The sequence below is a fragment of the Sus scrofa genome, chromosome 1 (genome assembly GCF_000003025.6).
Source record: "Sus scrofa isolate TJ Tabasco breed Duroc chromosome 1, Sscrofa11.1, whole genome shotgun sequence".
Lineage (NCBI taxonomy): Eukaryota > Metazoa > Chordata > Mammalia > Artiodactyla > Suidae > Sus > Sus scrofa.
In genome coordinates this window covers 108772511-109919359 of record NC_010443.5, presented here as the reverse complement: position 1 = coordinate 109919359, position 1146849 = coordinate 108772511, and the positions used below count along the sequence as shown (strand labels likewise).

Below are 1146849 nucleotides of genomic sequence, written 5' to 3'. Positions count from 1 at the left end.
CTGTGGCTCTGGTGTAGGCCTGTGGCTACGGCTCTGATTAGACCCCTAGTCTGGGAACCTCCATATACCACAGGAGCGGCCCTAGAAAAGGCAAAAAGACAAAAAAAAAAAAAAAAAAAAAAAAAAAAAAAAATGGAGAGTAAGAAAAACTTGGATATATATAAGATCATTGCGGATTTTATTTTTATGTTTTTTTAAAATAAAAACAGATTGCATTGATGGCTTAAATCGTAAAATTTATTCCAGAAAATATTGCAATCAGTATTGTCACTGGATTATATACAAATGGGGGCAGAAGCATCTTTTTATTAAGGTAAATCAATGCGTATCAGAGACCTGAGTTGTCCATGAAATAATGCTGGGTATTTCCAAACAGAATCTCCACTGATGTCAAGTTATGGATGATAGACAAATGTAATAGCCTAATCAAAAATATTTTAAATGACTTAAATAGAATCATAAATTATAAAACCATGGAATTTTAGAGTTGAAAAGAATGTTAAAAATCATTTTGTGCAAATCCATTGTTATAAAAGAGGACCAGAGAGGCAAACTGTTGACTGTCCCTAATCACTCAATTAGTAAAAACGCTGGGCCCAGAACCAATTCTGTTTTCATTTTGAACTTGACTACTATTTCAATAAAGGGGAAATACTTGTGCATAAATTATTTTACATCACTAAACTAGTTTGAATTTTTTGTATTTAAGAAATCTTACTTGCAGTACTAATTTTTGTGATAACATCCGCCTTTCTGGGGGCAAATTTAAATTTGGTTTGCATCTTGCTGCCCTCTAGTGGATTCCTGATATATTTTATCAGTGGGTCTACTCTCTATTAGACATCTCAACTAAAGACCAATCTAATGTCAGAACCTAATGACCTTGAAGATGTGTACTAATATCATATTGTAGGAAGAGCTACGTCAAAAAAATAACTAAATACAACTATGGGAGCATAGAAGGTGCCAAAATAGTTGAGATTAAAAAAAGAAAACATTTCCTAGTAATAATGAAACTGGGCTGTGTGGCAAGGGTGTGTTGATTGCAGAAAACTGCTTTAAGAGTTCCCATTGGGTTTTAGGTATGCATATCTTTTCCACAAATGACATGACCCATGTGGTTTAAATATCTGAACATATTCAAAGAAAACCTCTCCACAACACAATGGGAAATATGCCCATTCATTTAGTATGAATTTAAAATCAAATCAACAGTTTTGTCACTTAGTCTTACAAAGATAATGCATTCCACACTTAAAATACTAGCTTTAATATGGCTCAAACATGCCTAGACGATTATTTTAATTAGAATCTAATTTTCTTTTACCCACATTTCAGTGATTCACAAATATTTTCCCCATATCCATTCCCAAGGCCTAGGTAAAATACTACTGTAATCAAAGATATTTGAAAGGCAGGAGTTCCCGTTGTGGCGGAGCAGAAATGAATCTGACTAGGAACCATGAAGTTGTGGGTTTGATCCCTGGCCTTGATCACTGTTTAAGGATCCAGTGTTGCCATGAGATGTGGTGTAGGTTGCAGATGCAGCTTGGATCTGGACATGCTGTGGTTGTGGTGTAGGCTGGCAGCTGCAGCTCCGATTAGCCTGGGAACCTCCATATGTCGTGAGCGCAGCCCTAAAAAGCAAAAGAAAAAAAAAAGATATTTGAAAGAGCAAAAAGTGGGTACTATGTTATCTCTATGACATTAAAGCAATAAAAATACATAAGTGGATGAAAAGTTATTCAAAAGATTCATTTAGAACATCTAGGAGTTTCCTGGTGGCTCAGCAGGTTAAAGAACCAGTGTAGTCTCTGCTGTGGCACTGGTTCAATCCCTTCCACATGCTTCAGGTGAAGCCAAGAAAAGATAGAGATCATCTACCATGGGGCAAATACTGTTCAGATTCTAGATTTACAGTTGTAAATAAGACACAAAAGGCTCTTACTCATATGGAATTAAATTTTCAAAGGTTGAGGAGGAGACAATAAAAATAATTTCAGTACTGTTACAGAAAATAAAATGTGATAATGGGTAAGAGTGTGACTAGGGTGAAGGACCACCTTAGATCGAACAGCTAAGAAAAGCCTTATGAAGACTCAACACTGGGCTTTTTTTTGGGGGGGGGTCTTTTTAGGGGCGTGCCCACGGCATATGGAAGTTCCTAGGACAGGGATCAAATCGGAGCTGCAGCTGCCCACTTATGCCACAGCCACAGCCATGTCAGATCTAAGTGGAGTCTAAGACCTACACCATGGCTCACAGCAATGTGGGATCCTTAACCCACTAAACAAGGCCAGGGATCAAACCCACATCATTATGGATACTAGTCAGTTTCTTAACCTGCTGAGCCACAACAGGAACTCCAGGGGTCATGAACATACTGCTGTCATGTTATAAACCAGTGTGCTGATCTGGGGACTCCTAGCCTCCCAGGGGAACTTAACAAATGCTTTCTGAGGAATTCTGCTAGTATGTTACCACTAGTGAGAAATACTTCCTGTGGAGTTCAGCCTTGGCAAGTAGGAGATCTTGTGCCTCCAGGCTTATGAGTTTAACAGGTGGAATAGACCTGAGGCAGCCCTTGGGGTTTGCAAGCCCAGTTTTTACTACCTAGCATAATTCATGTCGCAAAATACCATAGCTAAGAATTTTACTACAGTGCCATTATGGCAGTAATTTGAGAGGATTATAAACTCTGGTCAGATTAGGTCTTTTGGGGTGTTAGGAAGCAAATAACATGATTTTTTTTTTGGAATGTTATTATTTTCAACCAAATTTTTATACCATATATGGAAGTTCCCAGGCCAGGGGTCGAATTGGAGCTACAGCTACCAGCCACAGCCAGAGCAACACAGGATCTGAGCCACATCTGCAACCTACACCACAGCTCATGGCAATGCAGGATCCATGATCCACTGAGCAAGGCCAGGGATCGAACCCACATCCCCATGGATACTAGTCAGATTTGTTTCTGCTGAGCTATGGTGGGAACTCCCTGTTTAAATCTTCTCATCAACAGTTTGGGCTAGTTGTTCCTGGAGTAGATGCTGTAGGTTAGCTCCTTCAACACACAATCCAACCCCTTATTGCTTTACTTTCTATTCTGCAGAGGCTATTGAACAAAAATATGCCTTCCCAGATCCCTTTTCAGCTAAGGACAGCCATGCTGCTCACCTATGGCCAAGGAAAGATAGGGAGAAGTTAGCTGATGGTGCCTCTTCCCCATCCTCCCTCCCCTGCCAGGACAGACAAGTTGCATATGGAAGTTCCCAGGTCCAGGACTGAATCCAAGCCATAGCTGTGACGTATGCTGCAGCTGCAGCAACGTTGGATCCTTAACCCACTGCACAGGGCAAGAATGGAAACCACACCTCCACAGCAACTCAAGCCAGTGCAGTAAGATTCTCAACCCACTGAGCCACAGCAGGAACTCCCTCAGTTATATTTCTTTAAAAATTTATTTAGGCGCTCCTCATTCAGGGGGGCGCCCGCACCTTCACTTCTCCTTTGGGTGTGTATTACTGCTTTACTTCTGCCTTAGCTAAACAGACCAATCCTTTGTATTTCTGTGCTCTCCCACATGCTGTGTTTCTAACAATAAACTTTATACTTGTTTTTACAAAAAAAAAATATTTAGTGGTTGCCCTATTGCTTGCAATGTACACTTACAACTCTATATCCTCTAAATCCACTTTCGAATAACACTACTTTTTTGTGGGTAGGGAAGGTATGGTATAAAAGAGTATTCCCAGTTCCTCCCTCTTATCTCTGACAACATTCTTGTCATTCATTTAATTCATCCAAATGCCGTAATTATCCAATGTATTATTACTATTGCTACTTTAAACAAAGCTATCTGTGAAATCAGTTAAGAAAAAGTTAAGTAAAATATTTCATTTTGCCCTCATTTATTTCTTCTTATATCACTCAAGGAAAGTCTGATAGAGAGAGGGATTAGAGACACTCTTGCTTTTCTGCTTGGTGGGGTAATAGAGATCACCTTTGTCAAAGAATCGACAATCTCTTTTTTCCTTTCTGTATCACCGTGCCGCTGGGGGAGCAGAAATATGAGCTATCTGGTGACATCAGAGCTAGAACACGGCTTCAGAGCCAGCTTCTGACAGTCATCATCCCAAGGTGCCGCTCCACACGCAAATCTGGGCCTGGGTACTCGGCAGTAGCTCTCAAGTGTTGGTTGCTGACAGTAAATTCATTTTTCTTTTCTTTTTTTTTTTAAAGAGGAGTTTGTATTCAAAATCCAAGGGATGTGAGTTCCAGCTTTGAGCTGTTGTTTACTATCCATGTCTCTTGGTCACGTCAGTTAACCTTTCTAAATGTCACCTCTTCCTTCGTAGAGATGAAGTGATATTACCAACCACGTGGGCTTTGTGTAAGGATTAAAGGAGATAATACATTCAGTGTCCTCCACACAGGGCCTGGTGTGGAGAACCACTCAATAAATACAAGTTCTATTTTTGGCTTCTTCATAATGGATGATGTTTCTGGACTTTCCCCCCAAGCTACTAGCATATTCAGTAGGTGTTTATCCTGTAGCTGGGACTCCACCTCTAAGGGTTTGGTAGATAAGTTATACTCATAGGAACCATTTGAGGAACTATACGAAGTACCGAAGCAAGTGTTACAAACAATAGTGCTACAGATAACGATTCTTAAAACTGGGAATCGGGAAATGAGAAAGGCCCTGACGTTTATTTAATACTTATGTTCCAGACATTATACCACCAGAGACACATTCAGTATTAGAATTCTTTGGGAGTTCCCGTTGTGGTGCAGCAGAAACGAATCCGACTAGTATTCATGAGGATATTAATATCCGAATAGTTTGATCCCTGGCCTCTCTCAGTGGGTCGGGGATCCAGTGTTGCTGTGACCCGGCTCGGATCCCAAGTAACTGTGGCTGTGGTGTAGGCCAGAGGCTGCAACTCCAATATGACCCCTAGCCTGGGAAACTCCACATGCTGAAGGTGCTGCCCTTAAAAAAAAAAAAACAGAAAACAAAAAAACAAAAAAAAACCTCTTGTGTCACTGTCACTTGAGGAAAGACTTTACAAGTAGATTCTGATGCTCAGAGAGGATTCGTGGTCATATAGCTGGTAAAGGGGAATACATTGATTTGGAACCATATGCATATGAGCACCCACAGCCTATGCTCGGTTTGGGGTACCCAAGAGGTGGGCTGGATTTGGGCTTAAAGAGAAAAAAGAGAAGGGCGGCCATTTCTGCTTCTTTTTTTGGGGTCCAAGATAAGCAAACTGTGTTCTGGAAACACTGATTCCTAAGTCCCCAACAGGCCCTGGGATCATCTTTCATGATCATGATGCCTTCCTGTGAGAACGTTGATTGCTGGCACATAAAACTAAAGTATAGATTTCATGGTACCTTGCAACATTCAGAATAGAGCAGCTTATCCTATGTTAGCAGTCACCGTTTATTCACTCATAATATCACGTCACCCTTGCACACACTATTTCTCCATCTTTTTTTTTTTTTTTTTTTTTTTTTTGTCTTTTCGCTATTTCTTTGGGCCGCTTCCGCGGCATATGGAGGTTCCCAGGCTAGGGGTCCAATCGGAGCTGTAGCCACTGGCCTACGCCAGAGCCACAGCAACGCGGGATCCGAGCCGCGTCTGCGACCTACACCACAGCTCACGGAAACGCCGGATCGTTAACCCACTGAGCAAGGGCAGGGACCGAACCCGCAACTTCATGGTTCCTAGTCGGATTCGTTAACCACTGCGCCACGACGGGAACTCCTATTTCTCCATCTTTTAAAGACATTTTGCCCTGACACCTATGGTCAATTAATCTTTGACAAGGGAGGCAAGAACATAAAATGGGAAAAAGAAAGTCTATTCAGCAAGCACTGCTGGGAAACCTGGACAGCTGCATGCAAAGCAATGAAACTAGAACACACCCTCACAGCATGCACAAAAATAAACTCAAAATGGCTGAAAGACTTAAATATACGACAGGACACCATCAAACTCCTAGAAGAAAACATAGGCAAAACACTCTCTGACATCAACATCATGAATATTTTCTCAGGGCAGTCTCCCAAAGCAATAGAAATTAGAGCAAAAATAAACCCATGGGACCTCATCAAACTGAAAAGCTTTTGCACAGCAAAGGAAACCCAAAAGAAAACAAAAAGACAACTTTCAGAATGGGAGAAAATAGTTTCAAATGATGTAACCGACAAGGGCTTAATCTCTAGAATATATAAGCGACTTATACAACTCAACAGCAAAAAAAACCAATCAATCAATGGAAAAAAGGGCAAAAGACCTGAATAGACATTTCTCCAAAGAAGATATACAGATGGCCAGCAAACACATGAAAAAATGCTCAACATCGCTGATTATAAGAGAAATGCAAATCAAAACTACCATGAGATGCCACCTCACACCAGTCAGGATGGCCATCATTAATAAGTCCACAAATGACAAGTGCTGGAAGGGCTGTGGAGAAAAGGGAACCCTCCTGCACTGCTGGTGGGAATGTAAACTGGTACAGCCACTATGGAGAACAGTTTGGAGATACCTTAGAAATCTATACATAGAACTTCCATATGACCCCGCAATCCCACTCTTGGGCATCTATCCGGACAAAGCTCTACTTAAAAGAGACACACGCACCCGCATGTTCATTGCAGCCCTATTCACAATAGCCAGGACATGGAAACAATCCAAATGTCCATCGACAGATGATTGGATTTGGAAGATGTGGTATATATACACAATGGCATACTACTCAGCCATCAAAAAGGATGACATAATGCCATTTGCAGCAACATGGATGGAACTAGAGAATCTCATCCTGAGTGAAATGAGCCAGAAAGACAAAGACAAATACCATATGATATCACTTATAACTGGAATCTAATATCCAGCACAAATGAACATCTCCTCAGAAGAGAAAATCATGGACTTGGAGAAGAGACTTGTGGTTGCCTGATGGGAGGGGGAGGGAGTGGGAGGGATCGGGAGCGTGGGCTTATCAGACACAACCTAGAATAGATTTACAAGGAGATCCTGCTGAATAGCATTGAGAACTATGTCTAGATACTCATGTTGCAACAGAAGAAAGGGTGGGGGAAAAAACTGTAACTGCAATGTATACATCTAAGGATAACCTGACCCCCTTGCTGTACAGTGGGAAAAAAAAAATACATTTTGCTGCATGATTTCTTTCTCTTTTTTGGGTCTTTTCAGGGCTACACCAGTGGCAAATGGAGGTTCCCAGGCTAGGGGTCTAATTAGAGCTGTAGCTGCCAGCCTACACCACAGCCACAGCAATGCCAGATCTGAGCCGCGTCAGCAACCTACACTACAGCTCATGGCAATGCCAGATCCCCAACCCACTGAGCGAGGCCAGGGATTGAACCTACAACCTCATGGTTCCTAGTTGGATTCATTTCCGCTGTGCCACGACGGGAACTCCTTGCTGCATGATTAACCATGTAATCTGCTGTAGATTGTTAAGTATTGGGCTTTCTGAAAAATGGATAAGCCAAAACTTTATACTTAAGACAAAATAACTAGTTTTGAAGCAAGACAGATGTATTACTTTTTATTTTATGTAACCTATTTCTCTTAGCTTGAGACTGAGGCCTGAGAATTTCTTTATTGGACAAAGGCCCTTAAACTTGACGTTTACCATCCTCAGATACTTTAAAACATTTTCAAATGTTAATTTAAATGAAGAAGAAAATATGCCCATGAAGATAATAGAATTGAAAATTACAGGTCAGTTTTTAAAAAGTTTCTCATTGTCCTGGTTTTATAGATGAAGAAAGTGAGATCAAACAGTGAAAGGATTTTGAAGGGACATCGTGATAGTGCCATAGCCTGACTCCCAAACTAGGACCCCTTTTTGTCTGCATCTGCCATAATACTAACTCCAAGGGTGAACTATTAACTTTTTAAATCGCTAAAGAACATTTTGAAAAATGATCATCATGAAAGCATAGCTACTTTCTTGCTACTCTCTTCTAAATTTTTTTATTCACTACTTTTCAATCTTTGTTCTTAAGTATACCAATACTTATATAGTTTTGAAAATAGTGTATATACATACAGCATTTTTTCTATTTTTTTTTCTTTTTAGGGCTGTACCTGAAGCATAGGGGTTGAATCAGAGCTGCAGCTGCTGGCCTACACCATAGCAACAGCAACGCAGGATCTGAGGCGCGCTTGTGACCTACACCACAGCTCACAGCAACTCCAGATACTTAACCCTTGTAGTGAGGCCAGGGATCAGACCCACATCCTCATGGGCAGTAGCTGGATTCATAACCTGCTGAGCCAAAATAGGAACTCCCTTTCTTTTTTTCTATTTTTAATTTATGGCTATAATTGGACTTGTTTGTGTTGCTATTGGTCTTTGGTACTATAGCCCTTGAAGTAAATATATAATAATGAATATCACTAGGTCCCTATTGTTGAACATTTCTCACTCTTCCCAATTTTTTTCTTTTGATTTTTTTCTTGAATAAATTCAAAGTGATGAGATTTTGGGGTCAAAGTCTATGAAAAGCATTATGTCTGCAAACACACCTGCCTTTTCTGGTTCATTATATTTTCTTTTACAAAGTGAAATGGGGAAAAGAAGTATTGTGAAGGGAAGGAAAGGAAAAACCCAAAATTTAATAGGTTTTTAAAAAACTGAACATGTTTGTAGTAGGCAGAGTGTTTCCAGAAATAACGTAGCAAGTGAAAGGAAAAGATTTTGGCTTGGTTGCTGTGGTAAAACTATATATTAATGGATATTAGGGCTCTTTCTCAAAGATTTGCTATTTTGGCTGCTTCTGAACAAGGGCTCCCCTTCTTCTCCAATTTCCCCTTCCACATGTCAGGGTCTAGTCTGCAACAAGGACCTCCAAAGACCAAAAATGTTATTTCTGCTGTGCTTTTAAAGAATCCTACTGTCTTTAATTACTCTTTTGTTAAGTGCCCTTTCCAGTTCCTAGAGAAAGAACCAGGATGAACCAATTTGTTTAGATGCATCCAGTTCAGTCTTAAATTATTTGGAGAGGAATAAACTAATTCATGCAAATATGTTTTTCGACTTATGCTTTTTAAATCTAATCATCGTTATGAGTATGGTTGATGTATTTTTCCATATTTAACCATGAAGGTTTTATACATCTGCAGACTCTTTCCATTTGTATGACTGGTGTAGACTATGACAAGTGGTGAGAAGGGGTATGTACTTTAGTAGATTTGGGATAGCCTTTGTGGGCCTCATTATAGTAGCAAAAGCATTTGAAAACTATAAATTTGCACTGACAGATAATTCACAATCATGAATTAAGCTGCCATCCCAGGCAGGCCCAACAATATTAAATTATAATGTCAACAGTATTGTGGAAATGTTCTTCTTTCCAAATACCTGAGTAAACTCAGCCCTAAGAAAGATGGTCACAGGTGTTTGCTGAGCACCCAGTATGAGCTCAGTAACCGTGTCAGGCACCTTCGAGGATATTAACTGCAGCATGTTTAGTGATATTAGAAAAAAGAAGAAGAAGACAAGGAATAAGAGACACCGGTTCTAGTTCTAGTTCAGGCTCTTTGGGAATTGGAAGTCCTCTAATTCATCAGCCAACTTGTGAAAAAGTTATTGGTCAAACTTTGCCTCAGATCTTCTTACAAAATCTTTATGAGGACATCCCTTTTCTTGTAAATTTATGAAACAAGGTCACTTTGTTTAGTCCTCATCTGACGCCGGTGTTGTTGAATTGCTGGTCATAAGTCCTTTCTAGCCTCTGTTCGGCTGGGGTATCCAAGACACTGTCCACACCCATACACCAGTGATGGATGATAGCGGCCTCTTTGATTTTTTTCTTTTTTTTTCCATAAAGAATTGTTTTGGGGAGTTCCCGTCATGGCGCAGTGGTTAACGAATCCGACTAGGAACCATGAGGTTGTGGGTTCGGTCCCTGCCCTTGCTCAGTGGGTTAAGGATCTGGCGTTTCCGTGAGCTGTGGTGTAGGTTGCAGACGCGGCTCAGATCCCGCGTTGCTCTGGCTCTGGCATAGGCCAGTGGCTACAGCTCCGATTCGACCCCTAGCCTGGGAACCTCCATATGCCCGGCCCAAAGAAATAGCAAAAATACAAAAAAAAAAAAAAAAAAAAAAAGAATTGTTTTCGGGGGTTCCTGTTGGGGCACAGTGGAAATGAATCCAACTAGTATCCATGAAGATTCAGCTCAGTGGGTTAAGGATCTAGCGTTGCCACGAGTTGTGGTGTAGGCTGCAGCTGTGGCTCAGATCCCTAGTTGCTGTGGCTGTGGTGTAGGCCGGCAGCTGCAAGTCTGATCTGACCCTTATCTTGGGAACCTCCATATGCCACAGGTGCAGCCCCCTTTCCCCCAAAAAAGAGAGGTACGTTCTGTGTCAGTCTCAGCCTCCTCTTGAAAGAGGTTATGCTTCCTGTATAAAGTTGTATTCTTAAGTCTCTTTTTCTTGGTAAAAGTAAAATATTTTGACTTTGAATAAAAATGGCTATTATGGGGCACTTTTGACAAAACCCCAAGTATGTCAATATTTCCTTCTTTAAATGGCATGCCCAGGCCTCAGAACAAAAGCCTACTGGCAAGATAATCTCTCCCAAAGTCTTTGTAACATTCTGAAACCACACTTGCGTTTCTTTCTCTTTCTCTTCACATTTACCTGGCCTCCTTAATGAGCTACCCTTTCTTCAGGGTTTTTTTCGAGAAAACAAAAATCCTACCATAAAATTTCTAGGCCAGAAAACAAATTTATGGAAATCAGGTTAGGATGGGATTAAGACAGCAGAATAGAAGGATTGGAGCTCAACTTCTCTCCTAAAAACAACAAAATTTAGAACCAAATACTGAGCAATCTTCAACCAAATGGACTGGAAACTTTCAAAAGGATATCCTACTCTAGAAGACAAAGAGGAGACCACATCAAGAGGTGGGAGGGGCGATTACACGATGTAAGCAACCCCATACCCCCAACCCCCGGGTGGGAAGCCCCACAGTCTGCAAAGTAACAGTATCACAGAGACTCACCTACAGGAGTGAGAGTTCTGAGCCCCACATCAAACTCCCACCTATGGGGATCTGGCACTGGGAGAAAGAGCCCACAGAGCATCTGGCATTGAAGGCCAATGGGGGCAGTTCCCATCCTGGCTCAGCCGTTAACGAACCTGACTAGGAACCATGAGGTTGCAGGTTCGACCCCTGGCCTGCTCAGTGGGTTAAGGATCCAGCGTTGCCGTGAGCTGTGGTGTAGGTCGCAGACACAGCTGGCTGTGGCGTAGGCCGGAAGCCGCAGCTCCAATTAGACCTCTAGCCTGGGAACCTCCATATGCTGCAGGGGGTGGCCCTAGAAAAGATAAAAAAAGACAAAAAAATAAAAAAATAATAAAAATAAATAAAAAAAGAAAGCCAATGCGGCTTGTGCACAGGAGCTCCACAGGACTGGGGAAAATGGAGACCCCATTCTTAAAAGGCACACACAGACTTTCATGTGCACTGGGTCCCAGGGCAAAGCAAAGTCTCCATAGGGATCTGGGTCAAACCTGACTGCAGTTCTCAGAGGACCTCCTGGGAAAACAGGGGTGAATGTGGCTTGTTGTGGGGGAATGACACTGGAAGCTAACTCTTGGGAATATTCATCAACCTGCCTTTCTCTGAAGGTGGCCATTTTGGGAAAATCTGGCCCCATCCTTCAGCACTGAGAAGCCCCAGGGCAAACAGCAATCCAAGTGGGATCACAGCCCCACCTATCAGTAAACAGGCTGCCTAAAGTCCCCCCCTCCCCACCCCAGGTACACATCCTCCTCTAATCTCACCCAGAGACAAAGCCCCACCCACCAGAGGGATAGGAGTCAGCTCCACCTATCAGTGGGCAGGCATCAGTCCCTCCCATCAGGAAGCCTACAGCAAGCCTCTGAACCAACTTCAGCCACAAAGGTGGCAGACGCCAGAAGTAAGAGAGGCTACAACTCTATTATCTGTAAAAAGGTCGCCACACCAAAAACCTTATAGGTTTCATTTTTATAAAATGAAAAGGCAGAAAACTATAACTCAAATGAGGGAGAAAGAAAAAACCCCAGAAAACTAGCTAAGTGATCAGGAGATTCTCAGCTTCCTGGAAAAAGACTTTAGACTGTTGATACTGAAGATGATGCAAGACGTTGTAAATAAACTGGAGGCAAAGATGGATAATTTACAGGAAGCACTGAGCAAAGAAATACAAGATATAAAACTTAAGAAGAAGAAATGCAAAATACAATAACCGAAATAAAAAATTCATTAGAAGCAGCCAACAGCAGAATACAGGAGGCAGAAGAACGAATAAGGGAGGTGGAAGACAGATTAGTGGAAATCACGGATGCGGAACAGAAAAGAGAAGAAAAATTGAAAACAAATGAAGAGTCTCAGAGAACTCTGGGACAACGTTATATCCATATTATAGGGGTGCCAGAAGAAGAAGAGAGAGAAAGGGACGGAAGTCAGGTTAAAACCCTCTTCCAGAAGCAAATCAAAGACTATAATTAAGGAGTTTCCTAGATCTCAAAAAATAGGCAAAATATTGCTACAGAATCCAGACATTGTTAGATACCTATTATCCTGGATAATAGTCTGTACTGATTAGTTCAATTAATTTTTGATCTCTCAGGTTGAAAATTTATTTAAGATCAGCAGGGTGAAAAAGGAAAGCTATAAATAATCCACTATATAAAATTTTAAATAAATAGAAAATATACTAGATAAGATAGTTTGAGCAGTCTTTCATTCAAGATTAGGTTAAGATTCAAAATTATAAAGTAACAATTTCATGTTAAGCATTTTTAACCACAATTTTTACAAAAAATTCATAAACTTGGGATTTCCCATTGTGTCACAGTGGTTAACGAGTCTGGCTAGGAACCATGAGGTTGCAGGGTCGATTCCTGGACTTGCTCAGTGGGTTAAGGATCCCTCGTTTCTGTGGCTGTGGTGTAGGCCAGTGGCTATAACTCTGATTCGACCCCTAAACTGGGACCCTCCATATCCCGTGGGAGCGGCCCTAGAAAAGGCAAAAAGACAAAAAAAAAAATTCTAAATATGAAAAATAGAGTCCATATTATTTTCACACAATATTCGGGGATAAACCAATACCTGAAATAAAAGGGAATTTTGTCCTCTTTTTTTGTAAATGAGTTTCAACATGAATTAAGGGATTTAAGCAGAAAAATAATTACAATGATAATTGTCTATATAAAAAATTCAGCTTGTGGATAAACTTTTCAATAACCTTATCACGCAAACAAATTAAAAAGCCATATAAATTTATGGATCTCAAGACAAAATGACTCAAATGGCCTCTCTTCTCTAAGATCTGAGCCTATAGATAAGGATGCTTATAGACATAATAAGCAGAAGAGACTTTGAAAATCTCACACTGGCAACAATTAGAAAGACAACCCTTCAAAAATATGTCTGCTAATACCACTCCTAGAGACTTAAGGAATTTTCTGACCTTCCTCTAAATTCCCAAATGAAAATGTCTATGATTATAGATGAACAACAATACATTTTTCTTGTTTATGCCACTATTATCTCTAACTATGCTGAATACTCCAACAACATAGAAGGAAAAAAACGAGAAATTTTGACTTTAAGTAAAAATGACTGGTTGTACTGTATAAAAATGATGACAAAAACAGCAATAATAATGAGACAAAGAGGCATAAAATAACTGTAACTGGTATTTGGGGACTGCTGTTAAAAGACCTTCAGTTTCTGTGGTAAAATACGTATAAACTTAATAAATAAAATCTACTTGCAGATAAAATGTATGACAGCTCATTTGTGCTGTACATGATCCTATTAGAGCTGGTCTAGACATAAGAATATCTATAATATGTAACTTGTTACAAAAAATAATAATAATTAAGGTCCCAGAATCCCTATGGGCAAAAGTCTCTGTGGACAAGACAGATTTTTTTTTTTTGTCTTTTTGTCATTTTCTTGGGCCACTCTCATGGCATATGGAGGTTCCCAGGCTAGGGGTTGAATCGGAGCTGTAGCCGCTGGCCTACGCCAGAGCCACAGCAACACGGGATCCGAGCTGTGTGTGCGACCTACACCACAGCTCACGGCAATGCCGGATCCTTAGCCCACTGAGCAAGGCCAGGGATCGAACCTGCAACCTCATGGTTCTTAGTCGGATTCGTTAACCACTGAGCCACGACAGGAACCCCCTGGACAAGACAGATTAATCAGACCCTTTCAGGGAGTTCAGTGGTAATGAACCCTGAGTATCCATGAGGATGTGGATTTGATCCCTGGCTCTGCTCAGTGGATTAAGGATCTTATGTTGTTGTGGCTGTGGTGTAGGTCTGCAGCTACAGCCCTGATTCAACCCCTAGCCTGGGAACTTTCATGTGCCGAGAGTGTGGCCCTAAAAAAAAAAAAAAAATCAGAACCATTCAAAAGAATTCTTCCTAGATTATACAGAACTTTCCTTACTGAAAGTTTAGGCCATACACTGAGGATGGGACTTCATCAATAGGGCACACATCAAAAACCCATTGCCTATTAATGCCTACCTTTTAATTCAATAACCAATGCTTAGACTTTTTGTCTTAGAGCAATTAGAAGCCTCAAGCAAATCAGGTAAAACATCTTCAGAATTTACATAAAAGCTTTAAATCTATGCTACATATAATACATCCCTACTATTAAGAGGAAGCACTCAGTGTTTTTCTAAGTGTTTAGCTAATTATGAATTGTTGCTTTTTTCTTCTTACCATTACCATCCACTGACGTAATTTTTTTTTTGCTTATTAGGGCCACACCCGCAGCATATGGAAGTTCCCAGGTTACAGGTTGAATTGGAGCTACAACTGCCAGCCTATGCCAAAGCCACCACAACACCAGATCTGAGCAGCATGTGTGACCTACATCACAGCTCATGGCAATACCAGATTGCTGACCCACTGAGTGAGGCCAGGGATCAAACCTCATCCTCTTGGATACTAGTCGGATTCATTTCTACTGCACCACAATGGGAACTCCCGGTGTAACATTCTTAATCCAGCAACACTATTCCTCATATTCAATGAAGATTCCCATGATTGTGGTTTTGTAATTCAAGAAGTGCTTGTGTCCAGAAAAAACTTTTGTGCACTTGGATTTTTTTTTTTTTTACCAACTGGATAGAAGATCACTTCATTGCTAGACATTGTGTTGTACCTGGATTAACACATCAGAGTGAGGTGAAGTAGTTACACAAGACTATCTGCAATAGATACAGGGAGACGGAGACCTTAGGACTTGCTTTCCTACTTGGGCTTAGAAAATCCTGAGTTATGTTCTGTATTATCTTCTAATTCCATTTACAATATAATTTTTCTTTGTTTTTTTTTTTTTTTTTTTTTGGCTGCACCTGCAGCATGTAGACGTTCCCAAGCCAGGGAGTGCCCGTTATGGGGAAAAGAATTTGACTAATGTTCATGAGGATTGTGGGTTTGATCCTTGGCCTTGCTCAGTGAGTCAGGGATCCGGCATTGCCATGAGCTGTGGTGTAGGTTGCAGATGCGGCTCAGATCCCGGGTTACTGTGGCTGTGGTATAGGCTGGCAGCTGCAGCTCTGATTCAACCCCTAGACTGAAAACTTCCATATTCCATAGGCACAGCCCTAAAAAACAAAACAAAACAAACAAACAAACAAACAAACAAAAAGCAATGGTGAAGTGATCCAGAGATGAATTAACTCTAGATGAGGTACAAGCTTCTAAAGGACTGGTTACATGAAAGTATGCAACTCATGCCAAGACTTCTTCCAGGCACTGGGATACAGAAAGGAACAAGAAAGAGAGCTCTCACCTCCTATGGGACTGGAAACAGACCATAAATGAGTTTTTAAAAATAGATGAACAAGGCCTGGGAAGGAACACAAAGATGCTACAACAGAGTGATGTGATGGATTGGGTTTGGGGAAGGCCTGCCTTAGTGAAGGTGATAGAAATGAGGCTGAGGCAGCTCAGCATCCCTGCCAGGTCTGGGGGAGGGCATCCCAGGCCCCCAAGGGAAAAGCCACCACAACCACCCTGACTGCTCATACCAGAAGGAGGGGCGGCATTATAATGCTGTGGCGCCAGCAGCATAATGTTGTCCCTCTGGGTCAAATTGTTCATCCCAAAACATTAAAATCTCACTGAGAGGATTTCCCATCGTGGCGTAGCAGAAGCAATTCTGACTAGGAAATAATGAGGTTGTGGGTTTGATCCCTGGCCTCCCTCAGTGAGTTAAGGATCCGGAGTTGCTGTGAGCTGTGGTGTAGGTTGCAGACACAGCTTGGATCCCACGTTGCTATGACTGTGGTGTAGATTGGCAGCTGTAGCTCCGATTGGACCCCTAGCCTAGGAACCTCCATATGCTGTGGGTGTGGCTCTAAAAAAGATAAAAAAAAAAAAAAAAAAAAAAAAGAAAACCTCACTGAGATAAGCATTAGCTCTTCCTTTGTGGATTTTCTTTTCTTTTTTCTTTGTATTTTATTATTTATTTATTGTCTTTTTGCTATTTCTTTGGGCCGGGCATATGGAGGTTCCCAGGCTAGGGGTCGAATTGGAACTGTAGCCACTGGCCTACACCAGAGCCACAGCAACTTGGGATCCGAGCCGCGTCTGCAACCTACACCACAGCTCACGGCAACACCGGATCCTTAACACACTGAGCAAGGGCAGGGACCAAACCCGCAACCTCATTGTTCCTAGTCGGATTCGTTAACCACTGTGCCACGACGGGAACTCCTTTCTTTGTATTTTAAAGTTGTAAACAGGATAAAACCCAGGAAGTATGTCTACGACCCTGGCTGGCTGATTAGCCAACAGGTTTTCTGATAAGGTACCATAAAGAAGAAGAGAAGGGGAAAAAAATCCTGGGGAGGAAAATACAGAACAGATGGTGATGTTTATCACTTCATTAACCTTTGCATATGTGAGAAATGCTTGCGAAATTTCTAGGAATAGGCGTTGCCAGAAGAAAAAAAAATATATATAAGCTAATTGCTAGTAATAAGAGCATCAATAAGGCTGATCACACCTGACGTGGTTGAGCTGGAAACAGAAAACCCGGCTTATCATGTACTTGCAAACCTGTCACTTGTGGTAATCAGAGTTTAAAAAAGAAGAGGGGGAGATTTCCAGAGAGCAGCTCCTGTTACTCCTTCTTGGCAATGAAACTATTGATTGGAATAATTGTGAAATGCTGCTTCTTTAAAAGCAGGTGTAAAGATTTAAGTCAGAAGTAGGAAAGGCAGGACATTGTTCCCTGTGCTGTGCAGTAGGTCCCCATTGCTTATCCATTCCAAATGCAATAATCTACCTACATTAATCTACTAACCCCAAGTAGAGCATGATGGAAAATGGTATGAGAAAAGAAATGTACATATATATATATTATATATATATATGTGTGTGTGTGTCTGGGTCACTATGCTGTACAACAGAAATTGACACAACACTGTAAATCAACTATACGTGAATAAAAAAAAAGAAGTAGGATAGGCACTTAGGTGGGACTGATAAGAGTAAAAGAAACTGACAGGCTGAGATGAAAAATCAGGAGAGATGATTCCTTTTCTGGTTCTGCTCTGAACAGATGTGCAACTCCCCTGGGCCCAGAATCCCTGATCTATGTAAACCAAGCATTGCACCAGAATGGTGGTTTCTGAATGGACTTTTTAGCTGCTGAATCTTTCCTTAAAATGGAACCTCATGCAGAGACCTAACATCAATGTTAATTTTAAAGATGAAGTTTTTTTGGTTAATGAAGAGGTAATGGACCCAGAAACCCATTCATTCATTCACACGCTATTTTAACAAATATTTTTTGAAATCCTATTATGTGCCCAGTGGTGTTCTAACTGCCTGGGAAATTAGTGAACAAAACAGATAAATATCTCTGCCATTAAGAAACTGACTTTTTAACAAGGGGGAAGACAATAGAGTAAATCAACATATAGCAAATATGTATAATATGTTAGTAAATCATGGACAATCAATGGTATGTTAGAAGGTGATAACAATAACAAGAAAAAGGAAAGTAAACCAGAGGAAGGGGACTCCAGAGTGCCTAGCTGATGTGGGGAAATTGCAGTAGAGAAGTAAGTCAGGGGAGGTCTCACAGAGAAAGTGAGGTTAGCAAGCAAAGATTTGAGAAGGGAGGGAGGAAACTGCCAAGCATATCTGGGAGAAGGGCCTTCAGGCAGACAGAGCAGCCTGAGCAAAGGCCCCCGCATGGAAGCACACCTGCACAGTGGAGCAATAGCCAAGACGCCAGGCGGCCTGAGTGCAGTGAGCAAAGAGGAGAGTAGTCAGAGAAGAGACTGGAGAGGCAATGAGGGGCTAGACTGTGCAAGGCCTTGAAGAGTCTGTCCAAGAATTTGGCTTTTATGCTGAGTAAAATGGGCAGGTGCTGCAGGGTTTTGAGCTGAGGAATTGCCTAATGTGCCTTCTGTTTTAACAGGCCCACTGTAGCTGTTGCATTGAAAATAAACTAGATGGCAATGAAGGTGAAAGCAAAGAGACTAATTCAGGGCAGAAATGAGGTGGCTCAGATCAGGATAGCAGCAGTGGAGGTGACGAGACATCTGTTTGGTGTCTGGACATCAGTTCAAGGCCTCACCCCTCAGCCTCACACTCACTACCATAGCTGCTCCTGGGTCCTCCTGAAATCCATCACACTTCTAGAACACAGTTTGCAAATTCATGGGTAATTCTTTTTCTTTTTTCTTTTTCTTTTTTTTTTTTTTTTTTTTTGTAATGCATTCAATGGATATTTATTGCATGCTTCCTAGGTTCCAGGCACTGCAGACAAAAAGGTAAATGGGAAGGCCAACTGTCCTGGAGTGCTTGGATCAGAGCAGAGCAATCAAAAATCCCCATGGAGAATGTATATATGTATGTGTGACAGAGTCACTAGGCTATACAGTAGAAAATTGACAGAACACTGTAAACCAGCTATAATGGAAAAACTAAAAATCATTAAAAAAAAAAATCCCCATAGGTATTCTGATTCACCAGTTTCCCTACTAGCTTGAGCCCCCTTCACCAGTAGGGCTAGAGCAGTAGTCACTAATGTTCAAGGAGCTGTCTAGGGGATGGTATGATCTGCTGGACTTAACTTTTTTCTAGCCCAAACATTTAAATTTTGGTTAATGAGAACTGTTTTGGTTTAGAAACACCAGGGTCAACCTCGAGCCCACCTCCACACCAGCAGTTCTGGCTAGGAGAACAGCCCCCTGGGCCTCAATGCAGACAAGAGCTCCAGTGAAGACCTCAAATGTTCATCTTCTGTCCTTCCTCCTCCTTGGGATGACAGAAAGGGACCGGCATGCACTTGGCATCTCAACACCCAGATCCCTCCACAGGCTGCCTCTGTGCTTTCTGCACTGTCACATTGGCAGTAACTCCATGTATTTCTTACAGCAAGTTCTCAAAGGAAATAGGTTAATGATGCTTCAAATCTATGCCAGTACCTCCACATAAATACATTGCAAGCAGCAAAACTGCAGAATCAGAATCATAAGATGGATGGAGTTTTGTTTTTGTCCACTTTCATTGGACCTTATACACAGCTTACTTGTGATACGGATACAAGGGGCACCTAGGGCCCACCCACTGAAATTATTTACCTCATAGACTTATGTTATTTCTACAATTATCCATGTTTAAGTCAGGAGGACAAAAATAGAATTTATCTCAAGTAACAAATGTGATCAATTAGTAAAGGCAGTCTGGAGCAATGTGTTGAGAAGGGTAGAGAAGCCACATCCAGGTTCAACAACAAGAAAAAAAAAAAAAAGAACCATAATTGATTAATAAGGTCTGCACATGGTAAGAAGGTATTATCACACATTTTATCCCTATTTTATTTATTTTATTTACTTATTTTTGGCTGCACCTGTGGCATGCAGAAGTTTCCAGACCAGGGATCAAACCTGTGCCATAGCAGGGACCAGAGCCAAAGCAGCAGTGATGTTACCAGATCCTCAACCCACTGAGCCACCTTCACAGAACTCCATCTATCCTTATTTTCAAACTTTGTCTTACATTCAAAGGCCCTGTATTTAGATAGTACCAGTTAAAATACACACGGGAGTTCCTGTCATGGCTCAGCAGTCAACGAACCCGACTAGGAATCATGAGGTTGTGGTTTTGATCCCTGTCCTTGCTCAGTGGGTTAAGGATCCTGTGTTGCTGTGGCTGCGGTGTAGGCCAGTGGCTACAGCTCTGATTGAACCCCTAGCCTGGGAAGCTCCATATACCACCAGTGGGGCCCTAAAGAGCAAAGAAAAAAAACCCAAAAACAAACAAACAAAAACAAAACACAAACATGGATGGAAAAATGACCAGTAATGAAGCTAGGAGAACATCCATACAAATGTTATGTATGTTTTGAGGGGGTACACTCCATTTCTTAAGCATATATCTAAATCCTTAAATTGGATATAGCCTGGCCCAGATCTACTTGGCTAGGAAATAATTGTTTTGTTTGTTTGTTTGTTTTTGTTTTTTTGTCTCTTTGCCTTTTCTAGGGCTGCACCTGTGGCATGAGGAGGTTCCCAGGCTAGGGGTCTAATCAGAGGTGTAGATGCCGGCCTAGCCAGAGCCACAGCAAGGCGGAATCCGAGCCATGTCTGCGATCTACACCGCAGCTCACAGCAACACTGGATCGTTAACCCACTGAGCAAGGGCAGGGACCGAACCCAAAACCTCATGGTTTCTAGTTGGATTCGTTAACCACTGCACCACAACGGGAACTCGGGAAATAATTGTGGAATACAAATCTGGTAACATTCAATCCAGCTGTTTTGTCTATTGCCTTTTGGCACCATACCTTTCACGAAAGTAGCATTTTGAGCACCCTGTATTTTCATGGCACAGTTTAGGTACTTTCCATGTGTTATCTCAAATTCTCACAATCCAGCAAAGTAGGTGTGGCTTAGCTATGCTTTCTACAGAAGGCTCTGGATTTTCACACTTGAACAGATGGCAGATAAAGGTTCTGAACCCACCTCCAATGCTTTGCTCTTTCTTTTTTTCAAATTTGGAATTGGCACTATGAGCTCATGCACATAATTTGCAGAGGTAAATTACCTACTAATGGATGTCACCAGCTGATAAATGATGAAGTTGTTCATCTCAAAGATGGCTTTAGTAGCGTAAGCCTGGTGATCTTTGTGATTTCACTAAGTAAAGCCCCAAGGGCTATTAACACTGATTCAATCAATGCTGAAGCCCTTACCCAATCATTTGTTTGCTTCTCTTCAATAAAATGAAAATGTCAGCTGGACGTGACGTGTCTCATGCTGCTGGTGATATTTTGAAAGAGATGATTGTTTCCTCAGAGCTCATATTTCTTCTCTGGTCCCCTCCCTTCCCAATTTCTCCCCATGCCACCGTCTGTTGGAGTGGTTACAGGGAAGAATGTCAGCTTTTCAAATGCTGAGCCAGGAGTGGGAAATTTCCCAGAAAGTGTGCCTGATTTTCAGGTCTACATTTCTGATTTTATGGAGCAGAAACATTTAATAGCAAGTTTCCAATATCACAGGTAATATGAATTTAGGACATAAAAAGCAAAATTCCAAATGAGCATTTTTGCCTTATGCATCTTTAATAATGCCTGTGAGAGGGGACACTGAGTGGCAGGTTTTACCCACAAGCATTTAAGTTACAAGTGCCTACTGTGTGCTCCCCTACACACACACACACACACACACACACACACACACACACACACACACACACTATGTGATAAAGTCATCAGCCTCTTTAGAAAGTGCAAGAGGGACAAAACCCCTAGGATTCAAAGATCTTAAACTCTACCTAGAGAGGCAACATGGACACCAAAAACATTCAGAGAACATCAGGAGGATAACAGCTAACATTTACATAGTAATTGACAGATCCTGCTCTAAATGCCTTACATAGAGTAACATGGTAATACTTGCAACAATGTTAGGAGTTAGGTACTGTTTTTATCCCCACTTCACAAATGAGGAAACTGAGGCTGAGGTCACACTGCTAGTAGATGCCAAGCTAGAAGTTGAACCCACACTCTTTTTTTTTTTTTTCTTTTTAGGGCCATACCCACGGCATATGGAGGTTCCTGGGCTAGGGGTCCACTTGGAGTTGTAGCTGCTCCTACACTACAGCCACAGCAATGCCAGATCTGAGCTGACTCTGCAACCTACACCACAGCTCACACAACGCCAGATTCCCAACCCACTGAGCGAGACCAGGGTCGAACTGGCATCCTCATGGATCCTAATGGTTTTTTGTTTTATTTGTTTTTTTTTCTGCTGAGTCACGATGGGAACTCCTGGACACATTTCTTAACTTCTCTGAGCTTGTTTCCTCAACGATAAACTGGGTAGTATTTCTATTAGGCTAAAAAAATTCTGGAATGGTTATAAGAACAAAATATTACCCTAGGAGTAAAGGGCTTGGCATAGCTTAAACATCATACAAGCTCAGGGAGTGTTCACTGTTATTTCTATTATTATTATTGTATTGTATTGGGTCTGGGATACATATAAACATTGCTTTATGCTGGGAAGAAGATGCACAGGGTATTGTCAAGCAGGATGGGAACTTAGATCTTCAAAAAATATTTGGTCACAGCAACCATGGTCTATGGTTGCTCTCTGCCTCGCTCTCCATCTCCAGCTCTCTTACTGTGATCAGGCTTCTTTCATGGAGTGGAGAAAATGCTGGGTGGAGGCCATGGCTGCCAACATTTCTAGCTTAGATTAAATGAGACTAATAACCCCAGAGGAAAGAAGAACAGCCTGATCCCCGGAGAAGCCTCTGACTGGTTCCGCATAGTCACGTGACCCTCCCTGGGCAAATCACCAGAGTCAAGGAAGGGTACCACTGTTGGCAGAGTTCCCAAGAGGTTCATGGAGCAGTGGAGGGGCACTTCCTCCAAGGAAGGGGGTGTTATCCCAGAAGAGGGCACAGGGATGCCAGGCAAAAACAACAGATGTGCATCCTCCAACACCCACCCCTACTACATAAAAATAGGCTTACTTTGCTGCACATGGGAACATAACTTGATTAATAACCAAATACTATTATTTGTGGTGAAGGAAAAATTACTGCATTTATCAATTTGGACACTTGAAACCAACAGCAATAAAAAGTAAATAAGATATTCTGTCAATATGAAACAAACTTGAAAATGTGAATCAGAACATTGTTAATTTTAAAACTTCCTTTTAATTTAACTCACTTTTAACTCGAAGTTGTGGTCACTAGTTAAGTTTTCTTGTCCTATAGAGTTCCTCAAATAGTTTTTATTTGGGAAGAGAGAAAACATTCTGCTATAGCTATAGTGATACAAACTGTCAAAAATAAAACTTGCACAGAAGATATTAACACAACATTGTAAATCCATTACACTTCAATTTAGAAAAATCAAAAAAACCTTGCAAAAAATATGCTTCAAAAAACCTTACCCTCATTTCGAGGTATGTAATGTTATCATAGTATGTTTACAGATAATTTAAATTTCTCTTTTTGATGAACTTGGGTAAATGGTAATGAAATTGATAATGATTTGCAGGTGATTTGCAATATCTCTCCTGTACCTTTTGTCAAATTTGTATTGATTGATTCAATACATTTCTCTGGAGGTTATATTCTATTATTTTCACCAATTTAAAGGAAATCATTTGGAATCTGGAATGCAAACAAGTCAGCACCACCCTAACCTTGAACTCTTATGACTTGCTGAGCTGTCCTTTGACTTGAAACGCCGCTGGACATTTGAGAGCAGATGAAAAAAACTATTTGATGTCAGTGAAAACCGGTTACCTCTTCAGGGAAAGAGGAGCAGTCATTAGGAGGAAGAACCAGGGAAACTTCTGGGTTACTGGCCATGTTCCTTTTCTATCTTTTTTTAAAAATGTAATTTAATTTAATTTTTATTATAGTTGATTTACAGTGTTGTGTCAATTTCTGCTGTACAGCATAGTAACTCAATTATACGTATATATATATGTACACATGCTTTTTTTCCTGGACAGAGGAAATGATGGTTGGGCATTTGATCTTAAGATCTTGAACATTTAAATCACTGGAAGTGGGAGGAGCAGCAAGAGGAATCCTGCTGAATTGTGGTTACATTGTTGGTAAAAGTATTAGGAGTCAAATGCATCATCTGGGGGTGGGGAGGATACATGACAGCCACCTCTGTTCCTCCCGCTCCCTCACTCACGTCCCAGTCAGTGGACCCTGTGCCACTTGCCCTTAGGGGGAGGGGGTGGGTGAGAGAGTGGGATGTTAATGATGTGCAGGACCACAGCAGCTGGATCATGTTCCAGGAAAGCCACATCAGCCAGGTGCTGGGCAACAGCCATCAGCGTTGTCCCTGGGGTCATGCTCACTTAAGAGAGGAGAGGAAAGACAGGCTCTTTGACAGAACATTTAGGGATCAGGCAGATTAGAGCATTTCATGGCTTAAAGCAGTGGTTTGAAGCAGGGTGATCCCATATCTCATGGGGCATTTTGGGGATTTGAGGAAGGGCTTTTGGTCAGCACAATGAAAACGCTGTCCACATTTAGTGAATAAACTGGGGACCCTAAATGACCTGCAATTTACAGTCCCAGACAATGAAGAATTTTCCCAAGTCTCACATGACTTTTGAATGTTCCAGAAGGCAATGATAGAATGGAAAACCTTTTTTATTTTTAAATCATTATGTGAACTGAGAAACTATCTCTGTTTTTATATTTAAGATGAAGTAGGTTTTGCTTTGTCTTAATATAAACACTGGCTTTCCAAGAATACAACTACTATGCAAATCAGGGGATGTTTGTACTTTGTTTTGTTTGGAAATAGACCAAAAATTGTTTAGGACTGTGGAGAATCACTCCATGGGCTGGCTTTGTACTGCACACACCTGTTAGTTTGTACTTAACAGCTGTTCCATGTAAAGATGTAACAAAAGAAATTTGAGACTCCCTTTAGCAGATTTAGCAGATTCTTAAGCAGATTTAGATCCAAATATTATTAAAATATAGACATATATTATATGCAGACATATCATGGCATTTAATTAATAAAAGTTTTTTAGCATTTACAATTTTACTGTCACTTATTTATAATTTTTTAGAACAATGATGAGAAACCTATTGTGGTGCTGGGAAAACTGGACAGCTGCATGTAAATTAATGAAACTAGAACACACGCTTACACTATGTGCAAAAATAAATGCAAAATGGATTAAGGGCTTAAACATAAGACAAGACACCATAAACCTCCTAGAAGAGAACATAGGCAAAACATTCTCTGACATCAACTGTACAAATATTTTCTTAGGTCAGTCTCCCAAGGCAACAAAAATAAGCCAATGAGACCTAATCAGACTTACAAGCTTTTGTAGAGCAAAGGAAACCATACACATAAAAAAATGAAGATAATATAAGGAATGGGAGAAAACTGCTGCAAATGATGCAACTGACAAGGGCTTGATCTCCAAAATGTACAAACACATACAACTCAACAGAAAAAAAAAAAAGCCCAAATAACCTAATTGAAAATAGGCAGAAGGGGAGTTCCTGTCGTGGCGCAGTGGTTAACGAATCCGACTAGGAACCATGAGGTTGCAGGTTCCGTCCCTGACCTTGCTCAGTGGGTTAAACGATCCGGTGTTGCCGTGAGCTGCGGTGTAGGTCGTAGACGCGGCTCGGATCCCGCATTGCTGTGGCTCTGGTGTAGGCTGGGGACTACAGCTCCGATTGGACCCCCTAGCCTGGGAACCTCCATATGCCTTGGGAGCGGCCCAAGAAATAGCAAAAAAAAAAAAAAAAAAAGAAAAGAAAAATAGGCAGAAGGTATAAATAAACATTTCTCCAAAGAAGACATATGGATGGCCACCAGACACATGAAAAAATGCTCAATATCACTAATTATTAGAGAAATGCAAATCAAAACTATAATGAGGTACTGTCTCACACTGGCCAGAATGGCTGTAATTAATAACAAATAACAAATGCTGCAGAGGGTGTGGAGAAAAGGGAACCCTTCCCACACTGTTGGTGGGAATGTAAATTGGTACAACTACTATGGGAAACAGTACAGAGGTTCCTTAGAAAACTAAATATAAAACTACCATATGATCCAGCAATCCCACTGCTGGGCATATATCTGGATAAAGCTTTCATTCAAAAATATACATGCATCCCTATGTTAATTGCAACACTATTCACAATAGCCAAGACAAGGAAACAACCTAAATGTCCATCCAGAGATGATTGGATTAAGAAGATGTGGTACATAAACACAATGGAATACTACTCAGCCATAGAAAGAACAAAATAATGCCATTAGCAGCAACATGGATGGAACTAGATATTCTCAAATTAAGTGAAGTAAGTCAGAAAGAGAAAGACAAATACCATGTAATATCACTTATATGTAGAATCTAAAATATGGCACTAATTAACCTATCTACAGAACAGAAATAGACTCACAGACATAGTGAACAGACTTGTGGTTGCCAGGGTGTGGGGGTTGGGAAGGGAGTGGGATGGACTGGGAGTTTGGGGTTAGTAAATGCAAACTGTTACATTTAGAATGGATAAGCAAGGAGATCCTGCTGTATAGCACAAGGAACTATATCCAATCACTTATGATAGAAGATGATAGAAGATAATATGAGAAAAATAATGTATATTATATATATATAAATATAAATAAGGTCACTTTGCTGTACAGCAGAAATTGACAAAACATTGTAAATCAACCACAATTAAAATTTTTTAAAAAACTGGAGTTCCTGTGGTGGCGCAGCAGAAATGAATCCGACTAGGAACCATGAGGTTGCAGGTTCGATTCCTGGCCTCCATCAGTAGGTTAAGGATCCAGTGTTGCTATGAGTTGTGGTGTAGGTCACAGACATGGCTCCGATCTGGTGTGGCTGTTGCTGTGATGTAGGCTGGCAGCTGTAGCTCCAATTCGACCCCTAGCCTGGGAACTTCCATATGCCTTGGGTGTGACCCCAAAAAAAAAAAATTAAAAACTATAGAAAAGCAAAATTTTAAAAAAACATAGTATTTCAATTTAGGGTTGCCTTGTTTTTTTCCATCTTACTCTAATAATGACCTTCACCGTCTACTCCTGAATGACTGGTCTTCCAGTCTATCGTTTACTCTCCATCACCTACTGAAGTATATGGACCCCAAAGTCATTCTCATGTACTAGAGATGGAATTAAATATATATATAGGAGTTCCCGTCGTGGCGCAGTGGTTAACGAATCCGACTAGGAACCATGAGGTTGCGGGTTCGGTCCCTGCCCTTGCTCAGTGGGTTAACGATCCGGCGTTGCCGCGAGCTGTGGTGTAGGTTGCAGACGCGGCTCGGATCCAGCGTTGCTGTGGCTCTGGCGTAGGCCAGCGGCTACAGCTCCGATTCAACCCCTAGCCTGGAACCTGGAACCTCCATATGCTGCGGGAGCGGCCCAAAGAAATAGCAAAAAGACAAAAAAGTAAAAAATAAAAAAAATATATATATATATGAATATGTGGCAGGATTTCCAAATAGGAAATTTTCCAAAAAAGAAAAAAAGTGTCTCTCCTCAGTCCCTCTCATAATAAAAGCAACAGCTGATACAGTATTTATAAAAAAGTCCCAGCCTATGAAGGAGACTGTCACATTTCCTCATTTCCTCCACTATGTCAGTATGTAGTTTTTTATCTTGGCATGTTATTCCTACTTCAATTAAGGTTACTTCCCGCTTTCTCTTATCACAGATAAATGACTCTGGTCTATTTTTATGTGTCCGAACATTACTTCCTCCTCCAGCATCCTCCCCAGGTATTACTGCTCTTTTCCTCTCTTTTATATCTTGTATATTAGGTGGTATCTTATCAGCTTCCTCTACTTAAAGCCCAACTTATTTATTAGGCACAGGTGTAACCATCTGACCAATTCACTGTCTTTTAGTGAAAAATCATTTAATTGTTGAAATAAATTTTATCATCATTATTTATTTCTCTGTTATAATTGTGGTATTATATTGCTTTTATTTTATTTATTTATTTATTTTTTTGTCTTTTTGCCATTTCTTGGGCCACTCCTGTGGCATATGGAGGTTCCCAGGCTAGGGGTCCAATCAGAGCTGTAGCTGCCAGCCTACACCACAGCTCACGGCAACACCAGATCCTTAACCCACTGAGCAAGGCCAGGGATCGAACCCACAACCTCATGGTTCCTAGTTGGATTCGTTAACCACTGAGCCACGACGGGAACTCCTATATTGCTTTTTGAAGTTATAAATGTAGCTAAGTTTTATTATCCATTATATATATATGCCTGTGCCTGCAGCATACAGAAGTTCTTGGGCCAGGAATTGAACCTGCACTACATCAATGACAAACAGCTGCAGTGACAACATCAGATCCCTTAACCCATTGTACCACAAGAGAACTCCTATTATCTATGAATTTTATTTCAGGATATATATTATTTATTTTTATGTTTTCTTTTTATGGTTGCACCTGTGACATATGGAAATTCCCAGGCTAGAGGCTGAATTGGAACTGCAGCTGCCAGCCTACACCAGTGCCACAGTAACACTGGATCTGAGCCACATCTGTAAGCTATACCACAGCTTGCAGCAATGCCAGATCCTTAACCCACTAAGTAAGGCCAGGGATTGAACCCATATCCTCACAGAGACAATGTCGGCTCTTAACCCACTTTGCCACAACCGGAACTCCTCATGATATATTTTATGCACTATAACATCAAAAGAAACAAACTGCCAAGGCCAGAAGAAAAATACATTTGGCTAGAAAGCTCCAAATATCTCTGGTCCTTGTCCTTCTGACAACCAGGCAAGATCCTGAGTCATTGAATGGGAATTAAGCACAGGGTAGTGGAGGTGGTCAGGAGTGGGGGGCAGGGAGTGCTTCCTTCCTTCCTTCCCCACTGTTCGCAAGGTGCAGCTAGCCCTGTGCTCCAGGCAGTGATGTGAATCTACTGCCAAGGGTTGGATCTGGAGAGCAGTCATGATGCTGCTTTAGAAATAGGCCACCCAAGATCCAGACCCTGCATTTTCCATCGTATCTACGTGTCAGTAATTTCTCAGACACTTGATTGATCGTTTACCAGTCATTCGGCCACACTTAATTATCCTCAGGTGAACATGTGGCAAGGTGTGCCCGCTGAACCTAACTGGGACTCCGAGAATGGCTCTGGGGCAGGGCCCCACCCACCCTACAGACTCAGGGTCCAACCAGGAAAACATGAACAACCCTGAGTACTTAAGACCCTGGGACTTTAAGGCAAGGAACAAATTACAGAGGTGTTGGGAAAGTAAGGCACTGATAGACTGAGGAGGCAACTCGGAGATTACCAACAGGCCTCTAGACCACTGACAAGCAGGAGAAACTGGAACTGTGGTGGGCTTGTCCAACAGGAGCTGAAGCCACAGAGGAAATTCAGTCACTACTGGAGATGCCCACTGAGTTAGTGGGAGGTGAAGAAATAACTCCCGGCTTCTCCCTTCTCCCCACCAACCTTCCCCCTGTACCTTCCACTGGTGGCAGCCAGCTGATGTGGGAGCATGAGAAATACAACCTGCAGTGGTCCTTACCCTTTCTGGCCCTGTTATTCTGCTCCCTATGACCCCGCTCTCCAGTGATACAGAGCTAAGAAGGGCAAGAAAAGAAGGACAGGATCTTAGAGCAAGCAAGCCCTAGGGGAGGCAAGCCCACCCTGCTATCTCTTTGCATGTATTGATAAACATTGGGGGAAGGAGATGGAAGGAGGAGGAGAAGGAGGAGGAGAAGGAGGAGGAGAAAAGATGAGAGCTAGAGATGGTAGTTGATTGAACTTCAAAATTCAGGATGTCTGAGCCAGGGAGCAGGGGATATTGCTAGGATTTTCCATGACTTGGTACTACTTTCCCAGTAAATAGAGCTGTGACAGCCCCGGGTGATAACACGTGACGGGAATTCCTCCAAGCCTGCAATATGGAGGACACTTTCTCTGGTTTCAGAGTTGATGCACAATGTCTTCTATTTTTATCTTCCTAGATCATCTGAGTCTGTTTCTAGGAAACGTGGGCAGTTGTACTTACATACTTTGGCCTCTGTCTTTCCCAGCATCCTCCCAACTGATGCAGATCTTTGTGTGCGCAGGGCAAATAACCACGCCAATGGGTTCAGTCTCTTCCAAACCCAAATTAATGGATTTTTAAGAGCACTTTGTTCTTTTATACTTTTTAATAATTACTTATTTCTATGTTTACAATATAAAATTTATTTTATTTTTTCATTAAAATGAAAGAAGGTGGGGACTAAAGTGAGATATTTGCAAATGGTGTAGTGTTGGACACATCAACGAACAGCTTTAAACCTTAGATTCTTCAGTGCTAAAATAGGAATATTAAACTTTCCCTGGGAAAAAAGTTTGAAGCATCTTCCATAGTCAAAGATGTAGAAGTTATCCGCAAAGAGTAGATGTTATTACCAAAGTAAGCTTAGCCATATTTAATTTTCACTGAAAGATTTGTGGCAATAGATGAAAAAACAAACATTTGGTAAAACCATCTCCAAAACAGGAGAGTCCTAGAGTTTCCTGGCAGTCTAGCAAGTAAGGATGTGGTATTGTTACTGCTGTCGCTCCTGTTCAACCCCTGGCCCAGGAACTTCTGCATGCCATGGGTGCAGTCCAAAAAAAAAAAAAAAAAAGCCACCATAAAACCCCCCAGCAGAGTCCTCAAATCCAGTGACTTTCATTTTTTTTCTTATTATGCCTCACAATAAGTATGCATTTATTTATTTCGTAATACATTTCATGCATGAAACTAAAACAAATATTACATGGAACAACATCCCTACTCTTACTACTTGTGAAGGATGCTGGTGTTCTTGATTCTATGCCATTCCATTCCATTTACTAAAAAAAAAGAAAAAAAAAAACTTCAAAACCTAAATTCTGGTCATGACTCAATATGTTTCACACAAGCGGAAAATTCTAACCCATTAGATTTTTTTTTTTTTAAGTGTGTTCAGAAGGAAGTCTGCCTAATTCATTGACGTCAGAGGAAGTCAGACAGCCATGGACAACTCAAAAGGAAGTTATTGCTCTCCAGGAGCTTAACATGAATGTCAGCCCCAACCTTAGCTACACTTATTGGGTTTTACCCACCAGAATACGAGTTCTAAATCATGCTTCACGACTGCTTGTCATGTACCATTTGGGCAAGCTCGGAGGAGTCCCATTGACATGGACTTGTCTCTGCCTGAGTCATTACAAATGGCATATGTCTCAACATCTCTATTTGCATCCACCAGGAGAGTGTTAGTGATTTTTCTATTTTAAGCAGTGAAGGATGTGCCTTTGCATTCGAGGTGATTTCTGAGCCCTCTAATTGCCAATAAGTTGGATGCGATAAGTACGCACTTAGTGAAGTCACATTATAAAATGAGTTGCTCAAATATTTAATCAGCTGTGCATAAAGCCCAGCCACATGGTTCTTTCTGTATAGCATTCTACCCACCATGGTGAGGAGTTGCTATGGGTTACAGCTCTCCTGTCAAACAAGAAAAAAACGGATTGGGGAGATGAGTTCCAGAAATGGCCTCCTCTAAACTGAAGAAAGATTTGCACATGAGACTCTGGGGCCAAGAGTCCAGAAGTCATGGATTCTCGTCACACCTATGCTTAAAAAGTTTTTTGGGAGTCATCAATTTTTTCCCTCAGCTTCATTCATTCAGCAGGCAGAACATATATTCTATACCAAGCATGTGCTGAGAGCTTTCATAAAGATTAAAATAATTTGTTCAAGAATTTCTCATCAGCCAGTGAAAGAACTAAGATTCCAAACCTAAATCTGTCTTGCTTATTTTGAGGGACCACTATGTGGCCAGGGATTGTTGGGGAAATGCAATATAAGATTGAAGGAGCTTGAAGTCTAGAGAAGAAGGTAGATTCATAAACCCACTGACACAGACTAAGAAAATGGCTATCGTAATTGGTATGGGCAAAGCAACGTGGGAGCTCAAAGGGCTGAGAGACTGATTCCATCCCAAGTTTTCATGGTCTCTCTATATAGATGGGGATTCTTGATAACCAGGAGGTTGGAGAAGCAGCATTAATAAAAACGATGAGCCAGACTCCCATTGAGTATGCATTTTTCTTTTGAGTAATGTAATTCTAGTATTTCCAAAACTTGCCTTTTAAGAACTCAAACTTTCTGTACATTAAATGTGACTTGAAATAGATGGGTCATTTGGCTAATGTTTTAGGAATGTCCTTGGCTATAGAGAAACTGGCTTGCCCTTGGCTGGGCCCACTTTTTTTCTTTTCTTTTCTTTTTAGGGCCTCACCTGTGGTATATGGAAGTTCCTGGGCTATGGGTTGAATTGCAGCCACAACTGGGACCTATGCCACAGCCACATCAACATGTGATCCCAGCCACATCTGTGACCTACGTCACACTTGGTGATAATACAGGGTCCTTAACCCACTGAGCGAGGCCAGGAATTGAAACTGCATCCTCACCAACGCTACGTCAGGTTCTTAACCTGATGAGCCACGATGTGAACTCCCTGGGCCCACTATTTACTTTTACAGGTCAAGAAGCTGGATGTCTTCCCATTTCTAAGAGAATCAAATTCAGTTTTTCACTCATCCTCTACAGTTCCCTTTTCAGGGTCTTCTTTCCTTTGCTAATAACCTTGACATCTGTTGACCTAACAATGAAATGTAAATTCCCTTTTCCTCCAATATTACAAAGGAGCAAAGTAGGCTAAATTTAGCCTGGTTTTATCCCTTTCTCCAAACCAGCTCATACAGCGCCATCGCTTGGACACTTTAAATACTTTGTCAGAACTTACACCTTAGGAGGGACAAATATCGCCTTCCCATAAGTTTCAGTGAAAGACTAATTGAATATCATGGATTCTGACTAAGTTTGGTGCCCACCCCAGAGCTAAATGTGGTGGCCTGGGGGAATGCAATGTATTGCAGGTCTAGGATATTGGACGGGTGCTCCAACTTGGAATTTTGGGTGTGGGTCCCATAGAACTATACAGACTAATAAAGGAGGAAGAGAAGAAAGACCAAAAATACTGTCACTAGAAATATGGTAAATAGATGTTGGGCCCCCTAAAACAACTAGAGCATAGAAGACCCTAATCAAGGATTGTAGAAATCTTGGGGAGGGCATTTTGCTTTTGTTGTTGTTATTTTTGTCTTTTTTTTTTTTTTTGCCATTTATTGGTCCGCTCCCGCGGTATATGGAGGTTCCCAGGCTAGGGGTGGAATCGGAGCTGTAGCCGCTGGCCTAGGCCAGAGCCACAGCAAGGCGGGATCCAAGCCACGTCTGCGACCTACACCACAGATCACCACAATGCCAATCCCTAACCCACTGAGCAAGGCCAGGGATGAACCCACAACCTCATGGTTCCTAGTTGGATTCGTTAACCACTGAGCCACGATGGGAACTCCAACAAGCTCACTCTTCTTGGATATAAGCTTAAGTGTCCACCCCTTGAACCAACCATCCTATGGGGAAGGGCTAGGCTAACAGATTTAAGCCAATCACAGCCCATTCCTTGGGTGGGGGTGGGGTCAATCCCATCCAAACCACACAAATAGGAGTAGAGCTAATTTTCTAAAGAAACTAGGTGCCTTGGCACCAGGGAGGAGGGGACTAAATGCTGACAGAAAGCAGTAGGTGTCCTAGAGCTGAGACTTGCCTGGAGTGTAAAATTTAAGAGGTCACCAAAAACTCAAGTTAAATAATATTTTAATGAAGCATTTAAAAAAAAAAAACAAACTCAACTGGCAAACTGCAGCCTGTAGGCTGGCTACCTGTTTTTATAAGTAAACTTGTATTAGTGGCTGGACTACCTCCTTTGGGAGTTAGGCTTTGCCTTATCACTGCCTATAAAATTGTTGATGTTCTAGAAGAAAGTGGGCCCTGAGGCCTCCTGGAACACAGGAACTATGAGATGTTCTTATCCTCTGATTCAGTTCTCAATGGTCTCCTGATTCAGAAGGAGATTTTTCATGTCCCTAACAGTTAAGGTCAGCCGTCTTATTAATAGCACAAACCATTCACTTGATTGGGAAGAAGTAAGAATAGTAGGAGGCCTTGGACTCAAGCTAAGCCTCTGTCCACTATTTCTGGCCCCACACTCATCTCTTCCACTCCAAGCTCAGGCAGGCAAGTTGCTGGTGATGGCATATGAGATCTGCGGGGGACAGGCAGAGGTAGAGGCAGACTCCACCCAATTTGCTGCTGGCCTAAGGCAGGCCTTGGTGGTGTGTGTGTTGTGACTTCAGTTACTGAGCCAGATTTTATCCTCTGTGACAGCTCATTAAAAGGAAAAAAAAAAAAATCAGGAGTTCCTGTTGTGGCTCAGCAGAAACAAATCCGACTAGGAACCATGAGGTTGCAGGTTTGATCCCTGGCCTCGCTCAGTGGGCTAAGGATCAGCGTTGCAGATCCTCTGTAGGTCTCAGACATGGCTCAGATCTGGTGTTGCTGTGGCTAGGGTGTAGGCCAGCAGCTACAGCTCTGATTCGACCCCTAGCCTGGGAACCTCCATATGCCGCGGGTGTGGCCCTAAAAAGACCAAAAAAAAAAAATCAACCTAGGCTCATGTTATCAAAAGCTACTGCCTAGAAGTAGCCCCAGGTATTAGTGAAAAACACCTTTTCTTCTGATTGTAGGCATAACTAGAAAGACAACATTTCATTAACAGGCCCACAGGTAGCCTGAAGAAGTGACTAGCAACTCAAAGGTAATACAAACATGTCATTTAAAATAAGAGTCTCTATTTACTTCTAAGAAACACATTCCTGGAAATGTCAGTAAGAGCCATTTGTCAGCTCTGTGACCATGATTTGCCAGCTGGCCACTTAACCATTTGGCTGCCCAGTCTCTCCAGGTGTGAGGTGAGCGGCAGGACTTGAGTGATCACCTCTGAGGTCCTTTCTGGCTCTGACATACTTCATACCTACCAAATGGGGGTCATTTCCCTTCCCTCACTTCCCAGGCAGAGGTAGGCAGCCCCAAGACAACTGTGGCAGCGGGAGGACCCAGACAAGAAACATAGTCAAGGCATAAAACCTGTCTATACTGGAAAGTGGAAGAGATGTGCAAAATAATTTTTTCCAAAAAAATCTGTCACCTAGTATGAGAACTTATTTAAAAATTATCTCAGGAATATATTATACTCCCAAATAATTTTTTTCCACACATTTGTGAGCGTTTGGGTGCTCTGAGAAGCAGATGTCAAGAGGGGCTTAGACAAGAGCATTATTGAGGGAAACACCTCAATGGGGGGGGGGGAATGAGAAGGGGGAGCTGCCTCCCTAGTGGAGATGGAGAAAGTCTTTCGGTCCCAGAGCAGGTCTGCCCCCTGTGAAAGGAGCGGGAGGGGACGACACAGGAAGGCTGGGGGGGAAGATCCTCAGACTGCAGCCCAGCTCTAAGAAGGTTTCAGATAGACTGAAATCAGTTTCCTAGGGTTGCCACATAAAAGGACCAGGAACTGGGCTTAAACAACAGACTTTCTCATGGTTCTGGAGGCTGGAAGTCAGAAATCAAGATGATGACGGAACTGGTTTTATTTCAAGACTTTTCTTCTGGGCTTGTAGATGGCTGTCTTCTCTGTGTCTGGAGACCACCTTTCCCCTACAAAGGTTTAGATCCTAATCTCCTCTTCTTATAAGGATACCAGTCCTATTGCATTAGGGCCCAACATAATCACCTCATTTTAATTTAATTACCTCTTACAAGTCACATTCTAAGGCACAGGGGTTAGGACTTCAACATATGAATGGGGGCAGTGTACAATTCACTCTACAACAGGTAGGTATAGGGTGGCCTCAAAGCAAAATTGCCCATCAGAGTGGCTGGGCATCTCACAGCAATGGAACGCCACGTGAATCCCCAACACGCTCTGTCCTTGGCTGGAAGCAGCCCACAGGAAGTGTGGCTTTGTGCAAACACTGTGGTGGATTTAAAGAGGCCAGCAGCTGGGGCCCGTCACTTAATTATCCTCCTGTTGACAGGAGGTCTGAGGCTCATTTCCACGGTTACTACAACATTCAATCTTCATTTGCTAAACTGCTCAGGAAAAACAAATTGACCACCTATAAGGTACTAGGTGAGTACCTGATTATACGACAACAAAATTACCCCGAGATTTTGTTTCCCAGTGCATTTTTTCTGGGCCCCATATCTGCAGGGAGTCACTGGGCTTAAAAGCTGCTATGCCAGGCGCTGGGTGGGTATGATGCTGAATGGGATGGCCTCTGCCCACCAAGAGATCCAGGCCAGGGGACAGAGCCTCATGCACAGAATCGCAGCCACATTACCACGCCCTTGTTAAATCTGTAGCTAGAATCAGCTGGAGTCAAGACAGACTTGTTTTGACTATTACCCATCAGTAACAGGTGTAAAGTCTCACAGGGATGGGTTCAGAGAGTCAGGCCTCCTGCTTTCTCCCACAGTTCTTCCTTGGCAGGAGCTTAATCTATGCTTCTTCCAGCTGAAACCAGGAGGAATGACTCAGCTCAGACTGCAGTGTGATTCTCTACCAAGGGCAGTAGTAAGGCGTTCATTTCTACTGTGCCACCTGGCTGCCCTCCCACTTTACCTCATGGCTACCATTCTGGTCATGGTCACAGGCCTCCAATGTCATGGAAGCACCTTCTCCTTCTAGAGATAGCAAAGAGAAGAGCTACAGCTCTATCCTCTGCCCCGATGTGGAATGTGAAGGGAAGACCAGGCTTTTCAAGGCCATTTTGCCTTTTACCAGGCAGATCACTTGGAGCAAATTATTTACTTTCTCGATATCTCAATTTCCTCACCTGTAATTTGGAAGTAATAGTTACTTGCCATCTTGCAGAGTTGTTGTGAGGATTAAGAGAGAATGTACAAAAAAAAAAAAAAAAAAAAAGAGAGAGAGAGAATGTGACGGCGTTCCTGTCATGGCTCGGCGATAACAAACCTGACTAGTATCATGAGGATTCAAGTTCAATCCCTGGCCTTGTTCACTGTGTTGAGGATCCGGAGTTGCTGCAAGCTGTGGTGTAGGTTGCAGATGAGGCTCAGCTCTGGTGCTGCTGTGGCTGTTGTGTAGGCCAGCAGCAGTAGCTCCTATTCAACTCCTAGCCTGGGAACTTCCAAATGCGGCGGGTGCGGCCCTAAAAAGACCAAAAAAAAAAAAAAAAAAAAAAAAAGAGGGAGAGAGAGAGAATGTGAAAATGTCCCCTACCACAGAGAGTTCAGGGAGTTCAGAGTTGGTACTTGATAAATAACGAGCCCTCAGTCCACCATCAATCACCAGAAAACTATTTTTTCTGCAGTTAGAACAAAAATTCTCCTGTCAAAACCATTGAGGAAATCTGAAAACTCCAGTTTCCATTATCCCGGAAATTCCCCCTTTCTATCCATTTACGTACCTGGGGGCCTACCCAGCAGCTAGAACCTACTTTCTGGGAAACTTTTTTTTTTTTCGTCTTTTTAGGGCTACACCCTTGGCATATGGAGGTTGCCAGACTAGGGTTGAAATCAGAGCTGCAGCTACTGGCCTGCACCACAGCCACAGCAACTTGGGATCTGAGCTGCGTCTTCAACCTACACCACAGATCACGGCAACGCCAGATCCATAACCCACTGAGCGAGGCCAGGGATCAAACCAGCATCCTCAAGAATACTAGTCACATTTATTTCTGCTGACCCATGATGGAAACTCCTCTCTGGGAAAGTTCTAATGTCTGTCTTTGCCATCTCATGTGAATTTCTACTTCTCTGAACATTTCTTCCAGAAGTGTATCATGATATCTATTCATCATGGCATCGCAAGAAAAAAAGGTTTTTACCTCTTGGTATATTCAATAGAAAGGACCCTTCTGTTGGCTTCATATCACACCTGTTACAGAGGTGGCCTCAGCTGGAATGACAGTAGGAGTCAGGAGGATTGTCCCCTTAGGGGACACCAAACATTTCCAGTGGGAAACATTGCAATTCTTTCAAACTAAATCTTGCCCTAGATCCTGATATTTGTAAAACAGAAACATATCCTATCTCAAAAATATAAATTCTTTTCAGTGCAACCTGCTCACTGTAACCCAAAAAAAGCATGAACAGGAGACTGTGTTGAAATTGGGACATTAGACGACAGTTAACATTTTCTTTTTTTTAAATTTTTTATTACTCAGATGAATTTATCACATCTGTAGTTGTAGACAGCTACATTTTCTAACATATTCAATATCTTGTTTGGGTTGCTCAGTATCAAGGAAACCCTGCCGCACATGGTTAACGGTCCCAGTCTTTTAACAGCTTTTCTGTCAATCTTAGGAGACACTTTGAGAAAACCTGGCCCTAAAGCTTGAAGATACATATACATATACTCGTACATGTAAAGCAATAAGCACCCAGAAAGCAGAATAATTGCTTAAGTTATCTATAACTTAGATAACTTTCACATTGCAACATGTTTGCAGTTTGCTAGTTATTGCACAAGTGAGAAGGACTCTATAAGGACCTTGGGGAAGCCTTGAATCCAACACCGCACCCTAGGGCTATGCTCAGACACACGCACAGCCCTGACTTGCACACAAGGCCGGTGAGCAGGGGCAACCTTCCAGGTCAACACACATCTATAAGAGATTTAAATATATGCATAGGGGAGATGTCCTGACAAGATTTTTCCAAGGCCACAGGAAAAGTACACATGGAAATATAAATGTGTTCATACCTCCTCCTGTAGTTCAAATGACAGAGTCTATTTGATTATTCCTACTTTATTACTGTGTAAAGATACTTTCATTTTTTAATGACATTTAACTGGAGAGATTACAGATTCCCCCAAAGTGCTTCTGCAGGACTCCGATCCCTACCCAAGCTGAGCCCAGTACAGTTGGAAAGACGAGGCCCAAAGAAGCGTGGGTCTGGCCTGGCTCACACAGCCCATCAGTGACACAACCCCAAGGAGAGCCTTAAACTTCAGCCTCCTTTGTCAGTGCTCCTAACACCAATATTCCCGGAGGCTCCCTCTGCCCTGCAGTCGGGGAAATAGCAGACGCCAGCACGTAGCCAAGCATGAAATCCTTTCCCACCTGGGAGAGAAAAGTCCTAAAATGACCAGAGACCTTTATGACTTAGCTTGTGCTGTGGAGCATAGATAAATAATGGTTTGTTTGGTTTAGTTTTGAGAAACAGAAGAGCCCAGCTACATCACATCAAGGTGTGGAGGTCCTGGGTCTGCACGGAGCCAGTCCCTTCATAAACATAGGGAAGGGACACTGGCCACTGTGGACTGGGGCAAAAGGTGGCAGGTTGGGGGCCAGATTTGAGTCCTGGCCAACGGCCAGGCAAGCCCAGGGGACCTGTGGCAACAATCTCTCCATCTGCCAGACAATTGCAACAGCTATTCTAAGCACTGGCCCGAGGCCAGCATTGATTGATATCAGCAATAAAATTACATCTCCCAAAGCTCATCTGTTTTGGATCATAAATGACAAAGAGAGCTATTACAGAATGTCAGATTTGTCCCTCTGTTTGGGACACGTCTCTGTATTAAGACTTGTTTGGCCTCCACAAATGATTCATTTGAGGCAGCAAAATGACTGAGTCACTGTCAGAATAATTTACTCACATTTCTCTCATTGTTATTGTACATCCTCTGCTAGAGCCAAACATTATTCATGTGTCTCTCTGACCACGTTAATATTAATGCCACTGATGGGCTCTGTTTTCTCTCTGCTGAGCTGAGACGTGGTGAACGTGAGAATAGAATGTGAAGCATTTCCAGCAACGGCTATGAAGCCCCATTGTTAAGGGTCAACCCACATTTTCTAATAATGGGACAGAGGAAGAATGATGAACTTGGTACTAACAAATTCCACCTCCATCCACACCGCAACTATTTCAGATCCTGGATCCTTTTTCTTTTTCTTTCTTTCTTTCTTTTTTTTTTTTTTTGGTCTTTTTGTGATTTTTTGGGCCGCTCCCACTGCATATGGAAGTTCACCAGGCTAGGGGTCAAATCAGAGCTGCAGCCACTGGCCTACACCACAGCCACAGCAACTCGGGATCCGAGCTGCATCTGCAACCCACACCACAGCTCATGGCAATGCCAGATCCTTAACCCACTGAGCGAGGCCAGGGACCGAACCCGCAACCTCATTGTTTCTAATTGGATTCGTTAACCACTGAGCCATGACGGGAACTCCCCTGGATCCTTTTTCTTTAAAATATTTTTAAATTATAGTTGTGAGTTCTTATTGTGGCTCAGTGGTTAACGAATTTGACTAGGAACCATGAGGCTGCAGGTCGATCCCTGGCCTCGCTCAGTGGGTTAAGGATCCAGCATTGCCGTGAGCTGTAGTGTAGATCGCAGACGCGGCTCGGATCTGGTGTTGCTGTGGCTGTGGTGTAGGCCGGCAATTGTAGCTCCGATTAGACCCCTAGCCTGGGAACCTCCATATGCCATGGGTGCAGCCCTAAAAAGACAAAAGATAAAAAAAAAAAATAAAAATAAAACATAAGGTATAGTTGATTTGCAATGCTGTGACAATTTCTGCCATAAGAAAAGTGACATATATATATGTGTATGTGTGTGTGTGTGTGTGTGTGTGTGTGTATACACACAGTCTTCTTTAATATTCTCTTCCATCATGATCTGTCCCAGGAGACTGGATATAGTTTCCTGTACTATCCAGTAGGACCTTATTCTTTAATTCATTCTAAATGTAATCGTTTGTATCTACTAACCCCAAACTCCCAGTCCATCCCACTCCCTCCCCCTCCTCAACTATTTCAAATGCATTTCCAGTGCTGCCTCAGTGAAGCAGCTTCCCTTTTCCTACCCACAGGCATCTTCTTGCTGCCCAGGGCTCAGGAAACAACTGGGCACCTTCCTTTTGGCTCAGACTCCTTTTTTCAGGCAAAATGAACAGAAAGCCTCTCCAACAAGCTCAACATAAAACAAGGACTGTATTGGAAGGAAACCGGGGTTTCTTTCAGGAAACCGCGGTTTCTTTCAGGAAACTGCATTAATGAGGAGACAGGACCTACCCAGGGGAGCAAGGGTTCCTTCTCTGAAGAGGAACTTTTTCAACAATTTAAGGAGACACATTGGTAATGAGGTCATTGAGCTTGTGTTGGAAGGTTAAAGAAGTGTGATCCAGGGGTTGCTGTGTCTGACACCGGACTTGTCCAGAGTCCAGTCTGTGGCTTGTGGAGAAGGTGGTTCAACAGCAGAACCTGTTGTGCCTTTATTCACCCATCAGCGCTGCGGGGCCTGCCCTCAGCCAGGCCCCAAGCTCCTCATCAGTCACTCGGGGTCAGGCTTAGTTAGCTTTCAACACTCTCCAGGGTTAGACTGTGGCTACACTCTGGTCTCCAGAAACTCCCAAACTGCCTAGAATCCAGCTAGCTTCTCTCTTTGCTTTTCTAAATTATTTCTTACTAGCTTGAAGTATCCTGCCCATTTTCCAGGGCAGTTTTATGACTTTATGTAGAAGTAATCTTGCTCTATAATTACCCCCCAAATGGAAGCCCTAAAACTTGTACGAGATGAAAAGGAAGCTTTCCATCTTTAACGCAGCACACACCAATGCCATTTTGGTGTGTTCCCTCATGCTGGGAGAGGTAACCCCCATGTGTACATTTGGATTTAAGATTTTGTTTCTTCAAGAGGTGGGTGTATTTTTTCAGCCACAGTCACACCATGAATAAGTTTCTGGACCAGGATCGAACCTGTGCCACAGCTGTAACCAGAGCCACAGCAGTGACAACATCGAATCCTTAACCCACTGAGCCATCAGGGAACTCTGAAAGGTGGGATTATTTTCCCGACTTCCCTAGACATATAAACTGAGAATGTTTGTGAGTGGAGGAGAGCAGAGTAGTTGCTTGGCTGTCTACTGGGCAAAAGCTACAGGAGTAGTCTGAGAAGAAAGGGGTCATGTGAAGGGCAAGAAAGTTGGACTACATCTTTGCTGCCACAGGGAAGATGGTTCGTGTCTAAGTATGACTTGATAGGTGAATAGGAAAGACAGACAAATCTCATTCAAACTAACACCCCTGGAGTGCCAGCCAGCTTCTTTGAGGGGCTGGGGGGTGGGGTATTAGGTACAACCACCATGTTGCTGGAGATGGTATTCCATCTCTTGCACAAGGGGATATTCTATTGAATTAATGGCCCTGGAAGGACAACAGGTAGCCATGACCCACCAGCCATGGAGCTGTCCACCCTGGAAGCACCCTCTTAGTCAGGGTTTCCTACAAGAGTGTTTGTCCCTGACACTGCTCAGAACCTGGGCACTGCATCCGGCCTTGGCCAACCTATTGCAGTTGAGAAAATAAAGGAAAAAGAAGAAAGAACAAGAAGCAAGGGAAGGGAGAAGAGTCCAGATGAACTTCCTTTCAAGACTCACTCTGTGCCAGGCATGTGCTTCTCATCAAGCACTTGAGAATCTGCTACTCTCCTGACAACATGAGACGGGGTATCAGCATCCCCTTCAGACGAGAGAGGAGAGAGAGGCTCAAGGAGTTCCTCTGCCCAGCAACAGAGTTGATTAGTGGCAGTGTCAGGATTCAACGCTGAGTCTCCCTGACTTGAAAGCTCATGAGCACTTGTCATTGTCCCCACTTCTGGGGATTACCTCATTTCTCTTGTCTGGCTGTCAAGGAGTAATTACCCTGTAATTCCCTCATGTCTCACTCTTGCAATTACTATCACCCTCACATGTCAGCGCGGATCAGGTTCTGCAGTCACTCCCTGCCAATGGCTGCCCCGCTATTGGTCCTGTAGGCCAAAACACCACCTACCCATCCCACATATTCTGCCCATTAGATGGCCCAGGCATCCCCATGACCTCTTGATTCCACTCACTTTTGCTCTGGTCCAATCTCCACTGGACTCCCAATGGCTCAAGACAGCTCCAGGGACATGTAATACACAGTGAGCAAGACCGTCAGCCCCCTTCCCATAAATCCATGGGAATGAAGGGCCAAGCCCACAGCAAAGGGAGAGCCTGGAGCTCTGGAAGTCAGCCCTCCCAGCCTATCCCTGCTGCCTTCCTCCCCATGGCTGATGCCCACTCAGCCCGTTTGCAGTGTGGAAGGGGACCCCCTGTATACAGGACAGGCCACCAAGCACAAGCCCTGTTCAGTCCATGGAGTCACTTTCCCATGTCCTCTGAAAGGTGTTCTTCAGCCTTGTTTATCTGATAGCTTCTGTGACAGGGAGCTCATTACCTCTTTCTGTTGCCAGACAGCTCTCATCATCAGAAACACCACACCGACATTCTCACTCATCTCTAGTCCTGACCTTCTTACTCAGATTTCTGAAAACAACTCTTAATTTTCCCATAGGTCTTCAGCTTTAGAAGTTAAGCATTCCCAGGAACTTTGATAATCCCTCATAGAATGTTTTCAGGGCCCCAGGACATCCCAGTGTCTGTTCTGGGATATCCTCCAGTGTTTAGAAGTCCCGTTTAACTTACACCACCCAAAACTGAACCCTGTGCTCCAAATGTTACCTGCCCTGCAAACGAAGGATGGAATATTTTTCATCCAAATACCATACTCCTATTTTTAAAAAAAATATATCATTAATTATTTTCTGGTTATTTGATACTAATACTTCCAACAAGATTCCAAGGTTGAAATTCGATTTTCTGGTAGCCAGAACATATTTTGGCTCTCACAGAGCTACTTATCAGTCAATGTAAGACTTTACATTTCTATCTGCCTTGTTGAAATCATACTGCTGTTCCACCTTTCTGAAATTATTTTGGGTCCTAATTCTACCATCAGACTCACTGTCATTCATTTTTATATAAACCTCAAGTTTATACAGCATGCATCTGAGTCATTGATATGAATATTGAACATGACTGTTCAAGATCAAAGCTCTACAGAACACATTCAAAAACCTTCCAGTCTGTCACTCATTCTTCTGTCAATAATGTTTTAGATTCCTTCTTTCCGAAAGTCACATATTAATCTCTCTCCTATCTCAATTAGCATTTCTTCATCTTGTCCAGTTAATGCTGTCTTACAATCCAGATCCACCATAACTGTTGCATACCCCCAATCAGATGGGCCAGTAGTCCTATTGAAAGGGGAAACAGGGAGTTCCCATTGTGGCTCAGTGGGTTAAGAACCTAACACCATCTCTGAAGGATATGGGTTTGGTCCCTGGCTTCGCTCAGTGGGGTAAGCAGCCAGTGTCACCATGAGCTGTGGCGTAAGTTACAGATGTGGCTTGGATCCCCCTCTGCCGTGGCTGTAGTGTAGGCTAGCAGCCGCAGCTCCAATTCAACCCCTAGCTGGGGAACTTCCATATGGCACAGGTATAGCACTTTAAAAAAGGGGTGGAATGGGGAAACATCACTGGATATGATTTACAGTGAGTTGCTGCTGGCTCTTAGTGAATTTCTACTCACTGAACTAAGAATTCAGGAAACATTCAATCAACAACAACTCAGAGAGCTTCTAGATTCTACCTTCTTTCCTTTTTTGACAATTAGGGCAGGGTTTTCTTATCTTCAATCTTTTAGTACTTCTCTGTTTTCCATAGTTCCTCAGAGATGACTGACAGGCATTCTAGTCCATTTACCTGCAATTTGCCTGAACCAGGATATTCAAAACAGCTAGGTGCTTTTCCCCTTCCCCATCTCGGGTTTCCATTTCCCGGTTCCCATGTTTTTCATTGTGTTGATCATTAACCTTGATAGAATGGCAAAGTTAAAAAACAGTTGCATTTTCTCTTCGTCACCTGTCAGCATGACGTCATCTACCCCAAACAATAGACTCAAGCCTTTGCAGTCCTTCCTGTTCTGAACCAAACATAAACAGTCATTATTCTGGTTCTTCAAGTCCAAGTTCATCCTGCACTTGAGTCATCCTGCCTCTATCTTTATAAATGTACTCATTCACTCACCTGCTGGAGAAACTTTTATTAGGAAATCTGTACCTTATCCCCAAATAATGTAAGTGAGTTACATCCTAGTGACACATTCTCCATTTGCCAAATTTTGGTATTTGCATTATTTGCTTCTATATATTTACTCGGCCACCAGAATATCACATGTCACTTCTTGGGCTTCAAATGGGGGGGGGGAGATTGCTGGAGATAAAAAAGTCCATATGGCAGGGTGGGAGTAAAGTTATTTACAATGCATCCTGGGGAGAGATAAGAATGACAAGGAAAGTAAACCCTGGGATTACAACCTCACTCCCCCATTTGTGAAAAGGAACAGGCATGCATTTCAGTGGGTCTCTTCTGGGACAGGGTGGGAGCTGATGACAAGAATCACCAACTTAGCTTCAAGTCATAAAATCAGACAAGGGAAAAAAAAATACTTCTAGGTGTGCATATAGAAGCTTCTTGCTAAAACTGCAATGGAGGCAGATTCTGAAAATTATTATTATTTTTTTTGTCTTTTGTCCTTTTTAGGGCCACACCCACAGCATATGGAGGTTCCCAGGATAGGGGTCTAAACAGAGCTATTGCTGCCAGCCTATACCACAGCCACAGCAATGCCGGATCTGAGCTGCGTCTGCAACCTCTACCACAGCTCATGGCAACGCCGGATCTTTAACCCACTGAGCGAGGTCAGGGATTGAACCCACAACCTCATGGTTCCTACTCAGATTAGTTTCCACTGCGCCACTATGGGAACTCCCAGATTCTGAAAATTATTAAGGGATTATTACTTAATACGTGCAAAAATATTACTGATGGTGAGTTCCCGCTGTGGTGCAGTGTGTTAAGGATCCAACTGGAATGGCTCAGGTTTCTGTAGAGATGCAGGCTCAATTCCCAGTCCCATGAAGTGAGTTAAAGGATCTGGTGTTGCTGCAGCTGCAGCTTGGGTTCAGTCCCTGGCCTGGGAACTTCCATATGCCTCGGATACAGCCATGTGGGGGGAAAAAAAAAAAAATATATATATATATATACATATATACACACCTCAGGTACAGCCATAAAATAAATAAATAAATAAATATAAACTGATGGTTTAGCAATGGTATAGTTCTTATTATTTTAGTTTTATAAAAGTAAAAATTAAAGTAGGGGTGTTTAACAGATCTACAACCTCAGAGTCTCCAGTTCTACATTTTTCACTTATGGCCTTAAGTTATATAACTGCAAAATCCTCCCATCCCACCCCATCCCAGGGGCTTCAGGCACCCAGTCCTTGAGCAAAAGGAGACACTGATGTGCTGAAGCCATGTGGGCATGGCAGTTGCAGGAGCCGACGAGAACCCAGGAGTAAAGAAGCTTCTCAGGGCAGCAGCATTTGAAATAGGCCTTCCAGGATGAGTGGGAGATGTCAGGGCCACCTGGGCAGAGGCCCCGGCCTGTGCTAAGGCACGCAGGGTGACCCGCCTGGTAGGGGAAGGGAAACCAAGCCAAGACCCAACAGGGAAGGAGCAGCAGCAAGAGGGAAGGCCAGGCAGTGGAGCAGGTCTATCTCTGAAGGGCCTCAAACATCCTAGGAGGGAGCCTAGAATTTCTCCTAGAAGGAGAGGGGAATGAACATGATTTGTGAGCCTTCTAGGTAGTATGTTGTGAGCCAACTTGTGATTTCAAAAGACAGGGCGGGAGAGAGTTACTACTGTGGTTTAGAGGATTACGAACCCAACTGGTATCCATGAGGATGCAGATTCGATCCTTGGCCTTGCTCAGTGGGTTAAGGATCTGGCATTGCTGTGGCTGTGGTGTAGGCTGAGAGCTGCAGCTCAGATTCGAACCCTAGCCTGGGAACTTCCATATGCCACAGGAAGACATATGGAAGTTATTTTATCTCTTAAAAGACAAAAAATTAAAATTAAAGAAAACATCGACAGTATGTTAGGCTAGGCCATAAAACAGGAATTTCTTCAGTTCTGTCTCTGCAAAGACATGAATCACTCCTCCTGGTGGCAGTTCCTCTACCTGTTAAGTCAGGCCACAATACCTCCCTAGCTACCTCAGAGCCAAGAAGAACTACCATATTTTTTGTTTGTTTCTTTATCTTTTTAGGGCTGCACCTGTGGCATATGGAGGTTTCCAGGCTAGGGGTCTAATCGGAGCTGTAGCTGCCAGCCAACGCCACAGTCACAGCAATGCCAGATCTGAGCCCTGTCTGCGATCTACACCACAGCTCACAACAATGCTGGATCCTTAACCCACTGAGCAAGGCCAGGGATCGAACCCACATCCTCATAGGTACTAGTCGGATTCTTTAACCACTGAGCCATGATGGGAACTCCAGAGCTACCACATTTTGCACAGGCAGCATGCACACACATTATCCATTTAACCCCCATAACAAGCTTACCGGGGAAGAACTATTAATATCCCCGCTAAACAGATGAGAAAACTGAAGTTCACAGAGCGCAGGTGACTTCCCTTTGTTCTGACAGGTTTAAGTGGTAAAAGCAGGGGGTTCCTTTGCTGAATTTCCCAGTAATTCAAGGGGTGATGGTGTGAGCCTTCCCACACCTGCTGGATTTTAGGTATCACTGTGGTTGTGGGAAGCAGTAGGGAGACCCTTCTGTCCCCCAAGAAAGGTTTCACCTTCTGTACAATATGCTTCCCTTCTCTCTCCCATCAAGCTGGTGCTGCCACTTCATGTTTAGAATATGGGTTACTGCTTTTAATTGTAGTCTCTCCCAGGCGTCTCCAGAATTCACCAGTTTGGGAAACAAAATTCAGCTCTCACCTTTGGCAATCCTGTGACCCCACTGGCCTTTTTTTCCACTTACTCATCACACCCATGACTCAGAAACGTGCTGTTCTTATGGCAATTCGTGCTTGTGCTTCTGTGTACAGGTGTTGGCCATGACTTCCTGTTAGGGCGCTGATCTTATTTTTGCCTGAACTGGGATTAAATGACTTGGCTTATGGCCAAAGGGAACCTGAAGTCCCTGGGAACCCTGGGTCAGAACCGGTCAGGGGGTTCTGAATTTACGATGTTTTTCTTTGATGTAAAATAAGATAACACAATAATGTAATTAACAGGTGGCTGTGCTGTGAGGGGAAGAATATAAGAGCTGAAGAAGACCAAGGCTCCTCCCCTCTTTCAGCTGAATTTGAAGTTGTTTTTGTTAATTAAGACATAATTCACACACCATAAAATTCACCCTTTAAAAGGGTACATTTTGGAGTTCTCTTGTGGCACAGTGGGTTAAGGATCCAGCATTGTCACTACAGTGACTTGGGTCACTGCTGTGGCACCAGCTCAGTTCCTGGCCCAGGAATTTTCACATACTGTGAGTATGGCTAAACAAAATAAATAAAAGGGTACAATTAAATGGTTTTTAGTATTTCTACAAAGCTGTGCAACCATCATCCCTCTCTAATTCCAGAGCATTTTCTCATCCCACAAAGTAACTGCACCCCCACCAGGAATCACTCCCCATGTCCCTTACTGTGTGCCCACAGCACCCAAACTTGCTCGCCCTCCCCTCTCTCCACCCTACTCTGTGAATCCCTCAGTCATCAGCAGCTAGGCCACCAGAGATGAAGTCCCTCTAGCTAAACACAAGGCCAGGGTCATTGTCATTTCACCAGCCCTAGGGATGGCTCTGCCATCCAGCACAATGTCATCCCTGCTGGCAGAGAAGCCCTACCTCCTTGCTACAACCAACATCCAGGTGAATAGGTCAGAGAGCAAAGGGAAGCCCAGAGCATGAGCTGGCCCTGACTGCTAGCAAGGTTCTGTCCATCTAACCATGCTCAAGAGTTGGACTTCAGCATCCGTAAGGTCAGCCTCAGGGATTAGGAACAGGGTGGTGCCCTTCGCTGAGGGCAGAAGTGTCATTCTCAGAACTGATCCACCTTTCCTGCCTCCTGTGTTGCTCCTGTTGAAGGAAACACTTATTCCCCAGCCCAAGTTTTCATAAACAGGGGCAAACTCATGCTCTAAGTCAGAGGAGGTGCAGTGAGTAAGACACACCCCTCTCTCTGGCCCCTCCTTCTCTCCTCTCCAAAGGGAAGAAAGATGCAGCATCACCTTAAAAAAAAGTAGCTATGATATGATACGATATGATGTGATATGATATGTGATATAATGGGATGTGATATATGTGATATGATGTGATGCAATATGATGTGACGTGATATGGTATATTATATAATGTATAATATATACTTACATCTTTGTTTTCATCTGTCCCTGCCCTAGAACATAGTGTCCAAGAGAACAGAGAGTCAGTCCCTTCTCCAGTGTCTAGAATTGTGCCTGAACAAGTTAGATGCTGTATGAATATGTGTTGAATAAACAGGAGAGAGTCAGGAACTAGCAAAGTGGCATGAGGTCAAAGGTCAAAATTGAATACAGAAGAGTCTGTCACTTAAACGAGAAATTCTGAATAGCCAGACTCACATTCCTCTAAAAATTATGTTTTTATCACATTTTAAGATTTTTCTGTTTTAGGACACTTAGCACAACAGGACCATTGTTTGGCGAGCTAAGCCCTGCAACCAGAGTTGGCTGCTTTAGCCTCCAGGTTGCTCTTCTGTTCTCAGGACTCAGCTTTCAGCCCTACCCACCCGTGGTCAGCAGGATGAAAGGACCCCTCAGAGACCCCTCCCCTCTGGCAGCTGAGCCAGTGTGCATACTCGGAGCAGGCATCCTGGCTTTCCTTCCCTGGCACTACTGGTTCTCTCCAGCAGGGATTGCCGGCCAGTCATTCCCCCAGGGAACCCCCCTATGGTCCCTGCATTCCTGTGCTTCTGGTGGGGCAGCACTGAAGCCCCACCAGAAATTCAAGGATGCAGAGACTATCACAGTTACTGCAACACTGTACTGTATGTTTTATAAAATGCTGATATAGACTGTGGAACCCCAAGAGGTGTACTCTGGTACCAACGGGCAGTAAATGTCTCAGCTGCCTTCAGAGGTTTGCTTTGCTGAGATGTCTACGAGTTTGGATCCAGAGTTGAGTGGCCCAGACCAGATAGGAGAGGCTCTTGGTGGTGACAAAACTGCCTCATTGATCTTCCCCCAAGCAAACTACTCCTCCAAATGAACAGTCAATAACGTTAGAAGGGGCTCTAGACTGTCATCCTCCCCAAGGAGTATCATGGTGCCCATGCACCTCAGCTCACTCCTACCCCTTCCTTGTATTGGACCTTGCCATGTGCTATTCCTCCAAATCCATCTTAACTTCCAGCCTTGCCCAGATCCTGTGGGGGTCTCAAGTACTGAGAACTACCACTGGGTAAAAATGACATTTATTTTAGCCCCATCTCCTCGGAAAGAGTCCAATCTCCATCTGATTCTGATGCCTTTTTATATATGTGTATGTGTGTTTGTGTGTATGATGATTTTTTTCATTATAGCTGGTTTACAGTGTTCTGTTAATTTTCTACTGTACAGCATGGTGACCTAGTTACACATACATGTATATATTCTTTTTTCTCACATTATCCTGCTCCATCATATGTGACTAGACATAGTTCCCAGTGCTACACAGCAGGATCTCATTACTAATTCATTCCAGCAACAATAGTCTGCATCTATTAACTCCAGTTTCCCATTCCATCCCAGTCCCTCCTCTTCCCCCTTGGCAACCACAAGTCTATTCTCCAAGCCCATGATTTTCTTTTCTGTAGAAAGGTTTATTTGTGCCATATATTAGATTCCATATGTAAGTGATATCATATGGCATTTATCTTTCTCTTTCTGACTTACTTCACACAGTATGAGAGTCTCTAGTTCCATCCATGTTGCTGAAAGTGGCATTATTTTGTTCTTTTTTATGGCTGAGTGGTATTCCATTGTGTATATATACACCACATCTTCCTAATCCAATCATCTGTAGAGGGACATTTAGGTTGTTTCCATGTCTTGGCTATTGTGAACAGTGCTGCAATGAACATATGGATGCCTATGTCTTTTTCAAGGAAAGTTTTGTCCGGATGTATGCCCAAGAGTGGGATTGCAAGGTCATATGGTAGTTCTATATTTAGTTTTCTGAGGTACCTCCATACTGCCTTCCATAATGAATGTACCCATTTACATTCCCACCAACAGTGTAGGAGGGTTCCCTTTTCTCCACACCCCCTCCAGCATTTGTTATTTGTGGACTTATTAATGAGGGCCATTCTGACGGGTATGAGGTGGTACCTCATAGTAGTTTTGATTTGCATTTCTCTAAAGATCAGTGATGTTGAGCATTTTTCCATGTGCTTCTTGGCCATCTGTATATCTTCTTTGGAGAAATGTCTATTCAGGTCTTTTGCCCACTTTTCAGGTGGGTTGTTGGCTTTTTTGCTGTTGAGTTGATATAAGTTGTTTGTATATTTTAGAGATTAAGCCCTTGGCTGTTGCATCATTTGAAACTATTTTCTCCCATTCCATAGGTTGCCTTTTTGTTTTCCTTTTGGTTTCCTTTGCTGTGCAAAAGCTTGTCAGTTTGATTAGGTGCCATTGGTTTATTTTTGCTTTTATCTCTGTTGTCTTGGGAGCCTGACTTAAGAAAACATTTGTAAGGTTGATGTCAGAGAATGTTTTGCCTATGTTCTCTTCTAGGAGTTTGATGGTATCTTGTCTTACGTTTAAGTCTTTAAGCCATTTTGAGTTTCTTTTTGTGCATATGTGAGGGTGTGTTCTAGTTTAATTGACAATACTGATGCCTTCTAAGGGGATCCCAGGCTCAGCATCATATTTCATGTCAATGGTTCCTCCTGGAGAGATTGCACAATTCATACCAAGTCTTTCACCCAAAGTGACATTTGTCTCTTGGCATCTGTAGTCACCTAAATCCAAGTGTAAAATGAGCAAGTAAAGGCCATGTGGAAACTGGGTCAGCATTCCTCAATGCTGTTGATTCAGCACAGGATTTAGGTCAATGCTATTTTGCCATGGTCCACATTGGCGGAGAGCTCTAGGCAAGTTTGATTCTCTTGACCTCTCTAAATGAATACATTTCCCCTTAAGTGGAAAAACACTTTTAGAAGTCAGTCCACTAACTTTAGCCTTAACAGGTTGGGTGACCTACTTGGCCCTAGGTTTCTACCAGTTGCCCAAAGGCACTGGATGGTTGGTCTGCAGCCACCATGAGTTTGGGTATAGCCCAAGATTTTCAGCATAGAGACTCTTTATCTTTCTCCCTGACCTCAACAGCAGAACAATAGCCAGAGTGTGTTTAAAAACAGAAGAATGAGGGCAAGCAAATTTGATTTTAAGAGTATGACGTCAAACAGGGTACAACATCAGTTTGGTCTTACAGGTGGTTTCACACAGGTTTGAGCCTACATGGTTCATGCAGTGTCAGAATGTAAATTCCCTGACATCAGCCCTATAGATGCACAAGGAGAGTCTGTCAGATTAGGAAGGATGCATATATTAAAAGTAATCTGATCTTGAACATGTGATTGTGGCAAATGTTGCTTTGTGACATCAGTCTTTTTGCAGGCAGCAACATTCACCACCACCACCCCTTAACAAAACCATATGGACTATAAGGTGCAATTTTTTTTCATTTTACTGCTGCACCTGTGGCATATGGAAGGTCCTGGGCCAGGGGCTGAATCAGAGCCATAGTTGGAGCCTATGTCACAGCCATGGCAACACAGGACCCAAGCTGCATTTGCAACCTACGCCACAGCTTGTGGCAATGCTGGATCCTTAACCCACTCAGTGAGACCAAGGACTGAACATGCATCCTCACAGAGAATACATCAGGTTCTTTACACACTGAGTCACAAGGGGAACTCCTAAGGTGCAGTTTTTCACCAAGTAAATTCAAGTCCATAAATATTTTATTGCCTAAAAAAATGCAACTTCTGGCTGTCCAGTAATGATTACTAACATTTTCCAGAATCTTTTGGTTAGGAGGTTACTTTTTTCTGGAAGACCCAGGTCAGTCTTCCTGATTCCCACACCCCTGGGTATGGGGACCACTTTGTTCCCCACAGTGCCCTGTCCATGCCTTTCCTAGAGTGCACACTGTTGATGCCTTCAGTTTTGTCCATCTCTCTCTCTGCCAGGATATAGAGAAATCTCTTTCTCTCTTTCTTCATGGAATCTCATTTCTATCAAATATGTCTGTTGAGTTAGTAAACAAAGTTTCTTGGAATGATACAGAATATATAGTTTATGCATTCAGCTTCATTTTTTTCCATTATCCAAACCATGACCAATAGTGAAGATTGGGAAGAGCTAAAGGATAGACAACAATAACTGCCCCTTTCCCATTTTCTCCAGCTTCCAAATTTTCCTCCTTTTCCTTCAAAGAGCATTTTTTTTTTAGATCCTTAAAAAATTTTTTTATTATATAAGGCTGTAAATTATGCAGTAATGGGTATAGTCAACGATCCAACAGGGACTCTGTTTTTGTCCAGACTCTGACACTAATCCACTGGGTCACACTAGGAAAGTCAATTCCTCATCCGTTGAGTACAACTAGAGGCGGCAAATGGATTTCATTTCAAGGATCCACACCAAACAACTGGTAGTGATCACATAACATACCACACTGGAGGATTCTGAACTCCTAATTGAGTTCTGTGGGAAAGAATGCCATGGCTGATTAATCTGCCATGTGTTGCTGGTGGAAAATAGACTTGATATTTACTATCCTTGTATAAATTATCTCAAGCACCTATTTCAAGTTCTAAACTTCTGATTTATTTTTTTTAGAGTTTATAGACTACCCAGCGTCTTTTAACAATATTTGACAGCTCAGCAGAAACAAATCTGACTAGTATCCATGAGGATGCAGGTTCCATCCCTGGCCTCACTCAGTGGGCTAAGGATCTGGCGTTGCCACGAGCTGTAATGTAGGTCACAGACATGTCTGGGATTCTGCATTGCTGTGACTGTGGTGTAGGCCGACGGCTACAGCTCTGTTTCTAACCCTAGCCTGGGAACCTCCATATGCCATGGGTGTGGCCCTAAAAAGACAAAAAAACAAAAACACAAACAAAAAAACCCCAATATTGCACATGCTATATACAGCCAGGATAGAGTGTTTAGTAGATCCTGGTACTGGGCAAGGTAGTTTCTCTAGATTCTGTCAACCTTATTATGACAAGGTTAGAGGGCCCACTGGATTATTATTCACATTATGCAGGATGAGAAAAAGGAGATCCAAAGAAGTAAAGTGGTTTGCAAGATCACAGGGCTGTAAAAGTGAAACCAGGATTCACATTTGGAGAGTCTCTCTCCAGAAACTCTTCTCAATCACTATGTCAAGGTGGCCATTCCACTTTAGCTTCTTTCTCAACACAAGACTAAGACAAGAGTTCCCGTTGTGGTTCAGCGGGTTGAGAACCCCATTAGAATCCATGAAGATGGGTATTTTCTCAGTGGGTTAAAGGGTCCGGTGTTGCCATGAGCTCCAGTGTAGGCCACAGAAGTGGCTCAGATATTGAGCTATATCTCTGATTTGACCCCTAGCCTGGGAACTTCCATATGCCTCAGGTGTATCCCTAAAAAAAGAAAGAAAAAAAAAAAAGATTAAATCTGCAATAGGAAAAAAAAAAAAAGCGTGTTCAGAGATTTGGACACGGCTTATATTCTACTGACAAGCAACGATTTGGAACCTTAAGTAACACAAGGCTCTGCAAATATTGACTGTTCCTGAATCACTGATATTATAGTCAGGCTGTTTGAAACGCATGAGTACTTGTGAAAATTCAGACACACGATCATTTTGCAGACGTACTTGTGTGTTCAAGAAGTTGTGGTATTATAGGTAAAATGAAACAGGAAATCGTTCCTTATCTCCCTTTTATATATGGAGAGAAGGGTTAAGAATGTCATTTGGGGCCTTGATGTTAATAGGCAGGTATTTCCCAACTTCTTCGACACACCATCCTCAGCCCCATTTGTTTCACACTCCCTGATGCTCAGCAGATGACTCCTCTAACTGGTTCACTTTGTCCCTACTCCTTTAGGCCAAGTAAACTCACCCATGTACTATGGCCTTCCTAGTCGGTCCTTCAAGGCAAGCCTCACCTGCTAGCAGCTTCCTTGGCCAGAAGAGGCTTCACAAAGTTTAGCACGATGAGTTATCAGAGAGTCCATGGCTATTATGGACCAGTTCTCCAGATTTGACTGACCAATAGGTGAGACATGTGGCCTGATCACGTTTCCTTTCACTGAAATCTGAGAAGCACACCCCCAATGTGAAGGTTAGAAAAAGGAATTCCCACTGGAGCCCAGCCAGTGAAAGGATGTACGTATTACTTCCCAGAGAAAAAGGCTACCTTTTGTGGTATTTTATACATCACTCCTGTCTCTACTCATCCTTACCACATTCATTCCTCTCTAGGCAAGGCTAAACCTTGCGTCATTTGTGCTCCAGACCTTATCCTTTAAAAGAATTTGCTTCCCTCCTGTACTGGGTTTTAAATTAATTTCCAGTTATACATTAACTGAACTAGTGGATTCTCCACTTAAGAAGTTAAGATATTACAGGAGTTCCCTGGTGGCACAGCAGCTTAAGGATCTGGTGTTGTCACTGCAGCACCTTGGGCTGCTGCTTTGGTGCAGGTTCAATCCCTGGCCCAGGAACTTCCACATGTCACAGGCATGGCAAAAAAAAAAAAAAGAAGTTAAGATATTACAGATAAGGCTAAAGTCAGGGAGGTCGTTGAAAACATGGTTCTTGAAGGAGAGACTGGATATAACAACTTAAGTGGTCATTGAAGTTGTGGCCATTGATGAGACTCCAGAGAGAATTTTCTCTTCTATCTCAAACAATTTTATTTTGTTAATGTGTTTATTTGTTTATTTTTCAGGGCTGCACCCATGGCATATGGAAGTTCCACAGCTCACGGCAACACCAGATCCTCCACCCACTGAGCAGGCAGGGCTAGGGATCCAATCTGAATCCTCATGGGTAAGAGTTGGGTTCGTTACCACTGAGCCACAACGGGAACTTCTATTTTTTTTTTTTAATGTATTAGAGTGTAGTCGATTTATAATGTGCCAATTTCTGCTGTACAGCAAAGTGACCCAGGCATACACATATATACATTGCTTTTCTCCTATTATCTTCCATCATGTTCTATCCCAAGAGACTGGATATAATTCCCTGTGCTATGTAGTAGGACCACATTTCTTATCCATTCCAAATGTAATAGTTTGTATCTACTAACTCCAAACTCCCAGTCCATCTCTCCCCAACCCCCAACCCCTGCTCTTGGCAAAGGTGAGACAGTTCTCTATGTCTGTGAGTCTGCCAAACACTTTTGAAAACAATGTCACCCCACCAGCATATATAAACTCTAATCACTCTCAGCTTCAGAAACAAAGCCAACAAACCAAACCAAAAAAAGCTCCCCTTTTCCTAAATCTTCCTCCAGTTATCACTTCCTCCAGTTATCTTACCTTCCTCTCCTCTCATCCACTCCCTTAAGGTTTTTTTCTGTATCGTCTAACTTCCATAGTTCAACTACAATGTATTTTGCTTTTGTTTATGTTGGGTTGGACCTAATACAGATAGTATACGTTTACACCAATAGGGTTTTTGTTCTTGTTGTTGTTGTTGTTTTGTCTTTTTAGGGCTGCACCCATGGCATATGGAAGTTCCTAGGCTAGGGGTTGAATCACAGCTACAGCTGCCAGCCTACGCCACAGCCATAGCAACACCAGATCCGAGCTGCATCTGCAACCTACACCACAGCTCACGGCAATGCCGGATCCTTAACCCACTGAGTGAGACCAGGGGTTGAACCTGCGTCCTCATGGATGTTAGATTCATTTCTGCTGAGCCACGATGGGAACTTCTATACAACAGCTTTAGTAAAAACCCAAGCATATTTTATCACTGCCTTCCACTCCCCTTGACCCAGAGACCTGGGAGTAGGAGTAGGGAAGCCAGAAGGTACATGCACAGTTACATCCATCCATCCAGCTGTGGGACAGCAGCGGGACCCCTAAAGGTAAGGAGAAGCTCCTTCCTGCCAGACAACACGGAGCATTTGTGTCTGGAGTTCCTGGCACTGGAGATCCTGGCACTGGCCGTGCTCCACTGAACACTTAGCACAGCTAGAGAGCTGGTCATTGCTAAGATAAGCACATTCATTGTCAAGAGCTTATCAGGTTGTAACTGTGATTACAACCCGAAGTGCCCAGCAAACTCACTTCTCTACTCTACCCAATCAATCACTCTTACATCATCATATATCATCATATATACTGTTTATATTTTTAAGCCTAAGATCCGCCTAATTTAATCTAATGACCCTCTAAAATGAGTCTCAGTATATATATAATGTATTAAGTCAGTGAGCCCCTGGACAAATAGGGAAGACCACAAATTTCCTCTGACTGCATCATTATATATGTACATACACCAAAAAAAAAAAAAAAATCAGGAAAAAGTTCTCTTTATAAAAGGGATAGCAAGTTATTTTGATGAAATTTAATAAATATTACCCATCCTTCTCCCAGAGATTCAAAATACTACTTTCAATTAAAAACCTCATTTTCAGAGTTCCCGTCATGGCTCAGTGGTTAATGAATCCGACTAGGAACCATGAGGTTGCAGGTTCAATCCCTGGTCTTGCTCAGTGGGTTAAGGATCTGGCGTTGCCATGAGCTCTGGTGTAGGTTGCAGACGCGGCTCGGATCCCGAGTTGCTGTGGTTCTGGCATAGGCTGGCAGCTACAGCTCTGATTCGATCCCTAGCCTGGGAACCTCCATATGCCGTGGGAGCGGCCCAATAAATGGCAAAAAGACAAAAAACAAACAAACAAACAAACAAACAAAAAAACCAAAAACCAAAAACCAAAAAACCTCACATTCTGCTAGTCAGAACTACAATAAGGTACCATCTCACACCAGTCGGAATGGCCACTGATAATAATTCTACAAATAACAAATGGGCTAGCAAGGGTGTGGAGAAAAGGGAACCATCCTACACTGTTGGTGGGAATGTAAATTGATACAACCACAGTGGAGAACACATTGGTTCCTTAAAAAACTAAATGTAGAACTAACATATGACCCAGTAATTCCCCCCCTGGGCATGTATCTGGACAACACTACAATTTAAAAAGATGCATATGCCCATATGTTCATAGCAGCACTATTCACAACAGTTCCAAGACATGGAAGTAACCTACATGTCCATCAACAGACGAGTGGATAAAGATGTAGTACATATACAATGAAATATTACTCCGCTATAAAAAGAGTGAAATAATACCATTTGTAGCAACATGAAAACAACTGGAGATTCTTCACTAAGCGAAGTCAGAAAGAGAAAGACAAATACCATATGATATCACTTATATGTGGAATCTAAAATATGGCGCAGGGGAGTTCCTGTCATGGCTCAGTGGAAAAGAATCTGGCTAGTACCCATGAGGATGCAGGTTGGATTCCAGGCCTCACTCAGTGGGTTAAGGATCTGGCATTGCCATGAGTTGTGGTATAGGTTGCAGACATGGCTTGCATGCCACGTTGCTATGGCTGTAGTGTAGGCCAGCAGCTACAGCTCTGATTTGACCCCTAGCCTGGGAATCTCCATGTGGCACGGGTGAGGCCCCCAAAATAAAAAAAGACAAATAAATACATAAATAAATAAGGCACAAATGATCCTATCTACAAAACAGAAACAGACTCACAGACAGAGAACAGACCTGTGGTTGCCAAGGGGGAAAGAGGAGGGAGTTGGATGGACAAGGAGTTTTGGGTTAGTAGATGCAAACTATTACTTTTAGAATGAATAAGCAATAAAGGTCAACTATACAGCCCAGAGAACTATATCCAATCTCTTGGGATAGCATATGATGGAAAATAATATGAGAAAAAGAATGTAACACATGTACGAATGGGTCACATTACTGTACAGTAGAAATTGGCACGATACTGTGAATCATTGTAAATCAACTATACTTTAATTAAAAATGTGCAAAGAAAAAAACAACTATGCAGGAGTCTGTTTTTTTATTGAAGTATAATTGATTTATATTAACTTCTACTACACAGCAAAGTGATTCAGTTATATGTACTACACATTTGTTTTTTTTTTTTTGGTTTTTTTTTTGTCTTTTTAAGGCCACAACCACAGCATATGGAGGTTCCCAGGCTAGGGATCGAATCAGAGCTGTAGCTGCCGGCCTATGCCACAGCCACAGCAACACGGGATCAGAGCCATGTCTCCAACCTATACCACAGCTCACGGCAACGCCAGATCCTTAACCCATTGAGCAAGGACAGGGATCGAACCTGCAACCTCATGGTTCCTAGTCAGATTTGTTTCCACTGCGCCAAGACGGGAGCTCCTACATTCTTTTCTTAAAATGACTTTTATTTTTTCCATTATAGTTGGTTTACAGTGTTGTGTCAATTTTTTACCATACAGCAAAATGACTCAGTCATACAAACATGTACATTCTTTTTCTCACATTATCCTCCATCATGCTCCATCATAAGTGACTAGATAGAGTTCCTGGTGCTATACAGCAGTTTCCATTACTTATCCATTCCAAAGGCAATAGTCTGCATCTTTTAACCCCAAGCTCCCAGTCCATCCCATTCCCTTCCCCACCCCACTTGGCAACCCCAAGTCTGTTCTCCAAGTCCATGAGTTTCTTTTCTGTGAAAAGGTTTATTTGTGCCATATATTAGATTCCAAATATAAGTGATATCATATGGTATTTGTCTTTCTCTTTCTGACTTACTTCACTTAGTATGAGAGTCTCTAGTTCCATCCATGTTGCTGAAAATGGCATTATTTTGTTCTTTTTTATGGCTGAGTAGTATTCCATTGCATATATGTACCACATCTTTTCTTGTTTTTGTTTTTTTTTAGGGCCACACCCGTGGTATATGGAGGTTCCCAGGCTAGGGGTCTGATCCGAGCTACAGCAGCTGGTCTACACCACAGACAAAGCAATGCCAGATCTGAGCTGTGTCTGCAACCTACACCACAGCTCACAGCAATGCTGGGTCCTTAACCCTCTGAGCAAGGCCAGGGATCAAACCATCAACCTCATAGTTCCTAGTCAGATTTGTTTCCATTGGGCCATGACAGGAAATCCTATGCCACATCTTCCTAATCCAATCATCTGTAGAGGGACATTTAGGTTGTTTCCATGTCTTGGCTATTGTGAACAGTGCTGCAATGAACATGCGGGTGCCTATGTCTTTTTCAAGGAAAGTTTTGTCCGGATGTATGCCCAAGAGTGGGATTGCGAGGTCATATGGTAGTTCTATATTTAGTTTTCTGAGGTACCTCCATACTGCCTTCCATAATGAATGTACCCATTTACATTCCCACCAACAGTGTAGGAGGGTTCCCTTTTCTCCACACCCCCTCCAGCATTTGTTATTTGTGGACTTATTAATGAGGGCCATTCTGACGGGTATGAGGTGGTACCTCATAGTAGTTTTGATTTGCATTTCTCTAAAGATCAGTGATGTTGAGCATTTTTCCATGTGCTTCTTGGCCATCTGTATATCTTCTTTGGAGAAATGTCTATTCAGGTCTTTTGCCCACTTTTCAGGTGGGTTGTTGGCTTTTTTGCTGTTGAGTTGATATAAGTTGTTTGTATATTTTAGAGATTAAGCCCTTGGCTGTTGCATCATTTGAAACTATTTTCTCCCATTCCATAGGTTGCCTTTTTGTTTTCCTTTTGGTTTCCTTTGCTGTGCAAAAGCTTGTCAGTTTGATTAGGTGCCATTGGTTTATTTTTGCTTTTATCTCTGTTGTCTTGGGAGCCTGACTTAAGAAAACATTTGTAAGGTTGATGTCAGAGAATGTTTTGCCAGTGTTCTCTTCTAGGAGTTTGATGGTATCTTGTCTTACGTTTATGTCTTTAAGCCATTTTGAGTTTCTTTTTGTACATTCTTTTTCATATTCTTTTCCACTAGTTAATCACAGGACATTGAATATAGTTCCCAGTGCTATATAGTAGGTCCTTGTTGGTTATCCATCCTACATATAATAGTTTGCATCTGCTAATCCCAAACTCCCAATCCTTCCTCTTCCTTGTCTCCCTGCCCTAGCAACCACAAGTCTATTTGCCACATCTGTGAGTTGCAGGGATCCGTTTTGTTTTATTTTTAAGTTCTTTAATCTCTCGTTCTAGTCTAATGTCAATATCATACTATTTTATTTGCTATAATTTTTCATTTAATTTTGATATTTAATAAGTCCTCTTTGTTATTCTTTTTTGGCAAAAATGTTTTGGAGGGGGAAGCTAGCCTACACGCCTTTTCTTCCATGTTAGCGTTAGAATTGGCTTGTTACCTAAATATCTTTTTGGAATTAGCATAGGGGCATACCAAATCAGTGAGGGTGAGCTGGACTTAATATTCCAGAATTGGGGTAACTAGATAGCCACACAGAAAAATGATAAAATTATATCCATGACTTCATTCACCAGGATACTTCAGAGATTTCATGTATCACAGATTTAATTTATTGTTGATACAATGAAAAGATAAGGGGATATAGGCTGTGCCTTCAATCTCAGGTGGGGAGACAGATGCCTGTGTGGGCTGCAGCAAAGACCCATACAGCAGGTTTGCTCAAAGGCCCATAGGGACCCAGGAGGGAGTATCAGCACTGACTGAGGGCATGGAGAAGGCCTCATAGCACTTCTGGATCACAAATGAGAAAGTCAACATGCTCAAGAGAGGAGTAGGTTGGAGTTCCTATCATGGCTCAGCAGTTAACGAACCCGACTAGCATCCAGGAGGATGTGAGTTCAATCCCTGGCCTCACTCAGTGGGTTAAGGATTCAGCATTGCCATGAGCTGTGGTGTAGGTTACAGATGCGGCTTGGATCCCGCATTGCTGTGGCTGTGGCATAGGCCAGTGGCTACAGGTCCAATTTGACCCCTAGCCTGGGAATGTCTATATGCTGTGGGTGCAGCCCTAAAAAGACAAAAAAGCAAAAAAAAAGAAAAAAAAAGGAGAAGAAGAAGTGTAGGTCAATCAGGGGCAAACTTATAAGGATGCAGAAGGGCACCTGCAAGATCAGGGAATTTCAAAGTGTGAGGGATATGTGGCTGGGAGGGCTAGCCTGCACAAGCTCATGAAGAGCTTTGACCCTGGAGAGCTCATCAGCAAAAGAGGTCCAGGCCCATGTCTAGGACTCACCCTTGAGACTTTGGGGCCACAGGAAACCCTGACCTGGTCCCCTGATTGGCTACTGCAGGTATTCACTGCCAATCAGAGAGAAGAAAGGCCTCTACCCTGACACTCCCAACTGCCCCCAACTCCCGGTTTTAATTGTAGCAAAAACCCAACATGTATAACAGGGCCTCTTGCTGCACCTCCGCAGCCTCCGCAGTGGGAATGACCTGGCTCGAGGATTTGTTCCCCTCTGCAGACTTCAGCACTATAGCAATAATCAGGAGACTTTGGGGATTTTCCTCTGGGTTCAAAACACTTCAGTTTCACTTAGTGCCAGCACTGGCCAGGTCTCAAAGTCTGGAGCCTGGAGCCGTCACTAACAAATTCCGTTCAGATAACTGCCATGAGCCTCCCGTTCCCCTTAAACTAACAAAAACACCCTTATCTCCCAGCCAAAAAAGAAAAATAAATCCCCATCATTGTCCAAATGTGCCAACTTCCTATTTCCCTGACCAGCCAATCCTTCTTCTTCATCTCGGTTTCCCAGCAGCAGCCAATATCCCCTGCAACCTGAGCAACCAAGCGGACAGGTTCCCCCAGGTGTGTGCAGGACACGGTGTGTGGGAGGAGACACTGTGGCGGGCATAGCACGGCTCTTCCTAGTTCTCTGAGAACCCGAGGCATTTATAAGCCTGGCCTGGGGAGCCAGCCCACGGCCTGGTCTGAATAAACATTTCCAACCTCGGCTGGAGGTCATCACAAGTCGCATGTATTCAACACTTTGGAGTTTACAAAGCTATTGTCATGTTACCTCTATTCATCCTCACAACCACCTCGAGAGGAAAGATCTGATTTTTGTTTCAAAGATGAGGAAACCGAAACTCAGCGTATTTAAGTGGCTTTTCCCAGGTCACCTGGCAGAGACTGGACCTGAATTTATGAATTCGAACTAAATCCTGTGACTGTGGCCCTACTCTAGGCAACACAGAAAGGATGGAGGGCTTTGAGAAGCCCTAGAAGACATGTGTGAGTGCATACACACACAGACACTATCACAGTAGCTGTTTCACTTTAAGAAGTTCATATTGAAAGAGACAAAGAACTTAGCACAGTGCTTTCATCTGGGAAGGAGATGGCCTTAACGTCACCATCAATTTTTACAAAGGAACTTAACAGCATTGTAACAAGCTGAATGGCAATTATTTGTTTACAAGTCTGTTCCCTTCACCAGGCTATGAGTCACTCGGGTCCACCTGGTGCCCAGCACCACACTGATACTTCAAACACAATTTTTTTCTAAAGAAAAAAAAAATGGTAATGAGAATGAGCAGCATGAGGACAGGCAAACTGCCCGTTCATTTACCTTGCTTAGGCTATTATGCTAACATAATCCTGCTGGGTTAACTACAGTTGTGGCTCCTGCGGTCAGGCCCAGTGGGATGGAGGGGCGAGGAGCAGGTGGGCAAAGGCATTGAGGTGCACCAGGGGCATTGATGGACTGGGTGCCAAGCAGGGGAGCAAAGCTAGCACTGAGACAGGAAGTTCAACAGGAGCTGTCTTGGAGTGAGCAGGGGAGAGGCTCAAACTGAAAAATGGCAGTGCTGATGGGCAATGCCTAGAGGGCAGTGGTGTGACAGCCTCTGGCCTGGAGGAGCACAGGCTAGGCAGTCTGCCCAGATTCACTAAGGTCCAAGGGGTGACCCTCCATCAGGGGAGGGTTCTCTCTGGTCCCCAGTGACTGCACTTCACCCCAAAGGTGACCTGCTCTCTGCTACCCAGAGCTCTAAAAGCAAATGTGTGTATGCCATGCAGCGGTGAGGTCACCTAAGGGAAATGGAGACATTGGTGACAACACCTTCCACTGTCCAGCACCAGGGGAGATGGCAGTCTGAACGCAATCAGGCTGAGGAGAGACACTCAGGCACTTTCACTCCAGGATGGCCAGGAGACCAAAATATGTGAGAAAATGGACTGGCTTTAGGTTACCCAGCTTTGAATCCCAGTCTTGCACCAGACTCACAGGCCAAGATGTGACAATGGAATGACGTCATTCTCAGATCTGGCGGAGACAAAACAATTTGTCCAAGACAATAGGTGCCCACCACTCCCACATAGGCTACGAAGGATTGGAGAAAAGAAGATTCAGAGACAAAAGCATCTAGGAGAGAAAGCAAGTTTACTCTAAAGAGACTTTAAGGGAGTCAGGTTGCAGAGGATAGGTTGGCAAAGATAAAAATAAAATAAAATCCATATAGGTATTTAAAAAGAAAAAAACCCCTCAGTATTAGCAAAATTACCTAGTTTACATTAGCTATCAAGGTAGAAAAGCATGACTTTATCACATGATTGTAATATCCTCAAAGATTATAGCTTATGGTCAGATGTCAGCTTTGCAAAAGTCAGGGTAAATTTTTGTTAGTGTCAAATAAGAAATGAATGATAGCTCTACCCCTGTTGGGAGAGGGAAGGATTAGAGAGGCTGGAAACCTATCTTTACTGGAGGTAAAGGCTTTACTTAAGAGAGGAGAACGAGTGATAGTGATCTATTTATTTTTGTTTTAGCTCCCTGATTTGTTTTTTTGTTTTGCCTGCCTCAGTGTGGGGAAAAAAAAAATGTACACATTACTTAAAATGGCAGTAGCACAAAGTGTCAATTTTGCTTTCAAAATAGGTAGCTGAAACTGTTACCACTTGCAAACTCAAAAAGTTAACAATGGAGGAGGTCCCTGCTAGTCCAGGAGTTTAAAGATCCAGTGATGTCAATGCTGTGGCTCTGATCACTGCTATGGTGCGGGTTTGATCTCTGGCTTGGGGGAATTCCACATGCCCCAGTGAGGACAAAAAACAAACAGAACAAAACAAAATGAACAAACAACAAAATGAAAACAGAAAAAGTTAAGTTGGAGAGCTGGAGAGAAGTTGGAGATTGGTACATCTCTTTGGAGAACTTCCAGCATGCTGTAAGTCATGCCAAAGAGGAAGGGGTGTGTGTGTGTGTGTGTGTGTGTGTGTGTGTGTGTGTGTGTGTGTATGTGTGCGCGCGCATGTGTATGTGTATGTGATAGAGGGAGCAGGGAATGATGGCTATGTTTGTCAGAGAGACAGACAGCCAAAGAGGAGAGGTGGCAGAAGCAGCCTGGGGCAGCAGAAGGGTTGGCTCTTAGGGTGCCAGTGAATGCCTGGATATCCAGTGGGGTGTTGGTGTTTGCAGGACCAGAGGGGGGCCCTGGCAGAAAGACGTTGTCTGGAGACCTTGGGGTTCCACCCCAGGGGTTTGCCCTGCAAGAACGAGGGCTGAAGTTGCACTAAGGTGCATTAAGGCTGAGTTTTACTAAGAGACCAGCCAAGAGAGACATATCCATGGCCAACAAGGGAATGTCAGGGAAAAGACTTTCAGCCTCCAAGCGCATCTCCAAGAGATCCACCAAACAGAAAACATCCTTAAACACTTGCCAGGTTGGAGAAAATTAAGGTCAGACACATGCTGGCCAAACAAGACCCTTCTTGTCCTTTGCCTTTCCTTCCTTTCGTCACTGCAACACTGCAATCATCTGAATTTAGAGCAAGTCTGATACATGAAGAAGCGGTGATGTCAGGAGAGCCAGTGTCCACAGTAGGCTTTGTTCCCCAGGTCCAGGCTGGGGGGAGGGAGAAGATTTAGGCTCAAAATTTAGGGTTTGTGTTTTTTAAATTAATTACATACGTACTGGACCTTTTAATTATTATCTGAGACCATTGAAAATGTTAAGGTGACCAGGGGCTTTCATTATCTTCTAGATAATGAAAGTTATGGCACCGGCATCAGATTTGATCTCAGGCCAGGGAAGAACCAGCCAGACAGCAGGATTGCGGTTGGAAAGGATTAAGTCACTGTAAGATAGTTCTTATGGGTCCTACTCTTTCAATGACCAGTATAGCAGTGTACTAGTCTCCTATGACAGCTCTAAAAAATGACTGTAAACCTACTGGATTAAAACAACACAAGTATATTATCTAATCATTCTGAACATCGGAAATCCAAAATGGGTTGTACAGGCCAAAATCAAGGCCATGTTCCTTCTTGGAGGTTCTACTTGCTTATTCTTTCCAGCTTCTAGAGGCTGTCCACATTCCTTAGCTTGTGGTTTCAAATCACACCACTGGTTCTGGTTCTCTCTCTGTTTCCATCATTACATTGCCTTCTGTCTAGTTGACCCTCCTGCTTCCCTCTTTTTTTTTTTTTTTTTTTTTTTTGGCTTTTTAGGGCCACACCTGTGGCACATGAAAGATCCCAGGCTCCCAGGCTAGGGGTCAAATTGGAGCTACAGCTGCTGGCCTATGCCACAGCCACAGCCACACAAGATCCAAGCCATGTCTGTGACCTACACCACAGCTCCTGCCAATGCCGGATCCCCAACTCACTGAGTAATACCAGGGATCAAACCCATATCCTCATGGATACTGGTCAGATTCATTTCCACTGTACCACAAAGGGAACTCCCCTGCCTCTCTCTTAAAAGGACCCTTGTGATTACATTGATGTCCTCCCCCCAAATAATCCAGGATGAGCTTCCCATTTCAACACCCTTAATGTAACACATCTGCAAAATCCCTTTCACTACATGACTTAACACACTCACAGGTCCTGGGAATTAAAATGTGGGCCTCTCTGGGGGGCCATTCTCCAGCCTACCACAAGCGCATGAGTGAACTTGAAAAAAAGTCACTTTATTCTCTGCATCTTTCTTCATTCCTCCTTGAAATAGGAATAATAATACCTATCTTGCAAGACTGCAGAACTTAAAAGAGGCCTGATGTGAAACATGCATAGCATCTCAGGAAGTGTTTTGTAAGAATTCATACTTTTCATTCATTTGCTCAATACATTTGTTGATTATCTACTACGTGCCAGGCAGTTATCAGAGTGCTGGAATACGCCTTGCTCAAGAGGGGAAGGAAGGAGAAAGCAGGGGCTTGGGCTGCTCTAAGAGGTGAGAGCAGGAGTGGTTGCTGGAGTTGGGAAAATGATTCAGAAAAGTGAAGCAATCACCGAGTTAATTCTATCAAGTACTGATGATGATTTATCTAAATGGTGGGGCGGTTCTCATTAAAATACTTGGCTCATATCTGCTTTTTAAGCAATACCGGTGCAAGAATATGTACTAATAGGATACAGAAATTAAAATGTGCAATATTATTATGTCCTAGGCATTTGTGGAGATTAATTCTGAGGCTTAAAGAGACTCAGGCAGAGCAAAGACTACAACCTGGAAGCAATTTAGTACACAGAAGTACAGTACGAGGTTAAGCTCTGGGCTCAGGTCTAAAGGGTTTATATCAAACCTTCTTTGGGTCATCTAAGTGGTGTTAAACTAATTAAACAAGGAGACAATCAAGCTGAGGTGGCTCTAATGCTGTGGAAACCAATGTAAGCAAACCAAACACTACGCCTGTGAACGTCTCGAGGTTACAAAATCAAAACCTAAGGACAACCAATCACAAACAGCCACCAAGGTTTTCAGTGATAACCAATCAATAATCTCCTTATTTAGCTTCCACTCTTCCTCTATAAAATCCTTTCCCTGAGCTTCTATCAGTGGACAGCCCTTAACCACTTCCGGTCTGGCATTGACGTTTGTTCAAATAAATTATTAACAAATTTAACATGCCTTGGCTTTTTTAAAATTATAGTTGGTTTCCAATGTTGTGCCAATTTCTGCTGTACAGCAACTTGACTCAGTAATACATATATATAGTTTATTTTTTTAACAATGGGTACCTACTTGAAGCTGAATCAGAAAGTTGAGGCTGTGACTGTATAGATCTGGTTCCTGGGGTAGAAGATGGAAACCTTTCATTAAATTAAACAAGGAGGCAATCAAAAAGAAAAGAAAGACAAGTTTTCCTAGGGGAAAGAGAAAGATGTCAAAGAATTCCCAAAAAGAGCACAAAAGCTTTGCTACTGGTAGAATTATAACACTCCCTACCTAGAGGAGTCTCAAAAATCACTACTTGCAAAGAGGATGTCTTCTAAAGGGCAAGCAGCGTTCCAGACACATTTTCCTCCTGGGCTTTGATTTTCTTGCACTTAGTAATATATGCTGAATCTTTCTACTTAAGAAGCGAAGAAACACTTTTTTTCCACAATGAATAAATCTGGATGTTTGTGGCACAAGGGAAAGAAGCCAGTGAAGAAAACAAAAAAAACACAAACTATGAAAACTGTAATTATGAAGACCAGAATAATGTGGAAATGTACCACATTGTAGGAAGGGAACAAGTGTAATTTTGAAAAGTAAGCAAGCAGAGGGGGAAGGAACTGTGAAAAGATTCTAACTGTTGTGATAAGGCGATTGAATTGTGATTGATATTGCCTCTTGGTTTTCTAACTTTCTGAAATGTTAGCATAATCTTCAAATCAAAACAATTTCGGAGTTCCTGCTGTGGCTCAATAGGTTAAGAACCCGACTAGTATCTATGAGGGTGCAGGTTTGATCCCTGGTCTCACTCAGTGGTTTAAGTATCTGGCATTGCTATGAGCTGTAGTGTCGGTCACAGACAAGGCTTGGATCCTGCGTTGCTGCGGCTGTGGTGTAGGCTGGCGGCTGTAGCTCTAATTTGACCCCTAGCCTGGGAACCTCCATATGCTGCAGGTGTGGCCCTAAAAAGAAAAAAAAAAAAATCAAAATAATTTCACTAAGTTACTTTTGATAAAACAGTACAGACAAAGGCATATTATTTACCAACTGGGGAACTTGAAACTTCTGACCCCATTTTGTAAGCTTTCCACTGGGCATCATTCCCACTCTTGCTCTCTTAATTCTTCATGTTTTTACTAGGATTCTTCTTCTTCTTCTTTTTTTTTAATCAGATGTGTCACATTTTTATCCTGGTGTCACATTAGAAATTTTTCTCATTCAAGTTAACCCAGCTCTTTGAATACTATTTTTATTTAATTTTTAAAATTCTATGGTCACAGCCTTGGCATATGGAAGTTCTCAGGCCCGGGACTGAATCTGAGCACAGCTATGGCAACACCAGATCTTTTTACCCACTGTGTGGCAGGGGGGAGCGGGGGGGCGGGGGGCAGCAATGGAATCCGCACCTCCTCAGCAAACCCAGCCACTGAAGTCATATTTCTTTCCCTTTTTTTTTGGGGGGGGGTCTTTTGTCTTTTGAGGGCCGCACCCATGGCATATGGATGTTCCCAGGCTAGGGGTTAAATCAGAGCTATAGCTGCCGGCCTACACCACAGCCACAGCAACGCAGGATCAGAGCTGTGTCTGTGACCTACACCGCAGCTCATGGCAATGCCAGATCCTTAACCCACTGAGCAAGGCCAGGGATTGAACCTGCATCCTCATAGATACTAGTTGGGTTCATTAACTACTGAGCCACAACAGGAACTCCTGAAGTCAGATTTTTAACCCACTGTGCCACAGCGGAAACGCCCAAGAATATTTTTATTTGAATTAGTAGACAACCCATTCTCTCTCTTTGGCATTTTGACAATTTATGGTTAAGCCCCTGAACTCCCTCTTCTGTCACAAATCCCCACTTTAATACAAGTCCACGCTGTTAACACTGACTCACAACAGTGTCATTAGAACTTTCTGAAACCTATATCGTCTAAAATATGCCACAGAGAATATTTACAAAATACTAAAGAGAAGTGGAACTGTAAGAGGATTGTCCATATAGTTAGAAGAAAATCAATAGTAACCAATAGAAACAGGGACCTTGCTCCTCTGGGCAAGCAGAAATAGAGCTGGCTAAGAAATATGGTTCAGGTAGCCTGTTATCAAGACCTGGAAAAATATTTTTTTTTCCTTTTCTGTTAAAACACATGTCCATTGATATCCAGTGGAAATGTAAATATCTTATCAGGAGTTAGGGTTAGGCTGTGGGTTCTGCTCACAGCCTATCAGATATTTCATTGATGTCTTTCTTTACCTTTTAAAATTTGGCTTCAGAGGCCCCTACTCTTATCTGACACAAAAGAGAAAAACCTGACAACATATAGAATACATTTAAAATGTTAGTATTTTTTACATGGCCTCCATTCATAACAACCTCTCCAAATACACATCTTTCCATAGCTGGGGTAATAAATAATTAAAACTCTTTCTCTTACAAGGGTATTGGCTTTGGGCTTCTTAAAAAATAACTTTAGAAACCTCCAATTCTGACAGCCCATTGAAAGCATGATTGTTGTTCTTTTTATGGGCAAACAGACTGAGGTCCAGACAGATAAGTGGCTTTCTAGTGAAGAGGCCAGGACTCTTTCTACATGGCCACACTGGGCATAGGTAGGTATTATCATGGGAATAACATGGAGGCTACAAACAGTAAATGAACTGATGCAGGTGTAAAGCTAAACTATTGCTTCATATTCTCCAGTGGGACTCTCATAGAGTTTGTTTTTTTGTCCACCTCCATGGTATGCAAAAATTCCTGGGCCAGGAATCGAACTTGTACCACAGCAGTGCCAACACTGGATCCTTAGCCACTAGGACACCAGGGAACCCCTCATATAGTTTCTTTCCACCTCCTGAGTACAGAATTATTTCAAGAGTCAACCACTATCTTGTCAGAGCTTTGGGGTCTATTTGGAACTTTCTCCCCTGAGTGGAGCCCACCCACCTGCCAATTCCACCCTCTTTTCCAATCCTGGTCCTGATGTTGGTCTGACCTCAGCCTCTCCTTGAGACCCACACCCACCCCCTGTTTCCTTCTGCCACCAGCACTTCAGTGCTCATCTGTTCCTCTTGACCTTTGCACCCCTACTCTGGAGTTTCTGGTTATAGCACTTCATGGGGCTTCAGAGGAGAAAACAGCACCCAATTCTTTGGCCTTCCTGGGCCTGAATGGAGAATTTTTACTTCTCTTTCATTGTCTCTGAATCACACCAAGCCAAAGTCTCAACCTCCCTTGCAATGACAACCATGGGGAATGAAGGACTCCTGTGCCTTGTCCTAAGCACTCAAACTGATGGGATTCAGAAGTTGCAGGGAAGGGGGGGGAGCGGTCCTTGCGTATGAAATTTCTGGGGGACAGAGGACACGAAGTATTCAGTGAGCAAAACCTAAAATAAAAGGTACATATTCTAAGACTATGAATGTTGGAGGCCTGAGAAGTAGGGCAGAGCCTGGAGTCTAATGCTGCCTTTAGATCTATCTTCCAGAGGAACACAGCCCATGTGGGTCTGTGGGAGAAAGAGTAAAGGCCTATCCAAAATGTGCATCGTGCTCCTTGACTTGACCTTGAGCTACCCCACCTCATATACTTCCCCTCGGAAGATCTCATACACACTGCTTCAAGTTCCATGATTATTCTCTTGTCATTTTCCACCAGGAAACCAGGAAAACACCTTTTTTGAAAATAGGCAAACTACCTAGAATTTTTTTCAATCTTTTTTTGGAGGAGCCACGCCTACAGCATGTAGAAGTTCCTGGGCCAGGGATTGAACCCTTGCCACAGCAGCAACCAGAGCTATAGAAGTGACAACACTGGATCCCTAACCCACTGTGTGCCATGAGGGAACTCCTCAATCTTTTTGTAACTTGAAGGAACCAAGATTCATCAATCCATAGCATACATTCACTGAGTATCAACAAGAAGGTGGGTGGGTGGAGACAGATTTTGGTGGGGGGGAATGGACTGGGAGTGTGGATTGGCATAGGAACACTGGTATATGGAAAGACTAGTCAATAGGGACCTGCTGCATAGTACAGGGAACTCTATCCAATATTCTATAATTATCTATATGAGAAAAGAATCTGAAAAAGAATGGATGTAAGTATACATATAACTGAAACACTTTGTTGTACAGTCGATATTATCACATCAATGTAAATCAACTATGCTTCAATAAAACTTTAAAAAATGAAAAAAAATCTGTAGCACATATTCACTGAGCATCAACAAAAAGGTGGGTGGGGGGCTTGGTAGAAAGAAGTATGCATCATGGTCCCAGCCTTCCAGTCTAGCTGGGGCAATAAGGACAAGGCATGGGGACTCCTAGCACATTGCAATAAGGCAGAAGATGCTGGTACAGACTTTTGGACCCAACCTGTTCCCTGGCCAAAGCTGCAGGATCTGTACCAGCAGGGTCACCCTTGTTCCCAGCTCACAAGCCCTATTTCCATCCAATGCAAAAAGATTTATTAATCAGACTAGTCACACATTGTAGAGTTTAGCACCAAGTTTTTTAGGAAATAGTTTAGCTCCAGTTTTGATAACTGGGTTACTGTTAATATCAACCAGTCCCCTTTGGGAACACCTCGATCCTTACTCAGCTCTCTTTTCTTCTATATTTCTCACTCCACTCCAAGGCCTGGAAGTTTCCTCCATTCCCAGCCTGCTATTCACGCTATCCACTTGTCCTTGTGACCTCCTGAGTGTCTCCTAACCCAGATTCCCAGCTGATATGTTCTGAAAAACAAATCTTGTGGGGGCCCTTGTGGAAAAGCAAGAGCAACAAAAAGATAAAGATACAGCAGCCATGGAGACCCAAGGGTCTCATGTCACCCATGTGAGCATCACAACACCTGCAGCATCTGTAATATCCCATGACTGATATTCATCAAAAATATGCAAATAATAAATGCCAGAGAGGATGTGGAGAAAAGGGAATGCTCCTACACTATTGGTGGGGATATAAATTGGTACAAGAACTGTGGAGAACCCTATGGAAGTTCCTTAAAAAACTGAAAAAAGAACTACCGTATGACTCAACAATTTATATCATACACACACAATGGAGCACTACTCAGCCATAAAAAGGAATGAAATATTGCCATCTGCAGCAACATGGATGGACCTAGAGAACAACATACTAAGTGAAATAAATCAAAGACAAATAGTATATGATATAATTTATATGTAGAATCTAAAAAGTAATACAAATGAATCTATATAAAAGTAGAAACAGATTCAGACATAGAAAACAAACTTATGGTTACCAAAGGGAAAAGGGAGGAAGGAGGATAAATTAAGGTACGGAATTAAAGGATGCAAACTACTATACATAAAATTGCTAAGCAATAGGATTTATGGTATGGCACAGAGAACTATATTCAATATTTTATAATAACCTATAATGAAAAATAATCTGAAAAATAGAATCACTTTGCTGTACACCTGAAACTAACACAATATTGTAAATCAACTATACTTCAACTTAAAAAAGAAAGAAAGAAAGAAAGAGAATAAAGCCAGACACTGGCTTGTGTAACCCAACCTAGGTTTTCACCTCAGCCACCTGTTTCTCTGGAAATTGCCAACTCAGACCAAAGTTCAAACAGGTTAGAATTCCCACAGCAGCTGCATTTCCGATAAATAATTAGTTTTCAAGGTAGCTGTGACCCTGACACCCACCAGGCCAAACCAACTCAAGTTTTTTAGAGAGCACACATTTTAATATTTTGTTTGGTTATCCATGTTATTTTAGAAATCACATGATTTTAAACACTTGAATTGAAGTATCATAAAAGCTGTTTGTCTGGTGGGACTCGTGCACAGTGTGTGTCTAGGTGTTTGGGGTTTAAAGTAACTCAGTAATTTCTTTTTTTTTTTTTTTTTTTTTTGGTCTTTTTGTCTTTTTCTAGGGCCACACCCTCAGCATCTGGAGGTTCCCAGGCTAGGGGCTGAATCGGAGCTGTAGCTGCCAGCCTACACCAGAGCCACTGTAACGCGGGATCCAAGCCACGTCTGCAAACTACACCACAGCTCAGGGGAACGCCTGATCCGTAAACCACTGAGCGAGGCCAGGGATCAAACCAGCAACCTCATGGTTCCTAGTCAGATTCATTAACCACTGAGCCACAACGGGAACTCCGTAACTCAGTAATTTCATATTTAAACACGGTGAATTCAGGGTTAAACTCAGTCTGTTGAGGATTTTCCACCTTTCTCTACCTTTCATCCTTCTTTCCAGTAGGGAGGTAACTGCCCTGGACTGTTGTCAGGGGTAGCTGACTCTGCAGAGTGGTTGCTTAGTGGTCCTTGGGAGGTTCTCATTTTTAGGAAGTGGCCCCTCTACAGATGGCCGTGCCCCAATATGGCCTCTGGTCACTGAACCCACTCACTCTGCTTCTTCCTGGTTCTGATACCAGGCCTTATTGGATGGACCAGCCATCTCTGCCCTTCTTTTTTTTCTTTTTTAATAATTTTTAAAATTTTCCCACTGTACAGCAAGGGGGTCAGGTTATCCTTACATGGATACATTACAATTACATTTTTCCCCCACCCTTTCTTCTGTTGCAACATGAGTATCTAGACAAAGTTCTCAATGCTATTCAGCAGGATCTCCTTGTAAATCTATTCTAAGTTGTGTCTGATAAGCCCAAGCTCCTGATCCCTCCCACTCCCTCCCCCTCCCATCAGGCAGCCACAAGTCTCTTCTCCAAGTCCATGATTTTCTTTTCTGAGGAGATGTTCATTTGTGCTGGATATTAGATTCCAGTTATAAGTGATATCATATGGTATTTGTCTTTGTCTTTCTGGCTCATTTCACTCAGTATGAGATTCTCTAGTTCCATCCATGTTGCTGCAAATGGCATTATGTCATTGTTTTTGATGGCTGAGTAGTATTCCATTGTGTATATATACCACATCTTCCAAATCCAATCATCTGTCAATGGACATTTGGGTTGTTTCCATGTCTTGGCTATTGTGAATAGTGCTGCAATGAACATGCGGGTGCACGTGTCTCTTTTAAGGAGAGTTTTGTCCGGATAGATGCCCAAGAGTGGGATTGCGGGGTCATATGGAAGTTCTATGTATAGATTTCTAAGGTATCTCCAAACTGCTCTCCATAGTGGCTGTACCAGTTTACATTCCCACCAACAGTGCAGGAGGGTTCCCTTTTCTCCACAGCCCTTCCAGCACTTGTTATTTGTGGATTTATTAATGATGGCCATTCTGACTGGTGTGAGGTGGTATCTCATGGTAGTTTTGATTTGCATTTCTCTTATAATCAGCGATGTTGAGCATTTTTTCATGTGTTTGCTGGCCATCTGTATATCTTCTTTGGAGAAATGTCTATTCAGGTCTTTTGCCCTTTTTTCCATTGATTGATTGGTTTTTTTGCTGTTGAGTTGTATAAGTTGCTTATATATTCTAGAGATTAAGCCCTTGTCAGTTGCATCATTTGAAACTGTTTTCTCCCATTCTGTAAGTTGTCTTTTTGTTTTCTTTTGGGTTTCCTTTGCTGTGCAAAAGCTTTTCAGTTTGATGAGGTCCCATGGGTTTATTTTTGCTCTAATTTCTATTGCTTTGGGAGACTGCCCTGAGAAAATATTCATGAGGTTGATGTCAGAGAGTGTTTTGCCTATGTTTTCTTCTAGGAGTTTGATGGTGTCCTGTCGTATATTTAAGTCTTTCAGCCATTTGGAGTTTATTTTTGTGCATGCTGTGAGGGTGTGTTCTAGTTTCATTGCTTTGCATGCAGCTGTCCAGGTTTCCCAGCAGTGCTTGCTGAATAGACTTTCTTTTTCCCATTTTATGTTCTTGCCTCCCTTGTCAAAGATTAGTTGACCATAGGTGTCAGGGTTTATTTCCGGGTTCTCTATTCTGTTCCATTGGTCTGTCTGTCTGTTTTGATACCAGTACCACACTGTTTTGATGACTGTGGCTTTGTAGTATTTCTTGAAGTCTGGGAGAGTTATGCCTCCTGCTTGGTTTTTGTTTCTCAGGATTGCTTTGGCGATTCTGGGTCTTTTGCTGTTCCATATAAATGTTTGGATTGTTTGTTCTAGTTCTGTGAAAAATGTCCTGGGTAATTTGATAGGGATCACATTGAATCTGTAGATTTCTTTGGGTAGTATGGCCATTTTTTACAATATTGATTTTCCCAATCCAGGAACATGGAATATCTTTCCATTTCTTTACATCTTCTTTGATTTCTTTGATTAAAGTTTTATAGTTCTCGGCATATAGGTCCTTTACCTCCTTGGTCAGGTGTATTCCGAGGTATTTGATTTTGTGAGGTGCTCTGCCCTTCTGAGTACCTCTTTGGTTGCTTTGGGGCCTCCCTGTGTGCTTTCAGGGGAATTACTACACAGAGAGCTTTCTCCAAGTCCACAGGCTGGCCCTCCCCCCTCAGCCTCTGCTGTCCCCCATGCATGCCCCAAGATGAGCCATTCGTCTATTCACATTTAAAGTGATCACCATTTCTGTCAGAGATCAAAAAAGAAAGGATATATGGATGCAAAGATATAGACATGTCCCCTTTTTTCCCTAAACAGTTTACTCAAAATAAGCTGACATGTATTTATCAGGTAACAGTGATTGAGTTCCTACTCTGTGCTGAGAACCGGTCCTAGGGATAGGGTAATAATCAAGACGAGCCAGAAATCCTGATCTCACAGAGATTAGATTCTAATGCGTAAAGAGAGACGATAAACAGGATCTCATTTCACAGTGAAGACAGAGCTTATTTTGATTCTTACATCCAAACAACCCATGAAATATTCAACTTCCCCTAAACAGGACATGCCTAAAATCTCTGTAAGTTCTAGGCAATTCTCATGATCTGAGAGTTACACACCCCCAGGACTGTGTGGTGGATCATTTACCAAGGCATTGAAAGCACAGAAATGGCTTCTTTTAAGACAATGTAAGTAGTTACCCATTACTGAGGGCCTGCTAAGTGCCAGGCACCACTCCATGGTCTTTGCATGTGTTATCTCTAATTCTTAGTTGCAATCCTAAATGAGGCAGATGTTATTATTAGTAGCCCCACTTTAAAATGAGAACACTGAGGCTGATGTAAGTGAGATAAATTACCTGAGGTCACTCAGGTATTAAGTGGATGAGCTGTAATGGGACTCAGATGGTCAGGCATCTTTCAGCCTCCATACAAATAGCAGGGAAATGCATAAAGAGAAAAGCAAAAGTCTAAGTAGGAATTCTTGGAGTGTTCCTTTAAACAAAACTAGGCTATTACATTTAAGAGTGTGTACATATGTGCTGAAAGAATTAGGGAGACAGGTAAACAGGCTTGGAGAGGAGAGAATGAAACAGGGAAGTATGTTAAAGCTGAAGTTTCTGGAAACACTGACAATTGAGGCCCAAACAGAAAAGGTCAAACCCCTTAGGAAGCCTAAGATAGGAAGGTGTAAAAATAGAATCCATTTTACAAATATTTTGTTGCCACAGAAGCTTCTGGGAACAGATCTTGAGGAGGTGGGGGAGGAGACGGGGACGCCGACTCAGGGCGACTGCTGTGTGGGCACAGACCCTGCACTAGGCCTTACCCCCAATGCTCATCCTCACCACACTCTCTTCCCTTGTTCCTCACACCCCAAAACTGGGTGTGCCCTTTCCAGGCCCCCTGGAAGCCAGCCCTCCAACAAGATAACAACCCCTTTCCATGCATCCTCAGTCTTGGCCCTGGACCCAGACTCTCAGGCACGTACAGGTTGTGCCAGGCCATTGCCTTTGCCCAGGCCTCCCCATGCCCTGGGTTAACCTCTGGGAAAATCAAATTCTCCACCTGCTTCCCCTTCCCTCATGGTATCCTCCAGTGTGTGCGGGTCAAGTACCCTGAGGACCGTTTAAGCTCCATCAGGACCTGTCCTGGTGCAGTGTTCCCACTTGGGAAGGCCCGAGAGAGGGAGCAGAAGGTAAGAGCACAGATCAGCCCCATCCTTGAGGGGGTCCTGGAGCTAATCAGCCCTTCGGCATCTTGCCTCACCCCCTTCCACATCATCTTGGCTTGTAGAAATGACTTCTCTTCCACAAGATTGGAAGCTCCTTGAAGGCTCCATAAACTTCCCAGAAGAAGAGCTCCATAAACCTTCTCTAAGGGCCCATAAATATTCCCTCCTCTATAGAAGAGCCGGAACCCAGTGGTGGCCTGTCCTCAAAGGAAAACCCAGTCCAGACCAATGCACTTTGGGATATGCTTGGGGCTTCAGGAAACCTCCCTCCTCTCTGCCCTCAGCCTCTCCCTTTTTCTCACCTGATCCTTTCTTTTCCTTTCTACAATGACATTTGACTATGACCACATTACAGTGAATGGAAACACAAAGAACAGAACTGATTAAACTGTTTGGAGTTTCCTGTCATGTGATATACATGAAAACAAATCCACATCAGATGTTCCACTCACGCCTCTTTAAGCATGACTAACTCTTATCTGCCCCCTTTCAAAGAATGTACCTCCTTCTTATTTTAAAAATTTTGTTTTTATTTTATTTTTATTTTTTCCACTATAGTTGATTTACAGTGTTTTGTCAATTTCTACTGTACAGCAAATTGACCCAGTTATACATATATATACATTCTTTTTCTCACATTATCCCCCATCATGGTCCTTCACAAGTGGCTGGATATAGTTCCCTGTGTTATACAACAGGATCTCATTGCCTGTCCACTCCACATGCAACAGTTTGCAACCATTAACTGCAGACTCCCGGTCCATCCCACTCCCTCCCTTCTTATTTTTTTAAGTGTCCTTAAGATATCTGTCTTCAGAAAAAATTTCAGGTAGGTGGATGTATATGTGACTCCTGGTGGAGTTCTAGCACTAATATATCAGGTAAACTGCATCAGGCTCTTCTAAGCTTTGATTTCTGCGGGATTTACTTTTTCAGGCCAGTGCCTGGAAAAAAGCTGGGAGGAGAGTGAAGTTTGTTTTCAAATTCTCTCTCTTTTCCCAACCTACTGTCTGGCAACTCCTCACATTACCTGTCCCTGCCTGCAGCAGGCACACACATCTGGAGTCTTCCATAGAGAGGAACTAGGGTTATGCCCGCCTGCCTGGGTTTAAATGTAAGCCCTAGCCCTTCCTAGTCATGTGACCTTGAGTAAGTTACTAGATTCCACTCTCAGCCTGCTCACCTGCAAAGTAGGAGTAATATGTTGCCGTAAGGATGAAATAAATGAATATTTTTTCTTTTCTTTTTTAGGGCCACACCTAAAGTTCCCAGGCTAGGGGTTGAATCTGGGATGTAGCTGCCGACCTACATCACAGCCACAGCAGTGCAGGATCCCTGAGCCGAGTCTTCGACACACACCACAGCTCACAGCAAAGCCAGATCTTTAACCCAATGAGCGAGGCCAGGGATCAAACCCGCATCCTCCTGGATACTAGTTGGGTTCTTAACCTGCTGTGCCACGAGGAAAACTCTGCAACGAATAAATTTAAAGCACTTAGAACAATGCCTTATACGCATGAGTTGATAGATAATAATACTTTCAAAAGTTGCAGGCCTCTACCCAAATTAAACCTCCAAAAGCAGTACATTATCCACCTCAACAGAGTCCTCATCTTCCCACCCTGGATCACAATTTCCTTTCCTTCTTGTTCTCACCTTTCTTCCAATCACACTTTTGGCAGTTGCACAAAGACAGTGGCTCCAGGGCTCCTGTATTCCACCCTCCCCTTTTCACTGGCACCACCTGCTCCTTTGCTAATCCCCTAGCTCCCTCACACCCTTGTCTTTCTTTGTTCCCAGGCAGCTCTGGGCATGGGCTACACACACCAGCCATAGCTTGGCACCCCCTGCCAGGCTCACCAGGAAGTTTGCAGCCCCTCCTGAAAGGTACCTGCCACGGAAGGCCTTCACGCCCACGGGGTTTGCTAAGACCTCTGGACAGGCTTCCTACTTAGCAGTGGGGAGTGAAATAAGCAGGAAGCCTGATCCTCAGAAGCCAAGTTTGGCTCTGCTTTGGGAGTCTGAGACATCCCCCAGCACTCCCCTTGTTCTCCTACTCAGAGAACCTCACCTCCAGAGGCAGACAGAGTCCAAGCCTTCCTTGCTCAGATGCTGAGGAGAAACGAGATCATTCTGGGGCATAATCATCACTGATTTTTTTCTCCTTGCTTTGAGGAGAGGCACAGCCCTAGATGCCCAAAAGGGGTAAATGTTCTCTCATCTGTCATCACACCCTCCATAGATGAAAATCTGTCCCGCATCGGGCTCAGGGTCTTTCTCCAGCAACCACCTCTCTTCTCCCATCATTGCTCCTCATCCCCTCCCAGTGCCTGAGCTCCTGATGCAGATGGCGTGAGGTGCACACAGCAGTACTCTCCTCACGCTCTCTTCTCCCACGGGCAGGCACACACCCACATGACTGAGACCTGCTGTCCCCGGTGATCACTAGAGCCAGGGATATGCAGTCAGCCTCAGCATCTCCATGACAGGCTGGGATCAGGCAGAGCAGGCCCAGAGGTACCTGAGTCAGAGGATGGGGTGGGGGTGGGGGAATATCAGAACAGAGCTGGGGGCCAAAATACAAGTCCACTTTGGCCTAAGTCAACCAGAAGAGCTGAGCTTCCAGACTTTCAGCTCAGAAGGAGGTCCCACTGTGATTCTGTCTGCAGACAACCTTTTATTTCAGCCCTGGTGTAACAGCAGCAGCCTGACAGGTGCCCAGTATGATGGTAAAGGCTTGGAATGGGCTAGCATTTTACCTGTTAATGATTTAATTCTCATAAGAATTCTCCAGAGTAGATGATGTTACATCCCTATTTCAAAATGAGGAAATCAAGGTACAGAGGGGAAAAGTCAGTCTCTTAAGATCAAGTGGAAGAGATAGTTGAGCACAGCAAAGGAAACCAAAAAGAAAACAAAAAGACAACTTACAGAATGGGAGAAAATAGTTTCAAATGATGCAGCTGACAAGGGCTTAATCTCTAGAATATATAAACAACTTATACAACCCAACAGCAAAAAAGCCAGTCAATCAATGGAAAAATGGGCAAAAGACCTGAATAGACATTTCTCCAAAGAAGATATACAGATGGCCAGCAAACACATGAAAAAATGCTCAACATCGCTGATTATAAGAGAAATGCAAATCAAAACTACCATGAGATATCACCTCACACCAGTCAGAATGGCCATCATTAATAAGTCCACAAATAATAAGTGCTGGAGGGGCTGTGGAGAAAAGGGAACCCTCCTGCACTGTTGGTGGGAATGTAAACTGGTACAGCCACTCTGGAGAGCAGTTTGGAGATACCTTAGAAATCTATACATAGAACTTCCATATGACCCTGCAATCCCACTCTTGGGCATCTATCCGGACAAAACTCTCCTTAAAAGAGACACGTGCACCCGCATGTTCATTGCAGCACTATTCACAATAGCCAGGACATGGAAACAATCCAAATGTCCATCGACAGATGATTGGATTCGGAAGAGGTGGTATATATACACAATGGAATACTACTCAGCCATCAAAAACGATGACATAATGCCATTTGCAGCAACATGGATGGAACTAGAGAATCTCATCCTGAGTGAAATGAGCCAGAAAGACAAAGACAAATACCATATGATATCACTTATAACTGGAATCTAATATCCAGCACAAATGAACATCTCCTCAGAAAAGAAAATCATGGACTTGGAGAAGAGACTTGTGGTTGCCTGATGGGAGGGGGAGGGAGTGGGAGGGATCGGGAGCTTGGGCTTATCAGACACAACCTAGAATAGATTTACAAGGAGATCCTGCTGAATAGCATTGAGAACTATGTCTAGATACTCATGTTGCAACAGAAGAAAGGGTGGGGTAAAAACTGTAATTGTAATGTATACATGTAAGGATAACCTGACCCCCTTGCTGTACAGTGGGAAAAAAAAAAAAAAAAAAGAGATAGTTGAATTCCAAAGTCTATGCTCTTAAACACTGCCTTGTACAAACTGGCTTAGACGCCCAGCTCTGCAGCTGTCTCACTTGAAAATCTAGGCTTTTATTTCTGAGCCTTAGTTTTCACTTCGTACCCATACTGCAGAGAGTGTTGTGAGGATTTAAAAAATCTATGCATGAAGGGTTCTCAGCATGATCCCTTAACAGCAAACAGAGTCAATGTGAGTTATCAACAACATCGTCATCATTACTATTAAGTACCTAATGCCCACGGATCCATGCTGCCAGGTTCACTGGCCTCTCATGCTCTCACTTGCCTGTCCTCTGCACTAAGATAGGCCTCTGACAGCTCAGGGCTGCTCCCAGGCTGCCTCTACCTTAGTTTTCAGGCTGTTATGCAGAGATCTTCATTTCCTTTGATCTTTAAAGTAACACTCAAATGTAAGTAGAGCTGGGGCTTAGCAAGATTAAATACTTTGCTCAAGGATCATTCTTTCAGATTCTAAGATCTTGGTAAAACCAAGTGTTTGATTTTTTTAATTATCAACTCAGATTTGAAAAAAATATTGTGACTAAAGCACAACCACAATCCCACTATTCCAACAGCAGCGATATTTCTGTTATGCGTTACTCATCAAGTTTTGCCCATTCCTGCAAAGACTGACTTTTTTCTTGATTCACTGCCTCTGTGGAGTAGCTGATAGTACTGTTTATCACCAGTGTTGGGATGGCCCAGAAATGGTCACTGAGGGATTCTGGAGTAACTATGGAATAAATTCCAGAATGACTCCAATTTGACCCCAGGAGAATAAAAATATAGTCAAGCATGGATAGGCAGTTAACTTAAGCAAGTGTCCCCTTAGGGACAAATCAGAGTATCTTTAAGCTATTCGTTTAAAAATTTATTTTAACTGATTTTTATGGCCACACCCACGGCATATGGAATTTCAGGGACTGAATCTGAGTTGCAGCTGCAGTAACACCAGATCCCAGACACTGTAGTCAGATTCTTAACTCACTGTACCATGGCAGGAACCCCCTTGATTTATTTTTATCTTTTAGCAAATAAAGATTGTATCTACCTAAGTTATATAAAGTGATGTTTTGATGAGTATGCATTGTGCAATGATTACCACAAACTAATAAATATATCCATCAACTCCTACAGCATTGTGAGTGTGTGTGTGTGTGTGTGTGTGTGTGTTTAGGGCCACACTCGAGCCATATGAAGGTTCCCAGGCTAGGGGTAGAATGAGAGCTATAGCTGCCGGCCTACCCAATAGCCACAGGAATTCAGGATCCCTGAGCCGAGTCTGTGACCTCCATCAGAGGTCACAGCAATGCCATATCTTTAACCCACTGAGTGAGGTCAGGGATTGAACCCTCGTCATCATGGTTACTAATCAGATTGTTACTGCTGAAGCACAATGGAACTCCAAAAATACTTGAAATCTACTTTTTTGGCAAATTTCTAGTGTGTAATATATTACTAATTATAATCAACATGCTGTACATTAGGATTCCAGAATTTATTCATCTTATAACTGCAAGTTTGTAGTCTATGATCAATACCTCTGAGCCATTAGTTTTTCATCTAAACTACACTGCAGCCAAACTCTCTATATGAACTGTTAACATTATGTAGGCATATAACCCAGTGATACATCTATTAATGTGTTCCATAAACCAAAAGTTAAACTATGAAATTTATGGTCCTTTCTTTTTTCTTCTATATAATTATCCAACCATATCAAGTCTGGGGGATGTTTGGTTGTTTTTTTTTTTTTTTAGTGGATGCTTTGTTTTTGCTTTAACCCATTTTTTTCTAAGTTGAGATTTTCAGAAATAAAAACCTCCTATAATCAATTTTACACAGAGTGGTAGAAGTTTGTGACTGATACCCAGAACCTCCTAGAATATGGGTTATGGAAAGTGGGAGAAAAAATGGGGAAGGAAGATTGGCAGTGATAAACTCTAGTCTGGTTTGAGTGGCCTCCCACACCTCTCAGCTACCGGAAGCTCCGTGTGAGCTTCCTCAATTCTGTCCTTCTTTGATTTGATTACCAAATGCCCAGCACTGAAATATTTCATCTGCATTCACTGCAGACTTGCCTCATGCACATACAGCTGGATTGGGGGTAGTGGTAGGAACATACAAAGAATTTGAGAAATTCACCCTGATTCAAGGAGATTACAATTACCCCAGGACTCGGTGATAACACTCAGAAAACCTGATTCCTGGCTCCCTCACTTATTCACTGGGTTTGCAGGAGTAATTTATTACAGTTTTTTTAAAATCTGTGAAATAGGGCAAATGGCAAGAATGATAATAGTACCTACACCTGATTTAACGGGTTAATGTTCAGATCAAAAGGAATAAATTCTGTGAAAACTCTTTACAGACTAGGCAGTGATATTCAGGAACTTACTATTCATATAAAATGCTTTCACAACTTATAACAGCATTTCTCAGGTTTCTGTCACTTTGCAAGTTCATACTTTCCACGGTTACCCTTTCAGAGACCTGTTTCCTACAAGCTTTGGTTCCTGTAATTCAGGTAAGCTGCTGCCAGGGGCAGTCTTACTTGAAAAAGATTTGTCATTTTGACACAGCCATCTTGGTATGGGCATGTTTTTGTTTTGTTTTTTTGTTTGTTTTTGCCTTTTCTAGTGCCGCGCCTGTGGCATATGGAGGTTCCCAGGCTAGGGGCCTAATGGGAGCTGTAGCTGCCAGCCTATGCCAGAGCCACAGCAACGCCAGATCCAAGCTACGTCTGTGACGTACACCACAGCTCACGGCAACACCAGATCCTTAACCCACTGAGCAAGGCCAGGGATCGAACCCACAACCTCATGGTTCCTAGTCGGATTCGTTAACCACTGTGCCTCAACGGGAACTCCGGTGTCGGCATGTTTTGACTTGGCCCACAAACAAAAATATTTTAAACATCTAGATTTATGCTTCTAGATTTTTTTTTAAATAAGCAATCAATGCATGAAATATACTTACTTACCCTATCCTTGAGTCTTGATCTGTCCCTCACTTCACTCCATTGCTGACTTCCTAGTTTAGAAATCAAGGAAATGAGTGAAGTCCACAAGGGGTTGGAGATAGAAAATAAGGTGAACTCAAGTTCTGGCTTATCCAGTCAAGGGTCCTTTTTGATGCAGTGTCAGAAAGTCCAATTTAAATCCAGATTAATGTGAAAGAGATGAGGGTTAACCCAGCAACAGTCACAGCTAGCTTCACTATGCAGATGATGGCACCGGGACACTGACCGTCTCAATTCATCAGGCTACTCTTCCCCACGTTGGCTTTATCCTTGGATTCCACATATTGGGAAGAGGGCAAACTAGAGTCCTGTCAGCTTCAAATTCAGCAGAAAAAGGTGTGGCTCTTGCTCAATGCAAGCCCTGGTCTGGATCTCACTGGACCAAACGTGAATCACACTGGATCACAATTACATCCTTGAACCAATCACTGGGGCACTGGGGGCAAGAGCATAAAGCACTCTCATTGGCCGGACCCAGCCCTGAAAAGATAAGGAATCACAATCATCTGAAACATAGCGACTGAGAGAATTGGTGGGGTGATTCCACTTAAGAAAATCAAGATACTGCTCCCGCAAGGGATAATTACTTACCAGATGATCAAACCCAGTAACTATCCATTACTGATTCAAATAAGGGACAGGGCGCTCATTGGAAGAGAATGGTCAGGGACCACGTGTCAGACAAGTCACAAGTGCAAGGACTCATAAACTTACCATGTTTACTAACCTCAAAAAGGACCAATATGTACACTAAATATTTGCTCATTCTCTATGAGTTCTTCTGCCTCATTCTCTATGAATTCATCTGCTTGTAGTCAAATCTTTCAATTTTCATCAGACTAAAAAATAGACTCAGGTGTTTTCTGTTTTTTTGTTTTTTTAGGGCTGTGCCTGCAGCATATGGAGGTTCCCAGGCTGGGGCTGAATTGGAGCTGCAACTGCCGGCCTCACCACAGCTGCAGCAACTTGGGATCCAAGCCACATCTGCGACCTACACCGCAGCTCATGGCAACACCTGATCCTCAACCCACTGAGTGAGGCCAGGAATTGAACCTCATGGTTCCTAGTTGGATTGTTTCCGATGCGCCACGATGGGAACTCCAGACTCAGGTGTTTTTAATTGTTGTATTAACAAAAGGTCAAATCAGATTTTTCAAAACTGAAAAAAAAAAAACCAGTAATATGTCTTTCCCTCTCACTTCTTCCTCCCTCCCTCCCTCTCGTTTCCTTCCTTCCTTCTATTAAATCAATTAAATCCATTCCATTAGACTGTGATGACCCTAATGCTTTGGGGCCTATAAAAGCAAACCAAAATCTGAGACTGTAAGTGCCGGAAAGTTACACAACTGAAACCTAAGGATACCAAATCATAAACAGCCAACTAGGCTTTAAGCTATAGCCAATCAAATAATTTTCTTTTTGTTTCCACACCCTATGTAAATTCTTCCTTTAGCTCCTAATCACTTCTGATTTGGCACTGCTCAATGTGAATTGATTTTTGCCCAGATAAACCCCTAAAATTTTCAATGTGCCTCACTTTATCTTTCAACACTTTTTTTTCTTTTTTATCCTTTCCTGACCTTTCTCTAGGTCCATTCAGGGGGAGGCAGGAAATATGAAACCTAAGGGGCTGTGAGAGAAAGGGAAGGTGGGGGAAGGAGCACTCCCCATGCCACCTGAGGGGACTTGATGTAGATACATGGGTGACTGGAGGCTAAAAGCAGGGTACTGTGGACCATTGCCACACTTTTCCAGGAACCAACTGTGTCTTGAAGCCCTTCCAAATGCTTAAGGGATTACAGGTTTAGCAAAGGCACCACATCTTCACAAACACAATTTTTCTAGCGTGTTTTCTGTAATGTCTCTAGTATGAAACAAATTGATATTGTGGGCCTCTGATATCGTACATTGAGAGGACACATCCCTTCTGCCATATATATTCCTGCCAGAAACACATACCCTAAATCTAATAACAAGGGAGTATCAGTAATCTGTAAGACATACCACTGAAAAAAAAAAAAAAAAAAAAAAGACCTGAACTTATTAAAAAAAAAAAAAAGTCAAGAAAGTCTGAAATTAAAGAAGATTTAGAGTTTACCCTGTGGTGCAGCAGGTTAAGGATCCGGAATTGTCTCTGTGGGAGCATGGGTTTGGACTGGGGCCTATCTCAGTGGGTTAAGAAGCCTGTGTTGCCACTGCTGTGGCTTAGGTCACAGCTGCGGCTCCGATCTGATCCCTGGTCTGGGAACTCCATGTGCTGAGGGGTGGCCAAAAAAGAAAAAAAAAAAAAAAGAGTTGTTGCCAACCTCCAAAATAAATTCTGCTCTTTTGCCAGATGAAATAAAATATGGATTTTCCGTGTCAGGATAAACACGGATGTGTCTGATCACAGGGGGATGTTTATCAAGGCTTTGATGTTCACGAATGGTGAAAACCTCATGGTGATGGTGGGGTTTTAGAAGTACACATCAGCTGAGCTGTTGTTCCTCTCTCGGGAACATGGCAGATGGAGTCTGAAGGGCACAACCAGTGGAATGGAAAGATGCAATTCTTTGTGTTTGTGTCATTTAGGGCAGCCACCCAGAAGCTTCCCAGTAGCCTGCCCTTTGTACAGACTTAAGACTAGAATCACAGATGAGCATAAAACCATTCAGCAAAATGATTTTCATCAGCATGAGCTAAAAAAGGATATTCACATTTTATTTGAAAACAGAAGGGCACCTCCGTCTGTTAAGGTGAAGCATATGCTGGGACTAAATGCAATTCTCTCATTTAATCCTATCTATCTTCACACCCCATATTTTAGGAATGACAAAACTGAGGTTCAAAGAAGTTAAACATTTACCCCAAGATCTTACAATTAGTTGGCCGCAGAGCCAAGATTTGAAGCTAGGCTTTTCTGGCCTCAGACTTTCTGCTCTTTCTAATACTCCACCTCACTTCCTCTGTCTCACTTCCTAAGAGGAAGAAGCTGACCTCACACTTGGCTATGGACCCAATTTGCGCCAATAAAATATATGGAGAATTTTGCTGGGATTTTCCCTGGAAGTTCTTTCTCAGTCTTATGGGAATGTTTGCAAAAGCAAGCCCTTCTTTCCAGCCTGGACTCTGTCGAGAAATCCTGGTGTAGTCTCAGCTATTGTGGACCGACATCCTAGGACTACAAATGGGATCAGGTTGGAATGACACTTGGATGGCACAATGGAGATATGAAATATGGGTTATTTTTTTGTCTTTTTAGGGCTGCACCAGTGGCGTATGGAAGTTCCCAGGCTAGGGGAATCAAATCAAAGCTACTGCTGCTGGCCTATACCATAGCCATAGCAACACAGGATCTGAGCCATGTCTGTGACCTACACCACAGCTCATGGCAACACCAAATCTTTAACCCACTGAGCGAGCACAGAGATTGAACCTGCATCCTCATGGATACTAGTTGGGTTCATTACTGCTGAGCCACAACAGGAACTCCAGCATTTGGGTTCTTCATCCTGCTTCTAGCTACTTGTGTTCTGGACCCTCTCTTGCTTTTCCAAAGACTGTGCTCCCATAGTTATACTGACTTTCTTTCTCCTCACTATTAATCCCACTCTTCTGGATATTCTAAACATGCATCAGATTCTTTCATATTCAAACAACATAATCATCCTTTGACACTATGTTCTCTTCCAGCTACAGCCCTTGTTCTCTCTTTCTGTCTTCCAAAACCTTGTCTGTCCTCTTACCCACTCATGTTCTAACCCATTCTAGTCTGGTTCCTGACCTCACTATTCTCCTAGATCTGCTCCTGTCAGATTCACCACTGACCTTCATCTTCCCAATGCCAGTGGGCATTTCTCTGTTCTCATTTTTCTGGAGTTCCCTGTAGGATGTAAATGGGTTGAGTATCACTCTCTTCTTGGAACATGTTCCTATCTTGGCTTCCGTGACTCCACTATCCTGGCCTCTCCCCTCACTGGCTGCAGCCTTTCTGTCCTCTATGCTGACTTTTCCTCTTCTATAAAATGTTCAAATGTTAGACTCTATCAAGTCTTGGTCCTAGATCCTCTGCTCTCCTCTAGTTACTCCATCTCTTCCTATATACACTCACTGAATACTTATTTATTATCTACTCTGGAAATAGAGTGATGAAGAAACAAATCACTGCCTTTATAAAGCACACATTCTAGTGGAAGAGAATATAAACAAAAACAACCATAAAGTAAGTGTATAATATAGTGTCAGGCAGTGATAAGTGCTATGGAGAAGAATAAAGCAGTGCCGGGGACAATGATGCTTTTAAAATATAGGATGGCCAGGGGAGGATGCTCCAAGAAGGTAACATTTACACCTGAGGAAAGTGGAGTGTGAGAGAGAGAAGTGAGGGATGATTCCAGGTTTGGGGTGTGAGGGAGAGGAGGGAAGACTAGAGGAACTGGGAATTTGGGGTTAGTAGATGCAAACTATTAAATTTAGAATGGATAAGCAATAAGGTCCTGTTACATAGAACAGGGAACTATATCCAATCTCCTAAGATAGATCATGATGGAAAATAACATCTTAAAAGAATGTATAATGTGTACACATATGTGTGTATACATAGATATACATATATATTTATATATGAATGACTGGGTCACTGCTGTACAGCAAAAATTGGCACAACATTGTAAATCAACTATATTTTAATTTTAAAAAAGATTAGAGGAGGCAGAGATTTGGGAGGGAAAATCAAGAATTCTGGTTTGGATGTATTGATGGGTCATAAGGACACATTAAGTGGTTATTTGGATAGATTAAATTCCTCTTGTGAATGATTCCTTCCTCAGGTTTTAGGGAGACCTTTTCTGATCACCCTGTCTCTGAGAGCATCCTACCTGCCACTTCTCTAGCCCAGAGAAATCTCTGTCACCCTCCCTAGGCTATTGTCTTCATTTAAAATTTTTTTTATTTTTGATTTTTATTTTTGGTCACCTCTGTGGCATGTGGAAGTTCCCAGGTCAGAGATCAAACCCACGCCATAGCAGTAACCACAGCCACAGCAGTGATAACACTGAGTCCTTAAACCATTGAGCCACCAGGGAATTCCCCCTGTTGTCTTCATGATAGTCACCACAATCTGTAGTAACAAAACTTGGCTATAGTTGCTGAATAAAAGAACAAACGGTAGTTCAGTCTTCTGGAGAAGTCAGCAACTTGGTTCTTGGCTAAGCCCAGCTAGTCACTGGCTGTACAGCCTCAGACAAGTCACTTCAGTGGTATTTTCTATTTCAGAAGTTGTTTGATTAGATGATTTCTAAGGGCTAACTTTGTCCACTTTGGGAAATTATGTTTAAAATCCAGCATTCTTATTTCTTTACTCTAACCAAATTTGTACCCAGAACTTCATTCTGGTAATGACATGAAATTATTCTGTTAATTTTATTCTGGTAATTACAGAAAAACTGAAGGGCTTTTTGATGTAGCCTGAGTGCAAACGACTGCTTCTGGGGAAATTCACCACGGGGATCCTGTGAAGGCTTCTATAATCCCACTCCAGGCCTCCCTAAACCCTTAGTCTCAGGTGGCCATCCATCCTGCCAGCCTTCACTCCAGGATCACGGAGAAATGATTGGAAAGAAAGGAGGATTAAAAAAAGAAAAAAGGAGTTCCCATTGTGGCTCAGTGGTTAATAAAACCTGCCCAGTATCCATGAGGATGCCCGTTTCATCCCTGGCCTCACTCAGTAGGTCATGGATCCGGTGTTGCTACGAGCTATGGTGTAGGTCACAGACACAGCTCAGATCCCGTGTTGCTGCGGCTGTGGCATAAACTGGCAGCTACAGCTCCAATTGGACCCCTAGCCTGGGAAACTCCATAAGCCACAATTGTGGCCCTAAAAAAACAAAAAGAAAAAAAAAAAAGAAAAGAAAAGAAAGAAAGAAAGGAGGATAATGAAGGAGTTCACTTTCTGGAACTTACCAGCAGAGTTTAACCCTTTTTAGGCATGCTAAGTATACTTCACAAGTACTTAAGGATTATTTGGATATTAAGGCATATCTTCACCAAATCACAATGAGGTAGGTATTAATACCCTCCCCCCGTTTTCACTGATGAAGGAGATAACAGTTCAGGGAGATGATCTGATCTGACATAGTTCAAATGACAAACAGCAGATAAAAGATTGGAGCAGAAGTTCCCTAGTGGCCTGGCAGTTAAGGACTCCTTGTGGTCACTGCTGTGGCTATTGTTATAGCTATGTTGGGGGTTCATCCCTGGCATGGGGAACTTCCTCATGCTATGCACAGAGCCAAAAAAAAAAAAAAAATGGAGTCTATACTATTTTTAGGGATAGATTGTGCTCATTGTGCTTTCCACACACCATAGATGCCCATAATGAAGGGCATACCCTCTTGGATATAATCAGTTTTCAGTGGACTCAGATCTGTTTGTTGAATCAACAAATGAAAATAACTTGGATTAAAATCACTCTCTTAGAACTCTGTTTAAAAAGTTGACATTTTGGAGTTCCCGTCGTGGCGCAGTGGTTAACGAATCCGACTAGGAACCATGAGGTTGCGGGTTCGATCCCTGCCCTTGCTCAGTGGGTTAAGGATCTGGCGTTGCCGTGAGCTGTGGTGTAGGTTGCAGACGCGGCTCGGATCCCGCGTTGCTGTGGTTCTGGCGTAGGCCGGTGGCTACAGCTCCGATTCAACCCCTAGCCTGGGAACCTCCATATGCCGCGGGAGCGGCCCAAGAAATAACAACAACAACAAAAAAGACAAAAAAAAAAAAAAAAAAAAAAGTTGACATTTTGTTTCAACTCATTTGGGAAATCATATTGTAAAAGCCGTTAAATTACTATGTGCATATACACAGCTGGGTAGAAACAAAGCCACAAAACTATCACCTTGCTTAGAGAGATAAGAATGATTTGCCTTCTGAAATAGCAAGATTTCTCTGGGCTCCTTCTGGAGCAGGTAGAGGAGGATGCCAGGAGTATCTATTCTCTACATACCATCCATTGGAAGGTCCTTTACTTTGTTTTCTTTTTCCTCAGCAATTTTTGAAGACCTCGCTTTCAAAAGAACTCTATTCTTAATGGAAAAGGAATTATTTTCCCAGCAAGGTATCCGTGTTATAGAAGGTCTCCCACCCTGATGTGTGTGTGTATGCAAATGAGGATAAGAACCGACACCACATCAAATATGGAAAGCTGTCTACATGCATCTTAAACGTTGGGCATGATTTCAAAGGAATAGCATTTTTTAAAACCCATAACCGTTTGGCGTTGAAATATATCAGGAATGGAAAAACAACGGAATGGGGTGTAGGTCCTTTCTCTCCTAGCCACAAACCAACCTTTTTACATAAAAAGTGGTTTGTGAAAAAAAAGACTGGGTTTGAAGAGAGGGGAGTGTCATTATTTTATCCTTCTCTACCAATAAACGAAAACAAAAGTAGACATCTTAGGTTAAAATGGAAATAAAGCAAGAACATGTGTAGAAAAATAAATAAATACATATTTATTTCGTACACAGAGGCTGTCAGTGTCCAAAAGGCGCCAGGGCCCGGGCGCGCGCTCAGAGGAGCAGGAGGGGGCCCAGCAGCAGCTCGCCCTGGCCCAGCAGGCGGCCCCGCTCCAGGCCGTGGCCCGGGTTTTCGGCCTTGATGCGCACGGCCAGGCGGCGAACCTCGTCCTCCGAGAGCCCGTCCAAACACAAGTCCTGCTCCAACACGGCCCGGCGGCTCCGCCGAATCACGTTGCCACGAGGCCCACGCTTCTGGCCCGGCGGCTGCAGGAGGACGAAGCTGACGCGGCAGCCGACGGGGGTGCGGGGCTCGGCGACCGCTCCGGCCGGGCTGTCGGCGCGGAGCAGACGGACGCGGAGACGCCCGCTGACCCTACTGTACTCGGCGGCCAAGCGCAGGGTGCCGCCAGCGTGGTCCAGAGCCACAGTGCCCTCGGCCTCCAGGCGCTCTGGCTGCAGGCCGGCGGGTCGCGGCGGAGGGCCCGCGGCGGGGGGCTGAGGCTGGGACCGGGAGCTGACACGGCGCTCGTCGTCTTCATCTTCGTCCGCGTCCTCGCTGGAGACGGAGCGGGCGCGGGCCAGGCCACGGCTCCTCCGGACACGCAACGCGCGGCGCAGCAGCCCCTCCGGAGCGCGCAAGAGGCGGCGGCCGCGGGGCCGCGGGGCGGGCGCAGCGGGAGGCGCGCAGAGACCGCCAGGGGCCGCTGGAAGCGCGGCAGGGGCTTCTTCCGGGGGCGCGAGGGGGTCGCCTCCGCCGCCGCAGAAGGTGCGCGCCCGGCGGCGGGGCACGGGCAGGAGCGCAGCGGTGCCAGAGCCCCCTAGAAAGAGCGACTCCTTGCGGCGGGTGTGCGGGCTCTCGAGGAGAGCGCAGAAGCCGTAAGCGGTGCGCGCTCGGGGCAGGTGAGGCAGCGAGAGCGCGGCCTGCGAGCGCGGGTCCCAGTCCGTGCGCCCCGCGCAGTCGTCTGCTTCCCGGGGCCACAGGTCCGGCTCGGCGGCGCACCGTCGGGGCAAAGCGGCAGTCGGGGGCGAAGACTCGAGCGCACACGGCGCAGGCAGTCGCGGCGGGATGCAGAACTCAGGGATGCGATCAGGAGTAAGCACATTGGTGAAGGTAGGCTCCTGAACCGCAGTGCCCCCGGCCGAGGCGCGGAGTTTCTCAAGGAGCCTCATCCTCCGAGGCTGGGACTGGGAGAAGTGGGGAAAGGCGCTCCTGTGGGGGTAGAAAAGATGCTGAGTTTGGGCGCCTGGGGTCTCTCGAAAGTGGCCAGACCCCTCCCTGGTGCCCTATTGGGGTAACCAACAAGCCTTCGACCCCCTGGCTGTCCGGGCCGAGCTCTCGAGCACTCACACACCTGCACATCTTCCATTCATTAGCACCAAATAAACGGAGAAGTACAAATCAGACCTTTACCTCTTTTTCAGTTCCTCTGGTTCTTGAGCTGCAAGTTCTATGCCCGAAGCCTCCCGGTCTCTGCTGGCACGCCAGCTTCAGCACTGTGGCCGGGACAGAGGTGCTCCTGTCTTATAAGCAGACCCTGAGTCCCGACCAGCGGGTCGAAGCCCAACCGCTGGCGGCGCTGGATGGCCCGCCCCGCCGGACCACCCCTTCTCGCCAGCGCTGGGCTCTGCCGCGGAGGCTCGCGTGGGAGTGAAGCTGTGGTGTGAGCCGGAATTCTCTGCTCAGCCCTGTGACCGCATCCGCTCTGCGTGCGGAGGAACTGCTTCCGCGGGCCAGTGAAAGGTTGCAGGTGGGGAGGGAGGACGCTCTACCGCCCTCCCAGAAGTGGCGGCTGAAAATGTTTGTGGCTTTTTGGAAAAGGTGAAGCAGGGTGAGGAAACAGGAAGTTCCTTTTTGCTGAGCTCTAAATCCTGCTCCCCTGCATGTTACCTATACGCATTAGGAGCTTCTATTTTACTGCTCCCATGAACCTGCACTATGTAGTCCAGTGTATTTCCCATGGTACTCCTGCACTTATTTACACCCCAGTCTCCCTCTGCTGGACCGTGGCCTTCCTAATAGAATGGGGCCTGGCTCAGTCAATGCCATGTATATTGGTGAATTGAGTGAATTAATGTTTGCAAAAATGTCTGAGTGACTGCAGGCTCTGCCTATCATGTTGATTGTCACGAAAGGTGGGGTTTCTAGCTCATGTTCTAAAAATGATATTTCCAAAGCTATCCCTGTCTCTGCTCTACTATCCAGGTATCCAGTTAGAAAGCACCTTAGAGAAAATTCAGATTGTCCCTTTCCACCATCCCACAACCTTCATTTTCGAAGATGAGAAAACTGGAATTCCAGTGGGATTTGAGGATATTCTATTAACCTTCAATAGAGCTAGTTAATGGCAGAACCCAGAACTAGCAATTTTCTATTTATTAGGCTTCACATGTGATGCTTCCTGTTATCTGAAATACCCTTCTCCACTTTTTATATATATAGGAACTCCTTTTTATTGTTCAGCAGACATCATCCCCTTTAGGACCCTTTACCCAACTCCCCTACTACAGTTGTCAGCCTCTCCACATTTCCTTCATACACAAATGTGCCACCATTGCTGCATATACCAGGCTGCTTTGGAATTTTTGGTGTAGACTAATAGACTGAGTTTGTTTCTTTCTTTTTGTCCTTTTAGGGCTGTATCCATGGTATATGGAGGTTCCCAGGCTAGGGGTCGAATTGGAGCCACAGCTGCTGGCCTGTACTACAGCCACAGCAACACCAGATCCGAGCCGCATCTGCAACCTACACCATAGCTCACGGCAACGCCGGATCCTTAACCCACTGAGCAAGGCCAGGGATCGAACCTGCATCCTCATAGATACTAGTCAGATTCGTTTCTACTGAGCCACAACTGGAATTCCTGGACTATGAGTTTCTTATGGGCAAGGATTGGGGCAACTCAACTAGGACTGGGGGACTTACTATGAATAGATATAAAATAAAAACAAGTGTTATGACCCAGAACCTGGGTTGGCCTCTGTCCCAAAGAAGACCTCTCCAAGAGACAAGTCTGGCTGTCTTATTCATCTCATCCAGTTTCAGCACCTGGAGATACAATACCAAGCAAATAATAAGTGCTCAGTAAATATTTGATGAATTATATTGTGTTGAATTTAACCTGATCTGCAATCCAGGTCTTATGACTGTCATGTGCTTTTAACCACATATCTAACTGCTGTATTCAATTTCTTTCTCATAACAAACCAGTGTAGTGGACATTGCTTCTGTTTACAAGAAAAGAAACTGATGCTCAGATTAAGAGACTCGTCTAAGGTGGTTCAAATTATGCGTCACAGACCATATAGTGTAAGTCCTAATTTTCTGCTAATTTCTTCCTTCCTTCTCTCTTTTGTTCATTCGTTCCTTCCTCCTGCCATCCATCCACTCAGTTCAATATCATTCACTGAGTCTATGTCAGGCGCTGTATGCATGGTTTATATTGCACTTTATGTCTAGAGTATTAATTCTCAAAGCAACTCAGTCTGCTAAGTATTTTCCATTTTTTTTTGCTCTGGATGAGTACTTTTATTTCCAAATCTTTTAAGGACAGTGAATGTTTTGTATGAATTAAGAATTAATGCTTTCTTTTGGAATCAATCACTGTTGACTTTTTCTTTTTCTTTTTTTGTGGTCTTCAAAAGCATTTATTGGATGATTCTTTCCAGAGAGGGAGACATGTGGACAGGGCTGTGGGCAGGCAGGCCTCCAGCTCTCCACCTGGGGAAGGTCTCTGGGCAAAACACTGTGCGTCAGCTGCATGGTCACTTCTCTAGGGGCACGTAGTTGAGCAGCTTCTCAATCAGGTCCAAGTTGGTCAGCAGCCTGCAGTGGCAGCAGTAGCACTTCAGGCCCAACACATCCAGGGCATTCCCCCTTGGTGTACTAGGCCTGCAGCAGCCCCAGGTAGGCCTCCCACTTGTTGTCGACGATCTTGCCACACGTGAAAAAGTAAACAGGAATGATCATGATGATCACTATTGACTTCTAATATGCTTCTTTGATAGGTCAAATATGAATCAATATGCAGCCAATAACCGCTCCTGTTGTAGCCAAACTTGCAGGCATAGAGGAGTCCCCAGGGGTCTCTGATTGAATCATGTTCTGTTGATTCTTCAGGCCAATCTGCAAATTCGTCGGTGAATGGTCTTCTCTAAAGCAGAGCACGCCTGCATTATATCCAGCCCATGTGCCAGCTCATTTCCAATGAGACCTCAGTGAAAATGGCTTTCACTCTCCTGAGGGCGTTTGTGACATGCACACACAAACACTTCATCAGTAAGTCCACTGAAAGCAGGACATGGGATTTGAGAGGCAACACATCCATGTTCATAGAAGAACATAACCACGGCTGTAAACACACTCTCTTTAAAGAGGGATTTCCAAAACCATCAGTTTTCCATGAATCAATATTCTACAGAAGATAAAATAAGATACAAAGAAATTAAATGACTTACGCAGGATACACTCCCATCATTCATTTATCTAAACACATAGCCGCAGGCTGTATCCACATTAGAGGCCTGGTTTCCTTCCTGATTCTTAAATCACAGCAATGGGAGAAAGTAAAAAACAACCCCTCCAGTGGGAACTCTGATCATGTCAGTTGTTTCATTGTTTTGTGCTTTATAACCACGTAAGACTCACCATTATCTAGTATTCAAGCTCTGAAATTATTTCAAAGAAACTATCCCTTTAATAATATTGTTTACAGAACATTCACTAAGTACTGGGTCTTAATTTCTAAGCAACCCCCTAAAGAAGGTAGGGATGTAGAAACTCATAGAGAATAAAAAACTTGTCTAAAGTCTCACATCCAGTAAGAGCAGAGCTGGGACGCAAACCCAGATCCATTGGGCTCATTATCCTGAGTGCTTATAACCACCTCCCTATATGCTTCCCTCAAAACTATTTCTCCTGAACCCATCTCCTCTCTAGGTGGTTAGGTACAAGAAGAAGAGACCCTTGGCCCAAGGCCTTGAATTGAAATGATACACCTTATTGATTTAATAGAGTAAAGCAGGCAGTTTTCATAAGCAGGAAATCACTATGCAGAGTACTGCTGTACCATTTATAGACAGAATACTTGTCCTCCCAGGAAGTGTACAGATTCTCTTTATTTATGCCATACCTTGTTCTAAAACAGGATTTGAGGTGATTTACATAGTAAAGACCCAGGGAATTTATCATCAGCTAAAGCCTAGCATGGTGAAATTAGAAAAGACATGCATTCAGCTATGTAAAGAACACTGAATGAGGTCATAAACTGACACCTTTGACTGATGTGAAGGCAGTTAAAGCTCCAGTGGGAAGGCTGAGGATAGTGCGTATTCAGAAAAAAACAGGCATCGAAAGCATCATCAATAAAATATAGCAGGAGTTCCCATCGTGGCGCAGTGGTTAACGAATCCGACTAGGAACCATGAGGTTGCGGGTTCGGTCCCTGCCCTTGCTCAGTGGGTTAACGATCCGGCGTTGCCGTGAGCTGTGGTGTAGGTTGCAGACGCGGCTCGGATCCCGCATTGCTGTGGCTCTGGCGTAGGCCAGTGGCTACAGCTCCGATTCAACCCCTAGCCTGGGAACTTCCATATGCCCGGGGAGCGGCCCAAGAAATAGCAACAACAACAACAACAACAACAACAAAAAGACAAAAAAAAAAAAAAAGAAAAAAGAAAATATAGCAATGCAGAGAAGTTTCTGATGGAGTATTCAATGAAATGAGCAATATACAAAATTATATATCCTTTTTCATCACAATGGGATAAAGACATGGTTTCCTAAGACCCAGAACTGGAATGGAATATAACATCAAAAAAAATTGTTTTTTGTGGGTAATGAAGTTTTTATCAATTTACGCCCTGGTTCATTGAAAGTTAGTGTGAGTGAGCTTACAAAAATAGGTGCAACATGATCAGATAAAATAAAAAGAGATAAGTGAAGTAATTGGAACAGAAGGAAAATAAGGATAGGGAAGATACGATAAAACTAGAAATGAGGTTAGAATTGAAAATATGCAGTGAAGTTTTGTAACTGCTGTAACATGACAGAAGGAGCCCAGGATCTGGCACCAGGAAAGCTGGCTTAGAGCTCTAGTCAGCAATTTATTTTCTTTATTGTCCTTCAGCAAGTCACTGAACTTCCAATATGCCTTGCTTTCATCTTTAAGATGGGAAAGATAAGGATTCCTTCCTGAAGATAGAATGAAAATTTTGTGTCAAAGTTCATGACTTAGTAAATCATAAAGAGCATAGATCTTTCCACTGCACTTCCTCACTTCTGTGCCCTTCACATGCATGCTCACTGCCAATCAGCCAGCTCTCCTGACTCCTCCATGAGCTATAAAGCAAACCTGATCATGTCTTTCCCTGACATCAAGCCTTCTATGGTGCTCCACTGCCTTCAGGATGAAGCCCAAACTCCTTTGCCTTGTTTATCAGAATCTTCATGGTATTTCCCCAGAACCCCCCTGCTCCCCTCCCCCTCACTGTCTCCAGCCTCATCCCCTACTATACCCACCAGGCCTGTCACTGTGCTTGCAGGTCCCTGAAAGCCTATATTCTCTCATCTCTTGTCTTTGCTTATGTTGTTCTCTCTGCCTGGGGAACCCACCTCTCATCTGTTCTATTCAATTCAAGCATCACCTCTGGCTGAAAGCCTTCCCTGATCCCCCACCCCCAGGCTGGTGCAGGCCCTCCTATAATGGCACTTGTCACATGGTATTCAAATTGTTTATTTGCCTCTTTCTCTCCCACAGAGCTCTTTAAAGGAGACTTCAGTTTACCTCCAGCCCTCAGATCCTACACGGCACTGGCACATAATAGTCAAATATTGTTTGCTGAAATTAGACACACACTTGCACTGCTATTTAACTGGATTGAGGGGGTGTGGATGGTTATGTGCTCAGGTATTTTGTCTTTTCAAATAGACTCATTTAAAGTTAAGAATTGTTTCTTATATTTGACCTCTTCCACCTTTTAAGAAATGTGTTTTGTGACCTATATAGGAACCAGGTGAGAAATTAGTATTAACTTTTTAAAAAATTGAAGTTCAGTTGATTTATAATGCTGTTTTGGTTTCAGGTATACAGCCCTCTCTCTATATATAATTTTTGAGATTCTTTTCAGTGTAGGTTATCACAAGGTATTTCATATAGTTCCCTGTGCTATACAGGGGTCCTTGTTAAATATTAACTTTTAGTTTCCACTCTAAGGAATTTAGTATATTCTTTCTTGTGGTGCTTGTCATAATTATTGCTTAATCCAAGTTATGTACAGTGTCACTGATGTTATTTGAATCTCCATAAGGCAAATAGTCTTTTAAAATTTCAACCATTTAGGGAGCTCCCGTCATGGCTCAGTGGTTAACAAATCCAACTAGGAACGATGAGGTTGTGGATTTGATCCCTGGCCTCTGGCCTCGCTCAGTGGGTTAAGGATCCAGTGTTGCCGTGAGCTCTCGTGTAGGTCGCAGACGTGGCTTGGATCTGGCGTTGCTGTGGCTCTGGTGTAGGCCAGCGGCTACAGCTCCGATTCGACCCCTAGCCTGGGAACCTCCATGTGCCATGGGAGCAGCCCTAGAAAAGGCAAAAAGACAAAAAAAATAAAAATAAAAATTCAACCATTTAGGTACATTTATGTTATGACAGTGATTAATTATACCTTTATCATTAGATCAAGTACTTAATATGACTTATTAAATTGATGAGCACAGTAATTAATGTGTAGCAGCTTATACTTCCTTACGGAATGTCTACAAAATAATGCTCTAATCTTGATCCCTAGCACAATGTTTGATCCTAGTTGGTCACTGATTTGTCTTTTCTCCTTCCTATCACCAACTACTTTAATACTGATCAAAAGCAACATTCCTGTGGAAGATTTTTGTGAGACTCTATTCACATTTTATCTTTTATTAATTTTTTAAAAAAATATTTTATATATGCAAAAAACCCAAAGCATAATATAATGAACAATTGTTTACCCACCAATCAGATTAAGAAATAAACTATTTTCAAAACAGTTGAAGATCCCTTAGTAAGCCTTATCAACCACATTCTTGTCTCTTTCTTTCCCAGAGTTAAATACTACCTTGAATTTTGGACTTACTGTTCTTTCTTTCTCTCTCCTCTCTCTTTAAACATATATATATCCCCAAAGTTTTGGGTTCTCTTTTTTATAAAAATGATAATACTGTAAATATTCCTCTGCAATTTGTTTTTCTTCACTCTATATTCTGCTTGTTTGATTTATGTGCACATGTATAGCTCTAGTTCATTTTCACTGATGTATAGCATTTCACTGTATAATTATACTTCAGTCTCTTGCTGATGGATGCTTGGATTGTTTCCTATTTTTCCACTGCTGGTATGATCACCGGTATCATCAATTACCTGTGCAGATGTTTTCTAGAGTATATCTGTAGGAATAGAATAGCTAGTAATAGAGCATTTGCATCTTCAGTTTTAATGCAAAATTACTTCCCTCATAGCTGTGAGATTTCCTATTGCTTTGATCCTCAACTACATGTAGTAGTATGATCAGATTTTAAAATATTGATAATATGGTGAGTGTTGTGGAAGAATTGTGTTCTCCCAAAATTTATATGTGAAGTCACAACTCATAGTAGCTCCAAATATTTAGAGATAGGATCTTTTAAAGAATTAAGGTTAAATGAGGTCATTAGGGTGAGCCTTAATCTGATGAGACTGGCATCCTTATACGGAGAGAATAGATTAGAACTGACAAGCACAGGGGACAGACAATATGAAGATGGCCACCTACAAGCCAAGGAGAGGGTCCCTTAGAAGTCAACCCTGCCAACACCTGGATTTTGACCCCTAGTTCCAGAACTGTGGAGAAATAAATTATTTAAGCCCCCTGGTCTGTAGTTCCTTGTTACGGCGGCCTTAACAAAACTGATACAATGAGTTAAAAATGTTAAGTTATTTTAGTTTTTACATTTCTATTGTTGATAACTGAGTTTAAAAGAAACTGCACGTGTTCGCCTTTCAGCTTTCTCCTATAACATTCTTTTAAATTGTTTTAAAAAGTACTTTTATTTTGTTGTTTCCTCCTCTTATACATACACATATTGAACACTACTTCTTGGTCATTTTTAAGTACTGTAAATGTCTCCCTGTGACTTGCTTTTCATATTTTTATAGTGTCTCTTGAGAAAAAGAAAACAGAAATTTATTGTCTCATAACTCTAGAGCTAGAAATCTAGAAATCCAAAATGAAGGCGTCAGTGGGTCACGCTCCCTCTGAAACTTATAAGGACACTCCTTCCTTGTATCCTCCTGGCTTCTGGTTGCTTGCCAGAAATCCCTGGAGCTCCTTGGCTTGCAGCTGCAACACTTGAGCTTCTGCCTGCCTCATCGCATGGCATTCTCCCCTCCAGGTTCTGTGCCTCTGTATCTCTTCTCTTCTTATAAAGGGGACAAGTCTTATTGGATGAAGGGCCTATCCTATTCCAGTAAGACCTCATCTTAACTAATTATATCTGTAAAGATGCTATTATTTTGTGGGACTGGGGGTTGGCTCTTCAACAAATCTTTCTGGGGACACAGTTCAACCCATTATAATGACTCGATCATACCTTGCCTGATCCATCTGACAGCAACGGCTTGCCAGCCCAACTTAATATATGAGAAGAATAGGGAATAATTTTAGGAACTAAAGAGGAAAGAGTTAGGAATCCTCATAAAAATGGAACTACCCGTTATTCCCAGCACAGGAACCAGAGGTCATTTGTACACCTCTGCTTCTGGGTAGAGAAATTTATAAACTGTTGCCTCTCCAGGGGAAATATGAAAGTTAGCCAGCTCACTTAGGCCTGTGCCACTTTCCTGAGTCTGAGTCTGCTTCAGACTGGCTGACAGCCAAGAGTTGCTGTTTACAGAATAAAATTCCCTCATGATGAATAAGGAAATGGCTGAATAAAGCCTGGAATTTCAAGGAAGGAAATAGGTTGTAGAAGTATTTTTTCCTCCACTTGGGGGGGTGTGGACCCACATTAGTCCAGAGTGGAGCATGGTGGTGGTGGGAGGGGCGGTCCTAGGCCAACACAGAGTAAGGGGTGCCACAAGGGGAATAGCCTGACTGGGAGAAGACTGCTAAGACATGAGCAGGGCCTCCCCACCTCCCCGCCAACTTTTTCTCAGACCTGTGTCCTGGGATCTTGGCAGAGCCCAAATGGTAAGAAAAGAGCCATAGAGAAGGGAAAATCCTAAGTGAAAAGTGAAAAATGGCAAATACAGAATACTTCCAGTTGACTTCTCAAGCACCAGGTCCAAGCCAGATCTAATTTAACCTTGAAGGAAAATATTACATTTCTAGTAACACCAGTATTGTGGAGAAATCTGTAACTATTACAATTAGAACTAAATATTAACTTGCCTCTGTAAGGCATATCATATGCATAAACTCTTTGTCAGATCAGTAAAGTAAACTTCAGTGTCTATTATAGATTGGGTTCCCTGGGAAGCAGAGTAAACTAGAGATGTGCATGTAAGGAGGTTATTGGAAGATGCTCTCGAGAGATACACCTGGGAGAAAGTTGAAGGGGTGGGTAGGGATGAAGAAATGAAAGCAGGATCAGGCAGAGAGAAGAAGAGCTGCGATGCAATCCCAACCCAGGCCTCTGCAGATTCTACAAGGAGCTGAGAGAGCCCTAAAAGGTATTCTCTGGATGAGCAAGGGGGCAGGCAATTATAGCCACCCATCGGTCAATCACTGGCTGAGAGCTCTCCCAGGGAAGGGGAGAAGAATTTATCTGTGACTTGTCAGCAGCTAGGAGACCAACTGCCTAGGAACCGAAGGGGAATGGGGTGGACTGGGCAGCACACCACAGCCTCCACCATGACAATGCTCTCACTCTGGAGTGACATGGGATGGCACTACCAGAGGAGCTGATGCATTCAGTACATACCATGGCCACTCAGCACATCCCCTACTCCACCCTTCTTTCATTTATCACAAATGTATTGTGCTCTTAGGATATATCCAGGTGATAGTCATTCCTTTTCAAGGGCAAGTTCTCAGGTCTAGTAACCTTTGGGCAACAGCAGATGGTTAAGTAAACTGAGGCACATCCATGTTTTAGATCATTACAACTGAAGTTGTAGAAGGTAATAATCATAAGAAAACAACATGTAGCATGTGATCCCATTTCTGGAAAAAAATATGTCTATGAGAAAAAATCTATCAAAATGGCCACTTAGAGTACGTAGTTATCTCTGGACAGTGGGATCATAGATTATTCTCTTTCTCCTTTTGCTTAAGTGTATTTTCTGGATCAACCCAATAAACATGTTACTTTTGTAACAGGGAAAGATATTATCTACTCCTCTAAAGAAGAAAAGGCCTTCATAAGGAATAGACCTTGTGATTATATTTATCAAGTAGTGAAATCAGGAAGGAGACTTTAAATGGAATTTGTACATTAATAGTGGCCACTTCAGAGCCCAAGAGATTAAGGACAAGTCTGCATAAAAGAAAGTTTAGACCTCTGCTGTTCAAAACAGTGGCCATTAGCCACAGGTGACTATTGAGCACTTGAATGTGGCTGGTTTGAACTGAGATGTGCTTTAAGTATAAAATATAAGATTTAGTATTAAAAATGTAAAATATCTCATTTTTTTTTTTGTCTTTTTAGGGCCTCCCCGCAGCATATGGAGGTTGCCAAGCTAGGGGTCTAATCCGAGCTGTAGCTGATGGCCTACACCACAGCCTTAGCAATGCCAGATCCAAGCAATGAGCTGAGCGAGGCCAGGGATCAAACCCAAGTCTTCAGGGATCCTAGTTGGGTTTGTTAACCACTGAGCCATGACGGGAACTCCTCATTCGTAATTTTTATATTACATCTTTAGATCACATTTTGGATATACAGGGCAAAAGAAAATACTGAAAATAATTTCTGTTTCTTTTGTATAGTGCTGGTCTGGATATCTGGCAGGAAGCATAAGTTCTCTGAAATACTTCCCCAAAGTACAAGCAATTTGAAAAATTGTCTCAAAGGATATCAACTAACCTTACAGCTTTACTTGGTGCTTTCAGAGGACCACTACTGAAAAGGGCAGTTGATATACCAATGAAGACATCAAATGAGCTCTGGCTGCTACAAAGTCATTCAATGCACTCTATTATGTGTATATCAGTCTATGTAATTGAAGTTCATCAACTCAGGGAAACTTAAGGAAACATCATGTTGTTTAAACAGCTGTTAACATCTTCCCTGGGAAGAGCCTTCGTGCCTGTCCTAGGGTGCTGCATGGGAATGGCCTATTACACCTACACCCCAGATGTTGATTTCTTGAGCTGAACTGAGCATTTGATGGAAGGATTCTGACTTATTCCCAAGGAAGATGATCAATGAGTTGGCAAAGTTCCTTTAAGAAAGAATGGTTTACTTTTTTTTTTTTTTTTTGCCACACCCGTGGCACATGGACGTTTTCAGGCCAAAGATCAAATCCAAGCCGCACCTGTACAACATCAGATCCTTAAACCACTGTTCTTGGCCAGGGATCGAACCCATACCACCACAGAGACAATGCTGGATCTGCTGCACCACAGCAGGAACTCCCCGAAATGGTTTACTCTTAAGGACATGTATTGTTTTGCTTTGGTTAATTTATTTCTTAATTTTGGATACTGGTCAGTATCCAAAATTAAGATGGAGTCAATGGATACTCCAAGCTGAGCTGTTTATATGGAAAAACACAAACTAGTTTACAGTTCCTACAAATCAATGTAAACCTGGGTAAACTCTTTTATGATATCAAGTAATGTTTATAGAAATTTCAGAGAATACTAATTACATCTCAATTATCAATTCATATTCTCAGCTATCTGTGAGGTATTTTTTCTATCAGCATTAACAAAAGAGTGAAACTTGGGTTCCAAACTCCCCTATCTGTAACAACTTTTTATTAGAATAAGATGCAAGTAAAAAGGTGATTACCACCTGCGTACATCTTCCCAAATCACCCCCCCACACACAACCGAGTCCAGGTTTCAGAAATTCCTCCTTGCAGAGTGCCATCTGATGCCTTTCCGGGAACTGTAGTGAACATTAGTAATCAATGACTATTTAGCACTGTGGTTCTCAGACTACCCTCTGTGGAACTAAGGAATTATGTACATTTTCTGTAACTTTTATGAGAAAACTTTTCACATGTGGTAGAACACACAAAACAAAATGTACATGGATTTTTCAGGGGAAATACAAAACTCCAAGAAGTTGCAGCTAGCACCAGATCTCCAGATCTTGAAAGGTACAAGCTAGCAAGTGTTTTCTATTTCTGATGTCTCCATAGGAAGTCTGAGAAAGCCTTGCCCGAGAGTAATGATCTAGGAGTAGATGGTCACAAGCATTTGAGGGAGAAAGCATGAGGCAAAGGGTAGTCCTCAAGGAACCTGGGTGAAAACCCCCCAAAAACAGATGTCACTTATAAACAATTTAGTTCACAACCTGCCACCAGGTACTGCAAAACCAGAGATGAGTCTTAGATTCTGCTCTCAAACAGACCTATTATGTCAAGGCATGGAGGTACAGGACAAGTGTTTTGGAAAATTCAGAGGGTCAATTTTGTCTAGGGAAGACAGAAGACATTACAGGAAATAGTGGTATTTGACCTGATGCCTTATTTTTTAAATTTTTGTTTATTTTTTGTCTTTTTAGGGCCATACCCATGGCTTATGGAGGTTCCCAGGCTAGGTGTCAAATTGGAGCTGTAGCTGCTGGCCTACACCACAGCCACAGCAAAGCCAGATCCGAGCCACATCTGCGACCTACATACACCACAGCTCATGGCAATGCCGGATCCGTAACCCACTGAGTGAGACCAGGGATTGAACCTGTGTCCCCATAGATACTAGTCAGATTCATTTCCGCTGAGCCATGGCAGGAACTCCTTTGACTTGAGTCTTTAGAGATAAATGACAATAGTTAGTTCCAGCCACTTGGAAAATAAAAGTGGGACATTACTCCTATTGCTGTTACTACTGGCAGAAACATCCACTCAAGTCACTTTGAGAAGATGGGACAACTTCAGTGCTGGGACACAGACAGGAGTCATCATAGGGACCAAATCAACTCTTAATAGCATAGCAACCAGAGATGGCCTTTATACCTCTGCTTCTGGACAAGGCTATTCCTCAAATCTACCTCTTAGGGAAACATGAAAGCCCACAAATTAGGCCAAAGCCCCACCTTATTAGGAGTTCCCTGGTGGCTCAGTCAGTTAAAAATCCAGCATTGTCACTTCCATGGCACAAATTCAATTTCTGGTCCAGGAATATCTGCATGCTGTGGGTGTGGCAAAATAAATTAACTCTCTGTTCCCCAATTTTTCTAGACAACAGAGCTAGTTTGTTTTTTCAAAACAACAGCAATAATACATAATCATCTCAGAGGATGCAGAAAAGCCATTTGACATTTGACAAAAATCCAACATCCCTTCCAGATTAAAAATTCTTGGCAAACTAATAACAGAAGACAACTTCCTTAATCTGATAAAGGACATTGAAGAAAATCTACAGCTAACATCATATTTAATTAACACTATTCTGGAGTTTCTAACCAGTACCATAAGGCAAAAAAAAGAAGTCATCTACAATATAAAGGAAATAAAATGTCCTTATTCACAGATAATGGGATTTTCTATATAGAAAATCTGATGGAGTCTTCCAAAAAAAACAAACAAAAAAAAAACACTAGAACTAATAAGAACTTAGCAAAATTTGTGAGACACAAGATCAATATGCAAAACAATTACAATTGTCAAACCAGCAACAAGCAACTGAAAGCTGAAATTTTAAAAACAATGCCATTTACAAAAGCATTAAAATATTAACTACTTAGGATAAATCTGACAAAAGATGTACAAGACCTATAACAAAAGACGTACAAGACCAAAACATTGCTGAAAGAAATTAAACATGATCTAACTAACATGGAAAGTTATTTCATGGTTTGCAGTTCAGAAGACTCATTTTTTTTTTATGGCCACATCTGCAACATATGGAAATTCACAGGCCAGGAGTCAAATCAGAGCTGCAGCTGCTGCTCAGTACCACAGTCACAGCAACACTGGATCTGAGTTACATCTGCAATCTACACCACAGCTTGTGGCAACGCTGGATCCTCAATCCACTGAGCAAGGCCAGGGATCAAACCTGTATCCTTGTGGACACTATGTTGGGTTCTTAACCCACTGAGCCACATTGGGAACTCCAGAAGACTCAGTTTTAATATGGCAATTCTCCTAAAATTGAGCTACAGATTTCTTGTAATCCTAATAAAAATCCCAGCAAGCATTTTGGGAGAAATTGACAAGCTTATTCTAAAATTCATATGAAAATTGCAAAGGACCTATGATAGTCAAAACAACTCTAAAAAGAATTCAGAAGAATAATAAAGGCTATTTTATTTTAAGACTTACTATAAAAGTACTGTAATCAAAACAGCATGGTATTGGCATAAAAATCAGCAAATTAATCAATGGAACACAATAGAAAATCCAGAAATAGAAGCACTCAAATATGAGCAAATGATATTTGACAAAGTTGCAAAGCAGGAGTTCCTGTCATGGCACAGTGGAAACAAATCCAACTAGGAACCATGAGGTTGCAGGTTCCATCCCTGGCCTTGCTCAGTGGGTTAAGGATCTGGTTAAGCTGTGGTGTAGATTGCAGATGCAGCTCAGATCCCATGTTGCTGTGGTTGTAGTGTAGGCCAGCAGCTACAGCTCCGATTAGACTCCTAGCCTAGGAACCTCCATATGCTACAGGTACAGCCCTTAAAAAAAAAAAAAAAAAAAAGTTGCAAAGCAGTGGAGAAACAATAGTCTTCTCAATAAATGGTGTTGGAACAGGTGGATCTCCTTATGCCAAAAAAGTTAACTTTGAGCCATATTTTTGAAGAATCATATATAACTTTTTAAACATACACAAAAATTAACTCAGAATGAAACATAAGCCTAAATGTAAAATATAAAGCTATAAATCTTATAGATGAAAACAAAATAAAACCCTTGTAACCTTAAGTTAGGCAACAATTTTTTTAGATACTACTCCAAAAATACAATGCATAAAAAAATCTAACTGAAAAATTAGACTTTATCAAAATTATAAATTTCTGCTCTAAAAGACACTGTTAGGAGTTCCTGTTGTGGCTTGTGGTTAATAAATCTGACTAGTATCCATGAGGATGCAGGTTTGATCCCTGTCTACAATCAGTGGGTTGAGCCATGAGCTGTGGTGTAGGTTGCAGACAGGGCTCGGATCCCATGTTGCTGTGGCTGTGACATAGGCCAGTGGCTACTGCTCCAATTCAACCCCTAGCCTGGGAACCTCCATATGCTGCACCCCTAAAGAGACAGAAAAAAAATGACACTGTTAAAAAACAAGTCACATACTGGGAGAAAATATCAAACACAACATAGCTGATAAAGTGTTCATATCTAAAATATTTTTTAAACATGAATCAAAAGCAAGCTGGAGTAGCAATACACATATCAGACAAAATAGAGCTTAAAATGAAGAATAATTTAAGAGACAAGGCAGGACACTACATAATGATCAAAGGATCAATCCTAGAAGATGATATAACAATTTTAAATATCTATGCACCCAACATAGGTTCACCACAATATATAAGGCAACTGCTAACAACCTTAAAAGGACAAATCGACAATAACACAATAATAGTGGGGGTCTTTAACACCCCATTTACAGCAATGGACAGAACATCCAGACAGAAAATCAATAAGGAAACACAGGCCCTGAATGAAGTATTAGACCAGATGGACTTAGTAGATATTTACAGGACATTCTATCCAAAAGCAACAGAATACACATTCTTCTCAAGTGCACATGGAAAATTCTCTAAGATTGATCACATCCTGGCCTACAAATCAAGCCTTGGTAACTTTATGAAAATTGAAATCATATCAAGCATCTTTTCCAACCACAATGCTATAAGACTGGAAATCAACAACAAGAAAAAACTGCAAAAAACACAAACACGTGGAGACTAAACAACATGCTACTAAACAAACAATGGATCACTGAAGAAATCAAAGAGGAAATTAAAAAATACCTAGAAGCAAATGACAACAAAGATACGACACTCCAAAATCTATGGGATGCAGCCAAGGCAGTTCTAAGAGGAAAGTTTCGAGCAATACAAGCCTACCTCAGGAAATAAGAAAAAGCTCAAATAAACAAGCTAACTTTACACCTAAACCAGCTAGAGAGAGAACAGACAAGACCTAAAGTTAGTAGAAGGAAAGAAATCATAAAGATCAGAGCAGAAATCAATGAAATAGAAACAAAGAAAACCATAGAAAAGATCAATGAAACAAAAAGCTGGTTCTTTGAAAAGATCAACAAAATTGATAAGCCCTTAGCCAGACTTATCAAGCAAAAAAGACAGAGGACTCAAATCAATTAAATTAGAAATGAAAAAGAAGTAACAACAGACATCACAGAAATACAAAGGATCATAAGAGACTACTATATGCAACTATATGCCAATAAAATGGAAAACCCAGAAGAAATGGACAAATTCTTAGAAAAGTACAATCTTCCAAGACTAAACCAAGGTGAAATAGAAAAGGTGAATGGACCAATCACAAAAATTGAAGTTGAAACTGTGATTAAAAAACTTCCAACAAACAAAAGTCCAGGACCAGATGGCTTCACAGGCAAATTCTATCAAACATTTAGAGAAGAGTGAACACCTATCCTTCTGAAACTATTCCAAAAAGTTGCAGAGGAAGGAACACTCCCAAACTCATTCTATGAGGCCACCATCACCCTGATACCAAAACCAGACAAAGATACTGCAAAAAAATAAAATTTCAGGCCAATTTCACTGATGAACATAGATGCAAAAATCCTCAACAAAATACTAGCAAACCGAATCCAACAATATATAAAAAGGATTGTACATCATGATTAAGTGGGATTTATCACAGGGATCCAAGTGTTCTTCAATATCTGCAAATCAGTCAGTGTGATACATCACATTAACAAACTGAAGAATAAAAACCATATGATCCTCTCAAAAGCCACGGAAAAAAGCCTTTGACAAAATCCAACACCCATTTCTGATAAAAACCCTTCAGAAAGTGGGCATAGAAGGAAACTACCTCGACAGAATAAAGGCCATATATGACAAATCCAGAGCTAACATCATTCTCAATGGTGAAAAGCTACAAGAATTCCTGCTGAGATCAGGAACAAAATAAGGATGTCCGCTCTCACCACTACTCTTCAACATAGTTTTGGAAGTCCTAGCCACAGCAATCGGAGAAGTAAAAGAAATAAAAGGAATCCAAATTGGAAAGGAAGAAGTATAACTATTGCTATTTGCAGATGACAAGATACTATACCTAGAGAATCCTAAAGACTCTACCAGAAAATTGTTAGAGCTCATCCATGAATTTGGCAAAGTTGCAGGATACAAAATTAATATAGAAATTGACTGCATTTCTATATACTAACAACAAAAGTTCAGAAAGAGGAATTAGAAAAACAATCCCATTTACCATTGCATCAAATAAAACAAAACACTTAGGAATAAACCTACCTAAAGAGACAAAAGACCATCTGAAAACCATAAGATGCTGATAAAAGAACTCAAAGATGACACAAATAGATGGAAATCAATATTATCGAAATGACTATAGTACCCAAGGCAATCTACAGGTTCCATGCAATCCTTATCAAATTACCAAGGACATTTTTCACAGAACTCGAACAAAATCTTTTAAAGTTTGTTTGGAAGCACAAAGGACCCAGAATAGCCAAAGACATCCTGAAAAAGAAAAATGAAGCTGGAGGAATCAGGCTTCCTTACCTCAGACTATACTACAAATCTACAGTCATCAGGAGTTCCCGTCGTGGCTCAATGGTTAACGAATCCAACTAGGAACTGTGAGGTTGCAGGTTTGATCCCTGGCCTTGCTCAGTGGGTTAAGGATCCGGCATTGCTATGAGCTGTGGTGTAGGTTGCAGATGTGGCTCGGATCCCATGTTGCTCTGGCTCTGGCATAGGCCCACGGCTACAGCTCCGATTCGACCCCTAGCCTGGGAACCTCCATACGCCATGGGAGTGGCCCTAGAAATGGCAAACAGACAAAAAAAAAAAAAAAAAAACTTATGGTTTCCAAATGAGACAGGTTGTGGGGTGGTAGATGCACTGAGGGTTTGGGATGGTAATGCTATAAAATTTGATGTGATGATTTTTGTACAACTATAAGTGTAATAAAATTTAAAAAATAAAATATTTTTTAAAAACCTCTTAAAACTCAGTAAAAAAAAAAAAATGAAGAAGGAGACAACGGATTTGAACAGACACTTTGCCAAAGAAAATATGTGAATGGCAAATAAACACAAGAAAAGATGCTCAACATCACTAGTCATTAGAGAACTACAAATTTAAACCACAATGAGGTATCTCTAAATCTGTCAGAATGCTAAAATTAAAAAGATCTATCAAGTGTTGGTGAGAATATGATGCTCACTATTATAGTGAGAACGTAGAATAGTACCATCAATTCAAAGAATGGTTTGATAGTTTCTTTGGCTATTAAATATACACTCACCATATGATGAGCCAGTCATCCTACATGTACATACAGCCTCAATCCAATTAAAAAAAAATAAAATAGTGAACCCTAATGTCAACTTTAGTTAATAATAATATATTTAAAGAAGTTTAAAAATATAAAGATCTTATGCTTAAAATACCTTATGTGGGGGTGGGGTTTGTGTTCTGGCAAGTCAATCCCATGGTGAAAGGTGGAGGTGGAGCCTCTAGTCCATCAGTCTTGGATCGTAGGAAGTAGCCCAGCAGCTCTCTTCCTGCCCCAATTACCCTGCCTCTTCACCTCAGCAGGCCTTTCTCTCCTTAATCAAGGACAGGCTCCTTGGATGCTCTGCCCCTCCTCCTCACTCTGACACTCCTGCTTTTTCCCTCTTCCCCAAAGCCTGGTTCACTTCTGTCACAGTAGGGTTCCATCCAAATCCAGCTTGGGTCTCACTTTCCTAGAGAATTCAACCTAAGAACTTTAGAAATCTTCAATGTCAAATCCCTTACTTTGCAAATAAGGTAACAGATTCCCTGAAGTAAGGGACTTTTGTAGAGCCATATAGTTAATAATTTTATACCCACCCTCACACTGTAGGCAATTGGATATCTAACGGCTACCATGACTGATATTTTCAGTCCCAGTTTTAAATATTCTGTAACAGTCATCAGGCCTCATTAAGAATTTCACTATTGGGAGTGTCCATTGTGGCTCAGCGGAAACAAATCTGACTAGTATTCACGAGGGTGCAGATTCAATCCCTGGCCTCACTCAGTGGGTGGGTGATTCAGCTTTGTCCTAGGCTGTGGTGTAGGTCACAGATGCAGCTTGGATCTCCTATTGCTGTGACTGTGGCATAGGCCAAGGGCTCTGATTCAACCCCTAGCCTGGGAACTGGGAACTTCCGTATTGCATGGGTGTGGCCCTAAAAAGCCAAAAAAAAAAAAAAAAAAAAAAAAAAAAAAAAAATTCACTATCTAAAAACATTGCAACTAATTCTGCAGATGTGTTAAGAGAGGGCTTCTGAAAGGAAATAATAAACTTATTTCTGTTACTGAATCCAAGTTTCCAATTCTGAAGCACTGTTTTTTTAACTTTTTAGGGCAATGAACCCCCTTTAGGAAACTGATGAAAGCTATGGATCCTCTCCATCTAAAAATATTTACATAGAAACATAAAATTTTGCTCCAGTGTCTTAACGATGCAATATATGACAGGGAAAACCCTTAATCTGATAGCAGAAATGTCATTATATCTGTTATGTGGCCAGGGAATATTTCAAAACAGCTCTTAAATCCTAATAAAAATGTGCAAAGATGTATATAGTCTGACAGATTACTGAGCACATTTAATGTGCACAATAACCCTGTGAGGTAGGTATTGATATCCCCACTTTACCCATGAGGAAACCACAACCCAAAGAAATCTGGAGATGTGCCAAAGGTAATATGGCTAATAAGGACAGTGCTAGGATCAAAACACTTTTTGTTCCTTGTTCAAAACATCTTCACATCTAACATTTTCCATTTTGGAAACAAGGTTCTACCAGAGAAAACTCACTGAAGCCCTTTCAACAAGTAGCACTTTTTGAAACTGAACAAGTATGAGGGGAGTATAGGAGCCTGCAGATTGGAGCCCATCATGCTATTTCTGGCTGCACTCTCCAAGCCTTATTCCCAGGCAGGAAGTATGTTATTGGATCTGCAGGCTTTGGGATCCAGACACTAAACACCATTTAAAAGGAAACAAAACAAAACCAGATGCCAGAAATGGTAAGACACACAGGTTTGTTTTTGCTTTTGTTTTCACCATAGTTAGGAATTATCTGGCCTTTTCCCAAAGGACAGCTGAAAGTTAGTTGTAAGAACAGCCAAAAACATCTTAGCAGAGGCAGAACATACACCATAAGTCAAATGTGAGAACTAGAAAACAAACATGAAAATGTCGTAAAAGGACCAACGTCATGGGAATTTACTAAATGGCCATAGAGAAATACCTCCAGGAGGGGAAAGCAGGGTGAGAACACTTAATCAATAAACCAGAGATTTTAGAATCTCCACAAAGTCTCTGGTCATACTCCTGATGACCCAGAGCTCCTCCTCTGACCATCTGCTCAAAGAAATGAAATTGGGGAAATTCTGTGACTTGCCATTGTTGCTGGGCTGAATCAGTGGAAATTACATGCTGTCCAAGGACTGTGGAATTTTTTGAGAGTTTTCAGTGGCTCGTGGCAAATGACAAAAATATGGTGCTGCTGCTATTACTTTAGTAAAGGTATCTGTCTAAGGTAATCCACTGTCTATCACTATAGGACTTTGGTACACAAAACACTCTTCCAAATGTGTGATAAAATGACAGTAGTGGATCCAATGTACTTCCCCCAACTTTGTGTCCACAGGTTTGAGTGTCCATCTGGCCAGAGTCTTAGTTCCAGGGTCTTGTGGACTCTAGCCAGGCAACTTTAAGACCCTCTCCCAACTAGTTTCAATGGAAGTGAATACCTTCAAAATAGACCACGTAGGAAAGAGTTCCCAGATCCAATCTTAACCTTCCAACGTTGTCTGCCTCAAACTCTGGAAACTCACAGCTACTTTTCAGTGTCCACCTTATAAAACCAAAACTAGATATAGAGCAAACCTTACTCCATCTCTGAGGAAATGGAAGTTCTTAAATACCCTTACAAAAATAAAGACCCCAAAAGTCTCTCCCGTCAAGGGGTGAAAATCTAGGATCTTTCTGTTCTGTCTATATCTCCAGCCTCAGCAAAGACCCTTAACCCACTCTTAAATACTGGTAGTCTCTTCTATAAGAGGGGTATTTGCCCTCTGGCCCTTGGGCTTCCTGGACTTCATGAACACAGAAGTCGAACACCAAAACATTTTTCTTCAGCTTCTTTTTTGTTATTTTAGGATAAAGATGCTTCTTATTCTTCTCTGTATTTTCCAAATTTCTCACAACTCCCTTTTGCTCTCTTTTGCACATAGCATGAAAGCCAAGCAGGAGCCCAAGGTGAGTCACAGCTGAACCCTCTGCAAACAGCACAGAGGTACTTCTCGGAAAGGAGAGGTGCTAACACAACTCCCACCACCACCCCATGCCTGTGGGATGTGGCACTAGGACACAGGAAGCATCCTATCCCTGCCTCACTAAAGACTCCTGCCAGTACCTATAACACAACCCCACTTACCACCCAAAGCAGCAGCCATGAGGAGGGTCTGAACCCTTGGACCATACATGTCAGCTGGTCTTCCACCCTCAGCCCAATACCAATTACAAAGATAACTTCAGAACCCATTCTGGGGGGAGTCCTCCATTTTTCTTAGTCCCCTCCTTACCTACACATAGAAAAAGGAGTTCTAAGAAACACACTTCTCACCCCACACCCTACATTATCTCCCCACTACATATGAACTCTTCTAAAGCAGGGAAGGAGTCTTGTTCATCTTTTATCCGCAGTACCTAGATAGTGCTTGGCATGGAGTCAGCACTCAGTGTTTGTAGGAAGGAAAGAAGGGAAGAAAGAAGGAAAGAGGTGAAGGGAAGGAGGTTTAGTTTTTCCTGTTTTGTCTACGGGTTTCTTACATGTTTCTGCCATCACCACCCCCTCTTAGCCTTTGCCCTCTCGATACTCACTTACCTTTCCTTTTGTATAACCTCTACCTAAATCCATTTTTTTTCTCCCTAATGTTTCTCCTCTCTCTTTTGCTGTAGCCTAACTTCCCTAATATTTTTATTTCCTATAACTTCTTTGGTTCTCCTTTTGCTTACTCTAGTTTTGTCATCCTTCTTGGCCTCATTTATTTTTCCTTCTGGGTAAAGATCAAGAGATCTAAGGCCAGTGAAAAGGGAAGAAATGCTAAAAAGAGGAATACCACAAAACGACGAAAAGGAGAGGCCCATAAAAGCAAGGCCCATGGGTTCAGTAAATAGAAGTACTTAATTCCTTTCCCCCCTTGCCTTATTGCAAAGGACAAGAAATTTCCACTCATGTGTTTTCTAACCTATTCTCTGGCTTTTTCAAAGTTACCCCGAAAGCTCTTCTAGTTACCATCAACCTGGGAACTGATACTTTCAAGGGTACCCCTTGCTCAACATGGGGACACCTGATGCTTTGTCTTTTAGCACAGTGCTCCAAAGAGGTAGCTCCAGGCCTTGTACTGAGTGACAGCAAAGGCTCCAACTAGCACCCTAAGGCTGGAGAAGAGTCAGCACCACTGCCACGTGCCTCATGTCCTTACACCACTTTCTGATCATAGTCCAGAATCTCCCAAGGCTGATACCTCTGTGAACTCCCTCTTCCCAGCTCTAATCTGGGTTCCAAAGATTTGGGGCCTCTTTAGATGATCTCACATTTGGAGACAGAGACAAAACTTAGGATACTTAGAAATTCCATGCCAGGTTTCCACCAGAATCCTGCACTCTTTCCCACCTAGTCTAGTCTAGCAGCACAGAGGGCGGGTTTTCAGTGTGGGAATCTGAAAGCAGAGGCTAACTTTAGGCACTTTGGTGATACTAACATGAAGGGGGCAAGATACAAGATCAAAGAAGCCAATCACCAAAAAAGACTTTTCCAGTTTAGAACATGACATTATACACCCAGGAGCCTTCCTGTTAGAAAGAGGATATAAACAGACCATGGAGTTGCCATTTATAGTGACTACCTGCCCAACAATGCCATGTCTCCTTCTCAACCAAAGACCCTGCCACTCTGACACCACTTGCTAGACCTTGAATACTAAACGGTATGCAATCTCAACAATGGATCCCAAATTCTAAACAACCCTGACAATTGGCTTTGGTCTGCTGTTTAGTTATCTCTGCAATATTGCATCTGTCTTCCAGGGCCACTTACAGAGACTAATTCAGAAAAAAGGAGGAAGTAATCTTCCTCTAATTTCACGTTTCCCTTAGGCCAGGAATGGCTGTCCAGTGATGTCCCACCCTCTCTTCCTTTAGGTCCCTGAGGACTGTGATCAGTCTTTTCTAATGACTATTACCATGAATGTGAACATTATTCCTCTCTAGGTTTAACCAATTTTAAAATAAATCTTAAGAGTGCCCCCACCACAGGACCTTAAAGCCAGCCTTTCTTATTACTCTAGTTGGTATCTACTTTATTCCCCAGTTCTGGTCTCAGGAAAAACACCCCCCTAATCCCACAATGCTCAGCAACTCTAGTAAGCCCACACCCAGATCCAGTCCAGTATCATTTCAGGGTTCCAACTTAGGACCACCACAGATGTTTCCTTCATTAACAAACTTCAGAGCCTTAATGCAGCTCACACTCTCTCTTACCCTACAAGTCGGGATGCCTGCACTAATTACAGAGCAAAGCCAACAGTCCCACTGGGGAGGTTACTCACCTAGGGCAATATTGTTTTGTTTAATCCTAACACCACACTTAACTGTTAAGTGACTTCTCCGATGACATCAAAGTGACTTAAAACTCATTTGGGGAATTAGTTTTCCTTCTATCTAGTAAAAGGGGGGAAATGGTATACACTGCCATATTCTAAGAGATGAGAGGACAAGAGGACTTTGATAAGAAAGGAAGGAAAGGAAAATAGGGATGGCCTGGATGGCAGGAACTCCTAGGCTAGTCTTATGGGGATGGGACTCTGGGGGTAGAGGCTGAGTCCGTGCAACCATAACTGGTTGTAAGCTTTACTAAATTGATGACTATGATCCCAAGGTGCTCATTCATAGCAGGAAGCACGACTGCTCCCCTCTTGTGTCAGAAAAGTTAGCTTAAAATCCTCAACCTTGAGCTAAAGTCATCTGCCTAGTTATCAGCTCAAACTCAGCATTTATGAGTATAACTACAAATTTCATCCAATTTAACCTTCTCTGTATAGTCCCTGCCCAGGACAAGGTTTGAAATGTTCCAGTGGTGACCCCAAGGCCACCCGATAGGCCAGTTGCATTATTTAAGAAGGCTGGCGCAGCTCCGACCTAAATATCCTAGAGACAGAATTTTTTTCCTAAGGCCACTGTCACCACAAGATTATGCGGCTCTGCCACAGTTCAAGGCCTGGGCAACAGTTTAGGTTTTCGAGTCTCCACGTGGACAGAGCTTCCTAGTGGGCCAACAGGTGCTAACTTGCCCCCTGCAGGGAGCTTAACAGACAGAAACCTGGGGTAGGGGGGCGGGGGCGGGCAACGACTTGCAACGGCAGCCAGTGGGGGCTGGCACCGGGCTCTCCCAGCTGATTGGGCAGGGTGCTGCTGGTGTATAGGGTTCCCGGAGCCTCCCTGCAGGGGCTGGGCCAATAGCTGAGCCCATGTCTCGCTGCCCACTGGCCCCTCTCCTGGGCAGCCCTGCTTCCTTCTGCTCATGTGACCTTGGAGTTCGGTACACCGAGCCTTTTTGTGCTCCTTGCGCTGGGCTGCACCCTGAAAACGTTGAGGGTGGCACGTAGAAGCTCGCTGGGAGCAGCCCCGTGGCTCTGTTCTGCCTGTGGTGGCTTCCAGCCCCAGCTTCCTCCCCATTTCCCTGTGTGGGGCCCCTGGGTGCCAGATTAGCAGCTCCCAACTGGACCCAGGGAGGCAGACCCATACAGCCTTCTGCCCTTACCAGCCCTTCTGGCCTCGTTTTCTTCATCTGAATATACTGGACAGTCTCAGATTTTTCTGGATCATGGGAGCCGGGCAGGTGTCCATTTCACACCTCTCAGGCCTCTGCAGAAATGAGGCCATTTCTCTCCCTTTCCCTCCTCTATGCCATTCTGAGTCCTCCTATGAACTTCTTCCTGCCCCTGTGCCCAGCCGTCCCTCCCACTCTCATCTGGGGATAAGGAGGCTCTGGCTGAACAAAAGTGGCCATCCTGTCACCTCCCAGATTGCAGTCCCTTGTTCTGAAGCATCTGAGGCATCTGTGATCCTGTCACCTCCCATGTTTTTGGCCCCTCCTGGGTCTTTCTGGCATTTTCTGTGCTGTCCTTTCATCACCTGCCCCCAGGTCTTAATCACTCACCACACTCACCTTGCTACTCTTTCAAATGCAGAGGCTTTCCGCTTGTGGATAGCGTACTCACCACTATCTGTATGTCTTTTGTGCTTGGCTTATTAAACTCAGGCATTTAATGATTACCATTTTGAAAAACATTTCTACTTGAGCATGTACTCACCGATAGGTTTAATAAACATCTTCTATATACTTAAATGACAATTACAAAGTTCAGATGGTTGTCTTTCAAATGCTTCAATGGCTTAAACAGCAGACACAACTTAAAAGTCTTAGAAAAACCATAATAGCTTTAAAACCCCTCACCTCCCCAAAGGCAACAATTAAGATTTGTTTCTTAAACCCACTCTTTCCCAGGACAGAAGGAGAGAGAGATGCCAACATGGGGACAGTGGTTGTTGGTGAGATGAATGCTTTCCATTTTCCTTTTTGTTAATCTGTGTTTTCTACAAAGCAATTATATTTTAAAAGTTTTTTTTTAAAGAGACATGAAGAGACTGTAGGAACAGGGAAAAAAGCCCTCTGACAATCTGATCAAGGGACTTTCCAGGAACTTCCCCTAATACTTGTGGCGTTTCCCATACATTGTGATTATAACAGAAATGAGAAGCAAGGGCAGCTTAGGGCTGGAGGAGGGGAACCTTTGGAAAAGGTTAATTGGGATTCTGATCCGGGTTTGGAGCAGAGGATCCTGAATGATTCATTAACCTTCCCCCTAAGAGAGGGGCCAGCTGGCCCATACTGCAGATGTATGAACTGGGAGCAGACTGCCCTGTCACCAAGATACTGCCTATATTTTATCTGTTCAATCCTTGGGCTGCTTCCCCACTCACTGTAAGTGTAAGGCCAGATCCCCAGTTATGGCAACCGAAGTATTTGAAATAATTTGGGAAACTCTAGAGGTTAGGACGTGGGCTTTGAAATCACACTGGACCAGCTTTTATCCAAGCTCTTCACACCGGTGAGGTGTGTGACCTTGGGCAAGGCATCCAAACACAAAGCCTCTGATTTTTCATCTCTAAGGGAGTGCTAACAATACTTGTAGTAAGAATTCTCATATATCACAGAGCCTATCTTGGGTCACTGCTTAGACGGTGACCATTAGTAGCCCTTTTCCTGCTTCCACACCGGTGTCTGACCCAGGAGCCTGTGGCCTCCTTTAGCACGTGCCCATTCTTGTCTGTATGCCCAGCATGCTGTGTGGACCCAGTATGAGATCATGGAGGTAAGATGTATCCCTTGCCACAGAACCCTTTGCTGACCCTGAGGAAGGGTGGCCCTGACGCAGTCCCTTAAGGTGTGCCTGGATCTAGGATTCTGGGTCGTGGAGACTCCATCTTCCCCAGGGGGCATGAGACTCTAAACTAGTCTTCTAAATGTCCAGTGCCCAGCTGAGGGCCTGTCCGCTCCCTATCTGAGGCTGACTGTATGCTCAGACACTGTATGCTCCCGGAGAGGAAAGATTTCAGTTGTAAGGCCCAGGATACTATCCCCTCATCCCCAGTCAAAATCCTACATCCTTCGTAGCAGGAAGGACCCTATTGTAGAGCTTAGTCTGCTGTGCTGCCTCCCCAGGGTCTACCCTCCATTCCCACTGCATCCCCCACCATCGCCCCTTCCCCAGCCAAGATCTTCAGGGCTGTTCTTTCCCCTCGTGCTTTCCCCTTCTTCCTGTGAGGCGAGGCCCCCAGCACTCATCTTGCCCTGTGTCCCAGCAGGCTTTGGTGTGGGAGGGTAAGAGCAATACCCTCACCAGACGAGGGTTCTGCGGCCACAGGTCATCCTCTCAGCTTCCCCCTAGTACCTTCTCCAATTTCTCCCCTTCCCAGTGCCCTGGAGCAGCCCTTTTCCTCCTCCCCAGTCAGTCCCCATCTGGCCTCTTCTAAGGGGTCTGATGACAGGTACGTCCCGGCTTGAAAGAGGCACCTCTAGCTCTAAAAGTAGGGTTTGGGGTATCGGTAACTGGGAACTGTCAGCTCTGGTCTGTCTGTGGAGATGGAGCTGGATGGGGTCCTAAAGTCCCACTCTCAGCTCCAAGCCCACTTTGCTTGCCTGCCCCTCTCCCCCACCCAGCCAAGTGGAGCTGGGCTAGGTCATCTCTCTGTGACAACATGTGCAGAATTTGTGGAGGGAATGGAAGAATATTTAGATCTTTCTATTTACTAGAAAAGAAATGTGCATTTGATCACGAGTGTCAGGAACTGGGAGATAATGATAAACAAAATGCAAAAATACAGTAGAATTTCTAAATTAGCCAGGGGAAAAGAGAGAATAAATGGAAAATAAGGAAAGCAAAAAGTGGGGAGGGGAGAGGGGCTACAATTAAGTAAATGGTAAACATAAAGTAGGATGAAGGGAACCAAAAGCAGTATAGAAATATAATAATTATTGTGAAATGTGAGTAGGCTGAATTTCCTTATTAAAAGACACTATGCAATTGGGTTAAAAAAAAAAAAAGACCTGTTATGTGCTGTTGAACAAGAAATACACTTCAAAAAAAACGCTTCCAAAAGGCTTGAAAATTACAAAATGGTCAAATGCAAATATATAAACAAGAAAGCAAAAACAGTAGTATTATGAGGCTAGGTTGAATAAATTATGTCATAAACTTCTATATACCTAGGGATATAGCAGCTAAGTATATCAGGCAAAAACTATTAGCCATGCAGAGAACTGGATTTTTAAATATAGTTATTATGGAAGGCTTAAAAATATCTTGAGAAGCCTTTTATTATTCAAAAATTAGATAAGATGATCTTAAATTTGAGTGGGAGGATAAATGTCTAAAATCGCTTAGAAAATCATGTACAGGAAGACTACGGAAGAAGCTTACCTCCTGAGACATGGCATACGTTCCTCAAAAAAGCACCTGAATGCAAAGGCTTGGGGCACAGGGAGACCGGTGGGATGACTCAGCCAGGGCACCAGTGTGGAGAGGGTGGCTCTAAGCTCCCAAGCTGCTGGACAGTCAGGTTAGGAAGCTGCCTCCACCAGGCAGGGGATCTGAGCAGAGCGTACTCTGCTGGATGGTCTGGTCAGCAACAGAAAATTTAGAATTCACCAAGGTACGGTAAATTTCCCTCTCTGGAGTTGGGGAACATGCAAAGAAATAAATATGAATTGCCTGGACAATGTTAAAATATTCATTCAATAAACAGATACTACAGGCTGGATCCTGGGGTATCACTTCTGCCAGGCAGTGACGTAGTTTTTCTTTGGTTACAGCTGCTGGAGAAGACCTTTTCCTTTAAGAGAGGATGGTGTTTAGAACTGATTGTAGCTTTTCAGAACCCAGCTCATGACCCAAATTCACAATTTCTCAGATGCAATCAGAAAAACCAGACTACTCTTGCATAGGACTCATAGCCCCATACTTTCCTATGCTTCTACATATATTTTATATATAAAATGTGAAAAAAATCTGTCTATGTAGAATATCTATCTAATCCAGATAATCAGCATATATGAATATACACACATATGTATACACATGCACATACACATGTATATACATATATGTCAATAAAACATGAAATTTTTTTTCAGGGCATTGGGAGAGGGAGGAAAAGCCTAAGGAAAGCACACTGTTGTTACAGAACAGTGAGTAAGGCTTACTGATAGGTGAATGGTCGCATCTAAGTTTCCTACCTACAAGTGGAGCCACCAAGGTGGTTGTTGGAAGGATTCCACAAAACTTCTATCTAACCTGACTTTCTTTCATGATTTATTTAAACAAATAGAGGCTAACAAGAGAAGGCCCAGAAGAAATACCCCTAAGAGATCAAATGCTCTTGAGATTTGGAGGATGATGCAGAGATTATTTGGGCTTGTAAAATCCCCAAATCAGCAGAAATGTACCAACATTTCAGAGAATGATGTGGGGAAAGAATAGCTGGTAGGAAAGAATACCAGAAGGAGGTTTTTTTCTATATTCTTCTAAAAGTAAGTCTGGAGTAAATCTTTGCCTTCAAAGAGCTAAGTCTAATGGGGAGACATAGAAGAAAAAAGGCAAATGCAATACACATACCTGTTACTTTATCAGTTGAACAACAGACTGGAAGGCCATATAAAGAGCCATGGAGTCAGTGCAATGGCTCTTGGAGGAAGCAATATCTGAGGCTTGAAGAACGAAAGGTATTTAGCTGAATAGTGGGTTCAGAGTAGTAAAATCTTTCCAGCAGAAGGGATGGTACCTGCAAAGGGCAGAGCATATTTAGGGGAAAAAATTAAGTTCCTTACAGCTGCAGCACCATGTTGGAGGCAGTAGTGGCAGAGAACTTTAAACCATGTTAAAAGAGAATAGGAGTATCTTCTTTTTTTTTTTTAATTTTTTTTTTTTTGGTCTTTTTGTTGTTGTTGTTGTTGTTGTTGTTGTTGTTGCTATTTCTTGGGCCGCTCCCCGGGCATATGGAGGTTCCCAGGCTAGGGGTTGAATCGGAGCTGTAGCCACCGGCCTACGCCAGAGCCACAGCAACATGGGATCCGAGCCGCGTCTGCAACCTACACCACAGCTCACGGCAACGCCGGATCGTTAACCCACTGAGCAAGGGCAGGGACCGAACCCGCAACCTCATGGTTCCTAGTCGGATTCGTTAACCACTGCGCCACGACGGGAACTCCTTCTTTTTTTTTTTTTAAATCTTAGTGAATTCCTGCTCCACTCTTGGCCCTCCCAAAAGAAAAAAATCAGCAATAAAAAAGACATAGACGTACCTTCAGCAAAGTACATATATAAAAAGTAAGTTGAGGAAAAATATCCCAGGGATAAACATGTATCAGAAGAAAGAAAACATGGCAGAGAAAATATAAAACAACAAAAAGCTGGAAATGCACAATGAATGGGGATGGGAGGAGCCACAAGCCAGGAGCATGATAGCAGAGGAGAGGAATGCAAGACAGTGTGATGGACTGGAGGGGGGGAGCTCCCCCCAAGAACATGGAGCAGGTTCAGACATAAGAGCTCAGGCCCTGCTGACCACACAGTGGATCTCTGGCCTTCTGGGGAGGTTTTCTTGCCAAACCAGAGCTTTCCCTCAGTTCTCAGCTCCAAGGGAAGAGAAGAAAGATGTTTGCAAGTCTTCAAGTTTGGAGAGGGGGAAACAGAGTAAGACCAAGTTAGAAGGGGCTGACTGAATGGACCATGGATAGAAGAGTGGGAGAAAATTTTGTCCCTGTAGGACTGAGGGGACAAGAGTAGTCTTCAGCAGCTAAACAAATACAATTGAAGGAAGATGGAAAGGATGAAAAAACCAAAGTGAAGTAAATTTTATCAGAGACATTTCCAGTCACCATGGAAAGATGCCAGCATTAGAGCTCAGTGTCTATAGCTAGACTGCCAGAGTTCAAGCCTTGCTATTATATCAACCGTGTGATGTTGGACAAGGTACTTACCATCTCTTCTGTCTCAGTTTCCTCAACCGTAAAGCGAGAACAAAATAATCAATAATACCGACCTCACTGTGATGCTGGGCAGGTAAAATGAGTTCAATATATGTGGAATGCTTTATATAGTTAGATGTTATACATCTATCGATGTTGGCTGTTACTGTTCCTCTAGCCAGCAATAGTGCTGGTACCCTTTGTGATGTCATATACTTTCAAAGACCCCCAGCAAGGCCTTTCTTGTCTATTGGAGGGAAGAGGTGTGGAGATAAATAAGGAGCAAAAGGGGATCTCGTGGGATTAGGGGGTACCTGTACTTGATATTTAGAAGGGAGAGAGGACCCATCATGCCTTCAGAAATGTGCCATGCCAGGCAGGCTCTGGTCGCAGCTCTCTTTGACAGTGTGTGCCCTGGTGATATGCACCTCTAGTACTTGCTTGGATCTTATTTTCAGAGTTGGCCCAAGGGTCAGCTATACAACAGAGAGGTCTATTTGCAGTCTTTTCATACCCCTTCAAGCTCCCTCTTTCCTCCCAGGTGCCCAGTACCACCTTGTGCTTTCTCTACTCTCCACATGTCCAAACCTGCCCTCACTTATCTTTTCTGAGGGGATATGATCACTCAAGGTAGAAGTGTAAAAAAAGTCTGATGGAAACTGGGAGTCTTCTGGGGATTTAAAAGGGGTTGATCCCTTGAACAGAGTCATGAAGCTGGCTAGAATCTCACCTGTTTGGAAGAAGGTTCTGGCTGAGGAAGACTCTTGAAGATGGGAGGGGTGTAATCCCATTCCCGGTATGCTTCTTTAGAGAATACATTCCTCTTTGGTTGTGGCTTGCAGAATCTATTCCCAGGAGCAAATTTGAAGATGTGGTGGAGGAGTTTTCTTGTAGCACAGTGGGTTAAAGATCTGTGTTGTCACTGCAGCAGCCCAAGTCAATGTTATGACACGGGTTTGATCCCTGGCCTGGGAACCTCTGCATACCACAGCTGAAATGAAAAAAAAAAAATGTAATGGAAAATGTGACTGCTATGTCAACAAAGAGTGGGGTAGGGCAGAGGGTTGAGCTAACTGGCCTTTTCAGATTTTCACTCTTAGAAAAGTCTGACCATTGCCTCAGTGCACAGCCAAAGAAGTGCCAGAGACAGCCTGAGGATTGTAGTTGGTAGAATGATAACAGATTTATTCACTCTCCTAGTGCCCGCTCTACACAGCGTGTCAACTTTCTGAAAGTGCGTGGAACAAAACTGCTACCACAGACTCCATGAGCAGCTACACCCCATCCAAGGAGCTAAAAGATTAAACATGAGATGTTGAGCTTGGAATAAAACCAAGGCTATACAGACTAAGGACCCTGTGGAGGCTGAAGGCAGTCCCCTCCAGCAGGAGAGGTTCAGGAGCAACCTAGGAGCTCTAGGTGGCTGATGCTACATGTCATAAGTTTGACCCAGCTCAGTGCCTTGGATGTGGTCAATATGATCTAAATGCTTGCTGAATGGATGACAGGAGGTGGCCGAGAAAAGCATATGCTAATGGAACTCTGTAGAATCCTACCTAATCATAACCAGCTATTCTCTGAGTCCTTGAAGACACTGCTATGAGATGCTGCCTGCAACTTCTAAACAGCCCACACAGTAAATGCATGGTCTCTGCCAAGGAGTGCTGGAATCCTGAAGTCAGAAGCTTTGGAAATTTTGATAAGTCTTAGAGGTCTTCCAAGGAATTGCTCGACATCCTAACATAAAACCCTAAAACCTCTAAAAGGAAGTCTGGAAATCCCTGTCTGAAATCCTTGGAAACCCTATCAGGAAACCTTGCAGCCCTACTGGGAAGCCCTGGAAATACCGCCAAGAGTGACAGAGACTGCGTGATTGTACTGTCTCTGCCTTTGTAGCAAGAATTTCTGTTGGAGTAGAGTATGAAAGGAAGGTTGTTATTATATTGTTTTAATACCGATGGCTGGGTCTCAATCATTTGGACGCAGAGGGCCCATTCAAAAAGATAGAGCATGGAGTTTCAGGTCTTCAGTAAGATGGTGGGACTTTGGGAAGCCTGATCCTCATAAGCGGTCAGGTGCAGGGTTTGCTTGAATCCATTTCTTAATGTTTTTGATTGAGGGATAGAGACCTTGGCCTTGTGTATATTAGTGTGTTGGGTCAAGATGTAGATTCCCTATAGATAGTCACATCTTTGTTGAAAATGGGAGTGCTTGCAAGCAGCCAGTCTGGAGCACGAATTTTGACAGGAGTGAGTACAATCTAGATAATGATTTCTGACACAATGGAGTCCAGCAGAGAAAAATAAGTTACTCCCTTGTTTGCAAATAGATGATTCAAGTCGTTCCACTCCTGTACTCTGATAGTTTCTTTCTCTAGGCTTCCCCGGAAAAATAATTTGAAATGCATTTAGCTATTAGAGAAAGACACACAAAACATTCAAGTATTGAGATTGTGTCAGAGATGAGAGATTTGTGGACAGTTCTGGGACAAAAAAAAATGAAGATGGAGATGGTAGCTGGGGGAAAGGGAAAAAAATAATTTAAAAGATTAGAAGATTAAAGTAAAAGGCACTGATTATTGAGAAATCAAGGCTTACAGTATCAGAAACCAAGACACAAGAAGGGCACACCTGTCAGCTGGATGGTAGTCTCTAGAACAAACAAGATACCCAGGCCTCGCTGTCCCAGTTGGTGAACTTCTTTAGAAACGATTTCTTTCTGTAATTCTGAGAGAAGGACATATGAGAAAAGATCAGTGGTTTAAGGGGTTTATCTGAATGAGGCAGAAATGAAAAGAGACAAGGGGATATATTGGGATTGAAGCATAGGAAATTTTCTCCCCACCTCCAACAGAATGAAGGAAAAGAAGAAATGGGTGACATATTAGGGACCAAGACCAACCCCAGGTTTGGTGAGTTGCTAGGAGAACTCCAGGCACACAATATATAGTTGTACTCAGAGCTGGGATTTATTACAGTGAAATACAAAACAAAATCAGCAGGAGAAAGTGTGTAGAGCACAGAGTCTGGAGTCTCTTCCCAGTGGAGTCACAGGATGTGCTTGATTTCTCTAGCAATGAGTAATGACAGCACATTTGAAATACTGCCTACCAGAGAAGCTTGTCAGAGACTTAATGCCCAGGTTTTTCACTGGGAACTAGCCATATAGATGTCCTCCACCTGCCATGTCCCAAAATCTCAGACTCACAGACGAAACACAGGGGCTCAGCACAAACCAGATTGTGTCACTTCTGAAACCTGGTATCTTTCCCGCCCTCCATGACCTGATTAACACAGACTTCAACTTGGAGTGCCTCAGGGAGGACTTCCTCTGGTTGTGAGCACCTGCCCTGTAGCCTGGGGGCCTCCTCTTGGTGTCAACAGTGGATGGGTTGGAGAAACGAAGGACTTTCTTCTTTCAGTACCCTCTTCCCACTTGAGTATCCATGTCCATCCCTTTCCTCTGCATCTCCACTCTCAACCATATAAAGGGATATAAACTCACACTGAGATAGACAAGCTTGAAGGCTGTGTTAAATCATTTTTTTAAAAACTAAATTAAATCTACACTTTAATTTAGGGAGATTCCCAAGTAATAAGCGCTGGAAGTGGCTGGCCTCCTAAACGTAGGGATTTAGCCACTCCAGTTTTCTTGCATGGCAGTGGGGTCACTTTTGGTTTCCTTATCTCTCCTTGCAGGGATAAGTGTTCATTGCCTTGGTTGTCAGGGGTTGGGCAAAGTTGGGTCCATCACAGCACTTGTTATTAAAGACCCTTGGGATTAGATCTAATTGTTGGGGGAAAAAAATGGCTCCATCACCTAAAAGGAGAAAAGAAATGGCTGCAAATCAGGAGGTAAAGGCAATTTCAAGTAGGACAACTCGATTTGAAATACGATCTTTCTCATAGTTTTAACAGTTCATATATTTGGCTTAAGGCTATTTTCCCAGATGTGACAATTGTATGAGAATGTATTTTTTAGAAAACATAAGGGACAGGGATTCGTCACAGTAGTCAAAACTATGGGGGTGTAAAATAAAATGTGGAATTGGAATCAGATTGACTCTTTGGTAGGTTTATGTTGAAAGGCTTTTGAGCTGATTGTGCCATTTTAGGTGGGAGTTTAGAGTCTTGAAAATACTTTATCCTCCCCTGATGATGAAAACTGGGAAAGTTTTAGTGTACCCTATCTGGAATCAGAAAATTGTTATACATTCTAAGAAGGATTATTTTAGTGTCCCTTTTGAAACCTCTGTCTCATGACTTTCCCTGGATAAATTGAGGCATTTACCTTCTTTGAGGAAAACTCACATCCTGACTATAGAAGGCAGGTTCTGTCTTTGGATCCTTTTCTCAGAATTCACCCTGGGCCCATTTGTACAATGCAGAAGTGTATTTAAAGATTTCTCAACCTACTCTTTTGTACGCTCTTCTCCCTTTTCCTAGAACCTCTTCTTATGTACCCTTGGCCTTCCTCTTCTCAGAACTTGTATATATACCTTTATAAAGGATCTAATGATTTACCTGCCACTGTGTTTAATTTATAAGATCCTATCCTTTCATCGGAGGAACTGAAGCTCCAATGGTAGACTCTAATGAATTACTAGCAGGGCTTGGTTTAGCTCTTTTAAGGAGTGAGACTTTCCCAGTGCTGTCGTATAGGCATATTCCCAGCATATTCTCAGGGATTAAGACTCTCAGAAGTCCTTATCAAGACCCTAAGGATGGTAGCTCTTCTCATGATTCTTCTAAGGCAGAATCTTGTAAGGAGGATCAGCATTCCTTTTTTTTTTTTTTTTTTTTTTTTTTTTTTTTTTGCTTTTTAGGGCTGCAAGTCGACAAAGAATAAATTCTGGAGAGGGTGTGGAGAAAAGGGACCTTTCCTACACTATTGGTGGGAGTGTAAATTGTTAAAATCACTACAGAAAACTGCATGGAGGTACCTTATAAAACTAAATATAGAACTATCATTTGACCCAGCAATCTCACTCTTGGGCATATATCCAGACAAAGCTTTCAAATAAAAAACATACATGCACCCCTGTGTTCATTGCAGCACTATTCACAATAGCCAAGACATGGAAACAACCTAAATATCCAAGACAGATAAATGGATTATGAAGATGTGGTACATATACACAATGGAATACTACTCAGCCATAAAAGAAAACAAAACAATGCCATTTGCTGCAACATTGATGAAACTAGAGACTCTCATCCTAAGTGAAGTAAGTCAGAAGGAGAAAGACAAATACCATATGATATCACTTATATCTGGCATCTAACATATGGCACAAATGAACCTATCTACAGAAAAGAAACAAACTCATGGGCATGAAGAACAGACTTGTCATTGCCAAGAGGGAGGGGACGGAGGGGAGGGGGGGGAGGGAGGGACTGGGAGTTTGGGGTTAGCAGATGCAAGCTATTACATTTAGAGTGGATAAGCAATGAGGTCCTGCTCTATAGCACATTATCCTCTATCCCGTTCCACTTGTGATGGAACAGGATAGAGGATAATGTGAAAAAAGAATGTATATATATGTATAACTGGGTCACTTTGCTGTACAGCAGATATTGACAGAACATTGTAAATCAACTATGATAAAAAAATTTGTTTAAAGGAAAAAAAATAAATTGGACTTCATCAAAATTGAAACTTCCGGGCATCAAAGGACATTATCGAGAAACTGAAAACAGGAGTTACTGTTGTGGTGCAGCAGAAACAAATCTGACTAGTATCCATGAGGATTTAGGTTCAATCCCTGGCCTCAGTGGATCCGGCATTGCCACGAGCTGTGGTGTAGGTCCCAGAAGCGGCTCAGATCACGGATTGCTGTGGCTGTGGCATAGGCCAGCAGCTGTAGCTCTGATTAGACCCCTAGCCTGGGAACCTCCATATTCCCCATGTGTGGCCCTAAAAAGCAAAAAAGAAAAAGAAAGTGAAAATACAATATACAGAATGAGAAAAAATATTTTAAACATATTTCTGATAAGGATCTTTTATCCAAAATATATAAAGAACTCTTATAACTCAACAAAAGACCAAAAGCCCAATGAAAAAAATGGGCAAATGACTTGTATAGTCATTTCTACAAAGAAATAAACAAATGGCCAAAAAGCATATGAAAAGATGCTCAACATCATTTGCCACTAAAGGAAATGCAAAGAAAAACCACAATGGAGTACAACTTCACACCCTTTAAGATGGCTATAACCAAAAATCAGAAAATAACAAATGTTGGTGAGGATATGGAAATACTGGAAACCTCATTTACTGTTGGTGGGACTGTAAAATGGTGCAATCACTGTGGAAAACAGTTTGAAAATCTCTTAATAAGTTAAAGATAGAATTACCATAAAATTCCTCAGTCTCACTCTGAGACTTATACCAAGAAGAACAGAACAGGTGTTCAAACAAAAATTTATACATGAATGTTCATAGCAGCTCTATTTATAATAGCCAAAATGTGAAACAACCCAAATGTTCATCAATAAATCAAATGTGGTATATCCACACAATAGAATACTCTTCTGCCATAAAAAGGAATGAAGTACTGACAAATGCTACAACATGGATGGACCCTGAAAGCCTTAGTCTAGATAAAAGAAACCAGACACAAAAGGTCATACTGCATGATTAATTTTTTTTGTCTTTTGTCTTTTGAGGGCCACACCTGTAGCATATGGAGGTTCCTAGGCTAGGGGTCGAATCGGAGCTATAGCCGCTCCCTGCCTACACCAGAGCCACAGCAACATCGGATCCAAGCCTATGGAGGTTCCTAGGCTAGGGGTCGAATCGGAGCTATAGCCGCTCCCTGCCTACACCAGAGCCACAGCAACATCGGATCCAAGCCAAGTCTTCGAACTACACCATAGCTCATAGCAACGCCAGATGCTTAACCCCCTGAGTGAGGCCAGGGATCAAACCCGAAACCTCATGGTTCTTAGTCGGATTAGTTTCTGCTGCGCCACGAGGGAAATTCCTGCATGATTAAATTTTTAAGAAATATCTAAAATAAGCAAATCTGTCGAGATAGAAAGCAGATTCGTGGTTGCCAGGGTGTGTGGTAGGGGAAGCAGGGTTGGGTGGGGAGTGACTGTTTTTAAGTACAGAGTTTCCTTTTTGGGGGTGAAAATGGTCTGGAACTAAATGTGGTGACAGTTGTACAACACTGTGAATATACTAAGTGTCACCAATGGTAACTTTTACATTAATCATATTTTACTGCAACTTAAAAAAAAAAAAAGATATAGGAACACAGGGCAGGAAGAGTTTAGGCAAGTCAGGGTAAGTTTGAAGAAGCAAGAAACACTGTAGGCATTGTGACCTGAAGAAGGAAGGACTTCTGGAAGCTGCATAGGCAGGAGGGAGCTGTGGGGACTGCTATGAGTGACGGCCACTAGCACCTTCGCTTTGCCCTCTTACATGCACTGCCAGACTCAGTGAGAGGCCTGGCAGAAACTCCAGTTCATAGCCAGCCTTGTGAACAACAGAGTTAACTGTTAGAAGGACTTGGCCTGTTCTCTCTGAAAGAACCAGCACACCCAAAACTCCTGCCAAGAGGCCCCAACACTTACCTGGAAAGCTTGACAGTATCACTAGGATATTTGATGGTCCCCTCGAGGAAACTTGTCAGGAAGCCAAGTAAACCCTGGCTCTGACTCTCTATCTGACTTTAGGGACTGGTATCTGTTAGGACGGAGGAGTCCAAACAGAGAAACAGAGGCTGGAGCAGAGAGATTGCAAGCAGGTTTATTGACCAATAGAGTGGCCAGGAGCACTAAGCAGAGAGAACTCAGCCTCCCCACTATCGGGGCAGGGGCTTTTTTACAGTTAGGGTTGCTTGTGAGGGGTCACACAGTCTCAAGGAGAAAGGGGAAGGAGGATTTAGGTCAGTAAGTGTGAATTTTCCTTTTGGCTCTGTTTATTCTGAGGTTTAAGATCTCCTTAAATTATCTTGGTCCTGGGGCCCTCATGTATGCTGGAGTCTGTTTTTCCTGTTTGTTTGTCAGCTGAAATCGAGTCTGGAGCCTGGGTGGGATCTTGATGACATGGCTGATTTTGTGTCCTCCATTTTGGACTTTCTCTCCATATTACAGATACCACCGAACAGTATCTGCCAGAAATGTCCATTATTTCAGTTACATTTGGTTAAAAGGGGATGGCAAAGATAAATGACTGTGAAGAACCCCTCCTGTGAAGGGGGTTCCCTTAGAAAAGAGCAAGTTGGAAAATCAAAAACCTTGGTAGCTGAGAACTTGAACGTGTGCCTGGGCCCACACCCTCCTGTGTGGGGTGTGACCTGAAGAAAATCCTGACCCTAGAGTAAGTGTGAGCTGCCAGAGTCTGTGAAGCCTATTAATAAGGTCAGTGTGCGGTGGCCTTAAACACCCAAACTCAAACTTCATTGTGGAGAAGAGAATTATATAAAAGATACCCAAGGTGGAAGACATGTACAATTGAATTTAATAGATGTTGAATATAAACCTCAAGGAGGGCAGATGATTTGTTTCATTCAAGTGGAGGTATTTTTTTGATTCCTAATAAGTAGCTCTCTTGACTACAATTGTTGAGGAAAATCTCCTTCTTGTTCCTATGGGGGTCTGCAAGTGACAGATCTCTCCATTCCCGGTCCAGCTACGGTCATCAAAACTTAGACTCTGCTGCCACGTGGGCTATCTTCTGTCCAGGACTCACCTGTTTCCTTTCTGCGCTCTCACGTTCCAATCAGTCCTACTCACTGCTATGCTCTGTACCACGCAGCACCCACTACATGCTTTTCCCCCTATTTCTTACCAAACCTAGAGGAAACACTATAGAGAGCGAACCTTGATTTTTTTTGTTATATATTTAGAGAAATTATTTCAATCAATTATGGAGAGCTTACCTTGTGCTTGGCTCACTGTGAGGCATTAGGGATGAAACAATGGTTGGGGTTTGGCCTCTAAGAATTCTCTTTACAGAAGAGTAACTAACATTGCTTTTTACTAGAGTGAGGAATTTTAGCATGAGGGTTCACCTGGTATAAAAACAGTATAAAACTTTGAGGACTGTTTTCTAAAACAATTTAAGGATTTTTTAAAGAGCTTTCTCACTTTCTTTAAATAAATCATATCTTCATAAAACATTTAGTCAAGTATACTTAACTAAGGCATACTTTTAAATTTCTTTCTAATTTAAATGTTATTTTGTTTTTTATTTAAGTTTAACTGACCCACAACATTGTTAGTTCCAGGTGTACAACACAGTGGTCAGCGTTTCTATACATGACAAAATGATCACCATGAGGATTACCTATTCTTAGGGCTAGCATCTCATGTGGCTTTCAGATGTGTTATTTGAATATTTCACACCATGCAATCGTTTTTCTTTGGGGCAGGGGTAGGCGTCAGCAGAGGTGCTAGTCTGCTGAACTGGGGCTGGGGAAATGGCTCCTGAAATAAGAACTGGGGGCGATGACATCGATGTAAGAGGAAGGTGAAAGGTGGGTGCAAGAAACCAGCCTTTAAGTAGCTGGGTCTGGCGGCAGCTTTCTGCAGTGGAACTGGAGGGCAGAGATCAAGGCTACAGTTTCTGAAGAAAGTAGGCCTTCTATGATGGTGGGACTTGGAGGGGATATAAAGCAACCCGGTGTGAACCCCAAAGGAAATGAGGATGCAGCATTGACTGCAGCCTCAATGTGGCTCAAAGGGTCAGTTCATAAATTAGAAAGGATTTCCTTCCTCTTGCTGCTTTTTGTCCTTACAGGTGTGGATCACAGCACAATTTGAGAGACCAAGAGGAAGACTGAGAACAAGCAAGGAAAACAGAGAAGGGAGGGAGTGTAAGCAATGAAGAAAAGATGACAAGAGGGCAAGAAAAGGGATGACCCTGGCAAAGAGTCAAAGAGACAGGTAAGGTGAGGGGTATAAAGAGAAAAAGAAGAACTGAATTAAGTCCCGAAGCGAGCTGATCAGGCCTCCGTCCTGCACTGGGTTGTTCCCAGGAGACAGCCCTTGAGTGACAGCCTTAGCAGAGGACTGGAACAGAGACGAGGACCATGGAAGGTCTCACCTCTTTGCATTCCTTCTTTGGGCAAGAATTGCTCTTACTATTGTTCTTCAGTCCCTTCTTGCCCTCGTTAGCCTCAGAACCTGCTCTCATCTGCCTTTTTGACCTTTATATTCACTTTGAGCTAAAAAGAAATAGGTTAACCTTGGGAAATCAGAATAATGAAATTTCAGTTACTCAGTTACAGGCCACTGACTTTAAGAGCCTAATTTTGAGGAAGGACAGAAATTTTGTTGGTCTTCCTAATACTCCACCATTAAGGCACATTCTTAACCTATTAAGTACCAGAACTGGACAGGCCCTGAATAACCAGGACCCAAGAAAAGGTCAGGAAAAGTTTTAGACTCAGCTGACTGGAGAGAAGCTCCTGGTTAGAAAAGAAGCCTAGTGTGGCTAGACACAGCCTCTTCCCATGTTGGGGTACAGAGCCAAAGGGCAGAATGACTGCAGGACATAGGTGTTTCTTAAAAACAGAAGCAAATCAGAAGAGGACAGAAACAGAGATACCACTGACATTTCAAGAACTGGCAGGAACTAAATCAAGGGTCAGAGAGTTGAAACTGATGACTTATACAATTCCTACCTATGCCTACAAAGTACACCAAACCCCACGCTCTGCTGAAAGGGAAATTAAAATTAGTGGAATCAGTGTGTGATAATCTAAATAACAATAAATAACAGTGCAAGAATTAAATCCACAAGCATCATTTCAAGAAATCCCCTGGCAAAGCCATTCAAGTTTCTTCTTAGAGTTGAAAGAATTTGGATAGTATCAGAGACTATTAAAACTCCCATAAAAGGGGTTGGTGTCTTAAGCTGCAAGAGTCACTGATTGAGGGTAATAGTGTCAGCCAGATGGCATATTTTGTGTCTGCTTAGATCCTCTTCCCAGACACAGACTCGGGGTTCTGAAAAGGGGAAACACTGCTTTGTGCTCTCCTCCACGTCATTAGAACTCAGGTACACCAGCCTCACAGGTACTCACGGATTGCAATCTGAAAACCTGCCATCTGTGTCTCTACATAGAGCCATGCCTTTTCCACCATCTAAGACTAAAAGACCCAATCTCTGCCTTCCCCTACCTCATTCTGTAACAGGAAGCAACTCCTCTTTCTTTGAACTTTATGTGTATCATAATGCTTAAGGAAATGAACTTTATTATGCCTTTAGGGAAGTTATTCTTCAGAGGGACCTACTCTGGCGAGGCACTCCCTGGTGATGCTGGAATTCATAGCCCCTGCCCTGGGATTCTTTATAGTTAGTGGAGCTGACCTTATGGTGAAGCTGGACTTGGGAGCTGAAGCTGGGATTCACCCCCTTAATTAGGGGTGAATCAGCCTCTGTGCATGTCTTACAAAGTTGCTTAGAAATTTGAGAACCAGGGCTAGACACTGGCATGTGGAATACTCAGATGTCAGCTTCTGGGAAAGTGGACTGTAAAAAACAGGAAGATCTTTTGGCTTTTGTAGAAGTGAGTCTTCATAGTAGAGTACAGGCTGAGAAACAGAGCCTGAGGCACTACCTCAAAGAGGCAGAGCAGAAGAGGACAGAAAGCTAGGTAGGGCCTTCAAGAGTTAGCTCCCTTGTTGATGGTAAATGGTAGATCTGAAGGGCAACCAGAGAGCCCAGAGGGTGATGAGGGCGGGGCAACCCTTGAATGGTCATTTTGGATTCCTTGGGAAAAGGCAAGGGAAGGATGAGTAGGCCTTTCCCTTGTGGGGAATTCTTAGATGATGCCCTTCATCTTAGCTACTCTTTCACCCCTTTATTCTCCTGAAGCCCAGAAATTCCTATTTAAAAGAAAAAAAAAAGGTTATCAGATGATAGAATATAAGCTCAGACAAAGAAAACAGAGAAACAGATGAGATTCACAAAAAAATGGATAAAAGTAGAAATGTCTAGAAAGCAAAGAGGGGTAAGATAAGGCAAAATATAAAGAGATTAAGTGGTACTAAAAGTAAAGAGACTTGGTCACTGAAGAGAATACAGGCAGGAAGAAAGAGAGAGGAAAGGCACGGGTTAGAGTCCTTCAAGAGAAAACAGAGGGCTTAGCTGTATGCAAGCTCTCCCTTCTGTTGCTTAGACATAAGCATATTTTCTCTGCCCTTCACCTCCCTCCTCTTCCTTTTTCCCTTTATTCTTTAAGAAATAAATATTGAGAGCCAACTATACTGTGCAGTAGGCTGAAAACAAGGGAAATAAAATGAATGAGACCAGCTCCTTGCTCTTAAATTCCCTGCTAGCTAATTATGTGATACCCTGCAAAGGGCAGGAGAACGCCAATGTTGTTGCAGTTGGCCTGTGGCTGGGTGCAAAGCTGGGTGGGGTAGAGCATTCTGCATGTGTACTAGGGAGGGATTGATTTCAATCACCCCAAATTTGAGTCCACAGCTGCCTTGTTGGTTAAGGCTATACTGGGGACAGGGAGCCAGTGATGTGGGTAGTGGCTCAAGAGGCAGATCTCTAAAGTTTCTAACACCACTAAATATGTTAATTGGGTATTTTAGGTCTGCTGGGCCTGTGGCTGCTGCACCCTCACTGACCATGTAATTTCTGAGACTTCCTCTACTTTTCCTGAATCAGTATCTATCAAGGGGATTAAACAACATATACACACAACTGTGTACTATCATGGTACTTTGATAAAAGAAAAGGCATTTCAATACCAAATTATGGGTCTACATCCCATCTTCTTTGGCACTCATTTGCTTTATGGATGGCACCATGTGGCCTGCATTTGGAGCGTTTCCCGAGATGTGCCCTGGAGTCTATGAAGTTTGGGCATTGTGTCCCAACTCCTCTTCTGTCCTTTGATGTTGTCAGCATTCTCCACAGCAGGGTCCTCTGCAATACCCACTCCCTTGATCTTCTCATAATCCCTCCTGCCCACACAAGCGCTCAGCCATCCTTGGCAAGAGGCCACATAATCCACAGTAAGTGAAATAAAACCTTCCTCCACTGCTGCCTCTCGAAGTTGTCTGCTCCAGGGAGGATACGGGTACAAAGGCAGAGGTCTAAGTCTAAAAAGATGTGCCTTCCATGCCTGGGGAAGAGAGATAGCTGAGGTCACTTGTGAATCTCTGGCTTGTGGAAGGGTTCCCATTCTGCCTGATTTTAGACTCAACGCTCACTCTTGCTGTTGGTATCTTTGGGCAAAATAGAAGGGTCCTTATCTCTTGACCATCTGTGAAGTGTGGTTCTTTCCCAGTTCTCCCACGTCCCTTGCCAAAGCTGAAGCATTTTTCAAGGCTTCCTTTCAGTCAACAAGCACCTTTATGTTTTGTGTCCTCTTCCTTTATCAAAACCAGAAGCTAGGCATCCTTCAGCAAGGGGTCAAGTGTTCTACAGGAAGGTGAAAAAGACCCCACAGTCATTCAACCTACTCCCAAGGGAGGGAGTAATGGCCAACACCATGGTGCCTGGGGTTACACACCTCTCTTCTTCCAGGGAGAGAGGGAAGAGATGCTTTTTTGAAACCTCTGAAGTACAAACGGACTATGCAGTCTTATGCCTGCTCTGGGAAAAGCCACACTGAACTCTAGATTATAGTTAGAAATCTTTCCCCAGAGCTTGCCCTAAATTTCTCTAAGAAAACAAGGTTGTTTTCTTGCTCTCTTTCACCTCTCTGACCTCCCTCTTCTGTCTTCTTGGCAGCCTCCTTCCCCACACCCAGGGTCTTGCTGTCTTCAGCACCAACCTGTCAAAATCTACTTTAAGCTCTTTGGTTAAGAGGGCAGATCCTATGGTCAGAGAGATCCATGGGTTTCAATTTTTGCTTGCAACCTGTTTCCCAAGAAAGCATTCTCTGGGGATTGGGAATGAGGCCTAAGATTTATGGGGATCTATCTACATATTTTCCCTTTTTAGTGAGGAATAACCAGTGTCACTTTTGAAACCACTGACTAATGGGTGCTTTATGGGTTCCCATCCATCCTGCTTTGCCATTTGCCCTCTGTGGCAGGTGGCATCTCTAATAGCCTGTATTTGGAGCATTTCCCGGGGTCTACTACAGACTTTGGTGAAGACTGGAAGTTTGTCTTCTGGCTTTGCCACCACCGCTGCAGTAGATCTCTTTGAGATCTCTCAGTTACCCAGAGCCTTCATGTTCTGCTCTTTTATTCCTTATTCAAACCGCAGTTTTCACATCACTCTTACAATGGCTAAAAAACACAGCTTCTGCTTCTTCTTCTCTTCTTATTCTTTTTAAACCAAGATAGTAACTGGATTTTCCCCACTATCTCTGGAGAAGGGTAATGTATCATTTCCAAAATTCCTGGTTGGTAGATGAATTTGGGTTAAACTTAGACCAAATATATAGTAGCAGGTAAGGGCTTTCCCAAGATGCCCTTCTTCGCATGTATGTGTGTCTGAGGTGGAAGAAGGACCAAAGATGTGGCCCAAGTCTGCCTTTCAGGTGATGTAAGTGTCCAGGCAGGATGTCAAGTGGTGTAGGTATTACCCGCAATGTCAGTTCTCTAAAGATGCTGGCACTTCCCTCGGGGGGCTCAGGATGACTTTGAACAGTGTTTGGGATAAAAGACAGGAGGGGGGTATGGTTGATGGGTATCTTCTGCTCTTACTCTATATCCAAAACAGACCAAAAGAGGGAATGAGGCTACCTCCTTTCCCTCACCTGATTTTGAGCCCTTCTGTTGGTCCACAAAGCTCTAACTCTTCTCCTTCCCCTTCCCTTTTGGCCATTCTACTGTCTGGTCTTTCCTCAATGAAGGTAAAATTAGGGAGGAAAAATTCTGAAAACCTGGTGAATATAAAAGAAAGAAAAAAAAAGTTTTTGTCCAAAGCAATAGCAAGTACTCTAATGAAGAAAAGAAGAAAACTTGTATATATATTTGGAGCCCTGTTTGCAGGCCTGTAAACTCCTAAGGATATACATAGACCCTCGGTCAAGAACTCTTGCTCTCGTTGGTTCTTGCATAGAGTTAGGAACACTCAGTTGAGATGGAACTTGTGGTGGGATGGACTGTGGTCTTTGATCTCACCCCTTGTGAGATAAGAGGAATCCTGGGGAGGGGGTGCTGTCATGAGACTTCCTTGGAGACTTCCATGTGATTTTATGGATGGGGTGGGACTGGGCATGAAGAGGGTGTTCAGATGGGCCACTTTTCTGAGAGAGTCAAATTTTGTGTTTTATCTTGGTTTAGAGTGTAGATACTGGCCATGGTCATGGACTGGGCGGGGGGGGGGGTGACTTTAAGAAACAAGGTTGTATAATCAGGCAGTCAGACCAGTAACTCCTTCCTTAGTAATCTCTTCATGTTACCTGGTCCTGTTGATGGTATGTGAAGACACCTTGGCACCCAGTCTGGCCTGAGCCCTAGCACAGCTGAGCACGAATCACTCCCTGGATGGGCCCTACAAATCCATGGAGCAGGTATAGGGAGGGTGGGATGGGTGGGTTCCTGTGTCCATCAGGGAACTATTCCTTGTGGATAGTCAGTGCTCCTCCTCCCCTTGGTTCCTATTCTTCTTATCACCATCTCCAGATCACCCAATGTCCCTGTGAAAAGGGAAAAAAAATTAAGTAGTATCTGTCTACTTCTACATATTAATAAATAGCGCAGTGATACAGGGAAGGTTTGGGGGAATAACTTGGAAAGGAGGTACTGTTCACTGTGACAAGGGAGGGAGTGAGAATTTATCTTTGGGTCACATCCTAGAGGTCTGAAGGGCCAGCAGGTGCTTCCAGAACAATCCTGGGCCCAGAAAATCCATTTGCCAAAGGAGAGAAAAAACAAAGGGAAGAGCAGGTGCAACCTGATATTGGAGAAGCTGTCAAATGACTCCTGCCCCCAAACAGGCCTTTTTTGATACAATGTCAGCTGAGGATGCTGTGAACTAGCCCAGTCGGTCTCGGACTTAGAGTTCATGAACAAGTGAAATTCAACAACAACAGCAGCAAAACAGACAAACTAATGCAGGCATGACACCTTTTACATGGTCTCATAAGAACATTTTAACAAAAATTCATAAAACCACAGTTCCCTTTGTGGCTCAGCAGTTAACAAACCCAACCAGGATCCATGAGGATGGAGGTTTGATCCCTGGCTTTGCTCAGTGGGTTAAGGATCTGGCATTGCCATGAGCTGTGGTGTAGGTCAAAGACATCGCTGGGGTCCTGCATTGCTGTGGCTGTAGCATAGGCAGGCAGATGCAGCTCTCGATTCTACCCCTAGCCTGGGAATCTTCATATGCCATGGGTGCGGCCCTAAAAAGCAAAATAAATAAATTAATTAATTAATTAATAAAACCAAGCAGTTTTGTATTACCTGGTCATTTTATAAAAAATATTTTGACACAAAAAAAAATAAAAAGGACTAAATCTAAGAACACAGGAAAAGTCTTCAAAAGGAATACTCTGGCTTTAAAATTTCCTCCTTTCACTACATCAGTGACAATGTTTTCCTGGATCCTCCTCACTCTTTGGACTGGGATTTGGCATCCACACCACAAATCCAGCTCTAGATCCTCAGAAACCACCTCATTTTCACATATCCCTCTATGCCTCTCCAAGCCACTTGTAAGAAAGAGAGGTTCAAATTCACAATGGGCTTACACAGGTCTGTTCCTCCTGAAATTTGACATACAGAAGGAATGTTCCGTATCCTCATCCTGCCTAGCTTTGAGACATGCCACCTGCTACCACAGGAGCTATTTCAGGAGTGCTGACATCTTTTGTACCACAACTTTCTCCAGACTTTGTCATGAAATACAGCAACCTGTTTCTTTTTCTCCCAACTACTATCTGTGCACTTTTTTCTACTTTCTTAGCTGCCACTTCCTAGGTATTCATTTTCTCTCTTCCACCTGTGCCAAGCCAACTCCAAGTTGTCTTTTTCTAAGAGGCCACAGAAGATCACGGCTCCCTCCCCAACCACAGGTGAATTGTTGAGCTATTTCCCAGGGGAGAAACAAGGGCAGGATCAGGAATGTAGCCTGAGGCTCTTGGAGATCTGTGCTTTTCTCTCATTTTTGCCATTTCTGAAAAAAAAAAATATATGATTTATAAATATAAGACCTTGTCCTAGAAGCTGTAAACTCTGCCATGCACTCTATAGAGGGCCTCTAGCTTATGTATGGAGTTTTCCCGCAGCCTGCCCTAGACTTGCAGAGGACTTTTGATTATTTGTTTTCCAGCTTCCCCACTTCCCATTTTCAGGCTACATCTTTCTTTCCAGGCTTCCTTCAGGTTCCCAGAGCCGTCACGTTCTGTCTCCCACTCCCTTATCAAAAACAACTGAGACATCCTTAGAGAAGGGGCCAGATTACAAAAGTGAAAAATACACCCCAAGTCCCCCACCTCTATTCTTTCCCCCTTTCGAAGCTGTCACCAAAGGGAGAGAGCAATCACCACAAATCTGGCCTGAAGTACACTGAAATCTGTGCTTTCCCCCCCGCCGCCACCAGGGCAGAAGTAACTGCTGTCACTTCTGAACCTCCTGACTATGGGTGGACCCTCTGGTCCTCATCCTCTCTGCTTTGGGAACTGCCAGCCCCTGCAGCGAGGGGAAGCTCTAGGTTTGCGTAGAATATTCATTCAGGGACTGCCCTTGATCTCTTTATGAAATTTAAAAAAGTTGCTTTCTTGATCTTCCACCTCCTTGTAAAGTGCTGCCTTCCATGTTTTTCACTCTCCTAACAAGTGCTCTGTGCCATCTTGGGATACACACTTCTTCCTGACAAAACTAACTCTCAGCTGTCCATTGGAAGAGGCAGAGTAAAAGGTACGCAGCTCCTCATTTTGTCTATTTGCATTGCTTTACAAGTGATGGGTCCATTGGCTGTAAGTAGTGAGACCACTTGAAATCTCTGACTTCATATACATGGACTTGTACGCTGTCCCACTATACTCATTTAAAATTGTTTTCACTTATGAAATAACTAAAATTTGTTTCCTTGCTCTCTTACCTCCTCTTTGCTAAGATTTTGACAGATGTTCTATCTTCTCCCCACTTTTAAACTCATCTCTCATTTGTTCTTTGGGGAAAAGATTGGACAGAAGAGATCCATGTTTTCTCCGGAAGCAGTGAAAAGCCTTAGATCCAAGGCAATAAAGTTCTAATGATTGCATGTTAGGCAACATCACTTGGGATAATTGTTGGGAAACTGCAGCAATAAGTGCAACTGTCACTTTGTTCTGTGGAAAATGCCCTGGCGGTTATGAGAACTCATCCTGAGTCCAACGAGTCTTGAGTCCAACGAGTCTGCTCTGGGAACTTCCCAGGGGCCTAAAGAAAGTCTAGAGGGTAGCTACAGGGTTATATTCTTCTAGTATCATAAGAGGTTTCATAAGCCTCTTCTTGATACTGCTCTCCAAGTACGTATTTATAAGACCCTAAAAAGATCCACATCTAAAGGCCTGCATTTGATTGTTCTGGAAGGATCCTGAGACAAAACCTCCAGTAGTACAGCTGAAAAAGTGCTGGTGAGAAGGTCTGTTTTGGTTCTGATTCTGCCATTTCTCAGCCAAGTGGAATGGTCTCTTGAACTTTGTGACCCTTTATTTCCTCATGGACAAAATGAGTTTACTGTTACTAACCACGCAGCGCTGGGTGGTTAAAAGGATCACTGTGGTACTTAGGGCTTGAGTACTGTCAGCTCACATGTGCACACCTTTGCCTACCATGGTGCTTCCACACTCTAATCAATGCTGAAATTTCTACTTGCAAATCAGTGTTCGGAACCTATACTTGTAGACATTGGTGGGCTTTAAGTGATCAACTCTTGAAACTGCATGTAGAAGTGTATTTGTGTATATGAGTAGGATTTTCTGGGGAGAAGATTCATAGGTCTCAACAGATTCCCCAAGAGATTCCAACATCTAAAGTGTTCAGTTTTGGAATTTGAGAGTTTGATCTTCAACTTCATCAACAGAAGTCACTCTAATGTAGTGAGTCAAAGGTTCTAGCCAATTGAACAGAGCTGTCTGTGAGATAGAATATGTGAAGTTAAAACTGTGAGGGAAAAATCTGTGACAGGCTCACTGGCGTAAGATTATCTGATTGCCTGAAAGCTGAAGGGCGAGGCAGCAACTCTGCCTGTGTTACAGCACTGTCAGCTGTCTGACCCTGAGCAAGATCTTTCCCTCCCCGATCTACAGTGACCTCACCTGTAAAATGAGGGGATTAACTCAAGGTGTCCCCAAGTCCCTCAACAGCTCTAGAATAGTATAATTCTTTTAGAAAGCAGGATGAAAGCACATCTGAAATGAAGATCTATCATAAATGGAAAAGAATTGGGAGAAAAGGGATCTTTGTTCCTAAGGTTCCCAGAGTCCAGGGACTTCATCCAGATAACTATCTGGATGGAAGGAAGTAGGAGGACTGCTCCAAGAAACTCTGACAAGCCAGACATGGGACCACCCCCCAGTCCAAGGGCCAGGATGGAACTGTCATGGTTACGTCTCTGCCGGACATGGCCTTTCCTCCCCAACTCATTTCACATGTCTCCTGGCAATCAATGCCTGAGCCAGAAGGCCTTCCTGCATGTGTATTTAGACTTGGGCCCTCCCTTGATGGCTGGCTGGGGAGAGTCAACACCTCCCTGCACACCCCTCAGGGCTTGGGTGAGTCTAAGGGCACCAAAAGTCTAAGAGGGGCCTGGGTAGGAGATAACAGAGCTCTTGCCCTTCTGCTTCAGCTTCTGCCTGGATCTGCTAGCATCCAACTCCCCAGCAGGGGTAAAGGGAAGCAGGAGCTTCTGAGAAATGAGCAGTCATACTTAGCTGAGTCAGGAGTATCTTCAACAAGTGATGATATGTTACCTAGCGTGTTTCATGATTTACTTTTTCAAAAACTATTCTTGGATTATTACTAAAGAATTCCGGGGTAGCCTTTCATATATACTGCCACTCATTTTAGGGAAAGAGGCTAATGGGAGGTAGATTCTATTTGGAGAAAAGGTAGGAGTGCATCTTAATATTGTCTATTACCCTCACTGAGGTAGGACACCAGGATGGAGGACTTTTGGATGCCAAAGGAGGTTGAAAAGTAGTAGTGTGTTTACCACAACTTTTCTGAAAGAGAGTGAGGAAGGAAATCGAAAGGCCTCTTGACAAGTGGGAAAAGGAAATCCTCTGCACCACAGTACTGCCATATTGCTATGCATAGATCAGAGCTAGAGAACACCCTTATCCTCCACGTCTGAGGGCCTAGACATTTTTTTAAGATAAAAACAGTTTTTGTATGGTCTCATAAAACATCAAGGAATTGGGCGAAATTTAGAGTAAAAAGCAAAATATCCCATTTACCTCCTACCTGTCCTTCTGAAGTAACACCTGCCAACGACCTCCTGTCCATCTTTCATGGCTTTTCTACGTCTTGACATACATGCAGGCATGAACATGTACCCAATTTTTCACTCATGTTTTTGAGATGGTTTCATGACTGCATATGTAAGTCTTTCTTCTTCTTTCTTGACAGCTGCATGCTAATCTATAAATACATTGATGGACTGTTAGGTTGTTATGCTATTACAATCATTACAATGACATCTGCCTAGGTAGAGTACTTTTTTGATGTACATGTACAAGTACACTATCTCTTAAAAACAGTGAGAAAGCATGTACATTTAAAATAGTTACTCATGGAGTGCCCATCATGGTTCAGCGGAAATGAATATACTATCCATGAGGATTCAGAAATTCAATCCCTGGCCTCACTCAGTTGGCTAAGGATCTGGTGTTGCTGTGAGCTATGGCACAGGTTGGCAGCTGCAGCTCCACTTCAATTCCTAGCCCAAGAACCTCTTTATGCCACGAGTGCAGCCCTAAAAAAAAAAAGTTGCTCATTATATGCTTATTCTTTATAAAGGAAGAACTCTATTCCACTCAACATAAGCCTTTTGACTTAAGAACATAGAACAATATTTTCAAACCTTAAAATAACCGATTTTAAAAATACAACTAATTTACTTATTATACTTATGAGAAATAGAGAAGAAATCAGGTACACAATGGAAAAATAGATAAAATCTAAAGATCTGTTAGGAAAAAATCTATTAAGTCACTACTAAGTACAAAATTATATTCTCAACTTTTAAATTTAAAGAGACTTAGATTTCATATATATTGTACTCTGTTCATTGAAAAAGCAGAGACTACACCTCTTCAAAAGGCCTTGAAATATACACAAAACTGACCATTTATCATACCACAAAGAAACCCTCAATAAACTCTCCAAAGTAGAAATACCATATTGAAAATTGTAAGTCAATATTCTCTGAATATAATTAACAAAACTGAAAGTTTAGGGATTAAAATTTGATCACCTGAAATAAAAGTGAACTCCCTTTGCATTTTTTTTTCTTTTCAGGGCTATACCCTCAGAATTTGAAAGTTTCCTGGCTAGGGGCTGAATCAGAGCTGCAGATGCTGGCCTACACCACAGCCACAGCAACACTGGACCCTTAACCCACTGAGTGAGGTCAGGGATTGAACCTGTATCCTCACAGATACTATGTCAGGTTCCTAACCCGCTGAGCCACAACAAGAATTCCAGAACTCCCTTAGCTCTTGAGTTCAACAGGAAATGAATGCTAAAACTGTAGAATATCCATAAAATAATAAAAGCATCAACTATCATAACCTATGGGATTCAGCAGAAGCCTTTCCCTCAATATAATCCACAGACATAGATTCTTTTATAAAGTAAAAAACAATCATCAAATTATACATTTAGCTCCAAAATCTGGAAAACAGGAAGAAGTAATTTATTAACAAAGATTAAAATGGAAAGCATTAAAGTAGGAAAAGGACAGAACTAATAAATACAAGAACAGGTCCTTTGAAAAATTAAATTTAAAAAATAGGAGTTCCCGTCATGGCGCAGTGGTTAACGAATCCGACTAGGAACCATGAGGTTGCGGGTTCGATCCCTGCCCTTGCTCAGTGGGTTAATGATCCGGCGTTGCTGTGAGCTGTGGTGTAGGTTGCAGACGTGGCTCGGATCTCGTGTTGCTGTGGCTCTGGCGTAGGCTGGCGGCTACAGCTCCGATTGGACCCCTAGCCTGGGAACTCCATATGCCACGGGAGCGGCCCAAACAAATAGCAAAAAGCCAAAATAAATAAATAAATAAAAAGTAAACTTTTCGGGGGGTGGATTCCTGTCATGTCACAGCAGAAATGAATCCAACTAGGAACCATGAGATTTCAGGTTCCATCCGTGACTCGCTCAGTGGGTTAAGGATCTGGCATTGCCATGAGCTGTGGTGTAGGTCGCAGACATGGCCCAGATCCCGTGTTGCTGTGGCTGTGGTATAGGCTGGCAGCTGTAGCTCTGATTGGACCCCTGGCCTGGGAAACTCCATATGCTGCGGGTGCAGCTCTAAAAAGCAAATTAATTAAGTAAGTAAGTAAAAAGTAAACTTTAAAAAATATATATAACCTAATTAATCAAAAGGAGTCCAAATACTCCTAATAAGAAGCAGTAAGAAAATTAACAGGGGGAGGAGACAAGATGGCAGAAAAGTAGGGGGACACGCTCGCCCTCTCCCACTAACACAACAAAAAAAGCACATCTACAGGATAAATGACTGGCACAGAACAGCAACCAATTGCTGGCAGAACCACCTAAACTCCAATAACGGCAAGAAGTTCACAACATTACTAGGTAAAACAAGAGAAAAGAGGAGAGTGAGAGAAGGTGAATCCGAGCGGGACAGGCGCTAACGAAAGGGAACTGAGGAGGAGAAAGAGATCCTGCACCCTGGAAAGTCATCTACTTGGGGGAAAGATCAAACGAACCAGAGGAATCTCCAGATGCAGAGAAGAGTGTAGCAGTAAGTTGGAGTATTGAAAAGCAGATCGAGAACTGAAAGGACCATCTGAACTACGGGCACAGTCACCAAAAATTGAGATGCCTGGGTGGGGGCTGGGCACCGAGACCTCGGCTCCGGAGGTTAGTCCCCGGGAAAGGGCTGGGGGGGGCAGGGCGGAGTGGAGACTGCTTGGGAGGTCTAGAAACGGGTCTGTCAATTTTGACGGGGCAGAGACTGCCTGGGAGACTAGAAAACAAAGCTGTCGCAGAGGAAGGGAGCAATACTCTAGGGGCGGGGAAGTGGAAAGCCACATCAGAGGGAACCTGGGAGAAGAGCCTGGTCTGCGGCCTGTGCTGGGGAGGGGAGAGAAGAAGGGGTGGGTCCCCATAGAATACTCCCCAAGCCGCAGCAAGCTTACAGGCCCACTAGCTAGCAGAAAGCTGTGCTTCCCAGTGCATCCCCTCCCCCCACCCCCACAACCCCTTATGCTCTCGCCGAACTTGGGGCTGCCTGCCATCCAGGAGGGCTGGGCTCAACAATTGCCTGAAGCCTGCCACTGCAAGGGCTGTCCCTGCACAGGCCTTCTTGTCCTTTGGAGGGGCTACAACCCCGCAGAGCAGCACCAAACACCACCAGCCCCCGAGAAAAGGCCTGCAGCCCAGAAAAGCTAGAACAAGCCTAGCCAGGCTGTGAAAAGATCTGCCTAATTCTCGGACGGTCTTTCTGAGTTGGGCTGCCCTGGGGAGGAGCCTCTTGGATTTTCAGCGGCCCAGCTAGCCGCCCAAGCCCTCAGAGGGTGCCGAGCTAGCATGGATCAGCTGCATAGGACTGCCAGCTCCAGGCAGGACCCCCTGCAGCCCAGAAAAGCTGCAACAAGCCTGGCCGGGCCGTGAAAAGATCTCAGACGGTCTTTCTGAGTCGGGCTGCCCTGGGGAGGAGCCTCTTGGGTTGGCAGTGGCCCATCTAGCTACCCACCCAAGCCCTTAGGGGGTGCCACACTCTTGCAGAACAGCTGCAAAGGACTGCCAGCTCTCTGCAGGACCCCCTGCAGCCCAGAAAAGCTACAACAAGCTTGGCCAGACTGTGAAAAGATCTGCCTACATTCTCAGGCCGTCCTTCTGAGTTGAGCTGCCCTAGGGAAGAGCCTCTTAGGTTCTCAGTGACCCAGATAGCTGCTACAGCCCTCAGGGGGTGCTGCACTCCTGAGGAACAGCTGCCCAACACCGCCAACCCCCTGCAAGAACCCCACAGCCTAAAAACACCAGAGCAAGCTCTGCCTGACCGAGTGAAACCTGCTACCATCGTGGTGTGGACCTCCCAGTCCTGTCTGCCCTCAGGAAGTCCTCTTTTGCTTCAAAGAGACCCTGTTAGCCCCATCAACACTCCAGAAAAGCCACACTGCCTCAAAAAAGACTGACCAACAATGCCAGCCCTCAGGAAACATTCCACGACAATGACAAGGCAAACACTGCCCGGTCACAGAGAGTACAACTCCCTCAGGAAAAAGAAAACAACAAGCAAGATGAAGAAGCTGAGAAACCACCCCCAGTCAAACCAACAGGAGAACTCACCTAAAACAGTCAACAATGAAACAGATCTCTGCAGTCTGAAAGACCTGGAGTTCAAAAGAGAAATAGTGAAAATACTGAAGGAATTAAGAGAAGATATGAACAGTAATGCAGATACCCTCAGAAAGGAACTAGAAAATATAAGGAGGAGCCAAGAAAAACTAGAACATTCATTTGCAGAGACACAAACTGAACTAAGGGCAGTAAAAACCAGAATGAATAATGCAGAAGAACGAATCAGTGATATGGAAGATAGAATAATAATAATTTCCATTAGGAAATCACCTAATCAGGTCAGCAGACAGAAAACCAAATCAAAAAACAGGAAAGCAATATAAGAGACCTATGGGATATTATAAAGCAGGCCAATCTATGCATAATAGGAATTCCAGAAGGAGTAGAAAAAGATAAGGGAATGGAAAATATATTTGAAGAAATTATCGCTGGAAACTTCCCAGATCTAAAGGATACTGAGTTCAAGATACAGGAAGCACAGAGGGCCCCAAACAAATTGAACCCAAATAGACCCACACCAAGACACATCATAATAAAAATGGCAAAAGTTAGTGATAGAGGATCCTAAAGGCAGCAAGAGAAAACCAGAATGTTACCTACAAGGGAACCCCCATAAGATTATCAGCTGATTTCTCTACAGAAACACTACAGGCCAGGAGGAAATGGCAAGAGATATTTAAAGTGCTAAAAGGAAAAATATGCAACCTAGAATAGTCTATCCAGCAAGAATATCATTTAAAATAGAAGGGAAAATAAAAATTTTTTCCAACAAACAAAAACTAAAAGAATACAGCAACACAAAACCCAGGTTAAAAGAAATACTGAAAGGGCTTCCCTAAACCAAAAAGAAAGGAAGGAAAGGGAAGAAAAAAAAAAGAAGAGGAGGAAGAACTAGGACTGAGGAAACCTCAATCAGAGAGCAGTCACTCAAATAAGCCAGCATACAGATTTAATCATGAACATGCTTCAAACAAAATAAAATTAAAAAGAAAAAAATAAAAAAGAGTCACCAAAATCATAAAATGTGGGCAAGGGATGTTAGGAAATAAATAACCCTTTTTGTTCGTTTGTATGTTTCTCTTCTTAATTTTAATATAGTAATGAAGTGTTTGAACTTACAGGACCATCAGGCTAAAACACACAATTATAGGAAGGGGTTAGCATACTTAAAAAACAGGGCAACCACAAGCCAAAACCAAATATTGCATTCGCAAAAAATGAAAAAAAAAAAAAAAACGCTCAAGCAGATAATAACAGGAGACCATCCAACCAAAAAAAAAAAAAAAGAAAGAAAGGAAGAATGGAGAACCATAGAATCAACTGGAACACGAGGTTCAAAATGGCAATAAATAATCATCTATCAATTATCACCTTAAATGTCAATGGACTGAATGCCCCAATCAAAAGACACAGAGTGGCTGAGTGGATAAAAATGCTGGATAAAAATGCTTCAATATGCTGCCTACAAGAAACTCACTTTAGGACAAAGGATACATATAGATTGAAAGTGAAAGGGTAGGGAAAAATATTTCACGCCAATAGACGTGACAGAAAAGCAGGAGTCGCAACACTCATATCAGACAAAATAGACTTTAAAACAAAAGACATGAAGAAAGACAAGGAGAGGATGTTACTATCGTCAACATATATGCCCCAAATATAGGAGCACCCAGATACATACAACAAATATTAACAGACATAAAGGGAGATATTGACGAGAATACAATCATAGTAGGAGACCTAAATACCCCCCTCACATCAATGGACAGATCCTCTAGACAGAAAACCAGTAAAGCAACAGAGATCCTAAAGGAAACAATAGAAAAGTTAGACTTAATTGATATCTTCAGGACACTACATCCAAAAAAATCAGAATACACATTCTTCTCAAATGCTCATGGAACATTCTCAAGAATCGACCACATATTGGGACACAAAGCTAACCTCAATAAATTTAGGAGCATAGAAATTATCTCAAGTATCTTCTCTGACCACAATGCCATGAAATTAGAAACCAACCATGGGAAAAGGAAAGAGAAAAAACCTACTACATGGAGACTAAACAACATGCTACTAAAAAACCAATGGGTCAATGAGGAAATCAAGAAGGAAATTAAAAACTACCTTGAAACAAATGATAATGAAGACACAACCTCTCAAAATCTATGGGATGCTGCGAAAGCAGTGCTCAGAGGGAAATTTATAGCAATACAGGCCTTTCTCAAAAAAGAAGAAAGATCCCAAATAGACAACTTAACCCTCCACCTAAATGAATTAGAAAAAGAAGAACAAAAAAGTCCTAAAGTCAGCAGAAGGAAGGAAATTATAAAGATCAAAGAAGAAATCAATAAAATAGAGACTCAAAAAACAATAGAGAAAATTATTAAAACCAAGAGCTGGTTCTTTGAAAAGGTCAACAAAATTGACAAACCCCTGGCTAGACTCACTAAAAAGAGGAGAGAAAGAACCCAAATCACCAAAATTATAAATGAAAAAGGAGAAATCACAACGGATACAGCAGAAATACAAAAAACCATAAGAGAATACTATGAACAACTATACGGCAACAAGTTTGACAATCTGGAAGAAATGGACAATTTTCTAGAATCTTATGGCCTGCCAAAACTGAATCAGAAGAAACAGACCAACTGAACAGACCGATCACTAGAAATGAAATTGAAAAGGTCATAAAATCACTCCCTACAAATAAAAGTCCAGGACCAGATGGCTTCACAGGTGAATTTTATCAAACATATAAAGAGGAATTGGTGCCCATCCTCCTTAAACTCTTTCAAAAGGTTGAAGAAGAAGGAATACTCCCAAAGACATTCTATGATGCCACCATCACCCTCATTCCAAAACCAGACAGAGATACCACCAAAAAAGAAAACTATCGCCCAATATCATTGATGAATATAGATGCAAAAATTCTCAACAAAATCTTAGCCAACCGAATCCAACAACATACCAAAAAAATTATACACCATGACCAGGTTGGGTTCATCCCAGGTTCACAAGGATGGTTCAACATACGCAAATCAATCAGCATCATACACCACATTAACCAAAAAAACGTCAAAAATCATATGATCATCTCAATAGACGCAGAAAAAGCATTTGACAAAGTCCAACATCCATTCATGATCAAGACCCTCACCAAAGTGGGTATAGAGGGAACATTCCTGAATATAATCAAAGCCATTTATGATAAACCCACAGCAAATATAATACTCAATGGGGAAAAACTGAAAGTCTTCTCACTCAAATCTGGAACAAGACAGGGATGCCCACTCTCACCACTGCTCTTCAACATAGTTTTGGAAGTCCTAGCCACAGCAATTAGACAAACAAAAGAAATAAAAGGCATCCATATAGGAAGAGAAGAGATAAAACTGTCACTGTATGCAGATGACATGATACTATACATAGAAAACCCTAAGGACTCAACCCCAAAACTACTTGAACTGATTAATAAATTCAGCAGAGTAGCAGGATATAAGATTAACATTCAGAAGTCAGTTGCATTTCTGTATACCAGCAATGAAATGTTAGAAAAGGAATACAGAAATACGATACCTTTTAAAATTGCACCTCACAAAATCAAATACCTCAGAATACACCTGACCAAGGAGGTAAAGGACCTATATTCCGAGAACTATAAAACTTTAATCAAAGAAATCAAAGAAGATGTAAAGAAATGGAAAGATATTCCATGTTCCTGGATTGGGAAAATCAATATTGTAAAAAATGGCCATACTACCCAAAGAAATCTACAGATTCAATGCGATCCCTATCAAATGACCCAGGACATTTTTCACAGAACTAGAACAAACAATCCAAACATTTAATTGGAACAACAAAAGACCCAGAATCGCCAAAGCAATCCTGAGAAACAAAAACCAAGCAGGAGGCATAACTCTCCCAGACTTCAAGAAATACTACAAAGCCACAGTCATCAAAACAGTGTGGTACTGGTATCAAAACAGACAGACAGACCAATGGAACAGAATAGAGAACCCGGAAATAAACCCTGACACCTATGGTCAACTAATCTTTGACAAGGGAGGCAAGAACATAAAATGGGAAAAAGAAAGTCCATTCAGCAAGCATTGCTGGGAAACCTGGACAGCTGCATGCAAAGCAATGAAACTAGAACACACCCTCACACCATGCACAAAAATAAACTCCAAATGGCTGAAAGACTTAAATATACGACAGGACACCATCAAACTCCTAGAAGAAAACATAGGCAAAACACTCTCTGACATCAACCTCATGAATATTTTCTCAGGGCAGTCTCCCAAAGCAATAGAAATTAAAGCAAAAATAAACCCATGGGACCTCATCAAACTGAAAAGCTTTTGCACAGCAAAGGAAACCAAAAAGAAAACAAAAAGACAACTTACAGAATGGGAGAAAATAGTTTCAAATGATGCAACCGACAAGGGCTTCATCTCTAGAATATATAAGCAACTTATACAACCCAACAGCAAAAAAACCAATCAATCAATGGAAAAATGGGCAAAAGACCTGAATAGACATTTCTCCAAAGAAGATATACAGATGGCCAGCAAACACATGAAAAAATGCTCAACATCGCTGATTATAAGAGAAATGCAAATCAAAACTACCATGAGATACCACCTCACACCAGTCAGAATGGCCATCATTAATAAATCCACAAATAACAAGTGCTGGAAGGGCTGTGGAGAAAAGGGAACCCTCCTGCACTGTTGGTGGGAATGTAAACTGGTACAGCCACTCTGGAGAGCAGTTTGGAGATACCTTAGAAATCTATACATAGAACTTCCATATGACCCCGCAATCCCACTCTTGGGCATCTATCCAGACAAAACTCTCCTTAAAAGAGACACGTGCACCCGCATGTTCATTGCGGCACTATTCACAATAGCCAGGACATGGAAACCCAAATGTCCATCGACAGATGATTGGATTCGGAAGAAGTGGTATATATACACAATGGCATACTACTCAGCCATCAAAAAGAATGACATAATGCCATTTGCAGCAACATGGATGGAACTCGAGAATCTATTACTGAGTGAAATGAGCCAGAAAGACAAAGACAAATACCATATGATATCACTTATAACTGGAATCTAATATCCAGCACAAATGAACATCTCCTCAGAAAAGAAAATCATGGACTTGGAGAAGAGACTTGCGGCTGCCTGATGGGAGGGGGAGGGAGTGGGAGGGATCGGGAGCTTGGGCTTATCAGACACAACTTAGAATAGATTTACAAGGAGATCCTGCTGAATAGCATTGAGAACTATGTCTAGATACTCATGTTGCAACAGAACAAAGGGTGGGGAAAAAAATGTAATGTATACATGTAAGGATAACTTGATCCCCTTGCTATACAGCGAGGAAAAAAAAAGAAATATGAAAAAAAAAGAAAATTAACAACAAAAAAAGATAAATATAATTGCAAGTGATTCTTTTATTCAACTCTAGGCATTTGAAAACATGCATGAAGCAGATAATTTCCCAGGAAACTGTCAGAGAACCACCACTACCCTCAAAAATGCATGGGCACAGATGGTTTCACAAGTAATTCTAACAAACTGTAGGGAAAAATTTAATACACCCAGAACTTAGAAAAAAGAATAAAAGTTACCAAAAAAAAAAGTTTTGAAGGAAGAGTAACATTAGCAACAGAGAATCTAGGAGTTCCCATAGTGGTGCAGTAGTTAACAAATCCCACTAGAAACCATGAGGTTGCAGGTTCCATCCCTGGCCTTGCTCAGTGGGTTAAGGGTGGGGCATTGCCATGAGCTGTGGTGTAGGTTGCAGACGCTGCTAGGATCCAGCGTTGCTGTGGTCCTGGCGTAGGCCTGCGGCTACAGCTCAGATTCGACCCCTAGCCTGGGAACCTCCATATGCCCCGGGAGCAGCCCTAGAAAAGGCAAAAAGACAAAAACAAACAAACAACAATAACAGAGAATCTAGGAGGGGCAAAAGTATTTTTTAAATGAACAATAAAATTGGAGAACTGGAGTTCCCGACATGCCGCAGTGGAAACAAATCTGACTAGGAACCAGGAGGTTGCAGGTTTGATCCTTGGCCTCGCTCAGTGGGTTAAGGATCCAGTGTTGCTGTGAGCTGTGGTGTAGGTCACAGACACAGCTCGGATCCGGCGTTGCCATGGTGTAGGCCAGCAGCTGTAGCTCCGATTAGACCCCTAGCCTGGGAACTTCCATATGCCGCCAGTGCGGCCCTAAAAAGACAAAAAAAAAAAAAAAAAAAATGGAGAACTTATCCTGCCTGATTTCAAGATTTAATATAAAGCTACAGTGACCAAGACAGTGTGGTATCGGCATACAGATCAACAAATGGCTCAATGGAATATAAGCCTAGAAGGAGTTTCACATGTGTGCAGCTGGAGGGTTTTCAAGAGTTTCCAGAGTGATTTAAAGGAGAGAAGAGACCATTTTCAACAAGGAGTGATGTTACCGGCAAAGCCCACTGGGGTCCCTGAGGGGGAAAAATAAGATGGAATCTGGGTGACGAGATTCTTTGCACCAAGTCTTTCACTTGCCTGTAGGTCTGTGTGCAAGGCCTTGCACCTCACACGTCACACTAGCCTTCTCAGCAGAGCCGCTACACCAGAGACTTCCGACCAGAGTTCTCCCGGTGAAATGGCGGCGCTGATCCCTCAGCTCAGGGACCTTGCGCGGAGGCCTTGCGCGCAGCCCCAAAACTCAAGATGGTGGTGCCGGCACTTTGATCTGGAGCGTGAGCAGCGCGCCTGCGCTGGCTGAGGAGAACTCCGCCCCTTTCCCGCTGACCGAAATCCCTGTAGAAAAGCCCGGCCCACAGCCTACGCAGGAGAGCGGCCCTCCGGAGGAGCGCTCTCATCTCTCCGTTCTCTGATCAAAGAATAAAGTTTTCCTTTGCTTCTGACTCCAACTTGGTCTCTTTAGGACTCTGGCCAAATGAACCCTTTTTGGGGCCCCATCATCCCTAACGGTGCTGGCACAAGTGGCTGGATATCTGTGTGGGGAAAAATGAACCTTCACTCTTAGCTCACTTTGTATGAAAGATTCATTCTAAGTGTAGCACTGGGGACCATGTCTAGTCACTTATAAAAGAGCATGATAATGTGAGAAAATAGAATGTTTATATGTATGTGTAACTGGGTCACCATGCTGCACGGTAGGAAAAAAAAGGGTATTGGGGAAATAACTATTTAAAATAATAATAAAAAAGAATCATAAATCTATAAGTGAAATCTAAAACTATTGAAACTTCTAGGTTCCACAAGAAAAGAGAGGAGAAAAATCTTTGTGACCTTGGCTAGGCAAAGACTTCTTAACTATGCTGTCACTGAGAACACTAACAATAAGAAAATATTGCTCTTCAGACCTAGGACCGGGAGACATGGAAACTCTCTACCCAGAACAGAGAACATGGGCAAGGCCATGTCAGTTCTGTCTGGGGTCTCAGAGAACAGCTTGTTTGTGAGTTCTTAATCTTGAGTCCATGAACAGCTTTCCCGCCAAGCTGTTTCTCAGCTGTGAGAGAACTTCCTGAGAGCTTTAAAAGCTACGGCTGTTGAGGCTGCACCCAGTGGAGTTAAATCGGCATCACCGAGGGCGGTGTGGAATGCTGGGTCCTCTCAGATGAGGGGCCCCTCGCACAGCCTTAGCCCCTTATGAATACTGCCCACTGGGAAAGCTCCTCCCCTCCCCAACCAGAAGCACATCTACCCACAAAGCAAGAACTCTAATCTCCCATTTCTATTATTCAGGACTTCGGTGGGCTCAAAGTATATTTATATACATGGTTCAACAACTCAGTAAACAGGCAGAATGGATTTTATCTCCAACAGAAGAAGAACATAAGGTCAAAAAGATTATATGCTGCCATTGTGCACTAGTGGTATCAGTTGATTTAATTTAATACTGAAATAAGACCCTTAAGTACTCCTGCTCCAGATGTCCCAAACCCTTCCCTGGGACCTTGGGGGCCTCATCACAGTCAGCCAAGGAGGGATTAATGTCCAGCACAGCAGGAAGTTTGGGGACGGTCCTCTGATGATCCAGAGCCTGCCTCATATCAGTGGTGACATATTTAACATCATCCCTGGCTGCACAGCTGACCAAGATCCCATGACTACATAACAAATAGGGAGGAAACTTAGATTGAGGTAAAAGATACAAACACTCTCAGTTTAAGGGTGCAGAGTAAAACTTGCCTTAATCAGGGTTTAATCTTCCCTTAGTCTCCGCTTCACAACCTTCTGACATTATGTGTGTACAAAGCATCCAGTGATAATCCACATCCTTTTTAAAAATTTTATAACTAAGATATTCATACAGCTTCCTCTGTGATTAAAAGCATAGTTCAAGAGTTAGAGCTGAGTTATTCCTTTCACCCTATCTGGGTTAAAGGCTTTGCAATTCCAATATTCATCATTTCCATTGATGCAGCGCTTTGGGGAAAATATGTACACATGAAAGCCATTATTGTGGAAGTCAAGATGTCAGAAGGGCCCAGCTACGCTCATAGGCTTTTCTAATGCTCATAGGCAGGTATGTGTGATAAAACATAGGCACCCACAAAAAGAAAACATCGTCTAATGAGACCTGAAAGAACACATAGGCCTGAACTGGGGATTAAGGTCACATTCCCCACTTTCCCTCTCAATAAGGCTTCCTTGCTTATCACTGTATCTGGATTATTAGGATAATGGAAAAGGAACTTAACTAGGATGAGATTGTGAGAAATATTCAATATGGCACATGGGTTTTCGGCTACATTAAGCCTGTGACAAAGAGCCCTCATTTGAGTGAGGCTAGCATCATAGTCAGCCATGCAGCCCATCAGGTGTCCTAGGCTGCTGCAAGTAGAACAAATTCGGTACTCACTATGTGACCCCAATGACTCCAGAGGCCATGGCTACTAATGTGGACGTGGGACGGGCTCTGGAAATTCTCAGAGGTGACCAGCAGAACCATGGCCAGAACTCAGAATTAAAAGGGCATTAATCTTGGGTTGGAAATGCTGTGATGATCATTGTACAACTATAAATGTAATACATTTGTTGAGTAATAAAAAAAATGAAAAAAAAGGGGCATTAATCCAAAGGTTGAGTGGAAATGACAGCAGAGGAAAGATGTCAGTAATGTTATAGATGTTAGAAAGTAGACAGACAAGTGATAACTGGTTTAGCAGACTTGAGAAAGCTGAAAACCAAGGTGAAAAACATACAAGACAGGAATATTTTGGTCGTAGACTCCTCAGGTTGGAGGCCCTGGGTATGTTTGATCATACGGTGCAGGTCAGAGTTGAAGGGGAGAAAGGTGAACTAAAAAATCTTTTTTCCTTTTTCCTTTATTGAAACATAATTTTTTAATTTTTTTTTTTTTTGGTTTTTGGGGGGCCGCACCTGCAGTATATGGGGGTTCCCAGGCTAGGGGTCTAATCAGAGCTACAGCCACTGGCTTACACCACAGCCACAAAAACGCCAGATCCGAGCCACGTCTGCACCTACACCACAGCTCACGGCAACGCCAAACCCTTAACCCACTGAGCAGGGCCAGGGATGGAACCTGCAACCTCAAGGTTCCTAGTTGATTTGTTTCCGCTGCCCCATGATGGGAACTCTTATTTTTAAATTTTATTTATTTATGTGTTTACTTATTTATTTCTTTTTTTTAGGTTCGCACCCACAGCGTACAAAAGTTCCCAGTTAAGGGCTGAGTTGGAGCTGTAGCTGCTGGCCCACACCAGAGCCACAGAAACACTGGATCCAAGCCATGTCTGTGACCTACACCACAGCTCACAGAAACACCAGATCCTTGACCCACTGAGTGAGGCCAGGTGTCAAACCAGAATCCTCATGGATACTAGTTAGGTTCATTACCACTGAACTGCAACAGGAACTCCTAATTTTTTTTAACCACAATTCAATTTTAGAATTTTTTTTTCTTTTTTGGCTGCACCTGCAGCATATGGAAGTTCCCAGGCCTATAGCTGGGGCAACGCCGGATCCTGTAGCCCACTGCACCAAGCTGGCTGGGGATTTAACCCATGCCTCTGCAGAGGCCGAGCTGCTGCAGTTGGACTCTTACCCACTGCACCACAGCAGGAACTCCTCCTTTAGTTTTCAATAACTTCTTGTCAGTAACATCCGTCTTGGAACCCTGGGATAAACAGTGTCACAACCATTGATCCTCCTCTCCCCTAATTATTTGAGTATTGTAGACAATTTAAAATGACAAATGAGGAGTTCCCGTCGTGGCGCAATGGTTAATGAATCCGACTGGGAACCATGAGGTTGTGGGTTCAGTCCCTGGCCTTGCTCAGTGGGTTGACGATCCAGCGTTGCCGTGAGCTGTGGTGTAGGTTGCAGACGCGGCTTGGATCCCTTGTTGCTGTGGCTCTGGCGTAGGCCGGTGGCTACGGCTCCGATTGGACCCCTAGCGTGGGAACCTCCATATGCCACAGGAGCGGCCTAAGAAATAGCAAAAAGACAAAAAAAAAAAAAAAAAAAAAAAAGACAAATGGTGCTCACTTCAGCAGCACATATACTAAAACTGGAATGATACAGAGAAGATTAGCATGGCCCCTGTGCAAGGATGTCACACAAATTCGTGATCGTTCCATATTTTTTTAACAATGAGATCCTACTGTGCAGCACTGGGAACTATGTCTAGTCGCTTATGATGGAGCATGATAATGCTCGAAAATAGACTGTGTACATGTATGTGTAACTGCGTCATCATGCTGTACAGTAGGAAAAAAATAATGTATTGGGGAAATAACTATTAAAAAATAATAATTTTTTTTAAATTACAGGGCAAAAAAATAATTTTTAAAAATGGCAAATGGTGACTGAGCAAAGATAACCCAGCTAACTTATTCTTTTTAAAATCCTCTTCCAAGAGCTGCCGCTGTGTCACAACAGGATCGGCAGCGTCACTGCAGTGCTTAAACGCAGGTTGTTGAACCTTTGGTTTGTATCTTGCTATTTTTATATATTTGTCTATATCACCCCTCCCCAGCATCCACATCAAGGCAATTCATCTTCACATCCCCATAGCACTTGACATATGTGCTTTACAAAGAGTAGGTGCTAAATCTTTTGAAAGAATGAATGAGTGAATGAATGAAAACCTGAACTTGAGAGAGGGGATATAAAAAAGAACAGAGTGGGTAACCAATAAAAAGCTGATATGAAGGGATATATTTTTCTCAAGCTAATCAAGATAACATCTATGAATACGGACCTTCGCAGAATTGGTGAGCACACGGATACTGACAACCTTTGGAAATCATTAACCCTTCTTGTCCACCCACAACATAGCTTACTTCTAAGCTCTTTGAACTCGGTGAGAAATATCCCTTTCTTGGCCTTGAGGACAATAATCATTTTTCCATCCATTAAAAATGCATACACCTGCAGAAAGCAGTGCAATCAGGGTAGGAGCACTACTGAATTGCTCCTGCTGCTGCTGCTAATTAAAATGAATTCATCACATTGAGGGTTAAGCCAGAGGTTAGGATGCAAAAGAGCTCAATGCCAACAGCTCTGGCTTCCTAGTTCCACATCTCTTTGTTTTCACAGACCTAAAGGGAAACAAACTTTGCTTAACTGAAAACAGTGGCTTCGCAGGAAAATCTCTTCCCAGGTTTCAGGTGCTTCACTTGTCACTGATCTGGAAGAAAAGCATCCCGTTAATGAATTCCACAGAAATGTATCCTCAAAAGGGAAACATGGAAGGGACAACCAGAAAACCCCAGTTCTTACAACATTCTTCTGAAAAAACTTCACACGTCTGTAGAGGCGACGAGTTCTAACTTAACCCGTGTATCCACATAACACCCCAGTTTTTCCTAGTTATGACTACTCTGTGTAGCGCAGACTCAAACCCTTCTGGGTCAAGCCCTGCCTGCCAGAAGTTGGAAAGGGCCCGCAGTCTTCTTTTGTAAGACGAGCAGCGCCACCTTGTGGCCACTTTGGAGAACTGTATTTAAGGCTGCAGTCTTGCAGAAACTGAGTTAAATGAGGACTAACCCTGGAGGGAGGAGACAGGAAAAAAAAGGCAAGAAAGAGCCTCATTATCAAGGAAACTTGGAAGAAGAGATATTGTGTTTTAAAAAAAAGTAAAGTTTTGGCAACTAAGTTTAGGAAATACTGAGTTAAAAATAAAACAAATTACATCTTTGATCCTCTAATATTTCTGGATTGATCTTGAATCTCTCAGAGTAGTATATGAGGCAATGTTTAAAAATTGATTTGAGGAGTACAGAAATAAATTAGGACCTCGGGATTAACATATACACACTACTATATATAAAACAGATAAACAACAAGGACATACTGTGTAGCACAGGGACGTCTACTCAGTATCTTCTAATAACATATAATGGGAAAGAATCTGAAAAAGAACTATATATTTATCTATATAACTGTGTCTATCTATAGCTTAATCAGTTTGCTGTACCCTTGAAACTAACACAACATTGTAAATTAACTATACTTCAATTAAAAATGATTTTATCAGGGAGCCATTTTTTTATATGAAGCATATCAAGGATTGGTATTTTGTGACCTAAACTTGATAGTTTAGAGCCACATGGTGAATGACGCAGAAATCACACTTACCTGTATGTGGAAGCATTCCCCCAATCTTAGAGAAATCTAAGTATTATTATAACACTAGCCCAAATGATTATGATGTGGAATCAGTGGGACTGTTCCTTCAAGTACATTTGGAATAACTGTACGTTTGTAATAGCAGGGCATTCCCTTCAAACATGCTTGAAAGACGGTCACAGCCAGTGTTGGATGATGTCTTGGACCTCACCATCTTTGGCGTCCCGCCAGTCTGAGGTAACTTACTCCCATTCTGTTTCCCTCTGTTGGACTGAGGTTAGCCTCTACCTCCCATGAATTGGCCTTAGTTCTGCTATTTGAAGGGCCACAGAGTGTCTGATCTTTTTTCCCTGTGACAGTTCTCTCACACATTTACAGAGTTGTTGTTTCATCTCAAAATCTCTTCCAAGGGAGAGTTCCCCAGCCCCTTCCACCATCTGCTCCCTTGAAGTGGTTTTCAGACCTCTCAGGTTCTTGGTCACCAAACTCAAAATCCTTTCTTGTATCAATGTCTTGCTTAAAGAATGTGCAACCTGAAATTGGAAATAGCCCTTCAGGGGTCATCTGACCAGAGCAGTGGGCAGGGGCCGATCTGCCTATTGTGCAAATACAAAAAATATTTGTTAGTGGAATCTAAAAAGGTATCGGGGCCGGGGTGGGGTGGGGGCGGGGGGGGGGGCTGACCCTTTTGAGCAGTAATATCCTGAGTCAGTGGAATCTCCCAGGTCAAAAAGACAACAAAAAACATTGCTGTTAAGCCAAGGTCCCCACATTCTGTACTTTGTATATGTGTTGTTTTTCTTTTATAACTGTTACATTCCACTCAGTCTCAAATTTAATTCAGCTGGGGTTAGCCCATCACTTCAGCTTGTTGAGATACTCTCCCCTTCCACCCACCTGTTTGTTATCCTGCCATTCATTCAATAAAGATTTACCGAACAACTTGTGTGTGTTGATCATTTGTTAGGTTCTGGGGATTCAGAGACATTGTCCCTGTTTCATAGGAGCTCGCCGACTAATGGGAGGATGCGCATTGTTGTTTTCATAGGGCCTTCAGTTGTCACTAGAAACCTTCCTCCAAAAACTGGATTGACCCGCAGGCCAACCTTGCTTGGTCGGGATGGTCCTATCACCTGATAACTTTCTCTAAAGTTATCAGGAGATGATGGAGGATAATGTGAGAAAAAGAATGTGTACATATGTATAACTGGGTCACTTTGCTATACAGCAGAAAGTGACAGAACATTTTAAATCAACTATAACAAAAAGGATGAATCACACTAAAATTAAATACAGACACAAATCAGCTTAACTGTATATCAAATTGCCAACATAAGACCAGAGGAAGATAATTAATTCAAGTATCTTTGAAAACAATGTAATCTGAGTTGAAAACATCCTGAGGACAAAAAGAACTGCAAAAAAATCTTAAATGTCCTCAGTAGGGTTATTGTTAGTAAATCAGAAACCAGTTTTATAAATTCTGGAACTATTTTATGTATATTTGTAGGGGAGGACAAATGAGCAAATAGATATTTTTGGAATCAAGCCTCTCACTGTGGGAGAATTTGAAATGTGAGAAGGTGAGAAAAAAAAAACATAGTGGTAAAGGATTTCAATTGGAGGTATTAATATAAATTCAATATATTTTAAAATATGTATTCAGGTCTGCCCAATAAATGGATTAGAAACAATGACACTCCAGTAGGTAGGATGCCCAGAATTTGATTTTTAAATATCATTCCTCAGTAAAAGGAATTAGGGCTCCTTGGAAAAACACCTGATTCCAGGGAAGTATAAGATGAGCCTAGAAAAGCTTATTGTTCCTAAGGACATGCTCGAAGACTGCTGGAGACATGTCAAAAGACACAAGAGCTAGCTTGGAAAGGTTCCCATGGTCAAACCCAGGACCACTTGAGCCTCAACATTCGTAGTGACAGTAATGGATTATAATGGACTATATAAAAAATAATCCATTTGTGTAGAGACTAAAACTATAGCGATAGAGTTGGGAGGGGGGAGAAAACCTTTTTTACAAGAGAATATCCATTAATAAATGTAGAAAAATAGGCGTTCCCGTCGTGGCTCAGTGGTTAATGAATCCGACTAGGAACCACGGGGTTGAAGGTTCACTCCCTGGCCTCACTCAGTGGGTTAAGGATCTGGCATTGCCATGAGCTGTGGTATAGGTCATAGACGCAGCTTGGATCCTGCGTTGCTGTGGCTCTGGCGTAGGCCGGTGGCTACAGCTCCGATTAGACCCCTAGCCTGGGAACCTCCATATGCCGCGGGAACGGCCCAAGAAATGGCAAAAAGACCAAAAAAAAAAAAAAAAAAGTAGAAAAATAATAAAATTTTCTTGTCACTACTTTGCCAATGTGTCACCAATGTAATAATTAACAATCGTTGATTCAGAAAAATTTCATCAATAAATGCCAAAGCAGAATGAAAGAAAACATGTGCGAAATCTCTAGGTATTACCTACAATGCAAAGGGAACAAGGAGTGGTTACAATGGAGTATGCGAAGGACACTACCTTACCATGTGATTGAAGTTACACCACCCTACCACCAGTTTCTACCATACATCTACTAGAGCAGCTAATATCAACAAAACTGACAGAGTCCCCGCTGCACAAAAGCATCAACAGTGTCTCTGCAGAGGCAGGGAAGCAGGTTTGATCCCTGCCCCAGGGTGGTAGGTCAAGGAATCCAGCGTTGCTGCAGCTGTGCCATAGGTAGCAACCCTTGGTTGGGCTTCAATCCCTGGCCCAAGAACTCCACATGCTGTGGGGCAGCCAAAAAAGGGAGAAAAAAAAAAAAAAATAGGCAATACCTAGCACTGCTGCCCAGGACATGAAGCAAATAGAATTCTCATACATTGCTGGCCGGAGAACAAAGTGGTACAGGCACTTTGGTACACTGCTGGGCACATTCTTATAAAGCTAAGCACACACTTAACAGACAACCCAGCAATGTCATACTCTGGTATTCCTCAGGAATATACTCAACAGAAATATAAACAAGTCCACACAAATGTTCACAACAGATTTATTCATAATAGCTGAAGGATAGAAATAACCCAAATATCCATCAACCCAGTTAAAGAATTTGCTATATCCGTACAATGAAATGCTAATCAGCAATAAAACAAAACAAACTCTTGATACAGGCAACAATGTGGATACAGCCCCAAAAGCATTAGGCCAAAAGTAAGAAGCCAAACGCAAAAGCGTATATACTGTGTGATTTTTTTTTTTTTTTTTTTTTGGTCTTTTTGCCTTTTCTAGGGCTACTCCTGTGGCATCTGGAGGTTCCCAGGCTAGGGGTCCAATCAGAGCTGTTGCCACCAGCCTACGCCAGAGCCACAGCAACGCAGGATCCAAGCTGCATCTGCAACCTACACCACAGCTCACGGCATGCCGGATCCTTAACCCACTGAGCAAGGCCAGGGATTGAATCTGCAACCTCATGGTGCCCAGTCAGATTCGTTAACCACCGAGCCATGACAGGAACTCCCTGTATGATTCCGTTTATTTTATATTCATGAAAAGGCAAAACTACAGTGACAGAAATCAAATCTATGGTTGCCAGGATCTGGGGATACAAAGTGTGGGAATACAAAGGGGCATGAGGGAACTTTGGGGGATAAAGGAGATGCTCCATATCCAGACTGAAGTTGGGGCAAGACTCATGTATACATTTACACTAAAAAGGGGGAATTGCACTGTATGTATATTATACTTTGATAAACCTCACCAAAGAATTAGCATCACCAGTGACTGGGGGAAAATATATGTACTTTCTTTTTTTTTTTTTTTTTTTTTTTTTTTGTCTTTTTGCCATTTCTTGGGCCGCTCCTGCGGCATATGGAGGTTCCCGGGCTAGAGGTCGAATCGGAGCTGTAGCTGCCAGCCTACGCCAGAGCCACAGCAACGCAGGATCCGAGCCGCGTCTGTGACCTACACCACAGCTCACGGCAACGCCGGAACCTTGACCCACTGAGCAAGGGCAGGGATCGAACCCGCAGCCTCATGGTTCCTAGTCGGATTCGTTAACCACTGCGCCACGACGGGAACTCCAATATATGTACTTTCTGAAGTGAAGTATAGGAAGGATCACCTCTGCTGTTTTCTTGATAAAAATAACCTACATCTATCCATGGGGAAACAGTCTGACAAACCCAGGTAATGGGACATTCTGCAAGCCAAGGGTCTTAGACTTTGAAAATGTCACTGTCTTGGAAGACCAAGAAAAGGGTGGGAGGGAGGAGCATCTCAAAATAAAACAGGTCTAAAGAAACATGACAATCAAATGCAATAGGAGGACTTCCGTTGTCGCTCAGCAGAAACAAATCTGACTAGCATCCATGAGGACGGACGCAGGTTCGATCCCTGGCCTTGCTCAGTGGGTTAAGGATCCGGTGTTGCCGTGTGCTATGGTGTAGGTTGCAGACACGGCTCAGATTGTGTGTTGCTGTGCCTGAGGTGTAGGCCAACAGCAACAGCTCCAATTCGATCCCTAGCCTGGGAACCTCCATATGCCTTGGGTGTGGCCCTAAAGAGACAAAAAAATAAAAATAAAAATGTTTTAAAATAAATAAATAAAACAAATGCAATGGGAACTTTAATATGATTTTTTAAATAAAAACCAACTAGGAGGGAGTTCCCGTCGTAGCACAGTGGTTAACGAATCCGACTAGGAACCATGAGGTTGCGGGTTCGGTCCCTGCCCTTGCTCAGTGGGTTAATGATCCGGCGTTGCCGTGAGCTGTGGTGTAGCTCGCAGATGCGGCTCTGATCCAGCGTTGCTGTGGGTCTGGTGTAGGCTGGTGGCTACAGCTCCGATTAGACCCCTAGCCTGGGAACCTCCATATGCCACGGGAGCGGCCCAAGAAATAGCAAAAAGACAAAAAAAAAAAAAAAAACCAACTAGGAGTTCCCACTGTGGTGTAATAGGTTAAGAATCTGACTGCAGGGGCTCGGCTCCCTGCAGAGGAACCCGGCTCCGAACCTGGCTCCATCCCCGGCCCCTAGCAATGGGTTAAAGGGTCCAGTGTTGCCACAGCTGCGGCTCATATTCAATCCCTGGCCTGGGAACTTCCACATACCGTGGGTGCAGCCATAAACACATTAAAAAAAAAAAAACTACAAAGGACATTTGGGGTGTATAATTTGCAAATTTTGACCCTGACTATCTACTTTATAATTCTATTGAATCCATATCAAATTTTCCAATGTCATATGGTGTTGTGATTCTTTAGGAAAATATCTTTGTTCTTGGGAGACACATGCTAAGACACAACCGTAAAGTGCTATGGTGTCTGTAATTTACTTTCCAATGCTTCAACTAAAAAAATACCTGTAGGGTGAGGGGGAGGCAGATACGGCAAAACATTAACATTGGTGAATTTGGAAGAAGGGTGTAAATGTTTTACATGCTTTCATTATACTAGTCTTTCAAATTATAAGGTTTGAAATTTTTCAAGATAAAAGAATGAGAAAACAGTGTCTTATGTTTAAAGTTTAGACCTTTAATTGGACTGAACTTCAGTTATGTGGAAAATCCATATATTTATATAGAATCACTCATGGCAGACAAATGAAGTTTTCCTTACCTGTTCACCCATTACTTTGAAAAGAACTAGCCCAGCTGAGGTTTATCCATTCCTTTTGTTTAAAACAGCCTAGGAGAGGAGTTCCCTGGTGGCTCAGTGAGTTAAGGACACAGCAGTTCTCACTGCTGTGGTGTGGTGCTCCCTGTCCTGGGAGCTCCCACATGATGCACACACAACCAATAAATGAATCAATCAATCAATAAAACAGCCTAGGAGAATCTGAAATGCTGAAGCAATCATTTCCTTGACCTCAATAACATTTTTCCGGACCCAACCTTTGCTGACTATATAAAGCAAAAATACATACAGCAAAATGTGACGGCCCAAGAGAAACTGACAAGTTTGCCATCATGGGGGAGATATCGATATCTCAGTAACTGACATGTTAGACACATAGAAAAGCCGTCGGCAAGTATACAGAAGATCTGGAGAGGACAAGAATGTAGAACACTGTAACAAGGAAACTGAAGAAAAGGCTTTTTTAATGAAAATTGATCATGTAGTAAGCCATAAAGCTAGCCTCAATCAATTTCAAGGAATCAATGCCTAACAATCACCTCCACTAATCACAATATAACTAAGGGGTTTAATTTTTAAATGATATCTTTCAAAATATATACATTTGAAGATATATTGGCACAACATTGTAAACCAAATATTCTTTAATAAAAAAATTGTTTAGGAGTTCCCGTCGTGGCTCAGTGGTTAACGAATCCGACTAGGAACCATGAGGTTGAGGGTTCAATCCCTGGCCTCACTCAGTGGGTTAAGGATCTGGCGTTACCGTGAGCTGTGGTGTAGGTTGCAGACGCGGCTCGGATCCCGCGTTGCTGCGGCTCTGGCGTAGGCCTGTGGCTACAGCTCTGATTCGACCCCTAGCCTGGGAACCTCCATATGCCGCGGGAGCGGCCCAAGAAATGGCAAAAAGACCAAAAAAAAAAAAAATTGTTTAAAGGGAATAAATAGAAAAAAGAAAATATAAAGATATAAATAATTCATAGGTCAATGACCAAAAATTAGTGAAAACAGAGGAAGTCTTAGAACTCCCTTGCCCCCCTTATAAAATATATGAACATCAAAATGTGTTAAACTACAACCAATGGGGGATACTCAAAAAAAAAGTGTAGCTGTACAAGTTTACAAAAAGGTAAATGCAGCTTAGGCTGTGTTTCCTAGAAAGTACAGCCACATAAAACAAGGCATTGTGTTGGAGTGTGATCCCTGGGGAAAAGAGAGAAAGAAGAAGTGGCCGGAGAGATGGGAGAGCAATGTAAGGATGCATTTTTGTGCTGCTACGTGAGATGCTCTGGGTCCCCATTTGAGAAGCTGGATGAAGTGCATGTCTGACCACTGATGGCAAAGAAAGGGGGAAGCAATTGTCCACAGGCTTCATCCACCATCAGTCAGAGGCTTGCCCCCAGAAGGTGCTAAGTCCTTCCACATTTCCAAATCAAGCACCTAGAGCAGGAGGTAAGGGGTACACACCTGAGGCCGAGCACTGTCAGGTGTCACTCACATTAAACCTGTCTGGAATCCACACACTGTCTACGAAGTTAAAGATACACATACTAGATTCCCCTGGTGGCAAAGCGGTTAAGCACTCGTTTACCACTGCTGTGGCTCTGGTTACTGTTGTGGCTCAGGTCTGATCCCTGGCCCAGGAATTTCTACATGCCATGGGCACGGCCAAAAAAATAAGATGTACACACCTAGGTCCCAGTAGTTCCCCCACAAGGTTTCCCTCGGAGAAGCTCAAAAATGTGCACCAGGAAAGCATTCATAAGAGCCCAATTTGTAATTTCCCACATCAGAAACAGCTCAAACCCCATGGAGAATGGATTCAAAATGATGGTATAATCACAATGGAATAATGTAGCACAAAGAAAATGAATGAAATGCAGTTAACACATCTCAAAGGCAATGCTGAAAGAATGAAAAAGCTGGTACCAGAAAAGCACAATGTGATTCCACTTAGGCAAATGTCCACAACATGTAAAGTCTAACAATATAATATTAAAGGCTCCATACCTGTGTGCAAAGCTATAAAGACAAGCAAAGAAAAGGTGGATCAAGATTTTAAGATACCTGTTATGCCTTACAGGAGAGAAAAGGATGCTCTGGAGAAAAGGGGAGGATTCAGGGGGTATTCTAAAGTGTAAGTATAATCTATTTCTAATGCTGAGTGCAGTGTACACAGGGGTATGTGCCATTTTCTTTCTTCAGAAGATACACATGGACTATATAGTCTCTGGTGTGATATACTTCACAAAAACAGTTTTTAAAAATAGTTTTTAAGAAAATCTCATGTCGTATTAACACCCTTACCTTTTTCCAACCTCACGTTGAACAAAAAAGTGTAAGTAACCATATACATCTAGGACTTATTTAAAATTAACTTAGTCTAGGAGTTTCCGTTATGATTCAGTGGGTTAAGAACCCAACTAGTACCTATGAGGATGCAGGTTCAATTCCTGGCCTCAGTCGGTTAAAGGATCCGGCACTGCTGTGAGCAGTGGTGTAGGTTGCAGATGCAGCTCAGATCTGGCTTGATTGTGGTGTGGCACAGGCCAGCAGCTGCAGTTCCTAGCCTGGGAACTTCCATATGCGGCAGGTGTGGCCCTAAAAAAAAAAAAAAAAAAAAAGAAGGAAAGAAAAGAAAATTAGGAGTTCCCGTCATGGCGCAGTGGTTAACGAATTCAACTATGAACCATGAGGTTTCGGGTTCGATCCCTGGCCTTGCTCAGTGGGTTAAGGATCCAGCGTTGCTGTGAGCTGTGGTGTAGGTCGCAGATGTAGCTCAGATCCCATGTTGCTGTGGCTCTGGCATAGGCTGGCGGCTACAGCTCTGATTCGACCCCTAGCCTGGGAACTTCCATATGCTGTGGGAGCAGCCCTAGAAAAGACAAAAAGACCAAAAAAAAAAAAAAAAAAAAAAAAATTAACTTAGCCTAGGAGTCCCCACTGTGACTCAATGGGGCTGGCAGCATCTTTACAGTGCCAGGATGCAGGTTCAATCCCTGGCGGGGCACAGTGGGTTAAATAATCTGGTGTTGCAGCAGTTGAAACTGCCGCTGGGATCTGATCCCTACCATCCAAAGGAACTTCATAAAATTCACTTCGTCTAGATTTCCTCCCATTTTAAAAGTAAAACCTTATATTTTCAGCCCTAAGTACGTACTTACATTAGATTAATATCACTTTTTTTGGGGGGGAGGCGGGGGTCATGCCCTCGGTAAAACCCAAGTCATAGCAGCGACCCAAGCCACAACAGTGACGATGCCAGATCCTTAAAATTTTGTGCCCCAAGAGAACTCCAGATTAACATCACATTCTTTTATTTTTTATTTTTTTTAATTTTTATTTTTAAAATTTTTTTCCGCTGTACAGCATGGGAACCAAGTTATACATATACGTATTACATACTTTTTCCTACCATTGTTGTGTTGCGATGCAAGTAACATCACATTCTTTATGCTTTGGTCCCCGGCTATTTAACATAAATGTGAATTGATTCCACTTATTCAGACTTTTCGGCTTCTACCATATTTCTCACTTTAGCCTCAAGGCATAAATTTTTATATTTATATTTCCTGCCCCAATCACATCAAATAGCTTCCCTGTATACTCAGTAAATGGTGCCTGTTTACACATAACCTGAAAAAAGATATAATGGAGCCATCTTCTACAGTTAAGAAACAAACACCCGGATGCCTAAAGGAAAAGACATTTTGAAAGGATATTTTTCATTACTGCTATAGGCTGTGCTTTTAAGATAGTGTAAAACATGGCTAAAATCATTAAAATTATACAGCCTTGAACTTCTCCTTGTTTGCATTCTCATTATACAGAGAATCAGAATGATGGTAAAAAGTAGCCAGAAATGTGGGCAGCTCTTTTGCTTTGAAACCATAGCCTAGAACCCTGAGCAGCCAGCCTAGTGGTCCGCAAATAAGTGACTGAGCCCTTCCCCTGTGCCAGGGACACTGCCTGTGTTCAGTACCCTGGGGGCAGAGGCAGCCTTGGGCAAAAGTGTCCTTTTAGCCTCCTATCCACGAAACCATCAGAGCCCTTTAGCTGTTCCTGAGCTAAGGCCCCACCCCAACAAGACTTCCTGTGGACTGTGAAAGATAGCTGAAACCCACCCTTATTAAGCTCAGTTTTGTCAAAGGAAGCTCTTTAATGGGACTGCTCTTATTAAATCATCAGAGCTAGCCCATTCATTTCTTAAAGGCACTGCTCTGCTCAGGGTCACCCGGACATTAAAAACTGTTGGTTTTAAGTCGGTTTCTTCGGAAGCAGAGGCCAAGAGAAGTCAAGGGCAAATGGTTTATTAACAAAGTGCTTCCAGAAGACACTGGGAAAGAGATGGGGAATAAGGATCGGGAAAGGTGTGATGGGGTTCAGTATATGCTACCCCCCCGACCCCTGCTGCCGCCCCAGTATGGCATCTTGGCATATTGACCACCCTAAGCTAAAGGAGTTAGAGACTGGTGGAAACAGGAAGGTCACTGTGACCTCATGCTTCTTTCCGAAAGCAGAAGATAAATCTCCCATGTGACAGGTGCTCTCCCTGCACCAGGAGGGAGAAAACATCCTTATCACCAGAGACAGGGAACTTTGGACCGAGATGTCTCTCTAAGCAAACCTTGGTACCTCTTCATCACGTTACTATCCCTAGCCCAAACCCCTTGCCAATTCTTCACAAACTTACTGTTTTTGTTTGTCTAAAAGATATAAAAGCTTTCTGGTCTGTTCACTTCCTTGAGTTTCATGTCTTTATGGAGCTTCCACAGGCATATCTGTGTATTTGTAACTAAAACTGCTTTTCGCTTATTAATCTGTCTTTTATGGCGGGGGGGGGGGGGGTGGTTCCTAGCCAAGAATCTATAGGGAGAGCAGGAAAATTCCATCTCCTCCCCTTCAGCAGGTATGAGCTCAGGCAAACTCCTACAGAAGAGACCTTCAAACTGATGTCACAGGGCAGGTCTGGAGGGTAGTTGTGCCTCAGAGTCCATCATGATATGAGGCAGGGGAACCAGGTTCCTGTGTCACTGGCTGCACAGGAGGAGATTCCCAGGCCTTCCAGGCTCTCTGTGTGGGTGGTCAAGTGACTACAGTAGCCCATGGTTATCTTCCAAAGACCAGTCTCCGGAGTGAGTCACAGGTACCTGAAGTCATAACTCACAGAGGCTGGGGGAGGGGCTTGTAAAAGCATCGCAGGGAGCACTAGAGGTGTCCTACCCTGGCCTTCAGGGCCTTTCCTGAAAAGAAGTGATAGAACGGAGTTCCCGTCGTGGCGCAGTGGTTAACGAATCCGACTGGGAACCATGAGGTTGCGGGTTCGATCCCTGCCCTTGCTCAGTGGGTTAACGATCCGGCGTTGCCGTGAGCTGTGGTGTAGGTTGCAGACACGGCTCGGATCCCGCGTTGCTGTGGCTCTGGCGTAGGCCGGTGGCTACAGCTCCGATTCAACCCCTAGCCTGGGAACCTCCATGTGCCGCGGGAGCAGCCCAAGAAATAGCAACAATAACAACAACAACAACAAAAAAAAAAAAAAAAGACAAAAGAAGTGATAGAAGAATTCCTACCAGGACCCAGACCTTCCCTGGCTGTCTGCCCCCAACCCCTAAATCCCAGGTCCCTGGGCTGTTCTGCCCACCTGAGGGAACCAGTGGAGCTCACCTCCAAGCCTGGGGAGTGTGTGTGGTCTCTTTACCTCTAGTGGAGTCAGTAACACTTATCAGGTTTCAAACCCTGCTTGGGATCGCAGGATCAGAGGATTTAGGCACACTACCCAGGTGGCCATATTTTTAGAGAATTATTGTTCATTTTAACTTGTGTGTCAGGCCTCCTGATCCACTGGTGCTAAGTGAGCCCAGTACATCCCTCAAGAGGAGCCAAACCCCTCCCCAGAAAGCAGCTGAATGGGCTTCACCCCATCCTCATTCCTCTCCCCTGCCGCTAACTCCCACTCTGTCACGGTGGCTGCTCTGTCCTCCCACCCCTCTGCCCTTCCTCGAGCCGGGTGAGCAGTTGTTGGAGCTGGCACCACTGAGACACAGGTGGGGCCACCTGTCCCTGCCAGGCCCTCCTACAGCCCCCAGCAGCTGTTAGCTTGTGGGCATTTCAAAGCCTCAAGGGGGGGGGGACGACACAGGAGGGGGTAGGAGCAGGCCCTGCCAGGCCAAGCCTGAATGCTGGCCAGCAGCCGTCATCAGCCTGTCCTGGAAAATCAGACTGAGAATTTTCAGCCAATTCCAAACCATGGCTCCTGTTAGGAATCATCCAGATTCCTCCAAATTGTATTTACATCTCTGGAGCTTCAGAATGTGCTGAAGCTTGTTCCTACATGAATAGATTTTAAAAATACTCTTTCCAACAGCTAATTTAACTTTAACATTAAAAGAAAAAGAAAAAAAAAGGAAGAAAGAAGGCAGCCTTTTCCCACTGGTGCTGAGATTCTATACCTTGCACTACAGTTGTTACAGGGTTTCTGATATCAGAATGGAATCTGGCTTAGGCTGCTGGATACCCAGGAGGCCATTTGGCACACAGGATATTGTACTGCTTCAATTATTACCCTGCAGCTCAAAGCACAAAGTCATTATGCTGTGTTTCTCTTTATTTCCTTGAGGACTTCGGCTATTTTTATTTATCGCATTAAGATGAGCATTTAAATACAAACAGGGAAAGCACCAAAGAATTCTTTACTCCTACCTCTTTGTGTGGTTTAATCCCAGCACATTTTGTGAAGAAAAGTAGTTTCTGGGGTATTTGCTGCTAATCATACTGCATTGCCAGCATTGGCTGAGGGAAACCATATACTTGCTATTTATGTGATTTATACTGCACAAGGAAATGTTTATCATTAAGATACTGAGAAGTCAAATATGTTATAGAGTAAAGTGGATAAGGAGATAAGCATAATGTGATGAAATATTTGCCCTTTCACCTAATATTTCCTTTGATCTGAAGAAGCAGCACTGGCTGTTTAGGGATAGTGATGAAATTGTGTGTGTGTCTAAGCATATACAGTCAACTAATATGGGACCAGGGAGCCAAGAATATGTTATGGCAGCTGCCCAAGGCCGGAGTGTATCAGCTCTGGCGACAGCCCTGTGCCGCAGTGTACCAGCTCCAGCAGCTCTTTCACCAGGCAAGAAACCAAGAGAGCACTCGGAGAGTTGGAGAACTCAGGTTGATTACGCTGGCGGGCTCAGAGGAGATCGCTCTCCAGAGTCTGAGCCTGGAAGAAGAGTTTCACAAGGCTTTTATGGGCTAGGTCTTGCTTGGCGGACCGGAGTGAGAACTGGCAAAGTAATAGATGAAGGAGTGAGTTTTACAGAAGCAGATGTGTGTGGGAGGGGTGGTTAGAGGTAGTTGGCTGGGTTAGGGGCAGTTAGGCCAGATTTTGCTTAGTCATCATGGCCGGGTTGTCTCCTTTTGACATTTTTGTCAGGACATTTTCCCCTACAAATACTCAACAGGGTAAGGATTTTCTCTTCAAGGAAAGGTCCTGGGAAAACTGGATCATCATCTGCAAAAAAATGAAATTGGACCCCTATTTTACACCATTCACAAAAATTAAGTCGAAGTGGATTAAAGACTTAAATGTAAGATCTGAAACTGTAAAACTCCTAGAAGAAAACATAGCAGAAATGGGCCTTGGCAATGATTTTTCTAATATGACACCAAAAGCACAAGCGACAAAACCAAAAACAAACGGGGGGACTACAACAAATTAAAATTTTCCATACAGAAAAAACAAGCAATCAACAAAATATAAAGGTAACTTACAGAGCCAGAGAAAATATTTGCAAACCATCTATCTGATATTCAAGGAACTCATACATTCAACAGCAAAAACACAAATAATCTGATTTAAAAATGGGCAGAAGACTTGACTAGATATTTTTCCAAAGAAGACATCCAGATGGTTATCAGGTATGTGAATAGATGCTCAACAGCACTTATAATCAGGGAAATGCAAATCAAAATCACAATGAGATATCACATCTGTCTGAAAGGCTCTCATCAAAAAGATAAAGGAGGAGTTTCCGTCGTGGCGCAGTGGTTAACGAATCTGACTAGGAACCATGAGGTTGCGGGTTCGATCCCTGCCCTTGCTCAGTGGGTTAACGATCCGGCGTTGCCGTGAGCTGTGGTGTAGGTCGCAGATGCAGCTCGGATCCTGTGTTGCTGTGGCTCTGGCGTAGGGTGGCAGCTACAGCTCCTATTCGACCCCTAGCCTGGGAAACTCCATATGCCGTGGGAGCAGCCCAAAGAAATAGCAAAAAAGACAAAAAAAAAAGATAAAGGAAAAACTGCAATGAGGTACCACCTCATATACCTCATACACGTTAGTGTGGCCATCATTAACAAGTCAATAAACAACAAATGCAGGAGAGGGTGTGGTGGAAAAGGAACCCTCCTACTCTGGTGGTGGGAATGTAAATTGGTACAACCACTATGAAGAACAGTATGGATATTCTGCAGAAAACTAAATATAGAACTACCATATAATCCAGCAATTCCACTGCTGGGCATATATGCAGACAAAACTCTCACTGAAAAAGATAATGCACCCATATATTCACTGCAGCCCTATTCACAATAGCCAAGGCATGGAAACAATCCAAATGTCCATCAACACATGAAGAGATTAAGGAGATGTGGTACATGTATGTGATGGAATACTGTTCAGCCATAAAAAAGGAATAAATAATGCCATTTGCAGCAACATTGATAGAACTAGAGATTCTCATACTAAGCAAAGTAAGTCAGAAAGAGGAAACAAACACCATATGGTATCACTTATATGTGGAGTCTAAAATATGGCACAAATGGTCTATCTACAAAGCAGAAACAGATCATGGACATGGAGGACAGATTTGCATTTGCCAGAAGGGAGGGGAGAGATGGGGACCAACAGAGTTTGGGGTAGGTAGATACAGACTCTTACGTTTAGAACAGATGGGTGATGGAGTCCTGCTATACAGCACAGGGAATTTTGTCTGGTGGTCTCTTTGGTTAGAACACGACGGAAAAAAAAATAAGAATGTGTTATGTATGGGTGGCTAGGTCACTTTGCTGTATAGCAGAAATTGAAGGAACACTGTAAACCACCTATAATTTAATAAAAAAAAATTTTTTTAAAGAAATGCTACAAGAGTTCCCATCGTGGCTCAGCAGAAATGAACCTGACTAGTATCCAGGAGGACACGAGTTTGATCCCTGGCCTTGCTCAGTGGGTTAAGGATCTGGCGTTGCCATGAGCTGTGGTGTAGGTTGCAGACCCAGCTTGGATCCTGTGTTGCTGTGGCTGTGACATAGGCCAATGGCTACAGCTCTGATTTAACCCCTGGCATAGGAACCTCCATATGCGACCCTAAAAAGACAAAAAGAAAGAGAAAGAAAGAAAGAAAGGCCACAAAAGAGTCAGGCAGATGTGATCAGGCAATTCATAGATACAGGAGCCAGAATGGCAGAATGGCCCCCAGTGTTTTATGAAGCTCACAAATTCCTTAGTGATTATATGAATATAAGGGGAAAAAAATCTCCACACAATATCATAATGCACCCATTCAACTAGCAAAATTTAAAAATGAATAAATCCAAGCATTGATGAGGGCCAGGAAAACCAAGAACTCTCATGAATTCCTCATGTGTAGAGCTGTGTGGAAATAAATCTGGCTGTAGTGAATGAAAAAAAAAAAAAAGTGACAATAAATGTTGGGGAGGAGGCAGAGAAAAGTGAATTCTTGTATACTATTGGTGAGAATGTAATTTGATACAGCCACTGTGGAAAGCAGTATAGAAGTTCCTCACAGGAGTTCCTGTCGTGGCGCAGTGGTTAACGAATCCGACTAGGAACCATGAGGTTGCGGGTTCGGTCCCTGCCCTTGCTCAGTGGGTTAACGATCCGGCGTTGCCGTGAGCTGTGGTGTAGGTTGCAGACGCGGCTCGGATCCCGTGTTGCTGTGGCTCTGGCGTAGGCCGGTGGCTACAGCTCCGATTCAACCCCTAGCCTGGGAACCTCCATATGCCGCGGGAGTGGCCCAAGAAATAGCAACAATAACAACAACAACAACAACAACAACAAAGACAAAAAAAAAGACAAAAAAAAAAAAAAAAGAAGTTCCTCACAAAATTAAATATTAGAATTACCATGTGGCCCAGCAATCTCACTTCTGGGTATACATTCAAAGGATATGAAGTTACTATCTCAAAGAAGTATTGCTCCCATGTTCATTGCAGCTTTATTCACAGTAGCCAAGACATGGAAGTGTCCATCAATGGATGAATGAATAAAGAAAATGTGAGTTATGTACACACCATGGGACACGGTCATGAGATAGAAGGAAATCCTGTCATTTGCAACAACATAGATAGACTCCAAGGTCATTATGTAAAGTAAAGTAAGTCAGACAGAGAAAGACAAATACTCTCTGAACTCACTTATGTGTGACCCAACATAACCAGACTTGTAGCACCAGAGAGCAGGATGGTGGTTGCCAGGGACTGGTATGTGAAGAAATGGGAAGATGTTAATTCAAGGGTATAGACTTCTAGGAGTTCCCGTCGTGGCTCTGTGGTTAACGAATCCGACTAGGAACCATGAGGTTTCAGGTTCTATCCCTGGCCTTGCTCAGTGGGTTAAGGATTCGGTGTTGCCATGAACTGTGGTGCAGGTTACAGACGCGGCTCAGATCCCACGTTGCTGTAGGCCGGCAGCTACAGCTCCGATTCAACCCCTAGCCTGGGAATCTCCATATGCCGTGGGAGTGGCCCTAGAAAAGGCAAAAAGACAAAAAAAAAAAAGGGTACAGACTTCCAGTTATAAGATGAATACATTCTGGGGAATCTAATATACAGCATGATGACCATAGTTAACAATACTGTATTACATCCTTGAAAGTTGCCGAGAGGGTAAACCTTAAATATTCTCACCACAAAAAGAAGGAAGAGTTGATTATGTGAGATGATGGAGGTTGAATAAATTCACTGTGGTAATCACTTCACAGTATATGTTTATCAAATCATTATGTTATTCACCTTAAACTTGCACAATGCTATATGTCAAATAAATTTAAATTTAAAAAAAAAAGAGGGGGAGTTGTGTCTCAGAGGTGATGAACCCAACTAGTATCCATGAGAATGTGAGTTTCTATCCCTGGACCTGCTCCCTAGCTTGCACTACACCATGAGCAGTGGTGTAGGTCACAGATGTGGCTCGGATCCCACATTGCAGTAGCTGTGGCACAGGCCAGCAGCTATAGCTCCATTTTGACCTCTAGCCTGGTAACTTCCATATGCTGTGGTTGCGGCTCTTAAAAAAAAAAGAAAGGATTTGTGTGGTGTGGTGTGTGTGTGTGTGTGTGTGTGTGTGTGTGTGTGTGTAAAGGATTAAAGAAAATAACTCTTGCAAAATGCCTGGGCCACAAGCTCTAAAATATGGTAGTTAACTATGGATAATTTTTTTAATCTCAGAGTCAATTAACTTTTGGAAAATTTGATTTAAACAAAATCAAGCAGGTATATTTACTGAAGCATGTCTCAGAGCCATTTATATACTTACTGGTAGCAACTGAAAAATGTGTATTGGTATCAGCTGAAAAATCTGTATTGTCCCCAAATTCACCGTTGGAATCCTGAGGCCTTTGGGAGATGATTAGGTCAGGAGAGTGAAGCCCTGAGGAATGGGATTATTATTCTAATGACAGAAGCCCCACCCAGATCTCCAGCCCCTTCCACCAAGGGAGAAAACGTCCAGGAGCTGGCAGTTTGCAATCTAGAAAGGAGCCTTAGGCAGAACCCAACCATGCTAGCACCTTGATTTGGTGTAGAGGTTCAGAACAAGCCTCTCCCAAATATGTCACTTTTGCATGAGGATTATTTTAAGATAAAGGCAATGAAGAACTTGCACTGCAGGAGAAACCACTGTCCCTCCCTTAACTACCTAGAAGAATGTAAGTTGGGGATTTTTCCCAGAAAAGAATTATTTCTAGAGATAAATTTTATGTAGGTGGTCCCATCTACAGGGCAGGGCAAACATCTAATTACCAAACACCTGTCTTCTTATGGCCCCGAGAATGACTCTTATGTCCTTGGGAAGCCCCAGGTGGCCCCTGGCCCATTCCTTAGCTCAGGGTGGCCTGCACATTTCATTCTACCTTTCTAGCTCTGACCCTCTCATGTATGTGAGGGTCCCATGCATACGAAATTAAATTTGATTTTCCCCTGTTAGTCTGTCTCATGTCAATTCAATTCTTAAATTAGCCAGAAGAACATATAAAAGCAGAGGAAAGTTTTCTACCTCCCTGACTTTGAACTTCCAGCCTCCGGAACTGTGAGAAATAAATTTCTCTTGTTTACAAGCTGATACGTCTGCAGTATTTTGTTATAACAGCCGGAAACAGCTGACAGTAATATATGTGGCAAATCTTGGAGAGAAGTGAAAATGTCCTCGAAATGCCAGACTCGTGTGAACAGAGAATACTTTATTCCCTCTGTAAAGACCACTTTGGGAAACTCTAACTCGACCTCTTCAGAAATGAAACTTTGTTCAGAAGTCAAATACATTTTAAAACATAGTATCTCTTACTACATATTTTACGAAATGAAGATTTTTCACTCCCATTTACCTACCGCAAGTACCAATCATCATTTTGTCTGTCTCATTAGCTTATGATCAATTGCATCTTTGTACAAATTTTGACAGAGGCAGGTCTTGTCACTAGATGCTAAAATAAATTTTCAAGGTGGTTTTTATTGGATATTAAAATATATGTGATGTATATATACATATATAATACACTATATTATATATTATACATACATATACATATAATATAGATATATATTAGTATATATCTGTTTGTAGGTATGTATGTATATATATGTACTTTACTTAAGTAAAGCCATTTCTTTTTCCTCTCACCATCAACAGAGTTTCCTTGAACTTTGCAAATCTGAATTAATAATGAAAAGATTAAATTAGCATTCAACTAAGGTAATATAGGGGAAATAAGGACATTTTAAAGAGAAAGCCTTTCAACTCAGATTTGAAGGCATGATGAAATGAAATAAAATTTTCATAACTTATATTGCAGTCTTAAATTTCTTTAAAATATGAGCACTTGATTTGACTAAGCATGAAATTTTAATTGGCACTAAGTACTTCATATCATGTGTCTCTTTTTTTAAATGTTTTGTCTTTTTGCAAATTTCACCCTATGAGCAGAGTGTCGGGGGACTGTCTCTAACCCTCAGTGTGCCCTATAAGCTCTTTACACAGCAAATACTGCAACCTGTTCATCTCTAAGGTACACACACACGTTCATTAACTAAAACTACAACCCAGCTATATACAGCACTGTAAAATTATGTCTAAATCATGAACTTGAGGGATTTCCCATCGTGACTCAGCGGAAACTAATCTGACTAGTATCCATGAGGATGCAGGTTCGATTCCTGGCCTCGCTCAGTGGGTTAAGGACATGACTTTGCCATGAGCTGTGGTGTAGGTCACAGGTGCGGTTTGGATCCGGGGTTGCTGAGGCTGTGGTGCAGGCCAGTGGCTACAGCTCCGATTTGACCCCTAGCCTAGGAACCTCCATATGCTACAGGGGCAGCCCTAAAAAATAAATAAATAAAATAAAATACAAACTTGACACACTCAAAATCCTGAAGTTCTTCTGAAATTATTAAAGACTAAATCATTTACGGCTAAATTTTTGCAAAGCATTTTCCAAAATACAGTGTGAAAAACTAGTTCCTCAGGGCCCTGACAGGGTGGTTTCTTTGATCAAACAGGTCTGGAAAAATTGGTTTAAGCCAAAGCTTCTCAAATTCTCTGTCATGAAGGACCAATTTTTCTTTAATTTCCAGTTTGTCTCAGGCCATTTTTTTTTTTTTTTTTTTGGTAAATGTAATAAAACAAATTACCAAATAAATGAAATTTAAGACACACAAATAGACTCTATATCTTTTATCGTTATGGTTGTTGGGGACAAGGCTCGGATTGTCAGTGTCGAAAAATGAGACGTGAACACGGGGAGATCTCGACAAGGCTCTTTACTTCGGCAGAAGCGCGCAGGTACTCCAAAAATTGTGCGCATGGAACAGAGGACCCTCCCCTATTTATCCCTAATGCAGGTGATGTACCCGTCCCCTTCTCATTGGTCAGGTCCGGGCGCACATTCTTCCGGGTTGGCTAATTTGAAACAAATTGTTACTGGGAGAAGAGGGAAAGGTAGGTGTCACAGGAAGGCGAAACTGGAGCAAAATGGAGTAACCAAGATTTCCTTTGATAGAAAAGACGTTATGTTACTTTCCACATGTGAACAAACATCATTCTGTCAAATTTCTCTAAAGTTGCTGAAAGCGTATTCTGTTAATTTAAGTACTTATCAGAGACCAATAAGGAAACAACTTAAACATTCAGCTGACCAACTCCACAGATTATATTTTAAGTTTAAACAAAATGAAAAAATATATGTATATTTTATTACCAAAGTACTTCTTAGAGGTTTTAGTATACCAACTGGCATTGTAAATCTTTTTTTTTTTTTTTTTTTGTCTTTTGTCTTTTTAGGGCTGCAGCCATGGCACATGGAGGTTCCCAGGCTAGGGGTCCAAGCGGAGCTACAGCTGGGAGTGTAAACCTGTAAGAGGGAGATTCTACATGTAATATTTAGGACATTTCCCCAGTTAAGTAAGAGCACAGACCCTCTTCCTCTAATTGGTTTTACCAGCACATCCCATGGAATCTGCGTTCTGTGGGAGATCAAAGAAAACTTTTATTTCTTTAAATGTGAATTCCCCCCAAAATTGTAGCTCCATGCATGTCAGGCAGGTTAATCTTTGTTTCCCAGCACATCAATATTTATAGACAATTCCAAATTATCTAATTAAGGTGGACGAATGAATGGATGGATGGGTGGATGAACAGATGGAAAAGAAAGAGGAAGGAAGGGGGGGGAGGAAGGGAGGGACGGAGGGAAACCTAGTATTTATTTTGTAAGCAGCAGGCATTAATTACATAATTCCTAAAGAGAAAAACAGCCTGAGAGCTAAAAATTATTTGAAAGTTGCTTTTGTCATCAGGCAATTTTCTTTCTCAAGCACTTTCTTTTTCAAATTTTGAAAAGTAGTTGCCAGATATCCTGACATGCGGTGCTAAACATAGAGCCCACCAGAATGCTACAACTCACATTCTGGGAATGTGTTAATAAGTAACAGGTGGAAGCTCATTAGACTGATTCCTCATGCACTAAAGTTCAGGAGGCTAAAATGTGGGGGCAGGTAGTCAGCCAGCCTCCACTGTGCTTTCTACTTACCTAGGCAACAGCGTGGGTTCCTTTGCTATCTTTTCTTCCCCTAACTTTCCCACCTCTGAGACCTCAGAGAAGACAGACACTGGCATCAGCCTGAGCAGCCAAGCTTGAGATTATCTGGTACCGTGTCCCAACCTTCACAGGTGGTCTTCCTGCCACCCTTATAGTCCGCTGATTCTTTAAAAGTACATAAAGAAATGTAGGTGGCTATGTCAAAGATGCCTCATAGGAAACATTTAAGGATGCAGACAGTGGAGAGCTTGAGCATCCTGCATTGCTTACACAAACTGGTTCAGGGCATTTGGCCTATCTGCCCAGAACCCTTGGGCTAAAGTCTAGATTCTGGCACTGCCTAGATGCTGTGTCTCCTCGGACAAGTCAGTCACCCTCTCTGGACCACAATTCTTTAAAGTGATACTAAATGACCTCTGTAGTTCTTTTCAGAATCTAATTCTATAAGCCTAAATAAAGAAACAAGGCCTATGGCAAAAATAAGAATTACGTTATCTAAACTGTAACCCACCATGTAGATGGATGTACCTAGCTTGCCCATTCTTAATTAAGTGGACAATTCACAATTAGATTATGTATTTAAGGCAAATGTGAAAGTGGAGCTTCCATAAAGAGCCTTTGTGTGTGTGTGTGTGTGTGTGTGTGTGTGTGTGTGTGTGTGTGTGTGTGTTTAGGGCTGCACCGGCAGCATATAGAGGTTCCCAGGCTAGGGATCTGATTGGAGCTGTAGCTGCCAGCCTACGCCACAGCTACAGCCACAGCAATGCCAGATCTGAGTCGCGTCTGTGACCTACACCACAACTCACAGCAACGCCAGATCCTTGACCCACTGAGCGAGGCCAGGGATCGAACCCCCAACTTCATGGTTCCTAGTCAGATTCATTTCCCCTGCGCCACGATGGGAACGCCGAAAGAGCCATCTTTATGTAGAATTCAAGTTGACAACTGAGTTGATGTGTCTTCAAAAGCCAGGAAGGTCTCTTTACATAATATAAAAAGATCCTGCACAATTGTTGGCAGAGGCTCCAAGCTCCTTTCAGGGACACACAGCCTCCCATTTCGCAGAGCTCAGAATGGAACTTATGCCTATGGCAAAATCCCTGAAAGACAATCTTCCCTGAAAGAAGGTTCCATGGTGGATACAGCCCAGAAAGTCCCTTGTTAGGAAAATTAATCTTACCTAAAAGTCTCACTGCTCAATAGGGTACCCAGGGACCAGCAGCATCAGCATCTACTAGGTGCCTATTAGAAATGCAGACTCCCAGGCCCAACCCAGACCCACTGAATCAGACTCTGCATGTTTACCATCATCATGGGTGATTTGTTTGCACATTTAGTTCCAGAAGCTCGAATGTAACTGTGTACTTTGCACATACAATTGTGAATAAACATTCATTGCTCAGCCTTAAGGGATTCTGTTCAAATCAAACTGAGGCTGGCCGGGTGCAAGCCAGTAAATTTAGAGAGGGGAAAAATGCAGAAAGGGAACCTGAGGGTGGACAGAGATAATTCATTTGCTACATCTGCATAAAATTGGATTAGCTCTTTATGATTTTTCTTCAATTTGATTTTTTATTAATGATTTTTATTTTTTTCCATTATAGCTGGTTTACAGTGTTCTGTTGATTTTCTACTGCACAACAACGTGACCCAGTTACACATACATGTATACATTCTTTTTTCTCACATTATCATGCTCCATCATAAGTGACTAGATACAATTCCCAGTGCTATACAGCAGGATCTCATTGCTTATCCATTCCAAAGGCAATAGTTTGCATCTATTAACCCCAAGCTCCCAATCCATCCCACTCCTTCCTCCTCCCCCTTGGCAACCACAAGCCTGTTCTCCAAGTCCATGATTTTCTCTTCTGTGGACAATTTGATTTTTAAATGGAGCCATTATGACTCAGGTCTAAGAGGTTCAGACTCATCAACCAAAGTGGTACTGAGAATTCAGAGGACACCCCCTTACTCTCCTTTAACATTTTTCTTGTTTGGGGGTGAAGAGGGGTGTAGGGTCCTCAGCTGGTAGCCTGTGATCTGGGTGTGGTGTAGGGGAGATGTCAGGTCCTCGGCATCCAGCTCGCCCATGTTCCAATCTAACTTCTGCAGCTGTGTGGTTTTGGGCAATTTAATCTCTGAGAGTCCTCATTTCCTCTTCCATAAAATGAGAATACTGGTGCTTACAATATCCTCAGGAGCAATTCAGAGATACAAAGACTTAAAGCATCTCCTTTGGGGTAAGCAATAATGTCATTGCAGCAAATGTGAATACTTTTCTCAGACCTAAGGCTTCAGGGAGCCTCAGCTCAATTAACCACCCGCTCCCAACCCCAGCCCCAACCCAGCCCCACCCCAGCCCCACCCCAGTAGGCTTTGTGAACAGTGATTTGACAAACATAAATTGAGTGCCTTGGGTAAGCCAGATAGGTGAATACATAACAGAGCCTTCCATGGGATGGCTTCGCCAAAAATGGGTGCCTATGGAGTTCAATGATTCTGAGATGTTCCTATTTCACAGGTCATTAAAATTTCAAAAATAATTTAGGGCACTGATATAGGGTTGCCAGCTTCTTCCTCTTCTCCTTTTTTCTTTTGTTAAGAAAATCATTTTGGAGTTCCTGTCGTGGTGCAGTGGTTAACGAATCCAACTAGGAAACATGAGGTTTCGGGTTCGATCCCTGGCCTTGCTCAGTGGGTTAAGGATCCAGTGTTGCCCTGAGCTGTGGTGTAGGTCAAAGACGTGGCTCAGAACCCGAGTTGCTGTGGCTCTGGCTTTGGCCGGTGGCTACAGCTCCGATTAGACCCCTAGCCTGGGAACCTCCATATGCCGTGGGAGCGGCCCTAGAAAAGGCAAAAACACACACACACAAAAAAATCATTTTTAAACTTGCACTGTCTCCAAGAGAAAAAACCATTTTAACATCAAAAAAGACACCATAATAGACAATCCTTTTGTATTGAGTAAATGTAACTCTTTGAAAAATAGTGTATTGTCCTGTTGTTTTCACGTTATGAATAGGTGAAAACCTTTTCAAGGACCTGTGGCATTTGGTAACCACTCCCTTTCAAAATCCCAGAAGGTTAGGAAGCGAATAGGTTTTATCCAGAAGTCGTTTAAAGTTGCCAGAAAGTTCTGGGATTTGCTGACCAGATCTGAAGCCCTCCTTCTATCTCCTGCCCCATCTCTGGATTGGAATTGGGGAACATATAACAGGACGGGACAACTGAAAGGTTGGACCCTCCCAGGCATCCCCGATCTGAATGTTGGTTTATTTGCATGAAAAAAGCCTCCACTAGGCCTCTGGTTGGGCTTTGGGAGGACACTGAAGTGACTAGCAGATTGGAGTAGAAATACAATTAGCTAATGCAATTGTGTTATTTAGCGCATTTAGCAAATGTATGTGTTTTTACAAGGACTGAAAGAAACCACATCCAAATGCAGGCAGATGTTATCGCTAGTTGGCTGGGATGACAGTTTATTTTTCTGTGCTTTGGACTTTTCAGTATGCTCCAAGAAGATATATTGTTTATATAATAAGGGGGAAAAAGTTTATCTTGAAAAAATAAGTACATACATTTTTAAACTATAGAAAAAGGGTTCCCAGGAGTTGTGCAGTGAACTACCTGCATAGCCAGAGGCAGTGCGCCTGCATGAAATACATTTAGCTGCATTGTACCTCCCTTTGTATTTTTCAATTTTGTGCCTCATGTATGTATTATCTATTCAAAAAATAATTTTGAAAATGTTCAGAAGGCTAGGAATTCCTCCCATGCAGTATGGTTTACATCATTTTCTACCTGTCCCCTCCCCCACCTCCATCGTGCAACCCCACCCCACCCCTACCCCATCTTTGTGCCTTTGGGGGTTGAGGAGGCGTTTCCTGTGGCCACCCTACTGGTTAACAGGTGCCACTCAATTAGGTGTGGTAAAAGATGTGATCTTTCTCATCTGGCAGCATGATGTTGTCTGGCTTCATTGTTACAATTAGCATTGCAAACCATGACTAAAAACAAAGACCACTTCAAAAATCCAGTGCTTACCAAAACATGATGCTATAATGAGAAATTTAGGTGAAAAAGACAAAAATAAAGAAGAGCTTTGTGAAACCAGAATTTGGGTGGACAGAACTCTGTGGTCTTTTGGGGCTTGTCTCAGTCTCCGAGGTAAGATGAACATTCTTACTCATTAGTAAATATTTGAGATGAAAGCTTTTTTGCTCACCTCCTAATTATCATTTTTTCCAAAGCATCTGCTTCTGGGAGAAGATTAATTAGTTGGCTATTCCTGAAGGATGGATTTGAGGAGATCAAAGGCCCTCAAAATGTAATGGAGACCAAACTAAACTGTGGAAATCTTTTCTTTGGAGGAATGGAGATCCAGATGCATTTGGGGAGTGTCACAGTGGACGAGGTTTGCTTTGTTTTTCTTTTTCTTTTAGAAAATAAAAGCTCCTGCCAGGATACAAATATTTAACTTACTCTGCCTTTTATTATCCTTCTCTTTGAAGGGCTACCACTTAAAATTTCTCTCGTCCTCATTAGATAAACACATGAAAAGACATGTTTTATCTAAGGCTGTATGAGGAGCTCTGTGAGATACTTTGCAGTGAAACATGAAGGTAAAGACTTGAGGATGGCTTCCTTCTGTGCACCTCAGACATTTCCTCCTTTGATCTTTTCTCGTTATGATTTAAACAAGTCAACCAACAGATAGATATTGATAAATCGTGCAAGTTTATCTTATCTCTATACAAAGACACATTGGCTTGGGAAGTGAGCTGGCCAACATCCTCATTCCCCACCCAAGAGACTCCGCTTCTCCAAGGCTTTCCTTCTTTTTTTTTATTTTAGTTTTTTTTAAAATATTTTTATTTTTTTGCTTTTTAGGACTACACCCCCGGGATATGGAAGTTCCCCAGCTAGGGGTCAAATCAGAGCTACTGTTGTAGCGGCTGTCAGCAGCCCAAGGTCGGAGTGTATCAGCTCTGGCGACAGCCCTGTGGCTGTAGAGTACCAGCTCCAGTGGCTCTTTCACCAGGCGAGAAACCAAGCGAGCGTTTGGAGAGTTGGAGAACTCAGGTTTATCATGCTGGCAGGCTCAGAGATCGCTCTCCAGAGTCTGAGCCCCGAAGAAGGGTTTCACAAGGCTTTTATGGGCTAGTTCTTCAGGGTCTGTGCTTGGCGGACCGGAGTGAGAACTGGCAAAGTAAGATGTAGGAGTGAGTTTTACAGAAGCAGATGTGTGGGGGAGGGGTGGTTGGCTGGATTGGGGCAGTTCAGCCAGATTTTGCTTAGTCATCATGGCCGGGGTGTCTCCTTTTGACCTTTTTGTCGGGACATTTTCCCCTACACTACCACAGCAACTCAGGATCCCGAACCCACTGAGCGAGGATTGAACCTGCATCCTCATGGATGCTGGTAGGATTCATTTCCGCTGAGCCACAACAGCAATTCCCTCTCCTTTGCTATTTATAAAGTCATTTCTATAGATTGAAATGTTTGGGTCCCACAGCATTCATATGCTGGAATCTGGTCCCCAAAGGTTCTGGGACTATTAGCATGTGGGGCCTTTGGGAGGTGATTAGGTCCTGAAGGCAAAGCCCTCATGAATGGGATTAGAGGCCTTATAAGACAGACCCCCAAGAACTCCCATGCCCCTTCCGTCATGCTGAGGTCATGGTGAGGAGACGCTCTGTGAACCAGAAAGTGAGCTCTCACCAGACACTGAATCTGCAGCCACCTTGATCTTAGACTTAGCCTCCAAAACTGTGAGGAACAAATATTTGTTGTTTATAAGCTACCCAGTCCATGGTATTCTATTATAGCGCAGAAACAGACTAAGACAAACATCATAGCTTTTACGTTAAAATTTATACCTAATTATATTTGCTATAAATTTTAGAAAATTTGGATTAACAAAGAGGAAATTTAAAATTATTCATAATTCCCACACTCAAAGATAACTATTACATTTCATTATTTAATCTATCCCTCCAGCATTTTTCTAGTCATAAAAATAATTTTCTATATATATTGAATATTAGAGTACAAATATATTTCATCCAAAAATTGTTCTGCACCTAACTAAGCATTTTTCTATACACTAGCCTTCAAAATGACCAGTTGAGCCCACTTGGTGGGCCATCAGGATCCCTGGGCATGAACAGCACTGCAGTGTTGCCCTGTTCTACACCTAACACAGTCATGTGCCTAGAGGTGACCTGGACCCTGTATGGGGTCCCCACCTGGGCCCCAGGGGGCCAGCTAATGTATCTGCAGCAGGCCCTGGCCCTGGAATTGGCCCAGCTGTAGTTTATTTGATCAGATTGGGAAACAATGCCTCGCAACCCTTCCCCATTAATGAAGAAAGGCACCGCTGAGATGTTGGCCTCTTCAGACTCTAAAGGCTGGTGCTGCCTCCCAGCTGGCAAAAGGACACTGGCACGCTAGTCCACCAGCTGTTCTCACAGCCAAGCTCTTGGGATATTGTATAAAATCTATAATTTGATATCCCTAGCTAGTCTACTCAAAGAATGCCCAGCTTTGCCTCCCTAGCTGCCAGTGTACCCAAAACATTCAAACAAGAATCACTGTTCCCAGATTTAGGTACTTTTTCCCCTTCTCCTCTCCCCTTCCTTTGTTCCTCTTTCTTCCTTCCCCCTACCAATCAACTCCCTCACGCCCTCACATGTGAATATACAATTTGCATGTAAAATAAACGTCTCTTAGTTATTCTTTGATACTGATTTCATTGGCATATGCCTTAAACATGTGATTTAAAAGCCACGGAAAATGGAGCACTGCTAATTGCCAGACACTGGGGGGAGCGCTTTAGATTCATGATCCCATTTAATCCTCATAAGAAGCTTTTGAGGAGAGCGCTCTTACCATTCCTAATTCATTGTGAAGGAGCTGAAGCTTGGAGTGTGGGCTGCACAGCTACTTCCTCCACTGTGTTATAAACGGACTGGGGCTCTGCAAACCACTTTTGCCTTGTCAGGCTCTGCCAACAGGGGGCGCAAAGAGGAGGGAGAAGGGACTTAACGGCTGCCCTTTGCTTCCTATTCCTCTCAGCATCCTCCCAGTGATGGCTCTTCCTTCATAGACCTGGGCTCCTCTTCCAAGAGATCCCTCCTACCAGTTTCTAGATTCCAAACCCCCCCAGCTTCTTTTTTGTCTCCCCACCCTCACCCCCAGAGGGGACAAAACTGCTGCTTCCTGCAGTTTTACTCTGTGTTCACACTGGGTTGCATTTTTGCTTTTGTAATCCTCCAGCACCAATTTAAACAATTCCCTATATTAAAATCTCTGGTAAAAATAGCCAGTGGGTTTCTATTTTCCAGACAGACAAAAAAAAAAAAATGAAATAAGTTACTTTAGGACACACAGCAAGAAATGGCAGAATTGGGATTTGAACCTAGTTCCCTCTGACTCCAGAGTGCCCACCCTCCCCTACCCCACTAGGAGCTTCTCTTCAGTTGGCTTAGATTCTCCTAGAGAAAGGAGACTCATCTGACCCTAGCTTCCTTCAAGGAAGCTTGTTCTGAAAAATAAAAGACATCTTTATACCCATTAAAAACAAATTAAAGAAAAATAACTACTGGTGTGTGAAATGGAAAAACGTATAGTGTATTTCAAAAGTGCTTGAGGGTGAGTACTTGCAATGCTGATTAAAATCCTGGATCCTTGAAATAAGAGTGTTTCATGTAGGCCAGTATAGTCATTAAAGCGAAGTTAAATTTTAAGATTTTAAAGGACAATTCACAACTTCATATTAGTGTATGTATCTGTAGTATATGCCAGGTTGTAATTAGTTGCCTAGAGGGGAAAGAGTTTCATGAACTGTGTAATGGAGATCATACAGCTCATCTCGTCTACACCCTGTTCACGTACTTTAGAGGATGGGGAAACTGGAGAAGAGCTCACCCCTCGGTATCATCTGGATCCAGACAGGGAGCCTAGTTCCAGCAAGTCCAGAGCCTGTTTTCTCATCTCCACTCATTTCCTAGTATTAAGTATTAAACTATTGAGTATTTTTTTCCATTTTTTTTATTACTCAAATGAATTTATCACATCTGTAGTTGTATAATGATCATAACAACCCAATTTCACAGGATTTCCATCCCACAGCCCAGGTACATCCCCCCACCCCCCAAACTGTCTCCTCCGGAGACCATAAGTTTTTCAATGTCTATGAGTCAGCATCTGTTCTGCAAAGAAGTTCAGTCTGTCCTTTTTTCAGATTCCACATGTCAGTGAAAGCATTTGATGTTGATGTCTCATTGTATGGCTGACTTCACTTAGTATGATAGTTTCTAGGTCCATCCATGTTGCAAAATATGCTGGTATTTCGTTCTTTTTAATGGCTGAGTAATATTCCATTGTGTACATGTACCACATAAACTATTGAGTATTAAAGATGCCTATGATTGAACAGTGGAGAACACAGAGAAGGCACTTGATGTATTTTAAAGGTATTTTATATATATATATATATATATATGTATTTTTTTGGTCTTTTTGCCTTTTCTTGCTTCCATGGCATATGGAGTTTCCCAGGCTAGGGGTCGAATAGGAGCTGTAGCCACCAGCCTACGCCAGAGCCACAGCAACTCGGGATCCGAGCCGCGTCTGCAACCTACACCACAGCTCACAACAACGCCGGATCGTTAACCCACTGAGCAAGGCCAGGGATCGAACCCACAACCTCGTGGTTCCTAGTCGGATTCGTTAACCACTGTGCCACAACGGAAACTCCTAAAGGTATTCTATTTTTTTATACACACATGCCAGCATCACCAGATATTATTGGAAAGTATAAAAGTAACCCTGAAGAGCATGAACAGGATGAGGAGATAAATTATTCTAGAGATGACGTCTTCATCAAATTAATGTAGAGATTTAATCCAACCCAAATTAAGATATCAAGGGGTTTCCATGGTCCCTGATAATATCATTTTTGTGATTATAAAAATAGTATTTAAAATGTTTAAATTGGAGTTCCCATTGCAGCTTGGTGGGTTAAGGACCTGGCTTAATCTCCATGAGGATGTGGGTTGGATCCCTGGCCTTGCTCAGTGGGTTAAGAAACTGGTATGGCCGCAAGCTGAGGTTACTCAGTTGCAGTCTTCAGCTGCAGCTGATTCAACCCTGAGCCTGGAAACTCCCGTATGCTACACATGTGGCTGTAAAAAGAAAAATTAATCATTAACCAAAATGGAAATACAGAAAGTAGAAAGAAAAAGGTCCTCTCTAATCCCACCTGCCAGAGGTCTCCACTGTGAAGAGACTGGCATACACCCTTTCATACTTTACATACATACAGATACACCGTAACCTCAGTGCTCAGTGGCTGGTTACGTGGGAGGGAGAGTTTGTTTAGTCTGTAACCATAGGCTTACTGATAGGCATTAAGCACATATGCAGCATCCAGAACTATGTGTGAAGAGCAGGGAACCCAGAAATCTAGAAGATTCTGCACACACACACACCCCAAACCACAGTGACAGCTTTTTGCTCCATGGGGAAATGCCTGGACACTGGGAGTAAAGCAATTAGTCACTGATGTGGGATGAGGTTTTGGCTCTCCAGTTCTACTGATGAAAGCCAGTGCTCACTAAGTCAATATGTTCATTTGCACAGTCTCCAAGTAAGTTTGGGGATAATATTTTCCTCTAGATACATCGGGTGCCAGTGTTACACAGGGTCCCAATAACTCTTACCATTGCCTAGGTCAGGGTCCTGGCAAGGAGCCAAAGGCACTGCGCAATAGAATTAAAGGGAAGGACTATCTTCAAAGGTGTGGCCAAGGTAAAGGGATAACAACCAGGAGTAGAGGCTCCCCAGGGCTTTTCTTTATCTCTCACACTAGCTCTCACTCTCATCCTTCTCTCTTTCTCATTCCCAACCCCCTGCCCCTATCACAGCCTCTAGCCCAGAAATTGAATGTGTTAAATACACACCTGCTGTAACTCCACTGCACCTTCCAGCTACCTTATTGCTATCCTCTTAACCTCTCCCTCCACTCCTTGGGTTCTGGGGAAGCTGTGGATTTAATCTGTGAAGACCCAGTTCTCTGACCCCTTCTTTCCAGGGGAGACGGCTATTGAAGCTGCCTCTCTCGGCCCGCTGGATCCCACTGTACCAGCATCCCTGACTCAGATTAAGAATGTTATGCAATGTTGCTCTCAGCTCACTAGACCCAATAACAAGCTAACGCATGGGTACTAGGCATGGCTGGCTGAGTTGAGAGTCTGGCACTGCCTCTCAGGGTTTGAACCTAATGATGCCCTAGGACCCCAGATTCTTTTCCCACCAGTTTTCTGCAGCATCCCCAGCATCACAGAGGGTTTCCTCAGGAAGGGGCCATGGACTGTCACCTGCCAGTTCTGCCCACATTCATGTGGAAGGCTGGAGCAGCCTGAAAGTATCACCTGGATCTTCATGATCCCTGATGCTGTAGTACATGGCCAAAATTTCGCCTGTCTGATTATGAAAGGACCCTATGGTCCTTCCCCTCAATGTCCTCAGCCTGCCTTTTGTCTGTAGAAAAACTTTAGCTGAAGTATAAGATTAATCAGAGAAGTGAATAAGTGCAGAAGCAAAGGAAAAGAGTCAAATGAGACAAAATAATAATTGTTTCTTCGTTAAGCAAAGTCAAGGACCCACCACCTTTACAGCATGTGATTTCTTGGAAGCAAGTCCAACTTAATGAGAAACACCAAGAAAGGAAAGAACTTCTATGAGGGTGACACCAAACTTACATCCCAAATAAGGTCTGAATTTCTTTCTTTTTTCTTTCTTTTTTTCTTTCTTTCTTTCTTTCTTTCTTTCTTTCTTTCTTTCTTTCTTTCTTTCTTTCTTTCTTTCTTTCTTTCTTTCTCTTTTTTCTTTTTAGGGCCATAACTGCGGCATATGGAGGCTCCCAGGCTAGGGGTCTAATCGGAGCTACAGCTGCCGGCCTACACCACAGCCACAGCAACACCAGATCTGAGACCTACATCATAGCTCATGGCAACGCCAGATCCTTAACTCACTGAGCGAGGCCAGGGAATGAACCCGCAACCTCATGGTTCCTAGTCGGATTCATTAACCACTGAGCCACAACGGGAACTCCAAACAATGTCTGAATTTCTTAAAGTCTCATCAAATCCACTTTAAGATGTTATCAAAGTAGAGAATATTATCAAATCCACCTTAACTCCAAATCTTAAGTTAAAACCTGAAATCCAATTTTTCCATCACTCTACACTAAAAGGCCATGCCTAAGTCATGCATTGAAATGACAAAGTGTGTCTTGGGAATCTGGCCACCCCTTCACCTTTTAGTGGTCCCTCTCTTCTACCCACTGCCTCTGTGTCCTCTTCATTCTTCTCTCCTGCTTCTGAACCTCTTCTCGGGATAGTCCCTGATATTGCACTTGGACTGATCTGACACCTGGCTGACTTCCCAAGTCCTCCCTCACTGGCCTGTGAACAGCAGAGGAAACTTCCTTCAGGTGGCTGTCCTCCTGGTAGATATGCTTTTCACCCTGCATTTCCTAACTTTTCTGCCCTGTTTGGGTCTACATCTGGGCCTTTTGCCCTGCCCCCAGCATCTGGGGTTTAGATCATTTAATCTAGCATCTGTATTAGCAAGGTCTAGTTGGGAAATCAGTGCCTGCTCTTCATATTTCATGCAGAGAGCTGGTTGCAAAGATATTGAAGGGGCAGGGGGAACACAGGGAAAAGGGACGACCCAGATATCGGGATGCTGGAGTTCACCAGCACTCACCACTGCCGGCCTGCTGGATGCCTCTTCGCGTACTGCCACTGGAACCCATACTCTTGTCACTGCTAATGATGCCAGACACCGCGCCAAGAGTGAGAGACGGTGTAGGCTGGTTTCCTCTCCTGCTTTTGGCTCATGCTGGTGTTTCTCAGAGGCAGACTCCTACCACGAACAGCTGGCAGAACAGTCTGGGAAGTGTAGCCAGGATACTGTCCCCACTGCTGCTGCCGGCTGCCATGCAAAGCCCCACAGCGCCCCTCCAGACACAGGACCTGCCACCTGGTCTCTGGCCCTTAGCCTTGGCTGCTAGAGGAGCTCCCTCCAGTCAGCCTCTCATCTGCAGAGGGTTTAAATGTTAACAGGAACCAAAGGAAATAATGGAATGAGAGGCTATACCTGCACAGGTGGAGCAAGCTCTGGGCTCATCCAGTGCTCTGAACTTGGGAAGGGCTGGCCCCCATGTGCAACTGGTCACCTGTTAGGGTGGGGGGAGGAACATCTGCAGCCAGGAAAACTTATGCTTTGTTTTTGTTTTCTTAGCAGCCTTTCAGTTCAGCTTCCTTACATTTTTCAGTTTTGATTTGTTCTATATTTCCTAGGAGATACAGTAGAAATTTCTGACTCCGGCATTACACAAGACAGGAAATTGCGTTTCACAGGGTTTTATTATCTCTGGTTCCCATTTGGTCCTGGTGCACTTCTAAGTCGAATGTCTGCCTTTGAACAAGTGGCGACTTTAGCAGTGATCCAGAGACACTTATTGAAAGCTGCTACTGGCCTGACCCTGGATAAAGAAGTGAAAAAAGAAAAGGAAAGGAAAGAAAAGAAAGGAAATGGCCCAGTCCTCACCTTATGGTTTTGTTACAGAGAGAGGCTTATGTGCATGCACCTTCAGAAAACAAATAGATTGAGTAAGTTCCACAGTGTAGAGCCAGTGGTATCCATTCTGAGATTACGGTTGGAAGGAGCAAGCTTTCTCCCTAAAGAAAGGATTCTATTTGGAAGTACAGGAGGGAGAGAGGTGAGTTCTTAGCATGGGGAAATGACAGCCAAAGCAAGAAATGAAAAATTGTATGTGTATTGAGAGTAAGAGGGCTTAGCTGGACAAGAAAACATGGGTGATATTGTGGAGGGTCTTGAACATCTTTTGAGGAAACTGAACTTGAGTCTACGGCATGAAAACAATCACAAGTATAAACCATCTTGTCATCATTCTGGTTCTATAGAATAAAATATAGAAGTAGCCTAAAAGATGCAATATTGTAATAAACATGACCACAGAAATAAATTTAGTTCTATAAGCATAAACATTATATTTTTATAAAATACTGGCTCATTGGGTATCAGATGGAAAATATTGTATCTTACATATCTATGTATTTTTGTCTCCTAATATGGAAAGTGTAAATATCCCTCACGATTCTAATCCATTTGATTCCTGAGTTTGGAAAGTACCTTGAGATAGAGAGGGATACAGTGATCTCAATCTATTTGTCTTTTGTCTTTTTTTTTGTCTTTTGTCTTTTGTCTTTTTTGTTGTTGTTGTTGTTGCTATTTCTTGGGCCGCTCCCACGGCATATGGAGGTTCCCAGGCTAGGGGTCTAATCGGAGCTGTAGCCACCGGCCAAAGCCAGAGCCACAGCAACGCTGGATCCGAGCCGCATCTGCAACCTACACCACAGCTCACGGCAACGCCGGATCGTTATCCCACTGAGCAAGGGCAGGGACCGAACCCGCAACCTCATGGTTCCTAGTCGGGTTCGTTAACCACTGCGCCACGACGGGAACTCCTCAATCTATTTGATCTCTCGGTTCCTGAGTTAGGGAAGTAAAGGATTTGAATCCTAACTCAAAAAAAAAAAAAAAAAAATGTATCCTGGGAGTTCGCATCGTGGTGCAGCAGAAATGAATCCGACTAGTATCCAAGAGAATGCAGGTTTGATCCCTGGCCTCACTCAGGGGGTTAAGGCACTGTCTGTGGGTCACAGACACAGCCCAGATCCTTCGTTGCTGTGGCTGTTGCGTAGGCCAGCAGCTGCAACTCCGATTCAGCCCCGAGCCTGGGAATTCCATATGCCATGACTGCGGCCCTAAAAAACAAACAAACAAAATATATATATATAGCTTTATATAGATAGATTTATCTATCGATAAATATGCTATATATTATCTATATATAAATATATATAGCTTTATATAGATAGATATTGTTTATCTATATATATAAATATACGGATATATATTTATCTATCTATCCTAGTCTGGATTCAGACAAAAAAAGAGATCTGGGCCAGATTTTCCTGCATGTCCTCTCCCTTTCCTCCTGGCTCCCAGGGCCTGAACCAATCTGCCTGAGTAAATACCCAAGGCCCCAGACCAGGTCAGCATCTTCTACCACCTGCTCTTGGGTGAGGAAACTGGTAATGAAGTCTTGAAGCCCACTCCCTACCCAAACACACACACACACACACACACACACACACAGACACACACACACACACACACACACACACACAATCTTTTTCAGCTCTTAGAAGGGTCCCTCTAGTGGCCAATTTATACACTACCCTGTGGAACTGGATGCGCTAGAAGGCTGACAGTTTAAAGTACCTTCTGCACTTGTTTTTCCAAGAGGTATGGGATGAAATGAAGAGGTTGGCCTCAGCCAGATTGTAAAAGTGTTTATGGCTCGACTAAAGATGTTGATCTTTGCATTACAGGCCTTGTGAGACGTGGAACAACAAAAGTTTTAAAGTAAGGGTAGGACTGACCAGTTGTTTTATAAAGGCAAGGCTAGAGAAAAAGAATGTATATATATATGTATATGTATGACTGGGTCACTTTGCTGCACAACAGAAATGGACACAACATTGTAAAGCAACTCTAATAAAAATTAAAAAAATAAAAAAGGAGTTCCTGTCGTGGCTCAGCGGAGGCAAATTTGACTAGCATCCATGAGGCAGGTTCGATCCCTGGCCTTACTCATTGGGTTAAGCATCCAGCGTTGCCATGAGCTGTGGTGTAGGTCACAGATGTGGCTCGGATCCCGCGTTGGCATGGCTGTGGTGTAGACCAGTGGCTACAGTTCCGATTCGACCCCTAGCCTGGGAACCTCCATTAGCTGTGGGTAAGGCCCTAAAAAGACAAAAAAAAAAAAAAAAGGCAATGCTTGCCTTCAGTACTTGGGTAACTAGCAGAGGATAAATGATAAAAATAACAATAGGTAGCTTAAGAAATAGAAAATGAAAATAACTAAAACCTCTTCTACATGCCAGTCCCAGTGCTAAGCTTAGGGAAAGAACTGCCATCATTTTGCCAGGCTAAGCAAAACAAGCACAGAAATCAGCTGAGGAAACAGGCCCTTACCAAGCCTGGGATCCTCACCTCCCTCCTGCTCCGCCTCCTCAATCACCAGGGACAGCTCTCCCCTTTCGCAGCTCCCCACAATTTGACACAGGGAGAGGCTATGAAAACGGAGGTTAAGAACCACTGGAGCAGTTCCCTGGTGGCTCAGTGGGTTAAGGATCCAGCATTGTCACTGCCATGGCTCTGGTCGCAACTGAGGCTCGGATTTGATCCCTGGCCCAGGAAATTCTGCATGCTGTGGTGGGGGGCAAAAAAAAAAAAAAAGAAAAAAGAGTCACAGAAAAGCCAAGGTAGGAGGATGTTATCACTATTAGACACCTGAGGACTCTTATCAGTTAGGATTAATTTGACTCAGGATAATTCCAAAATAACACTGACTTTAGCAGACAAAAGTATTTTTCTTCCTCCTGTAAAAGTCTATAGAGGTTATCAATTCAGGCCCGGAGCAGTGACCCTGTTCCTCAAAGCCCTCAGGATCCAGTCCGTTGCCACATTCCCATTCCACCATCCCTAGGAAGTGGTTCTTATCTCCATGGACCAACATGAATGCTAGAACCCCAGCCATCTCCCAGGCAACAGGGCAAAGGAGAGAGCCAAGAGCTGGGGAAGGACACGTGCTCACTATTTTTCAGGAAGTACTCTGGGAGCTGGTACAGCTCTTTGCTTACAGGAGCTCAATCATATGACCCCACCAGACACAAGGCAGGCTAAGATCCAGAAGCCAGGTGATGAAGTTTGTCTGATGGGAGAGGAGGTGGGTGGGCCTCCTTGAATCCCAGTTAACACACTTTATCTTCTTTTCATCTTTTCAGCTCAAACTCTCTTTGTGTGCTGCCTCTCTGTGTCCAGGATCTACACTGTGGCAATACCCCCATAACAGCTCCTCCCACAATGGTCTGCTGTTACATGGTACCCTCGCTGCTCCATCTTTACTATCTGGGGCCCAAGTTCAGAGGGTTCTTCCTTCCTTACGGCCCAGGCAAGGGCTATGCAGAAACCTTTAGAATAAGCCCTTTATTCCCCAGAACACAGATTGGCAAACATTTTCTATAAAGGATCAGATTGTAAATATTTCTGGCTTTGCTGGCCACACGGTCTTTGTTTGCAACTCTTCAACTCTGCTGTCGTAAAGTAACCACAGACAATATGCAGATGAATGAGCAAGGTGTACTTCTTTTTTTTTTCTTTTTCTTTTCTTTTATTTATTTATTTATTTATTTTGTCGTTTTAGGGCCCCGCCCTCAGCATATGGAAGTTCCCAGGCTAGGGGTCGAATTGAAGATGTAGCTGCCAGCCTACACCACAACCACAGCAACATCAGGTCTGAGCCGCATCTGTGACCTATACCACAGCTCATGGATCTTTAACCCACTGATTGAGGCCAAGGATAGAACCTGTGTCTTCATGGATGCTAGTCAGGTTCATTACCGCTAAGCCACTAGGGGAACTCAAAGCAGGGTGTATTTCAATGAGACTTTACTTTTGGACACTGATATCTGAGTTATATATAATTTTCATGTGTTATGAAATATTACTCTTCTTTGAATTTTTTTCAACCACTGAAAAATGTAAAAACTATTCTCATCTTACAGGCCATACAAAAATATGTTCTGGACCAGATTTGGCCCACAGGCTGTGGTTTACCAAGCCCTGCTCTAAAATCTGAAGGTGTGGGATAGTCACTATAAATGACTATGGAGATGTCATATATAAATGACTAGAGCTGGCATCGAGCTAAACACTGTACAAATCCCTCACAATAACCCCATGATTTAGGTTGGTGTAAGAGTCTGATTTTATGGTTGAGGGAACCAAGGCCCAGAGAGACTAACTAACTTGGCCAAGATCACAGAGCTCATAAGAGTTTAGCATCAGAGTTCCCGTTGTGGTGCCATGGTTAACGAATCTGACTAGGAACCATGAGGTTGTGGGTTCAATCCCTGGCCTTGCTCAGTGGGTTAAGGATCTGTCGTTGCTGTGGGCTGTGGTGTAGGCCAGCAGCTACAGCTCCAATTCGACCCCTAGCCTGGGAACCTCCATATGCCACGGGGGTGGCCCTAGAAAATGCAGAAAGACCAAAAAATTAAAAAAATAAGAGTTCAGTCTCACTCAAATTCTACATGAAATCAGATCATTGTGTCACACAGATGAGCCTGCAAAGCCCACATAGGGAGTCGGGGAAGAAAGAATGGAGAGTACAAGTAGGGGACATCCTCCAGCATGGCTCACTGGCCAGATGCTGCAGGAGGACACACATTCCTGCCCAGAGGAACAAAGAGGTTAAGGGTAGTCTCTGGTATCAAAGACCTGGGTTCAAATCCTCACCCCACCATCTGATAGCTGTGTGGACTTAAGCCAATGACAAGGCCACCCTGAAGCTTATTTCTCTCAGTTGAAAAATAGGGATAATGACACACCTGATTTGTGGAGTTGCTGGGAGGATGTGTGTGAAGGGCTCACACACAGGGCACAGGGTCACATGACTTTTAAATACAGACCCAGGCATTTAGAGAGGGCCAGGCAGTGTCTGGACCATGAGGAAGCAGGAGAAGAGGGGCTTTGGGAATGGTGTTGCTACTTCAGGAAGTATTCATGTAACAAAAGAGAAGCACTCAGGCTTTGGCTGGCTGAGGAGAAAAGACCAGTGTCGGAGTTCCCATCATGGCTCAGCAGAAACGAATCTGACTGGTATCCATGAGGACATGGGTTCGATCCCTGGCCTTGCTCAGTGGGTTAAGGATCCGGCGTTGCCATGAGCTGTGGTGTAGGTCGCAGATGTGGCTCGGATCTGGCGCTGCTGTGGCTGTGGTGTAGGCCAGCAGCCGTAGCTCCGATTCGACCCCTAGCCTGGGAACCTCCATGTGCTGAGGGTGCAGCCCTAAAAAGACAAAAAAAAAAAAAAAAAAAAAAAAAGCCTAGTGTTATTGAACCAGCTTTTCTTGAGCTTCTACCATTGCCTCTGCTTAGGGTCTAAGAGGTTGCAGAGGAGCCGAGCCAAGCAACGCCCTGCCCAGAGGAACTGTCTGTGATAGAGTTTTGAAAAGTAAGAGAGACACGTAAAGCTTTCACCATCTCCTGCCTCTGGCTCTGCTCAACCACAATCACAAAGACCCTGCTGAGGAAATGAAACCCTCTAACCATGGCAGGCAGGACCCTGGGAGCTCCTGCTCTCCCATTTTGGGGGCTTGAGAATAATTTTACTAAGCATTTATTGTGTGAAGGAGCTGTTGTAGAAAGAATTTGCACACATCTCCTTGTTTGTTTCTTTCAAGAGGTACTCTTGGCCCCAATTTACAGATGAGAATACTAAGGCACAGAGCAGTTAAGTAACTCTCCCAAAGTCACTCAGCAGAGCAGGAGTATAGCCCATACCTCCCACTCAGAACCTACCTTCTCACCCTCTGTAAGTCATTGGTTTGAGCTTGGTTATGCAACAGAACCCCCAGAAAGCTGGTTAAAAAATATACAAGCCTGGGTCCTGCCACCCAGAGAGTGTGATTCAGCAGGTGTGGAGAGCAGCCTGGGAGTATGTGTGTTTATCAAACACCCTGGATGATCCTGGAGCATTGCAGAGTTTGAGAAGCACCCCTCTAGGATACACTGTGGTGTTGGAGACTTGAGAACCTTGGTGCAAACTGGACCCAGCTGCAGAGTCTTCAACAGTGATGGGGCTTCAGGAGAATCACAAAACAGACGCTTTGGGAGTTTCCGTTGTAGCTCAGCAGGTTAAGAACCTGGCGTAGTCTCCATGAGGATGCAGGATTGATCCCTGGCCTTGCTCAGTGGGTTAAGGCTCCGGCATTGCCGCAAGCTATGATGTAGGTTGCATACACAGCAGGGCTCACACCGGCCTTGTTGTAGGCTGCAGCTGTGGTTTGACCCTTAGCCAAGGAATTTCCGTATTCCCTGGGGAGCAGCCCTAAAAAGAAAAACAAAACAAAACAAAAATAATGCACGCTTTGTTCTTTACTTTCATTGATAACTGAACTCTGAATACAACTGAGAGTAAAGGCATCTATAACCAAAAGGAAAATTGATCTTAACAGCCTCTTGAGCCAGAAAGGTAAACTGATCTTAATAGCCTCTTGAGCCAGAGGCGGGAGCAAGAAGGTCAACAGCTCAGCCATTTGGGAAGGAAGGCCTGCGCTTCATTCTCAGCTGGGGGTGGCCCAAAGCTCTGAGAGCCTCAAATCTTCTCACCATCAGGGGAGATGTGAGGCAAACCAGGGTGGGAGGGGCCAGGACCACGCACCCAGAGGGCCCTGGGAGGCCCTGCATATCGGCTGTGTCCTGAGCACAGGCTCCTCAGGAGGACCTGATGGGGCTTCTGAGACCAGCTCCCTTGGCTACAGACACGTCCGCTACTGCAGGACTGGAATTGTTTGGATACGGAAGACTTTTAGTTGCAGACCACTGTTCACGGGGTTCCATCTGATTCCTCGCCTTGATTGAGCAGCTAGAGGGAGAGGGAAAAGGAAGAACCAACATCTATTCCTGGGTTTCTATTTTGAGCAACTGGTGGATGATCATGCCATCAACTAACAGGGGATAAAGGAATTGCAGACTCTGTGGAGAAATCTGTTCTGTTTTGTGCTGTTAATGTTTGTAACTGCAGAAAATGACTACTGGCCAATATGTATGAAAGTGTTAACTAAAGAATAGAAGTTAAATCGAGATGATTTATTTATTAAGTTGACAAAGACATGAGATTGAAAATATCCAATATTGGCAGGGACATTGGTCATGAGAGCTCTCATGTGTCATTGATGTAGGTATAATTTGTAGTCATTTTTGTGGGTAATTTGGAAAGATTTATTAAAATGTTTAATGTGCTTTCTGTTTGACTCTGTCAATCCTCTGCAAATAATTTATTTAACAGCTTGCCAAAATAAAAGCTATGCACTGGAGCATTGTATTAGCAAGAACCCCCAGTTGTTCCACTTTCTAACAGTGTGATTTGGGGCAATTAGTCAACCTGCCTATGCATCAGTTTCCTCCCTTATAACATTGATAATAATAGTACCTTCATCACTAGCTTGTTAGGAGGATTTAATGAAATAATCAAAGGCAAGGATTGTAGCTCAGCAGGTTAAGGATCTAACATTTCTGTGAGGATGAGGGTTCTATCCCTGGCCTCACTCAGTGGGTTAAGGATCTGGCACTGCCACAAGGTGCAGCATAGGTCATAGAGGCAGCTCCAATCTGGTGTTGCTGTAGTTGTGGTGTAAGCCTAAGCAGCAACTCTGATTTGACTCCTGGCCCAAGAACTTCCTTATGCCATGTATACAGCCATAAAAAAAAAAAAGAAGAAGAATGTATACATGTATATGTGACTGGGTCACCTTGGTGTACAATAAAAAAAAAAATGGCAGAACACTGTAACCCAGCTATAATGGAAAAAATAAAAACCATTATGAAATAAAAAAATAATAAACAGCTCATCAAAGACCTATTTGTCATAAGCTTTTGAATCTATTGTTGGGACCACATAATAGGACTTTCTTTTTTTTTCTTTTCGCCTTTTCTAGGGCTGCACCCATGGCATATGGAGGTTCCCAGACTAATTGGAGCTGTAGCTGCCGGCCTACGCCAGAGCCACAGCAGTGCAGCATCCAAGCTGCATCTTTGACCTACACCACAGCTCACGGCAACACCAGATCCTTAACCCACTGAGCAAGGCCAGGGATCGAACCTGCAACCTCATGGTTCCTAGTCGGATTCGTTAACCACTGAGCCACAATGGAAACTCCTGTTTTGTTTTTGAAGTTGTGGAAAATCTCTGTATGCACTTTGCTTTTTTATTAAACATATTCTAAGGTTAAAAAAAAAATATCCTGAGCATTGAGCGAGTACTGCTGGGTGAAGCTGAAAGTCCAGAGAGATGGCGGGTAGGAAGATGAAACTGTTTCAGAGGTGTACATTCTATCACAGGAGGGAAGGAAGCGGGAGGCTCAGAGACGGCCTGGACAGACACATAACAGTGATAGCTGGGGAGAAGGAGTCTGGGAACTCTCAGTTTTGTGACAGGGACTGTGTAAGCCAATGAGCCCCAGAGTCTCCTAGCAGATTCTCTAGTGCTCCTATGCTGCAGAAGTGTGGCTTGGCTTCCGGAACAAGCAGGGGTAAGGGATGAGGGTGGCCAAGGACAGGAGCTCCCCTCACTTTGGTTGACACAGTGTTGGAAGCGTGGTTGATTAGTTCTTGGACTCTGCATTGTGTGGACCCTCCTGCTCACCAGTGGAGCAGGTCTGCAGGGTCCTTCCCAGACTTGTTCTTTTTTTTGTCTTTTTGCTATTTCTTTGGGTCGCTCCCACGGCATATGGAGATTCCCAGGCTAGGGGTCCAATCGGAGCTGTAGCCCCCGGCCTACGCCAGAGACACCGCAACACGGGATCCGAGCCGCCTGTACAACCTACATCACAGCTCACGGCATCGCCGGGATCGTTAACCCACTGAGCAAGGGCAGGGACGGAACCCGCAACCTCATGGTTCCTAGTCAGATTCATTAACCACTGCGCCACTACGAGAACTCTCCCAGACTTGTTCTTGACAGCTATGCCTCACAGGTTATTTCATTGCCCATACTTGAATCAGCCTCAGCTCTTTACATCCTCTCTGCCTACTTTTGGTACTGTCACTGCTCATGGGCTCAAAACATCAATGATATCCTGAGTCTGAGAACCTCCTCTTCGGGGACCCACCCAGACATCCATGCTATGGCAAATCTAGAATGGAGTTTAGGAAGCAAGCAGATACCTTATAAGGTAGCTCTTGAACTTTTACTCTCCCAGAGGCCTGTTAGGAGATTCCAAAGTGTATGTTGATGCGCACATTAAGCATTATTTACTTATTCACATCTATTCACATGATATATGCAAATGTATTTAGTTCCATTACTTTTCCCTTTGACCTGTGATCTGATTAGAAAGACAGTGAGAGATCTGATGAGGTGATGGAGAAAAGGGTAATCTTAGAACTTGTGCCTTTCACCGCAGAAGGCAGGTCTCAGCTTGACCATGAGTTTGGGGTTTCCTGGCTGGCACTGGGTCAGCAAAAGAGCAGAGATTCTCCAGGATAAACCTGGCCAGCTCCACAGGGTGGTCTAAGGCTGAAAGAATTTGGAGATCACAGGGCCTGGCGTTGGGAGATCAGCATTCCTGTCTCACCTTTGCAACTTAATAGCTCCTTGAACCCTGAATTCCCATTCCTAACCCTCCCATCTCTCAGCCATCAAGAGGGGTCAGTCATGCCTGCCTCAACCTGTTTAAGTGTGGCTGTGCTTTGAAAAATAATCCCTCTGCCATAAATAATATGTACAAGCACATTTTATTATCATCACTATTGGGAATGTCCCTTGGGGACTGACCTCAGGCAGGTCCAGACAGGATCTTGTCCTGGATGACCAAGGGCAGGAGCCGGCCCTGCAGCCTTGGCTGCATGTCTCTCCCAGCCACACACAGAAGCACTTAAAATGACCCATTTGTCTTTGCAGAGATCACAACCTTCAAGAGAACAAGTTCAGCTGATAATGAGCTTTCCTCAGGGAGATTCAAATGAACAATTCAGGGCCTGCTGATGCTGGGATAATACAGACAAAGAGCTCTGGGCTCCTGCTTCTGGCCGAGGGAACAGAGCTGCCGGTGTAGGTGGAATGGGCCCAAAGAAAACAGGCAAGTGGGACTGTTTCTTAACTGCTTACTCTCAGGCCTGTCCAGGGATCCCAGATCCACCCAGGAGCAGCCAAACAGATGTGGGACGTGGCCTGTGCCAGGGTGAAGTAGATGCCCACTGGATGTGGACAGGATGTGTGGGTACCATAAAGGAAACACAAAGGGCTGACCCTGCCCAGGAGGAAGGGGGTGACTTGGACACACAGCAGGGACAGTTGCATTTCCTAAGTGGAAATGGGTGGTATGGGCTGAAGGAACCTTCACCAGAAGTCAGACCTTGTTCAAGTGCCTCTTCTGCCACACTCAACCTCTCTCAGCCTCAGTTTCCTTATTCATAAATACGGGTGAGATTACCAGTGCTCTCTGACCCACCATTGTCAAGAGTTCCTGGTATTAATAATGATGTGTTATTAGTACTAATGATATATTGTTAATAATTCAGATGCTGGAGGGGTAGGATTTATTTAGCAATTTGATCATCATGAAGGCTACTGATAAGGATTTCTGAAGAATTTTTTTTTTTTTTTAGGGCCACACCCACGGTGTATGGAGCTTCCCAGGCTAGGGGTTAGATTGGAGCTATAGCTGCCCAGCTACACCACAGCCACAGCAATGCCAGATCCGAGCTATGTCTGCGACCTACACCACAGCTCACAGCAATCCCTGAGTGGGGCCAGGGATTGAACCTGAGTCCTCATGGATACTAGTCGGGTTCATTAACCACTGAGCCACAATGGGAACTCCTATTTCTGAAGAATTTTTTGTTGCAAACAATTGCTTGATTTTACGCTAACCTCACAAGAGTCACAGAACTTGGGACTGGGAAAAGATGACATAATCATCTAATTCAAACATCTTATTTTACAGACAAGCCAATGGAGGCAGAAATGCCATCTAATTTCTCTTGGCACAGACTAGGTGATCAGTAAATACCTGTGATACAGAACTGAATCCATTCCCCTACCTAGAGTGTAAGCTGTGCAGGCTGGGAACCCACTGTACTGCATCATGAGAGAAGGGGAGAAAGAAAGGGTCTGAGATTCACGTGGGCTTTTTCAGCAGTCCTCAAGTCTCTGGAATATTTACGGTGCCTTTTAGATCACAAATTCAATTGCATTACTCTATAAGTAAAATAGTACATATATGCATTTGCATATTTGCGTGTATATGCATACATTTTTTTCAAGGGGGTGGTGAGGAAAGAGTGACGAAAACGTAAGGAGAGGGTGAAGAGATAACCATAATTCTTGCTGCTTCCATATCCTGACTGTGAGTTTTCAGATATTTTGCTTCCTTCCTTCCTTCTCTTCCTTCTCTTCCTTCCTCTTCCTCTTCCCTCCCTCCTTTCCTTCCTTCCTTCCCCTTCCTTCCTTTCTTTTATTCATTTATTTTTTGTATTTTGTCCTTTTTTTGATGGCACCCACAGCATACAGAAATTCCTGGACCGGGGATCAAACCTGTACCACAGCAGTGACCTGAGCCACAGCAGTGTCAATGCCAGCTCCTTAATCCACAGATCCACCAGAGAATTTCAGATATTTTGATTTAGAGGTATTTTCTTTTCTAACTGTTAGAAAAAAAAATCCTTTAATTGAAAATTAAATAATCTCTCATGGAAATATGGCATACGTATATATATATATAGATATATGTGTATATATCACAGAGTTTGCATTTATTATGGTTAAAAGTCTATCCTTACTAGCTGCAAAATTAACATGGAGTTTTATCACAGTGCTTCCATGTTCTCTTGCCTAGCTACTTCCTCAAATGACCTAGACACATTTTGATCCCTGGATAGGGGTAGCATGCTGCTCTGGGGAAGTTTCTGCAGTAGAAATTTTTCAGAAGGTCTGGGCTGCTTGTCAAGAGTCTGCTGTTCTTTACTGACAAAGAGTTTTCTTGGGGGGGTTGAAGAGGTACCAGACATGGGAACCAGAGTTAATTTATGAACATGTATGTAACTCTTGTTATTTGACAGAAACTTTTCTAAGTGCTCATAAATATTAATGTATTTCATTCTCATAACCCTAAGAATTATTATTATTATTGTCTCTCTTTTATAGATGAGGCTAAGTAATTTGTCTAAATTCTGCAAGAATTTAGGAACTCTTAAAAAAGTCCTCAGCTGGAGTTCCTGTCGTGGTGCAGTGGTTAACGAATCCGACTGGGAACCATGAGGTTGCGGGTTCGATCCCTGCCCTTGCTCAGTGGGTTAAGGATCCGGCATTGCCATGAGCTGTGGTGTAGGTTGCAGACACGGTTCAGATCCTGCGTTGCTATGGCTGTGGTGTAGGCCGGCGGCTATAGCTCCAATTAGACCCCTAGCCTGGGAACCTCCATATGCCACAGGTGCAGTCCTAGAAAAGATAAAAAGACAAAAAAAAAAAAAAGTCCTCTGCCAAGATTAACATCATTCTTAAACAAAAATAAGACCTACCTGAGGGTCTCTCTCTCTTGATGGGTGCTCTTAACTTTTAGGGTCCTACATCCCTTTGAGAATCTGATAAAAGCTTATAAACTCCTTCCTTGGAAAATACAATATGTTAATAAATTAATCTACATTCCAAAGCCGTCCATGGAGCCCAACCAGATTAAAACCCTTGAATATAATGGAGGAACGCATCAGTCTTCTCCGGCAACTTCTCTCCCACAGGAGCCCCAAACCATAGAGAGAGATATTCTGGAATCTACTATCTGCTTTGTGTACCATGCCCCTTCTTTTTCAGTTACTCTAAGTCAGAAATCATCTAGGCAAACTACTAGTCATGGCGGTTATTTATGGAAGGTGGAATTCTTGGGTACTTGAACATTCTGCATGACGTATTTCTGCAATGTTTAGATATTTCCTATGAGCATGATCACTTTTGTGATTGGAAGTAAAATGAAAGATTTTTTTAAGGAATAAAATAAAAATTTGCATTACAGATATATCAAAAAATGTGCAAAATTATGTGTATCCAAGGATATTTATTGCTACATTGCTTGCCAGCCTCTCAAATGGATTCAGTAAAGAAGAAGCTAAATAAACTATGGTGCTTGCTTGGATGGATTGCTGTGTGGCCCTGAAGAAACTGCAAAGGAGCTCTAAATGAGGCTCTCTCAAACCTGAAGATCTACCATTAGGAAAATAAAGCATGATGCTGAATCACCAGTGTATAGGGCACTACAACTTTGTGGAGGTAGGAAAAGGGAATATTGGTTGCTGCATCTAACACCTCCAGAAGGGTCAGAAAACCTGTGACAGTTACTGTCTCTGGCAAGCATGAGCAGAAAGAGAGACTTACTTTCATTCCTTGCCCTTTCCCTTTTGAATTTTGTTTCACTTGCGTATTACCCATTCAATAAATAAATAGGATTTTTTTTTTTTTTAAAGAAAAGGACCTTAAAGGTCATTGAGAAACACCATCACCTGAGAGGTTTCTTTCCACCATAGGACTTTGTACTGTCTGTCCTTCCTCCTGGAATAACCTTCTCCATCCCCATTCAGCCCTTGGCTCTCAGCTCAGTTGAGAATACCTCATCAAAGTCTTCCCTGACCTTCCCACCAGGGTCAAGCACTTTTTTTTTTCCCATTAAAGTATAGTTGATTTACAATGTTGTGCCTATTTGTGCTGTATAACAAAGTGACTCAGTCATACATATATACACATTCTTTTTTATATATTATTTTCCATCATGGCCTATCCCAGAAGATTGGATATAGTTCCCTGTGCTATACAGTAGAACCTTATTCTCCATCCATTCTAAATGTAATACTTTGCACCTATTAACTCCAAACTCCCAGTCCATCCCACTCTCTCCTCTATCCCCTTGGCAACCAAGTCTGTTCTCCTTGTCCATGAGTCTGTTTCTGTTTTGTACACAGGTTTGTTTGTGCCATATTTTAGATTCCACATGTAAGTAATATCATATAGTTATTTGCCTTTCTTTTCTTTTCTTTCTTTCTTTCTCTTTTTCTTTTTTTGGTCTTTTTACAGCAGCTCCCAAGGCATATGGAGGTTCCCAGACTAGGGGTCGAATCAGAGCTGTAGCTGCCAGCCTAACTGGTTCATAGCAGGGTTAATAGTGAATGAGTCCCTTCACTTCCCCTACATTCCTGCCAACAGGTCATCAGGCTTGTTCATAAATGCCTGGGAATCTGGAGCTCAAGATTTCTTCAAGCTGTCCATTATACTTTTAGATACCTCTCATTGTTAAAAATATCAACCTAATACTGTTATGTTGAGCTAAAATGAGTTTCCCTCCATTGGATTTTTTTTTCCCTGAGAGTCATTTTATTTCTACAAACATTGTTGCAATAACTAAGTCCAAGATGGAGCAGCTCCTGGTTATGGGTGCCATGTTGGCAAAATGAATCTTAAATAACTCTCCACTTGTAAGTGCTCCACTTGACCGTAGAAACAGTATACCAAACCCCTCCACTGGATTTAATTCTACCCTAAGTAAGGCAGAGAACAGGACTAGTCCCTCTCCTAGATGATGACCTTTCAAGAATTTGAGCACCTAGGATCTTTGTTTTACCTAGCTACCAGTTTTTTTTTAGCCATCAGTACCTATGATCTTCTTGAGGGCAGAGAGGGTGTCATTCATCTCTATATGGCAAGCTCCCAGTTCAGGGCTTCTCTTAGCATATGTTAATTAAATAGAATAAATATTTTATATGGCATCACTTATATTACTTCTGAACCTACTCTACTTTGCCTGGGTACCTCATACAGTACAAGCCAAAACTCTGGACAAACATCATAAGTGGGGTCTTTCCATTTCACCTCCTCCCTTCCCTTATTTCCACCTCTAAGTAATGACACGAACTCTGAGGGCAGACGCTGAGGATACATAATGAGTCTTGTCTGTGTTGATTCCTTTCTTTCCCTTTGCAGAGCTCCCGTCTCTCCCCTAGAGTGTTACTGGATGTATGACCTTATTTGTTAAAATACTCCCCTCAACTGCTAATGTTAGTATAACTTTGTCTCTCGGACCTTGCAAAACCAGGTCGGCAGCTTCCCGAAATACCAGGAGTTCCACACCAAGAAGGTTAACACCGTCTAAAAATAGACCACTTGGAACCCTCCTACCTTGTTGATGGGAATGTAAATTGGTGCAACTACTATGGAGAATGGTATGGAGGTTCCTTAAAAGACTAAAAATAGATCCGGCAATTCCACTCCTCAGCATATACCTGGAAAAGACAAAAAGCTCTAATTTGAAAAGACAGCATGCTCGGCAATGTTTCTAGAGGCATTATTTGTGATAGGCAAGACATGGAAGCAACCTAAGTTTTCATCAATAGATGAATAAATAAAGAAGATATAATTATATACACACATACATACATACATATATAATGGAATATTATTCATACAAAAAAGAACAAAATGATACTTTTTTTTTTTTGGTCTTTTTGCTATTTCTTGGGCCACTCCCGCGGCATATGGAGGTTCCCAGGCTAGGGGTCGAATCGGAGCTGTAGCCACCGGCCTACACCACAGCCATAGCAACGCAGGATCCAAGCCTCGTCTGCAACCTACACCACAGCTCACGGCAATGCCAGATTGTTAACCCACTGAGCAAGAACAGGGATCGAACCTGCAACCTCATGGTTCCTAGTCGGATTCGTTAACCACTGCGCCACGACGGGGACTCCAATAATACCATTTATAGAGACATGGATGGACTTAGAGATTATCATACTGAGTGAAGTAAGTCAAAGACAAAAATTATATATTGCTTACATAAAGAATCTAGGAAATAGTACAAAAGAACTTATTTACGAAACAGAAACAGACTCACATAGAAAACAAACTTGTGGTTACCAAAGGGGAAAGGAGTGTGGTTAAAAATATGGAGCATGGAGGAGTTCCTGTCTTGGCTCAGGGGAAAAGAATCTGACTAGCATCCAGGAGAACAAGGGTTTTGACCCCTGGCCTTGCTCAATGGGTTAAGGATCCAGTGTTGCCATGAGCTATGGTGTAATCACAGATGTGGCTCGGATCTGGCGTTGCTGTGGCTGTGGCATAGGCTGGCAGCTACAGCTCCGATTAGACCCCTAGCCTGGGAACCTCCACATGCCTCAGGTGTGGCCCTAAAAAGAATAAATAAATAAATAAAAATAAATAGAGAACATGGGATTAACATGCATATTACTGTATATAAAAGAGATAAACAACAAGGATTTACTGTATAGTACAGGCAACTATATTCCCTCTCTTATGATAATGCATAATGGAAAAGAATAAAAAAAGAATATAGATACAAACATACACATGTGTAACCAAATCACTTTGCTGTACACCTGACACAATACTGTAAATCAACTATATTTCAATTAAAAAAGTATGTCCACTTGGTGTGGTAAATACTCCCTGAGGCAGGCCTATGTTTTCCCCCTTTACACCACCTCCCCTCAATGAGCACCTTCAGAGAGGAAAGAGGAGATGTTTGAGCTTCAAGTGAGAGTTTTTTAAAAGGCCAGCCTCTTTAATCATCAACTCCGATGCTCAGAACTGTCACCAGATCCACTCTCGAGGGCTCTCAAAACGCTGAATCTAAGCTCTTAGCACTAGATAACGCCTGGGTAAATGCGGGCATGGGCACATCATTGTTAATGTGCATAGTACTTGGCAGAGTGCCATAAGGCCAGTATGTCCAGGGTAACTTCTCGGTCTTTTAGCCAAGATCAAGAGGAGGACCTGTCAATCTCTAACATTGTAGTAATTCCTCTATGGGGGATGTGTCCTGAACTGGTAAAGGGATGGACGCAATGATTTAGTTTCTTTTTTCCACATTCAGCTTTCCTGAGCTATATGACAAATGGGTAAAGGATCAGAGCATGTTGAGAACTAATGAACCAGAGGGAGAAATTTATTTAATGACTTAAGTGTGCTTTATCTAATGTGAAATGTAGGTCAATTCACTATAAATTTATTCAGGGGGATTATTTGTCCTTAGCCTGATTACATGGCTTATACTGTAAGACTTCAGCCCTGTGTAAAGCTGAACAGACGCTGCTCGGCCCTCCCCATCATTTCCCATCCACACCCCCCACCCCCACCACACACACTGGCAGGAATCTAGCAACATCCATCACTGCTTGTCTCAATAGAAAAACTGCATTTCAGACTGTTCAAAAATTGATTTGGAGCTCTTTATTGCATTTCTGAAGATACTTGGAATAATCTAAAAGCTGAACACCTACACAGCAATTCAGATCTATTGCTGAGTTAGCAGCCAAAACAAAGATGAGGCAAGAAGAAGGGTATTTCATCACTCTATGGTCCAAGCCAGGTCCAAGCCCCTCACTAGAGAGACAAATTTTTCAAATACAGCATCACAGGAAACAAATTTTAATAATGTTTGGCTAGCAACTCCTTCTCAATTCTAATTTAAGAGAGCCCAGACAGCAATCATATGGGGCTTATTGTCATCATTGTTATTATTGTTTTGTAAAATGGAAATTTATAACTGACAGGCCAGCTTGGATGAGTTTGCCATTAACTTCATTACCTCTTAGAATCAAAAAGCAGGTTCAGTCCTTGGCCTTAATAGACAGACCAGTAAAGCAATTTGAAGATTTGAACAAAGTCTTGAGACCAAAAAATATTTACTTGTTCAAAATAGGTATGCACAAGATAAATATTTTCAGAGGAAGAAATTCATGGGACCTGGTTCACATTAGTATAATTAGCAATTTAGTGCAGCAATGTAAAAATCCCATGGTTGTCAAAAGTCACCTTTCTGACTTGAAACAGAGGAAAATGGAACTTAAATTTTTTTTCTTTTTCTAATTCAAGCTTAGGGTTCATTTAAGAAGGAAGATTTAAGGAACTCCTAAAAGACATTAACTTGACATTGAGCACTTGGCAAGGTAAAGCCAAAAATCTCATGCTTTCCACCAAACAAATTTCATCTCTAAGACAAAGTGCTGTGTAGCCTTTTAATGACTCTGTACATTCCAACAAATTTTATAGAAAAGAATGTCACTTTTTTTTTGGTCTCTCTAGTGAAAGAACAGAACAGTTAACTTAGATTATATGCCCGCTCCTTGTCTCCCTTTTGGCACAGTTGTTTAAAACAATGAAGGTCCCTAAAACAATCTCCTAGGTAATTTCTTAAGTCCCATAAGAACCTGCATCCTTCCTGGAAGACCTGGCCTTGGAATATAAGTAATAATAATGTCCTATATTTGTTTGAAAACTTAACAGTTTTTAATGTGCTTTCACTCAACGCTATTTTATCTGATTCTCATATTGTCCTGTGATTCTCAGCAGAGTTTTATCTTGCAGGGCAGGGGATGGGGGTAGGGGTGGTGGTGGAAGGGTTCTGTAGTCATCAGGAAGGACAAACCACAACTATTTAGCATCTCTTGACCACAAAGTACCGAACACATGGTTTGGCGTCTATGTAGTAAGTTAGCTTGGCTTTAGAGACTAGATGTACCCAAACCCTCCACAACTTTAAGCCCAGTGAGGGGCACTAAGCCGGAAGCTTGACTAAAGGGTTTGCTTCTTTCGCTCACCCTTCCTCGAGGCACTGATTCATTGAGATAAATGGCTAGTAGAGTTACCCAAACTGCTTAGATTCTTATTCTCTCCCTCTCTCTTTTGCCAAGTGTTTAGAGTGGCAATAGAGTGTCACCAGGAAAAGAGAAACCACTAGAGGTATTCAAATCTATTTAATATAGATTTAATATAAGGAACTGGTTGCACAGGTGATAGAAGTATTCAGAAGAGAGTTGAGAAGCCAAACAAAAACAGTGAAGCTTCAAAGAAGGTCTCAATTTCTGGAAGCCTCTTCTACCCCTTGGATGGAGGAAAACAGAAAGAGGAAGTGTAACCAAGACCCAGGGGCTGAGATTACTGGAGTTAAACTGGAATAAGGTGGGCCAGCTCTGCAGGAAGTGGAGTCATAGAGGAGTTGCCACCCAAGAAGAGAAGGAGAGGGAGAGAAGGAGAGGGAAGGAGAAGAGGGGGAGAGAGTCTCTCCTTCTTCCTGCCCTCCAGGCACCTACCAGCTTCTCCCCCTGGTGGAACACAGCTGCAAGCCAGCAGACATGAGATCAGCCAGATGCAGCCTGTGGGGGTCAGTCCCCTCACCTGAGACACAGAGCAGATAAAAGATGAGGACTGGAGTTGAAGACAAATAATAGCATAATAACTAAACTTCTCTTGTGGCCAAATTGTAGTCTCTGAAATGTGTATATGAAACGCCATATATATTACCACCTGCAATGTAGAGATGAGGAAGCTAAATTTCAGGTTAAAAAATTTGCCAAAGGAGATCCCGTTGTGGTGCAGCAGAAACGAATCCAACTAGGAACCATGAGTTTGCGAGTTCGATCCCTGGCTTTGCTCAGTGGGTTAAGGATCTGGCATTGCAGTTGCTGTGGTGTAGGCTGGCAGCTGTAGCTCCGATTAGACCCCTAGCCTGGGAACCTCCATATGCCATGGGTGAGGCCCTAAAAAGATAAAAGACAAAATTTTTTTTAAAAAATTAAAAAAAAAAACCCACCTTTATAGACTTTTAGAATGAATCTAGCCCAGGGCATTTCAAGCTGTGTTCCCCAGAGCTCTAAGGTTCACGGGACAGCTCCAGAGTCAACAGGATCTCAAACTCCACCCCCCACAGCAAACTCTGTGGTAATTTAGTCTTTTAGGCATTGAGATTCTAAGATTTTATTTTAAGAAAAAGATTCTGCTAAAAGAGTAAAATAAAATTGTTCTGGTACATCACTCTCACACAGGAAGTCACTGAGGCTCAGAGAGGGTCCAGTAAACAGCAGACTGAAATGCAGGCTTACAGCCAGGTGTTGTAACTTGTCACTAAAGGCTCTTGCCAATGATCCATGCTGCACGTGTCATGATCCGCTAAGAGAGGGCGACAATGAGGCAAGGGAAAGAGGGAGAAGTGACAGGGAAAGGCGGGCAAAAGATAAAGAGCATGCAGGGAAAGATGACCTATGTAAAAAACTCAAGTGAAATGCACATTCTCTTGAAGTAGTGGCCTAAAGGCTTTAAAGCCACTGTGACTCTGCACTTGGGGTGAAAACAAGGATAATTCTGTGGAAATCTCATCCATTCATGGAGGGCCTAAGTGAAGTCGAGGATAATAGCCAAAAAGTGAAAACAATTCAAATGTCCATCAGCTGGTGAATGGATAACACGGGGAACTTCCAATAATGTAAAACTCTTCAGCAGTAAAAGGTGCAGATCCCTCCTACAACACGCATGCATGGCAGAAATGTTATGCCAAATGAAAGAAGCCAGACGCAATTGACCACATACGGTTTGATTCCATTTATATGAAATGTCCCTAATAGGCAAATCTATCAAGATTAGTGGTTGCCTGGGGCTGGACAAGTGAAGCGGGAAGGACCGCAAAAGGGCATGAGGTTTCTTTCGGGCGTGATGGAAAATGTTCTCAAACTAGATTACGGTGATGGTTGCGCATCTCTGTAAATTTACTAAAAATCACTGAGTGGATTTTACAGCTTCTTAATTTCTCTTCGATATACTGATTTTTTTAAACAAAAAAGATAAACTGAGGGCTGACTCTAGCCTGCGGTCTCGAGGGCACAAACAAGAACCCCAAAAATGCCTGTGAGGGAAAAAAATATCTGGCGCAGTGGAAACGAATCCGACTAGGAACCATGAGGTTACAGGTTGGATCACTGGCCTCGCTCAGTGGGTTAAGGATCTGGCGTTGCTGTGAGCTGTGGTGTAGGTCGCAGATGCGGCTGGGATCCTGCATTGTGGTAGGCTGGCAGCTATAGCTCTGATTCGCCCCCTAGCCTGGGAACCTCCATATGCCATGAGTGTGGCCCTAAAAAGCAAAAACAAAAAAACAAAAAACTTGCAGCATCTGCTCAAGTGGGTGAGGTACAGTCCTCCTACCATTCCTGGGCAGGTCACAGGGGACACCAACCATTACTGTGAGCCCGGTAACAGGTCTGGCATGTGGTGCAATCCTGCTCTGAGATTGCCCAGGACTTCCATTTCTTGCATTTACAGATTATGAAAGCGACCCTGCTGCAGACTTGAGAGGAATATGATATGAGCATAAAAAAAATTCTCACATGATTTCTCAGAACTTGGTACCCCTCCTTATAATGATCTGCTTCTAATCTACATTTCTCTAGGCTGTAAACTCCATGAGAGCAAGAATGGGAACCATCTTTTTCACTGTTTTCTTCCACCAGGCAGCATAGTTCTGGCTCATGGTACATTCTAAATGACTACTTGTTGAAAGAATTAAAAAATTATTAGGATCCTTCTAAAAAAAATAATGATAGTGATTCAGCGGCCATGCATTAATCCAACAACCATATACCAGGAACAAGCTAGGTACATTCTTATATGTCATAATATTTAATCTTCGTAACATCCGTGTTAGGGAGGTAGATGTTATAACCATGTTTTTTGGTTGGGAGCTGAAGCTGAAAACGGTTAAGTGATTGGTTCAAGGTGGCAGAAAAGGTTTTCATTTGTATTTTTTTTAATTTATTTTATTTTATTTTATTTTATTTTTTTTGTCTTTTTGTCTTTTTGTTGTTGCTATTTCTTGGGCCGCTCCCGCGGCATTTGGAGGTTCCCAGGCTAGGGGTTGAATCGGAGCTGTAGCCACCGGCCTACGCCAGAGCCACAGCAACGCGGGATCCGAGCCGCGTCTGCAACCTACACCACAGCTCAGGGCAACACCGGATCGTTAACCCACTGAGCAAGGGCAGGGACCGAACCCGCAACCTCATGGTTCCTAGTCGGATTCGTTAACCACTGCGCCACGACGGGAACTCCTCATTTGTATTTTTAGATTCCACAAATAAGTGACATCGTACGATGTTTTTCTTTGGCTTACTTCACTTAGTATGATAATCTCTAGGTCCATCCATGTTGTTGAAAACGTATTATATCACTCTTTCTTATGGCCAAGTAGTATTACATATATATGTGTGTGTGTGTATATATATGTATATATGTATATATATGTGTGTGTGTATATATATATCCATATATATATATCCCATATCTTTTTATCCATTCATCTTTCGGTGGACATTTATATTGCCTCCATATATTAGCTATTGTGAATAGTGCTGCAGTGAACATTGGGGTGCGTGTATCTTTTTGGATTATAGTTTTCTCTGGATATATACCCAGGAATAGGATTGCTGGATCATATAGTTACTCTATTTTTGGTTTTTAAAGAAGTCTCTATACTGTTCTCTATAGTGGTTTCACCAATTTACATTCCCATCAACAATGTAGGAAGGTTCCTTTTCAAAGAGGATTTTCAAACCAAGGATTCCTGATGCTAAGTCTAGGCACTTTCATCACACCTGAGTTCCACAAGGGCAGAGTTGGGCTCCTGTTTTCCCATCATACATTGCTTTAGGTCTCTCTCATGATGTGTAGCCGCCATACACAAAAGGACTACGTATTAAAGCTCAGTAATTTTTTTTGGGCTGTGCCATGTGGAAGTTCCTGAGGCCAGGAAATCAAACCCACGCCACAACAACAACTCAAGCCACTGCAGTGACAACACTGGATCCTTAACTGGCTGAGCCACATCCAAAAGTTCAGTACTTTTAATCAAAATGGGCTCCTAACTGCTCAATGATTTCAAAAATGCCTAAATAACCAGAATCAGAAGGTGAAGTGTACCACAAAGGTCTCAGATAGGTAACTATCAAATGAAAGATAGATTTTAAAGGTCAGAAATCTGTTCTCAGAATAGATTGAACTAAGAATGAGTGCATGTGAAAGCTTGGACTTTGCGTTAACACCTCTAAACTTTTATTAAATTCTCCTATGAAAAGAAACTAGGAGTTCCTGTCATGGCTCAGAGGGAAGGAATCTGACTCGCATCCATGAGGATGCATGTTCAATCCTAGGCCTAGCTCAGTGGGTTAAGGATTGCTGCCAGCTGTGGTGTAGGTCGCAGATACAGCTTGGATCTGGCATTGCTGTGGCTGTGGTGTAGGCTGCTACAGCTTTGATTCGACCCCTAGCCTGGGAACCTCCATACACCGTGGGTGTGGCCCTAAAAAAAAAAAGAAAAAGAAAAAAGAAAAGAAACTAAACTATGATGCATATTTTTACTGACCAACTGACCAGCTTTTATTTATTTATTTTTTTTTTTTTTGTCTTTTTGCCTTTCCTAGGGCTGCAGTGTCTTGTATATTATAATAGAAGTAGTCTGTGTATGCATGAGTATTTATTTATTTATTTTGTCTTTTTTTTTTTTTTCTATTTCTTGGGCCGCTCCTGTGGCATATGGAGGTTCCCAGGCTAGGGGTCTAATCGGAGCCCTAGCTACCAGCCTATGCCAGAGCCAGGGCAACGCAGGATCCAAGCCGAGTCTGCAACCTACACCACAGCTCACAGCAACGCCAGATCGTTAACCCAGTGAGCAAGGGCAGGGATCGAACCTGCAACCTTATGGTTCCTAGTCAGATTCATTAACCAGTGCGCCACGACGGGAACTCCCCAACTGACCAGCTTTTAATACAAGTGTATGATAAACTTTACACCAACCATAGATATGAAGAAATGCAGGCTTCTGGAGGGAGCTGTGGTTGCTTTGTACCTTATTCCTTTTGGCTGTCCCCCCTTGATGTGTGGTCATCACCATGGTGATAAGAGGAAGACAGCATTTGGCTCTTTGCATAGTCTCACCTTCCAGAGTTAGCTGCTTGCTCATGGCCAGTGGCTGGAACATTTTTATAATCCTCTCTTACTTTCCTTCCCACCACTTCTTTCTCTTTGTCCACTGATTCCATCCAGAGCCTTAAATAGGCCCATTCTTTAATCCTTGGGTGAGCTAGTCAAGAATAACGGGTCCCTTCAATATTATTACTCTTACTCAATTCAGAAGAAGAAGAGCATTGTCAGCCATGTATTCCTATGGAAGGAGTGAGCCCAGGGTGTCGTACAGAGGGTCACATCAGATTAGAACTCTGGTCTGTAGGATTCTGATCCAGGGTTTCGCTTCCTCCCATGCTATTTCTTAGCTAAGGAAATAGTTTATTGAAAGCCTAGATGCTCAGAGTTGAGGAAAACTTACAAATGTAGTTCTGATCCATTTCAAAATGTATTTCCAATATGATAATCCCTGCCTCCTAGGCTTCCAATTCCAAAAAAAAGACTCTAGGAAAATTGTTCTCACAACCAGTCAAACGACAAAGTATTCAGGCAAGCCTAGGAGCTTATTTATCCAAATCCAGGTATACTGGATATAGGATTGCATTTTTTTTTTTTTTTTAGGGGCCATACTCTTGGCTTGTGGAAGCTCCCAGGCTAGGGGTTGAATCGGAGCTGCAGCTGCCAGCCTACACCACAGCCATAGCAAGTCGGGATCCCAGCCACATCTGTGACCTCCACCACAGCTCATGGCAACGCTGGATCCCCAACCCACTGAGCGAGGTCAGGGATCAAATCCGCATCCTCATGGAAACTTGTCGGATTTGTTTCTGCCGAACCACAATGGGAACTCCACAATTGGATTTTTACATGTGAAATGTATTTCTCTGGAGAACTAAAACATTTTTAATTTTGCAAGCAGCCTTTTCAGGTGGTAACTTTTCCAGACTTGACTTTCTTCTTTTTTAAAATATCCTCAATAGCATTAGTTGTGACTGTTGGTAAAAAGTTAGGGGAAAAAACACACTAAACCACCTCAGACCAAAAAAAATCGAGAACCAGAATCGGAAACCTTCCGAAGCGCCTCTCTCACCCTGAAGCTCCCTCTATATCTCTCTGAAGGCCCTTCCTACTTGTTGCCTTGCTTAGTATCAACCCCATGCAACCCAGGAGACTTTCACTTCTGATTCTTTTATTTATGGTCTTCACACTTCTCTCACATGGATCAGTGCAGAAATGATGAAGTGAGACAGCAGAAGTTAGGTTATAAAAAGAATTGTGGCTTCTGTCTTGCTGTCTGGAGTCACTCCCTCTGGGGCAAGCCAACTGCCAAAGGACACTCATGCAGAGGTCCATGATGGACGGAACTGAGGCCTCCTGCCAACAACGAGCCCTAACTTGCCAGGCACGTGAATGAGCCGCTTTGGGAGCAGATCCTTCAGCCACAGTCAAGCCCTGAGTCAGCCTTGTGGGTCTGGGAGACATCATAGCTGCCACCTCATGAGAGGCCTCAGGCCATATCACACCATTTAGCTGCTCTGGGATTCTTGACCTACAGAAACTGTGAGATAAGAAATAGTTATAGTTTAGACACATGTACTCCGATGTTCTTTGCAGCACTATTTACAATAGCCAAGACATGGAAACAACCTAAACATCCATCGACAGAGGAGTGGATCAAGAAGATGTGGTACGTATACACAATGGAAGATTACTCAGCCATTAAAAAGAACGAAATACCAGCATTTTTAGCAACATGGATGGACCTAGAAGCTATCATATTAAGTGAAGTCAGCCATACAATGAGACACCAACATCCAATGCTTTCACTGACATGTGGAATCTGAAAAAAGGACAGACTGAACTTCTTTGTAGAACAGATGCTGACTCACAGACATTGAAAAACTTATGGGAGTTCCCGTTGTGGCGCAGTGGTTAACGAATCCGACTAGGAACCATGAGGTTGCGGGTTCGGTCCCTGTCCTTGCTCAGTGGGTTAACGATCCGGCGTTGCCGTGAGCTGTGGTGTAGGTTGCAGACGCGGCTCGGATCCCGCGTTGCTGTGGCTTTGGCGTAGGCCGGTGGCTATGGCTCCGATTCAACCCCTAGCCTGGGAACCTCCATATGCCGCGGGAGCGGCCCAAGAAATAGCAACAACAACAACAAAAAAAAAAAAAAAAGAAAAAAAAAAGAAAAACTTATGGTCTCCAGAGGAAACAGTTTGGGGGGTGGGGGGATGTGCTTGGGTTATGGGATGGAAATCCTGTGAAATTGGGTTGTGATGATCATTATACAACTACAGATGTGATAAATTCATTTGAGTAATAAAAAAATCATTTGATAGCCAAAAAAAAAAAAAGTTATAGTTTAATCCACCAAACTTGGGATGACTTGTGATATAACAACAGGTAATTGATAGATAAAGTCACCTGAATATGTGACTAATAATGACATAGATTTGGTCAGAAAATTAACCACTACCTTCTAGCTACTGAACTCATTCAGAGTAGGGAGTTAAGAGATTGGGGTGAGAAAGGAAAGATCAGTATATTTTATGTTAATTATCTGGTTATTTGTTTTCTTTTTTCCAACCTCAACATTCCCATGAGGACTGAGAGATTTTTTTTTAAGTTTTATTGAAGTATAGTTGATTTACAATGTTGTGATAATTTCTGCTGTGCAACCAAGTGATTCAGTTATACACATACTCATATCCTTTCTTTTTCAGATTTTTTTCCCATATAGGTTATCACAGAATATTGGATAGAGTTCCCTGTGCTATGTAACAAGTCCCTGTTGACCATCTATTCCATATACAATGGTGTGTACATGCCAATTCCAAACCTCCAATCCATCCCTCCCCCACTACCTGTTCCCTTTGGTATTTGGTATTTTATTTTATTTTATTTCGTTTTGCTTTTTAGGGCCACACCTGCAGCATATGCAGGTTCCCAGGTTAGGGGTCAAATTGGAGCTGCAGCTGCCAGCCTACACCACAGCCACAGCAACGCAGGATGCGAGCCATGTCTGTGACCTACACACAGCTCACAGCAATGCAGGATCCTTAACCCACTGAGAGAGGCCAGGGATTGAACCCACATCCTCATGGATACTAGTCGGATTCGTTTCCACTGACCCATGACAGGAATTCCTGGTATTTTAAAATAATTGTATTATAAAGATAAATGTTTCTGTGTTTTTTATGGAATTCTACCCTCTTACTGTGAAACAGAATTTGACTTGCAAATCATAAAATAAAAAAGAGAAAATTTAAAATCTAGTTTTAGAAGAAAATTAACTTTGTAAGTAAACTTTTTAATAGGAAAAGGATGTGGGATATACCCATAAACATTTCATTTATATGTAGAATCTTTAAAAAAGGTACAATTTGGAGTTCCCATCGTGGCTCAGTAAACGAATCCGACTAGAAACCATGAGGTTGCGTGTTCAATCCCTGGCCTAGCTCAGTGGGTTAAGGATCCAGCATTGCCATGAGCTGTGGTGTAGGTTGCAGACCGGCGGCTCGGATCCCGCGTTGCTGTGTCTCTGGTGTAGGCTGGCGGCCACAGTTCTGATTTGACCCCTAGCCTGGGAACCTCCATAAGCCAAGGGTGCGGGCCTTGAAAAGACAAAAAAAAAAAAAAAAAGGTACAATTTAACTTATATAGAAAACACAGACATAGAAAACAAACTTATGATTACCAAAGGGAAAGGGAAGGGGGGAGGGATAAATTAGGAGTTTGGGATTAACATACACATACTACTGGAGTTCCCATTGTGGTGCTATGGAAACGAATCTGACTAGGAACCATGAGGACACAGGTTCAATCCCTGGCCTCCATCAGTGGGTTAAGGCTCCGGCATTGCTGAGAGCTATAGTATAGGTCGTAGACATGAATCAAATTCCATGTTGCTGTGTCTGTGGCGTAGGCCGGCAGCTATAGCTCCGATTCAACCCCAGGCCTGGGAACCTCCATATGCCTCAAATGCGGCCCTAAAAAAAAAGACCAAAAAAAACCTGTACACCCACTATGATATATGCGATAAATACCCAACAAGGTACTACTGTATTGCACAGGGAATAAAACTCAATATTTTGTAATAACCTATAAGGGAAAAGAATTTGAAAAAAAATATATATATATATGAGAATATATGTATGAATCATTTTGCTATACACCTGAAACTAACACAACATTGTAAATCAGCTGCATATCAATAAAAAACCAAGCATTTTTTTTCTTTAAATCTCCACTGTTTGGCATGTGATTGGCAGAATCAGTTTTACTGTTTATTAGTAACACACAATTTGGAGAAGAAACCCTAAGGACATACGAATACAGCCCAGCTCTGCTGCTCTCAGCATGAGCAGTCAAGTATTTCCAGGCATTTCCACAGGTGAGACACCGACAATTGAATTTATGGAGCAGTGACCCAATTCAGTCATTCAGAGAGTTAAAAAAAAAATACAAACATGTCACGACATGGGGAAAAAAATAGGAAAATTATAGTGTGCGGAATACAGTCATGAGAAAGGGAAGAATTCTAGGACTGGAGGAGGCTGGAGGGGACCCCAAGTCCAGGACCTTCATTTACAGGTGGAAAATGGCACCACAAACAGATGGAAGATTGTCTCTGCCCCTGTGATGTCCCAGTGGGACGCAGACCTCTCAGCTCCCAGCTCAGCAGACCAAGGATTACTTGGTTCCTAAAGATGGAGTTTGCACTAACCTACCCCAAGGACAACAGCCTCGGGGGGTCATCACTGCCTTGGAGGGTGGGGCCGGCTGCTCTGCTGACAGGGTGCTGCCTTGAGTAATTACTTTTTAAAAAATTACATCTTTTATTTTGTGCTTCTTGGAATACCTTTTTCTTTTTTGAATAATGTTCTATGATTACAAATCTAAAAATTAAACATCGCACATTGTAATAATAACGTTGTTTTCTTTCTTTCTTTCTTTCTTTTTTTTTTTTCTCCCTTTTTAGGGCCACACCTGTGGCATATGGAAGTTCCCATGCTAGGGGTCCAACTGGAGGTGCAGCTACCGGCCTACAACACAGCCACAGCAATGCGGGACCCAAGCTGTGTCTGGGACCTACACTACAGCTCATGGCAATGGAGGATCTTTAACCCACTGAGGGAGGCCAGGAATCGAACCCGCATTGATGGAGATTGATGCTCATGGATACTAGCTGAGTTCGTTACCACTGAGCCATGACAGGAACTCCGCGTTTTTTTCTTGTCATCTTGTTTTATCAATTATTCTCTCGTGAGTGTTCCCAGTGCATCAGGTCTAGAGGCTCACTGGTTTCCAGGAGTGGTCCCTGTCTGTTTTGATCATCCTTATATCCCCAGCCTTTAGCACCCTGCCTGGCACACAGCAGGAACTCAATAAATATGTGTTGAATGAACTCATTAGTAGAAAATATTAATTAGTAGAATAAATTATCCTTTATTGTGGCACATTGAAATTGATTCCAGTTTTTCCACCATAAATAATGCTACATTGAACATTCTTTGATGAATCTTTGCACCTACTCCTTATTATTGCCTTATGATAAATTCCTAGAGGTACAATTATTAGATCAAAGACTTTGAATGTATATTATGGAATTGCCCTTCAGAAAAATGGTCCATTCCCTACATCCTCCTGCTAGCTTTCTTTTTTCTTTCTTTCTTTTTTTTTTTTTTTTTAAACGATGAAGTATTTTTCTCTTGAGAGCTGAAGTTAGTTCTGGGAAAACATTTTAAAAGCATTCTGCCTGTTTCGATGGAATAAAAACAGCTTTTGAACATTTACCTTCTGTATTGTATTAAATTGTACCAGTAATTTATCTAGAGGTGAAAGGTTACCAAAGCCACTGCTAAATCGCTTATATCACTTGAACTTGTTCTGCCTTAAAGTTTTAAAAGGGGTGGGGTGGAGGAATGTGGTTTTTGTTTGAGAGAGAGCAAGTGAACCAAGATTGGCTGTCATAGAACCACAGTGGGGCAAAGTGACAAGAAGACAGGATGATATAGCAGGAAAAGCTGTGACCTTGGAGGACTCTGCAGCAGAGTAAGTTCTCACCCATAACACACACACACACACACACACACACATAACATGCACGTAGCAATGCAGGAGAATCTCAAAGCACCATGTCCTGGTTAGGAGAGGGAATACCCATTTTTTTAGATTCATAAAAATGAAAACAATGCACATGATATATATCAGACTGGCTGCCTGTATACGAAGGAGGAAGCTATGCTTGGGGATCAGATGTGAGGGGGACCACGCCTGGACCAAGGATCTTGCAAATGTGCCACAAATAAGGAGTGTGAGCAAGCTGAGTTCATGCAAAGAGAAGCAAGAAACAAGGAAAGAAGGAAGGAAGGAGGGTGAGGAAGGGAGGCTGGGAGCTCCAGAGTTGGGGTGGGCTCTGCCCCGCCTCTGAGTCCTGACTCTGTCCCTAATTCCCAGTGAACTGCCCTCAAGTTCCTCGCCTCTTTGAGGCCTTGATTGTCTTGTGCTAGAGAAGGACAGGATGATTCTCAAGGTGCCAGCGAGTCACTCTGTGATGCAAACATAAGCAGGACATGAATGCGGTGGCCTAGACTCTTTTTTTTTTTTTTTTTTTTTTGGTCTTTTCTTGGGCCACTCCCGCGGCATATGGAGGTTCCCAGGCTAGGGGTCGAATTGGAGCTGTAGCTGCCAGCCTACGCCAGAGCCACAGCAACGCAGGATCTGAGCCACATCTGCAACCTACACCACAGCTCACAGCAACGCCGGATCCTTAACCCACTGAGCAAAGCCAGGGACCGAACCCGCAACCTCGTGGTTCCTAGTCGGATTCGTTAACCAATGCGCCACGACGGGAACTCCCTGGCCTAGACTCTTAGCTACAGGTGTTGCCTTTCTCCTGTTACACCCTGACAGATCCCACGAACAGAAAGCATCGATCGATTTATAAAACAAACCATGTGCCTTATGGAAAAAGTGCTGCTAGCATAGACTTCCATAATATTATAAGCAGATGTGAGCCGTTTATTAAATTTACAAACAGCAAAGTCCCATAATGACGGACCTCCCCAGGACGGCCAGCTATTCCTTGGCAGAATTCCAGCAGGAAATTTTCTGGTGTCGACTGTTCATTCCTCTTGGAACCACACAGTATCAGACAAGGCTTGAATGATTTAAATATGCCCCAAATCTGCAGTTCATTGTCTTATCATTTCAAAGGATTGTGCTTCTATAAATCATATCAAATGTCTGAGTTTCAAACCAAAAAAACTTAGGGGGAAAAAAAGTCAGGCACAGATACTCCTGGCTATCCAAGGAAAGGGTACAACAGAAAGGAAACGATGTTGTGTATTAAAAGCAAGTATTCGTTGGAAAGGTTTATGTGAACACAAGATGAAAAAGTAACAATTGGTTGGTTCCACAGGTTAAGATGTGTGTGTTTGTGTCTGTGTGTGTAGATTGTGAATTAACCCAATTAAAAATGACACAACGTGTTCATAAGAGCGACAACAAAGTAAATGTATTAGAACATGTGGGGAGGCAAGGGGTTGCCTAAAGCAATTTTCCCCTTTATTATGGAAGGGAACAGCGAGCTCTGCTGAACACCTTGACACCATCTATCCTGATGGATGCCAGACCATCCCTGTGTGCTGTTTCCTCCTGGTTTTCATTTGGAAGAGGAAGCAGTTTGAAAACCAAGGATTTTTTTTCCCCCTCTGTTTTCGGAAACAAAAGGAGATTGGCCAACTTTTAAATATTCCGTGGGTCTTAGTCAAGTAATATAGGACCCAGTTATTCCATGTTAGCTGTTGCCAGGAATCAGACATGCAGAAGAAAAGAGATGAGCGGGAACAAATCACTCTGGTGCCTGACCCATGGAGAGTGTTTCCTCTGTTCTTGGCTTTGCTAGTGGAGACTTGGACCCTGGGAGAAACTCTGTCAGTATTTGTGGAGACAAAGAACAGGACTCCTCCCAGCATGGGCTTCTCTCCCACCCTGCTGTGGCCCCGTTGGACTCCAGTTCTTTTTAGCCCACCTGGCACAGGGGGTGTGGTGAGTACATGGGAGGAGACAGGAAGGTAGCCAGGAACATAGTTACAACCCTCAGGAAGCGAACTCTGAGACTCAGATTGGCTGCAGGAGGTGGACGGGGAAATGCTCTCAGGAACCATCCCTGTGAGGAAGTGAAGAAAGCCAGATAAGTGGAAGGCGAGATTGCAGTGCAATGTGGTCACAAAAAGACCTCAGGGATGCTCTGCTGCTGGAGTAGCTCTTCAGAGTTGCCCCCCACCCCTTGGCCATCAATACTGGTACCCCCACATCGAACATCTAGTCACTGGATACTGGCTGTCTCCTCTCCTCACCACACACACACACACACACACACACACACACACACACACACACACCTCATGGAAGGAAGAGGGGAGAGGGACTTAGCTGAGAAATATCAGCCCCCAGCACTTCCGGCAGCAGGGGAAGGAGTGCCTCTGTGGATTCGCCACCACAAAATAGAAGATACATCTCAGCCATGCAAGAGCTTCCACTCTCATTGTGGGAGCAAGACACAGGCATTAACACAGTATAAGGTAATAGATTATAAATGTCAAGTGAATGGCACTGACTCTATGTTTTATAGATGTGTGGAGAAATGACAGAAAGCTAGAAGTGGAATTATGGATTCTTTGGTTTAACCAGCTCAATTTACAAATGAGAATACTGACGTCCAAATTGGAGGGACGAACATGGAGACACCTAGGTTTCTTGATTCCATTTCAAGCCTCACTCTCCTCCTCAGTAAACATTCCCCTTTAGAAGTGGTTACTTCTGGAGTTCCCTGGTGGTGCAGAGAGTTAAGGATCAATGGGTTGTCACTGCCGTGGCTCTGGTTACATTTGTGGTGCATGTTCCCTGGTCCTGGAACTTCTGCATGCCACAGGTACAGCAGGGAAAAAAAAGAAGTGATTACTTTTTTTTTTTTTCTTTTTAGAGCCATACCCATGGCATATAGAGGTTCCCAGGCTAGGGGTCTAATCGGAGCTGTTGCTTCATACCTACTCCAGAGCCACAGCAACACCAGATCTGAGCCATGTCTGCGACCTACACCACAGCTCACAGAAATGCTAGATCCTTAACCAACTGAGTGAGGCCAAGGGATCGAACCCACAAACTCATGGTTCCTAGTTGGATTCATTTCTGCTGTGCCATGACGGGAACTCCAGAAGTGATTACTTTTGATAGGACTGATCTTTTGCAATTGTGATGAGATCCAGGTAAGGAAGAAAACAGAATCCCTGAAATAGGTCCTCACCTGCAGAAGAATTGGACTCAAACACAAACATCTTTGGTCCTAATGTAAACACCTGTCAGTCAAGAAATGGAACTGGAGTGATTACCCTCAGCTTACAAGTAATTTCACATTTCATCACTTGCCAGTCTGTTTGTGGCAATGTGGGAGGCCACCATCTCTTCTGAAGAAATGGCCAGCCCCAGCTATGCTCATTTTGTGGAAACAAAAAATGGTTTCTGAGTCTGTTCCCAAAAAACACCAAAGAACATATTGGTAGGAAACCAGAGTCAACCCCAGACCACACTGGTGACGTCCAGCCTCTGTCAGCGTTACTTGGTAAACCACATAACTGTGATCTCTAGTAGTGCTCACTGTCTTCCAAATCATAGCATGGCCTGGTAAGGATCTCCTTTTCTTCTAGAACCTTCCAGCTCATTTTTCCTGGTACATGTAAGTTACAATCATGTAAGGTGAATTGTAGGGAGTGATGAAAGTGTAGCTTAGATGACACTAAACTGAGTCCATAGTGAAGATCTGAATCCTTTGATATATTATTAGCTGTTCATCCCTTCCATCATTTCTTCAACAGATACTTGCTCAGCACTTACTTTTTGCTGATACGCTTGTAAGAACTAAGGGCTTGAAAATGGGCAAGATGTGATCCTTCAGGAACCAAGCCATCAGGAAGTTTTATTTGGTGGACAAGACAGAGAGGTGAATATGATTCAAGCATAGTGCTGTGCTGAAAATCACAGTGGGGATGTTGGTGGTGGGGTGGCGCTAGAGATGCTTGTGCTACAGCTATCTATTTATTTTGTTTGACATAACACATCATTTGGCTTGAGTCCAGCCCATCATTTGTTTATTCATTCAAAAAGTTACTGGGAGATTTTCATGTGCCTCTCACAAATCCTTCAGCACAAAAAGAATGGCAAAAAGGGGGACATCATGCAGTACAGAGCAGTCATTGCAGGGCACATTCAACTCAGTGACAAGCAGAATTCTGTTTGGCATGGACCAGCTGCTGTACAGTGCACTGAGGCACATTGCTAAGAGAGTGCTCTTTGACTTGCAGAAGAATATCAAGAAATGTATGTATCCTCACAGCATAGTGTAATGCACTGTAATTCTTCTTCTTTTTTTTTTTTTTTTTTTTTTCCTTTTTAGGGCCACACCTGCAGACTATGGAAGTTCCCAGGCTATGGGTCACATTGGAGCTACACCTGCCGGCCTACACCACAGCCACAGCAACATGGGATCCGAGGCCCATCTGCAACCTGCACCACAGCACACGGCAACACCGGATCCTTAACACACTGAGTGAGGCCAGGGAAGGAACCCACAACCTCATGGTTACAAGTCAGTTTCCTTACTGCTAAGCCACGATGGGAACTCCTGGTGTATAATTCTTAGGGACACACTTCAGAGACAAATATTGTTACAAAAAATCAGGTCTCCTAGGCAATGATCAGTGGGCTTAGGTGTGAGACTCAGAACCCTTAGCACTTAACTGTAAGTTTTTCTCCCAAATGTGGTCTCTGGACCAACTGCATCATTATTACCTGGATACCTTTAAAGAAAGAATCTTAGTAAATCTGAATCTCCTGGAGCAGAACCTAGGCATTTGAATGAGATGCCCAGCGAGTTTAGGTTTAGATGAAAAATATCCCTCCTTTTAGAAAAATGCCCAATACTTGGAAAGCTCCCTCTCTCTGGGCCTCACAGCCACATACGAGGTCTCTACTTGTTCTTATCAGCGATTCTGGAAATATTCATCTCCCTGGAGATTTCCTCCCAAGAGAGGATTGTTTCCATCCTCCTAACATTCTATAAAGGGAATGATTCTATAATTAATTGCAGATTGAGTGAAAATATTCTTTCTGGAGATATGATGGGCTCTCTCATGCATATGGGAGATGTTCCCGGTAGATTATATTTGTAATGTTACATAACTCTGACAACCCCCTGCTCAAGTGACAAGATCAGCTTCTCCTAAATGGACCTAGACTTTTTAAACCTTAAAAAACAAACAAGGATTTTGAAGCTACAGGTTTTCCATTTTCGTTTAAATGGAATTTAGAGGGATTTGGAAACTTCTTCATGCTAATTCTTCTGATCATATATTTCCATGAACTTTGTTCTAAATTTTGCAATTCACAATGAATTCTAAGATCTTGTGAAGCTTTTCAGGGAAAGAAGGTGCTTGACATCACACAATACTGCTAGAATTAGAATTCCCCCTTTTTGCAGCCCTTCGTGAAACATCAATTCAGGCAGCCCTCATTAATGGTGAAATCCCTTGATAAAAGGCTTGTGGGAATTTATAACTTTGGGGTCAGGATGGCACCTCTGGAACCTGCTGGTCAAACTCAGTGTCACTGAAATGTGGGCAACTTGTGCCTCTCTGTGCAATGTAGTATGAGACATGTAGTACCAACTATGAAGCAAGCTTGCTCCCATATTTAAGCCGGAACCTAACTAAGCTGATAGAAACAACTTCCAGTTTATAAGAAATAGGGTGATAGAGGACCAAATTTAACAACACCACAAAGAAGTAACAGGTAGATCCAGAGTGGAACATTCTACAGGATAATAAGCAGTTGTCTTTAAGTCAGCGTTGTCAGAAAAATAAGGATAGGCTACTCTAGGAGTCAAGATGAAAAGGGGCTTAAGAGATACAGAAAACACATATACTCTTTGTCATTTTAATTAATTAAATGAATAATTAATAATTAATAAATTAAATTAATTAATTAAATGCCGCACCTGAGACATATGGAGGTTCCCAGGCTAAGGGTCCAATTGGAGCTGTAGCCGATGGCCTACACTAGAGTCACAGCAATGCCAGATCTAAACCGCGTCTTCGACCTACACCATAGCTCATGGCAACACTGGATCCTTGACCCACTGAGTGAGGCCAGGGATCAAACCCGCAATCCTCATGGTTCCTAGTCGGATTTGTTTTGGCTGTGCCACGACAGGAATTCCTACTCTTTGTCATTTTAAAGACAGTTATGGAAATCTGAGCATAGATTGGGCACTAGATGATACTAGATGGTACCAAGATGAACTAAGACGAGGTGATGGCATGGTACTTATATGAGAAAATGTCCATGTGATTTAGAGAGTAGAATGTGTTTAGGGAGTCAGGAAGAAATGACATGGTATCTGAGATTTGCTTTATAATATATATATATACAAATAAAGGATAGAAAAATCACGTGGTAATATCTTGAGATGGTTAAAATTAGGTGCTGAAGTGCATGGGGTTCATCGTGGAATGCTCTTTAATTTCCTTACATGTTTTAAGATTTTTAAAGTGTATTTTTAAAAACCCTCTATCTACAAATAATAACAAAGAAAGCAAGTAGCAGAATAGCATGCTACCATTTGGAGAAAAAAGTGAACATATGTTTATGCTTGTATACCCTGGAAGAATTCCCAAGAAACTGGTAAAAATGATTGCCTCTGAAGAAAGGAACTAGGTGACTGGGAGCTAGGGATGCAAAGAAGAGTATTCAAATGATTTTTTTAACGACAGGATGCAACAACAGAAGTGAAGTGAGAAATTCTTTTTTACAGACTAGGCCCTCATGAGTTTGTTTTTATTCCTCCCAATGCTCTGATCATCTATTTGTTGTAAACGGCATTTGTGGGTCACATTCAGCTGAAAGAGTTAATTTATCTAAATAACAGTAGAAAATTTTATTTAATACACATATATTCAGTGCCTGATGCTATAGGCTCTGGGTCTTAGGAGGAAAAAAAAGATGAGTCAGACACCTGTCATCATCTACAGCAGAAAAAAAAAGGGAAAAAAATGATAGGGTTTAACGTCAATTCATTAATGTCTTATTTTTTATTTTAGGCATAAAAGACGGAACCTTGGAATAACCGGTATTTAATTTTGACTGTCTTTTTGATTACGAAATCTATTTTTCTGTACCATGAACTGTGTATGGATAATGAACAAAGAGAAGCATGAGTACAATTGAAGCCTGATGAATGCATAAAGTTTATGTATTGGGTACTCTGTACTTAAGTACTACAGCAATAGGCATCACCAATAAAAGTTAGAATGGCATGGGGTGGAATTAGAGAGGAAAGTGATATTAAAATACCATTTCTTCCCACTGATTACTGTAAAGAGCCCTATATTTCTAGAGTAGCTTTGTGGTTCTGAGCTACACAGTAATACATTTTTTAAAAAGATTAAATGTCTTTAATGTCATAGGAGACCAAAATGATGTTTTTGCACATAATTTTTTTGATGTTAGGGAAGACGAAATGTTATCTCTTTATTTCTATTTTACCTTTGGGTAGAAAAGGTTAGGCTGATTGAGTTGGTGCTGGAGGTTTTGTTTTGTTTTAATATTATTCAGATTTCATTGGGGGAAATATTTAAAGAATAATGTCAAGACCTGATGCATTACAAATCATCTGAATTTTTTTCCCTTTTTTTCCTTCTTTCCATCTCCCTTCCAACTTACTTACCCTTTACATAGCTCTGTATCATGCCAACTTCTCAGTCTTTGCAAAGGGAGTTCTAATGCTGAAAATTCTGAGTTTATCAAGATAAAGATAGACTAAGGTAATGCCAAAAGTCTGATAAATCTCAGTGGAATCGCATTTTGAGGTCAGGTGAGAACAATTAAAGCTTCTTAACCTGACGAAGCTCTAGGAGATAGATCTGGTAGGAAGTAAAAGTATATTCAAAGTGGTGAGACAAATAATGTATGGACCAGTTCATCAGAACTCCTGCATTGCAGCTGACCTCAGAGGTGTGAATGAGCACGAAATGATGCCCGGTTGATATCCTAAGACATCTGCTTTGAGGTGCTCTAGGGAACAGAACATAAGACAATAAGGACCACGGTCCTGTGTCTAAGACTGGTCTTGTTGCGGCAGGGGAGTCTTTAAAAATTTTTTTTAGCGCATTCTAAACCTTAAGAGTTTGTAAGTCTGAGGGAAGTGACCGATTAAAGGAGAACTTTAAAGGATTCTGATCAGCAGAATCAATTTGAATATCTGGTGTCCCCTCTAATCTTTCCAACTCTTCTGAAAGGCAAGGGGGCTGTATTTTATTCAGTTGGATTGTGCACAGCTGGAAGGGAGAGTGTTTTTCTCATAATGGGTACTGGTGCTAACCCAGTAAATATTTGTTAAATGGACTTAAAGAAATAGGCAAGTAACAATTGTGCTGGATATATTTATTTTGTCTTTGATGTAGACCCAAAGCCATCACTGACATCTCTGAAGTTACATTAAAAATATCTAAGTAATTTCTACCTACATTTACTATATTTCAGTTCATTACTTTCAATTATGTAATAAAAAAATAAATGACTTAGATATGATCCTAGACATGATATTTGTTTAGAAAAAATCTATTCCATTTAAGGTGATTTAGAATATTTCCTATTTGACAATAAATACATTATTTTAAAATTAATGTTGGGAGTTCTCTTGTGGTGCAATGGGCCAAGGACTGCAGTGGTTTGGGTCTCTGCTATGGCATGGGTTCAATCCCTGGCCCAGGAACTTCCACATGCCATGGCTGTGGCTAAAAAAAAAAAAAGTTGGTTTGATATTGGAACAAAATGTTTTAAAGAATTTGTGGCACCTATAAATAAATACATCTCTAGAGCTGAAGAAGCCATTCTTATTCAACATATTTTAGTTATAGAAGGGAAAATAAGATCATGATTTATTTTACTTATTTATTATTATGTTGTCTTTTGTCTTTTTAGGGCCACACCTGTGGCATATGGAGGTTCCCAGCCTAGGGGTTTAATCAGAGCTGTAGCCACCAGCCTACACCACAGCCACAGCCACAGCCACAGCAACACAGGACCTGAGCTGTGTCTGCAACCTATACCACAGCTCGCGGCAACACCGGATCCTTAACTCACTGAGCAAGGCCATGGATCAACCTGCAAACTCATGGTTCCTAGTCAGATTCGTTTCTGCTGCACCACTACAGAACTCCAAGTTCACGGATTTAAGTAGTTTTTGTTTGTTTTGTTGTTGTTGTCTTTAGTTTTAGGTCTTTCTACAACATTTTGATATAGAGAACATTTCATGAAAATATGTTTAGGTATATAAAACTTAAAAAAAAAACCCCAGGGAGTTCCCACTGTGGCTCCACGGGTTAAGAACCCAATATAGTGTCAGTGATGATGCAGGTTTGATCCATACCCTTGCTCAGTGGGTAAGTTACTGAGGTTGCAGATATGGCTCAGATCCTGTGTTGCTATGGCTGTGGCATAGGTCTGCAGCTGCAGTTCCAATTTGACCCCTGGTCCAGGAACTTTCATGTGCCAAAGGTGTGGCTGTAAAAAAAAAAAAAAAAAAAAAAAATCCCAGAGAGACCTACAAGTTAGATATTTAATTGTAAGTTTTGATGATCCACAATAAATAAATTTTAAAATATTTTTAACTACGGTGTAATAATCCCAAACAAATCTTCTAATCTCAATGATCAAGAAACCAAAAGAGAAATATCCTGTCTCAGTCTTTGATATAAACCATGTGATTTGGATTAAAGATAAATTCGATTAGCACAATAATTATTGGAATTCTCCTAGATAGCATGTTCTTCGGAGACTTTTAAAGAACCTTCAGTGGTGTGTTTATGTGCCATAGGAAAAGGAAATTAATCTCAAGCATGTCCTGTGTTGGGTACAACAATAACAATTGTTTCCCGAACCTATGTGAGCAATTTCCTCTTTAAAAAAAAGACATTTAATTCCACCTCTACCACTCCATCCTGAATAGTCAGGACTAAGGTGAGACCCCATGCTTAGAGATAGCCACAAAACTAAAATATATTAATTCTTGCAAAAAGTCAAATATCTGCCTTTCAAATAAAATGAAAGTAACTTATCAATTATATGCTGTACTGAAACTCAGATCATATTCTCTCTATAAGTACTCAGTAATGTTCTCTCCTAGAACTTATAATTAGAAAAGAGATGAAGAGATTTCTATAAACTTAAAATGTCAAACCAGAATAGAAGCTGGAGTATCTCGTTTTCATCTCTGGTTCTGAATAAGGGGCAATTTTCAGAAATTGTGGTTCCCATGTTTACCTTGCTCCTGAATGCATTTAACAATTTTGAAAGGGGGAAAAATATCATGAGTGGTTGGTGTATTGTACCAAGGAGGCCCCAGAAGATAGCAAAAGATGATCTTATAAACAGAAGCGGAACCAAATATTTGCTCGAATTTCTTTTTGCTCTTCAATATGGACATAATTGGGTTTGCTCTGGTGTATACATATGTCAACAGGAAGTCAGCAGGTTAAGGCTGACAGACAAAGGGGTAGAGTAGAACTACTTCTTAGCATCTGGTTCCTTAGCACCAAGCAAGCCTGGTTTGGTCCTCATAGATGTAGCTCATGGAAAAAAATAGGTTTTAGTTCCAGATATATTTATAAGTGACTTGCAAGCTATGTCTTTGATTTACTTCCTCCAATGCTGCACTTTTCTTTCACACAGAAGGTGTATTTTTTCAATTCCTAATGATCTGCTTGTCAGGAATTGGGACGATATAAAGCCTTGGTAAATTGCATAATAGAATGAGTTTTATAGCAGGCCATAGATGCTCTAAGATCAACTGCCACCATGTTTTACTCTGCTGGGTGGAGACAAAGCCCAAGAAGGTGAACTTGCTAGGTCAGATTTTTTTTGCTGATCTATAATGAATTATGATCACTGTGACTAGTAAAGAGAGAGACTACTAATAGCTGACTCGTAATTTAGAAATAACTGCGTCTTAGGTCTAGAGGAGGAGTCTCAACTTCAGAGCAGTTACTATAACTGGTAAAATCTATTTTACTTCTACCGAGCAAGCTGTTGAAAAATATTCTGCTAGGCAACAGAATGGTTACAGATTTTTTTCTTTCTAAAGAAATAGTAGGAGTTCCTGTAGCGGCACAGTGGAAATGCATCTGACTAGGAACCATGAGGTTGTGGGTTAAATTCCTGGCCTCCCTCAGTGGGTTAAGCTCATTGCCGTGAGCTGTGGTATAGGTCACAGACGCTGCTCAGATCTGGTGTTGCTGTGGCTATGGTATAGGCTGGCGGCTCCAGCTCCAATTAGACCCCTAGCCTGGGAACCTCCATATGCCGTGGGTGCGGCCCTAAAAAAGCAAAAAATAAACAAATAAATAAATTAAATAAAATAAAAATAAATTAATAAAATTTAAAAATAGAAATAGTAAATGGCTTTGAGGCCTTAAGAGTGGTTGGAGAAACTGAGACACTATAAAAATAGATGAACTGTCCTAAGTCAGTTAGTTAGAAGCAAAGAATTCTAGGACTGATGTTCTCATTGGGGAAAAGCATTCGATTCAGCTTAGAGCACCACAAAATAGTGCTAATTGGATACATAATGGGCAGATATTCAGACATCTGCACCTCATTGCTCTGAATGTCTCACATTTAGCTGTTATTTTGAAAAGAGTAAAATTATTACACTAAACCATGCCTATAACTCTACAAGATGTTAGTAACCCAGGACCCAGCTAGATACTTGAGAGTCTAACAAGAGATGAGTTTTCAAATATCTTGGGAACTAGCCAAGTAGACAGTGAACAAATATGCTAAGTATTTATTGTACATCTACTATGTGCCAGTCCTATTTTAGGCACAGAGGTGCAGATACGATCCTTGCTTTCATGGAGCTTGCTTTCTAACATTAAATGTCCTCTCATTGGCAGGCAGCAGAACAGTATGGTATACTTTGAGAAGGGTGAATTAGTGATTGAAAATCTTACAATCCTTGGGGTAAAAAACTGATTTTGAGATGCTTGATGGAAAATCATTGGGCCCTGTGAACTGAGGACAAAGTGGAAGGGAAAGTTACTCTAGTTGCAATCAGTTCAGTTCTTCTCTTCATCTTGAAGACCTTCTTACATAAAGCTGTCATTTAAGCTATAAAAATATGGTTGCTCCTTTTCAGTAAACCAAGGAACAATATGGGTGGCATTAATGAGCTTATTACCAATTTTTTTTTTTTGGTCTTTTTTTAGGGCTGCACCTGTGGCACGTGGAAGTTCCCAGGCTAGGGGTCTAATTGGTGCTGTAGCTGCCGACCTACACCACAGCCACAGCAACATGGGATCCGAGTCGCGTCTGCAACCTACACTATAGCTCACGGCAATGCCAGATCCTTAACCCACTGAGCGAGGGCCAGGGATCAAACCTACATCCTCATGGATGCTAGTCGGGTTCATTAACCACTGAACCACGATGGGAACTCCACCAATTTCTTATAGAAAGCAGTAAACGGAGTTCCCTTTGTGGCATAGTGGAAACGAATCTGACTAGGAACCATGAGGTTGTGGGTTTGATCCCTGGTGTTGCTCAGTGGGTTAAGGATCTGGTGTTCCTGTGAGCTGTGGTGTAGGTCGAAGATGCGGCTCAGTCCTGCGTTGCTGTGGCTGTGGCTGTAGCATAGGCCAGCCGCTGCGGCTCCGATTAGACCCCTAGCCTGTGAATCTCCACATGCCATGGGTACAGCCCTAAAAAGCAAAAAAAAAAAAAAAAAAAAAAAAAAAAAAAAAGCAGTAAACAGTTATTTTTTAATCATGCCCTGAGGTGGCTTCCTGCCACCACCAGTTACTGTTAGACTGGTGAATGTTTAAAAGATGTGATGAACAGAACCCCTTTTCCTGTGCAATTAGAAGCAGCCTGTGGGAGTTCCCGCTGTGGCTCAGTGGTAGTGAATCTGACTAGTAACCATGAGGATGTGGGTTCAATCCCTGGCCTTGCTCAGTGGGTTAAGGATCTGGCATTGCTGTGAGCTGTGGTGTAGGTCACAAAGAGGCTCGGATCTGGTGTTGCTATGGCTGTGGTGTAGGTCTGCAGCTACAGCTCTGATTTGACTCCCAGCCCAGAAACTTCAATATGCTGAGGGTGCAGCCCTAAAAAGACAAAAGGAAAAAAAAAAAAAAAGAAAAAAGAAAAAGCAGCCTGTGCCCTCCAACTTTAAAACTTTCTCAGATTGCCAGTTAATTGGTTCTGTGACTGTGCTTTTTGATTTATAAAGTTTATTCCCTGCAATAAGTTACACTTACTGTCCACTAATGGTGTAAAGATCTCTATGGTTGTGATAAAATCAAGTCCATTTACCTGGAGGAGAACATGCTATTGTTTGTATAGAGTGTCCAGCCTTATCCAATGTCCCAGTGGACTACTTCAAGATAGTTTCAATTTACATTATCTCCAATTCATAGAAACAACAATTTCATGCTCTGAGAAACACTAAAAAGTTGTAGCAGTTTAATTTGTGAGTAACCGAAGAGATGTGCTACCTATTTTGGGGGGAAAGGGGTTCATCCTGGTCATCTTATACTAGGATTGAAAAAAAAATACGACCTCTCATTGTATTACAATTTTTTCTTGAATTACAAAAGCAACGTGTCCCTTACAGAAAAATCAGAAACTAGAACTAAGCAGAAAAAGAAAAATCACCTACAACCTTACAAAAATCTAGATGTTAATGGTCTTAGTGTTTATGGGTCCAGTCTTTTCTGCTTCTCTTCACACATCATAGTTTTAAAAATGGGATCATATGGTACACAGTGTTTTGTGATTTGTCTCCCGGTCTCCTTAATAACTTCAAATTGTTTCAGGCCATCCTACAACACTTCCTAATGGCTGTGTAAATCAAAGAGGTATGTAATTGACTTTATTTAAGGGCACAGTAGGCAGGAGGAAAATTTCTTCTTATGAATTTCATAGATTATGCCCCTCATTCCTAAAGCCGGTCTCTAAATCACTAAATGACCTCTGCCCAGGTGTCGACGTGTGTAACACGTGAGAAGAAGGACGATTCCGCTTAGGGTTCCCGCTGAAAGCTTCGCAATAGGACGCCACAGCCCATGAGGATCCTCCCGTCGGAACCGCACCTCGCTTCCTCCAGAGGTAGGCTAGCGGCCCTGGGAAGCGCTCTGCGGACCCAGGGGCCCCATTCCCCGAGACGGTGCATCCCTCTCCCCCTTACAAAGCAGAGCCCGAGTTTTGCGACAGTTAGGCCGGCGCGTCCCTTAGGCTCGCGGACCCTCTTAAGACCGGATGGCGGGCTAGAGACCCAGGAGGGGACCCAGGGCGCCCGAGCCGGCCCAACTCCGGTGCCGCGCTGCGCCGCGACCGGACCGGAGCCGCGCGGGGCCGCGCCGTCCCCGAGTGATGACGCGCTTCCTGCCCTCCCGGCGCTCCCGGGCCGTGCGCTCGCGCTCGCCCTCGGCTCTTGTTCCGCGCCTGGAGCCAGCGGCGGCGGCAGCGGCTGAGGCGGCTGCGGGAGCAGAGCGGTCGCCGGGCGCGCGGGGGGACGCCGGCTGCACTCCCGGGCAGGCGCTCTGCAATGAGACAGTAAATGCATTCCCCGGTAAGGCGCACGGCTCACTCGGGTTTTCCTCTTCCTCCACCTGCATGCATGTTGCATGAATTTCTCGTGTCTTTTCCCTCCCATCTACAGAAGGAAAATGTGGGTGGTTTACCCCTTCCTTTTGCATCTCGTGAGTGATAGCAATGCAGAAAAAACCCCTTAAAGCTCTCAGGTTTGATGTTTTAGGAGGGCTTTTTGCAGGAAAATAAAAATAAAATAAAATTAATGCACCTGTCTATTGCACATTATGTTTCACTGCACTGGACCTGGGCGCCGCGGTTTGCAAACAGCCTCGTAGCCGGCGAGCAGATACCTAGCTGTGAGCAGCCGGTCCCCTCCGGGGCTCCCGCTAGGTTTCCGGTAACTGGGCTTTGAAAAGCGGCCCCGCCTGCACGCAGTGTCCCCTCGGCCCCGGCCGGGCCCCCGCGCCGGGAGAGTTGGCGCGGGCGGAGCGGCTTCATTCCAGCACTGGTCGCCCCGACTCTAGCGCCACTTTGCAAACAAGTCTCCAGCCAGGCTCCAAGCAAGACTGCCGGCTGGTGCGGAGCTCTTTTCCCAGTCCCGGACTCTCAGACCTGCTGATTCCACGACTCCCCTTTACTTGGCATTCTCGCCGCAAGCAAACTGCTGGCTGCTGAGGGACCAGGAGCGAGGGGAGGATTGGGATTGAGTGCCGCTGGCCTCGCGTTGGACGAGGGGCACCCTCCCCTACTTCGGCCTCAGGAGCTGAAATTTCGCGCCTGCCGGGAGCCAGGGGTCCTGGAGCCTGGCATTTCGAGATCCCCCGAGGGGACCGAGGAGCGACATTCGAGGGCGCCATATTTTCAGTGGGTCTTGGCTACGGAGGGGAGGGGGCGAACAGTTGGTGGGCCCCGGGGAGAGCGCGGCGTCCCCGCCGGAGAGGCTGGAGCGGTTTTCGCCCAGAAAGTTTGCGCGCCCAGGCCGGCACGGAGGCAGCCCCGTGGGGCGCGCACGGCGCCTGTCCCCGCAAGGGCGCGCGGGCTGCAGCGCGTCGTCAGGCCAGCTGGCCGGCATTGAGGGCCGAGAGCCGCCGTCGGGGACTGCGCGCTAGGCTCGCCTCCTTCCCGGGTCCCGCCGGCGCAAGGAACACGCCCCTCTCCTGCCGCCGCGGCCACCCGGGCGCTCCACCCGAGCCGTGCGCTTGGACGCGTCCCCCGGCAGGGTGCGGGTGTGGAGCGTTTTGCCGGCGTCGGGATCTGCCTGGGCGCCCCCCAGGGCGCGGGTGCTCACTCCCTGCGGAGACGAGGCGCCCGGGTTATCGTGTTAGGGCGGACGGCCTAGGGTGCGGTGGCTCCGGGGCCGAAGACCAGCCCGAGACTCCTCGCCTCCCTGGCTGCGGCGGCGACAGTGGCAGCGGCGGCGCCGGCGGCTGCGTGCCCGCCTCTTGCCGCGGTGCCAGCTCTCGGAGGCGAGGTAAGGGGGGCGTTTCCAGAAGTTGGGGCTTCAGGTGACGCATGGGGAAACTTGGATTTTTGCTGCCTGGGAAGAGCCCAGGAGACTTGGGGAAAGGAAGTTGATTCAGATTCCCCGTGTCTCGCTCGTGGTGAAAAACCTCTGGCTATTCCCAGAAGATAGGAAAGGAATGAGCTGAGGAGTTGGCGTGGTCCACGACAGAGTGAGAGATAGGAGATAGGGATGATGTTCTGGAGCATTGGATCCCCAAATATACATCAATTGCGAGCACCCTGATGCTCTAAGTATCACTTTAGTTTGTGGTAGTACCTGAGGGTGCTGAGCAGTGACTTTCTTCAGGTTGCGCGCTCCCCTCTCTTCTACAGAGTTCTCTTAGGAGTGGGGCGGTGGGGAATCTTTACTTTTGAAAGAGACTGATCTCTGCTTTGTGAAAGGGCAGGGCAAGGGCGTGTTTGCTGACCTACAGTTCGCTGGCAGGAACGTGTCAGCCTCTCTCCTTGGCGTTTTACTGAAATGATGCCATAGTATTGAGGTCATGTCAGCACTTTAGGGCTTCATCATTGGAGAGGCTTCAAGGGATCACTGAAGGGGATGTGGGGGAGGAGGGGTAGGTTTTCATCTCAGAGATGTGCCCTGTGATGTCAGGGATTAGGCTGCCCTTGAGTCTGTTTTTCTAAGTGCCTCCAGTGAGAATGTCAACCGTTGAATTGCTAAGATTTTTATCTTCCTTGTTGGCTGATTTCAGATATCTATGCAAAAACCCAAGAGGGGCAGCGGATGTGACAAGACAAATGGCCTTGAGAGGGGAGGGATACCTGCAGGGATGCTAATTTTGTTTTCAGTGAGCCCTAGAATTGTGGAGAACACTCTGGGCTTAAGACACATTCGTTTAAAATTAGCATAATTAATTTAGAAGAGAATCAAATCAGTTGCTGAAAGCCTTCATCCTTTTTGTAAGTTTCCAGGCTTAGAAGTGGTACCTTGAATCACAGAAACCCAGGCTCTTCAGATTGGGGAAGTTACTGGTTTTTCTCTGCCTTTGTACCCACTCAGGTCATGAAGGAGATAGGAACGAGTTCTGTTTTTGGCATTGAGGTTATACTTCTTCCTCTAAAGGGCAAGTGATCCTTTAAACTTGCTCCTGTTGATTGAGTTATTGGGGGATATTCTTTACAGGCATAGGCATATTTATATGGATCTTGATTCACCTACTGTTAAATCTACTTGTTCAGGGTTTTTCAACTGTTCCCTAGAGCATATTAAAGCGAAGTCAGGTTTTATAAAGAGGTGTGTGTGTGTGTGTGTGTGTGTGTGTGTGTGTGTGTGTGAGATTTGGTAGTCCAGTTTCTTTTACATCTCAAAATTATACTGATTTCCCCAGTCCTCCACTCCTGGCTCCCAACAGATCATTTAGTGCCAAAAGCAGTTAAGGATGATTACAGGTGTTGAACAACTTAAATTTCTTACCATCTATGCTCAGGAAAAAAAAACAAAAAACAAAACCTGAAATTGTATTTACTCATTTTAGGATTGTGCTGCTGCTTCTTCTTTTTTTTTTTTTTTTTTTTTTTTTTTTTTTTTTTTGTCTTTTTGCCTTTTCTAGGGCCGCTCCCGTGGCATATGGAGGTTCCCAGGCTAGGGGTCTAATTGGAGCTGTAGCTGCCAGCCTACACCAGAGCCACAGCAATGCTAGATCCAGGCCGTGTCTGTGACCTACACCACAGCTCACGGCAACGCCAGATCCTTAACCCACTGAGTGAGGCCAGGGATCGAACCCGAAACCTCATGGTTCCGAGTCGGATTTGTTAACCACCAAGCCACGGTGGGAACTCCAAGGATTGTGCTTTATAACTCCATATATATCACATATTTTTGTGCATGTGCTATACATGGAGCAATACAAATTTAAAAGAAATTTTCTAAGTAAAGCTCAAATAAAAAATTTAAAAAGGAGTTTTATTACACAACCTTCAATTGTCATTCCCAAGTTTACTACCTTAATATTTATTTATTTTTCTGCCTTTCTTAACAAAGTTTTATAAATTGTGCTTTGTTTCCCCTTGCCTGATTCTTATTATAACTTCATGGCATAATCAAAGTGCCTGCAATTTTTCCTATTAAGAAGATTTTGTAACTTCAAGAGTTTAGGAAATGCCTGTTCATTTTGGAGAGTTGCCTGTCCAGTTACCAGGCAGTGATATGTGTGTGTGTGTGTGTGTGTGTGTGTGTGTGTGTGTAGCATACCCAGACTCTTGGGACACTATCTAAAATTTGTGATCTGTGATATTACTGCCCCAGAACTTTCGAGTCATAATGTTTTCTTGGAGACTTGGGGTGGTATTTAGCCAATACAGGAAGTATTAACAAAGAGTTAAATAATTCAGTTATTTTTATTGGGTACCAAAAAAAAAAAAAAAATTAAAGACAAGAAGGAAAACTTAATAAGCGGGACCAGAATTACAGCTTAACATACCCAACTGGTGCCTTTTTAATTATAGTACTTTCCCCCAGAACTTTTTAATCCTATTACTTTTATATTTAATAAGGAGACTAGTTAAAACATAAGACAAACAGAACTATTACAAATAATGGGGATAAATGCTGGGTATAACCAGATGTTTTGCCTAAAGTTAAAAGAGTTAATTGAAGGAATCTGAACCCTGTCAAACTCCTCCTGCAGGCAGGCCCTCCCCTCTCTCCATCCCCAAATAAGAAGGAGATTTTGAAAGGGAGAAAAATTTTGGTTGGGGGTAGAGACAAATAAAAACAAAAAAAGAACAAAATGTTTAAGGCAGGCTTCTCTTGTTAACTGACCTAACTAACAACCTGGTGGCTTAGTGGCAGGTGTCATTTGAATGACAACTAGTAGACTAGTCTGAGGACAAAAAATGCTTTGGTTTTGAGAGCCTTTGTTTATGTACTGCCCAGAACTATGAATTAAGGCTGGGCTCTTTTGTCATCCATTTGACAGTGGACTGTTAGTGCCAAGTTTTGTTTCTCCCTTAATCAACAAGTTAATTTCAGCCAAAGTTATGCTCTTCTGAATATGTAGAACAAGTAATGAATATTTGTATTTCCTTTTACTCTGCCAGCTGAACTCTTAACAAACAAATCTCTAAGCCTGCTATTCACTTATTCAGCAGTTGTTTTTGAGGGTTTACTATGTAGTTTATGCTACGAAGACATCCCCTGGCTTCACCCCACACACTGAGTTCCTAATGGGTGACTTCTTTTGTATTTTACTTATCTAGTAGATTGGGGGTGGGGGGAGAAGGGTATTAGTATGAGATTAAACAGTACTTGAAGGACTACATGATCAAAGATACGCAAAAGATGTGAACAGACAATTCCCAAGATAAGAGATGCAAATGGTCGTAAACATGTGAAATGATTCTCAAGGTAAATAATGATCAGGGAAATAAAAATAAAAAAAACAAAACAGAGATATTAGTGTTCTAGTCATCCAGTTAATCTACGTTTTAAAGGTTGGTAACATCCTTATTAGATGGGTTGGGGCAACCCTCAGACACTTTCTTTTTTCGTCATTTCTTGGGCCACTCCCGCGGCATATGGAGGTTCCCAGGCTAGGAGTCTAATCGGAGCTGTAGCTGCTAGCCTACACCAGAGCCACAGCAACTCGGGATCCGAGCCACATCTGTGACCTACACCACAGCTCACGGCAACGCTGGATCCTTAACCCACTGAGCAAGGACAGGGATCGAACCTACAACCTCGTGGTTCCTAGTCGGATTCGTTAACCACTGTGCCACGACGGGAACTCCCTCAGACTCTTTCTTGATGGGAGTATGAATTGGTTCAACCTTTAGTGAAAAGCAGTGTTTATGAGGTGTGAAAGGTATATGCCCTATGCACCAGCAGCCACATATTTAGAATCCTTTCTTTACAGAAGTAAAAACATTAGCATGTAGGGATTTGTGTCTTTTTATTGCAGGGTTATTATAATAAATAAACTAGAAGTGGCATGAATGCCCATCAGTAGATGAATACAGTACAGCTATCATGGATTGTTTTGTGAAGTGTGCCTGTGATATATGACATGATAAATAAAATTGAGTTGCCAAGTGTCATATGTAGTATGGTCTTTCTGATTAAAAAAGGAAGACGCCTTATATGTGTACTTTGGAGAAAGATATGGAAGGACACTTAAAACTTCATATTGTTTACAATTGGCAGTGGAGAGAAGGGGTGGTTCATTTGCTTCCTATGCACCTTGAATGGTTTACTTGCTCAAAACATGGCAGATTTTCTATATGAAAACACTTAAGATGTTCTCCTTTTCTTTGACTTTCTCTGATCCCATTCTGAGGGAAGGCCAGTGGTGGTCTTTGGAAGGGATGTCTTCTGGCCAGCTGAAGAGTTCCTGGAGAGGAGCAGCATCTCCTCACACTTGGTCTTCCTGAGTCCCAGAGAGAGACTATTAAATGGCTGTGCTGACATTTGAACCCTGGTCTCCTTCCACACTATTGTTCACTTACCTGATTGCCCTGCCCCTGTGCCATTTTCACTCCTGCCTCTTGATGTGATTTTTTTTTTTTTTTTTTTTTTTTTTTTTGGTGTTTTTAGGGCTGCACCCGAGGCATATAGAGGTTCCCAGGCTAGGGGTTAAGTCGGAGCTGTAGCTGTTGGCTACACCACAGCCACAGCAACACTGGATCCTTAACCTATTGAATAAGGCCAGGGATCGAACCTGCATTCTCCTGGATGCTAGTCAGGTTTGTTAACCACTGAGCCATGAAAGGAACTCCCATAATTTCTGTGTTTAATAAGCTCCCAGCAGATACTGATCTTTCTGGTCCACACTTAAAGTGGTGTTGAGAAACAGCTGTTTTGCATCTCTGTGTTCTTGTCCGGCTAGTGCCCTGTCCTTTCATGGATGAAAGTTAGAATGCCAATCAAGGCAGGTTAACTCAACTCAATTTTATCAGTTTCACCAAGCTGAGAAATAAATATTAGAGTTCTATTAGTTAGCTATTGTCTGTATCATTTGTAGGTGTTTGGGGATTTAGTGATGTCTCAGAGATGGATGCATGTGTTTAATCAACAGTGAAAGTCCAAGTTCAGGGATATTGTAAATACTCTATAATGAATTTTCATGGGAAAGCAGAGAAGACTATTAATCTCTGGTTCCTGTTTGTTTGTTTGTTTTGTTTTTTCATCATATATATACATGTTCAAGATTTGATGTCATTGATTCCTTTAAATAAAAAGTTGGCTACATGTGAAGGGTATTGGGAACAAAATGGTGACCAGATGATAAATATTGTTTAAATTTTCATTATCTGATCATTGGTACATTTGGAGGGGGGGTTTGAAATTAAGTACAATGGTCATTCATTTCAACATGTATTTATTACAGTGTTGCCAGAGGGGGCACATTTCTAACATAGCTTATTAGTGACACATATGTACTTGGTTTGGCCCAGGGACCCTCCCTTGTCTGGATGTCCTTGAGCGGTGTGGCTGACCTGAAGTTCTGGGTCACTTTGCCTCATTCTTTGAAGATCTTGTTCATCTGGCTCACAGTCCTCCTCCCATCAACATTTTTGGTAGCTTGGACATCTATATAGATTGTCCACCCAAATCAGTCCTTTGACCAACTCTCTTTTAGTTTTTTCCTCTCCCCACTTTAGCCATTCCTTCTGTGGTTATTTCTAGGCTGCTGGTTTTCAGCAGTTTTGCCACCCAAAGGCTATTTGGCAGTGTCTAGAGACATTTTTGTCTGTTACAACTGAGGGGAGGGGTGCACCTGGCGTCTAATAAGTGGAGGCCAGGGATGCTGCTAAACACCCTACAATGCACAGGATGCCTCCATAACAGAGAATTACATGGTCTCGAATGTCAGTAGTGTCATGATGGAGAAACCTTGCCTTGGGAGTTTTTTCAGCCCTGATCCATAGGAGAAATATCTTATGTGAGGACCCAGTGCAAATACACACACAACTGAAACAAGTCTCACAAACCAGTGTTTACCCTTATTAGGTATGATGTACTTGCATAAATTTTATTGTCTTATTAAAAAATTGCTTGTCATGACTCACTAAATTGGTTTTACTAATCACTAAATTTGCAACCTATCATTTGAAAAATAGGGTTGGAATTCCCGTTGTGGCTCAGCAGTAATGAACCTGACTAGTATCCATGAGGATGCGGGTTTGATCCCTGGCTTCACTCAGTACTCATTGGATTAAGGATCCTGTGTTGCCATGAGCTATGGGGTAGGCCTGGGAACTTCCATATGCCACGGGTGCGGCCCTAAAAAGCAAGAAAAAAAAGAACAATAGGGTTAAACCTTATCATGTAGACCTTATCATTACCGATAACTGTACCAAAATCTTAACAAGCATTCTAGTCTGACCCTAATGTTTTGTCTTTCATACTATTCCTGTTATCACCCACTTCCACCTAGCCTTCACCCTACAAGGGGCTCTGACCTGGTGACACTTCCACTTGCTGTCCATCATCCTCTCTTGTCCCCTGCTACTGCCTCAAGCTCAGGTGCTTGCATACACTCTCAACTTCCTTGGCCATTTCCCCTTCACCTTACTTTCCTGGGAACCCTACTCTCTGCCCACCATGCTCTTGCTGCATGCAGGCTGATGAACCTACCTGGAGGAAACTAGCCATCTGCGTCATCTGGCTTTTGATTTGTAAACATAAGCTTCAAGGTGGGCTCTTGGCATTGCCATGCCCACCATGTTTCTAGCCCTAGCCCATTCTCAGCTGATGACCTGGCTTATTTCACTGAGGAAAAGGAAGCAATTGGGAACTAGTTTCATTATCTCGTGCTGTTATCTGCTGGCCTCCCTGCACCGAAACCACACAGCACTGGAAGCACATGTGCACTGGAGACCTTTCCCTGTTGGCATGCATGGCTCTCACTCATGTCTGTATCTCCTTTCCCTTCTGCATCAGCAGTTTTCTCCTTCTGATGGATCATCTCCTTGAGAAACATGCTGTAGTATCTCTCATTTTAAGGCAAAAAGCAGCAACAACAGAACACTCACCCTGTATCACAGTCAGCTGTTCTTCCAGTTCATCCATTCCCCTTTGTAATAAGTATTTCCAAAAGAGTTGTTGTACATTCTGCTCCATTCCCTGCTCTCATTCTGTCCTGAACCCTCCTCACTTTGGCTTTTGCTTGACCCCTTCACCGAAATCACACTTCTTTAAGTAACAGTGATACCCAGTGACCAACTCCTAGTTGTCATTGCCTGCAGCCTCTCGGCAGTGGGTAGCCAGCGATCTCTTTGGGATGCTGTCTTCACTTGGCTTCTACACTGCAATCCTCACCTGGTTCTCCTGCACGCTGGCTGCTCCAGTTCCTGATCTCCTGCAGGGTCTCCTCTTCCTGGCTTCTGAAGGTGGGGGCTGTTCTCTCTCACTTTACTTGACTGAAGAGTCTGCTCCAGTATCACCTCCTTAGAGGTCTCCCTGGCTTCCCCTAGCCCCTGCTCTCAGCTTCTTTCTTCTGTGTTTTCATATCATTTGTCATTCCTTGACACAGGCGAATCTTGGAGATACTGTAGGTTCTGTTCCATACTACCACAAGTGAAGATCGAAATAAACTGTCATATGAATTTTTGATTTCCCAGTGCATATAAAAGTTATATTTACATTATACTGTAGTCTGTTAAGTGTGCAATAGCATTACATCTAAAAAAACAATGTACATACCTTAATTAAAAATATTTTATTAAGCCCTTGTTGGTTGCATCATTTGCTATTTTCTCTCATTCTGTAGGTTGTCTTTTTTTTTTTTTTTAATGGTTTCCTTTGCTATGTAAAAGTTGGTAAGTTTGATTAGGTCCCATTTGTTTATTTTTGTTTTTATTTCTATTTCTGTTGCCTTGGGAGTCTGCCATAAGAAAACATTTATATGGTTTATGTCAGAGAATATTTTGCCTCTGTTCTCTTCTAGGATTTTTATGATGTCATGTCTTATGTTTAAGTCTCTAAGCTCTTTTGAGTTTATTTTTGTGTATGGTGTTAGGGCGTGTTCTAGTTTCATTGATTTACATGCAGCTGTCCAGTTTTCCCAGTACCACTTGCTAAAGAGACCGTTTTTTTTTCCATTTATATTCTTTGTCAAGACATTGAAACAACCTTAATGTCCATTGACAGATGAATGGATTAAGAAGATGTGGTACATATGTACAATACAGTACTACTCAGCCATAAAAAGAATGATATAATGGCATTTACAACAGCATGGATACAACTAGAGATTCTCACATTAAATAAAGTAAGCAGAAAGAGAGAAACAAATACCATATATCATTTATATGTGGAATCTAAAATAGGGTGCAAATGAACCTATCTACAAAAGAGAAACAGACTTACAGATATGGAGAGCAGACTTGTTGTTGACAAGGGGGAGGAGGAGGGAGTGGAATGGATTGGGAGTTTGGAGTTAGTAAATGCAAACTATTACATTTAGAATGGATGAGCAGTGAGGCCCTAATGTATAGCACAGGGAACTATATGCAGTCTCTTGGGATAGGACATGATGGAAGATAATATAAGAAAGGGGATGTATATATATGTATGGCTGAATCACTTTGAAGTACAGCAGAAATTGGCACAACACTGTAAATCAACCATACGTTATTTTTTGAAATTTTTATTTGCTTTTCAGGGCTGTACCTACAGCATATGGAAGTTCCCAGGCTATAGTCGAACCGGAGCTGCAGCTGCTGGCCTACACCACGGCCACAGCAACAGCAATGTGGGATCTGCGACCTATACCACTGCTCATGGCAATGCCAGATCCCTAACCCATCAGCGAGACCAGCGATGGTACCTGCATCTTCATGAATACTAGTCAGATTTGTTTCCACTGAGACACAATGGGAACCTCCATCAAGTACACTTTAATTAAAAAAAAAAAAGAAAAAATATTTTATGCAGAAAAGTGCCAGCCATCCTCTGAGTCTTCAGAGAGTCATAATCTTTTTGCAGGTGGAGTCATAATCTTTCTTGCTGTTGTGTTGATGGCTGCTAACCAGTTGGGGTGGGAGTTGAGGAAGGTTGGGTGGTTGTGGCCACATCTTAAAATAAGACAACAGTGAAGTTAGGCAAACTGATTGACTCTTTCATGAACAATTTTTCTGTAGCATGCAATGCTATTTGATAGCATTTTACCCACAGTAGAACTTCTTCCAAATTGGAGTCATTCTCTCAAACCATGCCACTTCTTTAGCAACTAAGTCGATATAATATTCTAAACCCTTTGTTGTCATTTCAGTAGTCTTCACAGCATCTTCACCAAGGGTAGATTCCATCTCAAGAAACCACTTTCTTCTCTTATGCGTAAGAAACAATTCCTCATTCATTCAAGCTTTATCATGAAATGGTAGGAAATCAATCCCATCTTTTGGCTCCACCTCTAGTTCTCTTGCTGTTTCTACCACATTTGCAGTTATTTCCTTCACTGAGATCTTGAACTCCTCAAAGTCATTTATGAGGGTTGGAATCAACTTCTTCCAAGTTCCTGCTTATCTTATTATTTTGATCTCCTACCATGAATCATGAATGTTCTTAAATGGTATCTAGATTGGTAAATCCTTTCCACATGGTTTCAGTTTACTTTGCCCAGATCCATCAGAGGAATCACTGTCTGTGGCAGCCATAGCCTTACAAAATGTATTTCTTAAAGAATAAGACTTGAAAGTCAAAATGACTTCTTGATCCGTGGGCTGCAGAATGGATGTTGTGTTAGCAGGTATGAAAACAACATGCATCCCATTCTGCATCTCCAGCAGAGCTCTTCCATGACTAGGTGCATTGTCATTGAGCAGTAATATTTGGAAAGGAATCTTTTCTGAGTAGTAGATCTCAACAGTGGACTTAAAATATTCAGGAAAATATGTTGTAAACAGATATGTTGTCATCCAGGCTTTCTTGTTCCATTTATAGAGCATAGGCAGAGTAGATGGAGCATAATTCTTAAGAGCTGTAGGATTTTTGGAATGGTAAATGGGCATTGGCTTCAATTTTAAAGTCACCAGCTGCATTGCTCCTAACAAGAGAGTCAGCCTGTCCTTTGAAGCCAGCATTGACTTCTCCTCTCTGGCTATGAAGCCCTAGGTGGCATCTTCTAATATAAGGCTGTTTCATCTACATGAAAAATCTGTTGTTTGGTGTAGCCACCTTCATTAATGATCTTAGCTAGATCTTCGGATAACTTGCTGCAGCCTCCACATCAGCACCTGCTACTTCACTTTACACTCTGTTATGGAGTCAGCTTCTTTCCTTCAACATCATGAACCAACCTCTGCTAGCTTCAGACTTTTCTTCTGCAACGTCCTCACTTCTCTCAGCCTTCCTAGAATTGATGAGCATTAGGGCTGTGCTCTGGATGAGGCTTTTTTTTTTTTTTTTCTTTTTAGGGCTGTGGAAGTTCCCAGGCTAGGGGTTGAATAGGATTTGCAGCTGCTGGCCTACGCCACAGCCACAGCAATGTCAGATCTGAGCTGTGTCTGTTACCTGCACCACAGCTTGAGGCAATGCTGGATCCTTAACCCACTGAGCAGGGCCAGGATCAAACCCGCATCCTGATGGATACTAGTCTGGTTTGTTACTGCTGAGCCACAATGGGAACTCCCTGGATTAGGCTTTGGCTGAAGGAGTGTTGTGACTACTTTGATCTTCTATCCAGACCAATAAAGCTTTCTCCGTATCAGCAGGAATGCTGTTTCCCTTTTGTATGTTTGTGTGTTCACTGAAGTAGTACTTTCCATGTCCTTTAAGTACTTTTCCTTTGCATTCATTCTCAGCTTGGCTGTTTGGCTCAAGGGACCTAGATTTTGGCCTGTCTAGGCTTTTGACTTGCCTTCCTCAGTAAGCTTAATTATTTCTAGCTTCTGATTTCAAGTTAGAGACGTGGGACTCCTCCTTTCATTTGAATACTTAGAGGCCTCCATAAGGTTATTAATTGGCCTTATTCCAGTATTGTGTCTCAGGGAATAAAGAGGCTGGAGGAGAGGGAGAGAGCTGGGGAGCTGCCAGTCGGTGGAGCAGTCAGAACACACACATTTATTAAGTTCATCTTCTCATCTGGGTGCAGTTTGTCCCCCCTCCATTTTAATTATAACCTCAAAGATCGCTGAGCACAGGTCACTGCAACAAATATAATAATCTTTTTTTAATCTTAAAAAATGTGAAATATTGTGAGAATTATCAAAATATGACACAGAGATAGGAAGCGAGCAAATGCTGTTGGAAGAGTGGTCCTGATAGACTTGCTTGGTGCAAGGGTGCCACAAACATCCGATTTGTAAAAATGGCAATATCTGCAAAGTACAATAAAATGAAGTGTGGTAACAGGAGGTTTGCCTGTATTACATATGTGATTCTTTTTTGTCTGCCTCATGGCACTAGAATGAAAGCTCCATGAAAGAAACTGTCCCTGGCACTGTGTCCACACACGTCTACAATGCCTGGCACGTGGTAGATAATCAACAAGCCATTTTTTTTTTTTTTGCTTTGTATCACATTTTTAAAAAATTAACTTTATTGAGGTACAACTTTCAAACAATGAAATGCACCCATTTGAAACATATGTTTCAATAAATTTTGACAAATCTGTACACTCATGTCACCATCAACCTCAATTAAAATATAGAAAGTTTTGGAGTTTCCTTTGTGGCTCAGCGAATTAAGAACCTAACTAGTATCCATGAGGATTTGAGTTCGACCCCTGGCCTTGCTCAGTGGGTTAAGGATTTGGCGCTGCTACAGGCTGTGGTGTAGGTCTCATGAGGTTCAGATCCTGAGTTGCTGGGGCTCTGGTATAGGCTGACAGCTGCAGCTCTGATTCAGCCCCGCCCAGGAACTTCCATATGCCACAGGTGGGGCCCTAAAAAAAAAAAAAAAGAAAGAAAGGAAAGAAAGAAGGAGAAAAATATATAGAAAGTTTCCATCGGGGTGAAAAGTTCCCTAGTGCCCCATCCCAGTCAGTCCCACCAGCCCTAGGTAAACACTGATCTGCTTTCTGTGCCCATAGATTAGATTTGTCTTTTCTAGAGCTTCAATTAAATAAAATCATACAATATTTGCTCTTGGTGTCTTGGCTTCTTTTACTCGGTATGATGTTTCTTTCTTTCTTTCTTTTTTGTTACTCAAATGAATTTATCACATCTGTAGTTGTATAATGATCATAACAATCTGATTTCACAGGATTTCCATCCCATAGCCCAAGCGCATCCCTCCATCTCCCAAACTGTCTCCTCCAGAGACCTTAAGTTTTCCAATGTCTGTGAGTCAGCATCTGTTCTGCAAAGAAGTTCAGTCTGTCCTTTTTTCAGATTCCACATGTCCATGAAAGTATTTGATGTTGGTGTCTCATTGTCTGGCTGACTTCACTTAGCATGATGATTTCTAGGTCTATCCATGTTGCTAAAAATGCTGGTATTTCATTCTTTTCAATGGCTGAGTAATATTCCATTGTGTATATGTACCACATCTTCTTGATCCACTCTGTTGATGGACATTTAGATTGTTTCCATTGGTATGACATTTCTGAACATGATCCATATCTATACATGTATCAGTAATTTATTCCTTTTTATTGCTGAGTAAAATTCCACTGTGTGTCGATGTACCAAAAATTGTATTCACCTGTTAGGTGTACATTTGGATTATTACCATTATGTAACTATTATGAATAAAGCTGACGCACTTCCATGTACACATTTTTGGATGAACATCCCTTTATTTTACATGAGTAAATAAATTAGGTGTGGAATTGATGGGTCTTAATGTGTTTTTTTTCACCCTAGAACATTTTTATTGTACTCCCACTTGGGCAGATAAAAATGAATTTGACATCAGGGCTCAAACAACAGCAGTGTTGGACTTACTTTTCCTGTTTTTACCAACCTCATGAGATCTATAAATTTATAGTACTCTTAGGTCCTTGAACAGGTCCTGCAGAGGAATTGGAAAGAGGGGAATAGCCATCCTAGCAGGTCAAGGATACAAGGACAGGTGTCACCAGATGATGTAAAAAAGAGGTGACAGCTCCTGCTAAGCTAGGGCTCAGAAGCTCAGGTTGGGTCAACATAAAATTTTTAAGGTGAGAAATTGATGAAGACAACTTGCTGGTTATAGAGTTAGCCCTGAATAAGGAAAAGTCAGTTTTCCAGACTGGAGCTAAGGACAAGAGTAATGTTGAGGTGGAAAAGCAGTGCCTCTTGAGGGCAATATTTTTCCGGGAATGTGCTGAGAGTTAGGGGTTCAAATACTGAAGGAGTGAAGCCCATCCTTGTTAAATACTTATAGAGTGGTGGAAGGCATCTGCAGAGGACAGCTTGACAGAGACAGATGGCCGTTTCTCCTTTTTATCTCTGAAGTGGGACACTTAAGCAGTCTGCTTGGTAACTTTTGCCGCTGGGTTCAAGATGGTAAGTTCACTCGTCTTAAGTGTTTATCATTGACCTCGATGTCCTGGTAAGTTGTTTTGGTGCCTCACTCATCCGACCACACGGAGAGATGTCTCTGTTTCCTCCTATAATGTTTGAGGCCCCGGCTGAGTGATAGCCTGCGGAGGGATGGGGTGTTCTGTGCTTCCCTCTGCACTGCTCTCGTAGGCACCCAGGCTCCAAACTTTGATTTATCAAGGCCCTGCCCTTGTCTTTCTGTTTGCATCCTTTAGGACAGCCCATCTCATTACTTGGCATCCATGTTCAGAACCTAGTTTAATGTAAGGGAAGCTCTTTCCTGAGCGTGGCCTGAGGTCACACATGGCAGATCTTCCAAGGGGAGTGTGGATTATTCCTGGGTTTGAGAGATTACATCGAGGGCACTTTAAGAGGCTTAATTTTCTCCTTGAAGGGCTCTCCATTGGGTTCAGCCTCTGTCACTCCTGGGCCCTCCCCACAGGATGAGAGGAGCTCTCCCTGTGGGTGAGATGTCAGCCGTGAAGCTTTTGGTCCAGTACACCCGGGGAGAAAGAGCAGCTGTCTTTGTGGGCCATCTTAGTGTGATTCGAGGGAAGTTTATTTTTATTATCAGTGTTTTATTTTTTTAAAGAGGGAGCCTGAGTGGTTTTAGGTCAGCCTTTCCCTTTGGTAGCGGAAGAACTCAGTCTGAGAAGGATGGGACCAACTGGGTCACTTGGCAAAGCTGGCACCGGAGTCCCTTACTCGTGACCATTAGTGGCACTTTCTCCTTTTCTCGGGATGCCTGGGTGGACCCTGACTTTAAATCATGACTATGTTTCTAGGCTCTGGGTGTGTGTCAGAACTGTCAGTGAAGCCCCTTAAACATGCTGGCTGTACTCCTCCACCCCACCCCTCCCCTGCCCTGGAGTCACTGATTTGGAATTTCTGAGAGTAAGACCTGGACATTGTTTATTTTTGTTTTTAATGTTAATAAATATTAACATTGAAAGTTGTTTGCTCTTCTAACCCTTGAGCATCCATCTAGCTGCATGTCAACTCATAAGGTGTGGGACTGCTGCTGGACACTTTTTTTTCTTTTTTTTTTAGGCATATGGAGGTTCCCAGGCTGGGGGTCTAATCGGAGCTACAGCTGCTGGCCTACGCCAGTGCCATGGCAATGCTGGATCCAAGCCGAGTCTGCAAGCTACACCACAGCTCCCAGCATCGCTGGGTACTTAACCCACTGAGCGAGGCCAGGGATCGAACCCTCAACCTCATGGTTCCTAGTCGGATTCATTTCTGCTGTGCCAAGAAGGGAACTCCTGGACACTGTTTTTTAAAGATCCATAGGGAGGCTCCAAGGAGAGGTGGCCCAGGAAGGGTGCTTAGGGGGTAAAAGTAGCCAGGGCACTGGGGACAGTAGCCTAGCATGGGAGATGCTTGCTACCCTTGCTCTCTGGACAGACACAGCTATTTCCCAATGCTGGGCAGCCATCTCAGAGGGGCCAGTCCACTCCTCGCCCTCCCAAACTCTTGCTCACTGAGCAAGACCCTTTCAGGTTTCATTTTGAATGCATGCTGGAAGGGCTTGATTATTTTCTTTGGGGACATTTTCCCAGTGTGTTTTGAATTACTTAGGCGAGAATGAAAGTTGCGTTAAGTTTGAGAGAGTTGTCTCCTGAGAGCTTTTATGGCTCCTTTTCATTATGGCCTCTTGGTGCCTGTGTGCTGGGGGTGGCTTAAGCTCTCTGAGAAGCTGGCCATGGGTGCCACTCTGACGGAAGGAAAAAGGGAGTGTGACTGGCTGTGTAGAGTGGGTTTGCATAGTTGTATAAGAATGAAGAATCACTTGCTGGTTCTTGCTGGTGAGCTTGCACATAGGTTGGAGCTCTGATTTTATGACAGTTGCTACAGGTTCAAGACTGCACAGCAGAGCTGGTTAGGGATGCTCTGTTTGCCAAGAGCTAGCTCTCTGATGGACCTGAGAAGTAGTGTCAATGCAGTATTATACCTGATGAAGATATGAAAACACATCCTGTGGAATCTGAGAAGCATCAGATGGCAAAGCGTCCTTCCCAAAAGGAGCTGGAGAAGGGCACTTTCCTCTTGTACTGGAACCTAATAGATTGAATTTGTTTGGGCTGCCACATCACTGTACCACCGAGTTGTGGCTTCACCAGCAGAAATATATGTTGTCTCGGTTCTGGAAGCTGGAAGTTCAAGGTCAAGGTGTTGGCAAGAGTTGGTTCCTACTGAGGGAAGAAGCATCCGTTCCAGGCTTCTCTCCTTGGCTTGTCATAGGCCATCTTCTTCGATGCAGGTTTGTTTCTGTGTCCAAATGTCCTGTTTTTATAAGGACACCAGTCACAATAGATAAGGTAGGGCCCACCATTATGTTTTCATTTTAACCTGATCATCTCTGTAAAGACTCCAGGTTACTTTCTGAGGTACTGGGAATTTAGGACTCCAACACATTTGTTGTGAGGGGACACAATTCAAGGTATAGCACGGACTGGCAAAATGACTTGTTTCTCAGAATATGCCTGTGACATGGCATGCTTGTTATTGAAGTTACCTCTTTAGGCTAAAGGACCCTCTTCTGTAATGGTTGTGGAATTCCGCACCTGCCAGGTTCATTGACCTATACCTGGGACTGGACATTTTACCAATGTCTTGTTTAAGTTTTTTTGCCGTCATAACAACCATGGCAGATGGTATTATTTCCACTTTGAGGTAATTGATGTGTACCAAGGTTTACACACTAAATACTGGCTAAGTTTGATGCAAACTCAGATTTTCTCATCCATATCCTACGTTTCTTCCATAACACTGGTGATTTTTCAAGTCTTGATGTGCATACAAATCTTCTGGGAGGCTCCTGAAAAATAAAGATTTAGGAGACTTTCTAGAATACTGCTGAGCCAGAAGCTGAGGTAACAACTATTTTTATTGTTTCTTCTGAAGATTTTGATGCTCTCCAGCATGTGAGAATGAATGCACTCTATCATGGATATACTATATTTAAAGGGGGAAACCCACCAGTACTACCAAGTTCCCATTTTCTTTTCCATTGGTGGCTTGCATGGGAGGCATCATGGGAAAGTGGTTGCTGGAATCAAGGGGTGCTTTGAGCCCGAGGGGGTTGCTTTCTTAGACAGCACCCTTGCTGTTGTACTGATGGGGAGAGTCTTTGGATGCCAGGCTGTGCTCACTGTCCTTTAGCTGATGATAAATAAATCTGGCTTGAATTTTCCCTGTGTACAGATGCACCTTGTACCACAGTGGAGAAGAGTGGGAGATAAGTCGAGATGGAGTGGGAACAAATAAATACTTCATGCTTTAGCAAAGCAAAAGGAGAATCGGTGAGAGGACAAGGCAAGAAAAAAATTGTGATTATTAAGGATTTATTGTTATAAAATGTATTCACACAAACTAAAATGTGGTGGTACATGCTCCACTGCAGAAGAATCACTTAGAGAAAATTTTGAGATGTGGATTCCTAGATTCTACCCCTAGAGATCTTTTATTCTAAAGTGGGGCTCAAAAACAAAAAAAAACCAAAAAAACGGTGTTCCTGTCATGGCACAGCAGAAACGGATCCAACTGGGAACCATGAGGTTGTGGGTTGATCCCTGGCCTCACTCAGTGAGTTAAGGATCCAGCGTTGCCATGAGCTGTGGTGTAGGTCACAGACATGGCTCAGATCCTGTGTTGCCTGTGGCTGTGGTGTAGGCCAGCAGCTGTAGCTCCAATTAGACCCCAAGCCTGGGAACCTCCATGTGCCGTGGGTGTGGCCCTAAAAAGATAAAAAAAAAGCTGAGCTGGAGTTGCTGCTGTGGTGCAATATAGGTTGTAGGTCACAGCTGCAGTCAGATATGATCTGTGGCCCGGGCATTCCATATGCCTTGGGGCAGCCAAAAAAAAAAAAAAAAAAAAAAAAAAAAAAGGGAAACAGCAACAACTGCTCTGGGATCACACTTAGACCTGGCATCTGAATATTAATAAAAGATGGTCATTGTAGTTTATCTGTGATACTACAATGGTAATCTCCTTGAATAATGAAAAAATTCCTAAGCCTGGCCCATTAGCCTATGGATTATAACCCATACTCTGGATCAGTGTCCAAGTTATTTCACCAACTTTATTTTAATGATTTTATAACAAAACACATGCTTTCTTACTCTCACTTGCGTCTCTTAGAGTGTGGTCCTTAGGTCAGTACCATTAGAATTACCCAGGAACATGGTTAGGTACTATAAATATTCTAATTTTGTAGGTCCGTGTAGGGTCCAAAAATGTGGCGTTTACATACTAAAATTGTTAGGTAGGAGTTCCCTTGTGGCACAGTGGGTTAAGGATCCTGCATTGTCACAGCAGTGGCTCGGGTTACTGCTTTGGCATGGGTTCGATCACTGGTCCAGGAACTTATGCATGCCACAGGTGTGGCCAAAAAATAAAAAAATATAAAAAAATATTATCAAATATACTGAGACTGGAGTGCCACTAAGCTAGGGCTTGGAAATTAGTCGTGATTTTTACCAGAAGCCAGCCATATAGTAAGGTTAAAAACATTGATTGATAGTTTACAGTGGCATTTGTTGCCATTTTCTGGCTTGTAATGCTGTTTTTAGTCTGAAGTTACCAGGACCTTCTGCAGCAGGGATGTATTTTTAATAGTTGTTAGAGTTCTGTTTGAATAATCATCCCTCTTCCTTTTGTACATAAACTCACGCACTTCATTTTAAGATACGTCTTAAAGTAAAAGTTATATTCCCTGTCCAGGTCAGTTCCTTTGGAGCATTGATAGTAATGTGAAATTTATTAGAGATTTCTGGAATTAATTCAGGAAGGCTTTGTGGTTTTACATTGCACACGTAGTTAAGGATGACCTTTGGTAGAAATAGGTTTGCGTTCTTGGGCTGTTTGTGTATTTAAAAAACAGTAAATGCTTTCATAGGAGAGGGTGTGGGGTTGAGAGGAGTGACTCCACTGTTATTAAGGGAGGTTCAGCTGCATTGACCAGTAGATATTGGTACTCTGCTCCTTGCCTTGCAGATGTACGTACAAGATTTTCAGTTCTAGGTTCTTCTTCTGGTGGAATGGGGACCTTCACTTTTAGAAAGAGGAGGTAAAATTAATTTTATGTCTTTGGGCCATATGTGCCCTCGTCACTTTATGCAATATATTCTTGAAAAGTTACAGATAATCTGTTTTTAACACTGCAAGAGGAACTGTGTATATTTGTCAAAGTCGATAGAACTATATGCACTTAAAAAGGGTGAAGTTTACTGTAATGATAATACTTAAATAAACCCTGATTCAAAAAATGTGTCAGGGGAACTTGTTACTTTAGCCTTCTTTTTGTGAATTAGTTTTCAAACTAAAGATTTTGTTTGTGATGCAAATGACTCCCCTAGGTCCCTGGTTGATCTGTCCATGTTTGAAAACTGTTCTGTATGCTTTGTTTAGATTGGTGCTTTGTGGAGTGGGAGGAGTGGAAGTGGCCCAGGGTTGCTGAGGGATGGAATTGACTCTCACCTCTTTCCCTTCCTCATGTTCATCTTAGTGCCACATCTAGTATATTGTGGGAGTTCCCAATGAAACCATCATGTTGGTGGAGAAACTGAGCTACCCTAGAGGCCAAGTGGCTAGTCCAGATGTGAGGGCAGCATGGCTAGAGCGGGAGAAGAATCCTTTAGGTCTTTGACTACCAGACTTCCTTTTCACCATCCTCTTTCTAACTAAGGTGTTGTAAATTCATATTATATTGTTGGGAGTTTTTAAAAACCCAGGTACACCTGTAGCCTTGTATGGTGGAGGCATCTTATCATGGAGGAGCCCCAGCTTTGAAATCATCCATCAATTTGGCAAATCTTTTTCTGGGTATTTATGAGGTGCATGGTGGATGTGGCCCAGACCTGGGCCCTGCTCTCATGGAAAGCAGTTGGGAGGGTATGTGTGGGCAGGAGGCATGAAGATAAATCAGAAGAGGCTTGAGTGTCTCAAAGGGTTACATGTAGGAACCTCTAATACGGTGACTACTGTTCATCGTGTGATCTTGGGAGAGCTTCACTGTCCCCAATACCGACAAACCAAGGATTTGTTGCAAGGATTCAAGATTGTTTGTGCTTCTGGGCACATAGTAATTAGCTGTAATTTGTTGGATAGGGTAAGTGAATGGATGGATGGATGTATTTTTCACCTCTGAGCTGTACTGTTTCTTGTAGGCAACCTCAGAATGGGAGTTCGATGTGGTTATTTTTTCTCCTCTGTTTTGGATCAGAGTTTGTTTAAGAACAATGGGGAGATGTATTGGAGGGCTGTGCTGATTGGTTTTGCTTGTTGACCAGTGAGGTTGAAGTGGGAGCAGAGCTTTCTAAGCCAGGGAGCTGGGCTATGATCCTGTGTGCTGAGATAATGGGCCCCCATCCTTCCTCAGTCCCTCAGGGGCCACCAGAGCTCAGGCTGGACAAAGGTGATCATTTTCTGAGCGTTCCAGGACTTGGAAAAGTTTAGAAGAGCCTTCAGCTCTTTAAATGTGCTCTGCAGGGCCCCTGGAAGCGGGAGCTATGTTACTAGGTTGTAAGTTAACTGAAGAAGACTTTGTAAAGGAAGCAAGGGTTGCCATAGGCTGTGTGGGAGCTTGAAATTAGAGATGCGGATGATCTAGACCAGGATTCCCAAGCTTCCTTGATCATAAGACTTGCCTGAGTCCTTGCTAGATTGACAGCTCACCTGGCCTGCTCTGGTCTGGGTTGGGGCCCTAGAATCTGTGTACTTAAGAGTTATCCCATGTGATTCTTACTGGAGCTGTTTGATAAATACTGGTTGAGTCATAAATTTCTGTCCTTGCTATTGAAACTTGGTCTGTGGATCAGCAACATTAGCATCACCAGGGCTCCATCCGGACTCTGCTCCATCTGATGCGGCATCTGGGGCTCCATCCGATGCGGCATCTGGGGCTCCATCCAGACATGCTGACTCAGAACCAGCATTTTAATAATATACCGAGGTGAATGTGTATGTACAATAAATCGGAAGCAGGGTTTGCTTAGAGGGCAGGCACACCTATTACCGGGGCGGGGGGCGGGGTGGTGCTGACAAGGTCTGATCATCTCTTCTGAGGAACCGGAAGAGATGGCTTAGGCTAAAGATTTGAACCCAGGTTTCTGACTCCAAATTGGGTGCTCTCACACATCCTCTCTCTCTGTTTTTTTTTTTTCCTTTTACATTTCCGCACCTGCAGCATATAGAAGTTCCTGGGCTAGGGGTTGAATCGGATCTACACTACAGCTTGTGGCATCGCCAGAGCCTTAACCCACCAAGTGAGACCGGGGATCAAACCTGTGTCCTCTTGGATGCTAGTTGAGTTCTTAACCTGCTGAGCCATGTGTGAGGGGAATCCCCTTACATATCTCTTGACTGTGGTCTAGGGTCTGTTTCTAACTTGATGTTAGGGTCCTCAGCAGCCTGAATTGTTGCAGTAGGGAAAAATGATGCCTGGGGACAGGCGAGCCCTGCTGGGACCACTCAAGTGTGCCATAGTTCTTGGTGTCCATTGACCCTGTCAAGACCCCTTCTCATTGTCCCTGGGAGAAGACTTAGGTCTGGGTGTGAAAGACAGTACTTTTGAGTTCCTCCAGACCTGCAGAGGTTTGTATCTTACTGTAGGTGGTGGGTCCCTGAAAAAGTTATTTTATTTCCATCCAAGGACAGGCTCAGATGGAGTGCTGTTCTTTTAACGCTCCTCCAGGCTCTTAAATCCTTCTTCTGCAAGCACAGTGTCAGAAACAGACCCCTGTGAGGCCCTTGCCAAATGGCTTGAAATAAGCGTCCATGCACATTTCCAAAAAGACAATTAGAAGCTTATTTGATGAACTGAAGGCCTGCTGTGCTAGACATTAGTCGGAGAGAGCACAGTGCCAATTTGGGACATTCTCCCAGGGGCTCTTTCTCATCACATCGTCCTCTTGGAGAAGCTGAACTGGAAAGTGGAGGCACCACTAGGCTCAGGACAAGGGCTTGGCAGGGAGGGGCAAAGGGAGTGACTGTCCCAGAGAGCAAGGAACAATGGCTCTGTCTCCTCCCAGGAGAAATGGAATCTTTGCAGATAAAATCAGGTGGAAAAGTGAAGGTCATTACAAATTCATCAACATTTGAATCCTGTTACTGGTTAGTCCTGTGTTGTGGCCTGGAAGACTCTAAGGAAGCTGAACCCTAGGAAGGTCATAGACTCTGTCCAAGGTCATGCGTTGGGCTAGTGGCAAAGCCTGGGTTGGGGTCCAGGGAGCCCATCTGTGCTCTATTCCTGTGCTCTGCTGCCTGCTCTATGGGCGGGGAGATGGTAAGAATACAAAATTTTAGTGATTGGATCCAGATGTGCTGGCCCTTACCCTGCTTTAAAGCTAACAGTGTTGTTGTTGTTGTTTTTTAATGAAATAGAATATTTTAATCTGCTAGTTTCATTTGCTAGTCCACCTTATGCATTTGTGGGATGAAGGTCAGGAAAGAAAAATCACAAGCCAGTAAATATCTCTGTTGTTGGGATGTGACATCAGGCTGTTTCTCTTGGCTTGAGGCACCTGATTGAGTGACCTACAGCACATAGGACAGGAACAGCGTCTGCACCGACTGAATGTAGGCAGAATGTTTGTGTTCCTGGTTGGGGCACAGATTTATATGCTCTTGACAAGGAAGGTGCATATTACTTTTTTTTTTTTTTTTTTGTCTTTTTGCCTTTGCTAGGGCTGCTTCTACGGTATATGGAGGTTCCCAGGCTAGGGGTCCAATCAGAGCTGCAGCGGCTAGCCTATGCCAGAGCCACAGCAACGTGGGATCCGAATCGCCTCTGTGACCTATACCACAGCTCATGACAACGCTGGATCCTTTTTTTTTTTTTTTTTCTCTTCCATTTTTTTATTACTCAAATGAATTCATCACATCTGTAGCTGTATAATGATCATAACAATCTGATTTCACAGGATTTCCATCCCACAACCCAAGCAAATCCCCCCACCCCCCAAAATGTCTCCTCTGGAGACCATAAGTTTATCAATGTCTGTGAGTCAGCATCTGTTCTGCAAAGAAGTTCAGTCTGTCCTTTTTTCAGATTCCACATGTCAGTGAAAGCATTGGATGTTGGTGTCTCATTGTATGGCTGACTTCACTTAGCATGATAGTTTCTAGGTCCATCCATGCTGCTAAAAATGCTGGTATTTCGTTCTTTTTAATGGCTGAGTAATATTCCATTGTGTATATGTACCACATCTTCTTGATCCACTCCTCTGTCGATGGATGTTTAGGTTGTTTCCATGTCTTGGCTATTGTAAATAGTGCTGCAATGAACGTCGGAGTACACGTGTCTTTGCGAGTCGTGGTTTTCTCTGGATAGCTGCCCAGGAGTGGGATTGCTGGATCAAATGGTAGTTCTATGTTTAGTTTTCTGCTTTCCACAGTGGTTGCACCAATTTACAATCCCACCAACAGTGTACTAATGTTCCTTTTTCTCCACACTGTCTCCAGCACTTATTGTTTGTAGACTTTTGGATGATGGCCATTCTGGCTGGTGTCAGGTGGTACCGCAGAGTGGTTTTGATTTGCATCTCTCTAATAATGAGTGATGTTGAACATCTTTTCATGTGTTTTTTGGCCATCTGTATGTCTTCTTTGGAGAATTGTCTGTTTAGATCTTCTGCCCATTTTTTTATAGGCTTGTTTGTTTTTTTGGTATGGAGCTGCAGAAGTTGTTTATAAATTTTGGAGATTAATCCCTTGTCAGTCGATTCAGTTGCAAAGATTTTCTCCCATTCTGTGTGTTGTCTTTTTGTGTTGTTTAGGGTTTCCTTTGCTGTGCAGAACCTTTGAAGTTTGATTAGATCCCATTTATTTATTTTTGTTTTTATTGTCAATACTCTGATAGGTGGATCTGAGAAGATGTTGCTGTCGTTTATGTCAGAGAGTGTTTGGCCTATGTTTTCCTCTAAGAGTTTGATAGTGTCTGGTCTTATATCTAGGTCTTTCATCCATTTTGAGTTTATTTTTGTGTATGCTGTTAGGGAGTGTTCTCATTTCATTCTTTTCCATGTGGCTGTCCAGTTTTCCCAGCACCACTTGAACAAGCTGTCCTTTCTCCATTGTATATTCTTGCCTCCTTTGTCATAGATGAGTTGGCTGTAGGTGCGTGGGTTTAATTCTGGGCTTTCTATCCTGTTTCACTGATCTATATGTCTGTCTTTGTGCCAGTACCATGGAGTTTTGACGACTGTTGCTTTGTAGTATAGCCTGAAGTCCGGGAGCCTGATTCCTCCAGCTCCATTTTTCTTTTTCAGGATGTCTTTGGCTATTCTGGGTCTTTTGTGCTTCCAAACAAACTTTAAAATATTTTGTTCGAGTTCTGTGAAAAATGTCCTTGGTAATTGATAGGGATTGCACTGAATCTGTAGATTGCCTTAGGTAGTATAGTCATTTTGATAATATTAACTCTTCTGATCCACGAGCATGGTGTATCTTTCCATCTATTTGTGTCATCTTTGATTTCTTTCATCAGTAGCTTGTAGTTTTCAGAGTATAGATCTTTTGTTTCTTTAGGTAGGTTTACTCCTAGGTATTTTATTCTTTTGGATGCGATGGTAAACGGGATTGCTTCCCTAATTTCCTTTTCTGCTTTTTCATTGTTAGTATATAGAAACGCTGTCAATTTCTGTGTATTGATTTTGTATCCTGCGACTTTGCCAAATTCGTGGATGAGCTCTAACAGTTTATTGGTAGAGTCTTTAGGATTCTCTAGGTATAGTATCATGTCATCTGCAAATAGTGATAGTTATACTTCTTCCTTTCCAGTTTGGATTCCTTTTATTTCTTTTACTTCTCTGATTCTGTGGCTAGGACTTCCAGAACCATGTTAAAGAGTAGTGGTGAGAGCAGACATCCTTGTCTTGTTCCTGATCTCAGCGGAAATTCTTTCAGCTTTTCACCATTAAGAATGATGTTCGCTGTGGGTTTGTCATATACGGCCTTTATCATGTTGAGGTAGGTTACTGTTATGCCCACTTTCTGAAGGGTTTTTATCAGAAATGTGTGTTGGGTTTTGTCAAAGGCTTTTTCCGCGTCTATTGAGAGGATCATATGGTTTTTATTCTTCAGTTTATTAATGTGGTGTATCACACTGATGGATTTGCGGATATTGAAGCACCCTTGCATCCCTGGGATAAATCCCACTTGATCATGATGTACAATCCTTTTTATATATTGTTGGATTCGGTTTGCTAGTATTTTGTTGAGGATTTTTGGATCGATGTTCATCAGTGAAATTGGCCTATAGTTTTCTTTTTTTGTGGAGTCTTTGTCTGGTTTTGGTATCAGGGTGATGGTGGCCTCATAGAATGAGTTTGGGAGTATCCCTTCCTCTGCAACTTTTTGGAATAGTTTCAGAAGGACAGGTGTTATCTCTTCTCTAAATGTTTTTCTTTTTTTTTGTCTATTTGCTATTTCTTTGGGCCGCTCCCTCGGCATATGGAGATTCCCAGGCTAGGGATCGAATCGGAGCTGTAGCCACTGGCCTACACCAGAGCCACAGCAACGCAGGATCTGAGCCGCATCTGCAACCTACACCACAGCTCACGGCAACGCCGGATCGTCAACCCACTGAGCAAGGGCAGGGACCGAACCCACAACCTCATGGTTCCTAGTTGGATTCGTTAACCACTGCGCCACGACGGGAACTCCCCTTCTCTAAATGTTTGATAGAATTCGCCTGAGAAGCCATCTGGTCCTGGACTTTTGTTTGTTGGAAGTTTTTTAATCATAGTTTCAATTTCAGTTCTTGTGATGGATCCATTCATCTTTTCTATTTCATCTTGTTTTAGTCTTGGAAGATTGTACTTTTCTAAGAATTTGTCCATTTCTTCTAGGTTTTCCATTTTATTGGCATATAGTTGCATATAGTAGTCTCTTATGATCCTTTGTATTTCTGTGATGTCTGTTGTTACTTCTCCTTTTTCATTTCTAATTTAATTGATTTGAGTCCTCTGTCTTTTTTGCTTGATAGGTCTGGCTAGGGATTTATCAATTTTGTTGATCTTTTCAATGGACCAGCTTTTTGTTTCATTGATCTTTTCTGTGGTTTTCTTTGTTTCTATTTCATTGATTTCTGCTCTGATCTTTATGATTTCTTTCCTTCTACTAACTTTAGGTCTTGTCTGTTCTTCTCTCTCTAGCTGCTTTAGATGTAATGTTAGCTTGTTTATTTGGGCGTTTCCTTGTTTCCTGAGGTGGGCTTGTATTGCTCGAAACTTTCCTCTTAGAACTGCCTTGGCTGCATCCCATAGATTTTGGAGTGTCGTATCTTTGTTGTCATTTGCTTCTAGGTATTTTTTAATTTCCTCTTTGATTTCTTCAGTGATCCATTGTTTGTTTAGTAGCATGTTGTTTAGTCTCCATGTGTTTGTGTTTTTTGCAGTTTTTTTCTTGTTGTTGACTTCCAGTCATATAGCGTTGTGGTCGGAAAAGATGCTTGATATGATTTCAATTTTCTTAAAGTTACTGAGGTTGGATTTGTAGCCCAGGAGATGATCAGTCTTAGAGAATGTTCCATGTGCACTTGAGAAGAATGTGTATTCTGCTGCTTTTGGATGGAATGGCCTATACATTATCTATTAAGTCCATCAGGTTTAATGCTTCATTCAGTGCCTGTGTTTCCTTATTGATTTTCTGTCTGGTTGATCTGTCCATTGCTGTAAGTGGGGTGTTAAAGTCCCCCACTATGATTGTGTTATTGTCGATTTGTCCTTTTAAGGTTGTTAGCAGTTGCCTTATATATTGTGGTGAACCTGTGTTGGGTGCATAGATATTTAAAATTGTTATATCATCTTCTTGGATTGATCCTTTGATAATTATGTAATGTCCTTCTTTGTCCCTTAAAATATTCTTCGTTTTAAAGTCTATTTTGTCTGATATGAGTATTGCTACTCCAGCTTTCTTTTGATCCCCGTTTGCATGAAATATTTTCTCCCATCCTCTCACTTTCAATGTGTATGTTTCCCTAGAAGTGAAGTGGGTCTCTTGAAGACAGCATATATATGGGTCTTGCTTTTGTATCCATTCAGCCAGTCTATGTCTTTTGGTTGGGGCGTTTAGTCCATTCACATTTAAGGTAATTATTGATATGTATGTTCTTATTGCCACTTAATTAATTACTTTGGATTTGTTTTTGCTGCTCTTTTTCCTTTCCTTCTTCTCTTGTTCTTTTCTGCCTAGAGAAGTTCCTTTAGTATTTGTTGTAAGGCTGGTTTAGTGTTGCTGAATTCTCTCAGCTTTTGCTTATCTGTGAAGGTTGTGGTTTCTCCTTCAAATCTGAATGAGAGCCTTGCTGGGTAGAGTAATCTTGGTTGGAGGTTTTTTCCTTTCATCACATTAAGTATATCTTGTCACTCCCTTCTGGCCTGCAGAGTTTCTGTTGAAAAATCTGCCAATAGCCTTATTGGGGTTCCCTTGTATGTTACTTGTTTCTTTTCCCTAGCTGCTTTCAAGATTTTCTCTTTGTCTTTAATTTTGGTCATTTTGATTAGTATGTGTTTCGGGGTGTTCCTCCTTGGGTTTATTTTATATGGTACTCGTTGTGCTTCCTGGATTTGAGTGAGTGATTCCTTCCCCATGTTAGGGAAATTTTCAGCTATTATCTCTTGGAATATTTTTTTCTGTCTCCTTCTCTCTATCTTCTCCTTCTGGCACCCCTATAATACGGATGTTGGTGCGTTTCACATTGTCCCAGAGTTCTCTGAGACTCTTCATTTGTTTTCAATCTTTTTTCTCTTTTCTGTTGCACATCTGTAATTTCCACTAATCTGTCCTCCACCTCACTTATTCGTTCTCCTGCCTCCTGTATTCCGCTGTTAGCTGCTTCTAGTGAGTTTTTTATTTCAGTTATTGTATTTTGCATCTGTTCTTGTTGAAGTTTTATATCTTGTATCTCTTTGGTCAGTGTTTCCTGTAAGTTATCCATCTTTGCCTCCAGTTTATTTCCAATGTCTTGCATCATCTTCAGCATCAACAGTTGAAAGTGTTTTTCCTGGAGGCTGAGAATCTCCTCATGGCTTAGCTGTTTTTCTGGGGTTTTTCCTTTCTCCCTCATCTGAGTTATAGTCCTCTGTCTTTTCATTTTTATAGGTTTTTGGTGTGGTGACCTTCTTACAGATAATAGAGTTGTAGCCTCTCTTACTTCTGATGTCTGCCCCCCTGTGGCTGAAGTCAGTAATGGGGGCTTGGTGTAGGCTTCCTGATGGGAGGGTCTGATGCCTGCCGCCTGGTGGGAGGAGCCGATTCTAATCCCTCTGGTGGGTGGGGCTTAGTCTCTGGATGGGATTAGAGGCAGCTGTGTGCCTGAGGGGTTTTTCGGCAGCCTGTTTACTGAGGGGTGGGGCTGTGATCCCACCTGGGTTGTTGTTTGCCCTGGGTCTTCTCAGCCTGACTGATGGGTGGGGTCAGATTTTCCCAAAATGGCCACCTCCAGAGAAAGGCACTGCTGCTGAATATTCCCGAGAGCTTTGCTTTCAATGTCCTTCCCTCACAACAATCCACGTTCACCCCTGTTTTCTCAGGATGTCCTCCAAGAACTGCAGTCAGGTTTGACCCAGATTCCCTTGGAGACTTTGCTTTGCCCTGGGACTCAGTGCACATGAAAGTCTGTGTGTGCCTTTTAAGAATAGGGTCTCCCTTTCCCCCAGTCCCGTGGAGCTCTTGCGCACAAGCCCCACTGGCCTTCAGTGCCCACACGTGAGAGTCTGATGTGTGGCTCAGAGTTCTTGCCCCTGTAGCTGAGTCTTTGTGAACCAGTTAGTTTCTAGTCTGTGGAGTTTCCCACCCAGGGGGTATGGGGTTGTTTATATCGTGAAATTGCCCCTCCTACCTCTTGATGTGGCCTCCTCTTTTTCTTCTGGAGTAGGGTATCTTTTTTAAGGTTTCTGGTCCATTTTGGTGAAGAGTGCTCAGTCTTTAGTTGTGAATTTTGTTGTTTTTAGGAGAGAAGTTGAGCTCCAGTCCTTCTACTCTGCCATCTTAATCCTCCCCTTGCAATGCTGGATCTTTAACCCACTGAGCCAGGCCAGGGATCAAATCTGCAGCCTCATGGTTCTTAGTCTGAATCCTTAACCACTAAGCCAGGACGGGAACTCCACATGTTACATTTTAAATTAAATTGTGGGAAGACTGAAACTTTATGATGCTTCCTTTAGCTGGAGTAGGGGGTCCTAAAGGATTCTGAGGCCTGAGGAGGATGTAGCCATTTCTGTGATGCCTAGTTGCTTGTGTGGAAAATCTGAAGCCTGTAATGTTTATGCCACACAGCTTAGCAATAGATTACGCATTGCCTTGGTTAAAAATAGTCTAATGTGTGTGTCCATTCTATTTTGTCCACTAGATCGAGTTTTGAAAGCAACCAAGCCCTTCTTTTGTGTGACAGTCTTGGCGCTTGTTAAGTGTTTAGAATATCCAGCTGCCCTGGTCAAAGCAGATAGATGCCATGGTGAAGCTGGATCTGAGCTAAAGGCCAAGTGCACTGAATTTTGGTGTCCTTCCATGTGGTATTGGCTGTGTGAGCCAGGCCATTACAACTTCTTCTCAATCATATATCATATTGGGTGAACTCAATGAAGTATTTTTTTTTAATTGAAGTATAGTTGATTCACAATGTTGTGTTAGTTTTAGGTATACAGCACAGTGATTCAGTTATATATATATTCTTTATATATAGAATATATATATTCTTTATAAATAGAATATATATATTCTTTTTTCAGATTCTTTCCCCCATAGGTTATTACAAAACACTGAGTATAGGTCCCTGGGCTATACAATAGGATTTTTTTTCTTTTTCTTTTCTTTTTTTTTTTTGCCTTTTTTTTTTTTTTTTTTTTGCTTTTTAGGGCTGCATCTGCAGCATATGGAAGTTTCTAGGCTAAGAGTTGAATCAGAGGTGCAGCTGCTGGCTTACTTCACAGCCACAGCAATGCGGGATCCAAGCTGTGTCTGTGACCTACATCGCAGTTCATGGCAACACTGGATCCTTAACCCATTGAGCGAGGCCAGGGATCAAACCTGCATCCTCATGGATACTAGTTGGGATTCTTAACCTGTTGAGCTGCAATGGGAATGCCTACAGAACAGTCTTGTTTGTTATCTGTTCTATATGTATCAATGAAATCTTAACAAAAACATATGATTTGTTTAAATTAAATCCTTTTAGATGCTAACAGTAGCAAGTAGTCATTAGTGCCAGAGGTTTAATTTGCTTTGAAAACTGGGGGGAAATCCCACGTTTTGATTTCATGGGTAGAATAGCAGTATTCCAGGCGAATTGGGTTTGAGAGCCACTGAGCTTGGCCTTGCTGCTAGGTCATTTGGGTAAGAAGTCAGGTTCTGGCTCTGTCATTCAACTGGTGACTGAGGTGCTATGTGTTCAGCAGGGCCGCTCCTGGGACCAGCAGCCTCAGTTATCACCTGGGAACTTACTCCAGACGCAGGGTCCCAGACCTTTCTCCCACCCACTGAATCATAACTCTGGGGCTGGGGCCCAGGAACCTTTGTTGGACCAAGTTCTCCAGGGTATTCTGATGCACACCCAGGTCTGGGAATCGCTGCCATACAGTTCCTAAGCAGCAAAAACTATTTGGATATGCAGTCTGGTGGCTTGTTTCCCAAAGTAGTCAATTGCGTTGGGTTCTTGTTCTGGTAGCCCAGGCCAAGTTGATAGGGTAAATAATGCTAGATTTCCATTAGTGCTCAGTAATATTGAGTGACAACCCACAGTCTGGATGGATAGGTCCATCCGGCTCACCTCAGACTGGGCTCTGCAAAATGCATGCTCTGGTGGTGACTGGGGGAATCAATTTCAGAACATTTCCTCTGAAGGATGCCTTTGACAATCGTTCTGTCAAGGATAGACTGAGAGGGGAAGGTGTCAGGGAGGAAGGGACTGGAGCAGTGCCAACTCTGGCTGGGGGCCTCACAGAGAGACAGGTTTCTCTGAGGAAAACACAGCAGGTGGCATAAGATGTGGCTGTTTTTCACCTGTTTCTGCTGGCTATATGCTAGCAAAAATGTTTGATGAGCCTTCTTCCAGTTGCAAGGACTTTTTCATTGTAACACTTGAAACAGAGCTCTCTGAGAAACATTTCCTGGTGGAACAAATGTTTCCAACTGAAACAAACTGAGTGTGGAGATAGTATTGACTTTGAGGGAAAAAAGAAGCTTTAAAGGTTTCTGTTCACTTATGCCTTCTCTGGGATGAGGAACATTGCAAGCAGAATAGGGCAGCATTTCTGCTCTGATTGGGGTTACCAGAGGAAGGGGCAGCTGCGGAAGTCTTTCCTGGCAGAGGGCAGAGTCTGTACTAAGGGCTGGAGTCCTTCAGCTCAGGGTCTCTGGAACTGTTTTTATGGCTGGAATTTGTGATCTTTGGGTTGTGTGGAGGGTGATGGAAGAGATTGCTCCCAAGCTACATTCAAAGGACCAAGTTCCATCTTTTAGTATCTCTGAGGGGGTTGTAGGGGGTGCCCCTCCCAGACAGTATGGCCAATCACATAAAACCATAGTTATACCCCATTTTAATTTAAGGTAACTAAAATGAAAAATAAAATAACTTTTAGGAGGTCAGATGTGGGTGGAGGTTGAGATGATTCTGGAGGAGTGTTAGGGAAATATAATTAAAAACAAAATCTCTTCCCAACCCAAGACACCTCTCTGCAAAGACAGAAGAGAAAGAAAACAATTTTGTTAACTGTCAAGTGTTAACAAGCATTAAACCAGAATGTGATGCACATCCCAGGCTGCCTGCAGCAAGGACTGCAAGCTAGTGATTGCAAAGATGGAAAGAAATCTTACTCTTTGATATAGCTAGGCAAATACAATGCATTATATTCATGTCTTGAAGATAAAAAATTGCTCAGTTTGGGAGTTCCCGTCGTGGCGCAGTGGTTAACGAATCCGACTAGGAACCATGAGGTTGCGGGTTCGATCCCTGCCCTTGCTCAGTGGGTTAACGATCCGGCGTTGCCGTGAGCTGTGGTGTAGGTTGCAGACGCGGCTCGGATCCCGCGTTGCTGTGGCTCTGGCGTAGGCTGGTAGCTACAGCTCCGATTCAACCCCTAGCCTGGGAACCTCCATATGCCGCGGGAGCGGCCCAAGAAATAGCAACAACAACAACAACAAAAAAAAAAAAAAAAAAAAAGACAAAAAGACGAAAAAAAAAAAAATTGCTCAGTTTGTCAGGTCTTTACCTCTGGAGGTAGGACTTGCAGTTCGGAGTCTGGTGAAAACTAAAATTAGGGCCACTTCCTTCCAGGAAACTGAGTCATAGAGCTTTATCTTCCTTGATGATTACACTTCAAAGGGGTGGCTCTCACGCATTTGTGAGAAGGCTTATTTAGCCTTTGACCTTATGGGAGCAGCCTTGCTTTTTTGCTCTTTTGAGGGTGGCTGAGGTATCCTGGAAACTGGGCTCTCCCTTAGTTCCTAGGGGCCCTAGCTTCTGATGTAGACATTGACCTCAGACAATTTTCATTTCTCTCTGGCCTTAGGATCCTCATCTGAAGAAAGACCTTGGACTCAAGTTCTGTGATTCCATAACTTGGAGGATCTGCTCCCTTTCCATTTCCCCAGGGTGCTATTTTTCTCTCCCCAGACCCAGAACACCTTGGCCAGGCATTTGTTGTAGCCTAGTTCAGAAATCTAACAATTCATATATATATATGTGCAGATTGTGGAAAGTAACATAATGTCTTTTCTATTAAGGGAAATCTTGGTTACTCCATTTTGCTCCAGTTTCTGCTTAAATGCCTTCCTGTGACCCCACCTCCTCTTTCCCTCTTCTCCCAGTAACAACTTGTTTCAAATTAGCCAATGGAGAAGAATGTGTGCCCTGACCTGACCAATGGGAAGGGGACAGGTACATCATCTGCGTTAGGGATAAACAGGGAGGGTCTTTTCTTCTTTGCGCAGCTTTTGGAGTACCTGTGCCCTTCTGCAGAAGTAAAGAGCCTTGCCTAGATCTCCCGTGTTCATGTGACTTATTTTCCAACACTGATGATCCAAGCCAACAAGATCAAGTTACAAACCATCTTCTGGAGAAGTTGGAATGTGCCTTAGAGATGGGGGGATGGCTTCAGATCTAGGGGCATCTGTTGGCAAGGCCACTTCCTTCTCCCCCAAGACAGAAAGATCTCACAGTATAATTCTGCATCTGACACAATTTGCCTGCCCACTCCCGCAAAGCCTATTTCCTAATACCAGTCTGTGGTAAGGGAAACTACAGTGTTTATTGCAGGGCACCGAGCAAGGAGAATGGGCAGTTTGTGCCCAAAACTCTTGAACACCCTGATGGCTTTCAGGTAAGGGTTTTTAAAGGCAGCTTTAGAGGTGGGGGTGGCAAGATATAGAATCAGCTCCTGGACCTGCTTCTGATTGGTTGATGGTGAGGTAACAGGGTAATGTTTGGGGAATCTCAGTCATCGACCTTCTGGTTCCCACTGGTCTGTGGTTTACATGCTTGTGGTCAGCATGTAGTCACTATCCTCCACCTGGGTCGGGGGGGGGTCTTAGTTTCTGGGGAACAACTCCAAGATTTGCCTCAGATTGTTATCTATACCCCTTCAGGAGGAACTAGGAGTCCTGTGACTCTCTTGTTCTAATCATTAACTGCTTGAGCCTGCTCTTTGGAACTCAGGGAAGGCCTGGGAGATTAAAGGTATTTTTTTCCCCCTACGAACAGGAAATGAGGGACACGGAGGGGATTTTTGAACCTGGGAAGGCCCCACTGGGTCTTTGCTCTTTGCCTCTGGCTCACTCAGCCTTTGCAGATGAATTAACATCACTTAATTTGCCTCCCTCCTTCCCTGGACTTGCTTTTCCTTCAGTCCCTTTGTCTCTTTTCCCCCCTCCAATCATATTCAGGAATAATCTTTGTTTCCTCACCAGTTTAGTCTCTGGGCTTTCTCTTAAGGAAGTGGTAAGGCTTTACATGTGTTTTAGCCCAGACATGTTATGCTTCCTTTAAAGCCCAAGTAAGCTTCCCAAAATGCTTTATCTTGGCCTTATTAAGGTTTTGCTAAGAAACTTGGGGTTTAATAACCGTGTTCATGTACAGAAATTTCCTCTTAGATGTTGCTTCACTTACTTGATCATCCCTCAATTACTGGGTCAGAAAATTGTTTTCTCCGTCCGATTCAGCCCTACTGCAGGAACCTCAGACTTGGCATCTGGGCTCTGCAAGAACTGCATCCAGGCTAGATGGAGATTTGTGAAGCTTCCTAGAGCTCCAAGCTGGTGGTAGGAATTGAGCATCTGACTCTTGACCACAGCAGTGTCAGGAGGCAGTGAGGGGGCATCACTGGAGGATTATGTATTAAGTGAGACAAAAATGTAGAAAGTAGCATTTTCAGACTTTTCCTTCCTGGTCTGCCCTCTTTCCCATCCACATTCATTTGCAGACCAGTGTGTGACCTGTCATCGCTGGTTATCTGCATTCTGGCTTGTCTTGGAGTCTACCTGGTATTAAATGTAGAGAGGACACAGATTGCCCCCCACCCCCACCCCAGTTCCTACATCCTGATGTGGCATGGGAAGAAAGGAAGGGTTTTTTTCTGGGAAGTTGTGGGATCTTGGACAATTCCCCCACAGTGCCAATTTGAGATTCCTCATGTGCTAAATCCAGTTAATGATGTGTCAGCCAGAAGATAGGTGGTGGGGACCAAAGGGGACAGTGACTGTTCTGTACTCAGTGCAGTACTTGGCTCACCGTGGGTGCTCCAGGAATGTGCTTCCACTCCTTTTCTTTAAGAGCTGTCTCTCTCCTGGTTGTACCTGTCAGATGCCCATTCATCCTTGAGAAAGAACGTGATATGCACATAACTCTTGTGGAACCAGAAAGCCCTTCAGTTATTCATAACAATGGTAACTACACATCGCTCGTGCCTTTTCACTTTGAGCAGCCCTTACTCCTGATGATGATTAAGAAAAGAAAGCTTTCGGTATGGTGTAATTTAGAAAGAAGACCCCTTAGACTTGTCTAGTTATGCAAGCTACTGACCACATATGGCTGTTGAAGACTTGAAATGTGGCTAGTAGGACTGAGAAATAGAATTACTGATTTATGTAATTCATCTCAATGTAAATTTAAAACTAGTGTCTCAATTTGGTTATAGGAAATCTTTTTTTTTTTTTTTCCTTTTTATGGCCTCACCTATGGCATATGGAAGTTCCCAGGCTAGGGGTCGAATCTGAGCCACAGCTTCCGGCCTATACCGCAGCCACGGCAACACTGGCTCCCAGCTGCATCTGTGACCTGCGTCACATCTTGTGGCATTGCCAGATCCTTAACCCACTGAGCGAGGCCAGGGATCAAACCTGCATCCTCACAGAGACAACATTGGGTCCTTAACCTGCCACACCAGGAACCCTGGTTATAGGAAATCTTTAAAGTGTGTTTGGAATAACTTGGGTATGTGAATCAGCCTTTTCAGCTATAAATGTTATAAAATCAAAATATAGATCACGCATTTCCAATGAAGATTTAGCATCCAAATTGAGAAATGTGTGGTAAATGTAAAATATATACCAGATTTCAAAGACTTGGGATAAAAGGAAGACAGTAAAATACCTTCTTAATGATTTTTTATATCGATAAAATGTTGAAATGATAATGTTTTGGATATATCAGATTAAATAAACTGTATTACTAAAAGCCAGTTCACCTGTTTCTTTTTACTTCTTTAGCTGTGGCTATTGGAAAATGTAAAATTGCACATATGACTCAAATTTTATTTCTGTTGGATGTTGCTGCCTTAGACCTTGGCATATCAGAAGTGGGCTTAAAGGCTGCAAGGAAGCTGCTGATGCCAGAAGTTCCTAGAGAGAATGATGCTTCCCAGAGTCTTTCTTACTGGCCTGCACATGTAAGGAACAGAGCTGGCCACTTACAAATTCCAAACCATTGGGGCAACCTCCTGATCCTAATACAAGTCCTCCTGGGGGCAAGGAAGGGAGAGTATCTTCCATAAAGGTTGTTACGTTTCAGGAGGAACCTGAATTCTCTGTTTCCTGATAGCTCCCGGGCCTCCTCCTCTCCATCAGGTCTGCTTTCCGAAAGATGGGCCTCCACCAGAGCTCTTCAAGTTTCCTTGTTCATCCAGCTTTGCTTCATTCTGATTTTTTGTTAGGCCTTCCCTGGAAGAACAGGAACACCATTCAACTTTATAAAATTGGGAAAGTCATGGAGTTCCCTGGTGGCTCAGTGGGGTAAAGATCCAGTGTTGTCACCCCTGTGGCCGGGGTCACTGCTGTGGTGTGGGTTCAATGCCTGGCATGAGAATTTCTGCATGCTGCAGGCATGGCCAAAAACATAAACCAATAAAATTGGGAAAGTCAAAACACTGATGCACTTTATAGCAGACATGCTTTAGCCATGTGGTCCACAATTTGATGCATTCACAGTCAAGTTGTGAGCCATAAAGTACTCTGCCAACTAGTTGAATTGCATTTGAAAAGTTTAAAATGTGGGGTTCCCGTCATGGCTGCCTCAGTGGTTGATGAACCCGACTGGTATCCATGAGGACGCAGGTTCGATCCTTGGCCTCGCTCAGTGGGTTAAGGATTGGTATTGCCCTGAGCTGTGGTATGGGTCGCAGGTGTGGCTCGGATCCCAGGTTGCTGCGGCTGTGGTGTAGGCCTGTGGCTATGGCTCCGATTTGACCCCTAGCCTGGGAACCTCCATGTGCCATGGTTGCAGTCGTCAAAAGTCAAAAGACCAAAAAAAAAAAAAAAAAAAAAAAAAGTTTAAAATGCTTTACTTCATTTTTTTTTTTTTTTTGTCTTTTTGTTGTTGTTGTTGTTGCTATTTCTTGGGCCGCTCCAGCGGCATATGGAGGTTCCCAGGCTAGGGGTTGAATCGGAGCTGTAGCCACCGGCCTACGCCAGAGCCACAGCAACGCGGGATCCGAGCCGCGTCTGCAACCTACACCACAGCTCACGGCAACGCCAGATCGTTAACCCACTGAGCAAGGGCAGGGATCGAACCTGCAACCTCATGGTTCCTAGTCAGATTTGTTAACCACTGCGCCACAAGGGGAACTCCTAAAATGCTTTACTTTAAAAGGTAATGACTTTTGAGTTGAATATTTTCAGTAGAATTTCATATCCCTTTGGATGATAATGGTTAACCTGTCCTGACTTAAAAATTCTTTGAGTTTGTATTATTCAGTACAGAAAGCATCCTTTGAGCACCCCTGTATGTAGGATATCCTTTTTGGTGTTTTCTGAGCATAGGTGTTAAATGCTGTCTTGCTTACTGGGAGGCTAACCATGTCTGCATGAGATGGAAAACAGCATAAAGTTGTGTATGAAATTTAAAATGAGCGTTACTCGTTTTAGAGGTTTAGAAGACGGAGTGACCATTGTGGTCAGGGAAGGTTTTAGAACTCATTCTCTGTATCAGACTTGCTTTGCTGGGTGCTTGGGGTTTCTCAATGTAGAGCTTAAGCATCACCTCTGTCCGAGGCAGTGAATCACCTGAGATGATTGTTTTAAGTGCAGATGTCCAGGGGGGGAGGCGAGGCCCCCTAATGACTTTTAGAATCTCCTCCACTCCCTGAATGTACGCACTAATGAGTTCATGATTGCAGATTATTTCTTGTTTAGAACATTGAAAGCCATTAGAGCATAATAACAAGAGTTGGGAGGAGCCCTGGAGGTCTCCAGACTGAAGGTACCAGGAATTCCTTGTTTTGGGTGTTGTCCTCCCACCATTGTCGATCCATTGGTCCTAATCCTTGGCACCCCAGCAGCAACGTAGAAATGCTTTCCGCAGGAAAGCCCCGTGTCCCATCCCCATCCTTCATGCCATCTTTTGTCCAGGTAGTCCCTTTTATTCACCCATGTTCAATGACTCCTCCTATGTGTGGTTTCTGGATTGTTTGCCTTCTCAGTTCTATCCTTTGGCCACTGGTTCTCAACCCTGGCTGAGATACTTGTTCTCAGCCCAGCTGTGGAAACTTGGAAGCTGGCAGTACCTGGACCCTCTCCTAGAGATCGATTTAGAGTCTGGAGTTGAGCGTGGGCCCTGGTCTTTAAAACAAGTATGGAGGAGTTCCCGTCGTGGCGCAGTGGTTAACGAATCCGACTAGGAACCATGAGGTTGCAGGTTCGATTCCTGGCCTTGCTCTTTGGGTTAAGGATCCGGCGTTGCCGTGAGCTGTGGTGTAGGCTGGTGGCTACAGCTCTGATTAGACCCCTAGCCTGGGAACCTCCATATGCCACAGGAGCGGCTCAAGAAAAAGGCAAAAATCCAAAAAAAAAAAAAAAAAAAAAAAGTATGGAAGCACCATCCAGTCAGACAAGCCCACAGACACCTGCCTTTGAGGCCTCCCACATGGTCAGCCCAGGGACGAGCAGCATGGGGCGAGGGGTGAGGAGTTGTTCTGATATAGCCCAGAATCATATTAGCTCTTAGGAAGTCCTCAGAGGGGTATGGCCTGTGTGTCTCGTGGTCACCAGAGCCCAGTCCCTGTATCTGTAGGTGCCCTGTATATGCATCTGAATGAATGGATGGTTGTTGAAATCACAGATCTTTTCCCTATGAACTGCCAGTAATAATTAGATATCCCCCATCTATATTGATGTCATTCTTTTTTAAGACATCAGATTCAGGACTTTAATGGACTCTAACTTTCACTTGGTACCATCCCTCTTTGCCACAGCTGACCTAAATGGTAATTGTTACCTGGTTGTTATCTGAGTAGAATGGTTGGAAGCATTTGAGCAAAGACTTTGAGCCCCACCACCTGGATTTGAATCCTGGTTCTAGTGCCACAACTTGCTGTAAGTCATGAAATTCATAACTGTCCATGCCTTACTTCCCTCATCTGTCTGATGCGGATAATAACAGCTACCAGCCCCAGGGGGTTGGAGTGGGATTGAACCAGAATGTGCACGTGAGGCACTGGGCATCAGGCCTGGCTGAGCACATGCTCCCTGATTGTTTCTCTTAAGCCTAAAGATGATAGAGACAAACTTTATGCTGAGGTTTGCTGTGCCTTGCGTTCCCCTACTGATGCCCATGGCTTGGGCGCCTCCTCTGGGAGGTGGCTGTTAGTGTGTGTGGCTGTAGGAAAGACTGGAAGTGGGAAGACCCAGGCAGCTTTGGTCATGTCTTTTTCTGAGTGAGGTCTGCAGCGGGTGGGAGAAGTGGGTCTGGCTGCAGATGGCGGGGAGCCGTCCTCGCACAGCTACTACAGCTAGGTCTCCTTCAGCTGTGTAGTTGGCTTCCTCCTGGGGACCAGTCAGTGAGTCTCAATTTTGACTGCTAATTTGGCTCACCTGGGCGCTTTTAAACCACACCAGTGCCCATTCTCCACCCCAAGCCCCACCCCACCCCCGTCATGGGTTTCATCTGTAACACCCTTGCAGCCCAAGCATCCCTAGTTGTCCTACACCAGCCCCAGCTGATGTTAATGAGCAACCAGGGCTAAGTACCCGTGGGGGCAGAAAGCTCAGGACCTCCGGGCGTGGTCTCCTTACGTGGTGTTCTGAGCTCTGTGCATCCACCTAGCAGCCTGGTCTGTCCTTTTCACTCATGGAGACCCTTGGCCTCATCTCACAGTGGAGGTAAAGTGGCACTGACTTTGTTGGTAACTGGCCATGAAATAAACCCATCTTAGCATCCCAGAGACTGGGTGGGTTTTTATGAGAGCATTTGGTTTCTTGCGGATGCCGGCTAGCATTCAGTGGTTTCCATTCATCAGTTCTGTGATTTAGGGAGTAAATCATCCTTCTTTGATATTCATCGCCTCCCATAGATAGGACATATCTGGGCTTTGTTGTATAAGTTGTGTGAGAGCTTTTCCACCGGCTGGAAAAACCTCATGGAAGTTCTGGTACACCACAACTCGAGTCTAGCCTACCTGCCTTCTTTCTACAGGACCCACTTGGTGTGTAGCTTTTGTTGCATTGCTTTTAGTGATAGTTGCTGCAGTTAACTTACCATCCCTGTTTTGGGGATGAACTACTCATTGCCCCCTGTATAATAAATCGTTTGTAGAGAGCCTTCAGGCCAGACCTGTATTAGAATTGTTGGAAGGCATTAAAACCATTGATGCTTTGTTTCTGTCTTGAATTTCCATCTCAGGCCACCCGACCAGTTAAAACCATGTTTTTACTGGGTGAGGGTGAGGAGAGTTGGTTGAGGGAATTGCCTTTCCCCAGTGTGTGGGAGGCCACGCAACATGACCCAGCAAGATGCATTTACCTGAAAGTGTTGATCCTAGAACTTGGCTGGTAAAGGCCTTGGAGAAGCTGGTGATGTGTCTGATAAGTGACTGACTTCTGCTGTCACTTGCGTGTTCCTTCCAGGCCTTTGTGTTGTGCTGTCAAGTGCCTGTATCATGGCTTAGGTTAGGGGAAAGGTGAAGGCAGCAACAGTTCACCTTTCTTCTTGTCCCCTTTTGAGTTTGCCGTTTTCTCAAGCATTTACTAGGCCCTGTACCTCAGGAGAGGCAGAGAAACAAAGCCCTTGCTGCTCTCTTGGGGCCCTGGCCCAGTCTGAAGCTGGGTAGGTACCTCAGTGCCTAGGCTGTAACTGGAAGGGGAGGTGGGCAGGGTCTGGGAGAGTGGGGGGGCACCTGCTGTGGGAAGGGATTGGGATGGAAGGAGAAGAAGCAATGTGGACAAGAGCCTTTCAGATCTCAGTCTGGACAGGGCAGTGTGTTCTTTTTATGATAATGGGCACTGAGGCTCAGAGGTGGACATTTGTATAACTCTTGAGGTCATTGGTGTCATTGGACAGGGGTGCTGGGAACAAGCTGGTCCTTTAGTCTTGTCTGTCTGCTATGGTTTCCAGTTGGTCTGCAGTGAGTGTGTGCATTTTAATTCCTTCAGCAGACATTTTTCTGGGAGGCCCTGCTTTGCGGTGAGTGTTGGGGACGCAGAGCTGAGCACAGTGCCAGCCCTTCAGGGCCTGGGAGCATCTGGGTCAGAAATGTCTTGTGTGCTTGGTAAACAGAAGATTCTTCTGTCTCATCCTGAGCTACTAAATCTGCTTTTTTTTTTTTTTTTTTTTTTTTGTCTTTTTTTTGTCTTTTTGTCTTTTCTAGGGCTGCACCCCCAGCATATGGAGGTTCCCAGGCTAGGGGTCTAATTGGAGCTGTCGCCACTGGCCTATGCCACAGCCACAGCCATGTGGGATCTGAGCTGCATCTGAGACTTACACCACAGCTCACGGCAATGCCGGATCCTTAACTCACTCAGGCCAGGGATCGAACCCGCAACCTCATGGTTCCTAGTTGGATTCCTCAACCACTGAGCCACGACAGGAACTCCTAAGTCTGCATTTTTAGCAAGCCTCCCAGACACCACATCTACATTCTTACCATAGGGTTGGAAAGGCCGGCTCTGTCTGGGGGGTGTTGCCACCTTTTGGGTGAGAAATACTAGGGACCTGGATTGGATGGTGGCAAAAGGGCTAGAGGAGGGAGAGAAGGGACTAATTCAGAGGGTCTTGGTGAGGCAGAGCTGATGGAAAGGGGGAGTGAGTGGAGGTGTGGAGCAGGACCCGAGGCTGTTGGTGTGGGGGAGGGGAGGGCTCCAGGCCCCTTGAGGGCTCGGCCGCTTGTTTCCCACAGGTATTAGGAATTAGGGGTCTGGCGAGCAGGGCTGGGAAAGTGTGCAGCTCCCAGGAACTATGTGTGTGTGGGGGTGGCGGGGAGGTCTGCTCTGATTTATGGCTGGGGGCATAAAAAGATCTGTGTGGCTTTTAGCCTCTGTGGCCAGGCTTCTTATACTTTGCCCTTGTGGTAGCCCCCCTTCTGAGGTATGTCTATTCCTTTCTTTACTATTTAGGGTCTCACCCGAGGCATATGGAAGTTCCCTGGCTAGGGGCTGAATTGGAGCTCAGGTGTGGGCCTATGTCACAGTCATAGCAACACAGAATCTGAGCCACATCTGGACCTACACCACAGCTTGCAGAAATGCTGGCTCCTCTACCCAGGGATTGAACCTGCATCCTTATAGAGACTACGTTGGGTCCTTAACCCACTAAGCCACAGTGGGAACTCCTGATACCATTTACATCATGAGTGCTTTGGGGTGAGTCCCCCTCCCCAGTTGGAGCTTGAAGGAAGAGACAGTGGAAGGGAATGTTGAGGTGAGAGGCTGGCGAAACTTGGCCATGGCCTAGTTGGAGGGGGGTGGGCCCTTTACTCCCTAGCTCCCCTCTTCAGCAGGCCCAGCCTTGTGGGTACCAAGGTGTCCCAGAGGTGCCTGCCCCACTGCTCACTCTGAGCCCTTTGCTGCCAGTCTTACATTTATTTGATTTGACGCAGGGTTCCTTCACCTTGGCACGGTTGACATTTTGAGCTGATGGGTTCTACTTGCGGGAGGGAGACTGTCTTGTGCATTTGTGTAGGATGTTTAGCATCCATGACCTCAGCTCACTAGATGGTGGTGGCACCCTCCTCCCTCAGTTGTCATAGCCAAAACATCTTGACCCATTGTCAAACATCCCATGGGGGTCAGAGTGGGCAAAATCTCCCCAGTTGGGAACCACCAACTCAACCTGCTTTGAGTCCTCTTTCCATTCTGGGCACTAAGGTGGACCAATGAATAAACCCAGCCCTGCTCCCTTGCCAACAGAAGCTGGAAATCTGGGGTGCAGGAACAGTGTCAAGGAGGCAGATCATAGGCCTCCAGAAGGGGTGAAACAGTTTGGAGTCCTGCCTCAATGGGTGTTTGTTTGTCTGCAGTTGTTTCCTCTGACTGCTCCATCCTAAAACTGGATTCAAGGCATGGTGTTGCTGTGGAGGTTGGGGTTTTTTGCTGGTGTTTCTGAAACTCAGTCTCTGTCCACGTGGAGACAGAGTTTTGGGTGAAAGAGGAAAAAAAAAGTTTGTTGCTTTGCCCGGCAAAGGAGGCCACAACAGGCTAATGCCCTAAAGACTGTGCTTTGGGAGAGAATAGGAAGTGGTTTTACAGTTTGGGAGTAGGTAAGGGTTAGGGAGCAAGCTTTCATTGTTCTTCACAGTTGGTGTTTACTGGCCCTAGGATTGGTTCTGGTGGTCCTCCTCTCTGGTTTTCATTTGTTGGGGGTTTTAGTTCTGCAGAAGATCTCAAAGATGTTGTTATGTAAATTTCTTGAAGAGGATTTGTGACCCTGCCCTAAGGCTGCACTTTTGTTTCTTGACTGCTCCTTTGCATCCCCTCCCTCTGCTGATTAGAAACTGTTTGAACCTGCCCTTTGGAGCTCAGGGAAGGTCGTGGGGGCTGAAGCTTACTTCTTAAAAACAAGAAATGGGGGACACAGAGAAGGCTCGTGCCCAGGAGCCCCACAGGGCCCTGCAGGGTTTCCCTGGTGCTGGTTTTTTCTTTTCTTTTTTTAGGGCTGCACCCGTGGCACATGGAAGTTCCCTGGATAGGGTCGAATCAGAGCTACAGCTGCCGGCCTACACCATAGCCACAGCAGTGCGGGATCAGAGCCACTTCTGCAACCTACAACGGAGCTCACAGCAGTGCTGGATCCTTAACCCACTGATCGAGGCCAGGGATCAAACCCGTGTCCTCAAGGACACCAGTCAGATTTGTTTCCCCTGAGCCATGATGGGAACTCTGTGGTGCCTGTTTTTTTTTTTTTTTAAAGAACAATTTTTGCTGCTACACTCACAAAACAAGTCTTGCCTCCCTTTTTTCTGTTTCTTCCTCTCTCTCTCTTTTTGGCAGTGTGGCCAGATTGAAAGTCTGCACCAAACCTTGGGCTGGGGTGGAGGTGGGGTCTCCCAGCAGAAACCTACACTTGGTGTCACCCCCTTAAGCACAGCTTTTGTGTACATCAAAGATCCTGCTGCCTCCCATTGTCCTCGAAGGCTGTGGTCTCAGAGGAGTCTCTGACCTGCAGATTGGGTCAGACCTTCCTTGCCTCTGAACAAGGCCTTTGGGATCCAGATCCCTAGTGATCCAGCTCTGCGTGCAAGACCGCACCCTGGCAGTTTGCCCTTCCTGCCCGCACCCTGGCAGTTTGCCCTTCCTGCCCTCTTGAACAGCCAGAGGACAAGTGAATTGGATCTCAGCTTTGGGGCCTCCTCCTTGGGAGTCTCTCTGACTTGCCATCTTGGTGCCATTTTCAATCACTTTTAGAATTTCCTCAAAACTCTTTAGGGAACATTTTCAGGGCTTGGCCCAATGCTGAGTACTTGGGGAGGCATCATTTAAATCTTTGTGGGATGATTGACCCTTGTGTTATCCCCTTGCTGCCATGTGACCTTGGCTTCTGAAGGGAGGATTCATGAGGCTTGCAAGTGAGACATCAGAACCTCAGCCTCTTTTTCTTGGATATTCATCCTCATCCCCTCCCCTCCTTTGCCCCTGGTCCCATTCCATTGCTCTCTGCTTTCTTCAAATGCATTTTCACAGTCCACTCCTGAGAGGGTGAGGGATTCATTTATTTGTTGGAAGATAAATTAATGTTTAATAATTTAGAATGTTCCTTTTCCTTCATAGATTTGCAGGTTTACAAAGGATTTCAGGAATTACGTGGAGGAGTGATGGGAGGGGCGTGGTGGGGAGAGGAAGTCACAGCTGCCTTGTGGTGGCATTAAGTCTAGTGAGAGCTAACCTGCAGCTTGAGTTGGGTTGATGGAACAGTAGAGGCTTATACCCAGAAACACTTTCTGTTTGTTTGTCTTTGTGGATGCACAGACATTGCCTTCTTCATAAGGTTTCTGTGGCCTGTGTTTAATGTAGGCAGAATGTTTGTGTGTCTAGGATTTATTTTAAGAACAGCCGTAGGAGCAGGGTTGTAAACTTGGTTCAAGAAAGATAGCACGCAAACCTACCTGCCTTGACTGCTGGCCATCCCAAGGGCAATTTCACCCCTTGCCCACTCTAGCCAGAGTGGGCGGCTTCAGTTTGGTTTTCCTTATTGTAGTAGAATCTCTTTAGATTCTTTCCCACTACTGAACATGCTACTGAGAAGAGAAAAGGCTTTTGAAAAGAATTGTGTTCCTTTCTCCAAAAGGACAGCGTGTGGAAGCTATTGGGTACCTCTGGGAATGGCAGTTGAGTGTTGATGAGTGTGACAGGTGTTGTATGTCATTTGTTAAGTTGCAAGTATGGGAATTCCAGGAGTACCACTTTGTCTTGTAGGTAAGATTATCATGTGTCCCTTAAGTTAATAGTAATACAGATTTAGCATATAATGATTCTTGATCCTGGCTGCTCTTCCAGAATCACCTGGGGGAGCTTTGAAAATGCAAACCTAACTAGATTCAGTGAAGTGGAGCCTGTCTGGGTGGGACCGGGACCCTATTCTTCATAGTCTTCCGGGGAGACTATGGGTACTGGAATAGCTTGCACAAGGCAACCTGCCTTTGTTGCTCTGGCCTGGGGATCAGGGTGAGTCCTGAATATCCCTCGAAGGGTGTGGTTGTTGTAGTGGGATTATCCTAGGAAGGCAGTGGAGAAGATGCCTGGTTGCAGCAAACTGAGGGGTGGGCGTGATGGTTCTTGCCCGGGGTCATCTGCATAGCTGTGCTGGGAAGCCAGGAGGGTTAACTGATTAATTGGTGTGAAAACACCCAACCATTCCATTCAGTTGCTTTAAAAAGAGTTCCCATCATGGCTCAGTGGTTAACGAATCCGACTAGGAACCATGAGGTTGCAGGTTTGATCCCTGGCCTTGCTCAGTGGGTTAAGGATCTGGCATTGCCGTGACCTGTGGTATAGGTTGCAGATGCGGCGGTGTAGACCCCTAGCCTGGGAACCTCCATATGCCATGGGTATGGCCCTAGAAAAGACAGAAAGACAAGGAAGAAAAAATAAAATTTGAAGTCTTAGAGTTGATAGGAAGCACGTGTTAAAATTGTATTAGCCCACACCCACGTTGTGGTTTCTGGCATGGCTTCACTAAGAATAGTTCCTTGCCCCTCCTCACTCTAGACCTATCATGATTATACAGGGTATGGTTATCCTTGAATTTTTGGCTGCCAGGTTCATGGTTCAGGGGGAACTTCACTCTGGTCAGTGTATAGAAATAGCAGTGACCATCAGAGATGTTAGAGAAAGGAAGGAGCTTGGAAGTTGTCTTGAGGAACTCCAACAGCTAGAATTAGTTTTGGGGGTAGAAGCTGGAAGGTGTTATGGTTACCTCCTGGTTAAGGTACACAGGATGATTTGGTCATTAATATTTTATGAATTCCTAAAACCTTGGGCACGCCTGTATCAGAAACTCTAGAAATAATCTAGAAGCAAACACAACTGAATGCTGGTGTATCCATACCTCTGTTCAACTTACTTGGCAAGGATGATTCCAGACAATAAAACTGAAATTTTCCCAGGAAGGATTTTATCCTTTCATTGTAGAAGTGATCTAAGATCACTGGTTAGGATTTCCACATAGTTTATAAATGCAGAAATTTTCTGAAACTTCATCTAGACTGAAAAATTTTGAGTTTATGATAATTCTAACTTAGTGATACCTTAAAAAGCTTATTTACTCTGGTCTTCAAGTTTTTTTGATTATATAAAAGTGTAGGTGTTTTTTAAAAACTGAAGTATTATTGGTATATAATATTATATAAATTATAGATGTACAGTATAGTTACTGACAATTTTAAAGGTTATATTCCACTAATAGTACAAAGTATTTGCTCTGTTCCCTGTTGTACAATATATACTTGTAGCTTATTTTATGCCTAATAGTTTGTACCTCTTAATCCCTTCTCCTTATATTACTCCTCCCCTTTCTCTCCTCCCACTGGCAACCACTGGTTTGTTTTCTATATCTGTGAGTCTGCTTCTTTTTTGTTATATTCACTAGTTTGTTATATATATATATATATATATATATATATATATATATATATATATTTTGTCTTTTTTAGGGCCGCACTCTCTGCATATGGAGGTTCCCAGGCTAGGGGTCTAATTGGAGCTACAGCTGCCAGCCTACGCCACAGCCACAGCAGCGTGGGATCCGAGCCATGTCTACAACCTACCCCACAGCTCACGGCAATGCCGGATCCTTAACCCACTGAGCGAGGCCAGGGATTGAACCCACAACCTCATGGTTCCTAGTCGGATTCGTTAACCACTGAGCCATGACAGGAACTCCACTAGTTTGTTAGATTTTTAGATTCCAGATAAAAGTGATATCACACAGTATTTGTCCTTCTCTGTCTGATATTTCACTTAGCATAATGCCCTCCAAATCCATCCATGTGCTGCAAGTGGCAAAATTTCATTCTTTTTTTATTTGCAATACTGTGTGTGTATAAGTATGTGTGTATATACACATACCATAGTAACTTCTTTATCCATATTCATCTTTTGATGGTCATGAAGCATCTTATGTTGCTCCCATTTCTTGGCTATTGTAAATAATGCTGCTGTGAACATTGGGATGTATGTATCTTCAAATTAGTGGTTTTTTTTTTTTTTTTAATGCATACTCAGGAGTGGAATTGCTGGCTCAAATGGTAGGTCTATTTATAGTTTTTTTGAGAACGCTCCATACTGTTTTCCATAGTGGTTAAACCAATTTGCATTCCTGTCAACAGCCTACAAGGGTTCCCTTTGCTCTGCATCCTCAACAACAACATTTGTTATTGGTGTTCTAAAAGTGTATAGGTTTAAAAAAGGAAAAATTAGGCATCTGTTAGTCATAAGTATTTACATATTTGGACTACTTTTAGTAGCTTTCTAGCATAAGCAATAACTGATGCTATTGGTGTTTTTAAAGGGAAACAATTCCATTACAGTTTAAATGGACGTTGGGGAACATACCATGTCTGGAAAGTTAAACAACTATTTTGTCTCTTTAAGTGGAGAGCAAATTTGTGTGAGTTTGAAAACCATATACTTGTTTTATTGGGTCAATTTAAAACAGAAAGACTAGCAAAACCAACTCTACAACTGCCATTTCCTGTCCAAGCTCTCTGGGTCTAGGGAATGTTGACCCCAATTAGGACTCTAGCTTTTATTTTCTCTCCTGGATTTTTGTCTTCTAAATAGCACTTAATCTGGGTTACTTATGGGTGAGCAGTTTGTTGTTGGGAAGTTTCACACTTGTGTGAGTTAATAATTTGCATCCACATTTTTGGGCACAGTAGCTTTGCTTCTGCAGGAGATGAGGTGAGTGTTGGAGAGAACCCATCCTACTGTCAGAGACTCAGTTGATGGAGCTAATCAGTGTTCTGAGTGTGTACTGGTGCCCTGCCTTTTATATAGACTCATGTGGATGTGAACATAGTATAAAATATGGCTCAATACTTAGAATCAAGCAGCCAGATTGTTAGACGGAGGCAGCAATTTCAAGGTAATGAAGGAGCATGAATAATTCAGAATAAATTTCTTGGGACAGTTACTGAGTGATAAACTATTTTAGCCAGGGAAGAGAGTAATTTTTCCTGAAGTCTCGAAGGCTTTCTAGAGGAGGTGGGAAAATGAGGGAAAAACATCTTTTCTTTCAACTCTTCCCAAGATGATAGTGGTAATTTGGATTATAAATTGCAAGGGAGGAGCCAAGAGACTGGATACCTGGCTCTGGATTCTTTTTTGTTTTGTTTTTTTTTTTTTGTTTTTGTCTTTTGTCTTTTTGTTGTTGTTGCTATTTCTTGGGCCGCTCCTGCGGCATATGGAGGTTCCCAGGCTAGGGGTTGAATTGGAGCTGTAGCCACCGGCCTATGCCAGAGCCACAGCAACGCGGGATCCGAGCCGCGTCTGCAACCTACACCACAGCTCACGGCAACGCCGGATCGTTAACCCACTGAGCAAGGGCAGGGACCGAACCCGCAACCTCATGGTTCCTAGTCGGATTCGTTAACCACTGTGCCACGACGGGAACTCCTGGCTCTGCCTTCTTGTTGAGAAATAATGACCTTGAGATGCTGTGGCACCCCAGGCCTACAAAATGCCCTTGAACAGGTCAGCATCTTCTCTATGGGGCTTAAGCAGAGGACTTTGCCTACTCAGAGTGTCCCTGAGCCCTGGTCACAACCTGAGGGGACACGTGGTGGTGAACACTCAGCTTTCCACCTTGGATGAGGGACTTATATATACAGTTACAGTGGAAAAAAAGACCTAGTTCAGTAGCATTAGGTGTTTGAATTGGAGATCAGAGCAGCACAGCCCTATGGGGAAATGCCTCGTTAAGCCCCAACACCCTCCCCTACATACTTTTGGATATAATTTGACCGCACACTGACATATTAAACATGAAATTAGGTAATTACATAATGAGGCAATTGGAACATGTGCCATAGCCTCAGGACACCAAAACAACCCCCTCCGAGGCTGAGTAACTACAACTGTGGCTGTACTACTTACTTGGTTTCTCAGGGTTTATGCCTGGAAGGACCACATGTCGTCTCAGACTCTGGAATTTTGAAACCAAACATTGACAAGTGGCTTGTTTGAGTTTGGTGGTTCAAGTTTGGATGCTAAAGGGATCTTAAGAACTCAGCAAATTTATGCAGCTTTCTTGAGCCTTCCCCATTTGGGAGAAGGTGCAAAGAGGAGAAAGGGAACATGGCATCTGTGGGTCTTTATGTACAGAAATAGAAAAAATGAGCAACTTGGAGAATGGGAGACCTGAAACCATGCACATCCACCTCTATGCCCCTCATCCCCAGCTTTGTTGTTCATGTTTTTTGGATTTCATTTCTGCTGGACACAATGTTTGGGATAGGAATGCATAGGAGATAAAGCTATCTTGGCCTCAGACCCTGAGCATGGCCCCAACCACATCCTCTGTTGTGCATCAGTGGGACACGTAGGGAGCATCCCCACAATGGGACATGTTGCTCTTTTAGCTCCAGATGGTCAGGTAACAAATTCACTTGTGATTCAGAGTCATTCTGCTGTAATAGTAGCTGGGCTGTGTGTGTGTGTGTGAGTAATTAAATTTTTAAATACTGTGCTTTTATTAGACTTTAAATAAGAGAAAATCTCTAGAAAAGAAGTACAGTAAACATGATGGGAAAATTAATCCTCCACTTGAAGAGAAAATGACTTGGTGTGACAGTGGGAAAAACAAGGCTCAGTCAGTTTTTAAGAGAAGTGTTTGTGAGTTGTGGAGAGCTAGGATTGAATAAATGAATTTGTGAGTGGATTTCTTTTTTCTTTTCTTTTCTTTTTTTTTTTTTTTTTTTTTTGTCTTTTTAGGGCCGCACCCATGGCACATGGAGGTTCCCAGGCTAGGGGTCTAATCAGAGCTATTGCTGCCGGCCTAAGCCAGAGCCACAGCAATGCCAGATCTGTGACCTACACCACAGCTCAGGGCAACGCTGGATCCCTAACCCACTGGGTGAGGACAGGGACTGAACCCCCAACCTCATGGTTCCTAGTCGGATTTGTTTCCACTGCGCCACGACGGGAACTCCATGAGTGGATTTCTTAATCTGTGTACATGAAAATTGGCCTGAGATGTTTGTTTACTTTCTTGCCCCATATTTCTGGAAAACTTGTTTTTTTCAAAGATAAATTTTACTCATTGATCCATTATTTACTGAGCAACTTCTATGTACCATTCAACATGTTTCAGCTACCTTGGTTTGGAAGTATAGAGGGTACCATAATCATGTACCATCTATGTATGAGAATGTGTGAGAGCACTTTCAAAAACATGCAGAAGCATGCTAATGTGTGTTAGGTGTTCTGTATTTGATTCTTTTTACTCTTAAATGTTGGAGAGTTTTAGGTTTTTAGAGTCGAGGGAACTACAGAAGGTGTTTTATGAGCTCTGACTAGGTTGCTGACGACACTAGACGTCCTTTAGTGAATTTGAATACTTATATTTAAGACTACTACTTGGCCATGACTAATTTAAATTCCTTTAGGTTATTCACTGAAATGTATGTTTACAAAATACTTGTGCCTCTTGTGAAACTTGCTGACTCCAGAGATGGCTCACAATTGGCAGGGGACAGAGAAGTGTCTGCACTTTAGCTTACTAAGCGCCAAGGAGAAGCCCTTGCCAGGCAGCATTTTCTTGTCCAGATGTGTTTGACATAATTTCTGAAATAGACTACAGCTTAGGTCACTTGGTTTCTATTTTAGAATTATGCTGAAAGAGGCATTGGGAAACCAGCCCCAAGTAGAGGGGCAGAGGTGGGGAGATGTGTCTCGACCTTAGGGGCCTCCGCCCAAACACCCGGGGGACTTAAATGTCAAGGATAAACAGTGCTTTTTTCTGAGAAAAAGGCTGCAGCTCTGAAAAGGCTCTGGCTGGGCAGTTCATTCAAAGTCTGTCACCTGTAGCTGTCAGCCACAGGGACCCAGGGAACAACCTGGCACAGAAGCCTGAGGCTTTTGCTTTATAACTTCTTGTTTTGTCTTTATTAAATCAACTCCAGGGCTGTGGTCACCCTCTGGCCGACCTTTTCCCGTGGTCCAGAAGGACCGATTCTCCAAGTTCTAAAACCTGCCAGGCCTGCTGAGAACCAGAGGGCAGATTCCCGGTACTGGGTGACTGTTACCAGTTGAGTTCTCTGGGGCATGACCTCTATTTCTAGGCTTGGTGTTAGCACTGTCTTAGGAATTTGAATTTCGTGTTGAAGTTCTCTTGCCTGTGGACTGTGAATGTATGCCCTGCTTGCTTGGGGTCTGTTTGTAGGGTGGATGGTGTGCTCCGCTTTTGGGTCATGTTTGTGCCCCAGGGTCTTTGCTCATCGTGGCTTCGGTACACAAGGGTGCCTGTTGTGGTATAAGCGATATTTTCTCATCATGCCCCTTTTAGTTCTAGCCTGGTTATTTGAAGCTTAGTGACTCGGGTCTCCTGTCTAGTTTCTCTTCCTCCTGAATCAATTGTACTTTAGGGTCATCTGTCTTCCTTCCTTGTTTTTCATACAGTTTTATCTTTGCAAAGGTAAACTTGCCATGAGGGAAAAATTTTAAACCATAGAAAGAGGCATACAATAAAAAGTAAGTTCAGCTCCTGTCCACTAAAACCATGGTCTCTTCTAAAGATGACTGTTCTTAGCAGTGTCTTGTATATTATATTAGAAGTAGTCTGTGTATGCATGAGTATTTATTTATTTATTTTGTCTTTTTTTTTTTTTTCTATTTCTTGGGCCGCTCCTGTGGCGTATGGAGGTTCCCAGGCTAGGGGTCGAATCGGAGCTGTAGCTGCCAGCATACGCCAGAGCCGCAGCAACGTGGGATCCGAGCCGCATGAGGAACTTCCTGCATGAGTATTTATTATTCCTTCTTTTTTCCCTTCATTGCCTTTTCCCATCCCCTACATGAATGGAGTACTCTATATAATTCTATTACCTTACTTAAAAAAATTTACTGGAATTCCCGTTGTGGCGCAGTGGTTAACGAATCTGACTAGGAACCATGAGGTTGCGGGTTTGGTCCCTGCCCTTGCTCAGTGGGTTAACGATCTGGCGTTGCTGTGAGCTGTGGTGTAGGTCACAGACGCGGCGCAGATCCTGTGTTGCTGTGGCTCTGGCGAAGGCCGGTGGCTACAGCTCTGATTCGACCACTAGCCTGGGAACCTCCATATGCCGCGGGAGTGACCCTAGAAATGGCAAAAAGACAAAAAAAAAAAAAAAAAAAAAAAAAAATTACCATTGTAAATCATTTTATATCAGACTATAGAAATGAGCCTCATTGTTGAACAGCTGTATAATGTTCCATTGGATCTACTAATTAGCTTCTTTTCAACTGACATTTAGCTTGTTTTTAGCCTTTGGGTGTTTTTTTTTTTTTTTTTTTTTTTTTTCCCTGCTGTGCCCATGGCATGCAAAAGTTTTTGGACCAGGGATTGAACCATTGCCATAGCAGTGACAGGCACCACAGCAGTGACAAAACCGGATCCTTAACTGACCAAGCCACTAGGAAACTCCATCCAGCTGTCTCTGTTTTACACAACGCTGTTGAGGCCAACGTACACACGCTGACATACAAGCATGAACACTTCTGTGGGATAAATTCCTAGAAGTAAAGAGATTGAGTCAGAGAGTGTGTTCATCTTTAATTTGATATTTGCCAAACTGTCCTCCAAAGGAGTGTCAGTTATCTAATCAGCAGTAGATGATTTTCCTGTTTGCCTGCACCCTTACCAACATAGTGTGTTACCAAACTTATTGGTATTTACCAATCTGCTAAGTAAAAATGGTAGCTCATGTTACTTACTATGTGGATGTTGAACTCTTTTCCAATGCTTAAGTCATTTGTATATTTCTGTCAACTGTCTCATTGAGTTCTTTGCCTCTTTGTTGTGTTGTTATGCTGTTCAATCTCTTATTAAGTTGTATGTGCTTTTTATATAGTGTGGAATTGAGTATTCTGTTATACTATGCAAATATTTCCCCCGTTTGACCTTGTTAGCTTTTTCCCTGCAGAAAATTTAATTTTTATGTGTAGTCAAATTTACTTCTTTTGTGACTTTTTGAGTTTTGTATCATGTTTTGATGCTACAATTTTTGTCTGCCTTTACAATGTAGAAGGCTTCTTGTGCCTAATTGTTTCAGACTTTGACAATACACACCTCACTCCTGACTTTCCATCCCCCTCTGCATCACAAATCTTCTAAACTCCTGTTGGACCTTCAGTTTTTTTATTTTTTGTCGTCTTGCCTTTTCTAGGTCCTTTCCTGCGGCACATGGAGGTTCCCAGGCTAGGGGTCCAACCTGAGTGCAGCCACCAGCCTACATTACAGCCATAGCAACTCGGGATCCGAGCTGCGTCTGTGACCTACACCACAGCCCACGGCAATGCCAGATCCTTAACCCACTGAGCAAGGCCAGGGACCAACCCACAACCTCGCAGTTCCTAGTTGGATTCATTAACCACTGTGCCACAACAGGAACTCCTGGACCATCAGTTTTAATTCAGTTGTTTGCCTTATTGTTTCTCTATGCATTGATCTGTCGATTCATTGAATATTGTCTGATGGTTCTGAGTCCCAAGCTGTGTGTTGGGGACACTGGGTAAACACAGCAGGCATTTGCCCTGTCCTCACTCAACTAGTTGAAAGCATAGCTGGGACGCGAGATTCACTCCAAGAGTCACTGAAATCGAGATGAGTGCTGATGGGAGGATTGGGAGTCCTGCCCTGATCTTGGGGGTGAAGGAGTGGTCACTGAGGATGTTCAGGGAGGCTTTGTTGAGAGCATATGTTGGAGTGGAAACCTTTGTCTTGAGTGGATGTCAATGCAGTGTGCCTTCCAAATCATGGAAGCTACAGGCAAGGCCCTGGGGTGGGAAGGGGCTTTATTGTGTTTGAGAAACCAGAGAAGGCTGGTGTGGTTGGAGCAAGCAAGCCCCTGAAAGCAGGCTTGAGGGGCCTGGAGGAGCTTGGTTGTGGCGGGAGGGTCTCTTGGGCTAAGTTATGGATTTGGTCATTTGCTCCACAGTTTTTTGGTTCTGTAATTTCTCTTTGATGTGCCTCCTTAAACATTTCAGTAGAAGTCCCAACATATCATTCTTGTATGTATTTGTATTTTGTTATTTGCATGGTTCAGTTTTCTCTCTTAGTGATGATAAGCTACTTCAGGAAAAATACCATCGAGACCCCTTAAAAGAGCAGCTCCCATGCTGGTGGGGAGCCCATCAGCAATCTAGGAGTACTTTCTGATCAGTACATGCATCAACAGCTGCATGAAGAGTAAAGCAGATAGACTAATGGATTTCACCCTTAATTGCACATCCTGGTAATTAGAGTGGCTGCTGAGAGGATTTAGGTGAGAGAGAACATGAGGCCAGATCCACTTCCGTGGCCAAGAGTGACAATGGATTAGTACTGTCTGCCACAGTGCTGGGAGTAGAAGTTCCTGCCATGCTGCTTCTTTGCCATTTGTCACCTGGAACATGAATTAGAAAGGTGGCGCTCTTTTGCCCTGCCCCTACCTGTTGGCACAGATAAAATGTGGGCAAGGGTCATGGTCATAGCTCTGCTGCTTTGCGGGCATGTGGAGCCACCTCTTGACTGACATGAGCTTTTGATCCCAGTCTCTGCTGAAGGATACTGATGCTTCTGTAGTAGGTCAGGTTTATTCCCCGCCCCTGTTAGGTGACAGTGTATTTTCCAAAAACTGTAGGATTTCTGTGTGGTTATGTGCCCTCCAAATTGGCACAGTGGCTTCTGCAACCCAAACTATATTTTCCCCTTGAAATGACCAGAGTTAATACCAGTGTCTGCAAAAATGTATTGATTAACTTAGCTATGAATCATTTATGCTACAACTGTCAGTGCAACGAATTGATTTACAGGCTTGAGGGTGTAGGAGGACATCAGACATGTGTAGTCCCTCCCCTCTCCCTCCCCTGCCTCTGGTGAGAGCTGGCCTGGTCCTGACAGCTCATGGGGAAGGAAGGCATTAGAGAGGATGTAGTGGGATGAGCTCAGGGTCGGAAAGCATTCAGAGAACCATCGCCAGCCAGCCTTGGTCAGAAAGTCCAACTTACTTCCAGGACGTCTGGCGGTGAGCCATTGCTTGCTGCTCTAGAAATAGTCAACAGCATGACCTAATCCGGTAGTGGTTGTTTCATGGAAAACAGAGGGGACACTGGGAGCAGCCAGACCACCTCCTTGGTTTTTTTTTTTTGTATTTGGAGTGGAATACTAAAACAGACCATTGTACTTTACCCTGTAGAAATATGTGTATCCTTGTAAATGAAAGACAACCATGCCTGTAAAAGAAAGTCTCTCTGGAAGGTCCTTTCCCATGCAAAATTCCATGTGGCTTCATTCCCCCCCTTAGGCAGAAACACAGCTTTATGTGTTAAAGTTTTATCCTAAACATGTGTCATCCTCGTAAACATCATGGAGTTGGTGATCTCCTTCCCTCTGGGCTCTTGCAGCCCTGATCCTTAAGCTCATCCAGGTAGGCACATATGTAGCTGATCAGCCCCGTGGTATTCAGTGTAGCTGGAGCAAGAGGCAAGTTGAAAGTGAGGTGGAGCCAGCATTTACTCTATTTAGGTTGAAGCTTGGGACTAAGGATGGTTCTAAGGCTACTGAGACCATGTGATGTCCTCCAGCAGTGCCTTGGGCAGTAAATGGCAGCTCTGCAAGGGTCAGACCTCCTTGCCCTCCTGGGTTCTCCTCAAAACTCCCCAGCCAAGGCAGGTGCTCTGGTGATCCTGAGGGTGGAAGGATGTACCTCCTGGGAGAATTTTCTCTTCATTGTGGGGTTTTCTGCCTTGGGGAGGGAAAGGTCCGGCGGCTGCCAGGGCTGCACATTTGGCTCCTTCTCCAAGGGCTGTACTAGTGCATGTTGGGCTCAGATTGAAGTCGTACTTCCTGTTCTTTCCTTTTTTTTTTTTTTTTTTTTTTGATAGGCAAGAAATAGATTTATTAAGATAGGATGCTTGTGAGAGGTGCAAGCAGGCAGGCACGGAAGCTCTGCCTCTTTTCTTTTTCCTCTGTCCTTAGAAGAATTTAATAGTATGGCTGCCATTTAGATGTAGTTGTTTGTAATAGGCCTTGCTTACCTTTTAAATGAATCAGAAACATAAATGTGGTACATATATAGTAAGATGTGTATATGTATTGCATATACAGAAATAAAATCATACAACGTAAGTAATGTAGGATCAGGAACAGTAATAATACAGCCCATGTGCTGTGATTTTGTGTTGTCCCCATGGCAGATACTGTTAGAAGGTCATGCCACTTGCCCCCTCCTAGGAGAGGCAGCCACTGCTGGTCCCTGGGAGCTGCCAGATATGATGAAACCTGCTTTTCATCCGAATGCAGGCTGGTTCTGAGACATGGGGTGTTTGACCTGTCCTAATCAGTTTTAACAAGATGGGTTAGCATGCCACCAGCCTCTGGAAGCCCTCCAGTGGGAATAAATGTTTATTTCTGGTGAATGGTCATAGTCCGTGACTGATTATAAAAGCCTCTGGCCGGCATTGGTCTTCTTCTCTTTGGGAGTGAGTTGTCATCTGGGAACATTCAGTATTTGGCCTTGATTCCACTGAACTGGGAGTTTCAAAAGTTGCTTTGGGATGAAGTCAGGAGACCTTAGTGAGGGGGCAAGGAAGTATTTGGTGTCTCTGTCTTCCAGCTGTCTCTGGGTTAATCAGGGTCAAGGTTATTCTAGGGACAGGAACTCCTAAACGGGACCTGGGCTCTGCTAAAATGCAAGGAGGGACTCTGGGTGTAGTGATTAGATTCGAGACCTGGGCGGGCTAACTGGGGTGGTCTTTTCATTCACACTTGATTGATTGATTGATTATTGATTGCCGCCTCTGGAAGTTCCCTGACTAGGGGTCAAATGGGAGCTGCAGCTGCCAGCCTTCTCACCACAACCACAGCCCAACACCAGATCCGAGCAGCATCTGCAACCTACGCCACATCTTGCGGCAGTGCCAGGTCCTTAACCCACTGAGCGAGGCAGGGATGGAACTCGCCTGGTCATGGATACCAGTCGGGTCCTTAACCCGCTGAGCCGTAGCAGGAACTCTGGCTCAGACGTATTTAATCAACACATGGTAGTAAGGAACCCACCATATGGCAGACATTGTGGTCTCTGTCCTGGGTTCCTTCTTGCCTGCATGCCTTGGCTCACCATTTCCTCAATGTCATGTGCCTTCCTATCCTTCAGGTTACAGTTTGCACCTGTCATGAACTTGATTCTTTCTACCTCTCAGAAGTCATATGTAACTTGGACTTGAACATCTACTGCCAAATTAGAAGCTGAGATTAATGGTACGCCTTTGCCTGTTCAAACTCCTTACATCTAAACTTGAGATAAGAAAACAAATCATTCCTGATTCTTGCATATCTTCTCTTCTCCTTGCTTATAGGTAGGTTAAGTCTGTAGATAGGTTTTATTCCCTGAGTGAGGTAGCTTGAACTTGGCCATAGCATGGTTCTCTCTGTGGACCTGTAAATACAACTGAATGGCAGAGCTTTTTTTTTTTTTTTTTTCCTGTAAATAGAGCTTTAGCCTAAAGGGTGGCAAGGACGGGCTTGGGAGTGCTGGCTGCCCCTCTGTGCTTGGGGGAGTGTTGCCATAGCAACCTCCTTATTCTCTACTCCTCTCCCCATCCTGTCCCAGTCTTGCTCATGGCTATGGATTCCTGGGTTACCATAGCAGGAATTATTGACCACCCTGCTTCTACTTAAGATTGATACCTCTCTTCTTAAATGGAGCTGTTGTGCTAAGCAGCTTGTGATATGGATGCACATTTGCTATTCTTTTGAACAGTTTAGCTCCTTGGGGGCTATTTCAGCCATTTTTATATCCTCCCATGTGGTGCTTAGCAAATGTGGAAAGCATGACTTGGTGACTATTATAGGGAATACTTTGCTGAAGGAAGCTACCTATAAAACAAGGCAATTCCTATCCTTTGGAAAGTGGCCCATGGAAACAAAGCTAGGTTCTGGATATAGTCACATCCGTGTAGAATAAATAGATAGCTTGTTCTTCAAGTGCTTTCTCAGTTTCTTGCCTCTTTCATAGTCCTGCGGCAGGACAGTATTTCCTAATGTGTGAGCTCCATTGAACTAGTGCTGTATCACATGGTAAGTTCAAGGAGGTTCCAACACGTGCAGGGATGGATTTGCCTTGAAACAATGAAGTTGAAGCTTTAGGACTCCTCACATAGGGGTCCCTACCAAGGCCCTGACTTAATTTTGTATTCTTTCTCCTAAAGAGGGCTTTCTAACTTCGATGAGCTTCAGGTGGCCCCATTACTGAGTACAAGTACAAAACACTGTGCTAAACTATGATAACTGGGCTTAAAAGAAAAAAAAAAAAAAAAAAAAAAAGAAAAAGAAAATGAAGCCCAACAAAGCTGCAGAACTTGTCAGAGCCTTTAAGTATGAACATCTGAGAAAAGGGATATAGTACTGTTTCCTAAACTTGTATTTTTTGAGTACTTTCTTTGCAAAAGGATCTCATCATGAAGCATATATTGAGTCCTCTGAGTCCGAAAGTTAGGGAATTAATAGCCCAGCTGGCTCATACCTGCTCATGTGGGCTGACCACATCTCTTCTCGATTTGGTGTTGGTGTCGTGATGTTGGTAGCTTGAATTGGCTGTGGTGAGAGTATTTAGACCGTGGAGATCTGCAAACCTACCCACAGGTAGGATGTGATTTCTAGTTTCATTTTATTTTTTATTTATTTAATTTTCTATTTTTTTTTTGTCTTTTTAGGGCTGCACCCACAGCATATGGAGGTTCCCAGGCTAGGGGTCAAATTGGAGCTGCAGCCGCTGGCCTAGCCACAGATCCCAGCTGTGTCTGTGACCTACATCACAGCTCATGGCAACGCTGGATCCTTAACTCACTGAGCGAGGCCAGGGATCAAACCTACGTCCTCATGGATGCTAGTCAGATTTGTTTCTGCTGAGCCGGAACAGGAATTCGACTAGCTTCATTTTATCTACTCCTTGGGCCAGTTACCAGGAGGTGATATGCATATTCACGCTGAGAGCACAAGTGACTTTAGGCATGTTTAAACAACGTTCGCATGAAAGGCTGACAGGGTGGAATCTTTATTAAAGTACTTCTATTCTTCTGAAAAATAGGTATGAACACTTTACTTCCTAGAGGAAAAATTGTTTTTCACATTGAAAATGAGTTTAAATATTTCTGATAAGGTGCTCAAGTTTGCAAATCATGACATTTTGCTACTACAACAAATTACCTTAAATTTACTACTTTAAAGCAACACAGATGTATCTTCTTAGAGTTCTGAAGGTCAGAACTCCTAAAGAGAAAGTTTACAACTGGGCAGTACTCTTTGTGGAGGAGCTGGGGGAGTGTTTCTTTGCCTTTTCTAGCTTCTAAAGGCATTTGGCATTCCTTGGCTTGTGGCCCTGTCTTCCATCTCCAGAGCTAGCAATATGTCATTTTCCAAGCTTGCTCTTTGACTTCTGCTTCCAGTGTCACTTCTCCTTTCTTCTGACCCTGACCCTTCTTGTAAGGACCTTGCGAGTACACTGGTACCAACTGGATAAACCAGGAAAATCTCCCATCTCAGAAATCTTTTTTTTTTTTTTTTTTTTTTTTTTAGGGCCGCACCTTTGGCATGTGGAGGTTCCCAGGCTAGGGGTCTAATCAGAGCTGTAGCCTCTGGCATGTGCCAGAGCCACAGCAACGCAGGATCGGAGCTGTGTCTGCAACCCACACCACAGCCCACGGCAACACCGGATCCTTAACCCACTGAGCAAGGCCAGGGATCGAACCCGCAACCTCATGGTTCCTAGTTGGATTCGTTAACCACTGAGCCACGATGGAAACTCCCCCAACAGTTTTTAATCACATGTGCACACACTCTTTTGCCATGAAAGGTGACATATTTGTAGGTTCTGGGGAGTAGGAGGTGGATGTCTTTTGCAGAAGGAGTAATAGCCTATCATAGTTAATAATTGGTTGTACTTATTCTTTAAAAGATCAGATTCAGAAATGCCTTCTAGTATTTCTTCTGACTGCAGTGTTTGGCTTTTGTCCATGCCCTTCCTGCTTCCTTAATTGTCTCTAACATGAAACTACGGTTTGTTTTGGAGATCCCTGGTGGCTGAGGGATCTGGCTTAAGGATCCAGTGTTGTCACTGCTGCGGCATGGATTTGATCCCTGGACTGGGAACTTCTGCATGCCATGGGTGCGGCCAAATGAAAAACACCCCCACCCCCACCACAGTTTGTTTTATCACCATTAATAATTTCTGTTGGACAGTGACTTTTATTGGTAAAAGTTCTGTGTTCTTTATTATAAACTGTTAAAACTTGGGCAAAATGAAAATCTTCGGATTATGAATGAGCTCTTTATTAAACCTGTAAAGGAGGAGGATTTTTTTTCTTCAGAAATTTTTATTCCCAGCGACCTCAAGAGACCTCATCAGAATTGTCTCAAGTCACTAAACTTGCAACAGAAAAATTAAGGAGCATCTGTAAGAGAAGAGAGAGGGGTATGAATGTACAACCCTTGTTTTCCCTGTTTGCCTTGCTGGTTGAAGAGGCTGGGGGCCTCCTGCAGGGTGCCTGAAACATGGGACTCTAGTTTTCAGCAGTTCATCCACCTGTGTCAACAGAATGCACCTTGAGAAGCCTTTGAGAGCCTACTGATGTGAGCTTGGGAGGGATCTTCACAGGTAATTTGTGGTGGAGCAGGGGGAACCTGCAAAGGAAACAAGGAAGGTGTGGCCAGCAAGGGGGGGAGGAAGGCTGCAGGGGGTATTAAGGAGGTGAGGCTAGGAATTCCAGGTACAGCTGAGAGGACAGGATGAGGGGCTCTGAGAAATGGCCTTTGTCTTTCCTGATGTGTGGTCATTGGTGTCCTTCGCTGTGTCCATGGAATTAACAAAGCCCATGTAGACCTAGCCTTCAGATGGCCTCGGTACTGTGGATGTGTGGTTCTTGGAAGGGATAAGTTCCACAAAGGAAGCATAGTGGTAAGTAGTCTTTTTTTTTTTTTTTTTTTTTTTGTCTTTTCTAGGACTGCTCCTGCGGCATATGGAAGTTCCCAGGCTAGGGGTTGAATCGGAGCTGTAGCCGCCGGCCTACACCAGAGCCACAGCAACGCGGGATCCAAGCCATGTCTGCAACCTATACCACACCTCACTTCGACGCCAGATCCTCAACCCACTGAGCAAGGCCAGGGATCGAACCCACAACCTCATGGTTACTAGTCGGATTCCTTAACCACTGAGCCATGACAGGAACTCCTAGTTTTTTGTTTTTGTTTGTTTGTTTTAAGTTCGTTTTTAAATATATTAATTTTTTTTTTTTTAATCTTTTTGATATTTCTTGGGCTGCTCCCATGGCATATGGAGGTTCCCTGGCTAGGGGTCAAATTGGAGCTGTGGCCTCTGGCCTACGCCAGAGCCACAGCAACTTGGGATCCGAGCCGCATCTGCAACCTACACCACAGCTCACGGCAACGCCAGATCCTTAACTCACTGAGCAAGACAAGGGATTGAACCTGCAACCTCATGGTTCCTAGTCGGATTCGTTAACCACTGCGCCACGACGGGAACTCCTCTTTTAAAATTTTTTATGATTTTTTTTCCATTATAGTTGATTTACAGTGTTGTGTCATACATACATACTTTTTCTCACATTATCCTCCATCATACGTGACTAGATATAGTTCCCTGTGCTACACAGCAGGATGTCATTGCTCAGCCACTCCAAATGCAATAGTTTGCATCTTTTAACCCCAAACTCCCAGTCCATCCCACTCCCTCTTTGCCTCTCCTTGGCAACCACAAGTCTGTTCTCATGTCCATGAGTTTCTTTTCTGTGGAAAGGTTTCATTTGTGCAGCATATTAGGTTCCAGATATGTGATGTCCTGTGGTATTTGTCTTTCTCTTTCTGATTTATTGCACTTGGAATGAGAGTCTCTAGTTCTCTCCATGTTGCTGCAAATGGCATTATTTTGTTCTTTTTTATGGCTGAATAGTATTCCACTGTGTATATATACCACATCTTCTTAATCCACTCATCTGTCTATGGACATTTAGGTTGTTTCTGTGTCTTAGCTATTGTGAATAGTGCTGCAGTGAACATACAGGTACATGTGTCTTTTTCAAGCAAAGTTTTGTCCAGAATATGCCCAAGGGTGGGATTGCTGGGTCATATGGTAGTTCTAGATTTAGTTTTCTGAGTTTCCTCCATACTGTTTTCCATAGTGGTTGTAGAAATTTACATTCCCACCAACAGTGTAGGAGGGTACCCTTTTCTCCACACCTTCTCCAGAATTTGTTATTTGTAGACTTGTTAATGATGGCCATTCTGACAGGTGTGAGGTGGTACCTCATGTTGATTTGCATTTCTCTAATAATTAGTGATGTCGAGCAGTCTTTAGTTTTTAAAACACCATTGAGCAATTTGTGACCACTCTTCCCATAGTCGGTAATTTAATGTCTTCATTATTGCATTTAATGGGATAAAGATTCTGAATCAGTTGATATTTCTTAGTCCTCTTTGCTTGGTCTCCATTTCCAACACCAGCATAAGTGTATTAGGACTAGTTCAGTCAACAGTTGTTAACTGCAATGTGGTCTTTCACTGCCGTGTCACAATCATTTGTGAGGTGTGTTGAAGTGATTTGCTGCTAATGGCTGGTTAAAGCACTCTACTTCTGGCTGACGTACTGGAAAGGAGGAAGCAGGGCGATTCCTGTAATAAGATTGCTTTCCCTTGTATGGTTTCCATCGTGCTTTATTGAGTGGGGCAGAAAGGGTAGATACAGAGCCAGCAGCTAGCTTCTGGAAATGTACTTGGTGCTGGCACAGGGCCATAGGTCATGTAGCCTGGCCTGTCACCTGCAGTGTCTGTGCATGTGCTGAGAACTGCTGGGCCTCAGTGAGGAACTAAAATGTAGGAAGAACCACAATGTATGCTTCACCAAAATTTCAGTTACCATGTATCATGGCCCTGGAGGTACGAGGAGAGGGCTCAGTGTCAGCTGTATGGTCAACACTGAGGGATTCTGGGATAGGAGAGACAAGGCAGGCATTGGGAATCCAGGGGTCAGAGAGGCTTTGATGGAGGAATTGACCTTTAGGAGTGGAATTGGGTTTGTCAAAATGCCCATGGGCAGCACCTGCAAATGAGACAGCTGACCTCAGGCCTCCAGAGCTGCTGTTGTCATCAGTACTGTGGGTCAGGCATTGCCTCTGGGCTTTGTAAAAGTTCCAAGACCTCCACATTTGGAGGTCTTGATTCTGCAAACACTGCCCCCGCCAATACTGCCCCTCAGGTGGTTCTGATGTATATGCTAGGGTTGAATCCATGTTACTTTGAGGTTAGTGGAGAAATAAGAGGTATCACAGTTTCATCACTGGATATCTTTGGGAATAAGTGGAGAGTCACACTTGAAGGTGACTCCCAAGACACAGGCACACACTCTTACGTCCTTAAGTGGCTTTGTTTGAATATATCAGACCTTCAGAGCTTATATATGTAAATATAGCTCTTTCAATATAAGAGGCATATATTGAAATGTTGGAATAGACAATAGTCAAGTGTCTTATTTAGCTCTGCAACCTGCAAATGTCATAGTCTTTTTTCTTGATAGTCTGATACTGAGCTCTAAAGCCTTAAAATCCCAATAAGCATTGTGGAACCTTGACAGAATACTATAAACCAACTATAACAGGAAAAAAAAAACTTAAAAAAATGAAAAAAGAGTGCTTATTAGCAAACGGCATATGGAAGTTCCCAGGCTAGGGGTTGAATCGGAGCTACTGCTAGGGTCAGCACCATAGCCACAGCAACTTGGGATCCAAGCTGCATCTGCAACCTACACCACAGCTCATGGAAATACCAGATCCCTGACCTACTGAGTGAGGTCAGGAATTGAACCCACATACTCATGGATACTAGTTAGATTCGTTTCTGCTGTGCACAATGGGAACTCCAGTGTTTCAGTTCTTTTATAATTAGTATGGCCATGTCATGCTGCCTGGGGTATTCAAATCACTTGACCTACTAGAAAACCACCAGCTGGAGCCTGAAAGGATAAAGTGTGTTTAATTACAGAAGGAATACTAGCTAAGGAGTGGGAAGACCTGGGTTCTTATCATGATCCTTTGATTAACTTTTAAGTCCATTTTACATCCCTGGACTTCAGTTTCCACATATATAAATAAATGGAAACTTACTTGATCTGAGGTTTTAAGAATTGTATATTCTAAGACACATGTGGTTTATAACATCAGATCTAACACTTTCAAATTAAAGAATTTCTTGAGTGTATTTCCACTGTATAAGGGGTGGACTGGGGGCTGCTGGAAATTCAAAGACATGCTGCTAGCTCAAATGAATGTTCTATTTAAAAGATATACCCAGATGCATATAGAACCAAATAGCAAAAGATTAAATAACCACTCAAGTCAGTTAAATAGCAAACTATCAGATGTGACATAATTAGTTGTTGGGTAAATGAGATAGCATTTCTCAAAATCTTCTGTGGGTCATCAGTTCTGCGAGATGGGTAATAGGGTTTCCTTGACAAATAGGTTCCTAGGTCAGTTGCATTTAGAATAGGTCAAATACAATTAAAGTTTATTGAAGACCTTCTCAGAATCTTCATCTCCATAATGAATGTGCATCTGCATAATCTTTGGTGTCCCAGACCTAACCGTCCAGGAAATCTTTCCTTTTCTTTTAAGATTATGGACTGTTCACTAATGGAATGGAATGCAGTGCAATTGGGGAAGTTGGTATTAATGATATGCATTAGGAGTTTAAAGTGGAGAGAGGTGGCTTCAAGTTGGATGGCTGGGGAAATATATGGAAACATATGGAAACAGCCTGTGGCTGAGTCATTAAGACAAGTGAGTAGAAGGGCAAAGGACCCTTGACACTATTTTCGGTCTATCAGGCTCAGTCTTCCATCTTGAAAGTGCTCCTTTGATAGAATTAACTCCTCAAACTCCAAATCCCCTGAGGCTCTTAGGGGAACTCACTCCCTACCACCCTTCACTCCAGTGCCTTCCTGTTTTTATACCCAGCATATCCAATAGCAGCAAGCTGATTTCCAGCCTCATGATTTCCTAATGTGCTACTGTAAGGGGTCTCCTGGCACCAAACTAGGTCTTAGCTACTCCTTACCTGCAGTGGGCCAATGCCGAACTGCTCAGGTGGGCCCAGGGACTGGCTGCATGGAGTCACCTGGGGCTACCCCACCCCAGGGCTACTGATGGAGAACCCTCCAGAGAGAGGCCCAGGAAGTTGTACTTTGGGCGCACCCCAAGGCCATGAATTTAGGAGATGAACTTGGGAGCCCATCTCTGGTTAGGCCCACTAAGCCTACACACTCACCTAAAATTAGATTCCTTTGAACCCTGGGGGTCCAGAGTTGCCCTGGGGAGGGTTTGGGGGATGTCAGTGCTATAGAATACAGACTCCCAGCAGTGAAGAACAGAGTTCCCAGTTGTTAAACCCTAATTCCATATAGCTTTCCTCAAACAAGTACATCCCACAAGTCTTGATAAAATTAAGTAGCAGTTATCGAGTTGAGTCCCTCATTTGCAAATGTAGTTAGAGGAATGCATGATCATGTTAGAACAATTCAGAGGGAAGAATCTGCCTTGCAATGGGCAGGCTGGAAGGGGCCTCTCCTCTTCATTTGGTTTATTCTGTTGTGTGTTTGCTCTTCCCTCTAGTGCCCTCTCTGTCATGGGTTTGTCTAAACCTTGTGAGGAATGACTCGTTACAGAAAGATGACAAGTTGATCACTTCTGATTAAAGCTAAAACACTTGAAATCCATTGGAAGAGACAACATTTATGTTTCAGTCATGTGGTGCAGCTTATTTTTAATCACCGATGCATTTTTGGTGGTAGTGTTTGTCTTTTTTAAGGGCAGCAGGCTCTGGACTGGGATACAAAATATTAGAAATAAGCTTTGGTTGTTAGGAGTAATAATTCAGGGAGGAGTCTCTAGACTCACCAATCTGTTATTCCAAATATGAAGTAAGAAAGTACTTTAAAAGTCCAATACCAGAACCCAAGAACTGACCTAGTTTAAAATGTTAAAATGCAACTTAGCTTATTAGCGGACGACCAAGATGGAGTGTTGCCTTCCAATTTCTTCTACTTTATTTTTCCAGGGGGCTTCTTGTTCTCTTCAAGGAGAGAGGGCATAATTTGCATAATTTTGCAGGGCAACTGGCTGCTGTTTTTTGCATCCCTTGGTGGGGTGTCTCAGCTTTGCAGTTTTAGGGGAAATTGGCTTTTGATGTATAGCAGAAATAACTGACTTTAATATAAAATACTGAATGCTGGGTATTAAATTCTTGGCAGTAGGAAAAATAGTGTGTCACAGAGTATTAGTGTTTCAGGCCTGAAATAAAGTGGCTTACAGATACCAAGAGAAGCCTTAGAGATAGACCACCTTTTAAAGGAGGCCCAAGTGGAGGGTGTAGGAGGAAGGGCCTGGTGCTGTAGTGTTTCATGAAAGGGTCTGTGACATTTTAGGCATAACTGGACCCCTTTGCTTCTGAGGGATGGTCTGTGCCAGAGTTTGGACCTGAGGCTGGCATCTTCCTTGTCATGCTTCCTTCCCCTCCTGGGAGTCTTGGGGCTAAAGTAGATACTTGGAAAGCCTAAAGATGAGCTGGCAGAAGCAGGGGAGTTGAGAAATCATAGTTCCTGCTGTCCTGACCAGTCCATTGTTGAGAGCCACTGGCCTCAGAGTGCCAAGTTCCCTTCAAAAACACAGAGAAAAAGAACCTTGGCCACAGCTGTGCATAGTAAGGGAGAGGAGAATGTTGGGAGGTGGGCTGGGTTTCTAGGCTTAATATTCATAGTCAAAGATGTATAGTTGTTTGTATTTTCTGATGCAGTCACTACTTGCCCCCTCACTTCCTTCTCACTGTTTCTTCCTTGTCCTGGTTGTGAAAGAATTTGGATTCCATGTCAAGTTCTGCCACGCAGTTAGTTGTGTGCTGCTGCTCACAAACCTGCCATGGCCCCAGCTGTGTTTGTAGCCAGACCCCAGCTCGCCTTTCTAATGTTATTTCTACTGTCTCCTGCAGAATCTTGGCTCCGGCCAGCCAGCTTCCTAGCTGACCTGTGTGTCTTTGGTGTCCTCACCCTTCAGCTCTGAATCAGAAAAGACCCCTGGCTGGGAACCCTCTTCTCCCCACTAACCACTCTTCCCTTCGATATCAGATTCTACTCTCAGATGGCGAGGGGATGGGAAACTGGTGTCACTCAGGTGCCCAGCACTGCTGAGTGAGCAGTCAGATTCAGAAGCCAATGGTGTCTCAAAATCACCATCTTTATATAGAAGACTTAATATTTCTCAGTGAACTTGGGAACAAGTTCAACATATATATAAATATTCACCGTAGGGAGACCCCCGGGATATGAAGTTGGGTATTCAGCTCTTTTCCGCCAACATTACATGGTGAGCTTTCTTATATATTGTGAAATAAATAGTCCTCCTAGCACTTTTTTTTTTTTTTTTTTAAAGCTCAAATCTTGCCTCTCTATGTTTTATGTGTGTCCTGAGAGTTCCCTTCCTTAAGAATTTCCTGGGGGTTCTTGCCAAACCTGAGGATCCCTGAGCAGGCGGGGGAGGGAACCTGGGACTGGGGTTGGGTAGAGGTGGAAGAGGAATCCCTAGTGTGATTGTGAGGCTCAAGGAAGTAAAAGAACCTCCACTTCAGAACCACCTGTGTGGGCCTTTATCGGTCCTGGGAGTTTGGTACCCGGTGTGAGGGGTCATTGTGGCCACTAAGCCATCGGCCGGGTTAGGGTCAGGTTGAACAGGTCCCGAGTCTTCACAGCCTGGTGAGCAGACCAGGGACGGACCCAGCTATTCAAGGGAGCCTCCCTGCTTACCTCCAGTCAGCTTTGCACGGCTTCATGGGTGTCAAGAATACTTTGCAGCCCTTGACTCTGTCTGGGATTTATTAATTAAAAAAAAATTTCTTTTTTTTCCCCATTTTTGGCCACCCCATGGCATATGGAGTTCCTGGGCTAGGGATCCGATCCAAGTCACAGCTACATCACAGCTGTGGCAATGCTGGATCCTTTAATCCAGTGTGCCGGGCCGGGGATCTAACCTGTATCCTGGAGCTTTGGAGATGCCATCCATACATTGCCGCAGTGGCAACTTCTGGGTTTTATTTATTTTATTTTATTTTATTTTTGTCTTTTTGCTATTTCTTGGGCCGCTCCCGCTGCATATGGAGGTTCCCAGGCTAGGGGTTGAATCGGAGCTGTAGCCACCGGCCTACGCCAGAGCCACAGCAACGCGGGATCCGAGCCGCGTCTGCAACCTACACCACAGCTCACGGTAATGCCGGATCGTTAACCCACTGAGCAAGGGCAGGGACCGAACCCGCAACCTCATGGTTCCTAGTCGGATTCGTTAACCATTGCACCACCACGGGAACTCCTGGGTTTTATGTTTTAACTGTACCTGTCAGAGTGAAGTCTCCAAACCTCTAGGACAGGTGACCTGCCACTTTCCACCAGATATTTGTGTGAAATGACCCCTGGACTGAAGCCTCCAGAGTCAGGTGTGCACATGTGCATGTATGTGTCGTCATTGTGTGAATGGATGGGAAAGGACCCTTTCTCAGTCCCAAAGGAATCAAACTTGGTTTTTTTCCCCTCCATTATCTTTCACCCATTGTTCGGCTTTTACATTTGCCTGAGGGCGGATTCAGAGCCCTGAGGCCTGGTTGCTCTTTTGGAAAAGAGAGTGGTCCAGATGCAGAGATGATGTGGGGTCTACGATCCTCCACCTCATCCCTCAGAAGGCTCCCTGATGCCCCTGGACATGAGCTTGCTTTCTAGAGCCTATCAAAAGCTGAGTATGGGATGATGCCCAGGTCCTTAGAGCACAGAGGGAGAAGCACAAGTGAGGTGGGGAGGGTGCTTCTGCTGGGACCCAGTGGGTGTGAGGACACGCCTCCCGAGGAGCTAACTCTCTCCCCTACCTTGATGTTCATCCCTGTCCTGCTGCTAAGATTTCCTTGTAAACTGTGAGACTCTTAGCAAATACCTATGCCATGAAGTTAAAGTTGAATTAGACGTTTTGGAAGGGAAAAACATAGCTAAACTGGAAATGGGAAGGAAAGAGGCTAGTTAAAAAAAAATTGTGAAATATATGTAAAATTTAGCACTCTCGTCATTTAAGTATATGGTTCAGTGGTAAGTAGATAGATGTTGTCACACAACCATGATCTCTATCCACCTCTAGAACATTTTCATCAAACTGGAACTCCATACCCATTAAACTGGAACTCCTCATTCTCCCCCGCCTTCATCCCCTGGCATCCAGCATTCTACTTCCTGTCTCTAGGAATCTGGGGACCTCATATAAGTAGGATTATAAAATATTTCTCTTTTTGTGTTTGGCTTGTGTGTTGAAGTTCAGTTTGCTCTGTTGATATTTTGAGTAAGCCGTCTAAGGAGAAGAGAATGGTCTTCACGTTTCTCTCTGGAAGAGACCCCCTCCCCAGCGCCCCTCCACCCCCAGTCCCCTTCTGCCTGTCCTTGCTGTCTAGGCCAGTGTACTGCTTTAGCTGATCCTCTGTGTGCAATGAGACAGCTGGAGGCTCCCAAAGTTTACTTCCAGCTGTTCTTAAGTTTCATTTTTTTCTCTAGAATGTTGTATTTTGGGTTGCCAGATACAATACAGGCTGCCCCGTTGAATTTAAGTCTCAGATAAACAGTGAATAATTTTAAGTATGGCCCAAATGTTGCACAGGGAAGACTTACATTAAGGAATTACATGTGGTTTCTCTGAAATGGACATTTAACCAAGAATCCTGTGGTTTTGTTTGCCAAATCTCAGCAGCTCAGTGGTGAACACAAAGTGGTTCCTGGGTGAAGGACTGGAGGGTTGGTTATAAAGATCTCAGGAGATAGGCAGATTTGGTAGAAGAGAGGTGATTTGGCTTTGTCACCTTACCTTTGTTGGAATATTAAAAACTTGTATCCTAAAAGTAGGATTTTTTTATAGTAGTAGCATAGGTTTCTGTCAGTTGTGTCTAGAGATAAAGAGGCAAGAGGTACCAATGACCTGTACATGGCCGATGCCAAAAGCGGGAGCCCTAATCTACAGTTATTAGTCCTGTGCAGGTGCGAGGATACCTGACAGTTTGCAGGGATCCAAGAGTGTGTGTTTGAGGGATTCTCCAGAGCCAGCTGCATGCCTGCCCGGGCCATGGTTTCTCTTGCTGACTGATGGAGCCAGCTGCCGAGAAGTGATTTTATCTAGTGTGAAAAATGGAAATTCGACTCCAAGTTTCCCTCTTCCCTTTCTGTTTAACAGTCCACTGTCATTGAGTTGATTGTGGTGATACTTTGCATCTCCCTGCTGTGTATGAATTCAATAGATTCAAATGCCACCAATCCATTTGCCCTGAGTAAGCCAGGCTGGCACTGAACTGTGCTTTCTCTGCATTTGCTGTGCTGCTGTTTGCACTTAGCCTTCCCTCTTGCATTTGGACTCCTGGGGCTGGTTTGCTTTCTCTCCAGTGTTTTGGAGGACAGAAAATAATAGTTTTCAGGGTTTACAAACAGTGTGAGCCCTTCCTCCACTGCTGGTGGATAGGTAGAGAAAATTGGTGTTTGGTGCTATTCTTCCCGGGTCTGGGCCCACCCACAGATGTGATCTCAGGCCCCCAGCTGCCTACGGGAGAGTTGAGAGGGCTGCATGCTGAGGAGGCCTTCTCCTGAGACTTCTGGGACACATTACTTTGTTCATAGCTAAGGCATATATGCTTTATTTTGGGTTTTCACAGCCCTAGGAATTTGGGCTCATTTTGGCCTTTTTCTTCCCTGAGAGGCTATGCCATAGTTAATGACTCAACTGTGACTGTAGTCTGGATGTTTCCTTTCCACTGGTATCAGTTTTGAGAGCAGTCCTCAAGCAAATGTTGGTATGAGAGGGAGGCAGAAATGGAAGAAAGAAGAGAGGTCTCCAGGACCCCAAGGGTGGGCTTCAACTGCTGCCTCCACACATGGGGGAGGCCAGGCCTTGACATGGTCACGTGCTGTGCTTGCAGCTCCAGACTTTCTGGCCGAGCTTGGTTGACTGTGGTTAGTGGCTCTAGGGGGCTGGAGGTAGGGGTGTGCCTACTTTGACAGGGCTGCTGCCTCTCTGGCCAGGAAACTTGGTGGGAACCTGGGGACCTTCATGGGATGTGGGATCATTTTTTATGTCTGGTTGTTAGGAATGGGTCCTCTGGCAGCCTGTGGCAAATGCTTAAGTTGGCTGCTGCATCTGGCCCACCGCTTCCTTCTGACTCATCTCCATGGGACTTCACCTTGACCCTGGGAGAGCAGGGCTTGGTCAGGAAGGGGCTTTGCTCTGAGCATTTAGGTCTAGGTCTTTAGTTTAGCTCAGACCCTGCAAGGCTAGTTTCCTTTATTTCAGCTCTTTAGAGAAATAGTGACCAGAGGTAGCCTAGTAAGGACTAAACTCCTTGGGATAAACCTTTGAGGAGATGCTTCCAGAGCATTCTTCTCAAGACCCTGGCTTCCTCTGACCATGTGGGATGGGGGTGGGCAGCTGGGGGGAGAGAAGAGAGAAACTCTAGCACCTCACCTTATCTCTGGTCAACCCCCCCCTTCCCCCAATCCCTTAGACAGATTCATTTCTGCTTCTGTTCTTCCCAAGGGGCTGACAGAATCATTCATGCTGGGGAAAATGCTGGGGAAATATTTGACATAGGGATGGTATGTGGGCAGTTATGTCTGTTACTAAGCACAAAGAATTTACGCAAAGAAGGTAGAAAAATAACTGTTTTTTAAGAAAACAGTCTTGGAGGTTAGCATTGTTGCTCAGCAGTAATGTGCCCGACTAGTATCCATGTGGGTGCAGGTTTGATCCCTGGCCTCACTCAGTGAGTTAAGGATCTGGCATTGCCATGAGCTGTGGTGTAGGTTGCAGACGCCGCTTGGATCCTGTATTGCTGTGGGTGTAGTGTAGGCCAGCAGCTGTAGCTCCAATTCGACCCCATATAGCCAATTTCTATATGCTGCAGGTGTGGCCCTAAAAAAGCAAAAAAAAAAAAAGGTCTTATTTACTGCTCTTTTTGGGGGTCTCTCATGGGCGAGAGCAGATGATGAAGGGAAAGAGGGAAACCATGAGACCTTGACTCTGCCTACAGGAGTTTGTGATGAGTGGGGGTCACATAGTTGCTGCAATTGGCAAGTCAAGAGAGTGGTACCTAACAGGAACGGGAAATGATGGGGGCTGGGAAGCAGGGATGGGTTCATGGAGGTACAGCCTCAGTTGAGCCTGGAGAGTTCTGGAATACAGACATTAGGGCGTTCTGGATGGAAGAAACTGAAGGAACAGGACAGGAAGGAGGGGAGGCCCGGCGGGGAGAAAATCGGGTAGCACAAAGTTGCTAAAAGGCTGGAGCTGTGAACTGATGGGGTGTGATTAATCATTTTTTTTCCCACGCTAACATAGTGTTAAGTTGGATGTCTGCTGGCAAATTTTAGAAAAGAGTAACTTGTATCTCTTGCCCCTGCTTCCTCAACATCCCCAGCTATGGCTGATTGGGAATCAGCTCTGTCTTGGGCTGCCCTTCAAGGCTTGCTGTTTCTGACCTTTTTCCCTTAACATTCTCTGTCCCTTTCGCCTCTGCAACACCTTACTGCCTTGACCTGCCTTCTCCTCCCTGGCCATTGCTCCTGTATCCACATCATGGGCTTGTGTCCTCCCAGCCCAGTTGCCACCCCACCTGTTCCCCAAGCCGGGAGCTTTCTCTTTCACCCATTCCAGGGTATCCCGGCTGGCTTTCTGCTCTCTGGCAAGCTCCCTTATTCATGCCCAGCTTCAGGGGGCTAGGACTCTGCAGTTGTGAGCTTCTGAAAGCCCCCAACCTGAAGATCATGCCACAGACATTTATTAAGCACCCTCTGAATGCAAGCGGCCTGGGGTCATCCAGTCAATCCCAGCTCCCCTCCAGCCTCTGCTAGGACCTCATCCCTTGAAGGTTCTGGGTGAGGCTGAAACCCTCCTTGTTCTTTCCTGTAACTTCAAACTACTTATGTCCCTGAGTCTCATACTTAATGGTAATTTGCCAAGAGGTGAAGAGTGTCTCATTGGGTTTCTGGGGGGTGGTGGTGACAACAGTTTTGGCTACACGGGAGGTGACTGTGCTGGAGTAGATCGTCCCCACAGTTCAGAAGGCGGGTTGGGTCCGAGGGATGTGTGTATTCTCTGGGTCTCCCTCGTGCCCAGGCGACTTTGAATTTGACACCCCTGTCACATAGCCAGTGCCTGGAAACCCTGAAACTATTCCTGGTATTCATAATTCACATCGGGCAGACTCAGGTGGTATTTATAGCACTCCCCGAGACAAGTCCTTGCCAGAGGAGGTAGTGACACTTATCAGGTGCTGTGTGGAAGATGGGCTGAGTGCATGCTTTCTCTGGCTAATTTTAGATTCCCAGTGGTTGGGGATGGGTCTGAGGGCTTATCTCAGCGTACATTTCAGAGGCTCTGATCTCCATGGGAGACTGGAAGTATACACAGGTATGGCCATTTCTCTTCCTGGGGCTTGGCATTGCCCCAGGGTGTTGGCTGGAACAATGTCTCACTGCTCAGCTCTCTCTAGCTCTGTCTCCTTCTGCTGCCTTGTGGCAGGAAAGAGGGTTACCAGGCTCCTTGACATCCTGGCCTTAGGCAGTGGGATTGGGTTCAGGTGGGGAAACCATTTGGCAGAAGGTAATCATATCATACAGACTAGGTCTTAAAACCTGTGAGTGAGGAGTTCTTGTTGTGGCCCAGTGGGTTAAGAACCCGACAGAGTGTCCATGAGGATGCAGGTTTGATTGCTGGCTTCGCTTACTGGGTTAAGGATCCCTGGTTGCTGGGGCTATGGCGTAGGCTGGTACCTAGAGCTCTGATTCAACCCCTGGCCTGGGAGCTTCCATATGTCGCAAGTGTGGCTGTGAAAAGAAAAATTAAACCCCCAAACCCAAAGACCCCTGTGAGTGTTGACTAAGCTGTCTGTTTAACTTGTCCATGTGCTGTCTGCCCTTAGTCAAGGGGATCTCCTTGGGGTTTCCCGGGAATTTTTGAGCTTCAGATGCTTTAAGGCGGGAGCAGATGACTATGCAGAGAAGCTGGGCCCTATCTTCCGCGGGGGTCCAGCCTTACTGGCAGAAGAGCCTCTGCAAATGACCTGCCTTCCTGGGAGAGTGGTTCTGCCTAGGGAAGGATCCTGCTGGCATGAGGGTGTGGGATCTGGAGGGGCAGGAGGCTGCCTGGTTTGTGTTGGCACTTTGACCGTCTCTAGATAAGGCCACAACAGGCTGAGGGACTTGACAGAAGGAAAGTGTGAGGGGAAGTGTAAAGGCAGATGCTTACCTGCACTCCTGTGGGGACCACTTGTGAGGTGGAGGAGCCCTGGGTGGGCTGCAGGGAGGGTGGCCACATCACAGTTTGTCCCTTCTCTGCCCACCTGAGCTGGTCTCTGTCAGTTGTCAGCACTGACTTGGCACACGTGGGACAGAGTCCCTGTTGTTCTCCTCTGCCCCATGGCCTGTGGGGATTCGAGCTCCTTGTCCTGGTGTAAAGAGCCATAGTGGGGAGGCAGCTTGGCCAGAAAGCTGGTAAAGGTCTTCCTCAAGTGATGGTGACGTGACAGGTCTGACTTGCTGCTCTTCCCTGACAGTTGCTGGCCTTGGCTTGTTTCTTGGGCTTTGGAAACCTCACGAGAGGCAACAATGGAGTCTTTTATTCCTGGCAGCTCCCGGACCAGCTCTGTTAGGGCTGTGCTGTCCTCGCTGCTGGCCAGGGGCTCCTGTGGGGATGGTGACTGGGGACAAAGCTTGCTCTTGTGCCTGGGCCCCTTTCCTCTCTCTCTCCAAGTTGAGGATTAGGCAGGGTCACCCTCCACGCCTCCTCTCATTCCTTGAGATGGGAATTAGAACTGGCAAGTTTGCAGTCTGTGTCACCTTGGGGACCTCGGTCCTTCTGTGATTCTCATTTCTCCTTCTGAGCTGGACCTAATGAGTAATGGCACATGGATTAAAGTCAATAAAGAGCCATGCCTGGCTGGTCCTGGGTTTTCTGTACCATTCCTAGAGGGTCTCCCAGACCTCTCAGTGGGGGAGGGTTTCCATACGATGAAGAAATGGGAGTTTGATGCAGGGTTGAGGGGTCTTGTCACATCCCCGGACCTATTCAGCCAGGCAGTTTCTCATTGTCCCCTTCTCCTATTGCAACTGCTTAGTGACAAGTGGACATGAGGCGAGGCCATAGTTTGAAACCCGCTCCCAGGGGTCTGCTCATCACATGGCACATGTTTGGAAACCAGTGAGTCTGGTTTAAAAAAAAAAAAAATTAAAATGGAGATCAATCGATCTGCTCTTTCTACCTTTCCAGGGAAGAAACATAAGGTGACAAAATAGGAATGCATTTCATTCCAAAAGAGGAAGTATTTTCTAACTCAGTAATGGCATACCTTTACACGATTTCTCAAGCCTGGCATATCCTGGGAGATGAATTTTCAGCCGCGGGAAGTTAATTGGAGTTGGAGGTGGGGGTGCGTGTGCACATATGTGGGTGTGTGTGAGCGCACATGCTGGGCAAGTTGAGTATGAATGTCTCTGTAGCAGGTTGACAGTAAGATCATGATCTGATTCATACTGGTGGTGGGGGCCCTTAGTGCAGTGGAACGTGCAGGCCTGTCCCTGGCTGCAGGTTGAGTCTTAGGAGATGTCCTTTGGGGGACAGGACTGAGTTCACTCTTCTCCTCCCTGTGATTCTGTCCCAGGCATGTGTCCTCCAGATTACAGTTGGCCTGGGGCCATTTAGCTGTCTCTGCTTTGGACTAAGCAGAGAGGCCACTGCATTGTGACTCATCGGGGGTTTTTTCCCTGCCTGAGAGATGTTTTCCTTGAATTTTCTTGAAACAATTTAAGACAATTTAAAAAGAGGAAATTACTAGAAAGACAGCAGGTGACCCATGCTTCTCATTCTCTCCCTCTGGTCTGACCCAGGGCCTCAGGTCATTGGGTTTTGAGCAGAGTTGTAGCCCCACGTGCCTGCCCATGTGCTGTAACTGTTGGGTAATGTGTCTTTGTCCATTATTTGGGTTGCTGTAACTGTACCACAAACCAGGCGGCTGATAAACAATAGAAATTTGTATCACTGTTCTGGAGGCTAGGAAGTCCAAGATCAAGGCACCGACAGATTCCTGTGTCTGGTAGGAGCCACTTCCTGGTGCATAGACAGATGGCTATCGTTTTGCTGTGCCCTCCCATGGTAGAAAGAGCTCTGGACTTACCTGTGGTTCCTTTTATAAGGGTGTTAATGCCATTCATGAAGGCTCCATCCTCATGACCCAACCATCTCCCAAATGCCCTGCCTCCTAATACTTCCCCCTAGGGGTTACGATTTGAACCTAGGAATTTTGGGGGAACATAAGCATTCATTCTGTGGCAGACAGTGATTCCTATTGGCTGTTTCCATCAAAGGTCACTAATATTAGGACCCAATCTTGTATTTCTAAGATCACCAAGGGGAAGAAGATTGTAGCAGCTAGCAGTGTGTCCTGGTGGGTTTGAGCCTCAGGAAGCCTTAGATGCATTCACATGGTACCCGGACCCGGACAGCGTGCTGGTTGTGTGCAGAGGGCCGCTGGTGTTGTTTAACCATAGCATGTCATTGGAGGAAGACTGGACATAGGATACTGGGCCTTGGGACAGGACTGTCTTTAAGTCAGCCCTTTTAAGGAAAGAAAGAAAAAGAATCCTTGGAGTTCCCGTCTTGGCTCAGTGGAAATGAATCTGACTAGCATCCATGAGAACACAGGTTCGATCCCTGGCCTTGCTTAGTGGGTAACGATTGGGATTGCCATGAGCTGTGGTGTAGGTCGCAGACGCTGCTTGGATCTGGCATTGTTGTGGGTGTGCTGTAGGCTGGCGGCTGCTACAGCTCTAGCCTGGGAAACTTCATATGCCGCAGGCGCAGCCCTTTAAAAAAAAAAAAAATCTCATGTTTATTTCAGGCTATCTTGATGCAGTGTTGTTGAAACAGAACAGAGAAGTACACAAATGATAAACATGCACCTTGATGCATTTTCATAGACTGAGCACACCTGTGTAACCTGTGTTAGGATCAGGAAAGGGCAGGGCCAGAACCCCAGATACTCCTGGCAGGGACCCTGCCTCTTCCTCGTAATCACTGTCCTGACTTAACTTTTCCTGTCTTTGAATAGGCTAAAAACAGACATCTCAAGTGTGTCCTTGTTTCTGGTTTCTTTTGTTCAGCCTGATGGTTGTAAGATGCTTCCACACTGTCAGGTGAGGTGTAGGCCTGTCCTTCTCCTTGTTGGCTGGTGTTTATTCCTTTTATTCATAGCATCTATCCTTCTGTCCATGGACATTTTGGTGGTTTCCAGATTTTTGGCTCTTATAAACAAGCTGATGGGAATATTCTTTTTTTTTTTTTTTTTTGTCTTTTTAGCTATTTCTTGGGCCGCTCCCGCGGCATATGGAGGTTCCCGGGCTAGGGATCTAATTGGAGCTGGAGCCACTGGCCTACGCCAGAGCCACAGCAACGTGGGATCCGAGCCACGTCTGCAACCTACACCACAGCTCACGGCAATGCTGGATCATTAACCCACTGAGCAAGGGCAGGGACCGAACGCGCAACCTCATGGTTCTTAGTCGGATTTGTTAACCACTGTGCCACGACGGGAACTCCTGATGGGAATATTCTTGTACGTGCATTTTGACATGGCCAGATTTATACCAAGGAGCGAGAGTTCAGATATACTTTTTCCAGGGCATTCATTTACTGAGTAAATTGTTCTGGGGATCCGTTGTGGGCCAGACTCTGCACCAGTGCTGAACTGACAGCAGGGATCAAGAGGAACAAGGCCTAGTGGGGTGGGGGAAGCTTTGAGTTGGAGTCAAGGGCAGCTATTTTGGATGGGTCTCTAAAGAGGTGACATTTAAGCTAGACTTGAAGGATGAAAGCCTGCCTTCCAGGTGAGCCACCTGGGCCAGAGCGCTCCATGCAGAGGGAAGAACTCGGGCCGAAGCTCTGGTGGAAATTACTGCTGGCTCACGGTTGTCTGGTCAGCACAGAAAAGTCCAAATGTTGGATAGATCATGTCCAAGCTGATGAGGTAATGGCCTGAGACACTCTGTAGGAGTCAGGAGAGGGAGGATTGTTTTATGTTTGGTTTTTAAATGAGGGTTAAAGGAGCACCATTGTGGCCTGTTGCATGGAAACCCCCAGGAAAGAGCCGGGTGGCGTGCGTCAGGATTATGCTATGTGCTGTCCAGAGCTGCCCTCGGCTCAGTCTGAGAGGCCCATGGGCGGCCCAGTGAAGGGAAGCCGTGGAGTTGGCTGGTTGCTTCATGAGTCGTTAGGGCTTTCTGTTTTGGAAACCAGCACTACCTGTTGGGTTCCCAGTGGTGAGGCAGTGACTCATCTTCCTGGACCCTCATGGTCCAGATTCCCAGCCTGGAAGTTTGCCAGGGATGGATGATAGAGGCATTGCTTCTGGGGGAAGTCTGCTTAGCCAGAGGGGTCCCTGTTTTTAGGAGAAGGGCAGGGTAGTGCAGTAGCCTGGATAAAGAGAGCGCCAGCCAGAGGAAATGGCCCCGAGCTGTGGGTGTGGCCCTGGCCAGCTGGTCCAGGCCCCAGGTCCAGGACTACCAAACGCAAAGCCAGCTTGGTGCGAGGGCCTGGTGGGAAAGCGAACCACTGGGAGGCTGCAGGCTGGACAGCTTCCTCTGGTGATTTCTCTTTCCCTTTTGCATTGCCTGTGTCTCATCTTTAATTAAAATTGCCCTTGTTAGGAAATCTTCTAGCTCTGGTGAAAAGCCATCCTGACCGCAGAGCAGCCACCCCCATAAGGAGGAGGATGTGGAAGGAGACACGAAACAGCTTCAGACTCCTAAACATTCCCTTTGTGTTGCTCAGTTTGGCTGATGGCTCTGGCCGCTGGAGCCCCGTGGCTCGTTGGAGTATTGCTTCCCCTACAGAATAGTGATGCTCTGGCCTTCCCCCAGCCCTGCTGCTCTGCTCACCCTGTTTTGAAAAACTTGTACTGATAGTTTTCTAGTATTTCTTTCCACCCTCCAGTGTTACTAGTGAGTAAAGAAGATGAAATCTCCTTCTGCGTTCAATAACTACTTAAAACGGTCCTTCTTACAGAGGGAAGCTAAGGCCACCTGCTGACAGCCCTTCTTTCTAGCACCATCTCTGGTGGCTGAGGAACTGTGAGGTGATCCTCCCTCCCATCCGTGTTTCCATTTAAAAAAAAAAAATCAGGAGTTCCCGTTGTGGCTCAGTGGTTAACGAATCTGACTAGGAACCATGAGATTGCAGGTTCGATCCCTGGCCTCGCTAGTGGGTTAAGGATCTGGTGTGAGCTGTGGTGTAGGACGACATCTAAAGCTCCGATTAGACCCCTAGCCTGAGAACCTCCTTATGCGGTGGGTGTGGACCTAAAGAGACAAAAAAAAAAAAAATCAAATTTCCGTTGTGTATTTTGGTTATGGATGCTGAGAACCAGACTTACTAATGGACAGGTCCACTGGGCCCCCTGCCTTGATTCTACTCCAGCCCCTGGTGCTTCTCCTGGTGGGCCTTCAGTACTTAGTTGCTCAAGAAAAAATGCCCTCTGCTTTCCTAATGGTTGACTCTTTAGGATTCCTACAAATCTCTATTTCTTGGATACTGCTTTCCTTGTAAATTTGAAATTATAAACAGGTCAAGTTTGATTTATGAGAAGGTACTCTTTATCCTTGTTACTTTTTGGTAATGTGATTTGACTGTGTTTTAAGAATTGACTATATTTGAGTATATTTGAAGTTTGACTTGACTGGAAAGATGTCATTAGCTACAAGTGTTCTTTAGTCTACCAGGGAACTCAGGTACTTTGTTGCAGTTAAATTAGAAATTTGGTGTCATGGAGGTTCACTTTTACTCTTCTTGGCAGCTAAATATCAAGCATTCTTGGAAGGTCTGACGAAATGCTCATTTTAAATGCAAATTCTTTGCACCGTTAGAAAGAAAATGAAATGTTCTGGCTCCCAGCACTTGCTCTGCATTTTTGCCATTCCTTGTGTTGGCCGAGGGGAGGGCGCATGACTAAATCCTTCAGCATCTTTATTATGATTTCTGATTTGTACTTGCTGAGAGGAAGCCTTGCCTTGGGACATTAACCCTCTGTTGCCATCTGTAGAATTTTCACTCGTTTTTGTTATTGTTTTGCCCCTTCAGTGATGTTTGGATTTCTTAGTCTCATTTGCTTTTTGGGTGGTGGAAGTACTGGGAAACTTGTTGTGTTTTTCGTTTTTGAGGTCAATGAAATAAGTTAAACCCTTTAGCTTTTAGCAGAGGTATGTGCCATTGCTTTTTAGTCTTAGAAGTTCTCCTTGCCTCTCTTCTCTTCTGGGTGTCTTCTCCCACTTGACCCACTGGCCCAGCTACTGTGTCCTAGCTTGGGATCTGGAGAATCCTTGGCTTGGAGCATAATGGAAGCAAAGGGATTCCTATTCAGGGTGTCTGGACAAGTGTTTGACTCTCTTGCACTCTTTGAGAGACAGAGGCCTGATGAACTTAGGGATATTTAAGATGTTAATCCTCTCCCCCACTCCCCTTGAGTCAGACAAGTTACATTCGTTTTCCTGAAGCTGAGAAGTCTACTTGTAAAACAAGTCCTGAATTGTGTGGGTTTAAAGACCATTGATTGTTTACGGAGGGGCTCACCCTCTCAACTAAGCTGGTCTCTTTCATGGGAGTTGTATATATAGCTGGAGCTAGTAGAATAGGTCTTGAGAACGGCAAGGTGGTTGCATGTTTTCTCTGTCTACGAAACAAGGACAATACTGAGTATACCCCCTAAACTGGGGTGGTGGGCTGATTGGTGGTTGCCAAGTAGTATGAACATGCATAAAAATCTTCCCCATCATTGAATGCAGTTGTAGCCATGCTATTTTTTTTTAACTTTATTGTAAAACTTTTTTTTTTTTCCTTAGGCATTTTTGCAAAGCAGAATGTAGAATTGAAAATGAGCCTTACATGCCTGTCCTTAGTTTGCTGACTGCATAGAATTATTTTATTTTATTTATTTTTGTCCTTACAGGGCTGCACCCACGGCATTTGGAGGTTCCCAGGCTAGGGGCTGAATCTGAGCTGTACCTGCTGGCCTACATCATAGCCACAGCAATGCCAGATCCGGCCTGTGTCTGTGACCTACAGCACAGGTCATGGCAATGCCGGATCCTTACCCCACCGAGTGAGGCTAGGGATTGAACCTGTATCCTCATGGATGCTAGTTGGATTCATTAACCACTGAGCCATGATAGGAACTCCTAGAATGATTTTAGAGTTGGAAGAAGATGATGTCCAGGAACTTTCTCTTTTTCATTTTGTGAACTAGGAGGTCACTGGGGACCTCTGTGATGCATGGGGATACTGAGAAACAAGTTGCTTTCAGCATGGCTCTTCCTTCTAGTGGAAATGCGATAGGCTGGAGACAAGACTGTTGGGATATGCCCCTTATCAAGAGTGTTAGGACGAGAGACAGTAGCTGGGGGCTTAGAGAGCTGCCATGCTAGACGGCTTTTACAGCTAGGGTTGGATTCTGGTGTTGAGGTTGCAAAATCTCTGAAACAAGCCAACCTCTTTGATTAGCGACAGTGAACCAGAGTCCCAGAAATTTAGGTGCTACGTCCAGACCAAGCAGCCCATTGAGGAAGAATCAGGGTTCATGACTCCGCCCCAGTGTTCTTCCTATATTTTAGGTGGGAGCACTCAACCGTGGTACTGTTGGAATTTTGGGCTGGATGATTCTTTTGGGGCGGGGCTGTCCTGTGTATTATAAGATGTTTAGCTCCATCCCTGGACTCCACCCACTAGATAATAGGAGCACCTCCCCTTTCTGCTTCAATTGTGACAAACAAAAATGTCTCCAGACTACCCCAAAGTCCTCTGAGAGGGAAATTGCCCACCCCCGCCATGAGAACCAGTGCTTTACATCTACATGACGCCCACTGGAATTCATAGATACAACTTTTATATTGACAAGGCATAGTTCCCCTTTTGCTTAGAAATGTGAAATACACAGCAGAAAGTGTTACTATAGCTCTGACAGTAGATAACACTGGCTCCAAGGCCATTTATAGGAAAGTGGTCAACGTAGCTCTGAACCGAATTGCATTGTGTTGGGGATGACATTTTGCCCTTGAGTAGATTTGATTTGATTTCCTTAGATTTTGGAATGCTGATAACTTGTCTTCAGTAAGCCGCTTGTACATTTAATTTTAGGCAGTGGGTGTCGATGGGGACCACATGAACTATGAGTAGGGGAGAAGTCAAACTATGCCAAAGGCCAAGGAAATTTTGGCAATCTGAAACCGATGAAAAATCCGGCTCCCCTTTTGTGAACCTTGGGATAAGCTCAGGAGAGAACACTCACTCATGTAAACCTGCCTGAATGTAGAGCAGATGTATGGGCAGATTTGAAAGTGGACAATGACCTTATGAAGGCATGGCTTTGGGTGGCTACGAATTGTTGGATGCAAAGGGGTGAAGAGCCCCAGACTTGGAGGCCGGAGACCTGGGTTCTGTACTTGGGCTTGCCTCCTGCTCTCTTTAAGTCACCAAATACTAGAGCAAGAGTTTTTTTGTCTGCGGGAGGAAGGACAGAGCCAAGATTCCTGCTTTCTGGATGGGGTCATGTGCAGGGTGGTGAGCCTAGCCTGGGTATATGAAACCATAGGATAAACCTACGACTTTTTTGGAGCCTTAATTTTACTCAGGGAATTGGGAAGACGAGGTATTTTAGCATGCACATATTAAGTGCAAAATGTATGGGATAAGAATTGATTCTAGAATATAGAATCTGAATGAAATGAGTGAAATCTCATGCTTGCTATGAATGGCTTTCTTTTTTGCTTTTTTTTTTCATTATAGCTGGTTTACAGTGCTCTGTCAATTTTATACTGTATAGCATGTTGACCTGGTTACACATACATATATAGATTTATCAGAAGTGATTAGACATAGTTCCCAGTGCTATACAGCAGGATCTCATTGTCCATCCATTCCAAAGGTAGCAGTCTATATCTATTTTTATTTTTTATTTTTTATTTATTTATTTATTTATTTATTTATTTATTTATTTATTTATTTATTTATTTTTGTCTTTTGTTGCTGTTGTTGTTGCTATTTCTTGGGCCGCTCCCGCTGCATATGGAGGTTCCCAGGCTAGGGGTTGAATCGGAGCTGTAGCCACCGGCCTACACCAGAGCCACAGCAACGCGGGATCCGAGCCACGTCTGTAACCTACACCACAGCTCATGGCAACGCCGGATCGTTAACCCACTGAGCAAGGGCAGGGACCGAACCCGCAACCTCATGGTTCCTAGTCGGATTCGTTAACCACTGCGCCACGACGGGAACTCCAGTCTATATCTATTAACTCCAAACTCCCAGTCCATCCCACTCCCTCTCCCTCCCCCTTGGCAACCACAAGTCTGTTCTCTAAGTCCATGATTTTCTTTTCTGTGGAAAAGTTCATTTGTGATGTATTTTAGATTCCAGATATAAGTGATATCATATGGTATCTGGCTTTCTCTTTCTGACTTACTTCACTCAGTATGAGAGCCTCTAGTTCCATCCACGTTGCTGCAAATGGCATTATTTTGTTCTTTTTTTATGGCTGAGTAGTATTCCACTGTATATATACCACACTTCCTAATCCAATCATCTGTCAATGGACATTTAGGTCGTTTCCATGTCTTGGCTATTGTGAATAGTGTTGCAGTGAACATACAGGTGCATGTGTCTTTTTCAAGGAAAGTTTTGTCTGGATATATGTCCAAGAGTGGGATTGCTGGGTCATATGGTAGTTCTAGCTTTAGTTTTCTAAGGTACCTCCATAGTGTTTTCCATAGTGGTTGTACTAGCTATGAATGGCTTTCCATTGCTGGTGGTTCACCCTGTTCTATCTGGTGGGATTCTATTGGAGTTTGTTAAGCTGTTAGCCCAGGAATCTCTTAAGTTCCTGCTATATCTAAAATCTCTGGTTAGATCACAACTTATTAGAGAAATGCAAATCAAAACTACTATGAGGTAACACTTCACACCTGTCAGAATGGCCATCATTAACAAGTCTGCAGATAACAAATTCTGGAGAAAAGAGAACCCTCCTACACTGTTGGTGGGAATGTAAATTGCTACAACCACTATGGAAAACAGTATGGAGGTACCTCAGAAAACTAAAGCTAGAACTACCATATGACCCAGCAATCCCACCCTTGGGCATATTCCAGACAAAACTTTGCTTGAAAAAGACACATGCACCTGTATGTTCACTGCAGCACTATTCACAATAACCAAGTCATGGAAACAACCTAAATGTCCATCGACAGATGATTGGATTAGGAAGTGTGGTATATATACACAATGGAATACACTCATCCATAAAAAGAGCAAAATAATGCCATTTGCAGCAACATGGATGGAACTAGAGGCTCTCATACTGAGTGAAGTAAGTCAGAAAGAGAAAGCCAGATACCATATGATATCACTTATATCTGGAATCTAAAGTATGTCACAAACCTTTCCACAGAAAAGAAAATCATGGACTTAGAGAACAGACTTGTGGTTGCCAAGGGGGCAAGGGGAGGGAGTGGGACAGACTGGGACTTTGGGGGTTACTAGATGCAAACTATTGCATTTGAAGTGTATAAGCAATGAGATTCTACTGGATAGCACAGTGAACTATATTTAGTCACCTGTGATGGAACATGATGGAGGATAATGTGAGAAAGAGAATATATATATGTGTGTGTGTGTGTGTGTGAGTCTGGTTCACCTTGCTGTACAGTAGAAAACTGACACAACGCTGTAAATCAATTATAATGGAAACAATAAAAATCATAAAAAAATAAAATTTCTGGTTGGAACAAAAAAGATAGACTTTTAGTGTAGAATTTTGTGCTAAGTTTCATACTAATCACCAGAGAGGACCTTAGGAAGAATAGACAATAATAAAGGTTGTCTGGCCTTTAAGAATTCAGGTATTTCACATTTTTCTTCCCTCCTTTTGATTTAAATGGGAAAGCTTTGTCTTCCATTCTGGAGTGTGGGCTTGTAATAGAAATGAAAAGAGAATGGCTCTGGTGCTGTTGGTTGTAGGACCCTCACAGTTGATCACTTTTGAGAGTTTACTTAATCGGAGAAATGTCAAGAAGTTCCCTTGTGGCATAGAATCTGGTCGGGTGAAGAATTGGGTGTTGCTGCAGCAGTGGCTTGGGTCACTGATGTGGGGCGGGTTTGATCCCTGGCTGGGGTTTGATCCCTCGGCGGGAACTTCCACACGCCGCAGGTGTCAGAGGACATAGCATGGTGATTTATATTTCTCTGAAATGCTTCTACTCGAGTGGGGCCTAGGGAGCTGGCCTGTGGGCCCTAGGTGAACATTAAAACTCTGGATCTCCTTCTTAGAGCTGGAATTGACTTAGCTAGGGAAAGTTGGACTATTAAGACACGATTCATTCAGCTTTTGTTGCTGAAATTAATTAATGTTACACAGAAGTTGTTTTTCTGTTGATGGTCATGACGTTCCTTTAGAAACTGATGTCAAAGTCTTCAGACAAGACCCATGTCCTCTGCTGTCTGTTTTCTGGAGAGAGAGGGGGAAAAAAAAAAAAGGCCACCGCCCGGCAGACCAGCAGAATACCTATGAACAAAGACGCTCTTGAGAAAATGGCTCCTGTAACCATTTGTCAACATTACCTTCTGTGGGGCCACTTGACTGAATGACGTAATAAAGATAATTTATAATGTTTTCATGAAAGCAGGAGTGGGTGGTAGTGGGGTTTTTCTCTCTCTTTTCTTGGCATGTAATTGAAACAAAGCTTGGAACAAATGAAAAACATTTGTGTTCTGGGGGGGCAGGGGTGGTTGGGGGAGGATATTCCAGAGGCTTGTCTACAGTGGTCAAATACTATTTCCTTATTTTATTTGGAGCGTGTAAGCAGACTTCTCATCTGAGACCAGCACTCAGAACATTGCCATTTCTAGCTGGTTCACAAGCAAATGGATTTTCTGACCTAGGGAACTGTCTGAATTGTAAGCCCGCATAACACATTCAGTGAATCAGAAGAAAAAGTATGTGGGCCGATCTGCCTCAAAAGAAGTCTGTGCCTTCCGAGTGAGTTGATAAATTCCATTCCTTTAATGATGCTGCTTAGGGAGAAGCTGAGTCCTTTCTAAAGAAGAGTGTGCCTGTGCCTTTTGCAGTCACAGGCTTTTTAGTTGGTTCCAGAGGAACTCTGAGTTTGCTGAGGAAGTCTAGTTGTTTGGTCCTTGGGAAATAGAGCCTGAACCTATGGACTCGTGTGCTTGAGTCACTGGAGTGCTTAAACAAAATATACAACCAGTCCCCACCCCCGCCCCAAATCCTTGTTCAGGCTGTTTGTGTTCTTGGTTTGATTCTAGATCCTGAGACCCACAAGAACCCTCGAAACGGTAAGGCCTGGGCCTTTCCTAGGTACTGGGGTCTTGACTGGGCCAGGAGCCTTCGCGGTTTGCTGCGTAGGGTACAAAGGTAAAGGTGGTGCACTCTTGCCTGGGTGAGTGACAGTCACGCGGAAGCTCACTCCCTGGGTGTGAGGTTTCTCACAGCAGAACAGAAGCCTCTGTGTGTGGGGAAAGAAAGGCTAATTGGGACTCAGGGGGCTTGGAGGGGTCGTCTTGGATGCTTGGGGATGTGTGATCTGGGTTTTGGAGGGAGGTAGAGTGGTATCAGGTGAGGGGGTTGGGCTTTCCTGGAAGGAATGAATGGCTTGGGGACAGACCCCAAAGTGGGTGAGGAGAGGGCAGGATGTGGCGGGGTGGGGAGCTTCCTGGACCCTAGACTGCTCCTGGGACTAGGTTGTGGCTCCAGGGCTGGGGCGGGGCGGGGGATGTCTCGGGACAGGGGCTGAGGGTGCAAGGCTTCATCCTGTGGTAAGGGGTTTGAACTGCATCCTGGAAGCAGTGGAGAACTCCCAGCGCAGGGGAGGGGGGGAAAGGATAGAAAAGGCAGCTGTACAAGCCGGGCAGAAGGGCTTCTGGAAGAGGACCGTGGGCACCTCTGAGTCTAATTCTGTCTCCCTGCTGCTGTCAGCCTGATTGATGGTGAGCTGGGCTGCTTACATGGACCAGGCCTCTGGGGAGACTGTCAGATACTGGCTTGTACCCTTAGCACAGTTCTGAGTTTTCAAAGTTGAATGTGAAATGACTGAGTTATGCTGGGCTGAGGGGGAAAGGTCCACTCATACCGTTTGCCTCCCCAAACTTGTATTGTTCATCTTAGTTACCTGCAAAGGCCTCTATAAAACATCATCTTTCTCCCTCTTCCCTCCTTTTCCCAACTATTAGTCTGTGCAAGGTGCTAAGGGTACCAGCAGGAGAGGGCAGTCTATGCCCTCAAGGAGCTCCAGGTTGAGACAGACGAGAGACGAGACTATTTGGAACCTGTGACAAATGTGGTGAGGTGGTGGTGGTGGTGGGGTCCCTCTGGAGGGAATTAATTGCAGGAGGGATGGACATGGGATTCTAGTTGGGGGTTGTGCTCTGAAGACCACTCAGCTGCAGGAGGCGATACAGGTAATAGCTTATTTCAAAACTAGTTTCTGGAGTTCCCGTCGTGATGCAGTGGGAAAGATTCTGATGAGGAACCATGAGGTTGCGGGTTCAACCCCTGGCCTCTCTCAGTAGGGGTTGAGCATCCGGTGTTGCCATCAGCTGTGGTGTAGGTTGAGATGGGGCTTGGATCCAGTGTGGCTGTGGCTTTGGTGTAGGCTGGCAGCTGTAGCTCCGATTCAACCCCTCGCCCAGGAACCTCCATATGCCACGAGTGTGGCCCTAAAAAGCAAAAAACAAACAAAAAAACTAGTCCCTACCTTCGCATGTGACCTAAAGTTTCTTCCAAATTGGCATAGCCTCTTAAGTATGGCAAAGGTTCTGGGTTTTTGTGTTTTCGTTTTTGTTTCTTGAAACCTCCAACCCTGGCTCCAGCACCACATTGAGGCAAAACAACATGCTGTTTTACTATTTTGTGGAAGTTCTGCAAGAGATCCTTAATCTGAATGTGTCAAGTATTTGCCTATAGAATAAATTAATAATGCCTTGGAGTTATTTTTTGCTGTTTTAAAAATGTATGTAGGGGCTGTTGGGATGAATTAAAAATTGATTTAAGAGCATTTATGACTCGATATTTTCCCTCTCAAGGATCCTAGAAGTACAACTACTATTATATTTGAGGGGTGGAGGTATCTGCAGGACATTTTGACCTTAGAAGGTACTATCTGCTTTTCTTCCTCTTGCAGCATTTAATTTTTTTTTTTATTACTCAAATGAATTTATCATATCTGTAGTTGTATAATGATCATCACAACCCAATTTCACAGGATTTCCATCCCACAACCCAAGCACATCCCCCTACTCCCCAAAATGTCTCCTCTGGAGACCATAAATTTTTCAGTGTCTGAGTCAGCATCTGTTCTGCAAAGAAGTTCAGTCTGTCCTTTTTTCAGATTCCACATGTCAGTGAAAGCATTGGATGTTGGTGTCTCATTGTATGGCTGACTTCACTTAGCATGATAGTTTCTAGGTCCATCCATGTTGCAAAAAATGCTGGTATTTCGTTCTTTTTAATGGCTGAGTAATCTTCCATTGTGTATATGTACCACATCTTCTTGATCCACTCCTCTGTCGATGGATGTTTAGGTTGTTTCCATGTCTTGGCTATTGTAAATAGTGCTGCAATGAACATCGGAGTACATGTGTCTTTGCGAGTCGTGGTTTTCTCTGGATAGATGTCCAGGAGTGGGATTGCTGGATCAAATGGTAATCTTATTTTTAGTTTTCTGAGGAATCTCCATACTGCTTTCCACAGTGGTTGCACCAATTTACAATCCCATCAACAGTGTACTAGTGTTCCTTTTTCTCCACACGGTCTCCAACACTTACTGTTTGTAGACTTTTTGATGATGGCCATTCTGGCTGGTGTAAGGTGGTACCTCATAGTGGTTTTGATTTGCATCTCTCTAATAATGAGTGATGTTGAACATCTTTTCATGTGTTTTTTGGCCATCTGTATGTCTTCTTTGGAGAATTGTCTGTTTAGATCTTCTGCCCCTTTGTTGATGGGGTTGTTTGTTTTTTTGGTATGGAGCTCTTGCAGCATTTGGAATTTCATGCCTTAGTGTGTAGTAAATCTGGGGCATGCCCGTGCCTCCACCGACCCCGTCTGCATGGCACTCCTACCCTGGCAGCAAGTCTGATCATGGAGGGAGAGACCTACTGAGTGTGGTTTTTTTCTTTCCTGAGTTCTTAGAGGTACAAGAGAGGAGGGGTGAGGACTGCAGGTTACAGCACAATCTGGTGCCCAGAGATGCAAGCCTTTTTATTGGAGGGTCCACTTTCCTTCTTGGCCCAGGCCCTTCACTGAAAGGAACTAGCTATTGGATGTAGTGACTAATGGCTGAGGATAAGGTCTCCCGCCTCACAAAGCATTCCAGCCCCTTCCTTGGCTGAGGAGCCCCCGTCTGTAGGTTGTCTGGGTTGAACATCAAATAGCTGCCCCGGAATCTGTTTCTGGCTTGGCCATCCTCCCGCTTGGGTCCCCTAGGGTGGAAACAGTGACGCTGCCTGTAAGTGAGCACTTCAAGTTTGAGAAGGATCCCACTTAGGCACTGGCTCAGAGTGAAAGTGGTGTAAGATCATTTTGTTCTCATGTTAGTTGCTAAAACCTTTTGTCTTTCTGGAATTGGCCAGCCTTTACTCTTCCTGACCTCTGAGTGATAGTTTCCCCATAAGCTATTGTTTTGAGTCAGTCAAGAATGTTGGGCTTGTTTGCATGTGTGTACTCGTGTGCATGCTTGTGTACACACACACACACACAAACACACGAAGCTATGCCCATCTCAAGCTCAGCAAAAGGGGAAGAATCCAATGGGATGTTTTACTTTTGAATGTGACAGAGGGTGAGTTTTGTATTTTTTTTCCCCCTTTTTTGGGGCTGAATCTGCAGCAAACAGAAGTTCCGGGGCCTGGGTTTGAACCTATGCCACAGCTGCAACCAGAGCCATAGCAATGATGTTGCCAGACCCTTAACCCACTGAGCCACCAGGGAACTCCTGAGAGTGGGGTTTGTATTTTTTTTTTTTTTGTCTTTTTAGGGCCACACTCGCGGCATATAGAAGTTCCCAGACTAGGGTTTAAATCAGAGTTGTAGCCACCGGCCTACCCCACGGCCACAGCAACACAGGATCCGAGCTGCGTCTGCAACCCATACCACAGCTCATGGCAACGCCAGGTCCTTAACCCCATGAAGGAGGCCAGGGATTGAACCTTCATCCTCATGGATACTAGTCGGGTTCTTTAATTGCTGAGCCATGACGGGAACTCGCCGGGTTTTGTATTTTTAATTTGCATTTTGCTTTGTCTTTTTAAAATGCAGACTTGAGCTAGGAGAAGAGTAGAAAAGACTGAGCAGAGATGAGGGACCACCGTACCTCCTTTATTAGGCAGTTTTTACTGTGTGTCTGTCCTGCCCAGGGCATGGGTGCAGGCTCTCCAATCCTGGCTTAAAGTGTTGTTTGACGTCATGATGTCAATATTTGGCTGTTGTAATTAAAAAAAAAAATGGTAACTTTTGTCGGCTTGTAAGATTGCCCCCAAAAGGCTCTTTTTGTAATGGTATATTGTTGCTCAAATGGTGAGGAAAGGAGCGTATGTTCCTTAGTTTGTCGAGACTGTATTGCCAAGTGTGTGGGAAGGGCTAGAAATGGAGATGTCCCCGTCATGTCTCCATATGCTGTCCACCTTTTTCTCTGGCTGATGGATCTTTTGACCCCTCACTGAATGAGCAGAGTTCTCGCAAGGACGGTGGAGTCATGGTGAGGAACCCCGGCCTCTGTGTCCAGCTGAGTTCCTCCGAGCTCCACATAAGTGTCTGGGCTTCGCTTCTTTCTCAGCTGTTCAGGAAGAATTACTGAGATGGTTCACGGTAACAGAATGTGCCCCAGGAAACAGGCCTGTGAGCTGGAAGAGGAAAGACCAGTGGGTTCTCAGAAACCTAACACCAGCTCTTCCCAGAGTGACGGGCAGCAGCGGAGGTCAGTGTGGCCTCAGCCCAGAACACAGGACTGTCCAAGGGTGTGGACTTGTAAAAAAGATGTATTTATAGACAGTGCTTGGGGGCTAGAGCTGGTCACTGTTCCCTGGCGGGCCCCAACCTCAGATAGGCACTGGGCTGGCTCCAGAGTTTCACTGCCGTGTCTTGAGCTGGGGCTGAGATGACAAGTCCTGGGGGTCCTTGTCACCGACCTGAATCTCTCTGTAAGGTCAGTTGCTTTACTCTGCAACATACATAGAGAAGAATATATGAAACATATGAATAGTTGGAACATCAGGGAAGCCAACAACCAGGCGAGGAAATCAACATTCTGAACATCTTAAATATGTTAGACGCTCCTCCCTGTCACCTCAGAGTTGTGATAAAGTCTTGATTTTTTATTTTAACCAGTCCTTGTTACCTGTGTATGCGTTCCTAAACAATGCAGATGTTTGTTGATGTATTTTTAGTTTTGAAACTTGGGGACCAAGGACAAACACAGCTTCGGGGAAGGTCCATGTGGAAACGGTTTGGCAAAGGATTCCAGGCACAGCCCAGTTGAGAACTCTACAACAGCTGTTAGCATTGCTGGCTGCATAGTCATCAGCCGTAAAAGCTGATTTTCTTGCTGGTCCCTGCCCTCGTGCATCACTCTGTAAATGGGATTTGCTCCTCAACCCTATTTATCTAGGGCTTGTAGAAAGTTCAGAGAGAAAGATGAAAAAGGATTCCTTATATTAATTAAGTTGGATTTTTTTTTTTTTTTTTTTTTTGGTCTTTCTGTCTTTTTAGGGCCGCACCCACAGCATATGGAAGTTCCCAGGCTAGGGGTCCAATTGGAGCTGTGGCCCCTGGCTTAAGCCACAGCCACAGCAACACAAGATCTTGGCTGCGTCTGTGACCTACACCACAGCTCACACCAATGCCAGATCCTTAACCCACTGAGCAAAGCCAGGGATTGAACCTGCGTCTTCATGGATGCTATTTGGGTTCACTAACCACTTAGCCACAATGGGAACGCCAATTAAGCTGGAATTTTTAACCAGAGCTACAGAGACATTTCAGGGTGCTCATGAACCCTTTGAAACTGAATCCATTATGTTCTCCATCTGTATGCAGAGGTCTGTCATATTTCCAGCCAAGTTTATGGACCATCCTGCCCCATAAGGATAGGGAATAATGTGGCCATTGTGGTAGGTCGTATTTTTTTAATTTTTAAAATGAATCCTGAGACTGTTGAAGATGCCTTGAAAAGTGTGTGAGTCTCCTTGTGTGTGAGTCTGGGCTGGATTTTTACCTCTGACTATGCCTAACTTTGGAAAGGGGACCTCATAATAAGTTGTACCCTGGATTGTCTAGGCAGAATCTTTGGCCATTCTGTGGGTTGCCTACCAGGCTTGGCATTTTCTCCAAAATTTGCATCTTGGCCTCTTGACCCAGAGTAACTAAAATGCCAAAATGGAGGGAAAAAAACTGGAATGGTTGCTGTAGTTTCAAAACAGATGACCTCACTGCCTAAATTCTCCTTCATGCAAAAGAAACCCTAACTTTTGCCCTTATAAATAATAATGGACCTTTGGGGAAACAGGTCCAAATACTCATTTAGTGCGGGTGGGGGCAGATTTGTCCCTCCTGCAGGGAACTGCCTAGAAACAGAATGTGATTGTTGTTACACCAGCTTTGTAGTTATTTCCTAAGAGAGATGGCAGTTTAAAATGACTGACATTGACTTCTTCAAAGTAGGGGAGTCATTAGGCTTTGTATAAGCTGACTTAACGGGAGGTACTTTCAGCTTGTTTCATCAATGTAGGGGGATTTCAGAATATTCTAGCTGAAGGATACCTGAGTCTTAGCCCGTCCCTGTCCTTTTATGGGTGAGTTAGTGGAAGATAAGCGAGGTGTTAGGCATGATCTGCCCAGGGTTGCACCGATGTGTCAGGGTCAGCTGGACTTGCAACCCCTCGGGGAAGAGGTGACCATTTCCATGATTATAGCTTATATATACAATTAGATGAAGAGTCATTTCTTGAAGATAGCAGTGTGATCATTGATTTCATTTTAACAAAATGACCTTTAACAACAGTCTTAACCCCCTGAACTTTGAAAGGGAGCACCTTTTAGGATCTCCAGGCATTTCTCTGGAGGGTTCTGGTCTTTTGGATCTGTAAGCCTGATGTATGGAAAAGGAGCTTTTGTTTTGGTTGTGTGCTGATTATATCTCATAAATGCGTGATTTTTAGGTTGTGAGGTTTTTCGATTTTTCTTCTTGGACTCAAATGTGAACAGTTCTGGGGTTTTCTTTCTCTTTTTCTTTTGTCTTTGAAGAAAACCAGGAGTTTCAGTTTGGCTGTTGAAAGTCTTTGGGGATTAAGGAGAGAGAATTTAGGCGAACAGTTTAAGATTTGGAACTGTAGGCTGCTTTGTCTCTTCTCCTCTGTTAAGAGCCAGGACGAATAAGAATAACATTTATTGAGAACCTGAGTTTCATGATGGAAGGTAATACACAGGTAAACGTAAACTTTTTATAAGCTTGGTTCTGTGATTCCCCTCATGGCCTTGCCATTACACACTGCTGATTTTGGGCAAGGCCTGTCTTTTCTGAGACTTCGTTTTTCTCATCTGTAAAAGGAGAGGTTGAGCCTGAGTATTTCCAAGGGACTTTGCAGCCACACGTCTGGACCCTACAGTGGGTGTCTGCAGAGCGGCTGCTCTGGAGCTGCTGCTAGTGGGATGGAGCCTCTGCCATCATCGAGATCGAGGGCAGAGGAATTGCCGCCTGTGACACTGCATGGTGCTCCCAGACCACTGACTGGGCGTGGTGCTTTCCTTTTCTCCCCTCTTTACAGTCTGAACCCTGCTAGTGTCATTTAATGCTGGGAGAATGATGCTCACCTGCTAATGTGTGCCATTTGTCTTTTTTTTTTTTTTTTTTTACCAGTGCGCTGCTGGAGGGTAACATCTGGACGGGGCACCTGGTCCCTTGGATGCTCTGCTGCCCGCAAGTTCCTGGATTGACTTGTCGAAAATAGTAAGTCGTCTCTATGTTTCTCCTTTGGAACCTGAGGGCTGGAGGGGTTGTGGCCAGGAAACAAAGCCCAGCTGATAGACTGCCTCTCTCTGTAGCCCTCCTCAGGCACACCCAGCTCCAGAAGCCTGGAGGGTGGCAGCCATGACTCCAGACATGGCCTTTCTACTCTCGGTCACAGGGCCTTCTGGATCTGACTCCTCAAAGCTGCTTCGTTCCACCCCAGAGCCCAACTTAGGAGTCTTGGTTCTCTATTCTCAGTGGCCTCCAGGCAAAGATTCTTGATGGTGGCAAATGAGGGTGCTTGGTGTTTCTTAGGGCTGATGGCCCTCTTCCCCAGTGTGCTCTTTCTCATCCATCACACCTTAGCCTAATGCCACCCTGGAGTAAAGCCCTTTATAGAGAGGACTACTCTGACTGCCTCATTTAAAGACAACTTTCTGTCACCGCCAGGTGTTCCATCTCCTTCTCTCTCAGGCCCTTCTTGCGCTTTCTTTGCACTTAACATAAGGTGGGTCTCTCGAGTCACTTGGTAGACCCCTCATTCATTTGTGTATCGAATATTGATTACATACTATGTGCCAGTGGCTAAGGTAGGCATAGTGTGTGCTGTCGTGGAATTGCCATGCAGAGAGAGAAAGATGAAATAAAACCTAAGTTAATTATCATGGTCCTAGCTGGATGGACTGTTTCATCCTAAATGTACTAAAGCACCTGTCACCTGCAGGTCTAGATAAACTTCAGACCTTTGATAGGGTAGATCTGGGTGGGGCTTGTATTTCTAAAAAGGTCCAGGTGATGCTAAAGCTGCTGGTTTGCAGATCACACTTGGAGAAGGAAGATCCAAGGGTCCTGATGCCTGTGAGACTTGTCCTTGAGTGTGATTCTTGGTGAACTGCCTGAGGTGTGTGTCTGTAAAGTCTCCAGAGACCGGGTGGGAGCTGGTCGGGTCGGTCGTCTCTTTCAGCCATGTGAGGCTGAGTGGCCTGAAAATAGGAACCCAACCGAAGAGTATGGGAGCCTGTCAGCCTCAGCAGGGTCTGTGAGCTCATCCCCTATTTTTATGTGTTGTGGTATTGTCAGTGAAATCCTCCCTTTTTCAATTTATTGATATGGACCCTCTAGGAGGTCTTCGCAGTTGTGCCTACTTTGAAGTTGGCATGTCTGAAAATACTGAGGCTCTTTTTTGTTTAAGAACATGCTGCATCATCTGGGCTAATGGGGGCTGTTGAGAAGAAAGAGTATGTTGGAAGCTGGGAACCGACCACGGAAACCTTGGAGCAGGCAGAGCAAGGGTTTTGGGGGCTCAGCTGCTGCCAAATGGGGTATCTTGAGTCCAACTGGTGAGTTGGCCCCAGGGACTGTTCTGAGATGCTGGTGTGTTGGTGCAGGCTCAGCATGGCTGCAGCCAGACCTTTCAAAAGTTGAGTTTAGTTTTTACAAGGAGCCAGAGTGATCCTCCACCTGAGTACTTAATAGTTCTAATGGCCATTTGTGGAGTGCTTACAGCATACTAGGTTTCAGGCTAAGTGCTGGGCATGTGGCATTGTGCCTTAACCCTCCCAACCACCCGTAAAGCAGGCAGTCACCCTTTTGCAGAGGGTAGGATTGAGGTCAGGGGTGAAGGAGCTTGCCTGGGGTCACGCAGCAAGTGGGGTCAGGGTCCAGCTAGGTCTGCTGGACCTTTCTTGGGGCTTTACCTCTTCTTGTTTTTACTATCCTACTAGAAATAGGATTTTACTCCTGGTAGCAAGATTGGGTTGCTAATTATTTGTGTTATTAGCAAATAGAGGAGGAGCTTGGTCAGTATGGGGCAGAAATGAACAGGGAAAAGACAAGTGCATTTTGGAGGCTAACTTTTTGCTTCTGCCACTCTGCCCGGGGACAGGTCTTTATGGGGACTGTGATGGCTGCCAGTGATCCTGAGAATCAGGCCTATAACCTAGTCCTTGATGGCTTAGAGCCAGAGGCAGTAGGTGAAGGGTCAGGTTGATTCCATTGTTCTTTGAAGACCCTTTTTTTTTTATTCCACTTGATAGGATTTCTATATCTGACCATTTTCAAATCATCTCATTCTGTTCAAGGTTATTTTGTCTATTTGGTATCAGATACACAGTTTTTTAGAGCTTTATGGGTTTTAAGTTTTGAATTAGGTTCTCTGGTTTTGGTTTCATGAGCTGAGTTTGTGTATAAGCAGAGCTACTTGCCAAATACAGAATTAAGTTGAATCCACAGAGCTAGGGATCCAAGGCAGGATATATACTCTTGTGTTTTAGGCAATACAGGAGCTGTGCAAGTAGACTTGGGTTGCAAACGCTGTTACCAAGTCTATGTCCACACCTCCCCACTGAAGTGGTAGAGTGGGCCCACCCATGAAAGCATGGAACTGGATCTTAAACACAGGCTTTTGCATCCAGAGTCAAGGATCTGGAGCTGGATTCACCTCCCAGCTCTGCAGTGGGGAACCTTGTGCCCATGTCTGGGCTTCCGTTGCTCATAGAAGCACCAGTGTCTAGTGGCTTCCATTTGGGGGGCCTGTTTCCTCAACAGGGAAAGGAAGGTGACTTTTACTAAGCAGAGAGAATTGTAGATATGATGTTCTTGGAGCACTGTGTGGTCACTCTGGCCTTTCCTTCTTCAAGGACTGACTGAAGTGTCCCTTTCCACCTGAGTCTGGGTACATTCCTTCCTGCCAAGCTCTTTGCTCATGTCTGAAGCTGGTTTCCTTGAGGAAATGAGCCCCTTGAGAATAGGAATTAATGCTTCATCCATCCTGTATCCCAGAGCCCAGTCTCAGCCTTGGGCTCAGTAAATGTTTGTTAAGGAACCCAATGATTCCGTTGGTTTATCTACAGCCAGTGTGTCAGGAGCGTAAGGCCTTCGTAAGCACTGATGATGAATCCCTGAGCAGACAGAGTGGTGGTAATTGTGGACAGATGGGTCTCTGTGATGACGAGTCTTCATATATAAACAGTGGTGGTTCTTTGCCTTTTGTGGACCCCGGAAGTCCCCTTCTCTGGGGTCTTCAATTGTTTCTGGAAATGGGAGAGAGTAAACCAGCAAAGGGGTAGAAGAGGTTAGATGAATGTTTAAAATATTTTCTGGAGTTCCCGTTGTGGTGCAGTGGGATAGGCGGTTTCTCTGCAGTGCTAAGAATGTAAGCTTGATCCCCGGCCTGACACAATGGGTTAAAAGATCCAGCATTGTTGCAGCTTTGGCTTAAGTCACAACTGTGGCTCTGATCTGATTCCTGTTCAGGGAACTCCATAAAGTGTGGGGCAGCCAAAAAAGATAAAGAAAACAAAGTACTTTGTTACGTGTAACAGGTTTCCTTTAAAAGTACGTTTTTTAAAGAAATACAAAGTTACAGGAATACCTTGCAAGCTGTTGATACTGAAGAAAAGGAACAGACCTAGAAGAAGTGAAGAGTGCTGATGCCCTCGTAATGAGTCTTCTCAATGGTAGCTCCAGTCAAGGTGTCCAGTCTTTGGGACCTATGCGTCATGCTGAAGGGTTGCCAGGCTTGGGACTGGCTCCCCTCTTTGTACCAGATTTACTTTAAAATAACAAATTATAAAGTAAGAACATGCACACAGATGGATGCCAGGGGGTGGAGACACAGGCCCCTCCCCCTTCAAATGGCGTGATAAACAGGATTCAGATATTTCGTGATTTGCTATCCTTGCTTCCTGCCTCTGACTCAAGGCAGGATTCTGTCAGTCTCTGTCATTCAGAATGTCCCAATGCTAGTTAGAGCGGGCATTGCTCATGAGCACTTGGGGTGGGGGGGCACAGAAGGATTTTGCCTGCAGCCCATGGCTGAGTGCTCAGAGATAGCCCTGTCCAGGAAAATGGGATGTTCTGATCCATTTTATTACCTTGTCTGAAACTGTGGGGCCATGGTGATACCCAATCACAACTCTTTGCCTCATTTGGGACCCTCAGAGCCATGTTTCTTTTTATTACGAAAGAAAAGCCTGGAGTTCCCTTGTGGTATGGTAAGTTAAGGATCCGGTGTTATCTCTGCCATGGCTCAGGTCACTGCCGTGGCGCAGGTTTGTTCCCTGGCCCCGGAACTTACCCATGCCGTGGGGGTGGCAAAAAAAAAAAAAAAAAGAAAAAGCCTAAAAAGCATGGTTTCTCTTTAAAGGCCTGACTAACTGGGGATTTGCCAGTTTTTACACTTTGTTCCTCCTCAAAGACCAAGCTGTTCCCTGCTTTAAGAATAATAAAGGCTACTGTTAATACTGTTTGCTCTTTGTGAGAAGGAAAAACATTTTGAAGTTGGTATCAGGACTCTTCTATAATGTCCTCATGATCCTTTGCGTGTGAGAAAGCATGTTTTTTAAAAACAAAATTAATGTAGTAGGATAATACTCTGTGCAATGTATTTTGAAAATTAATAATGGGCATTGATTTCATGCTAATACAATCCTATATTAAAAGACGGTTAATGATTTTTCTATTAATTTTATTTTTTACACGAAAAGGTAAGTTATATGACCTTTCATTTTCCTGTTGTTGGTTGACTTAACTTCTTTCCTTCTTCCTTTTTTTTTTTTTTTGGTAATTTTGTGGTGAACGTTTTTGAAACGCTTACTTGTAGACTATGTAGGCATTTCTATAAAACTACAATGTCAAAAGATAGGCACCTTTAAAAATTCACCTTGAAAAAGATCTAATTTGGGTTCCCAATGATCTAAGGGCCATCACTAGCACAGAATGTTGATCTTGAAAATTTTTGTCATTTTGAAAGCTAAGTATAGAGGAGGCTCCAAAGAAATATGACCATGTCAGGTCTGGGAGTTCATTGGGCTTGAAACAAAGTCTCTAACCAGCAGGGGTTGCCAGGATGTCCTCTCTGGTTGTTGCAGCCTTTAAGCCATCTCCGGACTGACCGTGTCCTCTATGAGGGCTCCTTTTCTCTGCATCCCTCCCTTTTTTGTTTATACCCAGCAGTGCTGAGTGATAGATGCCTAGGAGCGTGTGTCGAAGCACGTGGCAGAGGGAAGAAGTGCGTCAGGCTGGAGACAGCTCCTTGCTGCCCAGGCACCCATGGCCCCTCTCCCTTCTCCAGTCCCCTTCCTCTGTTCCTGCTCAGAGGGAAGCTTCTGGGCATACTTGCTGTGGCTGTGCTGGGTTGTTTGCACCCAGGGTCTCCCGAACCCCAGAAGTACTCTGTGACATTTCAGGAGCACATTTCTGCACGGCAGAGTCATGGTCCCTCCTTGTCATTCGGCAGGCATCTGTGGCAGATCATGTATTTAACAGTAGTGGCTGATGACAGGGTGATAAAAGGCTGGTAAAATTCCCTGTGGGTGAGCTTTGCCGCCCTGCCCACCCTAGAATAGGCTTCTTCCTTCTGTATAGCAGCCGGTGCCCTGTCTGGCCAATCCCTGCACATGGTTGCTTAGAACAGTCCTCTCTTTTGGGTCAGAACCATTTCCAGTGCAAGTCCTTGGTTGATAGATGCTCTTTGCGGTAGTGGTGATGCTCTCTATCTCTGGATAGATCTCCTGGGCAGCCCACTTGGTGGGCTCCAGTTTTGAGTAGACACATTGACCGTCATCAGAAGGAATGACAGCTCTTTTCTCCTTGGTCTGTCTTGGTTTTCTTTGACCCTTTGGCATCAGAACTGCACTCCAGCTGTTGGTAGAATGAAGAAGTGGAAGCTATGGACAGGCTCTCCTCTAAAACATAGCATCTTGATAGTAGCTTGGCTTGGGCCTTATTGGTGAGAGACCGCATGGTAGTTAAGACAATAGCTGTCTTCCCAAGATGGTCTGTTCAGTGGAAATACTTTGATAGTAACAAATACCCTCAAACACTCTACTGAGAGCAGAAGCAGTCAGTTAAGTAGCTCTGCGATGTAGCTGGAGCGCGTCACTGCACCCATGGATTATACTTGGCAGCGTGTCCTTGGGCTGCCTGTGTGGCTCCCAGGAGATGGAAGAGCAGATGCATGGAGAGGATGTTGGAGAAATTTGAGAGGAGGGGAGGGGGTGATCCTTGTGCAGCAGCTGAATTTCCCTGGCTGGGTTTGGGCTTTGCTGCCTTGAGGTCACAACCCAGCTGCTGCTGCTTGGACCTGCAGTGGTTAGGATGACTCAGACATCTGGAAGGCGGCCGTGGTGATTGCACTACTGGATCAGAGGCAGCGCGAAAGCCCTGGGGGTGGGCGTGGTTGCCAGGGAGCGCTTACTGATGAAATGGATGCAATGTGGATGCTGGGTTCGGGGCCATTGGGGTTTGCCAATTACTGAGTAACTTGGGAGCCATTTTACTTTTATTACTAAAAAAAGAAAGGTTAGAGATCTGGTAGCAAAATACTCTACTGAACAAGGGCAGATGATACCAGATAAGTTCAGTCTGACCTGGAGGTTGTTAGTTTTGTGAATTGATTGCCTGTAGAGATTTTAGGTGTTTCCAGGGGTGCCCCCTGGGGCTTCTAGGAGATCAGGAAGCAGACTCTAGGCTCCACTAATCCTGTTTGTTGGAAAGGATGAAAACCCACTCACTTCCAGACTTGAGAATAAGGCCTGTATTTCTATTGCTATAATCACAAATGATCACAAACTTAGTGACTTAAAAGGCCATCAATCTATTTTATCTTGTGATTGTGTAGATTAGAAGCCTGATGCAAGCCTCAGTGGGCCAGAATCAAGGACTCTGTTCCTTCTAGGTACTCTAGAGGAGGATCCATCTTTCTGCCTTTTGCAGCTTCTAGAGGCCACCTACTTTCCTTAGCTGGTTTCCTCCATCTTCAAATCCAGCTATGTTGTAATCTCCCTCTGACCACAACTGGGAAAGTTTCTCTGTTTTTAAGGACCCTTTTTGACTCCTGTGGGCCCAGCTGGATAACCCAGGGGACACTCCCCATCTTGAGATGCTTTGGTTAATCACATCTGCGGAGTCCACTTTGCCATGTATTGTAGCATATGCTACAACAGGTTCTGGAGATAAAGACATGCAATGTTGGGTACTATTGTTCTGTCTACCCATAGGGACGGGCAAGTGTGGTAATTTGCCAGGTTTGCAAGGAGGTTAGTGGCAGAAGTGGATCCAAATGATCCAGGCCCAAGTCTTTCATGTCCTGCTGTCTCCCACACTGTGTTATGCCTGGTGGGGGTGGAGTGGTCTCTGTGTCAGGCTGTACCCTTCACCGCAGCCAGTTTGTCTCTGGATAAGAGGCTCTGGGCATGATAAGGACAGGAGGAGGATGCTTTTAACTATGGGGAAAGGGGACAGCAGCATGGGAGCAGGGGGTGGGGTGGGTGGCTCCCCTCCCCATTCTGTCTTACTGGGTAAGAGTTCATGGTCTCTCTCTCTCTCTTTCTCTTTTTTTTTAGGGCCACACCTGTGGCATATGGAAGTTCCCAGGCTAGGGGTTGAATTGGAGCTTCAGCTGCTGGCCTGTACCACAGCCACAGCAGTGCCAGATCCAAGAGGTGTTTGTGACCTATACCACAGTTCACAGCAATGTCAGATCCTTAAAACCACTGAGAGAGGCCAGGGATGGACCCTGCATCCTCATGGATACTAGTCAGGTTTGTAATCCGGTGAGCCAAAGGGGGAACTCCCATGGTGACTCTTTTATCACATTGTATTGATAGCCTGTTATTGTCAAGACTCCTATGCCAAGGAACAGAGACCCAGGTGAGGTAGCTAAAATGAAGCGGTGGTGGGGAGGTCTGTGGAGCTGTTCAATGCATTTGCTGATGGCAGCCAGTCTTTATTGAGCATTTGCTGTATACCTGAGAGGTGCCCACCAGTGCACTCATACGTGCTCTAAGGAGGAGCTCTGGGATGTCTCTCCCCAGTGCTACCACACTCCTACTTAGCAAAGCCGGATCCACTCCTATGGCCACACCTCCTGTGGACCCCTCACACCTGATGCTTCCCTCTGTTCTGCTCTGTGCCTCACAGCTTCCTGGCTCAGTCTCTGCCTCTCAGTTCCTAATTCCTGGGAGATGAATCTGAGTGGCTGATCTGGGGCCAGGTACCCAGCTGGCTTGGAGGTGGAAGTGTGGCACAAGTCACCTGGGTCTGTGCTGGGTGGATCATTGGAGATGAGTTTACTTTGAGTGGGGGCCCTGCGTTACTGAATCCATTTGTTGTAGAAATGGTATTTACTGTAGGTGAAGTTGTATTGGTGTGGTTTTAAAAGATTTTATTTTAAAATAATCTCAAACTTAAGAAAAGTTTCCAAAATATAAAGAACTGTATAGCCTAACCTAAATTCATCAAGTATGAATATTTTGCCACATTTGCTTAATTCTTCTCTTGTGTGTGTTATCTTCATTGAACAATTTGAAAGCAATACATGGCATGCTCCTTGACCCCTAAACAGTTTCATCGTGTCTTTCCTAAGAACAAGTACATTCCTTTCTGTAACTACAGTTCAACTAGTAAAAATGGGACATATGACGTTGATATACTATGATTAAATAAACAGTTGATATCCAAATTTTGCTGCATAACACAGTAATGTCCTTTATCGCAGTTCTTCCCCGACGGATTAAATTTAGGATCACGCAGATTTTATCCAGTATCACGTCTGTCATCCCCTTTAATTGGGAACAGTCCCTCTGCCTTTTTGTTTTATTTTGTTTTTGATGACATTGGCTTATATTCTTTAAAAAAATGTCAGTTCCTAACACTTTGGATTTGTATGATAATTGCTCACCAGGAGATTGTTCATCGTTGTCAGGAATGCCATATAAAGGCTGTTTGGACTCTTTCTCAGTATATCATATCAGGAAGCACTCGATGGCTCTTTGTCCCCACACTGGTGATGTTAATGTGGTTAATTAACATAGTTGACCCTTTGGTTAATGTGGTGTTGAGTTTTATAATTTAATCTATGAGTTCCAAAGGAGGTGAGCATTTAAAGAGAATGTCTTCCTCCATTAAAGTTAAGTCTTGGTTTGCAAGTGCTTTTCACTACATGGGATGTCCCTAAAGCGGGCACCCTTGTTCTCTGCAGGGACTGTGCCTGAGTGTAGATGGAAGGGCTAATGTCCTTTGAGCCCGCACATAGGAAGAGCTTCCCCCAGGTAGGAACAGAATGTCTTCTCCGGCCTTGGGCCAAGAGTAAGAGTGCAAGAGTTCTGTGGACCCTGAGTTCTCTTTGACTATGTCTGATGGCCCTGGCTGCCTCCTTATTATCTGGGAGCAGAAAAGATAGATGGGGCTGAGGAGAAGTCTTGTTGTGTGGATTTGACAGTTCTGTAAATGCCGAAGATGATGGTCCAGGCTGCTGCCACCACACTCCTCTTTTGAGATTCTTTTCTGAAGTGGACTTGTTGAGCTGCTTGGATTTGCATGATGTTTGCGTATTGGGCGTGTAAGCTCCCAGACTGATGATGGGATTCCTAAGATCCAGAATGCTTGCTCCAAGACCATTGGGAGATTGTGGGATTCTTTGTGGATGTGACTTTCAAGATTTAGGAGGCTGCATGGGAAGGATGTGCTTGCTGCTTAGAGCTCGGGACATTAGTTTGATGGTGGCCAGGATAACCTTGATGAAAGCTTTTCAAACCTGTTCTTCTCAGACTTGTTCTAGGTCATGGACTATTTGATGTTGGACACTTGAGCTATTGTTCCCACTTTTTATTAAGAAGCAAACAACATGACCACATAGAATCTTGTTTTAGGGACAGTAAAATAAAATAAAAAATAAAAAAAAGGGGGAAATGATACCTCTAAAAATGAAATATTAGGAGTTCCTGTTGTGGCTCAGCAGTAACGAATCTGAGTAATGTCCATGAGGATACGAGTTTGATCCCTGTCTTTGCTTAGTGGGTTCAGGATCCAGTGCTGCTGTGAGCTGTGGTGTATGTAGGTCCCAGATGTGGCTCGGATCTGGAATTGCTGTGGTGTAGGCCGGCAGCTGTAGCTCCGATTTGACCCTTAGCCTGGGAACTTTGATATGCTGTGAGTATGGCCTTAAAAAGCAAAATAAGTAAATGAATAAAAATGAAATATAATAAATGATCACAAATACTTATGATGAGTAACAGTATATCTTGGGTGTCCTACCTAGTATGCTGCTTAAAAGCTGGAGGAATTCTGTGGTGGCTCAGCAAGTTAAGGATCTGGTGTTGGCATTGTTGTGGCTCAGGTCACTGTTGAGGCACAGGTTCGATCCCTGGCCTGGGAACTTCTGCATGCTGTGGGTGCAGCCAATAAAATAAAATAGAAAGAAAGAAGAAGCTGGGGTCACATACAAAGTCATGACATAGTCTCTGACCTCAAGGATATGGCCTTTTTATTAAAAGGACTATTACAAAGATTAAATTGATTTATGGATTCTGGGCAGTTGTAAAGCCTGAACGTATTGGTGGGGTTATTGCTGGGTGATTTGGGACACATTTGTCCATGTCATGAGAAGAATCATGACAGCCGGTCTTGAGCACGTCCCAGAGACAGCTGGTTGGAAAAATTAATACGCCTGGCCATATATTCCCAGAGGTTGTGCTTGTGCTTGAATTGGAGTAAAAATTATAGGCAGCCTTAGGAAAACTAGATTTGGAGACCTTCTGTCTTCTTCCAAAGAAGGTTAATAATTTAATTCCCTATCCTGTCCTTTGATATCAGCAAAAACTTCTCAGAGCTGTATATATCCTTAAATTTTGAAGATGCTGATAATTGCCTTTTGCTTTTCTGACTATGGGATTTTTTAAATTTTTTATTAAAGTATAGTTGATTTACAGTGTTGTGCCAATTTCTGCTGTACAGCATGGTTGACTCATTTATATGTATATATATGTGTGTGTGTGTGTGTGGGTATATATATATATATACATCCTTAATACTCTTTTCCATCATGGTCTATCCAGGAGATTGGATGGAGTTCCCTGTTGATCAACCTTCTTGTTGATCCATTCTAAATGTGATAGTTGGTATCTTCTAACTCCAAACCCTCCAGTCTGTCCTACTCCGTCCCTTCTATGCCTGAGGAATTTTTGCGTGACAAAGGGGCTTTGACCAAGTATGCATCCATCTGTTTACACTGAGTCACCTGTGGCTAATACTGAAATGTCTGGTAGTGGTCGTGATGAGGCTAGGTGTTGGGGAAGGTACAGAAAAGGGAGACTGAGATTCATGGATGAGGGAGGACTAAGATGTCTAGGGCATGAGAAGAATAAGATTTTGAGAAGAGCTGGAGCAAATTAAAAGTAAATACTCTGAAAAAGCAGTGGTGCCTCACTGACTTTGATATCTTCCAGGAGGAAAGAATTCAGAATAAGTGAGTTACCTATGTAATTGAAATTTCCCCCAATTATAGGCGAAACGGTTCTGTTTTTCTTACAAACATCTGAAGTACATTATATACTTTCCCACTTAAGAAGTAGTGGATAAGTATCATAATTTCACTTTTTCTCCTTTGTGACTCAGAATTCTGTGCAGGCTTGAAAAAGTGGCTACCCTCCAGACTGTTGGGACATATCAGAGGGGACAAGCCATGTACCTTATCTCATTTGACCACCCAAGTCTACCTCAGAACCCCTGGATGTTCAGATAGTACTAGGGCTTCAAGTAAGGAAGGAAAGAATCCAGGGTGCACCTAGTTGGTAGGTAGATTCTGACATGCTAGGAATTGCTCTCTTCTGTGACCTCAAGTTCATGGGCTTAGCAATGGTTTAGTTTCTGCTTAGAGGCTTTTTCTCATTGCTCAGGGCTGCTAGCTGTTCTGGGTCTGGGTCCGAACTTTCAGAGGCATGATGATATGGAGAGGTTAATGCCAGTGAAAGACGATTTCTGTTACTTAAATTTCCTGAGTGGCAGGGCAAGCCCACATCAGGGTCATTACCAAGGCCAGGAGGGAGGAGAAAGCCTTGGCCAGAGCCTTGATGGGCATGTCCATAGGAAAGGCAAGGCAGGGCATAGTCAACAGTCGGGAACTGGCTAGTTTAAATAATCCTGGGGGGCTTTGGGCCATAGGGGTTGTCTCTAGGTGCCAAGTGCCTGGGCCTGGGATGAGTTATGGGCTTGATGTGTGAGAGCTGGATAAAGGAGGTGATGGTGGAGGTGGAGGGAAGGCAGACTGTGGATTGGCTGGATTGATTGTGTATGAGGGATACAACTGGCTGGCTCTGGTAGGGGCCATCTCTCCCCAGGGCTAAAGCCCCAAATGCCAGAGCCCAAGAATATAGAAGATGAAGAAGTAGTTCATGTAGCTGTCCCTGTGATGAACAGACGCCACGTAGACAAATCCAGAGTCTACAAGAACACAGTGAGAACAGTGCCCTGTCGCAGATGGGAGGAGACTGCCAACTGCCTGTCAGATAGCTTTGGGGTCAGTACCACCTTTGGCTCCTACTCTGTAGTGCTTTGAGATGTATGACAGTGGGAGCCTCATTTCTCCTTTCTGCTGGAAAGAGGTGTCTCTGTCATCATTGGGGGTGTATCCTGTGTTTTTGTTCAGGAATGTACTTCAAGGCAGATGAAGCCTCATTTCACCAAGAGAAAATAAATAATTGACCTCCGAGAATTGGGGGAAGGGGAAAGCTGCATTGGTGGGGAGTTTGTTTACCCCTTAATTGCTGGTATGTATTTATATAAGTGGCTGAATATCTAACACATGGTCATTTTATGAGCAAGCTAAGCTATGCAGAAGCAACTTACAAATTTTGTTTCCTATATAAGTAATCTGTGCTATTACAGATACATTAGGAAATCCAAATCAGTAAAAGGAAATAAAAATTACCCTCATAATCATGCTATCTGGAGAGATCCTTTGTTTTAAAAGTAAATAATTCTTTAATATGTAACTTTTCTTTTCCTTTCATTTTTCCTTATAGCTTCCAGGAAAGTTATAAAGGTTCTAAATTGTGAAATTTGCAAAAATTGTGAAATTCTTCTTTTTTTTTTTTTTTTTTAAAGGGCCTCACCTGTGGCATATGGGGTTCCCAGACTAGGGGTTGAATCAGAGCTACAGCTGCCAGCCTACAGCACAGCCATAGCAACGCAGGATCCGAGCAGCACTGGCAACCTACACCACAGCTCCCAGCAACGCTGAATCCTTAACCTACTGATTGAAGCCAGGGATCGAACACGCGTTCTTATGGATACTAGTTGGGTTCATTAACCACTGAGCCATGAAGGGAACTCCTTGTGAAATTCTTACGTGAACATGTGCAAATAAGGTTTTATTTTACCTGATCTATTGCAAACTGTTGCCTTCTGTTATGATGGAATCCTTGTAATCACAGAGAACTAGGTCAGTTCTTGCATTTCTGATGACCCTTGAGAGGTGGGTTGAGGCGGTGCTTTGGAAAGCATGTAATAGCCCAGTTTGATGTTCTGGCCACCTTCTCACTGTGTTGCTTTGGAGAGCATGGAGTGTTGGTGTGACCTTCCTGTTAGGGGTAGAAGGATTGGAAATCTGGAAATAACCACTTGCATTTGCTTCGTGTTCCCTTCTGCCTTCTTTGGGATGCTGGGTTGGGATATTTGTAGTGTGTAGCTGGAGAGCCAGATAATGGGTATAAATCATGATCTGGGAAGTTTGGTCCCTGAACAGCTGCTGCCCAGCTGCAGCACTGGTAACGCAGCAAACAGTAAACTTTCGTCTGAGAATCTTCAACTGTGTCAGAAATGGCAGAGCCATACCACCCCACACTTGTCACCCAGGTCTGGGTTCAAATGTAATGTTTCCTCACCATCTAAAAGCTGGGTGGTGCATGCTGGTTAGAAAACTCCTGAGCTTCAGTTTCTTCATCTGTAAAATGCTGGTAACCGACCCACTTGGTAGGATTGCTGTGAGAAGGGCACTGGACAAGGTAATGCAGGTGAAGCATCCATCCCCACGCCTGGCTCATAATAATCATGCAGTAAGTTACGGTCTCGGTAACTGTTTTTTATTAGGCGTATAAGATGAATTTGAGCATGTTATTGTTAGAAGTGAATTTGTTCTAAGCTTGTCTTATAAAAGGTTCTCCCATATCTACACAGCATCACCCTCTTTATTCTCCCACATAATAAGCTGGCCATCACAGAGGAGCCTAAGTCTAATGAAAGCACATAGCACCGAACCTCCTGGAAGGAGGATAGTGGTGAGGAAGGTTTTTAAATCTGTCTAAATTAGGGATGCAGCCCCTGTCTGCTGGGGTGATCCTGGGATTCCTTATTCTCAGGAAGACAAATGGTAGGAGGTCAGAGGATAGCAGATGGGCCACTAGATGTCACATGTACCTCTGTCCTCATTGCTCGCAGCAGTTTTGCTTATCCCAAGGGTTCTGAGATCCCCTGGGCTGGTGTGTTACCTCGGTGTTGGGGTGGATGCAGCCAAGGGGACGCCCTGGCCCTGCCACCTTCACTTGGGGCTGACCATCCCCAGGGCTGAGGTCCTGGGCTCTTGGCAAAATTAAATTACAGCCTCTGCTGATGGCTGGGCCTCAGCTGTCAGGGTCTCGGGGATTTTAAACAAAAGCATGAGCCTCTCCAGAAGTAGATTAGGGAGATGTCCATTCAAGCAAGGGATTTGTACATGTTCATTCTCAGAGCACATATCTGACTGCAGAAAGGCCTATGTGACCTTATTTAGAATAAAGGTTGCACTTTGTTAACCTTTTTTCCCTGAAGAAGGAAAAATCATTACATGGCAGAGGTTCAGGCCCCATAGGAGATTTCTGGATGATTCTCTGTTTTAGGAGTCATGCTTCCACAGATAGGATAAAATTACCAGGAACTCCTGTCACCACTGCATATTCTTTTTGTTGGCGGCGGGGAGGCGGGGGGAAATCCCTATTTCTTGCCTGTCCTAGGCTTTTGTCTGTCCTTTCCCAGTCCTCACAGATAGGGATTAAAAAAAAATTTTTTTTTAAAGAAAGAGGAAAGAAGATGTTCATTTGAAAAGACATCATGTGTGTGTCTCCCACCCTCCCCACCCCCGTACTTATTCAGTACTGGTAAGTGGTAAGTAGCTGCTCAGCGGATTCACTGAAAGACAGCTGTGATGTGGGTCCCTGACAGCCAGGGCAGCCCAGCTCCTCCTCTGAGCCTGCCTCAGATGCTACCCGCTCAGACCGCTTCCCTGGGCACCCCACCCCCACCTGGGCCCTCCCCTTACTCCCTTCCTGTAATCCTGTTGATGTTCACTTCCAGGAAGTCAGTATGGAGCAGGGGAGGGCATACCAAGGTGGAACTGGAGGACCCAAGTCCAGACACAGCCTTCACCAACTCCTTGCTGCCACTCGGAGCTTGAACTTTGTTCACTGCTCTTGCAATTATACTGTGCTGTCTCCGTCTCCCAGCTAGAAAACGGCAGTCCTGGAAGACAGGATGTTGGTCATCCTGTTATTTCCAGTTATTTATCTAGTCATTCATTTCTTTATACAATTACCCTCTTGGGACCCAAGAATAGAGAGAGAGATGAACATGATGCATTGTGGCGCGTGGTAGGAATTACAAGCTGCTGCTTCCCCCTTTTTTTCTTCTTTCCTTGAGTGATGTGACCCATGTATATACAGTTAAAGAAGCTTTGGATCTTTCTCCCCAGAGTATAAACTAGAGAGCCCTGCTTGTTGATCCTGACTATAATACTTTTTTTTTTTTTTTTGAGTGAAAGATTGAACTTTCACACATGTGATTTCATAAAATCCCATAATAACCTGTTTTTTTTTTTACCCCTACCCATATATTGCCTCCTGCCTTACCACTAGTAACCACTTTGTTCTCTTTATCTGTGAGTCTACTTTAGTTTATTTCCTAGTTTTCTGTATTAGATTCCACATTTAAGTTATGTAATACACTGTTTTTTTTCTGAGTTAATTCACTCGGCAAAATGACCTCTAAGTCCATTCATGTTGCTTCGAGTGGCAAAGTTTGATTCTTTTTTATGGCTAATATTCCATTGTGTGTATGTGTGTGTGTGTATATATACACATATACATATATACATATACACTGTGTGTGTGTATGTGTATACCACAACTTCTTAATCTGTTTATCTGTTGATGGACAATTTGATTGCTTCCATATCTTGGTTATTTAAATTGAAACCAGTCTTGGAAATACCATTCCCATAGGGAGCTCTCCTCTTTAGGGGTAAATGAGACCTCACAGTTGAACATCTTCCCGCCTTCTGCCAGGGTGAGAAGGGAATCACAGCTTACCACTTTTAATGAGATGGGTAGGAATTGGGAGCAAGAGGCTCAATACATGATGCACAATTTGAAGTGCCTCATGAAATGGAAGTGGATATAGAGAAACATGAAATGCTGGTGTTCCAAATGGGCCCAGCTCTGTCGCCTATTGCACCTGGAGACGGTAAACTGTCATATCATTCTTGCTTTTTCCAGAAGCGATTTTGTGTGTGAAAGCCCTGAAGGACCACATTCCGCTTGATCCCTTTTATTAACGAAATTGTACTTTGCAGTGAGGGAAGCCTTTTCAAGATTGGAGCCTGGAGGCATTGGGATGGTTAATTGCATGTTTGTCTTTTGGCCTCTTTCCAGTCTTTCATCATGGATGACCCCTTATCTATAATTTTTAGGCAGAAAAAAAGGAGTCCTTTTCCTCTTTGTGTGTTTTTATGAAGCTACACAGACAATGATAATGATCTAAGCACTAGCTTTGGAAAGCAATTACAGTGGATGAAAAGAGTCAAGATAGAGTCTACCACAGTCGTCGGCTCATGGAGGCTGTCATTCCAGGGATGACTGTGTTGATGTGACCAGTCTGGCCAGCTTAGCTGGGCATCCTCTTCCCAGCTCAGTGTCCCCATGAGTGTCTTCCACAGCTGTTGGTATTACCTATGTACAGAGAGAACTAAGCTATTTCCTGGGGTGAAGTATATGAGAGCCTTACTTCTGAGAAGGGCTCCGTATCTGTGGTTCACAAGTCTGGCTGCACCTGAGAACCACCTGTACAGCTTAGGAAGATATGACAGGGAATCCCATCTCCTAAGATCCTCGCTCACTAGGTTTCAGAGTATTGGAATTTGTATTGTTCAAGAGTTGCGTGTGTGTTGAGAATGCTCTGTCAGGACTGAGCACTGCTGGCCCTCCTCACCCTCACTGATTAGAGTGGGCCAGGGGTCCAGTAGCATCTGCATAACCTGGGAGCTTATTAGAAATGCAGACTCTCAGGCTCCCCGCCCCCCTGCCCACCCCCACCCCCAGCTTCCAGAATAGAACTTGCTATTTAACATGGTCTCTAGGTGATTTGTGTGCACATTAAAGTTTGGAGAGTCCCACTCCTATATGGTTATGTGGTATTATCAGTGCTTGATGGTTCCTGGCAGTGGAAGGTTGATTCTATACATTTATGTATTTAGTTTACCAGTGCCTTCCCTCCTAAGGATTGGGCTGTGATTTGCATAGATGTAATTTTTAGAAATTATGTAGATCATCTCTTTAATGGATTGTAACTAACTTTTCGGTGCTTTGTCATTTATTGTTCAGTTCATACACACACAGTAATGTTTCATTTAAATACACTTAATCTATAAGGTAAACAAACAATCTTCTTCTTCTTTTTTTTTTTTGTCATTTCTAGGGCCGTACCCTTGGCATATGGAGGTTCCTAGGCTAGGGGCCTAATCGGAGCGTTGCTGCTGGCCCACACCAGAGCCACAGCAACGCCAAATCTGAGCCAAGTCTGCAACCTACACCACAGCTCACAGCAATGCCGGATCCTTAACCCACTGAGCGAGGCCAGGGATCGAACCCGAAATCTCATGGTTCCTAGTCAGATTCATTAACCACTGAGCCACGATGGGAACTCCTAAATAATCTTCTGTAACCAAAGGAGTTCCCGTCATGGCGCAGCGGAAATGAATCTGACTAGGAACCATGAAGTTGCAGGTTCGATCCCTGGCCTCACTCAGTGGGTTAAGGATCTGGCATTGCTGTGAGCTGTGTGTAGGTTGCAGATGCGGCTGGGATCTCGCATTGCTGTGGCTGTGGTGTAGGCCAGCAACTGTAGATCCAATCAGACCCCTAACCTGGAAACCTCCATATGCCTAGGGTGCGGCCCTAAAGAGGACAAAAGGCAAACAAACAAACAAAAAAACCCCTTCTGTAACCAAATAAAGAGGAGAATTCTTTGTGCTTCACTTTCCTTGTTCCTGCCTCTTTTCCCCCTTCTGCAAAGCTGCCTCTGGCTAGGTCTCCTTCCCTCCCCCAAGACGGAGGCGATATGCTCTTTCTTTGGGCTCTGATTTTCCCCCAGTGTCTGTTACTGCACTTGCCTGGGTGTGTTGGAATTTTTGTTGACATTTCTGATACCCATGGGGTTGAGGCCCTAGTTTTATTCATGGCTGCATCCCGTGTGCCTAGGGCATACCTGAGGCACAGTAGGCATTTAAGAAAAGTTGACGGTGGGAATGAGTGTACCCATGACATGAGGGATGGAGGGCTCCCTGTCTGCTTCTGAGTGTGGATGGTATCGGCAAGTGCACTTGTGTTTTCTCCATTGCTCCTTTCCCCAGATAGCAAGGGGATGAGAGTGAGAGTCGCTTCATTTTCCATTGGAAATCGTAATACTTGATTCAAGAAGATTAAGTCTCTGCGGTGAAACAAAATTAGACTAAATGAGTGCATATTTAATTAGATTGTTAGAATGGCCATTTGGAACATCTCTGGATGACTTGAATGCCCATTGGTGTTTTTCTTGGCTTCTTCTAGAACATGCCCTCCTAGGAATGCATGGCTCCTGCTTCCTTAGATGGGAAGAAGTCTGTTTCCACGTCCAGCAGTATCTTTGGGTTGATGATCTTTGGAAATGGTTCCATAGAGTTCTGTCCTTGAGTTTCAACCTCCCAGAACTCAACCAGCCATAGGTCCCTCAGGGATAGCAAGAGCCTCATTGCAATATGATTGTTTTTGCCTCCTGAGGATGGTTTTATGCCAAGAGACTCCACAGTCAGCTTAATAACCTTAGGCGACTCATGATTGAGAAGATACGTTTATTGTTGAAAACTGTAAAAACAGAATACATTCCAGTGTCCATCTAAATTCCTCTATTGGTGATGGGGTTGTAGGTTCTTCTGTTATCCTCAGCATCTGGCCCCTCTCTGCTGATGCTGGAGCCCTGATGGCCTTTTACTTGCTGTTTGAAAACTAAGGATGCACTAAGCTTTGTGTCTGGATTAAGAAATTAAAAATCTGGAATTTTATACATGTTAAAAATATAAGAATTCGATTTTTTTTTGATTAAGTAAATGCTCTGCTTCTATCTAATCTGAACTTGCTTTTCTTAATGTATTTTGTTATTTTGTCTAGGACTTTTTTTTTCTTTTCCAGTACAGTGGTGCAACCCCTAGGATCACCCACTGACCTCATCTGTGAAATTATTAAGAAGACTGAATCTCTGAGATCATTAAAAGGCTGACAGGCTCTTTATGTTTACACCTTCAGTAACTGTTTGAAGTTTCTTATCAACTTGTGCATAAACCTGGCATGGCTGAGGTGACTGAAAGGCATCCTTGGCTTTACAAGGAGCTAGGTTAAAGAAGCAGTAATACCGAGTATACTTACTGGGAAGTGTTAACTACTGAACTTGAAACAGAAAGCCTCAAAAAACGGCCCTGTTTTATCCACCTTCATTGTAGGATGAAGCATTTCACAGTGTGTGAACTTCTCAGAGAACAGATTCTTACACTTGAAAGCTCTTGAACTTAATTCATTAAAAATACTTTGGAGATCTGTCTAAACATTTCTTGTATTTCTTTGTTTGGAAGAGTGTGCACGAACAATGTTTTTCCTGATAATTCAGAATCATCATCACTTTGTGGCAACTGTGGCGCACGAGTAAGTGATTGGGTAGAACCATTTGAATCCTGCAAAGCATGTCCTGAACCTGTTGTGCAGTGTTCATGCTGAATCTCTGAGTCTTTTAAGCTCCCACATGATCAGGAGTCTGTTCCCTCCCCATCTATGTGCCCCCCTTTCTGGCTTTCTTAGTGGCTACTTAGAAGGGCCACTTGGCATGTTTGTTGGATTAAGCATATGCAGTGGCCAAAAATTTTGAGTTCAATCAGGAGGGACTTGCTTTCATTGGAAAGTGTGTTGGAGAATCCCTCTTGTGGCGCAGTGGAAACGAATCCAACTAGGAACCATGAGGTCGTGGGTTCAACCCCCAGCCTCGTTCAGTTGGGTTAAGAATCCAGTGTTGCCATGAGCTGTGGTGTACGTTGCAGATGCAGCTTGGATCTGGTGTTGCTGTGGCTGTGGTGTAGGCCAGTGGCTACAGCTCTCATGATTAGACCCCTAGCCTGGGAACCTCCGTATGCCGTGGGTGTGGCCCTAAAAAGACAAAAAACACAAAAAAAGAAAGGAAAAAAAGTCATTTGGGGAGTTTCCACTGTGGCTCAGCGGGTTAAGAATCTGAATAGTATCCATGAGGGTTGGGGTTCGATCCCTGTCCTCGCTCAGTGGGTTAAGGATCCAGTTTTGCCATGAGTTGTAGTGTAGGTGGTAGATGTGGTTTGGATCCTGAGTTGCTGTGTCTCTGGTGTAGGCCAGCAGCTGTGACTCCAATTCAACCCCTAGCCTGGGAATTTCCATATGATGCAGGTGTGTGTGGCCCTAAGAAGGCAAAAAATAGTTTTTAAAAATAATTTCACAGGTGAGGTCAGTGGGTGATCCTGGGGGCTGCATTACTGTACTGGAAAACATCTCACCAGGTGTTGGGCTATTGGATAACCTCTTCAATTTGCCTGAAGAAATGTTTTAAAATGTGCTCCTGGGTTGGTGACTCTTTCTTGGAGAGCCAGGATGGCCACAGCCTGCCTGTGTCTGAATATACTTCACAGGCATTCGAGGTATGTCCTGGTGTCAAATGATCCCCAACACCTGGTGAGATGTTTTCCACAAAACTTTTTTGCTAGGAGGATCTTTTTTTTCCCCCCCAAAGTTGAGTTCTTTTTATGGATAAATATTTCTTTTCCATTGGAGTTTCTGGAGGGCATGAACAATTGTTAAAAGAAATTTGGCAAAACCATTCAAGGAATTAATAGACTCTGGAGAGAGCTGTGTAGAGGTTGCTGTTAAACAGAGTAGAGATCTGTTGATGGAATATAGTGGAGTTTTAAGTCATTGATGATTAAATGGCTAGTAAAAGAGAAGATTTGATCTTTGCTACTAGTGCCTGTTAGGGGAGAATTACAGACATGCCATGCTAACTTTATGGAGGATTCTAGGACTAACTTGACATTTTTTTTTTTCTTCTGGGTCTACATTTATATTTGCAGTGTGATCTTTTTGCTCTCAGTGACATTATTTTACTTATTACAAAAAATGAAATAGAGAAATGGCTAGGTGGGACTTGAAACCAGGCTTCCTTTAAGCCAACACATTGAAATTGAGAAAAAGGCAGTACAAAAATCCAAGTGATGAAGTGTGGTGTGCTAAAATTTGCTGTTCCTTTTAACATTCTTTCCTCAAATTCTTTCAAAATTACAGTTCAGGTGAGAGGAAGAGGAATGAATGTCCAAATGGATGGTAGTCATAGGTGTTTTTTTTTGTTTTTTTTTTTCTTTTTTTTCATGGTAAAATGAGTGCTCCAGGACTCTGCTGGCTGAAATGGCTCCATGGACCACACCAGGGAGCCAGATGGTGGTGGTTTCTCTCGTGCTCAGTATATAGGGAGGTGTGTTGTTGTGGCTGGCCTCCATACCGCAAAGCAGGGGACATCTTTGCTGTGGTTTACATGGGGATCTAACTGGGCAAGGGCCGTTCGACGTGTCCTGGGACTTGTGGTGCTGAAACACAGCCAGGCTCATAGCAGGCAAACCTAAGACCAGGCAAGGGGAGGAAGATGCTGTTCAACAAAGTGTCCTTAGACATGGCTAAGAAAGACCTGGGATTTCTGCTGTGGCTGTCCAAGGCTCCACCAGTACTCCCTTGGACTTGGGCACAAAGTAAAATTCCTTCGTGGGGGAGGTGCTGTTTGGAAAGGAATTTGTTCCTCAACTGAGTCACTTTGTCCTGCTATTGAACATGCATAGTCATCTTGAGCAGTTCAAGATGCAGAAGAAAGATAGCATTGTTTCAGGACAGTTCTCACAGGCTGTTCTTGGCCATCTTTTCTGGATGTGCAGGCCCTGCCACGGTCCATATGTCAACACGATTTTCATCTTTGGAATCGGGGAACCTGAGGGGACTTGCCATTTGGCCAGAGCACTGCTGTTCCTCACTAACAGTGCCACTGAAAATGGCATTTTTGGGTCCATTTGGGAGTTTAGAAATATTCCACTTAGAGGTGCAATGTGCCATGGGCATATTGAGACTGTTCCAGGGAGCATGGGCCGTGATCTTTTTCAAAAGGCTGAGAGAACTGGGATAGGTAAGCACCCTCCACGTCTTGTTGAAGAAAAGGAGATTTGTCTCTACTCCTTTTGCTTCCATTTGGCCCAGGGATATGGGTTGGGCCATCTCTTGGCGCATTCGGGGCTATACAAAGTCCCTTTTGTTCCCCTTCCTCCTGAGCCGGTCACATGTGTCTCTTGGCCTGGGGTTGTCAAACATGCCTTTGGCTGAGGCCAAGGGGAAGGCCAGGGTGGACATCCATGACTGGCCATTGAGAACTTCCGTCAGTTCTGTCCCTGCTGGGCTTGAACTGAGGGGGCCACACTTCCATGAGGTTGCTTGGATACCACCCTCAGTTTTTTGATTGGCTCTCCCCTGAATGAAGCTTGTGCTTCCACTGCCCTGGGAAAAACCTTAATTCTTGGCTAGAGCTTTTCATGGTGTGGTCACCCTCTGAATTGTAAGGCCACCTGCTCTGGTGCAGCATATCTAAGTGGCAGAATGACTGCAAGTTGTCCTTGGGAAGGAATAGACACAATGAAAGGAATCCAGCCACACTGGCCTGCGTTGCCCTCTGGAAGTGGCTCTTTTCTTTAATTACACCTAGTTAGACCTGCAGGATTTTAAAGTGGTGAATGATTTTATACTGTACCTAATGGAAGTCTCACTGATCATTCCTTGTTTATTTTCTAAAGATCTATTTTGAGGAATCTTATAACTGATTTCGGAGAAGATGATTTCCAAGGTAGATAACTAATAAATGGGTCTCATGTCCATGAAGGGTTAGTACTAAGATACTAGCTGAAAAGCAGCGAAGCATGATTTGGACACAGTAGCCCCAGTGGGTACAGACAGCATGGCATGTAGCATGGCTTTGTGGTCTGTATTGCTTTCTTTGTCCTAGGCCTCTGATGGGCCCAGTGGGAGGCCTGGTGACAGGTGACTGTGCCTTCAGGAATAGGGCGGTCTAATGCATGAATTGGAAGATATCATCACAGCTTTCCTCAGCTGCAGGAGTCTTTTCAGAACTTGGGGTCTATTCCTTTTGACAAGGCTGCTTATTTCCTACTTAGCGTCTTTTAAAAACAAGCCTTGTTTTTCTTGGAAACGATATTGTAGCTTGAATTTTCTGAATTTGACAGATTTTCTTAAGTGCCTTTAAAACATGGAGTTGCCAAAAAAGAATGCTTGGATTGCTGGCTTCCCTTCAGAGGATGTAAATTGAGCTTTTAGGCTTTGAAGTTTCTGAGGAAGGTTGTCTTTGTGACATAATGGGAAAAGCTGTGGGTAGGGGGGTCAGCCAGGATGGCAAGCCTGTGCTGCCAACTGGTGCCTGACCTTGGACAAGTCATTCCAGGCTCTGGGCATCAGGTTCACTGCAGTAAGCACTGGGCCTATGATAGCTGGGCTCTCCTGAAAGGGCCAATATCAGAGAGGGATCCTCTGCATTCTGGACTTTAAAGTTGGTTATCACAACTCTATTGATCCATAAAGATGCATGTTGTGTCATCTGTTGCTTGGCTTCTGGCCCAGCTCTGGGACAAGGGAGAGGGACGAAATCTTTGGCTCAGGATCCAGGTTTGGAGATGGAATTGGGAAATGTGAACACAAAGGCCGGCTGTGAGAACTGCCACTTGGCAAAATGGCAAGTCAGCGTGAAATGTAAAGGCTGGGTGATAAATGGTCTTGGACCCTGCTTTCCTGTCACCTGCCTCCCTTCCTTCTGGATTCCTGGTAACAACTTTGAGGCTAATCTTTGCATTTTAGGTGTCATTAAGCCTAGAGGAGAGTTGGAGGAAAACAGTTTTGTAAAGCTCGGGTAGTTTTCACTTTACAGCTTTGTTTGCTGTCTTGTAAGCTGTTTCTCTATTAGCTGCCTGCTCTTCCAAGGCCACATGCTTCATACCTTAAGACCTGGCCACATTCATCGAGAATGCCTGGATTTACGTGGCCAGTTTTGGAGCTCTGCTGAAACAGAGTTGAAAAATTCCCTCGGTAGTCATTTAAAGAGTTTTATTTTTATTAATTTCAGAAGTAATGTGTTTACTGTAGATAATCTGTGAGGTGTGGAAAAAAAAAAGTAAAAATTACCCACTTGGAGGAGTTCCCATTGTTGCGTAGTGGAAACAAATCCGACTGGGAACCTTGAGGTTGCGGGTTCGATCCTTGGCCTCGCTGAGTGGGTTAAGAATCCTGCGTTGCCATGAGCAGTGGTGTAGGTTGCAGACGCAGCTCGGATCTGGCGTTGCTGTGGCTGTGGTGTAGACCGGCAGCTGTAGCTCCGATTAGACCCCTGACCTGGGAACATCCATATGCCGTGGGTGTGGCATTAAAAAGCAAAAACAAAACAAAACAACAACAACAAAATCACCCACTTGGAGTGAAACAAACAAACATGCTGACCTTCCTCAGAATGACCCTGAATTCTATGCGTGTAGCTTTGAGATCTGAACTAACCGTCCCCAGGCACCTGGCATCATCAAGGACCTATGGCATATCTTGATGTAACATATGGTTGGTATTTATCCTGTTCTGAACTTGAGTCCTCCACTTACTGCAATATAGAACACTGATGTTGTCTACTTAACCCCAAAGTGCTTTTTTGACATCCAGAGTTTTCTTAAGTAACTAGTGGATTTACTTATGCCACCACCTTCTAAAGGTCAGTAGGCAAGTGATTTTCTGGCTGTGGACTGAGAAGGAAAACACAGTGCCCACCCTCCCCCTTTGCTTTTCCCTTCCTGGAAATTCCCAGGCTTCCTAGTGGCCATTCGGGTGCCCTTGGCCCTGCTCTGTGGAGCTCCCATAGCGTGCCCTGCCCATTTCCTCTCCTGGCTCTTCTCCATCTGAGGTCTTTCTAGAAGTTTTTTCCTGTTCCGAATTTATTTTCCTCTTTTATTGGCCCCTTCCCCTCCTCCTCTGTCCTGTGAGCTCTTTGTCTGAAGGCGTGGTAGAGTAAGAAAGCCTCACTTGGCTTCTAGAAGTAGGTGGCTGTCCTATGGTGGGGCTCACACCACTTCCCCAGTTGTTCTCTCTCTTGACAACCCTCCCTTTGATTTGTAGTTGTCAGCCAACTGTACAGTATCTAAGACTTGAGAATCTGAATTGGGGAAAATGAGTACCTGGGCTTTGTTGCCACATCTGCCTGTTGTCTGATAATTACAATTTTGAGCCTTTATTTATCCATCACTATAACTCATTGTGTGTAAAGCTTGTGAAGGAATTGTGTAAAGTTGTAAATTTGCAGGGATTTTCTGTATTCCAACTGTTCTTTCTTTCCTGGCAGACAAGGTAGTAGTTGAAGATTTTATGTTTTTGCTTAATTCTGATAGTCCTGCAAGTAAATGGAGATAGGTCCCTTGTTTAGGAATTGGAAGACTTAACATAAAGATATACCCTCCCCTCAAAAGACAATCTTTTCAGCAAGTGGTGCTGGGAAAATTGGACAGCCGTATGTAAATCAGTGAAACTGGAACACACCCCACACCATGCACAAAAATAAACTAAAAATGGCTTAAAAACTTAAACATAAGACACCATCAAACTCCTAGAGGCAAAACATTCTCTGACATCAACCTTACAAATATTTGCTCAGGTTACTTTCCTAAGGCAACAGAAATAAAAGCAAAAATAAACCAATTGGAACTAATCACTCTGACAAGCTTTTTCATAGCAAAGGAAACTATAAAAAAAGAGAACTTACAGAATGGGAGAAAATAGTTTCAAATGATGCAACAGACAAGAACTTAATCTCTAAAATATATAAACAACTTACACAACTCAACAACAAAAGAGCCAACAACCCAGCTGAAAACTGGGCAAAAGGCCTGAATAGACATTTCTCCAAAGAAGATATACAGATGGCCAACAGGCACATGAAAAAATGCTCAACATCACTGATCATTAGAGAAATGCAAATCGAAACTACTATAAGGTACTACCTCACACCTGTCAGAATGGCCATCATTAATAAGTCCACAAATAACAAATGCTAGAGGGGGTGAGGAGAAAAGGGAACCCTCCTAACACTGTTGGTGGGAATGTAAATTGGGTACAACCAGTGTGGAAAACAGCATGGGAGGTACCTCAGAAAACTAAATATAGAATTATCATATGACCCAGCAATCCCACTCTTGGGTATATATCCAGACAAAACTTTCCTTGAAAAGGACACATGCACTCGTATGTTCATTGCAGCACTATTCACAATAGCCAAGACATGGAAACAACCTAAATGTCCATTTACAGATGCTTGGATTAGGAAGATGTGGTATATATACACAATGGAATACTATTCAGCCATAAAAAGGAACAAAATAATGCCATTTGTAGCAACATGGCTGGAACTAGAGACTCTGATACTAAGTGAATTAAGTCAGAGAAAGCTAAACACTATATGATATCACTTATATCTGGAATCTAATATATGGCACAGATGAACCTTTCCACAGCAAAGAAACTCACAGACTTGGAGAACAGACGTGTGTTTGCCAAGGGGGAGGGGGAAGGAGTGGGATGGACTGGGAATCTGGGGTTAATAGATGCAAACTATTGCCTTTGGGAAGGGATGAGCAATGAGATCCTGCTGTATAGCACTGGGAACTATATGTAGTCACCAATGACAGAGCACAATGGAGGATAATGTGAGAAAAAGAATGTATATATGTATGTGTGACTAGGTCTCTTGGCTGTACTGTGGAAATTGACAGAACACTGTAAACTAGGTAGGTATAATAGAAAAAATAAAAATCATTAAAAAAAAAAAGATATCCCTTCCCCAAACTGACCTGAAGATTCAGTGCAATCTGTCAGAATTCTAGAAGAGTATTTTATTTTAAAAAATATTTTTTAAAATTATAGTTGATTTACAATGTTGTGCCAATTTCGGCTACGAAGTGACTCAGTCATATATCTATATATATGTAGATATCTATATCTACATATATATACACATATAGATATATACATCTGTCTATCTATATGTATCTGTACACATACTTATACATACACACATATTCCCTTTCTCATATTATTTTCCACCACGGTCTGTCCCAAGAGACTGGATATAGTTAACCAGAAGGGTATTTTGAAACAGTCTTAAGACATCAACAAACCGGTGCTAAAATTTACATGGAAATGCAAAGGCTTCAGAGTAGCCAAGACAATTTTGGAGAAAAAAAACAAACAACATAGTTGGAGGGCTCACCTCTGTAATTTCAAGTTTTACCACAAAATGATATAAATAAAAGACCATGTGGCATCCTGTAAGGTAGACCTATGAGATCCCTAGAGCAGTCTAGTGACCCATAAATAACTAGTCAACAGATTTTTACTAAAGGAGCAAACTAATTCAATAGAGAATGGGTTGGGTTTTCAACAAGTGGTGCTAGAACAATTAGGTATCTGTATGGATTGATTCTTAGGTTATACCATGTTGAAAAAAATGAACTCAAGATAGATCACAGACTTAGTTTTGATAGTTCATTTAGATAGATTTTAATAGTTGATTTTATTATCAGAGGATTACATTTTATGGTAATCATGTATTCAAGAGGGAGAAGCACTGTGCTAAATGCTGAAAGGATAACAGGAAGAAGTTGCTGTTGCTTTTTCTTTTCTTTTTTTTTTTTTTTATTCTGGACTGTTCTTAACACTGCCCTTTTTTTGTTGGGTAGCAACAAAAACAAACAATAAACCCCAAAAAGCAGTGTTTCTTGGTGGTACCTTCAGATAATAGACTTTGGTTCTCCTGCCTGTCTTTCTTGTCCTCTTATTTTGCAAGTGAATCTCACTTGAGCTTATGCATAGTGCTCAGGAAAAGTTGTCTCAATTCTGGTTTATGTTCATTTAAACAAACCTATTTTAAAATGTCCTAGGAAATCCTAACATTTAAACAATCCCATGGCATCTCATTATAAGCAAGGACTCCTGTGTAGCCATTGTTCTTTGGTAGTTCTGTCCTGGGGTTCCACCCACTGGAGCCCACCTGCCCTCTAACCAGGGTCTGGGTGTGGGGAGCACAGCTGGTGGGTGAGTCTTCACTCAGCTCTGTAATTGATCTGGTGGCCCCAGGCTAGAGCCACAGCACTGGCTCTGTCTTCTAGAAGGCACAAATATTAGATGTTAGGTGAAACTTCAGCTTGGTCCCTTCCTCATGCTGGGTTAAGGATTGTTTTGTGACATTGGTAGAGAGCAAGTTAAGGAATTTGCCTGAGGTGAGGAAGAGTGAAAGTTCTCCCTCCACCAGTCTGCCAGTCTGGGATGTACAGGGTGGAGTCTCATCTGGCTCCGTGGTGGTGGGTGGGTGGGTGGTGGTGGGGAATCTGCTCCTCAGGCAGCCTGAACTTGTTCCTTAGGTAAACTCATGGTCATTGAATGCTCTGAAACTAATGACATGATGGCTAAGTCAGTGACAGGTCTAAGATCGTTCTTTTCTCTCTCTCTCTTTTTTTTTTTTTTTTTAACTTTTTATCAAACAAATATTTAGCTCTTACTTTTTGGCATTGTTGTAGATGTGGGGCGCATCATTTTAAATAAGACCCGTAAAGCTCTGGCTCTAATGCAGCTGACATTCCAATTCCAGGGGTAAAGGCTTCTTGGTGCATCTCCCTTCTCACGTTCTTGAAATGCACAGCCCAAATCCAGCCAACCGTACTGTCTACCCCTAAGAGGAAGGGATCTCTCTGTCCTCCAGGATCACTTGTATATGTGGCAGGTTCTGAATACAGCATTTGTTATAGCACATCATGTGGCAGTTGGTGGAAGAGCTTAGGCTACTCTCTGGAAAACTGGACCGAGTGTTTTGTCGTACCTTTTTTGGGTGTGGTGGGAGGGGAAGAATGAGGAGACTCTCTAGGATGCCTTCTAAGTAAGATACGTTCAGCAAATGTTTACTAAGCCAGTTCATAGCTGCATGGGATAATCGCACAGATCCTACTGCAAACATCCAGCTGGAATCCAACGCTTTGGATGAACTTATTGAGTTCTGGGGAACTCGGCTGAATCTAGGTAACGTGTAAGGTGAGAGCCCTGTTGCCAGGAGAACCTTTAGATTGTTTCTGGAGCTTTCTTAATAGGAAAGATCTCCCAAAGGGTGGGTGCATGTTAAATTGGCAGTGTGTTTGAAACAAGCGACATTGTCTTGTGACCTTTCTATGGGGTCTTGCATACTTCCATGTGGCAGACGCAGGCTCTGCTCTGTAGTTATAAATAACTACACAACTGGAGAGTGACACTCTAGGGCCTCAAGTTAAAACAGCTGATTCCACTGGTATTGTAGAGCCAGAAAAACATCGTTTGAAATCATGTGCAAGGAGAATGACATTTAGAGAGGATATTAATCTTCCTAGAAATTATACCGGGAAAGCAGAATGCTTTCCTTTGCCCCACCACCTCCACCTGCCTTGGTTATTTGGTTATTTGGTCTTTGTTTTGGCTTGCGTATATGCTATATGCGAAATGAATGAAGTATAGATCTTTTTTTTTTGGTGACAAGTAATTAAATATCTTCAGTTCTCTTTAGCTTAAAAACGCTTGCTGAGCTGTGCTTCAGTAACTTACAGGTCAGCAGAGACCTTAAAACCATTTCATCTAGTGTTTCCCAAAGAACTGATCCATGATTGTTCTAAACGTCAAAAATAAAGATACTTACTATTAAGATAAATGTATTCCAAGAACTGTCTTTTATTGAAAGATAATATCCTTTCTTCTTGGTAGATTTGAAAATGGCTGTTTTTAATGAAATGATGGTTTGAGATTGTTTCCTCAAGGGAGCACTTTGAAGACAGAGTTCTCAATCAGCCCAGTTTGGGAAGGGGTGGCAGTTTTCTGTTGTGGAATACCAAAGTCTGATACTCACTCATCTAGTTCAAATCCCATTTGATACTGGGGTTGTCTTCCTCCTGTTAGCAAGTCCTCCTGTTACCCCACCCCTGGTAGGGATGTTTGCACTGGGAGTCCCCTGCTTTGAGACTGGTCTCCTCTAGGCAGCTATGGCAGGGTTGGAGAAGAATTGGTGTGCCGTGGAGCTTTTGTAATCATAACCCAGGAAAATGCCTGGGAGACAGAGCACAGGTGGGAGGGGAAATGCAGGGTGGGCTTTGGCTCCATGGTTTGAGGACTGCTGGGGCCAAAGCAGAAATGCCCATGAGCTTGAGTTAGTGCCATGAGTTAATTGCATGGTAATTAAATGCTAACATGGTTGATCAGAGAAACTGTGTAATTGAGGCATAATAAAATGCGGCATGCTTAGTAAGCAATTGAGTTGTCTTCCCAAGAATGTAGGCAGCACCAGGCTGGAGAAGCACAGATGTCTTTAACAAGCTGTTTTGTTTTTTTCTCTCACTGTTTTGCCTTTTTGCCTTCTAAGAAGATAGGGGATTGGGCTCTTTCTTTTAGAGAAACACTATCAACCATACCTGAAAACCAGATTTATAATTTTATATGACATAATCTTTAATTTTTTTAAAAATTATAGTTGATATACAATCTGTGCCAATTTCTGCTATACAGGAAAGTGACCCAGTCATATATAAATATTCTCATGTTCTATCATGGGAAATAATCTTTTTTTGGTTTGTTTTGTGTCTTTGTAGGGCCGCACCCACAGCATATGGAGGTTCCCAGGCCAGGGGTCCAATCGGAGTTGTAGCTGCTGGCCTAGTCACAGTCACAGCAATGCTAGATCCAAGCCACATCTGGACCTATACCACAGCTCATGGCAACGCTCGATCCTTAACCCACTGAGCTAGGTCAGGTGTCCACTGAGCTAGGTCAGGTGTCTACTGAGCTAGGCAGGTCATACTATGCCTTTTTGAAATACTTTTTTGGGGGGGAATCTCTAAGATTAAGATTAAATGAAAGTAGAAGTTCTCATTGTGGCTCAGTGGGTTAAAAACCCTCTAGTATCCATGAAGATGCTTGTTTGATCCCTGGCCTCACTTAGTGAGTTCAGGATCTAGCATTGCCGCCAGCTGCAGTGTAGGTCACAGATGGGGCTTGGATATGGATTGCTGTGACTGTAGGCTGGCAGCTGTAGCTCCAATTTGATCCCTAACCTGGAAACTTACATATGCTACAGATGTGGCCCTAAAAAGCAAAGAAAAGGAAAATCAATAAATGAAAGTATAAATTTTCCACAGTGGCTCTTGAGTATGCCTTAATATGTTTGATTGAGATGAGTGAATATATGATTCAATCATGGTGATAACTTTGGAGTTCCCATTGTGGCTCAGCGGAAATGCATCTGACTAGTATCCATGAGGATGCAGGTTTGATGCCTGGCCTCACTCAGTGGGTTAAGGATCTAGAGTTGTTGTGAGCTGTGGTGTAGGTCACAGATGTGGCTTTGATCCGGTGTGGCTGTCTCTGTGGTGTAGGCCAGCGACTACAGCTCTGATATGACCCCTAGCCAGGGAGTCTCCTTATGCCACAGGTGTGGCCCTAAAAAAAAAAAAAAGAATAAAATAGTAAATAAATGATGTATCCTTCTAGATGAATGAATATTTAAGCATATCAGTGGTCATTCAAGCAAATGTTTGTTTGTTTATAAGATGTGGACAGTCTGAAATAAAAGTGACCAAATTGATAACCTATTTTCCTAAATTTCTTCTCAATTAGTTATTTAATACGCTGCAATTTTGAGAGTTTCCTGCTGGCCTACAGGTTAAGGATTTGGTGTTGTCACTGCTGTGGCTCAGGTTCGATTCCTGACCTGGAAACTTCCATATTCTGCAGGTGCAACCATGGAAAAACAAAAAACCCCAAAACTCCCACCAAACTCTTAACTTTGAACGAATGATAGGAAGTAAAAATTTTTATAACTTAGCTTACTATCCTAAATTTCCCTAAGCTTTGAGCATGAATTTTTTAGGTAGTGGAAAATTATTTTAGGCTTAGACTTTCCTTTTTATTTTTTTATTTTTATTTTTTTTTTTTGTCTTTTTGCCATTTCTTGGGCCACTCCCATGGCGTATGGAGGTTCCCAGGCTAGGGGTTTAATCAGAGCTGTAGCCACCGGCCTACACCAGAGCCATGGCAACGCGGGATCCGAGACGTCTGCAACCTACACCACAGCTCACAGCAACACTGGATCCTTAACCCACCAAGCAAGGCCAGGGATCGAACCCGCAACCTCATGGTTCCTAGTCAGATTTACTAACCACTGAGCCACGACGGGAACTCCTAAACTTTCCTTTTTAGATTATTATCTGTAATACTTTTAGCCTAGTAAAAATCTGTATATAGCCATTGTTTCCCTCTTCCTTTTGTGAAGAGAAGAATAATCTATTACTTCTAATCACTATTTTTTTTTTTGTTTTTTGTTTTTTGTTTTTTTTAGGGCCATACCAGTGGCATATGGAGGTTTCCAGGCTATGAGTTGAATCTGAGTTGCAGCTGCCGGCCTACACCACAGCCACAGCAACGCAGGATCTGAGGATCTGAGCTGTCTGCGACCTGCACCACAGCTCACAGCAACGCCAAATCCTTAACCCATTGAGCAAGGCCCAGGGTTCAACCCATGTCTTCATGGATACCAGTTGTGTTCGTTAACTGCTGAGCCACGAAGGGAAGTCCTCTATTTTTAGTTGTTTAAGAAACCTTCATACTGTTCTCCATAGTGGCTATACTAATTTACATTCCCACCAATGGTGTTAGGAGGGTTCCCTTTTCTCCACATTCTCTCCAACCTCTTCACATCCATCTTCACATCTTTATTATTTGTAGACTTTTTGATGGTGGCTGTTCCGACTGGTGTGAGGTGATACCTCATTGTGGTTTTGATTTGCATTTCACTAGTAATTGTGATGAAAAGTAAATACGTTATGGATAGACTTAGCATAAACCAGGCTCTAATATCAGTATTTTATTATTTACTTTTATTTAGTCTTTCTAACAACCCTAGGGTGAAAGTCCTGTTCTTATCTTCATTTTACAGATAAGCTAAACTTCAGATCATTTAAGTAACTTGCTGAGGATGCCATAAGTACTTGGTGATGGAGCCAGGATTTGACCCAAGGAGGTCTGGCTCTAGGATCTTGATCTTAACCATTAGCCTGTGCTTCCTGTCTGCATATACTGGTCATGCTGACAGGGCTGGCTTTGAGTGAGTCAGGATCCTTGGAGTAGTTGCTTAATATAAATAGGCTTGGTTTGTTTTGTTTTGTTTCCTGCACGAATTTACTTTGTGGGAAAAATGACTCTTGGATGTTAAAAACCTCCTCAGTTCGAGGCAGTAGTAGAGCCTCTTTGTTTTAGCCCATCATGAATGACAGCATTCCTTGATTGCGTCAGTGATTCCATTGATGACCTTCTATTTCTGTTATGTTATAAACTTCCAGCTTGTCGCATATACCAGTGGGCATCTCAAACCTGTTAGAGTTAGCAAAATTCCAAGGGGTCTTCTGATAGAATCCAATTTCCAAAGAATGGTTTAGCCTTGGGATTCCACTTCTGACTGAGCAGTTGAGTGTTAAATGTCCATCCCCATTCGGACCCTGTGCACATTTTGCCTGGAAAGCATATGCTCTAAGACTGGCTCCCTCTGGCCCTTGGGCCCCACCCTGCTAGCACATCTCTGATCCCACCGAGCCAGGGAGGAAAGGGGCTTGGGGGAGCTTCTCAGTTCTTGGCCTTTCACGTGCCTCCCTTCCCAGCAGGACCCCCAAGGCTGCCCACCTCCCATCTCCCTGCCTGGAGCTCCCTCCACTGGGCCTTGTACCACTTGAGCTCCCTTGAGAGAGAGAGAATCCATGGCTTTGATTCAGGGTCCACATCCTGTTGTTTCCCAATAATAAAAAGAAACATTAAGGCTGGATATGGGGTCGTGATGTACGTTTCAAATTAATTCAGTATTTAAAACTTTTATGTTTGTAAGCCATGTGAGGCAAAATGTTCCTAATACATAGGAGAAGCTTTGAGGTTGGAATCCTACTAATAGTCTGTGTTTTCTTTTGGTGTTTGTTGCTGACAGTTTGTTAAGTACCTGGCAAAATAAGCTGGTAAAATGTGGTTTCAGGGCTCCAGATGGCCCATTTTCAGTGTCCCTGCTCATGGCAGGTCCTGCCAGCCCCGCAGGGAGCACTGGGGATCCTCCAGCATGCGCTCTCCCCAGGGGCCCAGGACAGTGGGTTCAGAAGTGTTGGCCATGTGGTGTTGTGATGTTGTCACCCAGAGGGTTAGTTGGCTTTGGTACTGCTTAGTAGCTCTGTGACGTGGTGCAATCATTTCATCTCTCTCAGGTTTTGTTGGTTAAGCTGTGAAACGGGGATATACTGATACTTTACCTTACGTGAGAGTTGAGGTAATATTAGGTAATGAGATACAGAACAGGGTATGTGGTGATGATTGACGGATAATATCTGGGTCTTGCCTGACTCATACCAAAACACACTACTTCTCTGAGCTGTGCCTAGGACTTAGCATGGCACTCAATTTGTAAGTTATGGTGGTTGTAACCCGGGGCCGTGTACGGAGCCTGTGTTCCTTTTCCCCTGTTAATCTGTGCCTCGTGATGTTTTGCCCACCCCAGGGTAATATTGTGGTTGGGTGACTTGCAGCTACAGGGTAGACCGTGTGTTCCTGTCACCAGACATCATCCTGCCTCTGCCCGCTGGATGCTTCCAGGTCCTAGTAACGACTTCGAGAATTAATAAAAACTTTTTTTTTTTTTTTTTTTTTCTTTTAGGGCCTCACCTGTGGCATATGGAAGTTCTCAGGCTAGGGGTTAAATTGGAGCTGTGGCTGCTGGCCTGCATCACAGCCACAGCAATGCTAGATCCGGGCCGTGCCTACAACCTACACCACAGCTCACAGCAATGCTGGATCCTTAATCCACTCATCGAAGCCAGGGATTGAACCCAAGTCCTCATGGATACTAGTTGGGTTCGTTTTTGCTGAGCCACGACAGGAACTCTGATAAATGTGTTTTTGATACACATGATATCAGTGACGTGAACATATGTAAAACATACAGGTACCTGAGGAGTCTGTCAGCCTGTTTTTCAGGTTTAGAAATCTTTCTAAGTTAAAGAAGAACTGATGAGGTTATAGGAATTACGACTATATTCTCTAGGAAAAATCCAACACCCACCCACAAAAAGATTGAGCCTGGCTCCAAACTGCCCACTGGAAGCTTGTGAAAATTTCTTTAAATTCTATTTTTTTTTCCTTACCAATACTTGAATTCATGTTCTACTTCATAGTGCATTTTATCTGTTTTAATCAAGAAATGATATTTTACTTCCCAAATGCTAGAGGAGGATTGGCTTGCCTGAAAGAGGTACCACATTCATCCTGCAGCTCCCCTCCCTGCAGTGAACCCTGGGGGACCCCCTTCTCCCATCCTGTGCCCCCATATGAGAAGTAGAGGCCTTGCTGCTCTGACAGAAGGATATTTTGTGGGATGGTAGAACCCATGCTTCATGGAGTTCACTCCTAAATGTTAAGAATTAACTCCAGCTTCACTGGCTGATTATTATGGAATTTCTAGAGATTAATACTTCTAACTCAGAATGAAGCTTTTTGTGTTCTAACTGTTCCCTTGACCCAGGGTCAAATGAGCAAACCCATTTCTTTCTAGGTTTCTTGTCTTTAGTTAAAACAAAAATAGGTCTTTAACTTGCCTTTGGATACTCTTTTTTGGGTGTCTTTCTGAGTAACCAGCAGTGACTCTAGTTGGTTTTGCCCCCTGTAAAAGACTATGACTTAAACGCCTCATCATGGTGCCCTGGTTTGAGTGTCTAGTCCTGGCCAGTGCCCATGGGAATACCTTTCTTTGAGAACCAGGTTCTTGTGCTGGCTCACAGCTAGAGGCTGATGAATCTGAGAGTGATACAGTTGGGATAGATTTTTCACAGTTTGCCATGTTGCCTACTGCTTAACAACCCCTTGATGTCTCTGCATGGATAGGGTCTGTCATAGCAATGGGGAATTTTAGTCTTTTAATGGTGAAATGCCTATATTTCATGGAAAGAACATAATTTCTAAGGCCCTCTGGCTAAATTTATCTCTTCTGTGGCTCATTTCTGGGCCTCTCTTGGTTCAGAAATGTCTCTTGGTCAAACCCCCCCCCCTTTTTTTTTTTTGTTTTCTATATTTAAGTTTTTCTTTATTCTTTTTTTTTTTTTTTTTTTGTCTTTTGTCTTTTTGTCTTTTTGTTGTTGTTGTTGTTGTTGCTATTTCTTGGGCCGCTCCTGCGGCATATGGAGGTTCCCAGGCTGGGGTTGAATCAGAGCTGTAGCCACTGGCCTACGCCAGAGCCACAGCAACGCGGGATCCGAGACATGTCTGCAACCTACACCACAGCTCACGGCAACGCCGGATCGTTAACCCACTGAGCAAGGGCAGGGACCGAACCCGCAACCTCATGGTTCCTAGTTGGATTCGTTAACCACTGCGCCACGACGGGAACTCCAGTTTTTCTTTATTCTTGATAACATTCTGATGCTAAGCACCATAGTTACTCTTTCTAAAAAGACCCTGTAGATGTCACAGAAACTTAGATTCCCGTACGGGGTTTTCAAGACCAAACCAATCACTCTGTCATCCTTATCAAGATATTTATTGGTATACTTCAGAAATATAGATGGGTAATGACTCAGAGACATAATTTTCTCTTTTAGATTTTATATTTTCTTTCTTCTAATAGGTGGCTTTTGAAATTCTGTAGTTGTATTAGCTTGGTAGACATTGAACCAGCTATTGATAATTTTCAGGTTGCCCTTACACTAAAGTGAATATTAAAAAAAAAAAAAATCAGGGGATGGGATTTGTCCACAGTATTGTTTCTTGGAAGGAGAAGCCATCCTACAAAAATCTTGTATACTGCATTATTGGTTTGGGTGAGGATGTTTGGGAAAGGGTACTCCATGGATATTTGCAGATCTACATTGCTTGGATTGGCAAAAACATCTGTTTCCCATCCACCTAGCCTACAAAGTTGCACACTAAATCTTTCTCAAATCATCCTCTTCCAGCTTTCATTATGGGCTGAATGTTTGTGTTCTTCCAAAGTCGATGTTTTGAAATCCTAAGCCGCTCAATGTGATGGTATAAGGAAATCGGCCTTTGGGAGGTGATGAGGTCATGAGGATGGAGCCTTCATGCATGGGATTGGTGCCCTTATAAAAGAGACCCCATGAGGCTCCCTAGCCCCTCCCACGGTGTGAGGACACAGGCAAGAAGATGGCCATCTTTGAATTGGGACATGGAACCTCACCAGATACCAAATCTCCTGGAGTCTTGACCTTGGACTTCCAGCCTCCAGGACTGTGAAAAACAAGTTTCTGTTATTTAAGCAACTCAGTGTGTAGTATTTTTGTTATAGCAGCTTGAATGGACTAAGATAACCACTGACTCCTCATTCCCAAATGGATGAAACAGAAACCGATTTGGCCACCTGAGCCCTTCTGATGAGGGTGACCTATGTCTTCCTATCTGTGCTTCATTTCCCCACACCATCTCCTGTGTTAAGACTACTTTTAACCAACGTGCCCTTCTCTTCTACTCTGTAGGCTCATGTGCCTTTGCCACATTTTCCTTTGCTTGCTATGCTTGTCCTCCTGTCACGAGATATAAGCATCTACCTCATTCCCCAAAACCCAACTTCAGAGACTCTTCCTTGGCAGAGCCATTTCTGGTCCACTCCCTACATGCCTAGGAAGATACAGCGCATTCCTTGAGTCCCTGTGATATGTCGTCTCACTGCAGTGCTTGTGTCCTTCTGCCATACCCTAAGCTCTATCGTACATGTTGGATTTCCTTTGTCTTTGGAGAGGGCGTGTCCTGTAGTCTGGGAGAAGTGTGAGCAGTGGAAGGAGTGCATCATCTGACAGCCTTATAGACCTGGGTTTAGTTCATGTTTTGTCCCTGAGCTGTGTGCTGTGGCAAGTCATTTCACCTTCAGCTACCTTCTTTGCGAAGTGGCCCATCACTCTTCCATTGTGAGAATGAGAGCTGAGACAGGACAGTCACGATACAGTCACATAAGGGGCCTAGTGGACTGTCCTGCACATGGGAATTATGGGGTAAATGCCAGTTCCTTCCCCATTCCTCAAGCCAAACAGGGTCTAGAAGGTGTCTATGGATGAAATCAGTGCTCAGGAAATTATTTCTATTTTTTAAATTTTTATTTATTTTTTTTAGGGTTGCACTAGCAGCATATGGAGGTTCCCAGGCTAGGGGTCAAATCAGAGCTGTAGCCATTGGCCTAGACCACAGACACAGCAACGCCACATCCGAGCCGCGTATGCGACCTACACTGCAGCTCAGGGCAACACCGGATCCTGAACCTGCTGAGCAAGGGCAGGGATCAAACCCGCCACCTCATGGTGCCTGGTTGGATTTGTTTTTGCTGAGTCATGACTGGAACTCTAGTGCTCAGGAAATGTTGACTGAATTGCAGGCAACCTGCATGGTATTTTGCAGGTGCAGGTCAAATTGGCATAAAAGCCAGTAGTCCAGTATGTGGGAAGTGACTCAACCTCTATTGCACTGATTTCTGCCTTCAGTGGGGCAGAGAATTTTCCAGATTTCTTGCATGTTAACATCCCCACCCCCATTGAGGCAAAAGAGAGACAATTCCTTGTTAGGGAGTGGGCAGAAGCCCCAGTGCTGTCTTTACTATAATTTGGAGGTCCCATTTTTGCATTTTCTTGCTTAAACTATGTGCATAGCACACACTGTGACTTGCCCCTTTCCAAACTCTTGTCATGAATCTCTTGAAGGCCTAATATGCACACATCTCCAATTCTTTGTTCTTCTCAGTAATTAATTTCCCAGAGGTGCTTTTTTTATTACTTGAGAGCAAAATTTTGAATAGATTATGATTAAGGCTTTGCATGATTTCCTTATGTCAGTAGTGTGTTGAAAAACAGTAACCATAAAACTTCCTCCAATGGGTCGGTGAAATTTAATTCTGTTAAAAATGGTCAAATGTGGTGACTTCGAGAAAATTCCCCCATGTTCTCCCTTTAAAAGTACATGTAATATATTTGGAACAAAGTTTTAATACGGCTTTTTTCTCTCAAAGGTCTTCAACAACCTGTATTAGGCAGATGAGGTTATTTAATGAAGAATGGTAATTAATTCAGAGTCATTTATTATATTAGCATGTAAACGTAATCTGACCTTCAAGCGCTATGGAAAAGATCTTTGGAGTTCACGGGCACAGACAGAAGCAAGGAGACGGAAATTGTGTGTCAGTAATGGTATATTATTTCAAAACATGGCAATTCGTTTTGTGTCAGGTTAAGATGGTAACTGGAGTGTTGAAGACCTGGAGAGTTGTAAACTGCATTTAATCTCTCAGCTGCCCTTATGTGATTTGTTAACAGAGATTATCAGTGCATAATGGGCATGGCTAATGAGAAGAGTTAAATGAGCGATTGTTGTCTCCTTCGGGTGTGGGATTAACAAACGGGGAAGCAAAAACTTTTCTTAAAGAAAATGAATAAGCAAGATGCATTTTTCTTAGGCACTTCCTTTATACCAAGGAGAGCAGAAATGTAAGTTTGGAACGTTTTGGTGGGTGGAGCAGGTGTGGTGCAAAGGTATAAACCTGGAAGGAAGAGCACCTGTACTTTTGAACTTTCCGCCTCTGTTTATCTTCAAAATGAAGCTGCGGAGTTTGAGAGGATTTAAGGCCCAATCAAGTGCTAAGATTTTTTTTATCATTTTTTATTTCTTGGATTTTGTTACCTTCTGTTGAAATCTATGTGGTAGATGGCTGGCCACCGTCACCCTCTCCTAATGTAATTCTAACTCCTGAAAAAAAGGAAATTTATTATATCAGTTGGCTTTTGCTACTGTTGGCTCACCATTGTGTGTGAGACTGATCCATGTCCTTGCTTGTGTCTGAAATTCATTCATTTTTATTATTGTTGTGTGGTAACCTGCTCTGTTCACTACACTATCCATTTTACTGTCAATGGAAATTCACACAGTTTCCAGACTTTAATCCCAAAGAGAAAGTGACTGTGGTCTTGTTTACCTGTGTGCCTACACACAGGAATTTCAGCTTTCTCTTTCCCCTTTTCTTGGAGATGTAACTATTGCAGTGTCTTATTATATACTGAGTTTAGTAAACTTTGTGATGTGTGTTCTCGCTGAAGGAAGGGATACTTATGGGGTTCGAGGGATTGACAGGAAGTAGAAGCTATCCTTAGCCTTATCTGTGTAGGCATGCTCCCAGTGACTAAGTGATCACTGTTCTAGAGACAACTCCATATGGTTTCTGGTTGATTTTTTTTTTAATCTTTATTTTAACTGCCCTGGATACATGTTTGTTTGTGTTTTCGTATCAGATTCCCGTGAGTTCTTTGGCAGCGGGGACATTCTGAGATCTAAATAAATCCAGCAGAGCATACTGGGCATTCTTCCTGCAGGCGCAATTTGCCTTCCCTTTGGGTGTGCTGGTCTTGCCCTCCCAGCCACGTTTGTGACATGTCCCTTTCATATAGTGCCTTACACTGAACCGGGCTGGTCAACGCCTCATTCACCAAGATTTGTGGGGACAGTCAACTCCAGTATGACACGGCTGTGAGAAAACCGAAATCGCAGCAAATCCCCAAACTGAGGACATGGGTGGATATGCCTTCACCTTGAGGATATTGCAGTCCAACCACATCCTTTTACAGATTTTAGATGGAAACGTGAGTTAGAGAGTGACGTGTCCGAGTGGAACCCATGTCTTTTTCTGCTCTTCATGTTGTGACTTGCCTTACTTAACCTATTACTGTTTATTGGCTGAGGGTAAGGCCATATTAAAATGGGCAATGAAAGCTTTTTAAAAACTAAGTCCAGAGTAATATGTGATTTTCTGTTCTCTCTTCTTGGCAAATAACACACAGCCTTCTGCCCTCCTTGGTTTATATTCTCAGTGTTTTTATGTGGGTGGTAGGTTTATTTTGGTCCTAATCACATTACGCTGACATGAAGTTAGTTGTGCTCCTCTGCCTGAAGAATTCTAAATTTCACTCGAGATTTGTTTTGACTGCAAATAAGACAAAATTTATATGTTAGAGGAGGGAACACGTTCTGTGGATGGCGTTGTCAGTGACCTATAATTATCTCAAGTCCTTTGATTTCAACTTGGGATGCATGCTTGCTTCAAGACAGCTGCTGCAGCCTGGAGATTGCCCACCTCTGCCCCCTGCTTCATTTCTTCCCAGGGCTGAGAGCCTGATGTCTTTCTGCCTTTGGTACTGTCAGCCATTGCCTGCCTGGCTTAATTGGTCAAAGCCCTGGTAGACAGATGAGAAATCTTATCACTACTTATTCCTTAGGCTATGCACTCATTCTTAGTAGCTGTGCCTCACATCCTTTGGATAATAGAAAGGTGTTCTTGAGCTGTTGGTGGGAGAGTTCAGGTAGGCGGTGAGGTAAGCTACTGTAGGATGAAGAGGCAGAATATTATTTTGGTAAAGTTGGGCCTGAGTTGTCTTGCAAAGGCAAGACAGTAGAGAGGAGGCAAGCGTGGGTTTCGTTTGGACCACACAGTGCTGGTATTGCTCTGACTGTGATGCTAGAGATGGGAAGACTGTGCAGAACCACGCCCTCCCATTGCCCACAAGGGCAGCTCCTCATGGCATTGCTTCATGGAAGAGCAGTGAGTGTGGGTGAACGAGCTGCTGAGATTGCAGTGGAGGGGGATGTCTTTGCAGCCAAGCAAGGATGGCAAGAGGTTATGTGATCAGCTCGGAGTATTCTGAATGCTCTGGTTCCTCTTCTTCCTCCCTGGTAACTGCAGTGTCCCCCCTTCTGGGCCTCTGCCTTTCCTCTTCTTGTCTGTCTGTCCTTCTTTACTGCTCTGTATGCTCAACTCCTCTCCATTTGTTCTATTCTTTTTCTTCATACCCCAAAAGGCTGTTAACAGAAAATCACAGTAAAATTTGAAATACTTGTTCTAGTCAGAATAAAATGTAATGTTTCATGTTTTTGTTTGGGGAAGTGGCTGAGTTAAATTGTTACAGAAGCAAGTAAAGACACCTCAGGCAAAATCGTTGCTGGTTTTCCTCTTGAATTAGTTAGGGGTTGTGATTGTTAACCCCACCCCTCTCATGTGGGCCCCTGGAGGAAAAGGAGGTAATGATCTCTTTTGTACTGAATCTGAATAACTATTGCTCACTCCAACATTTTAATTTTGCGCCTTTTATTTTTAGGCAAAAATAACTGTGCTACAGATATTGTTTGAGGACTCTTATATTCTAATTTAAAAAATAGTCACACATACTGCTAATTTTTTTTTTTTTTTAATGGCCATAGCTATGGCATATGGAGGAAGAAATTTCCTGGGCCAGGTATTGAATTTGAGCAACAGCTGTGACCTGTGCCATTGCCGCAGCAATGCCAGATCCTTTAACCTAATGTGCCAGGTCCGGGATCGAACCTTGCCTCTGCAGCAACCCTAGCTGCTGCAGTTGGATTCTTAACCCACTGTGCTGCAGGGAGAATTCCCTGCTAATGTTCTGTAAGAGAATTAGAAACTTGGTGTCTTACCACACTAACCACTCTGAAAGACAAATGGGTTAACTCTTCTACAGAACAGACTCCTTTCATGGTTTAAAGGTTTACTGGACCTCTTGAGCAAACATTTCCTCCCTCCCTCTTTCTTCTTGTTAATGAAATAATTATGACAGACTGTAGCCCTGTCCTGGCTTTCCTACTTAGTTATTTCATATCCCTGCCCATATTACTTCACCTATTTAAGCCTCAGTTTTGTCATCTGAAAAATGGGAGTAATGGTTTTACCCACCTATAAGGTTATTGTGTAGAGCGAGCCTGTATGCAAAGCATTTACTTCGGACCCAGTACATACTGAGGACTCAGTAGATGTTGGCTAGCAGCACTCCTTTATAGTTCTGGTGCCTGAATAGGAAGGAGCATGGGGCTTGGAGAAGTGGAGCTGCTGAAGATAAGTAGATTCAAGTTCAGATCAGGTCACTAGTGCATGATGTTCAGTAAGATTTTAGCCATGTCTGAACCTCAGGTTCTTCAACTAAAAATTAAATTCCTGGTGCCTGAACAGGAAGGAGCATGGGGCTTGGAGAAGTGGAGCTTCTGAAGATAAGTAGATTCAAGTTCAGATCAGGTCACTAGTGCATGATGTTCAGTAAGATTTTAGCTGTGTCTGAACCTCAGGTTCTTCAGCAGTGTTTTGAGGACAATATGAATTGATTATTAGGGTTTATTAAATAAACTTAACCTTGGAATGGGAGAATGCGTGGGAAAGTATAGTACACAGGAGAGAACTACCAACTGTTAGTGTGACCTCGGGTGCATAGGATGGAAGTAATTTGCTGAAGAAATAGATAATGATATTAAAGATTGAGCACTTATGTGTCCCACACAGGGTTCTAAGTGTGGTGAGAGGTTATTACGTTGTTTCATAAGCTTCCTAACAATTCTGAGGTTGTTACTTTGTACTTGTAATACACTAGCTGGTTAAGCATCTTGGCCAAGGTCATAGAGCTATACCTGGCAGAGCTGGATGAACTTGGTCTGCAGCCACCAGACACCACAGTACTGACCCCAGGGCTGGGGCTTTTAAGCCAGGTGAACCCTTCTTTCCTGATTATGCTTTTTATATAATCACCCAAACAGTTGGGGATGCTGGCCCAGCCCCTTGGGTGAGGTTCAAGTATTTCTCACTTAGTTGGTAAATTTCTTCTAAATATTAATAGGAGTGAAGTCAAGGAAGTCTTGGTCTAGGCCAGGTTGTTTTTTTCCCTCCCTGTTACTGCTTGCACCCTTAAAGCTGCATCCCCAGTGGCTCATAAATGAGACACTGAAGGAGTTTGCTTCCTGTGCCTTTTCAATATGAATCATTAGCAGGAGATGATGATAGCATATTAAATACACTTAACCTTGGAAGGCCTGCCTTTTTACAAAATGGAGAATTGGGAATTGATGACTTCAGTATTCTTCTACCTTCAGAAGCTGATGCAGGGTATGCCAGCCACTAGAGTCAGGCCAGGAGGCAAAAGAGATGCAAAAAAGGGAAGTGTGTCTCTTAAATTGTATGGAAGGAGTGTACTTGGTGGCAGTTAATTTTTGTTTGGTTGAAGACTATAAAATTGGCTGCATAATTCTCAACAAAGCATAGTCTCTAGAAGGGAGTGTGTTACGTTGCTGTGAAAGTGCAATTGTCTTTCTAAGAAGACATTCCTGAAATTAAAAAAAAAAGTCTTTAGGAGTTCCCATTGTGGTGCAGCGGAAATGAATCCAACTAGTAACCATGAGGTTGCGGTTTGGATCCCTGGCCTTGCTCAATGGGTTAAGGATCTGGTATTGCCATGAGCTGTGGTCTAGGTTGCACACTTGGCTTGGATCCCACGTTGCTGTAGCTGTGGTGTAGGCCAGCGGCTATAGCTCTGATTGGACCCCTAGCCTGGGAACCTCCATAATGTGCAGGTACAGCTCTAAAAAAGCAAAAAATAAAAAATAAAAAAAAATTTACATAGTCTTTAGTTAATGTCTGATGAAAGAAAGAGAACTTTGAGCCAAGAACTGAGGAATTCAATTTCTTTCGGGATCTGGTATCTTGTGGTTTGCCTCCCAAAGTTGTGAGTATTTTTGCCCCTTCTGAAGAGAAGTGATAGATGTATATCTCCCTGCTGTTTGGGAGAGCCTGAAATTTGACCCTGAAGAGGAAAGGAGAAGAAGAACCAAGTGATGTTTATCCATGTACAGGTGCACATATCCACACAGACCATCCTAAAGTGGCTAGGCAGATAACCCTCATAGCTCTCATCTTAAATGCATGGGAAATGCACAATTGTGAATAGCTTATATGTCTGCCTGCCTTCCCCCGCCATGGTAGTAGAACAATAAATCCTAGTCTTTCTTTGAAAGAGAAATTGTAGCTGCTGTGCAGGGACCAAGGAGGTGGATGGAAAGAAGACCACGTATGATATTAAGTGGGGAACTGGCAAATTGCCGATTTAAGAGGTTCGATATGAAGTTAATAGCTGTAACAAGAGCGTATATATCTAGTGATTTTAGAAGCTGTACTTATTAGCGGGATTGGGGGAGAGTGGTCTTGGGCAAACAACTTGCCATTCTGAGCCTGTCTCCTTGTCCATCAAGTGGGTTAGAATCACTCACCTCATAGGGAATTTATGAAGATAAAAGCCGTATGGTAGAAGGTGGGCTGTTAGAACTATGCCTGGAACACTGCAAGTGTTCAGTTGATGGTAGTTGTCATTGGCATGGAAAATGCTTGGAGTCACGTTTGTTAAACTGTGCATAGGGATTATTTTGATGGAGGGTGGGGAATGGGACTGGAATGAAGTTTGAGTTTGTTTTACCAACATGTTATACCTTTGTTAGCTGGAAAATAAAATGAGAAAGATTTTTTAAAATTTTAATTTTAATTAATTAATTTATTTTATTTGCTTTTTAGGGCCCCATGTGGCAGCATGTGGAGGTTCCCGGGCTAGGGGTCGAATCGGAGCTGCAGCTGCCAGCCTACACCAGAGCCACAGCAACGCAGGATTCCAGCCACGTCTGTGACCTACACCACAGCTCATGGCAACACTGGATCCTTAACCCAATGAGCGAGGACAGGGATCCAACCCACAACCTCATGATTCCTGGTCAGATTCGTTTCTGCTGTGCCACGACGGAAACTCCGAAAGATTTTTTTTTTTTTTTTTAATCTGAAGGAGATTGAACAATTTATAAAGTCATCTGTGATGGATGTCTTTTCACTTGCCCTAGCTTGTTTTACTGAAGACCTTTTAATTTGGTATGTAGTTGTCTAATTTTTGAGAGGCATGTGTTTTGTGTAGATCCTTACAGACTTAATCCTTTGCCAGGGTGAAGAGTTAAATTAGAGACTCTTGCATGGAAGGAGGGAGAGAGTATCCAAAACTTAACATCTCTTACTGCCCTCTTTTTTTTTTTTTTTTTTTTTTCTTTTTAGGCCTGTATCCATAGCATATCAAAGTTCCCAGGCTTGGGGTCGAATAGGAGCTGCCGGCCTACACCACAGCCACAGCAACACAGGATCCAAGCTGTGTCTGCGACCTACACTGCAGTTCATGGCAATGCTGGATCTTTAACCTACTGAGTGAAGCCGGGGATCGAACCTGCATCCTCATAGATACTAGTTGGATTTGCTTCTGCTGAGCCACAAGGGGAACTCCACCTCCCTGTTTTTCTTTAACTACCATTCCTCATGTAGATTGATAGTGAGTTGTGTCTTGTCTGTTGAGTTCTGGGCCAAAGATGCTTAAAGAGCACACCTGAAGCTTTCCCTGTTGGGGAAAAAAAAATTGTAGTTTTTTCTGTTGCACTGTAGATCACTTCCCACTCTTGTCTCTCTTCCCTGTGGCTGAGTGTCTCACATCTGGACGGTGGTTTTTGAGGAAAGCAAAGAATGGCTGATGGGGAATGTGACAGGCCCTGGAGTTGGATCTGCAGGGCCACTTATGATCATGTGAATTGAGTGGTTGACACTGGTTTGACAAATAGTGTGTGACGCTCCAATTTTAAAGAAAGCAGGAAGTCTATAAGTGGCTGACATTCTCTTTCTTCTGTTTCAGAGGTCTCTTTCTTCTGTTTTTAGAGGAAACATAACAAGAAATAAGATAATCTGGGAGTTCCCGTCATGGCTCAGTGGTTAACGAATCCGACCAGGAACCATGAGGTTGGGGGTTCAATCCCTGGCCTTGCTCAGTGGGTTAAGGATCCAGCGTTGCTGTGAGCTGTGGCTCAGATCCCGAGTTGCTGTAGCTCTGGCGTAGGCTGGAAGCTACAGCTCCGATTCGACCCCTAGCCTGGGAACCTCCATATGCCATGGGTGCGGCCCTAGAAAAGGCAAAAAGACAAAAAAAAAAAAAAAGAAATAATCTGTTTAGTAGATCCTGCTAAAATGTCGTCGTTGTTGTTCCTGGGTTTGACAAACTGTACAGTTGGTTGGTTTCACTGTTGGTTTTGAGGGCTTGGTTTCTTAGCTGCGGTGGTCTGCTTATCAAGTTCTTGTGGATGGGATTTGGTCCGGTTGTTAGGGTGCTGTCTATCTGGTATGGGGGAGGCTCTGTGCTAGATTGCAGCAGCTGGATTGAAGCCCTCCTGCACACCCTGCACACTGTTTTAGACAAAATGGCTTTCTGCAGTTACTAGTTTCTAATGAACCTGGAGGTAAGAACCTCTCCTCAAGAGTTGTCTTCCAGCAGCTGTGGTAGTTTTGTTGGGTTTTAATTGTTCTTACTTTAAAGGAAATCAGTGACTTGCTAACCTCAGAGGCTTTCTAAGTATGTTCTTCTGTTTGGCAGCTTTCCTTGCTGGTTTATTCTGCCTTTTTTTTTTTTTTTTCCTTTCTCATTTCCCTGCAGCTGACAGTTTCAGGACAGAATGACTCCCAAATATCAATTTCAGAGTTCAAAAGCCAGAGAAGAAAGCTGTGTCTTCTCCCTCTGATGGGCACTTAAATATGACTCTAGCAGAGATTTGCTAACCCCACCCAGGTGGGAGAATGTTGTAGAGGGTTTGGAAGCTGCTGATGAAATGAATGAAATTATTTTCACGTCCTGCACCCCCCACCCCCAAGTATACATATACATGCAATTCCAAGGATCCCAGGGCTGGTTGAACCCTCACAAGTAATCTACAATTGGGATACTCATTCTTGCCTACTTTGAATATACCAAGTGTTTCTCAGATCCAGAAGTGTATAAAGTACATCACTGTGCAGCTGTTTGAACAGAGCCCTCAGCCGGCAGCAAGGGGAAATAAATCCCAGAGAGAACTAGCTAAACTGGGTACTTGCCATTAAGATGGGAGCAGATGGCATGTGTAGCTGCCACGTGACTTCATATCCTCAGTGAGCTGTGGACGGGGGTAGTGTTCTCCTGACTCCCCTAACCCTGAAGCCCTGGAGTAAACACTCATGACACACCTGCCTCCTCCTGCACCCCATCCTGCCACCCGATGAATACAAGGTCAGAGGGTTCTGCTTCCATAACTACTAAATAGCTGCACAACCTTGGGCAAGTTGCAGGTCACTTTTGTCAGCAGCTAGCATCTTCAGAGGGGGCACCATGCTAAGTGTTTTTATGTGTTTTTTCTTACTCAGTCCTTTAAAGAAGCTTATGAGTGCTTTTTATGGATGAGACAAGTAAGGCTTTAGAGCAGGTTGTAGAGTTGGGACCCCCACCCGTATCTGTACAGACTCTGAAGCTGCCTATAAACTATAAATCTGTAACACTGTATGTCTGGAATATTTAGTAATTCTAAACTTGTTTGCCCTTAATATATAGTTTTGTTTTTTTTAAATATAGGTGTGTATTTATATAAGGAAAAAAATAACAAACTGAATCTCAAAGGGAAATGCTGACAAATCCATGGCATAGTGGGAGAATTTAACACCAGTTTCCTAGTAATTTATGTCAATTGGGCGAACAATAAAAACAATAAAAAATAAAGGAGCTTACAGTTCCCTGGTGGCCTAGCACTTAAGGATTTGGTGTTATCACTGCTGTGACTTGGGTTCAATTCCTGGCCTGAGAACTTATGCATGCCTTGGGCGTGGCTTTAAAAAAAAAAAAAAAAAGACTATAGAAGCTTAATGGAGTGGACATGTAGAAAACACAGCTCCCATACCTGGAGCATACTTATTTTTAAGGACAAGGGAATCATTTATGAAAAGTGACAAGGTGCATTCTTTATTCTTGAGTAAATTTTAGAGTCCATGTCATGCAGACTACTTAAAGTCAAAATCACTTAAGTGGGAAAGACAAAAAGGCCAATAAATGGTACAGTGCTCTGTGGATGTAAGATGTTCAATTCCTTTCTTAGGTTGAGCATTCAGACCTCAGCTGGGAGGAGCTCAGTCTAGGGGCCGACCAGGCAACAGGGCAGTAGAGAAGCAAGCCTGTGGTGGACCTCACCAGGGTGAGTGGGGCTTGGATGCTGGTCCCATTTCCTTTTGAAGATCCCAGGGTGGAGGTGTTTTGACATGGAAACCACTGTATGCTTCCCAACTAGGCATTTTATAAACGTACATCCCTACCCTTTCTCCCTCTTAGGAGGGAGAGCCCTTAAAACCACCTGGGACTTCTTGTTTATGGGAATTCCAGCATTCCTATGCCCTGATAACATAGTCTTTTCAGTGCTGGGAAATGAAAATGTCTTGTTGCTACATAAATTAAACTCACTGGCTTTCAAAGAGCTGTGAATAGGAGCTTTGTAAATGGAGGATTTTATACTGCAAAATTTTCTCTTAATATAGTAAAAATTCTCTTTCTTAAATGGACTGGGTCTGTGTGTGTGTGTGTGTGTGTGTGTGTGTGTGTGTGTGTGTAGGAAGCGGTTTTGGTTTCTGTTGGAGCTGAGTGTTGCTGAAATGGTGTGACTTAGTGAGGAGGTCCTGGGCTTGAGAATCAGGAAGAGCAGTGTCACTGGGAATAAAAGCCACTTGGGGGAAAAGAATCTGAAATATATATATATATATATATATATATATATATATATTCCTAAATATACATAAATACATACCTATATAAAACACTATATTAAGGGTAAACAGGTTTAGAATTACTGTGTATTCCATGTTTATAGTGTTGTAGATTTATAGTTTATAGGCAGCTTCAGAGTCTGTATAGACATGGGTGTGAGTTCCAACTCCATAACCTGCTCTAAGCCTTAGTTTTATATAGTACATAGGTATTAGAAACTGAGTCACTGGCTGTACACCTGACACTAACACAGGATTATAAATCAACTATACTTGAATTAAAAAAAAAAAGCCAATTATTTTCCTCCCTGAGCTGCAGCCAGAGCATCAGATACCTACCTGGAAGTGGACTCAGAAAGAATAGATGAAATCATGTATCTTAGACCGATGTGTGCCTGACATATAGTAAGTGGCAGTAAATGATGCCTGTTGGGATCATAGTCACCTGCAGCTTCATTGGTTCAGGCTTTAGAATTTGCAGTCACTTGGGTTGCATTCTTAGATGCCTTATATGCATCCTCAGTAGGAGTTCAAGTTGGTTTCTACTGTTTGTGACAGATCTCCTAAGTCTAGAATCTCTTAGAGAGAAATTTAGAATCAAAAGATGTTAAGCTGGGAAGGATCTTCCTCTCTTCATTTCTTACTCTAGGGGGAAAAAAGGACCACAGCGTTCAAATCAGTGACCTCAAGTCATAAAGTTGGCTAGATAGGAGAGAGACATGTTGTAGTCATTGCCATGGTTACCAGCATAGTGTCTGTGTGCATTAATTCATGTCGTAACATCTTTATGAGGATGCTGCTGCCATTCCAATCTTAGATGTAAGGAACCCGAGGCTACATCACTTGACCATGGTCACGCAGCTCCTGCCCTGTTCTGTCTGGCTGCTGATCTTGCCCTCCTCCCAGAGCCCTATACTGCTTTTTTGGTGTTTAATCTACTTAATAAATTGCCGAAGCCAGCCTTGTGTACCTTAGGGGAGGGATCTTCTTGGACAGAGTGAGGATCATGTGCAGAATGTTCTCAGAGCTCCCTGAAGTGTATACCTGTCTCTTAGAGATGATTTAAAACTGGCCTGGGTTAAGTGGTGCATACAGATTTATGTGGCTTTGTTCTACTAGAATTTATTGAAGACATCCCCGTGTTCACTTCTCAAATGGGGTCATACACACTAGGTCCCTGGGGACACCCCCCTTACCCGTCATATCTTCTCAGGCCATTCACAGGATTATACTTGAGCTTAGTACAATTTGTTTTATGTGGTAAATGTTAGAATTGTTTGAACTTTTCAGGTGTCATGGATTGGGTGCAAATTCATTGCAGTCTGCCATTCCTTGCCAGTTAGGACTCTTCTACTTTGTACCCCTATATTATCAAGAAACAGAATATCAAATGCCTTGTGGAAATGGGACACTTGCTTATTAGACTTGTGGCTGTTTGATCTGGAAGGACCTTTAGGGGAGATAAAGGGCGAGGAGACCAGGTTTCAGAGAGAAGTATCCCCACAGACACTGTTGATCATCAGTGGGGCTGAGCTGGTGATGCTGTCCCCCTTGCCCTGCTCCATGCCATGGAGCTCCAGCCTCTAGTTCACACCTTGAGCTCCCCCACCCCCTCCACGCCAGCCTGCTAAGGAATTCTGACCATCTGTTTGTCAGAACTCTTTGCAGTGTGGCGTTGGGTACATAACTAAAGGCTGTGGTCTTGCGTGAATGGTGGTAGTGGGGCTGAAGCGGTGAGTGGGAGTCGACACTTGTGTGGTCGTCGTGTAGATGGTACATTTCTTGTACGAGTGATACCCTCAGATAACAAAGCTAATAAGCAAAGGAGTTAAGGAAATTGCTTGCTGATGACTGTGGAAATACGGGCGTGTTTCCCTTAGACATGCACACAGGCCCGTGGATAGCCGTCGTTCCTGTGCACTCTGACCACGGGTTTGCACATGTGCATCCTTGGGACTTTGCTTTTGCATCTCCTCAGTGTTCCCTCTGAGGCCCCATGAAGCCAGCACTAGGCCCCATGGCAGACCTTGTCTCTGGGCTGGGGTGGTCTGACCGGTCCCAGGGGCCCTTCCCTCTGTGAGTTGAGATGTTGTCCTCTCCTAGACAGGCCTTAAAGGTGTTCTGCTTCCAAATAGAAGCAAAAATGTAAGATTTCATGTGGCCTCTGTCAGCTTAGGATGCTGGCCCAATTGGCTCTCTCCCAGACCCTGTCCCCAGGGTTTTCTATTTCTGTGGGGGAGTTTGGAAAGGCTCTGTTTCTGTGTAGGAGGTCATGGAGGGGTTATAGAAGCTGGGTCCTGTTCCTTAGGTGTATACAGACAGGCCTGTGTGTGTACAGGGTACATGAGTCACTGAAGAGTCAGACCATGGAGCATTCGCAAGACTTAAGTACACAGGTGAGCCTTGTGTGTGTGCAAGTACACCAATATGCGGTTGCTCTTGGGGTCTGTTAGTGTATATGTGTGTGTGTGTGTATATATAGTATACACACTCACATACACATACAGGTGTGGACACACATGCATGCTTGGTACCAAAGACACTCGCTGAGCCATGAGTTTTTCTTTGATGCTTGGGAAGGTCTCTGGGGGAAATTCTGAGCACGTGGACCTGAGGGTGGACTGGATTGGGGGTTAGAGGTGAGGAGGGCATACTATAGCTAGTGCAGCTGGGGAAGTTGTGAGAAGGCATTTGGTGGTAGAATTTGGAGTTTTTGTTGGCTTCCCCACAGACCATTTGAAGTGATGATAATTATGAGCAAGGTTAGGCTGTCCCTGGAATGCCCACTGGTGTTGGTGTGACTTCCCTCATGGAGGTCCTGAGCCAGGACCTTTGTCCTTATACTGCTGGGGCTGGAGATAAAAATTGCAGTGTTCCCACAGGAAACCATTGACCTATATGGTGTGTGTTAAAGGAAGCCTGTGCTTTGATGAAAAGCCTACCCGGTGTGTCACCTATGCTTGGGTAGAGGTGTTTGAGCAGGGCAGCAGGGTCCCTGGACATATATTTTAGTAACCACAACATGCCTGTTTTGGGCAAAAAGGACCTCACACCTTTGGGGAGATAGTGGTAAGTCAGTCCCAAAGATGAATGTGTGCCTGGGAACTTTGTAGGAAATTACTTCCGTGTTATTCCCATAGTGGGGCAGGAAGATTCTCTCTCACAGATGGTATTTGGACTTGAGGTTGTGTGGAGATGTACAGCTGAGCATCGTAAGGCTTTTACTATCAATTCCTGGGCTGGCTCTTATTTGGTGGTTCTGATTCACCACCAGCCTGTTTTTCAAAGGGAAACATTTTTTTTTTTTTTAAATTTTAAGAGTACAAAATGGAGAGTTCCCATTGTGGCTCAGTGGAAATGAATCTGATAGCATCCATGAGGACATAGGTTCAATCCTTGGCCTAGCTCAGTGGGTTAAGGATCCAGCATTGCTGTGAACTGTAGTGTAGGTCGCAGTCGAGTCTCGGATCTAGTGTTGCTGTGGCTGTGGTGTTGGCTGGTGGCTACATCTCTGACTGGAATCCTAGCCTGGGAAGCTCCATATGCCATGGGTATGGCCCTAGAACGACAAAAACAAAAACAACCCCACAACAAAATGGTCATTACTGAAAGTGTTATAAAAGCAGAAGAATAAACTCATTCTAAAACCCACAGAAACTTTAGCATTTTGATGGATTTCCTCTTAGTCTTTTGTGTGTGCATCAAGTTTTTAATTTTTCCAGATTATGAAAAATATCACGTGGAAAATACAAAAATATGATATCATGTGCATATATTATTTACCTTGGGGATAATTGCTGTTAACATTTTAGTGTATTTCTTTTCTTTTCTTTTCTTTTTTTTTTTTTTTTTTTTTTTTGCTCTTCTTGCAGCATATAGAAGTTCCTGCTCTGGCAATTGAATTCAAGCTGTGGCTGCAACCTATGCTACGGCTTCGGCAATGTCAGATCCTTAACCTGCTGAACCTCAATGGGAACAATGTTTTCTTTTTTATAGATGGACATGTGTGTATATTTTTCCTTCAGTAAAATTATGATATATTTTAACCAGTTTATATCCTATTTAGTTTGATATTTGCATTTTTCAATTAATATTGGCAATGCTTAGATTATAATGCTATTTTATTTTATTTATTTATTTTTTGTTTGTTTGTTTTTTTTGTCTTGTTGTTGTTGTTGTTGCTATTTCTTGGGCCGCTCCCGTGGCATATGGAGGTTCCCAGGCTAGGGGTTGAATCAGAGCTGTAGCCACCAGCCTACGCCAGAGCCACAGCAACGCGGGATCCGAGCCGCGTCTGCAACCTACACCACAGCTCACGGCAACGCCGGATCGTTAACCCACTGAGCAAGGGCAGGGACCGAACCCGCAACCTCATGGTTCCTAGTCAGATTCATTAACCACTGAGCCACGACGGGAACTCCTATAATGCTATTTTAAACTGTGTAAATATAGTTTAAATTGATACATAATTTGTTAAGTGGCTATATCAAAATTGACCTAATCTGTTCCTGTCCATCTTTATGGAGAAAACTTTGTCAGTGTTTCAAGATGGATTATCAGAAGTGAAATTACAAGGATCAAAAGAACATTTCTAGAGCTTTTAACATGTACTGTGCATTACTACTAAAGAGACATGTGGGGAGAACTCTCACACCAACTTTTTACTCAGTTGGTCTCTCCTTCCTCATCCCATCCCCAGGCCCTGCCTCCTCTGCCTCTCTTGGTTATTCTTTCTTTACTTATTTAAAATTATTTTGACTAGCCACATGCATGGAAGGCATATATGTGGGGAAAGTAACTATCCTTTCTACCTCTGTCTCTTGGGAATGAGTTTCCTTGCCTAGAAGGATCCTTCTCTCACATTGTATGTGTCCATCCAGAGATAATTTATATGTAAACAAGCATGCAAATGTGTTTATATAGAACTACATATATTTTGGAGTTCCCGTTGTGGCTCAGTAGTTAACAAATCTGACTAGGAATCATGAGGTTGTGGGTTCGATCCCTGGCCTTGCTCAGTGGGTTAAGGATCTGGTGTTGCTGTGAGCTGTGGTGTAGGTTGCAGACGTGACTTGGATCCCAAGTTGCTGTGGCTGTGGGGTAGGCTGGCGGCTACAGCTCTGATTTAACCCCTAACCTGGGAACCTCCATATGCTGTGGGTGCGGCCCTAGAAAAGGCAAAAAGACAATAAATAAATAAATAAACAAATAAATAAAAGAACTACATATATTTTAAGGCACAAATGATAGCATACCATATTTTTCAGTATTTTGCTCTATATTTTGTAGGTGTTTGCCCTCAGGTACATATAGAACTGCCTGTTTCTCTTTTCCGTTTATAGTGGCTGTGGCTGCTTTGTATTCTTTCTGTGTAATGTGGATTTGCCTATTTTTCTATTCAGCTATGAATGCTTTTTTGATTTTTTTTTTTTTTTTTTGGGCTATACCCAGAACATGTGGAAGTTCCTGGGCCAGGGATCGAACCTTCACTACAGCAGTGACCCAAGCTGCTGCAGTGACAATGCCAGATCCTTAACCAGCTGTACCACAAGGGAGCTCCCACGTTTCTTTGTTTGGAGGAAAGGAGTTCTCTCTCCCTACTCATAGATCCACACTGTTACTTTCTGATCTTTGTCTTTCTGAAAGATGAAAAAGTGACTTTTTATAGGTTTAATTTGCATTTCTTTTGTAACGGAGTTGAGACTCTGTTGAAGAACTATCTTAATTTCTTTTGACAATTGTTCATATTTTGTGCCTTTTTTTCTGTTTGTTGGTTTATTTTTTAACCATTTGTTGGATCTCTTAATGTATTAAGTCTTTTGAATTGTAAACCATTTTTTCCTATTTTATTATTTGTCCTTGGACTTACTTTATAGTGTGTATTGCCGCATATATTCCTTCCCTCCCTCCCTTCCATCCTTTCTTTCTTTCCTCCCTCCTTCATTTTTTTAAGGCTGCACCTATGGCATATGGAAGTTCCCAGGCCAGGGGTTGATTCAGAGCTTCAGCTGCCGGTCTACACCCCAGCAACATGGGATCTGAGCCACATCTGTGACCTACACCACAGCTCATGGCAACGCTCACTGAGTGTGGCTGGAGATCGCACCTGCATCCTCATGGATACTAGTCGGGTACATTGCCGCTGATCCAAAGTGGGAACTCTTGTATATTTCTTCAAAATTAGATTGAGTTGAATTTATCCATCTTTCATTATTTTTTGGACTTCCCCACTCAGCTTGCAAACATGGGAGTGCTATTATGGATTTGATTTTCATCCCTGAATATTTATCCACAAGTTTGAAGGGTTTCAGGATGTGTATATTTTAGATGGACTATCAGCTGAGTCTCCTGAAGGCAGCAAATTTGAGAATCATTGCCTTAGAGTAAGTGTGTTACTCAGGTAGTGCGTGACCCAGGTTTACATAATGAAGTCTAAACTACTTTGGGTCATATTCACTGGGAATAATCTGAGTGTGGAGCTAAATGAAATGGATTATATTTGATGCTTGTACCCAGCCACCAGCCAGATGCTCAACACAGCCCCTTGCAACATGCTTCATGACTGTCCCTGTTGGCAGTCACGGTCCTGTCCTGGGATTTGGACCCAGAACAACCCTTGAAACATGCCTACAAAAGAGACCAAATCTTTTATTTGTAAAAGGATTGTTCTTGCCTCATATGGTAAATATTGATTTGGCAATAGGACCCTGCTTCCCAGTACTTTGGGTTTTGTGAATTTGATGCTTTGATTGAGTTGAGAGAGTCCCACATGTGGCATTTTTAGTCACGGTTGCTCACCTGCTCTATGTCCTTGGGCGAAACACTCAACTGCCTTGATCAGTTCTTCCTTAGCCAGTTGGTAGTTTCAATGCTTTAGAAGTGTGAAGGTAAGATTAATGAGTCTGATAATTCCCATTCAACTGTACTTAGGTTGGGGTGGGCAATTGACCCCAAATTTTTATGTGTGCAGAAATATGTGAGGAAAGGGTTGTTAGACATTTGGATTCTTCTTTTTTTTTTTTTTTTTGGCTTTTTAGAGGACATTTGGATTGAGCCCAGGAATGTTCATTTTAAATATCTAAAGTGATTCTGAAGCAGATGGCCCTTGAGTTCCCTGGTGGCCTAGTGGTTAGGACTTAGAGCTTTCACTGCTGTGGCCTGGGTTCAATCCCTGGTCTGGGAACTGAGATCCCATATCAAGCTACATACCATGGACCAAAACAAACAAACAGAAAGAAATGAAGCAGGTGGCCTTTGACCCACATTTCGAGGAAGTTAAAACTCACTAAAACTTGGAGTAGAGTGAGTCAGGGAAAGCTGGTGGGGTGTATTCTGGCCCCATTCTCCATCCCTCTTCCTAAGAGCGATCCATTTGGATCAAGCCTACGTTTAGTTGTAAGACCTTCTATTCAGATTTTTAGACTCTAAGGACCCTTATACTATAGTATATATATATATTTATAGACAGAGATACACACAAAGATGATGAGTTGATTTTTTATTTTGAGAATAATAGTATTTTTCCTTCTCTCCTGGTTGGTTATTGAACAAAGAACTTTACTCCAGAGGATAATGCCATAAACATTGTCCTAATGTTGAACTAGGACAACATTTATGTATTCGGGGTGTTTGCAGATATTAGCACCAGGCCTATAGACATGCCTGGCACTCTGCTCAGAGAGAAAAGTTGATCTTGCTGTCCAGCAGCCTGTGGGCAGCTGTTGGGAAAGACGTGATGCAGCAAGCTCTGTGATGTAACAGGTACCCCACTCTGCTGGCTTTTGGGCTTCGGTGATTGGCTGCTACCTGCTTATAAGGTGAACAAAAGATATTTGCTGTTTGTCTTGATCAGTGGAAGCTGAGTTACTGCCTTTGGGCTAGAGTGCTTCCTAGAGTCGAGTCGTTGTGGACATCAATCACTAGGGATTCAAATGCAGATTCTGGAGTTCCCATGGTGGCACAGTGGTTAACAAATCCGACTAGGAACCATGAGGTTGCGGGTTCGGTCCCTGCCCTTGCTCAGTGGGTTAACAATCCGGCGTTGCAGTGAGCTGTGGTGTAGGTTGCAGACGCGGCTCGGATCGCGCGTTGCTGTGGCTCTAGCGTAGGCCGGCGGCTACAGCTCCGATTGGACCCCTAGCCTGTGAACCTCCATATGCCGCAGAAGCGGCCCAAAGCAATAGCAAAAAAAAAGACAAAAAAGAAAAAAAAATGCAGATTCTGATTGAGCAGGTCTAGGCTGGACCTGAGGGTCTATGTTTCTAATAAGCACCCAGGTGGGAGGGCCAGGGCCCTTACTTCAGGTGGAGAGGATTAGAAGGGAGACCACTGATTTAAAGCCTGGCTCTGATATTTCAGCTGTGCTGCCTGTGTGACTTGGTTTACTCAAGTTACCTTGCCCAGCCTTGGTTTTCTTCGTATGACAGGGATAATGTGATTGAGCGGGATAATGTGTGTAAGCACCTAGCTGACCAAATGTTGGTGATCTTGCAACTAGACAGTCGTTTATACGATGAGGAAGAAGTGAGGAACATCGGTAATTGGATTTTCACCTAAATATATCACAACAATACATTCCGGACAAACTGGGAGGCCTATCCATTGAATAGATTGTTCGCAGTATCAAAAGAAAGATTTTGAGTATTAGGTAATACTTGTGGTCAAGATGTTTTTCCTTTGAACATGTTTATTGTCGATCCTGTTCTGAGACCTCTGAGGAAAAACTTAGCTAGGTAAACCTCCTGCGTTGGCCGGTATAATCTGGTGCTGCTGGTTTTGTCAAGTTGCTCAAGTTGATGAGCATTAACTTCTTTTGAAGGCCTAGGTTTCCTAATTTGATAGGTAGAGATGGAGTTCTAGTTTCTTACTTGGCAATCTTTTCTCGGAATTATGTGTGATTTTTATAGAGACACTTGGCTGTATTCTTAGGGGACGTAGGTTCTAAACCTGACTCTGCCACTAATGAGCTCTGTGGCCTTGGGCACATTAAACAGACCTGGGCCTTACTTTATCCTTGGCTCCATATGAGCTCCTAGAGGACAGAGGTTTGTCCTACTCACTGCTGGTAGAAGGTACAGCCCAAGTGCTCAGTAACTATCTGCTGAATGCATGTGGGAATGGGTCAGCCCTCCAGCTTCTTAAACTTGAATGTGCCTTTCGCCTCTCACAGATCCTCTTAAGACACTTAATTTCTGATGCAGTAGGTGTGGGGTGGGGCTTGTGAGGCCTATGCTGGTTTGCATATCACTTTGAATATTAAGTTTCTAGGACTGTGTTCTGTGATCTGTAGAAATCCTTGTAATTTATTTCTCAGGGTCAGTTCCTAAATCCCAGCTATTTCTTTGTGACTGACCGGTAGTCTCAGGGCCCTTGTTCCCTTGACCTCAGGACTGTCTGGATCATGGTTTTCATGCCTCTGACCATGGGTTTAGTTCACCTTTTGTTAGAACATTGGTTCTCTAGCAGCAGCAGCATCCACTGAACATGTTTTACAAATGCAGATTCTGGGCCCCACTTTAGGCTCCCTGAATCAGAGGTCTCTCATAATCAGCCATCCAGGGGATTCTCCTCTTTAAGCACAACTATACTGATTTAAAACTTGTCAGCAGGTTTTGAGGCAATTTAGTATGCTCCTAGTTGATAGCAGTCCTTCTGTTATTTGGCTTATGGATCATGCCAGTGTCTTGAAACCTAATGAAACTTGATAGAAAAAAAGCATTTGGAAATGTGGGTAGCTGCTAATGGACTTTCCTGGGTGAGTGGAAGGTCGGTGCAGATGTGGTTCCCTGATTTGGAGCCCCATTTCTGTGGATGTGTGCTAAGATCACTTTTGCCCGAATCTTTCCTCTGGGGATTTCGGAGACATGTCTGCCCATTGGAATGAATCACCTGTGGGGTTTTAAAGATGAATGTCACTTGGGTTCCACTGGAGATTGAGGCGATTGATCTGGAGTGTAGCCTGGGTAGCAGGATTTTTAACACCTCTTTGCATGATTGTTAATATTCAGCTAAGATTGAGAGTTCCTGGGTCAAATAAATACATCATTTCATTTTTTTCCCCTCTGTATGTTTTAAATTTATTTTTAATTTCCATACAGTAACTCCTAGTGAGTTTGGAGTTTGACAAATGTATAGTCATGAAATCACCAGTACACTCGAGATTCCTACATTTGGTTTTCATAAATGCACTTTTGGAGTTTTTCTCCTCAACATGACAAACTGAAACACATGGTCTTCTCTTGATGTGTATCATTACTGTTGTTATTGCTGTTACTGTCCGAAATCCCATATCTTCAAATATGAGTAGATATCAAAACTGTTTCCTAGCTCTTAGTTGCTATGCATTCTGAAGACTCTCTTAATCAAATGGTTTGCCGTGTTGGAGGCCTGCACACCAGGTTGCACCCCAGACAACAGAACCTCAGGGTCGGGGGCTCAGATGTTGGCCTTTTTATAACTGCTCGGGTATAGCTATGGGCAGCCAGGCCTGAGGACCACTTCTCTGAATCTCCCACAAGATACCTCCCATTGAAAGGTCATGGTTCTTGGCAAAGACATAGATGCTTCTGACATTTTATTTTCCTTCTGTGGCACCAATTTGGGTACAGTTTTAAATAGGATTTAAGGAAAATGACTTCTTAGAGCTTACTGATTGTTGTAGATGGTTAAATTCAGCAATTTGTTATTTCGCCTTCTTGTGGTAAAATACCATTGCCTTGTACGACACATTGGTTTTGTCTTCCCTTTTGTGGGGGCTGTGAGCAGTGTTGTAAATTGTGCAGGTTGTAATCATGCAACCTGTGCAGCTGCGTTGGTGAGACTGTGTCACTGATGTCCCAGGCCCAGGTGTGCTTTCATTGGGAGTGAGGGGAGTGATGGATGGTGCCACCACCAGGGCTTTATAAAGTCAGTGGAATGCTTTCCCTATTTACCTGTTTGCAAGGAGAAATGCTCTAATTGTAGTCCTTAAAGGATGTTTTCTAAAAATACCTATGCAGGGAACACCCTCTCTTCTAAGACTGACAGCTCCTTGGTATTCAGGGGTTAGGGGCTAATCTTCCTGTAGTGCTTATTTAGTCCAGAAACTAAACCAGCTCACCCAGAGGTACTAACAAGCTCCTGGATGGTGCAATAATGCCATACTTTAAGTGAAGTTTCTAAAATTCTTTAAAGAGGGTGATCTCATGGGATGCTTACAAGGAACTCATTTTACAAATGAGGAAAGTAAGCCTCAAGAGAAGAAGGGAGTTAGCTGCTCAGTTCCTCAGCTGCTTCTTACTCTTCAACCACAGCCCTGGGTGATTTACCCACTGGTGAGATTCATCCAAGAGGCTGGATGATGAATGAGAAAGGGGGTAGTTCTAACAAATTCAAGCCTGGTTGATTGCCTAGCTCTTCTACTGTAGAGATTCTTTGGTCTTAAAGAGCCAAGTTCACCTGCTGTATAGCACTGGGAACTATATCTAGTCACTTATGATGGAGCATGATAATGTGAGAAAAAAGAATGTATATATGTCTGGGTCACCTTTCTGTACAGTAGAAAATTGACAGAACACTGTAAACTACCTATGATAGAAAAAAAAATCATTAAAAAAAAAAAAAAAAAGAGCCAAGTTCATACATTGAATCAGGGCACCCTTTTTAACGCAATTCAGGAAGTTCCTAAATGTCTCAACTCTTCTCTTGTCACCCTAATTCTACTCCTAGGCCTCGGAGAATGCCAGCCTTTTCTTTGTTTTCAACATTTTAATATCAACTTTATTTCATCAAGAATTTAAGGATAACATTATAATGGCCATTGGTAAACGAGGATTCTGGCCCAGTAGCCCTAGTTCTTACAGGATTGCTGAAAAGTGTTACCATCAGTAAAGACTCTGTGATTCTCTGCATTAGACGTTAACACAACTCATCCAAGACCTCAGACCTCGAAGTGTTAGATTGCAGCTCAGCTGTGTCAGGTGAATACATTATTTCTGAACTGTGGAATGGGAAGGTCATTTCAGGGACAAGTACTTATGGAAGCAAATTCTGTCCCCACTGTGTGGGCTTGGAGGGCCCTTTAGGATACCCTGCGTCCTTGCTTTTAGATTTGGGTGTCTTAGTTGGTTTTCTACAACCACAGGGTTCAGTTTTCCTAGCAGGCAAAAAGAGGTATATTTGACCTGTAAATAAGGTTAAATCCTCCTCTCTACATGGAGAGCAATACACCTACTTGATATGCTGAGGCCATTTGTGAATCAGTAAACCTGGGACTGTCACCCTGAAAAATGGTTACAAGTTCTAGGTACACATGGAATGCTTAAAAAAAAAAAAGCAAAAAACCTGGGGGAAAGATATATCTGATTCGATTTACTCTGGAGAGGGTGAGTGCTTCATAACCTGCTGATTACCAAAATAAAACGTCTTTATTTTCCCAGGAACATAAAGTGACAATAGACCTTGAACTATATCCAGTACTTTACTTGTGGTGGGGGCTGATTTAGGGTGATTCTGTTGTGATTCAGAAAGAGAGACTACCAGTGGAATCTACATTTTTAAGGCTAACCTTGAAGCAGGAAGTATAGCTTGCCCATATGGAAAGATTTTAATGATTTCCTCTCCCTGGTGCTCCCTGCCTCCACCTGAGTCAGATAAGTAGGCACGTTCCAAGGCAGTGCTGATAGGAGACTTATCTCAGGAACCTTTTCTGTTTTAATCTGTGTAGAGTGTTGAGCAGGGAGAGGGTTGTCCTCTTTTGATACATGTGGTGGGTGGGGTTGTAGGTAATTCAAAGCACTGTGCTTTGAGTTCTTATGGTGGTAATGGTAGCATTTCTGATACTTGCATCACTGAGTGGTCCAAGGTCCAGGAAAGGGCAGCTCAGGTGATCCAGGTGATAGATTACCTTCAGTGGGAGGGGGATGATGGAGTGGTGATGAATGTCCAAGTCACAGGGAGAGGCGTGAGCAGGGTGAGCACAAGCTTGTCTGTGAAATAACTGAGCACTAGGATTGGTAGGTACCTATGAGCTGGAGGGAGGGAGGAAGGAAGGTTATAGTGTATGGTGGGAATTAACCCAAGGGGCTCATCACCTTGGTAGATGAGTCAGGCATCTAAGCATATACTCACCATGATGCGCTTTGGAAAGATTTTTAAGCTGAAGGTGTGCTCCCTGCTATCCATATTGCCATCATCTTATCCTTTCATTGGCTTGTTGGATTCAATAAATACTATTTTAAGTGGTTCCTGTCATGGCTCAGTGGTTAACGAATCCGACTAGGAACCATGAGGTTGTGGGTTCAATCCCTGGCCTTGCTCGGTAAGTTGAGGATCTGCTGTTGCCGTGAGCTGTGGTGTAGGTTGCAGATGCGGCTCAGGTCTGGCGTGGCTGTGGTTGTGGTGTAGGCTGGCAGCTGCAGATCCAATTTGACCCCTAGCCTGGGAACCTCCATATTCCACAGATGTGACCCTAAAAAGACCAAAAAAAAAAAAAAAAGCTATTTGAAGACCTACTATGTGTCAGGCCCTCTCTTAGGTACTAGAGACTAAAAAAGAAGCAGAAGTCTATCTTGATGTAACTACTAGGCCTCCACCTTTTCACTGGGAAGATACATATATTCTTCCTCAAACTCAGTCCAAATGGGTTCGTCATTATGTCTTGGGTTTCCAGTAAACATAAGAAACCAGCAAAACCAAAAAAATGAGTGAATGTCCCAGCCTGCAAGGAGCCCTTGATAACATTGGGAGACTTAAAACCCAGTCACTATAAAATGATGTGGTAGGTGGGCAGAGAGACAGGTATGCTAGGCATTATGGGAATCCAGAGGTGTGGTACCCAACATGTTTTAAGGTTTGATAACTATTCTCAGGAGGCTTTCCAGAGATGAGGAAGCCAGTGGTGTGGAGAAGGGAAGATGTTGCAGCTGAAGGGTGAGAAAATCCTTGCAGAAGGCTGGCAGCTGTATTTGGAACTCCAAGATGTTCAGTGTTTCTGGGGTACTGGGAGTGCTGACAGATGGGAGAGACCAAAAAGTGCCAGAGGTGGCAAGCATTTCTACCTGTGGGCATCAGTTTGAATCTGAGACAAAATTAATATGCTGTGCAATTCCCTGGTGGCCTACCATTTAAGGATCTGACATTGTCACTGCTGTGACTCAGGTTCGATCCCTGGCCTGAGAACTTCTGCATGCCATGGGCATGGCCAAAAAAATTTTTGATATACTCGTGGGGAAAATCAGCCAGGAGCTTAGGCAGTAACAGTGCCCTGTCCCTAAAGGAATTTAGGGGAGAAGAGATCTTTCGCTAAGCTTGGAGATGTGGCAACTCAACTCTGCCCTCCTGCAGATGTTTGCTGTGGTCACAGTTCACTACACAACAGGATGGACTCTTGTCTGCCCAGGTAAAAGGAGATTCACATGCTTTGGGAACCAGGCCATTGTTTGTGAAGTCAAAGGTAAGAGCTGACTCAGATTTTCACCCTGGCTTCCCGACATGACTTGCTGGTGCTTTCCTGGCCCTCCTGGTGAGCAGTGGGTGGTATAGGTACAGATAAAGCAAAGTCTCCTTGAGTAGATTTTTGTAGCCATGATACACTAAGAAGGTTCGTTGAACAACTATACTTTTGTGCGTGTTTAAAAATTTTCTTAATAACTTTAAGGATGGGGAGAATAGTAGCTTCACAGGTTTTCATGATAATGAAATAAAATCTAACACTAGGGAAGATCTCACCCAGTGCTGTGCTGGCTGACGGTTGCTATAATTGACTACAGTCTTGGCTGAGTGAATTTCACTTTTCCTTCCCCAGTCTGTAATTTCTTTCTTTCCTTTTTTTGTTTTGTTTTGTTTTGTTTTGTTTTGCTCTTTCTTGGCCCTGTCTTCCATTTCTGGCCTGGAATTTCCCCGGTGGATTTTGGACAGTCCAGCTTTTCTGGTTTTGACCCTGGATAGTACTTGCAAGAACAAGCCCATTATGGCTTCTTTCCTCCACCTCATCTTGCCCAGGGACCCTCCTCTGCTGACCTCCCAGTCCTAGGGCTATGCTGGGCTCATCCTGCTTGGCTGGAACTGTATTGGTCCAGGTACTCTTGTGTATTGTGTGTGTGTGTGTGTGTGTGTGTGCACATCTGAAGGCAGAGAGGATGGGGTTTGGGGGAGGGGAGGTGGAAATGGGAAGAGAATGGACCGAAGACAGCACAGCTGATAATATTCCCCTTTATGGAGTGGATGGCTTTTTTGAAACACTTTGTGTAAAATTAGATTATCCTTGCATCATATTTTATGTTCATGCGTGTGTATGTACAGTAGTAAAGTCTATGACTCGTTGTGCCTGTAGACATTATTATATAAATGTTTATGAAACTTCAAGGACATTTATTCCATTTTTTATCGAGACTGAATTATCAGTGCCTTTCAACCATTTTGTGTCTTTTGGCCTCTCCTGATGCTTTACTAAGTTACAGATTATTTGTACACAATTCATTTCATATACTGGGTAGAAAGACTATTTAGAGGAACTCTGGTGAATCCTTTCCTAGGAAGCAAAGAATATTTAGGGGTTGCAAAGTGCCAAATAATATCCTGGCACAAAGTCCTTTCTTGTCCCTCATTGCTTTGTAAGATACCCTTTTTGAAATAAATGTTACCTCCTTTGTTGCTTTTCCGATGTCACCCACCTGGTACATACTAGGGTTCTTTTGGCTGTAAGCAAAAGTTAATCTACCCCAGATCTATGTCAACAGTAAAGGGAATTTAATGGGTTTTGTGGCTGAGAAATCTAGTGATGGACTGTGCCAGACATTCATGTTGATGTTGGGAATCTACTTCCATGTCTATAAGATTTTCTTGGCTCTACCCTCCCCTAGGTGGGGGACTCACCCTCATACTGTCTTCAACTCATGCAAGCAATGATAGCCTCCAAGGTCTAGGTCTTACGAATAAGCACTCCATCAACTATGGAGAAGCCAGTAGCTTTGAACTGGCACTGCAAGCAGAAGCCTTGAAATTCACGAGGGTTGGACTGGTTGAGGGCATGTTTTTGCCCTAAACTGATCATGGTGGCCAGGGGAAGTGCTTCCACTGCTTGGATTGACTCTAGGATATGTGTCCTGAAAAACTGGTTAGTGACGTCCGCTTCTTGAGAAGCCATAAAGCAAGTAGGGATTGTTAGACAGAAGTGAGTGCTGACGAGGCCCTTCACAGGTGTCCCCTACTGGGACAGGGCTGGGGTTGGAATGTAGTACTCTGTCCAATCCCAGGACCTTATATCCAAATGATAACCTCCTTTAAAGTTGCTTCCCCCAGGGATGGTTACTAACTGATGGTTAATAACTGTCACTGTTGTTCCTCAGAAAGCCTTGGGTCTTTGTCTTTTGCACATCACCATCTAGGAGTCTGATTTGGCCCACCTCATCTAATTGTTCAAAAATTCAAATCTTAAATAAGGGGATTGGACTAGATTAGTTCATCCTGTACTTGTTGAGAGGCTTTTATGCTAACTTCTATGTCAGGGGCTAGAGATAAAACAATGGGCAACGTACACATGGCCTCTGCCCTTATGGATTTGGTAGAAAAGATAGGAATAAATAAGTAGTGAGACAGGTGTGAGATGGAGCTCTGACACCTGCCTGGCCCTTAGCAAATAGCTAATGGATGAATGAAATAATCACACAAATACATACTGTGAAGCTGTGTTCAGTGCTACTATGGGCGGCCAGCAGGTCATCTACAGGAGGACTATGGTGAATGAGAAAAGAATACAGGATGGGGCCTTGGGGGGCTGTTCACATTTAGAGCCTGGGGCTGCTGTGGAGGGCAATACACACTTTGAGATCTTGTCTGCCCCTCAGGGACTCTGATGGCCTTCCAGCCCCAACAATCTGAGTGTTAATGAGGGGTCATGTCAGGTCTCTTACTGCTCCTTCTCTGTGCTCCATTGGAGACGTTATCTATAGTGCTCTGGGTAGTAATTATGTGTGTCCTTAGAGTTGGTTAATCTCTACATGAACTTGCTCTTCTGTATGTAAGGTAATCCAGATTTCAAATTCCTTAAAACTCTTCCTGGAGTTCTTGTCATAGCTCAGCAGAAAAGAATGTGACTAGTATCCATGAGGACACAGGTCTGATCCCTGGCCTCGCTCAGTGGGTTAAGGATCCAGCATGGCTGTGAGCTGTGGTGTAGGTTGCAGATGTGGTTTGGATCTGGTATTGCTATGGCTGTGGTGTAGGCCAGCAGCTGCTGCTCCGATTCAGCCCCTAGCCTGGGAACCTACATATGCCGCTAGTTCGGCTCTAAAAAAGACAAAAAAAACAAAAAACAAAAAAACAAAAAACCCAAACCCAAAAAACCTGTTCCTTAATGATGGATAAAGAAGGTGTGGTGTACAAATAAAAAATAGAATATTATTCAGCCATGCAGAAGAGGGAAATCGGGAGTTCTATCGTGGCGCAGCAGAAAGGAATCCAGCTAGGAACCATGAGGTTGTGGGTTCAATCCCTGGCCTTGCTCAGTGAGTTAAGGATCAGGAATTGCTGTGAGCTGTGCTGTAGGTTGCAGACGTGGCTCGACTCTGGCGTAGGCCGGCAGCTGTAGCTCTGATTAGACCCCTAGCCTGGGAACTTCCATATGCCACGGGTGCGGCCCTGAAAAAAAAAAATAAATAAAAAATAGAAGAGGGAGGAGTTCCCGTCGTGGCACAGTGGTTAACGCATCCGACTAGGAACCATGAGGTTGCGGGTTCGGTCCCTGCCCTTGCTCAGTGGGTTAACGATCCGGCGTTGCCGTGAGCTGTGGTGTAGGTTGCAGATGTGGCTCTGATCCTGCGTTGCTGTGGTTCTGGCGTAGGCCGGTGGCTACAGCTCCGATTCAACCCCTAGCCTGGGAACCTCCATATGCCGCGGGGAGCGGCCTAAGAAATAGCAACAACAACAACAACAACAACAACAACAATAACAACAACAACAAAAAGACAAAAAAAAAAAAATAGAAGAGGGAAATCCTGCCATTTGCAACAGTGTGGATCGGTGGGCCTTGAAGGTATTCTGCTGAGTAAAACTGGAGAGGGGGAGAAGGATAAATACTATTCGATATTGCTTATGTGGAATCTGAAAAAGTGGAACTCATAAAAAGTCAAATGGTGGGTATCAGGGACTGGCAGGTGGGAGAAATGGGAAGATGTTGGTCGAAGGGTCAGAGGGTGCATACTTTCAGTTACAAGGTAAGTCCGTCTTCGGGATCTGATGTACAACATGGTGAATATAGTCAGTACTATATTACATACCTGGAAGTTGGAAAAATAATGTTCCTTGTTTCTGCAGACCTTGAAGAATATTTTGGGAGGGTCTTAGTACCTGTAATAGATGTGCACAGGGTGGTCCAAGGCCAGCTCTGAACCTCTTGCCTGGTTCCTTTGACCTCCTCGAGCTCAGAGTGCCCCTTTCTCTACACTCGCAGGACTGGTAGTCTGTGCCTCCTGTGGGACATCTCTATCCTCAGCCATCTTTTCATGGGTCATTCCAAAAGATTCTACATCATGCTAACCGAAAAGGAAGGAGTGAGGTTTATCAGGTCTTTCTAGAACAGCTTGTCATCAGATGCCTGGGAAAAAAAGCCCACAGTGTGGACAGGAAGGATCCTATCTTTCTGAAAAGGATAGACATGAGTTCCATAGCCTTGCAAAGATTCTAGGCTCTGATCTGCTTTGGGACATTTTTCATTTACTAGAGCAACCATTCCTAACTGATATGCCACCCAGCCATCCTACACATTGTCTTTTCGCCTTCCACCCTCTGATTGGCTCCTCTTCTGGGGAGAAAAACCTTTTCAAAACAAGTTTGAGTAGAGTTACGAAAAAAAAAATCACTGTGCTCTTTGCACGGTGACTTGTAATGGAACCAAAGAAACGGTTTCATGGTAAGTTAGCTTTGTTCTGGTTTGCCTTGTTGCTTTTCAGGGCAACATAGTCATGGCATCAATAGCCTAAGTCAATGAACATTTGGGGGTGACCCCAAGGAACAGTTTGATATGTGTATTATGATTTTTCTTCTATTGACAAAGGGAATGAAAAATAGGGAATGAAAAACAGTACATTTCTTTGCTTTTTTTTCATAAATTGCATGTTGTGATAATGATTAAGGCATTGGGGGGCAAGTCAACCTTCTGTAGACTAGGAAAGAAATAGTGGGGAAAAGGTAGGTTAATAAGGTAGGAAATATTTCCAGTGAGGAAACCCCATTTTAACCCTGCATCTGCATGGTATATCGTATCCATGTGTATAGATGTGTTATTTACCAAGTTTTCCAGGCATAGCAGAGGCTGAAAATCTTTGATAAATTTGCATATCCTTATATGCTCATCTAAATCAATGAGGAACAATTGTTCTTGGACAGAGGCCTGAACTTCATACCACTCTGCATGCACTGGTGACCCTGTGCAAGCCTAGCCTGGGTGGCGTGTGTTGACAGTACCTTGTTCCAACTGGGCACTTGATAAATAATATAAATAAATAAATGGGTACCCAGAATAGCAGCTCGAAGCCGAGGATGTTTGTGTCCCAGACTAATCCTGTCAGTTCTTTGAACATGCTTTGGAAAGAGCACCAGGGCAGGACCTGGCTATCTCTGTGAGTCACAGGTCTTTGGATGTTTCCTTTCTGTATTCTGCTGGTTCTGTGAGGTAGTAGAACCAGGCATGTAGGACTTCAGGTCAGGCTGGAACATTCTGAAGGACTGGAAACTTGATGAGAGGGGAATAGTCCTTTTGCTTCTTAAGGCAAGAGCAGGTCCTCTGATAGGAGTGTGGCTGGTCTGTTTGGCAGATGTTGTGGGGAGGGAAATAGGCACTGACTTCAGCCTCCTGCATCTGTGAAGGGGCTCTCATGACCTGCTGGTGACAAAGAAAAGCAGTTGCTGAAAACCACATGGCTTTACTGACAGAGATTCTTGATGGGGACTTCCCCTTTAGCACAAAGCCAGAGAGTTGAGTTGGGACATGGCTGATCTGCCTCTGCTGAATTCAGGGAATGGATTTAAAAGTGTGGACAGAGATTTTTGTAGTGATGATTGGTTGTTGTTTTCCTCTTAATGAAACAACAGCTGTTGGATTCAACCTTCTGTTTTTGCCATGTTAATTTTGGTTATTACATGTTTCATTCCACAGTTGTGAACTTGTGAGACGTTTTTGAAAGGAGAAGCAGAAAATGTGGTGTTCCAGACTTGCTTTTCAGGAGGCAGGTTTCCTAACTTCCCTTTGTTCTGAGGTTTACTCTTTCTGTCCAGTCCCAGGAACAGGAGAGAAGGCCCTTCTTAGCATACAGATCCAGCGAGGGTCTAGGCCAGCGATGATGGTTCACCAAGCCATCTCGGTACAATGGACAGTGCAGGTAGAAAGGCAAAACCAGGTTGGTTACTGGCTACAGAGCCAAGACAGGGCCCATTAGAACAGGAAGCACTTTGAGATCCATCTCCAGTAGCCACGTGGCTGACAATAAAGTACAATTTTGGAAGCATTTATAGACTTGAGCAACTAGTAGAACTAAATTCCTTGTGGTAATTATTGTGATATGCAGAGACTATGAAAGACATGGAATGTTTCAGTTGATAAGCCTTTGATCTGTAATATTGCATTTCATTTACTGGCACCTGCAGACAATCTGGGAACCTCTTCAGAACCCATTTAAAACCCAAGAAGAGAAAGCAGTGTTAATTGGGGGAGAAAGAGGATGAAGCAACAGTATTGAACAGATAACTCTGTCCATTGATCAAAGAAATTGCTGGTCTCTAGGAGAGGAGGGTTAACTGTTTACTAAGCTCTCAATCATTGTAGGTATATACACATTGGAAAGATATTGCTTTACTCTCAAGTTCATTTATAGTGGTGGTATAAATTTTGTCAGACAACCCCTCTATTTCTGTAACCTGTTGAAAACATGTTCAGATGCTATTAATATAGACCACAAATGGGACATCAAAATCCTTGGGCAGGTAGGAGACCTGACATGCCACACACCAAAGGGTTGACCATGAGTGGCCAGGATAACATCAATCCAATAGCTATATCAGCATCTTTGCTGCTTGCATATGAACACGCAAAGGTTCTCATGTTCTTGTTGCCATCTTCAATGGAAATGGGTCCTGACATCATTCTTCAACTTTACTCATTATTTCCCAATTATCTCTGTGGTGGGGAGAAATCAAATCTCAGGCTCTGTTTATTTCATGTCCCTCCTTAAAATCTTACAGATGTATGGTGCTCTACAGGGACTTGGGCCTGCAAGCATGAAAGGGGATGTAAAAAGCTTGGGAGGTGATTGGAGCCTATTGTTCTGTGAATGCCGTGGCCTGTGCTTTCCTGTTTTCTACTCTGGTGTTGCCCTTAGGATGATTTTATACAGATGTTTGCGAAAGTCGGGGACTTTACTTTTTCAACCTCAGAGTTAGTCTGCACCTTCCCTGGAAGGACTTCAGTGATCTGCATATGGGAGGGCAGCCTGATGAATTTCTGATCTTCCTCCAGTTGTTGCTGCCAGTCTGGTTGTGAAATGTGCCAGGACCATGGCCAACTGTGTAATGTTGAAATCTGTTGCATCTGAAATGCCTTTCTATCTTGTACATTGCCTTGTGAAATAAGAAGGTATGACTGGCAGGGAGCAGGAGGTTTAAATCACATTTTGAATTTGCCTAAAGAGATTTATTGTCTTGTGTCACCAGAAGACATTGTGCAAAGGGCTGTTTAGAAGGTTGCAGAAGTATATAGAGAGCTTGATTTCCAGTCTGAGACTCTGTGGAAGGATCACAAAAAATACAAGCTTAGGATATGGACTCCAGCCTGAGTCTAGAAGACCAGACAAGATTTGCATTAAAGAGATCAAGAGAAGAACATTTTAGGCAGGATAATGACACACATAGGTGTGGAGGTGGGAGTGCATGAGATATGTAGGGGGACAGCATGCAGATTCTTGGAATAGTAGATCTTTTTATGTGCTAAGAGAATAGGGAAAGGTCAGCTTGAAAGGCAGGAGTGGGCATGTGTTATGATGCTTTGGATAAAAGAAAACCAGAGTTAGCTTAGACAGTGAAGATAACTCATTGATTCAATCTTGGGGTGGTTGGGAGGCCCACTTCTCAAGTTGCAGACATGTTTCTTGAGATTTCCTTAGATTTCTTCATGGATGCCAGCAGCCAGGCTGCTTGCTTCTTTGTTCACATCCATAATCAGCAAATAAAAGACGTGGAAAAAAAAAAATAAAAGACCTGAATTTTGTTCTGACTGGACCAGTTATAACCATCAAGGCAGTGGAGGTGGTGTTGGGGGTAATGCCTGTACTTGGGCCTGAGTTTCTGCTCATCCCACAATTAGTCAGAATGGGCATGAGATGGTGCCGATTAGCTTATGCCAGTAAGGGGCAACCTCTGGGGCTCAGTTTGATGCCAGTAGCATCTAAACCCTGTGGCTGCTAGGTAGTGATTTCCCAAAGGACAAACTGGAAAGGTGGAAGAGAATAGGAGATTAGAAAGATGGCTTAATAATGAAAAAATGTCCATTCCAGCTGTAAGTTATGGGCAGCTTTGAATCCTACGGTAAATGAGCTTGAGTGAGTCTAGACTTCATCCTGTGAGCTGATCCATTTGGGCTGATTACAGTGTCTTCATCTTTGATAATAAGAATGTTTAACCTTGACTTTAACTGGAATCTTCTCATGCTCAGAAAACTTCTTTGGTGACTGGGTCCCCTTCTCATCTTCATTGTCCCTTTTTGCTCCTTACTAGGACCGCACATGCTTAGTCAATTAGCTGACTCATGTTGGAGACTCTACAGAGTGACATCTCTGAATGGCTCTGGGAGAACTTCTTCTCTTTCCCATGGGGCTCTCTGAGGGATGGCCCATTCAAAATGCCTCTGTTAGAGGTTACTCAATTGAGTCATATATTTTTTCATATTAACCTTAGTCACAGATTAGGTAGAGTTGCTGAATTCAGTAGTGCCATTAAGAGCCAGGCCATCCAGCTATCCATTCTTCTAGCCATCCATTTATCCAGCAAATGAATACCTGCTCTGTGCTAGGAACTGTGCTTGTCAGTGGGGATGAGCCCAGGTATGGCACATGGTCCCTATGCTTGAGCTCTCAGTCTGCTTGTGGAAGCCAATAAATGCACAATTGTGATTTTATGTGGTGGATATTATACGTAGCATATGAAAATTTAAAAAGACATTTCTCTCAACTGGTCGTGTCAATAAGAGATGACGTTTCCTAGTTCAACTAGGATGCTGAAAAGTGGGTTTAGAGGATTGAGTCAGGCAATGGGAATTGTGATAAATCAAAGATGAAATGGTAGTATTTTCCGGAAGCCACAGGTGTTATTCTCTGGCTGGGCTATAGTTCTTAAATAAGAGGGGGGGGGTCGGGGGGGTGGAGTGGACATACAGATTCCTAACTCTTCCATCCAAGGTTCCAATCAGTGGGTCAGGAATGTGGTCTGGGAATCACATTTTAATCTGCAACTTCTTGGGTGGTTCTGATCCTGGTGGTCTGAAGACCGCTGGCCTGGAGTGTGATGTGTGGGTGTGGGGCTACAGATGCAGGCTGCAGTGAAGGAAGAGCAGGAACCTGAGACAGTGGCCAGAGAGGTTGCTGAAGAAGGAGAGTTTCTGGGTCTGAGTGGTCAACAGGACCCTGCAGGAAGTTAAAAGCATTTGGCAGCAGCACATATAATCTCCAGCAGAGCATACTTAGGCAGGAAGTAATACTTGGGCCTCATTTTTGTACACTTGAGCTAAAACATCTTTCCAGAATAAAAGTACTTGAATTACCAAAGTCACGCAGCCAAGAATTCAAGTTCCAAACTCTAGGTACAGTTTTTTGTCTACTAGTGTGGCTCTCAGTTGGAAGTATTTATCCTTATTAGGTTTAGTACAGTGATTTCTTGAGTGACTTTGGAGGCCCCTCTACAAATTGCTTGATTGATTATTTTGTAAAATGATTGATTCAAGACTGAATAAATGTATAATACTGAATTCACATGGGGGGCAGTATTTAGTAAGGATATTTGGGGAGGGCACTTAAATAGAGCTTCTTTTCATAGAATCACTAAGACTTTTTTTTTTTCTTTTCCCCTTTGGCCATGCACAAGGCATGCAGAAGTTCCTGGGTCAGAGATTGAACTCACACAACAATGACAATGCTGGATCCTTAACTGCTAGGCTACCAGGGAACTTCCTAGAATTAAGATTTAATAAGACATTTTAAAATTTTCTCCCTCGACAGGGTAGCTAAAAGAACCTTCTCAAAGTTTTGTGACTTACTCTGAAAGCTGCTAGGTGTGAGCTGGGTTCTCCAGCTCATGGACAGTAAACTACAGATTATACTTTATTATTTCCTGTGCAGTGATGATTTTTGCTTACCTAGTGTTAAAACAGAAACTGAATTTGAGGCTGGCATTGGAGCCATTCACCTCTACAAGTGGAAATGATGAGAAAAGTACCACCATGCAATGGCTTATAGCTGCTTTGTGTTTTTAGTTGCATTTGGTAAAAATTTATTAGTGGATTTTGAAAATAAAGAGCTGCTAACAAATAAAGTAGGAGGGCTTCTTTTTTGTCCTTGACATTTAATTTTTCATTGTTTTAGGCATTAAAATGTACATTGGTAGAAGGTGTAAAGATACACTTAAAAAATGTTGACTGTAGGTCACTTAGCACAGGATTTCTCAATCTTGGCACTATCAACAATTTGGGCCAGATAATCCTGTTGTTGGAAGCTATCTGGCGCTGTCTTAGATGTTTTGCAGCATCTCTGGCCTCTGCCAACCAGACCCAATCATGATAATCCACATCTGTCTCCAGACCTTGCCACGTGTCCCCTGGGAGCAAAATCACACCTGGTTGAGAACCGCTGAGGTAGCAGAGACAAGAAGGCTTTTTATGGCTCTCTCTTTGACTCTGTTGTTTATCTTTTGAGAATTTTGTCCTGCCTAATAAAGGTAAAGATGGACAGTTGACTCTTATAATATATAGATTCCATAACTGTAAATCTCTGTACTTGCTAAAATTTATTTGTAACCTTAACAGCAATACTCCTGGCCCTTTTACAGTCAGTCTCGGACACACGCATGTGCAGAAAGGCAAAAAAATCTGAGTCACCTGATGGGTCTATTCCCAGCTGAGGTCAAACAAGGTGATGCTTTGCGTTCTTGTTTCAGCTCTCAGAGTGTAAACAAGTATCCTTTTCATGGTCTATTTAGTGCTATGTTTTTCAGATTTTTGTGCTTTTTGTCGTGGATTTTGCTGTTTAAAATGGCCTTTAAGTGTAGTGTTGACGTGCTATAGTGTTTTTAAGTGTAAGACAGCTATAATGTACCTTATGGAGAAAATAAGCGTGTTTTAGATAAGCTTCATTCAGGTGTGAGTTGTAGTGCTGTTTGCAAAGAGTTCAATGCCAATCATATATAGCCATCTGTTTGTCGTAGAACAGAAACACACATAACATAGGGTTCTGTATTGCGAGTTGGTGAAAGTGCTGTGACCAGAGGCTCATGAGAACCTAACCCTGGATTTCCCCTGAGAGCAATAGTTGAGTATTGACTAATTCATTGTTTGTGATGACCTTGTAGAACATAAGTACTGCGAGTACCAAGAATCTACTCTTATTTTTCTAGTTTACATTTCAAAAGCCTAGATTTTAAAGGTCTAAGGCGGTATATATGTGTTAAGTTATACTGCTTTTATTTCTAAAAACTGTTATAGCCACATAATGGAAAATTTGTAAAATAAATAACTGCAGCTCCCTGGATATAAATGTTTCAAGCCATTACACACTTGTGAAAAGGTTGTACCAATTCATAGTGCCACAAGCAATTTACCACAGTGCCATTTTCAATGCATTGTCGCCAGCACTATTTTGCATTTTTCATGTTTTTAAAATGACAAAATTGATATGTGTTAGTGAATTCAAATAATACAGGTATTTAGAAAATAAGCTGTAAAACTCTCCCTCCTCCTCATGTTTTCCCACGTCTTCCTCAAGAGGGTTGTGTCATTTCAAGGCTTTTAATAAAATGCACATAAAAATAAATGCATTTTATACCCATAATTTAGTGTGAAAGGGACTGAATATTTGTCTACCTTGTATTCTTTTTTACTTCATGTATTTTAGGTGGAAAAAAATACCTCCTCGTTATTTACGAAATACTTAAGTTGGGAAAAATTACATAAATGATGGTTCTTTTTAATAGTTATTGTTTAATTTTTGTGCTAAGCGATTAGCTTGGGATAAATATCTTTTAATTTTTATTTATTTATTATTTTGCCAGTAGCCTAAGCTACAGAACACAACACAGATTCAGTCAGGGAATTTAATTATTTTCTCTCACAAGGCTTGATGGAGGATTTCAAAGAATTGAATTTCCTGATAGAAAAGTACGTAAATTAGTGGATGCAAGCGAGTAAACATTGTCCAGGATCAGTCAAGATGCTTAATATAAATTAGTACACGATGTTTGTGGAATGATTGCACTTCTGTGTCAAAGTGATTCTCTGGCCCCTCCCCTCACCACAACTGGAGTGAAGGGGATATTGGAGGGATGGCTGATGGCCATTTGTGAGTTTCATGCCCACCGGGACTACCTGGGGTGACTGGAAACCCTGTAGGTGAGATCTCTGTGATCTGGGTGAGAAACTGAGACCTTTTGGTACCAGTGGTTGATACTAGGTATGGAATTTTAATGGACTTTTCAGCCCTCCTTTCATCAGAAAGTTTTCACTTAGGAGGTCTTAGACACAATAAAAAGCCTCCTGGAAAAGAAAAGAAAGACTAAACAGGAGTTCCTATCATGGTGCAGTGGTTAAGGAATCTGACTAGGAACCATGGGGTTGCAGCTTTGAGCCTGTCTCCCTTAGTGGATTAAGGATTCGGCGTTTCTGTGAGCTGTAGGGTCGCAGAGGAGGTTCAGATCCCGCTTTGTGGTTCTGGCGTAGGCCAGCAGCTACAGCTCCGACTGGGCCCCTAGTCTGGGAACCTCCATATGCCTTGGGTACGGCCCTAGAAAAGACCAAAAAAAAAAAAAAAGACTGAACATTAGTAGCATTGATGGATGGAAAAACTCAGAATTGCAGACTTTTGAAATAAGTGACATATGCTATTTCGAGGATGATGGGACACGGAAATTGTACCAATTTAGGGTTACCTGTTGACTCTTTAGAAAAAGGTAAAATAAAGAGTATGGCTTTACCAAGAATTGTTTTTTGAAAAGAATGGGAAAGATGGGATCATGCCACAGGCTGAGTGTGAATTTCTTCACATCATAGTGGAAGAGGCCTAGAAGATTCTAATTTGCAGTAAGGGAGTGTCACTTATGTGGTAACTTTGCACCTTGATCCCAAATTCAGCACTCTAGCAAGACTCCATTAGGTCTCCTTGTAGATGGGGAGGAAATCTGAAGGTTTGGCAGAGACATGAATTAAAAAAAATTTTTTTTGTACAATGCATTTGCTATGACAAAAATCACAGAAGTGTTTGAGTTTTGTAAAATCTGTCCCATTTAAAGAGAAAAAAAGAACCTCTTTTACATGGGTTAGGAATTAGAAGGTCTCTTCCCTATGAGATTCTTAGTTTATTTATGGGATGATTGCAGGTATTTAGATAATCATCAAAGACCTGGAGGCACACCCACTGAAGTGCATAGTTTCTGTTCTAGACCATCTATGGGAGAGGCACTAAGGAGAATATTTAAAGGAAAATATTTCAGATTGTTGTCCATGGTCCTCTTATTTTTATTCCTGACAAATAGCAATTTTTTTCCTACTCTACTAATTTTAATTAGTGAATACTTATGAAAGGACTTACTTGAAGTGTTCCTATATGTATTTTTTTTCTTTTTTTTTGGTTAAAAAAGTTTATATATATGTGTGTGTATATATATATTTGAATCCTCTTTTGTTAGGAAATATTTAAACATTAGAAGAAGTTTGAGAATAAAAACAAATAGATCAAGTTAATTGTGTTTTCCCCCTCAAAAAATCCTTTGTAAATAATGTCTCTTTACGGCATGTCTTTGGCTTCTTTTATAAAATATGGACAGTTTAACAATATTGTTGGCACATCTGTGAGCTTTTCTTTGTCTTCTGGGCTTTGTAGATATACATGAGATTCTTTTTTTTTTTTCCCCTGGTTTTATGATTTTCACACCTATCCTTATTAACTACCTGGAATTTTTGTGTCTGATAGTGGTACACTTGTAACTTAGTTTTTGTTTATGTGACATTTTCCCAATACGATGTGTCATATAATTTGCTCTTTTTACTTAAATGATGGGTTTATGCCTCCTTGATATCTGTATATGTGGTTTTTGTATTCTCCGTGCTGTTTAATGATGTATTTGTGGCATGATAACACATTGTTTTAGTTACTCTAGCTTTATTTATGTTGTGTTTAGTTTTGTCAGGATAGGTTTCTCTTTACTAATTTTCAAAAACACAGGTGTGTCCTTCTGAAACTTTTCTTCCAGTTATACTTTCTTTTTTTATATATAATGATTTTCATTTTTTTATTATAGCTGGTTTACAGTGTTCTGTCAATTTCCTTTTTTTGTTTTTTTTGAATTTTATCTTTTTATTTGATTATTAATACATAATTTCTTCCAGTTATACTTTCAAATCAGCTTTATAGTTTCTAGAGACCATCCTGCTGCATTGTCGGTGGTGGGATCATGCTAATTTTCTAAACTGGTAGAGGAATAATTGCTGTCTAACAATAGTGAATCCTCCGATCTGGGACTCCGTAATTCTCTCCATTATGCGCGTCTTTCTCTCTGTCCTTCAGTAAAATTTAAAGTAAGATTGATTTGGTGTATTTACAATTAGTTTTATTTCAAAGTTCCCCCCCCTTCCCTTCTGTCTACTCTTGATCCTATGAGTGGAATTTTCTAAATGGTTAGTCTATCTGACCATCTGTAATTGACTCGATTCTAGGCAGACAGGCCTTTCATTAGCAAAAATTGAAGAAGGCCTGCCTCCTTCCTAATGCTTTATCTTCATTTCTCTGCCTTGGTTAGAGAGTGAAGTAAAATGTTAAATAGAAAAAGCAGGTCCTTGTCGGCATCCTCGTTTTAATGGGACATGACTTGCAATTCACCATTTGATCACTTGCATACATTTCTGATTTAGTTGTCTTTTTAGGAAAATGTCAAAGTGGCTGTAATCAAGGGAAATGTTTCAGACACTGGCTGTTTCCCAAAGGACGTGGTAGTGATGTGGAATATGCCACAAACACAGACCGTTTCTGATTCATTGAAGTGCTCCTAGTTGGCTGTCCTCCACTGAATTCATGGTGTATAGGAACTACTGATGAAACCTCTGAGGACTTCCTGAACCACGTGACCTCCGTAGCATCTTTATGAGCATGCATTGGGCCAGGCTAACTTACTTGAACCTGGTGATCTGATCTTTCTGGATGGTGTAGGTTGAATAGAGACAAGGAATCTAGCCGGTAGCAGTGACTCAGGCTGAGGTGGAGTCTTGGGGTTTGGGATGGAACCGCATTTGAAATGTGCCCTGGGAATAAGTAGGGTTCAAATTCAGAAAATCTTTACTAACGGTCTGATTTGAAGGGACTTCGGGGGTTGCATGGGACCAGTGAGTTTGGAGATGTCAAGAATCAGATACATAAAAGAGAATGACATACAGGGTATTTGATATGATAGCCCAAGACTGGCACTTACATGTGGTAGAGGGGTCAGCATCTTGATTGCAAAGGTAAAATTAAGACCACAGGCTCAGAATGTAACTTCAGTCCTTACCTTGTAAAGAATCATCCTTTTCTGCTAGTACATTCCACTACCTGGGAACACTTCATTAGGTAAACTTAAAATTAACCACATGGGCCTGAACGACATCAGCCTTAATCCATTCACAGGAAGGGTTTTCCAGCTATGCTTTCTGGAGATGTGTGTCCTCTGTGGAGGCCCCTGAGTGGCCTGCAGAACTGGGGGGTGGGGTGGGGGGTGGTCAGTGGCTCCAGGTCTTGTGCCCTTATTTCTTCTTCTTTTTTTTCTTTCCTTTTTAGGGCCACACCCACGGCATATGGAGGTTCCCAGGCTAGGGGTTGAATCAGAGCTACAGCTGCTGGCCTACAGCACAGCCACAGCAACACAGGATCCAAGCTGTATCTTCGACCTACGCCACAGCTCGCAGCAACGCCAGAACCTTAACCCACTGAGTGAGGCCAGGAATTGAACCCTCAACCTCATAGTTCCTAGTCAGATTCTTGTCTGCTGCACCACGATGGGAACTCTAGTTGTGCCCTCATTTCAATCAGAGTAGCTCTGCTTTTATGAATCTACATTGCTTATTGGTTTCTGACTAAAATTGCATTTAAAGAAAACACTTGGCTGCTTAAAAAAAGCTTTGAAAGTCATCGTTGTCATTCATTTTACCAACTTAAATCATGTTTGTACAGTAATACTGATCTTGCCTATATCACTACGGGCCTTTTATATTCCAGCTGAATTGCATTTCTCAATGAAAATTTCCTTAAATACAAGGATTTAGAAAGATTTCCTCAGGCCTTCTATGTACACCTTATATCAGTCAGGATGTTCAAACATGTGATTGGGCTAGTACATTTGTTATTTACTGGTAAATGATAAGGTTCTTAAGGACCTTTATTTGATTTTGATCTCCACTCCTCTCTTCCCTGAATACCTATCACAGATGCAGGATGTAGTTCCTGATTCCATTTGGACTACTGTGAATACTCATCGCCTTCCCCTTCAGCTCATGATGGAAACTAGAATGCAGGCCAGGAGGAGTTCAGAGGCAGGATTCCTCAGCAGATTGATGTGGTTCCTGCTTTTCAACATGCAGACCAGTTATGAAGAAAAGAGCACTAAGTAGCTTACCCCGGGGATTGCTCTATTTTACTAGGATCACCAAAAATTGAGGCAAGAGAGCTTGCCAGCAGAACCTCTCCCAGTTTTGCGTGGGCTACAATCTAAGTAACTGAGGCCAGCGGATGTGGCCTCAGCCCAGAGGAATTAGAATGAAGTCTTGTTTTGCAGAGGGATTATCAACTTTGTCCTCAATGTTCAGCTACACCCTTCCTACTCTTCCTGGGCAAATGGGAGTCCTTTCTCTTCTAATGAGCATTCTCTGGCAAATCTGGCCCAAATTGAGCTATGCTTCTTGCCGAAACTCTGCCCCTGTCCGTGTGGCCAAATGGAAACATGGAGACAGAGTTTTGGGTAAAGGAGAAAAAGGTAGCTTTATTGTCTTGCCAGGCAAAGGGGGGTCACAGCAGGCTAATGCCTTAAAGACTGTGCTCCCCTTGGAAGGAATTCGGAGGTGGTTTTATAGTTTGGGTGTAGGAGAAACTGTCCCGATAAAAAGGGAGTGGAAAATAGGGCTGCAGATAAGGATCCGTGTAGAGGCAAGCTTGCGTTGTCTTTCATAGCTGGTGTTGAGTGGCCCCCAGGAGAGGTTCTGGTGGTCCTCCTTCTTCCCAGAGTGAAGAATCCTTCCATCAAGTTGTTCTTTGATTTGTTGGGGGTTTTAGTTCTGCAGAAAGACTCAAAGATATTATTATGTACATTCCTTAAGGAGGAACCAGGACTCTGCCCAAAGCCTGCACCATTGTCTCTTGACTGCTCCTCCCTGGCCTCTGCATCCCTTCCCTTCCCTGATTAGCAGCTGCCCTTTGGAACTCAGGGAAGGCACGGAGGCTGAAGCTTATTCCCTAAAAATAAGAAATGGAGGACACAGAAAGGCTTGTGTGTCCAGGAGCCTCACAGGCCCCTGCTCGGTTACATGCTCTCCATTCTTTAGCCAGGTTGTGTGTATCATATCACTAAGACTTTCTTGCAGTCATTCTCCCATGTTCTTTGATTATTTAGTAAGAGGTTTCATTTGCGCCATCAGCTCTGAGATAGCCCTGGACACTCTGGGTGATTATTTCAGGCAAGGGTCTTTGATTGTGGTAGAAACCCATTCATACCAGTTTGGTAAATAGGGAAGGTTTCTGGGTGTCATCTTGGATATCACAGAATGGGAAATTCAGGACACCTGGGGCTTGGGAACCGAACTGAGACACTTGAAATGCTCTTCTGGGCTCCTACATCTCAGGTCCTATCTTGGGGTGTCCTTGATCTTCTTGTTATGCACTTGAACTTGCAAGGTCCAGCCCCAGCCTTTCTGACTTCCTAATCTTTCAACCTTCCAACCTTCCTGCTAGGGTTCCATAAAATAGAAAGGCTTAGACTTCCTGGGCTGAATCTCAGCCAAAACTGGCTTGTTAGAGCAGGTCACATGAACATTAGGTCCTGGGCCTGAGGATTAGCTACTTTAGGATCAGAGCGCCATCCAGGCCCAGACAGCTTTGGGGGAGGGGCAGGTGAGGAGGGGAGGCAGGTCCCAGGGTACTTGGGGCTGGATGGATTACAGAACCTGTGTCTAACATTGCTCAAGTATTTGCTAAATAATAAAGTGATTTATTCATTATGCCAGTTCTAATACTTGCTGCTTTTAAATGAATTTTACCTATACCCTCTACTTTCCTTTTAAGAAATGTCCATTAATCTGGAATATGTCTTCCAGCTGGCTCATGACCCCCAGTCTGCTCCTCAGCCCTCGTTTTGGGGATGTTGGATCCCAGCTGAATTGCATAATACAGGCAGCTAGATAGCAACCAAGGGCAGCAGAGTGAGGGGCATTCCTGCCAGGAGGCAGAGAGTGAGGGGCAGCTCCTCCCCAAAAGCATTTGCAAAGATCCAGAGTTTCTGTGCAGAGATAGGGCTTTGTGGCTTCCTTCACCTCTCTCAGGAGCTGAGCCCGTCCTGGGGCCAGGAGGCAAGGCAGTGAGAGCCTGTGTGCAGCCCGTAGCCCAGGAGTGCTCTCCTGGGCTTGGATGGCTCTTCCCAGAGAGGAGAAATCATGTGCCTTTCCATTTGTACAGAATGTCCCTGCTTTCCCCTTCTTGTACAGAGTAGGGAATGAAAAAGAAATCATTGTTCTAAAACGACAGAGAAGAAAAGAGCTAGCTTGCCTGATTCACAGAGGTTGGTTTCTGACTGCGCTGGGCTTCTCGGCTTCATCAGACCCATGTGTTATTTTGGAGGGGCGGGAATAATAGGGCTTACACCTAATCAAGGAAAAAGAATTCCAAACAAAAGCCCGGGTGGGGTTTCCTGGGCAGGAGTGCGATACTATAGTAAATGGGAAGCAGAGTTCTGCAGTCCAATCTCTGGTCTGATTACACAAATTACAGCAGGGGCCCTGTTTTCAAAGGAATGTGACACACCCCACCGGGCCCCTCCTCAGCGGGTGTGTCTGCATTTCCTTAAGCCCTTTCCTGACTGTTAATGCTTTCACCAGAGAAGCCAGAGCCTTCTGTGGAATCATTCTGAGGCCTTCCTTAGGGTCTCTGCCTGGGGACCATTTACAGGTGAGTTCGCCTCACGTCTAAGACCTCCAGGGACTCTTGGGGCTCCCCCCCTCCCCCGGTATTCCACAGAAAGTGCACACAGGATCTGACATTCCAGGAACAATTGCCTACATTTGGGAGCACCAGTGAGCCAAACACTGTATGGGGCAGAGGAAGAAGCTGAAATGGGAAGTCTTGTTTGTTGCCAAAGGGCTTCATTCTCTGTGTTCATGTCTAGTCAGTGGCCTGCTGCTGTCCTCAGTCTTCAGATCGCCACTCCTGCCTCATCTGCTTCCTGAATATTCTCTCCCACACACCGGGCTTGGCCTTTCTAGAATCCCTTTGAGGTTTGTTTCCCTGATGTCCCAGGTTCCTATCCTTCTCAGGAACTCTCCCACTTGCAGTATTTCCACCCAGCCCTTCCTTTCTTTCCTCTCCTCTCTTCTCAATGTGTAGATTTAAACATCTCCCTTGAAAATGTACCCCCTGTCCATCCCTCCCGATCCCTGTGAGATGCCAAGGATGGTGTCTTAATCATCTTCAAATTCCTGATACCCAATGTATAATAGGTACACTTGGTTTGGGAGCAATTCTTTCCTTTTAAACTAAATATATATTCTAATTTTATTTTTCTCTAGAGCCATTTTGTGCCCCATATCAGATAGATAGGCTTCTTGTATAGCCTTGACTACTTACAATCTTTTTTTTTCTTTTTCCGTTTTATGACCACACTGTAGCACATGAAAGTTCGTGGGCCAGGGTTTAAATCCAAGCCACAGCTGCAACCTATGCCACAGCTGCAGCAACACCAGATCCTTTAACCCACTCTGTCAGGTCTGGGATCAAATCCACACCTCTTTTCCTTGTGAGCTGAGCCACTGCAGTTAGATTCTTAACCCACTGGGCCATGGCTGAAACTCCTGACTACTCATGATCTTTTTTTTTTCTTTTTTTCTTTTTTTATTACTTAATGAATCTTGTTACATTTATAGTTGTATAATGATCATCACAACCAAATTTTATAGCATTTCCATCCCAAACCCCCAGCTCATCCCTCTACCTGCAAACCTGTCTCATTAGGAAACCATAAGGTTTTCAAAGTCTGTGAGTCAGTATCTATTCTACAAAGAAGTTCATTGTGTCCTATTGTTAGATTCCACATGTAAGTGGTAGCATTTGATGTTGGTGTCTCATTGTGTCACTGACTTCACTTAGCATGATCATTTCTATGTCCATCCATGTTGCTGCAAATGCCATTATTTCTTTTGTTTTAATGGCTGAGTAATATTCCATTGTGTAAATGTACCACATCTTCTTTTATCCACTCCTCTGTCAATGGACATTTGGTTGTTTCCATGTCTTATCTATTGTATATAGTGCTGCAATGAACATTAGAGTATACATGTATCTTTTCGAGTCATGGTTTTCTCTGGAGAGATGCCCAGGAGTGAGATTGCTGGATCAAATGGTGATTCTATTTTTAGTTTTCTGAGGAATCTCCATACTGTTTTCCATAGTGGTTGCACCAATTTACATTCCCACCAACAGTGTAATAGGGTTCCTTTTTTTCCACACCCTCTCCAGCATTTATTTTTTGTAGATTTTTTGATGATGGCCATTCTGGCTGGTGTAAGGTGGTACCTCATAGTGGATATGATCTTAAAAATGTTTATCTCTAACCTGTTTGGTTTGACCTTAGCCACGTGTCTTGTTGCCTTCTCCCTTCTTGAACCTCCACGTGTGAGAAGTGTAGTAACTGTGGCGAGGGGCTGCTGTGATGGTCACCAGAGTCTTATTGTCTTTGGGTTGTGGTGGTTACATCAGAATAGTGGGGGTGAGATGTGGTCCTGCAGGTGGTGGTGCCCACCTCAGGCTGCCCATTCCTCACCCCCTCCTCATCCAGCCTCACTGAAAGGTTCTCATTCTTCTAAGACCTCATGGCTCTCCTGCCATTCCCTGTACACGATGCCCGGTTGCTGTTTCCCATCTCCGCTGTTAGCTGTGCTGATGTTTTCCAGAGTCAGCTCTACCTCCTGCGAGAAGCCCCTTCTGTGGTTACTCTGGGCCATCCCACCGGTATCTCCTCAGGACACTTTGGATGGAAGCCCTCCCCACTCCAGTGCACATCACATTATATTGTAGCCATTCATGGGTTTGAGAGCACAGTTCTGCACTGAGGCCTAGCCTTACTCCTTTGTGGGGTCCTGCCTGGGCCAGTGCCATGCATGTGATTCCTATTCATTGAGACAATAAATGAGTTCATATGGGGCATTTAATTAAAACAAGCAAACAAAAACCAGTTGGCCTATCCTCAATGGTGGTGTTTTAACTTTAAAAATGAGTGCATATGTCCTAAGATGGTCAAAAGTTGGGGCTGTAGACAGGTTGGTCCTATTTCACAGGTGAGGAAGGGAGGCTGCAGGGCTCACGACTTTAGCCACACACCTTGTGTGAGGCACAGTGGTGGCTGTGCCCTGGGCTTTCAGAGGCTTGTCTGGTGGACTGTTCCCCATAAGTCAGACTCTGGTAGATTTGATGGAAGACACAGTCTGGTGGGAATCAGGCTGACCTCCTTTTGGGCTTTATTATGGAGCTGAGAGCCTGGTCTGTCTCACAGGTAATAGCAGAGACCATCAGATTGGACTTTTCCCATGATCATGGCAATGCTCATTTTAATCCATGAAGACTTCAGGCCTTGATGAGAAAGTTTTGCGACCACTTCAGGTTTTGCTAGGTTTCGCCCCCTCCTGGATTATATAACTTAGAGATTTTTCTGAAAAATCACGCTTTTGTATTTTTCCTGAGCACATCAATTTTCTGATGCTTTGCAAGATGCTGCATTTTCCTCATTGCCATAAATGTTCTCAGAAATGCTTATAAATATTCTCTTCTCGCCTGTGCAATTAGCCCCATGGAACAGAGGTGCGTGTATGACCTGCTAATTTGTGCGTGTCTAGTTGCTGGAGATTCACCAGCAGCAGTCCTAGACAAGCTGCTAATAAGTGTTAAGACACTGCGGGCGTACATGCTGTGTGATGTCCCAGCTCACACTCAGGGCATGAACTTCCCCTTGATTTGCCAGGAGTGCATAAAGGTCACAAATAGCATTTTGAGACGAGTCCACAATATTCTTTTAGTACAGTTAAAAAATTGCATTGGTTTGGCAAAAGTGGAAAGTCACCTGTCTTAGAATTACAGGCAAAATTTTAAAACATTAAAGTACATAATAAATTGTACTCAGGTGACTGATGATGTGCCTAAGAGAGCTTTCTGAAGTAGGACTTATGACCCAAATTTAGGATATTATTACCCCTTAGAGGATTTTAGGGGAGCTATGCTAATGGATATTTAAGAGCAACAATTAACATACCACTTCTTAATTAAGCGCTTCTGGATTGCCAGGGGGCATGTCTGGCATCACTTGCACCCTTAAATTCCTTACATAGCTGTGTATTAAACTGAATTTACTTGAACCTGTTTTGATTACCCTTGCATTGCTAGGCAGACCCTTGAAACTTCCACTTGTGTAGGTCTGGGGTCATCTCACGTGGTGAGTCGGTCTAATAATTCACGTTAAGCCCTTCTTCTTGTGGTTAAAATCAACTATGGGAATGTCTGCTATGTGTAGCAGTGTTGGTGCGCTTTCAACAAGTAGCATAATGTACTTGCTGACCACAAGAAGTTTACAGTCCACTGCAGAAGGCAGAGAACCTGGCCCTGGGCTCTGGCATAGTTTTGTCAAGGCTTGGACTCTGGAGCCAGGCAGCCCCACTGTTTCCTAGCTGTGGGAATGCATGTGTGACTTCACATCTTCAAGCCTCTGTTTCTTCATCTGTGCCAGGAGGAGGGTGATAACAGCTACCTCTAGTGTTGTTATGAGGGAAAGGGATGCGATACCTGTCAAGGCTCAGGCTTAAAATGTGCCTGGTCTGTCTGGTTGGTTGCTGCTCATGTGGGAAAGAAATAACTAAAATGCAGCTTGACAGATGTCCTGTTGGACCAGGTATGTGTGCTGTTCTGTGAAAACAGATACCAATGGGTCACTCCTAACAAGGCATGAAGAACCAGGAGAGGCTGGTGCTCAGGGAAAATGTGAGGGAGGAGGCAGCTGTGAGCAGGGCTTCAATGCTTCTTACTTCTTTGGCAAATGTCTGCTGAACTCTGGGATGTGCTGGAGACTTTACTGGGCACTTGGGGTCTCAGGAGTGGCTCCAAGATAAAACCCCATGCCCTCTTGGAACCCGAGTCCCTGTGGGAGAGAGCAGGGAAGAAGTACACACGGTGCAGGGTGCGATGCTGATGCAGGGAATCTGAGTAATTAGATGTGCCTGGAAGGTCAGGTGCATGAGGTGGAGGGCCAGGGACCATGGAACCTGAGAGAAGCAGCTCCCACTCATGCAGGGTCCTCTGTGTCATTGTGAACAACTTTGGCTGCAGAACTATGGGGACGGCCTTCATCTTTTTTCATAAATCTGAAGTTCATTTTTTTCTCCTCTACTCTCAGTTGTAATGCGTGGTCATTGTGGAAAATAGATAGCAAGATTAAAAAGTAAAAGAGAAATAAACACCCAAAGCTCCACCTCTCAGTAAAAATTTATATTTTGATGAATTTCCTATCAGATTTCTTCTCTATGGGGTGGGTGGGTTGGTTCATTTCTTGAGTTAACACAGTTGTGATCAAGCTATAAGTACAATTAAATTATGTGTATAATACTCATGTACTATACAGAGTAAGCGTTTTCTCAAAATCTCACGAGCAATATTTTTTTTTCAGCTATGTAATTCATAGCTATGAAACCTTGTTAACCTAGACCCTTCTTTTGGATCATCAGACTCTTTCCAAGTTTATTATGAGTGTGAAGAGTGACTGGAGTCTTGATCTCGGAGAGCATTTCTGCATGTAGGATTATTCTGTGATGATAGATCACCCTCACTGAGATGACTGGTTCAGGGACTGGGCATTTCAAAGGCATCTGAAATGCATTGTGAGGGTACTTGGCTAAAAGAAAGCACTGACTGAGGACGTATGTGTCCCACAGGTACCCGGAACCTTGCAGAGGGGGGATTTGAGCAGAAAGAGGTTGGAGTCGGAGCAGTTAGTTAAGTGGCATTTCTGACAATGACAGAACCTTGCCTGAATATGAGGTGCGTGCCTTTATGGGGATCATTAAGTTCAGCAGGAGCCAGAGCCAGCATGTAGGTGAAGGTGACATGTATAACTTAGAACTTCTGGAATTCTCCTCTTCTCTTACCCCAGTAGTTACTGCAATGTAACTATTCACTTAAATGTCGCTGTTCCTGTTTGGATTGAATCCTCTGAGCCCCCGATACAGGGCGTGAGCATTTTTGTGTATCTAATTATTGTTGAATTTTATTAGGAATGGGGGTCGAGGGAAAGAGGCCTGGGCAGTGGGGCTTTAGGCATGGGGCTTGGTGGGAACACAGAGGAGGGAGGGTTCAAACCTCCCAGCCCCATGAGGCAGAGCCAAGTGTGGGCTGAGGTTGAAGGCATAGGCTCTGGAGTCTGCTCTAAGTCACTGTTCAGGCTCCTCCACCAACTAGCCCACAACCTGGGGGCAAACTGCTCAAGCCCTCTCTGCTTCAGTTTGCTCAGGAGGCATGCCGAGAGGGGCATGTCTTCTAAGGAGCAACACTAAATGATACTTGTTAGGCCTATTTATGTAAGAGGGGCCATTTAAAGAAAAGGCAGAGAACAATAAAATCAAACTCAGAATAAATAGTGAACTCCTGACGTTGTTGAAATCACAGTGGTGTGGCCAGTGGAAAGTCCCTAGGAAGTATCAGCACAGGTGGTTGATGACAGCCCCATATCAGAGGCCCTTCGAGGTTATAGGGGTTTTTCTCCCGTTATTTCTTTTTTTTTTTTTTTTTTGTCTTTTGTCTTTTTTTTTGTTGTTGTTGTTGTTGTTGCTATTTCTTGGGCCGCTCCCTCAGCATATGGAGGTTCCCAGGCTAGGGGTTGAATTGGAGCTGTAGCCACCGGCCTACACCAGAGCCACAGCAACGCAGGATCCGAGCCGTGTCTGCAACCTACACCACAGCTCACGGCAACGCCGGATCGTTAACCCACTGAGCAAGGGCAGGGATCGAACCCGCAACCTCATGGTTCCTAGTCGGATTCGTTAACCACTGAGCCACAATGGGAACTCCCCGTTATTTCTTAACAGTGGTGCTCTGCCCGTGACAGATGGAATCACTGGCTTGACCAATCCCCAGAGTTCATCCTGTGGAAAAATCCTTGGCCTGGGCTCCCAGGGCTGAAGGAAGGCATGTATCTCCAGCCCCACCTTCCTGAACTCTTCAGGGCCTGCAGGATGAAGCACCTGGAGGATGCCCAGGTGAACCCTGACCTGGCTGTTCTGCAATGCTGAGGCTGGACAAGTCCAGGGTGGGACCATGGAGTAGCTTCCCAGGGCTGCCTTCACTGATTACCACAAATTGTGTGGCTTATGTACGGGAGGAAAAATAATTTTTTCTCTACCCCTTTCGAGTTCTTAGGTGAATCCTGTTGTAAAGGATGAAGAAGAGAAAAACAGAAGTTTATGGGCATGTGTATCATGTATAACGATACATATATATGGGGTAAAAATGAGTACTCTAAGAGGTGGAGCTAGAATTCATGCTTAACCATGATCTTAATAGGGAAGAGGGGGGATGTCGGCCTCTTGGGAGAGAGTAACTGATTTTTAAGGAAGATAAATGGACTTTATGAAGAATGGGTAGGAGGTGTGATATCACAGCTTATCTAGGTGTGTGGTCTCTTTTCCTGAGGTGAGTTAATCTCCCCTGGTTGATGAAACTCTAGGGGAGGGCATTTATACAATTGAGTTGCTTTCGGAGGGTTTATCTTGAGGCAGATAAGGGGAGTTCAGAGAAAGCTTCCTCCCTGCATTTGCTGATTCTTATTTGCCTACAGCTCAAAAATCAGAATTATCTCAAAGCAGCATATTTTGTTGCCCTTCATTCACTACAGCAGAAATTTATTGTCTAACAGTTTTGGTGGTCCTAAGTCAAAATCAGGGTGTTGGCAGAGCCGTGTTCCCTAAGGCTCCAGGGAGAATGATTATTGACCTCTTTTCACTTCTGGTGGCTCCAAGCATTTTTGTCTGGTCTACCACACTCCACACGTAGATCTCTGTCTTCTGTGTCATCTCTTCTTATAAGACACTTCTCATTGGACCTAGGGCCTACCTATGTAATCCAGGATGACTGCATCGCAGTATCCTCAAAATCTAGATGTATATCTGCAGGTGTTTTCCAAATCAGGGCATATTCACAGGTTGCCTGGATGAAGTCATGGACATAGCTTTGGGTGGGGGTTGGGGGGGCACTATTCAACCTCTTCAGGCTAGGGATTGGGTGTGAGTTCTCTCTGAGAGGACCAAAGGGTCTGCCCTGACCTTCCCCTCTATACCCCAAAGTCATGGGCATTTGGGGCAGGGTGTCTCAGGCCTGACCTTCTGAGTCTAGCACCTCAGCTCCTTTCTAGAAGCTGGGAGATTGAGAAAGTTCCCATCAGAGCAGGCATTAGCCCAGGCATCAGTGCTCAGGACATCAGGATCGCCATCTCCTTGACACCCAGACTTTGGTGACCGGATAGCAGCTGCAGTTCACATGTGGCGTTGGTACAGTCCTGTTGGACATCTCTTGGCATCTCATGTAAGCAGGTGTAACGTGGTCAATCTTGATTGTAACCACAGTGGAATTTTTGTGATGAAGAGGAATGAATGGTTGTGCAAAAAAAAAAAAAAAAAAAAAAGAAGAAGAACCTGTGTGGCACAAGAGAGAAATTTTGTGATTGTATAGATCCAATGCAGCTGAATTTGTTACCAGAAGTATCTGTTATATAAATAGGCCACCTGTGTGAATGTACATAGTAGAAATCAAACAAGAGAGTCTATAATTGGATACTGTGGAGGTCCGTTGTGGGTTTTCTTTCAGGGTTAACAGTCACGCTAAAGATAGTGTCTCCTGGCTTTAAAAACTACAGTTGATGGAGCAGTAATTAGCTGTGGGTTGGCTCTCCTTTCTGCTTTCTTCGGGTCAAAGTGCTGCTAAGTTATTTGGTAATAGCTGTTCTTCCTCTTCCTTCCCTGTCTATGTAGTTTTCCTTTTGCCACTGTCCTTTTTGTCCTCTTCTTGAGACTTTCCAGTGCTGTTGAAAATATTAACAGGATTGCCCTGTGATAGGTACTTGTTTCCAAAGGAGTTTCAAAGTGGTTCCATTGAAAAGTTGAGGTGGTTTTGAGAGATGGGTATCTTGAACCATATTCCCTTTTTGCCACGCATGGGAAAGGATGCCAGACTACTCCTTGGCTGTATTCCATGTGTGTCAACAGCCAGTTGGTTTCCAGTTCACCAAGGGCAGAATAATCTTGGGTAAACATGGCCGTTGGAATAAAGCAAATATTTGGTCTTGGCAGTTATAGTCTCCTGAGTGTCTGGCCCCCTTTGTGCTAGTGGATGAAAAAAGAGGAGCCACACTGGAGGACATGACATCAAATACCATATCTGGTCAAAGAATATTGGTAGAAATATATAAATACAGGTCTTGTAAAAGACAGGCTGAGTCTCCCTTCCTCCCTGTCTCTCTGAACAAGTCTGAATCTTCCTTGAGCCCTAAATTTTACTTGCTTAATTCTGGTCATCTCAACTTGAGTCCGTTGACATTTAGGCCAGATCATTCTTTGTTGTGTGGGGCTGTCCTATACATGGGACCATGTATAACAGTGTCCTTGGCCTCTAAGCATCAAATACTGGTAGCACCCCTCCCTAGTTACTTGTGGAAATTGAACATGTCTCCAAATAATGCTACATGTCCTCTGGGGGACAAAGTCACTCCTCTGGGGGACAAAGTCACACCATTGACTTTGCAAAGTGGTAGCACATAAGGTGTCCTAAGTTTGGTGATGGAAGGGTAAGCATGTGTGTGTGTGTGTGTGTGTGTGTGTGTGTGTAGGTAGGGTAGGGAGGAGTGGTGATTTGACCTTTTGACCTTGACTTTTAATATCTTGAGTGTCATCTCTCAATCCAGGTATTCTCAATTTGGTCACTATGTGGGTCTCACAGAAGTGAGGGCTATAGGCGATTATCAGAGCGACACTATCAGCTGTTAGCTTTCAGAGCAGACATTTGGTTCTTCCCTGGCTTGTTGCCGTTCCTCTGGTGGCTTTAAGATGGGGTGCCAGTCCCATGGAGGGTGCCTGACACTTGGCACCTTTCCCTTGCTTGATTCTTCAACTAGGCAGCAAAGCATGACAGGAGTCTATTGCTCATCACGCCTGTGAATCAGTCAAACTTGCCTCATGTCATCGTAGGGGAAGGTGCCAAACTCAGATGTCAAGGTGACACACTGTTGGGGCAGATGTAGTTCCTGGATCTTCTCAAGCATGACCACATGTGTATACAGCCAGCTAGTCTTGCTTCCTTAGAAATCTTTAAAGAAAAGCCTCAATTCCTTTGGAATTGTCGATCTACCTTTAAAGCCTTAGGCATTGGAATCATTTAAACACACTTGCAGAGTTTCAAGTTTGTTGCAGTACTGGCATCAAACTAACACAATTAGATTATGAGCAATGTTCTGTACCTTCATGTATTGTCTCTCATTTATTTATTTTTAATTTTTAATTGGAAATTGGAAACATCTGCCAAAGTGGAAAAACAGTATGAGCTCCCGGGTACCCATCACTCCACTTCAGTGATTATTAATACACAACCCATTTTGTTTCATTGAGAACTCCTCCTCCACTCACTTAATTAGTTTGAAATCAGTCCTCAGCATTGCATTTTGTCTGTATATATTTCAATATGTAACTCTTTTAGATTGGGCTTTTTTTTTCTTAAGCATAATTAGCATCTCTAAAAATTAGTGAACCAGTATCCCACCTCAAAACGCCTTTGATCAAATATCTGTTTCATTTAGTCGACATGCCTCTTAGGTCTCGTTGGTCTACTGGATGCTCCTCTTCCTCTAACCACGGTGTTCAAGGGCAGGACAGGTACTGGAAACCATCTTTCATTGTCTTGGTGTCTAGTGTGTTGCCATGTGGAGGTGGTGCTCCCAGTGCCTAATCTGGAAGTAACGTAACAGGTACCTGCCCTCTTCTAGGTATGTGAGTTCTTCCTTCCTTGTTCTCTGGCTTGACACAGGGCACAGTCATTTCCTCAAGAAAAACACTCAGCTGGCAGGTGCCCTGAGTTTCCTGGCAGCCTCTCGGCACACATCCGCGCTTAGGTGGGCTGCTGTCAGCCTCCACTCCTCTGTCCTTAAATGATGGCTTTTTAACCTGTTCTCTGTTGGACTTTTTAATGCCAGCATGTGCGGTAGCAGTCAGAGGTCTGGAAGTACTTAAAAATGGAGTATCTAGAAGACCAAGTATCCTGTGAGTGACAAAACAGCCCAGAATGCTGCTTTCCAACCTTTTGTTCCAGACTCCCTTGTGGCCTCAGGCTTTCCTTAGTCCCTTTTGCCCTGGTGGGCCTCCTTGGGGACCGGTTCCTTCTCCCACACACCCTGAGGTCTGGAGGAGGGATCTGATGCCCTGCTGCCACCTGCAGGTCCATCACCTCCTCCTGCTACGCCCCTCCTTGCCCAGAGGCTCCTCCCCCACAGTGTGCTGTCCCTGGTGCTCAATGCCAGGCTTCACCAAGGAGCTGACCCCTGCCTCTGGGCCTTCCCACCTCCCTAGGCTCCTCAAGGACTGGAAGCTGCAGGGCCCCTGCAGGTGTGCCTGTGACATCCCAGCTGACTCTTGATTGGCTCTCGGTCAAGGCCGTGCCTGCTCGTTTCCATATCCACAGCCTGAGGCAGGTGTTGGTTTTCCCAGAGGTAGAGCCCCTTTTGACAGTTGCTGTGTGCTCTCATGGCACCCCCACTCTCTGCCCTTTGACCTCACCAAAAGCTCCTCCTTTCCCTCTCACTCCTTTGGGCTCCTCTGCTGACACTGTCTCCTTGACTTGGGTGCCCAATGCCCTTGTCCTGAGCCTTGGAGAATGAAGGCTGCATGGCTTCCTCTGGGACCCCACTAGAGACTGACCATGCACACTGGCATCCATGGCCTCTGCTCAGCCTCTTCCCCCATGATGTCCTTTCCCCGCCCCTGGTTCATACTTGCCTAGGTTCTCGCCTCACTGTACCTTCTGCCTGCACCCACTTTTCATAGAGAACACCCATCCCATCCTGTGTGGAAAGCAGAGGTCCCTAAAGTGCCACCTTTCCCGCTCTCTCCCTGCCAGTGTCCAGTGCGAGGGGCACTCTGGGATGGAAAAATCTCCCTCTCCCTGTCTCCCCAGGACCTCCTTTTTCCAGGTGTCTTTCCTCCTCCCTTGGGCCGTGGTTTCTCCTTGCCTTCAGTCTACAACTTGTCCAAATCCCTGAATTCTTTAGCATCAAAACACACCCTTCCTGTAACCCTGAGGGATATGTGTTATTACCCCTTAATACAGATGAGAACACTGAGGCTGCGAGGGGAACCAGCTACCCAGGCATGAACAGCTGGTGACAGCTGGGAGTGTTGATGCCTGACTCCTTGCCCAGCTCTTGACCTTGGGTCACAGGCACCGGGAAGGATGCAGCGGTCTTAGGAGCCTCTCTATGGGCTGGTGCAGGGCTAAGGAAGCAGTTTTGAGACCAGATGTAATTGAAGCGACTGCCAGTGCGAATCATTTGATGCTTAATCTGCTTAGCTCTTTGCTCCTTGGTATTTTGGGTACCATCTGTCTTGCTGTCTTGATTGTGAATTCTTCAGGGGCTGCCTCTTCATTTTTCTGTCCCTCAGAACACTTTGTATATGGTTGGTGTTTACTCAGGGGCTCTTTACTCACCTAGAAATTTTTAGCTTTTAGCTTCAACCTAGAAGGCTTTTTAAAAACACCAGTACTTGATTTTCTTGTGTATTTAATGAACACTGACATTTTTGTTTAGTTGACACATAATCATTCCTCACATGAACTTCAATTTGTTGTTTGTTTATTTATTTATTTATTTATTGCTTTTTAGGACCGAACCCATGGCGTATGGAAGTTCCCAGGCTAGGGGTCAAATTGAAGCTGTAGCTGCCAGCCTACACCACAGCCACAGCAATATGGGATCCGAACTGCATCTGCAACCTATACCGCAGCTCACAGCAGTGCTGAATCCTTAATGTACTGAGCGAGGTCAGGGATAGAACCCACATCCTTGTGGATACTAGTCAGGTTCGTTTCCACTGTGCCACAATAGGAACTCCAGCTTGTGTGTAATTGAATATTCAGTCAGGACTCATCACTTGTGTATTATATCACAATGTGGTTTATAATCCATGGCATTTTATAATTGAGGACATATGTCTTGTAATTGAGGAAATACGGTGTTGTAATTACAGGGGTAAAATGATTATAGACCCTAATCCTAGCTATGCGGTGGAAATACTTCTGCTTTACTCGCCCTCTCCTAAGTGGTGATTTTTCCTCCTAAAAATGTAGTTTTAGCCCCCCCTTTTCCTTTGATTATTTTCTGCTTCCCAACTCCTACAAATGTAGAATTAAATGATGAGAAAAATGGAGGATTCCAGTGAGCTGGTTTAGTGTTTCTGAAAAGAATCATCGTAGTGTAATTTATACTTTGTTTTGGGCTGACCTACTTTTGTATGTCAATAAAAAATACCATAAAAGTGAAATATTTGAAAAAAGACATGCAATATATAAGCACTTTTATTTTTATTACATTCAACCAATGTAAATAGTTTGTCAGATTGCTATGAAAGTTTCCAAATGTTTACTCTCAATTTCTGTACTTGGGCTATTGCAGACTAGTCACTAACTACTTATGGGCAGACCACCCTGGGGATAGCACTGGGCTAGACAATGGAGGTTTACTTAATTCATCGATTTCCATGCAATTTTTTTTGACCAAACTTACTTGATTTCTAATGATCCCAAGGAAACACAGCTGGGAAGCACCTTAAAGTCTGGTGATGTTCAGAGGTCAGGTGGAATATTTGTTTGACTTTCCTTTAAAAAAAAAAAATCAGTGTTCAATCCTCAGTTTAATCAGATGTTTATTGTTTCATCCATTGGAAACCAAAAGGAGGCAGATAAGTGGCTTTCCTCTTGGTTTACAGAGAATGCCCAGCCCTCCTTTGTCTTGTAGTAGTAACATGGGTTTGAATATTTTCTCAGCTGTGTAGAGTGAAATTCTAATACTCAAGGTCATAACAGCCAAAAGAAATGTTATATTCTGATTGTGAGATAAAAAAAATAGGGGTTGGAAATTGCTTTTTAAATAGCACAGCATTTAAATGTTTTGACTCTCAGTCTGATGGGGTCTGTCTGGTGATTACGTGATATTTTATGCTCAAGGTAGCTGTGATTGTCTTACTGGAACACTTAAATTAAATATTTAAATCTTAATGGGAATTGGCAGGAACCATTAGGGGAAGTGTACAAAATAATTTGAAAGAGAAGTCCAAGTGAATTAATTTTAGTTCTAGGGTTGTATTCGAGTAACATCAGTTATAAGTGAGTTGATAAGAGATAAATAGGTTTATTTATGCTGTTGTGAAAAAGAGTTAGACCCTAGAGAAGTACTGTGCTAGAGATATGAGACAAATGTGTAATTTTATTTAATTGAAAAAATTTTGGCCAGGAGTTCCCATTGTGGCACAGCGAATCCGACTAGGAACCATGAGGTTGCAGGTTTGATCCCTGGCCTGCTCAGTGGATTAAGGATCCTGCGTTGCCGTGAACTGTGGTGTAGGTCGCAGACACGTCTCGGATCTGGCCTTGCTGTGGCTCTGGCGTAGACTGGCAGCTACAACTCTGAATAGACCCCTAGCCTGGGAAATTCCATATCCTGTGGGTGCGGCCCCAAAAGGACGAAAGACAAAACAAAAAAAAAAAAATTTTTTTTTTTGGCCACCCCCTAGGTATGTTGAAGTACCCAGGCCAGGGCTCAAACCCACGCCACAGCAGCAATCCGAGCCACTGCAGTGATATCACTGGATCCTTAAACCTGGCACACCACAAGAGAACTCTGAGACAAGTACAATTTTAAATTTACAAGTAGCCGCATTAAAAAACGTGAAATTAATTTTAACATTTTATTTCACTCAGCACATGCAAAATGTTAAAATTTCAAAATATAATAGAAAGTTGGTTAATGATGTATTTTATATTCTTTTTGTATTAAGTCTTCAAAAATTGGTGACCTTTACGCTTATTGCCTGTCTGGACTTGAATTAGCTACAGGTGGATCGTACAGATAGAATCAAGGTCTGAGGTGAGGTGGAGAAGTAGCACAGTTACATGAGGAATTTTGTATTTGAGTTAGGATTTGGTCCATAGTCATTTAAGTGATTTCACAGTTACCTTAGAGGGGACAGCAATGCACCCTCTAAGGAGTCCTCCCCTCCCCAAAGGCCTCTGGACATCTGCACCAGTGATTTTCAGCAGGTCATTTCTGTGGGCAGGCTGCTTCATCTTATCCAAGGGCACGGAGGGATCGAGAGAATTTCTTGTACTTGTTCCACAAGGGCAGAGACCAGGGGAGAGAGTCAAGCAGGACACTGTTTTGTATTTTTTGTTTTTTATTTGAGATCAAAGGAAAAAACCAATAATAGAATGATTTTTTTTTTCTTTTTTAAATAAAAGGGTCATATTGTAGGAAAGTTGTTCCTGGAGAAGACTTTGCTATTTGAATACTATCTACGTACTGATTTTATTTTATTTTATTTTATTTTATTTATTTATTTATTTTTTTGTCTTTTTGTCTCTTTTTGTTGTTGTTGTTGTTGTTGTTGTTGTTGCTATTTCTTGGGCCGCTCCCTCAGCATATGGAGGTTCCCAGGCTAGGGGTTGAATCGGAGCTGTAGCCACCGGCCTACGCCAGAGCCACAGCAACGCGGGATCCGAGCCGCCTCTGCAACCTACACCACAGCTCACGGCAACGCCGGATCGTTAACCCACTGAGCAAGGGCAGGGATCGAACCCGCAACCTCATGGTTCCTAGTCGGATTCGTTAACCACTGTGCTACGACGGGAACTCCTGATTTTATTTTTGACAAGGAACAAGGAGAGGCACCTTTACTCTGGGTAGTGACAGGAAACATAGAAAAGGGGGGTAGGCACTCCTGGTTGTGTCCATGCAGGTGAGCTGGGAGCATCTGAGCCTTCATGTCCTGATTTCCTATTTGGCAACAGAGGTCTCGGGGCCGGGGGTGTGGCGGTGTCCTGCCTATAGTCATCCAGACAGCTCCTGTGCTGCCAGGAATCAAACACAGGCCTGCTGGGTCTGTCTTGGGTCATCTGTGTCTTGATGTATGCTTGGGAACAAAGAGAATGAGAGGCCTACAACTGTATTGGGTAAGCATAGGGTTTTAATTTTTTTTTTGTAATGGTATACAGCTTTATTAAGCATTTTTCTGATTTGAAAATACTAGTTTTATAAAACAGTATATTGAAATGGTATGATAGCTGGTACTGCTTCAAAATGGTCTCCCAGGAGGAAGATTCACACAAGGAGGTAAGAGGTCTGGACAAAATGTGACTGTGAATTGATAAGTGTTGAAGCGGAGTGATGAGTATTTGGGGGTTCATTATTCTCTTTATTATCTGAGTTTTGTAGTAGAAAGCTTTAGGTATTAAGATGGTGCATGAGGTTGTAAAGAAAAGCTCTGAAATTCCATTGCCTGAAAATGACTGCTATTAGCTTGAAAACATCACTTGAAAACCATCTCCTGGAAATTCCATCATGTGAAAGTGTCTTGAAGGAATACAGGAAAGGCTTGAGTCTTGATCTTGCTCGTATGGAGATTTTATTCTTGTTCCAGAGCCCAGTGATCACACATGCAGAGAAGAAAAAAGTCAATATGTGTTATAGGCAATGTTTTACCCTTGGCCTTTATGCTTATGTGGTCCTTAGGTTGACTTGTGATGGAGGTTCTCCTGCCTGTCTCCAGAGGGAGGTGAGCCTTGCAGGACCCACCTTGCCCATGTGCATTCAGTGTGAGTGTAAGGGAACAAGGATGCCACTGTCCATGAGTGACTCAGTGCCAGTCTCTATGCCCGGCTATTGAGGGTACTGTATCAGCTGGAGTTGGAGAACCTTGAGGAACCAGTATTAGAAGAAATACAATATGATATCATGAATTCCCAAATTATGCAGAGAAACCCACCCAGACCCATGCAAACAGGAGAGTAGGTAAACCGTGTGGGAAGGAAGGCTGCCTGGGAAAGGGGGACCTGGAACGACAGTTCAGTGACAGGAAGGAGGACACATATGAATGAGGAGAATTGATTTATTTTCAAAATGTTCTAAGAGGAGGAGGCAGTTGTGGTGACAAAAGAACTGTTTGTTGTGGAGTATTTTGGTTTTGAATGCAGTGTATGTAAATGAATCTGTAGAGAGGAATCCTTGACCAGTTGAGCAAAGATAGGAGGGATTTAGCCTTTTACAAAATGTGTTAGGTGGCAATTCATGAAAACCAGATTGCATGTAGTAAGACATATTAGAACAGCAAAATTGCTCTTGAAAGATGAATTTTGAGGGCTTCAATAGCTACTAATCAGAGCCAAGTGATGACAGGTTCTTGTTGATAAGAAAAAAAATAAATGTCCCTGATTTCCACATTACGTAGCTAATTTATTCTTGATTAGCAAAACCATCCTCCCAAAGGGCCCCATGTTCTTGTTGGTAACACCTAGTTTAAGTTGTCCAGAGGCTGATGAAATCCCACTATGCACCTTGATTCTTCTTGTTGCTTTTATGGTGTCCTGTTGGCCAGTGGCACCTGGGTATCCAGGCTTTGAGGGCTGGAGGAGTGAGCCATTATGCATGTTTATAGGAGTTCAATATGTTTCCTATATAGGAAGCCCACTCCTTCTGGTGGCAGCCCTGGGCTGTTCCATTGTAGTTGATGGGTGTTTCACTCGCACAGAACATTAGATGGTTTACCTCCTGAGGAGGTAGGTGTCTTTGCTCTATGTTCTTCATTTGAAGTATTTCAGGATAGAAGTTCTTGAGGAGCTAGTAGAGAGGAGTAGCCCTCAAATTAAAGGCTGAGGTGGCAGTGAGAATAAATTTGGGGGATGATACTTTTCGTAGGGTCACATCTAGCAGGTAGGAGCTCTGCATGGGAGCTCCTGTTAACCTTACTACTCTGCCATGTGCAAGTGATATCCAGCTGGCCGTTGGACCCCAGTCCCCCATCACCACTTACACAGACCAGCCCACCTTGTCTCACTATAAACCTCTCACCAGACTCTGCCATAGGAGTTTGCCTGGCTTCCGTGCCTGGCAGCCAGCTATGGCACCACCTCATCTTTTTTATTTCTATTTGCACAGACCTTATATTTTTAGAGTGTTTTTATGTTCACAGCAAAACTGGGCCGCAAATAACCACAGTTCCCACATACCCACTGTCCACGCACAGGCACAGCCTCCCCCGTTATCAGCATCCTTCACAAAGGGCACATTTGTTACAACTGATGAACCTCCATTGACAGATCATAATCATTTAGGATCGTACTGTGTGTTGGATTCACTCTTGGTGTTGGACATTCTTAGGGCTTTGACAAATGTATGACAATGTGTGTCTACCATTGCTGTGTAACAGAATAGTTTCACTGTCCTCAAAATCCTCTGTGCTCTGCCAGTTCATCCCTCCCTCCCCCACAACTTCTGGCAAGCACTGATCTTTTTACTATCTCCATAGTTTGGCCTTTTCTAGAATGTTATTTGGTTGGAATCGTGCAGTACGCAACCTTTTCAGATTGGCTTTTCACTTATAAGACTGTTTCCTCGATATCTTTCCATGGCCGGAGAGCTCATTTCTTTGTAGTGCCGAACAGCATTCCACGGTATGAATGAACTGTCTTGCTTGCTTGGCTGCAGCCTCTCACCTCACCCTCTTATAAGAAATGCTCGGATAGTTGACGAACCATACCTGCCTCTCTGTGTGCCTCAGGTTGCGCTGTTGGTTCCTATGTGACTCTGTGTTTTGCCACATGGTCCAAGGTTGGAGTGAGCCCAACAGATGTCCTTTAGGGGTTAGGATGGGGAATTGCTTCTCACTGTACCATTGTCTAAGCGTTAAACCTTTGTTTGCTTTTGTAATGGGAAAAACAAGCATAGTCATGAAATAGTGTAGTTCCCTGATGGACAACAGGCCAGACGGGAGAGAAGCTTACTTAATGACAGTAGGTTTGTGGCAGGAGAGTGAGTCATCAGCCGGTTACTGGGACTGAAAGAGGAAAGGTGGGAGGGGAGCTTTAGCTGGGACCTTGACCTTGAAGAACAGAAGGAGGCTCATAGAATGAGGCAGCCCCTTCTGTTCAGTGTGGGTATGCATGTACACACATGCACATGCCCCATGCTGATCCTGTGCTAGACCCCAGCCTCCTAAAGCCCCCTCCTGTCACTCCTGGTGTATCAGAGTTATTGATCATACAAGATATATTTGTTAATTCTTCAGATATGTACTGAGCGCTTCATGGGTGTTAGGAACTGTGCTCCGAGCTGAGGCGAGAACTCTGGGGGGAACCATGGCTTTTGCCCTCTGGGAGCAAGTTCCATGTGGAATATAGACTCTGAAATAGACTATTTCAACTTAATAGGGTAAATGCAGAAACAAAGGTGTGGCCCATTGAGGTCTCCTCGGAGTAGGTGGAACTGGATGGACCATCAGGGGAACAGAGGTATGGGGAGGCCGTTTTAGGCATAGAAGATGAGAGGTCAAAGGGCCTTGCAGGAGGAGCCGCCCAGATGGTGCAGGGTTCAAGGAAGAGTGTGAACTTGGTGGTGCTGGGTGCTCATTCCAGGATAGGCGAGGTGGGGGTTGGGGAGTGGGGTGAGGAGGAGAGCCCCAGGATATTCTTACAGCCTGGTAGCTAAGGACAAACTCTGTGGCTGTCCTGGATGGTTTGTTCTGGTCTAGAGGGGAGCTGGCAGGCAGGTGGGCTAGGCAGGGCTGCTGCAGTGGACGAGGCTGTAGCCCACTGGGAAGTTGGGAATTGCCAAATAGGAATATCCTGGCCTTTGACAGCTTTGTAGGAGGAGTGGGGATAGGAAGGGTCCAGTCAGTTTAACTTTCTGAATGATCAAGGAAGAACTAAAACACCATTTTCCTGCTTCTCTTCCCCTTGAGGAAAAGACAACACAGTTGTTAATTTTTTTAAATGCATTGTCCTAGTTTAGTGAATTGAGTGTAGCAAAAACATTTGAGTTTTTATTTGTTCCTTCAAAGGTATTCCAACATCTCAGGGTTATTTTATACATAATGCATAGAATACTGAAATTATAGGGCATTTCTTGGTATCTGAACTCCATGCTCAGTTGCCCTTTTCAGGGAATTGGTGATAAAAGTTCTTTTTGGCCTAGTGGCTGCTTTCTAAAACATGAATATGATTCTTTTTTGTTTCCCAAAGGAAACTCTTCATAGTTGTGATTAATTGAAATTCTTAGTCATTTGCATGTTGGTTAATTGGGCTTTTATTGGGGGAAAAAATGGCTGTCGTTTTTTGGGAGTGTGTGGGAAGGAGAGTTGCAAAGCATCAGAAATTATGCTTTTCATGGGAATGAAATGGGCAAAACAAACTTTTTTGAGAAGAAAGAAACTTAAAATTTATTTTAAAGCATTTCAGTGTCATTTTAACATTAAACTGTAGCATGTATATTTTGGTCAATTCCTAGAATGAGTTAATGATTCACTTGTATAAACTTATTTATTTGTTACTTTATTCATATAGTCAAATATTTGTGGGCATCCTTGGACTTGCACTGTTGAAAGTCTGGGGGAGTAGCCATGTACCAGGGTAGACACCCTTGTTCTTCGGAAGCTTACATTCTAGCTACCCATATTACTAATTTAGTTTTGTCTGTATTTTTACATAAAGACATGTAAATAGATGAGAAGGGGAATGGTGAATTACAGAGCAACAGAGAATTCATGGCATCTCTCAAGTTGTCCAGTTGTGAAAAGCATATAAAGACTGAAGAAGGAGTTCCCATTCTGGCTCAGCAGAAACGAGACAGACTAGTGTGCATGAGGATGCAGGTTCAATCCTTGGCCTCGCTCATGGGTTAATAAGGGTCCAGCTTTGCCCTGAGCTGTGATATATAGATTGCAGATGCATATATATTGAGAATCTTTTTTTACATGTAACATCTCTTTCTAGTTTGCTGGAATATTGCTTTTAGAGGTATAGGGAGGGATTTCTAGAGCCTTTCTTTCTGCCTGCAAAGGGCAGGGTCATTTCTCATCTTTGAAGACCTTGGGCATCAGTGCTCGGAACTTGGCTTCACTGAGTTTCCTTTGACCCAAGGACCTGTGAAAAGAGAATTGGGCATTTTTCCTTAGGGTCAGATACCTTCTGACATAGTAGAGCTGTGAAAAGAGAATTGGGCATTTTTCCTTAGGGTCAGATACCTTCTGACATAGTAGAGCTGAGCTCTAATCATTGGGTTGTGCTTTCAATGAAAATGTTCTCAAGGTTTCAATTAAAAGAAATTTTTGGCAAGTGCTAAAAGTTGGAAGTTGGAAGAATTTTGTTTTCACAATTTTTCCTCTTTTCTCTCTTTGGCTCTTTCTGTCTCTCTTTTACGGCTACTGAAAAATTGCTTGGTTTCTTTCTTCCGGGATTTTCTTTTTTAGCAATTGGTCATAAATGTGTCAAATGTTAGTGATAACTTCAATCTAAGAATAGTATATTCTGCTCATCTTCAGCTAAATCTAGTGGATGTCCTGCTGCCTTGCCTGGTCTTACCTTATAAAAAGTACTTTTGTTAACTTTGGGCTGCCAGAATACTTGGGGTGGTGCCCATGTGGCCATCTGTGGATTTTTATGTTCATGCAGTTGGTACCAGGGCAAAGCTTGAGTGTGGTGTTACACTGTTGCCCATCTTTTAGTGAAATGTTAAGACAGATGTGTTCTTGGCTGCTTGGGGTCTGACCACATAGTGAGATTTCAGCCATTTGCTTTGCAGATCCTTCATGGCTCGAGACCCCCTTGCCTCCCCAACTTAGCCTTGTGATACTATGGGGATTATGCCAAGTGAAAGGTGGAAAACAAAGAGTCCATAAGACTCTTGTGTTGAAAAAGTGACTTGTATGGTCTCAATTAGATTACTTAATATGTGTTTTGCTTCTTTAATGCTGTTCAGGTGATACGGTAAGAGTCATACCATTCACTAAACGCTTTCTGGGCTCTAGGTACTGTATTGGGGAATGTCACCTTTATAGTCTCATTTCATTTCTTAATCTGAAATGTCAGAGTATGACTTTCTCTGCTCTGATGATGAGTTACCTGGGCCTTCCTTCCAAGGAAGTAGGATGTGGTTTGGGATGCAAAACAGTTCATTTTAGCCAGCATTTTTTGCTGCTTTTTGGTCACATCTATGTTTGCCTCTCAAAATACTCCAGAAAAGGTAGCACGTGGGAGCTGCCACGTGACTTCTCATCTGATCTAGAGAAGGCCACATTAAGGCAACATCTTAAAGTAGTAGGCTCCTGGTAGCTTTAACGTAAGTTTCTGTTGAATTGAAAGGGATTACTCATTATTCATTATTCAAATAAACATTTACCAGGAGTGGATCAAGAAGATGTGGTACATATACATAATGGAATATTACTCAGCCATTAAAAGGAACGAAATACTGGCATTTTTAGCAACATGGATGGACCTAGAAATTATCACGCTAAGTGAAGTCAGTCAGACAATGAGACACCAACATCAAATGCTTTCACTGACATGTGGAATCTCAAAAAAGGACAGACTGAACTTCTTTGCAGAACAGATGCTGACTCACAGACTTTGAAAAACTTATGGTCTCCAGAGGAGACATTTTGGGGGGTGGGGGGATGCGCTGGGGTTGTGGGATGGAAATCATGTGAAATTGGATTGTGATGATCATTGTAAAAGTATAAAAGTAATAATTTCATTGAGTAATAAAAAAACGCTAAAAAAATAAAATAAGCACTTACCTACATTGAAGTAGGTAAACATCTTATGTAGAGACATGTTTTATCCCAGAATTCTCTAGGGACCTTGCTCTGATCAGGCAGCCATGAGTGTTTACCACTGGGAAGTTTCCAGCACAGCTCCCACTAAGCTGGAGTTCAAGCAAGACTATGTTTACTCTTGAGAATTGGCTGATGGCTGTAAATAGAGTATTGCCTTTAATCCTCATAATGGCCCCTTTCCTGGATATTATTACAGGGGAGGAAATTGAGACACAGGGAGGTGAAGGTACACGGAGGCCAAATGACTAATAAATGATGGGCCTGGATCAACCACTTTGCTTTAAACCACTGTGTTATGGCCTCCCCCCAAATACATTGTTTAACCTTCGTAACTCTTAATGCATCTCAGCTTCAAATGGGGACTTGCTTGGCTCCCCATCCATTCATTTAGAAAGATGTCCCTGCCCTGAGCAGGAGTCCAAACAGAGAGGCCAACAGTTGGCAGTGGGTGGCCTGGGGATTTGTCTGGGTTATGCTCTGGAGGCGCAGATACGTATTTAAGTCTTTGAAACATCTTTGAAATTGGATGGTGGATCTTGGCCTTTGCCTACCTTCTAGGGAAATTTGTGTGGGGAGGAGAGGCCTTCAGGAGATGAAGGTGGATTAATTGGATTTGTACTTGACATCCAGCACACCTGGAAAGGGATTTGTGTATCTGTGGCCTATTAGCCAGGTTGACAATTATGGTATTATGAGGATTTGTGTATTATATGGAACTTCTGAACTTTTAAAAATAGGGCAGTGAGAAGAATAAATTTGTTTGCTGGAGATAAGTTGAACATAATGGGCCTATTAGGGGAATACATTTCTGTATTTCACAGTCTAAGTAGAAATAAAAGCTTTTCATCTATAAATATAATTCAATAAAAATAAATCTGTGAAGTGGTTAAAACATGATAATGGAGATTATTTTAACCATAGAAATGGCCCATGTGGGCAAATTAGTCCCCCGACCCCGCCTTTTTTTTTTTTTTTTTTTTTTTTTTTTTTTTAAGGGCTGTACCCATGGCATATGGAGGCTCCCAGGTTCCCAGGCTAGGGGTCAAATCAGAGTTGCAGCTGCTGGCCTGCACCACAGCCGCAGCCATAGCCACAGCAATACGGGATCTGAGCTGCATCTGCGACCTACATTACAGCTCACCGCAACACTGGATCCTTAACCCACTGAGCGAGGCCAGGGATTGAACCTACATCCTCATGGATGCTAGTCACATTTCATTGCCACTGAGCCATGATGGGAACCCTCAAGTCCCCTTTGTTTTTGTTATTCAAATAGCCTTTTCAACAATTCTCATAGTCAGGAATGAACACCCCTGTATCTTGATGTAGTGTTTTTGCCTTTATTATACCTGCTTTGAGCTGATGTTTCAGTTACCTCGGCCATAGGTCATAAATATATGACATTGCCTATGATAAATCTTCAGGTGACTGTAAGATTTACTGCTCTTTTTCCAGATGGGATGGGGTGATTGATAAGGTAGAAAATAAAAGCACTGTATTACATGGAATTCCTTTGTTCACAAGTAACAAGCTCACTTGAGTTAGCTTAAACTAAAAAAAGAGAGAGAGATTTATAATAAGATACAAGTATACTAGGAACTAAAGGCAAGGATGAAGTGACCCTCAGGAATGAACAGGAACCAGCGAGGAGGAAGGGAACTCTCTAATCAGTGTTCACAACACGCACACGGTGACACAAATGTCACTAGAGGAGGAGAGAAGGCGACAGAAGGAAAGTAGCAGTCTATGCAGTGTATCACTTTACACTCAAGCAAGAGATTAAAAAATTTTGCTCCATTGCATTTTTCAGAAAAATAATTTGTGCACATTATATGAAATTCAAAGAGTAAGAAAAGCAGAAATTCTTTAAATTTTAAATTTCTTTTTCCTTTCTTTCTTTTGTGTGTGTGTGTGTGTGTGTGTGTGTGTGTGTGTGTGTGTGTGTGTGTGTGTCTTTTTAGGGCCACACCCGCAGCATATGATGGTTCCCAGGCTAGGGAATGAATCAGAGCTATGGCTCCCGGCCTACGCCAGAGCCACAGCAATGCCAGATCTGAGCCGTTTCTTTGTCCTACACCACAGCTCACGGCAACGCCGGATCCTTCACCCACTGAGCAAGGGCAGGGATCAAACCTGCATCCTCATGGATGCTAGTCAGATTCGTTTCTGCTAAGCCATGACAGGAACTCCTAGATTCGTTTCTGCTAAGCCATGACAGGAACTCCTAAGTTTCTGATGTCCAGGGACAACCATAACTATTTTAACAAGCTTTCCTCTGGACATGTATAAGGATATTCAGGAACACACAGGTGTACACACAGAAATGGAATCATGCTGTGCATGGTCATTTACCTGTTCTTCACCCAGAAGTGTATCGTGGATCTTTTCCTATCGATAAATGTCAAAAAATACATGTTTACCTAACATCTCTTATTTGTGAAACTTTAGAATGTTTACTGCCTATATCCCCCCCATGATTATAAACAGTGCTATGTATTTAGATCTTTGTGCTTTCACAATAATATACTTGGAGCAGATTCTTGGGGGAAGGATTGCTGGATCAAAGTGTGTGCCACTTCACATGCTGACATAATTGCCTAAGTTGCTACATCACGAGCCATGTCCTTACAAGGGCTACTGTCAGTCTGGAACATCATTGCCAATCTGACAGGTGAAAAATAAGATCTCAGTTTTCTAAAGTTGGGTTTTTCTATTGTTAGGTTTGTTACTATGCTATTTCTTTTTTTAAAGTTTTATTGGAGTCTAGTTGATTTGCAAGGTTGTGATACTTTCTGCTGTATATCAAAGTAACTCAGTCATACATATACATATATCCATTCTTTCTCAGATTCTTTTCCCACATGGATTATCATAGACTATTGGGTAGAGTTCTCTGTGCTGTACAGCAGGTTCCCCATTGGCAATCATTCCGTACACCTCAGTGTGCATACTATTTCTTCTCATGGAAAATTTATTAATGTGCTTTGTCTGTTTTGAGGGGGAGTATTAATTTCCTCACTGACTTTTAAGACATTTCCGCATAAGGATAGCAGACTTTCATATATCTCTTGTATAAATATTTTAGCTAGTTTCTTATTTTATCTTCGTTGACCAAAGTATCTAGGTTTATTTGTTCTTTGCTTTTATTTTTGATTTGTTTTTGCTCTTTGCATATTTGAGATTTTAAAAAATGTTGCCAGCCAAATGTCTCAGTCCTTGAATTTCAGATTTTGATGTCAAGGTTAAAAAGATCTTTTCTATCCCTGTATTGTGACACTATTCATCTGTATATTCTTCAAGTACTTGTTTGATTATATTTTGTGGTTTTTTTTTTTTTCCTCTTTAAGTTGATTAGATTGCATGTCCTTGGCCAGTTTCATATGAATACTTATTTCTCTAGCTGCCTGTTTATTCTGTTCCACTGGTTCATTCGTACATTCTCATTCAGACTGTTGTTTAATTGTGGCTGGCCCATTTGGTTTGTTTCTACAATTGATCATGCTGTTTCTCTGCTTCAAATTGGGCTTGCCTGGATAAAGTGCTAAATGGTCAATTTTCAGTGCCTCAGAGACCTGTGAGAGAGATGAGAGCAGTTAAAGCAAGACGGGACCACTTCACAAGCATGTTACAGGAACTGAGGAGGAAAAAAACCAAGAACAAGACAAGAGCTCACAAATGCTGACCGAAAAGAATCAGAGTTCAGTGTCTGTGACTTTGTTTTATATATTGGTGGGGGCAGGGAGGAGGATGCGTATACTTGACCTTTGTTTAAATTCAGAGCCATTAAGCATTCCTATAACAGGGGTGAAAAATAATGTGTTTTGCTTCTTTGCCAACTGTAACATAATTTTCATCTTCGAAATAAGTGTCTTGGGACCACAAATTCCCTGTTGGTAAAGAAAATTTCCAGCCCATGTGTTGCAGCGGAAATTCATTGTTTCCTGAGTTATTTCCTTTCATGCTTAGTGTGGAGGAAATGACCAAATGTATAGATTGAGATGATTTGATTTTTTTTTTTTTTAAACTGATGTCTATAACATTACTTGATTCTGATGATTTTTGTTACTGTTTTAGGTATTGCTGAAGGCTTCTCAGATGCTCCAGGATATCTTCAGGGAAATTGATTTTACATAAACCGAGAATTTAGGTGAGTCCCTAAAAAAATACTTCACTATCAGTTGACTGCCCTCCTGAATTGGTCAAGTTTTAAAGAGTATTAAAACATCACTTTATACATCACTTTATATTTCCTCATGGTTCTGTGAGGTCCCCTGATCTTACTACTTCCATTGCTGTTTGATTTTCTACCGGAAAACTTGGTGGGGTGATAGTAGGACCTAGAAGAGGGGAGGTATAGCTGGTTTTTTACCTTATTGCATTCATTCATTTGCATATGTTTGCTTCATAATTTCAGGGAAGGGGAGTGATGGATAAGGAGTTAATGCAGAAACTTGGATTAATCTTTGTGCTGTAACCGTCTGGGGGTTCCAGGGATGGTACACAATTGCTCTAGCATGAGATGAAGTAAACTTTGGTTGCAAGTGATTGGTTTTTCCCATTTGGATGTCCCAATTATAGCTGTGAGCTTCCAAGTTGTGTGTATGAGGTACCCTGGGCAGGGACAAAAGGCAATCTTCTCTAGGTTTTGGCTGTGCCTCAATACATCTGACAAGTTAAAAAGGATAGGTTTATGCTCTTAACCTCAAAAACTGTGTCATGGTGCGCCATGTAGACCAATTTTGTTCTTGATCAGCTGTACAACTGTGGACAGGCTCATTCTTGCCAGTCTCCATGTCCTTATCTGTAAAATGTAGAGGTTGGCCCATCCTTGTCATCCCCACACTTTTAGATTTTGTGAAATAAGAAAAAAAAAAATTTCAGGATCGATTTTCAGAACTAGATATTTAGTCTATATATAAACAAAGTTGATAATTGTTTCAGCTGGATAAGTGCATGGTAATTCTCTCTATATATGTGCTAATCTATTTTGTGTTAAGAATTTTTCATAAAGAATTTTCAAAAAATAACTACCATCTACTACCATCATTTCATGAAAGAAGAACTATTTTAATACTAAATGGAAAGTCATGAATTTGGCTTTAGATAGTATGTGTTTAGCATTGCAAAAAAACTCATTTCCTTCCTCTTTCTCACTTCTCTGCTGACCACTGACTATTAGCCATGAACTATCCAGCACTGGCCTGAGGACTGGTGTTTGAGAAGTTTTAGGGTATGTGACTACAAAGCTCTTTTGCCTCTAAAACTATATCATTTCTCTGAAGCAGGAAAGAATTATATGCTAGTTATACATTGAGTATTTCCAAAAAGACTTGTGACAGCTAGCATGGTTGAACACAGAAGTCAGAGGTTAAATGAAAGACAAGGGATTATTCTGCTGGGAAACCCAAATAGAAATGGCTCATCCATGTGAACGATAAATTTAACTGTGAACCACCTTGGAGTCCGTGTAAATATGAAGACTTGACAGTGTGTTGAATTGTCTGATAAAAGTGTACAGAATCCTCCCTTTACACCACTGTGGGCAGCCTCTGGCCAGGTGGTATTTGACAGATGAGTGTCTGCCTGCCGTGTGGGGATGCTGAGAGTTAGCGGTGAGGTGGGCTGAATGTCTGACTCCAGGGACACAATTGCAAATGCCAAGTGCAAGGAGTGCAAGGTTGGGTAGGGGTCAAGGGTATGGCTAAGAGTTAGGAGCTAAGGGCTATGGGATCAGATGTACACAGGATAGGGAAGAGTAAAGGAGCTGTCTAGCCCTTGGATTTTGTGGGTGTCTTGGCACAGATGTTGTCCTAGGAGGATCTCCAGACAGCACTAGATGGGCCAGTCTGGCTGAAGGGCCTGAGCACAGTGGGCAGGAAACATATATATGTATATATGTCTTTCCCATGGATTTCAGATCTTAAAGGAGCATGCCAGGTGGGTTCTTATGCCATGAGTCTGTGATAAATAGAAGATACTTCCTATTTATTTCTCCTTGGAGTGTGGGGATGTGTTTGAGGGGTAGGATGGGTGGAGGACAGAGGAAGTAATGGAATGAATTATTAGGATGGTGAAATAATGGAAGGAGCAGCAGTTCCACATATTTCAAGATGCCTGCTTAACTCTGACTGCTCCTGAAAGCTCTGTGAAGTTAAACCATGGTCTTTGTTGATTGCAACATAGTGGTTCAGTCCTTTTGAAGTCCTCCTCCAATGATTTCTGGCTTTCTTTTAACATTCCTATTTTTTGTTTTAACATTCCTATTTTCTGGGAAACTTAAATGAAATTTGACAGACTTACCTGGTTGTTTTCCCTCTGTCAACCTAACGCTTGGTTTACTGCCTGATTTTTATGCTTCATTTGGATTGCTTCCACCTTGGGGATATTTATTTCATTGCCCTTTCTTAGGAAAAAGCAATATCAAACAGCAATGATGACAACAACAGAGATGTTTGTCTTAAACGTATAGGAATATGAGAGATGATCTGAAATATTGACGTTTTTGGAAGTGTCTAAAGTCACGAATAAATGCTCGTGGGAACTTTTATTTTGACATAAATGAGAGGAATAGAATTGCTTTAAGGTATCTGGGTCAGTCCAAGTCTGAATAAAATTTAAAGAATGAACACTGTAATCAATCAATCATTTCCTGAGCCTTTCAGAAGGCCAGGCCATTCTGGGTGAGATGTTGTAGGGATGAGCAATTAAGAATTGGAGACAGCCATGCTTCACAGGAATAAACATGATGCTTTAAAGAATTGCAGGCATGTGAGAGAGGAGAGAGATTGATGGAGAGTCAATGGATGGGAGCATATGATAAATGATTTGTGTAGAGTTGAACTTAATGACTCATGGTATAGTCCAGATTTGAGAATAAATGCGATATTCTGAACTTATCTCCATTTTCCCTGCAGGCTGGTAAGAAAAATATTTTAAGACGGCTTTTAAATGAAAAAACATTGTTTTTGGCTCTCTGGGAATTTTTAGTTCCCAGTGCTGTTTAGGGAAGGTATCGAGTCTGTAAAATCCATAGCTGTTTTTTTTACTTTGTATCAGTCATTTAAAGGCTCTGATGTCAGAAAAGATAAGTTGTTCTGTGCTTGCTTTTCTTCATTAAAAATGTAATCTGTTATGCACTTTTGTCTTCCTGCCATCCTCCATTAGCCGGATTCTCTACATTACTCTGCTTGTTGACTGTAGGCCTTGCCACTTGCCACCCCCTGTGGGCTCCCTGAGTGGCTGGGAGTCCTAATTAGCACCATCTTGCTGATGAGGGTTTCCAGACGTGTGCTGGGGTCCTTCTTCTGCTGTCTGTACTTGGTAAATGTTTCAGAACAACAATAACAATTTACAGATTGTTTTCCATAATTAAATTTAATCCATGGGTGGTATAGAATGTTTTGTTTCTTAAGCTTTGGGGCAAATTATGTTCATCAGTTAATGTCTTTCAAAGTTAAAATGCCCTCCTGAAGAACTCAAGATGCGAGCCTTTTCTCCCTTAGAATTGATTCGATGGCACGGACTTAAAGGCTCCGGAATACTTGTGCCTGCATTGACCTATTCTCCTATCGAACATGAACCTTGAAAAATGACTCTTCCTTGGCTGTGAAGTCCCACGTCCCGAAGATCTAAAATGCCCATCAAAGCCTTTCTGTTCTGTTTACAACACACCAGAATTGGACAGCTTTCCAGAATCATAAAATGGCTGGTGCACTTGTAGCGTTTAAACATGACTTCACTAAGATTAAAATAAAGTAAACACACTGTTAGGCCAGCTGCAGTCTTCTCAACACACCACTATAAGGCCTGGTAGAAGTTGAGAAAAATCCTCCTGCTGTGATGTAAACAATGGTCTTATAGAAGATCTCTCATTAAAACAAGAATTTAAGTCAAAGTAATGCACGTAAGTGGCTGGAAATAGAAAACTCTACAGAAAAGCTTATAATGGAAAGGAACAAGTATCTTACCCTCTCTCTTCCTTCCCTTATTAGCCTTCCTTCCTGGCAGCAACTGCTTTTTCACCCCCCGTGGATCCTTTTTGCTGATTTCCACATGTATGAATATTATACTCGCAGCACCCTGTCTTGCTTTATCAGTTTTAAAAGCAGTTTATTGGTGTCTTGTGATCGCTGATTACCTCGCTCTGACCATCCCATCTCCCTCCCCTACTCCGGCTGATTCATGCCTTTAGTCCTCCCGCTGCGCCTTCGGGTGACACATGCAGCCTCTTCCATTCTTACTCAGTCTCCTAGAGACACCATTTCTTGGTACCATCCTCCCCCACCCAGCCTTTCCATTTGGGGCAGCTATACCTTGTAATTTCATATGCTCAGAGCTGGTAATGTTAATATGCTGTTCTTTCCTCCCAGTAAGGGCTTCCATGATTTACCTATAACTCGATTCCAAATGTTAAAGCCAAGAAGCAGCCTGTACTTGGTCATAATTAGGGAGCTGCTGTTCTCATGGCAGCCAGATCATGGGGTGGGATTATATTCCTTCCTCTCTGAGCCTGACGTCCTCACACCTAGGCCCCTCCACGGAATGGATCCTCCCTTCCACAGGGCACTGGCTGCCTTGAATGCAGCCTCGTGTTTTTTCCTAGACTCTGCCTTCCCGTCGCTCCTGGGAACCCACTTTGTTTTCATAGGTCTCAGTCGCACAGGCCCCCATCCTTCACCTTCAGTGAGGACAGTTTGGTCTCTGTATGTGCCGCCCGCCTCTGAGATGGATGTTGATGGCCAGGGATGTTTGTTACTAGTGTTGGAAAAGTAGCTTCAGGCTCTGGTGTCTCTGAAGGAGGTAGTGGCCTGGGTCTTTGAAATTAGCCACGATTTATGAGGACCTGATGTGTGAGGCACCTAGAAACTAGAGGCCTGGTGTCCTTGGAAACCCTCACACTAGCTCCATGCAACAGATGCGACCACTGACATTTCATACACAGGGAAGCTGAGATTCTGAACACAAGACCTCCAAGGTCTTCCCTGGAAGGGCTTCTTAGACCTGGTACAGGCTGGGGGCATGGTGCCAGCTGTAGTTTTCTCAGTTAAAAAAAGACTTCTAGATGCCTCTTTCGTACTTTGCTCAACAGACCTCTGTCTTGCCCTCACAATCCTGCTGCTGTAGGAAATCAGCTCTGCTTTAGTTCCCAGCCTCATCCTTGTTGTGGATGCACTGTGTGGCCAGGAGCTCCTCATCCAGAATGCCTGGAAAAGGGAATGTCCTTACCTATCTCGTGTTCCCTTTGTGAGTGTGAAGTGAGAAAGAGGTAAGTTGGAAAGGTGGTTTGTCAATGGTGGCTATTGATCTAGGGCTTTTCTTAGAGCCTCGAGGACCAGTGTGAGTCAGGTGCATTTGATTATCTTAATATAAGGTGTGTTTTGGTCATTATTTCAGAAAGATTGGAGAGGGAGTTCCCGTGGTGGCTCAGTGGTTAACAAATCTGACTAGGAACCATGAGGTTTCAGGTTGGATCCCTGGCCTTGCTCAGTGGGTTAAGGATCTGGCATTGCCGTGAGCTGTGGTGTAGGTTGCAGACGTGGCTCGGATCCTGGGTTGGTGAGGCCCTGGTGTAGGCTGGTGGCTACAGCTCTGATTATACCCCTACCCCTAGCCTGGGAACCTCCATATGCCACGGGAGCGGCCCTAGAAATGGCAAAAAGACAAAAAAAAAAAAAAAAAAAAAAGAAAGATTGGAGAAACAATCCAGCTGTACGTTGAATACACTTTATTTTCTCAAGTGAATGCAGTGCTCTGCGTACATCTTCGGATTTTACTCTATTTAGTGAATTACTGTTATGACCATGACCAGATGGGTAGCATTTGGGTCCCTCACAGAGTGTTCTTCCCTCTCTGGCCGCATGCTTTCCTCCCTAGGCAGACCCCAGGTGATGTCTCTTCACTGTGAACCATGGAGCTGGTTCTGCTTTCTGTGCTGTGGTCCATTGAGGAGTTGGTGCCTGTGGATAGAATTCCTCCTTGTTCCCTCTTCCTAGGTTAAGGTGATCACAGTAATGTGGGCTACTCAGTGCAGATAGCACTTATTCTCCAAACATCTCGACCTATTATGTTTTTGCGCCCAAGTATTGCACAAATCTTTAGAGCAGTATCTTGTTTACTTACCGGCTTAGTGAAATCAAGACTGAATGAATAGATAGGATGCAGTACTTACCTTGTTGCAGGGTGACCAGAGGTGAATTTCCACATTGAAATTTAGATAGTGATAAACAGTCTAAGATTATCCTACCATCATCTTGCAATGACGGCAGTTCTGCTTAGCACTCTTTCCTGTCCTGATCATCCGTCAATATGACAATAAACTCCCAAGTCAGAATTAATCTGTATGAGATATTTGTGTTTCCATTTTACAAAGATCACTAATTGTCACAGCTTTATAGTCAAGCGATATTTGGGGAAAAACGACTTGAGAAAAATTATTGGAACAGTTTAAATCTCAGTCAAAATTTTATTCCATGCCTAGAACTGTAGCTTCTAAAAGACTGGGATAGAACCCAACCCTTCTACAAGAGAAGGAAATGAATGACATTTAAAAAGTCTTTTTTATTACCTGATGCTAAACATTCCCCAAATACATTATATATATTCTTCCATTTATTTACCTCTGAGGAGCGAAGAATGAGTCAATCTCCACTGCAGGAGAACTCTTGGCTCCAGGCGTCTGGGTCACTCAGGATTCTTGGTTCATTTTGTAGTCCCTTTGGAGAGTTTAATTCAGGCCTGGGGGACAAGCTATGTGCAAGTGAGGCTCTCGTCCTCTCTGGTGGCCACTGTTAACAGAAAGTTGTTTCAAAGGAAATGTATTCAATTCTCTGAACTAGGAAGGACAGAAATAAAAATTGGCACTGGAGCATATAGTGACATTGTTGTGTTAGGTCTGCGAGTTTCCAGGAAGAACGAAGTGCAGAGATCTCTGTGACAAATGGGTGAAAAGGAGAGTCAGTTAAGAGAAAGTAGATTTTTCTGATAGGGTAGAATAGGCTTCCAGGAGAACGGAGAATTTATTTCTGTGTTAATTAGTGGAAGTTTTGCCGCTTGTAGTGGAAAAGATTGGAAACCACAATGGGTTAAACAAGGAAGAAGTTTATTTTCTCTCACTAGAATGAAGGTCTAAGGTGGGCTGAACAGCTGACAGAGCTTGGGCTCCTTCCAGGATGAGTTAAAATTTAGCACCTTACTTGGGGGTGAACTTAGGCATTTAGCACCTAAGGCAAAAGTCCTTCATCGACAAATTTGTTCTCGGACATGCCTTAGGAAAATGCCACCTCTTAGACCCTGGAATCCCAGCTCCAGGTCAGTCCAACACAGCTAGCCTGGTTTTCTCCCAGCAGGGGAAGAGCTTACAGCATCACAGTTGGCTTCTGTGTTTAAGGGCCATGTTGTAAACAACAGAATTACTCTCAGCCTCCAGATAGGACCCCAAGAGGCATTTAGAAACTGAACAAGCCCAGGGAACCGTAAATTCTTACATCTCTCCCCCAGTCATTCTGGGGCTTATGTGCTCACCAAGAGGAATGGGAGTGGGATTGCCTGCCAAATTGATTTATTCATACCTTTTTATTATGGAAACTTGCAAACATATCCAAAAGTGAAGAGAATTGTATGGTGAACTGTGGGCCCATCCCTCAAGTTCAATGATGATTAATTCTTAGCTGGTCTTATATCATGTATACCGTCTCTCACTAACAGGTACATGAAAAGATGCTTGACAGCACCAATCATCAGGGAAATGTAAATTAAAACCACAATGAGATATCACCTTATACCTGTTCAGTTGGCTATTATCAGAAAGAGAAGGTAACAGTTGTTATCAGGGATGTAGAGAAAAGGGACATTTGTGTATGTTGGTGGGAATGTAGGTTGGTCTAGTCATATTGTCAAGGTTTCCAAGACTCATCCGCAACATAAGGTGTATGTATTCAGAAGTATTTGCATTTGCCTCAGACCTCTTTCCATCCAATTTCCCTTCCTTGTCATATGTAGCAATTGGAAAATATAGTTTGTCCTTGCACCTTTAAAAATGTATTGACAAATGGATGCATGCTTTCGTATTTATATCTCACTTCCTTCCTAAATAAATAATAGTATGCCTGCCGCGCGTACTTTCTTCCACTTTGCTTTTGTTCACTTAATCGGCCTTGGCTCTTGTGCTGTACTGGTGCATAGTGATCCTCATCCCTTTGCACAGCTGCCCATCTGTCACTGGGTCCATTGGCTTGAACATCACCCTGCCCTGTTGGTGGACACAAGAGTGTTTCTCATCTTTTACAAATCGTGCTGTGGAATACCTTTGGGCACTCTTTTTTTTTTTTTTTTTTTTGGTCTTTTTGCCATTTCTTGGGCCGCTCCCGTGGCATATGGAGGTTCCCAGGCTAGGGGTCGAATCAGAGCTGTAGCCACCAGCCTACGCCAGAGCCACAGCAACACGGGATCCGTAACCCACTAAGCAAGGCCAGGGATCAAACCTGCAACCTCATGGTTCCTAGTCGGAGTCACTAACCACTGAGCCACGACGGGAACTCCTCCCCTTCGGGCATTCTTAATGTGACTTTTCTTTTTTAGCCTCAGGGAAGTTAAATGTATATATGATCTGACTCCCTCTCTGAAGAGAAAGTAGGATGTCTATAAACCATTGGAATTGAATGGGGCTTTGGAGCAGGTAAGGAAGGAAAGGGAGTTGTGTTTGAGAGAAAAGGGGAAGAGCATTTCAGTGGAATAGGCATTCTGTCTTCAAGCAGATGAAAATAGGCTTAGAAAGGCTGGTTAGATCCGGGTTTCCACGACCTGCATTGCAGGCCAAAGGCTATGGATTCTACACCCTGGGTTAGGAGTTGGCAGTCATTTATAGTAAAGGACCAGGTTGTAAATATTTGACGCTCCCGTCTCTGGTGGAACTACTCAATTCTGCTGTTGGAGTACAAAAAGCAGCCATAGATAATTCATAAATAAGTGTTCCAATCAAACTAGATTTATGGACACTGAAATTTGAATTTCCCATAATTTTCGTGTATCTTGAAATGTAATTCTTTCTTTTTCTTTTTTTTTTTCTTTTTAGGGCTGCACTCGTGGCATATGGAGGTTCCCAGGCTAGGGGTCTAATCGGAGCTACAGCTGCTGGCCTACACCACAGCCACAGTCACAGCCACACCAGATACAAGCCGTGTCTGTGACCTACCCCACAGCTCATGGCAACACCAGATCTTTAACCCACTGAGCAACACCAGGGATCAAACATGCGTCCTCATGATGCTAGTCATATTCGTTTCCACTGAGCCATGATGGGAACTCCTAGAAATATAATTCTTAAAAATTTTTTTTCAACCATTTAACAATGTAAAAATCATTTTTAGCTTGTGGATGATAGTTTGCAATCCTCCGCTCTGGGCATTTAGGAGCCTTAGGAAGTTCTCGAGCACAATAGGATCTGCTTGAAAGGATTATCAACATTGAACTTAGAAAAGACTTCACCAGAGAGAAGGCACCCACGTCCGGGAGGCTGTTGATGATCACAGCGTGGATATAGTTGGAAGGTGGCTAAGGGAGCAGAAGTCGATTTCTTCTCCGTTTTTCTTTATTACTTTAATTGGAGAATTAATGGAACTCACAGACAAATTATATTACCTGGGGAACATTATCACTTTTGATAGGGAATTATTTATTTTTGAGAACTGTGCTCTATAATTTACCAAAGGTTATGTACAGAGAAAGAGTTAGACCTACCATCCCATGTCATGTGGACTTGGGGGCAAAACTGTCTCATTCTTTGCCTCTTCACCCTCCACGCACCGTCATCCCCCAACATTGAGCCCAGATCAACAGAGAAGCTTTTGTATTAGCTGTCTTGTACATCCTATTTGCTACAACATTTGTAGGCCAACTGCTGAGAAAACAGTATTTTGTTTATGGGAGGAAAATCAAAGGTGATATAAATGAAAAATACATTTTAATATAATGGAAATTATTAGAGCAACTTTTAAAATGTCACCACAGATTAATGCAGGCAAGAAGGAGCTGCACGGATTAGAAAGTAGGTCAAGTTATCTCATGTTTATGAATGAGGTGGATTACAGTGTAGGTTTAGACTTATAAAATGCTGCGATACTATGGTGTATAAGAATTACCCTGACATCAATGATACTATAACAAAATATAATGAAAATAAATTGAGCTTGTTTCTTTATCCTTTGTGACTAAGTTTTTTATACCTAATATTTTATGAATTTAATAAAGTAGTAAACTCAATGAGCTTCTTGTTATTGCTCACATTTCCTGTATTAGACATAGAATCTGCTCTAGGGAGTTAAAGCTGAAGTAGGTTTAATCCAGGAGGTGAGGGCTTCCAAGATCCTTGGAAGGTTTGGAGGAATCGGCTCTAGGTTAAGCCTCCAGGATACACCGTACCCACCTTCAGAATCATTATCTCCTGCGGCAATCTGGGACGCTGCCCTGGCTGCTGCTGCGAGAAGCTCTTCAACGAGGAAGCCAGTACTTGAGCAGCTAGACCCTGCTCCATGCCTTCTCTGAAGAGGAATGGCTTCTTAGATGCCCTTACTCTCTGCTTCTTTGCCCTGAGACTCAGATCCAAATGAAAGTCACCTGTGAGCCCTTCACTTTGGCAGCGTCTGTGCAGGCACTGTAGGAGCATAGGAGGCTGGACATTATGTAATATTCAGCTTGGCAGCCTCTCCATACTACAAGTGAGCTAGTCCCCATTTTTGCCCCCAGTTTCCAGTTGAAGTAAAGGCCTCTTCAGATACATAGGTGTTGGAAAGACAGAATATCAGAATTTCCCTTCCTCGGGGAGGTGTGGTACATGTTGATAGACTTGCACTGTGGTAACGGGACCTGGTGTTCCTAGTGTTACACCAGTGTTCCTAATTTAAGTAGGGTTGTGTTACTGGTGACTGAGGGAATTCGGGAAGGCAACACTTGGCCATTTCATAAAGACTCTTTTGTAAGCTTCAATCATTGTGAGGAATATTAGGGAAGGAACATTTGGGACTCAACAATAACAAGTTCAGTGAGGGTGGGGTCCAGGCCTAGAGGGCAGTATTTCACTTTCTTCTTGAAGTATGGTGCATCACAGTATTGTCCTCATCATGCATTACTTAGCCTTTGTTGTTCTAACCAGAAGATAAGGTGAGTGATACAAGGTTTGTTCCCCATGGTATTGCCCATTAGCTTCCTGACGACCAACTTCGTGTGTGCGTGTTTTTAGGTGGACATTCCCTTTTTCCTTCTGGATAGGAACAGTCAGTCATAAGTGAGCAATGAGAAATGGTACTTCAGAAAGGTCATGGACTTTGAAGTTGGGCAAACCTAGGTCCCTGTCCCAATGCCACTACTTATTAGGTTGACAAATCTGGGGGAAACTGGTCTCCTGTATCTTTGTTGTTGGCTGTGTAGAATGGAGTTAATAGCACCCTCCTTTTAGTTAATGTTCAGCACAGGGCTGGCATGTAGCCGGCATCCTGTGGTGGGCCGTGGCTATTGGTGCAGTGGCATCACCATTGTTCTGAGCAGTGCCTGGAGGGTCCTCTGCCCTCTGCTCATGTCCTGATGAGCCTTCCCCTTTAAATAGGCTACTTGTGTCTCTTCACAGCAGTAATTTTCTCACCTGTGGTCCTGGGTCCTTCAGATGGTGCTTCCTTGTGCTTATGGGTCCTCTCCTGTCCTTCAAGTGCCCTTAGATTCCTCTTAGAGTTTGTCTTTGCTCTTGGGGAAAAGATGACTTTGAATGCTTAATAGGCATCAGAGCCATCCTGGGGGTCACCAGAAGTCACGGTAGCTTTTTATTTGTCATCCAGACATCAAGAGCTCCTTCTGAGGCTTGAAAGTCTGACAGCCGCCTGCCTGGACCACCCCCCTTCTTAATTAGATTACTGATTCCATTTCAGTGATGGTTTACAGCTAAAATGCCCTGAATTCCGTTGCCTTTGTATATTTTTTTCTGGGCTCCATCTCTCCTGCGACTGCCAACAGTGCCTACATTAAAGTGGGTGACCCTAGTTGAGAGCATATTGGCTTCTATTTTTAGCAAAGCTTCCAGAATGGCCATATCTTATTGGAGTTTTAGGGAAAATATAAGGAATAATCAGTGAAAGAGAGTTCATTCCACATCATGTGTGTGATGTGAGTTTCTGTAGATGTTCCCCAATTGGTTTTTGGCTGTTATTTGGTCTTCATTTCTTAGGTTTTTATTTGACCCCTTCATGGAGCAGGCCTGACTTCTCCAGTCTGTGTGTGTGGGTGTGTGTGTGTGTGTCCCTTGGCAGGCCCACTGCCCCACTATTTATGAATTTAGTGTCAACAAACCATGTGCAATGTTTGCCACACGCTAAATGTAGTGGAATCGAGTCATACATAGTATGGCCTGTGATAGAGGAAAACTACTTTCTACTTGACGATGAGCAAGTGTGTTTCCCTTCTTCCACTTTAATATCTAACCTCAAGAACCTGGACCTTGAGCTGCTAATTATTTTCTTTGACATTTTGAAGCCTTTACCACAGATTTTAATCACGTGTTTAATACTCTCACATATGTGAAGATAGGAGTTTGTGTTCCGTATTAAGTTGGTCTGCCCTCCCCCCCATCCATTGAACACCTACAAAGTGCTAGGCATGCTGCTAGATGTTGGGAACAGTATTGTCAGCGGGATGGAAGTGGAAAATGTTGTAATACAATTGGTGCAGAGGATTTAAGATAGAAATGGAGTTGACAAGTAGATCTTGACGTCTAGTAAGAGGCTTAGACTTTTAAGGACAGAGGAAATCCATTAAAGGGTGTAGGTGGAGTGCGGTCTTTAGGAAGCGGAGTGTGTATTCAAGAGCAGTAAGAATAGAAGTGAGGAGCCCACTTGGGATGCTTTCGCAGTTTGGGCAGACATGATAACATCCTAGAGTAGAAGAGGACAGAGTTGAGAGGTATTTAGGAGCTGAAGTTGTTAGGAGTTGGGCAGTTGGATGTGAGAGCACAGGAGAGGGGTCAACAAGGATGATTCCTGCATTCTTGATGTTGACAGTTGGGTGGAGGTTGGTGCCGCTGAGATCAGGAATGCAGAAAGGGGAGTATGTCTGGGAGGGGTGGTGGCAGGGGAGAGGTTTTTTTTTTTTTTTGTCTTTTTGCCTTTTCTGGGGCTGCTCCTGCGGCATGTGGACATTCCCAGGCCAGGGGTCCAATCGGAGCTACAGCTGCCAGCCTATGCCACAGCCACAGCAACAGGGGACCCGAGCCATGTCTGCGACCCACACCACAGCTCACTGCAATGCCGATCCCTAACCCACTGAGCAAGGTCAGGGATTGAACCTGCAACCTCATGGTTCCCAACCAGATTCGCTAAACACTGAGCTACAATGGAACTCCATAGAGAGGTGATTTTTTTTAAATAGGATGAGTTTGATATGCATGTGAAAGACCGTGGGGAAATAAACGTGCTGTGGTCGTGGAGCAAGAGGACACAGGGAGGGCTGGTGTCTCTCTGCAGATCTGGTGATGTGAGTCCTGAAGGCAGATGAGATCCACCAGGTAAGGATGTGGGGAGCAGGAGGAGAGGGATAGGGAGAGAGCTCAAGGACCATGAGGTTTAAGCAAGAAGAGAGCCTGCAGAGGAGATAGGGAAGTAGAGGGGGGGTGGTCAGAGAGATAGAGGCAGCCTGATAGAGCATCCCCAGGTGTCCACTGCTGGGCAGACAGGAAAGTAAAGGCCTGTGTTATCAGCAGGGAGAGACATCCTAGGCCAGGATGGGTTCCAGTGGCATTCTGGGAAGAATCCAGATGAAGAAGATGAGGAATTAGAGGTCTGTTGGTATAGAGGACTCTTGTAGAAATTGTGGCCAGGGGGCAAGTACAGAGGCAGGGTTTGCTTTGCTGTAGGGGTGGATGAAGAGTCAGGAGAGAGGAAGCTCCTTCTGTGCTTCCTTCCCTTTCACGCTTACTGCTCTGGTAGGCATCCTTTTTTTTTTTTTTTTTTTAAATATTTTGTCCTTTTTTAGAAACAATCACACACTTACAGAAAGGCTTGAAAGTACAGCACAAAGAATGGTTCTCTGAATCATTCAATTGTAGGTTGCTGAGCTATGCATCGTCACCTCCAATTACTTTTATTTGAGCAGGTATTGCCTAGAAAAGAACATCCTCGAATCTAACCACAGTGTAGTCATCAAAACTGCTGCCATCAAATACTCAGACGCCATTCAAATTGTACCAAATGTCCCATTCATGTTCTTTTTAGCCAGGGGATCAAATTCAGAATCATTCGTGGTGATTAATTGTCACCATCTTTCTTCTTCTTGGGTTTGAATGGGCCTCCTTGACTTTCATGACCTCAACTCTTTCAAGATGAAAGGTCAGTTATTTTGTAGCATGTCTATCAATTTGTTTTGTTGCCTGCCTCAAAATTAAATTGAAGTTTTGCGTTTTTGGCAAGAATATCATGGGGATGATGTTCTTCTCTTTCTCTCTCTGTTTTTGTTTTGGTTGCACTCATGGCTTTCAGAAGTTCCTGGGCTAAGGATCAAACCTGCACCACAGCAGTGGCAATGCCAGATCCTTAACCCACTGAGCCACCAGGGAACTCCCATGATGCTGTTCTTTTCTTTTTTCTTTTTTTTTTCTTTTTCTTTTTTAAGGGCCATACCTGTGGCATATGGAAGTTACCAGGCCAGGGGTCTGGCTGGAGCTGGAGCCTACACCACAGCCACAGTAACACCAGATCCAGGCCCCATCTGCAACCTGTATTGCAGCTGGCAGCAATGCCGGATCCTTAACCCACTGATTGAGGCCAGGGATTGAACCTACATCCTCGTGGACACTAATTTAGGGCTGCACCCGCGGCATATGGAAGTTCCCAGGCTAGGGGTCAAATTGTAGCTACACCTGCTGGCTTATGGCAGCCACAGCCACAGCAACAGCAACGTGGGATCTGAGCCTCGTCTGTGACCTACACCACACCTCACGGCAACACTGGATCCTTAACACACCGAGTGAGGCCAGGGATTGAACCTGCATCCTCTTGGATCCTAGTCAGGTTCATTAACCCCTGAGCCACGAAGGGAACTTCCATGAACTCCTGTTCTTTTTGCATCCTCACATGTGGTGCACAGTATAGCTTTGTCCTGTTACTGAGGATGTTCACCTCATCACATGATTGAGGTTGTGTTACCCGGGCTTCTCCTCTGTAAAGGGTTTTTTTTTTTGTTTGTTTGTTTTTTTTTCAGTCCTAATGAAGAAGGAAGTTGTAGAGAGATATTTGGAAACTCTGTAGCTATCCCATTCCTCATCAATTTTTGTTTTACTTACTTGTTTATATTGGTATGGACTCAGTTTGCATATTTTATTCAGCAAGCTGTAATCTATAATGCTCATTTTCATGTTTGCATTGTTCTTGAGGTGACCAGTGGGAGCCCATTCAAGCTGCTTCCTGTGTCCTTTTGATGCATCATCATTCTTTGCATAGTTCTTGACTTTCTGGCACAAAAAGATGTGCCAGGTTCATCTTCTACTTCCCCTAGTAGAAGTAGCCCTAGTTTTCAGCCATTTCTCCAAGGAGCTCTGGAAGCTTTTATTAGAAAAAGGTATTCGGAGCCAAAATCTGGGCAATGAGTGTGTTCTTGGCTACTGGGATATCATTCATCCCAGCCTTCTCAGTGGACAGAGCTGGGGAAAACATTTGATTTTTGTTACTCACAGTAATGGTGGTGTATAAAGTCAGAGGGAACACTGAGTTAGCAAATACTGAACCACTGCTCCTTGGGAAATAGAGTTAGGTTCTTGCCAGCCTCTGGTCACAACATTTTTGTTAACTAATTGGTGCGTAAGCTTGTTTTATGTGTGTTTCTGTTTAAAGACAACATTTAAGGGAGTTTCCTGGTGGCACAGGGGGTTAAGGATCTGACATTATCACTACTGTGGCTTAGCCTGTTGCTGTGACCCAAGTCTGATCCCTGGCCCAGGAAGTTCCGCATGCCTCAGGCACGGCCAAAAAAAAATTAAGGACAACATATTTAATGTATATTGTTGATTAATTAATATTGAGCTCATGGCCAACAGCAGTGACCTCATACCTGAATGAAGCTTATCTAACAGATATATTTTCCCTGTAAGGCACATTCTAGCATCCTTGTGCTTAGGAATGATGGACAACACTTCCCTCTGCTTGGGGTGGTGTTAAACAGTGAAATCACCAAGAAAACTACAAAATGCAAAAACCATGGCGCTGACTAGACCACAGTAAGGACACATATACAAGTGTTAAGAGCTGAAATAAGAAGGAAAATCTTTGCCTTCTTGAACCCCAGCTGGGAAAATGTTTGTCAAGTCACTCAGTTTTTGCTCCTCTGTAGGTGTCCACGAATAACCAGGCAAACACTGCAAGTATTACGTGTTTAGGGTTACAGATAACTTTTAGTGAATAGGTGAATTCTTAAATACAAAATTGATAAACAGTGAAGGTTGACTATATTTCTATATGTACACACATTGCTACTGCTGCATCTTTGTGTGTGTATCTGTCTTCATGTCTCTCTGCCTACCTTGAAAACCATGAATTGACATCTGTACTTTAAATTCCGGTTTAACACCATGGGGTTTCTTCTAGTTCTTCTTTGCTCTGAGCCTCCTTGGAACCCCCTCCCATACCCATTACTGGCACCTACTTTGTTCTTTCCCACCTACTGTCTTTAAGGCTGAATTTCTCAGGAAGCAAAGGCAGAGGCAAAAAAGGGTGAGGAGTGGGAGTATATCTTATGATCACATGTACCACCTGTTATGCCACTTGAAGATAATGTCCATAGTAAAATGTTTATAAAGCTTCCTTGTTTTCTTATAATTTTAAATATTGCAAGCATCATCCAATTTAAGAAAAAAATTAAAATCCCAAAGCTGATGAGTCCCAGGAATGGAAACTTGACTTTATGCTCTTGATTTATGGCAGCGCCATGCCACCTGGTAAACAGAAACACCCACTATTCTTTTTTATTTATTTATTTATTTTGGGGGTCTTTTTGCCTTTTCTAGGGCCACACCTGCAGGATATGGATGTTCCCAGGCTGGGGGTCTAATCGGAGCTGTAGCCCCTGACTTACATCACAGCCACAGCAACACAGGATCCGAGCCATGTCTGCGACCTACACCATAGCTCACAGCAACGCTGGATCCTTAACCCACTGAGCGAGGCCAGGGATCGAATCTGAAATCTCATGGTTCCTAGTTGGATTCATTTCCACTGAGCCATGACGGGAACTCAGTTCTTTCTTAGACTGAGATGTAAATGGTGGGGGTCACCAGCTGTGCCAGATCTTCCAGAGTGTATCCCTGCCTGGGAGATGTGCTGTCTTGGAGGTGTGTGCCTCCTTCAGTAAACACTGAGTGCCTGGAGGTCATGGACCTGAATCAAGCAATACTGTGTTGTCAGAGCCTGGTAAGAGAAGTGAGTGGAGCATGTTTGTGAGTATTTGACCACATTCCACTCAGTGGTTGCCCCTTGTAATGTTCCTGCCTCCTCTTCTTCAGTCTCTCTGTATCTCTCTCCTTCCTGCAGGAAGTCCTCCAGGCCCTCATTAACCAGAGGGATCATTCTTGAAAGTGTGCCTGAACGTTCTGGAGAGTTGATGTAACCTAGTAGTGAGGGATCAGCCTTGGACTTGAACAGGGCTGCTTTGGATTCCCAGCTCCACCACTTTCTAGCTCCGGGGTTGAATGCAAGGAGCGAAAGCTTTGCCAGTCTATTTAATAATCTGTAAAATGGAGATAAGCGTTGCTTGCCTCCCATGATATGGGGGGGATTAAATGAGGCAGTGTTTGCGGAGGACTTGACACAGTGGCTGCACTTACTGTGAGCAGAGATGTGGGTGTTAAATGGCGATTGACAGGCACTGAGTGTGTCATGATCATTTCTGGAGTGTAGGCCCTTTCCCCAACTTGATGGTGCGCTCCAAATTGTGGTAGAGATCCTTCCTTCTCTGTTTCCAAATTCTTGTTGCATCTACCTACCATCTAACTCCCCGCTCCCACCCCAGCAGAGTGCCGTGTACAGGTACTCAGGGGGTATTCAAAATCTGATTTGTTGTTAAATGATTCTCCTCCACACTAAGACCCTTCTCCCTGGACTTAATCTTGCTAGTAGACCAATTGCCTTCTTTTTGGCCAGTACTGGGGAGACGCTGATTATTTTTTTCCAACCTTTCTTCTTTTTTTGATTGTAAATCAATATTCTGTATCACATGGTCAATATCACGGTCTGCTGCTGCTAGAAAGTGCTGTTTTTCTTGCTTTCTCCTTAATGCAGCCACTGTCCTCATCCCTACTGGACTCTTAGGCTCTCCTTAGACAAAGAAATGGCTGCACAATTACCCTCTGTTTTGCCTGTTAGAACGATGGCTACAAACGCCAGGAAGTTCTTACAATACAACACGTTGCTGACCTGGTTATCTTCCAGCCCTGGGTCTTTATGGTTAGGCCTTTTCGTAAAGGGATTGGGCTTTGTGGCACAGCAGTGGTCTGAGACACAGTGGATAATGAGTCTGCCTGCTCATGAGATTTTTTTTTCTTCTTTGCACTAGAAAAGCACTCTGTTAAAAGTAAGCCATGTTCCTTGAACTAATACCTTCTCACAGCTTAGGGCTGTCTTTTGCACTTAATAAGTGACATTTGCGGGACTGAATTAATCAATACCTACTCTGTCATTGCTCTGATTTTCTATTAGGTAGAAATGGTATTGTTATAAGAATTCAGCACTTGTTCTCACTCTTTGGCTCAAAATGATATTCTAGGCCTCCTTACGCAATCTCTTAAAGATTTGAGATCAGTTGTTTCTGAGGTAGGACTACAGAGAAATACTAGGGATCATTCATGGCCTTGTAAGATAAATAACCAGTATTCAAGAATGTCTAGATGCTAACAGGGGGTGCAGGGGCACAGGTAGTAGTTAAGAACTAAAGCTCAGGGCTCAGATTTCGGAGTTCAGATCCTGACTCTGCCACTTATTAACTCTGTGACCATGTGTAATTTATTTAAAATCCTCTTTTTCCCATAGTTTCATCACCTATAAAATGGATTTAGGGAAGTTCCTGTCGTGGCGCAGTGGTTAACGAATCCAACTAAGAACCATGAAGTTGCGGGTTTGATCCCCGGCCTTGCTCAGCGGGTTAAGGATCTGGCATTGCCGTGAGCTGTGGTGTAAGTTGCAGACACAGCTCGGATCCCTTGTTGCTGTGGCTCTGGCAAAGGCCGGTGGCTACAGCTCCGATTTGACCCCTAGCCTGGGAACCTCCATATGCCGCGGGAGTGGCCCTAGAAAAGGGAAAAAGACAAAAAAAAAAAAAAGGATTTAATGGTTTAAGTTTAGTTCTTACCTTTATAGAGTTGTTGTCTGATATTTACAGGATGGAATACACAGAATCAAGCACATGGCAAACACTCAGTGGGCATATTATCTTGTTATCAATACACTTGGCTTCTTTTATTATCATCTGTGCTACAGGGAAAGGGCAGAATTTAAAATTCACTTTTATAATGAATCTGAATGGTCACCTCACACTCTGATGTCTTTAAGGAGGCACAACTTGTATAGTGTGCATTGCAGAGACAAGGAGGACTCTGTCCTACAAAATATACAGCTGACACAGAGCGAGTAGACTTCATACGCATTACAGGTAGGAATTCAAAATGGTACAACCTTTTTGGAAAGTAGTTTGGCACTTTCTTCAACTTTTCGTATCTCATGCTTTCATTTTCAAAGTATAACTTTCAATTCGTGTAAATTTTAGTGTGGTATATAGTATTAATTGTGACCTAACTTTTTTTTTTTTTTTTTAATCAGCTGAACAATTTGCCCAGTGGCCCTTTTTGAATAAACACATGTCTGTCCTAAGTCCCAGGCAGTCTACTCCTGTAGGCTCTGTCCTTGCAAAGACTTGTACATGAAGGTCTCAGGCAAGACAGCAGACACATGCACCTGGTACTGTGAACTTTATTTAAAATAGCCCCAAATTGGAAAGTAGGCAAATGTCTATCCACGTGTGAAGGGATCAATAATGGTGCTGTATCCATTCCAGGGAATATGACTCAGCAGAAAAAAACAAAATGAACTACATGGATGACTCTCAAAATAATTGTGTTGAATGAACAAAGCCAGACAAAAAAATAGAGTACATACTAAATGATTCTTTTTATGTAAAATTCTGGAAAATGCAAACTAATGTATAGTACAGGATACAGATCCATGGTTTCCTGAGAAGGGTGGAAAGTGGGGTTGGGAGGGAGGGATTACCGAGAGGTAGAAGAACTTTTGCAAGTAGTGGATATATTAATTATCTTGATGGTCATGGCTTCACAGGGATATACATATATAAACATTTATTTGTATACTTTCTATATGTATTGTATTGTCTGTTGATGATGCCTTAATAAAAAGTCTTTACAAACGCAAGCCTTTTGTATCAAAAAAAAATAATACACTTGCTCTGCTGCTGTACAATGACATTCATCAGCTAGTGTAAGTGAATACGTGTTAAATTATTCATTAGCTATTTGTTTCCTTTGGGAATTTGTAGTGCTTCATTAGAATTTTCTTGAAACAGTGTGTCCAAGAAAATTTGAATTAAAGACTTGTCTTTCTCTCGATGATGACCTCTGGCAGGTAGAGATATTTGAATTATTGTGTTGACCTTATAAAAATCCACCATTCTAGCATTGAGGTGTTCTAAATTTTCGTACAGATTTTGAATTTTGCCACTTGGAAATATAAATAGCCTCTTTTTCTAGTGTTTTCACCCTTTCCTCTCCTCCCTTTCTTTCTCCCTACCCCAACATCCTGCCACCTTTCTGCTCAAAAGAACAGAATCTCCTATGTGATAAGGGGAATGCAGAGGAAGCCTTCTTACTTGACATGAGCAGATTTAAAATTGGTGTGTCAACATTAAATTAGACTTAGTTTTTCAGAGACAATCAGTTGAAATTGAGGATCATAACTTTTAACCTAAAACATTCACATGCACGTTGATACATACACTTTGACACAAACACATGCACATATATATGCCTTGGTAGAAAGATGTTGTAGAATATAACAATATATCACTTCTCTGAATGGGGGATAATTGGAGATCTACAGCATCTTTCTACTATAAATCACTCCTATATTGTGGGTCTATGATTTTTTGTTGGGGGCTCTTTTAAGTAGAGTGTGAACTGAAAAAATATTTGCAAAGTAGTAGGAATATAGACTTTTAACATTAAAATAAAAGAAAAACAAAAACCAAAACTTCTCCCCATTGATCGACAGTTGTTTGGCCCTTACCTAACTTGGCAGCAATTGTCGTTTTCAGTGATTCATCTAAGCATTCTCTTGAATTTTTGTTCCAACAGCAACCCTTTCTTGCTGTGCTTGTGTTTCTTTGGGTCATAAGATATTTAAATATAGAAATGCATACTAAATACAGCTGGCTTGAAGAGGTTTAAAAACAAACAGGCTCTAGGAGGCATACTACTCTGTGGTGGGTGTGGCCTACCCATCGAAGTTCCCTTTTAATTTGGCAGGTTGTTGCCTATGAAGATGTCTACTGTATATGTACATTGTAAGAAACCCAAACATAGCAAACTATAAGTTATTAATAAAGACAAAATTTGAAGGTAATGCAATACACTGTTAACATTTAGGAGGATTTTCTTTTAGTCTTCTCTGTGCATATGTGTGTACGTCATTATATTATTTTGTATCCTACTTAGGAAAAGCAGTGAAGGATGTTCTCAAACCTAAACGCTGTGCTTGCCTTTTTTTTTTTTTTTTTTTTTTTCTTTTTAAGGATTCATTTCCACTGTGCCATGGCGGGAACTCCAGTGCTGTGCTTACTTCTAATTATCTCCTATAAATAAATTTCTAGAAATGAAGCTGTTAGTCTCTAAAGGGTGTGACCACCATATAGCCTTACCGGCTGCCCTCTGAAATTATACCTCCTGTGGTATAATTCACTGTATATTTCACTGTATTTCTCGCTGATGTGATGATTTCACCTACCTGCTGGAATGATGGTTAGATGGTTAGAGAATGTCTTGTTTGGATTTGCACTTTAAAAACTTTTTTGGGAGATGAAATCCCTTTCCCCTTTTAATTTCCTTCTCATTTGTATTTGTTTTGTGAAAAAATTGTTACTATACTTCAATCATCTTGTTTTACTTTTTTTGTGATTTTTTTTTTTTTTTTTTTTTTGTCAGCCTTATCTAGTATCTCTCTGGTAGATAGTAACTTTTTGTCCTATTCTTCCACTATATTTTCAAAGTTTATCTCATCCTGTGGGTTTATTTTGCAGTGTTTTTTACTTTTACTTTTCAGATTATAAAATCCCTTTGTAATTTCTTCTCTTGCATTGTTTTTACTTAGAAAGACCTTTAGCAATTTGAGATTAAATTGCATAAATCTTTGTTTTATGCTCTTGTTTTAAAAATTCTCTTAATTCATATGGATTGCGTGGCTTATAGTATGCAGTATGATCTAACTTAGTTTTTTTTACAGATAATTTCCACAGCATCACTTTTTAAATATTCTTTTATTTGCCCAAGGAATTTTGGGGAAATTTTTTATCACATGAGAGCATTATATATTGTATCTGTTTCATTTATTTGTCCCATATCAACATGAGAATGTAGTTATTTTAGCTTTATTGTGGTTTTACTGTCTGATGAACAAGTTTTCATTTTTTGTATGATTTTTTACTACTTCCAATATATTTTCTCCCAAAATAACTATTTCAAGATAGGATGCAGCCTATGCATCTAGGGTTGTTGCAAATTTCTCCCCAGTTTTCATCTTTTATAGGTAATTTCACAGGGAATCTTGTATGAGTCTGAGACCTTAGCTCTCTCACCTGAACATTTGTCTCTTGGATTCTTAACATCATTGTATTCAACCTTTAGTAAACAAGGAGCTTTTGCTATTGTTTTTTTCTCTTTTTCTTTTTATGGTGCACTGTGGCATATGGAAGTTCCCAGGCAAGGGGTGGAATTGGACCTGTAGCTGCTGGCCTACACCACAGCCACAGCAATGCCAGATCCGAGCCGCATCTGCAACCTATACCACAGCTCACAGCAATGCCGGATCCTTAACCCACTGTGCAAGGCCAGGGATTGAACCTGCATCCTCCTGGACACGATGTTGGGTTCTTAACCCATTCAGCCATAATGGGATCTCCGCAACTGCTTTTTCATTGAATCTGAGTTGTTTTATTAATCTCTAGTTTTCTTGGAAAGCACTTGATGGATAATAACTTCTCAGAGGAGCAGATGTGCCATCTGAACTGGCCCTGGCGGAGGAGAAGGTGTCACCCAAGTATGCGTCTATAGGCAGGTTTTTTAACTGCTCAGAAAAGGACCTAAGGCCATGGATGCCACATGTGCATAAAACGTCTCTATTGGAGTTTGGTGCTAAATGCAAGCTTCATGGGGCTCAGGTTGTTTGGACTGTCAGTTTATAAATCACAATGCACAGACATTATCAGTGGGGGGGGTCAGCTGTTTTATTTCCAGCCTGTCAGCTTTAAGCATTTGAAGAAAACAGCGCAGCCGCTGGAATGTCCGAGCAGAAGGCAGAAATTAGCCAGGCCCAGTCCACTTGCCATGTCTGTGTTCTGGGTGAGTCCAAAGGGCCTGCCTGACGAGGACTGCAGTGACCTGAAGCCTATGCTTGGCATGTTCTCCTTCGAGAGCCATCCTTGGAATGCCTCTTGGTGATCATTTCCTGATTTTGTCTTCTCAGTCTGCTCTCTCCCCCAGCTAAGGGATGCTGACATTTCACCTCCCTGATCTAATATGCTGAGGTACCCACTTAACATCGATTGCACATTGATAAAGAGCTATTAGCAGACTTGAAGAAAGCAGAAACACGATTGTAGCAGAGGCAGGGGATGCACTTTTCTCTCTTGGTCATCCTCTGTGAGCAGCCCTGTGTGGGCTGTCACACCTGCCTCCTTGAGGCCGCCTGACATGGCCACAGCCCCGGCTGCCACCTTGTGCCTCTGACTGCTGAACTGTGGGAAGTGTCTATCACACCGAATGACTCTCCTTTGGGGTTTCTGTTAGTTTTAGTTTTAGGAACATGTAAATCAAATGCATGGAGAGGGAAGAAAGAGTTTAGTGCCGAAGGTGTAAAGGAAGCAATTTATACCTTCTACTATCTAGGGGAAGCTTATGCTATAGCACTTAAAGTACTGACAGCGTTTGTCGTCTTCCAGATGAAAGTTCCTTTCTGAAAAGAAAGGAGGAGCTTGAAGGAGGTCACGTTTTCCAGGCTGATGCATCCCTCAGGTGATTCTTGAGCTATGCATTCCCTCCTTCAGTCATAGCAGAGTGGGTCCCATGTTCGGAGCACTTGGGGAAACATTGTTACAGTTTTATTGAATTTGAAATTGAATTGGAAAGTTCTCTCCTATTCTTTCATCCACCTTTCATTGAGATATTCTCAGAGGCCAGTGTTCTCTTTCACCGACCATTGCCTGGTACAAGATGGCTTGGGTGAGATCGCTGTGAACGGGTTGTATGTTAAAATGCTCCCATGTGCTCTGGGGAGGCCCTGGACTTGATGGCAGCCAGGGTGCTGGCTGTGTGCTGCTTGCCAGGACTGTGTGTTGAAGGCAGCCCAGGTCTCTCTCAACTAACAGTAGGAACCACAAAGAGTGAGCTGGGGGAGTTAGCTGCTCAACAATGTCCCTCCTGGAAACACTTTTTGTTACAGTGAAGTGGGTTGAAACTTGGAGAACTGGCAGGTGTGTAAGAGTTTTCTGACGCTTTCTAGTTTATTTCTCTTGACGTGTTAGTTTTTAGAAGGAAATACTGTGCTGAAGTTGTTGAAAACCTTTCCCAGCTTTACTTGTACAGAAGAAAAGGTCAGTTAGAAAACATGTGCATTTAGCCTTCTGGAGTTGCTATTAGTTCTACAGATTAAATCACAGCATAGAAGCTAGTTTGGAGGATTGAACAATTGTGCTTTTTAATTTTTGCAGAGTAGTTTGGAAGAGCAAATGACTACGTCTAGCTGGTCTATGCCCTGTCCAGCTTTCTTTTCTCAGTTTGGATTAAGTCATCTTAACTGGATGCTGAAATGTTTGATTTTTAATTGAGTGTAGCAATGAGTGTAGGTAAAAATGAGGTATGTGTTGTCTACAATCTTCCTTGGGTTGGAGGTGGAGGAAGGAAATGGAGCTGCACATTTTTTCAAGGAAAATATCACATAATTTCCATGTTGGATCCTGATAGTACATCTCTCTTCCCTTAAAGAAGGGTGAAGTGAAGGGGGGAAGCTGTTGGTGTAGGCTTTTGGCTTTTCTTAGCTCATTGTATCTCCTTAGACGAGGTCACTCACATGCCCCATTATCCACCTCTGATGGCTTTGTATGTATTCTGTATTTTCATGTTTCTGCAGAAAGTATTTTTTGTCAAGATAATGCCATAAGAGTTCAACTTGACTTTTCATTAATAACTGTAGTGGATTGAACAGTGTCCTCTCCGAATTTATATCTACCTGAAACCACAAAATGTGACCCAATTTGAAACTAGTCATTACAGAAACAATTACTTAATGATGGAGATGAGGTCATACTGGGTTAATCCGATGACTGGTGTCCTTGTAAAAAAGAATAGAGGACACGGAGAGGCACAGAGAAGTGTGCCGTATGTGAAGATGGGGCCCCCAGAAAGCTCCAAGAACAAGGAATGATTCTCCCTATCATCCTGGGGGGTATGACCTGCCAGCCCCTCTTGATTCCAGACTTCGGGCTTCCATAGCTATAGGAAAATGAATTCCTGTTGTTTGAAAACACCCATTATGTGGTCATTTTTATGGCAGCTCTAGGGAACTAATACGACATGCAAGACAAATTGGCAGAGATTGAAGCTCAACCTCTTACTGACCTTCAGCTTGAGGTGTTGTGAGGTTAGCAAGACTTCATTTTTTTGTTTTTTATTTTATTACTTTTTCTTTTTTGGCCACACCCATGGCATATGGAAGTTACTAGGCCCTCAGGGATCAAGCCCCAGCTGCAGCTGTGACAGCTGTGACCTATGCCACAGCTGCAACAATGCGGACCCTCAACCTACTGCATCAGGCTGGGGATCAAACCTTTACTATCACAGAGACAAAGCCTGATCCTTAACTTGCTGTGCCACAGTGAGAACTCTAGTTAGCAGGATTTTAAACTGCAGTGCTTATGTTCAGTGCAGTAAAATTTTCCATATGCAAGAAGCTTCTGTGCCTAGGACACATTCTGTTTTAATTTGGTCAATATATTGTAAAAGGCAATTTACTGGAATTGTGTGCCACTTGAAGGAGCTTCCATGGTCTTCTTAATCTTAACTTGTAGAAATGGTCTCTGGGGAGAGATGCCTCTTGCCTTTGTTGCTCCACCAGAGTGTTTTTTCAAATTCCTTAAACCTGCCTGTGAAGCACTTTGAGACTTAAGGAATTGATTGTGTCTCTTAAGAATGTATTTGTTGGAGTTCCTGTTGGGGCTCAGTGGAAATGAACCCGATTGGTATCCATGAGGATATGAGTGGTTTTTTTAGTTTAGTTTTGTTTTGTTTTTTGCTTTTTAGGGCTGCACCTGTGGCATATGGAGGTTCCCAGGCTAGGGGTCTAATTGGAGCTGCAGCTGCTGGCCTACACCACAGCCACAGAAATGCCACATCTGAGTCACATCTGTGACCTACACCACAGCTCCCAGCAATGCTGGATTCTTAACCCACTGAGTGAAGCCAGGGATCAAACCCGCAACCTCATGCTTCCTAGTCGGATTTGTTTCTGCTATGCCACAATGGGAATTCCAGGATGCAGGTTTGATTCCTGATCTCAAATCAAGGATCCAGATTTGCCACAAGTCGTGGTGCAGGTCGCAGATGCAGCTCTGTTCTGGTGCGGCTGTGGCTGTGGCATAGGCTGGCAGCTGCAGCTCTGATTTGACCCCTAGCCTGGGAACTTACTTCCATATGCCACACATTCGGCCCTAAAAAGGAAAAAAAAAGAATGTGTATTTGTTCACACCATCATCGCTCAAAGACTCAGGTTAGAGTGTCAGTAAAAGTTGAAAACCCCGGAAGGATGCAGGGTAACAGTCTTGGACTGTGTCATTTTGATTGTTCACTGGGAAACACAGAATTTGGGATACAATCCACTTCCCCACACTGCTAACATGAGGAGAAAGGGAAGTCGACATGCATTTACCAAAAACAGTGTCTTTAAAGGGAGAAATGGCTCCTTTAGTCAATAGAGATAAAAAGCAATATCTTGGTGACCTTGATTACCCCTCACCCCATATTCTTCAATGTATGCTGGAAGCTTGAGTCAGGTTAAGTCAGGTCCTCCTGACGTGAAACTGAATTATGCAGCAGAAATATGATCACTGGAAGTGGTGGTGGAGGTGGTGAAGTGGTTGGGAAATGTTACTGAGATCCTGCAGTCTTGCACTTCCACCTGAGATTCTTTGGTTAGATTTCCTGAAGCAGGAGCAGTCTTGTTGGCTCTGAAAATCTCCCTGCCCACATAGAAATTGGCTCAATGTAAAAGAATTTCCTATTTTGATTATTATTAGGTACTCAAAAGGAATGGCACCTAATAATCCAGACAGGTCTCTGCACAGATTTTCTAGTTAGTTCTACTAATGGAGCCTTCCAGCACAGACAGGCTCAGGACATAAAGCCTATTTGTAATGGAGAATTGCTCTCCTAGTTTAAGATGCTGTGTGTGCACATTCAGGCAGAACTTGCTGGTGTCCAGAAGAAAGCATGTTCTGCCATCCTTCCGGGAGGTGCCACACATGAACTGGCCTTTGCTGGGTCTGATGAGGCCGAGTGCTAGAGTGTGGGAGGAGCACAGGGAAGGACAATGACATTTTTCGAATGGGAACTCTTCCAGACATTACTTACTCAATTTTGTCTCCAGGGTGTCCTGAATGAGAAAATGATTATTGGTCTTAATTCGGAAATTGTGGGTCAGAAAGTTAAAATGATTCACTCCAGGTAATACAATTAAGTCATTGGTAGAGACTTCTTTGTGGGGGGTGGGGAAGGGCCTGAGGGAATGTGTGCATGCGTCTGTACCTCTAGGGGCATTTTTTTTTTTTTTTAATGGTGATTTCTCATTTCAACCATTTAATTGCAACTTTGGAAGGATGCTTTCTGGTCCAGCAGGATGAGGCAGCCTCCATCAGTCTAGCCTGTGTGGTCAGGGCTGCAGTGTGATACATGGTTTCCCTACCTATTAGGCATGTCCCCTTTGATAGGCACGAAAGGATTTCAGAGAGATCCCTGACTCCTAGTTCTTTCCTTAATGTAATTAAGAACACAGATTAAATAACATGGAATTAAAGGGTCTTGTGTTTACCGAGGAATTATGTGTATCCTGTTCTTAGTTTAAAATGCAGGCAAATAGTGTATTGAGATCTCTGTTTTACACACTCCTGAGGTTATTCTTATTTAATATATGAATTGATTGTTTTTCTTGTCTGTGTCAGTGATAAAAGAGACAAAAGCTTCCTTAGTCCTGTACTTTATCATGGACAGTCCAACTTAATCTTAATAAAAGGAGACGGAGTTGGGGTTTCTCTTGGGCCAGTTCTAGACCCTTAATAACCCCATAAGCTGTTCACATAACATCCATCACTGCCCGGGCCAATTGCTCGGGGGGCTGTCGTTGCTGCCCGTTGTCTCTGTCTGTGTACCCGGAGCAGCTGGCCCTTAGCGCCAGCCAGTCGTCCTTACTTGAGCTGACAGGGCTAATCAGGATGATCAATACGGCCTCCCCTCCTCATGGTGCAATCACTAAGTGGATTTGCTTTACTTAATATCCGAATGGAACAGGCTGTTGGAATGGGCAGTGGAGATTTTAACAAGCCCTCTGCTGATAAACCTGTGCTAGAGTGGAAGAGAATGCAACATTACCATGCCAATGGAAGCAAAACTCTTTGGGAAAGGGTGTCTCAAACCAGGTGACTGTAGATAAATAGTATAGCCCTTTAGAATTATTTTCCACATGATTGTCCATGACTAAGCATGACGGAGGCTCTTGGTTTGAGCATACTTGGAAAATCATTTGTTTTATCCTCCTTGAAAATCTTAGAGCTTTACATCAAAAGTAAATTGAACATCTCATTTATATAGTTCACCCGGTGATCTCGTGATGGTTCCATTTATCAATATATAAACAGCTTGTGAAGCTCAATGTCAAAAAACAACCCCAGTCAAAAAATGGGCAAAAGATCTAAATAGATGTTTCTCCAAAGAAGACATACAGATGGCCAAAAAGCAATGAAAAGATGCTCAGTCTTGCAAATGATTAGAGAAACACAAATCAAAACTGCAATATGGTATCACCTCATACAAATTGTAATGGCCGCCATAAAAAAATCTACAAACAGTAAATGCTGGAGACAATGTAGAGAAAAAGGAACTCTCCTACACTGTTGGTGGCAATGTAAATTTTACAGCCACTAGGAGAAATATATGGAGGTTCCCTATAAAACCACCATATGTTCCAGCAATCCCCCTTTTGGGCATATATCAGGAGAAAACCATATTTTGAAAAGATAAATGTACCTCAGTGTTCATTGCAGCAGTACTTACAATAGCCAAGACATGGAAGCAACCTAAATGTCCACTGGCAGAGAAATGGATAAAGAATTTGTCCTATCTATCTGTCTATTTATTGGTATAGGTGTAGATACAGATATGTACGCACGTGTACATACACACAATAGAATATTAGCCATAAAAAAGAATGAATTAGTACCATTTGCGGCCAGATGGATGGACCTAAAGATTATCAAATTAAGTCAGAGAAACACTAATATCATATGGTATCACTTATGTGTAGAATCTAAAAAAAGGGTAGAAATGAACTTACTTACACAACAGAAATGGACTCACAGACTTTGAAAACAAACTTAGCATAGGGGAAAAGTGGGGGTAGAGATGACCTTGGAATTTGGGATTAATGTATACACATTGCTATGTATAAATAATCAGCAAGGACCTACGGTATAGTACAGGGAACTATACTCAACATTCTGTAATAACCTCTATGGGAAAAGAATCTGAAAACGAAGGGACATATGTGTAATGGAATCCCTTTGCTGCACACCTGGAACTAACACATTACAAATCAACTACAATATAATATCAAAATTAAAAAAACCTCAGATTTACATCAAATGAAGTGAACATCTCTTATATATAGTTCACCCAATAATCTCATGATGCTTTCATTTACCAAAACCAAGTATAAGTTTGTGAATGAGCTTCTGCTGGGTGTTGCTAAGATAACAGTTGTAAGTTCTTTCTGTGGTTCATGAAGTATTAGACCTTAGTACAATGAAAATGTATCTTGCCTTAAGTTTAAATCATAGCTAATCCATGCCAACACCAACTGAGATCACCATGTGGTGTAGACAGTCAGCTTTGGAGTTACTGCTAATACTAATTTGGACAAAAATTCAAAATATGCATTTTCTTCTAACCCTTTGCATCTTAGAAGTTGGCTGTCATAGTAGGCAATTTTCTTTAGATGTAAAACCTTGGGTTTTGCTTTTTCTTATGAGTTGATGTATTTCATTTGGGATGAGAATAAGATGGAAGGAGAGTAAAATAATTGGGGAGGAATATGCGCTCATAAGAGATTATCATGTTAAGTGAAGTAAGTCAGGCAGAGCAAGACAAATGTTGTATGATATCTCATATATAAAATCTATTGATCTGTCAATTGCTCATTCCACTGAAGTGTGACCCATCAAGTTCACTCATGTTAGATCTACCCTTAGTTGTTTTTTTTGCTTGGGATATTATAATTTTCCTTTGCTGTCACTGATTGATGGCTGAGATCCAGGATTTCCAGTGTTTCCCTAACCACAGAGGGGAGTGAGGGCTCTATCAGCAGGGACCTGAGGATGTACGATAAGGCCCTGTTGCTGATGGTTTCACAATAGAGTTGCATGGCAAGTTTGTGTTCCACTTAGAAATAGTATGTTGGTGCTGGTTTTAAATGGTCAATTTAATTTTCCTTAGATACAGGAAGATTTTTACTGTTGGACCTGCAATGCATGTTCTTTGCAAATGGTCCTGTCTCCATTATTTATTCCCAAGTTTTAAAAACTTGGTATCAGATGGCTTCTGATGGGTTTAAAAGTTATTGATACTGTTAGTGACACTGTAGGAAATCCCTTGCTCCTCACCTGATAGAGTAGGTCACTTCTGCCCTTCTGAGCAAATCTTCCTTTTGGAAGAGTGTGGAGTATTTTGACGCTGTAGGGCCTTGATCTTAGACAACACAGGACATGGCTATTTGGCTTTAGTAGCTCTGGCTCAGAAATTGGGCTTTCGAAAGGAATCAGATTTTCTGTTGGGGGAGAGAGAGGAGAGAAAATACCAGAGTTAAGAGGGAAAAACCAGAGAAATGGATAAGCTTTAACAATTTTCTTCGCTGCTTTGTCAGATTGTCTTAAAGCACTGGAGTGCTGACTTAATTCCTTAGCCGTCCTGCGTGTTTTGTCAAAATTGTGTGTGTGTGTGTGTGTGCACGTGTGTCCAGTTTTGTACATAAGCAAAAGACGTGATAAAGACAAGAAAATGACTTTTTTTTTTTTAAAAAAAAGAAAGGTTTGGGTAAAGGCTAAAAACACCACATTAACATGACATCTATTGACCACACAGGAAAAAACATTGTAACTGAGAAAGATCAAGCCCATCTTAATCAGAAGCTATTGCCTTGCACAACTGGAGCATGGTGACCTGAAAACTGCTTGTACCCATAACATCGGAGATGAGTTGTTTTTCTAGCTGCCTAGGGGCTGTATTATTGGTATTATTATTTTGGGGATAACTAGAAGATGTAGGAGTGTGTATTGTCGTCGGGCTGGTCATCAAGGCTGATGTGGGAGTATCAGTGGGGGAAATATCAGGACCCATCTGCAAATGTCATTGCTGACATCCTGCAAACCACCCAGAACTCTTGGGCTCTGCTTTGCAAGCAGATGTGCATATCGGCCTTCAGACTATGACTCAGGTCCCTGACCTACTTTTCTGGTTACTTGTGCCGAAATGAACCCGTTAGGATTGCTCTTCCACGTTGGCGTCATGTTGCTCACAACTGGACCCTTTCAAAGTACTGGCCTGTGGTGGCGCCCTCTACACTGGGTATGTTGAGGCTCTAGTGCACTGAGGATTTTTTTTTTACTGTGAGACCTAGTTATTCATACATTATTAGGTGAAAGGAAAGAGGATGTGGGCTGTGTTTGGGGCAGTGCCTTTTGACATGAGCTGTTTTTTTTTTTTTTTTTTTTCCTCTTTATTGTCTTTTTGCCTTTTCTAGGGCCGCTTCCCATGGCATATGGAGGTTCCCAGGCTAGGGGTCTAATTGGAGCTGCAGCCTCTGGCCTACGCCACAGGCATAGCAACGTGGGATCCGAGCCACGTCTGCTACCTACAGCACAGCTCACTGCAATGCCAGATCCTTAACCCACTGAGCAAGGCCAGGGATCAAACCCGAAACCTCATGGTTCCTAGTCAGATTCGTTAACCACTGCACCACGACGGGAACTCTATGCCATGAGCTGGTCTTTAGCATCCATTCTGTTAGAACACAGTGGAGCTGGAGAGCCAAGAGGAAGCCAGCAGCTGCTGGAAACAGCTAGGCTCCCGGGCCCAGGCAAGGGCAGGGAGAGAATAGGAACTCTCAGAGCATATGTCTAGGGGATTATGGGGGAGCCTGGCCTGAAAGTGATGGCAGGGAGGAAGCTTAAATGGAACCAGCTGTCTTTTTAAACTGTAAGACTCTTTCAAATCTAGGCAGTCTGGGTTTCCTTGTCACCAGCCTGGCTTGTCAACTGCGCTGGGGTGATGTCATTTTGCCAGAGATTGCAGAGATCTGAGTGGGCAGGAGGGAATTTTATGGGCTGTTCCTCTGCGATTATGCAGTAGAGGGAGGCAGGGGGCATGGAGGCTACAGGAAGGATAGCCTGAGTTCCCTAGGAAATCCCTTCAAATTGTGTTCTGAACAGTGGCCAGATCCTGCTGCTCTCACATGCCAGAGGGCGGAGTGGAGAGCGTGCATCTTCCTGCAGCCTTTGTCTTCAAACCATTGATCCTGATGATTTTTGAGCATTTGGGGGGCTAGTACTTCAGAGTACATGTGAGAAATTGACACAGCATTGTAAATCAACTAATTTTTTTAAAAATTAAAAAAAAGTACATGTGAGGCATTGGCAGATATAAATACATGTAAGACATTTGAACCAGGAGTTGGTCATGCATTTGAAGCTTTCAAAATTATTGATGTTCAATTGTCCAGAGCAACAGTTCTATCTAGTATCTGCTGGAATTGTGTTCTGTGGCTTAAGAAAATATTTTATACACAATTATTTTTGTGGATTTTCATACTTGGAACAAACAACGTTTTAAAAATTAGTTGTTGATTATTTCACTTTGGAGTAACTACGTCAATAACTTACTGACATCAGCTGAAATGGGTCTCTTGCCCCAGAAAGTGTGCAGTCCAAGGCCCAAGCCAAAGTGCTATTGACTGGAGTGTGGAAAATAAACATACTCACTACTGCCTTTTATTATTTTGTCGCCGAATTTCACATCCTGAGTCCCTTGAGATTACCGAACTCAAGCCTCTAAGACTGAAGTTAGCCGTCTCCCTCCTGCCGGCAAGCCAGCAGGAAGGATGTCCACCCAGACAGGTGGCAGTGACTGCTGGCAGGCTGCTCCAAGATCACCTGGTCCTCATCACTTATTCTCAGGAAAGTGAGACTCAGATGAGAAATGTCATGTCCAAGGGCACACAGCTTTTAGAGGCCCAGGAAGTTACAAATGAGAGCTTTTATCTGGATCAAATCTCTGTGGCCACCGGTGTGAAATTGACATATAGATATAACTAAAGATATCATGAATTGTGTTTGGTGCTGAATGGTGGTCTTAGAGGGGACCAAAGCTTGAGTGTGTGATGAGTTTTAGAACAAGGACAGATACCAGTGTTTTTCCTCCTGGCAGGCATTCAGTGATATTAACATAACCATTGTAAATTCTGTCCTACTAAGATAGGATTGTGGTGGGCCTATTATTTTGAGGGTGGAAAGGAAGGACTAAGGAATGTGCTGATGGTAAAAGAAGCAAGGAATGCCTTGCTTTATGCTTGCTTCTGCTAGCCACGCCTTTATTACACATGCCTTTAAAATTTCATTATCACGGAAGGCTAATGCAGTTCTAGTGAGGAGACCATTTTGTTTCTTGGCAAAAGAGAATTCTTAAGGGGATCATCCATCCTCTTGGATGTGTAGGAAGGAAGGTTTGATACTAAGTTTTCTGTATCATTCAGCCTTTGGCAGGGTAGAGTTGGACCCCAGGTATCCCATATACTTTCATTATAAGGAGGCTTGATAGGTGTTGCCATTTCTGTCTTGCTGTCTATTTGTCCCTCCGGAAGGAGGAAGTTGGTGTATTTGGGGAGCTAACCAAGGAGGGATGTAGGTAAGCAAAGTCTTCATTTCTGCTATTATCTTGTATGTGTAGAATAATATTTAATAGTTGCAATTACCCTGGAGGTAACGGAAGAGAGTCATTTATAGAATCATATTATAAAACATTGATTTGTGCTTTTTAAGAGGCTAACACAGAAACTGAACTGCTGTGTGTCAGAGACATTATTTTAAAAATAGAAGGAGGCATACTGGATGCATGCTAAGGGTTTTGTCTCAGCTATACCAGAATTACCTCTACTTACTTGAATTTTAAAAATTGGTTATAATATTGTTACAGTATCATTGTCAAGTATATGTATTTCCTTTGCCTTCCCCAATTTCCCCAAGTTTGGGTTCTTTTTTTTTTTTTTCCCATCTAAAAATAAGAAAATATAATAAGCACTCTTTATATAACTACAAAATTGTTATCAAATCTAAAAACAAATTCCTCAGTGGCATCACAGTCATTATTCAAATTTCCAGTGTTCTCACAAATACATCAACTGTCTGTACAACCAACATTTTAAAAATCAAAAATAAAATATCAGCACACTAGTAAAGGTAAGCACTATTTTATGACACTTTAGTTTCATTTGTGTGTGAATTTGGGTTCTTTAGGAAAGCATCTTGTTAAAACATCTAGAGACAATGATTTTTACTAGGCAGTTTTCAGCTTGCTTATTAGCTCCTCTGAATTCTTTGTAGCTAGGGTCACGTTGTTTGCTGTGCCTTGTCCTGTGGAGTTTTGAAGTATTGAGCATTGGAATTTAATTCATTAAGATTTAGGGCAAGCTATGACTTTAGTTTTCAATAGAGGAAATTATGAAATCACACATGGGCTGTCAACATGGAAAGTGAACGTTTTCCTTTTCTATAGCCCTGATACGGAATGAGAACTTCACAGTTGTCTTAACATCCAAAGGCTCTTGACACTGAGAAACTTTAAGATTAATTGATAGGCATTGCTCTCTTTAAATCTCATGTTGCAGTTATTCAGTCTTGGTAACAAGGTAAGAGCTACAACTTTCTTTCTCCTTTACTAATAATTCACAGCATAATTCTGGGATAAGATTAAATGATTGTAGTTTTAAAACTATTTATATGCCCACCAAAGCTTCCTTGGCCTTTTAAAGCCACAGCTTCAGATTTGACTACATATTCATCCTGGAGTATCTGGTGTAGGCAAAATCCCAATTATGTGGTGCTGTTGAAGTGGGAGCAAAAGTGGTCATAATATTAATACTTAGAATATTGTATACTCTCAAGATGTGTTTGGTGTATGAAGTGGAGTTATTATGAGAATGTATAAATATGCTCTCTCTAAGCCTATCCTAAAAGACATTTTTCAGAGGAATGTCTGGGCATTAATTAAAGTCTTGATAATTGATCCTCATAATTTGATTAGAAGGGTTGCATGTTTCTGTATACAGAGAATGGGGAAAGAAAAGCTGACAGCTGGTGTAAATGGGAAATAAAGTCTCCCTTCCATAAAGCCTTGTTCATTGGAACCCAGTAGATGTTACCTGACAGGGGATCTCCTACTTCAGGGAGACTTCCTGAAAGGGCATGTTATTTGGAAGCCCCTAGGAGGACCAGTCTGCTCATAAGAACAAATACTAGAGCTGAAAGTTGCTTATTGCTTATAGAATCAGAGCAGGGAGCCCTGGGTGGCCTTATGGTAATCAGTCATAAAGTAAATCACATTATATTGCATCTCATTCTACCCCAGGAATTCCCTGCCCTCCTGCCCTGCAAGGTGTTCCCAGGCAATTCATAATCCTGGTGACTTACCTATTTGGTGGTGAACCAAAAATAGGTAATATGGACGTTCTCAGGCTAGGGGTTGAATCATAGCTGCACCTGCCAGTCTACACCACAGCCACAGCAACATGAGATCCAAGCCATGGCTGCGACCTACACCACAGCTCATGGCAACTCCAGACCATAACCCACTGAGAAAGACCAGGAATCAAACCCACGTCCTCATAGATACTAGTTGGGTTCGTTATCACTGAGCCACAGCGGAAACTCCCTCTGTTTTTCTTATCAGTCATTTTGGTGGTGGACCAAAACTTAGGTAATATCTTCCAGCTCTGCCATTTGCTTGGTGTCACCAACTTTATATGGTCCCTAGATGGGGTAGATGATACACCTGACACACTGAAGGCTTACGTTTCCTCAGTTGTTTCCCGTGCAGTGACAGCACACAGCCAAGCCAGCAGCTTGTTCCTCTGAGCAAATACCTACCAAATGCCCAGACCAGAATAAACAGATTCCCAGTTGCTTTTTCATGTAAAAATATTTCCTGAAAAAAGTGGCTAGTTCATCTCATAACTCAAATGGTCACAAAAAAACTACTGTTCTATGAAAAAAATAATGGAGGATCATAAATGGTAAGCCCATCTGTCCATGAGATGGTACTTCCATGTCACTTTTAGGTGACACTTTCTGAGATTATACTGTTTCTAAGGTGATTTCTTCTCTGCAGAGGGGGAACCCTGAGCTGAATTTCAGAAGGTGTCAGTGTTACCAGTTGTGATTTTTTTTTTTTAATTTAAAAGCTTAATATTTTCTGCCCACCTTTCTGCATGGATATCTGTTAGTTTTATGGATAATTCTCCTCCCCCCCCGACCGCCCCGCTGCACACGAGGGCCTTTCAGAGGTTTTCTTCACGTTCTGAGATAGGTCCCTGTGTGGTTGAGCCATGAGCTCTCTGAGGGAGGCAATTTTATATTGATTGCAGGAGCCTGGGTCAGAACATCTCTTGTGAAACATTTATTCCCTTGAGAATAATGGGTGTATTTTGTGTATTTTCTACTCATCTTCCCACATATTCGTAAATGTATGTGTCTGAGTACATTTTGCTTTTCTCCACTCTTGTACTGTTTGGAGGACCCAATAAAAGGCAAATACTAAGCTGTCTAAAAAATTTAAAGACCCAGGTGGCAGTTAAAACAGTGTTCTAACCCATTTGAACCTTGGGAAAAAAATCTTATGAATACCTGGACATTCTGAAGGTAACTGAGGATGCATAGACCATTTTAACACCTCCTTCCAATCATTCTTAATTCAGAGACTCTCTTCTGTGTCTTCAAAGTCAGGAAATTTTCTTTTTTGTTTATTTGGAGAGATGGCTCTCCATTCATTGTATAATACACATAAAAAGAATTGCTGGAACGGTTATTTCATTTTTTACGTTTTTTGAATTTTAATCATTAATTTGTAATGTAGGTAGGAAACCTATCATTTTTTTATTAAAATTTTTTGTGCCTTTGTTTTTATTAATTTTTAAAATTTATTTTATTTTTTTTAGTTGTTATTTCCCCCAACACAAATTTTTTTTCCCACTGTACAGCATGGGAACCCAGTTACACATACATGTGAACATAATTTTTTCTCCCATTGTCCTGCTCCGTTGTAAGTATCTAGACAGAGTTCTCAGGGCTACACAGCAGGATCTCATTGTTAATCCATTCTAAAAGCAGTAATTTGTATCCGTTAACCCCAAGCTTGGAATGGTTATTAACAAGACTATAAAATCAGATCTAGTGTCACAAGAAGCTTGTGCCACTGTTTAGACCTGTTGGCTTGAAAAAATAGCATATATCTCCTAAAAGAAAATTTTGATTTTTTTGCTCCTCCAAAGACTTACATAGTTGAACTACTTCACTCTTTGAAATTGAACTGCTTCCTGGAAAAGCAGCCTTATTTCACAAGGTTAGTCACTAGGGTGAGTGACTGTGCTTTATGTATACTGATTATATTATACATCTGGGGCTAGCAGAATGCAGGATATATTGCTGGTATCCACTAACTTTATTTAATGTATATTCTTAGTTTAAAGAAGTATCCCTTAAAATGTGAAGTCTTCTTTTTACTTGGTTGGTCATTTGAAAATCACAGAGCAGTGAGCTCTACCTCAATGCTCAAAACACAGATATCTTTGGGATAAAAAAGTTCTAAAATTAGGTTGTGATGTTGGTTGTACAACTATAAATATAATAAATTTCACTGAATTATTTAAAAAAAAAACTGCTGTATTTCTACAGTGAAGATAATTTCATACCATCAGGAAAAGTTCAGTTGCTATCTTTTCTTCTTTTTCATAATTAGTCTTGGGTTCAGAGTTCTCTAGCCCTTCTCCCTACCTCCACCATTCAGTGAAAGTGAGGAGAAAGTTATTTCTTAATTTTAAAAACTGGTAGAGGGAAAAACAAACAATTGAACCCCTACCTCAGTCGCTATGTAAAAAATTAACACATCATGGCATGGCTCAGTGGTTAATGAACCCGACTGGTACACATGAGAACACAGGTTCAGTCCTTGGCCTTGCTCAGTGGGTTAAGGATCCAGCATTGCCATGAGCTGTGGTGTAGGTCACAGACACGGCTCAGATCCCATGTTGCTGTGGCTGTGGTGTAGGCTGGCAGCTGTAGCTCCGAATGGACTCCTAGCCTGGGAACCTCCATATGCCGCAGGTGCAGCCCTAAAAAGACAAAAGCCAAAAAAAAAAAAAAAAAAAAAAAAAAAAAACCGAAAAAACGCCACTGAGCTCCCATTGTGGCTCAGCAGGTTCAGAACCCAACATAGTGTCAGTGAGAATGCGGGTTTGATCCCTGGCCTCACTCAGTGAATTGAGGATCCAGTGTTGCCGAAAGCTGCGGTATAGGTCACAGATGGGCTCAAATCCATTTCGGCCAAGGTTGTGGCATAGGCCTCAGCTACAGCTCTGCCTCAACTCCTAGCCTGGGAACTTCCACATGCTGCCCATGTGGCCGTAAAAAGAAAAAATAAAAATTAAAAAAAATGGAGAATTAACTCAAAGTAGATTAAAGATCTAAATGTAAGGGCTAAAACTATAAAACGCTTAGAAGGAAACACAGGTGTAAATCTTCATGACCTTCAACCATTTCTTAGATATTACACCAATAGCACAAGCAACAAAAGAAAATTAATAAATTGGACTTCATCAGAATTAAAAACTTTTGCCATTCAAAAGAGACTCTAGGGAGTTCTTGTTGTGGCTCAGTGGGTTATGAACCTGACAAGTATCCATGAGAATGTGGGTTTGATCCCTGGCCTCTCTCAGTGGGTGAAGGATCTGATGTTGCTGTGAGCTGTGCTGTAGGTCACAGACGAGGCTTGTGTCCCACATTGCTGTGGCTCTGGTGTAGGCTGGCAGCTGCAGCTCTGATTGGGCCCCTGGCCTGAGAACCTCCATATGCTGCAGCTGTCGCCCTAAAAAGCAAAAAAAAAAAAAAAAAAAAAAGAGACACTATAACATCAAGAATATATCAAGAATTTGGATAATTCAACAATAAAAAGGCAAATAATCCAATTTTTTAAATGGGGTAAATAATTAGAATACCTGTTTCTCTAAAGATGATAAAACAGATGGTCAGTGAACACAGGGAAAGATGTTCAAAATCATTAGTCACTGGGGAGATGCAAATCAAAACCACAATGAGATACCACTTCACCCACTAGAATGGCTGTGATCCAAAAGACAGATAGTAGGTGTTAAGGAGAATGTGTAGAAATTGGAATCCTCTTGCATGTCCAGTGGGGAATGAAAATGGTACAGCCACTTTGGAAAAGCAGGCAGTTCCTCAAAAGATGAAACATAGAATTGCCACATGCCCAGCAATTCTACTCCTAGGTATAGACCCAAGAGAAAACAATTTTGAGACTTTTCTCTCACATACACACACATATATATATGTTATCCCACCAAAGATATAACATCACATTTTCTTTACTGGTTTATGTCAACAGACACTTAGGTTGTTTGCCTGTCTTGGCTATAGTGGGTAATGATAAGGTGAACCTGGGAGTACTATCTGGTAAGTCTGTGTGTGTGTGAGAGAGAGAGGGTCTCTTAATTGTTAAGTGTTTTTTGTTTCTTTTTTTATTGAGGTATAGTTGATTTATGATATACCAATTTCTGTACTAGCAAAGCAACTCAGTCATAGACACGCACATATATATAGTATGAGTATATCTTTTTTTTTAAATATACCTTTCCATCACTGTCTACCTCAGGATATTGGGTATAGTTCCCTGTTCTATACAGTAGGACCTTGTTTATCCATTCTAAAGGTAATAGTTTGCATCTATATAGTAAATCTTTAAGTTGAGTACTGTTGGTCCTCCTACTTTGTTCTTCTCCCTAAATACCATGTTGGCTCTTCTAGGTGTTTTACTGCTCCATATAAATTTTAGCATCCCTTTGTTGCTATCTGTAAAATATCTTCCTTAGCTCTTGATAAGAGTTGCAATGACGCTATAGATCCATTTGGCATCTTGATGATATCAAGTGTTCTCTGTGAATATGGAATACCTCTCTATTTATTTAGTTCCTCTTTGATTTTCTTTATCCAGGTTTTGAAGTTTTCCTCCAATAGATCTTGTACACGTTTTGTTCGATTTATGCCTGTGTCTTTTGTTTTGGGTGGTTACAATGTAAGTGGAATTTTTTTATTTAAAATTTTTTTTCATTGTTGCTATGTAGGAAAGCCCTTGAGTTTTGTATATTAATTTGAATCTTGTAACCAGGCAATGTATTCAGATATTAATTCCAGGAATATTTTTTGTCACTTCTTTTGGGTTTTGTACGTAGAGGATTATGTCGTCTGTAACCAGAGTCTTATTTCTTTGTTCTCAATCTCACCTCCCTTTTTATTTCTTTCTCTTGTGTCACTTAGCAAGGACTTATAGGGCAGTGTTGAAAAGAAGTGGTGAGAGAGAATATCTTTGTCTTAGTAGAAAAGTTTCAAGTTTCTCCAAGTTTCTTGCCTTGAAGATTAATATTAACTGTAGGGTTTTTTTTTTTCCTTTTTTTTTTTTTTTTAACGGCTGCTCCTGTGGCATATGGAAGTTCTCGGGTGAGGGTTTGAATTGGAGCTGCAGCTGAGGCCTATGTCACAGGCACCACAACTCAGGATCCAAGCAGTATCTGAGACCTACGCCACAACTGCCGGATCCTTAATCCACTGATCGAGGCCAGGGATCGAACCCACATCCTCACAGACACTGTGTCAGGTTCTTAACCCATTGAGCCAGAATGGGAACTCCAACTGTGGGGTTTTTGTAGACAATCTATGAAATTGAGAAAGCTCCTTTCTATTCCTTGTTTACTGACAGTCTCTATCATGAATGGATGTTGGATCTGGATTTTGTCAAATGCTTTTTTCTACATCTATTAACATGATTGTGTGATTTTTTTTTAATCTGTTGATGTGATGTTACAGTAATTGCTTTTTGAAGAAAAAAATTTTCAGTCAGGCTGGTAGAGCTAGTTGATAATACAATGGGACATCATTCTTAAGAATTGGGAAAGCTGTGCAAATATCACATTGACCATAGTTTGTGCTTATTCCAAGTTGGCTATCACTTGGGAAGAGGACTGGTCATGCAGGTGGAACCCAACTTTAGGTATTGTAGGAGCTATCCAGAAAACAGACCTGAGACTTTAGACATCAGCTGGTCTAGTAGAAGTCAAAAAAGTTGAGGAGGGTCACCCAAATGACTTCAGAGCTGAGTGAGGACTTGACATCACCCTCTGTTTTCACTGCTTCTCATTAGCCCTCAGTCAGCTGGTGGAAATTAGCCCTAAGAGCATATATCTCAGAGTCTGATTTCCATAGGCTTGGACACTGTCATTACAGAAGAAGGTACTTGAGCAGCCAGTCTACATCTGATGGCCCGAGGCTGGGTTTGTTTTGACATTGATTTCTTATTTCTATTACCACTCTCTGGGGATATATCACAAAGAGATTTAGTGAGTATTATTTTTGGTTTTCATTTATTTGATGCATGACCTAGTAACTTGAGCTCCACTGTTACCTTTTTTGTTTGTTTGCTTTCTGATTATTGTGTACTACATAGCTAAATCAATAAAGCAGAGAATGAAGAAATAGCTCTGTTTAACATTTCAAGACTGATGGAGTAATGCTGTCTATAAATATTTATATTTTCCTGAGAAGATGCCTTTTCCTTTTGACATTTAGTCTGGCTCATGGAGAGAGTGACCACTGGGGGTGGAGGGAGGGTGTGTAGGGGGATGTAGAGATTTTTTTCCTTAGTAAATTTTATACTTGTCTTTGAAAGGTAAATGGAATAGGAAAAAACTCAAAAGGAATTTTCATTGTAGTGGTTTTTTTTTTTTTTTTTTTTTTTTTTTTTCCAGAGGCTTTGAAACATATCACCAGCCCTTTCTCTCCCAGGGTAGTAACAGCCAGGGGAAGCATGGATTATAATTGAATGCTCCCCAAAAGCCAACTACATAGTTGAGTTTAGCTGACAGCATCCTAATGTGTCCCCCAGCTTCCTTCCCGTCCAGTTTCCCATCCCTCTCTGGATTTGGTCTCTCTTGCTTCCCTAATGTGTCCTTTCTCCCTTTTCTGGCTTCAGCCTTCCCCAGATCACACTTCCTGTGGTCTGACAGCCACAATAAAGGACGGAGACCCTCAGAGCAGCCCAGAGCCCCACCCCAGCAGGTGCTCACCAGCCTTTCTTGGGGAGGGCAGAGGCCTGGGAGGGAGCTTGAAAGTAAAGCCATGCTTCCTTCCTTGGAGGTCCTTGAGCATGCTTTCTGCATTTTGGAAATCCTGAAGGCAGGCAGGTGAACAGGGAAAGCTGTGCTTTTTTGCTAGGCTTGAGTACCTACATCCTGGTGTGGAGAAGTTGGTTATTCTTTCTCATCAGGGTTAGGTCCTCAGTGACTGGAAATTGGAAAGTTGATTATTACAAAGGTATGTAGTTTGGGGAGTAAATAAAATCTTCTTGAAACATGGGACCATGGAATTTTAAAATCAGAACCAACCCAGACAAAGTTGAGATCCATGGAAATAATGGAGCAGACCGAACACTCTCATGTCTAGGGCCCTTAAGACCATCTTTGGTCTGGGACCCAGTGTCAAAGGCTGCAGACCCCTGAGGACTTGTTGACAAGCACTGAGACTCAACATAAGAATTTTAAGAGGGGGAGTTCCTGTCATGGCTCAGTGGAAATGAATCGGATGCTGGTTTGATCCCTGGCCTCACTCAGTGGGTTAAGGATCTGGTGTTGCTGTGATTTGTGGTATAGGCTGCAGATGCAGCTCGGATCTGGCATTGCAGTGGCTCAGCAGCTACAGCTCTGATTGGACCCCTAGCCTGGGACCCTCCATATGCCACAGGTATGGCCCTAAAAAGCCAAAAAGCTGAGAAAAAAAAAAAAAGAATTTTAAGAGGGCTAGAACTCATATTTATGTCTGATGCCTTCTGTAGCACAAATACTCATCTATTGATTTTTTTCAAGTTGGGGAGTTTAATGGTATTTTTTAATAGCTATATATATATGCCTGTTTATATGATGATATGATGGTAATGATGATAAAACCTGTCAACTCTAGTTTCATTGAGAATATTGGTGATGTGAGAGTCCATGGGGATAATATTGGTTGCTGCTATTGAGCTGTCACAGTGGCCACAGAGTCCCCATGAGTGCTGGTTAGAAGTTAACTATTCTCTCCCCTCCTCACAGCAGCTGTTTTTAGGCCTTCATTTGTTACAGATCTTTAACAGAGGGTGCAGTGTCTTGCACACTGTGGGGGGTGGTGTGAAAGGTGGTCAGCTCTTCCTTGCCTATGCCCTAGGCCATTTTTACTGAAGTCTTGTCCTGGAAGGTCCAGAAGGACTCAGACTAATCTTAAAGCTCCTCTGCAACGTCGAGGACTCCCAGCCCTGTGAACTCTTGGAGCCCTGATTTCACCCTGTTAATCACTTAGACACTGGAGGGACTTTGTTGATCAGAGTGACGTCAGCATTCATTCCAGACTCGTCCCCCTGGGTTGCTTGTTGGGATCCTCTGGGCATAAGGAGCAGCATCTGGCTTGGTAAATGGCACTCAGTGAGTATATGTGGGTGAATAAATGAATAAATGGATGAATGCATTCTGGGAGAGACAAGCGTTTTGTACACCATTTCAGTCGAAGTAGCTGGCTTCCTGCCATAGTGAGAAGCAGAGAAGGACTGAAACTCAGCTGTCTCTTTTTCTTTTTTGCTTTTTATGGCTGTACCTGCAGCATGTGGAAGTTCCCAGGCCAGGGGTCAAGTTGGAGATGCAGCTGAGTCCTATGCCACAGCCACAGTAATGCCAGATCTGAGCTGCCTCTGTGGCCTATGCCACAGCTTGTAGCAACGCTGGATCCTTAACCCACTGAGCGAGGCCAAGGATTGAGCCTGCATCCTCACAAAGCAGTGTTGGGTCCTCAACCTATTGAGCCACAATGGGAATGCCCTCTTTAAAAAATAAATAAATAAAAAATAATCAGGGAGTTCCTTCGTGGCTCAGTGGTTAACACATCTGACTAGGAACCACGAGGTTGCAGGTTCGATCCTTGGCCTTGCTCAGTGGGTTAAGGATCCAGCGTTGCCGTGAGCTGTGGTGTAGGTCGCAGACGCGGCTCAGATCCCATGTTGCTGTGGCTGTGCGGTAGGCTGGCAGTTACAGCTCCACTTAGACCCCTAGCCTGGGAACATTCCATGTGCTATGGGCGCAGCCCTGAAAGAAAAGACAAAAAAAAAAAAAGAAAAAAAAATCAGTTCCAAGTGATTATTTTAGAACTAGAGTAGTTACAAAACTGCCCTGTCTGGTTTAAAAATTATCTTTGTCTAAAACCTGAGTCATAAAACTATTACACTGATAATTTTATATAAGGGGTGGGAGAAAGAATTGCTCAAGCAGAGCACACTAGGTTAGTTCGTATTGAGTAGCCATTATCCTTCCTGCCCTGTCCACTGGCCAGAAAACCGTCAATTATCTTTGCTTCTGTTTTAGGAGAATACTTTTTATTTATTTTATTTTTTTACTTAAGTAATATTTTATTATGTGTATCCATTTATCGAGCAACATACATATTGTTTAAGGTAACACAGAATTAATTTAATCTGTCTGTAGATATAGACAGAACTAACATTTTGTTATCCAAAGAAAATTTAACACTTCGGAGTTCCCGTCGTGACGCAGTGGAAACGAATCTGACTAGGAACCATGAGGTTTCAGGTTCGATCCCTGGCCTCTCTCGTTGGGTTAAGGATCCGGCATTGCCGTGAGCTGTGGTGTAGGTCGAAGATGCAGCTCAGATCTGGCCTTGCTGTGGCTGTGGTGAAGGCCGGCAGGCTGTAGCTCTGATTAGACCCCTAGCCTGGGAACCTCCATATTCTGTGGGTACGGCCCTAAAAAGGCAAAAAAAAAAAAAAAAAAAAAAAAAAACCCACCAAAAAAAAAAAATAAAAGAAAAAAGAAAGAAAATTTAGCGTGTGAAGTAAGTTAGATAATTTTAGTCTGAACATATTCTTTATGAAAAGATTTAAAAACAAACAACAGCAAAAGCCACCAGAGAATGTGAGTTAAAATTCAGGAAACTGGGAGAAAATGGAGAATGCATCTTAAAAGCCACACCTTTCTACATTTCATATAATGGCTAATTAAACATTTGGAATACATTATCTGAACCACATACTAATGTGCTTGTATAGGGTGGGAGCAAACATATGAAATATAAAATAAAATAAAATTTTAAAGAAAGGACTTCATGTCATGGCTCAGTGGAAACGAATCTGACTAGTATCCATGAGGACGCAGGTTCGATCCCTGGCCTTGATCAGTGGGTTAAGGATCCAGTGTTGCCATGGGCTGTGGTGTAGTTCAAAGATTTGGCTCGGATCTGGCCTTCCTGGGGCCGTGGTGTGGGCCAGCAGCTATAGCTCTGATTTGACCCCTAGCCTGGGATTTCTGTATGCCTTGAGTGTGGCCCTAAAAGGAAAAAAAAAAAAGAAAAGAAAGAACTACAAAGTTGTCATCCAGACATGATGTGGACAAGTTCTTCTGGGCAAAGTATTGGTTCATCTTTGGAAAAATTACATACAAGCAATAATCTTGCTTGCGTAAAGGATTCTTCCTTCTTCTTTTTTTTTTTTTTTTGCTTTTTATGGCTGCACCCTTGGTATATGGAGGTTCCCAGGTTAGGGGTCAAATCAGAGCTAAAGCTGCCAGCCTATGCCATAGCCACAGCAACACAGGATCCAAGCCGTGTCTGCGACCTAGACCTACACCACAGTTCATGGCATTGCCTGATCCTTCACCCACTGAGCAAGGCCAGGGATTGAACCTGCATCCTCATGAATCCTAGTCAGGTTCCTTAACCACTTAGCCACGAAGGGAATTCCATAAAGGATTCTTCTTATCAAGAGAAAAAGTGAAGTTGACAAACCTCAGATAACATTACATTCCAAAATCCTCCTGTGTTCAAGTCCCTTATATAAAATGGCGTAACATAGCATATAACCTACACACATACTCTTGTATACTTTAAATCATCTTTAGATTGGGTAATATTGAATACAATGTAAGTGCTATGTAAATACTTGTAAATATAATGTTAATACCATGTAAATAGTTGCTGGTGTGCAGCAAATTCAAGTTTTACTTTATGGAACTTTCTGAAATGTTTTTTTCCTTTCAAATATGTCTTGTCCGCAGTTGGATGAATCCATAGGTGTGGAACCCAAGGATGCAGAGGACCACCTGTATAGATTAGCATGGATGGTCAAAACGAAAAGAAAAGGAAAACTATATCACCGATTTGTTCTAGTTCATTGAAACTCTCCAGACCGTTTCCTTGTGTTGAAAAGGACATTGGTTAGCACTGGACATGTGACTTTAGTAACCACTGTGCTGCCCCTCAACAGAGATATTTACAAAGAGACTAGCCCCTTAAAATGTGTTTTATCTGGGCTTATGTGATGCCAAAGGGATTTAATGGAAAATTAGAACTCCAGGCCTTCCGGAGTTTCCAACATGGCTCAGCAGAAATGAATCTGACTAGTATCCATGAGGACACAGGATTGATCCCCAGCCTTACTCAGTGGATTAAGGATCCAGCGTTGCTGTGAGCTGTGGTGTAGGTCACAGATGCGGCTCGGATCTGGTGTTGCTGCGCCTCCTGTGTATGTTGGCAGCTACAGCTCTGATTCAACCCCTAGTCTGGGAACCTGCGTATGCGGAAGGTGTAGCCCTAAAGAGACAAACAAAAACAAAAACAAAAAAACCCAAAAAACACACACAAAAAACAAAACAAACAAAAAGGTATAAAAATACTCCAAGCCTTCCAACAATTGTTGGAAAAGATATTATATATTTGTATATTAAGGGTTTTTTTGTTTTTTTGTTTTTTTTTGGTTTTTTGTTTTGTTTTTGTTTGTTTTACTTTTTTTAGGACCACATTTTCGGCCTATGGAGGCCTATGCCACAATCACAGCAACATCAGATCTGAGCTGCTTCTGTGACCTACACCACAGCTCATGGAAATGCCAGATCCTTAACCCACTGAGCAGGGTCAGATATCGAACCGTCCACCTCATTATTCCTAGTCGGATTTTTCTCCACTGCGCCACAACAGGAACTCCTGTATATTTAGTTTTGAAACAAGTTGAATCCTTATTCTGAAGCCCCGTGGTAAGGGCCCAGTTCCCACTGCAGACTAATGGGTTGGTTAGAATGAGAACTCACAGACTCTTGAGTTCCTGGTCCATCCCTCAGCCTGCTGTATGTGTCCTCCTGCCTCTGGGGGATACCTTTTAGAATTCCATATTTTTTGTCTTTATCCAAACAGAGCATATTAAGTATTAACAGTAGTAGTAGCAACTGATACTGTGATTATACTTTTCCAGCAACACAGTCTTTGTTAGGCATTATTTAAAGTGAGTTTTGGGAGTTCCCATTGTGGCTCAGTGGTTAACAAATCCAACTAGGAACTATGAGGTTGCTGGTTTGATCCTTGGCCTTGCTCAGTGGGTTAAAGATCCGGCGTTGCCATGAGCCGTGGTGTAGGTTGCAGATGCAGCTCAGATCCCATGTTGCTGTGGCGTAGGTTGGCAGCTACAGCTTCAATTCACCCCTAGTCTGGGAACCTCCATATGCTGTGGGAACCAGCCCTAGAAAAGGCAAAAAGACAAAAAAATAAAAATAAAAATAAAGTGAGTTTTGCATGAACTGAGATTCAGTATGCATCATAACAGGATTTGCAAGGTCACACAGACCCTAAGTGGTGGTACTGCATTTAGACCCATAGATCCAGGTCCAAATTTGTTTTCTGCATAACATGGTCTGTCTCAGTATTCATCAAGATAGTAGAAAAGTTATGCCTGAAATTTGCTGCAAGATGGTAGTGGTGTTAACTGTAAATCTTTTTAACTCTGTAGGAAGTGGCCTAATTTTTTTTTTATCACAGCTGTAATTTCTTTCTGATGTGTTCTTTTGTGCTAAAAAGGAGGGAAATCATATGGAGGCATTGCATCCACCTGTTTGTCAAATAGTTGTTGAAAGCCTGCCCAGTGCTGAGGATAATAAGCAATTGTGGGCCCTCCAGGAGGCTTAGAAACAGTTACTCAGGGTTCAGTCTTCATAGAATTCCTACTCTGCCAACTCCCTGCTAGAGAGTCCTGGGTGGCGAGTATCATCTGAGAGAGGAGTAGGTGGCATGACAAATTAAGTCTTGAACAAAAAGTAGATCTTCTCCCAGGGTTGAAAAGTAACTTCTTCTAACACTATCTGGAAGGTTGCCTTTCTCCCTAAATCTTCGCAAATCCTCTCTTATCTACTCAAACCCTGTCGTTTGTTTAAGGTTGAGTTTTTTTTGTTTTTTTTGTTTGTTTGTTTGTTTGTTTTTTTTTCTGCTGTACAGCATGGGGACCAAGTTACACATACATGTATACATTCTTTTTCCTCCCCTTATTCTGTTGTGATGTAAGTATCTAGACATAGTTCCCAGTGCTACACAGCAGGATCTCATTGTAAATCCATTCCAAGAGCTATAGTTTGCATCCAATAACCCCAAACTCCCTATCCCTCTCACTCCCTCCCACTCCCCCCGGGCAGCCACAAGTTAAGGTTGAGTTTATATCTCACCCTCAGCCTAATGTTATTCCCAGTTGACTCTATCCAAAGCCCTGTCTTCATTCTATGGATTCCTCTTGTCAGAGTGTTGATTTTCTTAGAACTCTCTGGTTATCTCTCTCAGGGGAGTCCTCCCTCTGGGAGTGGGCATGTGAGCATTTAAGCCTACTTTAAGCCCACTGAATGCAGCTTCAGCCATTTCCTACGTCATCCCTCCACCCCTCTCCCAGCACTCAGCACAGTATCTTACATTATAAGTGACTGGTAAATGGTTACTGACGGACCAGTTACCGGCCCCCTCTGCTGCTTTCAACATAGCCCTGGAATCTGAGTCTTGAGTGTTCCTGTGTTGATGAATTATTTGCACCCTAGATGGTATTTCTACAACTTGAGGTAGTTGTTTCGAACGTGAGGGGTAGATTCCACAGAAGCTTGTGAAAATAACTCAGTTGAGGGATGGACTATTGAATGGAATCAAAAGTTGCCTGGAATAAAAAGGCCTGGGGAGCTTCCTGTCTCTTTGTACAATGGAGGGGATGATTGTACAAGGAAGATTAGAATCATTGAAAATGGTCTTGTGTTGCAGTTGAATTTATTTAAATTTCTGGAAAAAAAGTATGCTATAATTAAAGGCAAAATAAATCAAACTCAAAAAATACAATTTTACCACTCCAGTAAAACTCTACATAGTCTTTACCACATTTTCCTGTAAAAATCCTAAATTCTACATATTACTCTCTTTATCCTACCATGAGAAGCATTCTCCACATTGCAGTAGAGTTTTTTTGGGTGGTGTTGTAGTAAGGCCGTGGCCCCTGGAAGTAGTTATATGCACTTACCTGCCAGTTTTGTGACTTTAGGAAATATATCCATGTATATATGCCTTTGCATACATCAGTAGCTGTGTCTGTGCCTACATCTCCCTAAACAAGACATGTATTACTGCATATATTAAGCTGTGCTCTTAGGTTGTGTCAAAGTTGTACTGATTTTCTCTATTTAGGAAAATTGTACTAATTAAAATCTGAGTTGAACCGTGAATAGCCATAGCACCATGTATTCGTTTGCTATGGCTGCCATAACAAAGAACCCCAAATTGGGTGGCTTAATTAACAGAAGCTGACTAACTCACAGTTCTGGAGACAAGAAATTCAAAATCAAGGTGTCCTTTGGAGGGCTGGGGAGGGAGGATCTGCTTGCTCCAGGCCGCTCTCCTTGCCTTGTAGATGCCTATCCTTCTATGTGTCTTCACATTATCTTCCTTTTATCCATGACTCTGTGTTTAAATTTCCCCTTTCTTTTGCCTTTTTTGGGGGGCCAGCGGGGTGCACCTGCGGCATATGGGAGTTCCCAGGCCAGGGGTCAAACTGGAGCTGCAGCTACATCACAACCACAGCAATGTCAGGTCCGAGCTGCTTCTGATACCTACACCACAGCTTGCAGCAACACTGGATCCTTAACCCACTGAGCGAGGCCAGGGGTTGAACCCACATCCTCATGGATGCTAGTCGGGTTCTTAATCCGCTGAGCCACAAAAGGAACCCCCCCTAATTTTCCCCTTTTTATAAGGACACCAGTCATTTTGGATTATGGTCTACCCTAATGACCTCATTTTACCATAATTATCTCTATAAATACCCTATCTCCAAATAAGGGCACATGCTGAGATTCTTGGGATTAGGACTTCAAATACAGATTTTAGGGTGGTGGTGGGGACACAATTCAATCCATAAGAGTGTGTTAGGTGTTGTGTTGGAGGACAAGAGGAGTGTCAATTTTACAAGCCAACACTGACAGTTAACAAAACATTGTAGCATAATTCTTGTAGATGAAGCACTCACACTTTGGAAGTTAGGAAATTTTTTGGTCCTGCTGTTTCTTTAGACATCACTTATCCTTTGTTTGCCTCTGCCTGACTGGTCCCTGTGTTTCTTCTGCTGCTGCTTTAGCTTAAGTTTTGTACTTGTTCTCAGAATTGTTTTCCAAGAAGTAGTGTAGGTCTTATAGTAGTAAATACAACACTGTCCTTCTTTTTTGTCTTTTTAGGGCTGCACCCATGGCATATGAAAGTTCCCAGTCTAGGGGTTGAATTGGAGCTGTAGCCGCTGGTCTGTGCCACAGCCACAGCAATGTCAGATCCGAACAGCATCTTCGACCTATATTACAGCTCACGTCTACACCAGATCCTTTACCCACTGAGCGAAGTCAGTGATCAAACCTGCGTGAGATTTGTTTCTGCTGAGCCATGATGGGAACTGCAACACTATCTTAACATAATACTTAACAATACTGTAGTATACTCAGCTGTGCTGTCAAGAGTTCATTATTTCATGTCATAGCCCTGGGGACATGTTTCTTTCTTCCCTTGGTTCTTGATGAGGTAAAATTTATGTATACAGACTTAAATTTGATTTGGTTTTGTCATTTGGAAAAATAAATCTGATCCATAACTCACTGATGAAATTGGCAAGACTTTTGATTTGGCTTTATTTTATTAAATATGGAAAAATGGTACTCCATCAGAGCACTTCAATTTCATTAATATCTTTCTTGTAATTCTGGTACAACCTACTAGGCAGTTCTAGAAACCTGTGCTTATAGAAAGCAGCATATTGATATTTATCATGAATATCCATGCTATTTTCTTTAGTAAAGTCTAGTCTAATCCTTTCTTCTGTCATTTCTACTGTATTTTAAAATTTATGTTAAGCATCTCTCTTTTTCTGCCTCTTTCCTGTAAATCTGGTTTATTGTCCACGGCAGATGTTTCCCCCTGTTCATGCCTTTGTCAACTTGTCTTTTGATGTGGTCCTTTACAGCCTGAGCCCTTGCTAGCAGGATTGTTCTGTGGGGTATATTGAACTGTAAGATCTAGATTGATTATTGGCTTTCCCAGTTGTTAATGCATATTCATTGAGCTAACCCATTAATTAAAATTAAACTGCTGATATCTGAACATTCAGATTTCATTTTTTTCTTCTTGCTTGAACATTTGGGTTGCTCTTGAAAAATATTGATGATTCCTTTAAACATAAATAAATCTAGCTTAAGAAATAACTTCTGAAATAAAGATTAAGAGTTTTCAAATAGAAAAATCCTATCACAGCCTTATTCATAATAGTAAAAACTTACAAGTAGCTGATGTACACAAAAAACAAAGATAGAACAAAGTAAGTGAGATGCCTTGCATTGCAATCTTACGCATCTATTTAAAACAGTGTTTCTAAACTGTTTTCAATACTGTGGAAAATGATTTCTGGAGTTCCCTTTGTGGCTCAGTGGTTAACGTATCCGACTAGGAACCATGAGGTTGTGGGTTCGATCCCTGGCTTTACTCAGTGGGTTAAGGATCCGGCATTGCTGTGAGCTGAGGTGTAGGTTACAGATGTGGCTCAGGTCCCGTGTTACTGTGGCTCTGGTGTAGGCTGGTGGCTACAGCTCCAATTCGACTCCTAGCCTGGGAACCCCCATATGCCGAGGAAATGGCCCAAGAAGTGGCAAAAAATAAATAAAAATAAAAAATGATTTCTTTGTCATTAGTATGGGGGGAGCATCACAATGCAGAATTACATAGAGACTCATCTCAAACTGCATAAAATTGTGCATAAATAATAAAAGGACATGTATCAGAATGTCAGTGGTGCTTATCTTTGGGTGAGGTGGAGCCAGACAGGAAGTCCGGATCCAGGAATATCTGGGTTTAAACCTCCCCTTGCACCTGTATGTGCCTGTTGCTTAGGAGATACAACTTCTGAAGCCTGATGATAATCAGAGTAAATGACCGCTTTCATTGATTCACTAAGTCAAGTGCATAGTTCAGTGTCTGATGGGTAATCGTGTAACCGATAAAAGTTCAATCGCTAATAAAAAATAGTACTTATCTCAGCCATTTTACCACTCTCCTAACATAAGCACTACCTTCATTTTTCCACATTTCTTTCTGTTTTCAGCAGCACATGGTTGGAGGCAGAGCCCCCAGTGCAGTGGCCTCTGTCCAGCCATGTGACTTCTGTGTCCTGGTTGCCTTCCCTTTGCCTAAACTCCTTAACATGGATTTATGGTGAAGAATCAGTGACTTAGGAAAAGGGCTTAGAGCCAGTGCCAGGCACATAATCACTTACACGTTCCTGGCTGTTGTTATTGGTTTGGTAAATTTAAAAAATAAATGTAGGTAGGAAATGTAGGAGAATGGGGAAAGTCAAGCAAAGATGTATCTGTATCTTGTGGAGTGCCAGGCTTGATGACGTCTTAAGTCTGAGATTTGGGATACCACAGACTGTATTAAGTGTAACTGAAACATTGCAATTTTTAGGTATAAAACAAGGGTGATCTTGGAATGACGAGCCACAGAAAATGAGGATCCTTTGGAAAATCTAATCTCATGAGTAAATGCTGGGATTAGTACTCTGATAATATGCCAATGAACTTGGAATCTCCAGAAATGAAAATTTTAGTCACATTCTTTGGTTTATTTCCATTCTCCACGTAAGTGCCAGATTTCTGGGTCTGGGCTTCATCAGAAATGCACTTCTGATTTATGGTTAATGGATTAACATAGAGACACAGCAGGAATATGTTTTTAATACTCTCTTTTTTTTGGGTCAGAATCCATCCTTGCCAAAACCATGAGCTATTGCCTTTTTGAGTGATGTATAATGCTAAGGGTTTGTATCCTCGAATTCATTGGTCTGAGGTCAGCAGTGAAAACCCCTTCAGTGAAAGAAAATGGAGGTGAGCTAGTAAGTGGCAGATTTCTTCAGTTTCTTAAGGGAAACCAGTGATGGTCTGCACTGTCACTTCACAGCTGAAGTCCACACTCGGCAAATAGCCTTCAGTTAGGTATATGCTATTTTAGCATCAAATTAGCCACAAGCAGGTGACCCAAGGATGAACTTGTTGCAGTTCTTTGCTTGCTTGTTTATTTTTCCTTACTTTTTTTTGGCCACCCCCGGCATATGGAGTTCCCAGGCCAAGGATCAGATCCGAGCTGCTGCTGCCACCTATGCTGGATCCTTAACCCACTGTGCTGGGCTGGGGATCGAGTCTACATCCCAGCGCTCCAGAGACGCCACCAATCCCGTTGCGCCACAGCAAGAGCGCCATTGCGTGCGTTTGTTTTCACACATTCTCCCAGGTTCAGTTTGGAACACACCAAATATTTTTTCCCATATCATTGTAGAACAAAGCTCTCTCTTTTCTTCCAAGTAAAAGCTAGTCTATCTGTACCTGTCCGGGGTCGGGGGCTACGTGTGCATTTAGTTAGATTTTGTGTTTATTAGCATCAGCAGTAACCTAAAGAATCTGCTTTCTTAGGATTTTATATGTTTGTCACCAAGAGCCGGAAGAAATAATGGGATGTGTTTATTCCCCGTTAGCAAAGTGAGTGGTACATAATTCACCATCCTCCTGGTCATGACCTTCACTTTTCTTTCTTTTTTCCTTCCTTCCTTTCTTTTTTTTTTAAGACCTGACCTTTATTTCTCTATCCTATCTATTTTTGTAAACAGCCTCAAATCATTTGAATGACTTCAGGGATAAAATAATTCAAAATCAGAGTTAAATGTAGAGCTTTCTCCCTTACTTGTCAGAGGAAGACAGTAGCTGGACTGAGAGGTTGAATGCAGGCAGACTGAGATGTAAGGCTGGTTCATTCAGCTGCCTTGGCCAGCACACGGCAACAGTGGGACTGTGCACAGCCAGTACTGCCTTCTTGGTAGTCTGATGGCAAGTGGCTTACCCACCCTCCCAGATCCTCTCTCTTTAGCTGTGAAATGGGGATGAAAAACAAAACCCACCTATTTTCCATTGACACTGGTTGAGCACATCAAGTGAAAAGACATGTGTGAAAGTACCATGGAACTTTTCTGTGCCTCATGGACACAAGGCAGAGCATCTCCTGGTTGTGGTCAGTGGGGCTTCAGCCTGGGAAGGCTGCAGGTAAGTGCTTTAATAGCCAAGCCCAGGAGGGAAGAGGGATTCTGCTGGCTGGGGTGGTTGGAAAGTCTAATTTCTGAAAGCAAAGCTCCATGCTGGTGAGTGACCAGGAGGAATGGAGAAGCATGGTGGTGCATTTCAGAGAGATGTATGCCACACAGATATTTTGCAGGGATTATAAATACATCTGTTAAAATGAAGAGTCTGTACATTGTGTGGGGGGGTGGGGAGGGGGATATCGGTGAATGGGGGAATGGACTCTTGAGCAGTTTGGACCTGATTACCCATATATTTCAAAGTGCTATGTGCATTAAAAATCAGCTCTAAGCTCCAGTTGTCCTATGATGGATGCCTAGGTGTCTGTTCCCCTTCCTTTTAGCAGGTCCTCCTGTGCTGCTCTGCTCATGCCCCCTTTTCAACTGGACCTTACTCAGAATTGGTCTGCACTAAACTCCCCCTCTCTCCTAGGAATTTCCTAGTAATCGGGAATCATCTTTAATAAAGGGCAGCTCTCAATTCATTTGCTTGAAAGTCTCTGAAGCTTAACTTTCTAAGACAGTGGTAAATGCAGATACGTGCTTTTATAACAAAGTTTAATTGAGAGCAAATCATTACAACTATCAATGTACTTAATGATGAAGTTTCAGGAGTCAGGGCCAGGAGCCAACTGGGGATGGGAGGGTAAGTTGGAGGGATCCTGCGGGGCTCTAATCATACTATGTACATAGCCACCTCTGTACGTTGTGGCCGCATGGAAGGTCTGCTTATGGCTTGCTACCACTGTGACCTTGAGAAGATCTGTTGATCACAAAATTAGAGTTTCTTCATCTGAACATGGAAAACACTCAGATTTCCGCCCCCCATCATTCCATATTTTGTTGTAGGCATTCCTTGGTTCTCTCTCTCCTTTTTTTTTTTTTTTTTTTTGCTTTTCAGGGCCACACCTGGGACATATGGAAGTTCCAAGGATAGGGGTTGAATCGGAGCTACAGCTGCCAGCCTGCACCACAGCCACAGCAATATAAGATCCGAGCTGCATCTGCAACCCTCACCACAGCTCATGGTAGTGCCAGATCCTTAACCCACAGAGTGAGGCCAGGGATCAAGCCTGCATCCTTGTGGCTACTAGTCAAGTTCGTAACCTGCTGAGCTACAGTAGAAACTCCTTCTTTGGTTCTCTTGGTGGAGTTAGAGGTGCTAACTTGTACCTCCATCCATGTGATAAATAAATATGAATTGAGCCCTTCTCTCGGCAGGTACTTGATGGTGAGCAATACAGTGGTTCCTGCCCTTGGGGGGCTTCCCATTATTCCTGACTGGTGTGGGCTTGATTCTTTTTTGAGTTTCTCAATTGCCAAAATGAGATCTACATCTTGTGAGCCATGAGGTTAAGCATCTGTGGTCAGTGGAAATAGCTGTGGTTGAGTGGGAATAGTTGGGTCTGCTGGATGTTTGCCCTCTGTTCATCCTTGATTCAGGATGTGTAAATAATTCCTAGCGACTAATTTAGTAAAAAAAATCTGTTTACGTCTTTCTGTGGTGTACATAGTAATTCCATAAGCATTTATTAAGCATCTACTCTGTGGTGGGCACTGTGCCATGGCCTTGATATTCAAAGTTGGCCATAACGATGCAGTCCTTGCTCTCAGAGGACAGTGGGGGAGATGACCTCTCATGGCAGATGTATTTCTGACACTGCGTGTGGTGTATGTATATATATATCTTATTGCTGGTATACTGAGACAGACAAGTATACACAGTGGGAGCCCTGCAGGTTGGGGGCATTTATGAGGTTTGCAAAGCAGCCCTGGGTGCTTATCTAGAATTTTCGTTGCTGGCCCTGCCTGCTAAGTTCACACCTGCATGGGGGGTTAATCATTTCTCCTGCACTCCCAACCACCTGACCTTTTAATGACAATGATTTTTAGTGGAAGTATTCCAAGTCAAACAACAGTCCTGGCTCCCTCTGCCTCCCTGAAAGAGCACTGGAGAGACACTCTTAGGTGAGTGCTCTCTTGGGTTTTCTGGTCTCCTCACCCTGGTTACAGAAGTGGGGATGGGGAGTTGGTGTGATCATCTTGGTGTTTTTCCAAGGGGCTGTTGGACACGTAGGAAAACCTCTTCAGCTGTGTTTGCTTACTGTTTTCTCCAGGCTTTTTAGCTGGAGCTCTTACAAACTGTTGATGTGGGAGACGAGGAGAGCCTCTCCAGTCAGACTCTCACTTCTGGCATCTCACCAGCGGGGAGGTGAGATGACTGAGGAAGGCCTGTGATGCCCTGATAAAGCTGGACTGGAGATGAGGCCAAAATGGGAAGCCTGCCTTCTCTCCTCCTGGCCCTTCCTTAAAGACACCTGCCTCTCAGTGACTGGTGGACATGGTGTAACTTCCCAGATGGTGACCATCACCTGTGTGTGCCTGGTGGGCTCTGTATGGCGTCTGAATGGGCAAGGAGAGCCCCAGGGTACCTGAGCACACACGCCCAGGAGACCGAGACAGAGGGCGAGACTCTGGCTCTTGCTTTCAGGGCATCTTTGCATAGATGTGACCCAGTCATGAAGTGGTCTTACTTGTCAGATGAGCTTTCCTGCTTCCTGCCTTACACAGGAGCAGGTCAGGGGTAGAGAGAAGAGGAGGCTCTTTCCAGGGCTTTTATTAGAGAGCAGAATTGTTCACAGGGGAGTGAGATATACACACAGATGAATGATAGCTTTTAGATAGGCCCACACTTTACGCTGACATGCAGTTATGTGATGCATGCTGTTACCAAACAGAGCTGTATTTTGCCTGCTGAGAGAGAAACAGACCTAGAGAAGGAGTCAGGACAGCCATTGTCCTGGGTCCAGTCTTCCGATGGGTGAGAATGGAGTTAGGGGCTGGAGGGGGAGGACAGGAGTGGTGGGTAGCTTTTATTCTCCACTGAGGTGTGGTGGCCTGGTCCTGTTGTCCTGCCAGCTGAACACCATGCCTCTGATGTATAGCAGAGTGTGCAGAGCCAGTGGCACCTCAAGTATGTGGCTCCTGGGCAGGTGGCTTCTTGGCAAGCCCTAAGGCAAGGGCCTATTGTGATGCCGGCTCTGCCGCAGAGTGGGGATTCCCCCCTCCCCCCCACCTTGGGCTCTTGGATAGAGGGAATTTAACTAACATCCAAGAGAAACAGCCTAAGTTCTAGGAGTTTGCTGATCCACGAAAATATTCTCCTTCACAGTTCATCCCAAGATAGTTCTGCCTCTAGAAAAATCATGTTGTATGGTTTGAATAAGGATGAACACAGGAACTGTATAGTGAATAGGGTTACTAGAAGGTGAGCTCTAACTAGGCAGGAATCTTGTCTGACTTTGCTCCCTAATGCCTGTGATAGTATCAAGTATATGATAGATGCCAAAAAAAACAATCAGATGAATTTTGCAGCTCAGGTGGTGGCTGAATATGCTAGATGTCTTCCAATGTTTCTCCAGCCACCATGACTAACAAATGATAACAACAAATCTTGACCCAGCTCTTTTTCTGTGCCTTGGACACATATGAACTTCTTTGGTTCTCTGGCAGTCTTAGAGGTAGATTTTTTTATTGTCCCCTATTGTAGAGGGGAGGAGACTGAGGCAGATGGCACTTAAGTGACCAGCTCAGGGCGGCAGCTGGTCAGGCAGGGGTGGGGTGGGAGCATTTCATGGCCCTTACTTACCAGGGCAGAGAGCCAAGGGGTGGTTGCTCAGCCTGGCCAATGGTGGGTGTTTCTTGTGGAGAGGAGGAGGTATTGGCTGAGTTGGGCTTGTTTGTTCCAGAGAGGACTGGGTGAGCCTGGGCAGCTTGCGCCACTGCCATCACACTGGGCTGTTTTCAGTTCCCTGGGACTGAAAAGTGTTTACTTGAAATGGAGAGAATGTCTGGGTTTCACCACTGGTTCCACAGGCTCATCTTCCACAGTGAAGGGCACAGAGGGTTCTTGCCTTGGTCCAGGCGACCTTCACACATACAATCAGGGCCAGAATGGTCACAGTGAGAAGAGATTATAAAAAGGAAAGTAATGGACGTTTTATGCATTTATACCCTGTCTTTTAGCCAAAAATGAACACAGACTTAAGGTCTAATCAGATAGCATACATCCAAACTAGGGCAGAGGGAGGACCAAGAATAGGATCATAAAATAGAGGAGGATTGGAGAATAACAGCCCTGCAAGAAACGGTACACACGTTCAGCCAAACTGGAAGAGAGGAAGGCTGGTCAGCTCCCCTAGGCACCCAGTCTGGAGGGGAAGGAATTAGCAGGAGGGGTGAGGGCACAGACACGGGGACCTGAGTGGCCAGTTGTAGTCAGGTTCAGTGCTGTGTTGACCTGAGAACATCACAGTGAAGAGGGAATGTCAAGTTCGATCATGACGAGTTGTCAGAATTCCATGATTTTCTTAGTGCTTGAGCAGATCTGCGGTGAGACATCAACACCGCTGTTGATTACATGCCCATCTTTCACCGACATCTCTAGGTTGCTTTGTGCTTTAATCCTACTTTCTTTTTGCTGTAAGTCAGGACCTTGATTCCAACAAATGTCTGTCTGTTCTGCAGACTCTCACTTTTAAGAGCAGTTGTTAGAAACAGCTGTGGCTGTGGGATGATAAAGAATCCGCCACCCACTTTGGTCTCAGACCTCACTGAGGTTTTCCTATGTGGGCAGTCCTTTTGCGTGATAGTAATAGAAGTAACTTGACTTATAATTTTGTCGTTTATAATGCATTTTTATGTACATAATTTGCATTTTTAAAGAGACATTCCCATGCAGGAAATTGTCAGTCTTGCTTTATGCTTCATGTTTGGGAACACTGTGTCATAATAAAACAGAGAGCCAAGAATAAGAAGCCTTGTAGTTTTTGACCACTGTGCAGAGCTCTTTGAGAGTGGCCGATTTGCTTTTTCTTGTCTTTTTGCGTAATGTGTTCCCTTGTAGTGCTATTGTTGCTTTTTGCAGTGGTTGTTTTGAAATAGTAAAAAACTTGAACACGAACTTTATAACGAATCTCTGGCATCCTTTGTTGTGTTGAACGTCTTCCCTCAAGTGAGGGTAGTGGCCTCTCTTTTGAGATGCCCAGAGGAGACAAGGGGAGGAGTTGGCCAAGCATCGTGTGTCTGCTGGGGGGCTCCTTTCAAGGGAATTGGTTGCTTCCTGCTCTCTGAGGAGCAGAGAGAGAGCCTCTAAGGTGTGGACGGGCTAGGACTGAACCTGGACCACAACTTCCTAGTCCAGCAGCCTTTGCTTGAACCAAAGCTTGCCCACTCCTCCACTCTCCTCTTGCACACACCTGGGCAGCAGCAGGTATGGTAAGGCACCTGGGACTGTGCCTGGTGCCAAAATAAGGAGGAAACCACACCTGGGTAGATGCTACGTCGATGCAGAGTTTGCGGCAACCACATGGTAAATACCCTCTGGATAACGAGCCTTCAAAGCATCATCAGAACCACCTCCTGTTCCTTTGCCCCCTCCAGCAGGCCCCTGGACCTGCCATGCCAGCCCTTCTCCTCATCTGCCTCATGAACCCACTGCTCTGGCCTCACCTTCCATTCATCTCTAATCCTTTGCCACAGAGCTCCAAGCTGCCATCTAGGTGCCCATCTTCCTGCACCTTGATTAGCATTTAGCACAGGCAGTGCCTCCTCCTGCTGGATGCAATTCCCTCTGGCCCCAGCTTCTCTCCATGCCCCTCCCTCCCCTGCCACTAGGCCCCCTTGCAGGTTCCTCCTCATCCTGATTCTAGAACATTGTTCCAGGATTTAGACCTCAGGTCTCCTCTCTCTTGCTCATTCCCTAGATGATCTTTCTAGCCCCAAGGATTTGAGGATGACGACACCCCCCCCCCCCCCGCCCCCACCGTTGTATCTCCAGTTTTGCACTGACTCTGCCCCACCTCTCACTGAATCATCCCGAAGAAATTCATTAGTGGCTTTTCACCCCAAACCAATGCCTCCAGCAGCTACCCTGCCCCCCACCCTCAGTCATTGGCTTCTTGTTTTTCTGGTTGTTTTGGATAGACACGTTCCTTCACTGTCATGCTGTTGGTGCTTCTCTTCTCGCCTGCCTCCCACCTTTCTAGGCTTCATTCCTTGATGCCGCACCCGCAGGCTCTGTCCTGCAGTCTCTCTGTTCCTCCCTGGGGGCTTTTCTCCTCCCTCCCCTGTGTCTTCTTCGTCCTGAGCTCCAGTGTGGACTGTCCTGCTGTTTACTTCTGCTCTCAGCCCCGTGTGGTGGCTCTGTCTTTCCCTGCAATTGAGTCTTTCTCTGCACAGCTATGGGACCAAGCATTCTTTTGCTTTTCAGGAAGCCCCCAAATTGACGTAACACTGTAAATCAGCAATAATGTAAAAAATACAAATCATTATAAAAAATAAAATAAAAAGTTTAAAAAATTAAAAAAAAAAAAGAAAGAAAGAAAGCCCAGCTGTTACCTTGGAAGGGATTTACACAGGGATACTTAGGCTGAACTACTTTTCTGTTCCCAGAGAATGGAAGATATTAATCACCCCACATTCTCTGGTGCTTTGTGTAAAAGACATCGTTGTGTTCCATGGCCTTTCCCGTTGGCTGTGGCTGTTATGCTCATGGATCTCATTGGTTTGGGAAACCCCACAGTTGCCACCAGCCCCATGGGAAAAACTAAGCCATGGAGCAATTGGCAGCAGAGCAAATTTGTCAGTCTATCTCTAGAATTTATTTATTTATTTATTTGTCTTTTTGCTATTTCTTGGGCCGCTCCCATGGCATATGGAGGTTCCCAGGCTAGGGGTCGAATCGTAGCTGTAGCCACCGGCCTACGCCACAGCAACACGGGATCTGAGCCGCGTCTGCAACCTATACCGCAGCTCATGGCAACGCCGGATCGTTAACCCACCGAGCAAGGGCAGGGACCGAACCCGCAACCTCATGGTTCCTAGTCAGATTCATTAACCACTGCGCCACGACGGGAACTCCTAGAATTTATTTCTTATGAAGTATAGACGATGTATAATATTGTGTTAGTTTCATGTGTATGGCATAGTGATTGAGTATTTTTGCAGATAATACTCCATTATGGGCTTTATAGGTTATTATAAGATAACGGCTATAATTCCCCGTGCTGTGCAGTCTTTCATTGTTGCTTATTTATTTTGCACACGGTAGTTTATATCCGTTAATCCTCTACCCCCTTTCTCCCCTTTGGTCATCGATCACAAGTTTGTTTTCTGTATCCGTGAATCTAATTCTGTTTATGTATTCATTTGTATTATTTTTTTTTAGATTCCACACAGAAGTGACACTGTACCATTTACATTTGACTTCTTCAAATTGGAGAGTTGGTTGGTTAAATAGGCCTATAAAAAAGGTTGGGTAGAGCCTTTTACAGGCAGACCTTGTTTTATTGTGTTGCGCTTTGTTGCCCTTTTCAGATACTGCATTTTTTCTTGTTGTTTGTTTTGGTTTGTTTGTTTTACAAATTGAAGTTTTGTGACAACCATGAGTCAAACAAGTCTATCTGTGTTACCATTTTTCCAACAGCATTTGCTCCTTTCATGTCTCTGTGTCCCATTTTGGTCGTTCTCTCAGTATTTCATTATTGGTTTTGTTGTGGTGATCAGTGATCTAAGGTGTTACTCTTCTCATGTTTTGGGGAGCCACGAACCACACCCTTACATGAGATGGGGAACTTCGATAATTATGTGTTCTGACTCCACTGACCCGCCGTTGCATCATCTCTTTCCGTCTCCTTGGGTGTCTCTATTCTCTGAGACACAACCCTTTAGTTGCCTCTAAGTGATCAAGTAAATGGAATATATATATATTTCAATGAAAAAAATATATGTATTTGAGAGGTTTTTGTGATGTACTGGTATTACACACTTTAATAGACCACAGTATACTGTAAACATAACTTCTATGTGTGCAGGAAAACCAAAAAAATGTCTGTGGTTCACTCCATTTCAGTATCTATCCATTTCCCTGTGGTGGACAACATCTCTGAGGGGTGCCTCTGTATGTGGCTTTACAAGTCCTCGAAATTACACGTGGAAAACCATCAGACATTTTGTACAACTCTGCCATATCAGCAATTGAGCCACTGCCCAGGCTGTAGTAAATAAATTTTGTTTAGCACAGATCATCAGTGAATAGTGCTGTTGTTTGTCGAGAAATCTATCTTGACATTCCTCAAATAAGAAATATTTCCATGTTTTCACAGACAAAATTCATGCAGAATGTAAGCAGACGTCAGAATGACCTTACAGTTGGACAGCCTCAATGGGTGCTTCATGAGAGCATGTGCACGTCCTGCCCATGGGTACCAGGGCATCTGTAGCTAAGTGACAGTAGTCACTTGATATCAGGAAGCCAGCAGTCAGTGAAGCTTGTTGAGAATGAGGCCCTGGTCACCTTTTGTCCTCTCTGCCTGTGGCTGCTTCATTGCTTCTTAGCACTTGGATTCCCAGGGAGAGCTGTGGTCCAGGTTTACTACCTGTAGATTCTCTAATAAAAGACAAGAGAGGAGAGTGAGCTTAAAGTTCCTGTGGATTTATGTTCTCTATGCAGCTCTAGGATTCTAATAGCTATTAACTATGAAGTGCCTTATTTTGGCTGCCAGGATGGTAGTGAGCTAGGCAAGGGTGTGTTGGCTCCTCAAGTGCAGGGAAGAGGCCTTCCCTTTTTTTAATTAAAGTATAGTTGACCTACAGTGTTGTATCACTTTCTGTAAGCAGCATAGTGACTCAGTCATGCATTCTTTTTCTCATACTATCTTCCTCTTATGCCCAAGACATCCATTGATAGAGAGCAGCCTGGTAGTGGTGGTGGCGGGGGTCACTTTCTGGTAAGGAATACAGCACATAGTTGAAATAAACCATAAGCCACCAACCCAGAAGAAATGTATTAGATAGTTGGACTTAAAATTTATAAAGAAGGCCTTTATGAAATAATTGAAACCTGGCTGAAACCCCTGTCTATTTTTAAAGCCATTGAGCTGGATAAGAAGCAAAACTCCCAGGAATTTGTCTGAACGAAAGAGCCGTTAAACTGGGGTTTTCTTTTCTTTAGGACTTCTAAAGAGTGTGAGACTGTCTGGCACACCGGGTGTTGAAAATCAGCTGCTCTGGCCTCATTAGTGATGGCCGTGCCTTGGCCTGGCATTGATGTCCCCCCAAGATTCAGTTCTTCCCTGAATTATGCAGGACAGATGCCGTGGTAACTCTTTGACTCTGGGTGAATGGAGGCAGGGTAGCCAAAGTGCAGTGAAATTGGCAGTCTTCTGGTGAGGGGCTGGCCTACAAGCCGTCTTCTGGGAAAAATATGGTGGGGTTTTGCTGTGAGATGCACTCAGAGGGCAGAGGTACTTCTTCCCTGTCCCAGGAGCCGCTGGAGGCGGGGGAGGGGGCACTCCACAACTGAGGATGTTGACAGGCATCGTCAGGAAGCAGCAGTGGGCACCCAGGGCCTCCGGCCTGTCACCTGGAGGACACTCACCTGGGAAATTCCACTTGCCCTTGAGGAAACCCCAGGTACAGGGCAGCCTTGAGGAAGGAGCCTTGCTGAACTTGAGTGGTTCCCTCCTGCCACGCTGTGATAATAGTAACTGAAACTGTGCTGCTGTTCTATTCTGAACTTTTCCAAAGCTGCTTTTCTTGTTTTTATCCAAAGCCTTGTCTTTAATTGCTGTTGGATTCTCTTTGATTTTTAAAGCTCATGCTGAGTCTGACATTTTTCTCTAAGACCTTTGAATATCAGGGTCTGTCCCTTTGTGTTTTCCAGACGTTCTAAGTGAGAGTCTTCAAGTCATCTGGGAAGATGGTGGCCCTGTCCTTAAAGATCTGTGTGCGCCACTGCAATGTGGTGAAGACCATGCAGTTTGAACCATCTACAGCCGTGTACGATGCGTGTCGAGTCATTCGGGAACGGGTCCCTGAGGCACAAACTGGTCAAGGTAGGTCCTTAGCTATTGGCTGGCTGCTTGAAATGTGTTCATATGTTTTTCCCTTAGAAGCTAGGGAAACGGAGCCTCTGAGTGGTACACAGGCCCATTGGTATGTATATTTCAAATGTTTCATCTTCTCCTGGACATTTCTTACCTCCTGTGTGAGGCTTATTGTGAGGCTTGTAATCACAGTGCCCACAACTGCCACTGAGCCATTGTCATGGTCATCGTCATCATCATCATGACCCTTCCATAGGTCAGCATCATGCTCTGCAGGTTACAAGTCACTTTTTGCTATAAAGCCCTGTAGCAAAGATAAAGCTGCTCTGATAAATACCATTTTGAATATCATGAACCCTGTTGCATATGCATGAAAACTTTCTACTGCCAGCAGCCTGAAGATTGGAACTGCCATCAGGACCCAGGGAAAACCTCATATTTCACATACTTTGCAAGGGAGTCTAATCTTTATTCTAAACCTTAAAAAAAAAAAAATGTGATACAGGAGTTCCCATTGTGGTCTAGTGACATAAGAACCCAACTAGTATCCATGAGGTTGCAGGTTCCATCCCTGATCTCACTCGGTGGGTTAAGGATCCAGCATTGCTACAAGCTGTGGTGTGGTCGCAGATGCTGCTTGTATCTGGCATTGCTGTGGCCCTTGTGTAGGCCAGTAGCTGCAGCTCTGATTCCACTCCTAGGCTGGGAACTTCCATATGCCATAGGTGTGGCCCTAAAAAGAAAAAAAAAAAAGAAAAAACAAAAACAAAAAAATGTGATACATGGATAGAACTAGAGACCCTCATTCTGAGTGAAGTGAGTCAGAAAGAGAAAGACAAATACCATATGATATCACTTATATCTGGAATCTAATATATGGCACAAATGAACCTTTCCACAGAAAAGAAAATCATGGACTTGGAGAACAGACCTGTGGTTGTCAAGGGGGAGGGGGAGGGGGAGGGAGTGAGATAGTTGGGGAGCTTGAGGTTAATAGATGCAAACTATTGCCTTTGAAATGGATTAGCAATGAGATCCTGCTATGTAGCACTGGGAACTATGTCTAGTCACTTATGATGGAGCATGACAATGTGCGAAAATAGAATGTGTACATGTACGTGTAACTGTGTCACAGTGCTGTACAGTAGGAAAAAAATAATGTATTGGGGAAATAAAAAAATAAAAAAAATTAAAAAATAAAGTAAAAAAATGTGATACATGTTTTGTTTAATGTTTTGTTAAACCGTTGACCACCATTGATCTGAGTTTAAACAAAATTTTTTCATACAATTTTATTGTCCATTTCTCTTTATCTTCTCTCTTCATGTCCAGCCTTTATTTAGTATTTGGCTGACACCCAAGAAACTGAAATTACATCTAAATTAATAAGCTTTTAGTGTGAAAATGGAATAAAACCTCCTTTATAAATTAGAAGCATAAAAATCAAACATTCAAAGATAATTATTGCTAGGCATGGGTCTTCTTGCAAAGATCGGTTACTCACAAAACTGCTAATCTTTCGGTCCAAAAGCAATGTTTGTATTATTCAAAACCCTGTTATTTCTATATTTTCCAAAAATCAAAATAAAGTTTGCCCACATCCCCACCCTTACTCCAAGATCTGGTTGTCCAATTATATGTGGTGTTTTTACTTTTCTGTTAGTGTTTTTCTCCCAGATTTTGAAAGCTTTGTTTGGATATTATTGCCGTGTAGCTCCAGTGGAGATAAACCTTCCTAGGTCTTCAAGTTATTGTTGGAAGACACACCAGGAGCTCTGGCCCTCATCTGGGTCTCTGAGGTTTCCTTGAATCATGTTTAGGAAGAGGGGATTTTTGAGGCAGGAAAGGATGCTGCTTTCCTCCTGCCTCTACCCTCTTGCACTTCCTGGGTCAGATGGAGGGATTTCCATGAAGATCACAGGCTTGAAGTCTCCAGCTTTACTCATAATTTGGTGGTATGGGGAGCAGAGACATTGTCTCTCAGGGAACTCATTCTTTTATTTTGTAATCCGCATGGGGTGATGGAGGGATTATTCCAGGTGTCAGGTCTCCACTGGCCCCTCTGTCCCTAAGAGGCCTTGGGCTTATGCCATTGCTCCTGTAGTTTCTCCCTAACAATCATGGGTTTTTGGCCTGGCTTTTTAAAGCACATGATAGGAAACAAAGCCCAATTCCATTAGAAGGAATTGTGCACTGCTTTTTTGTGTCTCCCTAAATTCTACACACACCTACTCCTCCCCCCATCCTTTAAGGAACATGAGGTTTGTATGAGGGTGTTGGTTTTGCAGCTCATCTGCTTTGGTCCCAGTGGCTGCTCGTGCTGTCGAGATGGATACCCACCTGGTGAAGGAGATCCTCCTCGCCAAGTCGGCAGGCACAGGGCCCGGAGGTCACTGATGGCTTCATCCTCACTTTGTCTTTTCCTTTTCTTCCTCTCTGTCTCCCAGCTTCTGACTATGGGCTGTTCCTCTCGGATGAAGACCCCAGGAAAGGCATTTGGCTGGAAGCGGGCAGAACACTGGATTACTATATGTTGCGAAATGGGGTATGCTGTTGATTTTTTTTTCTTTTTTTTCCATTACTTTGTCCTTAGCTTTCCATAGATGCCAGCATGATTATGCATCAAAGACAAGGAGAGACTCAACAGTCTATTTTGGTTCAAGAGCATCTTAATAGTTTTGATGTGACATACTTTGTCAGGGCTGTCCAGGTGTGTGATAGGAAATATCAGCAGTCCAAATTCTTCTGGCTCCATGGAGTCATGAAGGCAGTGTGAGGTTATGATTTTAAGCTGTTTCTCCGTGCCACCGTTGGACTTGGTAGTTAGGAAATAGAGCATCTTCCTGTATGTAGGTAGGAAGTACCCCGGTGACTGGTGATAGAAAGTAAGGATAGAGAGAGAATGAAAATATAGTCCTAAAGTTAGTCAGAGTAAACATTAACCAGTGTTTTACTTATAAAAAAGCTCATGTTAGGTGTGTATTTAATAACTATCAGTAGTAGTAACAACAAAAAATAGTTGTGTTATGAAAGTAGGAAGAAATAATGGGTAAAACAATGTTAACAAGGAGCTATAGTCTATATAATAACCTATAATGGAAAATAACCTGAAAAAAATGTATGACTGGGTCACTTCTGCTGTATACCTGAAAGTAGCATGGGATTGGACATCAACTGTACTTCACTTTTTTTAAAAGTGTTAAATACTCTGTTGAGCTTAACTTCTGAGATATACTGGGTTTTGGTATATGAAGTAGAGATACTGGTAAGAGTAAAACATGAGGTACCAATTAGTTTTCTTTCCATAGCTCAAATTTTAGGAAGTGTAGTAAAAGGGAAGCCTCTATTTAGAAATAAGTCTCAAACTTGTTAGCCCAGTTGGGTCTTGCCATTATTGTGTAAACCCCTTTTGCTGTGATAACACCACTACTGTGAAGAACTATGGCGGTTTTATTCATGTCCTCATTATAGGTGTGTGTGTGTGTGTGTGTGTGTGTGTGTGTGTGTGTAACTATCTATAACTGTGTATGAGATCATTTTTAAAAGAAAAGTAGGAATTTTCCTCTGCTAATTCTCATTCTCAGCCTTTTGGAATGACATATACTACTGTCACTTTACAGGGGTTGGTTTTCAGGAACTAAAAGCCATAAGTAGTACCTTTTATGGGTGCAATTTGACTATCAAATTTTAAAGAAATCTTGATGAAAGCAATTTAGCACTGGAGATTCTACATCAGGGGCAAACATCTCATGAAAACTTAGAAGGGGGCCATCAGAGGGGGCCGGGGAAGAGTCATTTTTTTAAAGAGATGTGTCCGAGATTATTATCTAGTTCCCCACACAGTGTGAGATGTTTGTCTGATTTTGCACTAGGATATTTTGGAATATAAAAAGAAACAGAGACCTCAGAAGATTCGGATGCTGGATGGGTCCGTGAAAACAGTGATGGTAGATGACTCCAAGACAGTTGGGGAGCTCCTGGTCACTATTTGCAGCAGGATAGGTGAGTGTGCACATGCCTAGCTTCTGGCTTTTGTTTTCAATAACAGGCCTCCTCCTTTTCCACCCCCTTCGTGTGTTTAGGCGGTTTCAAATGGATCGTAACACACTGACTTGGCCCAGTCTCAAGAGAGTGTGTTCACGCTCTTGATTTGTAAACCCACTAATTGCTGTTGTGATCACTTCTCACTGAGTCACACATGAGAGCTTTTATTTCCCTTTCAAAAACAAAAGGAATTTTCAAATTGGAAGCAGGGTTTTTTAAAATCATGTAATTCTGTCTCTCACCCACGGCTATGATTGTGTGTAAACATCACTGACATCCAGTATCTCCTGAAGACCAGGAGGACCACTGGTACACTTATTAGACATCTTTTGTTCTCCTCACTTCTGTTATGCTCCTCAGGGATCAGATCTATCTCCTTTCTACGTGAAGCCCCCTGCATATTTGAAAAAAGTGGCTTTGCCTTTCTTAGTTTTCTCTTCATGCATAGGAAGCCCGGGTCCTTCAAACGCTGCTTGCTTGACGTTGTCTTGTGGCATCTCTACTTTGCTCTTATTACTCAAAAATTTGCCAGGAGACTTCAACATGACATTTTGCCTTTTTTTTTTTTTTTTTTTTTTTTTTTTTTTAAGGACCATGCCCACGGCATATGGAGGTTCCCAGGCGAGGGGCCCAATCGGAGCTGCAGCCACCAGCCTATGCCACAGCCACAGCAACGTGGGATCTGAGCTGCGTCTGCAACCTACACCACAGCTCATGGCAACGCCGGATCCTTAACCCACAGAGCGAGGCCAGGGATCAAACCTGCGTCCTCATGGATGATAGTCAGATTCGTTTCTGCTGAGCCATGACAGGAACTGCCAACACGACGTTTTAAATGTGCCTTAACTAGCTGAAGATCCTCATTTGTGGCCTTGTGTCTGCTCCCTGGGGGACCCTGACCCTCACCCTGGCAAGGCTTCTTTCTGTCATTTGCCCCCAGAAACTCCTAGCAGTATTAAAGCCCCAGGATGAAAGGCGTTGATAGCAGTGTAGTCTCTGATTATAATAACTTGATAATTTTTAGGAATTACAAACTATGAAGAATACTCTTTAATCCAAGAAACAATTGAAGAAAAAAAAGAGGAAGGGACGGGTACGCTAAAAAAAGACAGGACGCTGTTACGAGACGAGAGGAAGATGGAGAAGTTGAAGGCCAAGCTTCACACGGATGATGACTGTGAGTGCCCAAGGAGACACGTGGTTCTGCCCGGGCTCGCTCCTCTCCCATCATCTGGATGACCCAGCACAGGGGTGTTTTTTCCTTTATTTCATCTATAAACGCTTTGAACTGGGTCCTGAAAAGATTAAAAACTCTGAAGGGAAAAAAAAGTGATGATAATACCCTTTCACATCTAAACAGTAATCTCTTATTACTGGATACACACATCGTGTTCACATTTTCTCCATTGCCTTGTAAAAAGTTGTTCGTGATTTTTTTTTTTTTTTTTTGTCTTTTGTCCTTTTAGGGCCGCACCCACTGCATTTGGAGGTTCTCAGGCTAGGGGTCAAATCAGAGCTACAACTGCCGGCCTACACCACAGTCACAGCAACACAGGATCTGAGCTGCGTATGTGACCTACACCATAGCTCACAGCAACGCTGGATCCTTAACCCACTGAGTGAGGCCAGGGAATGAACCCTCAACCTCATGGTTCTTAGTCGGATTTGTTTCCACTGTGCCATGACAGGAACAGGAACTCCAGTAATGGTTTTTTTTTTGAACAGAGGTCCAAATAAGGCTGGATGATAGGTTGTTGACTCTTTGAGTCCCCAGGCTTTCCTGCCATCTTGTTTCTTTTTTCCTTTTAATGTTAGGAGAAGAAACCACATTGTTACTTTTTGAACCATTTTCCCATCCTGGATTTTGTGGATTGCATATCTGCACTGTCCTCTAACATGTTCATCTGTCCCTTCTAATGCCTGAGAGCTGTGGACTTAATCAGATTTGTGTGTGTTTTCAAAAGTAAAGATGCCTTTATGGTGTTGTGTACTTCGGTTAGGAAGTTGAATTCGGTTGTCTCCTTTTTTGTGATGTTAACAGCCACCATGACCATTGCCTGGATCCATTATTTCCTTAGGGGTTACAAAACAGTAATATAATTCTACCATAGGAAAGTCCTTTGCTACAGCCACAGAGTTAATAATATACAGAAAAGCCAGTATGGATACCCTATGTGTCCCCCAATCCTGTGCTTTGTGCACCTGGCTGCCTGACAACACCCCCCACACATACAACACCCCTCCCCCCCGCCCCCGCCAGGGGAGGGTCTTATTTCATGCACAGTTCAGACCTTCCCAGCCTCTGTCTTTCACTGTCCCTGCTCCTGATGCTGCTTGATGTCATCCTTGTCATTATGTTTATTGATCTTCAGTGGGGCTTTTGTTTGTGCTGACCCTTTCTCCATCTCTCTTTTTTTCTTCCGCCTTATTTGTTTTCCATTTGCATACTTCTTTCCCAGTGAGACCTTAGTAGGCAAATCCTGAGGATTTTTTTTACTGTGCACGATACTCTCCCAGGTACTGTGGGAAATGAAGTCAAGCCAACACATTCCCTGTGCTAAAGTAATACATACGTGCTCAAAACGTGTGTGTTCAGCCCAGGGAGGAATATAGGAGTGAGAGCTGTGGGAAATGTAGAGGAATGATCCTTCCCTGTGTGAGTGTTTTCTGAATGAGAGGGAAGCTGGGCCTTGGGCAGGGTTCTGCCACCCCTACCCCTTAGTGTCTGGTCCTCCCCTCCCCCAAATACTTTCGTTTTCCTCCTCTTTTCTACTTAAAGTCAGAGGTAGTAGTAACTCATGATGCTCAGAGTTTACAAATTGTTTCACCTGATCACTTTTAACTTAAAAGAAAATGCCACCTTGGATGTCTTGGCAGAAAGTGCTCATTTCCTTATTTCTTTTCTTTTTTTCCTCCAGAGGGAAGGGGAATAGTATAAATTTGTTGTGGGGCTTTCCTAACTTAGAAATGGCTGCAGACTTTCTCATTGGCTTTTTCGTGTGTCATATGATACATGTACAATTACTTTGCAAAGTGAAAAAGCTCAGATCTAATGGAAAATGTAACTACAACTGAATATCAGCATTCTAGAAATCCGCATCTGTATCACACTGCTATTTTGGTTAATCCCCTTGAACCAAGAGGAAAAATAGGCAGAGTTCCTTCATATGTCGTCTTGCATTGCAGTAAATTGGCTGGATCACAGCCGAACATTCAGAGAACAAGGAGTAGATGAAAATGAAACGTTGCTGCTTAGACGGAAGTTTTTTTACTCTGATCAGAATGTGGACTCCAGAGATCCTGTGCAGCTGAACTTGCTCTATGTCCAGGTACGGTATTTAGTGCTTAGATGCTGAGGTTGGTGAGCTTTCCAGAAGCTCTGGTGGTGGTTCCTGGTGAAGAGGAGCAGGGTTGGGCTCCCACCAGGTCTGTGACATGCACTGTCCAGGCGTGTTTGGTTGTGGTGCAGGTTGACATCCACTATGACTGGTTATTGGTTGGCCTCCCACTGGGGGTCCTGGCAGCCAGTCCCATCTCCCTCTGCGTGACTTTGTGGTGCTTACCTGGCTTCATGCTCACTCTAGCTTTCTTAGCCCAAGTCGAGAGTACAAGGGAATACTGATCAGAAAATCAGTACGTCTCATCAATGGAATGATATTCTCTCAATGGCCTTTTTTGTCTTTACCACTGACTGATGGTTTAAATTCAGATGAATCATTCAGCTTATCTGAGTTGCAGTTAACTAATATGTAAGAGGTGGGCTTTGCATGAGACAGTCTCCAAGGTTACTGTTGGCTTCAGGAAAACATCCATCTTTCTCCCTCTCAGTTCTTTCATTCTTCTGTCTCCTCCTTCCCTTTCCTCTCCTTTTTATCTACTTGTCAGCTTATAGAATAATGCTCCGGTCAGCAAAATACGGTCATGGTGTCACCTGTGCGTGTAAATAAAGCTTTGTTGGAACCACAGCTCATTCGTTAACGTATCATACATGGGGTCAGTCCCCTTATGTGTTACGTAATTGTCTACATATTGTCTGTGGCAGCTCTCATGTTCCAATGCAGAGTTTGGTAACTGTGACAGAGACCACATGACCCAGAAAATCTAATTTTTTAATGGTCTGGCCTTTTCAAGGAAAAGATGCTGAGCCCTGAGATAGTAGATGGAAGGGAGGGCAGGGAGAAAGAGGCTGGAAGGCCAGAAGGGAAGGGCGGTATCAGGCAATAAGCCAGTGCTTGTTGGTTTAAGACTCAGAGCCATAGGTGAGGGTATCCATTTGAGTGTGCTCTGGGGGTCATTCAACGAGAGAAAGGAAAGACAGAAAGAGAAAGAGGAAAGAGGAACAGCCGTAATGGGTCAGGAAATGGGAGTGCAGTGGGCTCCTGATTGCAGTTCTCTGCATTTGCTTATCCTCTGCTTCTAATGGCTTCAGTATCAAGTTCCAGACTGTTCTCTCTCTGTAGGGATAGGGGTTGGATTGATTTTACTTCCAGATAATTTTTCTGTTAGTTTTATCATTTACGATCACGAAAAATACATTGTATTTCTGTTTCCCTCTTTAAGAACTGGGTCATTATACAGGGATTTCCCTTTGCCTCAGTACTTCTACCTCCCCAGATGACGCTCAAGCATTAGTCGTAATATGCTGGACATTGCTGATGTCCTCCATCTCTAGACAGTTTAAGGGCAAGGACTCATTTTCCCTTTGCCTTCATTCTGCTGTGCCACGATCATCCATGGTATCTTAATGCCTCGCTCTGAGTTGGCTGGCACATTTCCCCTTGTTCTGCAGCGTAGTTATGCTTGGATGCAGGAGCACAGCAGTGAAGAGATGGTGTCGCTCCACCCCTCCCCCTCCCCTCCTGCCACCAAGCTCCTGATGCTTTTTGCTTCCTCTTGTGTTGCAGGCCCGGGATGATATCCTGAACGGCTCCCACCCTGTCTCCTTCGAGAAAGCTTGTGAATTTGGTGGATTTCAAGCCCAGATACAATTTGGACCTCATGTGGAGCATAAACACAAGCCTGGATTCTTAGAGTAAATCAGCTTTTGTTTTTCTTTTTTCCTCTTTTTTTTCAGTATTTATTTTTGAGCTCACTATGTCATGTACACACCCTAGTTTGAGGCAGTTGTAAGATTGTGAGCTTTTACTCAGCTTGAGTTTCCAGTGAAAATTATGGGCCTTTGGAAAAGCCAAAGGGAAATTCAGCGTTAGGATGACTGTAAAGATGACCTGTCCCACGTTGGGACAGTGTGTGGTATCCTCTGGCCCACGGGACCTGTGGCATCTCTTGTCCAGGGTATGTCTGGAGTTGAGAAACCCACTTACCACCATCTTCTGAAACCTCTGCCCTTGAGAACATTCCTTCTTCATACCAGGCCAAATTTTGTCATATTTAATTTCTTTTTAAGACTCCAGTGTTAGAATGACAGAATATAAAAGAGAGTGCCTCACGTTATTTCTACAATCTTGGGAAATCTTCGTGGCTCTGAAAGTGTAATGTTTAGCTTAAATATTGGCTCTACTCTTTCCACCCATCTGGTCTTTGCTTCTCTTTTATAAAGTGATGGGGGTGATTTTTTTTCTGGTTCAATACTTGCAGGCTCAGGAGAAAGCTAACACTTTGTCTAACTCCTTAGTGTTGGGTTACCTAGAAATGCCCTGCAGACAAGCCCAGCCATATGTAGGCTGCTGTTTGTCAGAGGTCATCTTCCCTTCTGTGTTGATCTGGGCCTCTCCAAGGATTTTGTACGTTTCTTCTCAGGTAACATTTCTTTCCTTTATCTCTTTTCTTTCTGCCTTTTCTCTCTCTCTTCTTCTTCCTCTTAGGTCAGATGAACAAACAAACAAACAAACACCACTGCAGAATCTTAGCCTAATCAATATCATGCTCTCACCTAGAGTGCAGCCTATAGAGAGGCTTTTACAAGTGGGGACGTGACGCATGTACTGACTGGGGGTGAGCGGATGTCGGCTTTTCTGTAGGACATGCCAGTGTGAGATGCATTGAGTAGCTCATCCATTGTATTGTGTCCGAGTGTGTTGAGAGGAGAGGATGACGTCAGTGCGTACTTGGCCCTTGACCCCACTTACACTGTGCCCAAAGGTATAAAGGAAATGTGACTTTTCTCCTGGTGAGAATGCCTGCCTGACAGACTGTTGGATCTAAACACTCTACCCTTAGGTTAATGAATCCCAGGTTGCTTTTCCAAAGTTTTGCCTTGTCCTGCAGTAGGCCATACAGTGACCCTGAGTCTGAGACTGGCTCTGAGCAGGTCCTATCAGTACTTTGATCTGCATTCTCTAAACAAGTCGTATGGCCAAGTGTTCCTCGGGGCTGCTTCGACCCAGTTGGTCCAGCTTCCTTCCTGCAGGAGCCTTTCTCTCTGTTCTGATACCCCCAATGCCTTCCAGAAGAGCATGTGGACACAGTCTTTTAGTAGTTTCACTTTCCTACATTCTGCCCTCACAACTGGTCCCTCAGATACATTTGCTGAGATAAATATGGATTATTGTCATGGAAATTGATAACAATGAGAGCTAATGAAGCTCCGGACAGAGGACACAAACTTTGTTTCTTTGAGTGACTGATGGAAGAATAGGAGAAAACGAAGAGAAGATTTATGAACCAAAAGTTTTTTAAATTAAATGTTTAGGTTAGGCTTTCATAGCTGTAAGACCTTGCGGCCCTGATGAGAAGATGATGCAAATGTAGCCATTCAGTGGGTGCTTAAATTTGAGCTAGTCTGGTCATTTCATCCATGCCTTTTCTTTTGAGTTTTTGAACAGACAGTTCTTAGGTCTCCTTGTGAATTGAGAAAGTGGTGTATTTTACACTACATGTGCAGAAGAAGAAGGAGAGAGAGGAGAAATGTCTTGTTCTTGGTTACATAGGATTTTTGTGCAAATAGCTGCTGACTTCTCACTCTGGGATTTACATCATTTACGGAGAGATTCTTCCTTGAAGGGCAACGTGGTCTCTTTCACTGGTGTCCCTTCATGCAGCAAAATTAGGAAAGTACTTAAAAATGTGATAACAGATTCTTTTGTCTCTTTGCTCTGTCACTGGTTGTGCCTGCTACATCTCAGCGAATGTTGTTATACTACTGACCAGCTTGTATGGGGATTACAAACAGTTGTCAGAAGACTGGTGTTGCTCTTACACTATCTCCCGTGATTTATGGACTCTCAGATGCTCCATTAAAGATGTCACTTCTAATCATGGGAGGCCACCAAGGTTAAGCAGTTGTGTTCAGTTTTCTTTTTTCTAAGACTACGGTATGGAGCTCATGCCGCTAGTGGTATGCATATCCTTACTCAGATTCCAGATTAAAACAAATTTATTATGGTTAGTGACAATTATTTTATTCTTATGAATTTTTTTTTTTTTTTTTGGTCTTTTTAGGGCCGCACCTGCGGCATATGGAGATTCCCAAGCTAGGGGTCTAATCGGGGCCTACGCTGGAGCCACCACAATGCCATATCTGAACCACGTCTCTGACCTACACCACAGCTCACGGCAACATCAGATTCTTTACCCACTGAGCAAGACCAGAGATCGAACCCGCAACCTCGTGGTTCCTAGTCAAATTCTTTTCCACTGTGTCAAGACGGGAACTCCTTTTCTTATGAATTTGTTTGACTCTATAATTAGACCAAATCTAGTCTGGGTAATGAGGTTTTTTTTTTGTTTTGTTTTTTTGGTTTTTTTTTTTGTCTTTTTGCTATTTCTTGGGCCGCTCCTGCGGCATATGGAGGTTACCAGGCTAGGGGTCGAATTGGAGCTGTAGCCACCAGCCTATGCCAGAGCCACAGCAACACGGGATCCGAGCCGCATCTGCAATCCACACCACAGCTCACGGCAACGCCAGATCGTTAACCCACTGAGCAAGGGCAGGGACCGAACCCCGCAACCTCATGGTTCCTGGTCGGATTCGTTAACCACTGTGCCACGACGGGAACTCCTAGATGTTTTTATTTAATGTAGATGTTTAATCGTGTGTATTACTGCATGTACTGTACAGGTAAGACTTCCTGAGGAGGTTTGTCTCCTCTTAATTAAAACAGTGAAGTCACATTTCCCTGGTTGTATGTTGGGTAGTCAGAGACAATTCAAGGATGACATGGTAAATAGAATGGACCATGATGGAGGATAATGTAAAAAAAAAAAAAAAAAAAATGTATGTAAAGGTATAACTGGGTCACTTTTCTGTACAGCAGAAATTGGAAGAATATTGAAGAATTTAAAAGATTTTTAAAAAGTACAAAATATCAGGAGTTCCCGTCGTGGCTCTGTGGTTAACGAATTTGACTAGGAACCATGAGGCTTTGGGTTCGATCCCTGGCCTTGCTCAGTGCGCTGAGGATCCGGCGTTGCCATGAGCTGTGGTGTAGTTTGCAGACACAGCTCAGATCTCGAGTTACTGTGGCTCTGGCGTAGGCTGGTGGCTACAGCTCCGATTCGACCCCTAGCCTGGGAACCTCCATATGCCGTGGGAGCGGCCCAAGAAATGGCAAAAACAAAAAGACAAAAAATAAATAAATAAATAAAAAGTACAAAATATCTTAGGCATCATAGCAAATATGAGTGAATCCAACTTAACAGTTACTAGACAGAGATTCTCATATCTGGTGAAATTTAAAAGTCCAGCTCCATATTATTTCTGTAAGACATACTTAAAATTTAGGACAGGAGAAAGTTTTAAAGTAAAAGCATAGTTCCCATTGTGGCTCAGGGGTTGAGATCCTGACATAGTGTCCATGAGGATGCGGTTTGATCCCTGGTCTCACTCAGTGGGTTAAAGATGGAGCATTGCCACAAGCTGTGGTGTAGGTCACAGATGTGGCTCAGATCAAGTGTTGGTGCTGCTGTGGTGTAGACCTCAGCTACAGCTCTGATTCCGCCCCTAGCCCAGGAACTTCCATATGCTGCAGGTGTGGCTGTATAAAATACATATATAATAATAATAATAACAATGACAAAGTAAAGGCCTAGAACATGGAAACTAGTTAAATCAAAGCTCGAGAAGCTATATCTAATGTTGCACAAAAGAGATTGTAAGGCAAACAAAGTGTAAGTAGAGACAAAGGAGGTCATTATAAAGAAAGAAGGACTCATTGGCCAGGATGATATATTAATTGTGAGCCTGTAATCATCTGTCCTTACCTTAAAATCTGTAAAGGAGAAAAGACAGCATTACAAGGAGAATTTCAGATACACAATTTTAGGGGAATAATTGACCCTACCTCCCTCAGGGAATGATAAGTAGAACAAGTCAAAATAGAAGAAAGACATGTTTTAGCCAAGAGAAGGTAATTAAATAGAACTCAGAATCAGCAAAGCCCATTGCTGCTGCTTTGAAAAAAATTAATAAAATATGTAAATCTCTGGTGTTTGATCAAGTTAAAACAAAAGCGAGAAAAGGGCAAAAACAAGCATTATTAGTAATGAGAATGGAGGCAGAACTTCAGATAGTGATTTTAAAAATCCAAAGTGAATGAAATGAACACTTGAAGCCAAAAAGTTGAATATCTTGACAAAAATTAGGAAATCAGGAGTTCCCGTTGTGGCGCAGTAGTTAACAAATCTGACCAGGAACCATGAGGTTGTGGGTTCGATCCCTGGCCTTGCTTAGTGGGTTAAGGATCCGGCGTTGCCGTGAGCTGTGGTGAAGGTTGCAGACGCGGCTCAGATCCCGTGTTGCTGTGGCTCTGGCATAGGCTGGTGGCTACAGCTCCTATTGGACCCCTAGCCTGGGAACCTCTATATGCCGCGGGAGCGGCCCAAGAAATGGCAAAAAGACAAAAAAAAAAAAAAAAGGAAATCAGCATAGATCTCTAATCTTGAAAGAAGTAGTCTTAGCAGTTTAAAATACACCAATTAAAAAACAGCAAAACAAAAACTAGGCTCCGGTTATTTCAAAGAACAGAAAGGAAAAAAAAAAAAAAAAAAAAAAGGCACCAAAAGCTCCTCACCTTAACTTGGAGCTAGAAGAATTAAGACAACAAAATTGAATCCAGACCACATAAAACTTCTAAACTGAATAGAGGTGCCTTCCCCAAAGTTCATAAAACATTAACAAAGTCCAACACTGACATGCCTTTATGTATAACTGCGAGTTATAACTGGTTTCTTCCAGGAATGCAGAAGTCATTGTTCAACAAGTAATTCATTGCATGTCTTCTACCTAGTAGATAATAGACATTGGGAATACAGTAGCGTAAAGCACAAACACTCCTGCCCTCATGGAACTTGATTCTCATGCAGAGAGGCAGATAAGTAATAAGTAAAATACACAATAGGGAAAGAAAAAAAGAAATAATTTCATGGTGAGAAAAATGAAACTCATTGTTTGCAGGTGATAGGTTTACCTCCATAGCTAATTCACTCAATCAACGAGAAACTTGTTAGACCTATTAAGATAATGCCAACTCTCTGGAAAGACGTTAGAATAGAACAGCAGCTTATCACCACTTAGTTCCAGATAACAATGGTATTCATCTGCAGGACTGTCAGAAAAATTCATATATATCAAATAAATATATATATTAAATACATGAAGATGTATATCTATATAGATATATATGAAGTGGAGTTCCCTGGGGGCCTAGTGGCTAAGGATCCTGTGTTGTCACTGCTGTGGCATGAGTTCGATCCCTGATCCAGGAATTTCCTCATCCTGTGGGCGCAGCCAAAAAATAAGATATGAAAATATATGGAGGGCTTACACAACCATCCCATTTCTTACAAAGCTATAATAATTAAAACACTCTATTACTGATTTGGGGTGACATAAGAGTTCTAAAGGTTGGTGACCTTCTCCTAATTAAAATATTAATCTAAAGACATCCCTAAATTATGAGGCTCCAGACTGAAAAAAGAAATTTTCCTATTTGCAATGCACACTACTAATAACAAATTAATATCTGGAAAAAATATTAAAAAAGGAAAATCTTCTAAGAAAAAAGATCAGGATAGCAAATAGGCACTCGAGAGAAGAGGAAATTCAACTGACTTGTAAAAAGAAGGGAAAATATTCAGCATCCTAAGTAATCCAGAATGCAAAATCAATAAGGATATAATATTTCAAGTCTCTCAGATGCATACAAATTTAAATGTACAAAAAACCAGAGTACTTTACAGAGGAAGCAAGCCATTTTAGAAGAGGAATCTGTTGAATTTAAAAATATAAAGAGAAATAATACATTGTTAATTGACACAAGGAGATAGAGAAGCATAATAAAATATGCAGGGAAATTAACTTTGAGAAAGTGACTACCATTGGGGAGAGAAAGAAGAATGGTGTAGGACTTCAGCTAAATCTGTGATTTCTGGTTAAGAGCAGAGCAAGAGGTAGCAACCATAAAGCCAATGTGACAACATGGTAATGTATTTATCCTTGATGATAGGTATATAAATTGAGGTATATTCTTTTTATATTTCACATGTTTTCACAGTTAACACATCTTTCAAAAAAAGACAGTTGTAATTGTGTGTGAGGTGATAACAGCTTGTAATCCCTGAGGTTGGATATACACTGTGTGGTACAGGCAAAATGCATAGGCCTCCACGGTCAGACGAGAAGCTTCCCTGCCTCTAGGCCACGGTGGGGGATGATCCTGTGGTTGGGTGCAGGCAGGCCGGGAGGGAGCAGGCTGAGGAAACCTCGCTCATCCTGGATCACTGCGGCCCCTTCGTCCTGTTGGCGTGTTCTTCAGAAGTAGTTCCCTATGAAAACACAGCGACCCAGGGCTCGAATCTCTGAGGAAGGATTTAGAGTGGACTTGGACACTGTCCCCCACAAACTCAAGATAATTCTACTGTCAACAAGCAAAGCTTTTGACACAGTAGGAAGTCTTTGGGCAGTTTTTCTCTTGGCATCTGTTCAAACACATATTTCTCCTTTGGATGTGGTCTTCTGTGTGATTCTGTCAGAATAATGCGGCTGTGGATTTTCTGTTTTCAAATGGAGGATGAAGCAAGCATTTCAGCTTTTGTTTCTCACCTGCTCTGCCTTGCCTCCTGTTCCTCACCACAGCCCATGTAGCTGGCTTCTCTCTGGTGCTCCTGACAGCCTGGAGTGCTCCCTTTAGCCAGGGCGGTGACAGCCACTCAGGGGTGCCTTCCCTGTTTCCTCCTAGCAACAGCCTCCTAAGGTGGGTATCTGCCTCCCTAACTACTTCAGACTCCAGAACTTTCAAACCAGGAACCTCTGACTATATCTTGCCCTGAGCTGTCTCTGAGTGTCTGGGCGATTACCATCCTTAAACCAAAGGGCACTGGGATTGGTTTAGGAGCACAGAACTGTTCTGTGGCTGAGACAGGTCCTTAAACCCTTTCCTGTCCTTCTCCCAGGCTGTCTTCACTCTTCACCCCTGCTTTTACCACCATAATCGTTTGCCCTGTTCAATGGGGTTTTCTTCCACCTCTATCATCACCTCCATCAACCAGGACTTGAGCAATGCCCTGAGTCACAGTCTTTTTCATCTTTGAGTTTGGATTTAAGTCCACTGTGTCCGACTCCATGATTTGAGCGTTCAGCCTACTGTGCCATTGGTTCTCCAACTTCAGCGTATGTCAAAATCCTCTAGAGGGCTTGTTTCAACACAACACACTCCAGAGCCTCTTGTTCAACATGTTTGAGGCAAAGCCTGAAAAATTGGCCTTTCTAGCATGTTCCCAGGTGGTACTGATGCCCCTGGTCTTGTGACCACACTTAGAGAACTTCATGTGATACCAAATTTGAGATGTTATTGTTAGTCACTTGGTGGTTGAGCATAAAGGTTGGGCTCAGGAAACCTGGGTGTTCCAGTGTCCTCTGGGGGACACCATCTCTAGTGCACCCCTGTGCCTCTCTTCCCCTTTATTCCTCCAATGTGTAATATGTAGACACTTCATTGATTTGTTTGAGTTCGTATTGATGCTCTCATTCCCCAGGGGTGAGGGGACAGCCATTGTTTTCTGTTCATAGCAGCAGTAACATTCCCTGGTAGGAATCCTACCTGCTTTCAAGGTGATAGGACTAACTTAGAGATGTGGTGAGTTGCCTATAGTCATGCAATCACTAGGTGACAGTTTGGGGACAGATGAGAAGCAGTTAATATCTCTCCAAATCATGGCTGCCTCCCATTTCCATGTATACTTATTTCCAGATCAGAGAACGTCTCTATAAGGCTTCTTTGGGAATTATGTGTAGAAGCAGCTTACATGTTATGTAAGAAAATGAAATTCTAAGTGAACACCTAGCTTTGAATCCAGGCTGCTTTCCCCCAGATGTGTTGATTCTGTTCCCCTTCTTTTACTCATTGGCTCTGGGCATTTCTAAAAAATTGACTGCTGCCACTGTAGTCACTGTTACCATTGGACTGGCTATTTCTGTTATTCTCTTTGTCTGAAGGTTCTCAAATACTGATCACATGGTATGTCTTTTGACCCACGGGTAGCTCCAAGAAAGAGTCCAGGATGCTAAGTGGCTAAGAGCATGATCTCTGGAGCCCACAGAGCAGGCTTCACTTACCACCTATGATTGTGAGCAACTTAACCTGGTGTCACTAAGCTCCCTGTTCCATGTATAAAATGGAATGTTTTCTTCCAAGGGCTTTTGTCAGAGTTTAATCCATTTATGCCTGTAAAACACCTGGAACAGTATTTGACTTTCAGTAAACGGCAGCCGTTGGTAGTGGAAAACACTATAGCAATATGATTTTCTGTTGCTTGGTTAATCCCAGAAGTCACCTAAAGTACGGGATCTAGGATACTGCCTCTCTGAAACCCTGTATTTTAACTTTCAATTTAGGCATTCATTTGCGAATCTTTTTTAAAAAATAAATTTTATTGGCGTTATAGTTGACTTAGAAAGTTGTGTTAGTTTCAGAAGCATAGCAAAGTAAACCATCTATACATACACATATATCTGTTCCTTTTCAGATTCTTCTCCCTTATAGGTTATTACATAGAATTGAGTAGATTACCCTGTGCTATGCAGTAGGTCCCTGCTATCTATCCATTTTATATACAGTAGTGTGTACTTGTCAATACCAGCGCCCTAATTTACCCCTCCCACCCCGTATTTCCCCTTTGGTAACCACGAATTTGGTTTCAAAATCTCTTGAGTCTGTTTCTGTTTTGTAAGTTAATTTGTATCATTTATTGTTATATTACTCATAGTGATTTCATATATTTTTCTCTTTTTTTCCTACATATACAATGGAATATTACTCAGCCATAAAAAGAATGAAATAATGCCATTAGCAGCAACATGAATGAACTTAGAAATTATCATCCTAAGCCAATCTTGACATAAGAGACCAAGGCTTTTTCTTTGTCTGGGTCACTTGATTGGGGCTCTATGTTATCTGTCTGGTATGAACCACATCACCTACAAGAGAATATAAAGACAATCATCAAGCAATCTGAGGACAGAATATTTTAAAATTTTCACGAGTTTTTCATTTCAGTATTTTATGTTTGTCTCACTAATATCTAATTTAATAACTCTTATAAAGATAATCATCAAGCAATCTGAGGACAGAATATTTTAAAATTTTCACGAGTTTTTCATTTCAGTATTTTATGTTTGTCTCACTAATATCTAATTTAATAACTCTTTATAAATATTTAGCTTTAGGAAGCATTCAGTAGCTCTTTTTTGTACTATTGTAACAATTTATGGGCTATAGTGGTTTTTTATATTGTGTGATATATAGCCAGCAGCAAGATTAAAAACACATACCGGTAAATACAAATTGGAGGAGTTCCCATTGTGGCTCAGTGGGTTAAGGACCCAACTAGTATCCCTGAGGTTGCGGGTTCGATCTGTGGCCTCACTCCGTCAATTAAGGATCTGGCATTGTCACAAGCTGCAGTGTAAGTTGCAGATGCAGCTTGGATCTGGCATGGCTGTGGCTGTGGTTTAGGCCAGCAGCTGTAGCTTTGATTCACCTCCTAGCCCAGGTAACTTCCATATGCTGTGGGTGTGGGCCTGAAAGGGGGAAAAAAAAAAAAAAAAAAAAAAAACAAATTGGAGAAGAAATCCAGCTGACTTGGCCAGAGCAAAAGTAGTGCTCATGAGAGAAGAGTCTGTTGGCTACTTATCTCACCCTTCTCTGGATCTTAGAGTGTGAGAAGAACTTTGACTAGTCTGTTGGCATAGTAAGCTGGAGGACCTGTTATTATTATGCTCAGAAAAAGGAGTTCCCTGGTGGCCTAGGGGTTAAAGGATCCGGCATTGTTACTTCTGTGGCATGAGTTTGATCCCTGGCAACTTCCACAGCCAAGCCTCTCCCCCCTCCTCTCCTCCTCACTCATGCTCTCTTTCTAAGATAATACTTAGAAGGCTGGCAGAGGATGTGGGGGCTGCCCTTTTAAAGCGGGAACATTTAAGGAAGCAGTGGGAGGGACTTCGCTTGGCCAGAGCTGGCTTAATTAGGAGAACAATTTCCAACCAGGTTTGACAATCTGACCCATTTTCTCAGAGAAGGCTGACAGATTTCATTTGTATGCCTGTCCCAGATGCTTTGGAGACTTCCATAGTAGGCTTTGGTAATCAAAAAAACAACTGAGCTGAAACTGCTACACTGCAGGCTGGCAGGCAGTGATGGTGGGCAGGCTGCCTTTTCCAGCTTCCTGCTGACACCCTGCACGCTGTCAATTGACTGGGGAAAGATGCCCCCCCCCCCACACACATGCACTCACTTTTTATTTGAAAATACCTTACAATAAACTCCCTCTAAATGGACTCTTGCAACATCAGGAGTCATACCTCTAGTGCAAGTTTCTGGACGTTGTTTTCTGTACCCACTGAAGAGTGCAAGACTGTGTACCTATCAAAGAATGCGAGCGTTAGTTTACAGAGTTTGAGTCAAGGACTGCCTTGACTATTGTTGCCACATAGAACTTTCTCACCATTAATGCCCAACATATTCTACCCCAGCTGGGCCACTGGACACCACCATCTGGTGTTCTGGTAAAAGTCATTGATGTGAGGGGTTTGGCATTGGGGTCCTTCTGGGGTGCCCTTGGTAACCTTTGCAAGGTATCCTTTGTTGATGATGTAGGAATTACTGTCCAGAGGCCCACAGTAGTGGCCCTCCCATTATGCTTCCTCATTTAAGCATGCTCCTGCTGGAGCCTTAAACAGCCCTTTTTTCCAGTGGATCCCCTCTTGATGTGGAGGTGAGAGGCTCCCCGCTCCCAACAAGTCCTGTGACCGCAGTTAAGTCACTTAACCTCCCTGTAACTCAGCTTCCTCTTTTGTAGCATCGATGCCTTCCAGTCTTCCCTCAATCATAGATTTTTGTCCCCGAAGCTGCTTAACAGTAGTCATAACATCTATGGCTCTGCTGCCTAGATATTTCTTAGATTCTGTCCTTCTGACTGACGTGGGATGTCTTGATAAAGCCAGTGTTCTGCTGGTGCCCAAACCTAGTTTCCTGACATTCCTGAAAATGTACTTATAATTTTCTCTACAGATGTTGGCACATTGACCAGATTTCAAAACTTGAAGAAGTCTTTTTTTTTAATGGCTTCACCTGCAGCATATGGAAGTTCTCAGACCAGTGATTGAATCCCAGGTACCATTGTGTCAATGCTGGATCCTTAACCCACTGTGCCAGGCATTGAACCAGCACCTTCACAGCACAACAAGCCACTGCAGTCACATTCTTAACCCACTGGCCACAGTGGGAACTCCAATATTCAAGTGGTAATGTAGTCAGAACCTAGACTTCACCCACTCGATTTTTTGGCTGGAGTATTGAAATCAAATCCAAGATGGCATATCATTTCATCTGAAAGAACTTGAGTGTTTTTTTGATAATTAAAAGTTTTTAACCTCCCAACCACAAATACAGCCTAATTCCAAGCAAAATTAGCAACAATTCTTTAATAACATCTAATACCCAGTCTGTGTTAAATTTTCCCTCCACATTGTCTCAGAAATGTCCTTTTAAACTTAGTTCATGTCTGGATCCAAACAAGGATTATAATGATTGATGTTTTCCTTTTTTTAAGAACAGCTTTATTGAGATGACGTTTACATGCAATACAATTGACCCATTTAAAATATACAGTTCAGAGTTTTTTTATTATATTCAGAGTTGCACATCCATTACCACAGTCTAACTTTGGAACATTTGTGTCCCTCCTAAAATCATCCCTGTGTCCATTAACAGTCACTCCCCGGGTCCCCTGTCCCTTTCCCAGCCTGTATCTGCCTCTGTAGCTGTGCCTATTCTGGATGTTTCATATAAAATGAATCCTACATTTTGTGTTCCTTTGTGACGGGCTGCTTTCACTTCGCACAGTGTTTCCATGTTGTTGCATGTATCATACTTAATGCCTCTTTCTTGCCAAATAATGTTGCGTTGTATGGCTCACCTGCATTTTGTCCATCCATTCATCAGTTGATGAACACGAGTTATTTCCACCTTTTGGCTATTATGAATAAATCTACTATGAACATTCATGTACATATGTTTCTATGGACATGTTTTCCCTTTTCTTAGGTATATGCCTAGAAGTAGAATTGCTGTTTGTTCGTTTTTGCATTTTAGGGCTTCACCTGAGACATATGGAAGTTCTCAGGCTAGGAGTCGAATCAGAGCGGCAGCTGCCAGCCTACGCCACAGCCACAGCAATGCCAGATCTGAGCCATGTCTGCAATCTACATCATAGCTCATGGCAACACCTGATCCTTAACCCACTGAGCGAGACCAGGGATCGAACCCACATCCTCATGGATACTAGTCAGGTTTGTAACCCACTGAGTCACAAGGGGAACCCCCTAGAATTACTATTTAATATTTTGAGAAACTACCAAGTTGTTTTCCACAACCGATGTACCCTTTTATATTCCCACCGGCAGTGTGTGAAGGTGCTAATTTCTCCATACCCTCACCAACACTCTTTATTGTCTGTCTTTTTTATTATAGTGTCCCAGTGGGTGTGCAGTGGTACCAGATTGTGGATTTTTCTTTGTATTTCCCTGATAGCTGCTAGTGTTGAGAATATTTTCACATCTTTTGGCTATTTTTATATCTTCTTTAGAGAAAAGTCTGTTCATCTCCTATGGCTATTTTTTAATTGAGTTTTTTGTCATTAGTCTTAAGAGATTTTATATATTTTATATATTCTGGTTCCTTATACAAGTCCCTTATCAGATAGATAATTTGCAGATATTTTCTCCTATTCTGTGGGTTGCTTCTTCACTTTCTCAGTCATCTCTTTTGCAGTTCAAATTTTTTTTATTTTTATATAGTTCACTTTATTTTTTTTTAAATTTTGCTACATGTAGTTTTAGTATTGTGTCTTAAAAGTTTTTGCCTAATCCAAGGTCCTAAAAATTTAATCCTATATTTTTTTCTAAGAGTTTTTAAGTTTTAGCTCTTAAATTTAAGTCTGTGTCCCATTTTGAGTTAATTTTTATGATTGGTGTGAGATAGGAGGTTCAACTTCATTGTTTGACCTGTGGATCTCCAGTTGTCTCAGCACCATTTGTTAAAAAGACTATTCTTTTCCCATTGAAATGTCTTGGCACCCTTGTTGAAAATCTATTGTTTGTAAATGTAGGGATTAATTTCTAGACTCTCAGTTCTTTTCCGTTGACCTATATGTCTATTCCTATGTCAGAATTACACTGTCTTAATTATCACAGCTTTGTAATAAATGTTTCTTAAGACGCTGTTAATCTATGTGTTATCTTTTTTCACCTCCATTCATTGGTGAAGAACCTGGGTTATCTTAATAGAATTTGCCGTGTTGGGATTTGCTGATTGTAATATCACTTACCTTGTCCCTTTGTCCCTGTTTGTGTAAACTGCTATTTATATCTAGAGTTTTAATGAAATTCATGTTCAATTACATGTTTATCAATTTTGTTATTTATTGCCAAGGATACTTGCTAGGCGGTACTGGGTACTTCCTGCTCTGTCAATCGGAAGGCATAGGTTGTGTGGTCATCCCCATCATTAACACTAAAATTGACCATTAGGTTTGGATCAATCTGTTAGAAAGTCCCCGCTTCACTTGGCACTTTTTGGTTTTAGCATCTTCTCGTGCTTGTTTTAATCTATTGACGGTTTCATTGAGTTGTAAAATGATGCTTTTACACTTCTATTATTCCTTCTACATTTATTAACTGTTTCTTTTCCTTTATCGATTTTCAGGCTGAGTTGGTGCCCTCACACCCTCTTACGGGGGTCAATGATTATTTCAAAGGACCTTTTTTAAGTTTTACATATCTGTGTTTTTGCTCATTGCAGCCATCATTCTTTCTGATGCTCAAGTTGCCCCTCACATGAAATTAATTATATGGTTTCTGGGATTTGCTTCAGAATAATCCAGGAGAGTGGGTGTGAGTGAGGGAGCAGACGAGTCCCGGATGGCCATGAGTTACAATTGTAGGAGCTGGGTGGTGGGGTCATTGTAATGCTCTTTCTTCTTTTGTACAAGGCTTTAAAAGTCATCCTGTGTTTGGCCGTATGATGTCTGTCCAATGGTATTTTGATAACTTCCTTGATCCTCAAGCACAAGAAACCCCAGGAATGTTTTATGCATCTCCTGTCCCAGAGCTAGAATCAGTCACTTCTGCAAGGATCCCTGATTCCTTTTAGCGGGAAATGGTGCTAGGAGACCACCTGGCTGAGGCCCTGGGGGTGCTCGTTGCCACCGATTGTCCTTGCCCTTGGCCTCCTCAGTGGACACAACTGGAAAATATTTTCAGAAAAAGAAAAATGAACCAGACATTCCGATCAATATTTCTGTTCAAATGAAAGATTGCAGGGTTTTGCTTTAACTTCTTTTGCTTTATTTTTATCTATTTTATGTTAAAAATCTTGCTTTCTAACAACGAACGTAATTACTCATGTACTTTATCCTAATCACATAGAACATCTACCTACTTATACAAAGTAATATACTAATTTTATAATGTGTATGTGTGTATACTTGGGGGGGGAAGTAGATACTAGTTTTAAGGTAATGTCAGTATTTAACAAGTCTACTGTTAAGAGATATCTTACTAGGAATGGGGATAGTCAAAAGACTGTTTTTCAACATTAGAGCTCTCAATTTGATACACTATTAGATTTATCTCTTTCACTTTGATTTATATTTTTAGGTGTTGGGTTTTGCCTGTCATTGTGATTTCATTCGGTTCTAAAGTGAGGAAGCTTTAGAGGATTTATTTTCATTCTTGTTCCTTTCTCCCTGTTTTTTCCATCTTTCTATGGACAGTCATTTTTATTAGTACTAAATTCATCCTTCTGTTGCTTTAAAAATATGTATTAACAGTATCAGATGGAGGATATTTTCCTCCCTTTATCACAAAGGCTGGCATACTTTGCTTTGTCACTTTACAATATGTCCTGGACATTCTTTGTTCTTTAATTATGTTATTTTGACCCTTTTTATCAGATTGCTTTTAAATTTGTGTCCCATTTAAGTGCATTATGGGATGTCACTGTCTGTTTTTAGTTATACAATAAAATACTGAGAGTTAGGGACTGAACTGTGAGTTTTACAAAAAATCTCTTTTCTTTTCCTTCTCATCATAGAGTATGATAAATGCCTTACCATTTTTTATTCTCTCCCTCAGTCTAAAGGAATTCCTGCCCAAAGAATACATCAAGCAAAGAGGAGCTGAAAAGAGAATATTTCAGGTATTGGGAATGTTCAGAACTTGATTATTCTCCTCACTTCCCATCCTCATTTATTAGTCTGAGAGGGACCCCTGCACATGCAAGTTTCGTACCCCGTGCATGTACTCTGCTTATATAATAAATGATTAGCGACTCAAGAGTAAAGAGGCTGACAGTTCTACTTTGGGCAGATTTATTATCTTAAATCCATACCTTCTTGCTAAAGGTTACTTAGCTCTTCTGAGAAAAATGTGCATACATTTAATTTCAAAGACATTATCTTGGATGCATTGAAACAAGGTGATTTGCCATTAAAATGCCCTGAGGAAGAAGCTGCAAGTAGCTTCTTTATTCCGATATTTGATTTTTGAACCTCAGAATTTGGGTACTGGTATCTTTTGAAAATCCAGATTTATTCTAAAAGTCCGAGAATTATGTATGCTAGTCAACCTGTAAGAAAAGTCCTGTTATTTTATGTTTTAAAAAATATTTTTTATATTTTATTTACATTTCAGTACCAAAGAAGACTTTGCCATGAAACAATCATTTTAGTGAATCCAAAGTATCGAAGTCTTCTTTGGTATTGAAATGTAAATAGACGTTGAAATAGATAAATGTCATATGCACAAAAACCATATTTTTTTCTCCAGTACTTTTCCCAAATACTGAGATGATCAGGCATTTATGTATCCTGCTCTTTGGAGAGCCTTTTCTTTTGCATAGATGTTAGAATGATACCTCTCCAACACAAGAACATTTTTCTAGTTCTCATTTAAAGTGTTGGTCCTGAAGCTTTTGGGACATGGAGCCCTTTGAAAACAAGGTTACAGTAAATTACAGAATTGTTGCATATAATTGTGATATCTGTATGGAATTTGGGTTCAAATTCTAGTTCAGCAACCCTGCCTTAGAACTTTGTGTGCTCTGACCCTTGGACAGCAGGAGCATGTTTCATGGAGGGTCCCCAACACAGACATGTGGGCATCATGTGGAGTAACCCTCTCAGCAAGTCCACTACAGTAACCAGTCCCTGCCACTGTCACTTTTGTAGGAACACAAGAACTGTGGAGAGATGAGCGAAATAGAAGCCAAGGTCAAGTATGTCAAACTTGCCCGGTCCCTCCGGACGTACGGTGTGTCCTTCTTCCTGGTGAAGGTGAGCTGGCCGTGGTGCAGAGGGCTTTTGCCTTTGCCACCTCTTTTATGAAAGTGTTTGCTGTTAAGCTTGGTTTGGTGTCCATGGACCCCTAGCCTTTGCTGGCCAGTGGAGACGTGAGTTTAGCTATGGGGTGGACGTGAGGTGTAAGAGCTGTGAGGCTGGTAAGTGAGCCTGGTTCCCCACAGGCCTCAGCACAGCTGTGTCTGGGCTCTGCTTTGTCTCTGCTGTGCAGTCACTGAAGGAGTGCCTTTACTTTTCCTTGCTGGCACCTTCCCCTGAGAATGTTTCACTTAAGATTATCAGGAGTGCCTAGGACGAAGTGAAGCTCGTTGGCCACTACACACCAAATCAAATTCATATGGCAGTGATGGTACTTGATTTGTATCCTTTCTTTGAGTCTTGGGACTTTCTGTGGCCTTCAGGGCTGTTTTCATGGGGATTTTTGGCTTTCCTACCAGAAAGACAGAGGTGGGTCTTTGAAATTCAACCTGTGAGCAAGCAGAGAGTGTTCTTGAGTTGACTGAGAAGCCCTCCCAGTAGAGCTTTCTTGCTCATTTTCATGTCCTGGCCTCATGCACTCTATTTTAGTCATTCCTCTGGTGGGTTTCATTATTTCCACTTGCTTTGTTGTGACCCTGTGTCTCTTGTCTCTTGCCCTTGGCCCTGGAGGAATCCGGGACTAATGCAATATTATGAATTAATGAACCTAGGAGATCAGCAGGTTAAATAAGGTGACATTATATACACTGAACTATCTGGAAAAGAAATATAGAAAACAATCCCATTTACAATAGCATCAAAAAAAATAAAATAAAATACTTAGGAATAAATTTAGCTAAGGAAGTAAAAGATATATATGCTGAAAATGTTAAGACACTGAGAAAAGAAATTGAAGAGGACACAAATTAGTGGACAGATATTCTGTGTTCATGGATTGGAAGAGTTATTAGTATTAAAATATCCATACTCTTCAAAGCCATCTATAGTTTAAATTAAACTGGTTCCCTATCATATACCACTCAAAAAATTAAAGTGGATTTAGGACTTATGTGTAAGATCTAAAACTGTAAAACTCATAGACACTGACATGATTGTAGGTAATGATTTCTTGGATATGATATCAAAAGTACAAACAACAAAAATAAAAATAAACATGTAGGACTACATAAACTGAAAAGCTCGTGCACATCAAAAGAACAATCTACAAAAGAAAAAGGCAACCTAGAGAATGGGAGAAAATATTTGCAAATCATGTATCTGGGGAAGGGTTTATACCTAAAATATATAAGTGGTTCTTATAACTCTATCGCAAAACCCCCAAATAATTAATTAAAAAATGGACAAAGAACATGACTAGACTTTTTTCCGAAGAAGATACTCATATAGCCAATGGGTTCATATAAAGGGTACTCAGTATCACTAAACATCAGGAAAATAAAAATCAAAACCATAATGAGATGGAAGTTCACACCTGTTCTAAAAAAAGATGATATAACAAATGTTAGCAAGAATGTAGAGAAAAGAGGACCCTTATATACTGTTGATAGAAATATAAATTGGTATAGCCATTATGGAGAACAGTGTGAAGGATCCTCAAAAATTTAAATATATAACTAGCATATGATCCAGTCACACTCCTGGAGATATATCCTAAGGAATTGAAGTCACAGTCTCAGCGAGATACCCGTACTCCCCTGTTCTTTGCACCATGATTTATAATAACCAAGATATGGGAACAGTCTAACCGCCCATCTGCAAATGAATAGATAAAGATAATGTGGTATGTAAATATAGTGGAATATTATTCAATCATAAATAAGGAATTCCTGCCATTTGCAGTAGCATGGATGAAACATGAGGGCATTACACTAAGTGAAATAAATAGAAGGACAAATACGGTACAGTCTGACTTATATGTGTAATTTTCAAAAGCCAAGCTGACAGAAATAGAGTAGATTGGTGGTTTCTGGGGCTGGTATGGGGGAAATGAGGAAATGTTCATCAAAGCATACAGACTTGCAGTTTTAAAAGGAACATGTTCTGAGAATCTGATGGATAGCTTGGTGACTGTAGTTAACGATACTGTATTATGTACTTGAGAGTGGCTAAGGGAATAAATCTTAAATGCTGCCATCATAACAACCAAAAAAAAGGTTCTGTGAAGCGAAGGTCAAATTAACCTTACTGTGGTAATCATTCCTTAATATATACATATATCAAATCATCATTTGCATACCTTAAAGTTACATGATGTTCTATGTCACTTATATCTAAATAAAGTTGGAAAATAGGGCTTCATGTGATCATTTTATATAAAGTCACTAAGGTATTTGATAAAATTCACGTATTCATTGTGAAAATTTCTTGAAATGCTGGAATTCAAGTGCATTTCCTTATCAGGATAGAATGTTTTAAAACTATCATCAGTATCCTACTTAACAGAAATGCTAGAGGGAAATCTATAAAAATTGGGATCAGAACAGTTTACCCTTTAACATTGTTTTAGAAGTTTTAGGATGTATGGTAAGACAAGAAATATTTTTTAAAGCGTAACTTTAAAAATGACAAAACAAAATGATTACTTTTTGCTATGATTTTTCTCATTTAACAAGATACACAAAATCATTTTGAACTTTTTATTTTGAAACAATCATACATTCACAGGAAGTTGTAAAAATAACGCAGGGAATCCAAAAGTCAGAGTTAACAACTGTGGGTGAGGATGTGGGGAAACAAGCCCTCATAGGCTGCTGGTAGGAATGTAAAATGATGCAGCCCCCTTAGAAAACAGTCTGGCAGTTCCCCAAATGTTAAACATAGAGATGCCATATGACCCAGCAGTTCCGCTCCTGGGTGTATCCACAGAAAAACTTGTACGTGTAAGCCTATAGCCGCATTTGGCCAAAAGTTGGAAACAACCCAGGTGTTCATCCGCTGAACAAAATGTGGTATATCCATAAGGTGCAGTATTACGGTCATAAAAAGAAAGGAAAAGTACTGCTCTGGGCTCTAGCATGGATGACTTTTAGAAATGTTAGATGTGAAAGAAGCCTGTCACAAGATTCCATTGATATGAAATGTCCATAGAGACAGAAAGTGTATTAGTGGGGGCTTACGGTAGGGTGGGATCGCAGGGGATAGGGGAATAGGGGAGTGATAGCAAAGGTACAGAATTTCTTTTTGAGAAGATTAAAATGTTTTAAAATTGACTGTAGTGGTAGTAGCACCTATCTGTAAGTATACCCAAATCCATTGAATTGTATACTTTACAAGGTGAATTGTATGATATGTAGGTGATAATATTGTCAAAAATAGTAATACAGAGAGTTCTTCCTTTCCCTCAGTGGTAATTATAGTACAATATCAAGGCCAAATCAAGAGTGGTACAGGAGTTCCCGTCGTGGCGCAGTGGTTAACGAATCCGACTAGGAACCATGAGGTTGCGGGTTCGATCCCTCGCCTTGCTCAGTGGGTTAACGATCCGGCATTGCCGTGAGCTGTGGTGTAGATTGCAGACGCGGCTCGGATCCTGCATTGCTGTGGCTCTGGCGTAGGCCAGTGGCTGCAGCTCCGATTCGACCCCTAGCCTGGGAACCTCCATATGCCGTGGGAGCGGCCCCAAAGAAATAGCAAAAAAAGACAAAAAAAAAAAAGAGTGGTACAATTCATAGACATTACTCAGATTTGCAGGTTTTTTTTCACACATGTAGATTCGTGTCACCACTACCATAGTCATGATAAAGAACTTGGGAGTTCCTGTTGTGGCTCAGCAGTAACAAATCTGACTGGTATCCATGAGGATGTGGGTTCAATCTCTGGTCTCTCTAAGTGAGTTAAATGGTCTGTCATTGCTATGAGCTATGGCATAGGCTGGCGGCTACAGCTCCAATTCGACCCCTAGCCTGGGAATTTCCATATGCTGTGGGTTGTGGCCCTAAAAAGACCAAAAAAAAAAAAAAAAAAAAAAAGCAGGTCTGAATACTTTCTTCTTGAGGTGGACCGTGATGCAAGATAATATAAGAAATAGAGTGTGTATGTCTATGTATGACTGGATCCCTTTGCTATTCAGCAGAATTTGGCACAACATTGTAAATCAACTATACTTTAATAAAAACATTGAAAAAAAATTTTAAAGTATATTTTGTGCCACCCTTTGATGGCCACACACAGCTCCCATTCCTTCCTGCTTCTCTCTACACTCTATTCCCTTCCTTGGTCTTGACCCCCTGGCAACCACTAATCTGTTGTCCATTTCAATAATTTTGTTACTTCAAGAATGCTACATAAATGGAATCATACAATACATAACCTTTTGAGATGGGTTTTTTCATTTAGGATAATACCCTTGAGATCCATCCAAGTCATAATGTGTATCAATAGTCCATCGCTCTTGATTGCCAAATAGTTTTCCATGGGACTGAAGTACCAGTTTGTTTAGCCATTCATCACTGAAGGACATTTGGGTTGTTTCTAGTTTAGGGCTATTATGAATAAAATTGCTATAAATATTTGTGTATAGGCTTTTGTGTAAATGAAGTGTTCATTTCATTGGGATAAATGCCCAAGGGTACAATTGCCTGACCATATGGTAAGAACATGTTCAGCACTATGACGAACTGCCAGACTCTTTTCCAGAATGTTCCACTTTACATTCTTACTAGCAAAGTGTGAGTGACCTAGTTTCTTACCGTCCTTTCCGGCATTTGGGGTTATCATTGCTTTTTTAATTTTAGCCTTTCTGATGGGTTTCTTATGGTATCTTTTCGTGGTTTTAATTTGCATTTCCTTAATGGCTAATGATTTTGAACATCCTTTCATGTTCTTATTTGCCATCTGTAAATCCTCCTCAGTGAAATGTCTGTTCATGTTTTTTTTTGCCAATTTTCTAGTGAGATTTTCTGTTGAATTTTGAGGGTTCTTTATATATTTTAGGTCCAAGTCCTTTGTCAGATGTGGTTTGCAATTTTTTTTTCTTAGTTTATAGCTTGTCTTCACATCCTCTTAACAAGGTCTTCCACAGAATAAACATTCTTAATGTTTTTGTTGTTGTCTTTTTAGGGCCACACCAATGGCTATGGAGGTTCCTAGGCTAGAGGTCAAAGCGAGCTGCAGCTCCCAGCCTACACAACAGCCACGGCAACACAGGATCCAAGCCGCATCTTCCACCTACACCACAGCTCACAGCAATGCTGGATCCTTAACCCATTGAGTGAGGCCAGGGATCAAACCCTCATCCTCACGGGTAATAGGTTTGTTTCCACTGAGCCACAGTGGGAACTCCAAAGGTCTTAATTTTGATGATGGATGTTTTATCATTTTTTCCCCTATTATATGGATCTTGCTTTAAGTGTTAGATCTTAAGAACTCTAACTCTAGGCTCTGAAGATTTTCTCCTTGTTTAGTTGTAAATGTTTTACAGTTTTACATTTTACATTTAGGTCCATGGTCCATGGTCCCACATTGAGTTAGGTTTGTATAAGGTGTAAGGTTTTTAGGTTGAGGCTTATTTTTTGGCCTGTGTGTGTCCACTTGCCCCAGCATTGCTTGTTAAATGGACTGTCCTTCCTCCATTGGATTGTTTTTTGCATCCTTGACAAAATTAATTCAAACACATTGCTGTGGATCTACTTCTGAGTTCTCTAGCCTGTTCTCCTGATATTTGTGTCTCTCCTTCCACCCATATCCCACTGTCCTGATCACTGCAGCTGTAGAGTGAGCCTTAACATCAAACTCGATGATTCTCTTCACTTTTTTCTTTTTTTTCAAAATTGTTTTAGGTCCTTTTCATTTATACAAACACTTTAGAACAAACTTTTCTATATCTATAAGAGTCTGGAGTTCCCGTCGTGGCACAGTGGTTAACGAATCCGACTAGGAATCATGAGGTTGCGGGTTCGGTCCCTGCCCTTGCTCAGTGGGTTAACGATCCGGCGTTGCCGTGAGCTGTGGTGTAGGTTGCAGACGCGGCTCGGATCCCGCGTTGCTGTGGCTCTGGCGTAGGCCGGTGGCTCCAGCTCCGATTCGACCCCTAGCCTGGTAACCTCCATATGCCGCGGGAGCGGCCCAAGAAATAGCAACAACAACAACAACAACAACAAAAGACAAAAGACAAAAGACAAAAAAAAAAAAAAAAAAAAAAAAGAGTCTTAGCTGGGATTTTGATAGGCATTGCATTAAATTTATAGATCAATTTGGAAAGAATTAATAACCTTATCGTGTTGAGTTTTTCAATCCATAAGCATGGTATTAGATCCATTTAGATTTCATTCATCAGCGTTTTGTAATCTTCAGTCTGTAAATCCCAGCGCATGTTATAATGTACATAGATATTAATTTTTAGATTCACTTTAATCATTCTAATTTTTAGTTTTAAGTAAAATAACCTGTGTATGTATAAATAATAACAACTATTTATAATATATTATAGGAAGAGATCACACAGAATAGTACACACACAAGAAATTGTTTGGCTAAGTGATAGTATGTTTTTTAAATGCATGAAGAACAGATTTCTTTAGCCCACCCCTGACCTGAACATACCATTAAATGATGAAGGAAGTTCACTGCTGTAATTTAAGAAGTAAGTTAAAATTCAGTAATGCAGTCCCTATTTGGACAGGCTAGTAGAAATCCTAAATTAAATAATTAAATGAAATCATGGTTTTTTTTTTGGGTTTTTTTGTTTGTTTGTTTTTGCTTTTGAGGGCTGCACCTGCAACATATGGAAGTTCCCAGGCTAGGGGTTGAATTGGAGCTACCGCTGCTTGCCTATGTATGCCACAGCCACAGCAATGTAGGATCCAAGCCACATCTGTGACCTACACCACAGCTTATGGCAACGCTGGATCCTTAACCCACTGAGCAAGGCCAGGGATCGAACCCACATCCTCATGAATACTAGTTGGATTCGTTTCTTCTGAGCCATGACAGGAACTCCTTAAATCATAATTTATGAAATGTAAATATTGATATTGAACACAGTCATACCATGTGGCCTTGAGATGAGTCATAAATATTGTGAGAGAACTGGTTTGCTTCCATCCGATTTTCCCCTATATCTGTGAACATTTTTTCCTATTATTCAGATAATTTTGTAACTGACCTTTGAACAATGATGAGTAAGGGATGCCCACCCTTTGTGGCAGATGAAAATCCACATGTAACTTAGCATCGGCACTCTGGGTCCTTAGTTCCTCTGTATCCACGGTTCCACTTTTGTAGATTCAGCCAATATGAAATTGTAGATTCATATAGTACTCTAGTATTAGCTATTGAAAACAAGTTGTGTTTAAGTGAACCCATGTTGATCAAGGGTCAGCTGGACTTCATATTGTTAAACTAGAAAGTGCTTGGATGTTGGAATCAGAAAGATTGGCCTAGGATTCTCCATGCAGTATTGCCTGTGTGAGCAGTAGCAGAACCTCGTACGACTTGGAGAAACATCTGTAACCTTCCTAAAACCTCAGTTTCTTCACTTAAAAATGGAAATGATCCTCCTTTACAGAGCTCTAAGGAAAGTTCAGTGAGGTAATGTGTGGAAATAAACATAGTAGATGGAATGTAGGGCTATCTGATAAATTTTAGGTTATCTCATGTCCTTGACCCTTGTCACAATTCCCTAATTCCTAGCCCCTGAGTCCTGCAACTTTTAATTTGCTTTTAGAGTCCACGACGCAGAGCAGGAGTTGGAAAACTTTTTTAGTAAAGGGCCATATAGGCAATACCTTCAGCTTGGCTCATTGTGCCACTCTGCATGTATAGCCTGAAAGCAGTCGTCAGTATGTATATAAATGAGCATGGTTATGTTCCCAAAGCTGTATTTATGGAGTTTGAAATTTCACCTTCGTATGATTTTCACTTCTCCCTTTTTAAATTTTTTTCATCCATTTAAAAATGGAAAATCCACTCTTAGCTCTCAGGGCCCCCCACGAAAGGGGGGCAGCAAACTGGATTTAGCACCTGATGTAGTTTGCTGACCCTGCCAGAGAGGATATCTGTAATGAGTCCCTCATGTGGCAGAGTTCTCAGTGGCTAAGAATACATTTGGATTCTGGCTTTGCCATTTGGTTTGACCATGGATAAGTTACTTTACCTTCCATCTCCAATCTTCAGTTTATGCACCTACAATGCTGACTTTTTTTGAGGTTTAAAGGAAATAATATAGAAGATGCATAAAATGATCTCAATAAATGCAAGCTATAAACATCTGCAGTCTTCCTCTTTCATTGAGATCCTTGCAGTTTATCTTAGTTTTTTAAAACTCCATAAGGAATGGTAAGGCACTTTCCATGACTTGCAAAGGATCTTGTTTCATTCCAAGATATCCTTGTGTAAACCTTCTGATGCATAAATTTGCCTTTAACTTTCCTTGCAACCACAACCAGAGCCTAGAGATGAGAGGCCTGGGGAGTGTTTACTCTCTTCTCACCTGAACTGTGAGAGCATCTCAGAATCATGAATTAAGTCAAAAATGGATCAACACTTGTTTTTAGGGACAGAGATGGCTAATGAACAGGGTCTTTAACACCATTTTGCTTTTGAGCAGCCATCCCTCTCAAAAGAAAAAAGCATACTGATGACACAGCAAAGCCACAAGGCAGTACTTGGCAGGAAACCAGCGTAGAACTCTAGTGAGCACAGCTGGATCACGGACTTAGGCCATATTGAAGTTGGGCCTAGGGCCAAAGCCTGCCAAAAGCTCAGCCCCTTGGCATTCCTCCACCCTCGTCTGAATCTGATGTAAGACACAGGTGATGTCAGAATCGGCCAATATCCACACCTGTGAGAAGAGCCTGAGGCAGAGCAGGCTTGATCAGAGCCAGCTGCCGGGGCTGAACCCACTATAATGAGATGTGCTTGCAAGAGGAGGGGCAGGGCTCACTAGTGGATCCTGCCTCTCCTTGGTTGAATGAGTACCTTCTCCTGCCTTTAAGTTACCCAAACTCAACATGTTGCCAAAACAAAACCAACCTAATGAGGACTGCTTGGAGAGAGACGTTGCTATGTAGCCAGCAAAGTCGCAGCCACAGTCTGCATGTGTCTGAGTATGAGAGATGTGTTGGTCTTCACTGGCCTGCCTAACCTGCTTTTTTCTCCCAGAGATAAAAGGATGCTAGTGTCTGTAGTTGAAGGTTGGACTGAGATTCGAGATACAGGGAGGAAGGGGAAGCCTTATAGCCTATGGACTGCCTTCTAACATGCAAGTCTGCCCCGGAGGGTCTAAGGCCGGTCCTTGGTCAGGGGCGACCCGACCTCACTCGCACAGAGCCAAGCCCCTCGATATTTAACTTTCTCCAGCTGCTTTGCATTTGGTGGGTAGCCGCTGAATTGTTGCTTGATGGTGGTCTCTGTTGCTGAGTGACAGTATTTTCTGAGTTCCTCATATATCCTCCCCAGTCGTGACCTTCTGATGGAATGCCCGCTGTCAGTTGTTTGCTTGTTCACTTCGGCTTCCTCTCCTAGGCCAGAATGATCTCGACAGGAGTTGGGGCAATCCATCACGACCCTATGTTCCCCCCCGCCCCCCACCAGAGCCCCTCACTGGGGAGGTGCAGATGGGAAAGGAGGCAGGCAGCAGCTGCAAACCATATTTTATTTCTGATCTCCTTCCTGGGCTGGGCTGGTGCCAACCCTGTGTGACTAAACGAGCAGCCTGGAACCTTTCCACCGCAGTCTCTGTGGCTCCTGAAGCCAAGTGAGATGCACGGGCATGGCCCATGCTGGGCTGATTTCACCCCTTGTGGAACTGGCCTCTCTACAAAGAACCTGACTCGTCTCTGAGTTTTTCCTAAGGACTGGGAGGTTCTCACAGTGCCGTAGTCCCCTCGCCAGACACCCACACAGATTCCTACTGCCTTTATCTCCTCCTCTTGGGAGGAAGCTGGAGGTGTGCCATGACCTTCCCTGTCTGACGGTTTATGAACCGCCCACAGGGGATAGGAGGAGTGCTTTTGCCTTTTCTCTAATTGCTTCCATCAGAACTAGTATGCTGTGGTAGACAGTCTCTTGAAGTCAGAGATGTTTCTAAGCTTCTCGAATCTGCGTTCTAATCTGGGCTTTATCACTTAACTACTGTTTGCTTCGGACAAGTTGCTGGTCCCTTCATTTCAAGATGGGGATGGTGATGATGATGTTGATGACGATGATGTCAGCATTTGGAGGATGTTCTGAACATTGATGGTGATATTTATTATCTGTCACACTCCCGGCTTAAGTGCCCATCCCATTGTACACACACCCACGTATACATACATACTAGGTGCTCATTGTGTGTATATTCCTCTGGTAATAGTGGTGTGGGTATGGCTAAGTTTCAGCAAGTGTTTTTGAAAACTTTTTTTTTTTCTTGAGAACAACAGAAATGTGTGTTAAGTTACGTTTTTGGAATGAGGGAAAGCACAAGAAAATGGTACACATCCTATGAGATGATCATTACTGTTATTTTTATCATGTAATTTTCTAAAAGATTTATTTAAAATTTTATTTCATGTAGGATGCTCTACACACTGTTTTGTTTATTTTATTTATTTTTTTGTCTTTTTAGGGCCACACCTGTGGCATATGGAGGTTCCCAGGCTAGGGGTCAAATCATGGCTACAGCGGCCGGTTTACACCACAGCTTACAGCAACACCGGATCCTTAACCCACTGAGTGAGGCCAGGGATCAAACCTGCATCCTCATGAATACTAGTCAGGTTTGTTACTGCTGAGCCACAATGGGAACTGGTTTTTTTATTTTTAATGTGGATAATTTATTGAGTCCAATTGTTTTCCTACAATATAATTTTTAGTAGCTGTAGATTATTTTGTTATTTGGATATACCACAATTTATTGATCAAATCTCTTGTTGAAATTTTTGGTTATTTCTATTTTTTCACTGTGATAAAACTCTGGTTGCACCTTACTGCAACGTAGTCTTTATGTACATTTATGACTTCTTAATTTTCTAGAAGAAGTTGGGTTAAAAGTAGGAATTTTTTTTTTTTTTTTTTTTGACTTTTTAGGGCCACACCCACTGCATATGGAGGTTCCCAGGCTAGGGGTGGAATTGGAGCTACAGCTGCCGGCCTACACCACAGCCACAGTCATGCCAGATCTGAGACAGGTCTGTGACCTACACCATAGCTCACAGCAATGCCAGCTTCTTAACACACTGAGCAAGGCCAGGGATTGAACCTGCATCTTCATGGACTCTAGTCACATTCATTTCCACTGAGCCATGACAGGAACTCCGGAACATTTTTTAAAGCTTTGAGTGGGTATTAACAAATTTTCTTCATAAAGGCCTCTATTTTAAGTGCCCATCAAGAGTGGTCCCCCTTCATACCTTCTTTAATCCTGAGTGTTCATTTTTTAAAAACTATGATATATACATGAATATTTATCTAATTGTTGCTTATTGCTTATTATCTATTTTATTATTTTAAACACATTTTCTGTTCGTGTTCTTTGCCACTTATGTTTGATGATTTTTGATAACCTTTCATATATAAAGTATACAAAATCTCTTATCATCCTATTTGTTGTAAAATATTTATTTCCCAGTTATTTTCCTTTAATTTTGTTTATGGTGAGGTCTCTTTCTTTTTGTTCCCTTCTCTTTCTTTAAGATGTATCAGGGAGTTCCCGTTGTGGCTCAGTGGTTAATGAATCCGACTAGGAACCATGAGGTTTCGGGTTCGATCCCTGGCCTCACTCAGTGGGTTAAGGATCCGGCATTACTGTGAGCTGTGGTGTAGGTCGCAGACGTGGCTTGGATCTGGCATTGCTGTGGCTCTGGCACACAGGCCGGTGGCTACAGCTCCGATTAGACCCCTAGCCTGGGAACCTCCATATGCTGCAGGTGCGGCCCTAAAAAGACAAAAAACTAAATAAAATAAAATAAAATAAAATGTATCAAAGTTCAGAGTTCTCGTTGATGCTCCATGAGTTAAGGACCCAACATAGTCTCCGTGAGGATGTGAGTTTGATCCCTGGCCTCGCTCAGTGGGTTAAAGATCCAGCAGGTGCTTCGGCAAGCTGAGTCGTAGGTTGCAGATGTGGCTTGGATACTGCATTGCTGTGGCCGTAGTTTAGGCCAGCAGCTGCAGCTCTGATTTGACCCCTAGCCTGGGAACTTCCATATGTTGCAGGTGTGACCATAAGAAGAAAAAAATAAAAATAAATAAAAATAAAATGTATCAAAGTCCATATATTTATGGTTAAAGCCATTAATCTTTTCCTTTATTTATTTTTTAAATTTTGGTGTTTGTGCTAAAAAGTCATCTCCCCCCCCCCCCCCCCCAGGAATCACAAAAATATCCAACTATGTGATCTTCCTAAATTACTAATCTATCTTGAATTTGTTGTGGCATGAATGTGAGGTAGGCCTTCATTATTTTCATAGAGATGATGGCTATTTAAAACTTATTAAAACTAATCATAAAATATTTTTAAGAGTCAGCAGATACACATTAAAAAACATGAAGACTCCAAATATACATATTTAAAGACTGTGTTTAGGACTGAGAAGACTCTACTTTGGCAGTTTTACTTAATTCTTAGTAGCTGACGTGCCATACTCAAATTCCGCATTAACCCTCATTTGTTACTCACTGAGTTGGCTACTGAGAATGACACTATTTGGAGTTGACTTTAACTTTTTTTTCTCTAGATATCTTCTTTCTATCACAGCCTCTATTTTTGGAGCAACCTGTCCTCCTGGACAGTATCTTTCCTCAGGAAACATGCCCTTGTGGATGTCTCTAGTCTTCTTGTATCTGTTTTACCTTCCATTCCTTTAATTTAGTGAGTCATTCACTTTGTTTCAAAACCCTGATTTCCCAATAGCCCTGCCTGTCCTTAGACACAGTGGTATGGGTTGACCAGAGGTAAAAAAAAAAAAAATCACAAAAATCACTGATTACTTGGAAAAATCAGATGTCTTCAGAGGAAGAGCTCTGACTCTTGGTATCTCCTGTTTCAGGAAAAGATGAAAGGCAAGAACAAGCTGGTGCCTCGCCTGCTTGGGATCACCAAAGACTCAGTGATGCGCGTGGATGAAAAGACAAAGGAAGTGCTACAGGAGTGGCCACTGACCACAGTCAAGCGCTGGGCAGCCTCACCCAAAAGCTTCACACTGGTAGGCACTAGAGAAGGTAGTGAGTCGGCCAGCATGGCCTTGAGTGATACCCTGGGGCGAGTGAAACAGTACACGCCCTTTGGGTTTCCCTGGCTTTGGAGAGCAGCATGGAGAGGAACAGGTGGTTGGGGTCCGAGGGCCAGGGGGTGGGGGTAGGCACTGATCCGGAAGTGAGGATGATGTCAGCAAGCTGGGTCTCCTTGACCACTTCCTTCTCTCTGGCGCTCCAAGTCTGTCTGATCTCCTTAACTAGAGAGAGCCAATCAAGGATCATTCTGAGTCTTCTGTGGTCCTCATGATACTGTCCCAAGTATATACTAAAAGGCAATTTTCTCTTTCTTTCTTTCTTATTATTTTTTTAGGGCTGCACTTGCAGCATATGGAAGTTCCCAGGCTAGGGGTCAAATTGAAGCTGTAGCCGCCGGCTTATACCGCAGCCACAGCAACACCAGATTCAAGCCTTGTCTGCGACCTACACCACAGCTCACGGCAATGCCGGATCCTTAACCCACGGAGTGAGGCCAGGGATTGAACCTGTGTCCTCATGGAAGCTAGTCAGATTTGTTTCTGCTGAGCCATGACAGGAACTCCTAAAAGGCAATTTTCTAATTCTCTGAGGACCATACAAAGGCTTCTTCATCTCCAGTTGTTTTAGGTGTTCCTAAGAATTATGACATCTTACCAAGGTGTTTTTCCAGCCTCCCTACAAAGAGATCATGTTTTATTGTGGAAAGAGACTCTAAAGTAGCATTGGAAATCAGCTTTCATCCCTACCTCTGTGCGCTTGCTCAGAAGTAACCTTACTTCTCTCTGAGCCTGAGTGTTGTTTGTGGCATTGGGATGGTAATACCTATTTCACAGTTTCTAGAACCCAGTGAGATGATGATAACAGAAGGCTCAGAGTGAAATACACAGGAAGTAGAGAGTATGTGTGTTTGTTCCAGACCTTTAAACCTCTGAATTCCTCCTCCAACCTCAGTACTCGCTCTTAGCATAGTATACTGTGTGGCCTTAACTATGGCCAGCCACACTGGTAGGTGAGAATCTGTAGGGCAATTATTTTGTAATATATATGATTGAGCAATTAGAAAGTATTGAAATTTGTTAATTTCTTCAGAACTCCTGAAATGTCCTAGTCTCCAGCTCTAGTGAACACTTGAAATATGTGCATCTAGGCAGGGTCTTATAATAGAGCATCAAAAAAAAGTCTGAGGGGAGTTCCCATCGTGGCTCAGTGGTTAACGAATCTGACTAGGAACCATGAGGTTGCGGGTTCGATCCCTGCCCTTGCTCAGTGGGTTAAGAATCCAGCGCTGCCATGAGCTGTGGTGTGGGTCACAACCTGGCTCAGATCTGGTGTTGCTGTGGCTCTGGTGTAGGCCGGCGGCTACAGCTCCGATTAGACCCCTAGCCTGGGAAACTCCATATGCCACGGAAGCCACCATAGAAAAAGGCAAAAAGACCAAAAAAAAAAAAAAAAAGTAAATGCATGTGAGTGAGGACTGGAACATGAAGGTTCGAATGGATGGGGTAGGGGTAGCTAGGTTTTGTTGCATAAGTTGATACAAATATTGGTCTTTTTAAGCTAGGGTCCAAGTACTATTTAAAAAAAAAAAAAAGGTTGTTAAAAACTGTAATGAATTGCAGGAGTAACTGTGTCAAGCAAAAGAGAGAACAAATATCAGTGATTTTACTAAAGTTGGGTTGAAACTTACAGAATATCATTTCCTTTCTACCCTAGCTTTAAGTTAATTTCTTAGTGTTTGATTTTCCTTTGGTCTTTCTATTATAGACTTTTAGTCTGATTCTGTTATGGTCAGTGGGATGTACTCTGCTTCTTTTGTGTTCATGGATTGTGCTCTGTAGGATTTCAATTTTTAGAACTTAAAGATTAATTTTCTATCACAGGATATGATCATTCGTGGAGAATATTCCATGAGTGCTTGAAAAGGATGTGCCTTCTTTTGTTGGGTGAAGTGTTCTATAAATGCCAGTTCCATCCCATTCGCTGATGGTTGGTGTTCCAGTTGTGCATATGCTTGTTAATTTTCTGTCTAGTAATTCTAATAATTCCTGAGAGTGAAGTTCCCAACAGCAACTGAGGACTTTTTGGTTTTTCTTTTCATCTTAGTTTTTGTTTTATGTATTTTGAAGTTCTCTTGTTTGGTACCTATATGTTTAAGATTTCTCTATGTTCTTAATGGAGAATTGGTCTTATCATTGTCTTCTTTTGTTCTCCATAAAGTTTTTGCTCTGTAGTTTGCTTTGTCTTACATTGATGTAGCCACTAATGCTTTTTTATGTTAATGTTTTCATGCTGTATCTTTTCCTTTCCTTTTACTTTAAACCTAGTTATATCATTAGGTTTTAAACGAATTTCATGTAGAGAGTGTGGAGTTGGGCTGTGCTTTTTATTAAAATTCACTCTTTTAATTGACATATTTAGGCCATTTATATTTTAAACTCATTATTAATATGTGAGGGCTTATATCTACCATTTTATAATTTTTCTTTTTATTCCCTCTGTTTTGTTTGCCTTCCTGTGGCAAGAACATTTATTTATAATATTTTTTAGAATATTTCTTCATATAGTGCTTTTAGTGATAGGTATTTTATATATATATATATAGTTAATTAGCACCTACGGGTATCAGTGTTGTTTCACCACTTCAAGTAAAGTATAGAAACTCTACTTCCATTTAAGTTTGTTTATATTTCATACTTTTTGAGTATAATTGTTTAAACTCTATATACACTTCTTCTATATACACTGACCACTAAATGAGTTGGTATTATAACTTATGCTTCAACCATAAGGTAAGGTTGAAGAAAACTCATGAGCTGAAGGATAGGCTATTACATTTACTTTGATTTCTTTCCATCTCATTGTTCCTTCTCTTTTTAAAAGTTCCTGGTCTTCTTTTGTGTTCATTTTCTTTATGTTTGGAGCAGTTCCTTTAGATATTCTTTATTTTTTTTTCTTTCTCTTTTATTTATTTTTTAAAACTGTTATTTCCCCATACAATTTTTTTTTCTATTGTACAGCATGGTGACCCAGTTATGCATACATGTATACATTCTTTTTTCTCACCTTATCATGCTCCATCATAAGTGACTAGACGTAGTTCCCAGGGCTACACAGCAGGATCTCATTGCTAATCCATTCCAAAGGTAATAGTTTGCATCTGTTAATCCCAAACTCCCAATCCCTCCCACTCCCTCTAGATATTCTTTAAAAGTAAGTCTGTTAGCAGCAAATCATTTTTTTCCTTTATCTGAGATTGTTCTTATTTCCCCTTCATTCATAAATGTTAATTTTGCCACCTACAGGATTTGGGATCCATAGTTCTTTTCTTTTAGCTCTTGAAAAATGCCATTCCTTGGAGTTCCCATTGTGGCGCAGCAGATTAAAGAATCTGAAATAGTGTCCATGAGGATGAGGATTCAATCCCTGGCCTCGCTCAGTGGGTTAAGGATCCAGCATTGCTGCAATCTGCAGTGTAGGTTGCAGACGTAGCTTGGATCCAACATTGCTATGGCTGAAGTGAAGGCCTTGACTGTGCTCCAGTTTGACTCCTAACCTGGGAACTTCCATTTACTGCAGGTGCAGCTGTAAAAAGGAAAAAAATTAAAAAGAAAAATGTTATTCCACTTCTTTTTGGCTTCTTTTGCTTTCAGAATAGAAATTTGCTGTCATTTTGGTTGGTGTTCATTTATAGGTAGTATGTTGCTTTTCTATGGGTTTTTTTTAAAGCTTTTTTTCCCTAGTTTTCAAAAGTTCTTGGTGTGGATTTCTTAGGTTTATTTTATTTGGGGGCCTGATTAGCTTCTTGAATTTGTAGGTTTATAATTTGTGGGTACAATCCCTGGCCTCACTCATTGGGTTAAGGATCTGGCATTGCTGTGGTGTAAGTGGCAGATGCGTCTTGGGTCTGGTGTTGCTATGGCATAAGCCTGCAGCTGCAGGTCTGATTCAGTCCCTAGTCTGGGAACTTCCATATGCCACAGGTGTGGCCCTAAAAAGAGAAAAAAATAAATTGTTTCACAGATCTCTGTTTTGTATTGTTTTGCTTGACTAAATGCTGCTGCTCTGTTTTCAAGTTGACTGATTCTTTTCTTTGTCACTTCCACACTACCATGTAATCTCTTCTGTGAGTTTTATTGTGGTTATGGCATCTTTTAATTCTCAAATCTTCAGTGTGGTTCTTTTTTTATGACTTAGGTGTTTTGGTAGAATCTATTGTTTTCATTTATTTCAAGAGAATTTGTCATTGATGAAATGTTTTTTATGATTCAGTTTAAAAACCTTATCAGACAATTCCAACATCTGCTTCATTTCAGTACTGGCATCAGTTGATTATCTTTTTTTTACATCATTGTTATCCTGGTTCTTGACATGAAAAGTGATTTTCATTTATATCCTAGACAATCTGGTCATTATATTAGGAGACTCTTGATCTTATTTAATTCTTCTATTTCAGCCCACAGTCACCTCGTTTAGGTGTAGGGTATAGTGTTCTGGCATACTGTTGTGGATTTCAATTGCAGTTTATTTTATGAGCCCTTGCAATGCTCTTCTGGACTGCTTTGTTGTTCTGATGTTGCTGGCGTTCCTGCTCAAGGCTTGTTGGTGCTATTTGAGGGAAGATACTTCCTTGGGCCCCTGCTATTGCTGGGTCACCTTTGTTAGGGGAGGCAGGAGCTACAGAGCCTGAATCTCTTTATGCCACCCTATGGAGAAGAAGGAGACACAGGACTTCACCGGAGCTGTGGCTGCCAAGGAACCAGACCCCCTGCCTGGCTGGGTTGTGGAGCAGAGCCTGTGGCTCTCACTGCTTTGCTGCCAATGAGCACCACCCTAGGTTGTAGAGCAACCTGAGGCTCCCAAATAGGTCTCTCTTGGGCTTACTCTCTCTGGTCCTTTGGCCAGAGAGAACAGGCTTTCAGGAACTTCCTGTTGGAGGTTCCAAGTTTCAGGCCTCCCCTGTACCCGGCCTTCGAGGGTATGGGATATAAAACAAAACCCAAGGAGTTCCCGTCGTGGCTCAGTGGTTAATGAATCCAACTAGGAACCATGAGGTTGCAGGTTTGATCCCTGGCCTTGTTCAGTGGGTTAAGGATCCGGCATTGCTGTGAGCTGTGGTGTAGGTCGCAGACACGGCTCAGATCCCACATTGATGTGGCTGGGGTGTAGGCTGGCAGCTACAGCTCCAATTAGGCCCCTAGTGTGGGACTCTCCATGTGCTGCAGGTGTGGATTGCAGATGTGGCTCGGATCCTGAGTTGCTGTGGCTCTGGTGTAGGCCGGCGGCTACAGCTCTGATTGGACCACTAGCCTGGGAACCTCCATATGCCGTGGGAGCGGCCCTAGAAATGGCAAAAAAAAAAAGATAAAACAAAACCCAGGAACTCACCAGATTGTGGTTACACGGGTCCTGAGGTTTCCAGGCTGTCCACCTTTCCAGCTCTCAAAGTCCCTTTATCATTGTTTCTTGAATAAATTTTAGGGTGTTCAGTAGTATTTAGAGGAGATAAGCAAGAAAAAGTAAGTCTGTGCCAGAGCTTGTTTCCAAAACTGGACCTTCCCACCTTTAAAACTGCTGACGTGGCTGTATTTTTTTCTAACATGGGTTTTTTTTCCCCTTCCTCAAGGATTTTGGAGAGTACCAGGAAAGCTACTATTCAGTACAAACCACTGAGGGAGAGCAAATATCCCAGCTGATTGCAGGCTACATCGACATCATCCTTAAAAAGGTATTTCATGCTGATGCAGATTGGACCACCCTTCTTTATTTAAAGACTCAGTTTAGGTGATGTAGCTACTTGGGGTGGGAGGGGAGGCATAAAAAAACCTCAGGTTAAGTACTTGATTCACTAATTGAGTCTTTAAGATTAAGATTGCTTGAGTGTGCAGTCTCTGACCTCAAAATCTAGGAGAATTTCTGATTTTGCTGCAGCTCACATTTGTGTCATTGACTGCAAGTTGACGAGCAGTAGTTCATCACTTAGCTACTGAATGAGCCTAGCTAACCCCTCAGCATCTTCCTCTCTAGGTATTATGTCATGCTTTCCAACTTCTGTAGAAACTGGGTTGAAGGTCTGAAGATGGTGGTTTTCTTTTCCTTTTTTTTTTCCTCTCTCTCTTTTTTTAAACTAATTTCAATGAGGTGCGGGCCAGGGTGTCATATGCTGTAGGGGTATGCAGACAAACCTTTCCTAAGGCTTCAGGATACAGCACACTGAAATAAACAAGTTCTACTAAAATATTAATATCTCTATCTTGATTTTCACTATATAAAATTGCACAATCCTATATACAGAAGACCTTATAGAGTTCACTATATTAAATATTTCTTTTTCATTATTACCACTGCTTTTGTTCACCCATCACCTATTAAATATCCTATACAAGGAATTTGGGGTAAACTCAACATTTCTGCTTGTGTCGCTCATTTTAAAAGGCCTCTTGGGAGTTCCCTGGTGGCTCAGTGGGTTAAGAATCTGGCATTGACACCGCAGTGGTTCAGGTCACTGCTGTGGCATCGGTTCGATCTCTGGCCCTGGAACTTCTACATGCCACGAGCATAGCACCCCACCAAAAAAAGGCCTCTTGAAAGGGTCTTGTGCCAGGACCTGCTGACTCTCATTTTTGTCTTGTTTTACCTCAGAAACAAAGTAAAGATAGATTTGGACTAGAGGGTGATGAGGAGTCAACGATGTTAGAGGAGTCTGTTTCCCCCAAAAAGTAAGTATCCTTAAGAACACCAGAGAACCTTCTCCTCAGATGTGTAGGTTTCCCTCTGCCAGCTCTGGGGCTGCTGCCCTGAGTGAGGGTGGATGCGAGAGATGGCTCCTGCTTCTCGAAGTATGGGGCCCAGACCATCATCATCAGGGTTGAGGGTGTCTTACTGGGATGAGGGTGACAGGGAATTTGAAGAAGGCACTGAACATCATGTGGTGTTGAATTCCATCCTTAGACACCATGAGCCTTCATGAGTCCTATCCTGCTTTCTGATTTAAATCTCATAAACTGCATCATTTTCATCAAAGCCTGGAGGCTGAGGTTCATCCTGTACCTTTTGGGGTTGCGGCCTAGCCAATGGAGGGGTTATTGTGTATGGAATGTTTGTTACCTGGCGCACTTGATATACGTGTCATGAGGCAGCAAAGGGAAGTGGTAAAGACTCTGGAGCCAGAGATACTGAGTTCAAATCTGAGGTCTCTCTCTCTCTCTCTCTTTTTTTTTGCTTTTTAGGGCCTCACCTGCAGCGTATGCAGGTTCCCAGGCTAGGGGTCTAATCAGAGCTGCAGCTGCTGGCCTATACCACAGCACACGGCAACGCCGGATCCTTAACCCCCTGAGCAAGGCCAGGGATTGAACCCGCAACCTCATGGTTCCTAGCGGGATTTGTTTCCACTGCGCCACAATGGGAACTCCTGAGGTCTGTTTTTTAATACGTGGCCTTGGGGACATTATGAATTTCCTCTGCCCCTTTTGCTTTACCTGTAAGATGAGAAAAATAATGGATAGTACTGTCTCGTAAGTTTTATTTTGATGATTGATTTACTGATAAAGCACATAAAAAAAAGTGCATTAAACAATGCCTCGTACATCATACATGTCTTCTATGATTATCATCATTTTAGAACAATCTCACGTTAGCCTCATTTTATAAATGAGGCAACTCAGATTTGTTAAAATTAAATAACATCTCATAAGTGAGACTCGTTGGGAATCCTATTCAGCTACTCCCTTGCTGTTAAATAGAGCATTGTAGTCATAACTTTTCTTGTTGACACTTTAGTGTGTGTGTCCACCTTGCTGTCCCAGTTCATCCCAACAATCCCCCACCACCACCCCACCCCACCCCCCGCTCCGTGGAAGAGGTAGGCTAGGTCTGATCATCCCCAGTTTGTGGATGAGGAAACCAAAGGTCAAACGGAGGTTAGTTGAGATGTACATGTGTGGCAGAGCCAGGACTCCAATTCAGACCTTGTATTATCCTCTTATAGTACCCTGCTGAGAGTTCTAGCATGTCTCAGCATATTGAATTTGTCTAGTCGTAGTAACCATTTCTCTAAAGTGCTCCATACCACTTTCTCACAATTGGCTCCATAATCCCCTCGCAGGTGCTTTTCCATTTGTCCCCCATTAGTGCACAAGTTGAAACCACTTTTGGTGTGATGCATTTCAAGTACTAATTGCTACCCTCTGGCAAAAGACCATAAGTTCTTAGAATTATTAATGAATATCAATCACTTGGACGTTAGTTAGCTAATGTTTCCTGATACATTGAGCTCTTTACTTCCCTGGACTGTGCTGTACTTGAACTTCTCCTGGGAGAGGCTCAGGAAGTGTCTGAACCTAGAGGGCTGGGACCCTCCCCTGCCTGGGGCTGCTGTAGCCCTCCCCACTGCAGAGGGCTGCATGGTGGGGTCTGGTTATGGCAAATGGGAAGTATGGTCCAGGGAAATCCTTATCCCTAGAACTTCCACTTCTCTCTGTATTAGACACTGGCTGAGATCTTGGAATGCAGCTGACCTAGCACAGCTGTTGATCCACCTTCCCCAGTGCCAGCCTCTCTCTAGACATGAATGTTCCTCCATGGATGTCTATGGGTTGGTGTCCTAGCATGGCTCACAAGCTTTGCTCTGGGCAACAGGAAGTGACCTGCGATGGTTCCAGAACCCTGAGACAGAGTCCCCTCCACCTTAACTGCACCTGCTCACCAATCCTGCCCCCCTCATGCATGCACACAGGCTCCCCCAGACTCTTCCCATGTGTTTGTCCACCGGGCTGTGAGACAGACAGCTGGGCTATCCTCAGGCTCTCACCTTCATATGCTCAGAGTCCTTTGCACACACTGCTCATCCCAAGAAAATATTAAGAGGTAAAAATTTGAAGGTTTTTTTTTTTTTTTTTTTTTTTTTTTAATTAGATGCCCTTCAGGAGTTTGCCCAGACTTAGTTTGAAATCCTGTGGAAGAGGTGTCAAGGACCGCCAATCATCATGCCTGCAAAAGCATCCTGTGTGGTCTATGGCTTCTGACCTGGGGAGGGGAATCTTAGCTGTGGGAAATTTTAAGTTCATTTCAACACTTCTTCCTTCACGCTAAGCATAAATGATCTCTGTCCCCAGAGCTTAGAATAGAACCTGGCACCCAGTAGATCTGTGGTTAATGAATACCATTTCAGGTAGAATTTACCAAATAATAGATCACCATATCGGAAACATTCACATATGCCTGAAACATCATTGTTTTCTCTGTCTTTCTTAAGAACAACTAATAGCATAATACCATGAACCTACTAACTAGATAAACTGGGAGAAGTCACTTGTATTTACCGATCATAAAAGGATTTCCTTCATCTCAGGGTCCTGCTGTGCTACTTCATTCATGATTCTGTCTGTATTTGCCTCTTCTGAATTGGCGGCCACAGCATGAAGCAGTGAACACTGGTGACACCTGCGGTACCTTAGTACCCTCCACGTGAGCAGCCTCTGTGCAGTGACCCAGCCTTCTGTCCCCCACAGGTCCACCATCTTGCAGCAACAATTCAATCGCACTGGGAAGGTGGAGCATGGTTCGGTGGCTCTACCAGCTGTGATGCGCTCTGGCTCCGGCGGGCCCGAGACCTTCAACATGGGCAGCATGCCCTCCCCGCAGCAGCAGGTCATGGTTGGGCAGATGCACCGAGGCCACATGCCCCCACTGGTGAGGCTTCCCTTGGGGATTTGCTGTGTCCAGGGAGGGACACCAGCCTAGGGATGGCTTGTATCATCCACACCCTGGCTACTTCCTATCTTAACTGCGGCTCTTCAGCTGTGCAGCCTAATTCCCACTGTGTTTTCTTTTAAATGGGTGGCTCTGGCAATGCCTTGTCTCAGACCATAGGTGTCCTCTAGGGCTGGACGAGAACTGGGGACCTCTCCCCAGTTTGTGAGAGAGTGATAGGACCCTGCTCCCTGGCTTGCACCCCTTGCTGCTTATAGGCCCAGATAGCCCTCAGAGAGGCTTAGATATCGACCAGGTCTGTTCTGACCCACACATTTCCCCCACACAGATCGTTGGTTCTTTGCACTGAGCTGGTCTGCTTGACTCGGCCTCTCAGGCTTGCTCTGGAATCCCATGCTTTTGGGGAAGAATTTTTTGAAGGCTGAAAAGCCTGAAAGCTCAGAAGTGACTGCTCTCTGGAGAAGCCTATGGACTTTAGATTTGTGTAGACTCTTTGCTTATTCATCAGGACAGGTTCTGGTGTAACATGCACCTGATTCTTGTGCATGAGACCTTCTGTCCTGAGTCCTTGGGGACTGAATCTCCTTAGCTCCCCTCAGGGACTCTTTCTGAGCCTGCTTGTCAGCTAATTGAATTGTCCGTATTCTACCTATTATAACCCCTCTATTCAAAACGCCCATATTTATTAGACTATTAACACATTATAATACCTGTTTCTGGCCCACAGTTGGAATGGGAGGGGGTTCGGGCACTTGCTGAGATACACCCTGGACCACTTCATCGTGATCCCAGGAGCAGTTTCCTTGCTCATGTAGAGGCTCTACTGTCCATCCCAGGGGCATGGCCTGACCCCTGTGTTACCTGCCTTTGCAGACCTCTGCCCAGCAGGCCCTCCTGGGGACCATCAACACGAGCATGCACGCTGTCCAGCAGGCCCAGGATGACCTCAGCGAGCTCGACTCCCTGCCGCCTCTTGGCCAGGATATGGTCAGTATTGTTTGGTGTTTTCATTTCTCTGCCCTGGCAGAAAACACAGTTAATGTGCTGTGGCTGCATTCAGCTAGGTGAATCTCTGTCTCTAACTAGGTGAGGATATCTATATTTTTTCCTGCAGGTGGAGTCTTTGTCTCTAGGCTGCGCTCACAGGAGGAGGGAATCGTAGGGTCCTGGGGTAGGTTAGCAGTACCCTGTGAAGGCTAAGAACTTGGACTCATCGTCCGGGCCCAGACTCCAGCTCTACTGCACAATGACTGTGTGAATCTGGGCACCGTACTCTCTAATTCTCTACTTAGTCATCCATGAGTAGGGCCATTGGAAAGACTGGATAATCCAATTGTGTGTTGAGCTCTTAGCCCCATACAGTGAGAGCCCCGTGAGTATGAATGAGCTAGTTTTGTTGTTCATACCAGTGGTTCTCAAACTTGAGCAAGGCTCAGAGTCACCAGAGGGGTGGCTGAAACAGATCGCTGGGCCCCGCCCCCATTTTTTGCTGACTCAATAGGTTGGCGGTAGGGCCTGAGAGTTTGCATTTCCAGCAAGTTGTCTGGTGATGCTGCTGCTGCTGGTCCAGCATGCTTTGCGAACCACTGGGTTACTACTCCTGAGCTTTTCAGCGGGGCAGGGTAATTAGCAGCCTTCCTGTAGCTGATGCTGCGTGAAATTGTCTAACCCCTTGCTACTTAAATTGTGATCCACAGCTAGGGTCTTGTGAGAGGTACAGAACCTTAGGCCTTACCTCAAGCTTATGAATCAGAGTTTGTATTTTAGCGAAGTTCCCACTGCTGTGTGTACACAGTGAAGTTTACCTGGCATTGGCTACCACTGTCATTCTCTGCCCTGCTTTGCTCATTAGAACTGCCTGAAGAGCTTTAAGGACAAAGCCCAGGGTCCAGATCTGACCAAACAAATCAGTGTTGCTGGGGGCGAAGCCTGGGTGTCCATGGTTTTGCCATCCTTCCAAGTGATTCTGATGGGCAGCCAAGGGTTGAAAAGCGTTGCTATAGGACTCCCAGGCCATCCGAGGGCCCAGAACTAAGACACAGTTTGTAGCTTCACCTCGTCCAGCCAGGACAACTGCCTCCAAGTTCTTCCTGCTCCATGCGTCTTCCAGCTGTGTACTTATATACCTGCAGGGCACAGCATCCTCAGTGCCCTTTCTTCCAAGTACTGGAAGTTATAAAATAATTTGCCTTTTGGAAACTGAGAGTGAAAATACATATGGCAGACTCCCATAGCCAGCACAGTTGTGAGAGAATTTTTAAATATCTAGATTTCACATTCTTGCTTCACCGCTATTCAGAGAATTGGTTTACAAAAAAAAATAGTAGTGCTAGACATATCCTGAACCAGGATTAATATTTTGAGGATGTGCGAGAGGGCAGATGAGCACATTATATTAACATAGGGTCATCATTTTTAGTATAAATGATCATTTATTGGCTAAGACCAGAAATGGCTGAAAACAGAGTTTGTTATTTATAGGTTCAAATGATCCTAAATTATAAGAACTGGAAAGGTTTTAAAAGACCATTGAGTTTCTACAGTAGAAGAACTGTAAGGCCCAGGACTTGGGTGAAACGTGCTTAAGGTCATATCACTTGTTGGTGGCTGAGCTGGATCCCGAGCAGGAGTCTCGATGCCCCACCCGCTCACCCCAGAACCCTACTGGGAAAGATTCCACATCAACACACCATTCATGTTGTACACAAAAGAAAATTCCTATGCTGCTAGCACACTCGGGAGCTAAAATACTATAATTCTAGCCCCATTCTTTTAAGAACAGGGTGAAAATCAGCAACACTTGTTGCCAGGGTGCAGTATTATTATGAGATACTAATTATTTTCCTCTTCGAAACTGAATTGACCTTCATAAAGCCACAGGAATTTTGCTTTCCAAGATTTTAACGAACATGTAAGCTGAGTCAGAAGCACTGAGACTTTCCATGCCATTCAGCAGGAATGAATAGGCAAGAGGCCTGTTAGGGACATCATTCAAGATGACTTCAGGGCCTTGCTGATGCCAGCCCAGTGAGAAGAACGTAGCCACAGTGCTGGTCTCATTTCATGACACGGCTTCCCTGGTCTCCTGGGGGATCCTGCACAGCGATGGTGTCATGCCCTTCTCTGGTTTTGCAGGCGTCCAGGGTATGGGTTCAGAATAAAGTTGATGAATCTAAACATGAAATCCACTCCCAAGTTGACGCCATCACAGCTGGAACAGCTTCAGTTGTTAACCTCACAGCCGGTAAGTCCCTGAGGGATTTGTGGTGTCTTGTGGTTTCGTTTTTGTTTTTTTTTTTAAAGTTCTTATTACTTGAAATCTTATTACAACAGATTTCTCCTATTCTGAGAGTAGAGTCTGTCTTTTGGGTCTCAGAACGCTTCAGGCATTTTCTCCCCCTTTCCCAGGAGAGAGGGCACGTCGCATCCCTTTCTGTCCGTTTTGTGCATCATCAGTAAAAAGCACTTACTCCACTCTTCTCGTTGTCCGTCAAGCTCCTGGTCTCCCCCCTCTGGTAGCTTTGAGTCTGAAAATGGTTTTGGACACCTAGCTGCCATGGGTGCCTCTCCTTCCTATTTTGTCCAGCTGTCTCCTCGGCACAGCACAATACCTGCCCTCACACTGCCCAATGGAAGCCAGGAAAGATCCTGGTTTCACCAAGCAGCGTTTCTGTGTCAGGGGTAGAGTTGACCTTGCCACGCTGCTGACCTTGGGCTCTCTGAAATGGCCGTGAGAGGCCGAGACTGCCTTGGGAACGTTAAAGGGGCTCATGTTTAGGATCTCTGTGTATGAGGCCTCGGGGTGAAAGGACCCCGTGAAGAGCAGCACCTTGGAGACAGGGAGACATCTGACTCTTGCAGGAAGGGGGTGATTGGGTGGGGTCTGCTGCCAGTATCACCACCTATCTTCTGCCAGTCTGGGCTCTCCTCAGCCTTCACCACTCTCCATGGGGACGGTCCTTCTCTAACCTAGGGGACCCTGCAGACACTGACTACACAGCTGTGGGATGTGCAATCACCACCATCTCGTCCAACCTGACGGAGATGTCCAAGGGTGTGAAGCTGTTGGCGGCCCTCATGGATGACGAGGTGGGCAGCGGGGAGGACTTGCTCAGAGCTGCGAGGACCCTCGCCGGGGCCGTGTCAGATTTGCTGAAAGCTGTGCAGCCTACTTCTGGAGAGGTGAGCTTGGGGGAGAACGGTCACTCCAATTCTGATGAGACAGGTGCAGCTTTGGGGTCCCCTGGAGCTCGCGCTTTCTGTGCTTTTCCCTCCATCCTGAGGGGCATGCTACCACACTGTGGGGTTTGGAGTCGGTGACCTCGGTGCCGAAGCTGTGGTCCAACCTTTGAGACTGGTTGAGCTCTTAGTAGAAAGCCCCCCTCTCATCACCATCCCCCGCAAAGGGTTCTTGACTAGATGCCACCTCAGAACCTAGCACACATGACAAATACACCTTTAAACGGGATACAAGTCTGTACCCTAATTTTCATTAAGTGTATATCACCTTCCTACCAGCTGAATGAGGCTCGCTAATGAATTGGACATTTCAGATCTGTCCAGCCACAGTTGGTTTGTGAGCTGTCGGGCACACATACCCCCGGGACGTGTATGCCTCCTGTTTGTCACATAGTTCAAGAGTCTTACTGGGGTGCAGGAGAAGGCCCTCCCACAGGATTCCTCTTCCTATTCCTACCCTGCAGTGTCTGATGTCTGATTCTCACTAAAGCGTGATCTGTGTTCATAGCCTCGACAGACAGTTTTGACTGCTGCCGGAAGCATTGGACAAGCCAGTGGGGATCTTCTGCGGCAGATCGGGGAGAATGAGACTGATGAGCGATTCCAAGTAAGATATTTGCAGCCCACCGTCGTGGAGTCTAAGGGATGGATTTAGTCCCAAGCTGCGAAAATATAATGGAAAACCGAGTCTTCCCTGGGCTGACAAGAAAAAGGTTGAGGCGGATTATCTTGGAATGTGGTCTGTGTTCAAGAAAAGAAGTTTTAATTGAAAAATCCATTTCGCTTACACCATGCATCACCTCTGTGAAACACTGAGCTGTTCTCACTGCTCAGCTTGCTGCACTTTCTTCAAAAAAAAAAAATACGGAGGGAATAATGTCATGGCCACCCTTATATCAACCACCCAACCTCTACACTTATCAGCTCATAGCCAGTGGTTTTTTTATCTTTCTGGGGCAGTTTTTAACTGCATCATTCTCTGGTGCATGTGTAAGAGTGAAAACTCGTGTACTCCCGTGCACTCTGTTTACACATGTCATGGGCTTTCCGTTGTGTACAGAGCTGAGTCTTTTGTTTGTTTCACATCCAAAACCACAAATGTGGCAGAGAAGTCTTTCCTGCCACTCCTCTTCTTCAATATAAAGGGCATGTCCTCAGGGCAACAGCTGTAGGCACTATTTGAACTTGGCATGATGCCCTGCCAGCTCAGACAAGATATCAGCTTGTCTGCCTCCATTCCCAACCCCCCAAAGATGGGGTGCAGAGGCCTCTGGGTGGGGACCTTCAGGCTCAGATGAACTCCTCATGTTCCTGTGGGCAGATGCCTTTCACTCCTCTTCCTCCTCCTCCTCCTCCCAAGTCTTAATTTTACAAGTAATGTATAAATACATTGTAATTAAACTGTTCGAGCCTAGGTTCTCTGGAAGATGCCCTTTTCCCAATCCTTTGTCAGGTTGAATGTTTGGAAATTGTGCAGAATTCTGAATAAAAAGATTATTCAGCTTCCCGTTAGTATTCAGCTTACTGCGTGGGTGGCAGTTTTGCATGATGTTTTGTCTAGAGCTACCAAACTTCATCACAAGACATGTCAGTTACACTAAGACATGAGCATGTATGTTGTCATATGTGAAACACGCAGCTTCTCCTGTATGCTCCACATTCCAGGGGGTGGGCAGGCAGGGCCATCGGACTCATTCATACCTGGCAAACAATGAGACATTCAATGCAATGTGTGATAATGGAGGCTGAGACCCTAATGGATGGTAGAAATATTCTGGGAAGCCGTTTATATGTTGTCATGGCCAGTAATAACCACAAACAGAATTAACTAGACCATATAAACACATCCCACTAAATTCAAGCTAATCCTGTCCCCATCCTGACGTTCCCTTAAACCAGATCCCTAGTCTCCCCTTGTGTTGTCCTTTGCAGTTTGTATTAAATTAGGTAATTCTTTGCAGGTAGGTAAGTACTTAGGAATTGGGTAACTATGAGACTCATCTGTTTGTTTACTAGGCTTCATTATCTTGAAGCGGTCAACTTACTTTCCAAAGATTTGGGAGGGTTGAGAGGGAAGTCACAGCTCTTCCTTAGGCATCTCATGTATCCCTGTGTTTTTGTTTTTGTTTTTTTGTTTGTTTGTTTGTTTTAAGATTTTCTCTTTTTTTCCTTTGATAAGCTGTTTCCATCACATGTAAATACAAACTCCGCCTCCTGATGTCTGCTTCTATTCAGACGTGCTAGGGAAGCAGGTTCAAGTTTAGAGTAGGATCCCGTGGTGGCTTTCTTAATGGAGAAGGTCTGGCTTGCATGTTGTCCATTTCTGTAAGGTCTCTAAGTAAAACACCAGCGTGGTAAGGTGATCCTACAGACTTCTCCAGTTCTGGGTAGCCCCTGGCTTATGGACACTGGATTTCTTACGCTCTGTTTTTCTAATTCTTGAGATCCTATCTCAGAGCTTTTTCTTACATTCTCAATGTACTGCATGTTCCCAGAGTTAACAAAGATTTATTTTACATGAGCTACATAATAGTGGTCTTGTTGAAAAGTTTGACAGTGGCCTTGTCAGCAACTATCGCCATAGTATCACATTCTTTTTCTGTTTCTTTTTGCTTTTTTTCTGGGAAAAAATTAATAAGAGTGGCAGAATTTTTAAAAATGAGTCTAGCAAAGCCCTTTAGGACAATCAAGAATTTGCATGACCAAATTTTGGTCCCTGTGTGAAAAGTGGACTCCTATCCAGGGAAGGAATATTGTGACCCACTCTGCAAGACTACTTTTTATTTTTATTTTTATTTTTTTTAATTTATTTTTTTTTTTATTTTCCCGCTGTACGGCAAGGGGATCAGATTATCCTTACATGTATACATTACAATTACATTTTTTTTTCCTCACATTTGTTCTGTTGCAACATGAGTATCTAGACAAAGTTCTCAATGCTACTCAGCAGGATCTCCTTGTAAATCTATTCTAAGTTGTGTCTGATAAGCCCAAGCTCCCGATCCCTCCCACTCCCTCCCCCTCCCATCAGGCAGCCACAAGTCTCTTCTCCAAGTCCATGATTTTCTTTTCTGAGGAGATGTTCATTTGTGCTTGATATTAGATTCCAGTTATAAGTGATATCATACGGTATTTGTCTTTGTCTTTCTGGCTCATTTCACTCAGTATGAGAGTCTCTAGTTCCATAAAATCTTAATAACTTGTGACATTCAAGTTGTATCTTCACTGAGCATTGAGATAGGTGCCCAAGAACTGGAACTTTGCAGGCTGTGTTGGGAGCAATTTCTAGAAGTTGTATGACAAATGAGTGCCTGTCAGATCCCAGAGGCATGGTCCACTTTTGGCACCGCAGTCTGTGGTTTTTCCTAGGACATCCAGGAAACACACACCAGAGACCTAAAAAAGACTGGACCAAACCATGGCTTTCACACTACTTTGCTTTTGTCCATTTTAAAATCTACTTGGTGGATTCATGGGTTTCTGATTGGTCTGGATAGCATAGACTCTTTGTATGGGCTGAAACCTTTTGCTAGTATATCTTCTTATAAAATATCTTGTTGTAAATACTCTGTGGGTGCCCTTTGCATTCAGAATCAAAAGTGCTTTTCATTATCTGATGAATTAATAAAGACCTCTGGCCACATTTCCTCTGGGAGGCAGCCTTGACATGTTGGTTCAAAATAGAAATGGTTCATAGGGAAAGCATTTCCAAACCAAATAAATTACCTTTAGTAGTAAAAGACAAGGATTGAGTTAAATGTGGCAGTGGTTATTCTGCAGGTCACACAAATGGGTGACACATTTGATGGGCTAAAAGGGATTCTGTGTCCTGCAAGCAGAAAGCCTTCGTGTTGTGTGGAAGCATAAACCGAGGCTCAGAGCTCCTTGCATCTTCAGTGAGGTCTTCTTGTAGCTGGTTTATTTACATAGGCTCCCTTTCCACTTTTCAATATAATTCATTTCCATTCAGGCTACAGAACACTGAGAATAACTTATGTTCAGAGCTCTCACAGGCTCATGAGCTGGAGGTGTTGTCTGTGCATGTTCAGCATTGCCCTCTGGAGGCCGAGAGGTAGCTCAATGACTGATGACAGCTTGGACCCTTATGCAAAGTTGAAATCCGAAAGATAAATTTTCAAGTTAGGATGGGGCATGATGACATGGAGGCCATGAATTTTATCCTTCCTACAGCTGATAGTATACATTTTCCGCTTCTCCTGATCCACCACATTCTTAGGAAACGTGGTCATGATTCTAAGGGTTATGTAAATACATGAATGTGAATCAGTGGTTAAAAATAAAAGCCCTTCCCTCAAATTAACCTGTTGTAGAGTGAAACCTGTGCACCTTAATATATAGGAGACTGTGTTGGTAGGATGTGAGTCTCCTTCCTTAATTCTCAGGATAACTTGACATTTCAGAAAAGCAAGTAGAAAAAAATCTTACTGTAAAGCACTAAAGGGGGGTCACCACACTTTATTTTCAGGCTGCAAGGGGCGATTAGCAAAATATAAAAGACTATTTTTCATTTCCCTCTTCTTAGGACGTTTTAATGAGTTTGGCCAAAGCTGTTGCCAATGCCGCCGCCATGTTGGTACTAAAGGCAAAGAATGTTGCCCAAGTGGCTGAAGACACGGTCCTACAGAACAGAGTGATTGCTGCCGCCACCCAGTGCGCCCTCTCCACCTCTCAGCTTGTGGCATGTGCCAAGGTAAGCCAGCTGGCACCCCAGCCCTTTCTGAAAAGTGTTGGGTGTTCTTATCTGCCTGCCGTCATTGGGAAGAAGCAGGGGCAGAACTTGGTTAAAATTGTCGAAAACTAAGAGCTTGCTATGGGTATCTTTTAGGTGACACGATAGAATTTTAGCATAAGGTGTCCACTTCTGCTTTAATCATTTGTTCTCTGCTCAAGTCCTCAGGCGGTGGTATTTTCTGTGTCTAATTGCCATTTCTACATGCAAGCAGCTGTGTCAGTGTCTCCCCTTTGGACTTCTCAGTTTGTCTTACTTACACCTATGCACAAAGAGCTCTTGGATTGTGCCGTACGGTATTAGGATGGGATCAGTAATAATCCACAGTGTGTGGCAGCCCTTACACTGCACAGAACCGGAGTGAGGATAATGAGCATGGTGTTCACGGTTGCCAGTTAGGATGTGCCTACTGTGTGAGAGAGGTCACCTCGTTAAGCACTGTCATCCCCAGTTCACTGAAGACAAAACCAAGGCCCTTAGATGCTAGTGAGTAGATCATAGCCACAGAAATCTAAGTGGCAGAACTGGGGTTGCAACCCGGGCCTTCCCACACTACCACAGTGTCTCTGCTAAGATCATGTGTCAAGAGATGGGAGGCATCTGCTTCTTGACCTGGTGATGTCATATACTCCACAGATCTGCGATCTGGCTCAGCCTGGCATTTCTGGCCCTGTGGGAGAATTTGCAGCATCACTTGGAGGGGTCGCTAATGGTCTCCCTCCTGCTTTTGTTGTTCACCATGCTAGTATCACAGATACTGATGCAACCCCCCTGGTCTTTCAAGTACCACGAGGCACAGTTCCAGGAAATAGATTTCTCTGGGAAAAAAAATATAAATCTGGAGTTCCCGTCATGGCTCAGTGGAACAAATCCGACTAGGAACCATGAGGTTGCAGGTTCGATCCCTGGCCTTGCTAAGTGGGTTAAGCATCCGGCATTGCCACGAGCTGTGGTGTAGGTCGCAGACGTGGCTCAGATCCCATGTTGCTGTGGCTGTGGGGTAGGCCGGTGGCTACAGCTCCGATTAGACCCCTAGCCTGGGAATCTCCATATGCCTCGGGAGCGGCCGAAGAAATGGCAAAAAGACAAAAAAAAAGAAATTCCTTTCTGTAAAAGGAGTTAGTAGTATTGCTGGTCATGAAGCATTAAGGGAGATGAAAGTTTGTGGGCAGCGACAATCACAAAGTGAAATGCTCAGGTATGAGAAACCTCAGCAGTGGTTGACTTGAACCCCTGGCCCTCTGAGTCAGGAACTGAGGCCCAGAGCGTGAAAGGACATGGTGGGCGCTAGAGACCAGTGTCGCCCTGCAGTGCCCGAGCCCCTCTCCCATCTCGCTTCAGGTCGTGAGCCCTACCATCAGCTCTCCTGTGTGCCAGGAGCAGCTGATTGAAGCAGGGAAGCTTGTGGACCGCTCGGTGGAGAACTGCGTCCGCGCCTGCCAGGCGGCCACCGACGACAGCGAGTTGCTGCAGCAGGTCAGCGCGGCAGCCAGCGTGGTCAGCCAGGCCCTCCACGATCTCCTGCAGCATGTGCGACAGTTCGCCAGCCGAGGCGAGCCCATTGGTCGCTACGACCAGGCTACCGACACCATCATGTGTGTCACCGAAAGCATCTTCAGCTCCATGGGAGACGCTGGTGAGGGGCTGGGCTATGGGGGAGGCTGGTCAGTTTGGGGTTCCCTTGATGGTGGCAATCATCAGATGATGATTGCCTGGATGTAAGTCATTGTAAGTCAGATAATGGCTGCCTGGATGCTGGGCCAGGGCAAGTTCTGATCAGCCACAGTCAGAGGCTGGGAAAGAAGGAGGGCTCCTCATGCCCATCCCAGCAGCACTGAAAGACTGAACGTTCACTAAGGGGTGTCTTTTTTTTTTTTTTTTTAAATAATTTAGATGCATGGTAAATCCCTTTTGTTCTGAGAATATCCATGTTGGATATGGTAAAGTTGGTGCAGCCACAAGAGGAGGCAAGAGTGAGACTTGCAATGAAACTTATTAATACTCATGGGTCCCACACAGGGGGTCACCACATGTGACACAGGGTCACAGGGAAGCATTTAGGTTCCCATCAAGTGGCAGAAGAAAGGACTGAGGAAAGAACTTATGCTACTGCCTTAACTGGGGTTTCTGTGGGAAAGGCAAGTGAGAGCCTGGTGAAAGCTTAGGTATGGCTAGTTTGAAAATGGTTTTACCCTTAGAGGGGTGATCCCTAGTTGCCTGGTATTTGGTCCTAGGATGATTAAGGCAGAAGACCAGATAGAGGATGGCTCCGGATTGGTTAGTTTGCTGCCATGCTCTTGGCTGGACCCTTTACTTTCTCTAAGAATTGGCTCGCAATAGGAGGGGCAGTTTCTTTCCAACCAGAGTGGTTTTTATAAGATGCCAAACATGGTGATATACAGGGGAAAAAAACCCAAGTGTATAATATAATAATATATAATTACTACATAAGAGGTACCAGTAATATACCTTTTATTGTACATAATAATATATACACACATACTACATATACTGTCTTTGATGTAGTAATTTCTGTGTAGTACTTTTTTAGTTTTTTAGTTAAAAATTGTCATCCCAGACCCAGCCCATCACTATTCCATCACATCTCTAGAATTTACCACTTATAAATTTGTCCAGAAAAGTTCAGTCTTCCTGTTAACATATATGTGTATGTGTGTGTGTAACACCCTCTTTCTTTTAATATTAATGGAATTGTGTTATACATATTCTTTTGCAACCTTTTTCACTGAATACATTAGAAAGTTTTTTCTTGTTGACTTACACACCAGTCTTTTCAATGACAGTGTAGTATTCTATTCAGTAGATGCATCATAATCTACTTAACCCATTGTCTTTTCTTGGACACTGACATGGTTTCCAGGTTTTTGTTTGTTTTACAAAAATAATATTACACTAACCATTATTATAAAAATATCTTGGTTTACTCTGGGAAGTATATGTAGGATAAATTCCTTTCAGTTGAATTTCTGGCCACTAAGCCTATACATTTTTTATTTTCAATGTGTCTGAAATTTCTCTCCAGAAGGGTTCCACAGCTCTATCAGTAGTTTCTAGGATGTCTGTTTTTCTACTTCTTCATCAGCACAGAGCAATACTTTTTTTTTTTTTTTAAGGAAAACGAGCATAAATCAAGTTTTTTTTTTTTTTTTTTTAAAGAAAATTACATTGGGCTTTTCTCTATGCTTCTTAATTATTTAAAAGGTGGCAGTGCCGCACATATTTGGAGGGTTTTTTTTTGTTTTGTTTTTTATTGCCGCACCTGTGGCATATGGAAGTTTCTGGGCTAGGGGTCAAATTGGAGCTGCAGCTGCTGGCCTGTGCCACAGCTGTAGTAACACCAGATCCGAGCCACATCTCCAACCTACTCTGCAGCTTGCAGCAATGCCTGATCCTTAACCTAACTGAGCGAGGCCAGGCATTGAACCTGCATCCTCATGGATACTAGTTGGGTTCTTAACATGCTGAGCCACAACAGGAACTCCTGTTTTTGTTTTTAAATAAGCTTTTTATTGTGGAATATTTTTATATCTACAGAAAAGTTGCTGGGGTAATAAGTTCTCCCATACCCTTCCTAGTTTCTCCCATTTTTTAGCATCTCCCCTAGCCCATGGAGCATTGGTCAGAATGAGATTAGCATTGGTACATTACTATTAACTAAACTACAGACATTATTCAGATTTCACCAGTTTTTTCACTGATATCTTTTCACTGTCCCAGGATCCAATCCAGGGTATCTTGAATTGAGCACATTTTGATTTTTATGAAAGCTACCCCACTCTACTCCCCCTTAATGGTACCAGTGCTTTGGCATTCTTTGCAAATGTCCTTTGGGAGAGGAAGTTCCTCGTATTTGAGTAGTTTTATTTTTAATGTTGACTATGGTACCCCTCCCACTTCCAAAAGGAAGTTGAAATGGATTTCAGTAAAATCAGTTACTAATAACAATTACTAACAACAAAATCAAAGCCAGTGCTGGGAAGGAAAGGGTGAACAAAAAGAGAGTTGATGGGGAAATGGGGCCAAGGCAGAGCTCAGCATTTGAGCATGAAACTGGGGTCTGTGTTTCCTTTGAGCAAGAGCCAAGTGACACAAAAACAGTGGGTTATGTGACACCACTCATTTGGTCCTAGGTAGTGTGCAGATTGACTCAAAATTAAAAATAATCTTTTCTATGCACATTACTCAAAGAGCTTATTATAGAGGGTTTTGCTGAACAGTTCTTGCTGTGAGGTAAATAGTATTTTCTATATGAATATTAACTAAATGTGAATGCACATAATAAAGCCACATGATCTTGTTCCCTGCCTTCTCTTTATAAAGGGTTTCTCTTAGGTTACTTATGTCATTTTTATCCTGCACAGTTCCAGATTGAACTTGGATGTGCTTGGGGTGGACAGTCCTGGCAGTCACAGGGAGCATTTTTGGTTCTGGGTCTGATCTGGCTTCATTGCTGAGGAATGGAGTATGGAGGCTCTTTTCTCTTCATCCCTTTTGCCAGAGGAACAGAGACAAGACTGTGTTGGCTCCTGAGGTTTCCCTCGAGCTTTAGGAAGCAGACAAACTGACTGCATCTTCTGTCCCACCCTCTAGGTGAAATGGTACGCCAGGCCCGGGTCCTGGCCCAGGCCACCTCGGACCTCGTCAACGCCATGAGGTCAGATGCGGAAGCAGAAATTGACATGGAGAATTCCAAGAAGCTTCTGGCAGCAGCAAAACTCTTGGCTGACTCCACGGCTCGCATGGTGGAGGCTGCAAAGGTAGTATATATTGGATTTATTCAATTGCAAAGTAAATGTGATTGAAAGATTGGATTTGAAAGTTACCTTCAAGAGAGAGAATGGCCAGCTGAGTGTGCATTTTTGTTTGTTTACAATCTATGTGGCTTTGAGATGTTTAACCTTCTTCAAGTGGGAAAGAGGAAGGTCATGGAACATGTGAATGAAGCTCTTTGGTGAGTGGTGCTGACTCAGCCACAGACAGAGTCCCTGCTTAGCGAGCCCTCTTTTTCCATTGGTTCATTGCCCACTGGCTTTATTGAAAATGGTTATTAATTTAAACTTGAGGTTTTCAATAGTACATTCACTTAGACCTGTTTTCTTCCTGCAGCCGTAATGTTACTTTGCCCTCCATTTGACTTCTCAGCTAAACTTCTATCATGATTTTGCATGGTAAAGGGAGTTCCCTTGTTGCTCAGCAGTAACATACCTGACTAGTATTCATGAGGACTTGGGTTCAAGCCCTGGTCTCACTCTGTGGGTTAAGGATCCAGCGTTGCTGTGAACTGTGGTGTAGGTTGCAGATGCAGCTCAGATCTGACATAGCTGTGGCTGTGGTGTAGGCCAGCAGCTTCAGCTCTGATTTGGCCCCTAGCCTGGGAACATCCATATGCTGCTTGTGCAGTCCTAAAAAAAAAAAAAAAGAACAAAAATTTGCATAGTAGGGTGTTTCCTGCTTCTCTGTTATCCAAATCCCACTAGCAGTTTTAAATATTGTAGAAGTGTTTGAAGAAACAATTGAAAGTCATGTTTTTGCTTATTGACAGCTATAGCTGCACAATGTGTCACTATGCTTCTAAAAGCCAGTGAGGCTTAATCTTGGGCTCTCTTTCAGAACCCCTATGAACGTACTGAAGTACTCATGCCTTTTTTTTTTTTTATTGCTCAATGAATTTATTACATTTATAGTTGTGCAATGATCATCACAATCCAATTTTATAGAATTTCCATCCCACAACCCAAGCGCATCCCCTCACCCCCTGAACTGTCTCCTTTGGAGACCATAAGTTTTTCAAAGTCTATGAGTCTGTATCTGCTCTGCAAAGAAATTCATTCTGTCCTTTTTTGAGATTCCACATGTCAGTGAAAGCATTTGATGTTGGTGTCTCATTGTCTGACAGACTTCACTTAGCATGATAATTTCTAGGTCCATCCATGTTGCTAAAAATGCTGGTATTTCATTCCTTTGGATGGCTGAGTAATATTCCATTGTGTATATGTACCACATCTTGATCCACTCCTCTGTCGATGGACATTTAGGTTGTTTCCATGTCTTGGCTATTGCAAATAGTGCTGCAATGTACATCGGCTGAAGTACTCTCGCCTTAATTCCACCCCTCAAAGGTCCTGACTTCAAGAGGTTACTGCTAGCGCTGTGTGCGGGGGTGTTTCACAGAAGATTCTGATGCCTGCTCTGGATGAGAACTGTTTTAAATGGATGAGGCTGTATTTGTCTATGTTGTTTTTTTTATGCAACTGGCACATGTTTCTTGTGAAATGAATAGAAAATGCAGTTAAGTGTAAAGAAAATAGTAATCACCTTCAACCTCACATCCTCAAGATAACATGTTTAATGTTTTCCTATGCATTTCAGAGTCACTAAATATCCCCACATCTCACCCTATCTCCTTGGCCTCCAACAGAGCAGTAGTGTGTCTCAACCAAGTATGTGAATTGCTTTACTTCCAATGTATTGTGACATAAGTGAGCCACGTGGACCTTCCTCCTTGTCTGACTTGCCATTGAGGCGAGACAGCCTGAGAGGCTAAGAGTTCTTAGAGATAAGTCAGGGGTAGGGCTACAGAGAGACCCAAGGAGGGGCAGGGCCTGAACGTCCTCCCTCTGTCCCTGGTCCCTGTTTCGGCCTAGAAGCTCCACTCCTAACCATCCCTTTTAGCAAAATTACACATTATGGTTTGGGATTCTAGTTAGTTTTTAAAAAGGTTTTTACTAGCTCTGTTTCTTTTTTTTCTTTTTCCCTCCTTCTGAGTTTAAACATTGCAATTTCAAGCAAACCCTCATGTTTACAAACATACTTGCTCAGCTGGCAAGAACCTTAATAATCAGTCCCTTATTTTACAGATGAGAAAATTAAAATTACCATCACATAACCAGGACCAAGCCAGGACCACCAACCATGCATGGTTGTTTCCAGATGCTTACTGCTCCCTAGACCAATTCACTGCGTATAGCAAGTTGCCAAAAACCAAAAGTGTTTGCTACTTTTTTTCTTTTTTTCTTTTTTTTTTCTTTTTAGTTTTTTGTCTTTTTGCCTTTTCTAGGGCTGCTCCCACGGCATATGGATGTTCCCAGGCTAGGGGTCCAATCGGAGATGCAGCCACTGGCCTATGCCAGAGCCATAGCAATGTGGGATCTGAACTGCGTCTGCAACCTACACCACAGCTCTCGGCAACGCCGGATCCTTAACCTACTGAGCAATGCCAGGGATTGAACCCGCAACCTATGGTTCCTAGTTGGATTCGTTAACCACTGCGCCACGACAGGAACTCCCAAGTGTTTGTTACTTTTGATTATTTATGTTAGATAGGAAAAGGTTGAGTGTTTCTGTAAGTTCTTTTAACTTTTTAGTTAAAAAATTGTCTTTTTGTCTTCATGGCAAAGAATGTGTTGAGTGTGAAGAAAAAAACATGTCCTGGTCAGTAGCCAAGATTTCAGGCCAAGGGAGTTCTTGTTGCAGCTCAGCAAGAAACAAACCCAACTAGTATTCATGAAGATGCAGGTTTGATCTCTGGCCCTGCTGAGTGGGTTGAGGATCCGGCATTGTGGTGTAGGTTGCAGATGTGGCTCAGATCTGGCATTGCTGTGGCTCTGGCATAGGCCAGCAGCTGCAACTCTGATTTGATCTTCCATATGCTGCAAGTGCAGCCCCTAAAAAGCAAAAAAAAAAAAAAAAAAAAGATTTCGGACCAAGATTTGTAGTCAATATCTAATACACAGTCCTCATAAGAAAGACATTGATAAGGAAAGATCCAGATACCCCTTGGGTGTAAAGTGCAGAAATGGTATTTTCATGCTGCTTGAAACACACAATTAAGGCCTAGTGTATGACTGGAGGCATTGATAAAGGAGTGGCTTTCAAAAATACCAGATGACCAAAAGAGCTAAAATGACTCTCACAAACTTGCAAAAGAACACAAAAGGAGCCCAAACAATCCAAACATGTGAAATGTAAAGATCGAAATTTTCAGTTGCTAAAAACATAAAACCAAGACTGCTAAAGTGGTTTCAGTTTAAAAGAATTGAAGATTCCATCCAAGAGAATTGCCAACACAGTTCTGTCACAGAGGTTAAAACTATTCCATTCATTGTGAATTCCTATGACTTGTTATAAATCCTGTGGTTCAAATAAAGGTTTTGGAAAATTGGTAAATTTCACAAGGTGATCATAGGGGGAATGGAGAGGTTCAAAAAATCAATTTTCAACCATTGGCGTGTTTCTTTCTGCTTCACAAACAAATATTATTGCCCAAAAATGTTCATGGAAAGAAACACGTTCATCTGCATACAGTAATTGCTGGTTACAAAGCTTCTAGACCCCATGACAAGACTTTTAATGGCTACTCTTATTGCAGGTGGGGGCGGGAGGCTGGAAGTAGTTAAAGTTGTTGTTGAGTGTTTGTGCAGTAAAAGTATATCCTCACCCTACATTTCCTTTAGCCTTTCTCTACTTCAGATTCCTACCCATTTAAGGAAAATCCGCTTGGACTCCTAAGACAGTTGAACCTACAGCAACCTAATAAAAGGGCCATAGGGTTATATAAGGGAAGTGTGGGGATTGGCTGTACACAGCACCCTCCTCTTTCCCTGCCTGGATGGGGGCATCGATTTCTGTCATTACCTTAGTATAGTTGGGTACCAGTTCTCCTTGTCTATACCTGCCAATCCAGGCTTTGTAGGAATAGTCTTTTTTTTTTTTTTTCTTTTCTTTTCTTTTTAGGGCTGCACCTGCAGCATACGGAAGTTCCCAGGCTAGGGGTCAAATTGGAGCTGCAGCTGCTGGCCTACACCACAGCCATGGCAACACCAGATCTGATCCACATCTGTGACCTACTGCAGATTACGGCAATGCCGGATCCTTATCCCACTGAGCAGGGCCAAGGATTGAACCCGTATCCTCATGGATACTAGTCGGCTTTGGGGTTTTTTGGGGGGTTTTTTTGTTTTTGTTTTTTGTTGTTGTTGTTTTTAGGGCTGCACCTGCAGCGTATCGAAGTTCCCAGGCTAGGGGTCGAATTGGAGCTATAGCTGCCAGTCTACACCACAGCCACAGCAACACAGGATCCGAGCCACATCTGTGACCTACACCACAGCTCACGGCAATGCCAGATCCTTAACTCTGAGCGAGACCAGGAATCAAACCCACAACCTCGTGGTTCCTAGTCAGATTTGTTTCCACTGAGCCACGACGGGGACTCCACTAGTCAGGTTTGTTACGGCTGAGCCACAACAGGAACTCCCAGAATTGTCTCTTGAATGGTGTTGCCTTATAGAATTTTGGATGGCCTTCCCATCCTTCTGCTCCCTCCCTCAGCCCCTGTGTTACACTGTTATCTTATCCCATACTCACTCACCTATGCCACAGGACAGGGGAGTCTTTCAGCTGTGACATGTGTCTGTCATGCCAATTAAAATAAAATCCCCCCCCCCAAGAGATGTAGATAGTAGGGAGATTTATCTTAACATCTTTTACACCATGGATTTCTGATCACAAGTTAATTTATATGGAACATGAAGGCTATGATCTCAAGAGTTTAATATTACTATTGGATTTCTACTGTGTAGCTGTGCAGTTTTGAAACATCCTCTGGTAGATCGTTGTTGTTATTGTGAGATGAAACATCTTTATCATAAAGATACTGCTTAGAGCAATTGACACCCTCTTCCAGATACTTTGTATTTCCAGGAAAAAGTCTAATTGAAGGCATTAATTCAGGGTCTGTGTCCTGCTGTCCCCTGCAACTCTTGAAATCTTTCTTTTCGCTTTTGCAGGGGGCCGCAGCCAACCCCGAGAACGAGGACCAGCAGCAAAGACTGAGAGAAGCTGCAGAAGGTCTTCGGGTGGCAACCAATGCTGCAGCCCAGAATGCAATTAAGAAAAAGATTGTCAACCGACTGGAGGTCAGTAAAGAGCTGGTTTTCTAGGTTCTAGATTTCAGAGAGTCCCTTGAAAGAATACTCAATGAATCAGACAGTGTCCAAGCTGAATCAAGACTGACAATGCAGATTAATGGCTTAAGGACCATGAACAACTTCAAAGGCTGCTTTAGAGACATTGTCTGCTTAGGTTCAGTGGTTTAGGCCCATTGACACAGTTTGAAAAACTGCTTCGGTTCCTGGTTTCAGAATGCCAGAATCTTTTCAGAATTTAACATTCTTGAATAGAATTCAAATTTTCTTTCAGGAGGAACCAGGTTTTATCTTTTTTCCCCTGGCATTAAGGGATATACACATTTAGAAAGGACCTTTAGCTAAGAATGTATATATTGTGTTGGAGGCAGTGCTCTTTCAGGATTCCCAATAGCCACCACAGCCACAGCAACGCAGGAGAGTGACGATGGGGACAGAGAGGGATGGAAGGGAATTATAAATACTTTGGCCATTTTTTAGGACCCTGATTTATTCTCAGAGAAAAAAGTAATAGTCACAAATGATGTAAGAAAATAAATCTCTCTCACAAATGTGCATGGGAGACTGACTCTTAGACTAAAATTTGGGAGTTTCGAGGCCAGGATCTGCCTGTCTAGTGAGGAGTCCCCCCACGTGCAGTCTTCTGGGTTCTGGAAGAAAACTGGCCTCCTTGTCCTTGGAAAGATACTAGGGAGTAACACGATGAAGTGCTCTGGTGGGGAAAGTAGTGAGCACTATGGGCATTTGAACTTGGTGTTTGACCCAGGGGGCAACCTGTGCTATTGATGAGAGAAGTGCTTTTTTCCCCAAAGCATTTAGACTTGGTGCTGCTTGTCGGTGCCAGCATGGTCTTGGGTCTTGTCCCTTGTCTTTTTGAGAAAGACAAATGAATACGGAAACTTGAGCATGCAAGCCTCCTGGTCTTGATATTGTTGTCCCAGGGAACAGAAACCAAAGGAAGGTAAGAGGGCACAGCCAGTTAGGATGTCACTGGTGCTGAAAGGTCAGGGTCTGTCCTGGCGGTCCCTCCCTGTCATGCAGCTGTCCAGCGCCCCTCTTTTAGTGGAAGGGGTTTGTATCAATGTGCATGTGTTTGCACATGTGAACCCTGGCTCACCTCTCACTGTCCTCCCCAGGTTGCTGCCAAGCAGGCTGCCGCTGCGGCCACACAAACCATCGCCGCCTCCCAAAACGCAGCCGTGTCCAACAAGAACCCTGCAGCCCAGCAGCAGCTGGTCCAGAGCTGCAAGGTGAGGCTCCGGTGGCCAGAGAGCTAGGTCTGCTGTAGGAGGCCCTGATAGCATTAGAGCGCCCAGTGCCTTGGTAATTGGGTTAAGCCTGAGCATCCAGGCCCCTAATCCAGTTTGTTCCAGCTCCCATGTTCCAGGTGTATACACACGCACACACACACACGTCTGGTTTTTGTCTAAGTAGATGGCCTCTGGGCCTGCGTTTGGAAGGAGAGTACGATGTTTTCCCCGCATTGTCTTTCCTTTGTCTGGTTTATTTTCTTCCTTTTCAAGAGACCAAATCAAGGCAGATCAGTGACAAGGCCATTTTCAGGCCCTGAAACAGTAATGAAGCATTGAGTTTCCTGAGCACCTTGCTCCCTCTGGAAAGGCCTTTGTGTCGTGGCGGGGTGATTTCCTGCTTGGCACTCATGGCACCTGAGGACTTATTCATGCTGTCTGGCCTCAGTGCCCTTGTGCCTGGGTGCTTTCTCTCTTTGCCTGGCTGATGCTCTAAGACCTGGCCCTGGTGCTGTGCTGAAGCCAAGGCTCTGCAGGGCTGCCATCCACGTCTGCTGCCTTCTCTGAGCACCCAGAGGTGACTGTGTGGCACCAGACACACCATCTCACTGCATAGCCATTGCCCGCAGGTTGTCTGACCAAAGTCTCCGCAAGTATCTGCAGTTGGCTGTGGGAGCTGCGGCAGAGACAGATTGGATCTGCGTGGTTTCTGAGCCCTCTCCTTTCCCAGACTTCCTCTGTGAAACAATTCACATGTGGGGGTGTTGCCGCTTCTGCTTCAGACATGGCTTAGTCCCTGTGGGGAAACCACCCAGGGCCCTCCAGCCCCTGAGTCCCGGTTCTTGGAAGCTAGCCTGCTGAGGAGTGGGTGTGCCCTGCTAGAAATGCCCTAGTGCTGCAGGAGGACCCTATCTTTGGGACAGGGACGTAAAGGAGGGGTTTCTGAGAGCCAGGCTCCTGCTATGGAGGGAGTTTGTGTCCTCTTAGGGCCTGGCTTCAGCTGCCAGCGGGGCGAGCAAAACGGCATTTCCCCTTCTCAGGGGGCACATGTCACTCATGTTCTGGAAAAGAGTCTAGCATGACTCTCCCTTCTCCACTTTTTGATAGTCTGTGGGTGTCCCTGTCGGGAAGCGAGAGCATTCCTGTTTATCAGATTGTGGTGTAGAAGGGAAGGAGGGCCAGATTCCTGGAGCCTATAGCCTGAAGAGCCCTGAGGAGCAGGAGATAGAATTTTTTTTTTTTTTTTTTGCTATTTCTTGGGCTGCTCCCGCAGCATATGGAGGTTCCCAGGCTAGGGGTCCAATCGGAGCTGTAGCCTCCGGCCTACGCCAGAGCCACAGCAACGCAGGATCCGAGCCGCGTCTGCAACCTACACCACAGCTCATGGCAACGCCGGATCGTTAACCCACTGAGCAAGGGCAGGGACCGAACCCGCAACCTCATGGTTCCTAGTCAGATTCGTTAACCACTGCGCCACGACGGGAACTCCAGATTTTTTTTTTTTTTTTTTTTTTTTTTTTTATGGCCTCACCCATGACATAGAATTTCCCAGGCTAGGGGTCAAATCGGAGCTGCAATTGCTGGCCTACACCACAGCCACAGCAACATCGGATCCAGGCTGCTCATGATCCTTAACCCACTGAGTAAGGTCAGGGATTAAACTCACATCCTCATGGATACTCATCAGTTTCTTAACCTGTTGAGACACAGTGGGAACTCCCTTATGAAGATACTTTTTAAAATGCTTGCTGGCATGGGCTCCTGAAAAGAATACCTCAGGGTATGCTACTCTTGGAACTTTCATTAGTAGTGATGGCCTCTGTGCTATAACCTTTGAGGGTCTGTTTAGTTGGATGGGCCATGGGCACAGAGGGGATGGGGAGAGGAAGAGGCACCGTGGGAGGTGGTCACGGGGAGTGGTCTCCCCTTAGGACACTGTTCCTCCCTCTTCCACCCTGGGCAGTGGGTTTTCCCATCTGAGAAAGAAGAAGGGCCACTTCGGACAGAGGAGGAGGAACCACAGTGACATGAAAGCCGACAGACAAAACGTACCCCCCCAAAGTCAGAGATGGAGTGCTCAAGTGTGCTGTTAGTTGAGTACTTCTCTCACTATCTTCTGATCATAGGACTGAGTGAATTGAATTTATCTCCCTGTGAATTGGGTAGATTCTTTGATTCTAGGGTTTTCAACCCTACTGAGCCAGGATGGTTGAATTGCAACTGGGGAAATTGTCTTTAAGGCTGAGTGTCAGGGAATTTTCCTGAGGCTGGCTGTGTTGGGACCATGGGAGAGATGGTGCGGGCAGAGGTACCATGTTGGGACTCGGTGGGTGGCAAGGACCCGACTGGCTAAAGCTGCTGTGTGAATCTGAAGTGCTAGGCGTCCCCAGGAGTGATGGCCCATCCACAAAACACTATCACTCAGGTCCTTCCTCCCTCCCCACTGTTTTGGTAATTCACTGCCCTGGGTGTGCTCACTTTTCATTTTTATTGCTTTCTGTAGGCGGTGGCCGATCACATTCCTCAGCTGGTCCAGGGAGTCAGGGGGAGCCAAGCCCAAGCAGAAGACCTCAGTGCCCAGCTGGCTCTCATCATCTCCAGCCAGAATTTCCTCCAGGTAACACAGAAGCATTCACCTTCCTCTTTGCCAGAATCTGAACTGACTCCCTGGCCCCCACCAGTCAGGGGTGCCCTTTATCCTTACAGGAGGAGGTCACAGATTCCAGAGCTATAACAAAGGTTTTTGCAATAAACAGACTTGGAAACAGTTTCAGAGGAGGGAGATGTAGCTTGGCCAAGCAAGATCCTAATATTCAGAGAAATTGTCCCCAGCAGTTGGCACCTCATCCATGTTGCTGTCTGTGTTGCTCTTCTGTGATTGAAAATGTGTACTAAGCTGTACTTGTGATGAATAGTATAGGACTAGGTATCGCTGTAGGTTTGCTAGTTTGCAGAATGCCTCAGGCCATTATTCAGGAACGGGAGAGTGCAGCTTCACTTCAAACCTGCAAAGGCGTGGTGGTTTCTGGTGGCCGTTAGAGAAGTAGTCAATATTGGCCATCTTTGTGAGGTGAGGCTAGGTTCTTTCTTTCTTTTTTTTTTTTTTAAATAATGAAATGTGAATATTAAGTTGTAGGAAAACTCCCTTTGTAGGTACTTTTTGTTTCACATTTCTCAGCATTTTGTCTGCTTGGACCCCATAAACAGTCCATGTGGTTGGGTCAGTTTTCTTCCACCTCCCTGTCTAGTCAAATCTGTACTTATTTGTTTTACAATGTTTGGCCAATTTCTGCTGTATAGCAAAGTCACCCAGTTGTGCATATATATATATATACACATATATATATATACATACATGTTCTTTTTCTCATATTAACCTCCATCCTGTTCCACCATAAATCAACTATACTACAAAAATTAAATAAAATAAAAAAATTAAATTAAAAAAATCCTGTACTTACAGGACACAGTGATACATCTAGTTAATTCTTCACAATCCTTAGCTCCAATATTCAGGGGCAGTACATGAAGTTAGTGCTTCCTCACATTTTAACTATATACATATACAAATGTATTTATATGTGTGTGTGTATGCATATGTGTGTATGGATTCATTGGGTATAGACTGTTTTTCATGTTACCATTTATATTATGAGCCTTTATGATTTTGAGTCAGTATCTCCTATTTCAGTGTTTAGCTCCTCTCCCATCACTGGACATTCAGGTCAGGTTGTTTTCAGTTATTTGCCATCATAAACAACCTGTGATATGCTTTAAAAAAAAAAAAAAAGTCTTAGCATGTGCTCCAGTCTCCGTGCCCCTCTTGAATTGTTTTCTTAGGATAAATTTCAAATAAATTTCTAGGAACAGCATTGCAAGCAGCTGCTTTTTGCCTTGGGGACATTGAGAATTGTGGCTTGGACAAGGTGTCTTTTGATGTGGGTGCTGAGAGGGCCTGGGGCCATGTGTGTTGTCCCCCCGCCAGCAGGATTGGAGGGTGTTATGCCAGAGCAGTGCAGATGTGTTCCAGGGCTTACTCTGTTCTTCTGATTTTGCTACCTAAGACACACCAGATTTTTACAAGAATAAGATCAGAGTTGGAAAAAAAATAGAAATGGAATCAGCAGATCTAAAAGTTTTAAACTTTTTAAAAAGTTGACATTTAAAATTGTCTTTAGATATTTGGTAAAATTGACCTCCCAGAAGGATGAATGAATCTCAGTTTACAACTAGCAATATATGGAGTGTACTTTTTAATACATCTTTCCCAAGTTGGCAAATCAGTCATTTAAAAATGCTTTTGCCAATTTGCTCTGTAAAGTTTTTATCATTTGATTTTGATTTTCACAGTGTTCAACAGTTTTCATGTTTCAGTTACTTGTTTTTTATTATGTGAACTTGTCTATTTATGCTTTTTGTATACTCATGCTGATTTTTCTTATAAATTCTCATGACTTCTTTAAATACTGACATATTAACCTGGCTGCGCCTGTAGCATATGGAGGTTCCCAGGCTAGGGGTCAAATCAAAGCTGTAGCCTCGGCCTACACCAAAACCACAGCAACGCCAGATCTGAGCCACGTCTGTGCCCTACACTGCAGCTCATGGCAACACCAGATCTTAACCCAATGAGCGAGGTCAGGAATCAAACCTGCATCCTCTTGGATGCTAGTCAGATTCGTTTCTGCTGAGCCATGAAGGGCACTCCATGTCCTTGATATTTATGATCTGGCAATTAAATTGTCACAACTAGAGCAGTCGTATAGCATACATAGTCAAACCCTCAAAATAATATATACTTTCTGATTGGGAAACTCAATTTTTAAGAATTTACTCAAAAAACTGTGAGCGTGTACAAAATTTTAGCTAGGAAGTATTTATCATATCATCGTTTATTATAATTGAAAACATGGAAACATACTCAATACAGGATTGAAAGGTGATAATAGATGTGTGCACTGGAGTATTATATAGCAATCAAAAAGATGGAATATGTGAAATAAAGAGATTGAAAAACAGAGTAAGTGGCATGATCTTATTTTTGAAAATACACATACCTGCACAGAGACACCCAAGCATGGTGAAATTATGCTGAATTCTGATATGCGAGAGGTCATTTGTTTCATTTTATTTCATTGCGTTTTTCTAAAAAGACTATTAGTTATATTTCAGACACAGATTAAAAAGCTATTCTAAGAAACACATAGTTAATAAGCTCAAGTCTGTTGTCAATGAGGATTTCAAGCCACACTCTCCCATTTTAACTCCTCACTCCACCCCCAAAGACACATACTTTTTCTCTCAAACATTCCTGGAATGTACTGCCCTAGAATATCTGATTTGGGGGAAACTAGATGGTTTTAATATTCCTTGTTTTAGGGCAAAGTATGTTCTGACTGATATTACAGCACTGCCATTCCGGTCTCGACTCTCTGACTCTTGATACCTGGCAGCTGTCTTATGCTCTGCTCATCTCTCTGCAGCCTGGAAGCAAGATGGTGTCCTCTGCCAAGGCTGCAGTGCCCACCGTGAGTGACCAGGCTGCTGCCATGCAGCTGAGCCAGTGTGCCAAGAACCTCGCCACCAGCCTGGCGGAGCTGCGTACTGCCTCGCAGAAGGCAAGTGGACCCTTGGCAGGAGTGGAGCTTTTACGTGCTTATGGCTGGTGTGACCTGGGCACTCGCTCCCTAGGGCCTGAACACCGACTCCTGGCATATTTCTTGGCCTCATTGCCCATTCCATTCTCTTGACCATTACCTCTGCCTGTGCGGATTGGCTTTTACCACTTTTAGCTGCTATGTTATCCCCTGCTGGTTACCCATGACTTTGGGAAACTCTGTTAGTGGCATACCTCCCCTCCTCCCCTATCCTGGACAAGCAGTGGTCTGCGTATCAGTCTTAGGGGAGACTGGCCGTCTGTTTCTTGGTGCCAGGTAAACTGTGGGTAAAGGAAGCGATCATAGCTTCCAGGTATCAGCTTAGGAACCTAAAACAAATGATTTAGGCAGCAGATCTATTTCAGAGGATCATTTATGTGATCTTTGCCCTGAAAGGTTTCCGTATCTTAAATGGGAGTATTTCCCTTTACAAGATCCTCAATAGAACAGAATGGGGGATTAATGAGTTTCTGTCTCTGGAACCTATTAATTACCTCAGCGCCTCATTACTGTACTGTTTGATGTGGGATTAGCATGAAGTTCTGGCATGAATTCATTTCCCCTCATTGTGACGATCTCTTTATAGAAACAGACAGCCTCACACATGAGCAAAGAAGAAGGTTAGAAGCTCATTTGAATTTGTAATATAAACAGTGCATCGCATTGCCAACGAAAAATATCCAGAGTTTTGATTACTGCTAATACCAAAGTTATTTTGAGCTCTGTTTCTCAGAGGTCCTGGAATCGTGGGGAGGCACTGAGAATGGAGGTTCCTGGGCCTTGCCTCTGGGCACCGAAATCAGAGTCTCTGGGCATAGAGCCCAAACATCTGCATTTTAGCAAGTTTCCTCAATGACTCTTCAACACACCCACTTCAAACAACTGCTTTGGAGTAATGAGCCCAAAAGTGGGGCTGGAAGATGACTGTTCGCTGGGTTCAGGAAGACTCTGTACGAACTCTTAAATATTTCTGTATATAGTATAAGGGTCAAGAGCGCAGGATGCAGAATCAGACCACTTGCACTCAAATTCTGGCCTTGCCTTTGACCAGTTTTGTGACCTGGGCAGGTCTCTTGGCCTCAGTGTCCTCACCTCGTAACACTGGCACATAGAAATCAGTCCCATAGTGTGTACTGCTACTGTTGTAACTGTTATCTAAAAAGGAAAGACGCATGGCTCAGTGGTTAATGAATCAGATGAGGAACCGTGAGATTGCAGGTTTGATCCCTGGCCTTGCTCAGTGGGTCAAGGATCTGGCATTGGTGTGAGCTGTGGTGTAGGTTGAAGACGCGGCTCAGATCCCGTGTTGCTGTGGCTGTGGTGTAGGCCGATGGCTACAGCTCTGATTAGACCCCTAGCCTGGGGACCTCCATATGCCACGGGTGGGGCCCTAGAAAAAGACAAAAAAATAAATAAATAAAAAGGAAAGAAGTTAAGGTTTACCTGTATCTAATATACTTATCAATCATCATCCATGTATAATTTATTAACGTGTGTGTTGGGGATGTGGGATCAGAGCATATGGAGACCAGTGTTCTAAATGACCATGAAGTAGTTTTTAAAACAATTTTATTTTACTTTTTTACTAAGAAAAATCTTTCCTAATCTTAGTATGGAAAGATGCTGGTTTATAATCTAGATATTTGTAAAGGCTGATAGAAGCTTTACTCTAGAATCCTGGGTTTACTTGTTAGTTCATTCATTCCTTCATTTACCACATGCTTCCCAAACTTCACTGTGCACAGGTACTGTGCTAGGTACCCTACGTCTAGAACGCAGACACAGTGAATAAGGATCCTCTTAGCCTGAGAGGCAATACATTTTATCTGGAAACAGCTTCAAGGAGACTTTCAGTAGGTCCAGTTAAGAGACACACATAATTGATTACTTAGGGAACTTAGGACTCAGGTCCTAATGGAGCATAATTTTGTGCCCTCAAGAAATGCTTGCTACCCTTGTGTCCTATGGCTAGATTTGGAGTCATTGCTTATGTCCAGAAAGGCATTCAGATATCACAAGGTACTGGGGACAGTTTTCCCAAGCAGACTCTTGTGCGCATAATCCCAACTCTGTTGACAGGCCCACGAAGCCTGTGGTCCCATGGAAATCGATTCCGCTCTGAGCACCGTGCAGACCCTGAAGAGTGAACTGCAGGACGCCAAGATGGCTTCTGTGGAGAGTCAGCTCAAGCCCCTCCCTGGGGAAACGGTAGGGGTGCTGGAGGCTGCAGGAGGCTGGGGCTCTACCTTCTGTTTGGTGTGTTGAGGCCTTTTTAGAAGTTGGGGGTCAGTGTGCCTCAATTTTGAGTGTTTTTATGCAAAGCCCTAGAGTAGCACCATTTCTTTAGAACGTGTTAAGATACAGATCACCCTGAAGGGCCGTCTGGCAGTGGGTCTATGGTTGCTCTCCTGGGGGTTAGCTGGCAATGCCCAAGCATCTGTTGTTATTCATAACAGGACACACTGGTGTGTGAGACCAGTGTGCTAATTCTGCGGCCTTTTCTGAAACGAACGTCCAGTGAAGCTGGAGGAAATATGTTTAGAACCAGGAGTTCTGGCTCCTTGGTCCAGGTTCTATCAACTAGCTCTAGGCAAGTTCCCGGTCTCCTCCATGTCTAAGGCATTTTTATCTACGAAATGGCTGGCAATGAGGTTATAAAGATAAATACAGAAAATATTTTCAACAGGCATATTTAAAATAAAAAATCACTTAGTGCAAGACACTGAAATGGGCAATAGCAAAGCACTTTAAGGTAGTAAAACCAGGTGTTCCCATTGTGGCTCAGGGGGTTATGAACCTGACTAGTATCCATGAGGATGCAAGTTTGATCCCTGATCTCACTCTGTGGGTTAAGGATGCGGTGTTGCCATGCGCTGAGGTGTAGGTCACAGACATGGCTTGGATCTGGCATTGCTGTAGCCATGGTGTAGGCCGGCTCCAATTCAACACCTAGCCTGAGAACTTCGATATGCTGCAGGAACGGCCCTAAAAAGACAAAAAAGGTAGTAAAGCCACAACAGCAAGTAGAGTGATGGCACCGGAAATCTAATTTGATCATGTTATGATACCTCCTGACGTCTGTGCCAGGGTTTTCTTGGCAAAAATTTTGTCCTCATTTGTATGTACCTCCTCTCCCTCATTACTGAACGTTGCTCATAAAATACCATATTTATTAAGCTCCTCTTGAGCAGTGTACACACACACGCAGAGTCTAGTTTTTCCTGGTGGTAACCTTAATGGACATGTTTTGTTGACCCCAGTTTGCAGCTAAGAAAACAGGTGCAAGAGGTTGTCACTGTTCTCTCCAGTGTTATATGGCACTTAGCACCTGAAGCAGGGTTTGAATCCACATCTGGGGGTCTCCAAAACCCATGCCCTTGATCCCTCACATTGAGAGCTTGACCTCTTAACTACTGCCGCGCTCTGGATGAATTAAAGCTTTTAGAATATATAGGGACTGCTGAAGCAACTCACTTACTGAACAATGCCTGGTACATGAAAAGTACTCAGAAAATATTTATTAAATCAAGCTACCGCTAATCGTGAAAACCAGGAGAGTCAGGCTCAAAGAAGTTAAGTCACTTCAGTAAGGTCCTTCAGCTAACGATAAAATCAGGACTGGCTCCTGGGCCAGCAGCTTTGCATTGTGGTCCACATGTCTTTTTCCAAATGTCTGAACTCCAGGGAGCCCATGACATGTATTCTGCCTTTACATAAACAAGTGGCCCGTTAGAATGCAGGCAACATCTTGTAATTTTGAAAGAAATCGTTTGCCCTAAAAGAATGTGTGTACGGTGTTGCATTGTTGGCGATAATGGATCAGACTCTCTTTTTTACTTGAAGGCAGTGTTGCTCTTCGGAAATATTGCGGGGTTAAAAATGCACACACTCCCTGATGTTTTTCTGAACAACTCGTAGTGTGTCCAAGAGTTCTCTTCCAAAATGTTGTCCTCATCTAGTAATCAAATAATACTCATACCCTAGGCCTTTATTGACTTTATTCTCCGAATTATTCATTCCGTTGACAAAGCAAGATGACGTGTTCGTCATGGGAAGCAAGCACTTTGCCCGTTTTCATAATCTCATTTAGCACTCCAAACCTCTATTTCTATTGCATTTCCTCCTGGTTAGAACTCCTCCCAGCATAATGATCAAATTGAACAATGTTAATGGCCCCACATGCCAGGAAGGTGGAACAGCTGGATGTCTGCCCACTTCCTGCCAAGGCATAATTAATTCTCACTAAGGATTTGTTGCAGACTTTCTGAATTAGCTTCTAAAGACCTAATACTAATAGCTACCATTTGTCAAGTACCTACATGAATTCTCTGAAAACCTTCTGAGCTAGGTGCTCTGCTCTCAGGATCCTGAAACTTGGACAGGTTCAGTAACTTACCCCCATCTCTCACAGCTAGCAACTGGGGAGAGGGTGCAGAGGGCAGGGTGTGAACTCAAGGTTTGTTTCTTCAGAAACTTGGGCTCCTTCTCCTCTATCACCCTGCATCTCTTTAGTGTCATTGCCATGTTATAATGGTGGAAAAGAGTTAAGGTCCAGAGTTTTTGATATGCATTATTTGAGGGCGAGGACTTCAGTGGATAGTTCTTTTCTTCTAAGCTCTCTTCCCTCTTGCATATTCTTGCAGCTGGAAAAATGTGCTCAGGACCTGGGAAGTACATCTAAAGCAGTAGGCTCTTCCATGGCTCAGCTCCTGACCTGTGCGGCTCAAGGCAACGAACACTACACAGGTGAGATTCGCAACCTCCCTGCTTCTGTGTGGCTAGGCGCAGACCGCTGGGCTGGTGGGGGGAGTGCATTGATTTCACAGTGAACCTGACTCTTTTATGTCAGCCGTTTGTTTTTCAAGCATTTTCCACATGCTTATTACTGGACATGCTAAGCATGCAAAGACTGATCGAACAGGATTCCCCCAACTCTTTATGGGTCACCCCTATTAGACTATAAGCAAAAGGTAATTGGAGACCTATGCAACTATGTATGAGTCTTGAAATCCCACTAAAAGGAAGAAAAATAGAAAAAGTCAAAGAGAATACAGAAGAAGACAACAAATAAGATTTCAGTGAAATTTTCAAAGGTGGAAGGAGACAGATGAGTGCTAATTGAGAGACCCGAATAAATAAAAACTGAAAGGTGTTCAGGGGTAGGGAAGGCGACCAGAAACGACTAATGGGTGCTACAGAGCTTGTACCCTAGGGACACCAAGTGGCCCTGACCCAGGAGCACTCTGTAAGGACCACCACAGGTGATAAAAGAAAGGAAATATTGTCACAGTAGGAAGTAGACATAGTAGGAAGTCTACTGCTGTCTAACATGGAAATATCAAAAAGTTTCAGTATTAACCCATGACTTGAAAATATGAAATAAATCAGAAGAGAGCTTAAATAACTGAGTGGCTCTGTACCTAAGAAATCAGTTGGGAGGAGATGGATTGTTGCTTTTGTTATAGAGTAGAACAGCTTGAGTTTTTTTTTTTTTTTTCTTTTAAGATGTACATTATTGTTGAAGAATAATATATATCCTTAGGCGAGCATAAGCCCTCAATGTATGCCTTCTTGAGTGATCACAGACTGAATGCACCTGAACCCTACCCCACCCCCAAGATCAAGTAGTGGGCATTTTTGGCATCCCCAGGGGATGGCTGGCTTACAGATGTGCAGCTCATCAGCCCTCGCCTTCCAGAGATACCTGACCATTCCATTTGTTCTACCTCCTTGTCACCATCTACATTGTCAGTATTAGCTGCTCTGTTGTGTGTGTGGTAGTGTCACACTATTTAGTTTGTCTGCCCTTGAGGAACAGTGCCGTAGAAGAGCTCTACAGTTTATTGGCCTTTTGAATATCTTCTTTTGTGAAGATACCTGTTCATGTCTTTTGCCCATTTTTAAAAATTCGAGTTTGATATATTTCCTATATCTTGTGGCTTACCTTTTCACTGTCCTAAAGATGTTTTTTGATAAACAAAACTTAATTTTTTTTTTTTGGTCTTTTTAGGGCCACACCCATGGCATATGGAGGGTCCCAGGCTAGGGGTCTAATCGAAGCTGTAGCCGCTGGCCTACACCAGAGCCACAGCAACACCAGATCAGAGCTGTGTCTGCAATCTACACCACAGCTCATGGCAACGCCAGATCCTTAACCCACTGAGCGAGGCCAGGGATCGAACCTGCATCCTCATGGTTCCTAGTCGGATTTGTTAACTGCTGAGCCACAACAGGAACTCCAAAACTTGTATTTTAATATAGTCCAATTTACACATCTTTATGCTTAGTGCTTATTGTGGCCTATTTACAAGTTCGGCCTCTCGAAATCATGAAGATACTGCTTTGTTATAGTCCAGAATCATTTGTTGTTTCACTTGCTGTCTTTAGACGCACGATCCATGTGAAACTGGGTTTTATGTGCGGGCCAAAGGGGTCCTAGTGTAATTGCTTTTGCACAAGGGCATCCATTTGACCTAGCACCACTTTCTGAAGCTGCCCTCCTTTTTCTCCACTGGTCAGTGAATAAATGTACAAGTCAGCTTCTGAACTTTTGATTCTTTTTCATTCCTTTAATTGCCTATTCTTACCTTCTTTTCTTTCCTAATCACTGCAGCTCTACACTAAGTGTTAATATCCGATCATATTAAGTCCTCTGACTTTGTTGTTCTTCCTCAAGTTGGTGCTGACTTTACTTTGCATTTCCACGTAGATTTTATAATCAGCCTGTCCATTTGTACTCCCAAAAAACTCTTTGGGTTGTCTTTTTGTTTGTTTGTTTTTCGATTGGGGTTAAGCTGAATCTGGGGATAATTGACATCCTAACATTGTTGAGTCTTCTAATCTGTGACTATGGGATGTCTCTACATTTACTTAGATTTCCTTTCTCTAAATTTTTTTTATTTTTTCTTTTTAGGGCCACGCCTGAGGCATATGGAAGTTCCCAGGGTTGGAGCCAAATCAGAGCTATAGCTGCCGGCCTACACCACAGCCACAGCAATGCAGGATCTGAGCCATGTCTGTGACCTACACCACAGCTCATGCCAATGCTGATTCCTTAATCCACGTTGCCAGATCGTTAACCCACTGAGTGAGGCCAGGGATCGAACCTGCATCCTCATGGATACTAGTCAGATTTGTTTCTGCTGTGACACAACAGGAACTCCATCTCTCAATATTGTTTTATAGTTTTCTGCATGGAAGTTTTAGGTTTCATTGTAGTGTATGTGCATCATAAATCTTTTCATATCCCTTTAGTTTCAGTTTTTCTCTATGCTTGTATTTAATGTGTATGCTGTGAGTATCATGTAGTTGTTCTTTCATGGGCGGGGTTGTTTGTTGGTATGACAGTATAGTTTCCTTCAATCAGTTTTTGGTGTATTTGCATAGAATGCAACTTTTGATACATGGAGGTTTGAATTTATTGTCTTACTATTTTCTCTTTGTCCCACTCGTTCTACATTCCTTTTTCTCTCCTTTTTTGCCTTCTTTCAGATATATTTGTGTTTTTAAAATTTATTTCTCATCCCTTGGTGAGCTTGTTAGTTGTACATTCATTGCCTATTCTTTCATAATTTTTTAAAAGTATAATATAAATTGGTACATTTAGCTCTTCCTGGACAGTGCAAGATCCTTATGGCACTTTAACTTCATTTATTTTTCTTCCAACTCATTCACTGTTGTTGAGTGCCTTAATTCTATGTATATTTAACCTCCTCAAAACAGTCTTGAAGGGGTTTCATACAGTCAGTATCGGTTTAGATGCTCCCCCGTATTGATCTCTCAATTGCTGTTCATTCCTTCCTGCTTATCCACAGGCTTCCACCCAGAGTTATTTCCTTTCTGCCTAAAGAACCCCCTGCATTATTTCCTTTAGTGTGAGTTGACGGTGACCATTCTCTCTGTTGTTGTTTGTCTAAAAATGCCTTGGTTGGTCATTATTTTTAATGGATAATTTCACATATTATAAAATTTTAGGTTGGCACTTCTTTTCTTCCAGCATTTAAAGAAGTTATTCCATTGTCTTCTGGCTTCCTTTATTCTGTTGTGAAGTCAGCTGTCATTTTACTCTTCCAAAGGTAATATGGTTTTCTTTTTCCCCCCTACTACTTGTGTTCCAAATTTTCTCAGCCTTTGGTTTCCAAGCACTCTTTGAAAATACGATGTGTTTCTTAAGTCAGTTTGGGGAAAACTCTCACCCATTGTATATCTTCAGATGTTTCTTCTTCCCCATTTTGCCTCTCCTCTTCTTTGTAGAGTCCAGTTATCCCACATGGTAAACATTTTCACTGTTCTCTGTGTCTCCTATGCTTTTTTCTATATTGGCCATAATTTTTCTTCTTTATGCTGTATTCTTTGTTTTCTTCAGCTCTATCTGTGGCTCACTATTCCTCTATTTAGTTCTGTCTGTTCTTCTTTCAACCCCTCATCTTGACTTTTTAAATTTTTTTTTCACTTTTTAGGGCCGCACCTATGGCACATGGAGGTTCCCAGGCTAGGAGTCTAATCGGAGCTGCAGCTGCCGGCCTACACCACAGCCACAGCAATGTGGGATCTGAGTCACATCTGTGACCTGCACCACAGCTCATGGCAATGCCAGATCCTTAACCCACTGAGCAAGGTCAGGGATCGAACCCTCAACCTCATGATTCCTAGTTGGATTCATTTCCACTGCACCACAATGGGAACTCTAAGTTTTTAATTTTAAAAGTCATGTTCTTCAGGTTTTTTTAAAAAAAATTTTTTTTTGGCTGCTTCTGTAGTATATGGAAATTTCTGAGGCAATCTACACCACAGCTGAGACAACACTAGATCCTTAAACCATTGCCCTGGGCTAGGGCTCAAACCAGCACTGCCACGGAGACAATGCCAGATCTTAACTCACCGCACCACAGCAGGAACTCCCATATATTTCAATTTTATAATAACTTTTTGATGGTTTGTTTGTACTTTCCATTTCTCTGCTGAAATTCTCTATCTAGTCCTCTAACTTCTTCAACATATTTTCCCCAGTCGCTTAGAAGTCCAGGTCCAATATTTCCAAATATCAAAATCACCTATAGATGTATTGTCTTTTTTCCCCCCTTAGTTTTCAGCTATTGATCTTGCCTCCTGATGTTTGATATTTTTTAACCTAATGCTAATCATTGGTATTTACATTGTAGAGATAATTGCATCTCTAGATTATATTTTCTTTCCTTCAGGGATGATTATTTTATTTTAACAAGTGGTTAAGAAAGGAGCAGATCACCATAATGTGAGTAGGATTGAACTGACTGGATATTGGGAAGTCCATTTCCAGTTTACCTTTTAGGATGTAGCCCTTTGTGCCTCCCATGCAAAAATCTGTGGTGTCTACCAGGGCTCTTCTGATTTTTTATCTTTCCAGGCCCATGTGATTTCAGGAAGTTTCATTCAGCCTCTCAGCTTCTGAGCAACAGTGTACAAATTAGAAAATACCTTGAGAGCAAAAGCAGCGTTAGGCTCACTTCTCTGTATTTCCTTTCTCTTCAAGATCTTGGCTCTCTTCACCTTGGCTCTTTGGCATCTAGTGCCTTCAAACAGCTGTTTCATCTATTTTTCCCCCCAGTGTTTCTAGTTGTTTCTCTCTGGAGGACGGTTCATCTGCAGTAAGTTATTCTACCATTGATATGAGGAAAATCATCTTTGATTTTTTAAAAAACTATGTATATTACTTTGAAAATAAGAGCTCATGGGAGCACAAAAAGTGTTATGGCGTAGTGTCATGTAGGACCTGCAAGAATAAGAATGTACAATTCTGTCCTTGTGAGAGGGTAAGGGAAAGTTTCAAGGCAGAGCTGACATCTCATCAGGGTTTTAAGGATTATCACGACTCACTTAGCATTCAAGGAGAAGGAAAATTATATATACATTCTTAAAAGCGTAGGGCATATGAGAGATTTCATTTCAAGTATTCCACACATTGCTGAAATGTTGCCAGATTTTGCGCAGATGATGAAATGGAGTTTTAATAAAGGACAGACTGCTTTACAAGTTGCATCATCTGATGCTGATAACATCCAGGATGACAGACTGTCTAGTTGTGTCTGAAAAACAGCCTAGAAGTAGCCCCATTTCATTTTGGCAGGCAGGCACTGACTAGGTGCTGGTGGACTTGGGAACAGCATATGTGAAGTCTCAAAGGCAAGAGAGAAGGCTGATTAAATGACCTGAGAAAGATCCAAGTAAGGGGGAAGGAGGTAGGGCGTGAGAAGGTGATGCTGGAAAGGTAGGCTGGGGTTAGATCCTAAAAGGCCTCATAAGCCAATTTAAAGAAGTTGAAATTTAACCTCAGAACATGTGGACATACTGAAAAGTTCGCGTTCATGGATACCATCTCTATTGCCCTTTAACTGGGCTTGCCCTTCCTCTCATGTGTGGATAAATTAGAGGGAAATAAAGTTGGAGGCAGAGAGACCAATGAGAAGACTGTTACACTCATCTACATAAAAGATGATGGTGACCTTTAATGGAGATGAAAGGCTGGATTAAAGAAATAGAGACCTGATGGTTGTTAGTGACGGGTTAGAAGTTGGCAGGGATGGGAGTAGGGATTAACATGGACAGGTCTAAGTGTTCAGTGTGATGGCGAACGGAGTATTGTATGAATCCCGGTGATGGAAACAAAGGGTCATTGGAACACAGTTGAGAGGTCTTGTGCTAGAGCTAAATATTTTTAAATGTGTAATAAAATGATGATGGAAACCCCAGGATAGAGAAGTTTGCGTAAGGGCGAGTGGTAGAGTGAGAAAGTTTTTTATCAGATATGATTTCAAGGAATCCAAATATTTAAGGAGAAGGCTGAGCAATAGAAATCTTTGAAAGGAATGAGACCATGCAGTCTTAGAGCAAGGAAACTAGAAGAGAGGGGTGTCTCTTCATTCAAAGGAGTAATTGCTGCCCAGAAAGTCACTTAAGAGAAGGACTTAAGGAATATCCATTGGCTTGTGGAGAAACAAGGTGACTGCTCTCCCTGTTGAAGGCAATTTCACGAAAGTGTGAGGGAGAGTGGGTGGGAGGCAGCGAAGAGGGCGTTTGTGCCGACAGCCTCTTCCTGGGAGTCAGTTCCCTTGTCCACACTTGAAGTGTGTGGGATGTTCAGAAGTTACACCTGAGCTGCCCCTGGACCAGACTCTGATGCAGATGTCTCTTTGGCCAGTAAAGTATTCAAAGTGCATTTCTTTTCAGCTGAATACAGTTATTGAGACAAGAACCCTTTCCAGGTCCTTTGGGACAGATGAAAAAAAATCTCTCATACCTGGTTTTTACCTTGTGGGTTTGATATGTGGTCTAATACTGTCTACACACAATCTGTATGAATTCCAATCTAGGATAACTACCATTACCAAGCATTCCCCTGTATTTCTTGGGTTCAAGATGTCTCCTTTATGCTCCATTGCTGAGTATAATTTAAGATCTAGATGGCAGGAATAGTGTGGACATAATCCCTGTCACCCAAGGGTTGTGGTTACTGAAACAGTAGTCTGCTTCAGTGTTTCCCACCGGCAACTCTGGTGTGTTTTGCACCCTTGATGACAAGGATGCTTTCTTACCAGAAAGGTCGTGATCCCTGAGGATCCTCATCATTACCACTGAGGACATTATTGTGACTTTAGCCATATGGAGCCTTGGATATTCTTTGGCTCCCTGGTATCTGGTGGCCTGCTTTAATCCTTTGTTGGTGTGGCTTCCACTTTCTGGGAAACTTGATCCCTCCAAAGAGGATCCTTTACGTGCCTTAAGATTTCAGGGCAAGTCCTCAGCAGAAGGCATTTGGGGTGTGTCTTGTGGCTTTTGGAATTCTGGTTTCTGCCTTTTGGAAGAATTGTCTGGGTCTGTAAAAGGTTTTTCAGTAAATGAGTTTTGCATAATTGTGACTTGTCTAGTTAGATTCAATAAATGTTTTATGCTTCCAAAATCATGGTACTCGGGTAGAAGTAGATTCAAGGGTCCACATGGGCGGTTCCCCTGGTGGCTTAGCGGGTTATGAGCCTGATGAGTATCCATGAGGATGCCGGTTCTATCCCTGGTTTCGCTCTGCAGGTTAAGGTATTGCCATGAACTGTGGTGTAGGTCACAGATGTGGCTCAGATCTTGCATTGCTATGGCTGTGGTGTAGGCTGGCAGCTGCAGCTCTGTTTTGATCCCTGGCCTGGGAACCTCCATATGCTGCTGGTACAGCCCTAAAAAGCAAAAAAAAAAAGAAGGAAGAAAGAAAGAAAAGGGAGTACACATGGTAAGTGGGAAGGCAAGACAAGAGGTCTAGTAATCATAGCCTTAAACTTCACATGCTGAGAGCTGTGATCTCAGCTCTCCTGAAACCTGAGGGAAGCTGAGGCTCAGAGAGAAGACAGCAGTCTAGGCTGCACAGCTCAGCAGCAGAGCTGGGCGAGGTCTTACTCACATCCATTGCCCTTCTGAGCAAGGACATCCTTTCACCCTGTGCCAGAAGCTTCAACATAAAATGCAGTGACTCTTCCACTTGGCTTGTTTCTCTCCTTCACCTTGGCTTTATTTATCTCTGTGTTTTCTCCTTTGCCATAAAAAACACTTTGTTTAAAATGCAGTCATTCCACATTCTGCGCTTGGAAGTGCTGTGTGATAAATGGGAGATTGGCAGCTTTGTAATTTGCCTTGATTAGATTGTAGAGTTATGTTGCAGCTGTGTGACTTCCTAAATATTTACCGACAAGCCAGTCTGCAACATTGCACAGTTGCTTTATGGATCTCGGGCCTTTCTGCCTCTTTACTGTAGTACGGTGCCTTGTCCTCAGTAAGGAGAGGATCTCCTGCTGCATCTGTGCCCACTCCGCTGAGGCACCGGGAATGAAGGCCATGCTTCATGCCTGGAGGCCATCCAACCGAAGCTGTTGGATAATAGTCACCTCGAAGTGAGGTGGGAGATAAATGTATCTGTGCACTTCTCATGCAGATGTTATATGTTCTAATAAGAATCCCTCATGCTTCTTGCTCCTAGGGAGCACTGTACACAGTCTGATCCCAAAGTTAAGAAGCCAGGAAACCTCAGATCTAAAAGCGTGTCCATGGACAAGATGCTTCTCAGTGCTGGGCCTCATCCAGTGCTTTTCAGCATTGGATGAGATGACCTTTGAGGCTGGCTTGTTCCGCAATTCCAGGGTTCTAGGAGCTTTGTGTTACAGGCCTGGTATTTCCAGCCTTTATCCTTTTCTCGGGTGTGCCAGGCACTAGGTACCATGTAGGAAGACACCTCTTCTTCTATCGAGGTGTGTTGTAGTCTTTAAGATTTGGTGATAAACTATTATCTTTAGAGGAGATTTAAAGATGAGCAGGCACTTCTCAAAAGAGGATGTCCAAAAGGCCCTGAAATGTCTGAACAAGCGCTCAACATCATTGCTCCTTAGGGATATAAGAATTAAGCCTCAGTGAGATGTAGCTGTACCCCCACCAGAATTGGCCACAATAAAATAAATAAATAAATGAAGGAACAGTGGCAAGTTTGGGCCAGAATGAAAAGCAACTAGCACTCTCATACTGTGCTGGTGGAATGTATAATGTCAAAACCATTCTGAAAAAGCGTGGTAGTGTCCTCCAAAACGAAATAAATATACACTTACTTTATGACCCTGCAATCCAGCTCTGAGGTTTAAATCCAAGAGCAATGATGCCATATGTCTAACTAAATGTTGGTACAGTAACTTTCCCAGTAACTTTATTCCTAATAGCCCATGCAGGAAGCAGTCCAAATGTCCAGCTACAGAAGAAAGATAAATAAAGTTTGATGTGTTCTTATAATGGAATACAATATAGCAAGAAAGAATAAACTGCTATGGGTAACAGCATGGGTGAACCTCATGGCATTATAGTCAGAGGAAGAAACCAGACACAAGAGGACACATTCTGTATGGTTCCATCAACATGGAGTTAAGAACAGTAAAACTAGCCCATGGCAATAAAAGTGAGAATAAGGATTACTTCTGGTGTGAGAGGATACTGACTGGGAAGGGGCACAGGTCATGGATATGTCCTATGTGTCCATCTGGATGGTAGATGTGTGTACATATACGTTTGTGGAGATTGAGTGACTGCCCAGGTAGACTCATTCACTTCAGTGCATATAAGTTATGGCCTGATGAAAACAACTGAAAATAGAAGTGAATTTGGATGATTTATCCTTGAGTTGGATGCTATGCACTTCATATTTTAGGTCTGGGAACAGGTGGGGCAGTGGGAGTGGCAGGAGCCAGAGGGGAAACTTTTTTTTTTTTTTGCTTTTGCTGCACTTTGGGCATATGGAGGTTACCAGGCTAGGGGTCTAATTGGAGCTACAGCTGCTGGTCTATGCAATGCGGCATCAGAGCTGCATCTGCAGCCTATACCACAGCTCACAGCAATGCCGGATCCTTAACCCACTGAGCGAGGCCAGGGATCAAACTCAGATCTTCATGGATCCTAGTCAGGTTCATTAATGGTGAGCCACGAAGGGAACTCCCAGGAAATCTTTTTGCACTTGGCATTTGTTGTGACATCTCTCTTGGGGCAAGGCAGAGCCAGCGGTAGAGGCTACTTCTTTGAGAAGCACTTCACTTTATAAAAAATATTTCAGAGCCCACCTGTTCCAGGTACCGTCTGAGGATTCTCTTCTTTCTAGGAAGCTAAGAGGCTTACTCCCAAGAAAAGGTTGGACTTTTAGATGAAATCTAATAGAAAGTCTGGTGGGTTTTTCTCCACAGGGGTGGCTGCTCGAGAGACGGCCCAAGCTCTGAAAACGCTGGCCCAGGCCGCCCGGGGAGTAGCTGCATCTACGAGTGACCCCACGGCCGCACATGCCATGTTAGACTCCGCTCGAGATGTGATGGAGGGCTCAGCCATGCTCATCCAAGAGGCCAAACAGGCCCTGATTGCACCTGGAGATGCCGAGAGTCAGCAGAGACTAGCCCAGGTGAGGCCCGGCACTGGCAGTCGTGGTCATCGTTAAGATGGACATGTTGACGGGCTGTCGCCTGGTGGGAGCACTTTCGTAAGCCTTGCCTAGCAGCCTCCATAACGTGATATCTGCTTAGCTGAGTTAACAGAATGTGTGGGGGGCTTCAATGAGACCTGCCCTTGGAATTGGAAGAGCCCGGACACAGCAGGTTTGTTTCAGGCCTGCGTGTGCCTACCTACATCCTTCTTCCTGGCCTGGGACAGGAGGTAGATATACTTGGTGTAGCCACTCAGCATTTTTCACTCTGTCTAGTGCCTCTTCAGATGAGTCTTACCCGAGAGTGCAAACAGGGTGCCTCACACATCCTTAAAAGGCAGCATGTGGGCACATCTGAGTTGGTCTAGAAGTGCTCAGAGCATCCCGCCTTCCCCTGGGCAGGGGGTTGGGTGGGATGGCACCAGAGGGTCACTGAGCAGAAACCCACTGCAGTCCTGGAGAACTGGGACCCCAAGGACCTTCTACCTCAAGACTTCTGCAGGTCTCTCAAGACAGGAGCTGGTTCTCTTTGTCTTGGTATTGGATGTCTTTGTTTTAGAGCCTGACAACACATGGGAGAGTCATGTGTTTGCGCCACAGTCACGACTTGGCCTTGCCTTGGGGAGCAGGTGGGGTGTGCTGTGTCACTATGTCAGACCCTGTGCCAAGACAGGATGTTAACCCCAGCGAGAGGCCCCGATGAGCTGATTGAGTGGTAAACAGTGTCGGTGTGTGCTGGCGGATCATTTCCCGATTTTTTTAGCTCTGCGTACTGTCACTGCTCATTCCCAACACAGGTGCCAAATTATTTGCTCTGGAAACTGCTTTCTGATGGGCCTTTCTCCCTCTGTGTATTCAGGTGGCTAAAGCCGTCTCTCACTCCCTGAATAACTGCGTGAATTGCTTGCCTGGGCAGAAGGATGTGGACGTGGCCTTGAAGAGCATTGGGGAGTCGAGCAAGAAGCTGCTGGTGGACTCGGTGAGAGCTGTAGGCTTGGGAAGGGGTGCCTGGGGGACTGGGTTCTCCTGGAGTCTTCTCCCCTCCCTGGGATCCCTGAGCAGCCTTAATCTCAGGAGTCCTTTTTTTTTTCCTGCCGATTCACCTTTTCCTTGTTTTGCTTTCTATTGAGCATAGTTCCCGGGTGTAGAGCTTCTAAAGTTTCCTCTCTGTCTTTGAGACCATGTTGCTCCTTGCTCTCAGGTCACCCCAATGAACAAGAACAGAGGGTATGTGATGGTTGAATTTCTGACGGGGGCATTTTAGGCTGTGATGGGTGATAAAGGGACACACAGATCCAGAACTCCCTGAGAGAGTGAGTAGCCTGGAATTTCACTCTGGGGCCTGTTCCCTTCCCTGTTCTGTGAGTCCCTTTTTGGGCTCTTGTCCTCATTCATCTTTGTTTCTTCACCTCCTCGTGCCTGGCACATACCAGGTTTGCAAGCCCTGGGTGTGTTGTGACTCAGAGTCTCTCTTGACTCTCTGGATCTTTTCACTTTTCTCTAGTTCTGCTAGCGGCACTTCTGAGAAGGAGCTGTTTTGTTAGCAAAGACCACTGATGAATAAAAGAGGTGCTATTTTTTGTGGGAGAATAGGATTTAAGATTTAATAGCATCCGACGTTTAGTTCCAAAAGGCAGAACCTCTGAGAGTTCCCATGTGAGAGAGCCTAGGTAGAGGGCGGTTCGGAGAGTGGCTCCTGGGCTCAGGTTGTCCAAGTGGGAGCTCCGGCCCTGCCCCATAGGAGACCAAAGGCCCTGAGGCAAGCTGTGCTGGTCATTGCTCCACCATGCAGCCCTGACTAGGTGCTCAATAAATTCAAGCAAAGAAGTCAGTGTATATACATGGAAGGTCAAACTTAATATGGGCTCAAACCACATCTTTTAGTCCATGTGGCTCACAAATGCATCCCGGGAGAGTCCTCCTTCCCTCTGCAACATCTGCCGTTGTTTCTCCTACGCAAAGTGAAACTTGTGCCATGTGCCTTCTCTCCCATCAGTTACCTCCGAGCACGAAGCCTTTCCAGGAAGCCCAGAGTGAACTGAACCAAGCAGCGGCTGATCTGAACCAGTCCGCAGGAGAGGTTGTCCATGCCACCCGGGGCCAGAGTGGAGAGCTGGCTGCAGCCTCCGGGAAATTCAGTGATGATTTTGACGAGTTCCTCGATGCCGGCATTGAGATGGCAGGCCAGGCTCAGGTGAGGGTGTGGTCGTTCTGTGGAGCTGACCCTTTGCTGGTGACGCCGGTGGGCTGTCAGCCTCTGAGGCCAGTTGGCAGATAGCATCGGGGAAGCTGTAAGCTGCCCTACCTTGACGTTGCCTTTGCTTCTTGGAGAGCTCCATGACCCCCCGGGAAAACGGCAGGCCCACTGACTTGACTATCGTATTGTGTGAAGTGCCTCCTGGGTTGATGAGAACTTTCCCTACAATCCTCCAACAGAACTCAGGGTTTCTCTGGGTTTTGGAGGGAGGGCAGCCCTGCATCCTATACTTTAAATGTGGTGTAATGGAGTTAAAACTCAGGTACTTGAGGTTCGGTGAGCCCATTTGAAAAGGCTAATCCTGAGGGTCAAGTGATTACAAATGACCTTCTGATGAACAGACTGGTCTGGGTGGGCTTACGGAGCTGTTCTCTCACCAGCTCTTGTGGACTCCCTGAAAGAGGGACCCCATCGTGTCCCTTGCTCTGTTATCTACAAAGGGTTGTTCCTCGGATGCGCAAGCCTGGTCAGAAACGTGTCCCTTCCAGAGTCGGGAGCTTCTGGGATGCAGTCAGCACAAAGTGTTGAGACTGTGCTAGTGGTTGGTACCAGGCTGAGAGGGACGAGCCCCTTGATGGCCCCAGTATTGTTGTGGCCTGGTCTGTGCACATTCTCACTCATTCTCTTCCTCCCTCCACCTTTTAATGCCCACACTTTTGAGACACCACAGCTCTCGGTTGACCCACTTGAGGGTGGATTTCCGTCCTGTCATGTGCATCTTGGTCTGGGTATCTGTTTGGGGAAGGATGGACGCCAGGCAGAGTTGGACAAGTTAGACGTCTGCAGACGGATGGGGTTTAATGCTTTCTGTACAGATAACCTTCAGGGTGCCGCTCCCAGCTCTGACGCTGCCTGGGAAAAAATGAACAGCCCCTAATTACTCTGGCTCCTTTTGACCTTCCAGACGAAAGAAGACCAGATCCAAGTTATAGGGAACCTCAAGAACATCTCGATGGCATCCAGCAAGCTGCTCTTAGCTGCCAAGTCTCTCTCTGTAGACCCAGGAGCCCCCAATGCGAAAAATCTCCTGGCTGCAGCTGCCAGGTAAGAGTGGGACAAAACGGGCTCGCAGGTGTGGGTTCGATAACATTGCTCTCTGCCAGATACTTCTGACATCGCGCTGCTTTCACTGGGCCGAGAACTGGTGCTGACCTCCTATTGCCAGAGTTGGAGGCGAGAGTGACAGAGACGCCTGTGTCTTATTAAACTGACTCATTTGCATGTGTGCTTTCGCCACTAAAGATGCCTTCTGTCTCCTCATAAATCCTTTTCAGGAGGACTTGCTTTGATTTAAGGCCCCCATTGATTTATAATGGGCACGAATAGATTAAGTAGTGTTTGTATCTTTCAGACAATGAAAGTAGTATCTGTTCTTGAAAAAGAAATCAGAAGTTGCAGAGTATTAAAAACAGACCTCAACTAGCGATTCGACATTCTTGGGTACTTGCTGTGTGCCTGGCACCAGCGTTAATTAGATGGATTTAAACATGTTCCCTTTTTCACGGGCAGGAGGGCTGTAGTTCAGGATAAATGGGGTGATGGTGGGAGTAAATTGTTTTGGGAAATATATTAAAATGTGGATCTGAGCTTTGGGATGATGTCAGTGTCCTTCTTTCCTGTTGTTTTTACCCAAGGAAGTGGGTAATACAATTTCTGCTCCAGGGCCACTGTGGCCGTTTAGTTCGGTAACTAGTGATTAATGCCAGTCTGTGGAGACACTGCAGGGACAGGCCAGGCTGATTTTATATTGGCAGTTCCACATTTGTATTCCAGAACCAAGAGGGTAGAGTATTTTTCCTCTCTGTGGTGGTGTAGGCCTGTTTTCTCAGCACTGCTTGTTAGCACTTTATGTATAGGAAAGCTAACAGCAGTGAGAGATTAAATGCAGGACAGTTGGGATACACAGCATAATTAGGAACACTTTCAAAATGTGCAGACGAGTGATTTCTTTTAAAGCCTGGCTTGAGTTCTACTTCATTAAAAAAAAAAAAAAAAAAAAAAATTTTTTCCGAGTTCCCATCATGGCTCAGTGGAAACAAATCTGACTAGTATCCATGAGCATGCAGGTTCGATCCCTGGCCTCGCTCGGTGGGTTAAAGATGCAGCGTTGCCATGAGCTGTGGTGTAGGTCACAGATGCGGCTTAGATCCTGCGTTGCTGTGGTGTAGGCCGATGCTTACAGCCCCATTTGACCCCTAGCCTGGGAACCTTCATATACCTTAGGTGCATCCCTTAAAAAAAAAAAAAATTTAACTTGGTTTTGTTTACTTGTTTTTTAATGTCTTTATCTCTCCTGGCTTTTTTTAAGTTGTCAGAATCAGGAGACCTGAATTCTAGTCCAAGCTTTAATGCCTTAGTCAGGTGGTGCAACCTGTCTGAACTTTCCCACTTGCAAAGTGGGGGCATGTACAGATGACATCATCCTTAACTCTGTTCAGTTCTCAGTATACAAAGTTTCATGGTACCAGTGGTTCAAACCTGTTTCTGATGTCCTCTTTGCTTGTGTTATTTTTGTAAAGGGGAGGTTAGATAATTTTAGAGCAGTTGAGTTTGAGTTTCTTCTCTTATTCCCAGATACATACTTGACCTTCAGCAATAGCTAGAGCCACTAGGTGGTGGGAAAAATATCCACACATATCCCCCTCAGTCTTATGCTTTGTGATTGTCCCAGTAGGTGAGCACTTCCCTGGGTAGGGGTGGGGATGAGAAGGGATGCTGATGTCCTCTCTGTTGAGTAGCTGCTTCTGATATAAAACCCTCTTGGAGTTCCCTGGTAGTCTAGAGGGTTAAGGATCCAGTGTGGTCACTGCTGTGGCACAGGTTCAGTCCCTGGCCCCAGTACGTCCACATGCTGTGGGCATGGCTAAGGGGGGAAAAAAAGCCCTCTTGATTACTCATTTTTCCTACAAACAGCTTCTCGATAAGGCAACTGATGTGTCCAGGTATCTGAACTCAGATGTTTTTCATTATCTTCAATTTTTTCCCCTCATTTCACAATTACAGTTTCCAATGTAATTAGAACATGTTGTTGACTCTCTTAAATTGTGGGAGGGCAAGGAGAGTATAAATTGGCCTTCGGAAAGCCAGGTAAAGGAGGGAATCCAGGGCCTGAAAGCATGTTGCTGGTGTCCTGGCTCTGTGAGTGTCCGAAGGCCCTCTGGTGGTGACATTGAGGAAGGGACCTGCAGACTCAAAGAAAAGCCTTGCTTTGCTTCTATCTGCCCTGGCTTTCTGCAGATGTCAGGAAGAATTCCCAGCCTGATGGTTTCCCCGCCAGGTCAGCACTCACAAATCATCATGTGAAGTGATAGCCCTGGGCTGAAACTGCTGCAGGAGGATGCTGGCTGGTTCTCCTTGGCTTCTTGGCACATGTTGGCGAGCTCTGCTCCCTGGAGTGGTTTCCCAGAGGAAGCTCCAGCCAGGTCAAGTGAGTCAGGCTAGCTCATCTTGGGAGGTAGAGCTCTGCCTAGCTGGGCTGCTTTCCTTCACTCTCTGGTTCCTTCATTTGTTCACGGAACAGATTTTTATCACATGCCCGATATGGGCCAGGTGCACACTATAAGACAGGGGTGGTCCTGGTGGAGCTGGGACGGGGGTGCTCATAGCATGCCACCCTCATTCTGTCTGGGCCTCATAACAGTCCTGCACATAAGTGCCTTTGGGGTTGGGCAGCAGGGTTCTGATTGCCCTGGACCTCATCATCAGTCCCACTACCCTCCCTGTTCTTGAGACAGCCATGCCCTGCCTGTCTTTCGTGTGGATGTCCCCAAAGACCTCAGAGACACCACTATGGGGACCCAGGCCTGGAACAACTAGGCCCCACCCTGCTTCTGTGTTGGCAGAGTTGAACCCTTTTGTTGTTCTTTCTAGTCACCATGATTCTTCTTGCTTAAGGGAAAATATGGTTTACTTCCAGGGAGTCAGTAAAGTATGCGGACTTTTCCCTCTGCTTGTCATTCGGTATCTGAGCAACCTGGCCCCTTGGTTTCTGATGCCGAGTGGGGAGGAAGTCATTTCTGTTGAGTGTCCAGCTTGTTCATCTTCTTGCTGTGTAACTAGTGGGCTTGGGCTCTTTTCTCATGAGTTGGGTAGAGCTGGAGACCCTTTGTCAACTGTTTATCAGCCTTTTCCCTGCCCAAGAGCTGGTCTCACACCCCCTGAACTTGGTCAAGGAAGTGGAAAATGAGTCAGCAGTGGAAAAAAGAGGAAGAGTCCTGCCTCTGAGCATCTTCCCTGAGGTACTCCCCGCACCACAGTCACCCCAGCCACAAGGACTCCCAGGCTGAAGTGTGATGCCCATGGCTGCCAGCATCAGGACCATCCTAGGCCAGGTATTCAGCTATTTCCCAACCCCTTAGGGCTACCTTGGACCTTGCAGAAGGTGCCTCTTTCTGAGCTACTCTTTGTGTTGAGGTTCCTACCAGGCAGGCATCCTCCTGTCTCCAAAATAACAGTGAAAAAGGATGACCCAGCCAGCAGCTCTTCCTCACTGTGAAATAGAAAGATGTACACTGGGCCTTCTTCTGCCTCTTGGTCTCCGAGAATGTTCTCTTCCCATTATCCAAAATGGAATCTCATTGAGCCCTGGCTTTCTGATTGCTCTGGTCCATGTCAGGCGCTCCCTTGTGTGCAGAACCCACAGCCCTCAGTCAGGATTTAATTTGCTTGCTTTCACTCCTGACGAGTCCACAGAGACACTCCTGTGTCTGGGGTCCCCTCCCCATCACTACTTCCTCTAGCTCACTTTTGTTTTTTGGCGTTTTGTTTGTTTGTTGTTTCTGCTTTTTAGGAATGCACCTGTGGCATATGGAAGTTCAAAGGCTAGGGGTCTAATCAGAGCTGTAGCTGCTGGCCCACACCACAGCTCACAGCAATGCCAGATCTTTAACCCACTGAGCAAGGCCAGGGATCAAACCCGCATCCTCATGGATATTAGTCGGGTTTGTTAACCACTGTGCCACTAGGGGAACTCCCCTCTAGCTCACTTTTGTGTCTGGTCTGTCCATCTTCTTGCCTCTTCAGCTGGATTGCAAGCACCTTTCTTCCCTAGAGAGGCTTTATATTATTGTTTACTCCCATGCCTTGTGCAGAGTAAGACCCAGAGAATACCCATGGATGAGTTAAGGTTTCCTCTTCCTGCCTTCCTGTGCACCCCGCCCCTTGAGGAAGAGAATTGTCTGAAGCTGCTTTATTCCCTTCCAAGCTCGCTGTCAGATGATTCATGCTTCATAGGTAATCAAAAGCTCAAGTTGGTTGATTTTCTTCTCTCACCTCTGCTTCAATTCTGTATCTACTTAAAATTTCCTTCCAAAGCTCAGACTCCTGTTTGCATCAGTTTAGTATGTCTGAACACTAAACAATGTCTGGGTTAGAAAGCCTTTAACATCTGAGGTTTTAGATCCCAATTTTTTAAAAGGCTGAGGGGCTAAATATGCTTAAATAAAGTATGAATTACAGGAAAACATTATATCTAGATGGTGGAATCATGGTCATTTAATTTTTTTATTTTTAAAAAATAAACTTGTAGAGCTTCGATCATTACAAAAAAGTGGGGGGAAAATATAATTACAGTTCGAGCCAATTGGGATTCATATAGAACAGAGGGAAGATGCAACTAATTTGGGCCCTATTTTCATGACAATGTAAATTGGCTAATTCATAATGTTTTCATGGATTTTCTGAAACATTTTCTCTAAGAAAATTATAAAATCACTGTTAACATTTTGATATGTCATTCTGTCATTTTTCTATGCATATGTATATTTATATTATTGTTTCTGTGTATATTTTTACAGGTATGCATATGTATATTTATATGTATGTATATTTTTACAGGTATAGGCTCGTACAGTTTATACTGTTGAGTGCATTTTAGTTTACGTAATTCTGCAGCATGAATATTCTTCTGTGATACAAGGAATATGATAGTATGACTTTTAATGGGTGCCCAGAATTCTCTTGTTGTCTCTGTATTTATTTAGTCCGTCCTTTATCACTGTGTATTTGGGTTGCCGCTAATCCTCTGCTCTTATAAATAAGTACTAACATTTAAAACATAAGAATTCTATTTTTCTTTGTCAGATCTGCATAGCCATTTGCCTCTGACCACCAACTTTATTATTTAGCTGTGTAATCCAGACTCTCAGTTGAGTTGTGGGATCCATGATAGCTGAAAATGCTCCTCAGCCATGGATCAGTGTTACTCAAGTGACTCATTGAGACAAGCAATTTTGTGCTGGCCCTTTTATGTATTATCCAACCACAAATGCTTAGTATGCTTTTTGTTTTTTGGGTTTTTTTTGTCTTTTTGCCATTTCTTGGGCCGCTCCCGCGGCATATGGAGGATTCCAGGCTAGGGGTCGAATCAGAGCTGTAGCTGCCAGCCTATGCCAGAGCCACAGCAACGCAGGATCCGAGCCGCGTCTGCGACCTACACCACAGCTCACGGCAACGCCGGAACCTTGACCCACTGAGCAAGGGCAGGGATCGAACCCGCAACCTCATGGTTCCTAGTCGGATTCGTTAACCACTGCGCCACGACGGGAACTCCTGCTTTTTGTTTTTAACCCCAAGTTTTTATTTGAAAAAATTTCATGTCTAAAATAGAGTCCAAAGGATGGGACCACCGAATAGCTGTATATTCTCTGGATTCACCCATTGTAAACACTTTAGTTTTTAGTGGAAAAATCTTTACATAAAGAGTAGGTTTTGAAAAGTGTCGATAAACATCAAACCCTGAAAGAAGTAAGCTAAATGGGGAGCTTGTGTGATCTGTGGAAATATGCCCCAGATTATCGTGTCACCACAGTTGAGGGCTTTGTACCTTCTTAGTTAGGTTGACACAGCCAGCCTGTCTGCTGAGAGGTGTGTCTTAAAAGCTGCCCACACAGAATACATTGGGGGACCCTTCCAGTGAACACGTCATGAACTGCATCCTCCAGAGTGGTCCCGACTAGGGTTTGTCCTGCTGTCTCAGTTCTTCTTTGTTTTGTGCCTGCAGGACCCAGTGCTTCCCCATCATACCTTAATTAAGCACTGTTCTCCCAAGTAAATCAATCACTAGAGTCTAAAAACTACTTTGGGATTCTTTTTTGAGTTGAGGAATGTTTTTCTTCTTCCCATCACCCTAGCTGAATTTAAAATTCAAAGCAGTAGCTCCTCATCAAATAATTAAGCTGATTGCCTTTGTACATTGGCAACATCATTTTCTATCTAATTTGATATTCTGTGGGAAGCGGCAAAGCCAATTTAACTAATAAAATGAGGCATCTTTATATTAGGCAGTGTTAATGATTAGCAGCAATGTGTGTCCTATTTTGATTTTGTTTGTTTTATTTTAAGTTGCCCGTTAGCTGCAGTGGTTACTGACTCTGAATAGAATTCAGGGTCCTGCCAAAAGTATAGACCAGTTATAACCCTGCAGAAAAATGGTTATGGATCTAGCTTTGCAATCAGATAGGTATGGGTTTAAGTCCTATTTCTAACCACCAACTTGTAGCATCCCCTTAGGGATTTATCTCATATCTCGCTCTCTCTTTTTTTTTTTTTTTCATTTATGAAAACAAGAGTATTCAATTATAAGACGTAATGTAAAGGTACAGTGTGGTTTGGGTGAGAGGTTACACACACAGGTCAGTGGAATAGAGTCCAGAATAGACCCACATAAATATGGGCAACTGATTTTCAACAAAGTTACAAAAGTAATTCACTGCAGAAAGGAGGGCATTTTAAATGGTATTGGTACTGGAATAATTAGACGTCCACATGCCCCCCCCCAGGTAAAATCTAGATCCATATTCATACCTTATTAGAGAAATTAACTCACAATGGGCCATCCCTTTCTAAATTATCCATGGCTTAACCTAAACAGAGGCTGCCCAGTTCAGGTGGAACCCTTGCCAATATAGAAAAAATTGAAGGCTTCCTCTTAAGTTCTAAGAAGAATAGAAATGCATGTAAAGTCATCTAGGAGTCACTGATTCATACTTATGTGAACAAAGACAATAGCTCTTTTAAAGAATAATTTGGGGTTAGCTTCTAGGAACTGGTCAGTCATGTGGAAATGAGTGGAAAGAAGAGGTTTTAAAATCATAAGGCATAGTTTACAGTATGCCTGTTTTAAAATACACAGAACAGTCCAAACTCAACAAAGCCTGTCCAAAATAGCCTAGCTCAGACAGTCCTTCCTATTCCTTATGGCCTGCTAGTGCAGGATATTGAAAACAGTCTTAATATGAGCTCTTCGCCATTTGGAACTTTGTTGTGAATTCTCCCTTGTGGATATATTAAAAGACAGTCATACTTTCTTAAGAGAACAAACAGTACTTTTAAGTGAGAATCAAATGAACGATGAGAAGCAAGGCAGGGATTCTCATTCCCTCTTCCCTGTCTAGGCTTTATTTTTGGTTGTTTCCAGCCTTATGGAAGAGCTCTCATGGGGCCTTTTGTGGTGAATTAATTGTATTTCTAGTGAACCTGCAAAAGGTTGGGGAAATGACTGTTGATCTTTACAAAGCCAAACACAAAACCCTCTTTCCGTTTCGGCCACAGAGCTGTGACAGAGAGCATCAATCAGCTTATCACTCTATGCACCCAGCAAGCTCCTGGCCAGAAGGAGTGCGATAACGCCCTGCGGGAGCTCGAGGTGGGTAACTGGAAGGACTGCTGCGGATTGAAGCGTTTGTGTCTATCTGTCCTTTCCTTCCAGGGTCATTTTCTTCTCCTCTGTTCCTGCCTTTTATTTTCCCTGGGAAACTGTTCCAGAGTTGGCCAAATTGGTCAAAGTTTCAGTCCAGGTGGGAAGGGATTGCAGTGAAACCAGATTTGCTAGGATCATCATCCCTGCTTCCCTGTTTCACTAAGATGAGAGTTATTTTGCTAAAGGATTCTTTATTTCAAACAGGGGGAGGCTTATGGTATTGAGTGTAGGCTGAAGAAAAGCAATTTCTCCCTAAAAAGTTTTGGAGTGATTATTCTGGGGCATCGGGGAGAAGCTGGGATAGATGTAGTTTTTGAGTAACTTGCCATACATTTTACTTTCTAATGTGTAGGGGCACATTATAGAAAACCCAGGGTGACACTTGTTACCCTGTCAAGCTGGCCAGTCAAGCTGGCCGTGAGCACCTTGTGGCCCAGAACACAGTGTGCGTGCTTATCACTTTATATTCATACTTAGGGTTTATTTTGAATGGAAAGTTAATTTAGGCTCATAGAATGCATGCAGATAAAAATAAACTCAGTGTGCCTGCTTGTACATAAAGCAGTCCTAACCAATTCAGGTAAGATTGAAACAGCCAAATGGTTATCTTAGAAGATATGGGTTAGTTGTACCCAAGGTACCTTTAGTTTTCTGAACAGGAATCCCCACCATGCCAGAGAGGACAGCGTGTGGAGGGAGGGTTGATTGCAGCTTCTGAAGGGTTTGCTCTAGGCCCAGTCTGCCCATGGCAATAGGCCAGCACCACAGCTGAAAATGACAAGAGGCTTGTTACCATGGGACTGAAGCATTCTGAAAACAAGGAGAATGTGTCCTACGTTGCGTGAGTTACTGCCCTATCCTGGTCTGTTCACATTTACAAATATCAATGATACGTGGGCTGGTGACCTAAATGATATCTGTTGGCCCCGATGCAAATCCTCTGTCCATTAACGGTACCCTGGGTTGCCAAAATTATGACTGTTTCGCTGTTGCAGTTACTAAGGCAATTTGGGTTGTCCAAAGAGTGGGAAGAGCTTCTTCAGTGAAATGAGCTCCTTCATGCAGCCCTCTTTCCCCCAGATCTTTGACTGGGTAACTCGGCATTTTCACCGTGACTTCCCCCCACCCTTAGTCCCTCATGTGGCCTTGTCTTTCTGTTGGCAGTGTCCCCCAGGCTACTAAGTCCTACTGTACATTCTCACTCAGTGGGAAGGAGGTTGGCTGGCTGGATCTCCAGACTTTCTTCCCCTGGAAAAGTCTGTCATAAGTGATAATCAAAGGTTATTGCAACATGAAAGCTAGCAGTGATTTTCGGCATACTGGAGATAAGGAAGCAAGCCCCCTGCCTGGTTCCTTGCTGGACATTTAAACAAGATTCAACATGTCGTATACTTTGTATTTTTTATTTATGTTTAAATTTATTTAACTTTTTTGTTTTTTAAGGTTACACCTGTGGCGTATGGAAGTTCCCAGGATAGGAGTCGAATTGGAGCTACAGCTGCTGGCCTACACCACAGCCACAGCCACGAGGGATCCAAGCCATGTTTGCGACCTATACCACAGTTCATGGCAACCCTGGATCCCTGACCCACTGAGTGAGACCAGGGATCAAACCCAAGTCCTCATGGATACTAGTCGATTTCATTTCTGCTGCACCACAATGGGAACTCCTAACATTTTGTATACTTTTTAAATTAAAAACAAATGGACCATCCCAGTGGGCAGTTTGGGGGAGTTACCTTCTTTCATGCCTACCCATTAAAAGTTTCCAAAATTTAAAACTGATGGCCCTGCTGATAATGAAGTAACAAATCAGTGGGTCCTTGAGGTTTAAATTTCTCTGGCAGAGAAATTGTGCTCATTGACCATGAATATATTTGCCTTCCATTAACTTTCAGATTTCTTTAAGAAAAAGAAAATCTCCCCCCCTTCTGTGGACACCATGCTTTTCCTTCAGATTTGAGAACAAGATTCTCCTCTTTGTCAAAGCTTGACCTGAGACACCCCCACCCCACTCAGGATGGTTGGCTTACAAGAAATCTGAAGTCGCAGACACTGTGATCTAAATTCCCCTCCCAAATCTGGATCATGAGTGCTTATGACCAGAATCTGTATGGAGAAGTTGATAGTTGGTGTTTTACATTGAATTTTCCTTATTCTATAACACTTGCTTAATTTTCAATTGTATTCTCCTTCTGTAGACTGTCAAGGGGATGTTGGACAATCCAAACGAACCCGTTAGTGACCTCTCATACTTTGACTGCATTGAAAGTGTGATGGAAAACTCCAAGGTAGGCCTTTCTGAGCTCTCGGCATCCCTCCTCATTGTGGGGAAGAATCTAGATGTGCTTTGTGTGCATCTGCCTGTGGTCACTCTCCATGGCTGCCTGGGTCATAAAGCCTTGTTGTTCCAGGTGCACTGGAAGCAACTGGGAGTCTGATTGAACACAGATTGCTAAGCTGCACCCCCAAGTTTCTGATTCAGTAAATCGGAGGAGGGGCTGAGATTGTGCATTTCTGACAAGTTCCCAGGTCCTGCCCACTTGGTTGAGAAACCACAGTTTGAGAACTATTGCTTATACCCTACCACAGATGGGTCTTACTGTGAATCAGATCATGTATGTCCTTCAGGTGGAACTGTTCTTCTGGGGAAAGCCCTTCAGTGACCTTGGCTTATATGAGACCCTCTTGTGTGTTCTTTTCACCAGGGATCCATGGCATGCATTCTCAAAGGGAGTGAAAAATGGTGGGATTTTTCTTTTCAGTGGGGATGGGGAGAGCAGTGAAAATAAGACAGTACAATGGTTTGCGTCCTCTCTTCTCCAAGTTTTAACCTTATGCAACAAAATCTTAGCTCTTAGTACTTCATTTGATGTGGATGGCAATCTAAAAGACTTAACAGAGCAGGTATTTTTAAAAGCTTGAGAAAACACTTAGCTATGATAGTAATACCAGTGTTTTTGATAATGCCTCAAAATCAGGTTAAAATGAAATTCAAGTGAGATGAATGGATATCATGCAATTATAATTTGGCTTTGTACTTGGAGCATGAATGTGTACTTTTGTTACTTTTACACTGGCTTTGGAAAGACAGCTGTATTGGTGACATCAGGAAGGTTTGCTTTAAGTTGGGCCAAGACTAGTAGAGTTTGTTCTGCCTTAGCATCTTTTATGGAACTGTGGATTATCTAAAGGGAGGATGCATATGTCTTACATAGGTAGATGCAAAGAAACCATTCTTTATAAAGAGGGATGCAGGGTGAGGGAGAGCAAAAGGCTGTACATAAAAATACCCTCCAACTTCTTTGCAGGTCTTTATATAAACTGGATTATTTTGTGTAATGAAACAATTTTGGAGAATTTCTTTCTTTTCCCTGTCCAAGATGGCTTCTTGACAAAGTGCTCTGTGTTGGGTTCTAGACCTGGATGTGTTAGTCTGTCTAAAGAGTTCTGTTGAACATCCTTCGTTTCTAAGATCGGTGATCCTGGAAAATAAGACCTGCCTTCCTGTGGCATTAGGAAGCCCATAGAATACACAGTAGCAGATGTGGGGCAGACATCCTGCCTTTGCCTGTGTGACCTTCTCTCTGACCTTGTGCAGGGTTTTGGACCTCTCTGGGTTGGATTCTGAATGCTAAAATCCCTTTTAAAGACCTCTGGAAAAAGAACGTACCAATGCTTTTCACAGTAAAAGGAAATATTTTACAAATGTAGCCTTAGTGTTCAGATTGTCTGTCTCTCAATATGTATACTTCCTAACAAAGATAGATTTAAATTTTACTGTCAACAAATAAGTGAATTACATCAGGAAGGGTATGTGTGTCTTCTGCTTTCTGGGTATGACTTCACCTACAGCTTGGTAGATAGGTCTGATTTTTATATTGTGGGAACTACCAGTTCTCAGTTTAGACCATTCATCCCTGGGATGCCCTGTATAGATTTTACTTTATTGATCTATATATGTTAACTCTATCACCTTAAGATATCAATACCTTTTTGATGAAAGCTTCATACTTTCATTATTTTTCTTTGTGGAACAGAAATGATATCATTATCTTGAAGCTCTTATTATTGCATATAAAGGCAAATAATGGCAAGTATTTGTGAATTTAGTGGCCTTGAACATGCACTTGGATGTGCAGCCCCTTAACCCCATGGTCTGAAAGAATGCTGACCAGAATATTTCTGGTGGTTTGTTTTGCAGGTTCTGGGAGAGTCAATGGCAGGGATTTCGCAGAACGCCAAGACTGGGGACCTCCCTGCCTTTGGAGAGTGTGTGGGGATTGCATCCAAGGCTCTCTGTGGACTGACAGAAGCCGCAGCCCAGGTAAGGACTGCTCCCTGCAGCCCATGATGCAGGCCTTGCAGCCATGTCCTCTGCCAGGTCCCTATTGGAGGCACAGGGGGCTTCAGCTCCAGCTCTGTCTCCACCCACCATTACAGAAAGGTGATAGCTCTTATGCTGGCTGGCATTCAGACAGAGCATTAGCTAATTATCCCCCAGGAGCAGAGCAGCCTGGGAGGACACTGAACACCCAATCTAAGGTTTATCCCCCACCCCCAATGGTCATTGTTACAGATAAGTTGTTTGAGGGGAAAATAGGTATTACATAATTCAAATTCCTTCTGAGGCTTTAGAGTTGCAAAACTCTTAGTCATGCTCTTTTTAGGGTAAGAGGGAGAAAAAATTGGATGCCATCATGCAGAGTCGTGATCAGGCATGCTCCTGGCCGGTCTTTGACTGTCCTGTGCATTTGCAGTAATTACTGGGCTTGTGTAATTGAACTTTCAAAACTGTCAGCATTTACCTTGAAGGATTTATCATTTGGCAATTACCTGAAGCCTAGACAATTTTACTGAACCAAAGAAAAACATCCCTAGTTTGAGGGATAAAATTACCTCCCCTTATTCTGCCCCTCTCATCTCAGGCGAAATGAGTTGAGGTTAGAATTCCCCCTTACAGATTCCTCTTCTCCCTGTTATTTGGCTGACACATCCAAAAGGTTTGAAGAGAAGACCTTCTCTTGTAGCCTCTTGTCTTCTTGGAGACCAAATATTGCCGCCTTTTTTTTTTTTTTTTTGCCAAGCCCATGGCATGCAAAAGTTTTCTGGGCCAGGGATTGAACCCGAGCCACAGCAGTGACAATGCTGAATCCTTAAGCACTAGCCCACCAGGGAACTCCCCAAATACTGCCTTTTTTTCCCCTTACTCATTCTTACTTACAGTTTGAAATACTGGCCCAAACAATAAGTATGCCTTAGGCTATGAGATGAGAAACCTTTGTGTAGGGCAGTCTCCAGGGTTGGCCTACCCAGAAGCTCCATGCCATTAGTCTACATCCACTCTTTTCCCCTCTCCCATCTGCCAGCCAAAGAGTGAGCATCATGGTCATATGGAAGAACTTCTTGAGACTTTCTTAAGAACAAGGAGACTTTATTCCAAAAAGCCTGTGGCAGATTCCTTCTGGCCCAAGTGGCCATCAGCCTGTCGAACCTTAAACCCTTGTTGATGAGATGACCCTGACCACCTTGTGCTGGGAGCAGTGATAATGACTGCCACATGTGCACTGTGGGACCGTGGTCCCCTTAGGCAGGCAGAGAACCTGAGCTGTGGCTTTCCTCCTCCCTTCCAGGCTGCATACCTGGTTGGCATCTCGGATCCAAACAGCCAAGCAGGCCACCAGGGCCTTGTGGACCCCATTCAGTTTGCCAGGGCAAACCAGGCTATCCAGATGGCATGCCAGAACCTGGTGGATCCTGGCAGCAGCCCGTCACAGGTAAACATGGGGCAAGGATGTGAATTCTGTGAGCGCTTGAGCTCTTGGAGGTGGGTGGTGGGAGACATGAGTAGAGAAGACCATTCCTTCAGAGCTTGCAAATCCAGCTCAAGGCAGCGCTCTAGATCATGACTTAGGGGGATATTGCAACATGCAGTGCAAGTGGAAACGGTCAGATGCTTTGGAGTGCAATGCTGGAAGGCATTCAGAGTGGCGCGGTCACAGCGAGTTTCATCAGGAGTCTAACAATTCCATTCATTCAGTGCAGGGGGCATATGTCGAGGGCTTGCTCTATGCTCAGATCCCTACCCCCTTGACTCTGACTGTGGGATAGAGTTTGGGAGATGGGATGACAGTTCTAGGGAGGCATGGAGGAAGGTATGATGAATTCTCCAGCCCTGAGCCAGGCCCCAGAGCTGAGTCAGAATCTATAGCACAAAAGGAGCCAGAGAGATGTTTGAGAACTAGACAGTATGTGTGACATTCCATGATGCTTCTGATACCTGAGAAACATGAATCCTGTTGAGTAATTCAAGCACTGTGTGCTGAAAAGGAACAAGGATGGCCCCTGTGGGCTAGCAGAGGCAGACTGTCAGGTAGCACACCCCCTGTTGGCCCTAGGACCAGCTTTCTTGGGGCAGGAGAAGGACCCAGTAGAGGAGGTAATAGGGAACATCTGGACCTAAGACAGGCATCAGTGCACCTGAGGTTTCTCACCTGTCCAGTTAAGGCCAAAGGGGTGTTAGCAGCCCCAGCAAAGTGGATCAGGTGGATTCAGAAAAGCAGTTGGGGGTACACCTGGGAGATTCCTGAGTGAAACCCCTTAACAAGGTGCCTGCAGCACCTTGGGGTAAGGAAGGAGCTGATGCACCTTGATGGTCGCTTTGCTTATAAGGACCTGGACTCTCCCATGTGGAGGCTGCTAGCTTCATGTGGCTGATAAGCATTTGAGATGTAGCTGGTCCACACTGCGATGAGCTCTAAGTGTAAAATACAGACCGGGTTTTGAAGACTCAGTAGGATAATAATAATTTTTTTTAAATGTAAAATCTTAATATGCTTAAATTGATTTCGTGGTGAAATGAAAGAGTTTGGCTATATCGAGTTAAATAAAATATATTATTTAAAATAATATCCTTTGTTTCTGTACTTCTTTGAATGGGGCTACTAGAAAACTTTAAAATAGGTACGTGTCTCGCCCTGTATGTCTGGTGGGCAATGCTGGCCTAGACCCTAGACCATATCCCTTCTGGCCGGGGGTCCCCAAGGGTAGCCACCTACATCTCCTTCGAGATGGAACCCAACCCACTTCCACCACTACATCAGCTTCTCCTTTCCATTCCTTTGTTTATTCTCTCTGGCTTAATGATTCTTGCCTTCTCCTTTCTTAGAGTGACTTCAAGGGTCTGCAGAGCTAGAAATACGGGTTTTATTTATAGGAGCCTGAGACATGTGAGTTGAATGGGAATCTAGGGCTCGAGTCTAGGGTGGATTCCTCTGCACTGAAGCATGGGGTGCCCCCAACCTAGTCCCTGCTTTATAGGTTCTGTCAGCTGCCACGATCGTCGCCAAGCACACCTCGGCTTTGTGCAACGCGTGCCGCATCGCCTCGTCCAAGACGGGCAACCCGGTGGCCAAGAGGCACTTTGTCCAGTCAGCCAAGGAAGTGGCCAATAGCACTGCCAACCTGGTGAAGACCATCAAGGTAGGTCGCTGAGCTGAAGCTCTAGGGGTCCCTGTAATGCCTGTTGCAAGGGGAAAGAGGAACGGGATGAATCTAAGATTTGCGTTTGGTGAAGTCCAGCATCTAATTCAGTCTCATGATTTAAGTCCCTGAGGAGGAATTCATGAGTGAGAAAGGTATTTACTATGCAAAACTATCAGCCTTGGTCTCTCCTAACCTTTTGCATAGTATGTGGGGAGGGGTGAACTATGTGCTCTGTGGGGCTGGTTATGATGGGCTGGCCAAGGGCCCTGCCATGGTGGCTAAATATCTCTGGACCAAGGGAGATGGGAGAGGGAGAGGGGAATGGGAAATTGTTGGGAAAATCTCTTTCATCTAAAATCAGTTTATCCTATGACATCTATTCTGTCTATAGTTGTTTAAATGTTTTAAGTGGAGCATCAGCTTCTTAAAATAGGGCATTCCATGTTTTCACAAGTTCATCTGGGTGTGAGTGGCCATGGACAGGTGAGGGGAGGCGGGGCAGGGTGCCTTGGGAGGAGGGAGTTGCAGTGGCTGAGCTGTAGTAATAGCAGCTGGGAGATCAGACCACAAATCTAGTCAGTCCTAGGTGGGACACCAAGTGGACAGCCGTAGGCTAGACAGCAGACCCTAGGCAAAGAACCCAGTGCCCCCTCCAGTCTCTAAAGGAGGTGATCATGGAAGGCAAACTAGGCAGACTGGAAGTTCGTGTAAACCAGAATATGGAGGAGGGAAAGGCCTCTGGGGTGAACACTTGACTTCAGGGTTCTCATGCTCCTTGAGGTAGGATGCTCGGCTCTGTTGCTGTCCTGGAATAATAGGACTTTTCCCTGCCCTCTCCAGAGGACAGATTGCCACACACCTCGTTTTCCTTGCACTGTGTGAAGCTGGTTTAGTCATGTGGAAAAATCAGGCAACAGGCTGAGCCAAGCTGGAGCTGAGGAGAGACTGTGCCGCCCAGCATTGGTTGGAGGTGGGCAGGCGAGAGCCATGGGGCAGTTTCCCCATCAGCAATTTCTTAGCTGTTTGCATAAGATTCTTTCTGTCTTTCCTTTTTTTTTTTTTTTTTTTTTTTTTTTTTTTGCCTTTTCTAGGGCTACTCCTGCGGCATATGGAGTTTCCCAGGCTAGGGGTCCAATCAGAGCTGTAGCCGCCAGCCTGCACCAGAGCCACAGTAATGCAGGATCCAAGCCGTGTCTGCGACCTACATCACAGGCTCACCACAACACCAGATCCTTAACCCACTGAGCAAGGCCAGGGATCGAACCTGCAACCTCATCGTTCTCAGTCGGATTTGTCAACCACTGAGCCACAACGGAAACTCCTACGTAAGATCTTAAAAATAAAAAGGATAAACAAAACCTACTTATTTGAAGATAATAAGATAGGTTGAAGATAACCTTAAATAACAACCAATAATATACAAATTAAAGCTCGTGCCCAGGTGTCCCCAGAATCCTGGTAGCAGCTTTTCTTAATTACCATCAGAGTTTTAGTATTAGAAATGAATAAAGCTTACATTTTTTCGGCTGCGCCCAGGGCACGTGGAAATGCCCAGGCCAGGGGTCAAACCCTCGCCTGGGCAATGCTGTGGCGAGGGTCACTAGGCCACCAGGGAACTCCAGAGGTTACATTTTTAAATGTTTAGTGTGCACAAAGCTGGCTCCAAGGGTTCTGTGTATATCACTCCGTCAGTCCCACAGCCCCCCTGTGCTTGTCATCCCCGTTTTACAGTCCAGACACTGACTCACAAGGAGGTTAAGTAACCGTCCCTGGGTGACTCAGCCAGTACGCGGTGGATCGGAATTCAAGCTCAGATCTCTTGCTCTGGCCCCTGGCCTGCAGTTCCCATCTTCTGTAGGGAGAGACTACCCCATCTCACCAGCCTGGGAAGAAATACCTGGGTGCATGCATTTACAGTGCTCGTGTGCAAGCTTGGGGCGGGCAGGGTGGAGAGACTGCAGTGGAATGGCGTGACGACGTTGTCAGTTGCTGTATAATCAGCATATTTCAGTTAAACTTGGCCCTTTTCTCATTGTCAAAAGCCAGACTATATTTAGATGGACCAGGAGAGAGAAGAAGGCAAGAAACTCTGCTGTACCGATTCCAGGAAGCCTTTCTTTTCTGCCACCTCCTCAGTTTTCAGTCCTGACCTACCTCGGTTAAGATCTCATCTTCCTTTCAGCTTCTTCTCTCAGTGGCAACAACCCCTCTTTGCAATTCCCTGCAGCAGATGAGCTCCTGGGATGGCCTGAAAGATAGGCCTGTGCAGAAACTTCAGAGGGGCACGCAGGGTGTTGTACCTGCAGAAATTGAAGGCCACTTCTCCCACGAGCACCCTGGGGATCAGCAGAGGTGCACCAGGAGCGGCAGTGACCTTCTTGCCCCTCAACTTGCTGAAATACGCTTGGCTTTTCAATACCCACAGGGTGGCAAGGTTCCTGGGGACAGTGAGCTTTGTTTTAATGTACTAATAGGAAAATGGCAAAGGTCATTTCACTCTAGCCCCCCATACTGGACAGATATCCTGAGTTAAGGAATGGCTAAGAATCCTATTGGAGAGCAAAGCAAATGAATATTTAATTCCCTAAATACTTGAGACAGCTGCCACCATATCTGCATTTTTCTGTGTGTTAGGCTTCTTAGTGCTTTTTTCCTTCCACTTTAGCCTAAGCCTAAATCCCAGCTGCCATACCTCTATAGTCAGAGAGAAAGGAGAGGAATAGGGTGGAGTCAGGGAGGGGGGGGGAGGCGGCGGCGGGGAACACTGAAGAGCAGGGAGCCAATGACCTCACAGTGGGTTATCAGCACCCATTAGAAAGTCTGCCTCCTGGAATCGGAATCGTAAATCTCTACTGATGGCATTCTTTGCAATCCCGGTGCATGGCTCAGCAAGAATAAATGTGTGCGCCCTCCTCCCTGCCAGGCTAGCATTCATTGCCGGCCAAGTGAGAAGCACACAGACCCTTAACCATGGGGGCCCATACCTGCTTCTCTCTCCAGGCGGTTCCTTCCCTTGCCTCAAATCAGATGCGTGGAATGGAATGTTATTTTAAATGTGCAGTCACTCAGGTTTGGGTGCCAGGTCGAAATTGTGCAACAGCAGCTTTTGTTGGGCTGAGAAGTTGGAGCCTGGCCTTGCCTCTCACAGAGGAGGTGAAGCTCAGGGTTTTGCCATTGAGCCTTTCCAGTGCATCCCAAAGACACCAGTTCCAGCGCTCATTAATGGTTGTAATGCAGCTGTAAGTACTTTTTCTTGATCATCCTTTTGTTCCCATTGGTAAAGTCGGTTTCTTGAGAAGAAAAAAAGGAGGAAATCCTCTTCCGCTTCTTATGCCTGATTCTTCTTGCCTTTATCTGAGGTCCGTGGGAGGGAGGGGAGCCGGGAGCCTTGGCTTCTGGTCTGAGCCATGAGCTTGCCATAGCAGGTCATGTTCTAGGTGTGGGTTTTATCACCTGGTACATTGAGCATTGGGATAAATGATCCTTAACATCCCCTCTAAGCCCTCAGTCCTTGCAGCTTTGATTCTGGGACCCAGGCAGAAATGGTTTCTCCCAGATCCCTGTGGATTTTGCCAAGTTTGAGGACATTTAGAGGAGCTGGCCCAGGGTGGAGAGTGCCCTCATCCTGATGGGGCTGGGTGTTTGGCTCGGTGGCTTTACTCTTTACCCACTGTTAGAGCTGGAGCACTAGACATTCTGTGATGTGGGATGTCCACGTGAAAACTGTCCTGCCTGCCTAAAATGTCACCCATGGCCAGATTGGAGTATTTAGTTTACTAGGGTAGCTCAGGGGTCCCTGGAGTGGAAGCAGCATTCAGATGTGAAATGCTATCCATGTGAGCAACCATCTCTTCTGATGCTAAATGCTGCCTTTGCAGGAAATAGCTGTTCCCTCTTGATAATGGAAAAATGTAGTGGATTGGAGCTTGGAGTTCTAGTTCACCGTCCCTGCTCTTCAGGGTCTTGACCTTGACCAGCAATGGGCTACGTGATATGTGATTTTTAGAGCCCAGGCTCAAAAACTATACCTTTCCTCATCCTGTTGGTGCACAATGCGAAAACTATTCCTTGAGATTTACATGGGGTAATTATCTTGTCATTTTCACTAAGTTCAACTAAGAGTTAGTGGCTTGATCTGCCTTCCTAGCAGGCAGAGAGCTTTGTGGAAGGTAGAGGAGAAGATGGGAGGAGTGCAGAGAGGCAAGAAGCAGGAGGAATGAGTAGCACCCCAGAGACACTCGCCTATTCCATTGAGCTAGCAGCCCTTTCATTCCAGCTGGAGGGGGTGTGATGAGCAAAGCTGCAATTCGAGTTCCCCTGTTGCCAAAGTCCACTCCTACCATCTGCCTGCTTCCTGGGTTTGCCTGTGCTGGGGCTACTTCTGTCAACTCTTGGTGCATGGTGCCCACCTTGCCTCCCACTCTATTTCCAGATTGCTCTGAAGGCTAGTAGGGCCTGACCTCAAGGAGTCAGTGATGGTAAAGGTGCAACAAGGCGGGGGTTCCAAGACAGTTGACTGTCACATCACCAGTGCACGGCTTGTGCAACTAACAGGTGCTAACTCAACGTCAATCAGTATGTGAATGGCAGTGAGGCCATATATGTGAGTGAGTAGCAGGCACAGAGGGTTCCCACTGGGCCTGGAAGAACCACAGCATGGGCAATATTAAGGTCAAGGTAAGTGCCCATCAGGCAGAGAAGGGCATGAGCAGAGGGAAACTGTGTACAGTGTTAGCCAAGACAGTAAAATAGCCAGGAGTATGGGAATTCCTCTAAAAATATTAGCATGGTAGATGTATAATTACTGTCCCAAGCTGCCAAGACTTAGTTGTTAGCCAAATATCCTGTAAACTATCTGTGCCTGCCTACTCTTGCCTTACTGAGAAAGAGAAATATTTCCATCTCAGATCCAGTTTGTTTTGTAATGCTGGCACCTCCTGTTTTTTGTTCACTAATTGTCTAAATTGGCTTTTGTATATGGCTCAGAATGGTTAAATTAAATGGTTAATTGATCATTTAAAAAGGAACTTTACATTCTTCTACAAACATACCTGCCTTCTCAAATGTAGCTCTTTTGCTGGGAGGCAGGGCTGTCGCTGCTGGGTTATAGGCTGTTGGTTCTAAAAGTCTTAGTCTTGAGGGGGTGGAATTCAGGGTTGGAGAACCTTGGATCCAAGGGTTAACCTTGGGGGGTAGCCTGGCATGCATCACAGGCCACTGGTCTAGCTTGTCTTCCATTCAGGACATTAATCGGGATGAGACTTTCCATTCAATGCTGTTGTGTTACTGCTGCTAATGTTAAAAAGAAAAAAAACGAAAACAAACTGTTGAAGCAAAACATACATAGACAGAAAACACATGTGTGCTCTGAATTTTCCCAAGCTGGACACACCTAAGTAACTGCAGCCAGATCAGGAAACAGGACACAGCCAGGTGCCGCATGCCCGCTTGGCAGTCCTTCAGTCTCACTGCCTCTAAAGGGTGACCTGGCTGAATTAGTTTCATCTGATTTTGTACTCTACACAGATAGAATCATACAGTGAGAACCCCATTGTGTCTGGCCTCTTTACCTAAATACTGTATGAGATTTGGCCATACCCCTGGGGATAGTTCTCGTCTGTTTCTCCCCGTCGGATTCCATTTTGCTCATTTCACAATGGCAAAACGGAAGCCCTCGCTCCATCAGTCATTGAGGGACATCCTTGTAAAAATAACTTCGAAGTTGGAGTTCCCATTGTGGCGCAGTGGTTAACGAATCCAACTAGGAACCATGAGGTTGTGGGTTCGATCCCTGGCCTTGCTCAGTGGGTTAACGATCCGGCATTGCCATGAGCTGTGGTGTAGGCTGCAGACGCGGCTCAGATCCCGAGTTGCTGTGGCTCTGGTGTAGGCCAGTGGCTACAGCTCCGATTAGACCCCTAGCCTGGGAACCTCCATATGCTATGGGTGTGGCCCTATAAAAGACAAAAAGACCAAAAAAAAAAAAAAAAGTAATAATAACCTCAAAGTTGAAAGTGCTACACAGTGTAACGTATTTTTGTAGTTTGGGAGAGAATAGAGTTACTTGCAGTGGAAAAGGAAGGGAAGAGCCAAAGAGTCTCAGATGGGAAGGAAGTAGTTCAGCTGCAAAGATGGGAAGTGTGGCTCACAGGGAGCAGGGTGCTCTTGGAATCTGGTGAGTGGGGAGTTGATAAACAGTGAGGTCAGTTGGCCTGTGGACCACACCCATAGCTTTATTTCTTATACTTGCTCTGCTAAGCTCCTCTGCTTGATGGCAGAGATCTCTCTAATTAGTTCTTTTTTTTTAATCTTTCTATTTTATTTTTAAAATTTTTTTATTAATCAAATGAATTTATCACATCTGTAGTTGTATAATGATCATGTTATGATTTCACAGGATTTCCATCCCACAACCCAAGCAAATCCCCCCACCCCCCAAACTGTCTCCTCCAGAGACCTTAAGTTTTTCAATGTCTGTGAGCCAGCATCTGTTCTGCAAAGAAGTTCAGTCTGTCCTTTTTTCAGATTTCACACGTCAGTGAAAGCATTTGATGTTGGTGTCTCATTGTATGGCTGACTTCACTTAGCATGATAATTTCTAGGTCTATCCATGTTGCTAAAAATGCCGGTATTTCGTTCTTTTTAATGGCTGAGTAATATCCCATTGTGTATATGTACCACATCTTCTTGATCTGCTCCTCTGTCGATGGATGTTTAGGTTGTTTCCATGTCTTGGCTATTGCAAAGAGTGCTGCAATGAACATCGGAGTACATGTGTCTTTGAGAGTGGTGGTTTTCTCTGGATAGCTGCCCAGGAGTGGGATTGCTTGATCAAATGGTAGTTCTATGCTTGGTTTTCTGAGGAATCTCCATACTCTTTTCCACAGTGGTTGCACCAATTTGCAGTCCCATCAACAATGTACTAGTGTTCCTTTTTCTCCACACTGTCTCCAGCACTTATTGTTTGTAGACTTTTTGATGATGGCCATTCTGGCTGGTGTAAGGTGGTACCTCATTGTGGTTTTGATTTGCTTTTCTCTAATAATGAGTGATGTTGAATATCTTTTCATATGTATTTTGGCCATCTGTATGTCTTCTTTGGAGAATTGTCTGTTTAGATCTTCTGCCCCTTTGTTGATGGGGTTTTTTGTTTTTTTGGTATGGAGCTGCAGAAGGTGTTTATAAATTTTGGAGATTAATCCCTTGTCAGTTGAATCACCTGCAGATATCTTCTCCCATTCTGTGGGTTGTCTTTTTGTGTTGTTTAGGGTTTCCTTTGCTGTGCAGAAACTTTTCAGTTTGATTAGGTCCCATTTGCTTATTTTTGTTTTTATTGTCAATACTCTAAAAGGTGGATCTGAGAAGATGTTGCTGTCATTTATGTCAGAGAGTGTTTGGCCTATGTTTTCCTCTAAGAGTTTGATAGTGTCTGGTCTTATATCTAGGTCTTTAATCCATTTTGAGTTTATTTTTGTGTATGGTATTAGGGAGTGTTCTAATTTTCTAATTAGTTCTTACTCACTGTTCACAAATTCACCAGACATCCTCAGTATTCTCATCAAACCACCTTCATTTTGCTGGGAGGTGATTGCTATGGTCCAGGAATGAGCCCCGTGTTTTCTCCCATCAGGCGCTGGATGGGGATTTCTCTGAAGACAACCGCAATAAGTGTCGAATTGCCACTGCCCCCTTGATTGAAGCCGTGGAGAACTTGACAGCATTCGCGTCCAACCCTGAGTTTGTCAGCATTCCTGCCCAGATCAGCTCTGAGGTAGGAAATCTTTGCAGCAAAGGTATTATTAAAGTCTTAACCTAGTTTTGAGTGGCATTGAATGAGTATGAACACAAACTCTCTCTCTCTCTTGGTATGTAGGGCACTAGTATTGTTATCAGTGGTGATACGTGTAGAGTTAATGAATCTCAATATCCATACATCTCTTTTCTTCCTAAATTTTTTTTATTATTTTTTGGGGCTGCACAGTGGCATATGGAAATTCCCAGGCCAGGGGTTGAATCAGAGCTGCAGCTGCTGGCCTATGCCACAGTCATAGCAACGCAGGATCTGAGCCTTATCTGTGACCTACACCACAGCTCACAGCAACACCTGATCCTTGACCCACTAAGTGAGGCCAGGGATTGAACCTGCATCCTCATGGATAGTAGTTGGATTCATTTCTGCTGTGCCACAATGGGAACTCCAATTCCTAAATTATTTTATTAAAGTATAGTTGATTTACAATGTTGTATCAATTTCTGCTGTACAGCAAAATGACCCAGTCATACATATAATATATACACACTTTCTATCATATTATCTTCCATCACATTCTATCACAATAGATTGGATATAATTCCCTGTGCTGTACAGTAGGACCTCCTTGCTTATCCATTCTAAACGTAATAGTTTGTATCTACTAACCCCAAACTCTCGGTCCATCTCTCCCCCTCCACCCCCACCAACCATCCCTCTTGGCAACTACAAGCCTGTTCTCCATGTCTGTGAGTCTGTTTCTGTTCTGTAGACATCTCACAAGAGGGAATGTCTTGGCTTTATAAGTTGAGAGAAGTCTCTCTGCATAGGCTTGGGGCTGACTCTTTCTTGGTGTGTGTCACACTCAAAAAGAATATTTAAGGAGTGAACCATCCTCCTCACCATCTAGACCTCATGTGAGCCAGTCTCCATAGGTCCCTACCCTCTGTCTCCATTCAAAGGACAGCAGTGGTGACTTGGTAATGAGCAGGACCTTCCAGGGTCCACGTCATCCACTTCATCTGTTGCCCTTGACCACAACCTGCCCTTGACCCTTCTGCTCTTTGGTCTCAGGGCTCCCAGGCACAGGAACCAATCCTGGTCTCAGCCAAGACCATGCTGGAGAGCTCATCGTACCTCATCCGCACCGCACGCTCACTGGCCATCAACCCCAAAGACCCGCCTACCTGGTCTGTGCTCGCCGGACACTCCCACACTGTGTCTGACTCTATTAAGAGTCTCATCACATCTATCAGGTTAGTATCTCCTCCAGAAATTGCAGGGGACCTGCATCCAACAGGGCGGGAGGGGGATAAATCCATCAGGACTTTTATTTGATAGCAGTGTTGATCATTATTATCATCTTTTTCTTTACCTCTTTGGAAGCAGTGGTAGCCCTTGTCACAAGAATATAAGTTAGATACTGTTCTACACATATTACCTGTGTCACATTATGTGCTCATCACAACAACCTTGTAAAGTAGATGCTGCTGCCACTGTCTCCATTTTACTGGTGAGAGATTTCAGGCAGAAAGGCATTTAGTTAACAGTCCCAAGGTCATCCCCAGGCCTGATCGCTTTAGTCCCAGTCCTTCTGACTATTGTACCATATTGTGCATACCTTGAAACTTAGGCAGAGAGTACCACTGTTTATTTAGCAGGATTTTGGGTTACTCTTTACTTTGCTAATGAGGTAGAAAGAATATTCTAGGTCCCACAGTAACTCTGGGCAACTCTAACCTCCTTCATAACAGTAGGAGCCTGAAAAATCATCCCCTGAAGAGATAAACATTCCTGAAGTTGAGCAAAGTTAATACCTCACAACACGGAATGCATCCCTTTTCTTAGGTATATTTTGCTTTTTTCTTTTTTTCTTTTGTCTATTTAGGACCTCACCTGTGGCACATGGAGGTTCCCAGGCTAGGGGTTGAAGTGGAGCTATAGCTGCTGGCCTACACCACAGCCACAGCAACACCGGATCCAAGCTGCTTCTGCGACCTATACCACAGCTCATGGCAATGCCAGATCCTTAGCTCACTGAGCAAGGTCAGCAATTGAACCTGCGTCTTCATGGATGCAGTCAGATTCGTTTCCACTGAGCCACGTTGGGAACTTCATATTTTGCTTGTCAGTTGCTTTTGAGACTCAGGACCATACTTGATTTTCTTTGTGCCTCGCAAAGAAAAATCCACAAAATATTTTGACTCCTGCTACAGCCAAGACTTTGTGAATAGTATGCAATGAAGAGAGCATAGTATAGTTGCACCGTAAGTAGTACTGACTTTTTTTGTTTTAGATGAAGATCCTATGCCCAAGCAAGTGAATAAAGAATCCAGATTGCCCTAAATTGTTTCATTTGCAGTTGCCTGAGATGGAGGACAGCACCCTATCCTTCCCACAAGAAATAAGTAGATAAAGCAGAAGTGGTAAGAAGGTCTTGGGCTATGCCACGCTAGGATTAGGGTTCACTCCCTAAAGCAGTGGAGTGGAGTAGATAGTATACAGGGACTCCTGGCCCACCAGTGCTGGAGCAGGTTTTGGGAACTGAGCTTCATGGAGTCTGTGTTTGACTTGCTCTGTCCCTTCCAGGGACAAGGCTCCTGGACAGAGGGAGTGTGACTACTCCATTGACAGCATCAACCGGTGCATCCGGGACATCGAGCAGGCCTCGCTGGCTGCTGTCAGCCAGAGCTTGGCCACGAGGGATGACATTTCTGTGGAGGTGTGTATGCTGGGGCTCCGTGGCCAGCTCGGAAGCCTCTGGAAATACTGAAGAATCCCAACATTAGGCTTTGGGGATGGGGGAGTGGCACCAGTGTGTTTGTAATGCAGGAGTTTCGTCATTGGACCACCTTCCCCTGGAGCCAACCTGGGAAGTTTTTGGAGGCGGTAGAGCCAACACTGAATAGAGGACAGTGGTTTGGCAAAGGAACATGGGTACTGTGAGGGTAGAAGGTTCAGATATACCTGAAATCTGGAGAAAATGATCATTGTTCAGTAAGAGTGTGTCACTAGGCGGGGTTTCCATATTCACGTTGGCACATCAGTAGACCGTTTTGAATGCTCCCTTCATATTTCAGTGGTGCACTTTTTTGACTAATGGGTAGATTCAGAACTCAATCCTGTGTGCTTGGTTCATCAGAGATAATGGATTCTGCTCTGAGTTACTCGATGTCTAGCATTGGGAGACCTTTTGTGTTGTTTTGATTCAGAGCCACTTTGCCCTTTCTTGCCCCTTTTTCCAAAGTTGAGAATAGAAATCTCCTGCTTTGCCCCTTTGAGTTTTTTCTACTATGCATTCAAAGGCCCCCGATTCATACTTTTTCCGTTGAAAATGCCTGATGTTCAGAAGGTGCTTAATAAATATGGATAGTCTATTTGCTGATGTTTCCCTACTGCCACTGAACTCACCAACCGTGAACTTCGGCCCCTGTCTCTAAGTGGGGCGCAGAGGTGGAACTGCCCATTTTTTATTAACAGAACTGTCTGCTTCACTCCAGCTGCACCCGCCTCCCCCATTTCCAAGGAAGGAAAGAAGGCATAAGCATTCTCATCCTGTGCGCAATGTTAGAATTATTATTAACCTGTTAGTAACCTGTTAGGCCTTCCCAAGTGCAGCTTCATGAACAACCATCAACTGCACACCCTGTAACTAGCACTCTGATGAGGAAACAGAGATGACCTCCCACCCCTGGCGACCCGCTCCTCGCAGGCCCCCCACCACCCGCTCCTCGCATCCCCATCCTTTTACCACCCCTCCCAAAGTGTATCCTCTCTCATGCCTTCCTCCCTGGGAAGAAAATCCCTCCCAGTTATCTGTGTGTGCTTCCCACACTTCATTTAACCAGCCCTCCATAATAAGACGTTACTGGAATAATCCTGCATTCTTGACTACAGTTACATGATGAGTGGGAAGATAAGTAATTCGCTAAAGAAGACCCTTGGAAGTGTGGAGCTTTCTGTCCACCTACCTCCATCTCTCTAGATCTTTTTCCTTTGGTTGCCCAGGATTTTGTTTTCAAGTTTGTGGTTTAGGCTGCTCCTCTCATGGACGAAACTCTACTCAAAGCCCCCCAGCCCACAAGCAGCATTGCTGGGAGCCTGAGTCTCAGTTCTGATGAGCAGAACACTGTCTTTTGTCAGGAATGACCCCATTCTGTGCTGGCGTGTGCAGACCTCAAATGTCCAGCATTCTTTTTTGGGGGGGATGCAGCCACGGCATGTGGAGGTTCCCAGGCCAGGGATCAAACCCACGGTACAGCAGCAACCCAAACTGCTACAGTGCCAGTGCTGGATCCTTAACCTGCTGAGCCACCAGGGCTTCTGATCTACCAGTCATAACTCTGTGGAGTTAAGCGCTTATGAAGAGTCCCACCAAAGGCTCTGATCTTCACCTCTGCTAGTTAACACTCTCCATCTTTGAATTACTGGCCTCTCCACACTTGAGTATCATCTGGATCCCCTTCCCCCCCTCTTTATCGCATTGGTATACTTTTTTGGGATGGAGATACTGATCTGTCTTTAAAACCTGAAAAGAAATGCTCTGAGGATAAAATTTACAATAATAGTATCCACATCACCAAAAACAATGAGCTGAGCTCCTGGCCTAAGTCCAGTGGGAGGCTCACCTGGCATTCTCATGGTCTGCTGACCAGGAAATTGTCCTGCTTTGAGAGAGCTGATCTCATTGTCAGGTCACCCTTCTTCCTGCTCCCTGCCTAAGGGGCTCTTAGTTGTGAGGACACAGCGTGCCGGATCAGACCCACCACTAACTCTGCACTTGAACAGAGAGCTGCCTTCCCTTCTTGGAAAACCACAGCGGTCCCACCTTGTCAGTAATTCTGCTGAGTAACTCAGAGTAAAGACAGCAGTAGCATCAGTTGTCACTATGCTTGCCAGGAGTGAGAAGCCAGTAGGAAGTGTTCCCCTGGCTGCCTCATGACCTCTGTGAGTGGAGGGGGATCTAGCCCAGAGGAAGTGGGGGTCCCTGGGGCCAGTGGCTGGATGGTACACCCAGGCATTTTGCTGTCCATTTCTTGTGGTCTCTTTAGCTTTCACATGGGTCATTTTGAATCAGTACAACCACATGGGGTAAACTTGACAGCTCTCTCCTTGCCAGGCCCTGCAGGAGCAGCTGACTTCAGTGGTCCAGGAAATTGGGCACCTTATTGATCCCATTGCGACGGCGGCTCGGGGTGAAGCGGCTCAGCTGGGACATAAGGTAAAGGGCCCTGGGAGCCTCCTGCTCAGAGTGTGTGGGAGGGGGCTGGGGGACAGTTGTGATTGATTTTGTTGTTCTTGTTCCCAAAGCCTCCTGGTAGGCATTATGCCCGGCTCAGCGCTGGCTTACATTAGAGGAATGCCATTCGATCTCCTCCCACAGCTTCTCCAAAAATGACCACCTCAGGATCTGTTTTCATCTAGCACTGGGACAAAAACTACTGGGACATTTTTCTGGTGGGGGGTCAGACGTTGCAGCCGGCAAGGCACTTACCTCGCTGTTGCTCTTGACCTTCGCTCGGACAAGCCAGGGACTAAAGTTGGGGCTCCTGGCCTGGTGTCTGCCATCTTTTGTCCCTGCTGGCCAGCCTCAGTCTGGTGTGTTTAGGGGATGTTGTTCCTCCATGGGTGCTAATATATGGTCCAGGTTCACACGTGAAGAAGCAAAGCAAACTTGCTAACTTCGCCCTCGACCACTAAAGCCTCTGTGTGGCCACTCTGCTCAGAACGTCACCCCAGCGTTCCTACCACATGGTTGCAGGTGCTGAATAATGCCTTGCCTCTTGGGGTTCATTTTGCAAATCCTTCAGAGAGAGTTCGCTTGTCAAGCAGCCTGTGCCTCAGCGGAGAGAGGGCAGACATTGGCTTTTAACAACCTGCAGGGTTTCCTAGCATTTATCAGTGCAGCCGCCCTTATCGATGTGTAGATCAAGAAATCCAGTACCCAGAATCTTCTCTGCAGGTATTGATTTTAGAAAATCAATATGCCTGCTTTTTCAAATTACAGAATAGCTTAAGGGCCCCTTAAGCGTCCTGCTGATTCTAAGGAGAGGTGTTTGGGATTTTTAACTGGCCAGTGTATCTCTGCTTTTTAAGTGTGGTGAATTTCATCTTTCAGCTCAGAGTCCCTTTTTAATAAGAAAGGCTGGACACCTGAAGCTGTTTGCAAGGTGGGGGGTGTCCTGGGGGCCAGAGCACTGCAGATGTGACCCCTGCGGAGAGAGTGAGTTTGACAGAGCAGCCGGCCTTCGCTGCAGCAGTTACCTTTGATTCCAGTAGAAATTTCATGAGAAAATATTTCTGGACGTCTAGGGCAATATCCTTTTCTCTGCAGATAGGCTGTCAGTATGGGGGATTAATTCCTGTGTTGTTGGATGCATGTGAAGAAAGGTAACACATTTGTGTCATCTGAGTTATAAATTGACACTCGGCCCTTTGGCTTAAGGAGCCCCACCTTCTGAAAGGGAGTTCAGGACAAATGCAGCCTAGCGGCTCTCCATTCAGAGAAGTCATGGGCTGGTGGTTGATACCTACGTGGTTCCAGTGCTTCACGACAGTGTCTAGATGGGGCCCCAAGTCAGCAGCCTCAGCACTGTTGGTTTCCCACAGCTGCTGTAACAACATACAGCACTGGGGGGCCTTAAACAATGCCAATTTGATCCCTCACAGCTCTGGAGTCTAGAAGTCCAAAGTCAGGGTGCTGGCAGGGCTAACTGTTTTCTGGAGCCTCGGGGGAGAGTCTGTTCCCGGCCGCTTCCAGTGTGCCAGGGCTCTTGGCATTCCTTGACTGAGTCTTGCCAGTTTCTCTCCATTGTCTCCTGCTTCTCCGTCTTTCCTACTGTCTCCTCTAAGGACACTTGTTAGTAGGTTTAGGGCCCACCCAAGTAATCCAGATGATCTCATCTTAAGATTCTTTAATATACCTGCAAAGACCCCTTTGTAAGATCGCCTTCACAGGCTGCAGGAATTTGGACATGGATGTACCTTTTTTTTGAGGGAGGTGGTCACCAATCAACCCACTTTTCCACCCTTGGCCTAGGGACTCAACATCAGTTACTCAAAGTTCTCTGGTTTTTTTTTGGGTTTTTTTTGTCTTTTTGCCATTTCTTGGGCCGCTCCCACGGCATATGGAGGTTCCCAGGCTAGGGGTCGAATCGGAGCTGTAGCCACCGGCCTACGCCACAGCCACAGCAACGCAGGATCCGAGCCGCGTCTGCAACCTACACCACAGCTCACGGCAACGCCGGATCGTTAACCCACTGAGCAAGGGCAGGGATCGAACCCACAACCTCATGATTCCTAGTCGGATTCGTTAACTACTGCGCCACGACAGGAACTCCTCAAAGTTCTCTGTTATTGTAACTTCTGTGCTAGCCCAGGTGAGGAGGTCACCTGTTCTGTCATGTCCCTCAAGACCAGAAGGTGTGAGAGTCCCTGCTAAAAGCTTCCTAAATGCAGGAAAAGTCCCGTCCCTTCAAAAGGCCTTAGCTGCACAGTGTTGTGAAGAATAAGGACCCCTAGGGTGCATGGAGTGATTACTCCCGGAGGCCTTGTGCGAAGGCTTTTGCAAATGCTGACTTAATCCCCCTAACATCTTAACAACCTACTGCTGTTACAGAGATGGACGCTGAAATTCATGAAGAGGAAGCACTTTGCCTAAGATTTCTTAAAGAGGCATTGGCAGGGAGGATTCGGATCTAGGGGCTCTGAAACTCAAGCTTATGCTCCCCAACACCCAGCCGTCCTCCCTCCAGAAGGAAGTCGGACACCTATTTAGTTGTGTTTTCTTAGGCTCAGCACACAACAACCCTTGACATTTTACAGTTGAGATGGTAAAATGTACTGTATTTTTTATAATTTTTATTTTTTCTATTATCGTTGGTTTATAGTGTTGTGTCAGTTTTCTACTGTACAGCAAAGTGACCCAGTCACACATACGTATCTTTTTCTCACATTATCCTCCATCATGCTCCATCGCAAGTGACTAGATAGAGTTCCCAGTGCTATACAGCAGGATCTCATTGCTTATCCATTAAAATGTACATTAAAATAGTAAAACTAACTTCAAAAAAACATGTCAGATTCTAATGCATTAAGCATGTCGACTCTTTAGAACTGACAGAGCCCATCTTCAGCCCTGACCTCTGATGACCCATCACGGCACTGCTCCCCTTGTTGTCGACACCAGTGCCCTTCTTGAGGAAGAGGGGATGAAATCCAACGTGGTTGTGAAGGCCAGGCTTTACATAGAAGCCATTGGCAGAAGCAAGGACTGAGGTCCAAAATCCAGCAAGCCGTGTGCCTTGGCATTAATCATATCTGCCCAGACTGGGCTGGTGGGGGGGGGCTTTAACATGCACATGAAACACCATAAGGGCTAGCACCCCTGCTCAAGTGCTTGAAGCCTATCTGTAAGATACCTGTAACTGGGGATAGAAATGCAAAAGTGTGTTTATTGTTAGCTGATAGTCTTTTTTTTTTTTTTTTTTTTTTAGGTTTTTTTTTTTTTTATTGAAGTATAGTTGATTTACAATATCATGTTCGTTTCAGGTATACAGCACAGCGATTCATTTGTGTGTGTGTACATATTCCTTTTTAGATTCTTTTCCCTTATAGGTTACTACAAAATATTGAGTAGAGTTCCCTGTGCTACAGTATGTCCTTGTTGGTTACCTATTTTGTATATCGTATGTGTATACATTAATCCCACACTCCTAATCTATCCCTCCCTCCCCCTTTCCCCTTTGGTAACTGCAACTTTGTTTTCCATGTCTGAGAGTCTGTTTCTGTTTTGTAAGTAAGTTCATTTGTGCCATATTTTAGATTCCGCATGTAAGTGATATCATATGGTCTTTGTCTGGCTAACCACTTAGTATGAGAATCTGTAGGTCCAAGTTGGCCCATAGTCTTGTCTCACTGTTGACTCCAATGAACTTGAGTATTTTGGGCGTCCACCTTGCCTCAGCCCCAGCCCTGCTTTGTTGCTGACCCAGTGACTGCCCTTGTGAAGCCATCTTCCCGCCCACATCCCTGCCACCCTCATTCTTTCTCCACATGATGAGAAGAAACTTTAAGGGAACTTCTAGCTAAAGGTTTGAACTTAAATACACCTGATGGGAATAATTTAGCAATTAGTGATTGCCACACGAGCTGAGGCGTTGAGCAGAAAAGTATGATCAGTGTTTTATCTGATTTTATGTGTTCTACCTGAGTGGGAATAGATGATGGTATCTGAAGCACATACAGCAAAATGTTAAAATCTGATATTACGGATGCCAGGTAGCTGGGTGTTGCTGTGTTATCAGACTTTACTTTCAACACTTTACAAAACAAACAAATATGTAGCAAATGAACTTCTAAAATGCAGTATTGCGGCCGTAGCAGAACTGGAGTAAAAGTGACAAATAGCGGACAGCAGGGTGGTGATAGAGCCACTGGGCTGGGGAGCAGGATGCCTGGTCCCTGTCTCAGCTCCACCACTCAGCTGCATGGGGTTGAACAAGTTACCTCACTCATCTAAGCCTCACTTCTTCACTTGTGTCTACCTCATGCACATGTTTTGGAGATTAGCTGAAGAAATGCATGGGCATAAGCATTTAGCAGAGCCTGGCATATGGGATGCACCCATATAAATGTTTGTGGCACGTGGCCCTGTAGCACCCAGCTTGTGAGCTTTGGTGAGCCGTACAGCCAGCCCTCCATACCCGTGAATGCAGAACCCACAGATTCAAAGGGCCAACTGCATGATAGCATTTTGTGTGAGAGGCTTGAGCACCTGCTGATTCTTGGTGTCCATGAGAGGGCCTACAGATACCAAGGGACACTCTCTATGGTGTGGTCTACTGGAGATGGGCCCCTGCTGCTGCAGTACTTAGCTGTCTTGCTAGGCTTTTGTATTTTCCCAGGTTGAGCTAATCATAAACAGAGCATCTCAGCTCATGTGAAGCATTTTTGCTTTTTTTGCTGTTGTTCTTCAAGTCCAAACGCTTGGGGCAGAGGCAGCTGGGTGGGCTTGCTGAGGGTACCTTTATTCTCAGGCTGCTTTCCTCACCTTCCCTGCTCCTCTGCCCCACTCCTATCCCCCTTCCTTTTGAGTTTGTGGGACACTCATCTTTGTTCTTTCAAAAGCTATTTTTGAAATTAAAATTAATTAAAATTAAAAGCTGTAAAATTCTCACACCTAACTCTGGATCTCAGAATGAATTTCTTAGCACATCTGCCATGATCAGAGATGAGACAAAGAGCTCCCCAGAGGGAGTAAGATCCAAGCAAGATTCATTAATTAACAAGTATTTCGGAAAGTAAATTTCAACGAGTAAGGTCTGAGGATCTAAAGTGTGTATAACATGTTGGCTGTAATTCATGATTCTGGATGTAAAATAGGAAAAAAAAAGTCAAGGCCAGCAGATCCGCCTCTCCTTTTGAGTCCCAGCCATCTCCCCCGCACCAGCAGAGACCCTGCAAAAGACACATGGATTTACATGATGCAACTGTGGCTTTTCTTTGTCTCGAAAGGTAACACAGCTGGCGAGCTACTTTGAGCCATTGATCTTAGCTGCAGTGGGTGTTGCCTCCAAGATTCTGGACCACCAGCAGCAGATGACGGTCCTGGACCAGACCAAGACGCTTGCCGAATCTGCCCTGCAAATGTTGTATGCGGCCAAAGAAGGCGGAGGAAACCCCAAGGTACAGTTCAGGATGTGGGGGGCTTGCTTAGGACACTGAGAAGCCATTACACATTCCTCTGTATCCCATCCCTCCAGTTTGTTTTCAGGGGAAACAACTTCAGTTTTTGGATGGTGGCATTTGATTTCAAACATGAGAAATAGGGAGTTCCTGTCATATAGGGAGTTCCCATCATGGCTCTGTGGAAACGAATCTGACTAGCATCCATGAGGACTCAGGTTCAATCCCTGGCCTTGCTCAGTGGGTTAACGATATGGCGTTGCCATGAGCTGTGGTGTAGGTTGCAGACAATACTCGGAACCTGCATTGCTGTGGCTGTGGTGTAGGCCAGCAGCTATAGCTCTGATTTGACCCATAGCCTGGGAATTTCTATATGCTGAGGGTGCAGCCCTAAAAAGAAAAAAAAAAAAACAAAACAAAAAAACAGAAATAATCTTCCCTTGGGAGTTCCTATTGTGGCACAGTGGAAACAAATCCGACTAGGAATCATAAGGCTTCAGGTTTGATCCCTGGCCTCGCTCAGTGGGTTAAGGATCCGGCATTGTTGTGGCTGTGGCTTAGGCTGGCAACTGTAGTCCCGATTAGACCCCTAGCCTGGAATCTCCATATACCACAGGTGCAGCCCTAAAAAGCAAAACGCAAAAAAAAAAAAAAAATCTTCTCTTGGCATTCCCAGGGATCTTTAAGAGGAAAACCAAAAAAAAAAAAAAAAAAAAAAGACACAAAACTTATAAGTTTTGTTTTGTTTTTTTCCCCTGACAGAGTGTGTAGGTAAGCATTATTGGGAAAGAAAAACATATTGTGTGGTTATCACAGGAACAAAAACCATAACACCTGCTGGGCACCTGCTCAGTGTTGACATCCAGCTTGCACAAAGCAGACTGCTCTTGTTTTCCAGTGCGTGTCATTTCCCTTCTTGGTACTCAGGTTCACCCCAAAACACAGTGCAAGGTCACCCCTGGCAGGTATTGCTATTGCTGGGGGACAGTGATTTAATAGGAAAATTTCCCTCGCCAGTTTGCAAGTGCAACATTTCCTGATGTGTCACGCAGCTACTTTAAGTGGCCAAAGATGGTGGCAGCATGTGCTTTTCTCTTGGGGACAATTTTGTTGGAGTAATTGGTTTACTTTGGAAACTGGCATGCACCCCAAGTTTCCTCAAGGTTCTAGAACCCGGAGAGGAAGTCAGAGGTACCTCCCACGACTTGTACCCTCTAGTTGCTGCTGCCACATGATCATCTGCTCTCAATGGCCTTCACCTAAGCAGACTAACTTGAGGGAACCCCCCTAGAAATATTTGTGTAGGACACTGACCCACAAGCTATAGGAATCCATATTATACTTGTATTTATTTTTAGTATGTTTTGTTGTATCTCTAACATCTTCAGATCAGTTGCAAGGTAGAAGATTCTAGATTAAGAGTCAGAATCACAAAATAGTCATCTCAGAGCCAACAGTTGTTAACCACTGGGTCTATGTCAGTTATTACATCTTATATCCTTTTCCTACATAATCTTCATAAAAACTCTTCTACATCAGAAGGTTCCCATTGTACATATGTGGAAACTGAGACTGCTCTGCTATGTTATCTGAGATGGCAGGCCAGGTGGATGTGGAGTCAGAATTGAGCCTGCGCTCTATGGAAACACAAGCTGACTCGGCGCGGAGTGGGAGCTGGGCAGGGCCAAAGAGATCCGCAGGGGAGAGGGCTGCCTCATCTCAACAAAAGGAAATTACCTGGCACATAAAAGGTAGCTAGAAGCATGCTAGGAGGAGGGAATGGTATCTGCAAAGGCAAAGGTAGGTTGTAAAAGTGTTGCGCTCTCTTTAGAAGATAGCACTCAGTCTGGTGTGTATGGATCAGGTAGAATGAGGGGACAGCAGGAGTAGACTGGGCTGTTTTGTGACAAGCCTCCTCCTCCACACTAAGGAGCTGGGGCTGTGTTGGAAACAGTGAGGATGACACATAACACGACACATCCATAGTCTGGAAACACTATGCAGGAAGCAGCGTGGAGAGTGTCTTGGGCTTACATGCTTCATGTTCCACTTTTCCTTCATGTATCTGGCAACTGTTGAGAGACTCATTCTGTGGATGCTAAAGATATTGAGAGCCATCATCGGCCTTCAAGTTGTTCTGAGTCTTCTGGCAAAATCAAGTCTAGTTGCTGAAGTGATGGGTAGAGCAAGAAGGACTGGAATGCCCTTTTGGCTGATAGGTTAGGGATAGGGGCCCCAGCCCCTCTCCTCCCTCGTCACACTGGAGGAGCTGGGACTCGCCTTGGGGACCCAGTTTGGGTTAGCTTTGCTCCAGGAATGTTTACTGCCATGTCCCCACCCCTACTTGAGGGGGGTTCATTCTTAGTAGAGTAATTTGAATTAGGAGGTTGCTGGGTGTTGAAGAGATGAGCACATCTGCTTGGACTGCAAGTTCAGAGCTCCCCGTGGAATTCTATGTTATGCCCAGGAGCATTTGTCGTCAGCACTGTAAGCTCTATGATGACATCCTTTGCTTGGAAGTAGCAGCTGGAGTGTGGAATAATTTTCAGTGAATAACCTGAAGTACCCTGTGATGAACTAAGATGTGATGAGTGACCATAATTTAAGAGTTTGTATCCGTCCCCTCACTGATAGCAGCTACCTGTGCTGTCTGCAGATTCCAACTGGCTTGTCACAGGGTGCCAAGTTGGCCTGTAGGCCCTTTCCTAAGAAGCCTAATGCAGAGACTTAATCCCCTTGGGTGCTGTTCTTTGGGAAGATATTTACTGGGTATTACTTGCTGTATGTTAGCTGATGGATCTGTTAGATGTTGTAGTCCTTGTGTGCAGAGGAGATGTGGTCACATGTGATTAAAGGGTCATCCGTGGCTTTGATTTGGCAAACAAATAGCATAAGCTGGATTCAGATCCCAGCTTTGCCTCTTGCTGGCACATTATTTCATTTCTTTGTTTCCTCATGTAAGCCTCATGTAAAACTGAATACCTACCTGGTGGTTGTAGAGTTTAAATGAGGTATTGTGCCTAACATAGTAGGTGCTCCCCCGCAAATTAAACACGGCCAGCCCCAGAGCCTGGCGGTAAAGAATCCCATGAGTACAAGGCATTTGCTGTGGGATCTCATGCTCATCCCACTAAGCCCTCTTCTACATGCATTCTTTTCCCCCCTCCCCTCTCCCCCCATCAGTTTCCTCCTCTATCTTCCTTGCAGGGCCCGCCCAGCTTCTGCCTGTAACACTCCATCCAGCAAATACACAGCCCCATCTGCTGTAGGGCAGTCCTCATTATTAGAAGGTTTTTCTCCCTCTGCTGAAGTTGAGATCTGCCCCCTGTAGCCTTCTCCCATTTTCCAAACTCCTGTGATGTGTCTGGCTGCTTTGTTGGGCTTTGTAGTTGAAACACTATAATAAAGAAATAAGGCTCCCTTGGAAATAGACTTCAGACACATTTCCAAAAAAGAACAGAGTCTGATTTTTTTCTTCTATGTTGAGCTGAGAGGAGCAGTGACAAGGAGCCCCTCCAGATTCTAAAATAATAACCTCATTGTTGAGCCTGCTGACTCCACTGTCCTGACTGCCGTAGGCCCTTTAAGCATGCCTTAATTGAGAGCCTTCTGTGTCTTTCCGTGGCTGAAGCTCACGTGCTCGGGCAGCCTGCACGTGGGATTTGGCTGGGCTGTGTGATCAAGGTGAGGTTTGCCATCAAAGTCAGAGGAAACGGCCCTGGGAGAAGCTTGGAGTAATTGAAGGAGGCCTCACTGTCTCTGAGTTGACCCTTTAAGGATCTCCAAAACTTAACCATGTGGAATAGAGGGCAGGCTCTCTAGAGAATGCTTCAGCACGAGCAGATGGGAAGGTAATTCATTTTTGGGACAGCCAAGAGCAAGGATGTGTTCTGGTAGGTTTGGATGCCCTAGTGTAGAAAAGATGGCCTGTACGTTTCCCATGGAGTTTCAGAGAACTGTTTTGTGATTCCCTGCTGCCACCCCCAGCATTGCCTTCTTATACCTTCCTAAGCCTGTATGGGAGAACTGATACTTAGCAGGCCACTCTCACTTCTCCCCCAAAATGCATACTTTGTTTAATACGAATGTACAGCATTGCTGACTTTATTGTGCAGCCAATAGTCTTCTCATTCTAAGTGAAGTTTACAGAAGTGCACACCTTATGTTTTACCTTTTTCTAAATGAGAACATATTTTCATGAGACACTCTCTCTGGAGGGCTAGTCACAGGAGATGTCTCCTTTCAGACTCCCATCAAAATAAAACAATCTGTGCATTTTTTTTTTTTTTTTGTCTTTGTTGTTGTTGTTGTTGTTGTTATTGCTATTTCTTGGGCCGCTCCTGCGGCATATGGAGGTTCCCAGGCTAGGGGTCTAATCAGAGCTGTAGCCACCGGCCTACGCCAGAGCCACAGCAACGCAGGATCCGAGCCGCGTCTGCAACCTACACCACAGCTCACGGCAACGCCGGATCATTAACCCACTGAGCAAGGGCAGGGACCGAACCCGCAACCTCATGGTTCCTAGTCGGATTCGTTAACCACTGCGCCATGATGGGAACTCCCAATCTGTGCATTTTGTGTCTTAGCTTCTCTGTGTCCAGAAATCAGCCATTAACCTAAATTACCACTTTGCTCCATCACATCCCTTGGGGAAAGAGCTTTGCACCCTGACCCACTTGCCTCAAGCTAACCATCCATGAGCAACATATTTCATATCTCATCAGATGTATTTGAAGAACTTTTGGGGATTCCCATGGCTTTTCAGTTCCGTAGGCTGAGCCAGTTCCTGAGGTGCACATAGCCTCTTCCTGGAATCCTTAGTTCATTTAATCATTCAAAAGGGGTATCATTTACCATCTCTCACGAGTTTCTTTGGCTTCTCATCTATCAAAGAAAAGCTGCGATTTTTGGAGCCTTTTGGAGGGGTCCTCTCCCCCTGAGGTGGGCCAAGGCAGCCCATGGCCACTACATGGGTGGACCCGGCCCCTGGTCCAGTGCAGTTTTGACACTACCTGGCGTTAAGTCGGATTCCCCAGGTAGGGGCACAGGCCCCTGCTAGACTCCCCAGTTAGGACAGCAGCCACGAGCTCTGGCGTTCCTAGACCACCCTCACTCTGACCAACTGGCTACATTCTGGAGTTCTCGCTATCGCTTAGGTTGAGTGATTTCCTGGAACAACTCAACTCAGGAAATGCTCTACTAACAGCTATAGTTTTATTTTAAAGGATACAACCAGCCAAAAGAAGAGGCCCAGAGGGAGGGTGAGGTCTGGAGGGTCCCAAACGTGCAGCTTCCATGTCCTCAGGATGTGTCACCCTCTCAGCTTACTGCCATGCGTCACCCACCAGGGAAGCTCACTCCAGCTTCCTACCTAGAGCTTTCATTGGGATTTCATTATGCAGGCTTGCTTGACTGAGTTCAGTCATATGACCAGCGATTCCATCTCCAGCCTCTTCATCTCCCTAGAGGTCAGTGGTCAGGATGAGAGTATGTTGTCAGAGCCTGTGTGGTCACTTGGGAAATGCTAAGGGGTTAAAGGCTTTCCTCCCAGGGACCTAGGACAGACTTGAGCCAGATATTTTACTTTTCAGCACTGGGTGAGGTTCCAGGGCTGGGTCTCCTCTAGTGGAAAGCTGCCAGGAATTGGAAAACATAGGCGAGCTAGGCCCTGGGGGCTCCAAGGGACACGTTTGGGAACTGGCAGCAAGTTCATGGGCAGGTATGAGCCCACAATGGCAGAGAGAACGGGGGCTGGCAGATGCTGAGATGCTAAGCGAGGTGGCCCCCAGCCAACTCTAGGAGTAGTAGCTAGTCCTGAGGCCCCTTGTCTTTGCCACATGGTCCCTGGTTGCTTCACCTTGTTTAAAAGCCCCCTGGCTGAGGGGTGTGCAGGCTGAAACCTCCCCCTCGTAGATGGCACATTTCCTAATCAAGACTTATTTTTTTCAGTAGTGCTGATAAAACCGACCCGATCTAGCCGTAGACTCATTTTCCTCTTGCCTGATGGGCTAGGCTCAGCAGATGGCCAGCTGGTCAGTGGCAGTTGTCTTCCATCCACCAGGGCTGTAAGCTCTAAGTGCTTTAGCTCCTGTTGTTGAATTGCGACAGTCAGAGGAGTCCCTGCAGGGATAGCGTTCACCGCACCCCTTCCAGGGGACTGTGAGGAGTACTGGAGGTGTTCACACCACATCTAGCATCTGCATACCTGGTGCAGGGGTTCCCTTGGAAATGTTAGCAGCTGTCCTTCTTTTGCTGCTGTTAGGTGGTTTGATGTTTGTTGTTGTTCCGGACTCCCTGTCACCTATCATGAAGCATTTTCTGTCAAATGCTCAAATACCCAGCCCAAGGTACATGATCGTAGGCTTTAAAACTGATATTGGAGTTCTCTTTGTTGCGCAGTGGAAATGAATCTGACTAGTATCCATGAGGATGCAGGTTTGATCCCTGGCCTTGCTCAGTGGGTTAAAGATCTAACATTGCCATGAGCTGTGGTGTAGGTTGCAGACACGGTTTGGGTCCTGCATTGCTGTGGCTGTGGTGTATGCCAGCAGCTGTAGCTCTGATTTGACCCCTAGCCTGGGAACTTCCATATGTCATGAGGGTGGCCCTAAAAATAAAAAAATTAAAGAACTGATATGAAAGCCACTGTGGGCCCACAGGTGTTGTGTTACAAGTACACGCTAGCCTCTGGTATCTTGCCAGCACCCATGGCAATGTCATCAGGTTTTCTTGGTGCCATCAGAGGAACTGGAGCCTGTCCTCACAGCCCGAATGAGCCCAGGTTGATGGATCAGGAGCAGAAAGCGGCGGCAGTAGTGGAGGGGGTGGGGGGGTTTCTGCTCTGACACCTCCCCTCCCAACACATCTCTGCCCTCAGCTCTGCCACCCATGATGTTTCAAAGCCTGAAAACAGATGGCTCCATTTATTTCTAAATGAGTCTCTCCAGAGGGGAAATTTGCACCAACAGCCTTTGAAGGTTATCCTTGTAAAAGTGTCTCTGAAAATAAAAATGACTCACTCAGTACCTTAAAGCCACCTTCTGGAGAGGAGCAGGGCAAATTATTTACAAGGAGCGTGCAGCCTAGTTGGAGAGATGGAGCTGGGGCTGGCCAAGAGGTAGTTGAAGGGGCAGGAGCTGTGTGCCAGGCACTGTATCGGACCAATCACACACGCCCTTTCACTCTTCCTCACAGTGCACCTGCCTTCTCACCTCTGTGCCTTTGTACTGGCTGTGTCCTCTGCCTGGTGATCTCCTCTCCCCGTCCCTTAGCCCATGGACTCGGGCTGAATGTGGATTCTACCTACCTCCAGGGCCCAGCTTCAACCTGGACACCTCTGCTTAGAAGTCTCTGATGCCAAGGCTGGCTTAGGAGCCCTTCTTAGGTGTTGTCCCACTTAGCTTTTACTAAGTAAACAAGCCATCCTAAAATGTGACAGCTTAAAACACTCCCATTTTTGTATTCTCTCATGTAGTTGCAGATCCATTGAGCCCAGAGGGGTAGCCCTCACTCAGGGCTCCTCCTGCCATTGCAGCCAGATGGCCATTGGGGCTTGAACACCTGAGGTTCAGTCACTCTTGGGTCTGGTACCTGAACAGAAATCACTCAGACTTTTGGTGGCTGAAGCAGCTGGAGCTCTGTGGGCACCCCTTTCTACTTCTGTGTGATCTCGCCTTGCAGTCTGCCCAGCATTCAGCCTCAAGATAGCCAGCCTCCGTACGCGGTGGCTAAGGATTTCAAAGACACATCTCCTGAGAGCGAGCGAGGCAGAAGCCCTATCATTTTCCATTATGTAGCCTCAGAAATCAGGCAGCATCGCTTGCTCCCTGTTTTTTCCTTTGAGGCCATTACCTTGTGATGACTGGCACCAGAGTTAATTCTCAGGGATGTAAGAGTCCAAAGGAAGGTTGACGAGGACAAAAATCATCAAGGAGGGCTTCTGGGAGGAGGTGGTATTGAGGCTGGCCCTTGAAAAGAGGGCTAGGATTTCGATAGAGCGGAGAGGGGAAGAGGCGTACAGAACCAGTCCCTGCAGGCAAGAGCGTGAGAGGGTGGAGCTATAGGAGGCCAGCCGGGTGCAGCTGTGACACTGCACCAGGAATGAAGGGGAATTTATCCAGAGAAACAGGCACCTCTTGCCCCATGGAAGGCCTGAGAAGTAAAGATGGACATGGGTCTGGTGAAGAGTCAAGGAGTCACTGTTCCTCAAGGTTATTTGTCTTGTTATCTTCTAAAGTAATTTTAGTCGTAACAGTCAATAGTTAATAGTTTTGTACTAACACAGTTGCCTCAAGAAGAATCACCCATGACTGAAAGATTTCACATCTCGTCAGATGTTACATTTGGAAAACTTATCTCGATTCCTTTGGCTTTTCAATTTCACAGGCTAAGCCCATTCCCGTGGCTCACCTAGCTTCTTCTTGGCCTTCTCTTTCGTTTGAGCATCGAAAAGCGTTACCATTTACCATCTCTCACTGGGTTCCTGAGCTTCTCCTCAAGAAAAGATGCAATTCCTTGGGCCATTTAGAAGGTTCCTCTCCCCCTAAGGACCATCAGGGTAGGCAGGGCCTCTGCACAGGGGCATCTAGTACCTGGTGCCATGCAGTTCTGACACAAACTACCTGACATTAGGTCAGATTTCCTGGGTGAGGACATAGTCCCCTACTAGACTGCTGTTATCCTGAATGATGAGGTGCCTGCACCCATCCCATCTCATCAGAATTTCACTGCAGAGCCATATTATGATTATTCCCAATTTGCTTTGGAACCCTCACCCAGGACCACTTAGCTACTTAGCAGTAGAGACAGAACTCGACTCCAGTACCCCAGGAACTTGGCTCTTTCCCCCACTCCCTCCCCAAATCTTGCTACCATTCAAGGTGTTTTTTAGGGAGCCCCACACCATCATTCTTTCATCCTCTCATTCACTCACTTGCCCAGCACCTGCTCTGTGCGTATCATCCCTGGCCTCACTCAGTAGGTTAAGGATCCATCATTGCTGCCAGCTGTGGCATAGGTCACAGATGCAGATCAAATCCGGCGTTGCTGTGGCTGGGGTGTAGGCCAACAGCTGCAGCTCCAATTCAACCACTGGCCCAGGAATTTTCAAACACTGCAGGGGCAGCTGTAAAAGGAAAAAGAAAAAATATAGACAACCTTGTTGTGCTCCGTAACGGGGATATAATTTTATATGCTCCTTAAGGTTATCTTTAAAAGAAGTGATGTGATTACATAAGAGATTGAGCACTGTTGTCATGTGCTTGTGGAAATGTTTTAGTTATCCTCCTCCCCGCCCCCCTCTTCTCAGGCCCAGCACACCCACGACGCCATCACAGAGGCTGCCCAGCTCATGAAGGAGGCCGTGGATGACATCATGGTGACACTGAACGAAGCTGCCAGTGAGGTGGGCTTGGTGGGAGGCATGGTCGATGCCATCGCAGAAGCCATGAGCAAGGTGGGTCTGGGCTCCAAGACACTCTCTACTCCTTGACCCCATTTCCTCCAAGGTTTCCTGCAACCCTTCCCTCCTTATACAGGCTCTTCTCTAAGGAGCTGTCCGTCAAGGCCGGCACCAACAAGCTGCCTCTTTTCCTGAAGGTTCTGATTAATGTGTAGATTTCTAGTGGCTTGCAATGTATTCTTCATTCTTTGTTATTTGTTAACTTTTGAAAGCCAGTTGCACCCTTCCTTCCACATTTATACAGTTGAGGGATAAATGGAGATGGAGAAGGCTTTATTGGTCCCCTTACTTATAAAATGGAAGTAATTATTTACCTCCCCTGTCTACCTCATATTGTTGTGAGGGACCAACTCCAAAGTGAAATAATGCAGTGAGTGCCAAGGGCTGGTCCTCAGAATGGCTCCTTTGGAATCTCTGGGACCATTTTACTTTACTGTATTTTTTATTGAATTATAGTTGATTTACAATTGTGTATTAATTTCTGCTGTACAGCAAAGTGATTCAGTTATACACTTTTTTTAATATTCTTTTCCATTATGGTTTATCATAGGACATTGATTATAGTTCTTTGTGCTATGCAATAAGATCATGTTGTTTAGCCTCTCCGTGTTGAATAGCTTACATCTGCTAACCCCAACCTCCCACTCCAGTCCTCTCCCACTTCCTCTCCTCTTTGGCAACCACAAGTCTGTTCTCCTTGTCAGTGAGTTTGTTTCTGTTTTGTAGTTATGTTCATTTGTGTCATATTTTAGATTCCATATATAAGTGGTATGTGGTATTTGTCTTTTTCTTTCTGACTTATTCCACTTAGTATGATGATCAGAGTTGATCCATGTTGCTGAGAATGGCATTATTTTGTTCTTTTTTATGGCTGAGTAGTATTCCATTGTGTATATGTACTACATCTTCTTAATCTATTCATCTGTCAATGGACTTTTAAGTTTTTTTCAAGTCTTGGCTATTGTGAATCATGCTGCTATGAACATTGGGGTGCATATATCTTTTTGAATTATAGTTTTACTGGATGTATGCCCAGGAGTGGGATTGCTGGATATATGGTAGTTCTATATTTAGTTGTTTAAGGAACTGCCATACTGCTTTCTATAGTGTAGAAACAGTGTAGGAGGTTTCCCTTTTCTTCACATCGTCTTCCTAGGAGCATTTTAGAATGCACATTCCTAACCTCATGATGAACCCTGATCACTTGGAATCTCTATGAGGTGGAGCCTAGTATTTTAAAAACCTCACCATGGTTCTGGTATCCAGCCAGATGCAAAAACCACTGAAATGGTAAATATAAAAGCTTCTCGTGGACAACAGACATAGATGGCCTCAGTATCATTTTTCCTCAAGTGACCCATCAGTTGAGCGTCAGTAGGGAAGGATGACTGGACAGTATCTCCTGCTTTTTCCCCAAGGAATCCTTCACTCCTCATGGCAGTTTGATATTCATTAGAGTTAGCAACCACTCATCAGCATCTAATTGCCATCCTCTGATAGCACAGCCAAGAATTTTAGACTTTGTGTTTTGAAATGTCCATTGTCAGCTTGTGAATACATTATTGTGGTTTTTCAGAATAATAAGTGGTCTTTAATTGCTAATTTAGAAAAGATTGGTTGACTTATATCTCCATAAGGAAACAATAGCCTGAAACTATAATTAGGATAATTGCCCTTAAACATCATGCAATCATTATCAAACTGACAAAGTCCCAAGCCGGGCTGGGATGCTGGCGGTCCCTGAGAGAACCCAGGCTTGCCTTGTCATAGCACTCCAGTAATTTCTGCTGTGGGCTTCTCATGCTTCAAATTTGGACAGTTTGGCAGAAAATGAGTGAACTCCTTCTCTTCCTCCAGGTCCTTGGATAAGTCTCAGTGGGTTGGTTTGGGTTTCAGAACATCAGAACACCAGAGCTTTGAGATTAAGCCATACATCTGCAAAAGGTATTGAGTAACGGAACTCTCAGGGTTTCTCAGTACAAATTAAAAATTGAAATGATAATCTTTTTCTTCTGAGGAGGTGTTTTTCACCATTGCCGCAATGATAGGGAAGAGTTCCCTAGAAGATGGAAGTCTTTGGATAGCCTTTGAGCCTTGCGTATTGGGATGGATCTTCAGGAAGAAAAGTGACTCTGGCGATGTCTGATTTCAGGGGTGGAGCAGCTGCTTTCTTGGCCCAGGAAACACTTGCTTCTGAAGGGCTGGGAAATAGGGCTCTATTACCTGATAGTAATAATTAAGAACTGCTAACGACATGAGCAGCAAAGGCTGGGAATCAAGGGTTTTTTCCCCTCAGTTCTGCAAAGTATATACTTGAGGTTTCATTGATACCCCTTAACTCCTGTCTACACAGACCTCACACCTAATATACCTCTTCCCCACTGTCCCTTTGCTAAGCCCACATGGCCTGCCTGTCACTCAGGACTTTGTATTCAGTGATACCTTTGGTGCTTTGAGCTCCTAAATAGCAGCACATTATAAATATATCATTTTCTATCTGAGTTTGGATTATTGGTTAAAACATTGATATACTGTTAGAATCATTGTCTAAAATTCTTAAAGGCGGCGAATGGCAGAAAAAATTCTAGTGTACCTAAAGTTGATCTAATGCGAGTGCAGTTCTCGGCGCTTTTGGAGCTTCTGCTACGGAGAGTTTCATGAGAGTCTCTGTATCTAAGCACCAGAAGATTGAAAATGAATAGGTTTCCACGAAGTCATCAGCTTTCTGGGTGACCTTGGGCAAATCACGCAAGCTCTCTGAACCTTGGTTTCCCCATTCAGTGAGCTTAGTCTTAATCTTTGGGATTCTATGACCAAGTCCCTTTTGTTTGTTTGCAGGATATTTTTTTCTTTTTGGCCAAGGGAGGATTAAAGGAACAAAACAAACAAAAATCCTGGTGTCTACATCAGTGATATTTCATAAAATAAACATACTAACACCCCCAAAACATAGGAAGGCTACAATCTCAGAATACAGGAATAGCCTTTCAACTAAATAAGTTTGGAATCCTAAAAAAAAGTCACTACTTTATTCATTCGTTGCTCACTGTCTTCACACTGACAGAAGGTTCATCATGGTGACCAGCAGCCACTATATGTTCTAAACTGCCCTCTAGCTCCAACATCCTGGCCTGTTTGCAGTTACACCACATCCCATATGAAGGCTCCCAGCACCTGGCTCAACCCTTTACAAGATACCCAGTCAACTTATACTAAGCGATGAGTCTCCAACTCAGTCCTCATTTGACCAGCAGGGCCCCAGTGGTGTGATAAAGTTATTTGTCAGTGTCTGACTCCTTGATGAAGAAACAAAAAAATCTACACTGGAGTTTGTGTTGTTGGTTTGGTAGAAATTACGTCCTAGCCTGTGCAGCCACATTATACTAGGCTGCAGTGCTACCTACATTCATTCAACTCACATTGTAGCTTGGATCTGCTCACAGCATGTCCCTCTCCTTAACAACTCCATGTAACCTTTTGCTAATTCCCCTCTGGTCTCTAGTCTCTTCCCAGACCACAAACTATGTGGCAGAGAGCTGCCTGGAGAGATCTTCTCAAAAATATGCCTACCCCAGATCCCACTGTTTTCTTCATGGTTCCTTCATGCCCCCTTCTGTTTTCCTTATGCACTCTTTTTATATTCATTTATAGTCACCTTATCTCTTCACCTAGAATATCATTCAGTAACCAGAGGTGACAGTCACAATGTACTGGTGGTGAGGATGGCTTGTCTTTTTCAGCATCCTCATCATAACAGACAGTATCATTATGTATGGTCATCCTCTCCTCTACCTTCATGGAGATGGCATATTATCTCCCTTGACCTTTGCTTCAACCTTCTGATGCTTGGATGTTTCCAGTAAAAGACCTGAGAAGCAGTTTAAATTCCTAGCTTGAGGCTGATTCACAAGTCCTAGAACCAGGTCTCAAGTTCACGTCTTCTGAGCCAATCAGTCCCCAGCTCTTCAAGGGACACACAACCATCCCACTTCTCCACCTCTTGTACTCCACACGGATCACACCCTTCTTGCAGTTCCTTTGGTGCTAGAGTTCGATGAGCAACAAGCTGTGGCTAGTGCTTCCAGTTCCTTCTCTTCCCCAACTTAGATCAGAGTGGGGCTTCTGGGTGCATGTAGACATCCATGGGCTACCCCATTCCTAGGGAAGCCCTTCATGATGTAGGTTTAGCCTCCTCACCCAGCTCGTTGCCCTCTATTCTGACTTCCCTGCAAGTGTCTGACTCACGCCCACCTCCGCATGCCTGAGCGCACTTCCCTCTCTCGAGACTCCTCCCCTGCCTTTGTATGCAGCAGACGCCTTGCCTGGTAAGACTTGGCTGAAGCATCATTCCTCCGAACAGCGCTCCCACTCCCCTAAGAAAAACGGGGCCCTCCCTTTGCCTGTGTGCCCTGAGCACCTGTTGTGCATCTCTAGCGAAGTCCTTATCACCAAACTTGGGGAGCCTGTCCATTCTGGGCCAAGGAAACTCAGAAGGCCTCCCCTTTTTTCCAAGTTCGGGATTCTTCAGAAGAACCCCCCCTCCACGCGCGCTTCAGCAGGGCCTCTGGTGACCTGTGGGTTGTTTTCCTCTCCTCTGTAGCTGGATGAAGGCACTCCTCCAGAGCCAAAGGGGACGTTCGTCGACTATCAGACTACAGTGGTTAAATACTCCAAAGCCATTGCGGTAACGGCTCAGGAAATGGTAAGGAGAAAACGGGCTGCCCCGCCCACTGTTGGTTGCCCTTCCATCCACCACACCACTGACTCTTGAGATCTGGGGTCTGGGCTGGAGAGAGATCAGGCCCCTGAGTTCCTAGTTCCCCTTGCGCCCCAGCTTTGTCCTTATCTGTGGTCTTTCTGGCTGCCTGTGGTCTAGAAGTCCCAGGCCACTGAACTGCTTATCTCATTCAAAAGCTCCAAAAGGAAATGAATGATGAATGAGATTTGAGCATGAGGACAGGGGAGCGAGGAAAGAGAGAAAATTAGAATCAAGGAGGAAATGAGAAGGAAATTGCAAGTTAAGGAGAAAGAAGAAAAAATCCTATATATCTCACAGAGGACTTGAAATGTTTTTATACATTATAGTTATAGTACAAGAGAAGACACTTGGGAATAGAACCAAAATTTTCTGATGGAATCAAATTATAATACTTGGACAAGACTTGGACAGTACTTAAAATGAGCAATAAGATATTGCCACTCTTGGAGTTCCCGTCATGGCTCAGTGGTTAACGAATCCGACTAGGAACCATGAAGTCGTGGGTTCGATCCCTGGCCTCACTCAGTGGGTTAAGGATCTGGTGTTGCCGTGAGCTGTGGTGTAGGTCACAGACATGGCTTGGATCTGGCGCTGCTGTGGCTGTGGCATAGGCTGGCGGCTACAGCTCCAATTCGACCCCTAGCCTGGGAACCTCCACATGCTGTGGGTGTGGCCCTAGAAAAGACAGACCAAAAAAAAAAAATTTGCCACTCTTACAGGCAAAGTGAAACTGTGATCATGTAAAATTTTTTTTCTCCTGACAACAAAAGCCATGTGACTTTTGGAGGGTTTTTTTTGTTTTGTTTTGTTTTTTTGTTTTTTGGTTTTTTTTGCTAAAATGCAATGCAGTCAGAATTGTATTATATGGATATTTAGATATAAATGGCATTGAGAGACAGTGAATGCTATCCTGATAGGTTAAAAAGTTGTACCCCCAAAAAATGTCCTCAAAGAATTAATAGACGGACATAGTAAAGAAGTTGTTAACTTTTGAAGGCTCAGATATCCCAGGGTAAAATTGAAAGATGCCTCTTTGATGCTGCCTCGTAAGCCTGAGTTGGAGGGACCAGATGGCTCCACCACATGGTTCCTGCCCCATCAGGCCCGGCGCCTCTCTGGATGGTTTTGTCATGTAGTCTTGTGTCCACTAGAGGTTGAGCTTGGACCACAAAGGCTTGCCTGGCTGCTGCTCCTCATTCTTAGAAACTCTGCAGTTGTGCCAGGCTCATTGCTGTTCGAAAGGACTTGGGCTGGAGAGGAAGGGAGGAACAGTGCCTGACTCAGAGACTCGGGGAAGGCTGGAGGCGCCGGGTCCCGCCCTGCTCAGAATTGCTCAGGGGCGGCTCTGGTCCCATCCGTCAGCCCTGCGGTGGCGGTTCCTCTGATCAGGGAGCACAGCGAGCAGGGGAGAAAATGTTTCCAGGGGCCTCAGGTGTTTCTGAAGTGTCTCCTGGGCTAGGTTCTCAGCTGGCCCATCTTGACCCTGAGTGTCCTCTGTAGCCGCTCCTGGGATGGCTGGTCGGGGTCCTTGGGGTGGGGAGGGGGGCGGTGAGAGTGCCCTCATGGCAGGGCTCCTCATGGCAGGGCTCACAGTACACAGTACAGCCTTGCTCTCCTGGGGTTCAGCGTGGGTTCCTTGGGAACCCACACCTCAGCCTGAAAGGTGACATTTCTTTTTTGGGGACCACACCCACGGCATATGGAGGTTCCCAGGCCAGGGGGCCAATCAGAGCTACAGCTGCCAGCCTATAGCACAGCCACAGCAATGCCAGATCTGAGCCTCATCTGTGACCTACACCACAGCTCATGGCAACACCAGATTCTTAACCCACCGAGCGAGGCCAGGGATCGCACCTGCAACCTCATGGTTCCTAGTCGGATTCATTTCCTCTGGGCCACAACAGGAACTCCCGAAAGGTGACATTTCATGGTAAACATGCCTTCAATGGGCCTCACATTCCCATCCAGCCTCAGTGGATGCACGGTCCTCTAACAGGATTTTTTAGGAGTTCCCTGGTGGCTCAGCAGGTTTAAGGACCTGGCGCTGTCACTGCTGTGGGCTCTGGTTACAGCTGTGGCCTGGGTTCGATCCCTGGCTGGGGAACTTATGCATTCCATGGTCAAAGCCAAAAAAAAAATTTTTTTTAATTTTTTAAGCCCTTTAAGATTAAGGATTTCCAGGGCAGGCTGGGGGAAGGTGACTGGAAAGAAAAAAAAAAACAATCAAAGACTTCAGATGCCTCAAAGAGAAAGGAAGTATTTTCACCCAGATGAGTAGGCAGGGCAGAAAAGAAGCCTCAGACCTGAGCAAGGCGCAGGTACCTTTCTGGGTGGCAGACAAGAATTGCCCTGTGAAAACTAAGGGGTGTTTTTGTCCCTTGGAAGGGAAAACTAGAAACTAGCATGTTATGTAGGTATAGGGTACGTGGTTTTCTATGAAACAGGAGGAAAATACAGAATATCTTGAGAGTGGAAAAGAGAGAGCTTGACCATTTAGGCTACAGTATACCCTTCCCTGAGTTTGTGGCTGAAGCGTTGTCATTCTTTGGCGCAGTGTTATTACAAAGCCGTATTCTGTGAGTTTCTTTGGCCCCAGCATTAGGCTTATCCATCACTTCAGTTACGATTTCCTAATGACCCCGTCCTCATGCCCGCTCTCGGCCGTGTGGGACCTGCTTCCGGGTTTCCAGAGACCAGATCAGCTGGGAGCAGTGTGCAACCAGGGCTGTGCCCCCTGTGATTTCTCTGGGGAGCTGACCTGATGACCCCTCAGGGCAAGGCTGGCCGGAAGCTGCTGCTCTCACGTCCCGAAGGGTGGACCCTGAGGCCCGGCCTCCTTGCTGAACAGCCTGAACCTGAGCATGTTGCATTGACCTGGGAAGGACCCCCTGGCGAGAGGGCCCTGGCCTGTCGTGTGGGCTGCGCATGGGCTTTGCTTGAACTGCCCTCTGCAGCGCCCAGCCCCAAATGCAAGCCACAAGCTTAAAAGTGAATGAGACCCTTTGGCATCCGGTGGTATTAACACGTGGTTCTCATGCTTTTCTCTGTGTGTCCGTGTGTGTTTGTGTCTTGCTTGTTTTCTTTTTCCAGATGACTAAGTCGGTTACTAACCCGGAGGAGTTGGGAGGACTGGCTTCACAAATGACCAGTGACTATGGGCACCTGGCTCTCCAGGGCCAGATGGCAGCAGCCACGGCGGAACCAGAGGAGGTCTGCCACCTTAAGTCCCTCTTTTAAGAAGCACACCCACCCTGGTGCCAACCCCCAGGGGATTCTCCATAGCTTAGCTCCACTCCAGAAGACCCCAGCGTCCTGGCCAGAACCAGGCTTAGTTCCCTCTTCCGTGCTGCCAGCCCCCCAGCTTCAAACTCAGTACCCCCACCCCTGCCCCATGCTTCAGGCTCACTGTCCTTCCTGAGGCTCTGACACAGCCCTGGCGCCGTCTGGGGAGGTGAGTCAGAAGGACTCTGTTAATAGAGCTCTGCCCGGTTTCCCATCCCCCAGCCTGTCACCTAATGCCAAGGGAAGAACACGCACTGCCACCCTCCTGTCACTTCCTACTCCTGCGTAGCAGTCCCCCTCAATCATTTGTATGTTTTCCAAAGGCTCACGGAAGTTTTAGAGGAACCAAGTGTAGGATTCAGCCACCCCTCCCTTGAGAAAGGGCCATGTATGTAGCTAACTTGCTTTCAGGAAACAGAGTCTTACACAAATATTGTTGGTGGCTTTTTAAGAACTGGCCCAGATCCTTGTCCCCATACCTCCCATGGACTCCTCTTCTTACTACCTCTCTTTCCTAAATTCACTTTCCCTGGTGGCCAAGAGGACTTGCACCCATAAGAGTCTTAAAATAGCACAAGTTTGACTCCAGAGGCCCCTTTCTCAGCGGTCCCATGTCTAGTACCTCTGAGAAGTTGAGTGGTCCGTGGGCAAGCAGGCGGGGTGGGTGGGGCTCTGAGGTGCCTGATTATATCAGTGTTAACACGGAGAAGGGGCCCAGGCCCAAGCTCTAGATGGCTCCTTAGAGAAAGAAAGCTCGGTCTGCGATAAAGAATAATGGAGTGGATTGCAGGGACCCTGGGAAGACAAGGTAACTCCATCCCTGAAATTCAGAAAGCTGTTTATGGAGGGCGAACCCTGTTCATGGCGTCCCTAAGGGCGCCGGGCTATCAAGGCAGAAGGCTTTGGCTGGTCTTCCCTTCTCCTTGTGATGGCAGACAGTGTCCCCAAGTTACTCAGTGCTGCTGTTTCTCCTGGGGGGGTCAGGTCTAAGCATGTCTTCACAAAGACTCTCAGCGACACTACAGAAATGAAGACCCAAACAAAATCACTTTCTAACGTATGTTGTAACAATGCATGTAAGCGGGAGTATCATATATATGTACTTGTTACATATATATCCAGCATGGGATGACTGCGGTTTCTAACAGTGCCTGCATTTTGAGATTTTAGGATGATTGAATATTTAAGTTGCGGCATGAATAATTCTATTGGCAGTGAGTCTGTTTAGTCACTCCCAGGAAAGAAAAAGCATCAGAAACCTGCATCAGGATCCTGTTGCTTGTTTACACAGGGCCCATCTCTTTTTTTAAAGCAGACTCCCTGTGTTAGTAAGATCATCTGGATGTATCATTCATTTAACATGTAATTTTGAATTTCATAAACAAGTGTTAAGAGACTTTGTGTTAGCATAAGGAAAAGCGTGGTTGGGCAAAAGGAAGAAGTGTTTGGCTTTTTGAGAGGATTGAAAACTAAGAGACTGTGACTGTGAGAGAGGTTCGTATAGCTGTCTCCAGAAATCTTGAAGAACAGGATCGACATGCATCTTCCTTGCTTGGTTTCACTACCGACCTGCTTACTGAGCGAAGACCCAGTGATCTCTGGAGTCCTTTCCACCTCTGAGTTCTAATGAGCTGGCCTACCCCATGTGCCCATGTGGGAAACAAGCACTTTTCTCATTGCAAGCCAGAGCATTGAAGCAAAATACAAAAGAAATGCCAAAGCATCCAGGAAAGAAAATGTTTTAGTAAAAGCACAACGGGAAGTGACTTTAGGTACTGGCCCTGCGTTTGCAGCAGCTGACATTTCCATTAAGGTTTTGCCTTTTCACCGTTATGTCTTGAGATATGTTTTACATTCCAGACACCCAAGCAGTGTGACCTGGAGTGAAAAGGGGCAGAGAGAATATAAAATTACCAGGGGCTTGCTAAGGAAAATTCTTTGTGTGCATTTGCCAGACAGATATTTAGGGGAAAACTGAGAAGGTTAGGAGATCCCTGAAGCAATGTAGTTTTTTATTCCTAGACTCTGGAATTATTTGTATACCCAAGAGGGCCCCACATCACAGCATGTGAAAATATTTGTATCCAGGGCAAATAAGAAGCTGCCCCTTCACTGCGGTCCCGCAGTCTGCTGTGCAGAGTCAGCGTTTTGGTCTTTTCCAGAATGCGACAATTACAGGAAAAGTCCTAGCTCTGCCCTCTCAACATCAAGCCAGGGCTTTATCTGCTAATTTTTCCATGGAAAATTCAAACTTTTCCTAACATCCCTGTGAAAACTTCTTTCTTCAGAGAAGTTAAAACCCCCCATCAGCTCTGTAATTTATGATGTTTCCTCTTTCCAAAAAAAAAAAAAAAAAAAAAAAAAAAAGATGAGAAAAATGTAGATCCCATGAGCCACAGGCTTCTCAATGAAAATGCTGGGGGAGAGGTTTGGTAACGACGGCACTGTCTCTGAGGACACATTGCCATAACCACTTGTAATGCTGCACGTCTTAAAAGCTGGCAGGAGCATTTGTCAAGAGCCTGTGGTGAGAACCACAGCCCTTTCCCCTGAAGAATTCTCTGAAACTTTCCACTCCGGGAAGCACACTTTCTGTAGGTGGGAGAGTGGCACCCTGCTTCTGCTGTGCACGCCAGTTTTTCCTGCCGTCCGTGTCTTCTAAGGAGAAACTGTAGTTTGTCAGATAACATCCAGTATTGCCTTTCCAACTTCTACAAACTCTCCCAGGCAAATTATATTTGACCTGGTTTCAGATGTAATTGATCGCAAAGCCTGAGAATAATCTGTACGTTTTGTTTAGTTTTAGGCGGTAATGATGATGGATCAGTGTTTCTTAGACCCTCTCCAGTTGAAATGAGATCCAGAACTTCATGAAGCCCAGGCTTCTAATTTCCCCCAAGGCACAAAACCAGGAGACAATCTTCTCCATTTTACTTTTGTTTGGGCAAGAAGGGGGAATTGAGGGTTTTTCTTGAGGTTCAAGTATTGCTTTACCCACGTTGCCGGTTAAAGGTCCAAGTTTTATGTCTTTGAGCAACATTCCTTTATAATAAACACTGGTGGTAAGTTGGATTGCTTGGAGGCGGGGGGTGGGGGTGGGGGCGGTGCGGGTCATATTTGCTGAGAAGTTCAGTGTTGCTTTGAGAAGCTTAGCGTTTTTCAAGCCCTTATCTGAAATGGTCTTAAAAATGCATTCCCTTTTAGGATGTTCCTCCAGCCAGTACAAAATGTTCTGTGAAATTGCAGCAGTGGAGAGCATGTTGATTCTCTTATCCTTCGCTGAAATGCCGTAGCTATCCCAGGTGCCCATGGAGGAGCGTAGAATTGGCGAGCTCTTTATCCAGCCCGTACCAGCACAGATGGTGTGCTGGGCGCCGTCCCATTTCCCTTGCAACTGCCATATGTGAGGCGAGAATCATTTGTCCTTCCCATCTCACTGAGCTGCAAACCACAGAGGCTCAGGGAGCCCTGTGACCGCATAGCTGCAACAGTGAGTGCTGAAGCCCCCTTTTTCATAACTTCTCGGGATAAGTGAGTGTTTCAAGAAAGAAAATAAGTGAACAAGTCAATATGAAGAAAAGTCAGGGTCAGGGTTTGAACCCCTGTTTGTTAGGCATCACAGCCCCTGCTCCTTCCCTTGCCCCAAGTGGCCTCTCTTCACTATAGTGAATGTTCACGTGGCACTTTCCGCTTGCTGAGGCTTTGCACGTGAACCTTCCATTTGATCATCTGCTCTGGGAAGTGGGCAGGGCAGGTCCTCTGCCGCAGTGAGGAGACAAAGTCCCCATGAGGTTCCCAGGCTCACCCAAAGAGTCTGGTGGCCGGGAGAGGGCAGAGCTGGAAGCAAGGTCCGTGATCCTTTCTGCTGCCCAGGTGGAAGAGGGCTGAGAGTAGGGGGTGAGGCTGGCATCCTGAGATCCTTTCCTTTTTGTTGCATTCAGCCCTCTGAGCCTGTGAAAATCTCTGTGAGGCCTATTTCACAACTTGTCCTTCATAATACTGTGTCTCTCCTGCACACTGTCCATATAGGATTGTGCAGCCAAGCCTGTAAGGGGTTTTTGCGGCCAGTCCTCAGTGGGGTTCTCCAGGCCCGTAGAAGATAGCTGTGTGACCCACAGACTTGGGCTCCAGGACCAAGCTCTGGGTTGACAAAACTCCAAAGCTTTGCAGCCATTGCCTCATTTTGGTCTCATCCCTCTGCTTTCTGGTGCTGATTTTCCTTGAGCTTCCTAACTGAAAGGAATTGTGTCCCTGATGACCACTCTGTCAGCTCCACGTTGCATTTACAGGATCCCTTGCTACATGCATGATGTCATCTCCAAGAAGGGGGCTGAGCATCAGGATGGTGAGGTGTTTCTATAGCCTAGCCTTCTGAGAGGGGGGCTGAGGGAGCATGAGAGTGTGGTTAGGATGTCTTCCCACAGTCTCTCCTGTCTTCTCATGTCAGGTTTGAGGACAGCTCAGGAGAGGGTTCCTTCTCCCTCCCACCCCAGGTGATTGGGGACTGATTTAGGAGGCCTGGCATTGTCCCAGGGCTCTGACATTTTGCAGACAGAAAGCTCAGGCTTAGCTCGGTGCAAAGAGCAGGATGGGTGTGCGGAGAAGGCCTGGGTCTTCTCCAGCCCCATGGTTTCACACCTTACTCTATAGAACCCCAACCCAGGAAGGTGGCCTGGAAGTCTTACTCAAGTTTCACTTTTTAAGCATAATTATTTCCGTAAAAACTGTTAGGAAAAGCTGCATGTACTCTTGAGTTGAACATATTCTGAGCCAAAATAGTAACCCACTAGGGGCCCCCAGTGTCTTACTCTGGGCCCCTGGGTGGATTTGTGCAGACCTCAGGCCAGGGAAGTGTCTGCCCTGCCTGCTGTGGTCAGGAAACTGCCAGAAAACTGTTCTGTTTTGCTTTTTCCATGGAACAAGATTCTCAACACTGTGCAACCGAAGCAAAATACAGAAATGAGTTGGGGGCCAAGGCTGTAACTGGCCTTCATAACCTCTTCTAGGGATCATTGAGTCTCATTGTTGACTTTTTGAGTCGAGGATATAAATTTTAACTCATAAAGGAAGAGTATAGTAATAACAAATTACTGTTTTAGATGTTGAGGTTCCATGAGAGATTTTGTTGGAGGCGTAGGGGGAGTGGTAAGAAAGGGTTCTGCTGCTGAATGGAAAAAAAATCAAATTAGGAAATCACCGATCTGATGACTAGAACACTGTGCTTGGGATTAAAGACTTGGATTCTCATTTGGCTTTGCCTAGAACCGGCTGCGTGATCTTGGGCCAAACGTATCACTTCTCTGGGCCTCAGTCTCTTCATCTGTAAAACGGGGAGGTTAACTCATAAGGGCTTTTTTATTGTGCAAGTCTATAAATGCGTCTTCCTCCATGTCCCCCTCACTTGACTTCCCATTAGCACTTTATCCTTTGGAGACCTGGCTCGTCCTGGGCAGCTGAGCTCTGGCCTTTGGATTCACTCTTACCTTTGTGTACTCAGGGTTACACTGCATGGCTCGGGAAAGCCTGGAGATCCAGGTTGAGTTTAAAGCTTTCCTGGGGCATCCCCCTGCTAAAGCTTGACCTGGTGTTTAAACCGGAAAACATGCCCAGCCATACACTCACATAGCATTGCCATTGCATGGGCTGAATTTGAGCCTCTGCCCTTCTCAGGGTTGACCTTGATGCCACACTAGTCCAGGTATGTTCTCAGAGCTTCTGGGTTTCACAGTCCTGGTGTGACACTCGGGTCGTTTTCCCTGTGGAGATGGTCAAGAAGAAGCCCTGCCAGTCATGAAGTTTTTGTAGTCCCTTCTCGTGTAGATTAGAAGACACCCCCAGAGAGCAGAAGCTCAACTTTCTGGGTCAGGAGAACTTTTTTACCAAATAGATTTAAACATTCTTTGGGCCTCAAAGGGTTAGGGGGGTAACCTTTTTCCCTGAAAGCCATGTGCCCTGTGCATTTCAGTCATAGACTGAGCATTGCAGCCCCCTCCCTCCCTAGAATCACCTTCCCTTAAACACTGACTCATGGGATGGTGTTAGAAGATTCCCAGGCATGTGAAGTCCCAGGTTTTATTCACAAAACCTGGACACTCTTAGTAACTTCTTGAGAGATGCTGGGAGGATAAGCATACAGTTTCTAGCTATTATGGATTCTTGAAAATAACACTTAGAGCTGTTTTGTTTTGTATTTAGTTGCTTACCTGGGCTGTATTGATCAGACAAAAATGAAAATTGATGTAGAACAAAACCTGAAGAATGCAGACTTTGGGAGGTGGAAGTAGAATTTATTACACCATTAAAAGATGCTGACAGCTTATCCATAGTGGAGCCCATTTGGCCTCTTTTAGGCAAAGTACCTTTTATAATCACACAACCCAGGGGTCATTGAAAGAATGCATGCCTGCTGAGCCCACAGCTCTAAAAATTTACCTTTTTAAGAAAACCGCAAACTGGCTTGTTAGAAAGGAAGCCTAGGCCCAGCATGGTTGCTCCCGCTACAGGTAGCTGAGGAAGGAGGCGTTCTGGTTGGTAAACAGCAATTTTGCAAAGAATCTGAACACTTTAAAATATGCTTTATGCTAAAGCAATATATTCTGAACTTCTAATTACCCTCTAGGGCTTTTGTGAGGAGTCAATGAAATTAAATGCCTTACCTGCTTAGAAGAGGCCGTGACACACAGTGGGGGCTCAATAAACGCTTGTTGAATGAATAACCACACAGAATCCCTCTCATTAACATTCTTATCTGGTGACTCAGCATACAGATAAGCAATACACCAGAAAAGGTAGCAAATATTATTAAGTTTGCTGACTGGGGACTGTGGGCATTTTACAGTCTCTAAAAAGGAAAGCAAAATCAACCAAATTCCGTAGTGCACCAAACACAGCCTTCTAACAGCAGTGGAATTTTCCTAGCCAGGCTCCCCTAGGATGTAGGAGAAATTTTCCACATGGGGAAGACCTCCATGGCAGGGCTGTCATGCTTCTCCTTCCCCACCCTCAACTTGCCTCTGCAGATCGGCTTCCAGATTCGCACTCGGGTGCAGGACCTGGGCCACGGCTGCATCTTCCTGGTGCAGAAGGCGGGCGCCCTCCAGGTGTGCCCCACAGACAGCTACACCAAGAGGGAACTGATCGAGTGTGCCCGCGCTGTCACCGAGAAGGTAAGGGGCAGCCTGCAGGACAGGTGGGCACGGTGACCTGCTGTGATAGACCAGGAAACTCAGCCAAAAGCCATGTAGCCAGCTCAGGTCTGGTGGTCTTCCCACCCACCCAGGGTCTCCCCAGGGCCAGGGTGCATCAGGGGGTGGGGGTGATCCATGGTCCTGAGAAACTGGGCATGAGAAAGACTGTCCCACAGAGGTCAGGGCCCCAGGGTCACCTTGGAGGGCTCACCTGTGACAGACTGGATGGGCGGTATCCAAGTCACAGTCAGCACCTGGAGCCCCTCCCTGCAGCCTCTCTGTGTACTTTTACCGGCAGGCTCCCTTCCCAGGGAGACTCCCGGTACTGGGGGCTGAGGAAGAAGGACCTTTATTTCCTTTGTGTAACCTTTCCATTTCCAGATGAGACAGTGCAGCGGGGAGGGTTAAGCACCCACCAACGTCGTCGCATTGCACCTTGGTTGGGAGGGCAGGAGCCTGCAGGATCTTTCCTGACTGGGCAGCTGTTTGTAGGGAGAATCCCATAGCCTAGTGCATGGGACGCTAGCTGGGCTACTTGGCCCGGCTAAGCCCCAACTTCCTCATCTGTAAAGTGAGGATGAAGAATCCTCGGCCCATGGGGTATGAAGATTCCATGCAGGAATGGGTGTCTAAGAGCTAGGCACGGTGCCAAGTGCATGTTCTATGTTTAATCAGTGCTAGCTGCTGTTCCCTGTCCCCCAACACTACCTTCTCTCAGTAAGTTTTTCCTGGTTCACAGCACCCTGTTCTGAATATCCCTTCCATCGCAGTCCCAGTAGCTCCTTGACTCTCCCACAGTTTGCTGATGGTTTGCCTGACTTATTTCTCTTGAGTCATTTTTCAAGGCAGCTGCCGTGCAGGCCACTTGGGGTTCAGGCTACAGCACCCATGCTTTGCTGGAATTCTCTTTCCTTCATTTGGGTCATAGGACAGAGGGCTCTGCATTGTTGGGAAGCTTGGCAGCAGGATTTGATGGACATGGGTGGGGGGCCCTCCTCCGAAGGTGCCAGTACAGAGGCTGCTCTATACATGGCCCCTTGCCACAGCCAAGCATCCATCTGGCTGTCTCCCGCAGCCCGCATGACCGTCCAGGCCTCCCTGGACTTCTTAGAATGAGGAAATAAATCTCTCAGCTGGAGGAAGGCATTCTCTCTCCTTTCAATGCCTTTCCTTGTTGTTGGAGTTCTCATACCAAGTTCTCCCTTAGAAGACCTTGAAACAGAAAGCACAAGGGAGGGGAGGAGGGGTCCAGGCCGCGTGGCATTGGTAGCCTGGCCCAGCAGCATGGTCTTCTTGAGCTGGCCTCCTTCCTGCTTCTCCCAGCTGGGGATCCCTGACTCAGGACACTGGGAGGAGGATCAGAGGCAGGGGGTCCGCTCATTCAGAGCATCTAGGCATTGGAGCAGTTGCCTGCCCTCCCATCTCCACCTGGCATCGTTCTTACCTGTCTAGGTGTGTCTTTGTGATCCCCCCCCCCCACCAGCCACCATGAGGACAGACTCATAAGGGGAAGCGAGGGGCTGATATGGCATATGGCAGGAATGTGGGGGGAGGCCTGGAGCTGGGACCTGGCTGTGAAGGGAGCTCACTTCCGCACAGCCAGAGCAGAGGCATACCCAGGGGCGTGGTGGGTCTGGTTTGCCTTGTAGGAAAGTGTCTCTAGGAACAGGAGGGTGTACTGGAGGGGTGACAGTTGCCGGCAGAGGGTTTCTGGCGTGGAAGACTCTGGAATGAACACCTTAGCCAACCTGTTGGTGGCAGGTGATGGCTTGAGATGGCAGGTGGGGTGGAGAGGTGACATGAGGGGACCCTCCCTGGCCTCCAGCCCCTATGGGGTCCACTATGAAAAGTTTCTAGTCAAGAGGCAGCCAAGGGAAGGAATGATGAGTGAGAAGCCCATCAGGAGGGACAGAAACAGCCATCGCTTTCACAGAAGCCTCATCCTTATCCCCCTTTGTAGCTTCTGAAACATAACTCAATAAAGAGTAGCATCTGCCCTCCACGAAACACTTCTTACATGCTACGCACTGTACATACATACTCGCCCAGTGAGTCCTCCCATAGCTCCCTTTTCCAGATGAGGAAACAGAGACTTAGATAAGACAGCCTACCCAAGGTTGTGTTGTCGCCAGCAAATGGCACTGCTCTTATTCAGAGAGGCTGCGGCCTCCAGACGGTGCTGCTTTGACTCTCAGAGAGAAAATTCATGGTTCTGATTTGTTTTTTGGTTTTTTTTTTTTTTCACTTTTTGATTTCCAGATTTATTGAGATGTAATTGACATATGGCACTTTATAAGTTTAGCTTGCGTGGCATCATTTCTTCGTACATCTGTTATGAAATGATTATCATAAGTTTAGTTACTACCCATCATCTCATATGAATACAAAAAGTATGTTTGTCTGTATATTTGTTCCCTTGTAATGAGAGCTCTTTGAAATTTTAACAACTTTCACATGGATCACAAAGCGGTGCCTACTAGAGTCATCATCTTAGGCATTATACTGGGACTTAGCTTAAAGCTAGAAGTTTGTGCCTTTTGACCACCTTCCTCCAATCTCACCACCACCCCACCCCCTGCCATAACCACAAATCTGATCTCCCTTTCTATGAGTTTGGCTGGTTTTTTGCTTTAATTTTTATTCCGTTTATTTAAACTAAAAACAAAAACAGTTCACCCATTTTTTCCTACCCCTCATCCCCAGCCTCTTGGCAACCACCAATCTGTTCTCTGTATTTATGAGCTTGATACTTGGTTTTAAGATTCCACTGTTAGATCATGCATTATTTGTCTTTTTCTGACTTATTTCACTTAGCATGGTGCCTTTGATGTCCGTTCATGTTTTTGAAAATGGCAAGATTTAATTCTTACTTCTGGTTGAATAATATTCTATTGTATATATATACCACATTTTCTTTATCCACTTATCCATCAATAGACACTTGGGTTTTTTCCCAGGTCTTGGCTATTATAAATAGTGCTGCAGTGAACATAGGGGTTATATTATCTTTTTGAGTTAGTGTTTTCACTGTCTTTGACTAAATACCCAGAAGTGGAACTGTTGGATCACACAGTAGTTTTATGTTTAATGTTTGAGGAACCTTCATGTTGTCCTTCATATGGGGCTGTACCAATTTATATTTCCACCAAAGATGGGTAAGTGTTGCCTTTCCTCTACAACTCTGCCAACACTTGTTGCTTCTTGTCATTTTGATGACAAACATTCTGACAGATATGAAGTGATAATTCATTGTGGTTTTGATTTGTTTTCCTTGATAATTACATGGAGCATCTTTCCATGTGCCTGTTGGCCGTCTGTATGTCTTTTTTGGGGAAATGTCCATTCAGGTCCTCTGCCCATTTTAAAAATCAGACTTTTTTTTTTTTTTTTTTGCCATTGAGTTGTATGAGTTCTTTATATTTTTATCAGACACATGATTTGCAAATATTTTTTCCCATTCAGTAAATTGCCTTTTCATTTTGTTGGTGGTTTCCTTTACTGTGCAGAAGCTTTTTAGTTTGATAGAGTCCCATTTGTTTATTTTTGCTTTTATTGCTTGGGCTTTTGGTGTCAGATTCATTGCCAAGACCTATTTCAAGGAAGTCACCACCAGTATTTTCTTCTAGGAGTTCTGTGGTTTCTGGTCTTATATTTAATCCATTTTGAGTTAATCTTTGTGCATGGTATAAGATAGTGGTCCAGTTTGATTCTGCTGCTTGTGGCTGTCCAGTTTTCTCAACACCATTTATTGAACACACTGTTACTTCCCAGTTGCATATTCTTGGCTTCTTTATTATAAATTACTTCACTAGATATCCATGGGTCTGTTTCTGGGCTCTTTATTCCATCTATGTGTCCATTTTTATGCCATTACCGTACTGTTGTAATTACTCTGGTTTTGTGATATGTTGGAAATCAGAAAGCATGATGCTCTAGTTTTGTTCTTCTTCCTCAAGATTGCTTTGGCTAATTGGAATCATTTATGGTTCCACACATATTTTAGGATTGTTTGTTCTATTTCTGTAAAAATATTCCATTGGAATTGTGATAAGAATTGCATTGAGTTGTATATTGATTTGGGTAGTATGGATATTTTAACAATATTCTTTTAATCCATGAGCACAGACTATCTTTTCTTTGTGTCTTGAATTTCTTTGATGTCTCGTAGTTTTCAAGATACAGGTCTTTCACCTCCTTGTTAAATTTATTCCTAGGTATTCTATTCTTTTTTGATGCAATTGCAGATTGGATTGTTTTCTTGATTTCGCTTTCTAATAGTTCATTATTAGTATTTAGAAATGCAATAGATTTTTCTATACTGATTTTTGTATCCTGCAGATTTGCTGAATTCATTGATTAGTTCAAACAGTTTTTTTAATGGAGTCATGAAGGTTTTCTATATATAAAATGTCATCTGCCAATAGTGACAGTTTTACTTCTTCCTTTCCAATTTGGATGCCTTTTATTTCTTGTCTCATTGCTCTAGCTAGGACTTCCAATACTAGATTGAATTAAGTGGTGATGGTAGTTTCTTTGTCTTATTCCCAATCTTAGAAGAAAATACTTTTGCTTTTCACCTTTGAGTATGATATTAGCCATGGGCTTGTTTTATGTGGCCTTTATTATATTGATGTGTGTTCTCGCTCTACATACTTTGTTGACATTTTTATCATAAATGGATGTTGAATTTTGTCCAATGCTTTTTCTGCATTCATTGAGGTGACCATATGATTTTTACCCTTCATTTTGTAAATATGGTGTGTCACAATGACTGATAGGTGGATATTGAACCATCCTTGCATCCCTGGAATAAATCCCACTTGACTATGGTGTGTGATACTTTTATTGTTTTGTTGAATTCAGTTTGAGGATTTTTGCACCTTGTTCATCAGAGATATTGGCGTATACTTTTCTTGTGGCATCCTGGCCTGGTTTTGGTATCAGAGTAAAGTTGGGCTCAAAATGAGTTTGGAAGAATTTCCTCCTCTTCTGTTTCTTGAACATTGTTTGCAGTGTTTGTTTTTGTTTTTTGTTTTAGTCTGAAAACCTTTGGGTTATATTTTCTCCATCTTCCACACCCTCTGACATTTCCTCTCTGCCTACAGGTGTCCTTGGTGCTATCAGCTCTCCAGGCTGGGAACAAAGGGACCCAGGCATGTATCACAGCTGCCACTGCCGTGTCTGGGATCATTGCCGACCTGGACACCACCATCATGTTTGCAACTGCAGGGACCCTTAACGCAGAGAACAATGAGACCTTTGCAGACCACAGGTGTGTGAATGAAGGCTGTCCTGTGGGCTTCTGAATGGAGAGAGGTTCAGTATGGCCTGGTGAACTTTGGAGATTTCAACAGGATGCTCAAGTGGGGGTGGGGGCGGTGAACCATGTAATCAAAAGAAATGCCCTTTGTCAGTTGTAAACAGAGTCATGTTCTGGCTTTGCCTTTCACAGCTTAAATCAAGTCTGCTCCAGCAGAGGATAGCTTTTTGGTCATTTTGCTTTCTAAGCTAAAAAGCTGTGCCTCTGATTTTCTCACCATCTCCAGTGGGACTGGGAGTGGCTGGGGCAGGCATTTAGCTCTTAGCCAAATGGAGTGAAGTTCTGAACCTGCTGTCTTCCTGGGGATGACTCTTCAGACTCTGCTTCAGAGGCTGGTGCCAGGGCCTTTGTTTATGCTGGAGGCTCCCCACCCTCACCCGTATCCTCACATGTCCAGCCCTTCTCTTCCTCTCTCTTCTGCCCCAGGACTGGGCTGGGGAAGAGATTCTCAGTGCTCTGTCACCCCTTCCAGAACTCAGTCCCTTGGGCTCTGACGTCCAGGGAAAGATCCCCTGACTCAGAGTTCCCTGTAGCTATGAAATATTTTCAGGGATAGTAGGAACAACAGGAAGGAAGCTACAGGGCTGGGGGGAGGGGACCACCCTAATGACCCTGAATCTTTTTTTTTTTTTAGGGCTACACCCAAGGCATGTAGAATTTCCCAGGCTAGGAGTTGAATCAGAGCTACAGCTGCTGACCTACATCACAGCCACAGCAACACCAGATCCTTAACCCACTGAGCGAGGCAAGGGATCAAATCCACCTCCTTGTGGATATTAGCGGAATTCGTTTCCACTGTGCTGCAAGGGGAACTCCTGAATCTTTAATTGAAGCTTTACTATTACTGGACAGTCTGAATTCTGAGCTGACTTCCCCTTCCTCTCTCCTAATCCTACATGGAAGATGAGAGCCTCCTATTAAGGAGGGCAAATACATCACCTATCTTCTTCAACACCTTTTAACAAAAGCCCCATGGGAGCGTTTCATTTCTTCCTAACTCCCAGTGACCAAGCTCTGCCCTTGTCTCTCCCCCTAACCCACCCTCCCCACCTCCTCAGGGAGAACATTCTGAAGACAGCCAAGGCCTTGGTGGAAGACACGAAGTTGCTGGTGTCGGGGGCTGCATCCACTCCAGACAAGCTGGCCCAGGCGGCCCAGTCCTCAGCAGCCACCATCACTCAGCTCGCCGAGGTGGTCAAGCTGGGGGCCGCCAGCCTCGGCTCTGATGACCCTGAGACCCAGGTAGGTTTGGGTGGGCCTCATGTTCCCCCAAACAGTGTGCACCAGGCCTCAGAAGAAATCAAAGGCAAAATAGGAACTTTGGGAGTAAACACTACGTACATGAAGGTGTGCACGGTTTGCAGATTGGGGGCAAGATAGTGGCATGGACTGTGGTATGGCCATGGCGATGGAAATGAGCCAGCAGATTTGAGAGGACTCTTTATAGACTCAGGCAGGCATGGTGAACATGGATGCAGTGAGTGTTTGGAGGTAAGGGAGACAGCAGAGTGCAGGATGTTGGCACATTCAGGCTAGAGCATTGAACAGACCGTGGCTCCATGTACCCAGCCAGCGCTCCCTGGAGGGAGGGCTGGCTTGGGCAGAGGTGAAGGTGAATTGGGTTTGGAGAGTGTTGATTTGGAAGTTCCAGAGAGACATGCAGGCAGAACTGGTGGGTGGGCTTGAGCCTGCCTGGGTTTGGGGATGTGGGTGCAGGGGTTGATGGCAGATGGTGACTGGAACCACAGGGGAGGAGGAGGAAAAGGGGGTCAAGGCAGCGCTGATGCCCACCATTTAGGACCATCTTAAGGAGAAAGAGATGCCTAAGGAGACCAAGAAGCAGCAGGAGCTGGTAGGAGAATCAGGGGGCTTGATGTTAAGAGGAGGGAGTGTTTCAGCCCACCAGAGACACCCCCGAGAAGGTGACAAAGACCAAGGTCTGAGGGCCAGTATCCAGCCCCAGGACCTTAAAGGGCAGAGGCCACCCAGTCAAGGCTGTTCGTGAGCAGTGGCCAGATGGAGTAAAGGGAGGAAGGCAGCGTGCATAGGCGTCCACTTGAGAAGCTTGGCTCCCGAGGGGATGATAGAGAGGAACTGAGGGGCAGGGGAGGGCTGCAAGCTCTGCAATTCCTCTGCTTTGGATTTAGCATCTTCACGGATGTTATATGCGTGGTCCTTGGCCCCCCAGCCTAGACTGTCAGCTCCCCAAGGACAGGAACTGTGGTTTATTGGTCTTTGACACCTACTCATATAGCACAGCTCCCAACAAAGTAGTTGAGCCCTTGAACTAACAGCGAAGCCTGGCCATCGTTAGTGGATTCCACACATTCCTGAGTGCCAAACCTAAAAATCCCTCTATTCTGTCCACCCAGCACCAGAAGGTGGTGAACAGTTTCTACTGCTTAAACCACAGTCAGTAAACGAGCCTATTAAGCCCATTCGGACAACATGGGAGAAAGAACCCCTGCTGTAGCACCCAGTTGACGACAGCAGCTGTTCTGGTGAACACCAGGCCACCAGCTTTGCTCCCACACAGCTTGACCCTCCCCTTCCTGACATCCCCCAGTGGAGTGAAGCTCCGTGAGGAAACATTTCAGGAGTTGACTTTTTACTTCTCTGCTGCCTTCTCTTTAATAACATCAGAGCTCAGATTGGCTGCCCCCTGGAATTCCACAAATTCACAGAAGTCTCTCCCTGGGTATTGTGCTTACCCCCATGGAGGAAGGAAGAGCCAGAGAATGCATCAGTGGGGTTGGAACCCACACTCTTCCTGAGCCTGGCCCAACTTCAGGAGGAGTGAATCGGCTGGGAGGAGTTACATCTCTGACACAGAGAAATGTACCGAATTGCCTAGAGTTTTAAATCCAGGTGGTCTCCATGTCCTAGAGCCCAGTTTCTTTTGAGACTGTCCATGGAAAATGTCCCCCCAGAAAAGAAAAGTGTGCCCACTCGATGGTCGCCGTGCAGTGACACAGGATGGGACAGTGTATGCCAGATGTCCGCAGCACAACTGCCCCTCCCTGTGTGGTCCCCACCATCAGCCCCTCCTCACCAGACCTGTGGTTTCAGAGGTTGGCAGAGGTCCCCTGCGCCCTGTGGGAGAGAAGTCACAGGATGGAGATGGAGAAGGTGAGAGGCTGGGCAGTCGAGGTGTGGCTTTGCAGGTTCTGGGACATCTGAATTTCTAAGATGTTTTCACATCCCTTGTCTGGTTCATCCTTTCAGCGGTAGGGCTGGTGCTGCTGACCCTGATGGTAGATGAGAAGCCGAGGCCACAGAGCGTAATACAGTGTGGAGGTGACCACCCTGGCCCCTGCCATTCCCAGGCGCTAGCAGTGTGGACATGAGCACCATCATTCCTGCTTGAAATGGCAGTCAGTGTTGAGGGTTAAATTAGATAATATGCATTGTGCTTGGCTTGTCTCCTGGAAGGGAGCCCTCAGTGAAGGGAAGCTATTGTTGCTGTTACCAAAGGAAGAGTTGTTACTGTAGTTGCTGGACCCAGAAGACTTCAACGCTCAACATCCTGTAATTTCTAAGTGTGCCTGGTACTTGAGATTCCGAGTCTCTAGTGTGCAGAAGTGATGACTGTGGTCTCTGTTCAATTAGAAGAATGAGGATACTGTGTTATATCCAGTGTGATGCGGGTACATATCTGTGTATTCATTCATTCATCCTGTTGAGTGATGTCTGCTCACACCAGGCCCTGTTCGGAGTGCAGAACACAACAGACAGAAGTCCAGGCCAGCTCTCCTGGAGCTTCCATCCAAGTAGAGGGATGAGATGGATGGTGTGTAAGTGAATAAATAATTAAGTGATTCCACATACTGCTAAGTGCAAGACATAAAACAAGACAAGCTGAGGGCATTTCAGTGGGGGTAGCCTTATAGCTTGAGTGGTCAGGAAGGGTCTCTAAGGACAGGACATTTGAGCTGATACCTGAATGATGAAAAAGCCAGGTTCCAGGCAGAAAGGGGAGCAAGAGAAGAGGCCCTGAGGTTGGGTTTCCAATGAGGAAGAAAGACCTGCGTGCCTGTGGCATTGATGAGTGATGGGAATCCAGGAACCTGAGCTGGGGGTGCAGGAGGCAGGGAGGTATTTCTGAACATGCTACATCTACCCAGGTTCTGCGTTCAGGCTCAGCATCTACCTCCTTTAGGGGGCTTCTTCAAGTCTGGATTCTGGATCCCACCCAGACTCCTGCATCAGAGTCTCCAAAGGGGTCTCTTGGGGGGTCCTCTGTGCTGCAGGCTTCGGAGCCACTGATGGAGAGCCCTGCCTCCAGGTGCCACCCCTGCTCTTGGGCTGCAAGCTCTTGGTGAAACCTGCTCACCTGGAGCCATGCTTTCCTTCAGGTGGTGTTGATCAATGCCATCAAAGATGTGGCCAAGGCCCTTTCAGATCTCATCGGTGCTACCAAAGGAGCTGCCAGCAAGCCTGCCGACGACCCCTCCATGTACCAACTCAAGGGGGCCGCCAAGGTAGAGTGGAGCCCCAACTAGGGGCAGGGTGCTGACCCGGGGGAGGGGAGGTGCGGTAAGGAGAGGTGCATACTCATACTCATGCACTGAGCTCCTTTCTCACAAGAGAGGTGCTGTTGCTCATAGCATTGGATCCAGAGCTAAAACCGCCTGTCAGCCCTCAGCACACTCCCTGTTTTCTCTCGGCCTCTCCTCCCACGCAGGTGATGGTGACCAATGTCACCTCCCTCCTCAAGACTGTGAAGGCAGTGGAGGACGAGGCCACCCGGGGCACACGGGCGCTTGAGGCCACTATCGAGTACATGAAGCAAGAGCTCACGGTAAGGAGACACTGGTCACCTCCCTCAGTCCCCATGACCCACAACTGACCTCAGTGCAGCTTCTCTGAGATTTTGAGCACAAAGAGCCTTTACCTGGTGCACCTGAGCTAGGGAGGCCCACCTTCAAGATTGGCTAGGATCCGCTTATCGTTGTAGTTAAATGAATTGAAATGTATCATTTGTGATTATTTGAGTTTAATTCCACTAAGACTGCGGCATGAAACAAAAGCATTACAGAAGAGTCCTGGCAGATGGAAAATTCAGTGTGGCTGTTTGCATTCGCCTTGGGTTTAAATGATGTGTACAGTGTGCAGCCACACACAGCCTCTCTTGATGCCTGTTGCCATCAGCAACAGCACACGCCACACACTGCTGCACAGACGGGTTTGGGAGTCTGCTTTTCGCTATTAGGAAAATCTCAATGCCTTTACCTGGGTCGCGGCCCCGTAAACCCAACTTCCTCTGTGTGAGGTGGCTGATCTCAGATGCTGACCCTGGATTTGCTCTTGCCTTGTTCCAGAGCCAAGCTGTCGTGGTGTTGCTGTGGTTATCTCCTATTCTTTTCATCCACAGATGTGTATTGACTCATCCTAATCCCTAGGAGTAGAAATAGGCTGAAAATGAGTAGTTTCAAACTGAGGTTTCTTCTTAATAGGAGATCTGATCACAGATTCAAATCCCCTTATGGAAGTGGGTATGGTGGACCTATCTTTGTTTCCAGTTGTTCTGCATCCATAGAGGGTCACCTGCGAAGGCCACAAGCCCCCAAGGGCAGCAGAAGAGACCAGTGAATCTATTGGCTTGTGATGGTAAAGCCTCAGTTTCTCTTGTCCTGTTTTTAATGAATCCAGCCTTGATTGCTGTTATGCTTACTTCTCACACAAAGAAGAAACTAAAAAATATAGGCGGGAGTCCTCCCTTTGGCTCAATGGGTTAAGGACCCAAAGTAGTGTCCGTGAGGATGAGGGTTTGATCCCTGGCCTTGCTTAGTGGGTTAAAGGATCTGGCCTTGCCATGAGCTGTGGTGTAGATCACAGATGCAGCTTGGATCCAGTGTTGCTGTGGTTGTGGTGTAGGCCTGCAGCTGCAGCTCTGACTCAACCCTTAGCCCGGGAGCTTCCATGTGCTGCAGGTGCAGCCCGAAAAAGAGAAAAGAAAAAGAGAAATACAGGCGGTATCCTTAAGCACTGCTGCCTGGCACTTGCCTGCTTGCATGGGCTGGGGATTTCTTACCAAATGTCTGGACATGTTCTGACAGGTATGGGTGGGCCTAATGGTAGCACTGGTAGAGATTTGAAATGTGTAGCTTTCCTGGGATATATGTGGTCAACCTAAGTATACCAATGTGGCTTAGAATTGATCCAGATTGTGCGTTTCTGTGGGCATAGGACGTTTCTAAAGGAGCACATGCACTGAGACCCACATTAGCATGGAGGGCCTTGTCCACGCTCCTTGTGCTGCAGCACTCAAGATGGTCTTGGTGGCCTGATTGCGGCTGTTCCTTTGTAGGGGGATAGTGATGTTCGTTGCTATGTGGGTCCTCCCTGGCGCCTCAAGGACGACTTCCCCACTGAAATGTGGCTGCCCAGGGCTGAAGACAGAGCAGCCCTACCTGGTTTGGGAGTGCTATGTTCAGGGACAGGCATCACTCACAGCAGAGCCAAGGCAGTTGGGCCAGATGCAGAAACGGCTGACTTGAGTGGCAGGTGGAACTTTAAAGTGGGATTTTCACTTACCATGGTTAATTTATTGCAGCTTCTCTAAAGGTGTGTGTGTGTGTTATTCAATAATTCAGTGTCACCGTGGCACACTCGACTTGAACGCCTCCACACAATTATGCGGTTATATTTGTAAGACAGGCTAAGAATAGAAGAAATTGAATGCTTCGTTTCCCCCAGCCCCACACCCTCTTAAAGAGAGAGAGCCGAGTTCAGAGCTGTGCATCCAGGTCAGTCCTGCCCTAGGAAGCAGCACCGGGCTATGGAATCTCTGGGAGCTCTGCCGAAGCACCAGCACGGATGAAACAGAACTGGAAGACAGCCACTCCCCTGGGAGTTTATACTTACTGAGCGTCAGTCTCTGTGGGCGAATGGGTTAATGCTGTAGGTCCTTCCCCACATTGTTCCCCTGAATGCCGAGTACAGGTGTGTGCGGCTTATCCAAGCTGGGATCTTGAAAGCAAGAGTGATATTACTGTACTCAAATTAAATTTCTCATTTCCTGCCACTCAATGGTTTCTTCCCGTGGCTGGCTCAGTTTTCAGACCCGTAGCCCGGTAAGAGAAGCGTATGTTCTTTTTGTCCTTCTCTTTCAGCTCTTCAATTTCTAACTTCCAGGTATTCCAGTCAAAAGAGGTACCTGAAAAGACATCGTCACCTGAAGAGTCGATCCGGATGACCAAAGGCATCACCATGGCAACAGCCAAAGCCGTGGCAGCTGGGAACTCGTGTCGACAGGAGGACGTGATCGCCACCGCCAATCTGAGCCGAAAGGCCGTGTCAGATATGCTGACGGCCTGCAAGGTAAGGGCTTTGGTGTGATTTGGAGTGGGAGGGTTGTGTTCCGATGTGGTTGAGCTGTTAGGTTCTGTATAGAGAGGGGGAGGGCCTGGCCCCACGTGGAAGGGAGCAGCTCAGTACCTGAACCTCTGCGTTAGAAAGCACACTGCAGGCAGGTGTGCCTGTCAGCTCATGGGAAGCAACTCCCTGGGGGGCAGTTTTGGGGTTAAGAGGGCACGGAGTTGGCCTGCTGACTTACCCTCCCACTGTACCTCCCAGCATCTCTGGAATAGGCAGGAAGCCTTCCTCCGGGGGACGTGGTGGGGGCCACCCTGGCAGTGGTAAAGAGGAACTGTGGCATTTTGCTCCAGGCCCTCCAAAGGAAAACCACACCCCTGCTAGCCTGCACCCTTGTCCACCTCCATAGGTCAGCGTTCTGTACAAGGGGGCTGAGCAAGTGAGTCAGAGGAACAAAACAGAATATCTGGGAGCTGTCTTTTTCAAGTTCTTCTAATCTTTGGGGAGTCAGTGGGGGCAGCTACCCTGAGCCAGTGCTCAGGAAGAGAGCTGGGGAGACCTGAGTTTGATGACCTTCACTTATTTTTTAATAATTAAGCCCTAAGAGTACCCCCAGCCCCCCGTCTCCCCTTGAGCAGCCCCACTCTAGGCTTTGCCCCTTCTAGGGACAGCCGTGTCCCTGGGACCCTGGCCTCTCCTCAGTGATGGATGGATAACCCCTTGCCCTGTGATTAGGTGTTGCTGAATCAAGAAGAGGAAAAGCAGCTGGTGAGCTTGAGGTCCTCAGGAACAAGGCCCTCCTTTGGGGGGGGAATGAGTTGTAGGGAAAGCTATGCAAGGTCCAGTGATGGCTTCTCTGTTCCTCAGCAGGGGTAAGACAGGCTGGCTGCTGTTGGGTAGAGGGACGGTGAGGCAGCCAGGCTAAAGGGATGGGTGTGCAAAGGTTTGGCGGGAAATAGCACCACATTTCTTGTTTTTCCATGTGTGGCAGAGGGTAGAGTGTGGGGAATAACAGTCAGCAGGGAGGAGAAGAGGGTGGCAAGAAGGCAGTGCCACTGTCATGAGGACCTTGTGGTGCTGGGCCAGGGAGTTTAGACTCACCCGAGGCCACAGTATAGTTTTGATGTACTCAATGGAATCCACCCCTGCAGAGGTGATGACTCGCAAAGGGGTTACAGCCTCAATCAGAACGGTATTTACCCAGCAAGATATGGCCTGAATGCCATCCTGGTGTAACTGCAGGGCACCTCGGGGTTTGGGACAGGCTGGTCTGTGTATTCTGTCACTAGATCCTAGATGGGAAGAGTTTTGGGAATTCTCCTAATTTGGCGGATGATGAAACAGGCTTAGAGAGATGAGGTGGTGAGACCAAGGTCACAGAGCTATTTACAATCAGAACCAGACCTGAAAGTATGTCTTCTGAGTTCAGGGCCAGTGTCTTTCAGCTGCCTGTGGCCTCCCAACCCTAGAGCTCACGGTCACTGTGTTTGATGAGTGCATGTACTTTTATCTCCATGTCATTGCACAAAAGGGGGAAATGGAACAGACTAAGATAGAAATGGAAGGCAGCTCCAATTTTCAGGTCTCGTTCTTTACAACACTCCCTTGTTTTCAGGGGAGGAGGTTAAGGGTTAGAGTATGGGTGCCATGGCCCAGCCTGAATCAGGCCATCCTGATTTTAAGGAACAAAAGAACAGCCAGAACTTCACACACTAACACCAGACTTGATGGCAGGTGTCACTACCGAGACCCAAGGGCTTCCTGACACTTATATTCCCTTTGCTCTCCTGTATTCCCCATACCTTTGCAGAAAGGAAATGAGGCAGTTTACCAGAAAGGGGGTGCAATAAGAGTGTATAAAAACCAGGGAGGCCGAGTGGTGGGTTAAGAAGGAGCCTTTCTGTGCCAAGCACGTGGCCATGTGGCCACAGGTGAGCAGCGCCCCTGGGGCAGAGCAGCCAGGAATGAGATGGAGGTGCAGCAGGACAGGTACGGACTCATAAGACAGGGAGGATTACACTGATTGCTCCAGTGGGGCACAGACTTCCCTAGACCCTAAGTTAATTCCACTATTCATTTCTGGTCTTACTTTCATGTGCATGTGTCTACATCAGATACAATTGAATATGTCCAGTTATAAGTAATGTTATATGACTATTTCTGTGTTACTGTAAGTCATTGTAACTGACTCTTTAATGACCACAAAATACTCTGTTAATGAGTATACTTTCTCCCTTACATCAGATATTTAGATTGTCAGCATTTTTTTTTTTTTAATCGTCAACTTGACTGCAGTGAACATCTTTGGGCATGTCTGTTTTTTCTCTGCTTTGGATAATATCCTTAGTCAAGACTCCCCCCAAAATTAGTGGGTCAAATGGTTTGCCATTCTAATTGTTGCTAGATTGCCCTCCCAAAGGTTAAAGCCAGTGGCAGTGGCGAGCCAGCAGTCACCATCAGGCCCTGCATAGCTCTCGGTGCGGGTGCAGTTATCTACTGCAGGTGACATTGAGGAATGCCCCAGCCCTTGTCTTCCCCACGTGGTCTCATCACACCAGACATAGGCTCTGTTCCCACACTGGGAGACACAAGGGAGCAAGACTGATTAAAACATAGGAGCGGTTAAAGGCATGGCCCCATTACTCAGCTGAGTAAAACCAGGCTCGTAAATGACAGATGCTGGCCACTCAAGTCAGCCCCACTCCTTCTAGGTTGCATTGGGGTGCGGGGTGGGAAGAGATAAAGGGAGGTGTTCCCAGGTGCTCTGCTCAGTGGCCCCCAGTCCCAGGGAGAGGGACCGACTGGAAGGAGCACAGCAGCAGATCACTCTTCCCCTTCTGCCTTGACTTTTATCCTAATGTGTGATTTGTGTTTGTCTCTGTTTGTGATTTCTTTGCACCTTTCTGTTTTTTGTATTCTTGTAAGCCCCCTCCAGTTCTTTCCAGAGTGGGGTTGTAGGAAGAGGAAGGACAAAATGGGGAAGGTTGCCAGACTAAGCAAAGAAAAAACAGGCTACCCCAGATGGAGACTACAGGTTTTCATTGTCCATTCGAATTTCAAATGTAACTGGATGTTCTGTAGTTCATTGGCAGCCCCGTGACTGGGTGTGCCAGCTCAAGTGATAGGTCATGAATGACTCAAGTCAGCAGATCACAAGTACAGGAAAAAAGGGCCAGATGCTGTGTTAACATATGTCCTCATTTGCTTATCTTGACATGTATCATGTGAGATGAGTTATTTGGGGCACCTCTGAGGATACTGGGAAGCTCGCTGTCTGTAGGTTCCCAGGAGCCAGTGGTTCAGTTGGGAGACTTACTGCAGTGTGGTCAGGCAGGGAGCAGGGACTTGTGAACAGAGAGGGGTCTTTGGGACACTTTGTATTGCTAGAGAGAGGCAGGCAGAGGCTGGGACAGTACACCTCCTGCTGTAAGCCCTGGTTTTTTTAGCGCATATGGAATTTCTTACCTTTCCTTGAAAGATAGGGAGGGAGGAGGCGCAATGAGAAAGGAAGGAAAGAGGGGCCAGATTTACTTGCTTCTGTCTGGCCCCTGGGCACCAGAAACAGCAAGACACAAAATGTCGTTGGAGATCCTGCAGTGGAGACAGGTGGGAGGTCACAGGAGAACGTGAGGGAGGACCCCTCCTCTGTCACTCAAAGTAAGGCAGAAGGAGTTCCAGAATCCAGGTCTCCTGCCTCTGGGTCCCTGGCTGCACAGCCCTGCTGGACAGGTGACCCTCCCCCCCACCCCGCCGCCCAGCCGCCTAGTCCACTTGCCACCTGGCTCTTCCCATTTTAAGATGTCGACATTCTTTTCTCTCTCCAGCAAGCATCCTATCACCCTGATGTCAGCGAGGAGGTGCGCAGCAGAGCCTTGCGGTACGGGACAGAGTGCACCCTCGGCTATCTAGACCTTCTGGAGCACGTCTTGGTGGTGAGGAAGGGCATGGGCTGGGCTGGAGCTGGGGAAGAGCTGATCCGGGTGCAGAGAGTCTCTTCCTCAGGAAAGCCCCTCTTAGAACATTGCACAGGTTCCACTTGCAAGGCTGGGACTAGATTGAGCCAAACAGCCTCTGGCATCGATGGCACTGCTCCAGCACACGAGATCCAAGTGTAGCCTGGAGGGAGGTGCACTTCGAATCCAGGAGAGCCTGGCTCTCACGTTGCACCAAAGAGGCAAGACTAGCGGGGAAGAGAGGTGGGTAGGCAGAGTGAGAGGCCAAGCAGGTGGTCACCACTGTAAAAGGGCCAGGAGGTCTTGCTAGGAAGAACCCCGGTCTACCCCGCAAGGACCAGGAAGGCTCCTGAAAGAGCCAGATCAGCCTCTGTGACAAGTTAGAAGCATCACCAGTGCTGCAGGAAACCTACTGGCCTCTCATGACATCCTCCAATGCTCAAGCAAGTGGTTTAAATCCCGGTGAGAATGACACTTCCTTTCCTTTGATGGCTTCCCACCAGCCTGTTGTACCCACGAGGAGCTGGGTTAAGAAGGCTGGAATGGAAGGCACACCCAGGAGCTCTGGCTGAGCTCACATTTGCTGTGTGCTTCATTGCAATCCTCCTGAAAGATGTAGGTCCTGGCTGAGGGGAGGTGCAGGGTTCTGGCAACATCGCCCACATAGCTTCCTAAGTGGGGTTCTCCCCCACACCCATTTCTCCTTGTCTCTCTGTCATGCTTTCTTTTTCGTCTTGTTTATTTGATGCTGGAATCCTATTGCTTATGTGAGAGGTCCTCTCTTCACCCCTTTCCTTCAGTTCCATGTCTTGGTTAAACCATATTTCCCCCCGACACCCTGCCTGCACCTGTGCTGTGTTGACTATTGACCCGTTGTCTGTAGGTCCAGGCCTCTGCGCACCTGTGCTCTTGATGAGCCATTCAGTGAGAATGTCACTGCGTAGGGGATCACTGGCAGCAGCATCTGTGCCACATCCACAAAGCTAGATGGAAATGTGCGAGGAGAGGAGCAGAGAAAAGACAGGAGGCGCCCTGGTAGATGCAGAGCCTGACTCCCAGACACTAGGAAAGGGTGAAAGGTGGCTTGAGGTCAAGGAGACCCCACAAGGGTTCCCTTTGCCTTGTCCCCTGGGGCAAACTTCTCAAGACCAGTTCTGGCCCCTGCCCTTCCTCACAGGTCAGAAACTCCTCTCCTCAGTTTGAGCTGCCTTTGTATAGAGAAGGGAAACCAGAGACCTTCACTCCACTGAATGCCTTCTGGGCTGCTGCCCCCTTTCCATCCAGCCTCATGGATTTGGTAGAGACGCTGCTGCCAGTGGTCCCCTATGCAGTGACATTCTCACTGAATGGCTCACCAAGAGCACAGGTGCACATCAGCCCTAGTGATCATCAGTGGATTCTTCAGAAGCAAGAAGAAGGGCACATATTGTAGGGGGACACCACCTCACGTGTGGTTCGGGAGGCTTATTGTGGGGCCAGAGGTTGGCAGTAGGGGGAGGGGTCACGCCCTTCTTCTTCTGGACCCAGCCAGCGATTTCACTTCACAGCCAGGGGTGTTTCCCTGACTCATTTCTGTCACGAGTATTTACCTGGTATCTTCCTGGTATTTATCAAAGAAACAGACTCTGAAACCTAGGGTGTTTACCAACCTCATTTGGTCAATTATGTGGTGGTTGATGTGTCTGTTAAAAGCCTGCCACCTGAAATTTTTTTCATCTTTCTGTATAGCTATTGTCACTGTAACCCATAATTATGATAGAAATATAAACCTCCTGTTTCTCCATAGTTGTTTTGAGGTTTAGGGTGTGAAGGACACTGGTGCTAAAATGAAAGCCTTAATAGGAAGAAAAGCTAAGTGACATTAAAACTTTTACTCAACATGCAAAATTTGTCTCATCTTTTGCAAGAAGCATGCTTTGCCTTCTCATGGTGACCACTGCTCATGGTTCTGATGTCCAAGGAAGCAAGCATGAAATTGTATCTTGTATTTATCCATATATTTATTTTTGTCCCTTTAAAGACCCTCCACATACTCTTTGAAGGGTATTTTCCAATAAAAATACCAAACGAGACCACTGTGAGCTGTGACTGTTAGGACAGAGCTGATAAGAGACTCACCAAGAAATGAGGGACATGGAGATGCACAAACGTGGATACTTGTGTTCACCTCTGAGGGAACTTAGACAATGAAAGCCAAGTGGCCAGTGTAAAGAGGACCTCAGATTTATGTGGAAATTACCTTTAGGGGAGATGAAAAGAGTACTAAGATTGGAGGATGATGATTTAAAAAGCAAATAAAAAATAGTAAAGATTTATACACATACACATACACACATACCCCCTGTGCCCCATACCCTATCCTGCCCTCCTCCTCAGTCACTGGTCTTTGCGAGAGTACATGTCATCAGATGACCGCAGTATCGCCCTCCTGGAAAGAAAGTCAACCTGCAGTGAAACTCTAACAGGAGCGCTTAGGACGGTCCTCCTGGATCACTGTAAAGCTGACTTCTTGTCTTATTTGACCAAAGAGAATTAGTAGGGTTTCTGAAAGCTGATGAAAGACCAGATAATTGTATAATTTTTATAAAAGGGAAAAGAGAAAAATAGAAATTACGGTCTGGAGAAAGTGTCTGCAATTTAAGCGAATAAACTGAGGTCACTTTCAGGTGGTACGAGGAGGTTTAGCCATGTTTAGTGGCTGCTTTTCTTAAATTTAGACACGTGAAAATGCAGGAAAATTATGCTCCTTTAGCCTCGCTCAGTTCAAATATTCTAGAGCCAAGGGTTCTTCACCTTTTTTGGCTGGTTCGTATATTTTAGTTTTACTTTAAAAAAAAAAATTTTACAAATCAGTAAACCATATCAACATTCTTGTATCTACCATCTATAATTAATTTTGTTAATTAATGTTTTGTCCTATTTGGTACATACCTTATTTTTTAAAGAAATGTATCAATAATAATTAATTTTGTATCCTTTACTGCTTCTATTCTCCATTTTTCTTTTACCTATCATGATTCCTTAGCTTTTGTGGATCCTGGGCCCTCTTGAGCTGAAAGCCCAGCACATTTCCTGCCCCCTCCCGAGAAACATCAGCACACAAATGAGAAATGTCCCTTAAACTTTTAACAGAGGTTCCAAATGCCTGGCTAGATCCTTGTGGAATTTGGAGACTCCAGTTCAGGAAACCCCCCTGGGGGATTTCTTCCTTCCTTCTTTTCTTGTCTTTCTTTTCTTTTCTTGTCTTGTCTTGTCTTTTCTTTCCTTCCTTCCTAACTTCCTTCCTTCCTTCCTTCCTTCTTTTCTCCCTCTCTCCCTCCCTTTCTCTCTGTTTTCCTTTCTTTCTAGAATCTAGTTAGCAGTCAGCAAACAATGGGGTCTCATTTAGACAGAGCCCTGTCCTTTCTGCCCTGGGAGCTGGTTTTGAGGCTTTGAACTTGGGTGTGCCCATTTGAGCCACGTTGGCCTTTTGCATTTGCTATTGGCTGGTTTGTCATGAAGGATTTGTACTGCAGGGCAAGAGGCAGCCACTTGTGCAGCAACCACAGTTCAACATTGCTGCCTACCCACAATATGATATCTTTGACAGGGTTGAAATTACCCTCGCTTCCAATAGCAGCACTTTAATTGGGTTCCGTCTGTTACCTGCTATTAGAAATCATGTTGACTTAATTGCAGAATAAAAATAGAACTCCGTTGCTCCTGCCTTATCTAAATAGGGTGCTTGACTGTGGGCTGTTCCTTTTCTGAGAGCCAGAGTATATACAGAAGCGGTTTTCTCACTCCATCAAGGCTCTGATTTTAAAGCCAGAAATCCTTCACCACTTCAATCCATTCTGATGATTTAAGTGAATCTCCCCACCACACCCTTCACTTTTGTTTCAGCTTTGTTGAGGCATAACTAACACACAATAAACACATATTTAGAGTATACAACTTGAGTATCAGTATCTAAATACATCTGTGAAAGCATCACCACAATCGAAATAATGAATGTATCCGTTACTCCTCAAAATTTGCAGGCAATCACTGATGTGTTTTTTGTTGTTATAGATTTGTTTGCATTTTCTAGACTTTTATATAAAAGGAATCATCTCGTGTGTACTCGCTGGCTTCTTCCACTCAGCATCACTATTTTCAACTCTATCCACACTGTTCTGTGTACCAATAATTTGTCCCCTTTTATTGCTAAGTAGTAGTCCATCGTAGGGATATGTCATAATTATTCATCTCTTCACCTGTTGATGGACATTTGGTTTGTTTCCAGGTTTGACTGTTACACATAAAAGCTGCAAGGTCTTTCTGCTTATCTGTGTTCATTTAACTTGGATAAATACTTAGAAGTAGAATATTTACATTATAGGGTAGGTATAGTTTTAACTTCTTAGGGAACTATAAAATTCTTCTTTAAAGTGGTTATTTTCATCAGCAGTATATGAGAGTTCCAATTTCTCCATGTCCTTGTGAGCACTTAGAATGCTTAGTCTGGGGAGTTCCCACTGTGGTGCAGTGGGTTAATGATCCAGCTTGTCTCTTTGGAGGCACTGGTTTGATCCCTTGCCTGGCTTAGGGGGTTAAGGATCCAGCATTGCTGCAGCTGTGGCATAGGCCACAGCTCTGGCTTGGATTCGATCCCTGGCCTAAAGGATCGATGCCAAGGAAGAAAAAAAAAGAATGGTTCGTCTTTTTAATTTTAGCCATTCTAGTGGGTATGTGGTAGTATTTTGTTGTGGTTTTAATTTACAACCTTGAGTATTTTTTATGTTCTTGTTGGCTTCTGTATGTCTTACACGAAGTGTCTATTCAGATCTTTTGCACATTTTTACTGGGTTTTTGTCTTGTTATTGAAGTTATAGAGTTCTTTATGTTTTCTAGATGTGAGTTCTTTGTTGTGTTGATAAAAAATAATAGTCAATCTAAAAAATGAAAAATTTTATTTGATCCAACCTGAGAATTATAACCTGGGAGACTGTGTCTCCAAGAACCCTTACAACTGTTTTGAAGAGATAAGGTGAGGAGTCTGTCTCTATGTGATTTTGGCCAAGGGGGTTTGTGCAACTGAGCACAAATGTCGGGAGAAGGTTGCTACTTGTCACAAGGCACAGGCCTCTCAGTTAATGGTTTTAGTGCTCTTCTAAGTATGGGGAGATGCCTGAATCCAGGCTCCTTTTTTAAAAAACCTCCTGAAAATATCTAATTCTCTGAGGGCCAGTTCTCTCAGTTTTCCCAGGGTGCAGAATCCCTCATCTTGATCTTTGCCCTGAATTTCGTTCAGGGTGTTTTGTAGGGCGGGGCAGTGACGACAGTGGGTAATGAGTGATTCTTAAAGAACTGGATCGTGGGCAACACCCTTTATTTTACAACCCCTTCCCTTTTAGTGTTAATTTCTACCAAACTTTAGAGGGCATTTTATGACCAATTCCATCCACGGCACTAGGACTGCTTGTTCTCACATCAGACGAGGGTTTTGTTAAGAGGCCACTCAGTGTGCTACTACTGGACTAGCCCTGTTAACGCAGCCCAAGACCTGTCTTACTAGTCTGTTATGGTCCCGGAAACGGTTCCCTCTTGTTGTTTCTTCCCATATCTAGAGTTACATGTTCCAGGGCAAAGATCAGCATGAGGGACTCTGTGCTCTGGGAAAATTGACAGAACTGGCCCTCAGAGAATTATATATTTTCAGGAGGTTTTAAAAAAGGGTTTCCATTGATCTCATGGAACTCTTTATTTGGCCCATCGTTTCAAGTCACCTAATTAATTTATCTGGGGCTCAATCACACATTTGATAAGTTAGGAGACAGTGATCTTGTAAAACAGGCAGAATACAGGTAATATAGCTAGTGACGTTAATAAGGGCGTAAGTGTTAAGCTAAGAATTTCCACTAGGTGATGCCCAGTATCTCCCCAGGTCCTCTGACCAGTCTGTTCTGCCTCAGTTGCTATCTTTAAGGGAAATCATGTATTGACATTGTACATAAAGTTCTCCAAAGATGTTTGCATGTACAAGGCGAGTGGCGAGTGGCGGGTCATCCTGACCCTTACAGGATTGAGAAAGGAATGTTATCTTCTAAAGAATTCCATGACTAGCATTAGAAGGAGGAAAGCTGATCTTTATGGTTGAGCAGGTATTTCTGCTGTCAGGGAGATCTGGTTAATGCAGATGCACAGTGTACACTAGAGCGGTGAAAAGGCCCAAGGGTAGAGAAAAGGTTTCATCTTTAAATTTTTCTTTTCTTGCCTTAAAATGTGAATTTTTATCATTAGTCAGATATATTTTCTGCAAATAGTTTCTCTTAGGGTGTTGTTTTTTCTTTTTTCTTTTAATTAATTAATTAATTAATTTTTTTGTCTTTTTAGGGCCGCACCCGTGGCATATGGAGGTTCCTAGGCTAGGGGTCCAATCGGAGCTGTAGCCACCAGCCTATGCCAGAACCATAGCAATGCAGGATCTGAGCCACTTCTGCAGTCTACACCACAGCTCACGGCAACTCCGGATCCTTAACTCACTGAGTGAGGAGGTCAGGGATCGAACCCGCATCCTCAGGGATGCTCATCGGGTTCATTAACTGCTGAGCCACGACGGGAACTCCGGGTGCTGTATTTTCATAACAGTGTCTTGGGTGGAAGAGACAAATGTATATTAAAAAAAGAAAGAAAATGACAGCAATGCAGAGAGTTGAGAAAACCAAGGGAAAAAAAGCGCAACTAGAACTTGAATATGAAAGTAAAACTAAAATATATCTTACTTCTAAAAAAGTAAACATTAGGATGCACTGAATGTTTGTTTGCAAATTATTTTCTCAAATTATTTTCAGGATTATATTCCAGTCTGGAGGAGGAAAAATAATTTTCTCTCTACCCTTCTGAGTTCTTGCCTAAGACCCCAGGTAGTAAGACAGATTAATAAGAGAAAAACAAACAAAAGTTCATTCACATGGTACTTCATGGATAAATGGAAGATACCCAGAGGGAAAAATGAGCAATTTCCAAGGTGGCTTAAGCCACCCACTTAAATACCACCTTCAGGCAAAGAAAAGAAAGGTGTGGTAGAGGGAGGCTGGTTATGGGAGATGGTGAGGGAAAGCAGTTAACAAGGATAACATAAATCAGAGCCTTCCTCATTGATAAGATTGTCTGGTGAAGTTCCCATCATGGCTCAGCAGTTAATGATCCCTACTAGGATCCATGAGGTTGCAGGTTTGATCCCTGGCCTCACTCAGTGGGTTAAGGATCTGGTGTTGCCATGAGCTGTGGTGTAGGTCACAGACTCAGATCCCAAGTTGCTATGGCTCTGAGTAGACTGGAGGCTACGGCACCAATTGGACCAAAAGACAAAAAGCAAAAAAAAAAAAAAGATTGTCTTGTGACTTTGAGTCAACCTTCTCTTCTCTTCCTGGTAGAGACAGAGACGGCCTTACAAATGGTGATTTCTTTTATAAATGTAAATTTTCCTTTCGTAAGGGTAACTTCCTGCTTGCAGAGCATCCCCTGTATCTGCTCAAAACAGTCTATATGCCAAAGAAGCATGTTTTGGGGCGACTTACTCTGTTACCCTTTCCAGCTTCCTTGTTTGTCTTTCATTTACCTGCCTGGTTGGTCCTCTTCTTAACAAGCTTACTGAGATATGACTGGCATATGACAAATTTTACCCAGTTAAGGCATACAATTCATTGGTCTTCACTTGTGCGACTATCACTATAATAAAATTTTAGACCATTCTCATCGCTCGCTTAGCAGTCATGCCTCATTCCCTTCACCCTCACCCCTAGCCCAAGGCAAACACTAATCTCTTTCTGCCTCTTTGGATTGCCTGTTCTGGACATTTCATATAAACAGAGTTTTACAGCATGTGGGCTTTTCCATTGGCTTCTTTCACTTAGCGTAATGTTTTTAAGTTCTCGAGCACAAACTTGAGTTCATGCTTCTTAAAGTTTAAAGCATAATTTATGTGTTTTGTCCCCTATTTAAGAAACTAAGATTACTAAGGATATTTTTTCTATACAGTTTTAATTCTTACATTCCATTTTATACTCCATTTCTAGTTTCATCTATTCATATGATATGGGAAAGGGTCAGGTTCATTTTCTTACATATGACTATCCAATTGTTCCAGCATCATTTTTTGAAAAAATTATCCTGTCCTCATAGAACTAAAGGTGGTTTAGAACCTTTAATGAAAATCAGTTGACCATATCTGTGAATCTAGCTCTGGACTCTTCTGCTCCATGGATCTGTATGTGTGTGTAATAGCATCATGTTGTCTGCAGCTTTATAATGACTCTTGATATCAGATATTCTAAGACATACAGATTTGTTCTTTTTCAAAATGGTTTTAGCTGTTCTAGGTCCTTTTCATTTTGTATACATTTTTGGGGTTTTTTTAGGGCCACCACCCACGGCATATGAAGGTTCTCAGGCTAGGGGTCAAAATGGAGCTACAGCTGCTGGCCTATGCCACAGCCACAGCAACACCACATCCAAGCTGCATCTGCGACCTACACCACAGCTCATGGCAACGCTGGATCCTTAACCCACTGATCAAGGCCAGGGATCAAACCCACATCCTCATGGATCCTATTTGGGTTCGTTAACTGCTAAACCATGACGGGAATTCCTATATACATTTTTGAATCATCTTCTAAGTATCTTTAAAAAAAAAAGCCTGTTGGGATTTTGACTGAGATTATGGGGAGATTTGAAAATAATTGCTATCTTAGTAGTTTTCTAATCCATGAAAATGGTGTATCTCTCCATTTATTTAATATATTCAGCAACGTTTATAGTTTCTAGTTTTCACATCTTGCATATCTGTTGTCAGATTTAACACTAGGTATTTCATGATTTTTTATGCTTTATATATGTTATTGCTTTTTAAAAAAATTAATTCTCAATTATTTTACTTTTAATATATTGAAATATAATTGGTGTTTGTATATTGACCTTATGTCCTTTGCTAACCTCATTCTAGCTTTTTTTTATACAAATGCTTTAGAAATGTCTACATAGACATTCGTGTTGTTTCTTTATTTTTTATTATGATTGATTTACAATGTTGTGTCAGTTTCTGTCACATTCTTTTTCTCACATTATCCTCCATCATGTCCCATCACATGTGATTAGATACACAGTTCCCTGTGCTATACAGCAGGATCTCATTGCCCATCCACTCCAAATGCAAGAGTTTTCATCTTCTAGCCTCAGATTCCCATCATGTTATTTCTGAACAAAGACAGTTGACAATTTTACTTCTCCCTTTCCATCTGCATGCCATTTTTTTTTTCTTGTCTTATTGCACTGGCTAGGAATCATAGTATGATATTGATAGAAGCGTAAGGACAAATATCCTTACCTTATTCTTGGTCTAGGGGGAAAGTATTCAGTCTTGCACCATTTACTTCGAGTCTCCCCCATCATATCTTTGACTCCTTGCTTGTTCATGTTTGTGTTGACCATTGTAGAAAAACTAAATAGCAAAATCTGTGGATTCCTTAGTTCTTTAGTCCCTGAGCCATAACCACTATTCACCTGGTGGCCTTACAACATGTATTGTTTGAGAGAAATATAGTACAAGCTTTTTACAGTTAAGTGGTGGCAAATGCCCATTTGATCTAGAGTAGTGGTTCATAACTCTGGCTGCATATGAGGACCACCTGGAGAACTTTTAAAAGTTCAGGCGCCCAGACCATACATCTGACTGATTCCATCAGTAGCCCAGGTTTATACAATCTTTTCACATTTCTATAACAAAAGGACTGTTGCGCTCATTTAATAGATAAGTAAACTAACCCTTAGAAGACAAGTAACTGGACCATAGTTACTGAGGAACATTGATTCTAGAATCTACATTTAATTCAATTGCCTCCACACTGGCCGTGTTAGAAAAATAAAAGTCACCTAACCCCTCCCCTCTCTCTACCTCTCCATGGTTCTAGTACATTTTTTGGAACTAGTCGAGGATGCCATCATATTAGAAATTGTCTTCATTAGTGTATTGGTCTGTTTTTTTGCTCATTCATTCATTTGTTCACTCATTCACAGGTTTGTACTGAGTTAATATCTACATGGTAATATGTGTAGCTAGGTCCTAGGGTAGGAGAATGAGAACAACAGAGCAGCTAAAATCATAGAACAGTAGCAAATAGAAAATTTTGAAGATCACCAGAGGAAGAAGGGTATAGATGCCTGGGAAGTGATGCTGAAAATCCTTGATTAATCAGTTCAAGTGTATAACATACTGTCTTCTATGCACTGGTATGTCTTGAGCTGGTCAAAGTGTAACCCCATTAACCTTCCCCAACCCCAGGTTTTTTTTTTTTAACAAGGCTACTCTCAAAGTTCTCTCTCAGGGTTGGGGTCCAGAAGACATCTTTCTCTCTCTCTCTTTCTTCTGCTGCACCCACAGCATGTGGAAGTTCCCAGGCAAGGGGTCTAATCAGAGCTACAGCTGCCAGCCTATGCCACAGCCACAGCAACACAGGATCCAAGCTGCATCTGCAACTGACACCACAGCTCATGGCAATGCCGGATCCTTAACCCACTGAGCGAGGCCAGGGATCAAACCCACACCCCCATGGATACTAGTTGGGTTCTTAACCCACTGAGCCACAATGGGAACTCTCCCAGAAGACATCTTTTCCAGACTCTTGAGAGAGTACAATACCTGGCCAGGTGAAAAGGGTATGGGACACCAAGAAGGGAATTAACATTTAATGAATGCCTGCCATGGTCCAGGTGTTTTGCAAGATCCTTCTCTGTTCCATTTGATTTTTATGCCAGTCCTGAGGAGTAGGCGTTATCCCAGTTTTACAGATGAGAAAACAGGTTCTGAGGAGTTCAGTCATTTGCCCAGTGCCACAAACCAGGAATAGGTAAAGCCAGGTTTGTCTTTTGTCATTTTAGGCCACACCTACGGCATATGGAGGTTCCCAGGCTAGGGGTCTAATCGGAGCTATTGCTGCTGGCCTACACCACAGCCACAGTAATGCCAGATCTGAGCTGCATTTGTGACCTACACCACAGCTCACGGCAATGCCAGATCCTTAACCCACTGAACAAGGCCAGGGATCGAACTCTCAACCTTATGGTTACTAGTTGGATTCATTCCTGCTACGCCACGGTGGGAACACCAAAGCCATGTTTGAAACACAGATTTGTCCAATACCAAAGCCATGCTTTGTTCCCTACTCAGAGGCTCCAAACTCGTCCTTAGAGAGACAGCCATCATGCTGTCCTCCTGAATGTTTTAGCACTTCTAAACCTCAAGATGACCCCTGTGAAGCATGCGTAAAAGATGCAGAAAAACATGTTGGAAGAGGAATTTCAAGATTAGGGAGGAATAAGACAGTGTAAGGCAGGTGTAAGTCCATATGGTTGAGGATGGTGAGGAGCTCTCATTCCGTTTCTTAGTTCCATCCTTGAATGAATTTGAGAAGACATCAACTGGGGTGTCCTTTAATTTGGATGGAAGGACCTCCAGTATCTTTTTTTTTTTTTGGTCTTTTTGCCTTTTCTAGGGCTGCTCCTGCGGCATATGGAGGTTCGCAGGCTACGGGTCTAATCAGAGCTGAAGCTGCCGGCCTATGCCAGAGACACAGCAACTCGGGATCCAAGCCGCGTCTTCGACCCACACCACAGCTCACGGCAGTGCCGGATCCTTAACGCATTGCACGAGACCAGGGATTGAACCCTCGACCTCATGGTTCCTAGTCTGATTAGTTAACCCCTGAACCATGATGGGAACTCCCTCCAGTATCTTTTAACACCATAAAAAATGAAAAGCAAAAAACAAATTTAAAAAAATTTTAAACTACTTTTTAAAGAAGTAAAATCCTCAGGACTTCTCCTGGGAGAGCTTGTAGTCAGAACCCTGGAAATGGATTGCTCTTTCAGGAACAGCTCTCCTATGAGTTGGTAGTTGTTCTTGTGAGGATTTCATCCCCCATACTGAACCTCAGTCACATGTTTCTCCTGGTACCACATTTTCTCTTGTGACAAGCACCAGCTGACCGAAGCCTTGGCTTTTGTGTTCACTCAGAGCATTCTTACACCTTGGGTAATTTTCACGTGCATGTATTTGCTTGGCTACAAATAAAAGGACAAATAAGAACTTCACCTTCCTTATGATCTTAGCTCCCAACTTTTCATTTCTCATGAGAAAACTGAAAGGCCAGTGAGTCTTACTTGTTTCCCTCTAAGTTTCTGAAGTCACTTGGTGACAGAGTTGCAACTTCAAACCAGCATGTCCAACTCTGTGTCCACCAGCAAGAGTGGGCTTCCTGTCACAGTAGCTGCCATCTTCCTCATGTATTTGACTTGTTCTTTACCCGTAGATTCTTCAGAAACCAACCCCAGAACTCAAGCACCAGCTGGCTGCTTTCTCCAAGCGCGTGGCGGGCGCCGTGACTGAGCTCATCCAGGCGGCAGAGGCCATGAAAGGTAGGCTGGAGTCTCCCATGTTATCCTGTGAGGCCGTCCAGTACAGCGAACTGGGCAGAGAGAATGTGCAGCCAGCAGAGGCCCTTTCTTAGCAAATGCAATCAGAAGAAATACAGTGAGGAACTTTTTGTAAAAAGCAGGTGGGAGTAGAGTTAGACTTTAAAAGAAACATCCTCCTGAAAGAAGTCTTTTCTCTAGACTTTGCTTCAAGTGCTCTACTTAAATGGCATAATCTATCTAGAACTGCTCGCTTCTCTTTTAAGGCTCTTGCCATTCATTTTTATCTGTTTTCATTCATCAGAATACTTATTCAAATAATGCACTTCATGTTTGGAAACGGTGCCATCTGGGTACATTGTTTGCACACCCCTTCATGATTACATATTTGCAATCAACTCACTGGGGAGGGGTTCTCTCACCAACTTCCCTTTGAGTTGTGGTGAATGACTGTTCCCCATAAGTTCCCAGAAGAAGAGAAGGGCAAATCTTTGTGTGCTCAGCATAGTCTTGTCTCCTGAGGATGCTTAAATAAGTTATGTCAGAGTAAAGCGCAAGCTGGCCTTGGTCCATGAGATCTTGATGATTAAAACTATCCTTGTTGACTGCTTCTGGGGTAGGGCTGACTACACAACTGATTGAGAAAACCAGGATCAGACAGGTGCCCCCCTGCCCCCCAGCTGCTCTGGGCGAGAGCTGGAGAGAAGATCCCAGAGGCCACTGTGGCTGTTGGCTTAGAGAGTGCCCCTGCATGCAAATCCAGATGTCGTTTGTAATGAAGCCAGAGCCCTGCAGTCGGCAGCTACCAAGAATGACCCTCTTTGGACTGATTTTAGGAACAGAGTGGGTGGACCCAGAAGACCCAACCGTCATTGCAGAAACAGAATTACTGGGGGCCGCAGCATCCATTGAGGCTGCTGCTAAGAAGTTAGAGCAACTGAAGCCAAGAGCAAAACCAAAAGTGAGTGTCTCCGCATGGCTGCTTATCTGATGTTAGTTGGTCTTTCGGTGGGTGGGCTATGAAATAGAGCTAGGTGGGCTCCCTGCCTGTGGTTATACTAGCAAGCTGCAAACCTGTTCTGCCTGCCTAGCACCTTTTTATAGTGTATGGAAAAAACCCAAGGGTGGGTTTTTCAGGTTAACCACCCAGAAAAATGCCTTTGGGTATCCAGCGGAAGAATCCAGGCATTTATAATTTTGACTTTGTTCCACTATTACATAAAGCAGGTGTTGAATGTTTTCTATAGAAAGTCACTGTTCCTGAATATAAGATTGTCACCCTCCAATTTTCTGGTTTCGATAAGGCTTTTTACAGAGAAATAGCAATGCTGGGCCTCTCCTTTTCTTAAAATCAATAGAGGGCAATGTGAGCCTCCAAAGTGACCCAATAGCAAACTTTTTCAGTATATGCTGGAGACTTTGGTTAGCTGGTGTGTTTTCTCCATCTATGTCATCGAGATAAATGTTTAGAACTTAATAAGATCATGTGTACATGTTAAGAGAAAGTCATTTAAAAGAAAGAGATACTTATAAGATTGGGTTGTAGAGAGGCCAGTTACTGTATAAAAGGACGATGCCCTGGTGCTGTCCACGGGCAAAGCCCAACCATAAAGAAGCTGTAAACACACATACACACACAGGCAGACACACACACCTGTCCTCCCCAGGCAGGTTGTGGAACCAGAGGAGGCCTCTTTATCCTGCTATTCAAACAAGTCCCTGCTGCATCTATAACCTCACCTCCCTTCCAAGGGCCCACATACATTAGGAAGTAAAGTCTGGCTCTTCTTTTCAAAAAAAGCTGGATCCTCCAGTCGAGGTATGTCTGAAATTCTACCTTTTTCATAAGACCGAAGGATGGGGTCTGAGCACTGGAATACACAGAAGCACTCAAAAGCAGTGCCTGAGCTGATCTGTTCAGCTTGGGAACATTCTTAAAGTCATAGAATTCTTAGAACCAGTCTGCTGGTTGTCATTCTAGAGTTGGCAGAGGCATTTTTAGAATTTCTCATCAAGATGGAATATAAGAGTTGTGGCTTCTGGTTTCAGACCCTTAACCTGAGGGTCCTAGGTGGCCTGAGATAGTCTAAGTTTTTCTCAACAAATTTTAGAGCTAGGTGTAGATATGAGGGCAGTTCCATTTTCTGGTTATGTCTTTATTTCTGCTTTGTAAAATTTGCTCATTATGAGTGGAAGGTGGGCTTTCCAATAAGAAGCCAGCAACCATGACTATGATTTAGAAGCTTTATGCCTAATTCGTTTTTCCTTTTCCTTGTCTGACTTACCACTGTCCTATCCTGGAAACGCTTCTGTCTGCTAGTGCTGAAGTCCTATCTGCTGATGCTCTTTTTCTTAGAGAATTAGCTGGGTACTGATGTGCATGGACCGCCCTCTAGGAGCTGCTGTCCCCACCCCTTTCCCATTGTCTCTTTTTGTGAGCTCCTTCTGAGCTCTGTCTCTGAATTCTGGTTTCCTTCTGTCCAGCCATTGATTTAGCTTATGATTCTTGATCTGAAAAACAAGGCATTAGAGTCCCTAACCCACAGGATTATTGAAACAATTCAATGAGATAATTTAGGAACACAGTGCCTGACATACCAAAAGACTCAGAAGAAAAAGAAAAAAGGCTCAGAAAGCAGTCACTTCTGGGACTTTTTATCTTCTACTTCCTAGGAAAACGTCTGGAGTAAAAATTACTCCATAAATCCATAAGCTGCTGGCCTTAGCAAAAAGAAAATAAGAAAAGCAAAAAGTTCACATTGATCGAGTGCCAAGCATGTGCTAGGCAATCTTTTGAGTGCTTTATGTGGATTAACTCATCTGGTCCTTAGAGCAAGTCCATGAGTTTTACCTGTACCCTTTGAGCCATCCATTCTACCTCTGGGAATCTGTCCCGAGGAGGAAATCCAGAGAGGAAGAAAGTTCTCTGTGTATGAGAGTTGTTCCTTTCATCTTTGTTCATTGTAACAAGAATTTGGATGCGACTTCAGTGTCTCCTTGAAGGAAAAGCACGTAGCTTTTTAAAAATAATGGTGGATGGGACTGTGTAGTGTGAAGATGCTCATGGCATAATATTAAGTGAAAACAAAAGAGGGTGTGGAATTATGTACTCAGTGTGATCACAACTCTGTTAAAACAAAACAAAACAAAAAACAAACAAACAAAAAGAACACTTGTGAGGAGTTCCCTTATGGCACTTGCCCGGTTAGGATCCAGCATTGTTACTGCAGCATCTCGGGTCACTGCTTGGGGGGGTCATTCTCTGGCCCTGGAGTGATTCTATTGTATGTTGCAGACATAGCCAAAAAAAAAAAAGAAAGAAAGAAAAAACCCACTTGTGTATGAAAGAGACAGGTGGGGAATGTACAAGAGTGATGGTGGAATTGGGATGATGGGAGATTCTGTGTGTTTTAGAATTTTGTAAAACACTGTTTTAAAAATAACAGCATGGGAGTTCCCACTGTGGCACAACAGAATCAGCAGCATCTCTGCAGTGCTTGGATGCAGGTTCCATCCCTGGACCAGCACAGTGGGTTAAGGATCTGGTGTTGCTGCAGCTATGACCTAAGTCACAACTGTGGTTTGGATCTGATCCCTGGCCTGGGAAATGTATATGCCACAGGGCAGCCAAAGAATAACAGCACATAAAAAGGTAGTGATCACTGCCACATCAGCCAGTGGGCACTCCCTCCACTGCCCCAGGACCATCTAGCCTTTGTGTTCACAGTGTGGGTTTTAACAGAAGGCCAAGTTCAAGGCTGACATAACTGTTGATTTGAGTCCCTTCCTTGGAGGTGCCTGCTCTAGGTTATGCTCATCTTCATATTACAAACGATGCTTGGTTGTTCTAGTGCTTTGGAATGATCTGGTCACTGAGGCTCCTAGCACATGTTATCTATAAAACGGCTTTGAAGAAACCATCAACCCACACCATGGGTTTTGTGCCCATCTGTGAGTGCCATTTGCTCTATGGTAATATTTGCCTGAAATCAAATAGTTTTCCTGACTTCCAGAAGGGAATTTTTTTCCCCAGTGGGGGTGGGGGAAAAATCCTGATCTGACACCAAAATCAACCAGTCTTTGAAGGTTAACTGGTTCTTTCCATCCTCTTACAAAACTAAAATCAACTAATCAATCCCAAATCGTCCCGATACTGTGAGCAAGCAGTTGCTATTACATCCTTATCCCTGTAACTCTACATGCAAACCCACAGGCACCCACTGTTGAGTGCTTTGCTTCCATAGCTGGGAAGCATCCGTGTTGCTTAGAGGGATAGTTTGTGAGGGATGGGTAATGTTTTTGTTGAAATTGTCTTGCTCACCACATTCTCAGGTTGCCTGGGTTAAGAAAATAATGGTCTGGGGCTTATGAAGATGGTTCCTGGTATCTTCCCACCTCAGACCCTTAAAACACAAGCCCTTCTTTGCCTCTGGAATCTCCCAGATGTGAACAAGTTGGCACTGTTGAATCCACCGTTTGCTTGGGAAGATGGTGTCACGGCAAAATGAGAATGTCCATGAGCTCTTGTGCACGTGCCTCCAGTATCGCCGTTTCCACACCTGTAGACACACTGTGCTTCACAGACAGGTGACGCAGGTGCCCCAGTGGTGCCCACCCCCTGCGGCTGCAGCCTGCAATGCTGTGCCCGTTCTCAGCTCAGTCAGACCTGGATGCCTTTCTGCAGGCCTCTGTGTGATATGTTTGATATATTAGGTTGTTATTTAATCCAACTATATATCAAACATATTCCTACAGTGTCTTGCCCTGTCTCCGGGGGTTCCTAATATAGTTCATAAGGCAACAGGAAAAGTCTATGTTAGAATCACAAGTAGATTTAGAAGACAGAGTACTCACCACATTTCATTATGTTATATTTCATTTCTAGGTTATTTTGTTTATTGTCGAAACCAATCATAATTACTGCTATTTCACAAGACCTTGAGATATTATGTATAGCTTAGTTTCCTGCAGCAATGAATCCTTAAAGGATGTGCTCAGTGGGGAGGGGGGGAAAAAAAGCCACCCATGTTTGTGATACGAGGTCAGGATTATAACCTCCAAATAGATCTAGGTGTATTTTTCATTGTGGTTCAGTTTTATCCTGATCTTCAATTTAGAAATTAGCAATTTCCACAATCAAGCTTTCAGCAAAAATTCAAGCACAAATCAACTATCTGTAACATTCCTTTCCACTCGTAGTAATAAAATGTATAAACCAAATCAGCCAAACCAAATGTATGGATGGTGAGTCACTGGGCTTTATACAAACCTTGGAGGACTAAATATATCTAATAAAGATAACATAGTGTGGATTATACTCTGTCTGTTGAGTTTCCTGTTTTACGTTAACTTGTCAGTGGAGGTTGATAATATTTAGAATATTATGCCAACAATCAGAAAGTGATTCCATAGCCTAATTGGGTGCAACAGGAAGTTCGGGATCATAAAACATTTTTTTCTGGCATGTAACAGCCTTCTTTAGTTGGCTTTGACCGCTTCCCATAGAAGAGCCTATGAAGTATGTATGAGTTCATTCTGATCTTTCTCAACAAAAGACTTGGAGCACTGCTTTCTGGAAAGAGAACTATTGGGCTAATGGCTCAGTTTTTGGGGAGCAAAGAGGAAGTGATCTTTTAGAGAATACTCCTGACTGTGCAGGTAGTGGTATGAACAGGCAGGTCAGGAACACTTCCCTTGGTTGGTCTAGGAGCCATTTCCACACTGCTTGCAGAGACAGCCTTGTGACAGGTCACAGCAGCAGCAGAGAGGTGATGACACAGGGGAGGGAAATACACTGTTAGAGTCCCAGCTTCCCTGAGATCCTTTTCCACTGACAGGAGAGCCATGGGCGCTCTTATATATAGTTTTCAAGATGCTGCCACAATCCATGTCACCGTCATGCAGCTGGGGAGCATGGTGTTGAGTTTTGAGTCCAGTTAAAGCTGTTGGACCAAAATGACAAATCATCATGGGAAAGCAGCAGCAAGTTATTCTGAATAATGAAAAGCCAGTTTCAAAGGACCTGAAGATGAAGCCCATACATTAAAAGTGATGTATCTTCTCATTTCTTTTGGTAATTTTGCTATTGACCAGCAGGCTCTACTGTTTGGTGGATGGAAAAGACAACCAGATATTCAGGAAGGAGGAACAGATTCAGCATTTTTGTATGCCCATTTTTCCGTGGGCATTGAGCTCATCTGCCACTAGCTGGCTCTGGGCCAGGGGACTGAGGGGTGTAGAGAGTGTAGGTGAGGAGGGCTCCTGCCGGCATGTGCTAAGAGACTCCCCACCAGGTCAAGCAGTAGGTCTCTTGGGCGGACCTCCAATACACAGGATTCATGTCGCAGGGCTTACAATGTAGCCAATTTATCTGATTAAATCTTTGAAAGAATCCTGTCATCTGTTCTTCATCCATGCTTCCTAAATAGACATTCAAAGTGCCTTTTTTTTTTTTTTGATAGAGAGTTAAACACATCTTTTAGAATTTTTCTAGCAAACAGAAATAGCAATTAGTAGATGCTAATAAAGGATAGATGGAGAAATATTCATAGGTATCTGCAGAATAAACCTGGAATGACATAAGCAAAAACAAAACAAAACAAAAAAGCCCTAGAAATAGCAATTAAAAGATTATTCCAGTGGTATTACTGTTCAATAAAAAATAAATAAGCAGTGGTTACTGTGGGACGGTTACTCCCAGGATCCTCATCTCACAAGCTCAAACCTTTCCCATCAGATGCTGCACAACATGCATTTGTTCCACCTCTGAGAGTAGAGGCTGGTCTCTCCCCAGGTTGCTGGCATAACCATTTGGAAGTGCTTTCCCTCTGTCACCCATTTGGTTGACTGTTTCCCTGGAGCCTCCCCTGGAACCAGGCCAGTTGACCAGGCCTGGGCTCTTGGCAGTTCCAGTGGTTCTAAGAGGTTTCTGTTTATCTGAATTAGTAAGTATGGTGGCCCTACAGACAACCCACCCTTGGGTCCTTCAGAAGAGGAGCTGACCTGGCTCCCATGCAGTTTAAGTCTTCACATACAGGCTAAGTTCTCCCCGCCACCAGGTACCTCTCAACTCAATATCAGAAGCAAACTGGTAATAACCAAACTCGGTACAAATAAAGGAGAAACGGGGCTGCCTGTTCCACTGAGGCTTTCAACTGGCAGGAAAATGCTTCACTCCTCTTGTTGGGGTTCTTGGTATTGGCCTCCTTTTTTTTTTCCCCTCAAGGACATTTAAATTATATGCAAATGTTCACACTTTTAAAAAATTATATTCAAAGAATTTTTTAAGTTTCACATGGGAAATGTAACCTTGTTTTTAATAGCAGGCATCCTACAAGGCTTTCAGTACCATAACACAGAACAAAGCATGATTCCTAATTGGAAAGATGGTACCCTGAGTCTGGTTTTTGTAGCCAGTTGTGAGAGAAATGAGCATTGTGCTTTTCAGCTCTCAGTAAGGCAGAGAGGTTTTCAGGGAGGGAAGCGGAAATCAGGTCAGTAACCCTTGGCCATCTCCTAAGGGTGCCTTCAGCAACTTCACCATCATCAGGGGAAGGGGCTGTAGGGTTGCAGGAATGTAATTCACAAAGAAAAGGTCAAAGAAAAGGTCCACAGATAGAAACATTCTTCCTCTCCCAGGCACATGCCCAGAGACCTCCGGGAAAGAATGGGTCTGGCAGAGGTTGGTAAAAATGCCGCAGGAAGGAGGCCAAAGGAGAGGCAGGAAGAAAAATGGAGTCTGTGCTTATTTTTGTTAATGTCTTCTTTAAAAAGTTTTAATTTGGAACCATAACACATGTCTAAGCTAAAGGACCAAGAAGCAAGAGTTTTCTTTTGAGATTACAAATGGGAAATGTTTGATACCTAGATGAGCACAGCAGATTCCTCAAAGTCATACAGCTGATCAGTGCAGGTCCTGACACCCAGGTGTCCCTGGTTGGGTGTCGAGCAAGAAGCTGGGAGGAGAGCAGACACTTGACACTGCATTTATCTTTGATTTGTGGTTTTTATTTCTGTTGTAGGTTACTATCAGAAATGGCAGCTAGAACCTTTATTAGAATTATGAGTAGAAAACAGGGTTCAGGCAGAGTAAGACTAGCCTAACTCAAAGTCTGAAAAACAGTTTTTAAAAACACAGAAAGATCTATGTAGTAATAGAAAAATTAATTGCTAATGGTCATTGAGCATTTGCTGTGAGTCATTTATACTTTGTATTTGTTAATAACTTATTATAACAGCCTATTGAATAGGTAGAAGGGGAGGTGGGTTCAGAAAAATGAATGAATTGCCGAAAAGACTATGTTCTCCGAGTGTTAATGAGTCCAAGCTCATCCTGCTCACCACACAACATGCCAGTAAATCAAAAGATGAGGTTTAGCGGGCAAGGAATTGTGACTTTATTCAGAATGCCAGCAGACCAGGAAGATGGTAGATGAGTGTTCCAAAGAAGCATCTTTGTTTATACTAAAAGGGCAGGGGTGTGGTTGTTTGCTGCAAACTTCTGGGTGCCAGAATTCTTTTTTTTTCTTGCAGCTGTCCCAGTCGGTCCTGTCACATTGTTCCTATAACCTCCAACAAGACAAATCTTGTTCTCTGCAACATTTTATCTCTATATGAATGAGAAAGTATACCTTTTGCGGTCAGGGCCTTAAGAATGGGCTGCTCTGTATATATCAGACTATAGGCAACATTCTGAAATTGTAGCTAAAGCAATAGAATATAGAGGTTAAAGAAAAAGAAGCAGATCCAATATGGAGTCAGATTTGTTTTTCCCAATCACAAGAATCCCTGGAAAGCCAAAAGACAGAAAAAAATGAGGAAAGGCCTCCCCTTTTTTTGTCCTCCTCCCTTTCCCCTTCCCGTCTCCCACTCCAGTGGAACCTTGAGCTCCTAAAGCTTTAGACCTATGAGCACAACAGGAGTTCAGATGTTCTCCCAAGCGTGGGAAGCAGGCAGCGAGGCAGTCAACCCAAAGGGCAGATTTTCCCAAGAGGGATCTCACCAGACCTCTCATTTTTTAAAAGAGGAGCTCTGGAGAAGATCACCAAACAGGAAAAATATCAGCGAAAGGGTGTTGAGATCTTTCTCAAAGCTACAGGAAGCCCAAGGCTAGAGTGCCAGACAGTGCAGGAAAGACTGTTGCTGAGAACCACAGGTGACCTTGCCAGCAGTCTTTTCCAGTGGAAACAGGGAAAGAGCACTGTACAGAGGATGGGAAGCTGCAATTCATCACTCAGAGGCAGAGGCTGCCCAGGGATTCAGCCGGGTAGATTCTTAGTTTGCACATGTGTTACACTGTTTCCTTAAGCGGGCCTCCTAGTACAATAGTGCTGTGTTTTGCATCTGTATAGGCATAAGTCAGTTATCACAGATCAGCTGAGTGTCAGCTGAGGGACACAGGCAGAGCATACAGTTAAAACCCTCTGCCTCGACCTTCAACAGGGCAGGAACCAGTACTTTGATGTATGTGTCCATTTGTCCCCAGAAAACAGGAGTGGAAAATTACTGATGGGGCCCCTCCATGCATTTCTCTTTCTCTCACCATGTAAATTGTCCTCTGGCTGAACTCTGGAACTCAGTCTTTAATGGATATGTTCTCTCAACAAACCTTTATCACATAGGCTTCTCTGCTTCATTTTGTGCTCCAGAGATGTAAGTTGGACAAAACCCAGTCCAAGGCCTGGAGGAGCTCCCAGGCTGGTAGGATTCAACTGACTGGTGTCTCTTTTCCTGAGTCCAGGCCAGCGTTTCCTCCTACAGAGTAGCTCGTACCACCTGCATCTTCCACCAGGTCCTCAGTGAGGAGCAAGGGCTGTCCATTTCTCAGCCCATAGATTGAAAGCATTTCCTCATGTTCGGGTATCTGGTTTCCAGCTTCTTCCCTGGTGCCCCCTTGCAGCAGCTCCAGGATACTGTTCTTCTCCTCAGTCTCCCGGCTACTGCAGAGCTTGTTCTATTAACTAAGCCTGTATTTTATTCGTGATCCTTTTATTTAGGGAATTCCTTCAAAGAGCAAGAGCCAGTTCTGTTTCTCTCTTTTTTGCAAAGTAGTTAAGCATGTATCCTCCCTTCTCTTGCTGCCCTCACACCCCTCTCCGGATTCTGTCCCCTGTGCTGGTGGGAGAAATGCCAACAGCTACACAGACTGGGATACTGGTCTTGCACCAAGTCTCTTTGGTTTGTGGACATCACATTTTCTCTTAGGCCAGAAGTTGTGTGGTGTGAGGAAACATGTCTGAAGTCTCAAAGTCTGATTTCCGCAGGGGAGAGAGAGTGGGCTTTTAGTCTAAATGATCCATCTGGCCTACAGAAAGATACCGAGCCAGCAGGTAGAAGGCAGATCTCATCATGGAATTCTGCCCAGACTATAGCATCTGAACCTTTGCCCTCCAACACGTTTCTAATAAAACTCTCTCTCTTACTTTTTAATCAGAACAAATGTCTCCCAGAGATAAGGCTTCCTGTCATGGTCATTTTAAAGTCTAGAGAGCTCTTACAGGAAGAAAAGTAAAAATTCACCAAAGGGTATTACAGCACTTGCCATTGCAAGAAAAATCTGTGGGTGTCAGAAATATTTCCAAGTTGAGCCTATATTTCAAGCATGTGTTTAAAAAAAAAAAAGAAACAGAAGAAACAAAAACTTCAGGGTAGTGAAAGATATGGGAGAGGCCTTTTAAGTTGATTCTAAAGATGTAATTCTTTCAGATCTCTCTGTTCTTAGAGTTAACACTTAGTTTTAAGGAAATTCCATTTTTGAGCATCTTAAAATTAGGAAAATCAGAATTCTGCCTTGGAGTTCCCTTCATGATGCAGTGGAAATGAATCCAGCTAGGAGCCATGAGGTTGCAGGTTCGATCCCTGGCCTCACTCAGTGGGCTGAGGATCTGCGGCATTGCCATGAGCTGTGGTGTAGGTCACAGACGGGGCTCAGATCCTGCATTGCTGTGCCTCTGGTGTAGGCCGGCACACATAGATCTGATTAGACCCCTAGCCTGGGAACTTCCATATGCCATGGGTGCGGCCTTAAAAAAGACAAAAAAACAAAAACAAACAAACAAAAAAAAACTCTGCCTGAAGTGGACTCAATCTTGTAACCCGTGGCATAGCTGAAGCCGTCTGGGAGACATTGGGGGCCACTGTGGGCCTCCGTTTCCTCACCTACAAAATGAGGAGGGGCTCCCTTTGGACTCAACATCTGTAATTTCCCCAGGGCCTTAATCTGTTACATGCTTGGCCTTCTTTTACAGAACAAATTTCTAGAAAAGCTCTTATTTCAAGGTCATTGAATATACTCTACCAGAGCCTGATGCCATTTCTTTGTGGCCCTTGCAGAACAGTACTTATTATGCCAGAGTATCTTAAAATGAGTCATTTTTGTGTTTCAGTAAACACATGTTCTCTGCCACCACTACCGTGGGCTTCCCCACCCCAAGTAAGGAGTCCAAAATTAATCTACCACAACTGAGTCCATTTCTGTCCTGAAAGTTCCTAGAGCAAGACTGTCAGAAGTAGGAAAGAATTCAGTGCTTCCGTCTCAGAACTTCTAAAATGCTGCCATCATTCTTCAGATCCACTAGACACACACAGAAATGTTGCTCTGATAAAATGAGTTATCAAAACAAAACAAAAAAATGGGTCACATCTTGAACCATGAGAAATGCCATAAAAATTAGGGAACAGGAAAGCATAGTAACCGTGTCTCCATTCTGTCTGATGGTTCATGTGAGACCACTAGTGAGCAAACTCTGAGCCTGGGGTGTGGTCATTCCTCACCGACGCCCTGAGTGGTGGCCTCATCTAGGAAAAACATGTCTTTGTAGAGGCAGAGAAGTTTAGGTTTAGATCTGGCCTAGATTCTTCATGCTGCCATAGGACCTTGACCCAATACTGTACCTTCTTAAGCCTGAATTTTCCCATGGTCATTATAAGGGTAAAGATAACTACAGTATAAACGTTTTCACTTCTTTTTTGGTGAAAATAAACAAGTTAATGCACATGGAAGTGTCTGACAAAATACCTGGCACATAGTAGGCATCTTAAAAACATAGTGCTATTTTGTATTGGGACTGTATTTAATGCCACTGAATCCTACGCCTAAACTTGGTTCTTCAGAGGGTAAATCTTGCATTAGGTGTATTTTACGCACCCTCCCCCATCACACACACACACACACACACACACACACACACACACACACACACACGTGTTGCTCTACCTGACCATCATCTCTCAAGGCCTGAAAAGGGGCACTTAAATTCACAGAGCACCATTGCTGGAGGGACCTTGGAGGTTATCTAGTCTGACCACCCCACACTGTGATGCTCCATCCTACCGAGCCCAGGACCGAGGGCTTTACACTTGCCCAGCTTCCCCAAATCCTCTTCAGCGTCCCAGGTGCTTTGGTGATGGTGGTGAATTTTGCACAGAGTGCTAGCAACCTGATGACCCTGTGCAGTGAAGTGGGGTGGGGGGGCATGTCTTCCCTAGGTGGAGCTGTGCCTCAGGTTTCCAAGGGACCACACAAGTGCCGCCATGCTCCCTCAATTTCTTTTCCACCCCTGGTGACCCATGGTTGGCATGTATGACTACTCAGCCACAGACATGCAAATGCCGTTTCACTTTTGTTTTCACCTAAGAGAAGTAAGGTTTTTCACAGCTAATATAATAGCCTTCTGTCCTTTTTCCCAAGCATTTTTTTGAGCTTTTTCCTGTGGGAGAGTGTGCCTCCACCTACTCTTTGGATTTTGATTATTGATTATTTGGATTTGAATTATTGATATGGATGGAAGCATTCGAATGTATTTTATTCCCAGTGAACTTAATCAGAGATTTGATTGAACTTTTCAAAGATTCTGGTCTGGAAAAATAGTCTGTCTTAGAATTTCCTGATTTAAAATTTAAAAGATAAGAGCTCAACACAGGCAGCTTTTATCTTTGAGCATGGAGGTGGGGGAGAGGCATCGTGCCAGCCTAAGCCTGTCTACCCTGGGTGCGGTTTGTCAATAAAAAGCCGTGCACAGATGAAGAGCCAGGCGGCCAAGCAGTAAGTAGTTGGGCAGCAAGCGCCCTTCGGGGAGAAGAGTTGCATATGATGCTATTTTCTTTTGGTTATAGCAAGCGGATGAGACCCTGGATTTTGAAGAACAGATCTTGGAAGCTGCTAAATCCATTGCTGCTGCCACAAGTGCCCTGGTCAAATCGGCCTCGGCAGCCCAGAGGGAACTGGTGGCCCAAGGAAAGGTGTGTAACCCCCACCCTCGACCGGCCAAGTGTGGAAAGTTCACCCAGCGAGAGCCTCTGAAGACCAAGGCCAAGGCATGACCGCTGGTGTCCTAACAGAGGAAACCTGTGTGGTGCCTTCCTTCTCTGAGTTGTCCATCTTTGCCCATCTCACTGAACACTCTGCTTAAACCTGACAAACGGAATGAAGGGCTTGGCTTCCAGGCCTCTCATCTGCTTCTTGTTAAGGAAAGCTCCCACTCCAGGCATCGATCAGGGCCTGAACAAGACATTTGTATTCTCGCTGTACGTGAGGCTATTTAAAGACCTACACTGTCATATTTTCCTGGTGGATGGCTGTATAAGCACGGTAGGCAGGGGCTTTATAGTACCATTTCCAGCTCCAGCAATGCCGTTCATCTTCCTAGGACTGTTGAGCGGAAAGCCGTCCAGCTCTGCAGGCAGCATTTCCCTGAGCCCTTCTTCTATAGGCTTCGTCTCCAGTCACCCATTCCATCTGCATTAGCATGAAGGCAGAGCCCTTTTTTCAGTGAGCCAAAGGATTAATAGTACATTAGAATAATCCTGGCTGTGGGAAGGCCTTCCAGTTTTAAAATGTTCCCTGCATCCCATTATTCCCGTGCACCACGGAGCCACCTCATCCAAGGACAACTTGCAGAGAAGCCTCTCCATCATAGAGGCACCACAGAAAATCCCATTGGGTTTGGGGAATTGGGTCTCCGTAACTGTTGGTCACTTCTGTTTGATGTTCCAAGGCCTTTGCTGTCAGTGTACAGAGGACGGATGTGCCTTTTGCATCTCGACCTAAAACCTTACCATACAGACAGAAGTTATACCCAGCCAGTGGCCTTCATCTTCCTCCTTGATGTCTCCTGTGAGCTTAGCTGTGTCTTAATCCAATTTGCATGGGTTGGCCCCTCTTTCCAAACCATCGTGTAATAAGTTAGCCAGTAGTGACATGTGTTCATCTCCCCAGCTGGAGTGATTCTGTCCCTGGGTGCTTCTCATGATGCCCTGTAGGTTAGCAGAGGCTGACCTCACTCACCTAGGATCTGTTGACGGAGTAATAGGTAAGGACCAAAAATGGATCAGTGAGAAGTTTATCCTACCTAAAAATTTGAGTTTATTTCAAATGGATAAAGAGCCATCTACATGCTGGACACATTGCTAGCTACTAGAGAATTGCGTTTGAATATGGCCAAGGCCCTGTCCTTCAAGGAACTTTTATGTTTAAGCCTTTAAAACATTGGTAAAGGAGGTTCAGCTGAACTTGGGGAACTGTAGGTCATAGGCAGGACCTTGGGGCCTTAGCTCACCTTTGGCAAGCCCTGATGTGGTGCCTGTAATTGATGGCAGATCCCGTTTCACATTCAAATGTAGGTACTTAGCTCTTACCTCTCCAGGCACCCTGTAGCTCCCTCTACATCTGGTCAGAAAATGTTTCACTTGTGGCCATAATTTGTAAATAGAAATGGAGATCACCTTATTTCCAGCTTCTTCCTTCTCTCCCCATGCCTGACAAAATGGCCTGTATTTCCTTAAGACAAGGATCAGTGCTCAGTTGTTCAGAGGGAGCTGCACACACCTCCCCCCCTTTTCAAACATCATCTGCCAGAAAAGTCACAGCATGGCTTTCAGGATCAGTAATCAGGAGAGACTGAAGTTTCCCTTGGCCCTTGAAAGAAGAGGCCTCAGTAGTTCCCATGTTAGACATGGACAAAGGTCAGCCGTGGAAACAGGCACGTCCAGACAGCCCCCTCCATCATTCCTGAGCCGTTTTCCCAGAAATATGATACCTGGCAGCCAGATGGAGGCTGCTGAGAGCAGTTCTGGTTGCCTCCCTGCGGCCCAGGTGGAGACTGGCCAGGTCATGCAGTCTTGGAGCTCAGAGTCCACGTGAGAAAGGGTGCTCCATCCTGCCCCTGGCGCTGTTGGTAGGAGTCCTCAGGGGGGTGCTGCGAGTCTGAAGAGTTGCTTTCCTCTCTAGTCCCAGGCCGAGGGAGGGTCTGGCGCTGCAGGTCACCCTCGCCTTCCCGCCCTCATGGCCTGTCTCTTCCCTCCACTCTAGGTGGGCTCCATTCCTGCCAATGCCGCAGACGATGGACAGTGGTCACAGGGCCTGATTTCTGCCGTGAGTCGCCCCCTCCTCCTTCCCCATTGGCTTTTTGGATCCCCTGAGGGAGGTTTGGACCTCAGGTCACTTCTCTATTGACCATCCCCAGGCTCGGATGGTGGCAGCTGCGACCAGCAGTCTCTGCGAGGCAGCCAATGCCTCCGTCCAGGGACACGCCAGCGAGGAGAAGCTCATCTCATCCGCCAAGCAGGTCGCCGCTTCCACGGCTCAGCTGCTTGTGGCCTGCAAGGTGAAGGCCGATCAGGATTCAGAGGCCATGAGGCGGCTACAGGTAATGGTCACTGATGCTGGTGGGAAAATACTCCTGTTGGAGCGGGTAAGTGTCGCCAGAGGGGGCAGTCTCAATTCCTTGGCATGACCCACCAGTTCTTCCATCAGCCAGCTCTGTCCCACGTCTCTCATTTCCTGCCACCTGTGGCCATGCGTCCTACACCCACTGCCCCACCAAACTGACCTTCTCCATTGTGCCTTCTGGTCTCAGCCTAGGACCCCCACTCCCCACAGCCCACCCTTGGTGACCTCCTACTTGTCCTTCATGACTCATCACCAAAGCCGCCTCTTCTAGGAAGCCCTCCCTGACTCCCAGACCTTGGGCATTCAGTCCCTCTTTGGCTCTGCCGGAGCCTCTGGCCAGAGCCTTATGGTTCCTGTCACCCGGTGCCAACACATGTATGTCTGCCTTTGACGAGGCTGTGAGCTTCTTAGTGCAGGTACCAGGTCTTTATCTTTGTGTCTCTCACCCTGAAGCTGGTGCCTGTTTCAGTAGAGGCTCTCATTCAATGTTTGCTCAAGAAAGGAGCGAAAGGACTGAGGAATTTACATGAGATGCTGCTAAGGTTTCCTAAAGCCCAGAGAACACACTTATGAAGGTGACATTTGAGCCCTCCCCAATGTATCAAAGTTTTCCTGATTTTTTAAATTATAAAAGTATTTTAACCACAATGGGGGAAATGCCGGAATGAAAAAGATCACATGGCCTCAACCTCTTCACTTGTCAACTATTGGGTTTTTTTGCTTCCTGTTTATATCGTGCACAAAATGCTTTTGTCTAGTTTTCATCGTAACAAGAGATAATCTGCATTTTTTCACTTCATGTTTTATCGTACTTTTTTTTTTCCTTGAAGCAAACCGTCATAATGGCTCTTTGCAAAGCTAACTGGTTCACTCCTCATGAGTATCATAATGATTGCATGGTATTATCTCAACCGATTATGCCAGTATTTCCCTGCATGTTGGACATATTTGTTTCCAATTTTCTAGAAGTTCATTATTCTAAATGTTGTAACTCACATTGTCTGTGTTGCTAAAAATGTTTATGTGAGATGTGTATAAAATTATAAATGGCAGAAATATTTGAGCAAGTCCCCCAGAACTCAGGACTCTCCTTGTGTTTCCTAAGTTCTCAACTGTGTTGCCTTTGCTTGGTCCTCCCGTGTCTGCCTGTCTCTGCCCCACATCCCTCACCTTCCTTTTTGTCCTGGCATAAACACAGGGAATGGGGAGCTGCATGTTTGTGACTGTGTGATTCACGGATGGGGGGTGGGGGACACGTCTTTGGAAAACATCCTGTGTTAACAGAGACCTGGGTTCAAGTCCTGCCTCTGCCTTGTATTAAGTGCATGATCTTAACATAAACCATTCACAACGTTTCAGGCCTTAGTTGCCTCATCTGTGAAATGGGTTTAGAGATACCTGCACTGACTCTTACAAGGGTCAAGAAATGAGAAAGTGCCTCGTAAGGCCTAAGGATTTGCACAAGTGCGACTCAGCACCTCTCTGATTATCATCTTTAATAACTTAACTGGATGCTGCAGTGTTGCATCTGAGTCTCTTACAGGGACCCAGAGGTTCTCTGGGGCTACAAAGACCCTGTTCAAATCCCAAACCTGTAACTTAGCAGTTGCAGGATCGTAGATTACTCAACCTCAGTTTCTACATCAAAAAGTAGACTGATTTCTGACCTCACAGAGCTATTTTGAGGATAAGCATGTGATGACTGCTTGTCAGATGCAAATTGGCCTCCCTGCCCTTCTTACACAAGCCCTCATAGTCCCCACTGGTCACTTTAGATCACCAAGCAGCTGAGCCAGTTAAGACTCTTATATTTCTGATGACCAACCCCAAGAACACACCCTCGACTCTGAAGGGGCTGAGCAGAGACTTTGGGAGGTTTAATGAAGCCTTGACCACCATGAAAAGGGAATTCCAAGCCTCAGGAAGCAGAGGTCAGGTGCCCTGGGCCATGCTTTTTGAGCATTAAGAGTAAGCCAGTGGGGACTCCAGCCCTTTCTGAAGATCTGGACTGCACATTGGCAAACACTGCTGTACCTGGCTCTAGGCACTGACCCATCATGCTAAAGCCAGCCGTGAGTCACATCTGTAAAGGCCCTTTGTACCACGGGGCTCCCATTCCTCCCATGCAGAGGTAGGTTGTGCTTTCATAGCCCTTCATTCCCTCAGAAAGCAGTGGCTCAGTGGAAACAAATCTGACTAGTATCCATGAGGACGCAGGTTTGATCCCTGGCCTCGCTTGGTGTGTTAAGGATCCAGCATTGCCGTGAGCTGTGGTCCAGATCACAGACACAGCTCGGATCTGTCATTGCTGTGGCTGTAGTGTAGGCCAATGGCTACAGCTCCGATTCAACCCCTAGCCTGGGAACCTCCATATGCCATGGGTGAGGCCCTAAAAAGATAAAAGAAAAAGAAAAAAAGAAAGCAGTCACTGAGACTACTGGGGAACCGCTGTGCCTGGGGCTGGGGATGCAGAGATTCAAGTCACAGCCCCTGCCTTCAAGGTACTCGCTTTCCAGGAGGGTGAGGGTCAACCACAAGTGTGCTAAGGGCTGCAGAGAAGCCAGCACGGAGCTTTCCAGGAGCCCTCGGGAGGGTGTGGGTAAGGCCAAGGCAGATGGAAAAAGTAATGCCTGAGTCAGGTTCCCAAGTCTGCCTCAGCTGGATGAGGCAAGGGGACGTGGTTTTCTAACCCTAACCAAGGAGGCAGCCCCTGCGTGTGCTTCTCTTAACACATGTGTCATGGTGCTGTCATCATGGATTTATATAATTTTAATTCCCCTCAAAAGTGGGTGTTCCTGGGAACCAGGAAATGTACCTCATTAATCTGTGATTGAGCTGAGATTAACTAGGTGCCAGTGTTGGTGGAATCAGTAAATGGATGGATGAATGGATACTAATGAGAGAAATGGTGTTATTATAATTGGATGATAAAATGATTTGTAGTCTTATGAGCTCTCCATGTCTGTTTCTTCCTGAATCCAAATGACTGTTGGTAATGATATTCTGTGCATTTCATCCCCTCTCCAGGCAGCAGGAAATGCTGTGAAAAGAGCCTCAGACAATCTCGTGCGTGCAGCCCAGAAGGCAGCATTTGGCAAAGCTGATGATGACGATGTCGTGGTGAAAACAAAGTTTGTAGGGGGCATTGCTCAGGTTTGTGATTAAACCCAGACAGTGTTTACTCCCAAGATGAGCGTTGTGTTATAACAGACACAAAATAACAGTGGCTTAAGCCAGATGGAAGTTGATTTCCCCCTGGTGAGACAGTCTTGGTGTAAGCAGTCTAGGGATGCTGTGGCAGCCCCTTCGTGTCTGAGACTCTGCCTCCACCGGCCTTATAGCCCCACCATCCCTGAGATGTTGTTTGAACCACTTGCTCTAAGATAGCTTGATGACCACCTCAGGTTTCCAGCCAGCAGGAAGATGGAACATTAGGGCAGACATGGCCCTCAAGGTTCCTGTGTCACTTGCTGTCACCTGCTGTCACATGCCATTGGTCAGTGCTTAGTCACATGGCCAGCCTAGCTGCAAAGGAGGCAGGGAAGTATAGTGCTTTTCTGAATAGCAGTGTGCCTACCTAAAAATCAGGACTTCTCCTGGATTTCCCATAATGGCGCAGCAGAAATGAGTCCAACTAGGAACCATGAGGTTGTGGGTTCGATCCCTGGCCTCGCTCAGTGGCTTAAGGATCCGGCGTTGACATGAGCTGTGGTGTAGGTCACAGACATGGCTCAGATCTGGCATTGCTATGGCTGTGGTGTAGGCTAGCAACTGTAGCTCTGATTGGACCCCGAGCCTGGGAACCTCCATATGCTGCAGGTGCGGCCCTAAAAAGACAAAAAAAAAAAAAAAAATCGGAACTTCTCATATAGAAAAGGGAGAGAAGGGGATTGGAAGCCAGCAAGATTATCAGTTAAATAAAACAATGCCTCGGGTGCTGCCATTCGCTCTAGACTTGTGGCCATAGAGAAAGAATGAAGGATGATCCTCTTCCAGAATTCTTACAAGAGTAACTGAGAGATTCCGCCTTACACGGGCCTGCATTCTTGTGCGTTGGAGTGAGGAGGAAGGGTCCAGAAACCAGGCTTGCAGTTTGGGTGTGTTAATAGAAGTCCTCGCATGAGATTGCGTCTCCACCAGGAGCACAGAGCTGCAGCTACTCCTACCCCTGCCTTCCTGGGCTCTCCCCAGCTCCCTCCCACATTTGGAAATACACTGGATGCATTCTTACCTCTTTATCCATACGCTAGTTCCATGAAAAGTTCCAGGAGGAAGGGTGTCTGATCACACAGGCCTGGGGGGTCCCTGCGCTCTGGACTCCCCCCCTCAGATATCACGAAGCTCAGCCCCCAGGAAGGCTCTGAGGAGGGCTGCGGGAAGAAATCTGCTTGGCTTTCTTGAGCACATCCTTACCCTTTCCCCTCGAGACATATTAACTCCTATTCCTCTCAGCACACCTGAGAAGCCTGAAATAAATATGTGAAAGCTGTCTACTTAGTTAAAGACTCCAGATTTAGCTTCAGCAGAACCTGGCCCAGGTCCTGCTGTGTTAGTCAGGGCCCTTTGAGGAAGTGGACCCCGCAGCTCCAAGCTTCAGCTTTCTGAAGCTCTTTTTGGAAGATGGGGAGGGCTTGCTTCACAGTGTCACAGCGAAGAGGATGGGACATTCCATGTAAAGAGCCTGGTGCATCACAAAGGTGCAATAGATATTTGCCATTAAGTCAGTGTCCAGAAGATCGCTTATTTTCTTGGGTCATTGGCCTCGCATCCCAAACTGTGGCCCTGAGGCCGGTCTCCAGAGCCCAAACTACTGTGTCCCTCTGTAGACGAGGCAGCGGGAACTCAGGAGGCAAGGGATGGAAGGGGAAGGCAGTTTGCTAGAATGTTTCAGATCCGAGCAGCTTGTTGCTTTCCTAGATCATCGCCGCCCAGGAGGAGATGCTGAAGAAAGAGCGAGAACTGGAAGAAGCAAGGAAAAAACTGGCCCAGATCCGCCAACAGCAGTATAAATTCCTACCCACCGAGCTGAGGGAGGACGAAGGCTAAGGCCAGAGCTGAGACAGCGCGCCCCGGGGCACAGCTCTGCGAGAACTGGGCGGACCGTGCTCCTGAGAGGCCAGCCCCGGCCCTAGAACTTCCTGCCTCCCCCCGGGGTGAGCTCGGAGCTCTGAGCGCTCATTCCCTCTCTACGGTCCTGTCGGGCACCGGCTGCATGATTGTGATGTCACACGGTACAGTGGCCCACCCACAGCTCCTCTGCCTCCCCCAGGCCTCGCCAGCTCTCAGGAGAGAGGGGCGCAGGTTCACAGACTGTTACCAAAAGGAGACGTCAGTATTACGTGGTTCTCAGACACCTGTGCTTCTGTCGGCCCTTCTCTGGGTCTGCTCCTGGGCCTGATGCGAAAGCTTAATAGGAAAAAAACCAGCTCGGGGGAAATCATTGATGCCATAGATACTCAGAGATATTCTTCTCCTTCTCAGGGGAAGATGGACATCGGAGTTGGACAGGGTTAATTAAAGCCAGAAACATCAACCAGTGTGGACTCCAGGAGGGCTTCTCGGGTCCTCCTGCCATGTCGCAAGCCCTGGCTCACCCAGAGGGTGAAGAATTCCTGCTCCTGTTTGCACGCTTTCTTGCCTCAGTGTGTAAGCTCCTTGTACAATCTAGACCCAAGTTGTATTCTGTGGCCCGGAAAATCAAAGGGTTTTTTTTTTTTTTTTTTTTTTTTTTTTTTCCTCCTCCATATCCACAGGGCAGAGGTAGGGGGACTGTCAGGGCTCAGTGAGCAGGGGCTGTAATAAAACATGTGGGCTCCTTACTCTGCAGAGGCTCTTTGATTCACACACATTCATGCACACAAACCCATGTCCCCCATGTGACAGGCAATACAACAGCCCTCTCTCTTGCATTATTTATTCCGCTCCGATAAGGCAACTAACTCCTTGGTGACTGACTCCATCTTCTAGGTCCCAGATCAGCTTCCCTGCTTTCAAAATGGTCAGATTTCAGGATTCCGTTTAAAAATCTGTCACCCGTCCTCCAACCCATGATGAACATTTTTTTCATATCTTAGTATTCCTAAAACCTAGATGCATCCTAAAATCATTACAGACCTTTAACGAAATAGCTTTGCTAAATAACAATCTTAAAAGTAAACCCATATGGTGTTTTCAGAGTCTGTCTTCTGGAGGCTGTGCTTTGTGAATTTCATGTACCTCCCGACCCCCCTGCATCCTTTCTCCTTTCAGGGCCCTCTCCTTGGAAGGGCATTTTAAGACGTTGAACTTAACTTTAAGCTGAGCCTTTACCCAAGACAGTGCTTGAAGAATGAATGGCTAGATCCTAATGCTGGATAGCAAGTAGCTTTGAAAAAATTCATTGAGGGAAGACGGTGGTAATGGAGGTATGTGGTTTTCAAAGCTGGCAGTTGTTGAAGGCAGTCACCTCCTCTTCTCTGCAGTAATGTGCTATCCTGCTTCCCAGATTTCATCCACAGTACAGTCTGAATATTCCACCTGGGGAAGAGTTGATGCTTTGGTCCTCAAAAAGTATCACTTATAAGCCTTGCCCGTTGGTCCTGCTTTAACAGACTCTAGCCCATGCCTTAGTTTTAAAATGTAATTAAACTTTTGCCGTTCCTGTTGCGGCTTAGCTGATTAAGAATCCAACATAGTATCCATGAGGATGCAGGTTTGGTCCTTGGGCTTTCTTAGTGAGTCAAGGATCCGGTGTTGCTGCAAGCTGTGGCATTGGTTGCAGATGCGCCTTGGATCTGGCATTGCTGTGGCTGTGGTGTAGATGGGCCACTGCAGTGCCGATTTGACCCCTAGCCTGGGACCTTCCATATGCTGCAGGTGTGGCCTTGAAGAAAGAAAATATAATTAAATGTTTAACAGTTTCCCATATTTATAAGAGACTTTTAAGTGCTATATCTATTAGTAGAATTTTCTCCCAGACAAGTAGGAAGCTCCAAGAAACAGTATAAATGAGAAGCAACTGCAGAGGGTACGTAGAGAGTTGGGAATGGAGGCGCCAATAGTGAAGGGGAGGAAACTGGCAGAGCCCTGACAGTCAATAAGAAAAGCTAACAGACTCTTGCCTGGTCCTCTTCAGGAGCAGCTAGTGCAGCTTTTCACTGCTGCCCTGGGCTGCACCCCCTCAGACTTTAGGATAAGAACTGAGGCCCAGTAGACTGGGGGCTCTTCTCCAAGAGACACTCTGTAGACGGGCACAGGGTGCTTTCTGAGACTTTTTTTTTTTTTTTTGGCCCACACTGCGGCATATGGAGGTTCCTAGGCTAGGGGTCCAACTGGAGCTGCAGCTGCCAGCCTACCCCCAAGCCACAGCAACGCCAGATCCGAGCCATGTCTGCAACCTAGGCCATAGCTCACAGCAATGCCGGATCCTTAACCCACTGAGCAAGGCCAGGGATCAAACCCAAGTCCTTATGGATCCTAGTTGGGTTTGTTATCACTGAACCACAATGGGAACTCTGCTTTCTGAGACTCTTTAAGAATCAGATCCAGAGGCTGAGTCAAGATATGTTCATGGCCTCATGTAGCGGGACTCTGAGGAGCCCCTCCATGACCCACCTTCGCCCCCTTTTCTTCCAGGCTGTGTGGTTGCATCTCCCCTTCCAGCTGTCCCTGTCACAGCCTGGCATATCAGGGACAGGCAGTGAGTTATCTGCCTCAGAGTCCTTTAAAACCTCTACTGCGTTTCATACCAGAAAAACCTCCAGAGACTAGCCAAACGGAGAGGTCTGTCCATGACAACTTGAAAGAGCAGGTATGGACCCTGTACAGAGAGTCTCCTTTCTGGGGTGTTCTGCTGCTGTGAGCTTTGGGGAAGCAGGTTCCCAGTTAACCACCTGGTGTGGTGATGGTTTTTCATCCATCCCTTCCTCGTCCACCCTGTGCCATGAATGTGAGTGGCCTCATGACTGGCTTGGTCTCTTCTCATTTCATGAAATAATAGGGGGAAGTCTGCACTTTGGGTGTTTAATAAGCATGATTGTGGGTGTCCCCAAGGGGCAGTGAGGGGACTTCTGCTTTTTCTTCAAAAGGAAATCACAGGTCTGAATTGGTTTGGAGGTGTGAGTTTTCATTTCAGAGCATCTAACAAAAGAGGGGTTTCAGGATCTAAATGGTCCAGGCCTGGAGCATAGACATGCCTCTCTGCGGGATGGGGGAGCAGGTGAGGGTGTGTCTCCCAAGAAGAACTGATTGGAAGCCTTGAGCTGGTCTTTGCGCCCAGAAATTCTTGTGCCTCTGAAGGTCAAAAAAGGAACCTGAACTGGATCTCAGACATGTCCGGTGATTTGGGAGTTTGGTTCTTCCTTTCAACAGTCTTTGACTAAGATGCTAACATAGTATTCTGTTAAACAAGCAGCCCTTGTTTAGACTGCTGGCATCCGGTCAGGTGTGGGCCTGACCTTCAGTGGCAGCAGGTACCTCGAACCCTGGGCTGTCCCCCAGTCAGGGGCTGTGGGTCCCCCAGGCTGCCTACCGAGGGGACCCTCAGCCTTGAGGGATGGGCTTTATCACAGAATCCCCCTAGGGCTTCTCGTTGGCTCCTGCTGCTTGTGTTCTAGGTGTTCTGCCAGTGAGTTTATAGGTAGCAAAGTCTATCCCTAATTTATCCAAACATTATTCCCAAAATTTATCCCCCTCCAAGAGAGTGCACCCCATACCCACCTGATCCCAAGACCACAGCCTCATGGGGGAGCCAGGCAGCAGGGTGATGTGCTGAGTTAGCTGTGGTCCCTGCTGCCCATAAGGCTGCTTTCTTCATGGCCATGAACCCCCAGACCTGCCACACTGAGGTTCTGGGCTCTGGCCAGGCCTCTGGGGAGTTGGCCTTCTTACCCCAACACAGGCTAGCAGCATGTTCAGCTCTCAGGTCCCTGGAGGAAAGCATCCCTCTGCTGACCAAGATGAGGGCTCCTTTGGGAGCCTCTTGGGGGCTGTTTAGGCTCAGAGGCAGTGGAGTTTAGAAACCCAGAGATCCTGAGGCTGGGCCAGCTGCTGGGGTCCCACTTCTGCTTGGCCTCTAAGTGCTGGCCTCAGGACATGGCCTCTGGGGAAAGGCGTCTCCCCCACAGAGTCCCCAGGTGCCACATTCAAACATCCCTGAGGCCACTGCTCCGTCCTGCCAGGCATCTGCTCAGTATGCTCTGCATATGGGTGTATGGGACAGGCATGTGACAGAGCTTCTGTTGACAGCTCGAGACACAGACACTATGGGGAGACATTTCTTCTCTGTAAAGGAGGTTTGGCTTTGGTCTCCCTCTAATCCAACCTCCAGTGCTCCAGTAAGCTCCCCTGTCAGTCACCCCTCGGGGTCTCCTGCTTCCACAAAGTGTGCGGCTGTCTTCCACCCAGCCACCTTCTCACCGAGCTGCAAAATCCAGAAGGAAACAGGATAGTTAAGTTCTGCCCCAGGTCATGATGTCCTTATTGATCTGGTCACATGAACTATTTTATTTTTATTCACCGGAAATAAACTTATAAAGGAATGAACCTGTGTGAAAATCTCATGGGAACAGGAGGAACATGGAAGAGAGGACGAGGAGGTTGTGCCTTTATCATGTGAGAAAATCCCCCCCTTGGGTACCAGCTCCATAGTCACCAGTGTGTGTTAGAGGACTAGGGTGTGTGTGTGTCTCCAAGGCAAAGTCACAGGGAACCACTGAACCCCATACAGCTTTGCGGGCTCTGGAGAAGATTCAAATAAGCAATAGACCATAAGTAGAAAGATGAAACCGTTTTCCTCTAAAAGAAGCAGGGTCCTAGACAAGGAGCTGGGCTTTCTGACCATGCTTGTCACCCACTGGGAAGGTTGCACAGCTGGATGCAGAGTACAAATGTTCCTCTGCAAATCTGACCCTGGAAGGGCAGCTTCACCTCCAGCGGCCAAGGCTGAAATGCAGCTTTCAGAAATTGTACCCCCTCCTTCCTGTAGGGAAGGGCTACAGATTGTCTGGCCAGAGTCCTAGTTGGGGGGAACCAGAGTCAGAAAAAAGCAAAAGTATCTCTAATCTGTTAAGAGGGCGATATCAAAGAATCACCATAGCAACAAAGAGTGTCACAGCCAAGAGGATTATTTTTCTTCTTAAAATGGTGGTTTATAGTCTTTAAGTCCCTTAGTCACATTTTTCTATCTTTGACTTAAAAACGAGGATGGGGCTGACTACCAGTGACACGGAGGTGGGAAGCCTGTGGTGTGCCCTGCGGGCAGGGGTAGGGGGAGCTGCTGTCTGTGGGGTCTCCTGCATCAGCTGGGCTGGACCTAGGCCCCCTCGGCCCTGGGCAGCGTGGGGGAGGTGTCATGGCCACCTTGCAAAGGGGCGAACCAGCACTCAGCAAGGCATGGTAGTGGCAGACGTGGAATTGGAAGCTGTGGGCATTCAGATCCTCTGTGCTGCTACATCTGGCTGATCCAAGGTCAGAGACCTCCCTTAGTGCCCCGTCACCTACTGTGTGCAGGACACTGGGCACCTTACCTTATTCCTGGAGAAGGTCCCTGTCCAGAGAGGACAAACTTGAACCCAGACCGTGGGCAAAGTGAGCAGAGCTCTGGAGTTGGGAAATGGCTTTGAGAAGAGGGCCTTTGCCCTAACTCCTATTGAGTAGTTTCTCAGGCAGAGAAGGCGAGGTGGGGGTGTGGGCGGCATTCCAGGCAGTTGTTACTGCACGGGCAAAGGCAGGGATGTATGAAAGGGTGCATTACTCAGGGAAACAGGTAAGAATCCAGTGTGGTCATGGCTGGGGGCGTGTGGCACGAGGAGGAGGGAGGCCAGGAGCACGGTTGCCTCAGGCTAGGGCACCTGGAATTGTTGGCAGATGAATCACGCAGGTGCCCCAGCAGAGGTTCTGTCCTTGGAGCGCTGACCATCAAGTGTGGGGATAACAGAGGGCAGCAGCTGGGAACTGAGGGAGGGAGGTCCTAAGATGTTGTGCTGGAAACGTTCTGGACAGGGAATGAGGATGGGAGCCGACTGTAGAGCCTCTCAGGAAGACACTGAAGCAAGAGGGACCACAGGCAGGAATCAGGGCAGGCTTTGCCCACAGGGGAGTGGGTTTCATCCCTAGAGAGCTAGCACTTGGTGTAAGGTCCACATGCCAGACACAGACCTTTACTACCCCACAACCATGGAGGGCATGACAGGTAGACACTCTTTGATCCTCTTTCTATAGCTAAGGCTGGGGCACAGAGAGGTTAGGTAACTTGTCCAAGGCCACACAGCTAGCAGAACTGGGATCTCCCAACCTCTGTGTTAAGATCAGGCAGCTAGTCAGTGGCCAAGCGGAAACCGCAACTCAGTTCATTTCCAAAGCTCATGTTTGTCACCAACAGTTGAAGGAGAAGCTGTCTGAGTCTGGCAGACTGGATGGAAGTTAGGCAGAGGTAGAGAGAAGGACCTCGGAGCAAAGGGAGCCACATGACACATGGTGGAGGCTGGGACATGAGAATGGGCCTGCTGGGCAGTCGGGCACAGGGAGGGTGGGGCCAGCGGAAACCATAGGAGGGGGTGGCAAGTCCAAGTGTGTATGAGGGGGACAGTGTCCTGAGGGTCACTGAATGAGCACCTGGCTAAGGAGCTTTTAACATGCAGGTTACCAGGAGCCCAGCTTGGCTTTATTCTCACCTGGTGATTCCAAAATCCTGTTTGAGGGTGCGGGGGTGGGGGGGGGGGGCGGTTCTCTCAGACGGCAATTCTATCAAGTCTAAACTGCACTCAGAGAAATTCAACCGTGTTTTTACTTGAACACTCTGCACCCTCAGCAGGCCATGACTGCAGCAGCTTTGCTATGCTGCCTTAACGTCCCACACAAGAAGCTCTTAGGGCCCCAGAGCAGGAGTGCCTGGGGGGCTGGCACCTGGCGGGGACAAAAGCAGACGTCAGCACTTGTGGCTGGATCAGGAGCTTCCTGTCCGTTTGGGCCTTTCTCTCTGGAGATTTACTTTTAGAAACAAAAGCTTGGTTCAATTAAGGCTAGAACTGAATGTTGAAGAAGTGCTTTCTGGGCCTGAAGGCAGGCCGTGTTGCAACTGCGGCCTGGGTGTTGGGGCAGCCCAGAGGGAGAAGGGGCCTGAGCCAGGGCCCCAGTCCTATGGTTCCAGCAGCTTGATATTATAGGGCCCTTGTGGGGAAGCGGGAAAGGAGAGGCAGCCTGGACTCCGTGGGCATTAGGGAAGATGGGAAGAAACTAAAAGGCCCAGCCCTTCCCTTCAAAGATCTTAGACCTTCCTGAAGAATGCAGCCTCCTGCAAGGGAAAGTGAGAATAACACAAGTCACCCACAGGGGGCTGCGGGCTGGGAGGGTGCAGGGCATCAGGGCAGGAGCGCCCACGTGGGCTGGGTTCCCACAAAAGAGGCAGGCTGGGGTAGGCCCTCAGTAGATGGGAAGCAGCTGGGAGCACAGAACGCATCTGTGGCCTCTGCAGGTAGACAGAAAAGAAAGGGCAGAAAGAGGACCACAAAGCTGCCCGAAGCTAGAGGGACGAGTCAGACCCTTCAGGCTGGCTGCACTCTGCCTAAGCCCACGTTCTTCACGCCTGCCCTCCCTGCCTTCTGGTTCACCCTCAGCTCACCTGATGAATGGGGCACATTTTTCGGATACCATGGGCACTTTGGCGGCCCCCTTCTCAGGTGTGCATCCTGGAGGAGATGGCTGTGCTTGCCGAGGAGATGGCTCCTGACAAAGCACTTCTGCCACTTGGGCTGTTCCTGGGTTCCAGGGAGAAGAGCCCTTGGCACCCAATGTTGCTGTCCTTCCGGCTAGGTGTCCTGGCAGGTTGTGACCACAGGGGGCAGTGTGGTTCCATCGGACACTCATAGGGCACTCCTGTTTTCCTTGGGGGAAAGGGGGACATTTGTTGGGCAAATAAATATGAGAATACTAATATTAAAGGTAAACAACTAAATGCCTTATGCCTCTATGAGGTGTCTTAGGGTCTATAAGAAGCTCATATACATTGGATCTCTCAAAAAGGAGCATATAATATACAGTTTTGCCCCAATTTTTGGCCTTGGAGCACTTTCTTTTTCATTGCGATGTATTTTGAGAGACAAATGTTGCAAGCCTCATGCCTTGGGGAGCCCTGTTGTAAAATCCTACTGGAATTACTGTCTGTCTCCCCTGCCCTCTCAGCACACGTGGCCAGCCCTCTGTCTCGTATGACAAGGTAATATTTCGTCTGTGCAGCAGCCTCATCTAGGTCATAGGCAGGGATCACATCTTGTCACATGCAGCTTCCCCAGCACCTAAAACCGAGCTGTGGAGATATGAGAAATGTAATGAAGACAGATTGCCTAGGTGATAAACGTTGGACCGTGCAGTTGGCAACCAGTGTTTATGACCTGGGGATCAGCTGTTTTGGACTCTGGCTGATTTGAACTTTAAGAGGCCAAAAAAAAAAAAGTGTGCAAACAGTTACCCACAGCTGCCCCTTCCTTCCCCACCCACTCCTATGGCCCCACAAGGCAACACTATTGCTACAATAGCTTCTCTGAAAGTTGCTCGCTTAGGATTCCCTTCCTGGGACAGCTGCAAGGAAACACAGCTTGATCCTATATATCCTGAAACCTCCTGACAACACTCAGCATTGTTCAGCAAAATCCCAAAAATGGGCTCCAGCCAGTCAGAGGTTGTTAATGAAATACTGAAAGGACCTCAGATGCTGTGAGCTATAAAATGGTGCTCATGGTCCAAATCCTAGTGGAATGTGAAGGCCATCTGGAAGAAAAGGAAGGCCAGAGTTTCCTCCTGCAGCTAAAGGGCATCTGAAATCTGATTCTCCAAACATTTTCCTCCACTTTTCTCGCCTCATAAGGCAGCACAGTGAACAGACACAGGGCGGGGGTGGGGGGAACATGACTTTGGACTTCAGATGGACATGGCTTTGAGCAAGTCACTTCCTTCCAAATCTTGGGGTGGGGGTGAGGAGGGGTCTGGACTAAACTCTGTACTTCACCCTCCCACCATCTACTTCCCCTGCCCCTGTGGAGCCGCAGCAATACTTTGGGAGCGTCGAACTCAAGTCTGGGGCAGGCCCAATGGGTCCCAGGACAACACCATTCCTCCCAGTGGTGCCTGGTTCTGGGATGGGCTGCAACCTGATCTGGCCAAGGGGCTGGGAGGAAATGCCTCAGGGAGGACGGAGCAGCCTCTTGTGTCCACAGGCAGAGCCAGCCTCAGGATGGAGCCCACCCCAAGAGTGGCAGAACAAAGAGAATCAAAGAATCTCTGTCTTTGGTGATGTTATTGATCAGCTTGCCTAATCCTACTTCTTCCAGACTTCCCAGTTCCTGGCCACATACATTCCTACCATGTTTAAGCCAGCCTGAGTTGGACTTGCTGCCAACACACTGTAACTGACCCCAGACAGCCATCACATGGGGAAAGCCAGCAAGCGTCTGGTCCCAGAGCAGGCACTCAGCAAAGTTTTCTTCCTTTTTCCCCCTCACACCTACATAAAAGCAACCTTTATAATGCATCCCAAGAAAATCCCATCTCTTCCATTTTTAAGAGTTGACCCCAGTGCTCTCCTGCAGGCGTAACGTGGTGCTAGACTCATGGTAGATCTTCAGCAAATATTTGAATGACTCTTAGCCTGGGACACACTTCCAGAGGGCGACGTGGGCCAGGCCTGGACTCCAGCTTTTGGCCAGCTTGGTGGGGGTGAGTGATAATGGACGTGCGTGTAGACCACAGAGGTGTCAGTCCTGGGTCTAGTATCTGGGACACATAACTGGCGCACAGGCCCTCCTCCACTTCCTCCACCCCGAGTCACAGACATCTGCCACTGGGAAGCTGGAGACGTCTGTGGCCAGTCACCTACAAAGAAGCCATCCGAGGAATGTCTGGTATGCAGGGTATGTGGTGTGGCAGTGGGTTTGTTTTTTCTGTTCATCACTTGACAAGGAAATCCTTAACTATTTTGTCTGGAGGCACAAGCGTGGAGCTGAGGACCCTGGGAGTGGCACTTAGCGGGAGGGAGGGGGGCAGCCACCTCTTTTCCTGCACCTGGAGCTGCACGGTACCATCCTCCACCTGGTGTATTCTTCTCAGGCTCTGCCTTTGTCCTCTGGTTCTCCAACAGAGGTCAAGTTGAAATATAGAAGCAGGAGTAGCAGCAGGAGGAAGTCACTTCCTCACTTCCCTGGGGAGGGAGTCACTAAAAGCTACGGGGGGAGAATAAGACAGGGAGGAGGCTGGAGTTCCCATCGTGGCTCAGTGGTAACAAACCCGACTAGTATCCATGAGGATGCGGGTTCCATCCCTGGCCTCGCTTAGAGGGTTAAGCAGCCAGCATTCCCATGAGCTGTGGTGCAGTTTGCAGACAAGGCGCGAATCCCATGTTGCTGCGCCTGTGGTGTAGGCCGGCAGCTGTAGCTCTGATTCAATCCCTAGCCTGGGAGCTTACATATGCTGTGGGTGCGGCCCTATAAAGGGGGGGGAAAAAAAAGACAGGATGCTGAGCCATCGTAGGACAGAGCTCCGTGCACTTCACTGTCATTATCTACCCGCCAAGCTTTGTAGGGGGACAGGCTCTGGCCCAGGAACCTCAGATCTGGGATCTGGTTCTAGCTGGATGCTCTTGGGAAGATTTCCTTGACTTCTTGGAACCTTTGTTTTCATGAGTCACTAAGTCTTCTGCTATGACTCCAGCTGGCTCTGGATGGTGGACATCCTTGATGTTTGACAGTTGGCAGTATTTCAGTATTAATTATGTACTAGGAGTTCCATCAGGTCATTTGAAAGTATTGTCATTTTCTTCATTACAGCGAACATTAAGTGCTTACAATATCCCAGTCACAGTCCTAAGAACTTTATTTATATTAACTCATTTAATCTTTACAACAACCCTACAAGGTAGATACTAAACCCATTTTACAGATGAGGAAATTGAGGCAAAATAAGGTCAAATACTTTCCCCCAGTGCACACAGGTAAAAAATAAAAATCCAAGAAGTGGAATCAGGTAGTCTGGCTTGGAACTGGATACTCCTCTGTGCTCTACTATAGATTATTTTTCTTAAAACAAGTGGGTATATTATCTCCATGTTATGGATGATGAGCCTAAGGCTGAGAGAAGTCATGTAATTTGGCCGAGATTACACAGCTCTTCAGGGGTGGAGATAAGACCTAAACCCTGACGTATCAGTCAAAAGTTTTCTGCCATTGCAGACCACCTTTCATTGGACTAATAAATCCAAAGCAAGAAGATTCTTAAATTTGCAAGGCGACCAGTGCCATTTGGTGCATTCATATTGAAGGTCTCCATTTATAACTGTGATGAGGTCAAAATATATTTTTTAAAAAGCTAAAAACAAGACTCATGCAAATATATAGTGAACCTGCATCAAAGAATTACTGAACTTGTTAATGAAGGAACCAGAAGAATGGCAAAATTCATTCAAAAAGATTGAAAAGTATGAGTCAGGGGTTTCCATTGTGGCTCAGTGGCAATGGACCTGACTAGGATCCATGAGGATGGGAGTTGGACCCACTGGCCTTGCTCTGTGGGTCAGGGATCTGGCGTTGCTGTGAGGTGTGGTGTAGGTCACAGGCGCAGCTCAGATCCCATGTTGCCCTGTCTGTGGTGTAGGCCAGCAGCTTCAGCTCCGATTCAACCCCTAGCCTAGGAACCTCCATATGCTGTAGGTGTGGCCCTAAAACTAAAACAGACAAACAGATAAAAGTATGAATCAGCACTGAAAGAGTGCTTGGGTAAGATTATTAAACTGATTATCATAGAAGGCAACAAAACTATAACCTTTGAGTTGTCATCCATTCTTCCAGACAAAATCATGGCCCCTCTGTAAGACAAGAATCATTTGTATCCAGTATGGGTCTGCTGCAATTTCCATCTCTTTGGATTAATCCAGTGTCCCAGTCACTAGTAAATAGGAGGTGAACACAAAGAAATACATCCTTAGAAAACTCACTTAGGCTTCAGTGGGTCTCCAAGTAGTCATTCTTTTCCCTAACACCAACTTTAGGATACTTTTTCTTTTTCTTTCTTTTTTGTTTTGTTTTGTTTGTCTTTTTGCCTTTTTCTAGGGCCACTTCCTGTGGCATATGGAGGTTCCCAGACTAGGGGTCTAATTGGAGCCATAGCCACCGGCCTACGCCAGAGCCACAGCAACGTGGGATCTGAGCTGCGTCTGCAACCTACACCACAGCTTGCGGCAATGCCAGATCCTTAACCCACTGAGCAAGGCCAGGAATCGAACCCGCAACCTTATGGTTCCTAGTCGGATTCGTTAATCACTGCACCACGACGGGAACTCCAGGATACTTTTTCTAAACCAGGGCACTGAATTGATGACACCCCTCCTAGCCCCACCCAAGAAGAGCAGGACATTGAGGATTAGAAGACCACCAGGTTCAAATTGTGGCCCCACCACTTTGTGTGATTTTGCACATCCCTAGACTCTCTGAGCCATAGTTTCATCATCTATAAAGACTTTATTTTAATTAGGCTAATAGTAATAGTACCCTCTCTTCCACCTTACAGAATTTTTGTGAGGATCAAATAGAAGTGAATATAATAGGGCTGGGTCAGTCATTATTCTGGCTTTTGATTTAAGGGGACCCAGCCACTGGGCTCAGCCACTGGATGTTAAGGGAGGCCCTTGATGACGAGCAGGCTACTCACTGTAAAGCTGTCTGGGACTCACCAGCCGACATACACATCCAAATGAGCATGTGACATCTTCAGACTGAACCCTCCAGTTGAGGCTTGTAGGAGACTTTGGAGACTTCAGTTACATCAAAAATTCATAACTGCTTTGAAGGCTTTCCTGATAATGAAGTTTTGGAGGGACGCCTTGATCCCCTGTCATCTCACCAGTCAGCCCAGCCTGAGCTCAGAAGCAGGCATGTGCCACAGTCTTAACCAGGGGTTGGCAAACTTTTCCTGTAAAGGACCAGATGGTTATTTTGGGCCTGGCAGGCCACATGTAGATCTGTTGTTACATATTCTTTGTTTTTACTTTGTCTTTCACCGTCTTTTAAAAATGAAAAAGCCATTCTGGGCTCCCTGACTGTACGGAAATAAGCAGCAGGCTGAACTTGGCCCACAGGCCGCAGATTGCCAACCCAGGTGTTGCTAGCTTTGGAGGCAAGAGAACTGCCCCTGAATCCTGAGCTGCGTCTGCGACCTACACCACAGCTCACGGCAACACCAGATCCTTAACCCACTGAGCAAGGCTAGGATCCTCATTTTGCAGCTGTGTGCTTGGGCCAGCATCCCTACCTCTCCCTCACAGAACCCAAGTGTCCTCACTGGTGACATTCTTCTCAGAATACTTACTACTCATCTCCTATCTTGCTAAGCTCAAGTGTGTTGATGAGGCTGAAATAAAATGAAAAAGTCCCAGCATGTCAAAGGAATGTGACAGAAGGCACACCAGCTATTGCTTGAACCCTACAGTGGCTTGGGCAGCCCTGAGCAAGGGGGTCCCAAAAGTGGAGTTTTTGGGTTCCATGACGATGGCCTGGAATCAGGCAGGGCTACCTGACAACACCCCCAAGGACACAGATTTAGTTGGTCCAGGGTGGGTTCTGAGCACCGGTATTTTTTAAAGGCTTCTGGAAGAGTTCCCATTGTGACGCAGTGGAAACAAATCCGACTAGGAACCATGAAGTCCTGGTTCAATCCCTGGCCTCGCTCAGTGGGTTAAGGATCTGGCATTGCCGTGAGCTGTGATGTAGGTCGCAGACACGGCTTGGATCTGGCATTGCTGCAGCTCTGGTGTAGACTGGCAGCTGTAGCTGCAATTAGACACCTAGCCTGACAACCTACATGTGCTGCGGGTGCAGCCCTACAAAGACAAAAAAGGCAAAATAAATAAATAAATAAATAAATAATAAATAAATAAAGGCTTCCTCCAGGAGTCTGACCTGCAGCCAAGGATGCCCCCCATGCCGCCCCGTCCAGGAGTCTCCTACTCATGGTGCACGTGCCTCTGCCGGCCTCATTCCCACCCATGTCCAGCTAAGCCTGGTGTCCTTCAAAGCAAAGCCTTTTCCTCAGAACGCTATAAGTCCAACTCTGGCTTGAGGCACCAGCTAAGAAGACTGTTTCACGTCAGAATCAGTAACAAGTGTTTTTCTGCGAACACAAAAATGGCAACAGTAGTGGCGGCCCAACCTCTTGCAGTGGCCACCGCGGGGAAGAAAGTAGGCCTTTCAGGAATTCCCGTTGTGGCACAGTGGTTAACAAATCCGACTAGGAACCATGAGGTTGTGGGTTCCGTCCCTGCCCTTGCTCAGTGGGTTAACAATCCGGCGTTACCTTGTGGTGTAGGTTGCAGACACGGCTGGGATCCCGTGTTGCTGTGGCTCTGGCGTAGGCCGGTGGCTACAGCTCCGATTTGACCCCTAGCGTGGGAACCTCCATATGCCACGGGAGCGGCCCAAGAAATAGCAAAAAGAGAAAAAAAAAAGTGGGCCTTTCAGAGCGAGGCCTAATGTGGGCCTGTTGTGACACATGCATTAGCCCCCCAGCTTTGATAACAGACACAGAGGTGGAGGCCCACAGGGATCACCCTGCGGGCTCAAGGCCACAAACCTCATCAGAGATTTCAATAAAGAGAAAAGTGTTATGACCTCCAGGCAGGATGGTTCATCCTGTGAATTAACTTGTTATTAATACCTCCCTTTATGGCATTTTCATTATGGCCCATGAAATCAGAACAATGGAACATTTATGCTGAGAATTTCCAAAGAGCATTTTTTTTTTTTTTTTTTAATCTCAAAGGCTCATGGTTAACTCCTATTTAAGAAGCAAATTCCTCCTCCCTTCACGGGAATTCAAACCCGGAAGAGTTCTGAGCTGGAGATGGCCAGGTTATCAAGGTCTTTGCTTTTATCCAAGAGATACGTTCCTGAAAAGCCTGGATAAGTAAAATCATGACATGATTTAACTTGAGTTAAAGGGAATTTTTGTACGTGTTTTAGGGTTTTGCTTGTTTCGCTTTTTTTTTTTCTTCTTCTTAGAAACAGGAGAATCCTCCTGCAAAAAGAATCATTTACCTTTATTTGGTCTGCAAATTTGGACTTTGGCATATTGGGTTTTCTTAATTACGCCTGTAATTTTGGCTGTTTCTTTAGTGACAGTTCCTCACTTCTCATAGATGGTATTTGTACTTTGTGAAAACCAACTCTTTAGTTCCTAAGATGGAAGCAGCAAATATTTCTTCAGGACCACTGTGCCAGACACTGCTGCATCAGATCACAAAGGCCATATTATTTACTACTCACAATAATTCTGCAGTATGGGTTGTATTGGCCCCATTTGATGGATGAGGAAACTGAGGCACCAGCTCTTTATCTGATGAAATGGAGAAATGGCATTCCAAGCCAGCTGCGTCCGACCCCGGCGGGGCAAGTGCTCCTTCCAAGTCAGGATGCAAAAGGTTTTTCTTGTCATTGAAAAATCAGGACAAAGAAACTCCGTCCTCCACCCCTCCATTCCCCCAGCACAAGTGCCTTCAGTAAATTCACACTCCAGGTTGACGTGCAATATTTCATATTAACCCAGCTCTCCTTTTATGCAATGAGAGGAGCTGGGTCCGAGGCACAGAGACCACCCGTGTGGCTATATTCCCCTAAGCCCCTGGAAGCCTAACCAGTCTAGCCTAGTCAGGTCAGCAACCAAGTCCAAGAAGGCTGCAGAAAAGAGTGTGTGTGGTCTAACTCCTCACCTGGCACTACCCTCTGCCGGCTGCATCTCAGTTTCCTGGGCTGTGGAGTGGACCAACTCCTGCTGCCTACAGAGCACCATGACCTGGAGGGACACAGTCATCCCCCCTGTAAGAGGCCCCTCATAATCATAATTTTTTAATCAGTGGATGCCCTCCCAAGGCACAAACCCTCCTCCCCACCACACATATCCTGTGCTTCTGGAAGGATGTTTTTTTAAATTCAATTTCACATCCAGGCTCTTACCAGAACACGTACACTGTTCTGAGTTGAATTTCTGTTGCTTGCTACCAAAGGAGTTTGGGTGAATGTAGCTTGCATGGTACTCTGCACAGAGCCTTGGCTTGCACGTGGCAGGTCTGCAAATGTTGTCATGTGGTTGTGGTTGCTCATATTACCTTTGCTTGTGTCCCCCAGGTCAGGGTATTGCCTTGTACAGGGTAGGTGGTTGCAGAGGTTGACCAAATTGACCTGCTGAGGTGGCCTGGAAGGTCACTGATAAGTCCCACAGCCTAGCAGTGGTGCAGCCCTGCTCCAGTCTTGATATTAAACGTAGCTCTCAGCTGGGTATCTGGGGCCCTGATAAACGGGGCCGTTGTGATAGTAGGCGTCATCGGCTAGTGTTGGCGGCACGCGTGCTCTATGCTTAGAATCAATTCAGAAACGGATGAGGCTCTCAGGGTGAAAAGAAGTATGGTCGGGACAGGGAGAACTGTGGAAGACGTTCTGGGAAAGTTCACATATTCACATAACAAACATTTACCAAACGCATGCCACATGGCTGGGAGGCTGGGGGTGCTGGGGAGGGCACAGAATGGAGTCGGGGACCTGTCTTCATGATCCTGGCTCTGGGACCCATGAGTAGCTCACCTCCCCGGTCTGAGTCTCCACCTTCCCAACAGTAAGAGGTGAGGGGACAGGGTGCAGGAGCACTGGACAGGCAGCTGTCACCCTGAATGTTCTTGGAGTCCAGAGTTTTCAGGAGGTTCCCAGGGGCCTCCTTTGCAGAAGCCTATGAAGGGGAAACTCTGAGTCAGGACCCTAGACCTGCTTCAATAGAACTGCTTTTATCTGCTTTTTGCGTCGGGCTTCTCTGTATAACTCTACTTAGACAAGGGTTCTGCCGCTTTAAGAAAACTTACACACCAGGCAATCTCAAGGTCCCATCCAGCCCTGTCCATGTGGGGGCATTTGTTACAGGCACTGTGTCCTCTGCTGGGGAAGGACAAGAGTTGGAAGTGCAGAAAGGTGAGGCAGGGAAATGTTCCCAGCTATGCGGGAACTCTTGGGTCCCAGGCAGAACCCCTCTGTGCCCATGTTCTCCTGGGCTGAGGGCACGTCCCAGTGAAAGAGCAGCTGTGGCCGTGAGTCAGGACAGCTGACTTCCAGGGCCGGCTCTGTCCTTTCAGCATCAACTTGGGGAGGTTGCGAAAACCCCCCTGAGCTTCAGTGTTCTTGAGTCACAGGCTCCTTTTGAGAGTGAAGTCAGAGGGTGGGCATGGATGTTGACACACAAATGTTAATATCATTGTAAACGGAAACTCAAGGCAGCACATCAAGGCATTGGAAGCTGGCGAACTCAATGCTACAGATCTGCCCCTCCAGGCCCAGTGAGAGACACCTCCTAGTGAAGCCATGGGAGTGGTCACCTTAAGGCTGCTCCAGGCCGTCACTGCATGCATTGGGCGGGGTGGGGGGGGTGGGGTGGGCAATGAAATGGTTAGAAACCAGGCTGTCTGTACAAATCCTGCTCTGCCACTTAAGAGTCTTTGTGCCTTGGTTTCCCTACTGAGAACTGAGAGAGAGAAATAGGACCTATGTCAGAGAGTTATGGTAAATGCACCAGTACCTAGAACAGTGCCTGGCTCATAGTGAGGGCTCGGTACCTATTACGATACTGTTTGTACACTTGTCTGTCTTTAGCACCTAGTGTAGTACACATTAGAGCTCAAAAATATCAGTGCCATAGATGAATAACAGCTAATGTTTTTGTCATTTCTGTTGAAAGCACTTTACACATACAATCTTCATACAACCCTATGAGGTACAATTTACTTTTTTTTTTTTTAAGGGCCGCACCCTCAGCATGTGGAGGTTCCCAGGCTAGGGGTCTAATCAGAGCTGTAACCACTGGCCTACACCACAGCCACAGCAACATTAAATCTGAGCTGCATCTGCGACCTACACCACAGCTCATAGTAATGCTAGATCCTTAACCCACTGAACAAAGCCAGGGATCAAACCCACATCCTCATGGATGCTATTCAGATTTGTTTCCACTGAGCCACGATGGGAACTCTGAGGTAAAATTTACTATGCCCATTTTCTTTTCTTTTCTTTTTTTATGGCCACACCTGCAGCATATGTGAGTCCCTGGGCCAGGGATCAAATCCAAGACACAACAGTGTCAGATCCTTTACCCCAGTGCACCAGAACAGGATCAAACCCACACTTCTGCATCAACCCTAGCGGCTGCAGTCGGACTCCTAACCCATGGCACCACAGTGGGAACTCCAGCTATCCCCATTTTCCAGATGAGGACATGGAGACACAGAGAAAGTAGAATCTGAACCAAAGGTACATAGCCACAAAGTGACACAGCCAGGATTTTGAGCCCAGGCAGTCTGAACTCTGCCGCTTTTATTCTTCTCCCTTCCCCACCAATGTTTATCTGTCAGAATATTTACTGGATTATACAGTGAATACATATTCAAGGTAAAAAATTTGAAACTACAAAAAGCACTATAATTAAAAAAAAAAATCAACTTAAGTTCAACCACCCAGAGATGAACTCTTGGTTAACCACCTTTGCATGTGGTATGTCTGAGTTGACGTATATGCATGGTGCTTGCACAATGAAGTCCTGACATATGTGCACTGTTTCTTCCTCACGAGCACTCTTGTGGGTTGAATTGTGCCCCCCCCCCCTTCTAGAATTCATACATTGAAGTCCCAACCCCAAGTTCCTCAGAATATGTGGAAGTGAGGTCTTTACAGAGGTAGTCAAGTTAAAAGTGAGGTCATTGGGGTGGACCCTAATTCAGTAAGACTGGTGTCACTATAAAAAGGGGGAACGTGGACACAGAGACACCTGTCAAGGGGGGGCACTGTAAAGAGACACAAAGAGAAGATAGCCATCAACAAGCCAAAGAGAGAGCCCTGGAGCAGATCCTTCCCTCCCAGCCCTCAGATGGAACCAACCCTAGCACCCCTTGATCTTGAACTTCTGGCCTCCAGAACCATGAGGCAGTACATTTCTGCTGCAAAAGCCACCCCATCTGCGGTGCTTTGTCACAGCAGTGCTAGCAAGCTAATGCCTGCTCTTTACAGCAGTCTTTTGATCTCTGATTACCTCTTGCACCTTATTCCCAACCCCTGTTCCTTCCCTCACCTCTGCAATCCATCCTGGGATCAACATTTGTCTTTCATCCCTCCCCCCCCCAGAGTCCTCCCTCTGAACCACCTCCCAGGTGAACAGGTGGAGCCACTCTATTGGCTTTCCCATTGGACACCACTCAGGGTGGGGCTCCTGGAATTTGAGAAATGCATCCAAGTCATCTTCGGTTCCTACCAAGTTCTGTTCTGGGTGGGGGGACCAGAAAGCCTTTTGAAACCCCTGGGGTATCTCGATGTGGCTCATGTCTGGTCCCCACTGAGGCTTCAATTGTCCTAAGAGAAGGTTAAGATGATGCAGAAGCAGGTCATGAAGTTGTTCCCAGCTAAGTATCATGGGGGCGGGGGGTGGGGAACAGGTGTCCACAAACTATTGTCAGCATTTTCAAAAAAGCCTAACCAATACCATAGCTTTTATTCTTAATGGAGCCAAACTAAGTACCAGGCCTTCTGTCCAGGTTGCCAACCAATGACTGCACAAAAACGTCACTGAATTAAGTCAGAAAGACGGGGCCACTTAATACCTGTCTCCAGTAACGCCCCTTTTTTAGCTTGTTAAAGATAAGTGAAGTTGCAACACTCTTTGGAGGAAATGAGGACAGAAGAGCTTCTGCAGAGCCTTTGGGAACCCCTATGAGGGACATGCCCCACCCACGCACAGAGTAGGGTGCAGCTGAGGGGTCTGACCAGTAAGTGGGCCCTGCAGGACCAGTGTCAGGCAACTAGACACTTGAGAGTGAGCCGTGCCTGCCCTGTAGTAATCCTTGGCAAGTTGTCATTGAAGTTTTAAATCCTTTTAGATGCCTCCCAGAATGTTATCCCCTCAGAACATCACAAAGATAACAAAAGAGAAGACAAAACCCATATGTCAGTTGACTTAAAAAAAAAAAAATGAAAGAAAACATTTCAAGCCATACAAATAGACTCTGTAACTACAATTGTGTTACAATCTCTTGGTGAGCCTGAGCATTGGGCCATTCAGTACAAGCAACTGAAAGATGAGCAACAAAGATGTTTTCAAATAAGTTAAAGTGGATTGTATCCAATCCACATATGAACATAATGAAAGAGGTATGCTGTTTTATTAAAAGACATCATTTTGAAAGGGCTTGCAGTAGTGCGCCAAGTACACATTTTAGCTGAAACTGAAAGGCCGAGTGTTTAAATAGTCAACAAAAGCCAACTGTCATGATCATAGGAAAACATCTGAGACATAAGAATTTACCTGAATTTTATTTTAGATATTATTTTTATAATTTTACTAAGGAAAATCTTATTTTGGCCAGCAAAATTTAAAAATTTAAAATTTGATCTGATGTTGCACCAAGCAGGCATCCCGTTCACTTGGCACATGGAATGATCTCAGTCACTTTTTGATACCAGGCAGTATAATATAGGAAAATGCTTTCGTTGATGTGGTTTAATGATTACACTGATAGACCAGTGACTCCCAAAGATGTTCCCATTCTAATATCCAAAACCTGTAAATATATGATATTACATGGCAATGGGGGCTTTTGTTAGGTTAAAATCTTGAAGTGGAAGATTATCCTTGATTACCTGGGTGGGCCCAGTATAATCACAAGGTCCTCAAAAGAGGAAGGCATGGGGGTCAGACTTAGAGAAGGAGATAAGAAAATACAGCCAAAGCAGAAGTTGAGGTGATGCAATTCCTGGAGTTGACCAGGGGAAAGGGGCTTCGACCCAAGGAACAAAGCAGCCTCTAGAAGACAGAGAAGGTGAAGAACAGAGTCTCCCTTTGATTTATTTTTATTTTATTTTATTTTTTATTTTTAGGGCCACCCTCACAGCATATGGGAAGGTCCCAGGCTAAGGATCTAATCAAAGCTGTGGCTCTGCAGGCCACAGCCACAGCCACAGCAATGCAGGATCCAAGCCGAGTCTGCCACCTAAAACCACAGCTCACGGCAAGGCCAGATCCTTAACCCACTGAGGGAGGCCAGGGATGGAATCCGCATCCTCATGGATATCAGCTGGCTTTGTTTCCACTGCACCACAATGGGAACTCCCAGAGTCTTGCTTTGAATGTCCGGTAGTGCTGATACCTTGAAGTTCAGTAAAACCCACCTTTCACTCAGGCCCCCAGAACTGTAAGGTAATAAATGGGTGTTATTTTAAGCCAGCAACTTTGTGGCTCATATGTTACAACAGCAATAGGAAACTAGCAAAATAACTTTGGGAAATCTTAAAAAAAATCCTTCCTCTTCAACTTGTGAAAATGGTTAGTGGTCTAGAGCAATCATCTCAGCAATTTAAACACTTAGTATCTATAATTCAAAACTCTAACAAATTACCTTCTTAAAGCATTTTTATAAAAATCTATTGTGAAGTATGATTAGTGAGATCAAAATATATTTGGGACACTTCATCTTCTAACATTTCATTGTTTCATACTCTTTAATTAATTACCTAATTAATTAATTTTGGCTGCATCCATGGCATGTGGAAGTTCCCAGGCCAGGTGTCAAACCCATACCACAGCAGCAACCAGAGCTGCTACATGACAATGCTGGATCCGTAACCTGCTGAGCCGCTAGGGAACTGCCATAGTTTTTATATTCTTTATTATTTCTGAATTGAGGATAACATATCATGCATATTTGCACGATTTTAGATTTTATTTCCACCTCATGAAATTTTGAGATGGGTGGCAAAGCTGACATTCTGCTTTTAATTAATCTCTGAAGATGTGAAGAATTTCCCAACAGAATATTTTTTTGAGATTTTTTTTTTAACCTAGAAAAAAAAAACGAGTATACGTCTAGAATGCTTATTAGAATTTGAGAGGAAATATTCTAGTATTACCAATACCTCTATCTGAATGACACATGTTGTCCCTTCCACCAACACTGTCTCACCAATTAGATACATTTGCTGTCACCAGGGATATTGTTGGCTGATTCCCTGAACTTCTAAGCAGTTGCCCAAACCACAGGGATGAGAAGCCTGGACGCAACACTTCCCAGACTCCCTGGCTAGCAGTCTGTCCAGGATTGACCTTGGTGGGGGGATGCAGAAGAAAAGGCAAAGCTGATGTCTCAGAGTCAGTGCAGCCAGGCCCATGAGCAGCAGCATCTCTGTCTGTGGGTTTGGCACGTGGTTTGGAAGCACCTCCTTGGGAATCGCCCATTTGGGTGCTTGAGGCTGAGACCACAAATTGGTCTGGCCTCTTCCCTGGGATCTCTGAACTTGCAGATTTTTTTTTTTTTTTTTTTTTTTTTTTTTTGTCTTTTTAGGGCTACACCTGTGGCACATGGAGGTTCCCAGGCTAGGGGTCAAATCTGGAGCTGTAGCCATTGGCCTACACCACAGCCGGAGCAACGCCAGATTTGAGCCACATCTGTGACCTACACCACAGCTCCCAGCAATGCTGGATCCTTAACCCACTGAGCGAGGCCAGGGATCGAACCTGTGTCCTCATGGATACTAGTCAGATTGGATTCCTCTGAGCCACGACGGGAACTCTTGAACTTGCAGATTTGAAATTGGCCTTGGCTGACCTCTTTTCTCTCTGTTATCGCAAGGTTGTGAATGCCTCCACTTTCCTGGCACTAACTTCTTCCTACTATAAATACCTAGAGTGGTTTCTGTTATTTTGACCAAAACCCCAACAGATGCAATAACTCATATAGTCACAGGACCATTGATCACACTCAAATTCAGGGATGACAAAAAATCTTAAGGTAGGCAATTGACTATTTGGTCTTCAAAAGGGCTGACAATAGAGCAGAGCAGATCTTGGCTGAATATCAAGGCAATGGCCCCACTCCTTGCATCCCTATTACTGTCCAGCCAAGAGAAGCACACAGGTCTCAGTCTTTCACCTTCAATGAGACTGCTCAGTCTTCATAAATGGTCCCAACTGTTTGCTTTTGCTTAGGATAAAGTCCACACAGTGAAGCAATGCTGCTGGCCAGAGGTGCATTTATGGAAACAGCTTTATGCCGCATAAGAGGAAAAATGACCAAAGCATTGGGCTGAGTAATTAGTTACAATCTTCCAACATGTGAAGGTACAAGTTGGGGCTGAAACAATAAGGACAAAATGCATCCTTGGTGGTACACAGGATGGAACACACTAAATCAAGGAATGGATGTGTGGGTGAGGAGAGTGGCCTGGAAACAAGAAAAAAATCCCTGCACCTGTTGTTGTACTAGGTCTGTGGTTCCCAAACATTTTGGCCTCTGGACCCCTTTACACTTTAAAAAATTATCGATGACCTGAGAGAGCTTTTGTTTATGTTGGCTGTATCTATTGATATGTACCGTTTTATAAATTAAAACTGAGAAAAATTTACAGTGGCGATACCTAGCACCCATTCCATCAGCTGATAGAGCCAGTAGCCATTGGCAAACCCAACTGTACCCTCATGAGGAAATGAGAGTAAGGGAGTTCCCCTCGTGGCTCAGCAGAAAGGAATCTGACTAGCATCTGTGAAGACACAGATTCGACCCCTGGCCCCGCTCAGTGGGTTAAGGATCCAGTGTTGCCGGGAGCTGTGGTGTAGGTCATAGACGCAGCTCGGATCTAGCGTTGTTGTGTCTGTGGTGTAGGCTGGTGGCTACAGATGATTCAACCCCTAGCCTGGGAACGTCCATATGCCATGGGTGTGGCCTAAAAAGATTAAAAAAAAAAAAAAAAAAAAAAAAAAGAGAGAGAGAGAGAGAGAGAAAGAAAGAAAAGAAAAGAAAAAGAAATGAGAGTAAAAAGGGCAAATAACATCTTGGTATTTTCAGGAAAATAGTTTTGACCCCACAGCTCTGAGACCTCAGGGACTCTCTGAGGCCCCTGCCCACACTTTGAGGATCCCTGAGCTAGGCTCTTAGAGTTAACCTCGCACATTTAATCCTTCTAACACCATGAAATGCATATATTTACTTTTCCCATTTTAGAGATGAGACAAGTGAGGATAAGAAAGGTCTGGTAGCAGGCCCTGAGGATTCAACCCCACTCTCTCTGCCTCCAGGGCCTGCATCTGAAGAAAAGACTTGACCATTGGCAGGCCCAGGCCCAGGAGGGGCACAGCTGGAGAGGCTTCAGGCTGTAAGGAGGGGAGCCATAGCCGAGGGGAGACTTGGCTGCCAGTCCAGGCTCTGCCATCCGCCCATAGTGAACGCTTGGGTGAGGCCCACCCTGGAGGAGAAGGGCTAGCAGCAGCCTCAGGCAAACCACTCTGGGACTCCCTCCCCAGCCCTGAACCCTTAGCCCTGGGTCCAGAGGGGAATCTTGGTGTAGCTGGGTCAGCTGGGGGTAGAAGGTAGACCTGCGTGCAGCTTGAAAGGAAAAGAGCTCTTTGCTCACGAACGTGTGTTCACAGGGGGACAGATCAGACAGAGAATCTGGGGCTTTTTCCAGAACCATAATAGGTGATTTCGCTCCAGAGCCTGACAGGGGGAGTATTGGCTGAAATCCACCCAGAGCGAGTCTTCTATTAGAACAGCATTCCAGAGCTACTGCCGCCTTCCGCCTTCTGCTGCAGAGCTGTTTCCAATCTCAAAGATGTCAAACAGTTTTAAAGGCACAGGAGCTCATTTTACCCAGCAAGGCAGCAGCGGTGGAGGGCACGTGCCCTCTGGCTTTCCCACAAAAGATGCTCAAGGCAGCTCCACAGCAGCCCCCACCCCGGCCCCGACCCCAGACTCTGGTCCCCTGTTCTGCAAACCAGCTGCAAGGACAGCTAGAGGAAGATCGGGTCCTGCAAAGGGAGCGCCCAGAGCTACCTACACTTTGGTGGGGTGGGGTGTCCACACCCTCAGGCACGCCCACGTCCCCTTATTCACATACCTGGCCCCTGGGCACACTCTCCAGGATCACAGGCCACGGCAAGTCCCCTGTGACACGTCCCTGGCAGTTGGACGTTCTCTGCATGCCACCTCCCAGGCAGGGATGGCCGCACACAGCAATCAAAAATAAGACTAACAACAGCTCACCCTGTGTGGCTCTTTATACCTCCTCACACTTCACTGCACCTGCCCTATCTCTTGGGAGCATCACAAAACCCCTGGGGAGTTTCACATGTCACGTTGCCCTCCTTGATTGGTGAGGGAGCTAAGGGCTGGTGGGGTAAACAGAAGTGTCTGAGGTCACTCCAGGAAGAGTGGCCCTGAGTCCTTGGTCCCCCTATCTCAGCCCAGGGTCTGCTCTGCTGTTTGGTGGCTTGGGGCAAGTGGGGGCAGAGGACAGTGGAGTCACAGGTGCAGGTAGCTGTTTTCTGGTGGCCCATCTGCCACCAGTCCTCAAAGAATTGCTCTTTGATGTTAGAAACATACAAGTTTCAATCAGCTGAGCCACATATTTGATTTTAATTCTCTCTCCCAAAAAGGCCTCCCATTTAACTGATCTTCCTGGCCCAGGACCGTCTGGAAGTGAGGACCCTGCCCTCAGGAACTTCAGGAGCCTTGATGGGCAAGGCTAGCTTTTGAAATCCCCTTGTGATGTGATCAGGGCCACGTAGCAGGTTATTTAAGAACAACCTTCTTCGACCTTTCGACCAGGATGTGATAGCTCCTGTCTACCTTCCCTGGGGTCAGGTCACAAAGTAGAGGACAGCTCACCACTTAGGGGATCCCAGGGAATGCTTTCCCAGGTAAAGCCACCTCAGGAAACTGTTCTTTGTCCACACCAGAGATGGGAGAACCCTGGGGTGGCCCTGCCAGGTGCAGGTGGGGATGACCTCTGGGGACCCCTCCAATCCTGCAGCTGTGGAAGGACAGCCCATGACTATCCTGAACCTTTGCGCTGAATGCCCCTTTAGCTGTTGCCAGGCAAACAAGGCTCAGAACAGGCTTTGCGACAGGCCAGGCGGCCCCTGGGGGCCACAGGAACCTCAAGAGCAGGGGCCCTGAAGTGATGCAGCCACTGCCCTCTCGGACCCTTCACCCAGAGGGATCGCATGGGCAAAGGAAGCTGGCCTAGGGCCTGCCGGGGACACTGACTTCAATCTGGAGTCTGAGTTGTCAGAAAAGACCTGATACACGAGTGTCTTGGAACAGCTCAGTGGACCTCCAACCAACAACACTGTTCCTCCTCGAGGGCTTCCCCCAGCAGGCACAAGGGTCTGAGGCCAGCTGTGGTGTGGAGGTGACTCACACGGCCACTCAGGGGCCCTTGCCCCCGGTAGCACTCCACCCAGCTGCTTCCAGGGTCCCCAGAGCTTCCACTGAGGGGGTCCCGGAGCAACTCTGTCCAGCTGGTTAAGATTCCAGCCTTCCAGGTGGAGACCACCCCTTGAGGGTCCCCTGCTAGGAAATGTTTCTGAGAGCCTAAGGAAGACCTTCTCCCAAGCGAAGCACTCAGGTCCCTTCTCCAAAGCCAACCTCCCTCTTCTCAACTGCCACCTCTTCGTAGAACTGTGTTCCTTAGCCCTGGCTTCCCATGGGAGTGCAAGAAGGGGTGGTTGGGTCCTTCAGTCCAGGCCGTTTTGGTGCTGGGGTCAGTTGCAGTATAATTGGCTTCCTGGGTCACTGGGCATGAATCGGACACTGACAGCCTGTGGCCCTGAGGGGCACCGAGGCAGGTGCATAAATGAACAGCTGCAAGAGAAGGTGATTTGTCCTCCTTTGGAGGGAAGACAAGGAGTTGGGAGAGTGGAGGAGGTCATGACTCATGCCCGTGGGAGCTGAATAGGCTTCGAGGGCATGGTGGCACCTTAGTCTTCCATGGGGAGCTTCCCGATTAGGAAGCTGACGGTGTGCCCAGGTGAGTCCTGGAGGGAGGGCTGGATGTGAGCTGTGAATGAGCCGACCCCAAGGTGCAGTGAAGCCTCCCTGGGTGGCAGCCTGGCCTGTACCTGCTCCTAAGAGAGGATTCTTAGAATAGGCTTCCAGTGAAGGTGTGGAGTGAGTCAGAGTCACTGGGGGCAAGTGACAGAAATTACAGGCTAACTGAAGCAAAGAAATTTGTAGGGAGACCACTGGGATGTGTACTGAATCAGCAGGACATCCAGAGAAACCAGGCTTAAACAGATAAGAATCAGATGAGGGAGTTCCCGACCTGGCACAGCGGAAACCATGAGGTTGCGGGTTCGATTCCTGGCCTCAATCAGTGGATCAAAAACCCAGCATTACAGTGAGATGTGGTGTAGGTCGCAGACGCTGCTCGGATCTGGTGTTGCAGTGGCTGTGGTGCAGGTCAGCAGCTGTAGCTCCAATTCAACTCCTAGCCTGGGAACCTCCATATGCCATGGGGGCAGCCCTAAAAAAAAAGCAAAAAAAAAAAAAAAAGAGAGAGAGAGACGAATCCGATGAGGCACAGCAGCAACCAGCAGATCAGCAGATCAAGGACATGGCCCAGAAACACCTACCATTTCCAGGAACAATTTCTCACTGTCTCTGCATCTTGGCATCTTTCCTCCAAGGGTCTATCTAAGTCACAAATGGTAGAGATTTGGATCCCGTCTCCACATTCTGGTTGCCAGCAGGCAGAGGGTGGGACCCTCTGGCTCCTGGTGTCTGGAGAAGGGAGACCAGGAGTCCTCGAGGGACAGAAATCAGCCGTTCTCTGAGTCTTTTTTCTTGACTGGAGAGCTGCAGCCTGTGGGGAATGGGCAGCAGTTCTTCCAAATCCTTTATCTTTGCCCCTACACTATGGAAAAGTTTAGGAATACCCTGGGGCACCAAGGAGAGGGGAGGGAAGCAGTTAATTTTCTAGTTTCTGCCTTTTCCGGTGTGACTAATTCATTTCTCTTTATGGATTTCTGAGAAAATGGCTTGTTATCTCTATGGGAATTTTAATGATCATAATCATTAAATGTCTACTGTATGTCAGGCATTGGGTCAAGTACATTTTTTCATGTAGCAGGGGGAAAAATCATTTAAAAAGCTTGCTACACAGTATCTGTAACAGCCTTAAACAGGAAACTACCAAAATGTCCACCAACATAAGAATAAGTTAAATTGGAGGATATTCATATTCTGGAATGCCATGCAGCAACCTCTCAGGGTGTGGTCTGCCCTGTCTGTCCCTGAGGTCCTTTCACGAAATCTACAAGGTCAAAACTATTTTCCTAATAACGCTGAGGCATTATTTGCCTTTTGCTCTCTATTAACACTTGCACTGATGGTGCACAAGCAATGGTAGGTTCAAGTATGGGTGACTTAAATCAAGGCAGTAACACTCAACTATACAAGTTTCTACTTGTATTCTTCATTGTCATGCATTTGCTTAGCAAAAATTCGGCAGTTTCACTTACGATGATATCTTGATGATACAGGAAAAATTATTCATTATATTAAACCTCAACTCTTGAGTGCATGCCTCTAATATCCAGTGTAACAAAAGAGGACACACACATAAACCGCCCCTGCTGCAGATGTCCTGAGAAAATGCATTTGTGTGACTGAGTTGCAAGCTGAACCAGCCACTTCCTGGTACGTGATTCTTGGTGCATGTGAGCAAGAGACTCTTGGACTAGGAATGGGATCATTGGGCCATAGGCTGTATGTGTATTCAACTTCAGGAGAAGATACCAAACTGTTTTCCAAAGCAGTTACACTAAATTGCAAGAAGGTATACAAGATCTTGTGAGTCCACCTTCTCTCCAGCACTTGGTATTGTCAGACTTTTACATATTTCACACCACAAAGGTTCTAAAATGGCATCTTGTTGTAATCTCTGTTTCTGTTTTCCTAACCATCAATGAGGTTGGTTGTGTTAGTTGACCATATACTTTGCCCACCACTGCTAATTTTGAATCTGCTGAGTCAGCCAATATCACAGAAAACATGAGCATGTATAGTACCAGTGGGGGATGGGAGACCTGGCTGAGTATTTCCATGTTTAGTGTATTATAAGATGCCTTCAATTGTAAGATGCATTATCAATTGAATATAGATTTTTCAAAAAAAACCAAGAAATGTCACATCAAATTATATAATTTTTAAACAAATAATTGTGAACATTTTTCTTTTTTAAAAATGTTATCAAAGTATACTTGATTTACAATGTTGTGATAATTTCCACTGTATAGCAAAGTGATTCAGTCATACATACATACATTATATGTATATAATATATATAATTATTCTTAATATATATAAGATAATAATATAATATATAATATATTATATATTATATAACATAAGATAATAATATAATATAATAATATATAATATTATATATAAGAATATATATATATTCTTTTCCATTATGGTTTACCACAGGATGTTGACTATAGCTCCCTGTGCCAAAGGTACACCAGGATCTTGTTTATCCACCCTGTATATAATAGTATGCCTCTGCTAATCCCAAACTCCCTCTGCTAATCACCCTTCTCCCACTTGGCAACCCCAAGTCTGGTAAACATATATTTATCTAAGCCATTACATACCATTTCTACTTTATGTAACCATTTACAATCTACTCTGAAGTTTTCTCTACATTTGGCGTCTAAAGATTCTTCCCAGTTGAGGCAAATACTGCCAAAGACATGTAGAGTTACAGAGTCTGTGCTCGTGAACTTGACCTGAGTGAACTTAGTAAATACAGTCAATATGTCAGGTTTTGCGTGCATTTCCTATTTGGTTAAACTCATGGTTTCGTTTTCTCTGTAAATGAATTACATATCACTGGAAATCTGAAAGTCAGCCAGACACTTTTGACAAATGGATGCGTCGTGTCTGGTGATAATCTTCCACCAGGCATGAATTAGCCCCGGCAGCTTCTCACTTCCAAGATCTAAGTTTGCACAGCCCTGTAATGACGACCACGTCACGACTCCTCTATTTGCTGCTAGCAAATGAAATGTTCAAACGTGAGTGTATATCTTATTTCTCTTTTAATGATTTATGAATTAAAATGTAAATATATACCCATATGTGTAAGGCTGTATAGGATATGGGCATATGCATAAGCTTATAAACATGCTTGTGTGTGTGTGTCGCCAACCTTTACTGAGCATCTACTAGGGGATAAATTCTGTATCAGGGACTCTACATTCATTGTGTGAGGTATGTAACTTTGTGAGGTAGGTTATATTACCCTCATTCTAGAGAAAAGTGAGATTTGAAGAGGCATGGTAACTTAACCATGACTCCTAAGTGACAGAACGAGGATTCAAATCCAACTCAACCTGATTGCAATGCCTATAAACTTCCTAGCATGCTGGTCAGGGCACAGATGTTAAAGATGATGAGCCTATTTTTCAGGGACCCACCTCCATGGACCCCTGCTGGGTAAGATCTCAGACAAACTGGGGCCCAGCCTAGCCTGTCATGTCTCTAAAGGTGGATGCCTCTGTTTATGAAGAGGTTACTGGCAGGGACAATGGAGAGACTTACTAGAGAGTTGAGCTATGTTAAAAATAACAACAAGGTATTTATTGCTAAGCCTGTTAAGCTCCCTTGAGCTGTGTGCAAGCCGAGCAGGGGAGAGAGTGTTACTTGGCCCCAGGACAGGTGAGTCTAAGGTTGCTATTAAAATCTCCTGCATTTTCCCACCTCAGCCAGGGCTTGGTGTCATTTTTTCCAGTGTTGGTTGGTCCAAAATCCTATCTTTTCTTCTTATGATGAACTTTCATAAAAGTGATGAGCTAGTTGTCAACAAAGAGGCTCAGGCTCAGCCCTGGAAATGCACTTCTTTTCCTTTGGGGGTGTCCTGGCCCAGAGGGAGGAAGTGCTCCAGATGGGGGCTAACATGTCGTGCTATCGGGACTCAGGGGCTTGGGGTTTTGCCAGTCTCTAGTTTACACACTGTCTGGCTGGAAGCTCCTACAGTCCTGGCAAGATCTCAGGTAGGGGTGTGGTGGGGATGTGGATGCTGTTCCCCGCTGTCTGACAGGATGGCCCTAATTTTTCTTGGGCAAGAAAAAGCTGGGTTGGGTTTTTTCAGCCCTTTCTAAAGGAGTGTGTTCTTTCATCTCCCTCAAGTGTATGGCTTTGTCTAGCCCTTCACAAACTTTTTGCCACCAAAAAGTTTTTGTAATTTTCCCCCATGAGCCTCATCTTTTGAAGGTCTTTTATCCACCAAGCTGCAGGTTGGATTTTTTAAAATTCTTGATGAATTAAGAATGACCAGCAGAAACAGAGAATTCCAGCCAAAAGCAAAAGAATATGAGATTTTACTCAGATAAAACATGATTGTTTTTAGGCCCTTTTTGGAAATGTGGAAATAACTTCATGGTCCCAGTCACTACCTTTTTTAGATGAATTCCCAGGGCTCCAACGACCTGGATTTGAAACCACTGGTCTAATTTACTACATTCACTTAACTTTGTAGTTAACCTTGGAGCATTCACTCACACCCACCGCTCCTACCTATTGGTCAAGCCAGTCCACAAATGAATGTGATTCTGTATTTCTCTAATGTAGAGATGTTCCAACATTTTTTTTTAAATTGAGGTATAATTTATGTAAAGCTAAACTCACTCTTTCTTGTACAATTCTATGAGTTCTGACAAATGCATGCATTCAAATAACCACCACCACAATCAAGATATAGAATAATTACATTAACCCCCAAATTTCTCTTGTGTCACACTGTATGTTGTCATTCTTTCTACTTCTAGCCCCTGGCAACCACTGATTTACTCTTTGTCCCTAAAGGTCTCCCTTTCACAGAATATCGCATAAACAGAATAATACAAATTGTTGACTTTTGTGTCTAACTTTGATCACTTGGTTAACTGTGTCTGCGATTTATCTGTGTTACTATGTATCTGTAGTTGGTTTTTCCCTTTTTAATGCTGAGTAATATTTCATTGCATGGATATGCTGCAGTTTGCTTATTCATTTGCCAATTGATGGACATTTGTGATATTGCACACTAGTTGGGGTTTGTTTTGTTTGGTTTTTGTCCTTTGTCTTTTAAGGCCGCACCCTCGGCATATGGAAGTTCCCAGGCCAGGAGTTGAATCGGAGCTACAGCTGCTTGCCTACACCACAACCATGGCAACACAGGATCAGAGCCACGTCTGCCACCTACACCACAGCTCATGGCAATGCCAGGTCTTTAACCCACTGAGCAGGGCCAGGGTTCGAACCCATGTCCTCATGGATATTAGTTGGGTTTGTTAACCACTGAGCCACGATGGGAACTCCACATTAGGTGGTTTTGAATACAATCACAAGAAATATTTGTGTCCAGATTTTTATGTGAAAATAAATTTCCATTTCTCTTGGATAAATAAATACCTAGAAGTAGGATTGCTGGGTCATATGATAAGTGTTTATGTAACTGTATAAGCTAAGAGATTGTTTTCTAAAGTGGCGGAATCTCTTTGCATTTCCACTAGTATATATGGGCATTGTAGTTGCTCCTCATCTTCAGCGGGACTTGATATTGTCAATTTTTTAAAAATGTTTAGCTATTCTAATAGGTGTATAGTGGTTTTTATTTAAATTTCCCTAATAACTGGTACTTCTGCGTATATTTACATATGCTCATTTGCCATCTATCTGTGTTCTTTGGTGAGCTGCCTATTCAAATATTTTGCCCATTTAAAAAAATTGGGTTGTTTCCTTATTGAATTTTGAGAGTTTATTATATATTCTGAACATAATAAGCCCTTTGTCAGATGTTTTGCAATAATGTTCTCCTAGACTGTGGATTGTCTTTTCATTTCCTTAGTAGTAGTTTTTTTGTTTGTCTCATTTACAGAGCAGTTTTTTATTTTGATGTAGTCTGATATATCCGTTTTCTTTCATGGATTGTGCTTTTGGTGTCATATCTAAGAAATTCTTGTCTAGGAGTTCCCGTTGTGGCGCAGTGGTTAACGAATCCGACTAAGAACCATGAGGTTGCGGGTTCGGTCCCTGGCCTTCCTCAGTGGGTTAAAGGATCTGGCGTTGCCGTGAGCTGTGGTGTAGGTTGCAGACGCGGCTCAGATCCCGCGTTGCTGTGGCTCTGGCGTAGGCTGGTGGCTACAGCTCCGATTGGACCCCTAGCCTGGGAACCTCCATATGCCGCAGGAGCAGCCCAAGAAATGGCAAAAAGACAAAAAAAAAAAAAAAAGAAAAAAAAAAAAAAGAAATTCTTGTCTAACTCAATGTCACAAAGATTTTTCTCCTACATTTTCTTCTAGGAATTTATAGTTTTAGGTTTTACATTTATGTCTCTGGTGCATTTTGAGTTAGTTTTTGTACAATGTATGGAATATAAATCAAGGGTTAGGGGTTTTTTTATGTGACTATCCAACTATTCCAACACAATTTATTGAAAATCTTCTTTCTCCATTGAATTTTTTTTGCTTTCATCAAAAATCAATTGACCATATATGTGTGGCTCTATCTCTGTTCTTGCTTCTTTGTTCCATTCGCCTATATCATTTGGTCTTGATTACTCTAGTTCCATAGTAAGTATTGAAATTAGAAAATATGAACACTCCAACTTCTCTTTTTTTCAGAGTTTCTTTATCTATTCTAGGTCCTTTGTTTTTCCATATAAATCTTAGCATCAGTTTGTTGATTTCTACAAAAAGTCTGCTGAGATTTTTTTTAATGATTTTTATTTTTTCCATTATAGTTGATTTACAGTGTTCTATCAGTTTTCTCCTATACAGCAAAGTGATCCAGTCACACACACACACACACACATATATATACATTCTTTTTCTCACGTTATCCTCCAGCATGCTCCATCACAAGTGACTAGATATAGCTCCCAGTGCCATACAGCCAGATCTCATTGCTTATCCATTGCAAATGCAATAGTTTGCAAGCCTTCTGAGATTTTTGATTGGGATTATTTTGACTCAATCAATTTGGGAAAAACTGATATCTTAACAATACCTAATCCTTCCTGCTGCATATTACTTAATTTGTTTCCGTTTTCTTTGATTTTTTTTTGCTAGTGATTTTCAGATTTCAGCATATAGATCCTGTACAATTTAAAATTTAAATTCAGGTGTTTCATAGTTTTTCTTGCTTTGTTGCTGTAAATGGTGCTACTTTTCAAACTTAAAATTTCAATTGCTCATTGCTAGCATTTAGAAATACAATTGGTTTTATATGTTGACCTTGTGTTCTTAAACCTTGCTAAACTTATTAGTTCTAAAAGCATTCTTTGAGATTCTTTGGATTTTCTATGTAGACACTCATGCCATCTGCAAATTGAGACATTATATTTTCTTTTGTAATCTATGCATTTCTTCTTCTTGCTCTGTTATTTTGGCTAGAATCTCTAGTATAATATTGTATTGACCTTTACGTGATAGGCACTTTGATTTGAAGAGAGGCTTTGTTATCTCCACAAGATGATGTTGGAATTACTGTATTCTCCTAAGGAATTTTGATGCTAAGGAAATAGCTGTTGGCAATCAGCTCATTAATAACAATTGATCAACTGCTCGTGACTAAGATCCAGTACTCTGTGGTTTACAGTTATCACTTCATTTGATCTTTACATCAGCCTTATGAGATATTATCAACCCCATTTTTTTAAATGAAGAAACTGAAGCTCAAAGAATTTAATAAATTTGCCTAACATAGTACAGTGTATTCTTTTCAGATGCTGAATTCAAATCTGAATTACCTCCTATCTCCAAAGTCCATATTATTCCCACTATATTGGACTGCTTATGGTCCGAATTGTTTTCAGCAGATCCAAATCCTATCTACACATGAGAACCCTTTGAGGAGGTGTTAAAAATGATGACTACCTGAGGCCACCGGCCCCCAAAAAAGGGACCAATTAAATCTGAATCTGTGGGGCCTGGGCCTAAGTTTTACTTCTTATAAAACTACCAGGTTAACATTGAGCTGCAGTCAGGGCTGAGAGTGCTGGACCTGCTACTCCCACAGAGAGGGGTCCTGCTACCCTATAGCATAGTGACCATGGGTGCCTGCTCCTTGGATCTGGAGCAGTGGGCAATGAGTGCTTAGCAGGAAGCAACTGCTACATCTGCTTCAGACCTGGGAGGCTCAGGGCTATAAAAGGCAAAGCTTTCTCCTTCATTTATTAAATGCTAGTAAATCCAGGGAGTGTGTCATGGTATTTTAGCATCAACTTGTCACACATGTTTGTGCTGGCTTACAGTTAAAATCTTGATGGAAAACAGGTGGGACTCCTCAAAATGGTTGTTAAGGACTTAATGAGTTACAAAAGGATGCGAATGAAAAAGTCCAATGAGAAGAATGTTGCCATTTCAGAGGATATAGGGGGCAGGGGTGGGGAACTCTCATTTCTCAGAAGGGTTGGGTCTGCTGGGGCAGGTTTCAGAGAGGAAAGCCACGGTCCTTGCATCTCTGTGGGAGGCAAGAGTTTGCCTGAACTGTACTCCCTGGAGTAGCCATAGTTCCAAAGAAATGAAATCTTCTCTCTAACCTGGCAGATTGAGTCTATGGTTGAGTTACTAGCAGGATTAAATAGTTGCATTTTTAGACCAGTTATTACTAAAACTTTAGGATGCCTTTAGAAGTTTTCCCATCCTTGGTACAATATCCAATCTGAGTAACATGACCTTGTTTGAAATGTCCCTATAACTTGGACTACATAGTTGTTGTTATTATAAGTTTACTTTTACCCATAGTAAGGATAAAATGTACCTGGTGGCAAGTTTAAAAGATGCAGAATAGTAGGCATCTTAAGGCTGGGGAAAGGTGAGGCTAGAACTTTCACATACATCACCTCATTTAATCCTCACAAGATCCCACAGAGAGGAGAAGCATTATTCCTATTTTCAGATGAGAATCTCTAGTGATTTGCTCAGCGCTCCCACCTGGAGGCAGCCGGCCTCGCCCCAAAGCTTATTCTCCTGACACTACCCTTAAGATCAGAGAATCATAGCACAGCTTGGGATCTTTTACTTTGAGCTTTTCTTGTTTTTGTTTTCTGCGTTTATGCTTTTTAGGGCTGCACTCTCAGCCTATGGAAGTTCCCAGGTCAGGGGTTGAATCGAAGCTGCAGCTGCCGGCCTACACTACAGCCCCAGCTGCTCAGGATCTGAGCTGTGTCTGAGACCTATACCACAGCTTGTGGCAACACCAGATCCTTACCCACTGAGCAAGGCCAGGGGTCAAACCTGAATCCTCATGGATACTATTTGGATTTGTTTCTGCTGCGCCACGATGGGAACTCCCAGTCTTTCTTGGTTTTGAGTAAGCATTTTAATTTTTGATGTGATGTTTATGTTCCCATACTTTTGAACACATGAAAAACTCAGTTTTGCTTCCAGAGTTTTTTTTCCCTGTCAGTTTATCGTAGGAGTGGCTTTCCAGGTAGTTTTTAGCCTTGTACATTCATTTGGCACCCGACACACTGTTCGAATGCGAAGCTTGGAGGGGAGTTCCTCCCGGCAGGGAGTTTGTCTTGGCAAAATTGGCTGTTAATGAAACTCGGTTCAGAGAGCTCAGCACTCTCAGAGAGAAGAGCTGGGGGCTGTGGGAGCGAGTGAATGATTGACTGGAGGGCAGATCCAAAAGGAAGTTAAGAACTGGTTTTTCCCACCGCTTAGGTTGATTACAGCTCACCTCTTTTTTAGCAAACCACTATCCTGATTCTCTTTCAGAAGGGAGAGTTTTTTAAAATAAGGATTTTTTTTAAAAGAGACAGGATGACACGGGAAATAGAAACGAATGATCTTTCCATAGTTCTATGTAAACTCTAAGAGAGCAAGGGGTCTGTGCCGGCTTCTTGGAGGGAGTGGCTTGAGAACCGCCATCCTGGCTCTGCAAGCGCAGCAGGCAGGTGAAGGCTGTGGGAAGCGAACACAAAAGACAGATTGAAACAGGCCCCTGGGAGACAGGGCAGGTGGTGGAGAAAAGAGGCAGGCCTGGATTTCTGGCCCCAAAGGCGAACGCGGGGACCACGTTTGCCTTAGAACCCCGTGCATTCAGGCAAATTCCCAATCCACGAAGGAGAAGCTGGTCCATCTCTTTTATAACCTCGGTTTTCAGGTTAAGGGGACAAAACCCACTTCTACGTTTTTATGGCTAAGGTCTTGCCTTGGCTTTCCTTTTGCACAATGAGTTCATTGACCCACACTGGAGTCTGTGGGTGGGTGGGTGGAGCTCACAAACGTGGGCATGCCCACAACAGAGTAAACATTTCTCTATGCAAACTAGGATCCCTCTGCTTCCTTTCAACTTAAGGGTTTGGCTAGTTAACTGCCAGGGCTTCCGGTGGGCGATTAGCCCCAACCCTTTGCCAAATGTCCTGGGTTTTCTCCCTTTTGTATTTTGACCCTGTGCTTTTTGGCTGAAGTATAAAGGAAGGGGAAAATCTGAAATGTTTTCTCCAATGCTCAAAGCCCTGATTCCTACAGGGTGAATTGAAAACACACCAGAAGTGGCAGCAATATCTCTGCTTAGAAATCTGCAGGTGAAGGGTGGGGGGAGAGTCTGTTTCTCATTAGAATTCTTGGCAAAGCATTTTGAGGCGCATCTGGAAAAGAAGGGAGAAGGCCTGTCGGTGAATTTTGTTTAATAAGCCCCTTTCTTCCATCACTCGTCTGTTGGCGTTTCCCTCTCAAGGTCATCTGGGACCAGATTTCCCAATCCCTCTGTATCCCCCTCATGTGTCTGTACATAATCTGGGTATATTGCGTTTAAAGTGGAGAAATCAAATAGGGAAAACCTATTCCACTCACATTTTCCCCCCTAAATGTCCACTGAAGTTCTCCCACAGACAGTCTCACATTCACAAATGCAGTGAATTTCAAAGGCAAGTATCTGTAATAAGATCCATTATATTTATCCATGTAGAATTCATTTTCAGGGTAATATCTCAGCCACTGCTTTCATCTGAGCATCACAACATTTGCGTAAGTTAGCAGACCTCCATGTTACAGATGGGGAAAAGACAAAACAAACCAAGAAAAAAACAAAACTAAACTAAAACCCCCTGAGGCCCAGAGAGGGTTAGGTGACTCACACAAAGTTTCACAGCTAGTGAGAGGCAGAGCTGGGATTAGGAGTCTGATCCCAACCCACCACAGCACACTGTGGATTAGACCACATATTATTCCTCCTTGGAGCCTCCTCTCCCCAGCCCACACCCCGTCCCCTTTCCTGAATGTTTCAGGTCTAAGCTTAAATACCACTTCCTCCAGGAAGCCCTCCCTGATCCCACCTCATCCTCAGGTTAAGGTAGATCCCTGTTAGCATCCTGTGCATTTTTGTTCTTCATGGCACTTACCACAAATTTTAATGATAGTGTTGTGTGATTATTTGCTTAATATTTTACTTCGCCGGTCAGACCCTAAGTCCCCTGTGGACAGGAACTGTATCCAGTCTTATTAATCATTGAAGATGAATAAGATACCACTCAGCACAGTGCCTAGGATATGATGGGCTCCAACGCACCCACAATTTGTGAAATGAACAAATGAATGAAAATGTCCCCAACACAGTGGTGAAGGCTGAACCCGGCCCATCTTCCTAAGCTCCTCACTTAGCTGGTCAGTGAGGGATTTTCCAGGGAAATTTCTGGAGATTCTCGTTGACGCTGTCTGAAACCCTTTGGCTAAATATCAAGAAAGTTCTGAAAAGTTTAGAGGCTGGAAGACGAGGAATCATGCAGAATTTCTGCTTGTTGCCAGGCCAGGGAACAGAAGGGACAAATAGACCAGGCTGCCTGCAGAAGTTAGCTCATGACCCATGGGTTACACCCGGCTCCCCATCCCAGCTGTGTGCTCTGGGGGACCATCCCAGCTTCCTGAGTGGGTATCCAAGGGCAAAATTCAGAGTAATGGGCTGGTCTCCTTGGCCTTGCTCACCGGTCCTGTGGCCTGGGGGAGCTCCGGCACTTAGTTGGCCAGCATCAAAGGGAGATTGGGACACACCTCGACACATCACTTTGTCCACATGGGGAAACAGAGGATGGAAAGGGGGAGGAGCTGGTGTGGTGGCAGAGCTGGAACCAGAACCCAGGACACTGGACTCTTGGTCTGATACTCTCTTCTGTCACTCGGTCCATCAGAGGTGCACTCAGCACGTGGCATGTTCCCTTCTGTCCACACTGGATTCCCGAAGAGAAACACAAAGTCTTGAAAATTAGATACGCAGAAATTAAACATGGAAATTAAGTGTGAGGTATGGTCCCACCTTCCAGGAACTTACAGTTTCCTTGGAGAGTGAAACTAAATTCTCAAAACAGCGACTGATGGAAATGCTTGAGTCTAGGCCATTACCTGCTACATTGCATAGAACTGACCTAAGCACGGACCGATCTTGTAGGAAACTGGACCACCGTGCACACCTTGACCTGGAGTGCCTCCACAGCACAGTGAGAGCCACTGCCATGACAACACTGGATCCTTACCCTCTGTGCCACCAGGGAACTCCAACTTTATAACTCTTTATAGAAGACATCATAAAAGCCAGCTGCCACATTCAGTTACCCCAAGTTCATTCAGTTACCCCACTAATGTATACTTTTTTTGGTGACATTAACAGGGGAGGATAATGGGTCTGTATTGCCTCCACATGGAGACTTCAGAATTCCTGCCCAGGAGACCCAAGAGAAGGGGCTCTGGACCATCTGCTCAGAGACACTGAAGGTGACGATTACCTAATGTGCAAAGTAGCATTAAAAAGCCTGACCTCCCCAGTAGGACTGCTTGAAAAACTAGCAGTTTTTGGAAACAACCTCAGATATTTTATATTTTCTCATTTCAGTTCAACTGGCTGCTTTGTCTACTGTTCAGACAGAGCTGGCAGCTGAGAGGGGATGGGGAACAGGAAGACAGCTCCTGGAGGCCCCAGTGGGTCCTTTGCAGATGGCCAGTTATCCCCCAACTCTCTCCCAGGCTGCAAAGGAGAAGGATGTCTGCTACCTCCCTCCTCGCTTCCTTGATGCCTGGGGACCCTAGAATGAGGAGGGAAACACAGGCTCTCTATGTTATTGTAAACTTTTTCAACTGGTGGTTTTAATAATGGTTCTCTGCTATGCTGGGCTTGGTCTTTCAAAACCACTGACAGAGGAAATCAGTTCTGCTGCTGCTTCATGGGAAAGCCAGACAGAAGGTGATTCTATCCTCGGCCTGCAGGTGGCTGTCTTCTCGACATACCCTCACATGGCTGAGAGAGGAAACTCTGGTCTCTTCTTCTTGTAAGGGCACTAATCTCACACGGAGGCCCCATCCTCATCTTCTCTTTTAACCTAATTGCCTCCCCAAAGCCTCACCTTCAATGCCATCTCACTTGGGGGTTCAGGCTTCCACATATAAATTTGGGGAGTGGGAGACACAGGCAGCCCAGGGCACTTAGGAATTCTTCTTGGAAAGAGCCAGGCAATTACCTGCTCATGAGTCAGTGAAGGCAGTAGTTCTAAGTTCCCTCATTCCCCAACATGCTCAGGTTCCTGTGGACTAAGACCAGGCCCATCCACAGAGGCACAAAGGAAAGCAAGTCTGAGCAGGGTCCATAACCTTCCGCACAGGGGGGCTTGGTTGGCTGGGAAGGTCAGGGACCCTCATCACCTTCTTTCCAGTAATAGCTTAAATTATATGCCTGAGTAAAAGTTAACGCAAAACACGAACTTGAGGGGGCCAACTTGAATATATAAACTTTTAGGAATACCAATGGAAAAGTCAAATCCTACTAATGATATTTAGTTTAATATTTCCAACAAGGAGTTCCCATCATGACGCAGTAGAAATGAATCCAACTAGGAACCACGAGGTTGGGGGTTCAATCCCTGGCCTCAATCAGTGGATCAAAAATCCAGCTTTGCTGTGAGCTGTGGTGTGGGTCGCAGATGCGGCTCAGATCTGGCATTGCTGTGGCATAGGCTGGCAGCTGGAGTGCCAGTTTGACCCCTAGCCTGGGAACCTCCATATGCCGTGGGTGCGGCCCTAAAAAAGGACAAAAAAGACGAAAAAAAAATTTCCAACAAACATAAAACCACATATGATAAAAAAATCACAGAGCAAGATTACTTTTTCCCCTCTCTGGCATGTCATGAAACAGTTTTGTTCAAAATTCTCATCTTCACCATCACTGTCTCCCTCACAGCAGCTTCTCCCACAGTTTTCCAGAACCCATTGTCTTTTACCTCCTACATTGCTTGGAATTCAGCACTTTGTGAATCTGAGTTTCTTCTTGTCGCTGGAAATTTATACCACGACACAAGTACCCACTGGCAAAACCAATTGTAGGAAGAACTGTCTAAGCTTCCTTTTGTGAGTATATATATAATATATCATTTCTGTAACATAACTACTTTTAGAATCATTTTGATCAGAGATCTTGGAGCTCCCGGTGTGACACAGCAGAAATGAATCTGACTAGGAACCATGAGGTTGCGGGTTCCACCCCTGGCCTCACTCAGTGGGTTAATGATCCGGCATTGCCGTGAGCTGTGGTGTAGGCCACAGATGCAGCTTGGATCTGGCATTGCTGTGGCTGTGTTGTAGGCCGGCAGCGGTAGCTCTGATTTGACCCCTAGCCTGAGAACCTCCATATGCTATGGGTGAAGCCCTAAAAAAAAGTCATTTTGATCAGAGATCTTTAAAAGGCTGTTTGCAGTGAATCCCAGGGTTCACATAGCCTTGCCCCAGAAATAATTACTACATTTCTATTCATTTCTTCACCTCCTTTTAAACGAATTCTGTCCAGTGATCTTGCCAGCCTAAAAATAGCATTGATTGAGTTCCTTTGAGGATTTTGTTCTCCAAATAGCTTCCTCTTATTCAAAATTACAATTATTGAGAGGACGCCCTGTAACTAAGAGGTTGTCTAAGGCCATTCCCTCTTTTCTGAAGGATAATTTTAGGGAAATGATACGTCAACAGTACTTTTAGGAAACATGAGACTCTCTAATTATTTAAGTCCTTATTTCCTTCCAAGAGGAGGATTGATGGTGAAACTCCCTGGATGCTATGAAGGTCTTTCAGGGGGCAGCTTCTATCAGGGCCTGGCTGCTTGACTGATAGCTGTCACTGTTGAGTTCAGACTCTAGACCATTCAATGGCTAAAGAATGTCTTTGAATTTAACAGAGGCAGGGGAGACCAACCTAGAGCAGAGAATTTCTTTCTGGAATATTATTGAACTATGCAAAATTATAAAATTTAATTTTTGAAACTCCAGACACAGAAAAATCTCTCTCTTGGCTATAAGATTATTATACCAATTCCTATGTGTTTTTTGTTTTTTGTTTTCCCCACACCAAGCCATCCTTCAGCACCAGCTGGGTGTTCTACAATCCCACTCAATGCCAACCTGCTCTATCTGGAGATAATATCTGATTCTCCTTGTTAAGGTTTTAGTCCTATAAGACTGTTCCCCCACCACCAGCACTTCAGGTGCCAATTGCAAGTCCAGTTTGTCACCTGTGCTTCAGGCTAAACATTGGGGATTCCAATGACTCCATCCTTGGGTTTGATATATTTATTAGAGGGGCTCACAAAACCCAGAGAAACATTTCAATTACTAGATCATCAGTTCATTATAAGAGGATATAATTCAGGAAGAGCTGGGTAGAAAGGAGCATGGGCAGGGTATGTGGGAAGGGGCTTAAATGCGCCCATGTCCTCTCCCAGCTTGCCTCTCTCCCTTGCACCTCTGTGTGTTCACCAACCTGGAAGCTCTCCAAACCCCATCCTTTTGAGTTTTTATGGAGGCTTCATTACTTGGGCATGACTGAGTGAATTATCAGCCTTTGGTTTTTTAACTCAATCTCCAGCTGCTCTCCTCTCCCCAGAGAGGGCTGAAAATTCCAACTCTCTAATCACATGGTTAATTCCTCTGGCGACCAGTCCCCATCCTTAGGTGACCTAGGTGCTTCCCCAAAGTCACCTCATTCATATAACAAAAGACACTTTTACTGCTCTCATTACAGGAAATTCCAAGGGTTTTAGGAGATCTGTGCCAGGAAGAGGGATGCTGATCAAATACATACTTATTACAAATCCCAAGTTGCTTATGAAATTTTTACTTAATCCTGTAAAGAAAAGCTCTTTTAATTGGAAAGTTATTGGTGGAATAACAACTACAATTTCCATTTATTAAGTACTTCCTTTCTACTGATTACTTTTTATGTAGCAAGCATTATGCAAATGACTTTAAAAGCAACATCTCATTCATGTTCTTTTTCTAGTTTCTGGCATTAACATTTTTATTTATTTTCACCCTTGTTTTCCCAAAAGGTATTTTAAAGCTACAAATTTACCTCTAGGTACTGCTCTGCATCCCACAAGTTTTATGTGGTTCTTCCGTAATTTTTCAAGTTAAATATTTTGTAATATTTATCAAGACTTTATCTTTAATCGACAATATATTTAGGGATTGTGGTTACTTCTAATTTACTAGCACTGTGGATGGAAAATGTGATTTCTATACTCTAAGTTATTAAAAATTTGTTGAGACTTCCTTTGCTAAAACAATCACCATGAGCTTGAAAAGGATACATGGTCTCCTTTTGGATGCAGGCAATTCTACATCTATACCCCTGGGTCAAGTTTACTAATAGCTCTTCATATCTTACATATCTTTCCTCCTTTTTTATCTGCTTGCTCTATCATGTCCTGATAAAAGTATATTAAGAATACTCTATGGAGACTAGAAATGAATCAACTTCTCTTTATAATTTAGTCATGTTAAGTACATTCGAATTCATAATCATTATATTTTCTTCATGGGGTGTTGCTTTTACAATTATATATTATCCTTATTTGTTCTGAATAGTACATGGGCCTTAAACCTTATTCAGGTGGATATAAATATTGCTAGGCATGTATAATAGTTTCCCAGAGCTGCTATAACAAATGACCATTAACTGGGTGGCTCAAAGCATAGAAATTCATTCTCTCACATTCCTGGGGGCTAAATGTCAGTACCAAGGTTTTGGCAGAGCTGTGCTCCCTCCCAGTCCTCTAGGAGAGGACACTTCTTGCCTCTTCCAGCTTCAGGTAGTCCTTGGCTTGCCTTGACTTATGGCAGCATAACTCCTGTCTGGTCTCCCCTGACACAGGCCATCTTCCTATGTGTCTGTGTGTCTCTCTTCTTCTTATAAGGATACTGCTCATATTGGATGAAGGGCCCATCCTACTCCAGTAAGACTCCATCTTAACTCTTTCTTCAATGACTCTATTCCCATAAAAGATTATATGAGGTGCTGGGGGTTAGGACTTTAGCATATGGTTTGGGAGGACACCATTCAATCCATAACTACAAACTTATTTTTCATTTGCATTGGACAGGTATATCTTTTTCTTTCTTTTTTAAAAAATTAATCTGTTATTATTATTATTATTTTGCTTTTTAGGGCCACACCCACAGCATATGGAAGTTCCCAGGCTAGGGGTCAAATCAGAGCTGCAGCTGCTGGCCTGCACCACAGCCACAGCTATGCCAGATCCGAACCACATCTGTGACCTACACCACAGCTCAACGCTGGATCCTTAACCCACTGAGTGAGGCCAGGAATCAAACCCCCATCCTCATGGATACTAGTTGAGTTTGTAACCTGCTGGGCCACAACAGGAACTCCTCTAATATTTCATTTTCAATCTTTCTTTGTGGTTTTGCCTTAGGCATACCTCTTATAAACTTTGTTTCTATCTTTCTTTTTCTTTTTTTTCTTTTTAGGGCTGCACCCATCATATGGAGGTTCCTAGGGGTCAAATCAGAGCTAGAGCTGACGGCCTACATCACAGCCACAGCAAGGATCCAAGCCGCATCTGCGACTTACATCACAGCTCACAGCAATGCCGGATCCTTACCGCCCTAAGCGAGGCCAGGGATTGAATTTGTGTCATCATGGATTCTAGTCAGATTTGTTTCTGCTGAGCCATGATGGGAACTCCCGTACCTCTTATAAACTTTGTTCATTTTTCTTTTGGCCAAGCCTGTGGCATATGAAAGTTCCCAAGCCACAGATCGAACCTGTGCCACAGCAGCAACCCAAGCCACTGCAGTGACAACACCAGATCCTTAACCCACTATGCCACAAGAGAACTGCAAACTTTGTTCATTTTTAAATCTAATCTGAGAGTCTTTTTTTTTTTTTTTTGCTTTTTAGGACCACACCCTTGGCATATGGAGGTTCCCAGGCTAGGGGTCGAATTGGAGCCACAGCTGCTGGCTCATACCACAGCCACAGCCAAGCCAGTTCTGAGCCACATCTGTGACTTATACCACAGCTCACAGCAATACCAGATCCTTAACCCACTGAGGGAGGCCAGAGATCGAACCCGCAACTTCATGGTTCCTAGTTGGATTTGCTTCTGCTGCGTCACCATGGGAACTCCCTGATAGTCTGTCTTTTACTAGATAATCTGTTTACATTTATTATAACGACTAACATATTTTAACTTGTGCCCTATTTCGTTTTTTGTCTACCAACTCTTTGCTTCACTGTTGTTTTCCTTTCCGGCTATCCTAGACTCCCTGCAAAAGCAGAGACTGAGATAAAGGCTTGTTGGCATCTCATTTTAGGAAATGATTTATGGAAGAAGAGTGGAAGAGGGGGCTAGAAAGATGAAACAGGGATGAAGAGTAAGCTGATCACCAGCATGGGCAAATTGGTTTCCATCCCACTAGAGACCCTCAAAGGAGGTATATAGAATGCTTTGAAGCCTTGTCCACATAGATAATGTTTTTTGAAAGTGGCTGTAACATTTTAATTTTCTTTCTCTATCATATATCATTGTTATGTGCTTGAAGCAGAGGGTATTCCTCACAGCATGAACTTATATCACTGTCTTGGCTGTCTGTCATTTAACTTTCACCCAGTCCTAGCAGGCACTTGATTGCCTCCATTTTAGAAATGAAGAAATTGAAGCTCAGAGAGGGGAAGCAACTTGCCTGAAGTCACACAGCTAAAAAGTGATAGAGGAATTCCCATCATGGCGCAGTGGTTAAGAAATCCGACTAGGAACCAAGAGGTTGCGGGTTTGATCCCTGGCCTTGCTCAGTGGGTTAAGGATCTGTCATTGCTGTGAGCTGTGGTGTGGGTCTCAGACATGACTCAGATCTGGCATTGTTGTGGCTATGGTATAGGCCAGCAGCTACAGCTCCGATTAGACCCCTAGCCTGGGAACCTCCATATGCCATGGGGTGTGGCCCTAAAAAGAGAAAAAAAAAAAAAAAAAAAAAGATAGAGCCAGAACCCGAACTCTGGTCTATTTGGTTCTACAGCCATTGCTCCTAACCATAAGCTCTACTGCCTTATGTGGTGTTGGGAGGACTTGAAGCTAGCCCGTGTTTATTTGAGCTTCAGTGTCACCTCTTATCTCAACCTCAACTGTCCTTAAATGGGGTACAATTTTTCCATGAAGAAGAACAACCATAAGACCTAGCTACTGGACACCACGCTACTGGATGGTATCTCTGTGATTTGACCCCATCTCTGTCCAAGCAGGAGTATTCTAGGGAGACCCTGGAAATGACAGAAGCCAAGAGGTTTCATAACCTTCACTAAGGAACGGTTTTTGTTTTTGTTTTTTGTTTAGGGCCCGCAGCTCTATCCACTCCCCAGAGAGTATGGATTACTAAGTAAATCAGGTAATTATTGACTAGGTCAGGAACTACTGTGATTGAGACATTAACCATGTCTGTTTTTCTTCTGCAGGCTCACTGGAGAAGAATGTGAGGTATTTTCCCCTCTTCCTCTCCAGAGGCCTCTATGTTTCAGAGGAAGGGCTGGGTTTCTCTGGCCCGAGGGAAAACTTAGAGGCCTTTCTTAGATTGTCTAAGGGTCTGGAGACTTAACACTGATTGTTGGGGATGGAGAGGGCTGGGGAGGGGGCCTTGAGCCCAGAGGTCATTAAGGGCCCAGAGGTCATTAAGGGCTGGCCGGAGGTGGCACGGACAAGAGATGTCTGGGGACTAAACTGTTGCCCTGTGGCCTGGATTTGAGGAGCATGCTGTGGGCAGCAGCCCCGGCCTCTAACTGGTCCACTAGGGCTTGGACAATAGGCAACTTGGGAGCAACTGCCATGGACCCGGTGCCCTTCCTCAAGTTTCTGGAATCCTGAAGGCCCCAGAGTTCTGCACGGAAGGAGAGTGAGAGGGAGTTCCTGTCGTGGCTCAGTGGTTATCGAATCTGACTAGCATTCGTGAGGATGTGGGTTCAATCCCTGGCCTTGCTCAGTGGGTTAAGGATCCAGCGTTGCTATGAGCTGTTGTGTAGGTCACAGATGTGGCTCAGATTTGGTGTTGCTGTGGCTGTGGTGTAGGCTGGCAGCTACAGCTGCAATTGGACCCTTAGTCTGGGAACTTCAATATGCTGTGGGTGTGGCCCTAAAAAACAAAAAAAACAAAAAAAAAAGAGTGAGAGACCCTGAAAATTGCCTGGGATTGAATTATCTGAGGACCTGGTAGGTGGGGGTCTGAGTATGATTTAATTTGATGTAGAAAATCCATGAAATGTGTCATGGAACACATTCCTAAGTGTCGTGGAACAATTTCTATCAGTTACGCTAATAATGACCAAATCCCAAAGGGAATTTTTCTAACATATTTGGTAAAACAGGTCGTTTTTTAAAAAAAAAAATCCTTTGGAAATGGTTGATCAATAATTGACAGGATATAACTATTCCAAGCCCTTGTTCTGGTAAAAAAAAAAATCCTCTATCCTGAGAATTTAAATTCCAAATTACCTCCAGATGAGGCTTTCAAAATATTCTCTGATTAAATCCACACTAAATGGAGTTTCTGTGGGAACCTTTGCTGACTCAGAGGGACGACCTGTGAGTTTTTGGAAGTCCCGGGATCTGGACTGGGCTAGAAATGCAACTTGGGGCCAAGGAACCCATGACTCAGCCTTGGGGCCCCCGGGCCCTGGACGCTTGCCCAGAGCTGAACGTTCAGCTGAAAGGGCCTTGGGAGGAGAGCACTGGGAAACTCAGCAATCTCAGGACCCTTTCTCACCCATATTAGACCAAAGTGGCAGAACTGCCCGGGGGGCCGCTGCTGGGCAGTGGGTGGGGCCTGGAGGTTGGGAGCATCCAGAGAGTGTGTCCGCGCATCTGTGTGCCTGTGTTTCTCTGAGTCTGCATGTTTGTCTGTGTGTGTGTCCGTCCGTCCTTGACAGGGAGATGTGGTCAGGAATGCACTTGATTCTAGCCTGGGAACCTCCATATGCCACAGGTGCGGCCCTAGAAAAGACAAAAGGCAAACAAAAGCAAAAAACCCCCAATGGCAGTAGCAACAAAAGCAGGCAATAGCATCTGGATGATCACAAAACGCAAGGTAAGCTTGGCCTAGCAGCAGGGCACATGGCATTCGTATTGCTGCCAAACGTCTGGAGGTGTGTCAAAACCAAGGGGTGGGGGTGAGCCCCCGCTGATTGACCTGGAAGAGGGAGGGGACAGATGTCAGGGATCCTTAACCTTGAGGCAGAAAGTCTGTGGTTGATCTGAATGGCTGTCTCTAGCCTCTACCTCCTCTGTTCTCAGAGCATTAATGGGACACACCAAGTGCTGGACATTGACAAAGATAGGACAAGTGTCACCCAAAATAAGAGCTGGAAGCCAATACTGGGAGGGAAGGCAAAGGAAGGGGGGCAGCCTGGCACCAGATGCCGGAGTGTGACTGCTCTTTGTCCCCATCACCTGTCAGCTGGGAATTTTGCGCATCATGAGTGCAGTGGAGTATGACCAGCCCAGAGTCAGGACGCTGTAATAGACCACTTCTGTCAACGCCAGTGTGTCTCAAGGGGGAGGCATTTCTAATGGTTTCATTGCCTTGACTAACAAAAAAGATTCTTAAACATCGTAAAAAAAGAGTATATTAAAACACTGAAGAAAAATCATGAAAGTAATTAGAGTGGTATGGATTTTTTAAGATGTGTATATGAATATACATAATACATAATAAATTTTTTATCATGGAAGCTTTCAGACACAAAAGTGGCACGAATACCATGGTGACTGGACCCATGATCAGCCATCAACAGCTGGAATAGTGTGTGCATGAGAGTTCCAATGAAAGCCACATGGCTTTTAACATTTTCCCATGTGTTAATGAGCTCCAGTGACTCCATAATGCAGTTGTGTTAAACTGATATCCAAGCCCTTGAAATTACTCTCCATCTCATTCCCCACCTGCCTTGAGCACCTCTCTGAATAAGTAAGAAAGAGATCAGTTGATTAACTTATCACAAATCATTCAGGAAGCTTAACTAGGGCCTGAAACAGGAGGTGCTCCCAAGAGTTGAGAAGATAATCATTATAGCAGAACCAGAGCTAATGTTTATTGAGCAGTTACTATGTGCCAGCTTCTCTTCCAGCGGCTCTACATGTGTCAGTTCACTGAACTCTCATACCAGGCCTGTAACGTATATCCTATCTTCATCCCTGTTTTGTTTTGTTTTATTTTATTTATTTATTTATTTGGTTTTTAGGGCTGCACCCGCAGCATAAGGAGGTTCCCAGGCTAGGGGTCGAATCGGAGCTACAGCTGCCAGCCTGTGCCAGAGCCACAGCAATGTGGGATCCAAGCCACAGCTGCGACCTACACCACAGCTCATGGCAACGCCAGATCCCTAACCCACTGAATGAGGCCAGGGATAGAACCTGCGTCTTCACGGATACTAGTCAGATTTGTTTCCGCTGAGCCAAGATGGGAAATCCCATTCCTGTTTTCAAATGGGAACATTTGACACAAAGAAGTTAAGCCACCTGCTCAGCTTCATACAATTACTTAGAGGCAGAGTAAGGATTTAGACCCAAGCTTCCTGACTCCAGAGCCTGCCATCTTAACCAAACAAAGCCTGACACAGACAAAATGATTTCTTCGGGGAGAGATGAGGATAGAGAGGAGAGTAGCTGGTATGGAACACTGCTGTGGGCCCAGGCACTGGGCTAAATGTTCCCCTGTAACATCCTAACAACCCCGACCACAGAGCCGTGGACCTCAGTGGGAGATGACATCAGCGTTCTTCCTGAATGAGAAGGCGTCCTGGCTTCCTCACAGCCAGGCCTTGGGCGGGATTCTGTATATTTAAAAAATAAATACCTTATGTGTAAAAAATATTTGTAGGAAAAAAGTCAGGGAAAATTCCTCCACGTATTAACAAGTGCTGGTCCTCACCCACAGTGGAAGAGAGTTGGGGGAGGGGGTGATAGGGATTTTCCTTTTCTTTTTATTCATCCCAATTTGAATTATTAATTTAATAATAGTGTGAATTATTTTTGTTACAGAGAGTACAGGAAGGGAGAGGGGGGCAAAAATCCAAGAAGGAAAAGTGATAGTCTGGCCTTCAGCCCCTTGGGGCTGGGATGGGGACGTGGGCAGCAGGTGGAGAGGTTGGAAGCCTGGGGCAGTGTGAGATGGGCAGCCAGGACCTGGGCTGTGTCTCAGGTTAGGGCTCAGCTGGACTTAAAGGTCATGACTCATGGGGCTCCCACCCTGTCCTGGCAGGATGTAGTGGCACTGCGAGGCCGTAGCAAGTCAGCTTGTGTAAAAATACACAGAGCCGCTGGGCTCTGGTTTCTGGAGGGGCAAAGAAAAGCAGCCACATTCTGACACCTCCGGGCCCACACTCATCTGGTGGATCCTCCAGAGCTGGGGCTGTTTGTTCTTGAACACTGCATCTTTGGGATTAAAAATAACCCTCTTTTTGGCTCAGCTGCTCTCTCCCTGCCTGGGGGCAGAGATGGGCGAAATGATCCCAGATGTAGGCGTTTTCAGCCTGGATAGAACTCTACCCACTGTATTCCCCTGGCCAGCAAGCCACCCTCCACCATGAGCCTTTGATTGTAAAAAGGGTGGCAGGGAGCAAGGAATTTGCAGTGTCTACCAGGCAGGAAAGTTACAGAACCTCACTGGAATAGCCATGCTGATGCCACTAGTATAGCAATGGAGTGCTCTTAAGAGAATGTGCTAGGCCCTTTATCAACTATTTCTTTACCAACTATTAAGCACCATAAAAAAATGTGAGTTCTGCTGCAGCATGATGTGGGATTTGAGAGTGCCACAAGTCTCAGTTTACCCCCTCAAAATCTACCATTAGAATTGTTAACAATTCTACCATTAGAATTGTTCCTTTCATACTGAAAAGTTGTGCCTCCAAGGTGCCTAAATCTTATACCTGGGAGGGTAGATGCTGGTGATTAAAAGTAAGACTTTCTTAGGTTGGTAAACACTGTTTGTTTCTTTTTTTTAATGGCTACACCCATGATATATGGCAGTTCCCAAATCAGGGATTGAATCTGAGCTGCAGCTATGAGCAACACCACAGCTGCAGCAACACTGGATCCTTTAGCCCACTGTGGCACAGGGGAACTCTGGCAAAGATTGTTTCAATTTAGAAACTTACACATACAGGGGTTCACTTCCATCCTGATCCTCATCCACTGCTAAGGATCCAAAGGTGGGTATAATTCATCTCCTTTATAGAAAAGAAGAGCCTCAGAGAGATGAAGGCAGTTGAGGGGGCTTGGCTGGAATTAGAACCCATGGCTCCTCAGTCATGGCCAATCAATAACCCTATTATCTCCTTTGCTCCTGGGGACCCAAAGGAGAGAGGGTGAGAGGGAGAGTGATCTTGAGGAGAGAACACAGCTCAGGAGACCCCCAGGAGGGCTGAGGGGAAGAGGGGCTGAGAGGCAAAGCCATATCTCACGCCTTCACAACCTGACTTGCGGTCACCTCTCTTCACAGGCGATAAAAGGAAGGGTGCTGGAGCTGCCTGTTCTACAAATGGGGTGACAAAAAGGATTTACCTGGACTTCCACCTGCACCTGTTTTGTGTTGCTGCCTGGAGCACCATGCTGAGAAATACGGGATGGATTCTTGATGACTTCTACTGGTGCTAGAGTGGGGTGAGATGAGATGTGTGCTTCAAGTGTTTGCCATCCCTGCCCAATCCCCCCCATCCCCAACACACAGTGAGGATAATGGCAGGAGTGGCCTGCAGGGTAGGAGGTGAGGGGAGGTACAGACCACAGCCCCAGACACTTCTTGCCTTGATATCAAGGCAACTGCTGACAGCCTGATGCCGCCAGCAAAGGATGCAGGACCTGATACGGTCCACTTTCCCACCTAGAAGATGGAGTCACAGTGTCTGCTGCCTGTGAAATAACTGGGAAACACTTTAAAAGCGAGATGTCATATCAACCCAAGAAAGCATTCTGGAGGTTGCAGCCATGCCCTTCTTTGGCCGCTGATATTTTCGTGACAGTCAGCGGAGAGAAGGAATGGGATGGATAGATGGGTAGAGACGGCTCAAAAGCTCAAGCCCAAGGAGACCTTTGGGGCCAGTGGAAGGGCTCCATATGCTCTTGGGCAGTGGCTCTCATGGCTGGACAAGGAGAAAGAATTACTCTTAGGTGGACGGGACAGCTCCTGGGGCACCTAGAACTTGGGGTTCTCACGGGAAAACTGGGGGTGCTGAGTAGCAGTTGCCTCCCTACCTGCAAATGACTGTCTTGCTGGGCACCCCTGATTTCTTGCCCTGCCTCCCCAGCTTGGCTTCCTGGGCCTCAAGATTTCTTTGCCCCTCTTACTCTCCTAGGACACCCCGCTCAGGCTTACGCCAAACTTTGCCTTTCTCAAGCCTCTCTCATGCCCTTAACTTGCTGTTCTCAGCTCCTTTTTTTCTCATGAAGACAAAACTGGAACCCTGTTTTTCTCACTGTAAAGGCAAAGGTTTTCTCTTGGCCTCCAGACAGAGCTGTCTCTCTTCACCTCCTTTATCCTGCTACTGCTGTAGAAGCCTTGTCCTCTCTTCTCCAAGGAATAGTCCCCCACCTGTCTCTTTCATCCCATCCACTGGCTGTTTCCTCCTCCAGGATTTTCCAGCTCCTTCTCTGCAGGGACACTGTCCTGCTTTGGAGAGCTTTCCACACAGGCTGAGACATTGCCTTGCACCTGTGTCCTTTGGAGCCACATGTGACCCTTCCCTTCCCGTCATTGTCATCAGCAGCGTGTCCCTGGGGTGGTGGGTTGTTTGCTTGACTGACTGATTGATTGCTGCAAAAGCTGCCTCTGCCTCCCCTCTTCCTCTGCCTTTGGATCCCAGCACAAAGGGTTTATTATCACCAAGCCGTGGGCTCTGGCCAGCCCTGGAGCCCCTTCCTTCCAGCCCACAGACTGTTCACCTGCCTTTTCCCTGTGGTTCCCTCCCATGCCCCCCATGAGCTCAGACACCCAGGTGTTCCCTGAATTCTGAGTCTGACTCATCTCTCAATCAACATCTCCACACCAAGGGACCTCAACTTGTCACAGAGCCTCTGTTTCCCGTGTCAAGTGGTGACAATAATACCTGCCTTAAAAGGTTAAAAACAAAAGTGCTTAGCATAGTACTGGATGGTGTTAAGTGCTCAATAGATAATAATTCTTCTTTTTTTTTTTTCCTTTGCTTTTTAGGTTCCCAGGCTAGGGGTCAAATTGGAGCTACAGCTGCCGGCCTACACCACAGCCACAGCAACTCGGGATCCGAGCCACATCTGCAGCCTACACCACAGCTTACAGCGACGCTGTATCCTTAACCCACTGAGCAAGGCCAGGGATCCAACCCGAAACGTCATGGTTCCTCTTCAGATTCTTTACTGCTGCACCACGATGGGAACTCCTCCATAGATAATAACTATTCTTGATTATCTTAAAGAGCTAATGCATCCTCCTACTTCTGGTTATGGGCAGCTCAATGCCTCAAATTTTTTTTGTTGTTGTTGTTCTTTTTAGCACCTCATCCATGGCATTTAGAAGTTCCAGGTTTGGGGTCAAGTTGGAGCTATAGCCACCTGCCTACACCACAGCCACAGCTATGCAGGATCTGGCCATGTCTGTGGCCTACACCACAGCTCACGGTAATGCTGGATCCTTAATGCACTGAGCGAGGCCGGGAATTGAGCCCATGTCCTCATGGATGCTAGTCCTTACTGCTGAACCACGACAAGAACTCCTAGTACCTCAATCTTTAGCCTGTTCGCTGCTGGACATCACTCCATTTCTTAGCAAGTTTTCCTTTTTTTTTTTTTTTTTTTAAAGCAAATACTGACATAGTGCAAATTATGTGCAAGGAACTCCCTGAAGTACTTAACAAATTTTAATTATTTTAACCCTCATGGCAACACTGTGAGGTATCCCTGTCTTAACAGAGGAGGAAATTCAGGCACAGAGGGATTAAGTAACTTATTTGAGGTCACAGAGCTGGTAAGTGGCAGAGCCAGGAACTTGAACCTGGGCAGAGTCCAGAATTCTCATACTTAACACAAAACACATCTGCCTGTTAGGCTGAGCTTAATTAAAAAGGCACAAATTAACTTCTGCTTATGAGACTGCTCTGAGGTAACACAGAACAATCCCTACATTGATTTCATTAAGGTCCAGACACTGCATCTTATTTGTTTCTCCATTCATTCACTTAAAAAGCACATAAGGAATATTTAGTATGTGCTGGTAAAACGATGTGCCGAGGCCCAGTGGTGAACAAGACAGGCATGGCCTGGGCTCTTGCATTGTTGCCAGTACCTAAGAGCAGCTGATCCTGCCTGGCACACAGTAGGAGCTCTGAGGACAAGAGTCGGCTGGATCTCTGCTGAAAAGCCCTCTATCCTGGTTGGCAGACCCCAGTCATCCCTTTCTGCAAAGGGGTTATGGCTGGAACACAAAGTTCCACTAGAGGGCACCATTCAGTGGAGCTGCCAGAAGGACTTCTGTGCAAGAGGGGAGATTTGAAGGGCAGTGCTGGGGGTCTTCAGGGAATCCTGGAGGGTTTGAAAGTGGAAGAGATCCCTCACATTTTACTGGCGAGATCCTTCAGCAGGGCCATGGCCAAGTTCCCTGAGTCCAATGCACTAGTGGCCACAGGCCAACTGCTGGGCTTTGGAGGAAATTCCTGGGGTGCACTAGACACTCCCCTTTACATGTTCCTGAGCAGGCAGCCCAGGGCTGACCCCTCTCCCCATGCCTGTCTGGAGAGCCCTCCCTGAAAGTCTCACACCAAGGCCTGGGACAAAGGCAGTGGAAGAAACAGCTGGCTTCAGGCTTGCAGTTGTTTGGGGTCACCAGACGAGATGAACCACTATCAGCTGGCCTCTAGATGAACCACTATCAGCTGGCCTCTGTGAACTAGACATAGGCAGGAGAGGGATCCCATGAGGCAGAAAGCTTGACCCCTGGCCCCAGGTGGTTACCTTCTTGTTATGAAGACAGCATTCCTCAACCTCAGCAGCCTGGACCTGTTGCTGCGATGGCTGCAGGGCCCTTCGAGACCTCATCTACTCTCTCCGTGACCACACTCCCATTGACTGCTGCCCCAACACACTGCTCTCCTCATGGGCCTGGGAACTCCACTGTCTGTTCCTGCTTGTTCCCCCTGCCGGGAAGACTCTTCTCCCAGATCTTGGGGTGTCTGCTCCCTTCTCATTATCCTCCTGCTCAGATTTCACCACCTAACATACTCTACTCCCAGCTCCAGAGCCGCTCTATGCCCTGGTCCTGGTTTATGTTCTTCATCGTATCAAAGTATTCTTTTCGAAGTTGGAGACATGGTTCTCAGGCAAAAATAGAATGGACACACATCAGAGTGTTGTTACCTCGTTAATGAAGGAACCAGTAAGATTACCTAATGCTGGTTCAAAGAGCATGTTCAAGGGTATTAAAAAATACCCTTTAATGGTAAAAAAAAAAAAAAATCCTTTAAGATTGTTTTCTTCCAGTTTTATTGAGGTGTAATTGACATGCAGCAGCAGTGTGTAGTTTAAGATATACAGCGTAATGACTTGATTTACGTCATGGAGTGATTATCACTCTCAGTTTAGTGAGCATCCATGATCTCATATAGATACAAAATTAAACAGAAAAAATATTTTTTTCTTTGTGGTGAGAACTCTTAGCATTTACCTCAGCAACTCTGATATATAACATACAACAGTGTTGATTATATTTATCCTGTGATACATTACTTCCCTAGTACTTATTTCTCTTTTAACTGGAAGTTTGTACCTGTCAACTGAAAAAAAAAAAAAAAAAAAACACAGCCTCAAAGTTGAGAATTATGTTCTATTCAGGGAAATTACTGAGGACAATATAGCCCTTTTCTATGAATGGGAAGATGCAAGCATCTCTGCTCATTGAAATTATTCCTTTGGTATGTACCTTAGCTATCTAGGGCCAGTATCTGTTTTTCTCCATCCTGAATTCGCCTCCGGACTGGCTGCAGTGGCTGATGGTTTGATGAGGGGCAGCGTTCCTTGTTTACTGAGATGGCAAGGCAACATGTTTTTGTCCACATAGCTTTGGATCACCTTCACCAGCTCCCCTTCCTTTCTCTCCACCTCTGGTATCCACAGATTTGATCTCTTTTTCTGAGTTTATTTTTGAGGTATATTTGACCTACAACACTATGTTAACTCCTGTTATACAGCATGGTGATTCTAAATTTCTATACATTTCAAAATGATCACCACAATAAGTCTAGTTACCATCTGTAACTAGATGAACATGAAAGATATTCGTAATTACTGACTCTGTTCCCCACACTGTACACCTCATACCTGTGACTCATTTGTTTTGCAGCTGGAGGTTTGTACCTTTTAGTCGCCCTCACCTGCTTTTCTCCTCCCCCCACCACTTTTCCCTCTGGCAACCACCTGTTTGTTCTTTGTATCTGTGACTCTTTCTGCTTTGTTGTGTTTGTTCATTTGTTTTGTTTTTTTTAGAGTACATGTATAAATGAAATCATACAGTATTTGCTTTCTCTGTGATTTATCTCTCAGCATTATGTTATTTATTGCATAAAATAATTGTTGCAAATAGCAAGAGTTCATCCTTTGGTATGGAAGAGTAATATCCTTTCATCTATTGATGGACATGTCAATTGTTTCTGTATCTTGGCTATTGTAAATAGTGCTGCAATGAACAGAGGGGCGCATGTATCTTTTCTAATTAGCCTTTTTGTTTTCTTCAGATAAAGACTCAGGAATGGAATTGCTGGATCATATGGTAGTTTTATTTTTAATTTTTTGAGGACTCTCCATACTGTCTTCCATAATGGCTGCACCAATTTATGTTCTCATCAACAGTACACGAGGATTCCCTGTTTCCCATATCCTCACCAGCACTCATTGTTTGCTGTCTTTTTGATAATAGACATTGACAGGTGTGAGGTGACAGCTCATTGTGGTTTTGATTTGCATTTCCATGATGAGTACTGTTGTTGAGCATCTTTTTGTGTACCTGTTGGCCATCTATATGTCTTCTTTGGAAAAATGTCTATTCAGACCCTCTGCCTATTTTTTAATCAAGTTATTTGAGTTTTGGGATGTTGAGTTCTATGAGCTCATTGTTTATTTTGGATATTAACCCCTTATCTAGTATATTGTTTGAAATTTTCTTCTCTCATTCCATAGGCAGCCTTTTCGTTTTGTTGATAGCTTCCTTTTCTGTGCAAAAGCTATTTAGTTTGGTGTCATCTCATTCACTTATTTTTGCTTTTGTTTCTCTTTCCTGGGGAGGCAGATCTGAAAAAAAAAATTGCTAATACTGATGCAAGGAGTGTACTGCCTATGTTTTCTTCTAGAAGTGTTATGGTTTCAGGTCTTACCTTTTAAGTCTTTAATCCATTTTGAATTTTTGTATATGGTGTGAGAAAATAGTCCAGTTTGATTCTTTGGCAGGATAGCTATTCAGTTTTCCCAGCACTGCTTACTGAAGAGTCTGTCTTTTCCTCCATCATATATTCTTGCCTCCTTTGTCATAGATTAATTGCACATGTAAATGTGGGTTCATTTCTGGGCTCTCTTTTACTGTTAGATTTCTAGGTTAGATACGAACATGGATACTGTCCTACAGGATAATAAAAACATAATCTTTGTGATAATCTTTTCTACTGGGTAGAAATCTATAAGTTAACATGTATCACTCAGTGTCTGCCTTCTAATCAAACAGTCAGCAGGTAGGTCAAACACAGGTACATTCTCTGGGAGCATTAACTCATCTTTGGGCAGTATCACTAATCTGTACTATAACTCTGGAAGGATGTACTGTACTCTCGTTTGCCTATTTCCAAGTTCTGGATAATTTTTTTTTCAACAAAAGCCTGCATCTCAACTGAGATTGTCCTGTGTATTCATTTGCTCATTGCCAGCCTCAATCTACTAGAGTAAAACCTCCATGAAGATATGGATTCTGCTGATCCTGATGACCTCTGTGTCCTCAGATTCTACTTTAATTCCAGGTGCAAAGTAAGTGTTCAACCAATATTTGTTCAGTGAGGAAAATAAAATATTATATCCAAAGTTATGATTGGAGACAGAAAGTAGAATAGAGAGTCCCAGGGGCTGGGGAAAGGGGGTAGTGGAGAGTTATTGTTTCATGAAACAGGGTTTCAGTCTGAGTTGGTGAAGAGGTTCTGGAGATGGATAGTAGCAATGGGTGCCCAATGGTATGAATGTAGTTGATGCCACTGAACTGTACACTTAAGAATGTCCAAAATGGTAAATTTTAGGTTATGCACACTTTTCCGCACAAAAAAGTTCTATGATGATAACAGCAGCCTCTTGTCCAGGGCTTGTTCTAAGCACTTTGTGTATCTTGACTTGTGTACTTAGCACAACAGCTTTGTGCCTTAGGCGTTTTCCCTGTATTCAGATTATAAGTTAAGGAATGAAGTAGAGAGAAGTAAATTGCCCGAAGTCACACATCTAGTAAATGACAGAGCTGGGGTTTGGGACCAGGGAGACTGTGTTCCCAACTAGGGGCTCAGTGGATGGCCTGTGTGACTTTCCAAGAAGGAGTATTCCATCTGCTCTGGAGAAGTCAAGGAAGGCTTCCTGGAAGAGTTGGAATGTTAACCAGACACCCTGTCCCTCTGCTGTGGTTGCTACACCTGACACATTCCTGAGGCCAGCTCGCTGATGCTTGTGGCCACCCCCATCCCAGAGCCTACCAAAAGAAATGTGTATGCTGTGGCTGGGGTCAGAGGGGCCAGGATGCAGGCACAGCTCTCACCTCCTGCCTCTGCCTCTGTTTTAGGGATAATGAGCTGAACTTACTGACCTGGAAAGGCCAACACCTGTAAGGAAAGGGGATTTTGATGGCTGCACCTGTGCCCAAAACATACCTACCACGTCCCCCTCCACTACCACTGCTTAATGGGAGGACCCTGTGGGCTGCTGGGCCCCGAGGAGAAGGGTCAAGAGGGCAGAACTTAAATACTTCATTAGCTGAAAGATGCCCTGCACCTGCTCTAGCCCAGCAGCCCACCGGTGCTGCACACGCTTCCAGGGCCTGAGGGAGAAACAGACGTGTGCTCCTGAGAGCAGGGTTTTTTCTTCTCTTACCTCTGACTCAACCCAGAGAGACGATTTCACTGCAGATGGTTCCACATCGGACTTAGCTCTCAAAATATTATTCTGCTGTTGCAAAGGTTGAGATGGCCCAGACCTGCCCCTGGAGCATTAATCATACAGGTCTGGCCCACGGCAAATGCAGGATGTTCTGGGCCCCAAGCAGGCATTTACGACAAAGGGGAAGAGCGTGGGAGCATGGCCTCACTTGCAAGGTATATGGTGTTTCTCTGTGGGCGGAGGGAGGGTGTTTATCAGGTGTCCCCAGGCCTAAAAGACAATGTACCACACGCCTTCTGAGCCACCTCCACCCACCCACCACTGGGCCTCTGGCCAAGCAGCCATTTGCTGCAGGTCTAGAAAGGGACTATTTCTTCCAGGCAGACAGAGGCTCTGAGGGGTTGAGGGAGAAGCTCTGAGAGCTCCCACAAGTTTTTAAAGGAGGGCATTGACCACAAAGCTTCCCTGAGGCAGCTGGGAAAATGAAATATTTGTGGGTCAAATCTTATTTCCTGTTCTCTGATACAATGGCTCTTTCTTTCAAATATAAATACTGAAACTGGTGGAGACAAAGGTTATTGTCTCTGTCAATTCTGCGTGCTTAAACGGAGGCAACTGCTTTCCGGGAGCTTCTGCAAACCCTCTCTGACAAGAGCGACAAGGCAGGGCCTCCATTATGGAGCCTGCCTGAGCGTGTCACACCCTGTGTTACTGTAACCCTCCCAGAGGCTGCAGGCCTGGACCCCCTCTAACAGATGCAGGGGTGGGGTGGTGCTGGGCCAAGCGCGGGGTCGTGGAGACGGTGGGTGGCAGAGCCCGGCCTGTCGAGGGGCCTTACGGCCATTACAGTTTAATCTCCATGTTTTATTCCTAATTTTCCCTCCTTTTAAAATTTCCTCAATTTTACAGATAGAAAACTGAGTCACAGTGTCAATGTCCTTACTGGCTTCTTTGGGACAGAAAACAAATCTGAGTCCCCTTAGCTCTCTCTCCTTTAAGGTCGGAGGAGAAATGGCTCTTCGCTCTGCCTGCCCTCCCCCACCAGGGACCTGCTGGTGGCTCCTGTGGCTCACCAGAGAAACACCAGGCTGGCTGGCCGGTAAAACCCAGGAAGCACCTGGGTGGGGTGGAGCTTTGTGGGGCATGGGAGCCTCTCCTCCCCACCACTGGAAATCCCAAAGAGGAGGGGTGTGGGGAGGGAGAATTTTCCAGAAGTAGACTATAGGCATCCGGGGAGGTGTCCTGGTTGAGCCCCTCTGAGCTGTCAGAGCCCATGTGGGCCTGATATTTTAATAGAACTGGAGGGCCTCGCTCAGTAGGTTAAGGATCTGGTGCTGCCCTGAGCTGCGGTGTAGGTGGCAGACATGGCTTCGATCATGCACTGCTGTAGCTGTGGTGTAGGCCAGCAGCTGCAGCTCCAATTCGACCCCTGCCTAGGAACTTCCATAAGCCATGCATGCAGCTATAAAAAGGAACAAAGAAAGAAAGAAAAGAAAATGAGGGCTCCAGTGGCAGACCTCAGTGTGTCTGTCTCTCACGATACTCTGTTTGGGACGGGCACTACAGTCCATGCTAGGGGACACTGGTTCTGCTGAGTCCTTGGGGCCTCACGCACCATCCAAAGAAATTCCTAGGCACAGAGTGCTTGGTTTCCCCTTAGCCCAGTCTTCTCTCACCTCTTGGAGCCCTAGTGGCATAGGTCGGGGATCCTGTTGATTTTGCAGAGGCAGCTAATGGGTGATGGCTTGAAGTGACATCCTAATTCTCTGCTCAGGAATTGAACCTGAGCAGCCTGGATGAAAACCAGGAATCCTAGCCACTAGACCAGCTAGAGGCTAGAAGTAGAATTGCCCTGATTCTTGCCCCTGTTGAAAACAAGAATGTTTTAAGGAGGCAAAGACTGTAAAAATAGGTGTAAAGTTTATTGTTAGAAACTGAGTACAGCATGTGGGAGAGCACAGAAATACGGAGTATTAGTCTATTTGTCTAAGACAGAAGCAAAGCAGTTATACACATGCAAAGGAGAAGTGAGGGTGCAGGCATCCCCCTGAATGAGGAGCGCACCAGAGAGGTGATTTAAATTACTTATAGAGGACAGTTCTTCCGGGTTTTTTTCTTCCTTTGACCAATTAGCTTGTTTTATCTTTCATGCCTGACCAGATCTAGGGCCCCTCCCCCGATCTGTGTGCACATCTTTTGGCCAAGATGGATTCTAAAGCAGAGCATGGCAGGAAGGTGATCCAGACTTATTATGGGCTGACACCCCCTTCCTTTCTGATCCAGAGGGATCTCTCTGCACATGGGTAGTTGGGGTCTCCCTGACCCAACGTTGTTCTGCCCAAGCAGGGCTCGGCGCCTCTTCTGATCCTACCATCACCATGGTTTGACAAGTTCACAGAAGACAAGTACCAGTTATTTGCCTTGTGCCTGTTGTTATTTCTGTCTTGTAGTATAGCTAGGTGGCTGGTTGTAAGTGTCTAGCCTAGAGTCCAACTATCTCCTGCCTCAGGAAGTGTAAATAGGAGGCTAGTTGTAGCTGTCTATCCTGGAGCCCATCTGACTCCTGCTTCACTGTCATAGAGCAAAAAGCCAACACAACGGAGGAAGAGGCTTATTGATCCTGAAGTCAGGGGGGTGTGTGTTCTACAAGCCAAGGTGCTGGGGTTGGAAGCAAGCAGGGTTGGTTCAGGTTTAATGCTCTGCTGCCCCTATCTTGAAATTCTTGGTAATTTGATCTTTCAGTTTGTGCTTTGCAAGTGAAATCTGGACAATGGGAATGCACATGAGCAGAGATGATTGGGCACAGGAGAGCCCAGCAGTTTGCAGTTCAGCCACTGTGACTGTCTTTAAGTGCTTGTGACATTGGACATACCTGTGAACGCAGAATTCCAGGGAATACACAATGCCAGGGGTTCAGCCAGATACAACATGAACACGAGGTAAGTGCCCGTGACACTGACAACCCTAAGAGGCCATGCTTTCCAGTTGAATCAGAAGTTGCTTCCAGTGCAGAAAGGACCAGTAAAATTAAGGCTAATAATTTAAAATTTTAATTTAGTGGCATTAAATAGCAACTAAGAAATACCAAAACTCTTAAGAGAAACACTGGAAAAGAAGAAAAAAGTATTGTGTTTTAGTTCCTTTAATGGTATTTTTCCCCCTGCCTTTTGAGCAAGGCGTCTCTCGTTTTCATTTTGCATGTGGCTTTGCAGGTGGTGCTGGGATCTGAATCTTGCTGGTTATTTGGGAAACCTGGGGCAACTCTCTTCACTGGGTGGAGTTGCAGTTGCCCATCTGGAAAATGGGGACGATGTGTCACAGAGTTGTTGAGGATTACAACAAGTAAGAGTTCAGGCAGCCAAATCCTTGTCCACCCCTTAGAACAAGGCACTGTGCTCAGTGCTTTACTATTTGATCTCATTTCTTCCTCAACAACGACCGAGTCAGTGGGTGTCATTCGCCACCACATTGGATTTTTCTGATATTTTTGGCCCTGGCACCATCCATGCTTGCTTCTGGAACTGTGCCCAGCTAGGTTCTGGGAACAATCTCTATCCTACCCTGTGCAGTTTGGTGTGTTCTTTCACATCCCCTTTTAGCCAGATGGTGGCCGTGTGACTGTGAAGGGCTGGTCAGGCTCTGTCTCCCAGGATCTGGGTTCTTGAGAGGGCCTGTTCCATCCCTGGGGCGGATGCAACCTGGATTTGGATCCAGCATCCAGGATCCATGGAGTAACTCTGGGACCCTAAGTTTCCGACCCCCTCTTTCTGCATCAGTTCCCCTCCTCTTTGAGCTGCCTACATCCATCCCCTCAGTTCATCCATGTTTAAGGGAACCTGAGTCTCTTTCTGATACGCACAACAAAAAGTCCCCAACTGCTCCCCCTCTGTTTTCAGACGAGGACACCAGGCCCAGAGAGGTAAAGCAATTTGCTCACTGCCCCACAGCAGAGCCAGCATTTGTAGCCAGGCGTCTTAGGAGGCATCACCCTTACCTTCTTCTGCCCCTAGAATCACTGATAACATTACTCCAGAAATGTGAGCTCCTTCTTTTTGATTTCTACCCACTCATGATGTACCAGAGCTGTTTGGGGCTGGCTGCCTCTTAGCAGGCTCCACCTCTGCTCACAGATCCTCACCTGTAGGCCCCGGCAGGAGAGGCAGATCGGGTGTGTGGCAGGTGGCTCCAGGCCTGCACTCAGCCTGGGGAGCTTCCCCAGCCTCCAGCATGGAAGACCTTGGTTGGCCTGTCTCACCCGAAATGTCTCAGGCCTCTCTTTGACACCAGGAGCCTTGAGGGAGGCAGACCCCCCCACTCTAGGCCACGTCAGGCTGGCCCTGTGGCCCTTTGGGCTCCAGGGGAGGTCAGGCCCTCTGTGTCTTGGGAGGGCCAGTCCTGTGACTAACTTGGAAGATGACAGGTGCTGTCACCTGTCCTCCAGGCCTGTCTGGTAAGAAGCAAATACCCCGTTGCCTCCTGGCCAGGCTAGACGACTTCTGGCCTGACAGGCCTTGTCCCTTTCCTGTTCCAGGGAGTCTGATGGTTTGTCTCTCCCTCTCTCCCTCTACGTGTTTGCTTTGTCTCCCTCTGCTCTCCTTGTTTTCATCAATGCAAAGGCAGAGCTACATTCTGGTCCAGAGACACAGCTTTGTACCTTCCATTTTCCCTACGGGGGGGAAACTAATGTTTTGAGAAAAGTGTGCCTAAAGGGGGAAATGTGATTTCAACATACAGATGATGAGATAGTCATGAAAAGGATATCATTTTTGGTATTGTTAATTGTTGTCTGTGAGTATGTGTTTATTCAAGGAAGCCCATCCTTACTTTATCTGATCCTCATAAAAACCCCACTGCCAGTGGAACCAGTGACAGTCTCATTGGGAGATGAGGCCACTGAAGTGCAGAGAGGGGGCTCCTGGAAAGCAGCAGGATCTAAGGGAAACCCAGATCTTTGCTGCACTGCCTGGGCCTATCTCAGGGGCTGCTGCTTAGCTCCAGGTGAAGCGTCTGGCCTGTGGGCCACATGCTTCTTAATTCCCTCATGCTGGGAGCTATGGATGGGACCCTTCTGGTTCTGGAGCCCTCAGAGTCACTCTTTTGGGGACAACTCAAAAGCAACCATGGCATTTGGAAAGCAAACCCTGGGAACAGATGAAGATCTAAATCATGACTTATTCTTGCCCAGATATCAGACAGCAATTAAAATAAGGCGGTAAAACAAAGCCCAGCCAACTACTGCAGACCTGAAGAATGGGGCCGAGTCCATATGCTGGTTTGGGACTTCTGGGCCTCTGGTGTCCTTGGGAAGAACCCTGTGATGAAGAGGCTGGAGGGTGGGCTCGAGGAGAGCAGGCCCCTTGCTGGTTTGCCTTGCTTCCTTCCGCATGGAGAGTAGTGCCTGGTACATAGGAGGTGACCAGCGAATACTAGTGTAGTGAATGAGTCACTGACCTCCACTAGTTCTAAGTGAGGTCAAGAAACTATCCAGGCAGCGGAGAGGGGATCTGTCCTGGGGGCTCCTGCGGTAATTCTCAGGAGAACATGCTGACGGGGGTGCCTTTGTAGGCAGAGAATCCGAGGTTCAGTCTTGCTGAGGGCAACACAGTGAACAAACCCAGGTATCACGGGTTCTAGTTTTCTCTTTCCACCTGCTGAACTATATAGGTAACTCTCTAAGTCCCTTAAAGTTTCACATGTTAACGGCACCGAGCCCTCTTTTATCTGCAGGGTTGTATGCCGAGCAAGCTGTGCTATCTGAGGTGGCCTCTGTATCCACCCCACCTGTAACCTGAGGAGCAGTAACCATAGGATCACAGTTCTGGAAAGGAGTGAGGATGAGAGAGAGTGTGTGCATGCGTGTGTATGTGTGTGTGTGTGTGTGTGTACGCGCACACGCGCATGTGCCATGCACACATGCAGGCATGGTTTTATATATCGTCTGGACTCCCAAGGCAGGTGGAAGCGAAATGCCAATTAGTTGATTAGCTCATAAATATACAGCCCCCAAGCGCATACAGAGGACTTAAAATTCAATAAATTTGAAAATAGATATGTAATATTCATCTTTATATTCTCAGTGGCTAACACAATTCCAGGCACATGGTAGTTTCTTAATATACATAATTTGGATGACTTTATTGGGCTTTTTATTTTATTTTTAATTTTTTTAGTCAAGCCTACAGCATGTGGATGTTCCCAGGCCAGGGACTGAACCCGTGGCATAACAGTGAGCCAGTAACCACATTGAGTCCTTAACCTTCTGAGCCACAAGGGAGCTCCTGACCTTTTATATGTCTCATGTTGATTAGCATTAGGGCTCATAAGATAGACGGTCCAAATTTAAAAAAAAAAAAAAAGGATGGACCAACATTGACTATACAGCAAAATAACAATCATCCTATCACGTTTTTAGCTTTCACAGTAACTTCAGGTACTTTATCTTATTTATTTTAACCTCAAGGGCTAGGCAGATATTGATCCCATGTTAACTGACAAAAGAAAATAAAGCTAAAGCAGACAAGTTCTGTGATGTGGCGGAGGACCTTAGCACTTTCATCAGGAGCAACAGAACCCAAAGTAGACCCTGACCCCCTCAGTCTCCAGCACCCACATTTGGCCCCCACTCTGCTCCCTCCACTTGCCCTCAGACAGGCTGACCTCTGTATCTCTGTAATAGGAGACCTTTGAACAACCCTCAAAGAGGGCTCCCTTGGCATCCTCACAGCATCCACACCTACACCCCCTCCTCACCTCTTAGAGACACAGGGGAGCTTTTTAGAAATAGAGCACCAGCAAACAGGCTTCCCAGGGAGAAGGATTAGACCCTAGTGACATTTTCTTTCTTCTTTTTTTTTTTTTTTTTGTCTTTTTAGGGTTGCACCCACAGCATATGGAGGTTCCCAGGCTAGGGGTCCAATCAGAGCTGTAGCTGCTGGCCTACGCCACGGCTACAGCAATGTCAGATGTGAGCTGCATCTGCAACCTACACCACAGCTCACAGCAACACCGGATCCTTAACCCACTGAACGAGACCAGGGATGGAGCCTGCATCCTCATGGATGCTAGTCAGATTCATTTCCGCTAAGTTATGGCAGGAACTCCGTTCCTTCCTTTTTTTAAATCAAGAAGTAGTTCGTTGTATAAGCACAGCCTGTTCTGCAGTGCTGGGAAACTTTGCTTCTCAAAGGCATTTCTTCTAGCAGATCGCTGAAGCATGGCTCGCAGGCCTCAGAGGTGTAGCTGCTAATCCGTTGTCCTGTGAGAATGTGAACTGGCAACTCCAGGGGGTGGGGTGAGCTCAGCTCGTTTGTTCCCCAGCTAATGTTACGGGGACACATTCGATGGCTCTACTGCCCATGATGGACTGGCCCCAGCGCTCCCAGTTATGTGTGTGCCACGGCATTCAGTGTTAAATGTCTTTCTAAAATAAGCTCCCTCAGATCGTACGTGAAAGCAACTGGGAAAAGCAGGCCACCCAGGCCTCCTCCCAGCACAGAGGTACAAAAAAGCTTCCTCTTGATGGCGTGAATCCCCTTCTCAGGCACAAAGGCCCATCCGTCATAGCTCCCCAAGGGAGAAGTTCCTGGCTGGGACACTGCTGACCTGTGAGACCGTGGCTCAGCTTTTTCCACCCCCACATCCCCCGCCTTGCTGCCCACCATAGAAAGCACAGGTTTCCATCATTACAAAGTTTCTGTAAAACAACCTCATTTTCCTGCGAGTCTGCCAAGTGTTGTGCATGTCAAAGAATTATGGGGCCAAGAATTGTTCCAGTCATTACGATGCACTGTCAAAAAGTGGGGATTTTTGCCAAAGAAAAAGAAGAGGGAGATGCAACTGGAAGGTCTAGAGGTGGTATTGATGGAATCAATATTCGTATTCATCTCTCCATGCTACACACACACACACACACACACACACAGCCAGAAACCATGGCCTTCTCCCTGGTGTTTCTAGATCCCTTTATGTGTATTTCAGTTCCAGCTCTGATCCAAGGGCTACTGCATGGGCCAGCCTCAGGACAGACCATCCCCAGGTCCAGCAGTCTAGGGACTGGGATCTCAGCATGCGCAGTGGACAGCCTCCACAGCCGCAGTACCAGTGGCCAGTCTCATCTCATTGCTCCTCTCACCTGTTACCCTGCCCTGACCCAGCCCCCTACACCCCTTACCTTACTCAAGACTGAGCCACTGAGCACGGAGGCTGTGTAATATGTCTTACTCACTTTGCAGGTCCGCAGCGTGGAAATTACAAAGAAATCTCTCAGGAGCAGAGGACTGGGCTCGAGACGGAAATGTTCCTTTACAGTTTGTGCTTGCATCAGGCAGTAATATTTCAAGAGGCCTCCTTTTGGACTAGGCCCTAGACTAAACACTTTGAATTTATTTTCTTGTCCTCATCACCTCCCTATTAGGATAGGAAATTATTATCCCCTTTATATGAATGAGAAAAACCAAGGCTCAGAACACTTCAGAATCTTGCCCGAGAGCACAGAGCCAGTAGGAAAGGGAGCAAGAAATCAACCCCAGGTCCATTGGCTGGAGAGCCCAAGCTCCTTCCATCCTGTTCTTCCCGTGCTCTATCCCTCCCAGCCCTCCCAGGTGCTCCCGAGGGACAGGACCCAGGCCCAAGGGGGACTGAAAACTGCCTCAGGACTGGGCCTGTGGGGAAGGGGCTGATGATCAGTGGCTCAGAGTAGGGGTCAAGAGACCAATGCATCTCACTAGGGAGACAGCCCCCCTCCACCCCCCTCCGCAGAGGATCTCAGCACCAGGCTGCTTCTACAGGCTAATGGATAGGAAACAGCCAATTGAACTGAAGGGAGAGTGAGGCAGTGTTTTCTCCAAGAGAAAGAGAACAGGGAGTTCCTGTTGTGGGTCAGCAAGTTAAGAACCTGACTAGTCTCCATGAGGATGCCAGTTCAATCCCTGGCCTCGCTCAGTGGGTTAAGGATCCAGCATTGCTGCAAGCTGTGGTGTAGCTCATAGACATGGCTTGGATCCAGTGCTGCTATAGCTGTGATGTAGGCAGGCAGCTGCAGCTCTGATTCAATCCCTACCCCAGGAAGTTCCATATGCCGCAGGTGTAGCCCTGAAAAAGAAAACAAGAAAAAGAACAGGGCGAGGACAGTCAAGAGGCAGAAATACTGCCCCCAGGCCCAAGACAGGAGGATCCATACCTGAGACCCCCCAGGTGAGCCACACAGGGTCCCACCCTACCTGGGACCTAGCCCTTCCCTTCCTTCAGCCTGGGCTTTGGCTGCCCAGGGGCCCAAATGCACTCTCTTCCAGTCCAGGGTCTGCCCGGGTCCAAGAGACGCAGAGCAGGTGGGGCTGAGACAGGCTCCCAGGTTGGCATTGCTGGCCACCACAGGAGCCTCCCTGTACCTCTCGTTTCCTGTCAGTCAGAGACGCTCAGTTTCTCACCCTCTTTCCTTACTGCTCTCTCTGGTCCCCTGCCTTTCAAGACAGTGGCTGCCAAAGCCAGGCCCCTCAGTCGTCTGAGGAGATGGGTTCATTTTATTGTCCTCACCATCATGGTCCTTAGAGTACTCCTTACTGTTATTACTGAGACCCCAGTACAGTTAAGAAACAGGTTTTCTTGGAGTTCCCATAGTAGCTCAGTGGTTAAAGAATCCGACTAGGAACCATAAGGTTGCAGGTTCGATTCCTGGCCTTGCTCAGTGGGTTGAGGATCTGGCGTTGCCGTGAGCTGTGGTGTAGGTCACAGATGTGGCCTGGATCCAGCATTGCTGTGGCTGTGGTGTAGTCCGGTGGCTACAGCTCCGATTCGACCCCTAGCCTGGGAACCTCCATATGCCACGGGTGCGGCCCAAGAAATGGCAAAAAGACAAAAAAAGAAAAAAAAGAAAAAGAAAAAAGAAAAAGAAAGAAAGAAAGAAACAGGTTTTCTTATTCTTTAGGTTCCTAGTGTCAAGTTAAATGACCCCTGAGAGGTCACGCAGGCCCTTGATTTCCCAAGGGAGGGAACTGAGCCCAGAAGGGTAGGCGGCTTTCCAAGGGCCCTGAAGTGCCTTCGTAACCATTCAGGACCCACGGTGGGAAATTGTCAGGGCTAGTTTCTATAAAATAAGAACATTTCCATAAATTACTTGCCAGCTCTGCTCCCATCCTTGACTTCTCTGGGGGGTCAGGCATCTCGGGCAGTTAGTTGGTCACCCCTAAGGCTTGGGAGTACACACAACATCCCATCACTCCTTCAGGAGGGTGGACCTAAAGAAGAGGCCTGTGTGGGCCTTGAAAGAGGCCAGGGCCCTCTGGGCAGGGAATTCCTGGGCTCCAGGAACCTGGAGCATCACCTAGTAGGGGCATACAGGCTCTGGGGAGGCACATCCCTGAACCAGCTCTCTTGCCATCTTGGAGAGCAGCATGGCCAGAGGAGGGCCAGTGTAAAGTCCTCTATAGCCCTCTTGCTTGGGGGGAAGGAACTGGCCATGAGATTTTAGTTAAGGATTAATTTCCTTGCCTATAAAAACAGGAATAGTAATACTTGTAGAATTTTGGGGGGGGGGAAATCAAATGAGATACTTTATATACAAACATGGTAGAGAGTAGGAGTTCCCGTCGTGGTGCAATGGTTAACGAATCCGAATAGGAACCATGACGTTGCGGGTTCGGTCCCTGCCCTTGCTCAGTGGGTTAACGATCCGGCGTTGCCGTGAGCTGTGGCGTAGGTTACAGACCAGGTTCGGATCCCGCGTTGCTGTGGCTTTGGTGTAGGCCAGTGGCTACAGCTCCGATTCGACCCCTAGCCTGGGAACCTCCATATGCCGCGGGAGCGGCCCAAGAAATAGCAAAAAGACAAAACAAAAACAAAAACAAAAAACATGGTACAGAGTAGATGCTCAATAAATGTTTGTTTTCGTCCCTGCCTCTGCCCTTCCTAGCTCTTTCCTAGCCTCCTCTTCCTTTCTCTCCACCACCCCTCCCACCCCACATCCCCACCCTCATTCCCTTTCTTTTCTCTCTTAAGCCTAAGTGGGACTGGGCTGGTAACACCTGCCCACGGTGGCCCTGAGGAGGTGTCACTTCTCCCATCCTGGCTTCAGGACAGCTGCGATATTCCTCTTTGAGCTCTCTCTCCATTTAGAAAATACTCTTGGGAGTTCCCATTGTGGCTCAGCAGGTTAAGAACCTGACATAATCTCCATGCAGATGCAGGTTCAATCCCTGGCCTTGATCAGTGGGTTAAGGATCCACCATTGCCACAAGCTGTGGTGGAGGTCGAAGATGTGGCTGGGATCTGGTATGGCTGTGGCTGTGGTGTAGGCCGGCTGATGCAGCTCTGATACAACTCCTAGCCCCAGAACTTCCATATGCTGTAGGTGCAGCTGTAAAAAGAAAAACAAAATTACATACATTCATCAAAAAGAAAGTATTCTTGGGTTTTTCTGATTTCACGGAAGGGGAGATGCTGCGGTTAACAGAGTGGGTCAGAACCCTCACATTGCTCTCTGGCTTGCTAATGAGAAGTTTGAGAGAGTCCTTCGGGTCCTGACCAAAAACTCTCAGCTTTTCCTTGGCAGAAATGTGATTTCCTGTCAAAACATGCCATGAGCATAACTCACAGAGGTTTATTTTTCATTCTATTTGGTTTTGGAATGGACGAAAGACACTTCCTTTGTATCGCCCTCAGCAGAAATGCACACGTCTGTGTAATTTGCTCTCAGTCTGCTGGGACCTGAGGGTCTGTCAAGGGATTCAAGACACTGTCATGTTCAGATCTCTTTTCAAAGCTTGCCTTTGGTCGAAAAACCCCTTTCAGGAAAAACCACACAATCTCATTTTTGTTTCTTAAGAGGTAAGCCTGTCTATGAACATTGTTGCTATATAGATGGAGAAGTTAAGCCTTGATTCCTAGGAACCAGAGCCTATGCCAGCAGCCAGCCCTTCTACCACCCTGTACCCCAACCCCCACCCCAAGTCTTACATTGAGTCTTCCAGGTTGGGGTCTCTTAGGGAGATACACTTGTCTTTGGTGTTACTGAAACTTTTCCAATCTTGTTCCTCCCACTGCATCCAGTTATTGAGGAATAAGCTTTAAACTCCAGCCCCTCAAACATGTCTTTTCTTTAGTTTTACATTGTTTAGGACCAGGGCAAGAGATCCAGGATTTCTCTCTGGATGGAATGACCAGAACAGTGGTAAAACACTTAAATTTCCTTATATGAAAGGTTTTCTGAGTTGGATGGAAACCTGTTTTCCTCCACATTTGACCCAGTTCTATATTCTTGTTTTTCCCATTTCAAAATGCACTTGCTTTTGAGCTCTAGGTTATAAAAGCAATTCACAGTCATTTCTCTCTTGATTTCATGTATTTGGCAAATATACATTGGGCACCCACTCTGTGTGGGGCATGGTGTTATGCACCTTGAAGGATGCAAAGATTTATGAGCCATGATCCCTGCTCTGAAGTTTTTAAAACAATCCTGGCTTAGTTATTCTTTCTATTAAGATGTTTTGTGTCTTTCCCATGTGTGTCTGAGGCAGTGATTCTTTCCTGGAACCAGAGCTATGTCTAGGAAATTCTTTGTACGTTTGAATAAGGAAGAATATATATATATTTGTTTATATAACAGTTACTGGGTCCCTGCCCCAAGTACTCAGCACCAAGGAGATACAGGGAAGTTCAAGTCAGTGATCCAGCTGAGCAGAAAAGACAATTATTTGGTAACGTAAGACAGATGCCCAGATGAAAATAAATATAACATGCTATAGTCAGGTGATTTTTAAACTTTGATAACCAAAATTTAAATTTTACAATTACAGTACTTACTAAATTTTTTTGGACTTTTTTTAGGGCCGCATATGGAAGTTCCCAGGTGAGGGGTTGAATTGGAGCTGTAGCCGCTGGCCTTCGCAACAGCCACAGCAACTCGGGATCCGAGCCTTGTCTATGACCTACTCTACAGCTCACTGCAACACGGAATCCTTAACCCACTGAGCGAGGCCAGGCATTGAACCTGCGTCCTCATGGAAGCTAGTCAGATTCATTTCCACTGGGCCATAATGGGAACTCCCAGTACTTACTAAAATTTAACATGTACCTACCTTAAGCCTCAGCAATTTCAGTCCTAAATGTGTACCCATCGGAATTGGGTGAGTGTGTTCATCAAAGGCACCTAAGAGCTTTTTCACGACAGTATTCTTTGTAACACTCTGTTCTGGAAACTACTCACATGCCCTGGCATTTGGTAGAAGGGAACAGCTGTAGCACAATCAAACAACGGGATGCTGCACAACAGGAGGAGAAGCAGTCTGAGCAGGTGAAAACATGGAGGAACCTCACAAAAATTATGCTTCGCTAAAGCAAACAGAAACCAAAAATGGTTATTATTATTTTTTTCATTTCTAGAAAGCCACAAATGCAGACAAAAGTATTCTACACTCTTAGATGTCAAGATAATGGTCACTTGGCATTTCCTTGTGGTGCAGCAGGTTAAGGATGCAGTGTTTTCACTGCAGCAGCTCAGGTCACTGCTGTGGCACAGGTTTGCTCTCTGGCCCAGGAGCTTTTGCATGCTGTGGGCACAGCCGAAAAAGAAGTTGGTGGTGGAGTTCCCGTCGTGGCGCAGTGGTTAACGAATCCGAATAGGAACCATGAGGTGGCGGGTTCGGTCCCTGCCCTTGCTCAGTGGGTTAAGGATCCAGCGTTGCTGTGAGCTGTGTAGGTTGCAGAAGCAGCTCGGATCCAGCGTTGCTGTGGCTCTGGCGTAGGCCAGTGGCTACAGCTCCGATTTGACCCCTAGCCTGGGAACCTCCATATGCCATGGGAGCGGCCCAAGAAATAGCAAAAAGACAAAAAAAAAAAAAAGAAGTTGGTGGTCACTTTGTGGGGATGGTGAGTTTGAAGAGGCAAGGGGGTACTGCTGGGGCTGGGAATATTCTGTTTCTTGATCTGTGTGCTAGTTATGTTGATGTGTTCCATTTGTGGTCCTTCACGTTTCTGCCTACGTATTATACTTCATGAAACATTTTCAAAGATCCACCAATTAAAAAAGCTAGCTAGCACTCTGAATCACAAAGCAGCAGCCTGAGGTAGACCTGATTCTGATTTTTGAGCAGATCCTCGAGGAAATCATTCACTGTGTGCCTCGGAGTCTTCATCAGAGAGATGGAGGGAAGGCTGCCGTCCTGTGCTCCCAGCTGGATGTGGTGGTTTATGTAGAGAAACCTTATTCACCAAGAGGATGTTGTGGGCGTTTGTGTCATTTCACTGTATGGTAGGAAGCTGCTCTTGACAAACATTCATTTCGTGAAAGCTGGCCTTTTCATTGTAGACCCTGACTTGGTCTTTGAATGTGCCTTTTCCTCACTGTTTTTAACCTCTCCAGCTCCTCAGTCTCATACAACACTGCCTCCATCTGGGTGTCTCTCCTTATGACATTAGGGTATCTGGTCTCAAAAATGGCAACTGAAACATGACATCCACTGGGAATATGGAAGCTTATTTGGTTGTGTTCAGGAACAATCCACACAGTGGCTAAATGGAGAGCCAGGGGTAGCAAATTCTGAAAAGCAGCCCCTCACCACTCCTAAGTTCGGTTCTGCGTCTTAGAAACTGTGGTTTATTCAGGCTGGCTCTGGCCTCCTCCCACTTCCTCTGACCTTCCAGATCCTGCCACGGTCTCTTCCTTGCAGCCCTGATCCTGGACGCCCCTGACCCGTGTCCTCCTACTCCCATCTGTTCTCTGCTAACAGTCCCAACAGAAAGCACATGGTAACCTCGTTAACTCACCATGTCCACCATCAAATGGAATTTTACCACTTCTCCTAAGGATAGGGCTTTACAACAGAATGCCTCTCTTGCTCCACTCCTGGCCTTTGTGCTCTTGTCACACACTTTACTTCTACATAGTTATAAACTCCACACTACATTTTTCTATTTTTTATTGAGGTACCATTGGTATGTGCACTATATAAATTTCAGGTGGACAGTGTTAGAATTCGACGTCTGTGTACTCTATAGAGTGATCACGAGCAAAGATCTAGTTCCCTCCATCACCATACAATTGACCCTCTTTAATCATTTCCTCCACCCCTTCGTCCCCTTCCCCTCTGGTAGCCAGTCTGTTCTCTGTATCTGTGAGTTAGTTTTTGTTTGTTCATTTTTTTTTCTGTATTTTTTTACATTCCGCAGATGAGTGAAATCATACATTGCTACCTGTTTTGCTCCAAACAGTCAAATGTCATTTAAGGAGAATTAGATACTTTTAAAAAAATCTTACTCTTTAGCCATGAAGTTAACATCTCTGGTGCTGTTCATTCCTTTGCTGAGATTCATATTTCCCTCTTGAGTCATTTTCTTTCTGCCAAAAGAACTTACTCTAACATTGCTTATGCTGCAGTTCTGCTGTTGGTGGATTCTTTCAGCTTTTGTGTGACTGAAAAAGTGTTGTTTTTTTTTTTTTCACTTTTGGTTTTGGAAAATGTCCTTGCTATATATAGAATTCTAGGGCGATACATTTGAAAAAAAAAACTTCAGTCTTTAAAAGACGTTGCTTCACTCTTTTCACATTATTTTCTAAAGAAAACTAAATGCTGACCTTCTTATCTTTGTTCCATAGTACAGAACACATGTCTTTCTTTGGTTGCTTTTAAGAGTTTTTCTTTGTCATTGATTTTGAGCAGTTTGACTATGGCATGCCCTGGTGTAGCTTTATTCATGTTTCTTGCGCTCAGAGTTTGTTGAACTTGGACATGTGAATTTATAGTTTTCATCCCAGATTTTTTCCCCTTCTCCCTCAAGGACTCCTCTTACACATATGTTGGGCTGTTTGGAGTGGTCTCATGGCTCACCGATGCTCTGTTCGTTTCTTTCCCACTGTTTTTTTCTCTGTAATTTCTGTTGGATAGTATTGCATCTTCCCTGTTGCTGGGTCTTCAAGTTCACTAGTCTTCCTTCTGTAATATCTAATCTTCCATTAATCCAGTCTCAGACATTGTAATTTTCATCTCTAGAAGGTTGATTGGAATCTTTTTTATATCTCTCATGTTGACATGTTCAGTGTTTTCTTCAGCTTTTTGACTATATAAAATAGTTATACCAATTGTTCTAGTGTCCTCCTCTGCTGCCTTTAGCATCTGTCAGGTTCTTTTGTTTGTTTAAGTGTTTTTGTCCTCACCGTCTTTTAAAAATTTTTTACTAAAGTATGGTTGATGTACAATATTATATAAGTTACAAGGGTACAAGGTAGTGATTCATAATTTTAAAGAATGGGTCAGTTTGGGTTGATTGACTTAGTACTTCAGTCTGGGCCTTAGTTTCCCATCCTTTGCATGCCTGACAACTTTTTATTTGATGTCAGACTCTTTGGGGCACTGGATATTTTTGTATTCCTATAAATATTCTTTTTTTTTTTCCTATAAATATTCTTGAGCTTTGTTCTGGGACATGGTTCAGTTCCTTGGGAACAACTTGATACTTTTAGACCTTGCTTTCATGATTTGTTAAGTGGCTCTGGAGGACTCCACCTATGGTTAATTATTCCCTGCTACTGAGGCAAAACTTTCCTGTGCATTCTAACATTGCCCTGTGAATTACGAGTTTTTCCATCTGGCTTGTGGGAACAAGAACTATTTTCAGTTTTGTGTGACCTCTGAGGATTGTTCCTTCTAATCCTTTTGGGTGGTTCTTTTTCCGGCCTTGGGTAGTTTCTTCATATGAAAATGCTTTTTCGTCCTCAGCTGACCATGCTACAGATCTCTGGAATTTTCTTTCTGTGTCACTTTCACCTCTCTGGTACTCTGCCCTGTGAAACCTAGTCACCTTGGCCTCAATGAACTCCCAGCTCTATCTCCTCCATTCAGGGAGACCATCAAGGCTCCCCTGGAGCCCCCTCTCCCTGTACTGCAGCCTGGAAACTTGCTCTGCAGGAAGCTTGGGTAATTGGAGACTTGCTTCATTTATTTCCTATCTCTCAGAGATCCCTGACCTTCATTACCTGTTGTTACTGTTTTGAAAACCATTGTTTCATATAATTTATTCAGTTTTTAGTTATTTCAGGTTGATGGGTAAATTCCGTTTCTGCTATTCCATCTCAACTAGGACTGAAAGCACATGTAAATGCAGTTTATTAGAAGATGTTTATGACATCAGACTTTTTCCCATCATCTTATGGGTTAGTATAGTTCACAGGGTTAGTATCTTTCAAACTTTTTATTCTGAAATAATTGAAAACTTACAGAAGTTCCATTATGGTACAACAGGTTAAGTATCCAGTGTTGTTACTGCACTGGCCCAGTTTGCTGCTGTGGCTCAGGTTGAATCCCTGATCCAGCAACTTCCACATACTACAGGTGTGGTCAAAAATAAAAGTTACAAAATAGAGTTTCCATTGTGGCTCAGCAGGTTAAGAACCTGACATAGTATCCATGAAGATGTGGGTTCAATCTCTGGCCTCACTCAGTGGGTTAAGGACCTGACAGTGTTGCAAGCTGCAGCTTAGGTGGCAGGTGCAGCTTGGATCTGGCATTTCTGTGGCTGTGGTGTAGGCCTGCAGCCATGGTTCTGATTCAACCCCTAGCCCAGGAACTTTGATATGCTGCAAATGTAGCTGTAAAAGTTTTTTTTTAAGTTACAAAAGATTTGCAAATATGATGTAGGAAATTCCAATACAAATTTTACCCAGCTTCCCCAAATGTTACTATTTTTTATTGGTATTTTTTAAAGTGGAGTATTTTTACAAGTATACAATGGAATTTTACTCACCTATTAAAAGAATGAAATAATACCATTTTCAGCAATGTAGATGATTTCTGCGATAAGTTCATTTGTAACCTTTTTTTTTTTAGATTTCCCATATGAAGTGTTTTTCTTTCACTGTCTGACTAGCTTCACTTAGTATGATAATTTCTATCCCCTGGCCTTTCTCAGTGGGTTAAGGATCTGGCGTTTCTGTGAGCTGTGGTGTAGGTCACAGATGTGGCTCAGATCCCACGTTGCTGTGGCTGTGATGTAGGCTGGCATCTGCAGCTCTGATTTGACCCCAGCCCGGGAACTTTCATATGCCACAGGCGTGGCCCTAAAAAGCAAAAATAAATAAATAAATAAAATAATGAATGGTAATGGTTAAAAAATCCATATATAAAGAACATACACTTAAAATGTTATAATTTATATGAGAATATAAGTAACACAGTAATCATATGTCATGAATATTCTTTTCATGTTGATGATATGTATTGGGAAGGGGGATACTATTCTTTCCATATCCCTATCACAGCAAATAGAGGAGGGAACCTCCCCTCCCCTCACCCTTGGAGAACATTAGAGGGAACATATCCTTCTATTTTCTCTCTCCACACTCACCCCCTCTTCTCAAGTGGGCACAAGTAGCTATTCTGGTGAGGCCCAATGTTGTGTTCTATTTTCCTGGTGGGCAGAGTTAAGGCATTAAAGGCTTGCTCCTGTGGGTGGGCTCACGTGACATCTTCTTATCTTCCTTTCTCCATATGATAAACTCACCCATGACAAAACCCATGCCTCCCTCTTTTATGCTCTTTTTCCTGCAGTAACTAGGCAAGTGAGACAGGCCAGTAGTCCATGATGCCAGCTAGTGAACTGGACTCAGAGACACCTTTGGTTTCAGGTGTTTCCACAGACATGTCCTTAGGTCTCTGTCCAGGGGAAGAAGGAGACTCTACTTTAGCATCAAAACCAGTCCTGTGCTTCCAGCAGCTGACGCAAGAGAGCCCTGCCTTGGGTGTTACAGATTCTTCCCTGGTTAGTAATAAAGCTATGATTTCGATACTCATTTGCCTAGTGATTTTCTATTGGCCAGAATCCTAAGGAAAGAGGGGGAAATGCAAATATTTGTATACCCAACCTTCCAGATTTTTACTTTAGAGCATCATTTATAATGGCCATGTAGAACTATTCTGTATATTTATATCCATGATGAATTCATTCAGTTCCCTACATTGTACATTTATCTTGTTTCCAATTTCTTACTACTATAAACAATGTTGTGGTAATCACTTTATATATTAGTGTTTTCCTAGTAGTTTATTTTTTGATTCCTGTTGTTTAGATAAGCTCTGCCAGCTGAGGAATAGTGCCTACAACTCATCTTGAAAGCTCAGAGATAGGCTTTCCTTAGACCTGGCTAAATAATCCTATTAAGCTGTATTTTTGTTGAAAGATTGTTTTAAAATATCAAAATAGAGAAAAAACAATTAAAACCAATTTTTACTCTGTTGTGTCAAAATATGCCATTTTAGATAAGACTTAAACATGTAGACTTGATAACAAATAAAAAGAGATATCAACTCTTTAGTTCAGAATGGTAAGTTTTGTGTTACCTTTGATTCTTCTCTTTTACTACAATACTTAATGTAAGTTGTTTCTCAAATCCAAGCAGAGATGAAGCTCCTGATTTATGTTTTATTAATATAAAAAAATCCTCCTCTTGGGTGTTCCCATTGTGGCTCAGCAGGTTAAGAATCCAAATAGTATCCATGCCGATGTGGGTTCAATCCCTGGTCTCACTCAGTGGGTTAAGGAGCCAGTGTTGCTATGAGCCGTGGTATAGATCACAGATGTGACTCAGATCCTGCATCGCTGTGGTTGTGGTGTAGGCTGGCAGCAGCAGCTCTGATTCCACCCCTAGCCTGGGAATGTCCATATGCCACAGGTGTGGCCCTAAAAAGACAAAAAACAAAAAACAAAAAACAAAAACAAAAAAAAACTTCCTCAAGATGTTCCTATTTTTAATGTGTGAATATTTAGGATTTTAGAGAAGGTTGAAAACCTGTATCATTTCTCTCTAACGGGGGAGTTCCCGTCCTTGGCGCAGTGGCAGTGGTTAACAAATCCGACTAGGAACCATGAGGTTGCAGGTTCGGTTCCTGCCCTTGCTCAGTGGGTTAACGATCCGGCGTTGCCGTGAGCTGTGGTGTAGGTTGCAGACGCGGCTCGGATCCCGCGTTGCTGTGGCTCTGGGGTAGGCCTATGGCTACAGCTCCAATTAGACCCCTAGCCTAGGAACCTCCATATGCCATGGGAGTGGCCCAAGAAATAGCAAAAAGACAAAAACAAACAAACATTTCTCTCTAATGGATTTTCATCTCTGTCTCCCTAGCACTTGTTCAAGATGGGCTATACTTGCCCTTACACACTCCAAACCTCTGCCTTTCCTCTCCTTGATGCAATCACTGGCCAGGCCATTTCCCATCCCCAGGGCCTAGCACTGTGCCTGACACAGAGCAGGCTCTGGCAGTGCTTTTCCAGGTCTTTACAGGGAACATTGCCCTCAGCCACAGGCTGAGACCTGGAGAATGTGCTCTCCACACAAAGACTGTACTCCATTAACTAAATCCTGAGCCTCACCTGGCTTTGTTCCCCTAAGAAGTTTGGTCTTGAGTTCTAAGTCCACTCTGTAGGGACAGTGTGAAAATGTCTTTGTAAAATCACTTTGTTTGACCAAAAGAGAGTCCCAAGGCACTATTTTCAGGGGAGGGCTCATATGTGAAACAACCCACCAAGTTGACTCCTTTGAGTCACTGGAAACTATAGGTTCCCATGATGGGGTCTATTTCTTCAGAGTTGAATTGTTTAAAGAAGCTGGGTAGGGCCCAAAGGGTCATTCAGAGGTCATTCCATTCTATCCACCCCTGAACCAAGAGCCACTGCTTGTCTGGCCCGCTTGTGCAATAAAGAAAAGAGCCCCAGAGCTAATCTTCCCCTCAGGACCAGGAGAGATCAGAGATAGGATAAAAAGAGGTCATAGAGGCTAAGGACCTAGGATGCTAATGACCCTCAAGAAGGGGAGTTGTTTTCATTGCTAAGATCACAAGAAAGAACAACCTTCCTAGGCTAACTAATCTCTCTGCCTCCTCCACTGTCTTTCTCCTCTTCTGTCCTCCCCTAAGTGTGTCTTCTGGATCTAAACTTTCTCTCTGAGTAAGCCCTTTGACATTTCTACACAGACCCCAAAGTGCCCAGTACTGACTCCATCTCAGGGCCACACCTCAGCCTGTGAGCTCTGTGACTTGGACTCATCCTCACCAGAATCATGGTCCAATCTGTCTCTCCTCCATCATGCAACTGACTCCAAGGTCTGTTGTCCATCCCCATTATGCTTTGCAGACTGGCTCTTTTCTTCATCCCACTCCTTCCATCTTGCTGTAGACTCATCCTGTCTCCCTAGACTATTGTGGTCTTCTCCATCCTGGCCTGGATCCAGTCTCATTCTCCACTGAACCGGACATCACAGTGATGCCATGATTACTCATACAGTCTCAGGTCTGACAATACTCTCCCTGGCTGCCAAATCTGCTATGGCTAAGGCCTGCCCCCCAAATATATAAATACACACAGTTTTATATACATGTGTGTATGTACACACATATATATTTATACACATATACACTTTAATTGAAGTATTGTTGATTTATAATGTTTCAGGTGCATATATACATATGTATTCTTTTTCAGATTCTTTTCCATTATAGACTATTAAAAGATATTGAATAAAGTTCCCTATGTTGTACTCTAAGGCCTTGTTGTTTATCTCTTGCATATATAGTAGTGTATATCTTCTAATCACAAATTCCTAATTTATTCCTCCTCCCTTTGGTAACCATAAGTTTGTTTTCTATGTCAATGAGTCTGTTTATGTTTTGTAAATAAGTTGATTTGATTGCTTTTTTGATTCCATGTATAAGTGATATCATATGATATTTATCTTTCTCTGTCTTACTTCAGATGGTATGGTAACCTGTAAGTCCACCCATGTCCCTGCAAATGACATTATTTCATTGTTTTTATGGCTGAGTAGTATTCCAGCCATAAATGTGTGTGTGTGTGTGTGTGTATACACACCACACCTTCTTTATCCATTCATCTGTCAGTGAACATTCCCATGTCTTGGCTGTTATAAATAGTGCTGCTATGAACATTGGGGTACATGTATATTTTTGAATTAGAGTTTTCAGTTTTTCTAGGTATATGTCCAGGAGTGGGATTGCTGGATCGTATGGTATCTCTATTTGTAGTTTTCTAAGGAACCTCCATACTGTTCTCCATAGTGGCTGCACCAATTTACATTCTCACCAACAGTGTAGGAGGGTTCGCCTTTCTCTATACCCTCTCCAGCATTTATTGTTTGTAGACTTTTTGATGATGATCATTCTGATCAGTGTGAGGTGATGCCTCATTATAGTTTTGATTCGCATTTCTCCAGTGATTAGAGATGTTGAGCATATTTTCATGTGCCTGTTGGCCATCTGTATGTCTTCTTTGGAAAAATGTCTGTTGAGGTCTTCTGCCCATTTTTCAAATTGGGTAGTTTGCTTTTTTGATGTTGAGTTGTGTTAGTTATTTGTATATTTTGAAAATTAATCCCTGTTGATCACATCATTTGTAAATATTTTCTCCCATTCTCTACGTTAGTTCCAGTTTTGGTTTTGGTTTCCTCTGCTTTGCGAAAGTAAAACCCAAATCTTTAACAGGTATTCACAGTGTACTCCCCAGTACACAGTTCACCATCTTAACATGAGTGTCCTGTATTAAAGTTTTCCATATTGTTTACAGCTTGTTCAATACTTACCTCTGGTGTTTCTATTGTTTTGTTAGTCCCATAGTATTTCTTTTTTCTATTATTTTATTATAGTTGATTTACAATGTTCTGTCAATTTCTGCTGTACAGAAAAGTGACCCAGTCAGACATATATATACATTCTTTTTCTCACATTATCATCTGTCATGTTCCATCACAAGTGATTTGATATAGTTCCCTGTGCTCTACAGCAGGATCTCATTGCTTATCCATTCCAATGGTTATTCTCTTTCTTCTTTGACTACTGCAGAGTTTCAAATCTATTTTCTCTAGGCAGAGTTTCAAATTTGTCTTGCAGTCTATCTGCTCTCTCTTTTAATATTAAATTTTCTTCCATGGTTTCTCAAAGTTTCTACCTGAGTTTAACTATTTTTATACTTAAAACTTTCAAATTCATAATTAAACAAATAAGAGTTCAAAATGTATAAAATCATTTGATTAAGTCAATATACATTTAGGGATTCTGAATTTCACACATTTTTATGTACTGTTCAAAAAACACCACATGGAGTGGAATTCTAAGTTTACATTGAGAAAGTTAACTATGTAAATGATCAGAAATGCACACAATTTTTATAAATAGCTCCATACTTGCCTGTCACCTCTCAGTATCAATATTTATATAGGTTAACAGACATGCTTCTTTCAGGATCACTGAATATTTTCTATTCTTTAGCAGGAGTGATCAGGTTTTTAAAATGTGCCTGTATGAACTGTAAGAAAAAGGACATAGTGTTTCCTGTAGCCCCATCACAGCTAGAACATGCTCTATTATAGAGATGAGGTGTAAGCTTGTATCTCACCACCCAAGGATGGTTTGGGCATCAGGTTTGCTCCATAAATGCTGTGGGCATGGAGAGAGGCAGCACTCATGTTTTTGTTAGCCAGGCATGCTGCCTCTAACAGTGATACCAAGGCACAGCTCTTTCAAAACAATTGCCCCACCTTCTCTAGACCTTAATGATGCGACTGTGGCTGGGTTAACTTGACTCAGGCTTTGTCAGCATCCACATTCCAAGCCTATTGGAGGCAGGAAGACAGAAATGCAGACTTTCTGCCTGAACTACTAGACCACAATTTTCCTAAGCAACGAAAGGCCGTCTGACCTCCTGACCTCTCTCCTCCTTATCCCTCTGTCCCCTGGGGCCTGTGTCGGGGAGACAAACTACTCTCAGCTACCAGCCAGCTGGGTTCAGCAGCTTGAGGTTGTGTCATAAGCAGAGAACCACACATTGTAAACAAATGCGAGTGAGGCTGTTGTTGTTGTTAAGTTTTTTCCAGGGATCTCACTAGACAGGAGCTGGCTCCATGCAGGCATCCACCAAGGATCAGTACGTTGAAGGTCTCAAGTGGTGGCCTCGCTCTGTCATGAGCCATCCAGCTGAGCTGTAATTTCCCTCCACAAGTTGTCAAATATACTGTGATGTGTTGGGATGAGGCCTGCCAGACTCAACTGGAGGTGTCCCTCTTCTCTGCACCGTTCTCTGCTTCCTTCAGTCACAGTCCTCATGTGCAGGTGAGGGCTCTGGTTGAGTCCTGCTGTGTCATTCCTGGGCAACAGGGTAGGTCAGGCTGTAAAATCAGATGCCATTGCACAAGCTCAGGCTTTACTTCAAATCATAGCTGGTTGGTAGATGCAAACTATTACATTTAGGAAGGATAAGCAGTGAGGTCCTACTGTACAGCACAGGGAACTATATTCAATCTCTTGAGATAGAACATGATGGAAGATAGTATGAGGAAAAGAATGTATATATAAGTAAGACTGAGTCACTATGGTGTACAGCAGAAATTGACACAATGCTGTAAATCAACCATACTCTAAAAAAATAGTAGCAGCTTACTGTTCACTGACAGAATGATTGTTGAGTGCCTGCCACATGCTCAGCAAGGCTCTAAGGACAATGAGACAATGTTTCCCACTTTTGCATAGCTTACATTGTATTGGGGGTCACCTGATAGTTAAGTGAGCAATTTTAGTCCAGTAATAAACACTGTAATGGAAGAAATGTATAGTGCCACAGGCTCTACTTTTTCCCCTCTTTCATTGGGAGATGTACATAAAGAAAAGATCATATACCAAATATACAAACCAACAAATAATTAAAATGCAGACATGTAATTACATGGTCTAATTATATAGGACCATGACCAAGGGCTAGATTGAGAATATTTGCTAATACCCCAGAAGCCCTCTGTCTGTTCCTCCCTGATCAAAAGCAAACCCACCCATCTTCACTCCCAAAGGTCATCACTCTCCTGACTTTGGAAGCAACTTTTTTTGTTTGTTTTGCTTTTTGTTTTACTCTCTATGAATGCATCACCAAGGAATACAGATTAATGTGGCCTGTACTAGGAATGAAGTCATGCTTTATATATGCCTTAGCGTCTGGCTTCTTTCATTCAAACTTGTGTTTATGAGATAAATTCATTTTATTTTGTAGGGTTATGTTCTCTTCATTTTATTCATTGTATCCCATCATATAAATAGACTACATTGTATCTTTTCAGTTATTGATAGACATCTGTCTGGCTTCCAGTTTTTGCCCATCATCAACATGGCTGGATCCTATGACATGTGTATGTTCAGTTTTAGTAGCTATCACCAGTTTTCTGCAGTGGGTGTACCAATTTGATGCTCTCATGATCAGTATCTATGAGTTCCTGTTGCTCTACATCCCTGTCTACAGTCAACACTGTCTGATTTCTTAATTATAGCTAATGGTCGAGTATAAAATGGCATTTCATGAAGATTTTATTTAACACATCTCTGATTACTAAGTAGATGGGGAATTTTTTTCACATACATCTGGGCTATGTGTATTTTTTCTGTGAAAATGTCTGTTGCACATTTTGCCCATCTTTCTATTGGGTTGTTTTTCTTTTCTTTTTTTCTTTTTAGGGCCACAGATGCGGCACATGGAAGTTCCCAGGCTAGGGGATAAATTAGAGCTACAGCTCCTGGCCTACACCACAGCCACAGCAAAGCCAGATCCGAGCGGTGTCTGCGACCTATGCCACAGCTCATGGCAACGCCAGATCCTTTACCTGCTGAGCAAAGCCAGGGATCAATCTACATACTCATGGATACTAGTCAGGTTCATTTCCACTAAGCCACAACAAGAACTCCCAGGGTTGTTTTTCTTTTTTTTTTTTTTCGGTCTTTTTGTCTTTTTAGGACCGTATCTGTGACATATGGAGGTTTCCAGGCTAGGGTTCCAATTGGAGCTATAGCCGCCAGCCTACACCAGATCCAGAACTTCCGAGACAAGGGATCCAAGCCATATCTGTGACCTACCCACAGGTCATGGCAACAGTGGATCCTTAACCCACTGAGCAAGGCCAGGGATCAAACCTGCATCCTCATGGATGCTAGTCATGTTCGCTAACTGCTGAGCCAGGACAGGAACTCCTGGGTTGTTTTTCTTGATGATCAAGTTATTTTTGTATTCTGGATGCTAGTTCTTTTGTGATTATATTTGTGGCATGTCTTCTCTTGTATTTTTCTCCTCTTTGTGGCATCATTTCATGAAACTGTTTCTAACTTTAGTGTAACCATATTTATTAATCTTTTCCTTTATGGCTTCTGCATCTTCTTTTTTGGCTAGGAAGGTCTTCCACCTTGAAGTCAATAATGCATTCTATACTGTCTTCTAAACACTTTACAGCTTTTCCTTTTTATTTTTTTTCCTTTTAATTTTGAAATAATTATAGACTCACAGAAAGTTGCAAAAATAGTACATAGAGGTCTTTCACCTCTTCCCTCAGCTTTTCCCATTGGTGATATCACATGTAGCTGTAGTACAATATAAAAAAAACCTATACCCACTTTGATAAGAGTTTGGATCATGAATGGATGTTAGACTTTGTCAAGTGCTTTTTCTGCATCTGTTGAGATGAACATGTGGTCTTTGACTTTTCTTTTGTAAATGTCGTGTATGACGTTGATTGATTTGTGATATGTTGAACCATCCTTGTGAACCTGGGATGAATCCCACCTGGTCGTGGTGTACGATCTTTTTGATATGTTGTTGGATTCAATTGGCTAAAATTTTGTTGAGAATTTTTGCATCTAAATTCATCAAAGATATTGGCCTAAAGTTTTCTTTTTTGGTGGTATCTTTGTCTGGTTTTGTTATTAGGGTGATGGTGGTGTTATAGAATGTCTTTGGGAGTGTTCCTTCTTCAACCTTTTGAAAAAGTTTAAGGAGGATGGGTATAAGTTCCTCTTTGTATATTTGATAGAATTCACCTGCGAAGCCATCTGGTCCTGGACTTTTATTTGTAGCGAGTGTTTTTATGACATATTCAATTTCATTTCTAGTGATGGTTCTGTTCAGTTGATCTATTTCTTCTTGATTCAGTTTTGGCAGGTTTTAAGTCTCTAGAAAGTTGTCCATTTCTTCCAGATTGTCAAATTTGTTGGCATATAATTGTTGATAGTATTCTTGGATTTTTTTTTTGTACTTCTGTAGTATCTGTTGTGACTTCTCCTTTTTCATTTCTTATCTTGTTTATTTGGGTTTTTTCCTCTCCTCTTCTTGGTGAGTCTAGCCAGAGGTTTATATATTTTGTTTACCTATTCAAAGAATCAGCTCTTGGTTTGATTGATTTTATCTATTTTTTTGAATCTCTATTATATTGATTTCCTCTTTGATCTTTATGATTTCCTTCCTTCTGACTTTAGGTTTTGATGGTTCTTCTTTTTCTAATTCATTTAGGTAGTGGGTTAAGTTGTTGATTTGAGATTTTTCTTCTTTTTTGAGGAAGACCTGTATTGCTATGAACTTCCTCTGAGCACTGCTTTTGCAGCATCCCATAGATTTTGAGTGGTTGTGTCTTCATTATCGTTTGTCTCGAGATATTTTTTAATTTCCTTCTTGATTTCCTCATTGACCCATGAGTTTTTTAGTAGCATGTTGTTTAGTCTCCATGTAGTAGGTTTTTTCTCACTTCTTTTCCTGTGGTTGATTTCTAGTTTCATGCCATTGTAGTCAGAGAAGATACTTGAAATGATTTCTATATTCTTAAATTTGTTGAGGTTAGCTTTGTGCCCCAATATGTGATCAATTCTTGAGAATGTTCCATGTGCACTTGAGAAGAAGTTATATTCTGGTTTTGGATGTAATGTCCTGAAAATGTCGTGAAGTAAGTCAGAAAGAGAAAGACAAATACCATATGATATAATTTATGTCTGGAATCTAATATACGGCACAAAGGAACCTTTCCAAAGAAAATCATGGACTTGGAGAAGAGACTTGTGGTTGCCGAGGGGGAGGGGGAGGGACTGGGAGGGACTGGGAGCTTGGGATAAATACATGCAGAATCTGGCCTTCAGGATCGATTGGCAATGGGATCCTGCTGTGTAGCACTGGGAACTCTGTCTAGTCACTTATGATGGAACACTTAATGTGAGAAAAAAGAATGTATACATGTATGTGTAAGTGGGACACCATGCTGTAATATATATATAAAGAAATGATTTTTAAAAACCTAGAAACTGACATTGGTAACTGTTAACTAGACTACAGATCTTATTCAGTCTTCACCAGTTTTTACATCCACTTGTGGGTGTGTGGTTTTTATGTGACCTAGTCTCACATATACATTTACTTTTTTTTTTTTTTTTTTTTTTGTCTTTTTGCCATTTCTTGAGCTGCTCCCGCGGCATATGGAGGTTCCCAGGCTAGGGGTCGAATCGGAGCTGTAGCTGCTGGCCTACACCAAAGCCACAGCAACGCGGGATCCGAACCGCGTCTGCGACATACATCACAGCTCAAGGCAATGCTAGATCCTTAACCCATGGAGCAAGGCCAGGGATCAAACCCGCAACCTCATGGTTCCTAGTTGGATTCGTTAACCACTGAGCCACAACAGGAACTCCTACATTTACTTTTAATTGTTTAATGTTTTTACCTGCATGAAATTGCTTTTATACACAGTGTGAGATAGGGATTCATTTCTCCCCTTCCCCCATGGATGACTGATTGTTCCAGCTTCATTTATTGAATAGTCCATCCTTTCCCCACTGATGTGCAGTACCTGGTTTGTAATAACTCAGGTTTCCCTATGTGTTTAGGTCTGTTTCTGATCTCTCTATTCTACTCCACTGATCTGTTTATCCCTTTCTGCTCTAGCACCACCCCATCCTAATTTATTTATATTAATACATCTTGCTATATGGCAAAATAATTCCTAAAACTTTGTTCTTCAAAAGTATCTTAGCTACTCTTAGACTTTTTTCTCTTCAATATAAATTTTAGAATAGGCTTTTCAAGTTTCATAAGTAATCTTGTTAGGATTTTAATTGGAACTACATTAAACAGCATTATGGAGAATTAATTTCTTTACAATAATGAATCTTCCTATCCAAGAACATGATTTAGTCCTTAATTTATCTAAGTTTTCTTTAGTGTCATTCAGGAAACCCACAATTTTCACCATAGAGATTTTGCACATTTTGGTTAGATTTACTCCTAAGTAAATTTATACTTTGAATTTTTTGTTTCTCTTAGAAATTTTATCATTTCAATTTTTATATCCAAACTGCTTGTTTGTAATTGTGTTGAAGTTTTGTGTATTAACTTTTGATCCATTTGCTTTGCTAAAATCTCATTAATTCTAATACTTTATTTATAAATTATTTTGGCTTTTCTGAGAAGATAGTCATGTAATCTGCATGTAGTGCCCTAGGCTTCTGTAGCTGTCTTGGATCAGGTTAATACATTTTCTTCCTTTCCACATTACTTTTTTTTAATGGTCACACCCACAGCATATAGAATTTCCCAGGCTAGGCATCAAATCTGAGCCACAGCTGCAACCTACCCCACAGCTGTGGCAACCCTAGATCCTTAACCCATGCAGCACAGTGGAATTCCCCACATTATTTTTCTCCTTTCTAAATTATGATCTTTAAAACTCCTTTTTAAAAAAAATCTATTGATGATAATCCCTTGATTTAAGTTTATCTGAAAGTATTTTTGCTCTGGTTCCTAAAAGAAAGATTTCATGGTATAAAATTCCATGCCTCAACTATATTGAGGTATAATTTATCAGTCATAACATTCACCTGCTTTAGGGGTGAAATTCAGTGGTTTTTAGTGAGATTGCCAAGTTGTGTAATGCAAAGTAACTGTTACCATAATCTAGTTTCAGAGATTTTTATATTATCCCAGTAAGATATCTTTTTACAGTTAACTCCTTTTCCTACTCCCAGGCCCAGGCAACCACTAGTATACTTTCTACCTCTAAAAATTTGCTTTTTCTGGACATTTCATATAAGTGGGATTATATAATGTGTTTCTTTTGTGTCTGGCTTCTTTCACTCAGCATTCCACTCGTCTTTCATTGTAGGAACATAGCTCATTCGGTTTATCCGTTCATTAATTGCTTGTTTCCACTTTTGTGATTAATGATGCCATGAACATTATACAAGTCTTTATGTAGACATATGTTTTCATTCCTCCTGGGTATTATCCCTAAGAATGGAATTGCTGGTCATATGGTACATTTAGTTTAAGTTTTTAAGAAACTGCCAAACATTTTCCAAAGCAGCTTCCCACCAGTAGTAATACTTGAGGATTTTGACTTCACCACATCCTTGCCAACATTTGTTGTTGTTGTCTGTCTTTGATTGTAGCTGTTGTAATGGGTGTGAAGTGGTATTTCATTGTGGTTTTAATTTGCAAAAGATACTGGGCATCTTTTCATGCAGTCATTAACCATTTGGTTATCTTCTTTGATGAAATATCTATTAAAATCTTTTTTCCATTTTTATATTGAGTTGTTTTTCTTTCTATTATTGAGTTGTTAGGAGTTCTTTACCTCTTCTGGATACAAGTCTGTTATGGACTGAGTGTTTCTGCCCCCACCCCCTTGACCAATTTGTATTGAAATTCTAACCCCCAGTGTGATGGTATTAGGAGGTGGGACCTTTGGGAGGTGATTAGGTCAAAAGAGTGGAGTCCTCATGAATGGGATTCGTGGCCCTAAAAAGAGACCCCAGCCCTCTCTCTGCCATGCGAAGATATAAGAAAACAGCTATCACCAGAATCTAAGTATGCCATCTCCTTTTCTTTTTTTTGTCTTTTTAGGGCCACACCCTCGGCATATGGAGGTTCCCAGGCTAGGGGTCTAATCAGAGCTGTTGCCGGCAGCCTACGCCACAGCCACAGCAACACAGATCCAAGCCTCATCTGCAACCTACACCACAGCTCATGGCAACGCCAGACCCTTAACCCACTGAGTGAGGCCAGGGATCCAACCTGCAACCACATGGTTCCTAGTCGGATTCGTTTCCACTGCACCATGATGGGAACTCCAAAATATACTATCTCCTGATCTTGGACTCTAGCCTCCAGAACTGTAAGAAATACATTCCAGTTGTTTATCAGTCACCCTGTCTATGACATTTTATGGACTAAGACATGGAATGAACTAAGACAAAGTTTTTGTCACATATGTTATTTGCAAATACTTTTTCTCAGTCTTTGTCCTGCCTGTCACTGTGAACATGTATGCCTTGGAACTTTGTGGAATTCTTTGAGGCCTGAATAGAACTGTCATTGCTCCAGAGATGAATTGTGTCTGCTTCTGCCAGTCACCTGAGGTGGTTGCATGATCCAAGAGGACTCCCCCACCAAGTTTACTTTCCAGAAAACAGGAGAAGGCAGGAAGGGGAAGGGCAGCACATGCTTCTTCAGATGAGTAAGTTGTACATGCACTCTCACTCATGATCCCAGAACTTGCCATATGATCACACACAGCCATAAGGTAGGCTGGGAAATGCAGCTTTTAGCTCAAGCTATGTGCTGGGCTAAAAATCTAATGCAAAAATGGAATCACACATTCCAGCAAATAACAGAACCCACATTCAAACTCAGGTCTATATGATTCCAAAGCTGCGCCCTTTCCACTACATTATGGTGCCTTCCTAGGAAGAAGCCAACAGAATATTATTTTTTATCAGACTCCTAAGAACCCCCACGCCCCCTTCCCTACCTGCTGGTAAATATCAGAGCCACTTCTCAAAGGGTCATCTTCTCCCTCCGCCACTCTGCCCTCTGGACTCTGCCTGGAAGGGCCATTTTCATGGTTATCCGGATGGCACCGTATTTATTCTGTGGTTTTCTGAGGAGCCAGTAGTTGCCCTCCCAAATGTCATCCCTTCCCCTCTTTCCAGAGAATTACCATTGCGCTGTGGCCTGGCATTTGGAATTTTTCTGGCCTGCTTTGTGGCACTCATCTCAGTTCTGTAGTAATCCCAGTGCCCTCTGGGCTATCAGGCAGGCAGGCTGGGAGTGGGCCTGCCAGGGACAGTCTTTGTAGGACAAAGCTCCCAATGGAATGCCCACTGCAGTGCCCAGTCAGGAAATGCCGCTGGCCTCACCACTGCATGCAGAGGCTTCTCTTTCAACTAGGAGGGCACCCGAATATGACAACTATTGAGTCTCTTTTTCTTTCCTTTAAAGGTTTCTGCAGGAGCCTGAGAACCAGCTAAGTAGAAGAAATGAGGGGTAGTTTCAACAGCAGGGTCCCCCTTGGACTGAGCTCTCACTAGCTGTCTGTGGATGCCTGGGGTCTGCATCCCTTCATGCCGTCTTGGCTTCACTCTGCCGGGTCAGCTTCCTGAGTGGCTACTTTCCCCCCTAACCAGAGATGACAAGCTCCACTCATTGCTGAGCAAGAAGGTTAGAGAGCATCCCTGCCTCTGGGACAGAGGCCCTAGAGGAGACAAAACCATTGGAGCTGCTTAAAATGGTGAGGGAATCACTTGGCATTTGTACAAAAGGGACACTCACACCTTTGCCTCCCACCTTCATTAGGCTGTTGGCCCGTTCCTAAAAGCAGAGGCTGCAATGAACTTGGCTTATCACAGAGAGCATCTCTAAAATCTGAAATTATTCATCCCGCACCAGCACACTGAAATCCATCCTCCAAGCCAGTAGACAGCCCTGGGGTTGGCGCTAATGGGACAGAGTGGGAGAAATGCAAAAGAATTAAAGGGCACGATTCAGTTGGACAAATATTAATTGGGCACCTACCCTGTGACAAGTACTATTCCAGGCATCATGAATAAAACAGCTATTCCCCTCCAGGGGAACAGGGTGCCTTCCTGTCACAGAGAGTCATGCCAACACATAATTACAGCAAAATATGCTCATGCCTCTTGTGGGAGCACAAGGTAAGAACAGCCCCCTCCCCTTGGAGATGTCAGAGCAGGACTGGAGGCAGGAAGACAGAAAGAGCATCCCAGGCTCAGGTGCCAGCTTGTAAATGTCATGAGGGCATTAGAGTTCGTGGCATGGGGGAGCTTTCCAGGCACTTCAGTGGGGTTAAGTTATCTGTGTTTAACATCTTAGGATGCTTTTCTAAAATTTGGGTCATCTTCTTAGGATGCTTTTCTAAAAGGTGGGTGCTGGAGGAGGTGGGAAGTGAGGAAGACGTGGTGGGAAAGTGTGTGCTGCCTTGTCTCTGTGGCCCCTCTCCAGAGTCTCTGAGGCCCATTCTTGGCCTCCGTCCACCCTGTCTTGCCCTTAAGACTGACCTCTCTGAACTCCCAGACCTCTCTGAACTCCCAGACTGCTGTCCAGATGGGTTTAGCCAAGGGAGGCCCCAGCAGAAGAGCAAGATAGAAGATGGAGCATGAAGTTGGGGTGTTGATTCCTGCCATTCTCCGCTCCTTGCCTGCCAGGCTCATCAGACCCCCACAGCTCTCTGCAGGTCCCAGCACCACTGCTCTTCCCCTGTCCCTTTAGGCCTTGAGGTGGGAAAAGCATCTCTCTGGGGCGAGGCCTTCCTTGGACGCTGCACTGTCAGGTCCCTTAACCCAACCAGCCCCCCTGTCCACAGTGGCTTTATTCAGCTCTCCTCTGACCCTTATAAGTGGGCCTCTGTTTCCACCTAAGACCTTGCTTATTACTAGAAGTTTGGGTGAAAATGTAAAGAACAACCAAGAACAACCATGGCTTTTTGATTTGTAAGACAGCAACCTACTCTTCTTTCGAATTCCTGTGAATTATAAACTGAAGTAAACCGGTCACAAAAGACCATATATGGCCTAATTCCATCTATATAAAATGTCCAGAGGAGTTCCTGCTGTGGTGCCATGGATTAAGAACCTGACTGCTGTGGCTTGGGTGGTTGCAGAGGTGTGGGTTTGATCCCTGGCCTAGGGCAATAGGTTAAAAGATCTGGCATTGCCGCAGCTGTGGCTCAGATTCAAGCCCTGGCCTGGGAACTTCCTTATGCTACAGGCGCAGCCATAAATAAATGAATAAATAAATGTCCAGAAAAAATAACGCTGTAGAGGCAGAAAGGCAGATTAGCTGTTGCCTGGGGCTGGAGTGTAAACAAGAAAGGACTACAAAGGCACACACAGGATCTCTTTTTAGGATGATAGGTTGTGGTGATGTTGTACCACTTTGTAATAGATTAAAAATCATTGAATTGTATATTTGAAATGGATAGGTTTCATGATATATAAATTGAAACTCAATGAAGCTGGTATGATTATAAACCAAATCAACAGTATGCAAAATTTAGAAAATTTAAAAAATCAGCTATAAGCCCATCACCCTAACATGACAATTCCCAATGAATGATTGCATATTTAATTCTAGTCATATATTATCTGCAGTAGACATTAGCTCACATTTATTGCATGCTTACTGTGGCCCAGGTGCTGGGTTAAATACATACCACACATTATCTCATTCAGTCCTCACAATACCTCATAAGGAAGGTACTATTATTATCCATATTTTATTAATAAGAAACCTGAAGCTCAGAGAGATTCACTGACTTGCTCCATAATGTGATTTTCCACCCTGCTGTAGTGTTGATTATTTTAATGTCTGCAAAATCATTTATTGGCTTGGTATAATAATGCTCAACTCTTCCCTCTTCTGTAACACGTACAATGTTTCCATTACAAATGCTGTGATGAACATCTTCATTAGAAATAGCTTTATCTGTGTCTAACATCTTCTGAGGATGCTTTTCTAGAAGTTGGGTCAAAGGGAACAAGACTGTTTAAAAATGTCTTGGAGTGAAATCAGTTTCCAAAAAGTTGGAATTAATATTTCCACATAGCAATTTTGTCCTATCCTCACCAGCACGAAATATGTCAAGTTTTTAATGTTTGGCTTAATTCGATGGCGTGTTTGTTCTTTTAATTTTCATTCATGGAACAACTAGAAACTTTAGAGTTTTTAACATACCATTTGAATCTCCTCTTTTATAACTTATCTGTGTTTTTTTGCCCATTTGTTGGTGGGTGTCTTACTGGTTTTCTTACCAGTGTGTTTGAGTTCTGTGTAAATATGTGAATCCTTCCTGTTCTATCTTAGCTGCAGCTGTTTTCCCTGTTTGCTGATTTCTTTATTTCACAAACTGCTTTTACCTATTTTTGTGGAGTGAAGCCAATTATTCTTTCCCTTTGTGAATTTATCTTTTGCTTTCAGACTTTCAAAGACACCTCTGTCCAAGGCTTTGTAACATTCAGTTATATTTTCTCCCGATTTTTCTGCAGTGGAGTTTTGTTTTACATTTAAGGATAACCCACCATTTATTTTAGCATATAAGCTGAGATGTGAGTCTAAATGACATTTTCCCAAAATAATTATGCAACTTTTCTGCTACCAAACATTACCTGCTTTCCCCAGTTTTGTGTCACTTCCTTTATCATATATTACATTGTTCTGAGGGTCCTTTCTGCTCCAGAGCCACTGTCTCTGAATAATTGTTGTTTGATAATATGCTGTTGTATTTAGTAGGTCTAAAACCTCTCACCTGTTCATCCATAAGAGGTCAGAGTTGGAACTAGACCTGGGCCTGGTGACAGCTGGTCAAGGGCTCTTGAATGTTCTCCAGGAAAGAAGGGATTCATAAGGGGCAGAGGTGCATGTGGCCTGCAGCACAGGCAAGGCTCAGTCACCGTGATGATGTGCAAGCACCCGTCCCTGGATCCCCTCTCTCCTACTGTCTGAGTTGGTCCTCGCCTCGACCCTCTGTCAAGTCCTGGGCAAATCCTCTTAATCAAACTCCCCTCAACTCATGGTCAGCAGCCCCTACCTTCTGTCTTAAAGATGCCAAGTGCTGCTCCCAGCTAAGAGCTCACTTCTTACACGCCTCCATCCTCTGTTGCCACCAAATATTTACCAGGAATCAATTATTTTTGTTCCCAAATCTATTTATGACACTTATACTAATGCTGTAACTAATTTAACCAAAAAGAACACAAACCAAAGGAAAGGAGGAGAACAAAAGAAAATTACTGCTCTTTTATGATAAACATGTTGCTTTAGAAAAACTTGACCACGGTGAACCCCTAAAAACTCTTTTTATGCAAAATGTGGATGAGAAAGTTCTTAAAAAAAAACAAGAACTTTGTATAAATCTAGGAATCTGCACTGAAATTGTGTCACAAGCAACTTAGTTTCTCTCTTTATAAACACAGTGAAAATTATGAGCGTGGCTTGTGCCAGACAGGGAGGATTGTCATCAGGGTGCTTTAAGAAAAAAAAAAAAAGAAAGAAAATGCCCTCAAGCCACAACAAAATGAGATTATGTGTATCTTATTTTATGATTTTTCAGCCCTACTAGTTGATTAATCAACCAACCGCCAGTCCCAATCCATTAGGATAAGAGGACTCGGGTTTGCTAGGACTTGTGTGTAAAGAATGCCCATTTTCAGATGCGCTGTCCAGGCTCTGAGTACTGTGGTCCCACTTGGGGAGAGAAGCATGAGGATGTGACACTGGGTGCAGTGCCACCAAAGGCTTTGGATCCAAATTCATCTCCTCCCTAACCAGCAGTGTGGCCTTGAGCATGTCACTGATGCTCTTTGAGCTCAGTTTTCTCACCAACCCAACAGTATCTGTGTCCTGGGATCGCCGTCTAGGTGAAAGGATGTTGGTAAGCACCCAGCCTAGTGCCAGCCCCACTTTTAATGGTGAGCTTCCCTTGCTGACTCAGAATGGGAGAAGCAGGGGTGAGATGCACCCTGGTCGGGGCACTGGATGTGGATGAGCAGGAAAGACGGACGACGTCCCTCCCCGTCTGCTAGTTCCAACCCACAGAACAAGACACCTGTGAAGTGATTCTGTTAGGTGTACATTCAGACCCTGTGCCCGAGGGCCAAAACAAGGGGGTCCTGGGAACGGGACCATCCTGGAGCCTAGGGGAGGGGGAGCACTGGGAGCCTGTGAGAGTGGGAGCTGCCATGTAAACTGGCTTTGGGAAGAGTCCATTTACAGGGCATTAAACCACCTTGTAGGTGTGCTCAGCAGTGCAATACACAGCCCCGAGACCAGGGAAAACACGCTGTAAGTCCCAGGATACAGGATGCCCTGTGACTCCCTCAGGTGCTGAGATAAGAGCAGAGGAGCACACCAGCCCCAGTGCTAGAAGAAGCACCATTCAGTTCCTCAGCACATCTCTCACTGCGTGTGTCTCTCTGTCTCTGACTCTCTCTGCATCTCTGTCTCTCTCCTCCGCTGCCCTATCTGTGGCTGGGTCACATGGAGGCTCCTCATGTTTCACTGGTTGTCAGCTTTGGCCTTCCCAGTATGCCTGTCCGCAGCCCACAAGATGCAGAAAGAGCTGCTGCTAGCGTGAGTTATTTTGGTCAGCTGAGTCATGACGCCAGAGAACAAGATACAGTCCTGCCTTGGGCCTGATCTGAGGGGTTGGAGCTGGCTGGGACCTCAGGAAGACGGAAAGCCCTCACTGAGACATCACCCCTTTAAGCCCAGGGTCCAGCCCCTGTCTGGAGAAGGGAGCCACCCAGGTGATGAGGACCGGGTTGGGGTGAGGCTCATCCATCACAGCCCCTCTGCAGCCTCCAGGCTGACCTTGATGCGGCTGCTCCCTGATGCCTCCCAGCCCGCTAGACCCTGTGCTCCCTCCGTGAGGGACCACACCTGTTTCTATCCCTCTGGCATATATTATGGTGGTGAGAAAATAACAGGTGTTTAGTAAACATTAGCTCCCTTCCCTTTATGGTCCTTCCATAACAAGCCATCTGAGTGTCAGCTTCTCCACCTGAAGCATCTCTCTCCTGTCTAAAAGGACTTCTCACTTCCTCTCTGTGGCCAGATCCAACCCAGGGCCCAGACCCCAGCCACCGCTGTCCCCTCTGGCTGCCTCCAGCACCCAGTGCCCTGTTTCTGCTGCCCTTCACTCTCCTGCATCTCCTGAGGTCGTGGGTGTCATCCTCTGGGAAATCCCCAAAGAATCTTTGATCCCCACAAGATTATGGGGAGGGAATAAGGAGGCTTAGGAAGGTTTGGGGTAAGCAGCCCCTTAGCAAGACTAGCCAGGTTGTGCCCTGGTGGGCTGTCCCCTGCTTCTTAGCAAGGCTCCCTTCTGAGCTGGGCTGGGGAACCTTGGTGGACGCTCCAGAGTGGTGGCACATCATTGTCTGCACATGTGGGTGCATGTCCTGTGACAGCATCTAAACATGAGAAGTGGTGGCTGTCAGAATGGCCACTGGTTAGGCTTTGTCATCTTTATAGTGTTTTCTTTTTTCTTTTCTTTCTTTTTTTTCCCCTTTTAAGGCCACATGTAAGGCATATGGAGGTTCCTAGGCTCGGGGTTGAATTGGAACTACAGCTGCCAGCCACAGTCACCGCCACAGCAATGCAGGATCCAAGCTGAGTCTGTGACCTACACCACAGCTCACGGCAATGCTGGATCCTTAACCCACTGAGTGAGGCCAGGGATCAAACCCACAACCTCATGGTTCCTAGTTGGATTCGCTTCTCCTGCACCACAACAGGAACTCCGTTTTGTGGGTTTTGTTTTTTTTTTTTTTTTCCATTTTTTAAGATTCTGAACATTTTAAAAGCAGAAATCATTTTAGCTTGGCTGGAATGGAAACTCGAGATGGAGTGAATCCACTCTCTTCTGAAGGAGAGAATAGGGCAGAGTTTGGGGCGAGGTGCAGTTAGCCATTTGCTTGGACACCACCCATTTGCATGAAACAATCCTCCCTTGTAAATGGATCACCAGCTGGCAGCATCACTTTGGAATATTTATAAGGAAACAGACCTGGGAAGGAAGATCTGTAGGTCTAGGCAGCAAAGTTTATTGGAAGAAGGAATTTCTAGTGTACCTGGGAAGTGCAGCCTTGGTTGCCTATAGGAAGACAAGGGAGGAAGAGAGGAAATTCTATTAGAAGGGAAATGGTAGGTGACATTTGACTTCATTTTCAGTGGTGTCCTGTCCTTGTGAGCATGTGTCTTTCTCACTTCAAGAGGGGGGACCTTATGAGGAAGTCTGCTCCCCTTCCTTCTTAGCCCCCAAGATCTGGCAGGGCAGCCTGGGACAGGATACCTCAGGTGTCTCAGGGGAGTCCCCAAATTTGCTCCCAAATTAGGCCAACACCTGTCTGTGCCATGGGCCGTGGGGATGATGGCCTGCCCAACCCCCCGCCCCGCCCTTCTCTGGTTCTAATGTTGATGAAGCACTTTGGGTGAAAGGGGATCTGCGGCTGAGAAGAGATACAGCTGGGCCTGGGAAGTATCATGTACACTTATCGCTGCGCAGAGCCAGGTGCTGCAAGGAGACCCCCAAGTCCAGTGAGCCTGCTGTAATCCTAGGCAAGCTGCCTCCTCTCTAGGCGTCTTCCCTACCCCTCCCCTCCCACCACTCAGCTTGTCCCATCTATTCAATTCCTCCAGGGACACTGGGGAATTGTGCTTCTCCCCTCCCCCAGGAAAGCCTCAGAGAGCCCCAGGAAAAGCATATCAAAGTGTAGGGGCACCAGGCAAGGAGCAGGGGGCGCTGAGCTGCATGGCCGTGGGCTATTGATCTAGGTCTCGCTGAGTCCTCATCAGCGACATGGATTCAACAACCCTTCCTGTACCACATCTTCAACTCACCTGCACCACTGTTCTAGGCAATGGGGAAAAGATGCAAGAGGCAAGATCCTGGGCCTCCGGGAGTCAGAGATGTGAAAGCAAGCTGACCCATTGATCATAGGACAATTGAGTAAGCTGGGCTAGACATTCATGGAAGACGCTGGGGCAGCACAGCACCCAGACTAAAGGAGGGGCTGTAACAGGTGGGAGCTTCTGAGCTGTGAGCTGGAGGATGAGTGGCGGTGAGCCAGGCCAAAGAGGATGGGCAGAGGGGGCAGCAGAGGCAAAGTCCCAGCAGTGGGAAACATGGTGCATGGAGAAAAGGAGAGTGTTTGTTGTTGCTGATGGAAGTGGCAGCAAATGAGTCTGGATCTGTAGTCAGGCCCAAACCAAATGATTTTGACCCTTAACCTAAGAAGACTGAGTCCTGTCTCTTTATGTCGTAACCCAGAGCATGTCCTTCTTCTACTCCAAACTCTGCAGTGGCTCCATTTCCCCCACAGTAAAAGCCGAAGCTCTTGCAATAGCCTGCAGGCCCAACATGGCCTGGCTTCCAGCTGACTCTCTGACCGCATCTCCTTCTCATGGCCTCCTGTACACTCTCACAACCTCCTCTCTAGCCCTCAAACAAGTCAGGCAGTTTATGCCACAGGACCTTTGCACTGCCTCTTCCTTCTGCCCTAAATGACCTTTTTCCAGGCTCTACCTGGCTCACTCCCTCACCACCTCTGTTCATCACTAGCCTTAAAGCACTATTTAACACAGTAAAGAACAGGTCAGCGTCACCTGCAGACATTCATGAAGCTCCCATCACTTAGAAGGCAAAATACTCAGGTGCTGATAGGGGCACAGATTAGACCCCTTCTCTCCTGAACAACATTTCTGTGTGAAGTAGAAAAAGCCATCTCTTCCTCTGGGCCAGTGCAAGCCCTTGCTAGGGAGCACAGCTTGGTGAGTAATGCTCAGGTTATGTCAGATCCCATTACACCCGCCCCATAAGCAGGATGTTCTTGCTCAGTGTCCAACCTGCACAATTGTATGCAGTAGCCCCAGGTACAGACATGAATATGGCAGAATCTTCAACCTCAGAAGCTCAAAAATGGGTTAACAAACACACATAACCTGCCAGCTAACAAAAGCAGCCTCTCAGAAATGCTAAAACAGATGTGCATACTATGGCAGGGGTCATAACTTGGGGAGTTACTTCTCAGTGAAATTCAGTCCTCCCTGTCGTGGCTGCTGCCTGCCCTCCCTCCCTGGGTTCTGGTCCCATCTCAGCCAAAACCAGTGTCTCAGTCAGTCCTGTTCCTGGCCTGGCCCTCTTTCTCGTGCTGACTTCCCTCCCACATGCCAGCCTTTTCCAAAATTGTGCAGGATTGAAATTGATCCCTCCCCCTTCCCCCATGCCATCCTTCAGGGTGCAAAACAGACCCCTCTTGACCCCTCTCTTTCTCTCTCATTATTTCCTTTTTTATGGGTCACACCCTCAGCATATGTAAGTTCCCGGGCCAGGTATTGAATGTAGCAACACTGATCCTTAACCCACTGAGCTAGGCCAGGGATGGAACCTGCATCCTCACAGACACTGTGTTGGGTTCTTAACCCACTGTGCTGGGCCAGGAGTGGAACCTGCCCGCACCGCACCACAGTGGAAACTTCTTGCCTGTTCTTTCTGCTTCACGGGGGAAAGTGGGTTTACTTAATCCAGTCCTTGGGAAATCCTCCCCCTCCCAGCTACCACTGGCAACAATGTACTGGGAACCAGTGCAGGGCTACTATTGGGCAACAGCCTGACTGCAGTGGTAGCTAGGCTGGTAATCGGCTGCGTCGTTAACTGCTCTCCTGCCCTCACCTACTGTACTGGAAGGTGATTGAATATCTCCTCATGCATTAACCATGTCTGGGAGCGGGCTGCTGGAGCTCCATTACCCACCAGCCCATCCTTCCTCCCAGGCTATCTGGATTGACATCACGTGTGGAGCTGCTGTGTCATTACCTGGTGGGAGGGGGGCTGTGCTGTAGCCAGCCTGTCAGTCTTCTGTGCTGAGGCCTGGGCACATCTTTCTGGCAGAGCCCTCGTTTTAGAGGTGCGTGCCTCCTGCTGGGACAGTGGCAGCCAACCCTCCATCTGCCCCACATCCTACAGAAAGGGCTTTGGCAAACACAGTCCAAATTCAGCAGTTTTGATAAACACCCAGAGAAGATCATTCCTGCACCACTTCCAAGAAATACCCACACCAACTTGCGAATGATGAAACCCAGCCACAAAATAAAGGGTTGGTAGTTTGCAGAGAAATTGGCACAGCTGGGAGAAAAGAGAGCTGTGGATGATGGGTGCCATCTCTTTCCAAATACCAGTGGCTAAAGAAGAAACAGCTAGCTGCTGCTTTCAGAGCCTTTGGAGGAGATGGAAAATAATTCAGGAGTTTGATTTTTGGTTGTAGTGCAAAGCGCTGTTGCTGGAAGTTCAGCAGAGGAGGTGAGAGGAGGGCGGCTAGTATTTGTTGAGTTCCCGGCATGTATCGGGACATGACCTCGCTGAGTCTTCACCACAGCGTACAAGGCAGGCATTTCTGCACTCATCCTCCAGGTGAGGCAGTGGGTTCAGAGAGGTGACAGAGCGTGCCCACCAGCTCTTAGCTCGCTTGTGGCAAAGCAGTGATTTCACCCCGAGCTGTCTCATGCTGAAGCTCACCTTCTGCCTTCTATGCCACGTGTGCTCCCTGGCACATTTCAGGAAAGTAGGAAACCAAAAAGGGTCTTAACGCATGTTAAAGCAAAATCAGAACAAGAAACTGGAGAGCAAGTGTCACTGAATAAAAATAGTTCAAATCATCTATATTTAATTAGCAATCCCTTGAGGCAACTGTGCCCAAATGCACATTAGGTTGAATAAACCTAAGAGTCCAGTAGTTATGTTATTGAACACTGCTACAGAACTGTTGCCCTTGAAGGGGAAATAGCCAGGCCCTAAGAGACCCACCACAGGCCAAGTGAAATGCAGGGGAACTGACCCTGGGCCTCATGACCTCAACATCAACTCCAGGACTCCAAGGCCTCCTTATGAAATGTGCATGTAGGAAGGGCAAGTGGGAAATGGTTTTGGAGACCTGGTGCCCAGGGCTGTTTTAAACCTTTCCTTTCAATTCCACTGTTTTGAAAAATGACCATTACAATGGATTGAATGCCCCTACCCATTCCTTTCTTGAAATCTTCACCCTCAGAAGTGGGGCCTTTGGGAGATGAAGAGGTGATGAGGGTGGAGTCCTCATGAATAGGATTAGTGCCCTTATAAAGGAGACCCAGAGGGCTCTCTCACCTTATTTATGCCACATGAGGATACAATGAGAAGTCTGAAACCTGGACAATGGTTCTGGCCAGAATCCATCTGTGTGCTTGGACTGTGATCTAGTATTCCAGCCTCGAGAACTGTAAGAAATCAATGTCCATTGTTCATAAGCTACCCAGTCCATGGTGCTCTGCTATAATACCCCAGGCAGACCAAGACAACCATATAGTTGCTCTGAAAGCAATTCTAAAACCCTGTTGGGCGTATCATTCAGCACAGTGGTGGAAGGTGGGCAGCTCATTTGGTGAGGGGCCAGGAGGGGAGGGACACAGAGATCCCCAGAGCCAAAATGTTCACAGGATAGCAGATGGTATCTGAAGGCAAAGAGTGAAGTGTGGCCTTGCCAGTGGAGACATATGGAAGAGGGCAGGAAAGGCATTCTGAGCACCTACCACTCCTGCATGCTTCCCTCCTGGCCAGGTTCAATGCCAAGTGAAGAAAGCTCAGGAATAGTTTAAAGCAGCATTGCCAGAAAGAACTTGCTGTGTCAATGGAGATCTTCTTTATCTGCACTGTCCAGTATGGTGGCCACTGGCCACACATGGCTAGTGAGCCCTGGAAATGTGGCCAGTGTGACTGAGGAACCATATTTTTATTTAATTTTGGTAAATTGAAATTTGAAACTGAAATAGCCACATGTGACGTGTGGCTCCCAGATTGATTGGATGGCACAAGAGGGGAAACTAACCTAAAAGTTGGGAAAATTCTGCAATATAGGCCTTGTCTCTATGGGGTCAGCCTTGATCAGGTATCACTTGGGGAGGATTCTAAGCAGCTCTGGGCATAGGAGGTGTGAAGGAAAATTCTAAAGGAAGGAGAGTGGATGAGGAGGGTATGGAGGTAAACTTTCAGCTCAAGTTGTCCAGAAACAGTCCTATTCATTCAGCATCTGGAGTTTGACCAGATAGATGTGGGTGTGTGATGGAGCTCCAAGCCTTACACAGGCTCTGGGAGACACAACACTGTGCAGGAGGCCTGTGACTTGACACTGCATCTTTTTTTGGACCATTCTGTCCATGTAATCTGCTCCTACAGGCCAAGAGAATTGCTGCTCACTCCATTATTTCCCTTGATCTCTGTGTGTACCTCCTGGAAGGTACCCACTCTGTGATTTCAACCTTCTCTCTTTTTTCCTTCCTTTCTTCCCTCCTGTAAAAAAAGTTGTGATAAAATGATATGGATCTTATTCACAGGCCCTAAGTTTTGCCCTATGGGTCCCCTTATCCTAGCAATTGCCTCTTTCAGTTAATCAGGCAGCCTCTTTGCCTAAGGCTTGTGCTTGCAGTTATAGAGGTCAAGTTTTTATTTCTTCTTAGACCCATACAGAGTACAATCTGCAGAGCATCTTAGAAATCATCATGTCCAGGTCCCTTATGTTATATATGAAAGGACATGCTCAGAGAGCAGGGAGGCTCACCTCGGCCTCCCCATGAGCTGTCAGAAGAGGAGGGATTGGAAACGGCTCGTGATATACCCAGGCCCTCCTTCCCCACCCTGCCTGCCTAGGATGAATCTTCAGTTTTTCTCAGCTCCTCAAAGGCTTCCACTGTCTCTAGTTTCCTCAAAAAGGTATTCCTCACCCTGTCTGCAGCTCAAATCCTTAAACTTCTTTTTAATTTTTTTTTAAATTATAGTTGATTTACAATATTGTACCAATTTCTGCTGTACTGCAAAATGACCCATAGATATACATTCCCTTTCCCTCTCTCTCTCTCTCTCTCTCTCTCTCTAAGGGCCTTTAGGTCTTTTTAGGGCCACACCCGTGGCAAATGGAAGTTCCCAGGCTAGGGGTCCAATTGGAGCTGCAGTTGCCGGCCTTCACCACAGCCACCACAAAGCCAGATCCAAGCCGAATTGTGACCTACACCACAGCTCACGGCAACGCTGGATCCTTAACACACTGAGCAAGGCCAGGGATCAAACTCACATCCTCGTGGACGCTAGTTGGCTTCGTTAACTGCTGAGCCATGACAGGAACTCCTACATTCCTTTCTTATATTCTCTTCCTTCATGGTCTATCCTAAGAGACTGGATATAGTTCCCTGTGCTGTACTGCAGAACCTCGTTGCTTATTCATTCTAAATATAATAAGCCCAAACCCCCAGTCCATCCCACTGTCCCCACCTTCCCCCCTGGCAACCACATAGTCTATGAGTCTTCTATGTTTGTGAATCTGCTTCTGTTTTGTAGATAGGTTCATTTGTACCCTATTTAATTAATTAATTTATTTATTTAGGCCACACCCGAGGCATATGGAGGTTCCCAGGCTAGGGGTCGAATCAGAGCTGTAGTTGCCAGCCTACACCACAGCCACAGCAATGCCAGATCTGAGCCACATCTGTGACCTACACCACAGCTAACAGCAATGCCAGATCCTTAACCCACTGAGCGAGGCTGGGGATCAAACCAGCAACCTCATGGTTCCAAGTTGGATTTGTCTCTGCTGTGCCACAACAGAACTCCTGTACCCTATTTTAGATTCCAAATATAAATAGCATATTGTATTTGTCTTTCTCTTTCTGACTTATTTGACTTAGTATGAGAATCTTTAGTTGCATCCATGTTGCTGCAAATTGCATTATTTTGTTCTTTTTCACAACTGAGTAGTATTCCATTATATATATGTACCACATTTTTTAAAATTTATTTTTGATTAGAGTATAGTTGATTTACAGTGTTGAGTCAATTTCTGCTGTACAGCATAGTGACCCAGCCATATGACTATATACATTCTTTTTCTTATATTATCTTCCATTATGGTCTATTCCAAGAGACTGGATATAGTTCCCTGTGTTATACAGTAGGTCCTCATTGCTTATCCATTCTAAATGTAATAGTTTGGAGTCTACTAATGCCAAACTCCCCATCCATCCCACCCCCCACCCCTTGACAACCACAAGTCTGTTCTTTATGTCTGTGAGTCTGTTTCTGTTTTTTAGATAGGTTCATTTGTACCTTATTTTAGATTCCACATTTAAGTAATATTATATGGTATTTGTTTTTCTCTTTTTGGCTTATTTCACTTATTATGAGAATCTCTAGGTGCATCCATGTTGCTGAAAATAGCATTATTTTGTTCTTTTTATGGCTGAGTAGTATTCCATTGTTATATATATGTACCACATACCACATCTTCTTAATCCATTCATCTGTCAGTGGACATTTGGGTTGTTTCCATGTCTTGCCTATTTTGAATAGTGCTACTATGAACATATCGGTGCATGTATCTTTTTGAATTGTAGTTTTGTCCAAATATATGCCCAGGAGTGAAACTGATGTATCACATTCAATTTTTCTGAGGACTCTCCGTATTGTTTTCCATAGTGTTTGTACCAATTTACATCCCCAACAACAGGGTAAGAGTGTTCCCTTTTCTCCACACCCTCTCTAGCATTTGTTATTTGTTAATAATGGCCATTCTGACTGGTGTAAGGTGGTATCTCATTGTAGTTTTGATTTGCATTTCTCTAATAATTAGTGATGCTGAGCATTTTTTCATGTGCCCATTGGCCATCCATATTGGTCTTATTTGGAGAAGTGTTTATTTAGGTCTTCTGCCCATTTTTCAATTAGGTCGTTTTATTTTTTTTGTTGTTGAGTTCGTTGTATATTTTGGAGGCTAAGCCCTTGTTGGTTGCATCATTTGCAACTTTTTTTCCCATTTCATAGGTTTTCTTTTTGTTTTGTTTTTTAATGCTTTCCTTTGCTATGCAAAAGTTTGTAAGTTTGACTAGGTCCCATTTGTGTATTCTTGTTTTTATTTCTATTGCCTTGGGAGACTGGCCTAAGAAAACATTTGTATGGTTTATGTCAGGGAAGGTTTTGCCTATGTTCTCTTCTAGGAGTTTTATGGTGTCATGTCTTATGCTTAAGTCTTTAAGCCATTTTGTGTTTATTTTTGTGCACGATGTGAGAGTGTGTTCTAGTTTCACTGATTTACATGCAGCTGTCCAGTTTTGCCAGTACTACTTGCTGAAGAGACTGTCTTTTTCCCATTTTATAATCTTGCCTCCTTTGTTCAAGATCGATTGACCGTAGGTGTCTAGGTTTATTTATGGGCCCTCCATTCTGTTCCATTGATCTATATGTCTGTTTTTGTACCAGTAGTATCACACTGTCTTGATTACTGTAGTTTTGTAATGTTTTCTAAAGTCTAGGAGAGTTATACCTCCTGCTTTGTTTTTTGTTTTTTGTTTTTTTTTCTCTCTTCAGGTCAAAACTTTAAACTTCGAACACAGTCTTTCCCCTTTATCCAACCTCCCAGGCTCCAGTGGAAGTTAGGCAAGAGAAGAGTCGCTTTCCCCCACTGTGTTTTATTCAGAGTTCCCTTTCTCTCTAACACTGATAAACTGGGACAGCCTTCTCAAACTGTAATGAGCATACAGATCTCCTTGGGATCTTGTTCAGTTGCAGAGGTAGACTCACTATTAGGTCTGGCATGAGGCCTGAGGCTCTGTATCACTAATAGGATCCCAGGTGATGCTGAAGCTGCGGGTCTGTGAACTATACTCTGAGTACTGAGGGCCTAGACTCATGCTTTGGTCCTGGAGGGCTAGAGCTGAAAGGGACTGTCAAGGTCAGATTCTCTGCAGGCAGAGCCTGAGCCAGCCATTCTCATAGAAGTGCTCTCTAGAGAAACTTGTAAAATGGTATAGGAGGAGGCAGGGGAAGAAGCTAATAAGCACAGAGGTTGAGATCTAGCTTTAGCCTCATCCCATGGGCAGCTCCAGAACATAAGTGAGCCTATAAAGTTGTTCCACCCTGAGCCCTGGTTCCAAGGGAGCCACCTTTTTTACACCAAATATCAGTTTGTCCTTGACTGTGGGCTGCCCCTGGGGGGAAGGGCATAACCTCCCTGGATAACCTCCCAGGCATTTTCAGGGTTGGCAGCTCTCATTTGGTCAAGGGCAAGTCTCCACAGATGTTTACAACTGTGAGCCATCAGCATCCAACACTCACAGCAGCAAGAAGTTAGGTTAAACTCCACAGTATTGGAAGCTGGGCAACAGTCTACCAGAGAGGCCTGAAACTCTTCCAGGCCAAATGCCCATCCCCACTTACTTACATAACAGAGATTTTACCTTTGAAAGCTTTGGGTCTGTAAATAGAAAAAGAGAACTAGAAATACATACACCAAACGGTTCTCAATGGTGATCTCAGGTCAACTCCCTTGTGTTTTGTGCATCTTTCAAAGTTGTTACAATGAACATGCCCTAATATAAAGCAGAAATGAAAGCAAACCACTGATATCCCAGCTCAGGATCTTAGAAAACTTTCATCTAGTGATTATTCATTGAGTGCCTGTTATCTGCACTTACACTGCTGTGTGATTCTGATCAATGTTTGTAATGTGATACTAATGACAGGGCACAAGTCTAAATGCAATTTGTAGCAAAGAGAAATTACAGACTCCAGTATGATTTTCATTTTGAAATTTTTTTCACCAATTCTCTGAAAATGGCTCATCTGCATAGAAAATGTCCTGTAACTGGAACAGCCCATTCGTCAGCCCCTGGTGTGGCCGTGTGAACTCTTGCCTCAGGGCAAACAGAACCTGAACCTCCTGACTCTGCTTGGTTCTCAGGGACCACACAGCCTGTTTGCTGTGAGCGATCTTCAGTTCATCCGGCTTCCTCCCTGCCCCCTCCCCCACTTTTGCACTGCCTAATTAAGCAATCTAGTCAATTGAGATTAACAAGGATTAGTAACTTGCCAAAACTCCCTCGATTTTGGAGCCCAGCTCAGAGCAGGAAAAATACTCCTGAAGAGAGCTGGAGACCAGGCTGGGCCTCAGCCCTCGGGCCTCCCTGCTCAGGCCTTCTGGAGGCAGCGGATGCTCAGGGCCAGGAGGTGGGGAAGGAACAGCTGCCGGCTTAGCCTGGCCTTCAGCACTGCTCTGAGAGCTTTGAGGCCCTACGGCTCCTGCTCACACCAAGGCCAGCCCCCTCTGCCGAATAAGGCACAGCCCCCCAGGTCCAAGGGCTGGGTTCCCAGCTCAGGGAACCAGATGAGCCTCCCAGTCCTGCCTGCTTCTGGGTCTCCTGGTTTCAACCCTGGCTCTCCCTTAGAAGCCCTTTGGGGCAGCTTTCTAAAAATGTTGATGCCCTAGCCATGCCTGGGGTATTTTGATTCAATTGGTTTGGGGACTGGGGGGCCATATTGATTAAAAAAAAAAAAATTCCTCAGCTGAGTCTAATGTGCAGACATTGATAAAGAGATTGAGTATTTGTCAGCAGGGTGGCATGAAAGGAAGAAACAAATTGAACCAGAGCCACTGATCAACACCCAAGGGTCATCAGATTGAGGAGAACAGGGTGATTAGAGCAGCACAGGGGATGCACCACGTGGCAGCTGCTCCCTCTTTCATCTGGCAGCTGTGGAAGGATTCCGGTTGTTTCTTCTCATCCTCAGTGGAGAAACAATCAATGACGTGGATTTTTCTGTCCGTTTTTATCTGGAGGGAGCCCCTCGGCTCACCCAGCAGAGGCTCACAGAGGTGGGGCCGTGTGTCCTCTGTAATCTGCAGCCAGCCTGCACACTTCGATGAAAGGAAGGCTAGGAATTCCCTCCTGGCTCAGTGGGTTAGGGTTCCGGTGTTGTCACTGCTGCGTTGGGTTCAATACCTGGTCCTGGAACTCGTGCATGCCACAGGCGCGGCAAGAAAGAAAGAAAAAAGAAAGGAAGGAAGAAAAGAAGGAACGAAGGGAGGGAGGAAGGAAAGAAAGAGAGAGGGAGGGAGGGAGGCTGCACCAGCCACCACCAGCCTTCACCCCCCACCCCACCCCCGCCAGGGTGGACGGGTTCTGTCCCCTCCCTTCCCACAGTCACGCAGCCTGCAGGTCTGAAGTGGCCACGAGGGCCAGACTCCAGGGGCTCCCTGCCGGCCGGATGGCAATTCTAGTGTTACAGGACCCTCCTCCTCCCTCCTTCCAAACCTCATAGGCGTCACAAAACTGAATTGAGCAGCCCTGGGGCAGAGAGCTTTGGAAGGGGCAGGAGGCGGTGCCTGCCGGAATGAGTGGGAGGAGGAAGCTAGATTGATGGCTGGTGGGAGGAGCAGAGAACCGTCCTGGGGAGGAGAGCGGAGTGGAGAGAGGGACGTTCCCTGAGAGCGTGGGGGTGTTTTGAAAGGAAAGAGGGATCTTGGAGCAGCCACCCTGCCCTCATGAGGGAGGTGGCAGCAGACGTGTGTGCGTGTGCGTTACTGAGTTCAGATCCCGCTGCTCACGGCTCAGGTAGAGAGAAAAGTTGTTTGTAATCACAATGCCAGCAGTCTGAGGAGATAGTGGGTTTAGTTGGGGGCCTCTGCTTGGCCATGAAAATTTTTAAAGGGAAAGTTAACCATTAAGATAGTAGGTTGTAGTCATCACCGTTCCCCGCCCCCAGCACTCCCGTGTGCAGGCTTGCAGGCTTGCGGACTTCTCCTGATTTTTCTTTAGATGCTGTCTTGTTCATAGTTTGTTCCTGAGATTACCAGAGGGGAAGCTAGGGAACAGATCTAGTCATCTGTTAATAATTCTGCATTTCTACCTTTTTGATCTTTGGGAAGAACCAACAGGTTAGGAAAGGTATTGTGTGATCACAAGATTGGAAAGGGGTGCTAGGGCCAGAGATGAGAAGAGGTGGGGGTGCCTGGTTGAAGGTTCATGACAAGATAAAGGGGCCTCCCTGCAGAGAGCTCTTTCCTGCCAAAAGCTGCTTTCATGAAGGCGCAGGATTCTAAACATTTCCCTATGTTTCTGGGATATACAGACCCCTTAGATGTTTTTCAAGAGAAAAAAAAAATTTAAATTGCTTTTCAGTTATATCTGGATGTGGGACCAGTGTTACTTCCGAATGCAGTATCTCATCAATGAAAGCTAAAACTTAAACCAAGAGTTCTCAGGTTATTCTGGGACACAGATACTACCAGATGCAGGTGGGGGTTGAATTGACCATGTAACAATTACCCAGTAGCCCAGTACCAGGCATCAAAAGGGCAGGTGCTCACTAAGTGCCGGAACCCATGACTCCTCCCACATCCCATGACATCCATCCTTCCCTAAGCTGGTCCAGAGAACTGTGTTTTGATCTATCTGCATAACACAGGTTGTGTCTCTTTACTACAGGGTGACTGTAGGTTTTGTGGGCTCTGAGGAAATGGCTCACAGACAGTTGTGACCTGGCTGGAGGGTATATTCACACACAGGCAGCATTGCAGGTGAGGCCTAGGGGCAGTCTACTTTCAGCAAGGTCAGACCCCCCCAGATGACTTCCTCTGAGGTGTGGTCACCCAGGTGACCTCTGTACCACCATCCATCAGCCCACACCCTGTCCTTGTCCCTGGCTTTCTCTGACTCTCCTTTCCTCAGGGCTCCAGCCAAGCCTGCAGGGCTGGGGCTGTGGGAGGAAGCGGTAAGCTGCTGTTGGACTTTCCAAGATCAGTGTCTGTAATGTGGCCTGGAGAGAGTGGCTGTCCAGATGCAGGCAATTTTGACTTTGATGTGCGCAGAATTACAGAGAATTGTAAAAAGAGCCTGTGATTTGGGCTGAAACCCTGCCAAAGCTGTCTGGAGCCTGGCCTGGGTCTTTCTGAAAAGAAATACTTGAAAAGTCAAAATCCTTCACTTCAGTTGGTGAGACCCTATAGAACTGACCCCTGCTGAGCTCCTCAGCCACAGCCCATCCCGCACCCAGGCTCCAGCACACACTTTAGCCTTTCTGGGCTCCTCGGTGAGGCTAGGCTCCGCCCTCTCCCAGCTGTGGCCACAGGGTGCTTATTCTGCCCGGAAGTCACCCCTCCCAGCATTCACCATTTCCCTGGGATGGGAGGTAGGAAACCTTTCCAGAGGAGAATCCAGATTTTTGTGAACCCTGAAGCTTATATAATTGTGGGGCGCCTTTGAAGAAAAATAAAGTCAAAACCATGCATGGGAGCATGTCCATGGGCCACTCCCAGGACTTGTCCACAAGGAAGCCTACAGCTTCAGCCTCATTAGCTTCCTAATAAGTCCACCCACTCTGGCTCTAAGTGAGGGCGGCCAGAGTGAGTTCCAAACACCTCTGCTGATACATAGCTTTGGAACATAAGGTGAGGCCTCCCTCCTTAATCCAGCCTTCACCCCTCCCTTTCCTGAACCTTGGCTCATTGGTTAATTTAGGTCCTGAGAGGTGAGGGCTGCGGATGGAGGATAAAAGGACAGAGAGGATTATTGGGGGCGGGGCCAGGAGCCCCATGTCCCCCGCAACCTCATCTGGGTAAAGTTGCTGCTGCCTTGAATCCTTTGAACAGGAGCAGAGATTTCTGCACAGGCCTTCCGTGCCACCTCAGTGCTTACGGAAGGAGCCTCCGTAGCTCTCCTCTCCTGTGCTCCTCGCCCCACATCCTGGCACCTCGGCCCCTCTCAGTCTGCAGCTCTGTTTTCTCAATTAGGGAGACCACTGCTCTGTGTGTGCTTGGCCCTGCACTGTGGCCTAGACACTCCCAGCCAGTGAGCAGGGACTCCCTTCCCTTGCAGATCACTGTCACCAGCTGTCTCTTGTCCAGTATCTGAAGATCATTTTTTCCTATAATTTGTCTGGCTTGCTTTTTTTTTTTTTTTTTTTTTTAAGTTGTTGAGAGTGAGAGAATCAGTTCAGTTCCTGTTGCTCTATTTTGGCCAATAGTGAAAGTCCACTTCATCCATCTTCAGGCATCTGTGTGCCAAACACAAGTGTAAAGAACCAGCGCTTGTATATCAGTCATTCTGTGCAGTCAAAACAGTGTCCCAGGAGTTCCTGTTGTGACTCAGCAGGTTAAGAATCCAATTGGTATCGGACGCAGTTTCAATCCCTGGCCTCACTCAGTAGGTTAAGGATCTGGTGTTCCCACAAGTTGTGGTGTAGATTGCAGATGCAGCTTGGATCAGGTATTGCTGTGGCTGTGGTGTAGACCGGTGATTGCAGCTCTGATTCGACCCCTAGCCTGGGAACTTCCATATGCCGCAAATGTGGCCCTACAAAGAAAAAACAAAACAAAAACAGCATTACATAAAAATCAGCTAGTTCAGCTTGCAACTCAGAGAGTGGCAGGAGTGTTTGTCCTGCAGATGACAACGCCTGGACTTGAGGACACTGCAGCATAGGTCCCCCTTCATCACCCAGAATGTTGAAAAGACATCTACTCAAGGGCTGAGACTTAATGTAGTTGTTTTACTGCTTCATCAGGGATGTTTTGAGCGTAACTGGCGTTTTCTTTCTTTCTTTTCTTTTCTTTTCTTTTTTTTTTTTTTTGTTAATCCCAAACCTCTAATTTATCCCTCCTACCCCACCCCCACTTCCCCTTTGGTAACCATGAGATTGTTTTCTATGTCTGTGAGGCCTTTTTTTTCCTTTTCTTTCCGATGAAGGTGATGACTTGTTCATGCTTAGGTGCCTGCCTTCACACCCACCTCTGCTTTTGCACCAGCCATACGAGCATCCTGCAGTCACAGTGTCACCATGGCAACTGTCTGGGCCTGTCTGATGCCATGAAAGAGTCAGGGGCCCTTGAGGGTTTGCAGGACATTTTATGAGAACTGCTGTGTCAGGGGACCCCCAAGTAACCCCTAAATTGCAGGCTGGCAGGGCCTGGACTGCCCAGAGAAGTAGCATTGCTATGGAACATTACAGCTTTCCTAGTCTGTTTTTCATTTTCGAAAAAGAATTTTCCCCCAGTGTGAGCTTGGTGGTGTTTCTCTCCTCCCTGCTCTCTTTTCTGCCTCTGGAGCCAGGACTCGGGGTCCCAAGTCAGCTCATGTCACCATCCCTGAGCAGGAAGACCCCAGCGACTGTTCAGGATCTCGGCTCATTCCAGCTGAGAGTTGATGGAGATACTAATAACAGCTGACACTTCTCGATTCCTTATTCTGTGCTAAGAATCACAAATATTGCATCACAGCCTCAGGAGTTTTCTTGACCAGCTGCAGGCTGAGCCCATTGGGCCAGGTCTGGTCCCTGGGAAAATAATCCAGAAACTACCCCTTTTTTTCATGCTGTGTCTGACAGATGTGTGAGTGTATGTGTTTTCCTTTACTGGATTTTTTTAAAACTACAAAGCCATTCATTCTAGGAGGTAACAAGCACATTTATTTTCTTCTCTGCATTTTAATTTCCTCTCTGCATTTGTTCAATAGCAAAGAAAATAGTAAAATTTTGTTAAGTGTATCCTCAGAGCTGATAGCTCTCTGCTCCACTCTTTTTGAGGAAAGAATGATCATACGCTACCTTTTATACCTATCAAATCTTTATTAGAATGGAGCCATGTGTATATTAAGTGAATGAATAAATCCAGACTCTCATTTAATTAATGCCTCAGAAGCTATTAAAAGTGCTTGAAAAAGAGCCCTCTTTGTAGGTGAGGAGAGAGGGCAGGGGGCAGGGAATGAAGGCTTCCAGATGTGAAAGGACCTGGGAGTACAGGAAAGACACAGGAAAGCCAGAATCTGTTACTTTCTTTCCTTTTTTTTTTTTTTTAAATTGATATATAGGTGAGTTACAGTGTTGTGTTAATTTCTGCTGTACAGAAAAATGATTTGGTTCTACATCTTTGCACATTCTTGTTTAAATATTATTTTCCATTATGGTTTGTCACAGGATATTGAATATAGTTCCCTGTGCTATACAGTAGGACTTTGTTATTATCCATTCTATATATAATAGTTTGCATCTGCTAACCCCAGACTCCCAGTCCATCCCTCCCCACCCTACCCCCTCCTTGGCAACCACAAGTCTGTTCTCTGGGTCTGTGAGTCCATTTCTGTTTCATAGATAAGGTCACTTCTGTCATATTTTAGATTCTGTATGTAAGTGATACCATATGGCATTTGTCTTTTTCTTTCTGACTTACTTCACTTAGTATGATAATCCACCCAAGTTGCCGCAAACGGCATTATTTTGTTCTTTTTTTTCTAACTGAGTAGTATTCTGCTGCGCATACAACCACGTCTTCTTTATCCATTCATCTGTGGTTGGACATTAAGTCTGCATCCATGTCTTGGCTATTCTGAATAGTGATGCTATCAACATAGGGACGCATGTATCTTTTTGAATTATGGTTTTTTCTGGATATGTGCCCAGGAGTGGGATTGCTGGATTCCATGGTAATTCTATTTTTACTTTTCTGAGAAGCCTCCATACTGTTTTCCATTGTGACTGCATCTACTTACATTCCAGACTGAGTTTCTTATCACCCTCTCTTCCCAATTCAGGACTACTTTTCATTCTTTCTTTTCTTTTCTTTTGTTTCTCTATTTCTTTTTTTTTTCCCCTGTCTTTTTGCCTTTTCTAGGGCTGCTCCTGCGGCATATGGAGGTTCCCAAGCTAGGGGTCTAATTGGAGCTGTAGTCTCTGGCCTATGCCACAGCCACAGAAATGTGGGATCCAAGCCATGTCTGTGACCTACACCACAGCTCATGGCAACGCTGGATCCTCAACCCACTGAGCAAGGCCAGGGATCAAACCTGAAACCTCATGGTTCCTAGTCGGATTCATTAATCACTGAGCTGCGACGGGAACTCCAGGACTACTTTTCCTACATTTCTTTCATTCCTTAGTCTCATGAATATTCCCAGGAGCCCTCAGAAGGAAAGGCACTACCCCAGCCTCAGTGCTGAGGTTGGTGTGACATCGTGGCTAAGAGAGTGGGTGCTTAAGTCAAAGAGATCTAGATTCAAATCCAAGGCAGCAAGAGAAAGACAAAAAATTAGTTATAAGGGACCCCCCCATAAGGATAACAGCTGATTTCTCTACAGAAACACTACAGGCCAGAAGAGAGTGGCAAGATATATTCAAAGTTCTAAAAGGGAAAAATTTGCAGCCTAGAATATTCTATCCACCAAGAACAACATTTAAAATAGAAGGAGAAATGAAGATTTTCTCCAACAAACAAAAATTAAAAGAGTACAATATTAAACCCTTTCCAGAAGAAATGCTGAAAGGGCTTCTCTAGGTTCAGATGCGGCTCAGGTCCTGCATTGCTGTGGCTCTGGCATAGGCCAGTGGCTACAGATCTGATTGGACCCCTAGCCTGGGAACCTCCATATGCTGTGAGTGTGGCCCTAAAAAGAAAAAAGTATACAGATCTAAAAGGAGAAAAAAAAAAAAAAAAGAAAACCTTTTGTAAAAGCAATGATTAACACAAGGAACAGCAAAAGGACAAATATGAAGATGTTAGAAAGGGACTTAAAAATCATAAAATATGGGGAAGGAAAGTAAAATCTAGATTTTTTTTTTTAAATGTGTTTAAGCCTATAGGACTATCAGGCCAAAGCAAGCAGTTATAGGGAGGGGTTAATTTACTTGAAAAAGAGGGCAGCCACAAATCAAAGCCAAACATTACATCCACAAAAGCCAAAAAGAAGAGGACACAAGCATAAAATAAAAGGAAATCATCCAACCAAAAAAAGAAAGAAACAAAGGATAAACATAGAATCAACTGGGAAATAAGATTTAAAATGGCAACAAATACATGTTTATCAATAATTACCTTAAATGTCAATAGACCAAAAGCTTCAATCAAAAGACATAGAGTGGTGGAGTTCCCATCATTGCACAGCGGAAACGAATCCCACTAGGAACCATGAGGTTGCAGGTTCAATCCCTGGCCTTGCTCATTGAGTTAAGGATCCAGCATTGTCCTGAGCTGTGTTGTAGGTTGAAGACGTGGCTCAGATCCTGCATTGCTGAGGCTGTGGTGTAGGCTGGCAATAACTGTACCTTTGATTTGACCACCTAGCCTGGGAACCTCCATATGCCTCGAGTGCAGCCCTAAAAAGTGGGGGGAAAAAAGTGGCAGATTGGATAAAAAAATCAAGAGCCTATAATATGCTGTCTAAAAGAGACTCACCTTAGTGCAAAGGACACCTATAAATTGAAAGTTAGGGGATAGAAAAAGATATTTCAGGTGAATGGAAAAGAAAGGAAAGCAGGAGTTGCAATACTCATATCAGACACAATAGACTTTAAAATGAAGGCCATAAAGAAAGACAAAGAAGGACACTATTTAATGATAAAAGGATCCATTCAAGAAGAGGATGTTGCAATCATAAATATATATGCCCCTAGTATAGACGCACCCAGATACATACAACAAATATTAACAGACATAAAATGAGAAATTGATAGGAATAAAATAAGATTAGGAAACTTTGACACCCCACTCCCATCAATGGACAGATCCTCCAGACAGATAATCAGTAAAGCAACAGAAGTCTAAAATGACACAATATAAAACTTAGACTTAATTGACATTTAAGGAAATTACATTAAAAAAATCAGAACATACATTCTTTTTAAGTGCACGTGGAGCATTCTCAAGGACTGACCACATACTGGGGCACAAAACTAACCTCAACAAATATAAGAGTATAGAAATTATTTCAAGTATCTTCTCTGACCACATGGCATGTAACTAGAAATCAACCACAGGAAAAGAAATGATAAAAAACTGACTACATGAAGACTAAACAACATAATGGGTCTAAAAAACAAATGGTCAATGAGGAAATCAAAAGGGAAATTAAAAAATACCTCGAGACAAATGATAATGAAGACACAACAATTCAAAATTTATGGGATACCATAAAAACAGTGCTTAGAGGGACGTTCATAGCAATACAGGCCTTCCTCTAAAAAAGAAGAAAAATCTCAAATTGACAATGTAACCCACCACCTAAAAGAATTAAAGAAGAAAAAACAAAACCTAAAGTCAGCAGAAGGAAGGAAATCGTAAAGATCAGAGAGGAAAATCAATAACATAGAGATTCAAAAAACAAGAGAAAAAATCAATAAAACCAAGAACTGGTTCTTTGAAAGGATAAACAAAATTGACAAACCTCTGGCCAGACTCACCAAGAAGAGAGAAAGAACTCAAATGAACAACAAGAAGTGAAAAAGTATAAATCTCAATGGATACTGCAGAAATACAAAAAAAAAAAAAGCCAACCAAACAAACGAACAAACAAAAAAAACCATAAGAGAATACTACGAACAATTATATGCCAACAAATCTGACAACTCAGAAGAAATGGACAACTTTCTAGAGGCTTACAGCCCACCAAGACTGAATCAAGAAAAAATAGGTCAGTTGAACAGACCAATCACTAGAAATGAAATTGAATATAGATTTAAATCCAGCCTCTGCCTCTCCTTGTTGTGCCCTTGAGGAAGTTATTTAATCTGAGCCTCAATTCCTCGCCTGCAAAAAGCTTGATAATAGTACCTAGCTCACCAGGATGTTGTAAGAGTTATACATAATTTGGGTCAAGTATAGACCATAGTGCCTGCACTATGTGCCTTAAACTAGGGGCTAGGTTATTACTCTCATTGTTCATAATGATATCAAGCTTCTGGTAATTCGCTGGAACAGTGGTTGGCAAACTACTGCTACAAGCTGAATCTGGTCCTTGGTCTGTTTTCTTAAGACTTGTGAGCTAAAAATGGTTTGTACATGCTAAAGGGGTTATAAAAAGAAGGCGGAAGAGGAGCCCATCTAGCCTATTATAGTAGAAATTTGCCACCCCCTGCTCTAGAACCTCAAAAGGGGGAGCTCATTTTCAGATTTTTGATACCCCAACACCGCCAGTATCCTCTCAAATGATCCCAAATGTAATGTTTCCATTGAAGAATGGAGAATTAAGTCAGACCTGGACACCTGCCCTGGGGACCTCTCCCTAAATTCCTGAGGTCTGGGTGGGCTTCTCCTTCTGCAAACTTCAACTCGTACTATTCTGGGCACCTTCTCCTGTCCCCCCCCTCCCGCCCCACCCCATATAGGTACTCAGCTCCCTGAGGACATGGACCACCTCCAAGACCTCTGTGTCCATTCAACCCTTGTAGCATATTATCCTAATTATAGTAAATGCTCAATAACTATTTATAAGATGGTTGGATTGGTGATTTAGCAAACACTAATGAACTTCCCACTTACCTGATTATCCTAAACATTCAAAGTCTCTGCGTGTGGCAAGGAGACAGCAATTAGGTACAAATGTTGATTCCTGGAGTCTCAAAGCAGCATGCCAAGTAACAGGTGTTTTGTTGGCCTCTAACAGGCTCTGTGTCCAATCCCTATAAAACACCTGACGCCCTGAACTGGCTTTTCCCTGGAGCGTGACCATAGCCCAGCCTGTCTCTTGTGCGCCCTCCTCGGTCACCAAAATCCCATCTGGGAGGCAGGCTGGGGGGTGGCCTTGATGGGAAACAACCAAGGGAAATCTGGGCTCCAGAAGGCAGTGAGCATCCAGGCACCCACCTGGTTACCACTGTGGATGGACAGCCACAGATTGAGGGCTTCCAACAGGGTGTGCCTCGTCTACAAACATCGGTTAAAAACATGTATTACAGTACATGACAAACTAATAGAACTTGTTTGAGACTTGGTGGCTGGCCTGTACATGTCTGGCACTGAGCTCTAAGCACTTCTCAGACATTATTTAATCCTCACATTTTCCTGAAAAATATTTATCACCAATTTACACATAAGGAAATCGAGGCTCCAAGAATGCCTTTGACCCACATCATACAGCTGATTAGACAATTTGCACTCAAGTCTATCTGACTGCAAAGCCAGTTCTCAAATGTTACCTAAGGACCTCAGTATGTCCTTAGAGACAACTTGCCAAGTGCTGTGGAAACCAGGAAAGGGATGGATGTTAGGCCCTGCCCACAAACGTCTTACCCTGGGTCATGAAGACAAGATGTACAGAGGTCCAGAGGTTGGTGGAGCTCTATCTCTAGGAAGCCCAGAAGGCTTCTTGGAGGAGGTGAGTCTACCCTCTGCAGGACCAGGGGCCAGTTGGCCCTTCCAGGTGCAGTTTGGGGGCTGGCAGGAATGCCCAGAGCAGGCAGCATGCTGAACCCACCCCAGTCCTCAGCCAGTCAGCCGTGGGTGGGAGCCAGCAGTAAATTCACTTCCCCAGGCTGGCTCAGAGCCAGGCTGAAAGGGCGTGGCCCAGAGCTTGGGACTCAGGCTCAGTCCATTTCTCTGGTTTTGCAATAGTTAACTCCTCTGCTGCCCTAGCTCTCCTCAAAGGCTTTCTTCTGCTTTGTCCACATTAATCTCCTGCTGAAAGCCGCAGCAATCCCCGCATGGCAGCCCGGAACCTGGGCTGAAGACATGTTGGCGCTGGCCCAGTGATCTCTCCCCAGGCCTGGGGACTGAAAAGTAACCCCACAAGCAACCCCTGTAGAGCAGGAGGAAGGGATTTACTGCCCAATTCCTTAGGAAGCCCCTTACTAGTCATCATTATTGGGTTATGATTGTTGCCATTAACACTGGCTATCTTTGAAGTCTCCCAAGCCTTCTTGAATGACTTTCTTCTGCCTTCCCTGACTCCATTCCCTTTCCCCTTTCTCTGTAACACCTACCTCTGCCACTCAGCTTCCCCTCTGTCCCAGGCTTTAAAATATACCTCTCCTTGTCTCATTCCATCCGTGCCTGGGGAGTCCTTGACACAGCTCTAAGGTGACCTCTTCTTACAGATGTTTGGTGTGTGAGTTAATCTGCTAAACGAGCCCATGCTGACAAGTGAGTGAGGCAAGTGGCTCCATGCATAGCCTCTCACACACAGTATGGGGAGGACACAGACCTTCCTCGCACATGTGTTTATGGAGCAGCTATTTAGTGCAAGATGCCTTGGGGGACTTCATCAGTGTCCCTCAAAGCAGAGAAGGTCACTTGAAACAGACACTGGAAACGGCATTTCCTGAGCATAGTTCTCATGTCTGTCTTTGCGAGTTTTTCATGTTTTCACATTTCAGCCATTAGATCTCTTGCCTGGTGTCAGGGACAGAGTCAGGAGGATACATTAAAAAGGATGGCAGAGGCAAGAACAAAGAGAGGTCATAGAAACCCAAGCTGTGCATGGAAAATGAGAGGCAATGTTGAAGAGTTCTCTGGTGGCTCCCCGCATTCAGACCTTGGCGTCGTCAGTGCTGTGGCGCGGGTTCCATCCCTGGCCTGGGAACTTCTGCATGTTCTGGGCATGGACACAAAAGGCGGGCAGGGTGGGGCAAATGTTGAGCTGCAGCCTTGGGATGCCCTCCCCTCCAACATCAACCATATGGGGAGAAGGAGGGTGAAGGATGTGCTCTACTAGAGCTGGGGGGTTGTAGAAAGTTCCACCAGAGGCCCCGCCCACAGAGATTCAGATGAGAGCCTAGGGTGTGTTTTCGATATCATGATCCCACTCTCTTCTCAATCCCATGGGCTCCCTGGAAAGCCATGTGCTCCAGAGCAGTCTGAGACCTGGAGAGGGAAAAGCCTGAGTTATCACACCAAGGTAACAGGAGATTTTTCTTATCCATCAGTATGACTCAGCTCTGTGCCACAGTAAATGTTCCTTTTTGTTTCTGTGTGAGGCACAGCAGGGCTGGGTTTCCTGCCCTGGAGGGGGACCCCCAGTCTCACTCTGCTCCCTGCAGGCTCCTCTCTCCCTCAGAAATTCCTGGGAAGAGGCCCAGGGCAGGAGCCAAATTGATGCAGAAGATGCACCGCAATGTGGTTGGAGCCCAGAAACTCACTCTGGGCACAAGGCTCCCTGGGGGTTTTGCAGCCAGCGGCCCTGCTCCTGTGTTCCAGAAGCTCTGGGATGGATGCGCCTTCCTAACATAAGCAGGAAGTCCACTGAGAAGAGCACTCTCCTATCTTGCGGAATCAAATGGTTTCTTTTATCCCCTCTCTTTTCCTTGTTTGAAAATCATTCCTCCAAAGTGGAAAAGCCTTCTAATTTTTTTCTGGTTAGGTAAATAATATATACTCCATATTTTTTTTTAAAAAAAAGTACAAGGAAAATGAAAATCACTGGAGTTGCCACCACAGTGAGCTGTCATCACTGATAATTTAGTGCCCATCATTTCATTCATCATCACATGCAGATGCATGTGGGTGCTTGCACACATACACACATGCACACACATCTTAGCAGGAGAGGGACGTTACACATGCGGAAGAGGGACGTTACACATGCTGCTTAATCAGGGACACTTTGACAGTCTGTTTTTCTTTAGGTTTGGTTTAGTTTCGTCTGGTCTGGACTTGACTGGTTTGGTTGGATTTGGTCTGGTTTATTTTGGTTTGATGTGGCTTGTTCTGGTCTGATCTGGTTTCATTGGGTTTACTTGGATTTAGTTGGGTTTGGTCTGGTCTGTTGTGATCTGTTTTGGTTTGATTTGATTTCATTTGGTTTAGTCTCCTCTCATCTGGGCTCCTCTGGTCTGGTCTGGTCTGATTTGGTTTGGTTTGGTTTAGTCTGCTCTCATCTGGTGTGCTCTGGCTTAATTTGGTTTGGTTGATCTTCCCTCCTCAGTCTCCCTGCTTGGCATGTACCTTCCTTCCTACTCATTCACATAAGGCAGTTGGGAGTATAGTTCATTTCACCAAAACTAGCACCGATGACTAGTCAGACGTTCTGTTTCTTATTCCTATGAGATGCGCACCCAGCAGTGAAACTGCTATGTCAGAAGATGTGTGTTTTCTCTTGTAATAAGTGTTGCTAGATTGCTTCCCTCTCCTCCAAAAAACAAACAAACAAAAAAGCTGATAATATATGTTTCCATTGGCCGTATATGAGCAAAAACTCCAATCATGTCCCAGTTCCAGTCATCAGCGCTATGTTATTGCTACTTTATTTTGCATTTTCTAGACTGGTCATGAGGCTGGACATCTTTTCACATGTTTATAAGTCAGTTTGGATTTGTTCTTTCATTTTTCCTTTGAGATATTCATCTTTCATTTTAATTAGTAAGAATTTTCTATTATAGATTTTAATCCTTTATCTTTCATATGCAATGCACATCTAGTCTGCCTCCCCTCACTTTAACATTTGCCTTTGATCTTGTTTATGGTATAATATATTTATTTCTATTTTAATGCAGTAACTTAGTGTAGTAATTCATGTCTTTTTTTTTTTTTTTTAAGCTTTTGGGTTTATTTTCTTAGATTAAAAGGTATCACTCTTCCCTGGATTATACATATATTTTCCTAGATTTCAATAGTTTTTGTTTTATTTTTTTACATGTAGACCTTTAATCCTGAATTTTTAAAATGATTTTTATTTTTTCCATTATAGGTGGTTTACAGCATTCTGTCTATTTTCTACTGTATTTGTACCACAAATTGACCCAGTCTCACACACACACACACACACACACACACACACATATATACATTCTTTTTCTCACATTATCCTCCGTCATGTTCCATCATAAGTGACTAGATATAGTTCCCTGTGCTCTACAGCAGGATCTCATTGCTTATCCACTCCAAATGCAATAGTTTGCATCTACTAACTCCAAACTCCCAGTCCATCCCACTCCTTCCCCCTCCCCCCTGGCAACCACAAGTCTGTTCTCCATGTCCATGATTTTCTTTTCTGTAGAAAGGTTCATTTGTGCCATATATTAGATTCCAGATATGTGATTAATTGATCCTGAATTTATTTGTAAATAGAGGATAAGACAAGGAATCAACTTTATTTCCTTTCACATGGATAGCCAGTGGTGCCACCATCATCTATTAAGGAAATGTTGATTTACAACTAAAATAAAATGTCACCCTTGTCACATCTTAAAGTCATATACATTATGGTTCCTCTGGCACTTTCTCTTTTATTCCAATGTTCCATCCATCTGTTCCTGTGCCAATACTATTCTGGCTCTGAATATAGAAGCTTTGTGATAGGTTTTATTTTTTTATTTTTTATTTTTTTTTGTCTTTTGTCTTTTTTGTTGTTGTTATTGTTTCTATTTCTTGGGCTGCTCCCGCGGCATATGGAGGTTCCCAGGCTAGGGGTTGAATCGGAGCTGTAGCCACCGGCCTACGCCAGAGCCACAGCAACGCGGGATCTGAGCCGCGTCTGCAACCTACACCACAGCTCACGGCAACGCCGGATCGTTAACCCACTGAGCAAGGGCAGGGACCGAACCCGCAACCTCATGGTTCCTAGTCGGATTCGTTAACCACTGCGCCACGACGGGAACTCCCTGTGATAGGTTTTAATATCTTCGAAAGTCCTCGGCCTTGTTTTCCAGAAGACATACAAGCCATTGATATTCTCATTAGAATTATATTATATTCATCTTGTGTTTTCTATCCAAGAATGTGGATGCCTTTCCATTTGTTCAGCTCTTATTTAAGACTTTTAATAAGATTAAACATTTTCTTCATATAATTCTTGTACCCATCTTTTCAAATTTATTCCTAAGTTCATTATAACTTTGATGCTATTATGGATGAGTTATTTTCCATTTCTTCCTATGGCTAGGCTACTATTAGTTTAGGGGGAAAAAAGCTGTACTTTAAAATAAAATGTTTATCTCAGTACCAAGTGCCAAATTTCCTTATTAGTTCTGGGGGCAGGGGTGGTTTGTTTGGTTGCTTTTTTTTTTTTTTTTTTTTTTGTCTTTCATTTTTTTAGGGCCACACCCATGGCATATGGAGGGTCCAGGCTAGGGGTTGAATCAGAGCTACAGCTGCTGGCCTACACCACAGCCACAGCAACACAGGATCTGAGTCACATCTGTGACCTACACGACAACTCATGGCAACACCAGATCCTGAGCCCACTGAGCTCCAGCCAGGGGTCGAACCTACGTCCTCATGGATGCAGGTCAGATTTTTTTTCTGCTGAGCCACGACTGGAACTCCTGGTTGCTTTTTTTTTTTTTTTTTTTTTTTTTTTTAACTAACTCTATAATACTTGGGTTTTCTAGAGGTAACTTTAGCATCAGCAAAAGGGGCGATTCTATCTCTTTTTTCCCAAAATTTTATACAAATTTCATTTTCTTGTTTTATTGCACCCTTTAGAACCTCCAAAACAATGTTTAACAATAATGGGGATAGTGGACACCTCCACCTTGTTCCTGATTTAAATGGAAATGTTTTTCATACATCACCATTTCATAATATTTGCTTTTGCCCTTTGTTACTTATATTATGTATAGCTATGGCCTTCTATTCTTCTTCAGATTTTTTTATTGGACAAGGCTGCTAAATTTTATCAAATTCTTTGTCATCTTCCATTAATCTGATCACATTTTCTTCCTTCAATCTGTTGAATATAGAAGTCTAAGTAAAATATTAGCATTATATCAAAAGAATAGTATACTTTGATACAAGGGTTTATCCTAAATATGTAAGGATATGTTGGTATCTCTATTCACAAGTTAGATTATTTAGTTTCTGTTTCTGTACTAACTTTTTCAGGTTTTATATGTAAGTTTATGATATCGATCTATTCAAGCTTTTCATCTCATTGAATCTATTTATGCTTTGCATTTCTTCCAGTCTTTCAAATTTGTTGCTATAGAGGTACATCTGTGTTTGACTACAATTGCTCCGATTCCCTCTGCACCTGTGACTATACCTCCTTTCCTCAGGCTGGTCTTCTGTACCTCTCACATTTTCTTTTATTAAAGTATCGTTGATTTACAATGTTGTGCCAATTTCTGCTGTACTCCAAAATGACCCAGTTATACATACATAAACATTCTTTTTCTCATATTCTCTTCCATCATGGTCTATCCCAAGAGATTGGAATAGTCCCCTGTGCTATACAGTAGGACCTTATTGTTTAATCATTCTAAATGTAATAGTTTGTATCTACTAACCCCCAATTCCAAGTCTGTCTCGATCCCTGCTTCCCCTTGGCAGCCACAAGTCTGGTCTCTGTGGATCTGTTTCAGTTTTATAGATAGGTTCATTTGTGCCATATTTTAGATTCCACGTATAAGTGATATCATATGGTATTTGTCTTTCTCTTTCTGACTTATTTCACTTAACATGAGAATCTCTAGTTGCATCCATGTTGCTGCAAATGGCATTATTTTGTTCTTTTTTATGACTGAGTAGTATTTCATTGTGTACGTGTACCACATCTTCTTAATCCATTCCTCTGTCGATGGACATTTAGGTTGTTTCCATGTCTTGGCTATTGTGAATAGTACTTCTGTGAACATAGGGGTGCATGTATCTTTTTGAATTGTAGTTTTGTGTGGATATATGCCCAAGAGTAGGATTGCTGGATCGTCTGTTTGCATTTTATTTTGCCCTTGGTCACTTTTTTTTTCTATTTTCATTGGGCTTTTCAAAAATGGGAATAGTGCTTAACACTGAAATCTGGCTATTTGAACTCTTACATAAATGTTTTTACTACCTGAAGTAATATGGCCACTATCCTATCTTGACCCTCTGTGATGGGTCCTCACTCTTTTCACCTGAAGGGGTGATACAACCACTGTGACAGAAGAGGACCCATGAGACTCTGGCTTTGTCCATATGAGCACTCTGATTCCCGACTGCTGGCAGAAGACTGGGCACTACTGGAACCTCAGGAATGTTGAGAAGAAAGATGCAGGAAAAGCTGAACTCATCCCCTAGAATGATTCTGAAGGACATGGGACAAGGAAAGAGATGTCTCGGTCACTCTTGCTCTTTCCTTCTTAACGTGGGTAATATTTACTTATTAAAAAAAAATAGAGGAGTTCCCGTCGTGGCGCAGTGGTTAACAAATCCGACTAGGAACCAGGAACCATGAGGTTGCGGGTTCGGTCCCTGCCCTTGCTCAGTGGGTTAACGATCCGGCGTTGCCGTGAGCTGTGGTGTAGGTTGCAGACGCGGCTCGGATCCCGCGTTGCTGTGGCTCTGGCGTAGGCCGGTGGCTACAGCTCCGATTCAACCCCTAGCCTGGGGACCTCCATATGCCGCGGGAGCGGCCCAAGAAACAGCAACAACAACAACAAAAAGACAAAAAAAAAAAAAAATAGAAAATATGGATGATCAAGAAGAGCATTGAAAATCACCAGTACCCCACCCAGAGGTCAGATGTCACCAATTCCCCATTGTTATTGAGGATGTGGGTCACGGCAGCCCAGGCTCTGCATCAGTAGCCAAGCTCCAATACTCTCCTGCTGGGATCTCAGTCAAGCAGCTCCACCTCCCAATCTTCATTTTCTTCATCTGTAAACCAGAAAGAATCCTTAACGGTATAAGTTTGTTGTAGAATTAACTGAAATAATGTTTATAATGCATTTGATGCATAGTAAGAACTCAATGGACAGCTATTGTTAATAACATTCTTTATGTGTCCATTGAATCTTTTCCTCTAGGCAAATCTCCATTATACAGACACATATACAGTAAAATTGGAATCCGGGTCCCAGAACATTTCTAAAATAAGGAGTGATCTCTCTTCTTTCACCCCAACACATGGGAGCAGAGCTCAGCTTGCTTTTTGCACCCTCAGTGCACACACAGCACAGTTGCATGACTCACAGTGAGACTGGAGCCTGCCTCCCACTGCAAGGTGTAAGCTCCTCCTAAACTCACCTGGGGGCTATTAAGTGGACAGGATCAAAGGAACCCTGGTTGAAGTTATTTTTACTCAATGTGACCCTCATGTCCTCCATTGTACTCTGGTGCAGTGATACTTGTCAGAATGAAGCAGAGTTCACTATTGCCAGTACCATAAGGTATAAATAATTTAAATGCATTCCAAAGATATTTTTTTAAACTAGACTGCCCAGACAGGCTGAAAAAGGGAGGCTGAGACAATCATTTCATCCCATTTGATCCTGCAACAGTCTGGGAGGGATCTATCCTAATATTGATAAATTCTCTTACCTAAAATGTATAGAAGTATTTCATCATTTGGGTATATTTCTGTCTGCCTCATAATGCTTGAGCTCCCTATTTAGCTTTCACTGCCTAAAGTTAGATATGGAATGGATATTTTCAGTGCTCATTGAATGAATGAATGAATGAATGAATGAATGGATAAGTGAGCTCCTACCCAAGCTAGAACATAAAAGAGAACTAAACCTAGAACTAACACCCAGATCTCATGACCCCCAACCCCAGTTCTTATATCTTTCGCTCCTTTCACTAGGATAAATTATATCCTATACCAAACCCAAACAGCCAGTCCTGTTCATCCTCCATTCACTCATTTAGCAAATAGCCACTGAGCCCCTACTGTGTGCCAGGTGCTTCCTCTACACATACAGAGGTGTGGGTGATGACCTTGACCATTGCTATTATCAGAGAATCCAAGTGGCCCAACACATGCTCTCTGAGGAGGAGCCTGCTTCCCTTTCTCACCCTGCTCTCGCCCAGCCTGATAGGAAAGCCAGAATTTGGAGATAGGGTTAGGAGGGAGAAATAGCAATCCAAGGACTTTCTGTGTCCTGATCCCTTCTTTGGGTGCAGCATCCTAGCTTTTGAAGTCCTCCCAGTCAATCCCCACCAAACTCCCCTAGGTTCCCAGCTATTGAGCTTCACCCAGGTCACCCTGTCTCAGACTTTTGACCATTTCCTCCCCCTTCCAGGAAGGATCTAAACCCACCTGTACCTCGTTCACAGGTCACTTACACCATAGCCTCTCTCCCCTTATGCTTCAACTTCTTAGCACATTCTATCTTCTGTTCTGCTTATCCAGTGTTTATCCTATCTGCTTTACTTTTTTATCAGCACCTTAGGCTCAGGATCCATGTCAAATTCATCTTTGTATCCTCAGCTGTGCCTGGCATGGTGCCTCTATTGGATGTTGCTTAATCTTTGTTGAATAAATGAATGAATGAATGTGTACCAGAAGGAGAAAATGTTATCTGAGGAGAAGGGATTAGAGAGAATAGGATTATTTGCTCAGCCAAGGAAATGAACTAGAATATGTGGGGGATGGAGAAAGAAAGAGGAGAGAGAGTTTTGTGTATATGGCAGGAACCCATGTAAATAGAAATAGCCAAGGGGCTTTTTTTTGGGGGGGGGGAATATCTGCAACATATGGAAGTTCCCAGGGATTGAACCTGTGCTGCTGCAGCGACCTGAGCCACAGCAGTGACAATACTGGATCCTTAATCCACTGAGCCATAAGAGAACTCCCCAAGGGGCTTTTTAAGAGCAGGAGAGTTTGCTATTTGAATCTGAGATTTATAAGTATGATGGACCCATCTCTCACTGTTCCTCAATCTTCAGTGATGCATGCAGCACTTACAGAAACCTTGTATGAGTTGTGTTTTCTGTAGGGAATCAAAGAAATGGAGCTGTGTTGCACATCTGGAGTGAAGCCAGAGAGAAGAGGGGTGGGGAAACCACAGAACTAATTCAGCGGAAGCTGGCACTCAGAAGCCCGAAGTGATGAGGAAAAACTCAGGTTCCCTTCCCACCCACCCTACCCGCCTGCCCAGAATCTGTGGAAAAATTAGGAGTGAGAGGAAAGGGGGAAGGAGGTTCCCACCACACGTGGAATAAAGTCGAGGTTATTTCATTTAAATCTTAAAGGCCAGGATACTTGATACCTGGCACAGGAAAGAATGAATGAATGATTAATTATCGCTAAAATGTTAATGGGCTACAGTGGCTTAGTGTCCCCCCACCCCCTGCAAAAAAAAAAGACTATTTTCAATGACCATCAGTGTCTCACTAAGTGGCTTCAGGGTCCAGGAGAGAGATGCTTTCGAGCTGAGACAGTTATTTGGAGGTTCTTTACATTGTGAGCCATGATTCCAAGGCCCTTTTTAACCCTATCTTGTCAGATAAGTCACTGTCCCAGTGAAGCCAAAGGCATGTGGCTAGAAGTATCTGACCATTGTCACCCGCTGCCAGTGGACACAATGGGCGCAGAAGAAGGCTAGGCATGAAAATGACCTGATTTCAAAACCCCACTTTGTGAGTTCATGTGAGTCTAAGCAAGTCACTTAATAGCCTTGAGTTTCTGTTTTCAGACCTGTCATGCTGTGGAAATGACACTGTCCCTGCTGCTGACACAGTGTTGTGAAGGTATACACCAGCAAGCCCCCTGGGAAGCCCACTCCAAGGGCTGTTGCCTTTTATCTGCTGTAGGCACAGACCATAATTTACTTCATTTTAAACGCAGTCCTTGGTTTCCTTGGCAAACTTGATTCGGTTCTACCCTAAATTCCAAACTGGGAGGGGGAAAGAAATGCCAGTTTGGATGTGTGGAGGTTGTGGCAGGCAGCTGGCTTCGAGAAGTGATGACAGAGAACAAAGAAGGTCGAGAGGTGGGAATCCGAAAAAACAACAACTTTGAGGACAGAACAGACTGAGCTATTTATAGACCTATAAAGCTCCATCAGCCCATAAAACTTAATAACCCCTGAAAGTATCTCTGGGGAGGTGGAGAACAGCAGAGCAGTTTGGGCCAAGTCAGTTGATGGCTCAAGCCACCTACCAGGTCCTTCCTTAGAGCACACACCACAGACGGTGGCTTGTGTCCACAGGGATGGCCTCGAATCAACAAGAAAAGGCTGGATTGTGTTGCATCGTGTTTGCTAAGGAAAGTACAGGTGAAGCAGATTTTAGGAAGATTTTTCAGAGTGCCCTGGTGCCTCGTGGTTAAGGATCCTGCTGTGGCGCATGTTCAGTCCCTAGCCTGGGAACTTCCGCATGCTGCAGATGTGGCCAAAAAAATAAAAAAGAAAAGAAAGATTTTCATTAAAGTGGTAGCAAGGGGAAGTGGGAGACTCATGCAGACCTGGATTCAAATCCAGCTCCATTTGAACCAGGCCTCTGAAATGTGCACGTAACACCTCCCTGTAGGCACAAGGGGAAGAGTATGAGTCATCCTATAGAATTGCGGAGGGGCTGCAATGACATGACATAGACTGCAGCCCACACAGATGTTGCCCTTAAAAGATTAGGTTCCAGTTATCAAAGAAACTTGCAGATCTAAAGCGTTGGAGCCCTGTCATAGTGCTGGCCAAACTAATCATTGACTCATTAGTAATAACACCATCGTTGCTGTCCTGCTCCTGCTAATTCTCACCTTGTTGTTGCTCCATTCCCAAGACAGAGGAGCAGCTATGATCCTACAGGCAGGAAAGCATTTATCTTCAAGGCTGAGATGAGCTCTCACTCCACAGGCCACTTCCTCAGTGACCACTCTCCTGGACAGATGGTCATTCTCCTCTGCACTCCCCAGGCTTTTGTCCACACTTCCACTGGTCAGGTTTTCCTATCTTTTTGGAGTAGTTTTCAGTGATGGGTAAGAGCAAACCACTGCATTCAGGCAGACTGAGTTCAAACCTATGTATAAACCTGGCCAAGATATTGTACTTCTCTGTGCCTCATTTTCCAAATCTGTAAATGAGGCATGGCAAATGACCTACCTGAAAGGGACAGTACAAAGCCGAGATGTTCTTACACAGAAGCAGTGCCTGCAGGCATGGGTGTCACCAAATGTTAATGAGTTACAATGATGATGATGATTTGTATGTATGTATATATGTGTGTGAATATATAAGTGGCACCTCCTACAAATGTCACTGGATAAGTGTTTTATGAATGAATGAATGAAAGTAGATGAGCTGGGAGAAACTGCCTATTTCAGTGAATTTCTGGGTAGGTTTGCTAGAAGGGCTGTGACCCTTCCTTTCTAATCAACAGGCTTGTGGAGGTGGGGAGAGGGTGGGAGAGCAGAAGACACTGAAGCCCTTTCTTGATTTTATGAGGCTCCCTGTCTCATGACAGCACAGAGAAGGAATTCAGAGGATGGGAGACCCTCACCCCAGGCATTCAGGAGAGGAATTCCATCCACCGTCCTATATAAACAAGCAACACAGCAGGGACTAGTCCCTTTCTACATAGGAAACCACTTGTCCTCCCACCACCACTATTTTGGTTTTGCCCTCCTGTCTTTATAGGATGAGAAATCACTAAAATGTGGCTTCAAAAAGCTAAAGGTGCATTTTTCCCCCCCAGGCAGCTTAGCAGATCTTCCCCTCCACGGGTACTTGCCCTTCCACAGAGGCTTGGAAAGGTCCCCAGAAGCCCTCCCTCACCCCCACCCCCACCCCCATCAGAGGTGGAGGCTGGGGAGCTCCAGCCTTGCTGGGGTAACTCCCATCCCCCTCAGCTCAGGTACTGACAGGGGCCTGAGGTGTCTTTAAATGACCTGCTAAGAATCGAAAACAGAGTACACAGTTAGGAGTTAGGCTTAGACTGAAATCTCAGTGCTGCCACTTTCTGGCTGTGAGCAATTGGGCGAGTGGTTTAAATTCCCTAAGCCCCCATGCCTCCATCTGGGAGATGGGGGCCAAGTCCCCACCTCTTAGGACATAAGTGATAGCCAATCATAAAGCACTTAGCATGTAGAAGTAAGACCCAGTGTGTGGTGCTGTCTTTGGACTATGCAGGAAAGTACACTTCCAGGAAAGACCTCTGTCCTGGGTTAGGGGTACTTTGCTGCTGGTGGCAGCCCACAAGTTCATCCTGGAGTTTGTGCACAGCCTTTATGCTCTCTGCCTCAGTTTCTTCTCTGCAACATGAGGATCAAAATAATTATCCAGCAAACTTCTCAAATTTACAAGATGAAAAAGCTTATTAATGTACTTGAAAAGTTCTTCAAAAAAAGTAAAAAATATTTAATATTTTTTTTTATAAAATACCAAAACCAGGGAGTTCCCATTGTGACTAAGCAGGTTAAGAACCCTACAGAGTGTCACTCAGTGGGTTAAGGATCCGGCCTTGCCACAGGCTGCAGTGTAGGTCACAGATGCGGCTCACATCTGGCATTGCTATTGCACCTCCAATTCAACCCCTAGCCCAGGAACTTCCACAGGCCCCAGGGATGGCCCTAAAATGAAAAAAAAAAAAAATTAACAATAAAATACCAAACCCAAAATTTCTTTGAATTAAGCAAGATTTGCCCTGTGGCCTGTGGTTAATCAAAGCTGACGACCACTCAGAGAGGAGACGTCAACTCCTTAGAGCCACATTCAGGGGAAAGCCTTGCCTGACTTTAATTCTCACTGCAATTTACGCAACTGATAGCAGAGCCCTTACTGAGAGATTTGATAGCGCAGAGGAGGGAGTGAGCACAGGAGCCTCTGTGGGCTCAAAATGTGCTCCATCGGAGGAGCGCCTGAGAACCTCAGAAACACACATTGCCTGACCCATCCGCCACCTTTGGGCTGGTCTGGACACACCGTTGTTCCCGTTCCTGTGTTATACTGTCCTCTCTCAAGACCAGCTGCCTCCATCATTTATAAATGGAAAGGCAGGAAGAGCTGCTTATTAGAAGGTATCTCATTTCAGAAACAAGTGTTCTTGCTACACACATTCCAGCAACAGGCTGCCTAGTGTCCCCAGTCTACCCAGATCCAGGACAGGTGTTCCTGCCAGTCCCCAGCCATCCATCTCTCCAGGGGATCCACACATCATCATGGATGTGAAAGAGCTGCTGGTGGCCACAGCAGCGTGATCTGGACCCTTCCACAGCAACAGTTCCTGCTTGTGTCCTCAGGGTGATGAGCTCAAAGAATGCCCTGGAGCAAGCCAGCAATGTCTTTGTTCAGCTTGGCAAGTGGTTTCCCTGCCCTACAGTGGCCAGGCTGTGGGGGTGGAAAATTGTTTTTGTTTCCTTGTGGAAGTGACCACACTGACCAGGGCCAGGCACAAATCCTGTAACTACCCCTGAGGGAGATTTGCCTCCTTTCAAAGGTCAGTAGGTGACTTTGTCCAGCTTATGTAGGAAACCAGAGTGCCTCGCAGCTGCCACATCCTAACTCAGGCCACAGAATGAAGCCAGGAGAGCCTGTTGGATAAGAATGAGTCTCACTTGAGTCTCTTCACTAGATTTGCAAATACCTGCAAGCCTCTGCCACCGTGGCTGTTGGTAACCAACTTTCCCAGGGATACTCAGTGTGTTCACTCAGGCAGTGATGTGTGTAGTCATGGAGAGAAGAGAGGTCAGTGGGAGGAGCCCAGCACTACACCCTCCAGTTTCACTTCCTGGTCATGAGGAGGTGGGAGGGGAAAGGGAGATTGCTACTGTCACAATGGCCCCAGAAAGATGCTTCAGCTCCCATGTGAAACACTCTTCCTCAATGCCCCCCTGCAGAAGTGGAACAGGTTGAAACCTTCCAAAAGGGTTCCTATTAAAATCTAAGAGTGCAATGAAGGAAGGGGAGGAGAAACTACTATTTTTTTTAATTAAAAATATTTTTTTTTTTACTTTTAGGGCCACACCCATGGCATATGGAAGTTCCCAGACTAGGGGTCGAATTGGAGCTGCAGCTGCCGGCCTGCACCACAGCCATAGCAACGTCAGATCCTTAACTCACTGAGTGAGGCTAGGGATTGAACCTACGTCCTCGTGGATACTAGGCAGGTTCATTACCACTGAGCCACCACAGGAACTCCAAGGAGGAACTACTATTTAATCAACAGCTTTTTTTTCAAGATATATGTCATAAGCCAGTATTATGTGCCAGATACATGGGCAGCAATGGGAAAACAGGTGTGAAAGTGCTCTGCCCTAACTTTAGGGGATTTATTAAGCTTAGGTGCTGCATTCATGGCCCGCCGGTTCTCAGGGAACAGTACCCAGCCCCAACCCACCCCTTCCTTCCAGTGCCAGTCGTTTTATTATAAAATGAAAGCCTAACATAATTTGTTCTCCCATGTCAGCCAGGAGAATCTAAACTCCCAAGGGCTAAAAGTCTACACTAACAGGCAGGATTAATCGGTAGATGTCATGGAAATGGAATGTTATTAATTGTACAGTTTGAAACAATTCAGGTCCACTTCCACCAAAATTGCATCCTGACACTTTGGCTTCAGAAAGCCTCCATACACCCTTGACTCATATTTGCATCACATACAACACTTCAGTACTAAATGTTATCTGCAGAATAGCCAGTGTTGTCTGTTTGTGTGGGTGCGATGTAGGAGAGGGAGTGAAGGATGCGTGAGTGTCTTGCCCAAGATTCAAATCTGACACACAGCCAGTACATTTCAATTTTTGTGTGTGTTTTTTTAATTTATTTTTTAAAATTAGGGTAGAGTTGATTTACAATGTTGTGTTGATTTCTGCTGTATAGCAAAGTGACCCAGCCATATATACACACACACATATCTATATACACACACATATCTATATATACGCACACATACATACGTGTGTGTGTATGTGTATACATACATACATACATATATATATATATATATGTTCTTTTCCTCACACTGTCTATCCTTTTTGAAATGCTGTTGTGTCCAGATTGTTGTCTCATGGATGAAGCCCCTTGTGGGTGCCATAAAGTGTGCAAGTTGCGTGCATGAGTTGTCTATTGTTGCATGACAGATCACCCCAAAACATAGCTGCTTAAAATAATCATTTCACATTTCTCACAATTTCCATGGGTCAGGTATTTGGGAACATCTCAGCTGGAGGTTCTAGCTCAGGGTGTCTCCTGAAGTTACAGTCCAGTGTCACCTGAACAGTTGTCTATAGCTAGAGGATCCATATCCGTAGTGGCTGGTTGGTTGATTCTGGCTCTTGGCCAGGGGTCTTTTTCCCTCCATGTGGGCCTTTCACTGAAGCATCCTAGGTGTCCAGAAGCTATAGCAGCTGGTTTCCTCCAGAGTGAGCAATACAAGCCACCAAGTCTGGAGTAGCAGTGCCTTTTAGGACCCAGCCCTGGTCCTCACTGTACAGCATGTTTACAGTAGGCTATTGGTTACACGGGCAGTCCCGCCTCAGTGTGGAAAGGGCTCATACAAAGGCTTGAATTCCAGGAGGTGCAGGTCATCGGGGGCCATGTTGGATGCTGGCACCCCCAGTTTTCTTCATCACCAGTGTTCTTTCTGCACCCGAGCAAAGGCAGGCAGATGTTCTCATCCATCAAATCTCAGTATATTTGAGTGAAGCTATGTGTAAACTGGCACACTTGAGAGAATTTTGTAGTAATAAAATAGACAATGTCAAAACTCCATAGCATGCCATTTGGATGGTTTTTGGACCTTCAGCGGTCTCTTGATTCCACTATCCAGAGATGATCACTGTTAACATTTCAGTGTATGTCCTTCCAGGTCTTTTCTATGTTCTTTCCCTTGGCTGCCCTCCTAACAGCATTTAAAGGCTGTCCCACCTTAGCCAAACCTTTCCTTATCCTCTGTCCCCTTCAGCTGTTATCTTCTCTCTCTCATCCCCTTCACAGCCCAGCTTCCTCAACAGCTTCTCACCTCCGCTCCCAGCTGCTCCTCACACCACTTGATCTGACTTCAGTCCCCACCATGACATGGGAATTGTCCTTGTCAAAATCACCCAGGACCTTCTCACTGCTAAATCCAATAGGCACTGTTAAGTCCCCTTCTCACCTGACCTCTTAGCACCCACTGATGCTTGACCACAAATCTCCCTTCCCTGGTTTTTCTCTTACTTCTCTGTCCACTCCTTATCAGTCTCCATTCCGGGCTCCTATGCTTCTATCCACCCCTTAAATGTTGGAGTTCCTCAAGCCTCTGTCTTAGACCCACTTCTCATTTTGCACATGCTGCCAGGGCAGTCTTGTCCATCTCCTGGCTGTCACTTATCAGCTACAAGTTAGTGCTTTAGCTTCAGACCCCTATGACCAACTGCGTGATGAGTCTCTCTGGTCAGGTCTCAAACTCAAACTGTTGAAAACCAGATTTATCGTTTCCCCACACACACCAGCTCTGCCAGGGTCCTCCTATCTCAGTAAATGGCACCTTATCCACCCAGTTGCCCAAGCCGGAAACGCAGGCCTTCATCATCTCTGACACAACCCTCTCCTTTATCTCGTGTGCTCACCAGTCACCACGTCCTGGGGAGTCTAATCTATCTCTAGCATCCATCCACTTTTCTCCTTCCCTGATGTCAGCTCTCGAACACTATTCCCTGTTACCACTTTAGTAGCTTGTAACTGATCCCCTGTCTCCAGTCTTATTTCAGAATTTACCACTCATCCATCATGGGATGTTTTCGTTTCTTGCACATGATTATACTTTAAAAAAAGTTGGGGGGGGTACCTGAATTCTTTGTTGCATTGGTTTTGATTTCATGATATTAATATATTTGACTCTAAGGTATGCTTGACAAATAAAGAATCAGGAATAAGCATGGGATCCCCTTCTATTCCAGACCAAATTTAACTCCAAAATCCTGTGTGGTCTAGATTCCACACACGGATATCAGTGTGTTCCCATGAGTGCACACACCATCCTTCAGCCTGACAAAGTCCTCCAAAACCCAGGCCAACCGCAGCCTGCCAGCCGCACTCCCAGCCACACACTCTTCCATTTTCTCATGCATCTGACTGTCTTTCCATCAAATATTTATTTAGTATGTATAAGGCATTATACTAAGAAATAACATGACTCTAACAGGTCTGCACCCTCATAGCATGCTCCAAACTGCAGTTGATTTCTGATTCTGCACCTTTGCTCATCCATCCCCTCCCCGCTACCTGGAATGTCCTCTTTCATTCCCTTCCTAACTGCCAAGTCTTTCCCATCTATTGATGTAAGGCCACCTTTACTGGCATCCCGGTCCACGATGATCCCTACACCTTTCTTACCTCTTCTTCTGGTTCAAAATGTAGTTAACCTATCTGGCATTGCTGCTTAATTATTTCTCATATCTACAGTTCTAACTATAGCTGTTCTCAGCTGTATCAATACTATCTCCCTGTTTAGACTTAAACCCCTGGCACATCAGAATCATATTTTTTATTTTCCTTTCTAGGGACTTACTTAAGTAGGCAATTACTTACTAATAGCTGGTTAATTAACTAGTTAATTATTTTACTTCTCTGAGCCTCAAGGTCTTCATATCAAGGAATGGATAATGGCGCCAACATTATAGGGTGGTTGTGTGAATTAAATGTGATAACAGATGAGAAAATGATCTGTGTGCCTGGCTAACAATCCATGTTAGTTCCCATCCCCCTAACATCTAATCCTGAGTTGAAAACACAGTATCTAAATGTAATTATTCACAAAATGATGAATGAGTGAGTGAATGAATGACAAAGGGCTGTAGGAATGAAATCATGCATTCTAAACACACCAGAGTGGCCCTGTCAGAGAAAGAGAGGGGCTTTCCTCGGCTAGCATGGGAGCTCGTTCTGGCAGAGGACGAACTGCAGGATAGATTTCCTGCTTGGCTCGAGGATCATGAAATGTTGATTAATGGGAAATCAAGTTTGATTTGGAAATCTCTGCTGCAGCCGGCTAGTTTTTGTAAGTTTGACTAAATTTGCGATCTGTCAAAATTCCCCAAAGAGAAGTAGCAGGCACATGTTTCTTATAAACTGGAAAGAAATTCTTGTGTAAATTATTTTTCACTGGCATAGACCTGGCTCCGGGTGCTGTAAGAAATGAGAATATGTTGCTTTCAGAGGCCAGGCTATAAACATTTATCCCCTCACTGTCACTGGTGTTTGTAGAAACTCCTTTGTCACTAATGGTCATTCCATTTGTTTTGAGAAAGACATAAAACTATCCAAAAAGCACCGAAGGTCAGGACATAAAAAGGCCTTTGGGGAGGTGGGGTGTGCTAAGTGGATGGAGTGTTATCTCCAGATGCTGTTTGGTTTTCGAGCTTTATACGTCGAGTTCATGGTATTAATTTTGCGTTCCCTGTGGAGTCTCTGACTTTGCGGTCAGCCTCCGTCAGCAGTGGCAGTTAACCCCTGTTCTCCTGGCTTCACCACAGGAAGTGACAGAGGTGACAGGGACCTCTCCGGCATACCCCTCCCAGAATGTTCTCCTCCCAGTCCAAACAGACCTCCCCATCTCCCCATATCTTCTCAGCTACACCGAATGTTTTGGGGTTTATATTGGTTTTTGTTTTTTGCTGTGCCCATGGCATGTAGAAGTTCCTGGGCCAGGAATCGAACCCATGCCACAGCAGGGACCAAGCCACTGCAGTGACACACTGGTTCCTTAACCCCCCCTAGGCCACCAGGGAACTCCCAGAATGTTCTTGAGGAAGGGAGATCATGATGAGGGACCACAGTCTTGGAACACTGATCCTCCATAAATTCATGAACACACTGGATAGATTTATTTTATGCGGACACAAAATGGCAAATCTGGAAGGGACATGATCAGTTCAGAGATGCCTCATCAGAGTCCATGGAATTCTAAGGGATTTATTGATAGCATTCAGTGAGCCCGTGCAGTTTGGATGGAAAAAGGATAAGTCTTTGTTTTCACTACTAACTGAAATTTAGCATCTCCTTCCATTACGAATAAAGATAACATCCCACAATAGTGTCAGCAGTACCTGCGACTTTTTCATCAAAGAAATCCTTCTCATTTTTATATCTCATTATAGCTATTTGCAGAAACTCACAATATCATTTACTTTAATCACTACTTCAAAATAACAATAAAATGATAGTATTATAAGTAAAAAATTACCTGCCACCAGATCTTGTTATTTGATGCACTGAAAAATAAGCATATCTGGGTTTTTTTGTTTGTTTTTTGGGTTTTTTTTTTTTTTTTTTTTGTCTTTTTGTTTTTTTTAGGGCTGCACCCGCGGCATATGGAGGTTTCCAGGGTAGGGGTCTAATCAGAGCTGTAGCTGCTGGCATATGCCAGAGCCACAGCAACGTGGGATCCTCAACCTGCTGAGTGGGGCCAGGGATCAAACCTGCAACCTCCTTGTTCCTAGTCAGATTCGTTAACCAGGGAGCCACTACGGGAACTCCCATATCTGTTTTTTTGTTTGTTTGTTTTTTGTGTTTTCTAGGGCCACACCCATGGCATGTGGAGATTCCCAGGCTAGGGGTCTAATCAGAGCTGTAACCGCTGGCCTACGCCACAGCCACAGCAACAGGGGATCCAAGCTGTGTCTACGACCTACACCATAACTCTTAACCTACTGAGCAAGGCCAGGGATCGAACTCACAACCTCATGGTTCCTAGTCGGATTTGTTAACCACTGAGCCATGACAGGAACTCCCTTGAAGCATATCTATTATTATGTCAAGTACTTATTCTTTATTTCTATTATGTTGAAAGTTGTATCACCATGATCAGTTTCTTTTGTATCCGTGGTATTTTGTCTTACGCATTTTCCCTTCTAAGAAGGGAATCCATAAGTTTCATTAGATTGCCAAAGGGGCTACAACACAAAAAAGATCTAGGAGTTCCCTGGTAGCCTAGCAGTTAAAGATTCAGCAGTTCTGTGGCTTGTGTTGGATCCCTGGCCCAAGAACCTCCACATGCCTCAGTCATGGGGGAAAAATTAAAAAAAGGGACCTCAGATCTAGTCTGTGGAAGCACAAGATTTGTCTTATACCATATTCCAAAATCTCTGGGAAAGGTAGTGAAGACACATCAGGATGCATAGGAAAAGAACACTGTGATTGATTAGCAACATCTGGCAGGGGCAACATATGAAAGAGGTGGTAGAATGGAATTCCCTCCTTTCCAATTTAGGCCAGTGCTGCAAATACAACTGCCTGCATTGATGGAAATGTTTTCTCTGCACTGTTTGATATGGTGGCTGCCAGCCATACATGGCTTTTGAACACTTGAAATGTGGCTATTACAACTGAAATTTGAACTTTTAATTGTATTTAATTTTAATTAATGGTTAGCAGCTACTACATAGGACAACACAGCTCTTAATCAATGTCAATGTCACCTACACACCTACCCCAGTCATCTCCCACCCACCCCACCCCCTCTCATGGAGGAGGAACCTGGATCCAAGGAAAGATGGCCTCTGCCAGAGGCCATTGGACTCAGTGGTGGCAAACCCAGACCACATTCCAAATCTCCCTCCTAGTTTGGACTTTTCTTAGTTATGCAGCGTTTCTAACCTGTCATTTAGCAGAATGCTCGTTCCCTAAACAATGCACAGGTATGCCACGAGAGGAGAAATCATTCAAAGTTGCGAATGTTCTCTTAGTAAACCCAGATAAGGCGCTATCTCTCCATCACAGCGAGGTCTGATTTAATGATTTCCTTTTTCTTAGGTTAGTTTGAAGGGCAAGGGGTAAAAACAGGAATTCCTTTGCTTTTGTGGTCTGTTCATTTGTTTTAAGAAAATGTTCACAGGCCTTCTTGATTAAAGTATATTGTTCGCTGTTTTTCAATTTCCAAGCATTTAAGAAATCTGTTCTAGTCCAGACTGTTGCTGAGGATGAGTCACACCCCAGAGAAGGTCCCCAGCTTGCTTTAGAATTGGAGAACGTGGACTGTTGCACCCATACTCTGTTTGCCAGAGGGGCCTTTGTTGAAAAGAATTGGTGGTGGAAAGCCCTGGCCTGAGGAAGGGCCAGACTGTGATGGGGTCACGGGGAAAGAATGCCTTCCTCAGCAGAGGTGGGAGCTGGGGACAGCAGCCAGGAGTGTGGCCTGGGGCAAAGGCCCTGGGACAGAAGAAAAGGAGCCGTACACTTGCCCGGCGCTTTAGAAGTCTTTGGGGGGGTGGGTTTCCGCAGGTTGCTTCATAGTTTCATGCTCCTGCAGGCTCAAGCCTTAGGGGAAATAAATAGGCTTTTGTCCTCTCCTGGATATGAGAGGGCTAAACCTGGAGTTAACTTAGCCCATCCGACCTTAGCTAAGGCCTACCACAACTCAAAACATTCGTAGACAGCACAAACTGGCCAATACACGGATTGTAATTTTTCTAAAGTTTCGGTGGTATATAAACAATTCTCAGAGACTTCTTACTGTGAACCAGCAGGCCCTTCTCCAAACATGCTGAATCAGAATTCTAGAGGATGTGTCCTGGGTATCTAGGTTTTAAACAAAACTCCCTGCTGATTCTGATATAGAGTCAGTGTTAGAACTGCTGTCCTAAGGAGTTCCCTTGCAGAGCGGTGGGTTAAGTCTCCGGCATTGTCGCTGCAGCAGCCTGGCCGAACTGCTGGCCTGAAGGATGACCTCTATTCTCTTACTCCTGGCATCCAAGGCCTCTGGGACCTGGCCTTTCTCTACAGAGGTGGAGCACCATAGGGGGGAAACATTGACAATGTGTAGTCATTGTCAACTGAAAAAAAATACACAACCTAAACGTTGAGTGTTCTGTTTTATTCAGGGAGCTTACTCAGGGCTATCCCTGGGAATCAGCCTCTCAGATAGCTCTGAAGAACTGCTCCCAGGAGGTAAGGGGGGAGTATATATAGGAGTTTTTGCTGGGGAGAAAACAAACAAATAACCATGAAATTCAGCATCAAAAGATAACTGCTGAGGGAGTTACCATTGTGGCTCAGTGGAAACAAACCTGACTAGTATCCACGAGGATGCAGCTTCAATCCCTGGCCTCACTCAGTGGGTTAAGGATCTGGCATTTCCATGAGCTGTGGTGTAGGTCACAGATGCAGCTCAGATCTGGTGTGTCTCTGGTATGGTGTTGGCTAGTGGCTATAGCTCTGATTGGACCTCTAGCCTGGGAACCTCCATATGCTGCAGGTGTGGCCCTTGAAAAAGACAAAAAGACTTTTTTTTTTTAATAAATGGAGGTCTAGAGTGATTAAATCATTTGTCCAAGGACACATGGTCAGTAAGTGTAGAAATAGTATTCAAACTGAGGTCCATCAAAGTTCAAAGTCCATGCACTTGACCTCCAGTGACCATCTGTCCCAGCTTTCCCAGGACCAAGAGCCTCCATAACACATGGCCTGTTCTGTGCCCAAACCAGCACATCCTGGGCACTCCGAGACAAGCTGGTCACCCTGTCCCAACATGGTGATTTCTGCCTGAGATGGGAGCTCAGCTCCACCACTTGTGACCATGTGACATCAGGCAAGCTTGCCCCCTACCGCTCTCCCAGGTTCCTCACCTGCAAACAGGAATGATCACCTCTATCCCAGAAGGTGGCTCTGAGCATTAGATGAGATGGTGCCTGTGACAACATCCAGTTGTATATCTGGCACTGAAGGGAAAATGTGAGGTTGCCCCACAGGCTCTGTGTTGCCCAATATGTGTCTATTTCAAGTCTGAAAAATGCACAGCAGTGATCTCCTCAAGTAATTCTCCTCCATTCCCTCCGTTTTCATCCTCTGGAACGCCTACACAATTGGATATATATTAGCATCTCTCAATCAAGCTTAATGTCTCAGACATTCTCTTTCACATTTTGAAGATGTTTTGTGGTCCTCTGGGGACATCCTCCACACTCTCTTCCATCTCATTCATTCTTTCTTCAACTATACCCAACTGAACTTGACATTGATTATTGAATTGATCAATAACTACATTTTCCTTAACCAATTTTGTCTTGGGTTTTCAGGTTGATTTCTCCTTGTATCTCTCTGAAATGCTTCTCCAGTTTGTTGGTGTTGGTGACCATCTTTCCTGGCATCCCTACGCCTCCTGGTTTGGAATTGAGGTTTGCAGGTGCCACTGGAGCTGGAGCTTGCTGTGTGTCGCTGTGTTTTTCCTCCCTCTGTGCTTACCACTCCCCTCCTCCTTACTGCCTTGTCGCCTCCGCTCTGACCCAGTGGCCCCAGTTCACAACCAGGTCTAACATCAGGGCCACCAAGGTAGATTCAAAGTTCTCATGAATATTTCCTTTGGCACTTAAAAATAATAGCCCTGAGCAACCAAGAGAAAGACATAGGAAGCTATAGTGTGATGGCAGCATCTTTTATGTGACTTTTCCAAAATCACACATGGTGGACAAGGAAAGAACCCTCTGCTGGGACCTCCTCTGAGAATCTGCATTAACTCATTGCATGATCTTGGCTGCCAGTTACTGACCTGCTCATCTTTCCGTGTTAGGTTGAGATCCCCCTCCTCCAATTCTGAAAGCCTGTGATTTTCTAACCAAAGGGCAGTGCAGCCCAGTGTCCTATGATCCTAAGGCGGTATCCCAAGCGTTCCGCTTCTTCCCTAACCACACCTTCAAACCTTCCCTGCCCAGATGCCACCTCTAGTGTTGCCATTCTAGAAATTATAGCACTTAGCAAAGTCTGTTTGGGTTCATAGAGGGAATTGTTGCTCAAATACTATGTATGGTTTTCATTTTTTCTTCTCCCTTTCACTCTGACCCAAATTTGAATTCCTAACTAGTGTTTCTAGTTTCTGGACTAGAAAGTCCTAGTAGGGGGGAGGGGTAAGGGGAAATAGGAGTGACTGTCTCCATTCCACAAAGGATGACATCGAAGCCAGCAAAACTTCAAGAACTTGGTCACTCAGCAAGTGGAGAAGGCATGATTTGAATGCAGGTTCTTCTGCTTCTACAGCTGTGCCCCAGCCTCAGCCCAGCATGCCACTCCCTGGGCAGATGGAGGGTGGTCCTTTGAGCAGCTGCCATAGTGACAAAGGTCCTATAGTATCTCTCCATCCCCAGGTCTGGCTCTTGGAGCAACTCCTCAGGCAGGGAGCCACAGATGCCCACAGGGTACTCGCCAGCAACTCCAGAACCCACCCCAGGTTTAGAATCAACCTTTCTACAAACATCCCACTAAATCCTGCCTGGTGGGTCTTTTATTGAAATCACAGGGTGCAAATTTTGCAAATCAAGACCTCTTTTTCCACTCACCATTACTTAACCCCCAGGGCAATATCATAACCTCAGAGCAAAGCCCCTCTGCCAAGGAGACTAGCTCCCTGCTTTCTGTCATTTGCTTGACTTCATAATTCCCAGCTCAGGGCAAAACTGCAAAGCAAGTAACTTGCATCCCACCACCCCTGCTGGCTCTCTGTTCTGCACCCTTTCCTCCCTCGGGAGGCCCTGTCACCCTCATCCCTGCCCCTTATTACCATCCCTTCCTCACTCAAAGCAGCTCACACTAGAGAGGCAGAGATTGGCATGGCAGCAAAAGAGGGACTCTTACCCAGGGGATTTCCATATTGAAGAGAGTGCATTCTTTAAGTGTGCACCTGTGTGCTTGTGCACACACGCAAGGCTTATTATTGCCACGATGAGCTAATTAACACATGTCCATCATAGAAAATATGAAAAATACAAAATATATAAAGAGGAAAGTCAAAACCCATAATCTAACCACCCAGACAAACCTCCATCAACTCTTTAATACATTTCCTTCTACATTCTTTGTCTTAGTGTGTATGTGAATATGCATGCATGGATATATATCATACATATATACATTCTAGTTTCCATTTCAAGGTTCTCTTGTTTCATTGCTGTGCCTGTCAATTCTCCCCCAATACCGCACTGCTTACATTGTTATTGTTTTGTAATAGACTTATTTTTTATGTTTCTTTTAAAATATAGTTGATTTACAATGTTGTGTTTGTTTCAGGTGCACAGAAAATAAATCTCTCATACATATATGTATATATACACACACATATATTCTTTTTCAGATTCTTTCCCCATATAGGCTATCATAGAGTATTGAATAGATTTCCCTGTGCTAAACTGTAGGTCCTTATTACTTATCAATCTTGTATATAATAGTGTGTATAAGCCAATCCCAACCTCCTAATTTATCTTTCCCTCTACCATTTCCTTTTTGGTAAACATAAGTTTGGCTTCAAAATCTTTGAGTCTGTTTCTCTTTTTTGAAGAAGTTCTTTTATATCATTTTTATTAGATTCCAATATCAATGATCTTGGTCTTGTCTTTCTCTGACTTCACAGTTATCATATCTTTTCTTCTTTGACAATTTCTGTTGATATTAGAAGTTACCTTCATAATTTCCTAATACTAAAAGAGCTTTACTTTTCTAAATCCAAACCCATTTTTTCCTGGAGGAATTTTTTAATGAACTATTGAATTTGATTCATTAGTGTTCTACTGGGCACTTTTACAGCCGCCAAGTGTACAAGTGAGATTAGTTTTCAGCAGCATGTCCCATAGTCTATTGAATGGAACACTATGGCTATGAACTGTGCCACCAGAAAAGGGAAGAGAAGGGAAGGGGAGCTCTGTGAAAACTAGCTTGGAAAATACTATGCATCCCTCTCGGAGAGTCACAAGGTGTATTCCCATTTTTCAAGATTCTGAGACAAGCGGGAGTTAAAAAGAGAGAGAGAGAGAGAAACCTCTGTTTAAACTTGTATGTCCCAGCATTTCTCACACTGATTGACCACATGAGTCCCTACTTGACATAATTCCTATTAATATCTGGCAGAGCTCATGTGAGAGGCATGCACTTTGGAAACTCTTTGTCAGTGTTGATGCTGGTTTCGCTGCAAATCCTCTTCCATCAAAAGTTCTAATCAAAGGCTTACAACCAATTAAACTCTGTTGCTGCTACCCTCCCCAGTAAGGTACTTATTGTTTCTTCCAATTAAAGTGGATGCCTTTCAGTTTCAGGATTCTGGTCACTTTGGGATTTCAAAGATGCAGAGAAACTCTGAACCTTTCTATGGATCCAATTCGGGCTTGTCTTTCTGAGACCTTCCCACTGTGCTTGAGTGTCTCTTCCTCAATCTTCCATGAGTTTCCATGGATGAGTTTCCATGGCCTTGGCCCTCCACCAGTGATGTCTTCATTCCAGAGCAGCCTGACTCTTCAACTCAAGTGACCTTTTCTTCATCCCTCATCCTGCATCCTAAAACCATCTGTTCAATCACCGTCCCCTTTGCTCTCTCTTCCCCTCCCAACTCCATAATCCCACTTTTCCTATAAATCCCCAACAGTAACTCAAGACTCAGAAACAAAAGCACTCACCTAATCTTAGTTGCTAAAATGTTGCCAGAAGCACAGGCCTCTCTAGGAGGGGGATGGATAGATTTCAACATGTGGTCTCCTTCAGGAGTTGCAGTTCTCCTGCTGGGCCTGATTAAGTATCCAATCATTACAGTGAGTCTTTTGCCAAGTGCCTGGCAGAGAAAGAGCTCAGTATGTAAAATCACGCTGAATATAGAGTGATAAGTGCCATTTAGAGTGATGTTATGATGTGTGGTTAATCTCCTGAAGAATTCAGAGGACTGGCATTTGAACAGGGTTTTATTTGCTTGGTTGGTTTTTGGTTTGTTTTAGAGTAGAGTTGATTTACAATGTTGTGTCAGTTTCTGCTGTACAGCAAAGTGACCCAGTCATGCATGTATATACATTCTTTTTCTCATGTTATCTTCCATTATGGTCTATCCTAAGAGACTGGATATAGTCCCCTGTGCTGTACAGTAGGGCCTCACTGCTTATCCATTCTAAATGTAATAGTTTGTATTGAATAGGAGCTCATGTGCAGAGCAGGGGCCATATGTCACTATTCGCAGTTGAGTCGGACTTTCTAATGCTCTTTGGCGTACCAACCCCACCTGATCTTTACCACATCATGAGGTAAATTCAAGGCTGCAAACCAGTTTTACTACTTAGGAAGCTAAGGATCATTGGCAGCAATGAGGCTACCTACCTCAAAAGATTTCAGGAGAACATTATCAGCACTCTTGATAAGGAAGAGTCCTTCTGACAAGGTGCTGAGGTCCCAGGAAAACAAGGCAGGTGTAGTCCCTGCCCTCATGGATCTCACAGGCTAGACTGACAGACCATTAGGACTACAAATTCTCTCCATGTGGAAGTCTATAGCTTGGCACTTTGCGAGACAACCAAAGAAACTGCTTTATCCACAGACTGAAGCTGGACCCCCATTTAGCCTAGGAGTAAATGAGGCACCAGCCAGAGTGTGAGGGCTGCAGACACCCTCAAGGTGGTGGGGGCTCTCTGCCTCGGCTTACATCTGAACCTCCTGGGGAGCCTTAAAAAAATACCAAATGTCGGAATTCCCATTGTGGTTCAGCAGGTTAAGAACCCCATGTAGTCTCTGTGAAGATGAGGTTCAATCCCTGGCCTCACTCAGTGGGTTAAAGATCGAGCATTGCCACAAGCTGCGGCATAGGTCACAAATGTGGATTGGATCCCGTGTTGCTGTGGCTGTGGTGTAGGCAGGCAGCTGTAGCTCCGATTAGACCCCTAGCCTGGGAACTTCTATATGCTGCAGGTGTGGCACTAAAAAGAAAAACACTACCACCTCCACCAATGTCAGGCCTGCCACAGAACACTGAAGTCAGGATCTGAGTTTTGGTGGGAGGGGCAGTCATGGGTACTCGTAAGTGTCCCACTTGATTGCAATGTGCAGCCAGAGATGTAGACTAGATGGCATTGTGACAGAAGGATTGGGGTAGATGTAGGGACACAGCTGTGAAGTTCTGATTCTGCTTCTTTGCTTCTTCCCCTGCCTCTCTCCTCTGTCCCTGATGCTTGCTTCTCCTGGTCCCATTCTGAGCGCTTACATTTGCCCCACCCCCAGTTTCCTAACCTTCCTAATACAGGGTGAGATGTGCCCCTGGGTTCATCACCACCAGAGGCTTCACTCTCAGATCGTAAAGATGCACTGAGGAGGACTTAATGGTCATAAGGGTGACAAGGCACAGAGTGAGCTGAGGTGCAGTGGGCCTTAGGGACTCTGTTCAATTGCACCACAGAGGCAGCCCTCTGCTGGGCTGAATTGTAGGGATGGGCCTGGTGCACAAAGATAAGCCAGCTCTCACAGGGAGGCCACCCTCCTTCTCCCCATTCCTGCGTCTGAGGTCTCAGGGGAGCCAGGAGAGATGCATCTCCTGCTTCTTGCTCATGGCCGGAGGGGCCCCACATGCACAGCCCAAGGGAGGCCAGGGCTTGGAGCAGAGCAGGTGCCAGCCCAGCTGGGGAGCTCATTCCCCTTCAGCATCCTCCCCACCTTGCACCATCACTCAGGCATTTTCTCAGTGATCCAGAGAAGGGACAGCAGCCTTTGCAGTGTCTGTCCAGGCTCATGGTATTACGGGCCTTTGTGGAACTGAGCCTGCCCTGCTCCAAACCCTTGACACTTTCCTAGAGAGGGGCGATTCCCTCCAGCCAGCAGCCACTGGAACATGTGCTGGAATTCATCTGGATCCACCAAGGGATATGAGAGGAGGTGGACAGGGGCACCAACTGAAAGTCCCAGAGCGGTGCTGTCCAGCTAACCTGATGCCATCTGATTAAGCCATTGTCATGGCAACAGAAGCCCGCTCTAGGCCATCATCCTGTTGGTTGGTTATAGCGACTGTTATCTGATTTAGAGATTTCCACAAATATTTTTGTTTGTTTGTTTGTTGCTTTTGAGGGCCACACCTGTGGCATTTGGAAGTTCCCAGGCTAGAGGTCAAATTGGAGCTGCAGCTGCCAGCTTGCAACTCCAGATCTGAGCCACATCTATGATCTACACCACAGCTCAGCCAACACCAGTTCTTTAACCCACTGAGTGAGGCCAGGGATCGAACCTGCATCCTCATGGACACTAGTCGGGCTCATAACCAGCTGAGCCACAACGGGAACTCCCCATAAATGATTTATTGCACTAGATCCCTGTGGCCTTAAGTCAATGGTCTAGTGGGAAAAGAGACCCAGGGATGAAACCCTGCCTGTGGGTGCAGGGCGTTATATTGTAGACTCCCCGGCCATCAGCATGTCCTGGCCAAAGTCTGCCTAGTGGTCCTCCTTGGCCTCCTTTCTCCAACTGCAAAACCAAAAGAGCAGTGCTGACTTCAGAGCTGCTCCCCTGGGATGCTGTCAAAGCGAACAAGTTATTGACGGCAGAGAACTGGCAGTCTCTGAGTGAAGAGGCCGATAAATCAAACATTCCATTATGTCTGTTTTCAATTCTTCTTTTCAATGAATGTTTGCTCATTGTCTATATCAAGTAGCAGCCTGCCCCTGCTCTAGTAATGCTAATCTTCTGTGTGTCATAGGTTATGAGCAGAAACACAGGATCCAGACTGCTTGAATTTTAACCCCAGCTCTCCACTTCCCAGCTGGGTGACCCTGGGTAAGTTACTTCCAATCTCTGTGCCTCAGTTTCTTTGTCTGTTAAGTGAATGTAATAATAGTACCTACCCCACAGGGTTGTTATAAAGAACGAATGAGTTCATATATATATATAAGTGGCATAAAACTGTGCCAAGCACATAGTGATCAATAAATTTTCACTATGAAGCTGATGATTAATACATAGCACTTGGGGAGTTCCCTTTGTGGCTCAGGGGAAATGAATCTCATTAGTAACCATGAGGATGTGGGTTCCATCCCTGGCCTCACTCAGTGGGTTGAGGATCTCGTGTTTCTGTGGCTGTGGTGTAGGTTGGCGGCTACAGCTCCGATTCGACCCCTAGCCTGGGAACCTCCATATGCCAAGGGTGTGGCCCTAAAAAAAAATGCATAGAATTTGTATGTAATGCACTCACAGAAGCTTATTTATTTGTTTGGCACCTAAACTCTAACATAGTGTGGGAGTGTTTTGTTTGTTTGTTTGTTTTCAGGGCTACACCTGTGGCTTGTGGAAGTTCCCAGGCTAGAGGTCGAATCAGAGCTGCAGTTGCCAGCCTACACCACAGCCACAGCAACGCCAGATGTGAGCCACATCTGCAGCCTACACTGCAACTCACGGCAATGCCGGATCCTTAACCCACTGAGCAAGGCCAGGGATCGAACTTGCATCCTCATGGATATTAGTCGTGTTTGTTACTGCTGAGCCACAACAGGAACTCCTAACATAGTGTTTTTTTAACTTGTCTGATGACCTTAAAAAAAAATATCCAAGGTACTTGTGCAAAACAAAGCTTCCAGTCCCCTGCCCTGAAGATTCTGATTCATTAGGTCTGGAATGGAGCACAAAAGCTGTGAATTTAACAAATGGCCCAGGTGACCCTAGTGAAGAGTTTCGGGCATCAACCACTGCAGGGGTATTAAGAGGCCCAAACTTGGCCTCTTACAGGCTGCCTCGTCCTCCCTCTGCCAGTTAATCTGAGGCACCAGGGAGGGGAAGGCTGTTTGACTTGCAAGCTTTGGGAAAGCTCACATTGTCTCCCCCATCCCATTTCAGCAAGAGAGGCTTCCTAGAAGTAGTGGAGTTCAGGACTGGAGCAAAGGGAGAGACGTGGTCTCACAGAGAGGAAGATGGTGAGCTGCTGCAGGACTGGGGATATCCCACAGGAGAGGCGGTGGCCGTGACAGGGTGAACCAGGAGTGCCTTGAGCCACCCAAGCCTGACACCTTTTTGAGAATTGCACACATTGAGCTGCACACAGTCCTGAGCTGCACAGCATCTGGCCAGTCTCTCCAGGTACCTGTCACTCCCTATTTCCAGGATGAAATCTTGAGTCCCCATAAACTATAGGCCCATTTTCACAGAGATTCTGGCCCCCCCTCTTGAATCAGGCGTTCATTGATTGAGCCACATGTCCTGAGCATTCACCAGGCATTGGGAACACAAAATTGTGAGTCAATGACAGGGAACTTCCCTCCAAGATGATACAGATTTGTCTCCATGGAGAAGCTCAGAAGCTTGGTGTCCAGTGGGAAGGACATATGAAAAGACACTAGCAATGCAAAGTGACAAGTGTGTGCTAGCAGTCCACGTCTGTCACAGGAGCTCTGAGGACAGGGGATTGTTCTGGAGGAGGAGTGTTGCCATCTTGGAAGGCTTCTCCAAGGAGCTGAGGTCTTGAAGAAGAAGAAAGTGCCTTCAGACTGCCGGAGCAAGAAGACATATTCTAATCACAAAAACTAGTAGGAAGAAAGACACAGAGGTGTCAGTGGCACAGGTGTGGCAAGAATGCAAAGCCTGGGCCTGGAGCTGGGAATGTAGGTGGCTCTGGCTTCCAAAGATCCATGGGTTCCATGCAAGGAGTCTGGGCTTCACCCTGAAGGTGATGGAAACCACTGGTAGACTTGGCGAATAAGTTCCATTAACCAAAAGAAGAGCGAAAGAGGGCAGGGTAGGGGTAAATAGGCTGAATTTGATTTTAGACCAATTGAGTTTGAGTCACCCGTAGGGTCTCCACATGGAGATGTCCAAGAGACTATTGAATAGAACATTCTGGGTTCCCAACCAGAGGCCCAGGCTCTAAATAAAGACTGGGGACTCCTTGTCGTGAATGTGAGAGTGGATGCTGGGACAGAAAAGGGAACCTCCCTCCCTCCCCAGGGAAAGCAGCCAAGATGAGACACCCCAGGATGGCATCCATCCCCAGAAAGGTCCTTCACTTCCATGGGAAATGCAGCCCCTGCCTCACCCGGGAGTCGCAAGCAGCACTCACCGTAGCTGAACCCTCTGCAAGGACCTGCGGAGGGCCCAACCTCTGAAGCCAAATTAGGCCCTGGTTTTCTGCTAGCTAAGTCTCCTCTGGGGAAGGGACTGTGGTTTTGTGGTCATTTTGTAACTTCCCAAATGTGTCTTTTAAGCCTTGGAACAAGCCGGGACCTGTCGGCCCTCAAATGTCTGAAGGAAAGAGCCATTATCCCTAGAGTGTGCTGGGCAGGTGGGAGCGGGGCACTCTGGAATGGGCTTGCTCCCTCTACATCCCCCCTCCCACCTGTCATGATGCTGTGCATTCCCACCATCTGAGTCACATCCACAATCCTGTAGAGAAGGTAACGCTGTGTCATTTGTGGTTGATAAGTCACAGGTGTTTATTGGTGCTCCATCCACACTGCTCTAGCATTGCACCTGTCGCCTGTTTAGACAACTGCCACATTTGCCTGATGACCAAGCCTTTTAGCTGTGTCTGGTATTTCCAACTGTCAGCAGGACATTTAGGGCTGAGAGTTGGGTATCTTTGTTGTTAAGGACAAGGGCCCTGCAGCCTGACTGAGTTTGGAACCCAGTTCCACTGCCTACGTGACTTTAACTCTTTTTTGGCCTCAATTCCTTTATCTGTAAAATGGGACTAGGAGAGTACTTGTCTCATTGGGCTGTGGTGAAAAGAAAATGAATTCATATACATAGAGCTCTCCAACAGTGCCTGGCACACAGTAAGCACACGATGAATGTTAGCTGTGATTATTATCTCCTTCCAGAAGTCCTGTTCTCACTTCAAACTCATATGTTGAAATGGAGACCTGGCCTGATCCCTCTGTTAAAAAACTCTGGAGGCTCTTATTTAACAGCCAAGGAAATGAAGCCCAGAGTGATGAAGTGACTTGCTCAAGGTAACACAGCAAGCCAAAAGGAAAGCTGGGGCCCAAGACTCAAAGCCACTTCCCACGTGCTGGCTCCTACCAGCCAGGGGAGCCCACAGAAGCTTCGGGCACCAAGAGAAAGTCCTTGAAGTGCAATTCAGATTCAGTTCCCAAATCACCTGGGCCACCTATTGAAAATGCAGATGCCAGAGTTCCCATCATGGCTTAGTGGAAACAAATCTGACTAGCATCCATGAGGACGCAGGTTCGATGCCTGGCCTCGCTCAGTAGGTTAAGGATCTGGCATTGCCATGAGCTGTGGAGTAGTTCGCAGATGCAGCTCAGATCTGGCGTTGCTGTGCTGTGGTGTGGTGTAGGCGAGTTACTACAGCTCCACTTCAACCCCTAGCCTCAGAACCTCCATATTCCATGGGTGTGGCCCTAAAAAGACAAAAAAGAAAGAAAGAAAATGCAGATTCCTGAGGTCCACTATTGGATGCCAATCCAGTAAGTCTAGGGTGAGCCCCAAATGAGCCTTTTAAAAAGCACACCTGCATCCCTTCCTCCTACCAGGTTATTCTGATTCAGGTGGTCTGCACTTTGAAAAATACCTCTCAGGGAGTTCCCATCATGGCATAGTGGAAACTAATCTGGCTTGCATCCATGAGGATGCAGGTTCAATCCCTGGTCTCACTCAATGGGTTAAAGATCCGGCATTTCACTGAGCTGTGGTATAGGTCACAGACGCAGCTCTGATCTCGCATTGCTGTGGTTGCGGTGTAGGCTGTCGGATATTGCTCCAATTCAACCCCTCCATATGCCTCAGGTGCAGTCCTAAAAAGAAAGGGGAAAAAAAAAGCCAATCTCCCTTATGTGCCTCACTGAAGATGAACTTCCAGGGCAGGGGGCACCCAGTAAGGTCCTCTGGCCACCCTGGGCTGCCCTCTCAGAAACCACCCACACCAGTGCAATTACTGAGCATGGCTGAGGTCTCTCAGTAGTATTTCAGGGATTTGGTCACATTCTCTCATACTCTCATTCTCAAAAGGAACTGCCACTCGTTTAGACAATGATGCACCTGTACCCCCTGCAAAATCATTGGACCATTCAGCACCAGGATTATCATTCCACTGGGCATTGTTTACTGTGATTGGAAAGCTGGGAGCTAGGGGGATTATGGGTAATCTGATTCATGGCACCTGCCTTCTCTGTGGATGACCTCATCAATGGCCCATTGCATATGATACTGCCTCAGAAGCCCCAGTCCTAACTTTCCAACAACAGTGACCATGTGGCCCTTCTTCCCAGAGGGAGGAAACTAAAGCAGAGCAAACTAGGGGAAGAAGGAACCCATACTTGTAGGGCAGTGTTTTGAGATAGTGACGAGAAGAACAGTGCTCTATGTTTGCTTATTAAGAATGGTGTTCTTTGTCTGCTGTGGACAACCATCCACTAGGAGAAGAGAAAGCATTCCCAGATAGTAAGTGGTCACGTCTGAGAGGTCATTATGAAAAGGCTGACGGGGAGTTCCCTCCATAGCACAGTGGGTTAAGAATCCGACTACAGTGGCTCAAGTAGCTGCAGAGGCGGGGGTTCAATCCCCAGCCTAACACAGTGGGTTAAAGGATCCAGCTGTGGTACAGGTCACAACTGTGGCTTAGATTCCATCCCTGGCCTGGTAACCTACTGTGGGTGTGGCCAAAAAAATGCAAGTGTTCAAACAAACCAAAAAATTAGGAAGGACATAGAAGATTTGAACCACGGTTCAAATTTGTAACCCTTGCATCTTATAAATGATGAATAAATAGTGTTCCAAGTATTTACTTATAGGAATTAATTATGTACCCTAGTCCACAAAGGAAATATCAAAAGGCACTAAAGAATTGGTAATACACAGGTCACATACCCTGTGCAGTGCAGTCAAATTATAAGTCAGTAACCAAAACATTTCTACACAAAACCCAAGTGTTAAGAAAAATTCTAAGTAGATTTCTAAATAATTAATGGGTCGAAGAAAGAATAAACATGGAAATTTCTATATATTTCATAATTGAATGACAACAAAGTATTACATAGCAAAGAGCAACATAATACAATTACCTCCCCCCAAAACACCTCCATAGCACAGGGATGTGCCCAGAGAATATGGTTCAGACAGCAGATGAAAGCCCTGAAAACTAGAGCAAGTGGAGTTACCTGGATGAGATTATTTCTCAAACACCTTTTATTCCTTCCTGCTTTTTCTCGTACTGTTGTCTGTCTGCAGTGCCTCCCTACCCTGCATACCCTCCAACCTGCCCCCACCCTGACCCTCAACTGGTGAACGTCATTTCACATGTCGAGACCCAGTTCTGTGTCATTGACTCAGCTTACCCTTGGCTCCCAAACATCTCTTTTCTAGATCACAAGTACTTATCAGTGTACATGTTTCTCCTTCACAATAGCTATAAACTCTAGAGAGCAGAGGCTATATCTTGGTCTTACGCACGTAAAGCCACACACAGTACATGCTCAGTAAGTCTTTGTTGAGCGACCACTGTCTCATTTGCATGCTCTGTCTTTAATTAGCTGGAGTAGTTCTGAGTGTGGCCTGCATGCCTTGGCTGGAGGGAAGACCTCTACAAAGCTGCTTTCCAGAGGTGTGACCATTTCTGTGCCAGAGACAGCCAGAGAGCCACAGCCAGGTAATGGCCCCCACTGAAACCACAGCTAAAATGCAATGCCACCCCAAAGGAAACCACATTAAGGAGACCACACTAAGTCAGAGCCCAAGATTTTTAGCAGATTTCATTTCATGGTCTGAAAGTCTGCAAATTTGGATTTTTGGCCCAAATCCTGCCTAGAAGTTGATGTTCATCTGCTTTTACATAAAGAAGTAAGATTTCATTGCAGGCAGGGAAAAACTAGTTAAAGACTCTCATTTAGCTTCCTGGGGAAGCATTTGGCCCATGTGAACTGAATCCTAACATGCAAATTCTTTCTTGGGGAATGAGTATGGCAGCTGATGTGGCAACATTGCTCAGAACCATTTGAGAGCAATTCTTTTATTATTACTATCATCATCATTATCATTATTTCAGTGTAGCAATTAGGTTAATATGATTAAGTCAGCATTTTCAGCAAATTGTTATTGCATGAAGGGGAGAGAGAGAGTGTGTGTGTATGTGTGTTTGGGATTACAGCTGACGTCATCATTTCTATTCTGTTCTCAGGGGTTAAATATTCAACCACAAGTATGTGCTCCAGGCTGAAACCTGATGAGTGAGAGGAGCCAGGGAGAAAGGTGGGCTCCTAACCGTACTTCTTATTAATATGAAAGTAATCAACATGACTGCTTAATAAAGGACATGTAAGCTGCTACATGAGGCCACAAGAGATCTCATGTGTACACATCGGCATCTCAGCATGTCCCATGGATCCTGGCTCTCCCCTTGTCTGAGCATTGTGGCAGCCTGTAGAAGGCCAAGGTGACCTTGACTTAAACAAGTGGAAGCAGCACTTGTGCTTTGTATCCCCCAGGAGCCGCTGCTTGACTTATATCACATCCCCAATTACCCATCACTTTAACAGATCTGTGAAGCAGGGGAGGGGGCAGGGGGCAATAGCACTAGATCCTTCCATGGAAGCAGGGCAGCATCCCTGAAATAGTTGGAGTCAGCCAGACCTGCGTGTGAGTCCTCGCTATGTGACCTTAAACTGGTTACTTAACTTCTCTGAATAGTAGCTACTTGGTTGTTGTGGTTATTCTGTCTCACTTGTTCATTTCATTACAATGCTGCTTTTTTTTTTTTTTTTTTTTTTTTTTTTGTCTTTTTTAGGGCTGCCTCCGCAGCATATGTAAGTTCCCAGGTTAGGGGTCAAATCAGAGCCACAGCTGAGGCCTATATCACAACCATACCAATGCCAGATGTGAGCTGCATCTACGACCTATACCACAGCTCATGGCAACACTGGATCCTTAACCCGCTGAGGGAGGCCAGGGATCGAACCCACGTCCTCGTGGATACTAGTCAGATTAGTTACCACTGAGCCACTTTGAGAACTCCCTCAATGCTTCTTCTCTAGCTCCCACGGGCCTAGTTCAGCGCCCACCTCAGGGTGCCTGTGGTACTTGCTGACTAGGGCCTGTCAGAACCTCTGTGGCCAAAAGGACTGTCCTGAAGACATCCAGGAGGAGGCACCCCACCCCGGGGAATCTCTCCACGCTCTCCTGTGGCCCTCGGAAGTAATTTGAGATGCCAGGCTGGGCACTGCCCTTAGAGGACAATGTGTTTCCAGGCACTGCCAGGGTGACAGCCTGCATGCTGGGATGGGACACTCGGGGACTGGGCTTGGCTCTCCCTTCCCAGGGGACTCCTCGTCAATCTGTAGCGTTTCTCCCTAGGCACTCGTGTGACATGCCCCTACATGCACGAACACACACACACACACACACACACACACACACACACACAGCTTTATGCCTCCTTATCTTATTGGAGCCTTTGGTTTGAACTGAATGACTTGGGGCCCTCACAGCAGTGGTAGTATCCACCTGTTCAGAGTGTGGACATCAGAGATATGTAATCTTACCAGTAGTTTAATTCCCCCATCCTTAAGCTTACTTTTTAAAGCATGGAAATAATTAAAGGTAGAAAATAGAGAGAAACATATAGTCCCACTCTCTATAAACCTGTGTGAACATTTAGCAATATCTCTTGCAAGTTTTTCTTTTATACATATTTATTTTATATGGAAATGATTATCTGCGTATTAATATCTATTCGTGTGTGTCCTGCTTTCATTTAATTTTATAGAATAAGCATCATTTCAATAGTGGCGCACGTTTTGTAAAGAAGGATACACCACAATTTATGTGTCCCAATCACTGGAATCTTCGATTGTTGCCCCAGCGTTTGCTATTATAAATAGAATTATGAAATCAAGTTTTTTTCTGCTTTGCAAATTACAATCTCAGGGGTTATTTTCTAGAAATATAAGTATAAAGTTAAATTTTATAAGATTCCTAATACATATTCCCAAACTGGTCATTGTTGGGCCAGGATTTGAACCCAAATCTCTCTGACTCCATGGACCATAGCGTTCTTCTGTTCCCATGTGGTAAGCCATAACCTGCCATGAAGTTAGCAAGGTTTATCTTTTTAAAAGCTGATTTTGTAAAACTGGATTCTCTCTTCAGCTTAGCTTTTTAAGTCAGGTATGTCCATTTCTTTGTTGTTTGGGGGTGGAAAGACTAATTCATAAAGGAACTTTCGAGCAATATAAAAGGATGTTTAATCACTACACCGTGGAGATCTGAATGTTCCCTGTGGGTGTTTAGAGAGCGGAGATGGAGGAAGGAGCAAACAAAGTGGAGGCTGTGGGCGCCAGCAGGGCTGCTGGAGGTCAGCAAGGCCACTCCTCCCTGCACAGGGAAGAGCCAAGAGGGTAAGTGAGTTTCCCAGGGTGACTGGGTGTGATGCGCTCTAGGTCTCCTTGCAGATGAGGCAGGAAAGCTCCTCACCTCCCCCCCCCACCCCTGTGCACACATGCCTGCCCACATAACGCTGTTTATTGAACATCCTTATCCAGGCCCTGAGCTTTGCTCATGCTGTGCTCTCTGCTTGAAGTAACCCGAAAGAACAAGTGCTGACAGTACTCTGAGAGCTGATCACACAGCCTGTGTCATCTTTGAAATGACCTGTTTGATAGGTACTCTTACCACGTTCAGTTTACCACTGTGGGAGACGGAGGCCCCAGAGCAGTTAATAACCTACCCAGGCTCATATGGCTCATCAGTGGGCAGAGCAGGAATTCAAACCCAAGGAATCCTATCCAAGCTCTTGCTCTTTTCTACTGAATTCTACTTTCTATGAATCCCCTAGATACCTCCTCCCCTGCCTCTGTTCAATTCATTCCTATGAATATCTCAATGAGCTTGGACTCAGGGCTACTCCCATTTTTCTTCTGAGGGGCTTTTAATGTCAGAGGAACGTGAATAGATATTCCTGGGGGGCCCGTCATATTTATTTGCAGTCTCTTAATTTAAAAAGTCATCCAAATTTTGTATTATTTTCATGTTGTTTTGTTTTTTGAATAATGTATTTAATTAATTACCGTTGAGTAAACCGATACTCTAGAAAGAGGCACCGGACTTATCCTCTGGTTTCTCCCACCCCATCTTTCAAGTCCCACCTCCTCCAGGAATGTGAAGCCTGCTTTAGTTCAAGTACCACTTCCTCAGCAAAACGTTCCCCTGACTCCACCCCACCAAGCTGAGTTAGAGCCTGTGCTCACCAAGCATTCAACACCTACCCCTCATTGCCAAAGAATCACCAATCTCCCATCCCCTAAGATAGCGTTTCAGTCCTTCTGTGAGTAATTAAGGCAGCTGCCGCTAAGAGTTGTTAGCTCCAATACTCCCCAGGCAGAGCAAGTGAGAAACAAGCTGATACGCCACAAAATGACCCCTCTACAAAAGAGATCCTGAAAAGTGACAGTTATACCGAGAAAGGTGGATTGTGCAAAGCCAAGCTAGGCAACATGACCTTTCTCAGTGCAGAGCTGGTAAAGGTTAAGGTTTATGTAGCAGCTCTGGATGAGAAAAGGGAAGCCCTGACTTGGAGTGTTTGCCAATTCCCATGGTGTAAATACTCACATCTGACTTCAAGCTCCCAACATGACATCACTAATGGTGGAGTTGGTTAGTGACCTGCAAAAGCCCACTACAGTGTTCCACCAGATAGATGTCATGGGTGTAACTTCAAGAACACAGATGAGGGTCAAGTGTCATAAAACAATTAGGCAGTAACAAATTTTCAAGGTGTGTATCCATGACATATCCATTCTCTTTCAAATTCTTTTCCCATACAGATTATCACAGACTATTGGATAGAGTTCTCTGTGCTATACAACAGGTCCCCATTGGCTAATCATTCCATATACCTCAGTGTGCATATGCCAATCCCAAACTCCCAGTCCATCCCCCCTCCACCCCGCCAACCTGTCCCCTTTGGTAACCATAGGTTTTTCAAAGTCTGTGAGTCTATTTCTATTCTGCAAAGAAGTTCATGTGTATCCTTTTTTTAAGCATCCACATATAAGTGATATTATATGATATTTGTCTTTCACTGTCTGACTAACTTCACTTAGGATGACAGTTTCTAGATCCATCCATGTTGCTGCAAATGGCATTATTTTATTTTTTATGACTGATTGATTAGATTTTGCTTTTAATAGAATGTATTTAATTATAAATTTATATAATTTACTGTTTAATAATGGCACTTTTTAAGAACTGACTTGCACAATTCCTGAAAACTTATCACTCACCTCTTGCAAGCCAGTGTAGTCTATCTCCAGCACACACTGAAGAGCTAAATTTCTCTTCTGTGGCTTAAGCAGTACTATATCCCCACATTAATTGCTGTTTTGGGGAGAAGAGTATATTGATAATTTAGTAGTGCTATTAGATCATAGAACTCACATACCTGCAGCTCACACTGATGGGAATGTTGAGAAGAAATCCAAAGCAAAGAATCCATATCTATTGGTGACCACAGACCATAGGATGTGGAACTTCTCCCTCCTTGGCCCCTGCTAGTCCCTAGGATTTGAGGGTCCAGGAGGGGGACTGGAGAGGAGAGGCTGGCTACACAATGAGGCAGTACTCTAGGATGCATGTCCTAGGGCAGGGGTATCAGAAGGAGAGGCTGGAAAGAATGGATTCAGCGAGTGGTAAGGGGGAGAGGTTTCTTGAAGGAGTTAGGTGCAGATGGGAAGACCTGAACCCTTGCTAAATAGTGGGAGAAACTCAGGGTTTGGCAAGCCTGGTCAAGTGTAAGAGAATGTCATTGGGACCCCTGCCTGCGATAGACTCAGTTGTAAGTGCCTTGCCTTTGAGGTTCACCAGCAAGTCCAAGTTAATAGGAAATGTGACTTTTTCTTCTCCTATGTTACAATTCCATTCTCTGTTATAACCTCTTCAGTAGGGAACTCAGCTTATGCCTGCTCAACCTCCCATGGCTGTTTGAGGGAGCCCAACAAGATGGGGTGGCAAAGGAACATTCATCTACTCACTGGCCTCAGAACAAAGGGACCCACAGCCTCTCCAAGTGTCTGATGACTTGGGGTTCCAGGAGGCAGACCCACCAATACCAGGGGAGGCCCCCAGAAGACAGGCAGGTAACCCAACTTTCTGCTCACCCCTGTAGGTTCCAGAATGCTGCCTTCTGAAAGGGGGAGGGAGTGGCCCCATGTCTGGGTGATATCTCTGACTCCACCTCGCACACAGCACAGGCACATGTGCCTTACCTACCTGCTTCCTCTCCTAGATCCTACACTCTTCAGGGATGAGAAGAGGCTGTCACCAAAAGACCTGGTGAGCAGGAGGTGCTCAGCAAATGTTTGGGGGTATGGATGAGATCCCAGAAGGAATGCCTTCAGTCTTCTGGGAGAAGAAAGCTCCGAGCAGCCAGAAGCAGCAATGAGCAGTGAGAGACCCCACAAAATACAAAGTCAATGGACATAAATCGTATGTGGCTCCTCATGAGCTGGAGGCACTAGGAGGAGACAGAGAAGGGGAGAAAGGACCCTGGCCTTCCGGGAGTCTCCTGTGGTGAAGAGCTGGGCACACCTGAGGCGGGGGTTCATACAGGTCTGAGCTTGAGGTGAGTTGATGGGCTTCTCTCTGGGGTTGGGTGATTCATCTAAAGTCTCAGCAGCGGGATGAGGATCCTGCCCAGGTTTTCCTCAGCCAGTGCTGGCTGCTCCCCTCCTCCCTTGCTGGCCCTCTTCCTCTGCCTCGTCAGGCAAGGTGCTGAGGAGGCCCAGCGGGTCACCTCCAGTGGGGAAGACTTCAGGCATGTAGGACTGTCCCAGGCTTTCCAGGGGTGCTGGAGATGCCTGCTGGGGAGAAAGAAGGGAAGAGGAGAGGAGGCAGCCCTGGAGGAGGGAAAAGACAACTTAGACCTGGAAAAATGCCCTGAGGTCTGGATGGTGCAGGAGGTTAGGTGGGAAGGGGATGTGGGACGAAGACTCGGCAAGACTTGGCAGTCCAGAGCCTGAAGTGCCCGACTTAGAATCTGGCACTTTCCCAAATCAGTTTCTTCATCCTTATTGGGGGAAGAGGGAGCTAATGTTTATTTGTGTCATTATTTAATAAATGTGTATTCATCAACACCAAAACATAAGCCCCATGAAGGAGGGGGGACTGTGCTTGGTTTTGCTCACCAAAGTACCCCGTCCACCTGGGGAGGTGCCAGGCATGGAGCAGGCACTTAGGAAGTGTGCGCTGAATGGATGACCAGACACACTCAGTTTGTACATTTGGTGTTAGATTCCAAGGCAGCCTTGGGAGCCAGGGAGCCGCAGCCAGGAGACTCCAAGCTGTGGAGCTGGTCTCCTCCCCATGTTCTGTATACAGTGGGCTACCTTTAACATCTCGCTTGAAGCTCAAGTTCCTTAACTTAAAAAAATGAAATAAAAAGATGAAGTGTGGAAACCAGTGGAGCAGGTGTCCTCTGAGGCCCTGGGTGCTCTGCCATTCTGGCATGGCCTAGAGGCATCCCCCAGGGGGCTGTGCATGAATAGGTGGGGCCTGGTTGTCCAAGTCAGTCTGCTCCACCACTGGTTGTACCAGGATGTTTGCCCACTTTGGAGGGCACCTTTCTCTATGTACAGGGCCTGCTCATCACATAGGGCCTTTCCTTTCTTGTTGCCTGAGGCCCCAGGAAAATGACACAGCAGAAAGCCCACCTCAGTCTCTGCTCTGTCCCCACGGACTAGTGTGCTCATCTCCTTGAGCTGGCAGCTGCGCTGACCTGCTGGAGGATCACCCGGAGCCCTGCCACCTCCCTCTGGCTCCCCAGATTTTCCAGACCTAGACTCAGAGCATCCAAAAGCAGTTGAAAAGAAAAAAAAATATATATATATATATATATATATATATATATATCCTACTTCCTCACACTTGAGCTGGAGAGGTGCCAACAAAAATAGCATGATGTCATCCCCCTGACTGATCCCGTTAATCCCTTTTCTGCCGAATATTGAGTCTTGGTTTTTATTTAAGAGCGATTTTATTGTAAGAGGCTGGTTAAAAGCCTCAGAGAGCAGTGCTGGGAAAGCTGGTGATGTCTTTGATGTGCAGAGTCTTGCACAGCCCTCAGCCTCTGAGCCCCAAGAAGGAAAGAAATGGGATTTGCAGAAGGCTGGGAAGCTGGAGGAATTCTGCCTTACCAATGGCATTTGGTTTTGCATTTCACAACCAGCGTACGTCTGCAAGGCAGCCTCCGGGAGAATTTCTCAGCCTCTACAGGGCCTGTGAGGAACACCACAGTCCCACTCCCTCTGGACCACCACTTCTCCTGACCCCATCATCTCATCACTCTCCCATCTGTTGAGGTGCCCTGCCCCCAACTCACATCCTCATTACCCAGTGTCCAAATCCCGACCTATTCTAGAAGTGCTGCCTTTGAGAGGTGAGGTGGACCTAGGGCCAGGAGACATGAGTCTCAGCTTTGGATAAATCTGGAAAAGCCACTTTACCTCTTTGAAGCTCAGTAGCTCATACATAAGACAGAAATAAAAATTCCTGCCATCCTACCTGCCCTACATCATACATGACCACCCAGATGTCCAAAGGCAAACACATGTCTTTAGAAGCTCTGCAAACCCAAGAGCCCTGTACTAAGGCCAAGCATTATTGCAAGGAGGGTAAAGCATAAAAGAGGCCTAGAAGGACAAAGGAGTTGAAGGTATGTTCAAGGGAATGAGTCCAATGAAGGACCATAGAATCTGAGCCAGAAAGAAAGGGAAATGAAGCCAGGAGGACACTGATGGGAAGTGGAGAAGAACTAGACCCAATAGGTCTGGGTTCATGATAGGAGTCAAAGACTAGTTATAGGGGGTCTTGAGGAAGTAAGCTGGAAGGATAGGCAATGGTGACCAGAAAGTGAGATATTTGGGTTTGGAATGTGGGAGGTTCTCCCCTTTTGGAGATGGGAAAGGAATGGGTAGTGGATGTTCAAAAGTATTCCTGGCAATGAGGTCAAGATTGGGATCCTGAAAGTTATGCTCATGCATAACAAAGGGCCCAGAAATTGTGAAAGAGTTGAGGTGGAAAGGATTCCAGGAACCCAGGAGCCAAGATTGTCAGTGAGCCAGTGGTTGGCCAGAAGGCCCAGGCAAGCATCAGGGATGAAGAGGAGAATGAATGGTGTGAGATTGAAGAAGCAGAGGGTTTTACAAGATGAAGAAAAGTGGGGAGCTATGATTGCAGATTTATCCTCTGACCCTGAGGAGGGCATGTAAGAAAAAGCAGCTGTCACTTGAAAGGACAGCAGGCAAAGAGAAGGGAATGTTCCAAGAAAGGGCTGAGGATGCAGAGGAGTTTGCTTTCATGGAGAGGAAGGGATGAGGAGGGTGGGGGAGGTGGGGCAGGCCAGCTCAGCAAAGGAACAGAGCAGTATGTGGATGGAGCTTGGGAGACAAAGGATACCTGAAAAGGCCTTGACTCCTGGCTCAGCATGAAGAGAATGGGTTTGCGTTGGATGGATGTCATCCCTGTGGTCTAGTAGGGGGGTAAGGACTTGGATCTGAAGACTTCACACAATGGCTTGGTCACAAAGTGGGTTTGGGCAGGTAGGGTTCGAGCTGACACTTCCACGGACCCCAAACAGTGGATGGTAGGTCTTCACATAGCTGTTTATACAGGGCTAGTGAGCAGGGATGGTGGCCCTATAGGCTAAGGAGTGGTCTGATCAGGAACTAGATGAGGTTTGAGGCCAGTTCCATCTCTGCCACCCTGTGATCACATACTTCACAGTTGTCCCAAGGACTGGCCCCAGCTCTCAGCGTGAGGCTGTTCTGGTTGCTTGGTTCCTGATTTCAGCTGTAACAGGTTTGCAAGTGCCTTGACCAACAAATGTTGAGAAAGGAAACAGACACCCCCACTAGTCTACCCCAGAGGCCTGAGCACAGCTGCCCAAAGGATCAGGAGTCTGAAGTGATGGAGGAGGAGGGAGGATGCAGGAACCCCTTGTTCTCAGAGCAGATTGTGGAATCAGAGATATGACAGCTGGAGGTGATACTGCTATCTCTGCTGCTAATAATGGCAGTTAATATTTACTATGCACCTTCTATGTGGTGGGCGTAATACACAACCCAGCTCATTTATTTCTCACATCAACCTTCGGAAGGAAGTGATTCTTTTTCTCGCTTTTACAGAAGAGGAAATGGAAGTCCACAGAGATGGAGGAACTGACCAGGTGGTAGGTATTGGACCCCTATGCCACACTGACCCAAGTTCAAAAGACTTTCTTATCCATGGTTAAGAAAATTACAGGTCCCCCAAGGGACATGACTCATTCAAGAACACAAAGGAGGCCAGGGATAGAACCAGCACTGATGCCCAGGGATCCTGACTGCCAAGCCACGGTTTTCTCCACCCCACCATACAGAGACCAGTAAGAACATCCATCTCTTTCTCTGTACACTGGACACTTTCTACCATCTATGACTGTCTTTATTTGGATTGAGATGTATGGTATCCATCCTCCAAAATGGTACATATGATTCTAAGTGTCCATCCTGTATGTAATCACTCCTTGCCCCTGTGTAGTTAAGAGGATGTTATAGAAAGTATGAGGTTTGAGGCAGTTTGTTTTCTTTTGGAGAATGTTGTGGCAGCACTCAAGCAACCTGTGGAGAAGTCCACATGGGGTGGGACCAAAGCTACCTGTTCTGTTAACAACCAGCACTGACTTGGCAGCCATGATGGGAAGGGGGAAACACTATGGAACAGCTTCCCCAGCTCAAATAAGGAATGGGAGAAACAAGAGCTCCTGCTGGAGCAGAGCATCTCTGAGTGTGGCTTTCCATATGGTATGTCTCTGATACCAGGCTGTATCAGGCTGGGAGCCAGGCCAAAGGTCTGGGTGACCTGGGACCACATCTCAGGGACCACAGCAGGTCTCGAAATAGCATGTCCATCTTGAGTGCTCCAGGATCTCAGGGCAGACCACAAAGGATTCTATTTGCAAAGCACTGCAGGTGGGAGTCGGAGGTATCTCTTTATCATGCTGTGGACTAGTTCCCAGAGGACTTACATCAAGTTCTTTATTGGAAGAGTCTACTCAACACCACAAGCTGCTCTAGGGGCAGCTAGAGAACACCCCTAGCTGCTCTAGGGGCAGCTAGAGAATTCTAAAGAGGGATTATTATTGAGAGACCAGGATATTAAAATTCAAAAGACCTGTCATCAGAAGGGAGTATCTGCCTCTTCAAGAAACCGTGAAAGGGATTTACATCAGGAGGAACCAGAGCACATGTCTATCATTGTCACCATTGTTGTGTAAGAGCCATTATCATTTGCTATATCACCATTGTCATCTGTTATGTAAGAGCAGTGATTAAGCACTTACTATGTGTCAGGCACAAGGCCATGTGCTAATCCTCATAGCACTCTTGCAAGCTATATGTCGCTTTCCTCATTTTACAGGTGAGGAGACTCAAGTTCAGAGATGTTAAATAATTTGTTGAGTCTCCCAAAGCAACAGAAATAAGAGCAAAAATAAACCAATCGGACCTATTCAAACTGACAAGCTTCTGCACAGCAAAGGAAACCAAAAAGAAAACAAAAAGACAACTTACAGAATGGGAGAAAATAGTTTCAAATGATGCAACAGACAGGGGCTTAATCTCTAGAATATACAAGCAACTTATACAACTCAACAGCAAAAAAGCCAGCCACCCAATGGAAAAATGGGCAAAAGACCTGAGTAGACATTTCTCCAAGGAAGATATACAGATGGCAAACAAGCACATGAAAAAAATGCTCAACATCCCAGATTATTAGAGAAATGCAAATCCAAACTACCATGAGATACCACCTCACACCAGTCAGAATGGCCATCATTAATAAGTCCACAAATAACAAGTGCTGGAGGGGCTGTGGAGAAAAGGGAACCCTCCTGCACTGCTGGTGGGAATGGAAGCTGGTAGAGCCAGTGTGGAGAAGAGTTTGGAGATACCTTAGAAATCTAGACATAGAACTACCATATGACCCAGCAATCCCACTCTTGGGCATATATCCAGACAAAACTTTCCTTAAAAATACACATGCACCCACATGCTCATTGCAGCACTATTCACAATAGCCAAGACATGGAAACAACCCAAATGGCCATTGACAGACAATTGGATTAGGAATATGTGGTATAAATACACAATGGAATACTACTCAGCCATAAAAAATAATGCCATTTGCAGCAACATGGATGGAACTAGAGACTCTCATACTGAGTGAAATAAGTCAGAGAAAGACAAATACCATATGATATCACTTATAACTTGAATCTAACATACAGCACAAATGAACATCTCCTCAGAAAAGAAAATCATGGACTTGGAGAATAGACTTGTGGCTGCCCAGGTAGAGAGGGAGGGAGTGGGGTGGACTGGGAGTGGGGTGGACTGGGAGCTTGGGGTTAATGGATGCAAACTATTGCTCTTGGAATGGATTTACAATGAGATCCTGCTGTGTAGCATTGAGAACTATGTCTAGATTCTTACATGGCAAGACAATGGGAGGAAAAATTATGTATACATGTATGTGTAACTTGGGCCCCATACTGTACAGTGGAAAACAAATAAATAAAACGAAAAAAATAGCTTGTTGCATTAAAGGAACAGGACCAAGATTCAAACTTAGGTCTGTATGATTCTGAGGTCTATGTTCTATTTTGTCAACTGTTACTATGATAGTGGCAGAGATAGTGGTTTTGGCACCAAATAAGCTTCCTCTGAGTATGTCTGCTAGAGATGCAGGACCAGCAAAGCAAGCAACAGAAACCAAATGGCTAATTTAAACAGCGGCGGGGGGGGGGGGCGGGGGGCTGGCTGGGAGAGACATAGGGTAAATGAAATACTGACAGACTGAAGAATTAGGCAACAACTTGCCCCTACCAAGACTCACACAATAGGAAATTCCTCTAGGAAGGTATTCAGATGCTGGGCAGCCAAAACAAAATGAGATACATAGTGCAGACTCTTAGGAATGCCAGAGCATCAAGGATGGTAATATTTGGAGTTTCTGTCATAGTTTAGTGGTGACAAACCCAACTAGTGTCCCTGAGGACATGGATTCAATCCCTGGCCTCTCTCAGTGGGTTAAGGATCCAGTGTTGCCATGAGCTGTGGTGTAGGTCACAGACTTGGATTGGATCTGGCATTGCTGTGGCTGTGGTGTAGGCCGGCAGCTAAGGCTCTGATTTGACCACTAGCCTGGGAACTTACATATCTCATGGTGTGGCCCTAAAAAGACAAAAATAAATAAAATGAATAGCTTTTTAGAGGAATGGTAATATTGGAACCCCAAAAACGACAATTTGTGGTCCAAGTAGCTAAAAAAACGCAACCATTTGTACCTAAGCTTTGATTCCCTCAATAGTGAGGGCCTGGAAAAAACAAGTCACAGAACATCCAGGCACTGCTCCAGTGGTGATGGCTTTCAGATATCACCTCCCTTTTTTTCACCTCTCCAAATATTGTGCAGCGAATTACCCCCAGACTCAATGGCTTTTTCACATGGCTGGCAAGGTGGTTTCTCTTCACACCAATCTCTCCATGAGGCTCCTTGAGCATCCTCACAACATGGCAACTGTCTTCCCCAACAGCTACCTACTGAGAAGACCAGGGAAGGGGCGGTGATGCCTCTAGGACTTAGCGGCGGAAGTTGCACATTGCCATCCTCATTGTAGTCTGCTGTTCACCTAGGTCAGTCCTGATTCAATGTGAAAGAGGCTATACAAGAGCAAGAATGCCAGGAGGTAAGAACTATTGGGGGCCATCTGGAGTCTGGGTAGAATGAGTGGGTCTTGAGATTAGTGCTACATTGACAGTAGTCACTGTAAAGCTTGCCCACTTAAATTTGGTTGTTGTGTGAGGAGCGGCAAGTGGAAGGGACTGTTAGCACCCGTTTGCTCAAATCTGTATAAGTGACTTGTTTTTCCAGGCCCTCGCTATTGTTTTTTCCTTTGTACAAACCTGGGATTAGAATACACATGAATTCTATGAATCCTATGAATCACTCACCTGTTTTTGTAAATAAAGCTGTATTAGAACTCAACAACACCTACTCTTATGTGTATTATATTGTTTTTGTGCTACAAGGACAGAATTGAGTAGTTGTAACAGGCCTAAAATACTTAACTATCTGGCCTTCTTCTTCTTTTCCTTTTTTTTTGGCTTTTTTTGGCTTTTTGGCCTTTTGGCTTTTTAGGTCCACAGCAGCAGCATATGGAGGTTCCCAGGCCAGGGGTCAAATCGGAGCTACAGCTGCTGGCCTACACCACAACCACAGCAACATAGGATCCAAGCCCACAGCTCATGGCAACATCAGATCCTTAACCCACTGAGCCAGGGTCAAACCCGCATCCTCATGGATACTAGTCAGATCCATTTCTGTTGTGCCACAATGGGAACTCCCCTATCTGGGCTTCTAAGGAAGTGTGCTTACTCCTGGCAGAAACAGTCAAAGCACTGCTGGGTAGCACAGCTGAGAGCCGCCAAGGCAGCCTGGGTTGTCTCTTCTCTGTTCCCAGCTCTACAGAGGTCAGAGAGGCACTGTGACTTCTCCCTTTGTCTCTCTCAAGATGAAGGACTTTCCATCAGGATGGATAGTAAAAATGTCAAGAGGACTCTCACCGGCCCTCACACATGAGCCAATCGATGTGTACCCCTCTACATTAATTATCTGTTGCTGTGTAGCAAATTACCCCAAAGCTTGGTGCCATATAACAGTAAACAATTATTATCTCTCACAGTTTCTGTGGGTGAGGAATCTAGGAGTGGATTAGGTTGGCGGTTCTGGTTTGGGTCTTTTATGATGTCAAGATGTTGGCTAGGGCTGCAGTCCACTGAAGGCCTGACTGCGGCTGGGAGATGTGATTTCAAGGTAGCTCCTTCGCATGTCACTGTTGGGCATTGATAGGTGGCTTCCATCCCTCCCCTACCCCTGTCCCAAGCAGGAACCACCTTTTTTTCTCCTCTCTCTTCTTGGAGCTGGGGAAGCTGTTCCATGCTGTTTTGCCTTTTCTAAGGGTTGCCCTTGAGCCTAGGGTGTTCATGAGATGTGATCTGCAAACCTCATCCCAGGCTGCTCAAAGAACTACACCCTCATATTAGTCTGGACAAGAGGCTGACCCTGCCCCCTCCAAACCCTGGCAATTGGTGGTGGCACCAGCGCTGGTTGTGTGGACCTGGCAGATAGATAAGCACCTGCAAGGGCAGGGAATCAGCCTAACGTAGAAAGACCCCTTGCTTGCTCTGAGCTTCCCTCCTTGACCATCTCGGTCAACTCTAGGGGCGCCTCCCGTGCCCTCTCAAGCAGTCATTTAACACTCAGGACATATATTTACTAACGGCTGAATAGCAATCATATCTCTTCCCGCTAGCGTGTAGACTGTGGAATGAAGAACCTTTTTACATGCTTCCTGTCCTCTGCACATCTGGCCCGGTGCCCAGAGATGAGTCAGAGCTTAATAATGTTTGTCGAGTGGCTGCCCCACTGATGGCATGGAACACAGGCTGTAGACCTTGCCTCCCAGGGCCCCACGTAGCAGATGCTGTGGTCAGGGGAGCAGTGCATAGCCGAGGTGCCTTTCAGGGCCAGGAAAGATAATTGAGTCAGTGGGCAGGAGTTCCCGTTGTGGCTCAGTGGTTAACAAATCCGACTAGGAACCATGAGGTTGCGGGTTTGGTCCCTGGTCTCGCTCAGTGGGTTAAGGATCCTGCGTTGCCGTGAGCTGTGGTGTAGGTTGCAGACGCAGCTCAGATCCAGCGTTGCTGTGGCTTTGGTGTAGGCCGGTGGCTACAGCTCCGATTCGACCCCTAGCCTGGGAACCTCCATATGCCGTGGGAGCGGCTCTAGAAAAGACAAAAAAAAAAAAAAAAAGAAAGAAAAAAAAGTCAGTGGGCAGAGAGGAACGAACCACCAGCCCACCACAGCCCATGCATTTTCTCCAGGCTGCAGAGGCAGGACCTGTCCTCTAGGCCACTCCCGAGCAGAGCTGAGCCCCAGGGTATCTGCTCACAAAGCTGGTGCTCTCTCCCTAGCAGGAGCCAGGGCTCAGGTTACACCCCCCGCTCAGGCTCCTGGGCTTTTGATGGAAGCTGCTTCAGGACAGGGCCGTCACTACCACCCTATTAGTGCAGGAAATATCTGCCAGAGGGCATCACCGTCCAGGAGGAGAATGACAGTTGAAGGTCTCCGTTTCATATGTTCCAAGTCTCTTAGCTTAGATGGGTTCCTTAATCCTTCTTCCCTCCTGGGCAGCTCAGGGACCTGAGGGCCTTCCACAGTGTGTCTCATTTAAGTTTAGAAATTGACCTAACATAACACCACCTTGCAAGAACCTTGCAAGTGTCTCAGTGCACACCACCTGGTGTGTCTGCAGGTCATTGCCATGAAACAGGACAAGGATGTGGTTCTGTTCAGATAAATAATGGAATATCTACAACTAATACTGTGCTAAACATTTCACAAACACTGTCACAACTAAGCCTCAGGATAACCATAGGAGGTAGGAAAGTCGCTATTCCCATTTTCAGAGGGATACCCTGAGGCTTAAGGGGGTTAAGAAATTTCCAGAGTCACCCAACTGGGAAGTGATGAGACCAGGTTTCAAATTCAGGAGTGTTTGGCTCCAAAGCACAAGCTCAGACCACTCACAGTCCTCTTCTGCCCACACACCCGTGTTACACCAGTCTCTGTGCTGTACAGGGAATCCAGGGACACTTAAGGTACTGCACTGACTCCCAAGTTTTCAACCCAGCCAGGGAAACAAATATGACTTTTTTTTTTTGGCCTTTTGTTGTTTTAGGGCTGTACCTGCCACATATGGAGGTTCCCAGGCCAGGGGTCAAATCAGAGCTACAGCTGCCGGCCTGCACCGCAGCCACAGCAACGCCAGATCCAAGCTGCATCTGTGACCTACACTGCAGCTCACGGCAATGCCGGATCATTAACCCACTGAGTGAGGCCAGGGATCAAACCCATGTCCTCATGGATGCTAGTTGGGTTCGTTAACCACTGAGGTCTCACATACTAAGTAAATGAATGTACCAAACAACCTTCGAGGTTTCTGTCACTAAGGAATGCACAGCAGAGCACTGACAGAGCATAGCCGATAACCCTAAGCATCCACTCTCAGGGGTAACACCACCACGCAGGCTCCCAGGAAACACTTCACACCTTTGTCTTGTGTTTGTGACTCAAAAGGGAGTTCTATCCAAAAGTCACGAAGATTTTGGGGTTGTGCTGCTGCCAATACTGGAGGTGAACTCCTCCTTGCAGAGAGTAGGCAGGATTTGAACAGCGGATACATTTATATAAGAGTAAAGGCAAAGTCATTATTATATTCTTTCTCTCAGATATGAATACAGTAGGTTCATACAGAGTGTAGTCACCCTTTTTGTAGTGCTGAATGTCTGTTTCTTTTTTCTATGTTCCAATGTGTGGTTCTGGAGACACTCAAAAATTAATGCATACACAAATATTGAATCACTATGCTGTACACCTGAAACTAATATAATGCAATATGTCAATTATACCTCAACTAAAAAAGTTAATGCAGTATTTGTAAGTTACACATGGAATATTTTGCAATAGTAAACAAATCATAATATTTGGAGTTCCTTTTGTGGCGCAGCAGAAACAAATATGACTAGTATCCATGGGGATGCAGGTTTGACCCCCGGCCTTGCTCACTGGGGTCAGGGATCTGGTGTTGCCGTGAGCTTGGTGTAGGTCACAGACACGGCTCGGATCCTGCATTGCTGTGGCTGTGGCGTAGGCCGGCAACTACACCTCTGATTCAACCCCTAGCCTGGGAAATTCCATATGCTGCAGGTGTAGCCCTAAAAAAGCAAAAACAAAAAACAAACAAACAAATCATAATACTTTAAAGCATATATTTGCAGGCCCATCCATCACATACCAGAGGCATCATACTAATTATATATATTGACCACAGATAGACATGGAAAGCTAGAATTGCATATCTTTTTTTTAGCCTGCACACTTTTAGTTCAGGTGTCATAGTTTTATTTTTATAGAAATATTTTTAAAGATTTAATTGCGTTTTTAGAAGATTAAGTAGCAATTTTAAGTAATGTTGATTTTCAAAGTTGTTGTGACTTTGAACATTTATCATTTATATTTTGGCTTCCATTTCAGTAGATTGCTTTGTATATTTATTTAGTCACATAAAAACATTTGATGGGCTCACCCCCACTCCAGCCACACTCACTTATCTCCCCACGACCCTTCCTGAGCTAGAAAGGGGGTGGCCAAGTGGGTTGTGGGCCACTTGGCCTGTGGGTTGGCCAAGTGTGGAGCCTGTTGTCAGCACCTGGCTCAACAGGAAGCATGTAAAAGGCCCCCTGACTGGGGCAGGAGTGGCCTCTCTTACCAGCTCTTTCAGCTGCTGCTATATACACTGCTCAGTTCCTCAGTCTGTCTTGCTTTGACCTTGGCTTGCTGACTGTTTCCTGGTACCTGGCTTCCTGATTGGCCTGATAGTTTTAGCTCTGTCCTCCTGATCTAGGTCTTTGCTTTGATCATCATAATCCCTGCTTCCTTCCCAACAAGTATCCCCTCACATCCATCGGCCTGGTGTGATACAGTTCACTAATACGGTTATGTGCATTAAAATTGCTCTTTTCCCCTTAAGAATACACAGAGAATGGCTTCCGCCATCACTCATTTCACGTAAATTATTGCACAAACCGCTCTGATCCTGGCCCCTCTATGCCCTCTTGAGGATAACTCATAGATCATGAAACCTAGAGAGGAGATCATCCAGTTCATCATACTGTTTTTACAGCAGGGGAAACTGAGGCACACAGAGAGGAAATGACTTGCACGTCATCACGCAGCAAGAAAACTGGGACTAGAGCCAGCTCTCCACACTCCAAGTCTGGCATCCATTCTCATGCCCCACACCACCAAGTTAGATAGTGGTGCATTCCAGCAGCCCCCCACCCCAGTGAATGACATCCTGAAGAACAGCGATTGTGAACTGTGGGCCGGAAATGTGGTGCTGAGTGTGCAAAGGAAAAGCAAGAAGGGCTATTTCATATATGACAAAATGACACTCTCCAAAACTGAGTTGCAGGGATTCTGCCACCCTGAGAGTCTGCATGCCTTTCTCAAGACTAAACATTTTCACAGTTCCTTTGGCCCAAGGGTTATTTTCTTGTTGGAAAAATGGAAAATCCCCCTTACAGATGGCAAGAAAAATAACTTCAGCTGGACTAATCCCAAAACAAAGGTTCTTCTGAAACTGACGAAGGATCGGGTAGTCAGGCAAAGCAAATATTTACTTTGTGAATACCCAAATGTTTCTTCTGGGTTTCTTTTTATTTGGTAACACCTAAGCATCCTAACTGGCTCCTTAGTGAGGGGCTGGGTCACATAGGTCATAGGAGGAGGTCACGAGAATGCAGGAGAAGCCCAAGCTCATTGGAACACCCCCCCCACCCCCCACCCCACCTAGCCATGGCCATTAGGAACTGCAGCTTTAGACCCTGGGTTGAGAAGGGGATGTTTCTTCTGGGGGAGACCTCCAGCCACCCAGATGCGCCCCTCCCTAGAGATGGGATTATCAACAGTCTGAGACCCTATTCATTTATTTATTCCTTATCTTCAAAATGTACTTCTTCTTAATGAATTACTGCTTTGGGCACTGAAATTTCTCTCTTTACAATTTGCTTCTTGATATCAGATTAATTTATGTCCATTTCATTGATTCAGTAGTCTATTCACTTTTACCTGAATATTCTCAGTTACTTAGCAAAAGAAAAATGAGTTTTCTTGGAGTTCCCTTTGTGGCTTAACGAACCCAGCTAGCATCCATAAGGGTTCAATCTCTGGCCTCGCTCAGTGGTTTAAGGATCCGGCATGGCTATGAGCTGTGGTGTAGGTCGCAGATACAGCTCAGATCCTGCGTTGCTGTGGCTGTGGCATGGGCTGGCAGCTGTAGCTCCGATTAGACCCCCAGCCTGGAAACTTCCATGTGCCACAGGTACAGCCCTGAAAATCAAAAAAAAAAAAAAAAAAAAAAAAAAAAAAAAAAAAAAGAAAGAAAAATGAGTTTTCTTTAAGGAAACATTTAAATTAGTGTCTATATTTAAAATATTTCACCTAGGAGACAAGCCTGAAAAGGAAAAATATAACTGTTGGAAACACTGAACAGCAGTATCTTTGGGTCTCATGGAAGAGAGTTTTCTCTCAGGAAATTAAGGAAGCCACCTGGACGTGACACCTATTCTGAGAACCCACTTGATGTTTTCACAAATGCTTGCAGCTGTGTGGTCATAAGTGACTGTGACTGTAGTTAAGTAGCAGGTTACCATCTTCCGGAATTGTTTCAGTGTGTCGAATGAAGTCACAGGTAGATGGTTCTCATGTGCCAAAACGTTTGGAATCGCCTAGAAGGCCAGTGCTAGGAAGGAGCCTTATCATTAGCTTTACTGTAAATCTGTCCTGTAAACCATAAAAGGGAGTGATCCAGCATCCCCAGGGTCATTTCACCTATACTTCAAGAAGCTCACCTCACAACCATTGAGATGGATGAAGCCAGTTGAACTGGGGTTACAGTATGATCACATGATATAACTGGACCAAGGGAGAAAGGGCATCAGATTCATGCTGGGTGACTTTAGGTGATACTTTACATATCTGAAATAAAACAGTATTAATACACTGCATATTAATACTTCTATAACTAGCATTCCAAAGACTAGCCTGATCTACCTCACAGAGGTGATAATCAAATTGTATAAGACCTAGAAAAGTACTTTATAAACTACAAAGTACTTACTGAAAGTCATATATGTTGTTTGCTCAATCACGCATCCACTCAATGTTTATTGAGTACCTACTATATGCTAGACACTCTTCCAGCTTTGGAGATAAAGCATTAAACAAATATTATCTTTTTAATAGATAAAACTGGTTTTCTTCCTGGCCTCTAAGCTGAATGGTTCTTTAGCCTGGTGGTCAGTTTCCAAGACGGCTTGCAATGATCCTCAGCTCCTATTATCTGTGCCCTTCAAATGTCCGTACCACAATGAATCTGACCTCGGTGACCAATGGCACATGGTAGAAGTGACATCTGTGGCTTCTGAGTTTAGGTCACAAAGACATGGCTGCTTCATCTTTAGCCTCTTGGATTACTCGCTCTGGAGGAAACCAGCCACCATGTCATGGAGACACATATGAAGCCATGTATAGCACCCAGCACCAAATTGCCTTCATTGCTTTGAAAGTGAATCCTTCAGCACCAGTCGAGCCTTCAGATAACTGCCGTCCAGCTGACACCTTGACTACAACCTCATGAGAAGCCCTGAGCCTTAGATGCCCAGCTAAACCACTTCTTACCGCCTGACCCACAGAAAGTGAGAGAGAGAATATTTATTTAGTCTTAAGCCACTAAATTTTGGGGAAATTTTTTACACAGCAATAGATAACTAATACACTTGGTCAAATAATTCTTCCAAAAGGGTAAATGAAAATAACACCAGATTTGGTCTCATATCATTATTAACTAATGTTTGTTGCCTCGCAGTTGTCCTTGGCTGAGGAACATTGTTCCCATAGCACCAACCGTGTAGATGGTTCTCCATGAATAAGTACTTGTTGGCTTAATGATCACTGAACATAACAATGGCTTAGAGAGCAGGGGCTAAATCACACAAGGTTGGCCAAGACACAGAGGTCTACCTAAGCAGGTTGGGGTGGAGGATAGTTTTAGAGGTCCAGAGAGATGGGGCTGGCCTGAGGGAAGTCTGGGGGTAACCAGGGGACATCCCCCTGGTTAGCCAGGTGGATCCAGGCTAGAAGGTCTATATTGGAGTGAGGGGGAGTATTAGGTGTAATTTGAAGGAAGGACAAAGAACAGGTACTGGGACGCAAAGATAAGACTTCAGACTAAGAGTTGGCTGCCAGACAGAGCATGAGGAGCAAGAGAGAGGAACCCAGTCCCAGAGACTTAGGGAATCAAAGTAGAAATGGCATATCAGAAGCCCACACCTGGAGCTCAGGCCCAGGTGGCGCTGAGGCGTGCAGTAAAGTCATAGAAGAACCAGCTGCCAAGCTGACTCAGCACATGGCTACAGAACTGCAGCTCCAGGTCCTATCAGATCTGGCTTGATCCAAGAGTCCAGAACAGAGTACAGTGTGCAGAGGAGACAGTTAAAGAGGCCCCCGAAGTAGAGGAAGGAGTGGGCAGAAATCAGATCCTTCTGCAATTTGAGAGAGGGATCCAGCCAGTGTAAACTGTTAAATATCTTTCCTCAAAGTAGAGAGAGACAAGAAGACATAAACCAAACCATGAGTTGAAATGTTTGCTTATTTCAACATCTGATCCTCCATCAAAACTCTTCTTTCATTATTGTTACTGGTTGGTGGCCAAGTGGACTCTTGTGGTTTCTCAAGGATTGAGTAGATAGACGGATTCAGACACAGAATAGAGTCCCGACAGCAGGATGGTTAAGAAAAACAGACAGGGATAAGGGTGACCTCCATAGATTCTCCAGGGACTCTGCAGTGAGTGTTTAGGACTGACACCCTCATCTGGAGAGTGAACCAACCACTGAGTCCAGGGCACCTTAACACCTGATTCCCTTCACAGAATGTCCTGACTCTTCAACCCAATCTCTTCTCCAGGCTCCACCCTCCCCTTTCTGCTCCTTCTCCTCTTCCACCTCAGCTACCTTTTGGATTTGGCACCTGTTTTGGCCTCCTTGGTTTGGCTTTGACCTCCCCCATTATGGTTCTTCATCCTCAACCTAGGAAAGTATCCTCGAGCTGCTGCCCTAAGTAACACCCTTCCTTGCTCACCCAGCAGTTGGTCCTTCTTAGCCTGCCCCCCCCCCACTATACTCAATTCAAAGTTTTCTGCTTCTTAAGCCTGAATACACCTTGATTTGCCATGAGGGGAGCCTTTAACACAGTCCTGTCTTGTCAAAATCTATCATACCTTCATGGTTTTCCCTCTTGTGGCCTGTGGGCTTCTGGGGCAGTAGACAATGTTCCCAAAACATACGACAATGAAAATCTAGTGATGACACCAGATTGTGAGACTCCAGTGAGGAGTCAAGGCAAGAAACATCATTGACAAGAGAAGGTCTTAGCCCAGGAGCTCTGGGGATAAGCAAATGGAAACAAAATACAGAGTAACCAAAATAAAGCCCTCACTTCCCCAAATATCTTTGCCTGCTAGAGCTTGATACTCTAGCCACAAAAAGGGTAATGCAATGTGAAGTGACAAGCTCCCACCCAAATTCTCTCCTAACACTCTAGAGACTGCCTGTGGTTTTGTAGCTTCTCTTTCTTAAATTTATCAAAGACACAATTTTTCCAGGCTTTCTTCCCCAAAGCAAATTTCCCCCCCCCCCAAAAAAGAATAGTGTACCACCCAGATAGTATACAGATTGGCTCTGAGTTCTTCAGGTCAATCTCTGCTCTCTCCTTCCCACCCTTAATGCACAGTGTTCAGGTCCTTGGAGAGTTTTTCTATAGCAATTTCTCTACACACCATTCACCATTGTGAGCTGAACTGGCACAAATCTTTGTGCCTTGCTTGAGCTGAAAGAACTGTTATTACTGGAAGTGTTTCTGAACTAAATCAGATTGGGATCTGTGTAAAGCCACAAACTTGACAAGCCACGCTCAGTGTAACATCCCCTGTTGGTCATTTTTGGTGGCTCCTTGCCCTCTCCCCAGGGCTTTCATGACCCATGAGCAAGTCCTCTAATTGTGGTCCCTCATGGTTACTGTTGAGGTCACTGGTTCCAGCTTGCAGGGTCCATTCAAAGCTAAGCTGCTGCATAAACATATCCATGACCACCATGCCAAACTCAGGCATGGAACAGAAGCCAAAGTTCCAGAAGTATGGTGTTTGGACCAAGGTCCTTAAGCAATCAACCAGCCATCCCATCCTGGGTCCTGGCACCTTCAGAAATGAAGGTATCCCATCCTCTGCCCAACCCAAGCCCCAAGCCCCCCATTGTTTCTTTTCTAGGACAACCAAGCCTTCCTTCTCGCTGAGCCCAGACCTTCCAGAAGAGCCCAGGTACTTTTCCTCTTGTTCCTGGAATCTCTCTCTCTCTCTCTCTCTCTCTCTCTCTCTCTCACACACACACACACACAATGAAGCAGTTATCAGCCCTCCAACCCATCCATATTCCCTAGGGAAGGCAGAGGAAGGCTGGCTGCCCCCTCCAGGGAGGCTCAAGGGAGAATTAACTCTCTATTCTTCGGCTAATGAGCCCTCATGTTTCAATAAGTGATTGTTAATTTGTGATCACTTTTCCATGTTTTTTTTTTTTTTTTTTGGTCTTTTTGGGGCCACATCTGCAGCATATGGAAGTTCCCAGGATAGGGGTTGAATCAGAGGTATAGCTGCTGTCCTACATCACAGCCACAGCAATGCCAGATCGGAGGCACATGTGCGACCTACCACACAGCTCACGGCAACGGCGGATCCTTAACCCATTGAACAAGGCCAGGGATCGAAACCGCAACCTCATGGATGCTAGTCAGATTGGTTGCCGCTGAGCCACCATGGAAACTCCACACCTTTCCGTGTTCTTGATTCTTTTTTTTTTTTTTCCTGTCTTTTTTTTTTCTGCACCCATGATATATGGAGGCTCCCCAGGCTAGGGTCGAATTGGAGCTGTAGCCGCCAGCCTACACCACAGCCACAGCAAGGCAGGATCTGAGCCACCTCTGCAACCCATACCACAGCTCATAGCAACGGCGGAGCTTTAATCCCCTGAGCCAGGCCAGGGATCAAACCTGTGCTCTCATGGATACCAGTCAGATTTGTTTCCACTGAGCCGTGATGGTAACCCCTCCATGTTCTTGATTTTAAAATAACCTACACCCTTAGAGCAGAAGGACCACGGAATAGAACTCACACAAGAGAAGCTCAGCGCAGCTTAGTCTGCGAGTATCAAAGGATTGTGTGAACTGCCTTGCTTCTTTCAGCTCTGTGAAATCTGGCTCAGCGCAATTCGAGGAATGAAGGTAGGACTTCAAAAACTATACTAAGCGTTTGTTTTTGTTTGCTGAAAAAAAATTGTTGCAGCTTTGGCACTGTCAAAGATTAAAAGACTTAGATGACATGGCCCCTACTCCTGAAGACATTTAGTTTCTAGTTGAAAAGTTATGCACCCATGAGAAGTCTTAATAAATAGTATAAAATAACAATGAGAGTACCAAGACGTGTTGGTACATCTCACTGGATTCCTACAGCAATCCTGAGTGGCAGGTATTATGATCTCCCATTTAATTGATGAGGAAACTGAGGCTCAGAGAAAAGATGCTGTCCTCCCATAAGCTATGCTTCTGGAGGTGGAAACCCATATGGGACCGGAGGAGGCCAGGCTCAGCTGTTACCCCCTCCCTAGCTTGCTACCTACCCTCCCCAACCTGCAAACTTCCCAACAAACACACACACATATCTGACTGTACCTTACCGGGCAACTGATTTTTGTTTTTTGTCTTTTGTCTGTTTAGGGCCGCACCCGAGGCATATGGAGGTTCCCAGGCCAGGGGTCTAATCGGAACTACAGCTGCCACCTACACCACAACCACAGCAACGTGGGATCCCAGCCACGTCTGCGACCTACACCACAGCTCATGGTAATGCCAGATCCTTAATCCACTGAGCAAGGCCAGGGATCGAACCCGCAACCTCATGGATGCTAGTCAGATTCATTTCTGCTGAGCCATGACAGCAACTCCCCAGGCACCTGATTCTGTAACAGTCTATAAAAGCTTTATTGTTCCTGTTTTTAGAAAGTTGCTGAATCTCCTCAGCACTTGTAAATAATACGGCACCCCAACTGCTGCCCCCACTCTGTCCCTAATCATAGGCACCCAGTGAAACTGAGGGAACTCTCTCAGGTGTTCCGAGGTCACAGGCTTCACTTGTGGCTTATTCACCCACCATCCTATCTGCCCCAACTTGTCAGAGAGACAATGACCATGGCCCAGGTGAGAGGCACCCTGGCTTTCCAGTCCCATCCCCCATTCTGTCCATCCACCAACCCAGACTTCAAAAGACTTCCCACTCTTTTCAGAACACTCCTCCTCCCCAGGTTTTGGCTCATATAGAGCCCTCCTGCAGTGGTCTTCCCTCAAATTATGCTTGTCTAATATGGCCCACCTACAAGAACGAGGTCTAAATATCGCCTCCTCCTTTAATCCTCCCTCAGTTTCTTCCATCTCTGTATAAGCTTACTGATCTGTAATACCACAGAATTTCACCAGGATCATCTACAGGCATTCTTTTATGCTTCTTATGATCATTATTTGTGGATTTGCCTTAGGGGATGGGAGTCAGAGTTCTGAGTCTGTCCAGCATCCACCACCAAAGACCTGTGCAAAATTGGGAAACTGAGCCATAAGCAGCTCATCTGTAAAACGGGATTTTTTTGAGGACGAAGTGAGATGTTAAAAGAGGAAAGTATTTTATAGATGATAATGGCCTTTACTTATGTTATACTTAACCACTCTGCCTCAGTTGTCATATCCATAAAAATGAGAAATAATAGAGTCTCCCTCGTGGATTTGCAGCAAGGGATTAAATGGGTTCATCTATGTACAGCAAACTTAGCACAGTTCCCCACCTCTGTCTCTGACATAAGCAGATTTGGAACTGTAGATCCAGCTTTACGCTCTTTACTTTGACCATGAGGTTATGCAGGACTTGGGGTGCTGTTACCAACATTCCTACAAATGCGTGACCTTTGGAATCTGGGCAGGAATTCCAGTGCTCTGGAATAATTATCATTCCATATTAATAATTATCATTATAAAGAGTTGGTGGTCCCTGCATCCGGGAAATTAGTTTTGGGGGCCAGGTCTGTGTTCTGATGGAACACCCCTCTTCAGGGGGAGAGGCTGCAGAGCATGTGTGTCTATAAAACAACCACTGATTCTCAGAGCCATGTGAAGGAGCCTCCATCCCAGGTAGCTGGATGCTGTTAGGGTCAGAAATACCCTTCATATGGCATTTCGGGGAGCCCTGGTCCTAGTTCTCCATGAGCCAGGTTATCTAATTGCTTCACTTCAACTTTGGTGCAGGGGATGAATAAGTCAGTTTAGGCATTGGCTCTAAGGATCTGCATCTGAGAAGAAAAAGAAATTATCAGAGCTGGAAGGGGCCAGTGTGGACCAAGGTCCTTGCCAAGAACCTCAAGCTGTGCCCTTCCCCCTTCCTCAGGAGTGCTCCCTCTTTTCAGGGATGAATCCACAGCCTTTTAGCATTATGCATGACCAAGCATGGACCAAGCTGGGCCAGTCAGATACTCTCTCCTGGAATTCTTCCCAGCAATGAGCTCACAGTGTTTGCCCAGACGGCAAGGCCGGCGGAGAGGGAGCAGAGGTGAAAATAGGCTGGAGAGACCTTTATTATCTCTCTCCTCTTAGCTGAAAAGATGCTGGCCACTGGCTTTCCTATTGCTCTTAATGACACATAACTACAAGTTATGGCAACTGCACTTTTTTAATGCGTGTGTGCGACTTTGTTCACTCAATAAACATGTGTCATGGGTCTACTGTCATCAAGCATTTGGATGGGGCAATGCAGTCTAGTTGTTAAGGAGGTGAGCTCTGATGCCTATCTGAATTGTGTTCCAGTCCTAGCCTTGTGCAGCCTAGTCTAGTGAGAGTGTGCTGCTGTCATTACTTGTGTTATGACTCAGTGTCTGGTGGGGAAAGGGATAGTACTCAAGGAGCGTTTCTGCTAGGAGAGGCATTAAGACAAGTACACAAATAGCCTGTGATTGTGAAATAGGAAACATGCAGAATATGGCAAGGAGGCTAACAGGTAATTCAGAGTTATTAAGCCCTGTCCCTTTCAAAATTGTCCCTTTGGGAGGTCTCGTATTTACATATAAAGCATTGTTGCTCATTTGAACATTTATTGATTTTTAATTATTATTATAGAAGTAAAACATGATCATTTAAAATTTTTTGAAAAGCAGAAAATGTATTTTGAAATTATTCATAATTCCATGATGACTAAGAAACCATAGTATTTTGCTGTATATTGTTTCATTTGTACTTTTTCCAAAGGTATTTTTGAGCTCCACATTTGGAGACTCTATTCCTTTAGACCCTGTAGCACATCCTTTTTTTTTTTTCCCCCTTTTTTACGACATATGGAAGTTCCCGGGCTAGGGGTCCAATCGGTCAGAGCTGCAGCCGCCGGCCTACACCACAGCTACACCACCACCAGATCTGAGTGACATCTGTTACCTATGCTGGGTCCTTAACCCACGGAGTGAGGCCAGGGATTGAACCTGCATCCTCACGGAGACCATGTTGGGTTCTCAACCTTCTGTGCCACAGGGGGAACTCCAGCACATCCTTTTGACTTTGTTTCAAGAGGCAAATTTTTATCCTTTGAAGGTAGGTTAGTGTTTTGGAACACCCTTAAGTTGCCAGGAACCTGGTGTGGCAAATATGGTAGTGATGGAACTGGAGGCATGTTGCTTTTGGTCCAAACACAAGATGGTAATGAAATTAATTTTATTAGGTGACTTGTAAAATAGCAGTAAAGACAGTTCCAGTGGGCAGCTTGAAATGTATTTGCCACAAACTACAGTTTAGAAATAAAGGATCTCATGGAAGGCCAGCATGCTGTTACTCATTTTTTAATTTCTGGTGCCCAGTGTTTTGCCTGACAAGTAATAGCTGCTTAAAAACAGCTGGGCGTCGTGAAAGAGATCAACCACTTACATTTTTAATTAATTTTTAATTGCTGTGTGGCTTTGGCTTATGTACATGCCCAAGTGGATTTTCTTTCCTCTGAAACACTTGGGCAGTGATAAGACTTCTGGAATTTTCTATGGTACACTCGAGAATATATTTTAAAACAAGACTAAAGAAAACTAAGGAATTGTTAATACTTAATACAATTCATAAAAATATTCTACTTACACAAATGAACCCTTAAAGATATGGCTACACTCCTTTTTGACCACCATGTCCGATCCTAAACACACCCCCCCAGAGGAAGTGAATTCAATTATCAGATTTATGCGCAGATTTACAAAAATGTTTGTGTTTGTGTCTATGCACATACATATATATGTATATATATCATACGAATCATACATGTCATTTTTATTAAATTATATCATGGTATGTGTGGTTCACAGCTTGCATTTTTCACTCAACTAAATGAAAACTGACCACTTTAAAGGGGATAAAACTCATTTAGATATTTAAGTTCTGGGAGTTTTTTTGTGGCACAGCAGGCTAAGGATCTGATGTTGTCACTGCTGTGGCATGGGTTCGATCCCTGGCTTGGGAACTTCCATATGCTACAGGCACTTGGCCAAAATTAAAGAAATTTTTTTAAAAGAAAAACATTTAAGTTCTGGTTCACTTCCTTTTGAAATAAGCTCTTACCTTTATGACCAGGTCTTCCACAGCCTTTGGAGGAATTTAGAATAGCCAGAGAAATCAACAGAGGCACATAAGAGTTTCCACACAGGGCCAGCCCTGGAATTTATCAGCCCATTATTGTCTGTCTGACAGTGACACCAAAGAATGCAAAGAATAGTATGGGCTGAGGTCAAACGCTAGGATTAGAGACATCCTAAAACATTCTCATTATCCTTAATGACCCATGATGCAAGTGTCCTCACAAATGCATCAGGCTTCTAAAGAAGCTATATTTATTTCCAGCTTGCCTCATCTTTAGGGGATGGTGAGTTCAGTGAGTTGAATCTGCTGTGAGAGAGACATTGATATATTCATTATCATCATCTGATCTAGAACATTAGCTGGATTTTGTCTCTCATCTTGACATATTTTGATAGATGTCAAAAGAGGATTTTGCCTCCGGGAAATATGTGTAGACATTCTCCTGTTGCTTCCATCTGGCATGAAGAATCAAGAGAAAGATCAGGGAGTTCCCGTCATGGCGCAGCGGAAACGAATAGGAACCATGAGGTTGCAGGTTCAATCCTTGGCATCGCTCAGTGGGTTAAGGATCCGTCGTTGCTGTGAGCTGTGGTGTAGGTTGCAGATGCGGCTCGGATCTGGCATGGCTATGGCTGTGGGGTAGGCTGGCAGCTGCAGCTCCAATTGGACCCCTAGCCTGGGAACCTTCATATGCTACAGGTGCAGCACTAAAAAACAAAAGACACACACACACACAAAGAAACAAAGAGAAAGATCAAAGTTGGGAGCTAAGAGTAAAATCATCAAAAGGAAATTGGCTGGTGTTGAGGGACCCAGATCCAGTGGTTTTCAACAACCTCCTCCCAAGGCAGATGTCACATTTCAGCCAGGATCTCCACAGTTTGGGAAGGAAGCAGATAAGGAACAGCGCTTGTGGTAAGGAAATGTCTCCCACAAGAAAAGCCTCCTTTGGGTGGTATTTTAGGACATTAGCTCAGGCTGCCTTGTCCTCAGTCATCTCCCTGGCATTTAAGTAGCCCCTTGTGTTACAGATCATGGCAGGTGCTGGGAAGTAAAGAAGGCCATGCTAAAAATAGCCAGCCTCTTCTGGAACTCTGCCGGCAGCTGGAGCTCCCTCCTCCAGCGCCAGGACCTCAGGAGAAGAACAGTTTCCTTTGCCTCAAGCAGAGAGGAAAGTCTAGCTCCCTCCTCCACGGACGCTCCTGAGGTGGAAATGGTCCTCTGGAGATAACACACTCAAAGAAGTATTTCTACTGAGAAATAGCAACTTCCACTGAATTGACAGAACAGGCTTTCTTAAGGAGAAGCCAGGGAACCAGTAGAAAGCACATGGAGAGAAGGGTTTTGCTAGTCAGCCAAGAAAGGGTCTTTATAAAAACAAGGAAGTCCACTATCTATTTTCAGTCCCCTAGGCCCATCTCTAGGCCTCCAAACCAAATCATCACAACTGAAAATTAAGCTGTTGGCAGTGGGTGGACATAGTCACAGGAACAAAATTTTAGAAATCCCAATTTTGAACTGACCGAACACAACATCCTTGAGCCTGGATGAGTGGGAGCCAGGCATCAGTTGGAACAGGAAGCACCGGGGTTGCCCACATCCATGGGCATTTTTGCATCAGGTTTCACAGTCTGCAAAGTAAGCGTGGAGCTCTGCTCACCACTTTGGAGGCTGCAAAGGTCACTTCCACACATGTTCCTGGTAAAGACATCAGTGGAAACTTGAGAACCAAGTGTAAAAATATGAAAATGAATAAGTGGCATCCAATACGAAAGAATGTGGGAATTTCTGGGAAGCAATGATTAAAACCATTCCAAGAGTGGCACAATGGGATCAGTGGCATCTCTGCAGTGCCAGGATGCAAGTTCAATCCCCCACCTGGCATAGTGGGTTAAGAATCCGGCGTTGTCTCAGCAGTGAAATAAGTTGAAACTGTGGCTCGGATCTGACCTCTGGCCCGGAACTCCATATGCCATGGGACAGCAAAAAAGAAAAAAAACAAAACAAAACCATTCCAAAGCTCAGTGTGGCCCCTGAAGTTGGCTCAGGTCTCTGGATTAAGAAGCCTGTAGATGCTTTCATTTCTTCCCAGGCTATGGCTTGAGGGAGTCCGAGATGCTGTCCTGACCACCTATTTTGTCTTCATGTTTCCCCAGACATACTGCCTAGATTGACGGGTGGCTCATTCCTTTGCTGACACAAAGGTTTTAAGCGAATAAGCTATAGATTTCTAATGATTACTTCAGACCCACCCTTGAAGCTGCTGGGAACAAAATGAACATACTTGCCTTTCTATCTTAGTGAAGATGTCCTTCTTATCCCATCTCGGACCATAAACACAAGAGTAAGCAAGGTTGCCTTGGCCCAACCATACTGTCTCACCAGATTCTCCCATCAGCTGAGAATGAGAATGCATTTAGGAGCCCAGGCTGCAGTCCTGAGCTGACCCATGCAGGGTGAGACACTCCCTTAGTTCCAGCCTCATTATTATCACCTTTTAACCACGTTCATATGTACAAAAGACCTCTGGTGGGCCCCTTCTGCTCTCCTCTTCACCTTATATGTATGTGTTGTTTTTAAATATGGAATCAACTATTAACATAAAAACAGGTTGGGAATGGTTCATGAAAAGAGCACCTTTCCTGGGAGCCAGGGCATCCAGGTCCTTGTTCCTGCACAGCCACCTCCCAGCTGGATGCTACTGGGTCACCGCTGCCTTGGGTTTCCTAATCCATAGGGTGGGGGACCATAGCACTCATCCTGATGCTGTCATAAGAGGTTGTGAGGAGGAGATAATGAACTTGACGGTGCCTTCTAAACTTTACATCCATAGGGAATATTCCTGTTCTTGAGACAGCTAAATTTTACCACAAGTTGGCGTGATTAAACTATACATAATTGCTTCTGTTGAAAGACAGAAAATAAGATGTAAGGCAGGAGGGAGTTCCCATTGTGGCTCAGCAGTTAAGAACCCAACTGGTATCCATTAGGATGCGTGTTCAATCCCTGGCCCTGCTTAGTGGGTTAAGGATCTGGTGGTGTGGTGTAGGTTGCAGATGCAGCTCGGGTCTGATGTTGTGGCTGTGGTGAAGGCCGGCAGCTATAGCTCCAATTCAACTCCTAGCCTGGGAACTTCCACATGCCACAGGAGCAGCCCCTCCCCCCAAAAAAATGTAAGGCAGGAAAACACCTGGCCCTTTCTTGTACTAGGAGAACCATTTTGCCTGTGCAAAACCTCCAGGTAGCAAGAGTACTCAGGTAGCAAGAGTACTCAGAATCAGGACCAACTGTGTATCAACTAAACAATGAAGGAAAGCATCCACAATGGCCTAAAGGCCTTTCTCAGAGCTCTAAACTCTCCCCTGAAGCAGGGCCTATATTCTTTGGGTTCTACATTCTCCCCCAGATATAAAACATTTATCATCACTTCTTTGAGGCCAATTCTTACTACAAAAATTTGACAAGGGGATTGCAAGAAGGGAAAAAATATTGACCAATCTCACTTATAAACAAATATGCAAAAGTTCCAATCAAAATAGTAGCAAACTGGGAATTCCCACTGTGGCTCAGTGGAAATGAACCCAACCAGTATCCATGAGGACATGAGTTTGATCCCTGGCCTTGTTCAGTGGGTTAAGGATCTGGCATTACCGTGAGCTGTGATGTAGGTTGCAGACATGGTTCAGATCCTGCATTGCTGAGGCTGTGGTGTAGACCAGCAGCTACAGCTCCTATTGGACCCCTAGCTTGGGAACCTCCATATCCTGCAGGCGTGGCCCTAAAAAAGACAAAAAAAAAAGAAAAAATGAAAAAAAGAAAGCAAACTAAATCCAGCAATATGTAAAGAGTAGGACATTGTTTTTTCTTTATTATGTATATTGTGAAAATACACATAAATGAACCTATCCTAACCATTTTTAAGTGCACAGCTCAATAACATAAGGTACATTCATATTGTAATGCAACCATCCCCACCATCCATCGCCAGAACTCTTCCCTGTATCCATTAAACAATAATTCCCCATGACCCACTCCATCCAACCCCTGGCTACTACCTTTCTACTTTCTCTCTCTCTCTTTTTAGTCTCCCCATTTTTCCCACACTGCAGACAATGGTAATTATTGTCCTAGACTATATTACTATGAGTTTGACCTTTAAAAAAATAGTCCACATATAATTAAGATCTTGCTGTATTTGTTTTTCTGTGTCTGGCTTATTTATAGTTCACATAATATCCTCCATGTTGTCACAAATGGCAGGGTTTCCTTCTTTTAAAAAAAAATTATTGAAGTATAGTTGATTTACAATGATGTGTTAGCTCACAGACATTAGAAAACAAACTTATCGGACTTCCCATTGTGGCTCAGCAGGTTAAGAACCTGGCATAGTGTTCCTGAGGATGCGGGTTTAATCCCTGGCTTCGCTCAGTGGGTTAAGGATCCCAAGTTGCTGCAAGCTGCAGTGTCGTTTGCAGATGCAGCCTGGTTCTGGAGTGGCTGTGGCTATAGTATAGGCCAGCAGCTGCAGCTCCAACTGGACCCCTAGCCTGGGAACTTCCATATGCCATAGGTGCAGTTGTAAAAAACAAAACAAAACCCAAAACTTATAGTTACCAAAGGGAAAGGAGGGGGGAGGGATATATTAGGAGTTTGTGATTAACAGACACATACCACTGCATATAAATTAGATAACCAACAAGGACCTAACTATATAGCACAGAGAAATATACTCAATATCTTATAATAACCTATAATGGAAAAGAATCTGAAAAAGAACGGATATTTAGGTATGTATGTATGTATAACTGAATCACTTTCCTCAGGTTCTTGATGGTAGTATTACAAACCCTCAAGAAAGAAGCCACTCTTGTGTATGAGGAGAACACGCTGTATCTTGTTCTATGAGGCATGACACGCTGCATTCCAAAACCCAGTGCAAGAAGCAATTGTGTCTCAGCTTAATTATAGATTCTTCACTTTCCCTTAATTGCTTGAGTCAGCGCTGTGGACTCTGGGGGAGTCATGGTACACAGGTAGAGAGGCACTGCTGTTAAACAAGGTGGAACTATCAGGTAATCAGGGTTTTGTTTTGTTTTTTAAAACAGACCCTGATGTCCATATTCAAGTGAGCGTTCCTGTTAAAGGTGCCATATTCTTAGGCTGTGTTCATATTGACTCTCTTTTCTAACCAAATATTGGGAAATATAGTCTGGTAAGTATGGGTGCTCTTACAGGGGAAAAGGGACAGTGTGTTAAATATTAAAACTCTCCTAGAAAACCTCACAGCTATAGTGGGCCCAGGCAGCATTTGGGACAATGGCAACACAGTTGGAAAAACATATTAAATGACCCCCAAAAAGAGGGATTTCCCCTGCAACATACATAGATGCTTTTTCCTGAAGGAAAAGATCCATGTCTCTTACCCACCTTCCTTGATCCTGTAAACTCTAGTTAAATGCTTTGCATGGTACAGCCACTATGGAGAACAGTTTGGAGATACCTTAGAAATCTATACATAGAACTTCCAGATGACCCCACAATCCCACTCTTGGGCATATATCCAGACAAAACTCTACTTAAAAGAGACACATGTACCCACAAGTTCATTGCAGCACTATTCACAATAGCCAGGACATGGAAACAACCCAAATGTCCATCAACAGAGGATTGGATTCGGAAGATGTGGTATATATACACAATGGAATACTACTCAGCCATAAAAAAGGATGACATCATGCCATTTGCAGCAACATGGATGGAACTAGAGAATCTCATCCTGAGTGAAATGAGCCAGAAAGACAAAGACAAATACCATATGATATCACTTATAACTGAAATCTAATATCCAGCACAAATGAACATCTCCTCAGAAAAGAAAATCATGGACTTGGAGAAGAGACTTATGGCTGCCTGATGGGAGGGAGAGGGAGTGGGAGGGATCGGGAAATTGGGCTTATCAGACACAACTTAGAATAGATTTACAAGGAGGTCCTGCTGAGTAGCATTGAGAACTTTGTCTAGATACTCATGTTGCAACAGAACAAAGGGTGGGGGAAAAAATGTAATTGTAATGTGTACATGTAAGGATAACTTGATCCCCTTGCTGTACAGTGGGAAAATAAAAAATTTTAAAAAATAAATAAATAAATAAAGGCTTTGCACACAAAAGGTGTTCAGTAAATATTTGTGGGATACCCTATCACAATACTTTCATTCATTCTTCAGAAAATAAAACACAGAGGCCCTGTTTTGAGTGGAAATAAGACTTTTGAGCCTAATTTTGTTATCTTTTCTTCCCAGATACTGTTCCTCCTATTTATACAGTTAATAGCCAAGAAACATTCAACAAACATTTATGGAGAAAAGACTGAATACCACGCGCTGGAGAAATCTCCTGAAAATTCCAAGAATATTCTTAGTGCTCACACAGAACCTCTGGACCAAGGATGTTGTACAGGCTCCCACACTACTATGATTTGGTCAGCTTTTTTATTTTCAAGGAACACAGACTACCTTAAATAATCCTGGGGAAAAAAGGGGGTGATTATAAAGACCCCTGAACTGAGATTTGGTCATCATCTCCCAGTCTTTTTCTCTCAAAGGTGCTTCTGTTTACCTTGATATGTCTACTCCATTCTCTTTTTCTATAACCAGACTTCTCTGCTTCCATATGACTTAAATGATACATGGCCCATGGTGGTACATTAGTCAGGAGAAGGTAGTTATGCTTCAGTAACAAACAACCTCAAATCTCAATGGCCTAAAATAGCAAAGGTTTATATCTCACTCATACTACATGTCCAATAAGGATTAATTGAGGAGAGAGGGAGACCTCTGCTTATCACAGCCACTTAGGTACCTAGAATGACAGAAGAGCAAGAACCTTGAGAAAGAACATGGTGTCTGCCATAAGTCCCTTCTGCTCACGGTTCTCTGGTCAAATGGTCACACCTAACTTAATTGGGTGAGAATGTGCAATCATACCAGGACTTGACTGGGGGGGTGGGGAAGCCCAAATATTTGTGACTAGCCTTAATCACCTTCATACAGGGCATCTGCAGACCAAGACTGCCACCCCTTTTTGTTTCAGTAGCCTCACCTAATGATTCCCACTTTTCCTGTTCTTTAGTTCAGACTGCAGTGAGACAGAAGCTGAGAGGCACAGTCTATCTCTGCCTGACAGGCCATACCCTAAGTTCCTAGTGAGCCTACAGATCAGTCCTTGAGTCACAATCAGGTGAGGAACAGGGATACACCCTGTATCCCACGGCTCTCCAGCCTGCCCCTCTTGATGCTATCCAGGGACCAGGAGACCTGTCCAACACAGAAGAAATTATTGTGTAAGTCATGATATTTTGCTGGTCCTAATCCTTGATGAGGAAAGGTCATGGGTAGTGCAGTCCTTCAAGCTGGGTTGGGTCTGGTTGGCTGTTAGGTTATTGATGGGGCAAAATCTCAACAGTGTGAAATGGAAATGATTGAGTCCAGGGACCAGCTGGGTTATCCTAACAGTCTAGGGATCAGTGATATGGTACCAAGGAATTTTTAAATTGTTTTTGTGTAGCTGTATTTTCACCACTGGACACCACAGTCTTTGACCTCTGAACCTAGCCCTAGGTGAGAGAGGCAGGGAAGGGAAGAGAAATGGATGGCTCCAATTTACACAATAAGACCTGAACGTCTGAACTGGGCACTCAGGCCCCTTCACCGTATGCCCCCAACTATCTTTCCAGTCCCATGTCAAAGTTGAGCCCCTACTGTCCAACCACCATCAAACATTCCCTTTTCTCCCCTTGGCTCATTCAATACTCTCCTCTTTATCCAACTGCTACCCTTCCTCTAAAATCATTTGTAAAACCATCACTTTTCAGAGAAGCTTTTCTCTGTCTGCTCTGACCTGCTCATTTCTATTTCTTCCTCCCCTGGATTTTTATCTTCCCGCTTATGCTGAATCTCTGCAGGGCATAGATTTGTCTTATATGATCCTTGAGCTTAGTGCCTTCCCAGTATATAGAAAGTGCTCACCAGTGGTGTGTTGGAATGAGTTGTCTGTAACACCAGATCATTTAAGGAAACTTTAGCCTGTTCCTCTGCTATGTTTGGCACAGTGGAGAAAAGTTAGTAATGTATGGTCTCTCCAGGAGCTTCTCTAGTTCAGTTGCCTCATTTTATAAGTGAGAAAACTGAAGCCAACAGAGGAGAAATGACTTGCCCAAGCAGCCATAATATACAGAGTACTTTGCAATGTGCTAGACAAAATGCTTTTTATTCTTTATCTCATTTTCATCCTTGTAACCACCCCAAGAGGGGAGAATTTGCATGCCTACTTTATAGTAAAGAAAACTTAGGCTTAGGAGTTCCCACTGTGGCTCAGTGGGTTAAAGACCTGACCTTGTCTCTGTGAGGATGCAGGTTTGATCTCTGGCCTCCATCAGTGGGCTAAGGATCTGGCATTGCTGCAAGCTACAGTGTAGGTCGCAGTTGCCATGGCTGTGGTGTGGGACACAGCTGTAGATCCAATGTTACCCCTGGCCCAGGAACCTCCATATGCTGCAGGTGCAGCTGTTAAGAAATAAAAGAAAAGAAAAAGAAAACTGAGGTTTAAAGAGGTTGTGACATGGCTAAGGCCACCCTGCAAGGGAGTGGCCAGGCCAGGTTTGGATCCCAGGTCTAACTCTGAGCTCCCTACTCATGCCCCACATGCTGAGCACCAAGTTGGGGAGCCAGCTACAGGCATCTGATAAGTTGTCTCTAGGCCTGGAATGTTGTCAGTGCTCCAGTGGTTGGGTTCATCTGGTGATTAAAGGGTCCTGGTGAACTTCTGTGCCATGCAGCATTTATGCATGCAGATCTAACATTCTGACCCTTAGGTCAGGGTATTTTTACCTTCTTAGGCAGTTGGGTTAATGGAAGAAACCTGATAAAATCCTGGAGAGGAACTTGATCATTCTCTGAAGGACTTACAAGTTGTTTGGCCTGCCTAATCTGCTCAGATGCCGTCCGGGGAATATTCGGTATCCATGTAGTACAGGTTGTGAATTATTCTGTGGGGACTGTTAACAAGACCCTTACCAGCTCTGCCTCAGCCAGACTCAAGCAGGGCTTTGGGGCAGCCTCTTTTCTTCCCCTCCCACCGAAGCTCTAAAAAGAGCAGGCTTTTTCCCAGTGGGGGCTGGGAGGAGTAAGAGGTGTAGGGGAAATGCTTCTGCCTCCAAGCAGAGCTTACTACACAGAGCTGGGCCTGTTCCCTCCAAGTTACAGCTGTAGATATGATGACTTGGCTGGGATAACATTTATCCCATGTTTTGGCAACCTACTACCTCAGTGCTTAACATGGAAAGAGGCCAATTCCCTCAAATCGGTGCAAGAAAAAGGAGAAAAAGTTAGATCTGGAGGCACCTTGGGGCTCATCTACCCCCTGGATTGAAAGATGAGGAAACTGCAGCCTGGCGACTAAGTCACTTATCAAGGTCACAGAGCTGCTGCTGATTAAGACCAAAGACCAAGTTCCCTGCTTCTAAACTCAGTGGCCTCTCCCTTTAAACTCACATCCACCCACCTACACACCAACAAATACACCCCACCCTTTGCAAAAGTAGCCCACTCAGGCACACACAGAGATGAGTCAATGGGTCCTATGTCCCTAAAGTATACGACTGTCTCTCCCCTTTGGGACAGGGCACTGCATAAGACAAATTCTTAGACATTCTGACCCAGCAGAGAAAGTCTTTAGAGCAGCCCCCAGGCCTTCCTCTCAACTCTTCCTTTCTCTACTCCTGTTGAACTTCCAAAACGTGAAAGCCCTGGCTCACACCAAGTAGGGTGAGAGCTGCCAGGAGAACCCTTGGGGAACAGTGCCCAGAGCGAGCTTAGGGGCCGGGGACCCCGGGGCCTGATGCTTAACGCGCCGGGGCAGAGGTGAGGGAGAAGCGCATCCACTGTCTGCAACCCCCCTCCGGCCTTCTGCCACTCCAGACTCTAGGCTAGGGACCTTAAAGGCGGGACTTGGGCTCTGGGAGGAGGGGGCACGAAGGGCAGAAGGCAGAGGTTAGCGCCTCCGCCCCGGCTCGGCCCCTGCGAGGCCCCGGTGCCCAGTCCCTGGCGCGCAGGTTTGGAAAGCGGGAGGCCTCGCCCGACAGCCGCCTAGGCTGCTCGGGTCCCCATATATAGTCATATCCACCGTCAACTGGGAGGCCGGCAGGCGGCAGCGAATGGGCGTGCGGCCCCCGCGGGAGCAGCGGGGAGGGCGCAGGGGGGCGGAGGGAGGAGAGGGGGAAAGGGGGCAGGAGAAAAAAGCTTTTCCAAAAAAGTATTGGCTGTCTTGAGGAATGCGGTCGCCCCCTTGGGAAAGTACATATCTGGGAGCAGCAGGCAGCTCAGCACTCGCACTCCAGCTCGGCCGCTCCACCGCGCGCTCGCCTCCCCGCTTCTGCCGCAGCCCCAGGGCCCCTTACCGCCGCCACCATGGACGCCATCAAGAAGAAGATGCAAATGCTCAAGCTCGACAAGGAGAACGCCTTGGATCGAGCGGAGCAGGCGGAGGCCGATAAGAAGGCGGCAGAGGACAGGAGCAAGCAGGTCTGCGCCTCCCCAGCCTAGCGCCCGCCGGGGGCTGGGAGCCCCCGGACCTGAGCCTGGCACCCCTTCGCGGTCCCTCAACCTGAGGACTCCGGGAGCCGCCCCCAGCCCTGGGCTTCTGAGAAGGGGGAGGGGAAGAGCGAGACTCGGGCGTATTCTAACTTTTTCTCGTCTGGGGACGCTTATTTCCCTACTCTGGTTCCCAGAGCCCGCGAAGTCCATTCAGGTCCTAGAGGCACTTGATTCTAAGGATCTGAAATCAGTTTGGGATCGGCGTAGGGATGCGTTTGAAGGGAATCAAGTCCAGAAAGTATTACAAGTTCTTCTGGATTTTTCACTGGAGAGAATAAAACTTTTATGTGGAATAGAGACGGGGCCGGGGGCGGGGGCAGAGGGACGGGACAGTCCTGGAGTTTTTTCCTAAAAGCAAAGATGGGACAGAATAAACAATAGGCCCGAAGTCTAAGGAGACGGGAGCGTTTTTCTGCACCCCCAAGTTGGACTTGAGTCCACTGAAACCTTGGCAGGAGTCTTGTCCCGGAGAAGGTGGGGGTGCTGAATGGGCTAGGGGCTAGACGAAGTTATCCAAAGGCCTTTGAGCCCCACTTCGGCGGTGCCCCAAACCCAGAGGACCCCAGCCAACCCGGTGCCCCGTGTGTTGTGTGTGTGTGTGTGTCTAACACCCGGTCCGTGCCGGCCGCCCGCGCCCGCCCGCCGCCGCCACCCCGCGCCCCCCCCCTCCCCGCCCCCAGCTCGAGGAGGACATAGCGGCCAAGGAGAAGCTGCTGCGGGCGTCGGAGGACGAGCGGGACCGGGTGCTGGAGGAGCTGCACAAGGCAGAGGACAGCCTCCTGGCCGCCGATGAGGCCGCCGCCAAGGTACCCAGGGCGCGCGGCGCGGCTCACGAATGGCTAACTCTGTCTCTCTCTCTCTCTCTCCCTCCCTGTCTTTCCCTTTCTCTCTCCCGCTGTCCCTGTCCTTCTGGCTCTGTGCACCCATATCCCATCACTGCGGGATCACGCTGCCTGCTGCACCCCCCCCTCCCGCCCCCGTCCCCCACGGCCAACTCTCAGCTGGAAGATGAGCTGGTGTCGCTGCAAAAGAAGCTCAAGGCCACCGAAGATGAACTGGACAAATATTCCGAGGCTCTCAAAGATGCCCAGGAGAAGCTGGAGCTGGCGGAGAAAAAGGCCACCGATGTAAGTGCACACACATACTGCCTCCCTCACCTCCTGCCGTTGTGGCCGATCTGGGGTCACCATAGGGGCTAAAGAGCAATGGAGGAGGGTCACCTTCTCTTGTCACCTCCTCCTGCTGGACACCTGCACACAGCCTGCCATGGCCGAGAGCACTGGATGCTGCCTTCGACTGCTACTGCACACATTCATTTTTATTTCTTCCATTCCTCTCTCTTTTTCTCCTTCTTTCCCCCACCCGAGGGGGTGGAGGGGGGGTGGGTGAGAAACTGGGAGAATAGAGCAACTGAAATTGGACTCTGGAGGTGAACTCTGCCTCCTTGGTGACAGAAAACCTCTGAGGTGTCATCGCCAAGGTTTGTACAAACAGAATGCCTAGCTTTCTTCACTTTCTTCCTTTTTGCCATTTCTGGTGGGTGGGAAGGCCTGGTTTTCAGCAGTGGGTCTAGTCAGGGTACAGAGGGCCTGGCCTCTAATTTGAAAAAAATGGCACCATGCTACTTGTACTTAGTAGGCTGAGCTTGATGGTGGACCATAGAGACACTTGAGGCCTCCTTTCCCACCAGGAAAGCCTTAATCCAGTCCTTAAGATCTGCCTGGCAAGATGATACTTGCTTGGGTCTGCAATCTGAGGGCACTAGATCCAGAAAATAAGCTGGGAGTTATATATAGCTCAGTGCTTTATATGGTATAGTGAGCTAGCTGACCCCTGACTCTCCGGCTCACCCCACCCCCACCTAACAGCCTCTGACAACTACCACATAGTTTCAAGGGTGATGCACACATGGCAGAAGCTCTACCAGTGTTGTCCAGTGCCCTCTGGAATCTTTTTAGCTGAAGTGCTTGCCTCTCCTGCTGCATAAGTTGGGACAAGCATTAGATTTCCAAAGGACTGACTTCTTTTCACACTGTTGGATTCCATTCTTGAAGCTAATTAAGCCTAGAGGCCCAATTAGCAAAGAATTCCTTGGGAAGCTGGTAACAATTCCAAGAATGTATGAACACCAGGGAAAGCTATGCCCAGAAAGTTGAACCACCAAGCGCAAGGGGCAGAACTTTTTGTATGAGAGTAAAATGCAAATTGCTGGAGGGTCTGGGTCTTGAAATCAGTAAAGGCTTTCAGTGACATGAAATGTCATCTCTAAGTGTGCTTGGAGAGATCCATACACAGGACATTAAGAAGCTAACAAAAAGAAAGTTTCAGTGAAAAGCAAGTTTCCTGTAAAGGGTATTCAGGGAGCACTGATTTAGCTGAAACATTTAAGTTACAAACTACCTGGCTTTAGAAAAAGAGCCAAAAAACGCACATAACTCTGTGCTTGTTTTGTATATAATGTAGATCAGATGTCTGCTCCGTATATGGTTTAAATGGAGGCTGTCTGTCTCCCCCAAAATTCTCCAGCAGGACGTTTATTTAGCTTTTTCAAAAGAGCCGCTGATAGATCAGGGAGAGATATTCCTTATAAGGAAAAGAATGCAGAGAATTTGAAAATAGCCCAGTAAGACTTAAAGCAAGAAAAGGAGAAAAAAGCTACTATAATTCTTAAGGGGGGGAAATCATAATTACTGTAACTATGTGTTGCTCTCATGTCTTTATTATGAAGTATTATTTAAGGGAGCATTGGAATGAGGTGAGGGAGAAGGAGCAAAGAGGATATTTAAAGCCAGCTTGGGGGGGGGGGAGCTGGAAGGGCGGAGCCAGGAGGAAAGGGTAGTTTTTGAAGTCATGCTCTTTTCCCCAGTGGAAAACTGTCCTTAATATGGTACACTTTTTTTTTTTTTTTTTTAGTACATTGATCATCTGCCCCTTTAAGATATTTTAGGTTGTTTGGAACCTGTAGGGATGTGGAAGAAGTTTGTGAAAATGCTATATTTAGAGTGATTCCTAACTAGTAAAAATAGTCAAGACTTAAGGAGGAAGAGACAGATGTCACTAGAGAAAGAAGGAGGTAGGAGAGAGGTCAGCTTCCTGAGGTAGAATCATATTACCTTTGGGATTAGGACAGTGCACTGTCATTGCTCACCAGTGTGAACCATTATCACATTTTTCTATTAATTTACCAACATGCTTTACAAATCCTGTCCCAGAAATGGGTTCTTCCTAGCTTAAAAGGTTGTAATTCACAAGGTCGAATCTCTGATGGTTTTCTTTTTCATTTTTTACTGTCACTCCACCTAAGTAAGGCTGAAGGGGCTCAAAGGCTCCATTTTCTCTCTGGCTCCAACCCCTTCCCCAATAACTGGTGTATCAGACATCTGCAGTAGGTGAGTCTTTATTCCCCATAGGCTTCTGCCTCCTAAACCAGTGATTTTCAACCTTATCTAATCACCTAGGATGGTTTAAAAACTTAAAATCCATGGTGTACCCCAGGCCAATGAAAATCTCCACAAGTGGAACCCAGGCATTAGTAGTTTTTAAAAACCCAGATGATTCAAATGTGCAGCCAAGGCTGAGAGTTATCCTAAACTCTTGTGTAATGACATCAGCATGAAAATGAACTCACCTGAAACTCACTTTCCCAGCTGTTTGAAAAGCAGGACATTAAGTCACTAGTTGTCTGCTCAGAGCATTTGTGCTCCTCCAGCAGCTTCTGTGGCTCTTCCTAGAGGCTCCCAGAGGCTGGTGTCCCACACTCTTAGGGAAGGAGTTGACTGAAGGAACTGTGTGGAAACAAAGCAAGAGGCTCCACCTACAGGATGTGAGGGCCCATGCTGGGTTTGTGAGAGTCAGCAGAGGCTATAAGTCTGCAGCAAATGAATCAGAAAAGCAAAGGAGCTAAGTTGTTAGAGCTTTGGGTGGGGGGGATGTCAAGTGTGTTCTGTTTTTCTTCGTTATTCCCACACTGAGGCACAGAGGAACTGACCTGAAGGGCTTTCTGTGGGAAAAGGTGAGGAAAGAAAGCCATGAGACTTGGAAGACATTTAAAAACATAGCCCAAGGGGAGAATTGGCAAAGACTGGTTCCCAGAGATTGTGTCCACTTTGGTTTTCATCCAGCTGTAGCCAGAGGCTCTCATAGGGTTCTATAGCCTTCCTTGGGGTGCCTTTTAAAGGCATCTCTGTCCAACCCAAAATTGGTCAGATTCCAGAAGATTTCAGAGGGTGATCTAAAACCAGAGAAGACTGTAACTAGAAGGGACCCTTGAGATAGGTGATTGCTTTTATGGAGAGGAAAGTCAATCCCAGATAAGCTGAGGGCCTGAGATCCCACAGCTGGTTATGGGCCCCAGCCTGACTCTTAAGACAGCGTCTGTGTCTTTATTAACTAAAGCTATCATTTGAGTTATGTATAAGGTATTCTGCTGAGCACTTTCTCTTATTTCATAAGCCTCACAGCAGCCCTGAGAAATATACTACTGTTAACCCCGCTTTTACAAATGAAGTCATTTTCCCAAAGTCACACAGCCAAATTCTAACATAGGAAGACTGCATTTGAAATAGGAGGTTTAATCTCTATACAGTGTGTTGGTGGTTTTCACTTCATGAGTTTGGAGGAAGAGGAGAGCTGTTATGGTGAGGACTTTGTGTTCTGAGGGGGGGGGGTCTCTGCATCGAAAAACAGTCCTTTTGGGGGCACATCCAGGCCCTAAACCCCTCGCTCGGCTTCCCTCCTTGCTGGGCATGGGAATCCGGCAATTCCGAGCGCAGCGCTGTAGCCGCCAGTAGGCGGCACCATCGCCCTTCGCCCAGGCTCCCCAGGCGCCGCCAAGGAGAGGCGCTAGGCGTCGAAGTAAAATTCCGGGTGCGGGGGCCGCCCTCCCGCCCACCAGGTGCCCCCGCAGCGCCGGCACCAAGCCTGTCAGCCCCGCGGCCGCGAGCATGCGCAGTGCCTCCGGCTGTTGGCAAATTCCAGGGGTCCTTGGCGCGCGACCCACCCCACCCGCTGGACCCGCCCCCGGCGCCCGCGCACCCGCCTGCGGTCAGCCTGCACCGCCCAAACGGGCCGCGACTTCCGGGCTGTGCCTGGGCCGCAGGGGGCGCCGCGGCCTGGGCGGGGCGGCCAGGCGGTCGGAGTGCTGCAGCAGCAGCGGCGGCAGGAGCGCAGTAGCCGGCCTCTCCTCGCGCAGCCTGCCCGCCAGCCGACCCGCCGCCGCCTGGCGCGATGGCGGGGAGCAGCTCGTTGGAGGCGGTGCGGAGAAAGATCCGGAGCCTGCAGGAGCAGGCGGACGCCGCGGAGGAGCGCGCGGGCACCCTGCAGCGCGAGCTGGACTACGAGAGGAAGCTGAGGGAGACCGTAAGGGACCCACCTATCACCCACCGCCAACTCCCGGAGGCGCCTCCTCCCCGGGCGGTTCCACTGCGCCCCGCAGGGCGCCGGGAGCCCACCTTCCCCCTCACCCCTTCCCCCCGCCTTGGGGCGCACCTGGCGCACCTGGGCCTTCATGCGTCGAGCGCTGGAGGGGGGCCCTGCCGGTTTTCTTCAGCCCTCTGTTTTCACCCTCTGGTCTGAAGTCAAAGAACGGGGAGGGGGAGGCAGCAGTGGTGTTAAGAAGATTCTGGAAGCACTTTCCCAGAAGGGGCTCTATGGGTATTTGTGTTCCGCTCGGCATCTCGGTTTCCTGGGGATGTGCACTTTGCGCTGCTGGCATTATTCCCTCGATGGGTGGGAACAGAAGAAGGCCCTCCTTTTGGAAATCCGCTCCTTTGGGAAGGCGCTGACAGGTCAGGTGTGATGCACTCCGACTTTGGGGCCGGGGATGCTGAACTCCCCCATCCTTGTTCACCCATGGTTTCTGGGAAACCTGTTTCTCTGGGGTGGTTGAGAGTGTGACAGCGCGCCTCCTTAGTATACAGCCCTTTGCCTTTCTCTTTCTTAACTATCCCTCCTTCCATGTTCTCTTATACAGATAGATATTCCTTTGTTACCGAGTCTTGAAACAAGTTTGCTAAGCAGCAATGATTATTGGGTGTTTTCTTTTGCCGGCTCCCCCCCTCCCCCCGCCCCCGTTCAGTATAATACCTGGCTTGCTTCCTTGCTTTCTCCTAAGGCAAATGTATCCAGCAAACAGGAACAGGGTTTCAGAGGTTGTTTAGACATTCGCTGTTTGTTGATTTTTGACCGTGTGTGTGTGTGTGTGTGTGTGTGTGTGTGTTTTAAATCAGGAGACTCAAAAACACCTTGGGAATTTTATGACAGTCCATCATATGGGGTCCTGCTGTGCTTAATAGAGGCCTGTTCTGAGTTAAGTGAATTATATTGATTAAGTCTATGTAATGGCATTATGGCTTGTTGCAGAAACTACAGGACCTGTTTTGCATAAAATACCTAGACGCAAAGGGGTCCTCTTAAGAGGAAGGCCTAGCTAGATGAAGTTTCAGATAAAAATAGACAGGAACCAGAAAATCAATAGGCAAAAGATCATTTTCTGTAGAGAACAAGATGGCAAAGTTCCCATGGATGTCTGAATTTGGCCGGGTGATGAATGAATTCCGACTCCCTCTCTGACTGGCTCGAAGCTGTCCTTGAACCATTAGAACCAATAGAAAATGATGGGTGAGAACTGGAACTCTGGACCCAGGCTGCCAGGATTTGAATCATTTAACTTCTCAGTCCCCTGACTGTAAAATGTGGCTTATGATAGTACCTGCCTGTTGTGCTGATGAAAAGAGTTTGTGTAAAGAAGTTGCAATGGTGCTGAGTACACTGGAGTAAGTGATCTGTGTATTAGAACCGCACCGAACTTGGCATTGCCCATTACTCCTTTGCTTTCAATTCACCGGCTAGCAGAGGATCTAACGGGCTCCTCATGTCACTGCATCTTAAAATACTCCGTTAAGATGCTTCTCATCAATTTTTTATCTTTTTGCAACTTGAGCAGAGAGAGGACACAGGCAAGCTAGAAGGGGTGTTTGGTGGGTTGAAGTGGTGTTAGTGGTGGAAGTCAGTAGAACTCCCCTCCTACTAAGAGTGAAATATGTGGTTCTGTGCAGGAGAGCCTCTCCTTTGCTTTTGGCCTAGGGATTGATGTTAAACACAGATGATAAATTGTTTGCAGGGTACGGTATTACTGTTATACTCACCTTCTCTTTAGGGCTTAGTTTTTCAACAATACTCTTCCTGGGCCAGTTGGCTAAAGATGATGATTTCATTCTTTTCAAGCTTTATGTTAAAAATGGTTTAGGGAGTTCCCATCGTGGCACAGTGGAAACGAATCCCACTAGGAACCATGAGGTTGTGGGTTCAATCCCTGGCCTCGCTCACTGGGTTAAGGATCTGGCATTGCTGTGAGCTGTGGTGTAGGTTGCAGACGTGGCTCGGATCTGGTGTTGCTGTGGCTGTGGTGTAGGCCAGCAGCTATAGCTCGGATTAGACCCCTAGCCTGGGAACCTCCATATGCCGCCAGTGTGGCCCTAAAAAGACAAAACAAAACACATCAAAAATGGTTTAAATAGCTTCAGTTTTTAAAAGTTACTTTTAAAGATAGTCTGTCTAGATGATTGGATGGATACAACTTTTGATAACAGTAGCTTGAGGACTGGGTCAGATCCTGGAAAAAGAGAATTTCAGATTGAGGGTTGTTCCTAACTTCTGAAACTGCAACTTAAAGCTAATTTAAGGTGATTTCTTGGTAGTTGTCAGACATAGATGTGAGTTAAGCTAGCAGTCACAGTTTTTCTTGGCAGCAGAGATAAAAGTTTGGTGACAAACTCATGAGCCACTGCAAAAGGTATTTGGTGGGTTGGCCCTGAACGCAGATTTCTAAGGTTCAGACAGGTTATAGTTAATTGGCCCTGTTACACTAGCACTTACCTTGGAAAAAGCAGCTATCTTTTTTTTTTTTTTTTTTTCCCCTTACTGGATTGTTTTTCCAAGGTGTGTGGGCCCTTCACAATGTTGGAATGAGGCTACTTTGCCTGATGGTTGACTCCACGTCTTGTGACCCACTAGGGTTTTGTTTGTCTTTCGTCCTTATCAAAGGAAAATAGGGAGCAAGAAGCTGCTAGTCCTCCTTCCTCCTTTCTGGATGGTATCCAGCAAACATGGGACTGTAGGTTCTTAGCTGGTAACTTTATTAAATCATGGAGAAAACTGATTTACAAAACTCCCAGCCTTTTCCCTCTTTAGAGTTGGTAAATATTTCTGACACCAGGAATCTAAGAATGCATTTTGTGCTCACATTGCCACCTCTGAGGTGGCAGTAACTGGAGTGTGTACTCTAGCTTTCCGCTTTCATGTATAGACAAGGTGAAGGCACTGCAGGGCCCTGTTCACAAACCTTCTCACTCCTTATGCAAATACGCCTCATGAATTATAGGCTTTGGTGTGGATAGAAGACATTGTTTTTAATCTCCTATTCATGCCCCTTAATGTCATCTATGTTTTTCCCCTTTCCCTCCTGTATGAGGGCAGACATTTACCTTGGCTGTAGGTCTTGGTCTTACCCAGTAAATTGGGTGAAACCTTCTCTGTACAGCTACAGTTTGCTGAAATATCATCTCATGCTGCTCTCCATGCAGGACTTTGAAAATATAGTCCAGTGGGTTTATTTTTAGGATATACTGTAATTCTCCTACAGTTATTTCTTCTTAGTAGTTTTAGCAGGAATACATTTTTTTAGGTAAAAATCATTGCTGTCTTAAATTGTCCTTAGTTATGTTGCTTATAGTATCTGGATTTCATGAAAATCTAGGCCTTGTAAACGTTTTCTTTCAGATCTGATTTGGAGTACTATTCTGCTGTATTGTGTGGGCATGCCCTTGATTTCTGTGTACTCTCTTGTTGAGATGGGTGGGAATGGTGTACACCTGCTTTTGTTTTCTGTATAGGTGCTGATACCTTGGGGTGGGGGACATACAGCACTCAGGGACTTCACAAGTGCACAGTGCCTGGTGGTTAACAGCAGGTCTGCAGGAAGACAGTTGGTAGCCTTTACCAATAGAACAGTCTCTTTTCTGAGTAGCTCATTACTTGTTGGGACACAATAGCACTTTTGAAATAAAAGAAACTAGCATCCCAAACTGAAAGACTTCGCCAAGCAGTGTCAATACATGGGCTATTGTTAGAACAAACCCAGTACTAAGGGTGATTTCCATGCCTGGAAATAATTTGCGTCTGGGGTCTTGACCCTTCCCAAACGCCTTGTTATTTATATCTGCTTTTTAAATACCAGATGGTCACGTGGTTGTGGGATTTGGCCTGGCACAGCCAACAGCCAGTGACGTCTTCTGTAGACTTCCCAGGTGCTGTGAAGAAAGGAGCCTCAGTTGATACCTAAATAACCCTCTGAACTCAGAGAATACATACTGGAAATAGAAGCTAAGGAAAGTGAGAGATATGGGCTTTTTGAACACAGAGCATAATTTTTTTTAAGTGAAAATAAGTGTGCTTTTAACTGATTTACGGAATTAAATGTATTCCTTTTTTTTTTTTTTTTTTTTTTTTTTTTTTAGGGCCATACCCTGGTGGCATATGGAGGCTCCCAGGCCAGGGGTCTAATTGAAGCTGCAGCCACCAGCCTTCACCACAGAAATGCCAGATCTGAGCCAAATCTGCGACCTACACCACAGCTCATAGCAACGCTGGATCCTTAACTCACTGAGTGAGGCCACGGATCAAACCGGCAACCTCATGGTTCCTAGTCAGATTCATTTTTGCTGCACCATCGCGGGAACTCCAGAATTAAATGTATTTTGAATTCTAGGGCACCAAACCAAATTGCCATCAGACCAGTACCATAAACCCTGAGAAGCCAGTGAGAGTCCAGGTTTTTCCCAAGAGAAGCTTACATAATGATGGACCCCAGAGACTGCTCTCAAAGGTGCTGCTGTAACCTGCAAGCACCTTTGTTCATCCTGCTCTGACACCTCCAAGGCAGCAGATGGCTTCTGGTGTTGCGAGCAAATGCTTGGTGTCCTTGTGTGTGCCATTACCCCTGGGGTTACTTGATGATGTTTTCAATTTTATGCCATGCCATAAAGGACTGAGAATTTGTTTGGTGGATGATACTCAAACAGTAACCAGTCTCCTAGTCCTGGTTAGGGTCTGTTGCTCAAAGCCTTTCTTTTGGGTAGGGGGCTGGGGTTGGAAGTGTGGGTGGTTGCAGAGAACCTGCCACTCCATCTGACGCAGAAGGCGGAAAGGCTCCATAGGTGAGAACCACCAATTCCAGGGTTTCCTCTCAGGTTCCAGAGGCCTTGAGAAGTGAGGGGAGCCAGGGGACTCAGATGTTAGCCCTGTCTCCCGTTGAAGACTATGTGACCCTTTGCATTGGAGATCCCTCCCTCTTCCTATTTTCTCTTCAACAAAGAGCCAACTTCTTTGAGCGGTGGGTAGGTTTCAAGGGTGGAACCAGCTGCTGCCTTATAGGGCAGATTCCTGCTCCTCTCTCTGACCTCTTGAATTAGAATCTCTAGGGATGGGGCCTGGAAATGTGCCTTTTTAATGTGTATCTCCTGGTAAATTCTGATGCCCAGCTAGCTGTGGTAACTGCTGGGCATTGGCTTGGGATTCTTCCATCTAAACAGCTGTGACCCCCACCATCCACCAGTCTGTTCTCTGTTGCTCCAATCCTGGCTCCTAGAACAGGACTCCACTCCCCATGGTTGTTTGGGTGGCCTGTGTGAGGCCTGTTGACTGGTATTCCTCTAGGACACAACCCCTAATGTAGTTTCTACACAGTGCTCCTGGGGAGAAATGGACACATATACAAAACAGTATCCAAAACTAAAGGAAAGAACAGTGAGAGTGGAGGCATTAAGAGGGAAGAGGGCAGATTCAGATTGATGAGGGGACCTCTTGTGTAGGGGGATCTTTTGTGCAGAGGTAGGAACGAACACAGGATGCTATCTCCTTACTCTCTGACACCCCAGGTCTATGGAAGTCAGGGACCTAGACTGGCCTGTCACCTGGAAGTTTCCTTCTCTGGAGCATGAACAGTCTCCTTTCTATGTGTACAAAATCCTCAAGGTTGAAGCCCAGATCAGAAAACAGAGCAGGAAATTTAAAATGTAGTGGCTACAAAACTTGTTTTGAAAATCTTGCTAACATTTCTCTAGCCACAGCATCTGTAACAAGGATTAAAAAGGAGGGGGAATACTTTTGAATATATGATCTACACACACTGCTGAGGTTTTCTGTTGGTGGTGTTTTGGGAGGGTGTTGTTTTGCTCTTCATTTCAGCATTCATAGTTGCTTACTTCCTCCCTGTTCATCAAGGGAATAGAATTTTACTAGAAATGGAAAATATAGAAAAGAAGTATGACCTGACCCAAAAGTATATGCTTAAATTATTCCTTCTATTTTTTTTTAATGGAACTAAAAGCTTTTAAAAGTTCCCATACTTAAGAAATGTGCCATCGCTATTAACCTCATCCCATCTCCAAAAATATCCAACATTCACCTGCCAGTGAAATCTGGTGCGGCCCATTACTAGCTATGCACCTATAATGATTTACCTTGTGAGCCCGTATGACCTTGGATTGATTTCACATTTACCCTGCTCTCCGCTGCTGTCAATTACTACTGACAAGATAAAAGTATATTTGAAGTTTTATAAAGAGTCCTTCACCATGTTTGGAGATGCCCTAATCACCTCTCTTTCCCAGATAGAACTTGGCTTTTAAAAATCTTCCAAATCTAGATGAGCAAAGAGCAGAATGTTCTTGTGTTCCTTTAGTCCAAAGCTATAATCACAGCCTCTAACCACATGTGCATTTCAACCTGTACATCATGGGTCTAGGAACCGAGAAAGTTGCTTTTGTTTAAATTAGGTTGGTTTTACTTATTTTATTCAGTAGATAGTTATTGAGCCCAACTCTGTGCAGAAAATTGTGATTCCTTGCACATAAGCTTACAATTGAGTAAGGAAGACAGGACGGTAGATAAAGAGCTAACAGAGGTCCCTAAGTGCATCTTATAATTTTTATAAAACCTGCAAGTGGGAGTTCCCATCGTGGCTCACTGGTTAACAAATCCGACTAGGAACCATGAGGTTGTGGGTTCGATCCCTGGCCTTGCTCAGTGGATTAAGGATCCTGCGTTGCCTTGAGCTGTGGTGTAGATTGCAGACGAGGCTTGGATCCCAAGTTGCTGTGGCTCTGGCGTAGGCCGGCAGCGACAGCTCTGATTTGACCCCTAGCCTGGGAATCTCCATATGCCGTGGGAGCGGCGCAAAGAAATAGCAAAAAGACCAAAAAAAACAAACAAACAAAAAAACCAAAAAACAAACCCGCAAGTGTCCCAAAAACCCCATCACAGCAGGATAAGCATGCATTCAAAGTGGACGAGGAAATGGTACTGGATTAACAATTCCATCTTTAACTTCCATGCATAATATTTAAACAGGCACCAATGCAATTCCAGTCTTGCAGGTGTTCTGAGGCTCACAGTAACAGATGCTTAAAACAGTAGGTAACCATTGCATCCCTGAGAAAGAAACATCTTATTTCAGAAATAGATACAAAGTAAAGACAGTATCTATACTGCTTTTCTTCCAAGGAGTTTGTAACTCTTTTTATAGCAACCTTGACTTGTGAGAAATTCCAATAGCCTTATATCAAAATCGCTTGGGAAATTTGTCTTGGCCCTATTCCAGTGTGACCAGTTATCCTAAAGGGGTTGCTGAAGAGCAAGGGGCTTGCTGGGTTTTGTCTCAATACAGTGTATATTTTATTTTATTTATTTTTTTAAATCTCCTGTGGCCCAATGCCTTACATGTCATGAGGAGATTTTTTTTTTTTTTTTTTTGCTTTTTAGGGCTGCACCTGCAGCACATGGTGGTTCCCAGGCTAGGGGTCTAATTGGAACTGTTGCTGCTGGCCTACGCCACTGCCACAGCAATGAAGGATCTGAGCTGCATCTTCGATCTACACCACAGCTCACGGCAACACTGGATCCTTAACCCACTGAGCAAGGCCAGGGATCAAACCTGCAACCTCATGGTTCCTAGTTGGATTTGTTTCTGCCGCACCATGACGGGAACTCCTGTATAGTGTATATTTTAGAACCACTGAATTTAAAAATACTTTAGTTCCTTAATAAAGCCCCTTTGAGAGTGTGGCCAGGAGAAAGGAGAATAGTGGCTCCTGAGTTCTCACCGTACTGCTTTTGTCTTATGTGGCTTAGCCTGGATAAGTCTGGTCACCTCTGTCCATACCTCAGGCCACACCGAGTGAGGTGGCTGTGATGAAGCTCCCTTTTAGCAGACAGTGAAGGCAGAGTGTTGAAAGCTGTGGAAGAGGAGTTCCCGTCGTGGTGCAGTGGTTAACGAATCCGACTAGGAACCATGAGGTTGCAGGTTCGATCCCTGCCCTTGCTCAGTGGGTTAACGATCCGGCATTGCCGTGAGCTGTGGTGTAGGTTGCAGACGTGGCTCAGATCCTGCGTTGCTGTGGCTCTGGCGTAGGCTGGTGTCAACAGCTCCGATTAGACCCCTAGCCTGGGAACCTCCATATGCTGCAGGAGCGGCCCAACAAATGGCAAAAGACAAAAAAAAAAAAAAAAAGAAAGCTGTGGAAGAAAGGGACCAGGGAGAGAACATTGCTGATGGTCCTTCTGCCTGATGAGGATGGTGTGTGTGGATTTGTATATACCCCAAGGTGGACATCCACTGGGTAAATCAGTAGGTGAACTCCAACATTGACCAGGGCTTGTAGCGCACCTTATAGGGTGGCTCACCACAAGGCCCAGGCTTCCTGTCAGGAACCAACATTTCAGTCTCAGCCTCTCTTAAAGGCCCTACCCTCATTTTCTCAACAACACTGAAATGCCTTTCACCCTCCCTGCCCAGGCTGAAGCCGATGTAGCTTCTCTGAACAGACGCATCCAACTGGTTGAGGAAGAGCTGGACCGTGCCCAGGAGCGACTGGCAACAGCTTTACAGAAACTTGAGGAGGCTGAGAAGGCAGCAGATGAGAGTGAGAGGTGAGGACCCTGCATCCAGCCCACCTCTAGCACAGCCTTTCTCTGATCTTGGGCATTTAAGTACTTTATAGAACCTCAGTGGGATCATTTCTCACTTGATCCAGGTGTGACTACTGGTTTTGTTAACATGAGCAAGATGCCTTTGTGCAAAGCACTGCTTTAAAGCGCAAAGCTGCAAAGATCAAAAAGACCCTATTCTTGCCCTTCTAGAGTTCACCCACCCAACCAGGGAGATAGGACTTTAAATGGGAAGTTCTAGGGATGCATATTGGCCCTTCCATTCCTGCTGACCACAGAGCAGTTGTGCATTTTTTTTTAAAATATAACTTTATTTATCTAGGCCTAAGCCTCCTAGGTATATTTTAAAATTAAGTATGGGCTGGCAGTTGTCGAATAGCCCAACAAATGAGTAGAAGAGAAAGCACAGATATGACAGCAATATGATCCACAAAAGTAAATTGTTTTGGGCTTATTAAGGCTGATAAGACACACATGCACAGGTAAGTACAGTCAGATATGTGTGTGTTCTAAGCCTGCTCCCCCTGTGACCTGGCTGTACCTGATTACTACTCCAGGATTCAGCTTTATGGTAGTTAAGGAAAACCAAAGCCACGTGGGCCAGAAGGTATTTCATCTCATGCTCAAGTATTCGAGTTAATGTACTGATACTGCATATAAGCACTCTAAGAAGAACTCCACAAAACTAGAGAGAGCCCTGCCGTGTGAGAGCTCAGTATTGTGATGTCTCAGACACTGAAAGTGTGTATCTGCTGTGACCTGGGCAGGTGCACACAATCATTTTGTCCATTTCTCCGTCTTTAAGGTGTGTTTCTGCCCCCTGCCACCACAGGTGAAGAGTGATTTCAGCAAAAGCTCTTTTACCAAAGTTTTCAGCTCGTCATTCACTGTTGTTTACTGTTTATTTTCTAACCAAGAGTTTTGGAATTCTTAAAGATGACTCATCATCTCTTAGAGTTGTACACCTAAGTAGCGGTTTTGTGGCTGGCCTCTTCCTGAAATACACTTGTTAGTAAACCTAAAAGGCAATCTGGCAATGTTAGGCTTGAGAGTAAAAAGGTATTTAGAGGTCATTTGCCCCTGTCCCCTGGTTTTACAAATGAGAAAACTAGGGTTCAGAGACTGGGGTGGCCTACCTGAAATCTCAAAGAGAATTTATGGCTGAGCCAAGATGCAGGTCACCTAAGATGTATCGTAGAGCCTCTTTTTTTTTTTTTTTTTTTTAAGTAATTTATTTGTCTTATTGCCTACTTAGATTTTGGTGGATGAATCCCATTTTAACATAACTTATTATTCCATAAATCTATAGTCTATTGTAGGTCAGTTAACATTGTCCAGAACTTACCACCATGCTGAAATAGCCAAATATACATATCAGCATAGAAGATAGTGTTGGTCCTGTCTCTCAGCTGCTATTATGAAGGAGTTTTATAATAAGAACTATAATAAAAAATAAAATTTATATAATAGAGGCAAAACTCTGTTTCTTATCTAAAGTATTAGCCCAACCCACATAAAATTGCCATTTTTACAGGTCTCACATGGTCTAATGCCAGCAATTTCATATGGTTTGATCTGATATTTACATTTGTGTCTGTTGGGGTAGGAATAGCTACATGAAGATAAATTTCCTTTGTTCTGACTTTGGTCCATTTTCATGCTAAAGCTTCCCACCAGAAACGGGAAGAAATCCCGTTATTTATATAGCATGGGAAGCACGTTAGCTTTCTCTGATTCCACGCCTCCCAGATTCAGACATGGTACCTTTCATTTAACATTCGTTGCCTGGACAGTGTCAGCAGTACCAGAAGTGTAAGATTTCATTCACAATAAACAGAAAGCAGTGTATGTCTTTTTCTGCCTTCAGCTCTGGAAAGTCTTGCTTCATGGTTTGGAAGATAAAAAGTAGCTCTGTGCTCTGTTTTGGTCTGTCAGTTACACTGAGCCTCACAAACCACTGCCGTGCAACGTGGGTTCATGGAGGTCAGCTCTAAACCTTGCATCTTCCTTTTCAGAGGCATGAAAGTCATTGAAAGCCGAGCCCAAAAGGATGAGGAGAAAATGGAAATTCAGGAGATCCAGCTGAAAGAAGCCAAGCACATTGCTGAGGATGCCGACCGCAAGTATGAAGAGGTCAGATCCTGGGGCCCAAGGCCTTGTGGAGTCCCACCCGCACCCATGGGAGGGAGAGCAGGGTGCAGCCTTGCGTTCTTCGCTGAAACCATCTGCTTAGCAGAAATGGGCAGTTTGATAAGCAGAGTTTCTTTGTCCCCAGAAAACGGTTCCTAGTTTTTATCCTACTAGGGGATTAGTCACACTGGGAAAGACAGTTTTTGTTGTCTCCCATCATACCCAAAGACCAGGACAAAAGATCTGTGGGCAGGAGAAGGGAAGAGTTGGACCTCTTGTGTTTGGTAGAAGGGGCCTCTCATGCAAGTAGTTCTTCCTGTGTGATTCACCTAGTGCAGCCCAGTCCAGGCAGTGCAGAGCTACACACCATGCACTTGCTCTCTCAGTCTGCCCTCCTCGCTCCTCGGGGTTCACAGGTGAATCAGGTTCTGGTCATGTCCCCATGAAAGCAACCTCCCATGATAACAGTTTTTCCCTTAATGTAACGTGGCTTTCGTGAAACAACGTTGTTCATTACCTTCATCTCCAGATTACACCATGCCCACTAATTTTGAAATGCTTCGTAGGATCCCTATTCTCTCATCTTCTTCCATTGAGCTCCAGTGTTAGCATCTCTTGCTATTTCTGTTGGCCTTTTTAATCTCCTCCTCAAAAAGGAAGTTGAGGTACAGAGTTCTAAATTGATAGAGTTCTTAGGCTTATTTTCAAGTCTTGTCTTGCAGCCCCTACCTTTTCAGCGTAAAAGGCGTCATGCCTCATCATACTGCTATTTTTAAGATTGTGAATTTCGTATTTATCCCTCCTTCCACACTTGGGTCTGGTTGCTCTGTAATTATCCAGGCTTTACCTGAGCCAGACTTAAAATAAGCCTACCCCTTAAAACTAACCGTGCTGGGTCTTTGTGAGCAGAAGCCTCTATAGTCTCCCCATGGGCACTCCTGGTGGAGAATTGCTTCTCACTTGTCCATGGGAAAGAGGATCATCTTATTTATAGACAAGAACTCCTAGGGGCTGATGGACCCATTCCCCACCCCTAACACCCCCTGCTCAGAGCTTGGAAGCCCCACGGTGTGTGAGTATTGTGTTTGTCCTGCTTCAGGTGGCCCGTAAGCTGGTCATCATTGAGAGTGACCTGGAACGTGCCGAGGAGCGGGCTGAACTCTCAGAAGGGTAAGCAGGCCTGGCGCCAGGAGGCTGTGTGTGGGGTGCTGCAGAGCAGTGACTAAACAGCATGACCTTCTGGCAGCTGCACATTTACCTGTTTCAGCTCCGGGCCTCCTTATGAGCTCATTTGACACGGATGAGCCATGAGTATGGAACATAGAGGACTTATGTGGGGTGTCTGTATATGAATGCGTGTATCACTGCATGCCTTACCTGCACACTGATTTTGAGAATGGCCTTGTGCATTTCCTGTGTCCACTAACAGCCAAGTTCGACAGCTGGAAGAACAATTAAGAATAATGGATCAGACCTTGAAAGCATTAATGGCTGCAGAGGATAAGGTACTGATGGCTCATATATGGGTTTTAGGTTTAACTGCAACCCAGGTGTCTTTCAGCTTCCAATGCCTACTGGTTCGTTTTTATAACGACTGCACCTTCACTACACCCTTTGCTATCTTATATCTTGCTTTAAGTGCTTTCTTTGGGTCCTTTATACTCCTTTGTTTTTCCTTCATAAATGCTCTTTGATGCAGCCAAAAAAGAAGCCAAATTGTCATGCTTGGAAGTTGTTGGATTTTTGTCACCCCTGCCTTTCTGCTGTTGGAAGGTCAGAGGGCAGTGTCTGTGACAAAATGGAGCATTTTAGTACCTGATGATTTGGCTACTTTAAGGCGGCCCTGTGTTCTCTAGGACTCAGTTTTCATTTTTTCCCATCCCTCTCCTTTTTCTCTCCTCCTCCCTTTGGCTTGTCTCCCACCCTTTCTACCTCTGGTCGAAAACATTAGCAAATGTGCCGAGCTTGAAGAAGAGTTGAAAACTGTGACGAACAACTTGAAGTCACTGGAGGCTCAGGCTGAGAAGGTAGGCCAGGAGCACGGTGTGGGGGAAAGGCACCCGTTTAGAGCTGCTCGAGAGACACGCACTTTTTCTCTTCTGAGGCCCTGCCGGTGAAGGCAATAGTCCATTAGGCACTTTAGCAAAAGGCATCGTTTTGAGGTGATTTCCTGATGGTTATCAATAACAGCGTCTTTTTTTTTTTTTAATGGGGACTCTATTTCATGTTGAGTGTGTGAGTCATCTGTAACAATTTAATTTAAACCAAGTGCCCAATGGATACGTTATCTTGTTCTTAGCCCATGTAAAACAATAGGCAAGAAAACAGAGAATGCATTGTCGTATGCCATTTGATATCAGAGGCTCCGTTACCTCCGGAGAGAGCCTCAACATCTGTTGGCTGGGCTGGCACTGTCTTTGTATTGGAAGACGTGAATATAGGGTGAGCTGTGGCCTGACATCTGGAATGTTCTTTCTAATTACAGTACTCACAGAAGGAAGACAAATATGAAGAAGAGATCAAGGTCCTTTCTGACAAGCTGAAGGAGGTAATGTTAGGGGTGTTTTGGACAAAGCCAACTGGATTGAGTGTGGTTTTATGGAGCTGGTCAGGGGGTTTCTGTTTTAAAATTATGACGATCCAAGTCAGGAACACGTGGGGTTGGTCTTGAGGGAGCAAGCTGGGCTAGCCTCTCCCTGTGGTGCTTGACTGATGGGTGGTCTCACCTTGTTCATGGGTGCTGCATCTGATTTTCATTCTCTGGTGTCCCCATCTCTTTAGCTATCAGAAATCTAAAACTTCCCAATTTTAATGGAAATAAATTGAATTATTGCAGGCTGAAACTCGGGCCGAGTTTGCAGAGAGGTCAGTAACTAAATTGGAGAAAAGCATTGATGACTTAGAAGGTAAGATCTTAAGTTTGTTTTTAACTTTATCGTTATGGCTGAATACCAACCTGGAAAAATGATTTTCCAGTCCAAGTGCGTCCTCCTTGATACACTTCTTTGCTCTCGCACATTCTTCCTATCTGCCCTTTGGGGTTTTCATTCCATAGCTCTTAAACTCTGGGACCTGAGTCCTCTGCTCACCAGATGGCTGTTAGCCACCAGACCGGGCACATCTCTTTTTGTAACAGCAGATGCCCAGAGGCTCTACTGCACACTCTTTAGAAGTGTGGCGGGTTTATTTTTCCCTGCAAGAAAGGCGGTTGTAGGCGAGAATGACTAGTGTGTTTTCTATCTTTAGTGATACCTACTGATTGTCAGAATGGTATGCAGTTGTTTTTAGGCACAACCTGTCCCCTCCCAAGTATGAATTCAGTGTAAGGGTTCGGCCTTATTTCTTAAGTTACTCATCATCTTGGTCTATATCCTGAAAGAGGGGTGGAGGGTTAATAGGGCATTGCCCTTTGACACGATTTGCATTTCCCTACAAAGACATTTAGGTTTTATTTTAGTAACCTCCCCTCTGTCTCTCAGAAATCATAAATGCTGAGCTCTGAAGCTGCAAAAAGAAAGGAAAAAAATACATAGAATTATATACATCAAAGGTAGAAGGGGCTCGAGAAAGGACTGGAGGTTGGTGCAGATGACAGCCAAGCTGCTGGAGAGGAGAAAATGACAAATGGTTGCAAAACAGTCTGCCAGGGAGCAGCAAAGTATGGAACCTTCGTATTACAAAAACTGAATTGCAGGCTTGGCACAGCAACATCGTAAACAGTGTGGTTCTCCTCACGTTCAGGCCTTCTGGACCAGTGAGGAGAACTTGAGTGGGAAGACCCGGGGCGGGGGGGTAGTCTAGGTGGCACCATCAATCGATAGCCCAGCTGTCTAGCTTGGTCAGGAAGTCAGTGGTTTGAAGGTGGAACCAGATAAGGATTACAGACTGTAGTCACAAATTGTTCCTCCAAAACAATGCCCTGGGATATTTTTTCCATTCTTTATAGTTACAGATGGCTGACTACTCCAGTGTAATTCAATTAGAGCCCTATAAAAGGAAGATGTTCTATTACCCAGCCCCACCTACCCTGGCCCCAGGAGACAGCTTTTTGTGGTTTTGTTTAGGGTTTAACATGGTTTACTGATATACCTACCGTATTTGTTATGATTTTCATATTGAGTCTTTCTTGTTTTATTTTCTAATGGGTTTTGTTCTTTTTGTTTTTGTTTCGATTCTGTTAAAATCAAAACGCACGCCTCCTGCATTGGCCACCTGCTGCGGCACCAATTCCTTCATGCATTGCCCTTTCCTTGCTGCTGTGGTGGGATGGTATCCATGCCACCCTCACTCACCCTCCATCTCTTGATCACTCTCCATGTCCTTGCACCTCTGCCTTCCACTTCCTGGTCATAGACGAGCTGTACGCTCAGAAACTGAAGTACAAAGCCATCAGCGAGGAGCTGGACCACGCTCTCAACGATATGACTTCCATGTAAATGTGCATCCACCCTGCCTGCTCACATCCGTGCCCTCATGCTAATACGATAAACTCACCACCACACCCTTCTGTATCTTCAAAATCTCCATCTTTGCAGCTTTCTGCTCACTCTCTTTGCATAATCTAGGATAGTCATTGTTTTTTTTCACATCCTACTAACATAAAGGCCAAGTAGACTGTCTCTCTCTCCACAAACCATTTTCCTTTCAGAATCCATTCATTTCATATTGTCTCAATGCAGTCGTTGGTACCAAGCTGAACTGGAATATGAATGACTTGGGCACTATCTGTTTAGCAAATTAAATGAGGCTCAAGTAAAATTAATAGGCCGTGCACCTGTGCCGGAATTTCCCAAGAAATATCAAAAGTTCATTTCCTGAAAGTCAGTTAAATACAGTGTGATGATTTTTCGTAGAAGAAATATAAATTTAAGGAACTCTACAGTGTCAAGAGGACTGAGGCTCTGAGGGAAAGGAAATTGATCCAGAATATCCTAAAGAATGGTGCTGTAAAAGGTCACATTTTCCTCACTTTTAAGAATTCTAGACAGAAATGAACCATCTGCTGAGTAGCCAAGCCTTTAATTTCCTATGTTTATGTAGAAAGAATGAACATACAAATGCCACAACCTGTGTCAAAGAAATGGAACCTAAAACACAGATTGCAATCTGAGTTTGAGAGTTAATGGCCCAGCCTTTACTACTGCTGGGCAGTACAGGTGGAGTAGGTAGTCTTCCTGTCACTAGAGCCTGGAGCATGCATGACTAACACACATGCTACTAACCAAATGTGAACATTAGACTGGTTCTGCCCCTCTCATGTCTAACCTGGAAATGTTTCACAGAGGTTTCCCTTGATTCTTCTAAGATGGCACTGAATTGCATTTAAGCTGGAAATTTCATTTTCCAGGCCCACCTGTCATTTCTTTACCCAGCTAGAAAAATGGTAGCTTGAAGACTGTTAGCATGTACCTGCTGCCTTACACATTGTATAGACTCACCACATTGCCCTTGGAGACACAACTGTCACCGTGGAAACTAGAGCAAATCCCTTCCTCTCTTCCCTCCTTTGTGAATGAGGGGTGGATGAGATCATCTGTCTCCAAGCACTAAAATGAGGTGATGCTATAAGAAAAACTTTTAGGAGTTCTCGTCGTGGCTCAGTGCTTAACGAATCCGACTAGGAACCATGAGGTTTCGAGTTTGACCCCGGCCTTGCTTAGTGGGTTAAGGATCCAGCGTTGCCGTGAGCTGTGGTGTAGGTCACAGATGCAGCTCGGATCCCGCATTGCTGTGACTCTGGTGTAGACCAGCAGCTACAGCTCCAATTGGACCCCTAGCCTAGGAACCTCTATATGCCAAGGGTACAGGCCTAGAAAAGACAAAAAAAAGAAAGAAAAACTTTTAGTATCAGGTATGATTTAATATTCTGAAAAAGGGGTTCCCCTCACGGCCCAGTGCTTAACGAACCCAACTAGTATCCATGAGGTTTTAGGTTTGATCCCTGGCCTCGCTCAGTGGATTAAGGATCTGGTGTTGCCGTGAGCTGTGGTGTAGGTTGCAGACTCGGCTCAGATCCGGCATTGCTGTGAGCTTCAGTGCAGGTCAGATGCGGCTTGGATCTCGAGTTGCTGTGGCTGTGGTGTAGGCCGGCGGCTACTGCTCCGATTTGACCCCTAGCCTGGGAACCTCCATATGCCATGGGCACAGCCCTAAAAAAATAAAAGACAAAAAAAAAAAAAAAAAACTGACAGGTGGGTTTACTTAACATTTGTTAAGTTCTGTTCATGGGTCTTCTTGTAATGGATCCTCCCCCAGAAGGGGCTGTGCTGGCCTCAGGTCTGGATCCTGGTGGGCAAAGATTGACATCCTCCCTCAGGCACAACTGGCCATGGGTTTTGCATGTCTGCTTCTTGCCTGTGTTTCAAATGCTTCTCTCATCTGTTAGTTTAGCTTCTCTGTTTTCCATTGTGCCACTTTTTCTCCCACCTTTTCTCTTCATGCAGATAAGTTTCTTTGCTTCACTTCTCCCAAGACCCCCTCATCGAGCTGGATATCCCACCTCTCTGAGCTCTGCAGTTTGTCTCTTCTCCAGCTGACCCTGGTTTATTCTTTCACATCCTGCCTTAGGGCCAGGCACACACTGTGCTTTCTATTGTACAGAAGCTCCTCAATTCAGTGTAAAATAAACACTGTGTAAGCTATTTCTGTTTGCTATTCTTTTTACTTCTTATTTATTGATATTTTAGTTTCAACACTGAATAAAACTACAAATCTGCTTCACACATATGAGGGTTAATTTTTGGCTGCTGCTTTGCTTTTTTTTTTTTTTTTTTTTTTTCTTTTCCCCACTCTGAACATGAATAGCAAGAGTTTCTAAAGCAGTAGTTCCTAGTGGAACTTAAAAAAATAGCCATGCCTCGATCTCTCTCAGCTTTGGTTCGCAAAGGTCAGAGTGAGGCCTGGGCAAATGTGTTTTCTTAGGGGTTGTCATGATTCTCGTATGTAGTGCAGGGTGAGAACCTCTGCACAGGGGACTTTGCTTGTTGGAGATGGAAAAATATGTCTTGAGCAGTGCTTTCCTCTGCCAGACATTTAGTTTGGGATGTGGTAAGCCCCCTGTGTCGATATTTAAATGGCCCTGCTTGGGAGGATGCTGCCAACTAAGAAGGGCTCATGAAGAAGGCTTCATAACCATCCCGAACTGCTAGGAACTTACTGGAAAAGATGGGAAAGAACTTGGATTCCAACAGCGTAAACTGAGATTATTGTTGATCATCCTTTTACAGAACAAAGAGCAGTTAAAGCTTTTTAAAAGTATGCTCATTCCTCAGCCCCCGTCATTTTGATCGTGGAATGACATTCTGTAGTTTTAGGAACATGTGATTATGTTCAAGTCGAGATTTATTTTTGTGCGTATAAGCACATTATGTATTCTTTAGGAGGGATTGTACTTAACATGATTCTCGTGACAAGAACATTTCATTTGTGAACATCTCTAAAGCATAGCCATAATTAAGTTGATTCTGCCTGCCGCCTCCTAAAAATACTGGAAATCGTTCAGTTATATTTTATTTGGGTTTCACCATTTCACTTCAAAAACAGCAATTAAGTGATTTTTTTTAATGTATCACAAAATTAGAGCTTTAAAATGATTTGAACATTCATTTCTTAATTCCCAGCATTTCTCCATCCTCCAACAATCTGGCTGTATTTCTCCTGTGTTTTAAATGCGGGTGATCTTCATCTGTTTGTATATAGTTTTTCTTAGCCTCAGAGGATTTATAGGCCACTCTTTTCAAGTAAATTTGGACAAACTGAAAATGTCAGTTACTATACAAAGACTTCAGAACAGGGTAAAAATAGTCTTTTTAAGAGGGCCATGGTATAGTAGACTTTTTAAAATTTATAATATACACAGTGTCTTTCCCTTGAGAGTAAAAGACTTCTGTAATTTCTTGTTTTCCTTTTCCTAAGGCTTCTTGGGCCTGCTTTTGACTGTGATTCCTGCCTGTTCTTTTTAAAATTCAGAATAATAGAAGTGGGTCCTTTCCTGAGTAACCCTGCTTCCTGCCCTAGACAAAATGACAAGACTGAAAGTTCTGCTAAGCAGATGTTCAGTTAATTCTGGAGGCACATCTGCTCTTGGAAACCCTTCTGGAGACTTTCACACTTTCTATAAGTATATTCTATAGTATGGAGGTGGGAAACTGATGTATTGGGAAGGCAAATCTGAAATGAGCCCAAGAAGGTATGGCTGCCCAAGAGGATAAATAGCTAGTTGATCTTATCAAGAAATGGTTGAGCCCCAAGCTTCTAGCTCAGAGGGCTAAGCCATACATAGAAGCAGCTGCTGCAAGAGCCTTGGTTTGATGAAACCATAAGTATTGCTGAGCACTAGATGCCCCAGACATCAGGGAGGTGAAACAGGAGGGGAAGATACTTCCAAATGTATAACTGTTCCAGGTCCCTTCCTTCAGCCCCAACCCCAGGCACACCAGCTCTGTGGTGCTGAAGTGGAGCAGGTCCAAAGGAGGATGTGGAGGGGATGGCTGTCCTTTAAGCTGCATTCACACTGACCCCCTGAATTCTCTAGGGTATCCTCCAGAGTTCTTCCATTCCAGCTTGGCCGTACATTGGCTCAGCAAACTGAGACATCCTTCCTGCCTGTGGTGATGGTCCCCCACGCAATAGTGTGAATGTGCTGGTAGGGTTTAAATTTTGCAACCCCCAAATATGCAACATACCGTGAAAGGTAGAGAGGCTGTGGTAAAGAGACACACTGCAAATGTTCTTTGCGCTCGATGAGCTGGCCATCCAGTAGGAAGATAGAAGAGTGAAGCAGGTCTGAACTAACAGATGGTGGGATTTTAGCATCAACAAGGAAGAAAGACAGTAATTCTGACTGAGAGCTACCTGGAAGAGGTGACATTTGATGGGTTTTGAACATTCAGAAAATTTGGATCAGCAAAGAAGATAAGGCAGTAGGTATTCTGAGCCAGAATGCACAATGAATATGGAATCTTCCCCATCTTCTACCATTTATGAGAAAAAGTTAAAATAAGAATTAATTAATATCGGGAGTTCCTATTGTGGCACAGTGGAAAGGACTCCAACTAGGAACCATGAGGTTGCGGCTTTGATCCCTGGCCTCGCTCAGTGGGTCGAGGATGTGGCATTGCCGTGAGCTGTGGTGTAGGTCGCAGATGTGGCTCAGATCCTGAGTTGCTGTGGCTGCGGTGTAGACTGGCAGCTAAGCTCCAATTAGACCCCTAGCCTGGGAACTTCCATATGCCGTAGGTGCAGCCCTTAAAAAAAAAAAAAAAAAAAATATATATATATATATATATATATATTAATTAATATCCCAACAGACCTGGGGGCTAGAGACCAAACTTTTTTTTTTTTTTTTTTTTTTCCCCTGGGTGTAGAATTGCTAGCTTTTCAAATTTGTTAAGTAGAATTTGTGGGTTGAGGTTGTCACTATCATTTGAAACAATCATATGGCCTCCAGCTTTTTCTGTTAAGTGCTAGGTGTTTGTCATTGTTTGGGCACCTTCTGGGCCATCAGATACAGACTGACTCTTGTGGCTACTTTTCTTGCCACGTGAGCAGATTACATGCCAGGGTATAAAATGTATGTCAACCGGGCTCCCTGTAGGTGTTTGAGATTCCGTTCATTTTATACACAGCCATCTAGCACAACAGAATGCCACTCTCTCGAGGAAGTCAGTCAGATTTTAAATCAGTTTTGAGAGGAGATAAGTCTTTGTCTCCTGCTCTTCGAGTAGGGTAATGCACACCCCGTACCCCAGCTGGACAGGAGGTCAGGATTTGTACCCTGTATCACTGCAGTTGCGGGAGGGGCAGGGAGCTTGGTTTTGCATTTCATAAACTGTTAATGCAGGAGTTCTCTTGAGGCTCAACAGGTTAAGGATCAGGCGCTATCATTGCAGCAGCCTGGTCGCTGCTGCGGCATGTGTTTGATCCCTGGCCTAGGAACTTAAAAGTGCCACAGGCATGGCCAAAAAACAAAAAACCATTAATGCAGCAACAGAAATCCTTCTTGGTGCTACCCTAAAGGAAAGCCAGCCCTGGGAGTGGAGATGAAAGGGGTTCCTAAAAGAGGTGAGCAGAAAGGGGCAGGTTGAGGTTTTAAAAGCAGCTCTCTGCTGAGTTCACCTCCAGCCCTGCCTCCGGTCCTGAGGCTGTTGCCAGAAGCTGCACTCGGCCCAGTTCACACAGGGGTTTTATTGAGATGCATGTGGAGCATTCCCTCTCTCTCCTCCTCAGATCCTGCCACTCTTTCCTTCCCCTCCCACCAAGAGGGGAGTCCTGGCTCTTCCTAAGTCTGCCAGGCCCTTTGCCATCCACCCTCCCTAGGCACAGGCCAGCTGAACATGGGTAAAGGTAACTGCTCAGCAAGTGACCGGTGCCGAGGTACTTCTGTGTTCTGTTAACTCCCTCACCAACTCCAGCTAACCTCTCTTCTTTCTGCCTCCTCTCTTCTGCTAACCTGCTTGCTGACCTGTACAGATCAACTCTACCAGCAACTTGAGCAAAACCGCCGCCTAACTAACCAACTAAAGCTGGCCCTGAATGAGGATTAAACTTAAGTGGGAAAGAACCTGGGCTGAATTCTAGAAATGCAGCCCATGGGCAGGACTGTTGTACCTTCAACTAACAGGGTTGAAAACAGTTGATTTCTGCACAATCGAACATGAAAGGAATCAGTTGAAAGGCTGACCTTGCCTGCGTTTTCCTCTTATATCAGGAATAATTAAGGTCTCTTTAATCTCACAACTGCTTTTATGGTAAAATTATATACATGTATGTGGATAAATGTTCATAATCAGTTCAGCACTCGTCTTTGCCATAGCAGGTCCTCTTGTTTGAACAGATGCATAATGAGGACCAAAAAAATGTTTTCTATTTCCTACAGAGAACTGAGTCCTGCTTTAAGTTAGAAAGCCAAAGCAGAGGGGTGTGTATGTGTATAACTATATATATATATTATATATAGGATGTGATATATATAATATATATTCCTATTACATATTCATCCTAATGTCTAAGTATTTGGTATAGTATTTGAAACATGATTAAGTGTACCTATGCTTGGGCAAAATAGCTTTTGAAAACAGGAGTTCATGTCAGAAGTCTCTGATTGTCTGAAAGGTATGCCTTTATTCAGTCTAACGGTGTTGGAATCTGGTGAGAATGTCATGCTAATAATAAATAGAACACTGTGAGAATAGTAAGAGAATGTCCTACGGAAGTGTGCATGAAACGTGTCAATTTTTTTTTTTAATGAGCCACAGAAATAAATCATTGAAAAGCTGTCAGAAAGCCTATTTACATCATCTTTGTCTTCTGTGAGATTGTGTTATAACACAACTCCCAGACCTTTAACTGCCTGTAACTCATAAATGTCTGCTGTTATTAACTTCAGTGCTGCAAGCACCTCTCCCTGTTCCCACAGCGCAGCGAACCTTCCCCAAACCCCACTTGCATTGTATTCTCCGTGGATTGTTGGCGAAGGTTCCTCTGGGGCTCTGTGAGAACCCACTGTGCCTGTAGTTCCTTAGGGCTCAAGACGGCTTCCCCTTCCTAGGTCCCTGTGTGGAAATGAGTAATGTCTTACAAGCATGCCTAGTCCTAATCATCTGATCCTTTGTTTGTGATTGATGTTTGCCTGCCTAAATGTACAAACACCACCGTGTCCAAAGTGCAGCTATTCATGACTTGATTTTCTAATCCCACCACAGAGAAAGTGGCTCATGCCAAAGAAGAAAACCTTAGTATGCATCAGATGCTGGATCAGACTTTACTGGAGTTAAACAACATGTGAAAACCTCCTTAGCTGCGACCACATTCTTTCATGTTGGTTTTGTTGGTTTTTTTGTTTTGTTTTGTTTTTAAACACCATGCTTACCATGAAACCCCTTAAATGCATTTTTATTTACTTTTACCACTGTCACAGAAATACCCACAAAATACCAGCTAGGTCGGGGATGGGGAAAACACACACACACACACACACACACACGCACAGAGGCGAGCCCCTGTCAAGGCAGTAATGATTTAAATGTGCCATTTCCCAGGTTGACATTGCCACACTTCATAGAGAGTTTAGCAACACAGTGTGCTTAGTCAGCCCAGGAATCCTCATTAAGCAGAAAGATTTCCATTCAAAGTGCCAATGATAAATGAACAGGAAGATTAATGTTGGAAACACAATCAGGTGTGGATTGGTGCTACGTTAAACAAAAGGTCCCACTGTGGTCTTTCGTTCAATATTGTTACTATTTAGAATCTGTCCATCGCTAATTTATTTTGTCTTGAGTTTTACAATGAGGTGCAACTATGGATCCCGTCTGCCAGAATTCACTAAAGCCAAGGGTTTGTGAGCCATCGTGCTCTTGTAAGCCTTCTGTTTTCTTCTGATTGGCACATTTGCAGCTCGTTGCAACTTGTAGGATAGCATGCCATGTGGATTTCCACCGTGTTAAAGTGAAAGATTTAGGCACTGCATACAATGGTGAAGAAAAAAACATTTTCTTAAGAGTTATAACTGTATGTAAACCTTGTATAATGATATGGAATAAATGCACATTGTAGGACATTTTCTAAATGTGGTGGTCCTGTCATTTGTATGTTTTTACTTTGTGAACTTTAAATTATGCGGTCAGCTTACTTTCCCCCCCACACACGTTTCTTAAAGCAGATTAATACCCCAGTGTCCGGGGGAAACTGGGGTACATGTGTTATCCTCCCAGACACTCTCAAGTCACATGCTGTCTTCCTTTGATCTGTGTAAGTTACAGCCAAGCAGCAAAAAAACCCTTTCCAAGTCCAGGCTTTCCTCCAGGTTATGGACTATATCTACGTGTACATACATATAGGTCTTTTGCAGTGGTTTTGCTCATTTGGGGACTTTTCCTGAGTTCGTGGCTAAGTCTTTATCAGTGGCAGTCATACAGTCATACACATGAACAGGTTGTAGGTTAAGGCACCAAATATGCTGTTCTCCAGCAGTGTGATGCTACTTCAAAGTAGAGATTAAGGGTTTTTGTGATTTTCTGCGTTATAACTCATGTTGAGTTCTAAATTCCCATACATCTATTTCTCGCACTTGGAAACTGAAAATATAACGTCAGTCTGGAAGACTTTAGGCAAACAAAAACAGATTACAAACAATATTAGTTGGCTAAACTTGTGCTACAGGGAGAAAAAAGACATTCCCTTGAAAAAACCCAGTAAAATGGAAATAAACGAATCTTTTGCATGGATATTTTCACTGAAAAGGACTCTGTATCCCTGTAGCTGTTCTTCCATGCCTTTTGATCAGGTATTTTTTCTTCACAGACCCAAATAAAATCCCAGCAGCCAGGAAGAGTTCCCACCTCTAAAAAGCTGTCCCTTTGTTCAAGGCAAATAAACTCTCTGCCTCTCAACCTTCCTGCATCTTCCACAGGTCTGGGCTCTCCCCTGCCCATCCTCAGCTTCAGTCAGGGGCTTTCTTACACCCAGCATTTGTTCACTTTGGGAGCCACATCTGGCGTTATCTTTTCTAGTTGCCTAGCCTACCAAGTCCCTAAACCTGAGATTCTTCATCTCTGAAGTGGGCCCCTCACTCACAGGTTATTGTTGTGGGACTCAAATGTATAAGCCAGGGGATAAACACGCAGCACAGCACTTTGGGCACACTCGATGACCATTCATGGTTTTCCAAATGGTGTGACTCCAGAGCCCTGCCCTTATTCTTCTAGCTCTTGTTCCAGACATTTTACAGCAGCTCGTAGACATGGTTAGAACCAGATGAGGCAGCAGGTACCGTTGGGAGGGTGGGGGTTGAGTCAGCTTGCAGCCGCCATGACTGCAGGGAGTGGTGTAGGCCTGACTTCCTCCCTGGGTTCCAGGGATCAGATCAAATCAGTGGATTGCTGCAGTATCATGCCAGTTCAATGAATTGTCATTACCTCATCATTCTAATAAATAGAGAATGCCCTGTCCCTACACACCTTAGGGCAGACCCAGTGTGGTCATCTCTGAGCATGCTGCTCTGGAGGTCAGGGGAAGTGGTTAAGACCCTTCGGTGTGCAGACCTGGAGGCTGGACACTCATACAGTCACCATTTAGAAAAGAGTATAGTACAGATAACTAAAGATTCACACTCTAAATTCCATTGCCGAACCTCAGCAGGCCCAGACTTACAAATGAGTAGCTGGAAAAGTTGCCTGGTTCAGAATAAAACATTGTGGAACTCCATGGAGAAAGACTACAAGGTAAGAAAATAAGCATCTTGCAAAAATATTTAAATTTGTGGTGAGAGTTCTGTGATCTCTCATTAAAGGAAAATGCTTTGTGGATATATTCGGAACTTTTTGAAACTGACATTGAAGAGAGTGATTCTACTTACTATTCCTAGAGATATCAGCAGAAACAAAATCTAATTTTTGTGTATGCTGCTATATGTCCTCCAGAGTTTAATGCTTTGGGCAAGAAATTGTCTTTTTTCCTTGAACAAATATTTGAGACTATGTTAACCATTTTTTCACCCTGTCAATACTGTTTGTAGATGCAGTTTTTTTTTAAATCTGCAGTCAGATGTACATACAGGGGGGAAAAAATTGAGTTCTCCAATCAAAACAAAACACTGGAGTGCTCCGGGAGCCATCATTTCCAGAATTGGAGACAGGGGTTTGGAAAGAAATTATTGGAAATGGCAGGCGATGCAAGAAGCGTTCCTTCCATTATATACACTCTTTGACATTGAGGGTTTTCAGAGCTGCATTCCTCTGACAGATGTTATAAATTTTGTATGTCAAACAATGAATGAAGCTATGTTGAGGGCTTACTAATGTGAATCCAACTTTAGCCAAATTTTTGACAAATAGACACCAGCCTAGAGGAGAAGACTGGTTCCTGCTGCCCATGAGAGTTTTCTTTCCATCTGTTACCAAGGCCGCAGAGAACAAAGAGGCGAGTCAAAGCCTTATCAGGGCCTGCCAAGGCTGGTGCCCTAACTGAAATGCCCATTTGGAGCCAGAAGGAGGCTTATCATCGAGGCCTGGATAGTTTGGTGGCTTGCTCAAGGTCACTCATCTGCTTGAGTTCACCCCCAGCTCCTACAGGGCAGACAGCACCCTGTGGGGTTTGGAAGCCAGAGGGGCCCACTTCAAATCCACCACTCACTGTGTGAGCCCAGGTTGATTTTACCATTTGCACAGCCATTTCTCCATCCTTAAAGGAGATGATTTGCCTCTTGGCATGCCTCTGCACTTCCGCACAGGCTGAGAGCAGAAGGAGGGGTTGTGTGTAAACTCCCCTCCCCAACTCTTCCTCCTCCTCCAGTCCCTCTTCTGCTCCTTGGGCTTTGAGCCATTCCCCTGGAAATGGAAAATAACTTTTTTCCTTTTGAAATTAAAATACCCAGCACCAATCCCCTGAAAGCCATTCTTGGCTTTGCAGCCCCCATACATAAATTACATTCAAATAGGTTTGTTGATTGGCCCAGACACAAATTCTCCAGGAACAGTTCCAGCGTGGTTAATCACCTGTGCACAGGAGGTGAAAAATGTTTCAAAGTAAGAGATTCACATTTCATTTTTAAGTGGAATACCGGCCCTTGGAAATAAGATTCTCTTGCTCCTTGCTTGAAATGCATTTGGATATGCTGCTGAGTGGAAGCAGACAGAACATGGAATCCTGCTGGTAGGCCTTGCAATAGATGTGAGTGAAGGCAGTTTGACCCGCATTTATTCTTGAGGAGCCGCTGCAGAATCCCATCTCCAGAGGAAAGCTAATGACAGGAAAGGTAAAAAGCCCTTCCTGTGTGTGGGCAAGGGGCCGACAAGACATGGGCCAGAGGCATGAAGGCAGGTACTGCGTGGCGGTGGGGGTGAGAGAGGAGTCTGCTTGATCATGCTGAATCCTGATCTCTTGCCAGCTCAGGAGATACTCAGGATTTGGAACACTGCCTTCCCAGCAGAACTCTTGTTGCTTAGACTCATAAATTTGAAATTAAACTCCCAGGTACCTACAGCAAAGCAATATAGCCCTGTGGCGTTCCACTGAGCCACGTTTTGGTGGGCTGACCACATCCTTAAGGACTCCCATCCCAAGCCCACTTCTCTGTGCAAGCCACGTTTCACAATAAAAAAATTTGCTGGAGTTCCCGTTGTGGCTCAGTGAGTTAAGAACCTGACGTCTCTGTGAAGATGCAGGATCGATCCCTGGCCTCACTCAGTGGCTTAAGGATCTGGTGCTGCCGCAAACTGTGCCATAGGTCGAAGATGAGACTCAGATCTGGTGTTTCTGTGGCTGTGGTGTAGGCCTCAGCTGTAGTTCTTATTGGATCCCTAGCCCCGGAACTTCCATGTGCCCCAGGTGAGCCCCTAAAAGGATTTCTTTTAAAAATAGCGAAGTAACTACTTGAGGTATGTGGTGGTCAAAGATACCAGTATTCTCAGTGAGCTATCCCGAAAGGCTTGAGTGTTGTTGCTCAAAGCCCGGGCATCAGCATATTAGAAATGTGGCCCGGCACCCAGGCAATAGGGTTTTTCATTTTTGTTTGTAAGGTGAGTGACTTCCCAGGGATGCTGGCATATTTGCGCCTCAGAAACCAGCCGGAAAGTGACTCATCGCTGATTTACTGGAACTTCATGACCACCATTCCCGTGATGTGTCCTCCTGCTCTGTTCTCACAAAGTACTCTTTTCCAGGATACTTCAGGATTATCTGCCTTAGCAAGAAATTGAAAAGGAACAAAACGGATCATTGGCCTAGGAATAGGAATCTAATAAATGTAAAGAAAATGTGACTCAACAGAGAGTTTCTTGTCTCAGATCCTGGCAGAACTCTTCACCGCTCTTTAATCCCTAATCTTTGGCTTGAAACCTCCTATCTGGAATGTCCCCTGTTTCCGGCTTATGTTCTCCCTTTTTCCTCCAGCTACAGCTTTTCATTATTCTAATCTCTTATTCTCACTCTCTTAAACATAGGAAAGGCTTCCATATTGTTTTCTAGTAACTAGAGGATATATGGAGGTGAGGATTATAAGTAATTGGGCCTCCAGGACTAAGAATTTCCATTTCTACTTAAGCACTGATACTTTTTAGAGGCTGGATTTTGGAGGCCAATATAGAAAAAGTATAAAATAGACTTCTTGCCCCTAGGGAGTCTATAATCTAGAGGAAGCAATGCACACATATTAAAAAATGGTAAAACTGGAGATGAGTGCCTGGCAGAATGAGAGCACATGATACAGCAGTGAATTGAAAATCAACATCATGCCCCCTTCCTGGAACACCTAAAACCAATGGCAAAGGTTCTCTGGGAAGGTTTATAATTTTCTCGAGTATTCGAGCCACAGGCATGCATGACTCACCCTTACCTCTCACACCTTAGTAACAAGAGCTCTGCTAGTTCATAAATGCTTTGGTTTTGCCATTTACTCCAGCCACCAAGGGTTTTGTTCTTTCTTGAAGATTTCTTCTGCTGGACTTAATTTACAAATTCTCCCCTCTTACCCGCCTCCCATTTCTTGTTTTATTGCCAATTAACTTTTTTTTTTAATTTTCTTTGTCTTCGTACACCTTTGCTTTTACCCTAGAGTACCTCCCAATCTTCAGAGCAAAGAGTAAGAGTATAAATAAATAATTACATAGAAGCTTAGAGACTAGAAAATCAGCTTTCTTCTCCAAGAGGGAGGTCTGCAGGGAGCCTCTGCTTCCTGGGAAAGCAGATAGATTAGCATTGCCATGAACACTCACTCCCTCCGTGGGAAGTCTCCCCAGTGCTCTTTCCTGTGACCCTTGGAGGAGAGTCACCTGACCAGGCTTCAGCCTTCCTAATGGGTTAGGAGCCCCAGGGGGGCTCCAGTTAATCCCTTTTCCAGCTTTCCAGGAAAGATGGAGAGCCAGGTGGGTGTGCCAGGAATGGGGTTTCACTGCTATATTCATAGGAATTGCTGGGGGCAGGGGGAGGTGGTTGCAGCTCCCTTTTACTTTTATTTCTTTTCTTTTTTTTTTTTTTTTTTTTGATTTTTAGGGCCGCACCCGTGGCATATGGAGATTCCCAGGCTAGGGGTGGAATCAGCCACAGCAATGCCAGATCCGAGCCACGTCTGTGACCTACACCACAACTCGAGGCAACCCTGCATCCTCAACCCACTGAGCGAGGCCGGGGATGGAACCTGCAACCTCATGGTTCCTAGTCTGATTCATTTCCACTGCCCCACAATGGGAACTCCCCCTTTTACTTTTCCAGTCAGGTTCCTGCCCAAGAAAGATAAAGTATTATTGACAAATATGGCACAATGGAATTTGGATGAAAAGGACGCTAACCCAAAGAATTCCAGCTTGGATAACAGCAATAGATATATGTTATGTATTTAAAGGAATAGGTAAATACAGCAGTTTGCAAGTTCAAATGGAAATTTATTTGCCAAATTTGGATAGAGGACTGCAAAAGAAATTAGCCAAAATGTGCACAGAAGGTACAAGGCACCATGTAATTGTGTACATTTCCAGTTTATCTGTCATAAAATGTTATAGAAATAATAGAAAATCTATAAGGAAAGAAAGCCACTCAAGCCATCACAAAAAAATGTTTTCCATCTGTTTTGCTTATGTGTATATTTAGGGGTTTTGATTTAAAACTTTGTTTTTTATCCAAAAAAAAATTTGCATAAGCACCTTCCTGTGTTGCTAACCTAATCTCCAACTGGTTAATGTGATAATTTGTTATTTTCCTAATGTTGTACCTTTGGGTTCTTTCTGACCTTGTTCTCTCATTAACTAGAACTGATAGGAAACTCTTTGTAATTTGGATATTTTCTAATAAGAAATGAAAACATACACTTTAAAAATATATTTAAGTGCAAGTACCCCCAAATATAGTTAAGCTGTTTAACTAGGTAGAGTAGTAAGTCCTGCCCCAACCTGGAGTGAGCCCATTTGATTTCCATCCAGCCTCTTAAGTTCTTAAAAAAGAAACCCATTCCCCAAACAGGTTGAACTACAGGCCTTTAAGAAACCTAACTCTACACATTGTCTCTATTTCTCCCCACTCCTCCTCCCACCAACAAAAGCACACAAGCTTGAACTTTAAGAGATGCTTTTACAGCAGCCACCCACTCTTTCCTGTTCCCCATGTCTAGCCCCAGAGTTGATCAAAGTGAATGGTGGGTGTGTGGGCTGAGAGGCACTGCCCAGGGTCACTCTTGCTTCCCTTTTGGGAAGACCCTTAACTACTGGTAATGAACAGTGATAGATGGGAGAAGCAGCAGCAGTGATAAAAGAAACGAACTGCAAAGTGAGGGATGCAGTCTAAGATATGGGTTAAAATCCCAGGCTTTGCTCCCTCTTATTTCAAGGGCAGGCATTTTCCAAACAGGTTTGTTTTGCATTTTGTGTTGGAGCCCTGTGTGGTGAACAGATGGAAGCTTTTTATTTTAAGTTGTTTGCCCTGAGATTGACAGCCTGGAGAGTTTCCTGAAACAGACCCTGAAATTTCCTTTAAAAAAAAAATATATATATATATATGTGTGTGTGTGTGTGTGTGTGTGTGTGTGTGTACCTGGACAAATAAATGCCTCAGAAACTGTTTGGGGGATATCACTGGGCCCTGCCGCTTGGCCTCATCTCTCCCTCTTTGTGTTACAAAAATAAAACAAATAGAACTACAAGAAACAAAAACAACACAAGTTTGGAAGTAAGACTAGAATTTGAAAGTTGCTCGGCCACTTAATGGTTTTATGATTTTGAGTAAGCTGTTTGTCTCATCTGCAAAATAAGGGTGATAATAGTCATGCCAGCAAGAGTTCCCGTCGTGGTACAGCGGAAACGAGTCCCACTAGGAACCATGAGGTTGCGGGTTCGATCCCTGGCCTCACTCAGTGGGTTAAGGACCTGGCGTTGCCATGAGCTGTGGTGTAGGTCGCAGAGGAGGCTCGGATCCTGTGTCGCTGTGGCTGTGGGGCAGGCAGGCAACTGTAGCTCCAATTGGACCCCTTGCCTGGGAACCTCCATATGCATGGGGGCAGCCCTAAAAAGGAAAAATAATAGTGCCGGCAGCCAGCAGCCAGGACATGATTAAGATATTCTGTGTAAAGTTTTTAGTGCAGTGCCTGACACAGCAAACTCTCAGTGATGGACAGCTTCTTTTTTGGGTGTTAATTAAACACACCTGCATTTTGTGTCTTTGCAGTCAGCCAGTAGAGCCACCCTCCCCTGGCTCCAAAGAAAAGGCTTCCTTTATCTCTTCCATACTCACCTGTGAGGCTGCCATATGGTGCCATCTTTGATCCTTCCAGGTTGCCAGTGATGTTCATTTCATCAGGATAGTTTATCTGGATGGTTCAGAGCCAGGTAGCCCAGATGGATCTGAAATCACAAGGAGACGAGGCTGCATCGCCCTTCAGAACTAAAAATCCAGCGTGAATGAACAGTAAGAACAGCCCCTCTCCAGTGGGAAGGGATGGGACTTGAGGAGACCCTGCATGATGGAAAGGCCAGCCATCACCCGCTCCCTGGCAGCCACCTCCCCATGCCATCCGGAAGAGAGCATGCAGGTCCTGTGTCTCCACAAGGGCATGATGGGGTTTGCCCCTGGGGTTCAGGGTCTTGGGGGCTTCTCAATGACACTGTGAAAACCCAGCTCACCTGGTCATTGATCCTAATCCCAGATGCCAGGTTACCTAGGGCACTTGAAAATTTTCTTTGGACTGAGACAAAATCCTCATCCTCTTCTGGTGAAATCCTTAACATCTGAGGTCCTGCTTTGTAGTTTCCTCTGTTGAGATGTGGCTCCTGCCTCTGTGTCTCCAGCCTTGAAACGAAGGGTCGGCAGGAGGACGCAGCCTCTCCTCAGTTGGAGCAGGTCCTGGACATGCAGAGGAGGCGGGAGCCTGACTTCCTGGCTGTGACTTTTGTCTAGAGAGGCTGTGGGGTGTGGGGCAGGGTGCAGGGACCTAGCCAGCACTCGGAACAAAAGCCAAGCACCTGCTCCGTGCTTTTGGGGCTGGTTGGCCAGGGTATCTGACACCAGGGAACATCTTTCCTTTCACACTCTATTGTCCTGTGGCTTCAATTACATTCTTGACTCAGAGCCCAGAAATGGGGATAACAGGCACTCCAGAAATTCTTAGAGCAATGACTCATTGAGTTTGCAGCCTCCCCACCTCCCTCACCATGATGCGAACTGCTGGTCTTCCAGACAGGGGGAATCACCACCACCTCCACATAGCTGGACACAAGTTCCTCCACCTCAGCACTGATGTTAAGGTGGGTCCTTCAGGGGTGTGTATCAAGGGTATCGGTGAAAGCAGGGAACCCAGAAGAATGAGAAAAAATGACAGAATTTACTACTTCATATTCCCCCCCCTTAAAAGCATTGATGAAGTCGTCATTGGGAAAATCTGAATATTCTTACTTGTACTTCTTTTATTTTAAAGGACAAGTATGTGGAGTTCCCGTCGTGGCACAGTGGTTAATGAATCCAACTAGGAACCATGACATTGCAGGTTCGATCCCTGGCCTTGCTCAGTGGGTTAAGGATCTGGCGTAGCTGTGAGCTGTGATGTAGGTCGCAGATGCGGCTCAGATCCCGCATTGCTGTGGCTCTGGCATAGGCTGGTGGCTACAGATCTGATTAGACCCCTAGCCTGGGAACCTCCATATGCTGCGGGAGCGGCTCAAGAAAAGGCAAAAAAAAAAAAAAAAAAAGACAAAAAAAGAAAAGAGAAGATAAAGTACAAGTATGTGAAGTCTTAAGCTGACTATATATATCATGGATGCCGCAGCCCTCCACCTCAAAGAGCTAGGTTCCCCTGCCCGCTTCTGACTGGTACACTTGCCCTTGACCCCCCTGAAGACCCCAGCCAGCCCACCATCCCCCAACACACGTTCATGCACGTCCACACCCAGAGCCATCATACCACTGCCACTCCTCTCACATGCGGCAAAGGCCAGCCACAGCTCTGCGTTGTGTTTCATGTTTTCATGAGTCTAAAACACTGACAGAACCTTGGTTCAGTCCCTGGCTCACAACCAGATGATTTCAGGCAAGTGATTTTGACCTTTCTGAATTTGTTTCCTTCTCTGTCTAAGCCTGTCCTTTATGGCTGTGTTAAAGAAAAAAGATAAAATATGTCCAGGGCCTGGGACATGGCAGCCTATCAATAAATATTAGGGTTGTTAACACATTGTCCCCATGCAGGGCCCACTCTAAAAGGAAGATGGAGCAGGACCTGTCTGTCTCTGAAAAAGACCCACCATTATCCCATATTACCTGGGCCTGGGGATTCTGGAGAGAGGCTTGTTTAAAGGGTGGGGCTGGCATCACTTTCTGAAATTAATGCCTTATTTTTTTCTTTTAGTTTTAGAGTCAACCATGAACAAAACACCAGGTGAGTGTGTCCGAGGAAGAGGGAGGCCCATCTGGGAAGGGCAGGGCCCGCCCTGAGCCTCCTTCTTTTCAGCAGGTAGAGTGTTTCCAGGAGAGGCACCTTTCCCAGGCCCCTGTGCCGTGAAGCTCAAGGGCAGCAGCAGGGGCCAAGCCCCGTGGTGGGAGGGCAGGGGATGGAAGCTGTGGGCTAGCGCTTCCCACAATTTCAGGCACGTGAAAATCACCTGGGGGCTTGGTCAAAACGCAGTTTCCCACTGCGATCTAAGGTGACCTGAGGTTCTGCATTTCTTACCAGCCTCAGGCAATGTCACTGCTGTTGGTCCCTGGACTGCACTTGGAGTACAGGGCTCTGAGGTGTGATGTTGGCATTGTTCAGAGAGACTGTAGGTGGTGAGAAAGAGAAACCAACTTGTTCCTCCCAAGAGTCACCATCCAGAAGGGAGCATGTGATGCCCACACCAGCCTGGGCTCTGGGGGGTGAGAAAGAAGTAATTCCTCACCAAGGAATTGGGCCAAAACCACAAGTGCTGACTCTACCCCTCCTGGGCCCACAGCAGGACCTGGGGGAGCTAAGGCACCAGCCAGGGCGAGGGTGAAGCAGGTGGAATGCTAGGGTGCAGAGCTCAAGGAGGTGCCCACTCTCCAGTCATATAAGCACTCGAGCACGAAAGCTACCTTGACTTTTGCACCCTGGGGGCCTCACTCTCCTCACCCTTCCAGCCTTGCCAAGGCAGAGACCAGTCAGTCTTTAGTTTCCCTCCTTGATGTTCCATCTGGGACAGCCAGCTTAGCCCTCTGTGGCTCTGCTTGTCCCTCAAGAAAATAAGGAAACAAAGTGAAGGTGGGGAAGGTAAGGCAGTTGCTTACCACAAACTTCTTCAGAATCTATTTATCTTGGACTGTCTGGCATCTACCCCTGGACCTGCTGTGTAATAGGTTTCAATACATGTTTTGTTCAGTGACTGGTTGTATCCTGTCACTCAGTGGAAAGGATCTGTCATTATCGAATTGCAGTTCTTCCCTATCAAAGGGCAGGACCTGTGTTTCGGCATCTTTGCACTTAGTGTGTTCCTGGAATATAATACAGGTAAATAAAGGTCCATTGAATCTGATAAAAGTGAAAGTCATTCCCCCTGAAGGTAAAGTCAGTAGTTACTTATAAGGCGGCAAATGCGGGACCTTTTTCAAAATATTTCCTTTGCTCTTCTTGAAATTCCTGTGTTGATAATTTGTTCCTTTCACTTTTCCTTCCCCACTTGTCTCGCTTTATTTTTATATTTTTAACCTTATTGTGTCTTTTAATTTGCTCCAGGACTTGTCCCCTATTAAAGGGGTTTTTAAGTATCAAAGAGGAGGCAGGAAGGTTTGGTTTTGTTTAGGATAGGAATCCAGGGGTACTTTTACCACCAGAGACAGCCCTAAGTAGTTCATTTTTCCTGAGTGGAATTTTTTTTTAATTGAAGTATAGTTTATTTACAATGTTGTGTTGGTTTTTGGTGTCCTGTGAAATGATTCCGATATATATATATATACATATACATATACATATACATATGGTATATTGCATATATATTATATATATTCTTCTCATATTCTTTTCTGTTATGGTTTATTACAGGATATTGAGTATAGTTCCCTGTGCTATATAGTAGAACCTTGTTGTTTATTTTATATTTAGTAGTTTGTATCTGCTAATCCCAAACTCCTAATCTATACCCCCCACCACCATTGTCTTACTTTATAATAGCAGAGCCATAGGAAAGGCTTACAGTAACCAAAATAAAACGTTCCCTTTATTGCTTTTTTGCCTTGGGAATTTTATAAACCAGGCAAACTATTGCTTGTGGGCCATATTCAAGCCACTGCCTGTTTTTGTGCAGCCTAAGAGCTAAAAATGTCTTTTAATTTTTTTTTAATGGTTGGAAAAAACTCAAAAGAAAAATAATAGTTTATAACATATGAAAATTATATAGAAGTCTTGGTGCAGTGGAAACAAATCTGACTAGTACCCATGAGGTGGTGGGTTCGATCCCTGGCCTCACCCATTGGGTTAAGGATCTGGCGTTGCTGTGAGCTATGCTGTAGGTTGCAGATGTGGCTTGGATCCCAAGCTGCTGTGGCTGTGGTGTAGGCCTACAACTGTAGCTCCAATTCGACCCCTAGCCTGGGAACCTGCATATGCCATGAGTGCAGCCCTAAAAAGCAAAAAAAAAAAAAAAAAAAAAAAAATTATGTAAAATTCTAACACCAGTGTTTATAAATAAAGGTCTACTGAAACGCAGCCACATCCATTCAAGTGTTGTCTATAGCTCTTTGTGCTCTAACAATGGAGTGGAATGGCCATGACAGAGACTCTAGTTCCACAAAGCCTAAAATATTTACTGTTTAGTTCCTGTACAGAAAGTTTGTTGACTCCCTACTCTCAAGGGAGACTGTTTGTTCTCCTACACTGATCCTATCAGCTTGTTCCAGTATTTTTGCCAAAATTACTAGATATAATCTAATTCGAGTAAGGAAGTGACACTCATTTTAGAAGTCACAAAGATTCCAAGAAAGTTATGTGTACGTAGAGATCTTAAGAAAATCATGGTTTAACTATTTTGTATATTGTATTTAGTTATTTAGGTTTAGAGAAATGCAAATATTCTCTCTGTGAGGTTTGGAGCCGGCTTTGTCTGAAGCAGGCACTCCTTACCCGAGAGTCACAGCCTCTTTATCTCTTTTCACTGCTCCTCATTCTTGGGGCCCAGGCCATCAGCCCTGGTTCTCCCCTCCCCCCATACTTAGTCTCAGTCTCAGCTCACTGGATGTAGACAGCTTGAATTATGCTCCTAGCCAGAAAGAGATTTTTCTCAGGGCTGGAGGAGGAAGTGATTTACTCTAGGTATTCCCAGCAATATGCCTGGGTATCATCTGTCTGCAGCTAAAGGGTTTCCATTCTGCAAGGAGTAGGGGCAGGCAGGAATAGGTAAGGACAGAATTCCAGAACTGGTATTTCTCCCATTGTCCCCTAGCCCACCCTCAAGTTTATCAATAAGTGTGAGGTTGTCGTTTTGGCCCCCATGTCCCCACATGGACTCTCCACAAACTTACGGTTTTGCAGCTTGTCGGCTTAAAGGAATGTGAACTTGGGCCCAGTTGGCAGCACGGTGATTTTCAAGTTAGACATCCCCTCCCAGTTGGGAGAGTTGATGAAGGCTGATCCCAGTCTGAAAATTGTGATTTCCCCTGGCTGTCTCCTATTCTTAGTTTCCCTGGACTTGCCGTAGGGATTTTGTTGGTCTCAACAGCAGGAGTCTTGGAGCTCCATTTTTCCTTCTCACCTTAGTGCCCTAATTCATAGGCTGTGAGCCACATGGGAACCTTCTAGCCATGCTTTGGATTGCTGGTGAGCAATTTAAAAGTTCCTCCAGGAGTTCCCGTTGTGGCTCATCAGGTTAAGAACTCACAGTGTCCATGAGGATGCAGGCTCAATCTCTGGCCTTGTTCAGTGGGTTAAGGATGCCGTGTCACCACAGCTGCAGCGTAGGTCACAGATGCGGCTTGGATCCAGTGTTGCCCTGGCTGTGGTATAGGTCACAGCTACAGCTCTGATTTGACCTTCAGTCCAGGAACCTCCATATGTACAAGGGTTTTAAGGTGTTCTGTCAGGAACCAGGGGCAGAGACAAGTATATATATTTATTTTTATTTCATAAAGAGAGAACTAATTTTACAGATATGGAACTGAAGACCAGATGGTTGAAACAATTTGCCCAAGATCCTGTAGCTAAGGGGCAGCAGGGTTCACATTAAAATCTAGGGTCCCTGGCCTCTTACCCAGGGCATTTCCCATTACACCACACCGTCTTCCCTTAGCTAGTCCAGGTGGGGCGGCAGGCAGAACCACGAAGGCAGACTATTAATGGATGGAACTAAGTCATTAAAAAGAAGTGAGAGGAACTACTATATGCCAGAGGAAGCACCATCTTTGATGCAGCTATCAATATTTCTTTATATTACAGAAAGTATGAGAAAACAGCTTCAAGACACATATCCTAGACTCTGCTTTCAGACTGCCAACCCTAAGCTGCCACTGGTTCCTTGGACTTAGCTTAGGTTCTCTTATTTAGTACTCGCAATAACCACATGAACAGGTACTATTATTCCCAGGTTTTATTTATTTATTTATTTATTTATTTATTTATTTATTTATTTATTTATGTATGTCTTTTCTAGGGCCACACACGCAGCATACAGAGGTTCTGAGGCTAGTGATCTAATTGGAGCTATAGCTGCCAGCCTACGTCAGAGCCACAGCAACACAGGATCCCAGCTTCGTCTGCAACCTACACCACAGCTCACGGCAACACCAGATCCTTAACCCACTGAGCGAGGCCAGGGATCAAACTCGCAACCTCATGGTTCCTAGTCGGATTTGTTAACCACTGAGCCACGATAGGAGCTCCATATTCCCAGTTTTAAAAATAAAATTTTGTGAAGTATAGTTGACTTATAAGGTTGTGTTAGTTTCAGGTGAACAGCAAAGTAAATTGGTTATACATATGTCCATTCCTTTTCAGATTCTTTTCCCATATATGTTTTTACACAGTATTGAGTAGATTACCTTGTGCCATACAGTAGGTCCTTGTTACTGATGTGTTTTATATACAGTAGTGTGTATATGTCAGTTCCGTCCACCTAATTTATCTGTCCTCCCCCCACATTTCCCTTTTGGTAACCATAAATTCGGTTTCAAAATCTTTGTCTTTTTCTGTTTTATAAGTTCTTTGGTATTATTTTTTATTAGGTTCTACATATTAGTGATCTCATAAGTTATTTGTCTTGTTCTGTATGACTTCATTTAGAGTATGTATGTACCACATCTTCTTTATCCATCTGTTGATAGACATTTTGGTTGCTTCCATGTCTTGGCTATTGTAGATACTGCTGCGATAAACATTGGGGTGCATATATCTTTTTCTAATTATGGTTTTCTCCAGATATGTGTCTAGTAGTATATTATCCTCATTTTACTTGAAAACAAAATTGGGGTTCAGAGCTGGGAAGTGGTAGAGCTGGGGTTCAGAGCTGGGAAGTGGAACATGGAGCTGGCTGTGTGCAAAATTCAAGTGCTTTTTTATCATTTTCTGCAGCTTCCCTGCTGAGAATGCTAATGAGCTTCAGGGAGGGGGGAGTCTCCCAGCAGTTGTGACTAGTTTGAGGATGGGCCAGGCAAGGCTCCAAGTCCTTCTGATGGACTGCTCATCTGTCCTTCAAGGAACCCTGGGTTGAGCTATAACTGGGGTAAAAGTCCAGGGAAGAAGACAAACTTCCCCCAGCCAGAGAAACCTGAGCCCCTTTCCCCTAGGATATGGTCCATGGCTTTACATCTCTGATGCTTTGGGCACAGCACTGTGTCCATGCCCACTGACTTGATGGGAGGTAAAAAACTGATGTGATCCTAAACCGGGGCTAAGTTTTATGTCATCTTTCTTTATTAGGAAGAATATCAACAACTACTTACTCTGTATGGTATCTCCTCTTATGAAAAATTCCCTAGGAGGATTGAGCCATTGGTCCCAATCCATGCTGACCCAAATGACAGAACCAGCCTTTCAGTTAGTTCATCTGGCTCACTTGGTGCTAGTGACAGTCACTCACAGTTCAGGAGGTGCCAATTCTACATTCCCCTAGTAGCACAACCATCCCTTTAAATGGACTTTCATATGCAAAGTTCACTGAGGAGATCCTTGCCCACCAGGGCCATGATATCTGTTATGGACCCTGGGCGCTATTGCTTTTGTGGGTCCCTTCCTCCATAAAAAATGCTAAAATTTTATTTTATGTCTGCATTGCCATGAAGACAAACATATTAATATTGTATGCTAAAACACTTTCTTCAGCCTAAAAATCATTTTTTTTCTTCTGATTTTAAAGGCAAGTAAAACATTTCCATGGGTCTCCCAAAACATCCTGGGCCCTAGGCACTGCACTTCCCCTGGCTGATAGAGAATTATTTGGCCCTGCTGTTCTGCACCCTTTGCTCCACCCCACCTCCATGGCCCTATTTGCTAAAACCAGTGGAGAGTCCACATTTGCTTAAGAAAATTCACAGTGCAGTGAATTTCTTCATTGAAGAAAGCCAAGTAATAAAATATAGGGGGGGGGGAAGATACCCTGGAAAAGTCTAGGTCTGGGAGCTGAGAGGCCTGAGTCTCAGTTGCAACTTTGCCACCTGATTCCCCAGTTGTCCTATGGAGCCCAGGGCATGTCGGGGGTATGTTGAAGGTCAAAGGAGCCAGGGGCAGGACCAGGAGCAGGAGAGACGTTTCAATGAAGCTAGAACTCTAGTTGATCTAATTACTCTCTAATGGTAAAAAAGACAAGCAAAAGCCTTGACCTGAGAGGTGGAAGGGGGGCCCCCATCCTGGAAATGGCCAGCAGGGGCTCCTGCCCAGGTGCTCTCAGGAGATGGATGCATCAGATAATGCTTGCATGAGAAGAAAGAAAATTCAGGGGCCTGAGTCCTGGCAGCTCTGCTGTTTGAGAAAGAAGCAGCCAGACAAGAGAAGGGGACAGTGTGATATGGGCTTCCTGGAGAGTGGCCTGGGTAGGGTGGCCAAAGAGCCAGCACAGGCAGCTTGGAGGATGTGGGGTGAAGGAGGGTGGGCACGGGGTGGACCAGATGGCAGAAAACTGCAAGGTACATGAGTGACCTCTCTCCACAGTCCTCAGAATTTGTCATGTCACCAACTTCATGAAATATTCAGCAAGGTTGGATATTTTGTAGGAAACAGCACAGGAGCTGAGGTTTGTGACCAGTTTTTATACCAGCTGAAACTCCAAAACATGAGCAGATATGCAGGAGCAAGGAATTAGAAGATGCCAGAAATGAGGTGGGGGAGGGGCCAGAGTCTTTGGAAGGGCTTTTAGCAACTGCAGTGAGGACCATCTGGTCGGCAGGCCCGACTGGCTCAGGGCCTCTGGCACATCAGCTTTTTTCAAAAGCCTGTGAAAACATGTGATGTGAGAAAAAAAATTAATGGCTCTTAAACTCAAAGAGAAAAGTATAAAGTATAAAAAAGTAAAAAGTATAAAACTGAAAATAATGCTATTTTAATGAAATGTATATAAGCTATGCAATTGTCACTTCATTCATTTTTCAAATTAGTCCTTTTTTTTTAATTGTTATTTCCTCAATATGATTTTTTTTTCTACTGTACAGCATGGTGACCCAGTTACACATACATGTACACATTCTATTTTCGCACATTCTCATGCTCCATCATAAGCGACTAGACATAGTTCCCAGTGCTACACAGCAAGATCTCATTGCTAATCCATTCCAAAGGCAATAGTTCGCATCTATTAACCCCAAGCTCCCCATCCACCCCCTTCCTCCCTCTCTCCCTTGGCAACCAGAAGTCTATTCTCCAAGTCCATGATTTTCTTTTCTGTGGAAAAGTTCATTTGTGCCGTATATTAGATTCAAGTTATAAGTGATATCATATGGTACTTGTCTTTCTCTTTCTGACTTACTTCACTCAGGATGAGAGTCTCTAGTTCCATCCATGTTGCTGCAAATGGCATTATTCTGTTCTTTTTATGGCTGAGTAGTATTCCATTGTGTATATATACCACACCTTCCTAACCCATTCATCTGTCAATGGAAATTTAGGTTGTTTCCATGTCTTAGCTGTTGTGAATAGTGCTGCAATGAACATGTGGGTGCATGTGTCTTTTTTAAGGAAAGTTTTGTCTGGATATATGTCCAAGAGTGGGATTGCTGGGTCATATGGTAGTTCTATGTCTAGATTTCTAAGGTACCTCCATACTGTTCTCCACACTGGCTGTACCAGCTTACATTCCCACCAGCAGTGCAGGAGGGTTCCCTTTTCTCCACAGGCCCTCCAGCACTTGTTATTTGTGGACTTATTAATGATGGCCATTCTGACTGGTGTGAGGTGGTATCTCATGGTAGTTTGGATTTGCATTTCTCTAATAATCTGGGATGTTGAGCATTTTTTCATGTGCTTGTTTGCCATCTGTATATCTTCCTTGGAAAAATGTCTATTCAGGTCTTTTGCCCATTTTTCCATTGGGTGGTTGGCTTTTTTGCTGTTGAGTTGTATAAGTTGCTTGTATATTCTAGAGATTAAGCCCTTGTCCGTTGCATCATTTGAAACTATTTTCTCTCATTCTGTAAGTTGTCTTTTTGTTTTCTTTTGGGTTTCCTTTGCTGTGCAAAAGCTTGTCAGTTTGATGAGGTCCCATTGGTTTATTTTTGCTTTTATTTCTGTTGCTTTGTGAGACTGACCTGAGAAAACATTTGCAAGGTTGATGTCAGAGAATGTTTTGCCTATTTCTCTTCCAGGAGTTTGATGGTGTCTTGTCTTATATTTAAGTCTTTAAGACCTTTTGAGTTTATTTTCATGCATGGTGTGAGGGTGTGTTCTAGTTTCATTGATTTGCATGCAGCTGTCCAGGTTTCCCAGCAATACTTGCTGAAAAGACTGTCTTTTTCCCATTTTATGTTCTTGCCTCCTTTGTCAAAGATTAATTAACCATAGGTGTCTGGATTTATTTCTGGGTTCTCTATTCTGTTCCATTGGTCTGTACGGAATGAACATACATTCAAGACAGTGTCTTCATTACTGTTGCTTTGTAATATTGCCTGAGGTCTGGGAGAGTTATGCCTCCTGCTTGGTTTTTGTTCCTCAGAGTTGCTTTGGCAATTCTGGGTATTTAGTGGTTCCATGTAAATTTTGGGGTTGTTTGTTCTAGTTCTGTGAAAACTGTCATGGATAATTTGATAGAGATTGCATTGAATCTGTAGATTGCTTTGGGTACTATGGCCATTTTTACAATATTAATTTTTCCAACCCAGGAATATGGGATATCTTTCCATTTCTTTACATCTTCTCTAATTTCCTTGATTAATGTTTTATAGTTCTTGGCATATAAGTCCTTTACCTCCTTGGTCAGATGTATTCCCAGGTATTTTATTTTTGGGGGTGCAATTTTAAAACGTGTATTTTTGCATTCCTTTTCTAATATTTTGTTGTCAGTATACAGAAAGATGACTGATTTATGAGTGTTAATATTATATCCTGCTACTTTGCTAAATTTTTTGATCAGTTCAAGTAGTTTTTGGGTTGATTTCTTAGGGTTTTCTATATATATGTCATCTGCATGCAGTGATAGTTTTACCTCTTCTCTTCCTATTTGGATGCCTTTTATTTCTTTTGTTTGTCTGATTGCTGTGGCTAGGACTTCCAGTACTATGTTGAATAACAGTGGTGAGAGTGGGCATCCTTGTCTCTTGTTCCAGATTTTAGTGGGAAGGTCTTCAGCTTTTCTCCACTGAGTATTTTATTTGTTGTGGGTTTGTTGTTAATGGCTTTTATTATGTTTCCTCTATATCCACTTTGGTAAGAGTTTTGGTCATGAATGGATGTTGGACTTTGTCAAATGCTTTCTCTGCATCTATTAAGACGAACATGTGGTTTTTGACTTTTCTTTTGTTAATGTGGTGTATGCTGATTGATTTGCATATGTTGAACCATCCTTGTGAACTTGGGATTAACCCCACTTGGTCGTGGTGTACGATCTTTTTTATATATTGTTGGATTCAGTTGGCTAAAATTTTGTTGAGAATTTTTGCATCTATATTCATCAAATATATTGGCCTAAAGTTTTCTTTTTTGGTGGTATCTTTGTCTGGTTTTGGAATTAGGGTGATGGTGGCATCATGGAATGTCCTTGGGAGTGTTCCTTCTTCTTCAACCTTTTGAAAAAGTTTAAAGAGTGTGGGTATAAGTTTCCTCTTTGTATGTTTGGTAGAATTCACCTGTTAAGCCATCTGGTGCTGGACTTTTATTTGTAAGGAGTGTTTTTATGATATTCAATTTCATTTCTAGTGATTGGTCTGTTCAGTTGATCTATTTCTTCTTGATTCAGTTTTGGCAGGCTGTAAGTCTCCAGAAAGTTGTCCATTTCTTCTAAGTTGTCAAATTTGTTGGCATACAATTGTTCATAGTGTTTTCTCATGGTTTTTTGTATTTCTGTAGTATCCATTGTGACTTCTCCTTTTTCATTTCTTATTTTGTTTATTTGGGTTTTTTTCCCTCCTCTTCTTGGTGAGTCTAGCCAGAGGTTTGCCAATTTTGTTTACCCTTTCATATAACCAGTTCTTGGTTTTATTGATTTAGTCTATTGTTTTTTTAATCTCTATTTTATTGATTTCCTCTTTGATCTTTATGATTTCCTTCCATCTGCTGACTTTAGGTTTTGTTTGTTCTTCTTTTTCTAATTCATTTAGGTGGTGAGTTATGTTGTCGATTTGAGATTTTTCTTCTTTTTTGAGGAAGGCCTGCATTGCTATGAATTTCCCTCTGAGCACTGCTTTTGCAGCATCCCATAGATTTGAGTTGTTGTGTCTTCATTATCATTTGTCTCAAGGTATTTTTTTAATTTCCTTCTTGATTTCCTCATTGACCCATGGGTTTTTTAGTAGCATGTTGTTTAGTTTCCATGTAGTAAGTTTTTTTCATTTCTTTTTCTGTGGTTGATTTCTAGTTTCATGCCATTGTGGTCAGAGAAGATACTTGAAATAATTTCTATACTCTTAAATTTGTTGAGGTTAGATTTGTGCCCTGGTATGTGATCAATTCTTGAGAATGTTCCAAGTGCACTTGAGAAGAATGTATATTCTGATTTTTTTTGGATGTCATGTACTGAAAATGTTGATTAAGTCTAACTTTTCTATTGTGTCCTTTAGGATCTCTGTTGCCTTACTGATTTTCTGTCTAGAGGATCTGTCCATTGATGTGAGTGGGGTGTTAAAGTCTCCTACTATGATTGTATTCCTATCAATTTCTCCTTTTATGCCAGTTAGTATTTGTTGGAGGTATCTGGGTGCTCCTATATTAGGGGCATATATATTGATGATTGTAATGTCCTCTTCTTGAATGGATCCTTTAACCATTAAATAGTGTCCTTCTTTGTCTTTCTTTATGGCCTTTGTTTTCAATTCTATTTTGTCTTATATGAGTATTGCAACTACTGCTTCCCTGTCTTGTCCATTGGCATGAAATATCTTTTCCCATCCCCTCACTTCCAATCTATATGTGTCCTTTGCTCTAAGGTGAGTTCGAAGGTTTTTGACAGCAGGTCGAAGGTTTTTGCTTTTTTATCCAATCTGCCACTCTGTGTCTTTTGATTGGAGCATTCAGTCCATTGACATTTAAGGTGATTATTGATAAATATGTATTTATTGCCATTTTAAACCTTGTTTTCCAGTTGATTCTCTGTTTCTCTTTTCTTCTTTTCTTTTTTTGTTTGGATGGTTTCCATTTATTTTATGCTTGAGTACTTTTCTTTTCAGTTTTTGTGAATATAATGTTCGGTTTTGATTTGTGGTTGTCCTGTTTTTTAAGTACTTTAACCCCTTCCTATATCTGCTTGCTTTTGCCTGATCATCATATAGGCTCAAACACATTATTAAAATAAAAAAAGAATCTATATTTTCTTACTTTCCTTCCCCACATTGTATGATTTTGATGTCTTTTTTTTTTTTTTAACATCTTTATGTTTAGATCTGTATGCTGGCTTATTTAAGTGACTGCTTCCCAAGTGTGGTTTCCTCCATCCTAATTCCTCTTTTTCTCTTTTTTCTCTTTTTTTTTCTTTTTTTAATTTAGAGAAGCCCTTTCAGTATTTCTTTTAGAATGGGTTTAGTATTGCTGTACTCTTTTAACTTCTGTTTGTTGGAGAAATTCTTTATTTCCCCTTCTATTTTAAATGATAGTCCTGCTAGATAGAGTATTCTAGGTTGAAAATTTTTTCCTTTCAGCACTTTAAGTATATTTTGCCACTCCCTTCTGGTATGTAGTGTTTCTGTAGAGAAATCAGCTGATAGCCTTATGGGGGTTTCCTTATAATTAATGCTTTGTTTTTCTCTTGCTGCCTTTAGAATCCTCTCCTTATCTTTAACTTTTGCCATTTTTATTATAATATAAAATATATTATATTGGTCTTGGTGTGGGCCTATTTGGGTTCAATTTGTTTAGGGCCCTCTGTGCTGCATGTATCTTGATATCAGTATCCTTTAGATTTGAAAAGTTGTCAGCCATAGTTTCTTCAAATATATTTTCAATACCCTTTTCTTTTTCTTCTTCTTCTGGAATTCCTCTTATGCGTAGATTGGCCTGCTTTATATTATCCCATAGGTCTCTTATATTGCTTTCATGTTTTTTCATTTGGTTTTCTGTCTGCTGTCCTGATTGGATGATTATTCTATCTTCCACATCACTAATTCGTTCCCCTGCATTATTCATTCTGCTCTTTATTGTCTTAAGCTCAGTTTGTATCTCTGCAATTGAATTTTCCAGTTTTTCTTGGCTCCTCCTCATATTCTCTAAAGGAATCTGCATTACTGTTCATATCCTCTCTTAATTCCTTCAGTATTTCACTATCTCCTTTTTGAACTCCATGTCTGTCAGAATGCAGAGGTCTGTTTCGTTGTTGACTGCTTTAGGTGAATTCTCCTGTTGCTTTAACTGGGAATGGCTTCTGAACTTCTTTACTTGCTTGTGTTTTTCTTTTTCTGTGAGTTTGGGGAAGCCAAATTGTAGTCTTGTAAGGCTACTTCTATGCAAGAATACCCCTTTGTATTTGGGGGGGGGGTTTACTATTTATTTTTGATGTGGGAGTTTGAATATTTGCTGTCTCTTTCTTCCGTGTGAGCAGGCTATTATTCCCAGGATGCTCAGTGTGTTTTCATGGAGACGGAGGCAGTGCGTAGGGCCAGCATTCAGTGCCTGATTGTTGGGCTCTCAACAGCAGCAAGGACCTACAGGAAGGTGGCACAGGCTACTCCTAGTGGCAGGGCCCCGGGAAGTGGTAATAAGCTCTAGGCAGATCTTAAAGGTGACCAGAGCACTTGGCAGTAGCAGAAGAAGCAGCAGGGTGCGTGAGTTCCCAGAAGAGTGAGAGCAACAACAGCTTGTGTTCGATCGCAGTGCCCTCCTCTAAGGTGATTGGAAACACAGGCAGTTCCTGTTCAGGGACCTCTTTTGAGAGCTGGCCATGACCGTCTCTAGAGTCAGTGGTAACTGCAGTGGTTTGCCCCTGCCACCTGTAGACCATGCCTGAAGCAACCTGTGTCACTTAACCCCCATAGGAGGTGCTATACAGGCTGCTTCTAGTTGCAGGATCTTGGGAAGTGACAGAGATCAGGCATATGGGTACTGCCTGGAATGTTTGGCAGTGGCAGCAGCAGGGTGGGTGTGTTCCCAGGGGTGCGAGAGCACCAACAGTTGGTGTTTGGTCACAGTGCCCTCCTCTGTGGTGCCCTTTAGGGGAATGAGGCTGCAAGTGATTTTTGTTCAGGTATCCCCAGTGGCAGTGGGCCATGCCCACCTCTGGAATCAGGGATAACTGCAGCGGTTTGCCCCCGCTGCCTGCAGACCACGCAAGAAGCACCCTGTCCCACTTAGCCCACACAAGAGGTGCTGCAACATCTGCTCCTAGTTGTAGGGTCTTAGGAAGGGACAGTGACCAAGTGTCTGGGCGCCACCCAGAGTGTTTGGCAATGGCAGCTGCAGGGCGGGTGTGTTCCCAGGGGAGTGAGAGCAACAGCATATGGTGCTTGCTTGCAGTGCCCTCTTTTTTTTCTTTTTTGCCAACCTCTGAGGTGACTGGTGTTGCAGGTAGAGCCCACCCACTGGCCCACATATAAATGGTATCATGGGGCATTTGTCTTTCTCTGACTTATCTCACTTAGTATAATACCTTCCAGGTCCATCCAAGTTGCTGCAAATGGTACATTTTCATTCTTTTTTATGGCCGATTAGTATTCTATTGTTTGTATAGACACCATCTTTTTATCCATATGTATGAGCTTTCAGATAGCGAGGGTAAAGTTCTCTGGAAGGAAGAAGCACCTTACAAGTGCTTAAGGTGACTCATGAAGAAGAAAGTGAGCCAGAATGAGCAGGTGATAAATTACTCTTTGGCTGGTGGCAGGGAAACTGAACAGGTCAGGAGGCCTGAGTATGAAGCAAGGAGCTGCTGGGGGGCCTCTGGCTTGGACCAGGCAGCGTGTAGCACCACTTAGCCTTGGTAGGTGTCCTGATGGTGCTGGAATGTACTGTCACCCACTCAAGCACTAAAAACCAGCCCAGGTTGCCCTCCTCCTTTTCCTCCTGTAGTGGTTTCACTTGTACACTTGGGAAATGGGAGGAGGAAAAAAATAGTGCTCTCCAGACTTTCTTCTCCCACTCATTTTTTGTCTTTGGTCCTGTTCCCAGGCTCATACTGTACTGTGGCCTTTCCCGTCACACTCGGCTGTGTTCCCTCCCAGCCCAGGCCTCCCCAGTCAGGTTTCTCTGACTACACATTTCTTTCAGTGTAGCTGCAGAAGGGGCCTTGCAGGCTGGGTTCAGAGCTCTGGGTGGTGGAGATGTGGGAGGCCAAACTGAGGAGCCCTAGGAGGAACCGTGGGAGAAACCAGGCCCCCTCCTACCCCCACAAGTGGCCCTGGGGAGAGGACCTCAGCCCTGAAGTGGCAGTGAAGAGGCGCTGGCTGTAAGCTTGCTGGTGTTTGCTCTTCGTGGCAGGTGACCTGGGGAGGCTGTTTAGTGGGTCTGTGTGTCTCTCTATCATGGGTGTCAGTGACAGAAAGACAGTGGCCAAAGAGCAAAGAGGAGCAGTGGCCCCCCCCTTCCCCAAGGAGCCCCTGCCCCTTCCCAGTGCTCCCACCACCATGCCAGGGTCGCTTCCAACCCTGAGGTCTAAGAGTTTTTACAAGAATAAACTAACATTCATCTAGTACTTCCCTGAACCCTGTGATGCTGGGAACAAGGTGGGGCAGGCATCACAGTGATGTCCATCTTCAGAAGCAGAAATAGTTCAAGGGTAAACTGATAGCCAGTGTTCTGTGGAGGAGCTGCTCAAGACTAGAGTCTGATTCTTCTGACTCTGAGCTCACGGTGCATGGTCTTGCACCTGAAACCCACAGGAAGGGGCAGCTCTCACAAGCAGACAGCCAGGCTGGGGGCATAGATTTGGAGCAGGAGTACACAGCCTGTGAGTACATGTGATCCCTGAACCAGAATTTCTGTCTCAGGCAGCTCTCAAGGCTCATAAGATACTGACATCATGTAAGGCCTTTGAATTTTAGAAGGAAAGATTGTTTCTTTTGTGGCAAAATTAAATTCATTCATTCATTTATGCATTTGTTCATGTATTCATTCCTCAATGAGTATATATATACATTAAGCACTACTCCCATCTCCAATAAATGCAAACCAATTTGCCCAAATTATCGGGGCACCCAAAAACCCAATCTGTGGAATAAAAAATTCATCCCATTTGTCAACTTAGTCATCTTGGCAAATGCCTAGTTTACCAGTTTTTCCAAATGTACTCACTATAAGAGCTTAAACAGTAATATTTAACAATTAAAATGCTGAGCAGTTCCCTGGTGGTGCAGCCCATTAAGAATCTGGCATTGGGAGGTCCCATCGTGGCGCAGTGGTTAACAAATCTGACTAGGAACCATGAGGTTGCGGGTTCGATCCCTGCCCTTGCTCAGTGGGTTAACGATCTGGCGTTGCCATGAGCTGTGGTGTAGGTTGCAGACGCGGCTCGGATTCCATGTTGCTGTGGCTCTGGCGTAGGCCAGTGGCTACAGCTCTGATTAGACCCCTTGCCTGGGAACCTCCATATGCCCCAGGAGCGGCCCTAGAAAAGGCAAAAAGACGGAAAAAAAAAAAAAAAAAAGAATCTGACATTGTAATTGCAGTGGCTCAGGTCACTGCTATAGCACAAGTTTGATCCCTGGCCCTGGAATTTCCACATACCACAGGTATGGTCAAATAAGTAAATAAATAAAACAAACAAATAAATAAAAAGTTGGCCATACAGAAATAGTAGAAATCAACGTTTTTCCCACATGACACACTACTTTTCCAGGCAAAATTCCAGCCTTAAATGATTTGATAGGATTATTTTCACTACTTATGGTTTCTTTATGTGTTTTTTAATGTAAGCATATATTTTCAAACTCAAAACATTTAAATATTTTTTCATCAGTTTCTCAAAATGGAAGTAAGCCTTAACTTTATAGATAGTATGGGGGAAATGGCTACATAGGAAAGCCTGGACCTAGAGCCAGCCTGCACGAGGGGTCAGCCCAGCTCTGCCACTTCCTTTGGGGCAGCTTGCACACATATATGATGTGACTTCATCCATGTTGTGTACAAACACTAGAGAAGAAAAAACACATCACAAATAACAACAGTGTTATTTCTGTGTGGTGGGATTATGCGTAACTTGACTTGCCTTCCTTATAACTTTGGTTAATGAAAAATGTTAATCAGTGATCAATCTAAAAAAGAAACAAATTTTATTTGAGCCAACCTCAGACCCACAACCCAGGAACTGCTCCATAGAGGTAAATGGGGAGGTCAGGAATCTGATTTTGGTAAAGAGGGTGTGTGCAACCCAGCACACATCTCAGTAGAAAGTTTGCCACTAGGCACTAGGAGCAGACATCTTAGTTGACAGTTATAGTGCTTTTCTAATATGGGAAGATGCAAGAATCCAGGTCACAAAAGACTTTTCCTTAAAATATCTATCTAAAGGACTGTTCTGCCAGACTTCCCAGAGCACAGAGTACCTCATTCCAGGACTTCACCCTGAATTCCTTTCTAGGGTGTACCGTCCGTCAGCAAATGCAGTGGGTAATGACTGACTCTTGTAGAACTGGATGGTGGGCAACATTCTTTATTTTACAAGCCCTTCCCTTTCAGTTTTATTATTATTATTTGGTCTCTTTCTTTTTTTAGGGCTGCACCCACAGCGCATGAAAGTTTCCAGGCTAGGGGTTGATTTGGAGCCATAGCCACCAGCCCATGCCACAGCCATGGCCACACCAGATCCTAGCTGCATCTGTGACCTACACTGCAGCTTGTGGCAATGCTGGATCCTTAACCCACTGAGTAAGGCCAGAGACAGAACCCGAGTCCTCATGGATACTAGTCGGACTCTTAACCCACCGAGCCACAATGAGAACTCCCTTTCAGTATTAATTTCAACCAGGTTTTAGCAGGCATTTGGGACCAATTTGTCCCACAGTGCTACAAATGCTCATTTCCTGGTCAGGCAAGGGTTTTGTTGATAGGCCACTCGGTGTGCTGTTACTGGACTGGCCCCTTTTAACAGTAACCAAAGGCCTCTGGATTACCTGTCTTACTAGTCTATTATGGCCCAGGCAGTTATTCCCTCTTGTTGCTTCTTCACATATCTAGAGTTACACTATTACAAACCTTGATCTTATGGAACTATATGTGTGGCTCATCACTTCAAGTCACCTGAACATCATTAATTTTATCTGAGGCTCAGTCATACATTTGATGATGCAAGAAACAAGAATCTTTTTTTGTGTGTGTGTCTTTTTTGCTATTTCTTGGGCCGCTCCCGCGGCATATGGAGGTTCCCAGGCTAGGGATCCAATCGGAGCTGCAGCCACTGGCCTACGCCAGAGCCACAGCAACGCGAATCCGAGCCACGTCTGCAACCTACACCATAGCTCACGGCAACGCCAGATCGTTAACCCACTGAGCAAGGGCAGGGACCGAACCCGTAACCTCATGGTTCCTAGTCAGATTTCGCTAACCACTGCGCCACAACGGGAACTCCAAGAAACAAGAATCTTATGAAATAAGCAGAATATAAGTAATGTAGCTAATAACATTAATAAAGTCATAGGCAAGTATTTAAGCAGAGAACTTCCATTGGGTGCAGCCCAGTATCTCCCCAGGTCGCCTGACCGGCCTGTTCTGCGTTAAGGATGATATGCTGACATCGTACAAGAAGTTCACCAAAGATGTCTGCATGTATAAGGCAAGTCGTGGGTCATCGTGACCCTTACAGGATTGAGAAAGGAATGTTATCTTCTAAGGTGTTCCATGACTGGCACCAGGAGAAACACTGACCATAAAGGTTGATCGGATATTTCTGCTCTTGGGAAGGTCAGGTTAACAGATGCAGAGTACACTGGATGGGAGGTAGGAGGCCAAAGGGCAGAGGAAAAATTTTAGGTTTAAATTTTTCTTGTCTTGCCTTAAAATGTGAATTTTATGTCAACGCTTTTCTGTATGTTGGATTTTAATGTATCCTTTTAATGATTTTAAGTGTTACTGTATAAGAGGAACTATCCCAGAGGGCTTCATATATGTTATGTTATTTAGTCCTCACAACAAACACACAAGATAGGTAGTATTATCACCATTCTACAAATAAAGAAACTGAGGCTCCAGAGCATTAAATAACTCACGTGTAGTCCCACATCTGACTTCTTCATCGAAGCTCATGCTCATTTTTACTTCCTCTGGCTCAACCTAAGCATCCTTCTCTGTTAAATGTGTAGTATCTGGAGTTCCCATCATGGCGAGGAATTTCCGTCATGGCGCAGCAGAAACGAATCCGACTAGGAACCATGAGGTTGCAGGTTCGATCCCTGGCCTCGCTCAGTGGGTTAAGGATCTGGTGTTGCCCTGAGCTGTGGTGTAGGTTGCAGATGCGGCTCAGATCCCACGCTGCTGTGGCTGTGGCGTAGGTGGCAGCTGTAACTCTGATTGGACCCCTAGCCTGGGAATTCTATATGCTGTGGGTGCAGCCCTAAAAAGCAAAAACTAAAACAAAAACAAAAGTGTAATATCTGCATCCCAAAATATGGAGGAAGGATGGAGTGAAATGATAGATATGAAAGCCCACTGCAATGGTACAGCCCTCTACAAAGGATAATACGACTGAGGAGTGTGTGGTATGTACACTGTGCTGTTCTCGGGCTCCTTCCGTCATCTCAGTGACCCTGCACAGCAGGTGGCCATTGTTATCCCCATTTTACAGAAGAGCACATCAAGGAACAGAGTGGGTAACATGCCAAGTTTACACAACTGTACGTGACATTAGTGATCTAGATGGGAGCCTTTCCATTATAAATGACTCCTGGGTGATCGTTCCATCAGGGAGACATGGCCAAGAAAGGGAGGCATCCTGTGAGACGTTAGACAGTCCTCCTGGCCCAGGAGGAGGTGGAGGAGGGGGTGGGAGGCAGGTCAGAGATCAGAGGTCGGGCATTAGGATCCCCACCTTCACTGGTGCTTATTGACCTTGCTTTCCAGGGACTGGAGGGGACAACCACAAACTCCAAGGACACTGCTGCCACCTGCTGTTCACACATTCTCCATCCAAGGGCTCCTCCCCAACGCCTGCCTTCCTGTTCCAGTGTCTCAAGGTCCCGGTCACCACTGGGAACAGACCCCCTTCTATGGCCTGGGTAAGAGAATTTCAACCTTTGCTCAATTTCAAATGCAGGAAAGGTTAGCCCTTAGCAGAAGGAGAGGGGCTCCAATAAAAGAGTAGAGAGATGCAGCCTGTGGGCCAGACCCTGCTTCTTTGAATCTGTGACTTCATCTATAAAATGATGACAACCATTATATCTGCTTCATAGAATAGCTTTTAAGATAAAATGAGGGTTTCCCCCCCTCTACAATCTACCTTTCTTACCAGAAAAAAAAAAAAAAGTTAGCTATGTAAAGGGCAAGCCAGGATGGGGAAAAATCATGCCTCCCCAAATGCCTAAAATCAACCTCTGTTTACATTAACATTCTTAACATTTAAAAAAATTTCATAAAGCATTTCTCTTATATTTTGCTACTGATGTTGAATGTGTCAAAATTTAAGTCTTGAATCATTTTCGGTACATTTTATTATCTGAACCAGAATGTGAAATACTGCAAAGGGTATATGATCTTTTTAAAAGAGAATTGAAAGTGTCTCTCCCATCTGAGACTGTCAGAGTAACTGCCAAGATTCTGGTTCACAAGTTTCACGTCACTTCTTTCAGGCATGGCATCTAGCAAATGGGCAATGTGAAACTGAGAAAACTGGAGGGGGCTTTTTCCACTCAGGTTCCCTTGGGAACCAACACCAACAGCAAAACTAAGAGGCCTGGCTCCCTCCCAGCAGCTATAAACATCACACCAGATTCTGTTTGCCTGAACATTCCTTCTGACTGGATCTAGATGCTAGTATTTGGGTACCAATCAACTTTCATGTGGCCAATCCAATATTCCTTCCTAGAATATTGGCAATTTGCATTGCTGCCTTGAAAGTTCAGCAAAACTGAAACTCTCAATGGGCAAGTTCCAGCAAGTACCTGTAAATGATTTCAGGGCTATCCATTGTACCACTACGGGCCTAGTTGTGGTGTGGATTCCAGGGACAGGTCTGGCTGTTCTCATCCTCTAAAAGGGAGATTGGGTACCACCTTGTTCTCTCGCCTTCTTGGTGTGGACAGAATGCTATGTGAAGATACTATCTGCTGCCTGGATTTTTCTTGTGAGACATGAATGTTTCACGTATCTGGGAGAAGTGCACAGTGACCCAGTGGAGAGCCTAATGGCACAGTGGTAAAGCCAGAGTGTGGGACAGCTGAGGGAAAATGACTCAGGACCTCTGCACCAGAGCAAGGAGGCATCTTTGAGAGGGAGACAAGTCAAATGAAGGCCCTGATGGAGACTTTGGGAGGGAGCACTAAGGCTCGACCTGGACTTAGATTTTTGGTCCATCAGTGATGAAGGCAGCTGAGAAGGAAGCATTTCAAACTGAGACCCACACCATAGAAATAAGAGGAACTCTTAAGATGGCATTTAGATACAGCTCTTAGAAGCTGCTCAGTAACCACACAATAAGTGGTTAACAACAGCAGCATCTCCAGTGGCTCTGTGGCTCTGCGCCACAGTGCCTGGACTAGTCTACTGGGGCTTCTTCAACTGGGACCTGCAAACTCACCCTCAGGCATCTGCGACTAGGTAAGGAATGCTACACTGTATCTTTTCACTTGATGCCACTTTAAAATAAGATTCATGTTTGCAGATTCTGGTCATCTGTGCAGCCCCTGAATAGTATAAAATGATTTTAGTGTCTACATTGGCACTTTAGATTAGATTGGGGCCAAATAATGCTCTTTGAGTTGTCAGAACTAGAGGAAAAAAGAACAGAGATAGATTTAATATGTAAACAAGTAGAGACCAAAGGACATCACAAAACATTCTATGAAGATAACTTACCTAGTCGTTCAACCAAAAGACTAGTGGGTCTGCAGAGTTATCACGCAGCCCATGGGGGGCAGGCCTGCCAAATACAGAACCCTGTCGTGAAAAGATATCCCAAAAAGGTAGGCAGTTTGTCTTTTCCATTTTATACCGGGATGCAGGCCTGCCCCAGGATGATCTTTTGGTTTCAGGGCCCATTTATATCTTAAAAATTATTGAGACTCCTAAGGAGCTTTTGTTGATGTGGATTGTATCAATCTATATTTATGTATTAGAAATGAATTTGAGAGATTCATTTACTAATTCATTTGAAATGACAAAAGTAAACCCATTATATATTAACATAGCTAACCTTTTTAATGAAAATATGTTTTGCAAAGCACAACTTTAGTGAGAAGAGTAGCATTATTTTACATTTTTGCAAACCCATTTGATGTCTGGTTTATCAGAAGACGGCTAAATTCTTATGTCTGCTTAAGTATTCAACCCACTTTGAATAATGTTTTGTTTTTGGTTTTTTGGTTTTGTTTTTTTTTTTTTTTTTGTCTTTTTAGGGCCGCACCTTCAGAATGTGAAAGTTCCCAGGCTAGGGGTTGAATCGGAGCTGCAGCTGCCGACCTACACCACAGCCACAGCAATGCCAGATCTGAGCTGTGTCCGTATCATATCCTTAATCCACTGAGCAAGGCCAAGGATCAAACCTGCATCCTTGAAGAGACTATATCAGGTTCTTAACCCACTGAGCCACAGTGGGAACTCTGGGATATTATTTTGGTTGACATTAAGCTCAGGGCCTCCACAAAATGTGCCACAATGGCATATTGATGATTTTGAGTTAAAGTACTTAAGAAACAGCCAGTGTAAGAGGGCTACTCTTTTCTGTCTCCTTGAAAGCAGGAAATAAATCTCTCCTGTGAAATGTGCACTCCCTGATCTGGAGGTAGAAGGACACCCTTATCACCAGAGATAAGGAATTAGGGCTGAGAAGCCTTATAAGCAAACCTTGCTACTCCTTTAACTTACTATGGATGGCAAGCCTAACTTTTCTGTTTGGATTCTTTAGTTATTGAGCATCCGAACCTTAAGTTCCTTTGTCCTGTCAATTCCTCACAAATGCATTGTTTCTTTGTGTAAAAAGTATAAAAGCTGTCTGCTTTGGCCATTTCTTAGGTCCCATTTCTCTGAGACCTTCGTGCTCACGAATTAAAATTTGTTTCTTTTTCTCCTGTTAATCTGGGTCTTGTGTCAATTTTATTATTCATCCAGCTACAAGAACTCAAGAGAGGTATGGGGGGAAGTTCCCCCTCCCCAACACTGATGTAGACAAAGAAAATATGAACCCACGCATGTGCTGTTGGAAAAGGAAAGAGTATTTTAATAGACTTTTCAGGTAACTGTGGATGTTCTTTGATATTACATCAAAACTCAACAGATGGTAGTTTCTTAAACATTAATTGCAAGGTAGAATCTAAAAGCATATTGGTGAACTTTTCAAAATTTGGTTGTATTAAAATCCATAGGTTCATAATGCATTTTGAATGACTCTTGTTCACAAAGGATTTTCTATCATCCTGCATTGATCATTTGGAAAATATTGGTTCAGTGAGTCATACAGATCTTCCAAATATTGACATATGTCATTATATAATATCAAGAATTTCATTAATATCACCACAAATCTCAGGAGAAAAGTCTTAGTACTAAAAAGCTGTCAAGTTATGGTATCTTTATAGGCTTCCCCAAATTCTAATTCAAACTTGACAACTCAAGATTTACCATTAGCAGCAAACATTGTCATATGATTTTTTTGAGGTGACAGGCTCACTTCATTCATTTTCAAGAAAATGTCTACCCAATTCCCAAAGGAATAATAGTTTGTCAGTTAACTATTCTTTCTTTTTTTTTAAGTTAGCCATTCTTCTAGGTGAAAATGGATCACCATTTAAAAAGTGGCTAATTCAGGAGTTCCCACTGTGGTACAGTGAGTTAAAGATCCAGCACTGTCTCCATGGTGGCTGGGGTCACTGCTGAGCCCGGCCCAGGGGGTTAAGAATTCAGTGTTGCTGAAGCTGTGGTGCAGGTAGCCACTGTGGCTCAAGTCTGACTCCTGGCCCACAGGGCGGCCAAAAAAAAAAAGGTTTATACTCACTGGTCAAGATTTAGTAGGAGTAATTTTTACAGCTTCATCAAGGACATTCTTAAGTGAAACAAGCTTCCCTCCTGCCCCATGAGTGCATGGTGATGAAGAATACAGTGACTGCTAGTTCAACGTGGTGCCATGGCTTTGATTTGTGTGAAAGTGACAGCAGTTTTACCCACCATCTCTTTTACACCATCTATACAAGTGTTAGCACAGTGAAAAAGGTAATGTCTTAGTATGGTGACGACGATGAAGAAAAAGAGGATGTGGAGAAGAAGAAAATATTTTTGAACACAGAAGCCCTGAAAACTTCTCCAATTCTACTCAGGTGTCTCATGGACCAGACTGAAGAACAATGAACTAAGGTAATGTACTTAATTGTTTATTAAAGTTCCCAAACTTAGAGAAATTATTTTTTAGCTTATAGATTTTTACCTAGTAAAAATTATTTTTTCTCAGTAGAAAAGAAAACTCTAAAAGTTAAAACTTTTTTATTGCCTCTTAAGCCATTGACCAGTTTTGTGTGTAACCCATGAATTGCATCCTAACATTCCTTTATTAAATTACGGATAAGTACACAGTTTCTCAAATTCTTTCTCTCTTTTCTTTTTCTTTCTTTCTTTCTTTCTCTCTCTCTTTCTCTCTCTCTCTCTTTCTTTCTTTCTTTCTTTCTTTCCTTCCTTCCTTCCTTCCTTCCTTGCTTCCTTCCTTCCTTCTTTTTTTCCAATCGCAGCCACAGGATGTGAAAGTTCCCAAGCCAGGAACTGGAGCCCAGTAGTGACAATGCCAGATTCTTAACCTGCTGCAACACAAGGGAGCACCTCAAACACTGTCTACACTGGTTTTACATCTTTCTGTTTCCCTCATTAATTGATGAACTCAGTAAAATCTTTGACACATGTTCATTTTATATGTGCATGAGTCATGATCTTAACTTTTTTCAAAATTGTCCTTTAGCAACCATCAGTGTTTCTATCACATTCCTATTGCTAGTGTTATTGAGCAAAATCTCCTTTTTTTTTTTTTTTTTTTCCCCGGGGCTGAACCTGTGGCATAGGGAAGTTCCTGGGCTAGGGGTCGAATCAGAGCTGCAGCTGCTGGCCTACACCACAGCCACAGCAATGCCAGATCCAAGCCACATCTGCAACCTACACCACAGCTCATGGCAACACTGGATCCTTAACCCACTGAGCAGGGTCAGGGAATAAAGCCCGAGTCCTCAAGGATACTAGTCAGGTTCATTATTGCAGAGCCACAATGGGAACTCCTGTGCAACCATTTTTGTCAAAGAAGGTTATAAAAGCATTTTGCTTTTTCATCCTTCGCTCGCCCCTTTCAAAAACAGTCTTATTATTCTCTAATTGCATTCTCAGGACTGGCCCTGGAGCCAAACTCCTAGTTCTACCCTTCACTAGAAATATGACCTTAAACTGTTTAATTTCTCACTTCGGATGCCTCATCTGTAAACTGGAGGTGATAATAATCTCTACCTCATAAGATTATAGAATGGATTATTGAGAACAAGGGGCGTAAAGCACCTGATGCTCGAAAGAACTCAATAGATGGTCGTTATTATTAACACAATGCTCAGCACCTAAGAGCTAAATAAATGCTAGTTATCATGGCTCAGAAGTGAGGTGATGGCTTAGGGGAGAGGCCCTCCTAAAATGATATTTTTAGAAGGAGGACAAGAAAGGAAATTAGTGGACATGCCCCTATGCCAGGCACTTTTCATACATCATGTAATTTCATCCTCACCCATTGTTGTAAGTCAGATATTATCATTCCAGAGCAGGACGAGGGTGAGGGGAGGGAGGTACCTAGAGGCCAAAATTAAGGAGGGAGGCACTCCCTCTCAGGGTTGTGCTGAGGGAAATGAGGCTCTAACAGGGTAGCTTGGTAACAGAGAGGTGAGCAGCAGAGATGGGATTTCCCCTCTGGTCTGCCAGCTGAAGCTGTGGTGTCGACCTGACATGGACCAACCATGGGGCTTCCTTGCTATGGGTTTTCACCCCTTGACCCCATCTGATGGTACAGATCTCTGAGAAACTGCCCAGCTTGTTCTGGAAGGTGCCCAGCTGTGATTGCCCCCCCATGACTCAAGTCCCTAGCAACCTAAAATGTTCTAACTTTCCTTTCACTGGAGGGCCCTGCTGACATAGCTGCACTTTCAGCTTCTTGAGAGTATCATAGCAATGGCCTCTTAAGATTTTCTCAGTGAGCCCAGATTCTAACAACTTCTAATAACTTAATAAGAAAGGCTTCTTAAGGCAAAACTGGGAATTTCTGATCTCTTCGTGAAAAGCTAAGCTTTTTGACCTCCCATGGCAGAGGATGCTTCTGGAGGCCACTCCTATCACTAGGACGAGTCCTTCAGGCCTGCACTTGGGATTGTTTTCCAACATCTTTACTTCAAGGTAAAATAGCTCTGGGGGTAAAAAAAAGCTGCCTTACCATTTAGTGTTGCCTGTTCCTGAAGATGGAAAGATTTACCCAGTGAACAGAGAGCTGAAGCCACACTTGACTTTGGGGAGCTTTCTCTGCGACTCCCTGAGGCGTTTGTGTGAATGACCAACATAAGGGCAGGCAAAACCTTTGAAGGAACAATGAAAGTCTGTTTGGATAAGCTTCCCTGGAGTCTGAGGGTAGACTCTACAAAGGTGCCCCTCCCTCCACTCCACCTCAAGAGAGGAGGCTGAGCAGAGAAATGAGTTATTGGGAAGGATTGTCCAAATAAAAAGATGACCTTTGTTTTGTTTTCAAGGTTTAGCGATTTCTCTAGGAACATGCTATGGTCTGGCTTGTGTCCCCCAAAATTCCTAAAGTGAAGCTCTAACCCCTAATGTGACTCTATTTGGAGATGGAACCCATTAGGAGGTAATTAAGGTTCACCAAGGTCATAAGGTGGGGCCCTGATACCATAGGATTGGTTCTTACAAGAGACATCTGAGGTCCACCATGTGATCTAGACAAGAAGAGGGTCTCACCTGAATCCGGCATTGCTGGCACTGTGATCTCAGACTTCCAACCTCCAAAACTGTGAGTAAATATAATTTCTATTGTTTAAGCCATGCAGCCTACAGTATTTTGTTATTGAAACCAGAGGTGACTAATACAAAACACTTGGTAATACACCCACAATTTATCCAGTTGGCTCCCAGATTTGCATCTGTATCTCTTTAATCCTCACCATCCAAGTAAGTAGGTAATAATTTTTGCTGGTTAATGGCTGAAATTAGAATAATAGACTCTTTGGATTATAGTCAAGTCCAGAGCTGGGTAGTCTTATATGGCACACTTAACCTTTTTGGGCATCAATTTCTTCAAGTGCAAAATGTGGAACGTATTAGTTCCTGCTTCACAGATTGCTTACGAGGATCTATTTCTGTGTCCACAACCCCCAGTGGGTGGTGTAGGCACTGACCAAGCGGGCCAGAGCCAAATCATATTCCTGGAAGTCAGAATTAGGGAGGCCAGAAAAGAGAGCACCAGAGGGGTAAGTATCTATGTTCTTAAACTGCATGAGGTTTCAGTGCTAAGACTGGGCATAGGGACTGGGCTCAAACAGGAAACACAGGTGAGCGCCTTACTGGGGAGAAGCATGTGCTGGACAAGTAGAACAGAACAATACTGAAGATTGCCACAGATTGCCTTATAGGATCAGATAAGATACGAATGGAGTGAGTTAGGTGACGCACCTAGCACGTGGTAATGATTGAAATCAGTACCAAAGGCATTAGTTTTTGTGTTAAAAACCCTTCTCCCACACCCATGATTCAAAGGGCAGGTTAATGATGAAGATGTTGATGAAGCAGGGGGTTTGATGAGGGTCGGGGTTCAGGTGTGCACTGGATGCAGTAGTTATTAAGCATCAATTTGCTTTCCTTCCTCCTTTCCCTTTCATGACGTAATTGAATATAATGGCCCTGTTGGTAGCTCACTGACCATGCTTCCCACGTGGGAGTCTTCAGCGTTCATCCCAGGATGTGCACCCCTCTCCCCACTGCCCTTCGGCTGAGCTGGGAGGCCAGGTCTCTGGGCCTTGGGTAGCAGGATGTTCCAGAAGGGCCCACATAGTTTAACAGAGGACTTTAATTAGGAACATTGAAGTGGTGCCACCAGGACCCTTAGGACTCTGGTTTGAAATCTTAGAAACTCTCTCCCAGTGAAGCAACCAAATGCCTTGTTACAGAAAAGCATTTTGAGAAAAATATATTCAGGCACATTATCATTAGACCAGAGAATCTGTTGTATCTGAAAAGGAATAAGGGCGAGGATTCAGACACCTGCCCAACAAAGACATCTTATCTGAAACAATAAGGCAGAGATTGTTCTGGACTCCCTTGCTTTTGCGCCCCAGGGTTGTTTGGCTTGAATGACTGCCAAAGCCTAAAGTTCAAAAGAGAGTCACCAGTGGGAAAGAGGCCAGCCTTCTTGGAGTTGGGTTCCCAGAATTCTCCCATTTATTGTCAAGCCTCTCACTCCAAGGTCAACCTGCTCTGGTTGGTGGTTCGGTTTTAGATACAGCCCCTCCCTGTACCATATAAAGACTGCGAGAGGGATTCTGACAGTAAAATCATCAACTATGTTGTCCATTCAAGGACCTAAACTTGGATATGTCAACTTCTTCCAGAAGCCACCACCAACGTCCTGTCTGAGGTTCATGAGGATGGGCAGCCCCTCGCACACTGAACACAGCTATTCTCATTAGGCTGTCATAACAGGAGCAAGCATTTCATCCTTTTAAAAGTGTTTTGTTGTAGTTGAATGCAAATATGAATTCAGTTGATAGGAGTTTAGGTAAGCCATTATGCTAAGCTTGGTTTCATCTTTGAGATCTTCCACTCTTTTGCTTAACACCCCCTGCCCGTGAAACATTCACCATGTCCTGCTGGGTTCTACCTCCGAGTTACCACAGGAACCAACCACTTCTCCATTGCCACCACACTGGCCAAGTCACCCTCATGTTTCACCTCTGTTACTGTGACAGCCTCCTAACTGTCCTCTCTGCCCCAAGTCTGCCCTCCCCTCCCCCACAAAATCTATTCTCTGTGCTCTCACCAGAACAGTGGTTTCAGCACCCAAGCCTCCCCTTGCTCAAAACCTTGTTGCTCCTAGGCTAAAACTCAGAACTTTTCCCCTGGCCCCTGCCTGCCTCTGCCTCCTCATCTTGACCCTTGTTCCCTGTCCATCCCTCTCTGCCTGCAGCCATATTAACCTCCCAGCTTCTTCCACCCTTCCCTCCACCACCCATCGATCACAGTTCAAATGGCACTTCCTAGGAAAGTTTCCCACGAGACCCCCTATCTAGGGCAGGTCTCTCTTTCAGTTTTCATTAACTGTGTTTTCTTTTCTTGAGAGTAATTACCTCCATTGTTACTTCCACATTCATGAGTGTGATTACATAATAAAGATCCATCTTCCCTTCTGGTCTCTAAGCTCCATGAGAGCAGAAGCATATCTGCTCACCATCATACCCGCAGACCTTTAACCCAGTCAGTGCCTGGCACAGAAACAGGTTCTCATGGAACATTATTTGGATGAATTTCTGAGAGGGAGACACCGAGTGAAAAACACAGACAGCTATGAATCAGAGCTGCTGTTGTTTTTCGAAAAGGTCAGTACATTTGAAGGGAAGGTAAATTATTTTCAAAACTTGGAGACAAGGTCACTCACAAAAATCAGCATGTAACAGATGAGATTATGTGTGCACAGAATCCAGAGTAAAAAGACCTAACAGCCTGTCAAAACCACACAGGCAAAAAATAAAAACAAAACAAAACAAAACAAAACAAAACCCACACAGGAAGGGCAGAGAGGATTTTGGACCCAAGAGTGTATGGTCAAAAGTCAGAGAGAGAGGGAGACGGCAGGAAGCAGTGAGGTCCTGGCATACCTGGGGTAAAAGCTGTCTCCTGACACTGGTTTGTAACACAGCCTGTGAGACCATGTTAATGAACAAAATTAATGGGGACCCAGGATGAGACAGATCCCTTCAGCAACCATAAAACATGATCTATAAATGTACCAGGATTGGAGAGTTGGGAGCCAGCCATATCTGTAAGTACAGAGCAATAACTGACTGTTGTGTGGTCTGCCTGATGGAAGTGCATGGCCTCTACAAGAAGGGAGGCTCATGTGTCAGAAGCTCCTGCTCCCTGCTTGTTGGATGGAGGACTGGTGCCCAGCTGGCTCATGGTTGGCGGATGACCCTGACCATGGAGATCATCCACACCACGGTCCTCTGGTCTCAGATTCCCCAAGCAGCCTCTGATCACAGACTAGACTTACAGAGACCCTTTCCTGCTCTAGTGGAGAAAAAAACTTTGTCTAGATACTCATGTTGCAACAGAAGAAAGGGTGGGGGGAAATGTAATTGTAATGTATACATGTAAGGATAACCTGATCCCCTTGCTGTACAGTGGGAAAATTAAAAAAAAAATTATAAAAAATAAAAAAAATAAAGACTGGCCCACTTCGGTAGGTTGAATAACAGCCTCCAAAGATGTTCACATCTGAATCCCTGGAATTGGTGAGTACATTACCTTAGGTTGCAAAAGGACTTTTGCAGACGTGATTAACAAGAATCTTGAGATGGGAAGATTTTCTTGGATTTTCTAGATAAACCAAAGATAATCTCAAGAGGGAGGCAAGAGCACAGGGCAGAGACACTGCAAGATGCAACACTGCTGGCTTTGAAAACGAAAGGGCCAAAGAATGATGGGCGTCTCAAGAAGCTGGAAAAGTCCAGGAAACATTCTCCTCTAGAGCCTGCAGAAGGGACGCAGGTGTGATTTAAAAGAAACTTGATTTTAGACCAATGAAACTGATCTCAGACTTCTGAACTCCAGAACTGCAAGATGATAAGTCTGTGTGGTTTGAAGCCACTAAGTTTGTAGTAATTTGTTACAGCATTAATAGCAAAGTAATATACCAGGTAACATGACTGTCTGGCCAACAGAATAGTACTTGGATCATACATGAGTCTCTAGAGAATTGTTTTCAATTCAGTTCCCATGGGCCAGACCACTGCTAGAGGAGTAGACCAAATTTCTGGATCTTCCAAGAACCAGTATTGTTGCCCCCAGCTTCCCTAAGGTCTTTCTGCCCTAGGAGCCTGGCCTGGCCATGGCAACACTGGCTCTTCTTTGTAAAGACCACAGTGGTCACTGTTAGCACCTCGTTATGTGTGGGCTGTTAAGTGAGCTCTTGGGAATAGAGCATAGACTTTGGTACCAGAGAGACCTGGGTTCAAATCCCTTCTGCCTCTTGAGGTCCCATGGTTGTCAACAAGTTATTTAACTTTTTTCATTCATGGTTTCCTAACCTGTAAAACAAGACATCTCCCTAATTTACAGTGCTATTGTATGGATTGATAGAATGAGGTTATATCGAACACCAAATAAAGGGTCAGGGCAGGAGGAGGCATCCAGACAAGGCTAGCCCTCCCTTCTGCCATGTCCCACCCCCACTGCGTCTTCCCTGTGCTCAACTTTTTATGTGAGTCTCTTCAGCTCCATAGCTCTGTAAGCCCCATCCTGGTCCTGGTTTTTGTTAGCACCCTGACTACACATCAGTGACCTCAGTGTCACCCCTTTAAAACATCCAGATAATTGAGAACCCTAATTAGTAAAACTCTGGATAATAGGAGGGTCACCATATTAAATGCCTGCTGATCATTGGCTGGATAAAGCCGAGAGGAGGCTTTATCAGATAGCCCAGCCCCAAAGAGCCAACTCTGACACCCTAGATGCTCTTCATTATTAAGCAAAATACAGGGTACTGTTCTGGGTGCCGTGAGGCACACGGAGAGGCCTGAGGAAGTTTCAGAAAGAAAGAACTTTGCTTCCCAAAACAACTCTGACCCTATTCCAACTTCCACTATGAGAGTCTTTTTTTTTTTTTTTTTTTTTTTTTTTTTTGTCTTTTTGCCATTTCTTGGGGCGCTCCCTCAGCATATGGAGGTTCCCAGGCTAGGGGTCTAATCGGAGCTATAGCCGCCAGTTTCTGCCACAGCTACAGCAACGTGGGATCCGAGCCATATCTGCAACCTACACTGCAGCTCACGGCAACGCCACTGAGCAAGGCCAGGGATCGAACCTGCAACGTCATGGTTCCTAGTCAGATTCGTTAACCACTGAGCCACGACGAGAACTCCATGAGAGTCTTTTTTAAAAATTGTTTTTATTTTTTGCCATATCCAGCATCCTTTTATATATAATAAACTTCTCACTAGAAGGGATCAAACCCTTGTACCATACGGCCAAGAGAGACCTCTGAGGTCCTGTTGGTGTATAGACCAACTCGGAGGGAAAATAATAATTATTAGGCTGACCCAACCGCAAATGGTAGAGCTGGGCCTAAAGTCCTTGTCTTTGTCCCTAAAATCTGTTTTCTTTGCATATTAATCTGTTACCTGACCTTTGTGCTGGGGATGGGTTCATTAAGGGCAGGGCTCTGAGATAGCTTTCTAAGGGCAGTACCAGTGGAGTGGGCTCCCCAGCTGTCCCATTCTCCACTCTGCAGCTGGCAGTCCTTGCTCCAGTGAGCCCAGCGGACCCTCTGCTGCCTAAACTCCCCTTCTAGTGCAGCACTTTTCTCCTCTGACCACTGTATCAAAATCCTATAGGAAAATCACTTCATTTTTTATTTCATTTTTAAGTTTTTTTTCTATTTTTTTCACTTTTTAAAATTTTATTGAAGTATGGTTGATTTCCAATGTTGTGTTAATTTCTGCTGTACAGCAAAGTGATTCCATTATACATATACCCATATCTATTCTTTTTTTAGATTCTTTTCCCATATAGGTTATCCCAGAATATTGACTAAAGTTTTCCTGGGCTATGCAGCAGGTCCCTGTTGACCATCCATTCTATATATAATAGCGTGCATATGCCAATCCCAAACTCCCAATCTCCCAATTGGAAAATCATTTAAAATGTTCACTCATGGGCCCTTCCCCAGACCTACTGAGTCAGAACCCATCCCTGGGGTTCAGGCCAAGGAAACAACACTTCTAACAGTAAGTTTATGCCTGTTGTTGATAACAGGCTTTCTACATGTTTCAGAGCACACCAGAGTTTGAGAACCACCAGCCTGAAGCCCAGCATCCTCAGCGTGGCTCAGAAGGCCTGCACCATCTGGCTCTGCCTGCCTTTGGCCTCACCTCCATCAGCCAGATTGAAATACTCCCTGTTCTAGAAACAGGCGTTGTACCTGTAAGCCTCTGCACCTTTGCTCAGTCTGTTTCCCCTGCCTCATTTGCCTTTCTATCTACTAGGCAAATTCCTGTTTCTATTCCAAGGCCCTCCTGAAATGCTCCCTCAGTCTCTGTCCCTCCCCACAACTCCTTCCCTAGGGAGACTCAGCTGCTTTCTCTTTCCTTCCCAGAGCTGCTGCTGTCTGCCTCTCTCATAGCACTTACTGTGTGATTGAGTTCTAAGGCTCTACTTCAGTTCAGGGATGCAGGCAGCACACATTGTTCATTTGTGCCTATTTGAAAAAGGCACCCCTTCCTCCAGAGCCAGACGCACAGGTTGGCAATAGGAGCACAAGCTGAGGAGTGCTGGTGGATTAAGGACCTGGTGTGGTCAGGTCACTGCCATGGTAGTCGTTCAGTCATGGCCTCAGAACTTCCCATGCCAAGGGCCTGGGCGGAAAAAAAAAAAAAAAAAAAAAAAAAAAAAGGAGCACAGGCTGGCTTCCAGCTCATTCACCCCTCCACAGGCATCCTTGTGCAGAACACAGCCTGCCAGGCCAGGAAGACACTCGCCACTTGTCGTCTCTGCTAACACAGAGCTCCCAAGGGTCCCTGGCACTCAGTCATCTCTGTATGTCCCCAGCATTGAAGCCTGGCCCTGTTGTGACTTTCTATAAAAGGTTTTCTAAGCTGACGTGTGTTGAACACAGCCTGTGAACACAGGCAGGTTTGCTCCACACATGCGTCATCAAATGCCTGGAGTGGCAGAAGGCCCTCAGAGCAGCAGAGGCGGGATAAATAAGGCCATCTGTTCTGTTCTCTGTGGATTCTGGATATTTTAACATCTGCAACTGAAAATTGTTTAGAGCTGTGAGACTAAAATAGACACCTCTAGCCATCCATTACCTCATTCTTTGCTTTTTGGACCTAAAAAAAATCCTTGCCCACTTCCCCAGGAGGTAAATCTGACTGAGGCTGGTCGTTACTAAGGCCACTGGTGAAATCACATGCCTGAAAGTCCCTCTGTTGGATCCATTCTGCGACACAACATGCTCAGCAGTGAAGGGGGGAACCCATCAGGCCTTCCTGGTCAATTCAGAGGACACAGTCAGCTCTGGCAACAGAGGTACAGAGCCATGTTTCAAGACATTTTATTGACCTAAAAAGAAGGGGCATGGAGTTCCCATTGTGGCACAGCGGAAATGAATCTGACTAGGAACCATGAGGTTGCAGGTTCAATCCCTGGCCTCGCTCAGTGGGTTAAGGATCTGGTGTTGCTGTGAGCTGTGGTGTAGGTCACAGACATGGCTCGGATCCCAAGTTTCTGTGGCTGTGGCATAGTCTGGCAGCAACATCTCTGATTAGACCCCTAGCCTGGGAACCTGCATATGCCCCAGATGCGGCCCTGAAAGGACAAAACACAAAAAAAAAAAAAAAAGAGAGAGAGAGAAGGGGCATGGAACGCCTGTAAGGTTTGGCCCCGTTTCCCAAGAGTTTAAAATTCCCTTTACAATAATGAGAATACATTCATGTATGACTCGATTACTTTCTTTAAAAAGGTCATTATGACATTTCAAGACAGGGCGATTTGCTAACTTTTCGTTGGTCCCAGTCTAGGAGAGGCATTGGTTGGCTCTTCAGATGATGGAATTTGAACACCTATTTTGTCTTTAATCACTAAGGCAAGGACCAAACAATTAAGTTGATAAGTTGAGGAAAAGAGATGTGGGAGGAAAATAATCATACAAATATAAACTGAAAGATTTACAGAAAGAACTAGGGACTTTAGTAGTTGAGAGCTTATTTTTTTTAATTTTCAACAAAAATGATATTAGAGGGGAGTAAACAGTTCTAATTTCTACTCCTACTCAGCCAGTCTACTTCCTAAAGTTTCTATTTTATCTTTTTATAGGTCATAGCACATTTAGTCTTTACAACAAAACTTCACTGTCATTGTTATTAGCTCTAATTTATAGATGAAGAAACTGAGGTTCAGATATCATCACCTAAATTCAGATTGTATGGGATTATATGGTAAAAGTATATTTAGTTTTATAATAAATCACTAAACTGTCTTTCAAAGTTACTGTACCTTTTTCCATCCCACCAGCAAAGACAAGAGTTCCTGCTGCTCCATATCCTTGCCAGCATTTGGTGTTCTCAGTGTACTGAATTTTGACCATTTTAACAGGTGTGTGGTGGTATCTCATTGTTGTTTTAACTTGCACTTTGCTGACCGCATATGATGTGAACCTTCTTTCCATGTGCTTGTTTGCCATCTCTGTATCTTCTTTGATGAAGTGTCTATCAAGGTCTTTAGCTCATTTATAATTCCTAACTGAGTTTTTAAGATCTTTGAGTATTTTGTTTAAGCATTCTTTATCAAGCATGACGTGTGTCTTTTTTTTTTTTTTTTTCCCCACAACCACAGCATGTGGAAGGGCCAGGGATCGAAATCACACCATAGCAGCAACCTGAACCACTGCAAGACAATACGAGGTTCTTAACCCACTGTGCCACAAGGAAACTCATGTAAAATGTGTCTTACACAAAGATTTTCTCCTAGTCTCTGGCTTGTCTTCTCAAGCTCTCTCACAGAGAAGTTTTCAATTTTTATGAAGTTCAGCATATTAATAAACTCTCTAATGTATCATATCCTTGGTGTCATATCTAAAAAGATATCACCACACACAAGGTCACCTAGGTTTTCTCCTATGTTATGTTCTAGAAGCCTTGCAGTTTTGAATTTAGGTAATTTTGAGTTAATTTTTGTGAAGGGTGTAAGGTCTGTCTATGTGTGCATGTATGTATGTGAATGTTCAGTTGCTCCAGCACCATTTGTTAGAAAGAATATATTTGTTCCATTGTACTGTCTTTTGCTTCCTTTTTGCAGTTGACTGTGTTTATGCAGGTCTATTTCTAGGCTCTTTATTTGGTTTCATTGATCCAGCTATTTTTTTCACCAATGCTTTGTCACTGTAGCTTTATAGCAGTAAGTCTTAAAGTCAGGTAGTGTCAGTCCTCCACCTTTGTTCTTCTTCAATAATGTATTAGCCATTCTGGATCTTTAACTTCTCCATATAAACTTTAGAATTGGTTTGTTAATATCTACAAAATAACTTGTGGGAATTTAGTTGAGATTTCATTGCAATATTGAGTCTTCCTGTCCATGAACATGAAGTATCTCTCCACTTATTAAGTTCCTGATTTCATTAATCAGAATTTTGTAGTTTTCCTCTTAATGATCTTATACATATTTTGTTTGATTGATTGATTTTTTTGCCATTAGGGCTGCACCCAGTAGCATATGGAGGTTCCCAGGCTAGGGGTCGAATCAGAGCTGTAGCCGCTGGCCTACGACACAGCTACAGCAACGTGGGATCTGAGCCGTGTCTGTGACCTGCACCACAGCTCACAGCAACGCCGGATCCTCGACCCGCTGAGCAAGGCCAGGGATTGAATCCACAACCTCATGGTTCCTAGTCGGATTCATTTCCTCTGCACCACGACAGGAGCTCCAGATTTATTTATTTATTTATTATTTGCTTTTTAGGGCTGTACCTGCAGCACATGGAAGTTCCCATGCTCGGGGTTGAAACAGCTGCAGCTGCCAGCCTACATGGCAGCCACCAAAACACCAGATCAGAGCCGCGTCTGCTACCTACACCACAGTTCGCAGCAACGCTGGATCCTTAACCCGCTGAGCGAGGCCAGGGATCGAACCCACATCCTCATGGATACTAGTCAGATTTGTTACACTCTGAGCCACAATGGGAATTCCCCATATTTTGTTAGATTTATACCTAAGTATTTCATTTTGTGGGGTGCTGGTGTAAATGGTACTATGTTTTAAATTTCAAATTCTACTTGGTCATTGCTGATACATAAGAAAGCAATTAACTTTTTTTATTATTATTATTTTTTTTTGGCCCACCAGTGGCACATAGAGTTCCCAGGCCCGGGATCAGATCCCAGCCTCAGTTGTGACCTAAGCCATAGCTGCAGCAAAGCAGGATCCTTAACCCACTGTGCCAGGCCCAGGATCGAACCTGTATTCCAGTACTCCTAAGATGCTGCTGATCCTATTGCATCACAGAGGGAACTTCAGAAAGTTTTATTTCTTACTTCCCAATCTGTATACCTTTTTTAATTGTTTCTTCTTATGGCCATACCTGCAGCATATGGAAGTTCCTGGGCTAGGAGTCAAATCAGAGCGGCAGCAGCTCCCCTACACCACAGCCATAGCAATGTAAGATACAAGACACATCTCTAACCTCTCTGAGTGAGGTCAGGGATCAAACCCACATCCTCATAGACACCATGTTGGGTTCTTAACCCACTGAGGCACAATGGGAACTCTCTGTATACCTTTATAAAAATTTTTTTATTGGAGTATAGTTGATTTACAATGTTGTATTAGTTTCAGGTGTACAGCAAAGTAAATCAGTTATACATACACATATATCTATTTTCCCATATAGGATTTTACAGATCATTGAGTAGACCTTCCTGTGCTATCCAGTAGGTCCTTGTTAGTTTTCTATTTTATATCTAGTGGTGTATACGTGTTTATCCCATTCTCCCAATTTATCCTCCCCCTCCCTCATGGTTTCCATTTGGTAACCGTAAGTTTGATTTCAGAATCTGTGAGTTTGCGTCTGTTTTATAAATAAGCTATTTCGTATCATTTTAAATTAGATTCCACATATAAGTGATATCATATGATATTTATCATTCTCTGTCTGACTTAATTTAGTACAATTTCTACCTCTGCTCATGTTGCTGTAAATGGCATTATTTCATTCTTTTTATGGTTGAGTAATATTCTATTGTATGTATGTACCACATCTTCTTTATCCATTCTTCTGTCAATGGACATTTAGATTGTCTTGGCTAATGTAAATATTGCTGCAATGAGCATTGGAGTGTAGGTATATTTTTGAATTATGGTTTTCTCTGGATATATGCCCAGGAGTGGGATTGCTGGATCATATGTTCTATATTTAGTTTTTTAAGGTAACTCCATACGGTTTTCCACAGTGGTTGCACCAATTTACATTCCCAACAACAGTGTAGGAGGGGTCCCTTTTCTCCACACCCTCTCAGCACTTGTTGTTTATAGACTTTTTGAAGATGGCTATTCTGAACGATGTGAGGTGATATATCATATACCTTTTATTTCTCTTTTTTGCTTTATTGCATTCAGCTAGGACTTCCAGTACAATGTGGAAAAGCAGTAATGAGAAGGGACATCTTTAGAGTTCCCTGGTGGCCTAGCAGTTAGGGATCCAGCATTGTCACTGCCGTGGCATGGATTCAGTCCCTAGCCTGGGAACTTCCACATGCCATAAGCATGACCAAAAAAAAAAAACGACTTTTTTTTTTTTTTGACCCTTTGAGGCTAGGAGTTGAATTGGAGTTACACCTGCCAGCCTACACCACAGCCGCAGCAATGAGGATCCAAGCCATGTCTGCAACCTACACCACAGCTTTACGGCAACACCAGATCCCTAAGCCACTGAGTGAGGCCAGGGATCGAACCTGCATCCTCATGGATACTAGTCAAATTCATTTCTGCTGAGCCATGACAGGAACCCCCAAGAAGGGACATCTTTGCCTTGTTAAATCTATGTAGGAAATTTTCCATTTTCTCACCATTATTTCAAATTTCTCACCATTAACTGTGATATTATTTGTAGGGCTTTTGTAGATATTCTTTATCAAGGTGAGGAAATTCTCTATCCCTTCTTAACTGAAGAGTTTTTGATCATGAATGAGTATTGAACTTTTCAAATGTTTTTTCTGCCTCTCTTAATATAATCATGTGATTTTTATTTTTTAGCCTATTGATATGATAGACTACATTAAACTGATTACTGACCCAGCCTTACCTGCCTAGGATAAATCCCATTTGCCCATGGTGCACAATTCTTTTTATACACTATTGGATTCCGTCTGCTAATATTTTGTTGAGGATTTTTGCCTTTATGTTCATGAGAAATATTGGTCTATGTTTTCTTCTCATAATATCTTTGTCTGATTTTGTCTGATTAGGGTAATGTTAGCTTCATAGTATGAGTTAGGATTAAGAACTTTCAAAATCATTTCCCCTCCCCACATTAAAATAAGCAAAAAAAATCTCCATGCATTTTTAAATGCCTTATCCTACAAAAACCACCACACTAGGTAACATCTAAAGTAGCATTCAGCTTTGAAATCCTACAGTTATATCACTGGCAATTTTGTCTCCACATGAAGATAGAAGTAAAGAAACAGACTGAAAAGACAGTACACAGAAGTGCTAGACAGGGGGGATGGAGGCTGTAGGAGGTCATGACCTTTCTTCCTCCGTAAATCTTCACATGGAATGAATACTCTCTTGCCTGAATTACTTTGCACATATTCCCAGGGAAACTAGGCAAGGAAGTGGGAAGGCTGTGAAATGAACCCTAATTCAAGTTCTGATTCTGCCATTTAACTTCATTTCCATCAGCAGCTTAGCTTCTCCTGGCCTCACTGAACTTCACACAGCCATAGTCTTTGGGGGTCTCAGCTCAATGTGCCCAGGCAGCCACTCCTTCTGGGGGCTGGTCCCCAAAGGCTTTTCCAGTTGCATGGTCCAGACTCAGGACGGTCTTCTTGGAACCTGCACCAACTACAATTTTCAGGTCTCCTCCCTTTGCTGATGCCTGCTCTTGACAGTGAGTGTGGGTGTGAGGGACTAAAAGGAAGGGAACCGGGAGATGAAATAAAGCAAACAGAATGTTGCCTTCGGGATGGATCAGCAATGGGATCCTGCTGTGTAGCATGGGAACTCTGTCTAGTCACTTATGATGGAACACTTAATGTGAGAAAAAAGAATGTATACATGTATGTGTAACTGGGTCACCATGCTGTACAGTAGAAAAAAAATATATGTAAATAAATGGAAAAAAATTAAAAAAAAAAAAAAGAAAGAAAGAAAGCAAACAGGAGTTCCTGTCGTGGTGCAGTGGAAACAAATCCAACTAGGAACCATGAGGTTGTTGGTTTGATCCCTGACCTTGCTTAGTGGGTTAAAGATCTGGGGTTGCCGTGAGCTGTGGTGTAGGTTGAAGATGTGGCTCAGATCTGGCATTGCTGTGGCTCTGGCGTAAGCCGGCAGATGTAGCTCCTATTAAGACCCCTAGCCTGGGAACGTCCATATGCTGCAGGTGCAGCACTAAAAGACAAAAGACAAGAAAGAAAAAAAAAAGGAAAAGAAAGAAAGCAAACATATATCTTGCTCTGCACAAGCTCCATTCAAGCCCTGCCAGGGCCTCTATGTAGGAGGACCTGCCGAGCTCCAGGAAAGGGGACTTTGAAATGGACTTGGCAGAGGAAATAGTGCCTAAAGCAACTGACTAGTCCCTTGAAAATATAACATTTTAATAACTAGATATGGCTAAAAATGCTTTAAACCCAGACAGAGATTCATTAAATTTCCATCATGAAATTTCTCTGCCCAGTTGGAAAGGGATTTGGCCAAGCAAATGAGACAGCTAGGAAAGACAAAACCTTCTCTGTTTATACTTCATTGATCTGAGACCTCTCAGATGACCAGTTAGAGTGGTTAGCTACCCACTGAGGGGTTAGGAAAGCCCAGACCTTCAACACCCAGAGGTCTGGCTACCCTCTTCGCAGGGGAGAAAATGTGGTTCATTCCTTGGCAGAATGTTGTTGGGTTTTTTCCCTCTGGGGCAAAAAGTTTTTCTCAATAGGTTATCCACTTGCCTAACCACAGGAGTCTGGACTTTCTCCTGTTGGTAAAGGGAGTTTTAAAGCATTTCAAGTAGAGGATAGATATTGTATTTGAGTTTCAGAATATTCATCCTGGTTCCTACCACATCTCTTACCTTGAAATAAGTTGTATTTTTTTAAAATAATTGTAGGTTCACATGCAGTTCTAGGAAATAAGACAGAAAGATCCTGTGTACTCTTTTCCCAATTTCCCCATGGTAACATCTTGCAAAACTATAGTACATTAATTACAACCAGGATACTGACAACTGATACATCGAGAAACAGAAAAGTTCCATCACCACACAGATCCCTCCTGTTGCCTTTTTAAAGGAACATCTACTTCCTTCTCACTCCTAGCCCTTCCTTAACCCTGGGCAAACACTAATTAATTCTCTATTTCTATAATTTTGTCATTTCGAGAATGTTATATAAATGGAATCATACAGATACATGCCTTTGAGAATTGCTTTTATCCAGTATAATTATCTGGAGATCCATCCAAGTCATTGTGTGTATCAATAGTTTGTTCCTTTTTTTTGGCTGAGTAGTATTCCATGTCATGGCTGTACCACAGTTTTTTTAAAACCCTTCACTCATTGAAGGACACCTGGGTTGCTTCTAATTTGGACTATTATGAATAAAGCTTGTATAAAGATTCATGTACAGGAAGTTCCCGTCATGGCTCAGTGGTTAACAAATCCGACTAGAACCATGAGGTTGCGGGTTTGATCCCTGGCCTTGCTCAGCAGGTTAAGAATCCGGCGTTGCCTTGAGCTGTGGTATAGGTCGCAGATGTGGCTCAGATCTGGCATTGCTGTGGCTCTGGCATAGGCCAGCGGCTACAGCTCTGATTAGACCCCTAACCTGGGAATCTCCATATGCCACAAGTGTGGCCCTAGAAAAGAAAAAAGACAAAAAAAAAAAAAAAAAAGATTCATGTACAGGCTTTTGTATGAAAATCTCATTTCTTTGGGCTAAGTGCTCAGAATTGCAAATATTGGAAGCTGCCACACTATTTTTCAGAGTTGTTATATATAAAATATAAAATATATTTTACATTCTTGCCAGCAATGTATGAGGAATTCAGTTTCTCTGCATCCTTGCCAGCATTTGGTATTGTCACTATTTTTACCATTTCAATAGATATGTACTTATGTTCCATTGTAATTTTAGTTTTCACTTCTTTAGTGAAATAATATTGAACAACTTTTGGAGTTCCCATCATGGCGCAGCAGAAACGAATGCAACTAGGAACCATGAGGTTGTGGGTTTGATTCCTGGCTTTACTCAGTGGGTTAAGGATCGGGCATTGCCGTGAGCTGTGGTGTAGGTCACAGACACCGCTCAGATCCTGAGTTGCTGTGGCTGGGGCATAGGCTGGCAGCTGTAGTTCTAATTGGACCCCTAGACTGGGAACCTCCATATGCCATGGGTGTAGCCCTAAAAAGAAAAAAAAAGAATATCGAACCAACTTTTCATGTGCTTATTTGCCATCTGTATATCCTCTTCAGTGAACATGTCTCTTTATGTCTTCTGGCCATGTATTCTAATGGTATACAATACAATTGTATTGTTTGTGTTTTTTTTTGTTTGTTTTATAATTGTATCACTTGTTTATTTTTGAGGTATTTTTGTGTTTATTTGTTTTGGTTTTGTTTTTTACTGTTGAGTTTTGAGTATTCTTTAACTATTCTAGATACTGAGAGTTCCCATTGTGGCTCTGCAGGTTAAGAACCTGACTAGTATCCAAGACATGCAGGTTTGGTCCCTGGCCTCACTCAGTGGGTTAAGGATCTGGCGTTGCTGCAAACTGCAGTGTAGATTGAGGACGCGGCTCAGATCTGGCATTTCTGTGGCTGTGGCATAGGCTGGCAGCTGCAGCTCCAATTTGTCCCCAGCCTGGAACTTCCATATGCCCTGGTTGCAGCCCTAAAAAGACAAAAACATAAACATTCTAGATACTAGTCCTTTATTGGATATATGGTTTGCAAATATTTTCTCCCACTCTAGAGTTTGCTTTTTTTAAATCCTTTTAATAGTCTTTCTCAGAGCATAAATTTTTTATTTTGATTGAATCAAGTTTATTCATTTTTCCTTTTATGAATCATGTTTTGGTGTCAAGTCTATGGATTCTTTCAGTAGCTCCAGGCCCCAGAAATTTTTCTTCAAAGTTTTTTCTAAATTTTTTAGTTTTACATGTAAGAGCATGATCCATTTTAAGTAAACTTTTATATAAAGTGTTAGACTGAGGCCCTCCCCCTCCCCTCATTTTTTGGCCTGTGAATATCCAATTGTTCCAACAAAAATTTTTAAAAAGACTATTTTTCTTCCATTGAATAACTTTTGCATAATTGTCAAACATTAGTTGGACGTATTTGTGTTGGTCTTTTTCTATGTTCTCTATTCTATTTCATTGATCTGTATCACAATCCCTTTGTCACTACCACACAGTCTTGAATACTATGCTATATAGTATGTCTTGTCATCAGGTAGGCTAACTTAACCCATTTTATTCTATTTTTTCAAAATCATTTTATCTATTTTCAGTATTCCCACTGTGGCGCAGTGGGTTAAGGATCCTGCATTGTCTCTGTGGCAGCGCAGGTTAGGTCCTAGCCCAGCACAGTAGGTTAAGGACCTATGCTGCCACAGCTAAGGTGTAGGTCACATCTATAGCTCAGATATAATCCCTGGTCTGGGAACTCCCATATAACTTGGGTGTGGCAAAAAAATTGTTTTATCTATTCTGGTTTCTTTGTATTTCCATATAAATTTTAATATATATTTTTTATCTACAGCTAAAAAATCTCTCCCTGGGATTTTAATAGGTATTGTTTTAAGCTTGTCTATCAGTTTAAGGAGAATTGACATATTTACTATGTTGAATCTTCCAATCCATGAATATGGCATGTCTCTCCATTCAGTTAGATCTTAACTGATTTCTTTCATCACTATTATATAGTTTTCAGGATATAAGTCCTGCACATATTTTGATGGATTTATACCTAAAATTTGGGGGATTTTTTTTTTGGAGTGATAAAACATAGTATTGCATTTAAAATTTTGGTTCCAAATTGCTATTATGTAGAAATATGATTGATATTTGTATGCTTTTCTTACATCCTATGACTTTGCTGGACTCACTTATTAGTTCTGGGAGATTTTGTTTGTTTTTAAGATTCCTTTGGGATTTCCTACCTAGATAATTAAGTCATCTGCAAATTGAGACAGTTTTATCTCTTCATTTCTGATCTGTATACATTTTATTTCCTTTCTTGCCTATTGTACTGGCTAGAATTTCTAGCACTATGGTGAATAAGAGTGGTGAGAGCAGATACTTAACCTTATTCTTAATCTTAGGAGGAAAGCATTCAGCCATTTCCCATGGGATATAATGTTAACCGTAGATTTTTTGGTAGATGCTCTTTAGCAAGTTGATCAAGTTCCTGTCTATTCCTATGTTTCTAAGAGTTTACTATGAAAAGGCGTGGAGGAGTTCCCTGTTGTCCTAGTGGTTAAGGACTTGGCATTGTCGCTTCACTGCTGTGTCTTGTAATTACTGTGGCTCAGGTTTGATACCGGGCCTGGGAACTTGCACATTCTACAGGGATCCAAAAAAAAAAGTATTGAATTTTGTCAATTTCTCTACATCAATTAATATTATCATGGGATTTTTTCTTCTTTAGCTTGTTAATATGATGGATTATGTTGATTGATTTTTAAAGATTAAATCAATCTTGAATCCTTGGAACAAGCCTCATTTAGTCATGGAGTATAATTCTTTTTATATAGTGTTTAATTTTATTTGGTAATATTTTATTAAGAATTTTGGATCTATATTCCTGAGGCATATTGAGCTATAATTTTCTTTTTTGTGGCATTTTGTACTACCTATATATATATGTATTCCCTTCTCTTCTATTGTCTAGAAGAGATTGTATAAAATTAATGTTAGTTCTTATTTAAACATTCAGAATTCTCTAGTAAAACCATCTGGACCTGGAGATTTCATTTGGGAGAGTTTTTAAATAAATTCAATTTTCTTAATAGTTGTAGGCTATTCAAAATATACACTGGATAAATTGTGCCAACTTTATTGATCTTTTCAAAGAACCATCCCTTTTTTCATTTATTTTCTCTTTTTTTCAATTTTATTGATATATGCTCTTTATTATTCTCTTTCTTTTGATGCTTTGGTTTTATTTTTCTCTTTTTCTATGTGGGAGTGTAGAGTATTGATTTGAGACATTTACTCTTTCCTAATATATAGCAGCTCCCAATTTATAGCATTCAGTGTTGTAAAATTCCCTCTTAGCACTGCCTTATCTATGTTCCACAAATTTGATATGTTGTATTTCACTTTCATTCAGTTCAGTGTATTTTTAGAATTTTTCTCAAGGCTTCCTTTTTGACCCATAGATTATTTAGATGTAAAAAATTGTGAAAATAGAGAAAACAAGAAATCTAAACTGTCAAAGCTATCCCCTATATGAGACTTTTCCTATACAGAATGCCATTCCACACATTTAGAAGAATGTCATGTGTCATGATCACAAAGATAGATTTGCACGCTCTGGCATGAAAGGACAGGTTACCTCCTCAGGTAGAGGACGTGCTTTGTGACCATTGGTGCTGTAGTAAAGGATTATTTGATTAGAAGTAATGGAAACCCATTCAGACTAATTTTGGTGAAAAAAAATAAAGAAAATAAAGAAAAGAGCGGGGAGATTATTGGAATATTTAAATAGATTTTTACAGACATCCCCCTAAACACCAGGATCATGGTCATCCGAAAGCTGGAACCTGAACCTTAAATCTAAAGCAACTAACTCCTATTCTCAACTGTCTAACTGACTAACTAGGTAACTATCTAACTAACAGTATGCCTTGCAGCATGGCCTCTCACCTCTGCACATCTATCTTATCCTCCTCTTTGCAGACCAATTTTCTCTATTTCTCAGTGCACGAGGGGAAAGGTGGCCATCTGGTTCTCCAGCATCTGCCAGGCCAATCACTCAAAGAAAACTGACCAGAATTTTTGTACCACAGTTACAAAGTTCTGGGACAGAGAATCTGATTTGGCCTACCTTGGGTAAGGGTCTAGCTGTCACCCAATCATTGTGACAAGTATGGACAAGTCACATGGCCCTTTGTCCTCTGCTCAATGAAAGCTTTGGAGGCAAGCTTTCTGAGAGTAGATTTTGCAAGATGTGTAGGGATGGGATGGAAATGAATACAATGCTAATACAGTGTGTGATCCCTCCTAGGAGCTGTGAGCTTTGCTGTGACAAGATTCACTGGGAGGTGTGCATCTTCCCATATCCAGATTTGGTTAAGCACCACCAATCACAGTGTTTTCTATTGATACACATGTGACTCCATGAAACAGTCAGAAAAAACCCTGGAATTTCTCACTAAAGAATCTGAATATATGGGTCAGAAACTGAAGGACTTAGAGACTAAAATAACAGGAACTTGGCAAAGAATTGTGTGCTCTTAGCAGCTAGTACAGTGCTTCAGCACAGTAATATTCACTAAATGTAGTTGAGTGAATGACAGAATCTCATAATGACCTGGAAGAACTGTCAGACAAGAAACTTTTCTTGAAATGAGTTTCCAATGAAAGTTGTGTTTTATTTTTAAAATTTTAATTTCACAGAATACATATAAATGTATCTTTTTAATGAGAACCTAACAGATAAAGCTAATATCCTCTCTGACTACCACTTTAAATTCTTGCCTCCTTTCCCACTCTCCAAGAGTAATCACTACTATAAGTTAGATGTATATACTACTAGACTGGCTATAATACTTTCATAAACATAAACATATACCCATCAAAGGGTTCCTGTTGTGGCTCAGGGGGTTATGAACCCTGCTAGTATTCATGAAGGCATGGGTTTAATCCCTGGCCTCTCTCAGTGGGTTAAAGATCCAGTGTTGCTGTGAGCTGTGCTGTCGGTCACAGACTCAGCTCTGATTCAGCATTGCTGTGGATGTGGTGTAGGCTGGCAGCTGCAGCTCTGATTCGATTTGACCCCTGGCCTGGAAAATTCCATATGCTGCAGCTGCAATCTGAAAAATACAAATCAGAAATATGTGATATTGTGTAGGTTTTTTGTTTTGTTTTTTTTTTTTTTTGCTTGTTCGGGCCGCACCTGTGGATACTAGTTGGATTCATTTCTGCTGCACCACAACAGGAAATCCTATTATGTAGGTTTTTAAAATATGTGAATACTATTATTCTGTACAAATGGCTCTTGTTTTCTTTCTTCATTAAAAAAGGTTTTTTGTTCTCTATCCCTTCTAGTTGACCTAGAAAGAGATCTAGTTCATTGCTTTCAATGGATACATAGTATTCCATGGTATGAATGTGCCACAATTTGCCCATCCTCTTAGAAGAGTATTTAGGTTGTTTTCACTGTTTTGCTATCATCAAAAATGCTGCAGTAAACAGCTTTGTATTGTTTTTATATGCACATGTGTAGAAGATGGCAAAAAAAAAAAAAAAAAAAAAAAAAAAGGAGTCACAATCTGTCCCTTCCCTGTAACCACACACTTTGCAAAGTGATTTTCTCTCCCCACCAACAGGTAAACTCCTTTTCTCTTGCCCTTGAATCTAGGATGGCCTTGGATTTAATTCAGCCAATAGAATGCACCAGACATAACAGTGTGCCAATTTCAAGCTTAGGCCTCAAGAGGCCTTGTTTTTTTGTTTTTGTTTTTTTCCCTTTTAGAGCTGCATATGGAAGTTCCCAGGCCAGGGATTGAATTCAAGCTGCAGCTGTTGCAATGCCAGATCCTTTAACCCACTGCACCAGGCTGAGGATGGAACCTGCACCTATGCAGTGACCCGGCCACTACAGTCAGATTCTTAACCCACTGTGACACAGCAGGAACTCCTCAAGAAGCCTTGAATATTTCTGCTTTCTATCTCTTGGATCTCTGTCCAGCCACCAGGTGAACCAACCCAGGCTAGCCTATTGGAGAAAGAGAGACCACATGGAACAAGAGTTGAGCTGTGCCAGCTGAGGGCATCGTATACCAGCAAGCCCTTAGCTAACCCAGCAGCAAACTGCTGAACATGACCGATCCAGAGGAAATCAGCACTGCCTAGCTGATCCAGCCACAATTGCCAATCTAGAGACTTGCGAACTAAATAAATACTTGTGGAGAAAATTATCTGATACAATGTATGCAGATATTTCTTTAGTTTTTTTTTTCTTCAAAGTTTAGTTATGTATCAGAATCAGCTGGTGAGCTTTTAAAATCACAGATTGCTGGGCACCACTCAGTTTGATTTAGTAGATCTGGGTGGGACCTGAGCATTTGCATTTTTAACAAGTTCTCAGGTGATGCTAATGATGCTGGTTCAAGGGCCAAACTTTAAAATTCACAGCTCTAGAATATATAACCTAAAAGATGTGTTGCTGGGTCATGAGTTATAAGCATTTTTAATAGTTAATACTCCCAAACTATCATCCAAAGTGAAAATACCCTCATCGAAATTTTAAAGGATAAAAGAATAAGCCACTCAAAACTTTTAAAAGTGTGTAATCAACTATACATCAATAAAAATTTAGAAAATGAAGGAAAAAACAGATAGTGTGATGAAAAATTGGGACAAAGACAGTATCAATGTGAAGGAGGAAGTACTCAGTTATTCTTGGGGTTGGAAGGTACAGCAGGAAGCTGATGAACAGTACCACTTATGACCTGTGACGTCCACACAACAAAGCACAGAGTAAGCCAAGAAAACAAAACAATATTTCATAATACTAGATATTATACTAAATACTAGAGCAAGACTTGTGACCAAAGCTTCTCTAGAAGAGTATTCCTTCTTCCAAAGAAATAGCAGGACAGAGAGATAAGGTCCTGAATGGTTGGTTCCCAGCCTCATCCCCTGCCTTGCTTCCTGTAGTTCTCCATACGAATGGTCATCTTCTACTTCCTTGAATAAAACCTCCTCTCTTCCACTACAGGGCCTTTGCACTTAATGCTTCCTCTGCCTGGAACATTTTCCTTCTGCCCATATTCAACTAAGTTAATTTCCATTTATCCTTAAGGTCTTAGATCTAATTTCACTGACTTAGGAAAGCCTACTCTCCCAGACTAGATCAAATTTCACCATGATACCCTCTCAACACACTGTATCTCTCCTTCATAGGACTTATTACAGTTGGGATTTTATCTTTGTGCGTTTATGTGATTCATGACTACCTTACCTTCCAGCCTGTAAGTTTCCGGGGGTGGGGGTGGGGGTGGTGTTGAGATTGTCCCTATCTCTTTCTCTCCTTCCCTCTCCCTCCCTCTCTTTCTCACTCTCTGCCCATGACATGCAGAGGTCCTTGGGCCAGGGATCAAACCTGCACCACAGCGGTAACCAGAGACACAGCAGTGACAATGCTGATCCTTAATCAACTGAGCCACCAGGAAAATCCAAGACTGTGTCTCTTTTTCGTCACCATTATAACCTCAACACCAACTTTGGCAAAAAAGCAGATACTCATAAATATGTGTTGGATGAATAAAAGTAGGGTCTTGCAAAAGTTTTCAGTGAACTTGGGGTCAAGAATACAATGGGAACCATTCAGAAGAGGAAAAAGGAAGAGGAAACAGAAGTTCCAGCTTCAGGATACTACATACTACCAGGTCACTGAATAGCAATGATGAGCTCCTATCTGTTTAAACAACCATATCAAAAGACTCCTGGCTACTGGACCTCTGACCCCTTAGAGAGAAATTTCTACTGGGTTACTAGTGGGTTCTATCTAAGGTCCAACCTTATTCAATATTTTGAACAGACAAAAGGCTTGCTTATTTTGTTTGCACATAAAAATGAAAGTCCAAAGGTTTATTTTGACAGAATTTAAAAATACCATGGAAATACAATAAGATAAAGGTCAACAGACATCTATATTAAATCAACCTTGCAAGGACCTGATATGGAAGGGAAGCTGGGTTTGATTAGTTGGTTTATGGAGGAAAAAAGAAAGAAAGGAGTTCCCGTCATGGCGCAGTGGTTAACGAATCCGACTAGGAACCATGAGGTCGCGGGTTCGGTCCCTGCCCTTGCTCAGTGGGTTAAGGATCCACCGTTGCCGTGAGCTGTGGTGTAGATTGCAGACGCGGCTCGGATCCCGCGTTGCTGTGGCTCTGGCGTAGGCTGGTGGCTACGGCTCCGATTGGACCCCTAGCCTGGGAACTTCCATATGCCGCTGGAGCGGCCCAAGAAATAGCAACAACAACAACAATAACAAAAAAACAAAACAAACAAAAAAAAAAACTTGATTGCTGACCACAAATTCATTATGAACAAATGCCATGGTACAACTGGTAAAAATGGGAACTGTCCAGAGCATGGGAACTGATGGTCTTACTTTGGGAGTAGATTCTCAATCACCGTGTCTAGCTTTTAGAGCTAGTTTGAGGCCTGGAAACCTTGATATGAGGAATAGTTAGAGCAACTGGAGAATGTTAGCCTGCAAAAGTAACTACCAAGGGAAAATAAAAACTGACTTCTCTATAGACAGCTCACCAAATATGTACTTCCAACTTAGAAACAGTCTTTCTAAAGCTCTCATGATTTTTTATTTCCACAATTTCTGACAAGTTCTTTGTCATGTTCTTTATGTTCTTGTTTCATTTATTCTTATTTCATAATTCCTTGTTTGGGGAATATTAAAATTTATTTCTCTGAGAATGCTTTGGAAAAAAAATTATTTTTAATCCATCTTTTTTCTACAGCCAGGAAATGGCTTTTTTTTCTTTTCCTGTAGATTGTTCTGTTTTCATTTGTCTGAGCTGATTTCACTTCTTGATTGTTGATTTTGATGCCTCTTAGGAATATTTTCCTTGTATGTTTCAGAAATTTGGTTTGTAGATTTATTTTTAGTAGAAAATTCCTTTGCCTTCCTTTCCCTTTCCCCTCTCTTTCTGTCATCCCACTCTTCTTCCTTTCTCATGATTTTCTTTTCTTCTATCTGGTGTCTGCAGCTCCCAGTCCAGAGCACTAAAATACTGGAACTCTGGGCTCCTATCTCACAGTAACAGTAAAGATTCTGCTAACACATCTGCCAGCTGCTTGGTTAAGTTGCCTCCTAAACACTTGGCTTTTATGGAGAACATCCATTCTTTGTTACCTTTACAGAAGCCATACTTTGGGTGGCCTCTTCTTGCTACTACACTGGTGGAAGTCCATTAGGACTTTGGCTTCTGTTTCATTTCTGATCTGAGGAGAGGTACAGAAAGAAGAGTGTGTAAACTATCTATCTATAGTTTTAAAAGAAAAATGAGAATTTATTGTAACCACCACTGGCTATGTCTTTTACATTCCTCTATATTTTTTTCTCTCACTGACCCACTTGGTTGGAGTAGTGGGAGCCCTGGTGATGGGAACCTCCAATATCATCTTGACAGAGTGCACATGTCAACTCTAATAGCAGGTGGTGCTCCAAGGACCTCATTGGGTTTTATGGCTAAACTCTCCTAGGATACCCTGATATCTTCAGGGTTGTAGGCTTTTTATAAGCAGCCCACCACCTTACAATTATTTAGCCCCTGTATCTTCTGACTAGATGTGGTTACCATCATTGCATTTCCCTTAAATTTAACAACAGCTCAAGATGTTTACAGCTTTTTCTCTTGACAACAGTTATCAATTCAAGTCTGTGAATTCTATGAATTCCACCTGTAAGGAAAGATAGGCTCATTTTATACATTGGGTATACTGGTATTGGGTATACCTAAGGCCTATAAGTTTCACAAATCTTTGGGAAATATATATGTATTATTTAAATAATTTAATATTTAGACTAATATTGAATAATTTTTAAAATAAAATATTTAAAATAAACAGTATATAATATTATGTGTAATATATATAAAATTATATGTATATCCCAAAGTATAAAAAGAAAATTATAAAATTGGAATGGATGTTTATCTTCAAAATTAACATATCATTAACTGTTTGATAGGATTATACACATTTTACACTTTGTAGTAATTTGAGGTTGGACTTATTATTTCACAAGAACCTCTGGCGTTCCCATTGTGGTTCAGCCAGTTAAGAACTGGCGATAGTGTTTATGAGGAGGCGGGTTTGATCCCTGGCCTCACTGCATGGGTTAGGGATCCATTTTGGCAAGCTTCAGGGTGTAGGGGTGTAGGGTGCTCATGCACTGGGATCCAGTGTTGGGGCAGCTATGGCTAGGCCTGCATCTGCAGCTCCCAAAGGACCGCTAGCCTGGGAATGTCTATATGCCACAGGTGCAGCAGTAAAAGGAAAAAAAAAAAAAAAATCTCCGATCATCTACAGTTGTCAGGAATCATAGTTAACTAAATTGTACAAGTTACATTTGGTTTGTTTGGGTTTTTTTTCTTTATGGCGGCAAAAACAGTATATGGAAGTCCTAGGCCAGGGATTGAATCCCAGCACAACTGGGACCTATCATACAGCTGCCCCAACGCTGGAGGGAGCCTTTAACCCACTGCACAGATGAACAATGAAACCTGCACCTCCCCAGCTACCTGAACTGTTGTAGTCGGATTCTTAACCCACTGTGCCACAGCGGGAACTCCTGGATTAAATTTTTTTTTTTTTTTTTTTGGTCTTTTTAGGGCCGCACCTGCAGCATAGGTTTCCAGGCTAGGGGTCGAATGAGAGCTGCAGCCGCAGGCCTATGCCACAGCCATGCCAGATCTGAGTCACATCTGCGACCTGCACCACAGCTCACTGAAACACTGGATCCTTACTCCAGCCAGGAATTGAACCTGCGTCCTCATGGTTACTAGTCGGATTCGTTCCCGCTGAGCTACCAGGAACTCCCGGATTAGAATTTTTAAGTGTAAATTTTATTTAAAACTTTTTCACAGCAAAATAAAAAAAATTAATATAAGGACTGAATATAACAAATGTTTGATGTGGTGTGGAGCTAGACAGCCATAAGAAATTTTAAAGGGTGTTAGGGGAAATGGAAGGAGTCTATATGAGACAAAGAATAGTGATAGCAAGAGAGATGAGGGTTCTGGGAGGAAAGGGGATCCCTGCTGAGCCGCTGCTGTGTGCCAAGCGCAGTTCCAAGAGCAGATGTACCAAATGTAGCAGTCAAGGCTCTCCAGAGGTCACAATCTGGTAAAGAATCAAATTAGTTTGTAAATTAGTAAAACAAAGTGTTAAATCTTATTACGGCAGTTGTGCACACTGGAGGTCTAGGTGTGGCGAAAACTCCAAACAGGACAGAGACTAGAAAGGCTTCTCTGAGGAGGAGACACTAGATCTAAGAGGAAGCAGCGGGGGGAAAGTGCGGGGCACAAAGATGAGGAAATATCTAGAGTGGAGGCAATGTGAAAGGGAAAAGGAGGAAGCACTCCATGCGATCGGCGCTCTGGCCCTCGGCCCTCGACTGCTAAGGTCTGAATGCGGTAGCCACCCCTTTCCCTCTCCCCTCCCCTCCCCTCCCCACCCCGCGCCTACGCTGCCCTCCTGGCCTGCGCTAGCTCAGAAGCTGCCAGCCCGCTGGAGACGCCATGTACCGGCTCTTGTCAGCCGTGCCGGCTCGGGCCGCGACCCCCAGAGGCTGCGCCTGGGGCTGCGGGCGGCGCGCTGCCCACCAGCGCGCCGGGCTGCCGAAGCTCGGCCCCGGCTGGGTCGGGGGCCTTGGGTTGGGGCTGGGGCTGGCCCTTGGTATGAAGCTGGCAGGAGGGCTGAGGGGCGCGTCCCCTGCGCCGCCCCCTGCGGCCCCCGACCCCGAGTCGCCGATTCTAAGCGAGCCGCTGCCGCCTCAGGAGCAGCCCCTCGCCCCGTGGTCTCCGCACACCCCGGTGCCGCCCCACGCCAGGCGCTTCGCCAGAGCCATCGACAGCAGCCGCGACCTCCTGCACAGGATCAAGGTGCGGCGACGGGGGGCGTAGGCGGCTGGGGACCCAGCGCCCCACCCCCGGCATCACCGGGGAATGAGACCCCTTGGTGGTCACCTCTCGGGGCGAGCGGGCCCCACCCCGGGTGGCTGGATGCCCACGACCGGCTTCCGAGAAAGACTTCCCGTTTCCCGACCTCCTGGCCATGGTTAGACGCACTTGGGGGGTTGCCCAAGTTGGGGCGGAGGTCACCGCCCGCCTCGGAACCACCCCTTCCCCCCTGTGTGCCCAGCGAGCACACCCCTCACGGTTAGCTCCCGCCAGGCATGAGCCGAGGTGGGCGGGGCCCTGCCGGGGAGGCGGGGCAGTGGGGCGGGGCCAAGGGAAAGCCCCAGACGAAGTTGCTGGCGGACGTGCAAGGTGTCTGTTTCGGTCTGTGTTTGTACTCTCCTTTCTGCTCTTAGGATGAGGTGGGCGCGCCAGGAATAGTGGTTGGAGTCTCTGTGGATGGAAAAGAAGTTTGGTCAGAAGGTGGGCTCAGAAGGGTTTTATTTATAGCCTTGTTTTGTGCCAGTCGGCGAATGAAATCTTGATGTGTTACTCAATGGAGTGAATACCGTAAAATTCTGTTCAGTTTTCATAAAACCATACACACTATAGAGAAAACATATCTAACAGAATCGGACTTTCTGTAAACAATAAGGTTTAAAATTGACTCTGATGAGTAAGTTGGGGTCTTAAGGATCATTCGTTTCTACTCCCACTTTCCTATAAGACTGGTTTTATTGTTCTCAAAATTGTGTATATAATAGCCTGTTAACTGCACATTTGTAGATAACTCTTACGAGTAGACAAACTGTCAGGATTTTGTGTTTTTCTTTTCTAATTCACTCAACAATTTATTGAGTTCCTTAGTTTGTAAAATGCACTGTAGTAATAACTGGGAATATACACAATTCCTTTTCCTTAATGAGTTTGCGATCTACTTAACAAAAGCAAAAAAAAACCCAAAAACCATGCAGAAGTGTCAGGTATTTTTTTCAAACAAAAAGCAGCTTTGGAAGAGAGATTTCTAATCATTCTATGATACTTTAAAACTTATTTTATAATTTAACTTACTTTTCCTTTGCACACAAATTGATCCATCTGGTCATAGCAGGTTTTTAGGAACCCTACCTTTAGGAAATGTTGTTTCAGACATCACTTAGAGAAAGTAGTACTTTTAGCAGTTGATAGGAACTGTAAACTTTTGAATTCGAAGAAATATGATTCTTTCCCTAAGTTTAAACCTAGCCCAATTAACATACCTGATTTATGAAAGATAATGTAATAAAAAATTCTATAAATATCAGCCCTGTGAGGGCTTTTTTTGTGAAAATATTTTTCAGCATAATCTACATTTACAGTTGAAAATAATTATTGTATGTCTTTTCATTCTTTTCAGATCTCAATTCTATGTATTTCTTAGATTTCCACACTTTTATCCTACAGAGGGTGAAGCTTGACTTAAACCGTTTTCTAGAAGGTGCTTTAAATTAGTAGTACATTGTATTTCTTCTGATTTGCAGCTGAGTTAAATTGATTGTTAGCTAGATTGGATTTGCAGGACATCTTTTCACATTTATTTCTATTGGTAGTTATTTTAAGGAATTTAGTGGAAACTCACTTAAAAAACCAAGAATAAATAGAACTTGAAGAACAGTGATATTTTTCTTAAAGCATGTGAAATAATTTATTTAAAATGTGGAATAACCAAATCGTTTAGATAAGCTAGGAAAAGTTATTAACTGAATCAGAAAATCACTCTTGTGAACAGGGTACAATTTCAGTTTAGTTATAAGGTTAAATTGTTAGGCTTACTGTTGTAAGTATTGCTAAAACTCTCATCCCTTATATGTTTAGTTTTAATTAACTTATAAAAGTGGAATACCTTTTCCTTTATATAAACACATAGAATGTTTTAAGCTGGTATTGTTTCCAATTTTGAAGACTCCTTTGACCATGAAGCAGCTGTTAATAATGACTCTTCACTTTTTTCCCCCAAAGGTTTAGGTTATGCTGATGTTGAGAACCGTGTACCATGCAAGCCAGAGACAGTTATGAGAATTGCCAGTATCAGCAAAAGCCTCACCATGGTTGCTCTTGCAAAATTATGGGAAGCAGGGAAACTAGATCTTGATATTCCAGTACAACATTATGTTCCTGAATTCCCAGAAAAAGAATATGAAGGTGAAAAGGTGATGAAGCTCACAGTTCATTTTTCTAATGACATTTAAGTGGTTTAAAGGTTTCATAAGATTCTTTGGCTTGTCTGTAATTATTATTAATGGATTAAAGTTGTTTTATCCGGATAATAACCAAGTGGGTGTTTTTCTGAAATTTGAGGCTGAAGGTGTGTATGTAACATTTTTTCCAGCAGAATTTTAAAATGGAAGATACTGCTGAGACATTATTCCAAGACCGCTGACTTTTTATTATACAGTTTAATATAGTGATTGAATTTTCATGTTTTTACAATCAGGTTTCTGTCACAACAAGATTATTGATTTCCCACTTAAGTGGAATTCGTCATTATGAAAAGGACATGAAAAAGGTGAAAGAAGAGAAAGCTTATAAAGCTTTGAAGATGATGAAAGAGACAGAATCTGACCAGGAAAAAGACTTAAAAGAAAAAGGAGGCAAAAGTAATGAAAAGAATGACTTTGCTGCTAAAACTAAGATAGAGCAAGATAATGAAGCCAAGAGCCGGAATTCAAAACCTTGCAAGAAGAAAAATGATTTTGAACAAGGTGAATTGTATTTGAAAGAAAAGTTTGAAAATTCAATTGAATCCCTACGATTATTTAAAAATGACCCTTTGTTTTTTAAACCTGGTGAGTATTAATTTCTTCTCTTTACAAAGTCATCATTATTGAAGTCTTAATTTTTAAAATTCTAAAATGATACCATCCAGAGTGCACTCAGTGTGGTTGAAGGTTATGGCATGGGTTTTGTTGTCAGATGCTTGCCTTTCTGTCTATAGTTCTCAACAAAGCATAGCATCTGGGCAGCTAGTTGTTTGATTTAGCCTCATGGGAGGCCACCTAAACATTTAGTGGATTCCTAGTATCAGGATATTCATGGGAAAAATTAAATGTTGGAATAATTCTCAAAATCTGGACCAAAGTTGGCATGATAAATTATCATTAATATTGTATTCATTAGTATTTAATTTAGTATTTAGATTGTTCAACTTACTCTGTGCTTTTGTTTCTTAAAGAAATTAGTGTACATCGACTTAATTTCATTTCCAAAAAGGTGATCTATAAAAACAATTTTTTTGGTATTCTTTTGGTATGATCCCTGTTGAAACCATGATAGGTTTCATATCTTTAAATCAGTAAATTTAAATACGAGTTTGTATACTTGTATTCCATTTTCATTTTAAAAGTTTTTTCTTACTGTGAATAGATATTATATAGGTATTATAAACAAGGGCAAAAAAAAAAAAATCATGGATTTTGTCTTAAAAAAATAAGGTCCCTTAGGGAGTTCCCGTTGTGGCTCAGTGGTTAATGAATCCGACTAGGAACCATGAGGTTGCAGGTTAGATCCCTGGCCTTGCTCAGTGGGTTAAGGATCCAGCGTTGCCGTGAGCTGGTGGCTACAGCTCCTATTTGACCCCTAGCCTGGGAACCTCCATATGCCACGGGAGTGGCCCTAGAAATGGCAAAAAGCCAAAAAAAAAAAAAAAAAAAAAAAACCCTTGAAACAACATTGTAAATCAACTATAATAGAAAAAAAAAACAAACTTTAACAAATATAAATAAATAAGATTCCCACCCATTTTTTAGTACAGATCATACAATTGGTTTCCAGAATCCAAAATGCTATAAAGGTATATATTTGGAACTCTCTTTATATGTTCGAATAATATTTGTGTTTTAATATACATTTGAAATAAGTTTTTTATACCTACATATATTTTACTGAAAAAAGACCTTGCACAACTATTTAGATCTGAAACAATAGGTAGTAGGTATATTAAGATAGCTAACTCAAGAAATCAGTGTGCTTTTCTTACCCTTTCTGTTTTGTTGCCATTTGGAAGGATTTTTAGTTTTGAGGTGGGATTTGCTTACTTCACTGCCACAGAAAGGAGTAGATTCATGTGAAATTTTAAGTATACTGATCATCATGTTATTCTTGTGTTAGACATGGAATAAACAGTGCCATTCCAAAGTTAACTAAATTTGTTAATATATCATCCATGATCTTTATCTGAATATTTGAGTAAATGCTCTAGTTTTACATATACCAGTTTTCAGTGGGAAAATATTTTACATGCTTTTAAATAGTAATTAAGCATTTTCTTTTTTTTTTCCCCCTTGCAATGATGTCTCAAGGTAGTCAGTTTTTGTATTCAACTTTTGGCTATACCCTACTGGCAGCCATAGTAGAAAGAGCTTCAGGATATAAATATTTGGACTATATGCAGAAAATATTCCATGACTTGGATATGCTGACAACTGTGCAGGAGGAAAATGAGCCAGTGATTTACAATAGAGCAAGGTAAATGAATACCTTTTGGTATGTCTAGCTATCTCATAACTTCACATTATTCTTGTTAGTTATAAAAGTCACATTTTCCTTGTCTCCATTTCAAAATCAACTTGCCCCATTTTGGGAGCTTTTCTGCATGTCTATTTTTCCACCTATAAAAATAAAATGTGAGCGTTCCCATTGTGGCTCAGCGGAAATGAACCTGACTAGCATCCATGAGTGGGTTCAATCCCTCGCCCTGCTTAATGGATTAAAGGATCTGGTGTTGCCATGAGCTGTGGTGTAGGTTGTAGACATGGCTTGGATCTGGCATTGCTGTGGCTGTGGCATAGGCAGTAGTAATTTAAGAACATGAATACTTAAACCAAAATAACATCCATCATGGGCATCTGTAATTTGCTCTTCCATCATCCCTTTTCTTATGTTTTAGTTAACGCTTTGTTTATTTACCTTTTCTTATTTTTAATTGTCTTTAATTTTGAAATGATTTCATATTTAAAGAAAAGTTACACAACTAGTACAAAGAATTTTCATATACCCTTCATCCAGATTCCCCAAATGTTTATCATTTTACCACATATGCTTTATCTGTCTATATGTTATTTTTCCCTCAGCCATTTGGAAATCAGTTGCCAACATGGTACTCATTTACCCATGAATACTTAAATGTGTATTTTCTAAAAGTAAGGACATTCAGGATATTAACATCAACACAACATTCATATCAAATTTCAGACCTTATTCAAGTTTTGCCAATTGTCTAAATGATGTTCTTTTTTTTTTTTTTTTTTTTTTTTTTTTGCTATTTCTTTGGGCCGCTTCCCGCGGCATATGGAGGTTCCCAGGCTAGGGGTCCAATCGGAGCTGTAGTCTCCGGCCTAAGCCAGAGCCACAGCAACGCGGGATCCGAGCCGCGTCTGCAACCTACACCACAGCTCACGGCAACGGTGGATCCTTAACCCACTGAGCAAGGGCAGGGACCGAACCCTCAACCTCATGGTTCCTAGTCGGATTCGTTAACCACTGCGCTACGACGGGAACTCCCAAATGATGTTCTTTACAACAAATGGGGAACATTTTTTTCCTGGTGCAGGGTCTAATCTAGGATCACAATTACGTTATTTGTCAGGTCTCTCAGAAGTCACATGAGTTCAATTTGTTCCATCACTGGTGATAGTAATTTTAATCACTTGGTTGAGGTGGGATATACCAGGTTTCTTCACTGTAAATTACTTTTACAGTGATGGTTGTGATGATTTTGAAAATCATTTTATTGAAATATATCAAACTAAAATTTTATCATAATTTTTACTACTAATTTGTAAAAAAGGTATTGGGAGAGAATTTTGAGGCTAAAGACAAATAAGAGTTTTTTCCTTATGGTGTTTTTGTTTCCATTTAGTTTGTTAGAAAGGTAACACATTTAACAAATCAACTGTTAAATTTACCTTTTAAGTTTCCCTTAGAGCATGCTTTACAAATGACTTAAAGGTACTTGAATAGATGAAATGATGGATTTTTTTTTAGCTTTATCTTCCTATTCCCTGTACTAGTTTTGTTCAGTTTTCTGTTGTATTTAGTAAAATTACCATTTGTAAATTACCAGCTTATTTAAAAGGATCAAATATGCATTGCAAATCAGCCTGAAGGAGTTAGGTTTTTATTTTGTTTGGGGTTTGGGGTTTTTTTGGGACCTAAAGGAAATTAGATTAGCAGCAAGCAATGAATTTTTTTCTCTTTTAAATAGTTTTATTTTTGTGTTTTTGGTTTTTTTTTTAAGGTCTCCCTATGGCATATGGGTGTTCCCAGGATAGGGGTTGAATTGGAGGTGCAACTGCCAGGCAATGCCACAGCCACGCCAGATCCAAGCTGCTTCTGGGACCCACACTGCAGCTCATGTCAAGGAACTGAGCAGGGCCAGGGATCAAACCTGCAGCCTCATGAATACTAGCAGGATTCGTTACTGCTTGAGCCACAACAGGAACTCCCTCAAATAGTTTTTATTTTTTAATTTTTAAAAATGTGTTTATCTTTATGGCCACACCCACCATGTATGGAAGTTCCCTGACCAAGGATCAAATCCAAGCCGCCACTGTGACCCACACCACATCTGTGGCAATGCTGGATCCTTAAGTCACTGCTCCAGGCTGGGGATCAAACCATGCTGCCACAGACACAGCACCAGATCCTCACCCCACTGCGGTACAGCTGGAACTCCAAGATTAAAGGGTTTGTTTTTGTTTTTTCTTTTTTGGGCCACACCTGCAGCATATGGAATTTTCTGGGCCAAGGGTCAAATCAGAGCTGCAGCTGCCTGATCCTTAACCCAGTGATTGAGGCCAGGGATAGAACCCACATCCTCATGGATACTAGTTGGGTTCTTAACCCTCTGAGCCGTAACAGGAATTCCCGAATCTTTATTTTTAAATGGCCTATAGTTTGCAACTACTTCAGACAGTGTTTATTATTTTTAGATCCAACATTATAGTCAACTGGAAAGCCGAAGGAAAAAAGACAAGTAGCTGAACTTGACAGTTGAATCTAGAAAAGATTTTCTAGTAAAGATGACATAGATACATGACCTTATTTTGAGTTAGATCTAGGTGTTTGATAACATGCCTACACTTATATCTGAGGGACGGAAGAACATTATGTATAATTATTGAGCATCTTTTCTCAGTATAAAATTTAGTCTCCGTGAATATGCAGACTTCAAGGCAGCTGTCATTTGCTGTTTTCTTAATAAGTGATTAATGTATGACTTGCACAGAAATCAAACGATAGCATATGATGGTGAATTAACTTTATCTCCCATTCTTTGAAAAAAGGAAGTGGGTTTCTGTTTCTACTGTTAAAGGTTCCTGTCAGCTCTGGGTTTCTTCTTTAGATTTTGGTAGTGCCCAGTGGTGCTAACGGTAAGTGATTCATTTTAGATAGATTAGATGTGCTACAGAAATAGGGCACTAAAAGAAAGGAGAAAATGTTATCCAGGAAAATACTCTATCCGATTGCTTTGTTTTTATTTTACTTGATAGTTTAGAGGCCCAAACTATCTATTTGGGCCTCTAAAACTTCAGTTCTTTATTTTTGTAATAATTATTTCATTAGAGGGTAACGACATCAGCTTTGGGGGGAAGTTCAAAGAGTAAAAGAAATTTTCTCAAAGATATATTTAAAAAAATTTAAAATCCTTAGGAGTTCCCATTGTGGCCCAGTGGAAACGAACCCAACTAGTATCCATGAGGATGCAGGTTCAGTCCCTGGCCTCTCTCAGTGGGTTAAGGATCCAGTGGTGCTGTGATCTGTGGTATAGGTCAGATAGGTCAGACACAGCAAGAATCTGGTGTGGCTCTGGCTATGGCTGTGGCCGGCAGCTGCAGCTCTGATTTGACCCCTAGCCCAGGAACTTCCAAACGCCACAGATCTTCCCTAAAAAAAAAAAAAAAAAAAAAAAAAAAAGCCTTAAAGTAAAACTTAGTAAATGCATTTCTATTCATTTGTCGTATGGTACCGTTTTACAGGAAATTTCCAGCAAAAATTTGAAGCTTTGTTATCTAGTGTACTGAACCCTTGGTAGAATCATAAATTGAATATGTTTATATTATCTTGACCTAGGCTTTTTAGAGTTACTGTATCCCAAGAGGAAACATTTATCATCTTTATCACTTCTTTGCGCGTGTGTGTGTGCGCATGCATGCACATATGTTTAAAATAGTGCCTCCAGGTGCCTGTCACTTATTGTAATGTATTTCCCCAGAATCCTACCCCCAAATACAACTTATGTTTCTTTGGCCAGAATTTTAGCAGCAGGCCTCATTGAGCTGTAAAGTATGTAGAAAATAAGTTTTTAGCTGGGCACATTGTTTTCCTAATGAAACTGAGATTTTTTTAAATGGAAGAATAGAAACATTGATTCTTAATATGCAAATATATATATATAGTGATTCTGTATCTCGAGTGTACTCTGTATAAGCAAGTAAACTATTTAAGCAAAGACCCACAGGGAAGTGAAGTTAATGTTATTGCCACTAAAAGACACTCAGTTTGTTGATGGGGAAATCCTTAGGCAGTGCATTAGCTCTTTATTAGGCTCTGTTCATATTTCCTCTGTGTTTGGCACAATGCTTACAACAAAAATCTCTTTCATAATTGGATAGGAACAAAATCAAATAAAATGAATGTTTTCTGAAGTGTTTGCTATATTTTGACAGTATTGATAATGGCCTTTACTTTCTCTCATTGTCTTTATTCTTATTTACGTTGTTCCTTAGGAAGCTCATTTTTAGGCTTTTAGTTGATGGGCCCTCTAATTGTAGGTTCAGTCCATGTAAATGGTAAATGCTAGAATGGGATTGGTTTTTACAGTTTGCATTTTAAATTCTGTGTTGTTGTCTTTTTTTTTTTTTTTTTTTTTTTTTTTTGCCATTTCTTGGGCCGCTCCTGCGGCATATGGAGGTTCCCAGGCTAGGGGTCTAATCAGAGCTGTAAGTGCCGGCCTAAGCCAGAGCCACAGCAACGCGGGATCTGAGCCGCGTCTGCGACCTACACCACAGCTCACGGCAACGCTGGATGGTTAACCCACTGAGCAAGGGCAGGGATCGAACCCGCAACCTCATGGTTCCTAGTCGGATTCATTGCGCCACGACGGGAACTCCCTTAAATTCTGTGTGTTTTTTAACTACTGATAGCAATAAAGTACAAAGTGGTGTGTGATTGTTAAGGCATTTAAGAAGCATTTTTAAGTAAAAGTGTTTTGAATTCAAAAGTTTGTAGATGTAGATTTCTGTGGTAATGTTCTTGTGTGGAATCTATAGAGACTAATAAGTAGGAAGAGACTGTCATCTGGCATCATTCCATCAGTTTTTCAGTTACAAAGATGTCCCAGTGACTTAAGAACTTGTGTCTCTAATTCCATTCTTTTTAGAGCAGAAATTCCTTAAGAATTTGAAATTATAGTTATCATTCAACTGAACAAAATTATTTTCATGAAAAGTCATTGATTCATCCTCTGTAAAAAGGAATCAAAAGATTAAAGTCTAGACTTTGCCTATTTAAAGTTTAGAATTCTAGGAGTTTACTGGTGGCACAGCAGGTTAAAGATCTCATGTTGTCACTGCACTGGCTCAAGTTGTTGTTGTGGCGCGGGTTCCATCCCTGGTCCTGGAACTTCCACATGCCGTGCATATGGTCAAAAAGAAAAAAAAGTTTCGAATTCTAGATTAAAGTCTAGAAATCTTCATATTTTTTTTTCTTTTTAGGGCCTCACCTGCAGCATATGGAATTCCCAGGCTAGGGGTGGAATGGGAGCTGCAGGCCCATGCCATAGCTATGGCAACACCGGATCCAAGCCACATCTGTGATCTATGCCACAGTTTGTGGCATCACTGGATACTTAATCCACTGAGCTAGGCCAGGGATCGAATCTTCACGGAGACAATATTGGGTCTTTAACGCACTGAGCCATAACAGAACCCCTCCTTGTATTTATATTTTAAAAGAGGAATGACTGTTATCCTAACTTCCAGCCTTGATATAAGTGCTTCAAAACGCTTTACTCTTAAAAGTTGCACAAAGTTGATTATTAATGAGAATGAATTGGTAGTTCTCTCCCAGTTACAAACTTGGAGTTCACTCTAAGAAATATATCACTCAGTGAGAAAATGTATTTCTGTCATGTGGTTTCTTTTAGATTTGATTGGCTAGAATTACAAGTGTAATCAGAATTCAGGCTGAAAGTTATGAGGACCTAAAATATAGGAGTGGCCATGGAATGGAAAGATGAGAGAAAGGACACAAAGCTAAGGTTGGATAATAGGGTTTAGCATTATTGAATGAGAGAGATGAAGACAAGAGAGGCAAGAAGAGTTTTAATGGAGAGGAGAAATAAAAGGTTTGAAAGAGATTAGTTTTGGATGTGTTCATTTTGAGAACCGAGAAGATCACGTCAAATCATTGCTTTTCCAGAGAGCATATCAAGATTCTCTGTAGCCTTTTTTTTTTTTTTTTAAGTCTTTGGAGTACACACCTGTAGTCATCCCAGCTTCACCCAATATTATGACTTAGACTGCTTATGTAGGTTCCCAGGCTAGGGGTCAAATCAGAGCTACAACTGCCGGCCTACACCACAGCCACAGCAAGGCCAGACCCACATCTTCAACCTACACCACAGTTCATGGCAATGTCGGATCCTTAACCCACTGAGTGAGGCCAGGGATCAGACCTGCATCCTCATGGATATTAGATTTGTTTCTACTGAGCCATGACACAAACTCCAAGACATAAAAGAATCTGGAAGGAAGAAAGAGGAGTCATTTTTCAAATTTTATGTACCCACAATCCCTCCAAAGTAATGAATTTTTGTTCTGCCCAATTATATGGAGGGTTTGTTGCCCTTTGGGGAGGTTTAAGGTCTTCTGCCAGCATTCAGTAGGTATTCTACGTGAATCATTCTAAATGTAGATTTTGTTTTCTGATATGTTTGTGGGAGAAGGTAAGTGCCACATTTTACTCCTCCACCATCTTGATCTGGCTCCTCCCAAAGTAATGAATTTTGAAGGGAGGGTTGAGACCCTCTGCTGGTTCTGATAAGCAACCTTTGAGGAGAAAAAAACAAATTTGAGAATTGTTAATGCTAGTAGAGAATTCGATTGTAAATATGGAACCGGGGTTGTTGTACAGCTGCAGTTTTGTAGTTATCTCTGTAGAAAAGAAAACCTGGAACACTAGACCCACTGGTATTTGGAGGCATGTGGGGAATCATAGGGTTGAGAGCGAGCAGAGAGCCCAGAGCCAAGTGGCCTGATGGGTCACAGTGCCACAGGGGCAACTAAGATGAAGACCATAAAAAGGGAATTAGAAGATCCTTGATAATCCACAGAAGAGCTGTTTAGTAGAAATGGGGGAACAGGAGCCAGCATTTGAGGACTTGAATGAATGGAGAGGGTGGAAACAGCAGGTGCAGAGGACTGGTGGATGACAGCTATAACAAGGATAAAAAAGATAAAAGGTTTTTTTCCTCTGAGGATATACGAAAGTAGAGCATTTTGTGAACTAAGGTGAAGAGGTTAATGTTCCTAGCATTGCGCAGAAAGTCCTTTGTGACCTGCGCCCTGTCCCACATCTACTCTGCCAGCCTCACCTTGTGGAGCCTTCTCCTTCAGCCAGACTGAACTGCTTTGCTCCTCAGCAAAGTGACCAGCCATTTCAACAGGACTAGCTCTCACTAGTGCTTGGGATTCCTCACATGTATCTTGCTAGTTGTCCCACAACCTGTTATAGTGTGGTCCAGGGACCAGCAGCGTTGACATCACCTGGCATCTTGTTAGAACTGCAGAATTTGGGGCCCTCCCCACACCTACTGAATCAGAATCTGCATTTTTAACAAAACATCCAGTTGATTCATATGCTGCTCTGAAATTTAAGAACCGTCCCACAAGACTGTCAGCCCCTTGAGAGCAGCCACCGTGGATGGTGGTTCTTGTCTCCAGTGCTTTACAAGGAGTCTCCATTAAATACTTGGCCAGCAAATGTTGCTTTCACATGTTCAACATATATTACAAGCCCTTAGTGGATGGACAGTACTCTTCTAGATAGGGGAATCATCAATGAGCCAGGTAGATAAGATTCTTGCCCTTAGAGACAAACATGTAAACTAAGAATCTTGGATGTTGATATGAAGAAAATAGAACAGGGCAATGGGATTTAGAGGGAGAGGATGTTTCTGGGGGCATCCTAACAGTGTTTGGCACATGGTAAGTGCTCCATTGATAACTGTTGAATGCTTGAGTGAATAACAGCTACCAGTTATTAAGTACCTATCAGAAAATGCAGAGTGCTTTATATATTTATTTCTGACTCTGCAAAGTAAACGTTTTGGGGATGGAAACAGAGCGGCAACAGACTGCCTGGGGTTTAATCCAACTCTGCCACTTATAGGCTCTGTGGCTTTGGACAAGTTATTGATAGTCTTTGTGCCTGTTTCCTCATCTGTAAAATAGGAAATTTAATAGTACCTACATCCTAACATTGTTACAGTAATAAATTAGTTCATATTTATGTAGTTCTTAGAACAATGCCTGGAACATAGTAAGAACTGTGCAAGTGTTAATCAAGTAAAATAAGCATAGCCAGTAAGGATGAAAGTTGGGATTTAAACTGAGGCTTGCGGAGTTCTGATCATGACACAGTGGAAACAAATCCAACTAGGAACCATGAGGTTTTGGGTTCAATTCCTGGCCTCGCTCAGGGGGCTAAGGATCTGGCGTTGCCATGAGTTGTGATATAGGTCGCAGACACTGCTCAGATCCCACGTTGCTGTGGCTATGGTGTAGGCTGGCAGCTGTAGCTCTGACTCGACCCCTAGCCTGGGAACCTCCATATGTGGTGGGTGTGGCCCTAAAAAGCAAAATTAAAAAAATAAAAATAATAAACTGAGGCTTGCTAGGTCCCACTTCTTCTACTGCACCAAGAAAGTACCACATCATGTCATTATACATGGTATTTCTTTTTTTTTTCTTTTGATGTAAAAGTTCCCAGGCCAGGGATTGAACCTGCACCACAGCAGCAACCTGAGCTTCATCAGTGACAATGCCAGATCCTTGACCCGCTGAGCCACAGAGGAATTCCTGCACAGTATTTCTGTGTTGTTTTTAACAGGCAGTGTGGTCTCCTTACAAATGTGAACCCTATTCCTGAACATCCCAATGTGTACATTTTTAGTTATAAAATTTACATGTGGCACATGATTCATTGAGCCCAGAGGCTAAAAATATCTAAACAGTAAGTGTTTCTGTCTGCATATGCGTGGGGCAAATATATATTATGTGTAATGCTAATCAGTACATTTTTTGCAGAAATCAGAAGTTTGATACACTCAGCATAGACAAGCCTTGTCAATAGAAAAAAAGCCTGCTCTCTATACTTTAATTACTCGGTTATCTGTGTTTCATTGCAATTTGAAGCAAACTGAAAAATCAGTGATTAGTATGTTGCTATAATGAAATACGGTCTGTCTCATGTATATATTTTCGTATTCACTTTCATGTATAAAGTCAGTGATAGATTATCAGATTTTAATGACTATTCTTATTTCATTTTAGATTTTATGTTTACAATAAAAAGAAACGTCTTGTCAACACTCCTTATGTGGATAACTCCTATAAATGGGCTGGTGGTGGATTTCTGTCTACAGTGGGTGACCTTCTGAAATTTGGGAATGCAATGCTGTATGGTTACCAAGTCGGGCTGTTTAAGAACTCAAATGAAAATCTTTTACCAGGATATCTCAAACCAGAAACCATGCTTATGATTTGGACACCAGTCCCTAACACAGAGATGTCTTGGGATAAAGAGGGTAAATATGCAATGGCGTGGGGTGTTGTGGAAAAGAAGCAAACGTATGGTTCTTGCAGGAAGCAACGGCATTATGCCTCACATACTGGAGGTGCAGTGGGTGCCAGTAGTGTCTTGCTGGTCCTTCCTGAGGAACTGGATGCAGAAGCTCTAAATAACAAGGTTCCCCCAAGAGGAATAGTTGTTTCTATCATATGCAACATGCAGTCTGTTGGCCTCAACAGCACTGCTTTAAAGATTGCTCTGGAATTTGATAAAGACAGATCAGACATACCTTAACGTCATGGATGCAAAATGAGGTGTTTGGATTTGCTTGGGATTTTTTTTCTTTTTTTGGAAACATTAAAGTCCTCAAATACATGAGAGTTTAAAGAATAAATTTTGTAATAGAGTATAATTGAATGCAGAGAACTATGTATCTCTAATTGCTTAATTTTGTAATTGTCTTTTGTAGGATTAGTTCTTGATACTCAGGGAAGTTATTATATTTTTAATTTTTGAAAAAAGTGTCAGCTCTTGAAATAAAATATTCTGATAAAAAATGTACTTTTGAATGTGTAATATAGAGAAAATCTCATTCAACAGGAACCTCAAAATATTGGGGGGTTTCGTTTTGTTTTGTTTTTTTGTTTTATGGCTGCACCTGTGGCATATGGAAGTTCCTAGGCTAGGGGTCGAATTGGAGCTGCAGCTGCTGGCCTGCACCACAGCCACGGCAACACCAGATCCAAGCCACATCTGCAGTCCACACCAGCAGCTTGTGGCAAAGCCAGATCCTTAGCCCATGGAGCAAGGCCAGGGATCGAACCCACATCCTCACCAAGACAACATGGGGTCCTTAACCCACTGCACCACCTGGGAACTCCAAAATACTGTTCTTTTAAAGTGATGGCAGAAATAAGATTATAAGATATGGTGTATTACATATTGCGTCTTGAAAGAACACACATTTATTATCTCATGGGTTCTGAGGCTGAGGAAATTAGGAGTAGCTTGACTTGATGGGTCTGGCATCAGAGTCTGTAATGAGGTTGTAAACATGATGTTGTGGTCATCTAAAGGCCTCACTGGTCCTAAAGGAAATGTGTCCAAAGTGGCTCGTTCACTTAATATGACTGATGGCAAGAAACAGTCCTATGGCTTGGGATTGCGAAGAGGCATATTTCTCACCATGTGGACATCTCTATAGGACTGCTTGAGTATCTTAGTGTCATAATAATTGGTTTTCTCCAGGGCAATTCAAAAGAGAAACTGGGAGGAGTTCCCTTGTGGCACATTGGGTTAAGGATCTGATGTCTCTGCAGTGATTCCGGTCACTACTTTGGTGCAGGTTCCATCCCGAACCTGGGAACTTCCAAGTGCCGCAGGTGTAGCCAAAGAAAGAGTGAGAAAATGAGGGAGGGAGCGATGAACCAGGCAGAAGTCAATGTCTTTTATAACCTATCCTCAAAAGTCTCATACTATCACATTTACTATATTCCCTAGATCACACAGAAGAAAACTTATATAACCTTGGAGGGATTACACAGGGTGTGAATGTGAATATTAGGAAGTAGAGATGGTTGGGGGTCATCCTGGAAGTTGGTTACCACAGTCTGAACTCTGACCCCCAATGATTCATGTCTTTCTTACAGGCAAAATACACTTACCTCCTCCCAAATCCTCCAGAAATTTCATCCCATTATAGGAAGAGCCTAAAGCCCAGTATCTGTCCTCTGAATCAGGTATAGGGGTGGATGAAGTCAAGAAGCCTGATTCCTCCAGCTCTGTTTTTCTTTCTCAGGATTGCTTTAGCTGTTTGGGGTCTTTTGTGTTTCCATACAAATTAAAAAATTTTTTGTTCTAGTTCTTTGAAAAATGCCATTGGTAATATGATAGGGATTGTAATGAATCTGTACATTGCCTTGGGTAGTATGGTAATTTTGACAATATTGATTTGTCCAGTCCAAGAACATGATACATCTTTATATCTCTTTGTGTCATCTTTGATTTCTTTCAATAGAATCTTAGAGTTTTGAGAGTACAAGTCTTTTGGCTGCTTAGGTAGATATGTATTCCTAGATATTTTATTCTTTTTTGATGATTGGTGAGTAGGATTGTTCTTTATTTTCTCTTTCTGATCTTTCATTGTTAGTGTATAGAAATGCAAGTGATGTCTGTATATTAATTTTGTATCATGCAACTTTACCAAATTCATTGATGAGCGCTAGTAGTTTTCTGATGGCATTTTTAGGATTTTCTATGTGTATCATGTCATCTGTAAACAGCAAAATTTTTACTTCTTCTCTTACAATTTGGTTTCCTCTTATGTCTTTTTCTTCTCTGATTGCCGTGGCGAGGACTTCCAAAACTGTGTTGAATAAAACTGGTGGGAGTGGACATCCTTGTCTTGTTCCTTATCTTAGTGCAAATTCTTTCAGCTTCTTACTTTTGAGAATGATGATAGCTGTGGGTTTATCATATATGGCCTTTATTGTGTTGAGGTAGATTTCCTCTTTGTCCACTTTCTGGAGGTTTTTTTTTATCTTAAATGGATGTTGGGTTTTGTCAAAAGCCTTTTATGCGTCTATTGAGATGATCATATGGTTTTTATTCTTCAAATTGTTAATGTTGTGTATCACATTATCCGTTTGATTTGATGGCTGATTGATTTGCAGATAGTGAAAAATCCTTGCATCCCTGGGATAAATGCCACTTGATCATGGTGCATGATCTTTTTAATGTATTGTTGGGTTGGGTTTGCTAGTATCTTGTTGAGGATTTTTGCATCTAAACTCATCAGTGATATCTGCCTATAATTTTTTTTAAAGTTAACCCACTTTATTATTATTATTATTATTATTATTATTATTATTATTATTATTATTATTATTTTGTCTTTTCTGGGGCTGCACCCATGGCATATGAAGGTTCTCAGGCTAGGGGTCGAATTGGAGCTGTTGCCACCAGCCTACACAACAGCCACAGCAACACAGGATCCAAACCGTGTCTGTAACCTACACCACAGCTCATGGCAACACTGGATCCTTAACCCACTGAGTGAGGCCAGGGACCGAACCCACAACCTCATTGTTCCTAGTCGATTCATTAACCACTGAGCCATGAAGGGAACTCCTAATTTTTTTTTTAAGGCCGCACTTGCAGCATATGGAGGTTCCCAGGCTGGGGCTCCAATCAGGGCCACAGCTGCCAGCCTACACCACAGCTTGTGGCAATGCCAGATCCTTAACCCACTGAGCAAGGCCAGGGATCAAACTCACAACCTCATGGTTCCTAGTGGGATTTGTTTCTGCTGAACCACAACAAAAACTCCTGTAATTTTCTTTTTTGTGTTATCTTTGTCTGGTTTTGTTATCAGGGTGTTGACTTTGCAGAGTTCCTGTTGTTGCTCAGCAGGTTAAGAACCCAACACTGTGTCCACAAGGATGTGGTTTTGATCCCTGGCCTTGCTTAGTGAGTTAGGGATCCAGCGTTGTCTCAAACTACAACATAGTTCACAGATGTGGCTCAGATTCCACATTCCTGTGGCCGTAGTGAAGGCTGGCAGCTGCAGCTCTGATTCAATCCAGCACTCAGGAACTTCAATATGCCACAGATGCAGCCATAAAAAGAAAAGAAAGAATGAGTTTTGGAGTGTTTCTTCCTCTGTGATTTTTTTGGAATAATTTCAGAAGGATAGGTGTTAACTCTTTAAATGTTTGATAGAATTCACCTGTGAAGCCATCTGGTCCTGGACTTTTGTTTGTCGGAAGTTTTTAAATAACAGCTTCAATTTCAGTTATGATTGCCATTTTCTATTTCATCTTCATTCACTCTTGGATTGATTCACTCCAGTTGCTTTACAGGTAAGGTAAGGTTGTTTATTTGAGATTTTTCTTGTTTCCCAAGGTAAGCTTTATATTGCTATAAACTTCCCTCTTAGAACTGCTTTTGCAGCATTCTGTAAGTTTTGGATTGTTGTCTTTTTGTTTTAATTTGTCTCTAGATATTATCTGGTTTCTTCAGTGATCCATTGGTTTAGTAGCATATTGTTTAGTCTCCATGTGTTGTGGTCCCCCCACACACACACAGGTTTTTTTTTTTCTCATAGTTGATTTCTATTCTTATTGAATTGTGGTCAGAAAAGATGCTTGATGTGATTTCAATCATCTTAAATTTTCTGAGGCTTGATTTGTGGCCTAGAATGTGGTCTGTCCTGGAAAATGTTCCATATGTGCTTGAGAAGAGTGTGTATTTTGTTGCTTTGGGCCAGAATGGTCTATAAATATCTGTTAAGTTCATCTGGTCTAATGGATCGTTTAAGGCCTGTGTTTCCTTGTTGATTTTCTGTCTAGATTTTCTGTCCATTGCTGTAAGTGGGGTCTTAAAGTGCCCTACTATTACTGTGTTATTGTTGATTTCTCCATTTTGTAATGTCCTTCTTTGTCTCTTGTAACAGTTTTTATTTTTAAAGTCTATTTTGCCTGATATAAGTATTGCTACTCCAGCTTTCTTTTGATTTCTGTTTGCATGGAATATCTTTTTTCCATCCTCTCACTTTCAGTATGTATATGTCTGTAGAACTGAAGTGGGTCTCCTGTAGACAACATATATATTGGTCTTGTTTTTGTATCCATTCAGCCACTCTGTGTCTTTTGGCTGGAGCATTTAGTCCACTTACATTTAAGGTAATTATTGATATGTATATTCTTACTGCCATTCTGTTAATTGTTTTTTGTTTTGTTGATCTTTTTTATCCCCTTCTTTTGCTCTCTTGTGGTTTAATGACTATATTAGTGTTTTGTTTGGATTGTTTTCTTCTTATTTGTGTGTGTATCTATTGTAGATTTTTGGTTTTTAGTTACCATAGGGTTTTGATATAGGAGTCTATATATACAAGATTGTTATAAGTTACTGGTCTCTTAATTGCAAATGCCTTTTCCACTATCTGGCATTTGTACTCTCTTCTCATGATTGCTGGTTTTGATATCATATTGTCTGTGGATGATTTCCAGTCTTTGCTATATGTTTTCCTTTACCAATGAGATTTCCCATTTGTAATATTCTTGTTCCTAATTGTGGCTTTTCCTTTTCCACCTAGAGAAGTTCCTTTAGTATTTGTTGTAAAGCTGGTTTGGTGGTGCCGAATTCTCTTAGCTTTTGCTTATCTGTAAGACTCTTGATTTCACCTTCAAATCTGAATAAGAGCCTTGCCAAGTAAAGTATTCTTGGTTGTAGGTTTTTTCCTCTCATCATTTTAAGTGGATTGTGCTATTCCCTTCTGACGTACAGAGTTTCTACTAAAAAATTAGCTGATGACCATAACAGGGTTCCTGTGTATGTTATTTGTTGCTTTTTCCTAGCTGCTTTCAGTATTTTCTCTTTGTCTTTAATTTCGGTCACTTGGATTAATATTTGTCCTGTGGTGTTCCTCCTTGGGTTTATTCTACATGGTGTTTGTTATGCTTCTTGGACTTGAGCGAATGATTCCCATGCTAAGGAAGTTTTTGGCTATTACCTTTTTTGTTGTTGTTGTTGTTGTTTTTGTTTTGTCCTTTTAGGGCCACACCCACGATATATGGAGGTTCCCAGGCTAGAGGTCTAATTGGAGCTGTAGCCGCCAGCCTATGCCAGGGCCACAGCAATGCCAGATCCAAGCCGTGTTTGCAACCTACACCACAGCTCACAGCAACACTGGATCCTTAACCCACTGAGCAAGGCCAGGGATCGAACCCGCAACTTCATGGTTCCTAGTCAGATTCGTTTCCACTGTGCCATGATGGGAACTCCCGGCTATTATCTTTTCAAATATTTTCTCCGGCCCTTTCTCTCTTCTCCTTCTGATACCCCTATAATGGGAATGTTGTCCCAGAGTTCCCTTAGACTGTCCTCATTTTATTTTTTTCTTTACTCTGTTCCACAACAGTGATTTCCTCCAGTCTATCTTCCACCTCATTTATTCATTCTTCTGCTATTATTATAGTTTTCTGTTATTGATTCATTCTAGTGAATTTTTCATTTCGGTTATTGTGTTGTAAATCTCTGCTTGTTTATTCTTTAAATCTTCTATTTCTTTGTTAAAATATTCTTGTAATTTATTGATCTTTGCCTCCAGTTTTTTTCTGAGATCTTGGATCATCCTTACTATCATTATTCTAAAATCTTTTTCATGTAGATTGCTTATTTCCACTTCACTTAGCTATTCTTCTAGGGTTTTATCTTGTTTCTTGATCTTGCTCATATTCCTCTGTCATTTCATTTTATCTAGCTTTCTATGTGGTCTCCTTTTTGCAGGATACAGGGTTGTAGCCTTTCTTGCTTCTGGTGTCTGCCCCCTTGTGGGTGAAGTTGGTAGAGGGGTTTGTGGCCGACTTCCTTATGGGAGAGAATGGTGGCTGCACCCTGCTAAGTGGAGCTGAGTCTTGTCCCTCTGGTGGGTGGAGCTTTGTCTTTGGCTGTGATTAGAGGTGGCTATGTGCCTAGGAGGACTTTAGGTAGGCTGTTTGCTAATAAGTGGTGCTGTATTTCCACCCTGTTTGTTGTTTGGCCTGGAGTTTCTCAGCCCTGATGGTTGGGGCCATATTTTTCCAAAATGGTAGCTTCCAGGGTGGCTCACACCAGTGATTATTCCCTAGAGCCTCCATCTTCAATGTCTTGCCCCCACAGTGAGCCATAGCCACCCTCTCCTTTTCTAGAAGACCCTTCAAGACCCCCAGGTAGGTCTGACCCAGATTCTTAGGAAGTTCTTTCTTTGCCCTAGGACCCAGGGCACATGAAACCCTGTGTGCAGCCTCCACGAATGGTCTCTGTTTACACCAGTCCTGTGGAGCTCCTGTGTTCAAGCCCCACTGACCTTCAATGCCAAATGCTCTAAAGGCTCCTCCTCCCAATGCCAAACCCCCAAGCTGGGAAATCTAATGTGGGTTTCGGAACTTTAACTGCTATGGGAGAGCTTCTGTGATATAGTTATTTGTCAGTTTATGCACCTCTCCTACCGTCTTGATGTGGCTTCTTCTTTGTCTTTAGTTGTAAGATATCTTTTTTTGGTAGCTTCCGGTATATCTTATTGATAGTTGTTTAGCAGTTAATTGTAATTTTGGGGTTTTCATACAAAGAGGTGAAAACAAAGTTCTTCTACTCCACCATCTTGTCTGGAATCAACAACTCCTGTTCCTCTTGATCTTAAGACCTGTGAATTGTAAGATGTTATTTGCTCCCCAAATTGGTGGCTGCTTGATTAGTACTCAAGGCTTAAAAACAATTCTTTTTTTTTTTTTTTCTTTTTTTTTGTCTTTTTGCGATTTCTTAGGCCACTCTCATGGCATATGGAGATTCCCAGGCTAGGGATCGAATCGGAGCTGTAACTGCCGGCCTACACCAGAGCCACAGCAACACGGGATCCGAGCCGCTTCTGCGACCCACACCACAGCTCATGGCAACGCCAGATCCTCAACCCACTGAGCAAGGGCAGGGATCGAACCCGCAACTTCATGGTTCCTAGTCGGATTCGTTAACCACTACACCACGATGGGAACTCCCAAGAATAATTCTTGATTATGCTTTCTGAGCTCTTGGTTCTACTCTATGACTTACTCTTCTTTCATGAAAGGCAGCATGTATTTTGATCTGAGTATTTTTTTCTGCCTGCTTTCTGCTTGTAAGAGTTTAGGTGTCCAAAGGCCTCTTTTGTCCTCTCCTTTCAGTATAACTTAACAATGTCTCTGCTAATGTAATTTTTTAAAATTTTGTGAATCCACTATAAATATCATTGGGGTTCATGCTAATAAACAAAAGCCATGGCCACAAAAATCTGTTCAGAATATACCCCTCTCTAGGCATTCTGGTAAGACAGTTGGAGAAAACAATGTTAAGGTTCTTTTAAGGCCTATTGTTTAAGTAGCTCTCAAGGCACACCATCTTGGTTCTTTCCACAGTTTTAAAGGATTTTATAGTCACATCCTCAACTTCGTCTTTAGACCATTTTTTTCCTGGAAGTGCCCTAAATTTTATCTTTGCTTGGAAGCCATTTCTTAATTTTAGAGTTGTTTGTCATCTGGAGAGTCTGGCAATCTTTTTTTCCTTTGGCCATGCCCACAGCATATAGAAATTCCTGGGCCAGGGATCGAGTCTGAGCCACAACTTTGACCTATACCACAGCCACACCAACAATAGATCCTTAACCCACTTCACCAGGCCAGGGATTGAACCCATGCCACTTCAGAGACAATGCCAGAAACTTAATCCATTGCACTACAGTGGGAACCCTGGGTCTGGGAATTTTCCAAACCATCAATTATTGATTCATTTTTGTTCAGTGGTCCTTCCTTTAGCTACCTCTTGCCTGCATTTTAGTATAAGCAATAAGAAGCCAAGAGGCACCATCAACTCTGTGTCTGGAAATCTCAGCTAGATCACCTAGTTCAACAAGTACATGAAAATGTACTTTCCATGTTCTTGCAGGCAACAGTGTTGCTAAATTTTCTGCCATTGCAAAACAATAATGTTCTTTCCTCCAATTTCCAATAAAATTTTTCTTACTGTCCTTTTAAGTCCACACCTGCAGCCTCTTCGAAGGCCATCATACTTCTAAACAGTTTTTTCAGGGTTCCTCAGGCTTCCACTGACATTCTTTTCCAAGTCCTTCCAACTTTTATCCACTGTTCTATTTCCAAATTCACTCTCACATTTTAGATTTTTGTTATAGCCGCACTCTACTTTCAGGTATAGAAATCTGTAATAGGGGAGTTCCCATTGTGATGCAGTGGAAACGAATCCGACTAGGAACCATGAGGTTGCGGGTTCAATCCCTGGCCTTGCTCAGTGGGTTAAGGATCTGGCATTGCCATGAGCTGTGGTGTAGGTCACAGATGTGGCTTGGATCTGGAGTTGCTGTGGCTGTGGCATAGGCCAGCAGCTACAGCTCCAATTAGACCCCTAGCCTGGGAACCTCCATATGCCATGGGTGTGGCCCTAAAAAGACAAAAAACAAACAAAAAAAATTCTGTAACATAAAAAATACATATTTCAGGAGTTCCCACTATGGCACGCTGGGTTAAGCATCTACATTGTCTCTGTGGAAGCATGAGTTCAATCCCTGGCCCTGCACAGTAGGATAAGGATCCAGCGTTGCTGCAGCTGTGGCATAGGTCACATCTGCAGCTCCAGGTCAGTCCCTGGCCTGGGACCTTCCATATGCCGTGGGTGTGTCCTGGAGGGAAGGAGAGAAAGGAAAGGAGGGAAAAAATATATATGTATTTCAGATGTAATTCCCAATTTATATACCTTGAATTTACCCATTTAAAGTGTACATCTTAGTGATTTTAGTATATTCAAAAGACTCTGCATCTATTCAATTTCAGAATATCTTCACTCAAAAAAATAAATACCCATTAACATTTGATCTGTGTTCCCTCTCCTCCCAGGCCCTGACTTTAGACTTAGCTGTTATGAACATTTCACATAAATGGAATCATACAGTTTGTGACCTTTGGTGTCTGGCTTTTTACATTTAATGTAATGTGCATTGTCTATTGCTGCATTACAAATTAACCCACGTCACAAATTCTATTTCATATTTGGGAGCAGTTTAGCTGAGTGATTCTAGTACAGGGTCTCTCTTGTGGCTGCAGACAAGATATCAGCAGGACTTTCAGTCCTGAAGGCTTGCCTGGGGCTGGAGGATCTAATCCCAAGATGGTTCACCCATGTGGCTACAGGCAAGAAGCCTCTTAGTTGCTAGCCTTTGGGAAGAGGTCTCAATGTCTCACTACGTGGACTCATCCATAGGTCTGCTTGACTGTCTTATGGCTTCCCTCAGATCGAGTGATTGAAGAGAGAAACAAGGCAAAAGCCTCAGTATCTTTTATAATCTAGACTTGAAGTCATATACTATCACTTATGCCAAATTTCACTGGTCACATAGACCACCCCTGATTCAGTGTGGGAGAGGGCTGCACAAAGGCTAAATACCAGAAGATGGGGCTCATTGGGGGCCATCTTGGAAACTGGTTCCACCGATGGCTTATTGGGAAATTTTGTTGTACCAGCCTAAGATGATGAATGTTGGAAATTACACTGAATTCAGGAAAATTCAAAAAGAAATCAAAGTTTTCATATACTCTACTAAAAGAAGGCTCTTCTATAGGTCTGAGCTCTAAGCCTGTTTCTTCACTTTGATCTGTGAAGGTAAGTAGTTGAAGATCTTTGAGTGGCTGAAGTACAGAGAAAGACTCTCCCTAAAACAGATCCATTTCATCTCATTTCTTTCTGGCTTCTCCCTACCTCTAGGTCTTCTATTCATATTTGTCATATTTTTCAATCCATTCTATCTTTGATAATATAAAATGCCTTCCTTTAATGTTGTTCTAAAATTTAAGCATTAAATATCATGCCTAAAAGCAAACCAAATTAATGACAATTTAAAAAAATATTTCTGATATTGACAGATACATGTTTTTAATTTAACCATGTCATATCAGTGCAAGCCTTGAACCTTTGCATAGACTGTAGAGCAAACTGCTTGGAGCTGCCAAGGAGGTGCCATTTACATTAGGGCAGAAGGAGGAGGAAAGAACCTTGTCTGGGTGTCAGGAGAATTGTGATATGACTGAACTATCTGTGCAAGAGGAGCCACAGGAGTTCCCGTCGTGGCTCAGTGGTTGATGAATCAGACTAGGAACCATGGGGTTTCAGGTTCGGTCCCTGGCCTCACTCAGTGGGTTAAGGATCTGGCATTGCCATGAGCTGTGGTATAGGTCGCAGATGTGGCTCATATCTGGCATTGCTGTGGCTTGGCGTAGGCCAGCAGCTACAGCTCTGATTCAACCCCTATCCTGGGAACTTCCATATGCCTTGGGTACCTAAAAAGACAAAAAAAAAAAAAAAAAAAAAAAGGAGCCACAAAGTGTGAAGAGCCCTGTGAGGTTAGTGAATGTGTGCTTCACTAAGCAGGGCACTTGCTTTCGGCTGTTGTTTTTCAAATTTTTAAAATTCTTGTTGAAGCTCAGAGAAGAGCTGTGAACCTTCTCAGAAAATGACCAAAGTACAAATGTCAGGGGTTCACAGACCCCAGGTTAAGAATTCCTATTTGCCATGATAACTAATTTTCTTTTTTTCTTTTTTTTTTTTTTTTTTTCCTGCTTTTTAGGGCTGAACCTGAGGCATATGGAGGTTCCCAGGTTAGGGGTCTAGTCAGAGCTACAACTGCTGGCCTATGCCACAGCCACAGCCACAGCCACAGCAATGCGGGATCTGAGCCACATCTGTGACTTACACCACAGCTCATGGCAATGCCAGATCCCTGACCCACTGAGCAAGGCCAGGGATTGAACCCCATTGTCAGATTTGTTTCTGCTGCGCCACAATGGGAATTCCCCATGAAAACTTATTTTCTTACTTAATACTGTTAGAACCAGCATTGATAAATGTCTACATCTCCCAAAGTGGTATTTCTGGTTTGAGTTATCTTTAATATTAGGGAAAAGAACTCTTGCTTGACACAACTTTCTTGTGTTTTTTTTTTTTTTTCTGAAATTTACAACCTGTCAAGGTGATTATATTGGCTGCAAATGATTTGCTTTACCTTCCTAGCAAAATATAAAATTTAAAAATTCTACCTCAGAATTTGAAAACTAAGATTCTGGAAATAATGTCTTTTTAGATTTCAATGGAAAAACACTTAGTCTTTTTCTGGAAGAGTTGGAGTTCATTATTGCACTTTTAAAAGGAAAAAGATAACCTTTATAAAATAATTAGCTTACCTTGTAAGCTTTTAGGATTTTACAATGATATTTTCACAACTATAGGCATAAAGAACTATATCAGATTAAAATATTTGCTATTGATCTAGTTTCAGATAGCCTTTGAATTTTGTTTCTTGGGGGATTCCAGAATAGATAATTGATCTTTAATTTTTGTGAAATAAAAAAACTGGAGTTCTCATCATGGCTCAGGGGTTAATGAACCCTACTTGTATCCGTGAGATCAGTGGGTTAAGGATTCAGTGTTGCTGTGAGTTGTGGTGTAGGTCATAGACAAGGCTCAGAACCGCGTTGATGTGGCTGTGGTGGTGGTGTTGGCCGGCAGCTACAGCTCCAATTCGACCCCTAGCTTGGGAACCTCCATATGCCGTGGGTGCAGCCCTAAAAAGACAAAACCGAAAAAACTACCAAGCACAAAATGTTCATATGGCAAACACTCATGTAATCCCAATACCCAGAATTTTTTTTTCTTTTTAGGGCTGCACCTGCAGCACATGGAGAGTCCCACACTAGGGGTCTAATTGGAGCTGTAGCTGCCAGCCTACACCACAGCCACATCAACGTGGGATCTGAGCCGTGTCTGTGACCTACACCACAGCTCATAGCAACGCTGGATCCTTAACCCACTGAGCAAGGCCAGGGATCGAACCCATAACCTCATGGTTCCTAGTTGGATTCATTTCTGCTGAGCCATGACAGGAACTCCCAATACCCAGAATTTCAAATGTTAGCATTTAGTAAAATTTTATTCATTTAAAAATAATAATAAAAGATAACAGATAAAGCTGAAGACCCCTAGGAGCACCACCCAAAATTGTACTCCTTTTACACTGCAGGCAGCTGCCGTCAGGAGTTGATGTATATCCTTCCAGTCCCTTGATGAATACTTTCACAGCCATGTGTAGTATCCATATCTAAGACATAATATTAAATTGTGTAATTTACATTTATACAAATGACATCATAGTATACATGTTTTCTACATTCCCCCTTTAACATTGTTTTTGTGATCTGGTCAAGTTGATAAATATAAATCTAGTTTGTTTAACTGGTTATAAATACTGCATTGTAAGACTATCACATTATAGTCTTTTATTTGATGGATTTTTTCTTTTTTACTATTATATGCAATGCTGTAAGGAACATCATTTTCTTAGTTTGAACTGTATGAAATTGCTATTTTTCTAGGTCAAAAATGCTTGAATATGGACAGTTTTATATGATTGAACCTAATTTTGTTGTTTGTGTACCAGCACTCACTTGTAATTTTTGACTATGCAATGGATGATAAATGATATCTGATTAGTTTTCCTTGCATTTACCTATTGTTAATCAAATTAGACTTATTTTCATTTGTTCACTGGCCATCCGGATTTCCTCTAATGTAAATTTCCCACTTATATTCTGTGTTTATCCAGAAGAAGGGAAATGAATAAGGCATTTAAGAATTGATTGTGGGAGTTCCTGTTGTGGCTCGGTGGGTTAAGGACCCTGACGTTGTCTCTGTGAGGATGGAGGATCGATCCCTGGCCTTTCTCAGTGGGTTAAGGAACTGGCATTGCTGCAAGCTGCAGCATAGTTCACAGATGCTTCTTGGATTCATTGTTACCATGGCTGTGGCATAGGCCACAGCTGCAGCTCCAATTTGACTCCTGGCCACAGTCATATGCCACAGGTATAGCCATAAAAAGAAGGGGAAAAAAAGGATTTTTGACATGTTCATGGATTGGAGAATGAATACCTTGATAAATACTGAAGTTCTACCAACACATGGTAAATTTTTTAATGGCCACAAATTCTTCCCATTCTGTTGTGCATGCTCCTTTTGCACTGTGATTTTGCCTCTCTTGCCAGCCAAAGGTGGTATCTGTTTCTCTCCTCCCAACCTGGGCTGGCCCTGTGACTAGCTTTGACTCATGGGATGTGGTGGAAATTATGTTGCATGAGTTCCAGACCTTAGGCTTCAAGAGGCCATCAAGCTTCCATCTTTACCCTCTGAAAATGCTGCCCCACCACTGCCATGTAAGGAAGCCAGACTAGCTTACTTGATGGTAGGAGGCCTCATGGAGAACTGAGCTACCCAGCTGAGAGCCAGCACCAGCTGCCATATATGTGACTGAAGGCATCTAGAACCTTCCAGTGCCCTTGAGCCTCCATAGGAATGCAGACAAAAGAGGGAGCCCAGGTGAGACCAACCCACAAAATCATGAAAAAGAGTAAGTTGTCATTATTTTAAGCCCCTAGATTTTGGGGTGGCTTGCTTTGCACCAGTAGTTAACTATGCTCTGGTGTGGTTATGAGATAAATAAATAATTTGGGAGAAAAAGTAGAACTTGAAAGTATTTGATTTTGAACAGACAGGATCCTTTTTTTTATTTAGAAGAATAGTATTAACTGTGCTTGCTATGTGTTAAACATTTGTGCTTAGCATTTTGTATATGTTAACTCATTTTATCTTCAAAACAACCCTAGTAAGTAGAAATTATTATCTTTATTTTACCCAAAGTCATATAACCATTAATCATTAGAACTCATTTCAAATCCAGGTATATCTGACTCAAAAGCCTGTTCTAACCATTATCTTGTCTGCCCATATGAAAAAGCATCTCTAAAAATTTATAGAGCCAATAAAAGGACGGTTAGTGGCATGAAATTTTACAGAAGCAGTTTTTAATAAAAAATTTAAAGTCATGTGGAGTTCCCGCTGTGGCACTGTGAGCTAAGGATCCATCATTGTCTCTGGTGGTACTGGTTTGATCCCCAGCCTGGCACAGTGGCTTAAGGATCCTGAGCTGCTGCAGCTGTAGTGTGGGTCACAGCTGTGGCTCAGATTCAGTCCCTGGCCCAGGAACTTCCATATGCCATGGGTGCATCCAAAATAATAATAATAAGCCACATAAAGTGAATAAAAATTAACATTTATTGGGGCTTTATTTTTTTAAATTTCTCAATGAATTTTATTACATTTATAGTTGTACAGCGATCATCACAACCAAATTTTATGGCATTTCCATCCCAAAACCCCAGTGTATCCCCCCACCTCCAACCTGTCTCATTTGGAAACCATAAGTTTTTCAAAGTCTGTGAGTCAGTATCTGTTCTACAAAGAAGTTCATTGTGTTCTTTTTTTAGATTCCACATGTAATTGATAGCATTTGATGTTGGTGCCTCACTGTCTGCCTGACTTCACTTAGCATGATAATTTCTAGGTCCATCCATGTTGCTGTAAATGCCGTTATTTCTTTAGTAAATCTGGCTGTAAATAAAAAAATACACAACTTTTATTATTAATATGCAAATTAAAGACAGATGACACAGAATTATGCTTTTACACATACCCCTCTCCATAGCATGATATATAAAATGTGAAATGAGAAAATGAAAAAGACACTCAGGAACTTAGGAACACAAACATAAAACATTGGGCAGAGCTCAAGCTGCTGTTTCCTGAGCTCTAGGTCCAGAAGGCAGCGGCAGCTCCAATATTCTGTTTCTGTAGATTAATTGAAACTAAACCTGCTTACCTAAGAAAAAATGTAAATGTAGGCTTTCAACTAAATCTTACAGGACTATTCTCTCTCATTTTTTTTCCAAGGTGAGGTTTTGCTAGGCAAGAAAATAATAGTAGACTTGGTACAGTAGTGGGGTACTGAGCCAAAATAGTAAAAACAGAGGTAAACTGAGAAACTTAGCTCTTCTGGCATCCCCTAAGAAACAAGTTTCAGGGGTTATTTGTGCCTGGATCAATAAGCGAATATCTTAACTTGATATAATTTTTTTAAAATTGTTACTGAAGTATAGTTGATTTACAGTGTTAATTTCTGCTGCACAGCAAAGTGGTTCAGTTATACATATACATATATCCATTCCTGTATAGGTTATTACACAATATTGAACAGAGTTTCCTGGGCTATACAGCAGGTCCCTGTTGACTGATTAACTCGATATAATTCTTTATGCCTATAGTTGAAAATGTAAATGGATAAACAATGAGATCCTGCTGTATAGCACTGGGGACTATGTCTAGTTATTTGTGATGGAGCATGATAATATGAGAAAAAAGAATGTATACATGTATGTGTGACTGGTTCACCTCTCTGTATAGTAGAAAATTGACAGAACACTGTAAACTAGCTATAATGGGAAAAAATCATTTAAAAATGTAGCTGTAAAAATCCTAAAAGTTTATAAGATAAGGTCATTATTCTATAAAGAAATCTTTTTTCTTTGTAAATGCAGTAGTGAACTCTAAACCTTCCAGACAAAAATTTAAGTTTTTGCCATTAAAAATTACAAAGACATATTTCCAGAATCTCAGTTTTTTAAAATTGAAGAATAGTTCATTTACAATTATGTTAGTTTCTGGTATACAGCAAAGTGATTCAGTTCTCTATATATATCTGTTTTCCTATTTTTAGCATTATAGTTTATTAGAGGATATTGAATATAGTTCCCTGTGCTATACAGTAGAATCTTCTTTTATATCCAATTTATATACAGTAGTTTGTATCTGCTAATCTCAAACTTCTAATTTATCCCTCCCCCATCCCTTTTCCCCCTTGGTAACCATAAGCTTGTTTTCTATCTGAGTTTGTTTCTCTTTCATACATAAATTCATCTGTGTCGTATAAGAGATTCCACATGTAAGCGATATCATATGATATTTTGTCTGTCTCTGTCTGAGTTACTTTACTTAGTATGATAATCTCTGGGTTTATCAATGTTGCTGCAGTAGCATTTCTTTATTCATTTTATGATTGAGTACTATTGCATTGTAAAGATGTATCACATTGTTTTTATCCATTTGTCTGTCAATGGACATTTAGGTTGTTTCCATGTCTTGGCTACTGTAAGCAGTGCTGCTGTGAACACTGGGGGCGTGTATCTTTTCAAATTACAGTTTTCTCTGGATATATGCCCAGGAGTGGGATCACTAGTTCATGTGGCAACTCTGCTTTTTTAAGGAAACCTCCATGCTATTCTCCATAATGGCTGCGCCAATTTACATTCCCACCAACAGGGTAGGAGGGTTCCCTTTTCTTCACACCCTCTCCAGCATTTGTTATTTACAAACTCTTTGATGATAGCTATTTTGACTGGTGTGAGATGCTACCTCATTATAGTTTTGATTTGCTTTTCTCTAATAATTAGCAATGTTAATCTTCTTTTTTTTTTTTTTTTTCCTTTTTGGCCACCCCATGGCATATTGAGTTCCCAGACCAGGGATCAAATCTGAGATGGAGTTGCAACTTATGCCACCATGGCAGCACACCAGATCCTTAACACGTTGTACTGGGCTAGGAATCGAACCCACGTCCCTGCCACTACAGAGACATCATTGATCTCATTGCGCCACAGCAGGAACTAGTGTGTTGAGCATCTTTTCATGTGCTGTTGGCCATCTGTATGTTTTCTCTGAAGAAGTGTCTATTATGCCCATTTTTCGATTGGGTTGTTTGTTACTAAGTTTATGAGCTATTTGTATATTTTGTAAATTAAGCCCTTGTTGGTTGCCTCATTTGCAGATATTTTCTCCCAGTCCGTAGGTTGTCTTTTCATTTCGTTTTGTGGTTTCCTTTGACATGCAAAAGCTTTTAAGTTTGACTTAGTCCCATTCGCTTATTTTTGCTTTTACTTCTGTGCCTTGGGAGACCAACCTAAGTAAACACTGCTATGATTTATGTCAGAGAATGTTTTGCCTTTGTTCTCTTCTAGGGGCTTTATGGTGTCATGTCTTATGTTTAAATCTTTAAGCCATTTTGAGTTTATTTTTGTGTAAGATGTGAGAGTGTGTTCTAACTTCATTGATTTACAGTGCAACTGACCAGCTTTCCCTATACTGCTTGTCAAAGAGACTGTCTTTTTTCCATTGTATATTCTTTTGTCCTTTGTCAGAAACTAATTGACCATGGGTGTTTGGGTTTATTTCTGGGCTCTCTGTTCTGTTCCATTGATCCATTTGTCTGTTTTTGTGCCAGCACCACACTGTTTTGATTACTGCAGCTTTGTAGTATTGTCTGAAATCTGGAAGGGTTATGATTTCAGCTTTTTTCTTTTTCCTCAGGATTGTTTTGGCAATTCTGGACCTTTAATGGTTGCATATAAATTTTAGGATTATTTGTTCTAGTTCTGTGAAAAAATGTCTTGGGTAATTTGGTAGGGATCACATTAAATCTGTAGGTTGCTTTGGGTAGTGTGATCATTTTAGCAATCACTTCTTCTAATCCAAGAGCATGGGATATCTTTCCACTTTTTTGAATCGTCTTTGATTTCCTTTATTAGTGTTTTATAGTTCTCAGCATATAAGTCTTTCACCTCCTGGTCAGGTTTATTCCTAGGTTTTTTTGGGTTTTTTTATGTGACGTGTGTGTGTGTGTGTGTGTGTGTGGCTTTTTAGGGACACACCCTTGGCATATGGAAGTTCCTAGGCTAAGAGTCAAAGTGAAACTACAACTGCCAGCCGATGCCAGAGACACAGCAATGTGGGATCCAAGCTGCATCTGCAGCCTATGCCACAGCTCATGGTAACGCCAGATCCCTGACCCACTGAGCGAGGCCAGGGATTGAACCTGCATCTTCATGGATACTAGTCAGATTTGTTTCTGCTGCCCAGAATTAGAACTCCTTTTCTTATGTAATTTTAAAAGGAATTTTTTTCCCTTCTCTGGTATTTCATTGTTAGTGTAAAGAAATGCAACTTATATGTATGTTAATATTGTATCCTGCTACCTTACTGAATTTGTTTATCAGTTCTAGTAGTTTTTATGTGGCATCTTTAGGGCTTTCTATATATTGTAGCATGTTATTTGTATATAATAACTTTACCCTTCCCTTCTAATTTGGATAACATTTATTTATTTTTCTCGTCTGATTGCTGTGGCTGGTACTTCCAATACTATGTTGAGTAGAAGCGATAAGAGTGGGTATCTGTGTCTTGTTCCACATTTTGACAGGAAGGTGTTCAGCTTTTTACCATTGAGTGTTGTGCTGGCTATGGGTTTGTCATAAATAGCTCTTATTTTGTTGAGATAAGTTCCCTCTATATTTACTTTAGTAGGAGTTTTTATCATAAATGGACGTTGAACTTTATCACTTGCCTTTTCTGCATCTATTGAGATGATCATGTGGTTTTTGTCTTTTATTGATATGGGGTATCACATTGATTGATTTGCATATGTTGAACCATCCTTGTGGTCCTGAAATGAATCCATTTTGGTCATGGTGTCTGATCTTTTTTGTGTTGTTGAATTCAGTTTGCTAATATTTTGTTGAGAAATTTTGCATCTATGTTCATCAGTATCATGGCCTGTAATTTTTTTTTTTTTTTTTTTTTTTTTTTTTGGTCTCGTCTGTCTGCTTTTAGTATTAGGGTGATGGTGATTTCATAGAATGACTTTGGGAGTATTCCCTCCTCTTAAATTTTTTAGAAGAGTTTGAGAAGAATAGGTTTAAGTTCTTCTTGGCATGTTTGGCACAACTCCCCAATGAAGCCATCCATCTAGTCCTGGACTTTTGTTTGCATGGAGTTTTTTGTTCATTTGTTTTTTTTTAATTTCAGACAGAATCTGTTTTCAGATTTGGAAGAGAATTTTTCAACTTTGTATTCTTTGACAGGGAGAATAAATGCTCCCCCCCAAATGTCCACATCCTAGTCCCCAGAATGTGTGAATGTTACCTTACATAGCAAAAGTGATTTTGCAGGTGTAATGAAATTAAGGATCCTGAAATAGAGAGATTATCCTGGATTATCCAGGTGAGCCCTATATAATCACAAAGGTCCTTATAGGAGGAAGGTGGGAGGTCAGAGTCAGAGGAGATGTGATGCCAGAAGCAGAGGATGGAGTGATATGGAGCCACTGACCAAGGAATATAGGTACGTAGCCTCTAGAAGCTGGAAAAGACCAGGAAACATATTCTCCCTTTAGAACCTCCAGAAGGAATGTACACCTTGGTTTTAGCCCAAAGAGATATGTTTGGCACTTCTGACCTCCAAAACCGTAAGATAATAAATTTGTTATTTTAAGCCACCAAGTTTGTGGTAGTTTGTTACAGCACCAACAGAAAAGTATATTTCTACTATTTTTAGCTATGTTTCTAATATGACAAATTTTTTGTTGTTAAGAAAAGCAAATGAGAATGAATCTTTGGAAGATAGTAGCTTATTCTGACTTCTTTTCATTTCCAAACTCATCAGCAATCAGGTATACAGATTAGAATAGCAATGATAAACAAGCTTTTAATCATCAAAGTGGCAAAAAATATAGACTCCATTTATTAATGGAAGAGGTGGAGAGGGAGAAAATATTTTCATATATTGGTAATAAAAAGCAATCCCTTGTTAAAAATACAGTATCTTGCCAAGGAGCAGTCCCATTCCTGGAAATCTAACCCAAAGAAATGAAAACACTGTTAATAAGAACATATTTAAATGTTTATGGCAGCACTGATTATAGTAGAAAAAAACTAGAAAAAAGTGGCCCTCAATAGAATAATGATGAATAAATTATGGCACTTCCACACCACAAACTTGTGCAGCCATTGAAAAGAATTAGTGAATGGGGGTTGGACCCCTGCTTCACACCATATGCAAAATTCAAACCTAAAATATAAGAACTGAAACTGTAACACTCCTAGAAGAAAATAAGCACAAATCTCTGTGAACTTGGTTTAGGCAATAATTTCTTAGATATGATACCAAAAGACAAGAAACAATAAAAATTAGATTAACTTCATAAAAATTTAAAATATTTGGGGAGTTCCTGATGTGGTGCAGTGGGTTAATAATCTGGCTTGTCTCTGTAGAACCCCTGGTTTGATCCCCAGCCTGGTATAGTAGGTTAAGGATCCTGGCATTGCTACAGTTGCAGTGTAGGTTGCAGCTCTGGCTCAGATTCAATCCCTGGCCTGGGAACTTCCATATACCACGGGGGTGGCCAAAAAAAGAAAAAAATAAAATAAAATGTTTGTGTTTCTAAGGACAAATGGTAAAAAAGACAACCTACAGAATGAGAGAAAAGATTTGCAAATAATGTATATAAGGGATTGGTATGTAGAATACATAAGAATTCTTATTACAAGGTAACAAAGATCTGAACAGACATTTCTCTAAAGAAGATATACAAATGGCCAATAAGCACATTTAAATACGGTCAACATCACTTGTCATCAGGGAAACGTATATCAAACACTAATGAGAGAACTCTTCACACAGACTAAGATGGCTACAATCAAAAAACAGACAATAACAAGTATTGGCAAGAAGGAAGAGAAATTGGAATACTTGTGCATTGCTAGCAGGTTTGTAAAATGATGTAGCCACTTTGTAAAACAGGCAATTCCTCAAAACCTAAATACAGAATTACTATATGACCCAGCAATTCTAAGGTATAACACCCCTTGGAACTTAAAAATATGTCTACACAAAAACTTGTACACACAGCTCACAGAAGCATTATTCATAATAGCCAAAAAGTGAAAACAACCCAAATGTCCACTAACTGATAATAGATAAACAAAATGTTGCATACTCTTACTACAGGATACAAGTCAGTCAAAATAGGGAATGAGGTGCTAATACATGCATGAATGGCTATGACATACATTATGCTAGCAAAGGAAGCCAGACACAACAGGCTACATATTATATGATCCCATTTATATAAAATGTACAAGATAGGCAAATTCAAGGAGCTAGAAAGTATATTAGTGGTTGTCAGGAGCTGGGAGAAGGAAGCAGTGGGGAGTGAATGCTACTGAGTATGGGGTTTCTTTTTGGAGTGATGAAAATTGTCTGGGATTAGATAGTGGTAGTGGTTCCACAATGTTGTGAATATACTAAAAAACCACTGCAGTTTACATTGTAAAGTGTTGAACTTTATGGTATCTACAGTATATCTCAAAAATCTGAACTTTATCAGATGACTTACAGGGCAATCAGATAAGAAATCATTTGTTACCCAATCAGATCAGAAGCCAAGAATTTCCCTTTATTTTTATTTATCTTTATATTCTGTAACTTTTTAATTTATGGAAGATGTAAGCTTTCCTTTAAAAATGCATTTACATTAAAAAATGAAGTGGAGTTCCCGTCGTCGCTCAGTGGAAATGAATCTGACTAGTATTCAAGAGGATGCAGGTTGGATCCCTGGCCTTGCTCAGTGGGTTAAGGATCTGGTGTCGCCATGAGCTGTGGTGTAGGTCACAGACGCAGCTTGGATCCTGCATTGCTGTGACTGTGATGTAGGCCAGTGGCTACAGCTCCAATTCAACCCCTAGCCTGGATTCGAAATGCCTCGGGTGCAGCCATAAAAAAGACAAAAAAAAAGATGTCAATATAAACAATAGTATTAGAGGAAAACATTCTTTCTTTTGATACTATTTCCGAGAAATTTTTCAGGAATCTGCTCCCTAGTTACCATAGGTTTTGCTCCTTTCCATATCCATATGGGAATATTTCCATATCCATCTTCCCCACTGGCTCTCCTTGGAACCAAGGTTCCTAAACTGTGCAAGCTTAGGTGCCTCGGGGCACCATGGGAAAAACATTTATACTTGAAGTCTGTTGGATACTATGCAAACTTCTAGTTCCAGGTAGTTCTGTTATATTAGATAGCACCACATTCCCTTTGATGATGTATCTTGGTGAAGTTGGTTTTGGGGCCATTGCTGTGCTAAAGAGTACTATGCAAAAATCAATGTAGGGAATTCCCTTGTGGTACAGTGGGTTAATGACATGGTGTTGTCACTGCAGCACCTGGGTTGCTGCTGTGACACAGGTTTGATCCCTGGCGTGGGAACTTCCACATGCTGCGGGTGTGGCCAAGAAATATCAGTGTAGATGAAATGAGGATGGCAGTGTCCATTCTGACCCAATTTTGAGAAAATGCAATGCCCAAAAGGCACATTTATTCCATTAGTAGGTCATTTAGGAATGAGATAAAAATGATCACTTTTGCTTTTAATTTACATGGTTTTTTTTTTCAAATGGCTGTTTGAAAAGTTGTTAGAACCTCACCTTTTCAAAAGTTATTAGAACCTAACTACTTAATAAATTAACTGTTAAATATTTTGGGGTGGGCAATCCCAAGCCACAGCAGTGACTATACTGGGTCCTTAACCACTAGGCAAACAGGGAACTCCAACTGTTAGATATTTCTTTTGGCCAAGGGGCTGTGTGAAAAACTTACTGAGACTCTATAAGGATGCCATAAAGCAAGAAAGCTAGGGAAGCTCTTGAGTTAGCTACTTCCCCATATTATTAAATACATCCCAAACTATCCATAGTTCTTCAATCCTCAATGCAACATTCCTCTGAGATATGATTGATTATGTTAAAGGATTTGTGTCTCGGATTGGGAGTGTATATGCAGGAATATCTCTTGATAGAAAATGGCTGTCTTTAAGTACCTTCCTTAAAGGCAACAGGTTGAATGAGAAGCAGTTATCTTCCCAGTCTAAGGAGCAGTCATGGAGGGACTGAAGACAGAAATACACTCTATTTCCTAACTACTCAGCTTCATAAACCATAAAAATGACAAGGTAACAGAGCCACTCAACACATTTTATAGTCAGGAGTGCTCACCTGTCTGGAGCAGAGAATTCAACATCTACTGCCCCAGCCAAGACATACTAAGCTAAATCATGCTACTCTTAATTCTCCCTCTCAAATTTTCTTCACCTAAAAAAGCTTCCTATAACTCATACCCCCACTGCAGTTACTGGTACTAAATTATGTAGTATGTTATGGGCACATATATCCAAGGCATTACACTAGGATTGTTACTGCATTAAACATACTTCTATAAATATCTCCATACATAGTTACAATACCAAAACTATATTTAGAATTAATAAATAATGCTTCTTTCCATTTAGCCCCTTTATAGCAATTTGGTAAAGGACTGAAAAATCAAATATTCAGGGTTCCTGCTCTTGAAATGAGACACAAACTAATCAGAATATCCTTTTTAAAATGTTTAAGCTATGTTCTTAGCTCAGGGGGTTAAGGATCTGGTGTTGTCACTGCTGTGGCACAGGTTTAACCCCTGGCCCTGGAACATGCTGCAGGCATGGCCCCACAATAATAAAGTTAAGCCAAAATTCACATACACAGTATATATATGTGTATAGTATACTCACATATACTTGAAAAAAAGAAAAAGAGTTAAGTAGCCCATAATCAAAACTTTATTGAAAAACTAACACCAAAATATGAGAGTGCTATTGTATTCCTTATAAAATTGAACCTAATGACATTATCTTGGTAGATTAACTAGATTTATTGAACTGATAAGGCTTTCTGCGATAGAACGAAATTCAAAAGGTTGTGTGCATCTTTAGTGTTGCTTTCTTCTAAATGAACATCCTGCAAAGGAAATCACAAGAGCATTAAAAACAAGTCTCTTCTATCTCTGGTATAGAGTCTTAATGACAAAAAGTACTTTTTATATAAAACACTTAAGTTTTAGCAATACTAATTTAGATTAATATTCATATATAGGTTATTTATTCTTTTATACCAGAACTGTGCTAAAAAGAAATCTTTTATATTTAAATTTACTCTGGTGTGACTATAACTGTCACTCCTGTTCCTCAAATGTTGTAATTCTGATTAGAGTTCATTTCAGACCTATTAGGAAAGAGACATACCCTTTTAATCATCTGTCAGCACACAGGCACAAAATTCTAGGATCATAGCATGATATAAAGGTTTTGGAAATCTTGCAAGTACATTTTTAAGCATAATACTATATTTAAATATCATATGATGACTTCAGAGATCTCACCAGGTCACGCAAATAGATCCTGGATTTATGCCAATCCACTTATAACTCTTCCAGTGAGAATAACATGAAATTCATAGTTCCCCAAAATATCAAAAGCAGATTTCAAATATCATTATGGAATTATAAATCAATAAGTACTATTATGGAGAATTATACAGAGGTGTTCCCATTGTGGCTCAGCAGGTTACAAACCCAACTGGTAACTATGACATGGGTTTGATCCCTGGGCTCACTCAGTGGGTGATCCAGCATTGCTGTGAGCTGTGGGGTAGGTCGCAGATGCAGCTCAGATCTGGCGTTGCTGTAGCTGTGGCATAGGCCAGCAGCTGTAGCTCCAATTTGACCCTAGCCTGGGAACTTGCATATGCCGCAGGGGTGGCCCTAAAAAGCATAAAGAAAAAAGAGAATTATATACAAAAGTATTTTTTATTAGTACACAGAAGTGCAAGAATTAATATTAGATATTAACCATAAGTAGTTGCTCAGAGAAATCAAACCTCTGACATTTCAATTATAGTAATCTATTGCTCAGCTAGCAATGATTAAAACCCATCTTAAATCATATGTACCAAATACATATGAAGCAATATTTACAGGAGAAATTTTTAAATCCTATGTTTTCAGAAATCTATATGTAGTGATTCTTTTGCTCCAATCGGATTTATGTCCAATATTCCAAGTTTGGCAAATTAACTAAGTAGAACAGAATTAGGTATTCTAAACTAAGAAAAGTAATAGTTAAAGAAATTATTTGCAAGGTCAAAAGTACAAACTTATCCAATTGAACAGGGCATCTCTTTACTAAAACAGCACATAGTGAAATATAAATATTATTTTGGGGAGGGATGGAGTGGGAGGTTGGGGTTAGCAGATGTAAGCTTTTACACATGGAGGAGTTAAACAAGGTCCTACTGTATAACAGAGAACTATGTTCAATATCCTATGATAAACCATAATGAAAAATAATATTAAAAAAAAAAAAAGAGCACAGGAGTTCCTGCTATAGCACAGTCGGTTAAGAGTCCTACTGCAGTGGCTCAGGTTGCTGTGGAGGTGCAGTTTCACTCCCCAGCCCAGTGCAGTGGATTAAAGGATGTGGCACTGCCACAACTTTGGCTCAGATTTGATTCCTGGCCCTGAAACTCCCATATGCCACTCCCCCCTGAAAAAAGTGTGTGTGTATATATGTATGTATGTATGTGTGTGTGTGTATATACACACACATTATACATAATATATATTTGTATGCATAACTGAATCACTATGCTATACAGCAGAAATTAAATCAACTATACTTCAATAAAATTTTTTTAAAAGAGTGCAATTTATTTACTATTATTATTATTTTTATCTTTTTGTCCTTTAGGGCTGTACCCATGGCATATGGAGGTTCCCTGGCTAGGGGTCTAATCAGAACTGTAGCCATTGGCCTACACCATAGCTCACAGCAATGCCAGATCCTTAACCCAGTGAGCAAGTTCAGGGATCAAACCCGAAACCTCACAGTTCTTAGTCGGATTCATTTCCACTGTGCCACAACAGGAACTCCTAAAATTTTTTAAATTATTTTGGTAATTACGAGTTTAAGATTTCTTTTAAACTGATTTTTAGTAAAGAGAGAGACTCTGAAATCATAAAATTTCATCACTGGGTTAGCAAATGCTAAATTATTTACCTTCTGTGAGTCTGGCCTTCCCTCCTGTCGGCTGGCACAACACTGTTGAACAACCTACACAAAGCACCACTGTCTGAGCATGGCTGAAAACCGTGGTAATTTTGTAGCAACCTAAAAAAAAGGCAGTGTTAAAAATGAAAAGCAGAAGGAAATCCCAGCACCTGTTCAACACATTTCTACTAAAGACCTTGTAGTAGGTTAGGAACTTTAAAAGATTAGGAACTTCAGTGCCGTGCAGTAGCAAGTCATACATGCAGCTTAAACTTTTCTACTAGTAGCTACATTAAAAAGGTTTTGGAGTAGCCAAGATTTTGGAGTTCTGTTGTGGTCAATGGGTTAAGTGTTGGGCATATCACTGCAGCAGCATGGGTTGGGTCTATGGCACAGGTTTGATCCTTGGCCGGGGTACTTCCACATGCTGTGGGTGTGGCCCAAAAAAATTTATCTTTTTTTTTTTTAAGGTAAAAATAATATATTCTATTGAACTCAACACTTCAAAAAGATTATCATTTCAACATGTAAATCAAAGCTTTTTATCCCCATTCTACATCTTCAAAATCTGGTATATATTTTATACGTGAAGATACAGCATGGTGGAGCTTCCTGTTGTTAGCTCAGTGGTAACAAACCCAACTAGGAGCCAAGGACTGGAGTTTGATCCCTGGCCTTGCTCAGTAGGTTAGGGATCTGCTCAGTAGGTCAGGGATCCAGTGTTTTGCTGTGAGCTGTGGTGTAGGCCAAAGATGAGGCTTGAATCCTGCATTGCTGTGGCTGTGGTATGGGCCAGCAACTGCTGCTCTGATTCAACCCCTAGCATGGGAACCTCCATATGACACAGGTGCAGCCTTAAAAAAAAATTTTTTTTTTAAAATACAGCATGATAGTGGCTATAGTTAATAATACTGTATTGAATGTATTGAATATGTGAAAATTGCTAAGAGTATATCTTAAAAGTTCTTATAAGAAAAAAATTTTTATAATCATGGTGACAGATATTAACTAAACATTGTGATGATCATTTCCCAATACATACGAATAAAGAATCATGAAGTGTTTACACCTGAATAATGGCCATGCTGTTGAGCCCCACAGCTTTATACTGAAGAATCAATATACTTGTCACTGCATATTGAAAAAGAAAACTCATCATCTGAACAGCTTAAAGATTTAATAAGTTAAACATCATGTCCGCTTTGGAGTCCCATGTTCTGACACCCCTCCCCCAAATGTTTCCACAGTGGTTTATTATGGAAATAACCCTTATGACACTCCAATTATTTAATCCCACTTCTATGCAACCCAGGGTCCTATATCTAAACACTACACAACACACTAAATAATCCTTACAGAAATTTTCCTTTAAAAAGTATTAAGGTTTGAAATTTTACCTGGACATTTTACATCCATAAAGTAAGAATTTGGACTCTGAACCAGACGTTTCTTTTTATGTTTTTTCTTCTCCTCTTCCAAGGAAGGATGCAGTAAATCTCTAGCCAACTGAATAAAAAAGCATATTATTACTACTAGAATGAAACCACAACTCTGGCAGATTTAATCATGGGCGAGATATACATGCAAAAATAGAATAACAGTCATACTCAGAAGAGGCGCGCGCTCTCTCTCTCTACATATATATATATATATATATATATAAAATTGTTTAAAGGCTGTTAACTTTCACTAATACTTTTTATAATGCTTGTGTTCTCCAAGTCCCATAAAGGGGCTTTACGACGATCGGGAAACATATGGTAAGGTCAGAGCCGTTCTTCTTCACTTTAACAACAGTCTCCAGTGAAAATAAAACTCGGGTGTTAAGTAAGAACGTGATCCCTGAACCCGCCGAGAGTAGAAATCGCCGAGGTAGATCCGATAGTGCCAACATCGAGATGATTTCTGCCCCCAGGGTTCAACATCTGATCTGACAAGAACTCTTAAGTGCCTGACGCATGACTGTCCTAGATAGAGTTAATGTGTATGGCAACAGCGAAGACAGTTTTTAAAAAGGAAACAAGTAGGAAATTTCTACGGAAAAGGCAGAGGAGGCAAGAACCACGAAGCGAAAGGAGAGCAAGAAGCCTCGCGGGTGCGCACCGGAACCCAAGAGAGCAGAGTTAAGTTACTCGGGAGCTGTCCCCTCCCAGCCACCGACTCCAGACCGTGCGCTCCACGCCCAAGCAGGGCCCGACACGCCGCGCCGCCCGGACAAGTCCCAACAAGTCCGCCACGCGCGAAAAGAGCCGCTTGATCGGCGCTGCCGAGCCGCGATCGGCAGGGAACCCCGGGGGCCCGCGGAGACATCGAGCTAGCCCACCCCAGGGACCCCTCGGCCGATGGAGACGGCCAAAACCAAAGCGAAGCCTGAAAGTAAACAACTCACAGGCATGTTGATCCTTTTGCAAAGCACAGCCCTTCCAGACAGCTATGCTATACCCTCGGCGAGCCGCACGCGACCTGGAGCGCGGCGTCAACTTCCGGGATAGAGGAGGCTGGGAGGAGCGGCGGGCGCGTCCACTCTAGGCTCTCCTCTCGGTGGTGGGAGCGGGCTCCGGCCGCGATCCCCGCGACCCGTCTAGGGGAGGTGCGGAGGGGCACGCCCATCCGAGCTCCCAAAGCCCGAGATCCTAGCGCGTCCCTAGGCTAGGGCCGCGGCCCTCAAAGCTTCACACCGGGCCGGTGGTGCCAGGGGCCAGGCTCAACTGGTGTATGGCGGGTAGGGAGCCACGTTGGGCCTCTGGAGCGCAGGCAACCACTGCAGAGCGGACCTGGCTGGGCACGCTGAGTGGCTGGTCCGAGAACCCCACGCCAAGCCCTCCACTCTCCTGCCGCTCTGCGGGCGGGCACGTGGGAGATGCCTATGTTCTGTTCGTGTGTGTATTAAAAACTGTGATTAATTAAAACCATTAAAATGTGCCAGTGAGATTATAAAAGACTCGTATACTTGCTCATCTGGCTTCCAAGGTACCGGTTGTTAAATTCTTTGCGGGATGCTGCTGTGCCTTGGGTTTGCCTGGCCCTGAAAACGGTTTTAACGAGCACCGATTCGCTGCCGGGCTTTGTTCTCCTTTCTATACTGGGGATCACACTTTGCAGAGCGAACAGCTCAGGCTGAAAAAACGGTTGAGTGTCACCGATAGCCAGACTTGAAATGTTTTTGCTGAGGAGGACAGTCCTGTGGATTGGGTGTGAGCGAGTCTGATCAAAAGCTTAGAAAACAGGGAGGCGCTTGACCAGAAAAGTGTCCAAAATAGACATTCTCGATCAGCTTTTATTTCTCTTCGAAAAAATAATCCATGTGTAATACACATTTAGGAAAGTGAAGAAAAAGAGAAGAAATTTAAACTCACCGTTGAGAAGTAAACATTTTAATATTTTGACCTATAGCCTTCCAAACATTTTTTTAGTCAGTTGCATATATGTTTGGGGTTTGGTTTTACGTAATTCATATCTCTTGCGCATATTCTTTTATAGACTTGCCCCCCATTACTGTATAATGAACATCACTCCGGCACTCTATATTATCCTACATTATGACTTCTAATGGGCACATAGCATTCATCCTGTGAATAATCCTCTTTTCATCCATACGCTAAATTGGACACTAGGGCTGGGGTTTTTTTTATACTATTGAAAATATTAGTTAATATATTTTCAGACAGATAAGTACATGGATTAATACAATTGCATATGCAGAATCATAGCCTCCAAAGATAATGTTTTCATCCCTAGAATGTGTGGTTATATGGCAAGTGTAATTAAGATTGCTTGGAGTTCCCATTGTGGCTCAGTGATTAACGAATCTGACTAGGAACCATGAGGTTGCAGGTTTGATCCCTGGCCTTGCTCAGTGGGTTAAGGATCTGGCGTTGTGGTGAGCTGCAGTGTAGGTTGCAGATGCGGCTCTGATCCCTCCTTGCTGTGGCTAAAGCTCCGATTAGACTCCTAACCTGGGAACCTCCATGTGCCGTGGGAGCGGCCCAAGAAATGGCAAAAAGACAATAAAATAAAAAAGCCACTAACTTTATGGCAATTTGTTATAGTGAAAATAGAAAACGAATACAATAATGAAGATCCCTCAACCCACCAACCAGCTCTGTCAAATCTTAACACATAGTACTCCATTTGCCAATTTTTCACTATTGAAATAGCACTCTAAGAAGCATTTTTGTGGCTGAGTCTTGTCCATCTTGATTATTTCCTTAGGATAAATTCCTAAAGGAGGAACTACTGAATCAAAAGTTCAGCACATTTTAAGGTTTATAATATAAACTGCCAAATTACTTTTACTCTCCAGAAAGTCAAACCAATTTACGATCCAGATATAAATGCTTGAGAATGCCCCTTTCTTTGCATCCTTGACATTATTGGATATTATGTTTTTTCCCTATCTCAGTCAATCCAAAAGAAAGAAATGGTATTTTTATCAGAATACCATGTATTATGGAATAGTAAATGAAATTTTGCTGTTAAGTCATCCATGAAAATTGAGAGCAGTTTTTTGCAAATGTCTGGATTTGTCATTATTTTCCCCTAAATGGAGGGACTATGTTGTGTTGTCAGCTCACTTGTGTGCCAAATGAAGACATTTTAGAGGTGTGTGCACATTCTCTTCTTTGCAAACTTACCTTACACTATCATCACCAATTGAAAAAAAAAACAAAAAAACCTGAAACAAACAGGTATGAAAGACTACTCTCAGGCTTTTCTTAACATCAAAAACATTTAATTTTTTGTAGACACTCACTAGGCTGTCTTCTTATTTTCCCATAGATAACAAAAAGAAGCAAAAACTTCACCATATCCTAGAGTTTGGGAACTAATCTGGAAAGTCTCTGAACACTTGCAGGGATAAGACAGAGTAGTAAAGGAAATTCAAAATCTCCTTGTGGCACAGTGGGCTAAGTATCTGACATTGTACTGCAGAGGCTTGTCCGATTCCTGGCCTGGGAACTTCCACGTGCTGCAAGCAAGGCCAAATAAATAAAGGAAATTAATTTCCCTGTAAGCTCAATCTCTTCTTTCTATCCAAGATCTCAGCTCTTTGCGCATAACTTCTATCCTTTTACCCTCCATTTTTCATTGTAGTAAAATACACATAAAATTAACCACGTTAAAAATTTTGTCAGAGCTCCCATCATGGCTCAGTGGAAACGAACCCGACTAGCATCCATGAGGATGCAGATTTGATCCCTGGCCTTGCTCAGTGGGTTGAGGATCCAATGTTGCCTCAAGCTGTGGTGTAGTTTGCAGGTGTGGCTTGGATCTGGCGTTGCTGTGGCTGTGGTGTAGGCCAGCAGCTATAGCTCTAATTCGACCCCTAGCCTGGGAACCTCCATATGCTGCAGGTGGGGCCCTAAAAATACAAAAAAAAAAAAAAAAAAGTCCTTTTATGTTAAGGATATTAACTATGATCATAGATGTTGCAAATATTTTCCCCAACTTGTTTGCTGTTGATTTTTTTTTTGTCTTTTTTTTTTTTTTTTTTTTTTGGCCTTTTCTAGGGCCGCTCCTGGGGCATATGGAGGTTCCCAGGCTAGCGGTCAAATTGGATCTGTAGCTGCCGGCCTACACCACAGCCACAGCACCACAGGATCTGAGCCGTGTCTGCAACATACGCCACAGCTCACCACAATGCCATATCATTAACCCACTGAGCGAGGCCAGGGATCGAACTCGCAACTTCATGGTTCCTAGGCGGATTCGTTAACCACTGAGCCACGACAGGAACTCCTGCTGTTAATTTTTTGATGATTTTTAGTCATATAAGAATATTTAATTTAATATATATGTATATATATGTGTGTACATGTGTGTAAATATATATGTATATATATGTAAAATATATATGTTTTTTAAACCTTTAATTTTGTCCTTTTTGCTTTTGTGTTTAGACAGGCCTTGGCCACCTTAGGATTACCTAAATATTTGCCCATGCTTTCTTCTAATTCTTTTGTCGTAATATTTATTCTTTCACTTTTAAATTAACCTGGGATTTATTTTGGCACTTAATATGTTTTAGGTCTCAGAACAATTTCTGATGATCAGGACTAGTTGTGGTTTCATTTCCTTAATCAAGGCCCAGTACAATGTCAAAACCCTTCCACTTCTGAGACACTGTAATAGTGTGAGCCATAAAAGTCAAGGTCAAGAAGACCTGGACTCTATTTATAACTCTGCTTCCTTGTCCAAAGGAAGAACTGGTGGGCAAAGAGGGCTTCAGCCTAATGACCCAACCACCTCCCAAAGGCCCCACCTGTCATACCATCACACTGTTTCTCCTAACATGTCACCAGGCCTTTGCACTAGTGACAGATAAAGGCACGTGCAGGCAGGTGCGGGGACCCAGAGTCCCTCTGCCTTGGCAGCCTATTCTTAGGGAGCCTGCACAAGGAGCTCCCGCCTAGGTTTCCAAAGAACCATGAAGTGCCAGTTGGAGTTCTGTGTGCTTCCTAGGAAACTTACAGCTGTTCTATCTGGCCAGGTTTGAAGAGGTGTTGCTGAACCCTTCCCCCTCAGTCCCCTTCACCACATCTCAAAGCTGGTAGCCATCTCCACCCACTTCTTCCTTTGCCAAACTTCCAATGCTAGGAAACTTCACAGGTGTTCAGGTTAAACCTCAGAACCCACTGTTGCTACATTTCGAGCTGGCCAAGACCAGTTCTAAATAGGTTTTTTGTTTTGCTCCGCATTGGAGTTCCTCAGGTTTGCGCCTTTCTTTTCCCAGAAAGATGGTCAGAGGTTTAGTTTCAATTTTAAGAAAGTCAGTGTGTGAGGTGGTGCCCTAAAGTTAACTTGCCATACCCTTGCCTTTCTCAGTGTTTTTCTGAGAAGCTCAGAGAAAGCCATCTTGTTGGCCAATATAACTAGTCATCTGTTGGCAGGTTGGAGAGCATGTGTGGCTTATTCCCAACATATTCTTGAAAGCAGCAGCCTCTGAAACTCACCTCTTTGCCCACTGGTTCTCCAACAGAGTCACAACCATTGTCCCCCAAGCTTTGCTACTGGGGTTGCAATCCATCTGCCACTCACCAGGATTTACGCTTCAGATAAGCTCTTGTCTCTAAGGGGTATGTATTTCAGATGCAAACTTTGGTGTCATTTTCTTTCTTTTTTATACCAACTTAATTTCTCATAGAGGCTGAGCTTTCATTGGGCTCCTAGGCTGAATGTTTGTGTCTCCCCCAAAATTCACACAATGAACCCTAACCTTCAGTGTGATGGTATGACACGTGGGGCCTTTGGGAGGTGGTTGGGTTGTTAGGCTGAAGCCCTCAGGTTGGAATTGCTGTCGATCCCAAGTTCGTGTGCTCAACCCACAGTGAAGCCCAACTGAAATGTCAGAGTTGAGAGCAAAGAAAGGTTTATTGCAGGCAAGGAGAACTGGCAGGTCATGTTCAAAAGAACCAAACTCCCCAATAGGTTTATGGAAACATTTTTGGCCACAGCCCACCATAGCATGTGGAAGTTCCCAGGTCAGAGATCAAATCCATGCCACAGTAGCAACCCAAGCCACCGCAGTAAACATGCTGGGTCCTTAACCTGCTGAGCCAACCAGGGGAGGGAGTTGCAGGGTTTATGAATCAAAGACTTGGGGTTGATGGTGAGGTAGCAGGGGTTAACGTTTTCAATCCTCAGGCTCCAGTAGGTCTGGGGGCTAAGTGCTCATGGTCATCAAGTAGTTAACTTCTTCCATTTGGTGGGGGTTAAAGCATCTGTAAAACAACTCAGGAAATGTGCATCAGATACTATTATTGAGGTCCTTCAGAGAGGAACTGAAAATTCTGTGACTGCCGTATGGCTGGTTTGCTATTTAAATTCTTAGCAGTTCTCCTGGACCAACTGCCATTTTTGTCACTATATGTTCACATCATTTCATTCATTCATTCTTGAGCCAGGCTTTCATGACTCTGGAGAGGCCTGGGAGACTACAGCTTTTCTACAAACAAGAGGCAAGCAGAGGACATGGTGGGGGGTGGTTCTGGGAAGGACCCATACAGTCCTACTCAGTTACAGAATTAGTGTCCTTAAAAAAGAGGCCCCAGAGAGCTCCCTCCCTCCCGATGTGTAAGGACACAGTGAGAAGAATGCCATCTATAAACCAAGAAGTGGCTCCCAGACTTCCCGCCGTGGCTCAGCTGAAACGAATCTGACTAGCATCCATGAGGATGCAGGTTCGATCCTTGGCCTCACTCAGTGGGTTAAGGATCCGGTGTTGCCATGAGCTGTGACATAAGTCACAGACGCAGCTTGGATCTGGCATTGCTGTGGCTGTGGTGTAGGCCGGTGGCTACAGCTCCGATTCAACCCCTAGCCTGGGAACCTCCATGTACCAAGGTGCGGCCGTTAAAAAAAAGAAGAAGAAGCAGGCTCTCTCCAGACACCAGCTCTGCTATGCTTTGATCTTGGACTTTCCAGTCTCCAGAACTGTATTATGTATTAAGAAATTATACATAATAAGCCACCCAGTCGCTGGTATTTTGTTTTAGCAGCCCAGACAAAGCTAGCTGGCCTGGCAGAACATTTCACCTCATTCTCAGGGACTGTGCCGGGTTTTCTGTATGTGTCTGCCAACAGATCTGCTCTCTGTTCTTCATCTTGCTCTGTGCCCTGGAGGCTGACTTTTGATGGGCTGTATCGGCTGGCTTCTAATGCCCTCTGGTTTCTGGTTGAGTTGGGCCCCTTCTGAGTGGGTCATCTGTGATCTGCCAGGATCCCCTGGTGGGATATGCTCCCTTTTTAGCCTAGAAGGCTTTGCAAATGAGGTCCATCTGCTTCCCAGTCATCAGTCTAACCAGGTCACTGCACGGGTGTCCACTGTCCCTGTCTGTGGAACACTTCAGGTCATGGCTCCCTCCGTCCTATGCTTGAGATGGATACAGAATTTTTTTTTTTTTTTTTTTTTTTTGCTTGTTAGGGCCACACTCTCAGCATATGGAGGTTCCCAGGCTAGGGGTCAAATCGGAGCTACAACTGCCGACTTACACCACAGCTTACAGCAACACCGGATCCTTAACCTGCTGAGTGAGGCCAGGGATGGAACCTGCATCCTCATGGATGCTAGTGAGATGCATTAACTGCTAAGCTGCGGCAGGAACTCCAGATACAGAAATCTTAAGGGAGATAGCCTAGAGCCTTGGCCATTCAGATCTTCGCCACTTTGACAAGCAACATTGGGATCACTAGGAACTTTTTGGAAATACAGACTCTCAGGACCCATCCGGACCTCCCTGAGTCAGAATCTACATTTTAATAAGATCTCCCTGGTGATTTGTGTGCATATCGCAGCGTGAAAATCACTGGCCTGGATACACCACACTGCATTCTCTCTAGAGTCTTCTTAGCTCCTCCGTGGGTCTGTCAGAAAGCCAGAACCCAGATTGCTCCTACTCCAGGGTAACAAATCAAGGCTATTTTTCTAAATTAGATCAGGGAATCTCCCTACTTCCTCTGCTTCTCCAAGATATTTTGTTCATTCTGGCAAATCTCATTTTGTCTTACCAGGTCTAGGAAACGTTGAAGTCAGTAACACTCAGAGTTGATTGTACATTGGAATCACCCAAGGAGCATCCTAGGTCAATTAAATTAGAGTCGTTGGGGGTGGGAATCAGGTGGCAGTGTTTTTAAAACTCCCCAGGTGATTCCATGAGGGGCCAAAGTTGAGAACTACTGCTTTAAGTTCTCTGGAGGGCTTAAACATTTCAAAAGCAAAGCCCAGAAAGAACTCCAGGCTACTCTTGCTTAAAGGTAGAAAGGGCAAAGGGGGAGGCACAAAAAAGAAGGATCTCTAATGAATAACAGAGAATATCCGGGTTCAGTAGCCAGGTGAGCCCTCCCAGCACCATTCCCGATGCCCAGGTCTCCTGTCTTCTCCTATCTCTCCGGCTATTCCTACAAACCCGCTCGTGATCTGCCCAAGTCTCCTGGGAAGAAAGTAAGCTCTTTGGAAGCCAGGTGCCCTCTCAAATTTCATTGTCTTCCCACAGCTCATAGGAAAGATATTTGTGAAGATGCTGTGGTCAGCATAACTATGCAAATGTAATTGTTCCCTTTCCTGAGTTCCTGCCATGCTTATTGCCTACATTAATCATTTCCCAATAACCACTGCTGTTTTGTGTGCTTTTCTTTTTATGCTTTTGTACTGCAGATTCACTTTCCTTGTGTCCATGTGTCTTATCTCTTCTCTAAAAGTCCATAGGCTTCTCAAAATTGAGATTTAGTTTCATCTTCCACATGCCTAGTACAATGATTAGTAAGCACAAAACTATGTCTATTGAGTACCACTCTCAACACAATAGAACTGACTTGTGGTCATTCTTAAAGACTAACTACTCTAGAACCCTTCTTTCTAGTCATAACTTTACTAGGTTCTTTTTTTTTTTTTTTTGGCTGCATGTGTGGAATGTGAAAGTTCCTGGGCTAGAGGTCAAACCCACCCCACAGTAGCAACCTGAGCCGCTGCAATGACAATGCTGGATCCTTAACCTGCTGCACCAACAAGGGAACTCCTACTAATTTCTTAATGTAGGCTTTTGGTCTTACCTCTGCCTTAACTTTGTGTGATGGAAACATCAAAAGACAACTGAATTCCTGCTAAACCTCCATGAATTTATTTCTAAAATTGGAAAAATAATTCTGTGTCGTTCTAGAGTTAATGCCCCTGGAATGTGTGTAAAAGCCAAATAAATGAAATTCATGCTGTTTTTCCATTAGATAAAAGCTACTTAAAAGGCTAACAGGTCAAAGGCTCAAAGTATTAAGAAAGGTGCTCTATTTGTTCACATTAAAAAACTGATTCAACTATTTATGGAATGTCCTCTAGATACAAAGCAGTAGCAATGTAATCCCTGTTTCCTAGAAGGACAGAAACTTTTAATTTTTTTAAACTTTAATAGCCACTTAACCACTTGACGTCACTTCCCCATATGTAAAATTAAAGTATTTATACCTATTTCATAAGGTTATATGAAGATAAGACAGTGCTTAAGTACAAAGTATACCGCAAGCACTTGATAAGTGCCAACTGTAATTCCTAGAGCTTGTTGATAATTAAAAAAATGATCAGTTGACTTTCAGAATCTTGGGTCAACGGTCATTTCCTTCATAACAACTTATACAATGCAAAGTTTTTACAATAGTTCTGCCTTAAGGAAGATTGTGGATACTTTCCAGCTGCAGAATATACGTGTTGGAGTCTTACATTTGACTCAAAAGCTGAGATTGTTCTTCCAAAATCCGATAGATGGCACAAGGAGCCACGGATACAGGACACGCACTGGCCAGCAGAGAGCTTTATCTTCTCATTTCCAGAGGGTCTTCCTAGTCTGTCACATGGTTTCTCCATAAATAGTTGTGTATCATAGACTCTAAATGTATAGGTCATGGTTATTATGGGTTTTCCTAAAGAACAAAGAGATGTGGCCTAGAAGGCAGTTAAGAATGAGTCTAGTCTTCTCCAAATATTTTCCCCTAAATATTCCACTCATCTGAAAGTAGTTAATTACATTACACCAAAATTCCAAATTGCCCTTATATGAAAATTAAATACCATTGTCTATAAACACATTTTTACAGACACATGACCCAAAAATCTAGTAGAAAGACTGTCATTATTTATTATTATTATTATTAGCATTAGCATTATTATTATTGCTTCTTTAGGGCCACGCCTGCAACATATGGAAGCTCCCAGGCTAGGGGTTGAATCAGAGCTTCAGCTGCCGACCTGTACCATAGCCACAGCAGCACCAGATCTGAGCCACATCTGCAACCTACACCACAGATCATGGCAACGCTGGATCCTTAACCCACTGAGCAAGGCCAGGGATTGAACCTGCACCCTCGTGGATACTGGTCAGTTTCATTACTGCTGAGCCCCAACGAGAACTCCTAATACTGTCATTATTAAAAGTGCCAGCTCCATAGTCATGGACTCTAAAGCCATGGGACACAGGTCAGTGAGCTGGACTGACAGTTATGTTGCTGATCTGTGGTATTTGCTCATTTCTGCAAATATTTCCACCACAGCCAGTTTCAGGTACTAAGATGAAGTCCCTTAACACAGAGTGGGGAAAAGATGAGCTCAGTCCCCTGATCAGGTAATGCCAATCTTATTTCAGGAATATTTCCATTATCATCAGAACTGCTAATAAAATAGCCATATTGACAACTTGGAGCTTTTCTCTTTCCTCTGATTAAAAAGCAGAGAGAGGAGTTCCCGTCGTGGCGCAGTGGTTAACGAATCCGACTAGGAACCATGAGGTTGCGGGTTCGGTCCCTGCCCTTGCTCAGTGGGTTAACGATCCGGCGTTACCGTGAGCTGTGGTGTAGGTTGCAGACGCGGCTCGGGTCCCGCGTTGCTGTGGCTCTGGCGTAGGCCGGTGGCTACAGCTCCGGTTCAACCCCTAGCCTGGGAACCTCCATATGCCGCGGGAGCGGCCCAAGAAATAGCAACAACAACAACAACAACAAAAGACAAAAGACAAAAAAACAAAAAAAAAAAAAAAAGCAGAGAGAGTGAGAATGGAAAATAAGGGGAAGAATGGACTATTCGATTCACCCAAACTGGATGACTGGCCTTGTGTAGAGAAGGGGTGACCTACTTGATCATTTTGCCTACTTGAGCTTGACTCGTAACAGAATGAGTGCTCTAAGGCACTGCTCTCTGAATTGCTAATAAAGAGGTAATATAGCAAATACAGTATTTCAGGTTAGGAAGGGAAAACCCACTCCAATTTTATTTTATTTTTTATTGACGTATAGTTGCTTTAATCCTGCTGTATAGCATTGGGAACTATGTCTAGTCACTTATGATGGAGCAGGATAATGTGAGAAAAAGGAATGTTTCTGTGTATATGTGACTGGGTCATCTTGATGTACAGTAGAAAATTGAGCGAACACTGTAAGCCAGCTATACTGGAAAAACATAAAAATCATTAAATAAAAATTTTAAAAAGTGTAGTTAATTTACAATGTTGTATAATTTCTGGTATATAGTAAAAAAGTGCTTCAGTTATATATATACAATATTCCTTTCTGTGATATGTTATTACAGGATATTAAATATAGTTTCTGGGAGTTCTCATCATGGCTCAGCGATGTTACAAACCCAACTAGTATCCATGAGGAGGGGGCTTTGATCCCTGGCCTCACTCAGCGAGTTAAGGATCTGGCTCTGCCGAGAGCTGTGGTGTAGGTCACAGATGTGGCTTGGATCTTACATTGGCTGCAGCTGCTGCTCCAATTTGCCCCCTAGCCTGGGAACTTCCATATGCTGCAGGTGCAGCCCTAAAAAGCAAAATAAAAAGGAAAATTTTTTAAATATATAGTTTTTTGGCTATATAGTAGGAACTTGTTTACTGTATATATAGCAGTCTGTGTCTTTGTATCTGCTAATCCCAAACTCCTATTTTATCTCCCCACCCTCAGCTTTCCCCTTTGATAACCATAAGTTTGTTTTCTATGTCTATGGGTCTGTTTCTGTTTCATAAATTAGTTCATTTGTGTCATATAATAGATTCCATAAGTTCATTGTGTCATATAATAGATTCCATAAGTAATATCTTATGGTATTTGTCATTCTCTGACTTAACTTCACTTAGTATGATAATCTGTAGGTACATCCATGTTGCTGCAAATGGCATTATTTCATTCCACTGTGTGTGTGTGCATGCATGTGTGAGTATACACACACACACACATTCATGACACATCTTCTTTATCCATTCTGTCAATAGACATTTAGGTTGCTTCCATGTCTTGGCTCTTGTAAATAGTGCTGCTATGAACATAGGGGTGCATGCTTTTTTTTAGGGGCACACCCACGGCATATAGAAGTTCCCAGGCTAGGGGTCCAATTTGAGCTGTAGTTGCTGGCCTACACCACAGCCACAGCAACTCGGGATCTGAGACACGTCTGCGACCTGCACCGCAGCACACGGAAATGCCAGATCCTTAGCCCACTCAGCCAGGCCAGGGATTGAACCTGCGTCCTCATGGATACTAGCTGGGTTTATTACCACTGAGCCACAACGGGAACTCTGCATGTCTTTTTTTGATTTAGTTTTCTCCAGATATGTGCCCAGGAGTGGAATTGCTGGATCACATGGGTGTTTTTAGTTTTTTGAGGAACCTCCATGCTGTTTTCCATACGGGCTGTGCCAACTTACATTCCTGCCAAGAGTGCAGCAGGTTCCCTTTTCTCTATACCCTCTCCAACATTTGTTATTCGTAGACTTTTTAATGATGGCTATTCTGACCAACATGAGGTGGTATCTTGTAGTTTTTGTTTTGTGTGTGTGTGTATGTCTTTTTAGGGCTGCAGTCATGGCATATAGAGGTTCCCATGCTAGGGGCTGAATTGGAGCTGTGGTTTCTGGCCTATGCCACAGCCATAGCAAAGTGGGATCCAAGCCGTGCCTGCAACCTACACCACAGCTCACAGCAACGCCAGATCCTTAACCCACTGAGCGAGGCCAGGGATCGAACCCATGTCCTTGTGGATACTAGTTGGCTTCCTTAACTGCTCAGCCATGACGGGAACTCCTCATTGTGGTTTTGATTTGTGTTTCTTTGATAATTTGCGATGAACATTTTTTCATGTACCATCTGCATGTCTTCTTTTGAGAAATATGTATTTAGGTCTTCTGCCCATTTTTCAATTAGGTTGTTTGACTTTTTGTTATTGAGTTGTATGAGCTGTTTATATATTTTGGAAATTAAGCCCTTGTCTGTCACATCATATGCAAATATTTTCGTCTAGTCAATAAGTTGTCTTTTCGTTTTGTTTATGGGTTCCTTTGCTGTGCAGAGGCTTATAAGTTTGATTAGGTCCCATTTGTTTATTTTTGCTTTTATTTGTAAGTCTTGGGAAACTGACCTAAAAAAAATTGCTACAATTTATGTCAGAGAATGTTTTGCCTATGTTCTCTTCTAGGAGTTTTATGGTATTATGTTTTATATATATATATATTTTTGTCTTTTGCTGTTGTTGTTGTTGTTGCTATTTCTTGGGCTGCTCCCGCGGCATATGGAGGTTCCCAGGCTAGGGGTTGAATCGGAGCTGTAGCCACTGGCCTACGCCAGAGCCACAGCAACGCGGGATCCGAGCCACGTCTGTAACCTACACCACAGCTCACGGTAACGCCGGATCGTTAACCCACTGAGCAAGGGCAGGGACCGAACCTGCAACCTCATGGTTCCTAGTCGGATTCGTTAACCACTGCGCCACGACGGGAACTCCTGTTTTATATTTATCTTAAGCCATTTTGAGTTTGTTTTTGTGTATGATGTGAGGGTGTGTTCTAACTTCATTGATTTACAGGAGGCTGACCAGCTCTCCCTACACTACTTGTCAAAGAGACTGTATTCTCTATTGTATATTCTTTTCTCCTTTTTCAGAAATTAATTGACCACAGATGTGTGGGTTTATTTCCAAGCTCTGTTCTGTTCCAGTGATCCATATGTCTATTTTTGTGCCAATATCACACTTCTTTGATTGCTGTAGCTTTGTAATATTGTCCGAAGTCTGCTTGTTCTGATTGTCATATGTGTATCAAAACAGCCCAATACCACATAGGCTCTTTTGGCACTGCCATGGTATCGCATTATTAATTTACATAAAATTGTGGCTGACTAAAATCCTAAGTCTTTTTACCTGTTAATAAACCTCATACCTCTTATACTAGAATTCCATTTTCAGAAAACTAAGTCCAGTGGATATACTAAAAACCTTTAAATCAGTGGATTGAATGATATGGGGATTCTATCGCAATAAAATTGGTAAGAAATCTAAGTTCAGGAAAGAAAGACGGATGTATTTTATTGCATAATAAATTTTGTATTTTAGTAAGTAACTATTAAATTTGTCCAGACACAGTAACTCATATAATTTTTCAACAATAGTTTTGTTTTTATTTTTTGTTGTTATTCTTTGTCTGTTTGGGTTTTTTGGGCTGCATGCAGTGGCTTGATGTGGGATCTCAGTTCCCAGACCAGGGATTGAACCTGGGCTGCAGTAGTGAAAGTGCCGAATCCGAACCGCTCGGCCACCAGGGAACTACCTCAATAATGCTTTTAAGTTCTATGGGCATTAAAAACTGGTGCAAGTGGAATAGCAAAGATTTGAACCTAGGTCTGCTCTGGATGCCCATGCTCACATCATGCTTACTCCACCATGCCACACCACCACCCTGTCAGCCTGCTGTGTGCGAGGCTTTGTGATTGGTGCCCAGTTGAAATCAGTGGAGGAGGTCTGCCAGGCAGGCAGAGCTGCAGGACACGTGGATCTTTAGAGAAGCAACACGTGGCATGGTGATTGAGAGAGATTCAGTGTTAGATCTAGGAGTTCCTGTCATGGCCCAGCGGAAACAAATCTGATGAGCATCCTTGAGGATGTAGGTTCGATCCCTGGCCTACCTCTGTGGGTTAAGGATCTGGGGGTGCTGTGGCTGTGGTGTAGGCCAGCAGCTACAGCTCCGACTTGACCCCTAGCCTGGGAACCTCCATATGCCGTGGGTGTGGTCCTAAAGACAAAAAAAAAGAAAGAAAAAAGAAAAAGAAAAGGAGAAAAAAGAAAAAGAAAGAAAGGTACCAAAGATAACTTTGGTGTCCAAAAGGTAGGTGTCCCATACATGGGCAAATATGATTACTGGCAGTGGATAAAGTGCGGGTGATGGAGTGGTGGGGAAACGTTGGAAGGAACGATGTGAGTGACCCAGACAGGTGTGTGGGTCAGACAGGACAAGGGGCAGGTAGCAAGCTCCCAGTTTGCACTGCGTTTTAGGTTGTGTTACCTGGAGAAAACAGATGCAGGCAAGTTAGAGTCCTGATTTGGAAGAGACCAGGGTCCTGGTCAGGTTATAGAGGCAGGGGCTGAAGCCAGAGGAATCAAGAACCCAGGCTCTGCAGCAGGCATTAAAATCTCAATGCCAGGTGGAAGGCAAAATCCCAGAGGCCAGAACCAGGACAGTGGATCAGAGCAGGACAAGTCACAGGATGACCTATGACCCCTGGACTACTGAGCCAGCCTTCACCTAGGGTTAGGATTTGCCTCTGAATCTGGGACAGGGCCAGAGCTACAGACGCGTGTCAAATGGCCCAGCTATGGGGACTGATAGCTGGTTAGAAGAGACCAGAGCCTATCTAGTTGTGTTTCCTGCAACATGCATGGCCTGTGATACCCACTGGTACACACTCCCCTATAGAAATATTCGGGGTTAGACACAGTTCTGGGTGTGCCGTCTGTAGTGCCAGCTGCTTCCTGCCACACAAGAAAGCATTTCAGGAAATGACTAAGAGAGAACATTGTTTTGGAGTAACTATGAATCTGTTCTATTCAGTTTTAACATCAGCAAAAATTACTTGCGTGCACATCTGATTTTGTCAGGCTTATGTGCTGAGGCCCCCAGGGTCGGCATCCCCATGCAGACCCGGTCTGTACACCCAGAACGCCTGGCATGGCCTCTCTCTCTGTGCCAGCCCACTCACTTAGCCAAGGCTCCTTGTGTTTCACGTAACAGATATAGCTCAAGCTTGCCTGTGCTAAAACGGAGAGTGGACTGGATGTGGGCCAGGGCAGGAAGGGCAGCTGGGCCTCAAGGGGGTCAGAACAAAGTCCAGAGAGGCCCCTGGGAACGCAGAGAGCTATTCTCTTGCCACCCTCCTTTTTTCTCAGGGCGACCTGGTTTTTCATCTCTACTTCTCCTGGATGCCGTTTTAGTCACCTTTCTCTCCATTCCAGTTTTTTTCTGCCTCCCAGAGTGAATGTAGCCGTGCCAGCCCCTTATTGTATGCCGTCCTAGATCCGGGGGCGATAATGACCAACCAGAAGGCCTGTGTCCCCATTCCAGGTGCCCTGCAGAGAGGCTCTGGCTGTCTCAGCTTGGGTCAGGAGTGTCTCCTCCCATCGGCTGTGGGCACTGGGGGTGGTAGTGACCCCTTGGCCCACTCCTGTGGAAGGGGATGAGTGGAAGCCTTAAGAAAGGATCCATGATGGATTTCCTGTTGTGGTGCAGTGGTTAATGAATCCGACTAGGAACCATGAGATTGCAGGTTCAATCCCTGGCCTCACTCAGTGGGTCAAGGATCCGGCATTGCCGTGAGCTGTGGTGTAGGTTGCAGACATGGCTTGGATCCCACATTGCTGTGGCTGTGGCATAGGCTGGCAGCTATAGCTCCAATTAGATCCCTAGCCTGGGAACCTCCATATGCTGTGGGTGCGGCCCTAGAAAAGACAAAAAGACCAAAAAAAAAAAAAAAAGTAAATGAAACTCCCTAATGGACAGTAGGAGTTCTTATCATTTTTTATCTTATGAGGATTTTTTCCTTCTTTCTTTCTTTTTTGTGCCCATGGCATGTGGAAATTCCCTGGGGCCAGGGTTCAAATCTGAGCCACAGAAGTGACCCAAGCCTCTGCAGTGACAACACGGATCCTTAACCTACTGCACCACAAAGGAACTCTAAAGAGGTTTTTTTTGTTGTTTTTTTGGGCTGTTGTTCTTTTTTACCTGCCTGACAGCATATGGAGTTCTTGGGCCAGGGATCAGATCCGAGCTGCAGTTTTTGACCTACACTGTAGCTGTGGCAACGCCAGATCCTATGACCCATTGTGCCAGGCTGGAGATTGAACCTGCGTCCTGATGCTGCAGAGATGCAGCCAGTCCTGTTGCACCACAGCAGGAACTCCTGACTTTTCATTTTTAATGTATTTGAACAAGTTTTTTTGATATCTCCTATAAGGAAGGCACTGATGTTGAGGGTAAGGTAAACATGATTAAGACCCTCCTGGGTTTTTTAAGGAGCTCAAGGTCATCTAATATTAAACAAGAGGCTCTAAAAATAGATATAACAAAATGCTAAATATGATACATCATCCCAGTAACATCTTAGCTGTAGGAGATGAAGGCAAGGAGCAATCACATCTACCAAGTATACAAAAGCTATGATTTGCTGCATATGAATGTTGTTAGCTGAATCGTGTGAGAGAAATGGAAATCCTATGTTAGTCAAAGTAATCAGAATTTTCATGTGTGATTCTCAGCAGGACCAGTACAACTAGTAAATCATGTACCTGTGTCAACTTTGTTTTTTTCTTTTGCTTTTTTTTTTTTTTTTTTTTTTTGGTTTTGTTTTGTTTTGTTTGTTTGTTTTGCTTTAGGGCCAAACTCTTGACATATGGAAGTTTTAGGTGTCTAATTAGAGCTACAGCTACTGGCCTGTGCCACAGCCACAGCAATGCCCGATCCAAGCCGCATCGGTGAACTACACCACAGCTCACGGCAATGCCAGATCCTAAACCTACTGATCGAGGCTGGGGATCAAACCCACGACCTCATGGTTCTTAGTCAGATTCGTTTCCACTGCGCCACAATGGGAACTCCCTGTGTTGTGTTTTTTTTTTAATTTAATTTTTATTTTATGTTGGAGTATAGTGTTGTGTTCATTTCAGGTGTACAGTAAAGTGATTCAGTTATACATACATATATATATATATATATATATCCATTATTTTTCAGATTCTTTTCCTATATAGATTTTTACAGAATGTTGAGAGTTCCCTGTGCTATACAGTAGGTCCTTGTTGATGATCTATTTTATATATAGTGATGCATATATGTTAATCCCAAGATCCTAATTTATCCTGCCCCCCACCTTTCCCGTTTGGTAACCATAAATTTGTTTTTGAAGCCTGTGAGTCTATTTATATTTCATAAATAAGTTCATCTGAATCTTTTTTTTTTCATGGGCACAACCACATTACATGGAATTTCCCAGGGTAGGGATTTAATCTGAGCCACAGCTGCAACCTATGCCAGATCTTTAACCCACTTCACCAGGCTGGGGAGCAAACCTACACCTCCACAGCAACTCGGACTGCTGCAGTCAGATTCTTAACCCACTGTATCATGGTAAGAGTTCCTCATTTGTATCTTTTTTTTAGATTCTACATATAAGTAATATCACATGATATTTCTCTTTCTCTGTCTCACTTACTTCATTTAGTGTAATCTCTAGGTCCATCCATATTGCTGCCAATGCCGTTATTTCTTTCCTTTTAATGGCTCAGTAATATTCCACTGTGTATGTGTACCACATCTTCTTAATCCATTCCTCTGTCAATGGACATTTAGGTTGCTTCCATGTCTTGGCCATTGTGAGTAGTACTGCAGTGAACATCACGTACCTATGTCTTTAAGTGAGCTGAGGGTCGCAACCCATATGAATAAGACACAAGACTAAAGGAAGAAATGGATCCTAGGGAGGCTTGATTTGTGTTGCCTGTTCTCAGTCAACACTGTCCCTGAAGAAAATACCTCTACTGTGAGCTGTCAGCCAGCAAATGGGACAGTTGGGAGAAATGGCACTTTGAAAAGATCCCTTCCCTCAACATCGCACTTTCCATCTCAAGGACTTTTCCAAAACAGTCCTAGAAATACATGACTGTACACCTAAAACTAACACAACACTACACTCCAATGCAAAATATAAATTCAATTTTTAAAAGTACACCTATTCTTTGTACTCACCAGTTCATCACCTGCCACCAGCTGGAGACCCAGTGGCTCTCGTTGCAGCCTGCCACCCAAAAATCTGAACTGTGCCTTGAATGCTCTGCCCTCCACTCCCAGGAACCCTGCTTTCGGTTCAGGTAATGTGAACCCAGATATGGTTTTCTGCACCCCTGAAGTCTGCAGACGTCTGTGATCAGGAGGACTGAGAGGCTTACCTGTGGCAGGAAAAAGCAGCATGCACTCGGACTTGGGATAAAATAGCTCTAATGCTCCTTTGCATTTATGTACGACTTTACCAAGCCCGTCACAATAGTCATGACTTAAGGCCAATACTCGGCCTCTAAGACAGGCCTGAATTAGCCTGCTCATTTTACAGCTGACAGAACAGATAGCAAGCCTTAGGGATATGCTGAGGTGAAGTGGTGTTCCACCAAGGAAGCCTGGCCCAATTCCCTTTCTATTCATTCGTTTTTGCCTGGAAGAGGCCTGCAACAGACCCAGCTCTTAATTCTGAGCAGCCTTAGGAAGTCAACTGGGAAGAGTTGCTTGGCAGGGACACAAAAGTCGTCATGCCCAGATCACAGTGAATTATTTGAAAACAGCCCAGTCATATTTTGCTGGTTCTCGGTGATACTAAACACACACACCAGAAAGTCTCTCCAATCAGGCCAGAGGGCAGGCCAAGACATGTGGGCGGTTGTAGCAATGCTGCGTTTGACCTGATGGAACGTGGCCTACCCATACCCACCACCCACACATCAGCCCTCTCTTACCAGATCCTTTATATTAAAATTTGGGGGGGGGTTCCTTTGTGGCACAGTGGGTTAGGGACCCAATATTATCACTGCAGCTGCTCAGATCACTGCTGTGGCATGAGTTTGATTCCCAGCCTGGAAATTTCCACACGCCTCAGGCACAGCCAAAAGTAAAAAAAAAAATTTTCTAAGCAAGCTCAGAATAGAGCCTGTTCTAAGAGCAGACCTAGTGCCATATTTGTGGAGCCTGGGATAAGAAGAAAAATGGAAGCCCACATATCATGTATCTAAGTATCTAAAAATTATAGCTAAAGAAGCTGGTCAGCCTTGACAGGCCAGTTAGCCTTTCCTACCTTGACACATATACGTATATAATGTTCTATAAAACCACTTTGACTGGAGTTCCCGTTGTGGCTCATTAGGTTAAGAACCCAACTAGTATCCATGAGGATGCAGGTTTGACCCCTGGCCCTGCTCAGTGGGTTAAGGGTCTGGTGTTGCCACAAGCTGTGGTGTAGGTCAGAGATGCGGCTCAGATCTGGTGTTGCTATGGCTGTGGCTGTGGCGTAGGCGAGCGGCTGCAGCTCTGATTTGACCCCCAGCTTGGGAACTTCCATATGCCGTGGGTGTGGCTGTGAGGAGAAAAAAAAAAAATTACTTTGATTGAATGAAAACTCTTCAGGGTTCCACACCAGAATGTGGTGGTTCGGGAGAGCAGTTCTGGCTTTTCCACCCGCAGGCCTGGCCCACATGCTAAAGGGCCTCATGTACACAGGATGAGGATCCCACCCCACCTACATTCAAGCTCCCGCCACATCAGCGCCGCCTTACAGCCACTGCGTGGGCTTGTGGTGCCACATCAGTGACACAATCTACCCTCGGAAGGTCAGGAAAAGACATTCATACCAGTCATGAGAGTGGGGACCTGGGCAGGGAATTCTGGGCTTAAAAGTAGGCAAGGCTCTGAGTGAATAATCTAGTTGGCCTTAGATTCCTTGCCCAGTGGGGAGGAGTGACCAGAAGAGAGCAAGGGTAGGGCTTTCAAAAGAGTGGGCCCCAGGGAGGGGCCTCCTGCCAAGACCTAAGAGCAAATGATATCTGGCCAAATAATAAACAAGCCAAAAGCGTGAGTTAATGCTAGAGTCTGCACAAATCTGGACACCGTAAAAATTTCACCTCAAGTATAAGATACAGAGGCATGAGCTCTTTCAAGTGTTCTGTCTGCTGCCTCCCGCAAGTAACTTACTTGGGGCAGGAAGCCTGGTCTCCAGTAAGCATAAGGGCCAGAGAACAAATGAATAAGCTCTGTAGTTAACTATTTTACTGGAGAGGCTGAACAACCATAAAACACTGGATACCAAAGCTCTAGATGGTGGAGTTCCTGTTGTGGCTCAGCTGGTTAAGAACCTGACTAGTATCCATGAGGATGCAAGTTCAATCCCTAGACTCACTCAGGGAGTTAAAGATCTCCCATTGCCACAAGCTGCTGTGTAGGTGTTGCTGTGGCTCTGGAATAGGCTGGCAGTTACAGCTCTGATTCGACCCTTAGCCTGGGAACCTGCATATGTCACAGGTGTAGCCCTAAAAAGACAAACAAGCAAACAAACAAACAAAGCCCTGGATTGTGACTTTAGGGTGGGTGCCCCTGCTGTTGCCTCCCGGAAATGGGCCAACCGGGAGAAAGAAGAGAAGCATTACTCCCAGGGCCCCTTGCTCTTTGTGGAGGGGGCCTTGGGTCAGCTGAGATTGTGGGGAGCTGTGGAGGAAAACATTCCTCTGTCCATATCATTTCCCTCAGAATCAGATTCATGATCCCAGTCCTGGCTTGAGATGCTAAGAAGTTAACACTATGAGCTTCCTTATTAACGCACATCTCAATTTTGTTCAAATTAAAGATTTACAACATTTAGTTTTAAGGAGACTATGTCAATATATAGAAAGTATTTTATCATCAGATTGTCAAGGCAAAAAGATGTAGATAAGGCAATGTGTGTAAGATGTGTATTTTGATGCTAATCTGTGGCTGTTGTGTATGTCAATCTTAACAGCATTGAATTCTGGATTCTTGACTCAAAGACTTTAGTCCAACCTTCTCCCATGCCTTTGTTTCTTATATATAAAGGACATGTTTCCTTAATGATCTTTGGATGTTGGTTATATAAATGTATTCCTTAAAGTTTTTTTCTGTTAAAGTGGAGGTAAAAATATAGCCCAAATCAGAATAAAAGAGTCAGTTCAGGGAGTTCTTCTGGTGGCACAGTGAGTTAAGGATCTAGTGTTGTTACTACTGCAGTGGCTTGGGTTGATGCTGTGGCACTGGTTCAGTCCCTGGCCCTGGAACTTCTACATGCCACAGCACAGCCAAAAAGAAAAAAAAAAAAAGTTAGTGTACACCATCAAGTAGTGGTTACATCTGCATTATGGACAGTTAAGTCCTCCTCCACCTTCATAGCCTTCTTCCTAACAGATTCACTATCTGTTCAGACAGAACCATTCTGCAGAGCCAGAGAGAGTTTCTCTGCCTATACTGACCCTATTTCTGGTCGTCACTTGATAACTTTTGTGTTGCCACCTACCCAAATAACCAGCTTCCTGAAAGCATGTGCTCAGCCTCCCATCTCAGTTCAAGTTTCCATGTTATCTTGATCATCCTCCTTGCCTATCCAGTTCAGATGAATTGTACATCCAAAGGAGATGACTTGAAGCTGTCAATAAGAGCTTGCTGAAATGGTCCAGTCCTGTCTTTTTTCTTTCTTTCTTTTTTTTTTTTTTTTTTGTCTTTTTATTGGGCCACTCCTGCGGTACATGGAGGTTCCCAGGCCAGGGGTCGAATCAGAGCTGCAGCCACCAGCCTACGCCAGAGCCACAGCCACATCAACTCGGGATCCGAGCCTCGTCTGCAACCCACACCACAGCTCATGGCAACACGAGATCCTTAACCCACTGAGCAAGGCCAGGGATTGAACCTGCAACCTCATGATTTCTAGTCGGATTCGTTAACCACTGCACCACGACGGGAACTCCCCAGTCCTGTGTTTTAAATGAGAAGCCTTACTCTCAGACAGTGTTGATGGCTGCTAGGAAAATTGAGGTGACTGATATGGAGGGACGTAACCTTTACTTATCCAAAATAGTTAGGGAACAGGAAGTTCTAATATACTGGGTAATGTGCTTAACTACAGACTACTAGTTTTGAAAGAATAATAAGGTAAATTGGAAAAAAACCTTTAAATAACAATGGCATATTACTGGCAGATCATAATTTTGCCTGGCATTGTAATTATTTACATGTGTGCCCCGCCTCTCTTGCAAGGCCATAAGCTTCTTAAGGGATGGTCTGTATCAGTTTCATTTTTCTTCCCCTTAGGGTGAAGCTGAAACACTTCTGACTTGAACCTAGCCAAAACCCAGCTTGGGACTTGAACCCACAGTTTTGGTTTTGGTTTTGGGTTTTGTTTTGTTTTGTTTTTGTTTTTGTTTTTGTTTTTTTGGCTGTGCTAGCAGCATGTAGAAGTTCCCGGGCCAGGGATCAAACATGTGTCAAAGCAGTATCCCGAGCTGCTACAGTGCCAATGCCAGATCCTTAACCCATTGCCCCACAAGGAAACTCCAAACCCATGATCTTTTAATTAGAACCACTCACCTGGTGTCTGGACTTACTGAGGCTCAGGTTCTTTGTGTTCCAGTGCAGAAGGAATTCAGCAAAAGACAAAGTGATAGGCAAGAAATATATTTATTAAGCTAGGCCTCTTGCGAGGGACACAGGTGGGCAGGTGATGAGGCTCTACCCAGAGGATTAGGTGGGCTACATTATTACAATCCAAAGAAGGTGGGCAAGGGGGAAATGACTGCCTTCTTCCTCATTCCTCAAGAAGGTGTCAGGCTTCCTTCACTAGCTCCTCCTTCATATTGGGTAAGAGAATATTTGACCCTATGAGGTCAAACTAGGACTGTCACATCAGCAGAAGGGTGCTAACCTATGCTAAAATATGTTGAATCACCTCAGGTTTCCATATAATGAGGGTCTCCTACTTTGGAATGTCATCTTTCCCTTAAATTCCTGCCATTGGTCCTAAGTATCACGATCTTCCTGAACTTGAATGCTGGCCTCATTTTACTTTTTACTTAATGCATGAGGATATCATGTGCTTCTATTTATGGTTTTATAGTTAAGCAAGACTGCTTTGTTCCATGACATTCTGATAACTTTCTTGAGACACCATTAACTCACAGTGGTCTTTCAGAGTTCCCTAGGTTTCCCTCTCTACCCATGGTCCCCTACTGGGACTTCTACAACTACCTGTGTAACTATCCTACTCTATCTCTATCAATAGTGCCTAGAGAATTGCTTTATATTTTGTAGGTGCTAGGGGAAAAAAGTTTTTATTAAATGAATGAAAATCTAGTTGGCCCTTGAACAATGTGGGGGTTTGGGGTGCGTACCCCTACATGGTCAAAAATCCACATACAATTTCTGACTCCCCCCCAGACTTAACTACTAATAGCCCACTGTTAACTAGAAGCTTTACAGATGACATAAACAGTCCATTAATATATATTTTGTGGGCATTCCCATGGTGGCTCAGTGGGTTAAGAAACTGACATTGTCTCTGTGAGCATGCAGGTTCAATCCCTGGTCTCACTCAGTGGGTTAAGGATCCAGCACTGCCACAGCTGCAGCTTAGGTCACAACTGTGGCTTGTGGCTTGGATCTGATCCTGGGCCAGGAAATGAAAAAAAAAAAAAAAAAGAAAAAGAAAAAGAAAGATAGTAAAGAAGGAATTGGGCAAAGGTCCAAAAGAATCCAAACTTTAGTTGATTAAAGTCTGAAGGTCAGAAAAAGTCAATCTCTTCATCCCTTAGGTTCCCATTGATCCAGTGGTTGAGCCCTTCAGTCCAATCTTTACCATTAAAACAGAACTGGGAATCTTTACTGCTGATTTGTTATCTCTGCTATTATTACTTTTCTTGCCAGATAACAGCTGTTTGCCCCTGCATTCTTTTGTTCCTTTAAGATTATTTATTACTGAGACCTGGTCAAGGATAAGCACTGTGGTCAGGCTTAGATCACAAAATGGCTTAGACTTCTCTTTATGCAGAAAGCCATGTCTGACTCTCTTTCTCTGGGGACCCTCTACCCTATCTGCTTACAAAATCCCCCCCTTGAGATATTTCACTCTTCAGTCTTGAAGGGTATAGGGCCAAAGTTTAGTCTTTTGTAATTGCTTCCTGCTGAGAATGGTTGTTATAGTCCCCCTAGTTAGAGGAGTGAAGTTCTCTTGCTGATAGAACTATGTAAGTTTTGGGGTCCACCAAGGTAGTGTCTGAACCTCACTTGAATAGTATTGAAAAGATATAGGAGAGGTACAGCAGGATAAACAATTAATAGAGATTTTGCAACATCATTAGCAGAGACTTGAGCCAACAGCCCCCAAAACCAAACCATTTTTCTAATATATTCTCTAAACTGGGAAGGGGATAATTCAGAGAGGAGAACTGATTTTTCGCATCATCACAAGGTGAGTCACATTAGAAGACTCATCAGGTATTAAAAACAGCATTTGGTATGTATTATAGCATAAGTTCCTCCTTGAGAAGCTATTAAAATATTAAGGGCTATATGGTTTTGTAGGACTGCTTTTTCATCATAGAAACTTCTGATTACTATTGTTAAGGCTTGCTGGGTAAATTTCTTTAAGTCCTTAGTGTGAATGATGACATCCTCTATGTTTGATTTCTAAAAGCATTCCTCAACTAAATAGCCAAAGCAGATATATACTGCATATTCAGTAGGCCACAGCACAGGGTGCTCTGGCCAGTAAAGTTTAAGTTAAACCATGTATAAGCCAGAACAACTTACAAATACCACAATATGAAGATTTTTTTCCCCATCATTTCCCCTCGTGATTACCAGTCTTTCTTTCTTCTTCTTCTTCTTCTTTTTTTTTTTGCTTTTTAGGGCCACCATATGGAGGTTCCCAGGCTAGGGGTCTAATCATAGCCAGAGCCACAGCTACCAGCCTACGCCACAGCAACATAAACGCCAGATCTGAGCCTCATCTGCAACCTACACCACAGCTCATGGCAATGCCGGATCCTTAAACCACTAAGCGAGGCCAGGGATCAAACCCACAACCTCATGGTTCCTAGTTGGATTTGTTTCCACTACACTACAACAGGAACTCTGCCAGTCTTTCAATAGACAAAAAAAAAAAAAAACATTTGCCCCTCAATGCCAGGTGGTTGCTGCCTGCCCTGGGTCCATCATGTCCCTTGCTGCTAGGCCTCTTTTTTGTTAATATACAGATACTTGCTTTTATCCACATTGGGGGGAAACATCAGATATTGTGAATAGGCTCAGAAGGTTTTTTTGTTTTGTTCTGTTTTTTTGTCTTTTTAGGGCCACACCCACTGCATACGGAGTTTCCCAGGCTAGGGGTCTAATCAGAGCTGTAGCTGCCAGCCTACGCTACAGCCACAGCAACTCAGGATCCAAGCCAGATCTGCAACCTACACCACAGCTCACAGCAACACCAGATCCTTAACCCACTGACTGAGGCCAGGGGTCAGATTCTAGTCAGATGGATACTAGTCAGATTCATTTCCACTGAGCCACTGTGGGAACTCCAGAGGTATGTAAGTATGGAAATATTTTGTAGGCTATACGTTTACCAATTATACCAATTTGTAACACAATCATTGTGCATGTGCTTTTAGCAAGAGACTTAAAGCAAGCAGTGATAGATGTCATGAGTTGTCATGCTCTGAGACAACTTTTTTTTTTTTGTCTTTTTCCAGGGCCGCACCTGAGGCATATGGAGGTTCCCAGGCTAGGGGTCCAATCGGAGCTGCAGCCACCGGCCTACACCAGAGCCACAGCAATGTGGGACCCGAGCCACGTCTGCAGCCTACACCACAGCTCACAGCAACACAAGATCCTTACCCCACTGAGAAAGGCCAGGGATCGAACCTGCAACCTCATAGTTCCTAGTTGGAGTCGTTAACTACTGAGCCAAAACAGGAACGCCCCTGAGACAATTTTACTGGATAATTTTCTTTTCCTTCTGAACATCAGGGCAAATGTATGGCTAATACAATAACTTGTAATTCTGATAGGGCTTTGTCAGTGAACATACAATCTTCGTCTAAAGACGCATTGCTATGAAAAGCTTCAGAAACAAACTTAGAGTGTTCTTTTAACAATTCAATTAAACTTTACAATTATGTAACAAACACAACCAGCTCCCAGCTCTCTGGGAGAGGAGTCTCAGACAATAAATACACATATCAATTAACAAAGTAGATTTTGGAGTTACCATCATGGTTTGGTGGAAATGAATCCAATTAGTATCCATAAGGATGCAGGTCTGAGCCCTAGCCCCACTCAGATGTTTAAGGATCTGGCATTCCCACAGTAGTGATGTAGGTCACAGACACAGTTTGGATGTGGCATTGCTGTGTCTGTGGCTATGGTGTAGGCTGGCAGCTGTGGTTCTGATTTAACCCCTAGTCTGGGAACTTACATATGCTGCACCTGTGGCCCTAAAAAAAAAAGTAGATTTTAATGTCTACTTAAACATAACATAATTTTTTTCCTCTAAAATTATACTCATTTTTACAAAACATAGCAAAATTAAGACTACTTTGTAAAATTGGCTAATTAATCACGTAGGCCCTTTTAAGTTGGCTGTGTGGGAGCTTTTCATAAGGAATCTTGGACTGGACTTTTGAAAGGCCTCTCAAGGCCAGAAAAGCCATGCTAAGGGCCTGTCACAGCTTTTGCCCCTGATATCCATACATTTTGGTGAATTTCTCCTTTTTCCTGGTCTCCAAAATACCTTGAGATTCCTATACCTGTTATAAGGTGGCCTTCCTTATTTACTTAATAAAGTCAATGGGAACTTAAGAATTCCTAATTTTTGGAGAGATAAGGTAGAGAAAAAAGACAAATATTTCAATTCTACTTTCAAATGTATAGTTTACCAAATTACTGTAAGTCATAATTAGCTTGAGGGGAAAGTTTTCCTTATGTCTAGAAAACACAAATAAAAACTCGTTATATTTTACATAAAAGCTATAACCATATTCATCGATTCACTCAGTAACTAATCCGTTTTGTTAAGTTTTAAGAAGCCATCAGATTTTCATTGGGATTCTTTAATTTCTTATTCAGTTCAGTGCTATGATCTGAAATTTATCAGAGACCAAACTTGTCAAAAAGTCCTTCCTAAGAATCTTTTTGAAAATGAAGTACTTTTGCAAAAGCAGGAGAGTATAACGCTGTCTATAAGTTACAAAATTCTTTAAAATATATGATTAAACACCTGATTACAATATAATTGATGAAGAAACTTGGTTACTGCTGTGACACACAACATTTTAAGGCAATGATTCAAATTATGACAGATAATATCATATACCAGGACATATGCAAATTTTAGAAATTTCATACAATTTCTAGAATGTTTATATTAATAACATTTACCCATGCAGTGTAATGCGAGAAGGCTTATCACTCATTTGACAATGCTTCCTATGTAATTTAACATACCAAATAGTCCTAATTAATTTAGTATCTCTCCCTGAGATGCTGCAGGGTTCCTCTGAAGCATTGCAGTTATCTGGAGGTCAAAAGAAATTAATATAATTTGTTACCGAAAGCAGCATTCTAAGAAAACTTTGTTCTCTTAACCAAGAGAACCATACTCCAGTTCTGCACCAGTTTACAAAATCTGTTTGCCTGATTAAATTTAACCCAATCTTAGGTATATCCTGACCACATGCAAAACTCTCTTCTCAGTGTTCCTTTTCCATAAACCTACAATTTTCTGTACCCATGTTATTTTGGCCCTTATTTTCTTTTCCCTTCAGAAACAACCAACAATCAGCTCTAGGATAAAACTATCTTTTTTTTTTCTCCTTTTAACAAAATGCATTTCCATTCCTCACACCTCGTTTTACTGAAAACATATCCTACTTTCCTGGTATACTGAACTGTCTTCCTTTATTATTAGCTTTAATTTTATATAAAATAAATTTAACCCTTAAAAACCTTAAGCTCCAGCAAAAACCAAGAAGCAACCAACATGAACTATCTATCATACCAGCATTTCCTGACTGGAAAACATATGAACACAATTCAAACCTCTACAAACATATTTTCTCATAGCAGAGTTTCTTCCATCAATGTGCTGCAGAACATGTATTTAATAAACACAAGCACATTTAGTTTCTCTCTCATAAGAAGTCAAAAGTAGATAAACTTAGACCCATCCAGCGATTAATGTTCCAGTATTTTATCCTATTTGAAATGACATGGATAGTCAGTGAATTCTGATCAATTAATTTATTTTAGTTTCAAGTTACCAAAATCTAAGAGACTATCCTTAAAGCAGACATTCTCAGAACACAATCATTCTTAACAAGTTCACCTTAAAAAAAAAAACAAACCTTGTATCACATTTACATTTAATTTACTTAAATGCTTCATAATATCAAGTTGGTTTTTTTTTCTGACAAATTTACAACAGGTAAAATAAGGTCTTATCTGACCTCTAGTAAAATTAATTATATTGTACTATAATTAATATTGATGACTATAATTAATATTGATGACTCTAAAGACATGTCAATATTAATCAAACCAACAAACTTAAACTAGCTTCAATACCAAATATTGATTTAATATGGAATATTTCCTAGACCACATGAATCTGATATTCATTCTAGCCAGTTTCTTTTACATTTGTGAGATTTTAAGTAAGTGTTTAATTACCTTTAAACCAATCAAATAGACATCCACAAATTAATTTTGATTACACAACCCAGAGGTAGACATATATCTATAACAAACACAAACATCCATACAGACACAAAGATCTTATAGTTTTCTGCTTGAGTTTAAAAAGACCTCCTCTTTTTTTTTTTTTTTTTTCTTTCAGTCTCAGGAATTAAAAATGGCCTAGATTAAGGTTCCTGAGAGCCCAGGTAGAATATTTATATCTCAAAGGAACAAGTTGCTCCTAGAAAGCCAGGTTTTACTAACTGCATATATAAAACCCAGTTTTAGGATGTCAAAAGAGCCCCATCTTGGTCATTTTTAGGACAATGTTTCCTTATATCTTTCCTGATACCCTTTGGATGTTGCATTCCCTATTCAGGTTGTCACTGCTGAGAATGTGGCTCCAGAATCTAACAAAAATTCAATTGGCTCTCTTGCTACTTCTCAGGTAAACCTAGGCTCCTTCAGGGGAGATTGGGATGGTGGTTTTTATTGGGGGGGTATTTAAAAAAATTTTTTTTTATTATATGGGAGTTCCTTTCATGGCTCAGTGGTTAATGAACCCGACTAGAATCCATGAGAATGGAGGTTCAATCCCTGGCCTTGCTACGTGGGTTAAGGATCCAGCGTTGCCATGAACTGTGGTGCAGGTCACAGGCATGGCTCAGTTCCCACATTGCTGTAGCTGTGGTGTAGGCCTGCAGCTGTAGCTCCAATTCACCCTCTAGCCTGGGAACTTCCAAGTGCCACGGGTGCAGCCCTAAAAAGCAAAAAAAAAATTTTATTATAGTTGATTTACAATGTTCTGTTAATTTCTGCTGTACAGAAAAATGACCCAGAATGTATAAACGTATATACATTCTTTTTCTCATATTATCTTCCACCATGTTCTAACACAAGTGATTGGATAAGGTTCCCTGTGCTATAGAGCAGGACCTCATTGCTTATCCACTCTAAATGCAATAGTTTGCATCTATTAACCCCAAACTCCCAGTCCATCCCACTCCCTCCCCCTTCCCCTCCCCCTTGGTAACCACAAGGCAGGTTATAGTTGTTCTCCATGTCCATAAGTTTGTTTCTGTTCTGGAGATAGGTTCATTTGTGCCGTATTTTAGAATCCGCACATAAGTAATATCATATGGTATTTGTCTTTCTGACTTACTTCACTTAGTATGAAAATCTCTAGTTGCAACTATGTTGCTGCAAATGGCATTATTTTGTTCTTTTTTATGGCTGAGTAGTATTCCATTGTGTATATGTGCCACATCTTCTTAATCCATTCATTTGTCAATGGACATTTAGGTTGTTTCCATGTCTTGGCTATTGTGAATAGTGCTGCAATGAACATAGGGGTGCATGTATCTTTTTGAGTTACAGTTTTGTCTGGATTTATGCCCAAGAGTGAGATTGCTGGATAATATGGTAGTTCTATGTTTAGTTTTCTGAGGTACCTCCATACTGTTTTCCATAATGGTTTTACCAGGGATGGTGTTTGGGGGAAGCCAACTGGGGAGCTCCCAGGCCTCATAAGTTTTATTCTTTGGTTACCAGGAGCTGAAAGGAAGGGGGTCAAGCTTGGACCTTCCTTTTCCAGGGATGGTCAGGGTATTCTTTCTACCAGTGTCTCTCTTTCTTAGAGTAAGCACACTGACTAGGTCCCAGCTTCACTGGTGCCCTGAGTGTCCCATGTTAGGGGCCTGAGTGTCCCATGACGTCTTTTTTTTTTTAATTTTTTTATTTTCCCACTGTACAGCAAGGGGGTCAGGTTATCCTTACATGTATACATTACAATTACATTTTCCCCCCACCCTTTGTTCTGTTGCAACGTGAGTATCTAGACAAAGTTCTCAGTGCTATTCAGCAGGATCTCCTTGTATATCTATTCTAAGTTGTGTCTGATAAGCCCAAGCTCCCGATCCCTCCCACTCCCTCCCCCTCCCATCAGGCAGCCACAAGTCTTTCCTCCAAGTCCATGATTTTCTTTTCTGAGGAGATGTTCATTTGTGCTGGATATTAGATTCCAGTTATAAGTGATATCATATGGTATTTGTCTTATTCTTTCCTCCTGAGTTACCTGGGGTGGTCTGTTTCTTGTCTTCTTTCTCTTCTCCTACTGTGTCCCAGTTATTGAAAACTGTAAAGACCACTTCAACTAGTTAGAAGGTGGGGGTGTTTGTCCTACCACCATCTTTTGAAGTTTGCAGAAAATATCTGGAGCACTCTGAAATATGCAAAAGCTGTTTATTACTGTAGCCAAAACTGGCCTGTGTATACTGGCACCAATTAAGTCTCAGAGACAGGGTTTTGGGTGAAACAGAAAGAACAACTTTATTGCTTTGCCAGGCAAAGGAGACCATGGCTGGTTAACACCCTCCAAACTGTGTCCTCTCTTGAGAGAGGAGATAGCAAGAGATTTTATAGGTTTATTGAAAAAATAATGTGAAAAAGAAATTCACTTTTTTACAGTTTAAAATGGTTCATGCATTGATAACAAAGAAGCAGCAGTACGACTGCTTTATGATAGTTTAGTGTTTCTTCACTGTAACCTAGCCTATACACTCATGAATGAATTGTATATTTTTATGGTATACAGTATTACAGTCATATTTATCATACAGTATTAGAAACATTGTTAAAAATTACTTACGTATAATGATAGGCTGATATGTAGTTTCTCTTTTTACAAGAGAAAGAGACGGGGTGAGGGGGGAGACAGAGACACACTATACAGTCCTATGATTTGTTGAAAGCAAAGTTACAAGACAGTAAGAAAACTAACACATTAATTTCATATTAAATATTACTCACCTTTTACCTGCACAAGGATAGGCTATCCACTTCAAGTCTTGCATAGGATGATCTACGTGTATATTTTTGGATTTTTTTTTCTTTTTACAGCCACATCTGCAACATATGGAAGTTCCCAGGCTAGAGGTCAATGGGAGCTGCAGCTGCTGGCCTACACCACAGCCACAGCAATGCAGCACCCAACCTGCATCTGTGACCTATGCTGTAGCTCACAGCAATGCCAGATCCTTAAACCACTGAGCAAGGCCAGGGATTGACCACATCATCATGGATACTAGTCAGGTTCTTAACAATGGTTACTTATTTTTGGATATTTATTGAAAAAAATTCACATATAAGAGGACCTTAAAGCCCATGTTGTTCAAGGACCAACTGTATAGAACACAAACTATAATTTACCAACATGATTTAATCCTTCTTTGATGACTCAGAAGGCCCTCCAGGATCATACATTTCTTCAGGCTTATTATTATGTGTGTTAACTCTGGGGATGTTTGATACAGTCCAAGTGACTGAAAGCGGAGTTCGACAATGACTGGAAGACAAAACTTGATGTCTACTGACTCATCCCAATTCTGAGTCTGTAGGCATATGTCTGAAAGTCAAATATAGAAGTGATCCTATTTATTACTATCTAAAAGAAGCACACATCACAGTGCAATTGTTTATGAAAATAGAAGGTTACAAATAAGGAGTGTTAACTAGCTTCTGTTTTTAAAACTTGACCACGTCAAGGAATATATCTTAAAGATTTTGAAAAGGTAGGATATCATTAGTACCATTAATGTAGTATTACCATTATTTTCATTAAATCCCAATCATCAGATTATAATCTACTAATTTATGCAAACATATTTATCATTATGTGTCTAATATATGCCAAGCCCAGTGTTAGTCATTAGGGATTCAGTGTGAAGATAATTCATACCCTTAAGAAATTTAAATAATTTATCTTCAAAACATTTTATCATGCAAGTCATTTTACAGAACTTTAGAGGTCACTGTAGTAAATTAGCCTGGGTGTGATGTGACCATCTAATACATCCTATAACCGACTCAAAATACAGAATAATAGAAAAGAAAGAACACGAATGTTAGCGTAATTACTTGACTTTAGCCTTGTGTCTGAAAAGCACAGCGTCCAGAGTGTTCCTTTAAGGATCTAGTTTTTGCACTTTCAGAATTCTAGGTAAACTTGCTTCTGCTCATAAGGCGATATTCATTCCAAGTTTAAGCCAGTCCCCCAGGACTGGAGGGAGAGCAGCTGCCCCAGGAGGGAGGGAACAGCCATCTCAGTGCCCCCTACTCCCTTGGCTAATCTTTCTGTGGGTATGATGGTGACCAAGGGACAAGGGGGAGCCCTGCCCTGGGAGTCAGGAGAAACCCAGGATCAGGAGAAAGCTGGGAGGCAGGGACAGGAGTTCTCAGTCCTGTTTGTCAGGAGCTCTGGTAATGGATGCTGCCTCCCTTCTGGACAGTTTCCTGTAAACATGCTGATTTTCATCCTGACAGTAGGACTTTACCGTTTAGATCTTCCTAGCTAAAACTAAGGGTGTAGATTAAATCAGAGTTTCCCAAATTATATTCTGCAAAACACAGGTCCCCTAAGATGCTCCTTCAAAAAGCCGCCTGGGGCAGCTGTGTGGGGAAATCTGCCCACCACACCCATTGGTAAAGAGTCACAAGGTACTTTGGCATATGAGGGGTTCTGAGAAGCTTTATCTTCAAGATACTTTGATAGCAGCATTTCTCAAAAGAGTTTGACCGTGAAACCCTCTCTCCTAGTTTTGCCTACTAATACCTGCTGATTCACTTAGTATTCTGAGATACAAATTTGGAAACATTAGAATAAACCATCTGTTATCCTCATTGGCTTAATAGCATCTTAAAGTAGAAAACGGTCTTAGAAATCAGAAATCCAGGAGTTCCTGTTGTGACTCAGCAGGTTAAGAACCCAACTAGTGTCCATGAGGATGCAGGTTCCATCCCTGGCTTCGCTCAGCAGATTAAGGATCTGGTGTTGCCCTGAGCTGTTGTGTAGGTCACAGGTGTAGCTCTGATTCCGAATTGCTGTGGCTGTGGCTTCAGCCCCAGCTCCAATTTGACCCCTAGCCTGGGAACTTCCATATGCTGTAGGTGCAGCCCTAAAAAGAAAAAAAAATTAAAGAAAAAGAAATCAGAGGTCCATGAGGTTAGGATATTATAGCTAGTCAGTGGCCAAACTAGGTCCCTTTCATTTGCCAGTGTCTTGCATTCTATATACTAATAACCTCAGTGAATGAAATTTTACTGTGAGGAGAATTAGAAAAAGCATCAGTAATTGAAATCTACAAATAATCTCGAAGTTCCAAGGTTTCCACTTTGGTTAAATTCTATTGATTGAAGTTACTCCTGATTAAGCAAAACTAATGGTGTGTATCCATCTGCCAATGGAGATGTTACTGAATAGAGAATGATCCACAATTCAAGAAGTGAATGGTACAGAGTCCAAAACAAAGGTAAATAGCTCCTGGGTGAAAAAAATAAATTACCTCTTTTTTGATACTGACCTCAAGGAGATCCTTTGACTTTTTTTTTTTTTTTTTTAAGTATTGAGTCATATATTCCTTTGGTGTCAGTACTGAGAAAAGAGAACTGATGCTTGCTACACTGACCTCAAGGCCCAGTGCTCTGGACAGTATCTCCTTAATGCCACCTCAAGGGAAAAAAAAAAAAAAAGCTTCACACATCACTTCACAAAGGTCTTTGCCTCTAGTTAAAAGGACAGAGATAATTTTAGGCTCCTGTTTCTTTTCATGCCATGTGTTGGTAAAGAAGACTCTTTTTTTAAGCTGGTGGCTAAGTAAACAACAGTGTTCTCCTAGCAGTGAATTGGCTGTCCCACAGCCCCAACTACAATACAGCCTAACCCCAAAGTAATGAAAGAACCAAGCAATTTGCATTCTTTTTCTACAAAACTACTCTCGAGCAGCAGATGGCAAACACAAATGTTTTGCTCTAGAGACATATGGAAACCTCTCTGTTTCATAAAAGCCTCAATGAATATTAAATGCCGAATGATGCCATTCAGTGTAGAAATAAGATGTGATAATCCCCTAAACAGCACTAATTAGGCCATATAGGTATTCGAGTTTCAGAAAGTAATAGAAGGGAAATTACTCTGTGATTGGGATATTATTAGTGGTTCTTCTTATTCTGAATATTCATTCTGGCTCAACAAAATCACCTGTTCAGCCCTTCAGCCTTCTATTAGATTGTCACCATAATTTATCATTTTAAATCTTAAAAATGAGTAATCAAAGAGTTCTGCTTGATTTCATATTAACTCTTCAGTTCTGCTTGAATAGCTCAAGCAAAGAATTTCAAGGGAGGTGTTTTATCACAGGTTCAGGAGCATTCAACCTGCTCCCTGATTAACTCCATTTATAAACACTTGCTGCTGTTAAATTGGGGTGTGTGGGGGGAATCTATGTTTAAGGTTATTCAGGATATGATTATCCATATTAAGGAGGAACAATTTGGATACAGCTCAAAATACAAAGCCGAATTTCAGTTTTCTCTTAATCCTGTAGATTAGCAACCCAGTAAATTGTTAGCATCCCAATAACTTGCTGCCATCAGAGAGAAGACTGAAACTTTGCACTCCTTGGAAAGAGAGAAGTGCTAATAACTTTAGTCAAAGGGTGAACTGAATGCTGTTTAGAATAAGGAACTAGGTGTCTGGGGCTCCTTTCCCAGCACCACACCCTGCCTGGCCTCCAAGGGACCTGCTAAGCCTGTTGATAAACCTCCTCAACTCGCTAGAGTGTTTGGTTGGCTTTGGAGACCAAAGTCTCTAAGACTAGAACCCCAAGGGCAGATCTCAGGTCATCTGTTAGGAACTTGGGTTCAAGAGCCAAAGGATTTTATAGACAGAAAAAGATTATTTCATGCAACCTCTTTCATTTGACAAAACTGAGGCAGAGAAGGGTTGTTCTTCTTGTTTAAGGTCACAGAGCTAATTAGTGGCAGAGCCAGGAACAGATCTGGGTCACCTGATGCTCTGTCCAATCCTTCTTCCATGATGAAATTCCAGAACAGGCTTGTCAGAACCTGACAGGGAATTTAGAAAGTTCCAGGTTGCCAAAGTGTTAACCTTAGCTGGTTGCTGAACTGGGGACAGAAAAGGGACCAGGGATCTAAGTGCCTATGTTAGTTCTAGCTTTGGACAACCTCAACAGAACAATACTTCCTACTTGCCTCTTCTTCCCAGGTCAACATTAATCCATCTGTTTAAGAGATGACAAGTCAGAACTTTCCTGAATTCAGCCCCATGACCTCTCCAAAAACTCTAACATAACCAAACATGATATGAATATCTATATGCATTTGACACTGAAGTAGGTGGTAGTACTCATTTGTTGCTTCACACCCTTGTTGCCTCCTGCCTTCTCTATTTCTAACAGAACACTGATTTAGGGTGAGGTTGACCCTATACTCAGTTCCAATGATGTAAGCCAGTTGGCCTACACCATTTTCTTGGACCCTAGGATTGGTTCACAGAAGGGCAGTCAGGGTACATGGAACTCAATTCCAGGGTTTTTTTCCTTTTTAAGGCCACACCCATAGCATATGGAAATTCCCAGGCTAGGGGTTGAATGGAGATGCAGCTGTCAGCCTACACCACAGCCACAGCCACACCAGATCTGAGCCATGTCTGTGACCTACACCACAGCTCATGGCAACATAGTTCCTTAACCCACTGAGTAAGGCCAGGGATTGAACCTGAATCCTCATGGATACTGGTTGGGTTCAGTGCCGGTGAGCCACAATGGGAATTGCAATTCTACAGTATTTGTTTGAACTTTTACATTCTATACTCTTTGAATCCAGGAGTCCTAGAAATTCAGGAAGACATTTTACAACCACACAAGGCCAACCTGCTGAAATAAATGTTACTTTGAGGAAGCACTGCTAAGAAAGCCAGAGAAACCAGGTCCTGGGCATGTCATTTGAGCTGCTGAATTACTCACCTGTCACTAGTTTTAGATCTGATTATTTTTGTATATGATTAAGTAAATTTTTTTTCATTATTTAGGCCATTTAGTGTTCTATTATTTACTACCCTACATATCTCAATACCTGTTATGATGCTGACTGTGAGTTTCAGCATATGTTGACTTTGCTGCTGGATCAAAGTCCATTTTAAAGTTGGTTCCAAAAGGCTTTCTTTAGTTATTCATTCTAAAAAGAAACTCTACCTAAAACACATAGTACTTACTGTGTATATACCTTGACACAAAATCCTACATAGCAATGCCTAGGTTAATGCAAGGAATGGATTTTACTAACATTTTATTGTCAAAAAATTATTATTAGATAAAGAAATAATACAAGAGGTATTAGACTGGATTCCAATCTACCCAGTAAATTCCATGTAGCCATTTTTTGGTATTATCATGTCATTTTCTTTTTTTTTTTTTTTTTTTTTTTTTGTCTTTTGTCTTTTTGTCTTTTGTTGTTGTTGTTGTTGTTGCTATTTCTTGGGCCGCTCCCGAGGTATATGGAGGTTCCCAGGCTAGGGGTTGAATCGGAGCTGTAGCCACCGGCCTACACCAGAGCCACAGCAACACGGGATCCGAGCCGCGTCTGCAACCTACACCACAGCTCACGGCAACGCTGGATCGTTAACCCACTGAGCAAGGGCAGGGACCGAACCCGCAACCTCATGGTTCCTAGTCGAATTCATTAACCACTGCGCCACGATGGGAACTCCTATCATGTCATTTTCATTTAACTTTTACAGCTAGTGGTGTTGTGCAAAATATTTAACAATCAGTGTGGTATGAGCACTTGACCAATCAGATCGGATGCCTGATCAATCCGAATTAAAAGCCAACCAATCAGAATGAACGCTTGACCCATCAAAATCAATGAACTGTGTGTCAGTCAGATAGCTGCCTTCTATTTATCACTGGACTTTTCACTTGTGGGCTTTCCCCTCAATTACCTGGGGAGCAAACTGAAGGCAGGGACCACATGATAGATACCTTTGTATCCAGGTGGCTTTGCTGAGCTGGTTTCAAAATGTGAGCTTAATGAATATTTGTTTGAGTGGACATTATTCAACCAGTGATCATGTAGGAAATATCAGTGGGTAGAAAGAGTACAGTGTATCCTTCTCTGATGAAGATAATTATAGAATTATCCTACTGGATTATCACTAAACAAATAGCATGTTTTTTGGATGACATGCAGTTGATAAGAGAAACTGGTATTTTTGGGGAGTTATCATTCAATACAATCTTGACAAGCTAGAGCAATAATATATAATCACACTGATTTTTTTAAAACACAACAATAAATAATATGCTTAGAGAATGAATAACATTGAAATACAAGATAGAGTACAACCAGAAAGGTATTGGGGAGGCTAAAAATACCTAGCTCTAATAGCAAATAAAAAACTGAAGGTGTCCCAGAGGTTTAAAAATACCTAGGCTACTGGCGTGATAGTCAGATGTTCGTTTATTTATTCAACAACTTGAGTACCTACCATGTGTAAGACATCATGGTAGGCATGCTAGGGACACAGTGAAACATCAGCAGTGTCCCTGTCCTCAAAGATCACAAGTTTTAAGGGAGAAGACAAAGAAGTATACAAACTATTAGATAATACAGAGAGAACTTATTCGATGGCTGAGTCATCAGTCAGTGAAAATAATCACCATGAAGGACATCTTTGTAGCCCACCGGGACAGCTGTGCTCAACAGATGGCAGAGGACAAGAACCCAAGGGTGGTTGGACAGAAGCATCAGCAGACTGATGACCAGAGGCTGATTTGCCCCTAGTGTTTCAGGGCCATGTAAGCACTTGGATTCTTATAGGATACAATTAAGGGGAGGAAAATTCCTAATAATGATTGGTACCAGTTTTGCCAGCCCTGGACAAGTAGGGATCAAATTTAATTTCACATGAGCGACTAAGAAAGGTGACATGTCTCTCACTTAGCAATTTATTTTTATTTTTTGCTTTTTAGGGCTGCACCTGTGGCATATGGAGGTTCCCATGCTAGGGGTTGAATTGGAGCTGCACCTGCCGACCTACACCACAGCCACAGCAATGCAGGATCTGAGCCACATCTGCGATCTACACCACAGCTCAGAGCAATGCCAGATCCTTAACCCACAGAGCGAGGCCAGAAGCTGCAACCTTGTGGTTACTAGTCGGATAAGTTTCTGCTGTGCCACAACAGGAACTCTTCTTGCAGCAAGTTAAACCAGTTCAAGAATACTCGAATTAATTTGAAGATTTGCCTAGAGAACACACAGGCCCTCACGAATATGTTTGTAGATTCTTGGGGGTCAAAGACCCCAGAGATGAATAAACTACTGTAAGAAGTGAATAATGGCCCTTGGAATTGTGCAACATGGCAGTCCTCCTTGCTACCATGACGAAAGCCAGATTGGGAACAAAGTAAACATATAGAGGAGGGCAGTAACAAAATAATACAGGAAAATGAACTAGAGCGCTGGTCAAACCAGCCTGAAGCTCACATAGACCTCACATCAGAGAGACGTCCTTTCAGCATCATCACCATCATTAAAAAATTCACAAGGAAGGATTCAGTTTGACCTTGCCTGGCCATATGCCCACCTCTGTGGCCAAAGGAATAATTTACCATAATTCACAGCCACCAGTGGGGGAGGAGAAGCTTCCCCAAAGCAGGAAGAAAGAGTGCTGACCAGACAAAAACCGCAGCAGGGGAAACTCCTTGGACAGCTAGATTTCTGTAAGTCAAGCTGCCATGTACATGCTGACCTTATCAAAGGCTTCAATAAACATTTACAGCATCAAGTAGAAAGTGCTGGTCTGCCTAGTGTTCTGCATGATGCAGCATTGCAAGGGTGAGTTTGAGCAACTGGCAAGAAATATTGATGTGGTTTTCTCAAAACACAGTAACATGCCACTTGGAGAAAGGAAAGAAAGTGGCAACCAGCTGAAGGTACTTGTGGTACCCTCAGCTATACGAATATGCATATTGTCCAGTCTCTGGAGCAAAGTGCCTTGATTCAGTAGTAGTTACTACCACCAAAATCTGATCTTTAAGTAACATGCTGTTATACTAAATACGAAGATTCATAATTCAGAAAAGCAAAATATTATATTCTTCTCGAAGTAGTGTCAATATATCAAAATGCTTGAATGGTTCAACAGTGGTGCATAGACTTATTAGCTAGAAAGTCCCAATGATATATATATTTGCTAATAGAAAAAACTGGGGAAGTGAAAACAAGACTAAAAAAAACTTTTTAAAATTTCCATCAATTAACAAAATTCCCCTAAGGAAACTTAGGGACTTTAAAATTCCTAACCCTAGCTTCTCTTATGAATTTCAGTTCTTTGCCACATCAGTGTGTTCTTTTAAAAAATTTTTTTGGCCATGCCCACGGCATATGAAAGTTCCCAGGCCAGGGATTAAATCCACGCCATTGCAGCTACCCAAGCTGCTGCAGTGACAACACCACATCCTTAACCCGCTTTAGCACAAAAGAATTCCCAAGTCAGTGGGTTCTTATTCATACAGAGAGAGAATGCCAATGATTGTGTGTAGCTAGAGCAACTACAAGTTATTTTAATCACTACATATTTTATAAAAGAAAGAAGATTCCCGTGGTCTTTGAAGGGTTTTTTTTTTCCTCCCCTCTTTTCCAGAACGAAGAGGAAGGTATAGTACTGAGCTGTCCACATTTCTTCGGCCTTGGCTGAGGCCAGATTCACAGACGTGTTCAAGAACTGGCAGGGGCAGGGAGGCTCAGCCTGTGCCAAAAGGCAGAATCCCTCCTCATTAGGGGTTGGGTTTCTGCCACTAGTGAGTGAGAGAGGCCTGGACCCATACATTCACAAAACAAAGAATAATAGTCTAAGACAGTAAATAAAGGATTAAGTTGGGTATAACAGAAGGCTGCTGTCCTCCATTTGTCATCCATTAAGAGAGAACCACAGAAGGCTGAAGAAGGTAACCATCATCACCGACATTTCTACAATGCCTTGAGGATTTCAAAGTGCTTTCACATTCAGTACCTCACTTATTTTTTTCCTACAACCCTATGAAACAGCTTGTTTTTTCAGATGAGAAAACTGAGGTGCAGAGAGCCTGTGTGTTGGTAAGCTGCTGAAACAAGACAAAATCCAAATCTTATCCTCTAGATTCTCATGTTCGTAGTTCCTCTATTGCACGATGCTTGCAATTTTATAGGGCAAGACCTGTAACAGAAGCCTTAAAAATTTCATTTCCCCGATTTTTTTTTTTTTTTTTTTTTGGTCCATCCTGCTGCGGGTGGTGGGGGAGTGGGGTAAGCGGTATGCACAGCAGATCCTCTAAATTACCCACTGTACTTGGTTCTGCTCTGGAGGCGTAAGGAGAACAGGAGTGGGGTTCAAGTTAGAACGGCAACCATTCTTTTCAAGCTCTATAACTGAGGGTCTGCAGGAGAGGGCTTAGACGTGGTGCTGGGCAGGAACTGCAGGAAAAGCCAGATAAGGCGCTCTGCAGATAATCCACAGGCTGCGCCACGGCAGCGTGAAGGAGAGAAAGCATCTCAGTTCTGGGTCCCAGTAGAAGAGATGAGGGAACCGAAGGACTCCGATTCCGAGGTCCTGGAATTGAAAGGCGCTGGCACACAAAGAATAGACGAAGTTAAGTTCCGGTGGCGCGACCTGCGGAGTTGGAAACCTGGCCTCACATCTTAGCTCAAGTGGAAACGCCTAATCCCCAATCATCCCGCCCAGAACGGATCTTCTTTTTATCCTCTGGGGGCCCGGGGACAGCCTGCCGGGGGAACGCCCGTAGCTCCTCAAAGAACTACAGATCCCATACAGCATGGGGGCACCGGCGGTGATGACGAAAACCCCGAGGATTGGTCACGAGGGGCGGGGCGCGCAGGCCGTCTCCGAGGAAGGGGGCGGGGAGAGGGGCGGGGCGATCGGTGGCTCAGCGGGCACGCCCCCTGGCCCGCGGCACCCTCCCCGCCTCTCTCTGCCGCTCCTTTCGCTCCCCGGTCAGAGGGCCGGAGAGAGAAGATGGCGAAGACGTATGATTATCTGTTCAAGCTGCTGCTGATCGGCGACTCGGGCGTGGGCAAGACCTGCCTCCTATTCCGCTTTTCCGAGGACGCCTTCAACACCACCTTCATCTCCACCATCGGTGAGGGAGGGGACGCGGCCGGGGACGGGGAGTGAGAAATGGGGGGCGGGTGCGAGGGGCCGAGAGCGTGCGGGGGGGTGGCTCGGGAGCCCCAGGGAGGGGACCCTGGGAACGGCAGGGCGGCGAGGTCCGTGGGAAAGGGGCAGGCGGGGACATGAGCTGGTGTGTGGGGGGAGAGGTTGAAGGGAGGAACTTGGGGGTAAAGGAAGGGGAAGGGGAACCAGAGGAACAGGACTAGGGGTATTTGGGGAAATGAGAGAGTTGGGAGTGTGACAGGGAGGCGTCTTAGAGGGACAAAGTGTGTGGGGGGGGCACACAGGAAACCTCCTGGAGAGAGATAAAGGGTAGTGGGTGTGAAACGGATTGAAAGACAGGAAGGAGGAAGGAAATGTGAAGGGGGAAATGAAGGGTTAGGGGAATGGGAATGGGAGGTCCATGAAGTAAAGGGACAGAGGACACAAGGGACAAGAGAGGTGAGAACCTGGGAATCCGAGCAGGATTCAGGGGAATGAGTGATCAGGAGGTGAGCGATGAGGGGCACTGGTTACAAGAAATCTGGTCAGAGATATCATGGGAAGGGGCAGAAGAAAACTGCAGGTAGGAGAAGAGTTTAGGACACCAGAGGACAGAATAGAATGAGGATACTTGTTGGAGAAAGTAAAGGAGAGCTGAGTGTGAAACAGAAAGGAAAAAGGGAAGCAGAATATACAGTAGAGAGGCTGAGTGGAGCAGAGATGGGAAAGGGTGAGGAAATGGAGAGTAGGACTTTCTCCAGTAACTGGGAGCACTGGTTACCATTTTCTCTCTTTGGATAAAGTGCAGGAGAAAGAGCAGAAAATGACGAGTAATGGGATACTGTCTATGGAGTTTTAAATTATTCTGTGAGTGTTAAATCAGCATTAAGAGAATTGGTGACTTTGGGAATGGTGTGGTCAGGAACATTTGGTTCATTCCTTCACTATCTCCTGAGAAGCTGTACTTGACAATTTTCAAAATTCTTAGCCTTGAAGGTTTAGTAACTTCTCAGCTGAGGAATTGATCTTAGGTTCTATCTGCATCCCTGTACATTTTCCTTTGGTTTTAGTTATTACTTGCTAAATGGATCACAACATGCCATATACCCCCCAGTTACTTTCAGTTGATTCTGATTTTTCCAGTCTTGGCCAGGAGCTGTCCTTCCTACTTTTTCGAAGATGTATTCAGGTAACAGGATCTCTTAACTTAGTGTAAACTGAAGAAGAGCAAATCAGAGCTGGTTTTCTGCCTATTCAAGTGACCTGCTCCTTAAGAATGGTAGCTCTTGGTTGTCTGGTTGATGTTTGTGGCTTCTTTTTTTATTTTTTTTATTTTTATTTTTTTTGCTATTTCTTGGGCCGCTCCCTCGGCATATGGAGATTCCCAGGCTAGGGGTTGAATCGGAGCTGTAGCCACCGGCCTACGCCAGAGCCACAGCCAGAGCCACAGCAACGCGGGATCCGAGCCGCGTCTGCAACCTACACCACAGCTCACGGCAACGCCGGATCCTTAACCCACTGAGCAAGGGCAGGGACTGAACCCACAACCTCATGGTTCCTAATCAGATTCGTTAACCACTGCAGGAACTCCTGTTTGTGGCTTCTAATGGTAGCTCAGTTAAGCATCTTTCAAATGATTCTTACAGCATATTTTGCCATGAATTGCTGAAATTATTAGGGGGCTACTGCTATGGTAATGAGTGTATTTGCATATCTGTATGTTTTAAGGATAATTTATCATTTGTAAATAAGAATATTGGAGTTCCCGTCACGGCTCAGGAGAAACGAACCCAACTAATATCCATGAGGATGTGGGTTCGATCCCTGGCTGCTCAGTGGGTTAAGGATCCCTCGACTCAGATCCCATATTGCTGTGGCTGTGGTGTAGGCTGACAGCTGTAGTTCCAATTCTACCTCTGGTTTGGGAACTTATATATATAGCACCTGTGGCCCTAAAAAAAATAAAAGAATATTGGGCTTTGGAGCACTCTTCAGCCAAGCAATAGGAGAGGCTGTGATTTGTTTGTTGTGGTATCTTTCATATGGATTTAGTGGTCTGAAACCTCCCTGGTGTTCTAATGTCTGGGCTTAGGGGAGTTTGGGTTGCAACTTCTTGTCAGTCATTCCTGAGTGGGACCTTTTCTTTTCTGAGGAGGCAGGGTTTTTTTTGTTTGTTTTTTGTTTTTTTTTGTCTTTTTGCTATTTCTTGGGCTGCTCCCACGGCATCTGGAGGTTCCCAGGCTAGGGGTTGAATCGGAGCTGTAGCCACCGGCCTACACCAGAGCCACAGCAACGCTGGATCCGAGCCGCGTCTGCAACCTACACCACAGCTTACAGCAACGCCGAACCCGCAACCTCATGGTTCCTAGTCGGATTCGTTAACCACTGCGCCACGACAGGAACTCCCAGGAGGCAGATCTTAAATGTAATGTCTCAAGTATATTCCTCAGAGACTTGATAGGAGCTGTTACAGCAACCAAAAGATGTTAATTTTTTCCTAATTTCAAAACCCCAAATAACTCTTTTCCATTGTTGAGTGCACACTGAAATCCAGATGGTAAAGGACAGTTTCTAACTAGTTGAATGGGTCACCCTTTGTCCCTTCTGTGTGTGACCCCCCCAGAAGCATTCTCCTGTATTTGAAAGTGACTGAATCTCAGTGATGCTGTTTCTGTTAAGCTCTTTAAATGACTTTTGCCTTGTAATTTGGGTTTATTACAAAGTGTTTGTAATACTTTGATAAGTTTCCTCTTTTTTTTGTCTTTTAATTTTTGTCCCACCTGTTGTGTGTGTCTGCTTCCTTTTACAACTGTACTTTTTATTCTGAAGGAGTAGAATCTTGCGTAGGTTTTGTTTTTCGTTGAATGATTGAAATTCGGTTTTGTGGAGGATTGCAGCTGTTAAGGAAGGAAAAGGATCAATCATCCTAACAGGAGAGAGATGTTAAATGTGGTGAGTCTGATGTATGACGTTGGCCTTGGTATTTTCTAGGGGGTGGATGTGGTATAACAGGGGCTCTGAGTGGTGTCTTCAGTTGACATGGAGGAGGGGAAATCCCCCGCCTCTTATTTAGCCCCAGAGCTCTGACAGGATGCGGTAGCCCACGGTCTTCAGACAGCACAAAAAAATGTGCATACCTGCAGCCTGATGCTTTGGAGCCGCCATTAAGCTAGGCCAGTAAGGTGAAGGGTAACAACATTCTGGTGGAAAGTTCCACACACACACTGGCCACAGACACAGGCTTGGAGTGCCCACGTCTCTGGCATAATATCTCCTCACCACTGCCTCCCCTACCCTTCACCCCTATCTCCAGGTGATCTAAAGTTGCTGTGGGGAGAGTTGGTGGCCCATCTCCTCCTAGTCATAATTAGTTCTTGAGGTACCTCTGGGTGGAAGTTCTGGGCTTCTCTGATTGGGTTTTGACAAGGTTTGCCACATCATTGCTGACAAAACTTGATAAGGTCTACATCACAGGAAAGATCCATTTCTTAATACCTGGGGTTTGTGTGTACATTTTGGTAGTTATGTATGAATGCCTGTTTCTTCCCATGAAGATACATGTAAAGTCTTAATTTTGCTTTGTTAAAATTTGAGTAGGTTTTTTTTTTTTTTTTTTCTTAAAGGACATCTGCCACCTCTAGACACTGTTTTGATAGTTCTGCCATCAAGAAAGGAAGGAGACATTTAGTCATTTCAATCACAGATATGGTCGTCTGTCTGATACTTTCTTTTTTCATTTCTCTAAGGTTCTGGCATCTTCTCTGATATCCTGGCTCCTCTCATTTCCTTTTTGCTCTTGGAAGTGGTGGAGGGTACTTTTTTTTTTCCCCCAACTGACTTGCTAGGAATCTTCCTGTATATCAGTCAGATAACTATTGAGATAACAAATAGTAGGGATGATTGAGTAAGGATGTTTTATCCATCTGAAGTAATAGACCCATTGCTTAGGATCAATAGCCAACTAATGTTTCAGTTCAGATGTTTAAGAACTGACAAAAAATTTTAACTGACTCTCCAAACCCCTTACATAATCCTTATTAGGAATTAAGTGTAGCAAAGGGTAGCATTGAGACAGCTAGGAAACGATAATGCAGTAGCTCCCTATTATATTTCCCATGGGATATGGGTACATTTTGATATTGATACCATGGCATATTGACATCTTAGAGTGGCCTGTACCGAACAAGATGTTGGTAGAACAAAAAGAGAAAACCCAGCCCTGGGAGTTCCCATCGTGGCTCAGTGGTTAATGAATCCGACTAGGAACCATAAGGTTGTGTGTTCCATCCCTGCCCTCGCTCAGTGGTTAAGGACCTGGTGTTATCATGAGCTGTGGTGTAGGCTACAGATGCGGCTTGGATCCCACGTTGCTGTGGCTCTGGCGTAGGCCGGCGGCTACAGCTCCGATTCGACCCCTAGCCTTGGAACCTCCATATGCCACAGAAGCGGCCCTAGAAATGGCCAAAAAAAAAAGACAAAAAAAAAAAAAGGAAAGAAAGCCCAGCCCTGTCCTCCAACAGGACGGTCTAAGCTTCTTCCCTTTACTGTCTCTCCCCTGCCCTGCCCCCTTCTTCCTGTCAGGGTATTTCCTGAGTGGTTTTATTATTTAGTATAGTCATAGTTTGACAGTAGAAAGAATCTTAGAAATTATCTACTTGATGCCCCTGCCCCAGTTATATCTAAAAGAAGCTAAGGTCGATACTGTCAAGATCACACAGCTGGTTGTAGAAGAGCCTCTGGTGAAACCCAAATCCAGGTCTGGGTCACTCTTCACAATTGAGCTGCCACAATTTCTGATCAGGATGATCACCTCCATAAATTCAGGCCACCACCTTTTCCAGGGAGGAATTAGATTTTGCATGTTTGCTATTTATGTGAGGAAAGTTAAGGTGTCCCCCCTTGGATTAGCTCTTCAGGGAAAGTGTAAATGCTAATACATTGACTCAGTCCTATAGGAGTTTATATGGGCTAACTCAGCATATAAGAACTGACCTTTGCCCTTTCCTTCTGTGTCTGTAGTTTCAGGTTAGGAGATCAAAGTGCATCCTACCATTAAAATTCCTTCCATGTGCAAAATAACTAATGAAGTCATATTAATAGTGTGCTGGTAATGGGTGCAGCCTAGTCCTGTCAGAGCACTTTTAGCTATTTTATTCCCTAACATTGCATTTTTTTTTTCTTGGATCCACTTTCTTTAAATTTAGGAGTTGGCACATTCTGGCCCACAGGCCAGATGTGGCCTGCAGCCTGTTTTTGTGCAGTCCACAAGTGAAGAATGGTTTTTACATTTTAAAGGGTTATTAAAAAATAGCACAAAACAAAAAGTATGCAACGGAGACCATATGTGTCCCACAAAGCTTAAAAATATTTACTAACTGTTCCTTTATAGAAAGAGTTTGCTGACCCCAGCTTAACATTAAAAACTGTTTTTGGTTGGTAGCAATTCAAAGCTTTTATCAAGACTTATTGACTGAAAAACAAACTTTGTCATATTTACATTTTTTATCCAAGATGATATCAACATTTGGCTGAGCATAGGCCAGATATGTAGTGCAAGTTGATTTTAATTTTCATAGTTGTTTTCCTTGATTTCAACCTTTCAAACAAAAATATGCAAGGGACAGGCAACTTCAAATTGAACATTTTGTACATAAAGCCTTATTTTAATGTCATTGCATTCTTTCAAAGCTATCCCTAGACTTCCGATCTAAGTGATAGCTTGGAAACAATACTGTTTTAGGGATTTGATACTAATAAAGGGTTAAACTCATCTCCTCAGTGTTCTAGGAAATGAAAAAAGACATTTGGCAGATGGACGATGGGAGTGGGAAACTGAGTCTGGGAAACAGACCTGGATATGTCTTAGGAATAAGTGTACTTTAACAAAGAGCTTCACCAGCTGTTCTCCATGGCAGCAAATCAGGGAGGAGTTTCTCTTGGCAACAGCACCAAGATTGTTTGGATCCTCTGAGAAAAGCTGGAGGGAAATAGGTTTGGATGTTGTCTTAGCATTAAATGTCTGGTCTTTGAAGGCAAGGGAGAATTTGGCAGTTGATATTTTAATGGAATCTGATAGCCCAATCTGAAAAGAAACAGGGAAGCAGAAGTGGAAGGCCAGGGGGCTGCTGCCATGGCCTCAGGCAGGCTCTAGGTTGGGTCTGCTTGCCTGCACACAGGACCCCTCTGGAGACCAGCTCTCTCAGGTGTGTTAGAATTGCTACCTGGGAAAATCAGGAAAGCATTTTCATAGCAGGAGAAGAGGGTGGGAGTGAGAAGTAGATGTTAGGTGGTAATATTGTGGCGTATATAAGACGGAGCTTATGAAATGCAAGTGGTCGATGAAGGGGCCTGGTTCATGTTTGGTGTTAGGGCAATTGCATGAATTAGGAGCAAGAGCTCTGCCATCAGATCTGGGTTCATGTCCTGACATCTGAGTTCTTACTTTTTGGACCATTAGTGAGTCAGTGGGCCTTTTTCTATACTAGAGGGTAATAATACTCTCCCAACTTTTTAAGGTTGCTGTGAGTTCCCTAGGTCAGAAAACAAGTCTTATTCACCTTTTAAGTCTCCAAGTCCTGTATTAAATGACCAATTAACTGAGTGAATGACTATCTGGATGGGTGAATTATAAAAGTGCTTAGAAGCTAAAAAAGCATTACTTGAATTTTGGTTATTATCTTTCATAGCATTCTAGATTATTAGATGATGTCTGAGATAAGGTTAAAAGTGCTTGATTTGAATTCTAAATTCAAGAGTGGTATTTCCCCCACCGTAAAAGTGCTGTCTTTCTATAATTAGTTTTAAAGGGATTATTTTAGACTCTGAAAGATAGTTCCCCTATCTTTTAGTCTCCATAATAACCTGTTTAACACCCAGCTTCCAACCCCCCACTAACATAAATACCAAATAGAAAATGAGTGAAATCACTGGGTTTGCTTTAGAAGAGCTATTTCAGCTTTGTCTTTGCCCATTAGCTTCAAACAATGCAACAGATGCCTGTTAACAGTTTCATGCCCAGTTTTAATTAGCAGATGGAGCTGTGTTTGTGCCTGTGTTATGCCCAGCACTGGGTTGAGTGACAAGAGTAGCGAGTGGGTTGGAACTGGGCCGGGCGTTTGGGTTGAATAAAGCTAAATTCTACTTGTAAAAAGATGAACATAACCATTTATTATACAGAACTGCTTGTGTATCTCAGTGGAGCAGCATAGTGTCTACAGTAAAACTAATATTTGCAGTTGCGTCTTCTGCTCTCCTTATCCTTTAGAAAATTACATAATACGGAACAGGTACCATTTTATGTCTAAATGAAGGTTTTGAGGTAGTCCTGAAGCTAAATAACACACAGTGTCTTCCTTTGTAGGTTTGTTTTAGTGTTTTAGTGCCGTATGGTTGAGGACTCTGCAAAGCCGGGATGCAATGGGCTTCCGTGTGAATGCCAATGCTGCTGGGTTGATAGCTGCCTCCTGGCATGCTGTGTTACACAGAGCTCCAGGGTCCTGTCAGAGCTCAGCAGGGCCAGGGGTTGCGATGGATTCATGACGTGGGCCGCCAGCAGTGGATGGAGAGAGTGGGTGACAACATCCTACACATTTGCTGTCTATTTTTTAAAGTGAATGGGTAGAATTTGCTATCCAATGTGTTGTGGCCAAATTTCAGTATTAAAATACTACCCATCAATGATTATTGAATACATTGTGTCTGGAGATGTGTCCTTTTCCTATGTTCAGTTTTGAATTTTGGGATTTTTCATAATTTGCATTGATTTATTAAGAACCTTAAAATTAGTAGGTGCCTGATTGTCTTTAGAGGAAGAAATGTATGTAATTTTTTTTTAAGTTACTTAGTTGCTCAGGAATTCCTTAGGGAAGTCACATAAAGTAGTGGAAACAACTTGGAAATAGTTCTTGTAGCAGCCCTTGTTACTTGGCTGTGAGGAAGTATTTTCTTGGTATCTTACCTGTGAGATTTAGCATCAGTTTAACTAGGAGCTTTGGTATTTACCTGTTGCTGAACCTTTGGACATTTTCGATGGAGTGCTCATCTTCCTCGGCCCAGAATTTTAATTCTGGGCTCCCAGGAGAAAGTGTGAAAGCTTCACATGTCCTCACGTTCATCAAATGAGGCTTGCTGTCACTAAGACAGGCTGGATGACAGTGCTGCTTGCCATCTCATGACGGCACTGCAGGATTTCAAAGCACTTTGGGGAAGCTCCATTAGGTATAGAATCCCACTTCAAGTCGCTCAGCAATCTGTAGTGTTTCATAGCTTTCTGCTTGGCAGAGCTGGGACTGACATGACTTCCCGACATCACATTTTAATTTTACATGTTTGGAGAAAGAACTTGACAGTGATTATTTTAATAATTCATAGATATTTTCCTGATGTATAAAGTAGGACAATCTCTAAAATATATGATCGATTTTGACATGAAATATAGGGTGATCTCCTTAGGAGTTGAATTATAAGAGTTTGTTTCTTATGACCCTATGTAATATTTGTTTTGCTGAAATAGGTATTGCACAATATTCTAATCTCACACACAAAATCCATTACAAAAACAAAGAGTTTGCATTGTGAGATGTCAGTGACTAACCCTACTGTATTTTGTTGCTTACGAATTTGGATAGGATAGCTGCTTATGGTTTTCAACAAGGAATTTTTTATTTTTTCTCTTCCGAAGGTCTCTGAATAAAATCTTGAGATGGCCTGGAAAATAGTTCTTTATTGAGAGTTAACAGTTCCATTTTTGGAATGATTCAGGCCGTTTTCTTCTTTCACTTTCCATTAACACCTCGTCCCAACCAGGGTTTGAGGAGAGGGGATTGGGTTGGGAAGAGAAGAATGAAAACAGCATTCCACCCTTCTCCCTGATCAGTTCTTTTGGCTGCTTGTTCCATCTCTTTTGCTTTTATTAACAGTTGGGGTGGAGTTCCCATCGTGGTGCAGCGGAAACGAATCTGACTAGGAACCATGAGGTTTTGGGTTTGATCACTGGCCTTGCTCAGTGGGTTAAGGATCCAGCATTGCCATGAGCTGTGGTGTAGGTTGCAGACACAGCTCCGGTCCTGTGTTGCTGTGGCTGTGGTGTAGGCTGGCAGTTGTACCTCTGATTCGACCCCTAGCCTGGGAACCTCCATATGCCTTGGGTGCAGGCCTAGAAAGAAAAAAAAAAAAAACCAAACCCCCCAAGAAAACAGTTGGAGCAAACTCTTGGGTGAGGATTTAGAAACATTGCCTAAAATATAGTGACTTTTGACTGCATTGCTTTTTTACATTGTTTAAAACCAAAGAATGAACAAAATCAGTGCTTGTCTCAGTCACAGCCAGTAATGAACAGTTTAGGGTGTCATCCAAAACAAAGTAGTTTGAGTGCATTTTCTATTTTGTCTACATACTATTGTTGTTAAAATTTCTAATCTCGGAGTTCCCGTCGTGGCGCAGTGGTTAACGAATCCGACCAGGAACCATAAGGCTGCGAGTTCGGTCCCTGCCCTTGTTCAGTGGGTTAAGGATCCGGCGTTGCCGTGAGCTGTGGTGTAGGTCGCAGACGCGGCTCGGATCCCGCGTTGCTGTGGCTCTGGCGTAGGCTGGTGGCTACAGCTCCGATTAGACCCCTAGCCTGGGAACCTCCATATGCTGAGGGAGCGGCCCAAAGAAATAGCAAAAAGACAAAAAAAAAAAAAAAATTTCTAATCTCATAGACACATGAAAAATTAATGGGACAAGTGAAATACTTTCTTTTACACCCACAAAATTATATATACAGGTAAATTTAAAAACATGCGTATATAGGAGTTCCCTGGTGGCCTAGTGGTTAAGGATTTGGCCTTGTTACTGCTGTGGCTCAGATTTGGTCCCTGGCCCAGGAACTTCTGCATGGCATGGATGTGACCAAACAAACAAAAAACAAAACAAAGCCCATCTGCATATGTAAATATCATCAGAAATGTGTCTCTCTCTTGGTCCTTAGCCTCCAACCATTATATTTTAAATTTTTGTTAGGATCTCATTATATGATTTACCACACTTTTTGTTCAAATCATCTCATTATTGCAAAATAAAGCATATAGTGCTCTGAAAAACAATTGGTGTGTGTTTCCAATCAGTGATAGCACCAGTCCCTTTTAAGGACATTAGACCAGGCCTGTTTTCTCATTGTGAAGGGCATGTTCAGGCTTTAATGGTCTTCAGAGTCTCTTCTGGCTGCAGCATTCTGTGAGTCTATGAAATCAAGGAGTGCCTGTTAAGAAAAAGGAGTTTGTCCTTTTTCAGTTAATAATTGTGGGGAGGTTTCTTTTTGCACATAGACACCAGTGTTTTGATAACATGAAGACAGAAGGAAGAAATAGTAGCATTAGTTAGTTCAAGCCAGGCCTGTGTTGATCTTGTAATTTGAGTACATTTTTTATAGCACCAAAGATATAGCTTAATGCTTTTGTATCTTGTCCTTAAGAATGTCTTGGTTTAGGAGTTCCCTGTTGGCTCAGCAGGTTAAGGATTGGAGGTTGTCACTGTTGTGGTGTGGATTTGATTCCTGGCCTTGGAAATTCCACATGCCATGGATGCAGCCAAAAGAAAAGTATTGCTTTAAATAATAAAGCTAAACATCACCAGAAAAAACTACAGTCAGCCCTCCATATCCATGGGTTCCATATTCACAGATTCTATATCCACGGATTGAACCAACCTTGGATTGAAAATATTCAGGAAAAAAATTCCACAAAGTTCCAAAAAGTAAAACTTGAATTTGCCACACACCAGCATCTATTTACATAGCATTTACATTGTATTAGGTATTATAAGTAGGAATGATTTAAAGTATATGGGAGGATTTGTATAGGTTTATGTACACATACTATGCCATTGTATAAGAGGCTTGAACATCTGCAGATTTTGATATCCGTGCTTTTGGGGGGAGGGAAGTGCCTCCCCTAGAACCATTCCCCCCCAAATACTAAGGGATGACAGTACTTGAAAGCTGTAAAAAATGTCTTTGAGATGTTATTATAAGGAATTTTCACTTTATCTCATTTTTGCCACATAAAACATGGCGAAGTAGCTGAAAAATAATCTGAAATAGTAGGAAGCCTTTTGCTGCTTAGGTATGCTGATGTGAAATTTCTGTTTGACAGATGTGGGCCAGAGGCATGGGGGTTGTTCATGGTCACACAGAGCCTGGCCTTAAGTACTAGTTTTCTGACTTCAAATCTCTTTCCTCGTACGACTCCTCTGCCTTCAGTTCTCTTGCTATGGAAAGACACTGATGGTACTGCATATAATCTGGACATAGTATTTTGTGGGAGAAAAGTCTGAGATTGAACTAGGAAATGTAGGGTCCAAGCACATCTCTGTCCTTGGTTAGCCATTTGCTTTTGGCCAAGTCTCAGCTTCTCATGGCCTTTGTTTTCAGTGAAAAGGAGAGGCTGGGGGTGGGAAGTGCAGTAGTTTGTTAACAGGCCACTAGTGTCAGACACTAAGTCATGTGCACTAAATTCACTCCTCCAGTGAACATTTTTCAGTCCACAAAATATCGAGAGGAGAAAGAGTAATGAGTAGCCAGGTAATTTTAACACAATGATGAAAAGGGCTTCAAAGGGGTTATGTAAGATGTTACGGAGCATTGAGGAGGGGATCCCCTAGGAGGGGATGTCGTCTAGGTGAAAATCAGAACTTGGGGGGGAATTAGTTGAGTAGGATGCAGGAGACTCAGGAGGGAGGACTCTCCCTGTAGATGTGGGAGACTCAGCCCCTGCAGGAAGATGGGAGGTAAAGGTGAAGGGTAAGTAGAGGGCAGGCTGTGAAGGGACTATAGTGTTGAGGAGTCTGGACTTTGTGCTGAGAGCAGTGGGGAGTCATTGGGGATTTCCTCCACGGAGACTGGTTAGGAGCAGACATTGTGGTCAGTGGCCCCTTCTTCCCTTTGCTTGGATCTTTCCTGTCGACAAAGTACTTTCACTTACATCCCTATTTAAACTCCTCAGTAATCAATCATCTCCACGGACAGAGGTTATCTTCCTGTTCTAGACAAGGAAGCTAAGGTTTTGAGAGGGTGATTGACTGTTAATCAGTCAAGTCAGTAGGTAGAAGAGCCAAGCCTCGAGGCTTGAACTTCAGTTCTGGAGGTCAGTGGACTGTGGTTTGGATTGTCTCCTGGCCTCTAACCCAGTCCCTTAGGAAGCAATCAAATGTATACACAGAGGAATGGGGGCAGGAGGAGACATAGTTTAATTAAGAATCCAACTCTTTTGTGGAAAGGAAACTAATTATATCCGAAATCTCAGGATTGCTTCTCCGCATGGGGCCATTGGTTTATTATGCTTGTACGTATGTTGTTGGCCTTAGACTGTAGTGTGCTAGGAGCGGCTGCTTTAATTGTGAGCTTCCTTCCTTTGGCAAATTAAGTTTAAACTTCATGTTAGCCTGTCCTTCCCTTTTTTTCTAGGGTGAAATTGTCTCTACTCTGGGTTTTGTTTGTAAAGCCATGTTTGGCAGTTTTCCTCAGGTTCACCGTGACATTGCAGTCCAGGGTAATACCTGATTTTTTTGCTAACCTTGAGTCTCCAGAATGCTGCTGTGAGCCAGAAAGTGGAAAGGTCCAAGCAGTGCAATTAGATCTAATAAAGTCCACTTGCTGAAATGCATGAACTTGCCTCATTGGGGAGCCCCTGGGTCCTCATTTAGCCTTTGTTGTAGCCTTTGCCACTCCCACGGCACGTGGAAGTTTTCAGGCCAGGGCTCAAACCCATGCCACAGCAATGACAACACTGATTCTTAACTGCTAGGCCACCAGGGAACTCCAGACTTTGCATTCTTTTTTTTTTTTTTTTGCTTTTTTAGGTCCTCACCCAAGGCATGTGGAGGTTCCCAGGCTAGGGGTCTAATCAGAGCTTTAGCTGCCGGCCTACACCACAGCCACAGCAACACCAGATCCTTAACCCACTGAGCGAGGCCAGGGATCGAACCAGCAACCTCATGGTTCCTAGTGGGATTCATTTCTGCTGCACCATGACAGGAACTCCCAGCCTTTGCAGTCTTGATTTATACAGTGGCTGTGGGAGCAGAGTTGGGGGCCTCCTGGAGGCAGGCCACCAGCATCAGAGAGGAAAAAGTAGCAGCATGGTATGTGGCAGTGGCATTCACTATGTGACTTTGGGTAAGTCGGTATTGAGCCTCCCCAGCTTCCACTTCTTTATAAGCAAAAGGGAATGTTGTGGTACATACACCCTAAAAATTCGGTCCCTTCTAAAAATCTGATCCTAAGTGACAAAGTAGACTCACCAACAAAATGGGAAAAGTAGATATAGGAACTGAAGATGCCATTGTGTAGGTAAAAGAACTTGGGCATTTGAGACAGAAACTCTCAAATTCAAATCCTAATTCTGTTACTTGATACTTGAGAGAAATCATTTAGCCATTTTCTTTATTGATAAAGGAAGGGTAGTAACTCTGTTGCAGGAGCTTTGTTATGTTTTACTTTGAGAGAAAATTGCATTATTGTGTGCATAATCTCTTTGGCACATGGGAGACACAGAAGGTATGTGTGTGTGAGACTGTGTGTAGGTAAACTCAGTTTCAGTTCACCAAGGATGACACAACTGTAAGAACCTTGGTGAGAGAAATTCCTGTTGTGGCACAGTGGTTAACAAATCTGACTAGAAACCATGAGGTTGTGGGTTCGGTCCCTGGCCTTGCTCAGTGGGTTAAGGATCCAGCGTTGCCGTGAGCTTTGTGTAGGTTGCAGATGCAGTTTGGATCCTGCGTTGCTGTGGCTCTGGCGTAGGCCGGTGGCTACAACTCCGATTGGACCCCTAGCCTGGGAACCTCCATATGCCCCAAGAGCAGCCCTAGAAAAGGCAAAAAGACAAAAAAAAAAAAAAGAACCTTGGTGAGGAGTTCGCGTCATGGTGCTGTGGGAATGAATCCAACTAGGAACCATGAGGTTTCGGGTTTGATCCCTGGCCTTGCTCAGTGGGTTAAGGATCTGGTATTGCCGTGAGCTGTGATGTAGGTCGCAGACATGGCTTGGATCTGGTGTTGCTGTGGCGTAGGCCAGCAACTGTAGCTCCGATTGGACCCCTAGCCTGGGAACTTCCATATGCCAGGAGTGTGACCCTAAAAAAAAACCAAAAAAAAAAAAAAAAAAAAGAACCTTGGTGATCATGAGGGCTTTATCATTAAGCTTGCTTTCAATGATAAGAGCTAATAGTTACTGAGTGTTTACTATATATCAGGTACAGTTTTAGGCATTTAACGTGAATTGACATTTTTCATGAATTGACCCATTTTCACAACAACTTCTCAGGTACATTCTATTGTTATTTCCATTTTTCCAAATGAGGTAACTGAGGCAAAATGTGGTTGTATAACATCTCAGGGTCACATAGCTAGGAAGGGGTAGAACTAACCCAGGCTTAAGTCTAGGCAGTCTGGTTCCAGAGTCTGTGTTTTTAACCACTATGGACTTCTGCCCTAAGAGTGACTTGGAAATATTTAAAAAAAAAAAAAAAAGATTAGCTATATTTAAGGAGGCGATGTGGTGCATGGTGCACTGTGGCGCTATTCCTTACTAGCTGGTTAATGTCATCACATCCTTTAAAGCTCCTTGGTCCCTGTCCCTTCTTCTGCAGAGGATTGTCGTTGGGTGGTTTAATGAAGTATGGTAGTAAAGCATTTAGCATAGGGCCTCACATGCAGCCATGCTCACCCTGTAAATGGTGAGAGTTTTATTTTTTTCCAGGCAACTTAAGCACTTGTTAGAATGAGTTCCATAAAAAAATATGAATGGAAACTTTTTGGTTACTTGATGGGGTGTGTTTTAGTTTTCTAGAAAATTAGTTCAGTGACAACGCCAGATCCTTAACCCACTGAGCCAACCAGGGAACTCCAGTGCATGCGTTTTACTAAGCTAGAATGAGAAATATTTCTTTAAACTCATTCCCATAGTGAAGGTGTTTGTCCCTGGCCTCAGCTGGCTATCGAGGTGTCTAAGACAGCTCTTGACCTCGAGTGCAGGATGTCAGTGTGATGTAAGGAGCGCGTTCTTCAGAGCCTTCTAGTTGCTGCCAACTCTCAGGCATCTTGAATTCCTCTTTCTGGTGAAAACAAAAACAAAAACAAAAACCGTGTTGAATGCCCTGTCTAGAAAGGACAAGTGTTTCAATTTAAATATTCCAGCTCTATGCCCTCTGTTAGAGCCCTGAATTTTAAGTACAGTAAGTTTCTGAGTGAGGTCTCCTGAATTTTAATGAGTTTGTTTGCACACATGAGTTTGAACAATACATGAAATCTTGAAACACTGTAGCTGATTTTAATGGAGTAAATTACCCAACTTAAAAGTCAGTTAATATGTGTTTCTTTATCTAATAATCAAGATGATAGTTTTATCTCAAAAAAAGTCATTAATCATATTTTTACAGAATCAATACATGCTATTAATTTATTTTTAATCATTAAACTGTCTCGTTAAGAGAATTAGGGAAGTAAATGTATTGGTGTGAACATAAAGCATGATCTTCCCCCTGTTAACCCTCCTCGCCCTTGTGATATTTAGTACATGCTGAGTGACTACGTGTGCACGATAGGCAGGAAGCTAGGACTGGCTTGAGTTTTGTACATTGCTTTCTTGGACCAGGAAGGTGAGGTGAGATGCTCTTCACTAGCCTAAACATAAAAAAAAAAATTATACACGCACATATACAAGGACAGTACAAGAGGTGACAGGGAGCAGGTCACGAAGGGCCTCAAGGGCTGGAGTAAGGAGGATAGCTCTTATTATAATGGTAGTTGAAAGCACATGTGCAGGGTTACATGCAGGGAAGTGACACATTTAATTTATAATTTTAAAAGCTGCAGTGGGTTTCAGGCATTCCACTGTGGCTCAGTGGGTTAAGGACCCAACGTTGTCTAAGGATGCTGTTTTGATCCCTGGCCTCACTTAGTGGGTTTAGGATCTGACATTGCTGCAAGCTGAGGCATAGGTTGCAGATGTAGCTTGGATCTGGTGTTGCTGTGGCTGTGCTGTAGGCCTGCAGCTGCAGCTCCAATTCGAACCCCTCACCTGATTGAACCCGCAGCTGCAACTGTGAAAAGAAAACCTAAAAAAAAGTGCAGTGCATTTTGTTTTTTGTTTTTTGTTTTTTTGTTTTTTGTTTTTTGTTTTCCCTTTTTTGGCAGCACTCCAGGCACGTGGAAGTTCCTGGGCCAGGGATCGAACCCATGCCACAGCAGCAACCCAGGATGCTGCAGTAACAATGCTGGGTCCTTAACCTGCTGCACCACAAGAGGACTCCTACAGTGGTTTTTAAGAGAGTTTGTCTGGGTGTTTAATGGTACTGAAAAACCATGCCCTGGAACTCTCTGGTCCACTCCGTTGCCTAAAATCATTTTGCATCCAGAAAAGTATCTTGTTACAAATGTTCAGATAGCCAATCTTACCTCCTAATGAAGCACAAAAACTGGGAGGGTTGCTTCAGTTAACGTTGCAGGCACTAAATAAAATGTGCTAAAATGGTGGAAAGAGCAGAAGCTTTCAGGATGTCACATCTGATGGTGACCTTCTGGAGAACGGGGGCCCTGGCTTGCTTCTTAAGAGCTCATTTGTCTGATGTTCAGACATGCGGCATCTGTGGAATAAATGAACTAACACCATATATTTCCTCCTGAGGAATGAATTTTGGGCTCTTAAAATAGTGAGATCTCATCCATTAGCACATGCATAAACTTCAAAGGCTGTGTAGTTATCACCTATTATTGCTTATGGTCTTTTTTTCTAGATGTGAGTGTGATAAAAACAACCTGTTTCTCTTTACCCAGAGTATTTACCTATAGTAATAAATGCTTGCTGACTTGGTTTATGCTTGTGTGTAAATGCAGTTTCTGGTGTCTGCAAGGCCCTCTGTAAATGTTTGTAGCGTGAACGTACATTTGGTGGCTGATGGCACCTTCCAAGCTGTTCATGTCTCACTCAGATCATAGCCAATGACTCTCCTTTCCCCCTATTTCCCAGCAAAGACCCCATGACCCCATAACAAGCGCTTCGTCAGCATCCTTTCGTGCCATCTTTAATTTCCGGGTATTTTAATCTTCACTCATTTCCTTTCCCCTTCTCTCCAAGAAGCTGTGCCCTGACCTGTTGGTTGATGTTCTTAATAGCGTCCCATGCTCCCTGGGACAGAGCCCTGACAGTGTCCTCCTCCTTTCTTACATCTTCTGTCTCCTCCTCCTCCTTCCCTGCTGGCCCTTGCTGATCTGCTTTCAATCTTGTCGAAACCATCCCCATTTTGATAAGGCAATCCCTTACATTCACTCCTTCCTCTGGTCACCTTTCCTTTGTTTCCCCATCACCTTTCCTTTGTTGTTTAACTTCTTGGAAGAGAAGTCTTGTCACCTGCACTTTTCTGCCATCTCCTCACGCATTAGCCCCTTGAAATCCTGACTCACCTGTTTCAACACTGCGCTCAGGTCATCATGTCTTCTGTGCCCAACAGGCCAGTGGCTGCTTCTCAGTCCTGTCTCCCTTGGCCTCTCAGCAGTACTTAGCACCATTTATTACTCCTTGAAACTCTTCCTCCACCAGCTTCCAGGAATTGTCTGCTCCCGTTTGCTTCCTGTTCTTCTCACTGCCTTCTGGTTCCATTGGTTGTCTCATTTTGCCTTTTAATTGAAGCCATTTTCCAAATATCTGCTATTTTTTTCCTTTTTTCTCTCACTTGGAAATTAAACATTCTCATGTGTGATTACTGCATTAACTGCCAGATTGAAAGTCCTTGAGCGAAGGTCCCAGGTCTGCTGTTCTTTGGTATATCCAGCACCTAGTACAGGGCCTGGCATGTTGTGAGGGTTCAGAATCCCCAAGTGATGGAGGTGAGCTTCCCCCTTCCAGGCCTTCTACATCTGAGACCCCAGTGTTCTGTCTCATGTCCCCAGCCTTTCCCAAACTCCCATCCCGCATGTCCCACCCCAGCATGAATTTCTTTTCTTTTTTTTTTTTTAACTTATTTTATTCTCCCCAGCAACTTTTTTTTTTTTTCTTCTTCTCTTTCTGTAGATTTTACTAATTTACAGAATTAGAGTCTAGGAATCACTGCTTTACCAGAATGGATGGTTCCATGAACATACATCGTCCTGCCTATTGACATCCTCCCTTTCCTTCCTGATGCTCTTCAGGTGTTACTCTCTTTATGACACCATGTCAGAGTCTTCTCCCAGCCACCTCTCCATGCTGGAAGATATTTCTCTTTCCTCACTGGTACTTTATAACTTGAAGTCCTGTGGACTTTTATATGGCACCTTGCGTGTTCTTCCTGGGTCCAAAGGAGAGCTGGCTTCCTTCTCCCACAGCTCCTAAGCAAAATACTGTTTTATCTTTATGTTCTTTGCATTGCCAAACATTGTACTAGGCACATATTTGGTCCTTGGGAAAATTATCATTGAACTGAAATTTCAGGACGATCCTGGTGAAGGGATTAAGTAAAGCTCTCATCTTTGGGGGTAGGGCTCCTTTGAAGGTACTAGCTTAGAATTTTTTTGCCTGATGATTCTAAAAGTAGAATTACAGTTGCTTACTAAAGCATGATAAGAATGATTGTCCATTTATCTTTTAAAGATAAACTCATCTTAGACTGAAACTCTAGATATCTCCATGTGGGGTTAAGGTCCACTGTGGTTGAGGTGGTTAAGTTGAGAAATTACACATTTCATTTGGGCTTTTTCTGTGAAACATTTGTTGGAACGTTGATTTTCATTTCATTTTGACGGAAGAGGCGCTGAAAATCTTCTTTCCCCCAGGTGACAGGCTACAATTTCTTTACCTCTGTCTTTCTCCAGAGCGGTGAACACTGGTCTGATCTAGATAACAAGCAAGGGTTTCTCTGTGTCTATGAGAAAGCCATCTTTGAATGATATACAGGCGTGTCACTTTTATTCTTTTACATTTTTTTAAAATGAATTTGGTTTTTCTTCTCACTTTGTCTGCATCTACCCTCTCTCCCTAAATCTTTTGTAACTGAGTTTGGATTGTGGAAAAGCAGACCTGGCTGCGAGGCAGGCAGCTCCGCCTGTCTCCTGGTACACGCCTGAGGCAACTGTCTGTGCAAAGAACCTTCCACCTTTGGGTTCCCCGACCTCCTGTGGTGGAGCCATTTTTCACCCTTTCCCACAGAATCACTGAGATCATTTTTCACTTGGGCTAAATGGCAGGGTTTCTAACATGGAAGACCCTGGAAGGAGAAGGAAGAGGGAGCCCCTGCCTCTCCTGTCTTGACTTCTCCACTGAGAAAGGGGTGAAGGGCCTGGTGAATAGTGCGGTGATGGGTGGTGGCTACAGCTGTGGGTAGTTCTCGGTCTTCTTTTTTGAAACTGGAGGCTGGTTTTGTGTTGTGAGTGACTAGTATGTAAATAGAAGGTGAGAAATGGAATTGTCTCTTGAAGAAAATGAAAGCTTAACATCATACAAGAGGCAGTTCTAACAGCAGGCTTAACAGTGCTGTTTGGTGTGGTTCTAATTAGCTGTGAACAGCCAGGACTTAACCCATCCCAAGGAGAGTTTGTTTTGTTTTATTTTGGCCAAAAGATAACCACTACACAGTGACCCATTGGAGTTCCAGAAATGTCAAAAGATAAAGCAGGAATAGAGTTTGGGAGGATTCTATGCTTTGTTTGAGATGTGTTGTCCTCTCTGCAAAAGCCCAAGTAAAAGTGAATGATCAACTCTGCTCTCATTGGTTTAAGTGTTTTACATTAAAATCTTGTTTGGCTTTTCTGGCCTAATTTTTCTGACAGGGTAACAAATGATAGAATATTCTTTGTAGATCACAAGTACAAAAATTACTGGGATTATGGGGAAATGTTTCACAGATGTTCCTGAAACCGCAGCCAAATTGAATGAATTCTTACCCCTTTACGTGTAGGGACCTTGGGAGATTACTCTCTCATTTTCTAGGCTGTTATAACTGTGCTCCACTCCAGGCTGTGTTCACACACTGTATCTCATTGACAGGCTTATTTAACCCTGGCACATCTTAACTGTGACGGCCCTTTGCACAGGAATACAGGAAAGAATATGTAAGAGTTTAGAGGGAGCCTTAGTTTAGTTTGAAATTTTCTTTATAAACCTTCTTCTTCTTCTTCTTCTTTTTTTTTTTTTTGGCTGCATTCATGGCATGAGGACTTTCCCAGGGATTGAACCTTGCCATAGCAGTGACCCAAGCCACAGTAGTGACAACACCAGATCCTTAATCCAATGAGCCATCAGGGAACTCATATAAAGCTTCTTGATATTGTATTTAGCAAATACTTCCTTTCTTTCTTTCTTTCTGTATGTATTTATTGGCTGTGTCCATAGCATGTGGAAGTTCCTGGGCCAGGGATTGAGCCTGTGCCATAGCTGTAACCAGACCCACAGCAGTGACAGTGCTGGATCCTTAACCTACTGGTAGAGCTGTGAAGGAGCTCCAGTGAATACTTCCTTTAAATATATCTTGTTAAAAGTAAAAGTGAGTGAGAGAGTGTTCAATATTAATTTCCAGTTGAAGCCATTTATGCCTCTGGTGGATTTTTTTTGCCAAGCACCACATTTTCCTTGGTATCACCACATACTGACTGACTAGTACTTCTCATATATATCAGATCAAAGGTGCAATGCCCCTAGCTGATCGTTGCAGTATCATTGGGAGCCCTGTCTTCCTAGCACAAGGCCTTGTGGTCCTATCTTCTGAGTTGACCTAGATGCATCCTTGGTGAAAGACAAGCAGAGCGTGCTGAACCAGTTCCCAGCAGAAAGCAAACAGCAACAAAAACTTGATATTCAGGTTATTGTTGCAGAGGTCAGTGTGTTTATCATATTTAAACATCTGAGGTTGTGAGATAAAAGTTTTTTGTTTTTTGGTTTTTTTTTTTTTTTTGGCCACACCTGTGGCATATAAAAGTTCCAGAGCCAGGGCTTGAATCCAAGCCACAGCTGTCACCTACGCCACAGCTGTGGCATCACCAGATCCTTAACCCACTCTGCTGGGCCAGGAATTGAACCCACACTGCTACAGAGACAATGCTGGATCCTTAGCTTGTTGCACCACGGCGGGAACTCTGAGATAGTTTTTAAGGGAGGGATTTCACCATCACATTTGCTCTTTCAGTTCGTGTTCAGCCGTGACTCATATTTATTCTAGTCTAACCTCATTTTGCTTGGAAATTTTTTTGGTACTAGAAAAATGTCCCTTCCAACTAGGGGAGGGGAAATTCTGATTGGGGATCAGATGAGCCAAGATACTGTAGTGATAATTTGGTATTGCTTTTGACTTGAGGGGAAACTAGAGATCCCCTACAAAGAAAAGTGTTGAAAAGTAGAAAGTGATTCTTATAAACAGATAGGGGAAAGGAAAGTCACTTCTGAGCTTTACTGTGGGAAGGGGTGGGGTGCGTGGATCGGGGAACTTACTACGAAATTTGTATACGTGGTGGAGAAAGAGCCTTTGGACTTTGCGCATCTTTTCACTAAGACAGCTCTGGTGATTGCCTCACCATCGGCACATGAATAGGGAGAAAGACATTGGAACTCTCACACTTGATCTTGGGAGGCCAAGTGTAATCATTCACAGATGTCTGTGTGTGATTATACATCCCTGTAGTGAGGGAATGGTAAATGTAAATGAGAACCATGATACAATTTTGCCTGGCTTGCTTGCACGTTTTCAGAACATAATTCAAAGCACATGCCACTGTCAGAAGTTAACCATGAGGTTCGTGTTAGGTTTTTATAAGACTTTGGCAGAAACCAAAAGCACATCTTAGTGTCAAAGTTTTCCCTCTGCCCTCCCCGCTTCCCTTCCTTCTCCCTTCCTTCTTTTTCTTCCCTTCCTCCCCTTTGGAATCAAAAGGAAACTCCAGATTCTGACTAATCTTTTGCAAAACTAGGGACGAATCTAACCGGAACACAGATTAATTTTCATGTCTCTGCTTCCTAGCTAGGACCTGAAATTGTTAACTGAGCTCTACTAGTTAATTGCTTTCTGACTTCTTTCTTCAAATAAAATCTGAAGGCTAAATACCTCCTAGGGACTATTTCACTTACCCTAAACAGATAGATCTATATGGAGGCAGAGGTTAGGTTAGAGGAAAAATCATAATATGACTTAGGTCAGTGGATTGGTGCTTGGTAAATCTTTGTCCTCCAAATAGTGTCAAATGCCCAGAAAAACCACTGTACTGTCAAAATAATTTTTTGTTCATTTAGTCACTCATACTTAAAACTGTAACGTGTGCCTCTTTTCAATTCAGTAGGCTATGCATTTATGACTACAGACAAAGCAGCTTCCACTTAAAAAATGATGATAAAAGCTGAATTTGCAATATGGACACTTAAAAAACCAAAAAACCCCGAGAAAACCAGTCTTCCTCTGGTTAAGGGGAATTCTTACATAAGTTCTCTTTCCAACTGCTTTTGTTAATGAGTATCGAAACTTAAAATGAGTAAAATGTCTTCTAAATAAATTTCTCCATTTTCCATTTATCCCTGTCTCTTGTATCTGCTCTCAAGAACAAAGCAAAAGTGGCCTCCTTCTCTAGAACCACCAACTTTGTATAATATAGAAATTTCCAGGGCTTCAAAATTCAAATTGGTCATTTCTTTCAAGGCATTACAGTGTGGGAGGTACAGTGTCTGTTTAGTGTAGTCATCCGAGAGCTTAATTTCAGTTTGGAGAAGAATGCTGCAGTGGTGTTGAATTCCTTGGAAGTGGGTGGGCTCAGTTTCTAACACTTTCCAAGGCTTGTGCGTTTGACAGAGGATGTGACCAGGGTGGGGAATCTTCTGCCTCCAATTTCAGCAACAGTTCATTTCTCTTTTTTGATGTAACCATCGAGATTGAGTTTCTGCTTTTGAGAGGTCACGTTTCCATTTTCTTAACTTTTGACTTAAAAACTGCATATAATCATTTTTTTCCCTAAAGAAAAAAAAATGTTTTCTATGGTATACATATATAGTATTTATTTTTCTTGTTTACTAAGATCTTGAAAATTGAAGAGGATCTCTAGAGCTCTCATGTCCTCATACCTTCTACTGCATAGACTCAGGTGTCTGCAGTCTCTGCAGGATTCTGAGCTGCTTCCCCATGCTGAACGGGGCAGACACCTGCTGTTCCTGTTTATGACCAAATATACCATGTTGGTCCCAAACCACCAGCTGGGGCGTAGGTACTCTGGAAGTTGGAGCCTTCTATGGCACAGCCTCAGAAGCAGGCATCAAACAACCCACTTTATCATCCCAGTGTTTCCAAATAAAGCAGTGGAAAGAGCACTGAGTTTGGAGCCTCCTTGATGTTACAGAACAGTCTATCAGCTGGTCATATTTTAATTTTTTATGAGCACTTCTAGTTATCTCAAACATAGTTTCTTTCTCACTGTAAACTCAGAATTGGAAAATGTCCCTAGAGTTAGATAGAGAAAAGTTGTATAAAGCAGTTCATCACATGTTAGAAGAAATTCTGTGCATTTAAAAGGTATCCTCCAGGAGTTCCCTGGTGGCCTAGCAGGTTAAGGATCTGGCATTGTCACTGCCGTGGCTTGGGTCACTGCTATGGTGTGGGTTTGATCTCTGGCTCCAGAACTTCCTTCTGCATGCTGCAGGCATGGCCAAAAGAAAAAAAATGTCCTCCAAATTGCCAAGAAATGCATTTGACCACTGATGATACTCCAAGTATCCCAAATTTTTTTGGTTCTTCCTGCCCTTCCCGTGGAACCATAAGCATGTTCCCAGGACCCTTCCTCTCTCATACCCATACCTCTTCCACTCTCTGATTGAGACTTCTGCCTTCCTCCTTATGGACCTCAGTTTTCTCTTGTGTAAGATGGCAATAACAGCTCCCATGCAAGCTTGTTATGAGAGTAGTGATAAGGTATAGTAAGTACCTAGCACAGTGCCTGGCCCTAAGTGGGCTCTTGAGAAATAAGAGCTATTTTTATTAACGATAGCCTATTCCGTTATAGCTGTCAGCATCATTATCTGTTGAAGGAAGAGGGGTCTCAGGAGAGGATCTTGAGGGATATTATTTAATAATGATTCCATTATGCAAGGTTATCTACTCTGATGCTCATTTTGTTTGGCTACATTTTGTTCTTTGATGCGATCTGTGCTATAGCCATTCTGGATTGATTTAAACTGGAGTCCTTGATTTTGCAGGCAATTATTCCCTCATTTTAAAAGGTATAGTTTATTTCAGTCTTTTGAAATAAGGTAAATTACCAAGCCCTGTTGAACTCTTCTGCCCTTTTGGGATGGGACTTTTTATCTTTTGCTTCTTGGCCTTAGGCCAGTGAATCAAAGCATCTCCGGTGATTAAGGAAGCAAAACCTCTGGCAGTGTCTTGCTCAAAAAATTGGGCATGTTACCTAGACGTATGTCCATTATTGGAATTCTCCTTTGTCTTCTTTAAGTCTTGGCCTCTCTGTTCCTTTCTGTTACTTTACCCATAACACAGAAATACATACATATGTTTTTTTTTGGCCATGCCCGTGACACGTGGAAGTTCCCAGGCCAGGGATCAAACCTGTGCAACAGCAGCAACCGAGTCACTGCCTTGTTAATGCCAGATTCTTAACTTGCTGGGCCACACAGAAATTCCTAGTGGCTTCTTAAATTTAACAAATATTTTTATGCTTAACTACATGCATGGCCCTGGAGCTGTGTCTTTTTTTTTTTTCCTCTTCTCATTAAAAAGTGAAGCTGGAGTGGCCTTATCAGCAATGGATTTTTTTTTTTAAAGAAAGAAATAGCATGTGACCTTTGGTTGACTTCCAGAATGTTCTTTAGGCCAGTGTTTTTCAGTGTGGGTTGCAACCCATTATTGGGTCATGGAGTCCATTTAGTGTGTCCAGACCCACTTTTTTTTTTTTTTTTTTAATGGAGGGGAAGAGAATAGACCAGAACATAAGAATAGAAAAGAAAGTACAGGGTCCATTGCATACAAGAATAACCAGGGGTAAGGGTCAAGTGCCACTTTATGAAACTTTTGTTTCAGTTATATAAGTATGTGTAGGTATGTATGTACTCTGATATAAACGTATTTCTAAACTGCAGGTCAGAACAGCTAGAAAGCCACTAACTGCTGTGACTGCATTTGCCACTGAAGACTTTTAAAAAAGTTTTCGAAGCCAGTTCTATGGAGGCTCTATTTAATTGGATAAATGCTTTTTTTTTTTTTAAACTAATGCCTTTATTTTTATTTATTTATTTATTTTTTGGTCTTTTTGCCATTTGGGCCGCTCCCGTGGCATATGGAGGTTCCCAGGCTAGGGGTCAAATCGGAGCTGTAGCCACCAGCCTACGCCAGAGCCACAGCAACGCGGGATCCAAGCCGCGTCTGCGACCTACACCACAGCTCACGGCAACGCTGGATCGTTAACCCACTGAGCAAGGGCAGGGATCGAACCCGCAACCTCATGGTTCCTAGTCGGATTCATTAACCACTTTGCCACGACGGGAACTCCTCCTTTTTCTTTTTTTTTTTTTGGTGAAAGAAAACTGGGCCTTTTAACTGTCAAGCATTTATTGATGGTGGGCTTCCACTGCTGGTTTGACTTGCTGTGTTTCTCTTAGGCCCTTTTGAATACTAAGTGCATTGTCTCTCTCCTTTTTTGGGTTTTCTGCTTTCTGTCTCTCTGAGTGAACTCTGGAGGCCATTCTAGTTGTTGGCGCAGGGGCAGAAGTTCCCACACAGCAGCAACATCTGCAACATCTGGTTTTGTGGTTGTTGCCAAAGTTTTAAGAAAATTATGGTTTCTGAAGAAAGTAAAACTCCCTAAGCAACATGAAATGTCCAGTTCTCACTGCCGCCCCCTCCCACCAGGTGGTCTATTGGCCCTTGTAATATAGCAGATTGGTATTTATCTAATTGTGTGTAGACTTTTAAGAATCACCTAGACGCCCAAGCCTATCTAAATTAACAGGTGGGAATTCCCGTCGTGGCGCAGTGGTTAACGAATCCAACTAGGAACCATGAGGTTTCGGGTTCAGTCCCTGCGCTTGCTCGGTGGGTTAATGATCCGGTGTTGCCGTGAGCTGTGGTGTAGGTTGCAGACGCGGCTCGGATCCCGCGTTGCTGTGGCTCTGGCGCAGGCCGGAGACTACAGCTCTGATTCGACCCCTAGCCTGGGAACCTCCATATGCCGCGGGAGCGGCCCAAGAAATAGCAAAAAAGACAAAAAAATAAATAAATTAATTAATTAACAGGTGATTTTTAAAGACTGCAATTGAGACAATGGTTACAGAACCTTTCATTCAATTCCATTTCTCTGGAAGAGACTGCCTTGCTCTTTTCTTTCTTCCTTCCTTTCTTTTCTCCTAAAGTTATCCAAATATGTAACTTAATTTGTTAGTCATTAAGCAGCATTCCAGTAGGATTAGTTTGGAGATATGCAAACCTGATTGTATTCAGAAGTGATTAATCAATGTCAAAAGGCATTTATTGAGTGCCCGTGATGTGCTTGGCAAACAGGAGGGAAGGTTACGAAAAGAATAGCTTGTGAAAGACTAAGCTTAACTTTCACTCAACCCTTTAACCATGTATTGAGCACCTGCTCAGTTGGCTGCATAATGTGCCAGCTTTTTTGCCTAAATCTAAACAGGAAGGCAAAACTTATATGAAACAATAAGAATAATTAAATGCCACCACTAATGATACTTAACTTTATTCTGAATTTGGTAGGAATTTAGGGTAGATAGTGAGCAGATTGGCTGAGATATCTAGTGGACAGAGGAGGTGAAGTTACTAAGTCACTGTCAGGATTCCAGTGGGATGGAGGGAGAAAGTTCTAGACAGTGGAGGAATCCTGGAGAATGCTTAGAGAAGGGGGAATATCAGGGTGGAGCATGAAGGAGGCATTTCTGAGGGTGTGTGCTAAGACATTGTGAACCATAGGGTTGGATACGTTGGTGGAGGCCTAGCATTTTAAAGGGGATAATTGTAGAGATTCATAAACTGAAAAGGCACTCCCCATCTTGTGGGTGCTTTTAGTCTACTATGGGAGAAGGGATTATAAATAACTAACCAGGATGTCCTGTGGATGCTGTGATGGAAGCTGGTACCGAGATGGAAGTAGTATAAGCAAAAAACTTGGAGCCACCACGGCTGTGGTCACTTTTGAGCTATATTGTTACTGCTCTGGCTTCGGGTTTGGCCGTATCACTGACTCAATGACACACTTCCTTTTTGGAAGCCTGGCTCCTGGCTTGCCAGCATGTGACACACTCAGTTCACCAGGTCTTCCTGTTCTGAACTGCCCAGTTGATAGTGAAGTGGCAAGACTGTAGCAGCCGGGGCTGCTTTCTTCCTCCAGCTGGGGATCCCGAATGTGCGTCTTCTTCAGGACCAGGCCATGGTTAGGGATCTGTGTAGGTGCTTGTCTTCTGCCCCAGGCTCACAAATTAATGGTGGAGATGTTTGCCTTAAAGCAGTTATTGAAAATAATTATTCATATTATTTCACTTTTCTTTCTTTTTTTTGTCTTTTTGCTATTTCTTTGGGCTGCTTCTGTGGCATATGGAGGTCCCCAGGCTAGGGGTCGAATCGGAGCTGTAGCCGCCGGCCTACGCCAGAGCCACAGGAACACGGGATCTGAGCCGCGTCTGCAACCTACACCACAGCTCACGGCAACGCTGGATCGTTAACCCACTGAGCAAGGGCAGGGACCGAACCCGCAACCTCATGGTTCCTAGTCGGATTCATTCCCATAGCACCATGACGGGAACTCCTTCTCTCACTTTTCTGTCCGCTTATTTACCTACTTGGTGGTGTTTGTGAAGGTCCATATCAGTTAGCTTTTGCTGTTATATAGACCCCAAAGCTCAGTGGCTTTCAACAGCAACACTCATTTCATTCTTGTAGCCAAGGGTTAATCCTTGGTCAGTTTTCTGCCAAGTCTATTTCCTCTTTCTTCCCCTGCCCAGGTTCATGGGTCAACGGGCTTTAGACTGAGTTCCACCAGTCAGAGACACTGGAGGGAAATTGGAGGGGTGTACAGTAGAAAATTGACAGAACACTGTAAACCCACTATAATGGAAAAAAAATAAAAATCATTTAAAAAAAAAGAAAGAAATTGGAGGGGAAGTGAAAGGGGAAACCAGGCTATTTCTTTTCCATTTCCTCGTCAGGTGGCTTCTTCAGCAGAGTCTGTTTCTCTGGGGCTTCAGCTCCCACTGGACAGGCCCACCGTGGTTCCCCCCTCTTGGCAGGTCTGGGCCTTCAGCTCTAGTAACACTGTCTCTTTCTTCAGTATCTCTGGCTCGGGGGTATAGTGTTTTTAAACCCTTTATCACCCCCTCTTGTTGCCCCTTGCCCCTTCTCCTGAACATCTCTTATTTGGGGCCTTGTTCTGGGTGAAAGATTTACTGTGATTCACAACAGACATCCGCTCTTGCATGCTCAGCACCTTCATGGCTTGTATAATCAGTTCCCTGTACTAAGTTCCTCCTGTGTACGAGTTCCCACTGTGGCTCAGTGGTGACGAACCCAACCAGTATCCATGAGAACATGAGTTTGATCCCTGGCCTCCCTCAGTGGGTTAAGGATCTGGTGTGGCGTGAGCTGTGGTGTAGGTTGCAGATGCAACTCGGATCCCACATTGATGTGGCTCTGGCTCCAATTCGACCCCTACCCGGGACACGTTCGTATGTCATGGGTGTGGCCCTAAAAAGAAAAGAAAAATTCCTCCTGCATAAATACTTGAAATGGTTCGTTTTTCCTGATTAGACCCTAACTGATACATTGTTCCAAAAGAGGAGTTTTTCTTTTGCCTTTTATGACATTTTTTCCCTTATGGTACAGGCTCAGAAATAGGTATCAAACAATCCATTTTATTATCCTACAAAGTGTTTCCAAATAAAGTAGTATAATGTAGAAAGAGCCCTGAGTTTGGGGCCTCCCTTGATGTTACACAACAGTCTATCAGCTGGTCATATTTTAATTTTGTATGAGCACTTGTAGTTATTTCCCACATAGTTTCTTTCTCACTATAAACTCAGAATTGGAAGATTCTCTCTCTTACAATTAGATAAAGTTATATAAAACATTCATCGTATTTTGGAAGAAATTTCTGTGCATTTAAAATGTATCCTTCAAATTGCCAAGTAATGCATTTGACCACTGATGATACCCCAGGTATCCAAAACTTTTTTTGGTTCTTCCTAGCTTTCCTGTGGAACCAAGAGCATGTTCCCTGGGGCGGCATGAGTGTCACAGTCCCTGTTTTACAGGCTGACATGAGATGAATTTTATTCATAAGAGCTAAATTTGCCTCTTGCCCCTTCTCCAGTCCCTTATTTGGGGCCTTGTTCTGGGTGAGAGATTTACTGTGATTCAAAACAGACTTGCAGTGATGGAGCCTTTGTCAGTTCAAAAGATGCTGGGATGATCAGATCTACCTCTTATTAATCTAGAATAAGAATTCATTATGGGATGCTATACTAAGCATACTCAGGGGGCTCAAAAAATAATACTTAGTATTGAGGTTCACCCAGAGTGGACCGATTCTTTTATGATCTCAAGATAACCCTGAACTAGGTTCAACTTTCAGTGCTCTGTTGGAAACTAGTTCCTCCCAAATCCCTTGTAATCTGAGTTGGCTCTGAAAGGTGATTCCCCTGTTAGCGCCAGCTGAGTCCCAGAATTCTCCTAGTGCACAGCCCAGTGGAGGGAGGTAGTCAGGCACAGGTAAATATCCTACCTCTGCCACTTACTATCTTGTCCTCTTGGACAGGTTGCTTCTTTGGGCCTCAGACTCTATGTTGGTGAAATGGGGGATATAATGGCCATTTCCTAGGGATATACCTGCTGCCTGGTAGGGACATAGTAAATGGTAGCTCTTGAATATAATTTCATCATGCTTATTAGACAGAAGACTTTGGAGTCAGGGACTCAAGACTACAGCTGAGCTCTAGAGGGTTGCTAATATATTAGTCTTTGCTAATATAACTTAAAACTGACAGTTTTTAGAGTTCCTGCTGCGGCTCAGCAGGTTAAGGATCTGGCATTGCCACAGCTGTGATGTAGATTGCAGATGCCACCCAGGAACTTCCATTTGCCATGGTGTGGCCAAAAAAGGGAAACAAGACAAAACCAAAAAAAGTGACTGAGGTTTTTTAATATGACCATTCTTTATAAATATGATATTTGCTCGTTTTGATTTTTAGCTAGTCATCACAGCTCTTAGAGTTCAGAGAGGATTTCAGACTTGACCAAGACCATTGTTTCTATACTGGAGTGCTGGGAGGGAATGTGAAGGTGATGGTATAGTGAGTTTTTTTTTTTTTAAAGGCTGTTTTAAATCTTAAACCTAATTGGTTTCTAAACAACAGCAAAAAATTGTTGTTACCATTTTTGCCATTTGTGATAGACAAATGCCACTTGTTTACTCTCAGCCTTTAGGGAGATAATTATATGCTTGCTTGTGGAAAAGACAGAATTAAAGCAGGCAGTTTCATGTTCTAGGAGATCATGTTTTCTGTTGGTTCATCATCTGTCATTAGTTCCTGTTCCCAAAAAGCAAACCTTAGAATGTTATCTTTAACAGAAGACACAAGTATGATGTGGGGTTTTTGCATTATGAGATTTTAGTGCTTACAGGCCTGGGAGCTCCCTAGGGCCCGTAACTTTTCATATTTGTATTTCTCAGCGCCTAGCGTCTGTCAGGCTCAATACTTCTTATCAAAGGAAACATTGAAATTTGCCCTGTCGGGGGAGTTCCTGTCGTGGCTCAGCAGTTAAGAACCTGCTTAGTATCAATGAGGACGCAGCTTCAGTCTCAGTGGGTGAAGGACCCGGCACTGCTGTGAGCTGTGGTGTAGGTCGCACAGTCGGCTTGGATCTGGCATTGCTGTGGCTGTGGTGTAGGCTGGCAGCTGTAGCTCTGATTCGACTTCTAGCCTGGGAAATTCCATATGCCACAAGTGCAGCCCTAAAAAGGAAAAAAAAAAAAAAAGAAATTTGCCCTTTCATTAGTCGACCTGATTTTCAGTAAGTGTGACGTCTGACTCAGCTAAACTTTATTGTGTCTGTAGTATGTGGCTGAGCACTCTTTAGCCATGTCTTTTATGCAGCCAAAATGAAGCAGTCTCAGTCCGTTTTTTGTTTTATATTTTGAGTCGTGGATTATACTCACAGATAGGCTGAGGAATTGGTTGCAGAGGTGCAAAAGGGGTCATGCCTACCACTTCTCTGCTCTCAGCATCATGATCTCCAAACTTGGACTTCAGCCTTTGAGGCCTGCAAAAGGCTTATCTGAAGTAGATTAAATATCAGTTTTTCTGAATGCACATTTTTTTTTCTATGCTATCTTCTGTCACTTTCTGAAATTGATTCAAAGAACAGCAGTCCAATGAGTATGACCTCTTCTGTTCCCAGAATGGCCAGTGACATTTTTCTTCACCCTCCTTGTTCTGCTAACAGACCATTTGGGGTTAAAAATACACAGTCATTGTGTATGGTGTTTCCTAACTTCTTTGCATCATTGTCGTATGTATTTCCTGCCTAATGACGGCGCTGTCCAAACCAGGAGCACTAACGTTGTGACCACCAGATGTGGAAATCCTGCCCCAGGCTTGCCTGAGGACATCACTGAAATGACAGTGTGTCTGTAAAATGATCTTGTGCATAAGGAACTCTGTTTTTGTTTTTCACTTAGTAACTGAGGGTTACAGTTAAGGTGTTGCCAGTATACATTTAAATGGATCAAATACTGGGTAGGTGAAGTTAACATTGTAAAATACCACCTTTTCAATTGCAAAGGTAGAATTTTCAACTTGATGGTCAGGTTTGTTTGGTGTCATTTTTTTCCTCAACTGTTGATACACAACAACACTCTGACATGATCTACCCTTTATGCACACAAGAATCTGGAATTAGGAGTTCCCGTCGTGGCGCAGTGGTTAAGGAATCCGACTAGGAACCATGAGGTTGCGGGTTCGGTCCCTGCCCTTGCTCAGTGGGTTAACGATCCAGCGTTGCCGTGAGCTGTGGTGTAGATTGCAGACGCAGCTCGGATCCCGCGTTGCTGTGGCTCTGGTGTAGGCCAGTGGCTACAGCTCCGATTTGACCCCTAGCCTGGGAACCTCCATATGCTGCGGGAGCGGCCCAAAGAAATAGCAAAAAGACAAAAAAAAAAGAAGAAGAATCTGGAATTATCTACCCTCTGTACGCCTAAGTTTATTTTTAAAATAATCTGTGTAGACCTGCTGTTTCTTTTTTCTAAACCACATTGTAATATGGGCCCTAAGTAGAAAGATGACTTAACAATATACAAAGCAGGGGAGTTCCCGTCGTGGCTCAGGGGTTAACAAATCCAACTAGCATCCTTGAGAACATGTGTTCAATCCTTGGCCTCGCTCAGTGGGTTAAGGACCCCTCATTGCAGTGAGCTGTGGTGTAGGTCACAGACACGGCTCAGATCCCAGATCCCATGTTGCTGTGGCTCTGGCGTAGGCCGGTGGCTACAGCTCCGATTTGACCCCCTCCCTGGGAACCTCTATATGCTGTGGGTGTGACCCTAAAAAGACAAAAAAAAAAAAATCATTTAAAATATACCAAACAGGGAACCCAGTGCCCTTAGTGAATGAACCCAACTAGTATCCATGAGGATTCGCGTTTGCTCCCTGGCCTCCATCACTGGGTTACAGATCTGGCGTTGTAGTAAGCTGTGGTACAGGTCACAGATGCTCAGATCGTGCATTGCTGTGGCTGTGGTGTAGGCTGGCAGCTGCAGCTCTGTTTCGACCCCCAGCCTGAGAACCTCCATATGATGCATGTGCAGCCCTAAAAAGCAAATCAAAAAAACAAACAAACAAAGCAAATTATTCACCAGGGCCACTCGTGCCCTTTGTGTATACGGGAATTCATCGTGAGCCTTGGCTAAGCAGTTTTTCAAGTCCAGTGAACTTCTTTTCTTAGAACTTGCACTGTTGCCCTCTCCTGTTTTACAGCTGATTAGATTAATTGAATATGATTAATAAATTATCGTATGGCAAACTCAGAATTATCTTGTTAATTAGGGACTGGGAAAGCATGGAAAAAATGAAATCTGCATACGATGCCTTTCTTCCTGGGTTTGTTCTGCAGATGCCACTGAGACACATCCTGTGAAAGCAGGCTCACATTTCTTCATCTCTTTGTCTTCTCACACATTCTCTTGCAGGTGACAGTAAATAAACTGGAACTGAAGGAATTAGGGGAAGAGGGACACACTCGTCCAGGCTGTTTGGTAGATAATGGTTGCAGTCTTCAGTTAAAGAGGCTTTTGGATGGAATGTATGAATTGGTTATTTGGTACACCTGTTTTCTGCTTTTTCCCCACCATTATATTCAGTGGTAAATTTTTGGAAGAACAATCCCCCAAAGCTTCTTTAACCCAGAATTTGAAGTATAGTTGAACTGAGTACTGTTTCACCTAGAGGGTATGTAGTATTTTCTTCAAAATTGCTTAAGGCAAAGATAGTATAGGAGTATGTGAAACCTTCTAAATTCATAATTTGGAAAATCATCTCACAGTAACATACTTGCCCTAACATACCTGCTTTACTGTTTTTTGTTTGTTTGTTTCTTTTTTCTTTTTCTAAGGCCACACTCACAGCATATGGAGGTTCCCAGGCTAGGGGTCAAATTGGAGCTGTAGCTGCCAGCCTATGCCAGAGCCACAGCAACACCAGATCCAAGCCACGTCTGCGACCTACACCACAGCTCATGGCAACGCCAGATCCTTGACCCACTGAGCGAGGCCAGGGATCGAACCTGCCACCTCATGGTTCCTAGTCAGATTCGTTGCCCCTGAGCCACAACAGGAACTCCTGCTTTACTGTTTTACTGTTGCTTTCTATATGGACATATATTTTCTACATAGTTACAGACATGGTACATTTTATATTTTGTTGCTTTTATCACATATAACATACTTTCCAAGTTTCTACCTAATCTTGATTACTTATAATAGACTCAAAATACTCCTTCATGGTGAAAAAGACGCAAAGCCTTTAGTGGCTACTCTAGCATTGGAATTAGAGGCGGGGCTGCTGTAGGGAGGCAGGGCACAGGCGGGGAGGTGGATGCTATTTTCAAGGAAGCACGTGTGTGTCTGTACCTGCCTAAGGGAAGATGTAGCTCTTGGTCCCTCACTCCTCATGCTCTGCTGTGGGAAATCAGGGTCATTGCTCTCCAGGACCCAAGGTCCGGCCAGAGGCTTGCAAATGATTCTCTTATGTGCCTCTTGGTTAGGGCAACTGCCTGATTATGACCTGTTTTTAAAAATGTATTTGAAATTTTGAAACACTTGCCTGAGAAGGACAAGTCCTAACAGACATTCTCCAGGATTTGGAAAGAACTGTCTATTTTAAAAGAAGTGTGTTAAAGGAAACCTAAGGTAAGTAATTCTCCTATCCAAGCTTGTGGGCCAGGCAGTGGAAACTGTTCAGTTAGTTTCTTGCTCTAATGTCTGATCTTCATTATTGGGGATAGAGGACCTTGGGTGGGAAAGGCCACTTTGAAGTTGGTTTTATAAAAACAAGCTGATAAAACATAATTTGAAATAGATTTTTTTGTCAATTTTAGAAAAATTATGTGATACTGGATGAATCTCCCAGCCATTAAAATATCAGGATGTCTTAAAAACAAAAACAACAACAACAAAAAAAAAAACCGTCTCTTGTTAATATTACCTAGGTTTCCTTCCCTTCCCCCCCAAAAAACCTACAGGGCTTTAGAAATAGGGAGAATAATGATCGAATGTGAATTTGCTATAGCATATTTTGACAACCCACTCTTTTTATTACTTTGAATATAGTTATTACTCATTCTTTGTGAGTTTGAAGTTTAAAATGGCAATTAGCTGAGGGACTTGGGAGAAAAAAAATATGACATGTCTAGCTACTGTAAAGGTTGGAGAAGATCTCCAAGTTACCAACCCAGTTGTAACATTGTATTCTGTTTTAAAAGTCAAGCCTAGGTAATAGTAGGCAGCAGAATCCTTTTTCACCCTACAAAGTTACAAAAATGTCTTAAGTATTTAGAGGTGGGTGGCTGTGTGTGTGTGTGTGTGTGTGAGAGAGAGAGAGAGAGAGAGAGAGAGAGAGAGAGAGAGAGATATGTAATGGGCTGGTAGAAGAGTTTATGCATGAAGGTTATAGAGTGTTGTCAACTTTAAACTTTCTTTTTTTCCTTTTTATGGCCTCACCTGTGACAACTTTGAACTTTTATATCATAGGGAAGTGTGTTTACATATCAGGATAGTACAATCAGCAATAAGTTTTTCATTTTTGACTGGGAAAACTATATGCTGTTTGTGCCGTTTTTATTGATTTTTGTCTCTTCCTTTTATTTTGCATATACCCCATCTGTCTTTTTTAACCCTACTCATTAGCAGTAGCTTATTATAATTATCCATCTGTTACCCTTTCTGCAGTGAGCTTAAGTGATGCTTAATTTTACTATACTTTTGTGGCATTGATTTGGTTTTGATCAAGAAAAGGCTTTTTTGCTAACTAGCTTCAGAGCACTGTGAGTTTGCAGTTGTTTATTTTGTAATCTCTGATCATTTTCCTTTTATTTAGAAAAAAGTCAGTGGAAAGGAAGATGGGAGGGGTAGAGTGGGTATTGCAGGACAGAGTGTATGACTTTTGAGATGATATTTTTCATCCTCTAGTACTTTGGAGCAGACCCTTACCCCCTCCTATTAAAAGTTGATTTGTATTAACTGGGTGAGGAAAATCACTCCTGTTTTTGGGTTTTTTTTTTTTTTTTTTTTTTTTGGTCTTTTTGTCTTTTTAGAGCCCCACCTGCAGCATATGGAAGTTCCCAGACTAGGGGTCAAATTGGAGCTACAGCTGCTAGCCTACACCACAGCCACAGCAACGTGGGATCCGAGCCATATCTGCAACCTATACCACAGCTCACGGCAACGCCAGATCCTTAATCCACTGAGCGAGGCCAGGGATCGAACCTGCATCGTCATGGATACTAGTCAGATTCGTTTCTGATGAGCCATGACGGGAACTCCAAAATCACTACATTTCATATTTTTCACCATTATAGGCTGGAATCTGAAACAAGTGACTTGGAAATTGTCCTGGAAAATAATAAAATTACATCATTTGTTTTTAGTTAGAAGCACGTTGTGATGTTGTTACTTAGTTCATTTATTTTTTTCTTTTTAGCTTTCATTTACCTCCAAATGAATGGAAAATATGATAACGTGGTCAATACTTGGAAAAATCTAAAGGATCTCTTTCCCTGCATTTTTGGTGCAACATCATCGGAATGTAGTTGTAATTTTTTCCAGTGATAATTCCAGTGATTTGGCAGTATGGTTTTCCCATAACAATAATATGTAAAATCTGGGATTTCCGTTTTCATCTTCATCTTTTGAATAACCACATTATTCCCTTTACCATTAGATGAAAAAGACCTGACCCTACGTTGTCAAAGTACAAACAAATTCTAGGCTTAGGACTCATACTGGAGGGGTTTTCCTGTTACAGGTACACTGTCTCAGAAACGGTGGAGAGAGCAGAGGAGAGGCAACTGGTTTCATTGGGGAGCAGTTTGGTTCTTGGGATGATCATGAGTGATAACAGGAAAAGGGATGGAAATCTCAGAGGTATTCTGAACTTTTACTTTTCAAGGAAGTCTAGCTCATAAATTAGGCTTTTTTATGAAAAGATATTTTATTGAAGGGAAAACATCTGTTCATTGAAAGCCTCTAAAATCCACATATTGACAACTTCAAGCACATTGCTACTTCCAGATTGAGTAACACTTGAAACACATTTCCTTTTGAAAGTGCAAGATTTGCAAAAGAGCTTTGTGCATTCTTTGGCCATTTTCAAATGGTGAGTTGAACACCGGGTTTTTGCTGTTTGGCTCCTTAATCAGATTTAAAGTTCTCAGTCCTTCCTAGGTATTTCTCCATACTATGTATTAGTTGTTGTAGCTGTGTTATTATACTTTACTTGCTATTCTTGTTTTTTCCTCTCAACATTTTGGCAGTTCTAGCATTAAAAACCTTTTATTTGTAATTCAACACAGTTATATTTTAGCAGTTATTATATGGTATTATAGTGACTTGTTATTTTGCCCTTTTATTGCCCAAAGACATCTTAAGGGTTAATTAGATCTTTCTATTTTAATCTATAAAGCCCTTTGAGATTCTAAAATATAGAGATTCCTTCAAATTATTCTTTTTTTTTTTTTTTTTTTGTCTTTGTTGTTATTGTTGCTATTTCTTGGGCCGCTCCCGCGGCATATGGAGGTTCCCAGGCTAGGGGTTGAATCAGAGCTGTAGCCAACGGCCTACGCCAGAGCCACAGCAACGCGGGATCCGAGCCGCGTCTGCGACCTACACCACAGCTCACGGCAATGCCGGATCGTTAACCCACTGAGCAAGGGCAGGGATCGAACCCGCAACCTCATGGTTCCTAGTCGGATTCGTTAACCACTGCGCCACGACGGGAACTCCCAAATTATTCTTAACTGCACTATTTTTTTATCTGTCACGCATGTGTTTGTAGCTCAGAGAAAAATTGGAAATACTTCCTAATTTCTAAAATTTCTTATCTTTTGTTAACATGCTTAGATTTTATGAGTTCAGCTGCCTTATGAGGAGTACCAAGAATTGAATTTAAATAAATAATAAATAGGAAATTTCAAAACAGCATAAAGATGTTCAGCTTTTTCAGCAGGAAGTCGTAGTAAGTGTTACTTTTGATTTACATCATAAATGGCATTTCATTTATCTCTTCCTATTTAGAGGAGAAGAACCAAAAAATCTGCAAACTTCTTGTCTGGTTTTTTTGTTTGTTTGTTTGTTTGTTTGTTTTTGGCCATGCCTGCACCATAGGAGGTTCCCAGGCCAGGGACTGATCGTGAGCCGCAGCACTGACCCAAGCTGCTGCAGTGACACCTCCAGATCCTTAACCTGCTGCACCAGTCTTCTTTTTACTGTGTCATGTGTCCTTTCCTTTAAGGGCAGATTATATCCACAGACCACTTGTTAGTCTACCTTAAAAAAGAAAAAAAAAAATTCTTGGAATTCCCGTTGTGGCGCAGTGGTTAACGAATCCGACTAGAAACCATGAGGTTGCAGGTTCGGTCCCTGGCCTTGCTCAGTGGGTTAAGGATTCGGTGTTGCCGTGAACTGTGGTGTAGGTCACAGACGTGGCTTGGATCCCCTATTGCTGTGGCTGTGGTGTAGGCTGGCAGCTACAGCTCCGATTAGACCCCTAGCCTGGGAACCTCCATGCCACTGGTGGAGGCCTAGAAAATACAAAAAGACCAAAAAAAAAAAAAAATCTCCTTTCCAATGTTGGATTTAACAAAACTAACATATTTGGCTGTCAGTGATCATAAAACCCAAAGAATAGTTCTAAATATATGCAGCAAAGTTGTTACTTGGTGGAAATAATGCTTTTATGAACTTATAGAATGTGTATTTTAAAAAGAACAATGTTGGGGAGTTCCCACTCTGGCACAGTGGATTAAGAACCTGATGTTGTCTCCATGAAGATGCAGATTGAATCTTTGGCCTCTCTCAGTGGGTTAAGGATCCAGCATTGCCACAAGTTGTGGTATAGGTCTTGGATGAGGCTCGGATCTGGTATTGCTGTGGCTGTGGTGTAGGCCAGCAGGTGCAGCTCCAATTCGACCCCTAGCCTGGGAATATCCATATGCTGTAGGTGTGGCTGGGGAAAAAAAAAATGTTGGGAGTTCCCTTGTGGGTCAGTGGGTTAAGGATTCAGCTTTGTCACTGCTGTGGCTCTGGTTACTCCTGTGGCGCAAGTTAGATTCCTGACTCAGGAACTCCCCCCACCCCAAAAACCCCCACAAATAAACAAATAAAAAATAAATAAACAAATAAACCTCTCTTTCAATCTAAGTAACATTCTTTTTTTTTTTTTTAGGGCCAAACCCATGGCATATGGAAGTTCCCAGGCTAGGTGTCAAATTGAAGCTGTAGCTGCTGATTTATGCCACAGCCACAGCAATGCCAGATCTGAGCTTCATCCAAGATCTACAACACAGCTCATAGCAATGCCAGATCCTTAACCCACTGAGTGATGCCAGGGATCAAACCCAAGTCCTCTTGGATACCAGTTGGGTTCATTACCACGGAGTCACAACATGCTTAAATTTTGTTTTTACTTTTATACTTTTTTTTCCAAGTCCTTTATTTTGGAAAAATAATGTTTTAAAGCTTCAATCTATGGCTTATATTTTTTCCTATTTCACTAATCTGTTTTTCCAATTAGGAATTTTTACCTAATTATCCTAAAGTCAACCACTCTAAAATTTTATTATTCTCCATATGTAAAAGTCCACAGAAAAAGCATAAGCAAAATATGATTGTTAAAGTTTCAAAACTGGCAGGATCCATCTACACTATATCCTCATCATTAATAATACAAATCTTGAGTAAGGAAATGAATGTAGCATTTCTTTAAAGTGGATTTCAATATTTGAGAAACTTTTTCTTTTCTATTTATGGAATATCTCTGAAATGTAAATAGACAAACTGCATAACTCATATTCAGAGAGCCTGGAATCATAGATGTTTGTTGTTCCCAAATGTACTGTTGCAACAAAGTACATTTTTTTCTTTTTAACTGTAAAAGCACAGTGTTAAAACTTCTGCTTCTTAAAGTAGGTCAGAGGGGATAGATGACCCTTGTTTTTTCTCGCTTGATGTGTGTCATGGGGTTAAAACCACGCATTGCAGTCTTACATTGCCATTCATCAAAAGGCTAAATGTTCCAGAAATCTGATTTTTTTTCCCCATGGCTCTCTTGCCTTTAGCCACATTAAGACTTTTAGAAGAGTATCAGTGGGAATCTCATGTTTAAAACCTCAGTTGAAGGAGGGTCCCTACTGTTTCTCCACCCCCAAATTTCCTGGGCCAGGCAGCAAACTTCCCCAAGCAACCTGAGATGAAGAGAGAGCAGAGTGTGTTCTAAGCTCCAGCACCCGCAGAGCAAAAATGCATCGGGTCACAGCTTGCTGAAGGTCAAGACAACTGGCTGGCCCCAGAGAGTTAGTCTCTCCTCGTGGTTTTTCCCACACTCCAGCGGTGGTACCCTTTAGCCCATTTACAAACCCTGGCCACCTCCCCATTCTCTTGAAACTGAGAAGGTTATGTTTTATATCTGTTGGCTGAGTAATTTGACTTCCGTGTGAAAGAACTTTGTCCATCTGTTCATTCTCCATGTTAAATCATGTCATATTTGCAGAAGGAAAGGAAGCACAAGACCACTCATTCCAAGCTCCCTTTCTCTCTAAGGTCTGTTAACTGTGGACTTGGGCCAGATTCAGAGTTTCCTCCTCTTTATTTTACTAGCCGAGCCCTCCCTCAGCTGCCTCCAAGTACACCTCTGGTTTCTGAGAACTAACTGCTAAGCAGTGCTTTGGGCAAGTGCTTAGTCCCTTATCCCCTCGGTAGAGCCCCAGTGCCAGCTCTGCCAGCTCTTGTTCCTGTGGGTTACCCTGAACCATACAGAGGCCTCAAAAACCACTCAGAGGTGCATGGCACCCCGCCCCACCCGATTCCCCCAGCCTGAACCTCTTCTGATGGAAAATCAGAGTTCCTTTGTTCCCCTCCTACAGTGCCACTGCCAGCAGTGACCACATGTGCATTCTTTGATGGTCCTTGGCCTAAATGGAAGCTCCTTTTCTTCCAGGCAGGGAAGAAAATGTCCTTGAACCCCCACTGGAAATCTGAGTGGCCAGAACTCCTTGCTACCCCAAGCCCCTCATCTGCCCCCTCACTTTCTGAACCTGATTTGGTCTTGCTATCCCCCCATAGCTGGTCACCAAGGCCCTCTGTATATTGAACAAGTTGGAGAGGGAGTGGTGCTTGCTTTTCCCTAGGCTGAATCTTCTCAGATGCCTGTAAAATTTTTTTTTTTTCTTCTGCCATGTGCCTCTCTCCTTAGGCCATTTTTCCAGGTAACTAATCATTGCTTTTTTAGAAGTATGAACAATTTCAGGCATACAAAAATCTACCTAATATAAAACATTCCCATGTCCATGTATCACCACTCACTTTTAGAAATAATAAATTGAGTCCAAGTCTCCATGAACCCCTCCCTAATCTATCCTTTTCTATTTCTCTCCAGAAAAAAACAGCTATTTTGATTTTGTTCATAATCATTCTCATGCATTTTAACATACTTGTTTTTGTTTGGTTTTGACCACGCCTGCGACATGCAGAAGTTCCCGGGCCAGGGATCAAACTCACACCACAAGTAGTGACAATGCTGGATCCTTAATCTGCTGTGCCACTATGTGGGAACGTAAAATGTGGGAACGCCCACATTTTAAAATACTTTAATTACACATGGGTGGATGTATAAATGATACATACTGTTGTTTTTGGTATTGAAGTTTTACAGAAATGGTTTGACTCTGTGCATTTCTGCAGTTGCTCTTTTCACTTGTCATTGTTGTGAGAGTCACTCAGTGTTGATACACATGGCTTTTGCTCACTGCTCCCTGGTCTTTCCTTATGGAGCATGCTGTCTTCCTCCTGGTGGGCATTTCTCTTGTGGCTCGTGTTTTGCTATGGCCCTTCAAGAGGAGGCCTCCTCAGGGAGACATGGACATTCTGGTACAATCTCTTCAGGAAGGCCTGATCTTTAACTGCCAAAAGTTGGTCCTAACCCCATTCTGAATTGGGCTTTGTGAATCTGGGTAAGTTGCTGTGTCTTGCTGCATCTCCTCCAGTTTTCTTTGGCGCAGAGAGAGGCTGGGGCAAAATGATCACTAAGCTACTTTACAGGCCTAGAATTCTATGATTCTTTTCATACTTGCTTCCCTGCCTCCTTATGATACATAATATGTATCAGTGATGAGCAACTCTTAGTGTGAGAATCAATTTAGAAAAAGTAAAAATCTATTAGAGAATGTGTGTGTTTAAATTCAGAATGAAAAATGGCTTTGGGTCTCATGGGAATGTTTTCTTATGATTTAGATTTTCTATTTTATGATAGAAATATTAATGAGAAAATTGGTGCTTCTTTAAAGCCATCAAGAAATTAGTATCAGGGCATATTCAAGCAACATGGAAGCAACAGTGGGCTTTTATCTTTTGAGAGTAGTAGACTGTTGCCTGTGCTTCTGGCTGGATGGGCTGCATGCAGCCTGCTGGCCCATGGATGGCTCATGAGGTGGGATGACTCAGGGTTGTCATTTTGAACATGAATTATCGTATTATGTGCTGCCAAAAAATGATGCTTTCTAAAATGCTATTGAAATACAAAGGGCTTTTTGACCCTAAATATAATGCCCTTCAGAAGCTGTATTTTTGAAATTGTAGAGTCCTTAAAGGGAAAAAAAAAAGTTGCTCCCTTACTGCCAGGATGGGCTGTGGTTCTTGCTGCTGCTGATGCGCTGCCTCCTCCTCTGCGATCCCTCATCAGTTGGGGCTAGAGTGCAAGTCGGGTCTTTGGAGCCGTGGCCTTGGGGACCCTCCCAGCAGTGAACATCATGCTGTAGCCCAGAGATGTGGCAGTTCCTGTTTCATGTTCTCTTGTTCGTGGCTGAACTCTAGGCAGAAGTACTTTCAGAGAAGTACTGGAGTTATAAAATTAATAACATTCATGCTAGGATAGTAGTGATAACTGTTATAATTTTTCCATTCATGTAACTATGAATAAAAATATTCTTAAATTTGTATTATTCTAACAGATAATTATGATTGATTTAACAGCTTTTCCTCTCTCTCTTCTATTTTTAGCAGCCTTGTAGGTCAGGAGGGTGACCCAGCTCCGGGGATGGGCCTTGATTAATCTAAATTTAGGGCTGGGTTTAGATTAATCCTCTCTTGCTAACTGCCCTGTGGCAGTAATTAGTTCTGAAACTCAGCCTTGTTCCCCAGAACATGACATTCCCATGGTTATAAATCCAGAAATGAGACGTGGAGGAGAGGAGGCTTGGGGAAATATTTCCTCACTTTTAAGAGAGAGGCACAGGAAGCTGATGCCTTTTCTGCTCAGTATTGCTGCTGTAGTCAGGAACTGCTTTCAGGCAGAGGATGAAACGGATACTCCCATGAGGGCAGAGCCAAAGGAGGTACAGAGAAATGAGCCGGAACTATTGGATGGAGCCGTCTCTGAACTCACAACTGGACTTGTCCTCTGAGTCAACAAATTACCTTAAGATAGTTTGATGTGAGGTTTCTGTTATTTGCAGTAGAAAGCATCCTGATTGATATCATTATATTATTATTCTTATGACTGGCTATTCTTTTAACCTTGGAGTAGCCTCGGGAAGTTGTCTTTCCTTTAGAGTGAGTGTTAATGTACTCTGTATCCTACTGCCATTACTATCAAATTAATTATAATATAGAGGTCTTCCTTTTCTTACTGCAATAGGATTTCTCAGCATCCTTACTATGGTCACTAGAGTATGCATGAAACTTAGAACTCTCAAGGTTTTTGTAGCTCTCTCCACACTTAACCTTTACTTGATGACAGAAGGGTATCTACCCTTTCATTTAGTATCTATTCTATACATGTTTCTGGGTGCAACCTAATTGGCAAAGGGAGGATGGAACCCTTGCTTGCTGTGAGAGCAGTTCAGAGCAGTATGTTCACATATTGGTAACACAGGATGGAATTGCTGTGCAAAAGTGAGGCCTGGAGGTTGGGATGGACAGAGCTGAGGGGAGAGCTGAGGAGGGAAGGAGGGGGAGGACCACACGGGTGCAGAGCCCTCCTCTGAGAGGGCTGCCAAGGGAGCTGGCTGTGCACGTGCAGAGGGGAGGAGGGGCCGGGCCCAGTGAGAGACACAGAGGCTGGGAGGGTGGCAGGGTCCGGAGTGGGGTGTGTCTGGGTGGGAAAGGCTGGATTGCCAGACCCAGGAAGTTGGAGCCATGACTTCTTGAATAGGGAGGTGACAGTGCCACAGGGATTGTTGAAAGCTATTCGCACAGTGGCATACAGGGGAATTAAACCCAGAGAGATGTTGGCACGGTGCCCTGGGAAACTATTACCTTAATCCATGGCTAAGGTGACAAGAGCTAACGGGTAATAGCATCTGAATGTGTAATATCTCACACTTGCGGGGAATTTCAGCGTTCCACAGCACAAACACATTATCAAATTTATCTAGTTAGATCCTCTCAACCTTTTTTATGGATGAGAACATGGAGGTTCAGAGGAGGTAAGCAGCCTCCTAAAAAGTTGTTAATGACAGAACCCATTTACAGTCTAGGTCGTTTGACTTCCAGGGCCAGTGCTTCTCAATGATCCATGAATGATATTTCCCATTTTTAGTGAAATTCAGGTTGTGCTAGTTTGACTGTGCTCTACAGCATTTGTCTGTCAGCTGGCTCCTGACAGCACTGTCAACCACAGCAAAATACCAGTTCTCAACTCTTACAAAACATTGAAAACCTCTGAATAGTGACTTGATGGTGAAGTATCACAGATAATGAATGGTAGAACCTCCTCACAAAACAGAAAGGTAATCCTTCTAACAATTACAAAAAACAAAGAAAGAGCTGGGCCAGTAGAGTTTCCTTGATGTTTCAGATAAGCGGAGAGTAACCGAGACTTTAAGGGAGACTTAAATGGCTTTGTTGCGCAAAGGTGGAAAAGTTGCCCATGACTCCTGACCACAGGTAAAAACAACCTCGAAAAAACAGGAGTTATATCTTAGTAAAACAGAATAAGGAAAAGTATTTATTTGCCTGGAGTTTTGACAGACACCATCTTTTATTTGAAATGTGAATGAGCTATTAAAAGATGAACTGTTGGATGCCTTTGCCTTCCAGTTAAGAAAGTTATTTTCCAGATATCCAGTAGGTACTTTGAAAGTCATGAGATTTTCTTCTTCTCTGTTGTGGTAAAATAAAACAAAACAAAACAAAAAAATCCACATAAAATACAGCTTATCATCTTAACCATGTTTTCACGTGAACAGTTCAGTGTCAAGTATATTCACATTGTTGTGAAACCCATCTTGTCTTGCTTATCTGTAACTCCTCTTGCTAATCTGAAACTCTGTATCCATTCAACAACAGCTCTCCTTTTCCCCCCTCCCTTCAGCCCATCATAACCACCATTCTATTTTTTGTTTCTGAGAATTTGGAAAACTGTGATTTTTTTTTTTTTAAACTGTTTATTTCAAGAAGCATTTACTGATTGCCTACCAGGTTCTGGGCATTGTTCTCTGAGGCGGGACCAAAAAGAGAAAGGCTAGAGGAGAATCCCTAGAGGGTTATTGTTACCCTGGATTTGGAGAGCACAATAAAAATCAGTGTGTGTTAGGTCTTAAATGAATGATGAACACAGTAAATGTGATGTTAATAATATTCATGCTACGTTGCTCAGTTTTGCTTCAGCCACTGCGGATCCTGCAGTACGGAGGTACCTTAGAGGAGGAAATGTGAGCTGGATAACTGGGAATATTGGGTATCAGATTGTTAACATTTACACGGCTATTAGGGAGGGGAAAGAGTGAAAACTATTCTGCTAGATTAGCTTGGGTGTGATTGTTGCCTATTTCAAGATTCACAAGCTACTTGAAAAGGTTCCCTGGGTGAAACGCAGAGACGATGGAGCAGTTCCACTTGGTTTGTGCCTTTGCCTTATATAAAGCTGGAGCTAGCAAGCAACCTTTTTGGTTTTTCTCAACATTAATATGTAGAAATATTGTAGTAATATAGCCGTTGAAGGCGTTTCTCCCCTCGAAATAGCTGCAGTTAATGTTTAAGTCACTTTAGAGGATATGTCATTGACATGTTTCCTTGAAATGTCTTGGAAACCACTTGAAGGGGTTTTGTAGAGACTGGGATAGAATAGAAAAGTCTAAAACAAAGCCGAGTAGCCAGATGATGAGAATTTAACAAACTGCAACCAAGTCGTGTTCACTAACTCGTCCCTTTGGAAAGAGTCGCAGCCTGTTCCTGGTGAACGATAGAGCCTGCTGATGTTTGTCAGGGTTCTTGTGGTTCTTTGTAGTTAAATTTGCTGAGTAAGTTTTGAGCTACCATAGTAGGAGAAAAGAGGTGAAAGAGGAGTGGTACTTTGGAGCATTGGAGCCACAAATGGCTCTCACGTACGAGCTGTCAATGTTGGTTTCAGGTTCGAATCACCTGGGGTGCTTTTAAAATTACTGGTGCACAGATCCCACCCTTGGCTAATTAAGTCAGAATCTCAGAAATTGGGGAAGCAAGCAGGCCTAGTCACAATTGTTTTTATTTACTTTTTTAAAGTTCTCCAGGTAATTCTAAAGGACAGCCAGGGATAAAAATTATTTTAGTTATTTTAGCTCTAGCCGGTAAAATGCAGGGGATATTTGTTAAAGTGTATGTAAAATACTTGCTAACTATATAAAATGAATTTACCAGCTTCCCTGCATTTTGTTTGTTTGTTTTTTTCTTCCTTAGCCAGTTGCAGATTCTAAAGAAACAAATGGAAGGAGGTAGAGGAAGACAGAGGTCTTCAAGGCCTTCTTTAGGGAAAGACAGGGCATGAGGGGTGGGTAGGAAGCTTTGTTTATATGTATTTCCGGAAGTAGAAAATATGGCATGTTCTCATTCTGTCTAAATTATGTAACTTTGAGGGATGGGATCCATTTGTGTCAAAATAATGAGGCGTATAATACGTTGCATTTAACATGTGTGGGAATTCTTTGCAGAGTAATTAGCATTCCTTTCTTCAGCCTGTATTCAGAGGAAACATACCGTTCACACCCTCTCTGTGTTCACATTTTCCAGTGCGTTGGAGAGCTTTTTTTCAATAGAAATCTTTGTCCTTTTCCTAATAAGACTTGGATTCTATTTGAAGAAATTTAGCATGTCTTTTTTTTTTCTGGCAGGAATTGATTTTAAAATCAGAACGATAGAACTGGATGGAAAGAAAATTAAGCTTCAGATATGGTGAGTAAAAAAAAAAAAAAAAAAACATAATGCACTCCATGTTTCTGCCTTAGTTGATAATTGGAAGTGAGAATTACAGGGTGAATTGTGTTGAGTTAGATATATCCTGTGGTAGCTGGAACATCTTTTTTTTTGTCAGAACCAAGAGGAGAACATTGTAAATCAACTATAATAAAAAAAAATCTTAAAAAAAAAAAGAACCAAGGGGAAATAGGAAAGATATCTCCACCAAGAGTGGGATGGGAAGGATAATATCGCTCATTAACTCTTATAGCCAGAAGAGAGGTCTGGGAACTCATTCTTCCAAAATGCTAATTTTATAGGGGAGGAAACTCAACTCTAAACCATGTCAGTCACTTTTTCATTGTAGTTACTGCAGCCGTGAAATCACACAAGGCAAAGTGTAGGCAAGTGGGAACCCCCAAATGAAGTGCACATCTAGATGCTAGCCTCTAAATGAGGACTTGGGACCACTGGCTTCCCTTCTTAGGGCCTCCTTGTCCTCATTTGTGAATTGGTCAGTCAGACTGAGGACATCCGGGTTCCCTTCCAGCTCCACTGTTTTATCACTTGACAATTTCTATTCTTTAAATAAAAAATGAGATGTTCCCTTGTGGTGCAACAGGTTAAGGATCCAGCATTGCCATGGCTGTGGCACAAGTCACAACTGTAGTGTGGGTTCGATCCCTGGCCTGGGAATTTCCACATGCTGCAGTTGCAGCTAAAGGAGAGAGAGAGAGAAACACTGCACTGGAGAATAAGGGAGGAAAAAGACATGCCTCTCATCTCTCATGTTATAATATGCAAGGCAAAGATCTTATGATCACACAACTCTGACTGGTTAATTCCTAAAAAATTTGTCAAACTGTAGTGAATAAATATGGTTCACTCCGATTGCCTAGTTCAGTATTTTTGGCTTGAACTCAAACTCTAGATTTTTTTTTTTAACCCCCTATAAGCTGATTTAATTTCTTTCGGTATAGGGCCATTTGGAGCCTTGAGGGTTTTTTTTTTTTTTTTTTTTTTTTTGGGGGGGTGATGTTTATGGACCTAATGTTTGATGAGGACAGCAGGAAACAAAGGTTAGAAATTTTGAGCATCATAGACTAAGAAGGAAGCAGGGCAAAAGAGTAAAGTAATATATATGTATCAGCTTTTTCCTTAGGCTGCTTTTCTTTGAATTTCAGAACCAGATTAGAACTGGAACAGGATGTTGAAATCCACCAGCCCTTCTTTCAAAGAGGAGAAAATGAGGACTTAGATTGTTTGTTTATTTATTTATTTATTTTTTGCTTTTTAGGGTTGCACCCTCGGCATATGGAGGTTCCCAGGCTAGGGTCAAATTGGAGCTACAGCTGCTGGCCTACACCACAGCCACAGCAACTCAGGATCCGAGCCACGTCTATGACCTGCACCACAGCTCACGGCAACGCCGGATCCTTAACCTACTGAGTGAAGCCAGGGTCGAACCCCCAACCTCAAGGTTCCTAGTCAGATTCATTTCCGCTTCGTCACGACGGGAACGTCTCAATTTAAATATGTTTAATAAGATTTTTTTAAAGAAGGAAACACAGAGAATCTCTGACTGTGCTGTGTAGTTCTGATCATAATAAGGAGTGTTTGTAGGAGCCTGTGGGTGATTAGCTAATTAGAACTCTGTGGCACTATTTATCAATACTCTTGGCAGCAAAATAGTGTCCATTCAATCTTCATGACCTACATTTAGGATAGTAGGGTTTCTTATCCATCCTTGCTGCAGAACTGGTTCTAAATCAAGTAGCATGTTAGAATCAAAATACAGTTAGTCTGCAAGTTCCCTTCATGGCTCAGCGGTTAACAAACCTGACTAGGATCCATGAGGATGCCAGTTTGGTCCCTGGCCTGTGGGTTAAAGGATCCAGCGGTGACGTGAGCTGTGGTGTAGGTCGCAGACACGGCTTGGATCCTGTGTTGCTGTGGCTGTGGCGTAGGCCGGCAGCTGTAGCTCCAATTCAGCCCCTAGCCTGGGAACTTCTGTATGCCATGGATGTGGACCTAAAATGCAATGCATGTATATATGTATATATATATATATATACAGTTGGTCTACTCAAAGGTGCTTGGCTTCTGTTTTCCCCATGATTCGTTTGCTGAGTACCAAACAAGTGCCACTGTGTTTTATCCTGATGAGTGAGAGGATGGCAGGATAAGATGACAAAAGTGTGAGGCATGACCCTGCACTAAACATCCAAGACCTAGGATGCTTGAGTCTCATTCAAGGCTGTGAGCTGTTTAGTGGCAGAGCTGGAACCACAGCCCACCTGAGCCTATTTCCTCTTTGCGGAACAAAGATGATGGTGATACCACCACATTGGGCTGCGGTGGGCATCATGTGAGCAGTGTGTGCAAGTATTTTGTAAGATATCCGTAAATGTTAAGATATTTATAAATATTTTTAATTTACTACATTTCCCTTGGGCCTTCATCTCATTTGAGTTTAGTATGAATTAGATTTTTAGTATAGTTCCCCAAATGCTTATTTTTTTAAAAGCAATCAAATTGTACAATTTAGTTTTGTCTTAATAGCACAGGGAATGAAATTAGTTCTGACAGGAAGTGGCAAATTTAGGAATATTGATTTTCTCAGATTCCAAGGAAATTTGACTTCCTTTATTAGCGATGGCTTCAGTAAATGTAATTGGAACCATTTGCATTTTTAAGAATGTATTTTAATGGTACACCATCAGCCAAAAAGCAGGAATATATAGGAATTTATGTAATTTTGAGGTGGTTATATTTTGAAGTCTTTGGAAACATCTCAGCAATTATGTGTTGGACTCCTGGGTCTCATTTAATCACAGGCTCTATACCTGAAAAAGTTCTTGAGTAGATCCATTTTAGCGTGCTCTGCTGAGCAGAATTCACACAGTAGTAAGTCCAGCCCAGTTGCTTGCTTTGTACAGAAATCAGACTTTCAGTCAAGAGAGCAAAATGCCTTAATCATCAGGCATTTATAAAAAAGGATTAGAACTGCCTCTAGGAGTCCAAGAATTTAGAACTATTCTCTATTCTTTCCCTCACGTGGTTGAGTAATAAAACGTGCCAGTTCCTAGCAGGGCCATGCATTTTCCCACTGCTGCTTTTACCGTCAAGGTCTAAGTTTTTCATCCAAGTCATTGTGAGCTCCTGACAGGCGCCCGTGGCCATCGCCGCCTCCAGCTCCCAGCCGCACAACAGGCTCCCTTTGTGTCTCGTTCCCTTCTCCCTGAAACTGCTGCGTTTGTGAGCAGACCACAGTTATATCCCCTTCAGCACAGTCTTTCCTCAGCCATGCTGGTGATGACTTTTCAAACCACTCTCTCCTTTGTTTCAAATTTTAGGGACACAGCGGGCCAGGAAAGATTTCGAACCATCACTACAGCATACTATAGAGGAGCCATGGTGAGTGCGTTTTAGGGTTTTTGTGGAAGGAGAACATGAATATTCATTTGTCAGGTTTGTAAGATTCAAGCTAGAGTCTAGTGCATTGGAAGAGATAGCTTTTTTTTATGTGAAAGCAAGACATTTAAAGGGTTTTTTATGTTTTGTGTTGAGTTGCAGTATACTCTGCCTTTGGTTTTCACCATGTTAATCACATAATTAGCGTAAAACTCTGCCACACATTCTAAGTGATTGTATATTTTTGTGCTTTTTCCTTTTACTAATACCTTTGCCAGATCTTAGCAAACCGGAAACTTTGTGACTGAATGTTCCTTTCTTGTGCCCTCTCACCCTTCAGCCCTGCCACCATCATCTCTTATCTCTCACCAGGTCCACAACACCCACTCCTATTAGAATCTCCTCCCCCAGATTCTGCCAGCTGGCCAGGAAGTACCAAATGATCTGTGACTCTTTGAGGTTTAGAATCTGGCAGATCTTGACTACCAAGTGCTTCTTTGCTATATCCTAGCTTTGTCCTTACTATCATAACCTCACCACTTGGCTATTTTCCTTTTGAGGATAGTTCATCTGTACAGTCCATTTATATTGCTCATTGGCTCAGGGCAGATTCTGTGTGCTGTTGAGAATGGTGGTGAATAAGACAGCTTAAAATCTGAGCTTGGACTTCCCGTCGTGGCTCAGCAGGTTAACGAACCCAATAGTATCCATGAGGACGTGGGTTCTATCCCTGGCCTTGCTCAGTGGGTTAAGAATCCGGCATTGCAGTGACTTGCCTCGGATCTGGCCTTGCTGTGGCCGAGATGTAGGCCCAGCAGCTGCAGCTCTAATTCAACCCCTAGCCTCAGAACTTCCATTTGCCACAGGTGTGGCCCTAAAACAGAAAAAGAAAAAAAAAAAAAGCTGAGCTTTACTGAATCACGCCTAGAACGTCAGGCCCAGAATGGGACTTTCTCTGTAGCTTTTAGGCCTAAGCTTAACTTGGAGCTTTGAATGATGATGAAGCCCAATATGCTCCGAGTCTTGGAAGGTTGAACGGTTGAGATCACATAGCCCAGCCTAGTAGACTGTGGGGTATTGGCTGCCATCATACCCAGCTTATTGCATTAAAGAGTGTTGTGCTCCTGAGACTGGTGTAGGGGTGACACCTGTAGGGGCGAGAGCTGTCCCTTTACCTTCAGGAAGATGTAACCTGAATCCGCAGATCCCTTATGATCTTGCTGCGTTCCCTTCCTCCTCCACTGACACTCACCCTCCAGTATTTGAGTGCCAGTAACTCATCCCCACACAGAGGAGGGAGATTCCTTTGGAGGACTCCCTTTTTTTCTGGAGAGGGTGGCTACGCCCCACTGCATATGGAAGTTCCCAGGCCAGGGATAGAACTCTAGCCCAGAAGCATCCCAAGCCATAGCAGTGAACTCCTGGGGATTCCTTTTTAAAGCTCTACCACCTTGACACTATATACCACCAAGCACTTTATACATATGTGTTCTCTACCCTATAATGCTTTTAAGATTATGAGAGGTCATCATTTTAAGAAGGACAGTTGACAGCTACTCTCTATTTTGTTCAGATTAGAATCAAAGGGAAGGGACTTAATCTTGTGTGCTGGGAAGAAGTTTATTGGTTGTTTATATCTCCCAGAAAGGATTTTAGGGGTAAATAAGGTCATCTTAGCAGACAAGGATGATTTAGAATAGTTGATAGGTAATTTTGATTAGAGGCATCTTATAAACATAAGCCTTTCTGTTGACCAGTTTTTTATTTTCTAGAAGTGATGTCTTGATACTACCTCAAGCTTGTTTTTCAGTAAAGAATGGGCAAGAACACTTAGAATATGGAGCAGTTGTTTCCCTTGAATGTGTAGCTCTAGTTGTGGTATGAGGAAAGGTCATTGAAATGTGTTCTTTAATTTAGATTTGAGGATTTTCTGTCTTTCATTTCTCTACTGCCTAGCCTTTTTCCCATTACTGCAGATCATTAGAAATTGTTGCTCTCATAAGACAGAATATCTATCTCGTAAGATAGAATATTGAAGGTAGGGATTTTTATCTCTTTTGTTCTGCTTTGATGCCAGTGCCTTACATATAGTAGATGCTCAATAAATACTTGCTGAGGGGGGAATCAGTGGAAAATTTCAGACCTAGAAATAGTCTTAGATACATCTTCAGACAATCCTGCTCCACTCGAGTCGTGGATCCTGCATGTCATCTGTTCCAGTGGGATGTAGGGCCATCGTGTTCTCGTCCAGTTGTGTTCTCACTTCAGCAAGTGGAGGTTCTGGCAGGTTTAGTTCGGTTAGTTCAGGCATGCAGCGTTTTGGTAAGCATGGTACTGAACCTGCCACCATGGCAGATTCTTTTGGTGTATTTCAAATTATTCAGCAACATTCACAGGCATAGCAGTAATGCTGATGGACGGTCTGACTTTGGAGGGGGAAAGGGGACCATATCATTGTGTCGTCAACATTTCTCAGTACTGTTTTGTGACTCTAAGGAGCCTGTTGTTGTTAAAGGTGTGTATTCTTGATTATACAAAGTTGTTTTTTTTTTTTTTTTGTCTTTTGTCTTTTTGTTGTTGTTGTTGTTGTTGTTGCTATTTCTTGGGCCGCTCCCGCGGCATATGGAGGTTCCCAGGCTAGGGGTTGAATCGGAGCTGTAGCCACCGGCCTACGCCAGAGCCACAGCAACGCGGGATCCAAGCCGTGTCTGCAACCTACACCACAGCTCACGGCAACGCCGGATCGTTAACCCACTGAGCAAGGGCAGGGACCGAACCCGCAACCTCATGGTTCCTAGTCGGATTCGTTAACCACTGCGCCACGACGGGAACTCCCCAAAGTTTTTTTTTTGATTAAAGTTTTTAACTGGTGTACCTGAATTCGTATTTCCACCTGATTGATAATATGAATTAGCTTACAAACATAAGAAATAATCGAAGGATTCCTGCTATTGAAACCAAATATATGAAATAATAATATCTGTCAGTGATTGAGTCCAAGCTGGGGCCTGGGTTCTGGGTGAAGTACTTTACAAATAACATCTCAGTAGGTCCTCAGAAATCCAGAGTGAAAGATGTGCTGTTCTCATTTTCCAAGTGAGAAAAATCAGACCAACGGGGATAAGATAAGTGTCTCCAGGATCCCCCATTGCTTGGTGGAGCTTGATGCCTCTGACACCAGAATCTGTACCCTTAACCACAACACTGTGTTCACACTTCTCTGCTGACTGCCCAGAGTGCCACTTGACAGACAGAAAGCAGTGAAGATTGAGGTTGTCTTCGTAGCCGAAAGAGTAGTTTTTTGGTTAATTTCTTTTTTTTTAATTTGTCTTTTGTCTTTTTAGGACCACACCCGCGGCATATGGAGGTTCCCAGGCTAGGGGTCCAACTAGAGTTACAGCTGCTGGCCTACGCCAGAGCCACAGCAACGCAGAATCTGAGCCGCGTCTGCGACCTACACCACAGCTCATGGCAACTCTGGATCCTCAACCCACTGAGCATGGCCAGGGATCGAACTTGTATCCTCATGGATACTAGTCAGGTTCATTACTGCTGAGCCACAACAGGAACTCCTGCAACTGAACACTTTGAATCAGGAATTATTCAGACTGCATTTTGAGGAGTTTTTTTGTTTTGTTTTGTTTTGTCTTTTGGCCACCCTGTGGCACATGGAGTTCCTGGGCCATGGATCAGATCTGAGCTGCAATTTCAACCTGTGCTGCAGCTGTGGCAATGCTGGATCCTTTACCCCACTGTGCTGGGCTGGAGATCAAACTGGCATCTTGGTGCTGCAGAGACGCCGCCAATCCCATTGTGCCACAGCGGGACCTGTGATTTTTTTTTAAATTGTGGTAAAATATATGTAACATAAAATTTACCATGTAAATTTACAGTTCTCCACTTTGATTCCTTTTTTAATTACCTTGGTAATTATAAAATCTTCTTTACAGTGTAGCCAAAATTAAACATTTGCATTTGAGGCTAGAAGAAGGGAGGATAGAGAAGAATACTTTTTGTCATTTAAATGATATAATACATATTTTTCTGTTTGTCAAAAGGTTACATGTAGTATAGAAAGCTTTGAAAATTACAAGAAATCATCCAGAATCCCACCACCATGAGAGAGAGCTTCTGTTAACATTTTGCTGTTTCCTGGATTCTTTTATCTATATGTACTTATGTGTTTTATATTTATTTATATTTATGCTTTATACTTATTTGCAAAGTTGGAAGCCAGACCTTGAAGGACTTTACCTACCATTGAAGGGATTTTAATTTAATTTTGAGTACAGTGGAGGAATACTAAAGGCTTTTAAGTAGTGAAATGATAACTCTGGTGCCTTTATGGAGAGGATTAGAGGAGGTTAAGAATGAAAGCTGGGAGACTTGAGTAATTCAGGTAAAGGCCCCTTGATGAGAATGTGAATAAGGCCTTGCATGTGAGGTGGAGGTTGGGTATCAGGTTGTGGAGATAGTTGTTGAGTCTGTAGGAGTCAGTGACTGACTGGTGGTGGAGATGGCCCCCAGGGATCTGCTTGGGCTGGTTGGCAGAGCTGTATTCAAAGCGAGAGTACAGGGCTGAAAGGGAGATCTGAAGGGGACAAAGACAACCTCCTGTTACACTTAGTGGTTTTTGGTGACCACAGGGGCCATCTGGGAGCCAATGTCCAGTCAGGGGTCTCCAGGGCACACCTGACCCCCCCCCCTTTATCTCTTTGGCCTCATCTTGTGCCTTTTCCTGGGGGATGTGGGCAGTCTTACCAAGCTGACGTTCTTTTACTTAATATAGTGGCTTCCAGGCCTTCCTAGGGAGCAAGATATTTAGCACATTTCTGCTATGTCCTAGGCACTGAGGGCCTCCCCTTTTCACCCTAGCCTCTACCCCTTGGCCCAACTCAAGTCCACCCAGTGCTCAGGCCTTAGCTTTTTTTCTTTTCTTTTTTCTTTCTTTCTTTTTTTTTTCTTTTTTTTTGGCCACCCCACAGCATATGGAGTTCCCAGGCTGGGGATCAGATCTGAGCTGCAGTTGCAAGCTACATTGCAGTTGTGGAAGTGCCAGATCTTTTAACCCACTATGCCTGGCCAGAGATGGAACCTGCATGCTGGTGCTGCAGCGATGCCACCAATCCCTTTGTGCCACAGCGGGAACTCCAGGCCTTGGCTTTAATGTCTTTTTTGGTGGGGGGAAGCCTTCTCTGACCATCCCACAGCCCCTTAACCAGATTAGATTAGCATTTTTACTCAGAGCCCCTCTAGCTTCTTCATAGCAGTTGTCAACATTATAATTAATTGTATAATCATTGGTTCATTGTTTTCTTTGCTAGCCAGCCATGAGAAGAAAAATCTTCCATTGTTTCATCATGTAAATAAGCACTTTTCACTATTAACCTTTAATGAATTAGTGATTGTGGTAAAGGTGATACACCCTTCCACCTGACCTCATATGATAAGAACTGAAGCTGGAAGGAGGTTTAAGTTAAAAGAGAGAACATTGAGAGTCAGAGGCAATCACTTCTGTTGTGCACTTGCTTATTCTAAGCAGAAATCATCTTGCTTCTTACCCTTATACAAAGATTATAATCTTACTGCCTTAAAATTATTTCTCTTTATATGGACTGATCAACATGTTACTAAGTAAAACACAGGCACCTAAAATATGTCTTTTGTTATACAGATTTAATGAAAGGCAACATCACATTTTAAAAGATCTGATGTCTGATATTTTTAAATGGTTTATCTTCTAATGTTTATTTTTGTTTCTTTGTCCTTTAAAATTTTATCATAAATTCCTTTCATAAAGACAGAAAAGGACTAAGCATAGGTTTTAGGAGGAGTACGTTGACATTATATCCTTTACCTTTAAATATGGAGAGTACTAAATCTTTCTTTTTCTCTTGTAGGGAATCATGCTGGTCTATGACATCACAAATGAAAAGTCCTTTGACAATATCAAGAATTGGATAAGAAACATTGAGGAGGTAAATGTGGAGAGAGGGTGAATACCGGAGAAGAGCCCTGCTGGGTGCTTTGTAAGGGGCTCCTCTGTCTCCCTAGTGCGCATTTGAGCTGCTAGGACAGAGAACTTGGGCACGTCAGGCCCTCCTGCTCTCAGGGGCGCTGTGGCAGGTGACATCTCTGGTACATTTCAGAAAGAAATCTGACTCCGAGGGAGTACTATGGTGGCCTGACAGGTTAAAGACCCAGTGTTGTCACCTCAGTGGCTTGGGTCACTGCTGTGGTACAGGTTCAATCCCTTGCCAGGGAACTTCCACATGCCATGGATGTGGCCAAAGAGAAAAAAAAAAAAGAAGAAATCTGACTCTGAAATAATTTCGTACACATTTATATATTAACCTACATGCATTTACTGTTTAAGTAGTTCAGATTCCAAAATACCTTCTCCATTGGCTCCCTCAGTATGGAGATTTTTCCTTCTTTTACCCAAGCTAACTTTTAGAAGCTTTGTTAGATAACCTTATTTTATTACTTTTTTTTTTTTTTTTTTTTTTTTTTTTGTCTTTTTGTCTTTTGTTGTTGTTGTTGTTGTTGTTGTTGCTATTTCTTGGGCCGCTCCCGCGGCATGTGGAGGTTCCCAGGCTAAGGGTCCAATCGGAGCTGTAGCCACCGGCCTATGCCAGAGCCACAGCAACGGGGGATCCGAGCCGCGTCTGCAACCTACACCACAGCTCACGGCAACGCCGGATCGTTAACCCACTGAGCAAGGGGCAGGGACCGAACCCGCAACCTCATGGTTCCTAGTCGGATTCATTAACCACTGTGCCACGACGGGAACTCCCTATTTTATTACTTTTTGTTCATGTATCAAAAAAGACATGAGGATGAATGCAGGCCTTTGGGGAAAAAGTTTGCATGGACCCTCATGATGTAGGTTTGCCCTCCTCTCATCTTTAAATTTTTTCTCTGAATCAGGCCTGTATTTAGTGAAAGCTTATTTATCCTTCTTTCTTTTTTTTTTTTTTTTCTTGGCTGCCCTGCAGCATATGGAATCCCTGGGCTAGGGATCAGATCTAAGCTGCAGCTGTGGCAATGCAGGATTCTTAACCCACCACGCAGCCAGGGATTGAACCTGCATCCCAGAGCTTCCAAGATGCCACCTATCCCATTGCACCACAGTGGGAACTCTGGTTGTTTGTCTTCATACTAAATTTGCAGATATGTTTCTGACAGGTTAAGATTTGCCTGTTGAATAACTGTTTTGCTCAGACTGTATTTATAACATACTATTTTCTCCCTGCAGCATGCCTCTTCAGATGTTGAAAGAATGATCCTGGGTAACAAATGTGATATGAATGACAAGAGACAAGTGTCAAAAGAAAGAGGGGAGAAGGTAAATTTGAACTGAATGTATAAAGATTAGAATCTACTTAAGCATTCATTTTCTTACTTTTATTTAATTATTGATTTAAGATTTTAAACTACCTGTATTTTAATCTATTAAAAACAACAAAGAGATAGAATCCTTACATGAATAGTATGAATTAGTACCAAGCTCCAACTCCGTATTATTGTGAAGTCATGACTTATTAGGAAAGAATTTGCTGTTTTCTCAGAGATACAAATTGGTCCTTTTTCAGATTCCTGCCGCTTTGAGTTCAGGCTATTTTTTCCATATCTGTGTGAAATTGACCAGTTTTGAGGTTAAAGTGATTCATTTTCTTTGAAAAAAAAAAATAGGATAGGTGAAGTTTCAACAGTAATTATTTTCCTGTTCAGTATTTTTTTTTCTAAGAATATTTTACTACACATCAGCTTTATGTCATTATGGATAAACTCTTTGTAAACTCATCAAGCTGTGGATGTCTTTTAAAGGTCATTTATAAGCATTTCTCTATGTTATGTCCTGCAAAACAAAAGAGTATTATATATACACATTCATTTCTATGACATTTTCCAAATTGACAGGGATTTCAGTTGGGTTTTTTTTTTTTTTCTTTTTTTTAGGGCCGCATTGGAGGCATATGGAGGTTCCCAGGCTAGGGGTCTAATCGGAGCTATAGCCGCTGGCCTACACCACAGCCACAGCCACATGGGATCTGAGCCGTATCTGCAACCTTCACCACAGCTCACGGCAATGCCGGATCCTTAACCCACTGGGCAAGGCCAGGGATCGAACCTGCAACCTCATGGTTCCTAATCGGATTCATTTCCGCCGTGCCACAACAGGAACTCCTTATAGTTTTTCTAGTAAGCATATTAGAGAACTAAAAGTATAATAGAAAAAAAGGAAGTACTTATTGTGTTTTGATCAGAGGTAGTGCCATTTTACTTAATGATAAAGTTAGATATCTAAATTTAAAATACTGTAGAAGAAAGGGAAGAAACTTGAGAACCACAGGAGGTCTGAAACAAGTACTTTCCCTTTGGGACTTTGAAAAACGTAAAAAAAAAATAAAAATTAAAAATGCTCTCTATGTTCCAGAAACCTGCACTGCATTTAAATGTCTTTGTTTGTCTTTCAGTTAGCAATTGACTATGGGATTAAATTCTTGGAGACAAGTGCAAAATCCAGTATGAATGTAGAAGAGGTAAGAAAGAAATGTTTGACTGGTAACGTAGCTAATATTAGGTCTCAGGTTCCAGTGTTCAAGCTTCGCCCCAAGCCTTGTTATTTTCTGACCGAGTGAAAGCTTTGTGGGAACTCCACTTCCATTTTGTGAACTTTTGTGCTTCTGACCTTTATGTGGACCCTGCTTGTTAGATTTCCAGCACCCACCCTCCACATGGAATGTATTAAATTGCTTGATTCAGAGTCACTGAACAGAAGATGGAAGTTCAGTGGAAGTTCAGTTTCACCCTTTGGGAAGCTGGAAATCCTGCTCTAGCCATGCAAGCACATTTATCCTCAGCTCATTTATCATCCTTCATGTCATCCTGTAGTAGCCTGTAGCACGGATTCTTGATCACTTTCATGTGTGCACTCTCTAGAGCAAATTAAACTGTTAGCTTATTGAGCAGATTCCCTTCCTGTACATGTTTGAAGTCAATTAAGGGTGATACATTTTAACACAATGGCATTAAGTAAAATAAGCAAATATGTTTATCAGAGTGGTTTTTGGTTTTTTTGTTGTTGTTGGTTTTTTGGTTTTGTTTTTTTGGCTGCACCTGCAGCATGTGGAAGTTCCCAGGCCAGGGATCAAACCTGCGCTGCAGCAGTGACCCACCCAAGCTGCTGCAGAGACAATGCAGGATCTTTAACCCGCTGTGCCACACAAGAACTCCTTTCAGAGAGTGGTTGTAATAAATTTTCAGTAAGTGAACTGTTAAAACCAAATTATCTGGGGTTCCTGCTGTGGCTCAATGGGATCAGCAGCATCTCTGCAGTGCTGGGCTGCAGGTTAGACCCAGCCCAGCACAGTGGGTTAAGGATCTGGCTCAGATCTGATCCCTGGCCTGGGAACTCCATATGCCATGAGGTGGCCAAAAAAAAAAAAAACCAATAAAAAAACACCAAATTATCTAAAGTCTTCTGAGAACAGATTTTTTCTTCTTTCTTTCTTTTTTTTTTTTTTTTTTAGGGCCACACCCACAGCATATGGAAGTTCCTGGGCTAGGGGTCGAATCAGAGCTGTACCTGAGGCTTACACCACAGCCATGGCAATGTCAGATCCAAACCTTATCTGTGACCTACACTGCAGATTGTGGCAACGTAGTATCCTTAACCTACCGAGCAAGGCCAGGGATTGAACCCACATCCTCATGGATACTAGTTGGATTGTTAACCCACTGAACCATGATGGAAACCCTAAGAATAGATTTTCTTTACCACGGCAGAATTGTTGACAATCTTTTCTTTTTTAAAAACACTTTTTAAACTGACCATAAAACTAATACATGTACTATGTGTTAATACGTATATTTACTTAACAGTAATACCATTGGTTTCCTAAACACGTAATCCTCAGGCTACTCATTCTTCACCATGACATCATGGCTAAAAATTGAGACTTAAATGACTTTATGGACTAGTGAATACTGATCAGAACTTTTTCTTTGTTTTAAATAACAAACACTCTTTTTTTTCAGGTTGGCTAATGGGTGTTAGGAAACAGGAAGCCTTTACTGATTTATTTACTCAAGCGTAGAAATGCACAAAACTGTTTCCTTCTGCTTGCCACCAAAGAATTTTCTTTAATCAGAAAGAGGGGAGCCTCTTCAGTCAGCTTTAATGATGGAGACAGGAGAAAAGCCTACTTACTGGGATGGCCCACATAGGTTTGTGCCCACTGAGTGAACTCCATACCCTGGCTTAGTGGAGCAGGCTTCGGTGTTTTTTATGTCCTATGTCCTGATCATACCTGCAGCTTAGAGAGAGCATTGAGCTATGGAAATATAGAGCTGGGAATTGCTTATTCTGGCCAGGTATTTTCCAGAAGTTAGCACTTTCCCCAGAGCTTTAACTTAACTTTGTAAAAATGGGTATGGGCTTACTTAGAAACTCAGCCTTACAGGTAACCAGTGTGACGGTGAGACACTGACACTGAGTTATCAGATTGCTTCTATTTGACTGGATTGGGAATAATCCTTTTCGCTGAACATTTTTAGGGGCTTCGGGAGTGATTGGGAGCAATGAGACTGACCTAACAGAGGGTTTAGCATGGAGACAAGTGATGAAGCTTTAGGAGTCCTGGCTCTATACAAACAAGGTGGGGGTGATAGGTTTTTAAAATGTTTGGTTTGGGGGTTTCATAGTGACCTAGCAGTTAAAGATTCAACACTGTCAGGGAGTTCCCGTTGTGGCTCAGCAGAAACAAATCTGACTAGTATCCTCACTCAGGGGGTTAAGGATCCGCCGTGGTGTAGATTGCAGATGCAACTCGGATCTGGCATTGCTGTGGCTGTGATGTAGGCCAGCAGCTACAGCTGCGATTCAACCCCTAGCCTGGGAACCCCCCATGTGCCTCCAGTGCGACCCTAAAAAGACAACAACAAAAAAATTCATCATTGTCACTGCTGTGGCGTGGGTTCAGTCCTTGACCTGGGAACTACCACATGCCAAGAGTGCAGCTAAAAAAATAAAAATAAAATAAAATAAAATGTTTGGTTTGGGTTTGGGTCAGGAGAAACTAGGTATAAAATGCAACTGAGTTTTGTCCTGCTGCTGTGTGTTCTGATTTCCACAGTGGGGAACTTAGCTGAACTGTGGGAACTGTTGGGATTTTGGAATGTTAAGACATGGAAGATTATATATTTGCAGGTAGTAAGAGTGAAAACAATTTGAACAAGAGGAGGTTGGGAATAAAAGTGGAGATTTTTGCCCAAACAGATTTTAGATCCCTAGGGTAATATTCATCATCTTCTAGACCAGGAATTGTGCCCCACTCAGGACAAACAGATACCTTAGAGCTTCTACCTCTCAGGTGCTCTGGGAGTACCAAGGAAGGTACCCATAACTCACCAAGTGCTATGTTAGGATATTACATGCAGAAAATATTGCATGAATGGCTGAATGACAGTTTGATGACCTTGGAAAATGTTTATGATGTAATCAAAAAAATAAAAAATATTCTTTACTGGGATTGTAATTATGTTCTTTTCTCAGTTAAAAACCTTAAAGTAATATATTTTACAGTGAAGTAATGAAAAATTCTACATTTCTGTTTTTAATTATTTTATAAATATATAATAATGAAATTTTTGGTTTACTTTTAGGCATTTTTTATACTCGCACGAGATATAATGACAAAACTCAACAGAAAAATGGTTTGTATGACATAATTTTTCATTTTCATTATGCTATTTTAACATTTGTTTTCTTGGAGTTCCTGCATGACTCACTGGGTTGAGAATCTGGTATTGTCACTGCTGTGGCTCTGGTTACAGCTGTGGCGCAGGTTTGATCCCTGACCTGGCAGCTTTTGCACATGCTGCAGGAGTGGCCAAAAAAATTTTTTTTGCTTTCTGATTTATGTTGTTTACTTACTTGATGAAAGGGATAGGCCTCATTATGATGTATGCACATTAACTCATTTTTTTTCTGACTTAAATTTTCACTGGTTAAACTTTGTTTTTGCTTTTTCATTTTTTAGGGCTGGACCTTTGGCATATGGAAGTTCCCAGGCTAGGAGTCAAATCTGAGCTGCAGCTACTGGCCTACACCACAGCCACAGCAACATGGGATCTGAGCCACATCTGTAACCTACACCACAGCTCATGGCAACACCAGATCCTTAACCCACTGATCAAAGCCAGGGATAAAACCCTAGTCCTCATGGATACTAGTTGGGTTTGTAACCAGCTGAGCCACAACGGGAACTCTTGATTATAATTTCTTTGAACTGGAAATAGGAACTTCCTCACTAATATATTGCTAATATATTAGGTACTATACTTAAAGTATTTTTCCCATTTTAATTCCCTGTTTCCAAAGAAACAGCATCAGAACTTAACCAGTTCCCTTCCTAATTAAACACTCTACTAAGGACACATTTATGGCATGGTTTGATATTTTATTTTGTTTTTAGATAATTGGGGTCAAATCATGAAATAAATTTCCTTGGTTAAGTTTATCTTGTTTTTTAGAATGACAGCAATTCATCAGGGGCAGGCGGACCAGTGAAAATAACAGAAAACCGATCAAAGAAGGCCAGTTTCTTCCGTTGTTTGCTACTTTGATGAACTCTTTCTGAGAGACTGCAGCACATCTTGAGGACCCTCTCCTGCTTCTCTGAAAGCACAGGTCACCCAGCCTCAGAATCATCCCACTGGGCTGCTACTGAGAGCACCACTGAACCTAGACCTCTCGACACAGGATGTGTGGTGGATTCTAGCCTCACGGCCCATCAAGCTACAGGCTTCTTTTTTCAAATGTGGAAGCAATGAAGTGGAGACACGTGCAGGACTTAACTTGTTTTTCCTTTGTTCTATTGTGTGTTGCAGAAGCTGCTATCTCTCTTTTTCACTTTGCACATCAGTGTTAGTCTTTCCTTGTTACCACATAGTCTGAGATTCATTTCTGCACACTTATGTCTGATGCGGTTCTAGACAAATTTGCATTTAAGAATGTTTTAAAAATGAGTAGAACATTTAAAGCAGAGGTTAACATACTAGAATTATAGAACATTTGGTCTGATTCATACGGCCAAATGTTATTGCCATTGGGGGCATTGAATTCTGATAAAATTTGTCTTAGAAGTTGATAAAAATGCCCATCTATTCATCAAAGGCCACAGTTTCTTGATTTCTTCAGATTGTTAAGAATTTTGCTTCATTCCTAACCTTTTTGCCAGAGAGTCTGGGTAGCTGAATAAATCACTTTTTCAATTGATTACCTCTGCCTAATCTTTTGAAACTGCATTTGGAAATCACCTTTCCTGAGGTTTATATTTGCTCTTCCTTCCTATGTTTGATCTCTTGTAGTCACTCACTTATCTAAAGCATAACATATTTAAACACTGTTGTCTGTTTTAAGTGTAAACTTTTTGAGCTGAAATTTGACATAGGCAGAGAGATGTACCGTTTTAGGGTTTTATTGGAGCACCTAATGTCATTCTGTCACACATCAGCATACGTTAATATAATTTTTCTTAGATTCGCTCCTCAGCTTGCTGATTTAGTAGTAATGCCCAGTTCTTATCATGACTCTGTTTGCAAGAGTTAACAAGAGTTAGAGTTAGACTTAGTTCACAGAAAGCTTACTTACAGGAAGAGAGAGATTAGCTTGTGGATATCAATTTCATAGAGATAGCTCTTGGTAATGGTGAAGATAATGATTTTTTTTAATTTGGGCCTTTTTTTTCTTTTTTTAATAAGAGTAATTAGACCTAGCACAGCCTCTAAGAAAAGTCTTGCCTTTTCGTTAGAGAAAATACGAGCACGGTTTCAGTTTTACAACAGCTGTTGTTGAATGTGTAGAACCCAGTTCCATCTGTTCAGGTTCGTTGTTACAGAACTTGGTCCAACCATTTGGGCCAAAGCCAACCAAAAGCTTAGCTGCCTTTCTCACCAGACACTGATATTGGTATGCCTTTTGTAGATGAAACCGTCACATAAAAAAAGGTATTTAGTGTTAAGTCATGTGCCAAATTCATTGCTGTTATTCTAGCCTTCAGTGTCATAACACTAGAGAGGAGTATTAAAGAGGTGATTAGGGAATAATAATTATTCTTCCTAGGAGACCTGTTTTGTTTCATAAAGGTTGCCATCATGCTTGATAGTTAAGGCTGGGAGATAAAGTAGAGATGGATTGTTTGTTACCACAGAGAATTCTGCTTCAAATGAAGATGTATCATTGGAATACTTGGATCAGTCAAACTTTATTACTTGTTGGAAAACTTGTGCACGGTTTAGTGGCACAAAATCTACCAGAGCTATTTTTGATAGGTACAGTAAATTTACTGTTCACAAATTTTAGCCTCCTTGATTTTGGGCGGCGGGGTTGGGGGGGGAATCTGGAGGGGACCCACCTATAGGCTTAAAGGCATCTGTTGGTGTCCCAGTATAAGCTGTAGTTCCTTGAGTGAAAGTTGACTGTAAGACTACCATCTTAAATATATTTTTGCAATGAAAAAAATAATTTCTTAGAAACATGTCCTATTCATAAATTTTCTGAAAATGATCCCAGCAGTTAAGCTTTCTGGATGGTAAGAAGATAATTTCTAAAAGGCAAGTGCTATGACACCATGTATGAATGTAACTCTCTTAGTAATTTACCTCTGACTCTTTGGTGTCTTAACACTTTGGTTTATATCTCAGGGGTTGTCTGCAAACCAAAACTGACATAATCTGTGGTTAGCCTTTTTTTTTTTCCCCCTTTAACAGACTGCTTTGCTTTTGTTTTTTTCCTTCTTTCCTCTGTTGTCTTATATGGGTTAATAACTAGTCTCCATGAACTTCCCTTTGAAAGAGCCTGTAAAAGTTAGATGAGTCTAAAAGTGCTCTTTGAAGTAGCAGCAAACTGGGAGTATATACTCTGTTATATAGAAATAAATTGTCCTTGCTATTTTCTTACATTTAGCTTTGCTAAATTGTATATAATTTGAATTAAGACCATAGGAAATTCACTTTCTGCATGGTAAAATGCCCCAGTACCTATTCCACTTTGCTTAATAATGTACATATAGTGCATTATTTTTTCTATTTGTAGATGAATTTAGTGACAGATAATTGTCTGTTCCCTGCTGAAACTGAAGAAATCTAGTTTTGCGTGAGCATTTTTGTGGTCTCATGGATAAGGTACATGAAGATTTTTTGCAGCAGCATTAGTGGTTCAGCGGCTGCCTTTTATTATCAGTGTGCTCATCTTTGACAATGATTGGACTAGACCTTTTCTAATAGAGTCTGAGGGTCTCAGACAATGAAAATGTGCTCTAACCAAGTAGCATGTAAATCAGTTGATTGTAAAACGTTTCACTGGGAACTTATTTTAGCTATATTTTACTTCAGACAGATTATGAGAAAATAATCCACCTGTGCATCAGTTAGGAGGTGCTGCAGGGTTTCTTACTATTTACATGAACATTTTATGCAGTCTTTGATATAAATTTTCAGAAGACTATACTCTTTACTTTGAAGGACTATTTTTTAATTATACCTCATGTAGCTAACTAGTATTCTAATACCTGGTAGAAAAACAGTGAGCCAGTCTTTATCCAACACAATTTAGACTCTATGTTTTGTTTTGAACTAAAGGCATCATTGGAAAAGGTAGGAGGTAGTAGTTTAGGATAGAACATACATGTCATATCCAGTAGCTCAAAAAAAGAAGTATTATCTTCCTGTCTCCATTAATAAATTTAGCTGTGCAATATAGATAATTGTTTGCAGAAATTTCTACATAAGAGATTATAACTCCATTTTACAGGTTCTGAATGTTGAGAATCTATATTAAGGCTTGTAAAGTTTTTCCTGTGAACAGTAAGTGATACATTTAAGCCGACTTTCTTTTCTAGTTTATGACTTAGATTCTTTATAAATTTAGTTCTTAAAGATGAGCTTCTAAGCTTAAAAATTTAAAACAGCATTTCATTATGTTAATTTACTTATCTCAGATTTTAAGCACTCAATTCTGCTGTGAGATTTTTTAGAATTTTTGTTTTAACAGAAAGGACATTCCTTTTTCCTTCTTGTTACATCCACAGAAGGGGTGGGAGAATGTCTAAAAATGAAATTCCTTGTCCTAGAGGGACAGAATATGCTAATAAAATTTCAAATGCTGGCACAATTTTACAGTAGAATTGGTCTTTTTTCAGACTAATAAAATGAATGGTTGTCATGTTCACTACGAAAAAAAATCTAAATGACTGAAATTTATAGAAATGAAAATTAGCAAGCAATTATTTTAGGGATGCTTTCAAATTTTACTTCATTTTTTTGAAATGCTTGTGCCATATGCAGTTGCATTTCTTATTGCCAAGATCTAATAGAACTTCTGGTTTCATTTCTTACCTTTTTTTTTAAATGTGAGTTTGTATTATAATTCATTCCTACGGCCTTACAAGATGGGTTTTATTTTGTGTGTTTGCAGCTGACACTGTCCCTTTAATGCAAAATGCCATAAACGATTTGACTGAAGTCCTGCCCGTCTCTAATGGGAAATACCTGGTTTTTCCATAGAATTATCCTACTGTGTATGTTTCAGCATATTTTACTTTTGCTCCAGCAGTTTAGTGTGAAAAAGCTCCTGTGGATAAAGTGGATTTGTCATGTGGTTAATCTTGTTTTAGCCAATTCATTAACTGTGTACTGATACTGATGCTGTGTTTGTTTGTTTGTTTTTTAAGAAAAAATGAATTTTATTCCAGGTGAACTTTTTTTTTAAATAATAATGTTTGTCTAAAATAAAAACTACATGATGAAAATACTCATGTCTCTGAAATGGATTGCACATTTTGAAAATGTTTCTTCTAATTTGCTAGGTGTGTGTCTCAAACCATGGTAGTAGACATGAGATATTTTAGCAAACTTTACATCTGACTTCAAGTTCTTTAAAGACTTGGAAAAAACGGCCAGAGCTTCTGCTCACCCTTAGTTCAGAATACATTGAGGTTATTCTGTCATGGAACTCCAGCTTTGGGAAGTTAACTGGCTCAGTGGTTAATGACCTCGACTAGTATCCATGAGGACATGGGTTCGATCCCTGGCCTCTCTCAGTGGGTTAAGGATCTGGAGTTGCCGTGAGCCGTGGTATAGGTCGCAGATTT

At 43.6% G+C, this 1146849-nt stretch overlaps 7 protein-coding genes, 3 long non-coding RNA genes and 1 other non-coding gene across 51 annotated transcripts; 8 read left to right on the top strand and 3 right to left on the bottom strand.

Annotated features, from left to right (window-relative positions):
- On the bottom strand, nucleotides 91729-94893 carry C2CD4B (C2 calcium dependent domain containing 4B). Its single transcript, XM_003480344.4, has 2 exons — nucleotides 93623-94893; nucleotides 91729-93421 (listed from the first exon to the last, which is right to left on the bottom strand). Exon 2 carries the CDS (start codon nucleotides 93379-93381, stop codon nucleotides 92263-92265), a length of 1119 nt encoding a protein of 372 aa, XP_003480392.1. The 5' UTR covers nucleotides 93382-93421; nucleotides 93623-94893; the 3' UTR covers nucleotides 91729-92262.
- On the bottom strand, nucleotides 95512-97844 carry LOC102164011 (DNA-directed RNA polymerases I, II, and III subunit RPABC5-like). The gene is given in 2 exon segments (XM_013992908.2): nucleotides 95512-96078; nucleotides 96080-97844. Coding segments are annotated over 2 exon segments (204 nt in total). The 5' UTR covers nucleotides 96179-97844; the 3' UTR covers nucleotides 95512-95973.
- Nucleotides 238697-710697, top strand: TLN2 (talin 2). 14 transcript variants are annotated; one of them, XM_021094290.1, is made up of 60 exons: nucleotides 239162-239289; nucleotides 334634-334723; nucleotides 398759-398867; nucleotides 443907-443979; nucleotides 508970-509141; nucleotides 511580-511677; nucleotides 513005-513134; nucleotides 514201-514353; nucleotides 516363-516505; nucleotides 518081-518208; nucleotides 533767-533830; nucleotides 534861-534965; nucleotides 547934-548089; nucleotides 553741-553842; nucleotides 554757-554833; nucleotides 557624-557804; nucleotides 558699-558812; nucleotides 560961-561069; nucleotides 561799-562007; nucleotides 562573-562671; nucleotides 566608-566775; nucleotides 568156-568450; nucleotides 571426-571592; nucleotides 576621-576749; nucleotides 577895-578008; nucleotides 580512-580625; nucleotides 583492-583626; nucleotides 585745-585873; nucleotides 588309-588411; nucleotides 598395-598603; nucleotides 599484-599603; nucleotides 600621-600818; nucleotides 601786-601925; nucleotides 609432-609525; nucleotides 611781-611870; nucleotides 613784-613906; nucleotides 615213-615356; nucleotides 616900-617061; nucleotides 624695-624835; nucleotides 625889-626070; nucleotides 627404-627536; nucleotides 629934-630035; nucleotides 635330-635500; nucleotides 644808-644954; nucleotides 649561-649662; nucleotides 652810-652929; nucleotides 660021-660167; nucleotides 665294-665460; nucleotides 666567-666750; nucleotides 669864-669989; nucleotides 670193-670309; nucleotides 672646-672831; nucleotides 676650-676757; nucleotides 689108-689213; nucleotides 690047-690171; nucleotides 702324-702449; nucleotides 704518-704580; nucleotides 704672-704899; nucleotides 707905-708030; nucleotides 709795-710696. In XM_021094290.1, the coding sequence occupies exons 5-60, from the start codon at nucleotides 509006-509008 to the stop codon at nucleotides 709921-709923; spliced, it is 7674 nt and encodes a 2557-aa protein (XP_020949949.1). In that variant the 5' UTR covers nucleotides 239162-239289; nucleotides 334634-334723; nucleotides 398759-398867; nucleotides 443907-443979; nucleotides 508970-509005; the 3' UTR covers nucleotides 709924-710696. The 14 variants fall into 14 exon arrangements, with proteins under 14 accessions (XP_020949942.1, XP_020949970.1, XP_020949914.1 ...); XM_021094283.1 differs by lacking the exons at nucleotides 239162-239289; nucleotides 398759-398867 and adding an exon at nucleotides 238697-238826 and having other exon boundaries at nucleotides 709795-710697; XM_021094311.1 differs by lacking the exon at nucleotides 398759-398867 and having other exon boundaries at nucleotides 239154-239289; nucleotides 704672-704854.
- Nucleotides 693894-693975, top strand: MIR190A (microRNA 190a). The gene has a single exon (NR_128423.1). It is a non-coding gene; the product is annotated as a microRNA 190a (primary transcript).
- LOC102163170 lies at nucleotides 858015-864962 on the top strand. Its single transcript, XR_002339088.1, has 3 exons — nucleotides 858015-858401; nucleotides 864101-864216; nucleotides 864745-864962. It is a non-coding gene; the product is annotated as an uncharacterized LOC102163170 (long non-coding RNA).
- TPM1 (tropomyosin 1 (alpha)) lies at nucleotides 903270-932379 on the top strand. 24 transcript variants are annotated; one of them, XM_005659521.2, is made up of 10 exons: nucleotides 903285-903602; nucleotides 904676-904801; nucleotides 917527-917660; nucleotides 919694-919811; nucleotides 920908-920978; nucleotides 921238-921313; nucleotides 922294-922356; nucleotides 922645-922714; nucleotides 924162-924240; nucleotides 926252-926449. In XM_005659521.2, the coding sequence occupies exons 1-10, from the start codon at nucleotides 903489-903491 to the stop codon at nucleotides 926253-926255; spliced, it is 855 nt and encodes a 284-aa protein (XP_005659578.1). In that variant the 5' UTR covers nucleotides 903285-903488; the 3' UTR covers nucleotides 926256-926449.
- LOC110260973 lies at nucleotides 940105-963812 on the top strand. Its single transcript, XR_002344621.1, has 4 exons — nucleotides 940105-940199; nucleotides 940968-941274; nucleotides 942130-942159; nucleotides 961333-963812. It is a non-coding gene; the product is annotated as an uncharacterized LOC110260973 (long non-coding RNA).
- LOC102163023 lies at nucleotides 966617-977836 on the top strand. 3 transcript variants are annotated; one of them, XR_300930.3, is made up of 5 exons: nucleotides 966617-971467; nucleotides 974476-974625; nucleotides 975563-975732; nucleotides 976717-976797; nucleotides 977038-977836. It is a non-coding gene; the product is annotated as an uncharacterized LOC102163023 (long non-coding RNA). The 3 variants fall into 3 exon arrangements; XR_001306156.2 differs by having other exon boundaries at nucleotides 974458-974625; XR_002344618.1 differs by having other exon boundaries at nucleotides 966617-972195.
- Nucleotides 994851-1009670, top strand: LACTB (lactamase beta). 3 transcript variants are annotated; one of them, XM_021086851.1, is made up of 7 exons: nucleotides 994851-995264; nucleotides 995696-995762; nucleotides 996676-996756; nucleotides 997278-997468; nucleotides 997753-998104; nucleotides 999617-999782; nucleotides 1008872-1009670. In XM_021086851.1, the coding sequence occupies exons 1-7, from the start codon at nucleotides 994902-994904 to the stop codon at nucleotides 1009401-1009403; spliced, it is 1752 nt and encodes a 583-aa protein (XP_020942510.1). In that variant the 5' UTR covers nucleotides 994851-994901; the 3' UTR covers nucleotides 1009404-1009670. The 3 variants fall into 3 exon arrangements, 2 of the variants coding, with proteins under 2 accessions (XP_020942510.1, NP_001230291.1); XR_002342462.1 differs by lacking the exon at nucleotides 996676-996756 and having other exon boundaries at nucleotides 999621-999782; nucleotides 1008872-1009007; NM_001243362.1 differs by lacking the exon at nucleotides 996676-996756 and having other exon boundaries at nucleotides 994875-995264; nucleotides 1008872-1009666.
- On the bottom strand, nucleotides 1033026-1038030 carry RPS27L (ribosomal protein S27 like). Its single transcript, XM_003480338.3, has 4 exons — nucleotides 1037703-1038030; nucleotides 1036711-1036819; nucleotides 1035323-1035433; nucleotides 1033026-1033226 (listed from the first exon to the last, which is right to left on the bottom strand). Exons 1-4 carry the CDS (start codon nucleotides 1037706-1037708, stop codon nucleotides 1033198-1033200), a joined length of 255 nt encoding a protein of 84 aa, XP_003480386.1. The 5' UTR covers nucleotides 1037709-1038030; the 3' UTR covers nucleotides 1033026-1033197.
- Nucleotides 1079138-1146509, top strand: RAB8B (RAB8B, member RAS oncogene family). Its single transcript, XM_001929029.7, has 8 exons — nucleotides 1079138-1079360; nucleotides 1126213-1126273; nucleotides 1129633-1129693; nucleotides 1135591-1135668; nucleotides 1136949-1137038; nucleotides 1138171-1138236; nucleotides 1141361-1141411; nucleotides 1142231-1146509. Exons 1-8 carry the CDS (start codon nucleotides 1079237-1079239, stop codon nucleotides 1142321-1142323), a joined length of 624 nt encoding a protein of 207 aa, XP_001929064.4. The 5' UTR covers nucleotides 1079138-1079236; the 3' UTR covers nucleotides 1142324-1146509.

What these genes read in the sequence shown, in the direction of transcription:
- TLN2 (XM_021094283.1), top strand. Translation starts at nt 509,006, where the DNA reads ATGGTGGCCCTGTCCTTAAAGATCTGTGTGCGCCACTGCAATGTGGTG. An exon ending in TGAACTTGCTCTATGTCCAG is followed by an intron (nt 516,506 to 518,080) that starts GTACGGTATTTA and finishes CTTGTGTTGCAG; the next exon opens with GCCCGGGATGATATCCTGAA. An exon ending in AGATTGTCAACCGACTGGAG is followed by an intron (nt 576,750 to 577,894) that starts GTCAGTAAAGAG and finishes TGTCCTCCCCAG; the next exon opens with GTTGCTGCCAAGCAGGCTGC.
- TPM1 (XM_021083398.1), top strand. Translation starts at nt 903,489, where the DNA reads ATGGACGCCATCAAGAAGAAGATGCAAATGCTCAAGCTCGACAAGGAG. An exon ending in GCAGCAGATGAGAGTGAGAG is followed by an intron (nt 917,661 to 919,693) that starts GTGAGGACCCTG and finishes CTTCCTTTTCAG; the next exon opens with AGGCATGAAAGTCATTGAAA. An exon ending in CGGGCTGAACTCTCAGAAGG is followed by an intron (nt 920,979 to 921,759) that starts GTAAGCAGGCCT and finishes CGAAAACATTAG; the next exon opens with CAAATGTGCCGAGCTTGAAG.
- RAB8B (XM_001929029.7), top strand. Translation starts at nt 1,079,237, where the DNA reads ATGGCGAAGACGTATGATTATCTGTTCAAGCTGCTGCTGATCGGCGAC. An exon ending in CAAAAGAAAGAGGGGAGAAG is followed by an intron (nt 1,137,039 to 1,138,170) that starts GTAAATTTGAAC and finishes TTTGTCTTTCAG; the next exon opens with TTAGCAATTGACTATGGGAT. An exon ending in CCAGTATGAATGTAGAAGAG is followed by an intron (nt 1,138,237 to 1,141,360) that starts GTAAGAAAGAAA and finishes GTTTACTTTTAG; the next exon opens with GCATTTTTTATACTCGCACG.
- RPS27L (XM_003480338.3), bottom strand. An exon ending in TATGGATGTAAAATGTCCAG is followed by an intron (nt 1,035,434 to 1,036,710) that starts GTAAAATTTCAA and finishes CCTTTTTTTTAG; the next exon opens with GTTGCTACAAAATTACCACG. An exon ending in GAAGGCCAGACTCACAGAAG is followed by an intron (nt 1,033,227 to 1,035,322) that starts GTAAATAATTTA and finishes TTTCCTTTGCAG; the next exon opens with GATGTTCATTTAGAAGAAAG.
- LACTB (XM_021086851.1), top strand. Translation starts at nt 994,902, where the DNA reads ATGTACCGGCTCTTGTCAGCCGTGCCGGCTCGGGCCGCGACCCCCAGA. An exon ending in ACCTCCTGCACAGGATCAAG is followed by an intron (nt 995,265 to 995,695) that starts GTGCGGCGACGG and finishes TTCTGCTCTTAG; the next exon opens with GATGAGGTGGGCGCGCCAGG. An exon ending in AAGAATATGAAGGTGAAAAG is followed by an intron (nt 997,469 to 997,752) that starts GTGATGAAGCTC and finishes TTTTACAATCAG; the next exon opens with GTTTCTGTCACAACAAGATT.
- C2CD4B (XM_003480344.4), bottom strand. Translation starts at nt 93,381, where the DNA reads ATGAGGCTCCTTGAGAAACTCCGCGCCTCGGCCGGGGGCACTGCGGTT.